The 1153433-nt window shown below is 42.3% G+C and overlaps 8 protein-coding genes, 1 long non-coding RNA gene, 1 other non-coding gene and 1 pseudogene across 31 annotated transcripts; 7 read left to right on the top strand and 4 right to left on the bottom strand.

The window, feature by feature from the left end:
• Positions 1 to 21510: 21510 nt before the first annotated feature.
• Positions 21511 to 135546, bottom strand: EFL1 (elongation factor like GTPase 1). Of its 3 annotated transcripts, none has more exons than XM_027520651.1 (20): positions 135486 to 135546; positions 134552 to 134661; positions 132694 to 132761; positions 131028 to 131112; positions 122693 to 122826; positions 120709 to 120846; positions 118908 to 119122; positions 113064 to 113187; positions 110503 to 110579; positions 109651 to 109787; positions 108332 to 108454; positions 104713 to 104812; positions 98922 to 99073; positions 98505 to 98671; positions 95202 to 95340; positions 49343 to 49474; positions 47103 to 47250; positions 40962 to 41947; positions 28315 to 28499; positions 21511 to 21835 (listed from the first exon to the last, which is right to left on the bottom strand). In XM_027520651.1, the coding sequence occupies exons 2-20, from the start codon at positions 134640 to 134642 to the stop codon at positions 21647 to 21649; spliced, it is 3390 nt and encodes a 1129-aa protein (XP_027376452.1). In that variant the 5' UTR covers positions 134643 to 134661; positions 135486 to 135546; the 3' UTR covers positions 21511 to 21646. The 3 variants fall into 3 exon arrangements, with proteins under 3 accessions (XP_027376452.1, XP_027376450.1, XP_027376451.1); XM_027520649.1 differs by having other exon boundaries at positions 135429 to 135528; XM_027520650.1 differs by lacking the exon at positions 135486 to 135546 and adding an exon at positions 134790 to 135366.
• A 16-nt stretch (positions 135547 to 135562) lies between these two features.
• SAXO2 (stabilizer of axonemal microtubules 2) lies at positions 135563 to 154422 on the top strand. Of its 3 annotated transcripts, XM_027520654.1 has the most exons (5): positions 135563 to 135732; positions 136431 to 136497; positions 138197 to 138376; positions 144556 to 144758; positions 151794 to 154422. In XM_027520654.1, the coding sequence occupies exons 2-5, from the start codon at positions 136469 to 136471 to the stop codon at positions 152735 to 152737; spliced, it is 1356 nt and encodes a 451-aa protein (XP_027376455.1). In that variant the 5' UTR covers positions 135563 to 135732; positions 136431 to 136468; the 3' UTR covers positions 152738 to 154422. The 3 variants fall into 3 exon arrangements, with proteins under 3 accessions (XP_027376455.1, XP_027376454.1, XP_027376453.1); XM_027520653.1 differs by lacking the exon at positions 136431 to 136497 and having other exon boundaries at positions 135567 to 135732; XM_027520652.1 differs by lacking the exons at positions 135563 to 135732; positions 136431 to 136497 and adding an exon at positions 136505 to 137200.
• A 37490-nt stretch (positions 154423 to 191912) lies between these two features.
• On the bottom strand, positions 191913 to 573690 carry ADAMTSL3 (ADAMTS like 3). Of its 6 annotated transcripts, none has more exons than XM_027520878.1 (29): positions 573495 to 573684; positions 571946 to 572049; positions 508879 to 508998; positions 447080 to 447207; positions 419704 to 419749; positions 409896 to 410132; positions 403326 to 403452; positions 379762 to 379836; positions 370059 to 370216; positions 358413 to 358524; positions 354275 to 354413; positions 352671 to 352721; positions 351407 to 351611; positions 347564 to 347711; positions 345075 to 345159; positions 318499 to 318788; positions 303837 to 303966; positions 294746 to 294938; positions 294473 to 294652; positions 281781 to 281934; positions 267263 to 268334; positions 260229 to 260356; positions 257513 to 257641; positions 239463 to 239645; positions 228036 to 228219; positions 225381 to 225585; positions 216692 to 216792; positions 194892 to 195106; positions 191913 to 193931 (listed from the first exon to the last, which is right to left on the bottom strand). In XM_027520878.1, the coding sequence occupies exons 2-29, from the start codon at positions 572012 to 572014 to the stop codon at positions 193825 to 193827; spliced, it is 4971 nt and encodes a 1656-aa protein (XP_027376679.1). In that variant the 5' UTR covers positions 572015 to 572049; positions 573495 to 573684; the 3' UTR covers positions 191913 to 193824. The 6 variants fall into 6 exon arrangements, 5 of the variants coding, with proteins under 5 accessions (XP_027376679.1, XP_027376681.1, XP_027376684.1 ...); XM_027520880.1 differs by lacking the exon at positions 573495 to 573684 and adding an exon at positions 572936 to 573001; XM_027520881.1 differs by having other exon boundaries at positions 193762 to 193931; positions 194875 to 195106.
• LOC113880060 lies at positions 536542 to 571246 on the top strand (annotated as a pseudogene).
• Positions 573691 to 577858: 4168 nt separating the features above from the next.
• Positions 577859 to 695188, bottom strand: SH3GL3 (SH3 domain containing GRB2 like 3, endophilin A3). 8 transcript variants are annotated; one of them, XM_027520760.1, is made up of 10 exons: positions 694743 to 695188; positions 641738 to 641806; positions 636626 to 636698; positions 634222 to 634365; positions 630057 to 630190; positions 626044 to 626202; positions 619178 to 619281; positions 615873 to 615982; positions 598361 to 598432; positions 588865 to 589535 (listed from the first exon to the last, which is right to left on the bottom strand). In XM_027520760.1, exons 1-10 carry the CDS (start codon positions 694785 to 694787, stop codon positions 589330 to 589332), a joined length of 1116 nt encoding a protein of 371 aa, XP_027376561.1. In that variant the 5' UTR covers positions 694788 to 695188; the 3' UTR covers positions 588865 to 589329. The 8 variants fall into 8 exon arrangements, with proteins under 8 accessions (XP_027376568.1, XP_027376561.1, XP_027376562.1 ...); XM_027520761.1 differs by lacking the exon at positions 598361 to 598432 and adding an exon at positions 601308 to 601358; XM_027520769.1 differs by lacking the exon at positions 694743 to 695188 and adding an exon at positions 644604 to 644625.
• Positions 695189 to 806562: 111374 nt separating this feature from the next.
• Positions 806563 to 806634, top strand: TRNAW-CCA. Its single transcript has one exon. It is a non-coding gene; the product is annotated as a tRNA-Trp (tRNA).
• Positions 806635 to 836714: 30080 nt separating this feature from the next.
• BNC1 (basonuclin 1) lies at positions 836715 to 865206 on the top strand. The gene is made up of 5 exons (XM_027521721.1): positions 836715 to 836795; positions 853013 to 853112; positions 854162 to 854397; positions 856779 to 858643; positions 863108 to 865206. The coding sequence occupies exons 1-5, from the start codon at positions 836787 to 836789 to the stop codon at positions 863787 to 863789; spliced, it is 2892 nt and encodes a 963-aa protein (XP_027377522.1). The 5' UTR covers positions 836715 to 836786; the 3' UTR covers positions 863790 to 865206.
• Positions 865207 to 925406: 60200 nt separating this feature from the next.
• On the top strand, positions 925407 to 1005271 carry HDGFL3 (HDGF like 3). Its single transcript, XM_027522000.1, has 6 exons — positions 925407 to 925910; positions 976045 to 976121; positions 980992 to 981130; positions 983843 to 984001; positions 988069 to 988215; positions 1000478 to 1005271. The coding sequence occupies exons 1-6, from the start codon at positions 925827 to 925829 to the stop codon at positions 1000481 to 1000483; spliced, it is 612 nt and encodes a 203-aa protein (XP_027377801.1). The 5' UTR covers positions 925407 to 925826; the 3' UTR covers positions 1000484 to 1005271.
• TM6SF1 (transmembrane 6 superfamily member 1) lies at positions 976592 to 1032340 on the bottom strand. Of its 3 annotated transcripts, XM_027521996.1 has the most exons (11): positions 1031992 to 1032266; positions 1026236 to 1026339; positions 1023487 to 1023584; positions 1018990 to 1019093; positions 1016568 to 1016650; positions 1015825 to 1015946; positions 1013756 to 1013860; positions 1011925 to 1012017; positions 1011617 to 1011736; positions 1001848 to 1003304; positions 1000865 to 1001510 (listed from the first exon to the last, which is right to left on the bottom strand). In XM_027521996.1, the coding sequence occupies exons 1-10, from the start codon at positions 1032081 to 1032083 to the stop codon at positions 1003113 to 1003115; spliced, it is 1113 nt and encodes a 370-aa protein (XP_027377797.1). In that variant the 5' UTR covers positions 1032084 to 1032266; the 3' UTR covers positions 1000865 to 1001510; positions 1001848 to 1003112. The 3 variants fall into 3 exon arrangements, with proteins under 3 accessions (XP_027377798.1, XP_027377797.1, XP_027377799.1); XM_027521997.1 differs by lacking the exons at positions 1000865 to 1001510; positions 1001848 to 1003304 and adding an exon at positions 976592 to 976912 and having other exon boundaries at positions 1031992 to 1032340; XM_027521998.1 differs by lacking the exons at positions 1000865 to 1001510; positions 1013756 to 1013860; positions 1015825 to 1015946; positions 1016568 to 1016650; positions 1018990 to 1019093 and having other exon boundaries at positions 1002448 to 1003304; positions 1031992 to 1032174.
• LOC113880023 lies at positions 1032340 to 1047344 on the top strand. Of its 2 annotated transcripts, none has more exons than XR_003507567.1 (3): positions 1032340 to 1033123; positions 1037500 to 1037588; positions 1046436 to 1047344. It is a non-coding gene; the product is annotated as an uncharacterized LOC113880023 (long non-coding RNA). The 2 variants fall into 2 exon arrangements; XR_003507566.1 differs by lacking the exon at positions 1046436 to 1047344 and adding an exon at positions 1042804 to 1043015.
• A 28229-nt stretch (positions 1047345 to 1075573) lies between these two features.
• On the top strand, positions 1075574 to 1127536 carry BTBD1 (BTB domain containing 1). 3 transcript variants are annotated; one of them, XM_027521995.1, is made up of 9 exons: positions 1075574 to 1076206; positions 1090860 to 1091016; positions 1092421 to 1092465; positions 1095671 to 1095776; positions 1103131 to 1103328; positions 1113603 to 1113795; positions 1120929 to 1121016; positions 1125001 to 1125175; positions 1125669 to 1127536. In XM_027521995.1, the coding sequence occupies exons 1-9, from the start codon at positions 1075806 to 1075808 to the stop codon at positions 1125731 to 1125733; spliced, it is 1428 nt and encodes a 475-aa protein (XP_027377796.1). In that variant the 5' UTR covers positions 1075574 to 1075805; the 3' UTR covers positions 1125734 to 1127536. The 3 variants fall into 3 exon arrangements, with proteins under 3 accessions (XP_027377796.1, XP_027377794.1, XP_027377795.1); XM_027521993.1 differs by having other exon boundaries at positions 1075620 to 1076206; positions 1125001 to 1125147; XM_027521994.1 differs by lacking the exon at positions 1092421 to 1092465 and having other exon boundaries at positions 1075620 to 1076206; positions 1125001 to 1125147.
• Positions 1127537 to 1153433: the final 25897 nt, after the last annotated feature.

Here is a 1153433-nt window from a genome sequence, read left to right on the forward strand (position 1 = left end):
TCTTAACTTCATGAGTCTAAGCCAGGAGGTTCTCAGGGAGCGGGGATGGCCCCTGGGGGACATATTAGAAACACAGATCCCCTGGCCCCTGACCCACTAACTCAGCAACTCTGACTGTGGGTCCCAGAACTCTGTGTTTAGCAAGTCCTACAGGAGATTGTGAGGCTTCCTAGGTGACGCTAGTGGTAAACGCAGGAGACATAAGAGATGTGGGTTGGATCCCTGGGTTGAGAAGATTTCCCGGGGGAGGAAATGGCAACCCACTCCAGTATTCTTGACTGGAGAATCCCATGGATAGAGGAGCCTGGTGGGCTACAGTTCATGGGCTTGCACAACTGAAGTGACTTAGCATGCAAGCACAGGTGATGTTGAGTCAGGGTCAAGTTTAAGAATTTGTACAGGGAGGGAGGTGGGAGGGGGGTTCAGGATGGGGAACACATGTACACCTGTGGCAGATTCATGTTGATGTATGGCAAAACCAATACAATATTGTAAAGTAATTAACCTCTAATTAAAATAAATAAATTTATATTTTTTCAAAAAAGAATTTGTATCCCTCAAGATGTGGATTTTTCTGGAACACTGGACTCCTCAAAAGCAATAGTATATGACTTTTCCCTCTTCTTCCCATCTAGCATGGGACCTGGCGGTCAGGCAAGTCTCAGCAACAGGCTGTGGTCCTGCGGCCCCCACAGCCTCCAAAGGAGGTGATGTTGATGGAGGGGAGAAGCAGGGGGCTCATTTTCCAAAAGGGGCATCTGTTTAGTGATTGCTATTTAAGATAAAATGGAGATTGTTAGGACTACACTGAAAAGATATTAGGGGAAGTGGTTGAAACCAGATGGTGAGAAAGGCGGAGAGAGCAGGCAGAAGGTGGGGCCTGTTTTAAGTGATCACTTCCCACCGAAGCAGCCTGCCCTTGTCCAGTTCACTCACTGACTTGCTTTTTGTTTGTTTCTTAAATATTTACTTATATGGCTGTTCAGGGTCTTTGTTGTGGCAGGCAGGATCTTTCAGCTGTGGCATGTGGGATCTAATTCCCTGATCAGGAATCAAATCCGTGCGGCCTGCATTGGCAGCGTGGAGTCTTAGCCACTGGACCACCAGGAAGTCCTCACTCACTGTTTTTAGAGCTCCCCCAAGAGCCTGTATTTAGGAACAGTGTTACCTGAACAAACTGCTGGGGAAAATTCCTGAAAGCAGTTTGCCCAAACAGATCAATATTTAATTTCTAATGAGCAGCTTTCAATTAGATTCTCAGTTTGACCGCTGTCGCCACGGCAGGCTTTGTGCTCCAGCCAGCGGCCAGGTGTGGCTGACTTTACAGGGTGTTACCCCACTGCTGTTCCCTACAGCGTGTTCCGTCCTACTGTTACACCTAGGCCAGGGCTTCCTAACTGGGGCAGCTTCACCATCCAGGAGACGTTTGATGATATCTGGGACATTTCTGGTCGGCACAACTGAATGATCTAACGGCCTCTAGTGGAGATAGAAACGTGGATGGTGCTAGACATCCTTCAATGCACAGGACAGACACCCCACAACCAAGTGACCTGGCCCCAAATGCCCATCATACTGAGGTAGAAAAGCCCTGTTTGAGGCTTCCTCTCCCTGGTGATCAGTCACCTTCTTAACGGCCTCTCTACCTCCAATCTCATTCTTTTTTGTTTTTCAATATTTATTTATTTTAAATTATTTGGCTGCCTGAGGTCTTAGTTCTGGCACACGGGATCTTTGTCGCAGCGATTCCGCTTCTCTGTAGTTGTGGCATGAGGGTTTAATTGCCCGGAGGTGTGGAGGATCTTAGTTCCCTGACCAGGGATGGAACTCCTGCCCCCTGCATTGGAAGGAGGATTCTTAACCACTGGACCACCAGGGAAGTCCATCCACTCATTCTTAGAAGCTTATTTTATTTTATTTTCTAAGAAGGCTTAATTCAAACATTTATTGCACACACAAAAATTCAGACATGTAATACAGAACTCAATCACTCCTTAGAAGCAGCTTTGTTCATGCCACAAGTGCACACACGCACACACGCACACACACACTGTTCACAGCACTCATCACCCACAGTCCAAACGCTGACAACTGTTTAAGCCCTGCACACTTAGGGCTCACTTACTTATCTTTCCAGACTTTCTAGGTGGTGCTAGTTGTAAAGAACCCGATTGCCAGTGCACAAGATCTAAGAGATGCACGTTTGATCCCTGAGTCGGAAGGATCCCCTGGAGGAGGACTTGGCAACCCACTCCAGTATTCTTGCCTGGAGAATCCCATGGACAGAGGAGCCTGGCAGCTACAGTCTCATGGGGTCGCAGAGAGTAAGACACGACTGAAGTGATTTAGTACACACTCGTCTTTTCATTTTTGTGTCCTCATCTCTCTCCAGTCTCTGGACTAAAGTCCTTACCCTGGTGATTCTGCACCAGAATCTCCTGGAGGACTTGTTAAAACTGTGGTTACTGGGGTTAGAGGTTTTGATTCAGTCGGTCTGGATAGTGGGCTGCAGGGTTTGCATCTATTCTAGATGAGACTGCTGCTGCAGCTGGGCTGGGCCCACACTCAGAGAACCTCCACCCTCCACCAACTCCTCTTTGCCTCTTGTCCTGGCCCCCAGCCTCTGCTTCTGTCCAGAATGCTGATGCTTTCTTGGATGGGTCCCTTGACCCACCCAAGTTCTGTCCTCACAGTCCAGCTCAAATGCCACCAGGGATCGAACTTGCAGTGGAAGGCGAAGTCTTAACCACTGGGCCACCAGGAAGTCCCCTGGAGAGAGTTTATTTAGTCAAAGGGACTATTTAGATAGACACTGTCAGGTTTAAGGGAAACTAACAAGTATGCTGAGGCACCCTAAGGCTGGCCATTGCTGGAAGCCATGACCACTGTGAAGGACAAGGTGGGGGGATGGTTCCTGGAGTCGGGGGAGGGTCACCTGAGAGGAGCCCTGGGCTTGGGAAGAGGAGCACAGACATGGCTAGAGAGCAGCCTGGCAGGCAGGGCATCTGGGGAATAAATGCCCCACCTTTCTCTCCAGCGCCCTCTGCTGTCCCACTAGTGCCACCCACTGGCTGAAAGTTCGCTCAGCTGAGTCTGACTTTTCGATCCTATGGACCGTAGCCCACCAGGTTCCTCTGTCCATGGGATTTCCCAGGCAAGAATACTGGAGTGGGTTGCCATTCCTTTATCCAGGGGATCTTCTTGACCAGGGATTGAACCCTGTCTCCCACATTGCAGGCAGATTCTTTACTGTCTGAGCCACCAGGGAATCCCACTGGCTGAACCCAATAAGAAAACAGAGACAAGGCAAAGTGTTGATCCAGCCCATAGAGGTCAGCCTCCAGGGGGCCCAGAGCAGGTGGAGAAGGTTAGAGAGTGGGCCGGGGGTGGGGTGGCAAAGAGAGAATCTCCAGCACATGGCTTCTTTCCCTTCTGTGAAATCCTAGAGTATAGCATCCATATCAGAATTGCCCCCCAGGACCCATGACAAGCCTGGGACTTTGCATAATGGAGTGGGTTATTAATAAATATTTGGTGAGTGAATCTTTCATCATTAGCTGGTCAGTATGTCCAGTGATTAATTTTCAGACATCTCATGGAATTTGGTCACTCGAAGTTTCTCAGAATATTCTAAGAATGTTCATAACTCCAGAGAGAAACCTGCCAGCTGAGGCCCCCATGACGTGGCTGGGAAAACCAGCTAATCGTATTTCCCAGCCCTGTCCACCAATTTCTTGCTTATATCACTTTATCTTTCAAAGCAAAGAATATAAAATAGCGATGTATCAGGCTTGTGGAGGAATGTTTTCTCAGATTTCAAGTCATCAAAGAAAACAGAAAAGAATGGAATCGACAACAGAGAAACTAGTCTATTAAAAGTGAAATATAACCAAACTAAAATTAAAGGGAGAAAATTATCTGCAAAGTATATTTGCATTAGAAATGATCATGAGTTCAAACGTATTATTGTTGTTGTTCAGTCACTAAGCCATGTCTGACTGTTTGTGACTCCACGGACTGCAGAACACCAGGTTTGCCTGTCCTTCACTATCTCCTGGAGTTTCCTCAAACTCATGTCCATTGACAGTGATTCCATCCAACCATCTCATCTTCTATTGTCCCTTCTCCTCCTGCCCCCAATCTTTCCCAGCATCAGGATCTTTTCCAATCAGTCAGTTCTTCATATCAGGTGGCTTCAGCTTCAGTATCAGTCCTTCCAATGAATTTTCAGGACTGATCTCCTTTAGGATGGACTGGTTGGATCTCCTTGCAGTCCAAGGGACTCTCAAGAGTCTCCTCCAATACCACAGTTCAAAAGCCTCAGTTCTTCAGTGCTCAGCCTTCTTTATGGTCCAACTCTCACACCCATACATGACTACTGGAAAAAACATAACTTTGACTATAGGGACCTTTGTCAGTTAAGTGATGTCTCTGCTTTTTAATATGCTATTTAAGCTTGCCATCGCTTTTCTTTCAAGGAGCAAGTGTCTTTTAATTTCGTGGCTGCTGTCACTGTCCGCAGTGATTTTGGAGCCCAAGAAAATAAAATCAAATGGATTAATTTCTTGTAAATACATTAAAAAAACAACTTGAGCTTAAGAAAGAAGTGGTCTTATATTCTAGCACAACTGGTGAGCATTTATTGAGCACTTAATATGTGCTGGGAACTATACAAAGTGTTTTATGTATTTTATCTCATTGAATCCTCACAACTGGCATTTGAGCTCTGAAACATTGTGATTTTCATTTTTCACAGATGTTGAAACTGAAGTACTGAGAGGATAAGTAAGTTATCCTGGTTCTCATAGCTGGTAAAAAGGCACAGTTGGAATTTAAATCCAGATTTGCCTAATTAAATCCAATTCTCACTAGAAAATAGACAGCTAAACGCCAAGACTGTAATCACTGTACAAATTCAATTCAGTGACTGTCTGAGTGCCATTTACACCTACTAAATTAGTTAACACTTTTAAAAAACTATTATTCTGTTCCACTGCAGATCAGGCACTAGTAAAAGGTGTACCCACAGAGCTGGTGACACCATGGATGGATATACACTTTGGGGAAGCAACACAGCAGAACCCATCAGAAATTAAAACCACATTCACAGCGTTTCTTCCGTGATCAGAAGGCTGGTTCACTGTGCTGTTGGAACAGCATTCTGTATGAGGGGCAAGGATGTGCTGTCTGGGTCTCGGCTTTGCACTCTTTGGGCAGGAGAAAGACAAGCGTCTTCAGATATGCGAGCCACTGTGCTCTTATCTATATGACCCAGCCCCACCTAGGAGCAGCTTCCCCCAAAGGATTGGGGAGGGGTGGAGTGTGGCATTGGTCAGCTGACTGGGCTGGACGAGGGACAGGATATGGTCCTCCTAAAGCCCTAGGTGGGGTAACCCAGGCACTAGGACCCAGACAGATGGGCACAGCTATGTTCCGAGTTGTATCCTTTCCCAGAAGACTGTTTGCTCCCAAGCCAGATGCTCACTCACCTGGCTATAGCTGCTCTTAGGGGTGCCCCATGTTGATGTCCAGATATTGAGCAGGTGGAGCCAGGAGGTTCCTAGCTAGAACATACCATCCTTTTCTGAACTGGAGGACAGCTGTCTCCCTGTGCCCCTGCTGTGAACTCTGGGAACTGCAAGGGGCTTTCTGACATCCCCATCCTGATTTCTTCTGGAAATGAAGCAGGAATTTTCTATTTCCTTCAGTCATCTCTTTACCTGATCTATATTTCGGGTTTTTCTAGTGGCTTGGTGGTAAAAAAATCCACCTGCCAGTGCAAGAGACACGGGTTTGATCCCTGGCTCGGCAAGATCCCCTGGAGAAGGGAATGGCTACCCACTCCAGTATTCTATCCTGGAGAATTCTAGGACTAGAAGGGCCCGGTGGGCTTCAGTCCATGGGGTTGCAAAGAGTCAGACACTACTTAGCCACATAAACAACAACAAACCCCCCCCCCCTATATTTTAGTAGCAGCAGCAGACTGAGCATCCCAGCACTGCTGCTCACGCACTTAAAGTCTCGTTCCCCTGCTCCATCTGCGCTATTACCTGCCTCACAAGTCTGTCCTGAAACAAAATACACTGTTTTGTAAGGGCTTGGCATGCAACAGGCAATGAATAAATATTCACTTTCCCTTTTTCTTTATTTTCACCCCTTCAACAGATGACAGATGAAAACACCTCGGAGTGTCTTCATTTTATATGATAAGGCCCAGCTCGTGTGCGGCTTTCCCCTCCCTCTCATTTTTTCTTACAGGGTCAAAGGGTTGGACCGCGAATCCCGCCTGGTAAATCAACCAGGGGCAGGCAGGGCAGTACAACAGGGCTCCACCAGGGGGCAACCGAGAGCCGGGCTCCACCAGGCAGGGTCTGCACAGGTGACCTCAGGAGCAGGGCGACACACGAGGCTGCAGAAGCGCTGGAGACCCTCCCAGGCTCTGTCACTAGGGACTGAAGATTTAGGGAGAATGAGCTGTGTCACCAAACTGAAAACTCTAGAGGCGCAGACCTAGGTGAGGTGAGCCCAGCATGACTCTTAGGTTAAAGAGGAAGTAGTTCTATAAACTTCTATTATATTTATAAAATATAAGCATATTAATATATTTATAAATATGAATATACAAACTATATTATGTATACTATAAATATGTGCCTATAAAGCCATGTGCTTTATATTTTAAAATATATTTATAATATATGTATTATATATTATTATATTTATATTATAAAAATATATAGAAGTTTAAGATCCCCCCAATAATATCCCTACTATATCAGCACATTTGATTAATAGCATCTCTTATTACTATTACTCCCCTATCTGAGAGGGTTTCTTCTGGACTATATTTAGGCTGCAGCATGTGGGTCTTAGTTCCCCTCACCAGGGATCAAACCGGTGCCCCCTGCATTGGGAGCACAGAATCTTAACCACTGGACCGCCAGGGAAGTCCAACCAATATTTATTTTATCTGTGGTCATGTCTAATGTCAAACCCAGTATACTCAGGTCATAGAGATTCTTCTGGAGCATAGAGAAGACAGCCCAGCAGTCACAGGCTTCAGGACCTGGGGACAGAGGAGGTATTGTGTAAGAGGAAGACTTGGAAATCCTGATCTCTCCTCTCCATTGCACCACAGAAGGAAGACAGAGGAGGAGACACAGTGGAGCAGACACGTGCGTCATGGGCTCCCTGCTGCAGCCCAGTTCACAAGATGTGGTGGGGCTGGATGTTAAGCTGAGGGAAAAGCCAAAAATGGAGGGAGGGACCCACCATAAAGGTTACAGAATCCACAATTTAGCAGGGGTCAGGTGGAGGGTGTGTCAGAAGGCTCTGCAGTACTGAGAACAGTTGGCCAGGGAGAAAAACCAGAGTTCAACTGCAATAAGAACACAGGCTTCGAGTTAATGTCCATACCCAGGGAGAAGTAGCCCACGGGGAGGGTGGGCACCCCTGCCTCTGTGTCTGCCTTCACAGCAGCCACACCAGTGTTCTCAGGGTTCAGGGCTGGCAGGCTGTCACCAGCCTCAGGACCTTTGCACATCCCCACTGTCCTCCCTCCAAACTCAGCCTCCTGGCTCGGTCATCTTCTTCTCCATGCTTTCCTTTATGACAACACTTGTCATTTTATTGATTTGTAATTTTGGCTCTATCTTTTTTTTAAAATTTATTTTTAATTGGAGCATAGCTGCTTTACAATGTTGTATTCATTTCTGCTGTACAACAAAGTGAATCAGCTATGAGTACACGTTTGTCCCCTCCTTCTTGGACCTCCCCCCGCCCAACCCCCATCCCACCTCCCTAGGTCTTCACAGAGCACCAGGCTGAGCTCCCTGTGCTATACAGCAGCTTCCCACTCTATTTTATATATGCTAATGTATATGTCTCAATGCTACTCTCTCAATTTGTCCCGCCCTCTCCTTCCCCTGTCTCTGTGTCCACAAGTCTGTTTTCTACATCTTTCTATTCCTGCCCTGCAAATAGGTTTATTGGTACCGTTTTTCTAGATTGCATATATATGCAGTAATATACAATACTGCTTTTTCTCATTCTGACTTACTTCACTCTGTACAGCAGTCTCTAGGTTCATCCACCCCAGTTCTGCCTCTGTCTTGGATTAACACCTGCCTCCCCAACAAGACGGTTAAGTTCCCTGTGGGCGGGGACCATGTTTATTTTCTCCCATCACTGTGTGCCAGCACCCAACACAGACACTGGCAAATGACACACCCTCCGTCAACCTTTGCTGGATGACTAGACACACAGCTGAACGAGTGAACATGTGGCAACAACTCCATTTCCACTTTTGGAGGAAGGGACAGAGGTCATCAGGAGCTATGTCCGCACAGAAGGTGGGGGAGACGGGTCAGAAGCGGGGCAGATCCTGCCCTCCTGGGAGAAGCAGGCCTGTTCCCACATCACGCCAGCTTTTCCTTCACCCCCAGTCAGAAGTAAATTTGCAGGGTCTTTTGGAGAAAGGAATGGCTACCCACTCCAGTATTCTTGCCTGGAGGACCCCCTGGACAGAGGAGCCTGGCGGGCTACAGTCCATGGAGTTACAAAGAGTCAGACACGACTGAGAGACCTTTCACTTCGGTTTTGCATTTACTTCTCCTTATGAAATTTTCAGCAGATGAGAAAAGTGAGAAGGACAGTATAATATCCATTGGAGAAGAAATATTTTCAAGTAAATTACGGGCACTTCCGTGGCGGTCCAGTGTTTAAGACTCCGCTCTTCCGCTGCAGGGGGCATGGGTTCGAAACTTGGTCGAGAAACTAAGATCCCACATGCTGTGAGGTGCAGCTCCCTAGACAAGTTTATGACAGGACAACAGGAACAAAATGATATTTAGAAAAATAAAGCAAATTACAGCTATCATGACAATTTTCTGTCAAGACTTCAATTTTCGTCTTTGCTTTACTTATGTATTTTTGTGTCTGTTGTTAGGGGTCTAGTGGTTTATGACGTCTATCTTCTTTGTGAATTGTAACTTTCGTCTTTAAAAATATTCACCTTTGTTTCATTTAAAAATAAGTAAATGAATTTTAAAAGAGAAGGACACTTCCCTGCATAACCCAAATATGGATTGGGTTGATCCATAATAGGATGATCAGCAGTTTCTTACTATCATCTCACACTCGGGCCTTGTTCAGATTTCCCCCACTGGGCTCCAAAATATCTTCTACACTTGGTTTTCCTAGAGCCAAATGAAGTTCTTGCCCAGAGCAGCATGTTTTGAAAACCATCTCAGTTGTCTTAATTCAGACCATATGCTGACCAGCGTGGAACCAGATGTCATCCATTTACACACCGGCATCCTCGGTCCTTCTTCCTTCTCATCCATTCCTGGGCAGCCTTGCAAGTCCAGGGAGGAATCGCCACAGAGCCCAGATCCCTGGGGGGAGAGACCCACAGTGCTCCCCCCAACCCCAGGAGAAGCATCATGCAAGTCAGAGGAGCAGAGAGATGAGCCAGATGGAAAGTATTTTCTTTTTCCAAGCTTGCCAAACCCTCCCGGGAAATCTTGCCACCCTCTTCTGAGGGAAGGTGCTGCCCCCAGGCAAATTCTAGGTGGGGCGGTGGTGAGGTCCACCTTTGCAAAGTCACCCACTTAAGAGACAAGGCACTTTCTCTGGCTCCTGGCCCCAGCAAAGTCGGACTGAGGTCGGCCAGAGGGGCTGCAGACAGGCGTGTCACCAGAATGCCTGGGAGTTGAGCTGGGGGGTGGACACACGACTTGGCTGTGCCAGTGAGATTTTTTTTTTTCCATGTTGATGGGAATTTTGTGGTTTTCACATTGCCTTGGGATAAGGCATCTGAAGTGTCCTGCAGATGACTCTCTTAGGTCTCCAGCTTACACTTTGTTCCTTTGGGGGTTTTGGGGGTACAGCTTGCCCTGCCCCCTACACTTGGATTCCTTGCCTCTACATGAGGGGATATGTGTGTGTGCTCAGTCACTCAGTCGTGTCCGACTCTTTGCGGCCCCATGGACTATAGCCCACCAGGCTCCTCTGTTCATGGGATTCTCCAGGCAAGAATACTGGAATGGGTTGTCATGCTCTCCTCCAGGGGATCTTCCCTACCCTGGGATCGAACCTGAGTCTCTCAGGTCTCCTGCATTGGCAGGAAAGTTCTTTACCACTAGCACAACCTGGGAAACGAAAAGTGTCTACACTCCAATAAAATTTAAAAAACAAACAAAAAAGGATGGAAGAGACTCCTGGCTCACTGTCCCCTCCTGCCCCATCGGTGCAGATGCTTCTCTGAGGCAAGGGCTGTGCTGGGAGATGGAGGGTGTTCAGCAGAGGCCCGGCCTCTACCCATGAGAGGCCAGGAGCACTTCCAGACATTGCCCAATGTCTTCTGGGGGCCTAAACCATCCTCGGTGGAAAATCCCTGGTTTAGGTCCTAAACAGAGACTTGTTTAAAAAGCCAGGAAGTTTCCAGAACTGTGCACACCAGGTCAACACGGGAACTCCGGTGATGGGGGAAACTCCTGAGCATGGTGCCTGGCAAACCTGGGAGCTCTAATGTGTCCAGAAGGAAGCTTGTCTCCCTCCCGCTTCCCTCTTCATCTGGCCTGGGCTGGTGAGAAGCGGGTAGATGGAGGGTCTGGATGCAGCCGAGGTCTGACAGCCAACTCAGGAGAAGAAGGGCGGGAGTAAAAGGATGAGGGGTCTGAGGGGGCCAGGGAAAAGACACAGGAGGTCAGGGGGACGTGGATCCTCTGGCAGCCCCTGCTGGGTGACCTTGAGAGAGGAGGGCGGAGGACCATGTGAGCGCCTGGCGGAGGACGAGCCCCTGGGATGGGGCCAAGGGGCCATGTGCAGCCCCAGCGCCCCCCGTGGACTCTGATGTAAAGGCTGGACTGTACGACTCCGCTGGCCATTTTATCCCGTCTCCCATCCTCTGCAGGGGCTTGACGGTCTTGACCTGTCGGCACGTCAACCACATTCCGCTCGTCCTTCCACTGTGGTGCTAGGCTCACCCGTGAGTGTGTGGTTGTTTACTGTTACTTCCGCTGAGGATCCTCCAGAGGTCAGCATCCTCAGGATCCAGGCGACCCTTCGCGCTGGTCCTCCTGCCTGGCCCGGTCCCTTCTGCCACCAAACCCACCTCCCCACCTCACTGAGGGGTCTGGGCCTCTGGGTCTCCGTCTCTCAGAGGCCCCTTCGGGCTTCAGTCCTTTCTCTGACCATCTCCAAGGAGCCCAAACTCACCTGTCCTTGTGGCGCCTCATCTGAGTCCTCGAGCCTGCCCCACTCAGCTCAGCCATGTCCTCTGCCTGCCTCATCCGCCTGGCAATTTGCCGATTGACGCTGCTCTAAAGGTCACCGAGCCCTTCCAGTCACCAAGCTCTCTGAGCAGCTGCCAGTCTGCCACCAGCTCCTCTTCCGTCTTCCATGACCCCATCCTCACTGGTGCTCTCAGGACACCAGAATCATCTCCAGACGCACTTTTCAGGAGGATCTTCCTTCCTCTTTCACTAAAGAGCAAAACCAGATGAAGCAAAGGCCATCAGGGGACTTGCTCTGTTTCAGATATGACCTGCTCTCCATAGTCACAGTTGCCACCCAGGTTAGACCACTGTCAACTTCTGCCCGAGGCACCACAGTCCTTCCCATCTGACTTCCACAGAGCTGCCAGAGTGACCACTTGTGAAACCAAATGTGAGTCAGCTCATGTCACCCCGTCTAGAATCCTCCGAGATTTTGATTGCCCCTAGGGAAAAGATGAAATTCGTCACATGGACTTTTGGGTCTGGCATCACTTCCCTCCAAGCTCTCTCTGCTCTGACCATGCTGCTTCGTCTAAAGTCTTCAGACCTACAAATATTCCCCCTGCCACAGGGCCTTTGAACACTGTTGGATCTGGAACATGATTTCCTCACCCATCCTGGCCTTGTTGCTGTCCTTCAGTTGCTCAGTCCGGTCTGACTCTTTGTGACCCCATGGCCTGCAGCACGCCAGCTTGCTCTATCCTTCACCATCTCCTGGAGTTTGCTCAAACTCATGTCCACTGAATCAGTGATGCCATCCAACCATCTCATCCTCTGTTGCCCATATCTCCTCCTGCCCTCAATCTTTCCCACCATCAGGGGCTGTTGCAATGAGTTGCCTCGTCACATCAGGTGGCCAAAGGACTGGAGCTTCAGCATCAGTCCTTCCAAGGAATATTCAGGGTTTATTTCCTTTAGGATGGACTAGTTTGATCTTGCTGTCCAAGGGACTCTCAAGAGTCTTCTCCAACACCACAATTCGAAAGCATCAATTCTTTGGTAGTCAGCCTTCTTTATGGTCCAACTCTCACATCCATACATAACTACTGGAAAAATCATAGTTTTGACTACATGGGCCTTTGTCAGCAAAGTGACATCTCTGTTTTTAATAACTTTCCTTCCAAGGAGCAAGAGTCTTAATTTCATGGCCAAGATGTGTTCCAAGGTCACTTTCTCAATAGAAGCTTTTTTCTGGTCCCCCAGGAGGTCAGCTTGCTTTGGCTTACATCCCTTCCTTCCAAGACACCTACCCTAGAGAACTGGAATGTCACCCCCCCTGCCCCCCAACTAGGACCACCAATGCGTCCAGAGTGCCTGGCTCAGCCTTTGGCACGTGTTTGGGACTCAGTAAATGTTGCTTTTTGGACGAATCTCACCTCCAGTCTTTCATTCTCAGCGGACCGTGTCCTGATCTCTCTCTTTCCTCCCTCTCTACCCACACCTCACATCAAAGGGTCTCCTAGAGGTGAACTCTTTTAACCGCCATTCCCTTCACCCCATGCCCAGCCAAGCTCGCACGTCAGAAGTGGGCATTTGTGCCTCCACAGCCGCTCTGAGCCGACCACGAGAACACAGGGTGTGGATTCCACGGCTGTTATTGAAAGCCTTTCAGAACGGCTTGAGTCTTTCCACTCAACAGTAGACTGGGTGAATTTCTTGGAAACAATGTGCTTCTTACGAAAGAGATGAAGTTGAATGTTTCTCAGCAGCTTCTTCCTGGTCTGCCAGACTGCGCCTTGCTAGCTGTGCACTTTCTGGCATTTTCTGGCTTTCATTTCCATCAGGGGAACTGTGTGCCAACACCCCGGGGGGCCATGTTGAGAGCCAAGGCCCAGGAACTGGAAGGGCTGAGTCTGAGGCGCTGTTGCAACCACTTATTAGCTGTGTGACCTTTGGGGATTTATCCAAGTTCAAGGCACTTTAGATCAACATCTGTCAATGGAGAAATAACTAACATGTACCTGAGTCAGTTGGGAGGCAGGGTTTGCGAATATGAGGTCTACATTCTTTTTTAAACTTTTATGTATTTTTTCATTGGCTGCACCAGGTGTTGGTTCAGCACACAGGATCTTTAATAGCACTATCTGGGATCTGTTGTAGTTGGGGCAGTGGAACATAGCTCCCCGACCAAGGATCGAACCCTGGGCCCCTTGCACTGGGAGCTTGGAGTCTCAGCCACTGGACCACCAGGGAAGTCCCGAGGGCATCTGCTTTCTAAGACCTTAATTTTTGTATGTAAATAATGCTAAGACCCAGAGGGAGGGTGATGAAAGTTCACTCCATTTAATAAAAGAATGAGTGATCACTGTGTGCGTGAGTTTTCCCAGAGCCCATAAGATTTGGAAAATATACCATTAACAGCAAAGCGGAGCTTCTTCGGACCACCATCACAGGAAAACAGATGCAATCCCACCCCTCTGGCTCTCACCCACCTGCCATTATATGACCTGTAGCTCTTACAAAGGAGGCCCCTAGTTTTTTCTTGAAGTTCCCTGAGAGTATCTCTGAGGTGGGCCCTTGAGCTGTGAACAAAGAGCTGTGCTCCCACGAGCCCTCTGGGTGTTGAGACTAAGCTGTGTCACGGGCGTTAGTGGGAGAGGTGTCTTTGCTCTCTCCTCAGCTGCCTTTTGGGCCAGGAGGAAGGAAATTGTGCAGTCTTATCTCTCTGGGGGCTCAGAGATTTAGCAAAGCAGCTTTTCCAGTGTTCACTTAAAGGCTGCAGTGGGTTCAGGGGGACAAATCTGAAATGCAGATCCTCGGTGAATTCAGAGTTGCTCCTGTCTTCTTTCCTTGTGCTAAGTTGCTTCAGTTGTGTCTGACTCTTTGAGATCCTATGGACTGTAGCCCACCAGGCTCCTCTGTCCATGGAATTCTCCAGTCAAGAATACTGGAGTGGGATGCCATTGCCTTCTCCAGGGGATCTTCCCGACGCAGGGATAGAACCTGGCTCTCCCACATTGGCAGGTGGATTCTTTACTGTCTGAGCCACCAAGAAAGCCCTGAGGAGAGCTAGTGACAGCCATCTAAGTGCATCCCAAGCTACAGCTTGGGAGCACCTGTCTGGTCCTCTGGAGAACAAGGTGCCAAGGATCCCATTCACTCAAAACTCCATAAACCCCAGGACACCAGCTGCTGCTTCTGCTAAGTTGCTTCAGTCGTGTCCGACTTTGTGTGACCCCATAGACGGCAGCCCACCAGGCTCCCCCGTCCCTGGGATTCTCCAGGCAATAACTGGAGTGGGTTGCCATTTGCTTCAATGCATGAAAGTGAAAAGTGAAAGGGAAGTCGCTCAGTCGTGTCCGACTCTTCACGACCCCATCGACTGCAGCCCACCAGGCTCCTCCATCCATGGGATTTTCCAGGCAAGAGTACTGGAGTGGGGTGCCACTGTCTTCTCCCCAGGACACCAGGGCCCACCTCTTTGAGGCCTTTCAGATACACCACCACCAAAAGGAAGAGGGCACTCAGCACAGTAATCGGTCCTGCCTGGATGAAGGCAGCACATCACTTAAGAAATATTAACCTTTCCTAAATCATAATTGAAAAAGACGACATGCACCGCAATGTTCATCATAGCACTATTTACAATAGCCAGGTCATGGAAGATGAATGGATAAGGAAGTTGTGGTACATATACACCATGGAATATTGGTGCTGGTTGGTGGTTTAGCCGCTAAGTCGTGTCTGACTCTGGCAACCCTATGGACTGTTACTCAGCCATAAAAAGGAACGCATTTGACTCAGTTCTAATAAGGTGGATGAACCTAGAGCCTGTTATGCAAAGTGAAGTGAGTCAGAAAGAGAAAAACAAATGTCATATATTAACGCATGTACGGGCCACAGTTCATGGGGTTGCAAAGAGTCGGACATGACTGAGTGACTAAGCACAGCACAGCACCGCATACATATGGAATCTAGAAAGATGGTACTACTGAGCCTCCTTGCTGGGCAGCAATGGAGAGGCAGACATAGAGGGGAGAAGAGGGTGGGCGAATGGAGAGAGCAGCACTGAAACATACATACGTATGTAAAATAGACAGCCAGTGGGAATTTGCTGTGTGACGCAGGGAGTTCAGAGCCGGTGCTCCGTGACAATCTAGAAGGGTGGGATGGGGGTGGCGGTGGGAGGGAGGTTCACGTGGGAGGGGACACACGTATACCTATGGCTGATTCATGTTGCTGCATGGCAGAAACCGACACAATATTGTAAAGCAGATATCCTCCAGTTAGAAACAATTTTTTAAAAAATATTAACCTTTCCAGGGAAGGGAGTTATCACTGCAAGAGAGAAGCCCGGGCAAAATCTCAGATTTGAGGGTATTTTTGCCTTCTTTGGAGAAATATTTGACCAGGAAGCACCGCTTTTTCTATATCAAATTCCATCTCAAAGGCTAAATTCTATTTATTCTGTAGGGTTGAAGGTGTGGTGGTGGTGGCAATTTTAAAATGTTTCAAAGCCTCTGACAACAGCCAAATGAATTCACCTCTCATTGACATTCTCAAAAGTGCAGTTGTTTTAATAAAGGAAAATATATTTGGAAAGGATAGGCTGTAAAATTAAAAGTGTGCATTTTCAATGATCTCATGTGCTTTGCTGGACAGAAAAATTCCCCTAGCTCTGATTTTTCTAGCCGCTCTTAAAAAGAAAGATAAAAGAAGGGGAGTAAACATTCATAACTAGACATCTCATAAGGTCACTTTTTTTTTCTGTTTTGAATTAGGGCACATAAAAAAAGAAACATCTGAATCTGATGTTCAAACAACCTTTCAGTTTGATCCGTTTTTCTCGCCTTAAGAGTACATTTTGTAAGTGCCCCAAATCTTTGAGCCTGTTCCTCCCTTTCTTTGCTCCTACCAGGTTTGAAAGGCAAATAACTTCTTCCTCCATCAATGTTCTGTCCAGAATGAACACCATATGGATGCTCTTTTTCAAACTGAATTATTTTTGGTTAGTTCTCTCCTTTGACCTTTAGCCTCCCAATCCTAAAATAACAGTGTACACATTTGAAAAGACTTAAGAGTTTCCATATCTACCATGGGGTGGAAGAAAGTTAATTACCCAAATGAAGCCTTGCAAATGTTACTTAAAATTAGACCTAAGAGGTACAGCGTGCATTTTTGCTTGCAAATCACGAAGCAGTTAAGAAAATTTTCACAAAGTGCAAAGTATAGCTTTATTTTCTTTATTATTACTTTTTAATTTATTTATCTGTGCTGGGTTTTCGATGCAGCGCAGGGGATTTTTAGTTGAGGCACGTGGGATCTACTTCCCTGACCAGGGATCAAACTGGGGCACCCTGCATTGAGAGTGCAGAACAACTGGACCACTAGGGAAGTCTTCAAAGTATAATTTTAAATAACTGGTAATTAAAATCTCTATGGCAGTTGCCTTCAAACTTAAGTATGCATCTGAATCACTTGGAGGCCTTGTTAAAACAGCATACTGAGTTCACCTCAGTTTGACACAGAAAGTCTTAGATGGGGGCCGAGACTTTGCATGTCCCACAAGCTATGACAAACCTAGACAGCATATTAAAAAGCAGAGACATCACTTTGCTGACAAAGGTCCATCTACTCAAAGCTGTGATTTTTCCACTAGTCATGTATGGATATGAGAGTTGGATCATAAAGAAGGCTGAGCGCCGAAGAATTGATGCTTTCAACTTGTGGTGTTGGAGAAGACTCTTGAGAGTCCCTCGGACTGTAAGGAGATCAAACCAATCAATACTAAAGGCAATCAACCCTGAATATTCATGGGGAGGACTGATGCTGAAGCTCTAATCCTTTGGCCACATGATGCAAAAAGCGGACTCACTGGAAAAGACCCTGATGCTGGGAAAGATTGAGGGCAGGAGGGGAAGTGAGCAATAGAGAATGAGATGGTTGGATGGGATAACCAATTAGTAAACTCCAGGAGATGGTGAAGGACAGGGACTGTCTTCAGTCATCCTCATGACTCAAGGTCAAGTCTCTGGCTCTCCAGCCCTGGGCCAGGATTGGCCAGGTTGGGAGGGTCTTGGTCCCTTCACTTCTGCCCTTGCAGGGAGCCCTTCTGTATGTCCTGCCCCCTTCCTTTCTTGGAGTCCATGGCATGTGACTCTCTCGTGAACTGCAGGGCAGACAGGCCTCCCCACGGCTCATTCCTCAGTTGACAGAAGATGCTGTCTGTGCCACAGGCTCTGTCTGTGGAAGAGGATCAAAGGAAAGTCTCAACTTCCATGGTCCAGTTTGCGTGTTTAGGTTGACATTCATAATCCTCTGTTTTTAGAATCTGATCTAAATGCTTGGCTTTTATTATTTTTATTTTTTTTCCCCCTAGTTTCAGAAGTCTCAAGTGCTTTTTGCCTTAAAAAGGATTACTTGGATTGCTTCATGAGGACACACCTTCTTATTCTTGGATTTGTCTGTTCAGCTGGAGAGCTCTGGGCCTTAATTGTTGTAAGACAGGTTCAGTTGCTCAGTCGTGTCTGACTCTTTGTGACCACATGGACTGCCGCACGCCAGGCTTCCTTGTCCTTTATCATCTCCTGGAGTTTGCTCAAACTCATGTCCATTGAGTCAGTGATGTCATCCAACCATCTCGAGGGAAGGAATATTTCTTATCCAGTTTTAAGGGCATGGGTTAACCTAAGATCTGAAATAAATTATTTCTCTAAACTCAATGGCAATAAATCTGAGCAATATAGGTAATGATTTTTGAACGTTGGACACTGGTAGGTTTACCTAAGTTTGAGGCACAGGATAAAAATATCGTAAATATGAAGACCTTCCTCTTGCCCTCTGTTACAGTGAAGATGAGGCTTCTGTGGATGAGTTCTCTGACCCTGACACTAATCAGACCACAGTCCCTGGAATTCTTTTGTGATGTACTCAGAGCAGGAGGTGCAGCTGCATGAGAAATGGGACCTGGGCCATGCGACGTCTTCCAGGTCCTCTTATCATACAGCACATGTGAGGATCCAATGGGGATCTCTCTCCCTCTGTCCCCTCGCACCCCAACACACACCCCCATACACCTGGGGTCATAACAGATAGATATTTCTCCTCAAGCCAAGTTGTGCTGGGTGGTAAAGAATCCGCCTGCCAACCCAGGAGATGTGGGCTTGATGCCTGGGTCAGGAAGATCCCCTGGAGAAGGAAATGGCAACCCACTCCAGTGTTCCTACCTGGAAAATCCCATGGACAGAGGAGCCTGCAGGCTTTAGCCCATGGGGTTGCAAAAAGTCAGACAGACACAATGGAGCACACTGAAAAGTCTCACCCACCCAGACTCGCCGCCCTTGCCCACCTGTGCCCTGGGGCTGTCTTAGAAAAGCCAAGAGATTGATGGTGCCTACGTCTGTCCTCTGAGATCTCAGCACCTCAATGCCAAGGACCCTCCAGGAGTGAGGGTCTTGGTTTTGTGGCACCCTCATTGCCCCCCTGTCTATAAATGACTGCCAGAGACTAAGCCCAATGTAAGATAGCAACACCTCCATCCCACTTTGGGACAGGTTAAATACTTGGTTCAGGCTTCTCAGGCAGCCCAGTGGTAAAGAGTTCACCAGCAAATGCAGGAGACACAGGTTCGATCCCTGGGTGGGGAGATCCCCTGGTGGAGGAAATGGCCACCCACTCCAGTATTCTTGCCTGGGAAATGCCATGGACAGAGGAGCCTGGCGGGCTACAGTCCACGGGGTATCACCAGAGTTGTGCATGACTGAGCATCACAGCTTCTAGGTTCACTTTCACTGCATTTCATACGTGCAGGTGAGGGTCTAAGCGTGGCCCAGGGACACGAAGCAGACACACATCTCACTGAGCTGTCCTACATGATGGGCACCCCCGGCTGGAGCCCCTTCGTGTTACACAGTACGGCAGATGACGCACGTGACGGACTGGCTGCAGCCTGTGGCCCGCGGTCACCTCCCTGCTCGTTGCTGCCTCCCCAAGCAGGGAGGAGGCGGAGCGGCCATCTATCAAGCTGACGGCCTCCCCCCACACCAGCCCATCTGGCAGGGCCGCAGAGCGCAGTGAGCGCTCCAGCTCTCTTGGGGCTGCGCCTCTTTTCTATTAAATGCAGCATTTGCTGATAAAGTGGAGAGTCTAAGAATACTTTATATGGTACATCTGGCAGTTTGAATGATGTTATTCACAAATGCTATAAATCGATGTGTTAGCTCTTCCTGTGTTATCCAAGTTTTTAGATAAACCAGTATGTGGTGGAATTCTCAATTAATTCAGATTATCAGTATCTGTTCAGCTTGGACAGACAGTGAAATATCTAGCTACACTCTCCCCAAAGGCAGGGTCAATCAGACTTGACCAGATTTGCCAGGGCTCTAGTGTTAAGAGTGACCTAGTGTATTAAAACAAAACAAAACAAAAAACCCTAAACAAACAAAAAAACCATTAAAAGCATTTCGAGTCTGGTCTTATAATTTTATGCATTTTGAAAAAGAATCCTTCTTTTAAGTGGCTATAAAAGGTATTAGGGAAACATCAAAAATTATAAAATCTATTTTTGACTGGATTCATTTGTCCCTTATATGGGGATTTCCCTGAATGAGGCAACTGAGGAGATTTAGGGAAGACATTTATATAAAGGCAATAATCTCATCATAAAAGATAATACCCTTCAGTAAGGCTGAGGAAACAGCCAAGAGAATTACAGAAATTTACTTTTTTTTTTTTTTAAGAAAAAGTTCAGTTCAGTTCAGTCACTCAGTCATGTCTGACTCTTTGCAACCCCATGGACTACAGCACGCCAGGACTCCCTGTCCATCACCAAATCCCGGAGTTTACTCAAACTCATGTCCATCGAGTCAGTAATAACATCCAATCATCTCATCCTCTGTTGTCCCCTCTCCTGCCTTCAATCCTTCCCAGCATCAGGGTCTTTTCCAATGAGTCAGTTCTTTCCATCAGGTGGCCAAAGGATTGGAGTTTCAGCTTCAGCATCAGCCTTTCCAATGAATATTCAGGACTGATTTCCTTTAGGATGGACTGGTTGGATCTCCTTGCAATCCAAGGGACTCTCAAGAGTCTTCTCCAACACCACAGTTCAAAAGCATCAGTTCTCTGGTGCTCAGCTTTCTTGATAGTCCAACTCTCACATCCATACGTGACTACTGGAAAAACCATAGCTTTGACTAGATGGACCTTTGTTGGCAAAGTAATGTCTCTGGTTTTAATATGCCGTCTAGGTTGGTCACAACTTTTCTTCCAAGGAACAAGTGTCTTTTAATTTTATGGCTGCAGTCATCATCTGTAGTGATTTTGGAGCCCCCCAAAAAGTTTGTCAGTTTCCATTGCTTCCCCATCTATTTGTCATGAAGTGATGGGACCAGATGCCATGATCTTAGTTCTCTGAATGTTGAGTTTTAAGCCAACTTTTTCACTCTCCTCTTTCACTTCCATCAAGAGGCTCTTTAGTTCTTCACTTTCTGCCATAAGGGTGGTGTCATCTGCATATCTGAGGTGATTGATATTTCTCCTGGCAATCTTGATTCCAGCTTATGCTTCATCCAGCCCAGCATTTCTCATGATGTACTCTGCATATAAGTTAAATAAGCAGGGTGACAATATATAGCCTTGTCGTACTCCTTTCCTGATTTGGAACCAGTCTGTTAATTTAATTAACATTTATTTAAATATGAGTGATGCAATACATGAAGGAATGTGAAAACAGAAGGTTTAAAGGCCAATAATTGAACATTACATCAAAACATTGTTTGGATGGACAAATAAACCTTAAGATGAATCAGCTGTAAAAGTGACTTGGTTTAACTAATCTAAAGGTAGCTCGCCTTGCAAGTTTGTGGTCTCTTCAAAGGATGTTAAATGCTGTTAACCAAAGATTACATATAAAAATGTTTAAGTGGAGGATGTAGTTGGAAGTGTGACGCTGACAACAGGCAGAGGTGGGCTGCTCAGTGTTGAGGATGCAGCCCCCACAGCAGGGTCTGCACACCCTGCCCTCAGCACTCAGCAGACTGCCCTCATCATAGCCTGAGTCTTACTGCTGGGGGCAGTTACACACAGGGTAGGGAGAAGGAGGGCAACCCACTCTAGGAGTCTTGCCTGGAGAATACCACGCACAGAGGAGCCTGGTAAGCTACGGTCCATAGGGTCGCAAAGAGTCGGACACGACTGAAGCACACACAAAGGGAGAAGGGGCCACTGCAATGCTTATAACAACATCTTGCTTTGTAGCAGAATCAATTACAAAAAAATTCTGGAATGCTCTATGTAAAATATTATACGGATCAACTTTATTGAAAGTGAATGCACAGCGATGACGCAGCATAAAGAAAATTTCCCAGTATCAAAGCCTGGGTGACCTTTCCTCATTTATTACAAAGGGAAGGATCAGCCAGCAGGGGTGGTTACTTATTCTTGCTGAGGGTTCTCTGCTTTTCTGCGTGCTCCACAATCTTCTCTTCCACATAGAGACCCTTCCGCTTCCGCACTGCGTTCATGTACTTCCGGGCCTGGTTCTCGGAATCAGCCTTTTCCCCAAAGTGCAGGTACTCCTCCTCGGTGGTTGGTACCCAGAAGGGGTCGCTGGGGATTATCTTGTAAAGGAAGGTGACAAAATGTGCTAGATTAGACAACTATACTTTTATTTCCAATGCTAATTCATACAGTCTTAGCTTAAGAAATGAACGCTAAGCAATGAAGAGGTAAGCTTGCTAGAAATGGTAATAAACAACCATGAACAAATGGAGGCAGATTCAATGAAACCTGTAATATACACATTAGTCTTTACTCTTAGAGCCTTTTTATAGAACACTAAGGAAGTAAGAAAACTATTACTTTTGAACAATATAATAGGAAAGACTCTCCCCTACAGTACGATACCCCTGGGCAGAGGTGTTATTTCATTAATTTCGCCTTTGTCCTCAGCACAGATCAACACATGGGTCTGTTCTTGACTATTCTGAGTTTTTGCTCCAAAATTCAGTGCAGTATGAGGAGGTCAGTATTGCCAACATGCTGACCACATTCTACAAAATCGGCTTTACAAGTAAGGACAGTGAGATTCTGACTTTCATATGTCTTGTTCTTTTTTTCTTATTTTCCAACTGGGCAGAAAGAGGTAGTATGTCTCAAGTGGTCTCAAATCCCAATACTCTTCGGTTTAAGACACAGAAATGAAAGAAGAATTTATTTTATAATAATCACTCTTCAATACAACAGTAGGAAATTTCTATGGACTAGGAAGGGAGAGAAGAGAGCCCACAGTGATAAACGGAGGTACAAGCCCTATCCACTTCCCATAGGGAGCCAAGACAGGAAGGGTCATGAGGGCCAGACTCTTACTGCCCACTGAGGATAGACGGGCCCTAAGCCACATACCCCAGGCATGTGGGGACAGAACCCCTCCCCCCCCCCCCCCCCCCCCCGTCTTCTTGAGAGGTGGAGTAACTGTCTGCCTGGGGCTGTGGCTAGAAGTGACTAGTAGGTCACGAGAGAAAAGCCATCACCTTCTGAAGATGAGGCTCGGCCCGTGCAGAGTCTGTGGTCCTGCATGTCTACACTGGGGAAGGCACTGACCTGAGCTGCGGCCCTCAGGAGGGCAGAGGAGGAGAGAAGCCCCACTGCAAGTGACCCTGCCAGTGTGACTCTCTGAGGACAAGAGGAAATCCAGCACCACGAAAGACAGGTGCCAGACTCAACAAAAGGAGAACAAACAGTGAGAGAGAGAGAGAACAGCTAATCTGAAGACAAAGTTCTAGAGAGTTCTTATAAAAATCCCCCAAGAAATAAAGGAGATGGGGGTGGGGAACAGCAGTTATAAAACAGTAGGCAGTTGTGAAAAAGAACTAGACCACACATCACAGTCTCGTAAGTGTGTAAAAGCACAGAACAGTGCCCTTAGGCTGAAGTACTAGACATGAGGACTAAGGTGTCCTCAAGGTATATGTCCACAGAGCATCAGCAACATCTCCAAGGGTGCCATTAGCAAAGGACTGGCAGGCGGCTGTTATTGTTCAGTCACTAAGTCGTGTCCAACTCTCTGTGACCCCATGGACTGCAGCACGCCAGGCTCCTCTGTCCTCCACTATCTCCCAGAGTTTGCTCAAATTTATGTCCATTTAGTTGATGATGCCATCCAGCCATCTCATCCTCCACTGCCCCCTTCTCCTCCTGCCTTCAATCTTTCTCCACATCAGGGTCTTTTCCAATGAGTGGCCTCTTCACATCAGGTGGCCAGAGTGCTGGAGCTTCAGCATTAGCATCAGTCCTTCCAATGAATACTCAAGGTTGACTTTCTTTTAGGACCGGCAAGTTGCTGGGGTCCTGCCCACTCCAGGTCTCATCTGACAAGGCAGCAGAGCAGTGCGAGGGGTGATGCTGCTGATCTGGAAGTCCCCCACATGTGAGAGGGCGTGGAGTGGCCAAGAGGCTGGTAGCAGCCTGGGCGCAGGACAAAGGCAGCTGCAGGTGTGGACTTCCAGAGATCAGTGGCTGTTGGAAAGATTCCTGAGACTGTTTGGTGCCACCATACTGGCTCTAGCAGCTAGATGGGACCAGACCAGGCAAGCCACTTGCTGGACAAGGCCACTGAGGCTCTACAGGGCACCGTGCTGGAGCTGAGGTCCCCACCTTCTCCCCACAGAAGGCCCTCTCTTTCTCAGAGAGCGGAAGGGGAAGAAGGTCAGGAAATGGACCATGTACCTGGGTGGTCATCCACAAACACTGTACTTGTAGGAGACTAGTTCTAAGCCAGTCATTAGTGTCTCCCTCTAACTAGTTGGATGATAAATGCATCGTGGAATATAAAGAAGCCACATGTTCTTAGCAGGTCTCAGTGGTAGCAGTGAATACATTTTTGTTGTTCAGTTGCTAAGTCGTGTCCAATTCTTTTCGACCCCATGTACTGTGGCACACCAGGCTCCCCTGTCCTTCACTATCTCCTGGAGTTTGCTCAAATTCATGTCCATTGAGTCGGTGATGCCATCCATCTCATCCTCTGCCACTCCCTTCTCTTCCTGCCCTCAATCTTTTCTAGCAGTAAGTGAGGGGCTGGTTGGGAGACAGCAGACTCAGACTGGCCAGTTTAAGACCAGAGAGTCCTTTTTTCAAGAATGTAGGACCCAGGAGCTTCAGAAGGGTCCGTTTTCCGTCGGCACATATTTCTGAAGTTTGCTCAGTTTGTTCCCGAGACTCTGGGGCCGCTGTCTGTGTTCATCTCCTGCTGCCCAGGGACTCACCTGACACAGGCCCAGTTGCCTGCACTTCCTCTGTCCTGCACGGGCAGCTGCTGTCTTCACCTGCACCCCTCCTGTATCTAGGTTCTTGCCTTGACATGTCGAACAAACTGTCAGCAGAGGGGAGATGGAGTACTCTTTGTCAGGAAGAGGCTAGCCTGGTTCAGCCCCATCTGACTGCATTAGGGTCATGATGAATTTTCTTTGTGGGCGATGACAAGGTGACCCCAAAGACAGTACAGGTGATGCTCACAGAAAAGCATCCCCGAGGCAGGAGAGCAGAGCTTGCTATCAGTTTTGAAGAAAAGGTGCTTTCTTCTAACAGGATCACCCAGAATTCATGTGCCTGCGGGGAGGATATTTTTTGCACCTTCAGAATCTAAAGAGCACTTCATCTTCTAACTCACAGGAAGGAAGGCACCCAAGTGCTAGTTGCTGCCCTGAGCATTAAAAAACAACAACAACAAAACTAGAAAATAAAAAAGCTTTGGGAGCTCTATTTCAATACTTTGCCCAATTCTCCCTAAGATTACAGCTGGCAGGTGGGAAATACCATGTCCAAATTACATGTCTTCGGTGCTACTGCAATCACTTCTTCCTTACCCTGCACGGCCTTTAGCGCACCCCCGGGGGAATCTCAGTATTAAACAGTGAGACTCGAGGTTATGCTGACATACACGTAGAACAGCACTGACTGGTAATATTTCTTTCTGTGTCCCTTATTAGCTCCTTTTCTTCCTTTTTTTGCAGAAGGGTAAAACATAGAAAGAGAAATTATGAGACTGCTGACTTCAAAGGTTTCCTCGTGGAAAATGCCTGTAATTTTATTTTCTCTATTTTTCTGAAGCACTTTCTCTCAAAAGCTCTTGATTGTAAATTATATGGTGTGGTAGAATACAAATGAAAAACAGTGCCTTGGAGTGAGAAGCCAGATCTTGACAACTGTGTTATTTCTGAACCTAACTATGGCGGGGGGTGGGGGTGGGGGGGACTGAGACAGCCAGAAAATATCAGATCAGTGACATTTAAGTGTAATGGATTTTCAAGACTTTCAAAGATTTGAAGCTTTGGGGAATGGGACCATGGCAGGTGGCAAGGGGATGACAGAGGGATGGTACAAAACTGCAGCTAACTTTTCTTGACTACACTTCCCCTACAGTTGTTTATTGAAGGATCGATTTGTAATAACAAGCTATAACTAAGCCCCAAACTAGTATTTTTTAAAAATTACTATTAAGTATATAAGATTAACTTTCAACCCCCCACCTCTTTTTTCACATTTTGAGAGAGAAAGAAGACTGAAGAAACCATCATGATTTTCGTACCAACAAAAACTGCGTATTTGGTCAAAATTTGCTGTTTTATATTAACTGTTCCTAAATACCTATTCTCCTCTTTTTCTTTGGTAATAGGTATTTTGGGTGGGCATACAGACGACCGAGGTTCTGGGAAGAGCGGTAGATAGTCATACCTTTTCTATAAAGCCCAAGACAGTAGGTAAAATAGACTGTGGGCCTCATGGTCTCAAGAGTCCTCTTGAAAGCAGCCATGTAAGATATGCAAATTAAGGGGTGTGGTTATACTTTATTTACCAAAACAAGTAATGGGTCAGTGCTGACTCCTGGTGCTAGTGGCAAAGAAACCACCTGCCAAGGCAGGAGACGCAAAAGATGTGGGTTCGATCCCTGTGTGGGGAAGATCCCCTGGAGGAGGAAATGGCAACCCACTCCAGTATTCTTGCCTGGAGAATCTCATGGACAGAGGAGCTTGGCAGGCAACAGTCCATGGTGTTGCGTACAGTCAGACTCAGTATGACCCAGGTAAGACCACACTGCCAGCCTCCTTGTCAGGTGGAGCCTTGCTTGACATGCTGGATGAGTTCTGGGCAGTGGGATGAAGGGGAGTGACTTGGGCAGCATCCTCTTAAAGGGCTGGAGTGCGCCCTCTGCCTGTTCCTGGATCTTACTGGCAGGAATGCAGGGGTGATGGGAGGAGGTGGAACGTCCCCTCCAGACCACCAGTGGACGCACAGTGCTGAGAGAGGCAGCCCTGGACTCAAGAGAGAACCTTCTGCTTTATCTGAGCCACTCTGCTTTGGGATTCTTTCCACAGAGCAGACTTATCAGTTTCATACACAATGTATTTGCCAGTTGGGAAAGGATGAGAAGTTTTATAGATTTTTTTTTAAAAAAATGTGCATTATAGAATCATGTTCAAGGATAAGAATGACTATAAGGTGATGAAGTATTTTAAACAAACAATAGAATAAGCGAATTCCAATACAGAATTCGTTCAATGATGATGTCATTTCAAGAGCTCTGAATATGTCTTCCATCTGCATCTACAGAGAATCCCACTGATCACTCAACCTACACTCTGTTCTGACCAAACATCCTGTCACCCAGTTTTTTGCACCAGGGTTGATCTAGGTCTTCTTAATGAGATGTACTCGTCATCTCTTAAGACATTCAGAAGCATGAGCTCTAAGTTCTGAAGGCTGTTTTCAGCAGTGGTAGCACAAGTGAAGAAAGTGTTGCATTTCTCAAGGTCATTACTTTGAAGTGGAGTAACTCTTCTGTTCTAAGTATCACTTTGCTGCACTGTCCTATAATCACACATCTGGTTGCTAGAACGTGTGTGAGACAATGCTGTTTCTCATTAGGAATGTCAGTAGTACATTTATCCTGCTCCAGTATGCTTGCCTGGAGAATCCCATGGACAGGAACCTCGTGGACTTCAGTCCATGGGGTTGCAAAGAGTCAGACTCGACTGACTAACACTTACACTTCTTCATAGACATAGTTCTTCAGAAGCTGCCTTTATGAATCCATCCCTTCTATTTTTCACTGGTTTGTGCTCTTATGTAAAAGTTGAGTGCCAAAAACCAAAACCAAAAAGCTAGAAGTCCAGATAAGTGGGAAATTATTACCCATAAGCATGGGGATTAACAAATAACTTACATATTTTGTGCTACTGTTTTCTACATAATGAAGTCCAGCAATGGTATCTACTCAGACATAAGCCAATAGAGCCATAGAAACATCATTTAGTTTCGAGACAAAAATGCAAAAAAAATTTCATAGGAAATCACTGTTAAAATGTAGCTTGTACCAACAACCAAAAAAGGTAACCTAAATTGGAACAATATTAACTTTAGTTCTATCAAGCACAAAAAATGTAACTTTCTTTTTTTAAGGAGAAGCAGACACAACTGAGTGTTTTGGACTAGCAACAGATTTAGATGAAATACAGTAGGTCCTTGTTGGCTATCCATTTGAAATACAGCAGGGCATACATGTCCATCTCAAACTCCCTGACTACCCCTTCCCCTCCGGTAACCATAAGTCTGTTCTGCAAATGTATGTGTTTTGATGAGTCATTTTGTGCCACAACACCTGAAGCCCACAGGAGCCCTGAGTCTCCATAATGGGGACTGAGGAACGTGAAACACGGAATCATTCAAAGTTCTCTCTTGTAAGAAGCATAACTGTTTGCCTTTAAATGTTAGAAGTGCTTTTTCCCCAGAAGAAACATTAAAGTTCCATTTTCAAAATACCTGTGGTTTTCTTACCTACAATATATCTCTGGAAGGGGAAAAAAGGATTAAATGTTCTTAAATTTTACATCAAATGAAAAAAAAAAATGAGTACGTGTGTGTGTGTATTACAAAGCACATATAATCTCAGGTCTTCCAGTCTGGATGAAAAAATGCCATCAGCTTTGACCACGCAGGACCAGGTAAGACCAACCTGCCTGGGAAGTGGTTGGCTCCTGGGGGCGCCCCCTGTGGGGAAGCACAGCCTGAGATGACAAGGAAGAACTCGGATTTGGCTTCTTACCTCCCAGTGGCTGAATACCAGCTGTGGGCTAGCCAGGCCACTGGTCCTCTTCCGGATCTCATCGGCAAAGCCGAAGCTCTCAGCCACGGGCAGCACGGCCTTGATGATGAACATGTCTGTCCCCTCTTTCATCTCCTCCTGCAGTACTCGTCCTTCTCTCTTTGACAGGACCGCGTAGACCCGACCTGCAAAGCCGCACATCTTTTAAATTCACTGACCGGTTACCTGTCTTGAGCTGCACCGAGATGCGACTGTTCCTACACCCTCTTAACACTCTACTAATGATTAACTTTGATCCCAGTAATTCTGGATTACAAAGGCATGGGAAATATCCAAGCATTTATTTAAAAGGATAAGCGTGACAATCACAGAAAAATTAGAAACAAGTAACAAAAGGTGAAATCACCCCAAAGTGCATTACCCAAGACAATCCCCTCCACACAGCATGGAAAGAGGGAGACCTTTAAAAGGACCGTGGGTACACTGTCACTAGTGGTTGTCTTTGAGTATGAATTCCAATGAGTTAGTGTGACTGGGCTTTATAAATGTTCAAAGTATTTTCACAGTTACAAGACATTATTAATGTGATGATGATAATTATAATGATGACAAGCTATTTGGGTCTAGTAAGCAAGCAACTGGCACAATGACATTTTTATACTAAAAATTAAAGCCATATATAAATGCTCGCTCATATTTAAGCTGATATTTCAGTGTTACAAGAATATGGGTTTTATTTCCCGAGAACTGTGTGTTTGGAATCTTTAACATCTGGTAAGAATTTTTGGCTTCTGGGCTTTGCAATGGCTCAGTGGTGAAGAACCCCCCTGCTATGGCAGGAGACCTGTGTTCAATCCCTGGGTCAGGAAGCTCCCCTGGAGGAGGAAATGGCAACCTACTCCAGTATTCTTGCCTCAAGAATCCCATGGACAGAGAAGCCTGGCGGGCTACAGTCCATGGGGTCACAGAGTCAGACATGACTGAGTACTACAGTCCATGTGGCGAGGAACTTGCTGGAGTGCAGGGATACCTTCAGCTGCCACTCAGACAAAATGCTTCTAAGGCCACAGTAGTCTACAAACGCGTTATCCTGGAGAATTGACACTGCAGTGAAGCAGAGTACCAGTCTCCTGGGACTACCACATGGAGTCCTGGACTCTGTCCTCCTCAACAACTGGGCAGGGAGCTGGTGTGGAGGTCGCCCACCCTGACTTACCATTTACTTTTTAGACTAGAAACTGAGTGTAGAGAGCAAAACTGTCTGAACTGGCAAACTTTTCTCTCTGACTCAGATTTCCCCCTGGTGGTGGTGATGAGGAAGGAGAAAGGAAAACCAATAGCAGGAAACCCATTGTGTCACAGGCTTAAAAAGACAAACAAAAGCTTAAAAACTCTGATGGGCCTTCCCATCTCCAGGCTTAGCAGAAAAACAAATTAAAAACGCCCACAGTGATGACAGGGACACCTGTCCTCTTTTCTAACCTGTGGAACGCCGTCCCCCAGCCCCGGCACCGCCCTCCCCATGTGCCCAAAGGAGCTGACACTGGCTTCTTCACTATGTGCTCTGCCTTCAGCACCCGGACTCAACCAGCTGCCCTGAGCTCTATTAAAACTGCTTCTTTTCAAATTTCAGCCATTTTCATATTGCCCCAGGTGGCACAGTGGTAAAGAACCCCCTGCCATCACAGGAAGACATGTGTTTGACCCCTGGGTTGGGAAGATCCCCTGGAGAAGGAAATGGCAACCCACTCCAGTATTCTTTCCTGGGAAATCCACTGGAGAGAGGAGCCTGGCAGGCTGTAGTCCGTGAGGTTGCAGAGAGTTGGACATGACTGAGCAACTAACACATACACCTCTTCATCAACCTAAGTGTCTTTTCCTCAATCCTCACTCTGTGACTTCTCTGCAGTTTCTGCAACTACTGATCAACACTCTGACACATCTCAACAATCTTAGGGCTACTTTCTTCTGACCCCTGGCCCTCTGACCATTGTTCTACTAATTCTTAAGGGTATGATTTCTTCCTAAGAGTATTCTTTGAGGCTCCAAGCTCTTCTCCAAACCAACTTTCCCTTCAGAGAGCCCCTTCATTTCTCATTGGTGTGGTTTAAATGATTAACTTTATGTCTGGGATGCCTGGGACTATTTCTTAGCCAGGCCTCTCACTTGACCTCTGATTCCACATTTACTGAGACACTGGCCCTCAGGGCATCTCCATGGTGGAGGGTGTGCTAAGTCACTCCGGTCCTGTCCCACAACCCCATGGGCCTTTAAGCCGCTTGAAGACAGCATCAGCCTTCTCTCCTCCAGGCTTTCTCTGACATGACCTTCCTCTCGCATCCTGACCACTCTCCTGTTTGAACTACTATTAATACAACTTATTTACATAGCTTTTAGAACACAGCATCTAGAAATGAAAGCAATATTTTAGATACAGTGTGAAAAGCTCTTGAAAAAAGCAGAACAATTAGTGTCTTTTTTTTTTTTTCAATTAGTGTCTTTATTAGAGATTCCCCTCTGGGCTGTGCAAGATCTGCCTGAAATTCGTATGAGGGAAAAAAATTCATTGGAATTAGCCAGCGGGTGAACTAATCATCTTTATTTACTCTGCCACCTCATTCTAAGGGGAGTTTTAAGGTGGTTTATGGAAGTATAGCCCAAACAAGGGGGTAGGGCGGGAGAAAGAATGAGTGAACTGGGGCAAACGCACCATGAAGAGGTGGGCCAGTGGGGATGAGCCGCCTGACTCCATCCCACTGCAGGTTAGAAGCCCCTCCCCTTCCTTCATGGGATCAATAATTGTAACTGAAACTGAATGTAATTGATCATGTAAATTTGGCCCATTCCATCTTAATTCTGCTAAAACTAAAAAAACTGGGACACAGTGATAGATCACTGAACAAAGGGAAACAGCCACACAAAAAAAGAAAAAAACCTTCCAGATACACTAGGTGCTCATGACTGGTGTGTCTAATGCTTGAGAGCACTCAGGGACCCCCTCTACAGCCGCTGCTCGGCTGGGACACAAAAGCAGCCGCATCAATGAAGATTCGTGAGCCTGTGGCCCCTGACTGGGCATATTCTGATGCCTTCTTGACTGGGCATCTGCTCCATCACCCCGAGTCGTTGGTTCACTCACTCCAAGGAAACTCACTGTGCACCCAACTGTATGCAAGGCAGCAGGGGAGAGGCATCCTCCAGGATGGACAACAGCAACAGAAAGGTTAATGGCCTGGACTGGTTGTGATCAGGGCTCTGGTTTTAATGACTACACTATAAATGTCTCAGCCTGTACTCCAGGCCCTTTATGACCTGGCAGGAACCCAACACCCCAGCTCTTGAAACGGCCAGACCCTAGTGCACAGACCCTACGCTCTTAGCCAAGATAAACCGTGCACAGCCCACAGGACACGTTTGAGGTTTTTCCACTCTGAGCTCAGTTTCTCCAACTCAGAGCACACTCAGCCCAACTTTACAGTCAAATCCTTTCCATTGTTTAAAGCCCATTCAAAAACAACTTGCTCCATGAAGCAGTCTGTGAGATCCTAAGATCAAAATAATCTCTTCACCATTTGGGCCTCACCTGTTCTTTTGTGGCATTATAGATTCTTATGTATCAATACATATTTTCTTCTTCCAGGCTAGGCAGTAAGATTGGTCTGCAGATTCTACAATCTTTAGAGCTAAAGTTTGGCAATTAAAGTTGACTTTTTTTTTCTTTTCTTCTGAATTAGCAAAGGAGGCAGTGGTTCATAGCAATGTTTTCTCTAATAGGAAACTAATAGGAAACAAATAGGAAACAATGTGAATTTCCAATGTGGGGATGATGAGAAGTAAACTACAGCATATCAGATTGACAGGATATTATGCAGAGGTTAAAATGCAAATTATGACTACTAAGTAGCCAAATGGAAGTGTGTTTATAAAGTAAATAACAAACGTAAAAAGCAAAACACCTATCAGCCTCTAGCATAATATAAAAACAGCTATGCAAAATGTACTACTGTGGACAAAGATTGTACAAGAAAATGAAAAATGATGGGTTGATTTCCAAGAAGGAAGATTTTTCTTTCATCTTATGGTTTCTGTTACTCTTGTTGACACTTGTGGTTTAACTTCAACTAAACACACACACACACAGAAATCGGTGGGCACTTCTTATTCCTACTACACTAACTTCTCTTCCTTTTGTCACAGAACATCTAGACTGCTAAATCAAGCCAGTGCGGTTGACAGGATGCAGATGGTCTTCAACCAAACATGAGATAAAGTGTGCTGTGGACACAATGGGGAGTGTGGGCTGGTGGCTATAAGATAGATGGATTCAGCCACAAGTCTACAGGAAATGGATGTTAACCCTCACTCCCACCCAGGATGGATGTCCTGAGTTTAGAAGGATCAGTGCTCTGTTCACAGCTCTGTCCTTACTATGATAATCAGCTACTTAAAAACCCAGAAGGCATGGGATCAAATCCCAAGTTGACATGAAGTTGGCAAAGGTAAAACATATTTCGACAGGATTAGGATCACTATCTAAGAACCCAAATTAACAAGACACAATGTGGGTAAACGCAAGGTTTTACTGTTGGGTTCAGTCAACCAGTGGCCAGGATTAGAAATATAGGGCTGCACTTGCTACTGTTGGTGGTTAGTCCGTTCAGCTGTGTCCAGCTCTTTATGACCCCACGGACTGAAGCCCACCAAGCTCCTCTGTCCATGGGATTCTCCAGGGAAGAATACTGGAGTGAGTTGCCATTTCCGTTTCTAGGGTGTCTTTCCAGACCAGGGACAGAACCTGCATCTCCTGCAGTGACAGGCAAATTCTTTACCACCCAGGAAGCCCATTAATGCTGCAGAGCAGTTCCTAGAAAACCAACTAGAAAGGCATTTAAGTTCAATAGAAGTTTCTGGTGCTGCAGACAATTTAACATCTAGTTGATAAACACAAAATTACTCCATCCGTCAAAGCTTATTTCAAAGTTCAGTCACTTTCAAAAGACTTACTTGGTTTTGAATTTTGCTATCCAAATGTCTCATAAAATTTCGCCAAAAATTTGTACTTATTCACTAAATTCAATTGTATTTTACTAATTTATACTAATTGTATTTTACTAATTTTTTTTTTGTTTTACAAAATCAAGCTCTTGTCACCTTAACTCATCTCTCAAAGCAGGAACCATGCTTAACACAGCATTGGCATATACAGCTCAATGAATTTTTGTTGCACTGAATTATGAGATGCTGGTGTAATATAAAAAGAATTACAACTATGAAATAAAAATAGGTTATAAAAGTAAACAGTAGTACTAAGTAGGCTTCTGATACATTAAAATACATATATTTATAACAGTATAAGCATTTGTCCCTAAAATAAGACAGAACTACAATAACTGTAGATGTGATTAAAACTAATAGTATCTAACAGAAAAGTCATCTTTTATATGTGAAGTTCTCACCCAAAGATAGAAAACAATGAAAGCATGAATGACAGATGTAAACAGCTGGAAGAAGAAATATGAAGAGAGACAATTTACTAGTTACATGATGATCAATTAAAAACACAAACCAATTCTGATGTCTATTCAAGCCCATTAAAAAAATTTTCACCGGTTAAAAAAATCCTAATAAAACTATACTGCTAGGAAAGTAGATTTTGCAAGCAAAGAAAGTCATTTTCTTGGTATTATTTCCCCAGACAAAACAATTTTAAGATGATTATTTTTTCTGTAATATTTCCCATTTTGACCATAAGCAATTCTACACATTTATAAAAGGATTTCTAATTTCAGCAATCTGTGTAGAAAAAAGTTTTAAGAAACTAACTCATCTTACTAAATAAAAAGGCCCGAACTCGTCCTTTCGTCAATTTTTTCCAATTCTTGGAGAGTTAAAGCAACTGGCAGGCTTCCCTGGTGGCTCAGGGGTAAAGAATCTGCCTGCAATGCGGGAGATGAGGATTCAGTCTCCAGGCCGAAGTCTTCCTGGAAGACCGCTGACCATCCAGGTAGGAAGCAAAAAGTCTCAGGAATATAGAGATCTCCTCATTTCTTTCTCCAGTTATAGGTGGTGATTTAGAAAGAAAAAGTAAAACGTAAGAGAACACAAGAGCTGACTACCCTGACATACCTCTGACACTAAAAACCGGTTATCACAACCAAAGTATTCCCCCAAACAAGAGAAAACAGGTTTAGGAGGTAATTCTCTAGTTTAAGAAGGCTTCAAACCAATTAAAAAAAAAAAAGCAAATTCCAGATCAAATCTAAACACAGCTTTTTTTAAGGCAGTGTGTAGGACAGTCGGTCGGTCTCTGAGAAATGTGTTATGAAGGCCAACCAGGGACAGTGGTACAAATGGTGTACAGTGGACCCTTGAACAACATAGGTCTGAACTGTGTGGGTCCACTTATACATCCACTTATCCATGGGTTTTTCTAAGTACATACTACGCTGTTGCTGTTTAGTCGCTCAGTTCTGTCCGACTCTTTATGACCCCATGGGCTGTAGCCTGCCAGGCTCCTCTGTCCATGGGATTCTCCAGGCAAGAACACTGGAGTGGGTGCCATTTCCTTCTCCAGGATCTTCCCAATCCAGGGATCGAACCCGTGTCTCTTACGTCTCCTGCTTTGGCAGGCAGATTCTTTACCACTGAGCCACCTGGGAAGCCCAAGCACATCCTACAGTACTACACAACCCGCGTCTGAATCCACACATAGGGAAGGCCAACTCTAAAGTAACATACAGATGTTCCGCTGCATGGTCAGTCAGTGCCCATAACCCCCGTGCTGTTCAAGGGTCAACTGTACTAACCCTTCTCCATGTTCACAGTTGAGATTTTTACCTGGATAAGGCAAGGCAAAGACATGTTCTGCTTTTAAGGGAGAAGATGGCAAAAAACCCTGAGGGCTAAGATAAGCATCTCTTCCTAGAAAATGTCAGAACTGACTCTGCTGGCCAAGTGGAAAGTGCCAGGTGAAGATCAAAGAGCAGGATGACAAGAGATGCTCCAAGGACTGTGGGGCACGTGCAAGGGCCTGGTGGTGATCTCCTAACACAAACGAACACATGGGCACAGAGCACCAACTCCACAAAGGGACTCAACAGTCTGCCGGGGACTTCTGGTAAATGCCAACAGCTGAGCCTGGCTTCATTTGCTGTGCTGAAAAAGCTGTCTTCTCAGAAAGGTCAAATGCTGCTCCGAATGGATAATGCAAGGAGAGATGGCAATCTGGGGAAGAGACATGTTTTCCCGTTACCCTGGAAGTGCAGTGGAGAGACAGGCAGGCACAGACCTACGTGGACCCTGGACTTCAGGAAAGATCATTTCAAACACACAAAGGAAAAGAAAAAAAACGACAACAGTTTTCAGGATAACAAACCCTAAGATGAAACTCCTTTTTGGGAGGAATGGGAGTCTGAAAATATCAATTATGAATGATCCCAATGAGAAAAAAAGGAGGAAAAATCCTCCCCATCCAAAATAAAGCTGTCGGGTCACAGGAGGTACCTGCTGTGCCTCTGACTCCTGTTTTAAGAGGACACACACAGGAGATGGGAGAAGAAGAGGAAGACAGCAACTAAGACTTGGGGAGAGGGACACAGTATGTCCCAGATGGTGAAAACTAGAATAAGGCGAGCTGACCAAAATTACAGTTATAAGCAACAAAAGGGTCTTTTCCATGACTTTCAAAACAAGGCCGAGACACACTGACAACATGGAGAGGCTAGTGTAATGTTAACAGAGGACAGTGGGGTAGCAGAGGCTGGTTCTCCGTACCTACGTTAACTCCATTTTCCCCAACAAGGAGACTGGAGAAGAAACCAGAACAAGTAGAACAAACCTCATAGAGGAAATGCTGAAGTTCAAGACAGCTGAGAAGTTGACAAGCAACTTCTTAAACCTTCTTGAACCTTCTCAAACAAGTTCAAGTCTCCAAGACCAGAAATGTATCCTGTGGTCTTCAAGAAATCTGTCCTTTTCAGAACTTATGCATAGCAGGGTAGCTGCCAAACTACACACTAAGTAACAAGTTTTTAAGGATAAAGGCACTGGATTCCATCAACTACAGACTAGAAAATCATATGCTAATTTCTTACAAAATTTTAAGAGAACATTATAAAGATTTGTATATATTTATACAACCATGAGTTAAATGAAGACATGGACTTTCTAACACAAAGTTGTTATCAATCTAAGCTTATTTCTTCTTCTAACATGGCTAGTAAGTCGGTAATGAGGGGAATACTATATACAGAAAGGACCTCACTTCATCAAAACATCTGATTGACCACTTCTCTTGTTTTGCATCATGGGGCATGCAGGATCTTAGATGCCTGACCAGGGATTGAACCTGCGCCCCCCTGCAGTGCAAGCGTGGAGTCCTAATCCCTGGAGTGCCAGGGAAGTCCCTGATTCAATGCCTAGTGACCGTCCTTTCTCACCAGGACGCTTAAAAAAAAAAAAATTGAAAAACGAATCAATGTGTTAAGATTATGGTTAAGAAATTGAGAATTTTCTTGGCCTTAAAAACTGCCAAGCTTCCTTCATTATTGTTGTAATGTTTGTTACTATTTTACACACACACACACAAAATCTAAGAAAAAAACATTACATAGACCCAGTTTCAGATCAGATCAGATCAGTTGTTCAGTCGTGTCCAACTCTTTGCGACCCCATGAATTGCAGCACGCACGCCAGGCCTCCCTGTCCATCACCAACTCCCGGAGTTCACTCAGACTCACGTCCATGAGTCAGTGATGCCATCCAGCCATCTCATCCTCTGTCATCCCCTTCTCCTCCTGCCCCCAATCCCTCCCAGCATCAGAGTCTTTTCCAATGAGTCAACTCTTCACATGAGGTGGCCAAAATACTGGAGTTGCAGCTTTAGCATCATTCCTTCCAAGAAATCCCAGGGCTGATCTCCTTCAGAATGGACTGGTTGGATCTCCTTGCAGTCCAAGGGACTCTCAAGAGTCTTCTCCAACACCACAGTTCAAAAGCATCAATTCTTCGGCGCTCAGCCTTCTTCACAGTTTACTCATATGTAAATACAAGGGTTCTAGTGGGACTACCGAAAAGAGCAATGGCACCCCACTCCAGTACTATTGCCTGGAAAATCCCATGGGCGGCGGAGCCTGGTAGGCTGTAGTCCATGGGGTCACTAAGAGTCGGACACGACTGAGCAACTTCCCTTTCACTTTTCACTTTCATGCATTGGAGAAGGAAATGGAAACCCACTCCAGCGTTCTTGCCTGGAGAATCCCAGGGACGGGGGAGCCTGGTTTGCGTCCATCTATGGGATTGCACAGAGTTGGACACGACTGAAGCAACTTTGCAGCAGCAGCAGCAGCAGCAGCAGCAGAAGCAGCAGGACTACATCACTTCAGTTACTGAAATTTAAATGAAGTTTTTTGGGAAACAAAATAGGAAGAACAACAACAACAAAAAATTAAAAAAAGAAATGAAGTTGATCCTAACTCCTCACAAGTTAATGACAAGATGCAACTGCTGAGACTGCATTAAAAGAACGCTGTGCCACCTGTGGGAGGTAACAGCATGTCTGTGTTTGGTCCTGGTCAGATAGTATCTTAGGTTGCTTAATTTAAGAGGGAGGCTGACCAAATAAAGTATGTCTAAAGGACAGCAACTGGATTGATGAAAGGATTAAAAAAAAAAAAAATCATATCCTGAAAACCAGCTGAAGGATAGGGAGAGTTTTCCCCTGGATGTAAAACTAGAAAATAAATGCTCCCCTCAAACATATGAAGTGCTATGCATGTGAGAGGGACCAATGGTGGGATTAAAGGCGAGACGCTGGCAGGAAACAAGACTTTTTGCTCAAAATGAGAAAGAAACTGTTTAATCTCAAAACTGGCTGTGAGCTACTCATCCACAGAAGTATTCAGAGTACCTGTCAGGGTAGGAGAGAGAGGAGGAGGCCTCTGAAGTCTTCTTCAAGGATCTGAAGGAATCAAGACCATCTGGTTCTAATTCTACCTTTACCTTTTAAATTAAGACGATTAAGCTGGCTTAAAACTCAACATTAAAAAAAAAAACAAAATAAGATCATGGCATCTGGCCCCATCATTTCATGGCAAATAGAAGGAGAGAAAGTGGAAATAGTGACAGATTTTCTTTTCTTGGGTTCCAAAACCACTGCAGACAAGGACTGCAGCCATGAAATTAAAAGACACTTGCTCCTTGGAAGAAAAGCAATGACAAACCTAGAAAGCATATTAAAAAGCAGAGATATCACTTTGCCAATCAAAGTCCATATAGTCAAAGCTATGGTTTTTCCAGCAGTCATGTATGGATGCGAGAGTTGGATCTGAAAGAAGGCTGAGTGCGAAAGAATTGATGCTTCTGAACTGTGGTGCTGGAGAAGACTCTTGAGAGTCCCTTGGACAGAAAGGAGATCAAACCAGTCAATCCCAAAGGAAATTAACCCTGAACATTCACTGGAAGGACAGATGTTGAAGCTCCAAAACTGCGGCCACCTGATGTCAAGAGTCAGCTCCTTGCAAAAGATCCTGATGCTGGTAAAGACTGAAGGCGAAAGAAGAGGGCAGCAGAAGATGAGATGGTTAAACAGCATCACCGACTCAATGGACATGCTGCTTCTGCTGCTGCTAAGTCGCTTCAGTTGTGGCTGACTCTGTTCCCCACAGACGGCAGCCCACCAGGCTCCCTGTCCCTGGGATTCTCAGGAGTTTAAGCAAACTCCAGGAGACAGCGAAGGACAGAGGAGCCTGGTGTGCTGCAGTCCATGGGGACGCAAAGAGCTGGACATGACTTATCGACTGAACAACAATAACAACAATGGAAATGTGAAGAAAATCTGGGAATGGTCTAGACCAGTGTTCGCTGAACTCAACGATGGGTACCGTGAGATATTAACAGGATGCCATACTCAAGGTAGGCTGAGAAACACTGCATGTTCCAGGCCATATTGAGATCTGACACCTGGCACGTACCGACTTTAAGCCATCCAAGGGTAACCAAATCTCTGTGCCTTTGTTTAGCTCAACCGTTTTTGAAATGCTGCTATGGGTGCTCAATTCCTTTCACAGGAACTTTACTGTGATCCAAGTCTAAATTTCTTTTGGGGGAGGAGAAAAACCGCAACAACTTAGATTTATGCTTTTAGCAATTAATTAGCAAAAGAATCAAACTAAAAGGAATGCAGAGTAGGCACATACTGACTCAAAGGACCTCAAAGCTAGAGAAAATCCAGCAGTTTGGTCCACTCGCTCAACCAGTGCAGGATCCTCCGTCTGCCCTCCTCACTGCAAAGCAGCTCCATGATCTCAGGGGGTAAGAGAATTACTGGGTGCCAGGCCTGGTTCTGGGGCCCGTATCTGTGTTCTCATGTTACTCTCCACAACTTCCAATGAGTTATATTACCTTCCTTTTTCAGAGGTGAAAAAAATATGTCTCAGTGAAGTCAAATCTTTCAAAAGTCAAAATAGATACTGAGTCCTAGGCTCAACATCTCCTGAAGAGATCTTAAACATTCTTCTCCCAAAGAGAAAAATCAGGAGCAGCATTTGGTATAATGTTAGTAGTGGATAAAGTCCTCAAGTCTCCTCAGGAGAGACCCAGAATTCACAGAGGCCCTTTGTGTTAGGGGCACAAGAGTGTTGTCTGACTCTTTGATAGCTGTCACAACTTCGCTTACCCAGACTGATATGGCGATTCCCTTGTGCAAAACTACTGCACAGGTTTGAATGGTAATGGTATATGAGCAGTTTAAACCTCATTTACCAGATCTTTCATTACAGAAATGAGTCTTTCTACTTTTGCAGAATAAAATATCCTTAGTTGTTCAACTTCCACTTCCTTGCCCCCAAGATTTTTATTTTACATTTAAGGCCTCTGGCTTTCCAAGATCTTGCTGTTGTCTAGTCGCTTGGGCATGTCTGTATCTTTGTGAATCCATGGACTGTAGCCTGCTAGGCTCCTTTGTCCCTGGGATTCTCCAGGTTAAGAATACTGGAGTAGGATGCTGTTTCCTTCTCTAGAGCATCTTCCCAAGCCAGGGATCAAACCTGCATCTCCTGCATTGACAAGAGGATTCTTTATCACTGAGCCACCTGGGAAATCCTATTCTAAGATCTTGTGCCATGTGCTCAGTCACTCAGTTATGTCTGACTTTTTGTGACCCCAGGGACTATAGCCCACCAGGCTCCTCTGTACATAGAATTTTCCAGGCAAGAATGCTGGAGTGGGTTGCCATTTCCTAGTCCAATTGGCTTTCCTGTTGGTAAAAGATGCAGGAATCCTACGTGGCTGGAGCCCCACACCTTGATAAAACTGAGAACGCAGTAGCTGTGACAAGGATGGTATTGGCTCCTCTTGGGCCCCTCAATTGCGAGCTACCCTTTCCTTTGGCTCGCAGAGTCTCCAATATTCTCTCCAGGGTCCTTCTTGCCTCACCCCATCGTGGCCTACCTCGAGGGACTAAGAGCCTGAGTTTGGGGCTGTGTGCTAATGCATGCAGGATGGCCCACAGGAGGTGGCTAAGATCTTAGTTCCTTGATAAATCAGATAACAATGTAGCTTCTGTGAAAACATATTAAATGCGTTTGGTTTTCTAATCTACAAGAGGTCACTACTACTCAGGGCATCTGTCTTTCCCTCTCCCGCCTTACCGAGAACATCGCTGGTGGCCATGATATCGCATGTGTACATCGCTGCCATCAGTCGCTGTGGCTTCACTTGCAGTGCGTAGCGACAGGCTTCCTTCATGGTGGCTATGAGCTGTCCTGAAAAGGGCCCGTAGCAGTCAGTGAGTGGAGACTCTCCTCTCTGGGAAGCCCTCTTCTCAAAGGGCTCAGAGCCATAGTCTTGCAGCTCCTGCTGTTCATCTCCACCTGAGCGGGTGTCACCTTCCCCCTGTCTCTCCTTCACCAGATCACCCGGTTCTTGATTCTGTTTATTACTTGCTGTCTGTTCTTCAAACTTGCTCAGGTCCCATTTTTCCAGGACAAAACACACACCCATGAGTGGCTCCTCGCACATGGGGCCGGAGAGGGTGGCTAGCTGGAAGCCGCTCACAATGCTGTTGCCCAGGTCTCGGTACCGACTGGCTTCTTTTGAAGCTTTGCCATCGAGGCCTGTCCACACTGAATTATGAAAATCCTCACTTTTATTTACTAGTATGTTGGGCCCACATTTTCTTGGGCCAAATGACCAGATTTGGTCCACCGTGTTCCTCCACTTCCTCCCGGTGAGGTGGTGCTCGAGCTTTCCTTTGAATTCCCAGATTTTCTCTTGGGTCTTCTGATGGATCATCTGAGGATTATTTTTGCCCTCGTTTAGAGAGGACGTTAACTGCTCCATAGAACGAATCAGGTCACTGCTTTCTTCTAGAATCTGAGTCACCTCCTCTGGGAGCGGCAGGGCTCGGACGCTGAGTGTGGCAAGTTTGTTGGGAGTCGTCATGGTGATGAGCCCATTGGAGTCAACCTGGATTCCTTCAGGGATTTTGCTCTGATCCTCCTTTGTTTGGTGGATGACCGCAACTTTCTGTTGTTTGCCGATTTCTTCATTGACCATGTCAACTTTTGGGGGTTTTGTGATTGTTTCTCTGAATGGAATGATGGGTTCAGATACACTGATTTCAATCTTTGCAAACCTACAAAGTTGAGAGGAATAACACAAGGTTATCATCAAAATGGCATCAGAACTCCCATGGAGCAACATTACATAATGAATATTCTGCAAAAATGCAGATATATAAAAATTATTTCACTAGGAAATATTGGTGATTTACAATCTATCAGAATTCAAAAACTGCTTTCATTTCAGATTGAAAAGACTACCTGTAGTGGGAAGAAATCTTCAGGGAGTTCCTTGCATATACCAGAATCTCACTGCTTTGTTCACTCATTCTCAAAACAAATAAATCATGTATTTAGATAAAACTGTTTTGAGTGGAGAATAAATGTTTTAATAAGATTGACATATTAATTCTTTAAAATAATATTTGCCAGTTGAAGAATCTGGATAAGGAAAGCTCAATGATGAAAACTTAATAATAGAGAGGAAAAAAACAATTCACAGAACATCAGGATATCCTCTCCAATCCTGACAGTGTACTTGGCTTTGATGAGGCTCATGGTGAGGCCAAAAAGGTCAAGGAGCTTGTTTAGAGCGGCTCTCTCCTAAAGAGCTTCTGCAATGATGCGAATGTTCCATACCTGTACTGTGATTACCGAGCCCTTGAAATGCAGCTAGTACAACTAGGGAAATCAAGTTTTATTTTTATTTCATTTTAATTACATTTAAATAGCCACACGTGGCTGCTGAACATCTGAAATGTGGCTAGTGTGACGGAGGGACTGAATTTTCAATCTTATCCAACTTTAATATCTGGCCACTGTATTGGACCACAGAAGTCTTGACCCTCAGTGTGGCATCAGGTTCGGAAAGCCGCTTTTCTCACATGCCATCAAGTTTAGTTTCACACTGCACTTTCTTTCAGATGAGCTGTAAGTTCACCAAGGGCAGATTCTGGAAACTGGCATGGTTTGAGTCTGATGACGATAAAACCAGGCAATCTTTCTTTTTCTCTTATTTTCTGTCTACTTCATTCCCAGGTAATACTAAGGCTTTGGTCTGGTCTACCATTGGCAATGTGGATGGATATATGTATAAATGTACATATATATGTACATGCATAAGCGCATATGTATGTACACATATATACTATAAGATACCTCTGGATTCTGGAATAACGCTTTTTCCCTGGGAACTGTGATTCAATAAGGAAATTAAACACTGAAAGTAAAACGTTTTAAAATGCTTACTTTTGCTTCTAGGTTTGTTTTTGCTTTCTACATTTTGTGGGTATAGGACAGGTATTTGGTTTATCTGATTTTATACTTTTTGATAAATTTGAAAATTCAATAAATGGTTTTCTAAAAATCATGTTACCACAAGTGGTTTTAGAATACAGAACCCAAAGAGATCATAAAATGTGGAAGAAAATTAAAATGTTCTGAAAAAATATTCCCTTCAAGGAAGATTTTGTTGCCAGTGAGTATGTTTACTTTCAAGGATTAGTTTATTCCAATGCTATATATATTGTTGCAGAATATACAACAAGATGGGTATCTACCTGACACTTTATTACTACTCTGACACTGGATGAAGGTGGCAGACACAATCTTACCTAAGAACCGGCACTTGTTTTGAAACATTCACAAGCTCTGCGCTGCCAGGGTTTAAAGAACCTGTAGCCTGAGATGTAAAATTTAAGATAAAATAACAATGAAAAAAGATGTGTATATATATGTGTGTGTGTGTGTGTGTTCTTCCCACTAATCACTTATTATGTACGAGGCGCTATGGTACATGGTTTACATGTGTTACTTAGTAGGTGTATTACTATACTCATTTTGTAGAGGAGAAAACCAAGTAAGAAAGATCAAATAATTTCTCCAAAGTTACAGAACAAGTAAGCTGGGTTTCAAGTCTAGTTCTGACCTCAGAATCAATGTGTTTAGCCATTATGCTACCCCGAAAAATCCAATTAAACAGCATACTAAAGGAGTAATTCACTACAATACTAAGTAGTTTTTATTATAGGTTATACAAATTGATTTGTATTAGGACATCTGCAAAAATATCACATTAAAAGGATCTAATAATCTATTCAACCATCTTTACAAATGCTAAATGGCATTCAGTAAAATTTAATACCCATTCCTTGTTTTTCAAAAAGAAAAGCACTCAGAAATTTTAGAAATAGGAAAATGTTTTTAAAATTATCATTATTTAGAGAAAATAAGTTCATATACTGAGAACACTCAAGAAAACAGACTGCACAGCTACTGAAACTGTGAGTGAGTCCATCTATGACACTCCCATTTCCCTTGTATTATAAGGTCCAAAGGGCTGAAAGTCTCATTAGTCCTTCTAATTTCTAAGGTTTCCAAGAATTCTCCCACAGTCATCACTTGCTCCACATCATGGAAAGGTTGGTGTGTGTATGGTTGTCATACCTACAAAGTGTCTCAGAGCTAAAGGTTCTTTAAACCCTGGCAGTGCAGAGCATGTGAATGTTTCAAAACAAGTGCCAGAGGCTGAGACTACATTAGTAATCTTCCATGGCTTCCTGCCATATCTGAGCATTACTGCCTTGAGAGGTGGATGGCGAGAACTCTGACAGTTTTGCTGGCCAAAAGACCACAGGTAGCCCCCTTGTCTCCCACACCTGTACTAATGCATTCCTGAACATGTGTGTCAAAGTCAAAAGGACTTATATATTAGAAGGCAGGTTCTGTCTTAAAAAAAACAACCTTTAGAATTTTCTATACGTTCTTATTCTAAGTATAACTGCAAACTTTAACAGTCATATTGAATAGTACACAGAGCAAAACTAACTCCACTGATCTATGACTTGTCACAATGTGAACACTCATGTAAACCACTACTCAAGTTAGAAACATTACTAACCCTCAGAAGGCCCCCTCATGTGTTCTCCCAACCCCACAAATGTGACCACTATCTTGATTTTCACTGTAATCCATTTAAATTATTTTTTATCACCTAAACATGTAACCCCTATACTACATACGTTCCGTTTGGCCTGCTTCTTGGACTTCATGTAAATAGAATCAAACTTATTTTTTTCAATTGTCTTCTGCTCAACATTATGCTATGAGATTCATCCATGTCTGCATAGTTAGCTTGAGATTTTTATATAAAATTCCATAATTTTTTTTCCAAAAAAACTCCATTTCAAGTTTTTTTCAGCTTTTGCCTATTAAAATTTTTATTGCTATGAATATTCTTTCAAAAATTTATTTATTTTTTAATTGAAGGATAATTGCTTTACAATATTGGTTTCATTTCTGCCATACATCAAGCTATGAATATTCTTGATACATCTGTCCACTGTGTGTTACATATAGATAGAATAGAAATGAGAGTGGATCTGCCAAGCTATGGGAAATAACTATCTTCTACCTCAGGAGATAACACCAAGTAATTGCTGACTTGAAGTAGAATTCTAATTACCAAAAAGTGTTATTTTTAAAGGCAAGTTAATGACCTGAGAAATGTAAGGTTACTTAACACTGGGTTTTAATTTGGTAGCGAAAAGAAAGAAAATAGTTCAAAAACTCCAAAAAATAACATTTTAATATTATTTAAAAAATAGAATAAAATAAACCCTCTGCAGGACTTTCCTGGTGGTTCAGTGGTTAAGAATCTACCTGCTAATGCAGGGGACACTGGTTTGATCCCTGGTTGGGGAACTAAACCCCTGCGGCAACTAAGCCTGTCCGCCACAACTACTGAGCCCAGGCAACCTACAGCCTGTGCTCTGCAACAAGAGAAGCTACGGCAATGAGAAACCCGAGCGCCGTAACTAGAGAGGAGCCCCTGATGCCACAACTAGAGAAAGCCCGAGCACAGCAAAGAAGACCCAGCACAGCCAAAACTAAGTATATAAATAAAATCACACACACACACATATAGAGAGAGAGAGAGAGAGAAAGAGAGAGAGATACAGAATATAAACCCCAAGTAGGTGGTGCTGCAGAAGCAGCTCTTCTTATTCTGCTGTATTATTAGTAGTAGTAAAGCAGAACTACAATAGTACCTCCTACTACTACTACTACTACTACTAGTACCACCACCACCAATTTTACTAGGTTGCTTTAAGAATTAAATGAGACATGCAGACTTTAACAGTGACTGGTATGTAATATTTAGTAGGTAATTATGTTGATTACTTACAATTATTATTTAACTATAATGATTATGGTTATTAAAGTCCCAGAAAATTGAAAAACAAAAGCAAAGAAGGCCACTATAGGGCCATTCATCAAAGAAAAACAAATGATCAATAAATACATTAAAAAATGTTTCAGTATCATAACTAAGCACAGAAAGTGTATATTAACAATGAACAAACATTTGTCTTCCAGACTGATGAAAATATAAAAAATTATGATATACAGGGCTGCCAAAAGTTTGGGAAAAGGAACACTTCCAAGTACATTTTGCTAGTTACAGTGTAAATTGGTACAGACTTTAAGGATAATATGGATTATAAGCCTAAAAAATATGCCAGCAATATAATATGCTACCTTCTGAGTTAGCAGTTGTTAGCAGTTAGCAGTTGTTAGCAGTTAGCAGTTTATCTGAACCAAATAATCAGAGCTGTATATATAGATATCTGTAGATATTTGAGTATGCATAGAACAGACTAGGGATTTATCAACCCAAATGTAATGGTCATAATTATCTCTGCATGGTAACTGAATGATTCTTTTTATTCTTCTGTATTTTCCTAATTGCTGTAATAAACATATATTACCTTTGGAATAAACAGGAAAAACACAACTCACAAAAAGTTATTTGGGAATAGTTATGCCTATTTTATGACACTTACATATCACTATGATAGAAAAATATGCAGATTTACTGAAGGTCTCTACTGCAGAGATGACATCAATAAGGAAGTCTATCCTAACTACAGTCTAAGTTCACAAAATATGATTTTGTTTTGTTGCCCCGACATGCTGTGTGTGTATATGCTTAAATACGTATTTATGAAAATATTTTATGACTTACACTAAAAATGCAAAATCATGCAAGCAGAGCAGTGAATACTATTAGTAAAAGTAAATCTATGGTCCAATAACACAATAACAATTCATGTTTAAGTTGAGGGCACTCAATTTTTCTCCAACAGCAAACAACAGTATACGTTCAAGGGGCTTAGCAAACACTAAGACACCCCACCGATTGGGGCTCCATCTCGGTCGCCACCTAACCTTTCTTTCAAGTCATCCAGGCAGCGCTGAAGGTGGACTTCCCCTGCTGTGACTAAAACGTGCTCTCCTGTTTCCTGAATGAAAACCTGGACACAAGGATCAGCTTGGTTTAACAGCTTCATTCCTTTGACGAGTTGAGGCATTTCACCTAGATTAACAAAATGAAATACTGATTAAATACAAGGTAAGGACTGACATAACCTAAAGACAGCATCCATGGGAAAACTCATGACAAATTCTGAAGGGAAAAGCATAATGTGATGAACTTTTACAACAATGGTTTACTCTATTTTTCCAAATAATACAGCAATGTGAAGAAAACTATCTTCTAATAATTTATTTGTACAGACAGCTAACATGAGACACATGTCACAAACTTATCATCAAGGCTCCCAAAGCTGATCCATACCACTTCTTCAAACTCTCAGCAGATATAAATTACCATTATTACTTGTAAATCACCAAAATATATTACAAATGTATATATACGTAGAAGTGTAACAGAACTCTTTCCATATAGTACCTATAAAACTATAAAATCAGTATTCTAATTAGTATGAGAAAAACTGAGGTCAGAAAAAAAAATCACCATCTTCATTTCATCAAAATCTGTGTAACTGGTAAGTGGCCCTGTAAAAACTGATATCATGACTTAGTAAAGCCAATAACGCATGTCTTCCATTGGACTGTGTGTAACTTTGTGAGGTGCATTTTTCAGTAATAAGTCACTAATATTAAGGGCTACAATAAATGGAGCCTAGAAACAGATCTGTGCAGCTATCTTACAAAGTGTTATGGTAAGGTTTTAAAAAATAATGAAGCCTCATTGTGGAAGGCAGACTCTAAGATGGCCCCAAGTCACCCTCGTCTTCTGCTAGTCACACCCAGCGCAGTCCTCTCCCACAGGGAACCGGGCTGGCCCGTCGGATCAACACAACACTGCAGACTGGAATGTGACTCCTAAGGCAGATCACAGAAGGCTTCTGCTTTAGTGTCCTGGACTCCTGGTGAAAGCCAGTCACCACACTGCACTCCAGGATCACCAAGCAGCTGTGAGGAGAGGTCCCTGTGGAGGAACCCAGGTCCCCAGTGAGCACCGACTTGTGAGACCCTGTGAGTGAACCACCTTGCAAGTCCAGGTACACCTTCAGATGGCTGCGGCCTGTGGTTACACACAACTACAACTGCATAAGGCCCCCTAACTGAACCCTTCCAGAACTCTTGACCAGAAGAATCGCCAAGAATAATAGGAGTAGTTACTGTTCTCTCAAGTCACCAAATTTTGGAGTAACATGTTAGGCAGTCCTAGGTAACCAACAGAATTATAAACCACAATCACAAGTGATTGGGCTGGCCAAAAAGTTCATTTGGGTTTCCCTGTACCATCATACTTATCTGTTAAGGGTCTCTGGGATCCTCAGTAGCTAGGATATGTCTCAGAACCTGGGGCAGAGACAAGCTTTCTGAGGGCCCAGCTCTGAGGAGAGAGGGGATATACAGATACAGGGGCAGTGAGCTACTACACACGTCAACAGAAATCTGTGTTTGTGAGCAAATCACACGTTTGCTCTCTGGTTCCCCTAGAGCAGTCTGGAAGACACTTCACTGGCTACCCCTGAATGCTGGCAGCAGAGTCACGGGGAACAGGGGGTGAGTGACAGTCACAGGAAGTAAAGTACAAGAGTCAGTGAGGATTGGTCAGGCACATGGTAGGAACCGAAGACTAAGTATTAGTTATTAATCCTATAGGGCCTGGTGTGTGTGGCTATCACACAGCCAGACAGAAAGGGGCAGGGAGTGCTTTCCAAACACAAAGGGAATGCCAGATGATCTAGCACACCCACGGGGGAGCAGATGTGAATTCTCAATCAAGCAGTCTTGCATAAGATTCTAAAGAACCAGTCACATAAAACATGAGCTCTGCTGAGACATGACCCTGTGCCAGGGTTCTGGGGGATGCAGAGATGACGCCGTTTCTGCCATAAAAAAGAAGATAAAGTCTCCCTGGATAGCAAAGGTGCCTAAAGATGCCAGATTCCTAAGAGAGAGGTTAGATTCCCCTGGAAAATGGTGGTGGTCTATATGGTCTTATGGCTCTGTGAGTTATATACCCCTGTTATGTACCTCCAGGAAAACTGACAGTCTACTACTGAAAAAAACCAGGAGAAACCAAGCATTAAATGCATGTATTTAAAAAACGTAATGAACATCACATGCTTTTAAAAACGAGGCCATCTTACTTGGGTGTTTCGGTTCAATAGCAACCCTCACAATAGGGGTGGCTTCGAAGTTGAGAGGTATGAATGGCGGGCAGGATGGTGAGGTACACAGTGTGGCCGACTTCAGCACAAAGTCCTGAAGGCCTCCAATTCCTGCGGGGAGGAAAAGACCCATGGAGTCAACAAAAGAAGACAAACTCTGAATTTATGTTAGAAAAATAACGTCAACCCAGTATATATGTCACAGATAAAAAACACTTAAGAAATCAGGCTAAAACGTGACCACGGCAGTGATCCTGTCCAGATACATATGTCTGAAGACATCAATTACTTTTTAAATTGGAACTCTAAAATTTTTAAATACATTAATTTGATGAAGATGAGTCTCTACTGAAATAATCTCTTTTGCCAAATTGACTTGCATGCGGGTAAACAGAATTTTAGAGACTTTCAGACCAGAGTATCAGCTACCCCACACCTCATCCCTCTCCTGCTCTGATCCACTTCAGGCTCCCAGCTGGGAGTTGCATAAGCTTCTAGAGAAGGGGTTTCCATGCTCTGGGCTGCATACTGGGATCTCCTATCAGATCGGCTGGTGGCAGCAGACTAGAAATAAAGTGCACAATAAATATAATGTACTTGAATCATCCTGAAATCATCCCCACACCCCAGTCTGTGAAAAAACTGTTTTCCATGACACTGGTCCCTGGTGCCAAAAAGGTTGGGGACCCCTGCTCTAAAGGATACATATTTGTCTTTGAACAGACAGGAACAGAGAGAATGCCTCCAAAAGTGAGATGAAGGGGTCATACTGAACCTCACATCCAGAGTAAGAGCAGACAACACTTTAGAACAAATTAAGAAACACATGGGCTGCCCTGATAGCTCAGCTGGTAGAGAATCCACCTGCAACGCGGAAGATCTGCTGGAGAAGGGATAGGCTACCCACTCCAGTATTCTTGGGCTTCCTTTGTTGGCTCAGCTGGTAAAGAATCCACCTGCAATGTGGGAGACCTGGGTTCGATCCCTGGGTTGGGACGATCCCCTGGAGAAAGGAAAGGCTACCCACTCCAGCATTCTTGCCTGTAGAATTCCACGGACTGTATAACCCATAGGGTAGCAAAGAGTCAGACATGACTGAACAAATTTCACTTTCACTTTAAGAAACACATAGAAGGGCCACTTTTATGCTTTTGGTTTCAGTTCAGTTCAGTTCAGTCGCTCAGTCGTGTCCGACTCTTTGTGACCCCATGAATCGCAGCACGCCAGGCCTCCCTGTCCATAAGGTAAACGTTAAAGAGGGCATGGAAGGAGAGGCCACCTGTTTTAGGAGAAAGTGACAGGTGAAAGGGGCAGGGATATTCAAGCAGCATCCTGCTTCTCCATCTCCAGCTTAGAGACAAGTATGGAAAGGAAACAACTCTGCTGCTGTCGGCTCACAAATGGATGTAAAGGTACAGGGTGCTGTGGTGCCGCACCATGGACCACCCATCCTGGAGGAGGGAACTGAAGCAGAGCTTTCTGACACACAAGCCCAGAAGGTGGCAGAGGTCTCTCTGAGTCTGATCACACCGGGTGAAAAGCCCCCTCCAGCTGCCCCTTCTGGAAGTCTCCAGGCATCACTCTCCCCACTACACTACAGGGTCACTCCAGCTATAGGAACACCTTCTTCACACTGGGCTGGAGCATGTCTCCCCCATCTCTACACACTGTTCTGAGTTCCATTCCTCAAAGGTCCACAGAAAACATGCTTCTTCCACTTTTACCAACTACCCTTTGGGTTTCAGAGGCATCTATCTGTCAGGCCCTTTTAATCCCTTTCTGTCTCACACTAAACCTCATTAGGTCCTCTGACTTTAACTCATGACATGACTGCTAGAACTTTCCTGTGCAGGGGACCCTCTTCAGACTTATGTCTCCAAGGTGCCGCCGGTTCATTTCCTTGGTCAAGGTCTACACTTCTTACTGCTGTGCGTCCTGGCCCAGCACACAGAGACATCTATGCCTGGCCATGGCTTACTGTTAATGTCTCTTACGTACCACAGCAGACCTGGGCCTGCCCAAGTTTCCATCAAGTCTACTAGAAATAACAACATCTGCCATGAATACAGGGGGTGAGGACAACCTTATAGTAAATACTCCCCCTCAAACCTCATCCATCCTGCTCTGACCTCTGGCGAGCAGGCACTTCCTTCCTGCTCAGATAGCACATGGTTTCAAGGAAAAAATAAATGCTGGTCTCTCCTCTGTGTCACCAGGGAAGCAGGCTGCAGATGGTCACTATATTCTGAACACTGTCTCTTTAAAACCTTCTGGTTTACATTTTTGCTATTCTTGTTACTTAGATATGCCCAGATTTGTGAACATGATTGCAACTCCCCTAGAAACAGAAAAACAAAAAGTCAATATTCCTAGTCAAGATTAAGATTTTAAGGAAAAGATTATGCTCCAATGACAGTCATTGGAGTTATTTGGGTGAATCACAATAAAATGATTTAAAAATCACTTTGAGAATTTCTTGTTGCACTGTCAGATAATTATTAAGTATAGAACTTTATATTTATACAAAACACATTTTAAAACAAGCTTTCTGTTTTAAAAATGATGTCAGATCAGATCAGATCAGATCAGTCGCTCAGTCGTGTCCGACTCTTTGCGACCCCATGAATCGCAGCACGCCAGGCCTCCCTGTCCATCACCAACTCCCGGAGTTCACTCAGACTCACATCCATCGAGTCAGCGATGCCATCCAGCCATCTCATCCTCTGTTGTCCCCTTCTCCTCCTGCCCCCAATCCCTCCCAGCATCAGAGTCTTTTCCAATGAGTCAACTCTTCGCATGAGGTGGCCAAGGTACTGGAGTTTCAGCTTTAGCATCATTCCTTCCAAAGAAATCCCAGGGCTGATCTCCTTCAGAAAGGACTGGTTGGACCTCCTTGCAGTCCAAGGGACTCTCAAGAGTCTTCTCCAACACCACAGTTCAAAAGCATCAATTCTTCGGTGCTCAGCCTTCTTCACAGTCCAACTCTCACATCCATACATGAGCACAGGAAAAACCATAGCCTTGACTAGACGAACCTTTGTTGGCAAAGTAATGTCTCTGCTTCTGAATATGCTATCTAGGTTGGTCATAACTTTCCTTCCAAGGAGTAAGCGTCTTTTAATTTCATGGCTGCAGTCACCATCTGCAGTGATTTTGGAGCCCCCCAAAATAAAGTCTGACACTGTTTCCACTGTTTCCCCATCTATTTCCCATGAAGTGGTGGAACTGGATGCCATGATCTTCGTTTTCTGAATGTTGAGCTTTAAGCCAACTTTTTCACTCTCCACTTTCACTTTTATCAAGAGGCTTTTTAGTTCCTCTTCACTTTCTGCCATAAGGGTGGTGTCATCTGCGTATCTGAGGTTATTGATATTTCTCCCGGCAATCTTGATTCCAGCTTGTGTTTCTTCCAGTCCAGCGTTTCTCATGATGTACTCTGCATATAAGTTAAATAAACAGGGTGACAATATACAGCCTTGACGAACTCCTTTTCCTATTTGGAACCAGTCTGTTGTTCCATGTCCAGTTCTAACTGTTGCTTCTTGACCTGCATACAAATTCAGATACAAAACAAAACAAAAAAAACACCGGAACTTCCCTGGTGGTCCAGTGCCTAATACTCTTTGCTCTCATTGCAGGGAGTCGGGGTTCGATCCCTGGTCAGGGAACTAGATCCCACAAGCTGCAACTAAGAATTTGCATGACAAAACTAAAGATCGCACATGCCACAACTAAGACCCAGTGCAGCCAAATAAATAAATAAACAAAAATTGAAAAAAATAAAACAAACCACCATATCCCCATGTAATACCTTTCTAATATTGTCACTATATTCATTTGATATATTTCCTTTTTAGTCCTTCCTCTATTGGCACACATAATTTACACTGTTATAATCTCCATATAGCATCACTGACTCAATGGACATGAATTTGAGCGAACTCTGGGATGCCTGACATGCTGTAGTTCATGGGGTCACAAAGAGTTGGACATGACTTAGTGACTGAACAACAACAACATTTCCATATAATTCTCTGCCTTTTTTTTTTCCCTATTTAAATCATGGAATTTTCACTTCACTTGTTTAAATCACAACTGAATCAGTTAAGGAGGAATGATCCCTTCACATACAGTACACCTGCTCAAGCATTTTTCAACTGAGATCAGGGCTGAAGGACATGTTCCCTTCAGGGAATTATTTTAGAATTTTTGAAACAGGAGAAGTGATAGGCCAGAAAAAAAATATGTAAAATTAGCACTGCATGAATTTGTTTCAAGGATTAAAGAGGATGCAAAGTTTTTTCCATGCATATTTCTAAAAAAGCGTATGATTTAAAGAAAAGAAAAAAAAAAAAAAAACAGGCTGAGGAATACGGAGCAAACAGAATTTACTGAACAGCAAGAATTCTAGCTTGTTTTCATACAAACGCCAGTAACTTTTGTCTGACTGTAGATGAAGGATCCGAGTCCTTGCTGGTCCTAATTCTTCTCTAGATAACAAGGAATATTAGCTATTTTGGGAGAGTGAACTCTAGCTTGGGCCTTCCAGGTAGCTCAGTGGTAAACAATCTGCTTGCCAATGCAGGAGATGCAAGAGACACCAGTTCAATCCCTGGGTTGGGAAGATCCCCTGGATGAGGAAGTGGTAACCCAATCCAGTACTCTTGTCTGGGAAAGCCTATGGACAGAGGAGCCAATCGGGTTACAGTCCATGGGATCGTAAAGAATCAGACACGACTGAGCATGCACTCATAAACTCTAGCTCACAGACTGGGGTGACACCCGAGTCAACACTGAGTTCTCCCACTGGGCACACTGGCCCTTACAAGAGTGCATACCATACCCTTCAAATGCTTCTTAATAAAAAATCAGCATTTTTGCAAACACCGTCAGACCAAAATTTTTTTCCAGACTGTCTCTGTTTCCTGTTACAAATGATTCCATTTTTAGTTTTTGAGAAACTCCTACACTGCTGTCCAGTGGCTGTACCAATTCCCGTTCACACCAACAGTGTAGAAGGGTTCCCTTTTCTCCACATCCTCACCAACATTTGTTATCTGTGTTGTTTTTGATGATGGCCATTCTGACAGGTGTGAGCTGGTGTCTCATCATGCTTCTGATTTGCGCTTCTTTGATAATTAGCGATGCTGAGCATCTTTTCAAGGGTCTGTTGGCCATCTGTTTCCCCTTTGGAAAAATATCTATTTAATTCTCTGGCCCATGTTTTTAGTCACATTGATTTTTATGTTGAGTTATACTAGCTGTTTATATATGTTCGATATTAACCCCTTATTGGTCATATCATTCGCATATGATGATACGCAAAAAGATATTTCAAATAAAAAGTAAATATGTTATTTACAGTGGCCAAGATTTGGAAGCATATCTTGGCTATGAATGGATAAAGACTGTATGTATATAATGGAATACTACTAAGCCATAAAAAGAATGAAAATATTGCCATTTGCAGCAACAAGGAAGCACTCGGAGGGCATTATGCTAACTGAAATAAGTCAGAGAAAGACAAATACTGTATGATATCACTTATTCTTGGAATCTAAAAAGGACAACAAAGAAGCAGACTCCCAGATATGGAGAACAAACTAGTGGCTCCCAGTGGGGAGGGACGAGGGCAATGCAGAGGAAGGGGAGGACAGGCACAAAAGTACTGCGTGTACAATAGGCATAGGATGTATTATACCATACGGGGAGTAGCGTCAATACGTTGTAACAACTGTAAATGGAAAGTAACCTTTAATATCTGTATACAAATTGTTTAAAAAGTATTCCATAAACAAGCAACATAAAGGGGCACAGCTTTTATGATGTGAGACTGAAAATACTGTGTGGGGCTGGAGAGACCGGTGGGCCTTTTGTCGACAACTGTTTTCCTTTAACGACCCCCTGCTGCACAGGTTGAATCAGTCGAAAATGAGGTCACACTGGCAGCAGGAACATGGTGAAGTCACTACTGAGTTCTAACGCCGCTTCGTGGGGACGAGACTGTGAGCTGTCTGGACAGAGGACGGCATTACTATCTTTAGCAAAGTTTAGATGTGTAAAGTGCTCTTTCATTGCCGGTATAAAAATATTATTGGAATCGAAAAAAAAAAAAAAAACTTTGTGGTAAAACATGTTAGGGCTCTGGACAGAATATGGTCACCTAATCTCCAAAGTTTTATTTCAGGCCAACTTTAACATCACTTCACCCAGAACCACCAGCCTGTTTCTCTTAAATTGTTTAATAAGCCCAAGTTAATGGATTCCTTTAAATCTTCACAGTAAATCCAAGGTATGTACCGTGGACATCTATAGAGCCTCAGGCCTGTGACAGGAATAAACACTGCTTTAGAAGACACACGAGGGTTAGACAACTATCACACATAAAAAATGTCTTTTCTAAAGTACAGGTTCGCCGAGCAGTTGTTGAGAACCCAGAAAACCTTTGTTCTGGTCCTTCTGTCTTTGAACACCAAGGAAGCCCACATCCTCTGCCTCTCATTCGTGTCTTTATTCTGCACCTTTCCCATCAAACTCGGATTCTACTCTCTGAGAGTCAAAGGCTATCAGGCGGTCCATGCGCTTTATAACCCTTGTCATGGAGGCAGCAGGCAGGCAGCTATGATAGAATAAATAAGAAATGGGCCTTTTCCAAGCCTGCTTGCCTAGCATCTCCAGCACAGACCAGTATTGCTAACGTTTTCAGAGGATTATCAAGTCTGTCCATTATGCTAAACACGTTTCTTAAATCAACTGCCCTTTAGCTTCTTGGTGTTATAGGAGGCCCAAGGGAAAACTCTCGCAAAATGACATCACTGTGTCAGGATTTTTTTTTCTTCTCCTAGGGACAGATGGAGCTCATAACCAGCTAATAACAGTTTTTAAGAAAGTTTCATCAGAATCTGGGGCCTTTTTCTCAACATAGAGACTACAATAAATGGAAAATGTAACACCTTAAGAACCAAAACCTTTTTTTTGTTTTTATTTAAAGCACTGTGTAGGCTTGCTGTCTTTGTCTATACTTGAGAACAGGTGGAAACTTGGCGTCAGGGTCCTGAACCAGGTTAAGGGAGCTATAATTAGGGTTCACTGTGGAGCTTCAATTTGTGCATCAGGACCACTTTCATTTATGCCCCCAACTACCATTCCTGTGAAACAGTATCACTTGGTAGAGCTGGCCGTCACCAAGGGAATTAACATGGTTGGAAGGGTCTAGGATTCAACAGGGGAAGAAATTTCATCTTGGACCTGGAGGCAACACAGAGTACCTGAATGGTGCCGAATGGTCTATCTCAGGGTGAATGAAAGGGCAGCCAGTATAAAACAGTCTTCTGGTTGTCTCTTGGCATGTGATGTCATGATAAAGAATCTACTGATGCTAACCCGGGAGAAAGGATGATGCACATAATTAAAATATTTGAAAATGACATTTTCCATTAGAACGGAAATATACGTAAAGGACTATGGGGAAGGAACCCAGCATATATTAATACAAAAGTGCTGGGATGCGATGGGAACCCAAAGTAGTTTCAGAATACCTGGTGCACAGAACACAGTTGGGGGGCTAGTGAAACAGGAGGCTGAACAAAAGCAGAGACAGATTGTCAAGAGATGTGCATATCAACCTGAGTTTAGACTTTACTCTGAAGGGTGTGGATGTGGAAGACCATAGATGAACTAGAGAAGCGAGGGTAAGCTGTCACGTCTTGGTGGTTACTTAGGAATTGGAAAGAAGGGACAAGGAGAAACGAGGATGCAATCCAGATTTCTAACTTGGAAAACTAAGCAGATGATTATTTAGTCAAAGCATTTCTCAACTCTTGAGGTTCATAATTTTTTCCTACCATTTTTACTAGTTCTTTATGTAATAAACACTTTAACCCACCACATTTTTTCCTTCAGGCTACAATTTCCCCGTTTATTTTGCTTCTATTTTTTCTTTTTAGTATCTTTTTGAGCTTTTTCTATTTGGCGTCTAAACTCCAGAGCTTATAAAGTTGTGCTTTCAAAGAACTGAAATTGATTCAATATTCAGTTACTTTTCTAATAACTTAGTTTTAAGGGCAGGGGCACAACTGGGCACTTCATAAAGTTTCTTCAATGAACAGGTAAACCTGGGGGACTTCCCAGGTGGTCCAGTGGTTAAGACTCTGAGCTTCCACTGCAGGGGGCATGATCCCTGGTCAGGGAACTAAGATCCCCATGCCATGTGCGGTCAAAAAATAGGGGGGAAAAATCTGAAGGGGGACAAAGGCAGATGAACAAGCAATTACAATGTAATGTAGTAAGTGTCACAACAGGAACAATACAAGGTGTGTTTATGTGGGGAGAGAAATTGAGAAGTTACAGACTTCCCAGGGAAGCTGACACTCAGGAGTATCTGAGATAACTCTGAGTGCTGAGTGGGGGAAAAGGCAACAGTGGAGGCCCAGGTGAGAATCCAAAGTCATTACCCACAGCTGCAGTGAGGATCAGAAAGCAGGAATGAAGACATCGGCACCCCGTTCGTGCCCATTTCTCCGAGATCGTGCAACTGTCATCAGTTTTTTTCCTTAGGCAACACGCATTCTTGTTATGTTCGATTTGGAATCAGAGGGATCTGAATTTAATTAAAGCTCTAACCTTATGCCAGTGACCTGATCCCTCTCTAGTTTTAGTTTCCATATATACTTATGGCACATGATACTTTCGTAGGGTTACCATGAGCCTCAAGTAAGTTAAAAGAATAAGAGAGTCCCTGGCACAGAGTCAGCACTCATAAATGGAGGTAGTGGCTATAATGGTCATGGTAGTATCAGCAGCTGTCTTAGTAACAGTTTTGTTAATTAGGGTTTTCTGGTGTATGTATGAAGAGCATATTTAATTTTTTATATATACCATTAGTTAGTTAACTGTAATGAAGGTTGTAACAACTTCTTGAAAGGCACAAGCTTATAATCATATCCATTTATAAGCTTTGAATCCCATCCCACTGACCTAAATTTATATTTTGTATAGTAACACATGGTTTTAAGTGATGCTCCCTCAAAGATGTGATTCCAATTCAAAGATTTCAATAAAATGGAGGAAATGTAGGATGTTTAGAATGTAAGGAAAATAAAACGCCTAGTACAATTTTAAACAATAACAGAAATTTGTTTCAAGATTTTAAAAAAAGAGAGAGATGACTTTGTACAACTGGGAAACTGTAACTGGATTTCTTCTAGCTTTAAACTAAAAATATTTCCAATTAAAAACAGGAGACAGAGACACTTCTGGATGAAATGGCAACTTCATCACAAGTATACAAAAGATTCTAACTGAAATGACCTAAGGAAGAAAACAAAAGAAGAACTGAATGACCACTGAAACTGTAGAGGCCACTTCAAACTGTGAGCCATTTCTGTTAACTGTAGAGCAAATTAAAGAAAAATAGCAAGTGTCAGTTCATAACTCTGTTCTTGAGAAATCAACACAACTTAAAAAAAAAGATTGTATACACAATGTACCAGTGGTGGTCTATTTGATAACAGATCAACAGAAATGAATGAAGAGCCCAGAAACACGTATGTGTGAAAGTGAAAAAGTTAATGAAATGGAAAAAATAATACAGCTGTATCTATACCATATGCCATCTAGAACAATAAATTTCATGTGGACTTGAAAGCACAAGTCAGGATGACATCATGAGACTGTAAAGTCTTACTATATTATAAAATCTATAAAACAAAAATACCATAAACAAAGTAAAAAGTTATAAAACAGATGATTTCAATGTCAAAACAAGACAAAGGATCAGCAGGCACAACATATAAAGAACTAGTACAAATCCATGAAAAGGAAGGCAACCAACAGGAATGTAGGCAAAGAATATAAACAGCTTTAAGAAAAGAGACCAGAAGAAAAGGAAGCTCAAAACACTCAAAAAACATAACAAAAAAATTAATCTCATTAATAGTAAGTTAATGTAAATGAAAACCATGAGATACTATTTGACACCGGTACAACTGGTATAAACCTGAAGAATCCACATGCTGGCAAGTATGTGCAGAAATCATAGGTCTTATGAACTGGAAATGGGAACAAAAATTGCTACAATCATATGAATCAAGTGAGAGAACACGTTTGTGATATTCCGCCAAATACGGTAGATGTGCTACTCACTGGTTTGATTTCTGCTTTATTTCCCAAATCAGTGTGAGCAGAAGGCTCACTAGTGTACCAGGAACACACCACAAACAATGGTACAACCCTGGGTGATTTGGTAAGTGGCGGGGGCATTTCTGGCTGGGGCCGACTGCCGGCACTCGTGGGCAGGGCCAAAGATGAGGGCCTTGGAGCATGTGCAAACATCCCGCACAAAGAATTTTCCTAAGCTGCGTGGCTTCTGAGTATTCTAGATAAGCCTGTTTATAATGATCTGAGTTTAAATTTAACTCCATTTAAAAAACAAGGTACTTCTGGCACAAATGAACACGTGCTGCATTTTCAGGAGTTCTATTCTATTCACCATGAAGATGAGCCAGTCACTGTTTTAGCAGCAGCCACTTCTGGCGCCGAGGCATCAGCACGGTACGTGAGCACGACGCTGCGGCCACGGCCACCACACGCACGGTGACTACAAGCATGTATCTAACTCGGTCTGTCGTCTAGTGTAGTCAGACTGGAACGTTTACCACTGCAGGGTCAAAGTGAAAGTTGCTCAGTCAAGTCTGACACTTTGCGACCCCACGGACTATACAGTCCATGGAATTCTCCAGGCCAGAATACTGGAGTGGGCAGCTTTTCCCATCTCCAGGGGATCTTCCCAACCCAGGGATCAAACCCAGGTCTCCTGCAATGCAGGTGGATTCTTTACCAGCTGAGCAGGTTACTTTATCGTAAAACAACAAAAAAATTTTCTTAAACAGTAAGAAAACAACCTTTCTGAGGCTTCAGCACCTTGAATACTTGCACTGTTTGAATTATCACACAGCCATAAACCCTGGGATTATGTCGTAAACACATTACATTTGCATTAGCCAATTTAGGCCCTAGAAATCGAAACGGCTCTCACCTCTAGACTGCCAGCCATGGACTTCCCTGGAGGCTGGTGTGCGCGGAGGGAGTCTTGGATTCCTACCCGATAGGGAGCTGGAATGTTTCTTGAGGTTAATCAAGGTCCTGAGAGCGGGGCATACGGCAGCCTCAGACTCAAGGCCCTGCTCACCCTCCGTTCCACGGGAAGCCCCTAATCTCCAGGTCCACCCACAGGCTGCCTTGGCATGAGAAGTGAGCCTGTGTCACCTAATGCCACCTCTGTGCCCTTTATCATCTATAATGATCACTTTTTCAGTGGTGAACATTTTCCTCAAAGTCAATTCAGGAATTACGGAATTTAGTGGGGCCTACTGAACCCTACACTGTTGTTGTTAGTTGCTCAGTCGTGTCTGACTCTTTTGCGACCCCTTAGGCTGCAGCACGCCAGGCTCCTCCGTCCCTGGGATTCTCCAGGCAAGAATACTGGAGTGGGTTGCCATTTCCTTCTCCAGAGGATCTTTCCAACCCAGGGATTGAACCCACGTCCCCTGCATTGGCAGGAGGGTTCTTTACTGCTGAGCCACCAGAGAAGCCCTGATGTCATTATTAATCTGAGAGTAGGGCTCAAAAGAGTTAGCAAAGGAATATGTCACAGAATTCCTGAGCTTGTTAAGATTTATGTCAACAAATTTCTACATTTATAGGTCTGTGCTGAGCACCACGGAGGCGGCAGAGATGAAGCCAACCAAGATCCCATAGATTTCCCTCATTTAATATTATAAGCACTCCTAAAACATTTTTAAAACTCAGTCACATTATTGCTGATAATTTATTCCAATCCCTGAACCTTGGAGCTGGAGAATTTTGTGACCACTGCTACCGTGTCTAAGTCTTGACACAGCACAGTTACTGTGGCATGGCAAACGTACAACTTACTTGATATCAGAACTCACTGAAGAAATTAATTCCTAAGGTGAAAAGATAACAATGCTAGAATGCTAATAAAATTTTAAGCAAATACAGGTTATTTTAATCCAAGCCAATACTTTTGCCAGTGAATCCATTACTTCTCTGTAAGCAGCAGCTTTCAACGGGTTCTGTTATTGTGGCCTGATCACGTCAAAAATCAGTGAAGTAAGAATTTTTGATTGAATTTTTTTAAATGTTAATAGTACAACAAAGCTACAGTAATCAAAACAGTATGGTACTGACAAATACAACATTGTAATACAACTACAGTCCAATAAAAACATAATAAAAATAATAATGAAAAGAAACAGGATGGTACTGGCACAAAACCATAACATAGCTCAATGGAACAAGACAGAAAGCCCAGAGATAAACCACGTACCTATGGTCCTTAACCTATGACAAAGGAGGTAAGACTACACAATGGAGAAACAACAGTCTCTTCTATAAGTAGTGGTAGGAAAACGAGACAACTACACGTAAAAGAACAAAGTTAGAATATTCCCTAACACCATGTGTTAAGTCACTTTAGTTGTGTCTGACTCTTTGCGACCCTACGGACTGTAGCCTGCCAGGCTCCTCTGTCCATGGGATTCTCCAGGCAAGGATATGGGAGTGGGTTGCCATTTCCTTCTCCAACACCATACACAAAAACTCGAAATTGAATTAAAGACCTAAAGGTAAGGCCGGGCACTAAAAAACTCTTAGAGGAAAACATAGGCAGAACACTCTTTGACATAAATTGCAGCAAGATCTTTTTTGATCCACCTCCTAGAGTAGTGAAAATAAAAACAAAAATAAATAAAAGGGAGCTAATTAAACTTGAAAGCTTTTGCACAGCAAAGGAAACCATAAACATAATAAAAAGACAACCTTCAGAATGGGAGAAAAGACGTGCAATGAAGCAACTGATGAGGGATTAATCTCCAACACATACAAACAGCTCATGCAGCTCAATATCAGAAAACCCAAATAATCCCATGAAAAAATGTCCAGGAGATCTAAACATTTCTTCAAAGAAGACATACAGATGGCCAAAAAGCACATGAAAAGATCCTCAACATCACTAATTATTAGAGAATGCAAATCAAAACTACAATGAGGTATTACTTAACACCAATCAGAATGGCTATCATCAAAAAGTCTACAAACAATAAATGCTAGCGAGGTGTGGGGAAAAGGGAACCCTCCCTACACTGCTGGTGAGTATGTAAACTGGTAAAGTATGGAGATTCCCTAAAAAACTAAAATAGAACTACCATATGACCCAGCAATCCTAGTCCTGGGCATATACCCAGAGAAAATCTTAATTTGAAGAATACACATGCACTCCAACGTTCACTGCAGCACTATTTACAATAGCCAAGACACAGAAGCAACCTAGATGTCCACCGACAGAGGACTGAATAGAGAAGATGTGGTACATATACACAATGGAATATTACTCAGCCAAAATAATCCCATCAGCAACACGGATGAACCTACTGGTATTGTAAAGAAATCAAAATGCTCTATAAAGAACAAAGGAATCTAGTAAGAGCTGGATTAGTGTAGACTCAGTTAGAAAAACAAGTGAAAATAATTAAAGCAGGATTTTACTCAGAAGATATAAAGAATGCCTACAAATCACTAGAAAAAGGCAGACAATCTTAAAAAAAAAATGTAGATAAAGACTTAATGACAATTCACAAATGAGCAAGAATCAATAGTTAATAAATAAAAACGAGTTTAACATCCCTGGTTATCAGGGAAACCAACTACTACTCCAGAGACATCAAAGTGGCTCAAACAAGAACAAACACAAGTGTTGGCAGAGAGATGGAGCAACTGAAACTTGCAGGCGCTCCTGGTGGAGCATAAATTTGTACACTCACCAGGCCTCAGCGTAAACCTGCCCTATCACAGCAACTTATCTTCCAACAGACGTGTACAAATGTTCAGCAAAAAACATGCACATGAATATTCAAAGCAACAATAGTCCTAACAGACCAATACCGGAAATAAACTACAATGTCCGCCAACACAAGAGCAGAAAAATGGGGGCAGTCACACAATACAGCTACTAGAATGAACAGATTACAACCGCGTGCAATGACACAGATGAATCTCACATTCGGAGTGAATGAATACAAAAAGCCCAACCCAAATGCATTCTCTATAACTCAGCTTGTACAAAGCTTAAAAACATGTAAAATTAACTTACGTTGAAGCCAGGACACTTGCTGCTCTTTGGGGCGGAGGGTGCAGGTAACAGTGACTGGAAATGCATGTGGCTTCTGCACTCGGGCAGTGTTCTATTTCTGGGGTTGGATGCTACCAACGCTGGCCTATGTTCAGTTTATGAAAACCCATCAACCTGTGCTTTAAGATTTGCATTCTTTTCTATATGGCTATTATGCATTAATAAAGTTACTTAAGGGTGTAATTTGGCACAAATTACATGGGTATTTAAGGTGCTTCTGAGTCTTTCAGAGATGCCATTAGCTGCAGCTAATAAAACCTTTTTTAGAGCGTTTCAAAAAGAATTGGCAGGAAGAGAGAGTGGATGGTTTGTCATGTTTACTGTGTCCTTTCTCTGCACATCATCCGAGGACTAATGAAAGGTACCATTCACTTCAATGTCCTTACATAGATTCTTCTGAACATGTCTGCCCTTGAGCAAACCACTTCTTTATTCAAGCAAGTGCATCCAGGAGGAGACTGGCTACCCTCTGTCGTTCACACTCTGATTCTTCACTCAGAGGTTGGTCCTTTTAAAACATCCACTGGAAGATAACATAAATGGTTTAGAAAACTATTCTTTGGGTTTTGGTCTGTTTCATTTGTTCTTGTTCAGACTCTTAAGTTGTGTCCAACTCTTTGCTACCTCATGGACTGCAGCACACCAGGCTTCCCTGTACTCCACTCTCTCTCAGAGTTTGCTCAAATTCACGTCTGTTGAGTTGATGATGCCATCCAACCATCTCATCCTCTGTCGCCCCCTTCACCTCCTGTCCTCAATCTTTCCCAGCGTCAGGGTCTTTCCCAAATGACTCGGCTCTTTGCATCAGGTAGCCAGAGTACTGGAGCTTCAGCGTCACCATCAGTCCTACCAGTGAACATTCAGGGTTGATTTCCTTTAGGATTGACTGGTTTGATCTCCTTAATGTCCAAGGGAATTTTAAGAGCCTTCTCCAGCACCACACTTTGAAAGCATCAGTTCTTCAGAGCCCAGTCTTCTTTATGGTTCAGCTCTCACATCTGTACAAGTTTCACTGGGGGCAAGGGGCGGCGGCGGGGGGCGGTTATCAATCTCCAGCAAACACCACATAATTCTCTAAGACTGCATTTATATATAAAAAACATTCAACACAATACCCAAGAATTTCCAAGTGTCTCATTCCATTTTTACCAGCTACCACTGCTGAAAACTAAGGACCATTAGAGTAAAATAATCTCAGGTCCCATCATCAGAAATGTTCCTTGGACTCTAAGAAAAACAGAGTAAGTGCTATGAAAAGTAGGTCAGCAAAGTAATGTGCAAGTTGTTTCCAGTTGACTATTTCCATAATATGATCCATGGCGGCCTTGTGTATATTGGTCTCTTCAGCAAATATCCCAGCAACACTGTGACGTAAGATGATCATTTCTAACTAACCCCAAATAGGAGTCCCACAATAAGGGTACACCAGGCGGCCCTCCTTGACTCTACCAAGGCACTTGGCTCTGTTTTCTCAAACAGCCACAGGTGTCCTTCTGATTTATGAATGAGCTCTGTCTCCAGTGAAACCTGTGGCAAACGAAAGAATTCTGCCATGACAAAAAAGGCAGAAATGCCAACTCAGCATCTATAAAGCAGCTTTCACAATAGAGACTAATGGGAACCACTGACTCAAGACTTCCCAGGCTGTGCCGACCAGGTGGAACTGGATGACCAATAACCAAATCCCACTGGTGCCCTGGTCCCCACCAGTTCACACAGGATCTTCACCTTCCTGACCATCACCGTCTCTGGGAATTCCAGGGGCTGGTCCTCATGGGCTCGTGAGCCCACACCTGCCACAGATACTCCGGCGCTGTGTTCTCCCGGTACAGAAACTCTGAGGAGTCTCTGATGTAGGGGCAATGTTTCCTTTGAATGCCATACGCCTTTAGAGGGCAGACAATGCTAGTGACCCAATGTCTTAGAGTCAACTCTTCCGGGCTTTACTCCTACCTTCGAAGGTCTCCGTCATGGGCGCCACAAGGCAAATCCGGTGATAGGTGTCACGCCTCAGCTACTGGACTATCCTGTCACGTCTGGTTTCTCGTTCCTTAGGAGCAGTTTCCTTCCAGGAGGTCTCAGTCATTTTCAAGGGCCCTTTCCACTAATACCTTCATGTGCCCCTCATCTGAATCCTGGAAGGCGAAGCAGCCCATGCTGAAGCTGATCCTTGGTACTTCAGCTATTTGAGTTACTATTCTACAGGAAGAAAATGACTTGTGGTATTTGGCTTGGGAGCAGAAGAGAAGTGAGCAGTGACAGTACGGTCACTGAACACCCCAGGCTGTGGGGAAAGCCCTCAGGGAGATGGGAAAACAGCCAGCTTCCCAGATTGAGTACCATGTATCAAGTAGGTCACTGCTTCATGGAGGGGAAAATCTACTCTAGAAGAATCTAACGTTTGCACACAACTTTTACAGCTTGCTTGTAAAACATCACTGTCCCTAAATTAAAGACAGAAACATCCGATTTCTACTTCAGCAAGTTTTTGGGCTTCCCAGGTGGCACAGTGGTAAAGAACCTGCCTGCCAATGCAGGAGATGCAGGTTCAATTCCTGGGTCAGAAAGATCCCCTGGAGAAGGGAATGAGAACCCAGTCCAGTATTTTTGCTGGGAGAATCCCATGGACAGAGGACCAGGCAGACTACAGTTCACGGGGTTGCAAACAGTCACACACGACTGAGTGTCTGAGCACGCACACCTGAGCACTCCCTAGAGCTCCTTCCTTTCAGAGGTGGGGAATCTGAAGGGTACAGAGGGGAGAGACTGATCTCACATCAGTTTCCGGCAGTTCCAAAGAGTCCAGTTTTCCTGACTCCCAGGACAGGACTTTTCCTCTATGCCACGCTTCATCAGTGGATTGCACAGAAGATGAATTGAATTTTTCCAGCACCAATGAACAGCCATGATATTTCTGATCCTTTCCAAAATCCCTGAAATCTCATTCAGATTGCCTATACTTCAGTGAAGGAGAAGTAAAAATGATGAATCTGGTAAAGAAGAAGAGAGGAGGAGGAAGAACCAGTGGGGACAAAGAGGCGACGGATCACTCTGTCCCGTAGAGCTGGTTGCAGCAGGGGGTAGGAGTACCGTGCAGCAGGGTGGAGTGGACGAGGTGCAATTCCTGAGGACTCCGGTACCTGAGCCCCTGCACTCGCACTGCTGGGGGCACAGGCTCCATCCTTGGTCGGGGAACTAAGATCCCAGGATGCTGAGTGACACAGCCAAAAGATCTAAAAATAAATAATTTTTTAAAATTGTATTCCTTGTTATTAATACAACATCATTGCCTCCAGTTGTGCTCTTTGGAATAAAACAAGCCTTTAAATACTTTTGAAAACTAGCTATCACATCTCCCGCAACACTTCTGTTTCCAGAAAGCTTCTTAAATTTTTTTTTAAATTTATTTTTGGCAGCACTTGGATCTTGGTTGCTGTGCACAGGCTTTCTCTAGTTTCAGCAAGTGTGTGTCTACTCTCCAGTTGTGGTTCACAGGCTTCTCACTGTTGTGGCTTCTCTTGTTGCCGAGCATAGGCTCTAGGCACCTAGTCTTCGGCAGTTTCGGCCCACAGGCTCTAGGCACGCGGGCTCCGTAGTGGTGGTGCATGGGCTTGGATGCTCCGTGGCATGTGGGATCTTCCTGGACCAAGGATCAAACACGTGTCCCCTGTGCTGGCAGGCAGATTCTTATCCACTGTGCCACCAGGAAGTCCCCTCTAAAAACTTCTATTCCCTCTGTGCTCCATATATAAATTTAACAAAGTACTACATTTAGGTCAAAAAATAAGCTGCCCACACTGGTGCAATTTCAGGCAGTCATTTGTGTGAAAAAGGTCTACGGTGTGTGGTTGACAACAGGTTTCCTACAAGCTAACAGTCTGAGGTAGCTGCGAGTTCAGCCTTAGGTTTCCTTCATGAAGCCTGGGAACCAGTTCATAAAGTAAAAGGTGCCAGCGACAGTCACCTGTATGTGAAGGACAAACCGGAGTCCAGCCAGAAATGGCAAGAGAGGATGTCCGTGAACCACGTTCTACAGTCATGAAGCATGAGGAGCCAGAATACGGTCTGAAGTCTGGCTTAGTCACCAGAGCAGTCGGCCTGTGGAGGCAGCAGCAGACCAGCAAGTGGGGGGAAAACCTGGGCACCCCCCTTCCATCGGGGCCAGAGCCTCTCTGGCATGGGGCCATCTGTCAAGGGCATGGGATGGGGAGACAGCGAGGAGGCTGCAGGTAAAAGGGTCAGCCGGCAGGAAAGGGGAAACGGTGTTGACAGTCGCTGGGACGCAGGTTTGTAGGGGAGATGGCAAAGCCAAGTGAGGGCTTGTCCAGGGAATTGTACTACAGACGCCCTTTGGCTGTATGTTAAGTATTCAAATGATCGATTTCTTCAAAGCGGGAGAAAGAAAAGTGGATAATCATATAATAATTTTGCCCTGAAGAGCTAAACTTTGTTTTCTTTAGTAACTCTTATACTGCTTTACATATGCCAGGGTATATCTGCCTAATTCTTCAAGCACATGGCATAAAAATAAATATGGCAGTGAAGTCTTTTTTTTTTTTTTAAGCAGGCAGCTCTCTCACTTGCTGCTTTGGTTAAGTTCATCTCTTTATTTTGCAGCGGGTAGGGGTGAGGGGAGTGAAAGTGAAAAGTGTTAGTCGCTCAGCTGTGTCCGACTCTTTGTGACCCAATGGACTGTAGCCCGCCAAGCTCCTCTGTCAATGGGATTCTCCAGGCAAGAATACTGGAGTGGGTTGCCATGCCCTTCTCCAGGGGAATCTTCCCAACCCAGGGACTGAACCTGGGTCTCCTGCATTGCAGGCAGATTCTTTCCCTGCTGAGCCACCAGGGAAGCCCATTTTGGCAGGGGAGGCGGGGAATACCTGACTGCTCCGGATGTGGTGTCACAGCAGCACTCAGGGCACCTTCCACTATTCCTTACCCCGGTCCTGGCCCTCCTGTGCCTGCCCGCCTGGGTGTGTGACTCCACTGCTCCACTGATCACAGCAGAAGCCAGCCGGGGAGAACAGGATTGGCAACAAATTGCACCCACCCGGCCCAAACCTAATGGAAGGAGCTGAAAGAAATGGAATGACAAAGGTTCAAAGGATGGGCCAGCAAAATGCATTCTGCGGCTCTGAAGCACTGAATTTTTAGCCATTCTGAATATTACTGCTGGGTTTACAACAGGCCCTTGTGTTCTCTGTTTGTGAGCCGGGTCAGCTGGTAGCTGGCTGGCTGCATTTCTCTGGGCGCTTCTGAAGGCGACAGCAACAGAATTCCCTAAAAAGTGCAGAGCAGTGGGAAGTCGCCCAGAACACTGTCAGCTTATCTTAGGAGTCTAAGACCGAACAGTACTTATTATTACTGAAGGGCTCACCTTTCTGGGAGGGTGGGGGTGGGGGCACTCCAGGACCTCAGAGGTGAAGAGAGATGTGAGGCAGCTAGAACAGGTGCTCAGCAAAGCGATACACTCTTTTAACAGCTATCATTATAATCGGTGCTCGTCATTACTTTTAATCGAAATGTTTCGTCTTTGACACTGTTAGGGAAGTCATCATCATAGACATCTCAGAAAGCACTGACTGCTACACTACTATGCCAAGACCCGCAGCTGAGACATCCAGGATTCTCAACGGTAAATACTCCTGGTACCCACAGGAACGGGTTTCCCAGGTGGCTCAGTGAGTGGTAACGAATCTATCTGGCTGCCAAGCAGAAGACATGGAGAAGACATGGAGTTCTCAGTAATGGGGTGTGAGTGTGTGTGTGATGGGGTGTGTGTGTGTGTGTGTGTGTGTGTGTGTACACACCCTTTCCACCACTCTGAATTAGAACATTAGGTCACCTATTTTCAATGATAAAAATTAAAATTACACCTCTACTCCACAGGTAAGCCAACATAACAACCCAGATGGGTTTAATATATGCATGCATTTTTTTGCTTGCATATGCAATACATACTATACAAAAATGGGGTGTTTTATCAGGAGAAAGGGCAAGACTATCAACTTTTCTCTGTGTGGCACTGCTTTGCTTAATTCACTATATTGCTTAGCCCCCTAAATAAAAAGAGAAGAAATGAACTAAAAATATATAATTTAATTTTTAATGATGCTTGGATATAACAATCAGTTAGCAAAACTCCTGCAAATTTAACAACTAGCTCTTGTAAGCTGTTTGCCTTTTCTGTGTCCTACAGGGCTTACCCTAGATTTTCTAAACCTGAACTTTCTAGAAATGACTTTTCGGAGCTTCCAGTTTGCATGAGTTCCTGTAGAAACCATCTGTAACCCTCAGGGTCCTTGAATCTTTGATGACTAAGGCTCACTCTGCTCTTACTTGCAAGTCTCCCCTGAACCGACTGCTAAGGATGACGCGCACCAATGCCAGTAACGCAGGCGCTTGCTTAGGTAATCTTTCCAGCACCACCCCCGCGGCCTCACTGAAACCATAGCCTCGAGTGACTTTAGTTAATGTCTAGAGCTACACTGATTGTCATTTCCCTGAACTTGAAACAGAGATCACCATACCACTTTGGATGTTCTATTTCACCTTCTTACATAAGCTATTTTTGACCTATTTTTAAGAGTGACATCATACATGTTCGCTATTATACGTCACCTTTCAAAGAAAGTTAGCAGGGGGATGATAAGGACCGGAGCTACTGTAGTGCTCTTCTACAGAGGCGGCATGTGCAGGTAAGCAAAGGAACAAATGCTGTGACATGTATTTGGAGTTCAAGTTTAGTTTTTTTAATAGTGAGAAAAAATATTGTGAAATGGGTATCACTTCCACTAAGGCTATTTGGATAAGACAAAATGCAAATGTTTTAAATCAAGGGATTACCTATATCCTATAGTTGCAAATTTAATTTCTACTTTGTTCCAAAAGTGACTTAAATTGTATGTTATTTATGTATTTATTTTGTGAATTTATTATTAAAAAATTTTTTTTTTTTTTTTACTTTACAGTATTGTATTGGTTTTGCCATACATCAACATGCATCCACCATGGGTGTACACGTGTGTTCCCCATCCTGAAGCCCCCTCTCACCTCCCTCCCCATACTATCCCTCTGGGTCATCCCAGTGCACCAGCCTCAAGTTTCCTGTTGGTGAGAACTTTTTGAGTAACTTTTTACTACTAATTTCAAGTTTTAGTTTATTTTACAGCAGCTTGTGCAGTTTCTATTAGGAGGGCTTCACTAAAATTTTGGGCTTCCCAGGTGGCACTAGTGGTAAAGAACCTTCCTGCCAAAGCAGGAGACTTAAGAGACAAGGGTTTGATTTCTGGTTTGGGAAGATCCCCTGGAGAAGGGAATGGCAACCCACTCACTCCAGTATTCTTGCCTGGAGAATCCCCATGGACAGAGGAGGTTACAGTCCACGGGGTCTCAAAGAGTCTGACATGACTGAAGCGACTTAACATACACAGCATTAAGATTTACTTGTGACCTAGAATCTAATTTTAAAATTTGATTTCTACACAGAACACAATGTTTCATGTATACCTAGTCAATCCACTTTACATTCTAATGGGGGAAACAGATGAGCCCAGAAGGTTCCAGAAGTCATGAATCACATTTTCCTCCCTCTCAGAGTTCTGGAAACAGAAAGAGAAGCTTGATGCTAATTTCATTTTCTTCTCTTTATTTTTTAAGTGGGTGTTCTGCTTTAAGCTACCTGGATTTTCTGTAATATTTTCTTTATTCTTGAAATTCAGATTTTTGTCTGACATAGTTCTAGGAGTCTTCTTTTTCCCACAACCATGCCTATTACTAAGGGTGTCTTTTCACTACAAGGACTCAAGTCCACAGAAAACTTTGTATTATTTCTTTCGAGCACAGACACACATACACATTAGTATACACTATTTATACTGAATTGTGTTTATTTTCCACGTTTTCAATCTTTTCATTGAGGATTTCAACCTTTTTACTTTTTGGTTCTACTAGAATTTTTTTAGCTTTCTTCTCATTCACTGATTCAGGTTTCTTTAGTATTGAATCTGCTCCTCATTGCTTTGTTTTAAAATTCTACGGCCATGTTTTTAATTTCCAGTAATTTTTTCCTTGTCTCAGATCCTTTATTTTTGGTGACTGCTGGCTCTAGTTTTATCAATGTAGTAGTTTGCTAATCTTACTTGGATAGTTCATTTTTCTAAGTGTTTTCTTGGTCAAACAGTCCTATCCACTCCTGACGGTCAAACTGGTCTTTTTCTTTTGAATTGTCTTCTATTTCTCTATATCCATTGGCATCTTCTACATTCACTCCAAGAGAGGAAGTGACCATGTTAGTTTTCTGAGTGATGGACTGTAATAGATAGCACACATTTTCTTCTAATCTACAGTCTTCACAAAATGAGGAGGGAAGAGTTTAGAGTTATTGGAAATTTCTTTGCCATCTTGGTGACGAGATCATCTCTATGGTGTAACAAAGGGCCAGCAAGCAGAATCAGGGAAGAGGGTTTACTTCTGTCTCAAATAGTGTCATTCTCATGCCTCGAGTAAAATAAGCAATAATACTGATTTAACAGGGGTATACAGGATATATGTGTGTGTGCGAGCATGCACAAATTACCTTTAATGTCTGTGGAACATTTTAAAAACAGACTCTATGTCAAAACTGAAACCTCACTGAAGTCCTCACAATATATTCTGTACAGCTATTATTTTAGGCTCTGATCTTTCATGACTTTTTCCATCCTAGTTTACATGCTCATGTGATTAAAAAAAAAAAGAAGGATTATATACCATGAAAATTATTAAAACTGTATTCCCTTCACCTTAAGTACTTAAGGAAAAGTGACAGTTTTCTTTGCCCCTCTTTTCTCCTTGGCTGCATCCACAGCTTTCCCTAAGCATATGACTTATTATCTACATCTCAGTAAATTATATATATTTGTTATAAAAAAGAAGAATAACAACAGAAGAACTGAGCTGCTAATTTCTAAGATTACTCCAAGCAATAACGTTTTCTTTTACAGAAAAGAAAGTTTAAAGTTTCATTGTTCAAATGTAGCCTATCTGGAACACCTGGAAATAATTTCAAAGTTTTCAAAGTCACTATTCTAATAGATACTACTTCCAACCTTACCATTACTGGCCTTTGAAATATAGAAGCTGAAAGCTGACTGGACAGATCAAATACTGTAGATAAAAGCATTGTGAAATGCATACAGTGCTATAAAAACGTAAGGTGGTGGTATTAAAAATGGATTTGAACATGAAACCCCAAACTCATTCATTTCAGTGATTGCCTTAAATCTTGGAACAAAGGCAGAAAATCGTGAGACTAATCCAGACCCAGTTCTGCATCTCCCTGGGATCATTTCAGGCCGGTCAACTCTAATCAAATTACACTCTACCCGCCAGGATTAGAAACAAACTGAGAGGTTTTGGTCCAGTGCCATGGTTTTTCACTCAAAGCCATCATGCTCACTTTATTGGGGGACGTCTGGAAATTTTGCGATCAAATCTGAAAGTAACTTTTCAAGAACTGTGTGTGGTTGTTCTGACAAAGAAGAGCTTTATACTCGTGGTCAAATTAACATCTCTGGCTGTAACTAAGTAGCTGGTGAGAAAATAATCATGATGACAGTGGACAGGAGATACAAAACCTAAAAAACCTCAGACTTTTAACACACGCATGCTAACTGAATAAAATTTACGGTGCCACTCTCATCCAACCAGAAATATATGGCCAAGATACAGTCAAGAACATGGAAGAAAAGGACTGCTCAAGATTCAACTAATGGGATTTTTTTTTTAACAACATCTGAAAAGGCAAAGAAAGTTAGGCACACTGCATCTTAAAGTAACAAATACGGTAAGAAAGATCAGGTGCAGGAATGTACAGGACCTAGTGAAATAATTCAAATATAAACAGATGTACCATTTGGTCCTTCTAGAATTATTCATAAATAATTATTAGCAACCATGGTGCTGACTAAACAAAGTGCTTCATGTTTAACCAAGTGCTTTAATAAACATTACCTTATTAGGGTTTCCCAACAGCATAGTGAGGAAGCCCCCACGTGAACTGTCAGGGGGTTAACAATGGTAATGAACTTGAAATGTGTCAAAGCAGACTATGCACTCATAGTGCAGTGCCTCTTAGCACTGTGAGCGAGTGCCCAATGCACAAGTGCTGAACTGCACTAAACTAATAAAATGTTCACTAACAATTTTATAAGACAGATGAAAGATGCAAAATCACATGCGTGCCTGTGCACTGTGTAAAGAAAACCTTCGGAAGGACACATGCTGGTTTGTTTTCAACAATTATATCAGAGAAGAGGCTGCAGAGAGGAAACTACTAATTTTTGACATTTCTATTCTGCCTGGATTTTTTATAGACATGTATTACTTTTGAAACCCAAATGAATGAAATCAAAATAAAACGTACCAGCTAAATTTGCCAACAAAGAAAGGGTGTAATTCTGAAGACAGAAAACAAATCGTGTGTCTGTGTGTGTGTGTATATATTTTTAAATAAACATACCCTAGGATTATGCTATGGTTTGTGAAATTATTGGAACTTAAGAACTGAATAGTGAACTTCATGATCAAATACACTTGCTAGAGGGAAAACACACAGATTCACCCGTATTTATTGTGCATTAACCGTCATATGGTAAGCAGCTACCTACCAACTTAGGACTCAGAGATTTCTATTTGCACTCAATTTACCCAGAGCCTTCCTTATTTATACCCAGTTAGATCACTTCCAGCTTTGCAGATGAGCAACCCTCACACCCTGAATATAAATTCAAAGACTGCTATACTTTCTAAATATCAAGCTTTTAGTCACGAACTCTACAGCATTATTACATGTAAGCTCAGTTAAGCTGTCTACATTCTTCCTAAATTTGGAGGCAGGCACTTAGCTAGAGTAAAATTTGGCAAAGCCTTTAAAAAGGCTAATTTTTTCCTAGTGTTGTAAACTGCCTATTATGATAAAGTACAAGGCATATTTTGCAACTCAAATTCTAAAAAAGGGCATTCTTCCCTCTTCTGGCTCATATGTGATTAACTGTTACTAAACACACCTAGCTTTCAAATCAAGAAGCCAAACTTATTCCTTAGAAATACATGTGGTTTGACCAATGGGATATGCTCACAAAAATCTCTTTTGTGAACCTGCACGGCTCCCCAACTCCCATCCCACTTGGTCTCTCCCATCTAACCTGGTTCCCGCATCCCCACCCCGACCCTGTCACCTCCTAACCCTACACATAGTGCTGTCGCCGACACTGCTGGGGCCACAGTGGCTGAACCAAGCCGCTCTCTGTCTTGACCCTGAAAAACTCCTCTGCCTTTGCAGTTAGCAGGAGTGTAACCTTCTAGGAAGAAAGTGAAAGTATTAGTTGCTCAGTGGTGTCCGACTCTTTTCGACCCTACGGACTGCAGCCCGCAAGGCTGGGATTTCCCAGGCAAGAATACTGGAGTGGGTTGCCATTTCCTTCTCCAGGGGATTTTCCTGATCCAGGGATGGAACCTGGGTTTCCTGCATTACAGGTGGATTCTTTATCATCTGAGCCATGAGGGAAGCCCTGTAATCTTCCAGAAAGGACTTTAAAAAGTTTACTGAAAACTTCCTTGAGAGTCTCCAGGAAATAGAACAAGACAAATGGGATCTCTTCGACAACTAAGTGTGGGCAGTGGTACTGTGGGACTGACTGGATCCTCAGCCCCAGCCCTTACCTGAAGGACGCTATTCCCAGACAAGACTAAAACTCATCCTTCCTCTGTCAGGCCAAAGGGTCTCCTAAGACTCATTCCACAAGTATTTCTTGAGCACTTACTCAGTTCAAAGCATACTCCTGGGTACTGTCAGAGACTCAAGGACCAGGGGCCATCCTGAAAGAGTTTACAGTCTAAGTCTAAGTCTTACTTATGTGGTGGGACACATAATGTTTCAGTGTTGACTCTTAAATTCAAAGAGTGCTTTGACAAACATAGAGGCCAGCCATTAACAGAATTAAAAATATAATAGGAAATGCCTTCTAAAACATTAGAGGATCTAAAAACAGGAAACTGTAATAAAATACACACTACAGAATCATTAAAATCAAGCATAAAACAAAACAATTAAGGACAAAGCATATCAGTCATAACTAGAGTGACAACAGAATTCGTTACCCAAGCTAGCATTTTCAAAAGTGAAAGGGGGTGCTATTAGTAACATCTCCAAGACAACAGGCATAAGCCAGGATGTCTGTCTGAGCAAGCCAGGCAGTGAGGTTTCGCTACTTACAAAAAAAGCTGCCTTACTAGAAAGGAAAATGGAGTTAATTGGTTCAAATGATCATCTTCCTTTCAGAATGTGAAAACCAATGAGGCATACTGAAAAAAATGGAAAACAAAATCAGATCCACAAAAAATATTCTTTCTATAATTTTTGCAAAGAACAAACCTCCAGACTTGTTACATTTTAAAATAAATTTAAATTTGGTCATAATACTGTGAGTTTGGGAAATATTTTTATATTATTTAAAGTCAGTATATCCAAATCATCTATATCAGCAAGCTAACACCCTCTGCTTGTTCAGGCTTTTTATTTTTTAAAGACAACTCCGTATTTTAACATAGGTTTAACATACTGGGTTCAGTTATAAACTTGTCTAACCTCATAAAGGGAAATCCTTCCAAATTTATTATGAAAAAGATCTTTGAATATATTAGATTTATGTAGAAAATTAAGACTTTTATGGGCCAAACAAATCCAGGAAACACTCAAAGGTACTCAAAATATGAAGATCTTTTGAAAGTCCTGAGAAGACTGATGTTACATTACTCACAATGAGATCCTATAGCCATGAGATCTCAGGCGTGAACAGCCCTAAGGTATCTCGCATCTGGCAGATTAATATACCTGCACACGTAAGACAGACGGCCACACTTATGTCACGACACCCAGCCTAGATGTCTGCTCCAAGATCTACACCTGTAAATTAATGCAGGTCCTTGGGAGAAAGTAATTCCTGGTGAGCACACTGACCATCAGGAACAACAAAGCAGCAGCCCAGGAGCCCATGATGTGGCCATGGGCTAGAAGTTCAAGTTCTCAGTACTCTGGTCTTCCATTCCCCATTCCTGATCTGTAGTCCCACAATTTCCCATATGTAATCTAAAAGCCAAAATGCCAACATCCTGGTGAATAACTGTAATAATATCTCCTAGAACTTCCACAGACTTTCTTTTCCTCCTGCTCAAAATTCTATTTCATCTCTGTGCTCAGAAGGTCCAACTGGGAGGGGAGCACACAGCCACCTGTCTATTCACTTTCACTTACAAGTGTCCCAGTGAAGAGCACTCAGTGTGCAACAGGACTGGGCTCAACACCACAGACGCCCAAAGAAGGGTGATCCTTGGCCCAGAAGCTCAGAAACACCATCTGAAAACACAAATGGTGGAATGGAAGAAATGCTTTAACGTTTAACATATTAAAAGAGGTGTAAGGAACTGGAAGCGAGGAGCCAGATGTCTCTGCCTGGAGCAGCTGGGGAGGCTTCAGGGAAGGTGCCAGTGAGCCGGGTCTAGATTCCAAGTTGATCAGGTAATAAAGGGAAAAGGAACATGTGAGGAGAAGAAACAGCAGGTGCTGAAACACAGGGTGATAAAAATCCTGATCTATTCACTGTTGGTGGGAATGTAACTGGTGTAGCCACTATGAAAAACAGTATGGATGCTCCTCAAAAAGTTAAAAATAGCATGTATATATGTATGATCCAGCAATTCCCACTTCTGGGTATACATCCAAAAGAAATGAAAACAGGCTATTGAAGAGAAGCCTGCACTCCCATGTTTATGGCAGCATTATTCACAGCAGCCAAGATATGGAAACAATCTAAGTGTCTGTCAACAGATGAATGGATAGAGAAGTTGCCGCGCGTGCACACACACACACACACACACACACATTATTCAGCCATGAGTAGGAGGAAATCTTGCCTTTTGCAGTAATATGAATGAACCTTAGAATGAACCTTAAAGAGTATTACAGTTAGATAAATCAGAGGAAGACAAACACGGTATGATATCACAAATACATGGAATAGAAAAAGCCAAACTCAGAGAAACAGAGAACAGAATGGTAAGCAGGGGAAACTGCGAAGGTGGTGTTTAAAGGTACAAACTTGCAAGCGGCAGGTAGTCAGTCCTGGGATCTAAACCACAGCATGGTGATTACAGACAGCAGGACGGCACAATACACTTCAAAGTTACCAAGTGACTAGATCTTAATTGTTCCCACCACAAAAAAGATACACAGAAAAGAACCCCCATGTGAACGCAGGAGACAAAAGATGCGGGTTCTATCCCTGGGTCGGGAAGACCCCCTGGAGAAGGGCATGGCAACCCACTCCCATATTCTTGCCTGGAGAATCCCATGGACAGAGGAACCTGGCGGGGTACAGTCCATAGGGTCACAAAGAGTCGGACATGACTGAAGCAACTTAACACAACGACAACAACAAAAAAGACAGTAATCGTGTGACATGATGGGGGGTGAGCTAACACTACTGTGGCAATCATACTGCAGTACACAAATGTATCAAATCCATGTGCTTTGTACACCTGCAATACAAACACTGTTCAATGTCAACTGCATCTGAAAAGAAAAATTTTTAAAGTTCTGATGGACTCAGGAGTGGTGAGAACTAAAGCCCAGGGTTGAGGTGGGGGAAGCAGACAGGGAAGGGTCCATGAGGCATGGACACAGAGCAAGGCTAGGCTCCCAGGCGTGTGACAGCAGCAGTGAGGAGGAACAAGAGGAAACGATTCTCCTTGAGGAGGGGAAGGGGGATCTCACCACTTCACCTGTGTGGTCTCTCTTTTCCAAACTGGGCGCAACTGCCAGTCTCACTGTTCAGCTTCTCTCTCCCCGCTTCTGAGAGGAGCCGAGCTATTTCTCCTCCTCTCCTTCCCAACAGTTTTCTTCCTCCTTATAAAAGGAGAGACCTGAATTCTAGTTTTAACTCTCCCTTCACAAGCTTACTGAAGACCCAATCTTGCCCTGAATCTCGAGCTCCCTGTTTCCCTTTTTACAGGAAGAAGGGACCGGACTACACGAACCATGAAATTCAAGGACACCGTGAGCCGAATGCCCAAAATCATTATAGCATGTTTTCGTTTTAACACTCACAGGAAGTGAGGAGACCCTGTAACAGAAGTATTCTGAACAATCTCAGCTACCCTGCCTGTGTCTAGGACACAGCATCCGCCTCCTATAAAGGACGGCTGAGATGGTGTAAAAAAGCCACCGCACTCTCGGTCTTCTCATGTGCAAACTGAAGATAATACATTTACCACTCGAACTTGCTGTGAGACTTAAGCGAGAAACTTATATGAAACTGAGTCACTGGACACCTGGCATGCAATAGGTGCGAAGTCAATGTTGGTGAAATTTAGTTTGATATATTACCTTTCAAGTACATTTCTGTAAGTGACATCTCTATGAGTAGCAGTTAACAAAAGATACGCAAACATAATGACAATGATTAAGTAGACTATTTAGAAAACAAAATGTCACAATTCTCATTTTAGAAAAATTGAAGGCTTGTGGTACTGAAGAAAAACAACCATTATACAAGAAATCTCACTGCCACTTCTGTAAAGAACTAAAAGAAAAGGTCCCACTCATTACCCTACTCCCACCCCCGGGGGACAGGGGCTTTGCCTTTGATTTTCAAAGCATATCTGATTTCTTCCAGCCATCACAGAGTCAAATAAGATGGATTTAGATACAGCAGTGAAGGAATAATAACTCTTACTTCAATTTTGCACTTGAACCAATAGACCCAAACCCTTTGAAATATGATCATCAATGCAATTACATGCTGAACTGCTGTAAATTAACAAACAGTCATCTGGGAAACATAAAGCAAAACTGGTGACAATGTGCTTCTAATTGCACAGTAGAAGAAGGGAGATCAGGATATTAGTGCTATTTTATATGCTGCTTCACTGTCCACTGACCGGCATAGATTTTCATAATAATGTTTTTTTCAACTAGAAACAACCCAAGGAGTCATAACTCAGTTTCCAAGGTGAAGAGGAGACCGAAGGGGAAAAAAAAAACATGCAACCGAAACAATCCCTTTAGTATTTGGAAGAGAGTGGGGAGTGGCAGGAGAAAGAAAGAAAGGGCCAAAATAAATTTAAATGACTGCTTGGAAATCAATCTTTGGGTTTACACAAGGAGCTAAACTGAGTTCAATTTCCTTATCTTAATGATTCAGACATCTCAACCTCTGATAATAAAAAAAAAAAATGCCTGCCTTCATGTCTATAAGACTCTGACCTGGGCAAGAGAGGGCAGTTCACAGCGCCTGCATAGAATCCTATTTGTATTGACAAACTCAGTCTAGCAAAGCACAGAACCTACTCAGCACTCAGATGCCCTTCACCTGACTGCTTCACACTCTTTATACAGACATAGAGGCTACAGATTTTACATGGGGGGTCTGGTGTGGTGCACAGGCTCACTCACACGTTCAACACACAGAAACCTCAGTCTTTGTTCCTCTGTTCGCTGATGTGGTGAAAATCCGTGGGAAAGGCTGCCCCCTGGTGGTCACCTAGGTGAAGCGCCACCCTTCAGGAGGAGGAATAACTGGATAGCTGATCACATGGCCCTCCACCATCCTAGGATGGCTTCAGAGAGCAGACTTAGTCCACTTCGCCCCTGCCCAGAAATCTAGGCTGGTATAAAGGATGATCTTCCCCTGCGCTTTCAGTGAAACTGGCAACGCTGCTGAGTTGGTTCAAGTCCAAGAAAACCATTCTGCACCTCGATTAAGGCACATGCACCTTATATATACAATCCTTGTATATACAATCAGGATGAGAACCGCTTTTTGAAAGCTCCTGGTAGTTAGAGAAGATGTTTAGAGGGAGGGAGTTCCTATCTGTCAAGTGGCCTCTGGAACTCTGGTTTTCTGAATGTCATCCAGAGAAATCCACAGATGGGTGGGAGTCAGGGCAGAGAGGGTACTGAGAACAGCAAAGCAACTAAAAGAGGTAGGAAAGCCCAATTTAGGGGCAATTCAGAAGTTCCTGGAAAACCAGTAAGAGAGAAGGAAAGGCTTATCGTAAGAGATCATCTGACCCAAGGTTATTTTCTATGGATGTGCCTTCAGGTCTGGAAGTTCCCACAAAAGTGGTCAACCTGCCAGAGGTCTCAGCTGGCATTACTGAGTGCCTTTTCTCATGTAAGAGGCTACCTTATTGGCTAGTTTGGGATCAAAGCTGTGAAGGGCTTAGAAATAATTTGGAAGATTAAATGTAAGCACTCAGCATGAGAAATCTAACCTACTGGATAATATGTTAATAGAACCAAAATATAGTGTGTATGAAATCCACGTATGTGAGAGAATGACAAGCCTATAAAATTAAGAAAATAAAGATTTGTCTCTTCAGAGCAAATGACAGTTCACTACATGTTTTAAAAAAAAAACAAAAAAACCAAACTCCATCTTATTTTTTTTTCTTTTAAGAGACTTGGGTTCCTAAGAAAGAAGGCTTATCAGAGATACTAATAGCCCATCCTCTCTTCCCTGAATCCCTAAACCTCCAAATCTCAAGTGAAATGTCGAAAGGCAAAAATTAGGGAAAGGCTATGTCAACTCAGGAAAAGGTTTCATCCAAATGCCAGAAAAGTGTGAAAAATGGAGCTAAATTAAAGGTCACCCAGGCATCCTAGAATTAATATATGCCACTCAGGGAGGAACTGGTCTCTCCACAGTTGAAAATAAGAGATTCTGGGCCTCATAAACACCTACAGTAATAAAGCCCTGGGCAGGCGTCTTCATTCCAGGCAAGACCCTGGCTGGGGCACAATCAGCCATTCTGGATGCCGGCCAGTGGACTTCGTTTGAGACAGCCAGACCCGGGGCCCACAGCAGAGGCACTTATTTGAAAATAGGAAGAACTTCTCCCCCAACAGACTGGTACTGGTACAATTTAACGGTTTAAAATGACTTGGTCATAATTAAGTTAGGAGGCCGGAACAACACAGAGCTGGGTTTAAGTCACAGCCCGTTCCTAAACTCCCCATCACTAGAAATGGCTTAACATGTTAAGGATGTCATCTCTTCCCAAATATATCAATTCACACATATAAAATTATTTCTTACTATAAGACATATGTATGTAGGAAAAAAACTTATGCATGGACAGAAGTTTGGAAAAATACACATTATATTGTATATTCTAAACACCTACAGTAATTACCCCTAGGACAGTAATTCACCTAGTTTTTTCAATATTTACTGAGCTTTACAGTAAAAGCAGGTGATCACAATTTACTTCCGTAAATAAATCAAATGTCTCAATATAGATATTTAATTTGCTGGGATGAAATAAAATGATTTCAAGTTCATATGGAAAAATAAATGTTCAAGAAGAGCCAGGGAAAAAAAGTATTAAAACAAAAATTGATAAAACCAGATTAAGAAAGAATTGACTAAAACCATCAAAACCAAACAATACAGACTGAGGATAGAAAACAAGAGCCTGGAATCAGACAAGTACAGCATTTGTAGAAATTTAACAGTGACAGAAGTGGTAGTGAAACTCGGGTTTGGGGGTAAGGTTTATTTGAGAAACTGAGGGCAGAACAGCTGTGCTGCTGGGGGGGGAAAAAAAAAAAAAAGCTGGAGTATTTGGCCAGTGGGTAATCTGGTCCATGCCAGAGCTTAGGTGGGCACACAGGGGCTATGTGACATGAAACAGTCCAAGAACAATATAAGAAAGAGTATAAATGCCAAAAGTATGTGAACAGGAGAAGAGAATTAAACAAAAAGAAAAGAGGAAAGTACCATGTGTGGTCCCTGAACACCACACATCTGGGAAGGCGATGCAGCACGTGGGGACAAACCAGTTCCCAGCTGCGGGGCCTGGGTTCTGCCTCATCACGGGAGCCCTCTTAGGGCGCTGGAGAGGGGCCTCGAAGGCTCCTGGCCTGGGTTCTGCCTCATCACGGGAGCCCTCTTAGGGCACTGGAAAGGGGCCTCGAAGGCTCCTAGGGGGGCAATTTTGGCCTTTACAAAGGCCAGGACAATGTTCTTCTCTTGCCTGGACCAAGGCACACAGAAAACCAAGAAAGACTCAGCTATCTCTGCTTCTCCAACACCAAAAAGCCTCTTGTAGCCCAGAATTTACCCTGTGAATCTCCCAGAACACCTGGGATACACGGAATGGAGGAAGAAGCAATTCATTTCAGTGTCTACATGAGCCAAAGGAAGAATCTCCAGTGATAACAACACCCGGCACTGGGGCCCCGGACCGCCTTATCACGTTAAAACATCACTCTCCTGATACACTTTTAAATGAGAAACGGCCAAACCAAGCAAGGAGTCTGCTCTCATCTATGAAATCACAGAGTATTTATGATGAAAAGCAAATGTGTTCACTTCTAAAGGAAAGTTTTCCACACTCTTGATTTTGTACTTGAGAACGTTTTAAACTCTGGAGAAATAAGTGATCAACACTAAGTAGCTCTGGCTGCTCATGTGTTCTTGCAGCTAAGCTCAGTGATCTTCCTATCTGATCAACTGAGTCATCCAACCAATATTCACTGAATGCAGTGCAGAGACTTATGAGGCCCAGTCGGTAAGGTATCTGCAGTCAGTGCCTTATGCCCAAATTAGAGCTTGTGTGAGGTATTAGGATAGTATAAGCTAAGTGTCCACCAATGACGGAGAAAAGGGCTTACTTCCCTAGGAAAAGGTGAACTGACCTTCCTTCCCATGCTAGAGAACTGGAAAAAGGACAAGTACTTTTGAAAAGATCACAATATATTTTATTCAAGGGCAGAACATAGCTGCTTTCAGCCCCTACTGCTCTTAATACTATTCTAGAGATCCAGCTAAGGATGTACCTTACAAATGACAGTTTAAGAAAATTAATATATTTCCTTTTAAGAAAACAAACTATTCTGCCTTTTTTGTGAAGTGCTTTATATTTAGTAATCACTATTATTTTCAAAATAACACTTCAGAAGAATATATACCCAATTTATAGTTAATACCTTCTTGAAAAGGGCTCCCCAAGTGGCTCAGAGGTAAAGAATCCACCTGCCAATGCAGGAGATGTGGGTTCAATCACTGGGTCGGGAAGATACCCTGGAGAAGTGAATGGCAATTTGGTTCAGCATTCTTGCTAGGAAATCTCATGGACAGAGGAGCCTGGCGGGTTATAGTCCATGGGCCTATAAAAGAGTTGGACATGACTGAGTGTGTACACACACACACAAAGACCTTCCTTCTTGTGGGGGAAAGAAAAAATTGAATGTGAACTCTGAATCTACCCCAAACAGCTCATGGCTTTGTTGAGACACATGACGTGGCCTTTCAGGGAAGAATATGGGATGATACCACTTCACTCTGTGTTCAAGCTGGCACACGTGTTTCTCAGGAGAACTTCTCTACCTACCCCAACTTGCAAGCCAGCGCCTCTGCCTCAGCCACTCCTCCTCCTCTAAAACACTTCTGGAGTCAGGCTCTTACCCAAATGCAATGGCGTTCTTGACATCAATGGTGGTAATTCTGAAGTTTCAAGGATTTACCCTTTCTGCCTTGCTTCTCCGGGAAACTAATTCCCTCTGCCATCTCTACTTCAAGCTCTCTCTTGAGGAAGTTACTGAAAGTTCTGATTCTCTGTTAACTCTGAATAATGAAGGATGAGAGGGAGAGTCAGAGAAATAGTTTTCAGTAGGAACCAAAGCTTCCCTGGTGGCTCAGTCAGTAAAGAATCTGCCTGCAATGCAGGAGGCCGGGGATCGATCCCTAGGTTGGGAAGATCCCCTAGAGAAGGAAATGGCAACCGACTCTAGTATTCTTCCCTGGAAAATCCCATGAACACAGGAGCCTGGCAGGCTACAGTTTATGGGGCTGCAGAGTCAGACAGGACTGAGCGACCTAAACCACCACAGAAGCCAAAGCATCTGATTTCTTTTCTACACACATTTTTTTGGAGGATTTTTTCAAACAGCCTTCACAAGAACAACAGAATGTTTATGGTGGCAAGACTGAATTTTTTCAATTAGATCAAAAGAGCTGCATTTATTAATAAATAAGCGACATGCTAAATTAGAAAAGTGTTCTTTAATCTTCATAATTATATGCTTCACTTATGATTTATTTTCTTAATATGTGTGACTATTGGCAGTCAATTAGCTAATGATAATGTTTCCCATGGAAATCAATGGTAAATAACCATGTTACTTAATTAACATTTTGCCTTTTGATATTTTTTTGTAACAAAATAAAGGGCATCCTCCTGCTGCTTTCCATTATCTTCATCTGCAAGATGAAATGAAGGATCAGAGGGGTTAAGGACCCTGCCCAAGGCTACAAAGCTGAAAAGTGGCTCAGCTGGAGTTTTAACCCAGAGGATCCTATTTCTATACTTCATATTTCTCCACTCAATAGCATAAATTCTATAAAATTACACCAATGGTGTCAAAGAAAGACATTAACACTGTCGTCTCTTCTGATCTTTAAAAAAAAATCAAATTAGATGATGTTTTAGGTATAAAAAAGGTAAAAAGAAAAATAAAACAGGTGTCTTGCTGTCACCTGTTCTTCAAAGTGGTTGTACCAATGTACAAATTACATTAAAAGGTTATAAAAGTTTCTAAGCCTCATCCCTACAACATAGGACATTGCCAGATTTTAAGAATTTCACCATGCGAACAGCTATCATGATTGAAAAATACATGCATTTCCTTGACTACATTCACATCTAATGAGTCTGCCACAGTTTAGTCATACCAGAAACATATTTCTCCCTCAAACATCACACCTTCCTCTCAACCACATAGTTTGTCTTTTCTGAAAAAATCAAGAGATGTTGAGCCTTTATAATTACTGCCACCACTCAAAATCCACAGTGACTGTTATCACCCAAAATCACTTCAAACTATTTCAAGAGTCTTTACAAATACTTCCTTTTTGGAAAAATTTTTAAAAATTCTATTGAACCATTTACCCTCTCTCCCAAGACTATAATAAATATCTTCATAGCCAAATCTTTGTGCACAATATTAATACTTTCCCTCTGAATCAATTCATAAAGGTAGCACTTTTGGGTCAAAGGATATGATGATTTTCCAAGGTGTAATTATCTTTAAAACTCTTGATACATATGCCAAGTGGTCCTCCAATGGAGGGTATCAATTCAGGGGTATATGAGTATATCTGACAGTCAGCTGTCAGCTGGACAAAACTGAATTTGGCCTTGTCAGCCAGACTACTGTGGGACTCATCACAGATATCTTCCTAAACTGCATGAGCCATTTACAGAAGTCAAATTATGTCCCCATCTGGCAGGCGTTAAAACACTAAGAGGCCCAGTGCCTCACCGCCAGCTGTTTGAACGTGACCTTTGCTTCAACCATTGCCACCTACTCTTTCCTACTTCCTGGATCTGACATTTGATTTTTTAGTATCTTAGGGGCTTAGCTAACTTCCAGGCTCTGACTTCCCTGGCCTCCCCAGGGTTGGCATGAAGATTATGCAGATTCAGCTCACAAGTATGTTTCCAATATCATCTGAAGTGGACTATGACCTGCAGTACATTGACTATTATGTGTAAGTTCTAAATACAACTGTTCACTTTTTCAATTACTGTATCTGAAACAGGCTTGGCAGGTAGGGCCAAAATCAAATAGAAATGAGGAAACTGCAACAAGCTGATGAGCTGAGTCTGTCGAGGTGGCTCAGTGATAGGTGAGCTCGCCCCGTCCCTGCCAACTAGGTCTCAGTGGTACTTCCTCCAGGTTTACACCTGGGACAGCTCCAAAATGTCTAAGAATAGCCTACAGTCCCTCCCTGACAGGTACTAGACTCAGGGCAAACTTTTATTGCCACGTCTGAGCAATCCTCACTCAACATCCCATCTCCACTTCTGCCCAAACCACCTAGCAGTCCCATCTAGTCAAGGTATAATCCTATGTTGTGGTTGCTCAGTCACTCACTCAGTCGTGTCTGACTCTTTGAGACCCCATGGACTGTAGCCTGCCAGACTCCTCTGTCCATGGGATTCTCCAGGCAAGAAGACTGGAGAGGGTACAATCCTATGATCTAACAGCTAGCAAAAGTTCACTGTGGTTTCTCCATAAGTTACCACATGCTTTGAAATTTTCCAAGTCTTCCTTCCTCTTACAGTCAACCAGGTCTTTCACACTGTTGAGTTGGAGAGGTTATACTCTACATACCACTCACCACTGGAGCATGTCACTGCATCCTTCAGCTTTCCCCTTTCAGGGCCTCTTTTTCACTCTGAAAAACAACTATCATTGAACTGTATCTCTCTCTCTCACTCACACACACATACACTCTCTCTCTCTTTCTCCCCCTCTGCTTTCACCCAACCACCCCTTCAGACTACTAACCCACAGCTTGCCTTTCTTTACTGAAAAACTTCAGCAAAAATCATCTCAATTATCTGTTCCTTTATTTCCTCTGACAAGCTAGTCTCTATAACTGCCATGTAAAAGGGAAACATAGTATTTGGAGACGGATACCCTTCACATACCCATTTGTTCTCATATAATGTCTAGAGTGGCAGCAGGCTAATTAACAATTTTTAGGTTATGAAGTTGTATTCATCAACCTATTCAAAAGATGTTATGCAGTTTTAGCCAGTTGCTCCAGTGAGTAAAAACGTGGATTCGACAGACACATCTGAAAATGAGCATTTTACTAAACCATATGGTAACAATTCTATCCGAGGTAACAGACAAGAGGGCTCCAGCCATCCCATAACCTGCTCAGCTGCCTCGAGGCTAAAAGGAGCAACAGCCTGTCACATTTGTTAAGTGCAACTGCAGTACACGGGTTGAAAAGTACTGAATTAGAAGACATGTAAAAATGTAATAATAAAAAAATGCTGCATATAAAACTAAAGAAATCCAGCCAAAGTTATCAGTAAGATTCAGGCTATGAATACTTTCACTTGGGGAAAAAAAAGAAAAAAAGATGAACCAACTCTTCTAAATAAAAAAGAAAGAGACAGTAACAATTGATAACATTATCGAATCACAACCTGACAACCAACCAGGTATAAATTTCTTTTAAATGTAAACTGGTAATTTTTTTTTTTTTTTGCTGTGCTGCACAGAACGCAGGATCTTAGTTTCCTGGTGAGGAACTGAATCTGTGCCGAAGCAGGTATAAGCTGCTTTCAGGAGGTTTAATCAAATTTAAGAGCCAAAAAATTCTTGTGTTGATAAAACTGTTCTGCAAAACAAGAAACAATGAAAATATCCCCTAATTTGTTATTCCTGCATATAGCTTAGTATAAAGCTGATATTTAAACTACACAAATATAAAATATTCAAAAAACTATAGATTGGGCAAACTTACAAATACTATAAACATTTTATAGAAAAAACTACCAAAAAATTGAATTCACTGTTCTATTAACATATTGAAATACACTCATCAAATAGTTTATCCCAGGAATATAAAGCTGGTTTGATATTAGAAAACATGTTAAAGTAATTCACAATGTAAGTGGATCAAGAGAGAGAAATATCACCTGAATGATGTGGAAAACACCGCTTGATAAATCTCAACATCAACCCACATTTAAAAAATTAATCTAGTAAGCAGAAACAAGAGGATACTTTATTTTCATAATATAGACTAACCAAATCCAATCTCATGGAAACACTAAAATGTTTACAGGAATTCCTCTACCTTAAAAGAAATAAGACATTACTCTTACACTACTCTTCAACACTGTTCTAAGAGTTACAGATAATGCACTGAAACGAAAGGGAAAAAGCTGTAAATGTTCTGAGAAGAGATTATCTCAAAGAGAAAAATAAACAGGCTATAAAACTGTACAGAAAGTATGATTTTTTTGTATTAAAAATATACTACAGGGATTTCCCTTGTGGTCCAGTGGTTAAGAATGTGCATTTCCACAGCTGGGGGGCACAGATTCGATCCCTCACCAGGAAACTAAGATCCTTCACTCTGTGCAGCACAACAACAACAACAACAAATTACCAATTTACATTTAAAAATCATCAAGAAGGTGAATTTTGTGTAACTGCATTTTCATCACAATTTAAAACCTAAGTATACACATGTAGAGATTTTTAAAAAGACTGGTGGCTATCCCTATGTAAGAGAGAATTCTTACTTGGCTTCTCTGCACTTCTCAAATAGATCTCTACTGTGACCCACATTATGCTGAAAACTTTTAAAAATGATTATCACATTCTATAGAAATTTCTCCAGAATGACACTGTCCAAAATGGTAGCCATTAGTAACATGTGGTTACTGAGTTCTTGAAATGTGACTGGTGCATCTGATGAAGTAAGTTTTTTTAATGTTATCTGATTCTAATCTTTAATGGCATATGGCAAACGGCTAACAACTGAACAGTATAGTTCTAGAAGGTAGAAAAGATGGAACTTTCCCATTTTGGATCACCATGACACAAAGAAAATAATGGCAATTTTATTAATCATACAAGAAAAGTCTGGATGAAATACTGCAAAATTGAATATAACAGTGTATGAAGAAAATATGCAATGCTCAAGTATTATTTTCTTCCAGAAACACAAGGACATCTTAATAATCAGGAAATAACTAAATATAATTCATGACATCAATTATAGCAAGGAGAAAAGCTCTATAACCCTGTCTTCAGATGCTGAGAATGCATCAGTAAGATTTAAGTATTTATTCCTGATTTTCAAAAATCTCAGAACTTTCCTAGCATGATTAAAAAATACAAATCTTCGGGCATCAGCAAACCTGTAACTAACATACTAGGAATATTTCCATTAAAGTCAAGAGGAACAAGACAGATGAGCAGCTATAACTATTATTATTTATCATACCTTTACAGGCAATATAAAAATAAAAAGAAAATAAGACAACTATTACAAAATTGGAGAATAAATTATCATCTATAAAACGAAAGTTATTAAAAATCAGCTGAAACTATTAATACTAAGAAATGAATAGTAAGGCTCCTGGTTATTCTTTCCAAGTGGAAATGCTAATAATAAGTATATTTGAAAGAAATCCACTAGTAAGTGAATTTAAAGTATTACAAAAGTACTACAAAGGCTTAAGAGTCACAAAATGTTGAGCTTTCCCTTGAAACAATCAAATCAAATCTGCTAGTAAAACTCTTCAAAGCTTTCTGACTCTTCAGTCACCCCACGAGTAAGGATACACACAAATACTCTCTCCCCATTCAGTGCACACTGACTTCCTACCAACCCAGCAAACAACCATGGCAAAACTAAAACTATTTCAGAAAAAGGCTAATTGATATTTTCTTTATGTTGAAAAAAGAGAACTATCGTGTTTCTTCTTGGAATATGCCCCTGAATTGTTAAAGAGTTAACCATATGGAAGAGATCTAAAAGTGTATGAGAGAAAGCTAAAGATTTGGAATCCTAATTCAATTTCCCCTCACATTTAAATAGGAGCCTGGAGCAAACATTTATTTTTAGAGATACTCTCAGCAGAGAACTGAACAAAAGACTATTGTGTGTTCAACCTGGTAAGGTCTCTGCGGTCCCATCTCTACCAACTTTTCAAACATCAGGTTGGAGTTAAATGATTTTCAGCTTTCAATTGACTATTTCCAGACCATAAAATCTAACCACACTTATCAGACGGTGTAAGTATTCCAAGTGAGTTATAGCTGAGAATAAATGTGAAATCTGCATTTTTCAAGTGCTAGTAAAAGAACTTTACTTTAGACTTTGACTCTATACACTGACTTGCTCAAGAATGCCATATAATGTTTTCATTTCCTTACCAACAAAAATTTTCATCTGCAGCTGATAAATCTGACTCGGTATCACTTTGGATGAAAAGCATATGGGTATCAGTCATACCACTCTACGATTTTCTTATTAAAATAAGAACTGCATCTTTTTCTCTAAGTTAACAAGAATAAAAAAGATGAAGTTAACAGGCATGCCTGATCACTATACACATTGCTGTCTCAATTTGTAGTATGTGTCCAGCCACAGGCCCGCTACAATATAAAAAGAAAGAAGAAATCATCTTTGATCCATGGTGTGGTCATCTTAAAACATGTCCTCGAATTCTCTGACGTATCTCCCATTGAAGGTGGAGCTAGTTCCCTCCCTGTGAGTCTGGGCCAGGCTTAGTGACTCTTGACCTCTTAATGAAGAAAAGGTGGCAAAAATGAGGCTGAAGGAGTTACGGGCTAGGCCTCAGAGGCTGATGCAGTTTCCTCCTGGGATGCTCAGCTGCAGGACCCTATCAGTGTGCTGCAAGGAAGCCAAGTAACCACGTGCAAAGGTCACACGTTCCAGCCCTAGTGCCACATCCACACACGGTCCCAGCCAACAGATAGCATCAGTCAGCAGACATGGGAGTGAAAAGCACCTTCACAGGATTCCAGCGCCCAGGCTCTGAGCACTTCAACCGACACTGTGTGGCATGGAAACAAGCTGTCCCACCAAACCTGCCTGAATCGCAGATTCATGAAAAATTTAAGACTGCCTTTGTTTTAAGGCACTAGGGCTTTGGGTGGTTTGTTTTGCAGTAACAGATAACTAGAACACGTAGACTAATTCAACCACGTTCGGCCATTCAGTTTATTCTTTCCATCCACACCCCACCCCATCCCACTCTCCCCCTCCCCTCCCTGCTCATCCCTATGACAGGAAAACTCTTTAGTAAACAACAACGATGCTGGCACGCCTGGTCTCAGTCAGCTCACTCTAGAAACCACAGCTAAACCCCAGCATTTATCACCCTTGCTGGCAATCAGCTTTCTCTTGTGCTGATTTCTCTCTCACCTCTCAACACACCCCTGTCCTGCCTTATTACTCCTCACTCCGAAAGGTTGTATTAAACACCTGGCTTATGAAACTGCTGCTACTGCTACATATGCTCCAGTTTTTAAATCAACGAACAAGTGAAATTTGCCTTACAAACTGGTAACTAGTTCAAGATGTTCTGATGGAGCCACTGAAATGGATTCTCAACCCAACCTAGTAACCATATCAAAAATTTACTGTTCCTCTAACGAATACTAGGAAGAGAAATGTCCTAATAACTGACATAAGGTTTTTCTTTAAAAAACACAAGCCTGAAAAGTTAAAGCTAGGAGCGACCTTGGAGATGATCTAGCCTAGGACTTTTTTTCAATCAGTGGCATACTGACATAATCCAGGGACAATTTTTATGACAAAAGTACTAAGCATTTTTAGTTTGTATGTATCTTACAAATATGATGTACATAAAATTTTGTTTATATTTTATAGCTACCGTAATAAAAATGCATCCATACAATGCTGTTTAATGTTCTGTCCTTAAAACTTAGGATATATGATAAACATAATAGAAGAAGCTCTGAAAGTCCGTAACAGTCTTAGAAAAACAATCTAAGTAGCTGTTCTATTTTTACAATAAGATTGTTAGTAAAAATTACTCTAGTCCAAATTATTTTGGAAAGCTGGGGACCAGAAAGGTTATGCAACTGGCCTGAGGCCATATGCTAGTTAGTGGCAGACCTAGGAGCAGAATTTTGGAATACTCATGCTTTACAGTCAAGCACAGGGCTCAAACAGATCTAGGTTAATAGAGAGAAAATAATTCCGGTATGCTTCAATTTAGAAGGTAAGCTGAAGTGGCTGGCTGGGTTCCAATCCCTTCAATGTTACATTTATAATCACTCTGGCAGACTATCTTCCTCCCTAATGTAAAGAAACAGAACCATAATGAAGGGGCTTCAGGCAACACCAGGCAAATGTGGAGGAAATATGGTTGAGAGTGTGGACAGGCTCTTCAAAAACCATTCACCATCCCATATCCCCTGCCTTACTTGTAGAGACTGTAAGAGACTCAATCTTTGGCTTTCACTGCAGCTAGAGGTGACCACATAACAAAAATCACAAAGAGGCGAGGATATATAATACACTGGTCACTAACAGGGCATTTCTTCCCAAATAAAAACACCAGTGCTTGCTCAACAGGGACCCCAGGTGTGCCAGACTTAACCCTTTAGCCCTGGATTATGGGGAAGTCCAGGGGGAGAAAAGGTGCCAGGCAGTGGGGGTCGGGGAGCAGCGCCTGCTTATTCCAACCTCAGATTGTGGTGTTTCCACACGTTAAGACTGGCACGAGTGTGTGCTGGCTGAATACCAGCTCCGCTTCACACCTGCCCACAATTCCCACATCCAAACCACTGAACTTCCTCATCACTCCACAGAGCAAACCAGACCTTTTCATCCCAAACATATCTTAGTTTCTAATCCCCTACTGAGAGAGGTGAAAGCTGGCATAATGGAATAATCAGAACACACATGACAAACTGATATTTAGAAGAGACGTATAAAGCCTCTGTTTATGAGCACTTCTTAGTAAGAGATATTTTAGATATCTAATAGACCATATATGGGGCGGTCACTGCCAAAGGTTTTAAAATAACATCAACCAAATCATCCAAAATAAATAAACTAATGACCACAAAAATAAATGAAACATCAGTGCTGTGAGAAGGCCTTTGGCCCGTGTGCCCTCTTCCAGCCAGGAATGTCAGTGCAGATGCCATCTTGGTCCCATGGGGACAAAGCCCCATGCTAAGGACTGTGAACAGGCAAAGAGAGGGAACCTGCTCCCTGATGACATAAGACAGCCACGGCACCAGTCCTCAGCTGTCTATCCTCTACCCTAATCTTCCCACTGAGGGAAACTGAAGACTGTGCAGTTGGTTTTTTGATCACTGGCAGTTAAACACAATCCTAATGCTTCTACAAAATATATCTCACTTTTCTGTTTAATTCATTTTGTCCCAAAGTTGTGTGTCCATCTTATTTTTTAACAACTTAATTTGGTAAACAAATGTTTAACCAACAGGCACCTTAACCAACACCCTAACTCCTACCACTGCTCCCAAGTAACTTCAAAAGATCAGTAAAAGAGAATGAGGTATTTCTCTCTTCCCCAAGACAAAGAATGCTTTAATCTGTGGCCGGTCTCCTGCAGATAGCAGGGTTATGGCTGCCTTAGGAGGCAGATGAGAGAGAGATGGTCTCCCTGCTCATAACACAGCTGGCCTCAGGGCTGAGCAACACACGGCAATCTAGAAATAGACAGAAGGCAACCAGAACGACTGCACGTCATGTTCCTGACCTCTGCTGGGGAGAGAGCACAAACAACGACCCTTAACTGGAGGGGATACGACAGAAACCATGCTCTGAAGCCTTCTTCAGTACTTCTCTTTTCACTTGAACGTTGTGTTAGAGATCTTCCACCTCACCTTCCATTTAAGAAACAAAATTAATTGAGTGTGAGGAATACAGGAATCACAAGGAAGGTTTATAAACAAAAACAGAATGCTTTCTATTCATCTTCCCATGTCCTTCCTGATAAAAAATGTTTTGCTGGTTATGGAAGCTCATAAGTCATGCAAATTGTTAGGGTTCAACAGCATTTTCCAAAGAGGATGAAAAGAATGGGTAACACTGAGGAGAGGCTAGAAATTCATGCCCCAAAAAAAGTAATGAAAAAAAAATGTTTAATTACGTATTTCTGCAAGGGAGTATCAAAACGCAAATTTCTTGGACTAAAGTGGACAAAATCCAGCAGCTCCAGACCAGCAGTCTAGACCATTTCTCTAAAACATAAAAAGAAGCTGGAGCCCAAGGAGTCCCCCCATAAATAGCTCTACACCTGACAAGGACTCCAAGGGTTCAGAACGGGACCCGGCATTCCATTTCACACTCAGAGTGCCTATGATGATCCAAGGAAAATTCCTTCAGCTGAGTCTTCAAGGCTGCACTGAGGACCTTTAAAAGTGAACTCCACAAAGAAGTAATGAGCATTATGGAGATGAGGAACAGTATTTATGAATTTATAATATAAAACATTCAATGGATTAAAAGAGCCTGGAAGCAGACAGACCCTTAAATCAGAACAGTTTCTGATACTTTAGAACCAGAAGTGTCTTATTCATCTGAACTGACTTTACTGTCAGCAGAAATTCTTTCTCATCCCCAAATGAATGGAACCTCAGCTTATTCACAGATTTCTTAAGCAGTTACTTTTTATTTCCTACCATAATTTACAGCAAGTTACTGCTGTACATGGGCTTCCCTGGTAGCTCAGCTGGTAAAAAAATCTGCCTGCAATGCAGGAGACCCCAGTTCAATTCCTGAGTTGGGAAGATGCCCTGGAGAAGGGACAGGCTGCATAGTCCAGTATTCTTGGGCTTCCCTGCTGGCTTAGACAGTAAAGAATCCTCCTGCAATGCGGGAGACCTGGGTTCGATCCCTGGGTTAGGAAGAACCCCTGGAGGAGGGTATGGCAACCCACTCCAGTACTCTTGCCTAGAGAATCCCCATGGATAGTGGAGCATGGTGGGCTCCAGTCCAAGGGGTCACAAAGAGTCGGACATGACTGAGCGACTAAGCACAGCACAGCACTACTGTACATGCTAATTACTGAAATGCACTAAGTTAAAACCAAAGGACACGACCCAAAATAAATAAATAAAAAAAAAAAGAATGAGATCCAAGTCATTTCCCTCAGAGATCTCACGTGGTTCGGGTGACATGTCAGGCCACGTCTCGCAACGGAGCACAGATGTGACACACAGCACCACCCTACCTAGCACATTTCCTGGAGGCACCTCCTCGAGGTCTTCCAGTTCCCTTCCCATCAGAAGGTACAGGTTTTCCAACGTACAGCACGCCATGTGGGGGACTGGGGGAAGGTCCTCTAATGGAGCTGAGAAGCCTAATGGCACCTGGGCAGAAAAGAAAAACAACAGAAGCTAAGTTAGGAGACGTCAGAGGAAAACAGGTTTGGGTTAATACCTACAAAGTTACTTTGATTCATAAGTAAGATATAGTGCAGTCACAGTGTTTCATGTAAACCCGAAACATTCAGATCTGAAATGGTGTGATATAAAAAGTCTCAGTTTATGAGTAAATTCTGAACTAGAGAGACTTCTCATATACATAAAGCCTGTCAAGAATTACACATAATCATAAACTTTATGGCTAATATAAATTCTGCTGTGACCTGGTAAAAGTGAAAGTGAAGTTGCTCAGGCATGTCCGACTCTTTGCGACCCCAAGGACTGTAGCCTACCAGGCTCCTCAGTCCATGGAATTTTCCAGGCAAGAGTACTGGAGTGGGTTGCCATTTCCTTCTCCAGGGGTCTTCCCAACCCAGGGATCGAACCTGGGTCTCCCGCACCGCAGGCAGACGCTTTACCGTCTCAGCCACCAGGGATGCCCTGGTAGCACGATATTAACACACAAAAATCCTCATACCCTTCGCCAGTATTTATATGAACTGTGTCAGACACCATTGGACACCAGAACCACTGTGCTATTATTTCAATACTCATTGTTACTATTATCACTTAAAATAGCTTTAACATTATTATATTGTCATGTCAATTACAATCTTATAATGTCCTTTAAGCATCTGACAAGGGCTAGTGCTACTGGTGAGTAACACAGGAAAATAAATAACTTTGAGAAGTAGTTAGATGTCATAAAAATGCCATGTAAGGGCCAAACAGCCACTATTTTAGGCTGGGCTGTTAACGTGGGAGAGAGCGTGCTGTGACACATCGGAGACTCTGACGAGAAGACACACGACACTCTCACAGCAAAGATGCTCTACATCTAACTCTTTCTACATCACATGTACTCTCATGGAGATTCTGTCTCAAATTATTCAAGATATTGTCTTGAATTATTCAACGATTTTCATATACATGCAAGTGCCCCAAAGGCATGCCAACGAAGGAACCGACTTATCTTTGGTACCCAAGGCATTGTGCTCGTGCTGTGAAGAGGAAAAAAATGTCCAAGACATCACATACAAAAAGATAATTATTGCTGGAAACATAGAGTGAGTGGCAAAAAAGGAAGCACAGGTAAGTAAATGCATAAAATCTCAAGAGGAGAGAGAAGCTACTGTGTTAGGGCAGACTTGGAAACTTCATGAAAATGATGGCCTCTGAGGCACAGGCTACATGTACATGCGTGTGTTCTGACTCACTGACAACTCTATAGGGGAGCTCAAGACATAGGCTGGAAGAAATTTAAAATATAAGGATCAAATTGGAAGAAACAGAATTATCCACAGACAGTAGGACCATTCATTTAAAACAAACTACAGAAAAATTACTCCTTGGAAGAAAAGTTATGACCAACCTAGATAGCATATTGAAAAGCAGAGACATTACTTTGCCAACAAAGGTTCGTCTAGTCAAGGCTAAGGTTTTTCCTGTGGTCATGTATGGATGTGAGTTGGACTGTGAAGAAAGCTGAGCACTAAGGAATTGATGCTTTTGAACTGTGGTGTTGGAGAAGACTCTTGAGAGTCCCTTGGACTGTAAGGAGATCCAACCAGTCCATTCTGAAGGAGATCAGCCCTGGGATTTCTTTGGAAGGAATGATGCTAAAACTGAAACTCCAGTACTTTGGCCACCTCATGAGAAGAGCTGACTCACTGGAAAAGACTCTGATGCTGGGAGGGATTGGGGGCAGGAGGAGAAGGGGATGACAGAGGATGAGATGGCTGGATGGCATCACTGACTCGATTGACGTTGAGTCTGAGTGAACTCTGGGAGTTGGTGATGGACAGGGAGGCCTGGCGTGCTGCGATTCATGGGGTCGCAAAGAGTTGGAAATGACTGAGACTGAACTGACAGAAAAATTATAATTAGTAAGACAATTTAGCAAGAAAGTCATACACAGACCAACATACAAAAGTTAACTAACTGTATGTCTATAGATTAGCAGTAGAAAAAAAAGTACATACATATATATTTAAAACAGTAACTTTCAGAATACTAACAAAATATAAGAGAGTTAGGAATAAATAACAAAAGTGATTAAAGATTTTTATGGAGAAAATGGTAACACTTTAAATGACCTAAATAAATGGAGAACTATACCTAATTTATGGATAGATGGTAACCAAGATGGTAAGAAGATCACAAGTAGATTTTTATATCCCTTATTACAACATTTTTACCCTCCCCTCAAAAGTAACTCCAAACACACCAACTGCTATACTCCTCCCTGCGAATCTGAACATGTCACAGACTAGCACAAACTGCTCAGTCACCACTCAGCATGGCAACAAGTCCAAGGACCTGTCCAAGGATTCACCTGCTGCTCACACTGATGGACTAAGCATTCAAGGCAGGAGAAGTTGATGGCACAGACTTTCTTCTGCCACCTCCTCCACCTCTCATCACAGCCAAGCACAGCAGCGCCCCTGGCTTACCTGCGCCCAGAGGAGCACGATCACCTTGGAAGGCCCCACTCACAGCTTCTCGCTGACGCTGCCTGGCTCCGTGGACCTCTGGCATTCATCCTCTGACCTTTATCATTTGATTACCACATATGCACCTTCTGTATGTCCAAAAATGTTCTGAGACAGCTCTAGCTTGTGCTTTATTTCCCCTTTGGTCCAGACATACTTAGATGCTGGCTGTTCACCAACTGTCAGACCCTCCTGATCGATGTCTGGGATCTGCCTGCCAAGAAACCGCTGCCTATCACCTGCTCACCACCCATGCCTTTGGCTCATGCCACCTGGGTTTTGGATCTTTATGTCTTGAACACCTGGCATCGTCCTGGCTCCACCATGACATCTGTTCTTCTCAGTTCTTTCCTCTAGCCTTGAATTTCTACAAAAGCCTTATAAATTAACTAAATAAGGTTTGAAAACTTGATTCTTGTACTAGCCTAATTTCCTAAATGCTATTACTTGAGACAGGTTTATCAAATGGTACCAAAGTGACACAAGAGGAAGTATACAGATTCACCCAAATGCACCTCCCTAGAGAGATCAAACGCATCTACCAATAAGGTAATCACTAATCTAACAAGAAAGCAGAACCATGAAACAATATACGAATGTTTTACTTCCTGTTCTTACCTGCTGCAAAAACTCAAGAGGACTGTATTTGGGTCCAAGGACAAAAATTCTCTTTCCTTTTCGCGCCACTCCACTGAATACTCGAGCGAAGGCGATAAAAGACTCCTGCTCGCTTCCTTCCGGGGGCACGGGTTTGGGGGTCTCACTTTCCACCCCCTGCTCATCACCTGCCAGAAACAGAAGGACCATGAGTGCCCAGATGCTCTCTGCATCCAGGAGCTGCTGAGAAACAGAGAGGGGACAAGGAAGACACTGTTGTTAGCTGAGACTGAGCAAAGAAACACCAAGGATAGAAGTATATTGATGAAAGCTACCTTCAAAGCTAAAAGCCCAAGACCAGAAGGATGAGTGTTCCAAATTTGGCAAAAACCCCATCCGTATCACTGAGGATGGGGAAACTACTGAGAAAAGCTGTACCTTTTGGCTCTTCTCCCTGTGGACTCATTTCAAGGGCGCCTGCATCTTGGGTGGGCTCCACGGGTGCCTGGCCCTGTGCCGCTGCCAACTTCTCCGCATGCCTTCGTCTTGCACGCTCTCGCCTCTCAGCAATCTCCTCCTGAGTGAGAGGTCTACAGAACACCACAGACATGTTAACACCTGGCCACAGCAAAGATCTCAGTCTGTTCCAGCCAAGAAACAGCTAGTGTTAACATGGACAGCAAGGAGATCAAACCAGTCAATCTTAAAGGAAACAACCCTGAATATTCACTGGAAGGACTGATGCTGAAGCTCCAGTATTCTGGCCACCTGATGCAAACAGCCAACTTGGAAAAGACCCTGATGCTGAGAAAGATAGAGGGCCGGAAGAGAAGGGGACGACAGGATAAGACGGTTGGGTGGCATCACTGAGTCAAAGGACATGAGTTTGAGCAAACTCTGGGAGACAGTGAAGGACAGAGAAGCCTGGCGTGCTGCAGTCCACAGGGTTGCCAAGAGTTGGACTCGACTTAGTGACTGAACAACAACGTGGCTGGAGAAGACGGTGGTTGGTCCCCAGTCCCTTCCTGGTGGAAAGTTTCTCTGAGTTCTCTCATTCACTGCAGCAAGAGAAGAGAAGGCCTATCACGCTTTCTCTGGGAACACCGCTGCTGCTGCTTAGTCACTCAGTCGGTTGGATTCTTTATGACCCCATGGACTGAAGCCTGCCAGACTCCTCTATCCAAGGATTTCCTGGCCAAGAATACTGGAGTGGGTTGTCATTTCCTCCTGCGCTGGGAACGCTGGGTCCCCGGCTACTGTGAGCTTATGAAATGACATGCAAGAGCCCGTGTCCCCACAGTCACACACAACAGCACGGAACCTTTCTCAGGCACCCATGCTCCTCCTCTGTAGGGCAAACAGCTGGAAAAGAAAGGGAATCAGTAAGATACCACAGCTCAGAATACTCTAACAGAGAGAGAAGCAGATGACCTCAGTAAGAAACCGAGCTTTTCTCCATGAAAGTAGGAAAATACACCTCCATGGGGAACTAGGGTCCAAGAGGAAGGGCCAGGCCGAATGCTGGCAATTCAGGCCGGACAGGAGGTCCAACGGTGATTATCAGTCACGGTGTCAGACCCGAGTTCCACCAGAGGAAGGGTGTGAGTGCACACGTGTGTGTTTGCTGGGGGCTCGCCTAGGGGGTGGGCCACCTTGCTTGATCCTGTCACGTTGTGCCCGCCTCCTCTACCGCCCCCCAACTTTGGTACTATGACTCCTGCTTCACGCCTCCGTCTCTGGCTGACGACCTCGTCTCCCATCCCGCCATTCCCCTTCCCCTTCTCTCTCCTGGAAGCCACTCAGATGGCCGTACCGAGAGTGCACTAGTCCCATGCGTGCTACATGCCACGTGCTCCTAGAGGTCCTAACGTCAGGTGCCCCAATCCCCTTCCTACATTACATGGGCTGCCCCACACCTGAGTCACCAGCTGTCCACTGCTGTCCTCTTCAGACACCCACCTGCTCGACAAGACCTCCCTCCAGGACTGGACATCACTTCTATTCCCTTAGCACCTGCCCCCTGAAATGGATGAATTTGGTTCTAGGAGTCGGCCCCTTCTAGTCAGACCCACCCCAATGTAGGAGGCAGGGCTGTGCCATCAGATACAAAAATGAAAAGGGAGCGACCTTTGATGATGGCTTGCTCAGGGCTGTCGGGAAGTCACATCTGCTGGCATAAGCTCCTCTCCACTGTAAGCTCTCAGTATTAAAGGTCTTTCACACACAGGATGAAATTTCTAGGCTCTTGTTCTGTCTTCTGGAGCAACACCCAACAAACATACTCCCCTCTCCTCACCTTTCAATCATCTGTCCTCACACCCTTCCCCTTGCCCTTCTCTTCTTCAGGCTACACACTCTAGCTGCCCTGTCAATCAATCCTTACATAACTTCTCTTGCTTCTAGACTTTTATAAGAGTATCTGAAAAGTATGAATTAACCTATGGCTGATTCTTGTTGATACATGACAGAAAACCACAAAATTCTGTAAAGCAATTATCCTTCAACTACAAATTTAAAAAAATATATAAACATGGAATACCTTATTATCACTATAAACAGGGAGGTTAAAAAAAAAAAAAAAACAAAAAAACCTGATGCACTGGTTAGCGCAGAGAGAAATGGTCTCTTCCAATGGGCTTATCAGCTCAGCTGAGTTCAGTCAGTGAGTCCTGTCTGACTCTTTTCGACCCCAAGGACTGCAGCACACCAGGCTTCCCTGTCCATCACCAACTCCTAGAGCTTGCTCAAACTTATGTCCATTGAGTCAGTGATGCCATTCAACTATCTCATCCACTGTCGTCCCCTTCTCCTCCTGCCTTCAATCTTTCTCAGCATCAGGGTCTTTTCCAATGAGCTAGCCCTTTGCATCAGGTGGCCAAAGGATTGGAGCTTCAGCTTCAACACCAGTCCTTCCAATAAATATTCAGGACTGATTTCCTTTAGGATGGACTGGTTTGATCTCCTTGCAGTCCAAGGGACTCTCAAGAATCTTCTCCAACACCACAGTTCAAAAGCATTAATTCTTCGGCGCTCAGATTTCTTTATGGTCCAACTCTCATATCCATACGTGACTACTGGAAAAACCGTAGCTTTAACTAGACAGGCTTTTGTTGGCAAAGTAGTATCTCTACTTTTAATATGCTGTCTAGGTTGGTCATAGCTTTTCTTCCAATGAGCGTCTTAATTTCATGGCCACAGTTACCATCTGCAATGATTCTGGAGCCCCAGAAAATAAACTACTTTCACAACTACGGCACAGACATTGTGTTAACCACTCTGCACATATTATCGAAATATACTTATCCAAACAATTATATGACACAGGTATTCTTACTCCTGTTTTACAAATAAGAACTGGAGCCTTAGGAGAACTACACAACTCGACCCAGAGTCACATGGACAATAAACAGAGGAGCCGTAATTCAGAGCCAGATCTGACTCCAAATTCCATGCTCATCATCTGTGGCTATACCCCCCCAATTCAGAAGGAATTAGAAATGATAAAATCATCACATTAAGTAAATGTGGTTTTATTGTAGCTCTGGTTAAGAAAGAAGCATATCTGTTCAAGTATATTAAATCCTCATTTTGTCAGAGCTCGTAACAACATTTACATTCATGAAGTTAACATCAAATGTAGAGTCTTGCTGTCCATCAACGTATCTATCCATCCACCCAGTTGACACTTGCTCTTGGGTCAGGCACTGCTGTGAGCGCTGGGAGTGGTGACACAGGTAAACAGAGCAGACAGAAGAGAAGGCAGCAAGGTTTTATTTGAAGAACCCATTGTGTCAACTAGTATTTACTGAGAATAAACAGGAATTCACTTGCAAGAGAACCGAGCTCTACTAGTCAAGGAACGTCTGTGGGTGCTGACTTATTGAGGCTGAAGTGGAGCTAACTGTGGATGACAGTGCTGAGGGGACAGCAGTGACCAACAGTAGAGGTGAAGGTGACCAGAGGTGAGAATGCAGACTGGGGAGGTGAGGCTGGAGAAGAAAGGAAAGAGGCGACAACACTACACCACCCACCCTCAGGATTCCAAGCTGAATATCCACGCCCTGGCCTCTGTGGAGCTGGCTGCAGGGGTGGGCTGGGGGAGGGACAGAGAGAGGGCTGAGGAGCAGGCTGCAGCCGGTGCTACCAGTAACCACAGCGCCAGGGAGTGGAGATGACGGGAACTAAGGGAGCAAGGAGTGCAGTTTCTGTCTGAACATCACATCCTGTTACTACAAGAAACTGGTTCTTAAGAAGGAACCCAAAGCAGCAGACTTAGGGATTTGGGGGGAGAGGAACTGCCTGAAAACCTCCTAGCAGGATCTTACTTAACAGGCATTTAAGCATTCAGTAAGAATTTCTGATAGAGTACTGGAGAAGATGGTGGTTGAGAATGGTCAGAGCAAAGGCCCAGAATCTAAAAAGGGCAGGCAGGCTGGAAGGCTGTTGTCGAGATCTAGCGGTGGAGATTAACAAGCTGCACAGATGATGGAGGCCAGATCCCACTGGTGAAGTGGACACCCATAGGCTGTCCAGCTGGACAGATGTGGATTCACATACTCTTCTGGCCTTCTTCTAGCTATGTGACCTTGAGCACACTCAGTTCAGTTCAGCCACCCCATCGTGTCTGTCTCTTTGTGACCCCATGGACTGCAGCACCCCAGGCCTCCCTGTCCATCACCAACTCCCAGAGTGTACCCAAACCCATGCCCATTAAGTTGGTGATGCCATCCAACCATCTCATCCTTTGTCATCCCCTTCTCCTCCTGCCTTCAATCTTCAATCAGCATCAGGGTCTTTTCAAATGAGTCAGCTTTTTGCATCAGGTGGCCAAAATATTGGAGTTTCAGCTTCAGCATCAGTCCTTCTAATGAATATTCAGGACTGATTTCCTTTAGGATGGACTGGCTGGATCTCCTGGCAGTCCAAGGGACTCTCAAGAGTTTTTTCCAACACCACAGTTCAAAAGCATCAATTCTTTGGCGCTCAGCTTTCTTTATAGTTCAACTCTCACACCCATACATGACTACTGGAAAATCCATTACTACTTCATCTTTTTAAGGCCTCTTAACTTCCCCAGGTTAGACTGAAACAGTAAATACTCGCACTGCAGAACTACTGTTAGATTTAGACGGCATAATCAACAGTGAGGCAGTTGATTTTTTTTATAAATCAACATTATAAGCTTGATAAACTGCAGCCAATTATTAGTGCTGTTACCATTGTTATTTAGAACCTAAAAGAGCAAGACTTGAGATGCTGCCTGAGGCACCAGGCCCTTAAGAAGTACTATTGATTTATATTCTTTTTCTCAGGTTATTTGAAAGATTCCCACACAGAAAGGTCCCAGAATAGATGTGGATAGTAAAGAAGAAGAGCCTTCCAACTCCTGGGTAGAGTGAATCTTTTCACTCCAGACACCAAAGATCCTGAAGGGAGAATGGCAAGTGGACCGGCCAAGTTAGACACTGGGACAGCGGAGCCAGCTAGGAGGCTAATGCCATGATCCCCACAAGGAACGACCGGGATCTAATCACTTATACTAGTGGGGGAGGAGGACCCATATCAGTTCATACGATGTAGAAGAGATTCTCCAAGACTTCAGAAACTTGAGAAAGGATCTGTCTCCCACGGTTGAACTCCACCCCTCTCTCTCTCCACACACACACACAATACGCATAAAGATCGGCGAGGTACTCACACATTCAAAAATCTCCAGTGAAGCAGACAGACAGGCTGAGATGAGAACTTGTCTGACGTTCAACAATTGTTAACCGTGGCTACCACTACTCTAACTACTCTTATTCAACTTTATGAGAATTCAGGGACTTCTCTGTTGGTGCAGAGGTTCAGAGTTCACCTTCCAGTGCAGGGGATATGGGTTCGACCCCTGGTTGGGAACTAAGATCCCACAGGCCATGGCACATCTAAGCCTGTCTGCTGCAACCAGAGAAGCCCGCATGCTGCAAAAAAGACCTGATGCAGCCAAAAAAAAAAAAAAAAACAACTTTTTTTTTTTTAAACATGAATTTGAATTAACAGTCCCAGAGCTGATTTCAACAACTGTTTCCTCCAGAGGGATCACAAAAAGATCAAGTACTCAGTGAAATTTACGTTCCCACAGGGGCTGCTCCACATGAGTTCCGGGCTGAGGACAGAACTGCACCTTCCCCACTGCACACCCTCCCTGAACCCTACCTCTGGCCCCACCTGGCTTCCCTATGATCCTCACCTTGGCTTATTCTGAGGCAAAGCCTTAGCATCAACTGCAAACATTTTGGAAACAAAGATAATAACTGGAGCGGTATCTTCACTTCCGCATTTCATAAAAGCTAAACAGACAGGAAAGAAAAATGTTACTTTAATAATCCAGGCTTTTCTGAAAACAAGAAGTTTAGAACATGGCATCATCTAAATACATAAGCAACCTATAATCTTTCACAACTATAAGAAAAATTCCATTTAGAAAAAAATAAGATTGCTAGAAAAATAGTAGAGTGAGAGCGAGAGAACCAGAAAGGGGAAAAGAAAAGCAAAACTGATACGGTGAAGAAGAGCAGGAGGAAGTCCAGGTAGGAGATGGGCTTTACTACCCTCCAGAAGCCCTCATAACCGTTTCCAGTGGAGAGGGATAGAACTGAGGAATTTTACCAAAGGGCAATAGTCAACAGGTAGCTTATTAATAAAATACATAATAGTAGTTTTTCCAACCCCTAAGAGAAGTTAGAAAATAAAGACAAAAATATCATGATAACAAAAAAAAACTTAGAAATGAAGATTAAGATGTAATACTATAAAGGTATTGATTTTCCCTAAATCTATAAATTTTAACATAATTTCCTAATCAGCATATGGACATTTTTCTTAACTTACATTAAAAAAAATATTGGTTAAGGAAAAAAAAAAAAACCACCACTGGTGAGTAATTTTTTAAAATCACCCTACATCAAAATAATTTGCACATAAAGAATTCAAGAGTAAAATTCAAATAAGAAAAGAAGGAAGTAAGAATTAAGTATCTATCAGAAGTCTTGCCAGGGAAAACTTGGAAAGGCTTTGAGGAACAAAGCCACACACCTTGACTCCGATTTTAACAGGCTCACCCTGGCTGCAGGCAATCAAGAACAGACTCAGGGATACCAGCTGGAAGGCTACTATAATACCCAGGTGACAGATCACGCACGGTTGCTTGCCCCAGGAAGACAGAAACAGAAATGTTGAAAAGTAGTTAATTCTGGATACATTTCAAAGGAAGAGTAAACAGGATTTAAAGATGGACTGGAAATAGGGGCATGAAACCAATGCGAAAATTAAGAGCACGCCATTGTCATGGGAAGCCTAGAGATTGGACAAGATGAGCAGGAGAGTGACTGCAGGTAGAAAACAGATGAGATCCAAATACCAAGCCTTGCCTGGGGCATCCCACAGTTAAAAAGTCAAGGGGATGGAGAAGAATCGGGAAAAAGATCAAGACTAAACAGCCAGCTCCGACGGCAAAGATGTGGCTTGGTTTCTTAGCCTCAAGAGGCTATTAGAAGTTCAATCTGGAGATTCCTTATGTAGAGTTCCAGCAAAAGAGATTTAAAGGAGCCTACATGGTGAACTGCTATTCATGCTGAACCTATAAAAACAATCAGGCCAAGTTTAATGAAACTAAACTTATTCTACAAACAAATGAGTCTTAATTTGGCTATACTGGGTAGAAATGAGTGACTTTAGAGAGAAAAAAATTATGTTTCAACAGAAACTATAACACACACTTGGGAATATTAGATTCTAGTTCTGTTACCATCTTTGAGGTTGTGATTTACTATCTGTAAATCCAGATCTGGGCTGGATCCTGAATTCTCCAGGTTTCCTCAAATATTAGGCTATAACCTTCCAAACTAACATTGCCACTTTTTCCTCCCACTTTTGATGTGGAAACACCGAGAACCAAAGGTGCTCCTTTCCTGAAGTCCTGAAACTTGAGATAAATTTAAGAGAGACCACCACACAATAGCCCATTTGGGGGCAATATTCTGGCCCACCGTAAGCCACTCAGGAAGTTTACCTGAACATTGGAGGACATCATCAAAGACATTTAAAGACATTTCAAATTGCAAATGATACTTGACTCTAACATCTAGAAATCTGGACTGGTTGTTCCCTAGGTTCAGAAGCTGGTTTATGATTTGCTCTAACCGTGAGCCTTTTTGTCTTCACAGAAATGCCTCTTAGAAATACTGGAATGCTTGCACCTTAGAAGCCTAACTTTGAGAGCCCACCTGCATTACCACTTGCAGAAACGGATTTAAAGATGTCTAGTTAAACCTACCGGAGAAGGCAATGGCACCCCACTCCAGTACTCTTGCCTAGAAAATTCCATGGATGGAGAAGCCTGGTAGGCTGCAGTCCATGGGGTCGTGAAGAGTCGGACACGACTGAGCGACTTCACTTTCACTTTTCACTTTCATACACTGGAGAAGGAAATGGCAACCCACTCCAGTGTTCTTGCCTGGAGAATCCCAGGGACGGGGGAGCCTGGTTGTCTGCCATCTATGGGTCGCACAGAGTCGGACACGACTGAAGCAACTTAGCAGCAGCAGCAGTTAAACCTACTGTCAGGACTAAGAGACTGGCTTAATGAGACACAATCTACCAACTTGGCTTCTGGACTGTGAAACTCCATGAAGAAGGTTTAAGGGCAGAACTGCAGAAGAGCAAACTTCACCACTCCACAAGGTGTTTCTTAAGGAGGGTTAATTTAGGCTGATTGTTTTTAAGGAGCAGAGAACTTTGGAAGTTGTTCTTTTTCTGTCCCCTTAGTTGTCTAACGAATTGAGATAAAGGGCCTGTTCCCGGAATACAACTATCACCAGAAATATCTGCAAAGAGAAGGGGCTGGTGTGGTGGGGAAATCGGCAGGGCCCAGCGATCAGAGCCCCCTCTGTGGTCCAGCAAACACTCTTTGTAACCAGACTTTTACTTTTTCATTTTCCATGGCAAATGCCTTTCTCCCCTTTGAAGTTCTAAACCACTGACAGTATTTAAGGTGAGGGTTTCAGATATTTTAGCAAGTTATTCTGTTTTCCCAGGTCTCTCCCTTGTACACGTTATTAACTTCTGTTTGATTTTTCTCCTGTTTTAATAAAAAAAACCAGGGTGGGGGGTGGGGGGATAAAAAGCCCGGGAGACAGGGAGACAAGGAGAAACAGGTGGAAGCCCAGAAGTCAAAGAAAAAGGGGTCTCAAGGAGGAAGGAGGGATTGACTGTGTCAAATGGTAGTGACAGATCTAGTCAGGAGGACTGGGAACTGGCCGAGAGATTTAACAAAAGAGAGTCAACCATGGGTCTGAGAACAGCAGTGATCTGAGGGCAGAGCCTGCAAATCCAACAGAATGGGAGAAAAAGAGCAGGACAGAGTGGTGCGCACAGATGAATTTCATGGAGCCATATAAGGCTGGGAGCAAATGAGGCTCCCTCTCATGGAGCGAACATGTGTGGGGCTTCTAAAGGGAATACAGACCCTGGGGTCACTGTTCCACAGGCCCTGGAAACACAGTCACCTCAGGAATGCATTCCTGGCTACCTGAGAGGATGGAATAGAGCATGATGATAAGATTATGAACTGTGATCTGGCAAAAGGGAGAGGTCTCTAGTCTCCTCACTCCACTGGCAGAGCAAAATGGCTCTGGCGAAACTGAAATGTTAGAAAACAAAAAGCATTGGAGAAATGTTTGTGAAACTGTTTACCGGGGAAGTTGGCCATTTGGCCATTTAGCAAGCTAGCATTCAGAAAATTGGTCTAGAGTAGTCTTGACTTTGGATGACCAAAAATACATTGACTGGTGTGTTCGTCTTTACCTCACCTGCTTTCAGAGCCTGGGTTTCTGGTGGGAGAGAATCAAAAGTCTGTGATCCTGCACACATCAGTTTCTCCACTCTCTCAGCTGTAATGTCGAGGGGACTAGGAAGCTTCTGACACACCATAGCTGAAGTCTGCTGTTAAGGACTCAAAAGCCTGAGCAAGTGCTCTTCACCCTGGCAGAGACTCAGACTGTGCACGAAATACTGAAGTAACAACGTATGTGTACACGATGCCTGGGCTGTAAGGCAATACTCCGTAAGTCACATCTCAAAACGTGGATACAATCTCAGGGAGTTTGTGGATGCTCTAGAGCCCAGAAAGGGTGCTCATGGCAGATACTCTAACACTGACATCCTGTGGAACAAATGAGGAAGGACCACAGAGCTTAGGAGTTTGGCTGCCTGTGACCCAGTCCTCAAAATCTTTCATACAGTTTCAGTCTCTCTCAACTGGCATAAAACCACCATCAGCCGCTAGCTGCGATACAAGCAGGTCCTCCAACAGAGCGAGGTCACCGTAGGGGTCTGTGTTTATTGCAGCCCTGTGGTCCACTGTTGGCCCACTCCCCAGACACTGCACCCTCAGCCCACCCCAGGGGTACCGCTAAGGACACACAGATCAATGACAAGAAGGTATTAATAGTCTAAATTCCTCTATAAAATTACTTTGGTTGAGACTTCCCTGAAGGTCCAATGGTTATACCTTCCAATACAGGGGGTGTGGGTTCGATCCCTGGTTGGGGAGCTAAGATCCCACATGCCTCTCGGCCAAAGAACCAAAACATAAAACAGAACAAAAGCAACGCTGTAAAAAATTCAATAAAGACACTAAAATTGGTCCATATAACAAAAGTCTTTTTAAAAAAAAGAAGATAGTCTAAATTCACCTACAAAATGACTTTAGTTAAGGTAAGCCGCTTAAAATCAAGTCCTTTTGGAATCACAAATTTGAGAGGAAGTATCAACAAGGTAAAGAAAATATGGGTTAAAATGAACCAGTGATCCTAACACAAACATCTAAAGTATCTACTTCTATGCAAATCTTAGTCTAAGAGTTTTGATTTTATGGATTAAGAAACAAAAATTTTAAATGTTTTTTAAGAACATTCAGATTCGTATTAATCTTAATTAATATTAATATATTCATTTCTGAAGTATTTAATACAGTTTCATGGTAAAATATTAAATAACCCCAGAAAAAAACTTACTCTGAATTGGCATGCGTTATTTTCAGAGGACCTCCTGATGGCCAATAACACACTCTTTTTTCTTGTTCTGTCAAAACTATGATTTCATTAACAACCATTAATATAAAGGATACCAAGAACAGCTTGAGATATGGGTAGCCACTGACTGCAGATAGCATTGATCTGAACTTTAGGATCTGAATGCCGTGCCTCTCGGGCTCCAATTTTTAATCCTAAAGAAGTCACGATTTTATCAGTTTTTTCTTTGTCCCTATAGTAAACAAGAGATGGGTGGATGGGAGGTGAGGAGAAAGATTACGTAAGATACAAAGGGGAGTGAGGAAGAGAAACAACATCACAGGACACATTTATTCCTGAGGCACTGCTTGACTATAAAAAAACAAAAATGCTGGAGGGGGGCTCCTGCCATAGGAGTAAACTGCTCAACCTCTACTTTCCACTTCCAAATGAACTTCTCTTGAAAATGTCCCATGAAGTACCATTCCACAATCATCTTAAACACGCTATGTCAACTGGTAAAACGATTTTATAAATAAATACTAAAAGCAAAAATCATTATTCCACCACTGGAACAACTTGGAAATTTACTAAAGCAAACTTTCTTTTCCACTTGTATCGGGCAAGGTTTTTTCCCTAAGTGACTCCATGAGTGATGCTCAATATCAAGCAGCGTTTCTACTACATTTACTATTTTACTTTAAACTGAGTTTGTAAAAATGAAAGTCTGATGGTTCTTCCCATCCTTTTATCTCTTTGCCTCAGCACTCTATAAAATATTTCTGTTCTGTCCCTCCCGTCATCCTGTAATTGGGTTATACATACTCCTTTAAATGGTTTCCAAGCTTGGTAATCAAAGCCTCTGTAAAGGCTTTCTTCACTTTCCCAGTCTACCTAGTTTTCGGAAGGGTAACTCGTCAAACTGCAAATTATACTGCCTAGAGATAAACAATTTATAACAGTCTTACTTTTTCAAGACAGCATCATACAAACTCCATATATTTTCCAGGATCAACTGTACAAATAAAGGTTTCTTTCCTTTTGCCTGGAAAAAAAAAAAAAAAAAGGATGCATGGGTTTAAAATTTCTGAATATTTCATCAATATCTAACGTATTCATTCTTGATGTGCTTTACTATCGATGCTTCATTTCTACTAGAAAATACTTATTCAACAACAAAGCGGAGGAAAGTAGCCATATGAATGCTTTAAACAGCCAATAATCCACAGTTACAACTCACTCTTCTCTTTCCGAACTGTGGACACCACACACGAAACCACTTGGGGTGCGGGGTGGGGGGGGGGGGTGGATACATCACTGCAGCTGCCCTCCCACTGCCATCAAAAGAACACACGGTACCCAAGCTGAGAGCTAAAGCTCCACTCTAAAACGTCCATGGACTTCGTTCTAAAGGAGGTTCTTAAAATATGAACGCTATTCAACTTCAAGGAAGAAGATATTAAAAAAAACAAAACCCCTATTTCTCTTATCAAACTATACAAAAATTACAGCATGAGCACTTTGAGATGGATACTCTCATAGGTACAAGAGATGGAATATAAACTGAAACCCTCTTTCTCAAGAGCTACTGGCAAGGTACTGGGAAATTAAGTCATTACCTTTGAAGGACTGGTTAAAAAAAAATCGTAAAGGCCTAAAAATGTATGCATCAAGATGCCTATCACAGCTTTACTTAAAATATCAAAATATTTGAGAAACAGAAATAAAAACTATGTTCAATCTTAGGAGAATGATTACATGAGTGATAATGATGTAAGAGGGTGTTTATTACATGACAGGAATTGCTCTTAAGACTTTTCTTGGATATTTCATATAATCACTCCATGAGATAAATATTACTATCTTCAATTTGCAGAGGAAAGAAACAGACAAGTGTCACAGAACTAGAAAGTGGTAGAGCTGAGAGGCAAAGAGAATCTCAAACTATGCTCTTTGCTACTTCACTCCACTGGTTCCTCTTATTATTATGATTATTTTTTTAATTTTTACAATGTTGTGTCAATGCTACTTTCTCCATTCGTCCCCTCTCCGCGTCCCTGTGTCCAAAAGTCCATTCTCTACATCTGTGTCTCCATTCCTTCCCTACAAATAGGTTCATCAATACTATTTTTCTAGATTCCATACATATGCATTAATATACTGTAATTTTTCTCTTTCTTACTTCACTCTGTATTAATAGGCTCTAGGTTCATAAACCTCACTAGGACTCAAATTTGTTCTTTTTTCTGACAAATATGCCATTGTATAAATGTGCCACATCTTTATCCATCCCTCTGTTAACGGACTTCTAGGCTGCTTCCACGCCAGGGCTATTGTAAATAGTGCTGCTGTCAACACTGGGGTGTCTGTGTCTTTTTCATTTATGGTTTTCTCAGGGTATATGCCCAGGAGTGGGGTTGCCGGGTCATATGGTAGATCTGTTCCTAGTTTTTAAGCAATCTACACACTGTACTGTTTATAAAGAACTTTCAGTGACAAGGAAAGATGGTCACAATAGAATGTCAAGAGGAAAAGCGGCTACATTGTATAAACAGCATTATCTCAATCGAGGAATATATGTTATCTAAACAGAAAGAATGAAAGAAATGAAAACCATACCATTAGCAGTGTTGGCCTCTGGTATTTTTTTCTTTCCTGTAGCTTTATACTAAGGAATACCTTCTAAAAGGAACATACATGCTCTTCAATGAGAATACATTTATAAAATCCTTCATTTTATATTAAAAAAAAAGTCTTCAAGAAAGCATCCTTCCTTTGAGGCTAGGTGACTCAGCAGCCCTACAAGACCTCCACCGACAGAATGCTCCAAGGAGCACCTGCCTCACCCATCAGCAATGCATGGTGACTGGTGTTCAATAAGGAGGCCTCGGCTGAGGCTAGGAATACAGGCCACACAGTGACGTCTACAAGAGACGTCTCTTTAGGAAGGGGACACACAAATGCATGATGCAAATATGTGTCTTCAAGTTCACTGGCCCAGGATCTGGGATTTCCGCTCCTCTTAAATAGGAAAAACAACAGCAACAACACGCAGTCCTCTGATCCTGATAAGGAACTCCATTTAAGCAATACTTGGACATAAGACACATGCTGCTGCTGCTAAGTCGCTTCAGTCATGTCCGACTCTATGTATCCCCATCGACGGCAGCCCACCAGGCTCCTCCGTCCCTGGGATTCTCCAGGCAAGAATACTGGAGTGGGTTGCCATTTCCTTCTCCAATGCATGAAAGTGAAAGTGAAGTCGCTCAGTCGTGTCCAACTCCTAGGGACCCCATGGACTGCAGCCCACCAGGCTCCTCCATCCATGGGATTTTCCAGGCAAGAGTACTGGAGTGGGTTGCCATTGCCTTCTCCATAAGACACATGATCTTTAGCCAAATATATACAGTAGAAAACCTCCCCTAAACTGACTCACATAAACTGAGGCAGATTACAAGTGTGTTACAGTGCAGGCTTTCACAGGGCAAGAATGTGACCACCGATCAACAGGCACAAGAGACCACGTTACCTGATCCACCTTCATAATCTTCTTAGCCTTCGTATTCATATAATAATCTCCCCATAATGTTTTCAAAAGAACTTCCTTTCTGATGCCAGTTTTTTGACTGTAGATTTTGGCAAAGTGCTCAATTCTGAAAGAAAAGCAAGTGTTCACGTTATTAATAACAGAAATAAGTATGAGTCTAGCTAGCATTTGGGTGTTTCTGTGCCAGGTACTGTTCAATGTGCTCTGAATTCATTTCAACTCTCTTACAAGGCAGGTACTAATTATCTCCCCCCTTTCACGGAAAAGCATAATGAAGCACGAGATATCACACAGGTAACAAGTAAAGCTGGGATTCAAAGCCAAGCAGTCTCGCCGGTGTTCCTGTCCAACTTTCCCTACATTCATATGAATGAGAACTCATGCTATCAATCCCTTTCTTAATTCTGCAAGCGTAAAACAAGAGGAACACTGGCCAAGGAAACAGGCTCCAGCTGTCCACTGCAACTGTGCCAACAATAAACTCTGCTTCAGCCCTTCACTATAAGTTCCTATTGCTCATGAAGTAAATAAACCCTACAGCCGGAACCGGCCAAAAAAGGCTCTGTAGCATCTGAGATTAAACAGGAAATACATATACACTTACTTAGCTCTCTCTAGCCCTTAGAGAAACCAGTTAGCAGCAGGTCTGCTCTACTGCAAACCCCAGCCAAATGGGAGCAGTCACCGGACAAATAAGGATGCTGTATATTACACCATCTGCAGTGTCTGGATAAAGGACCCCCCAAAAAAAAACTTTTTGCAGGGAATAGTATGTTCCTACACAATCTAAGCTTTGAGTCCAACTCTCAAAGTACCAGCAACTTACAAGACACATGCTGTATTTTCCAAAACATCCAGGGGTTAACTACAACCAAGTCCAATTGGCCGACATTCTCTTATGGTAACGAAAGCCTGGTGGGAGCAGTAAGAAGCTGGAGGAGTGGAAGCTGATAATTATGGTTGGAACCAGAAATATGAAGAGCATCAGGCAGCAACTTAGAAGCAAAAAGAGACACTACAGAAACTACTGAAGATAAAAACCCAGTGCGCCCTCTCACTGAGTCACGGGAGAGAAAAATACCCAGTCAGGAAGCAGAATTCATGTCACATGGATATAAGCCCATCAACGTTCTCAAAGAGCTGGCCTCAAGGGTCCTTCCCATGCAAAGTAATTCCCTGTTTAAAGCTTTATTTCCCATTTGATCCAAAAGATATTAACTTAGTAGAGGTCTTAAAAATTTTTTCTAAAAGTTTAGTTTCTATTACATTATTTATAACTTTTATATACTTTATATTTATTTGTTTATAGTGATATTAAAATATAAACTATATTATTATGCTATATGTAAATAAGTTTATACATTTACATGTTATACTGTTTCATACAAAACTTTTTATATAAGTATACACAACATGTATATAACGGGGCTTCCCTGGTGGCTAAGATGGTAAAGAATCCGCCTGCAATGCAGGAGACACAGATTCGATCCTTAGGTTGGAAAGATCCTCTGGAGAAGGGAATGGCAACCCACTCCACTATTCTTGCCTGGAGAATCTCTTGGACAGAGGAGCGTGGCGGGCTACAGTCCATGGGGTAGCAAAGAGTCAGATACGAGGGCACAACTCATGTATATAACAATACGTAATTTATATATAATTTATGTATGTTGTTGCTTGCTCACTCATGAATTTTTTTTTTTTTTCTAATGAAATTTCCTTCTTTTTAAAAAACAGTATCTCCTCAACAAGGGGTACAAATACTTACTGTCACTTACTGTTCTGATCAGGCACATTCTATTCATGCTTCTAGGATTTTCTTTTTAATGTTGATTTGTGTGCTTCCCAGACTTATATTTTCTGTTATCCTTTACAACATGTCAGATATGTCCTATTTTTAACTCACAAAGTGGTAAACACTTTCGCAAAAACTAATACTGCTATAGAATCATAAATTAAAGTAAGACACTTGCCCATCTGCTTATAGGTCACTGTCTTCCACCCTTTTCTACTCTGTCATTTCTATACACATACCTACACATACAGACACTTATAAATCTTTGAAAATCTTGTTCTTCATCCTTTACCTTCTTTTTCATCCCCTGGTTACCACAAAAGTTGCTTATCAACATCAAACCTTTCTCCACTATTGCTTGGTGCTTTTATTCCTTTATCTGTCATTAGTTACAATGACAGCTTCTAGCAGGACTTCTCCATTCTTGAGTTCTATTTTAATTCACTTCCTCTACTGAGCAACTTCAAACAGGATTCTCAGAAAAGATCTGCAGAACATGTTTTCCAGGAGTTTACTGACTCATCAATCTTTGGCCAATCCTCCTGAATGAGGGTGTGGCCACATGAAATTACTGGGCCACATATGCTTATGAGTTCAAGGTACCCAATGGGCTAATATTAATTGCAGGATTCTAAGATGCTGTGGCATGAAGAACTACTAGGAAGGGCTTTTCACCGTCTTCTCTTTCCTGTCCCTGTTGAATAGGGTTGGGCCTCAGCTCTGTTTACCTTAACCAGAAACTATTAACAGATCGTTGTTGCCACCTACCCAAGCCACTGTGTTGCTGCTTTTTCAGAGCAGATTCTCCTGGAGTAACAACTATTAACAGGACAAATTCAGGCCATACAGCCACTAGTCATACTTCTTAATCCTGTCCCACTACGTGAGAGTTCATAGAAACATTTTCTAAATTCTGACATGTGCTCATTTCTCACGTTTTGTGACACGTGGAGTTCCCTAGTCACTGACATTTTAGAGGAAAATTGGAAGGAAAGGGTCTCCAGTGCTTTCATTTCCAACACCGTTTTCCCATAAGTTAACATGTCAACTGGCTGAGAACAGGCACTAGCAGATCTCCAAAGATGACATTGTCTAATACAGGGGAATTGATCTATTGACTGAAAGTAAGTTAAAAACATCCAAAGTTATGAGGGATACTCAAGTTCCCCTGATTTCATTCATTCAAATCTCTCCCCATTCCTTCTTCCATGATCAACTCCCCCTAGTTCATGAGATTTAGACTAAAATTCACATAAAACATTCAATTATTATTATGAAAATAAGTACTAGAAAAGGACAAGCCCCCCACCTTGTGGCTCACTAACAAAATGCTTACCAATTAAGAAATCAATAGGTCTGACTCTCTTCTATGACTGAATGAATCACTGAACTTTTTAGCTCAAAGAAACTCTTAGACATTATCTTAGACCTACATTATTATTTTTCAAATGAAGAAACTGAGGACCAGAAAGTTGATAAAGGTAAGTCATCAACTACATGTGAAAACTACAAATGTTCAGGTTTGTTAACTTCCATTTTCACTATAATCCATTATCTGAATGTATTTAAGTCTGATATGATCTTTATAGTAAACCAAGGAATCTATAATTTATTACAAACTAACACAAAAAAATTACAGTATTATAATTTATTATGCTGCCCCAGGCAATGTGTTCAGTCAAAATGACGTTGAAGAGCAAGTTCCTGTAAAAAGGGAGATGAGAAATAACCAAGGTTGGTTTCACCTGGTCCCTTATTCCTGGTTCTATTATCCCCACAAACTGTATGAAAGGTTAAGCCCGCAACTAAAGTAAATTTCATTATATCCCACAACTGTTTATCCAAGTTGAAGACATTTTTTCTCAAGGTAAAAAATCCTCTGAATTTTCTGATCCCATGAGTAAGCAATGGTTGTGGTTAGAACTGTAATCAATTACCTAGCACATTCAAAACTGCTATCACTACTACTTGGCCTGAGCATGTACATATCCAGAAGGGCAATGAGAGGAAACAAGGGTCCCAATACTCCACAGTGAAGATCCCACAGAAGTACCATGGTAAGAAAGCATGAATTTCACTGCCAGGCAGTCTTTAAACTTAACAACAGCTCTGCCACTCAGTGGCTGGGTGATGTTTAAGAAATCATCACATCATCTTCACTGTAGCATTATTGACAATAGCCAAGGTATGGAAACCACGTTGAGTGTCCATTCACAGATGAAAGGATAATGTGGTGTGCACGTGCACACACACACGCACACACACGAATAGTATTCAGCCATAAAAAAGAATGCAAACTTGTCATGGATAGACCTTGAGAGCATTAGGAGATATGTCAGATGGAGAAAGACAAGAACAAATACTGCATGATGTCACTTACACATGTAGAAGCTTTAAAAAACAAAACCAAAAAATCAAGCATCTTACAGATACAGAGAACAGATTGGTGGTTGCTAGAGGCAAGGAGTAGAGGGTTGGCAAAATGGCTGAAGGGGCAAAAGGTACAAACTTCCAGTTATAAAATAAGTCATAGGATGCAATGTATATAGCATGGTAAGTAAAGTTAGTAACATTGCATTGTGTAACAGAGAGTTAAGAGTCAAAGCTAAAAATCCTCATCACACACACACATAAATTTTCTAACTATGTAGTGTGACGAAAATTAGACTTACTGTAGTGATCATCTATATACAAATATATCATCTATATACAAATATAAACAAATATTTACACAATATGTACTCAGATAGATTATACTGTATACTTGAAATCAATATAACGGTATATGTCAATTATACCTGAACAAAAACACAAAGTGGGCAAAGAACATGAAAAGACATTTCACCCAAGAGGATATATAGATGACAGATCAGCTCATGAAAAGGTTCAACCTCAGAAGCTGTTGCTGCCGCTGCTGCTAGGTCACTTCAGTCGTGTCCGACTCTGTGCGACCCCAGAGACGGCAGCCCAGCAGACTCCTCTGTCCCTGGAATTCTCCAGGCAAGAACACTGGAGTGGGTTGCCATTTCCTTCTCCAATGCATGAAAGTGAAAAGGGAAAGTGAAGTTGCTCAGTCGTGTCTGACTCTTAGCGACCCCATGGACTGCAGCCTACCAGGCTCCGCCACCCGTGGGATTTTCCAGGCAAGAGCACTGGAGTGGGGTGCCACTGCCTTCTCCAGAAGCTGTTAGGAAAATGCAAATTAAAACCGTAACAGCACATCAGTATATATCTAGCAGAATGGCTAAAAAAAGAAAAGACAGAAACAGTGATGATACCAAATGAGGGTTAAGATGTGGAGAAATGGATCACCACACATTGCTGGCAGGAATATGGTATACCTACTCTGGAACAATTTGATAGTTTCTTTAAAAATCAAACATATAACCACCCCAGGACTCAGCAAACGCACTTCCAGGCATTCATCCCAGAGAAATGAAAACTTCTGTTCACATAAACACCTACACATGAATGCTTATAGCAGCTTGACTCACAGTAGCCCCAAACCAGAAAAAATCCAGACGTCCTTCAATGGGTAAATATTTAAACAAACTGTGGTACAACCAATACCATGGAATAGGACGAGACAATGAAAAGGAACCACCAGTGATGCACGCAACAATTTAGAGAAGTCTCCAGAAAACGATGCTGAAAAAAATCCAATCTAGAAAACATTCTATGTGGTTCAAGTGCATTTCTATAACATTCTTGAAGTGACAAGTTATAGAAATGCAGGACAGCTAGTCGTTAAGGAGCAGCTGGGAGTGGGATGGAAGTAGGTGTTGCTACGTTAGTGCAACGCAAAGGTGCTCTGTGGCGATGGATTATATCCATGTTAATAGCCCAGCTGCGATGTTACATCACAGTTCTGCATGATAGTACCTCTGGAGGGACACTGGGGAAAGAACAGAATGCTCCTGTATTCTTTCTTACGACTGTACATGAATCTATGATACCTCAAGATAAAAAGTTTAATTAAAGCACCAGTTGTATACAGAATCCACAGAGAGATTTCATTAGAGTCAAAAACTTACCCAAAGCCCCACCCATCTATTGCACTTGTAAACACCACATTCCCCTGGTCAGGTGAGAAGTACAGGTGCGAGTCATCCGTGTCCTCCAAGCCGGTGCTCCAGTCATACACCTGCTCTCCTTGTTCAGAATTCGGGTTCACCTGGGATTCAGCCTCTCTCTCCGCTCTTTCTTCTAGCACTTTAGAAGTAAAAAGAGTTCCTGTGAGTGCATTAATCTAGGAGAGATGGCAAAATGGCAGAAGGTCATTCGGATGCATGGCACGCCCATGACAGGAGACACACTGTCTAACCCTCCTCAAGTCTAGACTCCTAGGTCACAGTCTGAACTCCTATGAAGCCCATGAGGATGGAACTGATGTTTACAGCAATCATTAACTTACATGTTATCAGCCACTTATTTCAATACCCAGTAAGACTAAATCGTCAGGCTTTTGGAAGGTCATTTCTTTAGTGCAAACACTGATCTATCGTATCTTCAATTTATTTTTCAGTATGAGGGCCAGGTGTCACTAGAACTCCTGGTTTCCAAGCCCCACAGTCTGAGTTTATGACTTTTGTCAACTCCCTGTTTCTCATGTCAGATGTTTGAACTGTTCACCCCTCTCTTCAGGTCCTCTTCCTGACCTCTAAGCTCCAAAGATTCTCACTCCTAGGTGACCAATCTTATTTCCTACCTCAGAGAGAAAACAAAGTCTACTGTTCAAGGATCCTGCAGGCTCCCCATCATCCAACTTGTAAGTCCATCTCTACAAACACTGCTGGTTCTCCTCCTTCCACGGCAGGGCAGGAGCATTCCACCTGTTCTGTGCCTGACTGTCTCTTCAGGGAACTGGATCCACTGACCCAGACTTTCTCACTGCTCTGCCTTTATCATTTCCTTCCTGTAGCAAACAAACATTTTCAACGTGGCCTCATCAATGGTGCCCCACTGTCTTGAAAAAGACACTTCAAACCTCCACACATGGCATACAGGGTTCACCAGAATCAAAGCTGTATTCCTTTCTACTCCCATCTCTTATCACGACTGTACTTGATCTAGTTCTTCAATTGTAACCAATAATTTACATTCTTTGAATGAAACTTGCACCATGTTTTTTCTTTTCTTTATATGACTCTGTATATCTTATTTCTTCTTTCTTGAAGGCCTCTGCTATAATTCTCCCCTGGCACACATTACCTTTCTTCCATCTCAAGACTCCTATTATAAGACTCTCCCTACTCTCCCCTTGCTATTGACCCATTCTGGGTGAGGCAGGCCTCATTTATGTTCTCAAATCATATTTAGGGTTTGTCTCATTGTTCTCCAAACATCTTTTACGTGTTTTTCTCCCCTAACCCACTGTGAGATCTTTGAAGATAGGGACTCTGACCTGTCTGTCTTTATATTCACAATCCTTAGCATGAAGTAAACCTTCAAGAACTCATTTATTCAACATACAGTTATGGTAATGTCTGCTGAATAAATCAATGAATGAAAGCTTTGGTAAAATTTCACCCAAATACAGGTAATAAAAAAAGCCAAAGAGTTTCCTAATACTGGCTTCACTTAAAAACCCAACCACAAGACTTTAAACAAGAGAACATTAAGACCTACTGTCCAAGTTTTCTATTCCAGGATGCTCCCAGGAGATGGAGGCGACTCCTGAGATGATGCTAGCTCTACTGCCTCTTCTGCGGTATGATGACTCCAACACATCGAAGTGGATTTTCTGCAGCAAAGCCTCATACCCAACCTAGCAACTTCCTTACAACTCTCCTTTGAGCCACAGTTTTTAAAGTACTGAAATAAAGGATAAAATACCTGTTCTAATATATTCTTGAGGTGAGAGTAGGCCTCCTGTGGGGTGAATTTCAGTTCCACTATCAAGCGATCTATCTTATTGATCACTAAAACTGGACGGATGTTTTCGAGCCAGGCTTGCCGCAGAACTGCCTGTGTCTGATTAAAACAGAAAAGAAAATGTAAAGCTCATGATTTAAATTAAAGCACATTAGAAAATCCTGATTAATAAGTAGCTTATTTTCGTGCTCCTCTATCACATACAACTCAGACCATGCCAGTCAGACACAGTCAAAAATATATAACACAGAAGCAAAGAACTGCAGGCAGGAAATTGTTCTTGCCTTTATGGAACTGACAATTTATTTAAGAAGGATAAATAAAAATTGTGTACAAGATAGTAAGAGTTTTGTGAAATTACACACATACGAGAATACACACAGTAAAAAAAACACTCATGCTATAACACACAGGTGGAAAAACAGAGTATGTTCCCAGACGCTCCCTGTGTACACTTTCCTGATCAGAAACCACTTCTTAGCATTAACCACTATTCAGCTGCTTTGAAGTCACGTCTGTTAATTTAACTTAACTTGTCAGGACACCCAGCACACCACACAGACCAAGGTTTTGCTTCTCTAGATGCAAGGCCTGTGCACTTACAGGAAATCAGAGAAGTTACAGAACACGTACATCTTCCTGGAATGATCAGATTTTCTCCATTTCTACAAGAAAACCTCATTTCATTGTGCTCTGCTTTACTATGCATCACAGATGTTGCTTTTTTTCTTTTAACAAACTGAAGATTTGTGCAACTCTGCATCAAGCAAGTCTACCGGCGTTCCAATAACATTTGTTCACTTCCTGTTGTTCTGTGATTTCCATAATTCCCATCGTACTTTACATTTTTCATAATTAATATAGTTGTTGTGATCTGCCATCAGTGATCTTTGATGTTACTATTACAACTCAATGAAGGGTCAGAAATGGTTAAGTATTTTTTAGCAATAAAGTATTGTTTTAATCAAGATATGTACCTTTTTTTAGACATGATGCTATTGCATACTTAAGAGACTTCAGTATAGTATAGACATAACCTGAATATACACTGGGGAACCAAAAAAAGTCACGTGACCTGCTTTACTGCAATATTCACTTTACTGCAGTGGCTCAGCACCAAACCTGAAATATCTCCGAGGTATGCCTGTAACGTAAGCTTTTTACTCTTCTTTTTAAAAATCATTAAAACAAACGATGGTACAAGAAGTAGGACACAAAGGTGACAACATTTTTAAAGAAAAAACATAAGGTTTCACAGAAAAATTATTTTAAAAACTGAGATTAGAAAGCCACTCTGAGTTTCATGCTGACCAGAGCTGTATGTTCACTCTGGCCTTAGGGAGAACTATTTGAACTTTGGTGAAAAGGTAAGAAAGTGCAGATTAAGAATCTGGAAGAGGAAGAGAGAGGAGGAAGGGAGGGGGAGAGGGAGGGAGGGAGGGGGAGGGAGGGGGAGGGAGGGGGAGAGGGGGAGAGAGAGAGAGAGAGAGAGAGAGAGAGAGAGAGAGAGAGTGTGTGTGTGTGTGCATGTGCGTGTGCGTGCATGTGTGCGTGTGCCTGTAGAGTGAGAAACCAACAGAAGAGACTTGCCCATGTAGGGGAGAAGCAGCTCAGAATTTCACTGTCAACAACTCCTCACTGCTGAGAGACTCTTTCACTGGAGGAAAGCCCCCAGAGCCCCCTACATGCGTCTCTCATGTCCACTGAGTCCCTCTCCCAGAGAATACCACAGGCATGTCAAAGGACCTTAAAGTCATTCTCTCTAATATCCCTTCAGAACCTGGGTGACTTAACTCCACCACAGGCTGGAACACTATGGAATGTGAAATGGAAACTAGCTTTCTGGTGTCACAGAGAGTCTAAAGTGCCACATCGTCATTGATGGCCAGGGCCTCCTCTCCCCCTGCCTTGTCTAGTTAAACATTTCCAGGCGACCATCCACTACCTGCGGGCAGACCCCTTCCACAGCGTCCACCACGATGATGCACCCGTCACAGATGCGAACAGCCGTGGACACTTCTGAGGAGAAGTCCACGTGGCCTGGAGAGTCTATTAGGTTAATCAGGTACTCCTTGTCGCCTGAAATGAGATTTGAAAACACATATTGAGCAGTGCAGGTATGCAACCCTCCTCCTCAGGCAATTGAGAGCAGGAGAGCTTCTAAGAAATGACTGAAGAAAAGCCCTGTCACATAAAACAAAAGCTGTGAGGGTCTCTAAACCATTCATCATTTTCATAGCCCAACCCTTCATTTCTTTTTTTTTTTTTTTAATTTTATTTTATTTTTAAACTTTACATAATTGTATTAGTTTTGCCAAATATCAAAATGAATCCATCACAGGTATACATGTGTTCCCTATCCTGAACCCTCCTCCCTCCTCCCTCCCCATACCATCCCTCTGGGTCATCCCTGTGCACTAGCCCCAAGCATCCAGTATCGTGCATCGAACCTGGACTGGCAACTCGTTTCTTACATGATATTTTACATGTTTCAATGTCATTCTCCCAAATCTTCCCACCCTCTCCCTCTCCCACAGAGTCCATAAGACTGTTCTATACATCAGTGTCTCTTTTGCTGTCTCATACACCGGGTTATTGTTACCATCTTTCTAAATTCCATATATATGCATTAGTATACTGTATTGATGTTTTTCCTTCTGGCTTACTTCACTCTGTATAATAGGCTCCAGTTTCATCCACCTCATTAGAACTGATTCAAATGTATTCTTTTTAATGGCTGACTAATACTCCATTGTGTATATGTACCACAGCTTTCTTATCCATTCATCTGCTGATGGGCATCTAGGTTGCTTCCATGTCCTGGCTATTATAAACAGTGCAGCGATGAACATTGGGGTACACGTGTCTCTTTCCCTTCTGGTTTCCTCAGTGTGTATGCCCAGCAGTGGGATTGCTGGATCATAAGGCAGTTCTATTTCCAGTTTTTTAAGGAATCTCCACACTGTTCTCCATAGTGGCTGTACTAGTTTGCATTCCCACCAACAGTGTAAGAGGGTTCCCTTTTCTCCACACCCTCTCCAGCATTTATTATTTGTAGACTTTTGGATGGCAGCCATTCTGACTGGTGTGAAATGGTACCTCATAGTGGTCTTGATTTGCATTTCTCTGATAATGAGTGATGTTGAGCATCTTTTCATGTGTTTGTTAGCCATCTGTATGTCTTCTTTGGAGAAATGTCTATTTAGTTCTTTGGCCCATTTTTTGATTGGGTCATTTATTTTTCTGGAGTTGAGCTGTAGGAGTTGCTTGTATATTTTTGAGATTAGTTGTTTGTCAGTTGCTTCATTTGCTATTATTTTCTCCCATTCTGAAGGCTGTCTTTTCACCTTGCTAATAGTTTCCTTTGATGTGCAGAAGCTTTTAAGGTTAATTAGGTCCCATTTGTTTATTTTTGCTTTTATTTCCGATATTCTGGGAGGTGGGTCATAGAGGATCCTGCTGTGATGTATGTCAGAGAGTGTTTTGCCTATGTTCTCCTCTAGGAGTTTTATAGTTTCTGGTCTTATGTTTAGATCTTTAATCCATTTTGAGTTTATTTTTGTGTATGGTGTTAGAAAGTGGTCTAGTTTCATTCTTTTACAAGTGGTTGACCAGATTTCCCAGAACCACTTGTTAAAGAGATTGTCTTTAATCCATTGTATATTCTTGCCTCCTTTGTCAAAGAAAAGGTGTCCATATGTGCGTGGATTTATCTCTGGGCTTTCTATTTTGTTCCATTGATCTATATTTCTGTCTTTGTGCCAGTACCATACTGTCTTGATAACTGTGGCTTTGTAGTAGAGCCTGAAGTCAGGTAGGTTGATTCCTCCAGTTCCATTCTTCTTTCTCAAGATCGCTTTGGCTATTCGAGGTTTTTTGTATTTCCATACAAATTGTGAAATTATTTGTTCTAGCTCTGTGAAGAATACTGTTGGTAGCTTGATAAGGATTGCATTGAATCTATAAATTGCTTTGGGTAGTATACTCATTTTCACTATATTGATTCTTCCAATCCATGAACATGGTATATTTCTCCATCTATTAGTGTCCTCTTTGATTTCTTTCACCAGTGTTTTATAGTTTTCTATATATAGGTCTTTAGTTTCTTTAGGTAGATATATTCCTAAGTATTTTATTCTTTCCGTTGCAATGGTGAATGGAATTGTTTCCTTAATTTCTCTTTCTGTTTTCTCATTATTAGTGTATAGGAATGCAAGGGATTTCTGTGTGTTGATTTTATATCCTGCAACTTTGAAAAAAGTCAAATAAATAACCTAACTCTACACCTAAAGCAACTAGAAAAGGAAGAAATGAAGAACCCCAGGGTTAGTAGAAGGAAAGAAATATTAAAAATTAGAGCAGAAATAAATGCAAAAGAAACAAAAGAGACCATAGCAAAAATCAACAAAACCAAAAGCTGGTTCTTTGAAAGGATAAATAAAATTGACAAACCATTAGCCAGACTCATCAAGAAACAAAGGGAGAAAAATCAAATCAATAAAATTAGAAACGAAAATGGAGAGATCACAACAGACAACACAGAAATACAAAGGATCATAAGAGACTACTATCAACAATTATATGCCAATAAAATGGACAACGTGGAAGAAATGGACAAATTCTTAGAAAAGTACAACTTTCCAAAACTCGACCAGGAAGAAATAGAAAATCTTAACAGACCCATCACAAGCACGGAAATTGAAACTGTAATAAAAAATCTTCCAGCAAACAAAAGCCCAGGTCCAGACGGCTTCACAGCTGAATTCTACCAAAAATTTAGAGAAGAGCTAACACCTATCCTGCTCAAACTCTTCCAAAAAATTGCAGAGGAAGGTAAACTTCCAAACTCATTCTATGAGGCCACCATCACCCTAATACCAAAACCTGACAAAGATCCCACAAAAAAAGAAAACTACAGGCCAATATCACTGATGAACATAGATGCAAAAATCCTTAACAAAATTCTAGCCATCAAAATCTAACAACACATTAAAAAGATCATACACCATGACCAAGTGGGCTTTATCCCACGGATGCAAGGATTCTTCAATATCCGCAAATCAATCAGTGTAATACACCACATTAACAAATTGAAAAATAAAAACCATATGATTATCTCAATAGATGCAGAGAAAGCCTTTGACAAAATTCAACATCCATTTATGATAAAAACTCTCCAGAAAGCAGGAATAGAAGGAACATACCTCAACATAATAAAAGCTATATATGACAAACCCACAGCAAACATTATCCTCAATGGTGAAAAATTGAAAGCATTTCCTCTAAAGTCAGGAACAAGACAAGGGTGCCCACTTTCACCATTACTATTCAACATAGTTTTGGAAGTTTTGGCCACAGCAATCAGAGCAGAAAAAGAAATAAAAGGAATCCAAATTGGAAAAGAAGAAGTAAAACTCTCATTATTTGCAGATGACATGATCCTCTACATACAAAACCCTAAAGACTCCACCAGAAAATTACTAGAAATAACCAACCCTTCATTTCATTTTAGCTTTCAAGCTAAAGCTCCCAAAAGGGAAGAGATTTACCCAAGGTCACAAAAGCAGTCACAAGTCAGAAACATACCCAGGCCTATCTATCAGCTTAGTCACTTCCTGTAAAGGTCACAGGTGCCCCTAGGCTTTGCAACTGGGGAAAGAACACTTGTCTGTTCATCTGGCTCAGAATCAGAATAAGAAACCCTGGAGTGAGAGAAGACTGATGTTCACTGCCTGGCACCCATGTAAATGTCCTAAGCCTCTGCAATCTACTTGGAAATTCTCTATGTTCATATGACCCTAGACAGAAAGTCAGAGATCAAGGACCAACTATGTTTCACCCAATTTCACACTGCTAACATGTGCCATTATCGTAAAGCACAGGGCCTGCTGTCAGAGCCACTGAAAGAGTAAGAGCGGTACACTTTTGTCTAAGTCTTACACACAAACACACACAATTTAAGATGAGAGGCTTGAACATGCTGAAAAGTTGACAGCACCAGGACACAGGAGGTAAGTCCAGAGCACAAGCCTTTCACAGTGACAGCAGGCAAGCAAAGATACTAGCTGTATTACACTTTGAGGGGTAGTGGCAAATAGCTGAGAATTTTCCTTTTCTCTGTAAAATAGAATGGACAAATGTCTGCTGAGACTGTGGGAGAGGGACTGAGAGGTGGACTCGAAGAGACAAGAGGGTTTAAGAGAGCTCCAGTGGTAGAGAATGCCCAAGGTCTGACAGAGGACACATGGAAGTCTGCCAGTGGCCCAACGACCAGCCGAGAGCCCAGCCCAAGGGTAGGAGGAAAATGTGTAGAGTCAGCTCTACCAAGGGTTAGAGTTTCACTGGGAGGACAGGAGGCCAAGACAGCAGATACACTGAGGGCCTCAGCGAGACTGTCAGAAAAAGACAAGTCTGGACAGGAGGACGCAGAGATGAAATGAAGGATGCCGATGGGGCGCAGGAAACTGAAGGGCTTCCTGAAGTCAAGCGGGTCCCTTGCTACACAGGTGAGAGAGCTGGAAAAGTAAAGACTGTGCAGAAGGGAGTATTTAAATGGGAAATATCAGAGGACCAGTAAGGAGTGATATTAAAATGCAGAAAGCAGCCATACTAGGGGTGGGTGAAGCAGAGGCGTACACATCACTGCTGTTGAGAAGCCAAGCTCAAGCTGTTGAAAGAGGTCATTTTTCAGACACAGGAAAAGCTACCTTGGTGGATTTGGGTTAAAAGGAAAATGATGAACCAGGTGCCAAAGTCACTAATGAATGGCGACCAGGGACTGTAACCAGAAGCTGAGGTGGTGAGAAGGGGTGGAGAATAACTGGATAGATGGTACGAGTCTCGAAGGAGACGGAGTTTTAAATCAATGGTGGAAGAACTGAACTCTGAACCAGAACCAGGGAACAAGGAGTAGGGTGATCCCATGTTCTTACCCAGGACAGACAGAGTATGACAGAATAAACAGCACTCACTCAAAAGAAGGACAAGAGAGCAGGGACTAGAAAACAGCCAGGCAGGGGGAGGAGGGAAAACTGACAAAAGACACTGAGGATGGAGGGACACAGGTTTACCTTGGAAAAGTTTTCAGAGAAAAGTGTGGGCGGGAAGGGAATAGTGAGGGGTTGAGGGCAGGTGTGAGAAACATGGGGACAAGACGACTTAGAGGCCAGACCACGTGACCTCCATTTGGGGCAGTGACCAAAGACAACAGAGATGGGGGTGATGCCACAAAAGATGCCCTTAAGGAGCCAGAGCAACCTCTTGTGGACAGCAGAGAATTTCACTGAAGGGGGAATCAGTGGTGGCCTGGACTGAATGACTTTTGAGAGACTCCTGGTCCAAATAAACAGGCTGGAAATATATTAATGATTCCTTGGTTCCCAGGACCCCTGAAGTAGGAAATGGCTACCCACTCCATTATTCTTTCCTGGAAAATCCCATGGACAGAGGAGCCTGGAGTGTTACAGTCCATGGGGTCACAGAGAGTCACACATTCATTATGCAGGACTACTGCCACATGCTAACTACTCTGTCTCTGGGAAGGTCTCTTAATCTCTCTGAACTCTGTTTTGCACACATGTAAAATGAGGAGAATCTCCATTTCCCAGGATCGCCATAAGGGTTAAACAAAATCACGCAGATGAGACATGCAGCTCAGAATCAAACCATGGTGCACCCATCTTCTTAGATCTTACATCATCTGAATGCTTCACAAGGTAAAGTGTTCATTATCTTTAGAGGAAAAAAACCTGACCTTTAGTCAAACTAGGCACAGTGGAACCCCATCCTCCAAGCCTGGTCCCAAAGGAAAAGGACAGTGATCAGAAACACAAGTGAATGTTGACGTGTCTGGAAATGACAGTAGCTACTGATACTTGCTGGCCTCGTGTGCATCTGGATGGCACAAGTCAGTGTCCCCAGGGCCCAGTCTTAGAGATTAAGACCAGAGGGTCACAGAGCTGAAACCCTCTACTAGCCCATAAGCACAGACCCCTACGGAGGTGTTCGCCTGGTGGCTCAGATGGTAAAGAATCTGCCTACAGTGTGGGAGACCCAGGTTTGATCCCCAGGTCGGGAAGATCCCCTAGAGGAAGAAATGGCAACCCACTCCAGTATTCTTGCCTGCAGAATTCCCATGAACAGAGGGGGCTGGCAAGCTACAGTCCATGGGGTCACAAGGAGTCAGACATGACAGTGACGAACACTTTCACTTTCTGGATGTGCTTACAGAGGGGCGAACTTACAAGTGGATCTGTCTGCAGACGCCTCCACATCCTTGGTCTCCACATTTGGAGCACATCTAAGCTACAGTATGGCTGCCTCTTGGGTAAATACTGAGTGTCCCCCTGAACCAGGCTGTCAGCTAGCACATATGCCTGAAGTACAGACTGAAAGCCTATTAGTGAAAGCCCACTACAATTTGCTCTATACTGCACTTTATCATTTTTTAATAATTGCCAGTGTTTTTTTTTAAAACTGGATGAGTTTACCAAAAATCTTGATGCCTTTTCTTGAAAAAACAAACAAACAAAACAAAACAGAAAAACACTGGGCATCTGTCAGTTGGAGGTAAAAAGCACCAGTCCCCACCCAGGTGGAGGGGGTGTTTCATGGGTGGACCGAGTCTGTTCTCTGGCTCACAGCAGTCCCACCTGACTGCCTCATTCATGTAGAGGTGCTGACACCAGCACCACACCAAGGACTAATGACACAGTACTTAATAATCAAATGAGACTGGTGTTGCAATAAGTAGTTAACTCTTTGCGGGTGTGGGGGGAGGGATTTAAGTTGGATACCTACCTCACAGCTTGCAAGCACATACATACACATGCACACTTATGACAGGATTAAATGCAAGAACATAAAACAACTGGGGGTAAAACTAGGGCAATTATTACTTCAATCTTATGTTTTACTGTAAATTTTCTACAACACATAAAACTTGCAAATTTTTAAAAAATTTTTAAAAAGATGAATCAGAATGAAAACTTCATTTTAGAAGTTCTGTGACAGCAATTATTTGTTCACAGGTATAAAGAATGGCTACAGAGTAGAAATGACAATAGGCCTTTTGAGACTATTTAAAGAACAGTCCATGAACCTTTAAACTCTTCAAGTTCATAAAAATAAGGAGAGATAGGAAAAAAACTGACCACTGAACCATTTGCTGTATCACAGAATTAGGACATACTCTTTAAAATGTGAGAAGTAGTTTTTTAAAAATTAAGGCATTACTTTAAATACATTGGGAATTCATGTACCTAAGAGCTTCAAAACTGGTTTAGTTCAAAACCGTTTTTGAAGACTGACCTCAAAGAGAAGAGTCACACCCCACACAGCACAACCCTTGGTGTTAGTGTCAGGGACATGACACTGTGTCCATTAGGGAAATGAAATACATCTTTACTACTGTCTTCTACTGATCAAAACTCACATGTTGTGTAAAATTTCCGAACAGTACAAAATAAATATCTTGAAAACTGAGTTTTCACATAATCCAGTCCCTGATAATTATGGTTAAGGTTTTGGTATACAGCCTTCCAGGCATCTTCATATACATACTTAATATATTCTTATCATCAAAACACATTCGTGTCTTGTAAGTATTTACCCTGCAACTTGCTTTTTGTCTCCGACTTTATCTTTTCTATATAATCACACAATTGTTGGAACAGCTGCAGAGCACTTCACAGCATGGATGTATCATTCTACTTAACTATTTTCCAAAGACAGATACTAAGGCATTCTTTTCATTGATACAGACATTAGGGTGAATATCAATGAACATACATCTCGCATGCTCGTATGACTATGTCTGTCGGACAAATCCCTAAAAGTATTACTGTCAGAGTGGCATTCTGATCAGTGGATAAAAGCTACAGTGACCATGGCAACACAGAGCCAAGTAAATAAGACTCTAGATCTAACAGGCAGGCCAGAGGACAGAACGAGGACCCAGTGAGGAAACGGGATGATAAGACTGAACCAGCAAGGTCCTATGACTCCAGACCTTCCCAGAGAAGATATCTCCACAAGCACCTGGGTAGACAGGGGCAGGTGTGAACTGCCAGTGCTTCTGCCCTCAAGCCAGTCAGAGGTCCCCATCTGTACCCAAGTCTGGACAGCCTGACTCTGATCTGAAAATTGATCATCTGGAAAGGCCAGAATGAAGTTTGTGGAAGGTAAAGCAAAAATACCTGAGGGGTGAAACTGATTTGGAAAGAGAAAGGAAGACACAAAAGATACGAAACCACTGTTCTGTAAAATGCAGACCGACTTACCTTCCGCATAATGCAGTGAGATGGCACTGGATTTCATAGTGATCCCTCGGACCTGTTCATCTTCTCTGCTGTCCATGTACCTCAACTGTAAAAATGCAACCTTAACGTTAAAACGGACTGATGTGGACTTTTGTTTTAAATATTTAAATTTTTAGGCTTATTATTGCTGTGAAGTTGTTCACTAGGTCCCACTATTATTACCTTTTAAATCTCTGCAGCATTTTTCTTGCCTGCTGCTGCTAAGTCGCTTCAGTCACGTCCGACTCTGTGCGACCTCATAGACGGCAGCCCAGCAGGCTCCCCCGTCCCTGGGATTCTCCAGGCAAGAGCACTGGAGTGAGGTGCCATTGCCTTCTTTTCTTGCCTAGTATCATGTATTTCTTTCTCCTTTCCTTTTTCCTTGATCAGTTTTTAGATATTTATCAGTTGTAATGCAAGATAATCACACAATGTCTACATTGCTAGTAGTTCTTTTTAAATTAACAGGCTTTCTTTTTAGAGCAATTTTAAGTTTCTAGAATAACTGGAAAGTAAAGAGGTTCCTAAGTACTTCTACACACAGTTCCCTCCCTGTTATTTACATCTTACATTGTGTGCAGTGTGATACATGTTACCATCAATGAACCAATATCAATACGTTACTATCAATTAAGGTCTATGGTTTACATTAGGATTCACTCTTTAAATGTATAATGACATGTCCATCATTACTGTATCATATGTTAGTTGTATGAATCTTTTGAAGAACAAATTTGGCTTTGATCTTTTCTACTTCATTAATTTATGCTTTATTATTTCATCTACTTACAGTAGAGTTATTGTACTTGTTCTAACTTCTCAAATAGGAAAAATAAAAGCACTTTATTACTTTATTCCACCCAGTTTTTTAAGCCTCCTCTAGACAGTATCTTGGGCCAATTTCCTGGGGACTCGACCTGCCTCGAAGGCCCCATTCTTCCTTTAGTATCTCAGGTCTACTTTTCAAATTCAATTTTGCTTCTCCATCTCCTCTTCTCTGTATTACCAATCACTGGATAAATCCTGCTGACTATATCTTAAATTCACTGAAGGAAGGGATATCTTTACTTTTCTACTACAAATAAATCATTCCAAGTCCTTTCAATTCACAGCTAGAAACAAAGATCTCTTTCATTTCCTAAAACAGGATTTTCCTCACGACCCTCATACTTCAGAAGCCTTCTTTTGGTACTTAGGTTAGAACTAGTACTCAGTTACTTCAAGATCATCATAATCTGATACATTTTTTTGTACTAGCACATTTTCCTTTCTCAGTAATTGCTAGGCAAATGTTCCACTTAAAACCTACAAATTAGCCTTTATCCATTTTATCCACATTATTTCCTGCTGTGAAGCATGTATTCCACCTGTGAAATCTTCCACAATCGTGCCAGGTTATCATCTGACTTACTGCAAAAACTCATTCTTGCACTTATAAAATATTAATATAAACTAAAATAAAAGCAATACAGAAATAATTTTTTCTCAACAATCTATTTTATCTTGCTAAATGGACTGCCAGTCTCTTAGATGCATGAACTATGCTCTATACTTTTGAGGTCTTTATGAACACAACAAATGCTTTATCGCATTGTAGATTTGCTAATATTTACTGAAATGCATGTATATATCAAATATAATAACATACCTTGCCTGCCAGGCGGCTGGAGATGATTCCATTGCTAGATATAAGACAGTCAGCCAGAGTAGTTTTTCCTGTTAAAGTAACAATATTAATTTAAATAGACTTTTCTTAAAGGGCAGGGTAGATAGAGTGCATCTACATATTTAACGTTTAACCATAAGAACTGCTTTACCAAGTATTTCCTATTTACCTACAGTAAGTGAAAGAAGACACAATGAGCATTTTAACTAGACTTTTGAACAGTGCACTGTCTGGAAGGGCAAAGATTCTAGCACTCCACAGTGCTATAATCTGTATCTCCAACTTTAAAAGCTGTCCAATAACTTTTTTTTATTGAGGCATACTTTACACAGGGGCTTCCCTGGTGGTTCAGTGGTAAAGACGCTACCTGCCAATGCAAGATGTGAGTTCAATCCCTGGGGGGTGGGGAAGATCCTCTGGAGAAGGAAATGGCAATCCACTTCAGTATTACTGCCTGGAGAATCCCAAGAACAGAGGAGCCTGGTGGGCTATAGTCCAGGGGTTGCAACGTCAGATACGACTGAGCAACTAAACAACAACCCTTATCCTAGTGCCTCGCTGGCAGGAAGGGGTCTTCAAGATACAGCATAGCCTATCTCTTCGCTTTTATCTCCTCCTCCCTCACTTTCAGGATGGTATATAGGTTCGTCTAGTCAAGGCTATGGTTTTTTCTGTGGTCATGTATGGATGTGAGAGTTGGACTGTGAAGAAGGCTGAGTGCCAAAGAATTGATGCTTTTGAACTGTGGTGTTGGAGAAGACTCTTGAGAGTCCCTTGGACTGCAAGGAGATCCAACCAGTCCATTCTAAAGGAGATCAGCCCTGGGATTTCTTTGGAAGGAATGATGCTAAAGCTGAAACTCCAGTACTTTGGCCACCTCATGTGAAGAGTTGACTCATTGGAAAAGACTCTGATGCTGGGAGGGATTGGGGGCAAGAGGAGAAGGGGACGACAGAGGATGAGATGGCTGGCTGGCATCACTGACTCGATGGACGTGAGTCTGAGTGAACTCTGGGAGTTGGTGATGGACAGGGAGGTCTGGCGTGCTGCAATTCATGGGGTCGAAAACAGTTGGACACGATTGAGCGACTGATCTGATCTGATATAGGTTTTATTTCACACTCCCACCTCTTATCACCTTGCTGTGACTGGGTGAACAAAAAGCAGTTTGAAACCAAGAGCAGGCTTAGCAGGAGGCGATGCTGTGGCGTGAAAGCAATGTTTGTCGGGAGCTAAGCACCATGGATCAGCCCACCTTGCCCTCTTGTGTCCCAGCCTCTGGTCACATACATTTCTTTCTCCCCTTCTGACACTATTCCCATTTGAAATGAGTGTCCCCATCTGCCATCTTGAATCACCCTTCAGGGTTCATCTCTAATACTAATTATGCTATAAAGCCTTTTCTTAATGCATTCCTAGCTTCCTGACTCTCCAGCTCTCTCTATCCTTATTATCTACTTTTTGCATGTCTCACTTTGTGTTGCCTCAACCCCCAAATCACCTCTACAGCTGAGAGGGTGCCCTGTTCATAAATTTCTACCATTTGACATAGAGGGCAAAGTACCTTGAACTTAGAACACAGGTTCTGAGAATATTATGTTAAGACTACAGACTTGTTATATTAGAAAGCCATTTCAAAAATACTTGATAGTTTAACAAAAACTCAACTTCTCATTTAAAAACCAACTATCTAGAAAAACACCAATCCCTAGTTGGCTGTGTTCTACCACATCAAACTTTTAAAAGAAATAAGACTTTCAACTTAGCATCACTCCAGTGACACGTGTGGAGACACACCCCCTTAATTACTGAAAACAAGCTATTTAGAAAGGGCTCTTACCATGGTCTACGTGAGCCAAAACGCAGATATTCCGAATGTTAGCAGTGTTCTTCTGGAGTTGAATCATCTTATCCAAACTATTGAGCACCATGGTCACTTACTTCCTGTGACTAAAAATTAAAGACGTATTACAAATGACTAAAGATCGGGACAATAAATAAGGGCTTTTAATACTGGGAACTGACAAGATTTCTCAAGTTCCTTCAAGTAAAAACTGTTATTAAAGGCAGATACACACCCAGACCTAAGTCCAATTTGAGCACTTCAGCAACTACTGTACTACGACTGTGGATTTTACTCATCGTTCCGGATCTGCGATGAATCAGAGCTCCTTAGGGCTGGGCGCCCAGTGACACCAGGAACTCTGCCCTGTACTCTGTACGGGGGTGAATTTCTCCAGGTCAGTGATGACGTATCGCAAGGGTCGTAGGCAGGAGAGAAGATGCTGATATCTCTCCTTCCGCTCCTCGATCTTTTTCCAAGTCCCTCCTCCTATAACTCCGCTTGCTTTCACTGGAGGGGAAACATTCAGCTTGATGACTGCTATGGAGCCCGAATAAAGTTTTGGGTCACGTGCTTATTTGCTGAGCAGGTGCAATGAATGTCTTTCATTCCTTCCCACATTGGGGAAAAGAAAAAATAAACCCTCATCTCCACCTTCCCTTCTTCATCACTCCCTTCTTCTTTGAGGACTCCGGGTCCACACTGAAAAGCAGTCGGGCGCGAGCGGACACTTAAGCTCGAACGGCAGCCGCTCCCAGACCGGGTTCGCCCCCGGCCTCGCTCCGCCGCCGCGGCGCCCCGGGTCCCCCCACCACCTGGAGCTGCCAGAGGAGGCCAGAGGAGGAAGCCCAGCGCCCTGCGGGCCCGCACTCACCGGCTCCCGCCGCCCAACCAGTCCCGCTCGGACCCCGACGCAGACTACACCACGCACCTCGCAGGCACCCACAACTAGCTATCTCCCGAAGGCCCGCGCGCCGAGGGCGGGGCTATCGACGCACGACCTTTGACCCGCGCGCGTCCCTGTCGCCGCCGGAAGCCGGCGCCGCGTCGGTCTCCAGGGCTCCTGCGGTTGCCTTGACTACGGAGGGCGCGGTGGAACGGCGGAAGCTGAGAGTTTGGAGGAGCTGAGGAACCGGGAGCATGAAGACCTGGTGTCTGTGTCAGATTTGTACTTGCGGGTAAGGAACGGCCGGCGTGGCGGCGGCCGGGCTCGGAAGTGAGCTAGGGCCGCTGCGGGGACGAAGCCCTCAGAGTGGCCGCCCCGCGGGGGTGCGGGTACCCGGGCGCAGCGACGTCCTCACTTATTGCCGGGTCCCCGAATGCTGGCCGCAAACCCCGCCAGCTATCTCGGGTTAAGCAGTTCTGCTTTGTGGGCTCCTGGCACTTGATAAAGAACCCGCCTGCCAACGCAGGAGACCCAGGAGACAAGGTTCCATCCCTAGTTTATGAACATCTCCTGGAGGAGGGCACAGCAACCTACTCCAGTATTCTTGCCTGGAGAATCCCACGGACAGAGGAGCCTGGCGGGCTACAGTCCACAGGGTCGCAAACACGATTGAAACGACTTTGCACGCACGCACACATTTGTGGGCTCCTATGCTGCTGCTAAGTAGCTTCAGTCGTGTCCGACTCTGTGCGACCCCATAGACGGCAGCATACTAGGCTCCTCTGTCCCTGGGATTCTCCAGGCAAGAATACTGGAGTGGGTTACCATTTCCTTCTCCAATGCGTGAAAGTGAAAGTGAAGTCGCTCAGTCGTGCCCGACTCTTAGCGACCCCATGGACTGGAGCCTACCAGGCTCCTCCGTCCATGGGATTTTCCAGGCAAGAGTACCAGAGTAAGGTGCCATTGCCTTCTCCATGGGCTCCTATCCAGGGGCGCAAACTCCAGTGCCATCCAGCGTGGGGATTTATATGCCTGTGCAGCAGCGGAGGTCAAGCTGGTAAGTAGGGGAGATCTGATTCGACTGGGAGAGTGTATGCCCCACACTATTTTAAAAATTAATGAAAGGAAACAGAAGAATAGAACGGAGTGCAAGTCGATGAGTTTTCGACCCATGTTACGCTATCTTTTATCCCTTGCTTTTTTTCCCTACCCCTGCCTGACCGGTATTTTCTTTCCCAAGCCCATCCAGCCTGCGCTCCTTTGGAATCTGATTTTCTGAAACCTAGAATTGGTCAGTGAGTCCTGCCTGACAACCTCCCATCACCTAAGAAATAGTCTTCTCCTCCTCAACTTCCCTGTTGACCCAGGGATTAGATCACTGTTTGCTCAATGAATATTATGAATATGTCAGCCCTGTGGTATTGTAATCTCCTCCAAAGGAAAGACACTTGGACTGTTGATGAAAGCAGTTTTCCCCTTAGTTTCATGGTAAATGTTTATAATTAATAATCCAATGTGGATTAAAAGATAAATCAACATTTGAGGATTTGATTCATATTTGAAAACGCTGAAGTGCACGAAAATTAATTATTATTTCTAATCTTTCATTTCTATCCAACCCAAGTTCCTTTCCCATCCAGCTGTCAGGAATTTTCAGTCTTCATGATGTTGGAGGCTCCCTTTTCTTCAGGCAGTTAAATGATCCAGAGAACTGAGGCATTGCCAAAGCAAGAGGAATCTTCTCTGAGCTTTAAACATTGGTAATGCTTCCCACTGACATGTCTCTTGCTGAAGTTCTAAGAATCCCCTCAGCAGTGGTGCCACTCCTACTTTCAGTTGTATGTTTGAGGTATAAGAATCTTGGCAAAGCTGGGAGCCACTATTGAAAGGTTCACTTAACCAATTCTTGAGATCTGACCACCACCTGCAACTGTGATCAGATCAGATCAGATCAGATCAGTTGCTCAGTCGTGTCCAACTCTTTGCAACCCCATGAATTGCAGCACGCCAGACCTCCCTGTCCATCACCAACTCATGCAGTTCACTCAGACTCACGTCCATCGAGTCAGTGATGCCAGCCAGCCATCTCATCCTCTGTCGTCCGCTTCTCCTCCCACCCTCAATCCCTCCCAGCATCAGAGTCTTTTCCAATGAGTCAACTCTTCGCATGAGGTGGCCAAAGTACTGGAGTTTCAGTTTTAGCATCATTCCTTCCAAAGAAATCCCAGGGCTGATCTCCTTCACAATGGACTGGTTGGATCTCCTTGCAGTCCAAGGGACTCTCAAGAGTCTTCTCCAACACCACAGTTCAAAAGCATCAATTCTTTGGCGCTCAGCCTTCTTCACAGTCCAACTCTCACATCCATACATGACCACAGGAAAAACCATAGCCTTGACTAGACGGACCTTTGTTGGCAAAGTAATGTCTCTGCGTTTGAATATGCTACTGTGATAGAGTGGGGCAAAGATCCCTGCTCTTCTAAGAGAACAAACTCATTGATGTTTTAATACATTGTCTCTGTCTATCAGGATCAAGATTGTTGGGCCCCTTTGGGAAGTTTTGACCTGTGTCTGTTACTTTTTCATCTTGCTATTTTAATCTTTTTTTTTTTCGTACTATGTAACTAAAAATTTCCAAATGTCTATTTCTTTCACTTTATCAGTCAAAACTGCCATCTATCATATTTACCTCTGCAGTGTGCACATACAATTGCTCATGTGAGTTAAACTGTGATGAGTTTTTTATGTTTGCATAGGCGACATCATTGCCCACATGGAACCACAAGGATTTATGAAAATTCTGGCGAGTCTTGTGCCACAACTGAATATTTGGAAAAATATCCTTCATACGGCAGTGTTCTTCCACCTCAGAGTCTGAAGCCCAAGGAAGAATTTCGAGCATATCGTGGCAAGATGGAAGGAATAACAACATTTAAGTAAATATCAAGAAACAATTTGCTTTACTTATTTTTTCACCACTCTCCTGGTTTTAATAAAGTTTTCTTTAAACTATTTAGTTGAACTCTTTAAACTATTTAGTTGATTTAAGTTGAGTCAATCTAAAAAGCAAGAAACTGGTTGAGTCACAACTTGAGAAAAACAGAAAGATGACAACTAAGCTAGAATGACAAAAATGAGAATGTAGAAGGGAAACATAAAAAGTTCTGTTGATTTCTTTTTTTTTTTCAATTTTAATTTAAAAAAAATTATACATGTGTTCCCCATCCTGAACCCTCCTCCTAAAATCTCTGTGTTTGTCTGCTTTCCAATGTGACCAGAATGCAATAACTTCTTAAGGGTTATGTTTGTTTCTACTCCAGCTTTTGCATCTCTGATCTGTTTTCTAACTTTAGGTGACCAAGATGACCTCTTTCTTTTTTTAATTTTATTTTTCACTGAAGTATAGTTGATTACAATGTTGTCCCAATCTCTGCTGTACAGCAAAGTGACTTGGTTATACACTTACAGACATTGCTTTTTTAACATTCTTTTCCGTCACAGGATATTGAATATACTCCCTGTGCTATACAGTAGGACCTTGTTGTTTATCCATCCAATAGATTAATGTAATAGGTTACAACCTGCTAATCCGAAACTCCCAGTTTCCCCTCCCCCACGCCCTTGGCAACCACCAGTCTGTACTCTGTCTGTGAGTCTGTTTTTTTATAGATAGGTTCATTTTTGCCACATTTTAGGTTCCACATACAAGTTATATGGTACTAGTCTTTTTCTTTCTGACTTACTTCACTTACGTATGATAATCTTTAGTTGCACTCATGTTGCTGCAAATGACATTATTTCATTCCTTTTGATGGCTGAGTAGCATTCCATTGTATACATGTACCACATCACCTTTATCTGTTCATCTGTCACTGGACATGTTTCCATGTCTTGGCTGTTGTGAATAGTGCTTCTGTGAACATAGGGATGGTGCATGTATCTTTTTGAATTAAAGTTTTGTTGGATATATGCCTGGGAGAGGGACTGCTGAATAATATGGTAGTTCTATTTTTAGTTTTTTGAGAAACCTCCATACTATTTTCCATAGTGGCTGTACCAACTTACATCCCTACTAACAGTAGAGGAGAGTTCCCTTTTCTCCACATCCTCTCCAGCATTTGTTATTTACAGACTTTTAAATGATGACCATTCTGACTAATGTGAAGTGGTACCTCATTGTAGTTTTGATTTGAGTTTCTCCAATAATTAGTGATGTTGAGCAAGATGACCTTTTTAAAATGCAGATCCAATCCTATCACCTCCCTGCTAAAACTGCTCTTGTATTTTCCCATTATATTTAATATACGATCAAATCCCTTCATTGCTTAGTCCCCACTTTCTTCTCTGATTTATTTTCAATGTAATGCCCTTTGCACTCTTCTGGTTATATCCCATAGGACATTTTTCATTTCTTGAATATAGTAAATTTCCCTTGTCACATAGCCTTCCAAGATACTATTTTACCTGCCTGAAATTCTTCCTGCATCTTATCCTAGTTTATGTTGGTTCAACCTATGGATCTCAACTCAATCATTACTCTGAAAAGCCTTCTCTGACACCCAGTTTTTGGTGAGGTAAAAGTCCCCTATATAAGTTCTGAAAGTATCTGCCTGTTATTTATCATTAGATTAGTCTCAGTGAAAGCAGGAACTGTGTGTCTTCTTCTCTCAGCATTCTATTTCCAGAAACCTATTACATGCCTACTAGCTCATAGTAGGTGCTCAATATTTATTCAGTGTGTGAAAGACAGAAAAGTTCTTTTAAGCCTCAACTTTTCACTTGGCTCTGCACTTTTGAGCTCTTTGTATCTCTGTCAATTCAGTTCTTTTCTTTATCCTGTTGATGTGCACACTATATTCAAGGCACAATCTAAGGCGTCAAAAAATATCAATAAACATAGGTTCTTGCTTTCAAAGAACTCGTACATCAGATTTCTATAATTTAGGATTTTTAAAATGCTCTCGAACAATGTTAACTTTTAGTATTATCCATTTTCATTTCAAAGAAAGATCATTTTACTTACATGGCAAAGGTGGAGACCTTCAAACTTTTAGTCCAATACTTATACCTTTTAACATTTCAGGCAACTCTTGTGGTTTCCTCTGTAGGTGTGTGGCTCTTCCAGAAATGTGAAGACCTTCCATAGTCCTCAGACTTTTGTGTGATTTGGAATCATCAAGAAAGATTATAGTTATAGGTTCCAGACCACCACCTAAAACAGTCAGTAGCTAATGGAGTGGATTCCAGGAATATGCATTTTTAACCAGCATCACTGGTGATTCTGTTGCTACAGACTCAATGCAGTGGGCAGGTCCTGGACTGTCCACTGGGTCTGATGTGGAATGGAAAGAAGGGCTTCCCCACCACTGTTTATAGTCTTGTGACTATAAACGGCCCCCAAACAAAAATCAGACAAACAAGACGATCCCAGATCATAGTCAGTGAGATGAGGAACTAAGCAGCTGGCTGAGATAGAGCCAAGGGGAAAAGCTACTCCTTTTTTCTCCACCTCTACTCCTTTCTTCCTTGATGCCTTAGTGATTCATAATGGAGATTTGAAATAAAGTTCACAATATTCATATTTGTTGAATAAAGATTTTGCATGTAACCAACTCTAAAAAATGAAGAAAGTTTAACCTGCCACATGTTTCTTTTAAAAAGTCAATTGCTTTTCAATTCTGGGTTTTCTCCATTGCCTTGTTCAAGTAGCCTTAATAGTAAAAATAAAATAAAACTAAATACAGATTCAAATATACCAACAAAACGAAACCTTCCATTTCTTAAATCCTCTTTCCACTTAGTAAAACACTAGATCTTTTCTTTGTATTTTGACTAGGGAATTAGCAGTATTGTGGCTCAGATGGTAAAGAATCTGCCTGCAGGAGACTCGGGTTCCATCCCTGGGTTGGGAACATCCCCTGGAGAAGGAAATGGCAACCCAATCCAGTATTCTTGCCTGGGAAATCCCATGGACAGAGGAGCCTGACAGGCCGCAGTCCATGGGTCGCATAAAAGTTGGGCACAACTTAGCAACTAAGAACAGAAGTATTTCCAAGGACCTCATTCAAGGGATTTGGAACTCTTGCTTGACTCCCTCATGATGACGATGTTGACTAGGCAGCAGATAGCAGCTGATTCATCTGCACAATTAAAAACTAATGTGTCATTCTGTTCTATACTTTTCTGTACTGTAGGAAGAGACTGTAAAGAGCAGATGTCTGGACTTGTTCAGGACTTTTGGTCCTTTATAGGATTACAGTTGTAGCACAATCAATGACTGCCAGAGTTGACAGGAAAGCTGCCCTGAAAGTCTGAGTCCAGACATGTCCAGTGTTTTAGGATATATCAGATGAGTAAGAGTGCATTTACCCTTCACTATGTCTCCATAGAAAGTTGCTTTGGGTTTGGAGGTACACTTTCTAACATATAACTAATTTAACAAGAGAAATTAAGACTTCTAAGCTTCCTCTGTCCTCTCCCTGATTCTTCCACTTCCTGATTGCATTTTAGCCTGTTCCTCTCTAGCTGGTATTTGGGAAGGGCAAAGAACAACTCAGATATCTTGAGAAGGAGAGGTATGTGATGTCTACTGTTGTTCATTTTCTAAATAGTATTTCTCAAGCCTTTGTTAAGTGTCAGGCGCTATGCTTGGTGCCTGGAATACATGATGAGCGGAAACAGTCCTGATCTCTGTGCTTACAGACGCTGCAGTCTAGTGGAGGTGGCAGTCACAAACATCATTCAGAATGAGTATAAAATTGCAACAGTGATCAAATCTAGGAAGGGTAGGCACCAGGTAACTTGAGAGCCAGAATAAGAGGCTTGACTTTATCAGGGAAATAAGAAGAATGATCTAAAATCTGAAGGCTGTGAAGCACTTAACTGGATTAAGAATGTAAGAAAGTGCTTTCCAGGCAGAGAGCAGCATGAAGCAGGAAGGAGAAGGCCAGCAGGGGCAGAGGAAGCACGAGGTGAGTTGGAGCTACTGGAAGGGACCATGCTGTTTCTCCTATAGCCTTAGAGCAGTAAGAAGCCACTGAGGGTTTCTTTTTGGGGTGTGTGTGTGTGTGTGTGTGTGTGTGTTGCAGGGGGTATGAAAAGAAACTAGTTCTCTCTCTAGTGAGTGAGTTTAGGAAGCTACTGAACTGATGTGGATGAGCTATTACAAAAGCTTAGAATATCAGGGTGGTGGGTGAGACAGAGAAAATCAGATTTAAGAGAGATTTAGGAGAAAAAGCTGATAGGAGGTGGTGATAAACTAAGAGGAAGGTGAGGCATGAAGGGGCTTCCCAGGTGGCACCAGTGATAAAGGAACCTGCCTGCCATTGCAGGAGACATACAAGATGACGGATTCAGTCCTGTGAGGCATGAAGGGTCAGTCTAGGTTCCTGACTGTGCAGCTGAAGAAGTGGTGCCATTCACTAAGATAAGGAACAAGCAAATGCGGCCAGATTTGTTGGGGAGAAATATTTTGATTAGGGGTATAGTACATTTTGAGATGCCGTTGACTATCTGAGAGGCCTTGTGAAAACTGGTCTGGATCTAAGAGAAGTGGTCTAAGCAGAGATGTAAGTTTGAGAGGCATTTCCATCTAGTTAGTGATGACAGCTGTGGGGGTGGAGGAGCTGTGCTCAGGAGGGAACATGCGATGAGCAGAGGAGAGTGTGCAGACCCAAGTGCTGAGGAACTCTAGCACTTCATGACTGAGTCTAGGAGGGTGAAGCGACATAGGAGACTGGGAAGAAATAGTGAGGAAGACAGGGAGAAAGAGATTTCCAGAAATAGAAAGAATGGTCAGTAATGAAAGTTACTACTGGAGAGCTCTGGTAAGATGAGGACTAAGACTGTCTGATGCATTTCACTATATGGAAGTCACTGTGGACCTTGAAACTGTACTAGAGAGGGCTGTGCTGAAAAACCAGGTTGAAGTGGGTCAAGGTGGGTTGAAGTGGATTGACAGGGGTGAGTTGACAAGTCTAAGAAGTTACATTGTGAACAGAGAAGGGATTCAGTGAGTTTTGTTTTTGGGAGGTTATGACTGCATACAGAAAATACTGATTAGTAAAAAAATGGTTTGAATAAATCATAAAATAAGTGACCACAGCCAATAGAAAAGAAATGCCAATAGACACGTCAATAGGAAGTCAATGCCAAAGAAAAGAAAGCAATTTGGAAGACTTTTAGTAATAGTAGTAGTAATCAAAATAATCATTCTTTATGTGTACAAAACAGTCATGTGTATGCTGTACATGCATATATGTGTCAGTCCTTAAAAGAACCCTGTATGAGGTAGATGACATTATGGTTCTGTTTTATATATAAGGAAACTGGAACAGACAGGTGAAGTTATCCAATATAATACATGTAGCGAATGACAGAGCCAGGATTTGGGCCCAGCTGGTCTTAACATTCCAAGTCTGTGGTCTTGGAATGGTCCAATTCAACAGACAGCCTCAGTGTCTGCAATAACATAATGTTTATCAAATGCCCAGGGTGGCCAGTGTACCCTATGACCCCCATCCCTGGCAAGAGCTCCTGGGGGATCAGAAGTTAAGTAAGACTTACATCCATGCTATGAATATGACTGATGTCTAAAGGCCAGAGTCAGATGTACTTGACTCCTTTAACTGATTATTTAATGATGAGTGGGAAGACAGCATGACTCAACAAAAAGACAGCACACCCAAACAGTTCATTAGAGTCTTTAATAGGATGAATAAGTGTTTTGACAAAGTGGACCCAGGGGATATAGTTAAATTTTCTTCAGATTCATTTAAACCTTTAACCTGTGATTTCCTTCCAGATTAGACCAAAAATTCAATTCTTGGAAGATTTTATTTTATTTCTGTAAGATCCAGTTAACCAATGATCCATTGTAAAGATGTTTGGAAAACTGGGAATTCTTTTTTTTTTAGTATTTATTTTTCTTAAGGTATTTAGTCACTGGGTAGGACATAAAGGAATTCAATAATCTCTTTCAAGGAGTTTACCAACCATCACCATTTTAATATCTTCTAGACTTTTCTAGTGAAAGTATTGAAAACTTTACTACTAAATTGAAAGAGTTAAAAACAAAAGAACCTGTGAGGCTATGTTTCAAACTTATATATTTCAGGTCAGATTATCGTCCTTATGAAATAGACAAACAGCCTCGCCATGCACCAGAAGGATATAAACCAAAACAGGGGGTGATTGATCTTGGCACCACCTACAAACGGGATTTTAATTCTTACAAAGTGCAGCCTGTGGTGATAATTCGGCCTCTGGAGAGACAACAAGTTAAAAAAGGAAAGCTGGACACTGTCCCAACCTATAAAGGTAACTTGCCATTTCCAAAATTAAAACGCCAAAAAACAAAAACTTAACCTTCAGCTTTGACATCCAACATCAAATCGCAATTCTGGCAGATTGCCAAACTTAAATCCCTAAGGCTTAGGAGAAAACTTCTTTCTCTTTTGTCCAAATAATATTGTATAGTGAGGAAAAAACACCATTTGCTTGGCTGAGAGTTAAGAGACCTGGGTTCCTGTCTAAATTCAGCCATTTAGTTTTCTTTATCTCAAACCACGAAAACAAAGGATACTACTGAACAAGCACTATGTCCTATTTGTCACATTATGCCATTTTGAGTTGGTACTTCTCCTTTCCTCCCAGTATGGAACTACGGAGCGTACTGCAGCCTTTGAGAAAGTCAGATAAATAGCAACCCTCTTCACCATTCAAGTTCTGAACCAACCAAAAGAGTTAGCAGGGAGAGAACCAAAATATTGCCTTTTATACTGATAAAGGCTGGGATAGAGGATGACACTTACCTCTATTAGCAGATGGTCCCTGATACTGAACTTCAGAATAAAACAGGCGTGTTCACCCAGTGAGACAATGTTGGCTCCCCACAGGCCACCTGATCCTCTAGGTCTTCCAGCATGGAATATCTTCTGCCTGCTGGCAACCAACTGCAGGGAGAAAGGGGCTGGAAGATGTATGATCAGTTTCTTTCCAAAAATCAGTCTGGTCTTACAACACTGTTGCTTTGAGCAGTTCTTTATTTTCCAAAAATAGGCTATCTGGTTAGTTCATACTATTTCTATATTTTTTGTTAATAACGTAATTGCATATTTAGGCTTACAGTCTTTTCACTCGTATGTGATATAACTGAATGGCTATGTCCTAATATGAAACCTTTTTATAAAAGTGATGCCATCCACAATAACAGTAATGATTTATATTTTAAATAGATAATAACTGAATACACACTTATTCTTTAAACACCACTCTTAGCAGTTTAATGGGTATGTAAAGTGTATGTTCCCTGGAAAAGGAAATGGCAACCCACTCCAGTATTCTTGCCTGGGAAATCCCATGGACAGAGGAGCTTGGTGGGCTACAGTCCATGGGTCACAAAAGAGTCACTCTTTTTGACTGAATGACCAAACAACATTCCAAAGTATATAGAATTAGTATATTATGATCTATGTCAGCTCAGTAGGGACATCATAAACAATGTTCTTTGTTTTGTTGGTTTTTTTTTAAGCTGTGAGCATATAAGGCACCATACAAAGAACAAATTTTTAAGACAACACATACAGTGAACATATCAGGGCTTCCCTGATAGCTCAGTTGGTAAAGAATCCACCTGCAATGCAGGAGACCCCAGTTTGATTCCTGGGTCAGGAAGATCTGCTGGAGAAGGGATAGGCTACCCACTCTGGTATTCTTGGGTTTCCCTTGTCCTTCAGCTGGTAAAGAATCCACCTGCAATGTGGGAGACCTGTTTTGGAAAGATCCCCTGGAAAAGAGAAAGGCTACTCACTCCAGTATTCTGGCCTAGAGAATTCCATGGACTATAGGGTCGCAAAGAGTCGGACACGACTGAGCAACTTTCACAAAGATTTTCACATACAGTGAACAAATATATTTTTATAATCTAATACAGCATATAGTAATTGCTAAGATATATATTAATTGGTATGCATAGGAGATAATGTATTATGTAATAATTTGACATAAAACTGGTGAAATGTTTGTACTGGGTCTTTTAAACAACCATAGTAAGATTTTCTTCTTTTTTTCTCCATAAAGTTCACTTAAAATACAATAATATTGATAATCCTTGATGCCTTGACTATTCACATGTAACATATGCACACGCACACACACTCAAACATCCAATACTAGTTCTGGCGTCTCATTACCTGGGCTTCCTATAGATTCATGTACTTCTATTCCCATAATCCAATGTTGAGGATTCCTGGGTTCCTTCTGGCCTCCTCTCTCCTGGTCTTTCCTAGTGAGGAAAAGTTATCCTTGTATTTCCAGGTTGAGAGCATGAGACAAGAAAACCTATGGGCCAAGGGGACATGTTACCATCCTGTGTGATGACCACACTACAGGCTCTGTAGATCCCTCCATAAGGACAGATCTGTAGCTGAAGAGGAATCACAATGGGAAGAGCCTCTCACTATAACCTAACAGTTAGAGAACAGAGGGCAGATGGAAATGGGATATGATTAAAAACAAAAACTACAAGATGGTGAGAAGGGTGTCATCTAGATTCTGGAGATGTGGCTCTATGGAACTGGTGACTCTTAGACAGAAATCTATCTACCCCCAGCAGCCTTGGTTTAGAAACTTATTCAGACTAAAGTGCACATAAAGAAAATAGGTCAGTATTTGATTTGATAAATACTGTTTAGGGATTACTCCTCTGTGTGCCAGGCACTACAAGGAATAGAGATCTGAATGAAGCAGGGTTGTTGACATTTAGAAACTTTACAGTTGAGGAAAAAAAGAGCAATATAGCATGAAAAATTAAATAGTCATACAAGAAGTAAATGAAATATCACAAGGAGGGGGGAATGATTCACTAGAAAATTTATGAAAAAATTAGTGCTTCAAAAATGTAGACTGAAAAAGATATCACTGCAGGCTAGTCTGAGAATGCATCAGAGACTAGTAAGTATTGATGTATGGAAAGAGGAGGGACATCCTAAAAACTAGGGTGAGATGAGCAAAAAAGTCATAAAGCCAGAAAAATAAAAGGGTATTCAGTGAACATGGTGTGGACCAGAGAATTTCAGGATCTGAGTGATTGGTGTCTAATTCCAAAAACATAGGTTATGATTGTGACGTTTTGGTTGTCAGACTGAGGAGCTTAACATTTTTCTAGTAGCCACTAAAATTTTTTGAGTTCTGCTACCAGATAGGATATGGTAGATGGCAGAAAGCCATAACCTCCACTGAAACAGCTAAAAACATACATAAATCTTTAAAAATCTTTTTTTAAATAGAAGCAAAGAATTAAATTTACAGAGATGGAGTAGTCCTTCCTAGATGAGCTGAGGTGGCCAACTGTTCACTCCTCTGGAAGCATCTGTCAAGTCTAGGCGAGGCTGAAGATTGGGGTGGCATAAGCAGGGGACTCTTCTAGGGGAAAGGGAAATCAGTGGAGAACCTCACACATAGGCAGGTATGACAGATTAGAATCTATAAGTACCCCAGATGTGGGGCTGGTTTTCCTTGTGGGGTGTTTGCTAAGTGTTGAGGGGGCATGGTGGGCTAGAAGACTGGGCTGGAAAGAGCTCACAGAAATGTCCCACAGTCTCTCTTGGGAACAGGTGCTTGGAAGACAAAGCCCCACTAGAATGAAGGCAAAGCTACAAACACATCACAGGTCTTGTCCGAAGAAATTCGTAATTAGAGGAAGACTTTGTCTAATTAAAGATGTCACTGAACACCAGTCTCGCTCAGTTCCTGATTGGATCAAGGTGGTCTGCCCCACATCCTATCTGCTCAACAGAGGGAAGAGCAAGCTTTCTTCTGTTGAAAGTAACACTGATTTTAGTTTCTATGATTTTCTTATGCATAACTTGCAGCAAATAATAAAAACTTATAAGACCTATGAAGAATCAGAAAGTGAAGAGATAATGGTCAAAGAATTTCCAAAATTGGTGAAGGAATTCAGGTCACAGATTCAAGCAGCTTATCAAACCGCAAAATAAACACAAAGCCATGTCTGGCAACTGTCATCAAACTTCTGAAAACCAAGTAAAGATAACTTCTTAGACGTAGTAAGAGCAAAACTACACATTATCTACAAAAGAAAAGTTAGAAATGTACTTAACGTCACCAGAAACTATAGAAGCCTGAAGACAATGAATGACATCTTTAATGTTAAAAGGAAAAAGAAATTGAGAATTTCAAACCCAGTGAACCCTAGAACTTTATATGTAGTGAAAATATCCTTCAAAATAATGTAAAATAAAGAGGTTTTTAGGGAAGGAAAAAAAAAGGAGAACATCTGTTAGTAGCAGATACATACTACAAAAGTAATTAAGGGAAGTTCTTCAGGTTGAAGGAAAATGATTCCAGAGAGAAGCATGAAGAGCAGCAATCAATGAGTCTGTAAAGAGAAAAACAGTAGAGAAAATTGATGAAATGCTGATTCTGTTAAAAGATAACAAAGTTGAATAACCCTAACCACAATGACCAAGGAGAAAAATAAGAAGACACTAACTACAAATATCAAGAATGAAATAAGGATCTTGCTGTAAACCCTATAGAACCTTATTTTACAATATTTTTTCTTCTATTTCCTTATTCTTATTTTTGATGATTTCATCAGGTTGCTACTCATTGCATGATTGCCTCAGATGGAAAAACTTATAATTTAGATAGTAAAATAAACAGGATTTGAAAATGACTTGAAACAGAGAGAAGGGACTGAGGGAGAGAAAATTAACTGGGTGAAATCTTTACATGAGATGCCAAATTCAAAATAGTGTTTTATTGTCGTGTTATTTAGGGAAAATGAGTCTGAGCAAGATGGTGAACTCAATTGGGGGAAACTAAGTTTCAATTTACCTCTTGGACATTTGAATAGAGATTGTCTAGGAGGAAGATAGGTATGTTGCTTTGGATTTCAAGGGAAGTCTGGAGTAGAGATTCAAGTTTGGGAGTCATCAACTTACAGGTAGGATTAAAACTGTGAGACAAGTTTGATGATGTGTGGATTGAGAAAGAAAGGATGGAGCCCCCTGACTTTATGAAAACTGGTCCCACATTCTTGGTGCCATAAGACAACACAGAGAACAGAGCCCCAACTACCAAGAGAAAGAAACTGCATGTGCCACTGAGGACTTCTGTCCTCAAAGAGGAACCCAGAACAGCTCACTGTGTAAGGATGGAGTTGGAGCTCTGCATCTGGATGTTCATGATGAGCAAACACATGCAAGCACCTCATGGGCTTAAAGCTGTTTAGAAGAAAGCGAGCTCCACACTAAACTGAATGGCCCTTATCTAACAAGTGCAGTACTGGAGTTGCCAAATGACCAGATGCATTGTTAGATGTAGGCAGCATTATGTTTGATTTTTTTCCATAAGTGTCATAAGATACTAAGAACCAATGACATTAATAAAGACCATGATGTTTTAAAGATATTGCTAGAATGTTATTAATAAATATTATAGGAAAATAATAAATTTCCAGGTATATGAACATAGGGATATTTAAAAGAGGCAAACCAATTTTATGCAGATCTCTGGAATTAATACATTGCTATCAAACCTCGTCTCTCTGAATTTTTGCTTCCTTTTTGAAAACCAAACTTTTTTGGTAAGGGAGAATATTCTCTTCTGTTTAGTTTCTCTCATGAAATTAACATCTTTTTTGTAGACATTTTGGCAACAAAGGGTCTCCCTGTATGTTTATATTGAACCATAGACCTTCCATTAACATCCTCTGGTTTCCTTTTAGTTACTGAAAAATAGTGCTATAATTTTATACTTGTAGCAAACAACAGAGATTCCTTCATGGTGACTCAAGAAAAAGAGAGTTTGTGGTAAAGCTTCATGTGACGTGGAATTGGAAAACTATCGCTTGCAGAGGAAGCTTGAAGGAGAACTACCCCTTGCTCAGCCCACCACCGCCATGAGCTAGCTGGCTTTTCTCACAGCATCCTCACTCCCCTGGACACATCTTCTCTGATCGCCCTCAAGGTCTCGCCTTCTCTGCCTATGTATCATGTCACTGTTTCCTTATCAGTCTGTTGCAAAGTCTTCAGCCCACCATAGCTCTCCAATTCTGCTCCATGGCACCTTTCACATTCTTCTCCCACATGTATCTGAATTTGTTTTCAAATGTAAGTTCACAAGACCAAGAATGTGCATGACCCAGATCATCTTTTCTTACCAGGTCTCTACTATCCAAAAGGTTGCCTGCTCTTAGGTTATTCATTCTCATTCAAACAATAATAGCTTGAAGGTGGTGGGAGTAATCATTATTTGGTCAAAAACGTGGCTATTTTGGCAGAAATGCCCGTGACTGAGAAGTTTTTCTCTTCAAAAGAAGTATCCACAGAAGAAGCATTTGAACTTTTGCCTTTCGAATAAACACTGCGTGGCCTTTAGCCTAGACTCTAATTCTTTATCATGTATATCTTCTGTCTCTTAGAAATTGATTTTTGGTATTTAGAGATACGTATTTTGGGGTGAAGTCAATTCCATAGTATTTCTCAGCTTTCTCCCTTTCTCATCTAGAAACAGAAAGCCTAAATAAACCTCAGTTGAAATATAAGCACTTCAGTTTTCCATCCATGGTCTAGGTGAGCTGCAAGAAGAAGAATTTAGGTATTTAACACGAAATCCCAGGTTCAGCCCTGATGTTCATTTCTAAATTCCATACTTAGTCTCTCACACTTTAGAGAGCATTCAGTCTGGTCCCCTCACCTCCAGATGAAGCCCATTTCCCAAGGAGGAAAATTGAAGCCAGTGCTCCTCCCGGGATAGTACAAGTTACCCTGGACCCTGAATATTTGCTCAGGGAGTCCTGTAGGCTTCCAGGGGTACAGTGGAGCTGAAGTTTTCTCTACTTTGAGGAGTCCCCCCAAAGTAAGGAGTAATAGCCACATCATTCTTGTGCACACAGCAGGGCCCTTGGTTTTATGTTAATCCCTAGCTTTTATGCTTCACTTCAGCATGTTATAACAAAAATCCCAACCAGTTCCTGGGAACACAACCCTAATCTCCTAAATTCTGTCTTCACCCAAAACACAACCTTATCGGTTTTCAAAAACAATTAACAGTCAGGCTCAGATGTTCCATTCCCATGTTATATCAGAAGAATCTGAAAGTGGAAAGTTGTGTGTATTAAAGTGGGGAGATAGGAAGAGCAAAGTAGAAGTGAAGGAAAAAAGGAATAAATCTGAGGGGAAATCAGTGGAACTGCCTACTTAATTGGTGTTGAGATACCTAAAGGAAATGCAAGGACGGCAATGAGAGAAATCAGTCATGATTTTTAGAAGGTGGTGGTGGTCTTCAGTATTTAAAAATGCTTTCTCTCTCTTTTAAATTTTTAAGATGATTATAGAGCTTGGGACATTCAGAAAAGTGAACTCTACAAGCCACAACAAACTTACTATCCCCCTACTGTGAGATTTGGAAATTCAACAACGTTTCAGGATGACTATGTCCCTCGGGAGATAAAGCCTAGACAAAGCTGTAAACCCAGTCCAGCGGTCGAACGCTCTACCATCCCCTTTAGCTGTAACACAAGTCATCGCCTTGATTATGTGCCTCATCGACCAGAATTCAATTTGGCAAGGCCAAAAGACAGCTACAAGCCACCCGACCAACCCTTGGAGGACCTCACAACTCACCGATGCGACTTTCAGGGTCTCGTCGGTGAAACGGCAAAGATCTGCAGACCTGCACATACCAGAGTGGCCCAGGACGCTCCATTTGAAGGAAGCACCGAGTTCCGGGACAGCTTTCAAGCGTGGGCACTCCCAGCACCGCAAGTACAGAAAGCGCTGGAGTATGTCCCTCCCGCAGGTACCATGCAGCTGCAGAGCACCAGCCACCTCGACTATGTCCCGCATCAGGCCACGCGTGTGCTTCCCATCAGGCCTGCTTCTCGTAGGAGAAATCATAACTTTCCTTTCCAAGGAAAGAGCACCACGAAGCAAGATTTCCCAGCATGGGAAAGCTGCCGTCAGGGACTCATTAAGCAGGGGCCGCAGATCCCCAGCCCATCCGGAAAATTCGATGGCCTGAGCACTTTTAGGTCTCATTACGTGCCCCATGAACTAATTGCCACCGAGAGCTGCAAACCTGCGGACGCTCCCTTGAAGAGGCCGCTTCCGTTTGATGACATCACCACGTACTCTCTCGAGTATATGCCCAAGAAACTGGAGACCTGCCCGGCTAGCTACCCTTCCCCTCCTGGCTACCTGTTTGAAACTACAAATTCCCAAGGTCATAAATTCTTCCGCAAGATCGCTCCCGCGGTGAAGGCCTTCTAATTCTCAAATCATGTTTAAAAGGAAGCGAACTCACATCATGTTGGGTTCTCAAGGACAAAATCAATTTTCTATAGTAGGAAAAAAAATTTTTTTTTAGTGAAAACTAACCATTTTTAAAATTTTTAAACAAGAAATTTAGAAAATCTGTCAGAGGAAATCAGGATTTTTAAATCCATTTCGAATTAATATTTTAACCAAGATTGTTCTTTAGTATGCTTTTCTGAGACTTAAATTATGTACATTCCCATCAGAACTATTTTTAATCCCAACATACTGTTTGGTAACTTGTTTCAATCTATTATAATTTATACTTGTGTTTATACTTACGTCAAGTATATGGTTATTCACATAGGTGTTATCATTCATCAAGTGCCTTAGGACTTTTCTAGAGCATCACGGAAAATGACACACGGATTCTTCTTTCAAGACAACAGTATTTTTCTCTTTAGACTTCAAGCATCTGTGAGGTATTCCCTGAGTCAGGTTTTCATTGGTGGCTGTTAAGATGCTGCACTGCTCCTCACAGGGTTCAAGTTAGTAAGAGGCACCCTAAGGTGGAAATCTAAGGCTGCGTGGGTTGGAAATGGAAGCACCTGAGTTCACAGTTCCAATGATGTTAATTTCTATTTGTGTTACCCTAGGCAAGTGACTCTTGTCTTCGAGTCTCAGTGTCTTCATTTGTAAAAGAATGTCTGCTCTGCCTATCTCACAGAAACTGTGCTCTGAGCATCAGGTCCTGTGATGCCTTGAAATCCACAAAGTAAGAGTGCAAACCAAGAATCAGGGGTTGTTCACAAGTCACCTAATCTCTTTTTGTACCTGTTCCTCCATTTTCATATTAGGAGAATTCCCTACTCAGTACTCCCTTTCTGGCCTGTAGCAAGGATTGTAGAATAACCTAGCCTGTTTCTAGCTGATGAGGAGTATGATTTCTGAGAGGAGCACCTCTAAAGCTTCACAAGCACCCTAGAAGTTGTTACAGAGAATGGAGAGTGTGGGTAGGGGAATAATGTGGTTTGAATACACTATTTCCAAAAAGGAAAAAGCATTTGCAGAAGTTTAGAGAATGACCAGCAGCTCTGAAGAAAATGTTTAGGGTAACCACAGGCAATTATGCACCTAATTGCCATTCCCAGAATCACAGTACAGAAGAAGAACCAGGCTCAGGATGAGCACAGTTAGGTCCTCCTCCTCCTCCAGTGTGAAGAGCAATTCCAAGAAGGGAGGGAGGGCAGGAATGGTGGCACCGAGTGAAGTAGACAGAACAGACTGTGTATATAAATGCTGAACATTCCCTAATGAATGCAACTCTCTCCCCCAACCCCAGCCACGCCATGCCGCACGTGGGATCTTAGTTCCCAGACCAGGGATCGAACCCGTGCCTCCTGCATCAGAAGCGTGGTGTTCCAACCACTGGATTGGCAGGGGAGTCCCATGAATAAATTCTTATTGGGTGTTTTTGGGGGTAATATGATTTATTTTATCTTAAAAGTTTAGTCTTGTAGTTTTAGAATTGTTTCAAAATATATATCCATAACTGAGAATAAGTCTGTCAACATTTGGTTAAAGTATTTTTCATTATGTGGCAGTAATTTGTTTTTATTTACTTTTGTATTTATTAGGGGAAATTATGTTGAATTATATGTATCTAGTAATAAAGTATCACTAAATTAATTTTCATGAAATCATTTCTGCAACCAATTTTCTCTGGGAGACCTTGTTTAGAAAGTATTTTCTAGGTTAAGTTATACATAATTCACACACACACAGTCACACATATTAAAAGCACTGGAAACTAGTCATATTATTTAACCATCTGCCAGATTTAGAATGAGTTTCCACTAAGCCAAACTTGGATGAATCTGATGAAGAATGGGGAACATTGGGAGACAAAAAGCAGTAGGAAATTTCACCCCCACCCCATCCCGTCTCTACCCTGTCTCCCTGCATATCCTTGTTGTGGAAAATAAGACCACAGAATTAGAAAGAAAGGCTCTGTCATTCATAAGACATGGAGGGACAACAAGGCCAAGAGTGAACCCTAACGTGCACCATGGACTTTGGGTGATTATGCTGTGTCAAGTTCAAGCCTCCCATTCTGACACCCACACCCTCGGCACAGGCTACTCAAGGTCAGGAGGCTGTGCAAGTGTGGGGGCAGGAGGCACAGGGTAACTCTCTGTTCTTTCCACTCAATTTTGTTGTGAACCTAAAACTGTTCTAAAACAATAAAATGATTAAAGAAAAAAAACAAAAACTAGGCGGCAGGAAGAATGGAGAGCGGTGTTCAGCAGTCAGAGGCTGGGGATCCCCATTCCCCAGCCCCGTAAAACATCTGATTTATATAGACTTTTGTACAAAACTACCCAAGGCCCTCTCTGGGGCTTCCCTGGTGGTTCAGCTGGTAAAGAATCCTCCTGCCAATGCAGGAGACACAAGAGATGCAGGTTCCATCCCTGTGTCGGGAAGATCCCCTGGAGGAGGAAACAGCAATGCTCTCCAGTATCCTTGCCTGGGAAATCCCATGGACAGAGCCAGGTGGGCTACAGTCCATGGGGTTGTAGAGTCAGACACGACTGAGCGACTGACACAAACAAGGCCCTCCCTGAGAGTCTCTGTGTGAGCGTAGCCTGGTAATGTGAGGGGAAGAGGAGACCTCTGAACATTCATCAAAGAGAGGGAAGATGAACCTGGTAATCCTAAATTAGCAAACTTCAAAAAAAGCTGTTTAAAAAGAGTGCTGATAATATACTTTTCGAAGGTCACAGTATCCAATACAACAACAAGAAACTTTCACCTAGTCTTCTCTCTGCACTCAGTGCTGTTTTACACGGCCATGCAGATTTTCATCTTGTGTCACAGACTTAGGATTTTCACCAATGTCACCATCCCCATCCCCTTCAACAGCGCACACAGGTTGCCAGCTGCTCTCTAGGGTAAACAGGTCTGTGTCTCCATCACCTCCAGTATCCCCAACAAGACTTCTTTACTTGAATCCATTAGGGAGTTACAGTGGTTAGCAAGGAAGCATGGCCAGGAAATGCTGACAGTCAGCAAGCCTTGGAAGATGGGAGCCAGAAGAGAGGTGAAGACGCCAGTTTCTTCCACAGACAGACTAACGCATGTGACCTGGTATACAGTGCCTTCCTTGTCTGAACCCTGTTTCTTCATCTCCAACACAGACTTCAACAGCTGTGTATCCAGAATATTTGATGTAGGGCAAAACCAATACAATATTGTAAAGTAATTAACCTCCAATTAAAATAAATTAAATTTTTAAAAAAGACTTTTTAAAACTCTAAGAGGGAAAATGGATAAAAGATCTAAACAGCTACTTCACTAAAGATTATACACAGATGGTGTATTAGTTGCTAAAGTTGCTGTAACAAAGATTCACAAAGCAGGTGGCATAACCATTTTACTTTCTCACTGTTCTGGAGGCTACAAGTCCAAGGGCAAGATGTTGGTAGAGCGGGTTCCTCCTGAGGGCTGCAAGGGAGAATCTGTTCTGTTCTTCCCCTTGCTTCTGGAGCTTTGCTCGCAACCTTCAGTGTTTCTTGGCTTAGCAATCTCTGCCTTCATCTTCTCCCTATGTGTAGGCACCAGGGTCCAAATTCCCCATTTTTATAAGACTATCAGTCATGGGACTTCCCAGGTGGTCCAGTGGTTAAGATTTTGTCTTCCAGTGCAGGGGTGTAGGTTCCATGCCTGGTCAGGGAACTAAGATCTCACATGGCTCATGGCCGAAAAACCAGAACATAAAATGAGCAATATTGTTACAGATTCAATAAAGATTTTAAATAATGGTCCACATCCCCCACCAAAAAAAATACCAGTCATATTGATGTTCCCAGACTCAGGTCTTTTACCCACCTTAATGTTACACACCCTAATGGTCTCATTGCTCCCTGATCATTTGCAAAGACCCTAATTCCAAATAAGGTCACATTCTAGGAGTTAGACATTTTTGGGGGGGTGGGGAGGAGGAATGGACAAAGTTCAATCCATAAAAGATGACAGAGAAGTATATGAAAACATACTCAACATCATTAGCCAACAGGGAAATGCAAATTAAAACTACAATGACATACCACTATATTCCTATTAGAATAGCTACAATACACACAGACACACAAACCTGACAAATGGACATCACTAGTCAATAGGGAGATCCAGAGGAAAACGATGAGACACCTATTACCCAGGTGTCCCACACTGCAGGTGGACTCTTTACCATCTGAGCCACCAGGGAAGCCCAATCAGACACCACTATGCATCTATTAGAATGGCTACAAAATACACATACACACGTGCATGGATGCTCAGTCGCTCAGTCATGTCTGACTCTTTGCCACCCATGGACTGTGGCCTGCCAGGCTCCTCTGCCCATGGGATTCTCCAGGCAAGAATACTGGAGTGGGTTATCATGCCCTCCTCTGGGAATTTTCCTGACCCAGGGAATGAACCTGCATCTCCTATGTCTTCTACTTTGGCAGGCAGGTTCCTTACCACTGGCACCATCTGGGAAAGCCCACACATATACACGTACAGACACAAACATAACAATCTTCAGTACCGACGAGGATTTGAGCAGCTGACATCTGTATGTCGTTAGTGGGAACATAAATTTTGGAAAACAGTTTGACAGTTTCTTCTAAACATGCACCTATCATATGAGCCAGAAATCCACTTCTAGGTATTTATCAAAGAAGAATGAAAACCTAAGTTTTACACAAAAGTCTGTACATGAATGTTTATACAATTTGACACATCCTCATTCCACAGGCCCTGACAGAGGGGCCTGAAGGCTACTCTGCATGGAGTCTGCGAAGAGTCAGACACAACAGAGTGCACATGCACACACACACACACACACACACACACGAGAACTGTAAACCACGGAGTCAACTTGACTGCATATCAAATGATAAAAACCATCACCCAGGAGGTGGGGAGAACCCAAGAAGGCACGTAGACTGTGACAAAGGAGAATAACTGCACCAGATGAACGCTATAACCACACGGAAGGGGGCGGGAAAAAAGGGGGTGACCTGAGTTACACTGGAAGAGGGTTCTGCTTGGGAGCTCTAAGGCAACAGACAGAAAGAATGATGTAACCACTCTACATTCTCATTGGTCATATTTTTTCTTTTCACAGGGAGTATGCATCATCAATTCTGAGACTACTTGATGTGTATATGAAAGTCAAACCAGAAAAATACATTGCTGATAATGCACCCCAGGCTTGTCCCTCTGAGAGAAAGAAGTTGCCAAAAAAAGAAAAGGGTATAATCATATTATACTTTTACTATAATCATGACCTTTATGGTGCTGGATTGGCATCCAGGATTTCAGTGTAAATTCATACATATGGAAGAAAAGTAGTTGTGTGTGCATGTGTGCACTTGTGTGTATGTGTGTGCACATGCATGCATGTGCATGTCTGTGTGTGCATGCCTTCATGCACTAGTTTATATGCAGTCAGTCTTTTAACTCTCCCAATGGCCAAAGATAAAATGATTTGAGCAACAAAATAATGACAGTGTTGGATTTCAGCCCATTTATACATATATGTATGGAAGGAAGGAAAGAAGGAAGGAGGAAGGAATGGAGGGAGGAGGGGAAAGAGGAAGGTCGAGTGGGTTGGCAGTAAAGAAGGAAAGATGGGTTAGAGAAAAAACACAAAGAGCCAAAAGACATACCAAACAGAAAAGTACAAATTACATTAAGATATAAATTTTCATCCATCAGATTGGCAAAATTTTTAAAACACTGAAAACCTATATAAAGTTGGTAAAAAGGGGAACTCTCATATACTGTTGGTAGAGACATTTTGATGGTAATTTAGCAGTATCCAGATAGGCATGTCTGTAAATTTGCTGCTGCTGCTGCTAAGTCACTTCAGTCGTGGCCGACTCTGTGCAGCCCCACAGACGGCAGCCTACCAGGCTCCCCCGTCCCTGGGATTCTCCAGGCAAGAACACTGGAGTGGGTTGCCATTTCCTTCTCCAATGCATGAAAGTGAAAAGGGAAAGTGAAGTCGCTCAGTCGTGTTCGACTCTTAGTGACCCCATGGACTGCAGCCTACCAGGCTCCATCCATGGGATTCTCCAGGCAAGAGTACTGGAGTGGGGTACCATTGCCTTCTCCGTCTGTCAATTTAAGTCCATCCAAAATCTATCCTATAAGAGTATTACCCTTTAGGCATAAAGATATATGTTCCAGGATGTTTACTGCAGCATTTGTTTGTGATAGCAAAAAACAGAAACAATTAAATGTCCATCAGCAATGGACAAGAATGAGGTAATAGTAAATACAATTCAAAAGAATGAAGTGACCATTATGTACTCAGATGGGGGAAAAGTCAATAACATATTGATCAGTAGGAAAAAAAAAACAAGTTTCATACAAAATATGTCTTGTTTATTATAAAGAAAGCACAAACCTTGTGTGTTTGTAATATAAATATATCTTTGAGCGTGCATAGTAAAACATCTGGGATGATACATATCAATCAGTGTGTGGGCTCTATCTTCTGAACAAAATTGGAAACTAGGTTTTCTGTTGAGAATCAGGGTGGCTGTTCTGAACATTTTCCATTCGAGGAGAATGGTTCTGGCTGGAATTGTGTTGGGAATAGGAAATGCAGCTGACACTACATTGACAAAACTTAGTGAAGGCTCAAAATGGAAACTGAGCCAATGGTCAGGGTCATCTCATTTTCCCCAGCAAGTCACGATGTGGAGGAGGAAGGAAGAGCCACAGAGTGAGCATCTGCTATGACTCAGGCTGCTAAGTGCTTCACACTAAACCAGTTAATCAAAACCTCCCAGACACAAGACAATCTACAGAATGGGAGAAAATATTTGCAAATGATGCAACCAATAAGGGCTTAATTTCCAAGATAGACAAAGAACGCATACAACTCAACAACAACATAAAAAAACCTATTCAAAAATAGGCAGAAGACCTAAATACACATTTCTCCAAAAAAAGAAATACAGATGGCCAATAAACACAGGAAAAGGTACTCAACATCCCTAATTACTAGAGAAATGCAAATCAAAATTACAGTGAGGAACTACCTCACACCAGTCAGAATGATCATCATTAAAGAGTCTTCAAATAAATGCTAGAGAGGGTGTGGGGAAAAGGGAACCCCCTGCCCTGCTAGTGGGAATGTACGTTGGTGCAGCCACTGTGGAAAACAGTATGGAGGTTCCTCAGAAAACTGACAAGAGTTACCATATGATCCAGCAATCCCACTCCGGGGTATATACTGGACAAACTAAAAATAAAAAGGATACAAGCACCCCGATGTTCATAGCATCACTATTCACACAGCCAGACATGGAATCGATCTAAGTGTCCATTGACAGAGGAATGGATGAAGATGTAGTACATATATACAATGGAATACTACTCAGACACAAAAAAGGATGGAATAATGCCATCTGCAGCAATGTGGATGCAGCTAGATGTTATCATACTAAGTGAAATGTCAGAAGAAGAAAGACAAATACCATGTGATGTCATTTATGAGTGGAATCTAAGCAATGACACAAATGAACCTACCTATGAAACAGACCGGAGAAGGCGATGGCACCCACTCCAGTACTCTGGCCTGGAAAATCCCATGGACGGAGGAGCTTGGTGGGCTGCAGTCCATGGGGTCGCTAAGAGTCGGACACGACTGAGCGACTTCACTTTCACTTTTCACTTTCATGCATTGGAGAAGGAAATGGCAACCCACTCCAGTGTTCTTGCCTGGAGAATCCCAGGGATGGGGGAGCCTGGTGGGCTGCCGTCTATGGGGTCGCACAGAGTTGGACACGACTGAAGTGACTTAGCAGCAGCAGCAGCATGAAACAGAAACAGAATCACTGACAGAACAGACTGGTGGTTGCCAAGGGAGGGGGGTTGGGGGAGGGACTGAGTGGGAGGCTGGTGTTAGCAGATGTAAGCTTTTATATATAGGATGGATAAACAAGTTCCTAATATGTAGCACAGAGAACTATATTCAGTATCCTATGATAAACTATAATGGAGAAGAATATTAAAAAAGAAGATGTAAATATGTATAACTAAATCACTTGGCTGTAGAGCAGAAATTAACACACTTGTGTCAATCAACTACACTTCAATTAAAAAACAACTCCCCAACCATAATTTGACATGAACAGTAAGACCCCAATCTGAAGATCAGGAGCTCAGAAAGTTCAAAGTTACACCAAGAAGAGGGTGGCAGAACTCCAGATTCCATTGGTGGCCCTCTCAGCTCTCTCCTCACTGTCTCTGGCTGAAGCACGTTCCTCTAGGGTGGTGGAGCCGCCAGATGGAAGGCATCTATGTCTCGGAGTGATCTCAGGGAGCAGAGCTCTTCTACCCTCTAAGCCATCTACCAGTTCAGACTTTTACATCAGACAGAGGCATTCTTCTTGTGTAAGCCCCTCAACAAGATACAAGTTTACTTTATTCTCTGCCAACCCACTGTCCCAATGTCCTAATCAAACAGTTTCTAAAGAGAGGAATAAATTTAGAATAATTGAAAACACTAGGATCCAAATTTAATCTGTAAATTAAAGATAACTGATGAATTTGGAAAACTCAGCAGTGGCCACGGGACTGGAAAAGGTCAGTTTTCATTCCAATCCCAAAGAAAGGCAATGCCAAAGAATGTTTAAACTATTGTACAATTGTGTTCATTTCACATGCTAGGAAGGTTATGCTCAAAATCCTTCAAGCTAGTCTTTAGAAGTCTGTGAATTGAGAACTTCCAGATGTACAGGCTGGGTTTCGAAGAGGCAGAGGAACCAGAGATTGAAATGCCAACATTCACTGGATCATAGAGAAGCCAAGGGAATTCCAGAAAACCTTCTACTTTTGCTTCCCTGGTAGCTCAGATGGTAAAGAATCTGCCTGCAATGCAAGAGACCCAGCTTCTATCCCTTGGTCAGGAAGATCCTCTCAAGAAGGGAATAGCAACCCACTCCAGTATTCTTGTTTGGAAAACCCCACAGGTAGAGGAGCCTGGCAAGCTACAGGCCATGGGGTCGCAAAGAGTTGCACATGACTGAGTGACTAACACTTCTACTTCTTTGCTTCATTGACTATGCTAAAGCCTTTGATTGTGTGGATCACAACAACCTGTGGGAAATTCCAAAAAGAAGGGAATACCAGACCACCTTACCTGTCTCCTGAGAAGCCTGTATGCGAGTCAAGAAGTAACAGAACAGGACATGGAACAATGGACTGGTTCCAAATTGGGAAAGGAGGATGTCAAGGATGTATATGTCACCCTGCTTCTTTAACTTTTACATGGAGTCCATCATCCAAAATGCCGGGCTGGATGAAGTATAAGCGGGAATCAACATTGCTGGGAGACATATCAACAACCTCAGATATGCAGATGATACCACTCCACTCTAATGGCAGAAAGTGAAGAGAGACTGAAGAGCCTCCTGATAAGGATGAGAGAGCAGAGTGAAAAAGCTGGCTTGAAACTCAACATTCAAAAGCCTAATAAGATCATGGCGTCCAGTCTCTTCATGCCAAAAGAAGGGGAAAAAGGGGAAGCAGTGACAGATTTTCTTTTCTCAGGCTTCCAAACCACTGTGGATGATGACTGCAGCCATGAAATTAAAAGATGCTTTCTCCTTTGAAGGAAAGCTATGACAAACCTAGACAGCATATTAAGAAGTGGAAACATCATCTTGCCAACAAATGTCGGTACAGTCAAAGCTATGTTTTTTCCAGTAGTCATGTACCGATGTGAGAACTGGACCATAAAGCAGGCTGAGCACCGAAGAACTGATGCTTTCAAATTGTGATACTTTCAAGAGAAGACTCTTTTGAGTCCCTTGGATAGCAAGGAGATCAAACCAATCAATCCTAAAGGAAATCAAGGTGCTAAGATGGTTAGAAAGAATCACCGACTCAATGGACATGAATTTGAGCAAACCCTGGGAGATGCTGAAGGGACAGGGTTTCCCTACAGACTGCATGCTGCAGTCCATGGGGTTGCAAAGAGTCAGACACGCCTCAGTGATGGAACAGCAACAGCATAACATACACCACTGAGGATGGTGCCATAAAAAATCATAATTGAGTATGAACTGTGCATTATGAGAGGTGGTGTAAGGGAGGGATGATGCCATTTCCGGACATCATAGTGCTTATCTGAGGTGGGAAGAGGTTGTGTGCTACCCTAGGGTGGGGCCAGTACCTCTTTTTGTCATCACAGCCGGACTCAGAACTGTTGGGGTGCTGACAAATTATGTGATGCTGCTGCATCCTCACAATGCAACCCAGGCAATGTCCAGGACACTGAAACAAAAGCACAGTGCAGTATAAACAACCTTGTGTAAACTTCCCTGTCGGTCTACTGGTTAAGACTCTGTGCTCCCAATGCAGGGAGCTCGGGTTCAATCCCTGGGTGGGGAACTAAGATCCCACATGTGGTGAAGCATGGCGAAAATAAATAAAGACTGATCTTAAAAAATTAAAAGAAAACAACCTTGTGAGCACATGCGTGCTGGGGGTACCAATACCACGTGCTGTGGCAGCATTGCCAGAGACCAGCTACAGGGGTGAGCTGGCTGAAGGAGAGTTGCTGTTCAGTTGCTCAGTTGTTTCCAATTCTTTGTGACCCCATGAACTGCAGTAGGCCAGACTTCCCTGTACTTCACCATGTCCCACAGTTTGCTCAAACTCTTGTCCATTGAGTTGGTGATGCCATCCAATCATCTCATCCTCTGTTGCCCCCTTCTCCTCCTGCTCTCAGTGTTTTCCAGTATCAGTGTCTTTTCCAATGAATTGGCTCTTTCCATTAGTGGCCAATGTATTGGAGCTTCAGCTTCAGCATCAGTCCTTCCAGCGAATATTCAGAGAAGGTAGGGAGGAGAGAAGCCCAGCTGTAAGGATCAGATTGCCCTCCTTCAGAGCCAGACAGCTTCCTAAGTTTCCTTTCATCCTCTTTTCCTCCTCAGAAACTGAGACCACCCCTGGGGAGAAGGAGTGAAAAGCACAGGGCCAACCCCTAATTGAGCAGGTTAAGGTTCAGAAATCACTGTGCGTAAAAGCATAAGCTACAGCCAAGTTTGGGTTTTCCTGCTTAGAGCAAAAATGGAGGCTTGTGTGTAGGGGTGAGCTGAATTACAGGAAAAAAATTAACATTCAGCTCTTAATTTTTTCTGTACTAGTAACCTGTATCAATTTTTTCTTGTCATTTGTTTTATGCTTGAAAAGGTCTTTCCCATCCTGGTAGTTCTATTCCAGTTTAATGACTACACTGAGGCACTTTAATCCAGGCAGAATTTATTCTGTTGTATGCGGTGGGTTTGGGCTCTCATTTTATTTATTCCTCTTTAATTAGTTGACCACTTTCTGTCTTATACAATTGTTTTTTATAATTTTCCAACATTATTGAGATACAATTCACGTAGCCTAAAAGTCACTGTTCAGTGTATACAGTTTGCAGTAAGTCCCCTACATATGAACCTTCAAGTTGAGAACTTTCAAAGATGCAAGTGTGCCCCTGTATGTCAGCTATTGTAACTGTACTACTGTAGTTTTTCAAGGTCCTGTAATGTAAGATGAAGAATGTTTTATTCTGTGTTTGCTTTTTATGCATTATTTGTGTGGAAAGTATCATAAACCTATTACAATGCAGAACTCTATAGCCAATTGTGTTTGTTGGGTACCTAGGCTAACTTTGTTGGACTTACAAACAGGCCTAGAAACAATTTCCCTTTCATGTATATGATTTTTAAATATTTTCTCCCATTCTGTGGGCTGTTCACTTTCTTGGTCACATCACTTGTAGCAACAAAGCTTTAAATTTTCATGTAGTCCCATTTATCTATTTTTGTTCTTGTTGTAGCTTGCTTTTCATGTCATATCTAAGAAACCATCTCCTAATCCAAAGCATGAAGATGTGTGGCTACAGAGTTCCTTCCAAGGGCTTTATTGCTCTAGCTCTTAAATTTAGGTCTCTGATAAATTTTGAGTTAATGCTCTGTATATCATATATGCTAGAAGTCCAAGTTCATTCTTTTGCATTTGCATATTCAGTTGTTCTTCACCAATGAGGAAGAAATTGTTCTTCCCTCATTGAATTGGTATTGTCACTCTTGTAGAAAATCACCTGACATAGATACATGGATTTGCCTCTAGACTTTCAATTCAATTTCATCAATCTATGTGTCTATGCTAGGTTAGCACCATGTTGCTGTTCCGTCAGTAAGTCACATCCGACTCTTTGCAATCCCATGGACAGTGTGGACTGCAGCCTGCCAGACTCCTCTGTCCGTGAGATTTCCCAGGCAAGAATACTGGAGTGAGTAGATCCAGGGATCAAACCTGCGTCTCCTGCATTAGCAGGTGGGTTCTTTACTGCTGAGCCACCAAGGAAGCCCAGTTTAGTACTGCACTGTCTTGACTGTCTTGTATTAAGTTTTGATTGACATGTCTGAGCCCTCTAACTTTGTTCTTTCTCTAGATTGCTTTGGCTAACCTGGGTCCTTTATGTTTCCATATGAATTTTAGGATCCGCTTGCCAATTTCTGCAAAGAAGCTGGGGTTTTGATGGGGACTGTGTTGAATGTGTAGATCAATTTACTGTCACTTGAATAATATTAAGTTTTATGACCCATAAATATACAATGCCTTTTCCATAAATAAATGCCTTTATTTAGATCTTCTTTAACAGTCCTTGGGCTTCCCTGGTGATTCAGATGGTAAGAATCTACCTGCAATGCAGAAGACCTGGGTTCAATGCTCAGGTCGGGAAGATTCCCTGGAGAAGAGAATGGCTACCCACTCTAGTATTCATGCCTGGAGGTTGCCATGGGTACAGAAGCCTAGTGGGCTACAGTCTATGAGGTCACAAAGTGTCAGACACAACGAAGAAATGAACACATTCTTTAATGTCCTTAAAAAAAGTTACTGTAGTTTTATAGTGTTCATTTTTTAAAAACTCTTCTTCCCTCTATGACTAACTGTTTTGGGTTTAAACTCATTTTGAATGGGTGTGTTTCTGCACGTTTCTTACACTGCACAACTTCAGTGTGTTCTGCACTGATGCTGCACTGTTTTACTTACAGCAGTTTTGTGGGACACTCCGACATCAGGTTAGGAAAGTCTTCCTATCCTCCTATCGATTTGTTTGTCTAAAAATCTCTTGTCCTCACTCACTCTTCCATATGAATGTCAAAATCGTATCAGGTTCCGAGAAAAGAATTCTACGGCAATTTGAATTGGAAGTACGTGTTCTGATTCATTTAAGGGAATGCGCTCCTTTATAGCACTCAGAGTACCTTTACTTATCCAAATTTTCTGTTATGTGTTTCAACAATACGTTGTATTTTTCTTTATGCGTTTGATGACACATTTTATGTGTCACTTGTCTGTACCTGATGAAGTGACATTTTAATGAGGTTTGGACTTGGAATTGATGTTTGAATGGTTTAAGAATTCTAAGGATGTTGATGTAAAAGAACCAAATTAGAACATTTCCTAACACCATATACAAAGATAAACTCAAAATGGATTCAAGACCTAAATGTAAAGTCAGAGACTATAAAATTTTTAGAGGAAAGCATAGGCAGAACACTCGATGACATAAATCAAAGCAACAACCTCTATGACCCACCTCCTAGAGTAATGGAAATAAAAAAAAAATAAACAAGTGGGATCTGATTAAACTTAAAAGGTTTTGCACAGCAAAGGAAACTATAAGCAAGGTGAAAAGACAACCCTCAGAATGGGAGAAAATAATAGCAGATAAAACAACTGAAAAATGGTTAATTTCCGAAATATACAAGCAGCTCATACAACTCACTACCAGAAAAACAAACAACCAAATCAAAAAGTGGGGCAAAAGACCTACACAAGACATTTCTCTAAAGAAGACATACAGATGGCTAACAAACACACCAAAAGATGCTCAATATTGATTATTATTAGAGAAATGCAAATCAAAACTACAATGAGACTATCACCTCACACCAGTCAGAATGGCCATTATCAAAAAGTATGCAAACAACAAATGCTGAAGAGGGTGTGGAGAAAAGGGAATCCTCTTGCACTGTTGGTGGGAATGTAAACTGATACAGCCACTATGGAAGATGGTATGGAAGTTCCTTAAAAAACTAGGAATAAAACCACCATATGGACATGGAACAACAGACTGGTTCCAAATAGGAAAAGGAGTACGTCAAGGCTGTATATTGTCACCCTGCTTATTTAATTTCTGTGCAGAGTACATCATGAGAAACTCTGGGCTGGATGAAGCACAAGCTGGAATCAATATTGCTGGGAGAAACATCAATAACCTCAGATATGGACATGACACCACTCTCTTGGCAGAAAGTGAAGAGGAACTAAAAAGCCTCTTGATGAAAGTGAAAGTGGAGAGTGAAAAAGTTGGCTTAAAGCTCAACATTCAGAAAACGAAGATCATGGCATCCGGTCCCACCACTTCATGGGAAATAGATGGGGAAACAGTGGAAACAGTGTCAGACTTTATTTTGGGGGGCTCCAAAATCACTGCAGATGGTGACTGCAGCCATGAAATTAAAAGACACTTACTCCTTGGAAGGAAAGTTATGACCAACCTAGATAGCATATTGAAAAGCAGAGACATTACCTTGCCAACAAAAGTCCGTCTAGTCAAGGCTATGGTTTTTCCAGTGCTCATGTATGGATGTGAGACTTGGACTGTGAAGAAAGCTGAGTGCCGAAGAATTGATGCTTTTGAACTGTGGTGTTGGAGAAGACTCTTGAGAGTCCCCTGGACTGCAAGGAGATCCAACCAGTCCATTCTGAAGGAGATCAGCCCTGGTATTTCTTTGGAAGGAATGATGCTAAAGCTGAAACTCCAGTACTTTGTCCACTTCGTGTGAAGAGTTGACTCATTGGAAAAGACTCTGATGCTGGGAGGGATTGGGGGCAGGAGGAGAAGGGGATGACAGAGGATGAGATGGCTGGCTGGCATCACGGACTCGATGGACGTGAGTCTGAGTGAACTGCATGAGTTGGTGATGGACAGGGAGGCCTGGGGTGCTGCAATTCACGGGGTCGCAAAGAGTCAGACACGACTGAGCGACTGAACTGAACTGAACTTGTTAAAAGATATAACTAATGAAAACCTGCTGTATCACACAGGGATCTCTACTTATCGTTCTGTGTGACCTAAATGGGAAGGAAATCCAAAAAAGAGGGGATGTATGTATACATGTGACTGATTAACTTTGCTGTACAATAGAAACACATCGTAAAGCAACAATCCTCCAATAAAAAATAAGTAAAAGATGTTTCTGCTTATAGAAAGGACAAGGCACTCTAGAGAGGAGACAAAACTCAGGAGGCTCCTGATGTGGCCCTTGTGAGGAATGACAAAGACATTGGGAATAGTGGGAAACTGACAGGAACGGATGGAAGTGAGAGGAAACGGGTGGGTAGCTTTGGATGTAGTCATTGTGATCTGGAACACGAACTAGGGGCAGATCAGATTTGGTGGAGATTATGAGTTTGATTTTGGATACTTTTAAAACTATTGACTTGTGTCATCTATGATATTGAAAGGTTATTAATGGCTTTACCCCTGGGGATGCAGATGATACCACTCTAATGGCAGAAAGTGAAGAGGAACTAAAGAGCCTCTTGATGAGGGTGAAGGAGCAGAGTGAAAGAACCAGCTTAAGACTACATAGCAAAAAAATCTAAGATCATGGCATCCGGCTGCATTACTGCATAGCAAATAGAAGGGGAAAAGGTGGAAGTAGAGACAGATTTCCTCTTCTTGGGCTTCAAAATCACTGTGGATGGTGACTGTAGCCATGAAATCAGAAGACGATTGCTTCTTGCCAGGAAAGCGATGAGAAACCTAGACAGTATGTTGCAAAGCAGAGACATTATTACTCTGCCAACAAAGGTCCGTATAGTCAAGACTGTGGTCTTCCCAGTGGGCATGTACAGCTGTGAGAGCTGGACCACAAAGAAGGCAGAACACCAAAGAAGTGATGATGCCTTTGAACTGTGGTGCTGGAGAAGACTCCTGAAAGTCCTTTGGACAGTGAGGATATCAAACCAGTCAATCTTAAGGGAGATCAACCTGACTATTCACTGGAGGGACTAATGCTGAAGCTGAAGCTCCAGCATTTTGGTCACTTGAAGAGAACAGATGACTCATTGGGAAAGTCCCTGATGCTGGGAAAGATGTAGGGCAGAAGGAGAAGAGGGCATTAGAGGATGAGATGGCTAGACATCATCACCAATGCAATGAATATGAACTTGGGCAAACTCCGAGAGATGGTGAGGGGCAGGGAGGCCTGGTGTGCTGCAGTCTGTGGGGTTACAAAGAGTCAGACATGACAGGCAACTGAATAACAACATCACCCGTGGGGGTAGAGTCCAAGGAATGGTGCTTTTCATGAGTGCCTCTTGTGATGCTGGCCTACTGCCATATCTCTGAGGTGAACCTATGAAGTCAACTTCCCTGTGCTCCTAAGGTATACTGTGACTGCAGGGAGCAGGTGAGAGTGGCAGTTAACACCAGAAGCTCTGAAGACGAACCCGATTTGAATTTGGCCCTCATAACTGTGTGGCCTAGGGGAGTTTTTCCAACTGTATAATAGAGTATGAACAACACTGGAGACATCACTGGAGGTCCAGCGATTAAGACTCTGAGCTTCTGGTGCAGGGGACTTTGTTCAATCCCTGGTTGGTTATGTGGTGTAGCATAACAAAAAAATAAAATAAATTTTTAAAAAAAGAAAATGAATGATATTGACTTGATAGGTGACTGTGAAGTGATCCACATAAACTACTTAGCTGAGCACCTAGTATAGTCCACATAAAACAAATCTTAGTGGTTGAGTTATTCATTCCACATTACTATGCATTTTCAAACAAGTCAAACACTGGTAGCAAGGAGAGAAGAGTGACTGCACACACCTTGGGGGGCAGTCCTGAATGTTACAGGGCTGGAACGCAGCCTGTGGCTTGCGGAGCTGGTCACAGAAGGCCTCGCTCACTTCCTGCCCGTTGGCCATCAGGCACTGGGGTCTCTGAACTTGGGCTCCCAAGTGGCCGCATGTGGCAGAACAATGAGTCCAGTTGCCAAGCTCCCAGAAAGTCTCTGCAGAAAGAAAAGGAATGTCACAGATGGCCACTGGAGAAGGGATGATGGGCTGGAGACCACCCGGCCAAAGACAACTATGAGCTGCTTTCTGGTTAGCTGCCCGTCGGGCTCTCTGAGCAGCACACAGAGAATCTGCCATCAGGTGGAGTAAAGGGGTCCTTTAAATCTCATTTTCCCTTGCCTAGCTCGTTGTCATAACTGCGGGGGGTTATTCAATCCAGGATGGAGCCCTTGGTCCTGCAGCTGTACTGGAACCCAGTGCGTCTGATGCCAGATCTAACTCTTTTAAACTCTACCTCACATTTCACAAAGGCCCCTTGACAGTTCAAGGCAAGACATACAGCCTGGGAAAGGGGTTGTCTCAGGCCAGCTAGATCTTCCAGAAAAGTCCCAGAGAAGGAGGAGAAACTGTGCAGTGGGCTGGCTTCTCAAGACTCTCCAAGCAGAGCCAAGAGGACAAGAGAGGAGGGTCTCTCCGGGGGATGCCCTAATGGATTCTCTTTCTCAAAAGTGGATCAGACTGAGAGAGATGAAAGATGATTTAGCGGGGAGCTGGGAGAAGGCAATGGCACCCCACTCCAGTACTCTTGCCTGGAAAATCCCATGAACGGAGGAGCCTAGTAGGCTGCAGTCCATGGGGTCGCTAAGAGTCGGACACGACTGAGTGACTTCACTTTCACTTTTCACTTTCACGCATTGGAGGAGGAAATGGCAACCCACTCCAGTGTTCTTGCCTGGAGAATCCCAGGGACCACGGGGCCTGGTGGGCTGCCATCTATGGGGTCGCACATAGTCGGACTCGACTGAAGAGACTTAGCAGCAGCAGCAGCAGGGATTAAGCAGACAGATTCAAGATACATTTCAATTCCATTCTTACTTCTCTACTAATTCTTAATCTAAACTTCAGATGAGTCCTGAAGCTGAATAAGTAATTTGCCATAGAGCCCTCTGGAAAGGTGAAAATGGGAGTTTCCTTTAAAAAAGCTGAAGCTGACCACTTCCAATAATCATGGTTTTTTTCCTTTTAGTCCTCGTTCCAAGTAGCCTTTCCTTTCCCTTTTAACACGGGATAAAAAGATGAAGTAGGACATTATGACGACAGATTTGTGTATGATCACAGAAAGTACCAGATTTTCTTGTAATAATCACAAGAAATAGCTACCAGCTGTGTCCACAGACTGCTCCACTGAGAACACCTATGCCTTTAGCTTAACTGTTTTCTGGTGCTTCCTTTTGATGTTGAAATTTTGTCCTAAGTTGCATATCATTTCCAAAGCAGAACAATACACATTTTTAGCTGTCCTACAGTTCAGTTCAGTTCAGACGCTCAGTTGTGTCCAAATCTCTGTGACCCCATGAATTGCAGCACGCCAGGCCTCCCTGTCCATCACCAACTCCTGGAGTTCACTCAAACTCACATCCTTCGAGTCAGTGATGACATCCAGCCATCTCATCCTCTGTTGTCCCCTTCTTCTCCTGCCCTCAATCCTTCCCAGCATCAGAGTCTTTTCCAATGAGTCAACTCTTCACATGAGGTGGCCAAAGTATTGGGGTTTCAGCTTTATTATCAGTCCTTCCAAAGAACATCCAGGACTGATCTTTAGAATGGACTGGTTGGATCTCCTTGCAGACCAAGGGACTCTCAGGAGTCTTCTCCAACACCACAGTTCAAAAGTATCAATTCTTCAGCACTCAGCTTTCTTTGTAGTCCAACTCTCACATCTATATGTGACTACTGGAAAAACCATAGCTTTGACTAGATGGACCTTTGTTGGCAAACTAATGTCTCTGCTTTTCAATATGCTATCTAGGTTGGTCATAACTTTCCTTCCAAGGAGTAAGGGTCTTTTAATTTCATGGCTGCAATCACCATCTGCAGTGATTTTGGAGCCCCCCAAAATAAAGTCTGACAGTGTTCCTACTGTTTCCCCATCTATTTGCCATGAAGTGATGGGACCAGATGCCATGATCGTAGTTTTCTGAATGTTGAACTTTAAGCCAACTTTTTCACTCTCCTTTTTCACTTTCATCAAGAAGCTTTTTAGTTCCTCTTCACTTTCTGCCATAAGGGTGGTGTCATCTGCATATCTAAGGTTATTGACGTTTCTCCCGGCAATTTTGATTCCAGCTTGTGCTTCATCCAGCCCAGCATTTCTCATGATGTACTCTGCATAGAAGTTAAATAATCAGGGTGACAGTGTACAACCTTGACGTACTCCTTTTCCTATTTGGAACCAGTCTGTTGTTCCATGTCCAGTTCTAACTGCTGCTTCCTGACCTGCATATAGGTTTCTCAAGAGGCAGGTCAGGTGGTCTGGTATTCTCATCTCTTTCAGAATTTTCCACAGTTTATTGTGATCCACACAGTCAAAGGCTTTGGTATAGTCAATAAAACAGAAATAGATGTTTTTCTGGAACTCTCTTGCTTTATCCATGATCCAGCGGATGTTGGCAATTTGATCTCTGGTTCCTCTGCCTTTTCTAAAACCAGCTTGAACATCTGGAAGTTCACGGTTCACATATTGCTGAAGCCTGGCTTGGAGAATTTTGAGCATTACTTTACTAGCATGTGAGATGAGTACAATTGTGTGGTAGTTTGAGCGTTCTTTGCCTTTCTTTGGGATTGGAATGAAAACTGACCTTTTCCAGTCCTGTGGCCACTGCTGAGTTTTCCAAATTTGCTGGCATATTGAGTGCAGCACTTTCACAGCATCATCTTCCAGGATTTGAAATAGCTCAACTGGAATTCCATCACCTCCACTAGCTTTGTTTGTAGTGATGCTTTCTAAGGCCCACTTGACTTCACATTCCAGGATGTCTGGCTCTAGGTGAAAGATCATAGCATCGTGATTATCTTGGTGGTGGAGATCTTTTTTGCACAGTTCTTCTGTGTATTCTTGCCCCCTCTTCTTAATATCTTCTACTTCTCTTAGGTCCATACCATTTCTGTCCTTTATTGTGCCCATCTTTGCATGAAATGTTCCCTTGGTATCTCTAATTTTCTTGAAGAGATCTCTAGTCTTTCCCATTCTGTTGTTTTCCTCTATTTCTTTGCATTGATCACTGAGGAAGGCTTTCTTACTTCTCCTTGCTGTTCTTGGGAACTCTGCATTCAGATGCCTATATCTTTCCTTTTCTCCTTTGCTTTTCACTTCTCTTCTTTTCACAGCTATTTGTAAGGCCTCCCCAGACAGCCATTTTGCTTTTTTGCATTTCTTTTCCATGGGGATGGTCTTGATCCCTGTCTCCTGTACAATGTCATGAACCTCATTCCATAGTTCATCAGGCACTGTGTCTATCAGATCTAGTCCCTTAAATCTATTTCTCACTTCCACTGTATAATCATAAGGAATTTGATTTAGATCATACCTGAATGGTCTAGTGGTTTTCCTTACTTTCTTCAATTTCAGCCTGAATTTGGCAATAAGCAGTTCATGATCTGAGCCACAGTCAGCTCCCAGGCTTGTTTTTTCTGACTGTATAGAGCTTCTCCATCTTTGCCTGCAAAGAATATAATCAATCTGATTTCGGTGTTGACCATCTGGTGATGCCCATGTGTAGAGTCTTCTCTTGTGTTGTTGGAAGAGGATGTTTGCTATGACCAGTGCATTCTCTTGGCAAAACTCTATTAGCCTTTGCCCTGCTTCATACCATATTCCAAGTCCAAATTTGCCTGTTACCCCAGGTGTTTCTTGATTTCCTACTTTTGCATTCCAGTCCCCTATAATGACAAGGACATCTTTTTTGGGTGTCAGTTCTAAAAGGTCTTGTAGGTCTTCATGTAACTGTTCAACTTCAGCTTCTTCAGCGTTACTGGTTGGGACATAGGCTTGGAATACCATGATATTGAATGGTTTGCCTTGGAAACAAACAGAGATCATTCTGTCATTTTTGAGATTGCATCCAAGTACTGCATTTTGGACTCTTTTGTTGACCATGATGGCCACTCCATTTCTTCTAAGGATTCCTGCCCACAGTTTATTTAAAACATTTTTTAGAAATAGCTAAGTTTATTAAGAATTTTGCAGGTGATAGGTACTGAGTTAAACACTTTAACATCAATTTTCCATTTAATTCTCATAGCCATCTTGTGATTTAGATTATTTTTGCTTGCAGAGGTAGAAATGGAAAGAAGCTATGTGACTTCTCCAAGGTCCTGCAGCTGGACTGGAATCCAGTGTGTCTGACGCCATAGCTAACTCTATGTCAGATTTCATAAACACAAGACAGTTTAAGGCAAGACATACATGCATTTCTTTAAAAAAATACACTTGTTTTTACTGAGGTATAATTCATATAAGAAAAAAATGCTGATAGGTCAAACAAGCAGTTCTATGAGTTTTCACAATTGTATATACTTAGGTAACCATGATCCAGAGCAAGGTATATACATTTAATCACTCACAAAGCTTCCTCTCATCTATGAAAGCAGGTTAAAGGATAACAGAGTTTTGCCAAGAGAACACACTGGTCATAGCAAGCACCCTCTTCCAACAACACAAGAGAAGACTCTACACATGGACATCACCAGATGATCAATACCAAAATCAGAGTAATTACCTTCTTTGCAGCCAAAGTTGGAGAAGCCTCATACAGTCAGCAAAAACAAGAATGGGAGCTGACTGTGGCTCAGATCATGAACTCCTTATGGCCAAATCAAGACTTAAATTGAAGAAAGCAGGGAAAACCAATCCCTTCTGAATGGCAGACCATATCTGAATGGAAGACCATTCAGGTATGACCTATATCAAGTCCCTTACGATTATACAGTGGAGTGACAAATAGATTCAAGGGATTAGATCTTATAGAGTGCTGGAAGAACTATGGAGGCAGTGAGCAAGACCATCCCCAAGAAAAAGAAATGCAAAAACACAAAATGGTTGTCTGAGGAGGCCTTATAAATAGCTGAGAAAAGAAGAGAAGCTAAAGGCAAAGGAGAAAAGGAAAGATATACCCATCTGAGTGCAGAGTTCCAAAGGATAGTAAGGAGAGAGAAGAAAGCCTTCCTCAGTGACCAATGCAAAGAAATAGAGGAAAATAGAGTGTGAAAGACTAGAGATCTCTTCAAGAAAATTGGAGATACCAAGGGAATATTTCATGCAAAGATGGGCACAATAAGGGACAGAAATGGTATGGAACCAACAGAAGCAGAAGATATTAAGAAGAGGTGGCAAGAATACACAGAAGAACTGTACAAAAAAGATCATCATGACCCAGATTACCACAATGATGTGACACACCTAGAGCCAGACATCCTGGAATGTGAAGTCAAGTGGGTCTTAGGAAGCATCACTATGAACAAAGCTGGTGGAGGTGATGGAATTCCAGTTGAGTTATTTCAAATCCTAAAAGATGATGCTGTGAAAGCGCTGCACTCAATAAGCCAGCACAGTTGGAAAACTCAGCAGTGGCCACAGGATTGGAAAAAGTAATTTTCATTCCAATCTCAAAGGAAGGCAATGCCAAAGATTGTTCTGACTACTGCACAATTGTACTCATCTCACTCGCTAGCAAAGTAGTGCTCAAAATTCTCCAAACCATGCTTCAACAGTATGTGAACTGTGAACTTCCAGATGTTCAAGCTGGATTTAGAAAAGGCAGAGGAAGCAGAGATCAAATTGCCAATATCCATTGGATCATCAAAAAAGCAAGAGAGTTCCAAAGAACCATCTACTTCTGCCTATTGACTACACCAAAGCCTTTGGCTGTGTGGATCACAACAAATTCTGGAAAATTCTTCAAGAGAGGGGAATACCAGACCACTTGACCTGCCTCATGAGAAATCTGTATGAAGGTCAAGAAGCAACAGTTAGAACCATACGTGGAACAACAGACCGGCTCCAAATAGGAAAAGGAGTACATCAAGGCTGTATATTGTCACCCTGCTTATTTAACTTATATGCAGAGCACATCATGTGAAATGCTGGGCTGGATGAAGCACAGGCTGTAATCAAGATTGTTGGGAGAAATATCAATAACCTCAGATATGCAAATGACACCACCCTTATGGCAGAAAATGAAGAACAACTAAAGAGCCTCTTGATGAAAGTTAAAGAGGAGAGTGAAAAAGTTGGCTTAAAACTCAACATTCAGAAAACTAAGATCATGGCATCCAGTTCCATCCCTTCATGGCAAATAGATGGTGAAACAATAGAAACAGTGAGAGACTTTATTTTTGGGGGCTTAAAAATCACTGCAGATGGTGACTGTAGCCATGAAATTAAAAGATGCTTTCTCCTTGGAAGAAAAGCTATGAGCAACCTAGACAGCATATTCAAAAGCAGAGACATTACTTTGCCAACAAAGGTCCGTCTAAGTCAAGGCTATGGTTTTTCCAGTAGTCATGTACAGATGTGAGAGTTGGACCATAAAGAAAGCCGAATACCAAAGAACTGATGCTTTTGAACTGTGGTGTTGGAGAAGACTCTTGAGAGTTAGACTGCAAGGAGATCCAACCAGTCAATCCTAAAGGAAATCAGTCCTGAATATTCATTGGAAGGACTGATGCTGAAGCTGAAACTCCAATACTTTGGCCACCTGATGCGAAGAACTGACTCATTGGAAAAGACCCTGATGCTGGGAAAGATTGAAGGTGGGAGAAGAAGGGGACGACAGAGGAGGAGATGGTTGGATGGCATCACTGACTCGATGGACATGAGTTTGAGTAAACTCTGGAAGTTAGTGATGGACAGGGAAGCCTGGCATGCTGTGGTCCATGGGGGCACAAAGATTTGGACACAACTGAGCAACTGAACTGAACTGCACTGCCCTTCATCCCAGGCAACTACTTTATTTCTGTCAACATATATCAGTCGTATCTGTTCTTAGACTTCATACAATATATACTCTTTTCTGTCTGCCTTCTTTTGCTTAATATAATGTTTGTTTTTTTTTTCTGATCTAGGTTTTAAAATTATTTTTTTATTATGAATTTATTTATTTTAATTGGAGGCTAATTACTTTACAATATTATAGTGGTTTTCCCATTCATTGACATGAATCTGCCATGGGTGTACATGTGTTCCCCATCCTGAACCCCCCTCCTAACTCCCTCCCCATCCCATCCCTCTGGGTCATCCCAGTGCACCAGCCCTGAGCACCCTGTCTCGTGCATCGAACCTGGACTGATGATTCATTTCACATATGATAATATACATGTTTCAATGCCATTCTCCCAAATCATCCCACCCTCGCCCTCTCCCACAGAGTCCAAAAGACTGTTCTATACATCTGTGTCTCTTTTGCTGTCTGACATATAGGGTTATTGTTATTGTCTTTCTAAATTCCATATATACACGTTAGTATACTGTATTGGTGTTTTTCTTTCTGGCTTACTTCACTCTGTATAATAGGCTCCAATTTCATCCACCTCATTAGAAGTGATTCAAATGTATTCTTTTTAATGGCTGAGTAATATTCCATTGTGTATATGTACCAGTGCTTTCTTATCCATTCATCTGCTGATGGACATCTAGGTTGCTTCCATGTCCTGGCTATTATAAACAGTGCTGCAATGAACATTGGGGTACACATGTCTCTTTCAATTCTGGTTTCCTCGGTGTGTATGCCCAGTAGTGGGATTGCTGGGTCATATGGCAGTTCTATTTGCAGTTTTTTTTAAGGAATCTCCACACTGTTCTCCATAGTGGCTGTACTAGTCTGCATTCCCACCAACGGTGTAAGAGGGTTCCCTTTTCTCCACACCCTCTCCAGAATTTATTGCTTGTAGACTTTTGGATAGCAGCCATTCTGACTGACATGAAATGATACCTCATTGTGGTTTTGATTTGCATTTCTCTGATAATGAGTGATGTTGAGCATCTTTTCGTGTGTTTGTTAACCATCTGTATGTCTTCTTTGGAGAAATGTCTGGTTAGTTTTTTGGGCTCATTTTTTTATTCTGTCGTTTGTTTTTCTGGAATTGAGCTGCAGGAGTTGCTTATATATTTTTGAGATTGTCAGTTGCTTCATTTGCTATTATTTTCTCCCATTCTGAAGGCTGTCTTAAACCTTGCTTATAGTTTCCTTTGTTGTGTAAAAGCTTTTAAGTTTAATTAGGTCCCATTTGTTTATTTTTGCTTTTATATCCAATATTCTGGGAGGTGGGTCATAGAAGATCCTGCTGTGATTTATGTCAGAGAGTGTTTTGCCTATGTTCTCCTCTAGGAGTTTTATAGTTTCTGGTCTTATGTTTAGATCTTTAATCCATTTTGGGTTTATTTTTGTGTATGGTGTTAGAAAGTGTTCTAGTTTCATTCTTTTACAAGTGGTTGACCAGTTTTCCCAGCACCACTTGTTAAAGAGATTGTCTTTCCTCTATTGTATATTCTTGCCTCCTTTGTCAAAGATAAGGAGTCCATAGGTGTGTGGATTTATCTCTGGGCTTTCTATTTTGATTCCATGATCTATATTTCTGTCTTTGTGCCAGTACTGTCTTGATGACTGTGGCTTTGTAGTAGAGCCTGAAGTCAGGCAGGTTGATTCCTCCAGTTCCATTCTGCTTTATCAAGATTGCTTTGGCTATATGAGGCTTTTTGTATTTCCATACTAATTGTGAGATTATTTGTTCTAGTTCTGTGAAAAATACCATTGGTAGCTTGATAGGGATTGCATTGAATCTATAAATTGCTTTGGGTAGTATACTCATTTTCACTATATTGATTCTTCCAATCCATGAACATGGTATATTTCTCCATCTATTTGTGTCCTCTTTGATTTCTTTCACCAGTGTTTTATAGTTTTCTATATATAGGTCTTTTGTTTCTTTAGGTAGACATATTCCTAAGTATTTTGTTATTTTCGTTGCAATGGTGAATGGAATTGTTTCCTTAATTTCTCTGTTTTCTCATTGTTAGTGCAGAGTCAGACACGACTGAGCAACTGAACTGAACTGAACTGAGTGTATAGGAATGCAAGGGATTTCTGTGTGTTGATATTATATCCTGCAACTTTACTATATTCATTGATTAGCTTTAGTAATTTTCTGGTGGAGTCTTTAGGGTTTTCTGTGTAGAGGATCATGTCATCTGCAAACAGTGAGAGTTTTACTTCTTCTTTTCCAATCTGGATTCCTTTTATTTCTTTTTCTTCTCTGATTGCTGTGGCCAAAACTTCCAAAACTATGTTGAATAGTAGTGGTAAGAGTGGGCACCCTTGTCTTGTTCCTGACTTTAGGGGAAATGCTTTCAATTTTTCACCATTGAGGCTAATGTTTGCTGTGGGTTTGTCGTATATAGCTTTTATTATGTTGAGGTATGTTCCTTCTATTCCTGCTTTCTGGAGGGTTTTTATCATAAATGGATGTTGAATTTTGTCAAAGGCTTTCTCTGCATTTATTGAGATAATCATATGGCTTTTATCTTTCAATTTGTTAATGTGGTGTATTATATTGATTGATTTGCAGATATTGAAGAATCCTTGCATCCCTGGGATAAAGCCCACTTGGTCATGATGTATGATATTTTTAGTATGTTATTAGATTCTGTTTGCTAGAATTTTGTTAAGGATTTTTGCATCTATGCTCATCAGTGATATTGGCCTGTAGTTTTCTTTTTTTGTGGCATCTTTGTCTGGTTTTGGTATTAGGGTGATGGTGGCCTCATAGAATGAGTTTGGAAGTTTACTTTCCTCTGCGATTTTCTGAAAGAGTTTGAGTAGGATAGGTGTTAGCTCTTCTCTAAATTTTTGGTAGAATTCAGCTGTGAAGACATCTGGACCTGGGCTTTTGTTTGCTGGAAGATTTCTGAATTTCCGTGTTTGTGATGGGTCTGTTAAGATTTTCTATTTCTTCCTGGTTCAGTTTTGGAAAGTTGTACTTTTCTATGAATTTGTCCATTTCTTCCAAGTTGTCCATTTTATTGGCATATAGTTGCTGATAGTAGTCTCTTATGATCCTTTGTATTTCTGTTTTGTCTGTTGTGATCTCTCCATTTTCATTTCCAAGTTTGTTGATTTGACCCTTCTCCCTTTGTTTCTTGATGAGTCTGGCTAATGGTTTGTCAATTTTATTTATCTTCTCAAAGAACCAGCTTTTGGCTTTGTTGATTTTTGCTATGGTCTCTTTTGTTTCTTTTGCATTTATTTCTGCCCTAATTTTTAAGAGTTCTTTCCTTCTACTAACCCTGGGGTTCTTCATTTCTTCCTTTTCTAGTTGATTTAGGTGTAGAGTTAGGTTCTTTATTTGACTTTTTTCTTGTTTCTTGAGGTAAGCCTGTATTGCTATGAATCTTCCCCTTAGTACTGCTTTTACAGTGTCCCATAGGTTTTGGGTTGTTGTGTTTTCATTTTCATTCATTTCTATTTATATTTTGATTTCTTTTTTGATTTCTTCTGTGATTTGTTGGTTATTCAGCAGCATGTTGTTCAGCCTCCATATGTTGGAATTTTTAATAGTTTTGCTCCTGTAATTGAGATCTAATCTTACTGCATTGTGGTCAGAAAAGATGCTTGGAATTACTTCAATTTTTTTGAATTTATTAAGGTTAGATTTATGGCCCAGGATGTGATCTATCCTTGAGAAGGTTCCATGTGCACTTGAGAAAAAGGTCAAATTAATTGTTTTAGGGTGAAATGTCCTATAGATATCAATTAGGTCTAACTGGTCTATTGTATCATTTAAAATTTGTGTTTCCCTGTTAATTTTCTGTTTAGTTGATCTATCCATAGGTGTGAGTTGGGTATTAAATTCTCCCACTATTATTGTGTTATTGTTAATTTCCCCTTTCATACTTGTTAGCATTTGTCTTACATAGTGCGGTGCTCCTATGTTGGGTGCATATATATTTATAATTGTTGTATCTTCTTCTTGGATTGATCCTTTGATCATTATGTAATGTCCTTCTTTGTCTCTTTTCACAGCCTTTATTTTAAAATCTATTTTATCTGATATGAGTATTGCTACTCCTGCTTTCTTTTGGTCTCTATTTGCATGGAAAATCTTTTTCCAGCCCTTCACTTTCAGTCTGTATGTGTCCCTTGTTTCGAGGTTGGTCTCTTGTAGACAACATACATAGGGATCTTGTTTTTTTATCCATTCAGGCAGTCTTTGTCTTTTGGTTGGGGTATTCAACCCATTTACATTTAAGGTAATTATTGATAAGTATGATCCTGTTGCCATTTATTTTGTTGTTTTGGATTTGAGTTTATACACCCTTTCTGTGTTTCCTGTCTAGACAAGATCCTTTAGCATTTGATGGAGAGCTGGTTTGGTGGTGCTGAATTCTCTCAGCTTTTGCTTGTCTGTAAAGCTTCTGATTTCTCCTTCATATTTGAATGAGATCCTTGCTGGGTACAGTAATCTGGGCTGTAAGTTTTTCTGTTTCATCATTTTAAGTATGTCCTGCCGTTCCCTTCTGGCCTGAAGGGTTTCTATTGAAAGATCAGCTGTTATACTTACGGGAATCCCCTTGTGTGTCATTTGTTGTTTTTCCCTTGCTGCTTTCAATATTTGTTGTTTGTGTTTGACGTTTGTTAATTTGATTAATATGTTTCTTGGGGTGTTTCACCTTGGGTTTATCCTGTTTGGGACTCTCTGGGTTTCTTGGACTTGGGTGACTATTTCCTTCCCCATTTTAGGGAAGTTTTCAACTATTATCTCAAGTATTTTCTCATGGTCTTTCTTTTTGTCTTCTTCTGGGATTCCTGTTATCCAAATGTTGGGGCATTTAACATTGTCCCAGAGGTCTCTGAGGTTGTCCTCATTTCTTTTAATTCTTTTTTTTTCCCTCTCTGCTTCATTTATTTCTACCATTCTATCTTATACCTCACTTATCCTATCTTCTGCCTCTGTTATTCTACTGTTGGTTCCCTCCAGAGTGTTTTTTATCTCATTTATTGCATTATTCATTATATATTGACTCTTTTTTATTTCTTCTAGGTCCTTGTTAAACATTTTTTGCATCCTCTCAATCCTTGTCTCCAGGCTATTTATCTGTAACTCCATTTTGTTTTCAAGATTTTGGATCATTTTCACTATCATTATTCAGAATTCTTTATCAGGTAGATTCCCTATCTCTTCCTCTTTTGTTTGGTTTGGTGGGCATTTATCCTGTTCCTTTACCTGCTGAGTATTTCTCTGCCTTTTCATATTGTTTATATTGCTGTGTTTGGGGTGGCCTTTCCGTATTCTGGCAGTTTGTGGTTCCTCTTTATTGTGGAGGTTCCTTGCTGTGGGTGGGGTTAGACGGGTGGCTTGTCAAGGTTTCCTGGTAGGGAAGCTTGTGTCGGTGTTCTGGTGGGTGGAGCTGGATTTCTTCTTTCTGGAGTGCCATGAAGTGTCCAGTAGTGAGTTTTGAGATGTCAGTGGGTTTGTTGTGACTTTGGGCGGCCTTTATGTTGAAGCTCAGGGCTATGTTCCTGTGTTGCTGGATAATTTGTGTGGTATGTCTTGCTCTGTAACTTGTTGGCCCTTGGGTGGTGCTTGGTTTCAGTGTAGGTATGGAGGCTTTTGATGAGCTCCTATCAATTAATGTTCCCTGGAGTCAGGAGTTCTCAGGATTTGGACTTAACCCTCCTGCCTCTGGTTTTCAGTCTTATTCTTACAGTAGCTTCAAGACTTCTTCATCTATACAGCACTGATGATAAAACATCTAGGTTAATGATTAAAAGTTTCTCCACAGTGAGGGACACCCAGAGAGGTTCACAGAGTTACATGGAGAAGAGAAGAGGGAGGAGGGAGATAGAGGTGGCCAGGAGAAGAGGGGGAATCAAAAGGGGAGAGAGCAAACTAGCCAGTAATGACTTCCCTATGTGCTCTCCACAATCTGGATCCCTCAGAGATGTTCAAAGAGTCACACAGAGAAGAGAAGAGGGAGGAAGGAGACAGAGGTGGCCAGGAGGATAAAAGAGGGAATCAAAAGGAGAGAGACAGATCCAGCCAGTAATCAGTTCCCTAGTGTTCTCCACAGCCTGGAACACACAAAGAGATTCACAGAGTTGGGTAGAGAAGAGAAGGGGGAGGGAAGAGATAGAGGAGGCCTGGTGGAGAAAAAGGAGAGTCAAAAGAGGGAGAGAGCAATCAAGCCAGTAATCTCAGTCCCAAGTAAAAATGGGTACTGAAGTTTGAGTTCTTAATGGTACAAAATTGATAACAAATACCAAAAAGCAAAGATTAAAAATCTAGAGTAGAGGTTAGATTCTCAAAAATACAATATTAAAAAAACAAAGTCACAAAAATTATAAAATATATATATATATGAAGTTTGCTTTAAAAATAGGGTCTTTTTTTGCAAGGTAATAGTAGGTTATAAAAATGAAAATTAAAGGAGTAATATAGGACTCAAAATTAAAAAAATTTTTTTTAATTTAAAAAATGATAATAGTAAAAATATATATATAGGACTTTCTCTGGAGCCGTTGCAGACAGTGTGGGGTCAGTTCATTTTCAGATATTTCCTTGATCCAGCTTATACTTCTCAAGATCTACAGGCCTCTTCCTGTGTAGTCGGTGCTAACTACAGGGTTTTAATCTATTGCACCTGTCACTTCCAAAGCGGTTCCCTCTGTTTATTTTAGCTTCTTGTTTGCTGGTCCCTTCAGTATCCAATTTCTGCCCTACCACAAGGGGGCAGTGGTGGTCACTTTTTAGGCTCACTTGTTCAGTCATGCTGTGGGGAGGGACGAACACTGCAAACAAATATCACTGGCGTGTGTGGGGAGTGCTCGTAGTAACTCGGCCACACTAGGTTTGCCCCCGTTCACGGCGTGTGTGCTTTCCCTGTCTACACCGCTCAGGCTCTAGGTTGCTCTGCCGGGAACTATCTGAGGCGGGCCCTGGGTTGCATGCACTTCCCAGGTCTAAGCCGCTCAGGTTCAGTTCTCGGGTACTCCACAGAGGCACAGACTTGGTTGGGCCTGCGTTTTGTGCCCTTCCCAGGTCCGAGTAGCTCAGGTGACCAGGTGCTTGGCGAGCGCTGTCGCCCCCAGGTAGTGGCTGTGACTTATCGCCTCCCCCGTACCTGCCACTTGGTTTTCTGGGTGTACAACAGGCATACCTTCTCAGGTGTGCTGTGTCTCTCTTCTGGGGAGCTGATCTCTGGCTGTGACCCTCCCGGTGGACGTCGACCATCCAGAATCCCTAGAAGTCTTGGTTAGCAACAAAGCCTGCTTGCAGTTTGGTAGAGGATGCCTCTCTGGGGCTGCGATTGCCCCCTTCCGGCTCTGGCTGCCCTCGCCTGCCTGTCTCCGGCAGGGGATGGGCCGATCTGCAGCCAGCTAGGTCTGCTCAGTCCTTTGTTCTGTGAGCGGGCCTGGCAGCATCTTAGGTTAGGGCTTTTCGCAGGATAGCTATCCTACAGTGTGGATTGCTATCTCAAGTTAGTTCCCTCAGATTGCCCTCAGAGCATTCAGGCCCAGTCCTTACCCTAAGCAATGCAGCATGCGCCTCCCTGTCCAGCCCTGCTAGTGGCAGATGCAAGCATTTGGGCTGCTGGGAGTTGCCGTTAAGCATGTAATCTGTGGGGTTTAATTAATTATTTATTTATTTTTCCTCCCGGTTATGTTGCCCTCTGAGATTCCAAGGCTTGCCACAGACGCGCCACTGAGAGTGTTTCCTGGTCTTTGGAAACTTCTTTTTAAAGACTCCCTTTCTGGGGGGATCTTCATCCCTACTTCTTTTGTCTCTCTTTTTATCTTTTATATTTTGTCCTACCTCCTTTGGAAGAAAATGGGCTGCCTTTCTGGGTGCCTGATGTCCTCTGCCAGCATTCAGAAGTTGTTTTGTGGAATTTACTCAGCGTTCAAATGTTCTTACCATGAATTTGTCGGGGAGAAAGTGGTCTCCGCGTCGTATTCCTCTGCCATCTTAGGACTGCCCCCCTGATCTCTAACATAATGTTTTTGAGATTCACCCATATTGTTATGTATATCAGTAATTCATTCTTTTTTATTGCTGAATACTACTCTGTTGTATGAATATACCATGGTTTGTTTATCCATTCTCCTATTGATGGTCATTATGGAGTAAAGACTGCAAAGAACATGCTTGTATTTGTGTGTGTGTGTATGTGTGTGTGAACATGTTTTCATTTTTCTCGGGTAAATACCTGTGAATGGAATTGTTGGGTCAAGGGTAGGTATGTGCTTAAGTTTATTAGAAGCTGCCACATAGTTTTCCAATGTGGTTGTCCCATTTTATCCATCTATCTGCAGTGCATTGGGAATTTCTTTTGATGCCAAAAAGTTTACGTTATCAGTTGGTTTTTACTCTTCTGGTAGGTGTGATACTGCATCTCATCGTGCTTTCAATTTTCATTTTCCTGATTCCATCTGTCAGTCTTTTTTTGTGTGAACTTCAGGTCTTTTGCCATTGTTTTTCTCAGGAAGGGGAGAGTTCATTGTTAAACTGTAATAGTTCCTCATATATTCTGGACATAAGTTCTTTATCAGACACAGGACTGCCAATCTTTCTCCCAGTCTAAGGCTTATGTGTTCATATTCTTAATAGTGCCTTTGATTAGCACATTTTTGATGAGGTCCAATTTGATTTTTTTTCATTTTATGATGAATGATTTTTGACACAAATGAATTGAAAAAGTAGATCATTATTTCCTCCCATACAGAACTCCTCAATGGCTTCTCATATTTTGGGAATAAAACTCCAGTCTTTACCTTGACCTTCAAGGCTTGAATGATTTGGTCCTCAGAAGCTCTCCAGCTTCATCTCACACACCTCTCCTTCTACCCCACTGAACCCTCACCACACGAATCTTCTTTCTGTTCCTTGACCACGCAAAGCCTGTGCTCACTTTAGAGTCCTCACACTTACTGTTCCCGCTGCCAGAAATGCTCTTTCCTTACCTCTTGGGATGGATGGCTCCACCACATCCTTTAGGTCTGGACTCACGTATCACCTCCTCAGAAGGCTAAAGTAGTGATGCGCAATCACCACTGGGCTCACCATCCTACTTCCTTTTCTTCATAGCACTTTCCACAGAGAAATATCCTGTACACTTATTTGTTTATTGGTTTATTATCCATCTCTCTGACTGGAATGCCAAATCCTTGAGACTAGACACATTATATACTTAGGTGCTCAGCCAGTATTTGTTAAGGTGACAAATGAATTTCTTTGAAATGCTAGCCACTGAAGGCTTGGCATATTTCACAATGTACACGTGTGTGTGTGTGGTGCGTGTGTGTGTGTCTGTGGTGCGTGTGTGCGTGTGTGTGGTGCATGTGTGTGTGTGCAGGAGGTGGTAGAACAATGTAGGCAGTTTCAATAAATCAAAGTTTTAAATATTCCAAAGATGTCACCTTTACCAGCAATTTCAGCCTCATGAGTATCCAATCTTTTAATTAACTGATTTGAAGGCATTCATTTGATTTCCATGTTCCATCCCACATGGAACTTCTCTCTGCCTTTGCACATCCTGATTTCTCTGCCTGGAACATTCTTCTTCCTCCTCCCAGAGCAACATCCTGACTTATGTGAAAACCTGGTTGGCTTCTCCAGAGAGCATTAGGGACCCCTCCTCAGAGCTACTGTGTCCTTTGGAGCTGACTCACTGAAAAAGAGCCTGATGCTGGGAAAGATTGAAGGCAAAAGGCAAAGGAGGTGGCAGAGGATGAGGGATGAGATGGTTAGATAGCATCACCGACTCAATGGACATGAATTTGAGCAAACTCCAGGAGATAGTGAAGGACAGGGAAGTGTGGCATGCTGCAGTCCACAGGGTCGCAAAGTGTCAGACATGACTTAGCGGCTGAACAACAAACAACCGTTACAGCGCTTGTCACTCTGCTTCAAATATCTGTTCACATGAGCATCTCCTTCTCTAGACTATGGGCTTCTCAAGGGCTAGGTCATCTACGTATTCCCAGCTCTGGCAAAAGCAAGCATGCACTGGGCAAATATTTGTTGAACATGGCTATGTTTGTGTCTGAATGTTTGTGTCTCTCTAAAATTTATGTGTCACATCCTAACATGCAGGAGGTGGGGGCATTGGGAAGTAATTAGGTCACATAGGCGGAGCCCTCATGAATGAGATTAGTGCCCTAATGAAAGAAGCCCCAGGGAGCCCCTTTATCCCTTTGGCCATAAGAGGACACAGCAAAAAGATGACTGTCTGTGAACCAGGAAGCTGGCCCTCCTCAGACATCAGATCTGGCCCTACCTTGATCTTGGATGTCCCTGCCTCCAGAACTGCAAGAAATAAATGCCTGTTGTTTATAAGCCACCCCCTCCATGCTGGTCTGTGCTACGTTGTTATGGTAGTGCAAACAGACTAAGATGAATGTTGAATGAATGGACGAAGGTGCTTGTAAGGATGGTAGCATTGTGTCGAAAAGAAGAGAAAACGGTATCACTTAAATACCCCTAGGTAATTATCTCATAAATAACATGAGCTGGCTTGTTGAATGGTGACTCAACATGATTTTCTCCTTCTATGCTCTCCCTGCATCCACATCTCTAGAATCTCTATTTGCAGAGTTACATTCTACATGACATAACCTGAAAATCAAAGACACTAGCTAAAGATTTAAAAGACTGAAATGATGTAGCCTTTACTGTTCCTATGCTGCTGCTGCTGCTGCTGCTGCTAAGTCACTTTAGTTGTGTCTGACTCTGTGTGACCCCATAGACGGCAGCCCACCAGGCTCCCCTGTCCCTGGGATTCTCCAGGCAATAACACTGGAGTGGGTTGCCATTTAGAGTAGATATAATAAAACATGAGGTCAGTCAGCAACTTCTGTGTGTCCTTCTGCAATTCATTCATTTTAAGCTACAAGGAGCAGATATCAGCAGTACTAGTTCCCTGTGATTCATGCACTTCTGATTTTCCTTTTTATCCTAAGTACCAAGGATCTTTATTCTCAAGTCTGATATTGAATCTGTAGCTGTAGATAGATGTGTGGAGCCTTGATGTCATCCTGTATGTCATGGTGACCAGGTCCCATCTGTTCCAAGGACAAAATTTCCGGAAGCTGAGGCAGAGTGTGCTCACAGGGCATTATCATGTGCCCGACTACCTATCATATGAAATAAGAACATTAATAGCAAGCATGCTGACCCTCAATCCGACAAACAGAGCTAGTTGACCTCATCTTTGGCAGCATCCATGGGTCAAGATAGGCCAGGAGGAGCCACTCCAGCTACTCTGTGAAGAGGACTTGTTGGTGTCGGTGTGGATGTCTCTGGGCTCAAGGTGGGCCAAGAGCCAGAGCTCAGAAAGCCTAAGCTTGAATAGACGCAGGGTGGGGTCCTGTACCATCCTTGTGAACCCCTACCTTGCTATGAAGAACTCCAGCACCCAAAACTCCAGCCTCCAAGCCCTGAGGTGTCCACCTTCATACCAGCCTGGCTATTTCCAGAGGAGACCATTGGGATGCTGGATACAACCGACAATTCAAAAGACAAGATCACCAATCCTACCACTCCCCTACCCATCCCATCTTCCTCGTGTGACTCTGGGGCCTCACTCTCCAACAGAGGCATCTATGGCATCCGAGGCACCAGCGACAGTCATGGCACCCCGACACCCACCGCACCCAAGGCACCCATGGGCATCGTGGCACCTGCAGCACCCCCAACACCAGTGACACCCATGATACCAGCAACACCTGTGACACCAGCAGCAAAGCCCCAGAGGGAACCCACTACCCCCTGAGTGTGGCCAACACTGCTGGACGCTCCTACCAAGCTGGGCAGTCCCACTCCCCAGCCACTCCCTCTGGCCTCAGCAAGAAAAAGAGGGGCGTGGCTGGGAGAATATGGAGGTTTATAAGAACGTTGTTGTGGGCTGCCCAGCAAAACCCGCACAAGTAAAGTAGGCCCAGAAACAACCCATGATGACTGACCAAGACAAAAAGAGCCCTGCCAAGCCCCCTGGGACCCAGTCAAGTGGACTATGGGATTCAAGTCCAGCACCTCCACGGCCTTCAGGAGCCCTGGCCAGCTGAGAGGATGGTCTGGAGCGGCCTGGGGACCAGAAGAGATGCCACCATGACTCAGCTGCCCCTCCTCTGCCACTGGGTGAAACTTCACAGACTGGACTGTCCCCCGGGGCATGTCCCCCTCCCCCCACACTCTCCCCTTCCATGTTAGTGGTGGAGGGGATAGTTTTTGCCAACTCTGGTTCTTCATAGTTTTCATTAACTTTATTTCTCCAGAAAGATGTATCGCCCTCTGTTTTGCATCCTCTCCAGTTAGAGAAGTGTGTACCATGTAGCAGTTGGAGTTAATGACTGAAGAATTAGCACGATCATTCTGAAGAGCAAGAATTGCTGCACTGCAGGGCAGAAGTGCAAAAAGAGGGTATTATCCTCTTGCACTGACGATACTGCACATTTACAGAAGGGCCAAGAAGAACTTTTGGTCCCTGTAATCATGACCTGGAAGCTTAGGATAGAATAGTAAGTGCCCTGAACTAGCCAGTGTTCAGTGTGGTCAGGTCCCTGTGCAGATAAGTTTCCTGAATGTCCTGCAGGAGTTGGGCTCTCTCCTGTCTCCTGTGGGGAGGGACCTGATGGATGGGGTTTGATTTGTTACAATATTTGTTTTATGTTTTGGTGTTTTGGCCTCATGGCATGTGGGATCTTAGTTCTCTGACCAGGGATCAAACTCGTACCGCAAAGTTGTAACCATTGGACTGCATGCATTCTTAGTCACTCAGTCATGTCCAAGTCTTTGTGACCCCATGGACTATGGCCTGCCAGGCTCCTCTGCCCATGGGGTTTTCCAGGCAAGAATACTGGAGTGGGTTGCCATACCCTCCTCCAGGGGATCTTCCCAACCCAGGCAATGAACCTGCATCTCTTATGTCTCCTACATTGGCAGGCAGCTTCTTTACCACTGGTGCCATCTGGGGAAGCCAACGCATATACAATACAGACACATGACAGTTTCCAGTACTGATGAGGATGTGAGCAGCTGGAACATCTGTATGTCACTGGTGGAAAACAGTTTGACAGTTTCTTCTAAACATGCACGTATCATATAGCCAGCAAATCCACTCCCAGGTGTTTATCAAAGAAGAATGAAAACTTGTTTTACACAAAAGTTTACACATTTATAAACTTTACTCATATAATCGTATAACATTTGTACAATTGAGTCTCAAGCTGCGTCTGCTTGAGCATACAAGAGATGTGTGTCATACTAGAGATGTGTGTCATTTTTCCCATCTATCATATGGAAAAATGACACACATCTCTAGTATACTCAGATGGACTCAATTCAAGGAACAAATTGTTGATTTGCCCAATATTATGCATGAATCTTAAAGGTGTTTTGGTCAGTGAAAGAAGCTGGGCCTCAAAGGCCACATAATGTATGATCACACTTGCATGAAGTTCTGGAAAAGGTAAAATTGTAGGGACAGAAAATATATCAGTAATTGCCAGGGGGCTGGTTGGGATGGAGAAATTACTGATTACCAAAAAGGAAGATAAAGGAATCTGGGGGGTAATGGAGCTGTTAGGTGAGAAAACGTGGTGGTGGCTGAAAACCACTGTATTTGTTAAAACTATAAGAACTATAGGGGCTTCCCAGGTGGTGCCAGTGCTCAAGAATCCACCTGCCAAGGCAGGAGATTTATGAGATGAAGTTTCAATCCCTGGGCTGGGAAGATCCTGGAGAAGGAAATGGCTACCCACTCCAGTATTCTTGCCTGGAGAATTCCATGGACAGAGGAGCTTGGTGGGTTACTATCCATTGGGTCTGTAAAGAGTCAGACACTAAAGAGTGCACATGCACGCACACACACACGCACACACACACACCTGAGAAGTGTAAACCACAGAGCCAACTTGACTGCATGTCAAATGATAACCATCACCCAGGAGGTGGGGAGAACCCAAGAAGGCACGTAAGCTGTGACAAGAGTATAACTGTACAGCAGATGAATGCCATAACCGCACTGAAGGGGCCAAGAAGAAAGAGGGTGACCTGAGTCACCCTGGAAGAGGGTTCTGACTGAAGGCTCTAAGGAAACAGACAGAAAGAACGCTGTACCCACACTGGGCATATTTTTTCCTTTTGCAGGGTGTATGCATCATCAGTTCTGGGACTACTTGATGTGTATACTAGAGTCACCAAGAAAATCCACTGCTGATAATCAGAGCCAGGCTCCCTCCCTGTCAGAGAAAGAAATTGGCAAAAAAAAAAAAAAAAAAAAGAGAGAGAGAGAGAAAAAGGTATAATCATACTATACCTTTACTATAATCATGACCCTTATGGTGCTGGACTGGTATCCAAGACTTAATTCAGTGTGAATTCATAGATACAGGAGATATGTGTGCACAATACCTATATCTATATGTATATATATGGAAGGATGGAAAGTAGGAGGAAGAAGGGATGGAAGGAGGGAAAGAATGAAGGAAAAAAAAAAGAAAAGGAAGTATCAGTACACTGTTGAAACACCTGCCATGCTCCATTGCTTATCTCATGTGACCTTGGAAACTCCAGGGGGAATTTCAATTCCCACAACATGAATTTCCTGTAGAAAGACTCACTGCTAATCTTGAAGCGCTATACAGTTGAGCCTTAAACAATGGTTTGGGGTTGGGCGGTGGGGGGTTGAGGCACCAGCCTTCCCTGCCACGGAAAATCCATGTATAACCTGCAGTTGACCCTCTGGTACGCTCAGTTCCTCTGTGTTCACCGTTCCGCATCCATGAGTTTTTTTATCTGGCCCTGTATAGTGTAGTATTTACCAGTCATAGAAATCTGTGTGTAAGGGGACCCAAGCAGTTCAAACCCATCAACTGTATAAGAGCTGGATGGTATTGGGAGCGGTTACTCACCAAAACCAAATGGGTGTTAGTTCTGTGCTGCTGCTTTACCACCTACCACCCACCTCCATTCCTGCTCCAGGTCACACACTTGGAGCTTCTTTCCCCCCTTGACATTCTCTCAGCTGTGATTCACAGGAAGTAAGCGTCCAGGACAAGGGAGTGAGAGTGGATCTCTGTGTGTTCTTTTCTGAGTCCTGTAACCCACGCTCCCAAGTTCAGCCCAGAGCACTGAGCCCACCAGGGTCCAGCCCACCTGGACCCACAGAAATGCCGCCAAGGTGACATTACCCCAGGCCATGCCACTGAATAATCAAAGTACATTTATTTTTGAATTACTAGTCAGAATCATGACAGAACTCTTATGTGATAGAAACAGTAGTAAAATACAGTACACAGCAATGTCATTTGAATGATATCAAAGACAAATGGTACACCAGCACATGAAAAATAGTCACTTTAACTACAAAGATGAAGAAATTTAATAGGAAATTTTGTTGCTAAGAAAAATATATGTCCCATATCTTTATTACATACTGTACAAAATAAAATATTGCACCTATAAGTCATATAAAAATATATACAAAGAGTATTGTACAAATGCTCTCTCTTTTAACTCAAAACCTCCAGCAATCAAGTGTGATTGGTGATGAACAACTCAGGGGCTGGCGTGTCCTCGTCACCTCCCTGTACCCACTCCCACTGCCACACCCTCCAGTATAGTAGCTCTCATCCTGGTGTCAGTGAGGCTGCAGTGACGACAAGAGCTGCAGTGCTCAGGATACGGCAGGGACTCAGCACGCTTGTCTAGACACACCCAAAGCCAGAGCCCACTGTTCACTTACGTGTGACCAGGGACTAGGGCCAGCACACCTGCCTCAGCAGACTCTGCTGCCACAGGCTGCAGGCAGCTGTAACCCCAAAGAAAGATGTATGACCACTTATTTGGGGCTGGGTGCCAACTAATGCCGTAACTGGTAAGATGGAAGGAAAGAGCCCCAGCTTTAGAACATATAACATTCACTCCAAACTTCATCTTCACCCTGACACCATCACTGACCCCAAACCCAAACCCACACCAACTCTGACCTAACCCTAATCCATAAAGTCAACTCCAGCCTCAACCCCAACTTAACTTCCACTCTCAACTAACCCAACCCTGAAACTAAAACCAACCCTAAACTTACTCACCAAACCCCAACTCTAACCCCTCATCCTAACTGTACATTACAGCTCAACCCTAATTCACTTTGGATTCACCGAAAAATCAGTTCAAACTAAAACAGTTATTTACTATAAATGACTCTGGTCAGCTATCATGTTTCATAGTTACATTACTTTCTTACAGTTTTTCCAAAATAAAAATCCTTAGGAATATTACTTTCTGCATAAATTAGGTCTTATAAGACTTTGATTTTCTGTTTGTGTGCAAGAGAATAGTGCTTAGAAAAGTCTCATTCACAGCTCTTAAAAGGACGCTTTGAATATACTTCAAAATCAGTAGACAAGGTGGACTTCCCCTCTCCTTTGAATTCTAAGATCCCTCATTCGCTCACACATTTCCTTCCACAGTTGTGAAACGGCAGCCACGTTTACTCTGTGTTTCCTTCCACAGGTTCTCTTAAGAGCGAGGACAAGGTGCCATTCCCCCCAGGACCTCTGGGTCAGTCAGGGTTACAAGCCTGTCCAGAGTGACTCTCTCTCACAGATGACACGTTATAATCCATAGAAATGCCATCAGAGCCAACATCTTAACGACTAGTGGCCAGAGCTTCTAAAACGTAGATGCCTTATCAACCTGCTGCAACCCTAGAACTGAGAGAAGCCACCAGCTGCTGTGTTTGCCAAGTCTTCAGGATGTCCCACTCTGTGCTTGTCTACAAACAACAGGAAGAGGCAGCCAGTGACAGTGCACTGGTGACCTTGGGGGTCTCCCGAGGTCCCAAGTGCAAAGGCGTGCCTGCTACTTACGGGATTTTATGTTAGTCCTGGAATATATCACTTAAAAGAGTTGGAATTAAAAACCAGTCATGGGGACATGACAGCATCCAATGTTAACAGTGGTGAGTTTGCATCGACTTTGGTTTGATCGTAGAATCGAGAGACTTTTAGAGAAGTATTACACATGTTTTGGATCAAGCTACATGGGGGAAAAAAGAGTTTTTACATTTTTGTTTTACCTTCACAGCAGCATAATGACCCCCACAAAGTTTTATCCTTCTTGACACGACTGACAGCACCTTCGTTTGTAGCGGTCTAGCGAACACAAATGAAGATGCTTTACAAACGTACAGTAGTGAGTTGTGTCTGTGCAGTCTCCTGAAAAATATATATATATATATATCCATTTAACATGGAGCTCATTAGAGACCTAGAGTTTTATGAAAAGTAGAAACCGAGATCAGAGTGAAGCAAAGTAACTAGGCTTGGGTTAGGGTCATTGCTCTGCACTAGAGTCAGAAGTGCCCTGAGGGCTTCCCTGGTGGCTCAGTGGATGAGAATCTGCCTGACAATGCAGGAGATACAGGGTTCAATCCCTGGTCCGGGAAGATCCCACATGCCATGGGGTAACTAAGCCTGTGAACCACATGGGCCTATGCTCTAGTGACTGGGAGTGACAACCACTGAGCCCCCATACCCTAGAGCCCATGCTCCGAAACCAGAGAAGATATTTCAATGAGAAGTCTGTGCACTGCAACTGGAGAGTAGGTCCAACTCATCACAGCTACAGAGAAAAAGCCTGTGCAGCAACGAAGACCCAGTGCAGCCAAAAATAAGAGATAAATAACATTTTTTTAAAAAAGGGCCCTGGACCCACTTCTTAGCTGGGCCAGGTGGCTTCTCGCTGCCCTGTGGGGACTTCAGATTCCTCAGGCCACCTGCTCCTCTCACTAGCTTTGGGGGCATCATGGACCCTGGGAAAGCTATGGACCTGCTTTCTAGAAAAATACATACATGATTCTATTTCACATAGAACTTCAGGACACTGGCATGCCTGCCCAACCCCATCCAGGGAAGCCCTGGCAGAGGGGCTGAGTCTCCAGGCAGGAGGGATTCTGTGGAGAGGTGATCGGTGTGGCCACCCTACTCCCTCAACTGGTTTTTCTCTAAAGAACACACCGAGCCACACCCACATCAAAGCAGCTACTCCCCCAACATCCCAAGATCCCACACCCGTTCAGAATGGCCCTGTGGACGACACCCTGACAAGCCTGGCTCCCTGAGGTCAGGTTAGGACGAGGTTTGGGGGCAGCTGTGATACCTGTGAGGGGTACGTACTGTCACAGGAAGGCCCCAGGCAGTGCTGCCAGGAAGCGGGTTTCTTCCCGGGTGCACAGCGTGTCTTAGTCACCGGCTTGCAGCTCCCTGGGTGGACACAGTCAACTTTCCGAGACTGGAAGCCTCGGCCACAGGCTGTGGTGCAGGGCTTCCAAGGGCCTGCACGCCAACACGCATCACAAGCTCCCAGCAAGCAGTTCTTCTGAACGATGGGTCTGTGATGAAAACAAACAAACAAACAAAACAATGGAAAATGGGAGAAGCCTGGGATCAACTCTTTCACTGTACCATCTTTTCAGTGTATGAAAGGTCTGACAGTTAGGACCTTATTCACTGACTGGCACTGTTCCTGGCGGACTAAGCAAAGAGGTGGAGGAATCCGGACCTTAATGAAGGCAATCAAAGCACATGTTTCCGTGAGCCTCCAACACCCACTCAAGGCCTGCGCCCCAAAAGACCACTCTCCAGAGAGAACAAAATGGCAGAGGAATAGGTGGGCATGGAGTACATCTCCATGGATACATCAGGAATACACCTTCAGACACAAAAGTGCCTTCAGAACACCAGCTGAGAGTGGACAGGAGTACCTGACAAGAGGAAAAGAATATATCAGTTGAGTTCAGTTCAGTCGCTCAGGCATGTCCGACTCTTTGAGACCCCATGAATTGCAGCACGCCAGGCCTCCCTGTCCATCACCATCTCCCGGAGTTCACTCAGACTCACGTCCATCGAGTCAGTGATGCCATCCAGCCATCTCATCCTCTGTCATCCCCTTCTCCTCCTGCCCCCAATCCCTCCCAGCATCAGAGTCTTTTCCAATGAGTCAACTCTTCACATGAGGTGGCCAAAGTTCTGGAGTTTCAGCTTTAGCATCATTCCTTCCAAAGAAATCCCAGGGCTGATCTCCTGCAGAATGGACTGGTTGGATCTCCTTGCAGTCCAAGGGACTCTCAAGAGTCTTCTCCAACACCACAGTTCAAAAGCATCAATTCTTCGGTGCTCAGCCTTCTTCACAGTCCAACTCTCATATCAATACATGACCACTGGAAAAACCATAGCCTTGACTAGACGAACCTTTGTTAGCAAAGTAATGTCTCTGCTTTTCAATATGCTATCTAGGTTGTTCATAACTTTTCTTCTGAGGAGTAAGTGTCTTTTAATTTCATGGCTGCAGTCACCATTTGCAGTGATTTTGGAGCCCAAAAAAATAAAGTCTGACACTGTTTCCACTGTTTCCCCATCTATTTCCCATGAACTGATGGGACCAGATGCCATGATCTTTGTTTTCTGAATGTTGAGTTTTAAGCCAACTTTTTCACTCTCCTCTTTCACCTTCATCAAGAGGCTTTTTAGTTCCTCTTCACTTTCTGCCATAAGGGTGGTGTCATCTGCATATCTGAGGTTATTGATATTTCTCCCGGCAATCTTGATTCCAGCTTGTACTTCTTCCAGCCCAGCATTTCGCATGATAAGTTAAATTCTGCATATAAGTTAAATAAACAGGGTGACAATATACAGCCTTGATGTACTCCTTTTCCTATTTGGAACCAGTCTGTTGTTTCATGTCCAGTTTTAACTGTTGCTTCCTGGCCTGCATACAAATTTTAGAACCATGCAAAACTCAGTAAGATGAAGAAACTAGGGGGAAAAAACTGGAGTGTTAGTGAAGGAAAGTTGCATGGCTCAAGGTAGCCTGGAGTTAAAACTCCCCTCCAGGTCCTCCCCACCATTCTAGGCAAAACAAAGAACTCTCTTACCCAAATGAAAAATAGACATTAGGTTGATTACACCCAGCTCCAAGCTGGCCCAGCCTCTGGCCGATCTCCAGAACTCCTTGCCCCAGCTGTTTAAGAGATAACTACTCCCAGCAACCTTGGAGAAGAACAGGCCCCCTTAAGACAGTAGCTTTCTACATACATGCCTATATATACTTACTCTTTTCTTAGATAAGTGCATTCATGCATGCTAAGTCGCTTCAGTCGTGTCTGACTCTGTGCGACCCCACAGACGGCAGCCCACCAGGCTCCTCTGTCGCTGGGATTCTCTAGGCAAGAATACTGGAGTGGGTTGCCATCTCCTTCTCCACAAGTTCTATGCTGCTGCTGCTAAGTCGCTTCAGTCGTGTCCAACTCTGTGCGACCCCACAGACGGCCTCCTACCAGGCTCCTCTGTCCCTGGGATTCTCCAGGCAAGAACACTGGAGTGGGTTGCCATTTCCTTCTCCAAGGCATGAAAGTGAAAAGTGAAAGTGAAGTCGCTCAGTCATGTCCAACTCTTAGCGACCCCATGGACTGCAGCCTACCAGGCTCCTCCATCCATGGGATTTTCCAGGCAAGAGTACTGGAGTGGCAGCAGCTCGCTAATCTGACTGCTGCCCCTTCTGGCCTCATTAAAGGTGATCTGTTCCCTTAGAGTGCCAGTCTCGTTCTTTTTCTGAACCTCGCCTACTCTAACTCCGGACCTTACAGTTAGTAAGACTGGACCTGCCCTTACCTGCCCTTAGCAGGTGGGGGAAATGAAGCAGGGGGCAGGGGTCCCAGCCCCACATCGGGGCAACTGTTTGAGTCAGAGGAGAAACGTTTAAGGTTGTGAGTGAAACAGCTGATCTGTGGCAGCCTAAATGGAATGAGAATCAGACAGTCCTTGCCACAGCCATACATACCCCAGACAGGGATGCAGGTCCCCTAGAAGATGCAGAGGCTGGAAGCTGGAGTTTAGGGATTGTGGAGCAATCCCAGGGCGAGGGCTGCTGTTGATTGTGGAGACATGGAGTGAGGGGAGGTGAGGGAGGAGATTGTGGTGGGAAATGGCTGTGGAGGAAAGCCAGGCAGCCATGGAAGCAAGGCGATACTGCTGAGTCATGCGCAGAGGATGGAACCATCACCATAGCCTCTCTCTCCCCACACACCAGCATCAGCAGCTGAATAATAGAGAGACTGGCCTGTCAAATGCCTGACACGCTGAACTACAGTGTAGGACCCCAGCCAGGGTGCCCCTTTAAGTGTCTGGTGTGCCAATCTACACAGTAGGACCCCAGCTAGGGGGGTTCCTCTATGTGCCTGACCTGTTGAACAACAGAGAAGCACCCCAGGCAAGGGAGCCATCTAAGTGCCTGAACAAGCAGAGCACAGAGAAAGACTGGCCAAAGAGCCCTTCTGATTGCCAGCTACAAGAGGCTTGAAAAAAGATTCTGATAGGGCCATATCTCCTGTGGCAGAGGCAGTCCGTGTCCCTGCACACCTGGCACCACCAGGGTCCCCACAAGCCAAGTTGCTGCACCACCTTCACGCTCAACTCTCACTGGGACAGAGCTGCCACAGGCAGAAAAACTCTTGTGTCTATGCACACAGGATCGCTTCGGTCGTGTCCAACTCTTTGCGACCCTGTGAACTGTGGCCTGCCAGGCTACTCTGTCAGGGAGGCGGGGTTCTCCAGGCAAGAATCTAGAGCGTACTGGCCAATACTGGTTGCAATACCCTTCTAGAGCACTATATTTCCTGCTGCCCTAGCTGCCAACTCCCTTGAGTACCTGGTGCTGTCAGAACCCCTGCAACCCAAGCAGCTGCACCACCTCCACACCTCTGGCCCTCACTGGGGCAGACCCAAGTCCTCCACAGCAGCCTCAGGAGCAAACCCCAGTGGACGACCCACATGCAGAGGTGGCAATAAAACTACCATTGAAACCCAGGGGCAGTGTGGCTAAGGAAGAAGACTCAAAGCCTTCCCACCAGCTGTACAAGTTGCAGATTAAATCCACACAATCAACTAGGCAGATTCTGTGTCTATGGAATATATAAAAGATCACTGAGAGCTCCTACAAAAGAAAACGCACTAGTTTTGACAGCTGTGGACACTGGAGGCAAGAACACATAGGAGAAGGACCAGATTAGAATCTGAGCTGCCCTCACAGCAGGTCCAGAGATTGGCACAATGTTGGAAGGCATCCTAGGGAGGTGAGGCGGACTGTGACTCCCAGTGCGGGAAAGGACTCTGACAGCAGGGACTCAAGAAAAACTCATGTTTTGACTTGTTCTGTCAATTCTTTTGGATTTTTTCTCTTTTCATTTCCCCCCCCCTCTGTTGTAGTTGTCGATTTTATTGGCACTATGAAATCTAATTAAGCTTTCGAGGGTTTTTTTTTTTTCCTCAGTCACATATTTTATAGCTGTTATAAACCTCTGCCTCTATGTTGGGCTTTTGCAGTTCTGTGGAGCTTTCCTTTTTTTTTTTTTTTCTTTTGCATCTTTTCTCTTTTTTTAATTTTAATTTTTTAAACCTATTATTATTTTTCTACATTTATTCATTTGCTTTTCCTACTGTTCTTTGCCCCTTGCAGTTAATCTTTAATGTATATAAATCTTCTACATCTACCTCTATTTAACTTTGCAAATCTATTCTTTCTTTCTTTTCTTTCTTTCCTTTCCTCTCAACATTTTGTTAGCTTTATTTTCATTGCTTTATTCTCCAATTGGCACCTTGCTTTAGTTTAGTTGTCCAGTTTGTGCTTTAGTTAGTTTTGTTCTTAACTTGTAGATATAAATTTTGGTTTCCTTTGTTTGCCAGATCAATCTATTGTACTTTATTTTTGTTGGACGGTTTTGATTTTGGTCATGGGTGTATATGTATATGTGTATATTCCATTATTTTAATTATTATTTGCCTGATTTTGTAACTGCAGTTTGTCTGGGATACATCTTTGGTTTCTAATTTTTGGATATTTGTTTTAATTTCACTTAATGCCATAACAAACCACTTGTGGAATCTTCATTCCTGACCAGAGATCAAGCCCTGAGCCTTTGGAGTGGGAGCACTAACTCCAAGACTCTAGACTACCAGAGAACTAAACCTAGGGGGTATCAAACGGTGAGAACTCACACAAAGGAAACCATTTGAATACAAGACCTGGGAGCGCGGGCGGGCCGTCGTGGGCGCCGCTCCCGGCAGCTGTGGGTGCGTGTGGGACACCCCGCCTCCCAGGACCGTGGCAGTGCGGGTGCTCCGGGGGCCGAGGGCCGCCCGTGAAGTTCGGCGTGAGGAGTGTGAGGAGCGGCGCCGAGAAATTTTTTTATTTTTTAATTAAAAAAAAAAAAAAAATGAATACAAGACCTGGCATCACCCAACCACCAGATGAGGTTGTTCACCTCATCTAAACAACAAACAAAACAAAAATACAAATCCAGTCATCAGCAGACAGGATTACCACCTCACTTGCTTGCCTTGCCCATCAGAGGAAAAACAAACAAATAACTCAGCACAAATCTCACCCTATAGGAAGCTTACACAAACCACTGGACCCACCTTAGGAGGGCAGACACAAAAAGGAAGAAACAAGTCAACTTTGAAGCGTGGGAAAAGGAGGCCTCAAACATAATAAGTTAAAAAAATAATGAAAAGGCAGAGAAATACTACATAAATGAAGGAACAAACTAGAAACACAGAAGTCCAAATAAATGAAGATGAAATAGGTAAACTACCTGAAAAATCATTTAAAAATAATGATAGTAAAGATGATCAAAAACCTTGAAAGTAGAATGGAGAAAATGCAAGAATCAATTAACAAAGATCTAGAAGAATTAAAGAATAAACATACAGAGACAAATAACACAATTACTGAAATTAAAAATACTCTAGACAGAATCAATAGATTTCTGAAGCAGAACGAATCAGTGAGCTAGAAGATAAAATGGTGGAAATAACTTCTGAAGAGCAGAATAAAGTAAAAATGAAAAGAACTGAGGATAGTTTCAGAGACCTCTGGGACAATATCAAACACACCATTAGAATTATAGGGGTCCCAGAAGAAGAAGAGAAAAAGAAAGGGTATAAGAAGATTTTTGAAGAGATTATAGTTGAAAACTTCCCGAAAATGGAAAAGGAAATAGTCAATCAAGTCCAAGAGGCACAAAGAGTCCCATACAGGATAAACCCAAGGAGAAACACGCCTAGACACATACTAATCAAACTAACAAAGACTAAACACAAAGAAAGAATATTAAAAGCAGCAAGGGAGAAGCAACAAGTAACATACAAGGGAAACGCCATACACTTAACAGCTGATCTTTCAGCAGAAACTCTGCAGGCCAGAAGGGAATGGCAGGATATATTTAAAGTACTGAACGGAAAAAATCTACAGCCAAGATTACTGTACCTGACAAGGATCTCATTCAAAATTAATGGAGAAATAAAATGCTTTTCAGACAAGCAAAAGTTAAGAGAATTCAGTACCACCAAACCATCTTTACAACAAACGTTAAAGGGGCTTATATAGTCAAGAAATACAAGAGAAGAAAAAAGATCTACAAAATCAACCCCAAACAATTAAGAAAATGGCAATGGGAACATATATATCAATAATTACTTTAAATGTAAACAGATTAAATGCTCCAACCAAAAGACACAGACCGGCTGAATGGATACAAAAACAAGACCCATATATATGCTGTCTACAAGAAACTTCAGACCTAAAGACACATATAGACTGAAAGTGAGAGGATGGAAAAATATATTCCATGCAAATGGCAAGCACAAGAAAGCTGGAGTAGCAATCTTCATATTGGACAAAATAGACCTTAAAATAAAGAAGATTACAAGAGATAAGGAAGGACACTACATAATGATCAAGGGATCAATCCAAGAGGAAGATGTAACAATTGTAAATATCTATGCACCCAACATAGGAGCACCTCAGTACATAAGACAAACACTAACGGACACAAAAGAAGAAATTGACAGTAACATAATAATAGTAGGAAACTTTAACACCCCATTCACACCAAAGGATAGATCATCAAAACAGAAAATTAATAAGGAAACACAAGTCTTAAATGATACATTAGATGAGATGGATCTCATTGATATCTTCAGACATTCCATCCAAATGCAGAAGGATACACCTTCCTCTCAAGTGCACATGGAATATTCTCCAGGATAGACACATTTTGGGTCACAAATCAAACCTCAGTAAATTTAAGAAAACTGAAATTGTATCAAGCATCTTCTCCAACCACAATGCTATGAGACTAGGTATCAATTACAAGAAAACATTTTGTAAGAAACACAAACACATGGAGATTAAACAACACGTTTCTAAAAACCCAACAGGTTACTGACGAAATCAAAAGGGAAATCAAAAAATTTCTAGAAACAAATAACAATGAAAACATGACAACTCAAAACCTATGGGATACAGCAAAAGTAGTTCTAAGAGGGAAGTTTATATCAATAAAATCCTACCTCAAGAAACAAGAGAAACATCGAATAGACAACCTAAACTTACACCTAAAACAACTGGAAAAAGAAGAACAAAAAAACCCCAAAATTAGTAGAAGGAAAGAAATCATAAAGATCTGAGCAGAAATAAATGAAAAAGAAATAAAAGAAACAATAGTAAAGATTAATAAAACTAAAAGATGGTTCTTTGAGAAGATAAAATTGACAAGCCTTTACCCAGATTCATCAAGAAAAAAGAGAGGAGAATCAAATCAACAAAACTAGAAATGAAAAAGGAGAGGTTACAACAGACAATGCAAAAATACAAAGGATTGTAAGAGACTATTATAAACAACTATATGGCAATAAAATAGATAACCTGGAAGAAATGGACAGATTCTTAGAAAAGTTCAATCTTCTAAGACTGAACCAGGAAGAAACAAAAATTATGAACAACCCAATTACAAGCACTGAAATTGAAGATATGATCAAAAACCTCCCAAAAAACAAAAGCCCAGGACCAGATAGATTCACAGGAGAATTCTATAAAACATTTATTATTTTTTTTCCCCTTGGAGTTCTTTTATTTTTTGTTTTTTTTAAATATAAATTTATTTTAATTGGAGGTTAATTACTTTACAATATTGTATTGGTTTTGCTGTACATCAACATGAATTCGCCACAGGTATACACGCATTCCCCATCCCGAACCCCCCTCCCTCCTCCCTCCCCGTACCATCCCTCTGGGTCGTCCCTGTGCACCAGCCCCAAGCAGCCAGTATCATGCATCAAACTTGGGCTGGCGATTTGTTTTATATATGATCTTATACATGTTTCAATGCCATTCTCCCAAACCATCCCACCCCCTCCCTCTCCCACAGAGTCCAAAAGACTGTTCTATACATCTGTATCTCTTTTGCTGTCTCGTATACAGGGTTATCGTTACCATCTTTCTAAATTCCATATGTATGCATTACTATACTGTATTGGTGTTTTTCTTTCTGGCTTACTTCACTCTGTATGATAGGCTCCAGTTTCATCCACCTCATTAGAACTGATTCAAATGTATTCTTTTTAATGGCTGAGTAATGCTCCATTGTGTATATGTACCAGTGCTTTCTTATCCATTCATCTGCTGATGGACATCTAGGTTGCTTCCATGTCCTGGCTATTATAAACAGTGCTATAATGAACATTGGGGTACACATGTCTCTTTCAATTCTGGTTTCCTCGGTGTGTATGCCCAGCACTGGGATTGCTGGGTCATATGGCAGTTTTTTAAGGAATCTCCACACTGTTCCCCATAGTGGCTGTACTAGTTTGCATTCCCACCAACAGTGTAAGAGGGTTCCCTTTTCTCTACACCCTCTCCAGCATTTATTGCTTGTAGACTTTTGGATGGCAGCCATTCTGACTGGTGTGAAATGGTACCTCATTGTGGTTTTGATTTGCATTTCTCTGATAATGAGTGATGTTGAGCATCTTTTCATGTGTTTGTTAGCCATCTGTATGTCTTCATTGGAGAATTGTCTATTTAGTTCTTTGGCCCATTTTTTGATTGGGTCATTTATTTTTCTGGAATTGAGCTGCAGGAGTTGCTTGTATATTTTTGAGATTAGTTGTTTGTCAGTTGCTTCATTTGCTATTATTTTCTCCCATTCTGAAGGCTGTCTTTTCACCTTGCTTATAGTTTCCTTTGTTGTGCAGAAGCTTTTAAGTTTAATTAGGTCCTATTTATTTTTGCTTTTATTTCCAATATTCTGGGAGGTGGGTCATAGAGGATCCTGCTGTGATTTATGTCGGAGAGTGTTTTGCCTATGTTCTCCTCTAGGAGTTTTATAGTTTCTGGTCTTACGTTTAGATCTTTAATCCATTTTGAGTTTATTTTTGTGTATGGTGTTAGAAAGTGATCTAGTTTCATTCTTTTACAAGTGGTTGCCCAGTTTTCCCAGCACCACCTGTTAAAGAGATTGTCTTTTCTCCATTGTATATTCTTGCCTCCTTTGTCAAAGATAAGGTGTCCATAGGTGTGTGGATTTATCTCTGGGCTTTCTATTTTGTTCCATTGATCTATATTTCTGTCTTGTGCTAGTACCATACTGTCTTGATGACTGTGGCTTTGTAGTAGAGCCTGAAGTCAGGCAGGTTGATTCCTCCAGTTCCATTCTTCTTTCTCAAGATTGCTTGGGCTATTTGAGGTTTTTTGTATTTCCATACAAATTGTGAAATTATTTGTTCCAGCTCTGTGAAGAATACCATTGGTAGCTTGATAGGGATTGCATTGAATCTATAGATTGCTTTGGGTAGTATACTCATTTTCACTATATTTATTCTTCTGATTCATGAATATGGTACATTTCTCCATCTATTAGTGTCCTCTCTGATTTCTTTCACCAGAGTTTTATAGTCTTCTGTATATAGGTCTTTAGTTTCTTTAGGTAGATATATTCCTAAGTATTTTGTTATTTTTGTTGCAATGGTGAATGGAATTGTTTCCTTAATTTATCTTTCTATTTTCTCATTATTAGTGTATAGGAATGCAAGGGATTTCTGTGTGTCGATTTTATGTCCTGCAACTTTACTATATTCATTGATTAGCTCTAGTAATTTTCTGGTGGAGTCTTTAGGGTTTTCTACGTAGAGGATCATGTCATCTGCAAACAGTGAGAGTTTTACTTCTTCTTTTCCAATTTGAATTCCTTTTATTTCTCTTTCTGCTCTGATTGCTGTGGCCAAAACTTCCAAAACTATGTTGAATAGTAGTGGTGAAACCGGGCATCTTTGTCTTGTTCCTGACTTTAGGGGAAATGCTTTCAATTTTTCACCATTGAGGATAATGTTTGCTGTGGGTTTTCATATATAGCATTTATTATGTTGAGGTATGTTCCTTCTATTCCTGCTTTCTGGAGAGTTTTTATCATAAATGGATGTTGAATTTTGTCAAAGGCTTTCTCTACATCTATTGAGATAATCATATGGCTTTTATTTTTCAATTTGTTAATGTGGTGTATTACATTGATTGATTTGCAGATATTGAAGAATCCTTGCATCCCTGGGATAAAGCCCACTTGGTCACGGTGTATGATCTTTTTAATGTGTTGTTGGATTAGAGAAGAGATAATGCCTAACTGTCTAAAACTCTTTCAAAAAATTGCAGAGGAAGGAACACTTCCAAACTCTTTCTATGAGGCCACCATCACCCTGATACCAAACCCAGACAAAGACGACAGAAAAAAAGAAAACTACAGGCCAATATCACTGATGATCATAGATGCAAAAATCCTCAACAAAATTTTAGCAAACAGAATTCAGCAATACGTCAAAAAGCTCATGCACCATGATCAAGTTAGTTTTATTCCAGTAATGGAAGGATTCTTCAATATAAGCAGATCAATCAATGTGATACACCATATTACAAATTGAAAGATAAAAACCATATCATCTCAATAGATGCAGAAAAAAGCCTTTGACCAAATTCAGCACCAATTTATGACTAAAACTCTTCAAAAAATGGGCATAGAAGGAACTTACCTTAACATAGTAAAGGCCATATATGATAAGCCTACAGCAAACATTATTCTCAATGGTGAAAAACTGAAAGCATTTCCCCTAACATTAGGAGCAAGACAAGGATGTCCACTTTTACTACTATTATTCAACATAGTTCTGGAAGTCCTAGCTACAGAAATCAGAGAAGAAAAAGAAATAAAACGAATCTAGATTAGAAAAGAAGAAGTAAAGCTCTCAATGTTTGCAGGTGACATGACACTGTACATAGAAAACCCTAAAGATAGTATCAGAAAATTATTAGAGCTAATTAGTGAATTTAGCAAAGTTGCAGGATACAAAATCAATACACAGAAATCACTTGCATTTCTATACACTAACAATGAAGAATCAGAAAGAGAAATTAAGGAATCAATCCCATTCACCATTGCAACAAAAACAATAAAATATCTAGGAATAAACTTACCTAAGGAGACAAAAGAACTGTACACAGAAAATTATAAGACACCAATGAAAGAAATAAAAGATGACATAAATAGATGGAGAGATATTCCATGTTCCTGGGTAGTAAGGATCAATATTGTGAAAATGACTATACTACCAAATACAATCTACAGATTCAATGTGATCCCCATCAAATTACCAATGGCAATTTTCACAGAACTAGAACAAAAAATTTCACAGTTCATATGGAAACACAAAGGACCCTAAATAGCCAAAGCAGTCTTGAGAAAGAAGAATTGAGCTGGAGGAATCAACCTTTTTGACTTCAGATTATACTACAAAGCTACAGTCATCAAGACAGTATGGTACTGGCACAAAAACAGAATTATAGACCAATGGAACAAGATAGAAAGCGCAGAAATAAACCCATGCACCTATGGGTACCTTATTTTTGACAAAGGAGGCAAGAATATACAATGGGGCAAAGACAGCCTCTTCAATAAATGGTGCTGGGAAAACTGGACAGCTACATGTAAAATAATGAAATTAGAACAATTCTTAACACCATACACAAGATAAACTCAAAATGGATTAAAGACCTAAATATAAGGCCAGAAACTATAAAACGCTTAGAGGGAAACATAGGCAGAACACTCAATGACATAAATCAAAGCAACATCCTCTATGACCCACCTCTTAGAGTAACAAAAATAAAAACAAAAGTAAACAAGTGGAACCTGATTAGACTTAAAAGCTTTTGCATAGCAAAGGAAACTATAAGCAAGGTGAAAAGACATCCCTCAGAATGGGAGAAAATAATAGCAAATGAAACAACTGACAAAGGATTAATTCCCAAAATATACAAGCAGCTCATACACTCAATGCCAGAAAAACAAACAATCCAATCAAAAAGTGGGAAAAAGACCTAAACAAGACATTTCTCCAAAGAAGACATACATATGGCTAACAAACACATGAAAAGATGCTCAACATCGCTCATTATTAGAGAAATGCAAAGCAAAGCTACAATGAGACATCACTTCTCATCAGTCAGAATGGCCACTATCAAAAAGTCTGCAAACAATAAATGCTGAAGAGGGTGTGGAGAAAAGGGAACCTTCTTGCACTGTTGGTGGGAATGTAAATTGATACAGCCACTATGGAAGACAGTATGGAGATTCCTTAAAAAACTAGGAATAAAACTACCATATGACCCAGCAATCCCACTTCTTGGCATATACCCTGAGGAAACCAAAATTGAAAAAGACACATGTATCCCATTGTTCATTGCAGCACTATTTACAATAGCTAGAACACGGAAGCAACCTAGATGTCAATCAACAGAAGAATGGAGAAAGAAGTTCTGGTGCATATACACAATCGAATATTACTCAGCCATAAAAAGAATGCATTTGAGTCAGTTCTGATGAGGTGGATGAATCTAGAACCTATAATACAGAGTGAAGTAAGTCAGAAAGAGAAAGGTAAATATCATATTCTAATGCATATATACGGAATCTAGAAAAATGGTACTGAAGAACTTATTTACAGGGCAGCAATGCAGAAACAGACAGAGAACAGACTTATGGACATGGGGAAAGGGAAGGAGAGGGTGAGACGTATGGAGAGAGTAACATGGAAACTTACATTACCATATGTAAAATAGATAGCCAAGAGGAATTTGCCTTATGGCTCAGGAAACTCAAACAGGGGCTCTGTATCAACCTAGAGGGATGAGATAAGGCAGGAGATGGGAGGGAGGTTCAAAAGGGAGGGGATATATGTATACTTATGGCTGATTCATGTTGACGTTTGACAGAAAATAACAAAATTCTGTAAAGCAATTATCCTTCAATAAAAATATAAATAAAAAAAATGACTTTGGGAGGGAAAAAACCCCACTCTCTGGAGGAGTTGGAGCAGTCGGTTCAGGTGAGGAAGAGGACAGTGATACATTTGTTAACAAACTAAGTTCTGTCTGTATAAGCACTTGAAATATATTCTGGTATGAGTATGAACCTGTAGGTGAGCCCTCGTGCCCATTATGGGAAGTGCCTGTGCTTCCACTGAGGACACACCATCACTCGGACGCTGGACCAGCTCACTTCTTAGCTAGGCCGGTGGCTTCTTGCTGCCCTCGGGGAACGTCACAGTCTGGGAGGCCACCTGCTCCTCTTGTGCTCACAGCAGCGCTCGCTCTGTGGGCACCATGGACCCCAGGGAACACTTACCAAAGCTATGGGTCTGCTCTCGAGAAGAAGACATATATGATTCCACTTTGGTAGTGAGACCTTTTGGGAAGAAGGATCTGCCTTTAGTTGCTTTGCCCTTTAAAGCAGATCAGAAAGTTAATGGACCTCTGCCTTTGTTGTTGTCAGAAAGGGTCCACTGTGTGTGTATATTTATGTGTATAACCATGTGCCAGAGAACTTTCCAAATACTTTCCCACAGACTGACCCATTTATTCTTCACAACTACCCTACATAGTAGGTACTTAATTTTTTTAAATGAAGTATCAGTGATTTGCAATATTATGTCAGTTTCAAATGTACAACAAGGGCTTCCCTGGTGATTCACATAGTAAAGAATCTGCCTGCAAAGCAGGAGACCTGGGTTTGAGCCCTGGGTTGGGAAGATCCCCTGGAGAAGGGAATTGCAACTCACTTCAGTATTCTTGCCTGGAGAATCCCATGGACAGAGGAGTCTGGTGGGCTACAGTCCATAGGGTTGCAGAGTTGGACACAACTGAGTGACTAAGCACAGCACAGCACAGCATATACCCTGTGCTGTATATCACACTCTCATATCTTGTTTATTTTATACCTAGCAGCTGACACCTCTTAAACCTCCTACTCCTATCTTGCCCTTCCTTCACCTCTTTCCCTGTTTGGTAACCACTAGCTTGTTTCTGTGTCTATGAGACTGTTTCTGTTTTAGACATTCATGTGTTTCATTTCTTAGATTCCACATATAAGTGATATCATATGGTATCTCTCTTTCTCTGTCTGACTTGCTTTACTAAGCATACGTACACTCCAGGTCTATCCAAGATGTTGCAAATGGCAAAATTTCTTTTTTTATGGTAGAATACCATTTCATTGTATACCATTCATATACACACACAAACACACACCACAACTTCTCTTTATTCATTCATTTGTTGATAGCTACTTAGGTTGTTTCCACATCCTGGCTATTACAAATAATGCTGCTATGAAAATTGGGGTGCATATATTTTTTCTTTAAATTTTGAATTTTTTATTGGAGTATAGTCAATTAACAATGTTGTGATGGTTTCAGGTGAACAGTAAAGGGACTCAGCCATACATACACGTATATCCATTCACCCCAAACTCCTCTCCAATCTAGGCTGCCACATAACACTGAGCAGAGTTCCCTGTGTGATACAGTAGCACATCATCTTTTTGAATTAGTGTTTTCATTTTCTTCAGGTTTATACTCAGCACTGGAATTTCTGGATCATCTGGCAGTTGTTTTTAAGGAATCTCCATATTGTTTTCCATAGTGGCTGTGCTAATTTACAACCCCACTAATAGTGTACAAGGGGTCCTTTTTTTCTCATCCTCACCAACATTTATTATTTGGTGTCTTTTTGACAATAGACCTTCTGACAGGTGTGAGGTGATGTCTCATAGTGGGTTTGACATACATTTCTCTGAGGATTAGTGATGTTCAGCATCTTTTCATGTGCCTACTGAATGCCCTCTGATTACTGAAAAGATATTTACCCTAGAGAGTGAGCCACCTCAGAGGACCCATTTTGGGATATCTGTTGTTCTCTAGGGCAGAGCTCCTGGAACTAATGTATTTGTATCACATGAGACTATCTCCCCATCCCCAAAGATGACTGGAAGAGGGCCCTAACCTGAGCTAGTTGTCACTGTCTTTCTCCCAGGAATTTGGAAGTTGCTGGAGCAAGACATATAAACATGAAGGCTGGAGTAGCAGTGGCCGTACTCTGCCATAAGGGCCAGGGAAATAGAAAAAATAACATTCTGCAGAGATGAGAAGAGAAACAACCCTAATGACTATTCATTTCGTAGTAATAGTCCCTCCTGAGGTTTCACAGAATCATCCCTTTGGATTGGAATGTTTTTGTGTTCCTATAAAAGCCTGCTTATCCAAGCACATAATCTATAAGGAGTGAGAAACACCACTGGAAATACGATAAGATGGAGAAAATTCTGATAACCTGAACTTCTCAAACAGAGTGTGTGTGCCTGCTAAATTGCAAGAGTATTACACATAGTTGGAAGCAATACTTTGATTAGCAGGTAGGGGGAAGACTCCATCAAAGGGTTTCCTTAAGCAATATTGTCACATCAAACTGATTATAAGATTTATAAGAGGAAGAGGGATAAGGGTTTCCTGTTAACTGGAGGGTTTTTATTTTCCCCAGCGGGGATGAAACTTATGGGGCCAAAAGTTGGGTTCCTTTAGACAACAGGACAGAGATAGACCAAAGTTTCTACTAAAAAGAGTTGAACCAACATTCCAAGAATATTCAGAGAATACATTTTAAAAGATACCAAATTGTTGTATCTAAGAATGGCTGTCCTATCTTAAGAACTCTCCCACTATCTTTGTATAAACCATTCCAAGTTGACTTTTGTTGTTTCCAGCCCACAGGACCTTAATACAGCTACTTTTTCTGCTTCAATAGAAGATAGGGTCAGTGGGAAGTCAGAAGAAACTATTCAGCTTCCTAAATATACAAGATGATACAGGAACATGGAGCTGGACACCAGTGAAGATGCTGAAACCCAAAAGCCTGGTCACTTGAGAACTCAGTAAAAGAATGCAAGATTGCTCCAACAGAGAGCATCACTTCCTCATGGCCAGGGATGGGACTGCAGATGGTGATGCCCGAGCTGGGGGCTCATAGTCTGTATACCAACAATGAGCACACAAGTGGAGCTCATATGTTTTTCTATGTAAAACATGAAAGTAGAAATGGCAGCAGAAATCACAAAGTAACCCTGTTTCTAGTCTTTCTCAATTTCTCATTCCTCTTCAGTCCAGCTCTGCTCCTGCCTCAAATAACCCCTTTCATCATCAGCCAGATGGAACTTACTGATTCTATAGGGCAACAGATTTCAAATCTGCCTTATTATCAGAAGTATGTGGGCAGCTTAAAAAAGATGTAGATTCAGAAAGAATTAAAAAAAAAAAAAAAGACAAAAGAGATGTAGATTGCCAGCTTCCATTCCCTTCCAAAGATTCTAATTCATTAAGTCCCAATGAGAGCCCAAGAATCTTTATTTTAAAGAAACTTCCCAGGGAATTCTGACTTGTGGCTGAGGTTAGGAATTACTGCTCTGGGGAACAAACTCTCTCAGTCCTCAAGCATTTCCTCAGATCCCCGTGTTGTCTTCCTATATGTGAGCTAGTTCTACCCTGATAATTCTCACTCCCTTTAAAACGTTTTCCACAATGGAAGCCACACCTCCCAAACTCTTCCCAGAGTCAATAAAAGAGGCTAGTAGACACCCCACTCACCACTGATTCTCTACCCATGGCCACAAATAACGTTATTCCCTATTGCTGCTGCTGCTAAGTCACTTCAGTCGTGTCCGACTCTGTGCGACCCCATAGATGGTAGCCCACCAGGCTCCCCCGTCCCTGGGATTTTCCAGGCAAGAACACTGGAGTGGGTTGCCATTTCCCTCTCCAATACATGAAAGTGAAAAGTGAAAGTGAAGTCACTCAGTCATGTCTGACTCTTAGGGACCCCATGGACTGCAGTCTACCAGATTAAACACCCTCTAATATCTACTGAGGCCCTACTATGGCAAGTGGGTGTCTCCCGCCTACCCACTGCATTGTAAAGTGAGATTTAATGCCTCACCTACCTTCAGCGAGCCCACCCACTCAGCAGAAGAGGTCTGTGGGGGACAGTGAGGCCAGTAAACTTCAAAAGAAACCCACCCACAGAAGCTCTCTAAACTAACCTAGTCTTGCTTCCATAAACCACCAGATATTTGGGGAAAAGTAACAGCATGAAAGAAAAGCACTAGGATTAAAGCTGAATGGCCAACCTTGGATGAAGCAGAAACAATAGAGAAAATAAAAGGCAATTTGACTCTTTTTTTTCCCTCCTTGGGTCAAGGAATTTTTCTTCTATTATTTCTTTTAAAAATGTCTCCCTTTTAAGTTCTTTTGCATATCTCTTTCTCCAAAACCCTACTTAATCGGATACCCTCTTGGTAGATCTTTCCATGCCTTGTTGTCCTCTCTATTATCATGAATATTTGTTTGCTTCCTGTTTTGGCTGCCAAAAAGTAGTTGGAAAGTGAATGGCATACTCAAGGAACTGAAAGGACAGTGTGACTGGAACACAAAGAGTGAGACAGAGTGAGGTCCCGGATGAGGCTGTGTAGGGAGGTGGGACTTGACTGTGCAATATTTTATAGGCCACATAGTCAATTTTGGTCAACCTTTGTCCTAAGAGCAAGTGAAGCCTCTAAAGTGTTGTTAATCTAGCAGGGAGATGGGTGTGGTGATGGTAGGATCAGATTTGCATTTTGGAATCGATTACTGTGGCTGCAGTATGGAGCCTGGGTTAGAAGGATCATGGGTGGATGGAGGGAGATTAGTAGGATGGCTTGGCCAAACAGATTGGTGGTAAAGAAGGAAAGAAGTGGATCCGTTAGAGAAAAAACACAAAGAGCCAAAAGTCATACAAAACAGAAAAGTACAAATTACATTAAGATATAAATTTTCATCCATCAGATTGGCAAAATTTTTAAAACGTTGGAAATCTATATAAAGTTGGTAAAAAGGGGGACTCTCATATATTGTTGGTAGAGACAGTTTGATGGTAATTTAGCAGTATCCAGATGAGCATGTCTGTCGATTTAAGTCCATATCTAAAATCTATCCTGTAAGAGTATTACCCTTTATGCATAAAGATATATATTCCAGGATGTTTACTGTAGCATGTTTGCAATAGCCAAAAATGGAAACAATTAAATGTCCATCAGCAATGGACAAGAATGAGGTAATAGTAAATACAACAATTCAAAAGAATGAAGTGACCCTTATGTACTCAGATGGGGGAAAAGTCAATAACATATTGATAAGTAGGAAAAAAAAACAAGTTTCATACAAAATATGTCTTGTTTATTATAAAGAAAGCACAAACCTCGTGTGTTTGTAAAATAAATATATCTTTGAGCATGCATAGTGAAACATCTGGGATGATACATATCAATCAGTGTGTGGGCTCTATCTTCTGAACAAAATTGGAAACTAGGTTTTCTGTTGAGAATCAGGGTGGCTGTTCTGAACATTTTCCATTCGAGGAGAATGGTTCTGGCTGGAATTGTGTTGGGAATAGGAAATGCAGCTGACACTACATTGACAAAACTTAGTGAAGGCTCAAAATGGAAACTGAGCCAATGGTCAGGGTCATCTCATTTTCCCCAGTAACTCACGATGTAGAGGAGGAAGGAAGAGCCACAGAGTGGGCATTTGCTATGACTCAGGCTGCTAAGTGCTTCACACTAAACCAGTTAATCAAAACCTCCCAGACACAAGACAATCTACAGAATGGGAGAAAATATTTGCAAACAATGCAACCAGTAAGGGCTTAACTTCCAAGATGTACAAAGAACTCATACAACTCAACAACAACATAAAAAAACCTATCCAAAAATAGGTAGAAGACCTAAATAGACATTTCTCCAAAAAAGAAATACAGATGGCCAATAAACACAGGAAAAAGTACTCAACATCCCTAATTACTAGAGAAATGCAAATCAAAATTACAGTGAGGAACTACCTCACACCAGTCAGAATGAACATCATTAAAGAGTCTTAAAACAAATGCTAGAGAGGGTGTGGGGAAAAGGGAACCCCCTGCCCTGCTAGTGGGAATGTACGTTGGTGCGGCCACTGTGGAAAACAGTATGGAGGTTCCTCAGAAAACTGACAAGAGTTACCATATGATCCAGCAATCCCACTCCGGGGTATATACTGGACAAACTAAAAATAAAAAGGACATAAGCACCCCGATGTTCATAGCATCACTATTCACACAGCCAGACATGGAAACAACCCGTGTCCATCAGCAGAGGAATGGATGAATGCAGTAGACATACATTTGGAATACTACTCGGCCACAAAAAGGATGGAATACATGGATGCAACTGGACATTATCATACTCAGTGAAATCAGAAAAGAAAGACAAATACCATGTGGTATCACTTATGAGTGGGATCTAAGCAATGACACAAATGAACCTACCTATGAAGCAGAAACAGAATCACTGACAGAACAGACTGGTGGTTGCCAAGGGAGGGGGGTTAGGGGGGGACTGAGTAGGAGGCTGATATTAGCAGACGTAAGCTTCTATATATAGGATGGATAAACAAATTCCTAATGTGTAGCACAGAACTACATTCAATATCCTACGATAAACTATAATGGAGAAGAATATTAAAAAAGAAGATGTAAATATGTATAACTAAATCACTTGGCTGTAGAGCAGAAATTAACACACACTTGTGTCAATCAACTACACTTCAATTAAAAAACAACTTCCCAACCATAATTTGACACAGACAGTAATACCCCAATCTGAAGATCAGGAGCTCAGAAAGTTCAAAGTTACCCCAAGAGGAGGGTGGCAGAACTCCAGATTCCACTGGTGGCCCTCTCGGCTCTCTCCTCACTTCCTCTGGCTGCAGCACGTTCCTCTAGGGTGGTGGAGCCGCCAGAAGGAAGGCATCTATGTCTCGGAGTGATCTCAGGGAGCAGAGCTCTTCTACCCTCTAAACCATCTACCAGTTCAGACTTTTATACAAGACAGAAGCATTCTTCTTGTGTAAGCCCCTCAACAAGATACAAGTTTACTTTATTCTCTGCCAACCCACTGTCCCAACGTCCTAATCAAACAGTTTCTAAACAGAGGAATAAATTTAGAATAATTGAAAACACTAGGATCCAGATTTAATCTGTAAATTAAAGGGAACTGATGAATTTTGAAAACTCAGTGTGGCCATGGGACTGGAAAAGGTCAGTTTTCAACCCAATCCCAAAGAAGGGCAATGCCAAAGAATGTTTAAACTATTGTACAATTGTGTTCATTTCACATGCTAGGAAGGTTATGCTCAAAATCCTTCAAGCTAGTCTTTAGCAGTCTGTGAACTGAGAACTTCCAGATGTACAGGCTGGGTTTCAAAAAGGCAGAGGACCAGAGATCAAATTGCCAACATTTGCTGGAACATACAGAAACCAAGGGAATTCCAGAAAAACTTCTACTTTTGCTTCCCTGATAGCTCAGACAGTAAAGAATCTTCCTGCAATGCAAGAGACATGAGTTCGATCCCTGGGTCAGGAAGATCCTGGAGAAGGGAATGGCAACCCATTCCAGTATTCTTGCCTGGAAAACCCCGCAGGCAGAGAAGCCTGGCAAGCTACAGGCCATGGGGATTGCAAAGAGTTGCACATGACCGAGTGACTAACACTTCTACTTCTTCTTTGCTTTATCAACTATGCTAAAGCCTTTGATTGTGTGGATCACGTGGATCACAAAAACTTGTGGGAAATTCCAAGAAGAGAAGGGAATACCATACCACCTTACCTGTCTCCTGAGAAGCCTGTATGCGAGTCAAGAAGTAACAGAACAGGACATGGAACAACGGACTGGTTCCAAATTGGGAAAGGAGGATGTCAAGGATGTATATGTCACCCTGCTTCTTTAACTTTTACATAGAGTCCATCATCCAAAATGCCGGGCTGGATGAAGTACAAGCGGGAATCAACATTGCTGGGAGACACATCAACAACCTCAGATATGCAGATGATACCACTCCACTCTAATGGCAGAAAGTGAAGAGAGACTGAAAAGCCTCCTGATAAGGATGAGAGAGCAGAGTGAAAAAGCTGGCTTGAAACTCAACATTCAAAAGCCTAATAAGATCATGGCGTCCAGTCTCTTCATGCCAAAAGAAGGGGGAAAAGGGGAAGCAGTGACAGATTTTCTTTTCTCAGGCTTCCAAACCACTGTGGATGATGACTGCAGCCATGAAATTAAAAGATGCTTTCTCCTTTGAAGGAAAGCTATGACAAACCTAGACAGCATATTAAGAAGTGGAAACATCATCTTGCCAACAAAAGTCTATACAGTCAAAGCTATGTTTTTTCCAGTAGTCATGTACCGATGTGAGAACTGGACCATAAAGCAGGCTGAGCACCGAAGAACTGATGCTTTCTAATTTCGATATATTCAAGAGAAGACTCTTTTGAGTCCCTTGGATAGCAAGGAGATCAAACCAATCAATCCTAAAGGAAATCAAGGTGATGAGATGGTTAGAAAGAATCACCGACTCAATGGACATAAATTTGAGCAAACTTTGGGAGATGCTGAAGGACAGGGTTTCCCTACAGACTGCATGCTGCAGTCCATGGGGTTGCAAAGAGTCAGACACGCCTCAGTGATGGAACAGCAACAGCATAACATACACTACTGAGAATGGCACTGTAAGAAGTTATAATTGAGTATGAACTGTGCATTATGAGAGGTGGTGTATGGGAGGGATGAGCCATTCCCAGACATCATAGTGCTTATCTGAGGTGGGAGAGGTTGTGTGCTGCCCTAGGGTGGGGCCAGTACCTCTTTGTGTCATCACAGCCGGACTCAGAACTGTTGGGGTGCTGACAAATTATGTGATGCTGCTGCATCCTCACAATGCGACCCAGGCAACGTCCAGGACACTGAAACGAAAGCACAGTGCAGTATAAACAACCTTGTGTAAACTTCCCTGTCGGTCTACTGGTTAAGACTCTGTGCTCCCAATGCAGGGGGCACAGGTTCGATCCCTGGGTAGGGAACTAAGATCCCACATGCGGTGAAGCATGGCAAAAATAAATAAAGACTGATATTAAAAAATTAAAACAACCTTGTGAGCTCATGCGTGCTATGGCGGCATTGCCAGAGACCAGCTACAGGGGTGAGCTGGCCAAAGGAAAGTTGCTGTTCAGTTGCTCAATTGTTTCCGATTCTTTGTGACCCCATGAACTGCAGCAGGCCAGACTTCCCTGTACTTCACCATGTCCCAGAGTTTGCTCCAACTCTTGTCCATTGAGTTGGTGATACCATCCAATTATCTCATCCTCTGTTCCACCGTTCTTCTCCTCCTGCCCTCAGTGTTTTCCAGTATCAGTGTCTTTTCCAATGAATCAGCTCTCTCCATTAGTGGCCAATGTATTGGAGCTTCAGCCTCAGCATCAGTCCTTCCAGCGAATATTCAGAGAAGGTAGGGAGGAGGGAAGCCCAGCTGTAAGGATCAGATTGCCCTCCTTCAGAGCCAGACAGCTTCCTAAGTTTCCTTTCATCCTCTTTTCCTCCTCAGAAACTGAGACCACCCCTGGGGAGGAGTGAAAAGCACAGGGCCAATCCCTAATTGAGCAGGTTAAGGTTCAGAAATCACTGTGCATAAAAGCATAAGCTACAGCCAAGTTTGGGTTTTCCTGCTTAGAGCAAAAATGGAGGCTTGTGTGTAGGGGTGAGCTGAATTACAGGAAAAAAATTAACATTCGGCTCTTAAACTTTTCTGTACTAATAACACATATCAATTTTTTCTTGTCATTTGTTTTATGCTTGAAAAGGTCTTTCCCATCCTGGTAGTTCTATTCCAGTTTAATGACTACACTGAAGCACTTTAATCCAGGCAGAGTTTATTCTGTTGTATGCGGTGGGTTTGGGCTCTCATTTTATTTATTCCTCTTTAATTAGTTGACCACTTTCTGTCTTATACAATTGTTTTTTATAATTTTCCAACAACATTATTGAGATACAATTCACGCAGCCTAAAAGTCACTGTTCAGTGTATACAGTTTGCAGTAAGTCCCTTACATATGAACCTTCAAGTTGAGAACTTTCAAAGATGCGAGTGTGCCCCTGTATGTCAGCTATTGTAACTGTACTACTGCAGTTTTTCAAGGTCCTGTAATGTAAGATGAAGGATGTTTTATTCTGTGTTTGCTTTTTATGCATTATTTGTGTGGAAAGTATCATAAACCTATTACAGTGCAGAACTCTATAGCCAATTGTGTTTGTTGGGTAACTAGGCTAACTTTGTTGGACTTACAAACAGGCCTAGAAACAAGTTCCTTTTCATGTATATGCTTTTAAAATATTTTTTCCCATTCTGTGGGCTGTCCACTTTCTTGGTCACATCCCTTGTAGCAAAAAAACTTTAAGTTTTCATGTAGTCCCATTCATCTATTTTTGTTGTTTTTCATGTCATATCTAAGAAACCATCTCCTAATCCAAAGCATGAAGATGTATGGCTACAGAGTTCCTTTCAAAGGCTTTATTGCTCTAGCTCTTAAATTTAGGTCTCTGATAAATTTTGAGTTAATGCTTTGTAATACCACTTCATGGGAAATAGATGGGGAAACAGTGGAAACACTGTCAGACTTTATTTTTCTGGGCTCCAAAATCACTACAGATGGTGACTGCAGCCATGAAAATAAAAGACGCTTACTCCTTGGAAGGAAAGTTATGACCAATCTAGATAGCATATTCAAAAGCAGATATATTACTTTGCCAACAAAGGTTCGTCTAGTCAAGGCTATGGTTTTTCCTGTGCTCATGTATGGATGTGAGAGTTGGACTGTGAAGAAGGCTGAGTGCCGAAGAATTGATGCTTTTGAACTGTGGTGTTGGAGAAGACTCTTGAGAGTCCCTTGGACTGCAAGAAGATCCAACCAGTCCATTGTGAAGGAGATCAGCCCTGGGATTTCTTTGGAAGGAATGATGCTAAAGCTGAAACTCCAGTACTTTGGCCACCTCATGCGAAGAGTTGACTCATTGGAAAAGACTCTGATACTGGGAGGGATTGGGGGCAGGAGGAGAAGGGGACAACAGAGGATGAGATGGCCGGATGGCATCACTGACTCGATGGACGTGAGTCTCAGTGAACTCCGGGAGTTGGTGATGGACAGGGAGTCCTGGCATGCTGCAATTCATGGGATCGCAAAGAGTCAGACACGACTGAGCGACTGACCTGATCTGATCTGATCTGAATACCTTATATGCTAGGAGTCTAAGTTCATTCTTTTGCATTTGCATATTCAGTTGTTCTTCGCCAATGAGGAAGCAATTGTTCTTCTCTCATTGAATTGGTATTGTCACTCTTGTAGAAAATCACCTGACATAGATACATGGATTTGTCTCTAGACTTCAAATTCAATTTCATCAATCTATGTGTCTATGCTAGGTTAGCACCATGTTGCTGTTCCGTCAGTAAGTCACATCCGACTCTTTGCAATCCCATGGACAGTGTGGACTGCAGCCTGCCAGATACCTCTGTCTGTGAGATTTCCCAGGCAAGAATACTGGAGTGACTATTTGATGCAGGGATCAAACCTGCGTCTCCTGCATTAGCAGGTGGGTCCTTTAGTGCTGAGCCACCAAGGAAGCCCATGTTAGTACTGCACTGTCTTATTATTGAAGTAAGTTTTGAAATTGACATGTCTGAGCCCTCTAACTTTGTTCTTTCTCTAGATTGCTTTGGCTATCTTGGGTCGTTTATATTTCCATATAAATTTTAGGATCAGCTTGCCAATTTCTGCAAAGAAGCTGGGGTTTTGATGGGGATTATGTTGAATCTGTAGATCAATTTACTGTCATGTGTATAATATTATGTTTTTTGATCCATAAATATACAATGCCTTTTCATTTATTTAGGTCTTCTTTAACAGTCCTTAGGCTTCCCTGGTGGCTCAGACGGTAAAGAATCTACCTACAATGCAGAAGACCTGGGTTCGATGCTCAGGTCAGGAAGATTCCCTGGAGAAGAGAATGGCTACCCACTCCAGTATTCATGCCTGAAGGATGCCATGGGTACAGGAGCCTAGAGGGCTACAGTCTATGGGGTCACAAAGTGTTGGACACAATGAAGAAATGAACACATTCTTTAATGTCGTTAAAAAAAGTTACTGTAGTTTTATAGTGTTCATTTTTTAAAAACTCTTCTTCCCTCTATGACTAACTGCTTTTGGGTTTAAACTCATTTTGAATGGGTGTGTTTCTGCACTTTTCTTACACTGCACGACTTCAGTGTGTTCTGCACTGATGCTGCACTGTTTTACTTACAGCAGTTTTGCAGGACACTCTGACATCAGGTTAGGAAACTCTTTCTATCCTCCTATCGATTTGTTTTTCTAAAAATCTCTTGTCCTCACTCACTCTCACATATGAATGTCAAAATCATATGAGGTCTGAGAAAAGAATTCTACAGTAATTTGAATTGGAAGTACGTGTTGTGATTCATTTAAGGGAATGGGCTCCTTTATAGCACTCAGAGTACCTTTACTTATCCAAATTTTCTGTTATGTGTTTCAACAATATGTTGTATTTTTCTTTATGGGTCAGGCAAGGATTAATTTTATGTGTCACTTCTCATCCATACCTGACGAAGTGATAGTTTAATGAGGTTTTGAACTTGGAACTGTTGTTTGAATGGTTTAAGAATTCTGAGGATGTTGATGTAAAAGAACCAAATTAGAACATTTCCTAACACTATATACAAAGATAAACTCAAAATGGATTCAAGACCTAAATGTAAGGTCAGAAACTATAAAACTCTTAGAGGAAAGCATAGGCAGAACACTCAATGACATAAATCAAAGCAACAACCTCTATGACCCACCTCCTAGAGTAATGGAGATTTAAAAAAAAAATAAACAAGTGGGATCTGATTAAACTTAAAAGGTTTTGCACAGCAAAGGAAACTATAAGCAAGGTGAAAAGACCAACCCTCAGAATGGGAGAAAATAATAGCAGATGAAACAGCTGACAGACGATTAATTTCCAAAATATACAAGCAGCTCATACAACTCACTACCAGAAAAACAAACAACCAAATCAAAAAGTGGGGCAAAAGACCTACACAAGACATTTCTCTAAAGAAGACATGCAGATGGCTAACAAACATGTGAAAAGAGGCTCGATATTGATTATTATTAGAGAAATGCAAATCAAAACTGGTGAGACTATCACCTCACACCGGTCAGAATGACCATTATCAAAAAGTATGCAAACAACAAATGCTGAAGAGGGTGTGGAGAAAAGGGAATCCTCTTGCACTGTTGGTGGGAATGTAAATTGATACAGCCACTATGGAAGATGGTATGGAAGTTCCTTACAAACTAGGAATAAAACCACCATATGACCCAGCAATCCCACTTCTAGGCATATACCCTGAGGAAACCAAAACTGAAAAAGACACATGTTCCCCAGTGTTCACTGCAGCGCTATTTACAATAGCTAGAACACTGAGGCAACCTAGATGTCCATCAACAGTAGAATGGCTAAAGAAGTTGTGGTACATATACACAATGGAATATTCAGTTCAGTTTAGTTCAGTCGCTCAGTCATGTCCGACTCTTTGGGACCCCATGAATTGCAGCACGCCAGGCCTCCCTGTCCATCACCAACTCTCAGAGTTCACTCAAACTCATGTCCATTGAGTCAGTGATGCCATCCAGCCATCTCATCCTCTGTTGTCCCCTTCCCCTCCTTCCCCCAATCCTTCCCAGCATCAGAGTCTTTTCCAATGAGTCAATTCTCTGCATGAGGTGGCCAAAGTACTGGAGTTTCAGCTTTAGCATCATTCCTTCCAAAGAACACCCAGGACTGGTCTCCTTTAGGATGAACTGGTTGGATCTCCTTGCAGTCCAAGGGACTCTCAAGAGTCTTCTCCAACACCACAGTTCAAAAGCATCAATTCGTCAGCACTCAGCCTTCTTCACAGTCCAACTCTCACATCCATACATGACTATTGGAAAAACAGCTACTCAGCCCTAAAAGGAACACATTTGCATCTGCCCTAATGAGGTGGATAAACCTAGAGCCTATTATACAGAATGAAGTAAGTCAGAAAGAGAAAGATAAATATCATATTCTTAATCATATATACGGAATCTAGGAAAATGGTACTGAAGAATTTATTTGCAGCACAGCAATGGAGAAAAAAACATAGAGAACAGACTTATGGACATGGGGAAAGGGGAGGAGAGGCTGAGATGCATGGAGAGAGTAACATGGAAACTTACATTACCATATGTAAAATAGATGGCCAATGGGAATTTAGTGTATGTCTCTGGGAACGCAAACAGGGGCTCTGTATCAACCTAGAGGGGTGGGATGGAGAGGGAGATGGGACAGAGATTTAAGATGGAGGGGACATATGTATACCTATGGCTGATTCATGTTGAGGTTTGACAGAAAATAACAAAATTCTGAAAGCAATTATCCTTCAATTAAAAAATAAATTAATTTTTTAAAAAGAATTCTGGGGATGTTGAGATGGGGTGAGTGTATTGTGCACATGAGAAGGACCTAAATTTGGGGGAAAATGCAGAATGTTATGGACCAAACTGTATCCCTCAAAATTTATACAGTGAGGTCCTAACCACCAATGTGACCGTATTTAGAGATAGGGTCCTAAGGAGGTTAGAGGTTAAATGAGGCCAAAGGGTGGAGCCTTAGTCTGATAGGAAGTGGCCTTGTAAGAAGTAGAAGAGACACTCAGAACTCTCTTTTCCGTGTGTGCTGAGAGAAGAGGTTATGTGAGGATAGAGACAGAGGAGCCTGCCAGGCTACAGTCCTGTCCATGGGGTTGCAAAAGAGTCGGACATGACTTAGCGACACAAGAATAATAGTGTCAGAAGGTGGTTGTCTACAAGCCAGTAACTAAAACCAACCCTAAGAACACCTTGATTTTGAACTTCTAGCCTCCTGCTGCTGCTGCTGCTAAGTCGCTTCAGTGAAGTCCAACTGTGCGACCCCATAGATGGCAACCCACCAGGCTCCTCCATCCCTGGGATTCTCCAGGCAAGAACACTGGAGTAGGTTGCCATTTCCTTCTCCAATGCATGAAAGTGAAGTCGCTCAGTCGTGTCTGACTGTTCGTGACCCCATGGACTGCAGCCTACCAGGCTCCTCTGTCCATGAGATTTTCCAGGCAAGAGTACTGGAGTAGGTTGCCATTGCCTTCGCCGATAAAATAAGAACATTAATAGCAAGCATGCTGACCCTCGACCCGACAACCAGAGCTACTTTACCCGTCTTTGGCATCATCCATGGGTCAAGTGGATAAGGAGCCACTCCAGCCACTCTGTGAAGAGGACTCGGAGGTGACAGTGCAGAAGCTTCTGGGCTCCTTAGAAAGCCAGAACTCAGAAAGCCTGAGCTTGAATACACCCAGTGGGGCCCCAGTCCATCCTTGTGAAGTCCTCCCTTGCCATGAAGGACTTCACCATCCAAAAACCTCAGCCTCAAAGCCCTCAGATTTCTACCATCATACCAGCCTGGCTATTCGTGAGGGAGACCATTCGGATACCAGAGACAACCCACGATTCAGATGAGATCACTGACCCTACCACTCCCCCACCTACCCCATCTTCCTGGTGTGACCATGGGGCCACTCCCTTCATCCACGGCACCCCCGACACCCGCCACACCCGCCGCATGCCTGACACCCGGAGCACCAGCGATATCTGCGGCACAGGTGGCACCCAACACACCAGCGGTATTCGAGACATCAGCAGAATCCGAGACACCAGTGATACCCATGACAAGAGCGACACCTGTGACACCAGTGGCAGCCATGACACCCGAGACACCAGCAGCACCCGTGACACCCACGCAAGAGCAGCACCCACGGCAAGAGCAGCACCCAAGACATCAGTGGCACCCGAGACACAGCAGCATCCCAGATACCAGTGATACCCGAAACAAGAGCACCACCTGTGACACCAGCAGTACCCGTGACACCTGAGCCACCAGCGGCACCCGAGACACCAGCAGCACTCATGACACCCACGGCAAGAGCAGCACCCACCACAAGAGCGGCACCCGAGACACCAGTGGCACCCATGACATCAGTGGCACCTGTGACACCCGAGACACCAGCGGCACCCAGGACAAGAGCAGCACCCAGACAAGAGCGGCACCCGAGACACCAGTGGCACCTGCGACAGCAGCGGCACCTGAGATACCAGTGGCACCCATGACACGAGTGGCACCAGGACAAGAGCAGCACCCGAGACACCAACAGCACCCAGGACAAGAGTGGCACCTGAGACACTAGCAGCACCCGGGACAAGAGTGGCACCCAGACACCAGCGGCACCCGAGATACCAGTGGCACCCAAGACACCCATGGTACCTGTGACATTAGCAGCAAAGCCCCAGAGGGAACCCACTACCCCCTGAGTGTGGCTAACACCACCGGACGCTCCTACCAAGCTGGGCAGTCCCACTCCCCAGCCACTCCTTCTGGCCTCAGCAAGAAAAAGAGGGGCGTGGCTGGGAGAATATGGAGGTTTATAATATAACATTGCTGTTGTGGACTGCCCAGCAATACCCGCACAAGTAAAGTAGGCCCAGAACAACCCATGGATGACTGACCAAGACAAAAGCAGCCCTGCCGGGCTCCCTGAGACCCAGTCAAATGGACTTTGGGATTCAAATCCAGCACCTCCACAGCCATCAGGAGCCCTGGCCAGCTTAGAGAATGGCCTGGAGCGGCCTGGGGGACCAGAAGAGGCGCCACCCTGACCCAGCTGCCCCTCCTCCGCCACTGCGTGAAACTTCACAGACTGGACTGTCCCCCGGGGCATGCCCCCCTCCCCCACACTCCCCCCTTCCATGTTAGTGGTGGAGGGGATAGTTTTTGCCAACTCCTTGGTTCTTCATGGTTTTAATTAACTTTATTTCTCCAGAAAGATGTATCTCCCTCTGTTTTGCATCCTCTCCAGTTAGAGAAGTGTGTAGTCATGTAGGACTTGGAGTTAATGACCTAAGAATTAGCACAATGATTCTCAAGAGCAACAACTGCTGCACTGCAGGGCAGAAATGCAGAAAGAGTGTATTATTCTCCCACACTGACAATACTGAACATTTTCTGAAGGGCTGAGGGGAACTTTTGATCTCTGCAGCCTGTGTTAATATTGACCGGGAGGTCTAGGATAGAATAGAACCAGCTGGTGTGTGGTGTGGTCAGCTCCCTGTGCAGATGAGTTTCCTGAATGTCCTGCAGGAGTCTGCGCTCTCCTCTCCCCTGTGGGGAAGGGCCCTGATGGGTGGGGTTTTGTTACAGTATTGCTTGTTTTATGTTTTGGCCTCATGGCATATGGGATCTTAGTTCCCCGACCAGGGATGGAACCCACATCCCTTGCATTGGAAGGCAAAGTCCTAACACTGGACTGCCAGGGGAAGTCCCTTTTTGGATATGTGGGTTTGACCACAGGGACTGGATGATTTTTAAACACTAGATTTGTCAGCATTACCTGGTTCCCTTGTTCAAAGAGCCCTTGAACACAGGGGTGACTGGAACAGGGTCTTCTCCCCAGAGGCCTGTCTCTGAGGATGCACACTCTTGGTGGCAACGCCTGCACCGTTCCGTTGGCTCTTGTGCGCTTACATGTCACTTGCCGACTGCGGAATCCTTCACCACAAGACACAGAGCACTCTGACCACGCGCCTGTGAGCCACCTAAGAACAAAAACTACAGGAGCTTAGTAGGTCAGACCCTATGGGGACTGTCTTCCAAAGAGAAAGCCCATCCTAGCAGTATGACTGTTTCAAGGCTGACACATATCTCTGGGAGTGGGCAGCAGCACAATAACTCCCAGCTGTACTCTCAGATATCCTTTCACTAAGAAGCAACAGAATCACCATGTAGAGACGATAGCATCGGGGTGGGATAAAATAGTCCTCAGAGATGTAAGAGCCATCAGCTGTGTGGCCTCAGAGAGCAGAGCTAGGGCAAAATTAGTTGGAAATTTTGGAAACGTGATTTTCAACTCATGGAAACCAAAGGGAAGAAAAAAGGAGGTAGCACCTGTTTGGTCACTCAGACTTGTCTGATTCTTGCGACCCCATGGGCTGTAGCACCAGGCTCCTCTGACCATGGGATTTTCCAAGCAAGAATACTGGAGAGGTTGCTATCTCCTCCCCCAGAGGATCTTCCCAACTCAGGGATCGAACCTGTCTCCTGCAGCTCCTGCACTGGCAGGCAGATTCTTTACCACTAGTGCCATCTGGGAAGATGAACTGGGAGACTGGGGTTGACATATATACACTACTCTGTATAATACAGATAACTAATGAAAACCTACTGTATCACACAGGGAACTCTACTTATCGTTCTGTGTGACCTAAATGGGAAGGAAATCCAAAAAAGAGGGGATGTATGTATACATGTGACTGATTAACTTTGCTGTATGGTAGAAACACATCGTAAAGCAACTATCCTCCAATAAAAAATAAATAAAAGATGTTTCTGCTTATAGAGTGGACAAGGCACTCTAGAGAGGAGACAAAACTCAGGAGGCTCCTGACATGGCCCTTGTGAGGAATGACAAAGACATTGGGAACAGTAGGAAACTGACAGGAACGGATGGAAGTGAGAGGAAAGGGGGCTGGGTAGCTTTGAATGTGGTCATTGTGATCTGGAACACGAACTAGGGGCAGATCAGATTTGGTGGAGATTATGAGTTTGATTTTGGATATTTTTAAAACTATTGATTTGTGTCATCTACGATATTGAAAGGTTATTAATGGCTTTACCCCTGGGGATGCAGATGATACCACTCTAATGGCAGAAAGTGAAGAGGAACTAAAGAGCCTCTTGATGAGGGTGAAGGAGCAGAGTGAAAGAGCCAGCTTAAGACTACATAGCAAAAAAAAAAAAAAAAAAAAACTAAGATCATGGCATCCGGCTGCATTACTGCATGGCAAATAGAAGGGGAAACGGTGGAAGTAGAGACAGATTTCCTCTTCTTGGGCTCCAAAATCACTGTGGATGGTGACTGTAGCCATGAAATCAGAAGACGATTGCTTCTTGCCAGGAAAGCGATGAGAAACCTAGACAGTGTGTTGCAAAGCAGAGACATTATTACTCTGCCAACAAAGGTCCGTATAGTCAAGACTGTGGTCTTCCCAGTGGGCATGTACAGCTGTGAGAGCTGGACCACAAAGAAGGCAGAACACCAAAGAAGTGATGATGCCTTTGAACTGTGGTGCTGGAGAAGACTCCTGAAAGTCCTTTGGACAGCGAGGATATCAAACCAGTCAATCTTAAGGGAGATCAACCTGAATATTCACTGGAAGGACTAATGCTGAAGCTGAAGCTCCAACATTTTGGTCACCTGAAGAGAACAGATGACTCATTGGAAAAGTCCCTGATGCTGGGAAAGATGTAGGGCAGAAGGAGAAGAGGGCATTAGAGGATGAGATGGCTAGACGGCATCACCAATGCAATGATCATGAACTTGGGAAACCTCTGAGAGATGGTGAGGGGCAGGGAGGCCTGCGTGCTGTAGTCTATGGGGTCACAAAGAGTCAGACATGACAGGCAACTGAATAACAACACCACCCGTGGGGGTAGAATCTAAGGAATGGTGCTTTTCACAAGTCTCTCTTGTGATGCTGGTCTACTGACATATCTCTGAGGTGAACCCATGAAGTCAGCTTCCCCGTGCTCATAAGGTACATTGTGAGTGCAGGGAGCAGGTGAGAGTGGCAATTAACTCCAGAAGGTCCGAAATCAGACTAACCCGGTTTGAATTCTGGCTCTCATAACTGTGTGGGCCTAGGGGAGTTTTTCCAACTATATAATAGAGGATGAACAACACTGGAGACATCCCTGGAGGTCCAGCGGCTAAGACTCCGAGCTTCTGGTGCAGGGGACTCAGGTTCAATCCCTGGTTGGTTATGTGGTGTAGCATAACAAAAAAATAAAATAAATTTTTAAAAAAAGAAAATGAACGATATTGACTTGATAGGTGACTGTGAAGTGATCCACATAAACTACTTAGCTGAGCACCTAGTATAGTCCACATAAAACAAATCTTAGTGGTTGAGTTATTCATTCCACATTACTATGCATTTTCAAACAAGTCAAACACTGGTAGCAAGGAGAGAAGAGTGACTGCACACACCTTGGGGGGCAGTCCTGAATGTTACAGGGCTGGAACGCAGCCTGTGGCTTGCGGAGCTGGTCACAGAAGGCCTCGCTCACTTCCTGCCCGTTGGCCATCAGGCACTGGGGTCTCTGAACTTGGGCTCCCAAGTGGCCGCATGTGGCAGAACAATGAGTCCAGTTGCCAAGCTCCCAGAAAGTCTCTGCAGAAAGAAAAGGAATGTCACAGATGGCCACTGGAGGAGAAGGGATGATGGGCTGGAGACGACCCGGCCAAAGACAACTATGAGCTGCTTTCTGGTTAGCTGCCCGTTGGGCTCTCTGAGCAGCACACAGAGAATCTGCCATCAGGTGGAGTAAAGGGGTCCTTTAAATCTCATTTTCCCTTGCCTAGCTCGTTGTCATAACTGCGGAGGGTTATTCCAGCCAGGATGGAGCCCTTGGTCCTGCAGCTGTACTGGAACCCAGTGCGTCTGATGCCAACTCTAACTCTTTCAAAATACTACCTCACATTTCACAAAGGCCCCTTGACAGTTCAAGCAAGACATACAGCCTGGGAAAGGGGTTGTCTCAGGCCAGCTAGATCTGCCAGAAAAATCCCAGAGAAGGAGGAGAAACTCTGTGCAGTGGGCCGGCTTCTCAAGACTCTCCAAGCAGAGCCAAGAGAGGAGGGTCTCTCCGGGGGATGCCCTAATGGATTCTCTTTCTCAAAAGTGGATCAGACTGAGAGAGATGAAAGATGATTTAGCGGGGAGCAGGGATTAAGCAGACAGGTTCAAGATACATTTCAAATCCGTTCTTACTTCTCTACTAATTCTTAATCTAAACTTCAGATGAGACCTGAAGCTGAATAAATAATTTGCCATAGAGCCTTCTGGAAAGATGAAAATGGGAGTTTCCTTTAAAAAAGCTGAAGCTGACCACTTCGAATAATCATGGTTTGTTTTCCTTTTAGTCCTCGTTCCAAGTAGCCTTTCCTTTCCCTTTTAACACTGGATAAAAAGATGAAGTAGGACATGACGATGACAGATTTGTGTATGATCACAGAAAGTACCAGATTTTCTTGAAATAATCACAAGTAAGTAATAGCTACCAGCTGTGTCCACAGGGTGCTCCACTGAGTACACCTATGCCTTTAGCTTAACTGTTTTCCAGTGCTTCCTTCTGATTTTGGAATTTTGTCCTAACTTGCATATCATTTGCAAAGCAGAACAGTACACATTTTTAGGTGCCCTACAGCTTATTTAAAACATTTTTAGAAATAGCTTAGTTTATTGAGAAGTTTCCAGGTAATAGGTACTGAGTTAAACACTTTAACATCAATTTTCCATTGAATTCTCATGGCCATCTTTTGATTTAGATTATTTTTACTTGCAGAGATAGAAATGGAAAGAAGCTATGTGACTTTTCCAAGGTCCTGCAGCTGGACTGGAACCCAGTGTGTCTGATGCCATACCTAACTCTATGTCATATTTCATAAAGGCAAGACAGTTCAAGGCAAGACATACATGCATTTCTTTAAAAAAATACACCTCTTTTTACTGAGGTATAATTCATATAAGAAAAAATGCTTATATGTCAAACATGCAGTTCTATGAGTTTTCACAATTGTATGTACTTAGGTAACCATGATCCAGAGCAAGGTATATACATTCCATCACTCATAAAGCATCCTCTCATCTATGAAGCAGGTTAAAGGCTAACAGAGTTCTGCCAAGAGAACACATTGGTCATAGCAAACACCATCTTCCAACAACACAACCAGATGGTCAATACCGAAATCAGAATGATTACATTCTTTGCAGCCAAAGATGGAGAAGCTCTATACAGTCAGCAAAAACAAGACTGGGAGCTGACTGTGGCTCAGATCTTGAACTCATTATTGACAAATTCAGACTTAAATTGAAGAAGGCAGGGAAAACCACTACTTTCTGAATGGAAGACCATACCTGAATGGAAGACCATTCAGGTACGACCTAAATCAAATCCCTTATGATTATACAGTGGAAATGACAAATAGATTCAAGGGATTAGATTTGATAGACAGAGTGCCTGAAGAACTATGGACTGAGGTCTGTGACATTGTACAAGAGACAGTGAGCAAGACCATCCCCAAGAAAAAGAAATGCAAAAATGCAAAATGGTTGTCTGAGGAGGCCTTACAAATAGCTGAGAAAAGAAGAGAAGCTAAAGACAAAGGAGAAAAGGAAAGATATACCCATCTGAGTGCAGAGTTCCAAAGAATAGCAAGGAGAGAGAAGAAAGCCTTCTTCAGTGACCAATGCAAAGAAATAGAGGAAAATAATAGGGTAGAAAAGACTAGAGATCTCTTCAAGGAAATTTAGAGATACCAAGGGAACATTTCATGCAAAGATGGGCACAATAAAAGACCAAAATGGTATGGACCTAACAGAGGCAGAAGATGTCAAGAAGAGGTGGCAAGCATACACAGAAGAACTATACAAAAAAGATGATCATGACCCAGACTACCATAATGATGTGATCACTCACCTAGAGCCAGACATCCTGGAATGTGAAGTCAAGTGGGCCTTAGGAAGCATCACTATGAACAAAGCTAGTGGAGGTGATGGAATTCCAGTTGAGTTATTTCAAATCCTAAAAGATAATGCTGTGAAAGTGCTGCACTCAATATACAAGGAAATTCGGAAAACTCAGCAGTGGCCACAGGACTGGAAAAGGTCAGTTTTCATTCCAATCCCAAAGAAAGGCAATCCCAAAGATTGTTCCAACTACTGCACAATTGTACTCATCTCACTCTCTAGCAAAGTAAGGCTCAAAATTCTCCAAGCCATGCTTCAACAGTGCATGAACCGTGAACTTCCAGATGTTCAAGCTGGATTTAGAAAAGGCAGAGGAAGCAGAGATCAAATTGCCAACATCCATTGGATCATCAAAAAAGCTACAGTGTTCCAGAAAACCACCTACTTCTGCTTATTGACTACACCAAAGCCTTTGGCTGTGTGGATCACAATAAACTGTGGAAAATTCTTCAAGACATGGGGGTATACCAGACAACCTTACCTGCCTCCTGAGAAATCCGTATGCAGGTCAAGAAGCAACAATTAGAACTGGACATGGAACAACAGACTGGTTCCAAATCAGGAAAAGAGTACATCAAGGCTGTATAATGTCACCCTGCTTATTTAACTTATATGCAGAGCACATCATGCCAAACGCTGGGCTGGATGAAGCACAAGCTGGAATCAAGATTGTTGGGAGAAATATAAATAACCTCAGATATGCAGATGACACCACCCTTATGGCAGTAAACGAAGAACAACTAAAGAGCCTCTTGATGAAAGTGAAAGAGGAGAGTGAAAAAAGGTGGCTTAAAACTCAACATTTAGAAAACTAAGATCATAGCATCCGGTCCCATCACTTCATGGCAAATAGATGGTGAAACAATGGAAACAGTGAGAGACTTTATTTTGGGGGGCTTCAAAATCACTGCAGATGGTGACTATAGCCATGAAATTAAAAGATGCTTGCTCCTTGGAAGAAAAGCTATAACCAACCTAGACAGCATATTAAAAAGGAGAGACATTACTTTGCCAACAAAGGTCCATCTAAGTCAACACTATGGTTTTTCCAGTAGTCATGTATGGATGTGAGAGTTGGACCATAAAGAAAGCTGAGCACCAAAGAATTGATGCTTTTGAACTGTGATGTTGGAGAAGACTCTTGAGAGTCCCTTGGACTTCAAGGAGATCCAACCAGTCCATCCTAAAGGAGATCAGTCCTGGGTGTTCATTGGAAGGACTAGGAGATCAGTCCTGGGTGTTCATTGGAAGGACTGATGTTGAAGCTGAAACTCTAATACTTTGGCCTCCTGATGCGAAGAACTGATTCATTGGAAAAGACCCTGATGCTGTGAATGACTGATGGCAGAAAGAGAAGAGGACAACAGAGGATGAGATGGTTTGATGGCATCACCGACTTGATGGACATGAGTTTGAGTAAACTCTGGGAGTTGGTGATGGACGTTGAAGCCTGGTGTGGTGCGGTCCATGGGGTCACAAAGAGTTGGACGCAACTGAACAACTGAACTGAACTGCACTGCCCCTCCTCCAAGGCAACTACTTCTTTATTTCTGTCAACATACATCAGTAGTATCTGTTCTTGGACTTCATACAATATGTACTCTTTTCTGTCTGGCTTCTTTTGCTTAACATAATGTTTTTGAGATTCACCCATATAGTTGTGTATATCAGTAACTCATTCTTTTTTATTGCTGAATACTACTCCATTGTATGAATATACCATAGTTTATCTATTCTCCTATTAATGGTCATTATGAAGTAAAGACTGAAAAGAACATGCTTGTATTTTTTTGTGTGTGTGAACATGTTTTCATTTTTCTCGGGTAAATACCTGTGAATGGAATTGTTGGGTCAAGGGTAGGTATGTGCTTAAGTTTATTAGAAACTGCCACATAGTTTTCCAATGTGGTTGCCCCATTTTATCCATCTATCTGCAGTGCATTGGGAATTTCTTTTGATGCCAAAAAGTTTCCATCATCAGTTGGTTTTCACTCTTCTGGTAGGTGTGATACTGTATCTCATTGTGCTTTCAATTTTCATTTTCCTGATTCCATCTGTCAGTCTTTTTTGTGAACTTCAAGTCTCTTGCCATTGTCTTTCTCGGGGAGGGGAGAGTTCATTGTTAAACTGTAATAGTTCCTCACATATTCTGGACATAAGTTCTTAATCAGACATAGGACTGCCAATCTTTCTCCCAGTCTAAGGCTTGTGTGGTCATATTCTTAATAGTGTCTTTGATTAGCACATTCTTGATGAGGTCCAATTTGATTTTTTTTTGTTTTATGATGAATGATTTTTGACACAAATGAATTGAAAAAGTAGATCATTATTTCCTCCCACATAGAACTCCTCAGTGGCTTCTCATATTTTGGGAATAAAACTCCAGTCTTTACCTTGACCTTCAGAGGCTTGAACGATTTGGTCCTCAGAAACTTCTCCAGCTTCATCTCACACACCTCTCCTTCTACCCCACTGAACCCTCACCAAACGAATCTTGACCACGCACAGCCTGTGCTCACTTTAGAGTCCTCGCACTTACTGCTCCCTCTGCCAGAAATGCTCTTTCCTCACCTCTTGGGATGGAAGTCTCCACCCTATCCTTTAGGTCTGGAGTCAAGTATCTCCTCCTCAGAGGGCTAAATGATGCACAATCACCATTGGGCTCACCATCCTACTTCCTTTTCTTCATAGCACTTTCCACAGAGAAATATCCTGTACACTTATTTGTTTACTGGTTTATTATCCATCTCTCTGACTGGAATGCCAAATCCTTGAGACTAGACACATTATATACTTAGGTGCTCAGCCAGTATTTGTTAAGGTGACCAATGAATTTCTTTGAAATGCTAGCCACTGAAGGCTTGGCACATTCCACAATGTACACATGTGTGTGTGTGTGGTGCGTATGTGTGTGTGTGCAGGAGGTGGTAGAACAATGTAGGTAGTTTCAATAAATCAAAGTTTTAAATATTCCAAAGATGTCACCTTTACCAGCAATTTCAGCCTCATGAGTATCCAATCTTTTAATTAACTGATTTGAAGGCATTCATTTGATTTCCATGTTCCATCCCACATGGAACTTCTCTCTGCCTTTGCACATCCTGATTTCTCTGCCTGGAACATTCTTCTTCCTCCTCCCAGAGCAACATCCTGACTTATGTGGAAACCTGGTTGGCTTCTCCAGAGAGCATTAGGGACCCCTCCTCAGAGCTACTGTGTCCTTTGGAGCTGACTCACTGAAAAAGAGCCTGATGCTGGGAAAGATTGAAGGCAAAAGGCAAAGGAGGTGGCAGAGGATGAGGGATGAGATGGTTAGATAGCATCACTGACTCAATGGACATGAATTTGAGCAAACTCCAGGAGATAGTGAAGGACAGGGAAGTGTGGCATGCTGCAGTCCACAGGGTCGCAAAGTGTCAGACATGACTTAGCGGCTGAACAACAAACAACCATTACAGCGTTTGTCACTCTGCTTCAAATATCTGTTCACATGAGCATCTCCTTCTCTAGACTATGGGCTTCTCAAGGGCTAGGTCATCTACATATTCCCAGCTCTGGCAAAAGCAAGCATGCACTGGGCAAATATTTGCTGAACATGGCTATGTTTGTGTCTGAATGTTTGTGTCTCTCTAAAATTTATGTGTCACATCCTAACATGCAGGAGGTGGGGGCATTGGGAAGTAATTAGGTCACAAAGGCGGAGCCCTCATGAGTGAGATTAGTGCCCTAATGAAAGAAGCCCCAGGGAGCCCCTTTATCCCTTTGGCCATAAGAGGACACAGCAAAAAGACGACTGTCTGTGAACCAGGAAGCTGGCCCTCCTCAGACATCGGATCTGGCCCTACCTTGATCTTGGATGTCCCTGCCTCCAGAACTGCAAGAAATAAATGTCTGTTGTTTATAAGCCACCCCCTCCATGCTGGTCTGTGCTACGTTGTTATGGTAGTGCAAACAGACTAAGATGAATGTTGAATGAATGGACGAAGGTGCTTGTAAGGATGGTAGCATTGTGTCAAAAAGAAGAGAAAATGGTATCACGTAAATACCCCTAGATAATGATCTCATAAATAACATGAGCTGGCTTGTTGAATGACAACTCAACATTATTTTCTCCTTCTATGCTCTCCCTGCATCCACATCTCTAGAATCTCTATTTGCAGAGTTACATTCTATATGACATAACCTGAAAATCAAAGACACTAGCTAAAGATTTAAAAGATTGAAATGATGTAGCCTTTACTGTTCCTATAGAGTAGACATAGTTAAACATGAGGTCAGACAGCAACTTCTGTGTATCCTTCTGCAATTCACTCATTTTCAGCTACAAGGAGCTGAGATCAGCAGTATGGGTTCCCTGTGATTCAGGAATTTCTGATTTTCTTTTTTATCCTAAGTACCAAGGATCTTTATTCTCAATAAAGAATATGTTCAGTTCCATTCAGTCACTCAGTCGTGTCCAACTCTTTGCGACCCCATGCATCGCAGCACGCCAGACCTCTCTGTCCATCACCAACTCCCAGAGTTCACTCAGACTCACGTCCATCGAGTCAGTGATGCCATCCAGTCATCTCATCCTCTGTCGTCCCCTTCTCCTCCTGCCCCCAATCCCTCCCAGCATCAGACTCTTTTCCAATGAGTCAACTCTTAGCATGAGGTGGCCAAAGTACTGGAGTTTCAGCTTTAGCATCATTCCTTCCAAAGAACACCCAGGACTGATCTCCTTTAGAATGAATCTGTAGCTGTAGATAATATGTCACTATTTTGAGAATAAAGTGTCCCATTATCTTCATGCTTTGCAAATCCTCAGGCACAGAGTTAAACCTCATTCTCATAAATATTTTGATTTTCTTAACTCTATCCCTATCTCTTGGCCTCTTAAAGAGTTTTGCAAGACATATGTCGATTAGGTTCTTGTGACTAAGCACTGATACATAACAAAGTTAATATGTGTGGGAAAACATACTTGTGAAAGAAGACCAATGAAAGAATTGATTCAACAATCCTTAGCAAATCTTTCCTCTATAAACATTTACCAAGTTAGTGATCATTTTGCAACTCGAAAACCAATACCTGTGTTACCACAAATAATGATGCACATTTGGGATATGAGCTCCCTGGGCTTCCTCAGGAGTGGATTTTTTTTTTTTAAGCTTGCATATGGAAGGACAAGTTTAACAGGTTCTTAGCCACACTAACATATAGCATCTCTACATGTATTCAGGGTTTACAGCCTAACTAACAAGGTAGGAAAAAATATATTCACTGAAATTCCAGAAGGGACTGGAGGAAGCAGCTGGGGCTGACAGGCTCCTCCCTTCCAGACAGCTCTGGGAACAGGGCAAGGGGTGATGCTTTATAGGGGACATCACATGGTGACAGGTGCACACTTTTAGGAAGGTTGTGCAGCATTAAGTGTAAGAGCAGACGATGGTGGGGAATGCTGTATACTGTGTGACGTCATTCTTGATTCCTCAGTCACGTGACTAGAGTCAAGAGCTGCCTGACTGCAGAGATGTGTGAAGAGAAGAGATGTGTGGTGCAGAACTGAGACACCATGCAGACCCCTGAGTGGAGGGGGGAACGAAGGGGTAAGGCCGGAACTGACTTCTCAGGGACCTGAGGGAAGGCACTAGCATTAGACAGGCTAAGCCTACCCTATCTGTTGAAAATCTTCCATATTAAGATCCTAGAGGACCACAGAGGTCTTTGGGCCTGGCATGCTGCAGTCCATGGGGTCACATGAGTCAGACATGACTTAGAGACTGAACAACAACAACAAGAGGCATACCAGGGTCTTTCTGGCCAGCACTAAGAGTCCAGGACGGTGATATGAGGAACACTGAAAGAGACAACTATATATTTGGGCTCTAGCACACACTTTTATGAGTCTCAGGTTTCCTCATTTATACAACTGGATAAAAGATTACTGCCCCCAACACTGTGCTATTGTAAACATCAAGAGAGGTAATGAACATGAAAGTGCTTCACACGTGACTATTCCAACTCCCCATCTATTTGTGTCTCTGTGCCTGCATGTGTGCTCAGCTGTGTCTGACTCTTTGCAACCTTATGGATGGTAGCCGGCCAGACTGCTCTGTCCACAGGATTCCCAGGCGACAACACTGGAGCAGGTTGCCATTTCCTCCTCCAGGGGATCTTTCTGATCCACGGATTGAAACTGGGTCTCCTGAATTGCAGGTGGATTTTTTACTGCTGAACCATCAGGGAAACCCATTTATGTCTCTGAGTTCCTCTAACTGCCAACAAGAAAAGCCATGGAGAAAGCTCCTTCCATCATCCCCTTAGTTCAGCAGTGCGTTCTATAATCTCATACCAGTTCTGCCATTGATCCAATATTATCCATTTATGAGACACATATTTAATACTTACACCTATCTGAGGTGCTGGAGATACAAAGGGGAAGTAATGAATGATATCTCATGTCGGTCTAGCTGACTTCTGTGATTAACTCTTAATCGCTTCCAAACTCTGGGGGGAAAGAGGAGCATTATTTATTGAGTCTTAAACCATCGCAACTTGAAGCTCATTCTGATGTCAAGAGTTTGCTGAGCTCCAGATATTATCCCTAAAGACAGCAGCAGAAGCATCCAAATGCCATCCTGTGCCAGGGGCTCACTGCAATGACCTTTCCCAAACTATAATACTGACTCCACCGATTAGTAATTATTGAGCACCTGCTGGGTGCCTCATACTATATTATATTCTTAGGGCACAAAAGAAACATTAGACATGGTCTCTAGCATGAAGGGACCCACAATTTAGTGGAGGAAACAACTGGAGACTAATGTGTGTCAGGATTCAGTCAGGGACTAAGCAGTGAGAAAGGAGAGGTCCAAAACAATCAGAGAAGGATTCACATAGGAGAGGAGAATTCAGGTGGCTTAAAGGACGGTGAAAGAGCTAATTCTTAGGTAGATCTATAAGAAGACCAGGACCCTCAAGGAGGAGAAGGGGACAAACTTTTTCTACATTCCTTGTCTTAGTCACTTAAGACATTTTTTCTTAAGCTCTGAGTTGCTACAACAATCTATTTCCCCTAAGACTAACTTTCTTTAAGCCCAGAGCTAACATTACTTTGCCAACAAAGGTCCGTCTAGTCAAGGCTATGGTTTTTCCATGTATGGATGTGAGAGTTGGACTATAAAGAAATCTGAGCACCAAAGAATTGATGCTTTTGAACTGTGGTGTTGGAGAAGACTCTTGAGAGTTCCTTGGACTGCAAGGAGATCCAACCAGTCCATCCTAAAGGAGATCAGTTCTGGATGTTCATTGGAAGGACTGATGTTGAAGCTGAAACTCTGGCCACCTGATGTGAAGAGCTGACTCATTGGAAAAGACCCTGATGCTGGGAATGATTGAAGGCAGGAGGAGAAGGAGACGACAGAGGATGAGATGGTTGGATGGCATCATCAACTCGATGGATATGGGTTTGGGTGGACTCCAGGAGTTGGTGATGGACAGGGAGGCCTGGCGTGCTACAGTTCATGGGGTGGCAAAGAGTCCGAGCGGTGAGTGACTGAACTGAACTAATGATTATATAACAACAATGTATCTTGCTTGAGGACATGTTTCTCCTTCTTAAGAAAAACCTTCTGACTATTCCTGTTATTTTAAGATGTATGTTGTGGGAGTGGGTCTAGAAAGACCTTTAAAACCTTGAGATATTCTTTTAATCTATTGCTAGTAATCAATTGAAAAAGTATATAAAGCTACACCTGAACTGGTGAGTGGGGGCACTCTCCGCCCCCTTCTGATGTCTATGTCAGAAGCTTTCTCTGTCCCTTTTTCACTGTAATAAAACTTTGGCCATATGAAGTTCTGAGTGACTGAAACTGTGTCTTTGGTCCCGAAGCAAAATTCTCTCCTTTGGAGATCATGAATCCGGCACTCTTCACCGTAAGCTAGGTCACTTCTTCCTGGGAGAGCAGTATGAATGGAAGCCAGATTTCCAGAGTAAGCTGCATGGTGTGTGTGTGGTGTTGGATCACAGTGCGGGAAAGTGCATTGCCTAGAACAGAGTTTAGTGCTAGCTTAGAACAGAGGCCAGGGTTATAAATTAAGGACATGTAGAGCCAGAATCAGAGAAGGCAATGGCACCCCACTCCAGTACTTTTGCCTAGAAAATCCCATGGACGGAGGAGCCTGGTAGGCTGCAGTCCATGAGGTTGCTATAGTCGGACACGACTGAGCGACTTCACTTTCACTTTTCACTTTCATGCCTTGGAGAAGGAAATGGCAACCCACTCCAGTGTTCTTGCCTGGAGAATCCCAGGGACAGGAAGCCTGGTGGGCTGCCATCTATGGAGTCGCACAGAGTCGAACACGACTAAAGCAACGCAGCAGAGCCAGAATGGGCTTCCCAGGTGGTGCTAGCGGTAAAGAACCTGCCGGCCAATGCAGGGGATGAACGAGATGTGGGTTTGATCCCTGGGTTGGGAAAATCCCCCTGGAGGAGGACATGACAACATACTTCAGTATGCTTGCCTGGAGAATCCTACAGTCAGAGGAGCCTGGTGGGCTACAGTCCATGGGGTCACAAAGAGTCAGACAGGACTGAAGCAACTTGGCACACAAGCACACACATAGAGGCAGCATATGAAGGATCTTGATTCTGGGCAGAAAGTTTATATCTCATGGTAGGTTCTTAGGCAGAGAAGCAGCAGCAAGGCAGTCACAGCCTTCTGAGAGAAGAACAGGTAAGATAGAGTATTAGATTTAGCGCCTGTTTGTAAGTAGACAGTGACAGCAATAGTTAAAACCATATAACGTCCACTTGTTTACTCCTTGACTTCAGAATCCACAAAACCAGGTCCTACTTCGAACATATTATAGGAAGCACTTGAAAACAAGGACTTGGTGCTTACCCAGCAAGTGGAGGACAGATGTTGCCATTGCCTTTCCAAGAGCATTGGTGGCTGTGCAGACATAGGTTCCTTCATTTTCAAGGGAAAGGTTCTGCAACAACAGGGATCCATTGAAAAGCAAGGAAATATTGTCACTCAGAGATCCTCCTTTCTTCAACCAAGTTACATTAGGCTGAGGGACACCTTTGGAATAAAAACAGATATGACAAAGGCAAATTCCTTTAGGAACAGAGACACAGAATCACATGACAAATACCATTTAGCATTCTGGCCACAAGCCAGCAAATGGGTTTCATCACACGTAATAGGAAACACGGCTCTTTCTATTCCTACCCCTCCTCTATGGCAGGCGAGGGATGCTGCTGAAGCAAAGGGCTTGGGTCAGCTGAAGATGGGGGTAGTTTACATCTAGGAGTCAAAGAGCAGGAGCCAAAGAGGGTGGGCTTGCTCTGCACTGGAAAGTGAGAGTAGGCTGAAGTTGAGTAAAGGTAATGCAAGACTGGTTGGAAAAGAGGAGCTGATGAAGCCAGATCAATGTGGAGGCAGAGAAACAGAAATTCCTAGCAGTGGGTTGTCGCAAAGAAGGTTTTCGGAAACAAAAATATCAAATATGGATCATTAAGTGGCCCACTATGCACATGCAATGTGACATTCCTCCTTCAGGAAGAATACAAAATCTTTAGGAAATAGATTTTGCTCATCCCCACTTTTGTGAAAGAGGATAATATCAGGGAACACAAAGAAGGGTTGCGTTTTACATTTGGGTCAGTGTGGGGTGAACAGACTGTACGTGACATCTCGGGACACAGGGAGGAACATGAGGGATTGAAAGAATTTCTTCCCTTACATCTTGAGAAGTCTCGAAGTCTCAGCAGTTTGCTGGGCTTTGGGGTGTGAAGCTCAGAGGAATCGCATTAGGTTCCTTTTTTAAAAAATAAGTCCATTTGCATTTTTCTAAATTGGTGTCTTTTTATTTATTTATTTATTTTTTGGTCGCACTGTGTGGCATGTGGGATCTTAGTTCTCTGACCAGGGATTGAGCCCCGGCCCCCTGCATTGGAAGCACAGAGTCCTAACCACTGAACCACCTTGGAAGTCCCTCATTTGATTCTTAAGAGCTGGGTGACCTTGGATGATGTCTGAGATCCAGCAAGGTTATTGGTTTTGAGGATGTCTCATCTTCCTGCAGTGCTCTGCCTAGAGAGACTGGCAGACACCGCAAGGCCTTCTGACAAAAAAGAGATGTCACTGCTCTAATTATGAAATCTGCTATGCATCTCACAAAAGGCAAAACACATGCTTCATGAACCCTTAGATTCTCACAGTCTTTTTCCAACTCTGGGGAAGCAGCCATTGTTAGCTTTGTCTTACAGCTAAGGAAGCTGGTCAAGGCAAAACCAGCCCAGAACCTAAATTTCCAGAGAAGTGCTAATCACAGGTGTACTTATCTTTTGTTGGTGTTTCTTTTCAAATATAAACACAAGGAGAGGTTAAAATTCCCTAAGGACACCAGCTAGCACACCTTGGATCTGAAATTCACACCCATGCACTTTCCTCCAGAACTTACTTCTTAACCAGAGTGTAGGTAGGTCCTGTGTATTTCTTGATAGATTATTAGGCATCTTATATTTTTTACTTCCATAGTAAGCAGGCTCTTTTAAAATATATTTTATAGTTGTTTATTGTTCACAATTAGGAAAGCAATAAACACTGGCATATTTATCTGGTATCTAATCATCTTACTACAGTGATTATTTTGAATAGTTTTCAAGTAATTTTCTTCATTTTTAATAGTAAACAATCATATCACCTCTATGTAATGACAATTTTATCATTTTTTCCTATATTTATATCTATGAAAGTGAAAGTGTTACTCACTCAGTCATGTCTGATTCTTTGCAACCTCATAGACTGTAGCCTGCCACGCTCCTCTGTCCACAGAATTCTCTAGGCAAGAATACTGGAGTGGGTAGCCATTCCCTTCTCCAGGGGATCTTCTAGACCCAGGGATCAAACCCATGTCTCCTGCGTTGCAGGCAGATTCTTTACCATCTAAGCCACCAGGGAAGCCCTATGTATTTTTCTATTAACTATTGCATTGTATTAACTAAAGTCTCTAGAACAATGCTGGATAATAAGTTAGAGCAGGCACATTTCTCTCGCTTCCAACTCTAAAGGGAACATTACTGTTTTATCCTTAAGCAGGTGGTTTGCTTTTGTTTTCTGATAGTTGTCAAATCAAAGAAATTTCCTTGTAACTCTAACTCACATGGAAATTTCTAAAACTTTGAGTTAGTATTTGTGAAACAGGGAAAGTGTTAGTCACTAAGTTGTGTCTGTCTGACTCTTTGCGACCCCATGATCTGTAGCCCGCCAGGCTCCTCTGTCTATGGAATTCTCCAGGCAAGAATACTAGAGTGGGTTGCCATTCCCTTCTCCAGGGGATCTTCCCAACCCAGGAATGGAACTCAGGTCTCCTGCATTGCAGGTGGATCCTTTACTGACTGAGGCATCAGAGAATTGGCTTTTAAAAAACTTAAAATATTTAAACCTATTTTCTTTTGAGTACAGCTTTGACTATATATCTTATACTTTGAAATGAAATAAATCATTACCATTATTTCATTCATTCAAAAATGTTTACAAAATCCTACTCTGTGTGAGACCCTGTGCTGGAACTAAGAATATGATGTGCACTAGGTTTCCTCATGAAACTCAATTTTAGAAGGGGGCTTTGCGGGGGAACAGGTGATTGCAATAACATGACATAAGGGTTCTGATAAACACTGATGTCACTGGCACATAAAAACTGTATTTAATGCAGACTGGAGAGAGGGCTAAGATTTTAACATGCAGGAATAGCTAAGCTAATACATGAGGACAAGGGGGTGGGAATTGGGGGAAAATTGTTTTACATAGAGGGAATGGTGTACAAAAAGGCATAGACATGAAGGAAAATATAATGCATTGGGAGAATCATAAATTGACTTTTTTTATGACTGAAGTTTAAAGTACATGGAGTGGGAGTAAGGAGAGATGACTAAATAGGTAAGCAGGTGCCCATAAAATGAAAATTTATTATTATCCATAGTAAGGAGTTTGGTGGAATTTATCCTGAAGGAAATAGAAAATGGCTTAATTATTTGAAGCAGTGGTAAAATATCAGATTGGTGCTTTAGAAACATTGCCCTGGATGTGATGCAAATGGGGAAGAGTCAGGCAAGGGTCAGCAGGACCAGTTAGGTGGTCACTGAACCAACTGAGGTGAGACACAAAAGGGTGGGAGTAGGGGGACTAGAGAGAATAGATCAACTTGGTAAATGCTCAAGAAGAAAAACCATAAAAAAAAAAAGAAGAAGAAGAAAAACCAATAGGACTTGGTGACTGATTTGATACAGGGGAGTGAAGGAGAAAAAGGATTTAAGGAGGACATGCAGATAGCGGGTGGTACCATTAACTGAAACAGGGAAAATAAGAGGAAGAGCAGACCTGCATAGAGAATTCGATAAACGTTTTCTTTTAAAATAACTGCATTTTATTATTATTTTTTAATTGGGGTACACTGCTTTACAATGTTGTGTTAGTTTCTGCTGTATAGCAAAGTGAATCAGCTTCATGTATACATACATCCCCTCCCTCCCAACCCGCGCCCCCATCCCACCCCTCATCCCATTCCTCTAGGTCATCATGGAGCACTGAGCTGAGCTCCCTGTGTTATATAGCAATTTCCCACTAGCTGTCTATTTTACGCATGGTAGTGTATGTATGTCAATCCTAATCTCCCAGTTTATCCCACTTTTCCATTCTCCCTACCCCATGTTTATATGTCAGTCATAAAAAGGAATGAAATTGGGTCATTTGTAGTGGATGAATCTAGAGTCTGTCATACAGAGTAAAGTAAGTCAGAAAAAGAAAAATAAATATCAAATATCATATATTAACATATATATGTGGAATCTAGGAAAATGGTACAGATGAATCTATTTTGAAGGCAGGAATAGATAATATGATAAGTTGCTGTAAACATTTTGAGGCCTGAGGGGCAGGCATCTAATTTAAGACACACTTGTAGGAGCCTGCTGGAACACTCCAGGGACAAGGCCCGGTGGGTGACACCATCATACTCTCCCTTTGCCGTGCTCCGGAGGTCCAGAATCTCCCAGGAGAAAGCTTATACTCAAGTTGGCCCTGACTTTGCGGGTGTCATCTAGAGGACACCTCTGGATCACCTGACTCTGGAGGACAGGGGAACCTGTAATAAATGGAGTCACCTGGAAGAGAGCTTATACTCGTATCTGGCACCCTGATTTCTGTGACTGTGGTCAGGAGACACCTCCACATCACGTGGCTCTGGTGGCTAATGGGGCTTATATTTGTGGGTCCCAGAGGATTCTGAAGAGTGGAGAAACAGTTCTTAAACTCCCCCAGGGCACAGCGAGAGGCCAGAGACCCAGGTGCTCCTTTTTCCTTGAAGGAAGCCTATTAGCTAAGCATCCTGACTATGTCTATGGAACAGGTTTCTGACAAAAAATCCCTTCCAAAGACTACTAAGGCTGGGAGCTGTCTTCAAGCTCACCCTCTGCCATGCTCCGTGGTGCCGGTGCTCCCTGGAAGCAAGCTTTACTGTGGGTGGAAGTGAAAGTGTTTGTTAGTCAGTCGTGTCCGACTCTTTGTGACCCCATGGACTGTAGCTCACCAGGCTCTCTGTCCACGGAATTCTCCAGGCAAGAATACTGGAGTGGGTTGCCATTTTCTTCTCCAGGGGATCTTCCTGACCCAGGGATTGAACCTGGGTCTCCCGTATTGCAGGCAGACTCTTTACCAACTGAGCCACCAGGGAAGACGTTACTGTTGGTACCCTGGTGTATATATATACATATATATATATATATATACACATATATATATATATATTATACTGGAGTACAGTTGATTAACAATGTTGTGTTAGTTTCAGGTGTACAGCAAAGTGATTCAGTTATACATGTACATGTATCTATTCTTTTTCAAATTCTTTTCCCATTTAGGTTGTTACAGAATACTGAGCAGAGTTCCCTGTGCTGTACAGGAGGTCCTTGTTGGTTATCTATCTTAAACATAGCACTGTATATATGTTGATCCCCAACTCCCAGTCTATCCCCCTCCACCATACCCTTTTGGTAACCAAATGTTCTCTTAGTCCATGAGTCTATTTTTGTCTTCATCTGTATCTTGTACCATGGTTTTTGTAGCTGCCACCCAGGGGATGCACCTTGATTTGGTGGCTCTGGTGGCCAGGGATGGGGGGGAGCAGGAACAGGGCTGGGATGAAGCAGTGGGAGGATAGGGAGGTGTAGGGGGTGGGGGGGGGTTTGCATTCCTAGGTCCCATGGGACTGTGCCAATCAGAGAGATGGTTCTTGGCAGGCTACCACCTCCTGAGCACTGCCCAGGCAGTGCACTGAAACACACCCCCAGCCTTTCTAAGGAGGAGGTCTCTTTGCTTGTCCTGGAGCTTTGGTCTGAGGGCTGGCTTCAGGCCTGGCTCACATTTAGTGGCCTGTGTAGCTGCTTTTAGGGAAGGTAGGCTGTCAGCTGTAGTGGCCTCTTGGCACTTGCCCTCTGACTCACTCCATCTCACCAGCATCACCCAGAAAAGCAGCTGACATGCTCATTTGGAGCCCTAATTTCTGCAACTGCCACTCAGGGGACACCTCCAAATTTTCTGACCCTGGTGGCCATCAGAGTCCACATTTCCAGTCCCACAGGACTGTGTATGTCTGGGTATGTAGCAAAAACCTGATCCTAAGGGTCTCGCTTCCAGCTTGCCTGAATCTAGATGATGAGAGTCTCCCTGTGGGACACAGACAGGTCTTGGCACGTCCTTAGTTATGAAAAGGTGTTAAAAATACAGCAGGCTGAGGAGGGGAGGGGAGTTTTGGGGAGAAAAGACACACGTATATGCATGGCTAAGTCCCTTCACTGTTAACCCCAAACTATCACAACATTGTTAATTGGCTATACTCCAATACAAAATTAAAAGTTTTTTTTTTTTTTTTAAATACTGTAGGCTGCTTTGACAAGCACAAATGTTAGAGAGACAATCGGGAGCTGAGCTGAATGACAAATTCATCTGCATGAGGCTGCTCCTTCAAAACTGGGACATGTGGTTGCTTCAGCTACTGTACAGAAGCCAACACAGAGACACAGAGCGGTTGAATGGATGAAAAATGAAGAGCCATCCACATGCTGTCTACAAGAGACTCCCTTTAGATGTAAGAAGGGCAGTCCAAGAGGGAGGGGATATATGTGCATATACGGCTGATTCATTTTGGTCTACAGCAGAAACTAACACAACATTGTAAAGCAACTACACTCTAAGAAAAAAAAAAAGAAATTGTTCTTCTCTGAGTATATAACTCTGGCTGTCTTCTAAAGAGGGTGATGCTTTTCCTTTAGAACACCTTGGAAGGTTTAGCTGCATGCGTGTGTAGGCAGGGGCTGTATAAGATGGAGAGAACTTCAAGTTCCCACGGCAATCCCAGGAGGTTAGGGGTGAGGGCAGGAAGGCTGTGGGTGAGCAAGAAAAGGGAGGAGTAGGGCTGAGAGAGGTAACATGCCTTTGTCATGACCCCTGAATCTTTGGCTTTTCTTGAAATATTTGCCAAATGCTTGGTATTCATGGATGTCTTACTATGAACAGGAACTTGTCAAGGAAGTGAGTTGTGCATTCTTGGCTGATGGAGGGCAAAAGAGAGACCACAACAGGTCTGTGTCAGAGTGAGTGAGAAGCAGAGGGTTCAGGGCAGTGCAAGCTCCCCAAGAATGATCGGAAGTCAGTTCCAGAGGGCTTTGGAATCTCCAAACCCTGCAAATTAGAGGAATCATAGATCATTCCACTTCATTTGTTGTTCACTGAAGGATAATTGCTTTACAACAGTGTCCTGGTTTCCGCCATACATCAACACGGATCAGCCACAGGTCTGTGTCTCCTCCCTCTTGAACCTGCATCCCGCCCCTCTAGGTTGTCACAGAGCCCTGGTTTGAGTTCCCTGAGTCACATGGCAAATTCCCACTGGCTATCTGTTTTACATATGGTACTGTATATGTTTCCATGCTACTCTCTCCATTAACTCTCTCCTTCCTCTCCCCCCGTGTCCACACGTAGAGATAATTCCACTTTAAACCTAAAACTCAGCATGGCAAGGGGTATATAGGACACTGAGTTTACACAGATTGTGATGTTCTACACAGATAAGGGATTTCAGAAAATAAAGCCAGAGTTGGCAAGTTTGTAGATGTCGAAGGGGAGACAAAGGTCTCTAGCACCGAGGGAAGGAGCATCTCAATACCTAGAGCATCACCACCACACATGGGGATGTTTTCCAGGAACTGCAGAGGCTGGGAGAAACTCGGGCAGAATTCTTTATGGCTTTTCAAACCTACAAATGTTTGCTCTGTTGAAAAAGCTATAAAATATCAGAAATAGTTTAAACGTATTTATCTAATCTCAAAGACAGGCTATTTCCCTCAAGACTTACAGCTCTGAAATATTCAATGTTCTCTTTCCACAATGCTGAAATCATTTTTGGAAGGCAAATGTTATGGGGGAAAAAAGTTCAGATCTGGAGGGGCTATGAAACACGTGTTGTAAAACGTCTGCACCTCTGGGGTGCCTTTAAAATAGTCACTGTTTAAAAACACATTTCCTTCATCCTTGAAAGGCCTTGAAATATTCTACACTATAAAATCCTTTGGCCTCTTCAGACTGCTCTAAAATGCTAGATTTTTCTGTCAATGGATCACATACATTATACTTGTATGTTTTGTTCATTGGTTTGTTTCCTCCAGCTACTCAACACTCAGAAAATATTCTGTATTTTTTTCCCACATATGCAAATTGAAAGTTTAGGCTACCATTACTCTCCTCCAGGGGATGTGAAGAAATGATGGTGCTGGTTTATAAGATTAGAGGTGAATCGAATACAGTGTAGGCAAGGCACAAGGGGAGTCATCACTAATAAAGAAGACAAATAAACAAGAGTCCACAGTTTCACTGTCAACAGAATATCTCAAAGCTACTAGCACAAAGGGTAGACACCCTTCTCCACTGTGGGGCCTCCACAGTGTAGGACATTCTGCAAAGCATTTTCTTCTTCGGAGTTAGTTGTAGACCCTTTTGTTCTTTTGGCAGTAAATACAGTAAAACTACGGGTGTTGGTTCTAAAGGACCATCCATCGATGACGCCATATCCAGAGTGTGTGTGTGCACTCAGTCGTGTCTGACTCTTTGTGACCCCATCGGCTGCAGCCCACCAGGCTCCTCTGTCCATGGGATTCTCCAGGCAGGAATACTGGAGTGGGTTGCCACACCCTCCTCCAGAGGATCTTTCTGACCCAGGGATCGAACTTGCATCTCCTGTGTCTCCTGCATTGGCAGGTGGATTCTTTACCACTGAGCCACCTGGGAAGCCATATCCAGAACTTCCTCCACATACAAGGCTATGGCTTTTACTATTCAAAGAATTCTTTCAAATAGAGGAAGTACTTCCTCTTTTCTAGTAAAATGATGTCAACAGACTGGTATAATCAGGTTCCCAAGTAATTTGATCTGAGGACCTTAGAGACAACCTGGGTCATCAGATCAACCCCCAGTTTCATCATCAAGAGTCCTTCCTCAAAGGTTTCTTTTTTAAATTGTGTTTATTTTTTCACCCCAGCTTGATGTTTTTTTTCTTTAAAAAAATTTTTTGGAAGATAATTGCTTTACAACATTGTGCTGCTTTCTGTCATATCCTCAAAGGTTTTGAAAAGGAGATTCTTGGGACTTCCCTGGGGGTCCAGCGGTCAAGAATCCACCTTGCAGTGCAAGGGACTTGGGTTTGGTCCGTGGGTGGAGAACTAAGATCCCACGAGCCTCGAGGCAACAAGTCTGAGCACCACAACTACTGAGCCCACTTGCTCTGAAGCCCGGGTGCCACAACCAGACAATCCAGGCGCCACAAGGAAAGATCCTGGGTGCTGCAACTGAAAGCCAATGCAGCCAAATAAGTAAGTACTACAAATGAGCTTTTTCTGCCACAGAGGAAGGGTGCCAGCAAGTCCTCTTCCTAGTGTGCTCATCCTTGACCTCTCAACAGCCCTGAACGCCCACTCTGCATGGGACCAAGCAGTTCTCTTTAGTTCCGACAGTCACATCTTGTGAGTACTACGTTGTATCTCATAGTTCATGACAGACATATCTCAGTTCACTGCTGGACAGTGTCTGCCAGGGTCCCATTTATAGTCTGGAAAGGGCCTGTGAGAGTCATACTATTATCTCAAAACCAAAACCCCTCCAGTGTTCCCTGAAGAATAAGAGTCAAAGTCAAAGCTGGTGCAAATCAAGCATAGTGATAACACACTGGAGTTAACCAGTGGTGAAAACCACTGACCCTGACACAGGGAATCCCTCAACAGCTCAAACGGGGACAATCTTGGGACACTGGAGGTCCTTCCTGGTATACTCCAATTCTTGTAATCCATCAGTATAACACTGGGATGTAAATGAACAAGTAGCTTTGATATGTCCCTTAAGAGGGACATAAACAAAAAGCTTTGATTATGTCCCTACATTAATTGTACGGCTTGTTTGGCAGTCATGTACCATGACCTACAAGTTGATCTTCCTCCTGCCCCCACCAAATCCCACAGAACCTCATGTGGGTGGTGTCAATGGAGCTCCCGGGGTGAAACCTCAAGGCTCGGTTGACTCCCCAAGGTTCCCTTTCCTCCTCCCTCAAGGCATTGACTCTTCTCTTGTGTCTCTGAGCTGCTCCACTTCCTCTGTGAAGTGGTTCTCTTCTCCTTAGGAATGATGGGGAGTAAGATTCAGTTTCCCCAGCTCCGTAGCTTTGACTCTTCTTGGAGGAGAAAAGACAAAAGCCCTTCAACGTGCAGGTACTGCTGCTCACAGCAACTCCTTCTCCAGCCCGGAGAACCTCACTGTTTTCATGTAACTGTGTGTAATGCTAAGATTTTCTGTGTGTCTTCCTCCCCTCTTATCACTTGGAAAATTTCTACTAATTCTTAAAGCTCTCTCTTAAGGCTGCTCTTCATGACCCTCTCTGGCCCTGAAGCTGAGTTCTCCTTTGCGGAACTGTGAACGTGTTGACATGCCTGATTCCACCTCCAGAACAAGCCCAGAGCATGGATCCCGCCCTGCCCTTTAACCCCAGCCTCCGGTTCACTCCTTGTTCCCCACTGTTCCCTGGGGGAGAGGCTCTCATTTTGAGAACATTTGAGGTAAGTTCCAGAAGACTTTTTGGCCCCATTTACTGGCTAAAGCACTGGTTCTTAACCTTGGCTGCATATCAGAATCATCTTGGGAGCCTTAAAAAACCCCATTCTCAGGCCATATGGCAGAGAAATTAAATCAAACTCTCTCAGGGCAGAGGGAGATGGGGTGGGAGGTGACGTCCAGGCCTGAACTGACACTGTATGTGTCAGTTACTCAGTCACATCTGACTTTTTTGTGACCCCATGGACTGTAGCCCATCAGGCTCCTCTGTCCATGGGATTCTCCAGGAAAGAATACTGGAGTGGGTAGCCATTGCCTCCTCCAGGGGATCGTTCCAGACCCAGGGATAAAACCCAGGTCCCCTGCATTGCACGAAGATTTTTTATTGTCTGAACCATCAGGGAAGCCTCAAACTGACATTATTCATGATAATAAAATGACTTTTGTATATTACTTGCCAGTCATGAAAATAAGCACATGGGTGTTGAATTATCAAATACAGAACTAGGGGAAATAAATGAATGAAAAATAAGAAAAATTAAAGGGGCTCCTAAATTGAGATCCAACCAGTCCATTCTGAAGGAGATCAGCCCTAGGATTTCTTTGGAAGGAATGATGCTAAAGCTGAAACTCCAGTACTTTGGCCACCTCATGCGAAGAGTTGACTCATTGGAAAAGACTCTGATGCTGGGAGGGATTGGGGGCAGGAGGAGAAGGGGACGACAGAGGATGAGATGGCTGGATGGCATCACTGACTCGATGGACGTGAGTCTTAGTGAACTCTGGGAGTTGGTGATGGACAGGGAGGCCTGGCATGCTGCGATTCATGGGGTCGCAAAGAGTCGGACACGACTGAGTGACTGAACTGAACTGAAGGAAGTCCAATTCACAAAACTGAAAAAATGTGGCAGTCTTTTAGTTAGACTGTTATGTTGGGGGAGAAAGTTGGTTTATCCACTGGTCTGCTGATGGTACATAGAAGAGAGGTAGGTAGTTATTTGCAGGGAAGAGAATAAACAGGTACAATGTGAACTGACAAGCTCAAAGGCCTGTGGGTCAGCTGTTTTCACCATGTAAAGGGCTAAAGGTTACCATGGGGCTGGATGTCTGAAGTTTTCAGGACAGACACATATTGGTGGGACCGAAGACAAGAGCAGGTGCAGATATCTGGGGATGAAAGCAGTGTTCCTGATGACAGGACTGGCCCACAAGAGCTGCAGTCTGAATGCTTTAAGAGACGGCTGCTGCTGCCGCTGCTAAGTCGCTTCAGTCGTGTCCGACTCTGTGCGACCCCATAGACGGCAGCCCACCAGGCTCCTCCGTCCCTGGGATTTTAAGAGATGGCAGGACTCTGCAGATACGGAAGCCCAAGCACACGGCTCTTTTGCAGTAAGAATGAAATTTGCCAGGTGCTTGAACAGCCCTTTCTGTTTTTCATTCTGCACATCTAGCTCTTAATACCGTATTCCAGCATTTCTTTTTTTAAATTTATTTGGCTGCACTGGGTCTCTGCTGCAGCACACCGGTCTTTAGTCACATGGGAACTCTTAGTTGTGGCCTGTGAGATCTGGTTCCCTGAACAGCGCTTGAACCTGGCCTCCCTGCATTGGGAGCACAGGGTCTTAGCCACTGGACCACCAAGCAGTCCTCCAGCATTTCTTTCTACTTCTTGATCGTATAGAGACTCCTGTTTCCTCCAAATGGGGAACTGAGATAGATCAAAGATGAGAAGAAAATCATGTTTCAAGGAGCATTCAGGATAGAGCTTTAGCAGATCCTCAAAGAATAGATAATTGGTTTAAAGTGAGCTTTTTCATCCAATAGACCAATAACCCAAGTGTATCAGCCTTAGGTGAGGCCGTGGAGAGTCATTACCAGACCGGCTTGCCATGTTCCTTTCCTCCTACTGCAGACAAGTGGGAACCTCCATCCTCCTGGGGATGGGGTGGGGCAGACCTGGTCAGACCTCTGGCCTGGTGCTGGCTGGCACCCTGCAGGCCAGCCTCTTGGTGGACTCTGCCTGGAACCTAGCCCTCCCACACCAGACGGTCCTCCAGTGAGGTTGGGCCCTGGTTTTGCCCATGCCTGAGGCCCTGACACCTTGTCCCCAAGCTGCGGCGCCTCCTCAGGCCTGCCTCAGACCTCAGCCTTGACACTCTCCTCTCTGGTTAGATCACCTGGATCTCCATTTTGCTGCCTCAAGTCCAGAGCCTCGTCCTCCCTCCAGTTCCTCAAGAGTCACACAGACTTGGGACTAAATCTCAGCTCACGCATTTGAGCATGTTTACTCATTAGCGATACAAAGATAGCCATGATATTCATCTCACAGCCTGTTCAAGCTGACACATGTTAGGGACTCAAGTTAGGGTTAGGTTAAGGGCTACGTATTCTGAAAGTTATATGCAAAATGTTGTGGGTAAGTGTATTTTTCTGGAAAGAGAGTCTTTTGTGTGTTTGTTGGGGGGTGGGGAGCAGGGGGGCAGCCAAAGGGATTTGTGACCTAAAGATGTTAAATCACCGCCATTGGGTTCCACACCATACAGTATAAACCAACACTTGATGGGGGAAAATAACTGTCAGAGAGATGAGGCTGTGCTCAGGAATTCAAGCATATCATCTTGCTGCACAGCAAAAACTGTTCTCAAAATCCTCCCCTGGCATTATTAAAGCCAGTAAAGAAAAGCTAATAATTCAGTTACACATCAACAAAACTCTAGGTATATTTCACAGCATTCTAACTCTAAAAAAACCCCCAATTAAGAGAGTACCTTTAAAACTATATTTCTTCTGAAACGGATTTCCATCTCTTATATATGAAAGGCTTTCCTTCTCTCTGCTCAACTCATGGAGTACCCCGCCCCGATGTTCCTGGTTAGAATGCTGCGTCTACCATCTGCTGTACACATGCTGTGTGCACTCAATTTTGTACCTTCTACCCACTTATCATTTGAAAAGATCCTGATGCTGGGAAAGGTTGAGGGAAGGAGGAGAAGGGGAAGACAGAGGATGAGATGGTTGGATGGCATCATCAACTCAATGGACATGGGTCTGGGTGGACTCCAGGAGTTGGTGATGGACAGGGAGGCCTGGCGGGCTGCGGTTCATGGGGTCACAAAGGGTTGGACACAACTGAGCGGCTGAACTGAACTGAACCCACTTATCTCCCACAACCCCTCCTATCAGTAGGGAGCTGAAAAACGACAGGGATGTAGGGCTTAAATCTATACCACGCTAAAGCTTATATTTTTTAGAAGGCAGTTTGCCATATTTTGTTAGTTTTTCTTTAAACAACAAAGCATTACAGCTAAAGTTCTGTTCCCAAACTTTTTTCCTTCTTTTCTCTTCTAGCAGTACCAACAATCCTGACATTGGTACATACATGTCCTTTCCATGAAAGTTTGTATATTTTTGCCATATTCTCATATGCTCACAAATATATGATTGTGCCATGGGTTTTAAAACTTAACATGCTATTATATTGTGAGTATTATGATTATGATTTTAATAATATATAATGGAAATACTATAAAATTCACCCTCTCAAAGTCTACAATTCAGTGTTTTCTTAGTATACTCATAAAGTTGTGAAACCACCAGTCCTACATCATTTCAGAACATTTTCACCACCCCCAAAGAGACACCCATGCCTATTAGTCATTACTCTCCACTCTCCTGCATTTTCCTCTCCTTTTGGCCACTGGCAGCCTCCAATCTGTCTCTATGGACTTGCCCACTCTAGACATTTCATGGAAATGTAATCATATAATACGTGATCTTTCATGTCTGGCTTCTTTCACTTAACCCTGATTTTTAAAGATTCATCCATGTCTTACCACATGTCAATATTTCATTCCTTTTTATGACCAAATAAAATCTCATTGTATGGATATACTACATTTTGTCTACCTATTCATTAGTTGATGGATACTTAAGTTTCTTTGACTATTTGACTATTAAAAAGAAAGTTGCTATGAGCATTTGGGTATGAGTTTTTGTGTGAACATGTGTTTTCATTTGTCTTGGGTAGATACTTAGGAGTGGAAGTGTTAGGTCATATGCTTAACTTTTCTGGAAACTGCAAAACTGTTTTCCAAAGCGTCTTCCTAGCTTAACCCCATTCCAAATCTGTGGACCAATAGAGTTTCTTAGAGACTGAAGAGGAGCCCAACACACAAGAATAGTTTAGAGCAGAGGCTCAGATCAGCCGCACTGCTAATGAGTTTAAGGGATAAGAATAACAAGCAACCCAACACAGACATCACAGAAAATTATAGGATAAATGATGTTCTTACTAAGCATTAACAGATGAAAAAATATGTAGCTATTGATATTTACTGGGCATTGTCCTCAGATGAGCTTCCCTTTCTTACCAGAAGGTGGCAGAGAGGGTGCAGTTTAAACTCCCACTTCCCTCATTTTTACAGGAAACTTTCTTTTTCTTTTTTAAAAGAGTAAAACAATCACAATCTCCCAATTCATTCCACCTCCCCTTCCCCACTTGGTGTCCATACATTTGTTCTCTATGTCTGTGCCTCTATTTCTGTTTTGCAAATAAGATATTCGATACCATTTTTCTAGATTCCACTTATATGCAATAATATATAACACTTGTTTTTCTCTTTCTGACTTATTTCACTCTATATGACATAGCTAACTAATGAAAACCTACTATAGCTCAGGGAACCCCATTCAGTGCTCTGTGGTGACCTAAATGGGAAGGAAATTCAAAAAAAGAGGGGAAAATATACATATGTATACTGATTCACTTTGCTGTCAGTAGAAACTAACATAACATTGTAAAGCAACTACCCCCAATAAAAAATCAATTTAAAAAATAAAAATAAGACAAATAACACTTGCAACTTACAGCTTTTAACCTTAGAAATACAGATTCTCAGGTCCTGTTATTTACTATCATTTATTAGAAAATCATGCAAGTGTGACTAGGGAGAATCACTATTGATATCTATACCACATGGGTTAAATAAAACATAAGCTATAAGAAAGAACCAATAAGTCTGTCTAAAAGTTATGAATAGATGCTGCTACTGCTAAGTCACTTCAGTCGTGTCCGACTCTGTGCGACCCCATAGACGGCAGCCCACCAGGCTGCCCTGTCCCTGGGATTCTCCAGGCAAGAACACTGGAGTGGGTTGCCATTTCCTTCTCCAATGCATGAAAGTGAAAAGTGAAAGTGAAGTCGCTCAGTCGTGTCTGACCCTCAGTGACCCCATGGACTTCAGCCTTCCAGGCTCCTCCACCCATGGGATTCTCCAGGCAAGAGTACTGGAGTGGGGTGCCATTGCCTTCTCCTTATGAATAGATAAACCCACTCTAATTAGTATAAGCATTTTAAGGGCAACTGAAAAATAAAAATGTATACGTACCACAAATTGACAGGAATAATTACAATTTGCAACATGAAAGAAAATGTAGTTTCAGAAAGCAGTATTCAAGTTTGTCAATGTTATGATGCCCTCATCTATCAAATCAGAGACTGAATTAGATAATAGCCAAGGTCCCTTCTTCCACCAATACAGTCTATTTCCCATTTTAGAGAGGCAAGTAGGACAGACACGTGACTCACCTGTCGTCATACACTAGGGTCACCATCTATATCTAAAAATATGAGTCTCCATGAACAGCTACGTTAGTTATGGCTTCTGTCCATAAGAAAACACAGTAAGTTCACTTCAGGCTTATTTAAAATGGCACACAACTCACAATGAGGTGTTTATTTTGAAAAGGAAAGGACTCCTGATGAGTTCCTGGGGTCTGGTCTGTAGGGGTGGCTGCCAGGTAAAGAGAGACCAAATGGGCCCATTCCTAGGAAGAGCTGAAAGTGGGGCAGGGGCGGGGGAGGTGGGAGGGAGGAGGCAGAAGAGGCCCGAGGGAGTGTGAACTGTACAGGGTCCAAGAGGCTGCAGGAGTCTGGAGTGGTCAGAGTCGGCCCACACACTGTTGGGGCCTGGCTGGAGAGTAAACCGCGACAAGTTTAATGGTGTTAGCTGCAGGCTTCCCTCCTGAAGAGTTTCCGCTGAATCCAGTCCCTGACCTATGACTGCAAATAACACATCCCACTCCTTCCAAAGGTTCATCCCCCACCAACCCCCGCCCCCTCCCCACCTCCAAGCCTAAATGTGAACTATTATGGGGAAATAAAAAGTTTAGAAATAATGTTAAAAGTTGAGGTTTCTCTTAATAGAAGTCAGATCTATTTTGCAGAATCCTCTGCAGGTGTAGGGCCATAGAAATTCTAGACATTTGTGGCTTGGCAAACTGCACAGTTCCATTCTGCTTTTCTCCTTCCTGCGGCCAGAGAATGCTGGCCCTTCTATAATGGTGGGTGTGTTTCGCCAGAAAACTCACATATTTGCGGGTGGAGTCAGTTTGGAGGCTGGAGGGATTTTTCAAAAGTCCGGGTAGGGACTTCAAACACTGCAGGGACTTACAAAGGGTGAAAAATAATACCTCGGGGGTGAGCAAATTTCCACTGTTGGTGAAGCCGGAGGTGCAGTTCCAGAAACATGACAGTTAAGTGACCATCACAGGGAGGCAGAGCCTCAGAGCTGCAAGGCTGTGCTCTAGAATCCTGCCATCACATGTACCTTTTCTGTGGTACCCGGACCAGCAGTAAGGGCTCCTCAGGTTACCCTGGGCTCTCTGGCCTTGGCGAGACTCATCTTAAGTGGCTGCAACTACAGGTATCCCAAAAGAATGTGGAAACCAGGCAAATACAGTTCTCTACAGAGAATTTCGGAGAAGGCGATGGCACCCCACTCCAGTACTCTTGCCTGGAAAATCCCATGGATGGAGGAGCCTGGTAGGCTGCAGTCCATGGGGTTGCTAGGAGTCGGACACGACTGAACGACTTCACTTTCACTTTTCACTTTCATGCATTGGAGAAGGAAATGGCAACCCACTCCAGGGTTCTTGCCTGGGGAATCCCAGGGACAGGGGAGCCTGGTGGGCTGCCGTCTATGGGGTCGCACAGAGTTGGACACGACTGAAGCAACTTAGCACAAAGAATTTAATCAATGCACAGTCGAAAATAGGCATATGCAAGGTCACCTTAAAACAGTAGATCTTCATTTTGAGGAGTTTATGATATTGATCTCAGTTTGGGGATGCACAGGCTCAGTTTAAGTCTTAAGAATCAGTGGTTTAAAGAGATAGAATGGCCCTAGATTAAGATGAGATCGGATGAAAATGTAGTTTCTCTTAAAGAAAAGATGAATCAGTTAGAACGAAGGTTTATCGGCTGTTGCAAACAGAGCAGAAAGAGCCACCGAGGAATAGAATGGTGACGCTCAGCCAAGGACAGTCCAGGACAGACAGACTAGGCCAGAGGACCCTGACAGTCCCCCTTTCTGACTTGGCCTTCTCCAGCACAGCCTTGGTCAAGCTGGAGGACACAGCTAATGATTTCCCACACAGCTCCTCGCTCTGACTCTGTACTCTCTAGGCAATTACCTGCTAGAAGTTGGCCTTTTGTGCAGACGTGCCACAGGGATGGAGAGCTGTGGTCTGGCCAGTATGAACATGCCGGCTACAGGGAAGTTGTGTTCACATCCTCCTAGCCCTCACTGAGAATGAGTAAACTGTACTCTATCTTACACACGAGCCTTATGACCTGGTGTATGCTCGCTCTTGTGAGACAGATCTTCTGTCAGGGTACTGAAAAATCAGATTTTTAAGCCCACAGGACTGTCTGAGCTACCAAAATGCTAGCTGGCGCCTCCTGGCCACCCTGGGCTGGCCTGTGCCCTTGCACTATAAATGGCCACACTCACCTTTTACAGGACACTGTATGGTCACATTTGCTTGCAGGGGTGCCTCCACAAAGCTGCCAATCACAATGGAGAGATGGCCACGCTCTGGTCTGGTGATGTTTCTTCCAACAGACAAGATGACAGGGGCCTCTTAATTCAAAGGGAGCAGGAAACTCTGTTAGGTTCAGGCTTTTGCTCTGAGTGACCGCACTGCATTTGGTAAGCTCTGCCAAGCTCCTGGAGAGCAGGTGCAGACTCCTGGCTCGGTCAGCATCCCCCGTGGTGCCCCACGGGGACTTGCACACTCACAGGCTGGAGGTGCTCAATGGACAGACGCACAGCTGAGATATCTACAAAGAGATATCTACAAAGAGATATCTACAAAGAGGCATTGCAACCACCATGTACAGACTGTGAGGATATTTTGGCTTTATAACCAAAACTGGGGATAAATTAAAGGATAAAATTAGGTGATAAATTAGAGGATTAAATCCTCTTTGATCATTTGAAAAAGAAGGAAGTCAGAAATTCATTTGGAGAAAGGCATGGCAGGGCAGGAGTGACATCTCTATGATGCATCCTTGGATGAGTAAAGGCAGGACCAAAACACACCAGGTCCTGGGACCATCTGACTCTCTTTCTGGAAGGAACCAAACTTGCATGGAAAAAAAATAATAAAAACAAGGTCATAAAGAATCAGGAACTCATTCACAGACTTTTACTTTCCTGGATTTTAAGAACCATGTACTTTTACCAGATTCATTTATGAAGTCATTCAGGAAATATACTCTGTGCCTGGGCTGGACAATGGAAATACCAAGTTGGAACACAAACATTCCTGTCCTCAATCAATTCAGAGACTGGTGGGAGACACCACTACCATTACAGGGTAATGGGTGATGAGGTAGAGAAAGGTGCTAGTTGCCCATGGGTCTCTCAGGAGTATGTAGGGGTCTACCAATTACAAGGTAATGGGTGATGAGGTACAGAAACGCGCTGGTTACCCAGGGGCCTCTCAGGAGCATGTGGGGGTCAGGGAAGGCCACAGTCCTCTACCATAGAGCTACTGCCATGGCTGGTTTCCCTCCTCCACCTTAGCATGTAAGTGCTTGGAGGGAGAGGCCATGTCATATGTCTTTTGGTTGAGGGGGCTGTGCTGGGTCTGCACTGCAGCACACAGGCTTCTCTGATTGTGGCACACAGGCTCAGTGGTTGCAGTGCGTGGGCTTAGTTTCCCAGAAGCATGTGAGATCTTGGTTCCCCAACCAGGGATTCAACCCACATCCCCTGCATTGGAAGGCAGATTCTTAACCGATGGGCCACCAGGGAAGTTCTCACATATTTCTTTACTTTTTTTTTTTTTATCATTAATGCATAGCAAGTGAAAGAGTAACAACATTTAGCTGTTTGGTAACCATGTCTTCTGCAGAAGAGAATTTGGGAATGATCATGTTCAGGTGACCAAATGTTCCATTTGTTCCTGGAGCGCCTGGGGCACTGAAACGGTATGCTCAGAGTTAAAAATACAGGGGCTCTTGGGCTGAGAAAGGACTGTCGTTGTCTTGTGTCCTCTGGCCCTTATGGCCTTGCACCAGCTCTCCCATGAATCTGGGCTATCCTGGGATGGACTTACGAGGAAACTTGCGAGCTGCAAGAGAGCCTTCTGTTCCTCCCAACAATCCAGAACCTCAAAACTGAGGTTTTCTGGAAAGGAGCAGATGCTCTCAGAGGAGAATCATCCAGGAGGATCAAGGCGCAGGAAATCCAGGTGTGAAGGCCCTACCATGGGAATGCAGCCAGGAGAGGGATGGGGCACCAAGCCATGCAGATTCAAGGAGCTTTGAAAATCAATTGGTCCCACCTCCTCAGATTATAGATGTGATGGACTGCCTACATCAATGCTTGGCTGTCTAAATGCTGGGTTCCAATCCCAGATAATTGTCTTTCTCCTCATCTTATCTTAATTATTTGAGCCATAGATACCAGAAACCACAGAGCAGAGAGTTGGAGGGTAACTTTCTTATTTGATTTTTGATCCCAGAACATGAGCCTGCCACGAGGAAGCATTGCTTACAACTTTGCCAGCTAAAAATGTTCCTTCATCAAAAAGCACACTTTAATATTAAAATGAGTTTGTCTACCTCCTGGGACAATTTACACTAATTTACAATGACAATTTCCTGAAAGTGTTTTTAAGGATTGAGCAGAGGAGTGCCATTGGGAGGTATACGTCAACCTTTAAAGGATAATTATCTCTTTTGTTGGATGGTGGCATTTTAAAAACAAAAAGTCAGCACTATTAACACCACCAATTAAACTCCATCTTGTTAATTTCCAATTCTTAGAAAGTGAACTCTAGAGCAGCTGTTTTCAAAGCGTGGTCCTTAGGCCAGCAGTGTTGGCATAACCTGGGAACATGTTAAAAAGGCACATTCTGGGACTTCCCTGGTGTTCCAGTGGTTAAGACGCCTCGCTTCCAGTGCAGGGGTCATGGGTTTGATCCTAGGCTGGGGAACTAAGATTCCACTTGCCTCAAGGCCAAAAAAAGTGCACATACTCAGACTCCACTCTAAGCCTGCTGTGTCAGAACCCCTGGGAATGGGGTCTGGAGATCTCTGTTTTAACATCCCCTTCCCTGGTGATTCTGCTGTGCGAAGCATGGAAACTGCTGCTCCAGAGTTTAATGTTAAAAAACCAAACCACACCCAGGCACTCCAGGCTGCATAACGGGCATTACCTGCATACAGCACAGAAGAACTTTCCACATCTGAACCGAGATGATTAGCTACAGCACATCCATATATTCCTTGGTCTTTCTTTGTAGGTTTCCGTATCTGCATTTTCCCCATTCCATCCAAAATGACTCTGTAGAACAGTTAGAAAGAGGATGTGTTCATGTGACACACTGAACTACTTGAGAATCACAGCGACCCACAGAGAATGAAGACATTGACTTTAGGCTGGCAAGGATCCAGAAGATAATCTTGTTGAGCTTCCTGCCTATAAGCAGACCACTATGTAGACTGGAGCTGGAGGAGGGAATGGCAACCCACTCCAGTATTCTTGCCTGGGAAACCCTATAGACAGAGGAATGTGGCAGGCTACAGTCTGTGGGGTTGCAAAGAGTCAGATACAACTTAGCAACTAAACAGCAACATATAGACTGGAGTGTGGAAAAGTCACTCTTCTTGGTTGAAACTCACTGAGATGGTAGAGCTGGACTATGCTCAGAGATCTAGACTTCTATCTCACTCTGCATGAGAACAGACTCTTCTGGATGGACTCAATGCTTAATTTACCACGTTTAAAAAAAGACAAACTAGTAAGTGTTAGTTTGCTGGAGGTTAAGCCCTCATTTTCTGCCCTGAGCCTTTCTAACAGACTACAGATGTGATTTTTTCAGTTCAGATTTTCACGCTGGAAGTGAGTGGACCTTTAGTTACTGCTCCCTGGCAATGGTTATTTTCTCATGGTAGGAAAAGTTCAGTGGAAGTAACAAAGCTACTGCTGTATTATATTGGGTTTTGAGCATGCTGTTAAGAATCAGGGCTATACTGTGTGAACCCTTTATGGTTTCCCAATTATTGATATTCACAAACACCTGCATGTAAATACCACCTAGAAAATCAGAGCTGGTCAAGAGTATCCTCACAGGTGAGATACTGATTGAGGGGATGGGAAAGAATACTTGTTTCCCTTTAATTTTAATTTTTTCTTATTGATTTGAAGTTGCTAATAGATTATCTGGATCAGCAGTCCATATACTATTTTTTTTACCTGCCTTCTTCCCACTTTACAGATCTTAGCACTATGGACTGTTCTGTTGTTGTTACTGTTCAGTGCCCAGTCGTGTCCAACTCTTTGTGACCCCACGGACTACAGCACGCCAGGCCTCCCTGTCCCTCACCATCTCCCAGAGATTGCCCAAGTTCATGTTCATTGCATTGGTGATCCCATCCAGCCATCTCATCCTCTAATGCCCTCTTCTCTTTCTGCCCTCCATCTTTTCCAGCATCAGTCTTTCCAGTGAATATTCAGGTTGTTATCCCTTAAGATTGACTGATTGATCTCTTTGCTATTCAAGGGACTTTCAGAAGTCTTCTCCAGCACCACAGTTCAAAGGCATCAATTCTTTGGTGTTCTGCCTTCTTTACAGTCCAGCTTTCACAACCGTATGTGACCACAGGGAAGACCAAAGCCTTGACTATACAGACCTTTGTCAGCAGAGTAATAATGCCTCTGCTTTTCAAAACACTGTCTAGTTTTGTCATCACTTTCCTGCCAAAAAGCAATCGTCTTCTGATTTCATGGCTGCAGTCACCGTCTGCAGTGATTTTGGAGCCCGAGAAGAGGAAATCTGTCACTACTTCCACCTTTTCCTTTCTATTTGCCATGCAGTAATGGGGCCAGAAGCCATGATCTTAGATTTTTTACTATCTAGTCTAAAGCCGGCTCTTTCATTCTGCTCCTTCACCCTCATCAAGAGGCTCTCTAGTTCCTCTTCACTTTCTGCCATTAGAGTGGTATCATCCTCATATCTGGGATTGTTGATGTTTCTCCCACCTTCCAGCTTGTAACTCATCCAGCCCAGCATTTCTCATGATGTGATCGGTGTATAGGTTAAACCAACAGGGTGACAGCAGACAGCACTTTCGTACTCCTTTCTTGATCTTGAACCAATCAGTTCCACACAGGGTTTTAACTGTTGCTTCTTGATCCTCATACAGGTTTCTCAGGAGACAGGGAAGATGGTCTGGTATTCTGTTTTCCACAGTTTGTCATGATCTATACAGTCAAAGGCTTTATCGTAGTCAATGATACAGAGATAGATGTTTTTCTGAAATTCCCTTGTTTTCTCTATAATCCAGCAAATCTTGGAAATTTTTATCTCTAGTTCCTCTTCCTTTTCTAAACCCAGCTTGGACATCTGGAAGTTCTTGGTTTGCCTAATGCTGAAGTCTAACATGCAAGATTTTAAGCATGACTGACTGTTTTGATCAACTGCTAAATACTCTATGTTTCTTCATGAACTGAACTGGGCCACTTCATTTCCTGTCACTTTACATTGCTTGCTTACCCTCTGCTGTAGCCATAAAGAACCTCTAACAGTTTCCAGAACATTCCATGGTCTTTCATCACCCTGAGCTTTTGCATATGTTGTTCACTCTATTTGGAATGCCCTTCCCCACTTCTGGCAACTCTGACTTACCCACTGAGTCCTGGAGCAAATGTAATTTCCCTTGTAAAGCTTTCCCCAATACTCCTAGAGTTATCTTCTTCTCCCTCTGGGCTCCTTCTGGTTTGGTTCATATATTTATTTGATGAAATATCTTTTTATTCTCATGAGATTGTGATCTTTTCAAAAGCAGGGACCAGATCTTATTCACAGCTGTGCATTTTCAATGCCTAGCACAGTACCTTTTATATAGCAAGTTTTCAAAAACATTTAATGACTCAGTGTATGAATGACTACAGTAGAACTGAATAATGGTAGAGAATGAATGTACTAGAGAATGCAAGTTCCCATGCAACCCACAAATGAAGTATACAAAGGTGGGAAGAAACCAAAACAGCTGAATTGCCCAGAACAAAAACAGGAATAAGGCAGAGGTAGCTATGACCAGGGCCAGGCTCTCACTGTCAAATCCCTGTTAAGGAACAGTTGATTAAGAAAAAAAGTAAAAAAGTAAAACTAACAACTCTACGTGACAAATGTTTATACATGAAAATCTTTTCTTAAATTATTTCATATGTATGTTTGTATGATTTAGCAATTCTCAAAGGATTCCTTTTAGGGCCTCAGTTTTACAGTACAGCAAAAAGTCACTGAGAAATAGCTGAGCACACATGAACCTTTCTGACAGGTGATGTCACCCAGGATCCAGGCTGGACCAGTCCCTGGGCTGGAGAACCAAAAGGTAGAGTTCTTTAAGGAATCTGATCTTGACCTCCACCACAAAATCTTATTCTTTACTTGAAGTGATAATGAAGTTGACCTCTTCACAGACGTCACCCCTAGGGAATCCACCCACAGCCTTTGCTTCCTAGCTGTGATCTCTTACTCAGCTGGTGTCTAAATGCACTCCACGCCTACACTGTTGCCTCCTATTGGAGAGGGGCGCTTGCAAACATCATTCCATTTCTGCATGACTTCAGTTGAAAAGATTTGTAAGAGTCAGAAAAATATATCTAAACCGGAGAACTTTTCTTGCATAAAGAAATTTAAACGTAAGTTGAAAAAATTAATTAGGTATATTAGAGAAAACATGGAAATAAAAATAAATCTTTTAAAAATTCCTTTAAAATATTAAAACCAAAAACTCTTACTAGACAAGTAGAACTGCTTCAGTGTCAAAGGGCTGGTTCTTAAAGTATGCAGAAACAGGTCTGATTTAGGATGGCAGAATCTTTATGGGATCTTCAGGAGCCTCAGCCACAGAAACTAATGCAAATTCCACTTGAGCAAGTCAGACGATCACAAACCAACTCAGTTCAACAAACACTGACTTGAACTAACCACGGTCTTCCACCACATCCCTCCAGTACTTTATGGCCACAAATCAGCTGATCAGCTTTCTCAGCCTCTGTTTCCTTATAGTTTCTTTCTTTTTTTTTTTTAATAAACTTTATTTTGGAATGATGTTGGCATTACAGAAAAGCAACCAGGACAGTACAGAGGGTTCTTATCTCCTTCTTTCTTGGTTTTCCCTGACGTGAACATCTTCAGCACGTGATACTTTCATCAAAACTAAAGCACCAGCATCGGTCCATCACTGTTGTTAACAAAACTTCAGTCTTTATGTAGATTTCATTAGTTTTCCCACTAACGTTGCTATCCTGTTGCACAATCTCCCATTCAGGACATCATATTGTATTTAGACATTGTGTCTCCTTAGTCTTTTCTGGTCTGTGACAATTTTTCTGCCTTTCCCCCACCCCCTCCATTTTTTTGATGACTTTGACAGTTTTGAGGACTACTGATAAAAAATAGAATGTTCCTCAATTTGGGTTTGGCTTATGTTCCTTATAATTTCTAAAGTGAAATTGTTGAGCAATCCTGAAAGGGTGGTCCTTGAATCCCAGGGATCCGTGAGGTCAAAACTATTTTCATAATAGTAAATATTGACACTATACCGTTATTTGCCTTTTTCACTGTGAGTGTTGATATTTGCACTGATAGTAAAAGCAGTTGTGGATAAAACTTGGCACCAGAATGGAATCAAAGCTGTGGCAGCAAAGTGTACCAGTAGCTACTGTATTCTGGCTACCACACACTTGCAGTAAAAACAAAATGCCAATTTCCCATAAGAATATCCTTAATGAAGCAGTAGAACTTATTATTTCACTAAATCTCTACCCCCGAGTGTAAGTTTTCTAACATTCTGTACAACAAAACAGGAAATACACACCATACCTCTGCTGTCTGCCAAAGTCTGTGGGTGTGACTGTTTGAATTGCTAGCTGAACTAGCTCCTTTTTCATGGCATACTACTTTACTTGAAATAATGACTGACAGATAAGCCAGGGTTATTTGGATTTAGGTATTTGGAAGATATATTTTTTTAATGAACAAAAATGAGCTGGCCAATGCAAGGAAAACAACTGACAGTAATTGTTGCCGATGATAAAATTCAAGCTTCCGAGTGAAAATTAGAATTTCAGAAAATCCGTCATGCTCACTGTGAGTCTGACTGCTTCCCAAAGCTCAAAGACTTTTCTGAAAAGTTGGGATAGTAATATTAAAGAATACGCGTATTTTTGGTATTGTATGATGGAACGTGTTAACATTTGGAAGATGTGTATAACTCAGTCAGCCAACACTTTCCAAATGACCAATGTATGATGTTATAAAATCTAGTCTAGTTAAAAGATCCATTCAAAGAACAAGATAAAGCAACAGATTTCATTGTAACAGACTACCAAAATCTCTTTAACATGGTTTTAGATTCCACATCCCACCTAACCTTTAAGAAACTACTGCTTGTCTATTTTTAGTGTAGCATTAAAGAAGAATAGCCATAATTACCTTAAAAGATTATGAATGTATTCCTTATCCTCCCAACTAACCTGTTTATATATGTATGAAGCACAATTTTCTCCATAAACTTCAATTAAAACAACATATGGCAACAGACTGAATGTAGAAGCATTGAGGAGAAAGCCCAGCTATGTTTCATTAAGCCAGACATTAAAGAGATTGGCAGAGATGTGAAACAATGTCATTATCATTAATCTTTAAAATACTGCTTTTCAAAAATTATGTTATTTACATAAACATGAATTGGGCTTACTTCTGTTACTTCTAAATGGATTAACAAACAGCTATTTAAAATGTTTCATGGTTTTAATTTCTAACAGCGTAAACATCATGAGATATGTTAACATATTAACATAAAGTTAATTCATATTAACAAAAGTTCTTTGGCTTCTCATCATTTTTTTAAGTTTGAAGGAGTCCTAAAACCAAAAGATTTGAGAACTGCTAAGTTAGTTGATCTGGAAGGTTTATTCCACTTCAAAAACTACATTATACTCTAATGTTCAGAGTTTTAGGCAAAAGAATTTAAAATTAGATTTGTTCTATCTTTCCATTCTAAGACAGTCCAGTGATATAAAAATTGAATTTTACCTAGATTTCTTTTAATGCTTCACACATTAGGTGATGCAGAAAAAAAAAGGATGATAAAAATAAAACTTGCATTTTTAAAGTACCTTATGGTTTGCAAAACAATTTAACATCTATGTCTCTGAAAAATCCCTGGAGGTGGATAAGGAGCTGTTGAATGCAAATTGAAAGAAAGCAAGATGTCTACAGCCCTGTGTGTGTTAACAGCAAGATTTGGAGACAGTAGAGAAGACAAAATGAGTGAATGTTTCTATTATTCCATTATTTTATGTAAAATGAATGAAATGCGACATTTTCTCACTGACATGGATAGTTATTACAATAAAATAAAGTGACTGAATACTGCTTCAAACATCTCAAAAAACTTTGATCCTTATCATTACTTTTCGGTTTTGTGACATAAATCATTGCCTGATATTAGAAAATGACTTCAGGTAATCTTTCTACCAAAGCTATTATTTGTGTGACCCTCTAACACCCCTGGCGGGGTCCAGATGACGTGGCCCCTGCTTCTGACTGGCCATGAATTAGTCATGAGATTCTGTTCCTCAATGATCTCATTGAGAAAGTATCAACTCCTGCCCTGCCAGACTCATAGGGCTGGTGTGAGTTCAAACGAGACACCACATCTCCCAGATATAGAAGATTCTTGCAGTTCCTGCATATTCTAAGAGAACTGCAAGTATGTTTTTTTAATGGCCTGATTGATTTCACTTTTTTGGAGGGACAATTTTTTAATTTTTTGGCTGCACCACGTAGCATGTGGGATTTTAGTTCCCCGACCAGGGATCAAATCTGTGCCCCCTGCATTGGAAGCACAGAGTCTGAACCACTGGACCACCAGGGAAGTCCCTGATCTTATTTTTAAGTATTAAGTGACCTGAAAAGCGAGAGTCTTACATTTAATCTTATGGTATCCAGTTTGGCACTACACCTTCATGGTAGTGACTGTGATGGTACAATTTCATTTTTAGAATTCCAATGAGTATGTGAATGCCATGCCCTAACATTTTGGAGTTTCTTTTCCAAAGGATCCTGTTGGAAGCACATTCTTAGGAGAAGGAATTTGACAATATTTTAAGGAAAGCTGGAAGATCCATTTAGAAGGCATCTCAGAGTAAACACTGTACTCTGATTGTACTTACTTTTCTGAGGGTTGTAACAGTGCTCCATCCTTGGTCCACGTATAGGTGGCCTCACTGGGGCTGACAAGCTCACACAGTATGTTGATGACCTCCGTCCTTCTTGTAATGTAGACTGTATTTCCAATCCTTGAATTTACTGTTTTATTAAAGGAAATCAAGGTGGGTTGGCTCTGCCTCAAGAGGACAGGTCCCTTCGGCTTGAATGTCAGCTTGCCTGAGTTTTTGGAGTTCGAGCTTTGGGGCACACTTCCAGTCTCCCCCCTTAGCTGAGCTGTGGGAGGTGCCTCTCCAGGGATGCCCCTCCAGTGCGCATGTGCAGGCTGCACCTTGGTTAACTCGGCCACCAGCTGATATATCACCTGGGATGCCAGGTCATCGCTGATCTCCCCCGTTTCCATGAGCTGGCTCATGTTCCTGATCAACTCATCAAACTGGGCGGTCTCCATGCTATAGGCTCCCTGTTTAACTGCTGCTTCAAACTGCTTGTTTTCAAACTCCCAGGAGTTGGCGTTTCCTGCAGAAGGGCTGCAGTGGCCCAACAGAGCTCTCAAGAGAGACTGATTGTTAATTTGGCCATTGTGCAGATAAAGCTCGTTTTTGTTGTTCCACATCAGCCTCATCTTATGCCACGTGGCTCCCAAATTATTGGCCTCGTTGTTGTCCATCCCAGGATATTCCCTGGTGTGCCCACCAAGGGCTGGGGGTGCAATGAGCCGGTTGTCGGTGCCAATGAGCTTAAGCACCACAGTCTCCTGTGCGGGGCCTGCGATGCACCGGTACTCACCAATGTCGAGGGCCGCAAGGCTGTGAATCTTCAGTGAACCTGACTTTGTGAAGCCAAGCCGCTTGGAGTTCTGCAGACAACGGCCGTCCTTCTCCCACTGTATCCGAGATTTCTGGAATCGTCGCACTGGGCACTTAATAATCACAGATGTGTTGGGCAGCAGGTAGGCTCTGCTCCCGACGGTCAGGTTAATGCGCTTCTCTTCCCTTGTCTGGATGTACACTCTCTGGACACCAAGGATCTGAGGACCCTGCTCCCTGACTCTGGCCTTCATCTCTGGTTTCATTTCTGTTGGAAAAATAAAGAAAGAAAAACACAAATATCTTTATAATGACATTTGTCCATACTCTTCCAAGGCTGACAGAAATCAGCAAATTCTTTTCTCTTCTAAAACATTTGAGAACTGAAAAAAAAAAATATATATATATATATCGTTATTTATGCTATATATGTATGTATATATATACATATCCATAGATTGGGACAAATTTCACAAATATCACTTTAGCAGCAAAGAATGCAAGATTGAATGAATTGCATGAAATCATGTCAATTATTTTATAAAGGAGCCTTTGGTTTGGGGAGGCATGAGGTTAAATGGTTAAATGTTTCCATCAATAAGGGGACGTCTGATGTGTGGGGCCTCCACCATTTGGGAGGCTCTTGAGGATCTTGTATGGCTCAGCCAAGGGTACCCAAAATCTGAAGGAGGCAGTGAGCATGGGGAGGTGAGTGAATGTATTTGAAGGATCTGAAAAGGAGGATGCAGCTGGGAACCACAGCAGATCACCCAAGCAGGTCAGTGAAACTAGCATGGGGGCCTGAATAAGCCAGTGATGGAAGAAGAAAAGCTCAAACTGGCACCTGAAAGCCAGCTGAACGGTGAAAGTGAATCTCAGCACTACCATCTGAATAAGTGATCTACTCTCTCTGAGCCTCAGTTTTCTCAGGTGATATTAACACCTTCACTGGAGGAATATGAGAAGTCAGAGCATTTTTATCAAGGGCACAGTAGTGGGATGTATGAGCTCTCAGACATTATTAGTCAGCTGACAAAGGCGGGTCCAGCCAGCATCAACAGGGCAAGCAGCGAGGCATCACAGGTGGGCTGACTCTTCCTTGTTCCTGGGCGGAGGCCAGAGAAGATGCTCCCCAGATCCCATCCCCCAAAAGAAGCAGCTCTTCTCCCTCCCCCACTTGCCCTCCGCCGCCCCACCCCCACCCCCCGCACCACCACTCACTTGCAGGAAGGAAGGTCTCAATGCATTCTGGGGTGATACTGAAGTGAGTAGGTAGGGGCATGTGATGTGGGTGGGAGTCTGATTCCTCTTTGAAGATGTATGTAGGTCCATGGGCTAGAGGGCAGGAAGCACCAGGGAGTGACAGAAGAGAGACTGGACTCACATCAATGATACTGTGGAATTAAGGTCATGAGACAGGGGCCTAAGAGCCTCAGAGGAACCAGTTATGGTTCTTGCATACGGCTGTAACACTGGTAGGGGTATGTTGGGAGAAGAACTAGATTGAAACTCCATTTCTGTTTTTGTCTTTGAAACTTTTTGGCCTTGCCACACAGCATGTGGGATCTTAGTTCCCTGACCAGGGATCAAACCTGCACCCCCTGCAATGGAAGTGTGGAGTCTTAATCGCTAGATCACCAGAGGGAAGTCCACTTAAGACAGACTTCTCAGGCCCTGGACACTACCCAGATTGTGCTTGTTGGAATAACTCTTGACTTCTCTTGGGTGGTTCATGATCCCGTTAGGGTCTGGTTGCTGCCTGCTTTGGTGTGGGGTGGCAGTAGGTTCAGAAAAACAGCAGGGGTAGATGCACAACTTCTGCAGTAGAGTGTGTTCTAAATGAGGGACAGGCGTAATAAGTCTGCACACAAATTCCACTGAGATGCCATTTCTAGGCCAGGCCCCTTGTCCAAGGTTCTGCCAGGGAACTCTCCCTCCCCTCGGATCAGCTTGAAGTGGAGCCAGATGGCCTGTCGCGTGTATGTGTTCACCTGTTGGGATAGAGATGCTTCACAGAGGACATCAGGATCTCCTCAGTCAGTTAAGACATAGAGATTTCTTTTTAGGTTGGCAACACAGAATTTTAAACTTATTGCTGTTCAATAGTGGTCAAAAGCAGGAGGAGGATTCCTGCTAAATTTGTGGTTTACCCATTATTATAGGCAGAGATGCCATCTTTTTTTTTTTTTTTTTTAGCAAGCCCCTTGGTCACAAAGAATTTGGACATGACTGAGGTACTAACACTTTGACTTGCAAACACTGGGCTTTGCCCATGGCTCTAGTGGTAAAGAATCTGAGTGCAATGCAGGAGACATGGGTTGATCCTTGCAGGAGATCCTTGGGTTGGAAAGATCCCCTGGAGAAGGACATGGCAACCCACTTCAGTATTCTTGCCTGGGAAATCCCACGAACAGAGGAGCCTGGTGGGCTACAATCCATTGGGTCGCAAAGAGTAGGACACGATTTGGCAACTAAACATTTATTTATTTGGCTGCACTGGGTCTTAGCTGACGCATGTGGGATCTTCAGTTGTGGCATGTGGGATCTAGTGCCATGACCAGGGATGGAACCCAGGCCCTCTGCATTGGGAGCATGGGGTCTTAGCCACTAGAACACCAGGGAAGTCCCAGAGATGCCACTCATAATAGCAGTCTGCACAACAAGGGCTCGATCCATTGCAACAAATGGCGGCTATAGCCCTGTACCAGGTCTTGTTGTAACACTGCTGCTCCGAGTGTCTCCTCTCCCGAAAGTGTACATTATGAGGAAGTTGGACCACTCCCAGCAGAAGAGTCCAAGCAGCTGGGAGACAGTCCTGGGGTTCAGGCCAAGGCTATTGACTAACCACCTGGAAGTATTTCTCTACTTTCCCAAATCATATAGACTCGCAAAGAGTCAGACAGGACTTAGCAACTGAACAACAATAACACATACTGGTGTGTAGAGTTTCAGTATCAACTCTGACTAGAGGCAGTGGTTCTCAAACTTTGCTGCCAATTAGGAGCACCTGTTGTTATTATTTTTTAATTTTACTACCCTGGGTCCCACTCTCCATGTTCTATGGGGAACAGAAGCCTGGGCATCAAAATTTGTAAAACCTCCCCAGGAGACTGAAATGTAGAGCAAAGATTGAGAACCACCACCCCAGAGAGTCTCACTGGGTTAACTCAAAGATAATTTGATGGGCTGCTACTGGTGAACAGGGAAGGGAAAATAAGAAACAGCCACTGTGTTTTCTGTGAGAACCCTGCCAAAATCTTTACAACATGCAGTGTCCTCTGTAGGAGGAAGCAGGAGGATGCTTTGTGGTCTTACCATCAGGAATCCTTGTATTTCCTCCGAGTAATTCATTCATTTCCTACCCAATGAACCCTGAACTGTGTCAAGGACCAGGTTGCCTTTTCCAAGACAGCACTTATGTTATCAAGTTTAGAGCTAAATTTGTGCCTGCATATGATGGAAATGTAAAATTCAAGACATAATTCTATATTAGTCTTGCTTATTTCCTTTTTTATTAGCATGGGCAATTCAGAGGGGAAAGAATCTGCCTGCAATGCAGAAAGCCTGGTTTTGATCCCTGGGTCAGGAGGATCCCCTGAAGAAGGGAATGGCAAACCGCTCCAGTATTCTTGCCTGAGAATCCCATGGACAGAAGAGCCTGGCGGGCTACAGTCCATGGGGTCACAAAGAGTCAGACACAACTGAGTGACTAACACTCATTAATTTTAATTAGCTGGTTGCTTTTTATGAATATTTAAAAGTGGCCTATTGTCACAATGCAGGGTGTGTAATGTATGTGTATACACATACCTAGCCATAATACCTACATACATGTGTTTATATATACTGATACCTATACAGGCATCTTTTTATTACTATTTAAAAGAATTCAGTTGAACACCCTGTCTGGTCATTGTTTCCCATAATCCCGATGAATTATGGGAAAGACAGATGGTGAACGTGGATGGCTTTGAAATTCACTGTTTAAATCAGAGTTTAAGCTGGGTCAATGTCAGAGTTTTGAACTTGTGCAACTGAGGGAGGGGTGGAGAGAGACTCTCTTAGGGCTGCTACAGATGAGACCATAGCTTGAATATTCCTGCTTTTACTGGGAAGGGGTCGAAACCCACACAGGGAAGGAAGCACATGCCTACCTCAGGGTTCAGGCTGGAGATGATCTGAGGCTGGTATGATCCCACACAGCATCCTGTGTGAAGATGGGTTCTAGTTACCATGGAGATGGGTTCTAAGTACCTTTAGAACTGATAGCCAGATGTCCCCAGCTAAGCTTGGGGCTTAAAGTCTTAACAGATGGGGCCATGATGCCTTCAAAAGCAGGCTGGGGAGTCTGCAGGTGACAGGTGGTGTTTAGCCTTGGGAAAGGACTGGCCCATGGCTGGGTGAGCCACACAAGTAGCCCAGCCGCTCCCTCTGGCTGCATGTCCATCTGCTGGAAGGCAGACCCATTCCCAACCAGGCCTGGTTAGCCACTTCTCACACCAGGTATAGAGCAGTTCAGTGACCAGGTGTGCCTGAGCAGTGCTCTGGGACCCAGGATCTGCTAGGACTTGGGCCAGTTTCTCTCTGTGACTCCTGTCAGTTCCTTCAGAGCAGTGCCTGGAGCCTGGCATCCTCTGACACAGCTCTTGGGTAGGAATCTGTCTGGTGTGGGGTGACTGCCTCCCTCTGCATTTGTATGTGCCCCAAACTGCCGAACCAGACAAGCCTGAGGAGACAGTGTGGACAGGAACCCATGGCATCCTACTGGGGGGCTGTAGGCAGTATGGGGACACCAAGCCATCCCTGCATCTCTCCCATGCACCGGACATGAGAAACACCACATCATTCAGCTTTTCTAGAAAATGAAAAGCTCTTCCTTCTGAAGGTACTCTTTCTGGCTTCTGTGCCAGCCTTCCCTGCCCAGTGCCCAAGGCTGTTTACATGCTCGTGTCCTGCCATGATTCCAGTTGTATCCCTGCCATGACTCTAAGCCTTGGCGCCACACCAGGTTTCTGCCCCGAGCCATCTGTGCTGGGTGTTTACACTTGTCTCACCAGCACTTGACTCCTGCTACTCCCAGATGGGTTTTGGCTGCAAAGCAGCCTCTAAGTTGTCTTATTCCCTGGAGTCCTGGCCCTCAGAGTCCAGCCTGCAATTCTTTAAGGCAGAAACTGGAGTCGCCTCGAATCCTCCCTGTCCATTGGTCTGCTGGCCCTTCCTTTCATTGACTCACAGGTCCATGGGATTGTTAGTGTCCATTCCCAACTCTGCAGGTAGTGACGTCACATTGGTAGCAGGAAGCCACATGATGGGAGAATCTATACCACAAAAATCAGCAAAGTTAACAAACAATAGCTCCCTCTCCCTCCTCACCACACCTGGTCCCAGAGTTGCTTGTTAAACACAAACATACCCTTCTCCTTTGAGCTCCCAGTTCTAGCCAGGCAACGGATACTTAGATGGGACACCTGAAATGTTAGAATTCATCCTCACCACTTCTGCCCTTATATTTTCTCACCTAAATATTGTCATATCCCTTTGACTAGACTCTACTTGCACATTCATATTTTCCAAATATATCTATGTGTACGCCACTATTCACAATAGCCAGGACATGGAAGCAATCTAAATGTCCAACAGAGGAATGAATAAAGAAGATGTGGTACATATATACAGTGGAATATTACTCTGCCATAAAAAGGAATGAAACTGTGCCATTTGCAGAGATGTAGATGGACCTAGAGACTCATACAGAGTGAAATAAACCAGAAAGAGAAAAACAAAAATCATATAAATCACTTATATGTGGAATCTAGAAAAATGACACAGATGAACTTATTTGTAAAGCAGGAATAGACACAAAGGTAGAGAACAAATGTACAGACACCAAGGGGGAAGGGGGTGGTTGGGACGAATTGGGAGATTGGAACTGACATGCACACACTACCATATATAAAATAGATAACTAATGAGAACCTAGTGTATATAGCACAAGGAACTCTAGTTAATACTCTGTGGTGACCTAAATGGGAAGGAAATTAAAAAAAGAGGGGTATATATGTATATGAATGGGTGATTCACTTTGCTGAAACTAACACAACATGGTAAAGCAACTATACTCCAATAAAAATTAATTGAAAAATATATCTATATAGCCATCCAAGTAAATAAAATAAAATCTGACTATGTCATTTCCTTCTTTAATAAAATCAAAACTCCTCAGCATGGGTTTCAAGATGCTCTCCAGCCCATTCTCAAGCACTCTGTTTCACCATTACCCATTTTCAGCCTCTGTTCTAATTCTACTGAATTTGTTTGTCAATAAAAACATTTGCTTCTCATTTTATACAGAACAACTTGGAGTCTGCATCATGACAGTTACACAGCGGTCTACATACAGTATTATCCATTTCATCTAGGGATCAGGGATTCACATAAAAACAAGCAGGAGTTATAAGGGAGGAAGCAGGGCACAGCAAGAGTGTATTTTTAATTCTTTCTTAAAAAGAAAAAGCAGTAGAACCTTCTGAGTCTTGAAATTTGTGCGTATGAGGCTTCTAAAACAAACAGGGTATTGGTAGCTCTTGGGGAAGGGGCAGGATAAGAACTCTGATAAATAAAGGGATATTTGCTTGTGGCAGGGGATGGGAAGGGAGGTTAACTATTTTTCATGCCCTAAGTCCCAGCACCTGATATTCAAAGGAGACCATATCCAATCTTAAATCATTTCCCTGTTCAGAAAGAGGCACTCCTGGGATGAGGCCATGAAGACATCATGCTGGTCATGCCCAAGTCTCTGTTCTACAGCCCACAGCATATTAAAAGGGAAAAAAAGGTCACAGGGTAGTGGTTTGTGTGCAGTTTCCAGAAATGTCCCACTCCATTTGACATCCCCCACCTTTGTCGACACTGCTGTCTTTTTTTTCAGACTGTCCTGTATCCCATGTGGGTCTAATGATGGGACACATCTTGCAGAATTCCACTCAAAGCATCCTCCTTTATGAAACTCTCCTTCACATCCCCTAGAGGGATCAAGCACTTCTACATCCCATGATGACATCACTGGCACTTTATTCTTCTTCTTTGTTTATGTATGTCTCTCTTCTACTGGATTATGAGTTCTTAGAGACCAGACAATGGATTATTTTCATTTTGTATCATAACATCTAAAACACAGTAGCATCTGAAGAATGATTATTGAAAGCACTGATAATGAAATATACCATCTGACACTGAAAACAATATATGCCCAGGCAGAGAGATCATCTCTGTCCTTAGGGCACTGCATAGTGCCTGGTACATAGTAAACTCTTACTGTTTATTGAATGAATAACAAATAAATGACAAGCAAAAGATAAAATAAATGTATGCTGTTGGATGCTGCAGGAGGTTAAAAACCAGCCCAAGAAAGGTGCTGGTGAGGCAGCCTAGGGGCTGGCTGGGTTTCCAAGGGCTGCAGCTCTGTCAGGCAGGCGGGGCTGGGTGTTTCTGGAAGCTGAGAAGGCTTAGAGGAAGAGCAGAAGAAGGGAAGATGAGAGTCTGAAAGCTGAAGAGGCTGGTACAAGGAGGACCACCAGGAGCTGGAGAGAAGTGAGAGGATTCAACTTAACCTGGGAAGGGGATAAGGCATATTTTTCTTGACATTTTGGGGCTTCCCTGATGGCTTAGAGGGTAAAGCATCTGCCTGCAATGCAGGAGACCCGGGTTCAATCCTGGGTCGGGAAGATCCCCTGGAGAAGGAAATGGCAACCCACTCCAGTACTCTTGCCTGGAAAAATATCATGGACAGAGGAGCCTGGTAGGCTACAGTCCATGGGGTCACAAAGAGTCGGACATGACTGAGTGGCAACACGTTTGTTTATTTATTTATTTGTTTGTTTGTTGTAGACATTTCAATCATACAGGACATGTCTGGGTGCCTCCCCACCCTCAACCATTTTGATGTCAATACTTGGATTAAAAATAAGAATTCTTTACCAAAATTCAGGAACCCTTAAACCAGGAGCCATCACTGAAAAAAAAAAATCTAAACTCAAATATTATTTTCTTCAGATGCCTGATTGAAAGCCAAGACAGATAGACATTTAATCAATGGCACCCCACTCCAGTACTCTTGCCTGGAGAATCCCATGGACGGAGGAGCTGGTAGGCTGCAGTCCATGGGGTCGCTAAGAGTCAGACACAACTGAGTGACTTGACTTTCACTTTTAGCTTTCATGCATTGGAGAAGGAAATGGCAACCCACTCCAGTGTTCTTGCCTGGAGAATCTCAGAGACAGGGGAGCCTGGTGGGCCCCCGTCTACGGGGTCGCACAGAGTCGGACACGACTGAATCGACTTAGTAGCAGCAGCAGCAGCAGCGATCTGAGACTTTTAATAACAATCTGAGGCTGATCTAAGCTTGACACATTTGAAAAACATGTCTTTGAGTACAACTCATTATACATGCTTCGGGGGCCTATATATGAAAAAAATGTCCAGAGCTATTGCCTAACTACCCCATATAAACTCATATCCTAATGATCCAGAAGACACAATATTAGTTACTGTTACATTTTACCCCATCTTAAAGCCATGACAGGAATTAAAGGAAGGTGTTAATGACATTAAAAATAACTAATATTTTTGAGCCTACAGTATGCTCCTGGCACTGCTTCTAAACACTTTCTAGGTATTAATTCTCAGAAAAATTCTATAGGGTAGGTATAATTACCATTCCCATTTATTGATGAAAAGGGCTCTGTGACGAGCCTCACAGAGATTGAGTCTGTGTTGATGTCACATGACGAGATACTGAAAGAAATGAGATTAGACTCTAGTTGGCTTAACCACAATGTCATAATACCTTTTGGAGGTTAAAGAAATTTAGAAATATTATAGAGGGAGGTAGGATTTGTTCTGGTCCTTCAAGAATAGGAAGAGTGACAGTTACTAGATATGGTGAAGGGAAGAATTTATGGGAGGAAAAGTTGGAGGTGGGAAAATGCAGGGAAGGTCTGGGGAGAAGCAGGAAGGGGCCTCTAACTGGAAGGACTGTATGGGACACCACTGGCCTCCAGGGAGTGCTCAAAACATCTTGCCCACCCTCACCCCTCAGTCTTCACACCACTGCACATCAAAGGGTCAAAATGAAGAGCAAGAAGACTCACTCTTCCAAAGAGGATAGTTTTCACTTTAACTCAAGGCACTGATTAGGACACATTTCTAAAAATGGAGCCTTGAAAGGGAATAAAGATCACAGCATAGTCAGGCTTGATGTTTCTTGTCTTCACACCCCTTCCATCACTGAGGGATCAGGCATAAAAAGAAGACCATAGATTTCCAGTATTGTGAGCAAAGCAGGTGGATGTGACGTGGAGAAGGGACAGTTAGAAGGTCATTATGCTATGCCATGCCACAAGCCTTGACATTTTTAGTGGAATAAAAATGAGTTCATCCATGGAGACATGAGAACTTGGGAGTCAGTACAGTGATTAGGAAATAACTGCTACGATGAATTTCTTGGGAATTCTTAGGAACAGGAAAAAAATCCACATATTATTTCCCAGGTAAATCAGATAGCATGAATATGAAGTATGTCTAACCAGGATGGTGACATTATTTTCTTTAGCAAATCCCAGTAGCTCAGGTCAGGGAACTAAAAAAACAAGCCAACAAAAACCACCTAAAAGTAGGTGATCACCCATCAGGGTTGAATGAGTAGGGTTGTTGAGGCAGTGGGTTAAGGAAGGGCATAGAGATCTGACTACAGCATTGGTTAAGTGCGTGATGACGACATGCCAGTCAAGAGGAGTGGTTTCTAGTGCAAGAGCAGGAAGTCTCGGGACAGCAGTGCAGGAAGGTCACAATGAAGCATTAAGTAAATAAGCAGACGGTGAGATGGGGGCAGGAGGAAGACCAGAAAGCTATTTGAGTACCAAGCAATGAGGAATGAGGATGGGGGGAGTTAGGGTGTTTGTGATGGACATGTACATTCTGCTGTATTTAAAGTGGATAACCAAAAAGAACCTACTTAGAGCAAAGGGAACTCTGCTCAATGTTATGCAGTGGCCTAGATGGGACGGGAGTTTGGGGGAGAATGGATACATGTATATGTATGACTGAGTCCCTATGCTGTCTACTTGAAACTATCACAACATTGTTAATAAGCCATACCCCAATACCATGGTGTCCCTATGCCAAGGTGTGATGGTGGTTAGGGAAATTGATCAGGTTGGGGATTAGGGACATTAGGGTATGAGAAAGTCATCAGTATGGGTGCAGTTTGTCCTGGATGTTGGCAAATGTCAGAAAGAAAGAATGGACCTGTAGTGGTCCTAGAGAAAGGTAGAAACGATCCTGCGGGTCAAAGCCTCTGAAGGTGAGGGCCATGTGCTTCGTATGAGATGACAGAGAGAATATGGTGCAGAGGCAGCAGGGGGAGGATGTGAGTGCCAAGCTCATCCCTGGCTCATTCCTGGTGGTGGGGAGAAGAGGATGCCATTGTTTTTGCAAGCCAGGGCCACTGATTCCTGGGGATGGCACGAGGCCAGCCTACAGCTGAAGTGGGGGCCCAGCTTGGGGTGACTTGGCTGTGCTGGGAACACAAATTCCTGTCTCCTGTCTGCTTCCATGACCTACATGTTGGCAAGCTAGACAACGGTATGGAGTCCTTTATTTTATATCCCTAAAACTTATACATTTGCTCTGCTTTCTACTGCATGTCAAAATAGTTTATAATTGCATCTCATACCACACCACATGCCCTAATAACCACGATGTGTTCCCACATGTTACTCTGCTATTATTTTAGAGAAAGCTGCCAGAATTTAATTTCACTCTCCTCTAAGGTAGTTTATGGTCCAGCCGCATTGCTATGCAACCATCCACAATTAATAAAAATCAGACAGATAAGCAGCCTATACCATGACACTGCACCATATACCACAGACATTCTTAAAATCCAGGACACTATAAAACTTGGGATCTCAAAGTTATGGAATCTCAAAATTTTGAAGATTTAGTCTTAAAGAATTCCCAGGGGAAGGAAAATGAATGTTGTCCAGGAATCACCACACAGAGGTGGCTTAAAGCATGGGCACAGGAATCAGATGGACTCATGATCAAGGAGACCAAGACGCCCAACTGACAGCCATAGGTACTTGGTCAAATCTTGGACCTTCTCTTCGTTTTGAGTTCCTCATCTCTCAACGGGGATGACACCTGTCTCACAGAATTGCTGGGAACTAAATATGATGACGCAATAATGCCTGCAGGGAGGTTCACAGAGTAGATCAGATCAGTCGCTCAGTCGTGTCCGACTCTTTGCGACCCCACGAATCGCAGCATGCCAGGCCTCCCTGTCTATCACCAACTCCCAGAGTTCACTCAGACTCACATCCATCGAATCAGTGAAGCCATCCAGCCATCTCATCCTCTGTCGTCCCCTTCTCCTCTTGCCTCCAATCCCTCCCAGCATCAGAGTCTTTTCCAATGAGTCAACACTTCGCATGAGGTGGCCGAAGTATTGGAGTTTCAGCATCAGCATCATTCCTTCCAAAGAAATCCCAGGGCTGATCTCCTTCAGAATGGACTGGTTGGATCTCCTTGCAGTCCAAGGGACTCTCAAGAGTCTTCTCCAACACCAGAGCTCAAAAGCATCAATTCTTCGGCTCTCAGCCTTCTTCATAGTCCAACTCTCTCATCCATACATGACCACAGGAAAAACCATAGCCTTGACTAGATGAACCTTTGTTGGCAAAGTAATGTCTCTGTTTTTGAATATGCTATCTAGGTTGGTCATAACTTTTCTTCTGAGGAGTAAGTGTCTTTTAATTTCATGGCTGCAGTCACCATCTGCAGTGATTTTGGAGCCCCCCAAAATAAAGTCTGACACTGTTTCCACTGTTTCCCCATCTATTTCCCATGAAGTGATGGGACCGGATGCCATGATCTTCGTTTTCTGAATGTTGAGCTTTAAGCCAACTTTTTCACGCTCTACTTTCACTTTCATCAAGAGGCTTTTTAGTTCCTCTTCACTTTCTGCCATAAGGGTGGTGTCATCTGTGTATCTGAGGTTATTGACATTTCTCCCGGCAATTTCTCAGTAAATGCTATAAGGCTATGACTTTAAAAAAAAAGTCACTATTGTTACTTTGTTTTGTAAGTTTCTTCAGGAACATTTCTGGTAAACTTAGTAGTGTGTGTGTGTGTGTGTGTGTGTATACATATATTTCTTTTCCTAAGAAACATTAAAAATAATACTACCTTCTGATTTCTTTTCTTACCATAAGTTCAGGAGGGTACCTGAGGCAGTTAGTGTTCCTTTTTATGTGAATACTTAAAGACAGTGAGAAACAATCAGGAAAGGGACTCTATCCCGGGGTCCCCAACACCCAGGACACAGAGCAGTACCAGTCGGTGGCCTGTTAGGAACTGGGTCACACAGGTGAGTGAGCAAAGCTCCATGTGTACTTCAGCTGCTTCCCATCACTCTCTCATCACCCCCAGATGGGATCATCTAGCTGCAAGAAAACAAGTTCTGGGCTCCCACTGAGTCTGCATTATGGTGAGCTGTATAATTATTTCATTACATATTACAAGGTAGTAATAATAGAAATAAAGTGCTCAACAAATGTAATGGGCTTAAATCATCCCCAACCATCATTCCTCATCAGCCACGGAAAAACTATCTTCCACGAAACTGGTCCTTGTTGCCAAAAAGGCTGAGGACTGCTGCCCTACCCCATTTCTCATGACCACACTGCTGCCCAATTTCAGCTACCATGGGGGCAGCCCTCCGCTCATTTTTTATCACCCTCCTACATGAAACATGCATATGCACATGTACCTATACTAATTCATGTACACTGAAGGTAGAGATGACTGCTACATGCATTTTAGCTTTTGGATATAATGAAACCATAATATTAACTCTTTATACTCAGCTTATTATTTATAATAAACTGAAGAAGTATCTAAACAGTCACCTTTAAAACCCAAAGCTATTTCACATTTTCATCCTTGCTGGTTTTAGATTATTAGAGTATCCAAAAGAGATACTTGAATATTTAAAAATACTTAGCTCATCTACTTTGAATAGGATGAATCCCCACATATCATTAGCAAAGTGAATCAGAAAGTACTTCACTTATGGTTGCCAGGGGGAAGGATGGAGTAGTTAGGGAGTTTGGGATAGACAGGAACACATTGCTATATTTAAAGTGGATAACCAACAAGGACCTACTGTATAGCACAGGGAACTCTGCTCAATGTTATGTGGCAGCCTGGATGGGAGGGGAGTTTGGGGGAGAATGGATACATGTATATGTATGTATGGCTGAGTCCCTTTGCTGTCCATCTGAAACTATCACAACATTGTTAATCAGCTATACACCAATACAAAATAGTATTTCAGCTTAACTTCTACTAGGAACACTCCTGAGTTGTAAGTGGGGGAAATCATGATGAAGCGGAGAACACAACGAAGTGTAAACCCAAGTGAGGAAGCCTGGGGGTGCATTTGTTAAGAGGGTGGACATTTCTTCAAGCTGACTTTTCTTAGAGTTGTACCTTGGTCATCAATATTATACTGTTTGCCACTGATAACAACGCTGAGTTCGCTTGATTTGCTGTACTTACAGATTAGAAATGAGTTGCTCTATGGAAAATGAAACCACTGGAGGAGGAAAATAGAATGAGCAGATTCCACGAAGTGTGGACTTTCCATACTTACTCCCGCACACAGGCATCTGGCAAGATCTCACCAGAGGGGGTCCAGAAAGATGCCGGCACAGAGTCTCACTGAGGGGGACCCGACGGCCTTTGGCTGTCAGCTTCTGGCACATCTGCTGTCTCCGCTGGGTTCCAACACCACAACTGACAGAACACTGTAATGAGAACAGTGGTGACAGAGTCAAGCGGAGCGAGAGCAGACACACGTCCCCAGCAATAGCCATGTCTCCCATAGTGAAACAGGATGTAGAGGTGTGCCAATAAGTAGGCAGTTCCCAGGCCTGAACATCTTTCAGAATACAGAGACTTTCTCTCTACCCACCATTCCCCTGCCCTCCCCTCCACCTTTTCTCTTTTCCCTCCTTCCCTTCCTTCCTTCTTTTTTAAAAAAAATCTATTTGTAAGGTGGTATCCCCTGATAGCTCAGTTGGTAAAGAATCCACCTGCAATGCAGGAGATGCCGGTTCAACTTCTGGGTCGGGAAGATCCACTGGAGAAGGTATAGGCTACCCACTCCAGTATTCTTGGGCTTGTGCCTCAGCTATTTTGTAAGGTATGAGGCCCTGTTTTTTTTTTTCTGAGATATCATCGATATATAATATTGTATTAGTTTAAGGTATACAACATAATGATTTATATACATATATATTGCAAAATGATTACTACAATAAGTTAACAGCCAGAATCTCACATAGTTACAAGGTTTTTAATCTTGTGACTGAATATTTTAAATGAATGTTTATAACTGACATAGTTTTGTTATAACATGAAGCAAAAAAATTTCAGAGACAGGATAACATGTATGTTTTAAATAAATACTAAAACCCCAGTGAGATACCATTTCCCATTTCAAACTCATTAAGATGGCTATTATTAAAAAAAATAGATGTGGATAAACTCGAATGTTGATGCACTGCTGATGCGAATATAAAATGGTACAGCCTCTATGGAAAAGTTTGTCAGGCCCTCAAAAAGTTACACAAAGAATTACCATATGATCCAATAATTCCACTTCTAGAAAAATATCCAAAAATAATCGAAAGCAGAAACTCAGATGTTTGTATACCAATGTTCACAGTAGCATCATTTACAACAGCCGAAAGGCAGAAACCACCATACACTACATGGCCTTTTATGTCTGGCTTCTATCACTTGGCATAATTCTTCGAGGCTCATCCATGTCATAGCAGGTATCAGAGTTTCATTCCTTTTTTATGGTGGAATGATATATGTATATACCACATTTTGTTTATCCATTCATCTGTTGATGGACATTTCGATTACTTCCTTTCTTCTTTCTGAGATAGTAACTAATTTTTAGTAGTTAATTGCCATACGATTCTGGGGACTTGTAGTTGATGTCTCATTTGTTTTTATATCTATTTATTAACATGACTTTGCTTTTTAAAAAATGACATAGTACAGATAACGTGGTATCAATTTTGTATGGGGACTAGACTTATTGTGGTGATCCTTTCGTAATGGATACAAACATTGAATTTCCATGTTGTACACCTGAAATGGAAATGCCAATTATAGTTCAATAAAAACTTTAATATTAAAAATGGCATATACCCATGACCAAGAATTGAAAAACTAGAAAAACATAAAAGGAAAGGTCTTTTTAAAAAACACCCAAGCTGCTATATATAAAATAACATTGATATGTGATAATCATTGTGTATAAAAATGATAGCTGATAATCATAATTACATGTGTACATGTAATTTTAATTTAACGTTTTACTACAATTTTATTAGGCATATTAGGAAAAAATGAAATAAGATGAAAAGAGTTCAAGTAACTAATTCCCCAAAGAACTCTCTACAGTTAAGGAAGATGAAAGAAACCAATAAGAGATTCCGGTGGTTATTGGATTGGCCCAAATGAACTTTATTATTATTATTTTTTTACAATGGAGAAAAGACAATCTCTTTTTTTTTTCTAGTTGATATTTCTCACTGTATGTTCTTTTTTATTTTAATTTATTTATTTTAATTAGAGACTAATTACAATATTGTATTGTTTTTGCCATACATCAACATGAATCCATCACGGGTGTACATGTGTTCCCAATCCTGAACCCCCCTCCCACCTCCCTCCCTATACCATCCCTCTATTACTCAGCCATTAAAAAGGATACATTTGAATCAGTTCTAATGAGGTGGATGAAACTGGAGCCAATCATACAGAGTGAAGTAAGCCAGAAAGAAAAACACCAATACAGTATACTAACGCATATATATGGAATTTAGAAAGATGGTAATGAAAACCCTGTATGCGAGACAGCAAAAGAGACACAGATGTATAGAACAGTCTTTTGGACTCTGTGGGAGAGGGAGGCGGGGGATGACTTGGGAGAATGGCATTGAAATATGTATAATATCATATAAGAAACGAATCGCCAGTCCAGGTTTGATGCAGGATACAGGATGCATGGGGCTGGTGTACTGGAATGACCCAAATGAACTTTCTGATCAGCCTGATATTGATACTGATATATTCTGACATCTGAGAATATTTATTGACTCGCTGCTAAGAAGAGGGACAGGCACATTCACATTTCCACATCTCTTCTCTCCAAACATTCCATTTGCTTTTGTTAAACTATTTAGCTAATGTCAAGATTTTCTGATATGTATATTCTGTTCTGAGATGCCAATGCTGGCTGATTAGCCTTAATTCTGCCCTTACATGAATTTATGATGCATCTTCTGTTTTTTTTTTTCACCAGGATCTGTGTCTTTCTGGATTTTTTACTGGGAGTTATCTTGGCATCTTGGTGTGTCTTCTTGACCCTGAAAGTCTTGATCCCATACCATAAGACAGACTATGCATGGATGATCTGACTGCCTCTCTGATGCCTTTCCACATGGAGAAAAAAACAAAATGAAAAGGAAAATACTTGGGTCATAGTTCCTTTCTTAAAAAATGTATTTATTTAATCTTTTGGCCACGCAGCATGCGGGGACCTTAGTTCCCTGACCAAGGATCAAATCAGTGTCCCCTGCATTGGAAGCACAGAGTCTTAACCATTGGATGGCCAGGGAAGTCCCTTTCCTTCCCTTTTGAACTGTGGCAAGTTTCACTGTCTGCTGGCATCTAAGGCTACCGAGAAGATGTGTGAGGCCAGGCAGGAGATTTTTGTTGTTTGTTTGACTTTTATGTTCAGAGGCCTTTTGCTCTTGTTTTTTTTTTTTTTTTAACCCACGAAGTTCAGCACCTTATTTGCTGGCTGTGTATTAGTGGGTCATATTTTCTTGGCACGTAGTATGCCATTTTGATTTGAAGGTTAAAGCTCTTATTAGAGGAAGTTAATTCTCCTTATTATCTCTGAATATTTTTTGTTCCACATGTTCTTCTCACAAATACCCATTACACTCATGTTTAATCCTTATTATCTTTGAATATTTTTTGTTCCACTTGTTTTGTTCTTCTCACAAATACCCATTATACTCATGTTTAATCTCCTCTGCCTTCCATACCCATCACTGCCTCTAAAAACCAATTTTACATCTTAACTCTTTTCCATATCAAAACGAGTCATTCCAGCTTATATACCATAGCTCTCTGTTTTCAGTTGTTTAATTTTTTGTTGCTTGTAAAATAACTTTTATGTCTGCTATATAAAATTTTTCTTTTCAGTTTTTTCCCCTGACTATTCCAAGTTGTCTTTTCATCTCCTTCTGTTGACTTATAACCTCTTTTTGAACTCAAATCTCATTTTAGAGCCACTCTTCCCTCCACTCCCTCCACCCCCCCTCCACCCCCTAACCCTGGACCAAGATATCATGACTATAATTTTCTTGGGAGTACACAGACTATTTTTTGACACTTTTCTCTGGCTAATACCATTGTGATGCTATTGTTCATGTGACTCTTGCTCCCTGTTCCTTTCCCCATGCCCTGACTTCTTCTGATCCTTCACTTCCCCCCTTTAAGTTTTGATGCTTAGTTTTTATGCTGGAGCTTTAAATGTAGCTGGCCATTCACCTATGTGAATAGCATGGGTCAGGGGATGAGCTTGGGCGTTTCCATCAGTTTCTTGTCTTCCACAGTCTGTCATCAAATTTTTATTTCCTCTGCCCACATCTCTCTTCAAACTTTGGCATTTGAAGGGCTAGGGTGACTCAGGGAACAGTCTCTTAAGTAACTGTAATCACCCAGCAAGCATCCTTCATGCCACTCCATCTCTGCAGCCTTCCTGGGCTACAGGGCCTCCACACATGGTCTCTCCTGCAGCTCCATCTGCCCCACAGCTCTGGAGGGACATTCATGGTATTTTCAGGGGCAGCACATGGTCCCCCATCTAGTGTCTATAATCAAGAACCGCTGAGCAGGCCTTTTAGGACTCTCACATTTACTCCTCGGGAAATCTACCTCCTGCTCGTGCCTGAAGAAATATTTGTCAGCCCTCAGCCTTCTCTCTTTCATTTTGGTTCAGATTTTATGGTCTTTGGCATGTGTGTTTCATAATTTATAGTTTGGGCTTGTGGCTGTTTCATTGTTCATTGAAGACAGAGTGTTCTCTCTCTTTATCTTTGTGGGGTTTTTTGTTGGGTTTCAAAGAAGGGGAATGGAATTTTTAAAATGCTTTTATTGTTCTCTTTAACAGAAAGCCCTAATTATTAATATTTTTTCAATGCCAAGGGAAGCTTTTTGTAAGCTTTTGAACAAGATAAAAATTACCATTTAGCAACTTATGATGTACATTAAATCCCTTACATAGGAAAGGGTTCGGTTCCAAGAGCATATTCACAAGTCCAATTTGTTCCTAAGTCCAACAAGGTTAACCTAGGTACCCAACTAACACAATTGGCTATATAGTACTGTCTGTAATAGCAACAGGTTTATAATACTTTTCACACAAATAATACATTAAAAAAATAAACATTTTTAATCTTTCAGTACAGTACCTTGAAAAAGCTCAGTAGTACCACCTACATCATTGCTGCTTTTTACGCTTGTTTCCAGACATCCTGGGCTTGAAATAAAGACACTGTACAACTGTATTCTACACAGGACCGTACAGGACTCTACACACAAGCACAACCAGTTGTAGAGGAGGCATGCATGCGACAATGTACCTCAGATCCATGAACTAACTTACATGATTGGACATGCAAATACACATTCTCATCCTTTAAAGTTTGCAACTTGAAGGTGTGTATGTAGGGGATTTACTGTATTTTTCAAAAACAAGTCAAACCATCATCTAGGAGTTTTCCATATAATATAAAAACAGTAGTCAAATAATTGCCAATCACCATTCACAAGCCATTTCTAATGATCAATATTTGACTTTTTATCCCCACTATGAATGGGAGGATCAGTTGCAAACCCCTTTTCTTGATAGAGATCTTACATGATCTTGTGTCTGCTAAGTTCAAGGTTAGCATGCCACTTGCACATGTCCACAGTGGAGAGAGTGGAGATGACAGAATCAGTGGCATTAATTATAAGTTACAAAATAGCAACTTTATGCCAAAGCTTTGTGATTAATCAAAAGCAATATGGTAGACTCCTCTGGAAGAGCACATGCAACTTTGTAACTATTTGTCTGTGAACTTCAAAATGGAAGGTCTGTTGGGCAGGATATAAAATCCTTGGCCTACATTTTCTTTTTTTAAATATATTGCTCCACTGTTTTCTACTGTGATGTGGCATTGTTGAGAAGTCTGATGCTAACCTGATTTTCTTTCCCTAATAAGTGACTTTGTCCTTTTGCTGAGATACACTTACACATTATTCTTTACCATTAAAGTCCAGTGGTTTTAGTAGAGTATGTCTCGATATGGACCATTCTGGGTTGATTTTTCCATGTATGTGGTATGCTCTTTCAATATAGTGATTTGAATTTTCTGTTTATAGTTTTGTTCTGTTGTTTTGGTTTTCCTTTCTCAGGACTCTAATAATAGATACATGATTTTCTTTCTCTGTTTTTCACAGCCATCATTTTTGCTTAAATTCTGTTTTTCTTCAGTTATTTTCAATTCTCTCCTTTCTTTTGTTTCTCCTATTACACATTCTGCATCTGGTCATTCTTGTGTTCCTTCTAGTTTAGTCTATGTTTCTGACTTTTCCCCCCTTAGTTTTCTAATTCTTTCCTGAACCCTGTCAGCTAATTTTTCACATCCCCCTGTTATTCACCTCATTTCAGAATTTTTCTATTTTTGATTTGTTTCTATAGATGTCTTAGCTTCTTTTAGCTGATTTTATAATAGTAAGTTATATTTTCATCTGCCTAAAAGTCAAATTTTCATTATGTTGCTATGTTATTGATACTTTTTTCTTGGGGTATCCTTCTATGGGGTTTGGTGTTGGTCTTGTTTAAACGAAACAGATTTTTCTCTGTACTTTTGAAATAGCTTAAAGGGGTGTTCAAGGGAGTTATTTCACTGTAAAGGACTCCCTCCTCTGGTGCTAAAATAAAGTATTCAAGGGTTTGGCCACAGTTTTGAAATGGACTTTTGGCAATGGCACCCCACTCCAGTACTGTTGCCCAGAAAATCCCATGGATGGAGGAGCCTGGTAGGCTGCAGTCCATGGGGTCACTAAGAGTCGGACATGACTGAGTGACTTCACTTTCACTTTCCACTTTCATGCATTGGAGAAGGAAATGGCAACCCACTCCAGTGTTCTTGCCTGGAGAATCCCATGGATGGTGAAGCCTGGTAGGCTGCAGTCCATGGGGTCGCACAGAGTCGGACACGACTGAAGCGACTTAGCAGCAGCAGCAGCAGCAGACTCTTCTACTCCCAAGAAGCTGAAGGAACTGAACATCTTTCCTTTACTCCTTTGTTCCTTTTCAGCTTGGCTTAACATTCTGGCAAGTTTTGTTGTGCATTTCTACAGTCTTAAGGATATGAATTCCACCAATGCTCTCCAATCTTCTTACGGCCCTGAATGAGTTTGCATGATTTTTCTTGCTCTAAACCACACATAGGAGCCTTGAGTCTTCACTCAGTTTCACTGATTATCTCAGACCAACATGCTAAAGGTTCTTCTATTCTGGAATTGGACTACTTTATTGTGGTGATATTTCTCTGTTCCATGGCTCTTATCCTTGTTTCTTCTCTATTTAAAAAAAAAAAAAAACTCTAATTTTGCTACACTTGCTATTACATATGGTTTGCCCCTCCACCCCTTATATCACTTCCATTAAAATTACTATCTGTTATCTTTTCCTTTCTTTTGGCAATTCTAATTGCCCTGTTTTCTGTTTTTTTTTTTTTTTTTAATGAGAGATTTTGGAATATTAAACAACTATGCTGCTATCATGATTTTGCTTCACTGGAAGCCTCCTAAGCATTTTTAAAGGAACTGCTATCAACAATATATTCTTTGATATCAAGGCATTCATTTTTCCATGTTCAATTACCACTTAAATGCTGCTGCTGCTGCTGCTAAGTTGCTTCAGTCGTGTCCGACTCTGTGCGACCCCGTAGATGGCAGCCCACCAGGCTCCTCCGTCCCTGGGATTCCTCCAGGCAAGAATACTGGAGTGGGTTGCCATTTCCTTCTCCAATGCATGAAAGTGAAGTCGCTCAGTCGTGTCCAACTCCTAGGGACCCCATGGACTGCAGCCTACCAGGATCCTCCGCCCATGGGATTTTCCAGGCAAGAGTACTGGCGTGGGTTGCCATTGCCTTCTCCACTTAAACGCTAATGATTCCCAAAACTATAACTTTACTGTAGATCTTGCATGAGCTACAATTCTTTATTGATACCTTTACAGATCCTCAAACTACACCCATTTAAAAAATCAACTCATTTTCTGTCCCTTTCAAGTCATCTTCCAAGCATGTATTTCCTTCTCTAATTGTTAATATCATCTTTGTCCATTAATTACCCAAGATAGAAATCTAGGACACTCCTCTTTTTTTTTTTTGCTCATTTTTATCAATTCAATTACCAAATTTGCCAGTTAGTTCTGCTAAATCTCACTCAAAACCACCCATGATTATTGATCCCAACTGCTCATTATCTCTCATTCTTTTTATTTCCATTTTCATCAGACAAGGTCCCTCAAACTCTAGGTTCCTTCTTCTTCTAACACATTGTTCAGAACTACTGTCTAAAAACTCTGCCTTTTTTTCCCTCCATTCAGACACCTCCTACAATGCCCTCAGTGACTGTTAGGGATAAATCCAAAGTCCTTCACAATCTGGCTGCCACCTCTCTTTCACCTCTCACCTTCCTCCATTTCTTTAACTCATTCTATCTTAAGCCACATAAGATTGATAAGCTCACAGCCTATACCTGTGTATATACTCTTGTCTCTGCCCAGCACATCCTGCTGTCTCATTTCCACACGTCTGGCACTCATTTAACACCCAACTCTTAATCTACATCTTCTACAACACTTTCCTGGGACTCAGGGAAACTTAGATTTTCACATAGTTCTGTAGATGGGATATCTTTATTCATCTTACATACCTTTTTCATCCATCTGCCTTTGAAGCCTATATTCTTGGTTGTCTCAGATTCCTGGTACCTGGGGCATTCAATCATGAAAGTGAAAGTTGCTCAGTTGAGTCCGACTCTTTGCGACCCCATGGGATTATATAGTCCATGGAATTCTCCAGGCCAGAATACTGGAGTGGGTAGCCATTCCCTTCTCCAGAGGATCTTCTCAACCCAGGGATCAAACCCAGGTCTCCCACATTGTAGGCAGATTCTTTACCAGCTGAGCCACAGGGAAGCCCAAGAATACTGGAGTGGGTAGCCTATCCCTTCTCCAGCGGATCTTTCTGACCAAGGAATCAAACCGGGGTCTCCTGCATTCCAGGTGGATTCTTTACCAACTGAGCTATCAGGGAAGCCCGTAATCAATCATAGCAGTGCTAAGTAAATGACTGTGAGGATGCAGGGCTGTGGCAACAGGCATATTCAAGTCAGAAGAAGCTTCTACAAGTCTCTCTATTTAAGTCCACAAATAAGGGCATTTCCATCCTATATACCTGCTTATCAGTAAGCTGAAACTGTCTTATCGATAAGATAGTATACGTGTATGTGTGTGTGTGTGTGTGTGTCTGGAAAACACTTTTATGCAATTGTGTGCTAGTACATATTTTACAACAGGGTTCATGGAGAAAAGGGCCCTGATTGTAACATTTGCCAATTTCTGTGGTGTAAATACTCCCATCATGGCTGATGTCAAGCCGTTATTGGAATATCACTGACTACACAGAAGGATGAGATCATAATTGGTTCTCAAAAGCCAGTACAAACTGGCTCTAACACGTGTTGGAGTACTCCCTTCATAAGTCATAAATAAAACATCTATTGAAAACTGGAAAGCCATGTTTGGAAATTCACGTATCCTGGGCATATCTTGAGCTGTACTTTGTAAAATGTCTCATGTACAGAGATCATTTCCTTTTTATTTAGCATACGGACAGATTTCAAGAATTGAAAGAGTTGGCAGGAATAGGTAGTTGAACACAGGAGGTGAACTCAGAGATGATCACAGGTGTTGGAAAGACAGTGCTACATGGACAGAGACAGGAAGTAGGTGGGGAAGCTGGATGGGATGAGGGTGTCCCTTTGCTTGAGGATCTATCCTACTTGAAGAGCTAAGGATAAGGTATCAAAGAGAAAATCAGAAACTGTGCCCAGAAACAGAAAATCACCTATAGAAGTCAGAGAAGAAGTCACATCACAGAATCATCTCTGGAGGGTAAATATAGTGATAAAAATCAAAGGGTCAAACACTGAGCTTTTTGAAGATTTGCAAGAAGACACACCAATACAAAACATGCAGTCATGTAAACAGGAAAAATAAAAAACACCAAGGAATATCCTGAAGGAGAATGATGAAAGTGGATGAAATGGCCAAATGCTCCTTCAAAGCACAGAGAACAAAGAATGAGGAAAGGCTACTGGATTTCAGGCAGCGGGAGGGACCACGAGACAACTTTTGGAATGACTGCCCCATAGAAGAGTCAACTCTCCTTTCTTGTAGCTACAAAAGCAGCATAAGAGTTGGGGCTCCTTTCCACATAAAACTTGGTTCAGATCTAAGCAAATCAGGGAAAAGGAATGATACAATGAATGAACAAAGCCCAAACATGCCATGAACAGAGTGAGTGAATTACAGCTGCAGCCTGAGAGGCTTGGCATGGTGAAAAATGGAAATTCTGGCGTGGCTTTTTGGTCTTTCTGGGACCAGGGGTAGTGGCCGGTTCCAACGGGGAAGGGACACATCCAGAACCATGAAATGGATGAGTGCCCTGGAATGAGCCATCCCATGGCAGAGGGACAAGTCTGGCAGAAAGCTTTAGGGAGGGTGGCAATTTGGCATCAGGATCTCTGCCAAAACAAGGTAACTCAGAAATGAGAGAAAATATTAAATATCAACAGAAAAGCTGAACCATACAGGAAAATACAAACTGCAGGGCAACACATGTGCCTGACTGGACCCAAGTCTGAACACCAGCTCTGCCCAGCTGTGACATGGGCACACCTGCTCCTCCTCCAGATGCAGGTTTCCTGGATATGTGGCCTTGACTGGGTGCAGGCAGATGTCTTGACTGGGCTTAAGCTTACCTCTTGGAGTGTGCACAAGCTTGTTCTTGCCTCCACAATGGCCACCTAGGAAACTGATCTGCCTCTGGTCCAACCCAGCTCAGATGGATAACCTCCTTTGTCTCCTTTTCTTCCTCCCAACAAAATCCCTCCCAGTGAATGATTTTTCCTGTCCTTTTAGCTAGCCTGAGTTTTTCTACAGATCATGACTCCAACACACTTTAACATGTCTCCTGTCTTTGCAAAGACACTTGAGGAAGAATGTTTACCTGCTCAGAGGTCTGCAGGGCCCAAGGACCTGTCAGCGATCTCATGGCCACTGACTGCAAGGACACTATCAGCCAGATGAGAACACCATATGGGTGCTCAGGAAGTAGCTTCCCATTAAAATGCAATAAAAAAAAGTTGGGTCATTATGAGTTAGAGCTGAGAAATGGTGTATGATTTTAGAGACTAGAAGACGTCAGAGAGGAGGGAAGCTCAGAGCTGGGTCTGGGGGTTTGAGGGTATCAACAAGAGCAAAGACACAAGGCAAGCCTGAGTTGACGGAGTGATGGATGTTCATTTAGTGAAAGATAACCAGCGACTGCAAACTCCATCATTCACAGAGAGAAGGAACAGTAGAGGAAAGTGAAGGTGTCACCCCCTGTCTCTCCTTTCTAAAAGGCCAGTGGGAAGAGTTTGTTCCAGTAAATGAGATGGAACTGTGAAGGCCTCTGCTTTCTCGGAGAAAAGAAGAGATGAGGAGGGCACATCTAGATACAGGGGCCTGCTTTCCATGCCACCACTGCTCATACCTCATCTTTCCTTTTTCCTGCCTCTTCCTCTTGAGTTAGGGCAGCATGTGCCCAAAGACATTACTGCCCAGAACAATCCCTACTGTGGACACACTGAAGGGTTCAAGAACTCTCCCAAGGAGAAGGGGCAGGTGAGGAAATGCTTCCCAAAGGGTACTGTGCCTGACAGCACCTGGGGAGTCTCATTCAAACGCAGATTCTGATTTCTTAGGTCTGTGTGGGACTTGAGATCATCATCTCTTACAAGATTCCAGCTTCCAAAGAGATCCCTGTGAGGGGGTTGGCATATACACACTATTATGTATGAAACAGACAACTAATGAGAACTTACTGCATAGCATAGGGAACTCTACTCAGTGCTCTGTGGTGACCTACATGGGAAGGAAAACCAAAACAACAGAGGGGATATGTGTACACGTATGGCTGATTCACATTGTGGTATAGCAGAAACCAACACAACATTGTAAAGCAACTATACTCCAATAAAAATTTTAAAAAGAATAAGCAAGACTGGAAAAGCTGGAATAAGAAGAAAGGGGGCTGGGATGTGAGTCCCATCCGTTCAAGGAAAGCCCCACAAGGAACTGAAAGTTGATTTTTCAGGCAACAAGACCTTTAGGAGTTGACTTGATAGATGGAGTGGTGGGAGTACTATGAGGTGTTAAGATAGTTTGGAGAGGGGGAAGATGGTACAGAGACAGGGAATCAGGTGGGCAGTGTAATACATAAAAGAGGACCCTTGCAATAAGGCCAAAAGGCAAGGATTCTATTCCTACTTCACAGCCTATTTTAGCTATTTGTGTTTGATTTCTCCCTCTTGAAAAATGGGTATTGCTACTAGACTATATTAAGTCCTAAATATGCACTAAAATGTTAGTTTGGAATTCTGCTTACTGCAATTAATGTGAGCTTGAGATGATAAAGAGTAAATTCAGCAGTGGTATCAATGGAATACAGAGGAAGTAAAGGTATGAAACATTTTCAGAAAGTTGAAATGACAGGGTTTAATAAAATTCTATATAAGGAGACATAAGGCAGAGAAGAACAAAACTGATTTTGAGTTAATCCTGGGATACAATGACTTTGGTTTTCTCAAAAGACAGAAGTCATGGGACTTGGTGTAGGAGAAATATGATGAGTACAGATTAAGTAATATTGAGTAAACACAGAAAATGAATCATTATGGGTGGGTCTGGAGCAGGGCACTCACACAACCCGGAGAGTAAATGTGTCCTGAAATTCTGTGTCCTGGACATTCCACTCACATCAAAGGAGCCCCAGCTCTCATCTGAGGGAGGACATACTGAAAGGCTGAAAGGGAGGAGGAGCAGAAAAGAAGGGGCTGTAAATTTGGGACGGCCCTTACCTTGGACCAGTCTCCCACAGTCCAGTGTGGAGGACAGTCTGTCCTGGCACAGGACTTACGGGATGAGGCCTTGGGTCCTTGGCACAGTTCCTCAGAGAGATTCAAGAAGCTGCCATCCGTTAAGAGCTGCCGACAGGTGACCCTGCGATTCTGCGTTCCCCCTCCACAGGTCCTGGAACACTGGGAGGACACAAGGAAGTGAGTCCACGGGCTCAGCCCTCTTTGGTTTAGTGAAACATAGGGCTCTTACGATCATAAGCCTGGCAGCCATACCTGCTGCCACTCTTCAATATGCCAGCTAGGAGGGCAGTCAAACTGGTTGCATGCTTGTAAGGCATGGGGTTTCTCATCTCTGCATTCCTCAGGTGGGGAGGGGGACTCCCCAGGGTGCAGGCAGTACACTTCTCGAGTCTGGATGCCAACACCACAGGTAGCTGAGCAGGGTCCCCAAGAGCCCATGTGCCACCTGTACCAAAACAACAAGTGGGCAAAATTCACTGTCCAGTGGACTCAGTGGGACACCCAGAGCACGGACAACTGCACGCTGCTCTCTGGACTTCCAGCCTCCACCCTCCATATCCATAGCATCAATAAACGCAATTAGAGTGCAGAAATACAATGTTTAAAGGCAAGACATGTCAGAAAAATGCTTAAAGATTTCACCTGTCTAGGAAAATCTGGAGTGAAAGAGAAGCAGATTTCTCTCCATCCTAGCCTACCACCATATATCATTAATAAAATCTTGGTTTTGTTTTGAATAGAGCCCCAAAGCAAGGATGATTTATATAAGGTGTCAAAAGAAATTTTAAATGCTTAAAAGCACACTTCAGAAAATTTTTAGGGCACCTGGATTCATTATTTGGAATATCCCTAAGAAAATTCTTTTATGTTAGGATTGGATTTACAGCACATATATATACATAATGTGATTCCTTTCCAATAAGATCTCGGAAAAATCAGGTTTTCTCATGAAACATCTGCAAAAATGAAAAACCAGGGCAGTTTCTTTGGGTACATATTTCCAAGTTGCCTTCAAAAATGATTCTCTCAATTCACGCTTTCACCAGAAGTAGAGAGAGCCTGGCTTCTACAGCCATACGACCACTGGACCGTATCATTTGAAAAAGGCTCTGCCCATCTGATGGGTGAAAAATTGTATACAATGATTATTTTAAAACGTGTAGATATTTAATTATTAGTAACCATGAATCTTACCCCAGCTGTAAAATATTTTTCTAAGCTCCTGGCTTATCAAAAAGACAAACTTTAACAAGAATATAGAGAATTTAATAATATATTTGAAAATTTGATGAAATAGATAAGCTATTAGGCAACTACAAAAAGTTCTTTTGAAGAAAAGGACTAGATTGTGCTAATTTTGTGATTAAGTTCCTACAAGTTTCTAAGAAACAAATGAATTCTTATGTTACTTAAAATGTTCCAAGGTAAAAAAGAGGATTAGAACGTAAAGAAAACTTTTGATTATAATCTATGATTATATATTTTTAATTTTAAAAAGAGAGAAATAGAAATTCTAAGTAACAAGCATATTAATCAAAGGATTAAAATAATACACAGTATGAACATTCATTTGGAAGGACTGATGTCGAAGCTGAGGCTCCAATACTTTGATCACTTGATGTGAAGAGTCTACTTATTGGAAAAGACCCTGATGCTGGGAAAGATTGAAGGCAAAGAAGAGGGTGACAGAGGATGAAATTATTAGATAGTATCACCAACTCAATGGACATGAATTTGAGCAATCTCCGGGAGATAGTGAAGGACAAGGGAGCCTGGGGTGCTGCAGTCTATGGGATCGCAAAGAGTCAGACACGACTTAGTGACTGAACAACAAGAGCAACACCACTGTGAACTGAACATTTGTATCCTTCTCCAAACTCCAAAGATTCCAAGAATACTTGTATTATTTTCCAAATTGTTCTTATATTTTAACGTCTTCTGTAATAAATTCATCTTTCGTTTGGCGAATCTGTGAACTATCTTCATTAGCATTAGATTTTTTTCATATGCTTTGGAATGTCATTTTGCAGGCTCAACTGGAAGGGGTTTTCTCTCCCTCCACCTCCTTTAATCCTTTTCTCTGTCTCTTAACGCTTTCTGTCTACAGTTTGGTTTGCCTCCACCGAGCCCTCGGGGGTATCCAGGCTAGAACCAGGTCCACGTGGATAATGTGGCATAGAAGCACTATGAAGAACTGACGACCCAACCACTGAGCCAACAGGTAAGCCAGGGCTGGATCTGCTCCCAGGGCTCTATTGTGTCTGTCCTTCATCTTCACAGGTGAGCAGCTTCAGGTTGTGGTCAGCAGCAGCTTTTCTTCACAAAAAAGTAAGGAATATGGGTCCTTTTCCATGAATTAAAAGAAAGATGTCCAGTCTCTGTTACCCAGAGGATCTGAACTCTCAGTGACCCCAAATGCTGTGGGGCTAAAGCCCAGAAGAACCATAGGTCCAGTTCCACTGACCACTTCCCTCTTCTGTTCCTTTCCCAGCCTATGTAGTTATTTTCACCGTTTCCTGGGTGTGATGTTTCCCTTTTTTATACTGTAGCTATCACTGATCTGTATTTGGAGCAGAATGTGAAATTAAAACATGATCTGAATTGGAAGTATATTCGTTAACCTATTAATTAGACTGCTAGTATATAAAGTTCCAGTAGCTTTAGGGGTGAGGAAAATCACCAAGAATAGATACTCTGACGACAATCAGACCACACAGCTAAAAATTAGAAGGTTTTGTTGCACTATTGAAACAACTCAGCTTAACTATGTAAGTTATTAGGAGCAACTTTGGGATGGTCAGTCTTTCAAGAAAGTATATAACCACTAGAATTGATCGGTGACATAAGGGACTGGAAGGGGAACCATTCTTATTCAAGAAACAGGCAACAATTTCTTATTAAGAGACAATGAATACAGCATTTTTTGTTTTAATTCAAGACCTGGGTAACAAGTTGGTACAGAAACATTTTACTCTTGGCTTTTGTCTCCCAACCTCCCTGTCTAGCCATGTTGAGTCCTGTCACAGAATAAGAAGGCTCTTCTTGGACTAGTGGAACCATTATGTAACCCTGCCCATTTCTCTCTCCTGGAAAAAGCAAACTCCATAAATAGCAGACACTCAGCAGTTAAAGGACAGACCAAAGGGAGTAACCCTAGAAGAGCAAATAAACATACAACGCCCCACCTTGGAGAGTTCAGGCTAATACATCAAACACATTTGCCTCTGGGTAAATAAAGATCTACTGACTGTCCAACCCAATCTCACTGGTAAGTTTCACCCTGGGGTGATATTTTACTGCTATTGCCCTTGGAGTCAGTAAATATTTGTATGGAAAGTATTGTGCAACACCCTGTTCCTGTTATTCCTACACCACTGGTTTCTAGAACCTAAAACATTTTTGTAAACTTACCTTTATTTTGGCATCAACCCTTTGTCTCTGCTGGTTTTTTTCCAAAATAACTCTCAACCTTCAAAAACTTTATTAAACTTGCAACTTTGAAATGAGGAATAGTATTTCTCTTCACATAAAAACAGACCCTTAATTTTGCAAAGTGGCCAAGATATATTGTGTGCTGTATTAGTCCCAGCTTGAAAGCTCTGTGGGCAAGACTGCCGAGGCAGATTATGTGCAAGACCCCTGGCTGAGGCTGAGAGATGAGGAACCTGCTTGTGGGCTAGTGCATGAATAAACCCGCATGCTCCCTTCAGTAGCATAAAGGGACAGTTTCTAGATCTGTAGTCAGATGTTGCTCCAATTTGGTGAGCAAAGGAAGGATGGCACTGCAAACCAAGCTCAGCCCTGCCTTGGCCTCCTAGGCAGGTCAAGCAGAGGCTGGTAGTCTTATAACTAAAACAAACCCTAAGCATTTCAAAGGACTCAGGAGTAGACGTGAGGATAATTGCAAAAATACTAGGTAGAGTCCTGCAGATGTGAGTGAAAAATGCAACCTGAAGCATGACTCAACAATGAAAGACTAGAGCTGAAAAGGACCTTGGTGATGATAAAGTCTAACACCTTTCATCAACATTCAGATGAAGAAACTGGGCCCTAAGAGCCAAGGGACATGTCTGAAGTGTCCTGATCGAGGCAGAACTGGCCTCTACTCCATGTTCCAGATCCATTCCCACTTCTCTCTGCACTGTTAAGACACATCCCTATCATGTGTCCAAGGTTAGGATCCCATTTCACTGTTGACTTCATATACCAAGGAGCAGAGAGCCGCTGATCACTTTTATGGGAGAGTATTAGCTTATTTCATGGATAAGGGCTCCAGGCAGAGGGCCAAGACCCAGAAGGCATGAATGAGCAGGAGCATGGGTCAAAGTGAATAATTCAGTGTGGCTGCTGGGCAAGTTCAAGTTCCTCTGGGTGTGTGTGAATGAGCATGTGTGTGTGTGTGCGCACGCGTACACGCGCTGTGGTAAGATGAGAGAAGTCATGACAGGAAATGTGGTTCAAGAACCTAAAACCAGGGTCACCAAGGACTTTATCTGCTCTCATGGGTTGAACTGCTTTCTTCAAAATGAAGCTGAAGTCCTAACCACGAGAACTCATAAATGTGAACTTATTTGGAAATAGCATCTTTGCAGATGATAGAGTTAGGCTGAGGTCATCAGATGTTGGGCTCTAATTCAATAGGAGCAGTGACCTTATAAAAGGGGAAATTTCAATGCAGAGACCTACAGAAGGAAGATGCTATGAAAACCCCCGGGGGATTTCCCTGGTGGTCCAGGAGTGTGGCTAAGGCTCCACACTCCCAGTGCAGAGGGCCCGGGTTGCATACCTCGTCAAGGAACTAGATCCCACATGCCACAACTAAGACCTGGTACAGCCAAATAAATACCTAAATATTATAAAAAGAAAACACACAGGGAATGCCATCCGCAAGCTGCTGCTGCTGCTGCTAAGTCACGTCAGTCGTGTCCGACTCTGTGTGACCCCATAGACGGCAGCCCACCAGGCTCCTCTGTCCCTGGGATTCTCCAGGAAAGAACACTGGAGTGGGTTGCCATTTCCTTCTCCAGTGCATGAAAGTGAAAATGAGAGTGAAGTTGCTCAGTCACATCCAACTCTTTGTGACCCCAGGGACTGTAGCCTACCAGGCTCCTCCATCCATGTCCATGGGATTTTCCAGGCAAGAGTACTGGAGTGGGTTGCCATTGCCTTCTCCCATCCACAAGCTAAGGACGATCAAGCTACCAGAAGTTAGGAGAGGCGCATAGAACAGGTTTTCCCTCAGAGCTGTCAGAAGGAACCAACCTTGACTAGGGGTTTCTAGACTCCCCATATGTGAGACAGTGAACTTTGTTTAAGCCACTCAGCTTATGGAACTTTGTTATGGAAGCCCAAGGGAACTCATACATACGGCGAAGTACAGACTGTGGCTTTTCCACAGGGAAAGGAAGTCACTGGAGGGTTTTTTGTGGGAGTTTACACGGCCATTCTCCAATTTAGAAGACAGTTTCACAGTCATACGTGTACATATGGATCAGAGTAGGAAACACTAGAGGCAGGACTCAAATTTTATGATAAATGGTCAGGGACATATCTAATTTGGACTCAATCCAAGGACGCTTTCAGATTCACATGCAGGCAGGCTTTAAATGGGTGACACTCAGATGAATTATGGCAGGCTAGCTATTTTGGTTAAGGTAATTAATTAAAAATTTATAATTGATTTCAATATCTCTACCTTTGTTCTCCCCATCCCAGGGTTTGAACAGTCTCTTTTAAGTGTACATTTTTTTCCTTTTTTTTTTTTGGCCATGCAGTGCAGCATGTTGGGAATCTTGGTTCCCCAACCAGGGATCAAACACACATCCCCTGCATTGGCAGCTCAGAGTCCTAATCACTGCACCACCAGGGAAGTCCCTAAATGTAAATTTGATTTATCAAATGCTCCAATGGCTTCCCAGCAACTCTCAGGATCAAGTCCAAATGCCTGGCATGGTCCTACCATGTCTGGTCTCGTCTCTGGTCATCTCCTGACTTCCTTTCTGTCCAGTTTCTTGAACACACCAATTTCTTCCTTTCCTTGGGACCTTTGTCTATACTGTTCCTTCTGCCTAGAACACTCCTTCCTCTATGCTTCCCCTGGCCAACTTTCACTCCTCTTTTACATATCAGCTTACATAGAACCCTCAGGGAGGCCTCCTCTGAATGCCTGCACCCAATCCTCAGTCCAAACCAATCTACATTAGGTCCTTATGCAACTCTTGTTCTTGAGACTTTTTCTGTTTCTTTATAGCATGTATTATAATTTAAGTAATATACTTACTTATGTTTAACTCTTCCTCTTACCCCATCCCAAGACTCAAGTTGAAGGAACCAAAGTAAAAACCTTGTAGAGCACGATTCCAATTTCTTGGGACAACAGGTTGAGATATTAAACTATGCTTCTCACCTCCTGCATTTCCCCTTGTCCTTCACCCTGGTCAGACGGGTAGTTTCCATCTCACAGAGCCTCACTGGAGGGATGTGGTGGGGGTGGGGGGAGGAGAACAGAAACTAGCTTCTCTAAAAATATCTAAATTATTGCTTCTGATATTAGATTAAGAAAAAACTGAGAAACATAAGATGAGTAATTTGGATTCCTAAGGTTTTCAATACTTAACATGAGTGCTATTTCCCCTGAGATAAAGGGGATGTTCCAAATGGACAGAATCTCAGCATCACCTCCCATATACTTGATGTTCTTGGAGCTCTCTGGATAGACTTGCTGATACAGTGGGCATCCTGACTCCCAGTTAGATGAAACCTTCTAACACTCCTACTGTGTTGTGTCTTCTGCCATTTCCTACTAGTATTCTGGTGTGGATGACTCTGGAATTCAGTAAACCTGGGGGCAGAAGTAGGAGGTCTAGGGAAGAAGATTTCCTTATGCTGTTTCTGGGCCTTGCTCACCAAAGTAACTGTGTAGGTCTTTACTGCCTCGTCTCAGTTGAGTACAGCACAATGGCTCTAACGTAAGTCAAGAAGTTCCCTGGGGACTTCCCTAGTGGTCCAGTGGTTAAGCCACTATGGAGAACAGTGTGGAGATTCCTTAAAAAACTGGAAATAGAACTGCCTTATGATCCAGCAACCCCACTGCTGGGCATACACACTGAGGAAACCAGAAGGGAAAGAGACACGTGTACCCCAATGTTCATCGCAGCACTGTTTATAATAGCCAAGACATGGAAGCAACCTAGATGTCCATCAGCAGATGAATGGATAAGAAAGCTGTGGTACATATACACAATGGAGTATTACTCAGCCATTAAAAAGAATACATTTGAATCAGTTCTAATTAGGTGGATGAAACTGGAGCCTATTATACAGAGTGAAGTAAGCCAGAAGGAAAAACATAAATACAGTATACTAACGCATATATATGGAATTTAGAAAGATGGTAACAATAACCCGGTGTACGAGACAGCAAAAGAGACACTGATGTATAGAACAGTCTTATGGACTCTGTGGGAGAGGGAGAGGGTCGGAAGATTTGGGAGAATGGCAATGAAACATGTAAAATATCATGTAGGAAACGAGTTGCCAGTCCAGGTTCGATGCATGATGCTGGATGCTTGGGGCTGGTGCACTGGGACGGCCCAGAGGGATGGTATGGGGAGGGAGGAGGGAGGAGGGTTCGGGATGGGGAGCACATGTATACCTGTGGCGGATTCATTTTGATATTTGGCAAAACTAATACAATTATGTAAAGTTTAAAAATAAAATAAAATTAGAGAAAAAAATAAAAAAAAAAAAAAAAATAAAAATTCTTAACTACAAAAAAAAAAAAAAAACACTAAAAAAAAAAAAAAAAAAGAATCCTCCTTGCAATGCAGGGGATGCAGGTTTGATCCCTGGTCAGAGAACTAAGGTTTCACATGCCTCAAGCAACTAAGCCCACACAGCAACCACTGGGCCCTTGCACCGCAACTAAAGAGTCCATGTGCCACAGTGAAAGATCCCATGTGCTGCAACTAAGACTCTACACAACCAAATAAAGATATATATATATATATATATATATATATATATTTTTTTTTTTTTTTTAAAAAGGAGTTTCCCATATTTCCTTAGCTGACAATCTAAGTCAGAAATATAGTAATGGATATAAAATGCTATGCCTGGTTCCCTGTAGATGTGGTCTCCCCAAGGATGAAGCTGGCCTCCTCCAAGACTGAGCAGGTTAGAGACCAAGACCCACAAAGAAAGGACCCATGTGCAGGACAGAGAAGTATGGATCTCCAGGATGCCCTCACTCACTGGATCCTCACCACCAGCACCCTGAGACCACCAAGATAGGACTTTCTTCCTCACAGCCAAAACATCTCATGGAATCAAAATCAGAAAGATCAAGAGACTTCCAGAAGCACAAATTATTTCCTGAATAACCATAAAAATCTATCTTTACCCCTGGATGTAACAGACATAATAAATGTCCTCAGTTGCTTAGAATCCCAGACATAATTAAACTTACCTTTAGTGAATGCAGGTACCTAATTAAATGGGTGATATAATTACTAAGAGGCAGAAAGAGAATCTGGCAATGAGGAAGAGAGGAGGTGACTGGGAATGAGCTTTCAACTTTTGGCTTTAAATATATCACAGAAGAGGGGTCAAGATTATACAGGTAAAGGATAGAAAAGGGAAAAAACTGGGGGCTGGATTTTGGAATGTCTTGTGAGAAACTAGTGATGCTGAGTTATAATCTTCTGGAGCTAACAATAGCCACGGACAGAAAAATATGAGGAAAATCTACACTTCCTTCTGATAAAAATCCTCAGCATCTTATAAGGACTTAAGAGAGGAAGCAGATTAATTTTTAAGGTCAACCTTTCAGGCCAAGGAGACCAAAAATAAGCCAACATTTCCCACTCTTTGGGGACTCTTAACAGTACACCCCATAATCTGAGATCTCTGGCAGGCCAGTGGGAAGGGTGAGAACACACTGGTGTGATTTCTAGATAACAAGTAGGAGATCACTCAGTTAGTCCACAAATATGGACAGAGCACCTTCTGTGAACCTGTGCTAACTTGACCTCAGAGCCTGTGTTCCCTGATGTGGCTTCAGGCAAAGAAGTACCCCTGAAGGGACAGACATGAGACAACAAAACTGCTGAGCTCATGGTGTTGCCAGCAGCAGCCAGTTCACATTCACTCATGTATGATGCAAACAAAAGGCCGGGTAAAGGGGATTCCCACTTAACCTGGCAGTATTCGTGTATCTTAGTGAGAATCTGGCTGGCACAGAGCTTGAACAGAGAAGGGAGAACTCTGTTCTCCTTGGGTGACTCCCCCCTCAGCCTCAATACACATGCATGATTCTCTGCAGAGAGCAGAAGACCGCACGTACCTGGGTGGGCAGGGCTCTGTGTTACAAGCCTGGCTCATCGCCGGAGGGCGGTGGACCATATCACACAAGGTGTCATTGACTGTCTGCTGGGTCTGCAGGTGTAAGCACACTGCAATGGCTTCTTGATGGCCTGGAGGTTGGAAAGAGAAAAGAAAATACGCAAATGACTTAGAATGACTCATTGTGGGGAAAAAAGAAAACAGGGTCTTTGAACCCCTCATTCTTAAGCCACTGCCCTTTTGACTGTATTGCTTGCCTGCAGGATGCATTGCGGGGTCCACGTGGAGCAAATGACTGTGCCTTTCCCAAAGTCTCCCAGGCTCTATTATTTCCTCAGTCACTTTGTAAACTCCCAAATGGTCACTTTGAGACGTCAAGGACCACCCCTGAAACCCCATCCACTGTCACACTGATCTGCCTTTCAAACACACTCAAGGCCAGGAGTTCCTGCAAATGAATCATCCACATGCTCCTTCCAAACATATACAATAATTTCCCTAAGAGGAATTTTCATATCAGGTCCTAAAGAATAACACTTTCTCACATGAATGGAATCAAACAGTATTTGTCTGCACCTAATATATATTGGACTGCAAGGATATCAAACCAGTCAGTCCTAGAGGAAATCAACCTTTATATCCTTTACCTGTATATATGACCCCTCTTCTGTGATACATTTAAAGTCAAAAGTTGAAGGACTGATGTTGAACATTCATTGGAAGGACTGATGTTGAAGCTGAAGCTCCAATGCTTTGGCCACCTGATATGAAGAGCCAACTCGTTAGAAAAGACCCTGATGCTGGGAAAGATTGAAGGCAGGAGAAGGAGACGACAGAGGACAAGATGGTTGGATGGCATCACTGACTCAATGGACATGAGTTTGAGCAAGCTCCAGGAGATGGTGAAGGACAGGGAAGCCTGGTGTGCTGCAGTCCATGGTGTTGCAGAGAGTCAGACATAACAGAGAGACTGAACAACAAATGTATATTGGGATGCATTTTTAAGGTTAACTTATAGCATGGTAAAATTCATAGGGTCAGAGAGTACTTTGGTAGATGTCAGGGACAAGATGGGGGTGAGTAAGTGTTAAATGGGGACAGAATTTCAGTTTGTGCTCAGTCGTGTCTGACTCTGTGATCCCATGGACTGTAACCTGCCAGGCTCCTCTGTCCACGGCATTTCCCAGGCAAGAATACTGAAGTGGGTTGCCATTTCCTCCTCCAAGGGATCTTACTGACCCAGGGATTGAACCCTTATCTCCTACATTTCCTGCATTAGCAGGCAGATTCTTTACCACTAATGCCACCTGGGAAGCCCCTTTTGTACTCAAAGGGTTCCAAAATGCAATACAGCCAACCAGCTTCCCTGTTAAAATACAAACTTTCACAGGCACATTTTTCCTTTGAGGCTAGACAGGTCTGTCTGACTCCAAGGCCCAGTCTCAATCATTATTTTGTTTGTTGAGACAAATTAAAAAAAAAAAAAAAAAGATTATTGGGAAATCAGAACTGAGCAAAATATAAATCAAATTTTGATGGAAAAAATCAAATAAAAATTGTAATAGCAACCAACTATGCTATTTGAAATATGCAAATGTATTCAGTTTCATGCAAGAATGTGTGTTCCACATTGTGGTTCTTTTTCCAAATGCCATGTTTCAATTCAACCATTTTACAATATTTCGCAGAATACAGTATGGACCAAAAGTATATATAAAATATATATTTGAGATGTTGAGTTCTTTTCCCTAAATTTTCTTTGCTTTCTTCAGTTGTAAGCTTATGCTCCTGGGCATAGTAGGATGCAGTCTTAAATCTCCATGCATCTTCCAATGAATTTTTTTTTAATAAACACTAACCTGAAACATGAACAGACACTGCTACAACTATAACACTGTTACAATTATAACTCAGGTTCCTCCCTACAAATGTTGAACTCAGTGATTTTACAGGGACACAGATGTTCATTTTCTAGCAAGTTTCATTTCTTTTTAATCTGAGAAAAATGCAGTTATCTTTCACATATATTCTAATTTATAACCAGAATTATTTACAAAATACACTTGGAGACTATTTTGGAACATGAGTGGGTGGATCTGAAAGCACCAAAGTTACCTCATTTTAACCATTTTTATGGAATTTCACAATAGTTGTGACAAATTAAAGCAAGTTTACTCAAAAGAATATAAAAGTTTAATGAGAGATTAAGGATACTTATTGAGGTGGAATGTATTTTCCAAAGATGGCCATGAGACTATCTCCCGTCTCTCACACTGAACCTATGACATGACTTCACCACTTTCCACTTCAAGAGGTTTGAGCAAACCTTTATCCTCAAAAGAAAAAAGTTATAAAGATAAGTTTACTTCATCTCATTTTTAACAAAATTTGGACAGTAATCACAAATATGCATTTAGAAGATATAAGATAAATCAAGTGTTGAAATTTCAATTCAATTTCTCTAATAAATCCTTTGGTAGCATGAGGCAACATTCTTCACTTCACAGTTGACTTCTGCAATGTCATAATACGAGGGTTATTTTATTTTTTGGCAAAAAATATCTAAAGCCTACATCAAGAAATGAATTAATAATTAAAGGGTAAAAACACAGACGCTAAGAGGGGAAGCAGAGCCAATAAATGAGCTAATACATTCTCTTTTGTTGGTTTAAGGTTAGTTCAAGTTGGGTTTCTTGCAAATAAATCTTGACTAATTCAACATGCCAAGTAACATATCACACACAAACACACACACACACACACACACACATTAACACACACAGAGTAAGAAATGCTCAGAGCAACAACAACAAAAAAATCTACAGTCAGAACCTTTAAGGTGTTGCTGCTGCTGCTGCTAAGTCGCTTCAGTCGTGTCCGACTCTGTGCGACCCCATAGACAGCAGCCCACCAGGCTCCCCCGTCCCTGGGATTCTTACCAATATTTAATATAATAAATTACTTTTTAAAAGTTGGAAAATGATTTGAATAAGAAAATTATGTTTATATAATAACCAAATGGCCTTGGCCCTCAGAAATAGATGCAATATGCTTTTCTAAGCAGAGGAACATTAACAAAAATTGATCTTACATTAGTCTATAAAGAAAACTGTATTAAATTCCATAACCTAGAAATTATGTAGGCAATATTTCTTGACCATAATAGAATCCAACTATAAATGAAAAATAAACAATTAAAACCCCCAATCCGAACATCAGAATTTAAAAATAATCATTTCCGATAAGTGGCACTAGTGGTAAAGAATCCACCTGCCAATGCAGGAGATGCAAGAGAGGTGGGTTCACCTCTGGGTGGGAAAGAGCACCTGGAGAAGGAAAGGGCAACCTGCTCCAGTATTCTTGCCTGGAGAACCCCATGGACAGAGAAGACTGGTGGGCTGCAGTCCATGGGGCCACAAAGAATCAGACATGACTGAGTGACTGAGCACATACACACAAAACTCTTAGCTTAAAAACAGTAATTAAGTTACACATTATTTGACAATAAAAAGGAGCAGAGGAGGGCTTAAAGCAACTGGATATTAGATGAACAACGCTTGATGCTATTAATATCATCATGAAATGGATGACTTTTTCCCAAGAAAATCTAAATTATGAAACTCACTTTAAAATTCAGTTCAGTCACTCAGTCATGTCCAACTCTGCGCAACCCCATGGACCACAGCATTCCAGGCCTCCCTGTCTATCACCAACTCCCAGAGTCTACTCAAATTCATCTTCATTGAGTCGGTGATGCCATCCAACCATCTCATCCTCTGTCGTCCCCTTCTCCTTCTGCCTTCAACCTTTCCCAGAATCAGGGTCTTTTCAAATGAGTCAGATCTTCACATCAGGTGGCCAAAGTACTGGAGTTTCAGCTTTAACATCAGTCCGTCCAGTGAATATTCAGGACTGATCTCCTTTAGGATGGACTGGATGGATCTCCTTGCGGTCCAAGGGACTCTCAAGAGCCTTCTCCAACACCACATTTCAAAAGCATTAATTCTTCGGCACTCGGCTTTCTTTATAGTCCAACCCTCATATCCATACATGACTACTGGAAAAACCATAGCCTTGACGAGACAAAACTTTGTTGGCAAAGAAATGTCTCTGCTTTCTAATATGCTGTCTAGGTTGGTCATAACTTTCCTTCCAAGGAGTAAGCGTCTTTTAATTTCATGGCTGCAATCACCATCTGCAGTGATTTTTGGAGCCCCCCAAAATAAAGTCTGACACTGTTTCCACTGTTTCTCCATCTATTTCCCATGAAGTGATGGGACCAGATGACATGATCTTAGTTTCCTGAACGTTGAGGTTTAAACCAACTTTTTCACTCTCCTCTTTCACCTTCATCAAGAGGATCTTTAGGTCTTCTTCACTTTCTGCCATAAAGGTGGGGTCATCTGCATAGCTGAGGTTATTGATATTTCTCCTGGTTGGCAATATTGATTCCAGCTTGTGCTTCATCCAGCCCAGCATTTCTCATGATGTACTCTGCATATAAGTTAAATAAGCAGGGTGACAATATACAGCCTTGACATACTCCTGTTCCTATTTGGAACCAGTCTATTGTTCCATGTCCAGTTCTAACTGTTGCTTCCTGACCTGCATACAGGTTTCTCAAGTGGCAGATAAGGTAGTCTGGTATTTCCATCTCTTTCAGAATTCGCCACAGTTTATTGTGATCCACACAGTCAAAGGATTTGGCACAGTCAATAAAACAGCAATAGATGTTTATCTGGAACTCTCTTGCTTTTTTGATGATCCAGCGGATGTTGGCAATTTGATCTCTGGTTCCTTTTCTAAAACCAGCTTGAACATGTGGAGGTTCACATTTCATGTATTGCTGAAGCCTGGCTTGGAGAATTTTCAGCATTACTTTACTAGCATGTGAGACGAGTGCAATTGTGCAGTAGGTTGAGCATTCTTTGGCATTGCCTTTCTTTGGGATTGGAATGAAAACTGACCTTTTCCAGTCCCGTGGCCACTGCTGAGTTTTCCAAATTTGCTGACATATTGAGTGTAGCACTTTCACAGCATCATCTTTTAGGATTTGAAATAGCTCAACTGGAATTCCATCACCTCTACTAGTTTTATTTGTAGTGATGCTTCCTAAGGCCCACTTGATTTCACATTCCAGGATGTCTGGTTCTAGGTGAGTGATCACACCACTGTGATTATCTGGATCATGAAGATCTTTTTTGTACAGTTCTTCTATGTATTCTTGCCACCTCTTCTTAATACCTTCTGCTTCTGTTAGGTCCATACCATTTCTGTCCCTTATTGAGCCCATCTTTGCATGAAATGTTCCCTTGGTATCTCTAATTTTCTTAAAGAGATCTCGTCTTTACCATTCTATTGTTTTCCTCTCTTTCTTTGCACTGATCACTGAGGAAGGCTTTTTTATCTCTCATTGCCATTCTTTGGAATTCTGCATTCAAATGGGTATCTCTTGCTTTTTCTCCTTTGCTTTTCATTTCTCTTCTTTTCACAACTATTCATAAGGCCTCCTCAGACAGCCATTTTGCTGTTTTGCATTTCTTTTTCTTGGGGATGGTCTAGATCCCTGTCTCCTGTAGAATGTCATGAACCTCTGCCCATAGTTCATCAGGCACTCTATCAGATCTAGTCCCTTAAATCTATTTCTTACTTCCACTGTATGTGGCTGCGCGGCACTGGAGAGGCAAGCGGCTGAGAGGAGATACTCTACATCCAAGGTCAGTAGCGGTGGCCCTGAGGAGATACCCCACGTGCAAGGTAAGGAGCAGTGGCTATACTTTGCTGGAGCTGCTGTGAAGAGATACCCCACATCCAAGGTAAGAGAAACCCCAGTAAGATGGTAGGTGCTGAGAGAGGGAATCAGAGGGCAGACAGACTGAAACCACAATCAGAGAAAACTAACCAATCTAATCACATGGAACATAATCTTGTCTAACTCAATGAAACTAAGCCATGCCATGTAGGACCACCCAAGACGGACAGGTCTTGGTGGAGAGTTCTGACAAAATGTGGTCCATTGGAGAAGGGAATGGCAAATTACTTCAGTATATTTACCTTGAGAACCCCATGAACAGTATGAAAAGGCAAAAAGATAGGACACTGGAAGATGAACTCCCCAGGCCAGTAGGTGCCCAATACGCTACTAGAGATCAGTGGAGAAATAACTCCAGAAAGAATGAAGAGACGGAGTCAAAGCAAAAACAACACCCAGTTGTCGGTGTGACTGGTGATGGAAGAAAGGTCTGATGCTATAAAGAGCAATATTGCATAGGAACCTGGAATGCTAGATCCATGAATCAAGGCAAACAGGAGATGGCAAGAGTGTACATCGACATTTTAGGAATCAGCGAACTAAAATGGACTGGAATGTGTGAATTTAACTCAGATGACCATTATATTTACTACTGTGGACCAAGAATCCCTTAGAAGGAATGGAGTAGCCATCATAGTCAACAAAAGAGTCCAAAATGCAGTACTTGGATGCAATCTCAAAAATGACAGAATGATCTCTGTTCGTTTCCAAGGCAAACCATTCAATATCATGGTAATCCAAGTCTATGCCCCAACCAGTAATGCTGAAGAAGCCTAAGTTGATCGATTCTATGAAGACCTACAAGACCTTTAAGAACTAACTCCCAAAAAAGATGTCCTTTTCATTATAGGGGCCTGGAATGCAAAAGTAGGAAGTCAAGAAACACCTGGAGTAACAGGCAAATTTGGCCTTGGAGTACAGAATGAAGCAGGGCAAAGGCTAATAGAGTTTTGCAAAGTGAACACACTGGTCATAGCAAACATTGCCTTCCAACAACAAAAGAGAAGTCTCTACACATAGACACGACCAGATGGCCAACACCCAAATCAGACTGATTATATTCTTTGCAGCCAAAGATGGAGAAGCTCTATACGGTCAGCAAAAACAAGATGGGGAGCTGACTGTGGCTCAGATCATGAACTCCTTATTGCCAAATTCAGATTTAAATTGAAGAAAGTAGGGAAAACCACTAGACCATTCAGGTATGACCTAAATCACTTTAAGAGTCTGTATATGACAGTAAGTGGGGAGGGGACTTGAAAATGATCTTACAGATCCAGCAACAATTCCCCTCCCAATCCTGCCCCTAAAGGGAAAAATAAGAACTGAATTTATATAGTTGTAGAAACAAATTCTTTCAGACTTTTAAAGAAATGTCATCTATGATAGGAACTATTTAAGATTATTGAAATGTATGGAATACTTTAATTCATTAAAAAAAAAAAACTAGTATAAACCTGATGACAAAAATCTATAAAAGAGAAAAGAACAGATCTACTTAATATACTGTTGCCTTACACAATTTTACATGACAGATGAAAGCCTAGGGCCATATTGAAAAGGATAGTTATGTTTTCCTCTCTGCTGATTAACCAGTATGATAGAATAAATACTACTATAAACTCCCAGGTAATGAAAAAAAGGAGAAGCATAATATCGTATGGACCCAGAGGAATGCCATTTTGGTGTTAAAATGCAAGTTTTACAGTACTCCAAATAGGTGAGTTCTTTTTAGGGGCCAGTTGAGGAGACAGCTGGTAAAAATTAAGGATTGTTAAAAGCCATTTGGCCTCATGAAGGGCATCATAAACATCAGTGGAGCCTGAGAGGAAGTGATCAATTATATCAAGAGTAGCTGAAAGAAACTCCAGCTCAAGGCCTGTTAAAATTTGAAGGGATTTGAAGAGAACAAAATGGTGACTGCTAATGTACCATGCCGGAAACACATCTCCATGGGGAGTATGCCCAAATGAGCCCATGGTGGGCCAATTCAGCTTTCAGATCCCTTTCCCATTTGCAGGAAGGTATTCTTGTACTCCACCATGCTCAGTGGAGGCTACCAACTTGCATCAGTATCATTCATATCTAAATGCAAAATCCTAAATTAAATATGGGGTTAGCAAAAAAGTTCATTTGAGTTTTTTCCATAACATCTTACAGAAAAATCTGAATGAACCTTTTGGCCAACCCAATAGTAGCACACTATAGTCAAGTCAAGAGTATAATCAAAAAATACTACGTTGTGACTTCAAACCCTGGGCATTCACCAATCAAATCATTCACACACAAATATTCACACATGCTCAACCAGAAACAAACAGATAGGAACTTCCTATGATCCAGCAGATAAACCCACCGGCCCAGCCAGCAGATAAATCCATCCACCCAGGCCCTTCCCTTGCCAGTTTCCATTAGGAGATGCACCTCTAACTAGTTAAGATTGAACTCCACAAGTAGGCTTTAGATTTCACTCCCTTCCATCATAAGAAGTTTGTTGACACTTTGCCTTTCCCTTTCATTCTGGAACTTTCTCATTGCCTTTTTTTTTTTTTTTTTTTTTAAGAAAATTATTGATTTGGCTGTGCTGGGTCTTTGCAAGATCTTTAGTTGCAGCATGCAGGAACTAGCTCCCTGACCAGGGCTCCCTACACTGAAGTGTGGAGTCAGCCACTGGACCTCCAGGGAAGTCCCCTCTCACTGCCTTTTAAACGCACCTGGACTCTGTCATGAACTGACAGCACACACACAGCCCTCCCCTAACAAACCATGCCTTCTAGCCATCTTCCTCTCTGTGGGCCCCCTGACATCTCTTGTTATCCTTTTTAATCCTTTTTTTTACAATACAACTGGACTAACCTTTTTGAAATAAACATTTGATCATTAATTTCCATTTTAATGACTTGGATGGCTTCTCATTGTTCTTAGGATAAAGACCCAAATGAACATGGCCCGTAAGACCTTCACTGTCCGGCCCCTGCTTTCCTTTACAGCATCATCTCACATTAAACCCCATCTTTCTCAGTACACTAGCTGTGCCCAACTTCAGCTCCTAGAATTTCCCATGTGCCCTCTTGCCACCTAGCGCCCTTCCACATGATCCTTTTCCTGCTGGAAATTCTCTTTGTACCACTGTCTCAAACTTTTGCTTAATTAATTTCTCATCTTTCAGACTTAAAGTTCAAATGTAATTGTTCTTAGGGAATCTTTCCCTGACCTCCCAAATTAGGTCAAATTCCTCCTATTATGTGCTTTCATGGCATCAGATGCTTCTTTTTAAAATTTGTTTCTAGTTATTTTTTGGTCACACCACACAGCATGTGGGATCCTAGTTCCTCGACCAGTGATTGAACCTCTGCCCCCTGTGATGGAAGTGCAGATTCATAACCACTGGACCGCCAGGCAAGTCCCAACCATATACTTTTTTGTAGCTGCAATAACCAGCTGTAAGTTTAAACATATGTGTGTGTGATTATGCGATGAACACATTTCCCCCTCTAGATCTGAGTTGCAGAGGTGGAAACTATTTGTCTCTATTACCTAGGTCAGCACCTTGCACAAAAAAACACAATAAATATTTGTAGGATGTTATTTTCAAATGAAACAATAAGAGAGATTCCTGCTACTGTCAAGACCAAGGCAAAGTTGGCATCATCTACCTTATTTACTATTGTTCTTGCAATTCTGGACAATGCAATAAGAGAGAAAACATAAACAGGATAAACAACTATTGGAAAGAGAAAATCATCATTAATTGCAGATGATGATTTACTTGAGGAATTCAAAGAATGCACTTGGTTGGCAAAGTTAGATGCATTAAGGGGTTCAGCAATTTAGTCTGTTTTCTTTTAAAAGGAAAAAACAATATTCTAAGATGAATAACTTCTTATATATTAAACTATATTATAAACTCTTATATTATCCCACCAACATTTATAACACACATGTGTCACGTACAGTGATTAAACGCTTCTCCAACATAACCTTGCTTAAGAATCACATTTAATCCTTTCATTAATCCTAATAATGTAGGTGTGGCTCTTCTCATTTTATAAAAATAAATCTCTGCAAATTTAAACAACTAGCCCAAAGGAAGGGGCAGAACTATGGTCCAAAATGAGGCCAAAGTTCACGCCTACGCTACTAGCCAGTGGTTTTAGAAAACACAAAGGGAGAAATGAAAGGTCGTAAGTGCAACAAATAATATAAGACACAAGAGAAAATGTTAGTGAGGAATGTTTATCGTGTGCATGTGTGTGTGTTCAGTCATTAAGTCGTATTCAACTCTTTGCGACCCCATGGACTGTAGCCTTCCAGGCTCCTCTGTCCACAGGACTCTCCAGGCAAGCTTACTAGAGTGGGTTGCCATTTCCTCCTCCAGGGGATCTTCCCCACCAAGGGATCGAACCTGCATCTCTCATGTCTCCTGCATTGCAGGTGGATTCTTTACCACTAGTGTCACCTGAGAAGCCCATGTTGATAGTGTAGTAAATTATAAAACTTTATCCGTGGGTATTTAAAAGGTAAGCATAACTTTCAGGATGTACATACACATATAACATAATGCTGTACACCATATACTTACATACACTCTGGAGACTGGAAATTGAGTATGTCTGCATTTTTTATACTTTTAGGAATTGAGAAAGAATTGTTGCCACTCCAGTATGAAAGCAGACTTGTAAAAGATTCTTAAACATCAATGATTACAACAAATTGATTTACTTTTATTTCCTGTATGATGTGAAGGCAAGTTAAGACTATACAAATATATAATATCGGGATGGGAATCAGAGGTTTATCTTTTTGAAAATATATCACTTGCCTATCTTATTTTTCTATCAGAAACAGGAATGCTGAAGAAATAACTGCATGCCTGTGGAAATTTTATTTTCCTGTGGTTTCCAGTCATTGCAGACTCACCCTCCCTGTTATTCAGGATGAGGGTTAAAATCCACATTCAAAACCACACATAAGTGGGCTCGCAGAGGCTGAGCCTCTAAAACCACATTAAAATGGATTACAGAGAGGCAAGTGTCACTGCCTCTAAGTAATGCAGTAGGGACAGTAAAGCCAACATCACCGAGAGCTGTGCTCCCTCAGGACAAGGACCGTGCCTTCATTCTGTATCGTGGTACTGAGCCTGGAACCGAGTGGAGAGCATAGAGTCTAGCACAGAGCAGGTGTTCAGTTTCCTGCATTTAGAGGATTTTATAACCCTCCAAGCATTCCAAGTATTCAACAGAATTGAGTTACACATTTAAAATGAAATTTTAAGCTTGAACTCAAGAAATTAAAAACATTAAGAACATTTAAGCCTGAACCCAAGAAATTAAACCATTGCTTTTTGCAAAGTGAAAAATCTTACTATAAGCACTTACAGATCAACCCCTCAATAAAGAAGTTGTCCACTCTCTATTTTGGATTGTGTCATACACTCTCTCAGCTTCCCTAGTCATACCATTTGGGTTCATGGGCATGCAAGGTTCATCTAATGATGTTATCCTGAATTACACAACACAGGATAGCCTCACAAGGCTAAGTTCTGTTTAACTGAGAGTTGAAAGATTAGCAAGCTGAGCCCTGTTAAAATTTGCAAAATGTGTTCCAGTTACATAAGAGGATGTCAGAAACAATTGGACACCATCCCATCCACCACGTGAGTGCTGAAATGCACTTCTAACATGTGCAAGGCCTTTCTCTCCTCACAGCTGGCCAAAGGCCCACAGTGCCAATAAGGATAAACTGAACTGGACAAGTCTCACAAAACTTGTATGCCTTAAACAGATGCAGAGATCATTTTACTACTCCTAACTATATACCCAAGAGAAATGAAGATGTACATCCACACAATAATGTGTACGTGAATGTTCAGAGCAGTTTTAGGCATAGTATCCAAGGCATGCAAATAAACCAAAATCTAATTGATGAATGGATAAATATGGGCATATCAATACAATGAATAGTATTCAAACCTAAAAAGAGATGAAGTGCTGACTTATGTTACAACATGGATGAAACTTGAGAGCACACTAAATGAAAGAAGGTGGTCACAAAGATTGCTCATTGTGTGATTCCACTTATATGAAACGTCCAGAAGAAATAAAAAGTAGATTAGTAGTTGTGAGAGGCTGCTGGTAGCAGGAAAATGGGGGTTTGAGAGGAAATGGGGTGGTGATTTCTTAAGGCTACAGGGTTCTTTTGGGGTCAAAGTGTTCTAAAATTGTTTTTATGGGGTCTTCCCTGGTGGTTCAGTGGTTAAGAATCCATCTTGCATTGCAAGGGACACGAGTTCGACCCCCAATTGGGCAACTAAGCCTGTGTGCTGCAATTAGAAGAGTCTGTGTGCTGCATGAAAGATCACACATGGCACAACTAAGACCCAATGCAGCCAAATATATCAGTGTTAAAAGAAGATTGTGACGATGGGTACACAACTTTGTGAATATACCAAAAAACACCACGCTGTATACTTCAGATATATAAATTGTATGGTATGTGAATTATATCTTAATTAAGTTGTTACCAAAAAAACAGAAAATCATGCCAGGGGGTCCAGGCCTCCTGGCCGTCTTGGTGGGCACTGGGAACGTAGCAGATCTGAACATTTTGGCATCAGGTTCCAAAAATGAGGTCAAATAGACTCTCTCAACTGAATCAGAATTCAGCTGGTCAATTTTCCTTGGGCAACTCTATGTGGTCTGTTAAGTTCCAAGGACCCAACATGCCATGCTTTCTCATCTGGATGGCCTTCTCGGTCAGGAAAAAACTGAAGTCAAGGATGACAGAGTACTAGATGTAAGACTAATTCTATCAATGGCAGTATTCAAAAGTCTGAGATTAATACAATAGATTTGGAGGTATGCAAGCAATAGCCGGGGGCTTCCAGGTGGTGCTAGTGGTAAAGAAAGTGTAGTCACTCAATCGTGTCTGACTCTTTGAGATCCCATTAACAGCACCCCACCTGGCTCCTCTGTCCATGGAATTCTTTAGGCAAAAATACTGAAGTGGACTGCCATTTCCCTGCCTGCCAATGCAGGAGACATAAGAGACTCAGGTTCGATCCCTTGGTCTGAAAGATCCCCTGGAGAAGGGCATGGCAACCCACTCCAGTATTCTTATCTGGGGAATCCCATAGACAGAGGAACCTGGCAGGCTACAGTTCATGTGGTCACAGAGTCAGACACAATTGACTGAGCAGGCATGCAAGCATGCATGACTATCTCTGGAGGGCTTCCCCCGACTCATCAGGAAAGTACCAGTTCCCAGATTATGAAGGGCATATCAGTCTTAAGGCTTCCAAGATATAACAGAAGACATGTCCAGGACCCTGAACCCAGAGGTTTGGGCCAAAGCAGACATGAAAGTGAGGAGGAAAGTGAGACTTCAATTCCTGGGAGGGAAGAGACACAGTAGACATTTAGTGTTGGGTGAAGCAGGCTAAACTCCTGGCTAGCTGAGGTGGGCTTCTAGGAAGCAGAGAGAAGCAAGCAAGAGAGAGAGAGAATCTGGAGGCAGAGGAGAGTTCTTTTCCTAATTGCACAGGGGTACCACCATATGAAAGACAGTAGCTTAACTGAGGCCTAGGGGTAAAGCACATGCCAGTTCACCTGGGCTTACTGATGGGCTGGTGTTCAGGATAGGTGGATTTACAGGTTGAACTACACAGGAAAGAGAAAGACAAATACCTCAAGTCACAGCGACTGGATGGTAAGAACAGAGAATGCACTCCACCTGCCCAGGGACGAGGCCAGGGCACAATGACTGGCACACGAGCTCTTAAGACCTGATGGGGAATGCCTAGTAAAGGGTGCAGGGCTGCCAGGAGGAGTGGAGCAGGCTGTTAAGCCAACTTCCCCCTAAGGCAGCAGCTTCCTTAGCTTTTGCACCACTGGCTGGCACTGAAGTCAGAGCATTTCTTTCTTTTTTTTTTTTCCCTTTTTTTCTTTGACCATGCCACACGGCATGTAGGATCATAGTTCCCTGACCTGGGATCAAACCCATGCCCCTTGCAGTGGAAGTGCATGGTCTTAACAACTGGACCACCAGGGAAGTCTGGTTAGAGCATTTCTAGCCCCCAGCTTCAGCCACGACAGCTGGCTGGAAGGCACAGTCAGGAGTGAGTGAGAGGATGTCAGGGCCTGAATTCCTGAGACAGGAGTCCCCTTCATGTCGCTAGAGGATCATGGTTTCCCACTGATTATTTCTGTCCTTTTACTTCCAGCAGAGAAAGAATGACTATCTGGACTTCTCTGGGCTCATTCACTCCCTTTTGGATCCTGGAATGCTTGAAGCACCTTGGGGCTAATTTCCACCCCAAGGGGGCCACCTGGCAATATGATCACTTCCTAGTCCTATCAGGGTCCCTGGCTATGTGTACACACATGTACACACACATAAATCATGGTGATCAGTTTGCTCCATACTGGTTTCTGGTTCAATGTGCAGGTATGAACCTAAATTATTTTCTGAGAATAACTTCTGACCAAGAGAGCATCAGATAAGCCAGTCCCAGGCTGCTTCATTCTGTAATTCTGACTTATGCACAACACTACCTCAACTAATAATTTCTTGCATTTTCCTATTTATTCTCTATCAATCGGTGACCTCTGTAACCATCTCAGTTAGGCAAATGCTTAGGAACACAGGATCTAGTCCCACTGTCCCTTATCTTTCTAAAATAATGATGATGAAAACTGAAATAAAAAAAGGCACAGTTTTCAATTATTCAAATGACTTCTCCTCCTTTGGACTTCTGCTAGTTTTTAGATGAGGCTTTACCGATTTAGTATTACTATTTCTCAAACCATAGCAATGCCAGACACAGCTGTCCCTTAAGTAAAAGATCAAATACCTCCCAAACAGGTGGCGGTGCAGGGGGTGAAGCCAGCGTATTCCCAGTCGTAGGTCGTCTCACTGTCCTGCTCCTGCAGGGAGGCGGCCAGCTCTCGGACGGCGGGGCTCTCATCACAGGGCTGCAGGAGGCAGGGCCGCTCTGTGGGCAGCCGGGGGCCCTCACACTCTTCCTCTGGCAGCTCGGTCTCAGTCTGCGTGAAGGTCAGGAGCACGCGGCACTTTACCTCTCGCACCTGAACACCTGGCCCACATGTGGCACTGCAGGCGGACCACGGCTCCGGAACGAACCTGCAGGCAACCGGGGAGCCCCAGGGGTCGGAGCAGGGGAGGACACGGGCCGTCAGTCCAAAGAGACCACAAAGGGGGAGTGACACATGAAGGAAAAATGTAACTTCATTCAGAGGGGATTCAATGTTTCGGAGGCTGTCCTTTTGTTGGTGCCTGAAAATGTGTCATGGACAAACATTCCAACCTCATCAGCAACAGAAAGAAGCTTTTACCAGAAATCCACTAAACTTTTGCACCTATTTTATTTAATTCAAATTCTGTGCTCTGACCTTTGCATATCATCGTTAAAAGGTTTTCTGTAGGATTTGGTCATAATAAATCATGTAGAGATAATTTCTACTCTGAGTTCTTTTATAACATGGAGATGTTCACCAGTATTTATTCAAGAAATCATTTTGGTGCTTACCCTGTCTTAACAGGCAGAGTTTTATTAAAATATCTTGATATTAGGAGCAAAACTGTAGGACAGCATGCTTTCTGCAGAGCGGTGGTGGTGGTTTAGTCACTAAGTTGTGTCCAACTCTTGCAACCCTATGGACTGTAGACCACCAGGCTCCTCTGTCCATGGGGTTCTCCAGGCAACAATTCTGGAGTGAGTTGCCATTTCCTTCTCCTTCTGCAGAGTAGATGAAGCTTTAATATTCTTTTTTATTTAATATATGGGCTTCCCTGGTGGCTCAGTGGTAAAGAATCTGCCTGCCATTGAGGGAGACACAGGTTTGATTCCTGGTCCAGGAAGAGCCCCTGGAGAAGGAAATGGCAACCCACTCCAGTATTCTTGCTTAGAGAATTCCATGAACAGATGAGCATGGAGGGCTACAGTTTATGGGGTCCCAAAGAGTTGGACACGACTGAGCAACTAAACAACATCAACATTTTAATATATAACAACACACAAAACTTCTGAATTTTCTTGAAACTATCACAGCTGTTGCCCAATCTGACTGAATAAAGCATGTATTTCTTATCCTGAATCTTTATCCACTAAATCACAGGGTGTCCTCCTTTGGCCTACAGGTCAAATCCCGTCCACCTATTTCTGCACAGCCTACCTGCTAAGAATGATTCTCATAGTTTTAAATAGATGGGGAGAAAAAGAAGGATAATATTTTGTGTCATGTAAAAATGACATACAATTCAATGTGTGTCCATAACTAAAGACTTACTGGAATACAGTCATGGTCACTTGTTCAGCCTTGTTTATGGCTGCTTTTGTGTTACGTGCCAGGGCTGAGGATTTGTAATATAGACTGTTTGGCTGGCAAAACCTAAGATATTTATTATTTGGCTCTTTATAGAAAATGTTTACTGATTCCTGCACTGAATTTAAGACATAGACTCCATCGGGACACATATTTTTAAGACAATCTGAAGCAACACTTGCATCATGAGATATTAATAAGTGATAGGCTGGAAAGAGAGCAGTGATTGAGTAAGTCTGGAAAACACTGTTTTCAATAATGTTCAATAGTTTTATTTACTGAAAAATTTCTCCCCAGACTATGATATATGAACACATACCATACATACTCAAGGGGGGTGGATATGACGTGCATGATTTCCTAAATTTAAGTGAATATAGACCTCTATTCATGGGAAAATGTTGTACTAAATAACTTCAGAAAAAATGCTGCTGAGCTGTTTGCTTCAAATACAGTTCCAAGGCTTAATGTTTAAAATCTCAGAATAAGCTGGTTATAAAGATCTCTCAGAATCACCTAAGCATCTCTCTCTACATGAAGCTTCACCACAGTTGTACACAAGAGCACAGCAGAATCGAAACATTATTGCTCTCCATGAGCAATAAAGAAATATCAATAACACCTTCCTTTTTTCATTTTGTTTTGTTGGAAATTGTTACTGGGAAACTATTTTCTAATCCTTATTTTCCATGACTCAGCTCCTTAGGATGGAGTAGTACTGGAGCAATATTTGCATCTTTACTCTTTTCTGTGCTTGCTGCTTTCCCATGGGTAAACTGGAAAGGAGACTGATTAAATTTAAGAAGACACATCCATACAATGTATTCAATAATAGGATGAGGTCACTGAAAAGAAGGTGAATCTATGTGAATTGATAAGGAATATTCTCCTTTTGGAGGCTGTTAAATGAAATAAGTATGTGGTCTTATGAAATAAGGATCACATGCTATGATCTTTTGTCTAACTATACAAAAGGACACAGACATGCCTATATAGTGTACATATTACATATTGTTGTTGTTTAGTCGCTAAGTCATGTCCCACTCTTTGCAACCCTGTGAACTCCAGTATGCCAGGCTTCCCTGTCCTTCACTAACTCCCTGACTTCGCTCAAACTCATTTCCATGGAGTCAGTGATGTCATCCAATCATCTTATCCTCTGTCACCCCCTTCTCCTTTTTCCCTCAATCTTTCCCAGCATCAGGATCTTTTCCAATGAGTTGGCTCTTCGCATCAGGTAACCAAAGTATTGGAGCTTCAGCATCAGTTCTTCCAATGAATATTCAAGGTTGATTTCCTTTAGGATTAACCGGTTTGATCTCCTTGCAGTCCAAGGGACTTTCAAGACTCCTCTCCAGCACCACAGTTCAGAAGCATGAATTCTTCAATGCTCAGCCTTCTTTATGGTCCAACTCTCACATCCGTACATGACTACTTGAAAAACCATAGTTTTGACTATACAGACCTTTGTTGGCAAAGTGATCTCTGCTTTTTAACACAATGTCTGTCATAGTTTTTCTTTCAAGGAGCAAGTGTCTTTTAATTTCATGGCTGTAGTTACCGTCCACAGTGATTTTGGAGCTCAAGAAAATAAAATCTATCAGTTTTTCCACTTTTTCCCCATCTATTTGCCATGAAGTAATGGGATTGGATGCCATGATCTTAGTTTTTTGAATGTTGAATTTTAAGCCAGCTTCTTTACTCTCCTCTTTCATCAAGAGGCTCTATAATTCCTCTTTGCTTTCTGTTATTAGAGTAGTATCATCTGCATATCTGAGGTTGTTAATATTTCTCCCTGCACTCTTGATTCCAGCTCATGATTCATCCAGCCCTGCATTTCTCATGATGTACTCTGCATATAAGTTAAATAAGCAGGGTGACAATATACAGCCTTGACGTACTCCTTTCCCAATTTTGAACCACTTTGTTGTTTCACATCTGGTTCTAATGGTATATATTTATAGCCTCTATGTTATCTATGCTGATTTATATATAATGTCTCTTTTCAGGAAGTAATTGCAAGAGCCAGGAACTGGAGTTTATAGAAGGAGGCTTTTACTATATTTTGTTGCTGTTTTTTTAAATTAATTTTTAGTGGAGGATAGTTGCTTTACAATTTTGTCTTAGTTTCTACTGTACAGCACAGTGAACCAGCTATACGTATACATGTATCCCCTCATTTTTTTTTTTATTTCCTTCCCAGATAGGTCACCACAGAGCACTGAGTAGAGTTCCCTGTGCTATACAGTAGGCTCTCATGAATTTTCTATTTTATATATAGTATCAATAGTGTATATACATCAATCCCAATCTCCCAATTCATCCCACCCCGTTCTTTCTGCTTTGGTGTCCGTACGGTTGTTCTCTACGTCTGTGTCTCTATTTCTCTTTTGCAAATAGGATCATCTATACCATTTTATAGACTCCATATGTATGTGTTAATGTCTGATATTTGTCTTTGTTCATTTTCATTTTGCACCTTTTAAAGGCTTGAACTTTCTAACCATATACATACTATACCTCTATGGTCATTAATTTTTTCTCTTTTCTCCTTCACAATAAAAACTAAAACTGGGGATTATGTTTTAATGGGAGGTAGATTTTTTTTCATTCAGATTGGACTCTTACATCTCATAGATTCAGAATCCTGAGAGAAGGTGGAGTAAGTGAGAAGGCACATCTTAATTCCCAACAGGGCAAATGATGGTTACACTTGATGTTTTTCAGGTCTCCTGGATGTTTCAAGTTCGTTATCATTTTTTTTCTTAGTTTGTGGGATCTTAGTTCCCCAACCAGGGATTGAACAGTGGAAGTCTGGAGTTCTACCCACTGGACCACCAGGGAATTCTATCAAGTTGGTTTTCAAAGATCCTTGTAAGTGTCCTCTTAAAAAACAAATATCAGTTCAGTTCAGTCGCTCAGTTGTGTCCAACTCTTTGTGACCCCATGAATCGCAGCACGCCAGGCCTCCCTGTCCATCACCAACTCCCAGAGTTCACTCAGACTCACGTCCATCGAGTCAGTGATGCCATCAAGCCATCTCATCCTTTGTTGTCCCCTTCTCCTCCTGCCCCAATCCCTCTCAGCATCAGAGTCTTTTCCAATGAGTCAACTCTTCACATGAGGTGGCCAAAGTATTGGAGTTTCAGCTTTAGCATCATTCTTTCCAAAGAAATCCCAGGGCTGATCTCCTTCAGAATGGACTGGTTGGACTTCCTTGCAGTCCAAGGGACTCTCAAGAGTCTTCTCCAACACCACAGTTCAAAAGCATCAATTCTTTGGCGCTCAGCCTTCTTCACAGTCCAACTCTCACATCCATACATGACCACTGGAAAAACCATAGCCTTGACTAGATGGACCTTTGTTGGCAAAGTAATGTCTCTGCTTTTGAATATGCTATCTAGGTTGGTCATAACTTTCCTTCCATGGAGTAACAAATATCAGAGCTGTCCAAATTATCCATGAGTGATTTGGGGGAGGCGAGATGGGGAATCATGGTAACTCAAAAATGTATGCATGATCCCACATGATTTTTTTTCTACGCATTATTTTTTATTTAAACAAAGGACATTATTATGTTCATGCAGTTCTGAATCTTGCTTTGTCTTTGCTCCCCCCTACATACACACACACACACACACACACACACAGTAATTTTTTCTTTAAAGAAAAGAAAGTCCCACAGCTGCACACAAGCATTTGAAGAGTGATGTCTGGGCAAAACAACCAGAGAAACAGAGCATGTTCCCTGTGTCTTTGCACAGTGCATGCATGTGTGCTCAGTTGTGTCCAACTCCACAACAGAAAAGATTTTTTTTAAAAAGAGCAATTCAAGGGACTTCTCTGATGGTCCAGGGATTAAAAGACTTAGTCTTCCAATGAAAGGGAGCAGAGATCAATCCCTGGTCAGGGAATGCCACGTGCCTTGAGGCCAAAAACCCAAAACATAAAAAAAAGAACAATTCACTTATAAGAGAGCCTAGGCAGGAGATGATAAAACCACAGAATAAAATGGAAAACTACAGAGCTGAAGAAACAAAACTGTGAAACATAACATCATTAGAAACTAACAATTCAGAACCAAGAGAAAAAAATAGAAGAAACATGGCTGAAGGTCAAATTAAAAACATAGAAGCAAGACTTGGAAGTGAATGCAGTGTTTAGAGAGAGAAAGAAAAGTTTTAAAGCAAAAAGAGGGGTGAATGGAGGGCTGGGGTGCAAAGGAAGCTTCTGGGTGATGGAGATGTCCTGTATCAAGAATGGGGCTGGGGTTCTGTGTTTTGTGTCCACCTGTTAAAACTCATCACTCATTACATACAGATTTTGTATGTAAATTATATCTCTCTAAAATTGATTTTTAATGCAGTTTTTAGAGATAAAATGAGAGAGAATCCAATATTGAAGATAGTTGGATTCTTTAAGTAGAGGTTTCAACACATGAAACAGAAAAAAAAAAGTTCATAAATAAAATATGTGAAAAATGTGCCTAAAATACAGCCTGGAAAGGTTACAGTGTCTTCCAGGAAAAAGTGATACAAAATGATTAACGTAAAAACCTAGAGCTTTCAGCAGAATGCCCTCCCTAAAGATACCCACACCCTAATCCTTAGAATATATGAATATGCTGTTACATGGCAAAAGCGATTCTGCAGATGTGATTAAGGTTATGGACCTCAAGATAGGGCGATTATCCCAGTGGGCCTAATCACACAAGTCCCTAAAAACAGAAAGAATTCTCTGGCTGGAGTTAGATGCAGCAGAACAAGAGGCAAGAGTGAGAGCATGAGAGGTACTCAACCCGCTGTGGCTGGCTCCAGGATGGAAGAGGCCAGGAGCCAAGGAATGCAGGAGGCCTCCAGAAGTGGGAACAGCTCCCGGCCAAGAGCCAGCAAGGAAATGGAGATTTCAGCTCTGCAACTGCATGGATCTGCACTCTGCCAACTGCCTGAATGAATCTGGAAGTGGATTCCACCCTGGGCCTCCAGAGAAGAGATCAAGCTGACAGACGTCATGATTTTAGCCTAATGGGATCTATAGAAATCAGCTAAATCTATTTGGTTTCTGACCCACCGAACTGTGAGATAATACATTTGTGCTATCTTAAAGCACTGCTGCTGCTGCTGCTAAGTCACGTCAGTCGTGTCCAATTCTGTGCGACCCCATAGACAGCAGCCCACCAGGCTCCCATCCCTGGGATTCTCCAGGCAAGAATACTGCAGTGGGTTGCCGTTTCCTTCTCCAGTGCATGAAAGTGAAAAGTGAAAGTGATGTCTCTCAGTCATGTCCGACTCTGTGACCCCATGGACTGCAGCCTACCAGGTTCCTCTGTCCATGGGATTTCCCAGGCAAGAGTACTAGAGTGGGTTGCCATTGCCTTCTCCAGTCTTAAAGCACTAAGTTTATGTAAACGAATATACTTAAAAAATAAGACTTTGAGGATGAAAAATAGAATTCCATAAGCATCTAGGTACAAAAATCAAGTCCCTTATAAGAATAAAAAAGTCAGGTGGATTTCAGACTCAGCAACATTCAAAACCAGAAAAAGATGAACAAGAGATTTGAGAGAGAGAGTTGAGGTCCCAAGAATATTATGTCCAGTCAAACTGTTATTCAAATACAAAGGCAATAATTTCTTGTCATATAGCAACAGTAACAGTACCAACCTAATGGGGTTAGGTTGGGATTAAATGAGATGTCAGAGTGAAAAGTTCAATAATTACAACAAAAATGACAACAACTAACATTCATTACATTGTTATTTGTGTGAGACACTGTTCCATGTACTTCACATATGTTTTATCATTTACTCATAGCAACAACCCCATCAGGAGGTATTATTATTATTCCCATTGTACAGATGAGGAAACTGAAGATAATTTATCAAAGATAACATAGTAGCTACTGGCATTATTTTACCCTGCCTCAGCAGGATCACAGGTGAGAGATGCAATTTAAGATTATCCAAGAAGACAATGAAAGGAGCCCAGGAAAATCTGACAATACTATTTTGGGGCATTTATTTTTCTATTTCAAAAATGAATAAACAAACACCAATATCCACTTGTTATAATAATTTTTTTGCTGTTAAAGAAGAAGAATGTAACATATATCTGTGAAAGGAAAGCATATTTTGGGAAAAAATATTATCAGAAACAGAAGGAAATGCTACAGCATCTCCTTAAAAGTTAATGACAATAAAATTCAAGGAAATGTTCTATAAAACAAAAGATAAATGAAGAGATTAAGAAAGTCAAAACATGAACTTCCCTGGCGGTCCAGTGGTTAAGAATCCATGTGCCAGCTGCAGGGGATCCCGGCCCAGGAGCAGCGCAGCCCCCTCCTCCAAGCCCGGGGGCCGGACGGGGGCGGGTCCAGGCGCCCGGGAGCTGCGCCCCGCGGGCGGTAGAGGTCGCTGCGCGGCGGCGCGCGCTCCCAATTAAAAAAAAAAAAAAAAAAAAGAATCCATGTGCCAATGTAGGGGACTAGGGTTCGATTTCTGGTTTGGGAAGAAACCACATGCTATAGAGCAACTAAGCCCGCGTGCCACAACCACTGAAGCCTGCACCCTAGAGCCCAAGCCCTGCAACTAGAGAAGCCACCACAAGGAGAAGCCTGCGCACTGCAACTAGAAAAACAGAGCACGCAGCAACAAGGACCAAGGCAGGAAAAAAGTAAGCAGAACACTCAGAACATGGCTGGAAAAAATCTCTGGCTTGGTTGAGAAAAGACTGAAAAAATACAAAAATAATGCAAAGTTTGCTCTATGACAGAAGAAAAATGAATAGTAGGAAATACATTCATGGTAAGGACAGCAAATGGTTGTTTGAAGGGCATATGTGCATCCAAAACATAGAGGAGAAACACAAAAAGTGCAGGAGGTATCACATGTTAAAAACAGAGAAGAGATTCAATACACAGAGGTGATGAACCTTTAGAATAAATAAGAAAAACAATAGAAAAGAGGCACAAATACAACAGAAGAAAACGTTCATGCACCCAAGAAAGATTTCAATCCATGTCCCCAAACTTCTGTTTACCAAAATTTGAAAAGAAAGTAATACCTGGACTGATTCTTTAAAAATCCTCTCATTTTAAGTATATGGAGAAAAATCTTACGTTTTAAAAAAAAAAAAAGGTTCACAACACAAGTATAAAGGACAGCTTAGGCATAAAGAAGATAGTTATTAAACAAGAGTTCATACATTTGCTCATTTGAGGGTATAAGAAAGGGACTCTTAAATGCAGAGGGTCTGAAAGATTTATGCCATCTATATAATCTCCCAGAAAAAAAAATGCACAAAGATACACTCCCATTTAATGAGAATTTAATTTTTAAAATTACCATGGGAGAAAAACAGAAATAAGATTCAGCACTGCCTGAACACTGCAGTATCTTTTGTTTAAATTTTAAAGAGGAAATTTGATGGTAGGAATTAAATGCCTTCAATGTGTCCATCTTCTGGCCTCCTAATTCCACCCCAGCAAATGTGTCCTAAGGAGACAATTAGAGATGTAGAGAGGGGCAATTTGAGATTTGCTACAGTTTTATTTATTATAGTGAATAATTAGATACAAATTTCAGAAGGCCAGAAAGATCTTTCTAAAAATGTAATCGTTGTGATTACATCACTTGTTAAAAATCCCTAAATGACTCTCACTGCCTCCAGATGAAGTCCAAATCCTTTATGAGCCATGAAAGGCCTCCAAGACTTGCCCACTTTCCAGGCTGTCATTACCACCTCCTTAGCCTCCAGCCCCCTCTCCTCACTCAGTACCTCAGTGCCCAGGTGTGGTGGCCCCCATGGATCAGTTGGCCTACATACAACCTCAATGCCTGACATGCTGTTCTAACACCCATGTACATCTTAAGACATCACTTCGTGTACCAGCTCTCCCAGGAAGCCATCCCTCAGCTTTAAGCCTCACAACGCAGCAATCTAATCGCTAACTTCTCTGTCTGCCCTATGAGACCAACCCAAGGATGGGAGAGCCTTGAATTCAGTTCTCCTAACACAAAATTGGAGCCCTTCCTCAAATCACAGGCCAGAGCATCACCATCCACCACTTAGTAGACCTGAAATGTTGGAGACAATTCCTTAATCTAAATGTTTGTTTCTTCATCCCTAAAATGAAGCTAATAATAATGCCTCCTCATGGGATCATTGTGAGAATTGGATCAGAATTAATCCATACAACACTGAGGACACAGTCTGGCACAAAGTCCTCAATATTAGTTGTTACTACTGTTGTGAGAAAAACACAATGTCTAAAATATAACCTGATTGAATTTGAGCAAACACAAATGGAGAGGCTAAAATGGCAGTGGAAAATACACAAAGTGTTCTGAATCTGTCTCATTTCCTTGGTTCTCATACATGCTAAACGAGAGGGAGGGCAGCATGACTAAGGAAGCTCTGTGAATCCCATAGAAACTAGGAAGGCTCCGGGGAAGAACTTTTAAAGCAATGATGAACCATATCAACTGTCAACACATTCCACAGCTGAAAGCTAACACGGTTAAAACTGCAGTTCCCCTGGCTTTGCTTTATAAGCTGTAATTTTTATTTTCCTAATTAAAAATAAAAGCCTTTTGAACATCCGTTCTCTATGTAAAGTCAGAGCTTGAGCCACGGTAAACCACAGAGACAGAAATATTTATCTTCTCCAGGCGGCTTTGGCAGGCATTCTTCAGGGATCCAAAATACAGCTATGTTCATCTTCTCGTTCACTGTCAACAGGCAAGTATCCCCAAGCCACAAAAACGGGGGGAATAAAAGGATGAACTGGAAGCTGAGATATGTTGTGGTTTTGTTTGGAAATCAAGGGAATGACTAGAGTCAGAGTGGTGGGAGGAAACCATAAACTTCACACTAGACAGCGGGAACAGGGCAGAAACTGCCAGGCAGCGTGAATTATAAAGGAAAATTGCAGAGAGACCACAGAGAGAGGGAGAGGGATGGTGCGGGGAGGCAGCCATTCAGGCCCAGGAACAGGTGCTGGGGAGGAAGAAGCAGTCCCACAGAAGGAGAGGGCGGATCAGCTTTGCTCAGTGAATGTGAACAGGAAGAGTCACCACCAAAGTCAGGTGCAGCTGACAGCACATGCAGGCTTGAGGATGAACATGGGGCCAGACCCTGCTGCAGCGAACACGATACGGCCCTTTTCCAGTTAGGTAAAACTTAAGAAAGATCCTGGTTTCCCTGGTGGCTCAGTCGGTAAAGAACCTGCAATGCAGGAGACATGAGTTCAATCCCTGGGTCGGGAAGATCCCCTGGAGAAGGGAATGGCTACCCACTCAGTATTCTTGCCTGGGAAATCCCATTGACAGAGGAGCCTGGCAGGCAATGGTCCATAGGACCACAAATAGTCGGATATGACTGAGCAACTAAAACCACCACCACCAAGAGGCACCCTAGAGATTATCTGATCCGATAGTTTCCAAATTTGGAGGCACCGCCCCCCTTGCCAGTCACCCAGGGTGTTTGCTAAAACATGCTGCTGACAAATCCATAGAGCTGGAAGTAGAACAGAGATGACCACAGGCTGCAAGGAAAGGGACAGGGGATGGGGAGTCAGTGATTCCTGGATACAGAATTTGTGGTGGGGATGATGAAAACTCCTGGAGATGGATGGTGGTGAGAGTTACACAATGGTGTCAATGTACTTAATACCAGTGAACTGAACACTTAAAAAGGGTTAAGATGCTCCATTTTAGGTTATGTCCATTTTACCACAATTTTAAAAAGAACTGATGCTGCTGCTACTGCTAAGTCGCTTCAGTTGTGTCCGACTCTGTGCAACCCCAGAGACGGCAGCCCACCAGGCTCCCCCATCCCTGGGATTCTCCAGGCAAGAACGCTGGAGTGGGTTGCCATTTCCTTCTCCAATGCATGAAAGTGAAAAAGTGAAAGTGAAGTCGCTCAGTCGTGTCTGACTCTTAGCGACCCCATGGACTGCAGCCTACCAGGCTCGTCCACCCATGGGATTTTCCAGGCAAGAGTACTGGAGTGGGTTGCCATTGCCTTCTCCTTAAAAAGAACTAGCAGAGCCAAAAGAAAAAAAAATATGCTCCCAGAATGCCTGACTTGGTGAGGTCCAGAAATCTGCATTTTAAATAGCATCACATGTGCTTCTAAAAGAAGCAATCTGAGGACCACACTTTAAAAAGTGGTATTGTGGGAAGTTCTTTGGTGGTCCAGTGGTTAAGACTCCGAGCTTCCAATACAGAGGGCACAGGTTCCATCCCTGGTCAGAGAACTAAGATCCCACATGCCATGTGGCATGGCCAAAAAATTTTTTTTACAGTGCTATTCTGATGATCAAAAACAGATCTTTCTCTTTTAAAGATACACACTTAAGTATTTATGAATGAAACGACATGCTGTCTGGGTGTGCTTCAAAAATGCCCCACTGTGGGTGGAGGCAGTGGTGTGGATGAAACAAGAGTGGCCCTGAGTTGATAACTGTTGCAGTTGAGAGACAGACTCATGGGTGGGGTTGTCATACTGTTCTCTCGTCTTCCATACAGGCTTGATATTTTCTATAACAACCAAAAAAAAAAGCTTTTTCAAAATCCAGGTGGGTGCCATTCCCAACAGAACAGAGAACATAGTTAAAGTGAAGGAGGCAGCTTGTTACAGGCAAGGAACAGCCAACAGCAGCGAATGTTGGAGCACCCCATTCCAGTCTAAGCTGGGGGTGGGGGGTTTGTGGTCAGAGATGAAGCTGGTAGTCAGGAAGGGTGATACCTACCCCACTATGACTTGTTGGCTGGTGAACAAGCATAAGTCTTCGGGAAATGGGGAAACACTGGGATATGATGAACATTGTAAGAAAAGATTAGACTTCTGCCTTAGCCAGACTGGGTGGATCCGAGGAGATCAAAAGTGAAAGTCAAAGTCACTCAGTGATGTCTGACTCCTGGCGACCCCATGGACTGTACAGGCAAGGAATTCTCCAGGCAAGAATACTGGAGTGGGTAGCTGTTCCCTTCTCCAGGGGATTTTCCCAACCCAGGGATCGAACCCAGGTCTCCCACTTGCAGGCATTGGGAGTCTGAATCCCATTGCAGGCAGATTCTTTACCACCTGAGATCATCAAGTTGTGGGCAAATCAGAAGGCTGTTGTAGGTGTCCTAGTAAGTGACTTTGAGACCTGAACAAAGGTGGTAGTAGGGATGCAGAGAAGGAGAGCTGCAATGGAGATTTTAGTAGATATGACTTCACAACCCTAGTTAATTATAGACTGGGGAAACATGAGCAAGAGGCAAGAATGACTGCAAGCTTCCAGTCTAGGGAACTGACAGCAAAGCCTTTAACCAAGAGAGGACATGCAGAAGGATTAGCAATGGTGATCTAATTGTGTTTATTTTAAATTAATTTTTATTGGAGTATGGTTGCTTTACAATGTTGTGTTAGTGTCTACTGTATAGCAAAGTGAATGAGCCACACATGGAATATTACTGTGCTGTGTTTAGTTGCTCATCCATGTCCGACTCTTGGTGAACCCATAGACTGTAGCCCAGTAGGCTCCTCTGTCCAGTATTCCAGGCAAGAATACTGGAGTGGACTGCCACTGCTTTTTCCAGGGGATCTTCCCAACCCAGGGATTGAACCCAGATCTCCTGCTTTGTAGGTGGATTCTTTACCATCTGAGCCACCAGGGAAGCCCCATGGAATATTACTCAGCCATAAAAAGGAACAATATTGGATCATCTGTAGAGGCATGGGGAATATGGACCTAGAGAATGTCATAAAGAGTGAAGTCAGAAAGAGAAAAATAAATATCATCTATTAACACATACATGTGGAAGCTAGGAAATGGTATAGGTGATCTTATTTAGAAATAGAGACACAGATGTAGAGAACAAATACTAGATAACATCTAACTGTGTTCTGAGAAGAGACCCTGGCAAGATGTATCATTCAAGACTAAGAACTCCCTGACCATCCTTGTGTGACAGCTACAGACTCCCTTGCAGGTGTCCAAGTTCCTTTTCTTCTCTAGATTCCATCCCTTACAGAACCATAGGAGATCAGAGCTGGGAGAAGCTTCCAGTAGCATTTAGCCTAACACCCTCCTTGTACAACTGAGAAGTCTAGAGATGGTAACTGTCTAAAATCCTTATGACTTTTTTTAATATGTTTAAGGTTGCCCTAACTTCAAATGAAAAGCAACAACAAAAATCAAATACATATGTATAGCCCTTCCTTTTCATCAACTTGACTACCAGGCTTTCTTCTTGAGTAGTCAAATACCTATTGTCCCATTTCGTTGTAATTCAGAATTCATTCCTTAAAGATCTGCAGCGTTTTACTTCTCTACACTTTGAAAGCTACTGCCCTAAAATTAACTGAGTTTGCTCTGCCAGGAACTGTCTGATGCGGGTCCTGGTTATAAGCAAGGTGAAAAGACAGCCTTCAGAATGGGAGAAAATAATAGCAAACGAAGCAATGGACAAAGAATTAATCTCAAAAATATATAAGCAACTCCTGCAGCTCAATTCCAGAAAAATAAATGACCCAATCAAAAAGTGGGCCAAAGAACTAAACAGACATTTCTCCAAAGAAGACATACAGATGGTTAACAAACACATGAAAAGATGCTCAAAATCACTCATTATCGGAGAAATGCAAATCAAAACCACAATGAGGTACCATTTAACGCCAGTCAGAATGGCTGTGATCCAAAAGTCTACAAGCAATAAATGCTGGAGAGGGTGTGGAGAAAAGGGAACCCTCTTACACTGTTGGTGGGAATGCAGACTAGTACAGCCACTATGGAGAACAGTGTGGAGATTTCTTTAAAAACTGGAAATAGAACTGCCATTATGACCCAACAATCCCACTGCTGGGCATACACACTGAGGAAACCAGAATTTAAAGAGATACATGTACCCCAATGTTCATTGCAGCACTGTTTATAATAGCCAGGACATGGAAGCAACCTAGATGTCCATCAGCAGATGAATGGATAAGAAAGCTGTGGTACATACACACAATGGAGTATTACTCAGCCATTAAAAAGAATACATTTGAATCAGTTCTAATGAGGTGGATGAAACTGGAGCCTATTATACAGTAATCCAGAAAGAAAAACACCAATACAGCATACTAATACATATATTTGGAATTTAGAAAGATGGTAACAATAACCCTGTATGTGAGACAGCAAAAGAGACACAGACAAAAGATGGTGGAGGAATAGGATGGGGAGACCACTTTCTCCCCCACAAATTCATCAAAAGAACATTTAAAAGCCAAGTAAATTCCACAAAACAACTTTTGAATGCTGGCAGAGGACATCAGGCACCCAGAAAAGCAACCCAGTGTCTTCGAAAGGAGGTAGGAAAAAATATAAAAGACAAAAAAAGAGACAAAAGAGGGAGGGATGGAGCTCCATGCCAGGAAGGGAGTCTTAAAAAGAGAGAAGTTTCCAAACACCAGGAAACACTCTCACTGCCGAGTCTGTGTGGAGCCTTGGAAGCACAGAGGGCAACATAACAGGGAGGAAAAATAAACAATTAAAACCCACAGATTACGAGCCCAACAGTAACTCCCCCAGCGGAGAAGCAGCGAAGACACCTGCACCCGCCACTAGCAAGTGGGGGCTGGGCAGGGAGGCACAGACTACGTCGCTTAGAGTAAGGATCTGGCCTAAATGCCCCGAGCGCTATCTGAGCGAACTAATTTGGGCTACCAAACCAGACTGTGGGATAACTACCACGCCAAAAGCCAGCTTTAACCTAAGACACCGCCAGGCCTGCTCACGGAACAAAGGACTGAACAGAGATAGCCGGCTGCAGAACATCCCCCTCCGGTGACAGGCAGCCAGAGCCGGAAGTGGGCAATCGCAGCCCCAGAGAGACATTATCTACAAAACTGTAAGCAGGCTTCTTTGCTACCTAAGACTTCTTGGGGTTCTGGACAGTCAACATCTGCCAGAAAAGGTGCGCCGGTTGTACACCCAGAAAACCGAGCTGCAGGGAAGCGATAAGTCGCAGCAACCGCGCTCACCAAACACCTCATCAACTGAGTTGCTTGGACCTGGGAAGGGCACAAAACACAGGCCCAACCGAGTCTGCACCTCTGAGGACTACCCAAGTGCCTGAGCCTGAGCGGCTTAGACCTGGGAGGTGCAAGCAGCCCAGGGCCGGCCTCGGATGGTTCCCGGCGGAGCAACCTAGAGCCTGAGCAGTGTGGGCAGGGAGGCTACACGCCGTGAGCAGAGGCAGGCCCAGTGTGGCTGAGGCACTGCGAGCACACGCCAGTGTTATTTGTTTGCAGCGTCCCTCCCTCCCCACAGCGCAACTGAACAAGTGAGCCTAAAAAAAAAAAAAAAAAAAGTGTCCACCACTGCCCCCTTTGTATCAGGGTGGAAATCAGACACTGAAGAGACCAGCAAACAGAAGACGCTATAACAGAGGGAACCGCCTTGGAAGCGACAGGCAATAGATTAAAACCCTGTCTTTAGTACCGACTACATAGGAAGGGGCCTGTAGATCTTGAGAAATATAAGTCGGACCAAGGAACTAGCCGAAAATGAACTTACCCCACAATACCCACAACACCAGATAAAGTCCTAGATATATTTTTACTATTTTTAACGATCATTCTTTCTTTTTTTTTTAATTAAAAAAATTTTTAAGTCCTCTATTACTCCTTTAATTTTCACTTTCATAACCTACTATTACTTTGCAAAAAAAAAAAAAAGACCCTATTTTTTTAAAGCAAACTTCATATATACTTTATAATTTTTGTAATCTTGTTTTTTTTCTTTTTCTTTTTTTTTTCTTCTTTTCTTTAACATTGTATTTTTGAAATTCCAAACTCTACTCTAGATTTTTAATTTTAGCTTTTTGGTATTTGTTATCAATTTTGTACCTATATTTTTTTTATATAATTTTTGTGACTTTTTTTTTCTCTCTTTCTTTCTCTTCTTCTTTTCTTTAACATTGTATTTCTGAAATTCCAAACTCTACTCTAGATTTTTAATGTATGCTTTTTGGTATTTGTTATCAATTTTGTACCTATATTTTCTTTATAATTTTTGTGACTTTGTTTTTGATTTTTTGTTTTTTCTCTTTCTTTTTCTCATTCTTTTCTTTAACATTGTATTTTGAAATTCCAAACTCTACTCTAGATTTTTAACTTTTGCTTTTTGGTATTTGTTATCAATTTTGTACCTATATTTTCTTTATAATTTTTGTGACTTTGTTTTTCTTTTTCTCTCTTTCTTTTCCTTCTTCCTTTCTTTAACATTGTATTTTTGAAATTCCAAACTCTACTCCAGATTTTTAATTTTTGCTTTTAGGTATTTGTTACCAATTTTGTACCTTTAAGAACCCAATGTTCAGTACCCATTTTTTACTTGGGAGCGAGATTACTGGCTTGACTGCTCTCTCTCCCTTTGGACTCTCCTTTTTCTCCACCAGGTCGCCTGTGTCTCCTCCCTAACCCCTCTCTACTCTACCCAATTCTGTGAATTTCTGTGTGTTTCAGATGGTGGAGAACACTTAGGGAACTGATTACTGGCTGTATCTGTCTCTCTCCTTTTCATTCCCCCCTTTTATTCTCCTGGCCACCTCTGTCTCCTTCCTTCCTCTTCTCTTCTCTGTATAACTCCGTGAACATCTCTGAGCAGTCCAGCTGTGGAGTGCACATAAGGAAGTAATTACTGGCTAGCTCACTTTCTCCTCTACTGATTCCACCTCATCTCATTCAGGTCACCTCTAACTCCCTCCTTCCTCTTCTCTATGTAACGCTGTGAACCTCTCTGGGTGACCCTCACGGTGGAGAAACTTTTCATCTTTAACCTAGATGTTTTATCGATGCTTCTGTTTTGAGACTACTGTAAAAATAAGACCTATAATTGGAAGCAGGAGGCTTAAGTCAAAACCCTTACTCCAGGGAACTCCTGACTCCAGGGAACATTAATTGACAGGAGCTCATCAAACGCCTCCATACCTACACTGAAACCAAGCACCACACAAGGGCCAACAAGTTCCAGGGCAAGACATACCAAGCAAAGTCTCCAGTAACACAGGAACACAGCCCTTAGCTCCAATATACAGGCTTCCCAAAGTTACTACAAAACCATAAACATCTCATAACTCATTACTGGACATTTCATTGCACTCCAGAGAGAAGAAATCCAGCTCCTCCCACCAGAACACCGACACAAGCTTCCCTAACCAAGAAACCTTGACAAGCCACCTGTACAAACCCACACACAGTGAGGAAACTCGACAATTGAGAGAACTCCACAAATTGCCAGAATACAGAATGGACACCCCAAACTCAGCAATATAAACAAGATGAAGAGACAGAGGAATACCCAGCAGGTAAAGGAACAGGATAAATGCCCACCAAACCAAACAAAAGAGGAAGAGATAGGGACTCTACCTGATAAAGAATTCCGAATAATGATAGTGAAGTTGATCCAAAATCTTGAAATCAAAATGGAATCACAGATAAATAGCCTGGAGACAAGGATTGAGAAGACGCAAGAAAGGTTTAACAAGGACCTAGAAGAAATAAAAAAGAGTCAATATATAATGAATAATGCAATAAATGAGATCAAAAACACTCTGGAGGCAACAAATAGTAGAATAACAGAAGATAGGATTAGTAAATTAAAAGACAGAATGGTAGAAATAAATGAATCAGAGAGGAAAAAAGAAAAACGAATTAAAAGAAATGAGGACAATCTCAGAGACCTCCAGGACAATATCAAACGCTACAACATTCGAATCATAGGAGTCCCGGAAGAAGACAAAAAGAAAGACCATGAGAAAATACTTGAGGAGATAATAGTTGAAAACGTCCCTAAAATGGGGAAGGAAATAATCACTAAAGTCCAAGAAACCCAGAGAGTCCCAAACAGGATAAACCCAAGGCGAAACACCCCAAGACACATATTAATCAAATCAACAAAGATCAAACACAAAGAACAAATATTAAAAGCAGCAAGAGAAAAACAACAAATAACACACAAGGGAATTCCCATAAGGATAACAGCTGATCTTTCAGTAGAAACTCTTCAAGCAAGGAGGGAATGGCAAGACATACTTAAAGTCACGAAAGAAAATAACCTACAGCCCAGATTACTGTACCCAGCAAGGATCTCATTCAAATACGAAGGAGAAATCAAAAGCTTTACAGACAAGCAAAAGCTGAGAGAATTCAGCACCACCAAACCAGCTCTCCAACAAATACTAAAGGATATTCTCTAGACAGGAAACACAAAAAGGGTGTATAAATTCGAACCCAAAACAATAGAGTAAATGGCAACAGGATCATACTTATCAATAATTACCTTAAATGTAAATGGGTTGAATGCCCCAACCAAAAGACAAAGACTGGCTGAATGGATACAAAAACAAGACCCCTACATATGTTGTCTACAAGAGACCCACCTCAAAACAGAGGACACATACAGACTGAAAGTGAAGGGCTGGAAAAAGATTTCCCATGCAAATAGAGACCAAAAGAAAGCAGGAGTAGCAATACTCATATCAGATAAAATAGACTTTAAAAGAAAGGCTGTGAAAAGAGACAAAGAAGGTCACTACATAATGATCAAAGGATCAATCCAAGAAGATATAACAATTATAAATATATATGCACCCAACATAGGAGCACCGCAATATGTAAGACAAATGCTAACAAGTATGAAAGGAGAAATTAACAATAACACAATAATAGTGGGAGACTTTAATACCCCACTCACACCTATGGATAGATCAACTAAACAGAAAATTAACAAGGAAACACAAACTTTAAATGATACAATAGACCAGTTAGACCTAATTGATATCTATAGGACATTTCATCCCAAAACAATGACTTTCACCTTTTTCTCAAGCGCACACGGAACCTTCTCCAGGATAGATCACATCCTGGGCCATAAATCTAGCCTTGGTAAATTCAAAAAAATTGAAATCATTCCAAACATCTTTTATGACCACAATGCAGTAAGATTAGATCTCAATTACAGGAGAAATACTATTAAAAATTCCAACATATGGAGGCTGAACAACACGCTGCTGAATAACCAACAAATCACAGAAGAAATCAAAAAAGAAATCAAAATTTGCATAGAAACGAATGAAAATGAAAACACAACAACCCAAAACCTGTGGGACACTGTAAAAGCAGCAGTGGCCACAACACTGGAAAAGGTCAGTTTTCATTCCAATCCCAAAGAAAGGCAATGCCAAAGAATGCTCAAACTACCACACAATTGCACTAATCTCACATGCTAGTAAAGTAATGCTCAAAATTCTCCAAGCCAGGCTTCAGCAATATGTGAACCGCGAACTTCCTGATGTTCAAGCTGGTTTTAGAAAAGGCAGAGGAACCAGAGACCAAATTGCCAACATCTGCTGGATCATGGAAAAAGCAAGAGAGTTCCAGAAAAACATCTATTTCTGCTTTATTGACTATGCCAAAGCCTTTGACTGTGTGGATCACAATAATCTGTGGAAAATTCTGAAAGAGATGGGAATACCAGACCACCTAATCTGCCTCTTGAGAAATTTGTATGCAGGGCAGGAAGCAACAGTTAGAACTGGACATGGAACAACAGAGTGGTTCCAAATAGGAAAAGGAGTTTGTCAAGGCTGTATATTGTCACCCTGTTTATTTAACTTCTATGCAGAGTACATCAGGAGAAACGCTGGACTGGAAGAAACACAAGCTGGAATCAAGATTGCCGGGAGAAATATCAATAACCTCAGATACGCAGTTGACACCACCCTTATGGCAGAAAGTGAAGAGGAACTAAAAAGCCTCTTGATGAAAGTGAAAGCGTAGAGTGAAAAGTTGGCTTAAAGCTCAACATTCAGAAAACTAAGATCATGGCATCCGATCCCATCACTTCATGGGAAATAGATGGGGAAACAGTGGAAACAGTGTCAGACTTTATTTTTCTGGGCTCCAAAATCACTGCAGATGGTGACTGCAGCCATGAAATTAAAAGACGCTTACTCCTTGGAAGGAAAGTTATGACCAACGTAGATAGCATATTCAAAAGCAGAGACATTACTTTGCCAACAAAGGTTCGTCTAGTCAAGGCTATGGTTTTTCCAGTGGTCATGTATGGATGTGAGAGTTGGACTGTGAAGAAGGCTGAGCACCGAAGAATTGATGCTTTTTAAATGTGGTGTTGGAGAAGACTCTTGAGAGTCCCTTGGACTGCAAGGAGATCCAACCAGTCCATTCTGCAGGAGATCAGCCCTGGGATTGCTTTGGAAGGAATGATGCTAAAGCTAAAACTCCAGTACTTTGGCCAACTCATGCGAAGAGTTGACTCATTGGAAAAGACTCTGATGCTGGGAGGGATTGGGTGCAGGAGGAGAAGGGGATGACAGAGGACGAGATAGCTGGATGACATCACTGACTCGATGGACGTTGAGTCTGAGTGAACTCTGGGAGTTGGTGATGGACAGGGAGGCCTGGCGTGCTGCGATTCATGGGGTCGCAAAGAGTCAGACACGATTGAGCGACTGATCTGATCTGATCTGAAGGGGAAAGTTCATAGCAATACAGGCATACCTCAAGAAACAAGAAAAAGTCAAATAAATAACCTAACTCTACACCTAAAGCAACTAGAAAAGGAAGAAATGAAGAACCCCAGGGTTAGTAGAAGGAAAGAAATCTTAAAAATTAGGGCAGAAATAAATGCAAAAGAAACAAAATAGACCATAGCAAAAATCAACAAAGCCAAAAGCTGGTTCTTTGAAAGGATAAATATAATTGACAAACCATTGGCCAGACTCATCAAGAAACAAAGGGAGAAAAATCAAATCAATAAAATTAGAAACGAAAATGGAAAGATCACAACAGACAACACACAAATACAAAGGATCATAATAGACTACTATCAGCAATTATATGCCAATAAAATGGACAACGTGGAAGAAATGAACAAATTCTTAGCAAAGTACAACTTTCCAAAACTGGACCAGGAAGAAATAGAAAATCTTAACAGACCCATCACAAGCACAGAAATTGAAACTGTAATCAGAAATCTTCCAGCAAACAAAAGCTCAGGTCCAGATGGCTTCACAGCTGAATTCTACCAAAAATTTAGAGAAGAGCTAACACCTATCCTACTCAAACTCTTCCAGAAAATCGCAGAGGAAGGTAAACTTCCAAACTCATTCTATAAGGCCACCATCACCCTAATACCAAAACCTGACAAAGATGCCACAAAAAAAGAAAACTACAGGCCAATATCACTGATGAGCATAGATGCAAAAATTCTTAACAAAATTCTAGCAATCAGAATCCAACAACACATTAAAAAGATCATACACCATGACCAAGTGGGCTTTATCCCACGGATGCAAGGATTCTTCAATATCTGCAAATCAATCAATGTAATACACCACATTAACAAATTGAAAAATAAAAACCATATGATTATCTCAATAGATACAGAGAAAGCCTTTGACAAAATTCAACATCCATTTATGATAACTCTCCAGAAATCAGGAATAGAAGGAACATACCTCAACATAATAAAAGCTATATATGACAAAACCACAGCAAACATTATCCTCAATGGTGAAAAATTGAAAGCATTTCCTCTAAAGTCAGGAACAAGACAAGGGTGCCCACTCTCACCACTACTATTCAACATAGTTTTGGAAGTTTTGGCCACAGCAATCAGAGAAGAAAAAGAAATAAAAGGAATCCAGATTGGAAAAGAAGAAGTAAAACTCTCACTGTTTGCAGATGACATGGGCCTCTACATAGAAAACCCTAAAGACTCCACCAGAAAATTACTAGAACTAATCAATGAATATAGTAAAGTTGCAGGATATAAAATCAACACACAGAAATCCCCTGCATTCCTATACACTAATAATGAGAAAATAGAGAAATTAAGGAAACAATTCCATTCACCATTGCAACGAAAAGAATAAAATACTTAAGAATATATCTACCTAAAGACTAAAGACCTATATATAGAAAACTATAAAACACTGGTGAAAGAAATCAAAGAGGACACTTAATAGATGGAGAAATATACCATGTTCATGGATTGGAAGAATCAATATAGTGAAAATGAGTATACTACCCAAAGCAATTTATAGATTCAATGCAATCCCTATCAAGCTACCATGGTATTCTTCACAGAGCTAGAACAAATAATTTCACAATTTGTATGGAAATACAAAAAACCTCGAATAGCCAAAGCTATCTTGAGAAAGAAAAATGGAACTGGAGGAATCAACCTGCCTGACTTCAGGCTCTACTACAAAGCCACAGTTATCAAGACAGTATGGTACTGGCACAAAGACAGAAATATAGATCAATGGAACAAAATAGAAAGCCCAGAGATAAATCCACGCACATATGGACACCTTATCTTTGACAAAGGAGGCAAGAATATACAATGGATTAAAGACAATCTCTTTAACAAGTGGTGCTGGGAAAACTGGTCAACCACTTGTAAAAGAATGAAACTAGAACACTTTCTAACACCATACACAAAAATAAACTCAAAATGTATTAAAGATCTAAACGTAAGACCAGAAACTATAAAACTCCTAGAGGAGAACATAGGCAAAACACTCTCCAACATACATCACAGCAGGATCCTCTATGACCCACCTCCCAGAATATTGGAAATAAAAGCAAAAATAAACAAACGGGACCTAATTAAACTTAAAAGCTTCTGCACAACAAAAGAAACTATAAGCAAGGTGAAAAGACAGCCTTCAGAATGGGAGAAAACAATAGCAAATGAAGCAACTGACAAACAACTAATCTCAAAAATATACAAGCAACTCCTACAGCTCAATTACAGAAAAATAAATGACCCAATCAAAAAATGGGCCAAAGAACTAAATAGATAATTCTCCAAAGAAGACATACAGATGGCTAACAAACACATGAAAAGATGCTCAAAATCACTGATTATCAGAGAAATGCAAATCAAAACCACAATGAGGTACCATTTCACGCCAGTCAGAATGGCTGTGATCCAAAAGTCTACAAGCAATAAATGCTGGAGAGGGTGTGGAGAAAAGGGAACCCTCTTACACTGTTGGTGGGGATGCAGACTAGTACAGCCACTATGGAGAACAGTGTGGAGATTCCTTAAAAAACTGGAAATAGAACTGCCTTATGATCCAGCAATCCCACTGCTGGGCATACACACTGAGGAAACCAGAAGGGAAAGAGACACGTGTACCCCAATGTTCATTGCCGCACTGTTTATAATAGCCAGGACATGGAAGCAACCTAGATATCCATCAGCAGATGAATAAGAAAGCTGTGGTACATACACACAATGGAGTATTAGTCAGCCATTAAAAAGAATACATTTGAATCAGTTCTAATGAGGTGGATGAAACTGGAGCCTATCATACAGAGTAAAGTAAGCCAGAAAGAAAAACACCAATACAGTATACTAACACATATATATGGAATTTAGAAATATGGTAACAATAACCCTGTATACGAGATAGCAAAAGAGACACTGATGTATAGAACAGCTTTTGGACTCTGGGAGAGGTAGAGGGTGTGATGATTTGGGAGAATGGCATTGAAACATCTATAATATCATGTATGAAACGAGTCGCCAGTCCAAGTTCCATGCATGATACTGGATGCTTGGGGCTGGTGCACTGGGACGACCCAGAGGGATGGTATTGGGAGGGAGGAGGGAGGAAGGTTCAGGATGGCGAACACATGTATACCTGTGGTGGATTCATTTTGATACATGTCAAAATCAATACAATATTGTAAAGTTAAAAAAAAAAAAAAAGAGACACAGACATATAGAACAGTCTTTTGGATTCTACGGGAGAGGGCGAGGGCAGGATGATATGGGAGAATGGCATTGAAACATGTAAATTGTCATATGTGAAATGAATCGCCAGTCCAGGTTCAACACATGATACAGGGTGCTCGGGTGCTCGGGGCTGGTGCACTGGGATAACCCAGAGGGATGGGATGGGGAGGGAGGTGGGAGAGGAGTTCAGGATGGGGAACATATGTACACCCATGGCAGATTCAAGTCAATGTATGGAAAAACCAATACAATATTGTAAAGTAAAATAAATAATTTAATTAATTTAAAAAAGAAAATTAAATTAACTGAGGAAGACTTTGTCAAACAAAACAGCTTTTCCTCAGTCCCTGAAGCTGTTCCTTGGTTTCCTGTGAAGTCTGAATACTACCTGCTGCACCTCTTCTTTATGGCTTTGCTTCCTTGCTCTTTCTAACAGTGAGCCTTCCTTGGATTTATTCCTTCCTCTGTTGACGACTCCTACTCTTTCATGGTCCACTTTTTTTTTTGAACACATGATCCACTTTAAAAAAAAATGTTTATTGATTTGGCTGCACTGGCTCTTTATTGCAGCATGGGGGATCTTCAATCTTCATCTTCAATCTTACTTGTGACATGTAGGATCTTTTTAGTGTCAGCATGCAAACTCTCAGTTGTGGTATGTGGGATCTAGTTCCCCGTCCAGGAATCAAACCTGGGCCTCCTGCATTGGGAGCTTGGAGTCTTAGTCACTGGACCACTAGGGCAGTTCCCAAGATTGACTTTTGACTCCACTTTTTCCTCTAAACCTCCACATCCATCATGAGCCAAACACTTCTCTCTTCAGTCAGTTACTCTGGGGTCATTCACCTCATGGTGTTCACAATGTCTTCTGGGTTCACATCCAGATGTTCTGCACATGTCATAAGTGTGATGTGGCAGTTCTCTTGGCCCCCTTGGTCACTGGAAGCAAGGTGCCTTCTCAAAGAAAAGGAATCCATGTGCCCAAGGGGCTCACTGCTGGGATGCACCACAGTGAAAAGGGACATTGACGGATGAGAGCCTGTTCTGAGAGGAGCAACAGGGTTGGTAAGGGACTTAAAAACAATACACAAAAACTGCTGAAAAGGCTAAGAATGATGAACCTGGGAAAGATAGTACTCTAGGGATTCAGTTTTCTGCAAATTTGTGAAAACTTGTCACGTGGGATGAGGCATAGATGTGTGTGTGTGTGTGTGTGTGTGTTTTCAGAAAGCAGAAATTGGAAGGAGGTTATATTTTGGCTCAAAAGGAAAAAAATACTGCAAATAACTCAGGTTGTTCAATCCAAAAAGAGCTCTCAATGCAGTGAACTGTGCCCTTGCCGAAGGTGTTGAAGAGAGAGACTGGCCACCCAGCCTCTGAGATCCGCTTTCCTCTGACCCTCTGTGAATTGTTCTCCCTGTGACAGCCTGTCAGCACGGCAGGCCTCACATATCTGATGTGGAATCAGCTGTCCTGTCCAATTCCTCAAGTCTATCACTGATGCTGTTTTGCTTCTAGATTCCTGGGTAAGAGTCAACGTCTTTGATTCCTTGCTCTCTTTAGGTCCCCATACCTTCACGTCCAGAATGTTTCTTGACATGCTCTTGATACTGTATCTCCATGGATACCATGACAGCCCAAACTTGCCAAATCCCATGTGGACAGAAGTCAATGGATTTTTTATCTCTCTGGAGATTAAGCCTGGCCTTCTCATTTTATAAGTAAGGAAAATAAGACACAGGAAAAATGAAAGACTTATTTACGGTCACATGGTTACAAGTGGTGGTTCTAGGCTCCAAGACTCCTGGCGCCATGTTCTTCCACGCCCCATACCACAGCAGCTCTGGGAGTTCTCCTGATAATCACTCGGGCCATCATGTTACATTTCAGCTTAACTAGTTTGATAAACAGTGGCCATGTCTTATCCATGGAATGATCACTTTATTTGGTTAACACTGTGATGGTCTTTGGTCAAATCATACGCATTAATCTAGATCTAGATATTACCCCCAATCTGGTAACTATAACAGAATACTGAGTCTGCTTTGAGTTAAAAGGCACTGTTCTTTTCTGTGCTTCTCGTAGATGTTGCCAAAGTAAGACTGCTGAATTGTGCAATAGAAGAGAATTCTAGCCAGTTCAGGCTCTCTAGAGTCTGCAAATCCAGGTCATTTGGATTTGAAACATATCATTGTACTCCAATGAGTACAAAAATGACATATATCATGTTAACTGGCTAGGCCCTGAATACTCCCATAAAAGGTCCTGGACTCACGTTGGTTCTTCTGTTGCTATTCTGGTCTCTTCTAGTTCTTGAGCTTGTTTCAGCCAAGGTAATTTAGCTTCCACTGGGCTTTTTTCTAAGGAAAAAGGAACATAAACAACAAGCTTAATTACTCTTAATCATTCAAGAGTTGGACATGTGATTGTTATTTATTGGAGATTTCATCAATTTTTTTTTTCAAATGAACAGTGCATGAAGTGGCTTCTGGACAGAAGCAAAAATTTCTGTCATGTATTTTTTAAATTAACACATTATCAGAATGCAACCAAACAATCTCATGACACAGTTGAATACATTCTCCAAGTTAGCATAAAAACACCTTGTATCAGTACCAGTCTCTGTTGTTTGCATACTAAAGCTCTGATTTCAACCAGATCAGTTTGCTTTCTTTTGCCACACAGTTTTTGCCACTGAGTGAAGAAATTAATAGAGACAAGCAAATAACATAGAAGGCTTAGAAAATTGTGAGGAGGAAAGTCTGTACTATGGTTTACTCAAACTTTAAAATGTTGTAGTTGTTAAGAGAGATGATTACCAATTACAATTGGCCTGCAGGAGCAAGCTGGTGCCCTTCTCTGTCCTTTGAAGCTTCCTAAGATGTGAAGAAAGCATCTAATTATGAAGTGAGAATGGAAATAATTTTGGACTGCTTTGGAGAAATCACAGACGCTAAGAAAGTGGCTATAAAAGTACCACTGACTGCAGAAAAGGAGAAAAGACTTCCCTGAAGAAGTTATATAATCAGTATTTGTACCTTGCATGGAAACCAGTGATTTTTCCAGAAGACAGACATCATGAAAGAAATGAAGAATTAGTTGCTTATGAGGCTATTTGTATGAAGAATGCACCCAGAAATCATGAAGAAGAATCTTACCATCCTCTCTAATGGGCTAATAAGGACGGTTCCTTGGCACTGACACTTGGAAGTAATTCTTTTTCCATTTCCAAAAGGAAATACTTGTCACAAGGATTGGTAATACCTTACTAAAGTGCGTGTATGGAAATAATCCTGTCAAGAGGGGAACACATACATACCCAAGAGGTGGTGCCAAGGTTTGTTCACCCATGGATGCTACCCATGTCTGCTAATTCATGTGGAACAAATGGAACCACACAAAAATTTCTGAGTGCATCTATACATCTAGACTGGAGATTTAGTCTGTAAATCTAGACTTTCAGTCTAGAAAGTCTTCTTTGTTCATGGTAGACGATAGGACGTATGATGAAGAGGACACTGTTCCTTCCACTCTGGTGGAAAGCACGTAGGAATCTTCCTATTCCTCTCTCTCTTCATCTTCCTCCTCCTTTTTCTTCAAAGCAGGCACTGCATCACGTGATTTTATATCCACTTCTTTCTGGAGGTATTTCTTATCTGATCTCCAGTAGCATATTGGGCACCTACTGACCTGGGGAGTTCATCTTTCAGTGTCCTATCTTTTTGCCTTTTCATACTGTTCATGGGGTTCTCAAGACAAGAATACTGAAGTGGTTTGCCATTCCCTTCTCCAGTGGACCACGCTTTGTCAGAACTCTCCACCATTGTGGTTCATAGTTTCATTGAGTTAGACAAGGCTGTGGTCCATGTGTTATGTCCACTAAGAAAGGTTAATATAAGCCTACACAGACAGGAGCCACTGTACCTATACAGTAAGTCTCCTACATACGACCCTTCAAGATGTGAACTTCCAAAGATGTGAATGTGCAGCTGGTTTAGCATGGAACCAGAACTTGTGCCATAAACATCAGGCATGAGTGACACTGCAGCCTGTCTTCCGCATCCTATTGCCAACAATCCTTCAGCTCGACCATCTCCCACCCCCCTCCCTCCTCCAGTCAGTAACTCTTCTTGCCTGTTCAATTGATGCCAGCCCATGTTCTATACTACTGTACTTCTTAAGGTACTTACTGTAAGATTAAGAGTGTTTCCTTTGTGCCAGTACCATACTATCTTGATGACTGGATGGGATGGGGAGAGACGTAGGAGGGGGGTTCAGGATGGGGAACACACGTACACCCGTGCAGATTCATGTCAATGTATGGCAAAACCAATACAATATTCTAAAGTAATTAGCCTCCAATTAAAAAAAAAGTGTTTCCTTTATTTATTTTTTAAAAATGTATTGTTTGTGTGAAAAGCATGATAAACCTATTACAGTACACTACTATATAACTAATTGTGTTAGTTGGGTACCTAGGCTAACTTTGTTGGACTTACAAACAAATTGGATTTATGAACCAGCTCTCAGAATGGAACTCGTTCGTATGTAGGGGACTTACTGCACTGAATCAACAAGATCTAAGTTTCTCTTCAAGATCAATTAATGACATAGGTTTAACTTCTTTATCTAGGTGGACATGTCAATCTGTCAGTGAACAGTTTTTGCAAGAAAGTTAGTATGTTTAAATGCAAATGCTGCAGTATTAGTAAGAGACCTGGAAAGCACCACCTGATTTCACTTTAAAATGCACCACAAATTTACCTTTTGGTTTATAACAGGGGATGGGAATGATACATTCTTCTTTGATGTGTAACTTCAGTTGTGGGTTACAGCCGCCAACATGCTGCCCACGGTGGTTGATACACAGCACAACTCGATAACGTAACCCTCGGCCACAAGTCACTGTGCACTTCAGAGACAAAAAGAGAAGCCAATGAAATTCTACACGAATATTAAACACAAAAGGTCATCAGATAAACATTACATAAGGAACGGGGTGGAGGCTAATTTCCCATGATTCTTTATGCTTCAGGGCCCCTCCCTTGCAAGATTACTTCCAATTCTCACTTTGAAAAGTATTTCAGGTGATGTCACAGCACAAGAACTATTGAAATGCCCTAAAATCTTTCTATACAAATATGAAAGAAACTTAATATAGGTTTTTCTCAAACTTGATTAAAAATTTACACATCATCCAAAACAATCTGTAAAGACAAAAGAAACCTTTTGAAATAGTTAATTAAAAAGATATCAAATTTTGCTCAACCATGCTACAGGATTACCTTTCTATTCTGTGTATAGAAACTTATCTTGCAAAAATATCATATGAAAAGGCTCTCTAAGAGTATTCAGCCAAAAATGTAGGAAAAAATACTACAGGTGTAATAAGGCAGTTAAAATGAATGAAAACATTATGTTATTTTCTCTAAATTTTGTGAATTTTGTGTTGCCAGCATTTCTTTTCTTGAATAATTTGTTTATGATTTAGAAGGTACTTTTTTTTGCCTATGAACGGAATTTTCTCAAGTCATGAATATCCAGGATATCTTTGCAGTATATGTACATTATGTTGGTAAGTATATATGTATGTATGCGTGTTTGTCTTTTTTAATCAAGACTAGTTTTTAGGACTCCTTAAGGTTTACAGAAAAATTGAGCAGCGATTATAGTGCAATAAAATAAGATAATTAAAAAAGAGAAAAACTGACCAGTTAGTATAAGAGTTCCCATATGCCCCCTCTCCCTTACACACAGTGAAAGTGAAAGTGAAGTCGCTCAGTCGTGTCCGACTCTTAGCAACCCCATGGACTGTAGTCTACCAGGCTCCTCCCTCCATGGGATTCTCCAGGCAAGAGTACTGGAGTGGGTTGCCATCCCCCAATATTAATATCTTGCATTATTGTGGTACCTTTGTTACAACTGATAAACCAATACTGATACATTATTCTTAACTCAAGTCCAGAGTCACATTAGGGTCGTCAGCTTTAAAACACGTAATTTCTTACAATTTCATTATTCTAAATAAACATTTATTTAGATACTCAATATTTGTGTTTTGTATTCTTTTTTCTTAAAAAGTCACCTCCTTGGTAGGGGAGGGATGGACTGTAAGCCTGAGATTAGCAGATGTAAACTGTTGCATATAGGATGGATCAACAAGGTCCTGCTGTATAGCACAGGAAACTATATTCAACATCCTGTGATAAAGCATCCTGGAAAAGAATATGAAAAAGAATGTATATAAATGTATAACTTGATCACTTTGTTGTGCAGCAGAAATTAACACAACATTGTAAGTCAACTACACTTGAACAAAATAAAATTTTTAAAAAGTCACCTCCATATTGTTTAAACTTCAGGCCCCACCAATCCTGGATCCACCCCTGGGAGAAGTCAAGAGGCCTTGGGCACGTGCCACAGAACAGACAGTGCTCTGCAGACGTGATCTCACCAAGGGTTCTGATACATTGGCAGGTCAACAGCTTCATTCCTATTTAACAGATGAGCCAATCAACAACCCGCCAACTAAGGACCTTCCTCAAAGTCAAGTAGTTCCTAAGAGGCCAAGTGGAATTCCATCCCAGAGCCTCCTGCTGTCAAAATAATGACTTCACCACTGCTTCATAAAGCTTGAAGATTCTTTCCTAAGTCCATAGATGTTTCTTAAAATGTCAGAGAAGAGTTTCAGAAGATATGGAGGCCTTTTGCAGCATAGACCCATCTTCAAGAAATTCTTAAAGAGATGGGAATACCAGACCACCTTAACTGCCTCCTAAGAAACCTGTATGTAGGTCAAAAAGCAACAGTTAGAACTAGACATGGAACAATGGACTGGTTCAAAATTGGGAAAGGAGTACATCAAGGTTGTATATTGTCACCCTGCTTCCTTAACTTCTATGCAGAGTATATCATTTCAAATGCAGGGGCTGTATGAATCACAAGCTGGAATCAAGATTGCCAGAAGAAATATCAACAACCTCAGACACACAGATGATACCACCCTAATGACATAAAGTGAGGAGGAACTAAAAAGCCTCTTGACAAGGATGAAAAAGGAGAGTTAAGAAGTTGGCTTGGAACTCAACATTCAAAAAACTAAGATCATGGCATCCAGTCCCATCACTTCATGGCAAATAGAAGGGGGAAAAGTGGGAGTAGTGAGAAATTTTATATTCTTGGGCTTCAAAATCACCACGGATGATGACAGCAGCCATGAAATTAAAAGATGCTTGCTCCTTGGAAGGAAAGCTTTAACAAACCTAGACATTGTATTAGAAAGCAGAAACATTACTTTGCTGACAAAGGTCCATCTAGTCAAAGCTATGGTTTTTCTAGTAGTCATGTATGGATGTGAGAGTTAGGCTGGGCACCAAGGAACTGATGCTTTCGAACAGTGGTGCTAGAGAAGACTCTTGAGAGTCCCCTGGACAGCAAGGATATCAAGCCAAGTCAATCCTAAAGGAAATCAACCCTGAATATTCATTTGAAGGACTTATGTTGAAGCTGAAGCTCTTGGCCACCCGAGTAAAAGAACTGATTCATTGGAAAAGACGCTGATGCTGGGAAAGACTGAAGGCAAGAAGAGAAGGGGACGACAGGGGATGAAATGGTTAGACAGCATCACCAACTCAATGGACTTGAGTCTGAGTAAACACCAGGAGATAGTGAAGGACAGGGGAGCCTGGGATGCTGCAGTGCACAGGGCGCCAAAGAGTCAGACACAACTTAGTGACTGAACAACGGTATCTCAGTGGTTTCCAAATAGGCTGCCTGCCTCTGGGCTTTCCCAGCATCAGTCTATCTTACCTCATTTACTTAAAATATAAAACGTTTACTCTCTTCAACAAAAACAGTGAAGCTTCATAGTAACCACCGGATCAAGAATACACTTCTAGGGACTCCCTTGGTGGTCCAGCGGCTAGAACTCAGCCCTCCCAATGCAGGAGGCCTAGTTTCAATCCCTGGTCAGGGAACAAGATCCCATATGCCACAACTAAAGATTCCTCATGACACAACTAAAAAGAGCCTGCATGCCACAGGAAAGATGGAAGATCCCACATGCCTCAAGTAAGATCTGGTGTAGCCAAATAAAATAAACAAATATTTTTAAAAAGAACACACTTCTAGTGTCAGTTTTAGCATCTCTGTCTTAATCTTCCAATTCTTAATAACATGAGTTCTGTCTTAACCCAGATGAATTAGGGCCTTTTCAACCTCCAGTCATTCTGTGTCAGATTTCTGCTTTACTCCACCATCCTGGCTTAGCCATACCACACATTGATGCCTTCTCTAGGCTCCTGCATGGTTAAAGTCTGCGGATCTGAAATATGGGTTAAGCACCACAAGGGCAACAAAGACTTTCCAAATAACTGTTTCAATCCCTGTTCCTTTCAGATTGGTTCTCAATAATTCTTACCTGCTCTGATGCCTCCAACATTCTCCCTCACAGCATCCTTCAACTGTCTTCTCAGCTCTTCAGGAGTAGGAACCATGTTCACATACAACTTCTGCATCCGCCATGTTGCCCAGTACAGTACTGGCCACAGAGCAAATAATCATTAAAGTCTGAGACTGAATTAAAGGTGGCATGTTCTCAAATCTTACCTGAGACCACTCCATGGCAATCCACTTGGGACAGTCGAACAGATTGCAGGTTTGCATCACCTTGGGTTTGGGTGCATACATGCACTTCCATTCTTCCACTTGAAGTATCTCTCCATGCATGGACTCCTCCACACACACAAAGGTCCGTCTCTGAATCCCGCCTCCACAGGACACTGAACATGCAGTCCAAGGGTTATGTTCCCAGCTCAAAAGCAAAGAAGTGAAAACACATTATTCATTTGTTGCTTGCTTCAAGTTTGCAAAGTTGATTGCAACAAGTACAGCCATAGACTTTAATCTTAACTACTACACACACTGTATTGTCTTAACTCCTTGGTCCTAAAGGTTATTGTCAAATGGGAGTAACACACCTGCCCCAGTGTATTATAACAACAGGGCCGTTGTGTGAAAGCATCTTCAATCTGACTCTAAAGTATAAAGCACCAATGGAGAGTATTACCAGGGAATCATACATACTCCAAGTCAGAAAGAATCATCCTAACATGTCTAGGTATAAAAGGGAATGCAAATATCTAATCAACTGGAATGTGTTAGCTTACTCTGCAATGTGCTGTGCTTAGTCACTCAGTCATGTGTGACTCTTTGCAACACCATGGACTGTAGCCTGCCAGGCTCCTCTGTCCATGGGGAGTCTCCAGGCAAGAATACTGGAGTGGGTTGCCATGCCCTCCTCCAGGGGATCTTCCCAACCCAGGGATCAAACCCAGGTCTTCCACATTGCAGGCAGATTCTTTACTCACTGAGCCACCAGGGAAGTTCCCCTCTACAATACCTAGATATAAATTCATGCTTGACATCTCCAGCGACATCTCCAGTGACATTTCAAATATTACCTTTGAGGCAGCCTATTCCATCTAATTCTTAGAAAAATATTATTATGTAATTAAAGTCTTTGTTCCCTTAGCTCTCTGTAAAGGGTCTAGTCTCATACATTTAAGACTACTGCCACAGATACTATGGGCTTCACCGGTGGCTCAGACAGTAAAGAGTCTACTTGCAGTGTGGGAGACGCAGGTTCCATCCCTGGGTTGGGAAGATCCCCTGGAGAAGGAAATAACAACGCACTCCAGTATTCTTGCCTGGAAAATCCCATGGACTGAGGAGCCTGGTAGGCTACAGCCCATGGTGTTGCAAAGAGTTGGACACGACTGAGCGACTTCACTTTCACCTTTCACAGATACTAAAGCTCCTTGAAAACTGATTAGAGCATATTACAGAAAGGAAAAGGAAATATGTAACTCACCGAGGGAGAGGCTGGAAGTGGTCATAGGGCATGATCTCTTTAAATCCATCGCTAGAAATGAAATCGTGAGAATATAATTACTACTCAATACATTTACTCATTTGACTAGTATAGATGTCATATGACAAAATACAGAGCTCTTTCAAATTATATTGACACTTAATATGCCAACTTTTCTGAACCATTTCCCCCCAAATTCCCTTTCCACTTGCACACTTCTGCTACCGTCTCCTTAATTTTTAGGAACATCTCTGATATACAACTTACCCAATTCTATATGAAAGTGAAGCTAGCAGTATATACTCATTAAAGTAGTATATGTTCATCATCTCTTAATTTAGATAAATCTATTTATTCCCTTTTATCCTCTTAAATTATTGTGATAAAATATATTCATGATATTAACACAGTCTAATTAGCAGGATCTTTAGAAAATCACTTTGTTTAACAGATTCTATCTTTTGAAAAGGCCTCTATTTGTGATTGTGTACACGTGGGATTACAGGAAATGCACAGCTTCGTGATGGGAAATGAAATCCACTGAGAACACTTCCCTTTCCACTTGCACACTGCCTCAGCCAGCTGGCAGAGAGCTGGGGGATTCTGGGACTTGATAGTGTGCTGTTATTTTAGGATCCTGTAGCAAAGCCAAGAAACTTACCCAATCCAACTTCCCCAATCCAGAAGCTGGATTGCCAACTTCTGGCAATCCAAGTCACCAGGTACTAAATTATGCAGCAGGATGGTTTATGCATAGCTTTTCTACTCTGGCAGTCAAACTCTGCATTTCCTGCACTATGTATTATTTATACTGAGTTTAAGGTGAACACTTCAAAAGTCTAAATGTGGTCATCGGTAACTCAGTTTAAAAAGCTAAAATGGTGAATTATCTATATTCACAGCTGGTAGGTGGATTAGATGTACTTAAATGAAGAGACTTTTCATGTTGTATACACAAGACGTGCTCAGAGAGATTCATGACAAAAAGTGAAAGGTCACAGGTCATGGACACAGAGCCCACAAGCACGAACCAGATGAATGAGCAGATGAGCCTAATGCCTCCTGACCACGGTTATAAATGGGTTCGCAGGTACCTGCCACCAGGGTACGTTCAAGATCATGCAATGCAACTGTGTTGCTTGATAAGGATGGATCAGTCCCAGCTGCTGTTGATTTCTTTTTTTTAATTTTTAATTGGAGAATAATTGCTTTACAAAATTGTGATGGTTTCTGCCATCCATCAACATGAATCAGCCTGTGTCATACAGCAAATTCCCACCAGCTGTCTGTTTTACATATGGTAATGTATGTTTTCATGTCACTCTCTCAACTCATCCCACCCTCTCCTTTCCTCATTGCGTCTACAAGTCTGTTCTCTATGTCTGTGTCTCCATTGTTGCCCCGCAAATAGGTTCATCAGTACCGTCTTTCTAGATTTCATATATATGTGTTAATATATGATATCTGTCTTTCTTCCGACTTACTTCAGTCTGTATAACAGGCTCCAGGTTCATACACCTCATTGGAACAGACTCAACTGCATTACTTTTACTAGCAGAGTAATATTCCATTGTATACATGTACCAAAGGGCAGTGATACAAACCTTGATGGGCAAGGATCCATGCTGCATTCCTTCAGTTTGGGTTTTGGTTTCACATTTTCAGGATAGTAATGGCAATAATGGTCAGGAACCACCCTCTTCAAGCGGATATCCACACATTCAGCAGAATTGAGCTGATACCCTAAAGCAGCAGAACAGGAATGTCTGAGTATTGCATTCATTTGGGATTTCCTTGGCAATGTGATTGCTTGCCACACATTTTTTTCTTTCTTCTTTAGGAAACTCAACTCAGTGGTTCTCAACCCTGGTTGTATAACAAACAGAACCATGTGGGAGCCTTTAACACATACCAGCACCCAGGTCCCCTCCTGGTCCAATGAAATCAGAAGCATTACAGTCAAGAAATCAGCATTCCCACAGGTCAAAGTGGGAGGAGTGGGTCCTATCTGTTCCCATGGTCACATTGTAACTGAAGAAATACGGCTGTTCCTTTATTCCCAGGCTACCTAGAAGGTAGAAGCAGCAGATGCCCACTGCTTAATTGGAAGAGGGTGTAAGGTGCTTTAGGAAAAGCACTTATGGAGAGCTAGCAATTGGACTGAACGCTGATTGCAGTTTCCCAAGCTCCTTTAGGTTTACAGTTACTGTGGGGAGCGAATAAGAGCAAGAGTGTCAAAGCTTTGTTAAAAATGTAAATCTTTAAACAATGGCTGGGGGATATGGTACAGCAGCAGCAGAAAAGTTATGACCAACCTAGGCAGCATATTAAAAAGCAAAGACATTACTTTGCCAACAAAGGTCTGTCTAGTCAAAGCTATCGTTTTTCCAGTAGTCATGTATGGATGTGAGAGTTGGACTACAGAGCAAGCTGAGCACCAAAGAATTGATACTTTTGAACTGTGGTGCTGGAGAAGACCCTTGAGAGTCAGAAAGGAGACAGAAAGGATATCCAACCAGTCAATCCGAAAGGAAATAAGTCCTGAATACTCATTGGAAGGACCGATGCTGAAGCTGAAAACTCAATGTTTTGGCCACCTAATGCAAAGAACTGACTCATTTGAAAAGACCCTGATGCTGGGAAAGATTGAAGGCAGGAGGAGAAGGGGACGACAGAGGATGAGATGCTTGGATGGCATCATTGACTCAATGGACTTGAGTCTGAGTAAACTCTGGGAGTTGGTGATGGACAGGGAGGCCTGGTGTGCTGCAGTCCATGGAGTTGCAAACAAAAGAGTCAGACATGACTGAGCGATTGAACTGAACTGAACTGAACTGAGCAGCAACAACAACAACAAAAAAAAGACTTTTTAAAAAAGACTCTCGGGTTCTTCTAAGATGACTGAAATGTTTGACCAAGATTGAGAATGACTACTTGCATTATAACTCGCATTATAACTGATTTGTGTTATACTTGGCACTTACTTTTTAAGATTTTTGTTTTGATATGGACCATTTTATTTTTAAAGTCTTAATTGAATTTGCTATAGTAGTGTTTCTGTTTTATGTTTTTGTTTTCTTTTTCGCCACAAGGCATGTGGGATCTTAGTTCCTCAACCAGGGATCAAACCTGCAACTCCTGAATTGGAAGGCAAAGACCACTGGACCACCAGGGAAGTCCCTGTTTTTAGCACTTATGATTAGAAAGTTATAATAGACTCCTTTGAAAATTTTTGGAGCTCATGTACAGAAGGTTAGTTATTCAGTGTCATATCTCTTTACTGTTGTCATGGCATTGTGCAAGGCTCTTGTTTCCTTATATTTCCCCTCCTTCCATTACAATCCCCCAGAGACATCTATTTATTGTTAATGTGTTAAATATACATCTGTCTTTTGTAATGTTGTTTCATGTGTATCTGCTTTGACTAAATGATACTGAGTCTTAAATCATCTTCTCTTTTCTACTTTTCCCACTCAACGTTACATTTCTGAGAAGTACCCTTGTACTGAGCTTTGTTTCGTTCTTCTGTATAATATTCCATTGCTAGTACACTTGCCTGGAAAATCCCATGGACGGAGGAGCCTGGTAGGCTGCAGACCATGGGGTCGAGAAGAGTCGGACACGACTGAGCGACTTCACTTTCACTTTTCCCTTTCATCCACTGGAGAAGGAAATGACAACCCACTCCAGTGTTCTTGCCTGGAGAATCCCAGGGACGGGGGAGCCTGGTAGGAGGCCGTCTATGGGGTCGCACAGAGTCGGACATGACTGAAGCGACTTAGCAGCAGTAGCAGCAGCAGCAGCAGTACACTTTACTCATTTCCTGCCCTGGGGTTACCTAGGTTACCTCTGACAACAACGAACTTTCTAACTGGGGAAATAGCATTTTCTATACAGGGGAACAAAACCCTCCCATCTGCATCTCCCCCTGCCTCATAAGCCTTCAAAGAAGAAGGAATGAAGATTTATTCCTGATTCTATTCAGTTTGTACAGTCTCTGAGGAAAGTGAACATTCCATATCTATGAGAGCTGTAAATTCAAAAAACAACTCACAAAATGATGTTTCTATTTCCTGAAAGATCTGATTCCAAGGTTTCTGTCACTATGTAAGTGTCATGTTAAGTTTTTTAAAAAGGTAATTTTTCAAAACCAGAATGAGCTCTTCAGAAGAAAAAAAAAAGTCCAAAAGTAAGTTCTCAGCCTTAGTCAACTGGTATAAAGTTCCAAAAATACATTTAAAGGCCCAATGGCTGAGAGCAATCTGATTTTATAAAACACTAGACAGCTTCCTACAAGTTGTGGCTTAAATGTAAGCTGAGTGTAAAAGGACAGACTGGTATGCATTATAAAAAGCAAGGTCAAAAACCACAGGAACGAAAATCCAAATGGCGTCAATAAAAAATGACTTGGGCACCAATATCTGCCAGAAAGTCTGCAACATCAGATGGCAATGCCAGTCCGGGTACTTTCCCTGAACTAACCTCACGTGTCCCACACAGATGACTGCAGGCAAGACCAGGGAAGTCCACCCAAGTACTTGGAGACCAGCATACTAGTCTTCCTCATTATCCCAAACTCTGAAATGCCATTTACATAAATCATGTAGATTCAATTACTAATATAATTAGATTTTGGTAATGCTTTCCTTGTGGGTTTTATGTATGTGTATTTTCCCCAAAATAATAACAGAATGAAATTATAGCTCTTCGAGTCAAAGAAAAATTTCTTTGTTCTAAATGGAAACATATTTCTAGAAGGAGACAAAGAGCATACAGGTGTTTATAATTTGGGGGGAGAGACAATTAATTTTCCTCCTTAATTTTGTCACAGTACACAGATAACTAAAAGAGAAAGAAATAAGACAGACTGCTTTGGGGGGGTTCAGGATTGGGAACACGAGTACACCCATGGCGGATTCATGTTGATGTATGGCAAAACCAATACAATATTGTAAAGTAATTAGCCTCTAATTAAAATAAATAAATTTAAATTAAAAAAAAAATTAAGAACAAATGTACTAAAATTCTGCCCGTATACAGAAAATGGCAGGATGTTGGGGGAAACTCCAAAAGGAGCCTAACATGTTCCTTCTGTCCTCACAGACAACGCCATCTTTGGTGATGGACTCACAGCCAGGCGATTCCCATGAAAGTTGGAATCCTGACCAGCAGGGCTGATTGTGGCTTTCCTTGGGCATCCAGATACGAGAAAACCTATTCTACTCCCAAGAACTGAGCCAACTGAACTAAGCTGAGTCCCACTGTACATGTCCCTCCCAGAATGGAAAGCATCTCTTTTAACTTTGGTGTCCAAATGAAAACACATATTTAACTGTGTGTGAAAGCTAGAAAATAAATTAAAACTAAAGAGATATTTGTTGTTTTTCTCATGGATAATTAGAATCAAAAAGAATTCTTTAGGATTAGAATTTTAAAAGACATAGAATTTGAAAGCCTCCCTATCTCTTTGCTCTTATTTTGGGGTCCATGAGAGACATGCAAACATGTTTCCAGTTCTTTGATCAAAGGAAAGGGTGTTCTCTAAATCCAGTTTTCACCTGTTTTCAAGAATAAGGCAGATGCATGTTCATTAACCCCACTGGGTCCCAGGCTGTGGAGTAAGATGCTGCATGATTACACGTCTCTAATTAGCACACTAACTTTAAAGTCAGCTTCAAAAACACAAACATGTCATTTTTAACTCTGAGCTCTAAATATTTAGGAACAAAGCCTGTGCCTCACCTCCTCCACATGTCACAGTGCAGGGAAAGAAGTCAGTTTGTCTCCACTGATGGCTGATCGGCTGGTAGAAGAAGAACTGGACCACACTGTCCTTAGCCACAGTGTACCTGGTCTGGACAGAGAGAACTGTGATAACATATCTGCATGCAACGAAACAGCTCCTTCCACATCTTTCAACATGAGGTGAATACAATTCACCTAGGTAGATAAATGTGTCTATCACAACACACTCTCGTACACGAAGATTCCCAGAATGTTAAGATGTGATAGCATGTCAATTAAATTTGTCATAAACGGAATTTCAGAAGATCTTCAACCATTCCTCCTGGAGTCATTTTCCCAGGTAATTCCATGCTTGTGAATGAGTTCACAAAAATGTAGGCAGACTTAAAATTTATTGGCATATAGTTGCTTTATAATGCCATTAGTTTCTACTGTACAGCAAAGTGAATCAGCCATTTGTATACTTACACCCCCTGTTTTGGATTTCTTTCCCATTTAGGTCATCACAGAGCATTTTCCCTGTGCTATATATAGTAAGTTCCTATTTGTTATCTATTTTATACATAGTAGTGTATATATGTTGGAGAAGGAAATGGCAACCCACTCCAGGAGCCTCGTGGGCTGCCGTCTATGGGGTCACACAGAGTTGGACACGACTGAAGTGACTTAGCAGTGTATATATGTCAATCCCAGTCTTCCAATTCATCCCACCTCCTCTTCCCTGCTTGGTATCTGTAAGTTTGCTCTCTACGTTCATGTATTCCTTCTTTGCAAATAAGTTCATCTGTACCAATTTTTTTTCAGAGTTTTTAGTTTAACATTTTTTCTTCCTGATACATATGATTTTAATTTCTATGAGAACAGGAACTGAGATGTAATCTGGGTTTGCTTACAACATGGAACATTTTAGGAATCTTACATTTTTAATAACAACATCCCTAAGCATCTTTTAGCAGAGCCTTCTGAAAGCACAATTACAGAAACTCAAAACGTACACAAATCCACAGTGTTTGCATATGAGCCTTGCTGCGTCTAGTTAACAGAGAGAAGGTGCATCGCTGAGCATAAGAAGGCAGTTACAGACAAAGATAAGTTTACTCTCAGATTATTTTATTTCAGCAAGTCCTCTCCCTTCTTCTTTCTTTTCTTCTCTACTGATTGAACAAATGAGTGAATTGATGAAAAGTCCTGGAATGCAACACAAAAAGAAAAATAGAGGGAAAACAAAGATTAAGCTTATGGGGAACAGAACCAGAAATGCCAGTATTACATGGAGTTAAAGAGAAAGAACAGAGGGACTTCCCTGGTAGTCTAGTGGTTAAGACTCTGTGCTTCCACTGTGAGGGGTGCAGGTTTGATCCCAGGTCCGGGAACTAAGAGCCCATGAGCTGTGCAATGTGGGAAAGACAGAAGTACTCAGTCTAAAATATTCATAAAGTTCTGAGCAGACATCATAAAAAAATGCAACAACAAAGACAAAGAGAAATTCTAAAAGTCATCAGAAAAAAGACGATTCCCTACAAAGGAGTGAGAATCAGAATAGCATCAGATTTCTCATAGGCAATAATGGATACAAGAAAACGAACACCTTTAAGACGATGAGGGACAATAGTTTTTAATCTAGAATTCTACAACCAAATTATTCACTACCAATCAATGATCAGTTGTCAACTTATGAACAATCTAAGATCAAATTAACAATCAGTAATCAGTGAACTAAAGTTTTCCTCAGAGACAAAATGACAGAAACTTGACCACTCAAAGACTAGAAAAAGAAACTACTTAAGGGTATACTGAAAAAGAACTAATATAAATGCATAAGAAAGTAATGAGATGCAGGAAGCAGTAATGATGAAATGATCAGTAAAGCTTATTAGTAAATATAAATAAGAACGGACTGAAAAAGAAAAGTTTGATGTACTTACTTATAAAACAGTAAAAAAGTTGTAAAATTATCAAATGAAAAATTCCGGACAGGAGATGTGTGTGGAAGAAGGGAGAGTTACAGGGATGGGATGAGGTTACAGAGTCAGAAAAGACTTCTAAGGAGTCTAAGAAGTTAAGAGTTTTTTAGATTCACGAAGCACCATGAAGCTCAAGCAGAAGAAAGTTACTAATTACATCATAGTCAAATTGATGAAAAACCAAGAGAAAATGGTTGAAAACAGACAAATAAGATACATTACCTTCTAAGGGACAAAAATAAGTCTGACAGCTGATGTCTCAACAGAATAAATGGAAGCCAGAAGACAGTGGAGAGGTATCTTCAAGAAAGAGTTTCACAATGACAAAGAGGTCAAGTCACTACAAGAGCTAATGATTCTAAAAGTTAGCGTACCTAACCACCAAGCTTCAAAATATGTAATTCACAAGTTGACAAGAATAGAAACAATACAGACACCTCCACAGTCACAGTGGTAGTTTTATCAGGTCTCTTGTGGCAACAGAATACGGAGATAAAATTCAGTAAGGCTATACTTTTGAATAAAACCATTAATAAACATGACCTAATTGATATATGTAGAACACTGTGCCCAACAACAGAAGACTACATAGCATACTCTTCCAAAATTTGCCACAAATTGTTTTCACAAATTTTGAAACATTGAAATGATATAATGTTCTCTGACTACAGTAGAATTAAGGTATAAAATGATGTGATTTCTTGAAAATTCTGACATATTTGGACACTACACTTGTAAATATACTATAAGTCAAATAATATATCACTATGAAAATTATAATACAATTTAACTGAATGATGAAGGGAAAGATTTCATATTAAGCTTTGTGGAATGAACTTTAAGGCATGCTTTGAGGGAAATTTATAGAGTTAAAATTGTATGTTATGGAAAAATTGGATGAAAAATCACTGATCTAACCATCCATTTAAAAAATTAGAAAAAGAAAAGCATATTGGATCCAGAGAAAGTACAGAGATGGTAATAATAAAGACAAAAGCAGACATTAATGATATGAGGATTAAATTGCATATTAGTGGCTTATAAACCCGAACAGTGTTTCTCTGAAAAGTTTAATAAAATTGAAAGCCCTCCAACATGAATGATTAAAAAAAAGAGTAGGGACAAATAATCAATGTTAGGAATGAGACTCACCACAGATTCTCTACATAATGGAAGAAATAAGACAATACTATAAAAAAAAAAACTATGTCAATAACTTTCAAAAAGCTAGTTGAAATAGACAGGTTCCTTGAAACAAAACTGACACATAAGGAAATCAAACATCTGACTAATTAGATAACAGCAAACTTGCACAAACTGTTACAGAATAGAGGAAGTATTTCTCAATGTATTTTATAGTTTATTACAGGACGGTAAGATCAGTTTAACATCCCCAAATCAATGTAGTTCACTATATTAAAAGGAAAGAAAGAAAAAAACATAATCACTACTTCTATTGCACATTGTACAAATGTCCTAAGTAATGCAAGAAAGCTCCAATACTTGCCACCTGATGCAAAGAGCCAAATCTTTGGAAAAGAACCTGATGCTGGGAAAAACTGAGGGCAAGAGGAAAAGAGGTTGGCAGAGGATAAGATGGTTAGATAGCATCACTGACTCAGTGAACATGAATCTCAGCAAACTCCAGGAAATAGGGAAGGACAGGGAAGCCTGGCATGCTGCATGCAGTCATGGGGTCTCAAAGACTAGGACATGACTTAGTGAGTGAACAATAACAACAATCCAAGAAAATTTCTTTAAAGTATACAACAATTGGAAAAGAAGAAACCAAACTCATTATTTGTGGGTGTCATAATTGTGTATGTACATAATCCAAAAGAATTCACAAACTATTAGTATTAACATGTGAATGCAGTGAGAATATAATGTCAGCATATAAAAACCAGTTAGATTTTCATTCTCCAGCAGAAAACAAATAGAAAAAAATTTAAAACATTTACAATAGCATCAAAATAATAATCAAATATTTGGAAATTAATAAAAGATATGCAAAACACACACACTGAAAATTATAACCATTATTGAGAAGAATTTCAAAAGAACTAAATAAACGGATGAATATACCATATTTATGGACTGGAAGACAATATTGGAAGGTGAATTTTCTCCAAATTGACCTACAGATTTCAAAGCAATTCAAATCAAAATCAGCAGAATAAAAGTTTAGAAGCATATTTCAAAGTTGACATGGAAAGGGAAGAAGGCAAGAATATCAAAGATAGTCTTCAAGAACAAAGCTGAAGAAATTACACTGCCAGATATTGACTTGTTCTAATGTTACAGTAATTAAATCACAATGGTATTGCTGCATATAGATGAATAGTTCAGAAGAGAGTGTAAAAATAGGGCCACACATATATAGTTTGGAATTTAAGATAGATGGGGAAAGGATTGTCTTTTCCACCTAATGGTTTTGGCTCAACTGGATAGTCATGGGGAAAAAGATACTGATTCTACTTCATATACAAGTATCAATTCTAGTATATAGCTCTCAGTGTGAAAGGTAAAATAGTAATGTTTCTAGACAAAAATATACAATAATATTTTTATGATCCAGAATAAAGCAAAGATTTTCTAGCCAGGATACAAATAGCTTACACATAAAGTTTAAAATTAACAACCTATAGCACAACAAAATTAAGAACTTCTGTATGGGGACTGGTAGCCATAAATACATTTAATGGAGAACACAAGTTGAAAATGAATTAAGAATTTAACTCTAGAAATTAAAAATATAATACCAAGATAAAACCCATGTAAAGAGAAAAGAAACAAAAACTAAAATTTACATGAATAGAATTTTTTATAAACTCTGAGAGTTAATAAGACTAAAATCTAGTTCTTAGATACCTCAGAGACAAGCCTTTGAATGGTTTGAACAAACAAAAATTAGACAAGGAACCAGAGAACATGTTTAGGAATGAAAAAGACATAGGTACAGGTGAGTTTGTTTTTGTTGCTGTTTTGTTTAGTAATAAAGGAAGGCTATGATTACATTTCAAAAGTTAAATTAGAAAAATTAGATGAACTGGACACTTTTCAAGAAAATAATAAATTGCAAACGTTTCTACATCTGTGATTCACGGCACACACTTAAAATGAGATGGAATTCTGACCAAGAGGAGTGATGAGATAGGTAACTTTTATTTTCTGTTAGACACTGAACTGTATCCCCCACAAAAAGTTACGTTGAAGTTCAAACTCACAGAACCTCAGAAATGATCTTATTTGGAAATAGGGTTTTTGCAGGTCTAGTAAAGCCAAGATGAGGTCATTAGGATGGGCCCAACCCAGTGTGACTGGTGTCCTTATGTTACCGACCAGGGTTCTTGGCCTCCTTGATCAATAGAAATTGATCAGAGGCAATATAAAAAATTTAGGCAAGTCTTTATTGCAGCTCCTTCTGCAGCAGTGGGAGAGAGAACAAACAACAGATTCCCCAGCTCCCCGAGGGGGCAAGACGCAATCCTTTAAATGGGGTGAGGGTAGGGGTGTGTCCAGGGGGTCAGACTGGAGGGGTGACTTAGGTGGTTTGCCCACCCCTTAGGTAGTGATGTGTGCAGGGGGCATGCTCAGTACTCTGCCTTTGTTCCTGACACCCAGTTTTGCTCCTGACACCCATTTTTGCTCCAGGCTCTTCAAAAGCGGCAGTTGGGCTTTTCGGTCTCTTCGGATCTTTTGTCCAGAATCTGCCCCAACTGTGCATGCACAGTTATTTTTAGCCCCATATAATTTATTTGTATTTTGTCACATGAGAGGCGTGCAATCATTGCACTGAAAGGTTCCAGGTCCCAGCCTGTCTCACATTATATAAAGTGAGACATTTGGGCACAGATGTGGACATGCACAGAAGCAAAGTGATGTAAAGAAAAGGTAGAAAAGCTGAGGATTCAAGAAGTGAGGAGAGAGGCATAAACATATTCTCTTTCATATCCCTTTCAAGGAACCAGTCCTGCCCACATCTTGATTTTGGACTTCTAGCCTCCAAAACTGTGAGATCAATAAACAGCTATTGTTTAAGCCACCCAGTTTACTGTGCTTTGTTACTTTAGGTTCAGGAAGTGAATGCATGCACTGACTCTGAAAACTGTTCTGCTGTGTTTTGAAATACATGTGGACATGGGGATTTAGCCACCATCTGCACCACACTGCAAGGCTAAAATCTTCTCTTTGAGAGAGAGGAAAACATCAAACCCTCTCATCCTTGGGTAAGTTAGATGAGCTGCCATAGCTCCCCAGAAAGAAAAGACAGACCTTGTAAGTAGAAAACGTACACAGTATCCAGAGCTGTGGTTGGAGGAAACCAGAGCCAAAGGCTTGCCCAGCTGAAAACCAACACGAATGTACTTAGTGCCACTGAGCTGTACAGTGAAATATGGTGAAATAAAAACATTTTTCATTTTACCACAATAAAAAACATTTAAAAAAAAGAAATGAGAAAATATTTTTCTACAGAAATACAAAATATCCAAATAGAAAAAAAAAGATAGACAACTAACATAAAAAGGAAGATTTCAGACTATGAGGAAAACTTTTTTTTTCCTTGAAGAGGCACATACTTTTTAAAGAGGGGAAAAGCCACCAGCAATCTTTATTAAAATAGTTAACCATGGAAACTAGATTATTCTCATACACATATACTGAAAGCAGGTATTCACAAACATCTCCTTACAGATACTCAGTAAATTCTTACTGAAAGGATAGCGCCTCAGGGTCCAACCAATAAAGCACACAGCATCAACTACAGGCTTGAGACTCTCTACTGCTACATGGTGGCCACATACACATATTGCAGAAGCAAAATAAGAATATCTCAGGGGCTCACATGCAAAATACTGTGACTCAGTAACAGAGTGACAAGAGTCATCCACTAGAGATAGATCATTCAGGAAAATAAGGATGCTTAGTGAGAAATCCACTGGGAAGAAGAAAAAGTGCACTTTTTCAAGAAAGGTCCAATCAAGAAAATATAGCTTCTGAAAAAGTAGTAAAAAAGAAATTCCATCTAATTGGTGCAGTGAGTTGCCAGATTTCAGAATCGGCACAATAGCCACAAAAGAATCCAGCAGGCCATGGATGCCTTCATATTTTACTCATCACATCAGAATATAGTTGTTTTCAACCTTCCATTTATTAAAAGTCCATGTTGTTGCTGCTGTTGTTCAGTTGCTAAAGTGAGTCCGACACTTTGCGACCCCATGGAAGCAGTGCAACAGGCTTCCCTGTCCTTCACTATCTCCTGGAGATAGCGGAGACGTCCATGAAATGAGGCCTAATCTAGGAACTGTATGCAAAGTGTGCCTTTGTATTTCAGTGCACCCAGGACTGAGCAAAATTATTAACAGCACTCTGTGGGGTAGAGGTGATGGAGGTGATGGAATTCTAGCTAAGCTCTTTCAAATCCAAAAAGATGATGCAGTGAAAGTGCTACACTCAATATGCCAGCAAATTTGGAAAACTCAGCAGTGGCCACAGGACTGGAAAAGGTCAGTTTTCATTCTAATCCCAAAGAAAGGCAATGCCAAAGAATGTTCAAACTACCACACAATTGCACTCATTTCACATGCTAGCAAAGTAATGCTCAAAATTCTCCAAGCCAGGCTTGGAGAACCAGTATGTGGACCAAGAACTTCCAGATGTTCAAGCTGGATTAGAAAAGGCAGAAGAATCAGAGATCAAATTGCCAACATCCGTTGGATCATAGGAAAAAAGCAACAGAGTTCCAGAAAACATCTGCTTTATTGACTACACCAAAGTCTTTGACTGTGTGGATCACAACAAACTGTGGAAAATTCTTAAAGAGATGGGACTACCAGACCACCTTACCTGCCTCCTGAGAAATCTGCATGCAGGTCAAGAAGCAACAGTTAGAACCAGACATGGAACAACAGACTGGTTCCCAATTGGGAAAGGGGTACATCAAGGCTGTATATTGTCACCCTGTTTATTCAACTTACATGCAAAGTACATCATGCGAAACGCTGGGCTGGATGAAGCACAAGCTGGAATCAAGATTGCCAGGAGAAATATCAATAACCTCAGATATGAAGATGACATCACCCTTATGGCAGAAAGTGAAGAGGAACTGAAGAGTTTCTTGATGAAAGTGAAAGAGGAGAGTGAAAAAGTTGGCTTAAAACTCAACATTCAAAAAACTAAGATCATGGCATCTAGTCCCTTCACTTCATGGCAAATAGATGGAGAAACAGTGGAAACAGTGACAAACTTTTCCTTCAGCTCTAAAATCACTGCAGATGGTAACTGCAGCCATGAAATTAAAAGATGCTTGCTCCTTGGAAGAAAAGCTATGACCAACCTAGACAGCATATAAAAAGCAGAGACATTACTTTGCCAAGAAAGGTCCATGCATCCATGATTTATCCATTATGCATGTATGGATGTGAGAGCTGGACCATGAAGAAAGCTGAGTGCTGAAGAATTGATGCTTTTGAACTGTGGTGTTGGAGAAGACTCTTGAGAGCCCCTTGGACTGCAAGATCAAACCAGTCAATCCTAAAGGAAATCAGTCCTGAATATTCACTGGAAGGACTTGATGCTGAAGCTGAAACTCCAATACATTGGCCACTGATGCAAAGAACAGACTCATTGGAAAAGATCCTGATGCTGGGAAAGACTGAAGGCAGGAGGAGAACGGGATGACAGAAGCTGAGGTGGTTGGATAGCATCATCGACTCGATGGACATGAGTTTGAGCAGACTCTGGGGAGTTGGTGACGGACAGGGAAGCCTGGTGTGCGGCAGTCCATGTGGTCGCAAAGATTCAGACGTGACTGAGCAACTGATCTGAACTGAACTGAACTGTGGGGTAGGCTGGTTTTCACATTCTCTCAGTTGAAGCCAGTTCTTCCTATTTTTTTTAAAGATCAGCTGTTGTTCTTAGTTGATTGGAATGGAAAGAGACACAATGAAATACAAGGTTGATCATCATCAGGGACCTCACACACATTCTTAACCTCCAACTCAAAGGAGAGCCATTACTTGATTGCCTCATAGGCCAAGGAGAGATGAATGGAAACAGAGTTTCCAATCTTAGTAACAACACAGGCTGGGTAGTACTACAGTGCTCTGACCAAAAAAAAAAAAAAGTAACCCATGGAAAAGGATATTTCCTAGAAACCCACAGAATTCGGACAACCTTGTAAGTCAGGGAAAACCATCAGAATTATTCTTGCTTCATCACAGCATCTCTGATTTGCCAAATTCTGTCCCACTAAGTATACCACATTCATGAAAGAAAATGGTTTTGGCATGGAAGTGAGGCTTTATTTATGCATGAGTCAGACAGTTGTGTGTAACACCCTCTTTGATGAATAATATATATTTTTTAAAAAACCTCTGTAGTCAAGAGAGATCAAAAGCTTTCCAGAAATTGAAGTTAAAACCCAGAATTGTTTATTAAATCTGAGAAAACTAGAACTCAAGAGACAGGAAAATAGAAGACTGAGTACAAGTTCAAACAGTGGCAACATGCTGCTAAAATGCATTCTATTAAGAGGTGAATACATAATTTGGACATAAAGGTGTAAAGTAATTTTTGAGTGTTGTTTTTCCATTGCTAAGTTGTGTCTGACATTTTTGTGATCCCATGCTCTCCAGGCCCCTCTGTCCATGGGATTTCCCAGGCAAGAATACTGGAAAGGGTTGCCATTTCCTTCTCCAGGAGATCTTCCCAACCCAGGGATCGAACCCATGTTTCCTGCATTGGCAGGTGGATTTTTTTTTTTAAAACACTTAGGCGACCAGGGGAAGCCCAATTTTAACTACACATATAACATATGACTGTATTTCTAAGAATTAAATTTTAGAATATTATAAGTAAAACTAAAATCACTCCCCCAAAACACTGATACCCTCTAAAATAGCCACTATTTCCTCAGTGTTTTCAGTTTGGAATATATCCTCTCAAATCTTAAAAAAATGTATATACACACAGACATACATATTTTCATATATGTACATGTGTGTGTATACAGACACACTCAAAGTAAATAGTTTAGATGTGTATGTGTGTTTATGCATGAGGTCAATAAACAACACATTTTCCATGTTAATACCTTCACCAAACAGCACCGTAAAATTTTAACCTTTGTGGCTATTTTTCTCATCCCATCACTGTACTAATGTTTCCTACTCGGTCAGAGGTCTCTAAATTGACTTTAGAGGAATATAGGTCTTCTGAGTAGGAATGAAAAGAGAATTTTTTAAGAGGGTATGTTTGTGTTTGTGTGTGTGGGTTTTACTACTTTAGCATCTAATGGGAAAACTTTAAGAGAAGCAACCCAAGTCCAGAATTTATGAACAACAATGGGTGAGAGAGAATAGAAGGAAAGAGAGATGACAGTTAGGGCTTCCCCAGAAGACTTTCCCAACGCTGCTGTCAAGGAACGATGTTGGGTTGACGCTTCAAGGGTCTGACACAAAAGTCACTTCAATGTCTAGAAATGGCAAGTGATGTCCCGGAGTGGCAACTTAAACGTCTATTATATGTCTATACCTTCAACGTCAGGATCACACAAGGGCCCAGTGTGGACCATGGCAAGTGAGGACGTGTGCCCTGAGGAGAAGGCAGCTGTTACCCAGCTGCAGCCAATTATCACCACGGTGGAACGCAAGCTGGTGGTCAGACCTTCCCATTTTTAAAGTGAAGCAGGGAAAAAAAGAACACTGGTATTATAATGTTAAAATCTCTTGATTTTTTTTAAAGGTTGACAATTTAAAACCCAAAGTTTCAAAACAACAAATCCACCCAGACTGACACTTGGCTGGTCACACTGGAGGCTGACTTTGCAAACAGGACAGCAGTTTGCAACTCTCCTCCAACTCCAAACATTTTTCTCTGCTGGTACAACCAATGCTTTGATGAAACTTTGACAATTTAACATAGAACAGTTCTTTAGAAGGCACTGGGTCTTCTCACAGATAAATATATTCCTGGCAATTGGAGCTCTTGTCTTTCTTCCCTTTCCATTTTGAATGAGTTTCCCAAAAGGGATAGATAGGACAAAACCATCCACTGAAACACCCCTTTCTGCATGTCTTAGGTATTTTTGGTTGTATCAGAAGAATTTCAGATTGTGTCACCTTGGAAATACATTGGCCACTGCATTTCACGTCCTCTGAGTGAAAGAAGATGCCCCCGATTTACCCGAGAGAGGGGACACAGAGCCCTGGTCACAGGAAAGAAGAGTTCTTGTGAGGGGACCTCGTGACAGGGGTCCAGACAAGTGCTCATGATGAGACATTACTGAGGAAACAGGAAAGGAAGGTAAGGGAGGGGCCTCTGTCTTCTCTGCTCTGCTTTGCAAGGAGAGCAACAGAAGAGTCATGGTTTAAGACATGGAGCATTTAACCACGGACCATTCTCACTGAACTCCATCCAGAGGTTTTAAACTGAACACAGCAACCAGAGACTACAAATTCAGAACAATCATTCCCTATAAAAATGAAGTTTGTTTCTTAACTATTAGGGTTGAGGAACAGAACCTTGAGAGAGTTGAATGATTTTTAAGAACTGACTGTCAAGGTGAAAATATTAATGACACATGCCCTCGCTGCCAACCAAACAAACTTGTTCTTTTTCAAATTCAAGATATGCTGGGCCCCTGATGCATGACATTTTATGAAGAGACTCGTCCTACCTTGAAGATGAAATCAGCCATCAGAGGTCCTGGAATCTTAAAGGTTTGCCTCTCTGAGCCCTTCTGAAATTCCACTGTTGTGTTTTCTACAACAAAAACTCCAGGGCTGTTAAAGCTGTGCTCTCCTTTGCTTCCTTGAAGTGTTTTTGATTCAATAACTAAAATTTAAAAATAAAGTTTTAATGAAAGTATCTTAAAAGCATTTCATTTCAAAAGATATTTTAATTTTAGTACATGTAATTGCATCTGATATCAACACAACATCAGTATATCCACTTGGTTTACAAACACTGATTCAAATTGGTGAAATAAATATAGAAGCTTTTTGTGTGTGCATGCTAAGTTGCTTTAGTAGTGTCTGACTCTGTGCAGCTCTATGGACTGTAGTCCACCAGGCTCCTCTGTCCATGGGATTCTCCAGGCAAGAATACTGAAGTTGGTTGCCATGCCCTCCTCCAGGGGATCTTTTTAGCTGTCTATAAAAAGGAGCAAACAAGATTGCTAGCTCCAGTAAGGTCTACTCAACTCTTTGAAGTCATAAAGGCAAGAAGAAAACTTCTCTCTATATTTACTTCGCTCTATATTTTTTCATGATGTAGTTATTACTTAAAGGTATGTTACTAATTTTCTCACCCCTTCAGATCATACGCCTAGACTTTACTAAACTACAATAAAATTTGAATTTGCTTTGAGATTTTTTTATTTTGAAATAATTATAGATTCACAGGAAGTTGCAAAAGTAGTGAAGAGGTCCTGTATACCTTTCAGTTTTACCCAATGGAATGGTTATATCTTATCCAATGATAATACAATATAAAAACTAGGAAACAGACACCAGTACAATGTATGCGTATAGTCCTGTGCGATTTTGTCACACATCACTACAACCAAAACACAGAACTATGATATCAGCACAAAGATCTCTCTCATGTGTCACCTCTTTAGTCACAGTGGCTTTTTTTTCAAAATTTATTTATTTTTTCCCCGTCACAAGGCATGCAGTATCTTAGTTCCACGACCAGGGACGGAACCCATGCTCCCTGCAGTGGAAACACAGAATCTCAACCACTGGATCATCAAGGACGTCCCTCCCATTGGCTTTTAAATGAATACTAGTTCTTTCGGATCTCTAAAAAAACACTGCTGATGGTTTAACCAAAATAACACTACTTTATTTAAATGATTTCTTTCTTTCCCTTTCCTTTTTTTTTTTTTTTCATTTTATAAATGTTCCCATACTTAGTGGAGCTGATTCACCTGCACTTCTGGCTCCAGCTCTACTCCTAACTCACTGCCTTGGCTTTTTATGGCCTATTTCTAAAATGAGGAGTCAGAGCAGACAATCTCCCAGATCCTCTTCTCTGAAATCTATACTTGACTCACTGGTATCCTGTGGTTCTTTAACCATCTCGAACAAAGGACACAACAGAACTACAACTCCATTCAATCTAATAAAAAGCAACAAAATGATCTGGTTTTAAGAGGCTGCAACCCACATGCTGCTGTGCTTTGGCAGTTTTTTTTTTTTTGCTGATTTCTCTCTGCCACTGGAATAGCTGCAGGAATTCAAGTGCCCTGGACAGACTGTGTAACAGGCATTAGGAGACATCCCTGATTATCCCTGACAGGCAGGCTGGGAACTTTTCTGGGAAAATTCAAAGACTGGACACAGGCTCCTTGATCTGCAGGAGTCATTAGCGGTCAAAGAATAATTCTGGCTACTCTCAGGCACACAAAACCCCAACCACTTTGGCCCTGATCTCCGTGACTGCAATAGATTTTTGGAAAGTGTGAGATTAAATTCATTTCCTAGTTCCAATGAAGATATAAAACTGAATGCTATAAAGCGAGTTGTCAGTAAAAATGAGATGGGGAAACTAGAGATGGTAAGAGGGCCCTACACTGGATGAATTAGACCTTGAAATTAAAGGAGGAAAAAATCATGAGCATTCAGGTAATATCAAAACATGATATAAAGTTGGGCAAAATCCATCACTACAAAGAAGAAGGCATACAAAACACCAAGTTTCTAGATGGAAATTGAGCCTGAAGGGACTTGATTAAATTCAAGTAGTGTCCGATGGATTCGGCGGCTGTGTTGGGGCAGTGATTGTTTTACCACTGAGCTGACCTTCTGCATCACAGCTTGCCAAGCTCCATCTGGTTGCAGAGTTATGGCTGCGGCGGTGGCGGGGAGGGGGGTGGGGGTCAGAATCTGGAAAGGCGATCTAGGGGGAAGGGAAGACCAACATGACATCTATCTTTTGAACCATTTCTTCATTTGGTTTTCATTGTTTTTAATGTTTATTTAATTATCTACTTGGGCTTCCCATGTGGTGCTAGTGGTAAAGAACCCGCTTGCCAATGCAGGAGATAAAAGAGACTTGTGTTCGATCTGATCCTTGGGTTGGGAAGATCCCCTAGAGGAGAGCATGGCAACCCACTCCAGTATTCTTGTCTGGAGAATCTGATGGACAGATGAGCATAGGGTCACAGAGTTGGACACAACTGAAGTGACTTAGCACACACACATGCAAGTATCTACTGCATTTTCTGCCTCCTTTAATTTTTTTTTCATGACATTTTGTTGTTCTTTTGTTTTCATTTATTTTTAGGCCATGCCATACAGCATATGGGACCTTAGTTCCCCAACCAGGGACTGAATCCATGGTCCCTGCATTGGTAATGCTGAGTCTTAACCACCAGACCACCAGAGAAGTCCTTGAGGTTTTGGTTTTTGATTCTGAGTCCATTCTATTAACTTCAATGGTGTCCAAGATCTTTAGTGATGAAGATGTGAGAATACAAGGTGCAAAACCAGTTTTCAAGTGCATGTGAATTACCCAAACTACTCCTCTCCTCCACTTCTCATAAAATATCTTTATTCCAATTATTTCAAAAGGTTTCCCACTCTCTGGGTCACAAACCCTGGCTGCATACACAGGAGGTCAAAAGCAGGTGCCCTGACATCAACTGCATGACTTGATTCAGAAATGGGTGGTCAATAAAGCTAAGGGAAGCACTCTGATGAAGCCACCTTTTGACGGTTTGTGGATCCCAACACTGCTGACACTTCGGATTAACAAGGCCACTGTGATGAATTCACAGTGAAGCAGAGGCCAGTGTTGTTCTTCAGAAGTCATCATTTTTATGGGGGATAAACTTGCTTCTCCTTAGTGCCTATGCCTCTTAAAAGTAATTGGCAGAAAGGGGTTTTTGAAAATCAACAATTCAGACAATGTGTTGATTTATGGATATGTTTTTTAAGTTGTTTTTTTTAATTAATTATTTATTTATTTAAATTGGAGGATAATTACAATCTTGTGATGGTTTTTGCCATATATCAACATGAATCAGCCGTAAGTAAATATGTGCCCCCCATCCTGAATCACCGCCCCCCACCTCCTCCCCACCCTATCCCTCCAGGCTGTCCCAGAGTGCCCTGGGTGCTTCACGTATCAAACCCACATTTGTCATCCATTCTACATGTGGCACTGTACAGGTTTCAGTGCTATTTTTTCAAATTAAGGTCCAACACCTGGTGAATGTGCTGCAGGCTTACACTGTGATGTGCAATCCACAGCTCATGAGAACTGCACTCACAGCCCTTCAATCCTCAGAGCTCTCAAGGACCCTCTGCATTCCTATAGTAGGACAGCTAGTGCTGGGTAAAGACCCCAGGAGATGTATAAATGCTCCCACACTGAGAAAGGCAGAGGATAACAGCCTCTTTTCCTGCTGCCACTGCTGCCTTCTTTCTCCTCTTCAGGCTTAAATGACTGGGGTTGCAGACAAGAGTCAAGGAAGAGATGCTATGCATAGTCAAATAGATGAAAGAGAAATATCCTATGATATCGCTTACATGAAATCTTAAAGAAAGATACAAACAAGCTTTGGCATTTGTTAGCTGGCTTAACAAAGACATATATTGGAAATCCCCTTATCCTCTGCTGCTTAATCTGAAGAACGAAGTTGTGTTGTCGTAAGAATAAATAAAATTACATACCAGGAAGAAAAAAAAGAGGATCAGAAACCAAGATGCTCTTTTATCCCCAAATCTTCACAACTCAAGTCTATAATAGTACCTTTACATATTTTGATCCATATTAGTTATTTTTAAAAGAAATGACTAGAAAGATGATGAATGCTCCTAACTGCTTTAGCTGAAAGGCCTGCCCTGAGAAGTATCAGTCCAGGCTTCTTTTGAAAGAGACAGGGTCATGCTAATTATCCCAAGAGGTCTCAAATTCTAAGAAGACCACAAAGTATTGTTAGGTAAACATGTAATGAGCATTTAGCATGGCTGCCTTGGTTATAAATACATCAAACTTATGCTTCGAGTTGTATTTTATAGTGTATGCACACTTTACTCAGCATCCATTTCCTTTGATGAGTCATTATGCTCAAGCTTATATTTATACGTCTCTATACAGTGAGTCCCCTAAATATAAACCTTCAAGTTGCAAACTTTCAGAGATCAGAATGTGTGTTCACATGTCCAATCAATAAGTTAGTTCACATGTCTGGCATACATCGTCAAATGTGTGCATCCTCTACAAGTGATCATGCTGTGTGCAAGTAGAGCAGTACAGCATCTTTATTTCAAGCCCAGGATGTCCAGAAGCAAGCATAAAATAGCAGTGATGTAGCTGGTACAGTGTAGTCAATTGTGTTAGTTGCGTACCTAGGGTAACTTTGTTGGACTTACAAAACACTCTTAGGATGGACCTTGTTTGTATGAAAGGAACTTACTGTATATGGTCATCAGACAGCATTTAGAGGACCAAAAAAAAAAAAAAAACAATTTTTATAATCAATAATGGAGGTTTTCAGTTTATGGCATCTTGCCTTCTCCAGTTTATTGCCAGTCAACATATTTCATGTTGAGGTTTTGATTCAATAAAATCCCTTTTGCAATAACCCTCTTATTATTTCCATTTTTGAAATTTTAGGGAAATCTGGAGCTGTGTGCTTGATATAATACTGAGGCCAAGCTTGCAAAAGGACTGGAAATTCAGGCTCTAATCACCTTGAGGCAATATGTAAGATGGATATTCTGTAATTAAGTTCCACAGCAAAGAGATTAACATGTTACTGAGTGTCCTCAGTTTTTAATGATGTAGCCTTTTGGAGGGTGGCACTTAATACAGATCTTAAAAAGAATGATTTATTACTGCAAAGTCAGCTTGATTTCAGGACTATATCTTTGGAATAAAATTAAGAAAACACTTGTACAAATCAAGAAAATAAAGCCACATCTACATTAAGATGTTAAGAAATGCTAACTAATTCCTTTGTAGATGAAGCCAGTTCAGTCTCTTCACTGGCAGAGAAAGGCAACTTTCAGAAACACTTCTGAGCCAGTTTTGAGAATATTCAGACGGAGAAATACTCCAAGCAAGAGATCTTACCACCTTTGGAGAAATGGGAATATTTTTGAGCTCTGTTCTTGGGACAGTGCCAGTCTTGAGTATTAAAGTTATATTTAATATGCCAGAACAGGTATGTATATAAATGAGTATTTTACCTCAAAGTATTTATCTTTACTAAACCTGTTTACTGCCTACTTATTCTGTTTTTTGAGCTTATTAAGCTCTCTTTAGAGATGAATTTTAAAGAACTGTCTTTAGTATCATGAGAAAATCAGGCCCAGGCTTTGCATATTTTTATTTTCTAAAATATCTTATTGATATGCTGTAAAATTCACATGCCATAAAATTCACTCATTTAAAATATAGTTTTGTGGTTTCAGCATATTCACAGAATTGTGAAACCATCACCACAATCTAAGTTTAGAACATTTTTGACACCAGTTCTCCAAAGAAACCCCATATCCATTAACAGTCCCCAGACCTGCCACCAACCCAACTCACCCTCGCCCTACGCAAGTGCCAACCAACTTTCTGTCTCCTTAGATTTGCTTACACTGGACACTTTATATAAAGACAATCATATAGTAATAATACGTGGCCTTTTTGTGACTGACTTCTTTCACTTAGCACAATGTTTTCAAATATCGTATCTATTGTAGCAGGCTTCCCGTGGCGTTAGTCATAAAGAACTTGCCTGCCAATGCAGGAGATATAAGAGACTTGGGTTCCATTTTTAAGTAGGGAAGTTCCTCTGGAGTAGGAAATGGTAGCCCACTCCAGTATTCTTGCCTGGAGAATCCCATGCACAGAGGAGCCTGGTAGGCTACAGTCCACAGGGTCACAAAGACTAGAACATGACTGAGCACAGAAACATCTATTGTAGCACATGTCAGGGACTTCATTCTTTGTTATAGTCAAATAATATTCTACATACGCCACATTTTATTTACCCATTCATCTGTTAATGGATATCTGGGCTGTTTTCACATCTTGGCTATTATGAATTATACTGCTATGAATATCCAAGCTAGGCTTCAGCAATACGTGAACAGTGAACTTCCAGATGTTCAAGCTGGTTTTAGAAAAGGCAGAGGAAGCAGAGATCAAATTGCCAACATCCGCTGGATCATCAAAAAAGCAAGAGAGTTCCAGAAAAACATCTATTTCTGCCTTATTGACTATGCCAAAGCCTTTGACTGTATGGATCACAATAAACTGTGGAAAATTCTGAAAGAGATGGGAATACCAGACCATCTGACCTGCCTCTTGAGAAACCTATATACAGGTCAGGAAGCAACAGTTAGAACTGGACATGGAACAACAGACTAGTTCCAAATAGGAAAAGGAGTATGTCAAGGCTGTATATTGTCACCCTGCTTATTTAACTTCTATGCAGAGTACATCATGAGAAATGCTGGTCTGGAAGAAGCACAAGCTGGAATCAAGATTTCCAGTAGAAATATCAATAACCTCAGATATGCAGATGACACCACCCTTATGGCAGAAAGTGAAGAGGAACTAAAAAACCTCTTGATAAAAGTGCAAGAGGAGAGTGAAAAAGTTGGCTTAAAGCTCAACATTCAGAAAACTAAGATCATGGCATCCGGTCCCACCACTTCATGGGAAATAGATGGGGAAACAGTGGAAACAGTGTCAGACTTTATTTTTTCTGGGCTCCAAAATCACTGCAGATGGTGACTGCAGCCATGAAATTAAAAGACGCTTACTCCTTGGAAGGAAAGTTATGACAAATCTAGATAGCATATTCAAAAGCAGAGACATTACTTTGCCAACAAAGGTCCATCTAGTCAAGGCTCTGGTTTTTCCTGTGGTCATGTATGGATGTGAGAGTTGGACTGTGAAGAAGGCTGAGCACTGAAGAATTGATGCTTTGAACTGTGGTGTTGGAGAAGACTCTTGAGAGTCCCTTGGACTGAAAGGAGATCCAACCAGTCCATTCTGAAGGAGATCAGCCCTGGGATTTCTTTGGAAGGACTGATGCTAAAGCTGAAACTCCAGTACTTTGGCCACCTCATGCGAAGAGTTGACTCATTGGAAAAGACTCTGATGCTGGGAGGGATTGGGGGCAGGAGGAGAAGGGGACGACAGAGGATGAGATGGCTGGATGGCATCACTGACTCGATGGACATGAATTTGGGTAAACTCTGGGAGTTGGTGATGGACAGGGAGGCCCGGCGTGCTGCAATTCATGGGGTCGCAAAGAGTCGGACACGACTGAGCGACTGAATTGAACTGAATATTTAGTACTTAATAGTTTTGAACCAAAATGTTATTTTACAACGTGATCATTCAAATCACTCACAGAATTTGGATCTAAATGATTTTCCCCTGTTTTCAAACATCAAGTTGGCGTTTACAAGGATGAAGATTTATTCTCATTGAGTTGTGGGCTGGGACTCCCCTGGTGGCCCAGTGGCTAAGACTCTGTGCTCCCAATGCAGGGGCTCGGGTTCCATCCCTGGTCAGGGAACTAGATCCCACATGCCACAATTGAAGATCCTACGTGCCACAACTAAGACCTAGCACAGCCAAATAAACTTTAAAAAAGAAAGAGCTCTGGTGGGCTTTAAGCCATTTTCAGAAGAAGTCTTAAAAGATGTTTTGATGCATCATTCTAGAGAAAGCCTTGAGTGAACTGATCATTATATGGTTTTAAACATTTTAATATTTTAAATAGATCAGTCACACTTTTTTAGTCATAATTCATACAATAAAGTAGGGTTAAAAAAAGACTTTCCAATAATGGCTCACTCTCACTGTCCTAAACATATTCTCTTCCTTCCCTATTTAGGCCATAATGTACTATGGAATTTCTTTTTTTTTTTTTAATTTTTAATCTATATCCTTGGTGACGAACACATTTTGATATAAACATTCCTCAAAGGACATTGCTGGTTAGAACATCAGTATTGAATCTAAAGTATACAAACATATACACACACATGCACATACACACTTGAAAGCTACAGAAAATGTACAATGCTGTGGCCCTGAGACATTCTTACAACTTGAAAATCTAAGATGGTGGCTCAGGAGAAACAAAAGGGCAAACTATGCAGCATTTTAATCCCGTGGACCTTGATTTGTGTGGTTTTAAAATAGCTATATTTATAACTACTTAGTGTTTTGTACTTTTTACAGAAAGATAGAGCTGAACACAGTGAGCTTCTTCAAGGCCAGGGACCCAGTCTTGGCAGAGACTCAACTTCCCCAGAAAAAGACTAAGAAAGTCCTTCGCATGGCCACAGGAAACCCTGGGAGGGAACTATACAAACTTCGGTATTCCCAGTTTCTTTGGGTCCTAAGAGACCAGAAAGGGCTCCCCTTGTAGCTCAATTGGTAAATCATCTGCCTGCAATGCAGGAGACACAGGTTTGATTCCTGGGTTGGGAAGATCCCCTGGAGAAGGAAATGGCAACCCACTCCAGTATTCCTGCCTGGAGAATCCCATGGACAGAGGAGCCTGGTGGGCTACAGTCCATGGGGTTGCAAGAGTTGGACACAACTTATCAACTAAACCACCACCGAGAGACCAGAAAAGCTAAGACAGAGGAGATGCCGTGTGACTTTGACCAAAGAAACATAAATCCCAACCCTTTATTGTTTCAAACTCTTAGGATTCTGGGAAACCAGTGTTTACTTTCAGTGCCCCCTAGATCTAGGCTGTAATGTGTTGTCCACAGAGCTTGTACTTGTCAGCTGTATTCACTGATGCAGCTCTGCGTTTTAAATTTTGTTTTGCTATTTTTTAATTCCAAACTGTTGAGATCTCCAGAAGACTCTTGAATCTAAGTTCACCCTCCACATAAAAAATAGTTCATTTCACATATAACTTGATTTCCTCTCCTGTGAGGGGATTAATCCCAAACTGGTATACTTCCCAGTAGGACATGAGAACCAAAAACTCAGGGTCATAGATCATTCCCTAGAGATATAGACTATTTCAGTGGGCGTGCTCAGTTGTGTCTGACTCTTTTGCGACCCCATGGACTGTAGCCCACCAGGCTCCTCTGTCCATGGGATTTCTCTGGCAAGAATACTAGAGTGGATTGCCATTCCCTTCTCCAGAGGATATTCCTGACCCAAGGATCAAACCCACATCTCCTGAGGCTCCTGCATTGGCAGGCGGATTCTTTACCACTGATCCACCTGGGAAGACCTAGACTATTCAAGGTGATAAGCAAAACCATTAAGATGTTGACCTCTTCATTAATACAAAGAAGTGTGTATATATATATACATACATACATTTTCTTTACTAAATAAGCTTTCAGAAAAGAAGAAAAGTGTTAAGATTAAATCTTGCTTACAGAGATGTGCAGGTCCTTTCACTGTAATTCTCACACTTCGACTTCCCAGAGGAACAGCAATTACATTTTCTTCCCCTAGGAAAGAACACAAGACAAATGTAATAAAACTTCTGCACTAAAGGCCCATTGAAATAAGCAACTCAATCAAAACTAAGGGCATGTATAAAGTGTTCTTAATTGTATTTCATTTCCATCTTCAGTCAGGAAATCTTCAGAAAACAGCTATTGTGTCTAAGGCATATTAATATATGCACATAATTTCATTTAAATATTGGGTTGGCCAAAACATTCATTTTTTTCTGTAAGATGGCTCTAGTAGTGCTTAGTTGTCTTTAACTTCATTAGAAACAATTTCTTTAGACTGTATTAAGACAGCTGTCATTTAAAAAAATAACTTACAAAACTGGTGAATTTTTGTGTAGCCATGTTAATAATAAAGATGGAAGAAAAAAAGCAACATTTTCAGCATATCATGCTTTATATATTTTATTATTTCAAGAAAGATAAAAACACAACTGAGAAGCAAATAAAGATTTGTGCAGCGTATGGAGAAGGTGCTGTGATTAATTGAATGTGTCAAAAGTGGTTTGTGAAGTTTCATGCTCAAATTTCTAGCTGGACAATGTTCCATGATCCAGTAGATCAGTTAAAGTTGATAGCAATCAAATAGAGTTATTGAGAACAATCTACATTATACCACGAAGAGATAACCAACATACCCAAATATCCAAATCAAGTGCTGAAAATCATTTGCACCAGCTTATTTATGTTAATCATTTTGATGTTTGGGTTCCACATAAGTTAAGCAGAAATAATCTTCTTGACTCTGCATGTGATTCTCTTCTTAAATGTAACAAAAAGTCCCATTTTTAAAAACAAATTGTGACAGGCAATAAATAGGGGATGCTGTACAATAACGTGGAACAGAAGAGATCATGGGGCAAGGGAAAAGAACCCATCAACAACACCAAAGGTCGATCTTCATCCAAACAAGGTGATACTGGGTGATATGGTGGAATGGGAAGGGAGTCCTCTATAATGAGCTTCTTTCAAAAAACCAAATGATTAATTTCAACAAGTAATGCTCCCATTAGACCAATTGAAGACAACACTCGATGAAAAGTGTACTGAATTAGTCAACAGAAAACCCATAATCTTCCATCAGGATAATGTAAGAGTGCATGTTTCTTTGATGACTAAGGCAAAAACTGTTACATCTTGGCTGGGAAGTTCTGACTCATCTGCCATATTCACCAGACACTGCTGCTTCGGATGTCCCTTCAATTTGGTCTTTACGATATTAGCTTCAAGGAAAAATTTTCAGTTCCCTGGAAGACTATAAAAAGCACCTAGAACAGTTCTCTGCCCAAAAAGATTAAAAGTTTCGAGAATATGGTATTATGAAGTTGCCTGAAAAATGGAAGAAAGTAGTGGAACAAAATGGTGAATACATTATTCAATAAACTTCCTGGTGAAAATGAGAAATGTTTCTTTTACTTTAAAAAAACTGACGGAATTCTTTGACCAATCTATTTTTTTAAAATATTAAAGAAAAATTTAAATAAATGTACTGATCAACTTGAGCGAGGCCACAAACTAGGGCCCTAAGGTCATACTCATTCATTTGAGGTTGCTTGTGCCCTACAATGGAGAAGGCAATGGCACCCCACTCCAGTACTCTTGCCTGGAAAATCCCATGGATGGAGGAGCCTAGTGGGCTGCAGTCCATGGGGTCGCTAAGAGTCAGACACAACTGAGCGACTTCACTTTCACTTTTCACTTTCATGCATTGGAGAAGGAAAGGGCAACCCACTCCAATGTGCTTGCCTGGAGAATCCCAGGGTTGGGGGAGCCTGGTGGGCTGCCGTCTATGGGATCGCACAGAGTCGGACACGACTGAAGCGACTTAGCAGTAGCAGCAGCAGTGCCCTACACAGGCAGAGGTGAGTAACTGTAACGAAGACAATACGGCTCACAAAGAGTAATATACTTACTACATGGTTCTCTACCAAAAACTTTTGACAGTACCTGGCCAAGATAATTATTTAATGGAAATCAGGGGCCCCTGGCCCCTGAAAAAAAAAAACAGATTTTTTTTTCATGCTGTTACACATTCTGAAATTAATTTTCATGACCACATAATAATCCAGGGGTATATGAACTTCTATCCCCCAGTCTCCTATTTGATCATCAAATCTATAATTAATGATATCAGTACATCATCAACAATATGAATTACTTCAAGCAGATGTTGTGTTTTGTTTGTTTAACTTACAGAGAAGAGTTTTTGATAGCCTCTGGGTGAAGTTGTTGAATCAAAGGATGTCACTATGTTTATTGACTTGTTTATAAGTTTTATCAAATAAAAATACTTATTTACTATTAAAATTAGAAAATTCAAAAAGCATTCCAGACAAAATAAAGCTATTTCCAATCCAACTGCCCAGAGATCACTTCTAGCACTGTGATAAATATCCTTTCCTGATTTTATATTTGTTTGTTTTTGACACACATACATGTAAAAAAATGAACACTATTTAAATGCTCACTATTTGGGGAGGAGTTAGATAAACAGTGACACGTCCAGGCTAAGGATCTTTCCAACCCAGGGATTGAGCCTGTGTCTTTTGCATCTCCTGCATTGACAGGTGCATTCTTTACCATTAGCATCACCTAGGAAGCCCTGAAGGAATACTCTACAACTGATAAAAGTAACACTAGGAGGCCACATTACTTGATGTGGAAAGACTGCTAACATATATACTGATTGATGAAAAAAGCAAGTTAATATATGTTTTTACCCAGTGTTAGATAAGTACAATCCTTTGTTTTCCTGGTAGTTGGATCACTTGTGAATGTATCCTCAAGCAGCAAATTGCTTAATTTTGCTTGTTTGGGACCTTGGTTAAAATAGAAAGAAACTACATACGTATGTGTATATTCTTATGTAATTTGCTTTTCTTTGAACAATGCTGTTTATTTGAAATCAAGTCATGTTGGTGAGCCTAACTGTCCTTCATTCACTTTCACAACTATACACAACATAATAGTTAAATTAAACATCTTTGAATCTCCTTTTCCAGGAAAAAAAAAAGAAAAGAAAAAAGCAAGTTAAAAAACAACTACATGGCCAACTATTTCTTGATTATGATGTCAAAACCATAGGTAACAGATGAAAAACATAAACTGGACTCCATCAAAATTAAACTTTTCCACGTCAAAGGGTACTATCAATAGAGTGAAAAGGCAAGGCATGCAGTGGGAGAAAATATCTGTAAACCATGTACCAAATAAGGGGTTAATATTCAGAACAGATACAGAGTTTCTACAACCCAACAACAATGACAACAAAAATCACCCCAATTCAAAAAGTGGGCAAAGGACTTGAATAGACATTTTTCCAAAAAGGATATGCAAATGTCAATAAGCACAAAGAAACAGGCTCAATGTCACTAATCATTAGGGAAATGCAAATCAAACCCACAAAGAGATATCACTTCACACTCACTGCTGCTGCTAAGTCGCTTCAGTTGTGTCCGACTCTGTGCGACCCCGTAGACGGCAGCCCACCAGGATCCCCTGTCCCTGGGATACTCCAGGTGAGAACACTGGAGTGGGTTGCCATTTCCTTCTCCAATACATGAAAGTGAAGTCGCTCAGTCTTGTTTGACTCTTCGCGACCCCATGGACTGCAGCCTACCAGGCTCCTCCGTCCATGGGATTTTCCAGGCAAGAGTACTGAAGTGGGGTACCATTGCCTTCTCTGTCACACTCACTAGGATGGCCATTATTAAAACAAAAAACACAATGACAAGTGTTGGTCAGGATGTGAAGATATTAGAACCCTTGTGAACAGCTGATGGAAATTTAAAATAATTTTTCAATCACTATGGAAAACAGTTACTCAAAACATTAAATATAGAGTTACAACATGATTCAGCAATTTCCACTTCTGGGTACACCCCAAAGAACTGAAATCAGGGACTCATACAGATATTTACACATGCCATTCACAGCAGCATTATTTCAGCCAAAGATGAAATCAATCTAAGTGTCCATTCACTGATGAGTGGAAAGCTATCATGTGGTAAATATATACAATGGGATATTTTTCAGCCTTAAAAAGTAAGGCAATTCTAGGACTTCTCTGGTGGTCCAGTGGTTAAGAATCTGCCTTACAATGCAGGGGACACAGATTCAGTCCCTGGTGGGGGAACTAAGATCCCACATGCCTCAAGTCAACTAAGTCAGCACACTGCAACTACCAAGTCCATGTACTCTAGGGTTGGTGAGCTACAAGAGAAACCCACATACCACATACTGCAACTAAAGAAAGCCCGCATGCTGCAACAAAGGTCTGGGGTGGCCAAAATGAAAAAAAAAAATTTTAAGTATTTTTTTAAAAAGTAAGACAATTCTGACACATGCTATGACACACAGATAAACCACAAAGATGCTATGCTAAGTGAAATATGCCAGTCACAAAAGGATATGTATGATTCCATTTATATGAGGTATGTTAAGTTCATAGAGACAGAAAGTAGGATGGCTTTTGGCAGGGGATGGGGTAAGACATATTATAACAATCTATCTCTAGAACTTTTCTCATTTTGCAAAACTGAAAGTCTGAGCCCACTAAATAATAACTCTCCATTCTCTCTCATCAAACCATTGACAGTGGTTTCCTCCCAGGAAAGAAAAGAATTCTGGGAGTGCCTGAATGGAAACGTAGTTCTATATTTTTTGTTTTCTGTAATAAAAATGCACCAATGAGTTACTTTTAAAATAAATTTTTTTAAAAAGCTAAAAATATTATTTACAGAGGAAAAAAAGAAAATAAAGGACCAGGGCCAAAATATTTTGCTGGATAAGTTTTGCAAAACCTTAAGCAAACAAGCAGGTTGCAGATAATAGGAAACTGAAAGCTTCCCAGTTGGTGAATACCAGCTAAAATAACTGATACCCAAACCAAACACAGGGATCACATAAATAAATATGTAAACTAAAACTTAATTATCACTATGGATGTAATAATAAGAAATACAACAAGGCAAATTTCAGAACTCTATCCTAAGGATCACACATTATGACTAAATACAGTATATTATAAAAATGAATGATTGATTCAACATCAGAAAAAGTACTAATATAATTGGTTATATTAACAAATCAAGTGAGTTAAATATTATGAACATTTTAATGAATATAAAAAGGTATCTGATGAAATTCAGCATGCATTACAATAAGATTCCTTTTAAAACCAAGGACAGAAAGAAACACCCTCAGTTTAATAAAGAATCAGAAGCCATGAGCAGATTTAATGGTGAAATATTAGAATTATTTCCACCATGGTTAGGAACACAACAAAAATTATCATCATTTTCCCCCTACACTCTTATCTTTGTCAGTGTAAGTAGAAAATAAATTAGAGGAATATATATTGGAAATAAAAAAATTTAAAACCTTGGTTGTAGATAATATAACTACTTAAAATTCAAGAAGAAAAAAATTACTAGAGACCAACATTCCTAATGAATATAGATGCAACAAGTCTCAATAAAATACTGGCAAACCAACTTCAGCAGCACTTTAAAATGATCATACACCATGATCAAGTGGGCTTTACTCCTGGGATGTAAGGAGATGGGACAGTTCATCAAATATGAATCAATCAATATAATACATCACATTAATAGAATAAAAGAAAAATCCTATTATCATCTCAATACAGAAAAACCATTTGACAAAATTCAATAATGATAAGAATAAGAACTCAACAAATTAGGCATAGAAAGAACATATCTCAAAATAACAAAGTGTGTATATTACATACCCACAGCCAACATCATACATAATGTGCTTTTTATGCTTTGTTCTGTATTTTCCAATTTTATATAATAAAAATGTATTTTTTCTTACAATGTTATTTTTTTTTAATTATTTAGGAAATTTTCCAGTGCCTTCAGATTTTATGACGGCATCTCCAGTAATAGAGAGTGACAAGGATCTCCAAATGGAGTCAGAAGAATAACAATTCTTAATAAGCTGAGGCTGGTTTCATATATGATATTATACATGTTTCAATGCCATTCTCCCAAATTATCCCAGCCTCTCCCTCTCCCACATAGTCCAAAAGACTGTTCTATACCTCTGTGTCTCTTTTGCTGATGGTATGGAGAGGGAGGGGGGGTGGTTCAAGATGGGGAACATGTGTATACCTGTGGTGGATTCATGATGATGTATGGCAAAACCAAAACAATGTTGTAAAGTAACTAACCTCCAATTAAAATAAATAAATTTATATTAAAAAAAAAATAAGCTGAGGCTGGCCAAAATCCAAAGGACAATAACCAAAAACCTGTATACTTCATTGTGTCATTATTTAAGGTAAAAGAGTCAATAATATTTTGTTGATGAATACACAGTACAGACAATTTAATTTTTTATTTGCTGACTTCCGTGAGAAATATCTCTATTTTAAAATGATAAAAATAAGGAAATCATAAAATAAGCTTTAAATAGGTCCACAGATACATGGTCTTCATTTTTCTTTCTTCTATACTTTCAAAGTTCTTTGCAATGAAAAGGGCTTGGAAGCAAAGATTCCCCAGTGACAGTAAGTATTGCCTATGTCTTGGGCTCTAAATACCATTCCCCAATAAAAAGAATCAAGACTTCATGGAAAAAAAAAAAAAAAAACAGGCAATTCTAGGTCTGGAAAAGGAAAAAGAATTCAAAGTGAGCCTAGAACACCTTGTTGTTATTTCAGAACGCAAAGCAGTGTTTAAAGTCCAAAGGAATTATGTCAAAAGGGTTCAGCTTGAACTGCTCCCACTGGCCACATTTTGGACAATATGCAGCCCAGATGAATAGTGTCTATAATATGACAAAACATTTAAAAACAAAAAAATCTCTGAATTCAGAGTGAGAAAGGAAAAACAAAAAAGACTGGGGAGCTTCTTTACAGAAGAATATCAGAAAGTAAATACAGAGGTAAGGAAAGAATTAGAAAATTGCCATGTGCAACCAAACCCCAGAATAAGCACTATTTCAAGCAAGGGTCAACAATAGATGCTAAACCCCATGTGAGAAACTGTTGCAAAACAGAATATTTAACACCTTGAGATAACATTCTGTAGGTTTCTTACAAGGAAACATGGATCTGCATAAGATAGTGATCTGTTTCCCCACCTTAGACTACTGATCAAACTCAACACTGCTATGTCACAGACTTCCTGATGTGATGCAACATAAAGCACTTTGTACCATCGTTGATGTGCTCCTACCTGAACAGATGTTCAGTCCAGTTCCAATCAAGCCTTGGACCTCACTGCTCTGTTTATAGGAAATATTGAGAGAGATCCACAAATAAAGTGGCAATCAGATAAACCCAGAAGATGGAAAATTCTATAAGACAAACGGGATGAACACTTTACAAAGTCAATATTATGAAAAAATAAATGGTCTAAATAAGAGACACATCTGTTGAGAAGGAATGTTATGGAGGTTTTTTAACAGAATAGCTACACTGGCCAGGGTTCCTTGGTGGCTCAGCAGTAAAGAATCCACCTGCCAATGCAGAAGGCCCGGGTTTGATCTCTGGGTCAGGAAGAACCCCTGGAGAAGGAAATGTCAACCCACTCCAGTACTCTTCTTTGAAAAAATCCCATAGCCAGAAGAGCCTGGCGGGCTATAGTCCATGGGGTTGTAAAGAGTCAAACATGACTGAGTGACTAAACAATAACAACATCAAGAGAGACATCTATGTAACGAAAATTGTTTTGAAAATAATAAATAAGAAATCTTTGCTAAGAAATCCTCTTCGGGGAGATCAACTGGGCTAAGTAACTCTCTTAGAAAATCTTTGTGAACTTAGACTGTGGTGTCTTTGAAGAGCATTTATCCTGTGTATGTATGTGTGTGTGTGTGTGTACACATTCCAACTGCCATTCATTGACCATTAAACACTCAAGTGAAACCTCTCAGACTAGAAACCCTGGCACTTTATTTCAGTCAGATGGTTCACACTTGGGGGAAATACATGGCTGTGTAGAGGGAAGTGAACCCCCAGTTGCTTACAATACTGCCTTGTCGGGAAACGCACATTGCAGGGCAGCTGGGCAAGGCTGGGAAGGCAGCAATCTGTAAGAGTCCTCACCTAAGGATTTAACATCCTTAGATTACAGAAAACTGTACAGTTTTAAATGCCATCTCTCCTAAACTGCAATTCCCATCTGTTTCTGTAACTTTCCATAGTATATTAATATTTGATACATCTCATGTCCTTGTGGTACTTTTACAGAGCAGCACCTCCCAGAATTACCTTGAGAACTTATTAAAACACAGATTCCTGTTCCTCCCACAGAAATCCTGTCCCACCAGCTTACGGTGGAGCCCAAAAATGTGTCCATCCAGCAGCCTCTGTGTGATGCTGCTATGGAGCATCTGTGAGCTGTGTTTCCAACAGCAGTGAACCAGGGTAGAGTGAGGGAAAACTCCAGGGCTTTAGGACAGGAAGCAGGGTGGTTCTACAGTCACAACTTTTCAGGATTTCTCCACCATTCTGCAGAAAAGCACAATTCTAGCTCTGACCAGAAATAGAGAGAGAACCCTGATGAGGAAGAGAATTTTAAAGAGGGAGGGGCCAGCAGCACTAAATGCTCTTCCACTGGGGGCTTCAAGTGCCTTTTGGATGAAGCAGTAAAAACCTTGCTAATGGGATTCATAAAGACAGTATCAACTGGGCAGTAAGCACAGGAGGCTGCCATCTGAGGAATAAATTGACAAAAAAGGAGACACAGGAAATGTAAACAGTTTTTCCAAAAGTTGTCAATAAAGCTAAGTGAAAGATTAGGGTGGCAGCTGGAGATGTGGAGAGTTTAAAAGATCTATATACACATACACATATATTACATATATAATTATGTAAAATACATATGTTGTTGAGTTGCTAAGTCATGTCCAACTCTTTTACCACCCCATGGGCTGTAGCCTGTCAGGCTCCTCTGTCCATGGGATTTCCCAGGCAAGAATACTGGAGTGGGTTGCCATTTCCTTTCCCAGGGGATTTTCCCAACCTAGGAGTTGTACCTGCATCTCCTGCATTGGCAGATGGATTCTTTACTGTTGAGCCACCAGGGAAGATATATATATATCTTATCCATACACACATATATATACACACACATATACACACAAACATATAATTTGCAAATTATATTTCCATTTAAGATGGAAGAGATCTGGTCACATTTAACCCTGATGGGAAAAGGAGACAGAGAAAGAGGATAAAGGAGAGAGACAATAGGTGGGGTGAAATCTCTGAGGAAGCAGAGGGGGCTGGGATCCAGGATGCAGATGGAGGGGTTAATTAGCCTTGGAAAGGAAGCCGGACACTTGTTCCTCTGTAATGGGAGGGACCAAAGAATGGACGGGCGCAGCTGCAGGGTGAGGTCTCTACTAACGGTTTCTGTTTTACCGAGTTTGGGGTTTTTTTACAATCTTATTTGGAGTCTAGCACAGAATCAGTTTTTGTAAATGGTCCATAAATGTTTGAAAAGACAGTATGTTCCCTCAAAATGCAATGCTCAATAATACCTGTTAATGTAACATGACTTAGTTCCTATTAAGAGTGTTCAAGTCTTCATAACAGTTTTATTTGCTTCAATTTCTTCTTACAGACCTATAGGGCTATTGTTTTCTTTGTACATTTTTTAATATTCATTTTTGGGGCTTTCCAGGTGGTGCTGGTGGTAAAGAAAATATCTGCCAAGCAGGAGACATGGGTTCCATCCGTGGGTTGGGAAGATACCCTAGAGAAGGAAACACCTACCCACTCCAGTATTCTTGCCTGGCAAATCCCATGGACAGAGAAGCCTGGTGAGCTACAGTCCATGGGGTCACAAAAGAGTCAGATCTTAGTGACTGAGCATGCATGCATGCATGCAAGATTCTACTAGCTTTGATATTAACACTGCTAACATGCTTTCTCGTCTCCCTTGTTACACTGGGATACTTAAACCCCAGACAAATGGCCTCCAGGTAAATCCCCCTCAGGTTGGAGCTAACAGGAGTAAGCTGTATCTTGTGTTTCAGGACAGGTGAAGTAGACACCACTTAAAACCTCCTCTCACAAGTTTGCTTATGAGGCCACCAATCAGGTCTTATTTTGGGGCCTCTTTAAAATATTATACTCTCTAATGGTATAGAATCCAATGGTTGAGAACATGGCAGACGGCAGAAGGTTTCTTCTCTACCCCATATAAACAATGTTCATAACAGCAGGTCCACGACTGGGAAATCTAGATTTGGTGGTGGTGTTGGGAACTGGTTCCTGTTGAACACCTTCATTGTTTGGAACTACTTCAAAACATTTCCATTGAAATTTGCGGTAAGAGATCCTTGATACTGCTACTCACTATGTCATCTTCCAGGGCTTCTTCTCAACACACTCTGCATTTTTTTTTTTTTTTTATTCTACAAACTACTGGGAGAGAAAATATGGAATCACGGCTAAGATCACAGACCACAGAGTCAGGCAACCTGGGCTGGAATGCCAGCTTCACCTCTTACAACCACTGTGTGACTTTGGGCAAGTTTCCTACCTTCTCTGTGCCTCAGTTACATGTGTAAAATGAGGATAATAATACTTGTTTCAAGGAGTTGTTGAGAGGATTTGATAACATAATACATCCAAAGGATGTAGAAGAAAACTTAACCAGCAGTCGGGCTGGGTAAGCGCAAGTTATTAAAACCAGGCTGAACACATACGATGCCCCCAGGCACGATCCTGAGTAACTTGACAAAACTGCCTCCTTTGTTCTAATAAAAAGCCATTCCTACAATTAAGAAAACTGAACTTTTGTAAGTTTAAGTGACTTGTCCAAGATCACAGACTTCCCAAGCAGCAGGGCTGGGGTCAGAACCAAATACTGCACTCTTAACCCTTCTACTGTTGAGACCCAGTTGTCACTGTAAACTCCCACTCTCCCATCACAAGTACATTCATTACACTTTGATTTTACGGGCTTCACTTCTTTGATTTTGCAATCACTGGGCTGACCCAAGGATCTATTAAGTTTGCTTCCACTGACTTCCCTCCTACACATAAACGCTCAAATCCAGCTGTTCCATCATATTTTTTCTATGTCTCATTTCCTGCCGCAGAGATCACCGCTTTGCTAAGTAGCAAAATGTATAGGAAATAAACTGTCCACACAATATTAACTAATCAATAAACATCAGTTTCAGCCCAGAAGGACTGCAATTTATACCAGATCATTTATTTGCACTATAAAGTCAAATTAGAACTGCACCCACCTAAATATATACATTCCAACATAACACAAGAAAAGAGATGAACTCTTCTATTACCCTCACTTTGACAATCTCATTTCCACTTTACCATTTCTGGTTTTTTATTTTTTTTTAAATTTGGTTGGGTATTTTGCTGAACAAAACTTTCGGTCATGTATATTTCATGTTATTTTTTGACCTTGCATTTTTAATTATTCTGCTCTTTCAGGCTCAAACACACACACACACACACACACACACACACACACACACACCACCCTCCATCTTCTCTCCATTCCCAAAGAATAGAGGAGCTTTTTTTTTAAAAGCTTTTAAAGAAGAAAAGTATCAAATAAATGTTAATGCTATTAATAATTCTATGAAAAAACTGAAAATAATACTTATCTTCCTTTAAAATGAGATAACGAGTGTGAAAGCATTTCGTAAATTGAGAAACAAACACAAAAATGGTATTTATTAATACTCTTACACACATATAACCACTTGGCATCATTTAACCTAAAACAACATTGTATAGAACAGGGGTTGACAGCTTTCCAAATTAGGGTAGTCAAGTTTTGTTCTGTCTCGTTTTTACTTCTTGGTCTTGCACCATGGTATGTGGGATCTTCGTCTCCTGACCAGGGATAGAACCTGCACTTCCTGCATCAGAAGCACAGAGTCCTAACCACTGGACCACCAGGGAAGTCCGTGGATAGTCAAGTTTGATTTAATTTGTCTGTGCCTTTGTTGGTGTGCTGGAGGACTGGGAGACTAGGACTCTTTCGAAGAGAAAGCCAGCGTGTGGCTACATGGATTCTGAAAATGCAAGGCTGATCGTACACTTCCTTTTGACACAGAGGTGGGACAAATGACATGTGCCAAGGAACAAAGTTGGGCAAAATAAAAATCAGAAATTAACAACCATCCTTTAAAAGCAGACAGGGGACTCGGCAGGGATTGGATTCGGTGAGAGAAACTGCTGCAAGCTGAAACCCAATTTCTACACCTCTGCTGTAATTACACCCCTGCCCTGAGCTGCTCATGTGCTACATCATTTATGGTGTTTATTGCTGCATCTGCAAATGAGTGTCCTTAGCTATCAGCCTTGGTATCTATGTAGAAACATCTGCTCCCAATCTGGAGGTATAGATCTTTAATGGCTTAAAATGCCTTTACCCCAGAAGAATATGTAACAGGCAGAGTGTTTAACAGTACATGTTACTGTGCTGGTTTCCAGGACTAGTTTTGAATAGCAAGTGGCAGAGGGAGCTGTGGCCTTCCCTGGTGGCTCAGCAGTAAAGAACCTGCCTGCCAATGCAGGAGACACGGGTTTGATCCCTGGGTTGGGAAGATCCTCTGGAGGAGGAAATGGCAACCCACTCCAGTATCGTTGCCTGGAAAATCCCATGGACAGAGGAGCCTGGTGGGCTACAGTCCATGGGGTCTCAAAAGAGTCGAACACAACTTAGCTACTAAACAAGAGAGGGTTCTATTTTACATACAGCACCTGACAACATTGTTCTGTCCGATGTTTCCCAGAATCAGAGTATAACCCTTCTTCTCTGCCCTTTACTCTGCAGCTAAGAAATCCAGAGCCTGGTAAGGACTAAATGGCAACTTGCCTCTGACTCTGTAATGGGATACCCCCAAATATGCCATTTTGGTATACCAGTTATTGGCATACAGCTGGCGGCGGCTGTGCTTCGCTGGACCAGCCTTGAGGAGAAACCCCAGTAAGATGGTAGGCGCTGGAGCAACTGTGAGGAGATACCCCACATCTAAGGACAAAGGAGAAGCCCCAGCAAGATGGTAGGAGAGGCAAATTCATGTTTAGAATCAAATCCCATTCCCGCCAGAGATGCTAAGAGGGCTCAAACAAACCTTGTGCGCACCAGGACCCGGGGACTCCACAGAGACTGAGATAGAACTGTGTCTGAGCATCTTCCATGGAGGTACAGGTCAGCAGTGGACTGCCACAGGGACAGGGGCTCTAGGTGCAGCAGACTTGGGTATGGCATAAACCCTGTTGGAGGAGGTCGCCTTTAACCCCACCACAGAGCTGCGAGGACTTACACAGGAATTAAAAAAGACTCTTGGAGGGCTCAAACAGTACCTTGTGCACCCAGACCCAGGAGAAGGGAGCAGTGACCCCACGAGAGACTGACCCAGACTTGCCTGTGAGTGCACAAGAAGTCTCCATCGGAGGCGTGAGTTGGTGGTAGCCTGCTGCAGGGTTGGGGGCACTGAGTGTAGCAGTACATGCATGGGACCTTCTGAAGGAGGTCACCATTATCTTCATTACCTCCACCATAGTTTGGCCCAGGTAAACAGCAGGGAGGGAACACAGCTCCACCCATCAAGAAAAATTGGATTACAGATTTACTGAGCATGGCCCCGCCCATCAGAACAAAACCGTTTCCCTCTCAGTCAGTCTGTCCCATCAGGAAGCTTCCATAAGCCTCTTATTCTTCTCCATCAGAGGGCAGACAGGCTGAAAACCACAATCACAGAAAACTAACCAATCTAATCACATGGACCACAGTCTTGTCTAGCTCAATGAAACTATGAGCCATGCCATGTAGGGCCACCCAAGACAGGCGGGTCATGGTGGAGAGTTCTGACAAAACATGGTCCACTGGAGAAGGGAATGGCAAACCACTTCAGTATTCTTGCCTTGAGAACCCCATGAACAGTATGAAAAGGCAAAAAGATAGGACACTTAAAGATGAACTCCCCAGGTAGGTAGATGTCCAATATGCTACTGGAGACCAGTGGAGAAAAAACTCCAGAAAGAATGAAGAGACAGAGCCAAAGCAAAAACAACACCCAGTTGTGGATGGGACTGGTGATGGAAGCAAGGTCCGATGGTGTAAAGAGCAATATTGCATAGAAACCTGGATTATTAGGTCCATGAATCAAGGCAAGTTGGAAGTGGGCAAACAGGAGATGGCAAGAGTGAATGTTGACATTCTAGGAATCAGCGAACTAAAACGGACCGGAATGGGTGAATTTAACTCAGATGACCATTATATTTACTACAGTGGACAAGAATCCCTTAGAAGGAATGGAGTAGCCATCATAGTCAACAGAAGAGTCCAAAATTCAGTACCTTGATGCAAACTCAAAAACGACAGAATGATCTCTGTTTGTTTCCAAGGCAAACCATTCAAAATCACAGGAATCCAAGTCCTGTGATTGCCCTGACTAGTAATGCTGAAGAAGCTGTAATGCCCTGACCAGGCTGCTGAAGAATGCTGAAGAAACTGAAGTTGAATGGTTCTATGAAGACCTACAAGACCTTTTAGAACAAACTCCCAAAAAAGATGTCCTTTTCATCATAGGGGCCTGGAATGCAAAAGTAGGAAGTCAAGAAACACCCAGAATAACAGTTAAATTTGGCCCTGGAGTACAGACTGAAGCAAGGCAAAGGCTAATAGAGTTTTGCCAAGAGAAAGCACTGGTCATAGCAAACACCATCTTCCAACAACACAAGAGAAGACTCTACACATGGCCATCACCAGATGGCCAACACTGAAATCAGATTGATTATATTCTTTGCAGCCAAAGATGGAGAAGCTCTATACAGTCAGCAAAAACAAGATGGGGAGCTGACTGTGGCTCAGATCATGAACTCCTTATTGCCAAATTCAGACTTAATGAAAGTAGGGAAAACCACTAGACAATTCAGGTATGACCTAAATCAAATCCCTTATGATTATACAGTGGAAGTGAGAAATAGATTTAAGGGACGAGATCTGATAGACAGAGTGCCTGATGAACTATGGACGGAGGTTCATGACATTGTACAGGAGACAAGGATCAAGACCATCCCCAAGAAAATGAAATGCAAAAAAGCAAAATGGCTATCTGAGGAGGCCTTACAAATAGCTGTGAAAAGAGAAGTGAAAAGCAAAGAAGAAAAGGAAAGATATTCCCCTTCGAACGCAGAGTTCCAAAGAATAGCAAGGAGAGATAAGAAAGCCTTCCTCAGCAATCAATGCAAAGAAACAGAGGAAAACAATAGAATGGGAAAGACTAGAGATCTCTTCAAGAAAATTAGAGATACCAAGGGAACATTTCATGCAAAGATGGGCTCAATAAAGGACAGAAATGGTATGAACCTAACAGAAGCAGAAGATATTAAGAGGTGGCAAGAATACACAGAGGAACTGTATAAAAGGGATCTTCATGATCCAGATAATCACGATGATATGATCACTCACTTAGAGCCAGACATCCTGGAATGTGAAGTCAAGTGGGCCTTAGGAAGCATCACTACAAACAAAGCTAGTGGAGGTGATGGAATTCCAGTTGAGCTATTTCAAATCCTAAAAGATGATGCTGTGAAAGTGCTACACTCAATATGTCAGCAAATTTGGAAAACTCAGCAGTGGTCACAGGACTGGAAAAGGTCAGTTTTCATTCAATCCCAAAGAAAGGCAAGGCCAAAGAATGCTCAAACTACCACACAATTGCACTCATTTCACACACTAGTAATGCTCAAAATTCTCCAAGCCAGGCTTTAGCAATACATGAACCATGAACTTCCAGATGTTCAAGTTGGTTTTAGAAAAGGCAGAGGAAGCAGAGATCAAATTGCCAACATCTGCTGGATCATCAAAAAAGCAAGAGAGTTCCAGAAAAACATCTATTTCTGCTTTATTGACTATGCCAAAGCCTTTGACTGTGTGGATCACAAAAAAACTGGAAAATTCTGAAAGAAATAGGAATACCAGACCACCTGACCTGCCTCCTGAGAAATCTGTATGCAGATCAGGAAGTAACAGCTAGAAATGGACATAGAACAACAGACTGGTTCCAGATAGGAAAAGGAGTATGTCATATTGTCACCCTGCTTATTTAACTTATATGCAGAGTACATCATGAGAAATGCTGGGCTGGATGAAGCACAAGCTGGAATCAAGATTGCCAACCAGGAGAAATATCAATAACCTCAGATATGCAGATGACACCACCCTTATGGCAGAAAGTGAAGAAGAACTAAAGAGCCTCTTGATGAAAGTAAAAAGGGAGAGTGAAAAAATTGGCTTAAAGCTCAACATTCAGAAAACTAAGATCGTGTCATCCAGTCCCATCACTTCATGGCAAATAGATGGAGAAACAGTGAAACAGTGGCAGACTTTATTATGGGGGGCTCCAAAATCACTGCAGATGGTGACTGAAGCCATGAAATTAAAAGATGCCTGCTCCCTGGAAGGAAAGTTATGACCAGCCTAGACAGCATATTAAAAAGCAGAGACATTACTTTGCCAACAAAGGTCTGTCTAGTTAAGGCTATGGTTTTTCCAGTAGTCACGTATGGATGTGAGAGTTGGACTATAAAGAAAGCTGAGCACTGAAGAATTGATGTTTTTGAACTGTGTTGTTGGAGAAGACTCTTGAGAGTCCCTTGGACTGCAAGGAGATCCAACCGGTCCATCCTAAAGGAGATCATTCCTGAGTGTTCATTGGAAGGACTGATGTCGAAGCTGAAACTCCAATACTTTGGCCACCTGATGTGAAGAACTGACTCGTTGGAAAAGACCCTGATGCTGAGAAAGATTGATGGAGGGAGAAGAAAGGGATGACAGAGGATGAGATGGTTGGATAGCATCACAGACTCAATGGAGATGAGTTGGTGATGGACAGGGAGGCCTGGCATGCTGCAGTCCATGGGGTCGCAGAGAGTCAGACACGACTGAGTAACTGAACTGAACTGAACTGATTATTTTGAATTAAAGGTACTAAGAAACATCCAGTGCAAGGACACTGTGTCCCTCCACTGGATGAAAGCAGGAGATAAAGCTTCCAGGGGAAGGTACCTCCCTGTACTGAGGGTAGAAGGCATCCTTATCACCAAAGACAGGGAATTTCGAGTTGAGAAGCCCATGTAAACCAATATAAACATGTAAAATTTCCTGAGCTCTTTAGGAAGACAAGCCATCTCTGTGGAAACTTTTCATTAGAGCTTTGGAAACTTCTTCCTATGAGATCCTAGGACTAACTTCTCTGACCTGCATTCCACCTCAAGGTCTGTGCTTTTTAAAATAAGGAATAAAGTACAAATATATTTAATAGATTTTCAGAACTAAAAGATGTCTTAGACATGATTTGTGCTAACACATTCAGGACACAGATGAAAAGGTCCAAGTTCCTGTGATCTTGCCTAAGATCACAGACAGTGGCCAAGAAGAGGTTATTACCCTAGTCCAAAAATTCTAGTCCCCAAATTCTGTTGCACTATATTTAGTCTCACCGAAAACATAACGGGAAGCAGAGCTATTTCCAGTGAAGAACCTGTATTCATTCGTGCAACATTTATTGAGCTCCTCTGATGTGCCCGGTACCCTACAAGCTCCAGGAATAAAATGATGAAAATGATAGATACAGAGTCCACTTTTGCAACATATGACCAGCAGGAGAGATGAATTAAGCAAACAAATACAGCTCTCTCTTGAACAACACAGGGGTAAAGGGCCCTGACCCTACATGCAGTTGAAAATCTGGGTATAATTTATAGTTATCTCTCTGTATCTGTATCTAAGTTTCCACATCCGGGGATTCACCCAGCTGAGGATCATGTCGGTACTGTAGTATGTACTATTGACAAAAATTTGCATATAAGTGAACCTGTGCAGTTCAAACCCATGTTACTTAAGAGTCAACTGTAAATCAAACAATTACCTCTTGCAATAAAGGCTAAGAAGGAAATAGAAAACAGAAGGGCTGACTTTAGGCAGATTGGTCAAGGAAAATATCTCTGAGGAGGTGATGCTTAAGCTCAAGGTTGAGAAAGAGACAGCCAAGTTAAGAGCTAGGAGAAGTGTGTTCTAGGCTCAGGGATTGGTCAGTACAAAAGCCATGGAGGAAAAGGTCCCTGGGAAGTCAAAAATCTTCCAGAAAATCGAGATTACTACAGACTAGTGAATGAAGGCAAGACAGCACACATGACATGACATAAAAGCCAAATACATAAGACTTTGAAAGTCATGAGAAGTGGTATGGATTTTAAAATAAGTGTAAATAAAAGGCAATTTACAAAGAGGTATTAAGCCAGGAATTCCTGGCCAGTGTGGCTACTCTGTGAAAAACAGACTCCATAACATTCCTTCTTAACAGAACCTACATGTCATTGTCCTCTTGTTTTTCTTTGCAGAGGACATAGAAGATGCACAAAAAAACATGTGGAAGAGCAAGGCGAGGGTGAAAGCAAGGGCCCTACATTTTCAATCTTGGGATCTCCTTCCATGCCATGCTCTCTCTTGTGAATTAAATATCCCATGAAAATGAATGGAGTCTGGGAATTCCCTGGTGGTCCAGTGATTAAGAATCTGCCTGCCAATGCAGGGGGCAAGGATTCTATTCCTGGTTGGGGAACTAAGATCCCCACAAGCTGTGCAGTGGGGCCAAGAATATTTTTTTAATGTAAAAAATTAAATGAACAGGGTGCTTGGTTTGAATATTCTTTTGCCAGACACAGTTCTGGCATACAGCACTATCAATCAGAATCTCACCCTACAAAGATGAAGACAGGGAGGCAGAAAGAGATGAGATAAAAAGGCAGGAGGAAGGGAGAGCAATCTGTTTACCACCTCAGCAAGCCTGTTATAGTCAATAACAGTCTTCTTTGTCGTGGAATAAGTTAAGTGTACAGATGGTTTTTGGAAATAACAGTCAAAACAGAAACAAAGAGCATATGAAGAGAAAAAAAAAAGTGTATGAAGAGAAAACATTATAAGAACTGCCCTGTGAGGCAGCCCCACAGTCCACCTAGCCCAGGATTCTGTATTTTCTAGGAGACCCGAGGATGGTTGGTAAGAAGGTGTGGGGTTCCAGGTCAGCCTCAGGTGTCACTGCATCAATAAGCTTAGCTGTCACCAAGGAAAAATGTACAGTTGACCCTTGGACAATGCAGGGGGTAGGGATGGCAGCAGTTAGGAGCAACAACGCCCTCCAGTCAACAATCCAAGCATAGCATAGAGACTTTTCAGAGTGGTTAAGACTGCACTCTCAACTCAGGGGGCTGGGTCAATCCCTGGTTGGGGAACTAAGATCCCAAATGCCAGGCATTGCAGCCAAAAAAACCCCACAAAATCTGAGTATAACTGATAGTCAGCTCTTTATATACACTTTCTCTGTTATCTGTGGTTCCACGTGGGTGGGTCCAACCAACTACAGGTCATTTATTCATGTAGTATTTACTGCTGAAGAAAATGGAAAACCATGCAGTTCAAACCTGTGTTGTTCAAGGGTCAACTCTACAAACAGATCAGACAAGGTGAGCTTATTTGTTTATTTGTCTCAGGGGTGCATGGTCCTTCTATGGACAAGTCAAAACAATGGCAAAATCTGGAAATACAAGTGAGTCCCCCAGTACCAAATCCAAATGCTCCAATCAGGGGTGTATGCTTTTTTGTTGCTGTTTTTAGACTCTTCTCTCCTTAAAAAGCTGAGTGGCCTCCAGCTCTCTGTTCCAACAGCCAAAGCTATGGATGCCAGTTGTGAGTTCAGCCTCTCTCCTCCCTCCGAACAGGAAATGTGCATGTTGTATGTGGATTAATTTCTGATATTTCTCACAGCGAAGGTTTTGGCTCCAGGCTCTTCCACCTTGAATCTGCCTCCCTGCAGGATGGAAACAGGGCCCAAGAGCAGCCTCATGCACTTTCTTGCTAGCAGGGCTGTGCCAACAGCATCTCCCTGCCCTGGCCTCCTTCAGCGTGAGACTTGGGGAAGATAGGAATGACGGCTTGGCAAGGTGAGGCCCAAGGAGCCTGGTGGACTCTGCAGGCCTGGAGATGCACACTCAGGGAAAGACGTGGCTTCATTTCCCACATTTTTTTTACACAAAGCATCATTATAGGGAAGTGCTTCCATATGGCCCACAGAAAATCTCAGCCAAAAACAGCTTCAGTTGGCCAGATTCAGAGCAGTAACAGACATGAAGGGGCCATAATGAAAAGCAAGGATGAGAAGCACCAGGTTTTCACACAGGCAGGCAGGCATCTTTGCTAACTTTAGCCTCAGCCCTAGAGCAGGCAGACAGAGCTTGGACTTGCCAGCAGCATGCCCCCAGCTCTACTAGCTCCCTTTAGAGATCTGTCTCTGAGATCCAGCTGCTCTTCCTTTGCAGAAATTATTCAAAAGTATTAAATGTTTTAAACCTTTTTCTCTAGTCACTAAGCACCCTTCTGCCACAATTATTCCTAAAGCTTGCACGGATATTTTGTTGTTCTGAAATTGTTTTTTCTACTGTTAATCCCTTTGCCAATGCTTTGCCCTAAAGAAGAAAGAAATGATGTAGAGATCATAGCTTCCAGTGAAGAAAAGGATGGCTGGAGAGTAGGGTCATCTCCCTTTATCCTTCAGCCAATGTTAACTACATGTCAGACACTTTTTCCTACATAGTTTAATTTGATCCTCACAATGACCCTAAGAGCTGACTGAGTATAATTATTATCCCCATGGGTGAATCTGTTTGAGAGTCTTCTCTCAAGCAGCTGATTCTACCTCCTAATGAACAGAGTGTAAAAAGAAGAAGAAAAAACTGTTCTGGAACACAGTTAATTTCTCACCATGTTCTCCAAGGGCACCTAGAGTCACTCAGTTCTTAACATGGTGTGATTGTGTACCCACTCCTTTAGTCCTGGGAAAATCCTTCCCTCCATTCATTCTCTCATGTTCTATTTACTTCTAAACCCACTGCAATCATGCTTTGGTTTTAGCCAGAAATCATTGAAACCACTCTTGCTAAGGTCACAGATTTGGCTTCAAATTGCCAATGAGAAAATTTTGGACTTTTATTCCAGTTGACCTCGAAACAGCATTTCACATGGTCGACTATTACCTCCTTTTTTGGAATTACTTATTCCTTCAGCTCCCATACTGCTTCTGCTGAGTTCTGAGTTTACCTACTCTTCTCATTATCTTTTCACTTGAATCCCCTCACACTTTTTCCCTCGCTAAATTCTCATGCCTTCCTAATATATTGTATTTATTCTCTTTGGATAAACTCAGTTAATTTATAACTAAAGGGAATTCCCTGGTGGTCCAGTGGCTAAGATTCCACCTTCCCAATGCAGGGGGCCCAGGTTTGATCCCTGGTCAGAGAACTAGATTCCACATGCTGCAACTAAGAGTTCGAATGCCGCAGCTAAAGATCCCATGTGTCACAATGAAGATGGAAGATCCCATGAGCTGCAACTAAGACCCGATGCAGCCATAAAAAGTTAATTACCTAAAAAATATATGTATTAAAAATGCATAACTAAAGACCATTAACAACAATGAACTGTCACATTTCAGATCAACTCTTTCACCCCAAACAAAATATAATTAACATCTGTTTGAAGGTATCAGAAAAGTAACAAAGCACTGAATACTTATGGGGCCACATTTCTGGAAAGAAGAAAACCCAAGGAGGTGAACCCTTATTTTTGGTATGCATTTCCTCTCCATACATTCCTTCCCCAGATGGACAGAAAAGAAATCCACCCAGCTGTTCAGGCTGGGAAATCTGCATCCTGAGAATAGCTTCCTCTTCTCTCTTACAGTTTTCACATTATGAATTAGCAAACTCTGCTGACTCTGTCTCCTAAATCTCTCTGCCCTCTCTGCTCCTTTACCTCTCCTACCTCGCTACAACCCCGACGAAGATAAATGTGGCATCCTAGTTGGACTCCTTGCTTCCAGGCTCACCTCCACAAGTTGCCAGAATCACTTCATTAAAATGCAAATCTAATCAAGTCCCTCCACTGCCTAAATTGCTGTAATGACTTCACTGAACCTGAAACGTGACTCACAACAATGAAGGCCTTTATGATTCCTTCTGAATGCCACTGTTTCTTTCCTCCCACCCTAACCAATGTGCAATCCTAGGTTACTCAAGAAAGTCCAGGCTTCACTCTAATGTCACGCAATGAGCTTTGTGCTTCCTCTGCCTGGAAAACCCTCTCCACCCTCCACTCCTCCTCTACGGTTCTCCCCATTTTGGGAGAATGAGTAAAATCCCGTTTCATAGATTTCCCTAGCAGTCCAATGGTTAGGACTCTGTGCTCCCAATGCAAGGGGCACAGGTTCAATCCCTGGTGGGAAACTATGATCCCACAAGCCAATCAGTGTGGCCAAAAAAATAAATAAACTTTTGGCTTCCCTGATAGCTCAGTTGGTAAAGAATCTCTCTGCAATGCAGGAGACCCTGGTTTGATTCCTGGGTCGGGAAGATCCCCTGGAGAAGGGAAGAGCTACCAACTCCAGTATTCTGGCCTGGAGAATCCCATGGACCAATCCATGAGGTTGCAAAGAGTCAGACAGGACTGAGCGACTTTTACTTTCGTTTCTGTTTCATAAGTTAAATCCAAATAAACTCAAAGGAATAAGATTTTAAAGTAGGAACACACATACAAAAAAGCACTGGCAGAAGGCATACATGTATAATTTTTTTCTCTTTAAGGCAGGGGGTAGGCAAACTATACCCTGAGGGTCAAATTTAGCCTGCAGGCTAGTTTTGTAAATAAAACTTTATTGGAACACAGCTCTTCCCATTGGTTCACTGGTTGCCTGTGGCTGCTTTTCACCTGCAGCAGCAGTGCTGAGTAGCTAAGACAGAAACTATATAGGCTAAAAAGCCCTTAAATATTTCCTCTCTACCCCTTTACAGAAAAAGTTGACTGACCCATAATTTAAAAAAAAGCAGATATTACCAGACTTAAAAGGTGGAGAATTCTGTGTATCTATAATTTAGAAACTACTGATTCTACAAACAATACTGAAAGTCAAATGACAAACTGAGAATAGTAAAAACAGTTACAACAAATAGTACATATTCATGATACAAGTGAGGAAAAGATCACCATCCAAATAGGGAAAAGAGTAAATGACTTCAGCAGTTGATTGAAAGATAAAAAAGCATAAGTGGACAATAAATGCAGGACAATATTTCAATAAATATAGGATGATATTTTCTACCTTGTTAGCAATCAAAAGGGGGCAAAGAAATAATGACTCCTAGTTTACCTTAAAAAATCAGCAAATAAAAAAAAACAGTTGTACTCTGTATTGGCAAAAGTTCAAAGAAATAGGTAATCTAAGAAGAGGTAATGGGAATTAAAATTTGATCTATTACACTTTTGGGGAGAAATGTATCTTATAGAACACCAGTCAAAAGTTCTTACTACCTAAAAACCTTAGCAATGGGAAAACGTTATCATACTATCAGAGGGTCTAAAGCACATGCTGTTGTATGGTAATGTATTGGGTTTAAAACCTACGTTTTTCAGGAGACACGTGTGACTTTGACTGTCCCCGCACCAGCCTGCAGGTGGCGCCGTCACCAGCACAGACACCACAGTTGTCCTCCTTGGCGTTGCTCCCCAGTTGCCGGTCGCAGCCCACTGCCTGCAGACAGAAGATGGCGGTCAGGAGTGGATAGAGATATGGGCATATCAAACCTTATATATTTCATAAATCATACTGATGGTGTTGTCCTTCTTAAATGTATGAGTTGGCTCTCTTTGATGAGAACATAGATTTTAAAATATATAATAATAAATAAAGGGACTTCCCTGAGGATCCTGGGGTTAGGACCTCTGGATTTACCTCCCAATGCCCAGGATGTGTGAGTTTGATTCCTGGTTAGGAGCTAAGTTCCCACATGGCTCATGGCCAAAAAAAAAAAAAAATCCCAAAACATAAAACAGAAGCAATATTGTAACAAATTCAATAAAGAATTTGAAAATGGTCAAATCAAAAAAAATCTTAAAAATAATAACATATACAGCTTTACAGGACCGTGTCATTTATATATAAGATTCTTATCCAAAGACCAAAGAATTAAAGATGAATGGAGGCTGCCCCTTGACACTCTCACCCTTAGCTTTTTTATTTATACTTCTAATTCAGCTATTTTATGTACATAAAATGAAAGGAACATTACAAATACTGCCTCTCTCCTCTTCCCCCAACCCCTTCCCTCTCTTTCTATCCTTACCCTAGTCCTGTTCTCTCATTTCTTCCCCCAGATGACCACTATTTTGAGGTTGATATATATCCTTCTGGTCCATAGTTTAATTTTTTTCTGTTTTAATCTCAATCTATACCTACATCCCTGGTCTTCAGATCATAAAGAATCTGCCTGCAATGCAGGAGACCTGGGTTCAATCCCTGGGTTGGAAAGATCCCCTGGAGAAAAGAATGGCAATCTACTCCAAGATTCTTGCCTGGAGAATCCCATGGACAGAGGAGCCTGGTGGGCTATAATCCATGGGGTCGCAAAGAGTCAGACACAACTAAGTGACTAACACACATACCTATATCTTATTCATAGTGATAAATCCATCTCTCTCAATATCTTGTATCTGGATCTTTATATCTCTTTCTGTATCATTATCTATATTTATACCTATATATCTTTACTTGTATATGTATATATATGTGTATATATTATTCTTATAAAAACTTTTATAAATAATTTTTAAAATATAAGGAGTTAACAAGAGATATATCTCAGAATACATTTATACTGACATCCTTCAGTCTCTTGTGAATTATTACTTTTTGTGAGTGAAGTGAAGTGAAGTGAAAGTCGCTCAGTCGTGTCCAACTCTTTGCGACCCCATGGGCTTATTATTATTAGTCCATGGAATTCTCCAGGCCAGAATACTGGAGTGGGTAGCCTATCCCTTCTCCAGCAGATCTCCCAACCCAGGAGTTGAACCAGGGTCTCCTGCATCGCAGGTGGATTCTTTACCCACTGAGCTATGAGGGAAGCTTTTGTGAGTACTGTGTGTGTATCTGCTGAACTGTGAGCTTCCTTATATGAGAAAAAGGGCTACGTCTTATATTTCTTTTTATTTTATTAATATGACTTTTACATGACATATGCCCAGTAATATTAACACTAACTAATGAGCTTGTTTATTTCTAACTCTCTGCACACATTCAGTGTTATTTGTATTTATATGCTTGGTGGTTAAGTACAGAGACCTTGGAGGCAAACAGCCCAATTACAACAACTACCCAGCCCTACCACCCTTCTCAAGATGCAGGATGTAAAACAATGCAAACTACTCCAGGAGACTCATTTTCCTCAAGAGTAAAATAGGGACACTTAGACATGCTTCACACAGGGTCTATACTAGGAACGAAATGAGAAAATACATGTAAAACTCCTCGTACAGTGATTAGAATACTCGAAGGGCTCAACAAAAGAGAGCCCCCTGAATCACCTCTCTCTGTTTTTCATTTTGCCTGGACTCCCGGGTTGAGCCCCTACACTTCGGCTTGGGGGAACTGCTGGATCAGAGTCTGTATCCAAGGTGTTGACGGGAATATAAAACTGGAGGAAGTCAAAACCACATCTATAGACTATTCTTTCCGAAGTGCTGCTGCTGAAGGGAAGGAACAAGATCAAATGAAAGTTTCCAGGGGAGGTGGGAAAAGTTCCAAGGAAGTTTGAGGAAAAGCCTATGATTACAGATATTTTCAAATTCACAGAGGGATGTCGTGAAGAAAGGCTTTACATTTGTTTTGTGTATTTTCAAATGGTGAAAGCTACGGGTTTAGGTGTAATTTAGTTCAATATGAGAACGTATTTAGAGTCAGAGTTATCCAACAATAAATATTCAATCACAGGCTAGGTAGGAGACTTTGGGACAGGAAAACTGGAGAGGGGATTAAATTATTTGATGAGCAGCTGAATCCTCTGAGACCCCTTTCATTCTGATTATATGAATTTTTATAAAGATTATAGTGAAATAGTAATAATAATAGTTGATTTTTATTGAATGCTGGTGCTATGCCAAGCATGTAATACACATTATTCCATTTAATTTTCATGGCCACCTTTTGATACCTTTTATCTCTATTTTACAAATCTGACTGTTTCTGAGGTTACATGACTTTCCAACATTACACAACTAGTATATTGTTTGAATATCCAGGTCCTCTAACACTAGAATCTTATCACTATGCTCTACTTTCCTCACCTTTAGTATCAGCAGATGGACAACAACAAACCCAGTTATACAGGCTATAATATTAATATTTACTAAGTACATGTGGAATAACTTAAGAGTGATTGATTTTGGAACCATACTTGCATTTTTAAGATTCAATCAATGAGTAACTTGTGTTCAAGCAACTTTCTCCAAGGGGAGTAATTCTACCATTAAATTATAGAAATACTGTTCCTGGGCCAAGCTCTGTCCTCACACATGTGAGTCCCTGAGCACTTCACATTTCATGAGAATGAGAATCGCTCTTTATCTGGTCATCCAGGAAGGGTGTGGGTTTAGGAGCTAGGATGGGCTTATTTTGAAGAGTGTTTAGAGCTTTGCAAGATCTTGGGCAATCAAATACCTCCCTGAGCACTGATATTTATTTCATAATTTTTAAAGCTATAGTTCATCCAAATCTTGCAGCCAAAAAAAGCATGTGAAAACATCACAGAAAAATAATATCTGAAAAGATCTGATTGCCTTGTGATTCATAAGAGATAAGCCAAAACTGCCCTTGAAATTGAGGGACTACTGAATATTGGCTCTCAGATCTCATCATAATCAACAATGAGCAACTTTTAAAGAATTTCCTGAAGCATTTTCAAGTTCAGTGACTTCTCCTGAAGTCAAGATCTCTAGCTGTAATGATTTAAAAATCACTAATTGATAAACATATCAATAAAATGTATTAATACCCACACAGCCAATTTGTATAGAGCCAGGCATTACAGAGTCTAAATTAATAAGATGTGATTCCTATTTTGCAGTACAGTTGATAAGACAAGTTACACAAGACAGGGGATAATATAAATAAAAATTTAAGATATATGAGCAGTGCTTTGGGGAATAAATACTCATATATAAATCGTCACTTCAGCAAAGGATTATTTCATAGTTCCAGCCTATGATTTCTTACACTGTTCATAGAAGTCAGTGTTTAAATAAGGGTCTTTACTCCAGATGGAGCAAAGTATGAATTTCCCAGATCAGTCAAATTTAATCCTTCAAGAAGCAAATAATTTTTTGAGTCAACTCCTGTTTGAGATCTCTGAAAATTGAATTCTACATTACAAAAATTCTAACATTTCTGCCTAAAAAATCAGAGTATATGGAGCTATGGCAGTCATTAAGTTCAGTTCAGTCGCTCAGTCGTGTCCGACTCTTTGCGACCCCATGAATCGCAGCACGCCAGGCCTCCCTGTCAATCACTAACACCCGGAGTTCACTCAGGCTCATGTCCATGGAGTCAGTGATGCCATCCAGCCATCTCATTCTCTGTCGTCCCCTTCTCCTCCTGCCCCCAATCCCTCCCAGCATCAGAGTCTTTTCCAGTGAGTCAACTCTTCACATGAGGTGGCCAAAGTATTGGAGTTTCGGCTTCAGCATCAGTCCCTCCAATGAACACCCAGGACTGATCTCCTTTAGGATGGACTGGTTGGATCTCCTCGCAGTCCAAGGGACTCTCAAGAGTCTTCTCCAACACCACAGTTCAAAAGCGTCAATTCTTTGATGCTCAGCCTTCTTCACAGTCCAACTCTCACGTCCATACATGACCACTGGAAAAACCATAGCCTTGACTGGACAGACCTTTGTTGGCAAAGTGATGTCTCTGCTTTTCGATATGCTATCTAGGTTGGTCATAACTTTCCTTTCAAGGAGTAAGCGTCTTTTAATTTCATGGCTGCAGTCACCATCTGCAGTGATTTTGGAGCCCAGAAAAATAAAGTCTGACACTCTTTCCACTGTTTCCCCATCTATTTCCCATGAAGTGATGGGACCAGATGCCATGATCTTTGTTTTCTGACTGTCTTCACTTTCATCAAGAGGCTTTTGAGTTCCTCTTAACTTTCTGCCATAAGGGTGGTGTCATCTGCGTATCTGAGGTTATTGATATTTCTCCCGGCAATCTTGATTCCAGCTTGTGCTTCTTCCAGCCCAGCGTTTCTCTTGATGTACTCTGCATATAAGTTAAATAAGCAGGGTGACAATATACAGCCTTGACGTACTCCTTTTCCTATTTGGAACCAGTCTGTTGTTCCATGTCCAGTTCTAACTGTTGCTTCCTGATCTGTATACAAATTTCGCAAGAGGCAGGTCACGTGGTCTGGTATTCCCAAATCTTTCAGAATTTTCCACAGTCATTAGGAATATTCATAAATAATTAGTTTCTCCCTTCAGCCCATGGAGGACTGCACTTCCCCACTCCCTTAGAAATAAGTGTGGTCACTGACTGTCTTTGGCCAATGAAATATGAGTCTAAGTGTCTGCATCACTTTGATTAGAAGCTTCAAGGGTCAGCACATGAGTCACATGTTCCTCTCCTCACTACTGTAGTTATTATGCAAAATGCGTGTGCAAATAAAGGCTCCTTCAGTCTGGGTCTCTGAGACATTCAAGGGCAGAGACCCCTACTGACAGCATATATAATAAAAGAATAAAGTCATAAACTCTGACCTTTGGGAAAATTAGTCAACAGTAAACATCAAATAAGATGGTTTATGAGTAGAAGAGAAAGGAAGAGAGATTGGTGAGGCCACCAAGGAAGACTGGCTAGTCCAGTTTTGAAGTAAAAAGGTGAAAGTAGAGAGGGAAAAAAAGTGAAACGTGAGAAATTTGATAGAAGCATCAGGATAGAGGAGACAAAAGCAAATACACTTGGTGACCACAGCGTGAATTCAGGAAGGTGACACTGAGAATTGTGGTGTCATAAACAGAAATGAATAGATAGCAGTTTGAATAACTAGTGGATCTGGGAAGAACAATACTAGTTCATTTGAGAAGGGGTGGGGACTGGAGGAATTCCCATGGTGTATTGGAGGAATTTGTGGAACCTAATGTCTAGAGAGCAACACAACACTGTAAACAACTGTACGCCAACAAAATTTTTTTAAGAAAAGGATGACTCCAAGGTGTTGTGGTGAGCAACTGGAGATTGTTTTCCAGATGGAGGGATGTAGGAAGGAGAAGCTCATCTCATAAGCAAGACCAAGGTTCCTCCAAGCATAAGAAGTCAGAGATACCTGGCAGGGCCTGACACTTAGTAGATGGTTAGGGACATTTGCTACTATTACTGCTGTATTTGTTATGAACATAATAGGGTAGATGGAATAGTAAGCATTCCGTATGTTTACAGTTTTTTCCAGTGATCAAAGGAATGGAGTAGAATTCTATCCCTTCCCAACAATCCCCACACTGTCTCAGCAACCTGTCATAGTCCTCTGAGTCCTCACCCCTATTACAAGCCATGGCAGATTATACTTCAGTCACATTCATCACAGCTTTGCAAAGATCACTCTAAAAAGTACACTCATGCTAACTACTTAGTAAATAAGTCACTGCTCCCACAGGCCTCAAACAATGAATTACTTTTAACAAGAAAATTCAGAGAACCTATCAATACCAATAAATCAGTAGTTCTCAAAGTGGGGTCTCTGGGCTAGCAGCATCAGCACCTCCTGGGAACTTGTTAGAAAGCAAATTTTGAAGCCTTACCCTAGATCTTTTGGGTCAAAAGGTCTGGAATGGGGTTCAGAATACTGTGTTTTAACAAGTCCCTCAGGTGATTCTGATGTACTTTCAAGTTGGAGAACCACTAATCTAGAAAAATCCACAAGTCATATATTATAGTCTTTTGACTCTATAAGGGCAAAATTTACACTATTTTGAATAAGTAAAATATAATCTACAGGTGAATAACACTCCTTAAAATACGTTTTACATTAAAATCCTTAAAGGCAATATTTTGTCTGCATGAACAGAAGTACAGAAGAGAAAGGTTATCTTTACTGACAGTGGTCATGGCACCGGCTGGAGACAGGGGCCCGGGAAGCAGGTGTGGCTTACCTGGCAGATGCCACTGATACACATGTCCAAGGAGTCAGCAGTGCACCGAGTCCCATCCAGGACTTTGGGTGCCAGCTCCACCACCAAGTTTTGTCCCCGGGCCTGACACCTGAGTGCGCAGGGGGCGGCAGGGTCGTTGTACTGTGGAAGCCATTCATAATAACGTCCCTGGTACTGAACATCATTGTAGGCTGAACACTGCTGGGCTCGGAAGTCCTCTGCGTCTGGAGGGCAGTCCTAAAGTAGAGAAAAAGGGCCACAGGCACATCACAAGGTGAGGTGGGCCAGCATAAGGCTGAGCAAGAGTCCCATGAGAGCACACCCCCACTTCCTTCTCTCCGGAAGTCACTTCATTCCTATGGGGAGAGTGGTGGGAGGGGGTTCAGGATTGGGAACACGTGCACACCCGTGGTGGATTCACGTTAATGTATGGCAAAACCAATACAATATTGTAAAGTAAAAAAAAATTTTTTTTAATGTTAAAAAAAAAAAAAAACAAACTTCAGAATCTTCAGTGTGGAGTTCTACTGTGGAATTTTCTGATCACGGAGGGAATCACCTAATTTATTCTGATTGTTTTTCCACTCAGGTAGTTTTTTTCAGATAATTAAAGCTTACCCTATGTAAATGCCAAATTCTGCTCTATTTTAAGCATACTGAATATAAATTTTCAAACATATTACATAACCTCTTTGTTTTTCAAACAAGGGAAATGGAATGTTTTTGGAGTTTTCCCAGTGACCTAAGGTCTTCCATAGGAAATATTAATCATCATCCATGCCTTCAGGAGCCATTTCAACGTAAATGATTATTAGCCATTATTTTAACTGGCCCCAAATTGCTGCACTAATGTGGGAATTTGCGTTTGTTTCACTATTTTTGTCATCTAGTTCATAGCCTTTCCTCTCTTTCTCTCAGGCCCCCAGCCATCACTTTACTGGTACCCAGTGCCTGCCTTTGAGTGGCTCTAGAATGGAAAGAGACAACATAGCTTTTTCAAGTCTTGTCTACAACAAAAAGCAAATAAGCAGCCCCAAGGAGCTCACATGTGAAAGTCGTGGCCTGTTTGCGACCCTAGTCCATGGAATTCTCTAGGCCAGAATGCTGGAGTGGGTAGCCTCTCCCTTCTCCAGGGGATCTTCCCAACCCAGGGATCAAACTCTGGTCTCCTGCATTGTAGCCAGATTCTTTACCAGCTGAGCCACAAGGGAAGCCCAAGAATACTGGAGTGGGGAGCCTATCCCTTCTCCAGCAGATCTTCCAGACCCAGGAATCGAACTAGGGTCTCCTGCATTGCAGGCAGATTCTTTACCAACTGAGCTATCAGGGAAGCCCCAAGGAGCTGTCATACTAAAGGTAAAAAGTGTCTGTACAAGTTTTGATGACTCAAGGATCTTATTAATTACTAACGGATCTCATCAGACATTTCCAAAGCAAGATGCTGAATGACAAAAACGCTACTTTACTCTTCAAAACTGAGAACAGACTTCCCAATTAATGGGAATGAATTTACTTTTTAATTAAATAAAATAGATTCAGAGAGGTGATTTTTTTTCATATTGCAAAAGAAATAAATGTTCATTGTAAAAACTCTGGGAATAGTTTCTATTCAAAAAAAGAATAACAAAGATTCTTATACATAAATCTTTGACCAAATTTTATTATTTCCCAAAGACAAACTTATGGAAATAAAATTTCTGAGAAACAGGGTATATTTCATGAGCATTTCAAAATATTGCCTCATTGCCCTCCAGAAAGGTCTTATTATCATCGGGATACATAAGTTCCCTTTTCTCAGTATCTCTTCTCAGTTTGGATATAATTTTCCAAAATTTTTTCTAATCATAAGTGTTAAATAGAATTTCAATATTTTTAAAATTTCAATGTTTTAATTTGCATTTCTTTTCATTATTTAGGTTTAGTATCTTTTCATGTGTATTTGCCTCTTACATTAATTCTTCTAAAATTTGGTTTTTGTCCTTCATTTATCTATGGAATGTTTGTGTTTTTATTATTTTAACAGATAAAGCTATTAAATTTCATAGTGAAGTTATCAACTCTTTGTTGTTTGCATTGAAAATATTTTTTCATTTAATTTTGTTTCTGGTGCTTTGTGAAGTCAAGAAGTTTTGAATTTTTATGTAGTCATATTCATATTTCCTTTCAAGGTTTCTTTCTTTACTAATGAGATATGCTTTTCCCACCCTGCCATGAAAAAAGATAAACACTTAAATGTATTTTTCTAGTTCTTTTATAGTTTAGCAACTATGCTTAACTCTTTATTGCATTTGGAATTTATTTTGATCTATGGGGTAAGGTAGAACTCTAACTTTATTTTTCTGCAAATAGTTATTAACAGATTATCAGCCAGAATTTTAAAATATAATTTCTTCTATTTATCCTCTTTTCACTACTTGATTTTTATATTTTACTGTGTTTATGCTTTAGACCTTTATAAAATGCCTCAAATCCTTTGAATATAGTACTGTCCATGGAATTCTCCAGGCCAGAATACTGGATTGGGTAGCTTTTTCCTCCTCCAGCGGATCTTCCCAACCCAGGGATCGAACCAGGGTCTCCTGCATTGTAGGCAGATTCTTTACCAACTGAGCTATCAGGGAAGCCTTTTTTGAATATAGGTAGGGAATACATAAAATATAATTAATAAACTTTCCCCTGGAATTACTTGTATTACTTTGTCGTGAATTAATCTAAAATCTTATATTGTGTCCACATTTTTCTTTGTTCTAGCAAGATTAACCCTTAACCAAGGTCACACATATGAAAAAATCAAGTTGAAGAAGATTAAGACCAGATGACATTTTTCTCTTGGAATAAAGGCTTTGTCTTCCATCTAGCCATAGAGAAGATCATCAGTAATAAAATTATCTCAACTCCTCTTTCCTCAACCATGGCCTATTTTCTCTATATCTGACTCTTTGAAATCCAAACCAGAGAATTTAAGAGAGCAAGGTAAAAATAACTTCCCCGGCATCATACCCACTTACCATTCTAAACGTGCTCCAGGAACTGCAAGTGCTAGCTGACTCTTGAATGTCTTAAACCCCCAGACCAATGAAGCTTTACAAAATCAACTAATTAACTGAAAACAGCTAGGAAGCTAGCCGAAGCTGAGCCCTTGCTGAAGGGGTGGCCAGGTTGGTCTGTGTGACCCAGTCTCCTTTGCCAAGGCTGACTGTCAGAGGCAAACAACTAGTTCATGCCGGGTCAACCTTTCCCAGGAATTTGGAATTGCAACAGAAAAGTTGAAGCTGAGAACTCACGTTAGTCTGGGCTAGGCTAGTCATTTTTTTATGTGATGCATGTTGAAGGAAAGTGAGCCACTTCCCACAGCAAGGAAGAAATAATTAGACATGAAAGAAGGTCAGATCACAAACCATGGGTTTCAATTGAAGGAGTAAGTAACCCGGGCTTCACTTTCTGATTCCTGGGTCCTCGAGATGTGCTTATGCCTAAATTCCACTAAACATCCACCCACCCATTCAGTGAATTCCATTTCTTTAAGCCAATCTTGCTGCTGGCTGCTGCTGCTAAGTCGCTTCAGTCGTGTCTGACTCTGTGCGACCCCAGAGATGGCAGCCCACCAGGCTCCCCCGTCCCTGGGATTCTCCAGGCGAGAACACTGGAGTGGGTTGCCATTTCCTTCTCCAGTGCATGAAAGTAAAAGTGAAAGTGAAGTCACTCAGTCGTATCCGACTCCTAGCGACCCCATGGACTGCAGCCTACCAGGCTCCTCCGTCCATGGGATTTTCCAGGCAAGAGTACTGGAGTGGGGTGCCATTGCCTTCTCCAGGCTAATCTTACTGGGCTTCTATTCCTTACAAATGATGACCCCTGATTAAGACAGCCATATATCTGGACAGTGTTTTCTTGTTTACCAGGAAATATCACTGACATTCTCTCGTCATAACCACACTTCACGTGGGGTAGGTCAGGATTATCATTAGCCTCGTTTTCATAAAGGGAGGAAACAGATCCAGAAGGTCTTCAGTTGCTAACCCAAAGACAGACAACTAGAATATGACAGAGCCAAGACTGAGGCCCAAAGTAATGAGCATTCCATTCCATGATACTGCTTTCTAGTCATTCTGGGGGACAGTGACTACTTATATTAATGCTTTCATTCACATGGTGCTCTTCCAGTGTCAACACTAAGCCTGTCTAGTCTGTTTCAGCTGGGTCCCATGCCATGGCTCGAGACAATCTAGGGATCCTTGTGTCTAAAGTTTAGTTGATGTTTAGGAAGCTTGGATGCCAAACATCCTTCTGCTTCCCTTTCCCTGAGAAGTGTTTTTTCACATCAGTTAAGTTCAAGACAACACTTATTTATTAAATATATTTATGGGTTTTGCCCAGGTGACATGCTGTGAGGAACACAAAAGAAAAATATCATCCATAAGCTACCTAGTTAGCTTGTTATCTTATTGATGATGTAGAATCTATGTACATGGAATTCATTGAAACAGTAGGTTATCTATTGCTGTTTGTAGACTTATAGCAGGATTTTGCAATGAAAGAAATAAAATTGTTATCCAAAAATTAAATTTAAAATTGAATAAACAGAGTTGATTAGGAAAGAATCAATCTGATAAGGAGAGAATAGATCCTAATCAGGAAGACTTGACTCAGTCAGGAAGGAGTAGCCAGCCTGGGAGGCACAGAAATGGAAAAGGAGAAGGAGGAGGAGAGAGATGAAGAGGAAGATAAGGAGGGGAAAAGATGGGGGGAAGGGAAGATGGAGAGGGAGGTGGAGAGGGAATGAGATACAGCAGAAAACAAACAGCACCCATTCAAGGACCATTCTAAAGACAGGGGTCTCCCTTTTTATGCGAGAGAGACCATTTCCTAAGAGATGATTTATATAATGAGATTGGACCAAACTTTAATTTGGATTAGATATATTCCCCTAGATAACCAATGAGTAGGGACTCAGGAGAAATACAATTTTTGTATAAGCAAATATGAACATTTTGTCTTATCTTCCTATCCATATTATAGTATGAGCTAAATTTCATGATCCTCTTACATAGCAAATGCCAAATTTCCCAGCATAAAAATAAATTACCATAGGTGACCATTATCAGCTAGAATAAGCAAATGATGCATCATGAAGAAGTAACAGTTCAGAAAGGACCTAAAGGGTGATATGATGTGTATAGGACAAGATACGAGAGACAACATAAGCAAAAGGCAAACAGTAGAAATAAGTTCAATATCCATGAGGCACAGCCTTGTCCAGCCAGGGTGAATAAGATATAAATCTCACCAACTGCTGGAGAGCCTGAAATGCAAGTGAGGGGAATTGAAAGCAATAAAGACCTACAGTGGGGAGTGACACAGAAAAGGGACACAATACATGGCATTTTAGGAGGGCCAGGATGATAGCAAGATGGGCTGGAGTTCTGGAGACAGATATGAGAGGAAGAGGTCCTTGCCTAAAGCAGGAACAATGGGGGGAAAAAAAAACAGCTCTAAGAAAAAACTGTCAGAAATTAGAAATTAGAAAAATTAGAAATCAGAAATTAGAAAAAATGAATATAGGATCCTGAGTATAAAGAATCTTTCAGGGGTACATCAAATGTTACCTCTTCTGGAAAATTGTCAGGGAGCCCAGGGAACCCACTGTGCAGAATTATGCACACCTCAGTCTGTGTTCGTATAAAAATGTGTTTAGGCTACAAAAACACTCTTTCCAAATGATGATAAACTCATTTTAAAAAATATGTTCCCTTTGCTCTCTTCTAGCTTTACCTTTAATCCCATAAAGCCTGGTATAAAAACATATGAGTGAGTGAATTCAGGTGTAAGGCCTCCTTGCTGACATGCACGACTGCTCTTGGAACTTCTCCACTTCTCCATATACCCCTGATAAGGATAATTCTTCCCTAAGGCCTCAGTGGCCCAGCCCTGGCTGCAAGAGTCCATGCTGAGTGCTGATCGGAGGATCATGTCTGAGGACAGCCATTACCTGAAGCCATAGGACTGCACACAGGTATGCCCTGTTCCCTTCACCTCACAGGCCTTCCAGCCCAAAGTCTCATCTCCCCTAATCACTTTCAACTGTGTAGGGAGTATGAGAATTAAATTTACATATTCATGAAAAGGCACTCAGAACAATGCCTAGGATTTTTAGTAGTACTTAATGAGTCTGAGCCATTGTTGTTGCTGTTATTATTGATTTTGGTTAGGAGTTAGAAAGCTGATACACAAGTGAAAAATTACATGGTCCTAAAGCTGAGAGCCTGAGCCTTCAAATAACCAGGAACAGAAAAGTATTAGCAACCTTGGGAACAGGACTGAATGTCAGGTCTCCAGGGCTCACCGGCAGTGGCTTCTGCTTCTCAATACAGCACACTCCCCTCCGTGGCCACTAAGCGACATCCCTTGGATGGAATGGGAGGTCTTGCAGTCCCATCACATAGGGCTCTCAGGTCCCCAGCACTGTAGGTGCAGGCATCTTTGGATCACGAAGCAAGTTTCCCTTATAAAAGAGTGCCTGACCTGGGAATCACTGAAGGCAGCTTCCTTCAGAGGAGTGGGCGACATGCCCCATCCCCATGGACAGGGGAGCCACTGACTATTGAACTAGTGTGGCCTATTTCAGTGAGGACATTGGAAGCACTGAGAAGCAACAGCAGGACTCATAACTCAGTTCTCCTTCCACTTGATGAGGGCTGCAGAACAGTCTCCACTCCTGCTCTCTGGACTCCTTGGAGATTTCAAAAAGGTTATTCTAAATTCCTAATTAATGAAACAGGAAGCATCTCAAGTAATTACATGTAAAAAAGAAACCAAGATGTGACCATATTCGTACCCTGAGTTCATTCTGGTTAAATCCACTTATGGGGCTTCCCAAGGTGGTTCTAGTGGTAAAGAACCCACCTGCCCAAGCAGGAGACATGAGAGACACAGGTTCGATCCCTGGGTCAGGAAGATCCCCTGGAGGAGGGCATGGTAACCCACTCCAGTATTCTTGCCTGGAGAATCCCATGGACAGAGGAGCCTGGCGGGCTACAGTCCAAGGGGTCAGAAAAGAGTTGGACATGACTGAATCGACTCAGCATGCATGTATGCACATAGACTTACGGCATTGGACACCCTTGCAAGGTTTCTATAATCACTTCTGAAAAGGAGCAGATCTTCTACAGATCATCAACCCTGCAGCTAGGGCTGCCTTTATCCATGTGGTCTGCAGCAGGGCTTGAGTATCATGGCTGCAGATTGGCACATGGAGAGGGAGGGGTACCCTGAATACTACTGATATGAGAGATCTGCCACAGGGTGCCCTTCTTCCCTATAAAGAATGTTGTTGGAAACTCTGCATTTGTAATGGCAAATGCAGAAATTACTGTCCTATTCTAATTAAATCTCTCTAACAACCCTCGTAGGACTCCAACTCTAAGAAACAGAAGAGGGTGACATTTACATGGCTGTCCTCTCCACTAGCTCCCACCTCCTAAGCATCTCCTTCTTAACCAGCCTAGAGGTGGTGAAGATTTCTGCAGATTCCTCTGAGGGGGGGCATCAGTTAGAGACCAAGGTACTCTCAAGACCCTCAGAGCCTCAAAGGCATCAGACCTTCACTCAAACCAAAGTTTGAGTTTGACCATTGCAACCAATATGCACCAATATTAGAGATTACGTTTTATCTCTATGTTGTATGGCCCAATAATCCTAGACCTTTATCACCTTTATCTCTTGTGTCTCTCACACACACACACCCTAGAATGAAATCTCAGAATGAAATATCTTGATCTGGGCATTTAAAATGAATCCCCCAGATAGCTTCAGAGAGTACTGCTTGACAGTACTGTTGTGAAATTTATTCTGAAATGACTGCAAGGAATTTGCCATACCACTTTGTCTGAGAAGACAAGCTGTTCCATGGTGTTCATCAGAATAATGCACCTTCCCCAAAGATGGTCAAAACATAATCCCTAGGACCTGTGATTAGGCTACCTTATATGGCAAAAGGGGCTTTGCCCAAAGCATCCTTTGACTACGGTTAAGGACCCTGAGGTGGGGAGATTATCCTAGATTATCTGGGTATGTGAAACTTGTTCAGTTGTCATCAAAGGCCAATGTGACTACATAAAAATGGACAGAGAGATGTAGTGTTGCTGGCTTTGAAGATGGAAAAGGGGTCCACAAGCCAAGGAATGAGGGCAGCCTCTAGAAGTTGGAAAAGACAAAGAAAATAGATCCTTCCCTGGAGACTCCAGAAGGAATGCAGACCTGCCAACACATATTAATTTTAGCCCAATAAGATAAATTTGTGTTGCTGTAAGCAAGTGTGTTGTAATGCATTACAGCAGCAATTAAAAAATATAATGTACCCAGGCAAAAGGCAGATCTAAAAGTCGTGTGTGTAAGTCCCCCAGGCTGCTCATGCATCCACATGCTAGACTCTGCTTATATGTAAATTCCAGCCTGTGTCTATGCTCAGGTCAACTTATCTCCCTCCTTCATCCCCTCCTGGATTCCAGCTCACTTAATTGTGTACCTAAGCACACGTGTGTTGCTCGATTCTCCAAGCTCAGTTTGTCTTAAGGACACACGAAACCTATTTGCTTTGTCTCCCAAAATCCCTTTTAGGACATAGTGGACACAAATATATCTACCTGAGGGCTGGGTGTCATTGTATTTTGAGTGCCCTAAAAATTTGTTGCTGTCATTCAGTTGCTAAGTCATGTCTCACTCTCTGCGACCCCATGGACTGTAGCACACCAGTCTCCTCTGTCCTTCAATATCTCCTGGAGTTTGCTTAAACTCATGTCCATTGAGTCAGCGATGCTGTCCAACCATCTCATCCTCTGCCCAATAAATAAGTATTTTTCCCACCCATGTTTGAGAGAGAAACATTTCTGCTTCGTCACTTATTAAAACAGACTGAAAACATGGCTTGCGTTCCACAGACAAAAGGTCTTGCTAACACTGTGTGTTTTCCACTCCCCAAGTCCAGAGCTGCCCATGGAAGAGAAGTTCTAGTCAGTAGAACAGAAATGCTTACTCAGGACTGCAGTCTCACACTGGCCCAGGACAGAGGATGAGGAGAGAGGACAGTTCCCCAGTAAGTGAAATATTTAGAATAAACGGATTTAGATCTCCAGGGTTTCAGAATTTCCTTTGAACTCCTGTCATTTCAATTTGGGTATAAAATAGGATTTGTGTTTTCTGACATTTATTTTGCATTGCACATTTGTGTTGGAATTTTATTTTTTGTTCATTTTGATCACTGTAGGATGAGAGTAAGGTTTATAAACCCTTCCCAGGTGTGATTTTCTTGAGTCATGACCTTCAGTACTCCTTATTACATTTTGCAGGGGGCAGGACAGGTGTTTTGGAGCATGAGAAACAGCACTAGAGAAGTTCAAGTCTGTACTCTTCCCACATGGTCTCTGGAAAACAATTTCACCTCCCTCAACCCTAGGCTCCTCATTTGAAAAAACTAACCACACCTCATATGCCAGCATCTCAGAGATGGTTGTGAGGGTTAGGTGAAATCCCACACATAGAGCACTTTGAACTTGGAAGGCATTTATAAGTATTATGTATTGTTTCTATGAAATCAGAAATTATTAAATGCTTACCAAATAAGACCATAAAGTGACCTAAAACAGGTAGTATAAATGGAAGGTATGAGATACACAAAACCTGTCATCAATTAAACAAATATTCAAATTTTCCACAAGGAGTACCAAGAGGCCATTAGCTTTACAATACATAATATTATTACTTAAGACATGAACATATTTTATGGGATTATATATTTTTATGACAAACTTACATGATTGCTGCATGTCTTGTATCGAATATTCTGCCCTTCGCAATTCCTGCAGGAGAAAAGAAAATATGGACTTCATGGAAGTTGCAAGCAGGGGGAAAAACAAAGGAAAACCAAGGCACTTGTAAAACTTTTATTCATGAACACTGACTCAAAGATTCAAAGTTTAAATTCTAAGAAATAACTTTTAGGAATCAGGAGGCCAAAAAGTCTCATAGAACTGTCACAATAGTGAATTCTTTAGCTGAATTCATGTAATAGTATTACTTACGCACAGTTTTAACCCTAGGGTTCGTATAACCACTGAAATTAATAGTATTATAGTATTGTGTATAGTGTGTGTGTATGTGTATAATGTGTGCATATATGTTTTTTTTCCCCTATGAAAAGGAAAGGAAAGGTACTGGCAGAAGCATTTTGTGTAGCACCCCTCTGTGGATGAATTTCTCTTCTGTACTTGCTGAGGTCGCCAAGTTAACTGGGCCCTCTATAACCTCCCTCTCTAATCAAAACAACCATCTCACATATATGTGAAATCTAAAATACGACACAAATGAACATATCTATGAAATAGAAACTGACTCACAGACAAGGAGAATGGACTTAATGTTTGCCAAGGTAGGGCAGTTGGGAAGAGTCGACTGGGAGCTTGGGATTAGCAGATGTGAACTAGTATATATAGGATGGATAAAGAACAAGGTCAGACTATACAGCACAGGGAATTATATTCAATATCTATGATAAACCATATGGAAAAGAATATAAAAAAGAATTAAATATGCATAACTGAGTCACCATGCTGAAGGGCAGAAGTTACATTGTAAATCAACTATACCTCAATAAAGTTTAAAAAGCAAAAAATTTTTAAAAGCATAATTCCTAAAAAACAAAAAATTTCCTAATGCATTGAACAGGTATATTTAATCATATTTTCATATGTTACTACATTCACATTAACTGTTAAAATAGTCTAAAGAAATACAACTGTCTGTGCCAGGAATTAGCTTGTGGCAATGCTTATATTTTACTTCAGCCACTGGTCTTACTAAACAAACACTACAAAATAGTATTGGGGCAACTTTTTAGACTACCGATACTGTAGGGTCTGAAGTCATATCCCCATATACATATAGGTTTGAGAATCCAGGATGACCATCACACCCACTCCCCCTCCCCCTTCCAGCCACTTGCTCTGGGACCCTGCACTCATCTTTCAGGCAGACTTTCCTTCTGGACGTCTGGAATTCCATCTGGCAGGTCCTCTCCTCAGTGTAGGGCTTGCTGCTCTATATTTTCTATATACATTAACTCCTTAAGATAGCTCACCTGTAAACTTTTCCAACTTTTCCATGGAATTATGTGTTTACCCTCTATGTTTCCTTGGTCCATTCAATGGCAAATATGGAGCCAGAAATGCTAAACACAGGCTTAACTCACAATCTTGAATTAAAAGTCAACTGTCACTATGTCATTTGTTTTAGAATAATCTGGGAAGAATAGAACTGCTACAAATTGAATCCAAAGAGATGGGTTTTTTTTTTCTTTGCTGATGTGATTTAAATATGAGCCTATATGAAATGGCCGAACCAGTCTATGTCAGCAATATATAACTCACTGCATACTCTTTCTGATGATTCTATTTTTATCAACTATAAAAAGAATAAGTGAAAACTAATAATGTGCCAAGAAGTATAAAGGAGGAAAATATATCATTAAAAAAATCCCATCATCAAGACCTTTACCCTTAATATTTTAGCATTTCATCTTCCAGTGTTTCTGCCATAATTTATTTACAGATTCATTTATAGCCAATTCAACTGTGTATTCAGTTTAATTTAATATTATAACCATATTCCTATTTTATTAATAATTCCCTGGAAAAATTGTTTAATGACTACATAGTAAACCATTATAAATACATTACTTGTCTTGTAGTTTTGCATTTGAATTTTTTAAAATTGTGGTAAAATATACATCACATTAAATTTACAATCCTAACCAATTTTAAATATACTATGCAAGACTGTAAGTATATTCACACTGTTGTACAGACACTGGGCTTCCCTGATGGCTCAGACAGTAAAGAAGCTGCCTGCAATGTAGGAGACCCGGGTTCCATCCCTGGGTGGGGAAGATCCCTTGGAGTAGGAAACGGCAACTCACGCAAGTATTCTTGTCCATGGAGAATCCCATGGACAGAGGACCCTGGCGGGCTACAGTACATGAGATCACAGAGAGTCAGGCATGACTGAGCAACTAACACACACACAACACACACACACATTAACTTTTGTAGGCACTTGCGCCGTCTCTTGTTTTTCCCAAAATAGCCAAGACATGGAAGCAACCTAAATGTTCATTGACAAATAAATGGATAAAGAAGAAAAAAATAAATAAATAAAATAAAATTTATGTATAGTAAAATTCACTTTTGGGGAGGGTTCACAATTCCATGAGATTTAACAGATCCATACAGTTGTGTAAGCACTGCCACAATCAACATGTGGAACAGATCCTTCATCCCATAAATGCCCTCAGGTTGCCCCCCTGTAGCCAACTTCTCTTCACCCTCAGCTCCTGGCAGCCACTGACTTGTTTTCTGCCCCCATTAACTTTACCTTATCCTGTTAATGGAAGCACACAGTATATAGTCTTTTGACTATATCCATCCATGTTGATGTGTGTACCCGTACTTCACTCCTTAACTGCTGAACAGTATTCCATTGTGTGTATCACACAATTTACCTATTCACCAGCTGGATATTTGAGTTGTTTCCAGCTTTTAGCAATTATAAACACAAATGCTGTAAACATTCACACACAAGTTTTGTGTGAACACAACTTCAGTTCTCTTGGGTAAATACTCATAAGCAAGATTGCTGAGTCTCCTTATTTTATATAATAATTTTCTGTTAAATATTTTTATGCTTCCATTTTTGTTCAAATTTAGGATACATATCTAGAAATGGGTAACAAATACCAGTTGTTTCATCTTATGACTCTTTCATGCATGTATTTTTAACTCTTGTTGGCTAAGTATTATTTGACTTGGTTGTTTCTTCAAGAAGGGTAAATGTCTCTCACATTACTGAACTTTGTATTTCACAAAGGAAAGGTAATGCTGCAAGATCTATTACTTTTTTCATGATCCTTTCCCCTTAAAACTGTAGACATGCTTTATTGACCTTTGACATTTAGACTTGCAGAAGACAAGTCTGAGTTTTATTCTATTGTACATGTATTTTATTTTTTTGTGGAAGCATATAGTGTTTTGTTTCATTAGCATTTTAAGCAAAAACTACATTCAGTTCAGTTCAGTTCAGTCGCTCAGTCATGTCCGACTCTTTGCGACCCCATGAATCGCAGCACGCCAGGCCTCCCTGTCCATCACCAACTCCCAGAGTTGACTCAGACTCACATCCATCGAGTCAGTGATGCCATCCAGCCATCTCATCCTCTGTCGTCCCCTTCTCCTCCTGCCCCCTATCCCTCCCAGCATCAGAGTCTTTTCCAATGAGTCAACTCTTCGCATGAGGTGGCCAAAGTACTGGAGTTTCAGCTTTAGCATCATTCCTTCCAAAGAACACCCAGGGCTGATCTCCTTTAGAATGGACTGGTTGGATCTCCTTGCAGTCCAAGGGACTCTCAAGAGTCTTCTCCAACACCACAGTTCAAAAGCATCAATTCTTCAGTGCTCAGCCTTCTTCACAGTCCAACTCTCACATCCATACATGACCACTGGAAAAACCACAGCCTTGACTAGATGGACCTACTATTAATAGTCATGTGTTTATTTTCATCTATTTTGACTAAAAATGTTTGGCCTTTTTGACTGGAATATTCAAGGTCTTTATTTTCAGTGTTGTATATTATTCTCAGAATATAATTTTGATTACTCTCTTGTTCCAAGAATATTTGTAATTCTTAAGTGCTGTGCAGCTTGTGGGATCTCAGTTCCCCGAGCAGGGATTGAACCTGGGCCACAGCAGTGAACATGAAAGACTGGAATCCTAACCACAAGGTCACCAGGGAACAACTCTGATACACTTTTTCTTTCTTTGCAATCCTTTATAAACTCACCCTTCTCCATCTACATCTCAAACCATCCTCACCTTACTTTCTGTTTCAACTGCAGCTTGTATCCTAGTCTCTTCGTATCTGTTTTCTGGAAGATGCAATCCCTAATGGGAGTTAGAAAACATACAGGAGAAAGACATTTTGGAGTGAAATGAAGAGCACTACAGCTGCCTCCAAAAGCATTACCTAAATGATAGTTACATTTCTGAACTGAAATACAGACCAGGTACCCAATTTTCATTTGGCTACCTCTATTTTTTTTTTGGTCTTAATTTATTATATTTAAAAATGTATACATGTGTACATTCCCTTACACATTTTGAAGACAAACGTTATAAAACTAAACCCATAGCATTAGAGTTACAGACCTCATACTGGTTGAGAATTACCAAGCTAAGGTCAAAAGAGCAGAATTCAATAATGATAAGATTCAGTTGTCCCAGAGGTGTATGCTGGTTTTAGAAAAGGCAGAGGAACCAGAGATCAAATTGCCAACATCTGCTGGATCATCAAAAAAGCAAGAGAGTTCCAGAAAAACATCTATTTCTGCTTTACTGACTATGCCAAAGCCTTTGACTGTGTGGATCACAAGAAACTGTGGAAAATTCTGAAAGAGATGGGAATACCAGACCACCTGACCTGCCTCTTGAGAAACCTGTATGCAGGTCAGGAAGCAACAGCTAGAACTGGACATGGAACAACAGACTGGGTTCAAATTGGGAAAGGAGTACATCAAGGCTGTTTATTGTCACCCTGCTTATTTAACTTATATGCAGAGTACATCATGAGAAATGCTGGGCTAGATGAAGCACAAGTTGGAATCAAGATTGCCAGAAGAAAGATCAATAACCTCAGATATGCAGATGACACCACCCTTATGGCAGAAAGTGAAGAAGAACTAAAGAGCCTCTTGATGAAAGTGAAAGAGGAGAGTAAAAAGTCTGCTTAAAGCTCAACATTCAGAAAACTAAGATCATGGCATCCAGTCCCATCACTTTATGGCAAATAGATGGGGAAACAGTGGAAACAGTGGCTGATTTTATTTTGGGGGCTCCAAAATCACTGCAGATGGTGATTGCAGCCATTAAATTAAAAGACACTTACTCCTTGAAAGAAAAGTTATGACCAACTTAGACAGCATATTAAAAAGCAGAGACATTACTTTATCAACAAAGATCTGTCTAGTCAAGGCTATGGTTTTTCCAGTAGTCACGTGTGAATGTGAGAGCTGGACTATAAAGAAAGCTGAGCGCTGAAGAATTGATGCTTTTGAACTGTGGTGTTGGAGAAGACTCTTGAGAGTCCCTTGGACTGCAAGGAGATCCAACCAGTCCATCCTTTAGGAGATCAGTCCTGGGTGGTCATTGGAAGGACTGATGTTGAAGCTGAAACTCCAGTATTTTGGCCACCTGATGTGAAGAGCTGACTCATTTGAAAAGAGCCTGATGTTGGGAAAGATTGATCGCAGGAGGAGAAGGGGACGGCAGAGGGTGAGATGGTTAGATGGCATCACTGACTCAACAGACATGAGTTTGGGTAGACTCTGGGAGTTGGTGATGGACAGGAAGGCCTGGTGTGCTGTGGTTCATGGGGTCACAAAGAGTCGGACACAACTGAGAGACTGAACTGAACTGAACTGAAGTATATGGAGGCAACAAATCAAACTAACTCAGCCTTTTGCTGAGTGGCACTCTTAAGAGTTATAATGTCTGTTCCAATTTTCAAACAATGAATTAGGTTATATTTTATCAGTTATACATTCATTCATTTATTTTTTATTTTTTTTTTTAAGACTTAAGTTCTTTTATTATCTACTTCTAATTGTCCCAGTCATTTTTATTTTTATTTTATTTTTTTCCCAAATCTTCCCACCCTCTCCCTCTCCCACAGAGTCCATAAGACTGCTCTATACATCAGTGTCTCTTTTGCTGTCTCGTATACAGGGTTATCGTTACCATCTTTCTAAATTCCATATATATGCGTTAGTATACTGTATTGGTGTTTTTCCTTCTGGCTTACTTCACTCTGTATAATAGGTTCCAGTTTCATCCACCTCATTAGAACTGATTCAAATGTATTCTTTTTAATGGCTGAGTAATACTCCATTGTGTATATGTACCACAGCTTTCTTATCCATTCATCTGCTGATGGACATCTAGGTTGCTTCCATGTCCTGGCTATTATAAACAGTGCTGCGATGAACATTGGGGTACACGTGTCTCTTTCCCTTCTGGTTTCCTCAGTGTGTATGCCCAGCAGTGGGATTGCTGGATCATAAGGCAGTTCTATTTCCAGTTTTTTAAGGAATCTCCACACTGTTCTCCATAGTGGCTGTACTAGTTTGCATTCCCACCAACAGTGTAAGAGGGTTCCCTTTTCTCCACACCCTCTCCAGCATTTATTATTTGTAGACTTTTGGATCGCAGCCATTCTGACTGGTGTGAAATGGTACCTCATAGTGGTTTTGATTTGCATTTCTCTGATAATGAGTGATGTTGAGCATCTTTTCATGTGTTTGTTAGCCATCTGTATGTCTTCTTTGGAGAAATGTCTATTTAGATCTTTGGCCCATTTTTTGATTGGGTCATTTATTTTTCTGGAGTTGAGCTGTAGGAGTTGCTTATATATCTTTGAGATTAGTTGTTTGTCGGTTGCTTCATTTGCTATTATTTTCTCCCATTCTGAAGGCTGTCTTTTCACCTTGCTAATAGTTTCCTTTGATGTGCAGAAGCTTTTAAGGTTAATTAGGTCCCATTTGTTTATTTTTATTTTTATTTCCAATATTCTGGGAGGTGAATTCATTCATTTAATCAAAACTATTTGAGTACAATATATGTATTAGGCATAGGGCTGAGTACTGGTGATACAGAAATGAATGCAAATTGTTATTGAGCTAAAAAGTAAAGATACAGCTCTAAATTGATGTGATGAGTTTAATAATAAGCTATACATGGGACCTATAAACAAGAATCCAGGTATATAGTTCTCTTGACTGTTCACTGAGAACGTCTTTCTATATTATCACAATAGGTTGATCCAGTCTTAGTATTTTCTAACACTGTATATTTCCATCTTTGTGACTCATCAAAGGTATAAATTAAAATTTATTAAACTCCCAACCAGGATACATTAAATTTTAAACATTCCAGAAGCACCAAAGTAGGGGTCTGGCAGGGAAAATTTATGAGGGTGGAGAACTCTCTTTCTTGGTCAAAAGGATACAGCTCCATTCTTCTGGGAAACAACAGACAGGCCAGTGGACAAGGTCATCTACTTACATGACTCATTTCATTGTGTTTATTATGTGTGGATAAAGGGAGAAACTAAATTATAGAAAAAAGTGAAAGGGTAATTTGAACTACTCGTTTTTTTGGAAAGGCCCCAACTGAGGAAAGAGCTAACAGATTAGGGAGTTCAGTTCAGTCACTCAGTTGTGCCTGACTCTTTACAACCCCATGAACTGCAGCACGCCAGGCCTCCCTGTCCATCACCAACTCCCAGAGTCTACCCAAACTCATGTCCATTGAGTCAGTGATGTCATCTAAATCTCATCCTCTGTCGTCCCCTTCTCCTCCTGCCTTCAATCTTTCCCAACATCAGGCTCTTTTCAAATGAGTCAGCTCTTCACATCAGGTGGCCAAAGTATTGGAGTTTCAGTTTCAACATCAGTCCTTCCAATGAACACCCAGGACTGATCTCCTAAAGGATGGACTGGTTGGATCTCCTTGCAGTCCAAGGGACTCTCAAGAGTCTTCTCCAACACCACAGCTCAAAAGCATTAATTCTTCAGCGCTCAGCTTTCTTTGTAGTCCAGCTCTCACATCCACATGTGACTACTGGAAAAACCATAGCCTTGACTAGATGGACTTTTGTTGACAAAGTATTATCTCTGCTTTTTAATATGCTGTCTAGGTTGGTCATAACTTTCCTTCTAAGGAGTAAGCGTCTTTTAATTTAATGGCTGCAATCACCATCTGCAGCGATTTTGGAGCCCCAAAAAATAAAGTCTGACACTGTTTCCACTGTTTCCCCATCTATTTGCCATGAAGTGATGGGACTGGATGCCATGATCTTAGTTTTCTGAACATTGAGCTTTAAGCCAACATTTCACTCTCCTCTTTCACTTTCATCAAGAGGCTCTTTAGTTCTTCTTCACTTTCTGCCATAAGGGTGGTGTCATCTGCATATCTGAGGTTATTGATATTTCTTCTGGCAATCTTGATTCCAGCTTGTGCTTCATCCAGCCCAGCATTTCTCACGATGTACTCTGCATATAAGTTAAATAAGCAGGATGACAATATACAGCTTTGACGTACTCCTTTTCCTATTTGAAACCAGTCTGTTGTTCCATGTCCAGTTCTAACTGTTGCTTCCTGACCTGCATACAGGTTTCTCAAGAGGCAGGTCAGGTGGTCTGGTATGCCCATCTCTTTCAGAATTTTCCATACACTCACAGTTTATTTAGATCAGTTTCTTGTGATCCACACAGTCAAAGGCTTTGGTATAGTCAATAAAGCAGAAAAAGATGTTCTTCTGGAACTCTCTTGCTTTTTCAATGATCCAGTAGATGTTAGCAATTTGATCTCTGGTTCCTCTGCCTTTTCTAAAACCAGCTTGAACATCTGGAAGTTCATGGTTCATGTATTCCTGAAGCCTGGCTTGGAGAATTTTGAGTATTACTTTACTAGCATGTGAGATGAGTGCAATTGTGCAGCAGTTTGAGCATTTTTTGGTATTGCCTTTCTTTGGGATTGGAATGAAAACTGACCTTTTCCAGTCCTGTGGCCACTGCTGAGTTTTCCAAATTTGCTGGCATATTGAGTGTAGCACTTTCACAGTATCATCTTTTAGGATTTGAAACAGCTCAACTAGAATTCCATCACCTCCACTAGCTTTTTTCGTAGTCATGCTTCCTAAGGCCCACTTGACTTTGCATTCAAGAATGTCTGGCTCTAGGTGAGTGATCACACCATCATGATTATCTGGGTCATGAAGATCTTTTTTGTGTAGTTCTTCTGTGTATTCTTGCCACCTCTTAATATCTTCTGCTTGTGTTAAGTCCATACCATTTCTGTCTTTTATTGTGCCCATCTTTGCATGAAATGTTCCCTTGGTATCTCTAATTTTCTTGAAGAGATCTAGATCTACTCTTTCCCATTCTGTTGTTTTCCTCTATTTCTTTGCATTGATGGCTGAGGAAGGCTTTCTTATCTCTCCTTGCTATTCTTTGGAATTCTGCATTCAAATGGGTATATCTTTCCTTTTCTCCTTTGCTTTTCGCTTCTCTTCTTTTCACAACTATTTGTAAAGTGATAACCAAAATCTTCTTGTATCATGCTGACTTATAACCCAAGAATGCTTTTAATTCTAATTTCAAAATTAGGGAGGGAAATTATAAACCATGGTTTAAGATTGTATTTGAAATGATTTTAATACGGGAACAGAAAAACTGTGGAAACTTACAAAGAGTGACATTTTTTTTTTAAGTGTATTAGAACTTCAGAAATAATTTTTCAGATGCATTTTTAGTAATTGTTTCATTTTAGTGATTTAAATGAAAAACAAAACTAAATTTGAAAAACTTAACACTGAAAGGAAAGCACTTATTTGCTGGTGGCAGCTATGGTTATATCTCATAACTACTGGTTATGACCATATGGTTCGGGTCTATACCCCAATGCCATCTGCTATATCCTAATTGTGAGGCACTAACTGGAATCTTGAATGTTGGGCCTGAAAATCTAAACCTAAAATGTAAGTGTATCTCTACTAAAAATCCCACTACAACTGCAGCAAAGTGATATGAAAAAAGAGCATTTTATTTCATGAATTCTCAAAATATAAAGTACCATTTTAGACACATTCCTTCTCCAGTGACTTTTTATGGTGAACCTATCATGTACTAGGATGTGGATATAAGGATACAGGAAGGTTATCTCTTGGTTCCCATAATAAGTCAGTAGTAAAGGTTTTTAAACTCAAGCATCTGGTGGACATTTTTCACATCCTACTTCACTTTGTCCAACTGAACACACAGTGAACCCACACTGACTGGCCTCTATCGATGTGGCATGCTTTGGTTACAATTTAGCGTGAAAATGAATGGCTACTTTATGAAGAGGAATAAAGTAAAATCCAAGTTATTTTAAAGCTAAGGACACTGAAGTTCTAATTCCCCAAGCAGGAACCTGCCAGCTTATTCTGGAAATAATTCTTTTGGCTCAAAGCAGCTGAGCTGCAGAAATATGACTTCCAAGTTTTTAATTTCATTCTAATTATTATTTGTAAGAGCTAATGGTTATCAGGAGTATATAAAAATTCAAGAACATCATTTCACAATTATGTATTTTCTATCCATTACAACATTCATAACACCCTGAAACTGAAGATTTTTGAAGCCATAAATTTTATGAATATATAAAAAACATATGTTGATTCCACATGAGGATACAGTAAAAACATTAATAAAATTTCCCTGGAGTTTATAGCACTATAATTTATTGCATTCATTTGCTGATATATTGACTCAAATACTAGTGTCTTAAAAACTAACAAGCATGTGTTTTGAAGAATAGAAATATATTAATTTTTTAAAACAGTAGTTAACTTAAACCTGTCTTTCCCATGGTTGGCACTTGACTAGAATATCAAATTGCAAATTTCTGCAAGCAAAAGAGACATTCTGGCTGGCATATGGTCCACAGTGCAAAAGAACTATGTGTATTTAAATGTAATCAAATTCTGAAATAACTTTATCCACAAAGAAATACATAAGCAAAATAGCCACGCTCATGTCCTTTCCTAAATCATGAATTTAAAGGACACTGACAAAAAGAGAAGGCACTGAAATGCTTTCTAAAACTTTGGGATAGCTTTCTGTTGGTTTTTATGTAACCACCTCTGCATACCTCTTCCAAGAAAAGTTGACCACAAAAGCTCAATATTTATGAAGATTTAATGAGTCTCTAAGGCTGTTCAAGGATAAGGAGACCTGATAAGCTTTCCAGGGGAAGTAGATTTCTTTCTTAATAATCTCAGCATACTTCCAAAATTACAGTGAAACATCTCAATATGGGAGTGGGTACATAAGGTTTGGGGCTGCCTAAAAGGTGCGGAGCAGGAATGACAGAATTATTCATGACCCTGCTGCCTTTCCTCTGAAATAATCTAATTTCATTTTTATGGAAAGAAATAATGTTACTGCCCCTTTTTTTTTTATCAGAGTCACGGAAAGAGTGAGTATATCACAGGCCTGGCCTTGTATCAGGAGCTAAGCTGAGAACATAGATCCCCTCATCACACACTTGTCTTCCTGTAAACATCCCAGAACACACTACACTCTCATTTAACTTTTTTTTTCTTATATTTGGTAAAGAATCTTCCCTACTTTCAAATATGTATTCAAATTGGATGAGCTTAGTTCAGTTCAGTTCAGTCGCTCAGTGTCCGACTCTTCAGGGAGCAAGAAAAAATTTGGAGAATCTCAGGACCAAATGTAAAATTTAAAATATAGGTTAAGATGTGTACATAAACAGACTAAAAAATACTGCATAAGTCCTAAAAAAAAAAAAAAAAAAAACTAATTCAAGAATGGTGACTTGAAATACAATAGCAATATTTAGGATAGAACTGTTTTGGGGTCTCTACAATTATTTGTGAAATATTTTAGGTCCAAAAAAATTTCAGAAGGATGCAAACTCATGTCTACAACAGTAAGCTTCATCATTTCTTAAAACTTTTCTTCAGATTTAAGAAACGTGTCATTACAAATTTGGTGGAAGCCCCCTGCCAAACCTCCTCAATCCAATTCCCCTGCCTCCCACCCCTTGGTGAGAAGTAACCAAGTAAATGGCATCATAGTTTACATAACCTTCCACAGCTTGATTTGTCTGAACACTATGTTTCTGAAAATATCCATGTTGATAGATGCAATTCTAACCCATCCATTTTTATGACTGTAATCTAATTTATAAATATAGCTCAAATTCATCAATCCTTTTTATTTATTGATTGATTTTCTTAAAAGTCTATAAAGGTTTATGTTGGTTCTGCAATGACCCCTCTTATACTGTCACCTAGGGTACTACATTTGCAGGCTTCCCTGGTGGCTCAGCAGTAAAGAATACACCTGCAATACAGGAGACATGGGTTCTATCCCTGGGTCAGGAAGATCCCCAAAGGAAATGGAAACCCAGTCCAGTACTCTTGCCTGGGAAATCCCACGGACAGAGGAGCCTGGCAGGCTACAGTCCAAAGAGTCACAACGAGTCGGATACAACTGAGTGACTGAGCAACAACAAAGTGTACATTTGCACTAGTTTCTTAGGATACATACTCTAGTGGGACTGTTCCATTGTGGGCATTTACAGCTTCACTAGTACCAGATAATGACACACTGTCCTTTAAAGTGGGAATACCAATTTTCATTCCCATTAGCAGTGCAGAAAATTCTTGTTTTTACATATCAAGGCCAATACTTGGCATTTTTAAACTGAAAAGTTTCCCAGTCTGAAGAATATGGAATATCTCACTTTGTAGTTTTTGCATTTTTGTTGTTAGTGAGGTTAATATTTTCATGTTTTAGACTATGCAAGTTCCCCTTCTGAGAATTTCCTGTTCATATCCTTTTCCCATTCTTCTAGGTGGCTTTTGTTTTATTGTATTTCAATATCTCATACACTAATTCCTTACTGGTTATATTCATTATCAAGATTTTCTTCCACTCTATGCTTTTCTTTCTTTTGTCTTTTTTTGGCCACAACACAGGGCATGCATGCAGGATCCTAGTTCCCTCACCAAGGATCAAACCCATCCCCCTGCAGCAGAAGTGCAGTGTCTTAACCACTGGACCACCAAAGTCCCTATAGTATATATTTTTATGATACAAAGGTGTTTTCTTAGTCTGCTTGAATTTATAAATATTTTCCTTTGTAACTTATGCCCTCTGTGTCTTAGTTAAGGACACAAAGCTCACCCAGAGATCATACAGATATTCTATATATTCTTCTTCTAAATGTTTTCAAGATTCGCTTTTCATAAGCAGATTTTAATCTACCTGGAATTTATTGTTTAATGGATTGAAATTTTCCAATATTTTCCCTTTGGATATTAATAATCATATTTGAACCCCACGTATGGAATATTCATCCTTTCTCCACCAATTTTTAAATTGCCGTATGGCTGATATTCAGAGAAGGCAATGGCACCCCACTCCAGTACTCTTGCCTGGAGAATCCCATGGACGGAGGAGCCTAGAAGGCTGGAGTCCATGGGATCGCTGAGGGTCGGACAACGACTGAGCGACTTCACTTTCACTTTTCACTTTCATGCATTGGAGAAGGAAAGGGCAACGCACTCCAGTGTTCTCGCCTGGAGAATCCCAGGGACGGGGGAGCCTGGTAGGCTGCCGTCTATGGGGTCGCACAGAGTCGGACACGACTGAAGTGACTTAGCAGCAGCATGGTTGACATTTATTCAGTCAACACAGAACACTTCTTGTATTGAGGGATCACAAGGATCCCTCAAATTGTCTTCTATATTCTGTACCTTCTTTCCACCCACCCCACCTCTTCTTTAATACCAGGCAATTACGGATGTGTTCTACATGTCTATAATCTTTGCATTTCAAGAATATTACATACAGTTCCGGCAGGGAGCACGGTGAGAAGCGGATGGCGGCCTTCAACCCTGCGCCCTCCAGGTCCTCTGGCCTCCGGTGGGCAGGTGAATTAGGGGCCCGCAGACCGGAACCTCCTGAGGGCGGGCGAACCGGGGGCCCCTGGGCCGCGAACCCCGGTGGGTAGGTGAACTGGGGGCGCACTCACTGGGACAGCTTGGGCTGTCTTGCGGGGCCCCAGAGCTCTCACCACCGCCACCCACTGGAAGCCACAGCAAACCTCACCCTCACCCTCACCTCACCCTCACCCTCATTGAACAGCGGCCGCTCAGGGCCCGGATCTCGCTGAGCAACCACTGGGTTTCTTGGCCCAAGGCTGCAGGGCTTAGGCCAAGCCGCTGCCAGGCACCCGCACGGATCGGGTACCTGAGGTGACCGCTCACCGCGTGGGGGCTGACAAAGGCTTTAGCGACCCTGAAGGTGGGCGGAGCCGCAGTGGGTGACGGGTAGAAATTAACGGTTCTGCAGTTGGTGATTCTACCAAGACCTTGACGTCGAAAGATACTAACAGAAATGATGGAATAACTTACCCCATGCAGCCAATAGTTACTGCCCATCGCCCTTTGGGAAGATTTACTGTCCATTTATAGAAAGTCTGTGTGTATAATATGAAAAAGCTGCTCTCAACTTCCCCCTCAACCTTTCAAAAGAAAACTGTATCTAGGCCTTCTAGATGTAAAGAGGTTGCTGAAGTATGATAAAGTCAAGTTAGAAAATCACCTATCTTGTAAATGCCCTTTAAAAAAAAAAAAACAAAACAAAACATAGAAAAGACATGTCTTCTGGAAATGACTTTTCTAAATGGAGTTGTTTGACCACCTCTAGAAGAGCAGCAGCAGCAGAAGCGACCTCAGGAGACCCAAAGGCCCACATTTGTTCAGTGGGTTAGAGGACATGGAATGGATGACATTGAGGAAGTAAAGCAGGTTCTAGGGCAGATTGGCCGTCCTTAGAAGACATTTCCATATTATAACCATTTTTTTTGTGTGTGCATTTTATTCCACTACTGTATAAATATGGTTGACAATAAGTACTTTTTGGCAATATCTAGTCTTTCTAAATGTTCTGAAGTCCTGATATATGTTAAAACCAGAAGTAGTAAAAGGACATTTTGTAAACATCTTTATGTTAAAATTCCTTTGAAATACTGTTGGTGGGGGGTCATTGTGGCCAAAGCAACTCTTTGAACATTGAATTGTATCTACGCACTAGTTGAAGGTTGCGGGTGGCAGGGGAAGAAGGAAATGCAAAGAGCTCTGTGCCTGAGTGGTGTTACTGGGGCAAGACTAAGCATTGTGTTTTTTATGTTTGTGCATTTGATTTCATTTTGCTGTGTATATAGTGTATATAAGGGACAAGTGAGTCCTAATTTACAACATTTAGTCTTTCTAGATGTTAAAGAGATTGCTAGTCTAGGACAGAAATAGAGGTAGTAAATTAATACATTTTGTACATTTTGTGTGAAAATTTCCAGGAAAGATTGTCTTCTGAAAAACTGAGCTTTATTGCCCTCTGGGTTGGTGGAGCAGGGAGAGATGGGAAGGGGGTTGGTCTTAGGCCAGAATGCCTGTATTTTGAAGATATTTTCAGATTATAACTGTTTCATGCGTGCAGTTTATTCAAGACTGCTCTGTATATAGTGGACAAATGAAGTTCTTATTTGAAACATCTAGTCCATCTAGATGTTTAGAAGTGCCTGACATAGGTTAAGTGTAGAAGTCATAAAATATCATTTTGTAAATATCTTTTTGCTCAAATTCATAGGAACTATTATTGTCTTTGGAAGTGTTGAAATGTTAAACCACCTCCATGAGCAAGTATACTGTTGTCTGTATTTGTTCTGTGGTTTGGAGGAAGTGGGAGAGAAAGAACTGCAAAAGGTAATATGCTAGTGTGTTCGTACCTGAACATACTCAGACCAAATCATTTTCTGTATGTTATATGCATTTTGTTTGGTGTGTATATAATGGACAAATGAGTCCTAATTTTGCAACATCTAGTTTCCAGATTGAAGGCAGGAGGAGAAGGGGATGACAGAGGATGAGATGGTTGGATGGCATCACCGACTGAATGGACATGAGTTTGAGCACACTCCAGGAGGTGGTGAAGGACAGGGAAGCCTGGCATGCTGCAGTCTATGGGGTCACAAAGAGTCGGACACTACTGGGCAACTAAACAATAACAAAGCCGCTTTTGAAAACATCTTTTTATTAACATTCCTGTGAAATACTGTTGTTTGAGGGGGTGGCCAGACCACCTCTTTGAACACTGCATTGTATTTGTGTACTGGCTGAAGGCTGGGGGTGAATGAGGTTGCCAGTGAATGCCAAATTAGTCAGGAAAAAAGTTAACACATTTTAAGTAAAATTAGCACATTCTGTACACATTGTGTGGAAATTCATAGGCCAGCTTGTCTTCTGTAAATGACTTTTGGATATGAATTTGTTCAGTCGCCTCTAAGCATTACACATGCCTGTACTTGGCCACTGGATTGGTGGTGGAGAGAGGAAGTGAGGGAGGGAATTGTTCAAGCCAAACTGGTCATATTTAGAAGATACCCTAGATGATAAGCACTGTTTCGTGTCTTCTCTTGTGCTTATGCTCAGTCGTGTCCAACTCTTTGTGACAACTTTGGACTATAGCCAGGCTCCTCTGTCCATGGCATTTTTCAGGCAAGAAAACTGGAGTGGGTTCCCTCCAGAGGATCTTCCTGACCCAGGGATCAAACCCACATCTCGTATGTCTCCTAGATTGCAGGTGGGTTCCTTACCTGATGAACTACTGGGGAAGCCCCCAAATAATTATTATTTCTTGTCTTGTTCAAGACTTAGATGGGTGAAAGCTTATTTAGCAGTGCTGTGTACACAGCGGACAAGTATCTAGTCTACTTTTACAAGTATCTAATAAAAGACAATATCTAGTCTTTTAGATATTTAGAAGTGTTTAATGTGTTTAAAAGTAGTAGTAGTAGAATAATGCTTCTTATAAATAGCTTTTAAAAACTGATGGGAAATACTGTCTTTGAAAATGGGATTGTTAAACCTCCTCTCTAAACAGTACACTCTGTGCTTGTCCATTGGGTTGAAGAAGGTAGGAGGGAAGATTGCAAAGATGTTTTGCCAGAGTGTACTAGAAACCTTTCAACTTATCCATTGGTCTATGTGTTACATGTATCTCATTTACCTTTACTTTATATATTATGTATGTACTGGACAGATGGGTCCCAATTTTAAAATAGCTAGTCTCAGATATTAAAGAGGTTGCCAATATATGATAAAGTGAAGTTTCTTAGTCATGTCCGACTCTTTGTGACCCCATGGACTATCCATGGAATTTTCCAGGCCAGAATACTGGAGTGGGTAGCATCTTCCTCCTCCAGGGGATCTTCCCAACCCAGGGATCAAACTCAGGTCTCCCACACTGCAGGAGGATTCTTTACCAGCTGAGCCACAAGGGAAGCCCAATGTATGATTAAAGTGGAGTTAATAAATTAATATGTTTTGTATACTTGGTGTTATAATTCACTGAAAGGCTGTCTTCTGAAAAGGAAATTGTAAATCACATCTAAGTGAAACACGTGAGTGTACTCCGCCCACTGTTGGATAGATGGCAAATAGGAGGAACTGGGAGAAATGAGGGTTCTAGGCTAGAATATTCCTTCATAGAAGACACTTTCGGATATAACCATTGTTACACGTGTGTAGTTTATTCAATACTACTGTGTAGACAGTGGACAAACAAATCCTTATTTGAAACATCTAGGTTTTCTAGATGTATAAAAGTATACAACCTATGTTGAAAGTAGAGTTAAAGTAAGACCTTTTAAGTATTTTTTCTGTTAATTCATAGGAATGGTTGTATTTGGGGAGTGGAATTGTTAAACTTGAGTAAACTCTCCAAGAAAAGTAAGTTCATTGGGTGGTGGGGAAGCAGGGGCAGGGAAGGAAGTACAGAGAGAAGGGTTCTGTATCCATCAGTCTTTAGACAAGTTCAGACTATATAACCATTATTCTCTTTATGCATTTTAGTTAATACTGCAGTGTTTTAATCATAATTTTGCCAATATCTTTATCTAGAGACCTGTTGCCATTTTTGTACTTTCTGAAATTTTTGTTGCTAAGAAAGTCAGGATTACATTTTTTACCTTCCAGATCGAGTTGGTATAGTATATTCTTAGTTATCAAAATACTCATAGCCTTGGGACTTTGAAATGGTAAATATTCATGATGTGTGAAAAACACAATACGTAACTGTATGGTCATCCAGGTCATTGCATCTATCAGTGGTTCAATTCTTTTTACTGCTGTGTAGTATTCCATGGTATTGATATACTATAGTTTGTTTACCTATTCACCCACTGAAGGGCATGTGGGTTGTTTCCATTTTTTTTTTTTTTTTGATATTATGAGTAAAAGTTGCTAAAAACATTCAGGTTTCCATGTGAAAACAAGTCTTCATTTCTCTGGGATAAATGCCTAGGTGTACAACTGCTGGGTTGTACAGTAGTTACATGTTTAATTTTTTTAAGAAACTGCCTGTGGCCATTCTGTTTTACATTCTCACTCCTAGTATAGGAGTGATCCAGTTTATCTGAATTCTTACCAGTATTTCATTTTGTCAAATTTTTTATTTTTTTAAAAAAGCTATTCTGATACATATGTAATAATGTCTGATTGTGACTTTAATTTGTGTTTCCCTAACAGCTAGAGATATTAAGGCCATTTTCATGTACCTATTTACCACGTGTGTATCCTCTTTCCTGTGGTCATGTATGGATGTGAGAGTTGGACTGTGAAGAAGGCTGAGCACTGAAGAACTGATGTTTTTGAACTGTGGTGTTGGAGAAGACTCTTGAGAGTCCCTTGGACTGAAAGGAGATCCAACCAGTCCATTCTGAAGGAGATCAGCCCTGGGTGTTCATTGGAAGGACTGATGCTAAAGCTGAAACTCCAGTACTTTGGCCACCTCATGCAAAGAGTTGACTCATTGGAAAAGACTCTGATGCTGGCGGGGATTGGGGGCAGGAGGAGAAGGGGACGACAGAGGATGAGATGGCTGGATGGCATCTCTGACTTGATGGACGTGAGTCTGAATGAACTCCGGGAGTTGGTGATGGACAGGGAGGCCTGGCGTGCTATACGATTCATGGGGTCGCAAAGAGTCGGACACGACTGAGCGACTGAACTGAACTGAACTGATCCTCTTTAGTGAAATATCTGTTCAGCTCTTTTGTTTTTTTTCTAATTGGATTCTTTTTTTTTTTTTAATTGTTGACTGTTTTGTTCTTAATATAAATCCTGGTCCTTTATCAGCTATATGGTTTGTAAATATTTTCTCCCATTGATCTAGGTACTAATACTACAGTTTTGGCTTTGTAAGTCTTATATCAGGTGGACTGATTCCTTTTACTCTATTTTTTTCAAAATTGTTTTAAGTATTCTGTGGCTTATACCTTTTGATATAAGTTTTAGAATAATCTTATTTAATTTACAAAAATAAAACTTTGTAAGAATTTTGAGTGAAATAAATCTATAAATCAGCTTTATGCCCTACTTGTCTCCTAGAATATTGAAATCAGAGGATCCTTGAGTGAGAAATCAGAGCAGCACAAATAAAAATACCTAAAAAACATCGTCAGGCAATGAGATAGACCAGCCATATCTCCTTAAAATTAAGCTCACACCTCTTTTCCTTAAATATGAACAAGAGCCAACAAGGATCACCAGAAATCTTAGAAAAGTCTTTATTATGAAATATCATGACATAAACAAGACAGAAAACAGTAATTCAAAAAGAATTGAGACAATGCAAGGGAAAGAAAACCACCCCCCCAAACTCTATTTATATGCTGAGAGATAAAAGAGAAGATGTTGCATCTGAAAACCAGGGACAGACTGCTTTAAAAAAAAATAAATTAAGGAACAAAAAATATCTCAGAAAAAAAAAAAAAGAGAAAGAGGAAAAATGAAACTACCTAGAGAATTGGAATGTAAGTTCAGGTAAATCTCCCAGAAAGTAGGGCAAATGGACAAAGAGAAAAACAGTTAGTCTAATATCTGAATAATACATATTCAACTTCTTAAAAATTATAAATAAAAACTAAAACTTAAAAATATCTTTTTGTTAAAATTGTATAATCTCTAACATAGTTTTCAATATTCTTCACAAAATTACCCATTCTTGCCTATCCCCTAGAGCCATACTATAGTCAAGAAGGCTTTTTAAAATCAGTCCAGGATTTATTAATTCATTCATCTATTCATTAATGGAATAAAATATACTAAATTTCCACTACATGCTAGTGGTAATGTGGGGCACAGTACAGAGAGGAAAAATATATCTACACCACCTAAAATTTTGTTTCAATTATTAAAAAAATTTTTTAAAACACAATAAAATAGACACTCTGATAAAACTATATTCACAAGATCCTATAGAAGCACAGAAGTACTGCATCTAACCTAGAAAATGGTAGAAACTGCCAACAAATGCTTTAAGGAAGAAATGGAGATTGAAAGGAGTTTCCAAGGTCAACTATGTGTTAACAACCAAAAGGAGAAAAAGGATGCTTCAGGCAGAAAGAAGAGCATTGACAAAAGAAGTGATAGGTGAGCACGCAACCACTGTTTACCCATTCAAGTAACAGTATTTGAGTCCTAATCACATGTTAGATGTTAGACCTTAGAGTGGTAAAGTCAATGTCCCTTCCCTAAAAGGAGTCTTACCTACCAATAATGAGAAACATAAGAGAGGAACATCAAAGTTAGACTCAGATGTCAAGATAGATTTCCTAAATGAAGATGACCATGAAGAATAAGTAAGAATTAGCCAGACATCACACTAAAAGAGACACAAAAGAATACATGACAAGATGTAGATGATTAAGACAATAAATACACAAAGAAGGACCAGGTTTAAAATGAAGGAAAGAATGTAAGGTAACAAATACACCATAGCAGTATTTTCAAACATCATTAGAAAATAAATTAGAAAAAAATTCAAGTAGCAAGGATCTTGAAAATCATTCTCAACCACACAGGAAAATAAATAGATGAAAGTGGCCGGAGTAAAAGTAGATGAACAGAAATAACTAGCATTCATGAAAAAGAGGACAGAACAAAAAGGCAAAAACCAACAGTAAATGATATAATAGAAGAAAATTTTTCCTATAATGAAAAAGGATCTAAATCTGTACAATAAAAATGCTTACCATGTGCCAAGAAAAAATAAGAGACGGATATATAGAAACAACATTGTAAAACTCTTGAGAGAAAAAATAAAGCCTTCCATAGGCAGCCAGGCAGAACAAACACGTTATCTACCAAAGAAGAGCCAAAAAAAAAAAAGAAGCCAGCCTGAGAGGTCTATGGGCAACACTGTATGCCAAACTTTGTGGATAAAAAACTTCTGAGGCTTCAGAGGGAAAATTCGTGTCTCAGGAATTTCATACCCAAATAAGCCATTCACTGTTTATGTGTGAAGTCAAGAGAGAAACATTTTCAGATACAGAAGGATTCATAAAGTATAAGACCCACAACTTTTTCCTGAAATTAAGAAAGCTATAAAGTCTTACTGCCTGAAGTGTGGTCCACAGACAAGCAGCACTGACATCACCTGGGAATTCATTAGAAATGAAAACTCCTGGGCCCCACTCCAGACCTACTGAATCAAAGTTTATATTTTAACAAGATCCCTAGGTGATTCATATGTGCATTAAAATTCCAGAAGCACAACTCAAAACATATCCTTGCCAACGAAGTGATGATTCAGAAAGAAGAACTGAAAGTACTGACAATGAACATTGAAATAATATATGTACACAAACTCAAGTTTCGATGATGGTTTGAAATATGATTATGAAAGAAAAGATAAAAAGGGGATAAATGCTGCCAATAAATTGAGTATAAGATCCCAAGTTATAATAACAAAATCCCACTGGGTGGAAATGAAGAAGAAAAGCAGAGAACATGCATTGACTTACAAATAAGAAGAGACTAGTATTTATTACTGGCATTGATAACTATAAAGCAATTATTAAAGTATGATTTTCAAACATCTTAAATTTAATCATCAGAAATATAAAAATAAAATGGCTCAGCAAGTAAAGAATCTGCCTGCAATGCAGGAGACACAAGAGACTTGGGTTCAATCTCTGGGTCAGGAAGATCCCCTGGAGAATGAAATGGCACCTCACTCAAGTATACTTGCTTGAAAAATCTTATGGACAGAGGAGCCTGGTGGGCTACAATCCAATGTGTCACAAAGAATCAGACACGACTGAGAAACTAAGCGTGTGTGTGTATGTGTGTATGTATATATATATATATATATATATATATATATATATATATATATATATAAAATTTTGAAATTACCAGAGGTAAAGTTCAGCAAAATGAAAGAATGAAAGATTTTAAATAGAGAAGGTCATCCAAGCACATATATTGAACTCTCTCCCTCTCATAAATACCTAGTGAAATAACCAACAAAGCATATTAATAGGTTAACATCTCTACATCACAGCTAAAAATTCATAGAGGCTATACACAAGCTAGAAATTTCAATATACGTATGAATAAGACTGAATTAAAGGATGGTACACGAATATACTATTCACTTACACAAAAGAGAAGCTTGCAGGAGATGCAGGTTGGATCCCAGGGTCAGAAGATCCCCTGGAGGAGGAAATGGCAACTCACTCCAGTATTCTTGCCTGGAAAATCCCATAGACAGAGAAGCCTACAGTCCAGAGTCATGGGGTCACAATGAGTCAGACAAGACTGAATGACTGAGCATGTGCACACAAGTGCGCGTGCACACGTGTACATACACACACACACACACACACACACACACATATCTCTTCAAACAGTGCTTACACCCTATTCTCTATCTCACTTTTCCTTTTAGGACTCCAATTATACATGGTTTAGACCTTTTCATCTTATATCCATACCTTTTCATCCTTATTCTATGTTCATTCACTTTCCCTGTGTAATTTAGCATGGATATTTCTACAAATCTATACTCTCTTCTGCTGTTTCTAATCTGCTATTATGGCCATCTATTTAGTTCATGATTTTAGTTATCATTTGCTTCTACTCTCAAATTCCCATATAATTCCATTTTATGGATTCCAGTTCTTTGGTGAAATCCTATATCCTGCCATATATTTTTGTAAATACTTATTACAGGGGTTTTGTTTTTTAATACACAGGTCCTAGGACCTATTTCTAACTCTAGTACCTATTTCTATCATCTGATTTTCCTCTTGTTCTTGTCTCATGGTAAGACTGGTAATGTTTTATTGAATTATTGGCATAATCTCTAAAAATTTGTATACTCTCTGGTTGGTGTCATCTTCCTCTAGGATGTATTTTTAAGCTTCTTGGAGGCAGTTGAAACAGCAAAAAATTTCATTATTCAAGTTAGGGTTGAATTAATTAAGACTGGGTTCAGTCTTTGTAATATCTAGTCTATTTAGGATTAGATTTCCCTTTCTCCTAGGGTATAGCCCTTCAAGGATACAAACTATCACCTGAGGTGTTTACCACAGCTTTGAACTCCAATTTTTATGTTCTAGGACTATGAAACTGCCAGTAAATCTGATCAGTTTCTCAGCTTCTTAGAAGCTGGTTTCTGCTTGACTTCTCTGCCTCTTACTGCTTAAAAACTGGTAAATGCCTGGATAAAAAATATGACTCAGATAAAGTCATTTTCTGCATATCACTGCCTTCAGGGATCTGGCAGTCTCAAGTTCTAAGTCCATGATTATTTTTTACTTCTCAGTTTCTGGTTCCCAGGCTCCCCTGGTGGCTCAGCTGGTTAAGAATCTACCTGCAATGCCAGAGACCTGGGTTTGATCCCTGGGTTGGAAAGATCCCCCAGAGAAGGGAAAGGCTACCCACTCCAGTATTCTTGCCTGGAGTATTTCATGAACTGTATAGTCCATAGAGTTGCAAAGAGCTGGACACGACTGAGCAACTTTCACTTCTGGTTCCCAATTACCCATCATTAGACTGCTAATATCTGTGATAGTTTATTACATCCAAAGCATGATCCAAAGCGAAGTGAGACAAATAAGGACAAAAAAGTAGATTTTTATAAACCTACATGAATTCAATTTAAAGGCAAGTCTTTTAATCTAAGATTATGTCTACTTTTTAATGCTTAAATGCAAAAATTCTGATTGTAATTCTTTCTTGAAAAGCCTGTGATGGTGGACCATAGTTGAATTTTTGGTTTGTTTTTATTTTTGCCTTTATTTGACCAAATAAAATATTGACAACCTGTTTCAGTTCCAAATATGCTTTTTCTTTTTGGACAGCTTCCTAGTGTTTGAAACCCCAAAATCTGAGATTCTTTTCCACAGTCTACTAATCTACCTCCTTCTTCAACACTGGCCCTTTCTGCTTTCTCCCTTATCTACTGTTTTTCAGGAATAAAAGCCTCTTTTCATTTCCTGCTCCAGCAACTTTACATATGCTGGCTCCAGTATCTGGATTTTATGGCCCATTAGTTATGACCATGGAGAAGGAAATGGCAACCCACTCCACTGTTCTTGCCTGGAGAATCCCAGGGACGGGGGAGCCTGATGGGCTGCCATCTACGGGGTTGCACAGAGTTGGACACGACTGAAGCAACTTAGCAGCAGCAGCAGCAGCAGTTATGACCAACCTAAATAGGATATTCAAAAGCAGAGACATTACTTTGCCAACAAAGGTCCATCTAGTCAAGGCTATGGTTTTTCCTGTGGTCATGTATGGATGTGAGAGTTGGACTGTGAAGAAGGCTGAGCGCCGAAGAATTGATGCTTTTGAACTGTGGTGTTGGAGAAGACTCTTGAGAGTCCCTTGGACTGCAAGGAGATCCAACCAGTCCATTCTGAAGGAGATCAGCCCTGGGATTTCTTTGGAAGGAATGATGCTAAAGCTGAAACTCCAGTACTTTGGCCACCTCATGCGAAGTGTTGACTCATTGGAAAAGACTCTGATGCTGGGAGGGATTGGGGGCAGGAGAAGAAGGGGATGACAGAGGATGAGATGGCTGGATGGCATCACTGACTTGATGGACGTGAGTCTGAATGAACTCCGGGAGTTGGTGATGGACAGGGAGGTCTGGCGTGCAGCGATTCATGGGGTTGCAAAGAGTTGGACACGACTGAGCGACTGAACTGAACTGAACCCTCCACCCTCATATAATTCACTTCCTCTAAGCAGTCGGGTCTCAAAAAGAGACTCTCAGTACAGAGGACTTCCCTGTGTTGGCATTACCTACCCCCTTGACAAAATGTTAATTTCACATAATTTGATTACATACTTGTCTATTGTTTGTCTCTCTAGATTATAAGAACCATGAGGGCAAGTTCTGTGCTAGTTTATTTTTTTAACTTATTCATTTAGCTGTGTTGGGTCTTAGTTGTGGCCTACAGGATCTTCATTGCGCCATGCGGGATCTTTTGTTGCAATGCACAGACTCTCTAGTTGTGGAACTGGCTTTCCGGAGAGAGACCCAGTAGTTGTGGCATGCAGACTTAGTTGCTCCATGGCATGTGGGATCTTAGTTCCCCGACCAGGGATTGAACCCACATCCCCCACACTGCAAGGTGGACTCAACCACTAGACCACCAGGGAAGTCCCTCTGTGTTAGTTAATTCACAATTGTTAAACTGCTTGCCCACACCAAGGTATAAAAAACATTTTGGAGCTGGAGACTTGGGTAGTATAAGGATTTCTGAAGATTTCTTTGAGAAATCTATGCTGGGAGCCTAATCCTCAGTCTGCTGTAACAGAAAGAGAAGAAACAAGGGCTTCGATCTGCTAACCCCCAGTCAAGAGGAAGAAATTTTGGGAATGCCAGCTGAAGAGTTCAATAGGTGTCCCTTGCAGTTGGTTGGTATCTAATCCACACTTGAGATACATAAGGGCTGAGAGCTCAGCTGCAGTGGACTGTGTAAGCAGAGAAAGTGTTGCTGTATTGGCTCCTAGAACTGGGAAGTGTCTTTAGCAAAGTTGACAGGAGGGTTTCCAATGAACCAGATGTGGGCTGCATGCAAGACAGTCAGTGTGAGTTGTCTTAGGAACAAACATACCAAGACAGCTGCTGAGGGGTGAGTATATATAAATAGGGAGAGGCTGGGACATGTCTAGGTGTCCTAGAATAGGAAAGAGCAGCATTACCAAGTTAGAGGATTGCGAATACCACATCTCAAGTGAACTGCACGCAAAGAATCCCAAGGGACTGGGTGGGGGTGGGGAGGAGGAGGAGATAACGTCTCAGAGAAATCCATCAAAGTGTTCACAATAGATGAAAAGTAGCTTTAAATACCTCCTAACCAGATAGCATCAATGCCTGCTCCCTAAATTAATGGCAGGAGCTTCCCAGGTGACTCGGTGGTAAAGAATCTTTCTGCCAGTGCAGGAGATGAGGGTTAATAATTGGGCTGGGAAGATGCCCTGAAGGGAATGGCAACCCACTCCAGTATTCTTGCCTGGGAAATCCCAGGACAGAGGAGCCTGGCGGGCTACAGTCCATGGGGTCGCAGAGTCAGACACAACCAAGCAACTGAGCGCACACACACACAAAGTCATGGCAACACTCCACTCCTCCTCCTTCTCCTCTACTCTTGCCAAAATCTCTTTTTCTGAGTATGTACAGAGAAGGCAGAAAAAGCTGAAGAGTTGCCCTTCCTAACTTGAAGCCCTTCCAGTAGCAGCCAACTACAGTTAGGAGAGAGAAGACACAAATTCACACTGAGATAGACCACTTGGAAAAAATCATATTCTAGGCAAAATCAAAGCACTTTTTAAATACAGTAATAAGCATGGAAGCATTTTGGTTGTATGACAACAAGATGAAAATGCCCATTCATGGTCCTTAATATATTCCTCTAATTCTTTTGAACAAATACAAGTACATACTATTTTTATTTTCTAATTTTGCCTTTATCTCTTTTGCCAGTGGATAAGTGGAATTTATGGTGTTTAACTGATCCTTGATTTGAATAAGGACCATTTATACCAGTGATTCAAATGGAACCTTGATCAAAATTTTGAGGTTAAGTAGTCTCATCCCCTTTATTCTTCCTAATTATTGCCTTGGCATTTATCACAGGATATATTTTTTATGAGGGCAGGGCATGAGGGATGATGCCAAGGAAATATAAAATGCTCTAATATATGGGGTTTGGCTTTTATATTCAGTTTTTGGTGATTGGGGAGGTACACACCACTTTTAAAAAGTAAAAGACAAACACAAATAAACCCCACTCTTTTCCTATCTGAAAGTGAAAGTGTCAGTCACTTCCAATTCTTTGGGACCCCACAGACAGTAGCCTGCCAGGCTCCTCTGTCCATGGAATTCTTCAGGCAGGAATACTGGAGCGGGTTGCCATTTCCTATTCCGGGGCATCTTCCTGACCCAGGGATCGAACCCAGGTCTCCTGCATTGCAGGCAGATTCTTTACCGTCTGAGCCACCAGGGAAGCCACTAAATATTTAGACATTGCAGATGTTATACCACCAGCACAGTACTTTCTAAAGCCATGAAGCCAAGTTGTCTTCCCAACACCACCCATCCAAAGGGGCTGACGTCCCACAGAGAAGAGCAGATGAAGCTGCCACTTACCTGCCAGTCAAACATCTCCGCAGAGAATATGAGGCTCCTCCCCCGCAAGTCCTCGAGCAGTCACTCCAGTCTCCCCAGGCGTCCCAGTTGCTATCTTTCTCTTCATCTGAACGAGTGTTTCTTGAGGTCTGGGAAATGGAAAGCACAATAAATTATAGACAAAATGCTAGAGATACCCAAAGGCTTTCCTAGTTTTTGCAGACTCTTAGTCTAAGCTGTTCACAAGCACTAAAGTTGCCTGAAAGTGTTTGCTTCAGAATGGTTACATCAAACACACACAATAGTTAGGGTTTTAAAAAAATATTTATTTATTTACTTGGCTGCACTGGGTCTTAACTGCTGGTACACGGCATCTTCGATCTTCACTGGGGCATGTGGACTCTTAATTGTGGCATGCAGGACCTAGTTCCCTGACTGGGGATTGAACTGGGGTTCACTGCATTGGGAGCACAGAGTCTTAGCCACTGGGCCACCAGGGGAGTCCCACACATAAGATAGTTTTATATGGAAACTAGAGGCACATGAATACCTTTCCACTTATGAGGGTTTTATCCAGATGGCTTCCTAGCTCAGTTTTAAATGTGATATTTTATCATTTCAACATTTAAATACATTGGCTAAATATGAAAAATAAAATTTATTATTATTAATTTGTTTTATAACTTACATAGCAGGGTCCTACCTTGTACCTAAGGCATTCTCACCTCTGTCTGTCATATAGACTGGTGCAAACTTCAAGGAAACCTTTGTGCATGGGGATTTGTGGAACCTCCTGAGAGAGGCTCCACCCCAAGAAGACAAAATAGATAAAGCTTCAGGGTCCAAGAAAATAGAGAAAGTTAAATTATGAATACAGTTGGTTTAATTTGTTTTCTGGATTTGCCACCATTGATTTATATCAATATAGTGTGTGTGTGTGTGTGTGTGTGTGTGTGTGTGTGTGTGTGTGTGTGTTAGTTGCTTGTCATGTCCAACTCTATACAACCCCATGGACTGTAGCCCTCCAGGCTCCTTTGTCCATGGGATTCTCCAGGCAAGAATACTGGAATGAGTTGCCATTTCCTCCTCTAGGGGATCTCTCTGACCCAGGGATCGAACCTAGGTCTTCTGCATTCAGGCAGATTCTTTACTATCTGAGCCACCAGGGAAGCCCTTATATCAAGATACGTTAGAGAAAAGAGAACTGGGAGAGTTTAAAAAATTTTAAATATATAGATGGATATAGGCTCAATGGTAAGCAATCCATCTGCCAATGCAAAAGATGTAAGAGACATGGGTTCAATCCCTTGGTCAGGAAGATACCCTGGAGAAGGAAACGGCAACCCACTCCAGTATTCTTGCCTGGGAAATCCCATGGACACGGGCACCAGGTGGGCTACAGCCCACGGGGTTGCAAAGAGTCAGATACAACTGAGTGACTGAGCATACATACACACAGAAATGAAAAGAAATGATGTGTATTACTTAAATAAAATTACGAAACTTTACAAAGAGGACTAACGCAGACTCAAAGAAATGGAGAAACATACCATAGTCCTAAATAGCTGGACTCAATACTGCAAAATGTCAATTCTCTCCAAATTCATCTATAAATTTATAACAACTCCAATCAAAATCTCAAAAGGGGGTTTTCTGGACCTTAACAAATGATTCTAAAGTTCAACCAGTGGAGTAAATGTCTACAAGAGCCAAGAAAAAACTGTAAAAGATGGGAAATTAGAAGGATATTGCCTCAATTAAAAGAGTATAGAACTGGCATAGCAATAAGCATTCATATCTATTAAGTTTTCTTAAAAAGCCCAGAAACAGACCCAAGTATAAGAACATAGTATAGAACCACAAGTCAGTGTGATGAATGGTTTAAAAGAAAACCATAGATAACTTCTTCACAAGATACACCAAAATTAATTCAGATATATTCCAGGAATCAATATTTTAAATGTGGAAACCATAAAATAGTAAAAAAGTTATAGACTAAAATCACACAGACTTGATGTAACAAAGATTGTCCTAGATACATCAACCAAGGTAGAAATCCTAAAGGAAAAGACTAACAGATTTAATTATGTTAAAATGGAAACACACATAGCATTTTCTATCCCACCTATAGATAAAGGGATAAGTATGTGAATATCCAGGTTTTCTAGGTGGCTCAGTGGTGAAGAATTCGCCTTCGAATCCAGGAGACATAAGAGACGCAGGTTCAATCCCTGGCTTAGAAATATCCCCTGGAGTAGGAAATGGCAACTCACTCCAACAGTCTTGCCTAGCAAATCCCACAGACAGAGCCTGGCAGGCTACAGTCCATGCAGTTGCAAAGAGTCAGACATGACTTAGTGACTAAACACCAACAAATGTGAATATCCACACAAAAATGCAGCAATAAAAACACAAGCATATGGGCTGGAAGAAAACCACCAAGATGCCTTTAAGGAGGGAGAGAACAAGACGAGGAGTGAAGGCTGTTGGGGAAACACACAAAAGGAATACCAACGGAACGTTTTATTCTCCTCCCTCTCCCCATAAAAGATCTGACACAAACATGACCAAACATTCAGTTTGATGAAGCCAGGTGGTACTAGAATGGATGTTAGTTTTCTCTGAACTTCTGTGGATTTGACATTTCTTTTTAAAAATTGGGGGTTAAAAGGCAATCATATTGAACATCCATAGAAGTTTGGAGAAAACAAACACCCATTCTAGTACCACCTGGCTTCATCAAATTGAATGTTTGGTCATGGTTGTGTCAGATCTTTTCTGGGAGGGGTGCCCAGAGAAAAGAGTCAGAGATTAATTAAAATGTTAGCAGCCGCTACCTCTAGGTGGAAGGATGCTGAGCAATTTTACTTCTTTTTTATTTGTGTCTCTGCATTTTGTAAAGTTCTTTTGTAAAGCCAACACTTTAATATTTTAATTGAAAACAAGCAAGCAAACAAACAAAACCACATCCTGTTGACATACAGAAAAGCTGAAGTCAGCCAGGACTTCATAGGTGAGTCCTATGTTAGAGGCCAGGAGAGTTTATGCAGGAAACCCTGACATCTAATAAACTGTAGCAAGAGACTCCACTAGATATTACACAGATTTCCTTAAGCCTTTAGGCCAAGTTACCTCATCCAACCAAAAATAAATAAAAAATTAAGAGCGGGATCTGCAGAAAGGACCTTCAAATGTGAAATGAAGAAATAATGACTCCTAGCAAGGAGGAGGTTTTCCAATAATTTTTACCCACATCTCACTGGTCAGTCGGTTTCCTGGCTTCTTACCAAGTCACCTATTTATAGCACAGTAAGCAGCCCTACTAGAGGCAATATTTCAGCAAAAGTCAAGTGAAAGGAAAGAATAAATATCTGGCAACTGATCAAGTCTGTCATCGGGGATAAGGGCTAATTAAACCCATATTATTTACTGCTCTAATTAGACCACTGTTCAGTTCAATTTTGTACACCAAATGTCACCACACAGAACTGTGTCCTGTCTATAATGTAATATAAAATAAAGTTTTAATTCATAAAAAATACAATAAGCAGTTTAATACATTCATCTGGGCTTTTAGGTTGGTGAGTTCAAATCATTTTAGGTAAACATTTAAAATATACACAGCTGAAATTGATTTTTCATTTTGTCACTTGATATACTGATAGGTTGAATGTGAAAAGTTGAAAAACATCATCATATATATTTTAAAGTGAAAGTTGAGAGTTCATTGCAATATTGTTTTAATTTGTTTTTATTCCCACTGTCCCATCTGTTCAGTTTAGAGTTTCTTTCCATAACTTCTCCACCTATACTTACCAAAAAAAAAAAGTATCTTGATTCTAAAATAACTAAAGTAGGCAAGTTATAAAGGCAGGTCTTTCGTTTCTCTGATTGAATCAATAAGACTTTTTTTTTTCTCCTAAGAAAACAGAAAATGACATCTCAAAGGGGTCCTCGAGTTTTTCTCCTCTCTCTGGCCATGAAGACAGTTAGATTTTGCTTTGAAATGCCACTGCTATTTCCTACCAGCCAATCTTCCTGCCCATCTCATCTATCTTCTTTTCCCAAGAGTAGCAATGACATCCCCATTTTATACCTACTTTTCATCTCTTCCATTTGGTGCCAACAGCATGATGATAATGATGATAACACAAACATTTAGAAAAACAAAACCTTTTAGGGGCTGAACAAAGTGCCACAGGGTTATTTCTGAACATTTACATTTGTGTGTATTCTTTCTTATAGTGAAAGAGAACTTGCTTCCCTGGAACTTTTAGCCTTCTAGAGCAGTGGATGGTGAGTCTCCATCCTCTGCTACAGAAGAACTCTTCTTGAGATTTCTCAAACCAGCTGGTATCCTCAATTGTCCCAGCTGTCTCGGGAATGTTTCCTCTCTGTGCACTCTGCTGTCTCCACATTTTTTATTTTAAAATGTAGCATCCAGAATATAACATTGCTATCTGAGAACAATACAGACCACACAGTGTCCCTATTCTCCAGGTTTCTTTTGATGAAATCTAAGTTTCCATCTCCCTTTATTCCCTCCCTTTCCCTTCCTCCCTTCCTTCCTCCTTCCCTCCCTTCCTTTCTTTCCCCTTTCTTCCTACCTTTTCCAGTCACATCATTTATTGGATCTCATTATGGAGGCAGTATTGCATAATGGTTAAAAGTTGTATGACTCTGGTTAAGAGTCATAGCCTTCTTAGCCTTTCTAAAACTCATTGAAAAATAGAGATAACTTTACTCCAACAGTATTTAAATAAATATCATCTATATAGACTGTATCACACAGCATCTCAGTAAAGGTAATAAGTGACTGTCTCAATATCTCTCTCACTCAATGTCACTCAGTTGTGTCCTATTCTTTGTGACCCCAAGGACTGTAGTCCACCAGGCTCCTCTGTCCATGGGATTCTCCAGGCAATAATGGAGTGGGTAGCCATTCCCTTTTCCAGGGGATCTTCCGGACCCAGGGATCAAACTTGGGTCTCCCACATTGCAGACAGATTCTTTACTGTCTGAACCACCAGGGAAGCCAGAATGTCTCAATAAGTATAAGCTAGCTATTGTTCTTCAAAATAATGTCTTTTTTCCTCCAAACAATGACAGGAGAGCCAGCTCTCTCCCATCTTAACTTAGGCAAGACTTAACTTTAATCGCTACTGAATTTCCTCTTGTTGGTTTTGGCCCAGAATACCAGCCTGCTGAGATCTGTTTGAACCCTGATCCTGTCACCCCATCGACAAGTCACTTTGCTCAGCTTTGCAGTTTCCATGCTCCACCCAAGTCTCTGATAAACATGCTAGACACAGCTCCCCCATCTTACAGAATTCCACATGCACATTTCTGCTTTTTTACAATAGTAAGCAGACCCTAATGCCAAGTAAGCAGCCAACTAATCAGACTTGGAATCTGTGAACACAGTTTAACATTACAATAAAAATATGAAACAAAAACCAATCACCATCATCAAGCATTAGGAGGCAGAAAGATTGGTGGGGAGGGAAAAAGCCAGCCGTCAAAAGGAATTGAATCAGAGATGCTGGGGTGGGGTCTGTATTCTTGGGCTGCATGTTGGTGGTGAGTCTCCTGAGAGAAGAGATATTTAGCAGCCGCACTTTGGTCAGCTCCAGCTCTGAAATCTAGTGACAATAAAGTAGGTTTGACTGATATTAGTTCCATATTTGACCTGAGAGTCACCCTGAAGAGGCAACTTCTGATTGTAAGTTGGGTACCACTATTCCCCATTCCTTCTTCTCAGACATCCCCATGAGCTGTCTGAAAAGTGATTAATTAAATTCCTTGTTATTAACATTTTATAAGGTAAGTTGTTATCTGAATCCTTTGTTGTTGTTGTTCAGTCACTAAGTTGTGTCTGACTCTTTGAGATCCCATGGAATGCAGTATGCCAGGCTTCCCTGTCTTTCACTGTCTCCCAGAGCTTGCTCAAGTTCATGTCCATTGAGCCAATGATGCCATATGCTAACCATCTCATCCTCTGCCACCCTTTTCTCCTCTTGCCTACAATCTTTCCCAGCATCAGGGTCTTTTCAAATGAGTCAGCTCTTTGCATCAGGTGGCCAAAGTATTGGAGTTTCAGTTTCAGCATCAGTCCTTCCAATGAATATTCAGGGTTGATTTTCTTTAGGATTGATTGGTTTGATCTCTTCGCTGTCCAAGGGTCTCTCAAGAGTCTTCTTCTCCAGCAACAGAATCTGAAATATCAATTCTTTGGCACTCAGCCTCTTTATGGACCAACTCTCATATCCACACATGAACCCTATCCATAGACTTTACCCCTAAGTCTGAGTCAACCAACATCATGTCACTCAGCGACCCTGTTCTGGGCCAGACTCTGAAATGTGCACCAAGAAAAAGCTGAAGAATCTGGTCCTGCACAAAGCAGCTACCATGTTTGTACAGAGTGAGCATCCTTGTCATAGTTGGTGTTGCCATTTTAATTACTAAGTTGTGTCTACCTCTTTGCAACCCCATGGACTGTAGCATGCCAGGCTCCTCTGTCCATGGGATTCTCCAGGCAAGAATAGTAGGGTGGGTTGCCATTTTCTTTTCCAGGGGATCTTCCCAGGTCAGGAACTGAACCCATGTCTCCCACATTCGCAGGTGGATTCTTTACCACCGAGTCACCAGGGAGGTCCATCCTTGCCAATACTTTTCCTATATTGCTTCTAACAGTCTCAACAAACCCTTGAGGTGGATATTACCAATCCTCATTTTATAGATGTACAACTGCAGCTTCCAGAACCATATGCTCAAAATGTGGGGGAGCCCATGCAGAACTCCTTCCTGCCTGACCCAGATGAAGCCTGCTTCTGTTCCCAGATGCTCCTTGCCTGCCCTTCTGGACCAGGAATCCAATCAAAAGCAGCAGCAACTTATCACCACTCCCAGTCAGCATTTCACATCTTGGATCAAACAGATCTGCTGCTGCAATTCACTTGACCACAACATTCCTTCCATATCTCAATGAAGTCTTTTTGCTTTCCTCCCCCTCTCTATGTTGTAAGCCTATTAAAAAAACAGAGACATCACTTTGCAGACAAAGGTCCATATAGTCAAAGCTATGGTTTTTCTAGTAGTCCTGTACGGATGTGAGAGTTGGACCATAAAAAAGGCTGAGTGTCAAAGAATTGATGCTTTCAAATTGTGGTGCTGGAGAAGACTCTTGAGAGTCCCTTGGACTGCAAGAAGATCAGACCAGCCAACCTAAAGGAAATCAACCCTGAATATTCATTGGAAGGACTGATGCTGAAGCTGAAGCTCCAATACTTCGGCCACCTGATGCGAAGAACTGACTCACTGGAAAAGGTCCTGATGCTGGGAAAAATTGAAAACAAAAGAAGAGGGTGACAGAGGATGAGATGGTTAGATGGCATCACTGACTTGATGGACATGAATCTGAGCAAACTGCAGGAGATAGTGAAGGACAGGGAATCCTGGTGTGCTGCAGTCCACGGGGTCACAAGGAGTCAGACACAACTTAGCGACTGAACAACAACAACATGTTGCAAGCAGAGCCCCACTTACGTTTTTCCAAAATATTTGATTTTATCGAAATTATTCCATGAGGAAGGCCTGCCTTCTTTAACTTTTTATATAGCTGAGTATAGCTGATTAACAATGTTGTGATAGTTTAAGGTGGACAGCGAAGGGACTCAGCTATACATATACATGTATCCATTCTCCCCTGAACTCCCCTCCCATCCAGGCTGCCCCATAACACTGAGCAGAGTTCCCTGTGCTATAGAGTAGGTCCTTGCTGGTTATCCATTTTAAATACAGCAGTGTGTACATGTCCATCCCAAACGCCCTAACGATCTTTTCCCCCCGTTCCTCCCCCCGGCAACCATAAGTTTGTTCTCTGTGAGTCTCTTTCTGTTTTAAAGTTCATTTGTAGCATTTCTTAGGAATATTCTTGACCAATGTTCACGGCCAAGATGCATTGGTTAACTCTCGCATACGAACATATACAAAGGGCTTGCAATGTTCAAGGTTCAGTGAGGATGAGAATCAGGTCCTCAAGACAGTGAGTAGCAGGTGAGAGAACCTAAAGGATCAGAATCAGCCCTCAGTCACTGAGAGCCATAGACACAAGGGACCAGAGCAAGTAGATGCTGAAACAGAAACAGTTTCCACCTCGGTTACTTTCCAGTTTGTTGTTCAGTCACTCAGTTGTGTCTGAGTCTTTGCAGCCCCATGGAATGTATCCTGCCAAGCTCCTCTGTCCATGGAATTTCCCAGGCAAGAATACTGCAGTGGGTTGCCATTTCCTTCTCCAGGGAATACACTAGTTCTGCTGGGAGCACTGGGCTAACCCTCGAATGTCCACATCAACTTCTCCCATGTAGTGGGATTGCAAGTGTGTTCTTATTTTTGACTCAAATCTGTTTTCTAATTGTAACGGAATTACAACACTCTATTTTCTTCCTTTTGCTCATTTATATCTCCCAGTTTAATACAATGAACATGTATACTTTATGCAATAAAACACCCAATAAAAGTTATTTTTCTTAAGGGGGAATAAAAACACTAAAGGGCAACCTGTGAAAACATATCCAGAGATGCAACATGTTGTGCTGTTTGGTTAAAACTATCAAGCTTCAAGATCTTTTAGGAAATCCTATTTTCCTAAGTAAAGTTTTACCTAGGGAATATTCTGGAAGAAAAATTTTTTTAAATATATTGTTTACTCATTATATAATAGGACCAGTTAAAGCCAAGAATATTGTAGGAATAAGTGTGCTTACAATCTCATAAAGGCTTGAGGACTTCTTGCCTTCCTTGCATCCCCATGCATAAATCAAATCATAAAATATTTCCCTGACAAGTTCTTAAATCTGTGACTTATAATGAATAGTACAGTTCAACTAGTCTTACAAAAACGTTCGTAATTAAACACAGATTTCACGTATAAGGTCACTTATTGCAAATGCTACATTAACAACTCCATATTAAAAACAACTCAAAATAGGTTCCACTGGGATACAACTGCCCAGGCATCAAGTAAATGTTCATTCCAGTGTTACCACAAAGGTTATTTTAGGAGATGGCAAACGGCTCAGATTTTTGTTAACAGTAAATACAGTCTTCAAGGTCAATACTACCTTAAGATCTTTAACAACAATTTCTTAATATGAATTGGGTAAATGACATATAATGTCACTCAAGCTATCACAGTGATCCAATAATTCAGTTCAGCTAGAATACCTAAAATACCAACATATGGAAAGCTGTGTGCTAGGCATATGCCTCTGTTTTCTTGGTTCATTCTGCACTCCACTGGGAGGTACGTATATCCACAGGTCATTACCATGATGGTCACTGACCACTAGGATTTGGTCCCCCCTTTCCTAACCAATGTGTTACCTATTATTTTGTTGTTGTTCTTTGGTTGCCAAGTTGTGTCCGACTCTTTGCTACCCCATAGACTAGCTCTCTAGGCTCCTCTGTCCATGGAATTTCCCAGGCAAGAATACTGGAATGGGTTGCCATCTCCTTCTCCAGGGGATCTTCCCAATTCATGGATCAAACTCATGTCTCCTGCGTTGGTAGGTGGATTCTTTACCACTGCGCCACCAGGGAAGCCCACCTACCTTATGAAAACTGAAAACCCTTCACTGATTCCCTGGAACACTTGTTCTGTACCTCCAGACTGTCTATGACCTGCTCTTTCTCATCCTTCAGCTCTAGTTCCTGCAGATCAGACTCATACCACATCCCATATTCCAAGCACACCGTATTTCCCATGATTGCCCAAACACATTCGACAAGTCCTGCTCACTTTTGCAAACCCCCCAAAAAATACCAAGACGCTCCTCTTGGAGCAGCTCTATTTGCAGGTGACCACTGAGTGAAGATCTAGGACCCACCAGCCCTCTTTCCCTAAAGCTGAGATGAGTATAGTTTGGGAGAGCTTCTGAGCAAGCCTCTTGCGTCTGGATTTTTCCTGCCATCCCATCACTACCTAGGAGGCTGGCCCCAGCTCTGGGATTCCTCACCTCACTGAGTCTCCTTCCCTAGTTAGCCAGGCATAGCCCGACCTGGTTATGTACTCCAGTCACCGTCACTCTCAACTTCCTGGTATAGAGGTTGATGCAGCCTACTGCACCAGTCAATCCTAAAGGAAATCAACCCTGAATATTCATTGGAAGGAACTATGCTGAAGCTGAAGCTCCAACACTTTGGCCACCTGATGCAAAGAGCTGACTCACTGGAAAAGACCCTGATGCTGGGAGAGATGGAGGGCAAGAGAAGTGGGTGACAGAGGATGAGAAGGTTGGATGGCATCATTGACTCAATGGACATGAGTTTGAGCAAACTCTTGAGACAGTTAAGGACAGGGAAGCCTGGCATGTTGTAGTCCATGGGGTCGCAAAGAGTAGGACATGACGGAAATAATGAACAACAACAATTATTCTAGTAAAAGAAAAAAACCTCCAACAAATGCCATGAAGAGGTCCCAAATCATTGCAACCATAGCTTCTCTCTGTCAGGATAAAGGAAAACCAACTAAACACTTCCAGACTTCTGAGAGTGAGGCAGGCCTTTCATATACAGCAACTTAGTCCAGCATGTTAGGTGGGAGAACTAGGTCCCAGCGGGAAAAAGGGCCGATTCAGATGGGGATAATCTGAGGAGTGATTTATTTTTTATACATACTTTATTTTTTAAACCGATTTATTTGGTTGCCTGGTCTTAGTTGCAGCATGTGGGATCTAGTTCCCTGATGTTTTGTTGTTCAGTTGCTAAGCTGTGTCCAACTCTTTGTGACCCCATAGACTGTAGCCTGCCAGGATCCTCTGTCCATGGGATTTCCCAGGCAAGAATACTAGAGCAGGTTGCCATTCCCTTCTCCAGGGGATCTTCCCGACCCAAGGATCGAACCCGTGTCTCCTGCATGACCGGGAATTAAACCTGGGTCCCCTGCATCGGCAACATGGAGTTTTAGCCAGTGGACCTCCAGGGAAGTCCCTTGAGGAGCATTTTAAAAACACACTTTGCATACAGCATAAATTAACACAACATTATATATCAGCTGTACTCCAATCAATAAAAGAAAAGCTTACACACACTCTACTCAGATGAGACAAGATACAGGGAAACCTCAGGGCTGGTACAGCGCCCGACAGTCCACATTATCTGCCTGGGCCATGCTTGCAAGATGCGGTAAAGGCAGGCAAGGGCTACGTGTAAAGGGCTGGTGGATAGAAACTAAGGCCTTTGCTCAAGAATTACAGAGGACTTCCCTGGCAGTCCAGTGGTTGAGACTTCACCTTCCCATGCAGGGGGGATGCAGGTTCAATTCCCGGTGAGGGAACTAAGATCCTACATGCCTCACGGCCCAAAAGCCAAAACATAAAACAGAAGCAATACTGTAACAAATTCAATAAAGGCTTTAAAAATGGTCCTCATCATAAAAAAAAAAAAAATCTTGAAACAAAAAAAGAATTATAGCCCACAGCAACCTCATAAAGTGAGAGCTGGGCAAACAAATACACTTCTCTCCTCCCTCGAGCCACTCCTCTGCAGTGCTCGCTACTGGCCAAACCCACCCAGGAGCCAGAGGGCCTGGGGAGACCACTGACGCGGTCCGCACAGGTCAGCCTCCCAGGGTGGGCGGGGTATGCAGCACAGGGTGGGGAGCAGTGAAGAGTGGATCTGGAGGACAAAGGGAAGCTTTCCAGCCCAGTAATTTATTGACTCACTGGAATATTTTTAAGCAGAGGAATGACTTCGGTAAATTGTATTTTGGAAAAATTACTCTGGCAGGAGTGTGGGGAAGGACTGAAGGAGGAGAGCCTCACTTAAGTGCAGAGCTGGAAGGGCCACTGCATAGAGCAGACAGGAAACAAGAGCCCAGGCTGGACACCGCCAGTGTCTGAAAGAGGAGGGCATAGATGTGAGGGGCTTTGTTGCTGTTTGTTCCGTTTTTTTCATTGAGACAGAATTAAGTGTTAACATTACATGAGTTTCAGGTGTACAACACTGTTGTCATTGTTCAGTTGCTCAGTTGTGTCTGACTCTGTGATCCCATGGACTGCAGCATGCCAGGCTTCCCTGTCCTCCACTTGCTTGCTGCAGCTTGCTTGAGTTCACGTTCACTGAGTCAGTGATGCCATCTAACCATCTCACACTCTGCCGCCCCGTCTCCTTTTGCCTTCAGTCTTTCCAATGAGTTGGCTTTTTGTATTAGGCAGACAAAGTATTGGAGCTTCAAATTTAGCATAGTACAACATCAGTTCAGTTCGTTCAGTCACTCAGTCATGTCCAACTCTTTGTGACCCCATGAACCGCAGCACGCCAGGCCTCCTTGTCCATCACCAGCTCCCGGGGTTTACCCAAACTCATGTCCATCAAGTCCGTGATGCCATTTAACCATCTCATCCTCTGTAGTCCTCTTCTCCTCCTACCTCCAATCTTTCCAATGATTCATTATTTGCACTCATTGAGAAATGATCACCATAATAAGTCTAGTTAACATCCATAACCATACATAGTTATAATTTTTTTTCTTGTGAGAAAAACTTTTTTCTTAATTTAATTGGTTTAGTTATTTTGGGCTCCACTGGGTCTTCACTGCTGCATGTGGGCTTTCTCTAGTTGCAGAGAGAAGGCATTGCTCTTCATTTCGGTGTACAGGCTTCTCTCTTGTAGAGCACAGGCTCCAGGGAACATGAGCTCCAGTACTTGTGGCACATGGGTTTAGCTGCGCCACTGCACCTGAAATCTTCCTAGACCAGGAATCGAACCCATGTCCCCTGCATTGGCAGGTGGATTCTTAACCACTGGACCAGAGAAGTCCAGGAATACTTTTAAGATCTATTCTTTCAGACATGAAGTTTTAGGGAGCTAGAACGGTAAAGGGGATCAAACCTGTGTCTCCTGCATTGGCAGGCAGATTCTTAACCACTGGACCATCAGGGAAGTCCAGGAAAACTTTTAAGATCTGTTCTTATAGACATGAAGTTTCTTACAGATATAAAGAACTAGAACCAACAGGACCTGGTAGTTGACCAGACGCAGGGAGAAAGGGGACCCTAAGATGACTCTTGGGCTTCCAGATGAAATGACTTGTGGGAGATACTCATCTCATTCAGCTTCAAAAGCATCGTCAATGCCATCCCTGAGGTGAGATGCTCAGTGGCCTTGGGTACTGAATTCGAGCAGTGCCTAGATTACAGCTAAGATAAAGGGAACAAATTGGGGTCCCAGGAGGAATCTGGCCTGTGGGTCTGATTCATCTAACTGTAATTATGTAGCTTACCACCAAAAAAGGAATTATTTATAATGTTTAAAAATATGGAGATTTCACATAAAAATCTAGATTTCTGACTTCTCAGGAAAAGAAAAGAGAAAATCAGTACAGGACTCACATCCCAACATGGTAATAATTCAAACAAAGCATGGCCACAGAGTTTGGAAGGGGCATGTGCCCTCTAATTTGTCCCCATTCAGCCACTATGAGGGTTCACGCTATGTGCCTTGTCCCCAGGGTTGCAACTGGGAGTTTGCCAGTAATGAATGACTGTCAGTGTGAAGGTAATCAGTTGACATGTGTGTAACTGATGTCAGATTCTTCAGTCTTGCTACAGAACATGTTTTAGTGAGTAAAAAATATACACACAAATAGCTTAAAAATGGGCTTCCCAGGTGGCGCTAGTGGTAAAGAATCCACCTGCCAATGCAGAAGACACAGGAGACACAGGTTCAATCCCCTGTCAGGAATGTCCCCTTGGAGATGGAAATGGCAACCCACTCCAGTATTCTTGCCTGGAAAATCCCATCGATAGAGGAGTCTGGTGGGCCACAGTCATGGGACCTCAAAGAGTCGGACATGATTGAGCACAACTTAAAACAAAAGAATGCTTTGTTGTCTTCACTGGAGACTGAGTCCAGCAATGTGCTCACAGAAGTAGAGTTTAAGAAGTTATTACATGGTGCTTAATGTCTAAACTCTACTCTCCTTAAATCCCTAGGCTTTGTCTCTGGGGTATTTCACTAATGTAATGTATTAGTGTATTTAAGAAGCTCAAATAAAAATTCCCAAAGGTTTTTCCAGTAGTCATGTATGGATGTGAGAGTTGGACTGTAAAGAAAGCTGAGTGCCAAAGAATTGATGCTTTTGAGCTGTGGTTGTGGAGAAAACTCTTGAGAGTCCCTTGGACTGCAAGGAGATCCAACCAGTCCATTCTGAGAGATCAGTCCTGGGATTTCTTTGGAAGGAATGATGCTAAAGCTGAAACTCCAGTACTTTGGCCACCTCATGTGAAGAGTTGACTCACTGGAAAAGACTCTGATGCTGGGAGGGATTAGGGGCAGGAGGAGAAGGGGACGACAGAAGATGAGATGGCTGGATGGCATCACCAACTCGATGGACGTGAGTTCTAGTGAACTCCGGGAGTTGGTGATGGACAGGGAGGCCTGGTGTGCTGCAATTCATGGGGTCACAAAAGTCAGACACAACTGAGCGACTGAACTGAACTGAACTGAACACACAAATCACAATCTGGAATTCACCTGTGTTATCACTAACACAGGACATCATGGTCCCCAGAGAGTCCATACAAGGAATTACACAGACCACCTCTCCACAACACCCCTACACAATCCCATATTAAGGATGAGAACATCTAGGCTATTTTTTCCATGAGTGCAATGTTCCTGGCTACTACACAAGTTAGAAAACAATCATAACCTCCAACTGTAGCAAGAGACATAAATATAAGTGACCCCATAAATAGGGTTTGGTTTAGCTTTGACTGTATTTTTGGTTAAAAAGAAATTCCTAAATACAAAGCTACTTTATATGAAGAAATATTTGATATATATTATTGATAATACTTTGGTAAGCTGGGGGAGAGTGGATACATGTCTATGTATGGCTGAGTCCCTTTGCTGTTCACCTGAAACTGTCACAATATTGTTAATTGGCTATACCCTAATACAAAATGTTTCTGGTGTTAAAAACAAATAAATAGAAATAAAATTTTAAAAAAAGATTCTGGAAGGGGAAGAAATAGATAGTATTTTGGTTAATCAACCTGAAGCACATACAGCACAACAGGTAAGACTGAACAGAGAGGAAAACCAAACGTTGCCAAATATAAAAGTCTGATGGAGAGTAATGGTGCGCTAGGTGACCAACTATCCCACTGAGAACAACTAGAAAAGCAAAAATATCCTCCATAAATGAAATCAAGACATTTTCAGACAAACAAAAACAGAGAGAATTCACCACTGGCAGACCAGTCCTGAAGGAAATATGAAAAGGTGTTTTTAGAGGACTTCCCTGGCAGTTAAGATTCCGCCTTTCAAGCCGGGGATGCAGGATTGATCCCTGGTAGAGGAACTAAGATCCCACATGCTGAGGGGCCACTAAGCCCTTGCACTGCAACTGCTGAGCCTACCAGCCACAACTACAGAGAAGCCCACAACGAAGATCCCACACACCGCAACCAAGATCCGATGCAGACATCAATAAATACATTTTAAAGGTGTTTTTAGGATTAAAGGAAACTTGCAGATATGGAAAGAAATGTATAGCAAAAATTAAAATGGTAAAGAAGAATGTGGGTCATTCTAAATAAAGAGCAACTATATAAAACAGCAATTATTGTGGTTTATGGCATTTAAAATATCTCTATGGCATTAACATATCTGTTAACAATGTCATATAAATCAGAAGCATGATAAACGACATTAAAGTATCCTAAGACCCTTGTATTACCTAGGAAGTGGATAAAGGGGCTAATTAATACTTGACTTTGATGAATCAAGAATACATGCTTTCCCAAATGTAGAATTACCATTTGATCCAGCAATCCTACTCCCAGGCATATACTCGCACAAAACTATAATTTAAAAAGATACATGCCCCCATATGTTCATAGCAGCACTCTTCACAACAGCCAAAACATAGAAACAATCTAGATGTCCGTTGACAGATGAAAGGATAAAAAAGATGTGGTACATATATACAATGGAATATTACTTGGCCACAAAAAAGAATGAAATAATGCCATCTGCAGCAACACAGACGCAACTAGAGATTAACATACTAAGTGAAGTCAGAAGAAGACAAATAACGTATGGTATCAGTTACATATGGAATCCAAACTATGGCACAAATGAACCCACCTATGTACAGAAACAGACTCACAGACATAGCGAACAGACTCATGGTTGCCATGGGGGGAGATGTGGGGGAGGGAAGGACTGGAAGTTTGGGATTAGCAGATGCACACTTATATATATACAGAAGTTAGGAGTGTTGTTGTTGTTCAGTCGCCCAGTTATGTCCGATTCTTTGTGACCCCATGAACTACAGCAACCAGGCTTCTCTGTCCCTCACTATCTCCCTGAGTTTGCTCAAACTCAAGTCCATTGAGTCAGTGATGCCATCCAAACATCTCATCCTCTGTTATCCCCTTCTCCTCTTGTCCTCAATCTTTCCCAGCATCAGGGTCTTTTCCAGTGAGTCAGCTCTTAGCATCAGGTGGCCAAAGTATTGGAGCTTCAGCTTCAGCATCAATCTTTCCAATGAACATTCAGGGTTGATTCCCTTTAGGATTGACTGGTATAAATTAGTATATATACAATAAAGATTGGAAAGCGAGTGGAGGAGACTTGCAAGGAAGTCAAATAATATTGACTAAAAATTAAACATGAAATTTTAAAACATAGTAACTCCACCCTCCCAATGTTTTTCATAATCTTTTGTCATATTCTAAGAGATATCTTTGAGGAAATAACTTATTATTATTCTGTGAAGGAACTTTCATCCCAAGTCTGGCAAATCCTTCAATTTCACATTTCCTTGGGGAGGCTTTATAAATAGCTGTGAAAAGAAGAGAAGCGAAAAGCAAAGGAGCAAAGGAAAGATATAAACATCTGAATGCAGAGTTCCAAAGAATAGCAAGAAGAGATAAGAAAGCCTTCTTCAGCGATCAATGCAAAGAAATAGAGGAAAACAACAGAATGGGAAAGACTAGGGATCTCTTCAAGAAAATCAGAGATACCAAAGGAATATTTCATGCAAAGATGAGCTCGATAAAGGACAGAAATGGTATGGACCTAACAGAAGCAGAAGATATTAAGAAGAGATGGCAAGAATACACAGAAGAAGTGTACAAAAAAGATCTTCACGACCCAGATAATCACGATGGTGTGATCACTGACCTAGAGCCAGACATCCTGGAATGTGAAGTCAAGTGGGCCTTAGAAAGCATCACTACAAACAAAGCTAGTGGAGGTGATGGAATTCCAGTTGAGCTATTTCAAATCCTGAAAGATTATGCTCTGAAAGTGCTGCACTCAATATGCCAGCACATTTGGAAAACTCAGCAGTGGCCACAGGACTGGAAAAGGTCAGTTTTCATTCCAATCCCAAAGAAAGGCAATGCCAAAGAATGCTCAAACTACCGCACAATTGCACTCATCTCACACACTAGTAAAGTAATGCTCAAAATTCTCCAAGCCAGACTTCAGCAATATGTGAACCGTGAACTTCCTGATGTTCAGGCTGGATTTAGAAAAGGCAGAGGAACCAGAGATCAAATTGCCAACATCCTCTGGATCATGGAAAAAGCAAAAGAGTTCCAGAAAAACATCTATTTCTGCTTTATTGACTATGCCAAAGTCTTTGACTGTGTGGATCACAATAAACTGTGGAAAATTCTTCAAGAGATGGGAATACCAGACCATCTGATCTGCCTCTTGAGAAATTTGTATGCAGGTCAGGAAGCAACAGTTAGAACTGGACGTGGAACAACAGACTGGTTCCAAATAGGAAAAGGAGTTCATCAAGGCTGTATATTGTCACCCTGCTTATTTAACTTCTATGCAGAGTACATCATGAGAAACACTGGACTGGAAGAAACACAAGCTGGAATCAAGATTGCTGGGAGAAATATCAATAACCTCAGATATGCAGATGACACCACCCTTATGGCAGAAAGTGAAGAGGAACTCAAAAGCCTCTTGATGAAAGTGAAAGTGGAGAGTGAAAAAGTTGGCTTAAAGCTCAACATTCAGAAAACAAAGATGATGGCATCCGGTCCCACCACTTCATGGGAAATAGATGGGGAAACAGTGGAAAGAGTGTCAGACTTTATTTTTCTGGGCTCCAAAATCACTACAGATGGTGACTGCAGTCATGAAATTAAAAGACGCTTACTCCTTGGAAGGAAAGTTATGACCAACGTAGATAGCATATTCAAAAGCAGACATTACTTTGCCAACAAAGGTTCGTCTAGTCAAGGCTATGGTTTTTCCTGTGGTCATGTATGGATGTGAGAGTTGGACTGTGAAGAAGGCTGAGCACCGAAGAATTGATGCTTTTGAACTGTGGTGTTGGAGAAGACTCTTGAGAGTCCCTTGGACTGCAAGGAGATCCAACCAGTCCATCCTGAAGGAGATCAGCTCTGGGATTTCTTTGGAAGGAATGATGCTAAAGCTGAAACTCCAGTACTCTGGCCACCTCATGCGAAGAGTTGACTCATTGGAAAAGACTCTGATGCTGGGAGGGACTGGGGGCAGGAGGAGAACGACAGAGGATGAGATGGCTGGATGGCATCACTGACTCAATGGACGTGAGTCTGAGTGAACTTCGGGAGTTGATGATGGACAGGGAGGCCTGGAATGCTGTGATTCATGGGGTCGTAAAGAGTCAGACATGACTGAGCGACTGATCTGATCTGATCTGATCTATCATCTATTAAATTCACAAAATTAAATAATTTTAATATAAAATGACATGCATCATGTGATGGCACTGTTATAGAATCATGTAGATTTATTTATCCTATTCAAACTCCTATTTATACATGTGTTTGAAAATGTCTAGAAATATTATTTACAAAGTATGAGCACTAGTTATTTCTAGAAAGTGGAATATAGGGTGATTTGTAGTTTTCTGTACTGCCAGAGTTTAAAATAACAAAATATAATTTTAGTGTTAATTATTCTGATAAACAAATCCAACCTGCATTCAAAGAAGTCATTCCACTGTGGCTTCAAAACCCAAGGCAATTCAGGATCTCCCTAGGGAATGCTTGCCAAGAAGCCTTCATTGGAGGCTGGCATTCCTGTGAGCAATATTTATGGAAACTGCCTTAGGGCATCTAGAGGCTGCATGAACAAGGCACACAGTCCAAGGCTTCCAGCCTCAAACATCTCAACATATATTCTAGAAATGAGACAGGCTGGGACCTGTGACCCTTTTGCGGCAGTGCTGCAGTGCTTGTACCTGAGCGAATGTCTCTTCAAGTAACAAAATGCAAAGAAACTATAATAGACTAAAAATAACTGGGTGTATGCACAGCTGTGGCAAATTAAGGACCACAAGATGCAAAAATGACCAAAAAACCCCTGCTGCCATTTCTGAAGAGCCTGGAGCAAAAGCTGGGTACTGCGCATGCCCCCTGCACACAGCATCACCTAAGGGGTGGGCAGATCTCCTAAGCCACCCCTCCAGCCCAACCGTGGACATACCCCTACCCTCACTGCATAAAAGGAACCAGCTTTTGGGGAAGGGAGCAAAATTGTTAATTGTTTTTGCTATTTCCTACAGCTACAGGAGCCCCAACAAAGTCTTGCTTGAATTTCTTTTCTGGTTTCTAGTCAATTTCTATTGATTGGAGAAGGCCAAGAACCCTGGTCAATATCGGTTGGTATCAGAAGGATACTTCTCAATTGGGTAGTTTTGTCCCCTGGGGCATTTGGCAATGGAGACATTTTTGGTTGTTGCAACTAGAACAAGAAGGTTTCGACTAGCATCTAATGGACAAAGGCCAGGGATGCTGCTAAACACCCTCCACTGTACAGGACAGCGCCATCTCCCCTGCTCCCAGCAAAGAGTTATCTGACCCAAAATGTCAACAGTGGCAAGAATGAGAAACCCATTCAAGAAGGATGCATGTCCATATGACCCAGATGCTTTACTCTGATAATGACTTACGTTGGTTAAAGTGAAAAAAAATTATTTTCTAAACAAACTTAACAAGCAAGCATCATTAATACCCTCAACCTTCAGCTAAGTCTTAACAATGCAAAATGCTTACTTTCACTCCCCACACTGGAACAAAATAATACCCTGCATATGTAAAACACTTCTCACTATTTTAAAGCAGGTTCATGAAGATTATATACTCTCTTGCCCTACATTAAGAACCTCAGAATCATCGTAAGAATTTCTTAATTTCAACATACCTCAAACCATATTCAAAGCCTTCAAATTTGACAATCCACAGTAGACTTTTCTTTCCAAGGAAAAAAATAAGCATAGACTTTCATGTTTAATGATATCGAGTTTTTAAAAAATTCCTTTTTGACTTCTCTCAGTGATTTACTTCCATCCATGGTTAGCCATTGCACATAGAAAAACACAGGTTTTGTGCCAACAACTCATCAAGAATATTACCCAGACCACATTGGAGGGGCACAGGCTTGAAATAAACTCCCACAAGAAATATTATTTGAGAGCCATGAAAGTAAGTAATGAAAGAAACCAGCATATTGTTTTTATCTCATGCCTCTCCTTCTGGCATCAGCTGAATATCTGCATGCTCTGGGCCACCACGGTTACCCCAGGTAAAGAAAGAAAACTGAGACATTGTGCATATCTGAGACTGGTGACTCTGAGACTGGAAGAGATAACAGCAAAATCCCAATTCCTTCACTAGAACTTGTGGTCTCTGGTGGTCCAATGGTAAAAAATCCATAGGCTCAATACCTGGGCCAGGAAGATCCCACATGTCGTGGACCAATGAAGCCCATGCTCCACAACAAGAGAAAGTACCACAAAGATAAGACTGTGCACTGCAAATAGAGAGCAGCCCCTGCTCGCCACAACTAGAGAAAACTCCTAGCGGCAACAAAGATCCAGCACAGTCAAAAGTAAATAAACAAATAAATAAAAATTGTAAAAGGAAGGATTGGGAACTTCCCTGGTGGTCTAGTGGTTAAGCCCCCATGACCCCAATGCCAGGGGCCGGGTTCAATCCCTGGTCAGGGAACTAGATCCCACACGTCGCAACCAAGAGATGGCACTGTTAAGTAAATTGATTAAAAAAAAAAAAAAAAGAACAAGGAGGGATAACTACTCCTCAGCCTGGGAGGCCAGGAGTGTTTGCTGGGGAGGTATCACTTGACCTGAATCTTTATGGTGTGCAGGAATTTAGGAAGCCTAAAGAGTGAACTGCTATTGCTGCTGTGCTGTGCTGTCATGTCCAACTCTTTGCGATCCCACGAACTGTAGCCCACCAGGATCTTCTGTCCACAGAATTCTCCAGGCAAGAATACTGGAGTCTGTTGCCATTTCTTACGCCAGGGGACCTTCTCAACCCAGGGATCAAACTTGTGGAGAAAGGAGGAAATATTTGCATAAATTCTAGATGGTTGTATGCAGAGTTATCAAAGGAATATGGTAACATCTAGATGACTTTATTTTGGGGGGATCCAAAATCACTGCAGATGGTGATTGCAGCCATGAAATTAAAAGACACTTACTCCTTGGAAGGAAAGTTATGACCAACCTAGACAGCATAGTAAAAAGCAGAGACATTACTTTGTCAACAAAGGTCCATCTAGTCAGTTCAGTTCAGTTCAGTCGCTCAGTCCTGTCTGACTCTTTGCAACCCCATGAATCACAGCATTCCAGGCTTCCCTGTCCGTCACAAACTCCCGGATTTCACCCAGACTCACGTCCATCGAGTCAGTGATGCCATCCAGCCATCTCATCCTCTGTCATCCCCTTCTCCTCCTGCCCCCAATCCCTCCCAGCATCAGAGTCTTTTCCAAAGAGTCAACACTTCGTATGAGGTGGCCAAAGTACTGGAGTTTCAGCTTTAGCATCATTCCTTCCAAAGAAATCCCAGGGCTGATCTCCTTCAGAATGGACTGGTTGCATCTCCTTGCAGTCCAAGGGACTCTCAAGAGTCTTCTCCAACACCACAGTTCAAAAGCATCAATTCTTCGGCACTCAGCCTTCTTCACAGTCCAACTCTCACATCCATACATGACCACAGGAAAAACCATAGCCTTGACTAGACGAACCTTTGTTGGCAAAGTAATGTCTCTGCTTTTGAATATGCTATCTAGGTTGGTCATAACTTTCCTTCCAAGGAGTAAGTGTCTTTTAATTTCATGGCTGCAGTCACCATCTGCAGTGATTTTGGAGCCCAGAAAAATAAAGTCTGATGCTCTTTCCACTGTTTCCCCATCTATTTCCCATGAAGTGGTGGGACCGGATGCCATCATCTTTGTTTTCTGAATGTTGAGCTTTAAGCCAACTTTTTCACTCTCCACTTTCACTTTCATCAAGAGGCTTTTGAGTTCCTCTTCACTTTCTGCCATAAGGGTGGTGTCATCTGCATATCTGAGGTTATTGATATTTCTCCTGGCAACCTTGATTCTAGCTTATGTTTCTTCCAGTCCAGCATTTCTCATGATGTACTCTGCATAGAAGTTAAATAAGCAGGGTGACAATATACAGCCTTGATGAACTCCTTTTCCTATTTGGAACCAGTCTGTTGTTCCACGTCCAGTTCTAACTGTTGCTTCCTGACCTGCATACAAATTTCTCAAGAGGCAGATCAGATGGTCTGGTATTCCCATCTCTTGAAGAATTTTCCACAGTTTATTGTGATCCACACAGTCAAAGACTTTGGCATAGTCAATAAAGCAGAAATAGATGTTTTTCTGGAACTCTTTTGCTTTTTCCATGATCCAGCGGATGTTGGCAATTTGATCTCTGGTTCCTCTGCCTTTTCTAAAACCAGCTTGAACATCAGGAAGTTCACGGTTCACATATTGCTGAAGCCTGGCTTGGAGAATTTTGAGCATTACTTTACTAGCATGTGAGATGAGTGTAATTGTACGGTAGTCTGAGCATTCTTTGGCATTGCCTTTCTTTGGGATTGGAATGAAAACTGACCTTTTCCAGTCCTGTGGCCACTGCTGAGTTTTCCAAATGTGCTGGCATATTGAGTGCAGCACTTTCACAGCATCATCTTTCAGGATTTGAAATAGCTCAACTGGCAATTCCATCACCTCCACTAGCTTCGTTCATAGTGATGCTTCCTAAGGCCCACTTGACTTCACATTCCAGGATGTCTGGCTCTAGGTCAGTGATCACACCATCGTGATTATCTGGGCCGTGAAGATCTTTTTTGTACAGTTCTTCAGTGTATTCCTGCCATGTCTTCTTAATATCTTCTGCTTCTGTTAAGTCCATACCATTTCTGTCCTTTATTGTGCCCATCTTTGCATGAAATGTTCCCTTGGTATCTCTGATTTTCTTGAAGAGATCCCTAGTCTTTCCCATTCTGTTGTTTTCCTGTATTTCTTTGCATTGATTACTGAAGAAGCCTTTCTTATCTCTTCTTGCTATTCTTTGGAACTCTGCATTCAGATGTTTATATCTTTCCTTTTCTCCTTTGCTTTTCACTTCTCTTCTTTTCACAGCTATTTGTAAGGCCTCCCCAGACAGCCATTTTGCTTTTTTGCATTTCTTTTCCATGGGGATGGTCTTGATCCCTGTCTCCTGTACAATGTCACAAACCTCATTCCATAGCTCATCAGGCACTCTATCTATCAGATCTAGGCCCTTAAATGTATTTCTCACTTCCACTGTATAATCATAAGGGATTTGATTTAGGTCATACCTGTATGGTCTAGTGGTTTTCCCTACTTTCTTCAATTTAAGTCTGAATTTGGCAATAAGGAGCTCATGATCTGAGCCACAGTCAGCTCCTGGTCTTGTTTTTGCTGGCTGTATAGAGCTTCTCCATCTTTGGCTGCAAAGAATATAATCAATCTGATTTCGGTGTTGACCATCTGGTGATGTCCATGTGTAGAGTCCTCTCTTGTGTTGTTGGAAGAGTGTGTTTGTTATGATCAGTGCATCTTCTTGGCAAAACTCTATTAGTCTTTGCCCTGCTTCATTCCATATTCCAAGGCCAAATTTGCCTGTTACTCCAGGTGTTTCTTGACTTCCTACTTTTGCATTCCAGTCCCCTATAATGAAAAGGACATCTTTTATGGGTGTTTGTTCTATAAAGTCTTGTAGGTCTTCATATAACCGTTCAACTTCAGCTTCTTCAGCGTTACTGGTTGGGGCATAGACTTGGATTACTGTGATATTCAATGGTTTGCCTTGGAAATGAACAGAGATCATTCTGTCGTTTTTGAGATTGCATCCAAGTACCGCATTTTGGACTCTTTTGTTGACCATGATGGCTACTCCATTTCTTCTAAGGGATTCCTCCCCGCAGTAGTAGATATAATGGTCATCTGAGTTAAATTCACCCATTCCAGTCCATTTTAGTTTGCTGATTCCTAGAATGTCGACATTCACTCTTGCCATCTCTTGTTTGACTACTTCCAATTTGCCTTGATTCATAGACCTGACATTCCAGGTTCCTATGCAATATTGCTCTTTACAGCATCGGACCTTGCTTCTATCACCAGTCACATCCACAGCTGGCTCCAACCCTTCATTCTTTCTGGAGTTATTTCTCCACTGATCTCCAGTAGCATATTGGGCACCTACTGACCTGGGGAATTCCTCTTTCAGTATCCTATCATTTAACCCCACGTCCAAGGAGCCCTGGCTGCACAGGCACAGGAGGGCCTAGAGGAGCTACCCCACGTTGAAGGTCAGGAAGGGTGGTGGTGAGGAGATACCCCTTGTCCAAGGTAAGGAGCAGCGGCTGCGCTTTGCTGGGGTGGCCATGAGGAGATACCCCACGCCCAAGGTAAGAGAAACCCAAGTAAGACAGTAGGTGTTGCAAGAGGGCATCAGAGGGCAGACACACTGAAACCATAATCACAGAAAAGTAGTCAATCTAATCACACTAGGACCACAGCCTTGTCTAACTCAATGAAACTAAGCCATGCCCATGGGGCAACCCAAGATGGGCGGGTCATGGTGGAGAGATCTGACAGAATGTGGTCCACTGGAGAAGGGAATGGCAAACCACTTCAGTATTCTTTCCTTGATAACCCCATGAACAGTATGAAAAGGCAAAATGATAGGATACTGAAAGAGGAATTCCCCAGGTCAGTAGGTGCCCATCTAGTCAAGGCTATGGTTTTTCCAGTAGTCGTGTATGGATGTGAGAGTTGGACTATAAAGAAAGCTGAATGCTGAAGAATTGATGCTTTTGAACTGTGGTGTTGGAGAAGACTCTTGAGAGTCCCTTGGACTGCAAGGAGATCCAAACAGTCCATCCAAAAGGAGATCAGTCCTGAGTGTTCATTGGTAGGACTGATGTTGAAGCTGAGACTCCAATACTTTGGCCACTTGATGTGAGGAACTGACTCATTTGAAAAGACCCTGATGCTGGGGAAGATTGAGGGCAGGAGGAGAAGGGGATGACACAGGATGAGATGGTTGGATGGCATCACCGACTCATGGACATGAGTTTGGGTGAACTCCGGGAGTTGGTGATGGACAGGGAGGCCTGGGGTGCTGTGGTTCATGGGGCCGCAAAGAGTCGGACACAACTGAGTGATTGAACTGAACTGAGAGATCTGTTATCATCTCAGTTGATTTTTATCTACTTCTTTAATATGACCTTATGTTTACACTAGCCTCATTTCAAGTGCTTGCTATATACACATGTGGCTACTGGCCATCACATTAGACAATGCATATATAGAAAATTTGTCATTACAAGAAGTTCTATTAGATATCAGTGGTATAAATAATTGTTGAAAATATGGTCACAGAATTGAAAGCAAAACCAAAAACTTTTTTGGAAAAGAAAGTTTCATGTGTGTGTATGTATACACACACATATGGATTTAAAATACAATCTTATGTTAAATAAATCTTATAAATATTATGCTAAATATTTTATTTGATCATGAGTTTAATTAACTTTAAAAATATCCAGTGGAAATTTTTAATAATAGAACTTCAACTTTCAAAGTCATCAAAGATGATGAACTCAAGTAAAATATGATCTGTAAAGCAAAGTACCAAGAATAAAGAAAAAAATCCCAAATTTTAGCTGTCCCAAAAAATATGAACATGATAAAAAAGTAAACCAAAAGTAACAGAAATGAGAGTAAGTATTAATAAAATTGGGCACTTGGTTTTCAGCATTTTAATTTCTTTATATTCTATATAATTGGTTTCGTTTTCCACAGTCAGTTTTGCTCTTCGTTGCTTCTCATGCTACCTAAATCCTGTTATTGCATCATCTGTTTATATTCTTTCCTTAACTCTGAAGCTCCCTTTTCATCTCATTTTGTGTTTCCATACACTCAAGTGTTTTCTTCAATTTTATCAACAGCTTAAGCAAATGTTATTTAAACTGTATTTGTTTCCTGCAATAAATTACCTTCTAAATATTCCTGCTTTGGAATATAATTTTGTGTTCTGAGGCAGAGTTTTTTTATATTTCTTATGTTATTATTGTTGACTTTTACTCATTGTACAGGGAGAAATCTCTCATAGGCTGGTGATTGTCCCACAAAGTTATGGGGTAGATTCTTGCTGAGTGGACAGATTCTCATTTCTTACCTGGACACTACAGGCAAATTTCTTACATCTAGGCTTAGGTGATGAATGAGGAATAGGTAGTGAATCAAGATTAAAAGTGGAAGGGAGGGGGTTGGAGGGAGACTCAAGATAGAGGGGATATATGTATACTTAAGTTGATTCACTTTGTTGTAGAACAGACACTAACACAACCTTGTAAAGCAATTATACTCCAATAATAAAATAATACATAAAATAATAAAAAAATGTTTAAAACTAAAAGTAATCCCAAAGAGAGAATGTCAGCTCCGTAGTGTCTCCTCTACATTCACTAGAGACACTGCATCAAAGAATGATGTTTCCAGATGTTGATTCCTGTCCATACCAGTCTCCACACCACATCAAGTGAACTTCCCAGCACAGTTGCTCATCTTCTTAGAAAGGACCCAAACATGCTGGGGAAAACCCACTTCAGAAAAAGGCACAAATACCCACAGGTTTTTGTTTCATCTGGTTCCTTTTGAGCTTGATATTCCTGGACCAGGAGCTTCCAAGTATTAACTCACGACAGCCAGCAAGGTTCCAGGAGCAATCTCGTCCATCTCCCTGTCATCTATCTGAGACATAATTTCAAGGCCACTTTAAATTTGACTCTGCTTCTAACCTACTGGATGACCCCCAGCATTTAGTTAAGTCAGTATATGTCTTTCCTTTTTCCCCATAATAATATAAAATGCCAAAATCCTCAAAGATCTTGAAATTACATTCATCAGTAATTCAAAGCTACAGTCCAAGTTAACTTGCATGAGTGCCAAGTCACTTCAGTCATGTCTGACTCTTTGAGACCCTGTGAATGGTAGACTGCCAGGCTCCTCTGTCCATGGGATTCTCCAGGCAAGAATACTGGGGTGGATTGCCATCTCCTTCAGAGGATTGTCCAACCCAGGGATTGAACCTGCATCTCTTGGGTCTCCTGGACTGGTAGGTAGATTCTTTTACCACTAGCACCACCTGGGAAGTCCTCTAATTAACTGAGCCCTTCAGTTTGCAGCTCAATTGTCACTTTCTCAGAGGAACATTACCTGACTTCAGTCTATAATTATAGAGCAAATCATGTGATTCGCTGATTAATGTCTGTCTCATCAACTAGACTGTAAGCTCCATAAAATTTGGCTTTGATCTAGTTTCATCTGCCAGTGCATCTCCAGCACTTAGCACAGTACCTGACATACAAGAGGAACTTAATGAAAGTGTTTACTAAATGAATGCATGAATCAATAATTTATTTAATAAATGCATAGAGATGATACTTTCAATCTAATGTATTTGGGGGGAAAGTCATGTTTTAAGATAATAAATCAAGGAATTAAAATTTCTCTAGTACAGAAAAATTTCTCTAGGAACAATTTTGAAAGAGAAGTGGGCCACAGCCCTGAGCAGTGAATTTATCTCTTTTGTTTATTGACTGAAATTTGTTCTTCCCTAAAGTAGCCAAAGAATTGAAGCTTTTGAATTGTGGAGCAGAGAAGACTCTTAAGAGTCTCTTAGACTGCAAGGAGATCAAACTAGTCAATCCTAAAGAAAATCAACACTGAATATTCATTGGAAGGACTAATACTGAAGCTACAATACTTTGGCCACCTGATGTGAAGAGCCAGCTCATCGGAAAAGACCCTGATGCTGGAAAAGATTGAGGGCAGGACGAGAGGCAGGTGACAGAGGATGAGATGGTTGGATGGCACCCCTAACTCAATGGACATGAGTTTGAGCAAACTCCAGGAGACTGAATAACTGAGAGCACATGTGCATGCATGCACGTGCACAAACACACACACACACACACACACACACACTGGGAGATAGTGGCAGACAGAGGAGATGGCACACCACAGTCCATGGAGTTGCAAAGAGTCAGACACAACTTAGCAACTGAACAACAATAAAATAGCTGTTGATTCTGGTCATGACACCAAGCTATTCCACAGAACGCACAAGAGAAAAAAAAAAAAAAAAAAAACCATATACTACCCAAGTTCTTAGCAAGTGTGGGCCCAAACTGGCTCATTTTTGCCACTGTTAATCCTCTTTTCATTACTATTTAAGCAGAAGCTTGCTGCTGCTGCTAAGTCGCTTCAGTCGTGTCCGACTCTGTGTGACCCCATAGACGGCAGCCCACCAGGCTCCCCCGTCCCTGGGATTCTCTAGGCAAGAACACTGGAGTGGGTTGCCATTTCCTTCTCCAAAGCAGAAGCTTAAGGAAAACTAATTCTGTCTTCTGTGGAGCTGGGTTGAGTTAGTGACTATGTTGTAATTGATAAAGAACCAAAACCCTCAGGCTTGTAATAGCTGATACCTGATGCTGGTTCAGCTTGAATCCATAATCCACTGGCTTCAAAAATTGTGTGAAAATATGGGGATTTGGAAGGTCATGAAAGTGGAAGACCCAATTAATATCTGAACATCCAAACTGAAGCCTCCAGAAGTCTGGTTTTACATTAAACAAGCCTTCCACATCTTTCCCAAGGACACAATGAAGGAACATGAATAGGGATAACTTTAATGTGGAATCACAAACTGTTAGGGCTGGAAAGGGCCCCTCAGGCTTATCATGTTTACAGATGGTAAAACAAAGGACCAAGAGGAAAAACTACACAGTCAATCTAGTGACAGAGGTCTTGGGTGAGAATCTCTGCTTGCAACTCAGGACTCTTCCTCACTAAGCACAAAGCCCACTTTCATGAATGGTTAGTCAACTGCCATCTTCCCATCTTTTCCCTTCTCCACTATTCATTCTAAACAGCTAAGCCAGATATGTCCCTTTAAAACATCATTTCACTTTCTGACTTATTTTCTGACTTACTTCACTCTATGTGGCAGACTCTAGGTCCAACCACGTTTCAAGAAATATCCAATTTCATTTCTTTTTATGGCTGAGCAATATTCCATTGTATATGTCTTCTTTACCCATTCTTTATCCATTTCTCTGTCAGTGGACATTTAGGTTGTTTCCATGTCCTGGCTATTGTAAATGGTGCTGCAATGAACACTGGGGAACAACAGAATGGTACAAAACTGGGAAAGGAGTGCATAGAGGTTGTATACTGTTACCCTACTTATTTAACTTATATGCAGAGTACATGATGCAAAATTCTGGGCTGGATGAAGTACAAGCTGGATTGCAAGGAGAAATATCAATAACCTCAGATATGCAGATGACACCACCCTTATGGTAGAAAACGAAGAGGAACTGAAGAGCCTCTTGATGAAAGAGGAGAGTGAAAAAGCTGGCTTAAAACTCCACATTCAAAAAACGAAGATCATGGCATCCTGTCCCATTACTTCATGGCAAATAGATGGGGAAACAATGGAAACAGTGACACTTTATTTTCTTGGGCTGCAAAATCATTGCAGATGGTAACTGCAGCCATGAAATTAACAGATGCTTGCTCCCTGGAATAAAAGCTATGACAAACCTAGACAGCATTTTAAAAAGTAGAGACATTACTTTGCCAACCAAGATCCATCTAATCAAAGCTATGGTTTTCCCAGTAGTCATGTATGGATATGAGAGTTGGACCATAAAGCTGAGCACCGAACAATTGATGCTTTTGAACTATGGTGTTGGAGAAGACTCTTGAGAGTCCCTTGGACTGCAAGGAGATCAAACGAGCCCATCCTAAAGGAAATCAGTCCTGAATATTCACTGGAAGGACTGATGTTGAAGCTTCAATACTTTGGCCACCTGATGTGAAGAACTGATTCATTGATTGAAGGCAGGAGAAGGGGATGACAGAGGATGAGGTGGTTGGATGGCATCACCAACTCAATGCACATGCGTTTGAGCAACTCTAGGAGTTGGTGATCCCCAGGGAAGCCTGGTGTGCTGCAGTCCATGGGCTCACAAAGAGTGGGATGCGACTGAGCGTCTGAACTGAACTGAACATTTGGGTGCATGTGTATTTTTGAATTATGGTTCTCTCAGGGTATGGTGCAGTGGTAAAGGATCTGCCTGCTAATGTAGGATATACAAGAGATGCATGTTTGATCCCTAGATTGGGAAGATCCCCTGGAGTAGGAAATGGTAGCCAACTCCAGTATTCTTGCCTGGGAAATTCCATGGACAGAAGAGCCTAGTGGGCTACAGTCCCTGAGGTCACAAAGAGTCAGACACGACTGAGTGACTGAACACACACACACACACACACACACACACTCTCTCTCTCTCTCTCTCTCACACACACACACACACACATCCCACAGGGTATATACCAGTAGTGGGATTGCTGGGTCATATGGTAGTTGTATTACACATTAGTGAATATATGTGGAATCAAGAAAAATGGTACTGATGAACCTATTTGCAGGGCAGGAATAGGGATCAGATAAAGAGAATGGACTTGTGGACACAATAGGGGAGAGGAAGGGGGATGAGTTGGGAGAGCAGGATTAACACATACACACCACCATGTGTAAAACAGAGAGCTAGTGGGAAGCTTCTCTATAGCATAGGGAACTCAGCTCGGTGTTCTGTGATGACTTGAGGCGTAGGGAGAGGTCTAAGAGGGAGGGGATGTATGTATACATATAGGTGATTCACTTCACCGTACAGCAGAAATTAACACATCATAAAGCCATTATACACCAATAAAAAAAGAATTAAAAATATCATTTCACATCTGTCACACCCACTTACTGCTCAACTATTTAGTATACTCCTACTAGCCACAAGACAAAATCCAAAGTCTTCAGCTTGTCCATCAAGACCCTCCACCTTCTACCCTCCTACCAGCATTCCCGCATCACCTTTCTCTATATGTACCAGCCACCACAGGCCAATTTTTATGGTTATCACTCATCATCGCACCGGCTATGCACACATTTGCTTATGCCATTCCCCTTATGGTGACACACCGATGCATGCTTGCTAAGTTGCTTCAGTCATGTCCTACTCTTTATGACCCCATGGACTGTAGCCCGCCAGTCATGGGATCCTCTGAAGACTCCTCTCTGTCCATAAGATTCTCCAGGAAAGAATACTGGAGTGGGTTGCCATGCCCTCCTCCAAGGGATCTTCCCCACCCAGAGATCGAACCAGTCTGGTGCCAGGGAGTCTGCGTCCACCAGATCTGATGACCACCCCACCGCAAGCTGCCCTTATCCATCTAGGGTGACCCAGAGTCTGAAACAGGAGCCACTTCTCCATCCTTGAAACAGCCAAGCAAAACTATCCCTTTTGTTTCCTTCTCAGCGAGAACAATGGATGTTTGGGAGCCATGGGTTTGCCTTAAAACAAAACAGGATCATAATAATCCTTAGGAAGTAGACAAAAAATAAACAAAAGCCCATTTTGAGCAGTTGGAGCCAAGGCTTGAATTTTGTGATATATGAGCATGTTCTGAAAAGGAAGGAGGAATCTTCTTATTCACCAGGAGAAATCTTAAAAGCTAACACTGGAGAAAGTCCTCCTGCCAAGGTCACTGCCACTACTGCTCTGGGAAGGGAAAAGCCTTATTTCACAGCATCCAGCCTTCCCTTCCACGTGAGGACAGATCTGGCTGGGTACCTGACAGGAAATATAACGCGTGGGAAATGGAAAAAGTTACTGAGACCATTTCTCCTGCCAGGGCAGAAAGAGTCCAACGTGGGGACACTACTACTGGTTTGAAGTGCCAAAGAATGAAATGTTGTTTCAACACTCTTTCCAAACGAGGGAAGAGGAAGCGGAAGATGAACAGCAGAGGAAAGCAAAACAGGAAAAGGATGCAAGGGGAGAATCAGGGAAACAGAATGACCAGAAGCAGCTCTTAGCAGACAAGAGTTTCAGATGTTTGCAGCAAGAGGGCAGCCCAATACTTCCTTAAAGAACTTCACTTCCAAATGACACCAGGACCATATTATCTGGGCAGCATCCTTTGAAACCCAATCTAGACTGTCACTTCTGCAAGCTTTGGACATTTTCTTGGTGTCCAAACACAGACAAAGTATGAGAAAATTCCAGCCCTTTAATTATCACTCAGAAAATTCCATAACAGAGCTCTGTTTGACATTATTGAAAATTATTTATTCTGTTGGATGTTAAGTAAAGAAAATTCCTATTTTACTTCACTTATTAGAAAAATGATAAACTACTTTAAATCTGAAGTGTACTAGCTTCATGTAAACACCCTTGTAAATATCATTCACATTACACAATGCCCTTCATAAAATGACCCTGGTTACTAGATAATAGTCAGAAGCAAGGGCTTAAAAGTCAAATAGACTTTAGTTGATGTACTGTCACCCAAGAGCCTTTGGCTTTGGTCTAATTACTTATCCAATCTCAATCTAAACTTTCCCATGAGTATAAATAATACAGGACTTGTGTCAAGACACTAAGACTCACCCCCAATATCCATCTCTTCCTCCTTTTTGAGAAAAGATTATTTGGTGTGGACCATTTTTAAAGTCTTTATTGAATTTGTTACCATATTTTTTCTCTTAAAAAAATTTTTTTTGGCCCCAAGGTATATGGGATCTTAGCTCCCCAGCCAGAGATTGAACCCATGTCCCCTGCATTGGAAGGTAGATTCTTAACCACTGGACCATCAGGGAAGCCCCAGATCTATTATTATTATATACATTAATTATTACACGACTGAAATACAGCACTTTTAATAACCTTCTAATAATCTCCTCACACAATGATTATAAAATTGTGTGTTATGTTTTTAGACTAGTGTTAATTAGACTCTCGGAGAAGGCAATGGCACCCCACTCCAGTACTCTTGCCTGGGAAAATCCCATGGATGGAGGAGCCTGGTAGGCTGCAGTCCATGGAGTCGCTAAGAGTCGGACATGACTGAACAACTTCACTTTCACTTTTCACTTTCATGCATTGGAGAGGGACATGGCAACCCACTCCAGTGTTCTTGCCTGGAGAATCCCAGGGACAGGGGAGCCTGGTGGGCTGCTGTCTATGGGGTCGCACAGAGTCGGACACGACTGAAGTGACTTAGCAGCAGCAATTAGACTCTAGTAACTCATATCTATGTTTTAATTAGTTTCCCCTGCCCCAACCATAATAGGCAGAGAAATTAGATAGTTGTAAACATCAAACTCATTACAAATGTATATGCTTTTCTTTAGGGAAACAAATGAATATATCATTCAAAAGGCAAAGGAAAGCATACTTTTTTTAAAAGGTACTAAAATCAAAAGAGGATGATGTTAGATTCCTGATTTCACTCATTTAAATTGAAGGCAAATGGACACAAGCATAGAAGAGATAAAAATGGAATGATGAGGGAACCAACTCTTACCCAAAGGGAGATGATATAGGTAGTTAGAATGTGAGGACAGTTACAATACCACAGGAGAGTTTAAAACTAAGTACAAACAGCAACAAACAGAACAGAAAATATATAAATAAAAATCCCATAATCAGCAGGAAAATATTAAGGCATCTCCCAGAATGCTGATGAAAAGGATAAGGAAATTCAAACAAGAAGAGAGTAAATAATACATGTGGAGATCAAAGACTAATGTTCTAATACATGGCTTGTGTTTTTAACTGTATAGAAGGAAACTTTTCTGAGATGAAGACAGATTGCCACACAAAGATTGCAGGGGTTCATTTCAGGCAAAATCATGGAAAAGAACCACACACATAAACACATCCAGACCAATTATCTGAAGTACAAAGATTTAGAACTAATCCTACAAGCCTCTAGACAGGAGAAACATACACGATTACAAACTAAGGAAAATCCTTCTAGCCAAGAATGACTTTATTATTTTTATGCTATCCATTTTGTTTTTCTTAATTTTGTGTTATTTCTCCTTTGTTTATTTTTTTCTTTTGCTAAGACTTATCAGAGTTTTATTCATGTTATTGCTGCTTTTTTCCAAATAACTATGCTTAAATTTAGCCTTTCAAGTGCTTTTAACTATTCAATGAACAAAATTCTGCTTTCACTTAGATTAACTTTTTTTTCTAAATTCCTTAGGTATATTTTGCTTTCCTATTGTCAGGAGTTGAATGTTTGTCCAGTTCCTTTCTACTCGTGCTTCCTTATGAAATTTCCTTTAATTATAGCTTAGGCTGTATATTTTAACATAAGGCATTCTTTTTATTTTTCATTTTTATTATTTAACATATAACCCACAATCATGGATTTTATTTCACCTTAGATCCGATAATTATTGGCTTAGCAAAGAGGGCTCTTTCATTTTGCTTATGACTGGAATTATTTCATTTCTACTTTTTTTACATATTCCATTTTATTGCATTGTGATAAAAATGTAGTATGCATTCTAATATGGGTGATTTACTGACTTTTCTTTGTGAGCTAGTATATGGAAATATTTTTGACTTATGCCTGGGTTTCTTCTTTTTAAGATATGCTTTCTGTTTGGAAAGCGTATGGTTGAATATACATCTATTAGGGTAACTATATTCAATATATCTCAATTTATATAACTTACTGATTTCATCTTTTGCCAGGGACCAGCCCTGGCTGATCCAGGGAGTTCGAAGGGGAGACGGCATTGGCGAATACACTGGCTTTAATTAGATGCTAATTAGAGATATAAAGAGTAATAGAATGAGGATAGCTCAGCAGGAAAATTCAGTGGAGAAAAGAGGCTGAGTAGCTTGGTTTATGCAGGAAACCAATAAAACTTCAAGACAAGAAGTTTGCACCACTTACGTAGGCTGCAGGCGTCCTTCCATTCTCCCGAAGGAGAGGAGACACTGAGGCCTCCCTGGTTGGATCTTAGAAGCCCAGGCATAATTAGTAAGCTTGGTGGGTTCCGCACTCCAGATGGAGACTCAGCCAGAGTTTGAGAGAGAGAGCGACATGGGGAGACCAGTATTTCGAGAAACTGATCCCAATTCTTTATTTTCCATGGTCTACTTTTATACACTGAGATTTTATGCAAAAGTCACACGGGGTCAGCAGTCCTGATTTTTATCAAAGTCAGGTGCTTCATACAAATGTATACAGAGGTCTTAGGGGTGTTACATCATCTTCTAGCCAGGGGGCCTGCTGACAATTTATGACCTTCTCCTTGTGACAGCGGTCAGTCAACCAGGACACTTATTTATCCAGGGGTGATTATTCTTAAAAAAGACTCCACCTTCCGAAGGTACCAGATAAAGGTACATTCCTATAGGGTAAGGGTGTAGTGGGTTTTAATTAAGGAAAGAATTTACTTAGCCTAAGGTCTAACGTGATTAATATCAAAGGTTAATACTTATTTCTTCTATATATTCATTAATGTGTGTAAGGGCAGGGGATGTGGAGACTTAGCAACAAACATTGGCTCAACAAATGAAAAACCCTTCACTAATACAATTTCTAATCAGCCCACTGTACTTACACTAATGGTTTTCTAACTTTTCTAAGGAACCTGTTTTTAGAAGGTTTAAAGCATCTCGTGCCTCTCACGGTTGGGAGGCTGTGAGCAATCACATGTGGCCGGACAAGCCTGTCAGGCAGGCTAGAGAACCTTCAGAGGAGTTTGTAGGTTAAAACACTCTTGTCACGCCCAGGAGTTTTTATTAACTGGAGCTCTAAGTTAACTCCTTCTCTGAAAGAGGCGGTGGGGGACAGCCCCCCGTAAAGTCAGAGGTGTAGGTGAGAGCACAAAGTAGTAAAGTAGGCAGGCTCTGGTTATGGGGGTATATGCTCGAGGATTTCCAGGGGGACTCCTAAGGCTCGATCCCACCTTTGCGTATGTTGAGCCTCCTTCCTCATGACCTTTGCCATGGGCGGAGTGCTTCACGTTGGCCCCCAACAATCTTTCACTTTCAATAGTTCTTGAGTTGATTTTCTTAAATGTTTAGACTATAATTTCTTCAAATAATTACAGTTTTGTCTCATCCTTTACAGTCTTTCAAACACTTTTCTTATGGCATTAGCTATGTATTCTCATTTAATACATAGAATTTTTATATGGTTCTATTATTCCTCCATTATTTCAGTAAGATGTTTTAACACTAATAGGATACTAACTAACAATATTCACAAAGAAATTTTCCTTATGGTATTGCTGAACTGAAAAAAATTGACTGGTATTCTGGCACTGGAGTGGCTGTGAGGAGATACCCCACGTCCAAGGGCAAAGGAGAAGACCCAGCAAGACGCCTTGTCTAACTCAATGAAACTATAAGCCATGCCATGTAGGGCTCCCAAGATGGATGGGTCATGGTGGAGAGTTCTGACAAAACGTGGTCCACTAGAGAAGGGAATGGCAAACCACTTCAATATTCTTGCCTTGAGAAACCCATGAACAGTATGAAAAGGCAAAAAGATAGGACACTGAAAGATGAACTCCCCAGGTAGGTAGATGCCCAATATGTTACTGGAGATCAGTGGAGAAATAACTCCAGAAAGAATGAAGAGACAGACCCAAAGCAAAAACAACACAAAGTTGTGGATGTGACTGGTGATAGAAGAAAAGTCCGATGCTGTAAGCTGTAAAGAGCAATACTGCATAGGAACCTGGAATGTTAGGTCCATGAATCAAGGCAAATTGGAAGTGGGCAAACAGGAGATGGCAACAGTGAACATCAACATTTTAGGAATCAGCGAACTAAAATGGACTGGAATGGGTGAATTTAACTCAGATGACCATTATATCTACTACTGTGGGCAGGAATCCCTTAGAAGAAATGGAGTAGCCATCATAGTCAACGAAAGAGTCTGAAATGCAGTACTTGGATGCAATCTCAAAAAGGACAGAATGACCTCTGTTCATTTCCAAGGGAAACCATTCATATCACAGGAATTCAAGTCTATGCCCCGACCAGTAATGCTGAACAAGCTGAAGCTGAACAGTTCTATGAAGACCTACAATATTTCTAGAACTAACAACTAAAATAGATGTCCTTTTCATTATAGGGGGCTGTAATGCAAAAGTAGAAAGTCAAGAAACACCCAGAGTAACAGGCAAATTTGGTCTTGGAGTACAGAATTAAGCAAGGCAAAGGCTAATAGAGTTTTGTCAAGAAACGCACTGGTCATAGCAAATACCCTCTTCCAACAACACAAGAGAAGACTCTACACATGGACATCACCAGATGGTCAACACCAAAATAAGATTGATTATATTCTTTGCAGCCAAAGATGGAGAAGCTCTATACAGTCAGCAAAAACAAGACCAGGAGCTGACTGTGGCTCAGATCATGAACTCCTTATTGCCAAATTCAGACTGAAATTGAAGAAAGTACAGAAAACCACTAGACAACTCAGGTATGACCAAAATCAAATCCCTTATGATTATACAGTGAAAGTGAGAAATAGATTTAAGCAACTAGATCTGATAGAGTGTCTGAAGAACTATGGACGGAGGTTCGTGACATGATACAAGAGGAGGTGATCAAAACCATTCCCAAGAAAAAGAAATGTGAAAACGCAAAATGGTTGTCTGAGGAGGCCTTACAAATAGCTGTGAAAAGAAAAGGAGCAAAAGGCAAAGGAAGAAAGGAAAGATATACCCATTTGCATGCAGAGTTCCAAAAAATATCAAGGAGAAATAAGAAAGCCTTCATCAGTGATCAATGCAAAGAAATAGACGAAAACAACAGAATGGGAAAGACTAGAGATCTCTTCAAGAAAATTAGAGATACCAAGGGAACATTTCATGCAAAGATGGGCTCAATAGAGGACAGAAATGGTAGGGACCTAACAGAAGCAGAAGATATTAGGAAGAGGTGGCAAGAATACACAGAAGAACTGTACAAAAAAAGATCTTCACAACCCAGATAATCACGATGGTGTGATCACTCACCTAGAGCCAGACATCCTGGAATGTGAAGTCAAGTAGGCCTTAGGAAGCATCACTATGAACAAAGCTAGTGGAGGTGATGGAATTCCAGTTGAGCTATTTCAAATCCTAAAAGATGATGCTCTGAAAGTGCTGCAGTCAACATACCAGCAAATTTGGAAAATTCAGCAGTGGTCACAGGACTGGAAAAGGTCAGTTTTCATTCCAATCCCAAAGAAAGGCAATGCCAAACTACCACACAATTGCACTCATCTCACACGCTAGTAAAGTAATGCTCAAAACTCTCCAAGCCAGGCTTCAACCGTACACAAACTGTGAATTTACAGATGTTCAAGCTGGTGTTAGAAAAGGCAGAGGAACCAGAGACCAAATTGCCAACATCTGATGGATCACTGAAAAAGCAAGAGAGTTCCAGAAAAACATCTATCTCTGCTTTGTTGACTATGCCAAAGCCTTTGACAGTCTGGATCACAACAAACTGTGGAAAATTCTTAGAGATGGGAATACCAGGCCACCTACCTGACTCTTTAGAAATCTTTACGCAGGTCAGGAGGCAACACTTAGAACTGGACATGGAACAACAGACTGGTTCCAAACAGGGAAAGGAGTACATCAAGGCTGTATACTGTCACCCTGATTATTTAACTTATATGCAGAGTATGTCACGAAAAATGCTGGACTGGATGAAGCACAGCTCGAATCAAGATTGCCAGGAGAAATATCAATAACCTCAGATATGCAGATGACACCACCCTTATCACAGAAATCAAAGAACAACTAAAGTATCTCTTGATGAAAGTGAAAGAGGAGAGTGAAAAAGTTGGCTTAAAACTCAACATTCAGAAAACTAAGATCATGGTATCTGGTCCCATCACTTCACGGCAAATATACGGGGAAAGAGTGAAAGACTTCATTTTGGGGGGCTCCAAAACCAGTGCAGATGGTGACTGAAGCCATGAAATTAAAAGACGCTAGCTCTTTGGAAGAAAAGCTATGACCAACCTAGACAGCATATTAAAAAGCAGAGACATTACTTTGTCAACAAAGGTCCATCTAGTTAAAGCTATGGTTTTTCCAGTCATCATGTATAGATGAGAGTCGGACTATAAAGAAAGCTGAGCATGGAAGAATTGATGCTTTTGAACTGTGGTGTTGGAGAAGACTCTTGAGAGTCCCTGGGACCACAAGGAGATCCAACCAGTCCATCCTAAAGTAAATCAGTCCTGAATATTCATTGGAAGGACTGATGTTGAAGCTGAAACTCCAATACTTTGGCCACCTGTTGCAAAGAACTGACTCACTGGAAAAGACCCTGATGCTGACAAAGATTGAAGGCAGGAGGAGAAGGGGATAACAGAGGATGAGATGGTTGGATGGCATCACCGATTCAATGGACATGAGTTTGAGTAAACTCTGGGAGTTGGTGATGGACAGGGAGGCCTGGCATGTGGCAGTCCATGGGGCTGCAAAGAGTTGGACATGACTGAGCGACTGAACTGAACTGACTGATTCCATGTTAAATAGAGCTTCCCTGGTGGTTCAGAGGGTAAAGATTCTACCTGCAATGCAGGAGTCCCAGGTTTGATCCCTGGGTCAGGAAGATCCCCTGGAGAAAAGAATGGTAACCCACTCCAGTATTCTTGCCTGGGAAATCCCATGAACAGAGGAGCCTGGCAGGTTACCGTCCATGGGGTTGTGGAGAGTTGGACTGATAGAATAAACACACAAGTTAAATATACCACATGCCTTCATGACAACTTTTGAGACAATTCTAAAGTTTTTTTTAATGACTAAATTTTTCATCTAATAATGACAAGTATAAACTATTTTTTCATCCCTAGGAAAACCACATTTGGTCATGATGTATTAACCTTTAAAAAAAACTTCCTGGATTTCATTGAATAATATTTAGGATTTTAGACTTTGGTTCATGAAATTGAAGTATAATTTCATTCTCTGTGCTTTCTTTGATATGTCAATATTATACTAGTCTTTTAGAAAGCTTTCCATCTCTTTCTACACTATACAATAGTTTGTATTACATAGGAAATACATGTTCCCTTAAATGATTCTTAGAATTCATATAGAATAATACATTGATGGCTTTCTAATTAACAGAAACTGGCTGTTTTTTCAACTTTTCCAATGGTTACTGCTCTATTTATGCTTTCTTTTTTATTTTAGGAGTTTAAGTTTTATTTTACAACTATCCACTGTATTCAATTTTTCCATTTTGTTATAAAATTACACATTGTAACTGCTCATAATTCATAATCCTTTCTATAGCTGTCACTCTGTTTCTGATTATTTATGGCTTATTTATTCCTTAATCAGTACAGTTCAGTCGCTCAGTCACGTCCGACTCTTTGCAACCCCATGAACCACAGCACGCCAGGCCTCCCTGTCCATCACCAACTCCCGGAGTCCACCCAAACCCATGTCCGTTGAGTCGATGATGCCATCCAACCATCTCATCCTCTGTTATCCCCTTCTCCTCCTGCCTTCAATCTTTGCCAGCATCAGGGTCTTTTCCAATGAGTCAGCTCTTCACATCAGGTGGCCAAAGTATTGGAGTTTCAGTTTCAACATCAGTCCTTCCAATTAACACCCCAGGACTGATCTCCTAAAGGATGGACTGGTTGGATCTCCTTGTAGTCCAAGGGACTCTCAAGAGTCTTCTCCAACACCACAGTTCAAAAGCGTCAGTTCTTCGGAGCTCAGATTTCTTTATAGTCCAACTCTCACATCCATACATGACCACTGGAAAAACCATAGCCTTAACTAGATGGACCTTTGTTGACAAAGTAATGTCTCTGCTTTTTAATATGCTGTCTAGGTTGGTCACAACTTTCCTTCCAAGGAGTAAGTGTTTTTTAATTTCATGGCTGCAATCACCATCTGCAGTGATTTTGGAGCCCAGAAAAATAAAGTCAGCCACTGTTTCCACTGCTTCCCCACCTATCTGCCATGAAGTGATGGGACTGGATGCCATGATCTTAGTTTTCTGAATGTTGAGCTTTAAGCCAACTTTTCCACTCTCCTCTTTCACTTTCATCAAGAGATACTTTAGTTCTTCTTCACTTTCTGCCATAAGGGTGGTATCATCTGCATATCTGAGGTTATTGATCTTTCTTCTGGCAATCTTGATTCCAACTTGTGCTTCATCTAGCCCAGCGTTTCTCATGATGTACTCTGCATAGAAGTTAAATAAGCAGGGTGACAAATACAGCCTTGATGTACTCGTTTCCTGATTTGGAACCAATCTGTTGTTCCACGTCCAGTTCTAACTGTTGCTTCCTGACCTGCATACAGGTTTCTCAAGACAGGTCAGGTGGTCTGGTATTCCCATCTCTTTCAGAATTTTCCACAGTTTATTGTGATCCACACAGTCAAAGGCTTTGGCACAGTCAATAAAGCAGAAATAGATGCTTTTCTGGAACTCTCTTGCTTTTTCCATGATCCAGCAGATGTTGGCAATTTGATCTCTGGTTCCTCTGCCTTTTCTAAATCCAGCTTGGACATCTGGAATTTCATGATTCAGGTTCCGTTGAAGCTGGGCTTGGAGGATTTTGAGCATTACTTAACTAGTGTGTGAGATGAGAGCAACTGTGCGGTAGTTTGAGCAGTCTTTGGCATTGCCTTTCTTTGGGATTGGAATGAAAACTGAGCTTTTCCAGTCCTATGGCCACTGCTGAGTTTTCCATATTTGCTGTCATATTGACTGTAGCACTTTCACAGCATCATCTTTCAGGATTTGAAATCACTCAACTGGAATCCATCACCTCCACTAGCTTCGTTCATAGTGATGCTTCCTAAGGCCCACTTGACTTCACATTCCAGGATGTCTGGCTCTAGGTCAGTGATCACACCATCGTGATTATCTGGGTCATGAAGATCTTTTTTGTACAGTTCTTCTGTGTATTCTTGCCACCTCTTCCTAATATCTTCTGCTTCTGTTAGGTCCCTACCATTTCTGTCCTTTATTGAGCCCATCTTTGCATGAAATGTTCCCTTGGTATCTCTAATTTTCTTGAAGAGATCTCTAGTCTTTCCCATTCTGTTGTTTTCCTCTATTTCTTTGCATTGATCGCTGAGGAAGGCTTTCTTATCTCTCCTTCCTCTTCTTTGGAACTCTGCATTCAAATGGGTATATCTTTCCTTTTCTCCTTTGCTTTTTGCTTCCCGTCTTTTCACAGCTATTTGTAAGGCCTCCTCAGATAGCCATTTTGCTTTTTTGCATTTCTTTTTCTTGGGGATGGTCTTGATTCCTGTCTCCTTTACAATGTCACGAACCTTCATCCATAGTTCATCAGGCACTCTTGTCTATCAGATCTAGGCCCTTAAATCTATTTCTCACTTCCACTGTATAGTCATAAGGGATTTGATTTAAGTCATACCTGAATGGTCTAGTGGTTTTCTCCACTTTCTTCAATTTCAGTCTGAATTTGGCAATAAGGAGTTCATGATCTGAGCCACAGTCAGCTCCTGGTCTTGTTTTTGCTGACTGTATAGAGCTTCTCCATCTTTGGCTGCAAAGAATATAATCAATCTTATTTTGGTGTTGACCATCTGGTGATGTCCATGTGTAGAGTCTTCTCTTGTGTTGTTGGAAGAGGGTGTTTGCTTAATCAGACTTCTCAAAAGTCAGTGTATTCAACCGGTTTTCTTAAAGGAAGCGTTTTTAGCTATATTGATGAAGTATATTGTTTTTTGGATGTTACTCTTCTATTTTATCATTTTTTTGTTCTTATCTTTACTTCCTTTGTGTTACCTTGACATCACCTTTTACACTTTTGGAGTTGAGCATGTGTTATTTTTATTTTAAATCTTCCCTGCTTTTGAGACCAAAACCTTTCTTTCAGTACTGCTTTTATATGGGGTCTAATTTTTAAAATATAACTGTCTATCTGATCATTAGCTATTCTACATCTTTCATGGTACAGCTAATCACTGGGAGGACCTCAATGCCAGGACTAATCCAATATAATCCCAGCAGGATTGCTAAAGAATGGAAGGACTGCTTTCCCCTATTGTGGACTCTAGATTATTACACAAGATGATATGTCAGATAAACCTGAGGGAAATTTTTGAGAATACTGCTCATTTGTGTCTTAGCAGTATAAAAGGTAGTCAATTTTTTTCTTCCTGTCCTTATGATGCCTATTGTAGATCAAGTCAAAAGGGAATATTTCTCCCTTGTTCACACAATATGCATAGCTTCCCCATATCCCTTCTGCCAAGTAATTAGATCAAAGTAAAAGAGACTGAGGGCTTTCCAGATGGCACAGTGATAAAGAATCCACCTGCCAAGCAGGAGACAAGGGTTTGACCCCTGGGTCGGGAAGATCCCCTGGAGAAGGAAATGCCAACCCACTCCAGTACTCTTCTCTGGATAATCCCATGGACAGAAGAATCTGGTGGGCTACAGTCCATGGGGTTGCAAAAAGTCAGACATGACTTAGTGACTGAGCATGCCCCAAAGAAACTGAGGCACTTGCAAACCTTATTGGTAAACCTCTGTCTAGGCAAAGACTCCTTCAAATTCTACTGTATGTCTTAAAGGTGAGGATTCCTTCTTGTTGCCAGCAGATTGTGAATATCTCAAACTCAGTTAATTTACTGAGAGTTCTTTGGTAGCTGGTTTGACAAATGCTGGACTTCCTGGTTGCTCAGACTGTAAAGAATCTGCCTGTGATGCAGAAGATCCAGGTTCGATCCCTAGGTTGGGAAGATCCCCTGGAGAAGGAAATGGCAACCCACTCTAGTACTTTTGCCTAGGAAATCACATGGACAGAGGAGCCTTATGGGCTACAGTCTATAAGGTCTCAAAGAGTCAGACATGACTGAGGGACTCACACTTTTCACTTTGACAGACATTGCTCAATAGCAAAATACAAACAAACAAGCATTTAGGCTACTGAGATGCAAAAATCATACATATGTTTTAGTTTATGAAAAATTTTTCATTTACCCCAGAAGTGTCTTTATAAATTTTATAAAAAGATTTTTAATGGGAGAAGCTTCTGGAACATGATCATTCATATGAATCTGGTAAGCAGGTTAAAGAATCCCAACATTGGAATGTTTCATTTTCAAAATCAAACATCTCCATCTTTGTGGACTAAAGCCTGCTTTTTAAAATAAAATCAGTAGATTTTTCCATCTTAAAGTAAGGAATATATTTTTGCTTCTGAGAAACACTTAGGATATTATCTTATGGTCCCCATAAATTAGGTAATTGATTGGGTTTAATCCTTCTAAGTTGGCTGGGTTTATGCCTCCAAATTGGTTTCTAGAAAGCTGGGATTTAAATATATACCCCCTCCTATCCTGTAGTATGCATGTAGACCTCTCTAGTGTGCATTTCTATTTTAGTCTTATTCCTGGCTACAACATATTTTATTTTAGCCTTTTTTTGGCTATAACGTATGCCCCTATTCTTGTCTTTTCTTTGTCACCTACTGCTGGGTTATTTCATATTAGATTTTGTATCTCTTTATAGGCTGCCTTGTTTAAAACTACATATAATTTTTAAAAAAATAAAAACTCTTATTCTGCAATATTTGCATAGTGAGGCTGCCTGATACAGTTTTACTCTCCACTGCTGCTGCTGCTGCTAAGTCGCACCAGTCGTGTGGGACTCTGTGCAACCCCATAGACAGCAGCCCACCAGGCTCCCCCATCCCTGGGATTCTCCAGGCAAGAACAGTGGAGTGCCATTTCCTTCTCCAATGCATAAAAGTGAAAAGTGAAAGTGAAGTCACTCAGTTGTGTCCGACTCTTAGCGACCCCATGGACTGCAGCCCACCAGGCTCCTCCGTTCACGGGATTGCCATTGCCTTCTCCTTTACCCTCCACTGCTACTGCTAAGTCACGCCAGTTGTGTCCGACTCTGTGCGACCCCATAGACAGCAGCCCACCAGGCTCCCCCATCCCTGGGATTCTCCAGGCAAGAACACTGGAGTGGGTTGCCATTTCTTTCTCCAATGCATGAAAGTGAAAAGTGAAAGTGAAGTCGCTCAGTCGTGTCCGACTCTTAGCAACACCATGGACTGTAGCCTACCAGGCTCCTCCGTCCTTGGGATTGCCATTGCCTTCTCCATTACTCTCCACTAGATATACAGAATTATGGGTGAAGCTCAGAAAATACACATCAGAAAACTAGTGCAGGGAGTAAAGGTTCCCCACTTTCTGGAGACATTCAAAGAAAAGCTGGAGGACTTCATATCAGAGTTGCATTATCAAACGTGGCATCTCTTCCCTCCCTACCAGCAGAGGAGAAGTTGGAGAAAAGATACTTCTACCACGTGCAGCCATCATTCACTAGGTGAGATAAGAATTATCCAGGCTGCCCATGATGCTTTCTGGGATCTGAAAAGGAGAATCTTTTCTCCTTAGCTCCAACAATGATTTGTGCTTACACAGTTTGGAAGAGAAATGTTCTAACTCCTTTGTACCTTGGTGTGTTCATATCTATAAATCATGAATCTATTTACTGAGCATCTCTTCCTCCCAGAAATGGCTACACCTATCCCTGAGCTGGCACATATAAGTGAGCAGAGGCAACTTGCCACAAAACAGGTACACAGGTGTTGTGACACTGAAGAGTTGTAGCAATTTGATCAAGGAGCTACTATATGAGCATCTGCAAGCCCAGGGAACCTGGACTCCCATCCCCAGCTTTCCTAGCTCTGATCTTGTTTTGCCCACACCAACTTAGAGACAGCTTGAGGATGAAAAATAATTTAATTAACAGAATGCTGTTTTTTAGGTTATGATTCTTGCCAATGTCATTAATTACAGAATAATGTCTACAAATCCAAATTAGCATAATAGGTGACTCAATAATTCCTTGTGTGCTCCTGTTCAGTCGCTAAGTCACGTCCAACTCTTTGGAACCCTGTGAACGGCAGCCCATCAGGCTCCTCTGTCCATGAAATTTCCCAGGCAAGAATATTGGAGTGGGTTACCAATCATTTTCTCCTCCAGGAGATCTTCCCGACCCAGGGATCGAACCTGCGTCTCCTACATTGGTGTTCTTTATCACTGAGCCACCTGGGAAGCTCCAGTAAATCCTTACAATTGCTATAAACAATCAGATCACAAAAACTCAAAAGAGAATTCTTTTTTTTTTCCTGAAAACTGTAAAATATGTGTTGAAGACTTTTTCCGCTTGAAAGAACCCACACAGATGCATCATAAATTGCTGCCATTAAAAATTACTATTTGGACTTAATATTGTTTTGAGTTCATAGTCTATATTTTATAGTTACACTCTTTTAAGCTGTAAAGCATTATTATAAAACAAAAAATATTAACAATGTTTGTCTTAGAGACTCACTATTCCCTTTATGCTAGGAGGCTCACCACACTTTCCTCCGGTCTGAACACCAACCTTTAATTAAATGTATGTCTGCAATGTCTATTCCTCATATACCATTCCAGATGTCTATCCAGTGAGAAGGGGTCCCTGGGCCGTCTTGTGGTTGATGTCCGAGTCACTTTCCTGCTTTTACTGGGCAGTAAGCCAAATAAATGATCTAAAGCGTTCAAAGTAGACATCAAAATTAATAAATTTTATTCATATGAAATTCAGGATCATGCACCCTGTTTTATGAAGCATGAGTGCTGTCAACAAACTAGAGGAGATTTTTTTTAAATAAAGTCATCCCCCTGTAAATTTACTCAACACCATTGTCTCCAGACAGGGAGACAGCTTCCTTCAGACAAAGCAGAGTGAGTATGGCATAATCATTTGAAAGATTTGAGCTAAAATGTAGCTTATTGCAGAGCAAGTTATTTTCCAAACCCCTAGACCCACAAACTTTCTCTGTGAGTTAAAATGACATTAAATTCCATGCATATGTGTGCAGCCCACAAAAACACCAAAGGACAATGAACTTAGCACCAGCTCAGAATTCCAATCACGCTGAGAAGCTGTGACTCACAGTTTCTCCCCATCAAGGTCAGTACCTAATGTGTAGACACCCAAGTTCCTCACCCCCAGGAAGAAAACGTTCCTCTCTAATTCTCTGCTTTCCATCAACACCTTCAGCCTAGCATCACATTAGGATCAGTTTTGACCATTCGTCTGTCCTGCTGGGCTGCAAGCTAGTTGAAAACAGAAACTGTCTTGTTACTAGCTTTATCACCAAGAGCTGCTGTATCATAGGTGATCAATTTGTTGGATTGAATAAAAGATCTAGTTCATTTTTGTTTAGGAGGGTTTAAGGAGACATTTCACATTACCTTTCCCATTACATTCTTGTGATTACACCCAGACGGTCAAATTTAATGAAATGCTGAAAATGGAAATACTGTGGCAGGTCATAATAAATGCCAGTTCAGGAATGCCTTAAAAGTGTGTTTCTCTAATACAATGCAGTATTGTGCTCTTTCCAAGGGCCATAACTTACCCAACTCATTTTGACAGACTCTAATGAACCAAATATCATGTATGACAATATCCATTACCTGTGCTCACTGCAGTTTGACAGCAACTGCATCCAGAGAAATGCTGTATCCTAAGCTGGCTGTTTCTAAAGAAACATACCCCTTTCACACAAAGAAAGATAAACAGGAATGCATGATGATCTGATGAAAATCCAATCTGATTTAAGAAGTAGAAAGATAACATAGCACAAATGAGGAAAATTCAATAAATTCCATGAAATGCCAATGGAAAAAAAATAACAGCTTTATGGAATATGATCAGCTGGTTAAAACAGAGCTGAACATTGTTTACATAGCTTCTAATATAGTTCTACAGCATTTCCTGTAATTTATACTTACTATTAAGGATAAAAGCTACAACCTTGATATATATGATTGCCCATTATTCAAACGGAATAGAGTTTTCTTAGAAAATCCATTTTTAAGGAAGAACATGGATCCCAACACATCCCTTTAATTTCCACTTTTATACATATGTTCTGATCTGATAAAGGAAGCATCTGTTAGATGGATGAAATATACAGAGATGACTCATTATCTGACACCGTTAGGGAAATGAGTAATTTTCCAGATAAAGAAGGATGCCCTCCAGAGTAGCATTTTTAGCTTAACTCTTTTAAAATGGAAAGCATACATTGAAGTCTTTAAATTAGGGACCTAGAAAATAAACTTGACAACTTCTTGATGCTCAGCATCATTTCAGAGAACATGACATAGATACACTACCATGTGTAAAATAAATAGCTATGGGAACCTGCTGCATAACACAGGGAGCTCAGCTCCATGTTTTGTGATAACCTAGAAGGGTGGGATGGGAGGTGGGAGGCAGGCTCAATAGAGAGGGAATATATGTATAAACATCGCTGATTTCACTTTGTTGTACAGCAAAAACTAACACAACATTGTAAAACATTTATACTCCAATAATAAAATTTTTTAAATAAATAAATAAAAAGTTAACTGCTCCCAAGCACTAAGCTTTTGAGTCCTCAAGGATGGTTTTGGCTTTGTTGTGAAACTGAGCTATGGTCTCTCAAACCCCAATCTCCACCCTACATGCTGCCCCAATTCTTGCCCCTTTGCCACACAGAGTGACCCAGCACCACTCCAAGGAGGATTCTCTAGCCTCAGTCCTCTGTTCAACACTCCAGGCTATGGATGGCATTTCAGATTCAGCTCTGCAGGCTTTATTCCTGGAGTTCCCACCTGGACAATTCATCAGTTTGGAACCTCCTTCCCAGGTGACTCAGTCGTAAAGAATCTACCTGCCAACGCAGGAGATGCAAGAGATGCAGGTTCTATTTCTGGGTTGGGAAGATCCTCTGGAGAAGGAAATGCCAACCCACTCCAGTATTCTTGCCTGGAGAATCCCAGGACAGAGGAGCCTGGCGGGCTATAGTCCATAGGGTTGCAAAGAGTCAGACACAACTGAGCGACTGAACACAGCACATTTAAGACAAGAGAGGTGACCAGTACTCCTGGTCTTATCACTAGTGCCTTCTCTGGGTAATTAGTACCCATAAGTGACCTAGCACCTTCTAAAATGTTCCATATCATTTTTAAACATCAGATTTTTAATGTCAGTTTTATTGGGTTGGCCAAAGAGTTCATTCAGGTTTTTCCACAAAATGTTACAGAAAAATCCGAACAAACTTTTTGGCCAATTGAATATCCATGGTGTTATCCATCTTGTAAAGAAAAAAGTTAGGACCTACAGGTCAGCTAACACATCTCTAGATTACCTTCTCTTTGACAATTCTGTCCCTCTGAAATTAATGCAAAAAGCCTAGTCCTGGGTGGTCTTTTTCAATTTGAGATCCAGAGAAGTACACTATTTTTGAATTTTTTATGCTGAGTTTCCATTGCTGACATAATCTGAAAAATTAATCTCAGCATGTTATGGCTCAGCTGAGGGATGGCAGGGGCGGGGGGGGGGCGGGCATCTGACAGCCAAATGGTGCCCCTGTTCCCTTTTATATTTATGTTGCTGATTGTTTTCAAGTTGATGGATCACCCAAAGTGATGGGTTTTACTTTCAAGGAAATCTTTCCCAAACCAGACTGCAAGTTCTCAGGTTTTGAGCATTACTGCAAGGGAACATTTCCAGAAGGTCCTCTTCCCAAGGTCAAACATGTCCAGCATCAATTTTTAATAAGCTTTTCATCACAAAATTATCCTACTAAATGATTTAACATGAACAACTTTAATGAGTATTGCAAATTACTGCTTCAAACTAACACTTTATTGATTAGCATTTGTATCAATAGATAGATATTCATGTTCACATTACAGTATGAATTTCACCCAAATGTAGGGTGAAAGGAATCAATGCGTGTGGGTTTATGTAAGGGAAATTGAACACGTGCACATAAACATCTCCCAAGGCTGAATCCTGCAGACATCTGTGCTCTGTAAAGTGGAAAAAAGGAAAAGGTTTCCATAGGAAAATAAAGTTTCTCCATAAAAGACAAAAGTAAAGGTGAGGTCTTCTGCCTTATTAGTGAAGTTCTTTAAAGAAAGACAAGAAAAGAAATGACCCACAAGGCATAGAACTTGGTGGTCGCTTATTCAGTGTGAGTCTTGAATATATTCATTCTCTAATCTTTTCCATTTATTAAAACTGCCCCCACCCTTCAAAGTATTCCAGTATTGCTAGCCACTCCCCCTGAGTGACCCTTCCTCACTATTTAGAAAGAATATTTATCATGTTTTAATGATCAAAGTATTGTACAGTCATCTGTAGAAAGCCTAGAGAATATACTTAAAAGAAAATTTTAAACATCCATAATTCTGCAGTCCAAAGATAACCACTGTTAACAGCTTGGGGTATTTCTTGGTGTTTTTCTTTCTGTCCACATATGAAAAAAACTGGAGACTTCTATGATTTTGTGACCCAATCTTACAATCTATGGATATGATGTTAATGTTTCCCATGCTATTTTGAAAGTGCACATATAATAAAAATTTTGTAATGGTCCATGTTAGAAATCCCATAATTTATTCAACCATTTCCTTATGGTTTAATATTTAAATTGTTCCTGGTTGTCACATATTATGAATAATGATGAGATCAATGTATTTTGCATAAAACTTTAAAAAAAACTTAAAATATTCCCTTGACTAATTCCCAGAAAAGACATAAGTTGGCTAAAAGTAAACATATTTTTAAGGCTCCGAATAAAGATTACAAAACTGCTTATCAAAAAGCATTGCACGTGTTATTATTCAATAGCATCACAGCCTAACCTTTTGTGTCACAGTTGCCAGCACAAGGTTTTCATAGTTTTCCTTTTTTAAAGTAAAGTTGAGGGGGATGTTATTTGGTCATTGCTTGGATTTACATTTTATTGATTACAAGTAAAATGGGGTTTTTCCACATGAGTTAACAGGTTTTTTGCTTTCCTTTTAGAAGAATAAATTATTTTCCTTTACTATTTTCTTTACTTTTTCTTACAAAGTATTTTACACAGCATTTTAACATAATTTGTATATTTTATTTTCCTTTAACTTTTCATTTGAATGATTTTCAGTAAATATACATTTTTAAGCCTTCCTAATAGTCAAACCTACCAATACACTCTATTTTCCATTCATTCTAAGTTTCTCCATTAGAAATTTGAGAAACATTTACTTTTACAGTCTTATTATGTTTTTATGGTTTAATTTTTATTTAACTCTTCAATCCATATGGAATTTATTTTGGCATATGGAAAAGACTTTAAATTAACTTTCTCTAAATAGTTAACCGACTGTTCTATACCACATGTTGAATACAGTAAATGTGTACATTTACTGAAAGTATTTGAGACTATAAGTTTACCTCTCAGTATAGATTGTAGTTAATTATGATTTTTTGATACAGTATTCTCTTTTTGGTTATTTCCTACAAAGTGTGTAATTATATTTCTCATGTCCTCTTTGGCCAATAATTGCTTTAGGAGAATATTTTTAAATGTCCAAGAGTTTATACTTTTTGTCTTAAAAACATCTTGTCCTAATGTTTATTTGGATTATTTAGATTCCGAGAACTTGGGCTACATTCATCTCCATATGCTACTTTTTCTACATTTGCATTTCCTAAATTCTAAGATGCTGCTTCTCACTTTTTTAAAAGATCAGAATGCAATATAATTAACACATATATTAGCGATATTTGTGGATTTTCTTCACAAAATCTTTTAGTAAATCAAAAGTGACTTATAGCATTTATTTAATTTCTTCTTCTCTTCCACTCAATCTCTTCTGTCATTTGTGAGTACATATTAATAAGTTAGCTCTCTGAGATCTGTATAACATAGCTACCATCTTCTTCTCATCAATTTTATTACCCTGTCCTTTTCCTCTGTTACTAAGTTTCTGAAATTTATTTTCATAATTTGATTTTCTGTGAAACCAGAATGCTTAATACTGACTACATCTTGATTTCTTTGAAACTGTGTGTGTGTGTTTGCTCACCACTCTTTGCAGCCCCATGGACTGTAGCCTGCCACGCTCCTCTGTCCATGGGATTCTCCAGGCAAGAATACTGGAATGGGGGCCATTTCCTACTCAAGGAGATCTTCCCAACCCAGAGATCAAATTGGCATCGATGAACAAGGATTTGGGGAGAGGGGAGGAAGCAGAGGAGGATGTTCTAAGCAACTGGGACAATTTGTGTAAAGACACAGATGGAGAAGAGCCACATGAATGGACACACAAAAGCTTCATTTAACCAGACTTAGACTTCCCTGGTGGTCCAGGGGTTAAGAATCCACCTGCCAATGCAGAGGACGGTCGATCCCTAGTCAAGGAGCTAAGATCCCACCTGCCACAGGGCAACCAAGCCCATGCGCAGCAACTACTGAGCCTGAGAGATACAACTAAGACTTGACACAGCCAAACAAATAAATAATTTTTTTTTAAGTTTTGGCTTTTTTTCCCAAACTTATTTATTTTTAATCAAAGGAAAATTGCTTCACTGGCCTCTGCCATATATCAACATGAGTCAGCCATAGGTATACATGTGTCCCTTCCACCTTTAACTTCCCTCCCACTTCCCACCCCTTCCCACCCGTATAGGTGGTTATAGAACCCTGGTTTGAGTTCCCTGAGTCATACAGTGAATTCCCAATGGTTATCTATTTTACACATGGTATATGCTTCCATGTTACTCTCTCGAAAAACCCAGGCCTGGAAATTTATTGCAAGACAATGCCAAGAGAATGTCCAGATGGGACACCCTAAGAGCTACACTCTTGTTCCCCACTGGCTCTTAGAATGACCCACCAAGCACAGTAGCCAGCAGCACCTCAAGCTCAGGTCCACTGATCTCAACTCCAGCCCAACAGTGCACAGAAATGTCTGGGTTGGAAAGCTGAGTGACCACCTATCCCAGTTTGCCTGGATGATTTCAGTCCCAAGAAAACTGGGACAGTTGGTCACCCTACAAAAGTGGGCGTGAGACTTATATTAAAAGTATCATAAAAGGTTAGATAGAAAATAACACTAGAGACAATTTTAAAGATATTTATGATTTCTTTATTTGGCTGTGCTGGGTCTTAGTTGTGGCATGTGGGATCTTAGTTCCCTAACCAGCGATTGACAACATGGAGTCTTAGCCACTGGACCACCAGGGAAGTCTCTGTGGACACTTTCAAGGTACTTTTCCAACTGGTCTCGGGCATCCACGTGCCAGAACCACCCGCCTACCACCTGAACAGCCCTCAAGAGACCTCTGCTGCCCAAAGTGCACATCCAAGAAATACTGTCCAGAGTGACACAGCCTCAAGCACGAGCAGACAAAAGCATCCATGGAATGACCCAAACCTCCCAGAGCCTTAGCCCCTCAAGAACCTCTTTGCAAGCCATGCCTGTACTTTTGTGCTGTAGGCCAGGACTTGCCCAACCAAAAACAACATTTCCAAACTCCAAATCAGCCAATCAAAACATAATGCTTAAAATCCCTCATGATAGGGTATAAATTCCACTATTGCCTGGACATCTAGCCCTTTCAACTTCAGCTTGCAGAGTCAGCAAAGTCTTTTCTGGCCTGACATGGCTCTCTCACCCAGCCAGCGAATCCACTCACCTTTGTCTTATAGCTCTCTCCATCTCTGTTCTTCCTCCCTGACAAGAGAAAGAAATAATATGCTTCCATCCAGTCTTCTACCTGCCACTTAGTCCCCATCCTCATAGCAAGCCCGAAAGGCTAGCTTCCTGGCCCTAGCCCTGCCTTGGTCCAAGACAGCAGACACCACTAAAATCCACTCACATTGCTTTGCCTGAGGTGGAAGAGACCACAGTAGATTGTGAACCCTGACATTCATTTAAAAGAAACTTGTATTTTGTAGCAGAGAAGAGGAGCCCAATGGCTTTCGTGTGTGTGTGTGTGTGTGTGTGTGTGTGTGTGTCCCAATAAAGTTTTATTTACAAAAACTTAAGGCTCAGATGGTAAAGCGTCTGTCTGCAACGCAGGAGACCCGGGTTCGATCCCTGGGTTGGGAAGATCCCCTGGAGAAGGAAATGGCAGCCCACTCCAGTATTCTTGCCTGGAAAATCCCATGGATCGCGGAGCCTGGTAGGCTACCGTCCATGGGGTCGCTAAGAGTCGGACATGACTAAGTGACTTCCCTTTCAAGAGTGGGGCAGGTTTTGACCTGTAGGCAGTACTTTGTAGGCTACTGATTTAAGTGACTTATTCAAGGTCATAGGTCTGATGAATATCAGAATTTGGATAGAATTCAGATCTCCTGACTTCCAATGTGTTTTTCCATTCTGCTATGTTGTTGCCTTTATAATTTCTTTTGCATTCATCACACACTACCTTGTTTTATTATTAATCTTATAAGGCTACTTATGATCTTTTGGTAGTCCAAGAGGCAGTGGACATCCAAGGATTGAGGGTGACACAGTAGAGCGATTAGAATAACCTAGTCTCAAAGTGCTTGAAGACCTAGTACCTCCTGGGCAGGAACAGCTCAGACCTCAGAGAGAGGAGAAATCTGGGCACAAGCAGCAAGGGCTGCACTGGGAACTGTTTGGAACTTCAACAGCTTGTATCTACCATTTAACTCACCTGATGAACATAATTTGAAAAATTACCCAGTACCCAAAAAATGAGTCAAAGAAGACAGCATTAGAAGAGGAAAATGTCTGCATGGTTCAAAAGCTCAACTGACTCTCCATTAACCAATCTTTTTCTTTAATGCTTGAGAATGAGCTGATGTGCAAAAAAACTCCATGATAACGAAATTCAGAGTGCACGTATACCAAAGTGAATCAGAGCAGCACATACGACTACGTGTGCAGTATTCATGTACCTGCAATGTGCCTGAATTAGGAATCAAGTACAAGTCATTCCAATTAATGTGTTCCTGTCTTCTAGCATCAATCTAAAGAGAAAGCAAGCTCGTGGTCTAACTCTTTGGAATACTGAAGGAGCCTAACTACATTTGACCAAGATTACTCACTAACAAAGGAATGAACTATTCAAACTCAAATGGCTCGCTGCTTAAAAACATTATACACACAGGCCAGAAACAACAAAGAAAACTCTCCTATGCAGAGAACATGTGAGCTGCCCATTTAGATCCCCAGAGACACTGGCAATGTCCTATAGGTTCAAGGGTCGTGTCCATCTCCCTTCATGAGAAACTTCAGAAGCTGGTATATACTTCCCAAGTTAAAAACTATTATATGAATAACTTGGGAACATCAAGTGATATTTCTGAGGCCTGCCAACAGTTTAACCACAGTGAAGTTCCCGGCCAAGATATTCATGGAAAGTTCAGAAGAAGTTACTTTGAGAAAGATGGACTCGCAGCAAACAGATTTCTTGTCCTTAGGAAGAATACATAAATCAATACTCAAACAAGCAAAATGAAAATTCAGTTTGTTCATAATCATTGAAGAAAAAAGACATTTAGAAGTTTAGAAAGAAGACTCCACAAAGAGTTCATTATTAACATGTTATTGTTACGATGCATATTAAAAATTCATTCAAACATTGCTCTCATACTTTTCCTTCCCACAGATTAGATGTAAAAAATGTCTTAACTGAGCTGCAGGGCAAAAAACAGACACTTGGCTTTGCTACTTCTTGGCTGTGTGATCTTGGGTAAGACACTGTTCCTCTCTGGAGCTCCACTTCCTCACCTGAAAAAACAGAATCCCTAAACTTCCTTCCAACTCTGTCATTCTATAATCCCAGGGCCACACATCCTCTCTGCTGATGGAAATAGTAAAGAAAATACAAACTGAAGTAGCATTTTGCAACAAGAAATCATACAAGTAGGCAAAGAGTTAACTTAATGATGACGTTATTCTGATTTTTGACAAACAGAGAATTTTACAATCCTAGAGTTTTACAGATGTAGAATGATCAAACTCTGAATTTGACTTCAGGAAAGGAAAAGAAATTCTTGAAAATAATGCTGTCTAAGGTGAGAGGGGGTATGGAGGAAGGAGATGCTAGAAGTCAGACTTTAAGAGCTAAAAGGAGGAGGAAAAAGCAGCAGGAGAAAAGCAGAATTTGGAAATCAAGTAGTCACTGAAAGCAATGGTAGATGAGAGCATAGGTGACAGTGATTTTAACTTGAAAAAAAAAATCTTGAATCCACTTAAAGGTGGGCAGAAAGAGACAAAATAAATACCAGATCGGTCAGTGACAGATGGTGACAGGAAAGAAGAGACGTTGGGTATAAAAAGCATAAAAGGATCTCTGCACGGGACTTCTCTGGCTGCCCAGTGGTTAGGACTCCATGCTTCCAATGCAGGGGGTTCAGGTTCTATCCCTGGTGGGGAAGCTAAGATCCCACATGCCTTGAAGCCACAAAACCAACAAAATATAAAGGGCCTCTGCAACACAAAATCCAGGTGGTTCTCTCCCAAATGTCCATAAGCTCACATTAAAACTTACTCTAGGTTAATTAAGCTCCAATACTTTGGCCACCTGATGCCAAGAGCATCAGGTGGAAAAGACCCTGGTTCTGGGGAAAATTGAGGGCAGGAGGAGAAGGGGACAAGAGAGGATGAGATGGTGAGGTGGCATCACCGACTTGATGGACATCAGTCTGAGCAAACTCCAGGAGACAGTGAAGGACAGGGAAGCCTGACGTGCTGCAGTCCATGAGGTTACAAAGAGTCAGACACGACTCAGCAACTGAACAACAAACAGTTAATTCCAAATTCTCAAGGAGTTAAGAATGAGCTCATGAAGCAGCTCATGAATTTGAAATTATTCCCTTGGATCTGCTAAGGTCTCCAAAGCCCTATTCACTGTAATAGTGGTGGTGATTTAGCTGCTAAGTGGTGTCCAACTCTTACAACTCCATGGACTGTAGACCACCAGGCTCCTCTGTCCATGGGATTTCCCAGGCAAGAATACTGCAGTAGGTTGTCATTTTCTTCTCCAGGGGATCTTCCCAACCCAGGGATCAAACTCAGGTCTTCTGCATTGCAGGTGAATTCTTTACTGATTGAGCCACCAGGGAAGCCCACTATAACAGTCAAATTGGGATTTTTAGGAAAAGAGATAATTTTTGACATGATTCTTCCAAGAGAAGCAGCTGGGTGTATCTCAGAGTGGGACAGCCTAAAGTTTAGAATGTAAGTTTCAGTTTTTTCACATAACCATCTGGGTGTCCTTGAGTAAGTCATTTGCATGTTCAGAGTGTCTGTTTCCTTGACTCTTGAAATGCGGCATTTGAGAAAAGGCTCCACCAGCTATAAAATCCTATGATTCTCTAAGTAATAGTTTACTGCATCGCTGGCATGACTGCCTTGATCATCAGCATGATCCAATTAACACTCTGCAACGTAGAATATTTCTGTAGTTTTGAAAAGTAGACTATTTAGGACAGGAAGGAGTTTGGAACATGAAATACAGTCACTTTGTTTTTCAAAACAAATGAGGGGGCTTCCCTGGTGGCTCAATAGTAAAGAATCCGCCTGCCAATGCAGGAGACATGGGTTCCATCCCTGGTTCAGGAAGATCCCACATGCCACGGGGCAACTAAGCCCATGCACCACAACTGCTGAGCCAGAGCCCTAGAGCCCAGTGCTCTGCAACAAGAAGCCACCGCAATGAGAAGGCTGGGTACCGCACCTAGAGAGCAGCCCCTACTCATGGCAACTAAAGAAAAGCCCGCACACCAACAAATACCCAGCACAGCCAAAAATATTCCTTTTTAAAAAAAATGAGGACTCTGAGGTCCAAAGATGCTGAATGACTTTGTTAAATTAGAAGCCAATCAGTGGCAGAAGCAAGACAAAGGCTGCCTGACTAGTCCTGCCTGCACCAAAATGCATGGCTACCAGTTGGCTTTAGGATGGCATACTTCACTAGAAGCTGCCCCAGGCCCCTTATAACCCATAGTGCGCTTTTTATGTGACTCATTAAACACACCCTACATCACAGCTGGGCTTTACTGGCCTCGGGGCTCTTAGTTTTCCAGACATCTAATCCAGGGAACATTGGAAGAGTGACCTGAAGGTCGTCATGAAAATACACCAGAATCAAGTACTTTAAAAAGTCCTACAGGGTCATCGAAGACAGCAAGTATCTGCACACTGTCTGCCCACTTCCCATTTGATCAAATGAGTATTCGACAGGCGGAAGCTCCTGGTGAACCCAGTCCTGACCCGCAACTTCAGGAAGCAAACAGCAGCCTCCACAGCATAAGCACTTTGTCACTCTGGCTTCAGGCTGCTGGGACAGTGGGATGGCTGCCCTGAAAACCTCTGAGAGACGACCTGGGGATTTCTGTGTAGGAGCGATGATGCCTGCCACGCAATATGCTGCCACCTGCTCCGAGATGAGACAGTTGGTTGCAGATAGCACAAGGTAAGACATTAAAACCTGAACTACATCGGATCCAGCAACCTGGTTGTATCTCTCAGATATCATAATGTGGGAAAGAAGTTGAACACAGATGAGTGCGTGCTGTATGATCCCATCAAAGCTGGGTCATTTGTAGAGACATGGATGGACCTAGAGTCTATCATACAGAGTCAAGTTATAAGTCAGAAAGAGAAAGACAAATATTGTATATTAACATATACATCTAGAAAAATGGGATGGATAAACCTCTTTGCAGGGCACAAATAGAGACAGAGACATGGAAAACAAACAAATGGACATCAAGTGGGAAAAGAGGAGTGTGAAATAAATTGGTAGATTGGGATTGACATACATATACTGTTGATACTACATATTAAATAGATAACTAATGAGAACCTACTGTTTAGCACAGGGAACTGTACTCAGTGCTCTGTAGTGACCTAAATGGGAAGGAAATCCAAAAAAGAGGGAGTATACGTATATGTAGAGCTTCCCTGGTGGCTCAGCGGCCAAGAATCCACCTGCAATGCCGGAGACACAGGAGACTCAGGTTCAATCCCTGGGTCAGGAAGCTCCCCTGGAGGAGGGCATGGCAACCCACTCCGGTATTCTTGCCTGGAGAATGCCATGGACAGAGGAGTCTGGTGGGCTACTGTCCATGGGGTTGCAAAGAGTCGGACATGACTGACGCAACTGAGCATGCACGCACGTGTGTACATATGACTGATTCACTTTTCTGTACAGTGTAAACTAACACAACATTGTAAGGCAATTACATCCCAATTCAAAAAAAAAACAGAAAAAATAAAATAAAAACCAAAATGAATCTATTACAGTGATAGAAGTCAGACTAGTGATTACTTCCTGGGTGACAGATATTGACCAGAAGGGGTCCATGGAGCTTCCTAGGGTGGGGGAATGTTTAATTGCTGGATCTGGGTGATAGTTACACAGGCATAAAGATATTTAAAAACTGGTCAACTTCTACACTTCAGATATGGGTGTCATTTACTATATGTATGTTATACTTTTAATAAACAGTGAATTTAACATATTGTGTGCAGACCCTTGATATGAATGGAGAGTATGCTTCTTCCTTTTCTTTTCCATAAGAGTATCTGACATTCTCCGAATTGAATCTTCATAAATAATATTACTAGCAATAACAATAGCTACATGAAGTACTTTTATGCATCAGAACCTGTGCAGACAGACATAGGAATTACCTGAATTATCTCCTTTAATTCTTAAAACATTTCCGTGAGGTTGACCAATACCATCATATATCTCACAGATGACAAAACTAAGGCACAGAGAAGTGAAGTAACTTGTCCAAAGTCACACAGCAAGTAAAATATCAGAACTGAAATTCAAACCCAGAGCAGTCTGACTCCTGAGTCTATGTTCTTAACTTTTTGTCACATTTGATGGTATGTTGCAGGAAGGGGGAAGTTTTCAAACTGAGGAATATTTTATCTAACTTTTCTCTGATATTACAGTGCAGTTTGCACACTCAGTATGAAGAGGAAAGAGGATCCAGGCTTGGGCTGATAGGTTAACAATTCTCTAGTTGATTACATTCTTGAGATTCATTCAACAGATACACCTCGTTTAGTACAAATGCCTCTTTTTTTTTTTTTTTTTTGCCTTTAATAGCAGAGGGTAGGTGCTATTATTGGCTTGTTATAGTTTGACTTTGTTCCTTCAGTGAAAAGAAACACAGTGGCAGCAACACAGAATGTTTTCACAGGCTATCCACTGGGCCCTCCAGAACACTGTGTCCTAGGACAGAATTTCCACCGCGTGCCACATGCTTTTAAGGTCTGCCTTAGGCTTTTTGGAAAGACTGAAGGGGCTTACTTTCCTCTTCAGATAGCTTTTATATTGTTATGATATTAAATATAATTTATCTGTAGGAGCTGGAGAAGGCATTAACCACTCTTTAATTAAAAAACACAAAGCTCGTGATTTTCCAGACATCCTCTTCTAGCCTTTACTGGCTCCTCAATTAGTTTCTCTGAAGCTTTCCTATGAAAACCTATTAAATAATTAATTCCTCGATTAAAAGGAGACATAAATCATAGCTGAAGCTCCAACACTTTGGCTATCCGACATGAAGAGCTGACTCACTGGGAAAGACCCTGATGCTGGGAAAGACTGAGGACAGGAGAAGAAGGGGCGACAGAGGATGAGATGGTTGGATGGCATCACTGACTCAGTGGACATAAGTTTCAGCAAACTCCAGGAGACAATGAAAGACAGGGAAGCCTGGTGTGCTGCAGTCCATGGGGTTGCAAAGAGTAAGTCACGATTTAGTGACTGAACAACAACAAATCATAGAGTCTCTAAAAATCCATCCAGGAGAAAGGGCAGAAAGCAACTTGATGGTTTAGCCCCTCTTAGCAACCAGGCCCAAAGCGTTAACTGAGGTGTATATTATGAAAATGACTTCCCAGGTGGATCAGTGGTAAATAATCCACCTGCCAATGCGGGAGACGCGGGTTCAATCCCTGGGTCAGAAAGATGCCCTGGAGAAGGAAATGGCAACCCACTCCAGCGTTCTTGCCTAGGAAATCCCCATGGACAGAGGAGCCTGAGGGGCTACAGTCTGAATGGCCACAAAAGAGTTGGACATGACTTAGCAACTAAATAACAACAACAAGACATCAGTGTAAATGAAGAATGAGAAGGCATAGTACCAAGGGCGCAGTTTTGCTCTCTGCATTCCAGCCAAGCTCAAGTCTTGTTCTCCAGTGGGATTTTGTGCAGTGATTTAAACACACACCCATGTGCACACAAGCACACTCACACAGAGACAGGCATCTGTTTTACTTTCTGGAAAATGGGCTTGAAAAAGGTAAGTTTTGGTACTGGTCAAAAAAATTAAATAAGAGCTCAGAGGGCAATGAAAGCAAAGCTTAATCAGAAAACAGAACTTTTAGATAATTTCAGAATTACATGATGAATTTGGCAATAGCTAAAATGAACAAATTTAAATATTTATTTTCATATTTAAATATTTCCAATGAAAATCAGAGACCGTGTCTCTCAAGCCAATGCCACAACCAGAACAGGAGCCATACGCTGTGCAGGAAGCTGCATGCAAGCGTGGGCAGCCCGGGGTTTCAGGGTCCTTCCTGATGTCACCGGTCTATTGTACTAGTTGTGCCGAGGAGGAAATAGAAAGATTTTGAAGCTATTTTTGAGAAACTGTTTCCTGCAACTGGCAAATGGCAGAGCCAAAAATAGGCTCTCCAGTGAGGTTCTTACCTGGTCGTCATAGCGATAAGTGAGGAACTGCTCCCCGGTCGTGTCCTCCAGAAAACTCCCCTGAGGGGAAAGTGCAAACTCAGGAAGGAAGTAGGCCCCAGGAGACTTCTCTGCTGTGGTCTGAAAGACAAGATTGCTTGGTTAAAAATAAGGCCTCAGTAAGGACTTTTGGGCTCCAAAATCACTGCAGATGGTGACTGCAGCCATGAAATGAAAAGACACTTACTCCTTGGAAGGAAAGTTATGACCAACCTAGACAGCATATTCAAAAGCAGAGACATTACTTTGCCAACAAAGGTCCATCTAGTCAAGGCTATGGTTTTTCCTGTGGTCATGTATGGATGTGAGAGTTGGACTGTGAAGAAGGCTGAGCGCGAAGAATTAATGCTTTTGAACTGTGGTGTTGGAGAAGACTCTTGAGAGTCCCTTGGACTGCAAGGAGATCCAATCAGTCCATTCTGAAGGAGATCAGCCCTGGGATTTCTTTGGAAGGAATGATGCTAAAGCTGAAACTCCAGTACTTTGGCCACCTCATGGGAAGAGCTGACTCATTGGAAAAGACCCTGATGCTGGGAGGGATTGGGGGCAGGAGGAGAAGGGGACAACAGAGGATTAGATGGCTGGATGGCATCACCGACTCGATAGACATGAGTCTGAGTGAACTCTGGGAGTTGGTGATGGAGAGGGAGGCCTGGCGTGCTGCAGTTCATGGGGTCGCAAAGAGTCGGACAGGACTGAGCGACTGAACTGAACTGAACTGAAGGACCCCCAGTGGGCTTCCCTGGTGACTCAGGTAAAGAATCTGCCTGCCAATGCAGGAGATGCGGGTTAGATCCCTGGCTCAGGAAAATTCCTTGGAGAAGGAAATGGCAACCAACTCCATTATTCCTGCCTGGAAAATCCCATAGACAGAGGAGCCTGGCAGTCTATAGTCTATGGGGTTGCAAAAGGGTCAGAGACAACTTAGCAATTACACAACAACAACAAAGGACCCCCAGTAGGGAGTCTCCGAAAAGGGTGAGTCCAAAAGAATCCAACCACAAAAGGCTTCACCAAGAACAGGGAAGTGCCTATTTACAATAGCCAAGACATGGAAACAACCTACTTTCTGTTGTGATTGTTTGGTGAAGGAGTAAGAAACACACTTATTTTTTCCATCCTGTAACAGAAGTGCATATATCCTCTCTTTTTTGGAGTTCCTCCTTATTTAGATCACCACAGAGCACTGAGCAGAATTCCCTGAGCTATACAGCAGCTTCTCATTAGTTACCTGTTTAGGGCACAGAATATGTCTGCTGGACATTGTTCCTAAAGTGACCCTGGGAGGAAGTGAAAGGAATGCTAAAGCCACAGCCCCTACAAAGAAAAGAAGACCCCAACACGTGTTAGCAGTGTTCCATGGAGCTCTATGTGAAATATCAGAAAAAGTAAAAAATCTTCCTGGTATTAAAGCTTGTCATCCCTCAGTATTCATTAGTGTGGGAAAAAAATAGAAGACACTTATGGCTAAACTATAGCTGATTACCTTCTGCTTTGCGAGCCACTGTTCTGACTTTAAATTGTATTTATTAGACTTCTACAAATAAAAGCTGGAGAGGGTATGGAGAAAAGGGAACCTTCTTGCACTGTTGGTGGGAATGTAAACTGACACGTCCATTATGGAGATTCCTTAAAACCTAGGGATAAATCTTCCACATAACCCAGCAACCCCACTCCTTGGCATATACTCAGAGAAAACCATAATGCAAAAAGATACATGCTCCCCAATGTTCATGGCAGCACTATTTACAATAGCCAGGACAAGGAAGCAACCTAGATGTCCATTGACAGAGGAATGGATAAAGAAGATGTGGTACATATACACAATGGAGTATTACTCAGCCATAAAAAGGAACAAAATTGTGCCATCCAGAGACGTGGATGGACCTAGAGACAGTCCTACAGAGTGAACTCAGAAAGAGAAAAACAAATACAGTACATTAATGCATATTTATGGAATCTAGAAAAATGGTATAGATGACCTTATTTGTAAAACAGAAATAGAGACACAGACACAGAGAACAAACTTTTGGACACCAAGCAGGGAAAGGAGGGTGGGATGAATTGGAGATTGGGGTTGACATATACACATTATTGATACCATGCATAAAATAGATAATTAATGAAAACCTACTGCATAGCACAGGGAATTCTACTCAATGCTCTTTGGTAACCTAAATGGGAAGGAAATGCAAAAAGGAGAGGAGATATATATATATATATATATATGTATGTATGTATGTATGTATAGCTGATTTGAGCTTCCCTAGTGGCTCAAATGGTAATGAGCCACTCAAATGAGTCTTCCTGAAATGCAGGAGACCCAGGTTCAATCCCTGGGTCAGAAAGATCCCTTGGAGAGAGAATGGCAACCCACTCCAGTATTCTTGCCTGGAGAAGTCCATGGACAGAGGTGCCTGGAGGGCTATAGTCCATGGGGTCGCAGCGAGTCAGACACAACTGAGCCACTAACACAAACATAGCTGATTCACTGTACTGTATAGTATAAGCACTATATTGTAAAACAACTAACCCCCAATTAAAATTAAATCTTTAAAAAATCACTTTGAGGACTAGATGAATTACTAGGAGTAAATTTCTCATCTAGCTTATGTTCCTTATAGTGTATACACTCAAAGAAATATATTTTCCTCCTTTTGTTCCCCTCCAATCTCCAACAACCTGTGTAGTAATTTCCAAATACTGACATTCATCTGGTTAAGAATTCACTGAAGAAATAAGCATATAGATTTCTGGATAATATCTGGAAAAAATAATAAAAAATAAAAAATAAAAACTGAGATGGGAATAAAATCTTGCACATGAAAATCAAAGGTGAATTTGACGGTAAAATTTATTTCTGTATTTCCTAGGAAGCTTGAGTACATATAAAAGTATTGTTTTTCTCACCAAAATAAAAACACATCTAGGTAAACCTCAGAGCCAAAGTTTATATAACTACTAGAAAATAATGGATTCTATCTTAAGATAATTCACGGAAGCTGATAACCAAAATGCTCAGCAAAAAACAATAAATGTTACCTGCCTCTATTGGCTTCAGAGATCATAGAATCATAGTTGTAAATGCCTGAAGAGGCCTTAAGAAGTCATCTAGGTCGAACTCCTAAATTTAGAAATGAGTGAACTAAGGCTCTGAGAGTTAAGATGCTTGCCAAACAGCACAGAGCAGGAGCCAGTGGTGAAACCTGTTAGCAATCATGTGCAAAGGCAGTTAGGTCATTTCACCAAAGGCTGGGGCCTGGAGCAGCCAGGATCACCACCCAAAACTAGCTCCCTCAATACACAAAGCCTCCCTGTGTAACAGGCTTCTCAGATGCCTCAGCAGTACAGAATCCCCCTGAAGTGCAGAAGACGAAGGAAATGCAGGTTGGATCCCTGGGTTGAGGATATCTCCTGGAGAAGGAAATGGCAACCCCCTCCAGTATTCTTGCCTGGGACAAGAGGAGGGCAATCCTAAGGACAGAGGAGCCTGGCGGGCAACGGTCCATGGGGTCGCAAAAGAGTTGGACATAATTTAGCAACTAAAAAGCTACAATCCTGTATGATGCTTATCTTTAGTTGTCCATACATCCAACACATATTTATTGAGCACCTACTATATGCCTGAAACTGTTCTGAGTGCTTTGGATACAATGTCATACAAGAAAGATAAGGTATCTCTTTCCATGGAGGTTATACTCTACTGGAAGAGATAGATTTTTTAAAAAGCAAACAAATTTCTAAATATGAAAATTAAACCTCTAAGTGCTATAAAGTAAATAAACAGAGGGATATGTGAATAAAGTTGGGAGAGGGTTGTTTAAGTTTATATAAGAAGTGGGGTGTTAGAGAAGGCTTTTGAGAGTCTCTTGGCTGGCAAGGAGATCAAACCAGTCGATCCTAAAGGAAATCATTCATTATTCATGAATAATGAATATTCATTAGAAGGACTGATGCTGAAGCTGAAGCTCCAACTTTGGCCACCTGATGCAAAGACCCGACTCACTGCAAAAAGACCCTGGTGCTGGGAAAGACTGAAGGCCAAAGAAGAAAGGAGGAGACAGAGGATGAGATGGTTGGATGGCATCACCAACTCATTGGACGTAAGTTTGAATAAACTCCAGGAGATAGTGAAGGACAGGGAAGCCTGGTGTACTACAGTCCATGGGGTCGTAAAGAGTTGGACACTACAAAAGTGACTTAACACACACGTACATACTAGGTCCCAGGGATGCCTGGTTCCAAGATCATCATCCGTTTATCCCCATCATCTTCTCAGACCGTCCCCACCCCAGTTCCCTTCAGCTGTCTCAGCTCCAAGCTGACTCTCCTTCCCGGGCTCCTCTGAAGCTGTCCCACCACTGAAAAAAACATGCTGCCACATTTACTCCCAAGTAGCTGCTTTTTGCAGCAAGGAGGACTGTCCTAAGCCTCTGTGATCAGAGTATTTGTCTGCTGTGCTTCTTCTATGCTATTAACAACAACTACAAACATTTCTAAAGCCCCAATGAGCCTTTTTTTTCTTTTTTTTTTTTTTTTTTGGCTGCTGACATTCGATTCGGTAAAATGACGTTTTTGCCTTACATTTTGTTCACTGTATTCCTATTCCAGGCTTCTGCCTCTCCCCAAAGGCATCTCAGTGCAACATTGTGGAGGCAGTTCCAGAAGGCTGAGGGCTGTGTCTCCATCATGTCTGCGTTCCCCATGGAGATGTCTGGTGTGATTCAGTGAGAGTCTAAGACTGATGGCTACACTACCTGAGCCATGCAGTAGGGGGAGAAATTTCCCGCCAAACCCATTCTATGGGAATTAAAGGCTACCAGGTCCTGGACTAGGGCTTCCCTGACGGCTCAGACAGTAAAGAATCTGCTTGCAGTGACGGAGACCTGTGTTTGATCTCCGGGTCGAGAAGATCTCTTGAAGAAGGGAATGGCTACCCACTCCAGTATTCTTGCCTGGAGAATCCCATGGACAGAGGAGCCTGGCAGGCTACAGTCCATGAGGTCTTAAAGAGTCAGACATGACTGAGTAACTAACACTTTCACTTTTTCTTTTCAGTCCCTGAGCTAGACCAGATTCTCTCTAGGCTCACATCACACCCCGTGTCACTGATAAACTGATTTTACATTCACCTCTCTTGATCAAAATCCTTCCTCCCGCATCAGTTTTCAATACTGTGGGAGTTGATGCTGCAGCCTGGTGCAGTCCAAGTCCTCTCCATCTGTGGTGGTCAGCGTGGGCCACCATGCTTGTGTGAAGTCTGAAGTGCTGACCTGTAGCATCCCAGGATAATGAAAGCTCAGTGCTGGAAGGGACCTTCTCAGTCATCCAGTCCAGCCTGTCCCCCTCAGCAATCCTGCCCAATGGCCTGCAGCCTCTAAGTGAATACCTTTATGACAAGGAGCTCACTCCCTCTGAAGGCAACAGGGGTATGTCAGAATCTAGCAAACTAGGGTTGGGAGAAACTGTGAGACTGGGATTGATACAGCTTCCCTGGTGGCTCAGCAGTAAAGAATCTGCCTATGATGCAGAAGATGCAGGTTTGACCCCTGGGTCGGGAAGATCCCCTGGAGAAGGAAATGGCAACCCACTAGTCCAGTATTCTTGCCTGCAGAATGCCATTGGCAGAGGAGCCTGGTCGGCTACAGTCCATGGGGTCACACAGAGTCAGACACAACTGAAGCAACTGAGCATGCAAAATGCACATATACTAGGTAACTAATGAGAACCTACAGTACAGCTCAGGAAACTCCACTCAGTGCTCTGCGGTGAGCACTGAATGGGAAGGACATCCATAGAAGAGGAGGTATACGTTAAAACAAAAAATAAAAGAAATCTCGCAAACTATTCTGAAGTGGCCCATTGCTCCCCAAGGGTGGGATGAGGTACCTTTCCACTTTCTGTCATCCTCCCCTACAGCCTTCCCGTCTTCCCTTCCCCTCTAGCAAATGCACATATACTAAGTTGAATTCCAAAGTATAAACACAGCAGAATCGAGGCAGGGACTAACATTTGAGTCACAGATCTATATGATTGGAAGAAACTTTTGCTGTTGTTGTTGTGCAGCCACTAAGCTGCTGTGCAGCCACTAAGTTATGTCCAACTCTTTGCAACCCCATGGACTGTAGCCCAGCTTCCAAGCAAAAGTTCACCCCCATCCCATCCCCCCAGCTCCCTCCATGGGGACATTCTTAGGAAAACCAGACTTTTCCTTAAGGAGAAATGGCTAAGTTCTCTTATGACTTCAGAAAGCAAGCAGCCTGGGCAGCAACGAACACACACTGACATTCTCACCGGATAGGGACCCAACTTCCTACATGTTGGGGAGACTTGGTGGCAGGTGATGCCTCACAGGACAGGGTGAATGAGGAGGTCAGGCCCCTTAGGCAGCAACAATTGAAGGGAGGACGGGGAGGTGGGGTGGGGGAAGGGAGGCTGGACCAGGATATGTGCAAGCTTCCCATGACACAGATCCAGAACCAAGGAGAGAAGCTGCCAAAATGCATCATCCCACCAGCCACTGTCCACAGCTGCTGAGTCACCAGACTGGGGGTCAGGAGGAATCCAGACAGCCCCTTCAGGGACCCAAGAATGCAGCTTACTCACCTCCCCCTCCAGCCGAAGGCTTTGACTTTGGCAGGAGAGAGTAAGTATGGGATGGCGATTCAAGGACAAAATTTGCGTGTCCTAGACTCCATCCATATAATCATATCTATGGTTTTTCCAGTAGTCATGTATGGTTGTGAGAGTTGGACCATAAAGAAAGCTGAGATCCTTCTGAGATCCTTATTGGATCCTGAGTGTTGGATAAGACCCTTGAGAGTCCCTTGAACAGCAAGGAGATCAAACCAGTCAATCCTAAAGGAAATCAATCCTGAATATTCCTTGGAAGGACTGACGCTGAAGCTGAAGCTCCAATAACTTTGGCCACCTGATGCGAAGAGCCAGCTCATTGTAAACAATCCCGATGTTGGGAAAGATTGAGGGCAGGAGGAGAAGGGGGTGACAGAGGATAAGATGGCTAGATGGCATCATCGACTCAATGGACATCAGTTTGAGCAAACTCTGGGAGATGGCCAAGGAGCAGGAAGCCTGGTGTGCTGCAGTCCATGCAGTCGCAAAGAGTTGGACATAATTGAGCTACTGAACAACAACAACAAGCCTCTATCAACACCCTGGATAGGATAGAGAATGTCTCTCAAGACTTGGCAAAATGTTTGACTGATGTGATGGAAGGAAAGACAAGTGGAGGAGAAGTGGGTGTTTCTACACAAAAGAATGGGAACCCAATATGCCTCAAAAGTCAAGTGGTCACCATTGACATTATACAGTGGGATTTCTGCTGAATTTCAACAAGTCAGTTTAAACCCTTCTCCCAAGCTTGGTCTGAGCACTACAGGTGGATGTCCACCTCTCTTCAGAGCATGAACACAGCCAAGCACCACACCACTGACCTCTACAGAACTGTGGTCAATAAAGGTCAGTAAGGTTCTTTCCTGGGCTTCCCTGGTGGCTCAGACAGTAAAGAATCTGCCTGCAACGCAGGAGACCCAGGTTTGACTCTTGGGTTGTGAAGATCCCCTGGAGAAGGGAATGGATACCCACTCCAATATTCTTCCCTGGAGAATCCCATGGACAAAGAAGTCTGGCAGGCTACAGTCCATGGGGCTGCAAAGAGTCGGACATGACTGATGACTAACACTGACTTTTCACTTTCACCTTTCAAGGCTTTTTCCTACCTGTCACTGTGAAGTCATGTCTGTACTGGAGAGCTGGACTGTACTATCCCTGATCATCCAGGCTCTCTTTGGATCTGACCCATCACCCCAGCCTGCCAAGGCTCTTTTTGGATCCTGACTCCATTTATCAAGGTTTGCATCGCTCTCTCCCCACTTCATGTCAGCCCGAATCTGAGCATGCCCTCTGCCTCCTTGTTTCAGCCACAAACACTTTGCCAGGACAAGACTGAGAATGAGGCTCTTCTCCAGGCCGACAGGGACTTCACCAGCTTTGAGTCTCCTCATTTCAGAATCCCCACTTTGGTCACTAGAGAGTCAACAAACAGACTGTCAGATTCTGTAGCGACACAGACAACTCATGGAAGTAAGACACTAGTTCCAAGAACTGAGACTCCAGCTGGGCTTTATAGGTCAGGACAAAAGCCAAAGGATATGAAGGCATAACCCTGAGTCACTATTTTTTAGATTTTTTTTTATGTTAACCATTTTTAAAGTCTTTGTTGAATTTGTTACATTATTGTTTCTGTTTTATTGGGGTTTTTTGTTTTTGGTTTTTGTCATGAGGCATGCGGGAGCTTAGCTCCCCATTGAACCCATACCCCCTCTGCATTAAAAGATGAAGACTTAATCACTGGACCGCCAGGGAAGTCCCCTAAGCTACTACAGCACTACAATTCCCTGTGAAACCAGGGTTTAATAGAGGCCAATTAAAGTCACCATCAGGAATTTGAATGCATAAGAAGTCAGTCTCAATTAACAGCAGCTAAGGTCTACAGGGGAGAGTTCAGCTCCAGGATGGAAGGTGCAGACCACTCCTACAGGTGAAAGGTCCCTTTATATTTTTTTCCTTTTTTTGGCTGCGCTGTGTGGCATGTTGAATCTTAGTTCCCTGACCAGGGATTGAACTTCTACCCCCTGAATCCAGAGCACAGAGTCTTAACCACTGGACAGCCAGGGAAGGGAGTTCAGCTCAGTTCAGCTCAGTCATGTCCCATTCTTTGCAACTCCATGGACTGCAGCACGCCAGGCTTCCCTGTCCATCACCAACTTCTGGAGCTTGCTCAAACTCATGTCCATCGAGTAAGTGATGCCATCCAACCATCTCATCCTCTGCCGTCCCCTTCTCCTCCTGCCTTCAATCCTTCCCAGCATCAGGGTCTTTTCCAATGAGTCCTCTTAAATGATAATATTTGTTGAGTCTTAAAGTGTATGTTTTAGACAGAATCCCCAGAGTCTGGGTCAGCCTGCAAGGAATACATTCCCTGGAGGGTCTCTGGATGTTATTCCTCGAATCCTGGATTACACACAGGATTTTACGGTTTCTACCTTCCAAGGTTCATGAGGGAATAATCAAGTTAACCAACATTATTTAAATTCAGAATACCAAGTGCATTTTTTGTTCCAAGATGCATGATGTGCATTTTGTTACCTGAACCTGAAATGAAGGATCCAGAAACTTTCTGGATCATTTTAGTTTTTCAAGTAGGATGTCATCATCCCAAGATGTTTTACTTTATAAGTAAATATGAAATATATTTACTTTGCCAAGGTTGACAGGATCAGCTGAAAGAAAATGAGTTTTCACAATTATTTGAGTCTTTAAAAAAATGATACTAGAAATTTAAGGTTTCTCTTCTCTATTTACCATCAACAGATGAATACATTGGGCTTCCCTGATGACTCAGTGGGTGAAGAAGCCACCTGCAATGCAGAAGGCACAGCAGATGCACATTCAATCCCTCGTTCAGGAAGATCCCTTGGAGGAGGAAAATGGCAATCCACTCCAGTACTCTTGACTGGGAAATTCCATGGACAGAGGAGCCTGGCAGCCTACAGTCCACAGGGTCATAAAAAGTCAGATATGACTGAGCAAATACATTCTCTCTATCTTACTGGTTTGAAAGGTCTATCACTTGAATAAATGCCTGAGTATGAGTACATTTCAGCTAAAATATTGGGTTGGTCAAAAAGTTTATTCGAGGCTTTCCATACCATGTTACAGAAACACCAACACCAAGTCGTTGCAAACTTCACCTTCACTCTGAGTCACATTTTCCAAAGAAACATGAGTGGCGACCCTTCTGGGTCCCTCCTAGTGCTGAAAGGAGGGTGATGCCTCGTCGGTGTGCATAATCGGAATGAACTGTTCCGTGGAGAAGGTCTTTCCTTGAGTTTAAATTTATGCTATTAAGACTCTCTTTCGCAAACTGGAATGCGGATCTTATCAATGTCACTCACAGCACCACTCTTCCACCTGCCCCTTAAACACATGATGTAGTGGTGTTTAGTTGCTGAGTTGTGTCCCACTCTTTTGCGACCCCATGGACTGCAGCTCACCAGGCTCCTCTGTCCATGGGATTTTCCAGGCAAGGATACTGGAGTGGGTTGCCATCCCCTTCTCCAGGGGATCTTTTGGATTCCTGCATTGGCAGGCAGATTCTTTACCACTGAGCCACCAAGGAAGCCCCACTAAACACATAGTCTCTCTCAAATTTCTCTCTCTTTCTCTCTCCTTCCATCTCCTTCCCCTACACACACACACACACACACACACACACACACACACACACACACCCCTTTAATCAGCCCTGGCAAGCAGGGCCAAAAGTAATCTGTGAAAAGATCTTGCTGGAACAGACTTCACCTTGTATTAATAGTTCCTTGAAAGGAGAAAACCTGAACATGCAATCACAATACTTCTTTATATATGTGAACCCTCTTCAGTCCTCGGCAATAGGCTTGGTGCATACGAGAAAGTCAATAATTAATTGTCTTTCCTAGAAAAACCAACATAGATTGCCCTTCCACCCCCACGGAGAGCCCGGCATGACTGATGTTTGAATATTCTTTCTTCCACAGAAAGACTAGAATGCTCTGGCTGAAGACCACGCTGGCACTTCACAAGGGGTTATTTAAAAACTAGACTATTACTCTAAATGGGCAGAGGAAAGAAAGCCTGCCTGTGCCAATATACACAATATAGATCCTCTTACCCTGGAGCCCACCCCTCCCACAAAACTGTACTTAAGAGCCCGTTTTTCAAGGACTTGAAGTAAGCTCACCCATTGGAAAGAGCCTCAATCACCAAAATGTCATGTGGAAATAATTCTAAAACACCTCAGGGGAAAGAAGTGGAAAATTGTATTCCTTGAACAGCACTCCACAGGTAAAGAAAAAAGCTAGATGGATGATCATCACAAATCTTCATCAGTTGTAAACTTCCTACCCAACTCTTTGCTTCTCCCATTCCCTCCCCTCTTCCTGGTCCAGTCATACTGGTGATCATCAGCATAGAGAAGGAAGCGATCATTTATTTGGGGAAAGTGAGCAAAACTGTGGTTGCTGAGAAGTGCTACATGTGAGAATGATCCAGAAGGGAAAAGTGCCATGGAGAAGGAAGGTGTTTCCTGGGAGAATCTCTGTAGCTCCCTCCCCAGCATCATCATGTCCACCCTATCAGGGGTGCAAGGCTAAGGGAGGACCAGTCTCGGGGGGATCCAGTCTGGGAAGTGGAATCTACCTTTTGATCTCAAAATGAAATATGTATTTTTCCCACAGCCCCTTCCCCATTGACACTCATGATTACCTCCCTGGCAGAGAAAAGGCATCTTTACTTTTTAAACAGAGTACAAATCACTATTTTACTTTACCCCAAATGGCAGGAGGAGGGGACTCCCCAAAAGATTGCTGTCCAGATACTTCTTGATGGTATGTCCAGGGTCAACATACTGTTTGTTGAGCACCTACTAGGCACTGAGGCTGCTTTAGACACAGAGAATTCATCAGTCAACAAAACAGACAGAAATCACTTTTCTCAAGAAGTTCATATTCTAACTAGGGGAAACAGAAAATGAACATAATATATAAGTTGTATAATGTCACATGGCTTCCCAGGTGGCATAGTGGTAAGGAATCCACCTGCCAATGCAGAAGATACAAGAGATGTGGGTTTGATCCTTCAGTCGGGAAGAGCCCCTGGAGAAGAAAAGGGCAAGCTACTCCAGTATTCTTGCCTGGGAAATCCCATGGACAGAAAAACCTGGTGGGCTACAGTCCATGGGGTCACCAAGAGTTGGACGTGACTGACCACACACGCATGGCATGGCATGGCATGGCATAATATCATATAAGAAAAAGAAGTTGGAAGTGCTGGGGGGGTATAAATTGCAATGGCTTTTTGTTTTATTTAAGGTTTTTTTTCCATGTGGATCATTTTAAAGTTTTTATTGGATTGATTTGTTATTAATACAGTATTGCTTCTGTTTTTTATGTTTGGGCTCTATGGTGGCAGGGCACATGGGATCTTAGCCCCCCAGTTAGGGATCGAACCCGCCCTCCTCTGCATTTAAAGGTGAAGTCTCAACCACTGGGCCCACTGGACCACCAGGGAAGTCCCTGCAGTTTTAAATAGAGTGGTCAGGATAAGGGGGGGCAAGATAGGGGAGGGTTTCTTAGGGAAAAACTTCTTATTTTCCACTTTTCCAAACACAAGAGTTGGAGCCTGCCCTTTTCCTTGCAGGCATCACAGCGTTGACTCTCTCTAGGAACCTGGCTGGGATCTGCCAGGCTCTGGAGTCATTTGCTTCTACCTACAGCAGCGCTGTGACGCTTTGCTCCTTGGCCCCAAGTGCCTGTCTGCCTCCACAGCTCTCCGACTCCAGCCAGGCCAGGCCCCAGCCCCCCTCTCTGGCTGTTCCAATGTCTCCTGCTCCCAGTGAGCCACAGCCCACCCCACCCAGGCCCCAAGAGCACAAGTGCAAGCCTAAATAGGCAGAAAACACCGTTACTGGACAACAGATTGATTACATGGGCACAGTGTCTTTGTTGCCAATGTCAGAGTCCAACACTAAGCATAATGCAAATCAGTGTATATCCCAATACATGAACTTGTATAAGCCTATCAGTGAGAGAGGAAAAGGAAGGTGGGGAGGGAGAGAGGGGGGAGAGAGAGGGAGAGAAAGGAAAGAACAGAAGGAGGAAGGAAAAGAGAGAGGGAGTGGAAAAGAGAGAGCAAGAGACAGGGAAGGAGGGAGAGAGGAAGGGAGGGAGAAAGAGAAAAATGGAAGGAAGGACGGAGGAAGGGAGAGAGAAGGAGAAAGACAAGGAGGGAGGGAGGGAGGGAAGAAAGAGAGAGAGGAGGAAGGAAGAGAGGGATGAAGAGAGAAAGAAAGAAGGAAGAAAAGGAAAAAAGGAGGAAAGAGAAAGAAAAGGAGGAAAGGGAAAAATGTTACCAGCACTTCCCCATTTGGCAACGAGACATCACCCAACCTGACAGAGTCCAGAAACACATCGGGGACACAGGCATGTTTATTCAAGGTCTTTCTCACCCTCACGGCTTTCTTTCTTTCAGGAAACAGCTCGTCTATGCGGCTGAAATCCTACAGGCTTTCAAAATGCAGGCTTCCAAGAGAAGAAAAAGACAGAAATGTGCTGTTTGCATATACTCCCAAAAACATTTATATTCATCCTAAGCCAGTTTGTTTTTCTAAGCTCAGCAGGGCAGGAAGTCTTCAGTGCTAACACGTCAGCAGAGCTGCCAGATTTGCCTTTTGGATGCTCCTGCCCTTCAGAATTCTTAAACAAGCAAGGCGATAGGAAGATGGTGATTTATAGTCAGGATGTCTCTGCTCCCTGCATAGAAAATGGCATCACTCGAATTCCCATAAACTATCCAAAAATACTAGGGGTTTAGCATCAAATGGTAAAGACTTCTTGAAAACCCAAAGTGATGCTTTTATAGAATTAAGATGCTAACATTAATCCCAACAATTCAATGGTTAACAAAGCTATACTGGAGGCATAAATCAGAAGAAATTGTAACAAACAGATTATCTTCTGTTCTTTTTTAAAAGGAGAAAGGCAAACTACAGTGTTTGTTCCAAGCAGGACATCGAGTGAGACAAAGGTTTGGGGATTTAAGTTGGTATATTTTTAAGGTATAGTTTTAATTTTTTAATGATGTATGGAATGATAGTAATTTTCTTTTGCAGGCTTAAAAACACAACCCCATCGTTCCACATTTGTTTGACATGAAAATGTCACTGAGGTTTAAATCCTGAATAAACATAGGATTAGTTTTATGAACAGTACCAGACACATGGAAAATCACACTCCTAAGCCAAACTTGGAGATGCTGGACACCTGTTAAAAGTGGTGATGGATATTCACATCTAGAAAGGGGTCCAGATTTGTGGTGGGGAATCCAGGGGTCCAGCCTACCTCCCCATAAACTCCATGGGCCCTGCCATGTTCTTTCACATCTCTAGTTCTTACTGTTTTGTTCTTGTTGTTTGTTGTTTAGTCACTAAGTCAAGTCCAACTCTTTTCGACCCCATGGACTGTAGTTCACCAGGCTCCTCTGTCCATGGGATTTCCCAGGCAAGAATACTGGAGTGGGTTGCCATTTCCTTCTCCAGGGGGTCTTCCCAACCCAGGGATCAAACCCACATCTCCTGCATTGCAGGTGAATTCTTTACTGCTGAGCCACCAGGGAAGACTGGTAATGTAATTGCAATTACTCAATTAATCACTTAATTTGTAAGAAGCTGTACCAATGAATGCCATGATGACTCATGTCATTACAAAGTTCCCAAAACAGTGGATATGTGTATATGTATGGCTGATTCACTTTGCCATACAGCAGAAATTAATGCAACATTGTAAATAAACTATACTCCAATTTAAAAATTAATTTAAAAAAAGAAGTATAAAATCCATTGATGACTATCGAAATTTCTCAGTGTAACTTTCCATTTTAATTTAACTTGCACAATATCTGTTACAATCCCTCTATATTTCAAATGATTTCTTAAACTTCTTCTGACAAACATGAATTTTCTTTGACAAAAAAAAAAAAGTTCCCCAAACAAGTTTTTGATGTCAGCAGTAATATAAGAATGTATTGAGTATCACCTCAATGGGAGTGTTGAGCTAGTCATCAGAGACCGAACAGGAGACAGTCCATGTTCTCAGGGAGCTCACTGTCTAGGGCTGGGAGTGAACTGAGATGAGATCAGCAAGTAGATCATTCAAAGTCAGGTGAGAGGGTCATCCAGGAGAGCAAGGGACAGGATGCTGCAGGGGCACATGAGAGGGACATGGCCGAGGCAGCAGAGGTAATGGGCATAATGAACAACAGAGCAAGCTGGATGAGCAGTGTGTGCACGTGGAGTGAGAGTGGAGAGGAGAGAGGTAGAGGGGCAGACTCAGGCTGGATCTCGACGTGAGTCTGGTGAGGCAGGTCGAAAAGTCAGTGTCTATTCCTAGGAAGCATCCAAGGGATATTATGTAGAAAAGTGAAACTATTCTAATGGAGAATGAATTGGAGGGGAGTGAGACAGAAGGTAAGCTCCTGTAATACTCCAGGAGGAAGAAGACAAGAACGATAGGATACAGAGAAGAATATGAGCCATAACAAATTAATGTATCTCAGAACTTAGGGGGACACGTGCACCTGTGGCTGATTCATGTCAATGTATGGCAAAAACCTGAAAGTGAAAGTGAAGTCGCTCAGTCGTATCCGACCCTTTGCGACCCCATAGACTGTAGCCTACCAGGCTCCTCCGTCCATGGGATTTTCCAGGCAAGAGTACTGGAGTGGGTTGCCGCTTCCTTCTCCAGATGATCTTCTCGACCCAGGGATCAAACCTGGGTCTCCTGCATTGTAGGCAGACGCTTTACCGTCTGAGCCACCAGGGAAGCCTATGAGAACCTACTATGGCAAAAATCACCACAGTATTGTAAAGTAATTATCCTCCAATTAAAATAAATGAATTTAAAAAAAGAAAACAATTATGCCAGTATATTTGAAATACTGGTATATTCAAAATTTTAAAGCTTTAGAAAAAAATTCTAAATAAGCAAAACTGACTAAAATAAAACCAAACAGAAAGGGACTCCCCTGGTTGTCCAGTGGTTAAGACTCTGCACTTCCACCACAGGGGATGCGGGTTCAATCCCTGTTTAGGGAACTATGATCACATATGCAGTGCAGCTAAAAATAAAGAAAACAGAAAAATAAAATAAATAAATAAAATAAAATAATTAAATAAAATAATAAATAAATAAAAATAAATAAAACAGAAAAACCTCAATGGTCCTTTAACTATTACAGAAACAGAATCAGTATTTAATATTCTTCCCATGAATAAAACAAAAGATCCAAATGGTTTTAAGGTGAGCTCTACAAAACATTCAAAGTGTAAAGAATTCCAATTAAAAAAAAATCTCTTTCAAAGAACAGAAAACAAGGAACATCCAATAATTCATTTTTATGAGATTATACACTTGATAACAAAAACCAAACAAGAAAAAAATTACATATCAATCTCACTCATGAAATGAATATAAAACTCCTCAAGTAGATATAAGCAAAATAAATCTACCGTCCTATAAAAAGAGACCATCAACAGCAGAATACATCAATAAATTTTGGTCTGTTTATACCCTGGGACACAATGGAGCAATGAAAATGAATGATCTCAGCTCCATATATCGAGAGAGATGACATTTTAAACCATAACACTGAGCAGAATAGACAACAGTATGATTTCATTCATACAAAACTCAGAAAAGGCTAACCTCCCTTAGTGCATTATTTGGGGATAGGCACTCAAGTGGCTAAAATAAAATTCACCTTGTTGTAGTGATGTCTGAGCAGAGAGGAGGATGCAGAAGGGAAGGAACACACAAGAGGCTGCAGGGGGATTGATAGCACCCATTTCATAAGCGCCACGGTGGGTACGCAGGTGTTCATTACACTATCACGGCTGCCACCTCATGTATAGCTGTGCAAGCTGGGTATTACACTCAGTACGTGGCCATCTCCCCTTAAGCACCGTGTTACATAAGGAACATTATCTGTGTATGCAAAATAATCATCAAAATAAATGTTATAAAAATTAAAATATATATGCAAAATAATCAAATGATTTATAATAAATTAATAGTAATATATTAAGAAGATAAGCTTTAAGTCAAACCTGTAAGTATATGAATGTTTATACTTAACATGAAATGAACATAGCCTTTATTTATTTTTTAAACATACCCTTTTATATCAATGGGAAAGTGGTAGATTAGTCAATAAGTTCTTTGAGACAATAGGTAAATTAGGAGGAAAATGGGCAAACTCAGATCCCTTCTTCAATCAATGCATCAAAATCAATTTCATATGGATAAAAATGTAAATGGTAATATATGTGTTTGTGTGTGCCTGAATGTGTGTGCATATACACACTCAATATATTCCAGAAAGTGGTGGAATTTTGCAAGATCAAGAACTGTGAAAAAAAAAAGTCTGATATCTGTCTGATTGTTTACCCATTGTAAGTTACTTTATCTTTCATCTGAAAGTTTTGAACATATTTATAATATAATTACAATATAATTATAAATGTTATAATTACAATATTTCTAATTTAAAGTATTTGTAGTGACAGACAACAACTAGACTTAATCATGGTGATCACCTTGAAATGTTTAGAAATATTTAAATATTATGTTGTACACTAGGAACTAATATGGTACCATAGGTCAATTATACTTGGAAAACTAAGAAACAAACAAACTCAGAGAAAAAGAGGTCAGAGATGTGGGAGCATTGGATGAGACAGTTAAAATTTTCAGCTATAACATAAATTACTAGGGATGTAATATACAAGATGTTAAATACAATTAACACTGCTGTACATTACATATGAAAGTTAAGAGAGTAAATCCTAGAAGTTCTCATCACAAGGGAAAAAAATTTTTCTATTTCTTTAATGTTGTATCTATAGGAGATGACTGATATTCACTAAACCTATTGTGATAATCATTTTATGATATATTGGGTTGACCAAAAAGTTCATTTGGGGTTTTCCATTACATCTTATGGAAAACCCCGAATAAGCTTTTTGGCCAACCTAACACGTAAGTCAAATCTTTATGCCATACACCTTAAATGTATATAGCATTGTATGTTAATTATGGGACTTTCCATGTGACTCAAGTGGTAAAGAATCCACCTGCAATGCAGGAGATGCTGGAGATGAGGGTTGGATCCCTGGGTTGGAAAGATCCCCTGGAGAAGGAAATGGCAACCTACCCCAGTATTCTTGCCCGGGAAATCCCATGCAGAGGAGCCTGGTGGGCTATGGTCCATAGGGTCACAAGGAGTTGGACATGACTGAGCTATTGAGCACATACACACACACACATACACGTTAATTATATATTAATAAATGGGAAGCAAACATAAAATTTAACCATCCAAAAAGAAAAAAAAATAGTTTAAGAATTCTAGGGAATTCCCTGGTGGCATATTGGTTAGGACTCTGCACTTTCATGGCTGAGGACCCAGGTTCAGTCCTTGGCAGGGGAACTAAGATCCCACAAGCCATGAAACATGGTCAAAAAAAAGAAAAAGAAAAAAGTTTAACAACTGGCTTCCTAAAACATTTCTACTAACTGTGTTCTTTCCCTGTGTGTGAGCCATGCTTTCCTGTTTCTTTGTGTGTCAAATTTTTATTGAAAACTGGACATTTTAAATAATATAAGGTGGCAACTTTTAACCATCACCCTTTGAAGTCATAAATTTTACCAGAATATGTGCATATTTTTCTTTGCGTCTTTTTATATCAGTCCTGACAGTCCAGCGAGTCCTTTCAGACTCAAGTCTTTTCTTCTTTCCCTTCTCTTCATTCAAGGAAACATTCTGCCAATAGTAGTTTCACTGTAGTCTGTCTTCCATCCATGGCTTTTCCTCCTTCTGCTGCTTCCATGGTTTGAATATCAGGTCTCCAAAATCTGTTCTCCAAGTCCCTCAGCTTTTCCCTCATGATTTACACTCTGTGGTTTTCCACTGTTGTAGATGGTATTTCCTTCACTTGGACGTCCTTCAACTCATCCTCTGGATTTTTTACTTTGAAAATTTCATTTGTTTTTTGTTGGGGAAAACCATTTGGGGCTGTAGTGGAATCTCCTTACATACTCTTAGTTTGTGGTTTTCCAGTTTCTTTCTGTTTCCTCCAGGGCAGTTCTATTTCTATACAAAAGAAAAACTCCATATAAGAGCTCTGTAATAGAGATGCCTGTTCTGAGTGGGCTGTTGGTATTCCTTTTTCTGGGTGCTGAATCCCCTTCAATGCTGCAGCTTTTAAACTCTTTTGTGTATAAATATTGGTGCTCGGCTATAGTAGAACAATGTGGCTACCCTCCCACCATGCCAGGGAGGAGGCACAGTCAATGTCCCTGAGGGACCTCAGAGAACCAGCTGGCCAGGTAGCAGTCTCCTATCAAGACACCAACAGAAAAACTCTCTGGGGACTTCCCCGGCGGTCCAGTGGTTAAGACCTCACCCTCCAGTGCAGGAGGTGCGGGTTCAATCCCTGGTCTGGGAGCGAAGTGCCATATGCCTTACAGTCAAAACACCAAAACATAAAAGAAGCATTATGGTAGCAAATTCAATAAAGACTTTTTAAATGATCCACATAAAAAAAAAAAAATTTTCAAAAGAAAAAAAAAGAGAGAGAGAAAACGTCTCTGCCCCCAAGCCCTATTCTCTTCCCAGAGGGAGAAAAGCTCAGAGCCACCATTTAGCCTGCATTAGGACCAGCCTGCCTGATAGCCCCAGAACCTACCCATGGCCAGAGGGGCAGCTGGCATCAGATGACTACAAGATTACATGATCCTGAATTACTCTGATAAAGCAACTACAGAATGAAATATATTTATATGCATATCAGATCTTGATGTAGGGAAAATCTTTAGAAGTGCAACACCAAAGGCAGAAACCATACAAATATTTATACAGCTAATATTAAATTTGAAAAGTGAAAAATCAAACATGAAAATACTTGAAACACACATAAAAAAGATTGTTAATGCCAACATATAAAAACATCCCTTAAAAACAAATAAGAAGATGAGGAACAGATTAATTTTAAAAATGGGCAAACGACATGAATAGGAAACTCACAAAAGAAGAAAGGCCAACAACCAAGAAAGGTATGATATCAGTAGCAATAAGAAAAAAAGTTAAAGCATTTACCAGACTGGCAAAGATTTTAAAGAATATACTACTCACGGCCAGCAAGGATCAGGTTTGAAACACATATCAGCAAGTTGGACTGTCAAATGTTTAAATGCAAATGAAGAACAAACCGCAATCTTAACTTTCTAAATGTACACAAAAATTGCTACACTCCAAATAAAATCTCAGAACAAATTTGTGTTTAAAAGCTTAGACAGCTAAAATCATAATATGGTTATGAAGCACTCCTGGTCTTAGCACATTCATTCACTCATTCATTCTGTATTTTTGAGCACCTGCTCCATGCCAGGTCACAGTACTAAGGATGACAGTGGTAACGGAGACAGATGTAGTTCTACCCTCAAGGAGTTTAAATTCTAAAGAAACTATTATGAGAACATTTCAGGCAAATTTTGCTAATTTTAAAATATGCTAATTATATGATTGCTTAACCTCCCAATCTAAAAACTAATATTGAGGGACATGTTGAAACATTACTCAAAACACATTTAAATCATAAGTAGCTTATCAGTACAGTAAAGGGAAGAAAGACAGAGCTTCACTTACTCCAGCCTTTGTAAAGATTCAACTCCAGGGACTTCCCTGGTGGTCCAGTAGCTAAGACTCTGTGCTCCCAATGCAGGGGGCCTGGTTCAATCCCTGGTCAGGGAACCAGAGCCCACATGCCGCAATTAATGATCCCGAGTGCCACAACTAAGACCTGGCACTGCCAAGTAAATAAACAAAAATAAACATTCCAAAAATAATAGAACTTCCCTGGTGCATGCTAAATCACTTCAGTCATGTCTGACTCTTTGCTATGGATTATATCCCACCAGCCTCCTCTATCCATGGCGTTCTCCAGGCAAGAATACTGGAGTGGGTCACCATGCCGTCCTCCAGGGGATCTGCCTGACCCAAGGCTCAAGCTCGTGTCTCCTGCAGTGCCAGGAGATTTCTTTACCACTAGCGCCACCTGGGAAGCCCTCTCTGGTGTTCCAGTGGTAAAGAATCTACCTGCCAATAGAGGGGACACAGGTTCGATTCCTGGTTCAGGAAGATTCCACAAGCCACTGGGCGGCTGAATGGAGCTCTAGAGCCCATGAGCTGCCAAGCAGAGAAGCCACCACAATCAGACGCCCACTCACCACAGCAAAGAGCAGCCCCAGCTCACCACAACTACAGCAGCCTGTGTGCAGCAACAAAGACTAGTGCAGCCAAAGATAATAAATAAATGAATAAATAATTTTTTAAAAATAAATTTAAAAAATGATAATAATTCAGTGTGACTACATCTAATACTTATATTTAGTTGATGGCTGACCATTACTACAAATCTGTTGGTCCCCCCTCCACAGCAAGTCAATGCCAACAGTAAAGAACGGACTGATGTCGTTGGCTGTATTTAGGAATAACTGAAATGCAAATGGATCACAAACCTTCCTTGTGAGGAAGGCAGCCTATATCCTTGTTTGAAAAGCAGTTCTGTTCTGATGAAAAGTGTCTTTAAGCGTTCAGAAGAAAAAATGGCGTAGCGGCTCAAAGGCTTGCCTGCATCTACTCAGGGATTTGTGACAGGCTATAAAAGAAAGGCGTTTGCTACTTGGCGTAGTGCAGAAACCCAGGCTGTGGAGATGAGGCCAGACCAGGAGGAAGGCAGAGGGAGGATGAGCTAGCTGCCAGAAAGAAGCTGGAAAGGGCCCATCATGGGTTTCTCCTTGTCCACGGGGAAGTTGCTCGCATGGGGAGGCGGTTTCATATTCCTAGAACTTTGCCACCCTCAGTTAGGAGACAAGAGAAGGAAGAAACAGCCACAGTATTGAATGGCTTATTATGTGCCAGGCATGTATTACATGCTTGACAGTTTATCTAAATTAATCTCACATCAACCCTGCAAGGCAGTTCATATCACCACCACTTCTTTAAATAAGGGGATATATTGAAATTCCTTTGCCTTTTTTTTTTTTTTTTTGGCTGCACTGGGTCTTAGTTTTAGCATGCAGGATCTAGTTCCCTGACCAAGGATTAAACCCGAGCCCGTAGAGTCTTAACCACTGGACCACGAGCAAAGTCTCAAAATTGAGGTTCTTGAGATAGAGAGAGCTGTTGAGTATCATAGTTAGTGAATGGTAAAGCCTGTTGGAAACTCATTTATTTCTTCTTCACAGAGCCATACAGGATATAAAATAACTTCCTGGGGCAAAAAATATATATGAGGTTAAACATTTAGAAGAAAATATAAGAAGATATCTGTGTGGTGTCAAGGTAAGAAGGGATTTCTTTAAAAAGACATACAAGGCCAACTATAAATGATAAGATGAAAAAACAGCTATCCATTCATTCAATAAATACTCTTGAACATCTACCAGAGACTGCTTGAGGAACTTGGGATCCATCATTGAAAAAAAAAGACCAAAATCTCTACCAACAGGGGATTAGTATCCAGCATATATAAACGATGTCTATAAGTGAGAAGACAAAAAAGAAACTCATGGGCAAAAGATATGACAAGCAGTTTACAGAAGTAAAAACCCACAGGCCAGTAAACATAAAAAAATGGGTATTTAACTAGCCATCAGGAAAATACAAATTATAAACATCAAAGAGATACATGTAACATATACAAAACTGGCAAAAATGAAAAAGCTGGAAAATACTGAGTATCATTGGAGATGATATGGTACAAGAAGGATTCCTAGATTTTTGATTACACTATAAATTGGTTTCCATGACCTCAGATAATAATTTGTGCAATAATAGCTAGTAGAGTTGAAGAGGGTGTATTATTTCTCTCAGCAATTTCTTCCCTAGGCACAGACCCTAAAGAAATTAACATATAAAAGAACATGTAATAAAATTGTCCATAAAAACAAAATTGGAAACACTGTAATGAGATGTGCAACAGGAGGGTAAAAAAATATGTGTTCTGATGTCTTCATACAATGGACCATTACTCAGCAGCAAAAATAAATGAGTGAAAGCTACACTTAACAACATGGATGAATCTCACTAACATAATGTTGAGCAAAAACAATATGAAGTTTCAGACTGTTCACAGTATAATTTCATTTACATAAAGTTTTAAAAGTAGAAAACCACAGTACAGGAACTTCCCTGGGGGTCCAGTGGCTAAAATCCTGCACTCTCAGTGCAGAGGGCCTAAGTTTGATCCCTGGTCAGGGAACTAGGTCCTACATGCCGCAACTAAGAGTTCTCACGTCACAACTAAGGATCTCACACGCTGCAACTGAAAGACTCAACATGCCACGATGAAGATGGAAGATTGTGCCTCAGCTAAGGCCCTGCACAGCCAAATAAATAAAATAAATATTTAAAAAATAAAAGTAAATAAAACAACACTACATATTTTGTTTAGGAATATGCAGTGAAAGTATAAAGAAAAGTAAGGGAATTTTAAACTCTAAATTCAGAGTGGTTATTACATCTGGAAAAGAGGAAGATGTACCTACTTGTTTGTACTGATAGTGTTTCATTGCTTAAGCTGGGAGGATGTCCATGAAAGGTACTGTATTACTATTTGTGTGTGTGTGCTCAGTAATGTCTGACTCTTTGTGACCCATGGACTGTAACCCACCAGGCCCCTCTGTCCATGGAATTCTCCAAGCAAGAATACTGGAGTAGGGTGTCATTTCCTACTCCAGATCTTCCCAACCCAGGGATCGAACCCAGGTCTCTCACGTCTCCTGCATTGGCAGGTGGATTCTTTACTATTAGCACCACCTGGGAAGCCCTATATTACTATTAAATCTGATCTAACTCTTAATGATTACATAACAATAAATTTAGCAAACTAAGTATAAATCTATAAAAATAGACCTTGCTTATGAGAAATAAGCAAGGACTCCTCAAATATAAATTAATGCTGTTCTCTGTAAGTTGTAAACAGCTAATCTTTGCTTTGGGTTTCGAATCTACCAGGAAACCCTAACTTAGAGAATCAGCACAAAATGCACAGCCAGGGACATAAAGTACTGAAAACAGCGAAGGAGACGTTTTAACAGCTTTTCCTAAAAGCACAATGAGAAAACAAAGACAAAAAGTCAGATTAATGGTGTCAGGTTGTCAAAGGCTACCTTGGAGATATCTCAGGGCAAAGGCTGTAAAGTACAAGAGGCCCAGGTTTTTAAATCATGGGCAAGTGTGGGAAAGACCCAGAATGGTCTGGGGAATGGGGCACTCCTGAAATTTGAGACTGAGGGTATGGGAAGAACAGAGGGCTCATTACTAGAAGGATTCGGGGCATGTCTGGATCAGAGACCCAGCAAAGCTACAACAGGAACCATTCTGTGTTTCTCATGCTGTTTACTGGGTTGGCCAAAAAGTTCATTCAGGTTTGTCCATCACGTCCTACGGAAAAAGCCAAATGACCATTTGGTCAACCCAATACTGGCCTCCCCAACTCAGTATGAACTTCTTCCAAGGCAGAGAGGAGGTGGTCAAATGAGTTCTCACATGTCCAGGCATCTGTGCTACACTGGGAGGGGCCCAAAGGTAAAGCAGACAAAGACCTCAAGGAGTGAGACAGCAGGGTCAAAGGTGAAGTCCAACGGAGGAGAAAGACATGTAGAGAATGAACTCAAAGTCAAACACGATGAGAGGGGAGATGAATGGTGGGGAGAGGACTGGGAAAGACTTTGCCAACATCTTGAATCTTGACAGAGATAGGACTAGGAACAGAGGGGCAAGTGGAGAAAGGCTCGAGAGGAGGGGAGAATAAGCAGAGGAAAGCAAGAGGCAACAACAGTTCTTTATGACTACAGCATGGAGACACAACCAAACACACCACCATTTGAAGGAAACAGTAACCACATCCAAGAGCAGAGTAAGAACTCAGTGATGCCTGTCTCAGTCACCAAGAAATTCTGACCAAGTGAAGTTTGCCCTCTGCATCCACAGATTCCACATCTGTGGACAGAAAATATTCAGGACGGGATTTCCCTGGTGGTTCAGTGGTTAACACTCTGCCTTCCAATGCAAGGGGTGTGGGTTCAATTCCAAGTCAGAGAACTAGTATCCTGCATACTGCAGGTCGCAGCCGAAAATTTCAAAAAGCAAATAAGCAAACACAACATTATAAATCAACTATACTTCAAATTTAAAATGTTTTTTAAAAAGAAAAGAAAATATTTAGGACAATTTTTCCCAGAGGTTCCAAAACAAAACTTGAATTTGTCACGCACCATCGACTACTTCCACAGCATTTACATTGTATTGATAGCTATTTCCAGAGCATTTACATTGTATTAAGTAGTATAAGTTAGAGAAGGCAAAGGCACCCCACTCCAGTACTCTTGCCTAGAAAATCTCATGGATGGAGGAGCCTGGTAGGCTGCAGTCCATGGGGTCGCTAAGAGTCGGACATGACTGAGGGACTTCACTTTCACTTTTCACTTTTCATGCATTGGAGAAGGAAATGGCAACCCACTCCAGTGTTCTTGCCTGGAGAATCCCAGGGATGGCAGAGCCTGGTGGGCTGCCTTCTATGGGGTCGCACAGAGTTGGACACGACTGAAGCGACTTAGCAGCAGCAGCAGCAAGTAGTATAAGTAATCTAGAGATGATTTAAAGTCTACAGAGGATGTGCTTAAATTACATGAACATACTTGAGCATCCTTGGATTTTTGGTATCTGCAGAAAGTTCTGGAACCAATTTCCCTACAGACAACAAGTGATGATGCACCTACTTCCTTTCATTCTCCCCACTAATGCTAGTTACATCTTGACTCAAAGGAATGACCTGTTTTATTGAGCCAATACCTTAACCTGAATTTGTGGCCAAAATTCAAATATTTCGAAGTGAATTCTCATAAACTTCTATACCTCTGATAAAGACTGTGCAAGCTTAGGAAGCCTGCCTGGGATGTCTTCCTCAACCAGTATTATAATAAAGGCAGTTTGTTCCAGCTGACATTGGGCTGGGTAATGAAATGTGCTTGGGAAGCAAATCAGAATAGATTCACATTTCTTTACAAGTTATAAACAACACATTTTTGTAACCAGAGAAATAAACAGAGCTCACCTCTAAGCAAGCAAACACTTGTAGGAAAGTCACTAGATGACATCTGCTCTCTGATGGAAAATTTACAGAAAACAGCATGATCCAGGCCAAGCCAAGGGAAAGACCAATTAGTATTATTTAGACTACATCACTATTACACTTCCTTGTACAATAAACAATCACCTACCCTTTCACCTACGAATCTCTCTACCCTTTAACACCAACGTTCTCCAACTAGACACTAAATGCTTCCTTCTTCCAATAGTGAGTAATCCATTCAGCACTCAGTGCCAACAGCAAGGATGAACATTACTGGTAGGCTCCTTTGGCTGACCTAACATATATTAGGAAAGAAGGGTGAAAAGGGATGGAAGGGAAGAAAGAGTGAGAAAAGAAGTAAAATTAGTAAAGGAAGAAGTGCCTAAGACTGTGACAGGTAGAGTCCCTCAACTCAGTCACTAGCCACTTGCATTGATGCTATACATTGAGAAAGACATTGAGTGAATTAGAGAAGTGAGTTTATCTTAGCTCTGACTCTCACTGGTTCTGAACCTTGGTTAAGTCTGTTTGGCGATCCATGATCTCTGAGGTACTTTTCATCCTGTCCTTGAGTTTTCAGATACAACTGGTCTACCACATACCATGCCACAGAGGATAGGGAGAAGCCTGCTACAAGGAGTCCACCTACAAAGTGCCACAGTCAAGATGTCAGCATTCATGTAACTATGGTAACCAAGTCCCCCTACCCAGAAACTGTCCCAGATGACCATAGGAAAACAGAACACAGGAATATCAATAGTTTTGAATAACTATTTTGAAATAATGTCAACCATATGATAAAAATTTTAAGGATTTTTAAAATACAGTATTTCTTTATTTATTTGGCTGCATCAGGTCTTAGTGGCGGCATGTGAGAGCTTGGTTGCATCATGTGGATCTTTGGTTGTGGCACACAGACTCTGTAGTTGTGGGGTGTTGGCTCAGTAGTTGTGGCATGCAATCTTAGTTGCTCTATGGCATGTGAGATCTTAGTTCCCATACCAGGGACCAAACCCACATCCCCTGCATTGCAAGGTGGATCTTTAGCCCCTGGACCACCAAGGAAGTCCCTTAAGGATTTTTTTTTTTTTTTTTGGTGTTAGGTCAAGTATAGGCAGGATCCAATAAAGAACAAGTCAACAAGGGCAGATTTTTAAATATTCATTCTTAAGAAACTGGTACAGCTGGAGACCATGACAAAGCACAGAAAGAGCTTCACTTGAAGCCACTCTCTTACCAGGGACCAAGAGCAGTCAAAGGCGGTTGGGAGAGGAGCCACATTAAAATAAGTAGGCAGACAGAGCTATGACCCCAGCTCCCACAATTAGTCTTTTAGGATGCTAGATGAATCAAGTTGCAATAAAAAAAAACTATATGATCAAAAATGATATTTTTTAAGATTCTTTTGATGTTGACCATTTTTAAAGTCTTTATTGAATTTGTTACAATATTGTTTCTGTTTTGTTTTGCTGCTGCAAGGCATGTGGGATCTTAGCTCCTCAACCAACACCCCCTGCATTGGAAGGTGAAGTCTTCTCCATTGAAACCACTGGACCACCAGGCAAGTCCCAAGAATTATATCTGAAGTATTTAATGATTGTTAAAGCACAGGCACCAACCAACCAGATGGTAACCATAATTACTGATTTGGCCAGGTAGGTAGGTATGGCTGGTAGGTACTTGCTTAACTAATCCCAGATCCATTCCTGATCATCTTAAAGACAGATTTCTAGGGTATACAAACTAACCATCAAGGAGCCTGTGGTAGCCATTACTGCTGTTCACTACATGTTTCCAGTTCTCCTCTTGGGCCCATGGTACGAGTGCATGACCCCAAGCCTTTGAAGTCAGGCATGGCCATGTCACTTGCTTTGGCTAACAAAGCAACAAACACGGAACAAAACGTGAGTGGTATGTGTCACTTCTATGCAGAAAATTTAGAGAACCAGCGCTAAACTTGTCACATTTCCAATTCTCCACAGAAATGGCAATCAGCAATGTTTTAGATGGCAACAGCACTGAGAAGAAATGTGATCGATGTACAAATGAGTGAGAAAAAGCCCTCTGTGTATTATGCTGCTGAGATTTTTTTGAAGGTTACTGCAGAAGATCTAGCCTATCCTGACTGATGCCAGGAAAAATCTGCCCACTAGTTTTGGGAATAATCAAAAGGTGATGGGGCCATTGCAAACACCCATTCAAGGACATGTGAACAGATTAAAACCAACTTGGAAACTACAAGCATCTGCAGCATTAAACAACAGTAACAGAACATGCAAGAGGTAATATTTTGGAAACAAAGTTTTACTCTAGGAATCTAAACTTTAGGTAGCATTTGCTATGAAATATAAAACAAAAGTGATCTTGGACTTTTAGAAACAAGATATAAAAGATGAGTTGATAAGACAATCAGATCAGATCAGATCAGATCAGTCGCTCAGTCGTGTCCAATTCTTTGCGACCCCATGAACCGCAGCACGCCAGGCCTTCCTGTCCATCACCAACTCCCAGAGTTCACTCAGACTCATGTCCATCGAGTCAGTGATGACATCCAGCCATCTCATCCTCTGTCGTCCCCTTCTCCTCTTGCCCCCAATCCCTCCCAGCATCAGAGTCTTTTCCAATGAGTCAACTCTTCACATGAGGTGGCCAAAGAACTGGAGTTTCAGCTTTAGCATCATTCCTTCCAAAGAAATTCCAGGGCTGATCTCCTTCAGAATGGACTGGTTGGATCTCCTTGCAGTCCAAGGGACTCTCAAGAGTCTTCTCCAACACCACAGTTCAAAAGCATCAATTCTTCGGTGCTCAGCCTTCTTCACAGTCCAACTCTCACATCCATACATGACCACAGGAAAAACCATAGCCTTGACTAGACGAACCTTTGTTGGCAAAGTAATGTCTCTGCTTTTGAATATGCTATCTAGGTTGGTCATAACTATCCTTCCAGTAGTTTTAAATGAAAGGGAAGCTGGCATTAATAAAAAAACAAGGAAACAATCTTAATGCATTAAAAGGAGTAAAGAACAGAAATTACAGAAAATAAACTGGATGTAGTTTTTTAGAATACTAAGGTGAGAGATCAGTAAAAATGAAAAAGAGCAAGAGAAACTATTTAATCTAAACAACAGAGAGAAAATATTTTGAAGATAAAATTAACAGAGCATCAAGGACCTATCGTATAATAACAAAAGATATAAAATTTATGTTATCAGAGTATAAAAAGGAAAAAAGAAATAGCATAGGGTTAAAAAATATATTTGAAGAAATAGTGGCTGAAATTCTCCCAATTCAGGGAAAACCATAAAACCAAAGATTCAGGAGGCTGAATCCTTAAAAAGAATAACATCAAAGAAACACGCACACACAAAATACCATAATCAAACATCTGAAATCACAGACAAATAAACACTGCCTATAGGGGAACAGCAATTAAAACGGATAGTGGATTTCTCATCTTAAACCAAAGAAGCCAGAAAGAAGTAGCAGATGTTTCAAGTGCTGAAATTAGAAAAATAATAATAACATTTGGACCAGAACTCTATGCCCAGCAAAAATACCCTTCAGGAATAAAGGGGAAATCCAGACATTCTCAGAGGAAAGAAGACTAAGAATTGTCACCAGAAGACCTACCTTTAAAGAAATGATAAAAGAAGTACTCTAAAAAAAGGCAAGACTTCTTTGGTGGTACAGTGGATAAGAATCCACCTGCCAATGCAGGGAACACAGGTTCGATCCCTGGTCCAGGAACATCCCATATGCCATGCAGCATCTAAGCCCGTGCATCACAACTACTGAGCCTGCACTCTAGAACCCATATGCCATGCATCACAACTACTGAGCCCATGTGCTGCAACCACTGAAGCACCCTAGAGCCTGTGCTCTGCAACAAGAGAAGCTACCGCAATGAGAAGTCCACGTGCCATAACAAAGAGTGGCCCTGTTCGTCACAATTAGAGAAAGTCCATGATCAACAATGAAGACCCAGTGCAGCCAAAATTATTTTTATTATATTCCCTTTTAAATTATTCTTTTAAATTTAAATTAAATTAATTTTAAATTAATTAAATTATTTTTTAAAAGATATTTGAAAGAAGGTAAGTTATAACAGAAGATCTGAAACTCCAAGAAGAAAGAAAGAACAATGTAATGGGTAAAAAAGGGTAAATATTGTAGAATGCCTTTGTCTTCATGAACTTATAAAAAAATTTTTCTATTTATTATTTTTGGCTGCACTGGGTCTTCACTGCTGTGCACAAGCTTTCTCTACTTGCAGACAGCAGAGACTACTCTTCGTTGCAGTGAGCAGGCTTCTCATTGTGGAGCACAGGCTCTAGAGCGCAGGCTCAGTAACTATGGCACAGGGGCCTAGTTGCCCTGGGGCTTGTGGGATCTTCCCACACCAGAGATCAAACCCATGACCCCTGCACTGGCAGGCAAACTCGTAACCACTGAACCACCACGAAAGTCCTTCATCAGCTTTATTAAAAACTACGTTTGATAGTTGAAACAAAAAATTATATCATCTGATGTGGTGCTCAATGTATGAAAAGAACACAATTAAGATAATTACCATATTAAAAGCAGGAAGAGGTAAAACCTAAATTAAGGTAAACTTTCGACACCTCACACAATGTCTGTGATAAGACAGCACCACCATAAAAGGGTTAGGGGAAAGAGAAAGATTCAAAACCTTTACAGCTAAATCAACATGTAATTCTAAAAAAATTCTCAAGAAGACCACAGGAAGGCAATAAAAGGGAACCACAGGAATAAGAGACAGAGAAACAAAACATAAAATGGCAAGCTAAAACGCTAAAATAGGGACTTCCCTGGTGGTCCAGTAGCTAAGACTTGGCACTCCCAATGTAGGGGCCTGGGTTTGATCCCTGGTCAGGAAACTATATCCCACAGGTCACAACTAAGAGTCCACATGCCACAACTAAAGATCCTGCATGCCACACACACACACACACACACACACACACACACACACACAAAAAGATCCCACATGCTGCAACTAATACCTGGTTCAATAAAATAAATAAATAAACATTTTTAAATAAAAAATAAATAAACCCTACAAATATAACAAACAGTTATAACAGCAATAATATATATTTATATAACCTATAGTTAAAACATATCAATAGTTATTTTAAATGGTTGAAATACACTGCATACTAGATAGAGACTGGCTGAGTGGATTAAAAAAAGTACACACTACTCAATTATATGCTTGCTATAAGAAATCACTGCAGATATAATCATATAGACAGGTTGAACACAAAAAAATATTAAAGTAAAAGAAAAATATATTATGCTAATAGCATATTTAATAGTTATTTCTTTAAAGGAGTGGCTACATTAAAAGAGATAAACTTCAGAGCAAAGAAAATTTCCACAGAGGAACATTCCAGCAAGGAAATATAGGCACACTAAATGTGTATGCACCAAACAATAGAGCTCTAAAATACTTAAAGCAAACACTGATAAAATTGAAAGGAAAAATATGCAAATCTACAATTAGAGTTGGAACACCCCATGTCAGCAATTGATTGATAACGAGATAGAAAGGCAACAATGCTACCAAAGAACTAGACACACTGTCAATCAGCAAAATTTAATTGACCTTTAAAGAACACTTTACCCAACAATAGCAGAATATACATTCTTTTCAAGTGCCCATGGAACATTCACTAAAATAGACCATATTTTTGGACATGAAACAAACCTCAACAAATTTAAAATAATTGGAATCATACAGTGTGTTCTCTGGCCATAATGGAATTGAGCTAGAAATCAGTAACAAAAAGGTAACAGGAAATTCTCCAAATAGAAACTAAATAACATATTTCTAAATAATTCATGGGTCAGAGAGAACTGCTCAAAGGAAACAGAAAAATTCAAAAAATGAATTAAATTAAAACATATCAAATTTTGTGGAACATGGCAAAACAAGTTACAGAAAGAAAAATTTATAGCACTAAATGCTTACTTAAAAAAAAAGAAAAGATCTCAAATTAATGATCTAATTCCACTCCAAGAAAATAAAAAACAAAGAGGAAAAAATCCAAGGCAACCAGAAGAAAGAAAATAATAAAGAGCACAAACCACGGAAACAGAAAACAGAAAAGCAGCAGAAGAAATCAGTGAAAGAAAAACCTGACAATTTGAAAAGGTCAACAGTATGCATCAACAAAACAATAAATAGACAAAGAAAATAATCAAGACCGATTAAGAATAAAGAGATGATACAAACAACCAATGGGCTTCCCTTGTGGCTCAGCTGGTAAAGCATCTGCCTTGCAATGCAGGAGACCTGGGTTCAATCCCTGGTTCAGGAAGATCTCCTAGAGAAGGGGATCTTCCTGATCCTTCTAGTCACCTTTTAGTGCCTTTGACTGTGTGGATCACAATAAACAGTGGAAAATTCTGAAAGAGATGGGAATACCAGGCCACCTGACCTGCCTCTTGAGAAACCTATATGCAGGTCAGGAAGCAACAGTTAGAACTGGACATGGAACAACAGATTGGTTCCAAATAGGAAAAGGAGTATGTCAAGGCTGTATATTGTCACCCTGCTTATTTAACTTCTATGCAGAGTACATCATGAGAAACGCTGGGCTGGAGGAAGCACAAGCTGGAATCAAGATTGCCAGGAGAAATATCAATAACCTCAGATATGCAGATGACATCACCCTTATGGCAGAAATCAAAGAGGAACTAAAAAGCCTCTTGATGAAAGTGAAAGAGGAGAATGAAAAACTTGGCTTAAAGCTCAACATTCAGAAAATGAAGATCATGGATGGCATCTGGTCCCACTTCATGGCAAATAGATGGGGAAACAGTGGAAACAATGTCAGACTTTATTTTGGGGCTCCAAAATCACTGCAGATGGTGACTGCAGCCATGAAATGAAAAGATGCTTACTCCTTGGAAGGAAAGTTATGACCAACCTAGATAGCATATTCAAAAGCAGAGACATTACTTTGCCAACAAAGGTCCATCTAGTAAGGCTATGGTTTTTCCTGTGGTCATGTATGGATGTGAGAGTTGGACTGTGAAGAAGGCTGAGCATTGAAGAATTGATGCTTTTGAACTGTGGTGTTGGAGAAGACTCTTGAGAGTCCCTTGGACTGCAAGGAGATCCAACCAGTCCATTCTAAAGGAGATCAGCCCTGGGATTTCTTTGGAAGGAATGATGCTAAAGCTGAAACTCCAGTACTTTGGCCACCTCATGGGAAGAGTTGACTCATTGGAAAAGACTCTGATGCTGGGAGGGATTGGGGGCAGAAGGAAAAAGGGATGACAGAGGATGAGATGGCTGGATAGCATCACCGACTTGATGGATGTTGAGTTTGAATGAACTCTGGGAGTTGGTGATGGACAGGGAGGCCTGGCGTGCTACGATCCATGGGTCGCAAAGAGTTGGACACGACTGAGTGACTGAACTGAACTGAACTGAACAAACTACCAATATCAGGAATGAAACAGGGTATCACTACAGATACCACAGTTATTAGAAGGATAATTAGGGAAAACAACAAACAACTCCACATGCATAAATTCAACAATTTTGATGAAATAGGCCAATTTCTTGAGAAACAGAAACAACCAAAATTCACCCAACATAAAAAAGATAATCTAAAGAGTGCTATAACTACTAAGGAAATTGAATTCATAGTTTAAACCTTGTCCAATACAAAAGCTCCAGGATCACATGGTTTCGTTCACTGGAGAATTGTACCACACATTTAAAGAATTAACACCAATCCTACACAATCTGTTCCAGAAAAGAGAAGAGGAAGAAACACTCCACAACTCATTTTATGAAGACAGCATTACCTTGATATCAAAATCAGATAAAAACGGTACAAAAAAAAGAAAGTACAGGTGACTAACTCTCATGAAGTTAGATGCAAAAATCCTCAAACAAAATATGAACAAATAAAATTCAGCAGTATACAACAAATGATACACCATGACCAACTGTGGTTTATTCTAAGAATGCAATGCTGTTTTTATTTGAAAATCAAACAGTATAATGTATCAAATCAAGAGGGTAAAAAAGATGAGTCACAAGATCTTATTAACTGATAAAGAAAAAGGCATTTGACAAAATTAAGCACTTATTCATGATAAAAATTCTTAGTAAACCAGAAATAGAGAACTTCCTCAGCTTAATAAAGAGCAATAATCTACAGGCAATGTCATACTTACTGATGAAAGACTAAATGTTTTCTCCCTGATATCAGGAATAAGGTAGAATGTCCACACTCAGCACTCTTATTCATAGAACTGGAAATGATAGCCAGTGTAATAAGGCAAGAAAAGAAAACAAAGGCATACAGATTGAAATGGAAGAAATAAAACCTTACTTATAGATGATGTGATTGTCTGTTTCGGAGAAGGCAATGGCACCCCACTCCAGTACTCTTGCCTAGAAAATCCCGTGGACGGAGGAGGCTGGTAGGCTGCTATCTATGGGGTCGCTGAGAGTTGGACACGACTCAGTGACTTCACTTTCACTTTTCACTTTCATGCATTGGAGAAGGAAATGGCAACCCACTCCAGTGTTCTTGCCTGGAGAATCCCAGGGACAGCAGAGCCTGGTGGGCTGCCGTCTATGGGGTTGCACAGAGTCAGACATGACTGAAGCAACTTGGCAGCAGCAGCAGCAGCAGCAGTCACCTTATTCATGACGAAGGGATTCCCACCTTATTGTTAAAGGAATGGCCAAATACATGACACATGACATTAGACAGATGAGACAGACAACAGTTTATTAATCACATATACTCAAAGTCCAAGGGAAGAGCAGATACAACATCCCATGCCTGCATGCTTGCATGCTAAGTCACTTCAGTTGTGTCTGACTCTTTGCTACACTATGGACTATAACCCACCAGGCTCCTCTGTCCATGGACTTCTCCAAGCAAGAAATATTGCAGTGGGTTGCCATGCCCTCCTCCAGGTGATCTTCCCTACTCAGGGATCTAACCCCTGTCTCTTACAGCTCCTGCTCTGGCAGGCAGGTTCTTTATCACTAGTACCACCTGGGAAGATCACCACATGCCATACAGGACCCCATCGTGGTCTCACTCAGGACAAAGTAAACAAGCAGGGACAAGGGACAGGCTTTGTAGTATCCAGAGTATGAGGTGGCCTCTGGCTCTCTCAGGAGGATATGACTGGCTTGTTTGAGTAATTCTGCAGGCTGCAGGGAACAGAAACCCACTACTCCATTATAAGCAGGAACTTTGCCTTGAGACTTAGATAAGGAAGGTTGTATGCCTAGGAGACCATATCCATGGGAACAGAGTGAGTAGGGGAACCGTCAGAGTGTGTACTCAAGGCCCTCATGGGTTCACCAGATATCAAGGCAGCACATAATACTGGGCCTTAATTTTAGGCCACTTTGTCTACATTGAAAATCCCAAGGAACCTACCAAAAAACTCCTAAAACTAATATTGTGGCTCAGCTGGTAAATAATCCGTCTGCAATGTGGGAGACCTGGGTTTGATCTCCGGGTTGGGAAGATCCCCTGGAGAAGGGAACGGCTACCCATGCCAGTATTCTGGCCTGGAGAATTCCATGGACTGTATAGTCCATAGGGTCACAAAGTCGGACATGACTGAGAGACTTCCACTTTCACTTTAGAATGGCTGCAGGTTACAAAGTAAAAGAAACTGAAAGTTGCTCAGTTGTGTCTGACTCTTTGCAACCTGGTGGACTATACAGTCCACGGAATTCCTAGGCCAGAATGCTGGAGGGGGTAGCCTTTCCCTTCTCCAGGGGCTCTTCCCAACCCAGGAATGGAACCCAGGTCCCCTGCACTGCAGCCAGATTCTTTACCAGCTGAACCACAAGGGAAGCCCAAGAATACTGGAGTGGGTAGCCTATCCCTTCTCCAGCTGATCTTCCTGAACCAGGAATCAAACCGGGGTCTCCTGCATTGCAGGCATTATTCTTTACCAAACTGAACTATCAGGGAAGCCCAAAGCAACACCCAGAGTTCTACTGTATTTCTGTATTTTAGCAAATAACATGTGGATAATAAAATGAAAAGCCCAACACCATTTACAATCACTCCAAAAAATGAAATATTCAGGTACACATACAAAATACATTGTTCAGAATTTTACAAAACGCTTATGAAAGAAGCCAATAGATCTAAATACTAAAGAAACAGACTGTGTTCATGTTCATTGGAAGACTCAGCTTAGTAAAGATGTTAATCCTCCCCAAACCAACCAATAGGTGTAACACAATTCCTATCAAGATTCCAGCAAGATTTTCTGTATAATATAGTCAAGCTTATTCAATAGTTTATATGAAAATGCAAAAAAATAGCAAAAATAATTTTGATAAAGAAGAGTAAGTGAGAGGAATGATTATATACAATTTTAATACTTACCATATAGATAAAATAATAAAGATGGCATGGTACTGGAGGAGCAATAAACACATAAATCAATAGAACAAAATAAAGAGTCTCGTAACTTCCCTGATGGCCCAATGGTCAAAGGCTGCCTGCCAATGCACGGGAATTAGAGCTACCAAGGGAACATTTCATGCAAAGATGGGCTCAGTAAAGGACAGAAATGGTATGCACCTAACATAAACAGAAGATATTAAGAAGAGGTGGCAAGAATACACAGAAGAACTGTACAAAAAAGATCTTCATGACCCAAATAACCATGATGGTGTGATCACCCACCTAGAACCAGACATCCTGGAGTGTGAAGTCAAGAGGGCCTTAGGAACCATCACTATGAACAAAGCTAGTGGAGGTGATGGAATTCCAGTTGAGCTATTTCAAATTCTAAAAGATGATGCTGTGAAAGTGCTGTACTCAACATGCCAGCAAATTTGGAAAATTCAGCAGTGGCCACAGGACTGGAAAAGGTCAGTTTTCATTCCAATCCCAAAGAAAGGCAATGCCAAAGAATGCTCAAACTACCGCACAGTTGCTCTCATCTCACACGCTAGTAAAGTAGTGCTCAAAATCCTCCAAGCCCAGCTTCAACGGGACCTGAATCATGAAATTCCAGATGTCCAAGCTGGATTTAGAAAAGGCAGAGGAACCAGAGATCAAATTGCCAACATCCATTGGATCATCGAAAAAGCAAGAGAATTCCAGAAAAAACATCTATTTCTGCTTTATTGACTGTGCCAAAGCCTTTGACTGTGTGGATCACAACAAACTGAGGAAAATTCTGAAAGAGATGGGATTACCAGACCACCTGACCTGCCTCCTGAGAAATGTGTATGCAGATCAAGAAGTAACAGTTGGAACTGGGCATGGAACAACAGACTGGTTCCAAACAGAGAAAGGAGTACGTCAAGGCTGTATACTGTCACCCTGCTTATTTAACTTATATGCAGAGTACATCATATGAAATGCCAGGCAGATTGAAGCACAAGCTGGAACCATGATTGCCTGGAAAAATATCAATAACCTCAGATACACAGATGACACCACCCTTATGGCAGAAAGTGAAGAAGAACTAAAGAGTCTCTTGATGAAAGTGAAAGAGGAAAATGAAAAAGTTGGCTTAAAACTCAACATTCTGAAAACTAGGATCATGGCATCTAGTCCCATCACTTCATGGCAAATAGATGGGGAAACAATGGAAACAGTGACAGACTTTATTTTCTTGGGCTCCAAAGTCATTGCAGATGATGACTTCAGCCATGAAATTAAAAGACACTTGCTCCTTGGAAGGAAAGCTATGACCGACCTAGACAGCATATTAAAAAGCAAAGACATTACTTTGCCAACAAAGGTCCATCTAGTAAAAACTATGGTTTTCCCAGTAGTCATGTATGAATATGAGTGTTGGACTATAAAGAAAGCTGAGTGTTGAAGAATTGATGCTTTTGAACTGTGGTGTTGGAGAAGACTCTTGAGAGCCCCTTGGACTGCAAGGAGATCAAACCAGTCAATCCTAAAGGAAGTCAGTCCTGAATATTCACTGGAAGGACTGAAGCTGACACTGAAACTCCAGTACTTTGGCCACCTGATCTGAAGAACTGACTCATTGGAAAATACCCTGATGCTAGGAAAGATTGAGGGCAGGAGGAGAAGGGGATGAAGAGAAGGACAGAGGATGAAATGGTTGGATAGCATCACCGACTGGATGGACATGAGTTTGAGCAAGCTCCAGGAGTTGGTGATGGACAGGGAAACCTGGCATGGTGCAGTCCATGGTGTCGCAAGGAGTTGGACACAACTGAGTGACTGAACTGAATGCAGGGGATATAGGTTCAATACTTGGTCCAGGAACTAAGATCCTAGACTAACATGCCAAGGGGCAACTAAACCCATATAAGACAACTCTGAGCCCTTGCGCTAAAGCACGTGAGTCACAACTACTGAACCGATCCACCTAGAGCCCACGCTCCACAACAAGAGAAGCCAGCACTATGAGAAGCCCACACACGGCAACTAGAGAGTAGCCCCTGCTTGCCGCAACTAGAGAAAACCTGTGGGCCACAGTGAAGATCCGGGGCAGCAAAATAAATACGATATCTTACATTTTGTCCTTAAATAATAGATTCTAGAAATAGACCCACAGAAATACTCCCGGTGAATTTTTGACAAAGGAACAAAAGTAATTCAGTGGAAGAAGGACAGTCTCACACTAATCCTGAAACAACTGGACATCCACAGGCAAAAGTGAGCCTTGACCTTAACCTTTCACCTTATACAAAAAAACAATTCAAAATGGATCAAAAACTTAACTGTAAAACTATAAAACTTTCAGAAGAAAATATAGGAGGAAATTTTCAGGACCTAGCATCGAGTTCTTAGCCATGACACCCAACACCAACATCCACAGATGAAAAAAATGATAAGTTGGGCTTTATCAAAATTTAAAACTTCCGTTCTGCAAAAGACTATAAGAAGGGGTTAAAAAACCTAGGGACTACCCTGGTGGTCCAGTGGTTACAAATCCTCCTTGTAATGTAAGGGATGTGGGTTTGATCCCTGGTGAGGGAACTAAGATCCCATATGTCATGGGAATACCAAGCCTGCAAGCAGCAACTACTGAGCCATTGGGCTCCGGAGCCCTCAGACCACAACCAGGGAACACCATGAACTGCAACAAAGACCCAGTACAGCCAAAAAAAAAAAAAAATCAAGCTATAGACCAGAAGAAAAGCATTGGTGAAACACATAGCCCATAAAAGTAATTCTAACATACCAAAATTGAAGAAAGCAGGGAAAACCACTAGACCATTCAGGTTCGACCTAAATCAAATCCCTTATGATTATACAGTGGAAGTGAGAAATAGATTTGAGGGACTAGATCTGATAGATAGAGTGCCTGATGAACTATGGACAGAGGTTCATGACATTGTACAGGAGACAGGGATTAAGACCATCCCCATGGAAAAGAAATGCAAAAAAAACAAAATGGCTGTCTGAGGAGGCCTTACAAATAGCTGTGAAAAGAAGAGAAGCAAAAAGCAAAGGAGAAAAGGAAAGATATTCCCATCTGAATGCAGAGTTCCAAAGAATAGCAAAGAGAGATAAGAAAGCCTTCCTCATCGATCAATACAAAGAAACAGAGGAAAACAACAGAATGGGAAAGGCTAGAGATCTCTTCAAGAAAATTAGAGATACCAAGGGAACATTTCATGCAAAGATGGACTCAATAAAGGACAGAAACGGTATGGACCTAACAGAAGCAGAAGATATTAAGAAGAGATGGCAAGAATACACAGAAGACCTGTACAAAAAAGATCTTCACGACGCAGATAATCACAATGGTGTGATCACTCATGTAGAGCCAGACATCCTGGAATGTGAAGTCAAGTGGGCCTTAGAAAGCATCACTACGAACAAAGCTAGTGGAGGTGATGGAATTCCAGTTGAGCTACTTCAAATCCTGAAAGATGATACTCTGAAAGTGCTACATTCAATATGACAGCAAATTTGGAAAACTCAGCAGTGGCCACAGGACTGGAAAGGGTCAGTTTTCATTCCAATCCCAAAGAAAGGCAATGCCAAAGAATGCTCGAACTACTGCACAATTGCACTCATCTCACACGCTAGTAAAGTAATGCTCAATATTCTCCAAGCCAGGCTTCAGCAATACCTGTACGCAGGTCAGGAAGCAACAGTTAGAATTGGACATGGAACAACAGACTGGTTCCAAATAGGAAAAGGAGTACATCAAGGCTGTATATTGTCACCCTGCTTATTTAACTTATGTGCAGAGTACATCATGAGAAACACTGGGCTGGAAGAAGCACAAGCTGGAATCAAGATTGCTGGGAGAAATATCAATAACCTCAGATATGCAGATGACACCACCCTTATGGCAGAAATCAAAGAGGAACTAAAAAGCCTCTTGATGAAAGTGAAAGAGGAGAATGAAAAACTTGGCTTAAAGCTCAACATTCAGAAAACGAAGATCATGGCATCTGGTCCCATCACTTCATGGTAAAAAGATGGAGAAACAGTGGAAACAGTGTCAGACTTTATTTTTCTGGGCTTCAAAATCATTGCAGATAGTGATTGCAGCCATGAAATTAAAAGACACTTACTCCTTGGAAGGAAAGCTATGACCAACCTAGATAGCATATTCAAAAGCAGAGACATTACTTTGCCAACAAAGGTCTGTCTAGTCGAGGCTATGGTTTTTCCAGGGGTCATGTATGGATGTGAGAATTGGACTGTGAAGAAAGCTGAGCACCGAAGAATTGATGCTTTTGAACTGTGGTGTTGGAGAAGACTCTTGAGAGTCCCTTGGACTGCAAGGAGATCCAACCAGTCCATTCTGACGGAGATCAGCCCTGGGATTTCTTTGGAAGGAATGATGCTAAAGCTGAAACTCCAGTACTTTGGCCACCTCATGCGAAGAGTTGACTCATTGGAAAAGACCCTAATTCTGGGAGGGATTGGGTGCAGGAGGAGAAGGGGACGACAGAGGATGAGATGGCTAGATGGCATCACCAACTCGACGGACACGAGTTTGGGTAGACTCTGGGAGTTGGTGATGGACAGGGAGGCCTGGCGTGCTGTCATTCATGGGGTCGGAAAGAGTCGGACACAACAGAGCGACTGAACTGAACTGAAATGAAGTAAAACTCCTTTACATAAATTCACCCTGCGTGTGTGTGTATGCTAAGTCACTTCAGTAGTGTCCTGCTGTTTGTGACCCTATGGATCATAGCTCACCAGGCTCCTCTGTCCTTGGGATTCTCCAGGCAAGAATACTGGAGTGGGTTGCTGTGCCCTCCTCCAGGGGATATTCCCAACCCAGGGATTGAACCCATGTCTCTTTTGTCTCTTGCATCAGCAGGTGTGTTCTTTACCACTAGCGCCACCTGGGAAGCAAAATTCACCTTAATATCAACGAATAAAGAAGAAAGAATCTATGAATTATAAATATTGAACACATATGAGGGCTCCATTTGCACTTTCACTGTCAACTCTAGTCCTATACTGATGCTGCTGCTAAGACACTTCAGTCGTGTCTGACTCTGTGCGACCCCATAGATGGCAGCCCACCAGGATCCCCCGTCCCTGGGATCCTCCAGGCAAGAACACTGGAGTGGGTTGCCATTTCCTTCTCCAATGCATGAAAGTGAAAAGCGAAAGTGAAGTCACTCAGTCGTGTCTGACTCCTATCGACCCCATGGACTGCAGCCCACCAGGCTCCTCTGTCCATGGGATTTGCCAGGCAAGAGTACTGGAGTGGGGTGCCATTGCCTTCTCTGAGTCTTATACTAGTTTTTCATTAAGATGACTTTCTCTCTTGACCTCAGGGATTGTCAGTCAATGGATTCATTCATTGAATCTCAGAATTATGTGCTAATCTCACAATCTAAAATTACAAACAAAGCTCTGAGCTCAGTAAGTATTTCTACATAACAATTTAAAAAGCTTCCCAGGTGGCACTAGTGGTAGAGAACCTACCTGCCAATGCAGGAGACGTGGGTTGGACCCCTGGGTCGGAGAGATCCCCTGGAGGAGGGCACAGCAATGCACTCCAGTATTCTTGCCTAGAAAATTTCATGGACAGAGGAACCTAGCGGGCTGTGGACTATGGGGTTACAAATAGTTGTACACGATTGAATCAACTTAGCATGGGCACATGTCCTGTGTACCATGGGTCTGTTTTTTAACATTTATTTATTTATGTGGCTGTGCTGGGTCTTAGTTGCAGCTTGCAGGATCTAGTTCCATGACCAGGGATCAAATCCAGGCCCCCTGCAGTGGGTTAGGGTTAGCCGTTTTAGGGTCCAGTTTTAGCCACTGGACCACCAGGGAGGTTCCTCCATGTGTCTTTTGAAAGACAAGCTTCCTTTGCTAACTGCCAGACATCCTGGAATGTGAATTCAAGTGGGCCTTAGAAAGCATCACTATGAACAAAGCTAGTGGAGGTGATGGAATTCCAGTTGAGCTATTCCAAATCCTGAAAGATGATGCTGTGAAAGTGCTGCACTCAATAGGACAGCAAATTTGGAAAACTCAGCAGTGGCCACAGGACTGGAAAGGGTCTGTTTTCATTCCAATCCCAAAGAAAGGCAATGCCAAAGAATGCTCAAACTACCGCACAATTGCACTCATCTCACATGCTAGTAAAGTAATGCTCAAAATTCTCCAAGCCAGGCTTCAGCAATATGTGAACCGTGAACTTCCTGATGTTCAAGCTGGTTTTAGAAATGACAGAGGAACCAAAGATCAAATTGCCAACATCTGCTGGATCATGGAAAAAGCAAAAGAGTTCCAGAAAAACATCTATTTCTGCTTTATTGACTATGCCAAAGCCTTTGACTGTGTGGATCACAAGAAACTGGAAAATTCTGAAAGAGATGGGTATACCAGACCACCTGATCTGCCTCTTGAGAAATCTGTATGCAGGACAGGAAGCAACAGTTAGAACTGGACATGGAACAACAGACTGGTTCCAAATAGGAAAAGGAGTTCGTCAAGGCTGTATATTGTCACCCTGCTTATTTAACTTATATGTAGAGTACATCAAGAGAAATGCTGGACTGGAAGAAACACAAGCTGGAATCAAGATTGCCGGGAGAAATATCAATAACCTCAGCTATGCAGATGACACCACCCTTAAGGCAGAAATCAAAGAGAAACTAAAAAGCCTCTTGATGAAAGTGAAAGAGGAGAATGAAAAAGTTGGCTTAAAGCTCAACATTCAGAAAACGAAGATCATGGCATCCGGTCCCATCACTTCATGGGAAATAGATGGGGAAACAGTGGAAACAGTGTCAGACTTTATTTTGGGGGGCTCCAAAATCACTACAGATGGTGACTGCAGCCATGAAATTAAAAGACGCTTGCTCCTTGGAAGGAAAGTTATGACCAACCTAGATAGCATATTCAAAAGCAGAGACATTACTTTGCCAACAAAGGTCCGTCTAGTCAAGGCTATGGTTTTTCCTGTGGTCATGTATGGATGTGAGAGTTGGACTGTGAAGAAGGTTGAGTGCCGAAGAATTGATGCTTTTGAACTGTGGTGTTGGAGAAGACTCTTGAGAGTCCCTTGGACTGCAAGGAGATCCAACCAGTCCATTCTGACGGAGATCAGCCTTGGGATTTCTTTGGAAGGAATGATGCTAAAGCTGAAACTCCAGTACTTTGGCCACCTCATGGGAAGAGTTGACTCATTGGAAAAGACTCTGATGCTGGGAGGGATTGGGGGCAGGAGGAGAAGGGGACGACAGAGGATGAGATGGCTGGATGGCATCACTGACTCAATGGACGTGAGTCTGAGTGAACTCCGGGAGTTGGTGATGGACAGGGAGGCCTGGCGTGCTGTGATCCATGGGGTCTCAAAGAGTCAGACACGACTAAGGGACTGATCTGAAGTGGAAAAAAACTCAACATCTGTCTGTGCTGGCAAGGAAGAACCTTGGGAGCCAAAGCTCCCTTGATACACCTTGTGTCCTGGGGTGGGCATCAAAGAAGATCAACTGACAATACAGGAACAAATCAGCAGTGAGGCCAGAAAAGACAGAGACATGTGGCCTGTCACACTTGAGGAATTCACCGAAGTCCCACTGTAGAAAGATGAAGGGTTATATCAGCATATAATATATTGTTCTGTCTGTGTACATATATGTGTATGTGCCTACCTATTAGACATTTTAATCAATTAACTACAAAATAAAGTGAGGCTAGTTCACTCCCTAGCATGAATTGGGCTGTTTCCCAACCCTCGTCCCCAATCTTTCAGTTGTCTTTCAGAGTGTCTGGTTGCTCCTAAATGTCCATCAACAAAGGAATGGGTAAAGAAGATGTGGTACCTATATGCAATGGAATATTATTCAGCCATAAAAAGGAACGACATAGTGCCATTTGCAGGGATGTGGATGGACCTAGAGCCTGTCATACAGAGTGAAGTAAGTCAGAAAGAGAAAAACAAATATTGTATATTAATGCATATATGTGGAATCTAGAAAAACGGTACAAATGACCTTATTTGCAAAGCAGAAATAGAGTCACAAATATAGAGAACAAACTTATGGATATCAAGGGGGATGAACTGGGAGATTGGGATTGACATATATATACACTACTATGTATAAAATAGATAATTAATGAGAACCTGCAGTACAGCACAGGGACCTCTACTCAACACTCTGTGGTGACCTAAGTGTAAAGGAAATCTAAAAAAAAAAAACCAAAGTGGATATAGGTAAACGTATCATGATTCATTTTGCTGTACAGCAGACACTAACACAACATTGCAAAGAAACTATATTCCAATAAAAATTTTCATAAATAAAAACAAACTAGAAAACCAGCAGCAAAAAATAAAAAAGTGTCTGGGGAAATTCCCTGGAGGTCAAGTGGTTAAGACTTGGAGCTTCCACTGTAGGGGAGTTCGATCCCTGGTTGGGGAAATAAGAGCCCAAATGCCAAAAAGTGCAGCCCCCAAAAATAAAAATAAAAAAATTTTTAAAGTGTCTGGTTGCTAAGAACCTCCTAAGGATCCACAAGGAATCAGCCAGATGCAGAGTGGGCATCACCCAGACAAATGGCCTCCCTGCATCAGGGGCTGCACAGAGCCTGTCAGAGCACAGCCCCCGGCCACTCCATGCGTTCCTTCCCTGCTCCATGCACCAAATGCTTTCCTGGCTCTGATGAGGGGAGCTGCTAACACATCCCAGAAAGTGTTTACAGAGTGAGCAGCCCGATGCCCCTCCTCCCAGAGCTGTGACCGCAGATGCCTGCCACATGCTGGACCTCCCCGGGACCGGGTGGAGGGCCTGCAGGTCAGTCCAGAGCCCCTAGGCTCCCTCCAAGATGTCAGGCCACCAAGCCTGTCCTGAGGAGGGAGGCAAAGGACTGGCTGGGGTCCTGGGAGGGCCTGCCGCCCTCAGAGAGCCACAGAGGTAGGAAGTAAGCATATTCCATATGTACGCTGGTGTCCTACCAACCACCACTGCATGGAAAGAAAGCTCTGCGTTCTCAGTATGAAGTGTTTGCACTGAAAGGAATTTCACTTTAACAGCTTCAGGGCATTGGACCCGCTTCCCTCTGCCCATTCCAGCAATTCCTGTTTCTCTTCCGTTTCAGCATCAGTGAAGGGTGACTACAATAATCGCCAGCAAATGAACAACCCTTTTTCCAGAAGGGTGGTCATGCCCGCATGCATCCAGTCTGGCTCCTCCCCACCGCTGGCTTCCACCTTCCATCCCAGCAAGGGGACAGTCATCCCCTAGGCATCCCCAGAGAACCAAACCAAGCAGGAAGAGGGTTTTCACAGTCCCTGCCTGTATCCCAGGACTTTCTCCTTTCCAAACTGTCCTAGAGTCTTGCCCCCTAGATTTCACTGAGCACCAAGTCTTGCTTATAGTTTTATCTTCCTCCCTGACTGGCACCTTATTTGGGGGACTGTAATATGTATGGGTCTCTCTTTTCATAATTTATAGTTGTTGTTCAGTCCTTAAGTCGTGTTCGACTCTTTGTGACCCCATGGACTGCAGCACACCAGGCTCCTCTGTCCTGCACTATCTCCTGGAGTTTGCTCAAATTCATGTCCATTGAGTCGATGATGCTATCTAACCATCTCATCCTCTGCCACCCTCTTCTCCTCCTGCCCTCAATCTTTCCCAGCATCAGGGTCTTTTCTAACGAGTCAGCTCTTCGAAACAGGTGGCCAAAGTATTGGAGCTTCACCTTCAGCAATAGTTCTTCCAATGACTACTCAGGGTTGATTTCCTTTAGGACTGACTGGTTTGACCTCCTTATAGACTAATTTCTTATTCACTTTATAACATAGCTAACACGCACCTTTAAATGAGCACACCACCACTCAGAATTCCCTGCTCTCATAACCAAGGTGGCCATTTCCATCTAGATTTAAGGGTGACAGTTCTTTATTTTATTGGAGCATAATTGCTTTACGATGTTGAGTTAGTTTCTGCTGTACAATGAAGTGAATCAGCTATAGGTACACACACATCACCTCTGTCTTGGACCTCCTTCCCACCCCACCCCCCACCCCACCCCTCTAGGTTATTAACATAGAGCATCCAGCTGAGTTCCCTGTGCTATCCAGCAGCTTCCCACTAGCTATCTATTTTACACATGGTAGTTTCACTTTTATGCACTGGAGAAGGAAATGGCAACCCATTCCAGTGTTCTTGCCTGGAGAATCCCAGCGACAGAGGAGCCTGGTGGGCTGCAGTCTATGGGGTCACACAGAGTCGGACACAACTGATGCGACTTAGCAGCAGCAGAGTATATATGTTAATGGTGACAGAGTTTAAAATGTCTGGACTGCTACTAAACTGACAACATTTTTTAGGAATATCAAATGCTGGTGGCTATACAGTGAGAGGGGCTTCTTTGGTAGCTCAGGTATTAAAGATTATACACCTGCAATGCAGGAGACTTGGGTTCGATCCCTGGATAGGGAAGATCCCCTGAAGAAGGGAATGGCAATCCATTCCATTAGTCTTGCCTGGGAAATCCCATGGACAGAGGAGCCTGATGGGCTACAGCCCACGGAGTTGCAAAGAGTCAGACGAACACACACACACACACAGTGAGAAGGGCACTCTCCTAAGTCACAAGTGGGAGTGTGAACAGGCACAACTTGGTAATTAAGAAAAATATTTGTGAATAAACATGTTGAAGATTTTATTATTTACCCTAAAAAACTAAAAAGCAACCAAGAGGCAAGATCACAAAATAGGGAAGCAGGGTTCAATCTTAGCTGACACCTGGACCCATTATTCCTCTTCAGGAAAGAATGAGCTCTGTGAACAAAAACAGCTAGACAAGGAGTTGGTGAGTTCCTGAAGACAAAGATCAGTAAAAGCAAAGGGGGGAAATAAAGACACAGACCATTCTCCTCTAGAACTAAACAGGAATTAGTGTGGGGAGTGAGGAGACAGAAAGAATCGATGAAGAAAGAAAAGGGATACAGGAGAACAACACTACTTAATGCAGAGAATAAAATTCACTGTCCAGTATTCACAGAAGTTTAGAAAAAATGAATTGTTAAATATGCTTGCCACATTCATAAAATGGACCACTTCGAAACTGAGCATTTAAAAACTTAAAACTTTACAGGCTGCATACTCTGGGGGGAAAAAAGATCAGAAATTAAAGCAAAATAATTTACAAATTTGTTTGAAAAATGACAAAATACTTCCTTTTCCTCTGTCCTATAAAATTTCTAACTTAAAAAAATATATATATGTGTATTTATTTATTTATTTGGCTGTGCTAGGTCTTAGCTTGCAGCATGTAGGATTTTTAGTTGCAGCATGCCAAATTTTAGCTATGGCATAAAGGACCTAGTTCCGTAGTTCCATGCCAAATTTTAGCTATGGCATAAAGGACCAGGGATTGAACCCAAGCCCCTTTCATTGAAAGCACAAAGTCTTAGCCCCTGGACCATCAGGGAAGTCCAAAAAAATTTTGACTTTTGTTTATATGGAAGGCTTCCAGGAAAAAGTAAATTACCAAAACTGATTAAAGAAGCAGGAGAAAACCTGAATAATCCAATAATCACAGAAAAATGTTTAAAAAGTTGTCAAAGAACTACTTCCACCAAAAGGTCTTGGGTCGCATTTACTATCAAGGTAAAACTACCATTTATTTTGCTTTCAAACCTTCCAAGAATAGGTTATTCCTGTGCTATATAAACTGATCCAGAAAAGGAAAAAATGATGGAAAATGTTCCAATCCACTTTACAAAGTTAACAAAAATTTTGATATTAAAAACCTGGGAAATATAGCACCAACCAACATTACTTATGAACACAGATGTAGTACTTTTCAACAAAATATTTGCAAACCAAATCCAGCTGAATATTAAAAAGGCAGTATGTCATGGCCAAGTACAGTTAATGCCGGGAACACAAGGAGGATTCAGTATTAGAAAACCTATTAATATGATTCATCATGGTAGAAGGTCAGAGGAGGAGAAGAATATGATCATCTAGATAGCTCTGAAGAACCTTAATAACCAATTGTGTTGGAAATTGTAGCTTTAAATGAAAACCACTGGCAATAGTTGGTTCAGTGAGGGGACATAGCACCCCAGGAAAGCAGGCTACACTAGGTGACGGCCAACCAGAATTTAAAAGCTGTGCTAGGAGCCTCATTTTTCAACTCCCTCCTTCCAGCCAAATATCAGAGGAGGAGACCAACATGCACAAAAGTAACCCTCGAATGGGGACTCTGAACTAAGGCACTGTTTGTTTCTTTCAAACTGTAAACACAGTGCATTAATCGGCGGTGAAATTCACTGGGTCTTAGCCAGCCATTTTTTCATAGAATCACTTGGAATGGAATGGATATAAAAGATAAATACCATAGTGAACCACTCATGGAAAGAATTAGCATGGTTTTCTGAAACTTTTGTTCCAGAAATATGAATGCATAGATATATACATCAATTGAGTCATGATGTTAAATGCACTTTGACAGACATAGAGAACAAATGTATGGACACCAAGGAGGAAGAGGAGGCGGGCTGGAGTGGGAGACTGGGACTGACATACACTACTATATATAAAATAAATAACTAATGAGAACTACTGTACAGAAAAGGGAACTCTACTCAGTGCTCTGTGGTGACCTAAATGGGAAGGAAATCCAAAAAAAGAGGAGATATATGTATACATATGGCTGATTCACTTTGCTGTACAGTAGAAACCAATACAACACTGTAAAGCAACTATATTCCAATTAAAAAAAAACTTTCAAAAATAAAAAGTTTTTTTTAAATAAAATGCACTTCCTCCTGTGGGCTACAATTAAAAAGCTGAAGTAACACTGAACTAGGGGATTAAGAGGAATCAATTTTTAAATTTCTACTTGCTACAGACTAAAGTTTAGGGCTAGAGTTAAAATTATGAGTGAGACAGAGAAGGCTGAGCACTGAAGAATTGATGCTTTTGAAATGTGGTGCTGGAGAAGACTCTTGAGAGTCCCTTGGACTGCAAGGAGATCAAACTAGTCAACCCTAAAGGAAATCAGTCCTGAATATTCATTGGAAGGACTGATGCTGAAGCTCCAATACTCTGGCCACCTGATGCGAAGAGCTGACTCACTGGAAAAGACCCTGATGCTGGGAAACACTGAAGTCAGGAGGAGAAGGGGACGACAGAGCATGAAATGATTAGACAGCATCACCGACTCAACAGACATGAATCTGAGCAAACTCCAGCACGCCAGAGGAGCCTGGCGTGCTGTGGTCCACAGGGGCTCAAAAAGTCAGACACGACTTAGCAACTAAACAACAATGACAAGACAGGGGGGAAGGTGTCATAACCTCCCACTCTAATAGGCACACCTACCTCATGACGTAAAGCCACTAGCTTCACGTCATGAGGTGAGACCTGGCTACAGTTCCTCATTACTGAGACTCTTCCCAATTCAGGAATATTAGTTTGTGATGGTGGTGTCAGTGTAGCTACTGAAGCTTACTCTCTGGCACTATCTTATCTCAAGGCAAAACCTGGCTTTACCAGATTAGGATAGACTACTCAAAAATATTCACTCCCACCCTTACCCCACACATACAGACAATCTCTAAGGGAGGAGCATACTTTCCCACTCTAATAATTTTCTTGGGATTTTTTGGGGGGAAGGCTTATAATTTAGGCAGCTTTATCTTTCTAAATTAATTTTTATTGGCGTATAGTTGTTTTACAAAGTTGTTCCTGATGCACAGCAAAGTGAATCAGCTATACATATACATATATCCCCTCTTTTTTGGATTTCTTTTCCATTTAGGTCACCACAGAGCATTAAGTAGAGTTTCCAGTGGTATACAGTAGGTTCTCACTAGTTATCTACTTTATACATAGTAGTGTATATATGTCAATCCCAACCTCCCCATTCATCCCACCCCCAGCTCCCCTTCTGGTGTCCATACATTCTCTATGCTGTCTATTCTGTGTGTTCTCTATGTCTGTGTCTCTATTTATGCTTTGCAAATAAGTTCATCTGTACCATTTTTCTAGATTTCACGTATAAGCAGTATTATACAATATTTGTTTTTCTCTTTCTGACCTACTTCACTCTGTATGAAACTCTCTAGGTCCACCCACATTTCTCAAAATGGCACTACGTCATCCTTCTTGTGGCTGAGTAATATTCCATTGTATTCCATTGTATATATATACATATACCAATCTTCTTTATCTAGCCCACTCCAATAATTTTGGGCTTGGCCATATAACCTGCTCTGTCCTTCACTCTGACAGTCTTCTACATGAGTTGCTTTGGCCAGTGGGATTTTACAGAAATGACGTAAGTAGAATGCATAAGGAAAACCCTTGTACTCTTGGACTTGGTTTCATGTGTCTCTTTCATCACCAGGAAAAGAACATGCTCTTCTTAGCCTGCTAGTCTGATGAGAAAGATGGCAGACATGTGGGGCAGAGCCTCATTAAAAGAGAATCCCTGTTGGAACAGAACCCTCACAAGACTGAGGCATACAAAGTTTTAAAAATAGAAACAAATATAAGAAAAATGCAATCAACGAACATGTATCACTAGATAAATTACTCCAAAGAAATTATAAAGAATCTGATCTTGCTTTTAAAAAGTTCAAGAAGTAATACAAGAGTTAAAAAAAATTTTTTTTTCTATTGCAACATTGTAAAGCAATTATATTCTGATTTTAAAAAATAAATACAAGTAAACATTTTAAGATGAAAGAAGAAGTGAGTTTAGCAAAAAAATGGCAAAAATAAAAACATCACAGATTTGAAGAGCACACTAAAATAAAAAAACCTTTCTGGAAACACATGTACATGCTTATGAAGGTTAAAAATTATCTATATCATGTCCAGATGAAAATATGGACCTCAGGATAAGGACGAAATCATGTACATATCATGGCAGAAAAGTGAGACACAAACAAAGGTTAAAAATCAGATTGGCCCCAAGTTCTCTTCAGTAAAACTCTAATCAGTGCCCAAAAGTGCAGCAGCAAGATTTACAAAGACCTGAAGAAAAAGTGAGAAAAGTTTTATTTGATTATGTTGTTGAATTTTTTCTGTTCTTATTGAGAAATATTAACTATACGTTTGTTAGATGTCCTTTGTTACCATTTATTTTTAATTGTGTGTGTTTTCTAGTTCATCTCCGAGAGTACTCATTCTGTACCCAAAGCATGTCCCCAGTTGCTTATTGCACTGCATTCACTTATTTCTGTCCTAGGATCGACTGTTTGCTGAAGAACAGCAGAAGGACATGAGGTGTGAGACAGGGAATGAACCAGACTAGTCAACAGCTTCCATACCGCATTGTTGCCCGACTCTGTCTCTTATTAAAGATGCTCTTTCCTTTTCTCTAGAGTCACATCTTCCTTTTATTTTCAACATTCAACAGTTGTGAGATTCTCAAGAAACCCCCTGGGACTTCCTTGGTGGTCCAGTGGTTAAGAATTGGCCTTGCCATGAAGGGGACCCAGGTTTGATCCTTGGTCGGGGAACTAAGACCCCACATGACTTGAGACAATGAGCAGCAAGGAAGAACCTGTGTGCCACAGCTGTCTCAATGCAGCCAAATAAATAAATAAATATTTTAAAAACAGAAAGAGACTTCTAGAGTAGGTAACTTGAAAATTTTAAATGTCAGTTCATAAAAAAAAACATAAATAAAATGAAAATATTAATGATACAACAGAGAAATCATTTGTAATATATTAGGGACAAAAGACTAATATTCTTTATCTATAAAAGGCACACACGGGTTAATGAGAAATTCTTAGTTGAAAAATGGGCAAAAATATGAAAATAAAATCTTTTATTCTATTTCTAATGCCTCAGAGACCCTACACAAAAGCAGTAATACAAATGGCCCTAAAATATTTTTAAGAATCTCTCACTACTAAGATTTCCTTGAATCACTGCAAAGATGACATTTTTATAGATGCTTTCTAAAAGGCAATTTAAAAAAATTATTTATTCATTTGGCTGTGCTGAGTCTTGGTTGTGACACAAGCTGTCTGCAGTCTTCATTGTGACATGCGGTATATTTAGTTGTGGCATTTGGGATCTATGTCCCCGACCAGGGATCAAACATGGACCCCTGCACTGGGAGCTTACAGTCTTAGCCACTGAACCACCAGGGAAGTCCCATGAAAAGCAATTTGATAGCATAAATCAAACTGCACCTGGTTTTTGACCCCAAGATTTTGCTTCAACAAACACATTTTCCTAGAAATGTATTCAAAGAAAATAATCACAAATATGAGCAAAGAGGATCTGCAAACATATTTTCATAGCAGCATTATTTGCAACTTCAAAAAAACTAATGAAGTTAAATGTTCAGCAGTAAAGAATTCATTAATAAAATATAGCACACCAAATGATGCAACATTATGAAGACATTAAATATTATTATAATGTGATAATAAATATAAAAATATCGAATACATAGAAATATGTCTTATATTGTTAAATCTTTACAAAGTTATCCAAATACAGTGTAATCACTTTTTAAAAGATACATATATATGCTACTACTAAGAATATTGGAAATATATACAACAAAATCCTAACAGCTATCAGAATGAAAGGTGATTTTATTCATCTTTGTCCTTTCCTGTATTTTCCACATTTTTTTTATGAGTATGTTTCGTGCTTTTAAATCAGGAGAAAAAAATGGAAATTTCAAAAGAGAGAGTGAAGGGAATTCAGAGTCCTTTAATACTAATGAGTTTTTATTAATAAAATACTTATTCTTCCTTTTTAAAATAGTTTTTTTCAACATAACATGCTATTATATTTATAAATGAAGGCTTAGGGAACAAATGCATTTCTGAGTATTTGACCACAATAATTTATAGCATACATTGGCTGGAGCTGTTCAGTGCTGACAAATTCCAGAAAGTAATTGCATAAAATATTTGGAGAGGAAATTGCTTTATGCTTCCATGCTATTTATGGAAATTAGCATCTTTGTAAAAATAAACTGAGAGCAATCACAATCATAGACCTTGAAATGTGGTTTCCATAAGATGTTAGCTTTGCTGCTTTAAGACCCATTAGCAATGTGGAAGGGAAACACTGCCTGCTTTTTTTTTTTTTTTCCTGTTATGAAACTGTTGCATATAATTGGTTTTTTCCTCTTGGATCCTTAATCCCTCCCTTTCTCCTGACTGCTTCCCTTTGGAATGCATATGGACTGAAGTATTCATTTTGCTCCTTAAAACCTTTCTAATGATCCTGTTCCTTTCTCAAAGAGTATTACCTATTTTCTTTATTCAGTGCCTCACCTTTTGCAATTTACAGCTTGCCCCAAAACGACTCCTTCAAACATAACTGACAATTTCCGAAGATTGGGGTGAATTTTCACCCCGCTGTGTTCCTAAAGCAAGCTCCAAACCTAAAGGAATCTTCCATACTTCCTTTGTTCTCTCTCAATCCCACATAATCACTAGCCAAATTCTATCCCTTCAGGCTCTAAAATGGTGCCCAGAATCACACCCTCTGGTCAACGACTAACTCCCCCACCCCTCTCCCCACTTAAGTCCCATCTCCCACCCCATGTACTCTTGTGAACAGTTAAAGTTCTCATCATTACCAACCTGCACTGGTACCAGCAACATCCCAAGTATCTCTGACTTGAATGCGCTCCTAGTGGTCCAATGGAGTCATTCTAACATTTTTAAAATATTTATTTATTTAGTTCTTTGGCTGTGCCAGGTCTTAGTTGCAGCACATGGGATCTGGGATATTTAGTTGCAGCATGCAAACTCTTCGTCGTGGTATGCGAGGTCCAGTTCCCCAACCACGGATTGAATCCGGACCCCCTGCATTGGGAGTGTGGAGTCTTAGCCACTGAACCAGCAGGGAAGTCCCTCCAACAGAGTCTTAATAGCGTCTTTCCCATCACCTCCTGATCAACACCCAAGGCTTCAGTACTGCCCATTGAGCCAAGCCCTCTTTATCATTTATTTATTTAGCATGCTCGGCAAGGTCCTCTCCAGTTAACCACAGATTAACATCCTACTTCATACTCCATGCTGTCAAATATCTTACTCTTCAAATTTAGTGTCAGTGGAAACCAAGAGGACAAAACCGAATGAAGAACCATTTCTGAGATGGAAAAAGGGAAATTGAGGGGTATGGGTCAGGGGCAACAGAGAAGAAGGTCTCCAGAGAGATCCCGGGAGTCTGGGTCAAATGAGCAGAACACGGAGAATCTGGGCACTGAGACAGAGCTGGGTGGGTGGGGAAGACTTCTGTTTAGGAAGTATTTTCACCTAGTCAAGGCTATGGTTTTTCCTGTGGTCATGTATGGATGTGAGAGTTGGACTGTGAAGAAGACTGAGCACCAAAGAATTGATGCTTTTGAACTGTGGTGTTGGAGGAGACTCTTGAGAGTCCCTTGGACTGCAAGGAGATCCAACCAGTCCATTCTGAAGGAGATCAGCCCTGGGATTTCTTTGGAAGGAATGATGCTAAAGCTTAAACTCCAGTACTTTGGCCACCTCATGGGAAGAGTTGACTCATTGGAAAAGACTCTGATGCTGGGAGGGATTGGGGGCAAGAGGAGAAGGGGACGACAGAGGATGAGATAGCTGGATGGCATCACTGACTCGATGGACGGGAGTCTCAGTGAACTCTGGGAGTTGGTGATGGACAGGGAGGCCTGGAATGCTGTGATTCATGGGGTCGCAAAGAGTCAGACACAACTGAGTGACTGATTTGATCTTATCTGAGGCCTCCAAGGGATATCCTGGTGGAAGCATGCATCAGTTCATGGATATATTAATCTGCAGCTCATGGAAGAGGCAGGCGGAAACCTCTCAGAGATACTGGGCCTCTTCCATTTTAGTGAGGTCACCAAGAAGAAAGGAAGAAAGAAAGAGAGAGAAGAACAGAGGGAGGGAGGAAGAAAGAAAGGGAGAGAGAGAAAAAAAAATGAGGGAGGGATGGAGGAAAGGAGGAAGGAAGGAAGAGAGAGAGAACAAGAGAGAGAGGAAGAAAGAGAAAGGAAGAAGGAAGGAAGGGAGAAAGAGAAAAGGAGGGAGGGAGGAGAGGGGAAAGGAAGTCATCAAAATTGTGTTTTATTTCCAATGTTTACATTTAACAGTTGATGTAAAAATACACACTTTTTTATCTTTTTGATGTATATATAATCCTATTTGAAGAGAATATTAAAAGCCTATCTTTGAAAGCCTGAATCACTATGAGACCTGGCTCCTCAGATGATAATCCCAGGCAGGAGCCTCTGGAGAGAAAAACCAGCAGTGATTGAGGCTGCCCAGGGAGAGCATGTGGACAGAGAACAGGGCAAACAGCAGAACTCTGGAACTAAGTAGCTTTTAGAAAGAGTCAGAAACAAAACGATGACTCAGATGGTAAAGAATCCGCCTGCCAGTGCAGGATACGCTGGTTCAGTCCTCGAGTCAGGAATATCGCCTGGAGGAGGGAATAGCAACCCACTCCAGTATTCTTGCCTGGGAAATCCCACGGACAGAGGAGCCTGGTGGGCTATAGTCCATATGGTTGCAAAGAATCAGAAATCCATGCATTCAAATAAGTGATCAAAAATGTTCACTTGCTGTTGCTATTGTTTAGTTGCCAAGTCGTGTCTGACTCTTTGTGACCCCGTGGGCTGTAGCTTGCAAGGCTCCTCTGTCCACGGAATTCTCCAGGCAAGAATACTGGAGTGGGTTGCCATGCTCTCCTCCAGGGTATCTTCCCGACGACCCAGGGATCGAACCTGTGTCTCTTGCATTGGCAGGCAGATTCTTTACCACTGCAGCACCTGGGAAGCCCCAGCCCTAGGACTTGAACCAATTAAAATCGGTTCTATCAATTAAAATTGGTATCTATCAAAATAGTCACAGGGACCTTTCTCAATGCCGAAACACTGGAACTTAGGAGGCAGAGCAGATGACAAAGAGGATCTAAGTATCCACATTCTACAGGGAACTACCAGGCTTTCCCTGGGGGTCCAGTGGTTAAGATTTGCCTTCCACTGCAGGGGGCGCAGGGTCAATCCCTCATCAGGAAGCTAAGGGCCCACATGCCTTGTGGCCAAAAAACCAAAACATAAAACAGAAGCAATATTATAACAAATTCAATAAAGACTTTTTAAAAAATGGCCCACATCAAAAAAAAAATCTTTTAAAAAAAGTATAAGAAAAAATAAAGAGAACTACCAACATAAGGTGGATCTCACCCTTAGAGTTCCTTAAGAAGGATACCAGCCACCACCCTACTCCTTCCCCTCTAAGACGGAGAACTGAGATGCACTGAAGAAAAAAAAAGAATCACTCCTAGAGATCGGGGATCCCTGCAAGGAGGGACTGTCAATCCACTCCCCAGGTGGGCATCAGCTTAGACTGGATCCACTGATCTGTCCTGGCAGAGACAGACTGGAGAACTGAAGGGAGCTGGCCAGACAGGGAGGAGGCAGCGCTGGAGCAGCCCCTACCCCCAGCATCTGCACAGAACGGATGCGAACACTGTAGCCCCCCAGGCATATCTGTCATGGAATTCTCCAGGCAAGAATACTGGAATGGGTTCCCATTTCATTCTTCAGAGGATCTTCCCAACCCAGGGATCAAACCTGAGTCTCCTGTGTCTCCTGCATTGGCAGGCAGATACTTTACCACTGAACCACCAGGGAAGCCCATGGATCAAGTGGTCAACACCAAAGGATCTGGATTCAAACCATTCTGCCAGCATCCACTCAACTGGGCTGCCTGGAAGAGGATCCCAGCAGTATGAGACAAGCCAGAGCTGGGCCTCCTGCTTCAGAAAAGGCAGGCGCTGCAGAACCCTCTGAAGAACTCACATGTGCCACCCAGAAGGGGCAGAGAGTCAATGAGAGCCGGACAGATGATGACAAGGACCACACAGTGGCATCAAGTTGAGTTAAGAGCTGTTTGCCCTTCTCCCCATCCCCTCACCTTGCTTCCAACTTCAGGAAAGCTGGACCCAGAATAACTAAAAGGAAGAAAGATCTCCAAACCAGTCCTCACCACTGGTTGAGGTGAGAGGAGAATGGATCCCAGTACAACCCCACTTCAGTTACCTAGAGCCCTGTGTTAAGGCTAGACTAGACAGAAGGGAGATGAGATTTAAATAAAGTGGGGAATTGAAATTTTAAATTGGACTGGACTTTTAATAAATGCAGGGTTTCTCTGGTGATCCAGTGGTTGAGAATCCCCCTGCCAATGCAGGGGACACAAGTTCAATCCCCAGTCCAGGAAGATCCCACATGCTGTAGAGCAACTAAATCCGTGTGCCACAACTACTGAGTCTATTCTCTAGAGCCTGGGAGCAGCAACAACTGAAGCCCATGGACCCTAAAGCCTGTGCTCCACAAGAGAAGCCACTGCAATGAGAAGCCCGCATACCACAACTAGAGAATAGCCTGTGTACAGCAACAGAGACCCAGCACAGCCAAAAAACTAAAAATTAAATAAATAAAAATTAAAAAAAAAATAAATGCAAGTGAATTTACCCAAGAGTGCACAGAGGCATGGAAACAGATTGGATTTGGCCAAGCATAGCTGAAGCCCATGACTGGCTTTGTGTTTATAACTGCCTGAGCTGAGACTTCTCAATGAAGAAGGCTGAAAGCGGGTTGGAACAGCAGCAGCTGTCTTCTCAGGGAAGATCTGGGTCCCTGAGGAGAAGGCTCAGAGCAACAGGAAGCATCCAGGGCCAGGGCATGACAGGAAGAGGGGAGGCCTCTCCAGCTGCCTGACTGAAGGGAACAGCGAGCTCCTCCAGAAATGGTCAAGAGCGAGTTAGGAAAACACAAGGCTGCGGACCTCATGGCTTGCTCTGCAATCTATCACGATTATTGTGGTCAGTGATTATAAAGGCTTCAGTTTTAGCTGATTCAATAAAGATAATCTAGTTTTTATTAAGTGAATTGGCACATCCCTTCCTCCTTGCATCTCAGCCTCACAGGGCTGTTAACTCTCCATCAGCCAACTGCAGCAAAGCCCACGTGCAGCAAAGAAGACCCAATGCAGCCAAAAAAAAAAAAACAAACCCAGAATGATTCATTCAGTTCAGTTCAGTCGCTCAGTCGTGTCTGACTCTTTGCTACCCCATAAGCTGCAGCAGGCCAGGCTTCCCTGTCCTTCACTATCTCCTGGAATTTGCTCAGATTCATGTCTATTGAGTCTGTGATGCCATCCAACCATCTCATCCTCTGTTCTACCCTTCTCCTCCCACCCTCAGTCTTTCCCAGCATCGGGGTGTCTTCCAGTGAGTCAGCTGTTCATATCAAGTGGCCAAAGTACTGGAGCTTCAGTTTCAGCATGGTGGTGGCAGCACTTATAAGGAAGAGTGAAAGTGAAGTCGCTCAGTCGTGTCTGCTGACTCTTTGCAACCCCATGGACTGTAGCCTACCAGGCTCCTCCCTCCATGAGATTGTCCATGCAAGAGTACTGGAGTGGGTTGCCATTTCCTCCTCCAGGGGATCTTCCCAACCCAGGGATCAAACCCAGGTCTCCCGCATTGTAGGCAGACGCTTTTACTGTCTGAGAGAGACTAAAGACGGCCCCAAGGGGACTTTCCTGGCTGTCCAGTGATTAATTAAGACTCTGTGCTTCCAATGCAGGCAGCATGGGTCCAATCCCTGGTCAAGGAACTAAGATCTTACATACCATGTGGTGTGGCCCCCCAAAAAAATTTTTTTTATTTTTAAAAGAAGACTCCAAGGGTCCCCCAAACAACCAAATCCTCAGAGGAGAGGCAGCTTTGAAACAAATCCAGGCTGATACTACAGAGATAACCAAGTATCCAACCCTCCCACAGGAGCAGAAACTGATCTAGCCTTCACTGTAACATTCACCCAGGCCCTGTGATGGGACCACCCACAGCTGCAGGAACCTTCCCTGAGAAGGTCAAGTCCCACCTCCATGCCTCTGCAGCATTCTCCCTTCTCAGCTGATGCCTCTTGGGTGCCCCCTACAGTTCCCCAACAGAAATTACAGGCACTTCGCTTGTTTGAAGGACATCAAATCAGTCGATCCTAAAGGAAATCAACCCTGAATATCCACTGGAAGGACTAATGCTGAAGCTGAAGCTCCAATACTTTGGTCACTTGAGGCGAAGAGCCAACTCATTGGAAAAGACCCTGATGCTGGGAAAGATTGAGGGCAGGAGGAGAAGGGGACGACAGAGGATGAGATGGTTGGATGGCATCACCAACTCAATGGACACAAGTTTGAGCAAACTCTGGGAGACAGTGAAGGACAGGGAAGCCTAGCATGCTGCACTCCATGGGGTCACAGAGTCAGACATGACTCAGCGACTGAACGACAACAACATTTGTTTTAAAAGGTTAATATATCAAGGGTATTTACTACATGTTGTTGTTTAGTCAGTCAGTCAGTCATGTCTGACTCTTTGTGACCCCATGGACTGTAGTCCGCCAGGCTTCTCTGTCCATGGGATTCTCCAGGCAAGAATACTGGAGTGGGTTGCCATCTCCTCCAGGGGATCTTCCTGACCCAGGGATCAGACCCACATCTCCTATATTGGCAGGCGGATTCTTTACCTTTGAGCCACCTGGGAAGTCATGCCAGACAAATTTTTTTTCCGTTCACAATGGATTAACTCCTCTAGAAAATTCTGTGAGGTAGGCACCCCCTCTCTACAAATGTGGACACTGAGATGCAGAGATGTTTGTATAACAGGCCTTGAAGTGGTGCAGCTGGGATTCCAACAGCCGATGCTGCAAATGATAAAGACAACTAGCCTGAAATCTCCATTTACACTCCTGTGCACACACTGCCCCATACATGGAATCAACACTGCCAAGCCACACAGATATGGAAAAATCCAAAAGAGTTCAGTGAGTGATTCAAGCTGGGAAGACACTGCCTTTGGCCAAAGGTCAACAGACTGCCTCAAAGCTCATTTTAATTTTATAGGGTGGAAGAAAACAAAACGAAACCCTGTGCCATGAAGCCTCAGCCCCATTTGACCAGGAACAAATCTCTGTTTCAGATCTGATGAGATGGAAAAGAAAGTCTCCACCCACCATGCCCCAACCCTACACCTCGCTGACCACAGAAATCCTAAGATTACCCTGATAAGATTTACATCTGTTCTAATAAAAGCAATCTATTAAAATGTGGATGGGGTAGCATCAATAAAGTGAATAATGGGGGAGAAGCTGTACCTCACTAACCAGTTCTGTATGAGTCACAGAAATCATGGGACACTGGAGCTGAAAGGGGCCTTAGAAACACTAAATCCAAGAGTAAAATGCGAAGCAGAGAGGTCTGATTAATCTCTCTCAGGGTGTATCTCTTTATTTACGTGCACAAGTACATCTAAGAGATATTAGAGCCTTATTAAGCATCAGGTCCTTTGCCAGACCCTGCGAGTACAGAGGCCACTAAGCCATGTGATGACAAGTTACATGATCAGGGAGGGGCTGCCTTGTTCTAATTCACACTAGATACTGAATGGACCGGCATGTTCTAATTCACACAGGATGCAGTATGGGTTTGCAGCAGCTCTCAGGACAAAATACTTAGATGTGCTCTGCACTTCATTACTTTTTAAAGGTTTTATTGACGTGGACCATTTTTAAAGTCATCATTGAATTTGTTACAAAACTGCTTCTGTTTTATGTTTCGGTCTTTCAGTCACAGGGCATGTGGGATCCTAGCTCCCCTACCAGAGATCAGACCCACACCCCCTGCATTGGAAGGCGAAGTCCCAACCACTGGACAGCCAGGAAATCTTGCTCTGCATCTTCCCTGGTGGCTCAATCAGTAAAGAATCCACATACAATCCACATGCAATGCAGCAGACTGCCTGCAATGCAGGAGACTCGGGTTCGATGCCTGGGCTGGGACGATCCCCTGGAGAAGGGAATGACAACCCACTCCAGTATTCTTGCCTGAGAAATCCCATGAACAAAGGAGCCTGACGGGCTACAGTCCATGGAGTCGCAAAGAGTCGGACACGAGTTAGCGCCTAAATCATCAACAAACTGCTTGGCTGAATCCAGTCTACAAATATACTTGTCTGGCTTTCAACCCTTTAAAAACTGGGAGATCGCATAGGAGGTCTGGATAACCAGCTATCTTGAGCAACAATGTGATCCAGCAATCCTGAGTTTGCACTCTCATTTGGCAATGAAGGCTGGAGTTGAGTAGAGGCTGCCCTTAAGAGATGGAGAAGGTACCATCAACTTTGCCACAGTCTTAGCTATTCCCAATTGCCTCTCAGGCAAGGCAAGCTTCCTTCCTTTGTTGGCGTCTGCCCAGAAAGTATATGATGATACAGTGCTACAGCTATCCCCCGCAGACTGGTGGGAAAGACAAGAGACTAAAGAAAGGCTGCATAAGGCAGGCCTCCACTCCATCTTCCGGAGCCCGCAGGAGCTGGGCCGGGCCGGTTGCTGGCACAACCAGTGGTACAGTGGGCAGCTTTGCACTTGGCCTGTTGCTGGCATCCTCATCTGGATGTGGGGGCTGTGAGCCATGGGCCACTGCTGCCCTGCCCACCAGGTGCACCAGCCTCCTCACTGGACACTGGGCTTCTCCAACGAGCACCTCGTGCCCTTCCCCTCCAGCAATCCGAAAACCCAGATGGCCTCTACAGGACCCACCTGCTCGCCATGCTGCCCAGCCCCACCAGCCAAGTAGTCACCACTGACCCCAAGCTGCCTGTGGAGGCGGCGGCTGAGAACTGCGCCAAGAAGCTGAGACTGGCCTTCCTAAGGGATTCCATTCCAGTTTTCAATCTGTTGATTCTGGGTGTAGATCCCAATGGCAGCCCTCTGCTCACCCTTCCCAGACCCCAGTCTCTTGCATGATCAGGAATCATCCCCCAGCCACCTCAGCAGCACGGGACACTCACACTTCCCTGCTGAACACAGCTAGAACTGTCATCTTCGTGGCCAGTGGAGCAGGCAAGACAGCCATTCTAAAGCACATTTGGGAGGATGAGGAGGAAAACCAGTCTCCACCACCCTGGTCCAGCTTTGCACGGGAGAGGAAGAGGCAGCATCCCAACTCCTGACCTTGCCTCTCAAGAAGTATTCCACTTTGTAACCAGCACCAAGAGATGCTACAGCTGAGACTATGCACAGCCCGAGTAGGCAGAGGCCTTCGGGGGCTGGGACCCGCTGCCAGCTCACTACAGACTTTATTTTAGAAAAGCAGTGTTGTGCCAGTGGAAGCTGAAAGGGTGAGGCCACCAGTGCTGCCGGGGGCTCAGGCTATGTGCCGTGACTCTGGGTGACTCAGTTATTAGAAAGAGTATTTGTGTGTATAAAGAAAGAAAGAGGGAGGGAAAGGGGAAAAAAGGAAGACAGGGAGAAAGAAAGAGCAAAAAGAACTACAAAACAGTATGTGGTGATGGACGTACACACAGAATACTTATTTAGTGGCTGAACCAAGGCCAGAACCTGGGCTCTGCCCATTCATCATGCCCTGGCCTCCAGCAGCCGTGTGCCTCTCCAGGGCACATGCAGACAGCCATTCCAGACTGAAACAGAAAGGATCCATCGCAGCCCCAAGTCACCCCTTGTATATAGTATCCACTGTGGTATTAGGACTCAGAGAGGACGCAAGGGATTGAATTATTCTTACAGCTAAGGCAATGAGAAATATCATTTGCTGGAGGTAAGAAACAAAATTAGATTCTCTTTGGTATGCGATTAACATCAGTCAGACTACAACTTAGGTAATTTAGAATAATACTCCTAAGTAAACTGAGTAGCCCACCATTCCTCTTCCCCATCTTATTACCTGCAGGAGGGCAGAGTGCATGAAGACCAGCCACATTAGCAGCCACCAGGGGCTCTTCCGGGAAGCCATGGAGTCTGGTCTCCTGGGGGTGTCTCACTTGTAGCCTAAAGAGGAGAAAAGATTTGGTTTCCATTCAGCTCCAGACCCAGCAGTGGCAACATTCATGACTTACCAGATCAACAGAGGGAGTAACCCTGAGCCCCACATACTGTCTTGGAAAGCTTTGTGTTGGCCCTGGATGGAGGTACCTACAGTAGAGTACAGGCTGTCTGGGGCTCTCTTTAGGAGGAGTCCATATCAAAGTCAGGAGGGCAGCTAGACCCGCCTGCACGGTGCAGCCCATACCTCCAGCCCTCCAAAAGCCAAGCCATCTCTGCACCAACCACTTCCCAGCCCATTTGTCAGCAGCAGGGTGTGGCTGTTGGCATCCGACTCAGGGAAGCCAGCGTGGAGCCAAGGGTTAGGGCACCTGCCAGCTTCTGCTACTTCAGGCACAAATAAGTCTAAGCCCTACTAAGCCAACCCAGAGAGGGGAAGGAACCTGCCTAAGATCACACCGCAAGACAGTGACCATTCTAGGACTGGTATGCAGGTCTTCTGCTAGTTCGAGGCTTTCCCCACCAGAAGACACCTTTCATCGTCCTCGGAGCCCCCGCCCTGCAGCCAAAGAGCTGAGTGAGGAGGGGTTCAGAGGGTACAGCCTTGGAGAAGCCAAAGAGCACAATCTCCTAAAGGTAGGTGAGAGCAAACCAGCGGGAGGCTGGAGGGCAGCGGAGGCTTTCCTCAGAGTCCTCCTGACGGTTTGCAGGGAAATCAGGATGGGTCGAGCCTGGAAAAGCCGAAAAGCCGAGGTCACCCTCGCCTCTCGCTTCGCCTCGCGGGCGCCTTGGCGAGCTGGTGTCCGGGGGCGGGTCGGTGGCTTCTCTCCATCTGGAGAAAGCATTAAGGGCCTGGCCTAATGCGATCCGCAAATGTGCTGCTGTTTCCGACCTGAGGCGGCGACTCTGGGCCGAAGGGAGGCGGCCAGTGCGGGGTCCTGGGACTGCGCGCCCGCCTCGCTCGTTCGCACCAGCCGTCCCCAGCGCGCACTCCTCCTCCGAGTATCCGCCGCCTGGCGGTCCCCGCACCCCCGCTGCGTCCCCGTCCCGCACGCCCACTGGCCGCGGCGGGCGCGTCGCGCAGCCCTTGGCGCTCTAGACGCTCGCAACCCGCTTGCCAAGCGGCCGGACCTTCCGACGCCCGAGCCCACTAGCTGCTGTCAGCCCGTTTTCTACCTAGAAAGCCCCCAATCCGAAGATTCCCCAAGTCGGTGGAGTTCCCTCACGCTCAAGCGTCCCCGAATGTCTCTCCCCTAAACCACTGGACCCCACGGAGCCTGCCTGGCCAGAGGTCTCCGAGCCTCGCCGAGCGCCCGGGTCCTGAAGTTCCCGGGAACCGAGTCGTGCCCTGCCGCTCGGAGCCCCTCAACCCCACTGCGCCGTCTTGCTCCCCAACACACCCGCGGTGGAAGAGCCTTCCCGCCCCCGGGCGACAAGCTCAGAGCACCCACCTGGCGCCACAGAAGCGTCCGGGACGTGCAGCCGGGCGGTGCGGGCTCGGCGCGCGCTGTGGAGAGGCGGACGGGAGCAGCCCGGTCCACACCTCGTGCGGGATCCGGGACCCGTACCTTCCCCGACGCCGGCCTCCAGCCCGCGGCGCCGCAGTCGCCGCCGCCGCCGCCGCCGAGAAGTTAAATGGGGCTGGGACGGGGGCCGCCCCGCCTCTACCGCCCCCTCCGGGCGTGCGGAGCGCGGCGCTGGCCCCGGCCCAGAAGCGGAGGGCGCGCGCCGCCACCTGCACCGCCCGGCAAGTGCACGGCGCGCCCGGGCGCCCGCCCGCCCTCGTGTCGACCCCGCGCCCTCCGCCCGTGCCGGGGACGCCGCGGGCTCCAAGGGAGCGTGTGAGAGGCGGGAGCCGGGCGGCTCGGAGCGCGCGGGGCTGCGGTGACGGCGAGACTCCGCTGGAACGCTCCTCCGCCCGCTTCCTGGAAGCCACTCCTCGCCCTGGGCCGGCCGCCAGGCGTGGTGCCAAGAGCCGGGACTGCCGACGCCGCCACCGCCGCCGCCGGCAGGCGCGCAGGGAAAGGCGGCCGCTGAGCTGCGAGCCAGCCGGGACGCCCCGCCTCAGCCGGAGCCGGGAGCGGGGATGCCATCGCCACCCCCCACCCCCAACCTCCCCGAGCCTCCGCCCGCCCCGCCCGGGCCCGGGCGCCGACTCTGCTAAGTCAGGCCCAGCGGCCACACGGAGGTTTGCCCGGAACCGCTGGCTCGTGCCTGCGAGCCTCCGGCGCTCCCGGCCAGGCATGACCAAAGTCAGAGACCAGTGGCCCCTCCCGGCCTGCCCGCCTTCACCTCCAGCGGCGCCCAGAGCGCACTCTGGGCCTGGGCCAGTGGACTCCGGTGAGCTTGCTCCTCACTCGGACCCTTGGCTACCAGGGACCACCAGCGACCTGGTGCCTCTTGCTATGAGCCGAGCTTGGGTAACAGAGCTGCGTAGCTGCCCAAACCCTGGGGTACCCAGGTCTGAGATTTGGGGTGGCGGTGTCAGGGACCTGGAGTGGGGTGAATTTCCTCTTGGAGGTGGTGAGAAGTAGGTGGACTGCTTGTCCCTAGCCTTGACCTAATCTCAGAGGTATGAATCCAAGGGCCTCGGGATGGCTTGAAAAGTCTCATTATGCCTGGGGCTAAGTCTTCACAGTCCCCATTTCCTTGGGTGCCTAGTGTGTGCCAGCCACATGCCAAGCTCTTCATGTGCAGCTCGTCTTCACAAGGGCCCCGTGGTGTTAGTAGCATTCTTCCCATTTCATGGGTGGGGAAGCTGAGACCCAAGGGACACATAACTTGTAGGCAGTGAGTTGCAAAGTCAGGGCTGGAGCCCGCATCTCCTTTCTCTAAAGGCTCCACTGTTCAGCCCTGAAGGTTGTCTCCTGCCTGTTCTGTGGTTGGTACCTTACAGGTGGTGGCAGAGCTTTACCCAGAGGAGCTGGTGCTGCCTGTCTACCTCCCTCATCTTCCCTTCCTTACTGTGGGAATTCCTCTGGCCCAGAGGAGGACCTCTGTCCCTCCACTCCAGGTAAAATGACTGGAATCTTTCAGGAAGTGAGCAGCGGACGTTCAGTGTGAAGGGGGCAGAGAGATGGTCACTAAGTGCAGGGGAGGCTGGGCTAAACCAGAAAGAATGCAGCCATGTACAATTGATTCTCCTTATTTGCCATGTCAGTTTTGTTGTCATAAAGTCAAAGGAACTTTAAAATGAATTTGGGAATACCAAACCATTGCTCCTGGGGAAAGCACAGGATTCAACTCCTGCCAGCCTCTGAGCTAAAAAGCTACCTGGTGGTTTAGACGGTAACGCGTCCACTTGCAATGCAGGAGACCTGGGTTCGATCCCTGGGGCAGGAAGAGCCCCTGGAGAAGGAAATGGCAACCCACTCCAGTATTCTTGCCTGGGAAATTCCATGGATGGAGGAGCCTGGTGGGCTACAGTCCATGGGGCCACCAAGAGTCAGACACGACTGAGCCTCTGAGCTACGTTCTTGTCAACTAATCAATACATAACATTAATTTATGTGTGTTTCCCCTTAAAAACATATTTGTTGTTATTCTTGTTGTTTAATCCCTAAGTCATGTCCGACTCTTCTGTGTCCCCATGGACTGTAGCCCACCAGGCTCCTCTGTCCATGGGATTCTCCAGGCAAGAATACTGGAGTGGGTAGCCATTCCCTTCTCCAGGGGATCTTCCTCACCCAGGGATGAAACCCACATCTCCTGCACCGCAGGAGGATTCTTTACCACTGGAGCCACCAGGGAAGCTCTAAAGACTTCTTAACATATATTATTCATTCATTAACCCTGAACCCACAACTTGTGCCCAAATAAGTTTATCTCACAGGTATCTCTAACACAAGGGTTTTCTCCACAGGGCACATCACAGGGTTCCTCTGCTTAGGAGCATGAGACAGCAAATCAGCACTGCTCTTGAGAGCCATTTTAAACAACAGAATCACCAAGGGGGAAAAAAAAAAGAGTAAAAGTGGCATTGAATAGGCCATCAGAGAATGCTTGTTTACAGTATGAGAGCTGAAACAAGGTGGAACATGGGGCCTGGATGAACTTGAGCTAGGAACATGTGTATCGGGCAACTCAAAATTTCACCCCTCATCAGAGAACCATGCTGCTGCTAAGTCGCTTCAGTTGTGTCTGACTCTTTGCAACCCCATAGACGGCAGCCCACCAGGCTCCTCTGTCCCTGGGATTCTCCAGGCAAGAATACTGGAGTGGGTTGCCATTTCCTCCTCTAATGCATGAAAGTGAAAAGTGAAAGTGAAGTCGCTCAGTCGTGTCCGACTCTTAGTGACCCCATGGACTGAAGCCTATCAGGCTCCTCCACCCATGGGATTTTCCAGGCAAGATTACTGGAGTGGGTTGCCATTGCCTTCTCCGAAAGAACCATGAATGTGCTGCAAATCTTGATTTGAGGGACTGCAAATACATTTTAGCAAGTAGGCAAGTTCGCAGATATGGAATCTGCAAATAATGAGGATTGACTGTGTGTGCTTCTCCTGTCAAGGTGTAAACTCAAAGCCTGAGCTGAGCATAACATGCCTGCATGATCAATTGCTCAGTCAGGTCCGACTCTTTGCGACCCCATGGACTGTAGCCTGCCAGGCTCCTCTGTCCATGGGGATTCTCCAGGCAAGAATACTGGAGTGGGTTGCCATTTTCTTCTCCAAGGAATCTTCCATAACCTAGGATCAAACCCGTGTCTCCTGCATGGTAGGCGGATTCTTTACCACTGAGCCACCTGGGATGCCCGTCAAGGTATGGTTGAGGAATAATGATTCCAAACACAATATATCAGACTCTGTTCCAGGTACTTCACTGGTATTAATTCTGTCCTTACACCAGCCCCTGGTAGCTCAACTGGTAAAAATCCACCTGCAATGCAGAAGCTCCGGGTTCAATTCCTGGGTCAGGAAGATCTGCTGGAGAAGGGATAGGGTACCCACCCCAGTATTCTTGGACTTCCCTGGTAGTTCAGCTGGTAAAGAATCCGCCTGCAATGTGGGAGACCTGGGTTTAATCCCTGGGTTGGGAAGATCCCCTGGAGAAGGGAATGGCTACCCACTCCAGTATTCTGGCCTAGAGAATTCCATGGACTATATAGTCCATGGGGTCACAAAGACTGAGTAAAAGACTGAGTGACTTTCACTTTCACACCAGCCTATGGGGTAAGTATCATGTTTATTCCACTTCACAAACTAGGAGACTGATGTAGAGAAAGGTTTAGACACCACATGTTCTTAGCAACTAGACAATACCGCATCTCACGTCATTCACACTCCAAAATAAAGCAAAAATCATATGAATATTCCAAATGAAATGGAGAATTCAAAGAGAGATTATGCTTGTGCAGTGGCAGCCGGTCACTCGCTCTGACTCTGGAAGGCACCAAGAAGGCTCCTGCAGTGGAGGCGGGTGGGGTTGTTGGAAGCATTTGAACTGCTGGGCTCTCAGGTATTAATGGCTCAGCGGGGACTTCCTGTCTCATGTCTCTTGTCACACTCTTGACTCTGGAGTCAGCCTCCAGGGACTGCTCACACCAAGGAGGAGGCCCGGGATGAGCCTTTCTCTCCCACAAGTGCCAGGGAACATCAGATGAGCCCCCTCAAGGAACAGTTGGGAGAACATCAGGGAACTGGTGAAAAGCAGAAGACAAAGCATCACCAGTTCCCTGATGGAAGTTCCCCTTCCTGCTCACCCTGGTGGGTTGAGTCGTCAGACCTGTGAGTGCCGTTAAGGCACTGTCAGTTAGTGTTACCCATCCAAGCTCTGTCTGCTCGCCGCACAGCAGGCCAATGATCAGGAGACCAGGTGTTGAGGCAAGGAATAGTGACTTTATTCAGAAAGCCAGGCATCCGAGAAGATGGAGGACTAAAGTTCTAGAGTACCATCTTATGGGGTCTGGACGCCAGTCTCTTTTATAGAACAGAGAGAGGGAAGAGGTGAGGAAGTAAAGTAAAAAGGCCATGGGCCTTGCAGAATATCTCCTGGCTTGGCCAGCGCTGGGGAGCTAGGAGAAGATGTATTAATTTCTTCAGGGGTCAGGGTATCTCCCTGGGAGCTAAACAAAGGTACTTTAGTTTAACATCAGGCAGAGGGGCAGGGTTCCCTGAGGCAGGCCATTATGTGTGCTTACAGCCACAGACAGCATCCTTTTAGTGATGAGAGTACCAAAAGCAACAGGAAGCAAAGCTTAAAAGAAATAGATCCAACATGGAGTCAGGCATGCTCTTTCCTGTTACATTAGGATAGCAAACTGCCCAAGTCTGGGAGGGTGGGCTGAACCTCACAGGTCCTGTCCCCAGATTCACCATCTAATCACCCCCAGAGAGCTCTCCTCCATCACTCTGCTGCTGCTGCTGCTGCTAAGTCACTTCAGTCGTGTCTGACTCTGTGTGACCCCGTAGATGGCAGCCCACCAGGCTCCACCATCCCTGGGATTCTCCAGGCAAGAACACTGGAGTGGGTTGCCATTGCCTTCTCCCTTCCATCACTCTACCCAAGTATAAATACAGAGCCATCCTTCAGTCTCTGTACCTACTCCCCCTGCCACCCACTCCCCTCTCCCCTGAAACCTGCCACAGTGTTTAAACAAGACATTGCCAAAGACATGGAGGTGGGGAAGATTGGGGAATGGTAAGAACAGAAGGGAATGAACCCCCTAAAAGCTATATCTGTCTGATCAGGCTACAGGGTGGGACTGCAGAACCAATCTCTCTCTGGTGGGTGGGGGAGGGGAGGTGGGGTGGGTGGGATTCAGACCCTCACTGCCTAGCTCCTGGACTCTCCCCTCATGAGAACCCCCACCACCTGGGGACAAAGGCAATGCCTTTCAATTTAGAGAAGTCTAAGAAACCAAATTCTGTTTCCTCCCTAAAATCCATTCTCTTGCATTCCCAGTCTCCCTTATCCGTCTAGTTTCCTAACCATGCTCCCAGCATCGCCTACTGACCACAACCAGACAAACACAACAATGCAACATTTGTATCAGAGATATATAGAGAGGTAGAGAAAGAAATGGAAACCCATTCCTGTCTGGGAAATCCCATGGACAGAGGAGCCTGGTGGGCTACAGTCCATGGGGTCACAAAGAGTCAGTCACGACTCAGTGGCTAAACAACAACAACATACAGAGAGGACCAGGAAGTTCCTACCAGTGATGCTGCTCTTGGGGTATGTGTGGATTTCACCCTGAGAAGTGACATCACGTCAGGGATTTGGCCTGAATTTATTCCTGATAACAGAATTACTGTTTCTGGTTGCGGGTCTTGTAGATGGGCTTGGGAAGCATGCTCAAGACTGTGTTGGAGGCTTGGTGAACAGGAGCCCTTGGAGATAAATCCTAGAGAAGTTATAGTTGACTGCAGAAGGCACGGAGGATCCAATGGGGAAACATTAGGTGAGCATGGTGTCTTCCAGGTGCGAGATTGCCCGGGGAGTGCTTTCACAGGAAAGACCTGGAAGGGAGCAAGGGACACAAATAGGGGTGGGTGGTGAGCAGAGACAGCCTGTGCACAAGGGTACGTGTGGATAGACACACAGACAGGCTCATAGACTGAGAGTCATGCCCTCGTGGTAGTTTGAGTCACTTATGGGGCAGTTCTTCTGGGTTTCCTTTGGCCAGTCGTCTTGCTTTGCCTGGTTCTAAGTCTGTATATAGTACATCTCAGGACCCTCCCAGGTTGACCCACTCTCTTAACCAAGATGGATTCTAGTGAAGAGGCCTATGGGTGGGTTGACATCAGCTACTATGGGGTGGTGGCCCTTCCCTTTTTCACCTTTGAGCAGCCTTTCTGCACATGTGTAGTTGGGAAGATTTCCTAGACCTTGAGAATGAGGAATATGTGGTCTTTTATCTCTTATCTGGGCAGAACTCAAGCTCCTCTCTCCCTCCTGCTATTCTGGGGCATCTGTCCACCAGGGAGGAACTCCAGCAGCTCAGCCTAGGGCCCATCTCTCTCCTGCCTCACTCTCATAAGCTAAAGAGGATGCTTCAGAGAAGGTCCTGGCTTTAAGCCCCTGACTGCCACACTCACATAAATGGGAGATGGGTGTATGTTCCCATGACGAGGGTTTGGACAGAGCATCTGCCCCAACAGCATCTAGCACACCTGGCTTCTCAGGTGTTCCCCACCCCACATGGAAAACAAGCTCAGCTAGAGGTGGTAGTTTCCTGTATGTCCAGAGCCCATCTTTGGAACACACATTTGCTTCATAAAAAGTGTTCAAGTCTCCCGCCTCATAAGCAGGAAAAAAAAAAAAGCCCTTGGGAAGAGGTGTGACAAGAGTGAAGGTTCTCCTTGGCGAGGGGCTCTGTGCGCACTGGCACAGCCTCGTTCTTGGTTTCTGCTCTTGTCCTGCACCTAGAGATCCATGATTTCAGGACTTCTTAGAGGTACTAGATCCATCGTGTCAAGGCAGGAGGCTTGGGCTTTCATACTGCTATAGCACTGGAGGTCTGAGCCAGTCAGAATCTCTGTCAGGAGAGTGAGGTGGTGTTGGACAGACTTTCTAGAAAGCTCCAAACCTTTGGGGTTGGGCAGGGGAGAGCTTTAGTCCCCCAAAGTGTTGCAAAGGAATGGAGTTGGATTTTGGTGACCCGTCTCAGGGCCAGCAAACTCTCCAGGCCCCAGACCCAAAGCTAACTTCATGTGGCCTCTAGGCTAGGAAGGGGTTGACCTGACTGTTTTACCTGCATCTCATACTCTGATTGTGTGTAAGTGTGTGTTTGATGCTCAGTCATGTCCAAGTCTTCACGACCCCGTGAACTATAGCCCACCAGGCTCCTCTGTCCATGGGGTTTCCCAGGCAGGAATACTGGAGTAGGTTGCCATTTCCTTCTCCAGGGGATCTTCCTGACCCAGGGATCAAACCCTCCTCTCCTGAATTGCAGGTGGATTCTTTACCACTGAGCCAGGGGAAAGCCCATAAGCTTATTGAAAGTGAAAGTGAAGTCGTGCCCGACTCTTTGAGACCCCATGGATAGTAGCCTGCACCAAGCTCCTCCGTCCATGGGATTTTCAAGGCAAGAGTACTGGAGTGGGTTGCCATTTCCTTCTCCAGGGAATCTTCCCAATCCAGGGATTGAACCCAGGTCTCTCACATTGTAGACAGACGCTTTACCATCTGAGCCACCCTTATTGCATACAAGCAAATACTTAGGCCTCATTCAAGACTATGGCTTCTTTCTTTGCACATAATTCTAACAGGTTTGTTCATCTAGTTTTCAAGACTAAATTAGAGGCTCTGAGTTAGAAAGGGACAGAATCCCTACTCAGAAAAGGGATACTGGCAGCCTAAAGGTGCTACAGAAAAACTGTAAAAGGCAAAAGAAGTAAAAGACACCATAAGTCTGGTACAGTTTTGTTCACACTGGTAGGGCCTGAGAGGATCACAGGGTCACTGCAAGGGCTTTGTTCATGCTCGTGAACCCAGGTTATCTACAAATGCACTTGTTCATCACATTAAGTTTATGATGTATGGAAGTACAGGCTACATTTCAGAAAAATAGTCACTCATCAAAGGGCTAAACTGTAAGAAAAAGAAAACAAAGGCAGGCACCAACTATTCCTTTAACAAGTCACCTTTAACTTCCTGAAAAGTTCACACCTGTTGTGAACAGTCCTGTAGTGAACATTGGGGTACATGTGTCTTTTTCGATTATGGTTCTCTCAGAGTATATGTCCAGTAGTGGGACTGTAACAAAGGTCCATCTAGTCAAGGCTATGGTTTTTCCAGTGGTCATGTATGCATGTGAGAGTTGGGCTGTAAAGAAAGCTGAGCGCCGAAGAATTGATGCTTTTGAACTGTGGTGTTGGAGAAGACTCTTGAGAGTCCCTGGGACTGCAAGGAGATCAAACCAGTCCATCCTAAAGGAAATCAGTCCTGAATATTCATTGGAAGGACTGATGTTGAAGCTGAAACTCCAATACTTTAGCCACCTGATGCAAAGAGCTGACTCATTTGAAAAGACCCTGATGCTGGGAAAGATTGAGGGCAGGAGTAGAAGGGGACGACAGAGGATGAGATGGTTGGATGGCATCACCAACTCGATGCACATGGGTTTGGATGGACTCCTGGAGTTGGTGATGGACAGGGAGGCCTGGCGTACTGTGGTTCATGGGGTCACAAAGAGTTGGACATGACTGAGCAACTGAACTGAACTGAACTGATGGTACTTTTATTCCTAGTTTGTTAAGGAATCTTCGAACTGTTCTACATAGTGGCTGTAGCGATTTACATAACATGTGTAAAATAGATAACTAGTGGGTGGGGCAGCAGGAAGCTGCTATATAGCACAGGGAGCCCAGCCGGGCACTCTGTAACGCTTCACCTTAGAGGGTGGGAGGCTCAAGAGGGAGGGCAACCTGCTCCAGTACTCTTGCCTGGAAAATCCCATGGACGGAGGGGCCTGGTAGGCTGCAGTCCATGGGGTCGCTAAGAGTCGGACACGACTGAGCGACTTCACTTTCACTTTTCACTTTCATGCATTGGAGAAGGAAATGGCAACCCACTCCAGTGTTCTTGCCTGGAGAATCCCAGGGACGGAGAGCCTGGTGGGCTGCCGTCTACCGGGTGGCACAGAGTCTGATACGACTGAAGCGACTTAGCAGCAGCATATATATATATATATATATATATCATCACCCCCAGGTGGCGCTAGTGGTAAAAACAACAACAATAACAACAAAAACCCGCCTGCCTATGCAGGACACACAGGAGACATGGGTTCTACCCCTAGGTCGGGAAGATTCCCTGGAGGCAGGAGCATGGCAACCCACTCCAGTATTCTTGCCTAGAGAATTCCATGGACAGAGGAGCCTGGCAGGCAACAGTCCACAGGGTCACAAAGAGTCGGACACGACTCAGCGACTAACACTTTCTTACTTACATATATATACATATATAAATATGTGTGTGTATATATATATGCATGCTAAGTTGCTTCAGTCGTGTCTGACTCTTTGCAACCCCATGGACTGCAGCCCACCACGCTCCTCTGTCCATGAAATTTTCCAGGCTAAGTGTGTATATATATATCTATATATAACTGATTCACATTGATGTATGGCAGAGACCATGACAACACTGTAAAGCAATTATCCTTCAATAAAAAAAGTTCACACCTAGCACATCATCTCTGACAATTCCAGGAGACCAGGCTTTTTTTCCAGAATTGATTCATTTGAGCAAAAAGAACAGAGTACAAAGTACTCTGTACACTTAACTGTTTAAAAATGTGATACCAGTTTTCTTACAAGTTGTCAAGAAGAGTTGTGCCCCAAAGCATTTTCTCCCATGCTGCACTGCACATTACTCACCCCGCACTGCAGAATGAGACCCGCCTGTTTAGTCTGCTTCCTTACATGTTCCTTACTCTGTCCGCTTGGCAATATTTGGGTTGGAAACACCACAAAGAAATACTTGAAAAGTCTTTTTTCAAATATAAGTTCAATAAAAACATTTCTATGTATTACATTTTGCAAAACACACTTAACTTCAGGAGAGTTTAGATAGCCAATTAAGCATTTTTATCCCTTCTTTACCACGGCTTGGGCAAAAATCTTCTATGGATGAGTATGAAGAACTAAATTCCTTCAGATGCAACCATTCACATCTGGTCAGTTTTAGGCTTAAAGAACAATTCAGTTCAATGTAGCAAAATGCAATATTTATATTTTTTGCAATATATATTAAATTTTTGCCAGGTATGTCTAGGTCCTGGGAATACAATGGCATGGTAATATACAGCCCTGCCTGGAGGAGTAAATGAGATACAGTGTGACAAATGATTTCAGAGATATAAGCACAAGGAGCTAGAAAAGTTTTGCATAGGATGGCAACTAATTCAATCATGGGGCTTTTAAAGATGTCTTAGGAGAAGTGATATTTCAGCTATGAACTAAACTTGCTTTTTTTTTTTTTTTAAGAATCTCCATACTGTTTTCTATAGTGGTTGCACCAGCTTACATTCCCACCAACAATATAGGAGGGTTTCTTTTTTTTCCCCACACCCTGTCCAGCATTTGTTATTTGTAGAGGTGGCTCAGATGGAAAAGAATCTGCCTACAATGCAGAACAGGGTTTGATCCCGGGATCAGGAAAATCCCCTAAAGAAGGAAATGGCTATCCACCCCAGTATTCCTGCCTGGGATATCCCATGGACTGAGGAATCTGGTGGGCTATAGTCCATGGGATCTCAGAGTCGGACACGATTAAGCGATTAACGCTTTCAAACTTTCATTCTGCCTGGTGTGAGGTGGTACCTCATTGTAGTTTCGGTTTGCATTTCTCTGATAATTAGCAATGTTGAGCATCTTTTCATGTGCCTGTTGGCCATCTGTGTGTCTTCTGTAAAGAAATGTCTATTTAGATCTTCTGCCCATTTTTCCATAGGATTGTTTGGTTTTTTGTTGTTGATTTGTGTGAGCTGTTTGTTTATTTTGGAAATTAAGTCCTTGTCGGTCCCATCACTTGTAAATGTTTTCTCCTAGTCTGTAGGTTGTCTTTTCTCTTTGTTTATGGTTTTCTTTGCTGTGCAAAAGCTTGTAAGTTTGATTAGGTCCCATTTGTTTACTTTTGTTTTTATTTCTGTTGCCTTGGGAGACTGATATTGGTATGATTTATGTCAAAGAATGTTTTGTCTGGCTGTATTTTTAATAATTCAAGCAAGAGCTCATGATGGCCTAAGCTGGTACAAGTGGTAGTGAAAACAGAAGAAAATAGAAAGATTTGAAACAGTTGTTAAAGAATTTTTAAGACTTGGTGAATTACTTAAAAGAGTAGAGAGAGACAGTCAAGGTTGATACCCTGATTCCTGCATGGGCCATGGGTGATGGCAGTGTCATTTGTGGAGTTGGAAGTGTAAGAGGAAGAGGAGTGTATTGGGTGGAAAGAGAGAGAGTGAGAGATGATGACTTAACTTGGAACATTCTGAGCTGGAAATCCCTCTGGGTCTAGAATCAGGATGACAACCTGAGCTGGAGATTTAGCTTCATGACTCATCAGCATGTGGTTGATACTTGAAGCCATGGAAGTAGACAGTGTGGATGAAAACAGCCAGCTCATCCACCATCTATCCATACATCCATTCATCAGAAAAGGAATTTCTGTGTATTCTCCAGTGTGCATGCAGTATACGTGTGAAAGTTTGAAAGTTTAGTCTCTCAGTTGTGTCCGACTCTTTGCGACCCCATGGACTGCAGCCCACCAGGCTCCTCTGTCCATGGGATTTTCCAGGCAAGAGTACTGGAGTGGGTTGCCATTTCCTTCTCCAGAGGATCTTCTGACCCAGGAATCAAACCCAGGTCTCCCACATTATAGGCAGACACTTTACTGTCTGAGCCACCAGGGAAGTCCCTATATGTATAATTTCTCCTAAACAGTGAAAATATCACACGTTTCTTTTTCTCAAAAAAAAAAAAAAAAACCACCACTGAGGAGCCATCATCGTGAGGCACTTTTGATTTCTGTCTTCACCACTTGCTCATAGGGTTGAGTGGCTCTGGCCAAAAGGATGTTTCCTCAGCTCTGTTCTTTTGCTCTTTTATTGTGAACTTCAATCTGAAAGACACACCCACCCCTGAATCCTCCACGGCGAAGTCTGACATTCAATCCTAGCCTGGGGCTCTGGTTTACCATCAAAGCGTGAGTGGGTCTTATTCAGCCTTTCCCAAGAAATTGCTAAATGCTGTTTCATTAAATGTGTGCCAGAGAAGTATATTTTTCTTATTGTTTTTTAAAAACCAAGAAAGAACCAAAAAAAACTGTGAAACAAGTATCCCCAAATTCATGTATGGTGTCAGGAAGATTGAGAACAAAATGACTAGTGTTCTACAAGCATAAACAAGAAAAATGGAAAAGAATTTTTTCTTTAAAAAAGGAAGTCCCTAGGTATACCTACGGCTAATTCATGTTGATGTACAGCAGAAAACAAAGCAATATTATAACGCAATTATCCTTCAATTAAAAATAAATAATTTTTTTAAAAACCCTGATATTGCTATGAACTGTCAGATCAGGTAGAGACTTCAGATCAAAGATGATTTGAACTCAAATGTTGTATTCAAACTACCCATTCCCCACTGGATACTATATCAAATTCTCTATGAGTGCTGGAAGCTGAGGAAGGGAATTGCCCCCATAACTGCGACTCACAGGGTTGATGCGATACACCAGTAGCCATTGCTCTGATGACAGTGGCCCTTGTGACAGAGGAAGAGAGCTGTGCGCTGTGAATGTCATCTTATGACATTGCCAGGAAGCTAAGGCAACTATGGTTATCCTGTGGGAGAGTCAACATCACCTGTTCTTTTCTAATTTATTTTTATTTATTTATTTTTGACTGTGCCGCACAGCATGCAGGATCTTAGTTCCCTGACCAGGGATCACACCCACGCCCCTACAATGGAAGCATGGATTCCCAACCACAGGACCGCCAGGGTTAGTCCCAACATCACCTGATTCTGGCCTGTGAGCTCACAGGGATGGTCCCTCGGAGGGGCATCTCCCTGTGTGGTATGCCCCTGGGCTGCCTCCTGGAGTGTATGCAAACCACAGACCGTGGTTTTCACAATGATCAGTTTAAGGTGACCAAAGTGTGTCACCCTTCTGGTGAAGGTTCTGAGGAGCAGCAGCCCTTCCATCCTTGAAATCTCAAGAGTTACAGGAGCCTTTGAAGAGCAATCATCTTCTGAGTTGCATCTAGATGCACTGGGAGAGTCAAGAGACAGAGGTGGTGACAGCTGAGAGCAACACAGCCTCGTGTCCTCCCGTTATGGGTGCTCAGTTATTACCATGCCTGTGGCATCACATGGACAGTTATTAATATGTACATAAGGATTGAATAGGCTTCCCAGGTGGCACTAGCAGTAAAGAACCCACCTGCCAATGCAGGACAGCATCACAACCCACTCCAGTTTTCTTGCCTGGAGAATCCCATGAACAGAGGAGCCTGGCACGCTATAGTCCATGGGGTCACAAAGAGCTGGACACGACTGAGTGACTGACACAATGCTGCATCAGTTTCCTAGGGCTGTCCTAACAAATGACTGTGGCTAGGTGACTCAAAACAACAGAAACTAATTAGCCCACTCTTCTGGAGGCCAGATGTCCAAAGTCAATGTGTCAGCAAGTCCGTGCAGCACCTGAAGGTTCTGAGGAGAATCCTTTCTCACCTCTTCCTTGGCTTCTGGGAGCACCACTCCAATCTTTGTCTTCACATGCTCCGCCTGTGGCCTGCTCCCCTATGTCTGGTTCTGTGACAAATCCCCCTCTCCTTTCTCTTTGGATACCAGTCACTGGGTTCAGCGCATGTGTTTGGTCACTCAGTCATGTCTGACTCTTGCGACCCCAAGGACTGCAGCCCACCAGGCTCCTCTGTCCATGGGATTTTCCAGGCAAGAATACTAGAATGGGTTGCCATTTCCTCTTCCAGGAGATCTTTCCGACCCAGGGATTGAGCCCGTATCTCCTGTGTCTCCTGCATTGCAGGTGGCTTCCTTACTCGTTGAGCCATTGGAGAAGCCCCATTGGATTCAGGGCCCACCCTAAATCCAGGATGATCTCACCTTAAGACCTTTAACTTGACTCCATCTGCAAAGACCTTATTTCTGAACTCACATTTTCAGGTACTGGAGATGATGACTCAGACATTTCTTTTTGGAGGCCGTTAATCAACCCACTCCAGCCACCAATACTAAAGATTACCCTACATTCTGTGTCCCACTCGAAAGGATGCCCAAGAAGTTGTCCAACATAGCTTATCAGAGGTTCTAAGACTGAGACCAAACGACATTAAGGCACTCTAATAATAACATACTAATATAAATGTAGACACAGACAGAACGTAGAAAGAATTCTCACAGGTCAATAATAAACAATTGAAAATGGTCAAAAGATTTGAAGAGGCACTCACGAAAGCTACACATATGCCCAATGAGCATATGAAAAGATGCTCCACATCATCACTCATCATCCGAGATTGGTCCATGGGAGGCACAAAGGGGCTCAGAATTACAGGACTGTAAATTAAATAAGAGGCTTTCTACACCAAGTCCCCTACATACAAATGAGATCCATTCCAAGACTGCGTCCATAAGTCCAGTTTGCTCATCAATCCAACAAAGTTAGCCTGGGTACCCAACTAACACAATAGGCTATATAGTACTGCAGTGTCATAGGTTTATAATACTTTTCACACAAATATTACATTAAAAAAAAAACAACAAAAAATAAACATTTTTATTCTTACAGTACAGTACCTTGAAAAGTACAGTAGTGCCAGCTACATCACCGCAGCTTTTACACGGTATAGGGGAGTGCAGGTTCAATTCCAGGTCAGGAAGCTAAGAACCCACATGCCTTGCAGCCAAAGAATCAAAACAAAATGGAAGCAATAGTAACAAATTCAATACGGGCTTTAAAAATGGTCCAGATTTTTAAAAAATTAAGAAAGCAAACAACAACAACAAAAGAATATCTAGTAGCTATTTATATTTAGAGTTGTGGTGGGTTAGTGTCTGCTTCCTTACCTTCGTGCACAGGTCTGGAGGTTGGCTAGAGTCACTCAGTTCTGGCCCATGCATCTCCCTGCAGTCAGCTAGCTTGGGCATGTTCTCGTGATGGAGATGCACAGGTGCAGAGTACAGGTGGAAAGACTTGAGTATTTTTCAAGTCCCCATTGGTATCCAGCCTGCTACCATCCCACAGGCCAAACAAGTCACCAGCCTGCACCCCAGGTCAGGGTGGTCACAGGAGGAATTCACAGCTGTACGACTGCATTTCGGAATCGATTCAACATTAAGAATGACCAAGGCCTTTTGCCAACACAATGCGTCATGTTTATTGGGTGATTCACAGGTCAGGAAAACACACGAAGGGGAAAGACCGGAGGCCATCAGTCATGTCAGGAAACAAACTATTTAGCAATTCTTAGCTTCAAGTGTTGTCTTCCATCACAGCTTAAGGAAGATGGGCCAGTCCCTGACAGAGCAGTAGCGGGTGCTGTTTATTTTTAGCAACAAGAAGCACATACATTTATTTAACCAGTGACTTTTAGGACAATCAGCAAAAGAAGAAAACTGTATTTCCATGGAGCCAAGACAAGAAAATCATTTATACAAATTAAACTGATACAAAATACATTATAAAGAGAACCACACATACAAAACTCATTAACTTGGTCAAAGAGCAAGAATGCCACAGAACAACCACGCTGAGAATACTGGTGTGAATTCATTTCGGTTATGAAACTTATGTCCGAGAGAGTGTGAGTTATCACATTTACTGAGGTAAAGGCACAATCACTTCCACATAGTTAATGGGGAAGAAGCCAGATTCCCCATGCAGAATTCCTTCATACCAGTTTTCATCTATTTGATTGGTTAATGTAATGATGTCCCCTTCTTTAAATCCTAGTTCTCCTTGGTTTTCAGGCTCAAAGTCATAGAGACCACGACAGCAGGGCTGGTCCATGGGAACGTTAGAACCTGTCCGCATCGTGTGGAGACAAAAAGCAAATGGTTAACGTGACGGAGCATCCGTGGGGTGCTGCAGAGACCAGGAACAGCAGGCCCCTGCCTGCCTTTCCAGGACAAGGCTGGCTCAGCACCCACTGTGGGCCCTGCACTTGTGGCCTCTGCCCTCCTCAGCTCTCCCTCCTCCCCTAGCTGACCTCCTGAGCGCATGGCTTTTCTCATCAGTTCTCCTAGCCAGAAAAATTCAGGCCCAGCCCCTGTTCTTTAAGCAGCTGTTCAGCTCTGCCTGAAGCCCAAGGGAGGTGCAGAATTTTACAAGGCCTAACCCCTGCCCTCAGGGAGCTCATAGTTCCTTTCTGGAGAGTGGACAACACATGAGAAACATCTGAAGAACAAAGATGAGGGACTTCCCTGGTGGTCCAGCGGTTCAGACTCCATGCTTCCAACGCAGGGGACGCGGGTTCAATCCCGGATCAGGGAACTAAGATCCCCGTGTGCCACACAGTGTGGCCAAAAAATAAAACAAATTGATAAGAAACCAAGGCTAAAACAACAACAACAACAAAACAACAAAGACGAGGTAGTGTATCACCTATAACTCAGAGAAGAAGGAAGCAGAAAAGGCCTGGATGGTCAGGGCCGTATTCCTAGAGCTGGTAACCAGGGGGTGGGACATGGCAGGGTGTGAGACTAGACAGACAAGAGCAGAATCTCTACAGACCAGCCTGCAGCCTTGGGATTGTTGTACCAAGCCGGTAGTTCTCAGGACAACATTTTTAACGTAATTATTTTTTCATTTCAAAACCAAAACTAAACACGGTAAAAAGAGAAAGACAAAAAGAGAGTAAATACATGCAAAATTGAGAGAATAAATACATGCTAATGAAGAGGTGCATGTGTGTGTGCTAAGTCATTTCAGTCCTGTCTGACTCTGTGTGACCCCATGGACTGTAGCCCTCCAGGTTCCTCTGACCACGGGATTCTCCAGGCAAGAATACTGCAGTGGGTTGCCATGCCCACCTCCAGGGGATCTTCTGGACCCAGGGATCAAACCCACATCTCTTACAACTCCTGCATTGACAGGCAGGTTCTTTACCACTAGTGCCACCTGGGAAGCCCCAGTGAAGAGGTCACCAGTGTTAAATTAACGTGATGGCATAGAAGTTTCCAGATAACTTTATGAATATATTTGTGTATGTATTTAACATATAATTATTTTCATAAAAGAATATTCCTATTATATTACGATGAACATTTTCCAGGTTACTTTTAATTACTGAACAGCTGTCAACTATATCAGGATAACATAATTTATTGTTGTTTTGGTCGCGTGGTGTGGCACATGGGATATTAATTCCCTGACCAAGGATCAAACCCCTGTTCCCTGAATTGGGAGCTCAGAGTCTTAACCACTGGACCACAGGGAAGTCCCTAACATAATTTCTTTAACTGATACCCTCTTGTAGGATATTTAAAGGTCTTCCTTTCCTTCCTTCCTCTTTCTCTCTCTCTTCCCTTCTATATTCCTTCCTTTTCATTTTCCCATTTGTTTCCTCTTGGCATTCATTGGTAACTCTTTGAAAAATATCGTAATATATGTGTATTTATAAATATGTACATTTAATTCCTGAGGGTAAACTTCTAGAAGGAAATTAGCTCTTCATAGACATAACTTTTTCTAAGACTTTTAAAATTTACTACAGTATATTTTTCTATTTTCTTTGTCTTAAAAGTATTAGGTGCCCCTAATATTTATGGACTTTCATACTATAAATATTAACCTCGTATCTGTCATGTTTGATATATACACTATTTCCAGCTTATTATCTGTATTTTTTTCCCTTTCATTTTGTTTTTGGAGTGTGTACTGGGGGTGGGGCAGGGATGGGGGTTTCTGTTTTATTTTGCCATCCATGCAGAAATTTTAAACCACATAAAGCAAAGTGATGAAACTTTTCATTCATGGTTTCCCTTCCACAGTTATATATAAATATTCAACTAAGTTTATCCCAGTAATTTTTTAAAATTAATTTTTAATGTGAAGATGCTCTCCTTAAATCCATTTAGATTTTTGCAAATAAAGATATTATATATTTTTAATAATGTTTAAGCAGCTATCTGAATGCAATTTATTAAATAGTAATAATCCATTATTCTCAACTGATTTCAATCCTACTTTTGTCTTATGTGCACTTGGATCTATTTTAGCATTTTCTACTTTCCCCACTGATGTATTTCAGTAACTGTACCACACCATTTTAAATAGTCTAGCTTTAAAGCAAATGTCCCTTAGACTGCAAGGAGAGCAAACCAGTCAATCCTAAAGGAAATCAACCCTGAATATTCATGGGAAGGACTGATGCTAAAGCTGAATCTCCAACACTTTGGCCACCTGATACGAAGATCCAACTCATTGGAAAAGACCCTGATGCTGGGAAAGATTGAAGGCAAAAGAATGGGCAGCAGATGAGATGGTTAGATAGCATCACTGACTCACTGGACATAAATTTGAGCAAACTCTGGGAGATAGTGGAGGACAGGGGAGCCTGGCATGCTACAGACCATGGGATTACAAAGAGTCTGATACGACTTAGCAACAACAACAAAAAGTAAAAGTAATTAGTAAAGCAAGTTCCTCTCTATTACTCTTCTACAGGCATCCCTTAGAGATATTGCAGATTTGGTTCCAGACCATTGCAATAAAGCAAACATCTCAATAAAGCAAGTCACACACATTTTTTTTGTTTCCCAATACATATAAAAGCTGTTTACACCATCCTGTAAATAGCATTGTATCTAAAAAAACAATGTATACACCTTAATCTTAAAATACTTTATTGCTGAAAAATGCTAACCATAATTTGAGCCTTCAACAAGTCAATCATTTCTGGGGGTGGAGAGTCTTGCCTTGGTGTTGATGGCTGCTGACTTATGAGGGTGGTGGTTGCCGAAGGTTGGGTGGCTGTGGCAACTTCTTAAAATAAGACAAGAGTGAAGTCTGCCTCATGGATTGACTCATCCTTTCACAAACAATTTCTCTGTAGCAGGCAATGCTGTTAGATAGCATTTTACCCACAGTAGAACTTCTTTCAAAATTAGAGTCAGTCCTCTCGAACCCTGCTGTTGCTTTATCAACTAGGTTCATGTAATACTGTAAATCCTTTGTTGTCATTTCAACAGTCTTCACAGCATCATCAGTAGATTCCATCTCAAGAAACCTCTTTCTTTGCTCATTTATCAGAAGCAGCTCCTCATCTGTTCAAGTTTTGTCATGAGGTTGCAGCAGTTCAGTCACATCTTCAGGCTCCACTTTGAATTCTATTCATTCTCTTGCTCTTTCCACTACATCTGCAGTTATTTCTTCCACTGGAGTCTTGAACCCCGCAAAGTCATGCGTGGGGAATGAAAGCCACTTCTGATAATGTTGATATTTTGACCTCTCCCCATGAATCACAAACATTCTTAATGGCAAGCAGAATCCCTTCCAGAAGGTTTTCCATTTACTTTGCCCAGATTCATTAGATGGATCACTATATGTGGCAGCTATGTTGTTGTTCAGTCGCTCAGTCATGTCTGACTCTGCAACTCCATGGACTGCAGCCCGTCAGGCTCCTCTGTTCATGGAATTCTCCAGGCTAAGAATACTTAAGTGGGTCCCCATTTCCTTCTCCAGGGGATCTTCCCGACCCAGGGATCAAACCCGTGTCTCCTGCATTGGCAGGCAGATTCTTTACCACTGAGGCACCAGGGAAGCCCCACATAGGCAGAGTAGATTTAGCATAATTCTTAAATGCCTTAAGATCTTCAGAATGGTAAATAAGCATTGGCTTCTACTTAAAGTCGCCTGCTGCAATAGCCCCTAATAAGAGAGATACTCTGACCTTTCAAACTTTGAAGCCAGGCACTGACTTTTCTTCTCTAGCTATCAAAGTCCTAGATGGCACCTACTGCCAATAGAAAGCTGTTTCATTTACACTGAAGATCTCTTCTTTAGCGTAGCCACCTTCATGAATTATCTTAGCTAGATCTTCCTGATAACTGGCTGCAGCTTCTACATCACTTGCTACAGCTTCTACCTCAGCACGTGCTACTTGACCTTGCAGTGGTTAAAAATCCACCTGCCAATGCAGGGAACATGGGTTGAATCCCTGGTCCCAGAAGATCCCACACATAGCAGAGCAACTAGGCCTGTGTACCACAACCAGCGAGCCTGTGCTCTACAGTCTGTGCTCTGAAACAAGAGTTCCTCTGCCATCCTGCGTTTTCCATTTCAATTTCCTCTTTCTATTATTATGAAACGTTCTTATTCCTCTACCTATCCAGACTTTAAGTACGAGTTGAAACAAGTTCTGCTAGAGACTGTGTTCTTTCCTCAACAAGTCTTTCCCAGCCAAGTAAAGAAGAAGATAAATTTGGGGCTGGTCAAATGAGAAGCTGCTTTGTCCAGGGGAGGGGCCAGGAAGCAGCAGAAAATTCAGCCAGCAGCACCTATTCTCTGGGGGCGGGCCTCCCTCAGTGCCACCCTCAGTACCACCCCCACTGCTAACCTTCCACCCCACGTGAGAGTGAGAGCCAGGCCCCACCCCGGCACCTCGCTTAGGGAGCATCTGTCAGTGAAGTTCCCCAGTTGGACTGAGATGGTCCCCTCTTGCCTTCCTGCTGCAGTGGTTCTCAATCTGGAGGCAGGATAAACACCCTCTGCCTGGGCTGACCCCAGACCAATTAAATCAGAAGCTCTGGCAATGGGACCCAGACACTGGAGTTTACAAAATTTCTCAGGTGTTTCCAATTTCCAAGAGAAGTTGTGAACCACCAGCCCCATGGCCCTCTTTTGCTCCAAGTCCTTTGGCAAGAGGCTGGGAGCCTCTGGAAGCTAGTGGGGGAAGGGGGGTGGGGAGTCATGGCTGGGGAGGGGAGGCTGTTCTTCCTCTTCAGGTGGGAAGCTCCTTCCCAGGTGTGACTTCCAGGTAGGTCAGCATTTTAAAATCTGGGCCCCCTGCCTCATTATTTCTAGAATCTTCCTGATGCTTCCAGCATGTAGACGGCTCCTTCCAACGACAGAACCCTATCACACCCCAAGTTTGTATATTCCTTTTGTCGTAATGACAGGAATTGGGGATTGTTTAGTCGCTCAGTAATGTCCAACTCTTGGCCACCCCATGAACTGTAGCCCACCAGTTTCCTGTCTATAGGATTTCCCAGGCAAGAATACTGAAGCAAGTTGCCATTTCCTTCTCTAAGGGATCTCCCTGGACCAGAGATCAATCCTGTCCCTCTTGCATTGGCAAGTGAATTCTTTACCACTGAGCCACCAGGAAGCAGGAGGATTTAAATAGGGGGCCTGGTTCATGATCTTGAATGTTAACAGAATAACCTTCACTGATTTCAAAGCATTAGGGAATTGTGTGTTTCCAGGCCAGACTTTCCATTTTCCTTTAGAAATACAGCTCAGATCTAGGTGGGCTGGGGGGCTATGGGAGCTGGTCACTGAAATCCTGTAGCAAGTCAACCTGCTGAGTCCAAGTCAATTCTACTAGTGAATAACTGTTCCAGAGTGGTCTATTAAAATGATCAGTATTCTTCTGTCATTTCTTCCACTACCAGTTTTTGACACAGAGGGAGTCAACTGCCAAGCCCCATGATGGTTTTGGGAGGCATTTTCTGGAACACAAAACGCCCGTGCTAAAAGGGTCTTTCGTGGTCTTCCACAAGCTTTCTTTTTGAAGAAGAGGCAGTACGTGCCCCTCAGAGGTCACAACAGCCTGGCCCCAGAGCTAATGGCAAAGCCAGAAAGATACCAGGGCTCCGCCTGTGACCGCCTCTCCTGATGTCACCTCCTACATGCTCTATGCCGCTAAGTCTTGCCAAGAAACTTCATAGGCTATCACACTGACTACAGGGCTGTGTGTGTGTGTGTGTGTGTGTGTGTGTGTGTGTATACATATGTTAGGTTGGCCAAAAAATTAGTTTTGGTTTTTCCATAACATCACATGGGAAGACCCGAATGAACTTTTTGGCCACTCTATTTTTCCTTCCATTCACTTTGTAAGCTACCTGTGATGACTGAAATAAATACTAAATGGCAGACATGCACTTATCCCAGCCCCCGCCTATGCATGCAGACGTGTGCCCTCGCTGCACACACGCTCTGAACCAGTGGAGGGAGAGACACATCCCTCCCGTCTCGCTTCATTTACTCCAGGTGAGGGACCGCTGCCACACTTCCCACTTCTGTCTCCTAAGAGCTGGACCTCGACCAGCACTCACATCACACTCCATCAGCAAAGCAACCCCAAACGTGGCGTCTGTCCCAAGACCCAGGAGTGGAGAGCCCCTGGGCAAGAGTTCCCCAACTCCAGTGAGGTGTGAGTGCTGGGTTCTTCCCAGCCTCTCCACTGTCCCCCCACCCCCAACATCCACCCACTGAACACAGTTCTTAACAGCAGTGCAGGCACCAGGTAGGTCCACCCCCAGCAGAGCTCGACCCACTGTTCTGAACTGTACATGCAGCAAGATGATATTGGGAAGTATCTTCTGATGCCTTCGTCATGCTGGGTCGTCTTGGCCGTCTGGGGCCCCCAACCCAGAAAGCCATGGCCGTCTGTACTTTAGGGAGAGAGTGGAACCCACACATGAGGGAGCGATGTTTAACTGGTAAGTTCCAAAATAATGCCGTTTCAGTTGTGAGATGGTGTGGACGCTGAGGCTTTCGGGCTTTCATGCCTGAGCCTTTTATGAGAATTGAAGCTGGGGTGGGGAGAGACTTCTGGGTTCCAAGGAACCAGAGGTTGAAGAACTCGGAGCACAGAGATTTGTCTTACAAGCGTGGGGAGGGAGGGACTGTTTCTTGCCACCAGAAAAGAGACAAGAGCACCTCCTGGAATCAGGGAAGAGATGGAAGAAGACAGCAGTTTGAAAAGGCTGAGATGCTTCCTGATCCCACCCTGGGGTGGGGGTCTTGGCCCCACTTCCCACTGGAACTGTAGGAGAAGGTAGGCTTCAAAGAGCTCTAGACTTGGGGGTGCTGAGCACAGTGGAAATGGTGGGTTGTGTAATTAAACAGGCGCTTCCCCTGTGACTCAGTGGTAAAGAATCTGCCTGCAATGCAGGAGACGCAGGTTCGATCCCTGAGTCCCGAAGATCCCTTAGAGGAGGGCATGGCAACCCACTCCAGTATTCTTGCCTGGAGAATCCCCATGGACAGAGAAGCCTGGAAGGATACAATAGAGGAGGGCATGGCAACCCACTCCAGTATTCTTGCCTGGAGAATCCCCATGGACAGAGGAGCCTGGAAGGATACAGTCAACAGGGTCGCAAAGAGTCGGACACAAGTGAAGCCACTGAGCACCCTCACACGTAATTAAATAGAGAGGGTGCCTGAGGGGGTCACCTGGGCCCCATGCACTGTGAACACATCTTCTCAAGACCAGGCAGGAAGTGAGGAAGTGCTGAGGGGGCATCTGGACCAGAGATGGCCTGGGCGTGGGTGCACAGGCTCCCAGTGCAGAGGTCCAGTAACCCAAGGGCAAAGCCTTGGGCCCCTGACCCGGGCCCAGACCTGGTGTGATAAGTCTCCTCTGTGGAAGCAGTTAAAACCCTGACAAGCTTCCCCACCCATCACCATGATGTTCCCTAAACACCCCCTGTACCCAGGCAACATCTTGAGGGTACAGAAGGAGGTAGGAGAGAGCCTTGGAGGAAAAACCAATAGCCCTGGCAGGAAATTTTAGCTGAACTGACCAGGTTTAAATCCTGAATCAAGCAAGCAATAAATGGACAGTCTGCACTTTCTATTGGAAGAGACTGAGTTACCTTGAAATGGCCAGATTACGTTTTTTTCCACCATTAGAAGAAATGGAAAAAAGATTAATTTTTTTTTCTTTTGGCCAACAGTAGAAATGGAAAAAAGATTAAGTTGTTTCCGCCATCGGTCTGAAGGGAGGCTCACGAGCAAGTTTGGTTAAAGAGGAATCGAGTTTGTGCTCGCTCCGTGACAGTGTGTGAACTTTCCCTCTGCACAAAAGACAGGGCAGTGTCACCACAGATGGGACGCTGGAAGTGAAGGCAGAAGAGGTGACATGTTCTCAGTGGGATCTTTTCAAACTGGCCGTGCTTGGCGCAGACCTGTGCAAGGAGCCTGAGCGCCCGGTGCCCGAGGATAAGCTGCACCTCTACCCAGATCTTCCCCGAAGAAAGGAGGGGTCCCACCCAGCACCGCATCTTTGCTGAACACCCACTCCCCTTTCCCCTGGGACCTTCCACCACCACCTCCATGTACAAGCTTTCTTGTGCACGGTACTTGGCACCTGAACCCGCTGAGAATCTGTGCACGTGAGCTCCTGGCAGCCGAAGCCCCAGCCCCGGGCCATCCAGTGAGGAGGCTGCCTCCTCCTGCCCTGGCCGGGGAGCCTGTGTTTATTTTCTCTCACTCCTGAGGCCTGGCTTCACGTAATGTGAGAGCAGAGGTGGGGAAAACACAGTCTCTTCCTTGTTAAGGCACTGAAACAAAGATTATTTTAACAGAGAGAAGGGAGTGTCCCTATTGAATATTTATTATTCAAGCTCTGTTCCACACCATTAGGGAGTAAAAAAAGAGACCCAACCACAAGAATTTTAAGGAAGGTGGTCGGTCAGTCAGTACTGCATCGGCAACATGCAACAGGTCGGGAAATCGTGTTCTCTCTAAAAGAAATTTCACTCCCTTCTGGGCAATAATGTGGACCGGCTTCTGACAATATTTGGTCCCCTCTTGTTTTAACAGAAGGAAGATTCTCTGGAGACTCTTCTCTGACTCCAGCTTTTATCTCTTCAAGTCCCTGCTGCAAAGGGCTACTCACGTGAACAGAACTGCCAGGCACATTTTATTCTGGTGGCCACAGTCCCACAATGAATACCACAATCCTGGTCAGCTGGAGAGATAGAAGACTAACCCTCAGTTTTCAGTATTTACCATGTGCCAGGAAAACATTCTAAGTGCCTATAAGCAAACTTAATTCTCAGAGGAACCCTTTGATGAGGTACCATTTGTCATTATTGTTGTTCGGTAACTCAGTCGTGTCTGACTCTTTGTGACCCTATGGACTGTAGCCCACCAGGTTCCTCTATGGATTTCCCAGGCAAGAATACTGGAGTGGGTTGCCATTTCCTCCTCCAGGGGATCTTCCCAACCCAGGGGTCGAACCTGCATCTCCCACAATGGCAGGCGGATTCTTTACTGCTGAATCACCTGGGAAGCCTGAGGTACTATTATTTCCCCCAATGTGATGTAGAGAGAAATTGGGGTTCCAAGCACTTAAGCATCAGAGCTGAGATCTGACCTCCATCTAGGTCCAGAGTCTGAGCTCTTGATCACCGTGGCATGCACCCACTCTGAACATCGTTGGATGCTGAGTTTATGCCCACTAGGTTTCTGAGCCAACTGCAGTCAACGGGGTGGTCCATCAGCTGGGTTGGAAAGAGCCATGGGTCCTCAGCAGGGCAGGCTCCTGGAGCTCCCAGGCCTGGGATGCTCTTCGAGTGCTCTCCACCTTAATCCTTCTCTGATCCTAGAAGGTCTGCCCACATCCCACCCACCCTGCCAGTCACTGGAGGGATGCCCTTCTGGGCCTTACTCGCTGTGCAGCTTCAAAGTGAGCAGCTCAGGCTTCAAAAATACCATTAAGTCCCTATACATACGAATGAGTTCCATTCCGAGAGTGCATTTGTAAGTCCAGTCTGTTCGTAAGTCCAACAAAGTTAGCCTAGCTAACCAACTAACTAATCAGCTATATACTGCTGCTTTTACACTTGCTTCTGGACATTCGGGCTTGAAATAAAGACACTGCACTACTGTCCTCTACACAGGACTGTACGGTAAAGTGCACACAAGCACAGCTCCTTGTGGAGGATGCATGCACGCGACAGTGTATGCCAGACATGAGAAGTAACTTGTGATAGCTCTGATTGGAAATGCGAACATTCACATCTTGGAAAGTTCCCAACTTGAAGGTTCATATATATCAGACTTAGTGTAACAAGCAAAAAAAAAATGGACATCTATTCTGGGTGGTGGGTTAGACCCCAGCGTAGAGCTGGTGTGCTGGTGTCTCTGCAGCCTGGCCACCTCATGTGCTCCCTCCCTCTCTCTCTGCCACCAGCCAGGACCTGGGAGCCTGTTGTCGAAAATATATTTCTCGCCCTGACTTTGAAGAAGATCAAGGAGGGAGCAGAAGTGGTAAGAGGGGCAGGGAAATCCTTCTCTCCGTGACACTAAAAGTCACAGCTCTTTTGATGTCCTTGAACTTGCCGTATTTTCAGATCACCCAAGGAACCCACTGCACTCTTGTCTCCTCTGGTGGCCCTGACTTCAGGGATTTCATTACCTGGAAGCATCTGGTCAGAGCATCACAATCGAAAGGCAAGCGACAACCCCCACTCCTACTTTGTGGTGAGCGGGGAAGCGGATGGAGAGAGAAGTAAAATTCATACACCTGCCGTCAACATGCGTGCCTATCAACGTACAAGGTACAGAGTCTACAGAAGCTACTGACCTGAGGAGGGTTCTTTGTCTTTTAGTAAATGCCCCAAACTGCTGTGCCTTTTAGAGATTTTGTTCCTGCTCTTTATAGTGTTTCTCTTGCCTCCCTTGTCATCAGGCTGCGACCTGTCACTTTTTCCTGCCGACAGTGGGCCTTCCTGGAGCAGTCCCCCATGCCTTTCTAATCTGCTCCTTCCAGTCTGCTGTAGGCTGGGAAATCAGATAACCAGTTATGAAACGTTAACAACTGCTGTGTCCTGGGCGCTTACACTATGTAGCAAGTACCGTGTGTGCCAAGTACCTCTTATTTACAGGATCTGATATAATCCTCAGAATAACCCTCTGCAGGTAAGGTGAGAATTCCTATTCTTTTGATGACAGAATTCTGACTGAGAGGGATGGAGCGAAAGCCAGGACTTGGGCCTTCCTCTGAAAGGCAGGTGACACCTGTCCTGGCTGGGTAAGCCTGTTTTCTGCTCACTTCCTGGTCTCAAGTCAGGAATGCAGAGGTGTCTGCATATGACTTCTGCTACCCATGGGGAGAAAGGAAGGTACCTGACAGCAGGTGGAATGGGCAGCCAGTTAGGAGGAGTATGGTCAGCCACCCAGAGACTCACTACACCCACACCATCTAACTAGAGAGTTCATCTCTTAACGGGTTGGGCCCAAAAGGGACTTGGAACTTTCAAGTCTATTTCTGCTTCAGACTCAAACACTGAGTGTGTACCCTGGGCCAGGCACCATCTCTCTTGAATTAGAACCAGCGTATCTGGTTCAAGCTCCCTTCAAAAGTTGTCATTTTTTTATTGATCAAAAATCTCAAGCTCTGGCAGCAAACATTTTTTTGAAGCTAACACTTTTGCTTGAGCTGACCCAGATACAGCATTGGTGTATAACTCTGATGAATACTACAGAACCCATTTTTGTTCAACATCTGTAAAGGACTATTTTCGTTCATTTGGTAAGACCATATGAGACAGACAGTTTGGATCCCTGGGTTCTAGCTCTGGGTGAGGTCACCTCTGGACCCTGGTTTCCTTACCTGCGAATTTTACGTATAGATCTATGGCTAATGCCATGGACAGAATGTCTGTGTGCCCCCAACATTCAGATGTTGAAGTCCTAATCCCCAAAGTGGTGGTATTAGCAGGTGGGGATGTTGGGGGATGACAAGGTCATGAGGGTAGAGCCCTCGAAAATGGCATTAGTGCCACCAGGGACAGACGACGAGAAGACAGCCATCTGCAAACCAGGAAGGGGTCCCTCACCCGACAACGAGTCTGCTGGCACCTTGATCTTGAACTTCCCAGACTCTGAAACTGTGAGAAATAAATGTTGGTTGTTTTAAGCCACTTGATCTAGTATTTGTTATAGCAGCTTGAGCTAAGACAGTTAAGTCATAAACTAGTGAGTATGGTCTAGTAAAGGTTTATGAATAATCTAGAAATAAGAACTCTGTATTTATCCATAGGAGATGTGATTTGTTAAAATAACTTGTCAGTGGAACTCAAGCTTAATTATTATAATCTATAAAAATAAGCACCTGTAATTTGTTTTTACCTTAATACCAATCCTCTACCACTCACAGATTACAGGAGATGGATTTAATTAGTGATGTTTGTGCCCTCCTCCATTCACTAACAAAGCTTTCCCTTGTGTACCAAGATGACTTGCACAGACTTCTCGGAAGCTGTGGCCCATTATTTAGCAAAGTTTCCTGGGAGGTGAGCCCTCTGCTACAACCGGGTCCAGGGCGTGTGGGTTGCCTTTGCCACTCTGAGTTAAGGGAAAGGAGAAGACGAACAGCGGCCTTAATCAGAGGTGGCTTCCTGGCCACTGGCAGGAGGATCAGTTTGCAGACGGTGTTTTGCTTGGCCGGCTCCTTGCTTTGTACAGTGTGGATTAGTTGCCAGTATTTAAAAATCAGGAGATTGCACATAAATATGTGATTGCTGGCTTCTCTTGGAAAAATCCTAAGGGCTGGCTATCCTTGGTCCACATTCTCGGGCAACAAGCGGCTGCAGTTTGGACAGGGTGAGCATTTACTCTATCCGCTGCAGACTCCTCTGCCTGCGGTGCTCCTGACTTGGAGGTCTGCAGTCAGACATCACTGGCCTCGCTGTTTTCTCGCTGTTGTTGTTGTTTAGTTGCTTAGTGGCATCTGACTCTTTGTGGCCCCATGGACTGTAGCCCACCAGGCTCCTCTTTTTCCCAGGCAAGAATACTGGAGTGGGTTGCCATTCCCTTCTCCAGAGGATCTTCCTGACCCAGGGATCGAACCCATGTCTCCTGTTGTTGGCAGGCAAATCCTTTACCACTGAGCCACCTGGGAAGACTTTCCCACAATCTGGCATCAGGATTTGCACCTGAGGGTGCAACTCCAGAGGGGGTGTCACCCACGTGGATTCCAACACAAGGTCCACTGGAACTGTGCTCCATGGCCGCTCTGTTTGTAATCCTTGGAGACTGACTTCACTTGACTATTTTTTTTAAAACATAAGTACATAAATGAATATTTAGATAACATTATTTTAAGTTTTAGCTTAAAGACCAAGCATATCATTGTAGAATATATGCTAAGATTTTAAAATATGCATCTGAGATAATAGAACCATTTCAGCCAAGGAGTATTAAAATTTTGACAACTAAATTGGAAATTATGTCCAATAGCCTTTTCAAAAACTCTTTTTACAGACTATTTAGCAGAGTTACAGGAAACCATCCCCTGCAGCAAGAAAACTTTTCCCTCTGAAGCTTTCTTGAGATAAAGAACAAAAAAAGGACCCTTCCCCCTTTCTCACATCAATGCCTATTGATCAAGAATAATAATCAGAGCTCACACTTTAATTTTTAATAGTATTTTTTAAAATACAGAAAATATAAAAATGTTCAGTCTGTGCACTTTGCAAATTTGTAAGAATGCTGAGTACTCATAAAAGATAAATTTTGAAGCCACAGAATTTAGAGCTGGAAAATAAACCTGGAATGTATTGAGTCCAATCACTTCATTTAGGAACAAGTATAAATCAGTCCAGAGATGTTAAGAAACTCTCCCAAAGTCACACAGCAAATAAGTGCCAGAATTCTGAATTCCAACAAGAGACTCCCATTTTTTGCTTATATCTCTGTCTATAACTCTGACTCTGAACTATTACTGATAATATACAGACATGGAGACTGCAGACAGGCTGATGGCAAGGGAAAAAAAGACCAAGGAAAGAGTGGGAAGGACAAGAGAGAAAGAGTAAAAAAGAACCTGCTGACCAAGCAATCACCGTTGTCACTGCTGTGTGAAATTTTAATTTCCTCTTTGGAAATTCGGGTTAAAAATACATCCATTTCTATTTGCAGAGTGCTCGTCTTCTTTAAGTTTCACACTTCACACTTTACTTCTGAATAAATGTTTATTTTCTAATGTAATCCTAGAGATTTCACTCCAATGAGGGGAAGGACTTAAGCCCTAGACATTACATCCGAGCCCCCTAAGAAGTGTCAAGGAATTTATAAAAAGTCTCTTTATACCCAAAGGGAGTTAGAATGTCTTAATATACATCATTTGAGAGATTTATTTCACCTCGCTCTGAAATGCCTGGAGCACATGTTTGAAACCCACACTTGTTCACTCATCTTTGCCTTCCACATTAACGTCAGTCTCAGTTTGGTCCATATTAACCCTCAGTTGTGATTAGACAAAGTGGCGCCCTCTTTAAGAACCGCAGTGCAAAAGAAAACCTCCGTAGGGACTTCCCTGGTGGCACAGTGGATAAGAACCCACCTGCCAGTGCAGGGGACACAGGTTCAATCCCTGATCCAGGAAGATCCCACATGCCCGCCGGGCAACTAAGCCCATGCACCACGACTACTGAGCCTGTGCTCTAGAACCCAGGAGCCGCAACTACTGAAGCCCTCACACCTAGCGCCCATGCTCCGCAACACAAGAAGCCATCGCAATGAAAAGTCCACGTGCCGCAACTAAAGAAAGCCCGCTTGCAGCAATGAAGATCCAGCACAGCCAAAAATAAAAACATAAATAAAATTAGAAAAGAGAAGGCCTTCATAAATAAGTGAGTTGATTAAAAAACGTACAATGGCCTCTGTTCTCTAGTCTTTACATTTAGAATTCAGCAAGTGACGACTTACCCAAGGTAGGGAAGATGCCTAAGCATAGGTCGCAAGTTCCTTTACTATTTTCCTGAAAACCAAGGGTTTTCTGGGAACGACCCAGGCACACATTTTAGCGCGAAGACTTTTCTTGGCCTCCCTTTCTCTTTGGGGACAAAGAGGCAGCATACTCCGATGAAGCCTCATGACCCCACACTCAGGGGCTTGGACAGGCAGCGGTTTCTCCTCGCCAGAGCCTAAACTTGGATTTTGTCTGCAATCCATCATTTCAAGATGTGATTTCCACCACCACCCCCCTCTCCCTTTTTTGGCTCACTTTATTCATTCTCTTAAGTACCTAGAAACCATATTATCAAAGATTCCATCTTAGTCCCACCATGGATTCAGCCTAATTGATCTACGTCCTTTCATCTTCCCCCACCTCTGTTTTTTTTTTTTTTTCTTTAGAAAGAAGAAATGATGAAGAAAATGTTCTTGGAATTCATTTCTGGCAGAGTCCTAGGAGCTTTGCTTTAAATTGTTAGTGAAATGCTTGACATTTTTCCTTTACTTTATAAACATTATGTGCAAATCATTCAGAATCCTAATGGAAAGTAATTTCCCATTAATGCCGGCTATAAAATGCCATTTTCTTTTGAAACTGTGCCTTAGAAACAAACAGTACGGGACGCCTTCACACTCACAAATTCTACCCACGAATCAACGAGGAAGCCCAGGGCTGGGGATGGGGACTAAAGTAGAGGCAGATGTTACACGGTGGCATGGCATGCAGTGTGCTATAATGGAGAATCCAGTTGTGGATACTGAGCCTTCCTGAAAGCCATCTTCTACACATCTGTGATCTCTGGCTGACCATCACCCAGCTAACAACTTAATCTGCCTGGGGACTGAGCTACTGGCCAAGAAGGAGGGGACAGAGTACTACACACACAGTCTGGATGAGGAGGCCAAGGAACGGACTGTCCTATCACCGCTTTCTTCTTCCAAGTCAGATGCGTACAACAGACTCCCTTTGCAACCACTTGCTGGCCCGATTCCCTCCGATCAAGAATCTTGGAAAGAAATCTTTCCTGATGCTCTTGAACGTTTGCTGACATTCCCCAGTATTATTTCTTAACAAGATAAAATGAAAAATCTGTAAGATATAAAACTACCATATGACTCAGCAACCACACTCATGGGCATATACCCAGAAAGAACCATAATCCCAAAAGACACATGCACCCCAGTGTTCACTGAAGCACTATTTACAATAGCCAGGACATGGAAGCAACCTGGATGTCCATGAACAGATGAATAGATAAAGAAGTTGGAGTATGTATAGACAATGGAATATCACTTGGCCATAAAAAGGAACGAAACTGTGCCATTTGCAGAGACACGGATGGACCCAGAGAATGTCATACAGAGTGAAGTAAGTCAGAAAAAGAGAAGAACAGATATTGTATATTAATGCATATATGTGGAATTTAGAAAAATGTTAGAGATGAACCTATTTGCAAAGCAGAAATAGAGACACATAGAGAACAATGTACAGACACCAAGGGAGGAAGGCAGGAGTGGGATGAATTGGGTATACACACTACTATGCAATGGCACCCCACTCAGTACTCTTGCCTGGAAAATCCCATGGACGGAGGAGCCTGGTGGGCTGCAGTCCATGGGGTCGCTAAGAGTTGGACACGGCTGAGCAACTTCACTTTCACTTTTCACTTTCATGCACTGGAGAAGGAAATGGCAACCCACTCCAGTGTTCTTGCCTGGAGAATCCCAGGGGGACGGGGAGCCTGGTGGGCTGCCATCTATGGGGTCGCACAGAGTCGGACACGACTGATGGGACTTAGCAGCTTAGCAGCATGTATAAAATAGATAATTAATGAGAACATACTGTATGGCACTGGGAACTCTACTTAATATTCTGTGGTGACCTAAATGGGAAGGAAATCTAAAAAAAGGTGGAGGGGGGACATTTGTAAACGTGTGGTTGATCCACTTTGCTGTACAACAGAAACTAACACAACATTGTAAAAACAACTCTACTCAGTTGTGTCCAACTCTTTGTGACCCCATAGACTGTAGCCTCTGTCCATGGGATTTCCCAGGCAAGAATACTGGAGTGGGTTGCAATTCCCTTCTCCAGGGGATCTTCCTGACCCAGGGATCGAACCTGCATCTCCAGTGTCTCCTGCATTGATAGATGAATTCTTTACCACTGAGCCATCTGGGAAGCCCTTCTGGGGTCCTAGGGTCTGCTGATTCCAATTCATTCAGATATAATACAGGGAGGAAGGCAGGCTGGGGTTGGACTTGCTTTCAACGTATTTAGTTATATTTATAACCAGCTTCTTTCTAACAGAAATTTTGAAATGGCTCACAATAACATATGTATTCAGAAGAGAGGTTTCACAGACCAGAAAGAGAAAAGTAAAGCCATAAAAAGTAAGGAAACAATGTATTTTCATACAAACAATAGAACTTGTGAGTAAAGGAGGGAGCGGACTACTAAAAATGGTATCAGAGGGACTTCCCTGTTGGTCCAGTGGTTAAGAATCCACCCGCCAGTGCAGGGGACACAGGTTCCATCCCTGGTCCTGAAGATCTCACACGCTGCTAGGTAACTAAGCCTGCACAGCACAACTGCCAAAGTCCATGTGCCTAGAGTCTGTGCTCTGCAATAAGAGACGCCGCTGCAATGAGGAGCCTGCACACCACAACTAGAGAGTAGCCCCCGACTGCAACTAGAGAAAGCCTGCGCATAGCAACAAAGACCCAGCGAAGCCAAAACTAAATAAAGACATTTTTTCAAAAATTATACTGGAGCAACAGACATACGCTGGGACTGTCCCAAGCAAACTAGGATGCATGGTCACCCTCATCAAAGGGGAGGATGTGCACATGGACCAGCTCTGGCCATTTTATAATGATTGCTGTGCTTGAACTTTGCATCTGGCACTAAGCTTCCTGGGGGTGGGGAGAACAGGGAATACAGTGGGTACACAGTTTTCTTTAAAGAAGGAAGTATACCTATTCTTCAAAAGTCACGACTTTTCCATTATTAAATACATGCTTGTTTATTCAAATACACTTATCGAAATACAATTTAAAGAATATCTTTTTAAAAAGGAAAATATTGCCCAGAATCCTACCATTTAGCCTGGCCTACATGCACAAATTGATTTACAAGGTTGTAATCACGGAACACTGATAACTCTGTGTCTTTCTTTTCAACTTCATATCAAACCATAAACATTCGAATGTTTCGACATAATTTCCATGTCAGTGAGTTTGAAAAGCTGCACAATATCCCATTTGATATACCATCATCTACTTAACCATTATCCTAATGTTGACAAATATATATAAATAAATATTGGTCATTAGACTGTTCCCATTTATAACTTGTTCTTCCTCTGTATAGTGCTGTAATAGGTACAGGAATATGCTTTTGCTTAAATTATTTCTTTAGGATACATTTCCAGGAATGAAGCCACCGAGAGTATGCAAACATTTTTATTAATTTTGATGGTTATTGTTGAGTTGATTTCCCAATGAGTCACCCCAGGGTTGGCAAACTCTGGCCTGTGGGCCAAGTAACATCTGAATGGAATACAGCCATGCTCATCCATTTCCATACTGTCTGTGGCTGCCTTCACATCAGAACAGAGTTGAGAGGTTGCAACCAAGACCAAATAACTGACAAAGTATAAACTTTTTATGACCTGTCCCTCTACAAAAAGAGCCTGCCGACTCCTAGGTTATCCTTAATGTACGTTCCCATACCATCCTGCGTGAGGTACCACGTTCTAATGGAAATGAATTGTGTGGGGCCTGATGTGTTCTTCCACAACATATGTGTAGGAGATAGATGTGTGTGGTAGAAACTGCAAGCTGGCCACCAACACTCTCTCGCTCCTCTTCAGGGTGGTATAGTGGTGGGATGTGGCTCTCCAGCTAAACCCACTCCCCCAGCCTCTGCAGCTCGTTGTGGCCCTGTGACTAGGTCCATCCCAGGGGGGTGGGAGTGGAAGTAACATCAACCACCTTTGGTTTACTTCCCTAAAAGGCAACCTCCAGACCTGGACTTCCAGTCTTAATTTCTATCTCATTTGAACCATTGCTTTCTTGAGTCTTTGCACAACAGTAACTATTCTTACCCTAACTCATGCAAAAACTGGTACCAGAAGTGGGATGTTGTCATGATAAGAGCTAAACTTAGTGGCCAAGCCGTGATGAAGAAGAAACAGATATAACTGGCATGAAAGTCGGCGATCCTAGTTAGGGTGTGGAAAAACACTTGGTAAAACTTTTGCCTGTGGTAACTTTCAAAGCATCCCGCATATCAGGAGCCTAAAGGAAGAAATTGGGGAAAACAGAATGTGACTGGATGGTAACTGCTCCTTGGTACATCTAGCTACTTATTGTAAGAAAGGGAAGAATTGCCCGGTTTGCAAGCAAAAAGGGAAGAGACGAGAATCAGAGATTGGGTCCCAGAGCATTAGATAAGCTTCTGTACCACCAAAGAACGGACGATGGGCAGGCTGTGCTCCAAGTCATTCTCAGAGACTTCTGTAAACTGAATGAATGGACCTCATTCCACAGCAAAGATTTATCTAAAGGTATTGCCTTCCCACTTATCTGCTATTCCAGATGGCCTCAAGGTAGCCTCCATAAGTTAAGAAAGGTTAGCTGGGACTTCCCTGGTGGTCCAACGGTTAAGAATCTGCCTTGCAACACAGAGGACACAGGTTCGCTCCCTGGTCAGGGAACTAAGATCCCACGTGCTGCAGGACAACTAAGCCCACACGCCTCAACTAGAGAGTCTATGGGCCACAATGAAGAGCCTGCATGATGCAAAGAAGATTCTACATGCCACAGCTAAGACCCAAGACAGCCAAATATAGAAATATTTAGAAAAGGAAAGGAAAGGTTAGGCAAGAAAGGAAAGAAGTAAGGCGGTCTCTTAAGAGCTATATCTAAGAAAGAAACTTGGATGTGATTACTGGCACATGGGAGTGCTTGGGAGACACAGATCAGAAGCTATTACATTTTTGGAGGCCTTGAATTGGGAAAAGGAAGTGCTGGTCTAACCTGAAAACATCTGCATCTATTGAACCTTGAAGAACCCTCAAGACACCTAAGCAGCAGTAAGCACAACCGTCAGAGGAAGCGGCTTTCCAAAGGCCACTTCAGATATGAAGATGTGGAAGCTATGAAAGACATCTGAGAAGATAAATCTAGGGACCTGCAGGATAAAGGACAAGAGCTAGGCTTCTCACCTTCCAGGGAGTAGAACCAGGGTCTAATCTTCTCTCATTGACTCAATAGCGGGTCCTGCAGAATCCATCATTTCTTTGGACAAGTGTGTGCATGCTCAGTCACTAAGTCATGTCCGACTCTTTGTGACCCCATGGACTGTAGCCCTCCAGGCTCTTCAGTCCATGGGGATTCTCCAGGCAAGAATACTGGAGTGGGTTGTCATTTCCTTCTCCAGGGGATCTTCCAAACCCAGGGATCAAACCCACGTCTCCTGCATTAGCAGGTGGTTCTTTACCACTGAGCCACCAGGGAATCCCAGCCAATCACTAAAGATTATAAAATAGGTATGTCTTCCAAGGGGGAAGAAGCAGGATGGGAAGAATTAGGAGATAGGGATTGATACATATACACTATTGATACTATGTATAAAATAGATAACTAATAAGAACATACCGTATAGCAAAGAGAACTCTAATTCACTGTGGTGACCTGAATGGGAAGAAAGTTCAAAAGGGAGGGGATGTATGTATATGTATGGCTGATTCACTTTGCTGTACAGTAGAAACTAATACAACATTGTAAAGCAACTATACTTCAGTAAAATCAATTTTAAAAATTAGAAAATAAAATAGGTGTGTCTTTAATTCCAAATAATGTTGGAAAACAAGAAGGACCATAAATTATGAAAACTATAAGGAATATCTGAAAGATGGAAATCAAGCAGCTGGAGAAAATGAAGCTCAAAATGGTCCCCAAAGAGAGATGCAACAAAAGTGGGTTTGGAGGGTGCCCCAAACTCAGAGTAAATAGTTCTGGAAGCTGGAAGACTAGTTGGCATTCTGGGCAAAGAGCGGCCTGATGACTCCTCCCACCCTGGCCTTGTACCAAGTACCCAGGAGACCAGGCGTCTGCCTCCAGGAGGAGTACTGAGCGCAGGGACCTGAAATGGTGCCGTGAGGGAGGCAGCCAGCCAGAAAACTAGAAACCACTGCACCTCACTCAGCAAAGCATCCGTAATCCCTCAGAACCACGGGAAGTGGGCAGCAGTAACAGACACAGCACCACAGGCAAATTGACATGGAATCTCAAATGAGAAGTTGCACACAGAGCAAAGAATTGTTTTTTATCCATTAGTACTTGGCAAAAATTGAAGTCTAATGACACAGGCAAGGGGAAGCAGGTATTGCTATATTAATAGTAGTGTACCTGTTTTAACAGGTAATTTGGCAGTATCAATGGTCTCTTAAATGCATTCACTCTAACTCAGCAATTTCATTTCCAAGAAGGACTTGCCCATCAGCATGTAGAGGCAGATAAAGGACATTCCTTTTAGAAAATAACTGGAAGCAACTTTAATGTCTATTAATAGGGGAAATGGTATATATAATGGAAAACTATGAATCCATTAAAAAATAATAGGATAACACATATAAAATGGAATATTACTCAGCCATAAAACTTAGTACAGCCACTATGGAGAACAGTGTGGAGATTCCTTAAAAAACTGGAAATAGAACTGCCTTATGATCCAGCAATCCCACTGCTGGGCATACACACTGAGGAAACCAGAAGGGAAAAAGACACGTGTACCCCAATGTTCATCGCAGCACTGTTTATAATAGCCAGGACATGGAAGCAACCTAGATGTCCATCAGCAGATGAATGGATAAGAAAGCTATGGCACATATACACAATGGAGTATTACTCAGCCATTTAAAAGAATACATTTGAATCAGTTCTAATGAGGTGGATGAAACTGGAGCCTGTTATACAGAGTGAAGTAAGCCAGAAGGAAAAACACCAATACAGTACACTAACACATATATATGGAATTTAGAAAGATGGTAAAAATAACCCTGTGTACGAGACAGCAAAAGAGACACTGATGTATAGAACAGTCTTATGGACTCTGTGGGAGAGGGAGAGGGTGGGAAGATTTGGGAGAATGGCATTGAAACATGTAAAATATCATGTAAGAAACGAGTTGCCAGTCCAGGTTCGATGCACGATACTGGATGCTTGGGGCTAGTGCACTGGGACGACCCAGAGGGATGGTATGGGGAGGGAGGAGGGTTCAGGATGGGGAACACATGTATACCTGTGGCAGATTCATTTTGATATTTGGCAAAACTAATACAATTATGTAAAGTTTAAAAATAAAATAAAATTAAAAAAAATAAAATGGAATATTACTCAGCCATAAAAAGAACAAAATAATGGCATTTGCAGCAACATGGATGGACCTAGATTGTCATACTCAGTGAAGTAAGTCAGACAGAGAAAGACAAAGTCAGACATATATATATGTGTGTGTGATATAAGTAATATCACTTACATGTGGATTCTAGAAATATGGTAGAAATGAACTTATTTACAAAATAGAAGTAGAATCACAGACATAGAAAACAAACTTGTGGTTACCAGGGAAGAAGGGGAAGGAGGGCTTAACTGGGAGATTGGCATTGACATATACACACTACTATGTGGCTCACAACAAACTGTGGAAAATGCTGAAAGACATGGGAATCCCAGACCACCTGACCTGCCTCTTGAGAAATCTGTATGCAGGTCAGGAAGCAACAGTTAGAACTGGACATGGAACAACAGACTGGTTCCAGATAGGAAAAGGAGTACATCAAGGCTGTATATTGTCACCCTGCTTATTTAACTTATACACAGAGTACATCATGAGAAACGCTGGACTGGAAGAAACACAAGCTGGAATCAAGATTGCCGGGAGAAATATCAATAACCTCATATGCAGATGACACCACCCTTATGGCAAAAAGTGAAGAAGAACAAAAAACCCTCTTGATGAAAGTGAAAGTGGAGAGTGAAAAAGTTGGCTTAAAGCTCAACATTCAGAAAACGAAGATCATGGCATCCGGTCCCATCACTTCATGGGAAATAGATGGGGAAACAGTGGAAACAGTGTTAAGACTTTATTTTGGGGGGCTCCAAAATCACTGCAGATGGTGACTGCAGCCATGAAATTAAAAGATGCTTACTCCTTGGAAGAAAAGTTATGTCCAACCTAGATAGCACATTCAAAAGCACAGACATTACTTTGTCAACAAAGGTCCATCTAGTCAAGGCTATGGTTTTTCCTGTGGTCATGTATGGATGTGAGAGTTGGACTGTGAAGAAAGCTGAGCGCCGAAGAATTGATGCTTTTGAACTGTGGTGTTGGAGAAGATTCTTGAGAGTCCCTTGGACTGCAAGGAGATCCATCCAGTCCATTCTGAAGGAGATCAGCCCTGGGATTTCTTTGGAAGGAATGATGCTAAAGCTGAAACTCCAGTACTTTGGCCACCTCATGCGAAGTGTTGACTCATTGGAAAAGACTCTGATGCTGGGAGGGATTGGGGGCAGGAGGAGAAGGGGACGACAGAGGATGAGATGGCTGGATGGCATCACCGACTTGATGGACGTGAGTCTGAGTGAACTCTGGGAGTTGGTGATGGACAGGGAGGCCTGGCGTGCTGCGATTCATGGGGTCGCAAAGAGTCGGACACGACTGAGCGACTGAACTGAACTGAACTGAACTGATATATAAAATAGATAACTAATAAGGACCTATTGTATAGCACAGGGATCTCTACTCAACAATCTGTAATGACCCATATGGGAAAAGAATCTAAAAAAAGAGTGAATGCATGCATATGTATAACTGATTCACTTTGCTGTACACCTAAAACTAACACATTTTAAATCAACTATACTGCAATAAAATTAAAAAAAAAAATAGTGGGATAGATCCATATGCATGATGTGGGAATAACGCCAAGAAACAATGGTACATTTACAAAACCTAAGCGTAGCACAATACCGCTAGTACAAGATCTTGTATTTGAAAACTAGTGAAGGGTTTAAAGCAGTAAGTATACAGTATATCTATGCACATAAATAGATATGACAGTGTTCATACCAAATTTTTAACACTGGCAACATCTAGGAAGGGGCCTGGGGTAGAGTGGGTGATCACAACAAACTAAAGTATGACTTACACCACTTGAATGTTATTTTTCTCAGTTCAACCATTTTCTTTAGACATATATTTGTGCCATTTGTCTAATTAAAAAATAATGGTGCAGCACTTATGATGGTGCCTACCACATAGCAGATGCTCAGCCAATGCTGATTCAAAATTTTTTTTTAATTAGGAAAATATTTTACAAAAGTTAAAAATTTAAATGTAGAGGATAATGCAGCATGATGTTTCTATGGCCAAGGTTTGACACACGAGAAGGCCGTAGGTATAGATCTGATAGACAGTGCCTGATGAACTATGGATAGAGGTTCATGACATTGTACAGAAGACAGAGATCAAGACCATCCCCAAGAAAAAGAAATGCAAAAAACCAAAATGGCTGTCTGAGAAGCCCTTACAAATAGCTGTGAACAGAGGAGAAGTGAAAAGCAAAGGAGAAAAGGAAAGATACACCCATTTGAATGCAGAGTTCTAAAGAATAGCAAGGAGAGAAAAGAAAGCCTTCCTTAGCGATCAATGCAAAGAAATAGAGGAAAACAATAGAATGGGAAAGGCTAGAGATCTCTTCAAGAAAATTAGAGATACCAAGGGAACATTTCATGCAAAAATGGACTTAATAAAGGACAGAAATGGTATGGACCTAACAGAAGCAGAAGATATTAAGAAGAGGTGACAAGAATACACACAAGAACTATACAAAACAGATCTTCACGACCCAGATAATCATGATTGTGTGATCACTCACCTTGGGCCAGACATCCTGGAATGTGAAGTCAAGTGGGCCTTAGGAAGCAACACTACGAACAAAGCTAGGGGAGGTGATGGAATTCCAGTTGAGCTATTTCAAATCCTGAAAGATGATGCTGTGAAAGTGCTGCACTCAATATGCCAGCAAATTTGGAAAACAGCAGTGGCCACAGGACTGGAAAAGGTTAGTTTTCATTCCAATCCCAAAGAAAGGCAACGCCAAAGAATGCTCAAACGACCGCACAATTGCAGTCATTTCACACGCTAGTAAAGTAATGCTCAAAATTCTCCAAGCCAGGCTTCAGCAATACATGAACCGTGAACTTCCTGATGTTCAAGCTGGTTTTAGAAAAGGCAGAGGAACCAGAGATCAAATTGCCAACATCTGCTGATCATTGAAAAAGCAAGAGAGTTCCAGAAAAACATCTATTTCTGCTTTACTGAGTATGCCAAAGCCTTTGACTGTGTGGATCACAATAAACTGTGGAAAATTCTTCAAGAGATGGGAATACCAGACTACCTGATCTGCCTCTTGAGAAACCTGTATGCAGGTCAGGAAGCAATAGTTAGAACTGGACATGGAACAACAGATTGGTTCCAAATAGGAAAAGGAGTATGTCAAGGCTGTATATTGTCACCCTGCTTATTTAACTTATATGCAGAGTACATCATGAGAAATGCTGGGCTGGAAGAAGCACAAACTGGAATCAAGATTGCTGGGAGAAATATCAATAACCTCAGATATGCAGATGACACCACCCTTATGGCAGAAAGTGAAGAAGAACTAAAGAGCCTCTTGATGAAAGTGAAAGAGGAGAGTAAAAAAGTTGGCTTAAAGCTCAACATTCAGAAAACTAAGATCATGGCATCTAGTCCCATCACTTCATGGCAAATAGATGGGGAAACAGTGGAAACAGTGGCAGACTTTATTTTGGGGGGCTCCAAAATCACTGCAGATGGTGATTGCAGCCATGAAATTAAAAAACGCTTACTCCTTGTAAGGAAAGTTATGACCAACTTAGACAGCATTTTAAAAAGCAGAGACATTACTTTGTCAACAAAGGTCCGTCTCATCAAGGCTATGGTTTTTCCAGTGGTCATGTATGGATGTGAGAGTTGGACTATAAAGAAAGCTGAGCACCAAAGAATTGATGCTTTTGAACTGTGGTGTTGGAGAAGACTCTTGAGAGTCCCTTGGACTGCAAGGAGATCCAACCAGTTCATCCTAAAGGAGATGAGTCCTGAGTGTTCATTGGAAGGACTGATGTTGAAGCTGAAACTCCAATACTTTGGCCACCTGATGCGAAGAGCTGAGTCATTTGAAAAGACCGGGAAAGATTGAGGGCAGGAGGAGAGGGGGTCAACAGAGGATGAGATGGTTGGATGGCATCACCGACTCAATGGACATGGGTTTGGGTGGACTCTGGGAGATGGTGAGGGACAGGGAGGCCTGGCGTGCTGCGGTTCATGGAGTCGGACATGACTGAGCAACTGAACTGAACTGAACGGTGTGGAATTCATCCTTGATGTAAGTACTCAATACAAGGAAGCAGGAAAGGGTGCATTACTAAGGGGGAAAGGGAATTTACCAAATAACCTAAGAGAGAAATTCAGGATCTCAGTGTAGCCACACAGAATACAGCAATGAGCAGTGAGCAAGCACTTACAGGAGAGCCTTGCAGAAGGGCATGCGGTACCCACAGAACGGTCAGCTCACCTGTTGTCTTTGCTGAGGAGGCGGTGGACACCCCATTGAGCTCGCTGGGGCTCCTTTTTATGGGTCGTGGCTTGTATTCTCTCTTGGGGACGTTGGATGCAGCTGATATCCTGTGATACACATTTTAAGATCAGTCAGACATTTGATGAAAAATTCAAAGCCTCCAAACCTACATTTGTTCTGCCTTGTGGACCTACACATTTAGGTCCTAAGGTGATGGTCATGAAGGGGGTGATTTTTACACATTGACCCTTGAGTAGCCCAAAGTGATGGCTTTGATATGCCAAATGTAGTTTTTTGGCTCTATGCAGACATACCTCATTTTATTGCACTTTGCAGATATCTGCTTTAAAAAAAAAAAAAAAAGAAACAACTGAAGGTTTGTGGCAACTCTTTGTACAGCAAGTCTCTGGGTGCCATTTTTCCAAGAGCATTTTCTCACTTTGCATCTCTGTATCCCATTTGATAATTCCCCAAATATTTCAAACTTTTTTCTTAGTTATTCTATCTGTTGTGGTGATCTGTGATTAGAGATCTTTGATGTTTACTGTTGTAATTAATATGGGCCCCAGAAACAGTGGCATGTGAGCTGGCAAGCTTAATTGATAAATGTGTGTTCTGACTATTCTACCTACCACCTCCAGCTGTTCCCCCATCTCTCTCCTTCTCCTCGGGCCTCCCTATTCCCTGAGACACAACAATATTGAAATTAGGCCAACTGATAATCCTATAATGGCCTCTAAGTCTTCAAGTGAAAGTCTCATATCACTCACTTTAAATCAAAAGCTAGAAATTATTAAGCTTAGTAAGGAAGGCACATTAAAAGCCAGGAGAAGTCAAAACCTAAGCTTCTTGTACCACACAGCCAAGTTGTGGATGCAAAGGAAAAATTCTTGAAGGAAATGAAAAATGCTTCTCCAGTGAACACACAAATGATAAGAAAGCCAAACAGCTTTATTGCTGCTATGGGGAGAGTTGTAGGGGTCTGGATGTAGCTAATGGATGACTTTGGGGGGTTCAAGACTTCAGTGAAGGAGGTCACTGCAGATGTGGTAGAAAGAGTGAGAGAACTAGAAGTGGAGCCTGAAGATGTGACTGAATTGCTGCAATCCTCTGATAAAACTTGAATGAATGAGGAGATGCTTCCTATAGATGAGGAAAGAAAGTGGCTTCTTGAGATGGCATCTATTCCTGGTGAAGATGCTGTGAAGACTGTTGGAATGGCAACAGAGATCCAGAATATGACATGACTTAGTTGATAAAGCAGCAGCTGAGTTTGAGAAGGTTGACTTCAATTATGAAAGAGGTTCTACTGTGGGTAAAATGCTATCCAACAGCACTACCTGCTACAGAGAACTCGTCTGTAAAAGGCAGAGTCAACTGATGCTGCAAACTTCATTGTCTTACTTTATGAAATTGTCACAGCTGCCCCAACCTTCAGCAACAACCACCCTGATTATTGAACAGACATAAACATTAAGGCAAGATGCTTCACCAGCAAAAAAGATTAGGACTTGCTGAAGACTCAGGTGATGGTTAGCATTTTTAACGATAAATATTTTTAAATTAGAGCATATATTGGGCTAACCAAAACATTCATTTGGGTTTTTTCCATAAAGTGTTACAGAAAAACCCCAAAACAAATGTTTGGGCCAACCCAACATTTGGGTTGGTGTTTTTTTTTTTTTTCTTAGACATAATGCTATTTCACACTTAAAAGACTACAGTTTAGCATAAACATAACTTTTATATGCACTGGAAAGCCCAAATATTCATGTGACTCACTTTACTGCAATATTCAATTTATTGTGGTAGTCTGGAACCAAATTCTCAGTATCTCCAAGGTATGTCTGTATTTATAAAGTATTTTCTCTCATAAAGTCTCTGAGGCATCTAGCAAGTACCAGGGATGAACTGGGCACTCAACAATGATCACTTCCTTCTCTTTTTCCTCTTATAAAGGTAGAATTATGAAAAGACACACATGTGAGGAGGAGATGAACTACCTGCCTTAGAAAGTGGATGATTCAGAGACTGGACACATCTTGTGTCTTCCTTTTATAATTATTGCATTGATTTAAGCCAAAATCCCTCCAAATTTACTCATTATGATAATCCCATGTAAAACAATTATCTGTTCTCACATTTGGTCAAAAGATAGAGTAGTATTTCAACCCAGTGTTTCAATTAACAGGGTTGCAATGCATGATACCTATATCACTGATTTTCAGAAAAGTCAACAGTACGCTCATCAGTAAAGTCACGAGGAACACAGCAATCTTTCTTTGACCACTCAGGGGCATTTTTGGCTCTTTCAGTATCAGAGTCAATATTATAAACATGCCCTGATATTTGTCCTGGGAAAGTAAAAATACATCTTGTTCGAGATAATTACATACTATGTGGTGGGCTTCCCCAGTGGCTCAGTGGTAAAGAATCCGCCTGCCAATGCAGGAGATGCAGTTTGACCCCTAGGTCAGGAAGATCCCTTGGAGTAGGAAATGGCAACCAACTCCAGTATTCTTGCCTGGAGAATCCCACGGACAGAGGAGCCTGGCAGGCTACACTCCATGGGGTCACAAAGAATCAGATATGACTGAGTGACTGAGCACACACACACAAGAACCTACTGTATAGCACAGGGAACTCTACTCAATACTCTGTCATGGCCTATACAAGAAAATAATCTTAAAAACGAGTGAAAAGTACCCAGCTCTTTGCAACCCCACGGACTGTGGCCCACCAGGCTCCTCTGTCCGTGGGATTCTCCAGGCAAGAATACTGGAGTGGGTAGCCATTCCCTTCTCCAGGGGATCTTCCCAACCAAGGGATGTATGTATAACTGATTCACTTTGCTATACACCTGAAACTATTAATACACACTGTCTGAAGACCATCTCACTCCTCCCCACATCCCTAGATGTTGGGGAGTGGCCCTATGCCATCCCACCTTCAGCTAAACTCTCATCGTGTCAGCAAGGAAGACAGGACCTCTCTGAAAGGGCTGAACTCCAAGGCAAGTGTGCAACCTGGGTTGCCCTAAACACAGGTCATAGAATAAGGGACTTGAGCAAAATGAGAAAGGAGAAAAGCTGCCAGACCTCCTTTCCAGCTTCTGTCCTATTGGACAAAGTCATACGGTTATTATCTCAGCACAATCTGCACCCAACCATGAAAGCCAGTGGAAGAAAATTCAACACAGAAAGAGGCAGTGGGAAGGGGGAACTGAAGAGAGAGACAGAGATGGATTTCTACTGACTTCAACTCTGCAGCCCTTGTCTGGTAGTCAATGGGGAGGCACTTACCTCATCTGTAGCTTGCTCTGCAGCTCCTGCAGAATCTCTGTGGACTGTCTGTGATAATCTAAAGCGGCCTCGACAAACACGGCCAGCTGGCTGACTTGTTCTACCTGCGGCACAAGTGGAAAATGACTCCATGGAGGCCAGCGCCTGGGTCATGTTCAGATAGAGGAGAGACTGGCGACCCAGACCCAGCTTTTCAGGGCAGACCCCCACCCCACCACCAACAACAACCCTGTCTGCCTGGGCTCTGGTCGATTTCATTTCATTTCATCACAAAGTAATAATCACACAGGTCATAGTAGAGAGCTAGACATGCTGGAGAAACATGTTCAAATCTAGTTTTGATTATGAAGCTGCTTTAGCTCAATAAAAAAAGTCTGTTTTTCCAATTAGATGATATTCTTGGGAGATGTGTATGCTATAAAGCTCATGAATCTGAAAAAAGAGAGATAAAACTTTTCCAATGACAACTCAAGCCAATATTTAGTAAATGAATTTGCTTTCTTAGTGAAGTGTCTCTACGGGCAATTTTGAGCTAAGTCACATCAAGAAAGTAAGTAAATTAAGCTGTTTTCAGGCTTCCCAGGTGGCACAGTGGTAAAGAATCCGCCTGTCAATGCAGAAGACACAGGAGATGCAGGTTCAATCCCTGGGTTAGGAAGATCCTCTGGAGGAGGAAATGGCAACCCACTCCAGTATTCTTGCCTGGAGAATCCCCATGGACAGAGGAGTCTGGTGGGCTATAGTCCATGGGGTCGCAAAGAATCAGACACGACAAGCAACTGAGCAGCACACAAGCTGTTTTCAGATAAGAAAAGAAGCCAGGGAGCAGATCGTGCCCCAGGGCAAAGATATGCCAGCCCCCTGTATATATTTATTGCCATCAGCACAAAATAATTTCCCTGAAATAACCAACCCAAAGGAATGAACCAGGAAGACTCTGGCATGTCTCTTTCCCATGAACCAAGACATTCATGAAATTTGAGACCAAATTACAGTGGATGAAAGAAAATAAAATCAAAAAGTTATGTTATATAGAGAGCCCCGAAGACCTGGGGATGCAAAATTTGAAGAAGAGACATCTCCTGTGGGGTATCAGAGCTCTGCCCCCAGCTTTCTATATGTCTGGGAGGCTGCAACAGAAAGGAGGGATGAATGGAGCTGATTTCCACAAGCCTCAGAGGAGGGACCACTGGGTGGAGGTGATGGGGAGGCAAGGGGTTCCAAGAGTGAATGCCATGAACTCCAGAACCAGACAAAGCACAAACCGAAATCAATCCCCCTCTTTCCTAAACTTCCCCAAAGTGTATACCTCATCTCCCTACTTCATTTCTAAGTAACTTAGGGGAAAGTCTGCCTTCTTAGTCCCTCCTACACATTCACCCTGCAAAACCAATCATGGGCTCCTTTGCCTTCAAAGACCTAAGCTATTTTCATTTTCTATTATTGACTGTGCTTTATCTGTCTACACTTTAATTCTCCTTGCCCACGCACGCCATTTTAAACACAGGCTCCCTGTTCACGTAAGATCTACATGGACTTCCGCTTGGGTCATTTTGTGATCCGCGTCTGCACAATGAAATCCCATCATATCACATTTACATAACCACATTCTGTGGCTGGAAAAGCAACAAGCCTAAGCCTGAAATTTCCAAAAACTCAATAAACAAAACAAAGACAGCCTGGCCCCTGCAAAATTCTAAGGATTTAAGTTTCACCTCTTTGGCTTTTACACACACTTTTAAACAAGTCCAGAACCATGGTCTAACAGGATCACAGCAGAATCTGCTTCAGATTCCTTACAGTGCAAGAGCTGTGGCTGGTTAACAACTGCACCACACTCCTCTGTCTTTAGTAAGGTTAATTTATATATATACATACATATTTTAAAAATAATTTTATTTATTTACTTTTGGCGGTGGTGGGTCTTCATTGCTGCACAGGCTCTTCTCTAGCTGTGGCAAGTAAGGGCTACTCTCTAGTTGGGGTACACAGCCTTCTCATTGTGGTGGTTTCTCTGGTTGTGGAGCATGGGCTCAGTTGCTCCACAACATGTGAGATCTTCACGGATCAGGGGTTGAACCCTGCATTGACAGGTGGATTCTTTACCACTGAGCCACCAGAGAAGCCCAACTTTTTTTTAAGAGAGTGTATTTTTTTTAATGTGAACCATGTTTAAAATTTTTATTGAATTTGTTAAAATATTGCTTCTGTTTTATGGTGGTTTTTTTTTGTTTTTGTTTTTTGTTTTTGTAGCCACAAGGCATGTAGGATCCTAGTTCCCTGACCAGGGATTGAACCCACACCATCTGCATTGGAAGGTAAAGTCTTAACCATTGGACCACCAGGGAAGTCCCAAAAGTCACTTTCTAGAGGCATGTGACTAAGCAGAAGCAAAACCAAAACCATAGAACAGGTCGTTCACTCTTTGTTGGATGTGCTTTCTTTCTACTAGTGCAATACTTCCTAGATGTCTTCTTCCATATATCACAGGTCCCTTGACATGTCAATAAAATAACAGTTATAAATTCCCTAATGGCTTAGCAGGTAAAGAAACTGCCTGCCATACAGGAGACACAGGAGACTCAAGGGACTCAGGTTCGATTCCTGGGTCAGGAAGATCCCCTGGAGGAGGAAATGGCAACCCACTTCAGTATTCTTGCCTGGAAAATCCCATGGATAGAGGAGCCTGGCAGGCTACAGTCCAAAGGGTTGCAAAAAGTCAGACACGACTGAGCACACACTCATTCATTCAATAGTAATGACAGTGGTGTGGAAGAGTTCTATGATCAAATAACTGAGAAACTGCCTTGTGTATTCTCTCTTAGAACTCTCTTAGAGATTAATTTTTCATATATTTATATAATCCGAAAAGCCTTGTGATAAAGAAAACCTGTCTAGTTTTGGTTAACCCAGGGTTTCCCAAACTTATTTGACCGTGGAGACATTATTGACAAAACACAAACTACATCCTGTGGAATAAATTTTGGGAAACTCCACTCTAGACCAATGAAAAGCACCCAGGAATCTGGAATCTAGTCAGTCCACTTGTCATAGGAGCCCATGGACAGAGGGAAGGTTCCCAGGCTGGGCGTTTGTATCAAGAGAGCATAGAGAATACTGCAGATGCCTGCCTTCATGGAGCTGGGGAAATGGCATCTTCTGTGTGGTATTTCTGGCTCTTGCCAAAGTCAAAGACCTACATTCCATTATGTCAAGTCATGAGGAATAAACCTCTCTGCAAAGACAGAAGAGGAGCATGTTAACAGGTCTTGCGGTGATTCAGCATTCCCAAGAAAATGGCAGTGGGGGGACTTCCCTGGTGGTCCAGTGGCTAAGACTCCCCACTCCCAATGCAGGGGGTCCTGGGTTCAATCCCTGGTCAGGGAACTAGATCCCAAGTGCCACAACTAAGAGTTCACATGCCTCCACTAAACATTCTGAGCACCATAACTAAGACCCGGCACAGCCAAATATGTAAAAATAATTGAAAAAAAGTGGCAGTGGAGATTGGGAACCAAATTCTGAATACCCTGTACCCCCAACCTCAAAGCTCACTTCCAGGGGCACAAGGGCCCCTCTCCTAGGGGGCATTGCTCTGGGTGCCTCTGAGGGCACTGGCAGTCCCAGCCTGACCCAGCAAAGGAACCATCCTAAACCTGCCCCTCTGGGCTCCTGGGAAAGCTCGGGGCCCCAAACGCCTCCTGCTTGCACCTGCGTGTAGAATAAGGAAGCTGCTCAGCCCCCAGCCAGAGGTAAAGTAACACTCGAGGCCTCCAGCCCCACTCTTACTGACAAGTCCCCCAGGGACAACAGTGGGGGGCCAAAGGGGACTCTTCTCTGATTCTCGCATTCCCAATTCTGCCCCCAATAGGCAGGAAAACAGATGCCACTTTCCCTTAGGAGTGTTAGTGTGAACCACTCAGGTCCTTCTCACCACCCCTTCCTTCCTTCCACACCAGAGGAGGAGGAGGAGGAGGAGGTCTGTTTGATTGATGAGATAAGGGCGAATGGACCCTGCACTGGAAAGATAAGAGGGTCTTGGCCCGGGAGGTCTGTTTTCTTGAAGAGAGTGGGTTTGTGAAGCGACTTTTCTGCTTGGCCCACCCACTCCCCGAGGGTGGCTCTACAGGCTAGACCAGGCCTGGGGGAGGCAGCTGGAGCCCCACGTGGGCACAGGCCCAAGCTGCCCACATGATTTTCCAGACGGTCCTGTCCTCCAGGCAGGGGGCTGGTTTGTCGTCCTTGTATGCCTGCCCCCCTGCCTCTCAGTGGGGAGAATGTAGATGGAGAAGACAGATAAGCAACCTCACCTGGAAACCCCTACAAATGGCCCGTTGGCCAGAGAATCAAGGGGAACTGGAGAACATTTTCCAGACCTTTCCTCCTCAACAAGACTGCCAGACCACCTGGAGGTAGCCAGACACTGTCGTGGAAAAAGACAAGGCTGTCCTTTTCTGGGTCTAACTGCGGTTGCCACAAGAAGAGGATGAAGGCAGTCTTCCGGAGCTTCCACAATAACTTGTGAGTCTTCTCGACTCTAAACCTGGGAGAGGCAAAGTTAAGAGCAGCCTCCCTCTCATGAGTCACTTCGTAAATGGCAGCTCTCGTCACTGTCATCTTCACCACCACCATCAGGTCCTTAGCACTGTCATTATCTCGAGAATCAGCAACCGCAGCACAGATGGGTAAGGACCACTGTGGCTAAAAACAGCACAAGGAAAGGTGGGAAGAGAAAGAGAAGGAATCTAGTACCAAGGAAGCCTGCAAAGGCCTTCACCCTTTCCTTATTTTGATCTCTTCCCATCTCAATGGTCGATTTCCATGGAGATGTAGACCCAGGTCCTGAAACGAGGGAGCAGACCATGCTCCTCAGAGCTGAAAGAAACCACCCCACCTTTACCTGCTGAAGGAAACTTTAGGGGGAACCCTGAAATTCATGCCTCTGTGAGGCCTGAGTTACAAACTAGCCTTCTCCCAGGGGAGCATGGAAATGGGTTAACTCATTTGAGACAAGCAGAATAGTGTCCCTGTCAACAAATGGACAAATGACTGAGCTTTTATAAGGAAGGGATTATTTCTGATTTTGATTGATACTAGAAGGAAAACAGGTCTCTTGGGTCAACCACCAAGGGCAGAGAAACTGATTCAGGCCTCCCTAATGGCGTACTTTGCAATAGCTTATCAAAGATCGTGAATGAAGATCATGACAAAGCACGTGGGTTAGACAGCATGTTTGCCTCAGAGTTTAAATCCATCTCTAAAGGGCACAGGGCTGGAGGGGCAATCTTTACTGCAGCCCAATAAGGAATACATGCATCTGATGCCTCTCAAAACACTCTCTAAATACTTCATTTTTGAATCAATATGGCAACCCAAGACAAAACTAAATCAAATGGCCTATGGTTCAAGGATAATTTCAAGGAAATTTGTATTTTTAAGGGAAAGCAAACAACAAGGGAAAACTGTTATACCACTTCTCATTTTTCATAAAGTGTAAAAAGAAAACAAATCTGATAAAATATTTAAAAGGAGAAACATAATAGAATGTGCTTCTCGGCACTGGGGTCTAATGGACATGGGAATTTCAAATTGTTTCCTCCAGGATTAATGTCTTGTCAACACTGAACATAATCTTCCCTTGACATCACCATGGCACATAAAAGGTGCTCAGGACACCTGGCTTGACTTGACTCAAAAGATGCAAGACTTCAATGTACCTTTTAATAAATTATTGTAAGTAGAACATAGTTTTGCAGATATATAAATCCTCTGACTTGTTCCAACGGGTTGGAGTGTTCAACAAACAGGTCCAAAGCAATGCTGGGCTGAGGTGGCTCATGGCCTCGCCAAGGCCAGGCTTAGGGCAGGAACTCCAGAGGGAGGCAGGTGGCCAAGTGTTCTTGAAAAATGCCAAATGACCTCTCATTGCCAAGGCAAAGAAGAGTGGCTTTCAACCTTCATGGTGTCCACTTGGGGGTTACCATCTGTTTAGTTTCATTTCCACCTGGGCTTCCCAGGTGGAAAAGTATGTGCCTGCAATGCAGGAGACACAGGAGACGCGGGTTCGATCTCGGAGTCAGGAAGATCCCTTGGAGAAGGGAATGGCCACCCACTCCAGTATCCTTGCCCGGGAAATCCCGTGGATGGAGAGCCTGGTGGGCTACGGTCCATGGGCAGCAAAGAGCTGCAAACGACTGAGCGACTGAGCATGCACACAAAATCTAACTTTACTTGTACAAATAAAATAAGAGCCGGTGGCAAGAATCATGGTACAAGAGAATGTTAGCATTTCTGAGGGATCTGTGTCAAGACCTTCACAATCCCCAAGTTCACAGGTACTACAAGGGCACAGCTGGAAAACTCAGGCCATGCTTTTATATCCTGAAGCTTCACTGTGACAAGCAAAGGCTCGGAGAGCTGGATGATGAGTGAGGCTTCCCATGAGCCAAGGAAGCTGCTCCTCCTCAAACATCTGCCTCACAGAGCACATTTCAGTTTTAGCAAGACTTCAAATTACCATATTCTTGGGCTTTCCATTCACCTGCAAAACCACCAATAGCATAGCCTCAAATATCACAACGGCAGGTCTACCTCGCACTTCACCCAAGACAATCCCACCTCCCCAGGGCTGACCTGAGCACATCTCTGAGGTAATCCCAGGATAAACAGGACCCTCTCCAGATCTGAGATTTGAGTCAGGACTTGCTAGATGTCTGAAGCTATTTCTGAGGCAGGAGATAATGGTTATGGAAAATTCCAGAAATATGTAACAACTAAGGCTCCCAAGTTCCTCAGCATGCTGACCCTTGTCATACAGTCAACATTTTCATTCACATTAAAGTCTCCTGTTTGGTGTAAATACTTACATCATTTTCTAAAAAATTAAACATGCTTCTTTCAGCCAACTCCTTTGACTCTTCAAATTTTTCTACTGCTTGTCTGACTTCTTCATCTGGTATCTTACCTACTCGCTTCTTTTTATAATCGTAATCCAGGCGGCGGCCTTCCAGCTTTTTCAGGTGGTGCTAAGAGACAAAGGAGTCCTTCAAAGAACTGTTACACTCAAACACAACACAAACAGACTGTTGGCATTTCTATGAAAATAGTCACTGCTTTTTCTCAGCATAAATTCTAGGGGGCAGGACCCCACCTTACACTTCTTCTGCATGCACTCGGCATCTATTAGCAGCGACTTTCACTGCTGGTCAACCAGGAATATTTGTGGAATGACTGAATGGGTAGATGGATGGATGGATGGAAGATAAACTGAATGAGTGTCTATATGAAACATAAAGATGCAGTATCAGTTTTTAGATTAATTTTCCAAGGTTCTCTATAGAACCCTTCAGTTAAGTTCCATTAATTTCCAAGTAATTTCCAACCAAATTAACTATACTCCCAAAAATGTATGTTTATTTTGGCAACTCCTCACTAAGAAGTAGATTATAAAGCACAAATTTCTAGTATCCTCTTGAATACTTAGGGATCTTCCATAAATTTCCCACATAATTACAAAATAAGTTGAATAAACACTATTGATGAATGTAATACACACAGAGGACTGAAAGTATGATCTCTTTAACAAAGTAAAACAATTACTAATATTAGAGGTGTCCATTTGTGGAACACAGTGCCTTCTGTGGTAGTAAGTTCCCCATTACAGTCTGTGTTTAAGCTGAGGGCTCTCATGTCAGAAATACTATAGAAGGGATCACTATACAGGTCAAGGGAGTTTATGATTATAACCCCTGGGAAACAGATATTTGATATTGAAAGTGGAAGTCAAAACAGACTCTCCCACTGAAGCATGTGGGTAGCTTGACTATTCTTTTTAGTGGGAAGCACTGGTTCTAACGTCCACAATGGGTGGGTGAAAAAAATACGAGACAAAAAGTCAGAACCACCTCTCTTACATGTTCCGTGACTCTGGGCAAGTCTCTAAACCCCTCCAGACCTCCACAACTATGGTGTAAATGGGGACAGGTGGGCTTAACCTGGCTACTTATGGGTGATGAAATGTCTGTAAAAGCTCTTTGAATCCAACAAGACCTTTTATAGATATGTCAGGCATATGTTAAATGAATGGGCTTTCCACTCAGGAGGTCCAAGCATAGTTGAGACTATGAAAAGCCTACTGAATATTGGACACAAGTCTTGATCGTCTATAGTATTAGGTTTGAATGTATACAGTTTCTCCATCAAACCAGAGCTGAGTAACAAGAGGTACCACTTAAAAATTATCTTTTGCATAGGGAAAACATTTAAGGCTATGTGTATTTTGAACATTTACCCCACTTTCTATTAAGGATCCACATTCATATCCAGCCACCCTACTGAACCAGGTCAAGTGGAAGAGTAATGTCATCTGGTGAAGTTCCTATCTTTCTTCAAGGACAACAGCATAAGAAGAAATGGTATATTATGTCTTTCCACAAAGGAGGTGTTTGGTTTAAAGGTTCTGCATTTGGGAAAGATACCTTGGTGTCCCCACAGCTCATCATACCTCTTCTCTAGGATCATCTGTTCAATAATAATCTGTGAGCACAAAGGCTGTGCTAGTCATTGTGACTACAAAAGTGAACAAAACCTGACTCCTTACTCCAAAGCACTTTCTCCCAAACAACAGAAACAGAGAAGCCGTGACACCACAGCACAAGGAGCACCTGATTAAGTCCAGCAGAGAACAAGAGCTTCCCCAAGGACAGAACATCTGAGCTGAGACCTGTGAGGTGAGATGGCTTAGCCAGGAGAAGGGAGAAAAGGAGAACGACAAAGAATAGAGAGAGAGCCCAGTGCCACGGGGACTGTACATAATTCAATGAGGCTGGGTGAAGAGTTCAAGTGGGAAGGGGCGAGCTATCAATCCCAATCAGTCAATCAACAGAGAGAAGGAGGGACTGGGAATTAGGGACTAAGGTGCTGGATCTTTACTCCCAGTGGGCAGCTCCTGGGGGGCTTGTCCCTTAGGAAGACCGCTCTGGTTGCAATGTGGAGAGTGGACTGCAGGGGCCGAGCTGTGAGGCTGGGAGTCAAGGGCTGCCGTGCTGATGTGTTTAAACATTAACCAGAAGTCAATAGAGAGAAAGGGGAAGAAGGGAGGTTCTGGAGAGAGGATGAAGGATGTGGCAAAGGCCCTGAGGAGGTGAGGATGAAGGACTCTGGGGCCCAGTGGAGGACTGGGCTGAGGGAGCAGAACAGACACCAATTGCCCTGATGTGGAAGAGAAAAAGGAGGACAGTGGGAGTAAGCTGCTGAGCGAGGTGCTGGGCATGGGGTAGCAGAAAGTTCTGGGAGTTCCTGAATGGATGCTTTCATTTTTCGTTCAACCTCCCTGAGTTCAACCTCCTCTCCTCCATAGCCCTTGGTTTCAGTGTGAATTCTAAACGTCTACATGGGCACCCAGGACTCTCCCCTGGGAAGCTCTGGGATACAGCCCAGGAATCTGCATTTCTAACATGAGATGATGATGCTATTGCTCGTCCTGGGACCACACCAGGAGAATCACTGGGCCTGAAAAAGAAAAAGGGGGATCTCCCCAAAGTTCAGATGACTTCCAAGCTGGTCCCCAGCTGCACTCAGATCACTCCTCAAGGCCCCAGGAGTTAGGTCTTCTGGGCAGCTTCTCAAGAGGGTGCCCAAAGAAGGTCTCAGTGCAGGCTGTCCCTCCAGAATATAAGTCCCTGGTGGGGTGGAAGTCTCAAGGCTGCTTTTGCGCATCTGCCAAAACACCACGAAACAAGTGGTGTGTGATTATTTACGGGTCCCTGAAAGCTCCTAGATATGCTCTGGAGGGCCATTTTTAACATATTCCAAACACAAAATTGGGCTTCCCTGGTGGCTCAGACGGTAAAGAATCTGCCTGCAGTGTAGAAGACTTGGGTTCAGTCCCTGGGTCGGGAACATCCTCTGGAGAAGGGAATGGGAACCCACCCCAGTATTCTTGCCTGGAGAAGCCCATGGACAGAGGAGCCTGGAGGGTTACAGTCCTTGGGGTCGCAAAGAGTCAGATACGACTAAGAGACTCACACCAACACTAAACACAAAATGCTGATTCCTAGATACTGATTTCCATGAGAAGTAATGGAAAATAATGATCACTAGTGCAATGAATGGAAAGACGCAGCCTGGATGGGAGGGGAGTTTGGGCGAGAACGGATACATGCATACGTACGGCAGAGTCCCTTTGCTGTCTACTTGAAACTACCACAACATTGGCTATACTTCTATATAAAATAAAACATGTTTTAAAGCTAAAATAAAAAAGATTTGCGAGAGTAACACTGAAACACATACATTACCATATGTAAAACAGATAACCAGTGGGAATTTGCTGTATGACATAGGGAACCCAAAGCCAGCCAGTGCTTTGTGATAACCTAGAGGGGTAGATGGGGAGGGAGGTGGGATGGAGGTTCAAGAGGGAGGGGACATGTGTATACCTGTGGCCGGTTCATGCTGATGGACAGAAGAAACCATCACAATATTGCAATTATCCTCTAATATAACATAAAAGTTAAAACAATAAATAAGTAATAGATGGTGGCATTAAAAAAAAGAAAGATGCAACGAGTATTGCATGATTTTGATGATCAAAAAACCAGTACAAAGTTCTGGAATCATTTTGTTATGTGAAAAACGACTGTAGAAATAGGTATCTTGAGCTTGGCTTCTAGCTGGCTTCAATAAGACAAAGAATAAAGGTCTAACTGTCCTAGGACTCTTTCCTGGTAAGCCAGGTTACCATAACTGAGTTATTATTTTACCACCCACAGTAAGATGATGCTTTCACTGAGTCGCTATGGAAATGTTCTAATGATTTTAAACAGTGTAAACATCATATTAAGTAGCAACAGGCAGATTTATAGCCTAGAAAACTTACCCCAATCTCTTTTAAATCTTTGTCTTGTAGTAACTGAAGTGGATCAATAAAAGTTTGCTTTACATTAATATCAAGAGAGTCTTTCACCTCAGCCATTAGCTTCATGGATTCACCAACTTCTATCAATGCACTGCCTTCAACAGAGAATACAAACAAAAAAGGTTCTTTAGCAGACTTCAAATCTAAGTTAACAGTAATATTTATTTAACTCCTTCCCCAAAGTTTGTGATGATCAATGATGTGAAACAAGGTCCTCAGTCTGGGACCTCTGAATCTTGACCCTGAGAAAAGAAAATGTTAAAACTAAAAAGTCTCCATTTTACACATTTTCCTCACTGCTTCTGCACTTTCCACTGCCGAGAATTAAAACCAATTTGGCAAAACTAATACAATTATGTACAGTTTAAAAAAACAAAACAAAAAAACCAAAGCTCCGACAGACTGAGGCACTTGCCGTATCCGCCACTAGAGGGGGTTAAAGCTCCTTGATTTTAAACTGGTGGTTTTGTGAACTGGCACCAAAGGTTCCTTAGAAACTAGAACAAAATCCCTCTTTGTAAACAATGAAAAGGATTCATTCATGGAGGCTAAGTATTAACCAATAAAGATGACAATAGAAATAAGGGAACAAATCCTCATGTCAGCTTCTGGCTTCTAGGTCTTCTTGAGGCCTTGTATTGAATACTCCTTGTATTCTTGAGACGGTTCTAAGGCTCCCGGCCCTTTCTGATGAAAGAAAGCCTGGCAGTGTCACACACACAGGGTGGGCAGGATCTGCTCCTGCAGTGAGGTGCAGGCCAGTCCCACCGGGCTTGAGCAGCCACAGGCAGCTTTAGCTGGATGGAACCCTGATATTTGGCACCAGCTAACCTACAATAGACGCAAGTAGGCACTCGGGGCGGGGGTGGGGAGGCGGTGATTCTAGGTGGCTCATGGTAAAGAATCTTTTGGCAATGAAGGAGATGCAGGAGACTTGGGTTTGATCCCTGGGTGGGGAAGATCCCCTGGAGGAGGAAATGGCAACCCACTCCAGTATTCTTGTCTGGGAAATCCCATGGATAGAGGAGCCTGGCGGGCTGCAGTCTATAGGGTCACACAGAGTCAGACAAGACTGAAGCGATTGAGCATGCACGCACACATTCTGGAAACTGAGCACAAGGAGGGTTGTAGTGACCAAGCTGACCAAACTATCTTTGCATCGAAGCCCCTGCCCTGTCACCTGACCGGATGCACTGCAGGACTGTCCATGGATGTCAGGGCCTGCCCGGCAGCCTCTCCTATTCCCTTCACTGGTCAGCCTTCAGAACAAGGGATAGGCCATCTTGGTCCCAATCACCCAGGAAATAAAATAAAATTCACATTATATTGCTCCAAAGGACACTGATACCCTCTGAGACTAATTAACATTTGAGGGTGGTTTTTTTAATAAGTTTTCAAAAGACTTTCCCCCCAGTTTCCTAAATGAATTACTATGGCCTAATATCTGAATTCTCAGTTGCCATCTCTTGCCTTGTTACCACTACAAGAGGAGCAAACATGCCAAATTCTCCGGGAAGACTTAACAATTCAATTCACCCACAATTTATCAATTTAAAGTAATCTCAATCAAATTTAATACGCTTTTTTGTGGAATTCCCTAGCGGTCCAGCAGTTAGGACTTGGTGCCTTCATGACCATGGGCCTCAGGTTCAATCCCTGGTTGGGGATCCTGCAAGCTACACAACGTGGCAAAAAATAAAATTAAATTAATATTTTTTTGTTTTTGGTAGAGGGAACTTAAAAGGACGCTAAATTTCATCTGGAAAAATAAAATAGGCGAGTATGTCTGTGAAATTTTTATAATATCTAGGGGAAATTTTAGTTAAATATATTTTTAAATGATGATATTTAAAACAACATGGTACTTGATCAAAGCAGAGTACAGATCCAGAAAACAGAAGAGAAAGATCAGAAACAAATTTAAAATATTATATATAAATTTTTATAACAGAAAAGCTATAGCTGAGAAAGGTTGAACTTTTCAATCAAGTATTAGGGCAACTAGCTATGTATTTGTGAGAACAGAAAATTAAAACCCTATTATACAGTATTTGTCCATTGAACTCAAGAGCTTGGAAATTTAAAGGTAAGGAAAGAAAACATATGTATGAAAATGAAGTATAAATAAACATTTGCACAGTTTCCTAGTGGAGGGGGAGAGGTGGAAATGTTTTTCTAAACATGATACCAAAGCCATAAACCACAAAGGAAGATCAATGAGCCCCACTAAACAAAAGCAAAAATCTTTTTCCATTAAAATGATCTCTATCTACAACAGCAGAAGGTACATGCATACCTGGGGCAAAACTTCATCCAACATATTGGACAGACAAAGAGTAAATATTCTGACCACTGAACAAGGCTCATAGGGATTTCCCTGGTGGTGTACTGGCTAAGACTCTGTGCTCCCAGTGCAGGGGGCCCGGGTTCGGTCCCTGGTCAGGGAACTAGATCCCACAAGCCACAACTAAGGGTTCCACATGCCACAACAAAGACGGAAGATCCTACATGCTGAAACCAAGAGCCGGTGCAGCCAGATAAATATTTACAGAGAAGAAAAAGTTCATGGAACAGTAAGAAAAAAAATGAACACCTCAATATAAAAATAAGCAAAAGACACAAATATAAAACTCACAAAGATGATGACAAACATGACTAAAAAACCTGCCTCACACACAATCCAAAAAACAAAGTTACAACAGTGCCCAGATACCAGTTCTATTTGCTAGAAATCACATGACCAGTTATTTAAAAGGAAACTAACAGGATAACTCTCAGAGTTAGTGTAACTGTGCTGGGAAACATTCTCATACCCTCCTGGCAGGAGTGTCAATATGGTATAACCCTTCTGGAGGGTCATTTGAAATTATGCTTCAAAAACCTGAAAACTAAGCATCCTCTTGACTCAGCAACTTAATTACTAGGAATTTCATCTAAGAACATAGTCTTGGATATTTCCAAAGCTTTATCTAGGAAAGTGGCTATCATAAATGCTGTGTAAATTTTTTTCACATTAAAAAATCTAAATATCCAGTAAATGGGATCCATTGAACAAACTATGGATATATGGAATATTATGCAGTCTTTAAAAAGGCCTGTGTGCAATATTACTCAGCCATGAAAAGGAATGAAACTGAGTCATTTTTAGTGATGTGGATGGGCTAAGAGTCTGTCATACAGAGTAAAGTAAATCAGAAAGAGAAAAACAAATATCATATATATTCCACATATGTGGAATCTAGAAAAATGGTCCAGATGACCCATTCCTGCAGGGCAGGAGTAGAGATGCAGACGTAGAGAATGGACATGTGGGCACGTGTGGTGAGGAGGGGAGAGTGGGGTGAATCGGGAGAGCAGCACTGACACGGACACGCGAGCCCACGTAAAACTGACAGCTGGTGGGAAGCTGCCGCACAGCACAGGGAGCTCGGCCTGGTGCTCTGTGACGCCCTAGAGGGGTGGGGTGGGGGGAGGGGGAGGGCGGGGAGGGGATACGTGTATACACATGGCTGCGACACGCTGTTGTACGACAGAAACTAACGTAACATTGTAAAGCAACTATCCTCCCCAAAAAAACAGTGGAAAGTACTGTGGAAGATTGTTTAACAACATGCACCGTGTTATAGTCAGTGGGAATAAGCAGATTACAAAAGGGAATTAGGGTATATATACTATAACCCCACTTTAATATTTTTAAAACTGTATATGAATAAATACAAGAATAAACCAAAGGTATTAATATAAAGAACAACAAACAACAAAGAGCGTGACCGGGCCCGTCACTGGGGGGGTAACTATGGGTAATGCTGCACCTTCTTTTATTTCACTTGCCTATGTTTTCTAAATGTCCTACGATGGACATGTATTATTTTTTAAATTTTAATTAATTTAATTTTTGACCATGCCACGTGGCATACAGGATCTTAGTTCCCTGACCAGGGATAGAACCTCGCCCCTGCATTGGAAGTGCGGAGTCTTAACCACTAGACTGCCAGGGAAGCCCTGAACATGCATTTCTTGATAATAGGAAAAATTAATAAGGGTTGTTAAAATGAAGGTTTTGTGCATTACCAAAACTCGACGAAGGCTGCATGCTCAGCTCTCCCAGTGGCATGGTGATACTCACCAAAAGTGGAGCCTTCCCCGAGCTCCTTGCCGTATTTCAGCATGCAGTCGCCCAGCAGGCCCTCTGTCTGCGGGTACCCCGTAGTTTTCACCTGGCCTCGGATCTTCGACATAGTGTTCAGCATTCCTAGCTTAGCTCTGTATGCTTAAAAACATTATCATTTGTAATTCCTTAAAGTGGCACGGCAGAGTGACAGGTACATAGCATTTAACAAATGCGGCTGCGAAATCAAGGTCGCCCTGGACTCAATGTCAGAGACCTAGACAGGAAGGGCCCTGGGCGACCCAGTTTCTCACATGGCTTCCTAGATTATTAACTAGGATAGGTGCTAAGGGCCATGATGAGAAAAAGAAATTATGTTGACTCCCAAATAATACTATAGTAACCAGGCTATCATTACCCTACCCATGGCTAACTCACTGAGTCAAGACGCTGACACTGGGGAAGACATATTTTCCCAGGGATCGACTGCAAACTAAGAATAGAATGGCTGAGGTGGGTGTTTCAAACCAATTGGTGGTTAACACCCCGCCCCCCAAGAGTGTATCCAGACTGATGATCTTCAATTTCATGGTACCAGGGCACTGCGCAGCACACTCCTATTTTAGGAAGCAGAACCAGTAGGAGATAAACACTCCCATGGGGAACAGGAGTCTGTGTTGATGGTCCCTTGGGTGCAGCTCCACTTCTGGGCCCAAGGAAAATGGTGGGTGGCCACTAGATCCTTTCTCTGACCTAGGCCATGAGGGTTGACTAATCCCAGCTCTGTGCGACACACCATGCTAACTACTAGGACCTTAGAGAGACCTAAGACAGAGACGCCCTGGTGAACCAGTGGTTAAGACTCTGAGCTTCCACTGCAGGAGGCATGGGTTCAATCCCTGATCAGGGAACTAAGATCCCCCATGCCATTCAAGGTGGTCAAATAATAATTTTAAAAAAGAGACACTTAAGACATGCTCTGCCCTCAGGGAGTTCATACATAGTTCTTGGAAGGCAAAAACTCCAAGATGTCATTATACAAATAAAGTCTTATGTGGTATACAGAAAAGAAAATATAACAATATGCCGAATAAAGACGGAAAGATGCCCCCATCTCAAAAGTTCAGAAATAGTGTAAGATGGAATGCTTATGGTTTATAACCAACAGATAAAGGGTAGGCTGCTTTGACTGAAGAAGAAATTAATATAGAACAAATCAGGAAATACTTAGGGGAAAATGGTACTATGAACTGAACTCCAAGCTAAGGATCTGGGATTTTATTCTGCAGGCTAGGTGATCTTTGAGATAATTTTAAGCACTAATGGGATAGATTTTTATTTTCTCTGATTTTAATAATTACATATTTATTTTCATGTATTCTAGGCGAGTGCTTCCCAAACTAATGTGCCTACAAAACACCCAAGGATCCTGTTAAAATGTAGAATATTTTATCCAATGTATGTTTTTAGATTTATTTCCTAGATTTTCAGATGTTTGGATGTGTGCTGATTCCTACAGCCGAGGGAATCATAGTAATTATATACAAATAATAAATTCATACAAAGTAAAAGCAGATTTGGAAATCCACAGAATTCGAAGCTTGGACGCCCTCTGTTGGTCTCTATAATTTAGAACTTGGGAAAACTTCATCAAGGGAATCCTGCTTCAGTGCCTAGGAAAGACCTCCTGTCAAGAAGCTGCAGTAACAGTGGATCTTCTCGTGTTTCTCAGGTTTATCCGATTCACTTCATCAGCATTTGAGCCACGAAGTGAAAGCAGTTTCAAAGTCATTGACCCCGTTAGAACAGGATGGCAGAATTAAAAAAAAAAAACAAAAACAGAAGAAACAACTGAATAACAAAGTATTGACAAAATATTCAGTGGGTTTCCAAAGCATCTCTTTGCTTAGAAAAGTGTCTTAGAGCTTCCAAGGTGGCACTAGTGGTAAAGAATCCATCTGCCAATTCAGGAGATGCATGTTCAATCCTTGGGTGGGGAAGATCCCCTGGAGAAGGAAATGGCAACCCACTCCAGTATTCTTGCCTGGGAAATCCCATGCACAGAGGAGCCTGGTGGGTCACAGTTCATGGGATTGCAAAGGATTGGACATGACAGAGCATACACGCATGCATGCAGAAGTCTCTTGCTCTGAGATCAAGACTCCATCCAAATAATGTCTCTATAGTTCACAGAAGTCTCTGCCCTGCTTGTCATCAGCTAAGAAACACTGCAACTACCTTTAGTCACTCAACTTTAAACTACTTAATTTCATTATTTGGACATAGAGGACATTGTTTCTAGATCATGTCAACCATACGCTCAGTAAATATTGGTTGTTAGAATCTGTGATGCTCAGTAAAACTCGGTTATTAGAATCTGTGAATGAACAACTGAATATTTCAAGACATTTTCTAACTTTACCTGGATTTGGCTGAAGATATTCTGTGGCTTTTGAAAGAATTTCTGCAACAGCTTTATTGGTAATGTCTATTTTCTTTAAAAAAAAGAAAGAAACATAAAAATATTAATAAATGACAAACAAATTCAACAGAAAAACAAACAGAAGAATAAATTTCATTAAGTTAGTATTTATAACAACACTGTTATAATGATTTTAAATTCAACATTTTGGGTAGAGGGGATATTTTCTTAACTTTTAGATTCTGGGACATCCTTTCAATAATTGCTCCTCCCAATGACAGTGGAGAACACTAACTTCTTTTTCAGCATTAAAATGAATATTAATGTAATATTTAGGAAACTTGGAAAAGTTATTATGCTCCACTAGATTATTGGATATACTTGAAGGTCTCTCAAAACCAAGCCAACCAATTCTGGACACTCTGGCTGTTGGTTAACCAGAAGATAAATGTGAGCACATAGAGTAAAGTTAATTATGCACATTTCAATAGCTTTATTTGATACCATCAATGGTCAAAAAGAGAATGTTTTAAAGTAAAAGGATATTCCACTCATGAGAACAATTTAAAAATCATCAAAATAATGAAAATAAATATTTGTTTTAGGTTTGATGTTAAGTTTGAGGGAATCCTACGCCATTTGGGAATTTGCCTAATAAGTTTGAGGGAATCCTAAGCAATGCATTTGTATTGTAGTTTGAAAACTCTAAGGGAATTTGCCTAATTATATAATGAGTTGGTGATAAATGTGTAAGCATTTCATCTGTTAAGTGTATGACTTAATGGAACCTAAAGTGAAGTTCACTAAAAATGATTGCCATTTTTCTATACTGAAGTTGTTCTTGTTTAGTCACTAAGTCATGTCCAACTCTCTGTAATCCCATGGACTGTAGCCTGCCAGGCTCCTCTGTCCATGGGATTTCCCAGGCAAGAATACTGGAGTGGGTTGCCATTTCTTCCTCCAGGGGATCTTCCCGACCCAGGAATCAAACCCATGTCTCCTACATTGGCTGACAGATTCTTTACCACTGAGCAACAAGGAAAACCCAATACTGAAATTAATAAATATATGAATAAGATCCATATGTTTAGTTTAAGGCTTAAGACCTGGGTTTGAGATTTATAACTTTGTATAAATTCAATATTAATTAAAGCACAACTTGGAATGGTCATTCCATGTACACAATTCTCTTGGGACATGAAAAGTCACCAGGTATCTAAGAATCACCTCTGAAGGGTGAGGGTGAAAGGAGGTAGAGGCGAGAATTTTTTTTACTTAGACTCTTCTATTTCTTTGGGGGAAAAACGCCAAGAAACAAATGGCCCAAAACTCTGCACATACTGGCAGTGCTTCCAAGACAGCCCAGGAATCAATACAGGGAACGAATCCTTTACAAATGAGAGAGGATGCCACTAACCATGTTGGCAAATGTGGTCAATCAAGATAAACACTGAAAAAATAACTCATTGCATAAAAACAAAAAAAAATTAAAAACAAAACCTTGCTTCTAGAATAAGTGGAAATACTGGGGGTAGGGTGGGTATTGGAGAAGGCAATGGCACCCCACTCCAGTACTCTTGCCTGGAAAATCCCATGGATGGAGGAGCCTGGTAGGCTGCAGTCCATGGGGTCGCTAGGAGTCGGATACGACTGAATGACTTCACTTTCACTTTTCACTTTCATGCATTGGAGAAGGAAATGGCAACCCACTCCAATGTTCTTGCCTGGAGAATCCCAGGGACGGGGGAGCCTGGTGGGCTGCCATCTATGGGGTCGCACAGAGTCGGACATGACTGAAGCGACTTAGCAGCAGCAGTAGGGTGGGTATATGTGTTCAGATTAAGGAAATGCAATGAAGTGGTTTCCCTGATGGTCCAGTAGTTAAGACTTCACCCTCCAATGTAAGGGGTATGGGTTCAAACCCTGGTCAGGGAGCTAAAATTCCACATGCCTCGAAGCCAAAAAATCCAAAGCATAAAACAGAAGCAATACTGTAACAAATTTGATAAAGACTTTTAAATGGTCTACATCAAAAAAAAGAAAAATCTTTTTAAAAAAAAGGAAGAAAATGTAATGTACATATCTCAGCAAACCACCAGGACATATGGGAGAAAGCAAAGGTGACAATTATTTTTGTAATGCCTCCCTGGGCATCTTTGGTGGCTAATTAACCCTAGAATTTCCATGTGTGTTGGTACCTACCTCTGAGGTGCCCCAAAGTCTAGGTTCTTGACACTCCCAGACCTCAGTCCTTACAGAGCTGCTGGCAGTCCTGGTTTACATACAATATTCTTTTTTTTTTAAATTATTTAAAGAATCCACATCTGTCTTTGTATCTTTCTTATTCCCTATGTAGTTTATCTGTGTTTTCCCTTCTCCCTCTCTTGCTCACGCTTACTAGAAGTGGTCTTTCAAAAAAAGATAATTCTTGGTTTTATTGATTGATTCTACCTTTTTGCTGTTATTATTGTGTATTTGATTAATCTCTCATTTATCTGTATTGATTTCTTCCTTTCACCTAGAGTGATTTGTTTTGCTGTTATTTTCCTACTTTTTGGTTTGAATGATTTATTCATTCTCTTCCAACATTTATTTTCTATTAAATGCATTTAAGACAGCTATATATCACAGGTTTTGACACAGAGTTCTCATGACTAAGTGATCTTTAATTTTACTTTCCATTTCCTCTTGCACGTTCTTCCATTTCCAAACATCCAGAATTTGGAAACTATACCCTCCTTGTAATTCTTGTGTTCTACGATTTTACTTAGGAAATTTGTTTTTTTTTCTACAGTCCAGTAAATAATTGATTACTGAAACGGTTTTGAAGGAATTTGAAGTGAATATAAATTCTCAATTTGAGAAATGAAGACTATATTTACTTACAATCAAATTTATTAGTCATATTTTATGCAAATCCCCTATGGTCCTATTTATTATTGTCAATTTAATCTGTTATTTTATGGGAAAGCTATGCATTTTGTCAGTTCTCTATATTTTTCTGATTGCTTTTGCCCTCTATATTTAGATGCCATGTTATATGATGCATAACGTTATATGATGTCATAGTATTCTGATAGACCGCATGATACATCTTCCTATGTTTTAAAATCTTCTTTTTCCAGTTAGTATTCTTTTAGCCTCAGATTTTACTTTGACATCACTTTTATTCCTCTGTTGCATATGGTTAGCACTTGTCATGGAATATCTTCATTTGTTGTTGTTGTTCCATCGCTAAGTCGTATCCGACTCTTCGTAACCCCATGGACTACACCAGGCCAGGCTCCTCTGTCCACGGGATTCTCTAGGCAAGAATACTGGAGTGGGTTGCCATGCCCTCCTCCAGGGAATTTTTCTAACCCAGGGATCGAACCCACATTTCTCACGTCTCCTGCATTGGCAGGCGGGTTCTTTACCACTGAACCAACATTAACTTTGTCATGTCTACGTTATGTTTCAGGTGAGTCTAATATCATCTAATTCACCTGTTGTAGAAAGTCCTTAAAGCTTCTTGTCACCTATTAGATATTTCCACGCTTTTTGATGCTGTAATAAAACAGATAATAATTTTATTTTTATATTTGTTCTGTCACTCACTTGGGTTCTGCGAGGAAACAGAAGTAATCAAGAGAGGTTTCAGTCCATCAACTGAAACTAAAATTCCTGAAATGTGCTTTTAAATTTAACCTTTCAACTGAATCGCTTTGTTAGTAATAAAGTTGCATAAAATATCTTTATTTATCAAGAAATTTTAAAGTAATTTTAGGTATGCCAGTGATGTTTAAATGTTCTGTATTTCTCATTCTTCCAAAACTGTTTCCAAAACCAAAACAAAATAAGCTTTCTGTCAAGGCATTAACATTTCTAGAAAATTAACTGTGCTCACCCAGAAACAAGAAACTCCCCGGAAGACAGTGAGGCCAGGTCCAGGGCATCCTGTAGAGGATAACCCCACACACACACCCCATGGCACAGTTCTGGGGCTGGACTCCCTTCCCCAGCATCTGCTGAAAGCCCTGCTACCTGCTACAGCCTGTATCCTCCATGTTACACCCAAGGAAGCCTTTCCTTGGAAAGCAGAGAAAGCTCTGATTTCTCTCAGCCCTCTCTCATTGGGGGAGTCTGGTTATTAACACAGGGTTATGTTTAAAGGTCCCAAAACAAAAGGGAAGGGAACTGAGGAGATTGATAAGTAGTGATGGTCCCACTTCTGCCTCCACCTAAACTATTCATGGGCTTCCCTTGTAACTTAGTGATAAAGAACATGCCTGCCAATGCAGGAGACACAGGTTCCATTCCTGGGTCAGGAAGGTCCCCTGGAGAAGGAAATGGCACCGCTCCGTTACTCTTGCCTGGGAAATCCCATGGACAGAGGGGCCTGGCAGGATATAGCCCATGGGGTCGCAAAAGAGTTAGAAATGACTTTGACTAAACAACAACAGAGAAGGACTTCACACAGGTGACCTGGAAGCTTGTTCAGAGACACGGAGGCCATAGTCTTCCTTTGGAATGTGATAACAATCATTTCTATAGTACACTCACGGGATTTTTTAAATGCTTTCACACATATAATTTTTTTTTGCATAGTTCTTAAAACATCCATGTGAGGCAAGCAGAGCACACATTATCATCCTTGTTTCACAGGTCACGAAAGTTTGAAACAGTTTATCCAAGTAGAGGCAGCTGGTTCCAGTGGCAGAACCAAGATAAAAATTGTTATGCAGCTGCTGTAACACATGGAAACAGAGTCCTCCACACATTAGATCAATGTTTACAGTATTTGAAGAGTCTTCTCCCACTAATACATTTTGACTCTCCAAGATACTTAATCACAATTACTTCGGCTGAAACTGTTCACCAAGATGGGCCATCTTTTGAGCATTCTGACTTTGTCCAGTAGAGGGCACCAGTTAGCCATAGCCCATCTCTCAAGGGCCAGCATCTTTATTTGAACTTGGAAGTAATCAAAGAACTGCCTTTTGGATTCCATAATCTACACTTTAATTCATACCTCCTAGACCCCCACTCTAACATCCTTTACGATACCAGTATATCTCATATCACAGTAAAAGTCAAATTTACGAGATAATTCACATTAAAATGTTCTCTTACCCTTTCCATATCCAGAAATTCGTCATCTAGTTTTGTTCCTTCAACACCACTTATTTTTTCACTAAACAGCTGTAGAAATAAACACAAGTAATTGTTTGTACAATCATTCGTTATCACAGTATTTGACTCAAATTATTACCAAAAAAAATGTTCAATTCCAAATTGTTGGATTTTTTGGACGAAGTCCTTTAAGAAAATCATTGGAGGGGATAACCATAGTTAAGAATATGGGAAAATACACATTCCTCACTCTTTCAACAGACACCTATTATGCACCTACTATATGTAAAACACCAGAGAAGGCAATGGCAACCCACTCCAGTACTCTTGCCTGGAAAATCCCATGGATGGAAGAGCCTGGTGGGCTGCAGTCCATGGGGTCGCAAAGAGTCGGACACGACTAAAGCGACTTAGCAGCAGCAGCATATGTAAACACAAGGCAGTTTCTCTAGTAGAAACATAAATAAGATCTTTTATCTTTGTTGCGGCAAGTGGGATCTTTACTTGTGGCATGTGAGATCTAGTTCCCTGACCAGGGATCGACCCAGGACCCCTGCATTGGGAGTGTGGAGTCTTAACCACTGGACCACGTTATTTTGAACACACTAAGGTTCATTTGTGTTAAGGAGGAGATGGAGAATGAATGGCGTAACTGATTTAATAAGGTATGAGAAGTATCTGCTTTATGTAATTAATGGTAACTATTAAAAGCACAAAACAACTAATATACATATAGTACTATGAGTTATAACATAATATCCATACCAGCACATCAGTGGAAAGTCAATGTTTTCCTATCCAAAAGAAAACAAAGATAAAGGATATTCAGGAGAACATAAAAGGTGATAAGTGGAAACTACAAAATTAAGATAGTAATCACAAGTCCAAGAAGGTCAGTAATCATTATCCATGCAAATAAGTTCAACACATGAAAGGATAATTAATGGAGTCGATTTTTAAAATCCAGCTATATAGAGCTTTTAAGAGACATACCTAGAATGCAACACACAGGAGAGTGAAAATATTAATAGACAAATTATCTTGTTGTTTAGTTGCCAGGTCATGTCTGACTCTTTGTAGCCCGACAGGCTTCTCTGTCCATGGGATTTTCCAGGCAAGGATACTAGAGTGGGTTGCATTTCCTTCTCCAGGGGATCTTCCCAACCCAGGGACTGAACCCAGATCTCCTGTATTGCAGGCAGATTCTTTAGCATCTGCAGCCATGAAATTAAAAGACACTTGCTCCTTGGAAGAAAAGCGATGACAAACCTAGAGAGCGTATTAAAAAACAAAGACATCCCTTTGCCGACAAAGGTCCATATAGTCTAAGCTGTGGTTTTTCCAGTAGTCATGTATGGATGTGAGAGTTGGACCATAAAGAAGGCTGAGCGCTAAAGAATTGATGCTTTCAAATTGTGGTGCTAGAGAAAACTTGAGAGTCCCTTGGACTGCAAGGAGATCAAACTAGTCAATCCTAAAGGAAATCAATCCTGAATATTCACGGGAAGGACTGATGCTGAAGCTGAAGCTCCAATGCTTTGGCCACCTGATGTGAAGAGCCAACTCATTGGAAAAGACCCTGATGCTAGGAAAGATTGAGGGCAGGAGGAAAAGGGGAAACAGAGGATGATATGGTTAAATAGCATCATCAACTCAATGGACATAAATCTGAGCAAACTCCCGGAGATAGGGAAGGACAGGGGGGCCTGGCCTGCTATAGTCCATGGGGTCTCAGAGAGTCAGACACAACTTAGCAACTGAAGAATGACAACAAAATTAATAAGGAGAGACCTGATCTAATAATAAATGGAGCAATTCACCAAAATTCTGGTATAATATAATCTACCTAACAGCATAACTTAGAAAAAAAATAAAGCAAAAACTGAGAGAAATAATTGAAATAACAAATCCACAATCATTAAGGAGATTTTTAGCACAACTCTCTCAGAAAACTGGCAGATCAAACATGATTAAAAGAAAATAACTTGGAAGAGATACATATAGTTTTAATGATCAAATTAATATCCTTGATAAAATATGAACAAATATATATATCCCTCCAACTAATAAACAGATAATATATAGTCTTTGCAAGTACAGATAGAACATTAGAAACAGTGATCATTTACTAGGTCACAAATCAGTCAATACCATACAGAACACATTTTAAACCACAATTCAATTAAATTAGAAATCAATCCAATATAAATAAATACGCAGGTATAAAGTTTTAGAATTCAGTACTAAATAACAACGAGTTTAAAAGGAAGTCCCAAGAGGAGTTATCAAAAAAAAATTAATAATGAAGATATATCAAAACCTGTGAGATGCAGCAAAATCAGTGTTTTGAAATCAATGTGTTACTTTAAATTCATTAAAAAAAAAAAAACATCTCCATGTTTCAAACGGATACATGTCATTCAATCTAATTAAACAAACATCTGAAAGTCTACCAACTAGGTCAATATGCTAAACGTACAAAGATCAATCAATCTAAATACATTTCAGGGCTTCCCTAGCAGCAGCAGCTGGTGGCTCAGTGGTAAAGAATCTGCCTGCCAATGCAGGGGACATGGGTTCAATCCCTGGTCCAGGAAGATCCCATATACCGAAGAGCAACTAATCTCATGCACCACAACTACTGAGCCTGTGCTCCAGAGCCTGGGAACCATAACTGCTGAGCCCACATGCTGAACTACTGAAGCCTGTGCTCCGTAACAAGAGAAGCCACCACAGTGAGAAGCCTGAGCGCTGCAACTAGAGGGTAGCCCCTGCTCACCACAATTAGAGAAAAGCCCGTGCAGCAACGAAGACCCAGTATAGCCAAAAATAAATAAACTTCCTTAAATACATTGCAACCACTTACACTGAGAAGCAGAAGTAAATGGCCGTAACACAATGAGATGCAGAATAGAGAGAAGCACAATTTGTTCTTCAAACCCAGACGGAGGAAAGCAAATTAAATGGATGAGAAGGTGCCAAGAAATTCCCAGAACTGACCAGAAGGGGGACAAGGAGATTCATTAGGAGATAAGGGACACACACACAGTGAAGAGGCAGACAGTGGAAAAGTGTCCAAATTTTAGTCTAAAACTCTATCTACCCTCTTCAGCCTTAACCACTAGTAAGCCCTCACCGATCCAGCTTCTCCATCACAAACACTGCATCTGACCTGGGCTTGCAAGATGGAAGTAAAGAATCTAAGATACACATAGCTAGGGAAATGTGTCTCCTGTTATCTTCCCCTTGTAAGAAAAAGGATCATGTTGCCAATTAAACCTGTCCCAGGATGGCACCCCACTCCAGTACTCTTGCCTGGAAAATCCCATGGACAGAGGAGCCTGGTGGGCTGCGGTCCATGGGGTCGCTAGGAGTCGGACATGACTGAGCGACTTCACTTTCACTTTTCACTTTCATGCATTGGAGAAGGAAATGGCAACCCACTCCAGTGTTCTTGCCTGGAGAATCCCAGAGACGGGGGAGCCTGGTGGGCTGTCGTCTATGGGGTTGCACAGAATCAGACACAACTGAAGTGACTTAGCAGCAGGATGGCCTGTTGCTATAATCAGAGATGACAATCTTCATTCACCATCTACTTCTTGGTGGGCTCCAATTTAATCAATAATGGGAAAATAAAAACCGTTTTCAAAGACTACAACAGAGCAGTGATGCAAAAGACATTTATTTGGGAGACATGAAGTTTTTGCTTTTCATCTAGATGTGTTGGGGTTTTAGTGGTAAATGTTAACACAGCCTTGGACTTCTGCTTGTGCAAAAAAAGAAAAAATATCTGTTTTCAAAGAACTCTTGGCTTCTCCAACTTTTTCCCTTTTATGAAGCAAGAAATTAGACAGCAAGAAAGCCAGAACCTAGGAGAAAACGTAAAGAAGCAGATTTTATACCGCAGGATGCCAGAACGTGCTTTGGAACCATATTTGCCAACACATGTGCCACAAAACACCTGCTGCACGGGATACGAGGAAGAGTCGTACAAAGGAACAGCTCCTTCATCATGTCCTTGGAGACGTGGCGATAAACAAAATTAAGCAGACCTACTCAAAGAGACTTTTCAGAGACTTTAAAGTGGAAATGAGCACTGTTGATTTCCAAGGGGGTGCATGTAAGATAGAGCATTTCCCACCCATCTCTGGTCATGGGAGAGGTCTCAGCCGAATAGTATGTGCTTTGAGAAGCCCTGAACCAAAAATCTCACCTTCTCTACTGGCTCCTCTTTTTTTTTTTTTTTCTCATTCAACAAGTCAGTAGTCATGTCCTGCTGTTATCAGCTTGGAAAACAAGACAATACTCAAGTATAAATCTAAATCATGAAGGTTATTTGTAAGTTGTTAACATTAGGAGATGAGCACAGGGCACTTGTGAGTTCTCTGTGCTAGTTTTGCAACTTTTCTGTAAGTCTAAAAATATTTCAAAATACAAGATGATTTTTAAAAATCTCTGAAGGCAGCAGAGAGCAACCAAGGCAATCAGGATCTCAGAGGCCCAAAATCATGAAGAAGGGAAACGCACTGAGAAGAGCAATACATTCACAGCTGCCTTTTCCCTTGGGGGAAATTCCTGCAACACGTGATATAAAAGCTAAACAGAAAGCCTCAGCCTAGAACCTGCCGCATCCTTGCTGGGCTGGGAAGAGGGAAACTGAAGTGCACTGTAACCTAGGAAATCAGGCTAGAAGAGGCCAAAATTCCAGGGAAAGAAAAAAGGACATAAAAGAAGTAAACCCAATAGGCTGTGTGCAATTTTCTCTAAAGGCTTTTGACAATTCTTAAGCTGCATATGCACAAGGCAAGATGCTTGGCTACCAGCAAAAAGTGGCTGCTAGAAGGCTAAAGATCTAAGTGGAGATTTCTGCATTATCACAGTGATCAAGAGACAAAATTATAGAGTTCAAGATGCCCAAAAACAAGGAACCTCAGTAAACACCCTGGGTTTTTGGTTCAAATCCTGAAGGCCTAAAGGCCTAAGACTAACTGCAAGGTCGAAAGAGATGGGCCCTCACAAAGCCTGATATGCAAACTTGACTTTGTTCAGTCCCTGTTTGCATCAAGGTTATTGACCTTTACCCTCATTATGTGGCAGAATCAAACTTTCTCTCTGGAGGAAATCTTCATATACAGCATCTACCATTAAAATAAAAAAAATCATTTATCATGCCAAGAGACTGAACCAAACAAGTGAAAATTAAGGGAAAAACAATAATCCAATAGGCAATCCCAATACTGACATCAAAAATTATCTTTAAGATAATTATGACTGGCAAACCCACAGCTAATATCATACTCCGTTGTGGAAAAAATAAAGCTATCCTTCTAAAATTAGAAACGAGACAAGGATGTTCACTCTCACTACTCTTATTCAACATGGTATTGGAAGGCCTCTAGTTAGGCAAAGAGAAGAAATAAAAGGCATCCATATTGGAAAGTAAGAAGTAAAACTGTCACAATTTTCAGATGATGTGATTTTGTATATTGAAAACCCTGAAGATTTCACTTAAAAACTATAGAGACAATAAATACAGTAAAGCTGCAGGGTATAATATCAATATAAAAAGTCTGTTGCAGACGTAGAGAATGAACTGACCATTGTTGGCAGGAAGGACGGGGGAAAGGGATAGTTTTATTCAATTCACATAAAATTTAAAAACAGAAAAAACTAACCCATGATGATAGAAATAAATGTAATGGTTATCTTTAATTCAGGGTTACCAGGGAGCATTTCAAGGAGCTGGTCACGTTCTACATTGTGAATTGGTTTTGTGGACGTGTTCACGTTGTTCAAATACATCAAGCTACATATGTGTGAGCTGTCACTTCCCAGTATGTATATTTTATTTCAATTAAAAAAAATGCTTAACTCACTCTCCCATGAGCCCTGCATTCAATGCTTTCAATATTTGCAATTATCATATTTTCATGATTTATTTATCCACAAGGAAGCTTAATAAACAATACTGGTCCAATTCTTCCTCCCTTGTCTCAATAATAGAAATAAAGTTCATTGTCTGACTATTTACATCTGGAAGGGTCTGCTTCTTAGAACTGTGACTAAACCATACAGAATCGAATCACCTAGATTCAAAAGAACAAAAAGCCTGTAGGCTATTACATGGTATTGCATCCACTGTGCCCTAAATGCTGCTTTCAGTTTAATTGGTACAGCAGCAGGATAAAGAAATTAACAAATGTCAACAAGAGAAAGGAGATAGATAAAATACCTACAGCAAATGTTGCAGACATTGAATCAAGATGGTGGCTTGAACACACACATCTTCCTCTTCACTGTACCAAATACCTTTAAATAAACTTTATATACATATAAAAAGAGAGGCATATGACACATACATAACAGTACTGAAAAACAAAAAGTGTGCTAGCAGCAGATCAGAAATGGTGAGAAATTCCTAGAAGACAGAAAGCAGATGGGATCAGCAAGCTGAGGAAACAGACCAATATAGACATGGCAGAAAACCACTCCCAAGATAAAAATTAATACAGAGAAATTCCAAGTCTGAATAAAATGAGCACAGATAGAACACAGTGGGCTCCCAAGAACTCATCCAGAGACTTGATAAAAGAACCATATAGAAAGCTACAAGGATCAACGAAAACTGTCTAGCCTGTCCCCATTCCCACATCTGTACCCGAGGGCAGGGTCTGCAGTTACTCCATTTTTGGTTCAAACCCCTGACATACTGCTGATTAGAGAATAACTGGGCAAATTATGGAAGTTCTCTGTGCCTCCAATTCCTTATCTGCAAAATGTAGAGACATAAGCGTTATTACATATATATAGTCAACATTATATATGTGAATATATATAATATATATATTATATAATCGATATACATGGGTGCGTGTGTGCTAAGTCATTTCAGTTGTGTCTGACTCTGCAACCCTACAGACTGTACCCTCCCAGGCTCCTCTGTCCATGGGATTTTCCAGGCAAGAATACCGGAGTGGGTTGCCATGCCCTCCTCCAGGGGATCTGCCCAACCCAGGAATCAAACCCACGTCTTCTGCATCTCCTGCACTGGCAGGCAGACTCTTTACCACTGTGCCATCCGGGAAGCCACAGCTATAATAACTTGCAGCCAAACTCATTCCTACTTGATAGACCTTAGTATTGATACACCTTGAATGGTTCTATTCAACCTGCTCTCACCAATGACCTTTTAGTTTCTAAACTCCCAAAATAAATTTTCACTCTTCACTAACATGGGCTCTCTGGGTATTCTGACTCTATTGACCAACCTCTTCCTCAGAGTTCCTCTTTTCTTGGCCTGTGGAACCTAAGTCTCTTCTCTTTCATCCCTGGATACTCCTTTATTACCACTGAAGTTATTTTTTTTTCTCATCCTACACACACTCCTCCCCTTCCTACCCGCAATTCATCAGCCACTAAGTCCTATCCCACATCCCAAACATCTCTTGATTCCATTGCCTTCTCTCTGCTTCCACAAACACATCCTCTGTTCAGGCCACTACTCTGAGAACCTCCCAGCTTGGCTCTTTCAGCCCCTCCTCCACACTGCTGCCAGTCAGCTCTCCGAAATGGCAACTGAATAATGTCATTCCCCACACCGATTCAGTGGCTTCCTCATGCCTTTAAAATAAAACCCACCTCAGCTTCCCTCGTGGCTCAGCGGTAAAAAATCTGCCTCCCAATGCAGGAGACACAGGTTCGATCCCTGACACAGGAAGATCCCACATGACACGGAGCAACCGAGCCCATGCGTCACAACTACTGAGCCTGAGCTCTAGAGCCTCAGGAGCTGCAGTTACTGAGCCAGTGTGCCAAAGCCTGAGCCCTTGAACCTGAGCTACACAAGAGAAGCCACCACAATGAGAAGCCCGCACACCGCAATAGAGAGCAGACCCTGTTGGCGGCAATTAAAGAAAAAGAAAAAAGCCCATGCAACAAAGACCCAGCACAGTCAAAAATAAATAAATAAAATTATTTTTTAAAAGAATAAAAAAAAATAAAGCTCTTAACAAAATTTTTTTTTAAAAAAACCCATCTCCTTAACATAGTGGACCACACCCTTCATGATCTGACTGCTCCAGTCACTTTCCCACCACTCTTGATCAACACTGCACACAACTTCCTTTCTAATCCTGAGTCCCTTGGAGTATCCTGCCCTTTCCAGCCTTTGCACATGCTATTCCCAATGCCTCGGAAGGCTTTTCCCATCTAGCTAACCCCTAACGAGGCTTTAAGGCTCAGTAAGTGTCACAAGGATGACCTAGCTGGGTGCCTCTCCTGTGGCCCCTTCACACAGTAAGTGTTAACACAGCACTTATCCCACTGCACTGTCAGCCAGCCACATGCAGTGCCTGTCAGCCAGTCGCATGCAGTGGCCTGTGAGATCCCTGAGAGCAGGATCCGTAACACTAGAAGAGTACATGTCACACAGTAGGCCTCCTGGCCAATAACTGCTCCCCCTCCCACTCCCCGTCAATGCACCGAAGGGCACTGAGGCAATCCATGGAAATGTTAAGAATAGTGTTCGAAATTCTATTAGTGACTCTCTGCTCTGCTCAGTTGCTCAGCTGTGTTTGACTCTTTGCGACCCCATAGACTGTAGCCTGCCAGGCTCCTCTGTCCATGGGATTTCCCAGGCAAGAATAATGGAGTGGGTTGCCATTTCCTCCTCCAGAGGATCTTCCCAACCCAGGGATTGAACTCTCGTGTCTCTTACATCTCCTGCATTGGCAGGTGGGTTCTTTACCACTAGTACCACATGGGAAGCCCTTCCTATTAATGACACTTTTCTCCAGTAAAAGTCCAGGAAAATTTGACCCTGAATGATAGCAAGGAAATAACTATACTATGTCTAACCATGTGGTCACCAATGAAGATAAGAAGATTCCAGTCAGTGAAATTTAGAAGGTTAAAAATAATTCTCATCATACAGTTGCTACATGACAATAACAGAAAAGCAAAGCATGATGATTAATTGAAGGAAAGCAAACCTGTTGCTTTAGTAACTTCAAGATAAGAAAAAAATGTAACTTCTGATTTTGTCTGGGTCACTTTACAAGAGCTATGTGGAATGTAATCTCAGAAACTTAGAAAAAAAATTCCTCCCACAGAGTTACAAGTGAAAGGCATGAACCTATATGACTTCTCTTTGGAAACTGGAAGACACATTGTTCATGAGAAAACAACAAAGAATATAGTATCTAGATTCTTTTTAAGCCAATAGAGCAGCAACTTGTAAGTATTGAAGCTTTCAGAAGAAAATGCTGTTTCACCAACACCGTCTTGCAGAAAAAAAAGAACTCTCCAGGACCACAAAGGCTTAGGCTCAGATCTCCCTAACTGTGCACACACTCCACTGCCACTTCCTCTCATGCTGACCTCACCCACTCCCCAGTACTCCAAGAGGAGCCAGACTAGAGAATTCCCTGGTAGTCCAATGGTTAGGACTCAGTGATTTCACTGTCAAGGGCCCGGGGTTCAATCCCTGGTCAAGGAACTAAGAACCCACAGTCTTGCAGTTCAGAAGGAAAAAAAAACAAAAGCCAGACTTATTTGAAAATTCAAAACAGGGGGAGAAGAAATCACCTTACATAGTTTAATCCCTTTCTACGGCCTCTGTCATATCCTCTGGCCCTAGCTGTTGGGTTAAATTTAACATCCTGTACACCAAATATGACCTTCTCCATTCACTAGAAGGTTTTGGTGACCACTGGGATAGTTGATGTTTTTGCCAACACATGGGCCTCAGGGAGGAGAATCCTCACTAATTTTACATTCAGTTGGTATCAGAAATGTGATACCACCGAGAGATACGAAAGATAACAGCAAAATCAAAACTAAACAAAATAACCCCACAAGTACTTGAGGCCACACCAGACGCTTAAGTTAAACTTGGGTCTGTATCTGGAGCTGAGGGCCAGATGTCATAAAAGCTCCCCAAGCTTGGCCCCAGGGAGCAAAGAAACTACTAACATGAACTACTGCAAATCCTGCATGTGCGCTAAGTCGTGTCTGACTCTTTGAGACTCATGGACTGCAGCCCACAAGGCTCCTCTGTCCATGGGATTCTCCAGGAAAGAATACTGGAGTGGGTTGCCATTTCCTCCTCCAGGGGATATTCCAGACTCAGGGATTGAACCCACGTCTCCATGTCTCCTGCATTGCAGAGAGATTCTTTACCACTGGGCCACCTGAGAAGCCCACAAGATGACCTCAAACACAATTGAAAACTTGTAAGAAAGCCTCAGTGCTGCTTGGAATGGCTTGGGTGCACCACCCATGTCCCCTTCAACATGGCAGCCTCATGTAAGAAAAGCCAGTCTCGGCAGGTTCCTGGGAGATGCAATTCTGGACCTCCTCTGTCTCTTCTCCGAAGAGCCTCCATTCTCCTCCAGGGCACCCACCCCGTGCTTCCTCCATAAACCCTCCCACACAGCCCTGCCCTTCCAAGCTCTTCTGAGGACATTTTTAAAGTACTTGCTTGTTTCCACAGGGTCATTTGAGCTCAAGGCTAAAGGACTCAAACCAAGTGAGACGTCACTGATATTGCAGCCATGAAACTGTAACAGTACAATGTACAGTTGGTCTATTTTGAGATGCTGATAAGGGGGAAAGAAGAGGTAAAAAGGAATGTTACATTCTTTTCCTTCCCATGAAAGCTTTCATGACCTTGCTCTACACTTTACAACAATACTTCCTTTCTGGCGTGTGTCCCTGAAAAAATGTGTAAATCTGTTTTTTCGTAATTCAAAATGTGCTTTTAACTCACTTTAGCAGCTTGTTTACTTAAAGGCATCATCAAAGAATCCTTTAGTAAAATAAAACGATGCTAATGATGTAAAGATCACCCTTATATCTATTGGTCATACAAATTCAGATTTGGGTACATCTTCTATTCTCAAAATGTGGACCATCTCTATTTGTGGAGGGGGGGAAGATAATTATTTGAGCTTTAAAAAATTTTTTTTTCTTTCTTGTTCTTTTGTTTATTTTTTAAATTGAGATATAGTTGATTTAAATTCTGGGTGGCTCAGCAAGTAAAGAATCTGCCTGCAATGCAGGAGACACAGGAGAAACGAGTTTGACCCCTGGGGTGGGAAGATTTCCCCTAGAGGAGGTCATGGCAACCCACTCTAGTATTCTTGCCTGGAGAATTCCATGGACAGAGGAGCCTGGGGGGCTACAGTCCAGAGATTCGCAAAGAGTCGGACATGACTGAGAGATTCACACAGCCTTGATTTAACAACAACTAGTACAAATCTTTGTGCATGACACAGTAATTCAAAATTTTTATAAGATTTATACTCCATTTAATGTTATTGTAAAATAAGTGGCTATATTCCCTGTACTGTACAATATACCTTTGAAGCTTATTTATTTTATCCAGAGTAGGAATATTGTTTTCAGTTATACTTGCTCTTACCCATATAGGCTTTTTCCTACAGTTTCACACAGGAGGTTTCACTGGACACTTTAATCAGGAAAAGACCTTTCTGTGATCTCAATGCAGATTTCAGAGCCTGCATGCATTTTGCCTCTTCTTTGCCAAACTGAAACTATTGACTCAGAAAATTTAGTAATTTTTCTTTTTAAAAAGCAGCTATAATGACAAAGCAGAAAAAAAAGTCAATGGATCAAACTCAATTCCAGAGCCAATTTTAAGGCAGCAACATTGGTGTAACCACAAAGCTTATGCAATTCCCAAGGCAGGTACCAGAAACTTGCAGAAATGTGGACAGAAAAGGCTAGTCTGGCAGCAAAGGGACAGGAGTGTGGACTGTCTGCCCACATCATGTTTGTAGAAGACGTCATTAGAGGAGACTATCTCCAAAAATCAACACTTTGGGATCAGAGCTTCCAACCGACATCACGGTTGTTAAACGTATCATCTCAGTTCAGTTCAATTCAGTTCAGTCGCTTAGTCGTGTCTGACTCTTTGTGACCCCATGAATTGCAGCTCGCCAGGCCTCCCTGTCCATCACCAACTCCCGGAGTTCACTCAAACTCACGTCCATCAAGTCAGTGATGCCATCCAACCACCTCATCCTCTGTGGTCCCTTTCTCCTCCTGCCCCAAATCCCTCCCAGCATCAGAGTCTTTTCCAATGAGTCAACTCTTCGCATGAGGTGGCCAAAGTACTGGAGTTTCAGCTTTAGCATCATTCCTTCCAAAGAACACCCAGGACTGATCTCCTTTAGGATGGATTGGTTGGATCTCCTTGCAGTCCAAGGGACTCTCAAAAGTCTTCTCCAACACCACAGTTCAAAAGCATCAATTCATCGGTGCTCAGCTTTCTTCACAATCCAACTCTTACATCCACACTACTGGAAAAACCATAGCCTTGACTAGACGGACCTTTGTTCTATTACAGAGCAAATAAGTAACACCCAGGATGAAAGGTGCAAGCAAATAATCAGGTCAAAAGAAGGGCTTTCTGAGACTTCCCTGGCAGTCTAGTGGTTAAGACTCCACCTTCCGATGCAGGCAATGGGGGTTCCATCCGTGGTCGGGGAGCTAAGAGCCTACACACATTGCAGCCCCAAAACCAAAACAGAAGCAATATTGTTCTTAAAACAGAAGCAATATTGTAACAAATTCAATAAAGACTTAAAAATTGGTCCACATCAAAAAAAAAAAAAGAAGAAGAAGAGTTTTCTATCAAGATGGTCTCTCGTCTCCACAGACTCCTCTCACTTTGAAAATGCTGACAGTCCTACAAGGTCGGGTTTCAACTCTCCCCTCAACTCATGCATTCTCTGCTGGGAAATTACGTACACTCTCAAAATCTTCACTTACCATCAAGCACCCAGATTATTATCTTTAGCCCCAAATCACTCCCCTGAGATCCAGATTCACATATCCAGCCGCCTCCTTAACGTCTCCATTCAAATCCTGCCCCACAATGAGCTCATCCTTTCCCTCCTCCCTTGCCTACTTGCCCAGACAGCACCAACTTCCCAGGTGATAAGAGAGGAGACCACGTCAAAATCTCCGATGTTGCGACTTTCGGCTTTGACCTCGGAAGTGCATATACATCCCAAACTAATCCAACTTGACTTAGGAAAATAATCAGATGCATAACAAAGAGCAAACACAGCCCCAGAGCCTCCTTCCATAGTCAGCAACACTGGCCTCCACTAGCCTCAGCTTGGACACAGCCCCTGATGAGGGGCCGGGACATCAGAGAGAAAGACCAGAGAGCTGACCACCACTCCACATTGACCCAGGACTGGCAATAAAATGAGCACTATAGTTCTTGAACTGTTGGAGAAATCTGAACAGTTTGCTGCTGGGAGTCTGCGCTGGTTTTTTGCCTACTGACCCTCAGCCCCAGCCCCACCCTCCTGCATCTACTAGGTGATGCCAAGGCTGGGAGTCTGCAATCTACATTTGTCAGGCTTGCATGCCGCTGGCTTCTATGAGGTTCTGATGGTGGAACGAGGGAGGAAGGGGGAAAAGGCTCTGTTTCTGCTTTCAGCCTCCGTTAGCATCCACCGAGCAGCCGCACCAGCTCCATTTCCTAGTCTTGGCTCTTGAGTACCAGCTCTGGGGTGTCCCCCAGGGGATTCAAGTCCCAGCTCTCATCACTCCCTCAGGGCAGAGCCCAGCCATGGCAGCCCTCCTCTGACCCCCTAGGTTTTGAGATCACAGCTCTTCCTTTTGTCCCCGCATCTAGATGTAGCAGCCGCTTCCACTTCCTGAAGTTACTCATGTCTGGATGACTTCAGAATCCACTTGTGTTCTTTCAATCTTCCAAACCTGGTACAGTCAGAAATCCCTCTTTTTTGTTGTTAATAGTTACTTATTTTAATTGAAGGATAATTGCTTTACAATATTGTGTTGGTTCTGCCATATACGAACATGAATCCGCCACAGGTACATATATATGTCCCCTCCCTCTTGAGCCTCCTCCCACCTCCTACCCCATTCCACCTCTCTAGGTTATCACAGAGCATCGGATTTGAGCTCCCTGCGTCATACAGGAAATCCCCCCGGCTATCTAATTTTACATGTGGTAGTGTATATGCTTCCCTGCTATTCTCTCAATTCTTCCCGCCCGCTCCTTCCCCTCTGTGTTCACACGCTGTTGTCCATGTCTGCATCTCCACTGCTGCCCTGCAAAGAGGTTCATCAGGTCCATCTTTCTAGATTCCATATATACCTTGAGGAAACCATAATTGAAAAAGACATGTACCCCAGTGTTCACTGCCACACTATTTACAATAGCTGGGACGTGGCAGAAATCCCCCTTAATTGAAATACTTCGTGTGGTTTCTGTAACCTAAATGGACCCTGAGTTATGATACAAAATTTCTTTTGCTCTGTGGTTTGTTTTCTCTTGTTATAGATTTTACATTCTCTGCTCACAAAATATCACTTCCCATGGCTGAAGTCTCTACCTTTGGTTACCATTTGTTCTGCCAAGGAGACTGCTCTCCAGCGTGGAAATGGAAGAGTACACATCAGTCAGAGGAAACTGAAACCTCATGAAGGAGGCTGGCTGGACCTGCAGATATATTCTGAGCCCGCGATCCACATAACTCAACTCGCAGATTCTAAATTCAATTTTGTACTGAATAGTTGATAGGTTAAGAGAAGTGTAGGCCTACTTTAAATGTTTGGGTTTTTCTCTCTGTGGACACAAATACATCCTAAGATCTGATGAAAAAGAATCTTTTTCTGATCCCTCTCCCTCTTGTGGCCCCTCTCCCAACAAGCCACCATCCTATGTAGTTCTGTCCATTCAGGCTCAAGCTGCAGGAACCCCCGTCTAACTCACCAGGACCTGACCCTGGACAGTCTTGCATTTGTCCAGGACATGATGCATGGAATTAATCGTTAGCATGGAATATGACAAAGCTGACCTCCCTTCACAGACAAATTAATACCAGGTAGGTTACACCGGCGTGAGATAATTCTCGCCAGATCTCTCATGTCTCTGCATGTCTTGCAAGCAGAGGCTTTGCTCCCTTTGTCCCAGGCTATCTTTTCAAGGATGCCCACACAGCGACCAGTCTTAGAAGATATGATGTTTCTCTCCAGGGAAAAGGACAGATGTTTTGTGTGCGCACATGAAGCAACTTGGCACATAGGCACGCAAATAAACCCATCTTTTTTCCTGGAAAGAAACACTAAAATCATATCTTCCAAGACTGGTTGCTGTGCAAACATCCTTAAAAAGACAGTCTGGGAAAAGGGAGCAAAGCCTCTGCCTGTAAGACAGAAATAAAAGAGGGTGTCTCCCTTTGGAGCAAAGGTAAGGCAGGCTAACTGCCCACAACAAAAGGTTCAGGTTCCCTAGAGTCAGGATTCCTCTCCCACAACACAATCTACTTTGTGTACAGGAGTTACGTGACCCCTCTTCACATCTGTCTTATGGGAATTTGGTCTCGGAAACTAGCACTAGAAAATTCTGCTACTCTGGCTACTACTATTTTTGTGAGTAATAAACTCATTTGTCAGGGCTTCCCAGAGGGCACTAGTCATTAAAGGACCTGACCTGCCTGCCAACGCAGGAGACTGAGAAACTTGAGTCAATCCCTGGGTCAGGAAGATCCCCTGGAAAAGGCATGGCAACCCACTCTAGTATTCACGCCCAGGGAATCCCATGGAGAATCCCTGGCGGGCTACAGTCCATAGGTCACAAAAAGTCATACACGACTTAGTGACTTAGCACACATACATGCAAAGTCATTTGTCTCTGACCCAGAATCCTTGTATCTTTTGCAGCATTCATGAAACGGAACAAGCTAGCTTATTAGCTTGCAAGGAGAGGAAAGCTTCAGACCCTCCACAGTTTTTAGCACACGTCAGCTAATGTGAAAACAAAAACTATCACGCTTTGGAGGATGAAGTAAAGAACTGCTTCATAATTTGGAAACTGGGGAAAATGTCTTAAACAAAATACATAAAAGGAATATCAAAGAGGGAAAAAAATAGATAAATTTGACTTCACTAAAATTAAGAAATTCCATTCACCAATGGACACTACTAGGGCAGTGGAGAAGATGTTCACAATAATAAAAAAAATATATTGATGTACAACTGACAAAGGTAAATGTAGAACGAACATATATCCTGTAAATCAGTAATAAAAATACAATATCCTGTAAATCAGTAAGAAAAATACAGAAAATCTGATAGAAAAATTGGCAAAATAGTTGAGAACAACCTTCACAAAAAAGGAAATCCAAGGGCCAGTAAACAGAAAAAGGTGCATAGCCTCATTCAAAATCAACGAAATAAAAATTAAAGCACCATGGAAAATCATTTGGGAAAACAGTTTGCCATTATCTAATGATGGGCACCATAGGACCCAGCCATTCCTAGCAGCATTATCAGTACTAGCCCCAAACTGAAAATAACTCAGAAGCCCATCAACAGGAAAATGGATAAATAAATCAGGTATTTTATACCCCCAATAAAAATGAATGAACTACAGCTACATAAAATAACATGGATGGCTCTTACAAAATAAATGTTGAGTTGAAAAGAAGTCAAACACAGAAGGGAATATATATCACACCTTGTATTTATAAGTTAAAAAAAACAGGCAAAAATAACCCATTGTACTTAGGGATGTTTAGGTTGTACAATTATAAATAAAAGCAATGTGTAATGGGCTAAAAAAGGCAGGATAGTAATTGCTTTTAGGGAGAGAGAGGGGTATATAACTCTGAGAAGCTACATGGGGACAGGTGGTGTCTGGGATGTACTGTCTTGTCCTTGATGGGATTACACCAGTATTCAGTCTACAAATAAACCAACAATCTGTATACTTATGTTTTATACCCTTCAGTTCAGTTCAGTCGCTCAGTCATGTCCGACTCTTTGTAACCCCACGAATCGCACCATGCCAGGCCTCCCTGTCCATCATCATCTCCCGGAGTTCACTCAAACTCACGTCCATAGAGTCGGTGATGCCATCCAGCCATCTCATCCTCTGTCGTCCCCTTCTCCTCCTGCCCCCAATCCCTCCCAGCATCAGAGTCTTTTCCAATGAGTCAACTCTTCGCATGAGGTGGCCAAAGTACTGGAGTTTCAGCTTTAGCATCATTCCTTCCAAACAATACCCAGGCTGATCTCCTTTAGAATGGACTGGTTGGATCTCCTTGCAGTCCAAGGGACTCTCAAGAGTCTTCTCCAACACCACAGTTCAAAAGCATCAATTCATCGGTGCTCAGCTTTCTGCACAGTCCAACTCTTAAAAATTAGTAAATATATACCAAAAAGACTGAGGAAACGATATCCAGGTCATGAAATTGAACTCAGCCCGTAAACCAGAAGCTCACACATAGCCCTTTCCAACTCAACCCTCTCCCCTGCCTCATAGGTTATCACTATCTGACCTTTGGGCTTCCCTGGTGGCTCAGACACTAAAGAATCTGGCTGCATTGCGGCAGACCTATGTTTGATCCCTGGGTCGGGAAGATGCCCTGGAGAAGGAAATGGCAATCCACTCCAGGATTCTTGCTTGGAGAATTCCATGGATGGAGAAGCCTGGAGGGCTACAGTCCATGGGGTTGCAAAGAGTCGGACATGACTGAGTGACCAACTCTTTCACTCTCACTTTTGACTTTTACCCTCAAGCATACATTATCAAATACTATGGTTTACCTCGGTCTGCTTTTGATTTTTCCCTAAACAAAATTAATAAAATATTTGCATTTGAGTCTGAAAAGTATCCTTGATAAATCAACTCACTCCTGTGATGCAAATGCTTCTTTTTTTTTTTTTTAAACTTTTGAAGCTGCTCAGTCGTGTCCGACTCTTTGCGATCGCATGGACTGTAGCCCACCAGGCTTCTCTGTCCATGGGATTTTCCAGGCAAGAGTACTGGAGTGGGTTACCACTTCCTTCTCCAGGGGATCTTCCCAACCCAGGGATCGAACCCAGGTCTCCTGCATTGCAGGCAGACGCTTTACCCTTGCAAATGCTTCTTTGAACATAATATTTTTGTAATGAATTAAACAGTTCAGTTGAAACGGAACTTTACAAGTGTGTGTGGATTCATGAGAACAGAAACCGAAATTAAGCAAGAGAACCTTATCCACGGGATTCCCTGATAGCTTAGTTGGTAAAGAATCCACCTGCAATACAGGAGACCCTGGTTCAATTCTTGGGTCGGGAAGATACCCTGCAGAAGGGATAAGCTACCACTCCAGTATCCATGGGCTTCTCTTGTGGCTCAGCTGGTAAAGAATCCATCTGCAATGCAGGAGGCCAGGGTTTGATCCCTGGGTTGGGAAGATGCCCTGGAGAAGGGAAAGGCTATGTGTGGATTCATGAGAACACCAACTGAAATTAAGCAAAAGAACTTTATCTATGACATGAACTCAGTGGTATCCATTTGAATTTTACCGGATTAGTAGTTTTATTTGCATTTAAGTTGAAATAAGTTTGGAGTTCATGCTTAAAGCTATAAGCATAAGTTAACAGTTTCAAGTTCATCCATATTTAAGTAACAATATAATAAACTAAATTTAACTCGACACATGGAGTCCCTTATAAAAAGGGGTCCGGTGTTCACACAGATTTGAGAAACTCTGCCTAGGAATTGCCCCCGCCCCTCCACGCACAATTCTTCCATCTCACTCTCCTGCCTACACCCTACTCCACCTTTACCCCAAGACAAAACCACAACTTGCTTTTTACAGCCGGGAACATTTAAGCAAAATGCTTTCCAAACCACCCATGTCATCTCCGTGAAGTATGTCAGGCATTCTGCATGTCAGCTTTGGAATTCATTCCAATTCCATTTGTCATATAGGTGATCAAAGCTGGGGACCAAAATCAGGCACAAGTAACTAAGGGAAGTGTGAAAACAGTTTATTTGGGCCGGGTGACAAATCTTTGAAATGCTAATGACAATTACCCATAGCTCAAACTTTGGCATTGCAGCTGCTTCCTTATGAACTCAAGAGTAGAAAGCCTCACCCAGTGCTTTTCTTGCCTACTGCTGCTGTAAAAAATTACCAACCTTAGGGGTTTAAAACAACACAGATTGAGACTTTCCTGGTGGTCCAGTGCTTAAAACTTTGTGTTCCAAGGCAGGGAGTGAGAGTTCGATCTCTGATCAGAGATCTAAGATCCCACAAGTCTCTTGGCCAAAAAAACGTAAAACAGAAGCAATATTGCAACAAATTCAATAAAGACTTTAAAAATGGCCCACATCGGGGGAAAAAAAATATATTGAAAAAATAAAACACAGAAGTCTACAATTGGTGTTTCCAGGCTAATATCAAATTGCCAGCATGACTGGTTTCTTTCAGAGGCTTGGGGGAGAGACCACTTCTTTGCCTCTTTGGGCTTTTAGAGGTCATATTCACCTGCATCCTTCGCCCCTGACCCCTTCCTCGCAACCCTCCAATCTCTTACTTCCACCTTCACTTTGCCTTCTCCTCTGTCCTGCCTCTGTCTTATTAAGGACTCTGTGATTACATCAGACCCAACCAGGAAATTCAAGGTATTGCCCCCATCTCAAGATCCTTAACTTAATTGATACCAAGCAGGGCCTGTGGGACTCCTGGGCAAAAGCCTTTCCGTGTCCCCCATTTCTTTGATTACAGGAAACAACCTTCATTCAGCCTCCGTGAGCTTCCATGAGTTTCAATGGGCAGATTCGAGTATTTGTTCACAAGAGAAGGAAGGGGATGCGAGACCAGGGAGAAACAAGCAGCCGTGGGGCAAGGTCCTGGTTCCCCATCAAGGGATACACACAGCAGTACCTTTGAGGTGTTCTGCAGATACTGAAACCCCCTGCAGATGGGAGAAGTTAATGATTAATGATGGGATACTGCCCTACAAGCAGGTAGACCCCAGACCAGCTGGACCTGAAGATTGAGGATGATCCACCCATCAGAAGAATGTCCACAAGCTGACGACATCCTCTTTGAAAAATTACTAAAAAACTTCTCACTATCCTCTCCAAGTGGACACGTAGTTTTTCAAGGCAGGATCCTGCTGTGTCCCCGTTTGCCTGGCAAAGCAATAAAGCTATCCTTCTCCTGTGTGTGCTAAGTCACTTCAGTCGCGTCCGACTCTTTGTGACCCTGTGGACCGTAGCCCGCCAGGCTCCTCTCTCCATGGGATTCTCCAGGCAAGAACACTTGAGTGAGTTGCCATTTCCTACTCTAGGGGATCTTCCCCACCAGGGATTGAATTCGCATCTCTTGCATATATCTTGCATTGGCGGGCAGATTCTCTACCACTGGCACCACCTTTTAATATGTGAGAAGCAGGAAAAATGTTGCTGGTTGCTCCTTTGTCGAGTTAATGAGGATTCTCTGAGGGTTCTCTTCAGAGTAACACCTTATCTGGAGGGAGCTGATGAGGGGAGAGAAGGAGTGAGGTGATAGCCAGGCCAAGGAGGGGAACAAAGTGCTGGTCACATTGTGTGTGTGAGAGAGAGAGAGAGAAAGACGGGGGATGGACTGATGGAAGGAGAGAGGGGAGGAAGGGGAGGAAGAAAGACAGGAACACGGGTGAGGGCCAGGAGATGATGCTGGTGTCTGACTACACTGGTTGCCACCTTTGGTTTCGCAGAAAGACAGGAGAGCTTTCTAAGACTGAGCTGGAGGAAAAGTCTTAGGTGAGCATTTTCCATAGAAGCAGGACCAGCTCCTCAAATGCTGGTATAGGCAGAGCTCATTCCTCCACACTGTGGCTGCTGCTCAAAAGCAAATTCTTCGGAACATAAGTACCTCTACACACTTCTGACTCTAGCAGCAGTCTTTTTAAATTTTTAATTGGAGTATAATTGCTTTACAATGTTAAGTTTCCGTTGTACAATGAAGTGAACCAGCCATAGGGATATATAGATCCCCTCTTTCCTGAGTCTCCCTCCCACGCCACCCCATCCCACCCCTCTAGATAATCACAGAGCACCGAGCTAAGCTTCCTGTGCTACACAGGGCTTCCCACTAGCTCTCCATTTTATTCCTGAAGTGTGTATATGTCAGTGCTACTCTCTCAATTTGAAATGAAACTATTAGGACCTCAGAGAAGCCAAGGATTAGATTAATACTAAATAAAGGTAGAGTTTAAGAAGATGAAGATTATTAAACATATTTTACTGGAGGTGTATTTTTAATCAACTGAACTATGTATCTCTGCCTCTTATGTTACGTAGCTAGTGTGAATGTATCTGGGGTACAGAGAGGTTACCTCACCCACAGTCCCACCAAGATGCTGGCAATAAGAGCTCCTGAAGAGGTTTTCTCTGATCCTCATTAATGGAGAGAAGCAAGGATGGGCCAAGTGCCCTGAAGAGACCAGTGATGTTTATCCCCCTTGAGAGGACCCGTCAGAGCCATCCCACACCTCTCCGTGGAACCCAGGTCTTAGGCCCCTGTACCACGTGCTTCCCCATGGGGAACCTCACCACAGCGAGTCTGTCTTACCGACACTGTGGTAAGTCCCTCATGCTGAGGGACTAGGCATCCAAGGGCCTGGCTCCCTTAGGTCCAGCATTTTCCCCAACTCCCCTCTGAGTCTAGACCCCTGTGAGCTCGCAGCTGTCCACCACTGGGGCACCAAGATAGCCTACCACCCTGTGGGGTGGGGGTGCTAGAAGGAGACCCCAGAAAGGATGGGGACGGTCGGACGTGGCTTCTCAGAAGCCAAGGTGAGTTGGGCAGGGGAAGGGCACACTCTCAGAACACTGAGGGAGCAAACTGGCATGTTTCACTGGGACCCTGGAGAGTAAGCAGCTAGTGGGGATGCTCACAGGCCAAGAGAAGAGGAGTCTCTGGACTTTGGGATTTTACAGCAGTAAATACCAATAATGGCAGTAGTAGTAATAATAATAAAAATGTAAAACATAATTTTTATCATTAATTGGAAATGGCTACCCACTCCAGTTTTCTTGCCAAGAAAATCCTGTGGGATGGAGGAGCCTGGCTCCTCCAGTCCTTAGGGTCACAAAGAGTCAGACACAACTGAGCACACACACACTTTTCATTATCCAACCATATTATAAAATACTTTATATTAAACCAAAACAATAGATACGTAATAATAATCCTAGTATCATTAAATGCAATAAATTAGTGTTTGTTATATTAAATATAATAGTGATATTATTAATTTATTATTGTTACCATATAACAAAATGTTTTTAAGTTTTCATTTTATTAGGAAAGTACACTTCTTTTTTATTGCCGTTTCATTTGAATAAGGTCCTTTCAATACTAAAATTATATATTTGCATGTCTAAACATTTTTTTAAATTGGGGTAGAGTTGCTTTATAATGTTGCATTAGTTTCTGCTGTACAACAAAGTGAATCAGCTACATCTATATATATGTCCCCCGCTTCTTGAACCTCCCTCCCCTCACCCCCATCCCACCCCTCTAGGTCATCACAGAGCACTGAGCTGAGCTCCCTAGGAAGAATATAATCTTTGAAATCAGGTAAATTCAGATTTGCTAGAAATTCGCTTCGTTCCCTTATTTGTCCTTATATTTTTCTCACTTTGCTAAGGACCAGTGACCACTTCAAAGGAGGCCAGAAGTTCACATGTGGAGCTGGAGAGTCAGAGGGACTGGACACCAGACACTTCTGCCAGACCTGCTTCTGCTTGTCCCGCAGGTGGCTCTGCAGAGCACATGCTTTCCATAAAGAGCAAGGCCTAAGGCTCAGACACTGGGATGCCAGGGCCCACAGCATCCCCTCATTCAATCTGCTCTTCTGATTGGCCAATTTTCTTTTGAAAGAAAGTGAAAGTGGCTCAGTCGTGTCTGACTCTTTGTGACCCCATGGACTGTAGCCCACCAGGCTCCTCAATCCATGGAATTCACCAGCAAAAATACTGGAGTCAGTAGCCACTCCCATCTCCAAGGGATCTTCCCAACCCAGGAATCAAACCTGGGTCTCCCGCACTGTGGGCAGATTCTGTACCATCTGAGTCACCAGGAAAGCATCAGGGAGACAGAGGGCAAGCCTCACTCCCATACTCCTGCTTTCTGGTGAACATGCTCTAAGTGACCCTTCCCAGAGCCCCAGAGAAAGCATTAACTGGCTGCTCCCCTCTTTTCACTTTGGCTGCCAGGAAGCTCAACAACAAATGTGAGGACCAATAATAGCAACTCCATGGACCTTCTCACATGTGTATTTACATGAACATATATTCCCATGGGGGCTTCCCAGCTGACGGTAAGAACCTACCTGCCAGTGCAGGAGACATAAAAGACTTGGGTTTGATCCCTGGGTTAGGAAGATCCCCTGGAGGAGGACATAGCAACCCACCCACTCCAGTATTCTTGCCTGAAGAACCCCCATGGACAGAGGAGCCTGGAGCACTATAGTTCATAGAGTCACAAAGAGTTGGACACGACTGAAGCAACTTAGCATACATGCATATTCCCACAGACCTTCACAAGCTTTGACTTTACAACAATGTATTTATATTTTCCCTGGTCACAATTATTCTTTTTCACATTTTACTTCTAAAATTTCTTGTAAACTGTTTCAAACCCTATGTGGTACAAGAGAATATAAATACTATATGCCAAGAAAAAAAATGTTTAGGTTAAAATTATAAAAATTTGTGAAAGCAATTCACAGACGACTGAGGCAGACATGATGTCTTTTACATAATAACCAAACTGCAAAAAATCACTTAGGCCACCAGATAAGGCAGATAAGGCATCAGGGCCCAGATTTGTCTAAAGCAAAGCGATGTTTTTTCCCTGAAAGATATAATATAGTGCGTTATCAGCTTAATTTAAAATGCACACAGCTTCTAAACAATAAGAGGCACTTTTCTTTTCCGTGAACAAAGACGTTTTATTCATATGTGAATAAAGCAAAGATTCTTTCTGTTCTATCTACATGAAGCAACTTTGCATTTCTATACAAAATGAGGTATTTTGCACCAGGCAGAGCCATATTACAGAACCACTGTGCATTCTGGATGAGGTTGTCTGATTGCACATGCATTAATAACAAAAAGCACTTTGTATTACCAAATAAGAAAAAAAATACTTAAGCCCTCCACGACACTCTCTTCTATTTCTCCTGCAACACAAGCGTTGATGAGCAAACCATACATTAATGCGTTCACTGCTAACCTAGCACTGGACGTGCTCCACAAGGGTGGCGAAGGTGTGTGGGCCCAGAGTGAAAGGACCAAATAAAAGAAACATGAACCTCCACACCAACTATTTTTGAACAGCTGTTGGTTAAATTTTTTCCAAGGGTATAATTTTAAATAGGTTTTGCGAGGCTGGGGGTTGGAGGTGGGGCCCAGGGAAGAATCTCCCAGCAAATGATTGCAAACTCACTGAGACAGCAAAGGATTGTTGCTGTTCAGTCACAAAGTCATATCCGACTCTTTGCAACCCCATGGACTATAGCACATTAGGCTTTCCTGTTCTTCACTCTCTGTCAGAGTTTGTTCAAACTCAGGTCTATTGAGTCAGTGATGCCATCCAACCATCTCATCCTGTCACCCTCTTCTCCTCCTGCACTCAATCTTTCCCAGCATCAGGGGCTTTTCCAGTGACTTGTCTCTTCACATCAGGTGGCCAAAGTATTGGAGTTTCAGCTTCAGCAACAGTCCTTCCAATGAATATTCAGGGTTGATTTCCTTTAGGATTGACTGGTTTGATCTCCTTGCAGTCCAAGGGACTCTCAAGAGTCTTCTCCAGTGCCACAGTTTGAAAGCATCAATTCTCAAAGATAGTTTCTACTTATTCTAGGGTTAAATCCCTGAATTCTTCATACTTCAGGATAATTACAGAAGCATTATAAAAATAGCATATTCTTTAACGAACTTTGATCTTTAGTCTCCAAAAGTTTAAACTGTCTCCTTAAGACTGTAAATAGAGGGACTTCCCTGGCAGTCCAGTGATTAAGATTCCACCTTCCAATGCAGGGGTTGGGGTTTCAATCCCTAGTCAGGGAGCTAAGATTCTACATGCCTTGCAGCCAAAAGCCAAAACATAAAACAGAAGCAATACTATAACAAATTCAATAAAGACTTTAAAAATGGTCCACATCAAGAAATCCTTTTTTTTAAAAAGAGTATAAGTATAGTTCTTAAGTTAAAGAAGATCCAACCCTGACCAACCTATTAACAGGAACTGACACTTATCACAGCAATAAAACTGGATTTGAAACATGAAGTCTTAAAAGCAAAATTCATTTCTCCCACATTTGAGCAACAAATTACCGAGAAGTCCTGATCTCCTGGGTGAATAGCTAGGAAGAAATGAGACAGCAGAAAATATAAACTAATTTAAAACTAGAATCCAGACTTCCCTGGTGGTACAATAGGTAATAATCCGCCTGCCAGTGCAGGAGACACGGGTTGGATACCTGGCCCAGGAAGATCCCATATGCCATGGAACAACTAAGCCCATGCACCAAAACTACCACGCCCATGCTCTAGAGCCCACGTTCCACAACAAGAGAAGCCCTGGCTCGCAGTAACTAGAGAAAGCCCTCTGGTAGCAATGAAGATGCAGTGCGGCCAAAAATAAATAAATATTAAAAAAAAAATAAAACTAGAATCCACAATGATCATTTGGAAGCAAAACATGAATATCATCATGATAGTCCTTGCTGTCCCCCAGCCTTCGGCAGTGTGCATGGGAGGGACTTTATTCCAACAACAATATCCTTGGGTTCTGATCTTAGTAGATGCAGGGCGTGCCACCCCAATCTTCAACTCCAAAGCAGGCCAACCTATGTTATCCTGTATTCTTCACCTAAGACAAGGCTTGAGCAAAATGGCCTGCTCCATAGACAGCTCCACTGCCTCACCTTTAAGTCTCATCCTTTTCCAATAAAAATTTCTTAAATGTGTGGTTCTTTTAAAAATCATACTCTCTTGCCCTGGTACTCAGACAGGCTCCTACCCCTGGGCCTTTGCACAGGCTGTTCCCTCTGCCGAGCACATGTTCCCAGCAGATATCCGCACAGCCACCTTCCTCACCTCCAAGTATTTGCTTAAATGTCACCTTCACAATGAGATGTACACTGACCATCCTATTTAAAACTGCAATGTAAAACTACTCAATGTATATTTTAAAATATTAATTCCATAAAGGCTCATGTGTGCATTCTAAGTTGTGTGTGACTCTGCAATCCCAAGGACTGTAGCATGATACGCTTCCTTATGGAATTGTCCAGGCAAGAACACTGGAGTGGGTTGCCATTTCCTGCTCCAGGGGACCTCCCTGACCCAGGGATTGAACCCACGGCTCCTTCTTGGCAGGCGGATTCTCTACCATCTGAGCCACCTAGGACACACCCATAAATCCTCACCAAGTGTTTAATTCCCAGTAAGATCCTAGGGGAGGCGACTTTGTGACAGCCTGTCTCCTGTTCCCACCTCTGCCCCTCTTAGGTCTTATTCTCAAAGGAACAACCAGAATGATCTTGTTAAAATTTAAGTCCACCTCAGCCCCTCAATATTCCAGAACCCTGCAATGGCTTCTCTTTCCACTCAACATAAATGCCAAAGTCTTTGCAGCAAGGCCTCACAGGAACAGTCTCTCATCCTCCCTGACCATCCCTCTCTCCGTTGCTCATTCTGCTCCAACCAGTCTCCTGCCCTGGTACTCAGACAGGTTCCTGCCCCTGGGCCTTTGCACAGGCTGTCCCCTCTGCCGAGCACACGTTTCTAGCAGATATCTGCACAGCCACCTTCTTTACCTCCAATATTTGCTTAAATGTCACCTTCTCAATGAGATATACATAGACCATCCTATTTAAAACTGCAACTGCCCCCATGCCTACCTATATTGCCCCAACCCATCCTCCCTTCTTTAAAAAGTTATTTATTTATTTAGCCACATTGGGTCTTAGTTTTGATGGCAGGATCTTCACTGGGTCATGCAGGATCTTTGGTTTAGATGCACAGACTCTCCAGTTGGGGCACTTGAGCTCAGTAGGTACTCCCCAGTATATGGGATCTTAGTTCTCTGACTAGGGATCAAACCCAGGTCCTCTGCATTGCAAGGCAGATTCTTAACCACTGGACCATCAGGGAAGTCCCAATCCATCTTCCCTTTGTTCTACATTTTCTTTTTCTCCCAAGGCCTTATGACTTTTGAACCTACCACGTAATATACTTGTTGGTTTTTTATACAAACACATCCCAAGCACCTAGAAAAGTGTCTGGTACATAGTATGTACTCGATAAATATGTTTCAAATGAACAAATGATTTCTTGGAAAGATCCAAGATGAATCACTGCAAATAAATTAAAACCAACGAAAGATATCAGTAAAGGTCATTAGCTAAAAATAAGTACACACAAAAATGAATTTTCAAATCTTGATAATAACCAGCTAGGAAAATTACATATTTTTAAGCAGAAGAATGGTTTATATAAATAGAACCTATGACAGTAAACAAGGAAGACAGAGCTATGATGCCCCCCAGCTTCTCAGCCACTCCTAGAAGCCTTTGATCTCTGAAGGAGAAGGGGTTTGAAAAGTCACACACTAAAAAACACACAGAAGAAAAGAGCCAATTCATGCCAGCAACAAAAAACATTAAGTACTTCGAGTACTTAAGAAGAATTTGTTAGACCTATATTGAAATAAAGCCTACAAAATTGTTACTGAGGGACATAAAAGAATTCAAAAGTAAAATGGCAAGACATGGTAAATTTTTAAGTGGGAGGATTCAAAAATCCCAAACAAGCTGTTTTTCCACAGGTAATTATATAACACACTCCCAACAATTCTTAACGGCAATATTTTGATAAAACTGATAAATAGATCCTAAAACTCGTCTTGAAAATAAAAATGCAAAAAGAAAAAAACAGAAAGTGCCCAAATCCATAGAAAGAGCAACCATCAGAATAAAAGGTTTAGAAATAGAGCCAAATATGTAGGATCTGATTTGTACAGATGGCAGGTGGCATTTAAGATCAATAGGAAGAGGCCAAATTATTTAGTAAACTCACTAACCACATTATGGATGAGGAAATGGCAACCCACTCCAGTATTCTTGCCTGGGAAATCCCATGGACAGAGGAGTCTGGCAGGCTACAGTCCATAGGGTCACAAAGAGTTGAGCACGACTGAGCAACTAAACAGCAACAGTTAACCATATTAATGACATTGAGGGGGAAAAAGCATTGCTATAACTATGTGCTGTGTCATGCTTAATTGCTCAGTTGTGTCCGACTCTTTGAGATCCCATGCAATGTAGCCTGCCAGGCTCCTCTGTCCGTGAGGATTCTCCAGGCAAGAATACTGGAGCACATTGCCAATACTGGAGGGATCGAACCCACGTCTCTCACATTGCAGGCAAATTCTTTATAGCTTCAAAAAAATTTTTCTGGTGAATTCACAGTTCAAGTATTTTAAAAATGGGGGCCTTTCTTCATGGTCCAGTGGCTAAGACTCCCTGTTGCCAGTGCAGGGGGCCTATGTTTGATCCCTGGTCAGGGAACTAGATCCTACATGCCACAATCAAGACCTGGCACGGCCAAATAAATAGATAAATATTTTAAAAATGAAACCATATAAATAAAGCCACCATAGGTAGGTGAACATTGGTGTAATCTCAGTTGGAAGCCTTTCTAAGTATGATTTCAAATCAGAAGCTATGATAAGAAGGACTAATAAAAACTCACTATCGTAAGTAAATAAGTAAATTTTATTACATTAAAGCAAACAATTTCGTTTTGTCCAAAGATACCATTCAGTCATCAGAGAGTGAAAAGACAAGCCAGAGAGTAGGAGAATACACGTGCACAATGTGTAACAGCAAAGGCCAGTACTCAGAATGTATTTTAAAACTGCCAGAAATAAGAAAAAGAAAACTACTTTATTTATTTATTTTTTTTAAACAACAGAAATTTATTTTCTCACAGTTCTGGAGTCTAGAAGTCCAAGATTTAGGGGTTACCAAGTCTGATTCCTTGAAGTCCCACTCCTGGGCTCAAAGAAGATACACAGTTGGCTTTCTCTTTTCTCTTCCTCCCTCTTTCTTGAGGTCCTCCCTTCTATCCTTCCACAAATATGTATTGAGCATCACAGCTGAGTGTGGCCTTGTTGAATGTGGGACTATAACAGTGAACAAGAGGTAGTGTTCCAGAAGCTCACAGTTGGGTGTAGAGAGATGCCTTCTCACTGCCTCCTTTTAAATGGACAAAGTACCTGAACAGGCACATTACTAAAAGGGAAATTCAAATGGCCAATGAATAAATAAAAATGTTCAGCCTCTTGGTCTCCAAGAAAACATAAAGTAAAACACCAATGTGTTATCCCTACATACATACCAAAGTATTGGCAATACCAAGTGTTGGTGAGGATGTAAACTGTATGAAGAGGTTCTTAGAAATCAGTAAAACACAAACACCACGTAAGATGCGAAGCCCTATTCCTGAATAGTAATGGGAGACAGGTGTGCTGAGAACTGGGCGCAATACGAAACTGAATCTGGAAGTAGCCGCAGTTAAGTGCAGCAGCCGTGAAACGTGACAATTGCTACAGATATCACTTACACTGTGTACCAGAACTGCTGGAGCTCTGAGGCAGCCCAAGAAAGGTGCAAAAAGCTTCTATTGTGATTACCAAGCCCTGTGAATGATTCACACCTTTGATCTCTTTATCTACCACACCTGTGAAGAAAATGCATCCTCCCGGGGAGAAGGTAATTCCTGAACACTAACTAGACCCTTCAGAGAAGGCAATGGCACCCCACTCCAGTATTCTTGCCTAGAAAATCCCATGGATGGAGGAGCCTGATAGGCTGCAGTCCATGTGGTCGCTAATAGTTGGACACAACTGGGCGACTTCACTTTGACTTTTCACTTTCATGCATTGGAGAAGGCAATGGCAACCCACTCCAGTGTTCTTGCCTGGAGGATCCCAGGGATGGGGGAGCCTGGTGGGCTGCCGTCTATGGGGTCGCACAGAGTCAGACACGACTGAAGCGACTTAGCAGCAGCAGCAGCAACTAGACCCTTGGGGCTTCCCTGGTGGCTCAGCAATAAAGAATCTGTCTGCCAAGCAGGAGACTAGGGTTCAATTCCTGGGTCAGGAAGATCCCCTATAGGAGGAAATGGCAACCCACCCAGTATTCTTGTCTGGAAATCCCATGGACAGAGAAGCCTGGTGGGCTACAGTCCATGGGATCACAAAAGTGTCAGACACAACTGAGCAGCTAAACAACAACAACAAAACTAGACCCTCAGAGAGAAGGCTGTAATTTAGACATGCAGTTATCACAGTCTAAAACCAAAGCCACATCTTCAGATGCCTATAAGTCATTCTTCAGATCAGAAGTTTGTATTATTCCTGGAGATTAATCTGATCTCTATATAACTTGTCTGAAAATGAAACTACTGCAGTTAACATGATTTATAAAGTACCTATTTTTCTAATGAATCATCAAATTTCTTTCCTTTCCTACAAACTGTCTGAAAGGAGGCTAATAAGTCTTAAATGCAAGATAGGTTCTCATACTTAACTAAGATCTTACATCCTAACAAGAAAATAATAAATCAACCTTTAAATGTCTGTTCTCCTTGTGATATCAATAACCCCAGTCTGAATTCTACCTTTTCCTTCCCATTAAACAGGACCATGATAAGCAAAGTGAATTTTTTTAAAAAAATGTGTAAGTCAACAGGAGACAAAAATATTGGAGCAAAAAGTACTTTTATGATGTTCTTTACAAATCTAAAACTGAAAGATTTTTCCTTATGTTTAGACTGTACTGTAGTCTTCTAAGTATGCAATAATGTTATGTCTAAAAAACAGTTACATAACAATTTTTAAAAAGCTTCTTAATAAAAAATGCTCTACATCCAAGCCTTCAGCAAGTCATTATCTTTTTGCTGGTGGACAGACTCAAACGGAAGAAGCAGGGAGAGAATCTCATGAGATGCTCCATGTTTGGGTTCAGTATAGAACCTTTCAAGAATTAAAGCTCTGTGCAATTGCTTTAAGGTACTCCGTGATCACAATCAGCAATGTCTGCCCCATTCATTCATTCATACATATGTAATGAGTGACTACCAGGATCCTGTTCCCCCTCTGTGCTAAGTCCCAGCAAAACAGTAAGACAATTCCAGTCCTCACAGAGATCCAAATCTACTCAAGGAAACATGCGTCACTCACTAAACAAACATTTACTGAGTGCCTAGCTGGAGTGCTGGACTCTCGTCTGGCCTGGAGACTCCATGATTAATAGTCAATAAAATGACCACAGAATGGTAAACAGTGAGAACTGTACTGATTATAACCCCAAGTAAATGACTGCACGCAAGTTCAGTCATGTCTGACTCTTTGTAACCCCATGGACTGACCCCCAGCCTCCTCTGTTCATGGGATTCTCCAGGCAAGAATACTAGAGTGGGTTGCCATTTCCTTCTCCAGGAGATCTTCCCAACCCAGGAATTGAACCCCGTGTCTCCTGCATTGGCTGGTGAGTTCTTTACCAATGAGCCACCAGGGAAGCTTGAGTAAATGATTACTAGTGTTTTAACTAGTTGTACTGGGACCTGAGTCAGGTATATGAAATCCCATCACTATATAGGGTTTTAAGAAGCAAACAAATAAAAAACCATTATGAAGCTCCAATACTTTGGCCACCTGATGCGAAAAACCAACCCACTGGAAAAGACCCTGATGCTGGGAAAGAATGAAAGCAGGAGGACAAGGGGACAACAGAGGATGAGATGGTTGGATGGCATCATCGACTCAATGGACACGAGTTTGAGCAAACCTGGGAGATGATGAAGGCAGGGAAGCCTGGCATGCTGCAGTCCATGGGGTCGCAAAGAGTCGGACATGACTGAGGGACTGAGAAAGAACAAATACAAAACAACAGGGCCTGGGGACCAAATGAGGAGATCTGGATAAAGTCCTGGAAAATGGAAACAGAATCCAGGAGCCTAGCAAGTCCTTGATATTCTGCAGGATGTGTTCTTTCAGGAAAAGGTGCCAGTCTGCTGAAAAACTGACCTATAAATTGGACAGGATCCCACTGAAAGGAATAAGTAGGGAAGTCCTGTTGACCACTTTATACCAGCGAGGGGGCCTCGGAACAGATGCAAGCTCACATTGCATGATTCTGGAGGAAGGACCCACATTCTGAGTCCAGGTCCCAAACTCTAACCAGTTCCATGGAGCTTGACTACATTTTGGTTATCAATGTTTTGCAGGGGACTACAGGTGGCCACAGTCCCTTATTTGGGGTATGGGATAAAGAAATAAGCCCCTGTATTGAATATAATTATTGTAATAAGGTATAATGACAGTAATAACTTTACAGGCATTTCTATATGCATATACTTCATCTACTTTTTAAGCCTTATGAGAATCATATATATTGAACCTGTAACTGTGAAGTATTTAAGAGAAATTAACAGAATGTATAAATGGTATTGTTTGTGAGATTTCATTGGTTAAATTTATAAAACTATTCAAAGAGCAAGTGAAATGAGTGCTTTTCATTTTTAACACCAATATTACTAGATTTACAAATGAATCTACAAGATTTCGTCTGTAGGTGATGCCATGCATGTGCACTCAGTCATGCGTGCTAAATCTTGTCCGACTCTTTGCGAACCAAGGGGCTGTAACCTGCCAGGCTCCTCTGTCCATGGGATTTCCCAGGCAAGAATACTGGAGTAAGTTGCCATTGCCTCCTCCAAGGGATCTTCCCAACCCAGGGATCAAGCCAGTGTCAATGCATTGGCAGGCAGATTTTTACCACTGAGCCACTTGGGAAGCCCTATGGGTGATGCCATGACCTTCCAATGCATCACATCAGGAAGTAAGGCCTCTAATAATGGAAGATTTGTCTAGCTTTAAGCCAGCTTTTCTCCTCTTTCATTGGTTGGCTAATATTCCTTAATTCAACATATTCCCAAGCAGGCTAACTTCTTCCAAACATTATGGAAGCTCAGCAAATATGAAGTAGACAAGCCAAGCTCTGTGTCATCCAAAGGTCTTGCTCGAAATTTTCAAGCAGGGTTTGCTTGTGACTCAGAGTATACACCCTAAAATGTCATTTATTCTCCCACTCTTCAGAGCACATTTCAAATACCAACCTCCTTTTGAAACCAACTTCCATACCACAACAGTGCATGCACCACATGTATCTCTCTGGCTCTGAATTCGCTTACACTTTAAGCTTCAACACATTCCAAAGCGAAGAGATGTTCAGATCCTGTAAATCTTACCCACACCACTTCACAAAAGTCTGCCCTATTGCAAGAATGCATGCTCAAGAAACAGGTTAAGACTCTTGAAGAAATGCTAAAATTAAATCCAGAGAAGGTTCTAGCCCAAAGAAATGCTTCACACAGTACTGACAAGTTGAAAATCTTCAGCCATTGATGTTTGGTAAAGAAGCTCATTGCCGTTCAATTATCCAAGGTCACTTCCACTTGCCTCCATCAAACTTTCTCCAGATCAGAGTCCCTGTCGTCAATTCACTCAATAAAAAAAAACATATGACCTGACCCTGTGAGCTCAGGAAGGGCACCAAGCTTCCTGGGAAGGAGTTCTCTTTCTCTCCCCTGTGATGCCAATTCTTTCAACGTCAACCCAGATTCACAATGTTCCAGGCTGTGTATCTTCTTACACAAGTATCAGAGACAAGGATCCATTTATACTCAAAACACCCTGACATCAGATGTATGGGTTTTTCTTTCCACCCAACAACCAATTCCCTAATTCTCCAATACCAACTGAGTGTCTTACAATTCAGTTCTGACACTGATTACCCAAAGCTGGCATCAGACTCCACAGGTTTCAAGACTCCATCCCACAAGACTGCCCAGACTTCAGATACCAGGCACAAGTATGGAGTCTCCAGGTTACCCACACTTCTGTCTGACTTGGCTACTGTGGACTTAAAAAATATTCACAACCTAAAAGTGAAGAGTTATGTTTCATTCAGTGGGAATTTTTAGGACTTAAGCCTGAGAGGCAGCATCTCAAATAAGCCTAAGAGAACTGCTCAAAGGAGGCGAGGGGAGGAGCCAGATTAAATAAAAGTTTGGCAACAAAGAGCAGGTAGTCAGAACATCAAAAGATTGTGCTTAACTGAGTCCAGTTCTTTGTGATACCATGGACTGTAGCCTGCCAGGCTCCTCTGTCCATGGGATTTCCCAGACAAGAATACTGGAATGGGTTGTCATTTCCTTCTCCAGGAGATCTTTCAGACCCAGGGATCAAACTCAACGTCTCCTGTGTCGGCAGGGAAATTCTTTACCACTGTGCCATCTGGGAAGCCCCTATGACAACAGGTACAAACTGCTCAATAGGCTTAATTCCCCTTCTTGATTTAACCTGGAAAGGACGCATTGGTTCAGCCTCTTCATTTTCCATCAAAGTGGAGGCCCAGATGGGTTCAGTGGTTCTCCCAAGATCACAAAGCAGAGGCAGATTGAAGTCTAAAACTGCTGTACCCCAGGGTTATTGGACCATTCAGTATGAAAGGACGCTTGTGTTTCTAGTTAAATAGGAAGAAAGATACTGTTTGCAAACACATCAAGTTGTACCTAGGCTGTCAGCTACTACTGGGGACTAGGGAGAAGTTCACCCCCAACACAAGAAGCAGGAAATACCCTGGAAACGCAAACCAGATGAAAGTGGAGAAAGGGATGGAGACATGGAGGTAACAGTAGTTAACCCCACGTGCATGCACGCTCAGACATGTCTGACTGTTTGTGACCCCATGGACTCTAGCCTGCTAGGCTCTTTCATCCATGGAATTCTCCAGGCAAGAATATTGGAGTGGATAGCCATTCCCTTCTCCGGGGGATCTTTCTGACCCAGGGATCAAACCTGTGTCTCCTACACTGCAGGCAGATTCTTTACCTTCTGAGCCACCAAGCGTGCCTTCACCCAAGGCTCTACCCCTTCCTTAACCTACAAATTGTCCTGGGTCTTGCCTTCTCAGAGAGACATGACCCCATCCCAATAGCTTCCGGTTAAATGGCTTGGCCCTCCTTCTCTGTTCCTCCTACGGACCCATGCATTCCCCCTGCCTCACACCCACCTTTTCTCACTGCCCCAAATACCCTCAAGAGACCTCAGTGAGCAAATCAATAGCCTTATCAAAAAAAGAACATGTCATGCTGTCCATAGTGCTTTTTGTCCTTGGAGAAGTAAATTAAATAAATCCAATAATATTCATTCTTTAACAATCTATGCCAGTCTTCTGAAATTACAGTCCTTATTTTGATGACAAGCTTCCAAGAATTTTTCAATTATGGCGATTTCAGCTGATTTCCATTCCCAAAGAACCTCCACCTAAACGTACCAAGGAGAATAGATACACCATATTTCTTTAAAATATGCGTGTCTGGCAACTCAAAAGGGTACCATCTGGTTCGCATAATTTCTGCATGAAATTATGCAGTTTCTGAAAAGCCTATACAACTTATATGAGCCACTCCTGCTGCAGTAGAAGCCAAAACATTCCATGGCTATTGTACAAATCGACTCAGGTTAACTGAGGCTGAAACTGGCCATGGTCCTTACAATGATCAACACCCTGAGAAGGCGGCTCACCAATTAAAATATACTTATTTAATCAATGTCATGCTAGAGAGGAAAGATAAACATGGACATGACATCATCCTCAAGGATCATTTTTGAGCCCTGGGAAAAGTAAGTAGAGAACTGGCAAGAAAAGCAGTTGGGACTCTTTCAAAATGAAGCAAAGAAGAAGGCAAAATGAAGTTGGAATAATTAAAACAAGAAGGGAGCAATCATGGAGAGGAGGGAACCCAGTGAGGGGAATCAGTACTGTTCCCCTGGTGAGGAATCACAGTGAGATGCATGGCAAAACACCTAACAACCTGTACCCCATCCTAGTAAAAACATCTAGGTCATTCCTTGTCAGCAGTGTAAACTCTGGATAGAGGAGTCCATAGGTGTGTGACAGCCGGTGACCTTGGGGTACTTGATCTCCTGAATTACAAAGTAAGAATGTATTCCAGCCCAGGACTCTACCCAGGTCACCAGAATGAATCAGACTTGTTAAGTGACTGGAAAGCCTCCAAAAACACACAAGCCAATTGCAGATGCAGACAAAACGTTTTCAGCATTCTGTCCAGGGCTTCAGGAATGCTCACACCAGCATATGTAAATTCCCTAGACGTACAGCTCAGAATAGAGGTTGGCAAACATTTTCTGTGAAGGACCAGAGAGTAATATTTCAGGCTTTGCGCTCTGTGTTGTCCCTGTCACTACTATTTGATTCTGCTTCGTGCCATAGACGTATGAGCATGGAAATGAGCTGGGGTGTGTATGTCAATAAAACTTTATTTACAGACACTGAAATTTTAATCATATGTCATTATCACGTGTCATTAAAAATGTGCAAATCATTCTTAGCTCACAGGTTATACAAAAAAATAGACGATGGGCTGTCTTTGACTCATGGGCCAATTTACCAACTTCTGACTGAGAATTTCTATTCAATAGAGGCTAAACAAGTGACACATGGTTCAAATGAACGATAAAGACACCCTGAATTTATGCAAAGATTGAAAATCCTGAGGAAGAGAGTGGAGGGCAGGAACAGGTTTATCTCATGCAATGGTGGCAAATACTAGACTGCATTTGTCTTGGAATCACAGAGGCCTGTCCTTGAGTCCTTACAAGACCACTTGCCAGCTGTGTGACCTTGAGCAAGTTTCACTTAACCTTGCCAAGCCTAATTCCCTCCCTTGTAAAAGGAGGAATATGATGAGTACTTTCTTTTTTTCAATAATCATTTTTTAATTGAAATATAGTTCATTTACCATGTGTTAGCTTCAGGTGTACAGCAAAGGTATTCAGATATATGTGTATGAGTGTGTGTGTGTATATATATATATATATATATATATATACATTCTTTTTTAGATTCTTTTCCATTATAGGCTAGTACCTTCTTGATAGAGGTTATCAAGGAGATGAAATGAGATGCTGCCTCTAAAAATACTTTGCACAGTACTCAGCACCTCTACTAAAAAAAAAAGCTAATTAGCATTATTATTATACTCATGCAATGATGAGTTGATTGACTGCAAAACATTCTTCCTGGATATGAAGACAACATTTCCTGGATGAGAAGAAGTTCAGACTCCTAATTTATGGAAGTCAAAGCTCAAAATAAGGTAGATCAGAGACGAACATAAAATACAAAAACAGAATATTTTAATTTGGTGCAACATCCCAGTTATTCACCTACTGGGAGCCTGTGGTTCAGTCCCTGGGATTCTCCAGGCAAGAACACTAGAGTGGGTTGCCATTTCCTTCTCCAGTGCATGAAAGTGAAAAGTCAAAGTGAAGTTGTTCAGTCGTGTTTGACTCTTTGTGACCCCATGGACTGTAGCCCGCCAGGCTCCTCTGTCCATGGGATTTCTCAGGCAAGAATACTGGAGTGGGTTGCTATTTCCTCCTCCGAGGATCTTGCAGACTCAGGGGTCTAACTTGCATCTCCTGCATTGGCAGGTGGATCCTTTACCACTGTACCACTTGGGAGTCTCCATTTTCTACAAAAGTTGTGAGCCTGAATTCATGAGAAAAGAATGCAAGCATCAACAGTCATTCAGTCTCAATAGGCATTTCTAAAGACTTCCATGAGAGCCTGCCTGCCTGGTTGTATAAGAGGTAGCCACTGACCAAGCCTGCCTCCACTTCTGCTTCCTGTCTCTAACCCTTACTCCATGACAAAGATAGTGGCCAGCTGTGGATGGTCAGATAGCTTCTATCTTCCCCTGCCCAGCCCTAGCCCCGACCAGCACCAAACAGACAGTGGCAGTGGCAGCAGCAGGTGACAAGGAAGATTGTGGACAAGGCATTGCTATTAAGAAGTCAGCAAAAATGGATGAGCAAGCTCAAAGGCGGCAGATGAAATGTTTGTGGCCCAGACTTCTTTGTTGCTGATGAAGCAACAGGAAAACCTTCATATGTAAAAAAAAAAAAAAAAAGGTGGCCAATCAGGACTTCCCTGGTGGTACGGTAGCTAAGACTCTGTGCTCCCAACACAGGGGGCCCAAGTTCGATCCCTGGTCAGGGAACTAGACCCCACATGCTGCAACTAAAAAAAATCCCACAGGCCACAACTAAAGATCTCAAGTGCTGCAACTAAGACCTGGTATGGCCAAGTAAACAAATACGTAAAAATAAATATTTAAAAAATGGCCAATCTGCCACGGCATAGTTAAAGACTGGTACTTGATGGAAAGCTTTATGGATCAAATGATCTTTAAGAGCAGAACCTGAAGACCATTTTTTTTGGATTGAATCTCCACTGAATACTCCAGACAACAGGGAATACACTGCTGAAATAATGTTCTAGGCTTGTACATTTCTGGGCAGGCCATTCTCGCCTAATCTGCATACTAGACCTCAAGACAAGCAGGAGAACGGTCTGTCTATTGGTACAATACCAGACAGTGGAATCAGTATCACTCAGGTCATCCCTGTGATTGAAGGGCATGTGATTGTCAGCTATATTAAGCACACATTCCAAACACAAGATGAAATAGAACATATGTTATTCAGCAATTGCTGGGAGATGGAGACAGAGGAATCCCTCAGAGCAATCCTGGGAAACTTCAAAGAACACTATAGGTACGCCTGCCCAGATTTAGTAAAAGAACTTAATAAGTATGAACAGATGGATCAAAGTGAATTAAACAGTATACTAGAATCAATGCTATCTCAAAGAAGGAATTTTCCATTGGTGTTGCTTTTGTTTTGTTTAACCTTTTGGATATCTCATTACACAGCAATTTTTTAATTTGTATTTTATTTATTTATTGGCTACACTGGGTCTTCATTGCTGAACAGGTTCTTTTCTCTAGTTGCAGAGAGCAGGGGCTACACTCTAGTTGTGGTGTGCAGGCTTCTCATTATGGTGGCTTCCCTTGTTGCGGAGCATGGGCTCCAGGCGAATGGGCTTCAGTAATTGTGGCACTCAGGCTTAGCTGCCTCACAGCTTATGGAATCTTCCCGGACCAGGGATCAAACCCATGTCCCCTGCATTGGTAGGCAGATTCTTAACCACTTGACCACTAGAGAAGTCCAGGTGTTGGTTACTGAGGGAGTCTTAGGGCCTAAATTTTCTTTTCATCTAGAGTGTGCTAATTCAGGCTTTACTCAACTTATCTCAGAAGTTGTAGATGAAGGCATTGACAATTGTCCTACTGATGTCAGACGTCTTCTCTACAAGAAGACTGTCCTCTCTGGAGGTTCAACCGTATTCAAGGACTTTGCACATCACTTGCAAATAGATTTGAAAAGAACCATAGATGCCAGGCTGAAATTAAGGGAGGAACTGAGAGTGACAGACTGAAGCCAAAATTTATCGATACACAAATCATTATACCCAAAACGCAGTGACAGGCAGTTCGGTTTGGAGGATCCATGCTGGCTTCCACATCAGAATTTTGCCACATATGTGCATCCTGTGTGTGTATGCTCACTCATGTCTGCCTCTTTGCGAACCCCTGGATTGCAGTCCACCAGGCTCCTCTGTCCATGGAATTTTTCAGGCAAGAATACTGAAAATAAATTAATTACTTAAAAAAAAAAGTGGAGGCTATATGTATACCTATGGCTGATTCATGTTGATGTATGGTAGAAACCAATGCAATAGTGTAAAGCAATTATCCTTCCATTAGAAATAAATAAATAAAAATAAAGACACTCATCAACTGCTACTGCTGCTAAGTCGCTTCAGTCGTGTCCAACTATTCGTGACCCCATGGACTGCAGCCTACCAGGCTCCTCCGTCCATGGGATTTTCCAGGCAAGAGTACAGGAGTGGGTTGCCACTGCCTTCTCAGGACACTTTTCAAATATATATATATATATATACATATATAAAAAAAGAATACTGGAGTGGATTGCTATATCCTCCTCCGGGAGATCTTCCCCACCCAGGGATCGAACCTGCGTCTCCTGTGCCTCCTGCAACTCCTGCACTGCAGGCAGATTGTTTACCATCTGTGCCACCAGGGAAGCACCATACCCACTGCTACTCCTTCAAAATAAATCTGAGCCTCCATCCACTGTTTCCCAGGAAAGAAATCCACTGCTGAAAATCAAAAGAAATAAAAGTGAATTGCTGGCCTTGAGCTTTCAAGTGTCTAAGTCTTCACTGCTGTTGCTGCTCAGTCTCTTTAGTCGGGTTTGCCTCTGTGTGACCCCATGGACTATAGCCCACCAGGCTCCTCTGTCCATGGGATTCTCTAGGCAAGGATACTGGAGTGGGTTGTCATTTCCTTTTCCATGGGATCTTCCCAACCCAGGGATCGAACCCGGGTCTTCTGCATTGCAAGCAGATTCTTTACTGCTGAGCCACCAGGGAAGCCCCAAGTCTTTGCTATTTATGGCCAAATTAGGGCACTGTATAAGTTGTTTCACTCTGAAGTTTCTACATTACATGCTAACTGCCAACATTGCACCTAGTCCTGAATATCATTCAATCATACTGAGAACTCAGCCCTAGATATGACCACAAGGTTTAGACAAAAACTCTTGTCTTTTCTTGGAAAAAGTGCTTGATCTAAGATGTCAATTTGAATAGCAGGGATCCAAGATAAATAAAATTCAAGGATATTGGTTAATTTTGTTAAACAAATTTAACAAGTTATTAGGTTGGCCAAAAACTTTGTTCAGGGACATCATACAGAAAAACTCAAATGAATTTTTTGGCTAACCCAATACATAAAATTAATCAAAATCTTAAGATACATAACTTTGACTTATGAGATGCCAAGTTTCAATGAGAACATCAGGGAAGGGGTCCTATCTGCCTTAGAGTATTCTAGAAACCATCTATTCTTACATCCTCTTCACAGATTAGTCCCAGGTAGGTCACTAAAAGCAAAGCGCTTGCTCCCCCTTGTTTCTTGCCAGAGTTCTCACAGTCATATGAGGCTGCCCACTCACTTCATAGCCTGCCTTCTGCTGCTCTGTCTGCTCAGCACTGACGAATTCGTATCAGGACTCGACAGCTCTCTGCCCTCACGCCTGATCATTCCACAGTTCCCACATCAAGCCAGCCAAGTTCCATCAAAGAGTCTAACACAATAGCACATGGGCAAACAGTCAGCTTGGTTCCATCCAATCTGCCTTCCAACAAGGTTTCCAGGAAACGTCCAGGACAAAAAGCCAAGAGCTGTCTCTACAGAGACCATATTCATCTCCTAAGCAAGTTCCTGGCCACACCACAAGTGACCGGGAATTATCCTTCTACTATTCAAGCTTGAGGAGAAGTTAACCTGCAGATAAACCATGTGTGCCAGTTGACTGTTTGGTGGTGCACCACGTTAATTCATCACACACGCTTCTTCTGGCCCCGCACAGCTCTTTTAAAATTTAAATGAATTGCCAATATTTCAAAAGTAGGAAATTTCCTTTTTTAAAAATCTGGATTTTGAACATTTCTCCCCCTCCCCCCAAGATCAAGAGCATCGAGGCCAACAATAAGTTGGAGTTCAACAGAAGCAGGTTATCCAGGTTCCAATCCTCAAAACCTGCTGAATGTTCATCCAATATTAGCGGATGGTTCCAGTAGTGTTCAAAAGACAGGATTCCACAAGGGACAAACTGGGCAAGAAACGACAGACGGTCAGACCCTCTAAGGGATTTGATTTGGGTAACTCAAAGGACTTCTGCTTCAGGGAAGATGGAATAGATACACTTCCTCTATTCCTCTCACAAATTACAACCAAAATGCTTGGCATTATATATAACACAAACCCAGGAAGGCCCAAGCAGGTGGAGAAAAGGAGATACACTGAGTAGGCACCCCAGGGCCCAAGAGATGACACAGTAGTGAGCTTCCGTTTTCTTTTTCCTTCATAATCCAAGACTTGGAGCTGAAGAAGCGGCAGTCTAGAAATACAGACAGACACAGGAAAACAGACAAATAAACTCAATAAAGGCCTCCTGTCTCTAGTCAAGGGACCAGGCAAGGGGCAGTCTAGCAACACAGAAATTATTAAACAATATCTAAACTATTAGAAATTACTAGATAATACCCACATCCCCGGTGGCTCAGCAGTTAGAGAATCCTCCTGCAATCTCTCCTGCAGGAGACACGGATTTGATCCCTGGGTTGGGAAGATGCTCTGCAGAAAGAAATAAAAACCCACTCCAGTATTCTTGCCTGGGAAATCCCATGGACAGAGGAGCCTGGAAGGCTACAGTCCAAAGGGGCACAAAGAGTTGGACATGACTGAGCAACTGAGCATGCACACACTCCACTCCAGCTTAACTCCAAACACCATAGAAAGAACTGTGACCCCATCCCCACTGGCACTGTAAAGCATGAGTGGAATGCAGGAACTTGCATCTTTGCCACATTATTACAAGATGACCCAGCACCCCCCAGTTCTCTCTTTCCCTGGGTGGTGCCAGAGAAAGCCAAGTAGGGAGTCCCTGCCAGGCGATAACAAGTTCCACCCGGCTCCTCCCACCCCTTCAGTGTCAGTTGAGACCATGTCGGGGAGCCTGGACCTCCACTTCCACAGCAGTACTAAGGAGCCCACTCACCCTTCTTCTGGGTGAGGAGGCCAGAGAAGGCCTTGTAGGAAGTCAGGACTTCTACTACCACCCAGCAGTAATGAGGCCACCCCTCCCATGGGTGTGACTTCAGGCCACGTGGGAAACAGCAACAAGGCTATTTCCATCTCAGCCAGAGGGGTATCAGCAGAAGCTTAGTGAGGTACCAGAAAGGCCACTCCCACACAGCAGTAAGGAGGCACGAACCCCAAATGCCAATAGTCTAAGTGAGAAGCCTGGACACTAACCCTCACTTGGAAGTAAAAAAGCAATGCCACCACCTTCCCCTGCCAGAGCAGCAGAAAAGAAAGCAAATAAAAACAGACAATTTAAATAAGATCTAGAGTCTCATAAAATAATACTGAAAGGCCTGAGGTTCTATTTAAAAAATTCTGCCATCATGAAGGTATGGCCAAGATGGTGGAGTAGGATGACCCTGAGCCCACCTACCGTGGGTACACCAAAATTATAACTATTTACAGAGAAACCGTGGATAAGAATGACCCAAAGACTAGCAAAAAGTTTTCCACAAGAAAAGATGTAAAGAAGGAACCACGGTGGGAGAAGTAGAAGGGGCAGAGACATGGTGTAGTCAAGATCATATCCCCAGCTAGACATCCACAAATGGGAGGATAATTACAATTGCAGAGATTCTACCCTAGGAGTAATGGAAACAGTGACAGACTTTGTTTTCTTAGGCCCCAAAATCACTACAAATGGTGACTTCTGCCATGAAATTAAAAGATACTTGCTCCTTGGAAGAAAAGCTATGATGAACCTCAGTTCAGTTCAGTTCAGTCGTTCAGTCATGTCCGACTCTTTGCAACCCCATGAATCGCAGCACGACAGGCCTCCCTGTCCATCACCAACTCCCGGAGTTCACTCAGACTCACGTCCATCGAGTCAGTGATGCCATCCAGCCATCTCATCCTCTGTCATCCCCTTCTCCTCCTGCCCCCAATCCCTCCCAGTATCAGAGTCTTTTCCAATGAGTCAACTCTTCGCATGAGGTGGCCAAAGTACTGGAGTTTCAGCTTTAGCACCATTCCTTCCAAAGAACACCCAGGATCTCCTTGCAGTCCAGGGGACTCTCAGGAGTCTTCTCCAAAACCACAGTTCAAAAGCATCAATTCTTTGGCGCTCAGATTTCTTCATTGTCCAACTCTCACATCCATACATGACCACTGGAAAAACCATAGCCTTGACTAGATGGACCTTTGTTGGCAAAGTAATGTCTCTGCTTTTGAATATGCTATCTAGGTTGGTCATAACTTTTCTTCCAAGGAGTAAGCATCTTTTAATTTCATGGCTGCAGTCACCATTTGCAGTGATTCTGGAGCCCCAAAAAATAAAGTCTGACACTGTTTCCACTGTTTCCCCATCTATTTCCCATGAAGTGATGGGACTGGATGCCATGATCTTAGTTTTCTGAATGTTGAGTTTTAAGCCAACTTTTTCACTCTCCTCTTTCACCTTCATCAAGAGGCTTTTTAATTCCTCTTCACTTTCTGCCATAAGGGTGGTGTCATCTGCATATCTGAGGTTATTGATATTTCTCCCGGCAATCTTGATTCCAACTTGTGCTTCTTCCAGCCCAGCGTTTCTCATGATGTACTCTGCATATTAGAAAGCAAAGATTTCATATTGCCAACTAAGGTCCATATAGTAAAAGCTATGATTTTTCTAGTAGTCATGTACATATGTGAGAGTTGGACCATAAAGAAGGCTGAGCACTGAAGAATTGATGCTTTTGAACTGTGGTGCTGGAGAAGACTCTTGAGAGAGTCCTTTGGACTGCAAGGAGATCAAACCAGTCCATCCTAAAGGAAATCAACCCTGAATATTCATTGGAAGGACTGATGCTGAAGCTGAAGCTCCAATACTTTGGCCACCTGATGCAAAGAGCCAACTCAATGGACATGAGTTTGAGCAAACTCCAGGAGATAGTGAAGGACAGGGGAACCTGGTGTGCTGTAGTCCGTGGGGTTGCAGAGAGTTGGACATGACTGAACAACTGAACAATGACAAAATACCCACAAAAAGTAGGTAAATGTTAAAAAGATATAAATACAAGTCAAAATTATTAAATGCGAAGTGAGGGGGAGTAGAAATGCAAGATTGTTAAAATGCATGCAAGCTTAAGAGGTTATCAACTTAATCATCTATATATATGCTGTTATATATAAATTTCAGCTGGTAAAGAATCCGCCTGCAATGTGGGAGACCTGGGTTCGATCCTGGGTTGGGAAGATCCCCTGGAGAAGGGAACGGCTACCCACTCCAGTATTCTTGCCTGGAGAATTCCATGGACTACATTCCATGGACTGTATAATCCATGGAGTTGCAAAGAGTCAGACACAACTGAGTGATTTTCACATCACATATATAAACCTCAGGATAACAAAATCTATAATGAACACAAACACACAAAAAAGAAAAGGGACTTCAAAATAGATTTAAAGCAGAGACTGTAAAAGGAGATAAGTAAGGGCATAACAGAATGATAAAAGCTTCAATCCAACAAGAAGATGCAACACACACACATATACATATATATATGTTCATACATCAAATGAATAAAATACATCAAAAAGAGTGAAATGCAACTAAACCAGTGCTGAGAGGAAAATACATAGCACTCACTGCATACGTTAGAAAAAAGGTCTCCAATCAATAATCTGCTTCCCTTAAGAATCTATAAAAAGAACAAAATAAATCCAAGCAAGTAAAAGGAAGGAAATAATAAAACAAGAGCAGAAATCAATGAAATTGAAAAAGCGAAACAACGGAAAAAATGAAATAACAACCTGGTTCTCTGAAAAGATCAATATAACTGACAAACCTCTAGTAAGACTGATAGAGAAAAAGGCTGAAGGTATGGAATTACCAGTAGCAAAAATCAACTCTATACACATAGAATAAGGGAACTGATAATGATTAAGAGAAGAATACTACGTATAATTCTCCACACATAAATCTGATAACCCTAAATGAAATGGATTGATTCCTTAAAAAATCACAAACTAATGAAGTTCTCAAATGAGAAATCTCCAAGCCCAGATGGTTTTACTGGAAAATTCTACTAAATGTCTAAAAAAGAATTAACATAAGTTTTATGTAATTTCTTCCAGAAAACAGAAGAATGAGCACTTCCTAATTCATTTTACTAAAGCAGTATTACCTGATACTGAAATTAGACACAGTGCAAAAAATAAAGGCCAATATTTCATATAGAAACAAAAAATCCATGACAAACCATTAGCTGATTCACATCATACAGAAACCAACGTAACATTGTAAAGCAATTATCCCCCAAGTTTAAATATATTTTTAAAATAAGAATACATGGGATTAGAAAGGAAAGCATCTGTACTGAATATAGTCATCAAAATATCAAAATATTTATGATACAGTTTTAAGTTAAGCAACGTGGGCTTCCCCGGTGGCTCAGTGGTAAAGAATCCGCCTACCAACGCAGGAGACACGGATTCTATCCCTAATCTAGGAGGATCCCACATGCCTCCGAGCAACTGAGCCCCTGTGCCACAACTATTGAGTCAGTGCTCCAGAGCCTGGGAGCTGCGACTACTGAAGTCTGAGCACCCTAGAGCCCGTGGTCCACAAGAGAAGCCACTTCAGTGCGAAGCTCATACATCGCAGCTAGAGAGTAGCCCCGGCTCGCCTCAACTAGAGAAAAGCCCGTGCACAGCAACAAAGACCCAGCACAGCCAAAAATAAATAAATAAATCATTTTAAAAATATTTTTTAAAAGTTACGCAGCGTGATAGAGAGGGCATGTGCTATTTGAATTGCATGGTCAGGAAGACGTTTCTGACAAAGTGGCCTTTAATCTATGCTATGATCTAAACAACAATAAGGAAACACTTTGCAAAGATCTATCGGAAAGGCATGCTAGGCTGAGGGAACAGCTCTGGCAAAGGCCCAAAGGAAAGAAGACCTTAGCACATTAAAGGAGCAAAGAGGCCAGTGTGGCTCAATGGCAGCAGGAGAAGGAAGGGAGAGGCCAGGTTATGTGAGGCTTCACAGGCCAGAGGAGGAAGCTTGGGGTTTATACTAAACACAGCTGGATGTCACTGAAGCACTGAAGACTTGTAAGCAGTCTCCATTACATTCACAGAATGACACGGTCTGAGCTACATTTTCAGAAGAGCATTCAGGTCACTGTGGGTCAATGGACTGTACCTGGTAGGAAGCTGCTAGGTTCCAAAGTTCTAGAAATCGGTGAGGAGGCTCCAGCAACCATGTGGGCAAGAGGTGACAGTCAGAGAAGGATAGTAGAAGCAGAGCCAGAAAGAGATAAATGGAAGAAGGATGTATTTTGAAAATAAAACCAAGAGTTATTACCACTTTCTGATGAATTAGGGATGAGAGGAAGAAAGCAATCAAAGATGAATCTTGGTTTTGTCTTATTTTGCTTGAGCAGCTGAACACATGTTGGTACAACTGACTTAAATAGGAACCACCAACAGAAAAACAGGTTGGGGTAGAGAAAATTAAGAGTTCAGGTTTGAACATCTTAAGTCTGACAGCCTTTTAAACATCCAACAAGTGAGATGCTGTAGGCAGTTAGACTTAGAAGTCTGTTATTGGTCTGTGATCAGGAGGAGTATCTAGGCCAGAAACATAATTTAGAGAGTAATCAATGTTTAGATCGTTTATAAATCCGTGAGGCTGGATAAAACACCTTGGCAGAGTTCAAAGTTGAGAAAAAGAGGAGCTATTCCAAGCCAGAGCCCTGGGGCACTCCAGGATTTAGGGCTCAAGGGGGATGAGAAGGAGCCATTAAAGGAGATTTGAAGCAACAGCCATTGAAGCCAGAGGAAAACCACAGAAGCGTAGAAGGGCTTGTAAGCAGAGCACAGTACGCTGGGTCAAAAGCTGCGAAGCGTCAGCTGGGGAAGTGACCCTCAGACTCAGCAACTTGGAGGTCACAACACCCAGACAAGGCAGTCTCTGCCCAAGAGCAAGGAGGAACACAGATTGAGATGAGGACGTACGACTCAGATATCAGGTGCATCAGTAGGGAGTACCCACGCTCTCCGGCCTGAAACAGCAGCAGCTTCTACCACTGATGGATGATTTGATCTGGCAAAGCACCTGGTGATGTCAGTACTTGAGAAAGACTTAGCCAAATGCCGGGCAGAAAGACACTACCACCCGATGAGTGACAAAGTCAGAAGGGAGGACACTGGGCTCAGGAAGGTCACTGCGGCTGGTGCTGTGGTGATAACAAGTGGGGATGAGCCTGGGAATTGCAAGGGAAGAGCTCATAATAAAGGCATCTCACAGAGGAACTCAAACAGAATTGCAGCAATGTCTTCCCAATACCAACTGGATTCCTCCAGATTCTTTTCCCCAATTTAACACTTTCCCAGGTTTCTAGCGAAAAGTAAGGGCTTCCCTTATAGCTCAGTTGGTAAAGAATCTGCCTGCAACACAGGAGACCAAAATCTAGGTATTCTCACTTGGCTGATGTAGAATCTCCAGAATACATTCACCTATTATTTAGTTAAATAAAGTCGTGTATTGGTTCTGTTTATTGGCAGTTTCATTTTCTGGGTAAAGTATGACAACAATAGCAACCTCCAAATACATAACATACACACACACACACCCCCCACTTAATTTGGGGAAATATAATTTATAGTCATTTTTTTAATAAAGTTGAAAAATTAATCTGAAACAAATAGTATATCCATACACACACAAAAAAAATTTCTGCTTTTAAATGCATTTTTAATGAAATTCTAAGAGATAGCCTAAATTACATTTACTTTAGAGAAAAGGCATCAGTGGTAAGAAATGCTTGAATTATACTGCGTTCTTCAGAGATTAAAAAATTAAAACCAATTTAGTTTCAGCATCTACTCTAGCATCCCAAGTTAAAAATATATGGTTAACACATAGATCCAAGGATTAATTTATCAAGCAGTCTATGTGGAAAGGAGTAAGCAAGTTTCAGCTTAACACATTTTCTGATGCACCTACATAAAACACAAAGCATCATTATGGACTTTGCAAAGTGCATTTTTATCTTTCTCTCTAATGAGAAAATGAAACAAGAGACATTCACCGCCTCCCTAGAGATTCTCATAATTTACAAAGAATATCCTTCTCTATATTTACCCATAAATGGCCAGCCTGTGCACTTAGTCATTACAGAGAGAATGTCTTGGCCCCTTAGGACCACTCATCATTTTTCTGATTCAGGCATCAAAAGGGAAAGAGGGGGAAATTACCAAAAAAAAGCTTTTGTTAGGAGCTCCCCACACCCTATTGTGTTTCTGGGTCACGTGATAGAACACTGCTACGTAAGGGTAAAAACAAGGAAATTTAACATGAAGGGTCATCACCCCTCTTGTGTCCTCACTAGTTGGTTAGTTTGGGGCAAGAAGAACAAGAGGAAAGAATAAAATCAGGCTTTCATGGGATGGGGAACCAGGCTCCTAGAAGTGCAGAAAGGGAACAAATACAGCTATTAGAACAGTGTCCATGTCACAGTAAGCAAAGATGTGGCCTAAGCATCCTGCAACCAAAATAAAATGCTGTCAAGAAAATTACTATGAAGTGAACATAATTAATACAAATCAATGAGTGGCGACATATAATTATTATGAGTTACATTTTTATTGGTCAGGCACACCACTTAACAAGAAACCACATGACCTTTCTAAGCTATTTGTGTATGTGTGTTAGTCACTCAGTCCGACTCTTTGCAACCGCATGGACTGTAGCCCACAAGGCTCCTCTGTCCATGTAATTCTCCAGGCAAGAATACTAGAGTGGGTTGCCATTCCCTTCTCAGGGAATCTTCCCCACCCAGGAATCAAACCCAGGTCTCCTGCATTGCAGGCAGATTTTTTACCATCTGAGCCACCAGGGAAGCCCAAGCTATTTTTATTTATCTCTAATAACTCAAACTGCATCCCTACCAGTAGAAGAGTAAACCTCTCTACTAAAAAAACCTTTTCAAGAGAAAGAAGTATTTAATTATGATCTTGGGACACTTGGGTTATAATCCCAAATGTTGAAGGAAAGGATTAATTAAATTTTGTTATTAGCTCAACTTGCACTCTTCTCATTTTAGTTGATTTCTTCCTCTTTCCTTTTAGTCTCCATGTGCTGCCAAAATGATACATAATCCCTGGGATTTAGAGTTCTTCATTCTCTGTAAAGTAAGGGGACTTTTTTTTTCCTGCAGAGATAGGTAAGGTATCAAGAAAGCCAGAGCGCTTAACCAGGAAGTTATAAGTTATTTCACCTTTTCTATCATTAAGAAAAATCATCTCAATTTGTCAAGGTCTTGGTTCCCTAATTTATAAAAGGCACACTTTATAATCTTTCTCTGAAATACTTTAAGCGAATTACTTAACAATTTCAGAACTGAGATATATTAGATATAAAGATAGAGATATAGTTAGTTATATACTTTCTTGAGATATAATTTATATACTATACAATTCACAACTTAAAGTCTATAATTCAATGGTTTTTCTTAGCATATTTACAGAGTTGCGTGATCATCCCAAGAAATTTTAGAATAGGAACATAGCTTCTAAGGGTTTCCCCGGTGGCTCAGCGGTAAAAAATCAGCCTGCCAAGGCAGGAGACCTGGGTTCCAACCCAGGGTCAGGAAGATCCCCTGGAGAAGGAAATGGCAACCCACTCCAGTATTCTTGCCTGGGAAATCCCATGGACAGAGGAGCCTGAGGCGCTACAGTCCAAGGGGTTGCAGAAAGTCAGACATGACTGAGCATGCACGCATACAGCTTCTAAATCGTCTAATTCACTATACAGATGGGTTAAATCATGTTTCCCAGGTCACAGATCTGGTCAGTGGCACAGCCAGGCCTGGATCCCTAGGAATTATTAAACCATTGACATCATCCCAGCCTCCCTTTCCCCAGCCCTGGGAAAGTTCTATGTGAATTAAAACCTGCTGTTAAAATGTTGCCCGGGAAGAACATCTGGCACTTTTTATGATCATGCTCCCTCTTATTATATTAAGCCTGGTCTAATTTCTCCACCAAATCTGTCCCACTGCAAGATTTCTTAGAAAGACTTTCAGAACAGATAAAAACATATCCATATCTATTAAGCACTTTGACAAAATGTGATTTGCAAAGCCCAGAGAGAATTCGTGATGTCTTTCTTTTCAGATAAAGTCACAAAAAGATTTCGGTTCATGCAAAAAGACTAAATTAGACCCTTTGCTCATTTCCTTTTTTAATGGACTGATGAGTAGTTTAACTAAACGACCTTATCTTTAGCATATTATTTACCAATGTCAGTAACTTCCTGGGATTTCAACCATTCACTCTGGTTAGTGGTCAGAAACCAATTTCAATCCTCTTAGGGCTGTGTCCTGTTCATCTCTAAGGTTTGCTCCTGTGAAGTCTATTCTCAATAAAAGAATATCTTTCAAAAGATGTTAGTACCCTGCAGAGGATGAGATGGTTGGATGGCATCACCAACTCAATGGATGTGAATTTGAGCAAACTCTGGGAGGTGGTGAAGGACAGGGAAGCCTAGCAAGCTGCACTCCATGGGGTCGCAAAGAGGCAGACACGACTGAGCAACTGAGCTAAGAAAGCTCCTGTAGCAAGCCTAGCTAGCTAGTGATTAAGCTGACACTGCCCTGAACACAGAGGCAGTAGCCTCCAGGCTGCCCACTCTTCAGTACTGAGCTCAAGGCAGATTCACTAACTGCTCCCACCTTTTATTTTATTTTTACTTTCTGGCTGCATCGCATGTGGGATCTTCGTTCCCCTACCAGGAATCAAACCCACACCCCCTACTCTGGAAGTGCAGAGTCATAAACCTTATACCACCAGGGAAGTCCCTGCTCCCACCTTTAAATGCACCCACTTCTTAGGTTTCCATGATACTCCTCTCTCCTCCATTCTACTAGTTCTTCCCTTCTTGTGCTTCTCCACTCCCACACTTTCACTTATCCAATAAATATTTATTGAGTGGTCACTGCTTATCAAGTCCCGGCCTAAACACTGTCCCTAAATGTGGTTGCTCCCTACAGTCTATGAGTATAACTCACTGTGCATTTTTTGACTTCCATTTGCACTTATATTTTTAAATCTGCACTGAGGCTGGAAATCCCCCCAAGTCCATAGCTCCAATCTGGATCTCACCCACTAGCCCCCAGGCCAGAGTCATCTGAGTATCTCATGGATTTTTCGAAGTACCCAAAGCCCACCTGCAGTGACCCCACCATCTCCCTGGTCACCTAATTGGCCCCTCATCCAGGATTCCTCATTACCCCAACAGTACCACCAACCTCCCAGCATCCCCAGCTGGAAACTGCATACCACCCAGTTTCTTCATGGAAGGGATGTGAGTGAGAGAACAGGCAGCACTTTTCAACATGAGACAGACAGAAAAGAATCCTCTAATTCCAACTGCTTTTCAGGGACCCCTGTGTGAAAGAGGCAAGATAAGACCTCACCAGAAATGTGAATTCTGAATGAAATTTGTCCAACAGACCCAGCAGTTCCGGTGTAGGGTTGATTTTACAATGTGAGTTCTGCCATGGCTGGGAGACTGAAATTTAGAATATAAATTTGCTTGTCAACAGACATCCAGACACACATACACACACCAATCACATGCCAGCTTGCCTGTCTTCCTGTTTCCTCTGTTCAGAACTCCTATCCTTTCCACCCACACCCTCCACCACAATTCCTTCTCATATTTAATTTTCAAATGACGCGGCTCTTCCTCCGGGAAGTTCTCCCTGATGCCCCATCTTATTATCTGCCATCCACTGTGCGTGGAGGTGTGTCCAACACTATATGTTTACGTGTCTGTCTCAGCGTCTTCCCACAAAACAGACAGCTCTTAGAGAACAGGAGCCTGGTGCCCAGGCCCGGGCCGACACCGGGAAGACTATGAGGGAGGAAGGACGGCTGTAGACAGCCCAGCCCGGAGCTGCGGGCAGTCAGGCAGGCGGGGTCCATCTCCAGGCCGGGAGAGCCAAGTACACAGCATCCCTGGATCCACCGACGCCCGCGCCTGCCCCGGGGTGGCAGGACGTGCCCCGGGGTGGGGGGTCTCCCAACCAAAAGGTGGGGGACTCGAGGGAGGCCCTGCAGGCCCTGCACTCTCTGTGGTCCTCCTCCCGGCGCGGGTCCGGGAATAGAGGCACGCAGCAGAGCCTCCAGGCCTCGGGACGCCCAGTCTCTGCTCGCCCGAGCCCCTGCGACCCGCCACCTCTGGTCTCCCCTCCCGAGAACCTCTCGGAATTTCAGTGGCTGGGGATGGAGCAGGGGGGCCGGGGGCTGGCAAGAAGGAGGCGCCAAGAAGCGGAGGAGAGCCGGCGGCCCCTCTCTCCACCCCCGAGCCCGCTTAGGCGGGAAGAAATCGAGCCCTAAAAGAGGCCCCTAAGGGCGCCGGAGCCTCAGAAGCCCCGGAGCCTCGAGGGGACTGCTGCTCCCCTAGCCCTCCTCCCTCCCTCCTCCGTGCGTCCCTACCTGGCTGGCTTTGTGGAACTGCTTTTTCAGCCCCGCCACCGACATCGCGACGGCGCAGCGGCCGAGGCTGCTGGTCCCTGGACTCGGCCGGGCCACGCGGCCGCGATCCGCTGGAGGAGCGGGCGCCGGGGCCGGTCCCCGCGCGGCTGGGCTCCGCCGGGCCGGCTTCCCACGGCCACGGCCACGGCCACAGCCGCTGTCACACGCGCACACACGCGCGCACGCCGATGGCAACACTGCGTTCCAAAGCCCCTACGCAGCCCATTGGCCAAGCCGCGGAGATATGCAAATAAGGCCGCTGGGGCCGCCCACGCTTCATTGTTGCGTGGAGACCCGGGAGTACTGGAGCTGCGGAGAAAATGGGCCTGCGAAGCTGGGCTGCGTGGGGATGTCCCCGGGTCCGGAGAGCAGAGCCATACAGGACTGTCTGCAGGGCGTGGGACCGGATGCATCTGCCATAGGACTGCCCTGGATGGGACAGAGGAATCACCTCTCTATGCTTCTGGACAATGTCGCCGCCCTCAGGGGCATTTTTGGTAGGTTTCTGTTTTTAAAAACGGACGCCTTCATAATACAGGCTTCCCTGGTGGCTCAGATGGTAAAGAATCTGTCTGCAACGCCGGAGCCCCGTAATACGCCTTGTTGTTCAGTCGCTCAGTTGTGTCCGGCTGAAGCACATCAGGCTTCCCTGTCCTTCGCCATCTCCCGGAGCCTGCTCAAGCTCATGTCTGTTAAATCGGTGATGTCATCCAACCAACTCGTCCTCTGTCGTCCCCTTCTCCTCCTGCCTTCAATCTTTCCCAGTATCAGGGTCTTTGCTAATGTGCTCTTCCTATCAGGCGGCCAAAGTATCCGTCCTTCCAATGAATATTCAGGATTGATTTCCTTTAGGATTGACTGGTTTGATCTCCTTGCCGTCCAAGTGGTCCACTGGAGAAGGGAATGGCAAACCACTGCAGCATTCTTCCCTTAAAACCCCAGGAACAGTAAAAAACTTAAGGGGAGAGAAAGGTAACAGAACACAGAATCTGTAATAGGAGGAATTGGTCTGTGGGCGGCACATCTTGTTTCTTCTCAACCCCACCGGATGCTCTTTCTGGGTGCAATCCGGCACTCTAGGAGCCCAAGGGTTACTGGGTAATTTATTAAATAAGATGCTGCCTCCATACAGCACTTACCCACTGTCAACTATATTAAGAGCAACTGTCTCCAAGGAGCCTTAAAGAAAGCTCTCTGTATCCAGGGGAACTCACCCCAGGAGGAGACCAGCTCCCTCGGTAAGTCTTGCCATGTCAGCTACAGGGCACCCTTTTGCATGGAGGTCATAGCACCCATGTGCATGGAGGCCTAGCCAGGGATCTGAAGCATCCCATTGACCTTCAAATCAGAGCTGCACCCAACAGGCCAGCATCTGAGCTGGAAGCTGGCCTCCAAAGGTCCCTGAATTAGTTACTCAGTCATGTCTGACTCTTTGTGACCCCATGGACTGTAGCCCTCCAGGCTCCACCATCCATGGGAATTCTCCAGGCAAAAATACTGGAATGGGTTGTCATGCCCTCCTCCAGGGGATCTTCCCAATCCAGGGATAGAACCCAGGTATCCCACATTGCAGGCAGATTCTTTACCATCTGAGCCCCCAGGGAAACCCCCAAAGGTCGCTAGGGCCCCCAAGACCTAGAAACCACTTTTAGCAAAACCTAACACTGAAAGAAACAAGCATATTCCTCCTCCAGTCTCCACCTAAAAGAAAGAAGCTCCTCCTCCTGCACCTTCAACAGATCCCATCTGCAATGACAAGTTCAGTTCAGTTCAGTTCAGTTGCTCAGTTGTGTCCGACTCTTTGCGACCGCAGCACACCAGGCTTCCCTGTCCTTCACCAACTCCTGGAACTTGCTAAAACTCATGTCCATGAAGTCGGTGATGTCATCCAACCACCTCATCCTCTGTCATCCCCTTCTCCTCCTGCCTTCAATCTTTCCCAGCATCAGGGTCTTTTCCAAGGAGTCAGTTCTTCGCATCAGGTGGCCAGTGGTATTGGAGTTTCAGCTTCAGCATCAGTCCTTCCAATGAACGTTCAGGACTGATTTCCTTTAGGATGGACTGGTTGGATCTCCTTGCAGTCCAAGGGACTCTCAGAGCCCCGGTTTACACCTGTTCCCTGGCATCCACTCCTGATATCTGCATTTCTCCAGGATAAAAGTCACACAGCCTCTCCTTTGACATTAGCTCCCAACTCCCTTTTTCCTGAGGTCATCCTAGTGAGGATCGGCTAGTATCTACGTCTCCCTGTGCCTAAGTTCCCTCACTTTCCCTTTGGAGGGTGGGAATAGGAGCATTCTTCCTCGGATAGGGGAGGTAATGAAGGAACCTAGTGAAGGAGATAAAGGCAGCCATCCAGAGGGTTAATTAGCATGACTTGCGCAAGTGCTCGAATGACCTACATACAGCTGACACCAGCCACAGATAGGTAACTGACAGGTGTGAGGACTGTAACAGCTAGGTCCCAAGAGTATAGCAAGATGACCTGTTCATACGACTGGCTGACCGCCACTCAACAGCAGGCTCTGCTCCAGGGGAACTGCTACTAATAATGCAAGGGCAACTAGGGGCCAGGGCCACCTGGAAGAGGCTCATCCGCCTTCTTGCGCTGTGTCCAGGAGTCATTTAAATAAAACAGGTTTGAAGTAATTTCTCCTTAAGTCACTCTCCTTACTTTCTCCTTAAGTCTCCTTAAGTCTTCCGCCCTCGGGAAGGGGGGGGGGGGGGTTTGAATATTTTATTAATAAAACTTTTTAACCTTTTTCCCTTGGTTAACAGCACATTCCAGTTCAGTTAATTTCAGTAATTGATCTCTTAATTTTATCAAGTGTAGAACTGTCATCATAGTCTCATCATTTCTTAACTTCAGAATCATTCATATACATTTTTCCTTCGTATAAGCATTTGCAACTTTTCTTAATTTTTTCTGTGATAATTCTCAGAAACTTGCCAGTTTTATTGGTTGTTTAAAACAACCAATATAAACTTGAGTTTATTCATCATTGCTATGGCTTTTTTTCTCTCGTTAATTTATGTCTTTATTAAACATTCCTTCCTTCTGTTTTGTTCAGGGGATTGAAGTTATTCACAGTAGAAACTGACCCTAGACAGGAAGAAGAATGTACTGGAGAAGGATATCACGTAGCCCAGCTGTTCAGAGGTTGTAGGGAACCAGGTGGGGGGATGAGCAGAAACTAGGAATCTGAGTGGTCAGATGCCCAGCTTGTTGTGATGTGCTGGTTGTACCACACGTTCAGGCTTCGGCTACCAGAATGACCACTAAGCTGCTTATTTCTTTTAGGCACTCATTCCAGGTTCAAAGTTCTAGTTCCAAGGAGCAGCATCTGATCAACTAAGTCTAGATGTTCTGCCCCAGCTCTCCAGGTCGAAGACCAACATCATGGTGGATTGCCCTGATAGGAGAAGAAGCTTCAGAAGCTAGGCAGCCAAAAACAGTTGCCTACAAACAAAACACAAATGCCCACTAATGTTTATCTAGGGATCCCTTCATTCCTTCAGTTGAATGTGTTTTATTTATTCGTTATACTTTCTGGTTTTATAGTCGGCATATGTAAAGCTATGAATTTTCCCCCTCCATATGGCTTTGGTTTCACAGTTTTCATTATATAATATAGCTCTTCTGCTTGTGTTCTAAATAAATTTGTAATTGCAGTTACAAAGAGGAAATTACCATTTGATCCAAATTTTTAAAAACCTTTTCTAGGTGGTTTGATTTTTCTTATTCATGGTGTATGAAATTTGAGACTTGTGGTACTATTGTCAAACATGTCTTTAAAGTTCTTTTCTTTCAACATAGTCTATTATGTTACCTTTTATAAATGTACCACAGAGGTTAGAAATAATGTGTATTCTCGGTTTCTAGGGTATAGTTTTTAAGTTCATGGGTAGAGGAAGCATGTGTTCTACTGAAGTTCCTAGTTTAGAGGGAGATGTCAAAGTCCCACGAACTGGAGTCATGTTGGCCAATTCACGGTTTGCCTTTTACATCACCATCAACCCTCCAGGGCCCAAAGGCCCATAGCTCCTCAACCTGCTTAGAGGAAGAGAATACAGATGTCTGGGGCTATTTGACAGGGTTGTCTGCATGGAATGAAACCAATGGGAGAGTCTTGAGGCACAAACAAGCATCACCCTAATTTGGGCTCTTGATGATCTTCAAGGTCCATGACAAAGAGGCATGCTGTCATAGCACTCTGGACAGATGGCCCATGTTTTGCCAGAGGTTTGGGTGTTCTCCTGTGTTCCTTTCCTTATAGTACTTGGCTCCCTCTTCCCCTTTCCCTTCCCTGGTCCACAGAGAACAATGCTGGTGTGCATTCACATCTCTCTTGTCTTGTGGTCAGGCCAGCTTGTCAATTAGGCAGTCCTCATGCCTGGCCGGGTCATGAATGACACATCTGTCTGTGTGGGCAGGAGCAGAAGAGCCTTGGGCAGGGGATTGACAGGAAAGGAAGCTTACAGATTAGCGTCTCCAAATATTATTCCATCGTGCATGTTATCTGTCCCTGCCTCCCTTCAAATAGCTCCCTTGGGACTTCTCTAGTGGCCCAGTGGCTAGGACTCTGCACTCCCAATGCAGAGAGCCCAGGTTCAATCTCTGGTCAGAGAACTAGATCCCACATGCCACAACTAAAGACCTGGCACAGCCAAATAAATAACTTAAAAAAAAATAGCTCCTTTTATCACTAGTATCTATTTGTTTCAAAGATTTTCTCTGCTTTTTCTTCTTTATTTTTGGAAGCTATATACTCAATTTTTACCCACTAGTGGTTACCATTGTTCTATAAAATATTTGACCTTATATTCTCTATCAGCATCAATAATTAAACATTTAGGGAAGCCATAGCATGACTAGAATGAGCAGTGGCCAGGGCACCTGGACTAGGGTCATCTCGTCACCTCCGTCAACTTAAACCAGCTCACACTCTAGCCCCAGCCAGCTGAGAAGCTTCCACCAGAGACCAGACTGAGTCCACTTTCCTTTGTCTGAAGTAGAAAATGAACCAGTTTGAGACTAGGATGCAGGGTGTTGAGTTTTAAGTAAGGGAGGAAAGATGGAGAGAAGAAGACAACTTAAACAGAAATTCTAAGATAAAAGAATAATGAAATTATTTTAAATTCAAAACAAAAGTTTTCACAAGTATAGATTTTCTGTGACACAGTAACACCTACAATTTGAAGCTATCAAAAAGTAAAAAGGCAGGGAACTTCCCTTGTAGTCCAGTGGTTAAGATTTCGCCTCCCAGTGCAGGGGGTGTGGGTTTGATCCCTAGTTGGGGAGTTGAGATCCTACATGCCTTGTGGCCAAAAGACCAAAACATAAAACAGAAACAATATTATAACTAATTCAGTAAAGACTTTAATATTGGTTCACATAAAAAATATCTTTAAAAAAAGAAGGAAATTTTACCTTGGGAATCACCACTGAAGCAACTGCTCTTAATATTTTGGCATGTTTTTCTTTCACAGCCTTTTTCTATGCAAAATTTAAACAGCAGGATCGTGACTATGCATACTACTTTATTTTCTTCTTTATTCTCTTAATTATGTGAGCATTTCTACACTGTCTAGTCTTCACACACATTATTCTCATGACAACTTAATAACCAATTATGTAGACATGTCAAATTATATTTGATCGTTTTCCATTACTACTCATTTAAAGGCTTTTCCCCCAAATTTTTCATCACTTAAATAATGCTACATGAAACGTCTTTTTCCATATTAGAACTTCTTTCTGTATTTAGGAATAGTTCCTTAGAACGGATCCCCAGATGTGAAGTTAGTGCATCAAAGACTTAAACAGTTCTAAATGCAAATTGCCATTTCTGGAGCATAGTTATAATTGCTCCCACTGCCCATGGTCATTAGAGAACAGTATTATAAAAAGTCAGGGAGTGTCAAAGAGACATAGATCTATGTCTACCATTTTTCTTGAATTCCATGACGTGAATCCTGTGGCATGATATAAGCTTCAGACTGCAGTTCTTGGCTGTCTTTGGAGAGCTGAGTTCAAACACATCAGTCTTGAATAATCCTAAAGTGTTACTTTAACCATGGCCTCTCAATTTCCAACTTTACTCTCTTTTTTCTTCCCTGAAAAAAAAAAAAGCTTTCACCCAGACTCTGTTCTGGGGAGGCACTGTGGGTTACTCGTGCATAAAAGGGTGGAGCTCTGGCCCATGAAATGCATTGGTACAATATGCCAAGTATTTAGCTAAACTTGACCCAGAGGCATTCCTTCTCCCAGTTTAATATCTCCACATACCTGCTTGCAGCAGAAAGTTGAGAGCATGGCTATGATTTTGCTTTCCTTGTAACTCTGTAGGCCTTCACTCTGCACATGTGGGAAAGACATGTGCCCATCAATGAGGTAACAGAGCAGATATGATGAATCCCAGATGTTCACCACGGCAATTTGCTTGTGCAAGACCACAACTGGGAACAAATGTATAGATTTTCTTCACTTATTGTTTTACATGAAGCTGATGGAAAATCAATTGATCAGTTCAAGAAAAAACCAGAGAAATCTTTCCATTTTAAAATGGAGAGGAAAAGCACTGAAGCATTCTTGTGTGTTTCAAAATGAGGACTGGGTGAAGGGCTACGATCAACAAAGTGACAGTAAATATAATTAACTGGTGAATTAATCCATTTCATGGTTATACACAATACATGACTCCATTATTCTATACTCTAAAAACATTCAGTTAAGCATTCTAGGTCATCAGATCAGATCAGTCACTCAGTCGTGTCCGACTCTTTGCGACCCCATGAATCGAAGCACGCTAGGCCTCCCTGTCCATCACCAACTCCCGGAGTTCACTCAGACTCACGTCCATCGAGTCAGTGATGCCATCCAGCCATCTCATCCTCTGTCGTCCCCTTCTCCTCCTGCCCCCAATCCCTCCCAGCATTAGAGTCTTTTCCAATGAGTCAACTCTTCACATGAGGTGGCCAAAGTACTGGAGTTTCAGCTTCAGCATCATTCCTTCCAAAGAAATCCCAGGGCTGATCTCCTTCAGAATGGACTGGTTGGATCTCCTTGCAGTCCAAGGGACTCTCTAGAGTCTTCTCCAACACCACAGTTCAAAAGCATCAATTCATCGGTGCTCAGCCTTCTTCACAGTCCAACTCTCACATCCATACATGACCACAGGAAAAACCTTAGCCTTGACTAGACGAACCTTTGTTGGCAAAGTAATGTCTCTGCTTTTGAATATGCTATCTAGGTTGGTCATAACTTTCCTTCCAAGGAGTAAGCGTCTTTTAATTTCATGGCTGCAGTCACCATCTGCAGTGATTTTGGAGCCCCAAAAAATAAAGTCTGACACTGTTTCCACTGTTTCCCTATCTATTTCCCATGAAGTGGTGGGACTGGATGCCATGATCTTCGTTTTCTGAATGTTGAGCTTTAAGCCAACTTTTTCACTCTCTTTCACCTTCATCAAGAGGCTTTTTAATTCCTCTTTACTTTCTGCCATAAGGGTGGTGTCATCTGCATATCTGAGGTTATTGATATTTCTCCCAGCAATCTTGATTCCAGCTTGTGTTTCTTCCAGTCCAGCGTTTCTCCTGATGTACTCTGCATAGAAGTTAAATAAACAGGGTGACAATATACAGCCTTGACGAACTCCTTTTCCTTTTTGGAACCAGTCTGTTGTTCCATGGCCAGTTCTAACTGTTGGTTCCTGACCTGCATACAGATTTCTCAAGAGGCAGATCAGGTGGTCTGGTATTCCTATCTCTTTCAGAATTGTCCACAGTTTATTGTGATCCACACAGTCAAAGGCTTTGGCATAGTCAATAAAGCAGAAATAGCTGTTTTTCTGGAACTCTCTTGCTTTTTCCATGATCCAGCGGATGTTGGCAATTTAATCTCTGGTTCCTCTGCCTTTTCTAAAACCAGCTTGAACATCAGGAAGTTCGCGGTTCGCATATTGCTGAAGCCTGGCTTGGAGAATTTTGAGCATTACTTTACTAGCACGTGCTGCTGCTGCTGCTGCTGCTAAGTCGCTTCAGTCGTGTCCGACTCTGTGCGACCCCATAGACGGCAGCCCACCAGGCTCCGCCGTCCCTGGGATTCTCCAAGGCAAGAACACTAGCATGTGAGATGAGTGCAATTGTGTGGTAGTTTGAGCATTCTTTGGCATTGCCTTTCTTTGGGATTGGAATGAAAACTGACCTTTTCCAGTCCTGTGGCCACTGCTGAGTTTTCCAAATTTGCTGGCATATTGAGTGCAGCACTTTCACAGCATCATCTTTCAGGATTTGGAATAGCTCCACTGGAATTCTATCACCTCCACTAGCTTCGTTCTAGGTCATGGTGAAATTCTAATTAGTCTTTGTTAATTGCATAGTGCAGTTTTCATTTTCACATTTTACCCCACAAGATTTATTTTGAAATAAATGCCAGAGATGAGCAATTAGTGAGCGTGCCCTGATGGCTTTTGTAAACTACTGCTGCCACCTTGTGGTACTTCTGAAAAGTGGGAGAGATGAACATTGAGGAACTGTAAGTTTATCTAATGGTGGTTAGTTGTAGGTCATTTACTTATATTTCAGTTTTTTAAGAGCACACTAACACCTCTAGTCTTGTCACAGCAGCTCATCTGAATGGTGCTGAGTGAAAAAAATCTTGCTGGAGTTTGGAAACCTTGAGATTCTGGGTCACTTCTGGGACTTTGGCTAATCAAGGGTTGCTTCACAGTTCTTATTGTGTAAGAAGCTCAAGAAGGGCTGCTCTGTCGCTAAGACATTATCCAGAGAGGAAGCAGAATAATAAATAGAGGATGGTGGTCATGGTATCAAAGGAGGAATTTCAAGAAAGGAAGTAGTCAGCAGAACCGGTGGTTACTAAGCAGCCTGCAGCATCCCAATTCCATCACTCTCTATCCCCCTTTCCTCCCTTTATTTTTTCATCCACAGTTCTTTATTCTAGATGCCTGATACTTGAATAATATCTAATCTTTAATTTTGTATTATCCAACTCCACCACCAGAATGAATAAAAGTTCTACAGCAGGGACTTCCCTTGTGGTCCAGTGATTAAGAATCTGCCCTTGCACTGCAGGTGACACGGGTTCGAACCCTCGGGAACTAAGATCCCACATGCCTCAGAACAACTAATAAGCCCATGCGCCACAACTAGAGAGTCCATGCGCCACGACAAAAGATCCCATGAGCCAAATAAATCTTGATTTTACAAAGAGTTATTTAAATTAAAAAAAATTTTTAAAGTTCTGTGGCAGTAGGACAGAACAGAAGTTCTAATAGAACTTTCCATGATGATGGAAATGTTCTCTACCTGTGCTGTCCAAATCCGAGAACCACCAGCCAACTGTGGCTATGAGTCACTTAAGTGGCCACAGTGGCTCTCCATTTCTACTTTGGCTTTAATGAATTAAGACTTAAATAGCAACCTGTGACTAGTGGCTATTGTGTTACATGGAGCAGCCCCAGAAGGGTAACAGTATTCTACTCCATTTCCTGCCATGCTCCCAACACCAAAAGACAATATGGAGACCTAGAGCCCCTCCATAAACATATTCATTTAGTGAATACGTGACTATAAAGAGTCAAAGCAATTTTAGTAAGTTGTGGTTGAGGCTTCCCTGGTGGCTCAGACAGGAAAGAATTTCCCTGCAATGCAGGAGACTTGGGTTTGAGCCCTGGGTCAGGAAGATCCCCTGGAGAAGGGGATGGCAACCCACTGCAGTATTCTTGCCTGGAGAATCCAATGGACAAAGGAGGCTGGCGGGCTTCAGTCCATAGGGTTGCAAAGAGTCAGACAGGACTGAGCGTCTACCACTTTCACTTGTGTGTTGAGGTGAAGCGATCAGGGAGGAGCTGCGTCCAGGCAGATGCAGTTAGAAAGCCAAGGAGATGTGAGGGGTCATGTTCGTGCTGCATGTCCAAGGTGATGTGAACAAGGGTCCTGCCAGCACTGACTCCCACGGTCTTGTGGGCATCAGTTCTGTGGTCAGAGACTGAACTAAGAGCCAGGAATCCTGCCAGGAGGGTCAGCGGAGGGAGGGAGCATAGGAAACTGCCTTCTCCCATGGGCCCACCTGGGCAGGCCCACAGCAGTGCTGCCATGGGGGACAGAGAACTCCTATCTGTCTGTGGCCCTGTCCTTAAACCTGCAAGTTCCCCAGGTCCTTCCGTGGACCATGAGGTTGACAACAGTAACCTCACAGGTGTGACAGGACTCGGGGAAGAGCTTTGTTAAGTGCACAAGACAGCCTCATTAGTATCATTGCTACACATGGTTTCTTCCTCTTCTGGTCGCTGCTCATGGAGTTGCAGAGAAGTCTGTGACCCTCCCTGGCCAGAGAGTCTGACCCTGGACCCCAGCAATCAAGCTTGCACGTCTCCTCTGCCCGTCTGCTCCAGGCACTTACTGGGACTAATGCTCTAAGTGTGTCCCCATTCCCCCAGGGGGAATGTCAGATTCCTTTTATGATATCTGCTAAATGAAGCACTGAAGGACATGAAGACACTGATTCTCAGGACTTAGAGGTAATAATTATGGAATTATAGATCACAGGATCATTCTAAAAAGATCCCCAAAGACACAGACGTTCGATTTTAAGAAAAGAATGCTTGTCGGGCTGCTAAAAAGTGTGTTTTCCTCCCATTTTCCTACGTGTGTGTGTGTTAGTCGCTCAGTCATGTCTGACTCTTTGCAACTCTGTGGGCTGTAGCCCACCAGTCTCCTCTGCCCAAGGAATTCTCTAGATAAGCATACTGCAGTGGGTTGCCATTCCCTTCTCCAGGGGATCTTCCAGACCCAGGGAAAGAACCCTGGTTTCCTGCATTGCAGGCAGATTCTTTAACATCGGAGTCACCTGGAAAGCCCCCATTTTCCTATAAGCCCCCTTATTTCAGAGGAGAAATCAATCCCCAGATTGACTTCATATTCTCTTTCCACTGCCTTTGTGAGAAAAAATTGTGGTTTCCTTTAAGTGTAGTATTTGGTGCATTTACAAATGTTGCAGAAAGGTGCTTAGCATTTGGTATTTCAAGAATCTCCCATTAGTTCTTTTTTTTTAATTTATTTATTTTAATTGGAGGATAATTACTTTACAATATTGTGGTGGTTTTTGCCATACATCGACATGAATCAGCCACGGGTGCACATGTGTCCCCCCGTCCTGAACTCCCCTCCCACCTCCCTCTTTACCCCATCCCTCTGGGTTGTCCCAGAGCACCAGGTATGAGTGCCCTGCTTCGTGCATCGAACTTGCACTGGTCAGCTATTTCACATATGGTAATATACATGTTTCAATGCTATTCTCTCAAATCATCCCACCTTTGCCTTCTCCCGAATACTTTGGCCACCTGATGCGAAGAACTGACTCCTTGGAAGAGACCCTGATGCTGTGAAAACTTGAGGGCAGGAGGAGAAGGGGATGATAGAGAATGAGATGGTTAGATGGCATCACTGACTCAATGGACATGAGTTTGAGCAAGCTCCGAGAGTTGGTAATGGACAGGGAAGCCTGGCATGCTGCAGTCCATGGGGTCACAAAGAGTAGGACATGACTGAACGACTGAACTGAGAACTGAATATTCCATAGTGTATATGTACCGCAACTTCCTTATCCATTCATCCGCCAATGGATATCTAGGTTTCTTCCATGTCCTAGCTATTGTAAACAGTGCTGCAATGAACACTGGGGTACACGTGTCTCTTTCAATTCTGGTTTCCTCGGCGTGTATGCCCAGCAGTGGGATTGCTGGGTCATATGGCAGTTCCATTTCCAGTTTTTTAAGGAATCTTCACACTGTTTTCCATAGTAGCCATACCAGTTTGCATCCCCACCAACAGTGTAAGAGGATTCCCTTTTCTCCACACCCTATCCAGTATTTAGTGTTTGTAGACTTTTTGATAATGGCCATTCTGACTGGCATGAGATGATACTTCATTGTGGTTTTGATTTGCATTTCTCTAATAATGAGTGATGTTGAGCACCTTTTCATGTGTTTATTAGCCATCTGTATGTCTTCTTTGGAGAAATGTCTGCTTAGTTCTTTGGCCCACTTTTTGATTGGGTTGTTTTTCTGGTATTGAACTGCATGAGCTGCTGGTGTATTTTGGAGATTAATTCTTTGTCAGTTTTTTTGTTTGCTAGTATTTTCTCCCATTCTGAAGGCTGCCTTTTCACTTTGCTTATAGTTTCCTTCATTGTGCAAAAGCTTTTAAGTTTAATTCGATCTCATTTGTTTATTTTTGTTTTTATTTCCTTTACACTGGGAGGTGGGTCACAGAGGATCTTGCTGTGATTTATGTCAGAGTGTTCTGCCTATGTTTTCCTCTAAGAGTGAGTTTTATACTTTCTGGCCTTACATTTAGATCTTTGATCCATTTTGAGTTTATTTTTGTATGTAGTATTAGAAAGTATCCTAGTTTCATTCTTTTACATGTGATTGACCAGTTTTCCCAGCACTACTTGTTAAAGAGATTGTCTTTTCTCCATTGTATATTTTTGCCTCCTTTGTCAAAGAAAAGGTGTCCATAGGTGTGTGGATTTATCTCTGGGCTTTCTATTTCATTCCATTGATCTATATTTCTGTCTGTGTGCCAGTACCAAGAATCTCCCACTTGTTCTGAATGTGCCTTTTGTAATCCTACAAGTTTACAGTGTCTGTGCTGGTGTGTATTTAAAAGTTGGTTTGTTGCTGTTACGTTGACTGTCCATAGCGGGTAGCGAGGGACCTCAAAGCAAAACAGCAGAACTTAAAATATGGTCAAACGTGATTCTGTAGCACTGTAAAGCAGTGCTTCTCAATCTCTGGGTTTCCCTGGTGGCTCAGACAGTAAAGAATCTACCTATAATGCAGGAGATCTGGGTTTGATCCTTGGGTCAGGAAGATCCCCTGGAGAAGGGAATGGCTACCCACTCCAGTATTCTTGCCTGGAGAATTCCATGGACAGAGAGGAGCCTGGTGGGCTACGGTCCGTGGGGTCGCAGAGTTGGACACAATGAGTGACTCTCACTCACTCACTCAATCTTTAATGTGTACACAAATCCCCTGGGTATCTGGGTAGAATGCAGGCTCTGATTCGCTGGGTCTTCCCCAAGGGCTAAGATTCCGCATTTCTGACAAGCCCCCAGGTGATGCCAGTGTGCTGGGCCAGGGACCACTCTTTGAGTAGAAGGCTGTAAGTGACAAGTCCTCAACAGTCTTAGAGAAACCCCAGGATGTAGATTTTCTTATTTAACACATGCTCGTTCTGTGAGCAGTGGAAATGCACCATAAACAGGATTCTTTGTGTTTAAATGACCTGGACGGGCTGAGTTCCAGGTTTGTCTTTCCCTTGCCCATGGGAGCAACATTTTCTCTCCTGTGGCACAGCTACTCTTCTGGTAAACATCAGAAGCTGGTATTGTTTGTCATCACCTTCGCCCCAGTGGGTGTGGGATTCCGAACCTGATTTTGCCAGATCTGTCCAAACAGTAAAACGTGTCTTTGCCCCTGAAATATGCAACTGGCGGCTTGCAGCTACTTTCTGTGACCTGGATGATCAGAGGCCCCTGGACATGCAAAGGGAAAGAAGCCATGGTGTGTATGGGACATGCCACTGTGCACTCTGACAGCAAGCCTGGGAGATACGTACAGTTCCTGATTCAATGATAAGACCGCGCTCAGAGAGATGAAGCGGCCCCAGCAAGAGGTAACTGACCCACCTCCCAAACTCTGGCCTCAGAAGTCTACCCACTGGCTTGGAGAGAATCAGGACTTTGATGTGTATGAACAGTCCTTGCTCTAAAGTACACTAGGGAGCTTCCCTCGGGGTCCGTGGTTAAGAATCTACCTGCCAGTGCAGGGGACTCAGGTTCAAGAAGACCTAATCCGAGAAGATCCCTCATGTCATGGGATAACTAAGTCTGTGTGCCACAACTACTGAGCCTGTACTCTGGAGTCCATGCTCCACAACTAGAGAGTAGCCCCGCTTGCTGCATCTAGAGAAAGCCCACGCACAGCAAGCAAGACCCGCATGTGTGAGTGCTAAACCACTTCTGCTAAGTCGCTTCAGTCGTGTCCGACTCTGTGCGACCCCATAGACGGCAGCCCACCAGGCTTCCCCGTCCCTGGGATTCTCCAGGCAAGAACACTGGAGTGGGTTGCCATTTCCTCCTCCAATGCGTGAAAGTGAAAAGTGAAAGTGAAGTCGCTCAGTCGTGTCCAACTCTTAGCGACCCCATGGACTGCAGCCCACCAGGCTCCTCCGTCCATGGGATTTTCCAGGCAAGAGTCCTGGAGTGGGGTGCCATTGCCTTCTCCACTAAATCACTTCAGTCGTGTCTAACTCTTTGCGACCCCTATGGACAGTAGCCCGCCAGGCTCCTCTGTCATGGAAATCTTCAGGCAAGAATACTAGAGTGGGTTGCCATGCCCTCCTCCAGAAGATCTTCCTGAGCCAGGGATCAAACTCACATCTCCTGCATTGCAGGCAGATTCTTTACCACTGAGCTACCAGGGAAGCCCCAAGGAAGATCTAGCACTCCAAAAATAAAAGAAAGAAAAACACCTGTTTAAAAAAAAAAAACAAAAGAAACAAAAAGAAACCTAATGAACTTTATCACCCCACAAAATCTGAGAAGTAAATGAATGACTTAAGATCTCACCTGAGGGTCTGCAGGTCATAATTGGATGGACTTTTAAGTTCATTTAGTTTTAAGCAAACCTGACCTAAGCTGTTAGAAATCAGGAACCTACTGACCCGTGGGAGGGGCAGTCAGGACTGGAAGGGGTCCCAGTGAGGCTTCTGGGGGCTGCTAATGTTCCATTTCTCAGGCTGGGTGCAAGGTACAGGAGAGGGCTCCCCTGGCGAAAATACAGTAAGCTGTACCCGTAAAACATATGCACTCCTCTAGCTGCACCGAAAAATTACCTAAAGTTCATAACTTGGAAAGATTTTGACTACAAAGAGCAGCCATTTTAAAAACAGGAATTAAATCATAATGCTTATATCAATGACAATGAACAAATGCCCTGAATTCCCCCCTTTTGCAGATCCATCACTTTTGCTTAAAAACAAAACAAACCCCCAATCACCTAATCTCGGCCACCCCCATGCAGTGCATTGTAAGGCTAAAAACTTCAAAAACCGGCCCGTCTCCTCTGTTTTCCATTCTGCTTTTCCTCTCTCCCCACTGATGCGTGGGGGAACGACCTCACCTGATTTTTATGTAGAAAATTGAGTCCATCTGGCAATAGCTCCCTCCCGCCCCCTCCCCCCAACTTGAATGTGGTCCTGGGAGCCCATGTTTTCCCACCATGCTCCCCTCTGACAGTGAGGAGAAGGAGCCCCATCTCCTCTTGGCCTCTCTGCAGCTCACACCCCACCAGTCCAGTCCTGACACACACCCCCGGGGCGAGGGGGCGGGGGGTGCAGATCCCCTCCCCACAGACAGAAGGCCAGATGTTCCAGACCTGGTCCCAGCCCGTTTCCAAGGTCTTCAGTTTCAGGAAAACAACCTGAGCTGCTGCCCCACTCCCTGAGGATGCTGGTAGAATCCTCCCTTGAGATCTGAGTTCACCTTTTACACAGTCTTGACCCCTTGACTTTTGTCTTATTTCCTGACTTCCAGGCATACATAGGGCCTAATTTTAAATGGCTTTGGAAGTTTAGACATTCAGGCTTTTGCAAATGATTTAATTGAATGGCTGGAAATGCTCAAGTTTCTCAGAATACCTAGAACCTTTTAAACTCTTTAAACTGGGTGCTTCAGCTGTGCTGTCAGAGAGCTGGAGGCCCAGGCCTGGTCTTCTGTCTACAAGACACAGATAAAGTGTCTAGCAAGGAATTTACCAGGTGTCACACAACCTGGGTCCCAACCTGCTGGAGGGCCCTGGAGAAGCCTGATTTTCCTAAAAGCTGAAACATCCATGCCCATAATGATGTGCTATGTTGTGTGCTATGCTAAGTCACTTCAGTCACATCTGACACTTTATGAACCTTTGTTCACTTTGTGAAAGTGAGGCTCATCTGTCCATCAAATTGTCCAGTCAAGAATACTGGAGTGGGCTGCCATTTTCTCCTCCAGGGGATCTTCCTGTCCCAGGGATTGAACTCCCTTCTCTTTTGTCTCCTGCACGGGCAGGCAGGTTCTTTACCACTAGCGCCACCTGGGAAGCCCCTTAATGATACATTTCCCCAAAGTTCATAGTTGTGTGATCCATTTAGTTCACATATGATAAAGTAGTCTCTGCTCCCATAAACCCTACAGCGTTCATGCATTCCCAGGGGCACCTGACTTGGGCAGTGGAATGCAGGTGTACTTCCTCAGCTGAACATCTTGTTCCGGACACAAGCTGCACAACTGTTCATGGCACCTCTGTCCATTATTTTGGAGAAATTTTAGGTAACTTTTGATATCTTTCTGCTTCCTCTACTTTTAATCATATCAATAATTATTTTCAACCACTCCAAGGATACTTTATTTTCATGCTTATGGTACATATTTAACAAATCCCCAGAATCTTTACCCATGGTATCAGGTTTATCTCTTTAAAGTGTCTTAGTTCCACTTTACTGCTTAAAAATGGATTTTTACAGAACTTGGTACACCATAGGGAATTATTTAATCAAATTACATAGCATATAGAGGGTTTATGCCAAATTAGTGAGGCCTGACCAGACAGAATGAAAAGAGTCAAGAGCTGTAACACAAGTGTATTCAGCTCCATTGCACTTTGTTTTCAAAGCTAATATATTGCAATTTGTTTTAAAACCTAATATAAATAAATAAAAGGATTGGGAAATTGCAAATACTAATTAATACAGCCAACATATTTAAAATACATTTGTGGGTTTTCTCTCCTCCATTCTTTTCCTAGAGCCCATGGCTTGCAAGGCTAAGATAATTCAAAAGGATGCTCCTAACATAACCCAAGTCTGGGGAGAAGGCAGATACTCTTCAGAATGATAAAATACAGGAGATATGCCAACAGCATGGATAGCTGATGTATTTTAGATCATCCACCTGGAGACCAGATGACCATAATGGTCTTTTTCCATCCAACCAGCAGGATGTGGGACTCCCTCCACCCTCTCTCCAACAATGAACAAAAGAGAGAAATTCACTGCTAAGGATTGATCCATAGATTGGCAATGCACACCCAAGGCCATGACCAAAAGCAACAATTTTAGGGAGAATATGAGGAATAAAAAAAACTGGGAGTGCGGAGTAGGAGATGGCAAGGAAGCATTCCAATTTTTGCTCATGCACTGAGTAGTTATTACAGACTGGGGTCAAGTATGGGAGATATACTGAGAAGACAAACATGATTGTCCATAAAGGCCCCTTAAAACTCTACAGCCTACTAAGACTGGGACTGACATATATGCAGTACTGTGTATAAAATAGATAACTAATGAGAACCTATTGTATGGCACGGAGAACACTCAGTGCTCTGTGGTGACCTAAATGGGAAGGAAATTCAAAAACATATCTGTATATGTATGGCTGATTCACTTTGATGTACAGCAGAAATGTACAACATTGTAAAGCAACTATACCCCAATAAAAATTAAAAAAAAAAAAAACCTCTATGGCTGACTACTCCTAAATGGTACAGGGCATGAACCTGGGTAGACTCACCCCTCCCACACCTTTTGACTGCAAACAGATTGATTCTATCACTAGAACAGAAGTTAAGAATTGATTGAAGGAGGTTTTTCAGCTAAACAAAGCAGACATAACACATGTTTATCTCCACCTCTTCCCCGATTCCCACAGAAGGACACTAAGAGAATTAGAAAGAGAGTCAGAGAAGAGATGACAGACTAGAGATGTCAACCAAATTTGGGAAAATTGAAAACAGTTGAATAAATGGTGCTGCCTTCACTGAGCTCTGAGAGCAAAAATCCGACTGCCTGCAGAGGAAATGAAACTGGTTTAAAAAAAGAAAAAAATGATTCCCAGTAAAGAAGCCTGGAAAGTTTCAGAAATCAAGGCACAGACACCTTCAAAGAGAAAGAATAGGGTGGGTTTGGCAGTGCAGGGCAGAAAGGAGAGCTGGTTTAAAGCTCTAATAAGGAAGAGTTGGGCCCCCAGATTCTAAGTGCAGGCTGCAAAGCCATGGGAATGACCCTGCCTCTCTTTGTAGAAGACAGGAGGCTTATTCTCCAGAAGGGCTGGACCAGAGAAACGCTGGGTGAGAGTGGAGAAGTGAACTCAGTAAGGCCCTCCTTCCCCCTCCCCACCCCCACTCAGTTCTGACATGTGGGCTTCAGGAGGGCTGCCTATAAGGGGAAAGCATGGAACTGATAGATGAGTTGGTGTGTTTGACCCCTGTAAGAGGATTATTTTGGCTTCTTAGATGGCACTAGTGGTAAAGAACCTGCATGCCAATGCAGAAGATGAAAGAGAAGCAACAAGTTCAATCCCTGGGTTGGGAAGATCCCCTGGAGAAGGACATGCCAACCCACTCCAGTATTCTTGCCTGGAGAATCCCATGGACAGAGGAGCCTGGCGGGCTACAGTCCATAGGGTCGCAAAGAGTCAGATATGCCTGAAGTGACTTAACACACATGCACAAGAGGATTGTTCAGGTTCTTTTAGAATGTTTGGGGCTGAATCAATAAGTAACTGCTATGAAACTAAGTAAATAAAAAGTAAAGCAACTTTTAAATTATATAATAAGGGAAATAAAATCATAATACACGGTATAGCTGTGAACAATATTTGCATAATCAAAATAATGACAATACAAAATATCAATTTGACCAAAACACTATATAAATTAGGAAGATGGGGAAGGGGTATATGGTGGTTTAGGGGGAAAACAGAGGTGCAATGTTTGTGGGACATATAGTAAATTAACCTTTAAAAGTGCAACCCAGGGATTTCCCTAGTGGTCCAATGGTTAAGAATCTGTCTTGCAATGCAGGGGACACTGGTTCAATCCCTGGTTAGGGAACTAAGATCCTACATGCCATGGAACAACTAAGTCCATGCACCTCACGAAAGATCCTTGTGCTGCAACCAAGACTCAACCCACCCAAATAAATATTAAATATATATACAATGCATTTCAATACACAATAGGTGCAGACAAATACTATTTGATTCTATTTATATGAGGTACTGAGAATAGTCAAATTCATAGAGTGACAAAGTATTGGGTTGGCCGGAAAATTCATTCCAATGAAAAACCCAAACAAACTTTTCAACCTAATACATGGGTATCAATAGATGCCAGGGGCCAGGGGATTGGAGTCATAACAGTATTTCAGTAGTAGGAAGTCAATAAATGACTTCTAAAATTAAAAAAATTATAGCTAGTAATATATACACATTATGTAGAAATAGCAATGTTGAGAAAGAGAGGGAAGGCTAAATGGTTTAAAAGCATGCATTCTGAGTGGTGGAGATGGGGGGGCAAAAAGTAGGGTGCCTGCAGGCTGGAGAGAAGGAGCGCTTCCTTTCCTGTAAGTTGTGGGGTATTATTTGACTTCTAAAATTGTGTGCACATATCACTTCAGTAAGAATCAAGCTACATTTTTAAAAGGAATTCTTTGGACATTCTTTAGAATTAGGTGTGCGTGTGCTCTGGATGGAGAGGGGATTAGACCACCTCTTTGCTCCCCTAATCACCAGCAGATGTGTGGATTTCTTCAGAGTCTGACAGAGGGGTTTAAGAGACCACAACACAAAGACGGCCTCTGACAGCTGACCAGTCAGACTGACTTGCTTTATTGGTGGCTCCGTCCTTCCTTCCCGCTGAAAGGCCATAGATGTCAGGGATGATGGAAGTGTGGTGCAGTGCCTGCTGTGCCCATTTGAATTTCATAAAACTTAGCCAAGAGGTTCCTGCCTTGCCAGCTGAACAGTGGTTTTCAGGGGTAAAATATCCCCAGAATGAATGGTAATGCTGCTTGGACGGGGAAAGCGTCTATGTAGAAGCAACAATGATATCTGAATTAGAGCTACTGGAAGGACACCCAGTGTGGCAATGGATGTGCTAGCTGAGGACTGGGATTATACCTTATTTTGCAACATAGAAGTCACTTCCCCACTCAGGCCTCCCAGAGGAGATGCTAGGGGAGATGGTGTAAAAACAAGTGTACAGCTTCATTGTGTGGTACAGTTAGAGGAATGGCAAATTTATGGACAAAACGGAGCTGGTCTTGCACATGTGCTAGTACAGAAACCAGGCAGGCTTTGGGGGTGCTGAATGAATGTGTGCATGATAAGTTTTCATCCTTTAGGTTTCACCCATGTATATCTTTATTTTAAAACAGATTTCCTGTAGATAGCATATAGTTTTTTTAAAATTCAATGTGATAATCTGACTTTTAATTGGAGTGTTTAAACCATTACATTTAATTAATCATCAATATGGTTGCATTTATAGCTGCCATCTTGATACCTGTTTTCTATTTCTCCATCTGTCCTCTGTTTCCCCTATTCCATCATAAGATATTTTAAGATATTTAACGTGTACTATGTGATGATTTGATATATATATATATATATATATATATATATATATATATTATGAAAGGATCCCTCCCCTGAGTTAATTAACACATCTATCCTTCACCTCACATATTTACCCTTTTAATGAGAACACTTAGGTTCTATTTTCTTAGCAAATTTCATTTATACAATACAGCATTATCACCTATAGTGATTGGGACATATATACATTAAATCTTCAAACCTTATTCATCTTATAAATGAAAGTTTATACCCTTTTACAAACCTCTCCCTATTCCTCCCAATCCTCTGCAACCACATTTCTGCTCTATTTCCATGAGTTAAACTTTTTTTCCAGAGTCCACATACAAGTAATGCCATGAAGTATTTGTCTTTCTGTCTAATTTCACTCAGCAAAATGCCCTCTAAGTTCATCCATGTTGTCACAAATGACAGAATTTTCTTTTTAAAATAAATAATAGTTTTATGTGTGTAGACACACACACACACACACTATGAATTCTTCCAATCCAAGAGCACAGAGTATCTTCCCAATTATTTGTCTTTCAAATTCTTTCAACAGTATCTTATAATTCTCAGTGTAGATAATTAATATTGTTTAAATGTCCATACAACCCAAAATGCCCAAAATGTTCTATAGACTTGACTCAGTGCAATCACTATCCCAATGGCATTTTTCACAGAAACAGAAAAAACAATCTGAAATGTGTATGAACCCACAAAAGACCACAAATAGCCAATGTAATCTTTAGAAAGAAAAACAAATCAGGAGGCATCACACCTCTTGGTTTTAAACTATATTACAAAGCTATAATAATCAAAACCACATGGTATCGGGGGATAAAAACAGACACACAGATCAATGAAACAGAATAGAGAGCCAGAAATAAACCCACACCTCTGTGATCAATTAATCTATGAAACAAGAGTGAAGAATATAGAATGGAGAAAGGGCAATCTCTTCAATAAATTGTTCTGGGAAAACTGGATATCCACATGCAAAAGAATGAAATTGGACCTCTCTCTATCTTACACTATACACAAAAATCAGCTCAAATGGATTTAAGATTTGAACGTAAGATCAAAAACAATAAAACTAGAAGAAAACAAGGGTAAGATCCTTGATATCAATCTTGGCAATGATTTTTTTTTTTGGGGGGGGGGACTTAATACCAAAAACAAAGACAAAATATTTGGAAGAGTTCCCCACTGTCCCACCCCCACCAGGGCTGAGATTCAGACCTTGATGGAGAGGGTGTATGGGTGTGGCCCATTGGATGGTGGAGCAGTTCACTGAGGTGTCTCAGGCCAGGTCTGACAAGCAATAAACCATGTGCCAGGGTGTGGACTATACTTCCTGAGGAGCTACCCTCTGGGATGTGAGTGGAACTTGTGAAAAGCTTCTGCAGGGAAATGCACTGGAAAGTTGCCCATCAGGCACCAGCGAGGCTTGTTGGCACTCCTCCTGCTGGGTGCCTGGGAGACTTGCCAGAAGCTGGCTGCAGTGCTAGCAGAAATCACTGGAACCACCCGCTGGGGTGGCCCTGAAACCTGCATGAGGATAAGCCCCATGGGGTTTGGCCAAAAGCCCCAGAAGCAAGAAGACAGGCAGGAAAATCCAGAAGAAGGAAATGAGAAGCATCTTTGTCACCCAGCTTTGTTTACATGGCCCACCCTTGTATGACAAAGCAGAGCAAAGGACGGTGGGTAGGAACTGAGAGGCAATAAAGTGATAACTGGCACAATTCAGGAAAATTACTTAAATCACCATCATTCATTAATTGCTTAACACAACCCTATGATACATTTTTCCTACCCTTTCTGGGCTTCATACACTTTGAGTGCTTGTTCATATGACACTGATTTTGTGACATTGTTCTCTATCAACAGACTAGAAAAGTAATTCAGTATTTCTTCTAGAATGCTTGATGGAAATCTGTATTTTTAGTGTTAATAATTCAGAGTAGCTGCCTTCAACTTCAAAGCCTTTTGTAAATGCCCCTGAATTTGCCTGCCAATATGAGAAATGTGGGTTTGATCCCTGGGTCTAGAAGATCCCCTGGAGGAGGGCGTGGCAACCCACTCCAGTATTCTTGCTGGGAAATCCCATGGACAGAGAAACCTGGCATGCTAGAGTCCATAGGGTCACAGAAGAGTCAGACACTAGTGACTAAACAATAACAACCAGTTGCACTCCTGGCCTCTTCAATAGCTTGCAGTGAGGACCTGGGGTGTTACTGGTGTTGAGTGGGGCACACGGGGAGTGGCTTCCTAGCACAGAAGGAAGGAGGGACAGGACACACGTAGAGGATGGACATGCAGCTCAAGTATCACGGCCTAGCAGAGGTAGGCTGGGGTGGCTGCTTTCTCCACTTAGTCCTGGAGGGGAACCTGCTGACCCTAAGAAGGGACCCCAACAAGCTAGAGACTCTGAGACTCAAGCTTCATTAGCTTGAGCATCAGTCAACTTCTGTCACTACAGACTCACAAAACTGACTTCCTACCTGTCTTCAAAGGCTTTGGGGTGGTTTCTGAAATTCTGCTTTAGCCTCAAAGGGTGTGGACTTTATTCAAAGGACAGTGCACTTAAGAAGAGTTTTAGAAACAAGGCAGCCTCTTGGGATAAATGCCCAGAGCCCTCCCATAAGGGGTCATTTTAGAAGCAGCAAAAGTCACAGAAATTCCAGCTAGTTATTTTTTTTAAAGACAGAATATGATGATTACTAAATCATATCAAGTAGAGATATTTTTATCTTCTTTTATCAACTTGAGACAGGGATAGCTGTGGTCAGAATCAATATTCCCCCCAAGATGAGCCTCCTTCAGAGAATAATGCATCTCCTCCAGTTGTGCACAGATCTAACAGTCCCAAGTAGGGAGCAGGAGGGCGACTACTGATTTTCCAGTTTTGTCCCCTCCACTCCCCACCAAAATCAGACCATCTGTATTCTGGGCCATACTTTCTTGGATAGAAAACTAGAAAAATTTGACATGCCAGTTCAGTTCAGTTCAGTTGCTCAGTTGTGTCTGACTCTTTGCGACCCTATGAACCGCAGCATGAACCGCAGCACACCACGCCTCCCTGTCCATCACCAACTCCCAGAGTCCACCCAAACTCATGTCCATCAAGTCGGTGATGCCATCCAACCATCTCATCCTCTGTCACCCCCTTCTCCTCCTGCCTTCAATCTTTCCCAGCATCAGGGTCTTTTCCAATGAGTCAACTCTTCACATCAGGTGGCCAAAGTATTGGAGTTTCAGCTTCAGCATCAGTCCTTCCAATGAACACCCAGGACTAATCTCCTTTAGGATGGACTGGTTGGATCTCCTTGCAGTCCAAGGGACTCTCAAGAGTCTTCTCCAACACCACAGTTCAAAAGCATCAATTCTTCAGTGCTCAGCTTTCTTTACAGTCCAACTCTCACATCCATACATGACCACTGGAAAAGCCATAGTTAAATATATTCTTGCTCATGGTTTTTACCCCAGATTTCCTATACTATGCTCCTGAGTAGAGAAAAATAAAGGCACTGGAAAGTTTAAGGCTATTTTTTCTAAAGGTTATTATTAGCATGGGCCAGAGGACAGGAAGGTGGGTGAAGGGGAAGCATTTATCCCATAACAGGGCAGGGGTGGGGGAAATTGAGGCCCCAGAGAGGCGGTATCTGCTGCAGCCATGTCTGCCCTCTATCTGGTATTTTCAGATGCCAGCTATGCCAATCTCCTTAACATTCTCTGCCATTTTATTTATATTCATCTCTATCACAAGAGAAAGCTCCAACTATCACTCAATATCCAAAAGCAATTATTTTTTAATTATGTGGTTTTTTTAAATGATCAAAACAAAAAGACAAATAGGAAATATTTGCAACATATCACCAACAATGAACTTCAATACCTGATCCTAGACCCTAAAAATTCTACATACCAACATCATCCAAGTAGGAATAGACTAATATAAAAAGATACCATTTGTAGAAGCCACTGAACTTTCTGGGTGCCAGAGAAAGGCTGGGGTGTGGGAACAGGTGGTAAAAATCTGTCCCCTAAATTCATATGTTGAAGTCCTAATCCCGAGTACATCAGAATGTGACTGTAGGGACTTCCCTCACGGAACAGTGGATAAAACTCAATGCAGGGGGCCTGGGTTCAGTCCCTAATCAGGGAACTAGATCCCACATGCCACAACTAAGACCCAAAACAGCCAAATAAATGTTGTTGTTGTTGTTGTTTTTTAAAGAAATGTGACTGTATTTAGAGATAGGGTCTTTAAAGAAGTAATTAAGTTATAATGAAGTCATTAGTGGGCCTTAGTCCATTATGATGATTTGAATACAGTCCTAGACACTGTGGAAAGCTCTGAGAAGGAAGTGAGGAGAAAGAAACAAGTTTCACAAATTTAAAATATTTGCTGGATCAGCCCCTACCTTTGAGTTCTGAGAACTCTTCATGAGAGATATAGAGTCAACATACATGTGTGGACTTCTCATTAGATGATACCTAATCTCATGGCTGGATGGCATCACTGACTCGATGGACATGAGTCTGAGTGAACTCTGGTAGTTGGTGATGGACAGGGAGGCCTGGCGTGCTGCGATTCATGGAGTCGCAAAGAGTCGGACATGACTGAGCGACTGAACTGAACTGAATCTCTAGGACCCCCAGGGTCCTAGATTATTAAATAAAATCTACAAGTTCTTTGAAAGTATTTATCTCTCAAGGTACCACAATTTCACTGTCCACTCCAAAAGAGAAAGTCAAAGAAACATCAAAAAATTCCAGCTTCTATGTTCCACCATCAATTAACTTTTTTTTTCTATTTTTTGGCTATACACAGCATGCAAGATATTAGTTCCCTAACCAGGGATCAGACTTGTGCCTCCTGCAGTGGAAGTGTGGTATTCAAACCACTGGATGACCTTAAAATTAGGTACAAAAGCCCTGTCTTCCCTGGGTCACTGGCTTTTAGAAGTTTCTCAATGTCAAAGTCTTACTTGTAACAAGCAGCAGTCCAACCTCATGTTGTGTAGTCATTCACTGGGATGGAGTGGTGGGAATGGACCCAGACAGCAGGTGGTTAAGTTCCAGGAGAGCAAATAGGACATGTGATGGTGAAGCAAGGGGTGGGGTTGGGGGGTAGGGAGGGAGTTGGACCAAAAGAACCAGGGCTAAGAATTTGAGGAACCATGAGCAGAATCTCAGAGCACAAAATCTGGATCCTAAGACTGGGCCAATGTCTAGGCAAGGGACTTGGGTGACAGGCTAGAGTGAGTCTGTTTGAGGATCCTACACAGAAGCTGATGTGCTGGAGACTTCCTTCCTTCTGCATATGGCCCTGAACAGGGTTGAGTGCCAATGGATTTCCTCGTGTTTGTAAAACTGTCTCCACCATCCCCTGTAAGTGTTAGTCGCTCAGTCAGGTCTGACTCTTTGTGACCCCCATGGACTGTAGCCCACCAGGCTTCTCCGTCCATGGGATTCTCCAGGCAAGAATACTGGAGTTGCCATTCCCTTCACCAGGGGATCTTCCTGACCCAGGGATCGAACCTAGGTCTTCTGCATTGCAGATGGATTCGTTACTGTCAGAGCCACCAGCCTCAATCCTCTATTTGCCTCTGAATCTCCTAGTTGACTTATTCAAAATATAGATTACAGATACTCCTCATTCAGAGCTGCCTCCTCCTACCAGGCCAACCAAAGGGCCCGTACTGAAGAAAGAGCCTTTGCAGAACTCCCAACAATTATTTTTATATTTTTACATTTTTACAACTTCAGTGCAGTAGAGATTCCTGCCTTCAGAGAGTGGTAAAGAGATACAACTAGCTGGAAAGGTAGTTTGGATTCTAAGACAGCAGTCAGAAAAACCATTTTTCCAACTTTGTAGACCTAGGAAGTTTTACCCATGAGCCCTGGTCTCATCCCCTGACCTTGGCCCTTCCAAGCTCCTCATTCCTACTGTCCCTACTGAAAAGCTTGATCTGACTCCTGTATCTCAGAATGACAGACTTAGGTAGGAAGTTGTCAGGGTCCCTTCCCAAATGGGTGTTGTTGTTCAGTCGTTCAGTTGTGTCTGACTCTTTTGTGACCCCATGGACTGTAGCCCACCAGGTTCCTCTTGTCCATATGTTTTCCCAGGCAAGAATACTGGAGTGGGTTGCCATTTCCTTCTCCAGGAGACCTTCTTGACTCAGCAATCAAACCCGAATCTCCTGTGTCTCCTGCAATGGCAGTGAGATCCTTAACCACTGTGCCACCTGCAAAGCCTCCAGTGGATAGGGACTTAACATAAGGTCACTGCTCCTGGCAGACTGGCTCAGCACAAGGAATTCCCACCAGCTTTGGCTCCACCTCCAATATGAGGTCCAGTTCACTGAGGGGGCTGCTTGGACTCCCATCTTTAGTGTGTCTCTCCTAGCACTTTGGGGGACTGATGTCCGGCCCCAACTGCTAGCTGTTGGGGTTCTTTTGGCCTGAACCATTTCTGGAGACTCTGCTTTGTGCCTGGTTGTATATCCCCTTCATACTCCATCCTAAGTGTCTGTCTAATTCCAAACCTAGCACGTAGTAGATGTTATGAGAGGTAGCAAACATCTAAGGGTTTCCCCAGTGGCTTGGTGGTAAAGAATCTGCCTGCAATGCAGGAGATGCAGGAGACTTGGGTTTGATCCCTGGGTCAGGAAGATCCCCTGGAAAAGGAAATGGTGACCCAGTCCAATATTCTTGCCTGAGAAATCCCATGGACAGAGGAGCCTGGCGGGTTACAGTCCATGGGGTCACAAAAGAGTTGGACACAACTTAGTGACTAACAACAAAAATAACAAACAGGACCCATATGCTGTAATGACAGAATCATCCCCTCTCTGCTTCACTTTGACCCCCCAAACATAGCCTCACTCGGAGGCTCATTAAACTATCATATTGAAACTTGAGATTCAGCCACATGAAAAAAACAATCACTCCAGTTACAAACATGAAGCATTTGAGGGAGACTGAATACATACTTACTCGATACAGCCAGGTCTCAGCTTCCCCATCTGTAAAACAAGGCTCAGTCCCCAGATCCCTCAGGATGGACCACCGGCTCCCGATGCCAGGAAAGTGCTTCAGCAACATCAGGTGAGCTGTACAAATGAGAGGTAATTTGACAAGTCAGCCAGCATGGAGCAGCCCGTCGAGTCAATGCAGAGTGCTCTAATGCACTTAAAAGCCCAGAAGCCAGCCTGGGCTGAGTGATAATGGCCTCAACACCACCGGGGATTTCCCAAGACTAATTTTCAGGCCTGATGGCCATAGTGTTCCATCTCCGTTGGACTAATGAAGGCACAGCGGAGACAGAATCTGACAGACAAGCTCACCCTGGCCTTTGTCTAGATTTATGGAGAAGAGAAGTTGCCAAGCAGGTAGATTAGACGTCAGCAGGGCTTCCCTCAGTGTGATGAGGTCTCAGGGGCATTACGGCTGTGAGATTTAACGTGAGTGTAGATCAGTGCTATGTGCAGAGACCGGGAGGTGTGGGAGTTACTGAAAGGTCTCTTCTACTTTTACCTACATGGCCGCAGTGCACTTCACTATTCAAATCCTTAACTTCTTCATCTGTCAGCTACAACTAACTGTTATCTATCCCCAGAGGTTGCTGAGAAAATGAAACCTATAGAAAATGGCAGTATTGGGCCTAGCACAGAACGGGTGCCCAATAAATAGTAGCTTTTTATTTTTTTTTATTTGGCTGCTCTGGCCTTAGCTGTAGCACATGGCATCTTTGATCTTTGTTGAGGCATCCAGGTGGCTCAGCGGGTAAACAATCCACCTGCCAGTGCAAAGGATGCAGTTCCATCTGCAAGTCAGGAAGATCCCCTGGAAGAGGAAATGACAACCCATTCCAGTGTTCTTGCCTGGGGAATCCCACGGACAGAGGAGCCTGGTGGGCTACAGTCCATGGGGGTTGCAAAGAGTCGGACACAACAGCGACTGAGCACGCCAGGCATGCAAGATCTTTATTTGCAGCATGTGAACTCTTAGTTGCAACATATAGGATCTAGTTCCCTGAACAGGGATAGAAATTGAACTGCCCCTCCCCCCACATTGGGAGCATGGAGTCTTAGTCACTGGACCACCAGGAAACTCCCATATAGCCATTTTTATATTATGTTATAGTTGTCATATTTTCTGCTACAGTGATATTCACCCCAGTGACCAGACCTGAGAAGTGAAAGTCTATTTATCTTTCAGACCCAAAGACTCAGCTGAGCCCTGAATGGGACGTATGTTCTCTTGGGGAAGATATATTTACGTGGGATGTATCTGCCTAAGATGGCTACTTTTCCTCTCAGCTTCTTCAGATACCAGTTATTAGCCAAATGCATACAATTGATCTCTCCCTTAGAATTCCCTAATCTTAGCTCTAGATGCTCCCCTTCCCATTTCTAACCACCCCTTTCCCACACTGGACCTTCATACAGGAAAGCCATAGCCTGTGCTCCCTACAAGTACAGAGAGAAGAGTCCATGCCTCTCTCTCCTATTCCCGTTTTTGGCCACACCACAGTATATGAGATATTAATTCCCTGACCAGGAATCGAACCCATGCTCCCTGCATTAGGAGCATGAGTCTTAACAACTGGGCCACCAGGGATGTCCCTCCTATTCATTCTTACCACTAACTCTTCCCAAAATCAACTTATCTTTAATACATAATCTCCCTGCTTCTGAGCCAGGAAGGTAAGTGTTCGCAGTTAAAGTTTTCAGCTCAGTGGAAGAAGAGTAAAGAAATTTCTATTGAGTAGAGTTGACCAACATATATACATATACATATATATACATACACGCACACAGACTTTGTGAGAAAGAAATTCAAAGGGTCAAAGTCCAAACCAAAGTTCATACATTAAAGGACACATTGTCATTAAGAGTTTATTTCTCCCCAAAATTAATCTGTAGATTAATTCCAATTGAATTTCCAAAGGACATTTTTTGTTGAAATAGATGAGTTAATTATAAGTGGCAGTGCAAAGGACCTAGAGTAGTCAAAGGAATCTTAAAGAAATAACAAAGCTTAAGGACACACATAACTTGATTTCAAAATGTACTATAGGACTTCCCTGGTGGTCCAGTGGTTAAGAATCCGCCTGCCAATGCAGGGGACACAGGTTTGATCCCTGGTTGGGGAAGATCCCACCTGCTGCAGGGTTACTGAAGACTGTGCCCTAGAAGCCCATGCTCCACAACAAGAGAAGCTACCACAGTGAGAAGTCCACACACCACAACTAGAAAAAGCCCGTGCACAGCAATGAAGAGCCAATGAACCCAACAATAAATACATTTATTCTTAAAAATGCACTGTAAAGCCACAGTAATCAGGAGAATGTGGTATTAATGTAGGAACAGATAAATAGGTTACTGGCAGAGAATAGAGTCCAGAAATAGGCCCACACATATAAAGACAACTGATTTTCAACCAAGGCACCAAGGCAATTCAATGGAGGAAAAGAAATTTTTTTCAGTAAGTAGGAACTGAAACAGTCAGATGAACATGTGGAACAAAACAAATCTTGACTTCAATCACACACCACACAAAAAATTAATATGAGATGGATCATTGATTTAAACATGGAAGTTAAGACTACAAATTTTCTAGGATAAAAAACCAGGAGAATAGGCAAATATTTTTTGTAAAAGACACACAACACAAAGAAATTTTTGACAAACTGGATGATATCAAAATAAAAATATTCTGCTTATCAAAAGACACAACTGAGGGACTTCCCTGGTGGTCCAGTGGCTAGGACTCCGTGTTCCCAATGCAGGGGGCCTGAGTTCGATCTCTGGTCAGAGGCCAGAGAACCAGATCCCACGTGCCGCAACTAAGACCCAGTATGGCTTAATAAATAAATACAAATTTAAAAAGACATCATCAAGTAAATGAAATGGAGAACCACCTGGTGGGAGAAAAATAATCACAATACATCCATCTGAAGAAAGACCTGGCAACAGGAAGACTAGAATAAACCCTGTAGTGTTGGACTGAATAAAAAGATTGGTATGAATGCCTTATAAAGTTTTTGATTTAGAGATTGATATTTTTCCCAGCCCTGAGAGCTGGAGGTCCTAGAAGCAATGATTCCAGTAGCAATGAACACTCCCAGGACCCACATGTGATTTCTAAATATTATTCTTCTATAATAGGATAATGGCTCCTTGGAGAAAGAGCTGATTACAGGAATGGAGCAAGGTATGATACAATATACCATATATGGTACAACATACCATGAGATGAAACATCTCATCCCACCAGAAAACATGGATATGTCTTTTTTAATGGTGGGAACATATCTAAAGGACACAGGAGCCTACCTTTATCCCCACTGGCTAAACCTCAAATAACTTGGGAATCAAATTAAATAATCATGAGAAAACAATTTGAGCATCAAATTGGATGAATTCTAACCCACAGAATAAAATAAAGAATCCACATGTCCACTCTGATATAAATAAATATGTGCTGACAGCTCTTCCTTATGCATAGAAGAAATAACAATTGGAAGAATAATTGTTTTAAAATTATCAGTGAATTCTAGAACTAGTGGGTGAAACTTTGATACATAAAGGGGTATTTACATAATCTCAAAATATCTCCCATAATTACAAAGGGTAAAATAGAACTTTACAGAGAAGAAATTTGGTGGACACCATCTTAACCAAGTGATCAAAGTTAACATCACCAATATTATGACAAACTCACATTATGTTCCTCCTAAGGCGATACACAGACAGTAACACAACATCACACCTGGGGCATGTCTGCCAAACATTAAAAATTTAATCAGTGGAAACACCAAATTGACCCAAATCGAGGGACATCCTATTAAATACCCAAACTGTAGTCACTGGATGAGAGCCAAGGATGGAGAGGGAACCCAACAGAAGTTACAGAAGCAGGGAGAGCTAATACAACAAGACTTCAAGAGCGATCCAATTCAAATCAGGTGTGAGAATAGACTTGGAAAGATGCAAAGACACTTCTTCAGAACTTAGCAGGAAAGTGAAGATAAATCTCCTTTTAAATAGTAAGCAGGAGAACAGTATGGAGGTTCCATAAAAAACTAAAAATATGACCCAACAATCCCACCCCTGGATGTACACCCAGAGAAAACCGTAATTCCAAAAGATACACGCATCCCAGTGTTCACTGGAGCAGTATTTACAATGGCCAGGACATGGACACAACCTAAATGTCCATAAAAAGAGGAATGAATGAAGAAGATGTGGCACATACATATATACAATGGAAGGTTACTCAGTCATAAAAAGGAATGAATTGGGTCATTTGTAGAGATGTGGATGGACCTAGAGACTGTCACACAGAGTGAAGTAAGTCAGAAAGAGAAAACAAATACTGCATATTAACACATATATGTGGAATCTGAAAAAATTGGTATAGATAATATTATTTACAAAGCAGAAATAAAGACAAAAACAGAAAGAATAAATGTGTGAATGCCAAGGGGGGAAATGGGGTGGGATGAATTTGGACATTGGGATTGACATATATACACTGTTAACACCCAAAAGGGATGGGTCATGGTGGAGAGTTCTGACAAAATGTGGTCCACTGGAGAAGGGAATGGCAAACCACTTCAATATTCTTGCCTTGAGAAACCCATGAACAGTATGAAAAAGCAAAAAGATAGGACACTGAATGATGAACTCCCCAGGTCGGTAGGTGCCAATATGCTATTGGAGATCAGTGGAGAAAGAATGACAAGACGGAGCCAAAGCAAAAACAACACCCAGTTGTGGATGGCACTGGTGATAGAAGCAAAGTCTGATGCTGTAAAGAGCAATACTGCATAGGAACCTGGAATGTTAGGTCCATGAATCAAGGCAAATTGGAGGTGGTCAAACAGGAGATGGCAAGAGTGAATGTCGACATTTTAGGAATCAGTGAACTAAAATGGACTGGAAGGGGTGAATTTAACTCAGATGACCATTATATCTACTACTGTGGGCAAGAATCCCTTAGAAGAAATGGAGTAGCCATCATAGTCAACAGAAGAGTCTGAAATGCAGTACTTGGATGCAATCTCAAAAATGACAGAATGATCTCTGTTCATTTCCAAGGCAAAGCATTCAATATCATGGTAACTCAAGTCTATGCCCCAAACAGTAAGCTGAAGAAGCTAAAGCTGAACGGTTCTATGAAGACCTACAAGACCTTCTAGAATTAACACCCCAAAAAAGATGTCCTTTTCATTATAGGGGACTGGAATGCAAAAGTAGGAAGTCAAGAAACACCTGGAGTGACAGGCAAATTTGGCCATAGAGTACAGAATGAAGCAGGGCAAAGGCTAATAGAGTTTTACCAAGAGAATGCACTGGTCATAGCAAACACCCTCTTCCAACAACACAAGAGAAGACTACAGGACATCACCAGATGGTCAATACCAAAATCAGACTGATTATATTCATTGCAGCCAAAAATGGAGAAGCTCTGTACATTCAGCAAAAACAAGACCAGGAGCTGACTGTGGCTCAAATCATGAACTCTTTATTGCCAAATTCAGACTTAAATTGAAGAAAGTACGGAAAACTACTAGACCACTCAGGTATGACCAAAATCAAATCCCTTACGATTATACAGTGAAAATGACAAATAGATTCAAGGGATTAGATCTGATAGACAGAGTGCCGGAAGAACTATGGACGGAGGTTTGTGACATTGTACAGGAGGCAGTGATCAAGCCCGTCCCCAAGAAAAAGAAATGCAAAAAGGGAAAATGTCTGTCTGAGAAGGCCTTACAAATAGCTGTGAAAAGAAGAGAAATGAAGGGCAAAGGAGGAAAGGAAAGATATACCCATTTGAATGCAGAGTTCTAAAGAATAGCAAGGAGAGATAGGAAAGCCTTCCTCAGCGATCAATGCAAAGAAATAGAGGAAAACAATAGTATGGGAAAGAGTAGAGATCTCTTCAAGAAAATTAGAGATACCCAGGGAACATTTCATGCAAAGATGGGCACAATAAAGGACAGAAATGATGTGGACCTAACAGAAACAGAAGATATTAAGAAGAGGTGGCAAGAATACACAAAAGAACTGTACAAAAAAGATCTTCACAACCCAGATAATCACGATGGTGTGATCACTCACCTAGAGCCAGACATCTTGGAATTCGAAGTCAAGCGGGCCTTAGGAAGCATCACTACAAACAAAGCTAGTGGAGGTGATGGAATTCCAGTTGAGCTATTTCAAATCCTGAAAGATGATGCTGTGAAAGTGCTACACTCAATGTGCCAGCACATTTGGAAAACTCAGCAGTGGCCACAGGACTGGAAAAGGTCAGTTTTCATTCCAATCCCAAAGAAAGGCAATGCCAAAGAATGCTCAAACTACTGCATAATTGCACTCATCTCACACGCTAGCAAAGTAATGCTCAAAATTCTCCAAGCCAAGCTTCAACAGTACATGAACAATGAACTTCCAAATGTTCAAGCTGGATTTAGAAAAGTCAGAGGAACCAGAGATTAAATTGCCAACATCCATTGGCTCATTGAGAAAGCAAGAGAGTTCCAGAAAAACATCTACTTCTGCTTTATTGACTATGCCAAAGCCTTTGACCATGTGGATCACAACAAACTGAGGAAAATTCTGAAAGAGATGGGAATACCAGACCACCTGACCTGCCTCCTAAGAAATCTGTATGCAGATCAAGAAGCAACAGTTAGAACTGGACATGGAACAACTGACTGGTTCCAAATCAGGAAAGGAGTACGTCAAGGCTGTATATTGTCACCCTGCTTATTTAACTTATATGTGGAATACATCATGCAAAATGGCAAGCTGGATGAAGCACAAGCTGGAATCAAAATTGCTGGGAGAAATATCAATAACTTCATATATGCAGATGACACCACCCTTATGGCAGAAAGCAAAGAAGAACTAAAGATCCTCTTGATGAAAGTGAAAGAGGAGAGTGAAAAAGTTGGCTTAAAATTCAACATTCAGAACACTAAGATCATGGCATCTGGTCCTATCATTTCATGGCAAATAGATGGAGAAACAATGGAAACAGACAGATTTTATTTGAAGGGGCTCCAAAATCACTGCAGATGGTAACTGCAGCCATCAAATAAAAAGACAATTACTCCTTGAAAGAAAAGTTGACCAACCTAGACAGCATATTAAAAAGCAGAGACATTATTTTGCTGACAAAGGTCTGTCTAGTCAAAGCTATGGCTTTTCCAGTAGTCATGTATGGATGTGAGAGTTGGACTATAAAGAAAGCTGAGCACCGAAGAACTGATGCTTTTGAACGGTGGTGTTGGAAAAGAGTCTTGAAAGTCCCTTGGACTGCAAAGAGATCCAACCAGTCCATCCTAAAGGAAATCAGTCCTGAATATTCTTTGGAAGGACTGATGCTGAATCTGAAACTCCAATACTTTGGCCACCTGATGTGACTGAACTGACTCCTTGGAAAAGACCCTGATGCTGAGAAAGATTGAAGGTGGGAGAAGAAGAGGATGACAGAGGATGAGATGGTTGGATGGCATCACTGATTCAATGGACATGAGTTTGAGCAAGCTCTGGGAGTTGGTGATGGACAGGGAAGCCTCGTGTGCTATAGTCCATGGAGTTGCAAAGAGTCAGAAGACTGAGTGACTGAACTGAACTGAACACTGTGTATGAAATAGATTACTAAAGAAAATCAACTGTATAAGACAGGGAACTTTACTCAATGCTCTGTGGTGACCTAAATGGGAAGGAAATCCAAAAATGAGGCCAGAGGCAGAGGGGCAGGGGGTGGCTTCCCGGTTGGCTCAGGGGTAAAGAATCCTCCTTCAGTGCAGCAGACGCAGGAGATGCGGGTTCAATCCCTGGGTCAGGAAGATCCCTTGGAGGAGGGCATGGCACTCCCCTCCAGTATCTTTGCCTGGAGAATCCCAGGGACACAGGATCCTGACAGGCACACAGTCCATGGAGTCTCAAAGAGTCAGACATGACTGAAGTGACTTAGCACACATGTATAGCCGATTCACTTTGCTATACAGCAGAAACTAACATAACATTGTAGAGCAACTATACTCCAATAAAAATTCATAAAAATTAAAAATTTTTTTAAATGGTAAGCAGGTAAATCAGTTTATTCATGGACATCTAAAAACCTAAGATATGTTTGAAATGAGACAAAATTCTGCCCTGTTCCCAATCCTAGTTTATTTTATGACTCATGAACATAGACGAGTTTCTGTCATGTGCTGCAGAAGGCATGGTAAAAAAAAAAAGCTAGAAGTGATACTGGGCAGACACCCTGGCATTTGTTGGTGGAAATACGGGCTTGTCACAAGTCCAAGCTGGGCTCCTGATCCAAACACCAAAGAAAATGAGGCTTTCCAACATCGTGATGCTATGCAACTTGTATTGGAATCTGGATAGTGCAGTAGCCCAGCTCTTACAGTATTCCCATCTGTCTTTGAACCTGGATCCAAGAGATTTGTAGCAGCCCAAATGGGCTGATGACAACATTCTTTATGTCTCATTAATAACTTTTTTCTCAATTACTGTGTATGCAAGATTCTCAAAAGTGATTGATTTTATGAGAGCCAGCTAGCAACAAAAAGCACGACCAAGATAAACTGTGTAACTGATTATAGGGAGTGCTTGCCTTCTCGTGTCTTTTCTTTCTGCTTTGTCTTGAAGCCTAGTTTTACAAGAAGAATACAGCTTCTCTCCGTCTTCCTGAGGATGTATGCTATAGAGGACACATCCTATTTACTCCTCAGGAAGGTCCAACTTCACACTCTAGGATACACAACCTATTTCAAGGAGTTGTGGATTATTGCCCCTTCTAAAAATCTTTCATGCTGTTTGTCTCTTATGCCAGGGTTTCTCAACCTTAACACCACTGACATGTTAGACTGGATAATTCTTTGTTGTGATGGAGAGTGGAAGAGATTCTCTTCTTTACGGGAAGTTTAGCAGCATCCTTGGCTTTGACCAGAGCTTCTCCCACCAATGGCGACAAAATCTCTCTAGATAGTACCAGATATCCTTCCAGGGGCAAAATTGCCTCTGGTTAAGAACCACTGCCTTAGTGAGAAAGAGAAAAACAAATACCATATGTTAACACATATATGTGGAATCTAGAAAATGGTATAGATGATCCTATTTGCAAAGCAGAAATAGAGACACAGATGTAGAGAACAAATATGGAAACCAAAGGGGAAAAGGGAGGGTGATAAATTGGGAAATTGGAATTGACATATGTACACTGCTGATACTATGTATAAAATAGATAACGAATGAGAATCTACTATATAGCACAAGTAACTCTACTCAGTGCTCTGTGAAGACCTAAATGGGAAGAATATCCAGAAAAGAGGGGATATATGTAAACATACAGCTTATTCACTTTGCTGTGCAGCAGAAACTGACAGAACATTGTAAAGCAACTACAGTCCAACAAAATTAATTAAAAAAAAGAACTACTACCTTAAACTGAAATCTTACAAAAGATTGAAACATTTTACAGCTGTTAAACTTTATAGCCAGTCTGTTTACTCCCAATTCCAGGCTTTCATAAAAACCTGGGTGCTATGTAATCCCAACATCCGACTGTCTCCCCAGGCATCTGTCCATCTCTCTTTGATTGCAAATTGCAGTACCTCATTGATCCTTCTTTTCATAGAGTCCATTATCCATTCATATGTTGACTCTAAGAGATGTTTGTTCAAATCATGTCTGCTGTGCATAATAGTCTCAGCAATTTAAAAGCTTCCTGCCAGCAGGCATTTCCCACTATTGACCATGGTCTTCTGGAAAACGTACGGTGCCTTTGCATGAGTATGGTTGGGTCTCCCACTCTATTCCATGGCTTCGAGTGTCATCTTGTCTACAAACAAATAATTGAGCATTAAGAGTTTGTGTTTATTTGCTGGTGATTTTGGTTCCGTGGAAATGCTGACTGGATAAAATCTCATGATGCTGGTACAGGACAGAAGCAGCAGCAGGCTGGGTTCACCTTTGGGGAAGAGAATGCTTCTGGACATCCGGGGCTTGACATAAAGATACTGCACTACTGTCCTCCATATAGTCCTGTGCAGTAGCGCACACACAAGCACAACCACGTGTAGAGGATGCACACACATGAACTAACTTACACACAAGCGCACATTCACATCTTTGAAAGTTCACAACTTGGAGGGTCATATGCAGGGGACTTACTGTATTCTCCAAGAGTGTAACAGTCTTCCTTCTGGCCCCTACCCTAGGGGGTTTGATCCTTCTGCTCTTCAGGGAAGGCCCCAAAGTTCTCTGAGATACGCATTTTACGTTAGCTTTATTCCCAACAGGGTCTGGGTTCACCTTTTGGGCAGAGGATATCTATCCTCTCCTCTGCCTTTGAGTACTAGGACTTGCTGAGTTTTGATTGAACACTCCCCTAACTATAGTCAGCATTTCCCTGCTTTGTAGCTAAGCACAGACTGGTGTCTAAAGTCAGCCGATAGTAGTGGCAGAGCTAGGATTCAAATCTACATAAACAAAGAATATCTTTCTATTTCTCCCTTGTTTCCCCAAAGTGAAAATGATGAAAACAAGGAGCTCATTTGTGGGTAAAGGAGAAAATTCTTGGAGAGCAGTTTGATCGCTCTCTCCCTTATTGGAAGTGATTGTCTTTTATTGTTGTTTTTCAGTCATTCGGTCGTGTCCGATTCTTTGTGAAGTGATACGGATGGCCAAAAGGGAAGGGCTGAGAGGGGCAGGTGTCATCTGCCAGGGAAGAGGAGCTGGGAGAAGAGGCGGTGCAGGGCAGGAGAGGAGTCTGCTATGCACAGGTTCAGCAGGCAGTGCTGGGTATCGTGAGCAGGCCGGTTACGGGGTGGGTGGGGTGAGGTGGGAGGGAACCAGACCCAAACAGCCACATCCAGTGTGGCCCTTCTTTGACCACACGCAGCAGCCTCGAGCTGCAGTGAAGGAAACGGGTGGCTATCTCAGACACAGAACCTCAGACATCACAGGTTTATAAGGGAGCCTGCCGCATGTGGACACGGTGGGGAAGGGGAAGGTGAGACGAATTGGGAGGGTAGCACTGACACACAGAGTACCATGTGTGAAAAAGATAGCTAGTGGGAGGCTGTTGTATAACACAGGGAGCTCAGCTTGCTGCTCTGTGATCTGTGATGATGTAGAGGGGTTAGGGTGGGGCAGTGGGAGGGGGTGGTGGGAGGGAGGCTTTAGAGGGAGTGGATAAGTGTGTACATATAGCTGATTCACTTTGCTGTGCAGCAGAAACTATCACAATATTGTAAAGCAATTACACTTCAAAATAAAACAACCCAAAAAAAAGGCCCTTGCCAGATAATTAGTCCAACCTCTGGCTCACTATCTGCATCTCATCCTAGCACTTCTTGAGCACGACCATCAGAACAGACCCTTTGCTGAGTACCTGTTCCTTTTTTGAAAGAAAAAAAAAAAATGCTACAGAATTGTTAGAAAAAAACAATACTTCTTTTCATTCCACTTTGGGCATACATCTGGCAGTATGATTTTTAAAAATTAATGTGTAGGACTTCCCTGGTGGTTCAGTTGTTAAGAATCAGTCTGCCAATGCAGGGGACTCGGGTTTGATCCCTGGGGCAGGAAGATCCCACATGCCTCGGAGCAACTAAGCCCATGCACCATAACTACTGAGGCTGAGCACCCTGGAGCCCGTGCTCCAGAGCAAGAGAAGCCACTGCAGTGAGAAGCCCGTGCACCACAATGAGAGAGTAGCCCCTGCTTGCTGCAACTAGAGAAAGCCCACATGCAGCAGTGAAGACCAAAAATAAATAAATAATAAATATACATTATTTTAAAAATTAATACGTATGGTCAGTAATGTATTTGTCTTTATTTGCAAGGCTGATTTAAATTTCACAGATACAGACACTTCCTGGATGGTCCAGTGGTTAAGACTCCACTCTTCCAATGTAGAAATGCAGGGCACATGGGTTCAATCCCTGGCAGCAGAACTAAGATCCCACATGCCTTGTGGTGTGGCCAAAAAAAAAATTTTTTAATTAATTTTTAAATAAAAAAATAAAATTAACAGATACATATCCTCTTTGGTGTTTGAACATGAGCATGTTTTTTCTTTAGATATTTTAAAAGGTGAGATTCTGTGGCCCAAGAATTTTCATATGTGATGCTGTCCTCCTAAAGGGATTTATGAAGTTATCTCAGGACTTCTGCTTTCCTGCTGCTGTTAAAAGCTGCTGGCTACAATGTCTGTGCCTTGTGCAAAAAAAAAAAAAAAAAGTGGAGCTTTATTTTAAAATTAGATCCTAGGGTTAATTTAAAGATTATGCCAAGTGTATGTTGCAAATCCACTCATTCCATCTGACCTGCAGGAACACATCTGCTCTGTGTTCGCCCCACCCAACTTCTGACGGTGGCATATGTCTGATGCCTTTGATTAAAGAGAAGGGTTTGTTGGGATGTCATGTACAGTATATCAAAGGAGATCAGGCACCCGTCTGCAAGTCAGATGACAAGAGGGGTGATCAGGATGGTAACAGGCTGAGCACACATTGTGAAGAGTCAGCTCAGTGGAATGAGTCATAATTTGGAAGTGTTCATTACCAGTGGTTTTAGCCATAATCATGCACAAGTCCCAGGGCCTGCAGTGTCAAGTGAAGCTAAGTAATCGCCTCAGCATCCATTTGTCCGAAGCATAGAATTCCAACCAAACTGTAGAACCAGCCTGGTAAGGGAGAGTCCGCGACATTTGGCAATGATTTTCCAAACTGGGATCTGACCAGCTGTTTAGTCCACGGGTCCAGATTAAGGAAGCGCCTTACCTTTAATCAAAGCGTGGTGAAAAGCTTTTGTTCCTTCATAGCAAGCCTGGCCCAAGAACATCATTTCCTTTTTATTTGAATGGAAATATACATTGTTTTCTGGTATCTTCTCTAACTTCTAGTGTAACTGGTCTCTACACTGGACCATCACTTGCATTTTCTGTGTCTCATGAGAAGTGAGCTGTCCATCATGATGCCAAGAGATGGCAACAGAGTTAATGCTTCCTGCGTGGAGCTACTTCCCAGACATGTTAAGTTCTTTTTTTTTTAATTAATTAATTTGGTTGCATGGGGTCTTAGTTGCAGCACAAGGGCTCTTCACTGTGGCACACGGGCTCAGTAGCCCTATGGCATCTTAATGCCCTGACCAGGGATTGAACCTTCATTCCCTGCATTGGAAGATCCAGATTGTTAACCACTGGACCACTGGGGAAGTCCTTGTTAGGTCCTTACTGCTGTGATGTACCCCAGCAGCACTGGCTTGCTGTGGACCTTTATTAGAAATGCAGACTCCCAGACCCCACCCCAGACCTAGTGAATCAGAACATCATGTTTCAGGTGAGTTGGACACTGCATTCTTTTCTTTTCATGGCCTGATCAGTCTTAAAAGACAAAAGGATGTTATTTATTAAAAATACAGAGCAGGGTCTTTGTAAACTGCTTTTGTGTTACTCTCAGTCTTCAAAATGTATTTATGAAGTGATGAGTTACGTGTCAAACCCAGTTCCACGAGCTAAGATAAAAGGTTGAACGGAGAGACTTCCCTGATCATCCAGGGGTTATGAATCTGCCTGGCAATGCAGGGAACCTGTGTTCATTCCCTGGTCCGGGAAGATCCCACATGCCTCAGAGCAACGATGCCGGGGTGCCATAGCTACACAGCCAGAGCACCGCAACTACTCAAGTCCACGCACTCTAGAGCCTGTGCTCCGAAACAAGAGAAGCTGCCACAGTGAGAAGCCCGCGCACCACAAAGAAGACCCAGGGCACGCAAAAATAATTAATTAAGACAGAGTGAATGGAAAAGGGCCTGTCTTTTCCTCAGACTTCACTGTCACATGTGTCTTTTAATGCTAGAGGGTTTTTTGCTTTTTGTTTTTGTTTTTTTTACACAAAGCTCTGTTTTCCGGTGTTCCGCCCTTTAACAAACAGTGTCTCCAGGTGCACAGTGGCCAGTGTGCCTGGGAGGCGCCATCTCCCTTTCACACCTGGGGCTGAGGGCAGGTTTCCTGACCTTTGTTCTGCACTGAATCGGAATAGGGGTGGGGAGGTGATCTCCATCCCAGTTCTCCAGGCAATTCAAAGAGCCCACACCCAGCACGCCCGGAAGAAGCTCCCCCTTGTGACTCTGGCTGTTGGTTCAGAGGATACGGAGAGGGAAGCAGAACACGATTCTGGATTTTAAGTCCTGCCTGTGCATGAGGCCGGGAGGTAGCCTGACGGAGAGGTTTTAGAGGTCTCCTTTTTCTCAGCCCTGGCATCCTCTGCTGATGACAAAGTCTTCCCTGCCCGCCTCCCCAGTCTCTGGTGGGCGTAGTCATTTATGTGCCAGAGGGCAAAACGCCTCTAGACAGGCCAAGGTGAGTCCTGCTGGCAAAGCAATGAGTTAGGGGCTGTTGGTGTGGAGAGCAGCCAAGGCTGGGGCTCACTTGGCATTGTTTTACAGTGAAAGGCATGGAGGAATTAGCTGTTAATCCAGCCCCACAGAGCTGTATGTAGTATCTACTCCTCCTAGATTCTGACACATGTTTAATTTTAGCCAACGTTCCTGAAGCTGAGGGAGATTTGTTTTTCTATTTGCCTATCATCATGGATATTTGATGATAGATGGGAAAGGAAGACCATGTGCTTTTATTTTACTCTGTCAATTTCTACAGAAGTCAAGGAACTACATTTCAAGGAAAAAATTAAATAAATATTGATGAAAAGCACTTCTTAACACTTTAAAGAGGTGGCTACCCTGAAACAAAAGCCAAAACTGTATCAGATGCCTAAAAGCTAGTAGTCCCTCTAAGCAAAGGAACAGAGATTACCTAGTTCCTTCTTTATTTCTTTTCTGTCCCCTTTATTTTATTTTTTATTTATTTTAAATTGGAGGACACTTGCTTTACAATGTTGCGTTGGTTTCTGCCATACAACAATGTGAATCAATGTGAATCAGCCATATTATGTATACCTATGTCCCCTCCCTTTGGAGCCCTCCTCTCACCCAACCACCCGCCATCCCATCCCTCTTCATCATCACAAGGCACTGAGCTGAGCTCCCTGTGCTGAATAACAACTTCCCACTAGCTATCGATTTTACACATGGAAGTATATATATATATATCAATGCTACTGTCTCAATTCATCCCACCTCTCCATCCTCCTCTATGTCCACAGTCTGTTCTCTATATCTGCATCTCCATTCTTCTTTTACTGTGGGTTTTTTCCAGTTTTATTGAAGTGCAATTGGCAAATAAATATTATATCTATTTACGTATACCACATTGTGCACCTTAAACTTACACAATGACGTGTCGATTATATCTCAATAAATCTGGGGGGAAATTGTGTCTACTTAGATTTCCTAACTATATTTCATTCTTTTCTTCCTCCCGCCAGTAATTACTGAGCATCTACTCAGTGGAAGTAAACGAAGCCCAAACAAGTGAAGAAAGCAAAGGCTACTTACTGAATCTGCTCAGCTAAGGGAATCAACTACTATCGCATGCATTTTGGCAGAGACTCAAAGGCAGGCAGAGAAGTGAGTAAGCTGTATGGTGGGAAAGAACAGGTTTCAGGTGTGCCCTGATTGGATGCTGTTGGCAAGGGGAAGCTGGAGGTGGACTAACTAGTTGTAGGGTATCCTTTATGATGGGGTTTCCCTGGTGGCTCATCTGGTAAAGAACCTGCCTGCCAATGCAGGAGACACAGGTTCGATCCCTGGGTCGGGAAGATCCTCTGGAGAAGGAAATGGCAACCCGTTCCAGTATTCTTACCTGGAAAATTCCATGGACAGAGGAGCCTGGTGGGCTACAGTGGTTGCAAAGAGTAGGACACGACTAAGCAACTAACACTTAACGCTTTCCAAGAGGACGAAGTCAGAGCACAGAGATGGCAAGAAACACCACCCTTAATTTCCTCACTAAGCTACTGGGTCAAGCCAGCCCTCCTGCTCTACAAGTTACAAAAACCAATAAATCCCTTTACTGTTTGAGTTATTTTGAGTTGGGCTTTCTCTTTCTTGACCTTTAACTTATACAGAGGGGATTCCTCTTCTGGAAGAGAGACAGGCCCAGCTGACTTCTGAGGCTGCTTCATACCTCCAAACACTTTCCAGACAAGATAAACATCTGTATCAAAGACTACTGCTGAGCAAACAAATTACATGTTTAACTCTAAATTCAAGCTGAAATGGAAACTTAGACTCTATGGGAATCAGGAATGCTTCTCTTGAAGTAAATACATATTGCATATGGACTGAATGGGATCTGGGGAACAGATAAAAGGAGGAAGAGGCTTGGCTATGGCCTGTGATATTCCGTACTTAACCGTACACTTAATGTGCCCAGTATTTGAAACTGTCATAGTAATGCCCCATTTGCCGATAAATTTGGTTTTGTTTGGCAGCAGCAGCCCTGCTGTTTCTGACACGTCAGCATCCCAGCCACTAATGATGATTAAGGTCTCAGAAGGCCTATGGTCTACCTTTTCCCTACATCCCTTCAGAGGACTTCCACTTCTCCAGCAACATCCCCGCCCTGTGTGTTTTATACAACAGGGTCCATGCCAGAGCCCTACAATGGATTAAAAAAAATGTAATCTCTGGGATCCAAGATAACTCTTTTTAAAATAAATAAAGACATGACTGTCACATGGATATTTCCCCTCTGTCTTGGCTCTTTTATCTTCTCTGGCTGAGAGGATGAGCTGAATCCTAAACCTGAATTTGAACCTAAGTGAGCTTGTTAGGGTTCCAGAAACACCAGGTCATGTTTCCTCCACAGCAAGGACAGAGAAGACACGGCTTGTTGTTTCTCTTACAAAAAGGAATTCATGGGACTTCCTTGGTGGTCCAGTGGTTGAGAATCTGCCTGCCAGTGCAGGGAACACAGGAGACATGGGTTCGATCCCAGGGCAGGAAGAGCCCCTGGAGAAGGAAATGGCAACCCACTCCAGGATTCTTGTCTGGGAAATGTCATGGACAGAGGAGCCTGGCAGGGGTCACAGGGGTCACAAAGAGTTGTGAGTGACTCAGCAGACACTGAACTAACTCCACTCCCAAGGAGAGAGCAAGGAGTGGGACGAGCGGTGAGTAGTGTCCCTCAGTGACACAAGTCCTTGCACCTGAAAACAAGGGGCGTCCACGTTCGCCTTGTAAACTGATAGCCCTCGTCCCATGGCAGGAATCCTCAACCTTCTTGGCACCTGGGACAGGTTTCGTGGAAGACAATTATTTCACGGACCAGGGGCAGGAGGATGGTTTCGGGATGATTCAAGCGCATTGCATTTCTTATGCACTTTATTCCTATTATTATTACTTCAGCTCCACCTCAGCTCATCCGGCATTTGAGCCTGGAGGCTGGGGACCCTGCCATAGAGAACCAGAATGGCTCTTTCAATAAGAGGTGTTAACACTGTGAAAAGGCAGGAGAGTCTGTGGACAAATGCTATTATTTGGCATCAGATCTGGGCACAAGTCACTGGCAGAAGAGCTGCAGTCACAACACAGCAACTAGACGGAGAGCTCACCTCCTTCCTTTCATACCTTCCAGGTCCAAGGTCATTACTCAGGGACATGGCCTGGGGCAGCCATGGGCTGAGCCTGGGTGGAGAGCCTAGCAAGGCCCTGTGTCTGTGAGTGTCTGCCTAGCAACCTCTCACAACATTTCACTAAACATGCAGAGAACCATTTGACATGTACCGCCCTCTGCCTGGATCCTGCCCATCCCTGCCCTTTGCATAATCTACTCCTCTTCATCTTTTGCTCTGAGCTTATTAGCTCACTGTTCACTTTTTCAGGAAGGCACTCTCCTAACACCCTCACCCCCTGCTCCTCAAGCCTTTCCTGTCCACTCTCAAAGAACTATGTTCCTTTCCTTTGAAACACCTATTTGGGATGTATTTGTGTGTTTAACTGTGGGTGTCATGCTTTGGTGAATTTCTTTTTGCACCAATAGACTGTCAGCCTCAAGAGAATGGCGACTGTGTCTGGTTTTACCTCCTGCTATATCCTCAGCAGAGTGGCTGGCACAGTGAAGGAGTTTGAGTATTTGTGGAAGAGTTGAATCAATGAAGAAACGAATGATTTTACTAACACACCAGAGAAGGAAGATTAAAAACCAAGGTAATCCACCCTCCCCATCCATTAACACATGTGAAGATGAAAAGAGATCACGGTCAAAAGCTTGAACAATCAAGGCACAGCTAGGATTTGAATCCTACTTGTCAGTCATTACTGTAGCATGACCTGAAACAAATTACATAACTTGGCATCTTTCTTTTCCTGTTATCTGAGGATAATAAGAAGACCCACCTCATACAGTTGTGAGGATGAACCACATGTAAAGTGGCTAAAAGAGTGCCCAGCACAGAATAAGCACTCAGTAAATACCAACAGTGATTGGTTCCTCAAGGAGGAAAAGTTAGTGGGTGAGTCGGAGTTGAGAAAGATCCAGTAGAACATGTGTTTTCATATAGAGGGCTTCCCTGGTGGCTCAGACAGTAGAGAATCTGCCTGCAATGCAGCGGACCCAGGTTCAATTCCTGGGTTGGGAAGATACCCTGGAGGAGTACCCACTCCACTGGCTACCCACTCCAATATTCTTGCTTGGAGAATTCCATGGACAGAGGAGCCTGGCAGGCTACAGTTCATGGGGTCACAAAGAGTAGGACACTACTGAGCCACTAATACACACTTTCAGATAGAAGCTGAGGTTATCTGCTGGTGATGGGGTAAAGGATAAAGCAGATGGAGCTTTGATAATGGCTATTTCAAGACTGGGCAAGGGAGTTGACGTGACTGTAAGGCAAAGTTGAGGGTCCAGCTAAGATGGAAAACTGTGGATTTAGAGCAATGGCAACCAGCAGAACTGAATAATTTCCCCAGCAGCTCTCTGCATCCAGAGAGGAGAAGCAGTAAGAGGGGAAGGCTAGAATGATGCAGGACAAGGGTTTTGTAGGATGGCAATCTCAGAATTAAAAGCAGGGCAGCGACAGGATGTTAGCAAGGAGTAAGACCTGGTGCCGGAGAAGGCAATGGCACCCCACTCCAGTATTTTTGACTAGAAAATCCCATGGACAGAGGAGCCTGGTAGACTGCAGTTCATGGGGTCGCTAGAGCGGACACGACTGAGCGACTTCACTTTCACTTTTCACTTTCATGCACTGGAGAAGGAAATGGCAACCCACTCCAGTGTTCTTGCCTGGAGAATCCCAGGGAGGGGAAGCCTGGTTGGCTGCCGTTCATGGGGTCGCACAGAGTCGGACACGACTGAAGCGACGCAGCAGCAGCAGCAGCAGCAAGACCTGGTGCATGCAAAAATTTATGATAAAAGCGACATTTCAAATAAGAGAGTAAAAGACTATTCAATAAACAAGAGTGGGACTGTTAGGTAACTCTTTTGAGAAAAGACAAAATTAGATTGTTGCCCAATATAACAGATTAAAATAAACTACAAATAAATTAGAGTGGATGGTGGAAGGAAGGAAGGAAAGAAGAAAGAAAGCTAAATAAACTCCAGGTGACAGTTTGTGCCATCTTGACAAGGGAAAGGCTTATCCAAACCCAAGAACCAAATCAGAAACCATAAATTAAAAGATTAATATGACTAGAGAAAATGTAAAGCCTCTATGCCAGAAAATTAACATTTGCAACACAGTAGCTAAAAGGAATTTGTGATTCGATATATAAAATATCCTTTTTAATCCATAAGATATGAAGGCAGTAATAGAAAAATAGACAAAGCACATGCACAGACCATTCACCAAAAGAGAAATGTAAATGGTTAATAAATATGGTTAATATGGAAAATTAAAAAAGGATTAATCAAAACAATCATGTGTTAAATCTTTGAGGAAAAGACAGACTGTACAATCAAAGATGTTGGGAAAATTGGCCAAACATTTGAAAAAAAAATAAGTTAGGTTTTTAACTATGTCAGACACCAGAATAAATACAAGAGGGATTAAAGAATTAAGATTGAAATGTAGTCAGAAAATAAAAAATGAATGAGAATAGACAATATATTTTTATATTGTTGATAAGGAGAAAATTTTTCCTGATATAACACCAAAGCTGACAATTTTGACTAACTAAATATTTAAAATTACTATAAGGGAAAAAAAGCTTAAAGCTATGCGAATGAAGTCTTCAAAGCATGAGCAAGGGGCTAATAATACTATTTCAAAAGCTCCTGAAAATTAACGAGAGACAGCTGAACACACCAAGTAGAAAACCCCAATATCTGATACATAATAAAAATTCAATAAAATAAACAGATGACACAAACAGGCTATTTACATAGGAAGTTAAAAAGTGAAAAGATATATTATTTATCCTTATTAAAAATCAAAGAAATGGTAATTTAAACAACTAAACATTATCTCTTTCTAATTTCAAGTTGACAAAGATTTTTAAAGATAATACCATATTTTGGTGAGATTGTGGGGAAATAGATATTCCAATACTTTGTAGGTAGGAGTGTAAATTGAAACCACCTTTCTGAAAGACAATTTAGCAATGTGCATTAAAGCCTTAAAAATGTGCCCATTATTTGACCAGTCATTATTTTCCTAGGAATTTATCCAAGAAACTCATATGTATATGTACAAAATTTGCTTATAGCGCTATTCATCACAGCTTTATTTTATGGCTAACAGTTGTAAGCCACCTTAATGTCCAACAGAAGAACTGGTTAAATAATTTTGAGCAGACCTACAGATATGAAGAGATTCATGATACAGTTTTAAGTTGATAAAGTAAGTTAAAAACAGTATGTATAATATAAAATTATAAACAGTAGTTACCTCTGGGGATGAGCTTATGAGTCATTTTTATCTTCCTTCTGTGGTTTCTCTATATTATTGTCCAGTTTTCTTTTGTTTAAAGTACTGACCATTTTATTTATTTATTTATTTTTCTGCTCATGTCTCACATAATGCAGGATCTTAGTTCCCCTACCAGGGATTGAAACCTTGCCCCTTGCATTGGAAGTGCAGAGTCTTCGCCACTGGATCACCAGGGAAATCCAAATATTGTCCAAATTTTCTTTGTAAACAAATACTGATTTGTAATCAGAAGAACAGATAGTAAATGTTATCTTGAAAGTGAAAGTCCCTCAGTCATATACAACTTTTTGCAACCCCATGGCTTCTCTGTCCATGGGATTCTCTAGGCAAGAATACTGGAGTGGGTTGCCATTCTCTTCTCCAGGGGATCTTCCTGACCCTGGAGTTGAACCCAGATCTCCTGCACAGATTCTTTACCTCTGAGGGGAGGACAAGCGAGAAATATGGGGAATAAAATATTATATTCTTAAACATTCCAGCTTTCTCAGATTTCTCAAGTCTGTAGATACAAATGGGGACACATTCTCAAAAAATCATCTGGTTTCAGTGTCTCTTGACCCATCTTGAGCCATCTTCCTGGCTCCCTCAAAGCCTCAGCACGTTATTTCTCAGAGGAGGAGGGTGGGTACCACAGTTCAGTACCATCTTGAACTCCCATCCCCTCCTTCAGGTGTGCTGCTCTGAAGCCACTTGGGGGCGCCTGTGACTGTGACACTGTGACCAAAGGAGCCAGCCCAGACAGGACACACACCCCAGGACGCTAGTGCCTGGAACTCTATATAGCAAGCCCCAGTGCAGCACAGGTGCCTGGTATCCCCACATATTGAGCCCCCGTCAGAGTGAGAAGTCCCCCTCTCCCATTCTGTTCACATTTTAAAAGTGAAAGTGAAGTCGCTCAGTCGTGTCCGACTCTTTGCGACCCCATGGACTGTAGCCTACCAGGCTCCTAAGTCCATGGGATTTTCCAGGCAAGAATACTGGAGTGGGTTGCCATTTCCTTCTCCAGGGGATCTTCCTGACCCAGGGATCGAACCCGGGTCTCCGGCACTGCAATCAGACACTTTACCACCTGAGCCACCAGGGAAGCGAACTTGGGCCCTAATTATCCCCCAGAATCCCTCTTCCTCCACCACCACCACCACCCCAACCTCTTGAAAACACTCCGTCTACTCCTGCCTTCAGCCCTCCCCTTAATGTACCCCTCAGAGTCCTGATCCAGTCCCATAAGAGCCTGCTGTTTCTTTTTTTTTTTGGAAAAAATAATTTTTAAATTTTAATTTATCAATCTTTCTGTATCAAAGATGTTGTAACCATTAGATATTCCCTACACTCTTTTTTAAAAAAAAATTTTAATGTCATATAGTTGCTTTACAATGTTGTGTTATTAATAGCTTCTACTGTACAGCAAAGGGAATCAATTATATATATACATATATATATATATATGTATATCCACTCTTCGTTAGATTCTTTTCCCATATAGGTCATCACAGAATATTAAGTAGAGTTTCCTGTGCCATAACAGTAAGTTCTCATTATTTACCTGTTTTATATACAGTATCAATACTGTATGGGCTTTCCAGGTGGTTCAGTGGGTAAAGAATCTGCCCACAATTCAGGGGATACAGGAGATGCAGGTTCAATACCTGGGTTGGGAAGATCCCCTGGAGGAGGGTACGGCTTCCTACTCCAGTATTCTTGATTGGAGAATCCCACGGACAGAGAAGCCTGGGAGGCTGCAGTCCATGGGGTCACAAAGAGACGGACAGAGCTGAGCACAGTATGGATTAATAGTGTATATATGTCAATCCCAGTCTCTCAATTCATCCCACCCCCCTCATTTTCCTACCCACCACCTCAAGTCCCCCTGCTTCCTCCCTTAGCCAGAACTGATAGAGCAAATAAGCCCTAGGAAAAACCATAGCTTTAACAGTGGACAGAGGTTTGCTGTGTTCCTACTCTGTGCACAGCGTGCTGGAAATCAGTGTGAGCACACACCCAGGTTCTCCCTTCCCCCCTAACCACATCCTAGCAGGGAGTGGTTTGTGCCACCACCATCTGACTAGGGAGAGACAGTGGTGAATCCCCACATTCTTAGCCTAAGATTCACCTGATAATTGCATCTTCTGACGCTGTCCAGTGTTTGCTACGTGCAGTCTCTTCACTTCAAGGAAGCTGTGTGCTTACTGTGGCCCCCAAGGCACCTTGTTGCCAACAGGTCTTAGTCTCCCCGGAGACCCCTGCCAAGCACCAAAGGGTAAACCCCAGATGGGACACAGAAGGGTCAATGCTCAGGAAAGCAGGCTTGTCCGGTGCAGAGAACACCCACCAATGAACACGCTCACCCACAGGGCTTCGTTTTCTCCATCGCGGTGAGACCTGTCCCCCATCTGCGGTGCGGATGAAGCCTGGAGGGCAGGGCTGGCGCTGCCTCGTAATGAATGCCCCCAAGGTGAGTTGGGAGCCCTGGGCTGGGCGGAGGGTGGTGACGGTCTCCAGGGAGTACTGAAGTGACAGGAAATCCCTAATGGGAGGATGACCTCATGCTGACGGTGCTGGGGAGTGCCTGCCCCAGGCTCAGTCTGGGAAAGGCAGTGTCCTGGCCCAGACACCCCGCCTGAGGGGTCCTCAGAAGAGGGCACTGGGAACACAGACTCCAGAGGCTGAAGTTGGCACAGTCAGGCCACTGCTAGACCAGCGCCTTGCTGCACCCCTTGGTACTAGATTTTTGGGGCCCTTCCACAGATGCCTAGGAGAACCTGGACACCACGTGCAAGGGGGAGAAGATTCCACCCAGAGGTGGCCCTTATTAGCCCAGAGGGCAGGGCAGGCGCCTGTCTGGTGACACCTGGAGGACTCTGGTCATGTGTCTGTGACCAGGACTCACTCCCAACCCTCACCCCGGATGGGTCATTCTCTGTAATTCTGGAATCAGCGATCGGGACACACCCAGCATAGAAACTTCCTTTTGGAGACAAGGATGGGCCAGAGGGAGAAGGAGAGGACTGCAGGACCAGGGCCGAGAGCTGGGTTGCACATTTCAGGCAAGTGGCTCTGCCTGGAACATGCCATCAGTAGCAGATCCAGGGTTCAGGGCTCTGAAATCGTCCTGCGGAGGCTGTGGGCTCCTGAGAAAGGTGGTAGCATCTCCTGCTCTCCCTACAGGCCCCAGGTGGCTCAGGTAGGGGTGATCAGCACCCAAGGGCAGAGGCCAGCGCTTGAGCCTCTCCCTTCCCCACCCCCAGCAGAGTGGAGGAGGCTCCTGGGCACCAGGCAGCATGGTGCACTGAGGCGTGTGGCAGAGCAAAGAGCCTTCCTTTCTCTCCTAGGGCTTAAGAGGGCATACACCCTGCGTAGGCTTCATGCCTTGTCTGTGATCTCTTCTGAAGTGGGCGTGCGAGAACCCCTAGTCAGACTGGGGACCGATGGATGGCTTGATGGAATCACTGTAGCAGCTGCCTCTAGACCAGATCCGGAATCAGTTTCCCACCTCATTCAGTCCTGGAAGGGCCCAGAGGTCAAGAGCAATTTCCCATCCCTGGCTTGGAGTGAGGAGGGGATGGGTGAGCTCCAGCACCCAAGGTGCTCTCCACCCAGAAGAGGGGAGCGAAGGCCCCGTGACACAATAGGACATGATTCCAAAAGCACTGCTGGGACTTCCCTGGAGGTCCAGTGGCTAAGACTTCGTGCTCCCAGTCCAGGGGGCCGGGGTTCAATCTCTGGTCAGGGAACTAGACCTTGCATGCTGCAACTAAGACCCCGCACAGCCAAACAAATAAAATTTTTTTTAAAGTGCTCTTTCTCGCCCTCCCAAGGAACTCAGCTCACAATTTAATAGTCACAGAAAAATGGGAAATAGATCATGTCGTATCCAGACTACAAAAGAACCCTGTGGAGGACGATACCTGTAGAGGTTTTGCAGGGAGGGGACATCTGAGCCTATACACTGTCTGTTCAGTACTTGCTCTTATCTGTGGTTCTTCAGCTGTTTGGGCTTCCGCGGTGGCTCAGTGGTAAAGAATCTGCCTGCCAATGCAGGAGGCACAGGAAATAAGGGTTCAATCCTTGGGTCAAGAAGATCCTCTGGAGAAGGGAATAGCAACCCACTCCAGTATTCTTGCCTGGGAAATCCCATGGACAGAGGAGCCTGGTGGGCTACAGTCCATGGGGTCACGAAGAGTTGGACAAGACTGAGCGACTGAGCACACACAGCTGTTTAGCCTGAGCAATAAGTACAGGAGATGTAACTCTTAGAAGACCTGAGAACGTTTGACAAGGAATCACCTAATAAGCACCCCAACCTTGAGGAAAAAGAGGGAAAGAACTGGGGACTGAAAATGTGGGCAAAGTGCCTGGCGAACTCATTTGCCTGCACTGCTAGAATATCAGCTTCCTGAGGGTGGGGATTTTTTTGTCTGCTTGGCTCACCCACTGTGTTTCCAGCAACTAAAATAGTGCCTAACACACAGAAGACACACAATAAACATTTGTTGAATAAATGGTAAATAATGCAGGGAGGTAAATCCCATACCGGGCTTCCCTGTTGGCTCAGATGGTAAAGAATCTGCCTGCAATGCGGGAAACCTGGGTTTGATCTCTGGGTTGGGAAGATTCCCTGGAGGAGGGCATGACAACCCACTCCACTCATGGGGCCGCAAAGATCTGGAAATGATGGAACGACTAAGCACAGCACAGCACAGCAAACCCCATACCTGCCACTGCTCACCTCATAGCAGACTAACCACTCTGCTGGAGACCAGTCTCTGGTACAGCCCTGCTTTCTGCTGCGTCAGACCTCATCCCCTCGGTCAGTAAAACTCCACTGGTGGCCTCCATGCAACAGGAATGGCAGATGTTGGGGAGGATATTATGAATCAGATAGAGTCTCTCTCCCCTGGGTGCTCCAAGTTAGGTGGGGAAAACAGGAGACAGACAGCATTAGCAGGTGTGGGGAGAGGATGTGTGTGCACAGGGTGGATACAAATGACAGGGCTGGGGGAGCCCCAGGAGACTGCATCCCCTGCTTCGAAGCAGGACTCTGAGTTCCAGGCAGATCCAGGCTTGAAACCCATCTCCACCCTCGTCTAATGCTGGGTAAATTACTTAACCTGGGCTTCCCAGGTGGCTCGGTAGTAAAGAATCCACCTGCCAATGCAGGAGACACAGGTTCAATTCCTGGGTTGGGAAGATTCCCTGGAGTAGGAAATGGCAACCCACTCTAGTATCCTTGCTGGGAAAATTCCGGGGACAGAATTTGGGCCAGTGGGCTACAGTCCATGGTGTTGCAAAGAGTTGGACAAGACTGAGCGTGAACACAAAGCAAGGCAAGTTACTGAACCTAATTTTTCATTTCTTGTCTACCAAATGGACATGATGCCCTCCTCATAGTTTTCTGTGAGGATGAAATTGAGATAAATCCTGTTCAATGCTCAGCCCAGGACCAGATTTTTCATACCTGTTAGTGATGGTATTATGATTATTCTTATGGTATTAAACAGGAAGTGACATTTGAGCTGGGGCTTAAACAAGGGCAGAAAAAATAAATGAGTAGCTCTAGATGAGAATGAGTGAAGTTATGGTAACTGAGTACGTCTGCAGAGGAAAGGAAAGCCAAAAGAATAGCATTCGTGGCCTCTGTTTGCCCTAGGAAGGCGATAGAGAATATCTGATAAGAAAGTAGGATGGGGTTTGAATAGGAATTGGGAGACATTTGGAATAGCTGCCTTTGGGATGGGAGAGAAACCTACTAGGGAAAGTATAAGACTTAATGGGATCTGTCAAAAATTCAGTTACTAGGCTGAAAATCTTTTTTTTTTTTTTTTTTCACTTTTTCTGTTTGTAATTTTATTTGGCTACGCAGGGTCTTAGTTTTCGCCTGTAAGATCTTCAGTCTTCACTGTGGCATGCAGGATCTTTAGTTGTGGGATCTAGTTCCCTGACCAGGGACTGGCCAATGACTCCAGGTTCTGGCACAGAGTCTACCATGTAGAAGTCATCCCATGAATATTCACTGAATTCATGAAGGAAGGAAGATGTGAAATGTCCTAGTTTAGCGAAGAAAGCAATTGAAGACAGACAGGGACACTGGTCATTGCCTGCCGCTGCTGCTACGTCGCTTTAGTCGTGTCCGACTCTGTGCGACCCCATAGACGGCAGCCCACCAGGTTTCCCGTCCCTGGGATTCTCCAGGCAAGAACACTGGAGTGGGTTCATTGCCTGCTAAACCTATTTAACTACTGATAAAAGAACGCTGGAGAATCCCAAGGACAGAGGAGCCTGGCGTACTGCAGACTACAGGGTCACAAAGAGTCGGACAGGACGGAGTGACTGAACAACTGAATCTCAAGGTGACAGTTGAGTTAATATGGCCTAAAAGTGTAGAAAACTGTAACTCCATCCAAGTTATGCACTTCCGTAAGAGAATTAGGTATGAACAAATAGTAACTGAACTGCTCACAATTAGAGATAACTCTATTGTACATAAGGAGTGTTTTATATTAACATTTGTATTTCATACTTTTATAGATATGAGAGTATTTAAATTTTCTGTCGCATTCCTTTATGGCCTTAAATCAGCAAAGCCCAGGCTTCTGCCATGACAGGAACCAAATGTTATTTTCTAAAGAAAAGAGCTGCGAGATCAGGGAAGTGTCAGGCAATTCATCAGGGATAAGGAGGATGGGATGCCGAGACAAGCCCTTGATGCTTTAGGGCATATTAGATACTTAACCCTTTCCGTAAAATAGAAAGGCTTTTTTTTTTTTTTTAATGGAGAAAACATCACTGAAGTCAGGCTTTCCCTTAAGTTTAAAGAGCATTTGGAGTCCTAACTTACAATTTAACAACTAGAGCTAGAACAGGTCTTTAGAGCTAATAATCTGACACTGCATCTTCCTTTGCAGATGAGCATGAGTGACAGGTAGCCCTATGTGTGAGCGCTGTGCTTATGAGTGCTGTGCTTAGTCATTCAGTCACGTCCGACTCTTTGTGACCCTATGGACTGGGGCCCGCCTGGCTCCTCTGTGCATGGAATTCTCCGCAAGAATACTGGAGTGGGTTGCCATTTCCTCCTCCAGGGTAATCTTCCCGAACCAGGGATAGAACCCGTGTCTCCTGCTTGACAGGTGGGTTCTTTACCACTGAGCCACTTGGGAAGCCCAGGGGGCCCTGAAACCTGGTTAGTGGCAGAGCCAGGACACTTGCCAGGCTCCCAGGTCCCTCCTCCCCCTGTGGAGCCACCACCTGGAGCCTTCCACATTTGTGCATACTTCGAAACTAAACAAAGTAGTGCCTCTAATTCACAAGGTTTCTACTAGAGACCATCATAATTAACTTTACCGTGGGCCCCAATCCTGAAATAAAATATAGATGGGACATGTTATTATGCTTGATCTAAAATTAATGCTCTTGAATCTAGAAAAAATGGTACAGATGAACCTATTTCCAAGGCAAGAATAGAGAAGCAGGTAAATTGGGCATGTGGACACGGGGCAGGGGTGAGGAGAAGGGGAGAGTGGGAAGGCCTGGGAGACTGGGATAGACCAATATGCACTACCATGTGTAAAATAGCTAGCTAGTGAGAAGCTGCTATAAAGCACAAGAAGCTCAGCTCAGTGGTATGTGATGACCTAGAGGGGTGGGATAGAGGGTAGAATGAGAGAGAGGTCCAAGAGGGAGGGGATATATGTACACAATGGTTGATTTCCTTCATTACATAGCAGAAACTAACACAGCATTATAAAACAATTATCACTGTTGCTTAGTCACTAAGTCGTGTCTGATTCTTTATGACCCCATGGACTGCAGCATCCCCGGCTTCCCTGTCCCTCACCAACTCCCGGAGCTTACTCAAACTCATGTCCATTGAGTCGGTGATGCCATCCAACCATCTCATCTTCTGTTATCCCCTTCTCCTCCTGCCCTCAATCTTTCCCAGCATCAGGGTCTTTTCCAAGGAGTCAGCTCTTTATATCAGGTGGCCGACATACTGGAGCTTCAGCTTCAGTATCAGTCCTTCCCATGATCTCCTTGCTGTCCAAGGGATTCTCAAGAGTCTTCTCCAGCACCTCAGTTTGAAACCATTAACTCTTTGGCACTCACCCTTCTTTATGGTCCAACTCTCACATCTGTACATGACTACTGGTAAAACCATAGCTTTGAGTATACAGGCCTTTGTAAAGCATATTAAAACAATTTGTTGCTGGGTTCTGCCCCCAGAATTTCTGACTTAATGAATCTAAGGTAAGGCCCAAGGATTTGCATTTCCAGCCAGTTCTCAGGTAATGCTAACGCTGCTAGTCCAGAACAGAGATAGATGATGGAACATTCCGTGCATGCAAAAAAATCTTGGATTTTTCTCTAGCTCTTCACCTGACAGTGTGTGGCTGAGGAGCAGCAGCATCAGTATTATCTGTGAGCTTGTTCTAAAGGTCTCAGGCCACCATTTCAGATCCGTTGAATCAGAGTCTTCAGTATAACAAGATCATATGTAATTTATAAGCATATAAATTTGATAGGCACTGCTCTGTGTAGCCCACTGATTCTCTAGCCTGGCCCTAAACTGAACCACCTGGGGAAGCTTTTCAAAAATACTTATGCCCAGGCCCTACCTCCAGAGACGTTGATGTAATTGATTTAGGATCCAACCTGGGCATGGGTAGAGTTTAAAAGCTCCCCAGAGGAACTTTCCTGTTGGTCCAGTGGTAAAGATCTTCCAACAAATGTCAGGGACACGGGTTGGATCTGTGATCCAGGAAGATCCCACATGCAGAGCAACTAAGCCCATGTACCGCAACTACTGAAGCCTTCGTGCCCTAGAGCCCATGCTCCACAACAAGAGAAGTCGCCCCAATGAAAAGCCCACACACAGCAACAAGAGAGCAGCCCCAGCGCTCTGCTACTAGAGAAAGACACAGAGCAGCCAAATAAACAAACGAAAAATTTTTTAAAAGCTCCAAAGGGTCTTCTGATGTGCAGCCATGGCTGTGAATCAACACACTGGCCATAACCCTCAGGTGGGAAAAGGGTTCCTTGTCAGGGCAGCTGTTGCAAATATTCAATGATGAAAATTTTAAAGAGCAGTCAAAAAGCTGCAAAGTCATCACTAACTGTCGAGAATATAACTGGGTCAGGTAGAGACAGGTTACCGCCTTTCATGGCCCCACAAATAGCCTCAATCTCTTTTTCACTCCTCTCTTCATTTTGCTTGGCTTCAACCTCCTCTTCTGTGTTACTTCCTCTTTCTTACTCCTTGAATGATATATATTAGTTAGCATAAAAAATACTTTCCCTGCGAGTATATCATTTCAGTATGCAAAGTGCCTTAACATATATAATCTTATTCAGTTCAATTCAGTCACTTAGTCATGTCCGGCTCTTTGTGATCCCATGGACTGCGGCATGCCAGACTTCCATGTCCATCACCAATTCCTGGAGCTTACTCAGACACATGTCCATTGAGTCAGTGAAGCCATCCAACCATCTCATCCTCTGTCATCCCCTTCTCTTCCCACCTTCAATCTTTCCCAGTATCAGGGTCTCTTCCAATGAGTCTGTTCTTCGCATCAGGTGGCCAAAGTATTGGAGTTTCAGCTTCAGCATTCCAATGAATATTCAGGACTGATTTCCTTTAGAATTGACGGGTTTGATCTCCTTGTAGTCCAAGGGACTCTCAAGAGTCTTCTCCAACACCAGAGTTCAAAAGCATCAATTCTTCGGCACTCACCTTCCTTTATAAACTCTCACATCCATACATGACTACTAGAAAAACCATAGCTTTGACTAGACAGACCTTTGTCAGCAAAGTCATGTCCTGCTTTTTAATATGCTGTCTAAGTTGGTCATAGCTTTTCTTCCAAGGAGCAAGCGTCTTTTAATTTCATGGTTGCAGTCGCCATCTGCAGTGATTTTGGAGCCCAGAAAAATAAAGTCTGTCACTGTTTCCCCATCTATTTGCCATGAAGTGATGGGACCAGATGCCATGATCTTAGTTTTCTGAATGTTGAGCTTTAAGCCAACTTTTTCACTCTCTTTCACTTTCATCAGGGGGCTCTTTAGCTATTCTTCACTTTCTGCCATAAGAATGGTGTCATATGCGTATCTGAGGTTATTGATATTTCTCCCAGCAATCTTGATTCCAGCTTGTGCTTCATCCAGGCTGGCATTTCGCATGATGTACTCTGCATATAAGTTAAATAATCAGGGTGACAATATACAGCCTTGACGTACTCCTTTCCTGATTTGGAACCAGTCTGTTGTTCCATGTCCAGCTCTAACTGTTGCTTCTTGACCTGCATCCAGATTTCTCAGGAGGCAGGTAAGGTGGTCTGGTATTCCCATCTCTTTAAGAATTTTCCAGAGTTTATTGTGATCCACACAGTCAAAGGCTTTGACATAGTCAATAAAGCAGAAGTAGATGCTTTTCTGGAACTCTCTTGCTTTTTTGATGATCCAGCGGATATTGGCAGTTTGATCTCTGGTTTCTCTGACTTTTCTAAATCCAACTTGAACATCTGGAAGTTCATGGTTTATGTACTGTTGAAGCCCGGGTTGGAGGATTTTGAACATTACTTTGCTAGCATGTGAGATGAGTGCAATTGTGCAGTAGTTTGAACATTTGGCATTGCCTTTCTTTGGGACCAGAATGAAAATTGACCTTTTCCAGTCCTGTGGCCACTGCTGAGTTTTCCAAATTTGCTGGCATAGAGTGCAACATTTTAACATCAGGATTTGAAATAGCTCGACTGGAATTCCATCAACTCCACTAGCTTTGTTCATAGTGATGCTTCCTAAGACCCACTTGACTTGGCATTCCAGGATGTCTGGCTCTAGGTGAGTGATCACACCATCGTGGTTATCTGGGTCATGAATATCTTTTTTGTATAGTTCTTCTGTGTATTCTTGCCACCTCTTCTTAATCTTATTAGATGATATGAAAAGGGGAGAGTTTTAAAGCTCTAGTTCTTAATAAAGTTATCTGGCCTTGATCTGTTATTTAAATAACTGGTGAATTGAATGGTTTGGATTTTACTCTCTCTAAAACAAAACCAATACCAACTACTAATTGAAATGCTCTGTGTTTGCACGTGGCTCATGACTGACAGCACCACCCCCCGCCCCCCACCCACCACCATACCTTAGAACTTGACACTAAACAGAGGAGTGAATCTCTCACCTTATTTCATGGGACACGTCTACACAGCATGTACTCTGAGGGCACACTTAGCGTGTGCATATTAGATTCTAGTACCTGGGACAGTTTGACCATTCCAAACGGCTTTGCCAACTTATAAAAGCCATTAGCTCTGAACTTCAAAAGCATTAGGCGAAGTGAAAGAAGCCAGACATAAAAGACCACCTATTGTATAATTCCACATGCACGAAATGCCTAGGAAAGGCAATCTATAGAGACAGAAGGTAAATTAGCAGTTACCTGGGTCTGGCAGGGGTGGGTACAGAAGTTACTGCAAATGGGCTTTTTTTGGTGGGGGGGATGAAATAGAAATGTTCTAAAATTAGATTACAGGTACAGTTGCACAATTCTATAAATATATCCCAAAGCACTGCATGTTGTTTAGTCGCCAGGCTCCTCTGTCCATGGGATTCTCCAGGCAAGAATACTGGAGTGGGTTGCCATTGCCTTCTCCAAGGGATCTTCCCGACCCAGGGATCAAATCCATGGCTTCTGCCACTCTCCCGCACTGCAGGCGGGTTTTTTACCCCTGAGCCACGGGGGAAACCCAACCACTGCATGGTCCTGGCAAAATGGATGAATTCCATGGTATGTAAATGATGCTTCAATAAAGCTACTTTTAAAAGATAACAGCAACAAAACATTAGCATTAAGTATTTCTTCACTTAAAAAAAAGTCTTTCCACCCTCATTCTCCTCTAATACTAATCATTGAAGAGGCCAGAGCAAAATGGTTTTAATACAGACTGATTTAAGAAAAAATAAACATTTACATCAGCCATGGTTCGATAGCATTTTTATTTGCCTCTATTGGGTTTGGCAAGGCAAGAAAAGGAGGGAAAAGACAAAAAGGAGGAACGTTTAAAAAGAGGAGAAATAAAAGCCGTGTTACGTTGTTAAATACAGCTGCCTGAGGAAGTTTCTGGTTGGCCAGGCGGAGCTGAGCTGTGGGAAAGGGTTAACCCCGCGGGGCTCCGACATCTGGCCGGAGTGAGGGCGTTGGCAGAGCCGGGTCCGCCCGTACCAGTCTGTACAGGGGAGCTGTCCCGCCCGCTGATTTATCATTCCCTAATGTCACGGGGATGGGATGTTGAAATTGCGGCTAGAATGTGAAATACGAAAAACACGAAGGTTATGATTTAGCGTCTGGGGAAGATCAGCGTTAGCCTTTGGAGAACAGCTTGTAAAGGGAGACGTCGTTGGCAATCGCCTGTGGTTTTCAAGACTCCCGATACTCAAGGAAAGCAAGCTCGGGATTTGGGCGGCCAGAAGTGTTCTGTCAGAGCAGACAGAGGCAGAGATGGAATTTCGAGCAAAACCACCTCTGTGCCTCGCACGGAGATGGCACAAACTCGGCAGGAGGACCAAAGAGAATTTTTAATTAAACAGAGCCCTGATGTTGAAGGATAAATAAAATGATGTGGGATGTAAACAGCTTAAATCTGTGATTCAAATGACACCTGCGAGAGTCTAGACCTGAGGTGCATCCTGATTTAATTTGTAGTCTCAGAGAAGATGAAGATGAGTAGGAGGAGGGGATTCCCAAATTTTGCTCATTAAAAGAAATAATAGCTTTTATTTTTAGGAGGTGCTAAATAAGAGAACTGAGTGGGAAAATGTTTTTAACAGCTATCCAGGGAGGAAAAGGTAAGTTTGCAAAAAAAAAAATACAGAACTGTGTATGTACTTAGTCGCTCAGTTATGTCTGACTCTTTGGGACCCCATGGACCTAGCCTACCAAACTCCTTTTTCCAGGGAATCTTCCCCACCCAGGGATCAAACCCCAGTCTCCTGCATTGGCAGGCAGATTCTTTACCATCTGAGCCACAGGGAAGCCCAAATACAAAACTACATGTGTGTAAATCTTGAATCAAAAATACAGAGTCACTACTTTCTGTGATTTCTTTCTTCCCAACTTGGTTTTACATATTGTGTTGAAGGTGAGTTGTTTTTTTTTTTTTTCCACATGTCAGCACATCCTGGTTTACAGGGAAAAATGCAGTTTCCACATTGTTTGTTGGTTATAGAAATGCACGTTGACAAGCATTCCCTCAATGCTTATGGTGTGTTTTAATTATTTCCTGTCATACCAAATGCATCTACAATATGGATTTTAAGAATTGGCCTCAAGACATGGGTGTGCTACATCGAAAGTTAAATAGGACAGCTTGACTACTGAATCTCAAATATTCATTCATTTGTTCATTCATTTGTTCAATCATCCAGAAAAAGCACAGCTGCAGGCACTGTACAAAAACGGGCAAGTTGGACCCTGCCCTCATAAAGTACCCAGTCTGCCAGTGGAATCCCTTGGAAATCTCAGTGTGTTGCGGGGGTGGGGGCGGGCGTACTGAATTCATTTAGCAACAATAGAGAGAAAAGAGTAAGTAACTATTTAAGGAGTTCTTTATCTGTCTGGCAATACTGGGACATAGCCTAGAAATCAGTATTTCAGATAACTGAGGATAATCACTCTTCAGAACCAATTAAAAATTATAAAAAGAATTTTTGTAGGAAGCACCCTGAAATATAAGGCTCACTCCCCTCACTCCCCTGCCTGCCTTGATCTCATTTGGTCAAGCTGACCCTAAATTACAGCTACCTTTGCTCGGGGAGCCAGGAGGCTAGGAGCATCCTCTTTGTTAATTTTATATCACAGAGTTACTTTCATTGCGGTGTGACTTGGGGCAGACTTGTTAACCTCTCTGATTGTGCTTCTCTCTCTGTAAAAGGAGGGGTGGATGTCCCTAGATGCTCTTCAAAGGCTGTTTCTAGTTCTGGTGTCTTGTCCTTTATTTTGTGCTATTACAGCCAAGTCCTGGGTGACTTTGCAGTGGCAAGCAGTGTGCCCCTGTGGAAAACACCCCTAGGACATGATGATCTGAGATTCTTGACAGGCCCAGACTGTGCTCATTAGAAATGTATCCAAAGTCCCCAAAAACAGACCCCGAGGGAGGCTCTGCCATGTTCTTTGGGGTTTCCAGGGCATGAATTGGACAGCCTGGCCCTTGTGAACTTGCTAGGGTGTATAAATGAGCACGCTCTTTATCATTTTCCTTTTTCTTTTTTGGCTTGTTTTTTAATTAGTCATTGCCTAGAAGATTGAGGTTGCTTTTTTTCTCTTTTGGCTGCACTGCACAGTATGTGGGATCTCAGTTTCCCTACCAGAGATCGAACCTTTGTCTCCTGTATTGAAAGCACAAAGTCTTAACCACTAAATCAGGCTGCCAGTGAAGTCCTGAGGTTGCTTCAAATCTTACCTCTAGATTAGAGTATAACTTTACATTCACACACCTACCAATTGTGCTACTGTTTCTAAGGCTGAGGGAAACTTTCCCTGGCATGCCTACCCAAATGTCTAGAACACAGGCACAAAACACATCATACTTTGCATCAATCAAAGTTCATTTTATCCCTAAAACTGGTATCAAGGCATTCAGCAAGGCTTTGCTAAGACTAATGCCTGTTCTGTTGCTGGAAACAGAGTCAAAAAAGCCTGTCCCAGGCAGGGTGAGGTGGCCAGGATAGGAAGCTTGGCTGGGAGAATGTTAGACGTGAGCCCTGCACAGACTGCTGGCCACAGGACACTCCTCCTGGATTTGTATGCTTTTCCTTAGATAAAGACCTAAAAATGTAGATGAAGTTCCACCGTTCTCCTATGAAAACAAAAAAGAAAACAGTGTTGGTATTGCTGCAGTTCATGCCTTCTTGAGATATTTTACAGTTAAAGGTCTGCTATTGGGACTTCCCTGGTGGTCCAGTGGTTGAGACTCAATGCTCCCAGTGCAGGGGTCCCAGGTTAGATCCTTGGTTGGGGAACTAGATCCCACATGCCACGCAACAACAACAACAAAAAAGGCTGCTATTGTTTTCCTATCGTAAATGTAACCCATGCCTATTATGTGTGTGGGTGCGTGCGCTAAGTAGCTTCAGTCGTGTCCGACTCTTTGCAACTTTATGGACTGTAGCCCACCGGGCTCCTCTGTCCATGGGATTCTCCAGGCAAGAATACTGGAGTGGGTTGCCATGCCCTCCTCTAGGGGATTTTCCCAACCCAGGGATCCAACCCTTGTTTCTTGCGTCTCCTGCATTGGCAGGTGGGGTTCTTTACTAGCGCCATCTGGGAAGCCCCACGCTTATTATAGAAAACTAAAAAAAAAAAAACACAAACAAAACAAAAAAGTAGAAAGAAAGAAAACAAATCAGCATGAGTTGCCTTACTTTAGAGACAACCACTGGCAACATTTTGGCCTACTTCCTTAAAGTTTATAGTCAACAAATAGTTATTGAGACCCTGTGCCTGGCACTGTGCTGAGTGCTAAGCATGGGACAAGAATGGCCCATTCATCCTCACAGAACTCACAGCCTACGGAGAGAGACCCTGTGAGTATGATGACCCAGAAGTATACACTGGAGGGGCTTGACCTCGGCACTCTTCCTCAGTCAGACTCTGGGTTTAGGAAAGGATTTCTAGAGGAAGAGACATTTGAGACCTGGAGAGTCAAAGGGAGGTGTCCAGGCAAGGGGAGGGATGGTGATGGGAGGAAGGCATGAGTGAAATGTGGGTTCAGGATAGCTGGAGGGCAGAGGGCAGGGGCCTCGGGGAGGAGGGGTGATAAGAGATGCTGCTGGGGAGGCAAGCCAGGCCCTGCCAGGCTGGGTGTATTTATCAGCCCAGTCGTTATTATCCTGTAGCTACAACACTGAGTCCTGCTTCTTTTTCTTTTTTCTTATTTTTGTTTTTAGACCTCATGCTATAGCATTATCATGTTTCACATAAACTATTTTAATGGATACATAATACTCCCCCACTGGATGAGGCATCATTCGCATTTTTTTTGTTTGTTTGTTTTTAAAGAAAGCTGGTGTTTGTTTGCTTCACATTCCACTCCCTTTGTAGCTCTCCAAGGTCTCCAGATAATGACAAACTGGGAAGTTCTGAGCAGGATAGATGCATTAATGTTCTTTTACTCTAAATCAGAATTTGAACCACCCATCACCTGTGTTGACTCCTGGTACCAGCTGTTTAGATCGCTTCCAGAAGTGGAATCAACATAGCTTTTATTCCCTCCTCTAAACAGCCCACTCCTACATCCAGAGAAAGATCAACCCACAGAACCAGTTTCTAGGCAGCACCAAGTCCCACCTTCCTCCGTCCCTTGGGTTCTGAGCATCCTCACCTCCTCTCCCTTCCTCTGATGAAATCAAAGCTCTAAATCGGTTGACAAAATATCAACCTTATATTAAAGAAAAAGCCTTAGAGAAAGAAAAAAGTGTCAATCAAAAATAATGTATGAAAAAACTCACTCCTTCATCTCTTTTAACCTCAAAAATACAACAAGCAGTCATTCATACATTTAGTCATTCACTTTTTCAAAAAGTATTGCTTTCTTGTTTGGCTGCCCTGTGTATAGAGGCTAAAACCTATGCAGCCACTGCCATGCAGACCTTACATTGAGAAAGAATCTGACATTCAATGAATATCAAGAAGCATTTTATGACCAACAGCAGTAGGTGCTATGCAGGAAAACATATGTGAAGGAAAAAGCAGGAAAAATCATAGCAAATTTAAGAGAATGGAAGGAGGCAATATGTCCAGAACATGGGAACAGAGTCAGGGGAGGGTGTTAGATAGACAAAAGAGATTGTCTTCTTTTTACCTCTTTCTCTCTAACACAAGCATAGACTGTCTAATGGGAGATGGAGCATTTCTACCGATTTGGAAAACAACAGACTTGTCTTCAAACTGCGTAGACTTGGCATCAGAGAAACAAGTCATGTCACCTTCAATTTGTTCCATTTCTTATTTCGTTTGGTTTTTGAGACCCTGAGGGTCAAAGGTTATGAAGGTAGCCCTCAGGGCACTTAAAATGCTAAAACCACACGTGAATGAAGTCGTGTTTATGTATATGCCCTTTATGGATAGCTCATTGATTTTCCTTCTGTTGAATGTTCTTGAAAAGTATCTTAAGATAGAATGTTTTCATGAGCCAGATGTTAATATTAATGCTACATCCAGCAGCCACAGTTTCTCAGAGAAGTAAGCTTGCCTTTAGACTCTATTATTGATTTATTCTGCCCAGTCGAATCAGTTGGAAATCTTTTGGTTACAAGTGATAGAAAGCCCCGCTCAAGTTGGCTTAAACAAAAAGGGAATTTATTGGCTGATGTTACTGGATAGTCCTGGCGTAGTGCTAAGTGTCAGGCACAACTTAATGTAGGGGCCAACCGATATTATTAGTACTCCACACAGCTCTGTTCTTCCAGAGTGTTGATTTTGTTCTCACACAGTATCTCCCCTTGGGCTCAGAAGGCAGCCGCTAAAGCTCAGCTTGAAATCCCACTGTGAAAAGGGAGCAGAAGGCCACCAGTGCCATCCCCAAGAGCTGGAAGCGAGGAAGGAGACCCACCTAAAGTTCAGAGGCTCAGAGTCGGGGAGGTGTGAGCCCCACAGAAGAAACTGGAATTTTTTTAATAGGAGAAAGGTAAATAGATCTAAGAGCTTCACCACCCCCACCCCAAGTCACTATCAAAAAACCTAACTTTTGATAGGACCCATTTATGCTTGTCGATAGAAGAAAAACTCACAGAATGGAAGAGCTGGAAAGCAAACAAAGAAGTCATCTGGTTTGATCCTCTTTCCTTGGGTGGGATCAAATCCAGATCTTTCCAGATGGATGAAAATGCGTCAATGTTTCCAATGAAAGAACCGAGTCCTGGGCCTGGACATCTCATGATTCTCAACCTAAACACCGTTCCCTGTCACCCCTCCTCCACTCCATGCCCTCAACAGATGAAGAAACGGATTCCACGTTCATTTTCTCCAGTATAAATTCTGCTCTTTATGGCTTCTAAGGCTTCGAATTCCACCATAACATGTCAGATTCACATCATTTTATCATTATGTCATCCGGCTTCCTTCCTATTTTTTTCTTTCATCTTAATTCAGGTTTTGTGTCTTGAAAGCATTCCTGAATTTTATAGAGAGCATAAAGTGGATACTGCATAAAATGTATTTTTTGCAGTAAATATTTCTCAGAAGTGTGATCTTGCTCTCATACCTTGTGTAAGTTCCTGAACCTTTCAGAGCCTCCGTTTCCATGTTTATTAAAATGGGGGGTAGTGATAATAATAATATATATATTATTATGTGTATATATATATATATAATAATAAGCCTGATTTTTTGGTAAGGATTAAAGCATTTAGAAGTTTGAATCTGGCATTTAGTGACTGTTCAATAAATGTTAGCTGCTGCTACTATTATTATATCATTATCCTTATTTTATGGCATCTCCTCCTCTTTGTGTATTTCATCCTTGTACAACCAGACTTTTCTTCAGATCTATTTCCTCATCACCCACAAGACAAAAATCAAAACCGGACGTTCAAAGTTTCTCGATCCTCCTCCTGCCTGGCTTGGTTTTAATGCTGCTATTTGATTTGGTTTTCTCTTTGATCTTGTAACTGGGAACCATTCAGTGGCCCAGGGACTTAAGTAAATGGAGAGATCCTGGCATCTGGATTCTCCATGCAGGGCCCTGGATTGGTGCATAAACAGCTTTCCTCTCCTGCCAACCCTCTCCTTGGACCACAACCCTGGGCCCCGCTCCCAGAAGACCTCTGGGCCGCCAGGGGCCGGGGCTGAATGACGCAGCCTTTGCACCGGACCTTCCAGCACAGCAGCCTTCACATTTGCCTGATGTGCCTCCAGGGGCTGCTGGCTGGACATCTGCTCTTTCAAACGTACCCTCCCCCCACCTCCTCCCACTCTTCCAAGCCTCTGGCCTGGTGCAGCTTCTAAACTTCAAGCCCCAGCCCTGGTCTCCTCTCCTTCCCTCCAACTTTTACCCTTTCCAATTAGAAGACGTTCATGGTGTCCAGGATCTTTTCTACTCCTCCCACAAGGTTTTGCTACTTTCTCGGGCATCTGAGTGATAGCTTTCTTTCATCTTGTACCATTTATTCTCAGTCAGATAGAAATTTCTTAAAGTTTGCTGGCATTTGCTTGGCACCCTGGCACAGCTTCTAGCATGAATGCAGACTTCATCCATTTTTACGAGTTGTAAAGAAGGGCCTTGTTACCCTAAAAGCTAAGTGTCCCATTTTTTTGCTTGTTCAACCTTTTTCTAAAAATTAATTTATTTGTTTTTCACTGTGCTGGGTCTGTTTCGGCACACAGGCTTTCTCTAGCTGTGGCAATGTCAGGGGAGGGTGCTACTCTCTAATTGCGGTGCACAGGTTTCTCATCGCAGAGACTTCTCTTGTGAAGCAAAGGCTCTAGAGCGTGTGGGCTTCAGTAGTTGTGGCACACAGGCTTAGTCATGCCTCGGCATGTGGGATCTTCCTGGACCAGGGATCAAACCCATGGCCCCTGCATTGGCAGGTGGATTCCCAACCACTGCGCCACTGGGGAAACCCTATTCAACCTTCCTTAAGTGAAGAATTTCAGCTTCGAAACACAACCTCTGTTCCTGTTTGTAGTGGTGAGAGGGCAATAGCGAACTTTTTTTTGCAAAATGTTCCCGTCCTGGAGCCTCAGTAAAGTCCTGCTTCTAAGCACACCCAGGGGGAATGGGGAAGTAGTGATGCACAGAACTGTCCCAGGGAAAAGAGCCCCAGGGATGACATGGGAGTGCTTTCTCCCAAGGACACACAGTCCCAGCAAGTCAGGCCTTCTGAAGAGGGTGGCTTTAAGTGCTCTGACTTGCCTGCCCTGTGGGCCCATGCCTGATTAGCCACAAGTGTACTATGAGAGACTGAAAGGGAAATTCACGGACAGAGAGGATGTCATGTGTATGTTGTTGTTTTTGTTCAGGCTCTAAGTAGCGTCCGACTCTTTTGCAACCCTATGGACTATAGCCCACCAGGCTCCTCTGTCCATGAGATTTCCTAGGCAAGAATATTAGAGTGGGTTACCATTTCTTTCTCCAGGGGATCTTCTGGGACAGGGGATCGAACCCATGTCTCCTGCATTGGCAGGTGGATTCTTTACCGCTGAGCCACCTGAGAAGCCCCATCATGTATATGACCACTGCTAAAAATGAGCGCCAGAATCTCCTAGTCAGGATTCTCCTCAGCCATCCCTTGTCACAACGGTGGAGCCTGGCCGGGTGAACTGACTTGACCATCTTCCTGTGTGCACGCCCGTGGCTGGCTTGTGGGAGTATGTCCTTGCAGGGCTTCTTATGATTCCTCCTCGGCCTGAATGAGGATGCCCACTGTCACCTAACCAGGATTGCAGGCAAAGTTCCTGTCCCGTGCAGACAACTTGCAGCTTCCTTGGGAGGGTTGAGGGTGTTGGAAGTGGCCCTCCCCAAACATTTTCATCTTTTATTTTTTCCCATGATGCCCATCTGGCCAATCGGCATTCCATACACTCTGAGGTCCAGAGGCTTGCAGGATAAGGTTCTAGGGAGCCCCATGGCAAGGATGGAGCCACACAGCATCACTTTGAGCTCATCACTTTGGCTTAGACTCAAAGCTGGCTGGGACCACTGAGCACACCTCACCTGCTGTCAGGCAGGCACTGAGGGTGAGGAATGCTGGCTTTTGACATGCAGGAACTTCCAGAGGACAAGGGTGAAGCCTTGGCCCCTTTGCCAAGTAACTGGGTGGCCCTGCGTGGTTTTATTTCACTCTCCCAGTCACAGTCTCCTCAAGAGTAAAGTGGGGACTGGACAAAACAATTTCTACAGTTCTTGATGGCTCTAACATTCTGAGATAGTACGATGAAAATAAACTCAAGCGATTACCTAAAAGTTTCCCAGTTCTAAGAGGAAATGGGGACAGTTGGAACCACTGGAAGGCCTCTGTCTCCTGCTAGGGCCATAGCACAATGCCTGGAGGTGATATCAAACAAACCCTTCTCTCACCTCTGGGGGCGCCGAAAGAGTGAGCAGCTTGCTTATGGCACTGGGCAAGGCCACAGGGCTTGACGTCAGCATGGAGTCCTAGGTGCCGCTACCTATACTGACAGGAAAGGCGAGGCTTACTTAAATTCAGGGACTACTCCTCACCTGCCACTGTGTGTGAGGTACCCTACGGAGGACACTGAGAGGTAGAAAATACAGTGTCCACCCTGAAGGAGATTTCGAGCTCATCTGACTTTCTTTAGTTACTCAACACACCTCCTCTTCCTTGTTTACTTCCAGGTCTTTGCATATGTTGCACTGTCGACCCCAAACACTCTCTTTATCCCTCTGTTGCTAGGACTGCCGTCTGTAGCAATGCAGACTGCATACTGCATAATTCTAGATCTGAGTACACAGATCTGAACTGTGCCCAGAAATGTGCAGTGCACAGCCTGTACAACTGTACAGCGTGGCTTTGACTGCCATCTCACCCATTTCTCCTACTGTGAGTAACTCATAGTCATCTCAGTTTTCAGCTTAGATCATTACCTTTCCTTCTTTCTGTCCCTCTTCCTTTCCTCTCACCTTCCCTTCCTTTCTTCCCGTCTCTCACAATTGTTAAGCAGCTACTATGTGTCAGGACCTGTGCTAGAATTTGGGTATAAAGCTGAGTATATCTGGGAACAAAGCAGACAGGGTCCCTGTCCTTGTGGAACTTAGATTCTTGTGAAGTATTTTGGGCTTCCCTTGTGTGGATCAGCTGGTAAAGAATCTGTCTGCAATGCGGGAGACCTGGGTTCTATCCCTGGGTTGGGAAGATACCCTGGAGAAGGAAAAGGCTACCCACTCCAGTATTCTGGCCTAGAGAATTCTGTGGACTGTATAGTCCATGGGGTCGCCAAGAGTCAGACACGACTTAGCGACTTTCACTTTCTTTCTTTCCTCCAGGAAGCCTTTCCCAACTGCACCCATAATTGCCTCCGGTGCCTGCTGATTGATGAAGGGCTCTAACTTGGGGACCTTTGGCTCTAGAACACAGTGCTTCTGGTCTGGAGAGAATCTGAGAAGGACAAGTGGAGTTAAAGAGACTAACCTGAAGCCCTGAACCCGCCTGAGCTGGAGCTCCTTCCCTTCCAGCTTCCGGTCCCTGGGAACACCCTAGGGCATCTGTGAAGCTCATTAGTGAAGCAGCGATTAATATGAAGCCCAGAGCATGGCTTTTCCCTGCCAGGGAGGCCACAAAGTTCCAGAACATCCCAGGGAGGAATGGAGCACCACCCAGGCCTGCCTCCCAGGGCTGCAAAACAATCCCTAATGAGTCCTCTCCGGGGGAGGGTGAAGTCACCTGCCAGAAGGCAGCTAAGCCTCAGGTGTTCTCCAGGAGGCTTAAAATAGCCGGGTTCCCTCCACAAACACCTTCCAACACTGTTTGGGATGGTGGATGCCAGGAAGCTAATGAATCTGAGCTTAGTGAATTAATTGTTGATGAAATAATGTGAATAGTGTGCTTCCTGTTCATCAGTCTCTACAGAAATTAATTAGCCCCGCTTGGCAGCAAGCAGGATCAAATTTTCAACTTAATTTATGAATTTGGCCAAACCGTCTATGGGAAGCCTTGCCTGGAGGACCTTCTGTGGCAGCTTCGTGTCCAGACAGGCCTTGCCTTTCATAGAAGACGTGACTGCTTTAAGAGAGTCCCAACAAGAGGAGAGGGCAGTGGGGGAGGGAAGAGGTTTGATTGGGAAACTCCAAGCTGACCCCCACTTCTCCAGTCCTGTCTTCCTGCCTCAGCCCTCCCCGTGGACCCTGCATCTGAGGAAGGTCTGTTAGCTGAATTGAGGGGGTGATGACTCAGAGCAACGGGGCTAACTTTTCAGGCACGGTCTGACTTCACATTTAATTATTCCGTGCTGTGTGTGCTAGCTCAAATTGCAGAATGACGTGAAAGAAAAATAAATCTAATGAGAAGTGTATTTGGGGGACTATTTTTAAACAGGGAGCAGAGAAATTCTTGGGCCTGGCAAGATCAGTTTGAGCAATTGGCTGGCATGAAGCATGAATTAGAGCCTGTGTGCCCAGGAGTTGGGCACAGAACTGCTGGCTATTGGGTTTTCGGTCAGCTTTTGTCACTGTGGGAGTCAGGCACTCTCACTGCAGCCAGTGTGAACAGGAATCCCCACCAGGTTTTCCCCGCTGAGCACTAGAATCTGATGTAAACCTATGAACAGAGTGACTTGAGTGTTGCCAGTCTCTGCAACATTTCTGAGAGTGAGTGAATAAGTGAGGATCTGTGTGTGTACATGCTTTTTTATGTTGCTAAAACTCCAGTTTTCTCATGGAAAAGCCCACGAACCACTGAGTTAAAACAGGAGCAGAGATGATAATGGGATGCGTTGCAATCTATTTTAACTGAACACTTCTGGCCAGCCTCAGGAGTCAGGAAGGGAAAAGAGGCCATGTGGTCATTTCTACTACCCAGACTTATTCAGTAATTCAAGCAGTAACTAAGCAGAACTGTTGTAGGCATTGGAGAGTCAGCAGGGAACCAGATAGACACCACCATGCTTCCAGGAAGCTTATTTTCTATTAGGAGAATAGACACAAGTTCTTGGCATCTGGTTTCTGATTCTGTTCAAATGTAGACTTGTTAACTTTTTATCACAGACCACTTTACTGAACTCTGAGTTCTATATTAGTTTCTGTTTTAAAAACAAAATACAGGACTCCCCTCGTGGCTCAGTGGTAAAGAATCTGCCTGCCAGTGCGGGAGACACAGGTTTGATCCCTGGGCCAGAAAGATTCCACATGCTGTGCAATAACCAAGACCATGCACCACAACTATTGAGCCTGTGCTTTAGAGCCTGGGAGTCAAAACTACTGAGCCCACGCGCTGCAACTACTGAAGCCTGTGCCCTAGAGCCTGTGCTCTGCAGCGAGAGAAGCCACTGCAATGAGAAGACCTCACACTTCAGTGAAGAGGAGCCCCCACTCAACACAGCTAGGGAAAAGCCTGTCCAGCAACAAAGACCCAGCACAGCCAAAAATAAATAAATAATTTGTTTTTAAAAAGCTCACTGCCTAGCAGATACATACATAGTCACCTCCTGCGCGTGCATGGTTCTTTAAATTCATATCTGTAATAGTGCTCTCAAATTGAGTCCAGAAATGTTTCAGTCTTCTAAAGAGAGCCAGAATCAGCAACGGTTTTAGGACCTAGTAACCCTGAGTAGGAAGTGTGTTTGTCCATGGCATTGGCTGTTTTGAGGTGATCTTGGGTCCCTGGGAGGCAGCCCCTTGTAGGTTTGGGTTGACTGAGAATTAAATCAGATTAGGTTGTGTGGAAGGACTCACTAGTGCACTGAATCTGCTGCTATCATCAGGAAAAGCATGTTAAAGGGAGAATGTTGGAACCCAAGCAAGTGCCTACCTCCTCCCTGCAGGTGTTTGCAGCTGCAACCAGACTACCCTTCCCTTTAGAAATCTGTGATGTTATTACCAGCTCACTCCGTGACCTCAGGCTGTGTCTGCCCTTTGTTTACCTTTGTTCTCAAACTGCCAGGTATATAATTCCCTCTGGTAGCTTCCTGGGAGAAGGTAGATTGCATAAACAAAGGGGTGTGTAGGGACAGCTCTAGCCCGAAAGCTAGGCACAGCAGTCAGATGTGCTGGAGAACCCAAGCATGGTCTTCCTTCAGTCCAGCTCCACTGACAGTCATGGTTCCATAACAAATGTCCTTTGCTTTCTTCTCCTCAAGTCACCTGAACCACTATTCCCCCACCTTTTCAGACTGAATGATTCTCAGGCCCCACTCACACGCTAGTCCACCCTTCGAGGGCTGCCCCAATGGTGTTCTTTGGAGGGAATTTCTTCCTCTTTTCTAGTCTCTCACTGTTCTTAAAAGGCAGCTGTTTGTTTATGATCTTGCCTACAAATTTCAAAGTCCTCCAAGGAAAGCCTGTGCATTCTTAACAGGAATTGTTCATTGTAAACTGTCCCCGAGAGTCTTAACATCGAAGAGGGACTCAGTATGTGTCTGTTCTGTGTCTATTCCACCCTGGGAACGTTTGAGGACAAATTACTGTTTATAGGAAATGGTGCAATTTAATGAAAGAGGTCTTAATGTTAAGTCCAGTTGTGCTGAACATTCAAAATTTTTTCTTTACTGAGAGCAAATAAACAGAGTGATCCTCCTTGGCGTCCCACCACCCAGAAATGTGATTTAGTGAGATCTCCACCTACCCCCTCCTCCCTCATTCTTCCTGTGGTTTTTATGTTGCTCTGCCAGAGATAACAGAGACCAGGAGGTTGGCACCGAGAGCCAGAAGACCAGGGTTCAAATCCAGGCTGTGCCTCTTACTAGCTGAGGGATGCTGCAAGAGCTATTTAATTTGCCTCAGCTTCAATTTGCTCAGCTGTGAACTGGAAATAAAAATACCTGTCTTGGGACTTCCCTGGTGGTCCAGTGGTTAAAAATCTGCCTTCCAATGCAGGGGACACAAGTTGGATCCCTGGTCTGGGAACTAAGATCCCACATGCCTTGGAGCAACTAAGCCCCCGGAACACAACTAGAGAAACCCAAGGGCTGCAACGCAAGATCCCACACGCCACAACTAAGACCTCAACGCAGCCAAATCCATAAAATATTTTTTTTAAATGCTCACCCTGTAGAGTTCACATAAATAAATAAAATCTGTCTTGCCTACCTCCAGGGTGGCTGTGAACGTTAAATGAGATGGTATAAGGTACCAGTGCTTTAAAATGGTTTAACCCAGTGTGTTCACTGTGTGCAAGTCACCAAGCCACACAGATATAACTGTGTGTGTCCATCATACTCCAGTAAAAGTACTTTATAAGGTAATACTTCATACAGACATTTCCAACTGCTATTAAACTATGTGCTGGTGAAAAAGATGAAAGAATGATTTAAGGTTGGTTGCAAGTCACTAACAGTCTTGAATAGATGTTGAGTTTATAAAGAAACTAGTCACTTCGGTTCACTGAGACAACTTCATATTTTGTTAATCAATACTTCATAATTCTCAATGTTTTCATTTTACCACAGTCAAATACAACAGAACCACCTTTTGGTAATCTGGAGACTTACATTTGAAGAAAAATTTAGGAGCTATCTATGAAAAAAAAAATATGATAGAAGGATGAGTTCTCTCACTCATGTACATTTTATCTGTAAAATAATAACTGGGATATGTGTGTATTAAGTCACTTCAGTCATGTCTCTTTGTGACCCCATGGACTGTAGCCCTCCAGGCCCCTCCAGGCTCCTCTGTCCATGGGATTCTCCAGGCAAGAATACTGGAGTGGCTTGTCATGCTCTCCTCCAGGGAATCTTCCTGACTCAGGGATCAAACCCAAGTCGCTTATGTCCCCTGCATTGGCAGGCAGGTTCTTTACCACTAGTAGCGCCGCCTGGGAAGCCCAATAACTGGGATATGCTATGAGCTATTATAATTGTTTGCTTCCCACTCAATACTCAGTGCATTGTGGAGTGCCTGACCAACTGTCCCCATTTACTTAAGGACTAGGGGGTTTGTGGGACACAGGGCTTCTAGTGCTAAAACCAAGAATGTCCAGGAAAACCTGAGATGGTTGGTCACCCTCCCAGCACATGGAAGACGCTCTGATATTGGTGGAAGGAAGACAGGCAAGCAATCCAGGAGCAATGCAGCATTGGTGGTACAGGGTGAGTGTAGCTGCCTTCAATTCAGGAATAAATTGTGGTACTACAAAGCTCTCCTTTCCTTTCAGCTTTCTAAAAATGTACCTTATGCGTGCATGCTGTAAATGTTTTAAGATTCATATTTAAAAGCCACTACTCTGCACTTTAAACATCATTACAGGATTAAATAGGATCAGCAGTAAAGAATCTGCCAGCAATGCAGGAGACAAAGGAGATGCAGGTTCAATCCCTGGGTCAGGAAGATCCCTGGAGGAGGAAATGGCAACCCACTCCAGTATTCTTGCCATAAAAATCACATGGACAGAGGAGCCTGGTGGGCTACAATTCATAGGGTCGCAAAAAGTCAGACATGACTGAAGCAGCAAAGCGCACACACACATACAGTGGTTAATGTTTGGCATTACATTGCTCGGACCTCAGGCAAATGTAAAGATGTGGCAGCTACACCATCAGACACAATGGTCCTAATTCTTTCCTCCTGACTGCAGGATTTCATTCTAAAAAAGAACCATGGAAATTTTACTGTTGCCTTTATCATCGGACAGTTAAATTCCAAATACAGGATTAAGGGTGGGTGTTGTTCTCCTGGCCAAAGACTTGTAGGGCTGGAAGAGACCTCAGCTATACCTCCAACCCCTTCTATGGGAAAGTCAGACCAGAAAAAAGTTGGCAGCAGAGCAAGTCTAGGACTGTCTTCCTGATTTTCTGTGCACCTCACTTCCCACATTGACTTTTGCTTTTTTTTAATCAGCGTATAGTTGGTTTGGAGCTTCCCTGGTGGCTCAGATGATAAAGAATCCACTTGCAATGCAGGAGACCACAGCTTGATCCCTGGGTCGGGAAGATCCCCTGGAGAAGGGAATGGCTATCCACTCCAGTATTCTTGCCTGGAGAATCTCATGGACAGAGGAGCCTGGTGGGCTACAGCCCATGGGGGTCTCAAAGAGTCAGACACGATTGAGCAACTAAGCATGCACACACGCATAGCTGCTTTACAGTGTTGTTGGTTTCTGCCATACAACAACAGGAATCAGCTATATGTATACATATATCCCCTCTCTCTTGAACCTCCCTCCCTCCCCCGTCCCCCATCCCACCCCTTCCTTTTACTTTCCCGCTCTTGGCCTCCTTGCCTTCATCCTATGGCATTTTTAAGCAAATTACAAAATCAGATTAGAGAGTTTCCTGTGCTTCCAGGGCATGTGCACCTACCTCCAGCCCAAACCTGACTGCTCATCTGACTCTGCCCCCCAAAAATGTATATTTAATTTTCTTAATAAGAAGGAGAAGAGATACCAAAGCTCATGTTCTTGCTGCCACGTGAAGGCTCCACACGAAAGTGACTGTCTGCAAGCCAGAAAAAGAGCCCTCACCAGAAGCCAAATCCTGCCAGATCTTCAGCCTCCAGAAGTCCAAATCTCAGGCTTCAGAATTGTGAGAAAATTAATTTCTGTTCTTTAAGCCACCCAGTCTATGGTATTTTGTTATGACAGTCCAAGCAGACTACAGAAGCTACACTCACAAGATGTAGTCTCCTAATAGCCTGACCTCTTGGCTCCTTAATTGCTTATTCCTAAAACCTTGACCTCCATCCTACCTAAACCACATACTCCCTGGACCAGAGACTCTCAACCTTGACTGCACATCAGACTCACTTGGGAAGCCTGGACTTCACCACAGCCCATTAGAATCAGAATAGTCTGTGATGGCCTAGAGAGGTAGGATTGGGGATGGGGGTGGGAGGGAGGCTCAATAGGGAGGGGATATATTTATACATATAACTGGTTCACTTTGTTGTACAGCAGAAGCTAACACAACATTGTAAAGCAGTTATACTCCAATATAAAAAAATAAAAATATAAGAGAATATTTCTCAAGTTGAGATCTATTATTTACACATTCCCTGGGTGATTCAATGTGCAGTCACAATCAAAATCCAACTGAAATAAATACATTCAAACACACTCAAATCAATAAAAAGAAAACCTTGGAAAACTGGGCAAAGCATAAAAACAAGCAAGTTACAGAAGAAATACAAATAGCTGATAAATATGTGAGGAAATGGTTAATCTTCTAATGACCAGAGAAATGTAAACATTTTTTTAAAAGATTACTCTTTTGGCAAAAATCAGAAAGATTGATAATATTCAATGTTAGTAAAGGTGAGGGGCGTATTCTCAGAGAATCTTCTAACACATCCTTCAATCCAGAAATTTCATTACTGGTTATCTCTCCTATAAAAATAACCATGTATGTACACAAGTATTTACATACAATTCATAAAGCCAATCTTTACAGCACTATTTGTAATAGAGTAGAAATCCAATAATTAGAGAATAGTTTGATAAGTGATAATAGTTAGCTTCCCTGGTGCCTCAGACGGTCAAGTGTCTGCCTGCAATGCAGGAGACCCAGGTTCAATCCCTGAGTCGGGAAGATCCCCTGGAGAAGGAAATGGCAACCCACTCCAGTACTCTGGCCTGGAAAGATCCATGGACTGAGAAGCCTGGTAGGCTACAGTCCAGTCCATGGGGTCACAAAGAGTCAGACACTACTGAGCGACTTCACTTCCACTTTTGATAACCAGAGTATATCCATACATGAAAAATTATTCAGCTATGTAAAAAATGGAGTAGAGTTGTAAAGTATTGACCTGGAAGGATATGAATCTATACACACATACATGTATCAATCATATGGAAGAAATAAAGCAAATTTCAGAATAATATGTCTGGTATAATGTCATGCTTGTTAAAAAGAAAATTCTCACTACACATAGAGGGAGACAGTTATGCATTTATATATACATAGAAGACTGTCTTAAAAGACCTTTCAAAGTAATTACCTTTAGGCAATTGGAAAGGAGTAAGGGGACTTTTGTGTTTTACTTTATATTTTGGGGCTGTTTTTACAATAAACAAGTATGAACTACTTTTGTAACGTAAATAGTCTGATATGAGTTCAAACGGAAACTTTATAATGAAAAGTCTTCTGTACCAGATGTTAGGGCCATTTTGGGGCCATGTCTTGATCATCATTTATATCTCAAAATCTTTCAGGGAATTCCGCAGAATATTTGGGGTAATGGGCTGGGTTTTCGAGTTCTCTTCTAGAATTATTCTCCTCAGTTTTGGGAAAGACTGCTGTGCAACTCATTGCTGGTATAGAAATACCCAACATGGCTATTTTGCCATTGATGTTTCAGTTAGGTGGATGTTAGGAGAGTCTTCCGTTGTTAAATGGTGAGAATGGACATGAGCCTGTAAATGTGGTCAACAAGTGGGGGAAGAAAACAAACATATAAACATCACAAAACTGGAGATCTGTGGTCAAGGCATAAGATTTCCAACGTCAGAAAAGAGGAAGAATGTAATACAGAGATGATGCTGGGTGCTATATAGGTTTCATCTCACAAACAAATATAATCCATTGATTATGATGTCTGTGAGTCAGGTTGTGAAGCCCCTGAGGCCATATTGTGGCTCAACTGGAAAGTGCTCATGATCAACTAGTGATGTCTGCCATGGACACAGGAAGGGAGGTTTACATAGCACAGTACCAATACAAAAGAAGCAAGCAAATTATTTTTATTCCAACAAACCCATTCATTGGAAGGACTGATGCTGAAAGTGAAGTTCCAATACTTTGGCCACCTGCTGCAAAGAGCCAATATATACATGTACCTGTGGCTGATTCATGTTGATGTATGGCAGAAACAAACACAATATTGTAATTATCCTCCAATTAAGAATACATAAAATTTTAGAAAAAGATCCTGCATGCTGCAACTAAGACCCCAGCACAGTCAAGTAAATAAATATTTTTTAAAATGTTAATGTTATTTTTTAAAACATTAATGTTAACATTAATGTTAATTTGCATTCAGCAAATGCAAGGGCCTTTCTCTGTAATCAAAGAGATTATATGGGAAATATGTGATACATTTGACTGTGAAAAAAAAATAACAAAAGCTTAGAAAATAAAATATCATGGATTTAGAAAGAAAGCCATTTCAAAGTACTTATGGTACCCTTAATTTTAAAAATAAAGACCTCTGCCAAATAAGTGGATACACAGGCAATTTGCATAGGAAATAAAAGTTTTAAAACAAGTAGGTTGAAGCAAGGCAATTCAGAGTAAGCACATAAAATTAGAACTGTACAGACTGACATAATATCTTTTTGAAGTAATGTTGAATGAAAAAAATATATATACATATATGTTATGACACCATAGGTAGAATTTATTCACAAAGGACACATCATGAGGGTACATCCCCCAAAATAGGATTTTTTTAAAGCAGTGTGACAGAAGAATGAGATTGTGGATAATGAACTGCTTTTCTTTATTACTTTTGGTGTATAATTAATAAAATTGGGGAGGAAGGACACAAAGTGAACCATCTCACCAAACACATTATCCTAAAGAAAGTATTTCTTTTTACCTGGGGTCAGTTTCCTCTTAATTCTTTTTTTTTTTTTTTTGAATTTTATACTCATGTATGTTTTTTAAGAGCTAAAAATTCTCTGAAAAAGGATTTCTACTTCCAACAATGGCAGCCTAGCTTGTTGCCAACTGAACTTCCTGTCAAAAAGCAACTAGAGAAACTGGATAAATACTAAGGAAAATAAAACGTATTTGAAGTCATCCAAGAGCTATGCAGGCAGCCGACCTGAGGGGCCAAGATCCTAGAGAGGAGGGACGCACAGAGAGGTGAGCAGCAGGAGGCACCACTTTCCCCTGGAGGCATTTGTCAATTATAAGGCAGCCCTGGAGAGACTATGATCCCAGTGGAAAGCTGCCAAGGGGCAGTTGAGAAGTTGAACAGAGCTTTCAAAGGTCTCAAAGAGCCGGGGTGAAAAGAACTTTTGAGGACCATGAAAGAGGAGGTAAACACACCAGACTTTCCTCTGGATGCCCTGAAGGACTGTGGCTCTAGGAATTAAAGGAGAACCGGAGAGAGAGAGGTGCTCAAGAAGACTAAAGCTCGGCTTTACCTCATGGTAAGGGAATTAACATGGGGTCGCAAAGAGTCGGACATGACTGAGCTACTGAACTGAACTGAACTGAAGGGAATTAACAGGTTTCTCTGGTGGCTCAGACGGTAAAGAACCTGCCTGCAATGCAGGAGACGCAGGAGATGCAGTTTTGATCCCTGGGTCGAAAAGATCCCCTGGAGAAGGAAATGGCAACCCACTCTAGAGAATTCCATGGACAGAGGAGCCTGGTGGGCTGCAGTCCATGGGGTCACAAAGAGTCCGACACACACACACACACACACACACACACAAAAGGAATATTAACATGCTTCTCTCAGTAGTAACTGATAGAATAGTGAACAGAAGATAAGCAATGACATGGAAAGATTGGAATAAAGTTGATATAATTACACACACACATACACTTTACCTAATAAACACACTATTCTTTTTAAGTGTACATGTGATCATTTACCAAAATTGACCATATGATGCAGGGTCAAAAATTATGTCTTAAAAATTCCAAAGTTTTGAAAGTATACGGCATATGTTCCAAGATTGCAGTACAATTACCTATACATCAATAACAAAAATAACTTTTAATAAATATAATGAATATATGATATGACAATGTGTGGAATACAGCTAATGCTAGGCTTAGAAGGAAATTTATGTCTTTAAATGTATATGTTAGAAAAACAAGATCAATTATCTAAGTGTTTATCTTGGGAAACTGAGAAAATCCAAATAAGGGAGAATAAGGGACATAATAAAGGTAAGAGCAAAAACCAATGAAATAAAGAGTGAAAGGACAATTGAGAGGCTCTACAGAACAAAAGTTGAGTCTGTATAGACTGATAGAAGGGGCTTCCCTGGTAGCTCAGACAGTGAAGGATCTGCCTGGAATGCAGGAGACCCAGGCTCAATACCGGGTCAGGAGGATCCCCAGGAGAAGGGAATGGCTACCCACTCCAGTAGTCAAACCCTTGGCAATGTTAATTAAGAAGAAAAAAGGCATAAATAATCAATAACAGGAATAAAAATGATACATCACTACAGTTCTCACTGGCATAAAACTTCTCAAGAAGAGAATCTCTCAATCTAAAGCTATAAAATAATAATGTCAAATTTCAAAACATTTTATAATAGCAACTTTAAAATTGCAGATTCCACCAGCTTTCTTTCCTATTTTTAAGATGGGATTCCATACAAATAAATTTTCATTATTTCATTAATCCTGGCTTGATAAAATAATATAAACTCTCTCAATCAAAGAATATCTGGTAAACCTGGAATTTCCACAGTTAAATGTTAGGGAAGATAGAAAATCTCCACAATTATACAACTTAGAAGCCTGAGATGCTCAAGAGACTCTCTTACTCAGACCTCACCTTTAAGGTGAAATATATAAAAATATTTGAGAGGAGAAGGTAGAACCCTGAACTCCCTCAACCATCAGTTAAACTGTCAGTATAGCCTTTTAATTTTTCATATGTATTTCTGGTGACCCTAAATGGCATTAAATCTTCATGGTGCTATATGACTAATTTTGAACACCTCTGCAATTAGAACACAAGGAAGGAAACACAATGTTTAGATTTATAACCATTTTAAGAGCACTCATCATGGATTATGTTCCCAAGTTTTTATTAACCACCGTGTGACATTATGAATTACAACCTATTACTATGCTGTTAGTCTAAATGTTTACCTTGCTGGGACAGCAAAGCCCTTTAGATCAGTCACCATCCCCAGAATGTTTTAAAAACTTGCCTTTTGAGTGCAAACGGCTGGACTAGCTCCCTTCTCAGTTTTGCGTTTTCCAGAGGAGGGGCCTTGTTCCCAGGAAAGCGATCAACAGATGAAATAGGTGAGCAGTGTTGGGAGAAACATCAACCCCAGATATGCAGATGATACTCCTCTAATGGCAGAAAGCAAAGAACTAAAGAGCCTCTTGAGGAGGGTGAAAGAGGAGAGTGAAAAAACTGGCTTAAAACCCAACATTCAAAAAACTAAGATCATGCCATCACTTTGCCAACAAAGGTCCATTTAGTCAAAACTATGCTTTTTCCCCATAGTCATGTCTGGATGTGAAAGTTGTATCATAAAGAAGGCTGAGCGCCAAAGAACTGATGCTTTCGAATTGTGGTGCTGAAGAAGACTGTTGAGAGCCCCTTGGACTGCAAAATCAAACCAGTCAATCCTAAAGGAAAGCAGTCCTGAATATTCATTGTAAGGACAGATGCTGAAGCTAAAACTAATACTTTGGCCACCTGATGTGAAGAGCTGACTCAGAAAAGACCCTGATTCTGGGGAAAATTGAGGGCAGGGGGAGAAGGGGGCAACAGAGGATGACATGGTTGGATGGCATCACTATCTCAATGGATATGAGTTTGAGCAAGCTCCAAGAGATAGCGAAAGACAGGGAAGCCTGGCATGCTGCAGTCCATGGGGTCCCTAAGATTTGGACAGGACTTAGCGATTGAACAACAACAACATGGTAAGTTCAGCTTCCCAGATGGCTTAGGGGTAAAGAATCTGCCTGCCAATGCAAGAGATGCAAGAGACTCAGGTTTGATCCCAGGGTTGGGAAGATTCCCTGGACGAGGAAATGGCAACCCACTCCAGTGTTCTTGTCTAGAGAATCCCAATGGACAGAGGAGCCTGGTGGGCTACAGTCCATAGAGCTGCAAAGAGTCGCACACAACTGAAGCAACTTAGCACACACGCCCGTACAGTGTGACTTTGAGCCCCTCTTTCCTCTACCCACTAAGAAAGTCAAATGTGTACCTCCGTCTCATTGGTCTTCCCACCTTTCTCCCTCATAACCCAGTCTACACCATGTTTTGTCCATATAACTAGACCAGAAGCCTAGTAAAAATCCATATTAGCTTCATGTTGAATGTCAGCTTCATGTGGCCAGCTCCACAGAACCAAAGGCATTCCAAGCCAGTGAAATGAAAGTGAAAGTGAAGTCGCTCAGTTGTGTCCGACTCTATGCGACCCCATGGAGTGTAGGCTACCACGCTCCTCTGTCCACAGGATTTTCCAGGCAACAGTACTGGAGTTGGTTGCCATTTCCTTCTCCAAAAGCCAGTAAGAACTACTTTCAAAGACCCTCCTTGTCGCTGGGTAACCTTGGGCACTTCATTTAAGGCCTCTGAACCTCTGGTTTCCTTATCTGTGTAAGTAGAATGATAATAGCGACTGCCTCACAGACTTTCTCGGGAAGGAGCTGAGAAGTCTTTGGGAAAGCACTTTATCAAGGAGTCTCAATCCATTGGGCAGATTAATAAGATTGTTTTATTTATTGAAAGTGTGTTAGTCATGCTCTGTCAGACCCTCTTTTCCTATTGGATAGTAGCACCCTTGATGACATTTCATTCTGGTTTATAACTTCTTGGCCACATTTTGTTCATCCATTTATTTGTTATTGTTTCTTTGAAAATAGTCTTATTTCGATTCTTAAGATTTAGTTTTGTGGACTTCCCTAATGGTCCGGTGGTTAAGACTTCACTTTCCAATGCAGGGGTGTGGGTTCTATCCCTGGTCAGGGAGCTAAGATATCACATGCCTTAGGGCCAAAAAACCAAAACATAAGACAGAAGCAATACTGTAACAAATTTAATAAAGACTTTTAAAACGATGAATGTGAACCATCCCAACAAACACACTTAAAAATATATTTTGTTGGGTTCCATGAAAGACTATAGATTCTGGATCCAGCTGTGTATAGAATCCCAACTCTACACTCACTAACTGAGAACTTTGGCAAGTTACTACACTTCTCTGTGCCCCCATTTTCCTCATCTGTAAAATGGGAATAATGATTGTACCTACCTCATAGGATTGTTGCCAGGGTTAGATGAAATGAAAGCACTAGAGGAGTGCCAGGCACACAAAATAAACACTATGTAAGTTCTGCTATTATTATACCCCACTCAGAGATGTCTTCATTTTCTCCAGGTAAGGCTAGATCTGGGGCTTTGTCTGCTGAGTTCTGTGGTCTGTCTCATCAGCCTTTCCCCTCCCTCCATCTTTCCAAAATGGGACCAGTGTTGGGGCCTGGAGGAATAAGTGAAGGATAACTACTATCCCACATGCCCTAGATGGGGCAACATTCTTTCTCACACAGCAGTAATACACTACACATGGGCTTAACGACAGCGCGTGGTGCCTTCATTAGGGCACCAAAGAAGGGCTCCCTCCTGGGCACCTCCCAGATCTACTAATGACCCCCTTAGACTCTTGGATTGTGTCTTCCTGCCCCAGCTCACAGCATCCTGCTGCCTACTTCTGATGCCCCATTCAGTAGTGGTCACAGGCTCCCAAACTTACCAACCCTCAAGCTTTCACTATTAAACCCATGGGCCAGGACTTCCCTGACGGTCCAGTGGTTAAGAATCCACCTTCCAATGCAGGGGACACAGGTTCAATCCCAGGTCGGGGAATTAAGATTCCACATGCTGAAGGGCAACTAAGCCCTTGAGCCACAGCTAGAAAGAAGGCCCCACACCACAATGAAGAGCTCACCTGCTGCAGCCAAGTCTAGGCACAGCCAAAGAAATATTTGAAAAATAAGTAAATAAATAAACCCATGGACCTGTGCAGAATAGATTGTATGTTCCGGCTGGGACTGAAACTCCAAGGCCAGAGGCCAAGGAATGGGAAGGTAGCTCCTTTCCCCTCTCTCCCACGGCCCCCACCCTGCAGCTCACCCCAAGGCCCTCTCCCACACCTAGGTACTGCTGTATCAGGCTACATCAAGGGCTCACTGTCCCTGGTGAGCCAGGACACATCAAACTCACATCCTATCAATCTGACAAGGGATCTCTCTGAGGCATCCATGCCTTGGCTTCAAGAGAGAAACAGCCCTTTCCTCTCCCCGACAGGCTAAGTCTGTCCTCCTCCAGGTCTCCTCCTCCAGCCAGTGTCGAGAGGCTGGGGCTGCCAGGGCGATGCCCACACTTTTTGCAGAGGTGCTTTCCCCAGCATCCCTCGGCCACAGTTCCCCAACCCCAGAATGCAGGCTCCTTGTTTCTCAGCTGGAGAATTTGGTTACCAATTCAGGCACATGATACCCACACCATCCTGTGACATCTAATTAAGAAAAAAAAGAATTTGCACATTTCCCTCAAAATATATCTAAAAGAGTAAATGAAAAATAGACATATTACAAACCAGTATTATAAATATAATAATCAAGTTATAAACTAAGTGACAATAACTAGAGCAATAACAATAGAAACATGAAATACTATAAATGTTATTTTATAAATATTTATATTAAAACTCTTTTATATCTAAATCAGAATGAGTCATATGAAATTGTTGCTTTTCGTAGGTCAAAAGCAGTCACTTATTGGTAATTTCACAAAGATCAATCTAATGCTTAACTCTTCCTGTGGGCCAGGTATTATTCAAAAGCTTTACAAATAACCAGTTAATTCTAATGATGATCTTACAAAAAAAGAATTATTATCAAGGCCGTGTTGCAGCTGAAGAAACTGAGGCACAATTTCTTACCCAAGAAACTAGCCAAGGGGGACATCCCTGGTGGTCTGATGACTAAGGCTCTACGCTCCCAATGTAGGGGACCAGGTTTGATCCCTAATCAGGGAATTAGATCCTACACGGGTCAGCTAAGACCTGGCACAGGCAAATAAATATTAAAAAAAAAAAAAAGAAACAGAAATTTGTCAAGGTCACACAGCTGGTAAATGCCATAGCCTGAGTTTAAACCTGAGAAGGCTGATTCCAGAAAGCATGTCCTTCCTCGGAAATGGAGAGGCAGACATACAGAACAGACTTGTGGACACAGTGGAGGAAGGAGAGGGTGGGATGAATTGACAAGAGCAGCACGGAAACATATACTTTACCACATATAAAGTAGATAGCCACTGGGAATTTGCTGCATGATGCAGGGAGCTCAAAATCAGTGCTCTGTGACAACTTAGAGGGGTGGGATGCGAAGGGAGGTGGGAACGAGGTTCAAGAGGGAGCGAACATACGTATATCTATGGCTGATTCATGTTGATGTGTGGCAGAAACCAGCACAACATTGTAATTATCCTTCAATTAAAAATAAATTTTAAAAAACTTTAAAAAGCATGCCCTTTTGTCCAACGTAGTATATTTTGCCATTTTTATTCTAAAATCGGGGATGGATTATGGACCTAAACCCTGCAGGGCAGAGCCTATGAGCTCAGCAGGAAACAAACTCCCTCAGGCAAAAGCAAAATTGTTCTGCCTGGGCAAACACAGCTAAGCAGACAAGGCATCATGTCTTTCTCCCAGCACATTTTTTCTACCCATCTCCTCCTCGTCAGTCTTCCCATCAGGAAAATGGGCACGCATGACGTGCACTGATGGCAATAGATGCAAGAACTAATTAGCGCCTGAAACGTGTGTCAGGCTCCCCCACTGTAATAAGGGCAAAAAGTACCCTCACATAAATTCCAGCGTTGCCTCCTGTGGCCCATCGTCTCTGGGCAGGAGGTGGTGTCTCATCTTGTCGAGATCTGATTTCTAAATGCAACCATGTGTTTTCTTTCATCCAAATGACTGTGCTCATCTCAGGAGCAGCCTTTAATTTTCTTCTTGGATCCAAGGACCATCCTTACTTATAGCAACAAAAGGTCCCTAGGACGGTGAGGTAAGATTTGAATTAAGATACCTTGGCATATTCTACTTCTCAGCAATTAACGGGCAACCAGTTTTTAGCAGCACCCACTCTCTGAAGAGCAGTTACTCTTTGTCTCGAGAATCCCTGCGTATCATATTATCATGTTGTCCTGATCAAGCAGCCCCCAGAGGCTGGCTCTCTGCAAAGTGATAAAACGAGTGGATGTCACGGTTGGGGCCTCTGTCGGCTGAGGGGCCAGCCTGATGGAGAAGCCATGAGGTTATGAGGCATCCAACTGCATCACAGACACCAAACATGGCCCAGGCTGCGAGAGTCGGAAGGGGCTGGCTATCCACTTGGCCCATGACCCAGCATCTTCCTTACTCTCGCCCGCCTTTTTGGCCACTGCTGTTCATTAGCATCTCTCCCAAGAGAAGAGAGACAAGGGGAAAAGAGCCAACTTTTTGCTTGTCCGTTTGGCTCCTTGTCAACAGCTCTAGTAAGTGTGTAATCTGATGGAACCATGGTCCAAGATGAGAATTTGGACTCTTTCCCTCTCTCTGCCCCTTGCCAGGCATGTGAACTCCTGTTACGGCTTCAAGTCCCAGCCTTTTTCCCTAAGGCCCCAGGGGCAAAGTCAGAAGTTAGTCATTCCCTCCCTGGCTCATGGAGCCCCTCTCCAGGACCAGAGAACACTCCTCACATTGTGCAGTGATAATCAGAGCCCAGGTCTGTCTGACACCAGCCGGGGAGCTACTCTGAGGGTGGGGTGTGCTCTTTCATCGGCTTAAGTCCCACGGGTTCCGGACCAGGACTTGGCACAGGACTGGGGTGTAAGAAATGTATACTGAATGAACAAATACACCCAGGCGGACCTTCCTTACCTTTTCCTGTCAAAATCAAGAGTTAATGAGGGGTTTTGTTTGTTTGGGGGTTTTTCCCCCTAGGTTTTGATTTGGGGAGAGGGTGCTTGTTTGTTTGTTGTTTTTAAGAAAGCAACATCCCAGGTACTTCCCTGGTGGTCCACTGGTTAAGAATCTGCCTTTCAGTGCAAGGGATGCAGGTTAAATTCCTGATCAGGGAACTAAGATCCCACACGCTGCAGGGCAACTAAGCCCGCACGCCACAAAGATGAGTCCATAATGAAAGATCCCACATGCCACAGCTAAGACCCAGCACAGCTGAGAAAGAAGTAAATATTGAAGAAAGAAAGAAAGAAAGGAAAAATGACAGCCCAGAATTTCTAGAGATGGTAAGGCCTTTTAAACAGACTATTTCACCTCACTCATTCAGCAAATATTTGTTGAGCATCCCTGTTGACCAAGTGCTGTTCTGTACTTCAAGTGCTGGAGAAGCAGAACATACAAAGGGCCTTGGCCTTGGGACGCTTACATTCTAAGGATGGCATTCTTCGTGGAGTACTGACTCTCCGCTATAATTTCCGACCTTGTATTCACCTCTCTAGTCTTTTTCCCTGAAGATAAGGAACCATCTGGACAGTTTTCACCACATAAGCAAAAATACGCAAGGTACAATTACAAAATAAACACTTGTGTAAAACAGCAGGCACCCCATTTTTGCCCTCTCAGTGGCCCCTCAAATCCATGCTGTTAAGGAAGAAGCTTTTTAGGAGACTGGGTGTCATAGGGAGGTGGCAGCTTTGCTGAACAGAGGCAGGTGGGAGGACAGTGGGGTCTTCCCCAAGGCCAGCCACTTCCTTTGACACCATGACCTCCAAAGACTCTTGCCCACCCGCCCCTGCCCGCCCCCCCACCAGGAAAGACCAAGGGCTTCCTGATGCTTTTTCTGAGCAGGGAGGGAAAAGAGTAGAGGAGACTAACCCACCTCCGGTTCTGCCTGAGTCAGGTCTTTAAGGGGAAGAACATTTAGTTTATCTAAAGTGCTGTGAATTCCCACAGCCTTAGGCAGACCCATGTTCCAACGTAAGCACAAAAACAAATACTAAAGCCAAGTAAATGACTGGTGATGAGCCCCAGGTGTGTATTATCATGACCACTGCTTTTTCCTGAGGATTCTCTCTGCCAGGGGAGGGATCCATCCCACAAATGTGAGGTTCAGCCCATTTTTGAGCAACTCCTTTTAGTGCCTGGTACAGAAAGGGTGACTGGCAGATGGACCTATGTGCACAATCTCCCAAGCCTGTACTGCCAACACCCAAAGGGACAGGAACACACCGTGGATGAGGAAGTTCCTCTGGTCTTGCCATTCTGACCACTGACCACTGGCTTTTAAATAACCGGAGCCGTGATTACAAGGTTCCCTGGTGGTCCAGTGGTTAAGACTCTGCACTTCTGCTGCAGGGGACGTGGGTTCCATCCCTGGTCGGGGAACTAAGATCCTCTCATGCTGTGGTGTAGCCAAAAATATAAATAAAACTTTTTAAAAAGTTAGATCCTTGTGTGGACAAAAAGGCATTCATTGTGTGTGTGTGTGTGTGTGTGTGTGTGTGTGTGTGTGTTGATGAGTTGAAGTGATGACTAAAGTTGTTTTGGCTCTCCTGGTGTCTGGGTGGAAAGAGAACAGGTGTGTGCCTCTGCCAAAAATGACAGCCTACGGGCTCTATCAACGCCCGGGGAACAGAGTCCTCATGCGCCATCAGTGAATGCCACAGAGGCTGGGAGGTCTGCAGATAAAAGCACGAGGGGCACAGCTCACCAAGGCCTGTCTCTGCGCTGTAAGTGGGAATGACTGTTGAGAAATATTTCTACTTCCGCCCAGGTATATTCGCCCACGAGAACCACATGCCATGACTTCTGTCTCAGAGCAGTATTAGCTGCTGTTGGCCAACCAAGGGACTGCGTGCACTCGGGGCTTCCTGGCTTCGTCTGGGGTTTCTCTATCCTTATCTCGTGTCTGTCTCTCCCTGAAGGACACTGTACGTATGTGCCTACTTCCTCTCACACCCGTAGAAGTGTGTGCTGGTGCCTATCAGCGAGCGTGCAGGCACATTTGTTGTTGTTCCATCACTCAGTTGTGTCCAACTCTTTTGTGACCCCATGGACTGTAGTCCGCCAGGCTCCTCTGTCCATGGGATTTTCCAGGCAAGAACACTGGGTTGCCATTTTCCTTTTCGAGGGGGTCTTCCCAACCCAGGAATCCAACCCCTGTCTCCTGCATTGGCAGGTGGATTCTTTACCACTGAGTCACCAGGGGAATCACATTTACCCCCTCTTTAATCAGACCAGGCAGGCCTCCTGCAAAGTCTGTCTCAGAGTTTAGAACAGGGGGGCAAATCCCACACTCAGGCCATCCCACACTCCTATTAACAGGAGGGGCAGGGAGCAGGCTAGAGGCTTGCTGGGGGAAGGGAGGGGTTCTCCTGTAGGCACCCCAGGCCCCTGGAAAGCCAGATCCTGAGAGAGAACCCGGTGACTAGACAGTGTTTCCCAAACAGCCTGCCATGTGGTTGCAGTTCAAGATGATTCACAGTGACACAGAGCTCAAACTCTGCACTTGGGCACCAGCAGACTGCTGGTCTGCTGGGCAAGGTCGCTGACACACTGCTGGGTGCTGGCAAGGGTGTGGCTGCCACTCCATGTGGTTCCAGTACAGATGTTCCAGGCAGGCGGTCTCGGGATCAAGCTGACATGCATCCTATAGCCTGACAGCCGCGGCGCGAGGTTCTCAGGAAGGGCTGAGTGTGTGTATTAGGTCACTGGGCTCTGTTACCGTTTAACCAGCCCCGGCCTGTGTGGTGGTGACACACATCTGCTGACTGGACGGATCAGTGCATTGCGCTGTAGGCTGACGGGTGGGCCATGCTTGAAAGACTCCTGGCATGTGCCCCTGCCTGCATTTTTCACTCTTGACTGAGAGCATATGCTCTGCACAATCGGGACAGTGTTAGCACACGGGGCCAGCGCGGCTTCCTACACATCTGGCTGAGGCCGACTGAATCACTTCCCCCGGGAGGGTGGCTTCCAGCTCTGTGACATCTGGAGATGGGCAGGAAGTGTCTGGATTCATCCCAGAATGATTTTTATCTCTGAATGCTTTTCCAATTTCATCAGGACCTCCGTACCACGTTCTGAATGACATGTCCAAATTTGCTGTGGATGAGAATGACAGATGGAGAAAATCGTCTTTGACCCTTAAAAATCAGTCATGTTTTATGAGGCAAGAGCTTGGGCACTGAGAGGTATTGTAGTGAGAGCCCAGAGATGGCTTGAAATATGGAAGTCACTTACGTTGGCGCTTTGGAAATGAAAACGTCCTGCCCAAACTATGAGTTTATCAAAGCAATGAAAACAGCATTTAAATTTTTCTCTTTTTTTTTGTTTAAATTGAGGCATAACTTAAGAGTAAAATTGCACAAATCTTACACATCTTATGTGTACACCTTGATGACTTTAAAATTTTTACATGCACACATACTCACACAGCCACCACCCAGAGCAAGGTTTAGAATCTTTCCAGCTCCCCGGAAAGCTCCCTCGTACCACCTCCCTGTCAACGGCCCACCCACAAAGGTCCCCACTGTTCTGGCCTTTATCACCACACAGTAGTGAAAAGGATATTTTTATTTTGGAGGTCCTGCTGGTTAATAGACATCTCACACTATACACAAACAACAGCAATTTTCTAAATTGGCACAAACTTTCAGAGAGGACCCAAGGTCAAGTTTCCAAAAAAATGATTTTGAAACACACATATATTACAGCACACCAGGCCTCCCTGGAGTTTGCCCAAGTTCATGTCCCTTGAGTTGGTGATGTCATCCAACCATCACATCCTCTGTCACCCCTTTTCCTCCTGCCTTCAATCTTTCCCAGCATAAGGGTCTTTTCCAGTGAGTCATTTCTTCACATCAGGTGGCCAAAGTATTGGAGCTTCAGCTTCAGCATCAGTCCTTCCAATGAATATTCATGGAGGCCTGGCATGCTGTAGTCCATGGGGTTGCAAAGAGTCGGACACACGTGGCAAATGAACAACAGCAACATGTTACAGCATGTAGGGGTCCTCCTCTACCCGGTATTTCACAACTAGGAACAACGGATTCCCAGAGGAAAGCTCCTTGTCTTTATCTTTACTGGTGAGAATTCTGGGTTTGTTCTTGTTCCAGAAGCCTACCCATAGGTTGCAGTTGAGTTCAGCACATGTAAATGTACAGCCACATGCCTTTAGGTCTTCCCCTCTCTGAAGGGACAGCCAGGCCTCAGGCCACGAGCCCTGGCTCTCAGACCTCATTCTGCCTCTCCCCCGGGTCTTACACCCATCCAGGAATGTGGTCCTCGTTGTAGCTTGCTCCTCTCCAGAGAAAAATGCTTAGTCAGACCTAAAGCTAGTCGCTGCAGGCCCCACACTGTCCTCAGGAAATACCAAGGGCAAAGGCTGCCGGAGAGAGGATTAAACCCTCTGAGTATTCTGATATCCCCGTATGTAAGTTCTGAGGCAGCAGTCCTTAGACTGAGTGGCCATAGCTGTCCACTCCGCCGACAAGCTGCCCTGACTTAGAAATACCTGTTGCTGCAAGCACCTGACGTCAACAGGTAGAGTGGCCTCAGCAACATGGACGCCCCTTTCCTGGACACACCTTTTCTGGAGGCCTAGACTCTTTGCCTCTCTGCCTTTAGGTTTGAAAACAAGGACTTGGAAGGATTTTCATTTATGTTTAGGAGGGGAAGGGATGGCAGGTAGGGGTTCCTAACCCCAGGCAAGCAGCAGTGCCAATGGAAGAAGCCTGGAAAAGGGGTCTAGAACCAGGGCTTCTTCAGCCCAAGTACAGCAACACTGACCCTCAAAGTAGGACCCAGACAGGCCACAGCCTCTCTGCCCCCAGATCCTCATCTATATAATGCAGGCCACTGTACAGAGAGACTAATCGGAGCGGTCTTGCCTAGGGTGGGGGTGGGGGAGGCCTACTGGGAATGTGTCAGCTAACAGTGTTCGTTTTTGCTTTTTGGCTGCACTGGGTCTTTGTTGCTGCATTGGGCTTTCTCTACTTGCAGCAATTGAAGGCTACTCTCTAATTTCAGCTCTCATACTTCTCATTGCAATGGCTTCTCTTATGGCACAGCACGGGCTCTAGGCATGCAGGCTTAGTAAGCTCGGGCTTAGTTGGTCCGCATGCAGCATGTGGAATCTTCCCAGCCCAGGGATGGAACCCGTGTCCTCTGCATTGGCAGGTGGATTCTTAACCGCTGGACCCCCAGGGAAATCCACAGTGTGGGTTTCCAACTAAGTTTGAAGCTCTCCTTCAGCTTCTCTAACTGTAAAATAAGGGACTGAACTCCCTCATATTCCCCCAAGGGCCTTTGTGTTCAGCCACACTGATGACCAGCAGGTTTTCCAGCTGTCCTAGAGAAATCACTCCTTCCAGGTGAGCTCCAAGGAAATGGTATGTCTAATGGTAATCCCTCTTGCAGCTACAGGAAGACTGGAACAAGCGGGGAACTCTGAAGGTAACTTTGAAGACCCCCAGATAGGAGGGAGAGAATGTGCTTGTTTATGCATGAAAAGGGTGGGTTTTTCCTTCTTGGTGGCCAAGCTCACTGTCCACACAGGCCCACTGCCAGCAGAGTGACTCTGCACAGACTCATCATGTTTTGAGAGCAGGACTAGGACATATCCCTGGGAGAGAACATGCCTGGGTTTTCCTTGTTGCCCCATCACAGACTCTCACTATCAGACCAGAGAAGGCCATGTGGGCACTCCAATGAACACTGGATTCTGGTCTCTGGGTGGAGGCCACCTTGCCCAGAAATCTGCTGATAAGTTTCTTTTTTAGAACTTTAAAGGCAGGATGAAGAATTACTGCATTTGGTCTTGTGTTTTTTTTTATTTCCAGGTTGTATCCTCATGGATAATTTTTATTTGGTTTTCTTTTTTCTTTTTGGTTGTCTATTTTATTTACACTTTAAAAAGTTTCTATAATGCTGTGTTGGTTTCTGCTATACAACAATGCAAACCAGCCATAATTATACATACATCCCCTCCCTCCTTAGCCTTCCTCCCCCCACCCCCATCTCATCCCTCCAGGTCATCACAGAGCATCCATGTAGCTCCCTGTGCTACACTGCAACTTCTCACCAGCCAGCCATCTTACACTCGATAGTGCAATCCTTATCAAACCAGTGATATTTTTTCACAGAACTAGAATAAAAAATTTCATAATTTGCATGGTCTTTTATTGGAGGGGGCGGAGGGGCTTCCCTGATAGCTCAGCTGGTAAAGAATCCACCTGCAATGCAGGAGACCCCAGTTCGATTCCTGGGGTGGGAAGATCCCCTGGAGAAGGGAAAGGCTATCCACTCCAGTATTCTGGCCTGGAGAATTCAGGCCATATGGACTATACAATCCATGGGGTAGCAAAGAGTAGGACACAACTGAGCAACTTTCACTTTCACTTCATGGTCTTTTTAAAAAATATTTATTTATTTGTCTATGCCAGGTCTTCATTGAGGCATACAGGATCTTCAGTTGCAGCATGTGGGATCTAGTTCCCTGACTAGGGATGGAACCCAGGCCCCGTGCACCAGGAGTACTGAGTCTTAGCCACTGGACCACCAGGGAAGTCCCTGTATTTGGTCTTTTTTATCTATTGGGCTGGTCTTCTCCAGGTAACTCATATTACTAAGAATAGAATTCATCATATATTATGTGCCAGATTCCGCTTCCAGAATAATTTGAATGATACATGTGTGTATGTGTTGCTATGATGCAAACACTCTACAACATGGGGGGTTCTGTTGACCACAGCCACTTCTCCACCACTGAGACCCTCAGCCCTTTGTGAGAGAGAGAAGTGTCCTACAAGCCACTGGAATCTTCTTCTTCTGTCATTGTCTTGGAGGTACCTCACCTCCATGTCCTTTTCTGGGGCCTTTGCAATGTCATAGTCAACATGGATTGCATGGTTTCTTCCCTTGTTCATTGTTTTTATATCAGTAGTGATCACCTGCCTCTCTCTTACCCACCGTTGCTCAGAGTTTGCTCTGTAAGCATGTCTTCATCAACAGTTCATTCAGCTCTAAGTAGACCTGTTCCTACTGGCTACTACACAGACCTGTGCCCATGCTATGAGTTCTGGTGCATAGAATACAAAATGCCCTCTGCATGGCTCTAGCAGTACTCCATCTTCAGACCATGCTCCACTTGCCCAAAACTCTTTCTCCAGCCAGTAGTCTGCATCTCTGATCATCAACTGTAGCCATGAAGGAATTTTTACAACATTTTTATTCGTTTTTTTTTTGGTGAAGGGAACTATTTCCAGGCTGAGAACAACTTAAAAATGTCTCCCCCACCATGCAGATACCATCAACTTTACCAAACTTCCTGTGGCAAGCTTTCCCAGGAATTCGCTCTTTAACAATTTCATAACCACTCTATGTGAGCTGCAGTAAGTTCCCTAGGAACTGGTTTGTCTCGAGCCATCCATCATTCACAGGAATACTCAGTGGTTTCAGGACGTTGACTTACATGTATTAATACAATAGGTTTAATGGATGGATAAACAAGCTTGGCATCTTTTAACTTAAGCCAGGTCTCCATTGCAGACACTGTTGTTACTGTTCAGTCACGAAGTCATATCCAACTCTTTGAGACCCCATGGACTTCAGCATAGCAGGCTTCTCTGTACTCCATTATCTCCCAGAGTTCGCTCAGACTCATGTCCATTGAGTCCGTGATGCTATCTAACTATTTCATCCTCTGACACCCCCTTTTCCTTTTGCTTTCAATCTTTCCCAGTGTTCTAATTGCAGACATATTAATCTTTAATAAAATAAAGTTTGATTCAAAAAAAGCTGTATCTTTTTTTTTTTTTGACTACACTGAGTCTTTGTTGCAGCATGAGGGCTTTCTCCAGTTGTGACTCGTGGGCTTCTCGTTGCAGAGCATGAGATCCAGAGTGTGGGCTTCTCTAGGTTCAGTGCGTGGACTTAGTTGCCCCGTGGCATGAGGGATCTTAGTTCCCCAACCAGGGATCAAACCCTCACCCCTTGCATTGGAAGGCGGATTCTTAACCACTGGGCCACAAGAGAAATCCCAGAAAGCTGTATCTGAAGTGAAGGTCTTTTCTGGGTTTGTGGGTATGTGTGTGTGTTTACTGTAGAAAACAGTTGCCATCCTCTTTAACAATGGGGATGTCAGTAGGAGAAGCACTGGAATGAAGGTATGTTCTTCCCACTTGTGAGATCCTTCAAATAATTTTTAATTAGTTGAGTTACTTATGAAAAGTGAAAGTGAAAGTCACTCACTCATGTCTGACTCTTTGTGACCCCATGGATTATATAATCTATGGAAATCTCCAGGCCAGAATACTGGAGTGGGTAGCCTTTCCTTTCTCTAGGGGATCTTCCCAACCCAGAGATCAAACTCAGGTCTCCCACATTGCAGGCGAATTCTTTACCAGCTAAGCCACCAGGGAAGTCCAAGAATACTGGAGTGGGTAGCCTATCCCTTCTCTCCAGCAGATCTTCTGGACCCAGGTATTGAACCAGGATCTCCTTACATTGCAGGCAGATTCTTTACCAATTGAGTTACCAGGGAAGCCCTATAAATAATGCCAATTTGTGTTACTTTTCTCCTTTAATTTCCTCCTCCTGAAACATCCTTTATTTTTTCACCCCATCGCCAACCGACTCTGAGTGTCCAAGATCCCCTCCTCCTTGATTTCTCCACACTAACTTCATTAAGGCATATCTCTGGCTCTGATTCCAGACATGTGGGTCTTTGCCCAATTCCCTTACTCCATGCCATGTAGAAAACTACTGGAAAAAAGGACTTCACTCTCCCTCAACAGCAGTCAACAAATATGAAGGAATGAATGGTTCCAATGGGAGTCGCTCTGTGCTGTTTGTTCAGTCACAGAAGTGATTCAGATTAGCTCTGGGGAACACTGACTTCAGCTGTTACAGTCTTCTGCTTCCTCTTTTCCATGTTTGAAAGTCAAGCCATGGAAAGTAACTTGCATACTCATTAATCTTTAGATATACATATCATAAAATTTATGTCTTACATGTTCATGGTTGGATTTTGTAAAATAATTTTTATTTTATTTATTTATTTTTGGCTGTGCTGGGTCTTCATTGCTGCACACAGGCTTTTCTCTGGTTGCAGCAACCGAGGGCTAAGTTTAGTTGTGGTGCCCAGGCTTCTCATTGTGGTCAGTTCAGTTCAGTTCAGTCGCTCAGTCGTGTCCGATCTTTGCGACCCCATGAATCACAGCACACCAGGCCTCCCTGTCCATCACCAACTCCCAGAGTTCACTCAGACTCACGTCCATAGAGTCAGTGATGTCATCCAGCCATCTCATCCTCTGTAGTCCCCTTCTCCTCCTGCCCCCAATCCCTCCCAGCATCAGAGTCTTTTCCAATGAGTCAACTCTTCACATGAGGTGGCCAAAGTACTGGAGTTTCAGCTTTAGCATCATTCCTTCCAAAGAAATCCCAGGGTTGATCTCCTTCAGAATGGACTGGTTGGATCTCCTTGCAGTCCAAGGGACTCTCAAGAGTCTTCTCCAACACCACAGTTCAAAAGCATCAATTCTTCAGCGCTCAGCTTTCTTCACAGTCCAACTCTCACATCCATACATGGTCACTGGAAAAACCATAGCCTTGACTAGACGGACCTTTGTTGGCAAAGTAATGTCTCTGCTTTTGAATACGCTATCTAGGTTGGTCATAACTTTCCTTCCAAGGAGTAAGCGTCTTTTAATTTCATGGCTGCAGTCACCATCTGCAGTGATTTTGGAGCTCAAAAAAATAAAGTCTGACACTGTTTCCACTGTTTCCCCATTTATTTCCCATGAAGTGATGGGACCGGATGCCATGATCTTCGTTTTCTGAATGTTGAGTTTTAAGCCAACTTTTTCACTCTCCTCTTTCACCTTCATCAAGAGGCTTTTGAGTTCCTCTTCACTTTCTGCCATAAGGGTGGTGTCATATGCATATCTGAGGTTATTGATATTTCTCCCGGCAATCTTGATTCCAGCTTGTGCTTCTTCCAGTCCAGCATTTCTCATGATGTACTCTGCATATAAGTTAAATAAGCAGGGTGACAATATACAGTCTTGACGTACTCCTTTTCCTGTTTGGAACCAGTCTGTTGTTCCATGTCCAGTTCTAACTGTTGCTTCCTGACCTGCATACAAATTTCTCAAGAGGCAGGTCAGGTGGTCTGGTATTCCCATCTCTTTCAGAATTTTCCACAGTTTCTTGTGATCCACACAGTCAAAGGCTTTGGCATAGTCAATAAGGCAGAAATAGATGTTCTTCTGGAACTCTCTTGCTTTTTCCATGATCCAGTGGATGTTGGCAATTTGGTCTCTGGTTCCTCTGCCTTTTCTAAAACCGGCTTGAACATCTGGAAGTTCATGGTTCACATATTGCTGAAGCCTGGCTTGGAGAATTTTGAGCATTACTTTACTAGCGTGTGAGATGAGTGCAATTGTGCGGTAGTTTGAGCATTCTTTGGCATTGCCTTTCTTTGGGATTGGAATGAAACCTGACCTTTTCCAGTCCTGTGGCCACTGCTGAGTTTTCCAAATTTGCTGGCATATTGAGTGCAGCACTTTCACAGCATCATCTTCCAGGATTTGAAATAGCTCAACTGGAATTCCATCACCTCCACTAGCTTTGTTCGTAGTGATGCTTCCTCAGGCCCACTTGACTTCACATTCCAGGATGTCTGGCTCTAGGTCAGTGATCACACCATTGTGATTACCTGGGTCGTGAAGATCTGTTTTGTACAGTTCTTCTGTGTATTCTTACCACCTCTTCTTAATATCTTCTGCTTCTGTTAGGTCCATACCATTTCTGTCCTTTATCGAGCCCATCTTTGCATGAAATGGTCCCTTGGTATCTCTGATTTTCTTGAAGATATCTCTACTCTTTCCCATTCTGTTGTTTTCCTCTATTTCTTTGCATTGATCGCTGAGGAAGGCTTTCTTATCTCTTCTTGCTATTCTTTGGAACTCTGCATTCAGATGCTTATATCTTTCCTTTTCTCCTTTGCTTTTCACTTCTCTTCTTTTCACAGCTGTTTGTAAGGCCTGCCCAGACAGCCATTTTTCTTTTTTGCATTTCTTTTCCATGGGGATGGTCTTGATCCCTGTCTCCTGTACAATGTCACAAACCTCATTCCATAGTTCATCAGGCACTCTATCTATCAGATCTAGTCCCTTAAATCTATTTGTCACTTCCACTGTATAATCATAAGGGATTTGATTTAGGTCATACCTGAATGGTCTAGTGGTTTTCCCTATTTTCTTCAATTTCAGTCTGAATTTGGCAATAAGGAGTTCATGATCCAAGCCACAGTCAGCTCCTGGTCTTGTTTTTGTTGACTGTATAGAGCTTCTCCACCTTTGGCTGCAAAGAATATAATCAATCTGATTTCAGTGCTGACCATCTGGTGATGTCCATGTGTAGAGTCTTCTCTTGTGTTGTTGGAAGAGGGTGTTTGCTATGACCAGTGCATTTTCTTCACAAAACTCTATTAGCCTTTGCCCTGCTTCATTCTGTATTCCAAGGCCAAATTTGCCTGTTATTCCAGGTATTTCTTGACTTCCTACTTTTGCATTCCAGTCCCCTATAATGAAAAGGACATCTTTTTTGGGGTGTTAGTTCTAAAAGGTCTTGTAGGTCTTCATAGAACCGTTCAACTTCAGCTTCTTCAGTGTTACTGGTTGGGGCATAGACTTGGATTACTGTGATATTGAATGGTCTGCCTTGGAAACAAACAGAGATCATTCTGTCGTTTCTGAGATTGCATCCAAGTACTGCATTTCGGACTCTTTTGTTGACCATGATGGCTACTCCATTTCTTCTAAGGGATTCCTGCCCTAGCGGCCAAGAGCAGCTACCCCGCGTCCGAGGTCAGGGGTGGCTGCCGAGAGTGCCAGGCTGTGACAGCGCAGGAGCAGCCGAGAGGAGCTACCCCACGCCCGAGGCCAGGGGCGGCGGCCGGGAGGAGCAACCCCACGTCCAAGGAGCAGTGGCTGTGCAGGCGCAGGAGGGCCTAGAGGAGCTATTCCACGTTCAAGGTCAGGAGGGGCGGCGGTGAGGAGATACCCCTTGTCCAAGGTAAGGAGCAGCGGCTACACTTTGCTGGAGCAGCCGTGAAGAGATACCCTACGTCCAAGGTAAGAGAAACCCAAGTAAGACGGTAGGTGTTGCAAGAGGGCATCAGAAGGCAGACACACTGAAACCATACTCATGGAAAAGTAGTCAATCTAATCACACTAGGCCCACAGCCTTGTCTAACTCAATGAAACTAAGCCATGCCCGTGGGGCCACCCAAGATGGGCGGGTCATGGTGGAGAGGTCTGACATAATGTGGTCTACTGGAGAAGGGAATGGCAAACCACTTCAGTATTCTTGCCTTGAGAACCCCATGAACAGTATGAAAAGGCAAAATGATAGGATACTGAAAGAGGAATTCCCCAGGTCAGGAGGTGCCCAATATGCTACTGGAGATTAGTGGAGAAATAACTCCAGAAAGAATGAAGGGATGGAGGCAAAGCAAAAACAATACCCAGTTGAGGATGTGACCGGTGATAGAAGCAAGTTCCAATGCTGTAAAGGGCAATATTGCATAGGAACCTGAATGTCAGGTCCATGAATCAAGGCAAATTGGAAGTGGTCAAACAAGAGCTGGCAAGAGTGAACGTCGACATTCTAAGAATCAGCGAACTGAAATGGACTGGAATGGGTGAATTTAACTCATTGTGGTCAGGCTTCAGTGTAGACTAAAGCCTAAATCAGGCTTCTGTTGTTGTGGAGCACAGGATCTAGGGTGCATGGGCTGCAGTAGTTGTGGCTTCTGGGCTCTAGAGAACAAGCTCGATAGCTGTAGCACATGGACTCAGTTGCTCCTCAGCCTGTGGAATCTTCCCGACCATGGATCAAACCCCTGTCTCCTGTGTTGGGGTGAATTCCTTTACCATTGAGCTACCACGAAAGCCTGGACTTTTTGTTATAGTCAAAAAATGGAAACCATCCAAATGCCCATCACTAATAGAATGGATAATAAATTGTGAGATTTCACACACAGGACAATTACAATGAGCCATTTATGACTACATTCAACAATTTGAGTACATCCCATAATGTTGAGTGAAAAAGCCAGACACAAAAGAGTATAATTCCATTTATGTAAAGTACAACAGGAATTATGTTAATTATGAGCTAACAGGGCTTCCCTGGCAGCTCAATTGGTAAAGAAATCTGCCTGCTATGTAGGAGAGCCCAGTTCAATTCTTGGGTCAGGAAGATCCCCTGGAGAAGGGATAGGCTACCCACTCCAGTATTCTTGGGCTTCCTTTGTGGCTCAGCTGGTAAAGAATCTGCCTGCAATGCAGGAGACCTGGGTTCAATCTCTGGATGAGGGAGATCCCCTGGAGAAGGAAAAGGCTACCCACTCCAGTATTCTGGTCTGGAGAAGTCCATGAACTGTATAGTCCACGGGGTCACAAAGAGTTGGACATGACTGAGCGACTTCCACTTCACCTCACTTCAAAGTACAAGAACAGGCAAAACTAATCTTTGCTGTTCGAGATGGTAACTGCCCTTGTAGGGGTAATGACTGGAAGGGAACTCAAGGGAGGTTCTAGGGTGCTGAGAGTAAACTATTGATTTTGTTTGTTTAATAATTCATTTGGCTCTGCCGGGTCTTAGTTGTGACATATGGGGATCTGGTTTCCTGACCAGGGATTGAACTCGGGCCCCTTGTATTGGGATTGTGGAATCTTAGCCACCAGACCACCAGGGAAGTCTCAGTGAACTGTTTCTTGATTTGGATGTGATGGCACCTGTTTCCAGCTTGTAACAATCTACCATGATTACATCTATGATACAGGTATCTCTCTCTGAGCAGATCTCTGCCACATGCACTGTCTCTGGAGAGATTTTGACCTGGATCCCTCTTTCCAGATAGACGTCAAAAATCAAAAGGTATCAGGAATCAAGCTCTCCAAGAATAATAGTGCATTGGTGGAATAATTAACAACCGCTATATAATAAATTACCCCCCAAACATAGTGGTTTAAAAGAGCAAACATTATCTCAGAGCTTCTGTGGGTCAGGAACTCAGGAGCAGCTTAGCTGGGTAGGTCTGGCCTAGAACCTCACGGGAGGTTTCAATCAAGATGTTGGCAGGATCGTCAGTCCTCTGAAGGCTTAACCAGACCTATAGAATCCAATTCCAAGAGGACGCATTCACATGGTCACTGGAAGGAGGCCTCAGTTCCTTGCCACATGGATACCTCCATAGGGCTGCTTGCGTGTCCCTGCGACATGGCAGCTGGCTTCCGCCCAGTCAGTGAGAAGGAGTGCAAGGACAAGCCATTACGTCTTTTATCATTTATCCTCAGAAGTCACATAACAGCTTTCACACCATGTTGTGTTCATTAGAAAAAAGTCACCTAGTCCAGCCTACACACAATAGGGAGAGCATTAAGGTCCACCTCTTGCAGGGATAATATTTTTAAACTGTGGACATGTTTTTGAAACCACTGAAGTTCACCCTCTGACCAAAAATTATTGACATTCTTCCTACATGCAAAAGACACCCACCCTTCCAAGGCCACCAGAAGTCTTATCCCATGAGTACCAGCTCAGAACGCAGCAGCCCATCATTAAAATCAAGCTCGGGTGCAGATGAAACTCCTCAAGTGCAGCTCCTGATTGCTGTTCCTCTTGATCTGCACTAAAGATACAAGTTATCTGCACCACCCAGAGAAACACCCACTCAACGTAAGATGACGGAATAGGCATAAGATAACCACTATCAATGCTTCTGTTCAAAAAGGGGTAAAAAAGGAGTTTTCACCAACGTCACTAGTAAGTAGCAGATTTGAAACTCAGCTGGCCAAATGCTGGGAGATCCTTGATTAGGATTCAGTCCTGTTTCTGCTCAGGAATGATCTTCATGGCTGTTAGTTCTGTGTTTTCCTTCCTTTTCCTTGAAAAGTGACTGTTTGCTTCTCACTGACAGAATTCTGGGAATCCAAAGGCCTCTTTTCATTTTGTACTTTCTCTGTCCCTTTCTGTCCAATTGTGATTTTTTTTTTTTTAAACCAAAATGCCATGGAGGCAACACCCTGGCTCAAGTTCCTGAGATAAGAACCTCTCTCCTGAGACATGGGCTCTGACGTGAACGTGCCTCCATACTTCCCGGCAGTGTGTGGCCACCCTGCCCCAACAAACATCCTCTCAGCCTGTCACTAACATAACCATGAAAATCGGGTGGGGAGGGATTTTTTTTTTGAGTTCATGTTGCTTAAAACTGACACCTCCTCCCCCAACCAAAAAAAAAAGAATCTTAGGAGGAACTGATATTAAACATAAGGCAAACAAAGCAGACATTTTTTTAAACTTCCTTTAGTTTTCAGGTCATGGAATGATCTGGCTTCACATCTCAAAACAGAGGTCAACAGAAGACAAGGAAAGGAAGATATTTATACATCATCATCAGAAAACCAGGCAGCCCACCTCTTGGGCATTCCACTACAAGACCCCTTCTTCCTGCCCCACTGCCACACCACCCGGTATAACCACCTCTACAGACCCATACAGAGAAGGGCAGCCTTGGCAGAAAGAGGTCAGGCAAAGGGTGACACATACTGAGATACATCTCAAGATGTGGTCTCCATAAAGGAGGCAGTGGAGACAAAAGGACGCAGGGGCAAGTGCATACTGAGAATTGTAGTTTTTATGCTTTATAGTACTTCAGAGCCCAAGAAGAGGGAAATTATCATAAGCTCTAAAACCAGCTAAGGGATTTCCCTGGTGGTGGGGCTTCCCTTGTAGCTCAGTTGGTAAAGAGTCTGCCTGCAGTGCAAGAGACCCGGGGTTGATCCCTGGGTTGGGAAGATCCCCTGGAGAAGGGAATGGCAGCCCACTCCAGTATTCTTGCCTGGAAAATCCCATGGACAGAGGAGCCTAATGGGCTACAGTCCATGGGGTCACAAGAGTCGGACACAACTTAGTAACCAAACCCAGTGGTTAAGACTCCACCTTCTAATGCAGGATGTGTGGGTTCCATCTATGGTCAGGGAATTAAGATCCCACATGCTGCAGCGTGTGGGCAAAAAATTTTTTTAATTGTTTGCTAATTCTATCATCTGTGTCATTTCTGACTGAAAAATAATTGGTTTTTAAAAAATAAATGAAAAATAAACCCAGCTAAAACAGGGAAACTTCTAAATGAAGTAAAGTTAAATGCAAATGTGAACATTTTCTTCTTGAAGAGAATCTACATCTTGAAAAATAATAATAATCCAGATGGAGTTTATAAATGAAAGAAAAAAAGGAGAGGAAGTTTACTGTTTAGTTTTTTCCTTTTTCCTTTTGGCCACGCTGTGCCGCATATGGGATCTCAGTTTCCCAACCAGGAATCAAACCCACACTCCTGCATTGGACGCATGCAGTCTTAACCAGTGGACCACCAGGGAAGTCCAAAAGAAAGATTTAAACACCAGTTAACTACTGAGTCTCACAATGAAAGAATCATGAGTAAAACTTTAGGAAGACCTTAAGAATTCACAAAATTAGAAACCAAATACATGTTCCAAAACACTAGACTTCAGCCAGAGGAATTAATATACACAGAAAAAAACAAGAAAGTGTGAAAGAAGGGCAATAAGGTATAGCAGTGATTCTCAAACAAGCACTCATCAGCATCACCTGGAAAGCCTGTGAAGCCAGGGAGTGCTAAACCCCACCCCAGGGGCTCTAATTCGGTAGATCGGGTGAGACCCGAAAATTGGCATTCTGAACAAGTTCCCAGGTGATGCAGAAGGTTGACCGCACTTTAAGAATCACTGAAGTATACTATTCCCTGACAGAAAATGTATCATAAAATTACAATTGATGAATGGATAAACCAAATGTATATCCATACAATGGAAACTATAAAAAGGAACAAAATATTGATTTGTCCTACAACATTGATGAACCTTGAAAACATTATGCTAAGTGAAAGAAGCCAGACACAAAAGGCCATGGAGTGCATGATTTCATTTATATGAAATATCTAGAACATGCAAATCCATAGAGACAGAAAGCAGATTAGTGGTTTTCAAGGACTGAGAGAAGGGGGAAATGAGGAGTGATGCTAATGGGTATGGGATTTCTTTGGGGGGGTGATGAAATTGTTTAGGAATTAGATAGTGGTTGTAGTTGTACAACCTGGAGAATATACTGCAAACTACTGCATTTTACATTTTACAGTGATGAATTCTGGCCGTCTGCGATATGAATGCACCAAGAGGGTATTATGCTAAGTGAAATAAGTCAAACAAGATAAACACCATTGATTTCACTTATATGTAGCATCTAAAAAGCAAAGAAAAGAGCAAGCATACAAAACAGAAAGACTCATAGATACAGTTAACTAGTGGTTGCAAGAGGGGAAGGGGGTTAGGGGGATGGGCAAAACAGGTGAAGGGGATTCAAAGGTACAAACTTCCAGTTATAAAATAAAAAAGCTGGAAGGATGTAATGGACAGCACAGGGAGTGTAATCAATAATATAATAATATTGTAATAACTCTGTACAATGACAGATGGTAACTAAACTTCACAGTGGTGATTATTTTATTATAAAAATATAAAATCAGTATGTTGCACACCTAAAACTATATATATGTGTGTGTGAGTCTTAAACCAAGATGTATTTTACCTACTCAACTGGTGAAATAATAAAAAATAATTAAATTTAAAAATAAATAATTTTTCATAGGTTAAAGTACAGACTTCTGGGAGGGGGGTACGATCTGACAATGTACCTCTAAAACTTATCAAGTTTGAGACTCTGCAATATCATTTACATGAATTTATACTAAAGAAATAGCTAAGAATATGTCCAAACAGCTATCCTCAGGTGGTTGTCCAAGCAAACTTGTTTAAAATTTTGGAAACCAGAAAGGAGCTAAATGCTAAACAATGAAGATTATATTAAAAAACGGTCCCTCTAGCAAATGAAATACTTGTTGTTTAGTTGCTAAGTCCGTGTCTGACTCTTCGTGACTCGCCAAGCTCCTCTGTCATGGGGTTCTCCAGGCAAGAACACTGGAGAATCTCTCCAGCCTAGGGAATTGACCCTGAGTCTCCTGAAAGATGTTCATTACATATTGTCAAATGAAAAATACAAATTACAAAATAATATATACATTGTGAACCAATTTTTGTTTTAAAAGCTGTATGTGATATAAAAGATCCAGTTACAGAGGGTGTCTCTGGTGAGGAGAATAGCATGGATTTTTCTTCTTTTAAGCTATTTTTTTCCTGAAGGTACTATATAGTGCTTCTGTAATAAGGAAGCAATTACTTTTCACTTTTTAAAGGAATTGTAAAACTGAGAGGGGCACTCCCTTCTCTGAGATGATGCTCTCAGATGTATAGGAAATGGAAACCAGGAACAATGTGGAAACTCCAGAATAAAATAGGGATGGCCTTTGGAGGCTGAACTCTTTCAGCTGTATTCCTACTATAGAAATCTTTCTGCTGTATTTCTACAATATCCTTCGCCCTGCATTCCTGCAATAATATTCTGTATGCTGTTTTCCTACTGTGATAGCACCAAAGAGCTCCACTCCTGAAAACATTTGTTTAGCAATGATAGTGATACTGACAGTCGCTCAGTTGTGTCCAGCTCTTTGCAACCCCATGGACTGTAGCTTTCCAGGCTCCTCTGTCCATGGAATTCTCCAGGCAAGAATACTGGAGTGGGTAGCCATTCCCTTCTTGGGGTATCTTTGAGACCCAGGGATCGAACCCAGGTCTCCTGCATTGCAGGAAGGTTCTTTACCATTTAAGCCACTTGTTTAGCAAGCATGCAAGGAAAAGATGCTTCTTGAAGGGTACCATGCATTCTTAGAGAATTTTTTCCCCTAAATATCTTATCTCAGGTAGAATTCAGAAACCCCAAATCACTGAGCAAAGGAGATGGTAATGACATCAAATTAGAGCAGCTTAATGGGGCTTGTCTCCACTAACAAAAATAGGTAACACTCACTCAACACTTACTACTTTGACAGGCTCCATTCCAAGCACTTTCCATGTATTAACTCATTTTATTCCCACAACCCAATAGGTACTACTATTATATCCATCTTAGAATGGGAAACTGAGGCACAGAGAGGTTAAGTAACTTGCCTAAGCTCACAAGATTCTGGCTGTAGTCTGTTAGCTTTTTTAGAGTCTCTTTTAACAACAAATCAATATTTCTGGGTCCAAAAAACATCTTGCCATTATCATTTGGGAAAACTTTGTCACTTTGTCACTGGGCTATGATGACTATTTCTGAGAGAGTCAGAGTGGTCCTAGAGGCATGTCCTACAGCATCTTATATCCATTTGTTCCAAATCCTGGAGATGTGGGGTCCCTTGGATCGAAGGCCAGCACCTGTCCAAAATCCCAAGACATGGGCAAGAGTCTGAATTTTCAGTGTTTTGTTTTTTTTTCCTGAACTTTCAGGAAGTTATTATATTTGACAAATGGAACAGGGAGCATGGGAGGAGTCCTCCTGGGGTGCAGGGAATAAGGGGTGCCTTGTCTGTAGAGAATTTAAAAACAACAACAGAACTAAGTACAAGTCAATCTGCTCTTATCTCCATCGCCAACAATTCTCAACAACATCAGTGATAAAAATACCAACCTGGTGGACTGGACACTTACCACCAACCCCACCCATGAGGGTTGGTACACCACAGCTTTAATTCCTGGTTTCTCTTGCGTGTGTGTCTGATTCTTTGTGACCCCATGGACTATAGCCTGCCAGGCTCCTCCATCCATGGGTTCTCCAGGCAAGAATACTAGGGTGGGTTGCCATTCCCTTCTCCAGGGGATCTTCCCGACCCAGGGATCAAACCCAGGTTTCCTGCACTGCAGGCAGATTCTTTACTGTCTGAGCCACCAGGGAGGCCTTTACATTCTACCATTTTATTTGTGAGGCTGACTGTCCACCCCGGATACCCTCTCTCTTCACTGGGTACCCTGAATGATGGCTGAGCTGGATGAGAGGCTTTATTTGGGAGGGAGGGAGAGGGATGGCCTTAAAGTCTGTGTCTGCCTCTTCTCCCCATGAAGGTGTCTGGGAAAGAGAAGCTGGGAAGCCTGGCATGGGGTCCAACTCTGGTTTTTCCCTTGAAGGCAGATGTTGTCCCCAAACTTAGAGTCAGGCTCCTGCTGGGAAAGGGAGTGTCCTGGAGACCCAGCCCTGATATCCCAGCTTCTCTGACACGTTCTCTGTGCCCCAAGGCAGAGTTAGTCACTTCCTTCTCGTGCTCTCACAGCACCAAGTACACCCATTTTGTTGGAGTGCTGGGCACAGAGGAGCACTCTTAGATCACCCCACTCTCCAGGCAGCTTCCTGAGGGCAGCAACTTACTTGCTCATCTTTGTTCCCTTGTTCTGATGTAGCGACTGACACAGAGCAGATGCTTAAAATGTCTAGTGGGACCAAAAATGGAATCACAGCCTGTCCTCATCTTTCCCCATGAAACTTAGATGCTATGTGTCTGTGAGAAATATGGTCTAGGGTGAGGCATCATGTGTTCATTCATTTCACATATACTTGTGTATGCTTATGTCACCATCATTATGCTTAGGTATTGTTTTTCTTTATTGTCACTGATCTCAGTAATTTCATTTGTTAAAGATATTAATTTTTTCTATTATACTTAATAAACAAAAAAGAAAAATTAGTGTCTCATACATGTTTATGTATCTGTTTTTATGATAGATTTCAATTTACCCGAAGGTAATCATTAAGAATACATTAGATGGAAGTGGTTGTAAGAAATAGTTCCTGCTTAGTAAGCAAGTGTACATGGAAATTATTTGAAAGGCCAATGCATACATGGTACAGTTTTGGCTGACTAGAACCCATGTTACCTGGAAGAGACAAAGAAATTGTATTCATGAAAGGAAAACCTGATACTCTGAATATTATTTTTTTGATTGACTTCAGTCTCTTATCCACTGCAGAACTCACTAACTTAATACAAATTACATATCAAGAACAAGCTTCCAGACCTAGAGGGGTAGGATGGGGGAAGTGGAAAGGAAACACAGGGAGGATATATATATATATATATATATATATGTCATATATATATAGTTATGTATATATAATTTATTGGTTTATCTTGTTGTACAGCAGAAACCAACATAACATTGCAAAGGAATTCAGTTCAGTCGCTCAGTCGTGTCCTACTCTTTGTGAGTCCATGGACTGCAGCACGCTAGGCTTCCCTGTCCATCACCAACACCCAGAGCTTGCTCAAACTCATGTCCATTGAGTTGGTGATGCCATCCAATCATCTTGTCCTCTGTCATCCCCTGCTCCTCCTGCCCTCAATCTTTCCCAGCATCAGGGTCTTTTCTGAGTCAGCTCTACACATCAGGTGGCCAAAGTATTGTAGCTTCAGCATCAGTCTTTCCAATGAATATTCAGGATTGATTCCCTTTAGGATTGACTGATTTGATCTCCTTGCAGTCTAAGGGACTCTATCCTCCCATTAAAAAGAAATTTTAATTAAAAAAGAAAAGAACCAGCTTTCGAAATATTATTTAACAAAAGGTTCAGTTCAGTTCAGTTGCTTAGTCGTGTCCAACTCTTTGTGACCCCATGAATCGCAGCACGCCAGACCTCCCTGTCCATCACCAACTCCCGGAGTTCACTCAAACTCATGTCCATCGAGTCGGTGATGCCATCCAGCCATCTCATCCTCTGTTGTCCCCTTTTCCTCCTGCCCCCAATCCCTCCCAGCATCAGGGTCTTTTCCAATGAGTCAACTCTTCGCATGAGGTGGCCACAGTACTGGAGTTTCAGGTTCAGCATCAGTCCTTCCAATGAACACCTAGGACTGATCTCCTTTAGGATGGACTGGTTGGACCTAACAAAAGGTAGAAAGTAGCAATTCATAAATGATACTGACTGGAAAAGTAGATGTTTTATACAGAAAGAAGTTGTAGAAAATTTTTTTTAATAAATTGATAAATCTTTAAAAAAATTAATTTGCAATGCTGATAGAGAAACAGCAATTTAATACAAAATGGGGAAATTTCTGGAAGGAAATTGAGACATTTCAGGTGGGGAGCAGATGCTGTTCATTCACCCTCTGATGGTGACTCTGGGACCTGCAGTAGTGGAAGAGGAAGTGGCCTTAACCCTAACCCAAGTGGCTGTCCCACCCAAGACCTACCTGGGGATAAAGACTGTGAGACCTCAGCTCGGTAAAGGAATTACTTACTAATAACGGGTGGGGATGAGCTGGAAGCAAAATGTGACAGGACTCGTTCAGCCTTGTCCAGGCCACACCCAGTTTAGTCAATGATTTCTGAACCCGAAGAACGTTAAAGGGACACAGCAGAAGTCGTACCTGGGGCTTCAGATTTTTTAATGTCCACCTTGTTCAATCCTCTATGAGGAAAAAAAACACCCTCATGTTGCAAGGATGGTCTTGAGAGGTAGTCTGTCCTGAAGACCATCCAATCTTTTCTCTGAACAGACTAGTGGCTGACCCGACATCCCTCCTCCCCCTTAAGCAGAACCGAGTAGCTTGCTTCAACAAGAGCCATGTCAGCAGTAATCACTGTGAAAAAACCTCTCTGCCGAGATGAAATTCAACTTTTGTAGGCGCCTGTGCTGCGGCAGCTTTTTTAAGGATATATTTTCTAGGCACCTTAAATGTAAAAGCATGTAAAATAAATAAGAGCCAATTAACGGTAGCATCTGGGGAGATGCCACTTAGGAGAAAGGGACTGGAATGCAGGGGAAGTCCTTGGGAAGCACGCCACTGATGGCCGCAGGAGCTTCCTGAGGCCTGGCGCTGACCTACTCTGAGAATCTTCCTGGGCCTCCCAGGTGATAGGAGCGCAGGCAGGGCTTCCAAACCAAAGTCCCTGGGTGAAATCGGGCTCACAGCTGTGTTTCATTAGACCTGAACAGTGGATTCATCTTGTAAAAGCTGAGAACCTGTAAACAGGACGTGTGCTGTCCAGTTTACACTGTCCTCGCCACTCTGAACTGTCTGACTTTGACTTGTCCACAGCCCAGCCTCTGTGGGCACCTCGCTCTGGGACCCCCAGGCCCTAGACTCTGGTTCTCAAACTTGGCTGCCTGTTAGAACAATCAATCCAAGGGAGCCTTATGAAATACCCATGTCTGGGTCGTACCCACAAAGATTCTGATTTACTTCACCTGGGGCACAGCCTGGGTAATAGTTTTAAAAGCTCCCAAGGAGATTCTTTTTTTTTTCATTTATGACCAGGAAAAACTGAAAAATTTACCAAAAAAAATTTATTAAGGTAAAATTGGTATATTACACTGTGTAAGTTCCATATGTATAACATTTTAATTTGGTATCTATAAAATCTACAAAGTGGTCACCCCTAAAATTCTACTTAGCATTCATCAACATAACCCATTTGGCACACATCCCCAGTCCCCAGCTTTCTGATAATCTCCAGATGATTCTAATGTGCCAGGGACTTTGAGAACAAATTGAGCCCTTTAAGAAGGGCTTCCCAGGTGGCACAGTGGTAAATAATCTGCCTGCCAATGCAGGAAACTCAGGTTAGATCCCTGGGTTGGGAAGATCCCCTGGAGGAGGAAATGGCAACTGATTCCAGTATTCTTGCTTGGGAATCCCATGGACAGAGGAGCCTGACAGGATACGGTCTGTGGGGTCACAGAGTCAGACACGACAGAGCACTGGACACGCACACACACATACTTTGTCATACCACTCCTGTTGCTAAATGCTCAACAAAGGTAATTAAAATATGGCCCTGATGCTTAAAGACCTCAAGGAAGACATAGACACTCTGAAATACTTGCAATAGGATATACTGGACAATAGAAGAGGGTGTAAACTGAGTGTTGTAAGAGGCTCAGAAGGAAAAATGGGGACTTCCCTGGTAGTTCAGTGGTTGAGACTGCATGCTTCCACTGCAGGGGGTGGGAGTTCAATCCCTGGTCAGGGAACCAAGGTCCCACATGCTTTGGGGCATTGCCAAAAAAAAAAAAAGGAGGGATTGGAAATACCAACAAAGGCACCACAGAACTAAAGACATTTAGATCTGTGTCTTAAAGGATAGAGGGCTTCCCTGGTGGCTCAGAGGTTAAAGCGTCTGCCTCCAATGCAGGAGACCCAGGTTTGATCCCTGGGTTGGGAAGATCCCCTGGAGAAGGAAATGGCAACCCACTCCAGTATTCTTGCCTGGAGAATCCCGTGGACGGAGGAGCCTGGCGGGCTACAGTCCACGAGGTCGCAAAGAGTCAGACACGACTGAGTGACTTCACTCACTCACTCACTTAAAGGATAAGTATGAGTCTCCCAGACAGAGAGTGGGTTAGGGGTGGAGGTACTTGCAGAGCAAAGGCATGGAGGTGCCCCACTGCACAGCATGTTTGCAAAACTTGGCTTTGAGTCAGGAAGAGAATTTCAGATTGCCTTGAAAGTTAGTTTACCCTGCTTATCTATAAACCTAATGGTTCAGGATGGCCTTAATTATTTTTTCAGTATTTTGGCCCATCAAGGTGAATTGCAGATGACTTTTCCAGCTGCAAAGACAGAAATCACTGGTGTAATCACATTCTTCATCTGTTACCCAGCACCTTTCCCTTTTCAAATAACATTCCAGGAACTTGAACATGACCCTTATCTCTAGCACAGGGTAACCTCTTTTTCTCTCATACAGTCACGGGTACCCTGGCATTGCTAATTACCTTATGTTGGCTAATTCCAACAGAAGCGTTATTATAAAAATCACACAGAGAGAAATCGGGGAAAGGAGCACACAACATAGACACTAATACTTTGGAATATTTGCTTAAAATCACTTTGGGACAGTTAGAACCTAAGTCATTCCACTAATTAATTCAGACACACTAGTGTCTGTAATTCGTCTTAACCATGTCTTTTAAAATCCACACTTTGGGGACTTCCCTGTTGGTCCAGTGGTTAAGAATTCACCTTCCAGTGCAGGGGGTGTGGGTTTGATCCCTGATTGGGAAGCTAGATTCCCAAATGCCTCAAGGCCAAAACACCAAAATACAAAACAGAACCAATACTGTAACCAATTCATTTAAGATTTTTAAATGGTCCACATCAAAAAAGAAATGTTTAAAAAAATCCACACTTTGTCCTCTCCTCTGGACAACTTTCTTAATGCTCTTCAATTCAGAAATTATGGATTTTTAATATTCAGACTTAATGAGTTATCCAGAGGCTCATCTGATCTAATTATGGTTCCACCTTCCAAAGTGCACGCATTGTCAGAAGTAGAGCATTGTCCAAGATCAGCCAAAATGTCTGCGCATACGCTGGCATTCTCCTTTTCACGTGCGTGTATCTTAGCCCAGGGCAATGTACGCGACTTTGATATTCTTCAATATTTTCAAGCTGGAAGATCTGTGCAAGTTTAATTACAAACTTAGGGGCCTCTTGCAGCTCAGCCCTTCATTATCATTAATGAACACTTCGTCTGTACTAAAAAGAGAGCTCTAATTGGGTTTATTTCTTTCAGTAGAAATACAAATATCCCTCAGAAGTTTACTTTGCCAATCTAGTTTGTGAAGTGAACCTTCGAATCCATGCAAACCAGAGGACCCGCTGAGAATAAATAAATTTCACGATATTAGCTGGGCAGGGGAAGCCACAATGAAAATCCACTGCATCACAACATATACTTGGTTCATTAATCAGTAAGTAGAACCTGGCCTTAATTATTCATGATAATAGCCCTTAATATACTAGTTCACGGCAGTGTATTCTGTATCAGTAATGGAAGTCTCCAGTCTTCAAGAACTTATTACAACTCTCTGCTATTAAATCTTCACTGGAAGGTGGGGGTACGAGCCTGACCGGGGTTTTAATGGGAATGTCATGTTCGAAGCATAATAATCAGGCTTTACTGTTCAGGGGAGACTTTCATCCTAGGGATCTCAAAGCGCTTTATGAGCCTTCATTAGTGCCAGGAATGCCCTGAAGGCATCAGGGTTTTACTATCTTCCTTTTATAGGTAAAGAAACAAGACATGGGCTGGTGAAGTGACTTGCCCAAGGTCACAGAACAAATGGGACATCTTGGAGAACACAGGCAGGTTTAGGCAGTGACTGTTTCTCTTCAGCCTTGCAAGAAATCACTTGTGTGTCTTTTGAGCTGGAGGGTCATGGCCATGACTTTCAGTGTTGGGGTGGCCCCCATCCACTCCAGCACACGCAAGGCACATAAGAGGACTTCAGTGCCTGCTGAAGGGAGGAATAAACGGTAGTTGCACTGGTGCTTTCAATTCAAAAATTCCTCATTAGCTACTCCAACTCTTTAATTTACAATTTCTCTCCCACTTTGTATAGCATATGGAAGAGTCCTGTAAAGTATGCTAAATATGCTGCTATCGTTTTCCCAGTTGCACTAAGAAGAATTGTTTGCAGGTTTTTGTCCTTTAGGAAGAGAGAGATTTCCATCTTCCATATTAAAAGATTTTAATAAAAGGTCTTTTGCTCAAGTTAGCTTCTGCTGTTATATGGGAGAGTTCTAGATAATTAAGTGGTAAGTTCTTCTTATAAATCCAGCTATTTTTTTCCCCTAAACCCTCAAGCTTCGAAAACCAAGAGAGAGCTTTTAAAATATTATTTTTTATTGCGAATGACATCTATAATACAGGTCCCACTTTGAGGTTGGTGGGGGGATCTTTTTTGTTTGTTTTGCTTTAAATGTGTGTATTTGATCCCAGCCCGGATTTACATTTCAAGCATTTTAAAAGTGTGTGCACTCCCAGTCGTGTGGAATGCCAGGACACCGAGTTCATTCAGCAAGAAGTGAGCTTTCAGCTCTGTCCTTTGTGACGGATTGCAGAGCGTCTCTACCTTAAGGCAGGCGGGTCACCAGGCCGCTGCTGTGACCCCCCCTAACCTGTACCAGGCTGCCGGCAAGCACTCCCTGTCAGCTCTGTTTACTCTGGCAAGACTGATGGCGTCCAGGTGGACTTCTCAACCCCCGCGCCTCCCTGCTCTCCGCCCCCACTTCTTCACTCAGGCCCACGGAGATGGCTGCCTTTGCCAATGCGATCGCTAGGTAAGGAGCTGCTGTGCAAAACTGCAGCCCGTGAAAGTGTCTTTTCTCCTGAGTTAAACCAGGGCCTCCACCTGATTCCTCCACCCTCCCCACCACCAGAGTCCCAGCCCCGAACCACATGTCCTCTGGGTTTTAGGGAAATGTGCCTTGTGCTTGTTACAGCCTCTCCATCTCCCTGGATAAAGCCACTCGCCTGGGAGGGCTGGGCGGTGAGGCAGATAATCCTGTTAGGCATCTGGAGGGCCTGGCCAGGGGATGTTCAGCTCAAGAATGTCAGGATGAGATGGAATGGTGCTGGAGGTGGGCTCCCGGCCCGGGGCTGAGGGTAAACAGGCTTCTTCCCTGCTGGACGTCAGCCTCGGGCTGGCCAGCTCCCACTGGCCGCTGATAAGTTGCTGACCCTAAGGACTCATTGCCATGATGGCTGTTATGTACCGACAACTGTTGTTTTAGCCCCTTAGATGTGGCACTAAACACTAGGGACTCATGATGAGTAAGACTCCATCCCCAGGTAATGTGTGCAGAGGTGGGGGGAGGGAGGGGGGAGGTTAAAGGTCAAGAAAGCAAACATGTGACAGAATCCAGAAAGAGAATGATCCCCAAGGAGTGGAAGGAATTGAGAGGGTGCTTGCAGGAACAAAAAGCACCAGGACATAGAGGGGGAAAGGCAGGACGTCCTGATGGGAGAAATGACCTAAGACAAGGTGCTGAGGCAGGAACTAATAAGCCGCATTCGGGGAACAATAACCAAGGACTATGGGAATGCAAGAGTTCACCCAGGGGAGTGAGAGGAGAGGAGAGAGGATGGCTGGAGAGCCAGGGCTGGGCCAGGTGGAGAGGGCCAGGAGTGCCAGGTGGAGGGTTATTAAGGAGGCAGAAAGAAAAAAGTTCTGGAAGGATTACCCAGGAAGGTGGGAGGGTGACATGATCCAGGTGGTATCCTAGAAAAATTAATCTGGCACCAGCGTGTACATGGAAATAAACTGAAAGCAAGAAGCCGGTTGACTATAGTAAACACATGCACCATTCGATAAGGGCTGGGAGATGGCTACTTAATCTATTGTAGGAGTCTAGAGCCTTCTCCAGGCCCTACCCTCTACACCTTTCCATGGCTGACTTCATTCACCCCTTAGGTCTTGGCTTAAATACCACTTCCTCCAGGGAGACCTCCCTGACCAACTCCCTATTAGGCAGGGTCCCTCTGCCGTATGTTCCCACAGAAGCCCATTTGCTTTGTCATAATTACTTCACTGTGATGTGTGTGTGTATGTGTTAAAAATATACATGTAACATAAAATTTACCATCTTAACCATTTCTAAGTATACAGTACAGTTGTTGTTGCTCTTCAGTTTCCAAGTCGTGTCCAACTCTTTGCGACCCCATGGACTGTAGCCCGGCAGGCTCCTCTGTCCTTGGGATTTCCCAGGCAAGAATACTGGAGTGTGTTGCCATTTCCTTCTCCAGGGGATCTTCCCAACCCAGGGTTAAACCTGCATCTCCTGCACTGGCAGACAGATTCTTTACCACTGAGCCACCAGGGAAGTCCATACAGTACAGTAGTGTTACATATATTCACGTTTTTGTGCAACTGTCACCATGATCCATCACCAGAACTCTTCTATTTTGCAAAGCAGGAACTCTGCACCCATGAAACAGTATCCCATTTCCTTCTCCCCTGGCAACCAACATCCTGCTTTTTGTTTCTAGGGATCTGACCATTCTCAGGTACCTCATATAACAAGTGGAATTGTACAGTATTTGTCTTTTTGTAACTGGCTATTTTATTTAGCATAACATCCTCAAGGTTCATCCATCTGGTAGCCTGTAACAGGATTTCCATCATTTTTAAGGTGAAATATACTCCGTTGTATACATACCACAATTTGTTTATCTAGTCATCTACTGATTCACATTTGCAAACTTTTTTAAAAAAATACAATGAATCTGATAGAATAGACTGCTGCTTCTGCTGCTGTTGCTATGTTGCTTCAGTCATGTCCAACTCTGTGCAACCCCATAGATGGCAGCCCACCAGGCTCCGCCGTCCCTGGGATTCTCCAGGCAAGAACACTGGAGTGGGTTGCCATTTCCTTCTCCAATGCATGAAAATGAAAAGTGAAAGTGAAGTTGCTCAGTCGTGTCCGACTCTTAGTGATCCCATGGACTGAAGCCTACCAGGCTCCTCCATCCATGGGATTTTCCAGGCAAGAGTACTGGAGTGGGGTGCCATTGCTTTCTCCGGACAGAATAGACTAGAACAGAATAAAAGTAGCAGAGTGTACTCTTGTAACAGGGATAAGTATTGAGACAGAGAGTCCCTTATCAGAACTCCAATATAGGGTCTTCCCTGGTGGTACAGTGGCGAAGATTCCATGCTTACAATGCAGGGGGCCCAGGTTCAATCCCTAGTCAGGGAATTGGATTCCACATGCTGCAACTAAGACCGGGTGCAACCAAATAAATCGTTTTTAAAAAATAACTCCAGTATGAGATTAACAACATAGGAAATAAAATTTATATCATGTGGCCAGAAGTTAGTAACATGAAACAAATCCCTTCTCTATCTTGTACATAGTACGAAACCTGTATGCAGGTCAAGAAGCAACAGTTAGAATCAGACATGGAACCACGGACTGGTTCAAAATTGGGAAAGGAGTATGTCAAGGCTCTATATTGTCACCCCTGCTTATTTAACTTCTATGCAGAGTATATCATGTGAAATGCCAGGCTGCATGAAGCACAGGCTGGAATCACGATTGCAGGGAGAAATATCAATAACCTCAGATAGGCAGATGACACCACCCTTATGGCAGAAAGCAAAGAGGAATTAAAGAGCCTCTTGATGAAGGTGAAAGAGGAGAGTAAAAAAGCTGGCTTAAAACTCAACAATCAAAAAACGAAGATCATGGCATCTGGTCCCATCACTTCACAGCAAATAGAAGGGGAAACAATGGAAATGGTGAGACTATTTTGGGGGGCTCCAAAATCAGTGCAGATGGTGACTGCAGCCATGAAATTAAAAGATGTTTGCTCCTTGGAAGAAAAGCTATGACAAACCTAGATAGCATATTAAAAAGCAAAGGCATTACTTTGGCAACAGAGGTTCATACAGTCAAAGCTATGGTTATTCCAGTAGTCATGTATGGATGTGAGAACTGAACAGTAAAAATGGCTAAGCACTAAAGAACTGATGCCTTCAAACCATGGTGCTGGAGAAGACACTTGAGAGTCCCTTGGACTGCAAGGAGATTGAACCAGTCAATTCTAAAGGAAATCAACCCTGAATATACATTGGAACGACTGATGCTGAAGTTGAAGCTCCAATACTTTGGCCACATGATGCAAAGAGCTGACTTATTTGAAAAGACCCTGATGCTGGGAAAGATTGAAGGCGGAAGGAGAAGGGGACACAGAGGATGAGATGGTTGGATGGAATCACCAACTCAAAGGACATGAATTTGAGCAAACTCCAGGAAATACAGAAGGACAGGGAAGCCTAGTGTGCTGTAGTCTGTGGGGTCACAAAGAATCAGACACGACTGAGTGACTGAACAATAACATTGAGCGAGTGTTAAGGTGGGTGCTGCTTACTTTAGGTACTCACCCTTCTCACCTTAAACCACCAAAATGAGTTCATGATGGGTGATGAAGTACCAGTTCTCTTGGCCACATTTCCTCAGGCATTCTCTACTCTGTGGCATTACCCGTCCAGAACATGCACAGGCTGGGTGAATAGGACTGGTCCTTCCAGCTGCGTGATCCTAGAGGCTCCCACAACCGGAATGTTGTCACCTGCTTACTGGCCACAGAAGTATGGATTCAGTTCCTAATAGGAGTTCAAGAGCCCTTTCTCTCCCAACGCCCTTCAGTTCATTGCTCCCAGCAATTCATATTAAACCCTAGACAGCAGTCCTTCCTTTAGAGTAGGTCAATAGTGGTTTAAGACAGCTGTTTAAAAGTTTATATGATACCTTGAGATCTTAATTATGTTGAATTGGTTCCTGGTGCTTTTCAGGTCTGTCCTTCTACTTTTCTGTAAATTTATCCTGTTAATTTTTGAGAGTTTGATATTTAAACTCCAATCAAAAAAATCTTGATTTATCTACTGAAAAAATAATTGGAGTATATAATAGAACTGCATGTAACTTTGTTCTGTATTTTTCAAGCCTCCTGTAAAGTGTTATCTCTCTCTCTCTCTCTCTCTCTCTCTCTCTCTCTCGCTCTCACTCTCGCTCTCTCTCTCTCTCTCTCTCTCTCTCACACACACACACACACACACACACCCTGGGGCCAAGGAAGCAAAGAAGAGAGGTAGAGAGGTTGCAAGTATTCTTTGGTGACATGAGATAGAAGGAAGAGGATGTGAGTAACTTAACACCTCAAATCCTTTCCCTAGCCATTGGGACATCACCCTCCCATCCTTCAAGTTGCCACTTTGTTCTGGCCATTACACAAATGTTTGGTGGACACAGTTAGCATGACATAAGCGTGCACTGAGGTCTAGAGCCTCGTGGGTGCAGGAGTGGCCTCTGCTGACCTGTGTTGAGTGTGCTTGATTGCCCCCAGGCTCGGGGACTGCACTGGGCCAGGAGCAAAGTCATCAATAAACATCTCTGCCTGAGAGAACCAACCAAATGCATATAAACAAGAACTGTGAGCTGGAAATAACTTACAATGGTAGTTGAATAGAATGATCACATCCCTTGACATATACCCACAGTTCAAAGATTCATAAGGCATTTCAGTTTAGGTAGAAGCTGTGGTTGGGAGAATAATGTATAATCAGCTTATGCAACCTTTCAATACAGATAAAAGAAATTCAAAATTAAAGAATCACATCTAACACTTCCTTTTCGTAACTGAACTTTAAAATTGTCCTTGGAAATCAGAACACCTATTGAAATGTAGAGACACTGAAGATATGAAATTGATATTGAACTTCTAATATACATTATACATTTGGAATCAGGGCTTAGTCAAAATTAAGTTCACACTTTAAGCCTCTCTCTAACCAAAAGACAGTGAAAGATAAAATGTAAAAAACAGAACACTAAAAATGTATAATGATGCTCAAATAGAAAATAAGTATTTCCATGGGCTACATATTTATCAGAAATACAAGCTTGCAAGCAGTGGTACTTTTGATGAGTTTGAAAGTACCCCATGATGGGGCTTTCCTGGTGGCTCAGTGGTAAAGAATCCACCTGCCAATGCAAAAGACATGGGTTTGATCCCTGGTCCAAGAAGATCCCTCATGCCGTGAAACAACTAAGTCCATGCACCACAACTATTGAGCCTGTGCTCTGGGGCCCAGAAGTCGCAACGATTGAAGCCCAAGTGCCGTAGAGCTTATGCTCTGCAACGAGAGAAGCCACAGCAATGAGAAGCCAGTGTACCAAGACTAGAGAGCAGCCCCTGTTAACTGCAACTAGAGAAAGCCTGCACAGCAACGAGGACCCAGCACAACCAAATATAAAATTATTTTTAAAAATAATAAAAAAGTACCCCATGGGAAATGGGGAACCAAAGCCAGGATCACTGCAGAACCACACAGATCCAAACACTGAGTATTGACATGGCTTTTCTCAGGTCCTGGATGCTACGTAGAGTTTCTCTCATCTCCTTAAGAATGTGGCTACTTTAAGAACCACAGGTCCAGGTGATAGCCTTAGTCTGTTTTTTACAGGCTTCTTTAATGAGTGAGGGAGTCCCACCTTAATCTCAATTTTACACCAAGATACTATATCTGGTCCCCACTCTTAAATCAACAATGAGAGGTCGCTTTAGTTGTGTCCAACTCTTTGTGACTCCATGGACTGTAGCCCACCAGGCTCCTCTCTCCATGGGATTCTCCAGACAAGAATACTGGAGTGGGTTGCCATGCCCTTCTCCAGGGGATCTTTCAGACCCAGGGATCAAACCTGCATTTCTTATGTCTCCTGCATTAACAGATGCGTTCTTTACCACTAGAACCACTTGGGAAGCCCAAATAAACAAGGAGTAGATGAATTCAATCCAGATCAAATGACAATTAAAAAGCTACCTGAAAATGATTTTAAGATGACTGTTTCAGGATCTTCAAAGAGGTAAATGAATGAGTAACATGCATAAAAGAATAAAAAAATAAAGAATAAAAAATTATGAAACAAAATAAGTAGAAATGAAACAAGAACAGGGGAATATGAAAAACAACTTATAATAAATCTTAAAATTGAAAAATGTATTTATTAATATAAAATATATTCTTCTATATTGAACATAAAAAGAAAAGTATAATATTGAGAGATAATACAGGAAATTTACTCAAAGCAAGCATATAAAGATAAACAACAAAGATAGGTGGCTTCCCAGTGGTCCAGTGGCTAAGACCCCGCATTCCTAATGCCAGGGACCTGGGTTTGATCCCTGGTCAGGGAACCAGATCCCACATGCCACAACTAAAGATCCTGCATGCCACAATGAAGATCAAAGATCCTGTGTGCTGCAGCTATGACCTGGCATAGCCAAATCAATGAATAAATAATAGATGAACTATGGATGGAGGTTCGTTACATCGTACAGGAGACAGGATCAAGACCACCCCCAAGAAAAAGAAATGCAAAAAAGCAAAATGGCTGTCTGAGGAGGCATTACAAATAGCTGTGAAAAGAAGAGAAGCGAAAAGCAAAGGAGAAAAGGAAAGATACACCCATTTGAATGCAGAGTTCCAAAGAATAGCAAGGAGAGATAAGAAAGCCTTCTTCAATGATCAATGCAAAGAAACAGAGGAAAACAATAGAATGGGAAAGACTAGAGATCTCTTCAAGAAAATTAGAGACACCAAGGGAACATTTCATGCAAAGATGGGCACAATAAAGGACATAAATGATGTGGACCTAACAGAAGCAGAAGATATTAAGAAGAGGTGGCAAGAATACACAGAAGAACTGTACAAGAAAAGATCTTCACGACCCAGATAATCACAATGATGTGATCACTGATCTAGAGCCAGACATCCTAGAATGTGAAGTCAAGTGGGCCTTAGGAAGCATCACTACAAACAAAGCTAGTGGAGGTGATGGAATTCAAGTTGAGCTATTTCAAATCCTGAAAGATGCTGCTGTGAAAGTGCTGCACTCAATATGCCAGCAAATTTGGAAAACTCAGCAGTGGCCACAGGACTGGAAAAGGTCAGGTTTCATTCCAATCCCAAAGAAAGGCAATGCTAAAGAATGTTCAAACTACCGCACAATTGCACTCATCTCACATGCCAGTAAAGTAATGCTCAAAATTCTCCAAGCTAGGCTTCAGCAATACGTGAACCATGAACTTCTAGATGTTCAAGCTGGATTTAGAAAAGGCAGAGGAACCAGAGATCAAACTGCCAACATCTGCTGGATCATCGAAAAAGCAAGAGAGTTCCAGAAAAACATCTATTTCTGCCTTATTGACTATGCCAAAGCCTTTGACTGTGTGAATCACAATAAACTGTGGAAAATTCTGAAAGAGACGGGAATACCAGACCACCTGACCTGCCTCTTGAGAAACCTGTATGCAGATCAGAAAGCAACAGTTAGAATTGGACATGGAACAACAGACTGGTTCCAAATAGGAAAAGGAGTACGTCAAGGCTGTATATTGTCACCCTGCTTATTTAACTTATATGCAGAGTACATCATGAGAAACGTTGGACTGGAAGAAACACAAGCTGGAATCAAGATTGCTGGGAGAAATATCAGTAACCTCAGATATGCAGATGATACCACCCTTATGGCAGAAAGTGAAGAGGAACTAAAAAGCCTCTTGAGGAAAGTGAAAGTGGAGAGTGAAAAAGTTGGCTTAAAGTTCAACATTCAGAAAACAAAGATCATGGCATCCGGTCACATCACTTCATGGGAAATAGATAGGGAAACAGTGGAAACAGTGTCAGACTTTATTTTTCTGGGCTCCAAAATCACTGCAGATGGTGACTGCAGCCATGAAATTAAAAGACGCTTACTCCTTGGAAGGAAAGTTATGACCAACCTAGATAGCATATTCAAAAGCAGAGACATTACTTTGCCAACAAAGGTCATCTAGTCAAGGCTATGGTTTTTCCTGTGGTCATGTACGGATGTGAGTTGGACTGTGAAGAAGGCTGAGTGCCAAAGAATTGATGCTTTTGAACTGTGGTGTTGGAGAAGACTCTTGAGAGTCCCTTGGACTGCAAGATCGAACCAGTCCATTCTGAAGGAGATCAGCCCTGGGATTTCTTTGGAAGGAATGATGCTAAAGCTGAAACTCCAGTTCTTTGGCCACCTCATGTGAAGAGTTGACTCATTGGAAAAGACTCTGATGCTGGGAGGGATTGGGGGCAGGAGGAGAAGGGGACGACAGAGGATGAGATGGCTGGATGACATCACTGACTCTATGGACGTGAGTCTGGGTGAACTCCGGGAGTTAGTGATGGACAGGGAGGCCTGGCGTGCTGCGATTCATGGGGTCGCAAAGAGTCGGACACGACTGAGCAACTGAACTGAACTGAACTGAACATATATTTAATAGGATTCTGGATTAAGAGAACAAAGAAAATGAAGACAGCAATAGTTGAAGATATACTAACTGAGAATTTTTCCTCTTATAGAAATACACATCAAATATTGAGCAGGATAACTCAAATCATGCCTTGGCAAATCTTCATGAAACTGAAAAAAATCAAGGATAGGAAGAAAAAAATTAAACCTATGTAAGCGGCAAGATAGATTTCCTGCTACAGAATGATGTTAGATCAACAGTGAGCCACACATCAACAATATCAGAAGCCAGAAGACTTCTGATGGAATTAAAAAAAAAAAAAGAATCAGTTCAGAATTCTTCACACAGCTAAATGACCATTTATGAGTCAGAGCAAAATAAAGTCTTTCAGATTTACAGTCTAAGAGCATGTGCCATTCACAATGCTCACTGAAAAGACTACCAAAGGGCTTACTTCAGTAAGAAGAAAAGTGAACCCAAAGGTATGGACGGTGGTATGAACAAAATCAACCAAAACAGAGGAAAAAATGAATTGGCAGATCAACTGCTGGCTGTAACTTTGGGCCAGAAGTTACCTGAGATGTATAAGATAAAGAGGAAATGTTGAAACATGAGCCAAAATAAAGAAATAATTCACCACCATTCATAAGAAAGAACTTGGTCTGCTCTAGATTCTCTTTGTTCAGCCATTCAGCAAAGGAGGAACGAGTGACCTGTATTTAATGATTGATTTACACACAAGTCTTATTCCAAGAAAGATTTAGGTTAGCTAACCTACAGCTATTCCTGGTCTATCCTTCATTTTCAGATCCAGGAACTTCCTAAGGGAGTCATTGGCAGCCTTTTGATTGAACCTTTGGCACTAGTCCCAGGGAGGGCTCTCCATGTTAAAATGAATCACGGGATGCGGTATTTTTTAAGCAATCCAGTTCCTCAAGTCTTTTAGACAAGCACAGCAAAGACTTTTTAGAAAAACTCAAAGGAAAATGGAACATGGGACTTGTAAAAAAATTCTACAGCACTAAAGAATATGTAAGACCCCAAGGGAAAATCTTCCTCAAGTAGGTAAACTTGAAGATAAAGCTGCTTAATATTTCCAATAACATAAAAGAATTTATTACGTCCATCAATGAACAATGTCAGAATAAAAAGAATGCAACAGAAGTATACTCATAACAGCAGAAATTGGGTCTTCATTTAAAGTAATAAAAGCAGAATGAAAAATACAGAGAATCTACTCATTCATCAAGAATGATACACCAAACACAGAATAAATCAATACAAAATATTTTATACGAAACAAAAGAAGACAACAGATATTAAAAACAGGACACAGACCTGACAGCCAAATTGTGAATAAAACATTCCTGACAAAGAAGGAACAGCTGGTAAAGAATTAATTATCAAAGCTCTCAGAATTTGGAGGGAAAAAAACTTGACACTGGAAATCAAGAGGACACACCAGAGGTGGGTCCAGTGGCCCAGTGGCTAAGACTCCACTCTCCCAATGCAGGGGGCCCAAGTTCAATCCCTGGTCAGGGAACTAGATCTCATGTGCCACAACCAAGAATTTGCATGCTGCAACTATTAATAAAAATCCCACTTGCCACAACTAAAGGATCCAATGTGCCAGAACTAAGACCTGGTGCAGCGAAATAAATAAATATAAAAAAGAGCGAAAGGAGAAACATTATACAGTCCACTATTATGTAGATGTGACACCCAAGGATTTCATTCCTAGCCACAAGTTTTCATAAAAAAGAAAAGAAAAAACATTCTGAGATTTGCAGAGACTCAAAAACATTAGTAAGCTCAGTGCTGTTTAAGCAGAGATTCTTCAAGAGTATTCAAATCACTGTGGTCCAAATTAGTAAATGCAACTATTAATTGTAAGTGACGACGTCAGAGACTCAAAAACATTAGTAAGCTCAGTGCTGTTTAAGCAGAGATTCTTCAAGAGTATTAAAATCACTGTGGTCCAAATTAGTAAAAGAACTATTAATCGTAAGTGAACTCGTTCAGTCGTGTCCGACTCTTTGCAACCCCATGGACTGTAGCCTACCAGGCTCCTCTGTCCATGGGATTTTCCAGGCAATAGTACTGGAGTGAATTGCCATTTCCTTCTCCAGGGGATCTTCCTGACCCAGAGATCATTAATCGTAAAGCTATAATTTAAAAATAAACAGGGGTCATTATTAAAATTGGAGATAAGTATTAAAATCTGCATCAGGTTTTTACAAGTTATAGGAAAAGAATATTACTGATGTCTATATAACTGATACAGGGACACCCCTGGTGGCCCAGTAGTTAAGAATCTGCCTTGCAACACAGGGGACACGAGTTCGATACTTGGTCAGGGAACTAAGATCCCACATGCCTCAGAGCAACTAAGCCTGAGCGCTGTATCTAGTGAGCCCAAGGGCCACAACAAGAGAATCCTCATGCTGAAATGAAAGTTCCCGCAAGACACAACCAAGATCCCACGTGCCACAACTAAGACCTGACAAAGCCAACTTAAAAATAATAATATGTCAATGTATGGCAAAACCCACCACAATATTGTAAAGTAATTAGCCTCCAATTAAAACAAAATAATAATAATAACTGATAGAGATATTGGAACAAAAGAAAGAAAAACACTTTGAAAGATTAAAAAGAGAAAGTTTTATATTGTGGGAGACAGTTTCTAAGGGGTTTCCCACAGAGCCCTTCCTCCCAGTATTCAGGTCCTGGTGAAATTTCCTACCCAGTGTGAACTGGACCTAGAGACACTCCTCTGGCAAAGGGCAGCAGAAGGAATGGGATATCACTTCCGAGATGAGGTTACAGAACAACTCTGGCTTCCACCTAGTTCCCCATTTCTTGTTCTAGCCTGCTTTCTCTGAAGGAAGTACTGCCATGTTGTTGTAAGCTGCTCTATAGATATGACGAGAAACTGATAACTCTGGCAAACAACCAGCCAGGCCTGGCGCCTGCCAAGAGTCACATGAGTGAGCTTGGAACTAGATCTTTTGAGGGTGCCAACAGCCCCATGGGTGAGTGAGAGATAAATGCTGCTCCAGATAAACCTTGGGATGACTGCAACCCCAGCCAACACCTTGACTCAATCTTACTATAGACCCTGGGCCATAGGTCTTAGCTAAGCCACATTCTACAAGATAATAAATGTCTGTTCTTTTAAGTCACTACATTTTGGGACAATTTGTTACACAGCAATATATAAGTATCATACCTATTGTCTGATTATATTTTAGAAGAATGGGAAGAGGAAGAGAAAGAAGAGGAAAGCGCAGAAGAGCATATTTCTTCTTACCAAAGGGAGTCAAGAAATACCAGCTTTGATTCAGTACAGAACAAAAAAAATGTATAAAATGTTTAAAGAAAATTATTACTAGGTTTAACAATATGGTTGTTGGCTTCCAAATAGTCAAAGTTAAAAGAACATACTTTGTGTGTTGAAATAGCATGAAAAATAGCAAAGAAATACTGAGTGAGAAAGTATGTAATGAAATCCCTTAAGTCAGAGCAAGTATAGCAATTAGACCAGGAACCATTTTAGAAAACAAGGAATCTCACGTTGGGTTAAAAAAGAAAACTCAAAAATATTTATTTACTTAGTAAAGAAATATATTTATTGAGCCCCAACCGGGATACCTGATGAATAAGCCTGACTCAGTCTGACATTAAATACAAACAAGCAATTATGACACAGGATAGTAAGTGCAATGGTGAAGGAAAATAGCACATAAGAAAAGTTGGTTGATGTAACTTTTTCTCCCTTAGTATTTTTAACCCCTTTTATTTTAGGCTATCCACAAATCAGCACCACTTTCCAAACAGCCTTCCAAGATTCCCAAGACATAGCCCTAAGATATACACAAACAAACACAAATTATATTTGCTATAGTCTCTGATCAAAGTGTAGTAAAGTAATAAAGCATACAGTTTAAGAACAAAACAGAAGGCATTAATGAACTGGAAAGCTTTAAATAACACCTGGCTCAATGAAAAATACTGATAATATAGTAAGAGATGATCCAGAAAAATAACTGGATATATTACATAAGAAAATATAGCAAATGTGGCTAATGATACATTCAGAGTTGAAATCATAGCACAAAAATTTTTTGAAAAGAATTTAGCATTCAACTTAAAGTTCTAGATATAGAGCACTAAAGAAATCCTAAGAAAAATTAGATTAGGAAAATAATGAAGATAAAAGAAACTGATGAAGGAACAAATTAAAAATAGACAATACAGTGAAAAATCTGATTAAGAGGAAAAAAAGAAAGAATTAGAATTGAGAAAATTCACATAATAATAACTATAATATTTTTATTATATAATGCATACAATTATGTGTTACTTAATTTTAAAACAGCATTAGATTTAATTTAAAATAGCACTAGATGGACATTTCTGCCTAAAAATAAATAAAATAAGGTATAAGAAACAGAAAACTTGAAGAGTAATAAAGGAAAATGAATAGAAAAAAACTATTTTAAAAAACCCTCTAGCCCAACCAGCAGGTTTCAGTTCAGTTCAGTTCACTTGCTCAGTCATGTCTGACTCTTTGCGACCCCATGAATTGCAGCACGCCAGGCCTCCCTATCACCAACTCCCGGAGTCTATCCAAACCCATGTCCATCGAGTCAGTGATGCCATCCAGCCATCTCATCCTCTGTCGTCCCCTTCTCCTCCTGCCTTCAATCTTTCCCAGCATCAGGGTCTTTTCCAATGAGCCTGCTCTTCACATCAGGTGGACAAAGTATTGGAGTTTCAGCTTCAACATCAGTCCTTCCAATGAACACCCAGGACTGATCTCCTTTAGGATGGACTGGTTGGATCTCCTTGCAGTCCAAGGGACTCTCAAGAATCTTCTCCAACACCACATTTCAAAAGCATCCATTCTTCGGCCCTCAGCTCTCTTTATAGTCCAATTCTCACATCCATACATGACCACTGGAAAAACCATAGCCTTGACTAGATGGACCTTTGTTGACAAAGTAATGTCTCTGCTTTTTAATATGCAGTCTAGGTTGGTCATAATTTCCTTGAAGGAGTAAGCATATTTTAATTTCAGGGCTGCAATCACCATCTGCAGTGATTTTGGAGCCCAAAAAAATAAAGTCAGCCACTGTTTCCACTGTTTCCCCATCTATTTGCCATGAAGTTTCCCCATCTATTTGCCCATCTGTTTGCCAATCTATTTGCCAGCTATTTGACCAGCAGGTTTGAATGCTGTCAAATCTTAGAGAAACATAATTTCTATGTTAAAAAAAATAATAACTTTTCCATAGCATTGGGGAGGAGAAGGCGATGGCACCCCCACTCCAGTACTCTTGCCTGGAAAATCCCATGGACAGAGGAGCCTGGTTGGCTGCAGTCCATGGGGTCGCAAAGAGTCTGAGCAACTTCACTTTCACTTTTCACTTTCATGCATTGGAGAAGGAAATGGCAATCTACTCCAGTGTTCTTGCCTGGAGAATCCCAGGGACAGGGGAGCCTGGTGGGCTGCTGTCTATGGGGTTGCACAGAGTCGGACATGACTGAAGTGACTTAGCAGCAGCAGCAGCAGCATTGGGGAAAATAGGAAGCTACCAATTGATGTTATAAAACAAATATGTCCATGGACTCCAAATTTCTTTGACTTACATACACACAATTACAGGCCAATTTCCCTTATAGAGATATGAAAACCTAAAATGGAACAGAATTCCAAAGGATATTGATGCTACAATTCAATCTCTCAACAATCATTCATTGAACACCTATTACTGGGCAAAGATGATACACCAAGCATTTTATGCTAAACCCTGGGAGATACTAAATTAGTAAGATATGGCCTTTGTCATCAAGGAGCAGAGTCTAATAGATGGGGAGGGCATGTAAGAGAACAATTTAAATGTGTTACACGCAAAGGAAACCTATTCTCAGAGTATAGCAAGGAATAGGGACATCTAGCCCAGCCTGGAAAAGGAAAACAGAGAACTTTCAGCAAAGACTTCTTGGAGGACCATGAATGAGTTTAAACTAAGCGTAAAGGAAGAGCAGGAATTAGCCAATAGGGAGGTGGGGGAGCAATGTTCCACCTCAGCTGGTGAAGTTATTCCAGGCAAAAGAGAGAGGAGTGGAAGGAATTCCCTGGTGGTTCAGTGGTTAAGAATCCACCTTCCCATTCAGGGACATGGGTTCAATCCCGGGGAACTAACATCCCATATGCTGCCAGGCAACCAAGCCTGCATGACACAACTAGAGAGCCTGCGTGCTGCAACCAAGCCCAACACAGACAGATAAAGAAGTATCTTTTTAAAAAGAGAGAGATAGGAGCAGAGACATGGAGGTAAGCTTGCTTAGAAAAAAACTTCTATGCATAATAGTGGCCTACAGGCTTAGGATGGTGTATACTGTTTATACTCTAAGTGCAGGGTCTAAACCAAAGGAGGCAGAGTGTGAAGTACAAACAACAGATGATTGAGGACAGACCCTGAGGAACATCCAAAGTGCAGGTGGAGAAAGAGGAACCCACGAAGCTCATGGAAAATGTCTGGTGAGAGAGGAACGAGGAGAACCAGGAGCACAAGATGCTGTGGAACTCAGGGAAGTTGTGGTCCACGGAGACTAATACAGCAGAGGACAGTGTGAACAGGGGAAGAATGCCTGTTGGACGGGAACAAGGAAGTGAGCAACAAGTGTAGCCTACCTGAAAAGCTAGGACAAGAAGAAGAGGAAAGAGTGGAGAAGGTGTGAGATCCAAAGGAATGTTCTGGGTTTTTTGTTGTACAGGGTTGTTTCAGATATAATTCTAAAAGTTATGACTTAAAAATATATCATTTCTCAGGATCCTATCAATTGCTCTAGCAGCTCTCCTGCTGGTCAGCTCTCCTGTGGTCAGTCTTGGGCTATACTCAACTGGTGGGTCATGTGCTTGGGCTAGTTGGGACACCAGGCTTCTCTGTCCATGTGATCACAGATCCTCTCTCCCAAACTGGTCAGTCATGCTACAGGGCCTCTTCCACATGGCCACTGTCTCTAGCAGAACAGTCTGGGCTTCCTTATAACATGGTGGCTGGGCTCCAAAAGGGAATGCAGTTAAGTCTCCTACATACAAACTTTCAGCTTGTGAACTTTCAAAGATGAGAACCTGCCCTATCACGTACATTAGTTCACATGTCTGGCGTACGTCGTCACGTGCACGCATCCTCTACAAGTGGCTGTGCTTGTGTGCACTTTACTGTACAGCAGCACAGTATCTTTATTTCAAGCCCAGGATTTCCAGAAGCAAGTAGAAAAGCAACAGTGATGCAGCGGGTACTGCTAAAAAGTGCCAGCTGTTGTTCTGTACTACTGCACTTTTCAAGGTGCTGTGCTGTAAGATTAAAAATGTTCTTTATTTTTAGTTACATATTTTCTGTGTGAAAAGCATTATAAACCTATTATAATACAGTACTATATAGTAGATTGTGTTAGTTGGGTACTTAGGCTAACTTCATTGGACTTAATGAACAAATTGGACTTATGAACATACTCTTAGAACGGAGCTTGTTGGTATGTAGGGGACTTACCGTAAACTAAGAGAGAGAAGCTCAGTGTTGCCAAGCCTCTACTTGCATCACATCTGCCAATGACACTTTACCCAAAGCAAATTACATGGTCAAACCTAGAGTCCACATGGGAGGGGACTATGGAACGTGTGAACACTGGGAGACTTAGAAGGAGGAGTCCATTGATACAACAGTTCATTCTAACACTTAACTGTTTTCTTCCCCTAAAATGGGAGAGTTTAAAATATTTATAGGCTGAGACCGAAAGAACTAATTGAAAGGGCGTATCTTTCAATTAGTATTCAGTGTCTGAAGATACAACAAAGAGAAAGTATTACTAATAGGTCTCAGTAGGGAAGGGAAGAGGAACACCATCCCCTGAGACTGGAGAAGATATTTAACACAGGTGTTTAGGACTTCCCTGGCAGCTCAGTGGTTAGGACTTCACAATTCCACTTCAGGGGACATGGGTTCGATCCCTGGTCAGGGAACTAATATCCTGCATACTCCGTGGTATGGCCTGATAAAAAGAGGGAGAGAAGAAATAATTAAAAAATAAAAAAGTAAAACAGGTGTTTAAATGTATTTTGGCTAAATCACTGAGGGGAATAAAAAGGGGAGTTTTCCATGAAAATGTGGCACTGGGATAGAGACACCAACCCCCGCCATCATTCTGCTTCTCCATCAACAGTCAGTCTGTATGCTGAAGCTGAGGAGGCTGATTAAGGTATTGATCCAGGTTTAGAATTTGGTTGTTGGATGCTGCAGAAGGATAGTGGTGCCAGGGAATTATGGGTTATGGGAGATAATAATCTGAGTAATAGAAATGGGGTTCTTACTCCATAGGTAAGAGACAGAGGCAAGGAAGAGACTAATAGGGAAAACAGAGGAGTCAGATGGCAAAATACACAGATGGCAGAAAGGGAAGAAATGTTGAAGCCCGGGAGGTCCAAGAATCGTAGGGCCAGATTACTGGATAGGCAGACCACGTGAACACTGAAATCCAGGAATTAATGAAGGTCCAGGTGGGGTGGAAAATTCTAGCCAATACCCAGGGTCATCAGTGAATGACAGGTCATGACCAGGAAGTGACAGTTCTATGGAGGGGCTGCTCATGAGGACAGAGACTTGGTCTCTTACAGCCTCAGGTACTGGCAATGTCTAACACACACAAGGCACTCAGTATCAAAAATTATTTGTGAGAAGGAGAAATAGCACATGACATCACTTATATGAGGAATCTAAAAAGAAATACTACAAATGAACTTACAAAACAGATACAGACTCACAGACTTAGAGAAGGAACTTGTGCTTGCCAGGCGGAAGGACTAGGGGAAGGGATAGTTAAGGAGCTTGGGATGGACATGTCCACACTGCTATATTTTAAATGGATAACCTACAAGGACCTACTGTATAACACAAGGAACTCTGCTCAATGTTATGTGGCAGCCTGAATGGGCAGGAATTTGGGAGAGAATAGATACATGTATCGGAGAAGGCAATGGCACCCCACTCTAGTACTCTTGCCTGGAAAATCCCATGGATGGAGGAGCCTGGTGGGCTGCAGTCCATGGGGTCGCTGGGAATCAGACATGACTCAGCGACTTCGCTTTCACTTTTCACTTTCATGCATTGGAGAAGGAAATGGCAACCCACTCCAGTGTTCTTGCCTGGAGAATCCCAGGGACGGGGGAGCCTGGTGGGCTGCTGTCTCTGGGGTCACACAGAGTCGGACACAACTGAAGCAACTTAGCAGCAGCAGCAGCAGCAGCAGATACATGTATATGTATGGATGAGTCCTTTCACTGTTCACCTGAAACTATCACAACATTGTTAATCAGCTATACTCCAATATAAAATAAAATATTTTTAAAAAATAATTATTTGTGCAACAAACAAATGACTTTACTCCACCTCCATCACTTAACACATGTAGAAAACCCAGCCTCCGAAAGCTAGTGTTCAGCTAACCAGTGCTTACCACTTGCTTGCAAAACCACACTAAATATGGATTTCCTTCTCAACCTCCCAGAGGCAGTTCATGATTTTATTATTTTATTCTCTCAGAACTATTTAAGTGGCATTTGTCATTCCCTGGGTGCTGGGATGGAATATCCTGAAGCTGAATGAATAAAGGGAGTGGTTGAAAATCTTCCTTGAGGCCTAGAGGGACTTACTCACTTATTGGAAATAATACATCACATGCATTTTCAAGGCACATTTGGTCCTGTAACCATATCCTCACCAGTCTGCCAACATTTTATTGTCCTCTCTTCTTCAGGTGCTGTGGTCCTACCTTCTTCATTAAGACTCAGAAAATCAGGAAATCACATACACACACTATGGCTGTCCATCCACAGTCATCATAGATTTTTTTTTCCATAGATTCTATAGGCTTTAAGAAATGAATTGGTCTCCAGTTGAGTAGGTCTGGGCTGTGAAAGTCTTCCTGACTCTTATATTTAAATATTAATAGAAATGAAAACATCCCCCCACAGGCTATTGACCACTGTGGAATCCAGCTGAAGAAAGAGGGTGGTGACACACTCCTCCTTCCCACTGGACCAAGATTTCAAAGCTTCAAATGTGTGGTAAATCTAACCAAAGATAAAGATTTGCAGGTGTGTTTTGCATAAAAGCAAGAAGGGCAGATGTATCCGAAACGTGCTTCTAACCAAATGGGACATCTGCAATCCATTAGGGGTGTCCTGAAGAGAGAAAGTGAGAGAAGAGGTCTGGGCAGAAAGCCTGCTCAGCAGAAACACGAGCATGAGGACATGTGGACCCTTCTGCCAGGATCTGAGGACGGCGAGGTTCTAAGACAGGTCACCTTTTCAGGGGTAAACTTACATCTCTGCCCAATAACCTGGTTTCTCTTTTTTTTTTTTTTTTTTTTTGGTTCCCTTCTATCGTGTTATCTTTGAAATGTCAGTGCCTTCTCTTTACTCAAGTACACCTACATGTTTTAGTATTTAAGACTTGGCAGCCACCTCAGATAAAGACAGCATTCCCCTCTGTGAGTCTGCAGACCTTCCTTTCTCAGCACTCGCAGAGAGTGATGGGTGTCCTGACTGGGCTTCTTACACTCCCACAGAACAAAGCAGAATTGTCACCACGGCATTACTGGCAGGTTACTCACTGGCTGTTATGTGCTCTGTTTCAGACTCCCAAGAAAACCACTAGCTTTGATTAGAAGCTGTGTAACAAAGGCTGTTGCGAAATACCCACGGCTGTGAAAATGATTCGGAGGTGTGTGACTCCTGGAACGGACGTTACGAAGGTCACTCAATTTTAATATACAGGCTCTATGCCCACGGCTTGCTTCTGGTCTCCCTTTGAAGTCTCAGACTGAGCTTCAGTGACTGGGTCCAAGTTGAGCATAACATGTACCTGGGGTGCTCCTTCTGTAAGTTCCTTCATGAGCCAACAGGTCTGTTTCCTGTATAATGTCTCTTACTGACTTGCCTTTGGATAAACCATTAGTGCTGGGGCATTTTGTTAATTACTAAACTTCTGGTGACAGACAAAACTGGCCTGTTAAAACTTGTGTGGTAATTTGAGGATTTCAAGCCACACCTCTGAGAAATGTCGGTATCAAAACTGATTTGGTGTCGAGACAAGGTGTTAGAAGCCACAGTTTGACAAAGTGGATCCCCAAGTGCAGTTGGCAATTACATTTTTAGAAGTCTTCAATTATGCCATTTTATAAGAAGGTACTTTTAAGAAGCTACAAGTCAAGAATGTGTTTTTAAATCCCTTCATATACACATTTATAGGTTAGCCCCTATTTAAGAAGCACCAGAAGAGCCCTGTTCTAGATACAGTAAGAATCAGCAGTCCCTAACTTCTGAATCTCAAAAGCCAAGAAGAAAAATCTCTTCAAAAATTAAAGTATGTGGTCAGTGCATTTCTGGAAAATATTTTACTTAGGATCAAGGAGGTAAGCATGACCAGAAAAATCGATGTGCTTTAATTAGAAGGATCTCCTCACCTGCCCTGGATTTGTGGATTTAAGGTCTGTGTTTGGAGATTCTCCTAATCTTTTATCATCTGAGAGTGAAAGATTGAACAAAGACTGTTATAACAGAGGGCACTTGGTATTTCATTTATCCTTTATCCCAGAATAATCTTCCAGTAAAACTGAATATAAGTTCTACATCAGCAGAGAAGCTTTCTATTTCTATTTCTGTAAGGAGGAAAAACTCAAATTGGCTTACATGATAAAACTGGTTTAACTGTTCACAAATCTAAAAGGCTTAAGGCTTCGTGCATGGTTTGATCAAAGCTTCAGCTACAGGTAACATCAGAGATTATATGACTCCTTCATGACAATGGGGAAAGAAGAATTTGGCTTTCCATAACCATCAAGCAAAAATCCTGAGCTTTGAGCTGATTGGCCTATGATAGAACCAATCCCTCTGACCAGGAAAATACCTTGGTGTTGATTGGGGCTTCCCTGGTGGCTCATATGGTAAAGAATCTGCCTGCAATGCAGGAGACCTTGGTTTGATCTCGGTGTCAGAAGATCCCCTGGAGAAGGGAATGGCAACCCACTCCAGTATTCTTTGGGAGGATTCCATGGAGAGTGGAGCCCTCCATGGAATCACAAAGTCGAACACAACTCTGCAACTAACACTTTTACTGTCTTTCACCTGAACCAATCACCTGTGGGGTTCAGGTTGGGTCCCTACCTAGGATAAACAGCTGCTACATGCTTTAGAAGGAATGAAATGGAGATTGAGGAGGCAATCACATCATAGCATCTGTTGCAATCCTTTTTCATGCATAAACTCTGGATGATAATTTTTTTTTGGCTGTGCTAGTTGCAGCACGTGGGATCTTCATTGGGGCATGCAGGGTCTAGTTCCCCAATCAGGGATCGAACCTGGGCCCCCTGAATTGGGAGCTCGGAGTCTTAAACACTGGACCACCAGGGAAGTCCCCTAGTTAATCTTTATTCCGTATCAGAGATGAGGGCTATAAAAAGCAATCTATTTCCTCTAAATTTGATATGAAAAATTTTAAGATGGTTCTTACTGCTTCAAAAACTTAAAATGCATAACTCTAAGTTTGTTTTTCCAACAGCTCTCTTTTCCCTTAAGAATACTCCCAAAGAAATATTTTTAGTTTGTTATCAGTGGGTAATTGAGAATGATTTAAAATCCATCCTATGGTCCATCTTCCCTAACCCTTTCTTTCCCAATTTCCAAAAGTAATATGACCTAATCTTGAATTCTCAGTTATAGGAACCCAAATATTTTCTCCTTTGACTTGAATAATAGGTCATTAAATTTGCAGAAGATGCCATATTCCAGAGTATAATGAACCTTACAAGTTTTCTTTTGACACATGTTCACTTGTTTCCCTTCCTGATAAAACCCACTCCAAATCCATCAACTTGATATGCAAAGGGCCAATCTAAGGGATTTCCAACAACTAAGTATTTTTTCTAAACTTTACTTAGAAACAGAGCTCCTTGAGTTCAGAGTTGAAATTGTAATACTACATAAAAATGTACAGGGAGGGGTCCACTTGTAATATTTTCTTTCCACTGCCTTGGTGAAGAGAGAATGAGCTGTTCAGAAGGCAGGCCTTCTTATGACTGTCGCCAGTTGTTTAAAGGCCGTGGAGGACAGATTAAATGAGAAGCTAACTTCACATATCCCAAACATATCAAAACAGTAGTAGCCAAACTCACAAAATTTTCTCCAAGCCTTACACTTGCAAGACCATCATAAGCATTCGACCTGTCTGTGTCAGAAATGAGTATTCTTTCCCAATTGTTGAGAGTGCCAGTGATGCTCACACACCGCAGTACTGGCAGACACGATCAGGGAAGCAGCTGAGAATCGGGCCTGGGTTTGTTTGCAGCTGGGAATTTACGACAGAATTTATCACTCTTTTTCTGACATCCCCTCCTTGAGATTTAGCAGTCTTGGCTACCAAACCCACAACACAAGACCCAGCGCATTCCCCTCTGTGGAGCAGGCCCTTCAGGGTATTGTGGTTCCCTAGTCCCTGACCTTGTGTGAGAAGTGGAGAAACCCGAACAGGTCTCTGCCACCAAAACCCTGTGCCACCTCTGGGACAGCCTCATCTCCTTCCTCTCCATAGGGAGCAGCCCAGGGGCTGGAGGGAAGGAGTTGCAACACTTGGGCCAGGCCTGCAGCAGGCCGGCCTGCCCCTCAGCAGGCAGCTGGGGGCGGTGGGGTGGGGGGTGCAGTTTGGCCTGAACGCTGCTTAGTCAGGATCCACTGCTGAGCTGAGCTCCAGATATGCCCAGACCTGCCGCCACCAGGTGTCTGTGTCTGGGCTGGGAGGTGACCGAGCCAATATGACTCTTGCCTCCTAGTGTTTCCCGACACCGTCCTCTGAGGAACGTGGAGGACTCAGGTGAGGCCACCTCAGAAGATTTCTGACAGAGCCATGGCTCTCTGCCCACCCCGCATGTCAGAAGCCTTTCCCTGTCCAGCTCCTCTGGCCTCACATTCCTCCTGCCAACCGCCCAAGGGCAGTTCCTCCTCCAGCCACAGGTAAGATCAGAAGAGAGGGGGGCAGCCACCCACACACCATCCTGAAATATGCTGTTCCCATCAGTGGTGCCCAAAACTCCACAGAGCTAAAGCTGGAGATTTTTTCCTTTTTATAATGAGGACCCCATGGTTTAAAATACCCTTTTTTAATTTAAAAAAAAAAAATTTTTTTTCAAGTTCATTTGTTCCCACTGGAGAAAAACTTCTTGTGAGAATTAGTTTTTCAGTGAGCGGCAATTCTATATTTCATAGAACTATTATCAACTAGAGGCAGTCTCATCAGTGTATAAACACTATAAAAGTTTACCAGCCCAGAGACTTCCAGTGGTTTGGAATTTGCCTTCCAATGAGGGAGTGTGCAGGTTCGATCCTTGGCTGAGGAGCTGGGATCTCATATGCCTCATGGCCAAAAAGCCGAAACACAGAGCAAGGGCAGTGCTGTAACAAATTCAATAAAGACTTTGGGAATAGGCCACATCAAAAAAAATCTTAAAAAAAAATAAAAGTTTATCAGCCCATTAGTGAGCTCTGAATCCAGAACAAAAAGGTTGCTACTAATCTCCAGGTGGCTTTTGAGAATTCCATTTAAAGCTAAAGTAGGCATTGAGCCATTTTGCATCAGGAGTGATACTCATCCTACAAATGTTTACTGCACATCTACTATATAGTACAAACCCAGGACCCAAAGAAGACATCACTATATATAGCAGAGCATGCACATGAACAGCACATAGGCCAGATTCAGCCCGAAAACATACTTTGTTTGACTCAAACAGTATTTATCAAAAATTTTAATGAGTTGCCAACTTTTAGATATCAGGATATTTCCAGCTTCTCTTGAAAACTCAGGAAATCTGGCATAAGTAAGCCCACATTCCCAGCTGATGACAAGCAGAATAAAAACTGATCACCTCACACAGGCACTGGCTCTCAGTTCACACAACCCCCACCTGTCTTGCCTACCCCAGCTCAAAGTTGCCCCGCCTCTCAGGATACACCAACAGTTCTCAGGGTGGGCCATCATAGCATACCCTCCCAGGATAGGCCTCATTCAAGGACAGGGCAACCCAGCCAAGCCTCTCACTTAAGAAGAGCAGCTTTGGGCTTCCCTGGTGGCTCAACAGTAAACAATCTGCTTGCCAATGCAGAAGACACAGGGTTCGATCCCTGATCCAGGAAGATCTCACATGCCATGGAGCAGCTGAGCCCATGTGCCACAATAAGAGAAACCACCACCATAAGCAGCAAGGGCAAGGGCACAGCAACTAGAGAGTAGCCCCCACTCGCCACAAGCCCATGCAGCAACAATGACCCAGCACAGTCATAAATAAATAAAAATATTTTTAAAAGGAATTACTTAAAAAAAAACAACGAAACAGAGCAGCTTTATGCCTCCTTAAGAACAGGTCACAGGGCTTTTCTTAATTTACGCCTTCTCAACTTTTACTCTTTTTAATAAAGCTTTTTTTTAATCCCTGGTATCAGTGAAGATACTGTTTTTTTATGCTCACGACAACAACAAACTGGACACAAACAAGAAATGGCCAGGCTGAAGCAAAGAAGCACACAGAGGCAAAAAGGGAGAACTGTGAGAACGGGGTAGGCCCTCGGGGTACACCATTCACCAGCTGAAGAAGCTGAGGCCTGGAGACAGGAAACTCATGCCCATTACTGACCAGAAGAAGAGAAGCATGGTCTGGATGGTCCTTACCCAGCTAGTGCCACATCCTTTTCTTCATTCAGGGGTGGTTTCTCTGGCCCAGTTTCTGCTTACATGTTTCCAAGGAGAGGCAGAGAAGTCCATCAAATCTGGGAATAAATAGGAAGGCTGACGTCAGAAGTCACACTTATCAGGTAGGTATATGGTTTTCAATGAACCTGTAGAAAATAAATCAGCAATTTTCATCTAGTCCTAACTGATTCCCTATATGGGTCCAAATTGTCACATTTGGAGAAATGTATACGTGCATCCTCAGGTGTCCAGGTGGCACAGTGCTAAAGCATTCGCCTGCCAATGCAGGAGATGCAGGTTCGATCCCTGGGTCAGGAAGATACCCTGGAAGAGGGCATGGCAACCCAGTCCAATATTCTTGTTTGGGAAATCCCATGGACAGAGAAGCCTGCCGGGCTACAGTTCATAGGGTCACAAGGAGTAAGGACATCCTTGAGCATGCATGCATGCATATGTGTATCCCAACGGTGCATGTTGGAACAGACAGGCTTTTTTCACATTTTCAAATTGTGTATTGCCAAAAATCCTCCTTGTCTGTAACTAGAGTTAAACAGGTTGATCCTGATTTTTGCTTCTAGTGAAAGGTTTTACTAAAATATAATTAAGTTGTAAATTAATTTTACAACACAAAGATACTGACTAAAATTGTCAATAAGACAGCTGGGCCACTGTCTGGGTCTTTGACATTTCAGTGTATTTATAAGCCTATACGGCTATTCAAGAATGCTGAAACCAAGAACTTCTCTGGAAATGAATTTAAATTAATTACAAGATCAGTTTTACAAGCAGCAGAAAGGGAGTAGAATAGCGTTCACAGAACAGAAACTATCTTATTTAACTCTACCTATCTAACTAGGACAGGACTTCATACCTACTTTTAAAGATGAGAACAGTGAGACTAAGAAAGCTGTCCTCCTCAACCGGTTTCCAATTGTGGGAACCAGCTACACCCAAACCATTCTAACTCCAAAACCTGGGCTTTGTCTGCTGCAGCAACTCGTAACACAGAAGTCACTAAGATGAGTAATGACCAAAGAAGTCAAGACAAGGACACATCACGACCAGGCTAGAGAAAGTAATAAGCACAATAAGAGACTCAGCTGCAAGTGCCTGCGGGTCAGAAGAGGACAAAAGCAGGCGGAGTGGAGGGCTGGTGGATCAGGGAAGGCCTCTGAGAAGCGGTGACATTTGAGAAAGGTCCTGAAGGATGCATTGCATTACAACAGGCAGAGAGGAGGAGAAAGGTCAAAATGCTGGGAGTGGGAAGGAGGAGGATATGAACGGAAGGTAAGCTGTTTAGGTTTGCAATTCACAAAGCAAAGCTTCATAATAAAAACATTCATGTGAGAAAATGCATCTTGCCAACACCTTGCCAAGGCAGGGCAAAGAGAGACCATCACAGGAGGTCAGGCAACCTCATACCTGCACGGAAGGGCACCACGCTGCAGACCCAGGGCACAACCAGGATGCAAGATGTGTGTGTCCAGCCTGCCAGGCACAGGCAGCGGGAGCTCTCTGGACTACTCCATGAAGGCCATATTCTCCTACTTTCCTCCACAGACACCACAGCTGCTCCTTTCTCTCCTTTTCCACTCAGAGGTCTGTGAGGTTCAGAGCCAGGACCCTCTGTCTGAATGTCTGCAACTCCCTTCTTTTCCCTTCCATTTCATATCTTTTTTCACAATGTGCAAAGTTTTTGGTTTTTTTTTTTTTTCTTTTTCTCCTTCAAAGATCTTCACTAGCAGCAAAGTAGGTGGGATAAACTGGGGGAGATGAAGGCAGGATCCCCACTAAGTCCAGCCTTCAGAGAATTATTTTAGGGACCTGAAAGCCTTCAGAGAATTCTTTTAGGGACCTGAAAAGGGAGAGAAGGCAAGACTCTCCTGCAGGGTCTGCGTCTGCCCCAGCGCGGGGCAGAAGAAAAGCTGGGTCCTGTTTCAGCAGCCGTAGGCCATGTCTGTCTGCTCCTAGAGGTGAAGGACGCTGTGTCCCCAGGACAGAAGGCCAGGTTCCCCCCGCAGGCCGCCTCCCCTTCTCCTCATGGGGGCCTGAGTTCCTGCTAGGTTTCCCAGGACATTTCATTTTGTCCTTAACATCCCATAAGGTAGGTGAAAACTTAATCCCATTCTACAACGGAAGCAACTGAGGCTTAGAGAGCAGTCACTCGTCCTCGGGACTCGGTAAAGCGGGAACTGACTAACTCACACTACAGAAAGGAAGCGGGACTGCCCCGTTAGCGGTTGTAATAAACCTTCCTGGCGCCCTCCTTTCTCCACATCCTGGGATACGTCCCCCACCCCCACCACCACTTCCTCTGGTAATAAAGTTTTTGGTGATGAGGGTGGCACAGCCCTCTTCTTGGCCGTGGTGGGACCCCGAGTGCGCCCCGGGGTGGGCAGGGCTGCAGGATCATCGCCCGCGATGGGAGCCAGAGAGAGAACTTCAGAGCGTTTCGCCCTTCCCCGGGATAGGCAAACATCGACACGTCCGTGTCTTTCCCGACAAGTGCCTTCAAGCCCAGCGGGGGCAGACACCTCCGCGCCGGCCGCCGGCGAGGTCTCCGCTGTCTGCCGGGGCCACGGCCTCGCCTCAGCTGCATCGATTTAACGCGTTCGTGGGCCGCCCCGGCGGGAGGCGGCTTCCCGGCGGCACAGCAGCAGCGCCTCAGCCGCGGGCGACTCGGCGGCCCGGCGGGAGGGGGAGGGGAGAGGGGGAGGGGCGCCCCCCGGGGCGCAGGGGGCGGGCGTGCGGGCACACGCGGTGCGCGGCGGGCGGGGGCGGCCACCGCGCCGCGCGGCCGGGGCGCCCGGGGAGCCGCCCACTTCGCCGCGGCGGGCCCCGACGGCCGGAGCTTGGATGAGGCGGCGCCCGCCGAGCTGGGGCGGACGCGGGGCGACCCGGGACGGAGACACGCGCCGGTAGCCCCGGCACTGCAGTGGCCGCAGGATGGCCGAGGTAAGCACGGCGCCCTCCGCGGACGCGGGGCCCTCAGCGCGCGGGGTGGGGCGGCCGGGAACGCCACTCGGATCCGGGGCCCCTCGGTTCTCGGGGGCGCGCCCCGGGCCACCTCCCCGAAGGCCACCTGCGCGGTAGGGGCGGCGGCGGCGCGGCCCTTCTCCGGGGCCAGGCGTGAGGGAGCGTCTCCGCGGTGGGGAGGGCCCGTGGGGGCGCCCGGACCCGTCTCCGCCCGACGCCCCGGAGCTGCCCGACGCGCTCCGGGTGTGAGACCGGGGTCGGCGGGCGAGGGCGGGTCCCCGGCGTCCCCGGGGCCGCGTCGAAGCGTCGAAAGTGCGGGGTCGGGAAGGACCGGGCGGCCGCGTCCTCCCTTCGCGCGTTTTCCCGCCCCCTCAGCACCTCCACTGTTCGGTCCAGTACGTTGGGACTAACTGTTTCAACCGCTCTTAGCGCAGAATTAATTACACAGCTGCTATTTTAAAGTGACCGTTTTTCACCTGGATTTTGTTTCTGGAGAACTGAACGTGCCTTCGGGTCCCTCAGAGAATTGCGGAGCCGGGCGAGGGGCAGTGACGGGGGCTCCTGTCGGGATGGGGTGGTTGGATGGGGATGGGAGTCTTTTGTACAAAACTACAAATGGAGACGCGGTCGGGTCTGGGGGCTTCCTGGGACAGCAGAGAGTCGAGGGTTCAGGGTCAGTTTTTATAAACGTTCCAGCTGACCTGCTGGGTGCGCGGAACGGTTCAGCACGAGATGTTGCCGCAGCCCCGGGAATCGGGGTCGGGCTCAAGTGTTTCCACGTCCGAGCCTAACAGACGGGGCTCTGGCCCTTGGGGGGTACGGGGTTCCTGCGGGTGACCGGGCCGGACCGGGCTGCGGAGCCGGCGGCGGTGTCGAATCCCGGGCCGCCCTAGGTTTCCCGGCCTGGAGGTGCCGCGACCGCTCTCCTCCCGCGCTCCGAAGCAGCGTCCCGGCCCGCGGGGCGGTGGACCGGGGGCCCCCGGCGGGCGGAGAAGGGGGCGGCGGCCACTGCGTGGTCCCCGCTGCTCCTCGGGCCAGACCCCAAGCCCTAGCGGCCGCCCGGCTTTGCATAAGCTCCTAAGGATTTGTCAGCCAGATGTGACAAGATTGTCGAGAGCGGCGAGTGAAGGAGGAGATCTGATATTAATCAGCGCATAGCTCGGAGCCAAACTTTCTCAAATGCGGTGTAGAAACATGTTCTTCTCATTTAAGGCATCTCTTTGTGGCGGCGGGGCTGCCACCGGCCTGACTTTGACAGTTAAATGGAATGCCAACTAGCAGCCTTAATTGTATGAGTAAAGTTGTGTGTTGTTGGGGGGAGGATCAGACACGCTAAGGTTCAGTAATGTCCCCTCGTTTTATGGCTGTGCTCACCGCAGCCCTCTGAAGACAGGGCGTTTAAATGGGGCCAGACGCCTGGTCGCAGCCAGGCCTCTGCTGTTAACACTTAAGGGGCCTAAAAGAGGCCCCGCTGGTGTCCTGGGAATCCCTGTCGGGGTGTGTATTCGTGTGTGTGTGTGTGTGTGTGTGTGTGTGTGTGTGTAGGGGGAAATATGTATTCCTACAGCTTGGGATTCATAGAGCAGATTTAGCAACCATTTTTTAAAAAGCATATTCTTATCAAAGCAACAAAGATTTTGGCTTGACAGTAAGTGAATTGAAAAACAGCATTTAGCAGGTCATTTCTTTTTCTGGTGTCCTGTTCCTTATTATTTTAATTTGCTGTTGGATTTCATGGCATCTTTTCATAAGATTTCTTAGACTCTTGGTTGCGAGTATGTGCTTATATGTTAACAGTTTTGTTCAGTGATAAATATGGCTTTTCCTTTGTCCCCAAATCTCTTGATATATCAATATTTCATTTAAATTGAATATGTCAAAATAAAACTTTTGTGCATCACGTAAAAGAACATTACTTCAGATGTTATAGATTGTCCAAGATTTGATTTTTGCTTTATATAGGTGTGGAAAGATAGCCACCGCTTTTGCTAAAATAAATTTTGATAAATAGCTTTATCCTTTGTGGCATACCTAAAAGAATAAGATGTGTCATTATTTGATTTCTCACCTTATAAGTTTGCTGACTTTAATTTCACCAAGGAAGTTGGTTGAACATGATCTGTTGCAGCTAAATGCTGAGAAGTGGTGGAATCTTCACTTAGCAGAAGTACTACTCATGTTTTGGGAACTCATGTTCAGACATCTGCATAATTTAATTTGGAATATCATCTATGTCCATTGTTGTATTCCCTTCAGAATAGTAAGGATGCTTCTTTTTCAATCAGAGAGTGTAGTGAGTTTGAAGTAGTGATTTGGCTGTTGATATCTACAGGAATGTGGAATGATGATCTGTTTGTTTTGGTTATAATTCACACTAGACATATTAACCCAAATGGAGTTATTGCAGTAGAAGCATAAAGTTTGCACAGAGAGTTACCTTTATATTATTTTAATTTTTCACACCTCTCCCATGCAGCAGTTAGGCCTGCGTCCCGAGCCCATGCTGGCATTCTGTACCTCAGCTTGGGAAGAAGGATGAACCAACCTATTGGGTGAGAAGAGCCATATTGGTTTCCCTGTGGAACAAATCATAACTGTCGTTTAAGCATACACTTAGAATTTATGAACGCCTAGGGATAAATATAAATGGGAAGACATTTGAAAAGTTCAGTTTGCCAGTACAGTTAAACCACAGTGAACAGGGTGAGGGGTATAAGTGTCTTTTAGCTTTTGTGTATGGCTTTAGAAGTTATTTTGACAGTGGCCATTAAAGAGTTGCCCTGAAGGTTCCACGAGGTAAATTACTTGCAGGAGGAGCAAGTGCTTTACCCCAGGGTGAATTTTCACCTCTACAGATGTCATTTAGAATGAGTTACTTTTGTCAGAAACAGTCCTGTTTTAAAAGAAGGAGAAATATCACAGCTAAGGTGAAATCTCAGTGCTGAGCAGCACATCTTTTTGATAATCTGAGATCGAGATTTAGAGAGTCAATAGATTTTCGAAATTACTATTCTGAGCAGTCTATAGATTTTGAAATGTTATTTATTTAGATATTTTATTTTTGATGACTTTTCTGAGAGATGTTAAAGATAACTGGATCTGCACAGAAGAGGCATCTGGAAAGGGTTTGTTTTTTTTTGTTTTTTTTTTACATTGGTTTCCACCTAAAAAACCTTATTTGCTCTTGTCATTCTTTGAAGCCCTTTTTCCTAATTCTGGAAATTCCAAGATTACGGTGCAGCCCCATTTCTCTACTCAGACACATGCCTATTTTATCCAGAAAGGGTGGGTCTAAACAGAGCAGACCTGGTTCGCCAGGGTCCAACTTGGGGTCTCCTCAAACTTTGCATGAATAAGCAAACCAGCTGTCGCTATTCCAGTCCACACATGGACTCATGATTATAAACCAGCCTAACGTACCACAGGAGGATTCTGCCTAGCCGGTGGGGGCTGATAATTTCAGTTAGCTAATGTGAGAGAATAGAGAGACAGACAAATAAAATGTTGTGAAGGCCAGGTCCAAACAGCCTACGTGGAAGGAAATGGTTGTCTCAAGTAAACTTAATCCAGGCTGCTAACTTTCTTCACAGAGTTATATTACTTTGTCTACTCTTACAGATTCTTTGTGTGATCCTTCAGTAGGTGCTAGCGAACATCAAAGTTGTTTTCAATTCTGCATCAGCTTCCAGAAGCATTGTTCTCCTTCTGTAGCCCTCTGATTATTTCTTTCATTATTCCTTATGAGGATAAAATTTTTATACAGACAACTCTGTTTCACAATAACACCATGCTGAATGTTAAGACTGTGATCAGGATGGCATACGTAAATCTGATCTTTTCTTTTTAAAAACTTCGTTTGGGAAATCTCAGGATTTTTTTTAGTATATTTAGTCTTTAAAATCTAGTTCTCACTAAGTCCCTGAAAGGTTTGCAGAATTTTACTTAGCAATGTTCATAATTTCATCACTATTTTGCAACAGCAGAAAGGGTGAACTAGCATTGTTTGTGTGGTTAGAATTATCCTGAAGTGTAAATGTGTTGGGGGTTTTTTTGTTTTGGTTTTTATTTCTTTTTCCCTAGGTTGACAGTTGTGTCCAGAAGTTCCCTACATGAATAACGTTTTTCCATTTTTTTGTTATCAAAGGTTTCTGAAAATCACAACTAAGGTCTCTCACACATAAAGGAGAAAAAAAATGTATCTGTATCATTTATATAACTATAGATTTTTGTTGCTGTTGTTGTAGCTTTTTAAAGAAGAAATATTTGGTTTGGCTTCTATGGTCTTATTTGCATATTTTTCTGCTTTTTATATTTTCTGTTTTTAGAACTAATAATTTTAAGAAAAAAAGGCACAGCTGTTAAATTAGTTTGGCACAGAGTTTATACTTTGATTTATAGAGATCAAAAGAACAAGTATTTTCCCCATCTCCCTCTTTGAACTGAGCAGCAAGAGAACACTCCACGTGTGTCACGCATGCTTTCTACTCACAGGTAGACCTGGCCCAACATCTGTTCCCTGAGTTCTACCTCCCACCTGCCCTTTTCTCTGCCAGACCCCTCTCCACCCTCTCAGTCTTCTTTGACCAGCCTCTCTTTTCATCCCCATCCTTGCAGTGAGAAACCAGATTCTGTCAGTTTTCCTTCAGTGTCATTTTTATATTGCAGATGCCACCTTCCCGGTTTCTGAGGCTTCTCACATCCCTCTTTCAACCAGGCTCACAGTAAACGCTTGTCTTCCCATTGTTAAGAACCTAATGATTCCATGAACCTAAGAGAGAGACTCGTGGCTGCCCATCTGGACAGCCCACCCCCACCCCAACCCTGTTTTGCCTTTCTGAGTCAGCTCTCATTGCCCATGACAGAAATCAGCCTCCTGGGCCTGACACACAGACTGTGGTGTTTCTTGTGTGCACTGTTGAGAGCATGAAGACTCCTCTGGCCTCTACGTAACATTGCTCTCTCCCTCTACACCGTCTTACTCAAAACTAAAATTGGGGGGAGAGGTGGAGTCTTGATTTATCTTTTTTTTTCACTTTTTGTTGTTCAAAATTTTAAGCAAAATTAGATTAGTTTAAGAATGCTTGGTGATACGTGCTTGGGGATTCCACAGTGATCAACTTTGAGCCAATCCCATTTCGTCTGTTTCTTCTACCCATTTCCCTCACCATCATCAACACTGAATTCCTTTGAAGCAAATCCTGAACATTCAAACTTTCATTCATAAGTATTTTAATATGTAGCTCTAAAATAAAAAGCTCTTTTTAAAGAAATGCAGTATTCTGACCATTTAGCACCTAAAAATTAACAATAACTTTGGAATGTCGTTAAATTTCTAAGTGTTCAGATTCCTTCAGTTGTCTCTTGAAGTTTATATTATCATTGATTTGTTCAAATCAGGATTCAAATAAGGTCCATAAATTGTGTCTGTTAATCTACAAATTTATGTTTTACTTTTTTCCTTGCAATTTACCTATTGAAAAAACTGGGTCATTTGTCTTATGGAGTACTCCCCGGCCTGATTTGGGGTTTTGTTTTCTTGTGATGTCACACAAGGATGTCATACAATCCTTGTGATATCTTTGTGAGGAAAGTTTAAGCATTCCTCCATCCCCTATACCAAAAGGCTTGATCTAATTCAGATTCGAACTTCTGGGGCGAGAACACCCATATGTAGTAGTATGTATCCTCCAATGCTGAGGCAAGCGACCTGGTTGTTGTCTTTTCGTTAAGAGTTGCAGAATGCTAGTATTCTAATTCTTCATTTATTTATTCACTGGAATACTCTAAAGAGAGTCCTTGCCTCATCAGCCATTTGCTTGCCTTGCAGTACATTTTGTATAAAAAAGGATGCGTGCTTGATTCTTTATTTTTTTTTAACCATTTTTTTGGTTCCATAGCATCCTCGAAAGGTGGCCAGTGAGTTTTACATTTGTTTTTACTATCTTTTGAATTTACTAGGTTCTAGTAATACTGAATGGCTCGCACTAATTTTTAGCAAATCATATTCTCTGTTCAGCAATTCTTGGTCAACCAGGATGCATGGTTTTCCTTTCCCAGTGAAGCCATGTGCTTGCTCCCCTAGAGCAGACACCAGGAGTTCCTCCTCCTGTCTCCCCGAGGCTCCCCACTGTTAATTATTACCTGTACATGGTAGATGTGTTAAAAACAAATGATGACACCCCCCCCCAACAACAACAAAAAAACAATTCGTTAAGATTTTGGTTTCATTTTGTCAAACTACTGTGGAAGACGATGGCACGATACACTTCTGGTCCATGTAGAGTTCTCCAGGTGGACCTCAGTATGGTGCTGCCAGCAGCGGATAAACTGCCTCACACAAAAGGACCACATGGATTTTCTTCTCCCTTCATGGAGTTGTCCTGGGACACCTGGCAAACAATGATACTACTTTTAGAATCCTAGTTGTAACTCTGTGGGTTTGCATATGTTAGAAAAACTTAATGGAAAGTGGAAGAAGTTAGAGAAAAATGGCAGGAGGGAAAGTAGGGAACAACAGCAACAACAACAAAGCCAATTCTAGTAAGAGAAGTTAGAAGTACAAAATGTGTGTAAGAGGCAAAGAGCAATGGGGTAGAGATCTCCCACCCTTGAATCAAGCATTTTTCCAAACGAGGAAGGCTAGATCTGCAGCCAGGAGAGAATGGAAATACATTGTCACTATAAATGAAAAGAAAGAAGTCCTCTCCCCAAAAGTAAGGGTGGTCCAACCACTTTAGAAGATGTTTTGTATTATAGATTGGCAGTTTTTGATATGCAGTGTAGATTTCCAGGACTCAAACATATGAAAAGCAATTGTCTATATTCAACATTTAAAAATACAGTTTGGAACAACCTGAATCACTTTTCCTCCAAAGCTTGGTGACTTTTAAAAAGTGATTTGTGATTTAGCAGACCAGATCCTTTGATTTCAAGTTGGGAAATTATGATTCTTAGAACTGAGAATCTGGCCCAACCTTAGAATCTCACACTCAAAGAGAGGACCATAAACTCTAAACTTGGCTTCGGTGATCTCTACTATTAATAGTAGTTTTTTTGCATAATTTTTATGCTGCCTTCTCCGCAGTCAATAGGAAGTTGTTGTTCAGTCACCAAGTCGTGTCCAATTCTTTGTGACCCCATGGACTGCAGCATGCCAGGCCTCCATGTCCCTCACCATCTCCAGGAGTTCGACCAAGTTCATGTGAATTGGTGATGCCATCCAACCATCTCAGTGTTTCCCATCAGAGTCTTTTCTAGTGAGTCAGCTCTTCGCATCAAATGGCCAAAGTATTGGATCTGCAGCTTCAGCATCAGTCCTTCCAGGGACTTTAGGATTGACTAGTTTGATCTCCTTGCTGTCCAAGGGACTCTTAACAGTCAATAGGAAGATCAGTGTGTAAATTAGGAATGGCACTTGGCTGCTGCTTAGTGAAAAAGCTCCTAAATAATAGTTGCCATCCTTTCTGCTCAGCTATCCTTAGGGCCTGATTTCAAGGTTGGGCTCATGTGCACCTATGAGGTCCAGGCATCATGCTCTTGTTCCAAGAGGGAAGAAGGAAGAATGGCAAAAAAAAAGTCCTCCAGCTGAGTCAGCTCCCATTTGTAAAGAGCTTTTTGTAAACCTCTACGCAACAACTTATACTTACACACATCAGTCCTTAGTGATCTGGCCACCAAAATTATTAGTCGCTCGTTCATGAGCAACTAACTGGACTTTGCAACCCCATGGACTGTAGCCTGCCGGGTCCTCTGTCCAGGCAAGAATACTGGAGTGGGTTGCCATTACCTTCTCCAGGGGTCTTCCCCATCCAGGGATCAAACCTGGGTCTCATGCATTACAGGCAGATTCTTTACCAAGGCAGATCAGGCAAAGGATATTGGATGTGTGTCTGTAATTAATAAGCATGGTGCGGCTCTCTCATTGGTTCATTCCTTATTCTCTTAATACCAGTTGGAAAGCTTACAGAATAGCAGATCCAATGCTAGCCACGAGGTTTGGAGTTTCACTTGTCTTGTTGCCCCTTGCAGGGACGATTCATTATGGAACAACGTTTGGGGAGGTTTTTATCATAGGTATTTTTTGTAGCTCTGTCTGTGCAGAGTCAGATCACCAGAGCCCAGAGGACCTAAGATCTGTCATAGGCCTGGTAGCAACAGCAGTTTTGCTGTTCTCTTTGGTCTTTTCCACTCTCTATCTGTATATCCTCATTAATGTGCCTCATTAATTGCAGTGTCTCTCAGAGAAAGATGCTCAGTATGATGAGAAGGAGTTTAGGAAGGAGTTCAGTTTCCCCAGCTATGCATCCAGAGGTGTTACTTTAGCAGGCAAATCATATTATTAATAGTTTCATACTTTTTTCAATGACTCACTGTTAGACTCAGGACAAAATCCATACTCCTTGGCCTTCCCCATGAGATCCTGTGCAGAGTGGTTCTGTCACCTTTCTGACCGTCATTTTCTACCATGGAACTTATAACTGCACTCCAGCTGCCCTTGCCCCTTTTTGTTCCCTGAACACCTCCAGCCTCTTTTCATGCCCCAGAGCCTTTGCACTTGCTCTGCCCTCTGCCTTCGGTCTCCAGTTCTTCACTGGCCCCTTGCCATCCCTTGGAACTCAGTTCAGGTGTCTTCTCTTCAAAAGCCTTTAATGATGACCCTGTTTGAAAGGCACTACCCCACCTCCCCATGCCACCCAGGAAAATTGCTAGCAAAGTTTTCTGCATGTTTCTTTAATAGCACCTGCCTTATTCTGAAAAGGTATTGTCTGTTTACTTGTTTATTCTGTCTCCCTCCTCCTCAAGGGCAAGGACTGACCATTCTCATTCAACACTTTAGCCTCCAGAGTTTAGAAAGCCTGGCTCATAAACAATAAATATTTATTCAATGAATGGGGTTTCTTTACCATGTGAAACTTTAATGTTCTTATAGTTGCCATTGAGATTAAATGAAACCATAAATACAAATGCAGTTAGTACCAAATATTGGTATTCCAAGATATAACCTGCCCTCAATATCCAAATTTGAGACCACTTTCAAGTAGCCCATAAGTTCTTCAGTTTCCTCATCTATAAAATGGGATGGTAGTAAGAAATGAAATAGCTCATTGGTACTGCTTACTGCAGTCCCTCACACATGATAAATAATCACCATCACAAACTATGTGACCTTGTGAAAATTACAGATCTTCTGTAAATTTAAGTTTCCTGAGAATAATTCCTGCCCCACAGTGAGGCAGTGTGGACTGAATGAGATCACCTATTCCATACGAATGCCGCCGTGTGGACAGACAGATGCTGGAAGAGTAGCTCTTCTAACCATTGGACTCAGAACTGTCCAGTAGGATTTTGTGTGATGATGGAAATGTTCTTGCTTCTGCTGTCCTGTGTAGTAGCCACTGGCCACCTGTGGCTCCTGAACACTTGAAATGTGACTACAGTGACTAAAAAACTGAATTTTTATTTTAATTAATTTTAAATAGCCACATGTGGCTAGTGGCTACTATTAAGGCAGATTAACTTGATGCTACAAAGCTGTCTGGCTGGTATGCAATTCAGTTCTGTTCCTGAGCCAGATTACGAATGACTCTCCTCAGATGGTCAGTATCATGAGTCTGGAAACCCCAAAAGTCCTGTGATTTTTCCCCTGCCGCATTCCATCTGGTCCCCCAAGAGTATCCCCCTGAATTTATCTTCAGTGATATGAAAATGTTTGCATGTACTAGAGATGAAAATAGCTTTGAAGTGGGTAGTTTCTATTCTCAAGCTCAATAATTCAAATCCCATCAAAGGCCCACACTGTCCAGCAGTGGATGTCTGTGCATGCTCCCCACCATGTGCCCATTCCGGCTGCTGCTAGGAACTGCAGTCAGCCTTTCTGACAGGAGGCCCATGGCAGCATCTAGCCATGCTCAAGGTAGATGACAGGTATCCAGGAGAGGAAGTAGGGCCCTCAAATCTACCTAATATCTAGGTCATAACTTTCCAGACTTTGTAGCCCAAGACTGCAAATAACTAAAGCATCCATCCCTTGCTAGGTGTGTCAGTAATTTCTGGGTGGATGAATGAGCAAATGACAGTGACAAAAAAGCAAGCCAGAATTCTGAATGTTGATTTGTAGAGCATCAAAGTGACTAATAACAATTCAGAAATAGTCTGATTAAAATGAGTGCGTAAAAAGCATAATCATGCCTTGATGAATTCAGAATGTGGTAAACATCTGCTTTATGTTTCTGAAGAATGGAACGAGTATCAGAATTCTAAAAGAAAGGATGTAAGTTTTAAAGAGTTTTCCATTTTGATTTACATGAGTACTTTTCGTCCTGTAATTAGAATTTTTGGTTTGATTTCACTCTAGGAGTTTTAATTTGTCTTTAGATAATGGTGCTATAATTTTACTACATCGTGGAATTCTGAGATGGGTGGAAAAACCCAAGGACTTTAATATTGGAAGTTTTCTTAGACTCTGTAATCAGCTTTTTTTAGTTCATAAATAATTCCTCTGAGATGTATTTCCATAGATGTTTAATGAGCTGTATTAAGCCTTATTCAAATAAGTTCATATAGAACTACATGATTTTTTTTTTATAAAGCAGCATTCATACACTGGAATTATAGATAAAGCTGCTTAAAATTCAGGCCCCAAACTAGAAGCTTCTGTATCTGAATAGTCAGGTTAGATCACGGAGTCTCAGCTGGGGGCATTTGGCAATGTCTGGAGACTTCTTGGTTTTCACAACTGGGGAAGAGGGGAGGTGTTACTGTGGATAGACACCATGGGTGCTTCTCTGTATCCTACAATGCACAGGACAGCCCCCATCACAGAGAATTACCCAGCTCAGAATGTCTGTGATGCTGGCGAAATCAGCATCACAGAGTTAGGTGTCAGGAGATGCAGAAAAAATTACTTTCAACCTTAGGCTATGAAATGGGTTTGGAATTGTTCCTTCTATAGTTTTGCTGTCCTGGGTCCGAAGTAGTGAGCCTTTCAAGCACTTTTTAGTGAGTAGAGGAGGTGTGTGCTCAAGGACATCTTTCTCTGATTCAGATAGGTCCTGTTTTTTGAAATGTGAATTCACTTTGTATAGTTCAAATACCTTGTTTTTAAAAAGTGAATGCATCTTGAGGGACATTATCCAAAATAAGAATTTTTCTTCTTTTAAAAATTTCCTTGAAGACAGTCATATTTGTAGAATGTAGGTGGTGAAATATTTCAGAAGTGTAGTGCTTAGTGTGCTGGTAGCTATTGAGATCTGTGAAAAAAAAGAATATAGATGATTGGTTCACCTGTGAGCTGATGTTCAGAGAGTTGCAGAAGTTTAGAAGCTGGACGACATAGGAATGCCGCAAACTAACCTAATGATGCTCTTCTAAATTTTGACAGTGTGTAATAGAAATTAAACCATCACTCATCTTTATCCTTTAACTTCCAGCCAAGATAACTATATAATTATGTGTATATGAGTCTAGATGTGTGTGTTTATGTATGTAATACATTTGTCTATGTATATATACAAGTGAAGTGAAGTGAAGTGAAGTCACTCAGTCGTGTCCGACTCTTTTGCGACCCCATGGACGGTAGCCTACTAGGCTTCTCAGTCTATGGGATTTTCCAGGCAAGAGTACTGGAGTGGGGTGCCATTTCCTTCTCCAATATATATATACAAGTAGAAACTCTATAATGAAAAAGTAATATAATGTCTTTCATTAGAGCAATATTTCTCAATCTTTTTCATTATTCATCCTCACACACGTCTAAGGAGACTTTGGAAATGTTTTTCCTAACTGTGCCTCACCAACAAAATTTTAGTGTCGCACCATCTACTGTATATCTGTTTATGTATGTGTATGTGTGCTTTATACATAAAAAGAATAGACCAGTTCTCACCTTTTGGGGATGGTGTACTCCAGATGAGAATGTATGCATGATTAGAGTGAGAGGCTGTTCTGATCATCTGGAGTTCTTTGTGTTACAGTCTATGACTTAGTACAGAGCGAAGCCCTTTTCCCCTAGATTTCCTGTTTTTTCATAGCCTCTTGAAGGGACTAGGTAACACTGTTGCTACCTGCTGCACACCTCAGTTATCAACAGCCTTATTCCTTCACCTGAAAATCTCTGTCTAGTTCTTCTGTTCAGGCCCATTGTAATCCAAAAGAAACTGTAGATAACAGTCAAATCATGCCAATTTTAACCTGTATTTAAGTAAGGTCACTGATTTTTTTTAAAAAGACTATTTTTTTTTTAGTACACTTTTAGATTCACAGAAGATTTGAAAGGAGAGTGTTGCACTGTCCAAAAACTTTGTGTTTTTTGGTAACTTCTTACCGAAAAATGGAAACAAATTTTTTGGCCAATGCAATACAGAGATTTCCCATATAACCCCTACATCCACATAAACATAGCCTGCCCTATTTTCAACATCCCTCATTGGTTGATAACAATTGATGAACCAGCATTGACACATCATAATCACCCAAAATCCATGGTTTAACCTCAGAGTTCTCGCTTGTTGTTGTACATCCTGCGGGTTTGAAAAACACGTACAACATTGTATATCTATCGTTACATCATTGTACAAAGCATTTTCAATGCCCTTTTGTGTTTTCCTATTCATTCCCCAACCCCTGTCAAGCCCCTGGCAACCACTGGTCTTTTTTCTGTCTCCATCAGTTCAGTTCAGTCGCTGAGTCGTGTCCAACTCTTTGTGACCCCATGGACCGCAGCACACCTGGCCTCCCTGTCCATCACCAACTCCTGGAGTTTACCCAAACTCATGTCCATTGAGTCAGTGATGCCATCCAACTATCTCCTCCTCTGTCGTCCCCTTCTCCTCCTGCCCTCAATCTTTCCCAGCATCAGGGTCTTTTCCAATGAGTCAGCTCTTCGCATCAGGTGGCCAAAGTATTGGAGTCTCAGCTTTAACATCAGTCCTTCCAATGAACACCCAGGACTGAACTCCTTTAGGATGGACTGGTTGGATCTCCTTGCAGTCCAAGGGACTCTCAAGAGTCTTCTCCAATACCACAGTTCAAAAGCATCAATTCTTTGGTGCTCAGCTTTCTTTATAGTCCAACTCTCACATCCATACATGACCACTGGAAAAACCATAGCCTTGACTAGACAGACCTTTGTTGGCAAAGTAATATCTCTGCTTTTTAATATGCTAAGTGGGTCATAGCTTTCCTTCCAAGGAGTAAGCGTCTTTTAATTTCATGGCTATAGTCACCATCTGCAGTGGTTTTGAAGCCCCAAAAAAATAAAGTCTGACACTGTTTCCCCATCTATTTCCCATAAGTGATGGGACCGAATGCGTGATCTTAGTTTTCTGAATGCTGAGCTTTAATCCAACTTTTTCTGTCTCCATAGTTCTGCCTTTTCCAGAATGTTATATAGTTGGAATCGTGCAGCATGGAGTCTTTTCAGATTGTCTTCTTTCAATTAGTAATGTACATTTACTTTTCATCCATGTCTTTTCATGGCTTAATAGTGCATGTCTTTTAATGCTGAATAATATTCTGTTGTTTGGGCATACCAAAGTTTATTTACCTATTTGCCTGCTAAAGGACATCTTGGTTGCTTCTAAGTCTTAGAAATTATGAATAAAGCAGCTGTAAACATCCATGTGCAGTTTTTGTGTGATAAGTTTTCAACTCCTTTTAAATACCAAAGAATACAGTTTACTGAATTGTGTGGTAAGAGTGTGTTTAGTTTTGTAAGAAACCACCAAACTGAGTTTCAAAGTTGCTTTATGTTTTGCATTGTTGTCAAAATGAATGAGATTTCTGTTGTTCCACATCCTCACAATCACTTGATACTGTCAATGTTCTGGATTTCAACCATTCTAATAGTGTAGTGGGCTGATTTTTAAAAATTATATTTTTATCAAAATATAATTCACATACCATAAAATTCAACTGAGTGGTTTCACTGTATTCATTGAGTTGTGCAACATCACTGCTGTCTAAGAACTTTAGAACATTCCATTACCTCAAAAAGAAACTGGTCAAAATTGAAAACATCTGTGTTTCAAAGGCTATCATGCAGAAAGTGAAAGGATAATCCAAGGATTGGAGAAAGTATTTGCCACTCATATATCTGGTGAGGGACTTGTACCTAGCATATATAAAAAACTCTTATGACTCAATACTAAAAATACAACCCAATTTAAAAATGGGCAAAAGATCTGAATAGACACACAGATGGCCACTGAGCACTTGAAAAGATGCTGAACACCATTAGCCATCAGAGAAATGTAGATCAAAACACAATGAGATACCACCTCATTCCCAGTAGGATAACTACAATAGAAACACAAACCATAACTAGTGTTGGCGAGGATGTGGAGAAATCAGAACCCTCATACCTTGGTGGGAAAATAAACCTTTAAAAACAGTTTGGGGGTTTCTCAGAAAGTTAAACATAGAGTTACTATATGATCCCTCAGTTCCACTCCTAAGAATATATCCCAAAGACATGAAAGCATATGTCTGTCATAAACTTGTTCACAGGGTTTCTTTTGGGGATGATGGAAATGTTCTAAAATTGTATTGTGATGATGGTTGTTCAACTCTGAATATTCTAAAAATCATTTGTGTACTTTAAATGGGTGTTGTATGATATGTGAACTATTAATATAGTCTCAACTTAAAGCTGTCTTTAAAAACAATGAAAACAAAACAAAAAAACACCCCCCTTTCCCATTAGCAGTCTCTCCTCATCCTACCTGCTCCCCACAACCCCAGTAACCACTAGTCTGCTTCGGGTCTCTATGGATTAGCCTGTTCTTGACGTTTCACATAAGTGGAATCATTCAGCCTGTGACCTTTTGTACTTGGTTTCTTTCATTATCATAAATGTTTCAGAGTTCACACATGTTCTAGCAGGTATCAGTACTTCATTCTTCCTATTGCCTAGTGATATCCATTGTATGGACATACCACATTTTGTATATCTGTTCATCAATCAATATATACGGGGGTTGTTTCCACTTTGAGGCTAGTAAATAATGCTGATTTTAAAGTTCAGGTACAAGTTTTGTGTGGACATAGGTTTTCAGTTCTCTTCAGCTTCAACCTAGGAGTGGAATCAGTTGGTGGTAAGGTAACTGTTTGTGAGAATCGGTCAGACTATTTTGCAAAGTGGCTGCACCATTTTACACTCCTACCAACAACTGATTTTTAAGTGAAGACTAGTTAATATGCTCCTTAATGTGTCCTCAGCCAGATTCTCTCCTTCCCTGTCCACACACAAGGCCACACAGTCCCTTAATTGTCACATGGAGGTTAAACCCCAATCGTAGGGCTTTCTCATGCCTGCAAACCCCAGGACACTCCCCAGCTGTCCAAGCTCTCTTGAATCATAACGATTTCGCCCAGCGCCTCCTCCCAGAAATCTCATTGACAGAGCTCCAGTGAGAGCTTTTTCTCTTTAATAATAGATTACATTCCTCAGGCCTCTTATCCCCTTTTGAAAAATCCATCTTAAAAATATATGTGAACCTCTGTCCTTAATCCTAGAACTTTGTTGACACATACATCTGTATCTTCTATTTCAGTCGTATGTTTGCACACTCCACACCCCCAAGCCACACCCACCACCTTAACCTGCACCTGGGCATTGATGCAGGGCTTGTCCAGCCTGCGTCTGGCTGTCAGTCACACAGTCCAGTCAGGGAATGATCCTTGGTGTGGTCAGCCATTGCATGTCCCCAGGTCTGTCTTGATATTCAGCATCTACCCTGGTTGGGGGAGGGAGTAACGAAGTACACATGTGCATTACTCTCAGTTTGGATCATTCTCCTATTTACTTGTTTCAAGGCAGCCCCAGTATCCCCTTTCTGGGTGGCTGTTCTGGTCAACTTACAGATTTAGTGAAAATGTGACTCTTCTTCACCCTCTCCATGCCCTTTCCATAATAAGCAGGATATCTCCTTCCTGCCTATAATCCTTTCTTATAAAGAGCTCTAGGGTTGTAACCCAGCCTTGCATATGGAGTATCTGTGTAGTGTGTTGCTGTCTCCAGGGCCAGGGTGAGCTGCTCCTCTTTCCAGGGGACAGTATGCATGTCTGGGCCTGGCATGCAGTGGGCACAGGTCATTTAGCCAACGCTGCTCAGTGGAGGAACGCGTTCTGTTCTGTAGATGCTGTGTGTGTTCCACACATCGCTAACATGCCAGGTGTCGCCGTGTTCTCTCCTGTAGGCTATCGGCTGTACTCTGAACTGCAGCTGCCAAAGCTTCAAACCAGGGAAGATCAACCACCGTCAGTGTGAGCAGTGCAGACATGGATGGGTGGCTCACGGTAACCATTTCCCCCCTTGGCCTGTAGTGTTTCCCCTAACGCAGTTACTCAGGAACAGGTTTAATATCCACGAATGACAGCTAACATCTGAAGTTACTGCTGTGTGCCAGGAAACAGGCTAAGAGCTGTATGTGTTATCTCTTTGGATATTAACTCTGAAAAGTGTTTATCCACTGCCTTCTGAAGATGTAGAAAGTGGTGCTTCAGGGCTGTTCTGGAATGAAAGAAATATTCTGTGCATATACAGTAAGTAGCCTCTAGCCCAGGGTTGCTAGATGAAAAATCAGAATGCTCGGTTGAATTTGAATTTCAGTTAAACTATAATTTTTTTAGCCTAAGTATATCCCAATTAATATTTTTGGTTTAAGATTCTATCCCAGTTATTTGTTGTTTATCTGAAATCTATATTCAAGTTTAACAGGAACTTCCTGTGTTTTTATTTGCTAAACCTGACAACCCAGCACTACACCAGCCACATGTGGCTACGAGCCCTTGAAATGTGACTAGCACAGCGGGCGAGCTGAATTTTTAGTTTTATTTAATGTTAATTAATGTAAATCTAAATTTGAACACCTGTGTTTGACTGGTGACTGTTGCATTGGACAGCATGGGCTCAATTGCCAAGCCTGACAGCTAAGAGGGTGGCAGACTGGGGCTCCACCCCAGTCTGAGGTGTTGGGGGAGAACCCAAGTCTAGGTTCTCCCCCAGGCCCTGTGCTTCCTGGTTTTCCATCCTCTTGATTACACACTTGCCGCCTTCATTTTTACCAGTTTCCCAGGTGTGGTCCTTACCTGTGGCTGTTGTACTTCTTAGGCATGCCACAGGAAAAGGGGAAAAGAGGCCTCTCAGGGCGTTCCATTTTATCTTAGAGGTTCCTGTGAATAACGTGGAGCCAAATAGCCATTAAGATTATTAATTGTTTGCATATTTGTGGCTTTTCCATTGGCACAAATAACTGAGAGTTAGCCCTTAGCCCACTTCCCAAGCGGTGTTTTTCTCTTAAAGGTAGAATCTTGAAAAACAACATTTTTTCAATTTCCTTTTTCAGCTCTGAGTAAGCTGAGGATCCCCGCCATGTACCCCACAAGCCAGGTGGAAATCGTCCAGTCCAACGTGGTGTTCGACATCAGCAGCCTTATGCTCTATGGGACCCAGGCCATCCCTGTCCGCCTGAAGATCCTTCTGGACCGGCTCTTCAGTGTGCTGAAGCAAGACGAAGTCCTCCAGATCCTGCACGCTTTGGACTGGACCCTCCAGGATTACATCCGAGGATATGTGCTACAGGTACAGGGATGTGGGTGCCACTCCCCGAGAGCAGGACAGGTGTAACGCAGTGCCATCAGTGCTCCAGCCTCCAGTAGTCATCCCTCCCTTTCATCGTCATTCATCTTGGCCTCAGCCCTATCTCACATTCTGGGAGAAATCCATTGCTTTCCTTGTGGCACAGTGGTAAAGAACCTGCTTGCCAGTGCAGGAGATGTGAGTTCGATCCCTGGGTTGGGAAGATCTCCTGGAGGAGGGCATGGCAAGCCACTCCAGTATTCTCTGGGAAATCTCATGGACAGAGCAGCCTGGCGGGCTATAGTCCGTTGCGTTGCAAAGAGTCAGACATGACTGAGCACACAGGCACTGGTATCTGTTAGACTTCAGGGAGTTGGACCATTACATGTTCTCTGATTTGGGTTTCACTCATCAGCTTGCACAGCCAACATTGCATACTCACTCGCACAGTCAGCTGTTGGCCCCATCCTTGGCACTGCCTCCATTTCTTTTATCATCCTCAGAGCATTTACTGACACACAACATCATTGGTTTCCAGTTTTACTGAGGGTGTGGGGTTGAGGAATTTAACGTTGCAGAAAGGCATAGCAGACAGTTTCAATTTCATCCCATGCCTTCCTGTCCTTTAAAGCCCTCTGCCATCCACGCAGTTGCTGATCTTCCTTCCCAGTCCCCGATGACTTGTGATCGTTCTGTGGGCGTGCTGTCACTCCTTGTCTCTCCTACCAGTTCTCTTCCAGCCTTCTTGCCTCTCCTCTGCATCACTCCATCATCCTATGCCTTTCATCCCTTCTCTCATCTCTCTGCTTTGCAGAGTGGTTTCACCTCTCTTTGTGTTCCAGGGGTCGACCTTATGCTTCCTATCCAGAGAGGCTGTCGAGGTGTTTTCACAGGCAAAGAACATGTTTCCTGGATTTCTCTGACATAGGAAACAGCTACAGCATTTTCTTCCCTGTCACTATGCTAGAAAATATCAGCTGACTTTGGTAAAAATTTCAATGAGATGGGCAGATGAATGTATTTCCAAGACTCACATACATTCAGTCTAACTCAGCTAGGCCATAAACTTGAAACAAGCACAAAAAACAACCATTTACTGACTTAGTCCCTCTTCCAGTCATCTCACAAGGTAGGTCGATTATCCGCATTTTCCAGGTGGGAAAAGAGAGGCTGAATTCTTCTGGATCTTGCTGAAGTCCCTCAGTTTGCATGCAGCAGACTGGAAATGTGAACCCACTTCTCTCTGACTCTGACAACACCTGCAGGCTTCCTCTGGAACCCTGTTGGCTCACCTCGAGTGCGGGACCCCTAGCAGGCCAGAAACCACCTTTTATGTAAAGCAGCATTATGCTCTTACATTATGACATAGATCAATATTTAATGATCCTAATAATCTTGCTTTCTAGTGTTAGGATTAAAAATATGGAATCAATTACCTTGAACCTCCAGCGCATGAAAAATTTATGATGTTACATTCCTCATCATCTTCAAAACTCTTACATGCACTGTGAAAAATCTCAGTAGGCCATCAAATACATGTTCTGTGATAAAATATTTATTGTAGTTTTGGGAAAAGTTAGGTCTTTCTAGAGTTTGAAAAATCTCCAACACTCCAGTGTAATTACCACTCTGCTTTGTGAACACAGGCAATAGATCAATACAGGTTCATTTGTATTTTGATGTTAGTTGTTTGGGAAAGATCATTCAACCTGCAGCAAATAAATACTTGAGCTATATCTAGGCCTGATTTCCCATCTATACTCTTTAGATAAAGAAGTTACTGTTGTTCAAATGATACATATTTTAATTTTAGTGGGAGAAAATTATTATGCCTAATGCATGACTACCAACTGGTTTGAAATAGGCTGGAAAATAATCACCAAACTTCCCTTAGGCTTGGGAGATATAATTTTATTTCTGTTTTCTGGACCACCACTCACATTTGTGCAGTTTATTTTTCCACAGAGAGTTTCTTTCCTAGGAGAGTGGGGTGAGTGAGGACTGAACTCATCAAGCCCAGCACTCCCAGGGGTGTCTTTTTCTAATATATACAAAAGTATTCCATGATGCTAGTGGAGGCCCTAACCACATGGCATGACTCCTTTCTTAGAGAAAAAGATTGTGGTGGTTCCTGTTTAGTCGCTCAGTCATATCTGAATGTTTTGCAACCCCATGGCCTGTAGCCCACCTGGCTCCTCTGTCCATGGGATTTTCCAGGCAAGAATACTGGAGTAGATTGCCATTTGCTATGCCAGGGGATCTTCCTGACCCAGGAATCAAACCCACGTCTCCTGCAATGCAGGCAGATTCTTTACTACTGAGCCACCTGGGAAGGGTAAGGAACAGTAAATTAACTGTCCTTTTAAATTCTGGTTTGGGTTTAGGATGCATCGGGAAAAGTGCTGGATCACTGGAGCATCATGACCAGTGAGGAGGAGGTGGCCACCTTACAGCAGTTCCTTCGTTTTGGAGAGACCAAGTCCATAGTTGAGCTCATGGCAATTCAGGAGAAAGAAGAGCAGTCTGTTGTCATCCCACCTTCCACGGCCAACGTTGACATCAGGGCTTTCATCGAGAGCTGCAGCCATCGGAGTGCCAGCCTCCCCACTCCCGTGGACAAAGGAAACCCCAGCAGCGTGCACCCCTTCGAGAACCTCATAAACAACATGACCTTCATGCTGCCTTTCCAGTTCTTCAACCCCTTGCCCCCAGCACTGATAGGGTCACTGCCCGACCCCTATGTGCTGGAGCAGAGTCAAGACCAAAGCCAGGACCCCAAACAGGAAGTCCATGGAGCCTTCCCTGACAGCAGCTTCCTCACTTCCAGTTCTACCCCATTTCAGGTTGAAAAAGATCCGTGTCTCAACTGTCCCAATGCTGTCACCAAAAAGGAAGACAGCACCCACTTCAGCGACTCCAGCTCATACAGCATCGTCACGAAGCTCGAAAGGACACAGCTGTCCCCAGAGGCCAAAGTGAAGCCCGAGAGGAACAGCCTGGGTGCAAAGAAGGGCCGGGTGTTCTGTACAGCATGTGAGAAGACCTTCTACGACAAGGGCACGCTGAAGATCCACTACAACGCCGTCCATCTGAAGATCAAGCACAAGTGCACCATCGAAGGCTGCAACATGGTGTTCAGCTCCCTGAGGAGCCGCAACCGCCACAGCGCCAACCCCAACCCCCGGCTGCACATGCCCATGAACAGAAACAACAGGGACAAAGACCTGAGGAGCGGCCTGACACTGGCTGCCTCGGAGAGCGCCAAGCGCCCAGGCCTCGGGGTGACTCCTCCAGACTGCCGGCCTCTCCCTGGCTACGCTGGGGCAGTGGAAGACTCCCGGAGCCAGCCAACCTTCCCGAGCCTCAGCCACAACGGGGTGCTCTTCCCCAACCTGAAGACTGTCCAGCCAGTCCTGCCTTTCTACCGCAGCCCAGCCACTCCTGCCGAGCTGGCCAACACCCCTGGGATGCTGCCCTCCCTCCCTCTGCTGTCCTCATCCATCCCGGAACAGCTGGCTTCGAACGAAATGCCGTTTGACACCCTGCCCAAGAAGAAATCCCGCAAGTCCAGTATGCCCATCAAAATAGAGAAGGAGACCATGGAGACAGCAGATGAGAAGAGGCAGCCTCTGAGCTCTGACGAAGACATGCCCCTGCAGGTGGTCAGCGAAGACGATCTGGAGACCTGCAGCCCCAGGTCAGACGGAGCCCCAGAGGAGCTACACACGCCAGCAGGAAGCTCCGAGAGGCCTCGCCTTGAGGAAGAGAGTCCCTGCTATCTCGGGCCAGGAGTTGAGTCCAGTGGAGCCATCCGCCAGACTCCTGAGCAGGCCATGCACAACTCAGAGAGGGAGACTGGGCAGAAGTCAGTGTTGAACACCGTGCCACGGGACGCAGAGGAGGATGGCCGTGAACCTCACCTCACAACCAGGGTGGAGCCCTGCGTGCCTTTTCCCGACTATATCAAACTGCAGCAGCACCTGCTGGCCGGGGGGCTCTTTGGTGCCTTGTCCACCCAAGGAATGGCTTTTCCTTGTTTTGAAGATTCCAAAGAGCCGGAGCACTTGGGTCAGCCGGCATCAGTGAGGTCAAAGGAGGAGAATCGCTTCCAATGTGACATCTGCAAGAAGACCTTTAAAAACGCTTGCGGCGTGAAGATGCATCAGAAGAACATGCACTCCCGGGAGATGCACACGTGCACAGTGGAGGGCTGCAAGGCCAGCTTCCTGTCCCGCAGGAGCAGAGACAGGTAAGACGCCTGCTGGCGATCTTTGCTACCAGGGCAGTGGGTCTTAACCTTTAATGTGCACTTGAGTCACTGGGAGGGTCATTAAAGCAGACTTCAGAGCCCCACCCCTACTCTTTCCGTCACTGCAGGTCTGGGACCAGATGTGAGGGTTTACATTGCTAAGTTCCCAGGGGACACTGAGCTATTCCAGGGGCCACGGTCTGAGGAAGAGTGTCCTATAGATCCAGGTCCCTGTGTTTTCAGCTTCAGTGTTTAAACTCATTTAGTCACAAGACCTGACGTGAAATTACATGAGGCCATCTGATCTTTTAGAGTCTCCCTTTGTGTGGGGTTTTGTATATATTCAGTACAGAAATGTTAATGGATTTCTTATGGGGACATTACCGTGATATCACAGTGTATGCATCACTCTGCCTTTCTAAAGCCTGAGGAATTCTGGATTCAGAAACACATCTGGTCCCAGTGATTTGGGATATCAGGAACTATGAACTAGGTCACGCATTAGAGGAGCAAGGGAAGCAGGGAGCTTTTCACGTTAGGATCGTAGCTTCCCAAAACTTGTCTTACTTTCATTTCAAACTGAAGTCCACAGAATGAAGCATTTTCTCTGATTTCTACTTAATTGCTCTATTTGAAAAGAATAATAACTGCCTGATTGAAGATGTCTGAAATACTGAGTTATCAAAGAGTAAAGGCAATTAACAGGTTATTTCCATGTCTGTGACATGTAGTTGAAAGATGAGAGGTCTGTCGGTGCTGGGTTTTCATTCAGACTGCTTGCCAACTGCCAGGGGTTAGAGTACCCCTCATCACTATGGTCACACAGCACTGGCGTTCCTGTCTTGTTTTTCTTGATGAACTTGGGTCACAGAAACATGCTTCAGGTCACCTACCTCCCCAGCCTGTAAAGGGAAGAAGATGCTTACCGAAAGATGATACCAGGAGGTTTTAGGGAGAGAACCAGCCCTCTGATGAAACCAGCCCTCAGCTGCAGCATTAGAGATGCTAAATGGTTCACAGAACATTAAAGTGTTACATTTGTCCAAACAAGCTTTATTTCAAGCAGCTCAACACCCCCATTGCCTTAGTCCAAATTGTAGCCCCTAATTTATTAACAGGGCGAAAAGGTATAGACTCCCACACACATTCCTGGACAGGGCTCCTAAGAACACACTCATTGTCTCGAGCAGAGAGGATAGGGCAGGAGTGATATTCGTTCAAATTCCTGTTTCCGTTGCTGGGTGTTGCACCCAACCTCCAGGACACCTAATGAGTGAGCTGGTCCTCCTCCTCCAGCCTCCGAGAGAAGAATTTGTTCACAAATAAGCTGTTGTTATAAAGAAGGGATAGTCCTGTCAGTCAGATTATCCTTGTTATTTATGATACTGTTCTGACCCACATCATCTGCTAAGTTAGAAGGCATATTGAATTTAAGATACTATTCATATTTATTTTTCACATATTTAATATTTTCCTGTTTTTGGATCTATCTGAGATGCGAGCCTCCTCCCCACACCACAGGAAAGCATCTCGCATGCTAAATATAAACCACTAATTCTAGTAATCTAGAACTGGCACTGCGTTTTCCCTGGGATCTGTGATTAAAACGATACCATCTTGAACAGGACTTGGCTAGCAGTCCCAGGTCCACCACCATTTTTCTGAGTCAGAGATGAGAATTGCGTTGCTGTGAGGGAAGCTGCCTTCCTGTCTTCAAGCCACGGTTACTGCCCACAGCACTTCCTAGGACCCATCAAGGGGACTGCCACAGCACTGTGGGTACTTAGCCTGCAAGTGTTTAATCACCTTCTGTGTTAGGTGCTCTGGACACAGTCCCTGCCCACAAAGGCCAGTGGGGAGGTAGTAGTACACGGGCGATTACAATTGACTGTGGTGGCTGCTTTAACTGGGGGGATACAGACTGTAATGGGCACTTGGAAGGGCATCTCACCAGATTCTTAGAGAAGTTAGGGATGGTTTCCTAGAAACCATCTTTATGTGGCATTACATCTAAACCAACCACTTGGAAAAGTTTTCATGTCACAACCCCTTTATGAATTCTTAAAACCTCAAGAACTTATGTCTGTTTGGGTGTATATCTATCAATATTTACTGTGTTAGAAATTAAAACTGAAAAAAATTAATATGTACATCACATCACTTAATAAATTAGTTTATTACAATTTTATGAAAAATTACATTTTCCGGATCAAGAACTTTAGTGAGAAGTGGCTTTGTTTTACACTTTGCTAGTATCTTTAGTAGAAGACGACTGGATTCTCATGTCAGCTTCTGCATTCAGTCTGTTGAAATATCACATGTCATGTGGCCTCTGGAATAGCACTCCAGGCGGCGCTAGTGGTAAAGAACCCGCCTGCCGGTGCAGGAGACTTAAGAGTCATGGGGTTTGATCCCTGGGTGGGAAAGATCCCTGGAGTAGCAGCACAGCAGCCCACTCCAGTATTCTTGCCTGGAGAATCATATGGACAGAGGAGCCTGGTGGACTACAGTCCATGGGGTTGCAAAGAGTCAGACCTGACTAAAGTGACTTAGCACACACACGTGCACGCCAGTGAGAGAATGAGGCTGAAAGGGAAAATCATGTCTTAGTATTGTTATGAGACGAGTCTGACTTGAGGGACATCCTGAAAAGATCTCAGGGACCACTCAGGGTACCCAGATCACACTTTGAAACCCACTGGTATCAGCTAATCTACATAGTCAGGAGCAGGGGAGGGGAGAGTTGGAGTGTGAGGTTGAGGTTGAAGTGAAGAAATGCAGACCTGGGCAGGAGGCACAGTGTTAGCAAAGTCCTGGAAGCAGAAAGCCCAGCACATGGTCCCAGGGTTTTGCAGATGTGGTTGTCACTGGCCTTAGGGGACATGGCACCTTGGAAAGTATGTCTAACCCTCAGGATGGTTAAGAAGGAGAGAGTGCTGCCCACATGTTAGCTTTTGGTGTTCATAGAATCCTCAGGAGTTGAGCACAGGACCCAGAGGTTCCCTCTGTTACATCACATCCCTCTGTTACATCCCATCCCTCTGTTACATCTATACAGGGTTCCAGTAAATGTGTTTGTCTGACCTTTTTTTGACCACTTGTATATCCTGGAATCTATATGTCAATCCAGTGTCTGGTTTTTTGCCGAGACATACCTGCCCCTTCAACCCAGGACGCTGACATAATCACAGGGCAGAGTTGCAGTGGAGAAGAGCTGCTTGCAAAGTGGGTGATCTGGGAGTATAATTCTGATTATGTCCCCAAAAAAGAAAGTGTACAAGGATTAAAAAGAAGTTGAGTAACAAATTTCATGCACTTTGAGTAACATCCCCCCACCCCACCCCCCACTGAAGACATCTTTGGAGATTTAGAAGAGAAAATCTGATTTCTTGTTATTTTGGTGAGGATATTTTCCCCAGTTTGACCCTGGCACGCATCCTGATCTGTACTGGGGGAGGTATGTTCCCTGCTCAGAATAATTCTCCAGTCACCTTTGAGACTATGCCCTATAGTAAGGGGTATTTTTGCTCGTCAGAAGTTAGGGGATCTCTGAGCAAGGCCAGCATTGATTGACAAGTTACATCCAAATGATATATTATGAGTAAAAGGCATGTGTCATAATGGATACTCATTATCTGCCCTTCAGGACTAACCATTGGGTGGGTGATTGGCAGTGTGCTCACAGTGCTGCACTTGCAAAAATCCTGTCTGGTATATAGTGAAATGTTGCAAATATGAACTAAATTTCACACACACGCACACTCACACACATATATACCACTTCTAGCCTCTCACCTGTAGAACGTCCGTGTGGTGATGTTTCGTTCAGATGCTCTAGTCCACAATGCGGGCCACATAGGAAATCTTATATTTTATGATAGCCACATTAAAAAAGTGAAAAGAAACAAGTAAATTTAGTAATGTATTTCCTATCATTCAGTCTATTCAAAATATTATCGTTTCAATATATGACATTAGCCACCTTTCAGGTGCTCAGTAGCTGCTTCTGAGTAGCCGTTATTTGGGACAGTACAGCTCTAGAAGAGCGTGTCTCCTGGTTTCATTGAAATAAAGTCCTCTGCTTAGTTCTTTACTGTTTGTAACCAGTTTTCTTCTGGGATCTCCTGGTTCCAGTGTACCAGTTGAATGGGCCTAACTGAAGCAGTCGAGCCATTCTCTAAAGATGAGGTACAGGAACTTACATGTCAGTCAAACTGTGCAAGCTGAAGAGAACTACCCATTCTGTCAACTCCCCTTGTCAGATGCTGACTTGGGACAAGCGATGGACGGCAGCGGGCAGTGTCTACCACACAGGCCCTGCATCCTGAGCCCCTTAGCATCACTTCCCTCACGCCACAAGTTTTCCCGGTGTCTGCCTAGTGTCTCTACTCAGAACGAAGACTGTCTTTAAAACAACAAAGATGACAGCCCTACCCATTGCTAACCACCTTTTCACTCTTGTAGACACAGTTCAAACCTAAACCTCCACCAGAAAGTATTGCCCCAAGAAGCGCTGGAGAGCGGTGAAGACCCCTTCCGGGCAGCTTACCTCCTGAAAGATACAGCCCAGGAGGCGTACCAGGAGGCAGCCTTCACACCGCAAGCCTCCCAGACGTCTGTCATCTTCAAGGGGATGAGCCGGATGGGCAGTCTGGTGTACCCACTAGCCCAGGTCCGCAGTGCCGGCCTACAGAGCTATGCCTCTGGTCTGCCTAGCGAGGGCACTGTCTTGGATCTGAGCACTACCTCGAGCGTGAAGTCGGAGAGCAGCAGCCACTCCTCCTGGGACTCAGACGGGGCCAGCGAGGAGGGCGCTGTGCTCACGGAGGACTGCGACGGGACCTGTGATGGGCCAGGCCTGGTGCCTGGGGAGGACTACCCACTCTGTGTCCTGATGGGGAAGGCTGACCAGAGCCTCGCCAGCTTGCCTTCCGGGCTGCCCCTGACGTGTCACCTCTGTCAGAAGACATACAGCAATAAGGGGACCTTCCGGGCCCACTACAAGACCGTGCACCTCCGCCAGCTGCACAAATGCAAGGTCCCCGGCTGCAACACCATGTTCTCATCTGTCCGCAGTAGGAACAGACACAGCCAGAACCCCAACCTGCACAGAAGCCTCACCTCCTCTCCTAGTCACCTGCGGTAACAAGACGGCAGACCACTTGGCTTGAATAAGCACTGGTCGGAATTCAGGAATAAGGTAGTCCAAAGGAAAGTTTCTCACTCTGTTTAATACCATTTGGGGCAAGCAAGGCAAAGAGTGTGTGGGTTGACTTCATAGTCTTCAAGAGCAGGATGAGCAGAAGAGAGGCCTTGTGAGAAGCTGTCATAGGGGCAGTGTTTCCTGTTATCTTTCTCAGCCCAAGAAGTTTTTCGCTGACAGCAAACACTTGCAGAAATGCGGTTTTCCCAGATTTGTTTACACACTACCTGGGAGAGTGCCAGGTCTGTGTCTTGACCACAGGGGCCCAGGACCCGGAGGGGAGCTGGAAGGGAGGTTGTAGTATTAAGGGTCAATGAAGTGTCCTGAGGACACAGACTGTCACCACAGGTGACACCAGGAGCCAGTCCCAAAGATCACATTTTTTGAGTTCCTGCCTTAATGAGTCTGAAATCCAAACTGGAGTTTGGGAAAATGACTGAGACTCCCTCCATTTAGATTGGAGAATTACTTTCTTCCCCCTATAGGTCTCACGTGTTACTCCAGGGAGTTCTCAGAGAAAGAGGGTTGGCCTCTTAACATGTAGGAACATGGATGTTTCCTGGGATATTAGTTCTTGCTCCATAACACACGTTCAGGAAGCTAGCGGGGAGTACTTCATGCACTTAAAAATAGTGGTCTTCAATTTAATTTAAAATAAGTTTGATAGTATTTAATTTGTGTTTATGTTATATGAGTATTTGGGATGAGTGCAGACATGTCACAGTGTGACCTTTGAGTCTCTGCTCCGAAGCAGAGAGAGTGACAGCCTAAAATTCAAATCACTGCCTGTTTTTGCTTGGTGAACTCCGGAATCTTCATTTAGAGCCCCCATGGAACGAATGCAGGCATGATGCTGGCAGGACCATTTGTATATAATCAGCCAAAGCATTTAGAGAATGTGGTTCTGACAGTTGTTGTGTATTTTCAGTATCACTGGATCCCTCAGTCTTCACCCTTTTACAGATGTGGAAGATTAGGATGAACTTTCAAATTTACGTGGTAGAAAGAAAAGTAGGACATTATTGCCATACTGTATGTCTTAATATTTAACTTATTCTGAAATATATTCTGTACCATTATACATGTTTGCTGTTGTAGAAAAGAAGCTTAACAGGTCCTGTGAAAGGAGACCATCTCCTGAAATTCGGCATTTGCCCTAAAAGCCCATGGTTGCAAAAAAGAAATTGATTTTGTATTAAACTTTCAAGTTAATCACTTTTTAAACTCATGGTTGGTTTGAGTAATGAGAATTGGGGAGTCAAGAGATACTATTCCTCTGGCCCAAAGGTGAAAAAAAGCCAATAATGTGTTAATGATTATTTCAACATTTAAAAAAAATAAATAAATGTGACAACTTAAACTTTGTCTCTGCTTAAAGTGAGATGTATCTTTGAAATGTTTTGTTACACAGGTGTTTCATATTCCAATGTCCCCAGAATGGAAAAATTTGTATACAAATGAGTTTTCTATGATTTAATAAAAATATATGGCACACTTTTTGTTTAAAAAGGCAAACATTTGTCAGAGCAGTTTTGTCACACATCCTGCCTATCATATGAGTGCATGTGGTCATCATACACACACACTGTGCATCTGACAGATCCCACCACTCAGGGGAGGTCTAGTGGACAGGAATCAGTAATTGCTGTGACTGAAGTGACTAAGCATGCACACGCACACCACATCCACACAGGAACTGCAGCGGTTCATGAGTTCCAAAGAAATTAAGTGGTTACTTCCCTGGGAGGAGGGGCTTGGTTATCAAATACCAAGGAAAATACTGGGATTTTAAAAAATACTGTGCTGTCAAAGATAAGCCTTATGGCCAATGCTTAAAATGAAATGCAATTAGAGCTAAGCCGCCTCTTTCTTAAATATTCAGTTTTTTGAAGTTTTTATTATCTTTCAACTTCTTCACGTCTTTTTTCTACCTTTCCATTATATGTTGGTGGTGATTTAGTCACTAAGTCATGTCTGACTGTTTGCAACTCCATGGACTGTAGCCCGCTAGGCTCCTCTGTTCATGGGATTTCCCAGGCAAGAATACTGGAGTGGGTTGCCATTCCCTTCTCCAGGGGATCTTCCTGACCCAGGGATCGAACCCAGGTCTTCTGCATTGCAGGTGGATTCTTCACCGGCTGAGCCACCCAGGGAAGCCCCTCATCAGAGGGAATTCTTTTTGTAATATTATTTATTTATTTATTTATTTATTTATTTGACTGTGCTGGGTTTTAGTTGCAGGACTTGGGATCTTCTATCTTCATTGCAGCATGTAAGCTTTTTTTTAAGTTTTTTTTTTTTTTGATGTGGACCATTTTCAAAGCCTTTATTGAATTCATTACAATATTGCTTCTCTTTCATGTTTTGGTGGGTTTTTGTTTGTTTGCTCTTGGCCCCAAGTCATGTTGAATCTCAGCTCCCTGACTAGGGATCGAATCCTGACCCCCTGCACTGGAAGGCGGAGTCCTAATCACTGGACTGCCAGGGAAGTCCCTACATGCAAACTCTTTGAGTTGGAACACACAAATGCTTAGCTGCGGGCTGCAGGATCTAGTTTCCCAACCAGGGATCAAACCGGGGCCCCTGCTTTGGGAGCACGCAGTCTTCACCAATGGACCACCAGGAAAGTCCTTCAGCCTTCCTGATTTTACCCCTGTGTGCCTGTGGGTGGCTGTGTTAGTCTGGGTCCTCCAAGCAGCAGATGCCAGTAGATCTAAATGTACACAGTAGATATACACAGATTATATTAAGAGACACTTGAGAGAAAAATAGGAAGGGAGCTGGAAAAAGCTGGAGGAGCTGGCAAACAATGCAGGTCTGACCCCAAGTGAAGGAGGGAAGGTTGGGTGAAAATATGTGAGCCTGCCTTGTACCTGAGGAAGATTCGGCCAGGCCTTTGGCAAGTCCTTGAGCCCAGATGAACCATCTGAACAGTCTCCTACCTCCCAAGGTGGGTTCCCTGAAAATCGGGTCCCTGTCGTGCTTCATCATTGGCTGCAAGCAGCCCATGGGAAGCGCAGCAATGGACATAGATCCCGGTGGCTGGAGCCCTTGGCCAGCCCTTTCTGGGCTCCCAGGGCCTGTTCAAGATAGAGTCAAACCTGTATTTTTCTCTGAATTCAAGTGTTCATTTTCTTTTTGAAGACGGATGCTCCCACCTCATCCCTCCAGCTGCCTCAAGGATGTCACTCTGTCACTCCTCTCTCCCATCGATTATCAGATTCATCTTTCTAAGGGTTCTGTCTCTCTAGCCTGCAACATTTGCAAATCTCTCTCATCATAATGATTAAAAGAAAGAAAAAATTACTCTCTGTCCCCACTTCCCCAATCCCTTCTGGTGACTCTTCTTTCTTCCTCCTTGTGCAGCCAAGAACTTTAGTAGATTTTTTAAAATATTTATTTATTTTGGCTGTGCTGGATCTTAGCTGTGGCATATGGGGTCATCAATCTTTGTTGTGTCCTGTGGTCTCTTTAAGGCATGCAAAGAATGCAAACTTTGTGGCTTGCAAACTCTTAGTTGCAGCATAAGGGATCTAGTTCCCTGACCAGGGATTGAACCCAGGCCCTCTGCTTGGGAACACGGAATCTTAGCCACTAGACTGCCAGGAAAGTCCCATAATAGTGGATTTTGCTGCTCTCCTGTCACTGCACACTTGTTGCTGCCAGTGACTCCCAGATGGTCATGTTTATAGGATACATCTGGTTCCTTGCTGTACCCTGATCTGTTCCTCACTCTCCTGCTTAGTTGGCTCCTTTATCTCCATGACTCAGACTACTTGCTCTCTGCAGGCTGATGCCTCTTTAATCAGCACCCCCAGCAGGATCCCTCTAGAGCTACCCTCTTGACTATTGGTTACCCCAGAATAATCCACAGCATCTCCAGCTCAACTTGTCCTCCACTCAGTTGTTTCCCCACCAACCATTTTCTTTCAATTTCCTCAAATTGAGGGAGTGGTGCCTGACCAAACCAAACTAAAATGCTGGGGACTGTCATGAGTGTGGTTACAAGCATAGCTCTTTAGTTCTGACTGACCTTGGCCAGGTAACAGCTTCCCTGGGTCTCGGTTTCCTCATCTGTATAATGGGTACAAAAATAATCCCTGCTTCAGTGGCTCGTGATGAGACTCAAATGACATGGTCACACAAAGCACTTAGCACAGTGCCTGGCACGTACACACTCATCTAACGTTAGCCGTAAGCATTGTCTTCATCAATAACATCATTCCTGTTTTAGACTTTTCTTTACATCTCGCTCTCAACAGCAGCACTCAGTCACCAAATCTCAACACATATACCTAAAAAAACACTTACACTAAATGGGGAGGAAATCCAGAAAAGAGGGGAAGTATGTAACATATAGCTGATCCCCTTTGCTGTACAGCAGAAACTAACGCAACATGGTAACACAACAATATTCCAATATGGATGTTCCCTGGTGGTCCAGTGGTTAAGAATCTGCCTTCCGGCAACCTAAATGTCCATCAACAGATGAATGGATGAAGAAGCTGTGGTACACATATACACAGTGGAATACTACTCAGCCATATAAGGAACACATTTAAGTCAGTTCTAATGAGGTGGATGAACCTAGAGCCTATTACACAGAGTGAAGTAAGAAAGAGAAAAACAATAATTATTAATGCATATATATGGAATCTAGACAGATAGTACTAATGAACGTATTTTCAGGGCAGCAGTGGAGACACAGACAGACAGAACAGACTTGTGGACGTGGTGGGGGAAGGAGAGGATGAGAGGAACGGAGAAAGTAGCATGAAGACCTAGACGTGACCACATGTTAAATAGGAAAGCAGTGGGCATTTGCTGGGAGCAAATGCAGGGAGCTCAAACCCGGTGCTCTGTGACAACCTTAAGGAGTGGGATGGCGTGGGAGGTGGGAGGGAGGTTTAAGAGGGAGGGGACATATACCTATGACTGATTCATATCAATGGATATTGTAAAGCAATTATCCTCCAATTAAAAATAAATAAACTTTAAAAAATAAAGAATCCACCTTCCAAAGCAGGGGACACAGTTTCAGTCCCTGGTGCGGGAACTAAGGTCTCATGTGCCTCAGGGAAACTAAACCTGCACACCTCAACTACTGAGCCTTTGCACCACCATGGAGACCTGGCACGGCCAAAAGTTTTTCTAAAAAACGCTCTCACATCCTCCCTGTTTTTCCTGTTCACCATCAATGTCAGTTCATCAAAGAGATCCTCCACTCCCTTCTCTGAGAGTCTTTCAGCAGCCTCCTCCTTTTATTTCTCTCTCAAGACCATCCTCCAGACAGCAGTCCAAGGTCTGATGGTGTGACCCCTCCAGGTGCTTCCCCTGGAGCCTGTCTTCAACCAGGCAGACACCCATGCAGTTGCTTCACCATCCCCGGGCTGGTCAGGTCCTGAACGCCCTGCAACTGCTGCTTTCTTTGCAGAAACTGCCTTTCCAGTCTCTGACCCACTAACCCTTGGTCCTCCTTGGAGACTGAGCTCAGGTGTCATCACTTTCAGAAGCCCCTGGCAACCTCCCTCTGCCTCCCTCTTGGTGTTGAGTGAAGAGAGCCAGTTCTAGGCACCCATGGGTAGTAGGTTTACTCACTGGCTTGCCTTCCCCTGCCCCCAGACCCTCACTGGGCAGTTCTGCTGTCAACATTCACTCCTCACCAAGGGCTTTATTTGTGGCCTCTGGCTCTCAATCAGCAGAGAACTCCAAATGCAATAGACATAGTCCCTGCTTTTGTGGAATTTAAAGCCCAGCAAGGAAGACAGACTGTGGAAAATTCTTAAAGAGATGGGAATACCAGACCACCTTACCTGTCTCCTGAGAAACCTGTATGCAGGTCAAGAAGCTACAGTTAGAACTATACATGGAAAAACAGACTGGTTCAAAATTGGGAAAGAATATATCAAGGCTGGAATATTCTCACCCTGCTTATTTAACATACATGCAGAGTATATCATGCGAAATACTGGGCTGTGAATTCCAAGCTGGAATCAAGATTACTGGGAGAAATATCAGTACCCTCAGGTATGCAGATGATACCACCCTAATGGGCTTCCGTGGTGGCTCAGATGGTAAAGCATCTGCCTGCAGTGTGGGAGACCCAGGTTCGATCCCTGGGTCGGGAAGATCCCCTGGAGAAGGAAATGGCAACCCACTCCAGTATTCTTGCCTGAAAAATTCCATGGATGGAGGAGCCTGGTGGGCTACATAGTTCATGGGGTCGCAAAGAGTCCGACACAACTGAGCAATTTCACTTTCACTTTCCACCCTTATGACAGAAAGCAAAGAGGAATTAAAGAGCATCTTGATGAAGGTGAAAGAGGAGAGTGAAAAAACTGGCTTAAAATTCAACATTCAAAAAACTAGGATCATGGCATCCGGTCCCATCACTTCATGGCAAGTAGATGCGGAAACAATGGAAACAGTGACAGACTTTTTTTTCTTGGGCTCCAAAATCACTGTGGATGGTGACTGGAGCCATGAAATTAAAAGATGCTTGCTCCTTGGAAGAAAAGCTATGACAAACCAAGATAGCGTATTAAAAAACAGAGCCATCACTGAGCTGACAAAGGTCACGATGGTTTTTCCAGTAGTCATGTGTGGATGTGAGAGTTGGACCATAAAGAAGGCTGAGCGCTGAAGAATTGATGCTTTTAAACTAGAAGACTCTTGAGAGTCCCTTGGACTGCATGGAGATCAAACCAGTCAATCCTAAAGGAAATCAACCCTGAATGTTCATTGGAAGGACTGATGTTGAAGCTGAAACTCCAATATTTTGGCCACATGATGCAAAGAGCTGACTCATTAGAAAAGACTCTAATGCTGGGAAAGATTGAAGGCAGGAGGAGAAGGGGACGACAGAGGAGGAGATGGTTGGATATCATCACCAATTCAGTGGACACGAGTTTGCGCAAACTCCAGGAGTTGGTGAAGGACAAGGAAGCTTGGAATGCTGCAGTCCTTGGGGTTGCAAAGAGTCAGACACGACTTAGCTGAACAACAACAAGGAAGACAGACAATAAACCAAAAAAAAAAAAAAAAAATTATACAAGCGGAATTTCCAGAAGAGAGGTCTCTGTACAACTTCTCTCCCTAGCAGCCCTCCCTGCTGGGTCCATCTGACTGAAGGCATGGGGTCATGACCTCCCCGTGACCTCCCCTTCTGGAAGTTGGGTGCTCTGTCTCCCCTCCCAGACATGTGGCTACATCAGTGTACAAACTGTCAATTTGCTGCACATCCCTAAACCTGCAGCTGTGTGGATCACCCTTCTGTTCATATTCACATTTAAGAAGTCCCACACTTAAAGAGAACTCATCTCTCAGCAGTCACTTTCTGCATCAGCCTTTGAATGTAAAAACAGCATGCTGCTGCTGCTGCATCACTTCAGTCGTGTCCGACTCTGTGCGACCCCATAGACGGCAGCCCACCAGGCTCCTCCGTCCCTGGGATTCTCCAGGCAAGGACACTGGAGTGGGTTGCCATTTCCTTCTCCAATGCATGAAAGTGAAAACAGCATGAGCTTCCCACGTTCTGCGAGCAAACTCAAATCAATACAACTTCAACTGACAGATGAAAACTAGCTTCTTTGCCCTTGGTCATAGGGATCTGATCATATCTACTCCTGCAATCAAGCTTCCAAAAACCATTCACTCTCTCCTCTAGCAGAGGGTCAAAGACCACTGGGAGTCATAGAGAATGGACTTGTGGACACAGTAGGGGAAGAAAAGGGTGGGATGAATTGAGAGAGTAGCTTTTGACATATGTACACTACCATGTATAAAATAGATAGCTAGTGGGAAGTTGCTGTATAACACACGGAGCTCATCTCGGTGCTCTGTGATGGTTTAGATGGGTGGGATAGTGGGAAAGGGGGAGGGGATAAATGTATACTTACAGAGAAGGCAACGGCACCCCACTCCAGCACTCTTGCCTGGAAAATCCCGTGGATGGAGGAGCCTAGTGGGCCGCAGTCCATGGGGTCGCTAAGAGTCAGACACGACTGAGTGACTTCACTTTCACTTTTCACTTTCATGCATTGGAGAAGGAAATGGCAACCCACTCCAGTGTTCTTGCCTGGAGAATCCCAGGGACGGGGCAGCCTCATGGACTGCCGTCTATGGGGTCGCACAGAGTCGAACACGACTGAAGCGACTTAGTAGTAGTAGTAGTAGTAGTAGTACAGCTGATTCACATTGTTGTGCAGCAGAAACCAACACAACATTGTAAAGCAATTGTCCTGCATTTAAAAAAGAACCCCCCCCAAAAAAATTAGACCATGGCGAGGGTAAATATGACCCATCTTAGAGCTTATTCTGAATGAACGAATTCCCCTCACATCCAGATTTTCCGGACTTCTTCGACTCTATCAGGAAATTGTGTAGGTCACTGATTTTTTTTTTCTTTAACTGAGATAAAATTCACATAACATAAAATTTACCATTTTAGCTATTTTAAAGTGAACAATTCAGTGGCATTTAGTATATTTACAATATTTGCAACTGCAATCTCTATCTAGTTCCAAAACACTTTCATCACCCCCAAACACAACACTGTACCCATTAACAATCAGTCTGCATCACCCCTCACACGAGCCCCTGGAAACCATTAATCTGCTTTCTACCTCTATGAATTTGCTCATTCTGGATGTGTCATATAAAGGGAATCATACAATATCGTCATAAAATATAGTCTTTTGCATCTGGCTGTTTTCACTGACTAATGTTTTCAAAGTTCATACATGTTGTAACATGTCCTTCCTTCTAACGGCTAGGTAATATTCCATTATATGGATATGCCATAACTATTTTAATTTGTTTTTCCACTCGTCAGTTGGTGCACAGATGGACTGTTTCCACTTTGGGGCTACTCTGAACAATGCTGCTATGAATATCCATATACAACTTTTTGTGTAAACTTTCATTTTCAGTTCACTTGGGTAGTACCTAGGAGTAGAATTGTTGGGTCATATCAAAACTATGTGTTTAACTTTTTGAGGTATTATGGGGACTATTTTCTAATATCATTGGTTCTTTTTTTAATTTCTACTCTTTGTTTACTGAATTAGGATCTAAGCAGAGGCTGTGCACTGTGATTGTGTAACGTGTTTCTTTTTTTTTAGTGTTTCAGACTTTAAAATTTTTATTTATAAATGTAGTTTATTATATATACATATCATTTCACATATATGTTTTTATGGATTTCTTTGATAATTTTAAAATTCTATGGGAATTCTTAATAGGTTAAGTTTATTTTTATCTAAATATCTCATCATATTTCAGTTAATACCACATTTTTAATACAAAATATTTTCCTTGGAGGGGCTTCCCAGGTGGCTCAGCAGTAAAGAATCCACCTGCCAATGCAGATGTGGGTTCAATCCCTGGGTGAGTAAGATCTCTTGGAGGAAATGACAGTCCACTCCAGTATTTTTGCCTGGAAAATGCCATGGACAGGGGAGCCTGGCAGGCTACAGTCCAAGGGGTTGCAAAGAGTGAGACTCGTGACCGACTCAGCATGCACGCATATTGCTTGGATTGTGTAGATTTTTTTTTTTTATGGGAGTAGGGTTGATCTACAATGTTGTGTTAGTTTCAGCAGCATGTTTCTTAAGTGTCATAGATTCATTCTCCATTTCTTTTTTTTAACATTATAATTGCTATAGATAAGGCCATGTGTGTGTGCTCCACCATGTCTGACTCTTTTTTCAACCCCACGAACTGTAGCCTGCCGGGTTCCTCTGTCCTTGAGATTTTTCCCCACAAGAATACTGGAGTGAGTTGCCATTTCCTCCTCCAGGGAATCTTCCAGACCCAGAAATCGAAGCTGTGTCTCCTATGTCTCCTGCATTGGCAGTCAGATTCATTACTACTGTGTCACCTGGGATTCCCATAGATAAAGCAGTGATTTTTTTTTTTTTTTTTTAGCAGTGATTCTTAAATGTAGTTGCATGTTGAAATCATCTGGGCATCTTTTAACAGTACCACTTCCTAGATCAGAAAGGGAAAATGTTAGTCACTCCATCATGTCTGACTCTTTGCGACTCCATGGACTGTAGCCCAGCAGTTCCTCTGTCCATGGGATTTCCCAGGCAAGAATACTGGAGTGGGTAACCATTCTCTTCTTCAGGGGATCTTCCCAACCCAGGGATCGAACCCGGGTCTCCTGCATTACAGACAGATTCTTTACTGTCTGAGCCAACCAGGGAAGCCCATAAGAAAAATAAAATCATATATTAATGCACATTTATGGAATCTAGAAAAATGGTACAGATGAACCTATTTGCAGGGCAGGACTAGAGACACAGAACAGACTTGTAGACACCGTGGGGGAAGGAGAGGCTGGGGCAAATGGAGAGAGTTGCGTGGAAACATATACACTACCATATGTAAAACAGATAGCCAGTGGGCATTAGGTGTGTGGACTCGGGGAACTCAAACCAGGGCTCTGTGACAACCTAGAGGGGTGGGATGGAGGTTCAAGAGGGAGGGGACATACGTGTACTTATGGCTGATTCACATTTTCGTATGGCAGAAACCAACACAGCATTGAAAAGCAATTATCCTGCAATTAAAAATAATTATTTTTTAACATCAATACAGTATACTAATGCATATATATGGAATTTAGAAAGATGGTAACGATGACCCTATATGCAAGACAGCAAAAGAGACACGATGTAAAGAACAGTCTTTTGGACTCTGTGGGAGAAGGTGAGGGTGGGATGATTTGAGAGGATAGCATTGAAACATATATATTATCATATGTGAAGCAGATTCCTGGTCCAGGTTCGATGCATGAGACAGGGTGCTCAGGGCTGGTGCACTGGGATGACCCTGGGGGATGGGATGGGGAGGGAGGTGGGAGGGGGGTTCTGGATTGGGAACACATGTGTACCCGTGGCTGATTCATGTCAATGTATGGCAAAAACCACTACAATATTGTAAAGTAATTAGCCTCCAATTAAAATAAATTAATTAATTTTAAAAAATAATTGTTTTTTTTTTTAAGTACCACTTCCTAGGTCCCATCCTCCGAGGTTCTGATGTAATCAGTCTGCTTTTTGGCCTTTGCTAGGAGGATTCTGAGGCTCCCCAGATGATTCTCCTCAGCCCTGGTTGAGAACTTCCAGTATAAACAAAGAGGACTCAGAGATGACATCGTTAACTGATAACTCCTGAACCTGCTGTCAGAAGTCAGTGCTTTCAGACCTGCTTGATCATGAGAAGTTTCTGAGACACTTTAAAAAATACTGATTCCCAGGCCCATTCTCTGGAGATGGCTTGGTTAGTGGGCCTGAGGGGGAGCCTGAGAATCTGAAGTTTCGACACACACACTTCAGGTCTCCCTCATGACCTGGCAGGTTTTGGAAGCCGTATCCTTGCTTCCAAAGTGTGGGGCTCGACCAGCCACATCAGCATCAGGTGGAGCTTGTAAGAAATGCAAATTCCCAGACTGCTAAACCAGAATGTGCACTTCAACAATTTCACAGGGATTGTAAGCACAGACATATCTTAGAAGCACACTTAGACTTCTAAATCTCAAGCAGGATCACCCCTGGACAAGTGTTTCTCAAACGAGACATGAATTGTTGTTTAGTTGCTCAGTCGTGTCTGACTCTGCAACCTCATGAACTATAGCCCGCCAGCCTCCTCTATCCAAGAGATTTCTCAGGCAAGAATACTAGAGTGGGTAACCATTCCCTTCTCCAGAAGATCTTCCTGACCCAGGCATCAAACCCGTGTCTCCTGCACTGCAGGCAGATTCTCTACCACTGAGCCACCAGGGAAACCCCTGACATGCATTATATCATTTCAAGGGCTCACTGAATGAAGCATGAGTGGTTCTCTGAGCTCCTGATCTCACAGGTCTGAGACACAGCCAGAGAATCTACAGTTAAGTAGGAGATGCTGACGTACTTGGACTGGGGACCACGCTTTGAGAATCCTTTGTCTCCAGACTAGGGTTTCTCAGTCTGGGCACTCTTGACATTTGGGGCCAGAGAATTCTTCATTATCTGTAGGGGGCTGCCCTGTGCCCTGCAGGATGTTCACCTGCTTCTCTGGTGTCTACCCATGAGGTGCCAGTGACACCCCCAAAATTTTGATGACTGAAGATTTCTCCAGGTATTGCCAAATGACCCCTGGTGGGAGTAGGTGACAAAATAGTCCCCAGGTGAGAGCCACTGATCTAGACCATTCCTAAAAGGGACAGTCCTGTGAGTCGTCCCATTCTTGGGGAGAATAGACTTGACCTCTGGCTCAGGCAGCCTCTCTCAGCCTCCCCTCCCACACACTCAGATCCTGGGAGGGGCATCTACAAAGGAGCCTGAGATGCCCTGGGGCAACATCTTTGAACCCTGATTTACTAATGAGGAAATGGCTTTGCCAGGGTGCAAGAGAAATGTCTGGGCACTTCCCTGCTGGTCCAGTGGTTGAGAGTCAGCCTTGCAACAGGGGACACGGGTTCAATCCCTGGACAGGGAGCTAGGATCCTCCATGCCCCAGAGCGACTAGCAGCTAAGCCCAAGTGCCTCAACCAGAGAGCCTGTGCACTGCAGCAAAGGATCTCACATGACACAGGAGGAGCCTGCGAGCCACAACTAAGACCCAACACAGCCAAATAAATTAATTTAAAAAGGAAAAAAAAAAAGAAGTCTCTGAATCTCTGCCTGACAAGCTGTCCAGCCCCTGTCACCCTCCCTCCTCACCCACAACTCCTTTGCAAGGTCTACTCTTGGCTATTCATTAAAACTATTTTTCAAGAAACTTTTAAAGTGGCTTCACATGTACACCTGTGGCTGATTCATGTCAGTGTATGGCAAAAACCACAATATTGTAAAGTAATTAGCTTCCCATTAAAATAAATTAATAAAAAATAAAAACTAGTAGGCTTGCAAAAAAAAAAAAAAAAAGTAGCTTCAGAAAAAGTGTATAAAGTACTGAATGCCTATTGGTCACCTGAGGCTTTTAAAGCTACAGCCTAGAAACCTGTGATTGATTCTTAATTGGTCTGTATTGCAGAGGTCTGGGAATACTAAGAAAAAAACAAACTTTTTTTTTTTAAGAGCTGTTTGGGTTGCCAATCTTTGATGCGCAGCCACCTTACAGATTGTTGGTGAATAGTGCCCTCTTCTGGACTTTCTTGGTTTTGCACTTGGCATTGTGCGCTACTGGAGTCCTGTCTGATCTGGGAAATGTGTTTGGAAATTCCCCTCTTGTCCTCCAACGCCAGTTCAGTTCAGTTCAGTTGCTCAGTCATGTCCGACTCTTTGCGACCCCATGGACTGCAGCATGCCAGGCTTCCCTGTCCATCACCAACTCCTGGAGTTTATTCAAACTCACATCCATTGAGTTGGTGATGCCATCCAACCATCTCATCCTTTGTCCTCCTCATTCCCTTCTCCTCCTGCCTTCAATCTTTCCCAGCATCAGGGTCTTTTCCAACGAGTCAGTTCTTCACATCAGATCGCCAGAGTATTGGAGTTTCAGCTTCAACATCAATCCTTCCAGTGAATATTCAAGACTGATTTCCTTTAGGTTGGACAGGTTGGATCTCCTTGCAGTCCAAGGGACTCTCAAGAGTCTTCTCTAACACCACAGTTCAAAAGCATCAATTTTTCGGCGCTCAGCTTTCTTTATGGTCCAATTCTCACACCCATACATGACGACTGGAAAAACCCCTTAGCTTCGACTAGATGGACCTCTGTTGGCAAAGTAATACCTCTGCTTTTTAATATGCTGTCTAGGTTGGTCATAACGTTTCTTCCAGGGAGCAAGCATCTTTTAATTTCATGGCTTCAGTCACCATCTGCAGTGATTTTGGAGCCTAAAAAAATTAAATCTGCCACTGTTTCCACTGTTTCCCCATCTATTTACCATGAAGTAATAAGACCAGATGCTATAATCTTAGTTTTCTTAATATTGAGTTTTAAGTCAACTTTTTCACTCTCCTCTTTCACTTTCAACAAGAGCCTCTTTAGTTCTTCTTCGCTTTCTGCCATAAGGGTGGTGTCATCTACATATCTAAGGTTATTGATATTTCTCCCAGCAATCTTGACTCCAGCTTGTGCTTCATCCAGCCCAGCATTTCTCATGATGTACTCCGCATAGAAGTTAAACAATCAGGGTGACAATATACAGCCTTGACGTACTTCTTTCCCCATTTGGAACCTATCTGTTGTTCCATGTCCAATTCTAACTGTTGCTTCCTGATCTGCATACCTCCAATGCCAAGGCCAGCTGAAAAGAAGACATGCTTCCTGAATGTTCTTAAACCCGCTTCCTAGAGTTGAGTGCCTCCACCTAGGGCACTGGTTTCAGGGTAAAGTTCACACAGGCTTCCTTCTGTCACTCCCCAGTTTGGCACATGCCTTCCTTAGAACCTAAAGTAAAACCAAATGACTGAGACTCTGAGCTCTCAATCCAGGGGGCCCAGGTTTGATCCCTGGTCAGGGAACTAGATCCCACATGTTGCAACTAAGACCCAAATAAATAAATGATTTAAAATAAAAAAATTTTTTTAAAAGGAAGGTGAAACCAGAGGCCCACCTGCTCTCCAGTCAGCCTACATGTGGAGGAATGATGTGGTGGAAATGACGTTTGGGGCCTGCAGGCTCCTGGCTTCAACTTCTACCTCTGCCCCTCCCTAACTGTGGGGGCTTAAACATCTCTCACGCCTGGGGGCCTCATTTCTCCGTCTATCACATGGCAGTTTCATATTGTATTTCAGAGTGCTCGAGGATCTTCAAGGGGCCCCCACAAGCCAAAGGGGGTATGAGGAGTAACCAGGTGGGCAACAACCACAGCGTTCACTCCCCTTCTCTCTGTTCTCATATACTAGATTTTAATGTTTTGTGTTCTGCTAAAAAAAAAAAAAAGCATATATATGGGTGTGTGTATGAGAGTATGTGCTGTGTACTCAATTGCTAAGTCATGTCTGACTCTTTGCAACCCCATGGTAAAGAATCTTCCTGCCAATGCAGGAGACACAGGTTTAATCCCTGGGTCAGAAAGATCCCCTAGAGAAGGAAATGGCAACCCACCCCAGTGTTCTTGCCTGGGAAATCCCATAGACCGAGAAACCTGGCAGCTACAGTCTATGGGGTCACAAAAGAGTCAGACAGGCAGAAGAGTTGGGCTAAACAACAACATACACACACACACACACACACACACACACACACACACACACACACACACACACCCACACACACACCCACACCTTCTTTGGGGCTTCCCAGGTTGCACTAGTGGTAGAGAACCTGCCTGCCAATGCAGGAGACATAAGAGATGTGAGTTCCATCCCTGGGCCAGGAAGATCCCCTGGAGGAGGGAACGGCAGCCCACTCTGCTATTCTTGCCTAGAGAATTCCATGGGCAGAGGAGCCTGGCGGGCTACAGAGTCAAACACAACTGAAGGGACTTAGCAGACACGCATGCATCTTGTTAATCCACTTAGGTTGTTTCTATGTCGTGGCTACTGTGAAGAATGCTACAACACACATAGGAATGCAGATATTGCCTCAAGATAGTGATTTTATTTCTTTTGGACATACACCCAGAGCAGGGATTGCTAGATCATATGGTAGTTCTATTTTTAATATCAATTCCAAAGAATCATTGCCAAGACTAGCATCAGGGAGCTTCTCCCTTGTTTTCTTCTAGGAGTTTAACAATTTCAGGTGTTACTTTTAAGAATATAATCCATTCTGAGTCTTTTTTTTTTATAGTACGAGTCTAGTTTTATTCGTTTGCATGTAGTTGTCCAGTTTTCCCACACCATTTATTGAAGAGACTGTTCTTTCCCCCACTGTATATTATTGGTGTTTGTCAAATACTAGTTGACTGTATATGCATGGGTCTATTTCTGGGCTTTCTGTTACACTGGTCTATGTGTCTATTTTTATGCCAGGACCATATGGTTTTGGTGATTATAGCTTTGTAACACAGTTTGAAGTGAGGAAATATGATGCCTCTAGTTTTCTTCTTGCTCAAGATTACTTTAGCTATTCTGGGTCTTTTATAGTTCCATATGAATTTTAGGATTGTTTTCCTATTTCTATGAAAAAATGTCATTGGAATTTTTATAGGAATGGTGTTAACTCTGTTGCCCACAGTTCAGACCCCACTTGGATCTCCCAGAGCTTCTCAGGTGAGGGCTGTGCTGGCTGCTGACAAGGATGGCTTGAGGTCAGGATCCAAGGTGGGACGTGCCCACACACCTTCCTGAAGGACAGAAGAGGAAAGCTGTTGCACAATCCTTGGGTAAAAAAATAAACATAATCAGGACAGCATGCCTTTCTGTAAAGAAAGGGGTCTCTCAGACCTAAAATCCAAGCCACCAGAGTACAGACATGAGAATATAATAAAGTAGTTGTTGTGGTTGTTGTTGTTTAGTTGCTAAGTTGTGTCCAATTCTTTGAAACGCCATGGACTGTAGCTCGCCAGGCTCCTCTGTCCATGGGATTTCCAAGGCAAGAATATTAGAATGGGTTGCCATTTCCTTCTCCAGGGGATCTTCCTGACCCAAGGATCGAACCCACATTTCCTGCACTGCAGGTGGTTTCTTTACCACTCTACCACCTGGGAAGCCCATAATAAAGTGGTAGTGTTTCTTAAATATTGGGGGTTTTTCTGAATGCAAAATAATGAAACTCATCAGGTGCAGGATGCTGAAGGTAGATGAAAACACAGAAAAAGATACAAGTTAAAAAATCCCACCCTGCCAACATTCTTCCATCTTTTTCCTTTCTTTTGTTAAAAGAAAAATAATATCTGTTTAATCATTTACTTTTCATTTTTATCTAAGTAACATTTATTCTGGCTATTATGTTTATATTCTCATAGATATTTATATTTATTTATTTCTAAGAGCTCCTTGTTCCAAAGGAGTAATTTTTCTTGGGATGCGTGGTTTTCAACTGCCTATGTTCCTTTCCCACTTTGCTTTTGCTATTGCTATGCACTGTTCTTTCTGATGACTTTTCACCTTTGAATGGGGCTGGTTACTTGCTAAAGAATAGAGTGAGGATGAGTGGCTAAGAGGAGGGAGGAAATGGAGAGACATGCTCTATGTGCGTGCATGAAATGTTCTATACTGTTAATCTATAACAAGGTGTCTTTGTAGCACTTAGGAATGCTTTGAACCATACATGAGAAAATTCAAAAAAATCAGTGTCAAACAGACAATTTATTTCAAATATCAAGAAATTCAAGCTTAAGTAACTTCCGGGGGTTTTCTAGTGGCCTAGCCTGGTCAGAGCCAGCAGCAATGCAATTCTCTTGACCTTTCCTCCATTGTTCCTTCAGAGGGACAAAGAGGCTGCTCTGGCTCCAGCCGCCACACCTGAACTGAAGGTAGGAGGAAGGGGTACAGGAGTGACACAAAGTATGTTTTTCTGTATCATCAAGAAAAACAAAAGTTTCCCCAGAAGGCCCTGGTAGATGTCTGCTTATGGATCATTAACCAGAACCATGTCATATAGCCATACTTAGCAGCAAGGGAAGCAGGGAAAGCAAATATTTAGTTCTCCTTTCTTCTATAGCCAGGCTTCCCTGGTGGCTCATAAAGAATCTGCCTGCAATGCTGGAGACCCAGGTTCAATCCCTGGGTCTTGAAGATCCCCTGGAGAAGGGAGTGGCAACCCACTCCAGTATCCTTGCCTGGAGAATTCCACGGACAGAGGAGCCTGGTGGGTAACAGTCCATAGGGTTACAAAGAGTCAGACGGAACTGATCGACCTAACACTTCCACTTCCTCTATAGTCAGTAGTAAAGAATTCACCTGCCAATGTAGGAGATGTGGGTTTGATCCCTGGATAGGGAATATCCCCTGGAGAAGGAAATGACAACCCACTCCAGTATTCTTGCCTGGGAAATTCTATGAACAGAGGAGACTGGCAGGCTACAGTCCATGGGGTTGCAAATAGTCTCAGACACAACTTAGCAACTAAACAACAACAATATAGGGGAAGTGGCAACAAAGAAGGAGTTTGAAACTTCCTATGGAGTTAGTCAAGTAGCAGTAGTTTCAAGAACAGACTCACAGATAGAAAACAAGCTTATGGAAAGGGGGTAGGAGGAATAAATTAAGAAACTGGAATTAACAGATACACACCACTGTATATAAAAGAGATAAACAAGGACATTGTATAGCACAGGGAACTACATTGAGTACTTTATAATAACCTATAATGGAAAAGAATATGAGAAAAGATGGCAAAATACAAAAATGGCCAACATAACACCCCTTTTACTATTAGAAATTAACTTTTCATCAGCCATATTCCAGAGTAAAAACGACAACCTAATCAGATATACTGAAAAAGAAAAAGCCGAATTTTATTTTTAAAAAAAGTATCTGATGCATGGATTCTTATATGAGTCAATACGTACTGTTAATAAATAAAATTAAAATGATCTGTCTTTAAATATTATTTAGTCCAATTAAATCTCATCAATTTAAATTTTCTCCTTTAATCTGTTTTATCATTCATGACCATACCAATATTTGTATATAAATCACAGGTAATAAATATGTGTTGGGTTTGCAGTGTATCTATTTTATTCTGGTAGTGGTTTCGCCATCACAAATGTTTGGAGAAGGACTTCCCTGGTGGCCCAGTGGATAAGAATCCATTGCCAATGCAAGGGACACCAGTTCAATCCCTGATCAGGGAGGATTCCCCATGCCATGGAGCAACTAAGCCCATGCCACAACTACTGAAGCTCGTGCACCTAGAGCCTGTGCTCCGCAACAAGAGAAGCCACTGCAATGGGAAGCCAGTGCGCCAGAATGAAGAGTAGACCCTTCTTGCTGCAACTAGAGAAAGCCAGCTCCCCAAAACGAAGACCCAGCGTAGCCAAAAGAAAAAAAAATGGAGAAGACTGCCCCTTGCAATGAACTTTGAGGTCTCTGATCCTTCTCAGATCAGGAGGGTTCTTGGTCATTAACTACATAACTCACTCAAGCTATTGTACCTGGAAAAGGAATTTATCAGAAGATGTTAAGTGGCTCACAAAACCTTTAGGGGAACCAGACAGCAAGTCAGGTTTGGAGGCTCTGCAGCCAGGAGCAATGCTTGCCTATCTACACGGGTGACTCACCCAGCAGAGACCTCTCTTCTACCACTGCAGACCACATACCAGCTGGGACCTCAGTCACTGGTTCTGGATGCCCTGAAATTCTGCCACACTGCACCCAAGGCCAGGAATCCACAAAGTGCCTGCTTCCTCCCAGGCTCTCTTTCGCACGCTCTCTTTTTTTTTTAATAAGTGGATTTTCTCTTTTTTTCTGAATATTTATTTCTTTTTGACTTTGCTGGGTCTTTGCTGCTGCTCAGGCTTTTTTCTAGTTTCAGAGCGCAGGGGCTCCCTGCTGGTTGTGGTGCTCAGGCTTCTCACTGCAGTGGTTTCTCCTGTGCAGAGCACGTGCTCTAGGCACTTGAGCTTCAGTGGTTGTGGCACACGGGCTTAGCTGTCCTGTAGCACATGGGATCTTCCCGGACTAGGGATCGAAGCCATGTTCCCGAGTTGGCAGGCGAATTCTTAACCACTAGACCACCAGGGAAGTCCTGGGCTCTCTTTTGAAACATAGAAAGTGTTATGGCCATTGCAGAATGTAGAATGCATTCTCTTTGATGGTTGCTTTTGATGAGCTTTGAGGTGGGGAATAGGGGAAGAAAAAGAAATGCCTTTACTTTGCCAATTTTAATAGTAGTTTTCCAATTTGGGTAATTTAAACATGTATTTTCTTTCTCCTTTCTAAATCAATCCAGTCATAAATCTGTGTTATTCTTTTTCCTTCAATTTGTTTATCAATAACACTAGTTCACTTTTCTACTTGTGAATATACTACTTTTATCCTTATTAATTCCTTACTCCTGGTTTTCTTCCATTTATTTTCTGTTTTCATAAGTTGAATACTCAATCATTTATTCTTACTCTAGTATAAGAATTTGCTGCTAAGAATTTAATTCTTATTATGGAGGTTTTAAAATATAATATTATTATTACTTTCTATATAGTGTAATTTTAACTTTTATATCTTCTTTGATCCAAGATATAATAAATTCATATTTTTATTTCCAAGTACTACAAGACTCTTTCTTTCTTTGTTTAACCTTGGGTTATTACTTTATGGTTTTGTTGCATCACAATAAGATGTGGTGTGACCTATTCATTTTCAGCTTTGAGGAATTAATTGAGGTTTTCTGTGTAGCCCAATACACAATTTTTGTAGATGTTCCATAAACATTGGAAAAATCAGACCTAATAGAAGAGTTTTAAATTTCTAGGTGGACCATTAACAATACTTTGTAATTTCTAGTTTTATTCTAAGTTATCAGAAAGTATTACTGTAATATTTTCTACTTTATGAATTTAATATTTCCTTTATGACTTTATACATGATCAGTTTTTCCTAATGATTTTATGTGTGCTCAAGAAGGTGTACTTCCTGCAGTCAGGGTGTAAAAGTTTTACACATGCATAAAATCTGCCCTATTGGTTATGTTGTTTGTCTTCATTATGCCTGCTGACTGTGACCATTTGATCTGTCTTGTACTCCTGCTGCTACTGCTGCTGCTAAGTCACTTCAGTTGTGTCCGACTCTCTGCAACCCCATAGATGTTAGCCCACCAGGCTGTCCCGCCCCTGGGATTCTCCAGGCAAGAACACTGGAGTGGGTTACCATTTCCTTCTCCAAGGCATGAAAGTGAAAAGTGAAAGTGAAGTCGCTCAGTCATGTCTAACTCTTAGTGACCTCATGGACTGCAGCCTACCAGGCTCCTCCATCCATGGGATTTTCCGGGCAAGAGTACTGGAGTGGGGTGCCATTGCTTGTACTCCTAGTGGTATTTCTTTCTCTATTGGATGTATTCCCTTTGTTCTAATTTTTAAATTATCTTTTGGTATTTAGAGAAGTTTGCCAAGTCACAGAATATTTGTTTAGCTGTTATCCTTATTTTTAGACCTTTTATAATAACTTTATTTTTAATATTTTATTTATATATACATTTAACAATAAATATTTATTTTTATACATTGGGTTTGTTAATTATGAAAAGTATCCAGTGACTGCCACCTGTTGCCTAAACAACAATCCATGAACTTAATTCTGTCATCCCCAAAACATATTATTCTTCCACCCTTGACCCTCTTTTGCTTTAGAGCTAAAGTTACATATACAAATGAATTTGAATTTGGTAGTGTTCTCTGTCTTCTAATACTTTTTTTCCACACCAGACAGCATTCAGGATCTTACTTCCCCCAACCAGGCATTGAACCTGTGTGCCCTGCATGGAGGGTGCAGTGTCTTAACCACTGGACCACCAGGGAAGTTCCTTCTAGGTACAGGTTAGTGGTGGTTTCCCTTGTTTTTCCTGTCAGTCTGTATCATCTTTGGAGAAAGTGTGGAAAGTCACAAATTTAGGTGACCACCATCATCAGAGCTACCTGGAAGTTCTCCTGAATTTTGAGAACCCAAAACAAAATGCCTCCTCTGAATGCATATTCTTCTGACTCATGAGAACTTGACAAGCCACCTTTCAAGTCACCAAATAGAGCTTCTTTGTGTACGCATGCGTTTATTCGGATTTGGATGCTCAGAGTTCCATCCATGCCTTGCGTTTGCCCCCAACATTCTTCTTAGATCACCTCATGCATGACTCAGGTGCTGATGGCATTCTTGCAGCATATCCTATGGTAAAGAACTTGTTACAGTTCAGTGATCAAGCCTCTCAAAGAGAAGAGGGAGGAAGCTAGGGCTGGGGCCCAAGGTCTGTACATAGTTTCTTCTCTATGTCTGATAGAGATTCTGTGCCAGAACCAGGCCCTCACATGTCACTGATAGACCAAAAGATACTAGCTGAGTGCCACTCTCAGAGTTCCCTCCCATCTTAAAAAAAAAAAACAAAAACTAGGAATTCTTAGACTTAAGAATCCACCAGTTCAACTGCCTTCTTGGCAGTAGAATTGAAAATTAATACTTGGTATTCTTGAGGGTTTCCCAGGTGGCTCAGCAGTAAAGAACCAGCCTGCCAAAGCAGGAAACTTAAGAGACTCAGGTAGGATCCCTAGGTGGGAAGATCCCCTGGAGGAGGAAATGGCAACCCACTCCAGTATTCTTGCCTGGAGAATCCCATGGACAGAGGAGCCTGCTGGGCTACAGTCTATGGGGTTGACAAAGAGTTAGACACAACTGAGCAACTAAACAACAACCACAAAACTCTCCTTGATCATGTTTGTGACTTCCAGAAATTAATTTTCTATCATGCGATGGTCCTCCTCTGTAGAAAAGAGCTAGGACATTTTCTAGTTTTTTTTTTTTTTTTTTTTTGCTTGTTCATTTCCATTGGGATCGAGATAAAAGGAGTAGGTTGCTTTACTCAACTCACCATTTAACCCTGAAATCTTATATAAAGATATCACACTTTTACAGTACAGTACCATGTAAATTCCAATGTTAAGAAAGAGTACATAGTGTCATTCCTTTTTTAATATTTATTTATTTATATATTTGGCTTCTTCAGATCTTAGCTGCAGCATGTGGGATCTAGTTGCCTGACCAAGGATGGAACCTGCGACCCCTGCATTGGGATCTGAGGGTCTTAGCCCCTGGAACACCAGGGAAGTCCACATAGTGTCATTTTTAGTAGATGTCATCAGCTCATTAACTGCCCACCCTGTGTGCTAGACTCCAGAGAAGACACAGTTCCTTGAGAAACTTGCAGTCTTGTGCATCAGAAGGATGGATATGTAAGATAAATGATCAATAAATGCCTAGTACAGATACCAAAGGCATTAGCCTTTGACAGAAGTCTAAATCATAGAGGGGAGTTTTGGTGCAGGAGATGAACAGAATTGGGCCCCAAAGGGTGGGAGCACTTAACCAAACAGAAGTTGGGAAAAGGGGAAGATGAGCATAGGTAGTACCTGGGGCATATGTTGTGGTCTGTATGAGGGACCGTGATGCTTTCATCACTAGCTTATGCAAATTACCTTCTTTCTTTGATAACCTGGAAGACATTTTGGTCTTCCCAAAGCTGTGGTTATGCTTATTGATTCATCACCTCTAATTTTCTTTGCCTTCTCCTTGAATGAGTAAAATGCTACATAGTGGGTTAGCCTTTAAAAAAAAATTATTATTTATTTGGCTGCACCAGCTCTTAGTTCTGGCATGCAGGATCTTTAGTTGAGGCAGATGACCTCTTAGTTGTGGCTTGTAGAATCTATTCCCCTGACCAGGGATGGAATCCAGGCTCCCTGCACTGGGAGCACAGAGTCCTAGCCACTGGACCACCAGGGAAGTCCCTACCCTTTATTAAGGAGGATAGCTATTTAGCACAGAAACTTTGGGCTTCTCTAATGTTTGGCTGGCTGATGAAATCTATTCTACATGTCTGAAGATAATTTGTCCTTTTCTGTTTACCCAGCTGCTTTCTTGATCTGTTCAGTTCAGTCACTCAGTCATGTCCACCTCTTTGGAACCCCATAGACTGCAGCATGCCAGGCTTCCCTGTCCATCACCAACTCCCAGAGCTTGCTCAAACTCATGTGCATTGAGTTGGTGATGCCATCCTATCATCTCGTCCTCTGTCGATCCCTTCTCCTCCTGCCTTCAGTCCTTTCCAGCATCAGGGTCTTTTCCAATGAGTCAGTTCTTCACATCAGATTGCCAAAGTATTGGAGTTTCAGATTCAGCATCAGTCCTTCCAATCAATATTCAGGACCGATTTCCTTTAGGATGGACTGGTTGGATCTCCTTGCAGTCCAAAGGACTCTCAAGAGTCTTCTCCAACACCACAGTTCAAAAGCATCAATACTTCAGCGCTCAGCTTTCTTTATAGTCCAACTTTCACATCCATACATGACTACTGGAAAAACCTTAGCTTTGACTAGACAGACCTTTGTTGGCGAAGTAATGTCTCTGCTTTTTATTATGCTGTCTAGGTTGGCCATAACTTTTCTTCCAAGGAGCAAGCATCTTTTAATTTCATGGCTGAAATCACCATCTGCAGTGATTTTGGAGACCAAGAAAATAAAAGTCTGTCACTGTTTCCATTGTTTCACCACCTATTTGCCATGAAGTAAAGGGACCAGATACCATGATCTTAGTTTTCTGAATGTTGAGTTCTAAGCCAACTTTTTCACTCTTCTCTTTCACTTTCATCAAGAGGCTTTTTAGTTCCTCTTCACTTTCTGCCATAAAGGTGGTATCATCTGCATATATGAGGTTATTGATATTTCTCCCAGCAATCCTGATTCCAGCTTGTGCTTCATCCAGCCTGGCATTTCACATGATGTACTCTGCATATCAGTTAAATAAGCAGGGTGACAATATACAGCCTTGATGTACTCCTTTCCCAGTTTGTAACCAGTCTGTTTTTCCCTATCTAGTTCTAACTGTTGCTTCCTGACCTGCATATAGGTTTCTCAAGAGGCAGGTCAGGTGGTCTGGTATGCCCATCTCTTGAAGAATTTTCCACAGTTTATTGTGATCCACACAGCCAAAGGCTTTGGCATAGTCAATAAAGCAGAAATAGATGTTTTTCTGGAATTCTCTTGCTTTTTCCATGATCCAGTGGATGTTGGCAATTTGATCTCTGGTTCCTCTGCCTTTTCTAAAACCAGCTTGACCATCTGGAAGTTCACAGTTCATGTACTGCTGAAGCCTGGCTTGGAGAATTTTGAGCATTACTTTGCTAGCATGTGAGATGAGTGCAGTTGTACAGTAGTTTGAACATTCTTCGTCTTTGCTTTTCTTTGGGACTGGAATGAAAACTGACCTTTTCCAATCCTGTGGCCACTGCTGAGTTTTCCAAATTTGCTGGCATATTGAGTGCAGCACTTTCACAGCATCGTCTTTCAGAATTTGAAATAGCTCAACTGGAATTCCATCACCTCTGCTAGCTTTGTGCATAGTGATGCTTCCTAAGGCCCCTTGACTTCACATTCCAGTATGTCTGGCTCTAGGTGAATGATCACACCATCATGATTATCTTGGTCGTGAAGATCTTTTTTGTACAGTTCTTCTGTGTATTCTTGCCACCTCTTCTTAATATCTTCTGCTTCTGTTAGTTCCATACCATTTCTGTCCTTTATTGAGCCCATCTTTGCATGAAATGGTCCCTTGGTATCTCTAATTTTCTTGAAGAGATCTCTAGTCTTTCCCATTCTATTGTTTTCCTCTATTTCTTTGCATTGATTGCTGAGGAAGACTTTCTTACTTTTCTGTCTTTGCTATTCTTTGTAACTCTGCATTCAAATGGGTATATCTTTCCTTTTCACCTTTGCATTTAGCTTTTCTTTTTCCTCAGCTATTTGTAAGGCCTCCTCAGACAACCATTTTGCCTTTTTGCATTTCTTTTTCTTGGGGATGGGCTTGATCACTGCCTCCTGTACTATGTCATGAACCTCCATCCATAGTTCTTCAGGCACTCTGTCTATCAGAGCTAATCCCTTAAATCTATTTGTCACTTCCACTGTATAATCATAAGGGATTTGATTTAGGTCATACCTGAATAGTTTAGTGGTTTTCCCTACTTTCTTCAATTTAAGTCTGAATTTGGCAATAAGGAGTTCATGATCTGAGCCACAGTCAGCTCCCAGTCTTGTTTTTGTTGACTGTATAGACTTTCTCCATCTTCAGCTTCAAAGAATATAATCAATCTGATTTCGGTATTGGCCATCTGGTGATTTCCATGTGTAGAGTCTTCTCTTGTGTTGTTGGAAGAGGGTGTTTGCTATGACCAGGGCGTTCTCTTGGCAAGACTCTGTTAGCCTTTGCCCTGCTTCATTTTGTACTCCAAAGCCAAATTTGCCTGTTACTCCAAGTATCTCTTGACTTCCTACTTTTGCATTCCAGTCCCCTATAATGAAAAGGACATCTTTTTTGGGTGTTAGTTCTAGAAGGTCTTGTAGGTCTTCATAGAACCCTTCAACTTCAGCTTCTTCAGCATTGAAAGTTGAAAGTTAAGTCGCTCAGTCGTGTCCGACTCTTTGCGACCCCGTGGACTGTAGCCCACCAGGCTCCTCCATCCATGGGATTCCCCAGGCAAGAATACTGGAGTAGGTTGCCATTTCCTTCTCCAGGGGATCTTCCCGACCCAGGGATTGAACTCAGGTCTCCCACGTTGCAGGCAGATGGTTTAACCTCGGAGCCACCTTAAGGTCATTATCTTCATTACCTCAACCATAGTTTGGTCTCAGGTCAAACAATAGGGAGGGAACACAGCCCCGCCCACCAACAGAAAATTGGATTAAAGATTTACTGAGCGTGGCCCTGCCCATCAGAACAAGACCCAGTTTCCCCCACTATCAGTCTCTCCCATCAGGAAGCTTCCATAATCCTCTCAGAGGGCAGACAGAATGAAAACCACAATCACAGAAAACTAATCAAACTGATCACACAGACCTTGTCTGATCACAGCCTTGTCTAACTCCATGAAATTATGATCCATGCCATGTAGGGCCACCCAAGATGGTCATGGTGGAGAATTCTGACAAAATGTGGTCCACTGGAGAAAGGAATGGCAAACCACTTCAGTATTCTTGCTTTCTTGCTATCACCATTCAAAAAATACTAGTCCTGTGATGCTGAATTTTCTGTCAACTTGGCTAGGCCACGGTGTCCAATTATTTAGTCAAACATTATTCTGGATATTTCCACGAAGGTGTATTTTGGATAATATTAACATTTAAACTGGTGGACTCTGAGTCAAGCAGATAACCTCTCATAATGAAGTAAAAGTGTTAGTCGCTCAGTCGTGTCCAGTTCTTTGTGATCCCATGGAGTATAGCCTACCAGGCTCCTCTGTCCAGGGGATTCTCCAGGCAAGAATACTGGAGTGGATAGCCATTCCCTTCTCAAGGGGATCTTCCTGACCCTGGGATTGAACCAGGTCTCCTATATTGAAGGCAGATTCTTTACTGTCTGAGCCATGAGGGAAGCCCTATAACGTGGGCGGGCCTTATTCAATCAGTTGAAAGATTTATAGAACAAAGACTGGCCTCCCCTGAAAGAGAAAATTCTGCCAGCCAACTGCCTTTGGACTCAAATTATAACTCTTCCCTAAGTCTCCAGCCTGCCAGTCTACCCCATCAGATACACCCACACACACACACACACACACACACACACACACACACACACGCACACACACACCCTATTGATTCTGTTTGTTTGGAGAACCCTAACTAAATACAAGTACCTAGGTAACTTCTTCATGAGAATGAATTTAAGGACTAGTACTCCTTGGAAGAAAAGTTATGACCAACCTAGACAGCATATTAAAAAGCAGAGACATTACTTTGCCCAAAAAGGTCAATCTAGTCAAGGCTATGGTTTTTCTAGTAGTCAAGTATGGATGTGAGAGTTGGACTATAAAGAAAGCAGAGCACCAAAGAATTGATGCTTTTGAACTGTGGTGTTGGAGAAGACTCTTGAGAGTCCCTTGGACTGCAAGGAGATCCAACCAGTCCAACCTAAAGGAAATCAATCAAACCTAAAGGAAATGAATGTTCATTGGAAGGACTGATGTTGAAGCTGAAACTCCAATACTTTAGCCACCTGATGTGAAGAGCTGACTCATTTGAAAAGACCCTAATACTGGGAAAGATTGAAGGCAGGAGGATAAGGGGATGACAGAGGATGAGATGGCTGGATGGCATCACCGACTCAATGGACATGAGTTTGAGTAAACTCCGGGAGTTGGTGATGGACAGGGAGGCCTGGCATGCTGCAGTCCATGGGGTCACAAAGAGTCAGACATAACTGAGCAACTGAACTGAACTGATAATCATATCTGGGCTTCCCTGGTGGCTCAGACAGTAAAGAATCCACCTGCAGTGCAGGAGACCTGGGTTTGATCCCTGGATCAGTAAGATCCCTGGAGAAGGGAATGGCAACCCATTCCAGTATTCTTGCCTGGAGAATCCCATGGATACAGGAGCCTGGCGGTTTACAGTCCATGGGGGGGGAAGAGTCAGACACAACTGAGCAACTAAGCACAGCACAGCATTATCACATCTAGGACCTTTAGAAAAGCATTCTCAGAGAACAGACTGCAATACTCTGTACTGAAGCTATATGGGAATAGAATCTAAAAATGTGGATATATGTATAACCGACTCACCTTGCTGTACCGCAGAAACTAACACAACATTGTAAATCAACTATACTCTAATAAAAAAGTTAATTTAAAAAAGAAATTAATTGAAATAGATAACCAACAAGGACCTACTGTATAACTTAGGGAACTCTGCTCATTGCAGTAAGTCTCCTACCTGTGGACAACTTCTGCTCAAAGAGCACATTGCTGCTAAGTTGCTCCAGTCGTGTCTGACTCTGTGTGACCCCACAGATGGCAGCCCACCAGGCTCTGCTGTCCCTGGGGTTCTCCAGGCAAAAACACTGGAGTGGGTTGCCATTTTCTTCTCTGATGCATGAAAGTGAAAAGTCAAAGTGAAGTCACTCAGTCATGTCTGACTCTTTGCGACTCCATGGACTGCAGCCTACCAGGCTCCTCTGTCCATGGGATTTTAGTAAGTCCAATTTGTTTGTAAGTGCAACAAATTTAGCCTGGGTATCCAGCTAACACAATTGGCTATATAGTACTGGACTGGACTGTAATAGGTTTCCACAACCAGAATACTCAGATTTAGGGATCAAGGGGTGGAAGTTGGAGTGTTTCTATTAACCCACTCACAAAGCATGTGCTTCCAAATGTGACAGGTTTCTTCTAGTTTAGAGGTCTCAGTTTCTAAGGGAAGAATGTTTCCACTAGGGATCTTAATTGATTAACATCCTTGAATTATAAGTTGAGACTACCATTGGCCAATTTGGACTTTAATGTGCCACTCAATTAACAGGCAAAGAAGGGGGTCAGCTGCTACATCAGCCCTGATGATGAGGAGGTCTACGTGTGGGGCCCATTGCTGCCATCATGGCCACTTTGAATACAGAGCATTCAGTAAGCACTAAGGTGGATGGGAAAAGAGACTTATTGACCTCCTCAGATCGTGTCTTCTTATCTGCTTTATTATTTGATGGCAGGTGCCCTTTGGTGAGCACCCACATAAATGTCCCTATACTCTGTGCCCTTTCAAGGAGGTCCATCTTCATACCTGTTCCCTAGATCTCCTTGCTGGGTGTGTACTAAGTCATTTCAGTCGTGTGTGACTCTTTGCAACCCTGAGGGCTGTACCCTGCCAGGCTCCTCTGTCCATGGGATTTTCCAGGCAAGAATACTGAAGTGGGTTGCTGTGCCCTCCTCCAGGGAATCTTCCTGACCCAGGGATTGAATTCAAGTTGTCTTATTTTTCCTGCATTGGAGATCTATGGGAAGCCCATAGATCTCCTTATCACTACAATATTGTTCCTTCCAAGTCCCTGACCAACTGGCCAACTTATAAACCTCTACCAAGGGACTTCCCTGGTGGTCCTATGACTAAGGCTCCAAGCTCCCAATGCAGGGGCCCTGGGTTTGACCCCTGGTCTGGGAGCTAGATCCCACATGTTGCTCTATAGCCAAGAGTTCACATGCCACAGTTAAAGATCCCTCATGCCGCAACTAAAACCTGATGCAGCCAAATAAAGAAATATCTTAAAAATAAATGAATTAATAAACCTCTTCCAAGAGATAAACATAGATTCTCATCTCTAGGTATTACATGTTGAATGAATTGTCAGTGAAATGGACCACTTGAAGTTGTGCTAGGAGAGGGAATTTTTCTCCAATAATGTCTTTCATGAATGCTTCTAATTAAGGTTGTAATACTACCCACAGTAGGTCACTTCCTGAGGGTGTCAGGGTCTTGTGAAGTATCATTAGGCCTGAGCTTTTTCTTCCTTAGCTGATTGGTAGTAAGGAATTCACCAATAAAGTGCAAGTATAGAAGGGAGAGAAGACGAAATTAAGCAGGAGTAGTAGGCATCATATGAGTCTGAGACAACTGCTCATGTAATTAATTTATGCCTTCAGAATTTGCTTAATTTTGAACTCTATTAAACAATGTCTATTTAATCATGAATTGCGGCTATGCATGCTCAGCTTTATGGCTTAACGAGCCAGATAACTCCTAGTTTATGATGAGAAACTCAAATTACATAGCCATTTGATATCCCGTGGTTAAACATTCTAGCTCTTCCAGAAACAAGTAGGAGCCAGTTTTCAGCTGGAGAATGGGTCATGACTTTGCTCCTCAAGTGAGACCTTACTTGTTATTCTCCTATAGGGCTTTCCAGGGGCCCATTCACTTTGTCCTATAGTCTTTTCAAGTACATCTGGGTCATAGGAACCAAGCAGCAAAGCAGAGACCTGCTTCAGAGCCTTTTCTCATTGGAGCCCCTCTCAAAGCTGACATGGTGCCCTATAAATGAGCTGGAACACAATCAAATATAGCCTATACTTCTTCCAAGAGGAAAATCAAGCACTTCGCCTCTTTAATGGTTGGCAATGCAAGATAGTGTGTGAATTCCTTTAGAAGGGATATCCCAGCATGCTTTAGACCCATGGACTTCTAAAAACCTTTTTGAGATAAACCCCTGAAACTCTCTGACTATTATCTCCCACCTTCTGGCACACATGTATCTTAATAAGACATCTAAGATACCTTCTACCTCTTGCTCAGGGCTTCCCAGATGGCATGAGTGGTAAAGAATGCGCCTGCCAATGCAGGAGATGCAAGAGACACGGGTTCAATCCCTGGGTTTGGAAGATTCCCTGGAGAAGGTAATGGCAGCCCACTCCATTATTTTTGCATGGGAAATCCCATGGACGGAGGAGTCTGGTGGGCAGTAGTCCATGGGGTCACAGAGAGTCAGACACAACTGAGCATGCACACACGCACTTCCTGCTCATCAGAACCAAGCATCGTTATATCATGAATGTAGTGAGCTATTTTCATTTTCTATCTCAAGACAACCAATGTTTCAGCCAATAGATGTTGGTAGAGAACAGGAGAGTTGACATGGCCCTAAGACAAGTGAAAGTGTATTATTATCGCTGCTAGGTGGAAGCAAACTGCTTCAGGAAACCCTGAAAACTGACATAGGAAAAAAAATATCATTTGTTGCATCTATAGCTGTGTACTAAGATTTGCTCCAGAAAAGATGTTACATCTTCAAAAGCCATTGCAATTGGCATCGTCACCTGATTAAGGATAATGAGCTGTCGGGACTTCCCTGGTGGCCCAGTGGCTAAGACTCTGAGCTCCCAATGCAGGGGGCCCAGGTTCAATCCCTGGTCAGGGAACTAGATCCCACATGTCACAATTAACATCCCACATGCTGCAGTGAAGACCCAGCATGGCCAAAAAAAAAAAAGATAATCAAATGTCATTCTTAAAGTTCCAGCCACCTTCTGTGCAGCCCAAACAGAAGATAAATTGACACACAGTAGAATCAACGTCCTTGTATCTTTTAAATCTGTGACAGTAACAGTGACCTCTGAAAACCCTCCAGATACACTTCTGATTTATATCCTGGCAGGGGAGAAACATCTCAAAGTCTTCTATTTTACTCTTCCTATTGCAATAGTCCTCATTCAATAGATCAAGAAATCAGTGTAGGAATTCTTAAAGTTGCTGAATAGGTCTATTTCAGTTAAACATTCAAGAACTGTGGAAATAACCCAGTTTATTCTGCTAACCTCAGAATGTACCAATGAACAAAACCCAACTCATGAATCTAAAATAAAATGATTCTGAAAGACTTAAAATCAAAGTATGGGCATAGACACAGACCATATGAAAACATAAAGAATGTAGTCCTTAACATCTAGGTTATGATCTAGAAATACCTTTACTCACTAAAAAGAAGCAGGGCTTCTGGGAGAAAGTACTGATTCCATATTTGGGGCAAGAAAATTAAAAAATGAAATTATGAAACCATTGATTTCAAATTTGAATGCAGACTATAATATTGGATGATATTAGGGAATTACTGTCAATTTTAGGAGTCCTTAACTTTTAGAGACACACATTGAAATGTTTATAGATGAAATTATGTAATATCAGATATTTGTCTCAAAATAATCCAGGTTTGAGATAGTGTTCAGAGTATAAGCAAGATTGGCCATCAGTTGATAATTGTTGAACTGGACAATAGATACAATGTAGGTTCATTATACTGAGTTTTTTTTCATACTTTAGCACATGTTTGAAAATTTCCATAACAAAAGCTTTAAAGATTCAGCAAAAAGAATTATACAAGCTAATAATTTAAAATTGAGCAAGGTTAAATTAAATGGAAAAGTGGTTTACAGAACAAAGAGAGACTTTATAATGTTAAAGGGAACACTCCACAATGAAGTTATAGCAGTCGTGAATCTTTTCGCAATAAATAAAATTCATAAGACAAAAACTTCAGAAAATAAGAAATTAGCAAAAACATAATAGCATTAGAAGACTGTAATTCATTTCTATGAGTACATGACAGTTACAATAGATAAAAAATAAGTAGGCCTATAAAAGCTCTGAATTGTATAATCAATAAGATTGGATTCTATACCCAAGCATGGTGAATACATTCTCCTCAAGTACCAATACAACCTTTATAAAAATCAATCTTTTGTAAGGCCAAAAAGAAAACCCCATAAATTCCAAAAAGTAGGATAAAATCAGACTCCATTGTGTTCTAATAATGCATTAAACCTAGAAATTTTTTTGATGTGGACCATTTTGAAAGTCTTCATTGAATTGGCTACAATATTGCTTCTATATTATGTTTTAGTTTTTTGGCCACGAGGCATGTGAGATCTTACCTCCCATCCAGGGATCAAACCAATATACCCCTTGCATTGGAAAGCAAGTCCTAAACATTGGACCATCAGGGAAGTCCCCAAACCAGAAATTAATAACACAAATAGGATCTAAAACACTCTCATGCATCACTCATGGGACTGTCAAATGGTACAGCCCCGTTACAGTATAGTTTAGCAGTTTCTTAATATGTCAAAGGTCCATCTAGTCAAGGCTATGGTTTTTCCAGTGGTCATGTATGGATGTGAGAGTTGGACTGTGAAGAAAGCTGAGCACAGAAGAATTGATGCTTTTGAACTGTGGTGTTGGAGAAGACTCTTGAGAGTCCCTTGGACTGCAAGGAGATCCAACCAGTCCATCCTAAAGGAGATCAGTCCTGGGTGTTCACTGGAAGGACTGATGCTTAAGATGAAACTCCAATACTTTGGCCACCTCATGTGAAGAGTTGGCCCATTGGAAAAGACCCTGAGGCTGGGAGGGATTGGGGGCAGGAAGAGAAGGGGACGACAGAGGATGAGATGGCTGGACAGCATCACTGACTCGATGGACATGAATTTGAGTAAATTCCAGGAGTTGGTGATGGACAGGGAGGCCTGGCGTGCTGGGATTCATGGGGTCGCAAAGAGTTGGACACGAGTGACTGAACTGAACTGAATGTGTCAAACTTACACCTATCATGTGACCCAAACTTCTCATTCCTAGGTACTTACCAAAGGGAAAAAAAAAAAAAGAACACACATGTCTACATAAAAACTTGCACATAAATATTCATAGCAGCTTTATTTGTAATAGCCAAATTCTGGAAACACCCACTATTCCTCCACAGCTGGATGGATAAACAACTTATATTCATACAATGGAATGGCACTCAGAAATGAAAAAAACTGAACCATGGATACAGGGAACAACACGGATGCATCTCAAAATAATTATGCTGAATCAAAGAAAAGTGAGCATCCCTGAGTTGGACCATAAAGAAAGCGGAGCACGGAAGAATTGATGCTTTCAAACTGTATTGCTGGAGAAGACTCTTGAGAGTCCCTTGGACAACAAGGTGATCAAACCAATCAATCCTAAAGGAAATCGACCATGAATATTCATTGGAAGGCCTGATGCTGAAGCTGAAGCTCCAATACTTCGGCCACCTGATGCAAAGAGCTGAGTCATTGGATGAGATGGTAGGATGGCATTATTGACTCAATGGACATGAATTTGAGGAAACTCAGGGAGATAGTGAAGGACAGGGAAGCCTGGCATGCTGCAGTCCCTGGGGTTGCAAAGAGTCAGACACAACTTAGTGACTAAACAACCACAACAAAAAGAAGAGTACAGTGAAAGCTGTGAAAAAAAAGAGCACAGATTGCATGATTGCATTTACATGAAATTCTAGAAAAAGCAAACTCATCTATAGTGACAGAAAGCAGATCAGTGGTAGCTTGAAGAAATGATGATCACAAAGGGTCACCAGGAAACTTCTGGGGATATGATCATTGTCTTGACTGAATTGATGCTTTCCTGATTATATACTTTTGTCAACACTTACCCAGTTGTACACCTTAAATATGTGCAGTTTACTGCATACCAGTTATAACCTCAATTTATTTAAAGTCCCAGGAATAAACTTCATAAGAAACACATAGGACCTAACTGAAGAAAATCTTAAAAGTCTACCAAAAAGAAAACAGAAAATAGATGTGAACCTATGGAAAGACAAACTTTACTCTTCCATGGAAATGCTCAATTTCATAAATCTGGTGCAATAAAAATACCAAGGGATATTGATTCAGATAATTATTTGAGGTTGAAAATGATTCCCAATTATTATAGATAAAAGAAAATATCCAAGATATACAGAAATAGAAGAGTAACATTGGCACAGGAGCATACAAATCAACAGAAGAGAATCAAGAGTACAGAAGTACAACCCCAAAATAAGCAGGCATCTGGGATCTGATGAAGATGGTATTTCAGATCAGTGAAGAGGATGAATTAACACCTGAAATTGTATAATGACCTCTCTATTGTGGAGTTATAATTCTCTCTCACTTTCTCTCTGTTATCACCACCCCCAAAAAAAAATTCTGCAACAATAAAAAATTTCAATGTTAATGAGAGCTTCCCAAATGGCACAGCGGTAAAGAATCTGCCTGCCAATGCAGGAGATGGAAGAGACACAGGTTCGATCCCTGGGTCAGGAAGATCCCCTGGAGGAGGGCATGGCAACCCACTCCAGTATTCTTGCCTGGAGAATCCCATGGACAGAAGAGCCTGGGGGGCTACAGTCCATGAGGTCCCAAAGAGTTGGACACTACCGAGCATGTACAATCATACAATGTAAATGAAACCATTAAGAACTGAAACCAACATTGATAAATGCTTTTATAACTGTGGAATGAGAAAACCACTAGTAAGTTTGAAGCAAAATCTAAAAGGCACAATGGGAAAGATTGGTCAGTTAAACCACAATAGAAATTTAAAACTTCTGTAATGAAAAAATATTCCAAAAACAAACTATGAGCAATGAAAAACACATGCCATACATATGACCAATAAAGCGCTGATTTTCTGGGTTAGCCCTCTATATATCAGTAAGATCAAGATAAATAACCCAATAAAAATAAACAAGAGAGCAATTCAAAGAAAAGAGAAAATAAGCCATTATGCAGACAAAAAGATGCCATATGTTGTTAAAATTAAAGACAATGTGAGTTAAAGCATCAATTTAGTTATCTATTGCTGTGGGACAAATCCCTCCCCCAAAAAAAGATAAGTGACTCAAAACAGCAATAAATGGATTTCCCTGGTGGTCCAGTGGCTAAGAGTCCAGGCTCCCAATGCAGGGGGCCTGGGATTGATCCCTGGTCAGGGAACTAGATCCCACATCCACAACTAAGAGCTGGAGCAAACAAATAAATAAAAATTTAAAAACAATAAATATCAATTATCTCTAATAGTTATTGCATGTGGGAATTCAGAAGGGACCTAACTGGGAAATTCTAGCTTGAGTTCTTTCATGAGGTTACAGTCAAGATGCTCACTGGGGCTGTAGTCATCTTAGGGTGTGAATGGAACCAGAGGATCCATGTCCAAGGTGGTTTATTCACATGGCTGGCAAACTTGCCAACTTGTGTTGTCTCTTGACAAAACCTTCAGATCCTCCCCAAGCAGGTATTTCCACACCGCTGTCTGAGTGCTATTTGAGACACTTCCACAGGGCAAGTGATCCAAGATAGCAAAGCAGGAGCTACAGTGACTTGTGACCTAGCCTTGGCAGTCATGCATGTCACTTCCACCACACTCCATTGGTCACACAGGGACAGCCTTGTGGGCATGTCATCTGGGCAGTCACACAGCACCCTACATTCGGAAGAGCCCTGCTCTTGGTTTAAAGTCCTGGTGTTGCCATGTTGATTTTCTTGATCATTTAATCTTTGGACTTTCATAAGTGACGTGAACAGGAACCAGGGAGTACACCGGTGAGCAGAGAAGATGGTTGCCACATGTGTGTTCACTGCTATTCCTCACCACCCCTATACCTGTAGAATTAGCACCACACAGAATTCTGGTGAGAAGTCAATGAGACCCAAAGCAAGGAAAACATCAGCATGTATTGAAAGCCTCCAGTTTTCGGAGTATTGGGAGAATGGGCACGTATCTTTCTTTTAATGTTTATTTATGTGGTTGTGCTGGATCTTAGTTGCAGCACTTGGGATCTTGAATCATCACTGTGACATGTGAACTGTTAGTTGTAGTATGTGGGATCCAGTTTCCTGACTAGGGATGGAACGCAGGCCCCCTGCATGGGGAGCTTGGTGTCTTAGCCACCGGACCACTAGCGAAATCCCAAAATAAATAAATGAAATAAAGAGTTAATTTTGTGGTCACTTTCACTGTTCTGGTTAGAAAAAAAACTATGTATTAGCTGTGAAATTTGAATTGTGTGATTTTGGCCATTTCTGCCTATGAGTTAAGTGCTCTTATATTTATTGTGCAAACTGGCATTGCACATATAAAGATGAACAGTAAAGTTTGTACTGATATTTCAATTTTTCTTTAGTTAACATATTGAAAAGCAAATAAAAAGCATCACGATGAGTTGGTAGACTGCCAAAGAAAAGGAAAAGCTTTGTGTATAGTACCTTTATTGGCACTTTTTCCTGCTTTTTTTTAACAAGAGGTCTCAAATTTTCATTTTTCAGTGAGCCTTGAAAATTATGTAGCTGTTCACAGTCACACAGACCAGCTCTGACTCAGTGTGAGACGAAACTCAGAGGTGGACATAACAGGGAGCTGTGATCATTGGTGGCCATCTCAAGGTGTGGCTACCACAAGCAATAGGCTTGTTATTTTTCTGGGCTCCAAAATCACTGCAGATGGTGACTGCAGCCATGAAATTAAAAGACGCTTACTCCTTGGAAGGAAAGTTATGACCAACCTAGATAGCATATTCAAAAGCAGAGACATTACTTTGCCAATAAAGGTCCGTCTAGTCAAGGCTATTGTTTTTCCAGTGGTCATGTATGGATGTGAGAGTTGGACTTCGAAGAAAGCTGAGCGCCGAAGAATTGATGCTTTTGAACTGTGGTGTTGGAGAAGACTCTTGAGAGTCCCTTGGACTGCAAGGAGATCCAACCAGTCCATCCTAAAGGAGATCAGTCCTGGGTGTTCATTGGAAGGACTGATGTTGAAGCTGAAACTCCAATACTTTGGCCACCTGATATGAAGAGCTGACTCATTTGAAAAGACCCTTGATACTGGGAAAGATTGAAGGCAGGAGGAGAAGGGGATGACAGAGGATGAGATGGTTGGATGGCATCACCGGCTCAATGGACATGGGTTTGGGTGGACTCCGGGAGTTGGTAATGGACAGGGAGGCCTGGCGTGCTGTGGTTCATGGGGTCGCAAAGAGTCAGACAGAACTGAGCGACTGAACTGAACTGAACTACCTTAAAATCTGGAAAAGACTTAAAGAGGATAATTGATAAGCATGTTGAAAAATATATGTGTGTAGTTGTAAATGTGCACTAGTAAATTTTTGGAGGCAACATTGATGAATGCACATACCTGCAACCCAGAGAATTCGTTTTTAGAAATTTTGTTCGAAAGCTCTCACCTTCAACCATTATGGAAAAGTATACATGCAAGGATATTCACTGCAGCCTTGCAAATAGTAGAGAGAAATTGGAAACAACCCAAAGATATCTTTATCTCCTGATGTGGAAAGATACCTGCCGTTGATTGCTAAATAAAACAAGCAAGTTATAGATCAGTATGTTTAGGAGAATACTATTCAGGATTTTTGTAAGTAGTAGATGATAATAGTGGCTGTCACTAGAGAGTGAAATTGGGTGAAGACTAGTAGAATGGGGTCGGGGGGGGGATCTTTACTTATTTCTCTCTGTGTTATTAGTAACAAACAGATATTACTTTATATTTTTAACTAAATTTTAAAATCTCTTTTTAATTTTGTTCCAATGTGTTAATGATGCCTTCAATTACATAATCTAATAAAGGTCATCAGATCATCCATTCACATGTCTAAATCATGTTTAATTGCTGAGCAGAACAAAGCCAAATAAGTATCATGTATCTGTCACCAGTATTCTTGCTTGGGAAATCCCATGGACAAAGGAGCCTGGCAGGCTACAGTTTATGGGGTCACAAAGAGTCCAACATGACTTAGCAACAAAAAAAAACATATTAAAGTCTCTAAGAATCCCCATAGTAAAGATGGCTTAATTGTGCTTTAACTTAGCATTTGCCTAACTAATGGGACTACATAATTCTTTCTGCCCTACACTTATTACTATACCAGACACAGATCCAGGCAAGAGGAATTCTTGTCCTGGGCCCTGCATATTACAAACACTGTTCAGGACCCACAGAAAAGCTTCTCTGCATTACTGTCCCTTCCTTCTCAAAACCAAAGGTGACTGGGTCAAAACACAGCGAAGACTTGTGGGTGGCTCTGCTGCCAGCATGAATGATCAACACCAGATGGGACTCTGGAGAAGTTCTGAGGGGGAGAAGCTCTTGGGTGAGAGCAAAGAAAAATTAATGTGTCAAATCCTTCTCTGACAGCATGAATGTAATACATTTTTCCATAACAAAACATCTTCTCCAGGTAGGACTGTTTCCTTCTTTTCCTTTCTTTGTATTTCAATTTACTATTTTGGTTTCAACCGACAACTGCACAGGGAAGAGAATATGTTGCAATACTAAACAATTAGAACTAATTTTAAATGTGTATACATATATATACACACTCGGGCTACTCAGATGGTGCTAGTGATAAAGAACCCGCCTGCAAATTCAAGATATGTGAGAAACACAGGTTCTATCCCTGGGTTGAGAAAATCCCCTGAAGAAGGAAATGGCAACCCATTCCAGTAATCTTGCCTGGAGAATCCCATGGACAGAGAAGCCTGGAAGGCTACAGTCCATAGGATCACAAAGAGTTGGATATGAGTGAAGTGACTTGGCACGCACACACACACATATATATATGAAAGTGAAAGTGAAAGTTGCTCAGTCGTGTCCAACTCTTTGCAACCCCATGGACTATACAGTCTGTGGAATTCGCTAGGCCAGAATACTGAAGTGGGTAGCCTTTCCCTTCTCCATGGGATCTTCCCAACCCAGGGATCAAACTCATGTCTCCCGCATTGCAGATGGATTCTTTACCAGCTGAGCCACAAGGGAAGCCCATATATATATATAAATATTTTATATTTTATATAGATAAATATATAGATAGATGTATCATATATTGTACAATACTGATTCTTTACCTTGGCATAAAATATCCATTTTATGCTCAAATGGCAAATGCTTTTTTTTTATTTTCATGAAAATATTTTGTAAAGTTTAAAGTTAAAATTAAAACATTTTGGTTTTATATAAATTATGTAAGTAGTGTCAAAAATTGTTGAGGGCTATTTTTCCAAAGAAGATATACAGAGATGGCCAACAGGTATATGAAAAATATTCCATATCACTAGTCATCAAGGAAATGCAAATTAAAACCACAGTGAGATATCACCTCATACCTGTGAGAATGGCTATTATCAAAAAGACAAGAGATAAGAAGTGTTGGCAAGGATGTGGGGAAAAGGAAACCTTATGCACTGTTGGTAGGAATGTAAATTTGTGCCGCCACTATGAAAAACAGCATGAAGTTCCCTCCAAGAATTCCAACTAGAACTGCCATATGAACAGTAATCCCATTTCTGGGTATTATATCTAAAGGAAATAAAGTGACTCTCATAGATGAACTCATGTATTCATTGCAGCATTATTCACAGCGGCCAAGCCCATCTATCAGTGGATGGATGGATAAAGAAAATGTGGGGGGGTGTGGTGTGTAGTTGACCAAAAGAAAAATGCACAATGCAAGAGCTGTGAGTTAAGCTTGCTGAGGACGGTAGCCTGGGAGACCTGAAAAGGATTCTGAGGAACTGTTCTGAAGAGGTGGGAGAAGGCTAGTTTATATATGACTTTATATATATATATATATATATATATATATATATATATATATGACTTTTTTTTTTGCTGGAGAATATACTCAGTCAAGTATGCATCTTTGTAGAAAATTGCCACTAGCCCCAAAGAACAAATATCACAAGTTAATGATTTTAATGCTTCTCTAGGTATGGGAAGATGAAAGAAACTGGGTTCATTAAAATTCTTCCTGACATACATCTAACTATCTAAGGGGCCTGTTGTCCACAACACAAAGCAGAGAGCATCCTCTTATCACCTTTAATTTCCTCTGTCTGAACCACAGGGTGCTTCATCCTGTTATCACCTTAATTTCTCCGTCTGAAGCACAGAGGGCACTGCCAGTCAGCAACTACAGTGGGTTAATCTTTGTAAATTGGATGGTGGGCAAAACATTCTGCTCTTCTTCCTTTTTTTTTTTTTTGGCCATACTGTGAGGCTTGCAGGATCGAATTGATGCCCCCTGCAATGGAAGTGCAGAATCTTAACCACTGGACTGCCAAGGAATTCTCTGCTCTTCTTTTGTATACATATATATATATGTATACATATATATATGTATATATATGTATACATATATATGTATATATATATGTGTGTGTATATATATATATATATATATCCCATATATATATACATGGGATTCCCAGGTGGCACTAGTGGTAAAGAACCTCCCTTCCAATGCAAGAGACTTAAGAGATGTGGGTTCGATCTCTGGGTCAGGAAGATCCCCTGGAGAAGGAAATGGCAACCCACTCCAGCATTCTTACCTGGAGAATCCCATGGACACAGGAGCCTGGCAGGCTACATACATATATGTATGGAATATAATTCAGCCATAAAAAAGAAAGAAGTTCTGCATTTGCAGTAACATGGATGAAACATGAAGGTTTTATGCTAAGTGAAAACATGACCTTGAACAGCATGGGTCCATTTATACTCAGACTTTTTCCAATAGTAAATACTGTGGTACTCCACAGTCTGAGTTTGGTTGAATCTGCAGATTCATAACTGTAGATATGGAAGAATTGCATATGCAAAGGGCCAGCTATAAGTTATATGCAGGGGAAGGTCAGCATTTCTAACTCCTGCATTGTTCTAGGGTCCATTGTGCTGTCTGATCTCATACATGGAAACTAGAAAAGCGGAACTTATAAAATCAGAAAGTAGATTGGTGGTCACCAGAGCATGGGAAATGGATGATGGTGATCAACGGATACAAATTTCCAGTTATAAGATGGGTAAATTCTAGGGAACCTGATGCATAGTGTGATGACTAAAATTAACAATACTGAATCATCTACTAGCAAATTGCTGAGACTAAATATTTTGTAACTTCTTGTATTTATTTGTTTTTTGGCTGAACCAAGCAACATACAGGATCTTAGTTCCTTGAACAGGAATTGAACCTGTGGCTCCCTGCACTGGGAGCCTGGTGTCTTAACCACTGGATCGCCAGGAAAATCCAGAGAGTAAATCTTAAAAATTCTTACCACACAGAAAAATAGTAATCCATGAGTGATGGGTGTGTTAACCAACCTTATCATGGTAATCATTTCACTGTGTGTGTGTGTGCGCTCAGTCACTCAGTCGTCTCCAACTGTTTGCTATCCCATGGACTATAGTCCCCCAGGATCCTCTGTCCTTGGAATTCATACTGAAGTGGGTTGCCATTTCTTTCTCCAGGGGATCTTCCAGACCCAGGAACCAAACCCAGATCTTTTGCATTGGCAGATGGATTCTTTACCATTGAGCTACCAGGGAAACACCATTTCACTATATACATGTATACTAAATCATCACATTATGAACCTAAATATACACAATGTTATATCTCAATAAAGTTGGGAAAAAAAATCTGTCAAGGGTACTAACAGTTAATAAAGAGAAAGGTGTATAAGCCAGAATCTTGGCCCAGAAGTAGAAGTATTCTTTGTGCCAACTATAGCAGATTGTTTGAATTTAGTATTAAAAGATATGGCCTTATCTGTTCTGATAAGAGAAATAGTTCAGAGGTTATATATGATATTGTAGGAGATCAGAAGATGAGAATATGCCACCTGAAAGTATGCCTCTTTGGCATAAGGATTATTTTGAGCTGAAGGCAATTAAGCTGCCAATGAAAAAAAAAAAAAGCTCTTTCCACAAAAGCAGGTCATAAGTTTTCCTTAGTGAAAGTGTTCCCCCTCCCTCTCCTATACCAGGACGAAAACAATTCTTAATACTGGAGACAGAAAGTCAGCACCAAGATGGATTTGCACAAACAAATCTTACTAAAATAACCATTACCTTCCATTAGTTTCTTCCCTTCCCACAATTTACCACCCCTAGAATCCAAAAATCACTGCAGAGGGTGACTAAGGCCATGACATTAAAAAACGCTTGCCCTTTGGAAGGAAAGTTACCACAAACCTAGGTAACGTATTAAAAAGCAGAGACATCACTTTGCCGACATATATCTGTACAGTCAAAGCTATGATTTTTCCAGTAGTCATATACAGATGTGAAAGCTGTACTGTAAAGGAGGCTGAGGGCCAAAGAATTTATGCTTTCAAATTGTGGTGCTGGAGAAAACTCTAGAGAGTCCCTTGGACAGCAGGATCAAACCAGTCAATCCTAAAGGAAATCAACCCCGAATATTCATGGGAAGAAGGACTGATGCTGAAACTGAAGATCGAATACTTTGGCTACCTGATGCGAAGAACTGACGCATTAGAAAACACCCTGATGCTAGGAAAGATTGCAGGCAGGAGGAGCAGGAGACGACAGAGGATAAGACGGTTTAGATAGCATCACCAACTCAGTGGACATGAATTTGAGCAAACTCTGGGAGACAGTAAAGGACAGGGAAGCCTGGCATGCTACAGTCCATGGGGTGGCAAAGAGTCAGATATGACTTAACAACTGAACAACAACAAAACAACAGAAGCCCAAACCCCTTTTCCTTTTTGTCTTGTCATTTTTCCATATTGATCGTCCTTTGTTAAAATGTATACAAGCTCCCAGGTCTAACTGTTTGTTTGGGGTCCTAATTGCTTTTCTATAAAGGCCTCCATGCATGTAAAATTTAAATTTGTATTAACATTACATAAAATTTGTGTGCCTTTCCTCTTGTTAATCTCTTTGTCAGTTTAATTCTCAGGCCCCAGTCATAGAATTTTAAAAGATAAAGAAAGTTTTTTCCTCCCCTACAATTTTTGTAGTTCTGCCCTAAGATAGAACAATATTGATGAAAATATATATAAAAAACAACCATTCTAAGACACTTATTATAGTCCACCTGAATGTTGTTGAGGCTATTTGATTTATTTTAGACAGATGTGAAATGCCGAGAAAGAGTTCACTGAAACTACAGAAAATCCTCAAATGAAAAATGAATCATGGTATTTGCTGGAAAATTAAAATACTCTTGAATTTTCATTATTTGCAATTATTTGATATAAACTGTTGCTTGCTACTAAGAATATTAGCAGAATTTTATTTTTTTTAATTCTTTCGAAATTTCAAAAAATCCTTCTTTCAAAACGATTCATTTTTTTAATTTTAGAGAACATGTTTTTCTAAATCTAAAGAAGCTACAAATGAAATATGCAACAAAGGTGATAGTCCAATAAAATATTAGGATACCAGAACATGGAAACAGAATAATTTGTTTGATTCTGAAGGAGAAGACTTATTTACTAATGATCCTAAAACTAATTCTATGAAGACTCTTTTCTGGTCAAATTAAATCAAGAGGTTGTTGTTTAGTCACTAAGTCATGTCTGATTCTTTGTGACCCCATGGACTGTAGTCCGCCAGTCTCCTCTGTCCATGGGATTTCCCAGGCAAGAATACTGGAGTGAGTTACCATTTCCTTCTCCAGGGGATCTGCCTGATCTAAGGATCGAACTTGCATTTCCCGCATTGCAGCTGAGTTCTTTACCACTGAGTCACCAGGGAAGCCCAAATCAAGAGGTAGTCTTGTTTAAAGAGAAATTTGCATCAATCAAGCAAGATACTGCTATTTTGGTTTTCTACAGAATATTTCAACACTGAAATAATTTGAAAATAGCTGAATAAATACTGTATGTATACAGATATTCCTTTATAAGATGATAAAAATCATGATAAATATTAACATTAAATGATGAAATTAAAATATTTTGTAATATAATATTTTATAATAATGTGATTTCATCAGTTCAGTTCAGTCGCTCAGTCGTGTCCAACTCTTTGCGACCCCGTGAATCGCAGCACGCCAGGACTCCCTGTCCATCACCAACTCCCGGAGTTCACTCAGACTCACGTCCATCGAGTCAGTGATGCCATCCAGCCATCTCATCCTCTGGCGTCCCCTTCTCCTCCTGCCCCCAATCCCTCCCAGCGTCAGAGACTTTTCCAATGAGTCAACTCTTCGCATGAGGTGGCCAAAGTACTGGAGTTTCAGCTTCAGCATCATTCCCTCCAAAGAAATCCCAGGGCTGATCTCCTTCAGAATGGACTGGTTGGATCTCCTTGCAGTCCAAGGGACTCTCTAGAGTCTTCTCCAACACCACAGTTCAAAAGCATCAATTCTTCGGCACTCAGCTTTCTTCACAGTCCAACTCTCACATCCATACGTGACCACAGGAAAAACCATAGCCTTGACTAGACAGACCTTTGTTGGCAAAGTAATGTCTCTGCTTTTGAATATGCTATCTAGGTTGGTCATAACTTTCCTTCCAAGGAGTAAGCGTCTTTTAATTTCATGGCTGCAGTCACCATCTGCAGTGATTTTGGAGCCCAAAAAAATAAAGTCTGACACTGTTTCCACTGTTTCCCCATCTATTTCCCATGAAGTAATGGGACCGGATGCCATGATCTTAGTTTTATGAATGTTGAGCTTTAAGCCAACTTTTTCACTCTCCTCTTTCACCTTCATCAAGAGGCTTTTTAGTTCCTCTTCACTTTCTGCCATAAGGGTGGTGTCATCTGCATATCTGAGGTTATTGATATTTCTCCCGGCAATCTTGATTCCAGCTTGTGTTTCTTCCAGTCCAGCGTTTCTCATGATGTACTCTGCATATAAGTTAAATAAGCAGGGGTGACAATATACAGCCTTGATGTACTCCTTTTCCTATTTGGAACCAGTCTGTTGTTCCATGTCCAGTTCTAACTGTTGCTTCCTAACCTGCATACAGATTTATGATGAAATTTTAAAATTTGTATAATTCTGTATTAATAATCATTTTATATATTCAACCCCATTGTTGCATATCATGATATCCATGATAAATAAAATAAGTAAAATTCTTGGTTTCTTTCTGAATGTAGGTATTACTTTGAGAATATTAGCAATTACAGTTGTTACTGCTCTATGAGAGCAACATTTTTCCAAATTGTAATAATTAAAAATTTTTTTTAAATCATCCAAGAACTACAGTGGTATATTACAGACAATATTAATGTCTAATTGACATCATTATCAATAAAATGCATGTTATAGAAATATTGATTTTGCTGAAATGAGGGCAGGAAAATGAATGTTATGTGATGCACATAAAAACAATTGATTAACCATGTGTACCTTTAATTTATTACTCACCCAAATATCACTGGACCATCATCACAACAAGGCAGACATGCACGATAATAATCACATAAAGATTCTAGCTGCTTACACGTTTTTCAGTTTTATCATTTTGAAAGAACACTTGCCAAAGTAAGTGAGCAGAACATATTTTGTCTAACAGTATGTTAGCCTTATTTATAACTTTTAAGTACTTTTGTATGATGTTGTTGTAGTTTAGTCACTAAGTCGTATCCAACTCTTTGCAACCCTGTGAACTAAAGCCTGCCAGGCTCCAATGTACATGAAATTTTCCAGGAAAGAATACTGGAGGGGTTGCCATTTTCTTCTCCTGGGGATCTTCCTCACCCAGGGATCAAACCTGCATCTCCTGCATTGGCTGGCAGATTCTTTACCACTGAGCCATCAGGGAAGCCCATTCTTGTATGATACATGGTTTCAATATATACCATTGACCTGGGTCTCACAAGTATTAGGAAATCTGCTTATGAATATCCTAAAAAGCAGTATTTGTTTGGGAAAAGTTGATGTATAGACATCAGAGGTCATAATGTTACCAAAAAAGTGTGGAGTCTGGCCGCTCGCGGTTCAAAAAACCAATAAACAGTCCAGGTTGGAGGAAAGGAAAGTTTGCTTTATTTTAGATTCTGGCAGCTGGTGAGGGGGGCGGTGGAAGTCTGTCCAAAGGCCAACTCCTGCCACCCGACAACCAGTGGGGCAAGAACTTTTTTATAGACAGACGTTGGGGGTTGTGGGAGCTACACGCAGAAACAGCACAGTTATCCCTGACAGTCATCTTCAAATCCATCATTGGTGATCTGACCAGCATCATCTTGATTGTTTCAGGTACAGTTAATCTTCAGTTCCAGGGTCCATTTGTTTCCATTTCTTTGAGGCCAATTCTTAGAATTGTAGCAGTTTATGTAATGAGTATAGTCTGGTCATCGTGTAGTTAACTTCTTCTGCCTGGCGTAGTATCTGTAAGGCAGTTCACAGGAGATGGCTCAGAATATTATCTATAGCCCTTGAGAAGAAAGGTCCTTGACTATGCTTAATGACTACGTTATTATTATTTGGTCTCATTTGACTGTTTTCCTTTGTTTCTGCATGTCTCATTTCTCTGATTAAACTTATTCTTTGACCAAAGTTTTCCACAGACAGAAGGCAGGCAGAGGACATGGGGTGGTGGGGGGGTTGGGGGGAAGGCGCATAGGGTCCTGCTCTGTTTCAGTAAGTACTATTTCTGATTCCCCTTCCATTCCCTTTGACTTACCGCTATCATCCTTTACTATTATTTTTCTTTCCATCAAAACTTCCTTCACAGTAATTAGTTCGACATTTGAATCATTGACTTTTCTGGGCAAACAATGCTCTTAATTCAGTGCTCTGCATCACCAGCCAAGATCTCATGGTTGTGGCATCCTTAAGCCCCAAAGGACAGGTTACGTGTTGTATGTGCCATCATTTTGTTTTGTTTCATTTCTAGTTCTTGGCCACCCTATGCAACATGCAGGATCTTAGTTCCCTGACCAAGGGTTGAACCCCGTGCCCCCTGCAGTGGAAGTTTGATGTCTTAACCACTGGCCCACCAGGGAAATCCCTGTGCTACTCTTTTGTATTTAGTATGCATAGTAGACATTGCAAATTGAACACAGAATCTTTCCCACTGGTTCTGGATGCAGGTTCAAAATGCATTTTCCTATATGGCGTTCCAGGTAAAGCCATTATTGATAATTTGGAGTTGGCACAGTTAGTGAAATCTATTTGCCATCCCTGGCCTAGAGGTAGGTCAGATCTTGGAATAGGTGATGGGCATACAGATGTAGATGAAATAATCCCTCCCCCTTGAAAAGTTCAAATTTTCTTGGTAAGAGGTCTTTAACTATCTAGAAAGGATTCTGTGTACTTTCTAAGAATTATCTCCCATTCCTGAAGTCACTTGGAAAGTAAGAAATCCCTTTCATCCTTTAGGGATTTGTCAAGAAAACCAAACATTTAGACACAAAAGCACATAAATGGAGTTGATTTCAGAATTTTTAAACCATGGTACACCAACATTTATTTTTATTTTGAAATAAACTTTATTCAAGTATAACAATTATAAAGATGTGGGAAAAAAAGCACATGTACAACATGATTATCATAAAGTGAACACATCTGTGTAAACATCCCCCAGGCACCCAAAAGTCCCCTGTGCTCATTCACAATTATTATCTCCATCTTACTTCCTAACGATAGTCACTCTCCTGACTGCTGGAGAAGGAAAAGGCAACCCACTCCAGTATTCTTGCCTGGGAAATCCCATGGACAGAGGAGCCTGGCAAGCTACAGTCCATGGGATCACAAAGAGTCAGCCATGACTGAGCACCAGCACCTATCGAGGACTTCTCATACTATATAGATAACTTCTGAACTTTTTGTGATGGAATCTCATAGTATTTATTCTTTCATGTGCCTGGCTACTTTTGCTCAACATTTTTAGATGAATCTGTATTTATTACATGTTTAGTGATAAATTATTTTCCAAATTGGTATACCAACTTACACTTCTTCCAGCCGTCTTTGAGAGTTTCAGTTACTCCACATTTCTTGCCAACACATGGGATTGTTAGTACTTTTAGTTTTAGCCATTCTCTTAGGAAGGTAGTAGTATTTCATTATTAGTCTAATTTGCGTTTCTCTGATAGCTAATGATTTGAGAAGCTTTTCATTCATTTTTTTTCACATGCCTAACATCTTTTGTGAAGTTCTTGTTCAAGTTTCTAACCATCTTGCTTTTGGATTGTTGCTTTTACTTATTGATTTATAGGAGGTTTTTTCTTTTGGTATTAATATATTCTGAATACAAGCCCCTTGTTGATTACCTGTCTTGCAAATATTTTCTTACAGTCTATGGTTTGTCTTTTTATCCATTTTTGTACCCTATTTTCCCCCTTTTTCTTTTTTTGGCCTTGCCACACACATACAGGATCTTAGTTCCCCAACCAGGGATTGAACCCAAGCCCCCCTGAAGTGGAAGCACAGAGTCTTAACCACTGGACCTCCAGGGGAGTCCTTCACTTCTTTAGTGCTGTCTTGGCTATTGCCTCCTTGCATTTTATACAAATTTTAAAATCAGCCTGTCAATTTCCACATCCTGCCCCCCAAAAAATTGTTGGGATTTTAATTTGATTTAATTTGTTTCTAGACATCAGTTTGGGAAGGAATAACACATTTATTATATTGAGTCTTTCAATCCGTAAAAATGGTCTATCTCTTCATTTATTTAATTCTTCTATAAATTCTCTAAATAGTATTTTATAGTTCCTGTGCAAAGTTCTAATGATTCTTTAATTAAATTTATTCCTAAGTAGTTGATTTTTTTGATGCTATTACAAATGATAGCATTTCTAAAATTTCATTTTCTAATTCTTTATTGCTGGTGTATGGAAATGCAACTGTTTTTCTATATTGACCTTTTGTTTGGTGATATTGTTTGAACTGTGGTATTGGAGAAGACTCTTGAGAGTCCCTTGGACTGCAAGGAGATCCAACCAGTCCATTCTGAAGGAGATCAGCCCTGGGATTTCTTTGGAAGGAATGATGCCAAAGCTGAAACTCCATTACTTTGGCCACCTCATGCGAAGAGTTGACTCACTGGAAAAGACTCTGATGCTGGGAGGGATTGGGGGCAGGAGGAGAAAGGGACTACAGAGGATGAGATGGCTGGATGGCATCACTGACTCGATGGACATGAGTCTGAGTGAACTCTGGGAGTTTGTGATGGACAGGGAGGCCTGGCGTGCTGCGATTCATGGGGTCGCAAAGAGTCGGACACGACTGAGTGACTGAACTGAACTGAACTGATTGTTGAATTCACTTATTAATTCTAATAGATTATTTTTGGACTTAGTACACACATAATTATGTCATCTGCAAGTAACAGTACATTTATTCTTTTCCAGTCCTCATACTTTTTTTTTCTTTACCTGAATTCATAAGCTAAAAATCTAGTATAATCTTGAATATAAATGGTTATAGCAGAAATCTTTACCTTGTTCACAATCACAGGGAAATTTTTCAGTATTTCACTATTATATATGATATCTGTTATAGATTTTTGTATATACCCTTCATTATGTTAAGAAAGTACCTATCCCTAGTTTGCTATTGCTTAAAAAAATAGTCTTTGGAAGGAAAATTATGACCAACCTAGATAGCATAATCAAAAGCAGAGACATTACTTTGCCAACAAAGGTCCGTCTAGTCAAGGCTATGGTTTTTCCAGTGGTCATGTGCGGATGTGAGAGTTGGACTGCGAAGAAAGCTGAGGGCTGAAGAATTGATGCTTTTGAACTGTGGTGTTGGAGAAGACTCTTGAGAGTCCCTTGGACTGCAAGGAGATCCAACCAGTCCATTCTAAAGGAGATCAGTCCTGGGTGTTCATTGGAAGGACGGATGCTAAAGCTGAAACTCCAATACTTTGGCCACCTCATGCGAAGAGTTGACTCATTGGAAAAGACCCTGATGCTGGGAAGGATTGGGGGCAGGAGAAGAAGGGGACAACAGAGGATGAAGATGGCTGGATGGCATCACCAACTCGATGGACATGAGTTTGAGTAAACTCCGGGAGCTGGTGATGGACAGGGAGGCCTGGCATGCTGCGGTTCATGGGGTCGTAAAGAGTTGGACACGACTGAGCGACTGCACTGAAAAAAATACATGTGCTGAAATAACTTTTCCTGAGTTTCTTAAAATGATCATGTGATTTTTCTCCTTTAATATATTAACATTGTGAGTGATATTAATTTTTAGTGTTAAGCAACCTGTAGTCTGGATTAGATTCAAATTTATCCTGTTATATTATTCTTTCTATGTATACCAGGATTTGGTTTGTTGATATTTTGGTTCAGTTTTTTTTTTTAAGTTTTATTATGAAAGCCGTTGGTATATAGTTTTGCTTTTCTGTGTTATACTTGTCAAGTTTTGATATTAAGATTGTGCTGGCCTTATAAAACAACTTCCCAGTCTTCTTTCTTTTTGTATTCTCTGAAAGAGTTTGTGTGAGTTGGCACTATTTCTTCCTAAAATATTTGCTGTGATATACCAGTGAACCCATCTGGGCCTGGAATTTTCTTTGGGGGCAGATTTCCCTTTACTGGGGCTTCCTGGTGGCTCTGGAGAAGGCAATGGCACCCCACTCCACTGTTCTTGCCTGGAAAATCCCAGGGATGGGGAAGCCTGGTGGGCTGCCATCTATGGGGTCGCACAGAGTTGGACATGACTGAAGCGACTTAGCAGCAGCAGCAGCCTGGTGGCTCAGACAGTAAAGAATCCTCCCGAAATGCAGGAGACCTGGGTTTGATCCCTGGGTGGGGAAGAGCCCCTGGAGAAGGGAATGGCTACCCACTCCAGTATGCTTGCCTGGAGAATGCCATGGACAGAGAAACCTGGGGGACGACTGTCCATGGGGTCGCAAAGAACTCAGAACTGAGTGACTAACATTTTTTCATTTTTTCACATACAGATGGAATTTCTTTCTATAGTAGATTTAGGACTATTCACATCTGTGTTTCTCCTTGTGTAAATTTTGGTAAGATATGTTTTCCTAGAATGTTGTCAGTTTCATCTAAATTTCTAAATATAACAGCATAAAGTTGTTCACAATGCCTTTTTATTATTTTAAATGTCTATAGAATTTGAAATGATGTCCCCCCTTTTCATTTCTCATATATTATTTGTTGTTTCTCTATTTCTTTTGATTAAGAGAAAGCCTTGACAATTTTATTAGTCCTTTAGAAAACCAGCTTTGTTTATCCTATTTTTTATGGTTTTATTTATTTCTGCTTTTTGTTATTTCCTTTCTTCTCCTTTTTTGGGTGTAAATTTATGTTCTTTTCCTAAGTTCTTTGAAAATATTTTTATTTATTTTATCTATTTCATTTTGGCTATGCTGCGTCCTTGCTGCTGTTCGGGCCACTCTCTAGCTGCAGTGCGCAGGTTTCTCGTTGCAGTGGCTTCTTATGTAGTGGAGCATGGGCTCTAGGGTGCGTGGGCTTCAGGAGCAGTGGCACATGGGCACAGTAGTTGTGGCTTCCAGATTCTAGAGCCAGGCTCAACAGTTGTGGCTCGTGGGCTTAGCTGCTCTGAGGCATGTGAGATCTTCCCAGATCAGGAATTGAATCCACGTCTCCTGCATTGGCAGGTGATTCTTTACCACTGAACAACAGGGAAGCCCCTTTTCCTAAGTTCTTGATATAAATCTTGAGATCACTACTTTTCATCCTTTTATTCCTAATATATGCATTTAAGACTCTCTACACAGTTTTAACTTCTTCTTACAAGTTTAAATACATGATGTTTCCAATATTATTCACTTCTAAGTGTATTTTGAGTTCCATTGTAATTTCTTGACACATGGATATTAAAAATTAGACAATAAAAGTATTATTTAATCTCCAAATATTTGGGAATTTCCTAGTTTCTTTTTCGTCAGTGACTTCAGAACTTAACTCCACTATGGTCAGAGAATCAGTTCAGTTCAGTCACTCAGTCGTGTCCGACTCTTTGTGACCCCATAAACTGCAGCACTCCAGGCCTCCCAGAGTCTACCCAAACCCATGTCCATCAAGTCGGTGATGCCACCCAACCGTCTCATCCTCTGTCGTCCCCTTCTCCTCCTGCCCTCAATCTTTCCCAGCATCACAGTCTTTTCAAATGAGTCAGCTCTTTGCATCAGGTGGCCCAAATATTGGAGTTTCAGCTTAAGCATCAGTCCTTCCAATGAACACCCAGGACTGATCTCCTTTAGGATGGACTGGTTGGATCTCCTTGCAGTCCAAGTGACTCTCAAGAGTCTTCTCCAACACCACAGATACACCATGCCTAATTTTATCCTTTGGAAGCTGTTGAGATTAACTCTGAAAATCAGCATATGGTCAATTTTGGTAAATGTTCCATATATTTGAAAATAATGTGTATTCTATTGATATTTGGTACTGTGTTCTAAACCTACCAATAAGATTGTGTTTATTAATTGTTGTTGTTCAGTAGCTCAGTCGTGTCCGACTCTTTGTGACCCCATGGACTGAAGAATGCCAGACTTTCCTGTCCTTCACTATTTCCTGGCGTTTGTTCAAATTCATGTCCATTGAATTGGTGATGCCATCCAACCATCTCATCCTCTTCTTTTCCTGCCTTCAATCTTTCCCAGAATCAAGGTCTTTTCCAGTGAGTCAGCTCTTCACATCAGGTGGCCAAAGTATTGAAGCTTCAGCTTTAGCATCAGTCCTTCCCATGAATACACAAGTTTGATTTCCTTTAGGATTGACTGCTTTGGTCTCCTTGTAGTCCAAGTGACTCTCATGAGTCTTCTCCAACACCACAGTTCGAAGGCATCAATTCTTTGGCATTCAATTTTTTTATTGTCTAGCTCTCACATCTGTACATGACTACTGGAAAAAACCATAGCTTTGACTATACAGACCTTTGTTGGCTTATTACTTACATTACTTAAATCACATACTTTTTTTGTTCATTTCTTCTATCAGGAACTGATAGATCATGACATGAATCTTTAACTTATTAAAATGTAATATGTTAGTGCTTTAGCTACTTTCTATACTATCTTAGGATCTGGGGCCTTTTCATTCCATTTACCTCATCTCACTTTTTGTGAATTTTATTTTTATTTCTCCATACATATAACCCAAGTAATTCAAAGTATGTTTTAATCCACAGCTTGATAGCTTTAATCAGCTTTAGAAAATTCTTGGCCAGCATGGCTTCAAATACTGCTTCTATCCCATTTTCTCTCTTTCCTTAACACTGAGACTTCATATTAGGTTTTCTCACCTTATCTCACAGATAGAAAATACCTTAGAAATACTAACCAATAGAAAGCTTGTGTAGCTAGACTACATTCTTTTCTGTTTTTTCCTTCCATTCATATCTCTGGGCCTAAGTCTGAATATTTTTCCTTTTGACCTATCGTCCAGATCACAAGCTCTCTTTAGCTGTATCTAATCTGCTATGAAATCATGATTCAGATATCTGTTGCTGCATAACAACCCATCCCAAACTGGGTGGTTTTAAACAATTGCCACCATTTACTTGTCCATGATTCTGCAACTTGAGCCAGGCTCATTACACACAGCCTGTCTCCGTGTCTGGCGAGGGTAGCTTCCTGGGGTTGGAGGACCCAAGACGGCTTTGTTCACATGTGTGGCACCTCAACTAGAAGGGTCAGAGGAGTTGGGGGCTGGCTGGGTTTCTCTCTCTGTGTGTGGTCTTTCATTCTCCAGGGCCTGTCGGCCTCCATTTTCCCCTCCCCTTTCATACCAGCAGGATATTTATAATTACTGACCCAGGGGTCAGGCCTCCAGGAGGGTGAAAATGGAAGCTGCCACTCCTCTCAATGGCTAGGTAGGCCTAGAGCTAGCAAAGCATCACTTCTCCCACATCCTTCACTCCACAGAGCAGCCCTTCAGATGGACTCTCAGAACTCCTGCAACACTACTCCATCCAACATGTTTCTGATTCCCTCACCATCCTCCTTGTTCTCCATGAGTCCTAGACCTAGAACAATGACTGACACGAAGCAGTACACAATAGATAGTTGTCCAATAAATCAATGAAGAAATGGATGCTGTTGATCCAAGGCTCTCTTTAGCATCACATATGCAAATAGAGGAACAATAGCAGCCAAAGTGGTAGCTAAATTTGCAAATCCTTTGTTTTTAATACTTTCTACATACTGAATCACCTCCTCTCCCAAATAGCTGGTAACTCACTGAAATTCTCCAGTTTGTTTCTCAGCCTGAGACAGGACAGTGAAGGAAGGAGAATTTATTCATTTTTACCATACCTTGAAACATGTGGGATCTCAGTTCCATGACCAGGGATCAAACCCACTTCCTGCATTGGAAGCTCAGTCTTAACCACTAGACTGCCAGGAAGTCTCCAGAACAGTCTTAATAGAAATAGTCTTTGAATTCTGATTATTAGAGAGAAAAATTCCCAGGACCTAAACACTATCCCTTTCCTTCCCCAACTAAGATCCCAGGTAACTCAAGTGTGTCTACACAGACCATTAACCTGTATCTTCGGTCATTATTGGGGAGCTCTGTGTTTCTGTACTTGTGACCTGAGTGCAGTTGCTGCTGCTACCCACCCTCACTCCAGCAATACTGACCCCAACCTTTGACCCCTACCCTCTCCCATCCTGGCTCATGCTGATTATGGTGCCTTCTGCTGACTTAGAACTCCCTGGTGCTCACCACAAATAGCATATTCAGTTAAGTTGAGCGGTCGTGTCCGACTCTTTGCGACCCCAGGAATCGCAGCACGCCAGCCCTCCCTGTCCATCACCAACTCCCGGAGTTCACTCAGACTCACATCCATCGAGTCAGTGATGCCATCCAGCCATCTCATCCTCTGGCATCCCCTTCTCCTCCTGCCCCCAATCCCTCCCAGCATCAGAGTCTTTTCCAGTGAGTCAACTCTTCGCATGAGGTGGCCAAAGTACTGGAGTTTCAGCTTTAGCATCATTCCTTCCAAAGAAATCCCAGGGCTGATCTCCTTCAGAATGGACTGGTTGGATCTCCTTGCAGTCCAAGGGACTCTCAAGAGTCTTCTCCAACACCACAGTTCAAAAGCATCAATTCTTCGGCGCTCAGCCTTCTTCACAGTCCAACTCTCACATCCATACATGACCACAGGAAAAACCATAGCCTTGACTAGACGGACCTTTGTTGGCAAAGTAATGTCTCTGCTTTTGAATATGCTATCTAGGTTGGTCATAACTTTCCTTCCAAGGAGTAAGCATCTTTTAATTTCATGGCTGCAGTCACCATCTGCAGTGATTTTGGAGCCCAGAAAATTAAAGTCTGACACTGTTTCCACTGTTTCCCCATCGATTTCCCATGAAGTGATGGGACCGGATGCCATGATCTTAGTTTTCTGAATGTTGAGCTTTTAGCCAACTTTTTCACTCTCCTCTTTCACCTTCATCAAGAGGCTTTTTAGTTCCTCTTCACTTTCTGCCATAAGGGTGGTGTCATCTGCATATCTGAGGTTATTGATATTTCTCCCGGCAGTCTTGATTCCAGCTTGTGTTTCTTTCAGTCCAGCGTTTCTCATGATGTACTCTGCATATAAGTTAAATAAGCAGGGTGACAATATACAGCCTTGACGTACTCCTTTTCCTGTTTGGAACCAGTCTGTTGTTCCATGTCCAGTTCTAACTGTTGCTTCCTGACCTGCATACAGATTTCTCAAGAGGCAGGTCAGGTGGTCTGGTATTCCCATCTCTTGAAGAATTTTCCACAGTTTCTTGTGATCCACACAGTCAAAGGCTTTGGCATAGTCAATAAAGCAGAAATAGATGTTTTTCTGGAACTCTCTTGCTTTTTCCATGATCGACTGTCACCTTATGACCCTTTTTCTTTCTTTTTTCTTTTAAATATTTAATTAATTAATTTGTCTGTGTGGGTGCATCTTAGTTGGGGCACACAGGATCTTTAGTTGTGGCACGCAGAATCTAGGTCCCCAATCAGGGGTGGATCCCAGGCCCCCTGCATTGGGAGCGTGGAGTCTAAGCCACTGGCCCACCAGGGAGATCCCGACCCTTTCTCTTTCAAAGAATGTGAGAGTAGTTCTTCTGGGATTGGGTCAGAGGACATCGGAGAGATACCTCTAGTGGCAAAAGTAGTAGAAACGAACTCTGATGAAAAGTCCAGGGAGCTCAGTTCTGACATACTGAGTGTGTGTGTAACACAAAAATTTCCCAACTTGGTTTCCACAGTTATTTTCACCACACCATGTCAACAATAACAACAAAGACAACAATAGAAACTAAAATTTAATGAGTACTCACTATGTGCCAGGCACTGTTTCAACTGCTTTAGATATATCATTTCATATAAAACTTTAGGTGGAGGAGTAGATTATAGGTAATTGAAGCAACATGGAATGGATGGATTGGTGGATAGGATTTGAAGGAACTGTTAAAAGAATTTTATCAGGAAGATGAGCCAAGATATGAAAGAAGGTAAAAACAGGACGGAGTTGACAAAAATGTGTGGAGGTGTGCGTGAAGATATGCTCAGATAATACCCTCAGATGCTCAGTAGTGTCCAACTCTTTGCAACCCCATGGACTGTAGCCTGCCAGGCTCCTCTGTCCATGGGATTTTCCAGGCAAGAATACTGGAAAGAGTTGCCATTTCCTTCTCCAGAGGATCTTCCTGATCTAGGGATAAAACCTGCTTCTCTGGCAGGTAGATTTTGTACCACTGAGCCACCTGGGAAGCCAGGTGAGTGAAAAGAGGAGTGGCAAAAGACAGATCAGGTAGCTAAGCACAGGGAGATGCAGGAGCCCATTGGGATTTGAGGATGCTGAAATCAAGAGATCACAGAAAGCTGTGAATAGAGATCTTTCCAAGTTTCAAGTAAAATTAATATGTTCTATTTTGACACGGCAAATAGACCAGCTCTTGAGGCCACACTGAGTAAAATAAAATATATCAGACTCTTTTAATGGTTTTAGTGGTATCTCTAAAGGGTTACTTATTATCTGTTAAATATTTGAATAGAGCATTGTTCTGGAATAGCCACAGGAACAATCCTTTGCAGAAAAGCGGAGGAACCAGTCTGAAAGCTCTGTCTGCAGTGAAAACCATACAGCAATGCTTCATTCCTGGCAAAACTGTGTTGACAAGGTGGTCTGCTTCAAACCTGGGTGCAAAACACCCGGGCTCCCAGCCAAGCACATGAGGAGATTCCCAATGACCAGTCAGAGGGAGCCTATAGGGGATCCCATGTGCGTACGTCATTAATCTGACTTCACAGGGCACAAGAGGCAGGCAAAAGTGTGTGCTGAGCAGCCAGGCCAAGGCTCAATTAAATAAAAATAAATAAATAAATAAATTGGTAGGAACCCCCCGCCAAAAGAAAACCCACCAATGTACCTATTATCAGCCAGCTTAAAACACATTAGAGCCTCATGTGCCCCTCCCTCTTCATACCCCTCCCCCCACTTTCAAAGGTAACCACTCTTCTGAGTTTTGGGTTAAACACTCACTTGTATATGTGTCTGCCGGTGTGTGTGCTTTAATAGTCTTACCCTACGTGTATGTATCCGTTTAAATAAATTGTTTGCCTTTTTTGAACTTAAAAAATATATATATATATGTTATCCTTTGTGATTTAACATTTAAGACATTCTATAAGAAAACGCACTGTTCTATCAATTGAGGTAAACGCAGTAATAATTCTACCTTGGATTCAGTGGCCATTTTGATTGTTGTCTCAAAAAAAGACAGCAATAAGTATATGCCTATATGTCAATCTTCAAAATCAATTAAAAAGTATTTGTTTAATGTTAAAAAAATAAAACAAAAAATACCTAAAACCAAAGCCTAGACTGGGAGAAGTCTCCACGTTATTGATTTAACCAACTCCCTCCATTAAGTTTCCTTTTCTTGGATTCTGTCTTAACCACTCTACTGGCTTCTTCTAATAACAAACTCAAATTTCTCCAATCTTTAAAACCAGCCAAACAATCGCACAGAATAACTCTTCTCCATACTTTCAGCTACTCCTTCTCCACTGCTGGGAATGAGCTGTCTACACTTCTTGCCTTCACATTTTCACCTTTCACTCATATCTCAAGCAACTGCTCTCAGGTTTCTTCTTATCACCATTTCAGTGAGACAGTTCCCAACAAGGACACCAAGTACTTAATCATCAGATTAAACGGCACCATCTCCCGCCTTATCTTGACCTCCCTGTGGCATATATTTGGACATCTCCTTCCTTCTGAAAATTCTTTAATTCTTTGGTTCCTAAGGATATGGCAACCCACTCCAGTATTCTTCTCTGGAAAATGCCATAGACAGAGGAGCCTGGCAGGCTACAGTCCATGGGGTCGCACGACTCAGCAACTAAACTACCATCTCCACCACAGGACCACACAGGATCTCCTCTTTTTCTGCCTGAGCCTTAGATGTTGGTGTTACCAGGCTCCATCCTTGCCACTGCTTTTCTCATTCTGCATGGTCTTCTAGAACCCCTCTCATGGTTTCAGCCACAACCTACCTATTGAAATGACTCCCATCTCTGTGTTCTACCTTGACTACTTCCCCTGAGCTATATATTCATCTCTCCACTAAAACATCTCTCTCTGGATGCCCTGTGAAATCTCAACACACAAAACCACTCATGATCTCATCCCCCAAACTGCCCATTCTTCATGGATTTCCTCATCTCAGTGAATGTCAAAATTAATCATCCCATTGCTAAAGCCAGAAACCAGAAAATAGTTTTTGACTCCTACTTCTTCCTAGCTACTGGCCGCCCAGTGAGTCAGCAAGCCCTGTTTCAGCCCTTGTCTTCTCTGTCTTGGAGAGAGGTCCCCTCAACTGAGCTCCTGCCTCCAGGCTCTCACCCTCAAATCTACCTCCACACAGGCCAGCAGAGAAATCTGTCTAAACCCAAACTATGATCGTGTCCCTCTCCTATTTAAAGTCCTCCCATGGCTTCCAACTGACAACCTTTCCCCCTCTCATTTCTCTGCCTTAGTTCCAGTCTGTGCCCACAAGGAGGGAGGACCATTTGGGGATAGCAGCCAACAGTCAGGGCTTTGGCAGCTGGTCAGAGGGATTTGAGTTTGGCATAAGACGATATAGGAACCATTCACAGGTTCAAAGGCAGGGCATGATGACATAATGACACGATGACAGTTACACATGACAGTCCTACAAGTGGGATACACATGAGCAGGCTGCTGTAGACTTAATGTATCCTCCCAAAATTCATGTTAAAACCTAATGCCCAATGTATTTGGAAGTGGGACCTTTGGGAGGTGATTAGGTCATGAGGATGGTTGTGTGTGTGTGTGTGTGTGTGTGTGTGCGTGCGCGCGCTCAGTCGTGGCTGAGTCTTTTGTGGCTTCATGAACTGTAGCCCGCCAGGTTCCTCTGCCCACCAGGCTCCTGTGCCCGTTGAATTTTCCAGGCAAGAATACTGGAGTGGGATCCATTTCCTACTCCAGGGGATCTTCCCGATCCAGGGATCAAACCTGCATCTCTTGTATCACCTGCATTGGCAGGCAGATTCTTTACCACTACCGCCAAGTGGGAATCCCCATGAAGACGGAGGCCTCATCAATGAGATTAAGAGATCCCAGAGAGTTTCACCCTTCTCCCCTTTACCCCTCAACCCATGTAGTAACACGGAGAAAAGACTTTTTTGTGAAACAGGAAGCAGGCCCTCGGGAGACAACTGAATTGCTATGCCTTGATCTTGGACCTCCCAGCCTCTAGGACTGTGAGAAATAAATTTCTGAGGTTTGTTTGAAAGTCACCCAGCCTATAGTAATTATGATACTTTGTTATAGCAGCTCTAAGGGACTGACACAGGCAACAGAGGCAAAAGGACTTAGTCTACAGCTAGAAAAGAGGAAAATATAGGACTATTGAGGAAGGGTAAATATTTCAAAAGGAAAAATCACCAGATACAAGGAGTAAGGGAATGCCGTTAGCAGATAAAGTCAAGCACTACTAAACAATCCACAGGAAGTCTAGAGAATTTAACCCCCCATTATCCGGAGCCCTGGATAAAAGAACAGGGGTTAAAGGGGTTAAAACACACACACACACACACACACACACACACACACACACACACACACACACACACACACACACACACACACACACACACACACACACACACACACACACACACACACGGTTCTACAAGGCGAGTGAGGAAAGCCGATGCTGGGAGAAACTGTAGGAAAGCCTGGGAGAGGGACAGACACAAGCAAGGCAAGAAGCTGAGGACCAAAGTCCATTACACTCAGGAGCCGCGGCAGCCGACTTCTTAAAGGTGAGCTTCAGGATGATGAAAGAAGCAGCATTCGTTCATTCGTTCTTTGGGCAGATTAAAAAACAAAAACTCTGTCCAAAATGTTGCCAGGATTGGAAACGAGTGACCTGCCAAAAGTCCCTTTCACAAAACTCCAGGCCTGGACGGCGGACGCACTGAAAGGCATAACCGCTGACGGACTCTGAAGTTACGGAGATCCGAGTTCGAATCCCGACTGTCCGGCTCGGCGAATTAGAAAACCTTCGGTGACTTCAGTTAAATGGCTTGCCCTGGGTGGGTCACACCGCATTGTGAAGAGCAGACCTAGGGTGAGACCCCCCTCCACAAGGTCGCTGACCCCAGACCGGTGCTTCTTCCATCAGCCTGATGCTCTGGGCGGCGGGTCCCCTCGCGCGGCCGGCCCCCGGCCTGGGGCGCCTTTGTGCCCCCCTCACCCGAGCGCACTCGTAGAAGCGGCCCCGCGCGGGGGGGCGGGGGAGCTGGGCGGGAGATCTGTCAGCGGGAGGTGGGCGTGGGACTGGGGGGCTGGTGGGAGCGCCCCCGAGGTGGCGCGGACCTGTGGGGAGGGGGGCGGCCAGGTGGTGATTGGCTGGGCTGCGGCTGGCAGTTCCCGGCCAAGAACAAAAGAGAGCGGGCGGCGGGCGGCCTCCGGAGTAGGCGCTGCTGCCCGCCCGGCGCGGGCTTCGGTGCTGGGGGAGGACGTACCTACCACCCGCCCGCCCGCCCGCCGAGCAGCCGGGCTGGCGCGCTCGGTTTCTGCGCGAAAGCCGGCCGTGTACCTAGGAATTAACCGGCCGGCGCTAGAGGGGAGGGGTGGGGAGCGGGAAGTGGGGTGTGGGGGGGGGGGGTGCTGAGCGCGCGCGAGAACAATAATAAGATCGTGTTTGCGGTCGCTGCCCGAGGAGGAATTCAGAGGAGGCGCGAGGCCCGGTGCTCGCGCCGCGCCCGGGAGCCCGGGAAGGAGGCCGGCGGCGGCGGCATGAGGCAGGCGACGCGGCGCCTGTGAGCAGCGCGCGGCGGCGGCGGGGACCTCGGCGCGGGCAAGAGCCGAGCGGCCGGGGGCTCCCCTCCCCCGCTGCCGGGCGGTGATTTGCCGGGCCTGCTGAGCCCCCCGCCCACTCCCTCGCCTCAGCCGCCGCCTCGACGCTTCTCCTCGTCGGAGCGGCCGCTAGTCCGCCCGCCCGCCCGGCTCGAGGCCCGCGGGGAGCGCGGCGCAGTCCGTCGGCCCGCGGGGGGGCGGCCTCCCGGCATCTTCGCGGCGCCCAAGGACAACCAGGAAGGGGAGCGGCAGGGATGGCGCGTCCGCGGCCCCGCGAGTACAAGGCGGGCGACCTGGTCTTCGCCAAGATGAAGGGCTACCCGCACTGGCCCGCCCGGGTGAGTACGGCGGCGGCGCGCGGGCCCGCCCGCCCACCATTTTCCCCTTCATGATGGCGCGTCCGCCCCCTTTCCCCATCGCCTCAGCGCGGAGCGCGGAGCCCGCCGCGAGCGGCCGACTGCGGCCGGGGCTGAGGGCTCGGGCGGCGCTGCGCAGAGAGAACTCGGCCGCGCCGGAGGCGAGGGTTCCCGCGGGCCGCGCCCGCACCCCGCGAGGGCGGCCATCCTTCCGCCCACTTTCGAAGGCGGCTCCGGCCCCTGCAGGCCAGCTGCTGCCTTCCTCCCGGAAAGCCGGCAGTGACTGGGAGCCCTTCGCCGGGAAGCGGGCCTGGAGCAGAGGCATCGCCCGGGGCACGGTGGTTGGCGGACTCGGCGGTCTCGGGGCGAACGTCGGGGCACGTAGGGGAGCATAGTGCAAATGGCTGTCCGCGAGCCGGCGGGCGCCCGCGGCGTCGATCCTGGAAAGAGGCAGTGGTCATTCCGAGCCAGCGGCAGCCTCTTGGCAGTCGTTCATCCATCTCTCAGGGCATCCTTCGCCATCCAGACTTGTTGAGTTTTCCCTGAGCGCGATTCTGGGTGCCCCGCCTGCTCTATCATTGTCCTGGGGTACGAGCATCCCTGGTACCTCTGCTTCTTTTAAACCGACACCGAATAGTTGGGAGCTGGCAGCTTGGCACTGGTTAGTGGGTCCCGGAAGCTCCTCATGCCTTTTCACCTCCATATTTGTTTTAGGTCGGATTCCAGACCTCATCCTTGGCCCCCCACCTCAGTCCACAATAGCTCTCTATTCTCATAAGCAGGGTTGTCGCTGTGCTCTTTCTCTAGAAAGCATCTACATGTAATACATAACATTAAATTTTTTTACCAGGCCCTTTACTAGCATGTGTGCTTTGTGTTCTAAAATCAATCCCTTTTACTTTTATAATAGTTGGTAGTTAATTTCTTGACATAAGAAATGTAGTGGAAAGGAGGGTCAAGGCATGTTCAAGTCTGAATTGGTATCCTTGAGGAATAGAAGTAGACATGGAAAATAGTGGTAGCATAAATATGAATGAAAACTCTAAAAATTTGCATTATATGCAAGTGAAGATACCCAAGACTCCTCCCCCCACCCCCAAATACACCCATTCACAAAAAGAAGTGATATCATGGGTGGCCAGACTGAAATTTAGTGAAGTTGAAGTAATGGACGGACATAATCCTTTTTTTTTTTTTTTTTTAAGTTTCTCATGATTGTAAAATAGGAAGAACACTGGGTCAGGAATTGGGGGACCCTGGCATCTGGTCTGGGCTCTGTTATGGGCTGATCATCTTAACTGTCTGAATATCCATTTCTGCAACTATAAAATGATCATCTCTAGGATTTCTTCCAACACTAACAACCTCGGATTTCAAGGGGAAAAAAACAGTCTCATTCAGATTCTATGAGGCTGTGCAAGTAACTTTTATCCATATCTGAACTGTAGGTTGTCCTTAAATAAGGCAAAGTTCATGGTAGAATAATAGGTTATTTTTCATATATATATATATGTATATATATATAGGGCAAGATTTGTTACTTTAGGAGTTCTTTGGAGAATCCCTTGAATATACTCTTTTAAGTAAGAAATAAACAGTTAAGGGCACATATGTTTGGGCATAGTCAAAGTAAATTAAAAGTTATCATCACCAGTGGGTCATTTTCTTGTAACACAATGGCTTTCTTTAATCTTACCTTTGAAAAAGATTTCCTGAGAGTCAGAAAGAAAATAGACTTAAAATTTTATTAACATGTTGCTTGCATAGGTTGGCCACCTGTAGTGATTTTGAAACAAGTGCTGCAGAAGTGGTCCTAGTTGTATATTTAATTGTACATAAAATTCCTAGGAGTTTTAACTCCATACCAAGGGAAAATGGAAAGTAAAATGAGGGAGTAAAGTCAATTACATTGTTAGATAAGATGCAGTAAATACAGGGGGAAAACCTGTGTCTGTTCACATTTAACAATGAGTTCCTCAAGGAAAGGACCTAAGTCTCCCTAATTTTCTAAAATATTTTATAGTGAGTGGCATGCTGTAATTTCCAAATAAAGGTAAAGGTTAGAAATAGAAGAAGGAGCTATTTGAGTGTCTGCTCTTCTTTAGTTACAGTTGAATGTGTCAGTGTTCTCATTTTATTTTCTTCCCAATTCTAGGAGATAGTATCCCCACTTTACATCTAGCTATAGCTTTGTAGATGATGTTATTATAAAATACTTACAGGGAAAAAATCCTAATTATTCAGATTTCAATACTATTGCTTGATATGAAGGCCAGCCCTGCTGGAATTCTGTATGGCCACAAGGAATCAAACACAGGAAGAACATGGGGGAAACAGTTTTTTTCAGGCTATGGGGAGGAGCTTTCTAATGGAGCTGATCCATGTGGAATGGAGAAGTGACTCCTCTGCTGTAGAGAAGACATTTGTTTTAGTTCTAGGAATCCCCTTATGAGGAATGTGAGCCAAGAGAATTCAGACCTCTGGTAAATTTGATCGGGTTGGTTTCAGCTTTTGGCTGGGCTTCACACTGTGTCCTGGGGCGTGTTTTGTAGTCTTTCCAAGTTTCTGTTTACTAGTCTGTAAAATAGGTATAATTCTCACCTCAAAGGTATAGTGTATGTAAAAACACTAAGCAGTGGTATTGAATGTTCCTTCCTTTTTTCCTTTTTGAATTTCTAACTTTTCCCCTATATCACTGCTGCTGCTGCTAAGTCGCTTCAGTTGTGTTTGACTTTGTGCGACCCCATAGACGGCAGCCCATCAGGCTCCCTGTCCCTGGGATTCTCCAGGTAAATTTGTTTCTTGTCCAACATTTTATCATGAAAATTTTCAAATCTATGGAAAAGTTTAAAAAAATCGTACAGTGAACAGCCATATATCTTACCACCTAGATTTCCACACTTAACATTTTCCTATACTTGCTCTATTTGTTTATATATCCATCCCTCTAGGTGTATAGCAGTCCATCTTATTTTAATGCACCTCACAGTAAGTTGCAGCCATCATTAGAATTTACTCCTACACAGTTGAGCATGTGTATCGTTAACTCAGTACAGTCAGTTCAGCCGCTCAGTCATGTCCAACTCTTTGCGACCCCATGGACTGCGGCATGCCAGGCTTCCCTGTCCATCACCAACTTCAGAAGCTTGCTCAAAGTCATGTCCATCAAGTCTTTAACTAGAGGTCAATATTTTTAATAGATCCCCTTTTTCCTTTTGAGGTAAAATTTATGTAGACTGAAACACACTTACTGTAAATGTACCATTCAGGGAGTTTGACAAATGGGTACACTGGTGGAAGGCAAGCCGCTACTGGCACAGAACAGTACCACTACCCAGGAAAGTTCCCTCGTGCCTTTCCCCAGGCAGTTCTTGTCCTCCTGCCTTTTCAGATGTATTGTTTTAACATTAAATAGCAGCTGGCTGTTTCTGATGGGAATACTTGTGAAAGTGAAGTGAACATGTTAGTCGCTCAGTCATGTCCGACTCTGCAACCCTGTGGACTATAGCCCACCAGGCTCCTCTGTCCATGGAATTCTCCAGGCAAGAATATTGGAGTGGATTGCCATTTCCTTCTTCAGGGTATCTTCCCGACCCAGGGATCAAATCTGGGTCTCCCGCATTGGGGGCAGATTCTTTACTGTCTGAGCCACCGTATATAACTTTAAAAATTAGAAGTTCATTTATGCTTGAAGATAAACTAAATTAATACTAAAAAACAGTTGTGCTAAAATGAGTTTCTGAATCTTTTTGATTATGTACATTATTGGTTAAAAAAAAATTGAGCACGGTCACCTCTAATATGTGTACATTTATTTTAAAATTATATATACATATTCTTTGCACTATTATCTACATTGTAAAATAAATGCAAAAAGAAACTAATAGGGATGACATGATTTAGAGGATATTTTGTGTTTTAAAATTCTTATTGGCAAAATGTCATTAATAGTACTAAATTAAGTTTATATTTTTAAAAGTTGTAATTTTTGCAATTTTTTTCCCTACTTCTTATGAAATCTGATTAGAATGTCAGAGTTTTTAATCTTCTAAAGAAATAAAGAATTGTCAGGTTGGCCATTTCCTTGCTTGCTTGTGCTTATATTATTCATGTCATCTTTGTAGGACCAGTGTAGGGGTTTCCCTTGTGGCTCAGATGGCAAAGAATCGGCCTACAATGCAAGAGACGCAGGTTCGATTCCTGAGTTGGGATGATCCCCTGGAGAAGGGAATGGCAACACCGTACAGTATTCTTGCCTGGAGAATCCCATGGACAGAGGAACATGGTGGGCTGCAGTCCATGGTGTCGCAGAGTCAGATATCACTGAGTGACTGAGAGCTTTTGCAGGACTCTTTTAGCTAGCCTGTTCATTTAGGGAGAATTCTGTTAGTAGTAGATGTCCCATAATTGTGCTCAGCCAGGCACACACAAATGACGATAAGTAAACATAACCATCTAAATAAACACACTAATGTTAATTTATAAATTAAATATTAGTAAAGTTTACTTTTGGGGCAAAAGAATAAGAAACTAGAATAGGAATTGTACTATTTTCTTCTCATACCTATTAAAATCATCTTGTGTGTTTCCTGAGGTGTGAGAAATCTGCTTATGTTGCTCCCCTAAAAGAAGCAATACCAAAAAATGTCTTAAAGCTCTTGTGTTTCAACTAAAGAGCTTTTTAAAATTAAACTTTATGTGAAAATTCTCAAACATTGTTAATAGAGTAAACTGATACAATCACTTTAGAAAACTGCCCTGATCTATGGCAACCTTGTGACATATGCCAACCTTGTGACCTAACAGTCTGTTGTAGGAATATATCCAAGAGAAATGAGTGTTTATGTCCACCAAAAGACTTCTACAGCAATACTCATAATAGCAGCTTTATCCATAAAAGCAGAAGGTTGAAAACAACCCAGATGCCCATCAACACAAGAACAGTTAAGCAAATTTGTAGTATATTTGTACAGTGAAGTACTACTCAGCCATAAAGAGGAACAAACTAGTAACGCCCACAAGAATATGGATGAATCTCAAAAATACAAGATTGAGTGAAAACAGCCAGATAGATACAAGAGAGTACATTCTGAATGATCCCATGATATTCAAAAACAGGCAAAACTGATCAGTGGTCATCAGTCTGTGGTAGGTGGAGGTGATGGTAGGTTACTGACTGGTTGTTGTTGTTCAGTTGCTAAGTTGTGTCCAACTCTGTGACCCCATGGATTGCAGCACACCATTTCCTGTCCTTCACTATCTCCTGGGGTCTCAAACTCTTAAATGTCCATTAAGTCAGTAATGCCATCCACCCATCTCATCCTCTGTCACTGTTGACTGGGAGAAGGCACTGGAAATGATCCATACCTTGATCTGGGTTTGTACATATGTAAAAATTTATCAAACTTGCACATTTGGGGTTTTTGCACTACTGCATATATAATGGGGCTTCTCTGGTAGCTCAGCTGGTAAAGAATCTGCCTGCAATGCAGGAGACCTGGGTTCGATCCCTGGGTTGGGAAGATCCCTTGGAGAAGGGAATGGCTACCCACTCCAGTATTCTGGCCTGGAGAATCCCATGGACTCTATGGTCCATGAGGTCGCGAAGAATTGGACACGACTCAGCAACTTTCACGTATATAATGCCTCAATTAAAAAAGAGAAAACATGCACTTTGTATGAGGTGAGGAAAAGAAAAATGTAATACTCCAAGCTTTTTCATGGATTAAATTTCGCCCTTCTTAGCTTTCAATAAGAAATGTTTTCCTTTAAGGCTTCAGTCCTACAATATTACATCTTCCTATTCCCTTTTGACTATTTGAGAAACTTCATTTATTACTTCATAACTTTCTCTTGAGGCTTCTTTTTAGTCCTGTATTCTTCGTCTGTCTTTTGTTTAACTGCACTAGAGTCTTTCTGTTCCTTTCATAGTTAATTCCTCTTCATATTTTTGATCTAGTGATCAACCTCTCGCTTGTTAAAACTCAAGAATACAAGAATAAAGCATTTGACTTACCATCTACAACAGTTCAAAGAGCTGTACTTTTTTTGAGCACCTACTCTATGTAAGGTGCTGTACTAGGTATATTTTTTCATTTTTATACCAACAGGTTAAACTTGCAGCAATTTAAAAATACTATAATTGAATGATTAAAGTGATATACCATGCATGCCAAGTTGATTCCATCAGATGTCCAACTCTTTGTGACCTTATGGACTGTAGCCTACCAGGCTCCTCTGTCCATGGGATTCTCCAAGCAAGAAGACTGGAGTGGGTTGCCGTATCCTACTCCAGGGGATCTTGCCTACCCAGGGATCGAACCCAGGTCTCTTAGGTCTCCTTTGCTGGCAGATGGGTTCTTTACCACTAGTGCCACCTGGGAAGTGGTACCATAACTTCTATTAATGTGCATACTGGTTGGGAATTTTCAGTTTCTAACTCAGCACTTTGCTGGTTTCTTTGTTTTTCCTTCGACAATAGACTGCTAGGTTATGAACCTAGCAGGTTTATTTCTAGAGACCAGACTACATGTTTTCAGAGAATCAGTTGAGCCTTAAATTATTCTTAATCTCAACATAAAGTAAGGTGTTTATAATCTTTATTACTTTTGTCCTGAGTTCATGGAGGTCCATCATTGGTTCATTCCTCATGTAGAGTGGCCACAGGCTCATGCAGCCTTTCCCTGAGAGACTGTATTCGCATCGCCAAGGAATTGGCACACTGTTTCATTTTCTTCTGTTCAACCCTGGGAGCAGATCAATAACTTAAATTCTCACTACCAACGTTTTCCATTGTTTCCTTTTCAACCAGGTGAATCTGTTTCTGTCATATCGCCTTTGGAATGCCCTAATGACTACAGGGAGGCCTGCTGCTGCTGTTGCTGCTAAGTCGCTTCAGTTGTGTCCAACTCAATGTGACCCCATAGACTGGACTGTGCAGCCCACCAGGCTCCCCCGTCCCTGGGATTCTCGTGGGTTGCCGTTTCCTTCTCCAGTACGTGAAAGTGAAAAGTGAAAGTGAAGTCGTTCAGTCGTGTCCAACTCTTAGCGACCCCATGGACTGCAGTGTACCAGGCTCCTCCGTCCATGAGATTTTCCAGACAAGAGTACTGGCGTGCTGCAATTCATGGGGTCACAAAGTGTTGGACATGACTGAGTGACTGAACTGACTGACTGAATTGAATGACTACTTGTTGCCCCATGATTAGAAAAATATTAATTCTCTTAGCTTCATTATATGAGATCGTGTTTGATTCTTTTGGAAAATGATGGTTTAAAATGATATATGACTTTTTTGAAAATGTCTTTTAGCCTTAGAAAAACATTATAGTTTTATATTATATTATATTATATATATTTTATAATAATATACTTATTATATATTAATAAGTATAGTAGGCATAACAAAGGAAGAGCCCAAATCTTCCTATTTGTTGGAGAAAGATTTTCTATTGCAGAAGAGTCTCCAGATGTTTGATCAAAATATAGCCCACTCAATACAGTTATTAGTCCACTGCGAATAGGCTTCTTAATCATTTCAAGCAGTACTACTGAAAGCATGGTCTGTGGATTGCTACCTATCAGTGACAAGATAGGTACAGAAATTGAGAGCAAGAGTTTAGAATCTTTTTTAGCTATTTGATAAAGTAACCTTTTGTTTGTGAATCTGATTTTAAAATGAGGTTTGTATTTGTATGTCTTTTATTTTATTTTTCTAATAATTCATCTTTAATGTATTTTACTAAAATGTCTGTAACTAATTAGAATTTTTTTTTAAAAATTGCTCCTTCACCACAGAGTAGAAGTCCTGACTGTAGATTACCATTAAAAGTCAACAGTGTTCCTTGCACCGAAAACACTTTGCTCATACTGTAAACTGCTTAAACTATCTTTATTTAAAAAGAGAATGGACTGACCTTCATGTTATATATTAATTCCACCTGTGTAACAAAATTTTATTACACTAGAATGTTCATCCTAGAAAGATTAATTTCCCTAGACATACATGTAAGCATCATGAATATGTACCTATAACTGTAGGTACATAATTTTTGTAATATATACAGTTTTGCATCTTTTCCCCCACTAAACACTATATCTTTAGAAGACTTTCAGTGGCAGTGAATATGTTTCTGTAACATTATTTGTAACAGCCATCTGATAATTTATGGCATGGACTATTTTTATAAATTTTAACTACCTATTATAGGACTTTTAGTTTATTACTAGTTTTATACTATAAAAGAATACTGTGAGAAACATTCTTTTGGCTAAATCATTAGTTATTTCCTTAGGACAAGTCTCTGGAAATTATCTCTCTGAGTCTAGGGGCATATGCATATTTTAAAGCTTTGTATTATAAACTTTCACTGTCTTAACCACAACCAGAATAAGAGAACACTTGTCTTCTCACATATTCATTAAAAGTTAGATGATTCAAACTTTTGATAGCCTTTGTTAATTTAATAAGCACAATTATTTTTATTGCAATATAATGGCTTTACCATGTTGCATTAGTTTTTGCCATACAATGAAGTGAATCAGCTATGTGTTTAAATATATCCTTTTGCTCTTGAACCTCCCTCCCACCCCCATCCCACCCCTCTAGGTCATCACAGAGCACTGAGCTGAGCTCCCTGTGCTATACAGCAGGTTCCCACTAGCTAGCTCTCAGTTCCCCAGTCTCCCAATTTAACGAATATTTGATTGAATTAATTTTGGTTATTAGGCAAAATATATGTATTTATATCAATAATGTATATCATTGGATGGACTGATGCTGAAGCTGAAACTCCAATACTTTGGCCACCTCATGCGAGGAGTTTACTCATTGGACAAGACCCTGATGCTGGGAGGGATTGGGGGCAGGAGGAGAAGGGGACAACAGAGGATGAGATGGCTGGATGGCATCACTGACTCGATGGACATGAGTTTGGGTGGACTTCGGGAGTTGGTGATGGACAGGGAGTCCTGGCATGCTGCGATTCATGGGGTCGAAAAGAGTCGGACACGACTCAACGACTGAACTGAACTCATCTTGTTATCAAGTTAGAATGAGAATATATAACACTACTATGAGATCGATATCCCCATTAGAGAACAAGGACTTTCACCTAAAGACACTTAAGTCTTAATTCTAGACTATTAAGAATGCCACAGAACATAAGAAAAATGATACCAAATTGGGTTAAGGACTGAAGAAGCATTTTGCATTATGTTGGGGGTTTCCCTAGTGGCTCAGTGGTAAAGCATCTGCCTGCCAATGCAGGAGATGCGAGTTTGATCCCTGGGTTGGAAAGATCCCCTTGAGAAGGAAATGGCAACCTCTTCTAGTATTCTTGCCTGGGAAACTCCATGGATAGAGGAGCCTGGTGGGCTACAGTCCATAAAATGGCAAAAGAGTCAGACACGACTTGGCAGCTAAACAACATGGCCATACATACTGATACATGTGTGTTTGTAGGCTCATGAGTTGCTGTGAAGCTAGAACTCTTCAGAGATTTACTATTATAACATTTATTATACTATCTTTAGTCCATATCTCTTTGAAAGCCCTTTGACACAAGGCAGTATAAAAATAAGTATTAGTTGTACATTTAAAGAAAGCCGAGACTCATTAAAATCAATTCTGAATGAATAGCATGGTGTTGACTTGGTGTAGTTTCCAAAACCTTTATGTGTGAGAGAACCTATCTGCTTTGACCATCAAGTAGGGTAGTCATGAAAGTTACTGTTGCTGCTGCTGCTGCTAAGTCACTTCAGTCGTGTCGGACTCTGTGCGACCCCATAGACAGCAGGGATTCTCCAGGTAAGAAGTCTGGAGTGGGTTGCCATCTCCTCCAATGCATGAAAGTGAAAAGTGAAAGTGAAGTCACTCAGTCGTGTCCGACCCTCAGCGACCCCATGGACTGCAGCCTACCAGGTTCCTCCATCCATGGGAGTTTCCAGGCAAGAGTACTGGAGTGGCGCGCCATCACCTTCTCCGGAAAGTTACTGTTAAGTAGAGCCTAAAAACTACATCATAAGAACTACTACTAGCTTGTGCAGCTTCTTGCCAGTTTACTGCATTCCTAGACCGTATACCAGCGTTTTCCTATGCGCATTTCCTGCCATTTGTATACATAATCTCCTTTCAGCTGATTAAAATAGAGGTAGGAATTGAGTTTTTCTTTTATCTTTCTTGATCAAAATTTGCTGTTGTCAGGTAAGTAATATCCGTTTGGTTACAGAGAGCCACATAGAGGTAAAAAGAGTGAAATAATCTAAAGATGGGTGAGCTCAAACCTTTAGAATGACATCCTCCAGATTTCTGATTAAGACTTCCTGCCATGTATGGAAAGACAACTAGACCAGGAATTCAAAGATAAGCACTTCATTCTACCACTGTCTTGGTTTGTTAGGTTTTTCATTATAACCTCTTTATAAAACAGAGTGCTAATTCTTACTCTCATCCTTTTCCCTAGTAATCAAATGTGAAACTATACTTGAAGGAACTGTTTGCTAATTAAGTACCTAATAATTACCTCCTAGAAACACCAGAATAGGAGCCTAGTAAAGTCTCAGTAAGTACTTTTGTGGTTTGGCAAGTGTTTCAGCCATTTCCTTGTAACTTTATCGTGGTGGGTTGGCTCTAGGCTCTGGGAGTTGTGAGGACTTCCCATTATTACCCCTCCTTCAGATTTCTGAGTGTGATGAGCCATCTCTATAGATTCCGCATAGCTTTAGGTTGCTGCTGCTAAGTCGCTTCAGTTGTGTCCGACTCTGTGCAGCCCCAGAGACAGCAGCCCACCAGGTTTACATTGGGGACAAACTAACCTGGACTGTACTGGCAAATAAAAAGGGTCTATGAATCAGCCACTCTTCCCAGTTGATCACTGGGACTCAAGATCTGACTGGATTCTCTAAGCTTGGTTATAGTCTCTAAGTCTTCCCCAAAGTGGAGGTACCATTTCAAAACGGACTAGGTAATTCTTACTAACACAGTAGTAACTTCCTGGTTTCTATCTAGTAATGTCTAGTAACTTCTATGTTTATTAACATGAGAATTGTTGTAAGTGATAGGTTCAGTTAGGTTCAGTAGTCGTTAGCAAATATATAAATGAGTTTCACAGAAGATCAAAAAACTTTTATGTAGGGAAAACCGTCAAAAAATAAACTCATAGCTTTATCTCTTTTTTCCTTTTTGTTAACTGAAGTAGAACTTTTGTTCTAATGACATCTTTAATTTTGGAGGAAATGCATATTTAGAGGGAGCAGTATTATACAATCTCAGTTCAGTTTTTTCAAAGTTAGCATATGTTAAATGGATTGAAAATTAATTCCCTTTAGACTTCTGTTTGACTTTCAAAATGAGACCAGTTATTTTCAAACAGGCATAACTGTTCTTATCTCCTTCGCTGGGCTGCTTCATGAGGATTGAGTCAATAATTTTGAAAAAGTATTTAGACTTTGGAAATGAGTCATTGTTGCTGATTGATTCTGTAGCAGTCTAGTGGCTTTCAAACTTTTTGGTTATAACTGACAGTAAATATTAATTTATAATAAATATTAATAATTATTAATTTCATACACACACACTAGAAAAAGTTTTTCACAAATCATACTAAATGGATGCATCCTGATATTTTTATATTTCATCTTGTTTAAAATCAGGTTGTAACCCACAAAATCAGTTTCACTACCTACAGCTTAAAAAGCACTGGTCTGGTCTCTTAGGCCAAAGGGAAATTAATCTATGTGGGTGGTATATTTATATAGAACAGTAGTAGTTGAATAGCTTACAAATGGCTGTGAAAAGAAGAAAAGCAAAAAGCAAAGGAAAAAAGGAAAGATATACCTATTTGAATGCAGAGTTCTAAAGAATAGCAAGGAGAGATAAGAAAGCCTTCCTCAGTGATCAGTGCAAAGAAATAGAGGAAAACAGTAGAATGGGAAAGACTAGAGATCTCTTCAAAAAAATTAGAGATACCAAGGGAACATTTCATGCAAAGATGGGCACAATAAAAGACAGAAATGGTATGGAACTAACAGAAGCAGAAGATATTAAGAAGAGGTGGCAAGAACACACGGAAGAACTGTACAAACAAGATCTTTACAACCCAGATAATCACGAAGGTGTGATCACTCACCTTGGGCCAGACATCCTGGAATGTGAAGTCAAGTGGGCCTTTGGAAGCATCACGAACAAAGCTAGTGGAGGTGATGGAATTCCAGTTGAGCTTTTTGAAATCCTGAAAAATGATGCTGTGAAAGTGCTGCAGTCAATATGCCAAATTTGGAAAACTCAGCAGTGGCCACAGGACTGGAAAAGGCAGTTTTCATTCCAATCCCAAAGAAAGGCAGTGCCAAAGAATGCTCAAACTACCACACAGACAATTGCACTCATCTCACACGCTAGTAAAGTAATGCTCAAAATTCTACAAGCCAGCCTTCAACAGTACATGAGCTGTGAACTTCCAGATGTTCAAGGTGGATTTAGAAAAGGCAGAGGAACCAGAGATCAAATTGCCGACATCTACTGGATCATGGAAAAAGCAAGAGAGTTCCAGAAAAACATCTGTTTCTGCTTTATTGACTATGCCAAAGCCTTTGACCATGTGGATCACAAGAAACTGGAAAATTCTTCAAGAGATGGGAATACCAGACCACCTGACCTGCCTCTTGAGAAACCTATATGCAGGTCAGGAAGCAACAGTTGGAACTGGACATGGAACAACAGACTGGTTCCAAATAGGAAAAGGAATACGTCAAGGCTGTATATTGTCACCCTGCTTATTTAACGTATATGCAGAGTACCTCATGAGAAATGCTGGGGTGGAAGAAGCACAAGCTGGAGTCAAGATTGGGAGAAATATCAATAACCTCAGATATGCAGATGACACCACCCTTATGGCAGAAAGTGAAGAGGAACTAAAGAGGCTCTTGATGAAAATGAAAGAGGAGAGTGAAAAAGTTGGCTTAAAGCTCAACATTGATAAAACTAAGATCATGGCATCCGGTCCCATCACTTCTTGGCAAATAGATGGGAAAACAGTGGAAACAGTGTCAGACTTTAATTTTCTGGGCTCCAAAATCACTGCAGATGGTGACTGCAGCCATAAAATTAAAAGATGCTTACTCCTTGGAAGAAAAGTTATGACCAACCTAGACAGCGTATTAAAAGCAGAGACATTACTTTGCCAACAAAGGTCCGTCTAGTCAAGGCTATGGTTTTTCCATTGGTCATGTATGGATGTGAGAGTTGGACTACAAAGAAAGCTGAGTGCCAAAGAATTGATATTTTTGAACTGTGATGTTGGAGAAGACTCTTGAGAGTCCCTTGGACTGCAAGGAGATCAAACCAGTCCATCCTAAAGGAAATCAGTTCTGAATATTCATTGGAAGGACTGATGTTGAAGCTTAAACTCTAGTACTTTGGCCACCTGATGCGAAGAGCTGACTCATTTGAAAAGACCCTGATGTTGGGAAAGATTGAAGGCAGGAGGAGAAGAACGACAGAGGATGAGATGGTTGGATGGCATCACCAACTCACTGGACATGAGTTTGGGTGAAATCCAGGAGTTGGTGATGGACAAGGAGGCCTGGCGTGCTGCAGTCCATGGGGTTGCAAGAGTTGGACATAACTGAGCAACTGAACTGAACTGAACTGAGTAGTTGAATTTTTGAGATGAGTTAGTAGTCTTGAGTTTTCTGTTGTGCTGTAGCCATAGTCTGACATGAAGGTCACATGAACATAAGAAATGAAAGTTACTTTATGTTAGGTCATTTAACCATCCTGGCCAGTGTTTTCCTTGATCTCCAAAAGTATACAGGTCAAATATTTCTAGTTTCATTTTCCTTCTAATCTTTGAACTGTAAATATACCTATAACTGAGTTGAAGCTAATTGTAGTTTCATACATGTGACTTCTTGAGGGTAATAAGCTTCATACATTTGCTAACTAGTCAATTATAAACATTGTTTGACACCTAGTGTTCCCTGGCTGATAATATTGAGGATCTGGGGTTTTCTTGGGTTTGTGAGACTAGACTGTTGGAGGTATCAAGCTATCTGTGACTGGGGTTGGTGGGCTTTTCTTAACTCCAGAAGATTTATAGGTGGGGTAGGTTTATGGTACCCTCTGAGGTATATGTAAAGTCGTGGGTCTAACACATTTCTAATGATTCTGTATTTTCTTTACATCATTTTTGTCCAATCAAAAAGAGATTTGCTACTATTACATACAGCAATCTCAGAAGAGAAATCTCATGCTGATGATAGTAAGACACTCTTCAATTTCCAAAAATTATAATTTCCAAAAAGTTATGGGAAGCAGTTTTATATCTCACATCTGGCTGATGACTCAGAAAATAAGTACTTTTCTATTGGAAAATAGCCCAGCTATACTAAGTGGAAATATCTGGAAACAAAAGGGATAACATTGCGTTAATCTTTGTGTTAAGCCAGGTATCTGAGAACTCTGGTGGCTCTCCGCTTAGCCTTTTGTCACTGCTGTTGTTTACTGGCCCTGCCTTGTGCCATGTGGGGTCACAGGGGCAGGACAAAGCATTTGATGGAGTTATGAAATTTGACGATCTCCACTGTTCATTTTTACTAAGCTCCTTGTCTGGGGCAAAGATTTATTTAACTACAAGGGATCAGATAACCCAGAACAAATGTGTCCCTTGTTTTTTAGTTGTAAAAGCAAATTACAGCAGTAGGGTAGCTCAGCAACAGTGGACAGTTAGAGAAGTTTGTTGATGAAGGGGAGATGATGGTGACTGAAGCCTCCACGCCGCTAGAATTGCTGCTCATTCAGTATTATTGTAAACTCTGAAAACTCAGCCCTTGTCCTCTCCATTTCCTTGTGGTATCACAACTACCTCCTGGCTTCACCCCTTTCTTAGCAAAATTGTTCCTACGTGATTATTTCTCACCCTGTGCACATTTTCATGCACTCAACCTCCAAACTCCTACTAAGACCAGCTAGACATAATCACAAAGACATGCAGATGGTACTGCTCCAGGGTTAATTTCAGTTAGGACCTCAACTCTGCTCATCATTCCTTGTACTTGACCTGGTCAGCTCCGTGTCCATCCTCCTCAGGTGGTAGTAGATACTTCTGCTGCCCTTTTCCAGCTCAACTTCTTTCCCCCTTCTTTTCAGCAAATTATTTTATTTTCATATTTTATATGTTCATTTTCAAGGTGCCATGGAAGAGTAGGAGCTTCTCGCACAGGTGAAGCCATGTCTGCTTCCTGTCTCTGTCCATCAACAGATGAATGACCTTGGGTACCTAATCTCTTAGCTTCTATGGACTGTAAAATGGAGACAGTAATGCCTACTTTTGAGGGTTATTTCAGGAATTTTGAACATAAGGAGTCTGAAGTTTAACAAATGATCGAAAAATATTTCTCTCTCTCGCCATCACCTCTTCCCCATCCTGTTTACTATGACCCTCCCCTTTTGCTTGACCCCACTCGTTTCCTTTCTTCATTCAACATTCAGCAAATAGTTTTGAATGCCTGCTATGTCCCAGGTGCCCTAAAGATACTAGGGATTAGAGAAGTGACCTAAACAAAGTTTTGCTCTCATAGACTTGAAGTCATTAGTCTCTTCCCCTCCACTAACTCTCTCTTTTCAGACTAGAAACAATAATCTCTTCTGTCTTTCTCTTTCTGCCTTCGTTGGTGGTCCAGGCTTCTTTAAATAACTGTCCTTTCTGTCTCTTTCTCACCCCTCAACCAGAAGTCACCATCTCCTGCCAAATAACAGAACTCCTTTAATCCTGATGGTTGCCTCTGTGGAAATTAACACTGCCTTTAAAAGACTGTCTTCCCTTGGCTTACCTTATGTGTTTTTCTTCATGAAAGATTCTTCTGCTTCTCTAACCATACCTTTATAGATCTGTCTTTGGCTTCAAGCCAGCATTCTTGAGACTACTATCTTCTAAACCTTGATTTCAGGCCCATATTCACTATTGTGAGCGTCAAATCCAGACATCCATTTACTGACGAGACAGCTCCATCTAGCTGTCCCTCAGGTACCACATGGAAGAGGAGATGGCAACCCACTCCAAGAGGAGATGGCAACCCACTCCAGTATTCTTGCCTGGAAAATCCCATGGGCGGAGAAGCCTAGCAGGCTACAGTCCATGGGGTCACAAAGAGTCGGACAGAGCTGAGCGACTAACACACACACACACACACACACACACCACAAGTTCATCATCAAAACTAATCTAGCCACCCCTCCCAACCCAAGTATTCCTGTTTTAGTTAGAGATTACTATCTAGTGAGTCATCCTAAAAAATAAAGACCTCAAATTATGCTCTTTTTGTTTGCCTCCATCTTATTGATCACCTAATGATATCAAGATGGGCTATACAAATGGAGGTCTGGTGGTAGTTCTAATAGAGAAAAACCGTGTGAAATTTGATTCATTATACAGCCCAGGGCAATGTAAGAGTGTTAAACACAAAAGAACCCGAGGCATATTCATGTTGTAGACAGGATGTAATTTCAGAAAAACAGTATGACATTAAATTATTAATTGGGTTTTTTGGTGTCATTTTATTTCTAGTTACTACATAAATGTATTTTGGTTTTATAGTGTATCGTTATAATAGTACTGCTATTATATTTGTACACATTTCAGAACATTATGATGAAATTTGATAACAGTTTAGGATCCACATCATGTTGGCATACTGTTTTTTAATTTATTGAAGTATAATTGATTTACAATGTTGTGTTATACAGCAGTGATTCATTTATACATGTATATATACACATGCTTTTCCATTATGGTTTATCACAGGATATTGGATATAGTTCCCAGTTATTAATCCATTCTATGTATGATAGTTTGCATCTACTAACCCCAAACTCCCAGTCCATCCCTCCCCATTGCCTATCCCCTTGGCAACCACAAGTCTGTTTTCTAGGACTCTGAGTCTGTTTCTGTTTCATAGATAAGTTAATATGTGTTATATTTTAGATTACACATATAAGTGATACCATATGGTATTTGTCTTTCTCTTTCTGACTTAGTATGATAATCTGTAGGTCCATCCGTGTTGCTGTGTTCATGCATGCTAAGTTACTTCAGTTGAGTCCGATTCTTTGCGATCCTGTGGACTATAGCCCACCAGGCTCTTCTGTCCATGGGATTCTCCAGGCAAGAATACTGGAGTGGGTTGCCATGCCCTCCTCCAGGGGATCTTTCAGACCCAGGAATCAAACCCATGTTTCTTATATCTCCAGCATTGGCAGGCAGGTTCTTTACCATTAATGCTATCTGGGAGCATGTTGTTGCAAATGGCATTATTTCATTCTTTTTTATGAGTGTGTAGTATTTCATTCTATATGTACCACATCTTTATCAGTTCATCTTTTGATGAGCATTTAGGTTGACTAGAGATCTCTTCAAGAAAATTAGAGACACCAAGGGAACATTTCATGCAAAGATGGGCTCGATAAAGGACAGAAAAGGTAGGGACCTAACAGAAGCAGAAGATATTAAGAAGAGGTGGCAAGAATACACAGAAGAACTGTACAAAAAAGATCTTCACAACCCAGATAATCACGATGGTGTGATCACTCACATAGAGCCAGACATCCTGGAATGTGAAGTCAAGTGGGCCTTAGAAAGCATCACTATGAACAAAGCTAGTGGAGGTGATGAAATTCCAGTTGAGTGATTTCAAATCCTGGAAGATGATGCTGTGAAAGTGCTGCACTCAATATGCCAGAAAATTTGGAAAACTCAGCAGTGGCCACAGGACTGGAAAAGGTCAGTTTTCATTCCAATCCCAAAGAAAGGCAATGCCAAAAAATGCTCAAACTACCACACAATTGCACTCATCTCACACACTGGTAAAGTGATGCTCAAAACTGTCCAAGCCAGGCTTCAGCAATATGTGAACCGTGAACTTCCAGATGTTCAAGCTGGTTTTAGAAAAGGCAGAGGAACCAGAGATCAAATTGCCAACATCCGCTGGATCATGGAAAAGCAAAAGAAAAACATCTATTTCTGCTTTATTGACTATGCCAAAGCCTTTGACTGTGTGGATCACAAGAAACTGTTGAAAATTCTTCAAGAGATGGGAATACCAGACCACCTGACCTGCCTCTTGAGAAACCTATACGCAGGTCAGGAAGCAACAGTTAGAACTGGACATGGAACAACAGACTGGTTCCAAACAGGAAAAGGAGTACATCAAGGCTGTATATTGTCACCCTGCTTATTTAACTTTTATGCAGAGTACATCATGAGAAACGCTGGACTGGAAGAAACACAAGCTGGAATCAAGATTGCCGGGAGAAATATCAATAACCTCAGATATGCAGATGACACCACCCTTATGGCAGAAAGTGAAGAGGAACTAAACAGCCTCTTGGTTAAAGTGAAACAGGAGAGTGAAAAAGTTGGCTTAAAGCTCAACATTCAGAAAACTTAGGATCATGGCATCTGGTCCCATCACTTCATCGGAAATAGATGGGGAAACAGTGGAAACAGTGTCAGACTTTATTTTTTTGGGCTCCAAAATCACTGCAGATGGTGATTGCAGCCATGAAATTAAAAGACGCTTACTCCTTGGAAGGAAAGTTATGACCAACCTAGACAGCATATTCAAAAGCAGAGACATTACTTTGCCAACAAAGGTCCATCTAGTTAAGGCTATGGTCTTTCCAGTGGTCATGTATGGATGTGAGAGTTGGACTGTGAAGAAGGCTGAGCGCCGAAGAATTGATGCTTTTGAGCTGTGGTGTTGGAAAAGACTCTTGAGAGTCCCTTGGACTGCAAGGAGATCCAACCAGTCCATTCTGAAGGAGATCAGCCCTGGGATTTCTTTGGAAGGACTGATGGTGAAGCTGAAACTCCAATACTTTGGCCACCTCATGCGAAGAGTTGACTCATTGGAAGACTCTGATGCTGGGAGGGATTGGGGGCAGGAGGAGAAGGGGACACCAGAGGATGAGATGGCTGGATGGCATCACCGACTTGATGGACATGAGTTTGGGTGAACTCTGGGAGTTGGTGATGGACAGGGAGGCCTGAAGTGCTGCGATTCCTGGGGTCGCAAAGAGTCGGACACGACTGAGCGACTGAACTGAACTGAGCTAGGTTGTTTCCATGTCGAGGCTGCCATAAATAGTGCTGCAATGAACATCAGTGTGCACCTGTCTTTTTAAATTAAAGTGTTCTCCAGATATGTGCCCAGGAGTGGGATTGCAGGGTCATATGCCAACTCTTTGTTTAGTTTTTTGAGGAACTAAATTCTGTACTATTTTCCATTGATCAATTCTTTTAATTCTTGTTTTTCTAAGAATTTTTATTGGGAAGAGAAGTTAAATTTTGTCAGATTATAATCTTGTAAGTTTTCTCATTTGGTCTTTTTGTTATATACTTTAACTATTCAGTGTACTTGTATACCTGAAAAACTCCTTACCTTTTCTCAGTACTGTAGTCTCCCCTTATCCACAGGGAATACATTACAGTACCCCCAGTGAATGTCTGAAATTGCAAATATTACTGAGCCCTATATATACCATGTTTTTTCCTATACCTGCATACCTATGATAGAGTTTCATTTACAAATTAGGCACAGTAAAATATTAACAACGGCTAATAATAAAATAAAAGTTTGTCTCAATACACTGTAATAAATTTAAATGCCTTTGTATAAATTTAATGCCCTTTCGTCTTAACAGAGCACTTATCATGCACTGTGGCCATAACTTTTGCAGTTTGGAGTGCAATAGCAAAGTAGCATGCATTTCTTTTTCCTTCACAATTTCATGGATAGACAATTCGTTCATACAGCAAATCTCAGCAAATGATGTTTTTTCTTTCCTTATTAAATTGAAAACTTTCACCTTTTCACTTAGTTAATGGAAACATCACTGCTTTCCTTTATCACATGCAAATTGCCAGCATCAATACCCTTATGTTTTGGGGCCATTATTAGGTAAAATATAGACTACTTGAAAGAAACACTGCAGTACTGCAACAATTGATCTGATAACTGAGACAGCTACTAAATTGTTAACAGATAGGGTATGCTGGACAAAAGGATGATTTATGTCCTATTCGAGGACAGCTTGAGATTTCATCATGCTACTCAAAATGGCATGCAGTTTAAAACTTATGAATTGTTTACTTCTGAAATTTTCCATTAAATATTTTTAGATCATGGTTGACCACAGGGTAACCAAAACCACAGAAAATGAAACTGCAGATAATGAGGAACTACTGTACATACATCTTTTTTTGTTGAGAAATAATTTAGGTAACATAAAATTCACCCATTTAAATTATACAATTCAGTGTTTATTATATTCACAGTGTTATGCAACCATTACTAATTCTAGAACATTTTTATCACCCTCAGAGAAAACACATATCCACTAAGCAGTCAGTCCTTATTCATGCTTAACCCAATCCATGTCAATCAATAATTTATTCTGTCTCTAGGAGTTTACCTATTCTGGATATTTCATTAGAAAATATCATAGAATATATGACCAATTATATCTGACTTCTTTAATTTAACATAATGTTTTCAAAGTTCATCCATGTTATAGCATTTACCAGTACTTTTGTTCCTTTCAATGGCTGAGTAACATTCCTTGGGTATCCCACATTTTGTTTATTTCTTCATCAATTAATGGTTATTTGGGTCACTTCCACTTTGGGCTGTTATAAATAAATAATGCTGCAATGAACATATGTGTACAGCTTTTTAATGTGGATTTAATGTTTTCAGTCTCTTGAGTATATACTTTAGGAATGGAATTGATAAGTCATATGATAACTCTTACATCATGAGAAAGGCTGGACTGGAAGAAACACAAGCTGGAATCAAGATTGCCAGGAGAAATATCAATAACCTCAGATATGCAGATGACACCACCCTTATAGCAGAAAGTGAAGAGGAACTCAAAAGCCTCTTGATGAAAGTGAAAGAGGAGAGTGAAAAAGATGGCTTAAAGCTCAACATTCAGAAAACGAAGATCATGGCATCTGGTCCCATCACTTCATCGGAAATAGATGGGGAAACAGTGGAAACAGTGTCAGACTTTATTTTTGGGGGCTCCAAAATCACTGCAGATGGTGACTGCAGCCATGAAATTAAAAGACGCTTACTCCTTGGAAGGAAAGTTATGACCAACCTAGATAGCTATTAAAAAGCAGAGACATTACTTTGCCAACAAAGGTCCGTCTAGTCAAGGCTATGGTTTTTCCTTTGGTCATGTATGGATGTGAGAGTTGGACTGTGAAGAAGGCTGAGCGCCGAAGAATTGATGCTTTTGAGCTGTGGTGTTGGAAAAGACTCTTGAGAGTCCCTTGGACTGCAAGGAGATCCAACCACTCCATTCTGAAGGAGATCAGCCCTGGGATTTCTTTGGAGGGAATGATGCTGAAGCTGAAACTCCAATACTTTGGCCACCTCATGTGAAGAGCTGACTCATTGGAAAAGACTCTGATGCTGGGAGGGATTGGGGGCAGGAGGAGAAGGGGACGCCAGAGGATGAGATGGCTGGATGGCATCACTGACTCGATGGACGTGAGTCTGAGTGAACTCCGGGAGTTGGTGATGGACAGGGAGGCCTGAAGTGCTGCGATTCCTGGGGTCGCAAAGAGTCGGACACGACTGAGCGACTGAACTGAACTGAACTGAATGGTAACTCTTCGTTTAACCCTTTGTGAAATTTCTAGAGTTTTCACAGCCATTGTGCCATTTTACATTCCATACAGCCTAATGCTGATGGAAGTAGTCAACATGGGCATCCATTATCTTGTTCCTGATGTCACACAGGCAACTTTCAGTTTCTTACCATTAAGTATGATGTTAGCTGTGAGTTTTTCATAGAGCCCTTTATCAGGTTCAGGGTATTTCCTTCTACTCCTAGTTTGTTGAATGTTTTTATCATGGAAGGATGTTGGATTTTGACAAATGCTTTCCCCACATCTATTGATATAATCATGTGTTTTATCTTTTGTTTTATTGATATAGTGTATTATATTGATTGATTTCTCTATGTTAAACTTCACGTTCTTGGGATAAAATTTCTTGGTCATGGTGCATAACTCTTTTATATGTTGCTGGATCCTGTTTGCTAACACAAAACAGTAGCCCTGACACACAGTGATTGAACTTACAATTTTTGACTTCATGACAGTACAAAAGTGATACATATTCAGTAGAAATGACACTTGATTTGAATTTTGATCTTTTCTAAGGCTAGCGGTAGGCAGTAAGATACTTCTCGTGATGCTGGGCAGTGGCAGTGAGCTGTAGCTCCCAGGCAGCCACACTGTCATGAAGGTAACCAACCAGTATACTTAGAAACGTTCTGTACCCATACAACCATGTTGTATTTCACTTTCAGAATGGTATTCCATAAATTACATGATACTCAGCATTTTATTATAAAGTAGGCTTTTTGCCCAACGATAGGCTAATGTTAGTGTTCTGAGCACATTTAAAGAGGATAGGCTAAGCTATGATATTTGAAATGTTCGTTAGGTGTATTAAATGCAGTTCTGTCTTAATGCTAATTTCAGTTTATGATGGGTTTATTGGGATGTAACCCCATCATAAGTTGAGAAAGGTCTATTTTTGTTGTAGAAGTTTGCATCTATAGTCATACATGCTGTTGGACTATATTTCTATTTTCTTGTAATGTTTATTTCTGGGATCTTGATATCACGATTAACAGTCCTTAAAAAATGAACTGGGGAGTGTTCCCTCCTCTTCTTCTTTGAAAGAGTTTGAGAAGGATTAGTATTCTTTCAGTGTTGGTAGGTTTTTAACCAGTGAAGTTTTCTGGACTTGAATTTTCCTTTGTGGGTAGTGTTTTTTTGAAAACAGCTTTATTAAGGTGTTACTGACATAAAACTGTGTAAATTTAAGGCATACAGTATTGAGTTGATTCACTTACATATTATTAAGTGATTGCCCCAATAGTGTTGATTAGCCCTTCTGTCACCTACATAATTACCATTTCTTTTTGTAGTGAGAATATTTAAGATTTCCTCTCAGCTACTTTCAAGTCTGTACAGTATTGTTAACTATAGTCACCATGCTGTACGTTAGATCCCCAGAACTCGCTTATCTTACAGCTGGAAGTTTGTGTCCTTTGACCAACATCTACCAATTTCTCCCCCTCCAGTCCCTGGCAGCCATCATTCTACTCTTGTGTCTGTGAGTTGGGTTTTTTTAGATTCTTTGTGGTAGTTTTCTTTTTTATTATTACTTCTGGTAATGTTTTTATTACTAATTCAATCTCTTATTTAGTTCTACTCAAATTTCCTATTTCTTCTTCAGTGAGTTTCAGTAGTTTGTGCCTTTCTAGGATTTGTTCATTTTATGTAGGTTATCTGATTTGTTGGTATACAGTTATCCATACTATTCCCTAATAGTCTTTTTTATTTCTCTAACTGAAAACTGAAACTGAAGTTGCTCAGTCGTGTCCAACTCTTTGCAACCCTATGGACTGCAGCCCATCAGGCTCCTCTGTCCATGGGATTTTCCAGGCAAAATTACTGGAGTGGGGTGCCATTTCCTTCTCCAGGTCTGAGCCACAAGGGAAGCCTTATTTCTTTAAGGTCAGTAGTAATGTTCTTTTTTTGTTCCTGATTTTAGTAATTTGAATCTTTTTTTTTTTAGTCAATCTTGCATAAGGTTTATCAGTTTTATTGATCTTTTCAAAGAATAAACTTTTGGTTTTATTGATTTCCTGTATTTTTCTGTTGTCTATTTTGCTTATTTTCACTCTGGTCTTTTATTTACTTTGAGTTAGTATGCTATTCTTTTTCCAGTTTCTTAAGGTAGAAGATTAGGCTGTTGATTTGTATCTAGATCAGCCCTGGGATTTCTTTGGCAGGAATGATGCTAAAGCTGAAACTCCAGTACTTTGGCCACCTCATGCGAAGAGTTGACTCATTGGAAAAGACTCTGATGCTGGGAGGGATTGGGGGCAGGAGGAGAAGGGGACGCCAGAGGATGAGATGGCTGGAAGGCATCACCGACTCGATGGACATGAGTCTGAGTGAACTCCGGGAGTTGGTGATGGACAGGGAGGCCTGGTGTGCTGCGATTCATGGGGTCACAAAGAGTCGGACACGACTGAGCGACTGAACTGAACTGAACTGAACACGGTTACTAATTTCTCTCTAAGCATTGCTTTCAGTGCGTCCCATAAGTTTTTGTATATTTTGCTTGTGTTTTCATTTATCTACAAGTATTTTTAATTTTACTTGTGATTTGATTTTACTTTACTCTCCTTTGCCAATTGGTTATCTAGGAGCATGTTGTCTAATTTCTACATATTTGTGAATTTTCCAAATTTCATTCAAATAGTGATGTTCAATTTCATTACACTATGACTTAAGTGCTCTTAAGTTCTTTGAAGCATGTTTTATGACCTAATGTGTGTTCTATTCTGTAGAATATTCATGTACACTTGAGAAGAATGTGTATTCTGTTGCTATTGAGTGGAGTGTTCTGTAGATGTCTGTTAGGTCTAGTTGGTTTATACTGTCTTCTGTTTCCTTTTTAATCTTCTGTCGAGTTCAATTGTTCTATCCATTATTTAAAGCAAAGTTTTAAAGTCTCCATCTATTATTGTTGAATTGTCTATTCTCCTTTCCGTTCTGTTATAATAAGTCTTTTGTCTGATTTCTTTTGTAGCTTTGCTGATTTGGTAAAATGTGTGGTAAGCTCTTCAATTTTTAGATGCTCTAAAATAATTTCTATTTAGCAAGCAGTTATCAATGATTTAAAAAATCTTAAAACTACTTCAGGGCTGGAGACTTTTTGAGGATTTTTTTTGGGCATCTTTTAAATAAGTTCATGGTTGTTGCTTTAGTCACATGTTCCATTCTTCTTGAGTAAATTCTAGCCATTTTTATTTCCCTAGAATAGTGTCTATTTTCATACTATATACACACACATACTCACATACACCATCCTGTTATAATTTTTAAAGTCAGTCACTAGTTACATCTCATTACTAATTTTATATTTTTAAAAGTTTGTATTTAATTAGATTTGTCAAAGATGTGTCAGCCTTATTGTCATTTTTTTAACCAGAACTTGAACTCGTGGTGTTTATCCCCTCTTTATTTGGGTTAATCAGTTTTCCTATTTTTTTCCCTATATCATGAAAAATTTCATGATGGAATTTCTGATTCCATCTTCACCACCTTTCCCAAGTATATTTTCCTTTCAAATTTAATGAAATAAATTCTTATATTTTTTTTTGAAATTTTTTTTGAAAATGAAAATTTTAAAGCTAGGAGTTTTTCTAAGGTCAGTTTTGGCTTCAACATTTAGATTTGGATAATTGGTATTTTATAATCATTTTCAGAGTAGATTTTAATTATGACTTTCTTTTTTGACCTAAGAGATGTTTTAGGAGATAATTTTAGAAATTATCATTGGTTACAAGTTTTTGTACAATGTTTAAAATTGTTTAATATACTTACCCTGTTATCAGAGTATGTAGTCTTTTAAACTATTTTTTGATTTGAGTTTTCTTTTAATTTATGATCAACTTTTCAAAAATGTTCTTCATATTCCTACAAAGAGGAGTTCTGTAGGAGCCAATATTTAGAGATGCAGAGGTATAGCTACCATATCTACTATATTTCTACATATCTCTCACAGCATTTTTGACTATTTAATAAATTTCAGAGCCTCACTTGGCACAAAAATGTTTATGACTTATAACTCCAGGGTAGTGTACCTTCCTCAAAACATAAAGATCCACTCTCTACTATTTCATACTTTTTTTTTTTTAACCTCATAAGTTATAGTACCTGTAACCTGCTTTATTTTTGGTATGTATTTGGCTGTTGTATCTTTTTATTTTGGGAGGTCGTGCGCTTCACAGATCTTAGTTCCCCAACCAAAGATACAACCCATGCACCCTGCAGTGGGCAGTGGAAATGCAGTCTTAACAACTGGACTACTAGGGAAGTTCCTGGCTGTTGTGGCTTCATCCAACTCATAACTTTTCTTTCCTGCTTTAAGATGTAAATTGTATAAACAGTATATATGTATCTTACTGTTTTTTGACCACCCCTGGGGAATTTCCCCTTATTCCTCCTCTTTGTTGGCAGTCTTCCTCAAGATTTTATCTGGGTGTTAACTCTGGGTTAGTCTCCCTGACACACTTGATGACTTAGCTTTATGAAAAGGAGTCAGATGTAACCTTACCTTTAAAGGGCTTGAGATGGGTTAAGGAAGAGAACCATAGATTTATAAAGGAAAAGAATGAGATGTGTGTAGAGAGGGATGAGAAGATTTTCCTGTCAACAAGGCAGCTAGACTAAATGAACAAGTAATAAAACTGACCAACCCAGAAGGAACATGAAAAAGGGAATGGATGGAGACACTTTTGTTGACATTTCCTGGGTTGCAGCCCCCTTTTTCTGTCACAGGACATTGAAATGTTGTTTTTAGAATTATTTATTCTAAATAGTTTTTATTTATTCTAAATATTTATTGTCCTATTATTTGCAATAGAACTTAGAACAGTCTTAGAATAGAACAGTCTAACTCTTATAGAGCGAGAAAACACTGCATCTTGAATGGATCTTCCTTATCTAAAATAGATCTCTACTTTATTTACTTCTCTCCAATATATCTTGCCTCACCCCCAATCCTAGGCCAAGTTGGATGGACCTTCCTTTACATTTGGTGTTACTGTTTCCTGCCTCTCTGCAGTCAGTTTTTAAATCTTTAATGAAAAGTGATAGTACCTTCTGAGATGTGCAATTTAAGATGACTTCCAATGTTGTTATTTTGAGGGATTGGATGAGAAAATTAAAATGCCTTCAAGTTTGGACCAAGTGACTTGCTCAGAGTTACAGAGCAGGTTAATAGAAAGAACTGCAGTACAGTTCATTGCCCTCTTTACTCACCCAAATAGGATGTGAGAGAGAAGTGAAAGAAAATACAGAATTCACTCTAAGCATTTTGAGAGTTATTCAGAAACCCTTATGTGATTTAGAAAATTTAAGACACCAGTAAGAAAAGGGTTTAAACCAGTCTTGGGATGAGCTGAAAGTGAAAGTGAAGTCTCTCAGTTGTGTCCAACTCTTTGTGACCCTGTGGACTGTAAACTACCAGGCTCCTCCATCCATGGGATTCTCCAGGCAAGAATACTGGAGTGGGTTGCCATTTATGTGCTAATTGTAGTTTCTTCTTTTTTAATTGTGTTAAAATACACATAACAAAATTTACTGATTTTAAGTGTACAATTCAGTGGTATTAAGTACATTCACACTGTTGTGTAACCATCACCATCATCCATCTTCAGAACTTTTAAATATTGGAAAACTGAAACTGTACCCATTAAACAGTAACTCCCCATTCTCTTCTACACCCAAACCTCTTATCAGCCACCATTTTACTTTCTGTCTTTGAATTTGACTTCTGTGTACCTCGTATAAGTGGAATCCTATAATATATGTCTTTTTTGTGACTGGATTATTTCTCTTAGCATAATGTCCTTAGAGTTCATCCACGTTGTAGCATGTGTTAGAGTTACTTCCTTTTTGAGGCTAAATAATGTTTTATTGTATGTATATTTTGTTTCTTCATTCATTCATTAATGAAAACCTAGAAAGCTTTCACCTTTTAGCTATCGTGAATGATGCTGCTATAAACATGTGGGTACATGTATCTTTTGGAGACCCTGCTTTTAATTCTTTTGGGTATATACTCAAAAGTAGAATTGTTGGATCATATGATAATCCTTTTTAAAAATTTTTTTAGGAAACACCATATTGTTTTCCATAGGGAATGCACCATTTTACATTTCCACCAACAGTGCACAGGGGTTCCAGTTTCTCTGTATCTTTGCCAACACTTTATTTTCTAGGTTTGGGGGGTTTTTTGTTTTTGTTTTTTGAAAGTAGGCATCCTAATGGATATGAAGTGACATCTCATTGTGGTTTCAATTTGTATTTCTTTAAATGATTAGTCAGATTGAGAATATTTTCTTGTGCTTTATTGGCAATTTGTGTATCTTTGGAGAAATATTTCTCACAGTCATTTGCCCATTTTTAAATTGGGTTATTTGTGGGTTTTTTGTTATCAAGTTGTAAGAGTTCTTTATATATTCTAAATATTATTAACTCCTTATCAGATACATGATTTGCAAATATTTTTTCCCATGATGTGGACTCTCTTTTCACTCTGTTGATCATTGCACTTGGTGTAATTTATTTAAAATAAAGCAAAGAAAAGGACTCTGAACAGATCGTCCTGGGACAGTGAATGTTTATAGACATCCGTATGCAGCATATTGGGGAGGACAGGAGCAGTGAAATACGAGGTCCTGGGGTCCCTGAGATCATATCAGAAAGATGGCAAGGTGAGAATGAAGGCAGAGCACGAGTTTGCCCAGGCCAAGCCTTACATGAGGAGCTGGGTGTAACTGAAAACAAGGAAGTGAAATGTCGTATTGGGAAGATGCCTGTGACTGATTATTTAAATGTTTAAATATTTTGCATAGATGAGACAGTCAGGGTGGTTTGGCTAAGCTCCCACCTTTATTTGTCAAAAACAGGCAGCGTTTAAGACTATTATGTGATTTAATTTTGTTTGATGTATAGAACTACTCGAATTTTCAAGTGATGAATTTCATCCCTGAGACATAAACTAAAGGAAGGAATCTCTGAGAAAATTATCCTGTGGAATTTTTGGTGTTTTCTTCCTAGTGTCTACTTTATATTATTAAATATTTGTTTAGCAACCCTGTCAGGAACATACTCATTACAAGTTTTTAGTTTTTCTTTTTGGTAGATTGATGCTTCTGGCAGAAAGAACTAATTTCATATCTTTATCCTTAAAAAGAGATGAATTATAATTGGATGCATTTAGCAGATGGTTCTAAATCCTTAGAATATTATTAATACTGCTTATAGGTTAAATTTCTGGGGCACTTCATGGATTATCATACTTGTATTTTGCTTCTGTGATGTTCACCTTTTGTCTGATATCAGCAGTCTGGGGCATAGGTCCTTGTCTTCAGAGCCATTTGGGATAATTACTGCTATCCTAAATTTGAAAGTATGCAAAGAGTATTTCCTTTTTCCAGCCTTTATGCTGTTTCTTCCCTTTCTCCCTGGCTTTTTAAAAGTCCTTTTATGCTATGCTTTATGATTATCCAAAGATTTTCTTTATGGCGCTAAAACACCTCTGTGTTCTTTAAACTTTTTTTTTTCAGTAAAGAACATCCTGACAAGACAAGGATGTAAACATTGACTGTGTTAAATAAGAATGACCACAGTAGAGAATAAACATCTCAGATAACAAGTAGCATCCATTAATTAGTCAAATAGAAGAGAGTCTTTGAAGAGCACATCTAGAATGCAAAATAAGTGTTTAGAGACAAATGGAAGGGAAGGTATCATGATAAGCACAAGTATGTTTCAGAGAGCATCAGCTTGCCAACAACATGAACCCTAGAAGACAGGACAGGTAGTTCAAAATTAATTATCCAAAGTATAATAAAGGAAAATTTCTAGATTTTAATTAAGAAAGACCTAACACTGAAAATAGATAAGGCTGATTGCATTTTAGATTATACTACATATTTTGGGTAAAAGTTTTATAACTTCTATTAAATTTATAATTCTGTATGCTTCCTATCAAGGAGTGAGGGGCAAAAAGTATATTAGCTTGTCATGATACACAATAAACTATGATGGGATCTTTATTGAATTTGAATTGTATTTATGGTCTAATATGGGAAAAATCTGCATCTTATAATATTAAGGTTTCTAATACATAAATGTATTGGAGAAGGAAATGGCAGCCCACTCCAGTGTTCTTGCCTGGAGAATCCCAGGGATGGCAGAGCCTGGTGGGCTGCCGTCTCTGGGGTCGCACAGAGTCGGCCACGACTGAAGCGACTTAGCAGCAGCAGCAGCAGCAGCAGCAGCAATACATAAATGTGGTCTATTTCTTCATTTATTTGGGCTTTCTTAAGTGTTTTAAAATTATTTTATAATTCGCTGAGGTAACTTACACTTTTTGTTGCTATTGTAAATGAGTGTTTGTTTTTAAATTATGTTTTCATTTTTTTGTTGTCCTTTAAAATGTATGAGGAAGGGCAGATATTTCTGACAAGACAGACATTTCTGAACAGTAAAAATAAGATGGTGGAACTTGTCCTATCAAATATCAAACTGTAGATTTGCTCAAATAGTAATTAATACTAAGTTAAGACAGTGTTTTTGCCTCAGTGAGAGCAGTATTGACTAGTAGAACAGAATGGTTACCCAGAAACTGGTCCAGATATATGGAATCATGCTGTGACAAGGGTGGCATTGCAGATGCGGAAGGGGGAACATGGAGAGTATTTTTAAACAATGCTAACATTAGTTATCCACATGAGTTAATTATACAGGATCCATGTGAAGTTGGGTCCCTATTTCACACTGTGTACAAAAATCATTTCCACATAGATAGAAGTGTGAAAATGCTTTTAGAGTATATGAGAGGAATATACAGTTTTTATATCCCTGGGATAGGGAAGAATTTTCTGTGACAACATAGAAAAAACTAGCCTTGGAAGGAAAAATTGATAAATTTTAGTACATTAAAATCAACTGCTTCTGTTCAATTCAAAAATCCTTTAATGAACTTGAAGCCGCAACCTGGAGGAAGTTGCTTGCTACACAGAGAACCAAAAAAGCTTTAGTGTACAGAATGAATCAATAAGAAAAAGACAAATAGCTGGATAGAAAAATAGGCAAAAAGACATGAATAGCCATTTCATAAAAGAAATACATATATAAGGCCTTGTAAATATCATAAAAGATGCTCAACCTTTTTACTAATTAGGCAAGATAATAATGTATGCCAAAAATTAAAGAGATTTTCCAACATCATATATTGGAGAGAGTGTGGATCAACAGGAATTCTTTTTTTTTTTTTTGGTCGTTATCTGTGTTTTATTAGACTCCATGACTTTTTTTTTTAATATATTTTTTGAAGTATGGTTGGTTTACAAAGTTGTGCCAATCTCTGCTGTGCAGCAAAGTGACTCTGTTATACACATATACATGTTCTTTTTAAAAATTCTTTTCCATATGGTTTATTCCCAGAAGATTGGATGTAGTTCCCTGTGCTATGCAGTAAGACCTTGTTGATCCCAATAGGAATTCTGATACACCACTAGAGTATAAATTCATCAATCACTTTGGAAAACAAATTAGCTTAATGTTGTGAAGTTGAATCTTGCAACTTTCTGACTCAGTTATCTGTAACCCTACAGAAATTCACATATGTATACTAGAAGATGTGTAAAAGAATATTCACACCAGCCTGATTCATAATAGCAAAAAAACTTGGAAGTAACCCTGATGTCCTTGATAGAGAATGGAAAATTAAATTGTGGTATATTGATGTAAAAATATTAAGCATTAAAAATAAATGAACTATAGCTATATATTGGTTCCTTTCAATGTAATTAGGCTAGCTTTGTAATTATCAGTGTCAAAAATAATAAAGCAATTTTGTTTTTGGGGTAAGCAACATTTACCCATTTGTGGAAAAAATTTTTTACTGAATTCCTGCTGTGTGCCAGGCAATGTTTTGGGAGCCAGGGATTTAGTAGTGAACGAGGATGGATGCGTTTTCTGTCCTCATAAAACTTACGTTTTAGTTTAGAGCTGAACAGACAACGAACAAGCAAGCAAGCACAGCAGTCTGTAGTTTAATGTAACTGTAAGAGATACGGAAAAAGATGAAGCAAGGAAAGAGGAGCGCATATGATGTGCTGCCGTGTGGGTGTGTGTTTCTGCACAATCAAGGAAGGGTTTTCTGAAAATGTGACATTTGAGCAGAGTCAGAATTTCTAGAGGAGGAAGTCGTACAGCTCTCTGGGGGTAGAAGTTGGAATACACTTGGCATGTTCAGGGAAGAGCCAGAAGACAAATGCGGCTAATAAGGAATGAGCTAGGACCAGGGGCAAAAACGCAGGAGATGAGTTCAAGAAGGTTGACAAAATTCATACCAGGGTTCTTAGAGCTTTAGCAATGAGTTTAGAATTTTTACAAATAGTGAAAGTCATTGGAGTGTTTTGAGCAGAATAACATGATCTGACTTACATTCAGGATCCACTGTTGGGAGCAGAGGTGGGGGGTAGGAGGTGGATGCAAAGGGCCCAGTTAGGAGCCTTGTGTAGAAGTGTAGGCATTAGATGATAGTAGAGTAGACCAGAGGGGACAGAAGTGAATACAGGAAGAAATGGTAAGTTTGGTGATATATTTGAGGGGGTATAATGGAAAGGAATTAGTGTTCAATGAGATATATCTGAATGGGAGAGAAGTAAATCAATAATGACTTGCAGTTTCCTAATAGGAGCAGCTGGTTGAACAGAGATGTCATTTACTTGCATTGAGCATACTGAAAGATAAATGGGTTGGGCCATAAGATTAAAAGTTTGTTTTTAGACCTATTAAATTTGAAATGCCTGTGAGACACTGGAGTATGTGAGTCTGACACTCAAAAGGGAGGTCTGGAGTTTGGGGTTAGAAATATGAGACTCATCAGTGTATCAATGGCATTCATGGAATTGGATGAAATCACCAAGGGAGTAAGTGTAGGTAGAGAAGAGGAGCTGTGAAAAGAAGTGGATGGTGAGAGAGGAAAAAAATACCAGGAGAGTGTAGTGTCCTGAGAAGAGAAGAAAACATTTCAATAAATGTGTTCTATAATGGAGAAATATATTTGCAGTAGAAATTATAGATATCAGGTTAATATATTACAGATGAATAGTAAAAAGACAGAACCCTATAGAGAAATGCAAAAATGATATGAAGAGGCAGATCACTGAAGGGCAAATCCTAATAGCCGGTAAACCTATGAAAAGATGCTTAACCTTACCATTAATCAGGGAAATGCAAATTTAAAAGAGCAATAGTACCTAATGCTGTCAAAGATTGGAAGGGAGGTCGTTTTTATATGTTGGTGGAAATGTAAATTATTATAGCCCTCTTTGAAAACAGTCTGGCAATATCTATTAAAATGAAAAATACCTCTACTATATGATCCAGCAGTCTCTTTTCTGGAAATCTGTCTCATGGAAATAGAAGCACCAGTGCATAAAAATCTTAAGTATGTTTACTCTAGCTTTTTTTAAGGGTAGAAACGCTAAAAATAAGGTAAATACCCATTCCTCAGGGAAAAGTTGGATAAATTATAGGTTATCCAATCACTGGATTACTATGCAGTCATTAAAAATAAATGAGTCAAATCAATGCCAGTTGACTTCAAGGACTTTTAATAATGCAGAGAATTTGATAAAATATTCATTTGGTGTGCATGTGTATGTGAAACATAGCAGGCCCCCCCCCAAAAAAAACTTCTCTCTGTGTATAAAATATTTGTATATGAACATGGAGAAAGGCATACTTTGCTATGAGTAACCATGCCTCAAGACTCTCAGGGGGATTGGTTCCAGTATACCCAAAGATACCAAAATCTGTGGACACCCAAGTCCTTTATATAAAACCCACACACACCCTCCCATACATTTTAAATCATCTCTAGCTTACTAGCAATACCTGATACAATGTAAATGTTGTATAATTACCAGCACTTTGCAAATTCAGGTTTTACTTTTTGGAATTTTCTGGATTTTTTTTTTCTCAAATAATTTTCATTCCTTGGTTGACTGAATCAGCAGATGAGGAACCGTGGACATGGAGGTTCCAACTGTAATTATGACCTGGGGATAAATAGATCTGAGGTAGTTGTAGAGGTAAACTTCTTCTTACCTACCACTCAATAAACTAACACACACATACACATCTCTATTTAAAAGAAAAAAAGGATCTCCATGATAAAACGGCTTTTGTGACATATCCCATTTATGTAAAATATATGTGAAAAGTGAAAGTGTTAGTCACTCAGTCATGTCCAACTATTTGCGAACACATGGACGGTAGCCCGCCAGGCTCCTCCTGGGATTTTCCAGGCAAGAATACTGGAATGGGTAGCCATTCCCTTCTCCAGGGGATCTTCCCGACCGAAGGATCAACCCTGGGTCTGCCCTGCATTGCAGGCAGATTCTTTACCATCTGAGCCACCAGGGGAGCCCAAAATATATGTGTATGAATATAAAAGACATGAAAAGATAGTCACCAAAATGATCATCTAAAATGTAATTATTTTTAAAAAATAAAATGCTGAACTAGAATGTACTTGCCATCATTTTTTTTCCCTCTTCGATGCTGGTTCAGATGGAGAACCTTGATATTGATCAGATAAATTCAGTTTTCAGATAGAATAAAGATAATTTTGAAATAAACATAAGATTATTATCACTTTGTGCTGTTCACTAAATTCTGCTTCAACATCCATATTTCTTTTGCTGTCTTAACCAACCATTTTTGGGGAATAAACTAAATAATATGATACTCAAAATTTGAACAGGTCAGTGATCAAATCCAGAAGCAGCTAGCTGTGTTCAGTTGAGGGGTAAACCTAACTGAATGTTTGAATCATGAACACTCTTGTCTACTTTTGCTACACATACTCGCTCAGTAGATATGGAGGGACTCTTATACTGTTCAGTTGTAGACAGAAAGTATTTAAATTATTATATCTGTTGATTTTTAAAATTGAAGCAGATATCATGACTCTCATTAGTAATGCAAACTTCTCAGAGCACTGTGGAGACCTGTGGGTTTGGAAACTGTCATTTACAAAATGTTGGATTCTGGCCTGGCTGGTTTTCTTTTGTCTCGTCTTCATGCATTACTTAGTTCTCATCTTTTTTTCCTCTTTTTAAAATGTATTGTTTTATTTTTATTGGAGTATAATTGCTTGACACTGCTGTGTCAGTTTCTGCTGTACAGCAAAATGAATCAGCTATATATGTACATATATCTCTGCTTTTTTTAATTTCCTTCCCGTTTAGGTCACCTCAGAGCACTAGTAGAGTTCCCTGTGCTATACAGGAGGTTCTCAGTAGTTATCTGTTATATACATAATAGTGTGTATATGTCAATCCCACTCTCCCGATTCATCTCACTTCCCCCCTTTCCTGCTTGGTCCATGTTTGTTCTCTATGTCTGTGTCTCTTTTTGCTATGCAGATAAGATCATCTATACCATTTTTCTAGATTTATTACTCATCTTGACCTGCCCCCACTTTTGTTGTTTCTCCCTATGATTAAGCTACTCTTCTTTTGGTCCTCATTTCACTTTTTTGAAACTGTTTTGCCTCTACTCTGTCCATACCCATTCTGTTATACTCACATCGCTCCTGTCCCTTTAGATGACACTCTCTGCTAATGAGAAGTCCTCAAAGCAGTCCTAGTACAGAAGCAGACTAAATACAAGAATTAATGTGGTCAATTCTGTATAATTATTTGAAACTTCAAACGTTATTTAAAGCCAAATTTGGCAAAACCAATACAATATTATAAAGTTTAAAAATAAAATAAAATTAAAAAAAAAATTAACAGGGCTTTTAAAGATAAAAAAAAAAAAGCCAAATTTTCTTCCTTCCAAAGAAGCTTGTGCCTCCTAAAGGTTGGTGTACTCTAGTAAGAGGAGGGGTCAACTAATTTTGTTGACCTTACCTAGTATATTGACTGCTTATCCAACATTCTTCAGCCCTCTAGGATTGAAATGGGATAGAAGGTGATAGGACAGTTCTTATTATTATGAGCTGGTGTTGGTGCTTTCTGGCCTGGATAACATTTTAGAGCTGATTCTTTTTGTTCATGAATTCTTTTGTGCTTTCTTCAGAGCTATTCTGTTTTACCTTTGGCTACATAACAAATTACTCAAAAACTTACTGGTTTAAAACAGTGAACATTAAAGTTTCTGTGGATCAGGAATCTAGGTGTGACTTACCTGGACCCTCTGCCTCTGTATCTATCACAGTCATTAGGCTTGTCTAGGGAGTGGATGTGCTTCCAAGCTCATTCCAGTAGTTGTTGGCAGGCTTCAGTTCCTTGTGAGTTATTGGCCTTATTTCTTCATGAGCTGTTGGCCAGAGCCATCCCTAGATTCCTTGCCACATGGGCTTCTCCAGAGAGCAACTCAAGATACAGCAGCCAGCTTCCTCAGAGCAAGAAACCAAGAGGGCAAGAGTCAGCAAGCTGGAAGTGATTGACTTTTGTAACATGGTCTTGGAAATGACGTCCCATCTCTTGTGCCATGTTCCATTCATTGGAACTAAGTAACTAGATCTAGCCCATAATCAAAAAGGGGATTATACAGGGCTATGAATACCAGGAAATGGGGATTACTAGGAACTGATTAAGAAGCAGCCTACCACCAGTAATCCTGGGATTATCTCTTCACGTCTCTTGATACAGGCAAATGTATTAATACCTCCTGTGAACAGTCACTTAGTCCAGTCCCTCCGCCCTGGGTTTGTCACAGTACATTTCCACCTTCTTCCTGCTGTGGTCCCCTCACCTCCAGATGGCCCTCTTGGATAGGATTTAAGACATCTCTCATACTGTCTCTACCTAATGGTCCATGGAAGACCTGCATTCTTACCACAAGGAACTCTTGGAGTGCACACCAGTCTCAGTGCAGTCATCAACCATTTCATTCTGCCATCAGAGGGGCTCGCCAAGAAGTTCTATAGTCTTCCTCAGGCTTTCTCAAACTTGAGTCAAACACCAGTCTCCTGTGACACCCAAGCTCTAGAAGATTTATCTTAAGATCTCCAAGGGTCTTGTTGAAACTTCTTTCCCTAGGTCAAGGCACTTGGGGTAAAAAAGCTTTTTCCAAAAATCCTCTCCTAATTTCTACCTCTTCTCTTGACTTCTCCAGCCTTTCTTTGTTTTGTTTTGTTTTCTTACTGTGCTGAAGCTAAAGTTTACAAGGTTCTTTGCCCACTTTCTTTGTGAGTCTGGCATGGTGATTACTCACCTCATTTTGAATGTATTATCTATGTCTTGCATCTTCAACTGAAACTGACACTCGGGTAGTGTATATCCTGTTTGATATGTGATTTGCCTTCTTCCTGCTTCTTCATTGAAGGTGTCTGCCTTGGACAGTTACAGTCATTATAACAAGAAAAGTGATTAGCAGCTAATTTAGTAGACCAGACAGTAAAACATAATACAGAAAAGACGGAGGAAAGATTAATAAAGATTGGGAAAGGGAAGAAGAGACAAGAGAACACTAAATACCTTTTTTTCTTTCAAATTAAAATAGATAAATATCATCTTAATATTATTGGTTAAATATTATTTTAATAGTGTTCTTGAAATATCAGAAGTACTTTTTAAATTAAAAATTAGGTATTTGAGTTATAATTCATGTAATAAAAGTAAACTTGAAGAGAGAAAACAGAAGCATAAAAAGCCAGACATTATATTACAAACATAAATGGTCTCCATTTGTATCAATAAAGTAATGCAATGTTTATAAGAGACCAATCTAACACAAAATAGTAGAAGACAGTAATTAGCCCCAGATTGAGAAGATATCATGTTTGAATAAAGCAAGAAGTGGCAGTGATTTGTATCATATAAAATAGAATTTAAGGGAGAAAAGCAGATATTATATATCATTTTGTTGACAACATAAACCTTAGTGAATTGACACAAAAAATAAAAGATGTGCCCAAATTGGTGCAGATACTGTGAATTGGATTCATAGGTATCTGTATTTAGTTTAAAATGATTTTCTTTTATTTTTTTTGATGGAGAAGACAGGGTTTGGAGGATATGAGTAAAACAGGGAATTCTCTCCCCATTAAAATGTTCTGTAGGAAATTTTGCTTATAATTAAGGGAACTTAGCTAGAGGAAGACCAGCTAAGACTCTGTTCTAGGGGAATGGGAAAGGAAAGGCTGAAATTCTACAGTTATAGTATCCTTTGAAATTCAGACCAGGTTCAAAACTGGAGACTCACTCCAGACCCCCCTTGCAGTGGGAAAGGGTGCCTCTGTATCTAATGAGAGAAAGTTCTCATTGGGGCTTCCTAGGCAGTGCTAGTGGTAAAGAACCCACCTGCCAATGCAGGAGACAAAAGAGACCCGGGTTTAATCCCTGGGTCAGGAAGATCCCTTGGAGAAGGAAATGGCAACCCACCCCAGTATTCTTGCCTGGGAAATCCTATGGACAGAGAAACCTGGTGGGCTACAGTTCATGGGGTCACAAACAGTCTGACACGACTGAACACACACACAAGATTATCATTGGTCCAGAGAGGCTGACTGTTTAAAGAAAAAGTCGTCCTCAGCAGAGTCTGGAAGTTTAATTGTCCATTTGCTCTTTACCTAATAGAAATTCCATTCTGCAATTATTTTTTTTAAATCAGACTTGATCATGCATGCTCTGAGCATCAATATTTTTATTGAATTACTCTTAAAAAATATTTTTGTTTATTTCTAATTACAGAAGAAATATAGTTTTATAGCACTACCATGCCTATTCCATTGAGGTAACTAGTACTGATAGTTTGGTATGCACCCTTCCTCATGTTTTACTCCACTTGTATACACATTCACATGCATGCATGATTTATGTAGTTACCATTTTTATTCTGCATCATGCTCCTTGCTCTTGTCCTTGATATACTGCTAGCTTTCCATGTCAACACATATGATCTTGGCTATGGATGTGCCAGAGCCTGACTGCACCGTAACTGACTTAACCATTCCTATACTGATTGATCAGAGAAGGCAATGGCACCCCACTCCAGTACTCTTGCCTGGAAAATCCCATGGACAGAGGAGCCTGGTAGGCTGCAGTCCATGGGGTTGTTAGGAGTCGGACACGACTGAGCGACTTCACTTTCACTTTTCACTTTCATGCATTGGAGAAGGAAATGGCAACCCACTCCAGTGTTCTTGCCAGGAGAATCCCAGGGACGGGGAAGCCTGGTGGGCTGCCGTCTATGGGGTCGCACAGAGTTGGACATGACTGAAGCGACTTAGCAGCAGCAGCAGCAGCATACTGATTGATGGCCTGCTAATTATTTCTTCTTTGGCAGGAGAACCTCAGTGAACATGTTGGTTTGTTTAACTTTGTATATTCACTCGTGTTCTTATTTCTGTAGGATAGATTGGTTCCTAAAAGTGAAATTGTTAGGCCATGTGGTATGTATGTTTTCATTTTATAACATATGCAATCATATCAGCTTCTTAAATGTTTGTAGCAGTTTATAGTCCTAGTACTTGTTTATGTGGGGTGGGTGTTCACTTCCCTACACTCATTGTTAGGCACATTTCTGCTTACAAAAAAAAATCATGGAACCCTTTTGTAATGGGTGAAGTCACAAAAGAAATATGGGAGAATTTTGGGGTAATCTTGGAATAGCAAAGACCTTTTAAGCATAATACAAACCCATAAGTCACAAAGGAAATGATTAATAGTTTTTACTATATAAAAATTAAGAATTTCTGCTAGCAAAAAAATGTTGCGGATGAAATCAAGACATATGATAAATGGGTAGAATACATGTAACAAATGGTAGGAAAAGGACTACCAGATAGATAGACAAAATGAGCTTTTAATGATCAATAACAAAAGTAGACAACAACCCAGTAGAAAAATGGGTATGAATAAGGAGTTTATAGAAATATAATACAGATAACTTTTAGCATATGAAAGGATACTGAGCATCATCTGTAATTAAGAAAGTACAAATTAAAACCCCATTTTTCACATGGAAGATTAGATAAGATAAATAGATCTTCTCCATTATTAGTAAAGATGCAGGGATTTAGAGACATATTATTGGTGGAAGTGCAATCTCTAATTGACAATTTGGTGGTTTTTAAAACTTTTAAAAAATATTTTAATTGGAATATAGTTGATTATAGTTGATATTGTGTTAATTTCAGGTATACAGCAAAATGATTCGGATATATATACTTTCCCAAATTCTTTTCCATTATAGGTGGTTACAGGATACTATCATTCCCTGTGCTATACCAGAGATCCTTATTATTTATCCATTTTCTATATAGTAGTGCGTATCTGTTAATCGCTAATTCTAATTTATCTCTCCCCTACCTTTCTCCCTTTGGTAACCATAAATTTGTTTTCAATGTCTGTAGTCTTTTTCTGTTTTGTAAATTTTTTTTAAAAACTCAAATTATCTTTGTTTTATAGATTCCACGTATAAGAGATACCATGTGATATCTTTCTCTGCCTGACTTATTTCACTTAGTATGATAATCTCTAGGTCCATCCATGTAGCTGCAAATGGCATTATTTGATTAAAACTTCTTCTTTAAATTCAGTTGTTTTTAGCTAAAGTGCGTACACAGTTTTAAAACCCTTGGCATATAAGAAAGTACAGCAGTTTCCTGTCTCATATTGATTTATTGTCCAAACAATATTAGTTGATCATATTTTAAAAACAAGGTTTTAACCAACTTGTTATACCTTCATTATCCTCTCTCCTCTCTCCGCCTCTTTTTACCAAAATATTATTACAAAATTTTTGAAATATAAAGAAAGTTGATATAAAAGTGGGCATCATACCCCCACCACCTGGAATCTACATTTAACATTTTATTTTATAACATTTTATTTTATTCTAAAACATTTCTATCCATCTATCACCCATTTATCTTATTTTTATATATTTTAAATTAATTTGTGTACATTATGATGTTTTATTCCTAAATACTTCAGCATGCATGTAATTAAGTAGGATTTAATGTTTATTTACATTTTTGAGGTAAAAAGTCACTTACAGTGAAATGCATAAATCTTAAGTGTTCCATTTGATGCATTACGACAAATTTATACACCTGTAAAACCCAAGCCCCTATCAAGATATGAAATACACCATCCCCCCAGAAAATTCTCTTATGCCTGTTTCCATCAGTCACACCACTCCCACCTTCCCCCAGAGGTAATCACTGTTCAGGGTTTTGTTTTGTTTTTTTTTTTATCATAAACTAGCTTTTTCTTTTCTGAAAATTCATGTAAATGGAATCATGTAATATTCTATTTATGCTGTATTCCAGTATTATTCTCTTATGTACATTTCTGTCATTTACCATAATGTTTTTGAGTTTCATCCATGTTACTGTGTGATTAGTACTTTTTATTATAGAATAATATTCGCTTGTAAGAATATTACTACAGTTTGTTAAACCATTCTCATGTTGATGGATATCTGCGCTATTCCAGATTTTCACTATTCTGAGTAAAGCTGCCATATAGATCCTTATACAAATCTTTGTGTGAACTTGCATTGCTCTTTCTCTTTCATTTCACTTTCATTTCTCTTGGGTAAATGTGTAAAGCACTGTGACCATTTGATGTGTTAAAAGATAAATACCACTTCATATCTATCAGAATGCCTAAAATTAAAAAGACTGGCCACACTAAATGTGAGTTAGGGTGCAGAGCAGCTGGAACTCACGTATTGTTCAAGGGGTTATAAAATAGTATAACCACTTTGGGAAACAGTGTGGAAGTTTCTTAGGTTGTTAAACATACACCTGTACTATTGCCCAATAATCCTTCTCCTAGGATCCAGAAAAATGAAAAGCATATATTACCCTCAAAAAGTCACAAGAATAATTATAGCAGTTTCATTCACAGTAGTCAGAACTGGAAACAGTACAAATGTCCATCATTACATTGGAGAACAGATGCTGTAGAATACTACTTGGGAATATAAAAGAATGATGTAGGAATGATATTACTAATATAATATGAATTCATCTCAAAAAGACATTGAGAAAAGAAGCCAATGACCAAAGACTTCTTGCTATTGTTTTTTTAAAACTTACAAGTTCAGAAACAGGCGAAATTGGTCTATGATGACAGAAATCAGGAAAATAGTTGTCTTGGTAGACAGAAAGTAACTGGTAGAGAAGCTGAGAAAACGTTCTGAGACAACTTAAATGTTCCATACTTGATTAGAGGCTGCTTATATGGGCATACGCATGTATCAGAATCTCATTAGATTTACATTTAGGATCAGTATATTTCACTATATATTAATTTTATTCCAATAAAAGTGAAAGTAAACCCTAAAAGAGTATTTTATACCTCTTCAAAATTGAACCTATGTGGACAGTTGCTTAAAAAACTGAGGGTAAGTTGGGGGAAATGGGCCAGACATTTCATTTAAAATATGATTGCTATAATTTTTCTTAAAAAGGATCTGGCACTACAGATAAAGATCTTATATGAAGACCATAAGCCACATCCCTCGCTCTTTATTGTTCAGCCTGAGTTCTTCCAGTTGTCCAGCTGGCTCTCTGCAGGTGCACTGTGAAATATATTAATGCCCCATGTATGCTCCTTCAGAATCCGCAATGTCACATACCAACATGGCACCTCAATAAGTCATCTGGCCTGCCCCCTACATAAAGCCTACAGTAAAAGCACTGCATTCTAAGTATACTGTGACCTCTCAGAATTACTTGAAATTTTTAAAAGATGAAAATGGCAAGGTTTTTCAAAGTTTTATGGAGTGAAAAGCAAATTGTCTTTTAGTGTGAGATCACTCTGTCAACTAACAAGTAATGGTTTTATATTCTTGAAGATAATTAGGGACTGGTTTTCAACAGATTTTTTGAACTGTTATATTGCAAGTTATTTCCTTATCATGCTTGGGGTCCTTCTAAGAAAGTATTATTTTCAGATATTAAGATGATCAATTACCTGTTTGTTAATTCAAATATACTCAAATTTTTAAAATTCTCTTCCTGTCCTCTTGTACACATTTCCTTTTTCCATACTGTGCTTTCTTCCCCTACAGTGAATTTGTTGACTTGTTTGTAGACTTCTCTTTACCTGAAACCATTTTATAATAAGATCACAAGCTTTTTTTCCCCTCTGTAATTTAAACTCACTTCATAAACTTTGATAGGTAAAATGGGCTTTTTATTTCTCCACATTCTTAGTCAGCTGGCCCCCACAGTTCTTCTTACTGACATATTCAAAGAGACAAGATGTTTGTACTCATTTTCTTTTCTTAAGCATAGAGATTCCTTAGTTATACTGTAACCTTAAAATAGTTTTTCTTAGTAATGTTATTGAAAGTGTTCTGTGATGTACAGTTCTCTTCTCCTTCACAGCCAGGGTTACTGATTCTCTCTATGTGCAAGTGTAGGTAGGGCTTCCTCAGATCCTGAGTGAGTAAGGAAACCTTGGTCCTCGAGGAATATTTATTATGCTCCCACCCAGCATCAGGTGCTGCTTTAGGCAGTAGAGCTATTGTGGTGAACAAAACCAAGTTTCCCTCTCACAGAGATTATATTCTAATGTGAAGATACAACATATACTCAATGTCAGGGGAATTCTTATAATAAAAATAAAGCAGAATAAAAGAATAGAGAATGACAGGGTAAGAGGTACTATTTTAAGTTGGGTTGTAAGGGGAAAATCTTCTGATGCAGTGCTACATGAGTAGACATTTGAACAAAGTAAGTTTATGAATGGATCATGAGCTTTTCTGAGAGAAGAGACACTGCCAAGGGAGGGACCTTGGTATCTTTGCCTAGCCCTCTGGACCTCAAGACTTCTCATCTTCCATTCAACCCCACCCCCAGCTACCATCTGGACTGCTATAGTACCTGAAACCTCTAAGGTACCACTGTGTGGAACCTCTTACTCCAGCATTCTGATGAGATTCCCCTGATGTTGGTGCCTATTTGTATTTGGATCACTTCCTATTCAATCTATTGATGACAGACAGTTCCCCACATATGTTTTTGGTAATGGCTCACACAAAACACTAGACAGGTAAGATAGCCAACTATTTATTAATTCCGTAAATTCACTCCCAGAGGAGGAAGACACTGCATGCCATGCAAGGTGTCCTAGGGGTTCCCTCAGAAGCAGCTGGGGCAATGGGAGGCAGGTTTTGTAGTATCAAGAGAGTGGGGTTCCCACAGGAGGGTGTGATTGTCTTGTTTGAAAAATTCGGAGGCTAGAAGGGAACCAAAACCTGCTAATTAGGGATAGAAAGAAACTGTGCTTGGTCCCTCTGATGAGGAGGATTTTTTGACCAAGGGACCTTGTCCACAGAGCAGAATGAGGAAGAGAAGTTGTGGGTAGGCCATTCAGAACCATCCCAGTGTTACAGAATGTTGAGGCAGCACATAGTATTGAATTTGCAGTCTTATACCACAGTCTGAACCAAATTATTTGTTTCCCAGTGAGTGCTATGAACTCAGTAGCATCACAGAATTATCAAACTTCATAGCTTGATTAAGACTGGAGCTTAGATATCTGAGGGTAATGAATAATGACTTAGTCATAGTAACAACATAATGTTTTAAATAAATTAGCATTGAAGATTATGACCCTCCTTTTTTTTTTTTTTTAAAGAACTTTAACTCTTTAGCAAGGAACTTCTATTGTTTTGTTTTGTTTTTTTTAAGCAAAATTTAAGGGTAGGAAAGAGCACAAAGTCCAGGAAGTTACTCTAGTGAGATATGACTGTCTATGCAGAGTATTCAGGTTTTGCCATATTTTGTTACAAACAGATAGAGTATTCCAAGACCAATTTGTTATTTTAACAGAGAAAACCAAGTTCTGGTTTTATATTAATAAGTACTTGACATTAATGGATTTATAAGCTTTCACTTTTTAATATTACAAGTAAATCCATCAAAACTGAGCCAGCTTTGGCAAAATTTTAACATTTCATTGCATATTTTTAGACTAGTATTCGCAGTTATTGTTGTCCAGGGCAAGTAAATTTCCCTTTTTACAAATCTACAGCTTTCAGTATCCAGATTTGTCCTCTTTCACACTATGGTACAACCTAGATACTTAACTTCAAGTACAGGACTAACTTTTCCCATTAATAAACAAGAGCTTATGCCATTCATTACCTTTGCATACATGGTTCTACTTCTTGTCACTGTTGCTCTTAGTATAGTCTCAATCTCCATATTATAATTTAACCACAGTAACTCCTATTTCACAGAGAAGCTGAGAAATTTGTCACATACAAGTGTTTTAACAAACCAGAAAAGCTCATGGATACACATAGTACATATATCCTTTCCAGTACATTTAAAAGTTAAAAGTCATATATTTGTTAAAACCACTTGCTGAAGGTTTCCCATGTGGCACTAGAACCTGCCTGCCAATTCAGGAGACATAAGAGGTATGGGTTCGATCCCTGGGTTGGGCAGATCCCCTGAAGGAGGGCATGGCAACCCACTTCAGTATTCTTGATTGGAGAACCCCATGTACAGAGAAGCCTGGTATGCCACAGCCCATGGGGTCACAAAGTCAGACGTGGCTGAGCAACTGAGCATGCAGTTGCTGGTCATACTTGCTGACCAGTCGTTTCAGCATTCTATCTTAGGAATTATTCAAAGATGCAGAGATTATCCTTTAATTAATTTAGTTATTAGTCCGAGGTCTTAAAGTTTACCATTGGAAACTGTGTTTGATCTTAACATCCAACAGAATATAATTACTGTTGATACAGGAACGTTTGTCAGAATTGTAATTTAAGTTTACATTTTCCTTACTCCTAAACATTATATGGAAGTAATACTAGCTTATCAGTAGACTCTTTTAAGTTCAGATGTAAATTAGTATCTTCATGAGAAGCCCCAATTTTATTATTTTTTTATTTACTTATGTTACACTCTGCAATGATTAAATCCAGATAAAGACAAATAGTTGTTTTTAAACCAGAATTGTAAACCAGTCTGATTTGTTCAAAGATTCACTTTGATTACTTAAATTTGGATTCATGTATAAAAATATTCTTGTGAGAAGGGTGTTTTCCCTTAAGAGGCCACCACATTTAATATAGTGGAGAAGGAAATGGCAACCCACTCCAGTGTTCTTGCCTGGAGAATCCCAGGGACGGGGGAGCCTGGTGGGGTGTCGTCTCTGGGGTTGCACAGAGTCGGACACGACTGAAGTGACTTAGCAGCAGCAGCAGCAGCAGCACTCCTTTAAAAGATTGAGAATTTTATGTACATTTTATACTTTTTTTAAAGTATTAGGCAAATAAATGTGCACTGATGCAATTTTGCAGTCTCAGTGCAAAACTGCTGCAGATTTAAGCAAACTTAGTTAATCATAGGAAACAAAGGTGGCTCATCTTGAGGACTCCCAGCAGGAGGGTGGAATGTCTTATCATTAACATCTGAAACAGCTAGGGAGCCCCTCTACATTTTTGGTGGGAATATGATTTGGTGCAGCCCCTCTGGAGAACAGTATGAAGGCTCCTTAAAGGTCTAAACATAGAGCTGCCATGTGACCCTAGTCCCACTCTTGGGCATATATTCCAGAGAAAAATGTAGTCTGAAAGAACGCATGCACCCAAGTGTGCGTAGCTGGAGGTTCTTAAAACACTGATTCTTGGGCCTAACCCGCAAGATATCTGAGTCAGTTGGCCTGGGTTGTGGACTGAGAAGTCGCATTTCTCCTGAGTCCTCAGGTGGTATTGATGGCGAGGGCCCAGAGATGAGACTCGGAGAACAAGTTTCCTAGGAAACATGAGGCCCCTCCCTCCAGGCCCCACCTCCTCGGGCCCAATGGACAGTCTCAGTTTCTGCCTGACCTCCCCGAAGTGTCTCTGCAGCGAGCAGAGCAGACAAACAAAGAACAATAACAAGAAGTACTCTGCGTTCACTTTTTTAATTTCTTGAGGATTGTTATGTTCCTTTATATTAGATTTTTGTAATCTTATTAGTATCTATAACTCAATAAAAACAAAACTCTTTCGTTTTAAGAAATTTATATCTAATTTGTTAATACCCTTCCTAGAAAAAGGAAAATCTTTCAAACTCATGCAAGGAAGGGTAAAGACTCTTTCGAGTATAGACACACACACAGGCCTCAGCTTCAGGTCTACAGCTTCAGCTGCAGGTTAAAGGACGCACTAAATTCATACACTTAACTGATCTGGATCTCAAAGGGCTTTTCTTCTTTCCAGTAAAAGCAGGACTTATTCTTCTACAACCAGAAGACTGTTGTACCAGATTATTTGCCCTGTCATACCCAAAAGAAACTAGATCCCCAGCCTCCTATTATGGGGGAATAACACTGGCTATGTGCAAACCAGAATCAGAACTGAACATAGCCAAGAACCAGAAATAAAAGTGAAAATAAAATTCAGGAAAGCAGAAACAGTAGAAAAACAGAAGCTCCGGTACTTTGGCCACCTAATGTGAAGAGCCAACTCATTGAGAAAAACCCTGATGCTGGGTAAGACTGAGGGCAGGAGGAGAAGGGGGCGACAGAGGACGAGACAGGTGGATGGCATCACTGACTCAATGGACATGAGTTTGAGTAAACTCCAGGAGATGGTGAAGGACAAGGAAGCCTGGCGTGCTATGTCCGTGGGGTTGCAAAGAGTCAGACACAACTTAGTGACTGAACAACAACAACTGAAGTAAGTATTCACTCTAGAAGCCAAAACAAACACAAAAACCAGTGCCTCAGAGGTGCACTCTTTAATTAGATCAAGAAGGTATATCCACTTGAACAGCTCGGTATAATTCCAAAACTGTCAATGCGTAATTTTCAGAACAGAGACTCTCAATAAAATACAGTGAGTGCATGTCAACTTTTAACACCTTTTTGAGGGAACCAGAGTGATGATAAAGCCGCTGTCTTGACACTGTTTATCACAGGAGGCATGAACTCAGATATTCAGAGGCCAAGCAAGTCATATAAATAAGGGAAGCAGGCACCTAAAGGATCACCTGGAGAAAGGTAGACAGGTTACACCTGAGAGAGCAGACCTTGTCTGCAGGCAGCTGGATCATCTTCAGCTGATTGTTGCCTTGTGGGAATCAGGCTTAGTGTTGCTCAGCCCTGTCTTCAGTATTTTTTCCACAGAAGCTATTACTCTGGATTTTAATAATGAATCTTCCAGTATTAAACTGTTGACAACTAATTCAGTATTTTTAAAACACTGTATGAGCCAAACAAAGCATTTCTTCAGGCTGGACATGGGCCTAAGAGCTATCAGTTTGTAGCTTCTACAGTAGATGTTAGTTACATAACATTACAGCAGAGGAAGAGTTCAATCACAAGTTATGTCTTATGTGAAAGAAAAGTTTTAAAAGATTTTTTAAAAAGATTCACTTTCAGTTTTCTCACAGGAGTGGAAAAAAAACCTGATGTGATACTGTTTTGTCAGCTAGCAATTCAGTGCCCCCACATACATAAACATATGCATTTCCATATTTCTGTTTTTTGTTCTTTAAAATATGTTCACTTTCTGGAGATCTGTATCATAGCAGTGTGAATAGTCTTAATGTTACTGAACTATACGTTTAAAAATGGGTAATATGGAAAATTTTATGTTAGGTCTTTTTTACCACAATAATATATGTGTGTGTATATATATAAAACTGAAAATATATTGAGTTTTATTCAGAATGAAATTATTCATTTTAAATTGTCCTTACAGGGTAGTGTATTGAAATGTAACATATACAAGGTTTACACAGAAGTTGTATAGTAAGTGGGCTTCCTTCCTTAGTGGCTCAGATGGTAAAGAATCTGCCAGTGATGCAGGAGACCCAGATTCAACCCCTAGGTCAGGCAGATCCCCTGGAGAAGGGAATGGCAACCTACTCCAGTATTCTTCCCTGGAGAACTCTATAGACAGAGGAGCCTGGCGGGCTACAGTCCATAGGGTCACAAAGAGTCGGACACAGTTTAGTGACCAACACTGTATAGTAGGTAACGGGCAAGCCTAAGAGACAAGGAGATAATTTGAAAGGCTGCTATGGACTTGTCAAAAGATCATGAGAACTTTTTTAGGGAACTAAATTTAGTGATGGGAATGGTATTCAATTTGGAGACATTTCAGGAGCCAAATTGGAGAAGTTGATGAAAAACTGAACATAGTGCTTGAGGAAATAATAAAAAGATAAAGGTTTCTTTCTTGGTAACTGAGTGTGCCAATCCATGAGACAGGAAACAAAACAAATTCAGAGAAAATTAGTTCAGTTCTAGACAAGGCATGGGATCTCAGGACTTGAAGGAAACCTAGAGGTTACCTAGTACAACCATCTCATTTTGCAGATGTGAAAGTCTAATATTAAGTGATGTTTTCTATATCAGTTTAAGTCAGAAGCCAGACTTAATTACACATTTCTAGACTCAAAGTCCATCTTCTCTCAGTATGCCAGAACATCTGTTCTGTGACACATGGTTCATTCAGTTCAGAGATGAAGTTGTGATATTTAGTAATCATCAGGCTGTTGCCATATGTTAGTTAAGAAGGCCTTAGATTTCTTCAAGACACTGGATACCAGACACTTCCTTGCTCTATAAACTACAAGTATGTCTCTTCTCCTATTCATAGCCTTGTCTTAATTTTAAGCTGCTTGCAGGACCTATAAATGAAAATGGTTTGAAGGTGTTTATAAATTCAAGCCTGGAGTTCAAAAGAAAGGCGGGGGTTGCAGATGGAGATTTAGAAGTCAAGGACCACTTCTTGAAACATTCTAGGAAATAATGGGTCTATATGTAGCATTCTAAAGAGTTTGGAAGTTCTCAAACTCAGCTGTTATGTAAGAACTGATGGATCTGGGGAAGACTGATGATGTTTACCTTTAAAAAGTCTCAGAGGTTTCAGGTGCACAGCTTTGAGAAGCTGTTAAAGGATTTGACGCAATTGAATATGCTTTTAAAAACATGGTTCCAGCTTCACCTTGTGGGGAGAGTCTTGTAGTAGACTACAAGACTACTACTACTTGTAGTAGTCCAGGCAAGAGATACCTTTTAGCCACTATATAATATTTTGTTAATTTTCCATAATTATCATATTTTGTAATGCTTATGTTTCTAGGGAGTGTGTGTGTATGTGTAAAAATTTGCTGCTATCCCCCCAAAGTGCATCTTTTTTGTTTCTTTGTTATTCTCTTGTATTACTTCACCAGGACAGATTCCCAAGTGTAATTCTATTGAGCTGAAGGAAGTGAGTAGTTTTGGCTCCTGATTATGTGTTGCCATAATGGTTACCATCAGTTCACAGAGTTACTCTCCATATGATGTGTCAATATGACCTCTAGAATCATTTTAATAAGGTTCAGGGAAAAGAAAAATGACTGGGATTTTTATTAGAGTAATTTTATTTTGAAAATAGCAATAAATTATCATGACAGTGTTTGTTCGTGTTTATGCTATTTAACCTGATTTTATTTTTAACAGATCGATGAACTCCCAGAGGGAGCTGTGAAGCCTCCAGCCAATAAATACCCTATCTTCTTTTTTGGCACCCACGAAACGTAAGTCAACAAAACAACATAAATTTTCAACAGTTCTGATTTGATTCTGCTAGATGACATATGTTGTTAACAATCACTTTATATTATTTTATATGCTTTTAAAATCATTATAACCACTTATATAAAATTACAAAGGTAATCTGTCTTTTCTTAATCTCAAGATTTTTCATTTATTTTGCTTTTTAATGTCATTTGTTTCACTTAAATGTTGGGCATGACCCAGAAGTTTCTTTTAGGATACTTCTCAGTCCTAGGGTGGCTTCCTTAGCATTTCCAGTCATTTCTCTTGTAGCTCGTGTATGTTTCCCTGCTAGAAACATATGTCTTCCATTCATATTTCACAGTCTCTCGGGCCTCTTCACAGTTTGTCAGTCTCTGAAGGAAACATACCACCTTTGTAAGTTTTCATAATTCTGTTGGTCACTTAGTACAGGTTAAACTGTTGAATAAAGGAAACTGAAAATACAGTGTCTCAAATAATATAGGAGTTTACTATTTTTTTTTTTTTTGAAACAACCAGAGAGAGGCAGATACATCAAGGTGGGTAGTCAGCTCTGTTCCAGGGACCCAGGTTTCTTCTATTGTGTTGTTCTGCCATTCCATGGGGGTATTGGTCTTGTCTGCTTATTTTGAAAAATGAACAAAAAAGCAAAAACTGGCTCAGCAGCCCCCATGCATCTTGCAGATATGTCACTTATACTTTTGTTTATTCCAGTGACAAGAACTTGGTCAGTCATCAGGCCATATCAAGCTGTAAGGAAGCTGGAAACATGGTCTCTAGCCAGGCAGCCCTGTTGGGAAACAAATTGGGAGGAGTAATCCATTAAAAGGAAGAAGATGGTCATGGGTACTAGGGAACAGTAGGCAACCTTGACACACTGAGAACACATATGGTTGTTTACAACAAGGACACAAATGGAATAGGAGTTGCAAATGGGAGCAAAAGCTAAAAACTATGATGAAATCTTGGAAGTCTTCAAAGTCAGGGCCGTCCCTATGTTTATGTGAATGCTAGCAGAGCCAGGCGTGAACTTCTCCTTACTTTGCTGTTTCTCGCACCCTTACATCTTCCTTATTCTCCTACGAAAGAGAGTTAGCCAGGAGAGGGCCCTTTAAGTCCTGGTTCTTGCTTGTCTTCATCTGAGAAACATTTATGTTTTCTTTCAAGAGGTTAGTTTTCTTTTCTTTTTTTTGTTTTGTTTTTATCTAATAGACACTTGTGGACAATGCAACTTAACACGTTTTTCTCCTTGAAGAGGTTGCTAGAGGCTTAGAAATAAATGTTTTACCAAAGTAATAAGTGCTCAGGGCTTTGTGATACCTATTTTTGTATTTCCCTCATTCCTAACTCGGTTTTGTGTCCATACATTATTTTGCTTTTCCTTTAGGACTTAATTCTAAGTGATCTGATTGTATATCTAGAACAAGACAATTTAATAAGCAAGATTGTTACATTCCCACTATATATACCAAAGTCACCCATTTACTCATATTATGTGATGACTTTCATTCACTTAGTAAATATTTTCTGGGTATTCTTTGAGGCACTTGAAATAAAAATTGCCCTTTAAGAGCTTGCCACCTGGTATATTGCTAATAAATGTAACAGAATCATTCCAGGGAACAGTATGAAGGATTATATGGAGCTCTTTCTTGTAGCATCCTTAATATAAGTCAGTGGCATAATTCCAAGTCTCAATTCAGTAAAAGAATTTCTACCAAGGAGCAGTGTGTTACGGTCCATTTGTGAATTTTCTGCTGGTTTGATCATCCAGGAGTAGATTTTAAAACATCTAGAGGACAGTGAACTTCAGAAAAATTGTTACAAGATTGTTTCAGCTGATCATTTACTAGGTATTGGGTGTCCTTGAACCTGAGATTATATGCCCTGGCAAGTGCCTAATACTCAATCTCTCTATGAAGGCAGAGATTATGTGAATGTTGCTAAGCCCTGTATACACAGTGCTGTGCACAGTGCCTGGCTTATGGCAGGTGTTTTCAAAAATAGCCATTGAATGAATTGAAATTGATTCAGTGAAATAAATGCAGTGGGGGGAAAGTATGTGAAAAGCGAGGAATTTAACAAGAAAACTATCAGCAGGAGCACCCCCCAGGCAGAGCCAGAATTCTTGGAACATGGCTGTGAATCTGTTGCTCAGACAGACAGGAGATTGGAGCCCAAATTTCTTCTGCCACATATAACTCTACCCCTGTAGTTTTAGTCTGGATAATTCTTAAGGCAGCCTTTGCCAGGAAAAAAAAATAACATTCTTAGAGCATATTACTTTGAACAATTTTATTTTCTGGTCTACCCTTTAAAATTTATAAAACATACAGCAGAGTTAACCAATTGAAAGGAGATTTGATTTGTGGAATTATCTGTAAACCAGAAAAACCCGAGATCATCTATCAAAAATAAGAATTTGTTTTAGAATAGCTCATTCAATCAATGTCCCTCTTTCTGGCAATAGCTCACATGGCCAGTTGAATCATTAACCCTGGCTCCTGTGGCATAAAGTACAGACAGGCTCTGGTTAGCATCAATAGCTGACATGAACCTCAGGCAGCTTAGCCCACAGTTAATTCCTATACCTAGAGTCAAGGACGACTGGAGAAAGGTCAAAAGCTGTAGTCTAATAATTCATGTCAAATTGCTCTGCAAGTGAAATCACCAGACCCAAAGTCACATGTCCTTCTCATGCTCAGTTTGATTAAAATGTCCAGTAACCTAATAAACTATCTCTGGATGCAGTGAAATGCAATCATGCTGAACAGTTAAAGTTGAACAACCAAAGAAGATGCGGTGATTGGGGTCAGAAAGCATGCTTGGGTGATTTTATCAACTTGAATTCTTGATCAGCTGGGCAATGTAAGGAAGGGACCAGTACTAAGATCCAGTCAGAAAATGGAATTTATAAAATCAACAGTTAACTGTTAACCCATTGTCTCAAAGCTTTCAATATCACTTCTGCTGATAAATTCTAAATACACACCTCTAGCACAGACGTTTTCCCTAAATTCCAGATCACCTGCCCAGTTGCCTACTTGACATCTTCACTGGGATATCTAACTAGGTTTTCAGATTTAACATCCAGAACTGAACGTGTCACCTTCAAATCTTGTTCTCTCAAAAATCTTGCGTTTCAGTATATTAAGTCCATTCTTCTAATTTCTCAGTCTGTATCCTTGGCAGGTGTGTGTGCGTGCTCAGTCATGTCCGACTCTTTGAGCCCATGGACTGTAGCACACCATGTTTCTCTGTCCCTGAGATTTCCCAGGCAAGAATACTGGACTGGGTTGCCATTTCCTTCGCCAGGAGATCTTCCCGACCCAGAGATCGACCCTGCATCTCCTGCATTGGCAGGTGGATTCTTACCACTGAGCCACCTGGGAAGCCCATATCATTGGAGATAGCCTCAGTTCCACCCTCTCACATGCCATATGCGACTCATCAGCAAATCACCTTGGCTCTTTCTGGAGAGTGAATTCAGAATCCAGCCACCTCTCACCAACACCCTGGTCCTAGTCACCATTGTTACTTCAGTAGCCTCTAATTAGTCTCTCCACTTCTGCCCTAGTACCCAGACCTTCAGTGTGTTTTCAGCACAGCCAGAGTGACCCTTTTAAAACACAAATTGTCACACTCAGAACCGTTAATGGCTTCCCATCTGACTCAAAGCCTTTATAGTGTCCTCAAAGCCCCAACACGATCGTGCGCCCATACTGGTACCTTTCTGACCTCGTCTCACAACTCTCTCTTCACTCATTTCACTCCAGATACACTAGGCATTCTTCCACCTCAGGGCCTTTTATACTTGCTCTTCCTTCAACTTGCTCTCCTCTTCCCCAAATAACCACATGGGTCCCTTCTTCACCCTCTTCAGTTCTTGGATGTTCCCTTTTCAGTGAGGCCTTCCCTCTTGATCTGTATTTCTAAAACTGTTAAAATCCACCCCAGTCCTTACTTATCCCCTTTTTCTGCGTCATCAATAGATTTATTTATTTTTAGCACATGGTACTATATTTTATTTATCTTTTCTATTGTCTAGATTCCTACCCTTGCTACTAGAATGTATGCTCTATGAGGGCAGAGATGTTCATCTTTTTGTTCCCTGAAGAACGCCGAGCGCCTCTAGAACAGCTGACACTTTAGAGATGTTCAGTAAAATGTGAATAAATGAGTCTCAGTTTGAAATGCATCTCAGCCAGGCTGTGGGCCCCACTGTGTCATCTGCCAGATTAATGTCATAGACAGTAATGCTGAAGACTTTAGTTTAAATGCTTGGATCTCTAGGCCAGCCTCAGGATTTATTCTCATTTTCTTTTCATAATTATGACTAATTTAAGATTAGGTTTAAATTGGATGATTCTATCTAGTTTGCCACTTCTAATTTTTTTCTTGTCTAATGCCTCATTAAACACTAATGATTTTTTAATTTATAGAAATAATAAATATACTAATGTGGCATATAGAGTTAGAATCATTTTTTACTCCAGTGTTTATGTTTTTACACCCCTTACCTATGAAAGATTAGCATATATAAGTCTTAGTGTAAGATGATTTAAGTGGTCAAAGTAGACATCTTTAAAACTACTTGTTTAACTAAAAATCAATTTCAAAACAAAAAAGAAATTAGTAATTTAAAATCAAAGCAACACAGTCAGTGTTGCTGGCCTGTATACCTAGCTGTCCATTTTTTTCTACCTTGAATTATGTGTGCAAAACATCTTGTGATATGTGCCTAACTCAGAGAGTTTATACATACTTACAATTTATATACTAAGATATGCTCTGACACCTGAGTTGATATTAAAAATACCTTACATTTGAAGGTCAGATGTCAAATCTCTTTCTGATGTGTCTCTGCAGTGCTTTTCTAGGTCCCAAAGACCTCTTCCCTTACAAGGAATACAAAGACAAGTTTGGAAAATCAAACAAACGGAAAGGATTTAATGAAGGATTGTGGGAAATAGAAAATAACCCAGGAGTAAAGTTTACTGGATACCAGGTGACAGTTTACTTCATTATCACTTGCTGTATCTCATTTTTTAATTTTAACTCTTTTTTCAATCTTTCTTGTGTGTCCTTTGTATTAACAATTACCCACCACCGATCTGAAGTCAGAATTCTGTCTTGCTCCAGTCGCACTTTGGATTAAATGTTCAGGCATACGTTGCTATGTTGCACTTCACAGATAGTGCATTTTTTACAAATCGAAGGTTTGTGGCAACCCTGCTTTGAGCAAGTCTGTTGACCTTGTTTTTCCACCAGCCCTTGCTCACCTTGTGTCTTGGCTTCTTATTTTGGTAATTCTCTCAGTATTTCAAACTTTTTCATTATTCTTCTATTTGTTAATAGTATCCAATGATCTTTGATATTACCATTATAACTGTTTTGGGATGTCACAAACCCCACCCATATAAGACGATGAACTTAACTGATGTGTATGTGTTCATGTTGTGTGTGTTCTGAGTGCTCCACTGATGGGCCGTTCCCCTGTCTCCCTCCCTCTCCTTCAGCCACCCTGTGAGACACAATATTGAAGTTAGGCCAGTTAATGACCCTGCAGTGGCATCTAAGTATTCAGGTGAAAGGAAGAGTCAAGTCTCTCACTTTTAATCAAAAGCTAGAAATGATTCACCTTAGAAACTAAGGAAGTCATGTGGGAAACTGGCATGGGCCTAAAGCTAGGCCTCTTGGAGCCAAACAGTTAGCCAAGTTGTGAATGCAAAGAAAATGTTCTTGAAAGAAATTAAGAGTACCACTCTGGTGAATGCATGAATAATAAGAAAGTGAAACAGCCTTATTGCTGCTATGGAGAAGGTTTGAGTGGTCTGGATTGAAGATGAAACCAGTCACAAGATTCCCTTCAGCCAGAGCCTAATCCAGAGCAAGGCCTAACTCTCTTCAATTCTGTGAAGGCTGAGAGGGGTGAGGAGGCTGTAGATGAAAAGTGTGAAGCTAGTAGAGGTTGGTGCCAGAGGCTTAAGGAAAAAGCTGTTTCTATAACATAAAAGTGCAAAGTGAAGCAGCAAGAGCTGATACAGAAGCTGCAGCAGGTGATCCAGAAGCTCTGGCTAAGGTGCGTCATGAAGGTGGCTACACTAAACAACAGATTTTTTGGTGTAAATGACACAGCCTTCTATTGGAAGGTGCCCCCTAGGACTTCCATAGCTAGAGAAGAGACTTCTTCTGCTGACTTAACTTCAAAAGATAGCCTGACTCTTGTTAGAGGCTAATTCAACTGGTGGCTTTAAGTTGAAGCCAGTGCTCGTTGACCATTCTGGAAATCCTAGAGTCTTTAAAGATCGTGCTGAATCTACTCTGCCTGTGTTTTATAAATGGAACACCGAAACCTAGATGACAGCACCATGTACTGACCACATGCTTTACTGAATATTTTTAAGGCCACTCTTGAGAACTACTGCTCAGAAAAAAAGATTCCTTTGAAAATATTCCTGCTTATTGACAGTGCATCAGGCCACCCACAAGCTCTGATAGAGATGTACCATGAGATTAGTGTTGTTTTCCTGCCTGCTAACACCATATCCATCTGCAGTCCATGGATCAAGGAGGAATTTAGACTTTAAAGTCTTATTATCTAAGAAATACATCTTATAAAGCTATAGTGGCCATAGTTGGTGACTCCTCTTACAGATATGGGGAAAAGTTGATTGAAAACCTTCTAGAAAGGATTCACCATTCTAAATGCCATTAACAACATTTATGATTCAAAGGAAGAGGTCAGAATATCAACATTAAGAGGAATCTGAAAGAAGTGGATTCCAACCCTCATGGATGACTTAGAGGGCTTCAAGACTTCACTGGAGGAAGTAACTGCAGATGTGGTGGAAATGGCAAGAGAATTAGAGTTAGAAGCAGAGCCTGGAGATACAATTTCACTCTTGCAGTCTGCTGTTAATACTTGAATGGATAAGGAATTGCTTGTTACAGATGAACAGAGTGTCGTTTCTTGAGATGAAAGCTATTCCTGGTAAAGATGTTGTGAAGGCTGTTGATGTGACAACAAAGGATTCAGAATATTACATAAACTTAGTTGATAGAGCAGTGACAAGGTTTGAGAGGATTGACTCCAGTTTTGAAAAAAATTCTGTGGTGGCTAAAATGCTGTCAAACAGCGTTGCCTGCTACAGAGAACTCATTCGTAAGAGGCAGAGTCACCTGATACTGCCATGTCGTTGTCTTTAAGTTGCCAGAGCCACTCCAACCTTCAACCACCACACTGATCAGTCAGTAGCCATCTACGTGACTGACCCTCCATCAGCGAAAAGGTTAGGACCCACTGAAGGCTCAGATGATGATTAGCATTTTTTAGCAGTAAAATATCTTTAAGGTATATACATAGTTTTTTTAGACATAATGCTACTATAAATTTAATAGACTACAGTATGATATAAGCATAATTTTTATATGCATTGAGGAACCAAAAAATTCATGTGACTTGCCTTTTTGTGATATTTGCTTTATTGTGGAGGTCTGGAACTGAACCTAAAATATCTCCCAGGTATGCCTATAATTCTGTTACTCTAAGAGGGTTCATGTCAAGTGGTCACTGGAAAATTGAAGTTGACAGCCCTTTATTTTGAAAATCTAGAGTAAGCTGAACTTTTTCTAATTAAAATAGAATGATTGTTTTTGCAGTCTACGATCTTTGCTATTTTTCAAAATGTAATTAGCTAATATTTTATTTTTTTCTTAGGCAATTCAGCAGCAGAGCTCTTCAGAAACCGAGGGAGAAGGCGGGAATACCGCTGATGCAAGCAGTGAGGAAGAAGGCGACAGAGTAGAGGAAGATGGAAAAGGCAAAAGAAAGAGTGAAAAAGCAGGCTCAAAGAGGAAAAAGTCATACACTTCAAAGGTTACTAAGAAACCTTTCCCCTTGTTAATACATATAGAAATATATCAACTCTTGAGCCTCTTCCTTTAGAGACAGTAATACATCTGAAGGGAATAGGCAGGTAATCTTAGACGTGAGGGTAGCTGCTATGGACTCACGTAAGGGCTATTTGACCCTGAAATACCGCCTTCTCAGTTGGAGGAGGAGTGTTCTTCAATCAAGGGTGTAAGAGTAGGTATCCCTCTGATAACTGTCCCCAGATGAGCTCTGAAGAATTTAAGAATGTAGGAGACTTCAGTACGATTTAGGACTATGTCTGTTACTGTTTATGGAAGCATAGAGATAGACTCAGACTCTTGTCTTTTTTCTTTAAAGACTGTATTTTGTCGCTTTATTTGTTCAGTCCTATTTCCTGATCACCTGTTCTATGTCAGACACTGTACTAGGTAGATACTAGTGAGCAAATCCAACTCCAGTCCTACCCTCCTATAACTTATCATCCAGTGGGTTGGGGGTGGAAACACAGAGTAAAAACCAATAATGAATATAAATTCTGGAAGGGCTATGAAGGAAATGAATGGGAGCAGGGAATGACAGAGTACATCCATTGAGATAGAGTGGCCAGGCCTTCCTGAAAAGACTAAGTTTATGCTGAGACCTGAAAGAATCTGGAAGGAAGAGCTGTGTGTGGCAGACTCTGAAGGTGGGGAGGGTTTGACATGTTCCTGAATTGCAACAAGACAGGCATCAGGATCAGGAAGGAGAGACCAACAAAGGCTAAACAATGGAGACTGGTATGCCATGCTGACAGCTTACTGACCAGAGATGTATTAAATATGTCTTTGATTATCTGAACGGTATTGACCAGAGACGTTTCAGTATTCACGTACATAACAAACCACTGGCCACAGTTATAGTTTCTGCCTGTGGTCAATAATGTGTTAAGGAGTTTGAATTTTATTCCAAATGTAACAATGATTTATTGGAGACATGACATGATCCTTGATTTATAAATCAAAAGTTTAGGTTTTTCATACAGTAATTCAGAAATGCAGTTGAAAAAACTGATATTGTGGAAGTTTGTTCACTTTATAGAAACTTTAAGCAGGATAAATGGATCTTTGAAGATAAAAATTGGTACAAGTTTTGCTGTAATTGGTCTGTCACAAAGGTGAATGAATCCTTAGAGAAATTACTTCTGTTTAGACTGTGGTATTTAGTGACTGGATATACTTAGGAAACTCCTTAAAAACAAGTATCACGGGTTTATTAGACTGTCAGCATTTTATTTTACAGTCTGTAAAACCCACCCAACTGCCATACAGATACAATTATATGAATACATACTACTTCCTGTACACCTCATGAAGAACATGGTATCTGCCTTAAATGAGGATAAAGTTTGCAAATGACAGCAAAATAGTTAGAAAAATAACCCCTGTGGAAGACTGGATCTCCCACAGGGATTTTTTTTTTTTTTTTTTTTTTTTAGGGATTATTTTTTAAGCTGAATTTCTTTTAGCATTTTGGACTTCACTTACACACCCAACTGAATTTATTTTATTTAATTCATGATTGTCTGCTGAGCTTCTATGAAATGTGTTGTGCTACCCTAAATTACCTAAGCTTTCTAAGGTAGCCGAGATATTTAATAGTGTGTATATGTGACTTTTAAACATTCTTATTTCATTTCTCTTGTGAAAACCAGAAGTAATGGAACTCTGCCTGGGGTAGACTTACAGTGTAAAGCAATGAAGAGGGAAAGGCATACTATACTTACTAAGGCTTATCTATTTTTAAATTAAAGAATCATTCCCTTTGCTTCCTTCAAGAACACAACTTTTGTGATCATTTGAGAACCATGATTTATTTTCAGCGTCAGCTGTATAAGCTAGCACAATGGTTCTCAAACTTTCACATGCACCAGAATCACCTGGAAACGGGGTTGTTAAAATATATTGCCCAGCGCCACCCCACCCCAAAATTTCTATTTTAGTTGGTCTAGGGTGGGACCTTAAATATCCGTGAGCTGAGGTTGCCAGTCTGGGAACCACATACCTGGGGTAACCTCAGTGCTCTCTTTGGCTTTCCAAATATTTCCTTTTGGTTGTGTGTGGTGATTTTTTTTCCCCCTACATCTGTTTATTAAAGTTGAATGATCTTCCTTTGTCACTGAAAACAAGTGGCTCACAAACTTTTCTGACTGCATCCAAGTTAGGTTGAGGGAAGAGTCCCACATCCCCTCTACCTCACCCAATTCTGTTTTTCTGTGGGGAAAAAAAGTTCAGTAATCATAACGAAAAGCCATAGTAGAAGCACACTTGAGGGAGGATATATATATATATATAATCACTTGAGCAGTAAGTATATATATGATTCATATTGGAGCCATAACAGATACTGGAAAATCGTTAGCAAAACATACTTTGCATAGACGTTATTTACTGTAAAAAGGAGGGCTAATCAAGAGAACCTCACAACAGACTGAACTGATGCTGATAGTAAACCATTAGCAATCCTAGTTAAAAACCAAAGACAGCAACGGGTGGATACACAACCAGTTTAAGGCCACGTTGATTAAACTGGTGAAGGGTGGGTCCTTCCCCAAAATTCCAGGGATTGTGAGGATCTGCATACACCCAGTGAGAGCTTCCTAAGGTTATAACATATAGCGTGGCAGCCAGATTTCTCAGTTGAACACTGAATATGACTCATTAGCAAAACTGTAGTAACACCCTATTTCTAGTCTTAAAAAATTATAAAAACTTGAAGAACTATAAAACTTAAAAAATCACTTACAGGGTTACTTGTCTGTATCCTTTGTAGGCACTATAAATTTTAGGGAGCTGTGCCTTATTTTCCATAAGAATTCCAAGTCAGGAACTGTTATTTGAGGATTACTATGTAAAGCAGTTACTCCATTTTTATTATTATACTGTATTTACTAGGAGAACAAAAGTATTTCACCTTTTATATCATCACACTTGATTTAAACTTAAACTCTAGGCACTCCACATTCAGATTATTAAATCTGCTTTCCTTCTATGAAGGAAAATGAAGTCATTTTAAAGGGACATTTGAGGCTTGGTTGGTCGTTTCAGTTAAATAAAATAGAAGCAATGTAATTATAGATTCTGTCACATAGCTAAAAGGTATTTTCTCTTTAAAAGTTGCATTTTAAAATACGGATTGTCTGAGGAAGCTCAAATTTTCTAACTTCATTTTTGTTAAGACCAAAAGTGACTTGGCTTAATGAGTTTTCTTAGCTGTTATTTGCCATGTGCTTAAAGATTCATAAAATTTTTCAGAAAGGAAGTGTAAGTAAAATGCTACATTTTATTTTCTTAAAAGTGCACAGTGGAGCCAGCTTTTGATCATTTTAATGCTGTTCTGCAAAGCAGCTCTGGCTGTGAACTTTAATTGTATTTTCATCCTCACTGCAGAGTTCATCTTGGTTTCAGAAGCAAGATGATAAAAAAGGAGCTAGTTCACCAGTATGGCCTTCAGTTCTTAAATAATTCTCCATAATTTAAAAAATTAAAGTTAATTCAGATCACATGGTGATGTACAAGTTTTGCCAAGATCATGCTGTATATGCCATTGACCTGACAGCATCCATACGTGCTCTGACGTGGGTGTCCATGTATGATCCTCGAGTGTTGATCTTGCTTCTCTGGACCTTACGCTCTGCTGTGAAATGATGGGGAAGGACAGGCGACCTTTAGGGTGCCTCATAGCTCTGTAGCCTTCCTAGAGTGGTCTCCATCAACTGTATTTATTCGTTGATAGTGTTCCAGGTGTGTGACTCTTCATTGTCTGCCCTTCATATCACACTGCCGGAAGAACTAAAAGGTTATCTAGTCCACCTCTACTTCCTTTCCAGCTGGTTAAACTGAGGCCCAGGGAGGTGAGATGACTTGTCCAGGGTTATCTAGCTCAGTCTTAGTACCTGCATGTTGTATCATGCTGTATCCTGTATCAGGCCACACAAACTGGATATAAGCCAGCTGTTCCTACATTTCTCACTTAAATTTGTGCAATCAGGGCTCTACTTTTGACTATAATTTTTAACTTGTCTAAACCTTTAGAAATCCTCTAAACAGTCCCGGAAATCTCCAGGAGACGAAGATGACAAAGACTGCAAAGAAGAAGAAAATAAAAGCAGCTCTGAGGGTGGAGATGCCGGCAATGACACAAGAAACACAACTTCAGACTTGCAAAAAACCAGTGAAGGGGTAAGAATATGCCTGTAACGTCTCCTGCCTTCCTGTTCACCTGGAAGGCACTCTGCCTCAGAACAGGGTTCATATCTCAGTGTTAGTAAATGTGGCCTTGGTGATGGAGAACGTGCTCAGCTGGACTTATACATTCATTCTCTGCTCCTGAATTAGTGATGAGCTGCTCACAGTCTGAGAACAAAAGACAGCCAGGTGGGAATTATACCTGCCCATCAGTTTGGAACTCAAACAGGTTCATTCTCTTTTAAACTAACTTCAGCAGCTTGCGAGTTTTTGAAAAGTTAGGCATGAAGTATGAAATGATGAAATGCCACCTCAGAATTTGACAGTTGTATTCTTTTATTATAAAATGAATGGCATGTTCAAAATAGGGTATTTTATACTGCTCCTTCTTTCCTAGAAGCAGTATGTAATTTAATTTACCTAGGGGACTTTAAATATTTAAATATTCAAACTATATGTGAATGTAAATGTTTAAAGTAACCAAGGGGGAAAGTTGTCCACTTTGAATCTTGTTCACTAGTGTTAACCTCTGTCAATAACTTCAAGGTCACAGGCAAGTCAACATCTGTAAAAGTTTTAGTGAAGGCACATTTGCCCGTGGTCATTTTCCATGGATCTTTATGAAGACTAACTGGACAGCAGCAAATCATTTTAAAACAGTATCCATAAAACAAGTTATTACTCTTTAGTTCTGATTTCATTTCTGGTCTGCTTTTGTCAGTGCTGTTTACCTCTCCACTGTCTCCTGCTTCCAGTAACCCATGTTTATTCCCAAGTTATGACAATTCTAACTACTACATTGTTCCTCTTACACAGCGCAGCTTCACTCTGTCCTCTGCCTGCCTGCCTTCTCTCAACCTCTCCAGTAAATAGACCCCTCTCATTACCTACACACATAGCCCTCCCAGGGACACTGAGCTGCTAACAGTCACCAAAGGCTTGAGTACCTGACTTAGATTTGGTTTTCTTTTTGTCTCACCTGCTACCTTCACCCTAGGTATCTTTAATATGCATATAGCAAAAACTCCCACCACATGTCTCCCCTTTACCACCAACTTCATGTCTGGCTGCACTTCCTGTGACAGAGAAGGCGGCAGTCTACACCCTTACTACTCCATGTGCAGCCTGCAGACCAGTAACATCAACATCATCTGGAGGCTTGTTAGAAATGCAGAATCCAGGCTCAAATCTAGACCTACCAAACCAGAATCTGCATGTTAACTAAACTCCCAAGTTATTCATCCACACATGACAGTTTGAGAAGCACTAAGCTCTACCTTTCTATCGTCAGAGTCCAGAATATCATGTCCTCCTACCTTCTCCAAGGTTACCGCCTCACCCCCATCGCTTGTCCCCCCTTCTCCTGTGCCTTTCCTTTCTTTCCCACTGCTCCTTACTCTCTGCCTCTAAATGGTATTAGGTCTCCCTTACCCTTATAGGAGCTTCCCTTGTGGGTCACGGAGAAGGCAATGGCGCCCCACTCCAGTACTCTTGCCTGCAAAATCCCATGGACGGAGGAGCCTGGTAGGCTGCAGTCCATGGGGTCGCACAGAGTCGGACACGACTGAGCAACTTCACTTTCACTTTTCACTTTCATGCATTGGAGAAGGAAATGGCAACCCACTCCAGTGTTCTTGCCTGGAGAATCCCAGGGACGGGGGAGCCTGGTGGGCTGCTGTCTATGGGGTCTCACAGATTCGGACACAACTGAAGCGACTTAGCAGCTTGTGGGTCAGCTGGTAAAGAATCCACCTGCAATGCAGGAGACATGGGTTCAATCACTGGGTTGGGAAGATCCCCTGGAAAAGGGAAAGGCTACCCACTCCAATATTCTGGCCTAGAGAATTCTAGATCGCAAAGGGTCAAATAGGACTGAGCGACTTTCACTTTCACTTTACCATTATAGATACTTCCCTTCTACTATATGTCCTACTCTTTCCACCTTTCTCTTCATCTCTAATTTCTTAAGTTGTTTTTTCCTCCCAGTGTCCATTGTCTCACCCACTCATGACTTAACCCCCAACACTCTTGTTTTTCCTTTGCTATTTCATTGAAACTGCTCTTGTAAAGGTCCCTAGTGATCCTCCCATTGCCAAACCCATTGTCTGCTTTAGTCTCAGTCTGCAGCATTTAGTACCATTGACCACTTTCTCCTTCTGACTGTGCCTCCAGTTCACTAGTCTCTTCTGCTTCTCCCAGTTTCTTCTCAGTCTCTTTCTAGAGCACTTTCCTCCAGGCTGTCTTGGCACCCTTCTAGTCTGAGTTTCTCCTCTGTCCATCTTAGGCACTCTCATGGCTTCAACTGTCATATATGACTGATGGCTTCCCATTCTATATCTCTTGCATTGTAGATTCATTTTTCTGTTAATGAAACCATCTCTACTTTAATATCTTGAAAGCCACTCAGAAGATAGTTGCCACCAGAAGTAGCAAGAGCAGCAGAGGTAGCGGCTGACACTGTGTACCTGTACTGTGCTCAGTGCTGTCCCTGCACTTAGTCCTCACGCAGATCCCAGGAGGCAGGTGCCAGGTGCTCTGCACTTTGTAGCTGAGTAAGCTGAAGCTGAAAGGATGGGCAGGGTCACACGGCTCATCAGGGCCTGTAGAAGCAAGGGCCTAAGATCTTTTTATTTCTACCCTGTGTCTAATAATATAATTTTATATACAAAAGGATATACATAATATCAAGTAGTAAGCAATACCAGAGACCCTACCACTCAACCCCAAAAGTAGAATATAACAATAACTTGTATCCATTTACAATGTTCTTTCCCAACCCATCTTCTTCCTACCCAGAGATAACCACTAGTGTTGTATTTACCATTTCCTTCCATTTTTAAAACTTAGCCCATATGTAACATACAGGTATATACTTAAACAATCATTAAATTTTGCTCCTTTTTGAGCTTTTTTAAAAATGATATACTCACTACTGTGCTTCCAAGATTCCTTCATGGGATTATGTGTAGTTTACTCATTTCTCATTACTTTATAATACTCAATTCTATGAGTACATCACAACTTCTTTATCCAGCCTTCTGTTGACAGGCATTTTGGTAATTTCCAGCTTTTTGCAGTTAGGAACTGTGTTGCTGTGAATATTTCCATATTGTCTCCTAGTGTACGCATGCAAGGGTTTCTTTAAGGGTATGTAAACTCAGACTGGACAGGCTGAGTCACAACTATTTTTATGGTGTTTATAAGATACTGCCAAATTACGTCCCTATAAGTTGTTGGACCAGCTTATATCCCACCATCCATGTATGAGTTCCCTGTGACTCACTTGTCATTGTCAGACTTTAAAATTCTTCCCAATATAGTGGGTGAAAATTCTAGTCTTAATTTGCGATTCTTTGGTCAGTAATAAAGTTGAGCCTCTTTTTACCTGTTTGACCACCTGTGCTTCCTCTTTTGTGCAGTGCTTGATTTGCGAATTTTGCCCATTTTCTTATTGAATTTATTTTCCTACTGATATGTAAAGGACTCCTTTACATATTCTGGATTCTAACAAACATGGGTGGTCATGTGCATTACAGACATCTTCTCCAAGTTTGTGGCTTTTCTGTTCAATTTCTTAATGATACCTGTTAGTGAATAAACATTCTTCATTTTATTGTAGTCAGATGCATCAAAATTTTCTTGTTATGGTTATCATTTTTCTGTATTGTTTGAGAAATCCATTCCTATCCCAAAGTCAGAAAGATATTCTCCTGTATTTCATTTTAAAATTGTAAACTTTAGTTTTTAACATTTTAGTGTTTAATCCATCTAGAATTGATCTTTGTGTAGGGTACGAGATAGGATCCCACTGCATTTTCCCCACAGCATAACCATTTAACCAGCACCATGTATTAAACAGTCTCTCTATTCGTCTCTGAAATGCAGTGTCATCTGTTATGTAGCCATGGGTCTCTCTGGGTTCTCTATTCTGTTCCTTTGGTCAGTACTACAGTTTCTTAATTACAGTAGCTTTATAATGTGTCCTGATATCTTATAGGGCAAGTAGCCTAATTTGGGGGGTTTTCTAGGTGGTACAGTAGTAAAGAATCTGCCTGTCAATGCAGAAGACACAAGAGACAGGTTCAATTCCTGGGTCGAAAGATCCCCTGGAGAAGGAAATGGCTACCCACTCCAGTATTCTTGCCTGGGAAATCCCATGGACAGAGGAGCCTGGTGGGCTACACTCCATGTTGCAAAAAGTTGGACATGACTGAGCATACACACAGGCAGCCTAATTTTTTTTCCTCAGATATTTTTTAGACACAGTCTAGGATAGAAGGTCAAGAGGGGCTTTTTTTCTTGATGGGAGAATGTGCAGCACATAGGCTGATAAGACGGAGAAGGCAATGGCACCCCACTCCAGTACTCTTGCCTGGAAAATCCCATGGACGGAGGAGCCTGGTAGGCTGCAGCCCGTGGGGTCGAGAAGAGTCGGACATGACTGAGCGACTTCATTTTCACTTGCATGCATTGGAAAAGGAAATGGCAACCCACTCCAGTGTTCTTGCCTGGAGGATCCCAGGGACGGGGGAGCCTGGTGGGCTGCCATCTATGGGGTCGCACAGACTGAAGCAACTTAGCAGCAGCAGCAGCAGCAGCAGACTGATAAGAATGATTCAAATGTGCAGTGATCACAAAATAATAATGTAGGAAAGAATTGCCAAAGTAGGGCTCTTCAGAAGGCAAACAGGCATAAAATCCACTGCACATCTGGAGGGGTGCCTTAGTTCATGCACTGAAACACGAGGAACTTACCTGCCTCTGCGCTCAACACTCTGTTTTCCTCCTGTTGGGTGCGGGGGCAGGTAAGTGGGTACCTGCAGTGAGAGCTTATAAAAGTTCTCATCTGATTGCTTCTGTCTCCTTAGGAAGGAAGGTCAACAATTGAGAGTAAGAGCAGGAAGAAGTGTTGAAATTTCGAGAGGAGGAAAAGGGATAAAATAGTTAGAATACAAAAGTGACTGGACTTTGGAACAGCAGGAAGGGCCCACTCGAGGTTAGTGGTCATTAATTTAAGAACATTCAGATGGCTGTGTGTTTTTCTCCAGGCGTATTCAATTGTGCGATCACAGAAAAGTAGAGAACCGAGCTTATCCAGAATTGGAGTTTGCCCAGAGAGCAAAGTAAAGGAAGTTTGAGGCAAGGGAGTTGAGGGCGTATGTGAGGAAGAGATTAATTATAATGATGGACACATGGAATCCAAAACATGTTCAGAGGGAAACACGGATGTGAGGAAGGGACAGGATCAACAGATTTTGAGTATCAAAGAGTTCTTGGAGTTGGAGTACTAGGTAAAGGGAAGGGACTAGAAAGACAAGTAGAAATGAAATAGTCAGATGTCTAGATGGAATTATGGAAGCAGGCAACAGGGCAGGTGCTCTTGGTGTCTTCAATAAGACAGGTTTTCATTGTGTGAGCTCTGTTCACATCGCAGAACATCGCAGTACCCTTGGCCCCTGCTCATTAAATGCCATTGAAAACTCCAACCTACAATGTTCCCATGAAAGTGAAAAGTGAAAGTGAAGTCACTCAGTCGTGTCCAACTCTTTGCAACCCTGTGGACTGTAGCCTGCCAGGCTCCTCTGTCCATGGAATTCTCCAGGCAAGAATACTGGAGTGGGTTTAAAAAAAAATACTGGAGTGGGTTGCCATTTCCTTCTCCAGGGGATCTTCCCAACCCAGGGATCGAACCCGGGTCTCCTGCATTGCAGGCAGATACTTTATCCTCTGAGCCATCAGAGAAGCATAATTTCCCCCAAAAAAACAGTGACCTAGTATTTGCAAATGCTCTCAGTGGTTGAAAATTGCTTGTTTAAGAAATAACCATGGAAATGAGCAGCTAAGGTAAGGTAGCAGACAATATTTTTAGGGAAGAGGAAGCCCAGGAACTAAGAGGTTAGAGTGTTGCAAAGACAATCTCTGTGCATGTTGACATCCAGCAGTTAGGATGCTGAATGACAGTGAGCCACAGCTGACATCTTCAAGGAGTCAGGGATAGTGATGGGGAGTCTTGGAGAAGACTGCAGTAGGGAAGGGCTGGCATCTTACAGCATTGAGACTAAAGTCCAGAAGGATTTTTTTCCTGGGGGGAAGCACAGAGGAAGAATAGCTAGAAATAATAGTAAGGTCAAGGTCACCTTCCCCACTTCCAGGGCCTGTAGTATGAGAGCTGTGGCAGAGGAGGTTACCACCTGGGGGTTGCAGAGAAAGCAGCAGCAGGATCTCCAGGGTGAAGCTAGATAGCAGTTAGAACAAATTGATGAATAAAGTATCTTGGGAATGAAGAAGGTTTGCTGATGGCTGACTAATTTCCAAGGGAAGCTAAAGGCAAAGGAGAAAAGGAAGGATATACCCATCTGAATGCAGAGTTCCAAAGAATAGCAAGGAGAGAAAAGAAATCCTTCCTCAGTAATCAATGCAAAGAAATAGAGGAAAACAATAGAATGGAAAAGACTAGAGATCTCTTCAAGAAAATTAGAGATACCGAGGGAACATTTCATGCAAAGATGGACTCAATAGAGGACAGAAATGGTATGGAACTAACAGAAGCAGAACATATTAAGAAGAGATGGCAAGAATACACAAAAGAACTATACAAAAAAGATCTTCATGACCCAGATAACCACAACAGTATGTTCACTCACCTAGAGCCAGACATCCTGGAATTCGAAGTCAAGTGGGCCTTAGGAAGCATAATTACAAACAAAGCTAGTGGAGGTGATGGAATTCCAGTTGAGCTATTTCAAATCCAAAAAGATGATGCTGTGAAAGTGCTGCACTCAATATGTCAGCAAATCTGGAAAACTCAGCAGTGGCCACAGAACTGGAAACAGTCAATTTTCATTCCAATCCCAAAAGAAGGCAATGCCAAAGAATGTTCAAACTACTGCACAATTGCACTCATCTCACACACTAGCAAAGTATTCAAAATTCTCCAAGCCAGGCTTCAACAGTACATAAACCGTGAGATTCCAGATGTTCAAGCTGGTTTTAGAAGAGGCAGAGGAACCAGAGATCAAATTGCCAACATTCGTTGGATCATCAAAAAAGCAAGAGAGTTCCAGAAAAGCATCTACTTCTGGTTTATTGACTGTGCCGAAGGCTTTGACTGTGTGGATCACAACAAAGTGTGGAAAATTCTTCAAGAGATGAGAATACTAGACGACCTTACTTGCCTCCTGAGAAATTATGCAGGTCCAGAAGCAACGGTTGGAACTGGAAATGGAAGAACAGACTGGTTCCAAATAGGGAAAGGAGTACGTAAAGGCTATATATTGTCACCCTGCTTATTTAATTTATATGCAGAGTACATCATGAAAAATGCTGGGCTGGATGAAGCACAAGCTGGAATCAAGATTGCTGGGAGAAATATCAATAACCTCAGATATGCAGATGACAGCACCCTTATGGCAGAAAGCGAAGAAGTAGTAAAGAGCCTCTTGATGAAAGTGAAAGAGGAGAGTGAAAAAGCTGGTTTAAAACTCAACATTCAGAAAACTAAGATCATGGCATCTGGTCCCATCACTTCATGGCAAATAGATGGGGAAACAGTGAGAGACTTTTATTTTTCTGGGCTCCAAAATCACTGCAGATGGTGACTGCAGCCATGAAATAAAAGACATTCCTTGGAAGAAAAGCTATGGCAAATCTAGACAGCATATTAAAAAGCAGAGACATTACTTTGCCAAAAATGATCCATCTCGTCAAAGCTAAGGTTTTTCTGGTAGTCATGTATGGATGTGTGAGTTGGGACTATAAAGAAAGCTGAGCGCTGAAGAATTGATGCTTTTGAACTGTGGTGTTGGAGAAGACTCTTGAGAGTTGCTTGGACTGCAAGGAGAGCAAACCAGTCAATCCTAAAGGAAATCAGTCCTGAATATTAACTAGAAGCACTGATGCTGAAGCTGAAACTCCAGTACTTTGGCCACCTGATGCAAAGAACTGAGTGGAAAGACCCTGATTCTGGGAAAGATTAAAGGCAGGAGAAGAAGGAGATGACAGAGGATAAGATGGTTGGATGGCATCACCAACTCAAAGGACATGAGTTTGAGCAAGCTCTGGGAGAGGGTGATGACAGGGAAGCCTGGCATGCTGCAGTCCATCAGCATAAAGAATCAGACACAACTGAGCAACTGAACTGAACTGACTGTAATATCCAAGGGACCCAGTGGAAGAGACTAAGGAATTGGGGAGCGGGGGGGAGGCTGGCATTTAAGAGATGAGGTTGTAAATGAACACAACAAAGTGTCAGGGATGAGAGTCCAGGATGTGATAGATGCTCTGGAGCCCATCTTGTGTCAGGAAGAAGGATTGATCGCTCGGGGCAGAGGGTGGTATTGGAGTGGGAGCCATTTCCTTCTCCGGGGGATCTTCCTGACCCAGGGATTGAACCTGAGTCTCCTTGAACCTGAGTCTCCTGCATTGCAAGCAGATTCTTTACTGTCTGAGCCAGAGGAGCCCCCAAAAGGATTATTGTCTCAGGGCATAGGGTGGGATGGAAGTTACATATATTGGTGAAGGAAGAAGAGGTTCTTACAAGGAGCCCATAGAATTCCAAGACTCCCTTTATGTCTGGGTGCTCTGCCTTCATCCTCACTCCTCTAGCAGAAGCACGAGCAGAAAGGGGCAGGCTGCAGAGCACGTAGAGCTCCCTTCTTAAGTCACCGAAGTGGAGGTGACTTTGTGGCCAGGACACCATGCGGATAATACACCTGCTGTGTTAATACCTCTTGTCGTGAACAAATAACTCTTAAGACTCAGTGGCTTAAAATAGCATTTTCTATGGGTCAGGAACCAAAATAGATGTAACTTGTTGATACCTCTATCTCCACATCTTTCCAAAGCTGCAATTAATGTATTAGCAGGAGCTCAAATCATTTTTGAGTTGAGGCTTGGCTTGGGGCTTGGTCCTTTTGGAAGGACCTTCCTTTCAGGAAGTTGTTGGCAGGATTTGGTCACTCATAGTTATTAGATCAAGGGCTTCAGTGCTTCACTGACTGTTGGCCAAAGGCCTCCCTTGGTTTCCTGCCACATGAGTCCATAAGGTGGCTTCAGCATGGCAGCTGGCTTCATTAGCAAGAGAGAGGGTGGAAGCAACATGGAAGTCAACCTTTTGTTCTCTGATCTCAGACACAATATCCCATCACTTTTGCCTCATTCAGTTCATTAGACAAATGTCACAAGATCTAGCCTACTCTAAAAGGTAGGGTGTTACACAAGGGTATGAATTTAAGGAGGCAGGTATCACTGAGATCCATGTCAGAAAGCTGCCCTACCCTGAACCAAACACTGACAACAAGGAGATAACTGGCTTAGACCAGTCAGGTTCTGCCCATCCCTGACACTGGAGTCAAGTCCCCAAATCACAAGGATGTCACATAGTTGTGGGGAGGAGCAAAGGACAGAATAAATGTGGGGCGGACAGCCGGAGGGTTCACTGTCGCCACTAACCAGTATTCATACATTTATTCTGGCTCGGGACCTGTTGTTCTTCCTACAATCTGGTGCTGCTGGTGCCCTCCACATCAGGCCCATCTCCTGATTTCTGCATAAAATGGCCTTATCACTCTCACCTTAGTTTATCTTTTTAGCCTCACTTTAGCCTCACTTTTCACCATTCACTCTCATTTATGCCAAGCCAGTGGTTTATCAAGGTTTTTGGTCTCAGGACCCCTTTACTACTCTTAGACAAAGAGTTTTAGTTATAGCTATTGATATTTACTTAATTAGAATTAAAAATAAAATTTTAAGGATATTTATTTACTTTAATAGTAAACCCATTACTTAACAAAATAACACATTTTTGTGAAAAATAAATATCTTCCCAAAAAAAAAAGTTCTTGAGAAAAATTATACACTTTTTTACATTAAAAAAAATGCATATCTTTAATGTCTGCTTTAATAGAAACTCTCAGGCCATATTGTCAAATCTGCTTCTGTATTCAGACTGTTGTGATATGTTATTTTGGTTGAAATATAAGAAGAAAATGTAGTCTTCCATAGACATGTAGTTGAAGATGGAGATAGGAATATTTTAATAGTCTATTCAGGTCATTGTGTGTATTCTTTGATATTACACCAATTCTGTAAGTGGTCATTTCTTGGAGGTTAGTTGCAGTGTCGAATCTGAACCTCTTATATTCTGTATGGTTAAAATCCATTGGACCATCTGGCACTATGAATCTCTTTTCACATTTGGAAAATATTTGTTCCCTGAGTTACTTAAGTTTTCCAAATATTTCACTATGAAATCTTTTTAATCACATTTTAAATATCACTATCTTGTCCCCTAAAAAAAAAAAAAAACTTTACATTTTGGGAAGCTTTTTTAGAGAGGATTTAAGTTTTCTAGAATCCTAATCTTCACTCAAAAGCCCAAATTTTATCATTGGCAATGAATACTATCAGTCATTTTCCATGAAGTAATAGGCTCGTTTCATTTATTTTTGACAAAATGCCAAATACCCAAGTCTGAGTAACCATAGTTTATCTGCCATACTTCCAAGAAAAATTGGTGCTCCATAAAAAGACCCTATGACTTCTCCAGCCTGTAACTTCTGCTTACTGTGTTCGGGTATCCTTCAGCCTGTTAGTGTACCTCACATTGAAATGCCTCAAGAGAGAATCCAGTGGATTAGCCAGCCATTGTGCAGTATGAAACTGGTGTGGCGCTGAGCATGGCAGCCAGTGCATAAAGGCACAAGTTCTAGCTGTTTATGTGGAGTAGATCTGCAGAACACTGTTCAGAATATCCACCAGTGTGAATGAGCAGGGTATTTTTTTCATATGCAGATAGAGTGATTATGGTATGAGAAGTTAAAAATTAATTTGTAATTTGACTCTATTAATATAAGCACCCATTTAATAGTACTTCCACCCAAAAAGCATGTCCTTAAAGTTATAGTCACATTCTGCTACCACTCTCACTTTGCTGGGGGCACTAATACTACTCTGAGACTACCATCAGACCATGTGTTTTAAAAATATTCTTCAACATGGACTGAGTAGTTGTTACTATGAGTTTTCTACTGATGTAAACATAGAATGTATTGCCTTTCACATTAATATTAATAAAAAGACATTGTTAAAGAAGTTTCTTTGGTTGATTAACAATTTCTCGTTGTTTTAATGGGTGTTTTCCTCCTTCACAAGGGAGGAAAATCCTCTAAAGCCTGTGAGTATGATCTTATTTCTAGCGCTTTTCTTTGTTAATAAATAACGAGGAGTCACCAGGCACTGTATCTTGCAAGTTCATAGATTTTAAATGTAATGTGTTTTTTTTTTTTTAAGATTGGCTTTCTCATTTTGGTAAGAACAAAGAAGACTAAGAAATGTATTTCTGCTATCTTGAGGGGATAGTAGGTTTAGAAACTTTCCTCTTTGAAGGTTCTGGAATTAGCTGTATATTATATATGGTGCAGGGTAGAGTTCAGCTACATAAGTGAAAACCATACCCATGAATGATGACATGCATCCTACAAACAAGTTCATTCACTTAGTGAAGTGTAGAGCTGAAGGAGGCTGTTTTCAGAAAAAGTATTGGGGGCCTGAATTCCCTCTTTAATTTATACCACAAGAGCAGTACTAAGGGGGTTAATGTATTTGGGTTAATGATGAAGAAAACAAAAATAGCATCCCGGTGGGGAAATGTAACCTGACACAATTAAAAGTGGGACCCAAACTAAAACGCAATCCTTTTAGGAAATGGAAGTATTTTATCTTTGTCAAATGGAAGCAATCTAAACTTTACAAAAATCTAGGCTTCCTTTCTCTTTGTATATCTTGACTTAATATTATTAACTCTTGTATTTCATTGAGCCATACTGTCACAAGTAATTAAATTATAAATATTATACAGAATAATTTGCAATTCTGCAAATACTTTTAAAATTTTAAGAAATTTACCTTTCTTTGTGATACCAGAATCCTCACAAAGATGGATTATCTCCGTTTTCCCCTTAACTTTATGTATCCCAGCAATGCATTATCCTAGAGTTTTACAGAGTGCACGCTTCTTCACTGTGTCCTGCCAGACAATAGACAAAGTTTACACTAAAATGCCCTAGTTTTTCCTTTAGGTTTTTGCACTGATAGTATAAAGCAAACCCTCAGAGACTATTCTTGATAAGTATTGTTAATGCTGCAGTGCAGATTGGAATCTCAAAAAATCCAGGTATATAGTATAAAGATGTGGGTAGCTTATATTGTTAATATCCAAAATCATCTAAAGGCTTGTTTTCTTTGTGTTTTTTTCCAGACCTAACTACCATAATGAATGCTGCATACTAAGAAAACCACAAGAAGGTTATACGTTTGGTTGTCCAATATTCTTGGATTTGATATGAACCAACACATAGTCCTTGTTGTCATTGACAGAATCCCAGTTTGTATGTACATTATTCACATTCCTCTCTGATGTGTTTGGGGGAAAAAAAGACATTTTAGCCTTTTTTAAGGTTATTGACTTAATTTCATGTTATTTGGTTGCATGAAGTTGCCCTTAACCACTAAGGATTATCAAGATTTTTGCACAAGCTCATACAAGTCTAGGATCCTTTATCAAGGCAGTTATGTTCATCACTCTTCTGCCTTTTACTCCACCATCACCAAACACTCAGTTAAATATAAATTAGCATTTTTTTTAAAAGGACCACTCAACATAATGCTTAAGGGATTTCTTCTCTGTGACAGAACCCAGGAACCAATTCCTAGATACATAATGTTGGCATATTGAAGGTGAACTTAAAATTGTCCTTCAGTTTTGAGGCCATGTGTAAAGTTGAATCATATTGTAATATACCTTTTCCGTATTAGAAATAGCTAGTTGACAACTTATACTTCTCAAAACTCATGTTGTTACGTACACAAACTCAGTTTCTATATGTGAAGTTAAGTGAGTCTTTTGTGTTACTCCAAGATAAAGGCAATGATTTATTTTCTCCCAATGCCAATACAATTTGAGCTAATCACTCAAGCTGGATACTTTACATTTTAAAGCTGGACTCAGCAGTAGCCCTATGGGAAGTAAGACAAAGCATTGACTTTTAAATATAGACTTTTAAACGATCTGTTGTTTTCTTTTGGAACTAGAATTAGAATAGTTAATACTCATCCACAAACCATTATTATGTGTACATTATTGTTGCAATTGTGATAATAGAAAATTTTATTTATTTTTATGCCAACTTATATTGTGAGAACACATTTAGTCAGTTTGGGTTTTATCAATCCTGTTATGCTTGTCCTTGGAACATCTTTCGCGTATTCGAGGTTTGTAGTTGAAAAGTTTACTGTAAAAAAAAAATCAAAAACAAAAAAATGTATTGTTTTTACAGAATAAATTTATTGGAATGTGTACTGGGAGTAAGAGTTGAGGTTGTAAACAACTAAGTTAGTGTAATTTGGCTTCATATATGTAATGTGAGGTATTAATGTAATTCATATATTAAAGCAAAAATTGTTAACAGCAAGCTGATAAGAGAATCAAGTGCAGGTGAGGCTTTTTCTTTTCTTTTTTTAAACACTCTGGGTTTTAGGACTTGTGTTTTGTTTTGTTTTTTTTTTTAAACACTGGGGGGTAGGGAGAGGAACTGGCTATATGACTGCTTGCATATCTGTGTTACTTACCAGTTCAGTGGACCCCTAAATTCACACTGGACATTATCCATGCACTGATCTGGACACCATTTTCTTTTAGGTTTTCTTATTTTGGTGACGAGCTAGTAAATAGCATGAAGGAAAAAATGTGAGTAGCTCTGAAAGCGTAGGGCCATTAGTGATGATGCTGGTGATGATGGGAGTGGTGATGATGGCACCTGAGGGCATAAGAGTACAGATCCACTTACCACTCCTGGGCACTGAGGAGGCGGCTATGTTTTGGGTTTGTTTCTCTAATTTAGCAAATACTGATTTTCCTCTATTATACTCGACTCACGCTTCCACATGATGAACAGTTCATTTAAAAGACAGTAGGAATGCCAATCCAGTTCTTTGTCCTTACAAGGTACTTTTTAATTTTGAATATTTTAATTTAAAATCAAGGAAATTTAATTAATTCATCAAAAGTCCTCTTCATCGCTCACACTAAAACATAAGGAGAATGTAGATGACATTTCAAATTGGAACGTATAACTGACAGATTTTTAAAACAAAAAAGCTAAAGACCACAGAACTTTTTTGAAAAAGAAAATACACAAAATGTTTCAAATTTAATAAGATTTGTCTTCATAAAAGGCCAAAAATAATTTATTAAAAATATACACAGAAACACAATAGAAATATTTCCAGTCACCAGTAAAATAAAGGTAATAATAAAGTTATAGATCCCTTCTTAACTGTTTAGACGCAATAAAAAATTTCAGTGAAAGCAGTTTTTGAAACCCCAGTGAATAGTTCACTTTCCTTGGGAAAACACTTTTCAAACAACATTTTTAAATGTTCTGATAATTTGTCCTTTATATTGAGGTTGATCATAAAGCATATACATCTTATATGCAAAAATATTCCTCCAATCTGTATTTGCTAGTTTGAAATTTTTAATATGCATAGGCCATTTTCACTTTCGAATAGTTTCCTTTTCATGTTCATTATTATAGAAGCTAAATTGTAATTTTTCACACTTATACTTAATATATACAAACAGAATATTGAGATAGGTGGTTGTTTATTCACAAATACCCTGAAATGTATTTCTTTAAACAGACTTTCTGAATAACTTCAACTTTCCTTCAAAAAAAGATTTACCCACATAATTCCTACGATACAGAGTATAGAGCAAGAACTGATGTATTCGCAAATGTTCCTGTGCAAGAAGAGAGTGGAATGGGGCCAGATATGGGTACCAAGATAGCAAAAGTCAGTCATCTGGAGAGAAAGAACATAAAACAATGTTTTCATTCAACTTTTTCATCTGCCTTTGTTTTTATGAAGAATTCGGGTCTGTAGATACAGCGATAGGCCAGGAGCTGGGGAAGAACTCCATATGCTATGTTTAAGGCTAAAAAAATGATTTTCGCTTCTTCAGGGACTCTGTAGACATAAGCAGTTCTAGCATGAAGAGAAGCACCGATGTGAGAAAACTGAGCCTGTCATGTTAAAAAAAAAGGGGGGGGGGGGTGGTGAGGTAAGCATAAATTCTGTGTTCAAATGCATTCCTAATGGTCCATTCAGACCACGCTCCTGTGCCCTCAAAACCAGATTTTCAAACAATCCAGAATCCTCAATATCTCATTGAACTTGGGGTCAGTCTTGATATAACCATTCAAATAAAGTAAGCCTTCTTTAGCATGTCTTTATCAGGCTAACTGATTTTTAACTCATCTAGTAGTGCCCACCCGGCCCAACCCCATACCCAACAGTAGTGGCTCAATTTACAAAAGAAAAATCTGAATAAAATCTGCCTTGTTCTGATTTGCATTCTGGAGATATCCTATATAGGAACTCAGCTGCGGCTCACACAATGTGTTCTAGTAAAAATGAAGCAAGTACAGAGATTAGACAGCTGAAATATTTTTAGCATAGCTATTTAAAGAGAAGCTCTGAAAACCTCAGCTTCATTTATATCAATTCTTTCACCTACTCCTTGGAGCAAGAGCTCAAAGCCCTTCATTATGCATTTTGCTTGTTTTTTTACTTGTATATTTGTTTTTCATGCAACTTAAAAAATACTAAGGGTTGTTTTGTAAGATAAAGTGGGGGTATGGATTTGTTCGCTGTTTTATAAAATGGCAAATGTACACACAGGCAACTTTTTCACATCAAATTATTGAGACGTCCAGCTTGTCGGCATAAGCTGAATTTACAAAACAGAAAGGCAAGCACTTCCCACTTGTATTTAGATACCTGCTCAGAACATACATTCCAGAACGTGCCAGTTGGCCTTTTTTAATACTTTTCATAAGCACAGGTGAAAATTGTATTAGAAAAAGGCTTCTGTGAAAGTATTTCCTCAGGATCCTTGTATCATTACAAAATGCAGCCCTGGAGTCTATTTCATATCATAACTGAAACTCAAGATATACATGAATAAAGGATTGGGAATTTGAATGTAGTGAGTGGTGACTTATTAGTTTATCAGGATCAGAGCAAAGAGACAAAAGATGACAGAAATCATGAGGATGAAAATGAAATAACTTGCTTTAAACACGTATAAGTTATCTTACATTTCCTCCATATAAAATCAGTTTATCCTGCCAAGTGGTTAACAGAACAAAAATGTTACTTCGCACTTGACTTTATGACAAGAAAAGGACAAGTTTTTATAAAGCAGTATGTATACGGATGGTATCAGCAACGGGCATTTTAACAGGTTACATTTTTACAAAATTCCTGATACATCCTGGGGGTGTCTGGTAGTCTTGTTCTTCTCTGGAGATAGGCATTAAATTAGCGTGAGTGGTGTGTTGCCAAGGACAAAGGGCAGTGCCAAGGCAGGAATCATCTGCCCGGTGATCTGGGAGCCACTGAGAGGGCTTTATCCTCAAACACACCACCCCCAGGGCCAATGCCCAAACACAACCCACCGAATGCTTACGAAAGAGTTAAGGGCCTTTGAGAGGCTGCCCTGAGGACCTGCTCTTGTGGACATTCTAAGAACCCCCAACAGGATCTTGGCCCCCCCGTCACTATTTTTTTTCCCCAGGGCCAATTTTGAATAAAAATATTTTTCTGAATATATAACCAGACTTTTCTTCTGGACTAGGTTCCAGATTTGACCCCTGATTTTCAGAAATGTGCATTTGGTATCTATCTTTTCAGACTTACATATGTCTCAGAAATAAAATTTGGGGAAATGCAAACCACAGTTTAAGAGAATAATATGAATAGTCATGCCTACTTGAATAGGGAACCTGCTTAAAAAGTCTAATATCATAGGCTCTTTTCCTGCACTGACCAGTGCAGTTAATACCTCATTTTCACAAACAGCAAACTCATGGGAACATTAAAAAATGATCATGTCCTTTAGACTGTAAGCCCATCGGGCAGGTACTGTGTCTGAATTTTTGTGTGGCACCTCTCACATTGTTAGAGCTCAATAAATGTTGAATAGTAATGGTCTTGTGACTGTCAAAATACAAAAAGCTTCTATAAGGCATTACTCTATTTTTATACATATTTTAGTAAGCCTTTTGCTTCAGAATCATTGAATAAGGGGCAGAGGTGATGGAACCCAGGTCTCCTGTAGGCAGATCCTTTACCATCTAAGCCACCAGGAAAGCCCAAGATGATTGCATTTCTAGTTAAAAGAGGTATGTAATTGAGAGAGAAGGCCTGAGGCCGGTCTTCTGCAGTTTCTGGTACTGCTCATAGTTCTGACGGGGTATTTAGAGTGGCCTCACCTATACCTGAGTGAGCAACCCAACCACAGCTTCCTCCCAAAGTATATGGTGTCTGGTTTCCGGGATGCTGAAGTTTCAAAAGACCCTCAGTCTCACTTGAGAAGGGTTCCCTTCTAAGTACACAGCTGAGAAGGGGCTGCACTGAGCTTCCTGGTGATGTTCCCACCAGCACACAAGACCTCCTTAGAACAGGGCCTGGAGAGCTCAACCGAGCATCCTGCTAGCATCTGGTGACCCCAGTGACCTTATTGCTACTGAACTGACTCATGGCCAGGATCACAGGTACAAGTTACGGGTCCCAGAAATTCCTCCAGAATTCAGTGATGTGAGTTTGAGCACCTCATCATTTTCCCTAAACTTCATTCTAATCATTTTTTACCTTAAGAGATTATGATTTTTAAAGAATGAATGGTTGGGATGGAAAATGAGGCAATAAAGGCAAAAAAAAGGGGGGGGTGCTTAATTTTAATAGCTCTTGTTTTCTTACAGAGACAGCCTGGAAAGAATTTGAATAAAAATCCCAATCTTAGTTCCAGAAAAGAGAACTGAGTTTTGTGTGTCTGTGTAAATGTAGGCAAAAACCAATGTGAACGTGGGGACAACAGCCAGGCTATTTGGCTGATACGGTAGCTAATCGAGAACCATGTTACTGTTTCTTAGGGTTTTCTGAACACCATAGTCTTGGGGTCTTGGGTTAAGAACACTGAATCTGGAAACAGACTGAAAGCTTCAAATCCCAATTCCACCCAAAACCAACAGTGTGACCTTGTGTTAGGTATGTAACTACTTCTGGCTCCTTGCCTGAAAAGCAAGGTAATAATGGAGCCCGCCTCATAGGATTGTTATACAGGTTCAATGGCTTGATCTCTTGTCAGGTGCTTAGGACAGTGCCAAGCACATGGAGTTCTTCCACAGACAGACACAAAACCCAGCTGAAACGCTTGTTCATGAGCTGGCACCCTACTTGGTTGAAAACCCAGGCGCATTGTTTTTAGATTCCCTTGCTGGTCTTTTGACAATGCCAAGACTGTGTGTCTCCACCAAAGGATGAGAAGCTTATAAAGACAATAAACCCAAACTCTAGTTTTAAAACTAAATGAAGATGTTTAGAGGTGAATTAACATCAGAAGCTAATGATTAAAATGAGATTTGTAATTAGTATGCCAATTACTCATATTCTTTCTAAACCTTTAGTCTCAGATGTTTCTTAAAGGTTTCCATAAAGAAAAAAAACTTCACGAATTTGCCTCCCAGTCTAGTCGACTCTGGACAACCAAGTTACCCACAGATAAGCCTCCAGACCCTTTTGTGAGACAGTACGTGGCACCTGAATAGATGGGGGGCGAGGGAGTCTGAACCCAGTGGGAAGGGTCATGCATTGCCTCTATGGCTGCGGCCTGCTTGCTGAATGGCACGGCAGGCTCCCAGCCACACCCACTGTGAATATGTCCCACAGCTGCTTCCAGTTTCTCTGATGTTTATGTAACTATACACAACATACAGAGCTACAGATCACATATCTTCTGAGAAACACAAGGCACTTCTCGAAACTTTCACTGGGGATCTTCTAACAACAGCATTAATGAATGCAACAGAGAGGCCCACAGCTTTTGATGTGCTAGGCACTGCTCTACACCCTCTGCAGAGATTACTTCATGTAAGTAATCCTTGCAGCAACTCCATGAGGAAGGTACTATTACTTAACAGAAGAGGAAACAAAGAGGTTAAGTAACCAAGGTCACTGAACTAATCTGACAGACCGAGAGCTGAACCAGTCTGCTTCCAGAGCTCACGTTCTTAACCATATTAACTACATCTTTTCAGTGATATTTTAGAAGAAAAAAATTCTTCCACTGATAGAGATTGCTAATGAGTAGATCTAAGCAGCCTGTAATAAAGTTCATTGGGTTTCCAAAATATCTTAAAGGAAAACCCAAGCGAACTTTTTGGCCAACTCAATACTTTTCATATTAGACTTGAAACTTTAATTTTACATGGAAAGAGACTTGGGTTATGAATAAGTCCCCAGTGGGATTCTTTGGTGCCAAATGTGTCCTGGTTTTACTGTATTTTACTTCAGCTCTTGATTTATCTGATTTCTGAAGGCAGCAGGCTTGGCAGATTCCTAAATGGTCTGAAACGAGGGCCTTCATAACTACTAGCCATGTCTTCTGTTGACTTGTACTGACCTAGAAGCTTTTCAAAGATTTTTTTCTTAAGTCACAGGTTCTTGGGAGTTCACTAGATCTTCCAGTAAAAGCAGATTTTTATAAACGCAGTGGGATCATGAATCCATAAAGCTTCTAAATCAGGAGTGGTAGTTTTTGCAAGCTAGGGATGCCAGTCAAGCCTATGGAGAGTGCTTCTATGAAGAGTGCCAAATGCCCTCTCACAATGAGAATTCATTTCATAAACAAGTATTTGCCAAGCAGAAAACAAATCACACAATGGTAATTCAGCATTCTCGTTGTCTGCACTGTCTTGTTGCAGTGTGATTTCTAGGTCTTTCTTCCTGAGGCCAAATGCTCTGAATAGGTAGATGTTACAGCCCAGCTAGGAGCTACGGGTATGTCAGACACATGATTCTCAGGCTATCCCTGTTCTGCTGGTTGGGAGAAACATCCTTCTGACACCTACAGGATCCAGTCCACAGCCTCAGGCTACCTTTACAAATCCGTTGGTGAGGGATGAGCCCAAAGATTTCTGCAAGGCCTGGTGTATGGCTGAAACCACCACTGCCGCTGCCATTTGCTCTGTGCTCCACACTGCCTTTCCCAGGACTTCTGCTAGAGTTGGGCTTCCCTGGTGGCTCAGTCGGTAAAGAATATGCCTGCAGTGCAGGAGACCTGGGTTTGATCCCTGGGTCAGAAAGATCCCCTGGAGAAGAGAATGGCAACCCACTCCAGTATTCTTGCCTGGGAAATCCATGGACAGAGGAACCTGGTGGGCTATAGTCCATGGGCTCACAATGACTCGGACATGACTTAGTGACTAAACCACCACCACCACGTGCTAGGGTCCCAGGTGCATGTCTGCCAGTTCAGCCTAGCTAGCAGGTACAGTGTGGGGCTGGTCTTAACTGTTACAGATTGAAGCACCTGTTCACCCCAAGTTCTGTCCATCCTAAGCCTCCTGACTGCTGACCCCATGCATGACTAGGCCTTGGCCGAGGCTTCCTGCCTAGTTCTCTGGTAGTCTCCTGAGACCTCACCAGGTCCAGGACTTGGCCTCACTCCTACCAGCCTCCTGGCTGGTGACACTCAGTGTTCCTGCATCAGGGCCTGGTGTGGGGCAGACCAGGGGACACAGCATGCAGAGGAAGCCAGCCTGGGCAGGCAAAGCACACAGGCAGTGAGTAGATGCTACACCCTGAACAATCTAATCAAGGGACCAGTAAGAGCTGGGGGAGGCCCTCTGTGCCCTCTAACTGCTGCACGCTCCAGCATTTAAAGGCTTCGTCAGTCTTTTCAAATCTATTCAGCCCACAAAGCCCAGGGCTTAGGTGTCACTGCCTTCTACTCCCAGCAGGTCCTCTGCCTCGTCCATGCCATGTACAAAGCTCTACTCTATGCTGTAGGACACTGGAGCTTAATTCACTGTTTGCAAGAGGAGAGGGACAGCACAGTGGGGAAGAATATGGGCTCTGGGGCCACATGGGATTCTGAATTCCTCCTCTGCCACTTAGTAATGTTGTGACCTTAGGCAAGTAAACAACTAGCCTGAGTTCCACTTGCTTATCTTTAAGTGAGGCTTTAAAAAAAAAAAAAAAAAACTTGCCGAGACAATGCTTTGTGTTCAGCACACAGTTTCTTCCTCTGAAGCACATAGGGAGACCACATTTATCAGCTTCTTTTGCAGCTGGGTCCATGCCAGGCCTGACTTTTGAAAACATCGCACCTGATCTTTGCACAAGCATAAATAAAACTTGAGTAGTTGCTCCTCCAGCAGAGCACACAACCTGCCTTTGCACAAGTAGGTGAGTAGACCACTTAGTGTGGCTTGCCTTAAATGAAGCAAGGTAATGAGAGCCCAGACTACAAGGGAGCTGTTTAAAAAAAAAAAAAAAGGCAGATTTGTAGACTTCCCTAGAAGTCAAAGTCTATGGTTAAGACTCTGTGCTTCCAATGCAGGGAGCACAGGTTTGATCCCTGATCGGGGAACTAAGACCCCACATGCTGCATGGCCAAAAGGAAAAAACGTGGGTTTGAGAATTACTCTGGAGTGGGAACTAACTGCTGCTGGTGCTGCTAAGTCACTTCAGTCGTGTCCGACTCTGTGCGACCCCATAGACGGCAGCCCACCAGGCTCCCCCGTCCCTGGGATTCTCCAGGCAAGAACGCTGGAGTAGGTTGCCATTTCCTTCTCCAATGCATGAAAGTGAGAAGTGAAAGTGAAGTCGCTCAGTCATGTCCAACTCTTAGCGACCCCATGGACTGCAGCCCAGCAGGCTCCTCCGTCCATGGGATTTTCCAGGCAAGAGTACTGGAATGGGGTGCCATTGCCTTCTCCGAGGAACTAACTAGACCTAGTAATGGGCTACAGATAGAGGATGAAGGAGTGGGAAGTGTGAAGAATTACTTCAAGTGTTTAACCTGAGCTGCTAGATGCCACAAAAGACTATTTACAGAGATGGGGGAAGTGGAAGAAAAGTGGTGGGCAGGATCAGGAGTCCTATCTTAGACATAAATCTGAGATGTCAGAGACTCAAGAATTAAATACAGGAATCAAAACAGTCTGAGCTAAAGATAGAAATGTGAAAGCCATCACCTTATAGTGCGTATTAAAAGATATGGAAATAAAGACCCAAAAACCAAGGCCTGAGAAATAGAGTAATTCAGAGGTCTGCAAGGAGGGCAAATACTAGTTCTCTTTCCTTGTGTCCTCCAAGGAAAAGACAGGAACCATGACTGGATACTGCATCAACCTATTTAAGCTGTAATTCTGTAATTAAGGAGCTCATCAGATTGGAAAGATTGAGCCCAATGTATTAACCTATAAATGCCATTACCATTTTTAAACTCTGTAAATTCCAGTGTGTCTTTTTGCCAGCAGAATTATTATACCATGGATATCATTAACCGTATATGCTGAGAGCTTCCAGATAAACCTCATTATTAGGCCTGCTTGACAAGAGCAAGACAAAGATAATGAATCTAAAAGATGAGTTCATCTGGGGTTTTTTTATTTATGCATTCATGCCAAGTTCCTTCAGTAATGTCCAACTCTGCAACCCAATGGACTGTAGCCCTCCAGGCTCCTCTGTCCATGGGATTCTCCAGGCAAAGAATACTGGAGTGGTTTGCCATGCCCTCCTCCAGGGGATATTCCCAATCCAGAGATCAAACCAGCATCTCCTATACCTCCTGCACTGGCAAGCAGGTTCCTTACCACTAGCGCCACCTGGGAAGCCTGGTTTTTTTATTTATAGTAGGAAAAAAAGTAATTTTCTTCCTTGTTTCTAACATCAGTTGGTTTAATAGGTTATCTTATAAAACTATGCTTTGTATGATGCTTCCGTCAATAATTTCACTTCCAGTTCCATGAAGTGAGTGTTCACTGAACACCTACTGTAGGCCAGAGGCCTGGCTGAGTAGCAGAAGGGAGGAGTGGAATGACAGGCCCTGTTTTCCAGGAGCTGAACTTTGTTAAAAACCAGTTTCCTGGTCCTGTGTAGGATAAAATAGTGGACTTCCGAAACCTTAAATTCAGACAGACATCTTAAAGATAACAGCTCTCAGTTCTTTTAGTAACTGTGGTGCTCAGAGACTGTGAAACAGCAGTAGAAAATGGCAGTGCCACTTGCTGGGTACGTGCGACCTTGGACAAATCATTTAATCCTGCTTGTTCAGTTTCCTCATCTGTATGACTGGATGGCGCACCTACCAGATAGTTAATTTTGAGATTTAAATTATGCAGAAACATCTTCTAAAGAACTGTCAAGCAAAGAGGTCGACATATCTAATAACTATTTCCTTCTCTAACACACAGGGCAGAGGTATTTTTTTTTAGATGCCCAACAATGACAGCCAACTCTCCAGTAAACAGCAAATTCTCAGTACCTGAGCTAGACCTCCAGCATGTATCAGGGTTATATCGGGCATCCAGAAGCATCCAGGAACCACCAAGCCATAAAGTGCAATCACAAAGTAAGGGACGGAATAGAACAGATACGCCAGCATCTGCACAGAACAGAGAAATAATGCCATCAGTAAATGGCAGTTAGCCTAATGAAAAGCACACACACACACACACAATTAACACTTTCAGCTGAGAAAATGTTAACTCCTCTTTCCTACATGGTATCACATTTTCCTATTCTTAAAGAAAATTAGTTTTAGAAAAACCTTAGGCTTCACAACCACCTGACCTGGATTTTAGGATAAGCAGCAGGATCCTTTAGGTACGGCTCCTGAAATTGCGTATATAATCGGCAGAGCTCAGCTGGGCAATCCAAGGCAATCTAAGAACAAAAATGAGTTCATTATAAGAGACGGTCACATCTGGTCCTTAGGTTTGCTGATAAGGCTAAATGTGCCAAGTTTAGTCACAAGCTGCTTTCTACGTAACAAAAGCTACTTCAGAAGCTCATCAGTAAAAGGGAGAGAAAATAAATATAGATCAAAGAGATCAAGTAGCGGATAACAGTGGAGAAGGAAATGGAAACTCATTCTCTGTACCTGGGGATCTTTCTCGTGTTCAGTTTAAACATCTAGGTTTGGCTAACCAAAGCACAACTTGCTTTAAATCATCAGCTTCCCTTTTCCCGGGAATAACTAGCCAAGTAGTCCCTGCAGGAAGAATAGTACATTTCTATACCAGATTCATCTTAACTATGCTGAGTCCTCTCTAACTTACCTCCCTGAGGCACCACTCCTGGTGTCCTTAGCCATAAATGTTGTCCCACCTAAGTAACACATGTGAACACGTCAGTGGCGGAGTTGATTAAAATGGATCCCAACCTTAAAGCCCCATCTTCCAAGGGTACACACTTTACCCATGTTTTTCTCGTGTGCACAGGGGCATGGAGAGTTGCAGCTCATTTTTATTGTTGCTGTTTTTTCTTCTTTTGACTTGAGGAATTAGAGCAACCAACCAGATATGGTATCAGTGCTCTGGTCTGAGCAAAGCCTCTGCCCTGCTTTCTCCTTTACATCCTTTCCCCAGGCCACTCCTACCAGCTGACTCTGTTCCAGGAAGTTTTTGACGATCCACAGAGGGAGACAGCGCTGAGGACTACTCACCCTGACCTACCAGTCATACAGGCCCCTTACAGCCCAAGGACCCCAAACAATGAATCAGCTGCATCAGCTTACATTTACCATTCTGCCCCCCAACTGCTGTTCAATGCCATCAGGCTTAAACAGTAATTGTCATTGCAGCTGAGTATAATTCACCATATAATTCTGGCTGCTCAAATTTATTGCTACTGAGGATAAACCATGAAACGGATACTCTGAAGGACCCTTGATTAATAAAATTAGAGCAGTCACTTACTGAGTACTTTTTAGGTATAAGGTCCTCTGCAAGTGTCTGATGTGTCTTATCATTTAATCTTCAAACAATACTCTAAGGTAGGTTCTCTTATTTTATAGAGGAAGAAACTGAGGATCAGAGAGGTTAAGTGATGTTTCCGAGACCACACAGCTAGGAAACAGCCAGGAGTCTGACAGTTCACTCTGATACCCTGTCCTCAATCCCATCTCCCTGCTCCTGAGAACACATGGATGCTCTGTGCCAGCTTGATTAGAGTCTTAAGTCACCACCCTTAACAGATTTCAATCAGAAACATCAAACAAATGAAAAGAATGAGAGGAATGGCTAATTTTTCAGGAGTCTTAAAGATTAATTGGTGGAGAGCTTGATCTGAGGACCTCAAGAAGATGGCATGAAACAGCCCAGAAGGGACCACCCTTTGGGAGGAGAGGTTTGGAGTGAGGGTAGGAGGGTAGCAGGAAGCAGGTCCAGGCCTCTAGGCTCTAATTTGTTGTTTAGTTGCTCAGTCGTGTCTGACAGTTTTGCAACCCCATGGACTGTAGCCCTCCAGGCTCCTCTGTCCATGGGATTTCCCAGGCAAGAATACTGGACTAGGTTGTCATTTTCTTCTCCACTAGGCTCTAATAGGAAGTATGTTTTGTTAGTGCTGTGGAAAATCTGATTAAAAAGTTTTTTTTTTTGTTATTGTGGTCCCTTATGCTTACCAAGCCTCTAAACACGCAAAATCCAGTCGCCAGAAGGAGACATAAAACCAACATTAAATCAAAAGGTCTTCTCAGCAGGTCTTTTGCTTGGACCTCTTGAATGACCTAAAATAGAGTTGGTAACTGATGAGGTGCCAAAGAATAATCTGAGATCTACTGAAACAAAGATACCGTGATAAGAGAATTTCCAAGACTCAAAACCACTAAAAAGGTAATTTAGGAAAATTCCTCTCCCCAAGTCTCAGTTCCTCATCAGTGAAATGAGGAGATTGGGGCCTAGTGATCTTGAAGGGCCCTTCTGGCTCTATGAGGCCATATTTTTTTAAATAGCATTTTTATGATCATAAGTGTAAAATATACTCATCTTTAAACCAGTAACCCGACATACTATTATTAACACTTCCAGTCACAAATACATAGTTTTATGTGTGTGTGCATATATATATATATATATATATATATATATATATATATAATACATGTGTAAGTATAATACATAATCTACATTTATTTTTTCACAAAGTTAGGACTTAATGTATAAACAGCTTTGCATTTGTTTTTTGCCTCTCACTACCTATAAGTGCTTAACCACATTGTTAAAAGTTTTTCTAAAATTTACTAACATATGGTAGTGCCATTGTTGGATGTTTAAGCATTTTCACTGTTTATACTTAATGCAATGATGAGCAACTTTGTACATAAATCTTTGACAGAATCTCTGATGATTTTCTTAGGATACATCCCTCAAAGCCTCAAAGTAAAATTACTAAGGTTAAAAAGTTAAATTTCCTAATGTTGATAACATTGCCAAGTGGCTTTGCAGAGTGACTCTGAATTTGTATTCGTATCAGCACTGTATGACTGCCTATTTCTCCCTGGCCATCACTGTGTTTTAACATTTTTTAAAAAAAATTAATTGTGTGTCTTACAACATGAACAGTACAGATACACTAGCCTGGAGCCATCAGAGTCAGTGAAGCAAGGAGGAAGGCTATGGTTTGTTGTTGTTTAGTCACTAAGTCGTGTCTGACTCTTTGTGACCCCATGGACTGTAGCCCACTAGGCTCCTCTGTCCACGGGATTCTCCAGGCAAGAAGTACTGGAGTGGGTTGCCATTTCCTCCTCCAAGGAATTTTCCCGGCCCAAGAATCAAACCTACATCTCCTGCATTGTAGGCAGAGTCTTTGCCACTGAGCCACTGGGGAAGCCCTTAAGGATATGGTTACTGTCTGCTTGTTTTTTAACAACCACCTCATTCCTCAAAAGGGTATAAGGGGCACCAGTTATCAAGGTGCCAAGCTGAGTTTACATAGCATGTGTCCAAACATTCACAAATGAAGTGTTTGTAAATTAAAATGTATTTTAATGAATTCTATTGTTAAGTCTTTTTATAAAATGAAGAATCATGTTCTGATTATCTCTAGTAACTCATATTTTCATGTATCAATTTTTGCTTAAGGATCTAATACCTATGAAAGGAAGAGGAACTTAGAAAGATGTCACTAGCTTAGAACTGAAGACCTTAACAGAGTACCTGCTGGGCCAGTATTGTTTCACCTTGACCACCATGGCTGTGACTGGAAGGGAGGTATCTCAGAAGATGTCCTGCAGCCAGTCTCCATGTGCCTGGATCTCCTGGTAATCAGACTCTCTGACTGTGTGCTACCTGGAACAGCAGTGTCTCTCCAGCCTCCCTCTGGGGCAGTAGTGCATAGATTGCTCTGAAAGAGGTGCCCAGGTGCTCAAACTCTGGGCCATTAGCACCCCCCAGATAAACCTCACACGCTGGGCAATAATGCGAAATCTAATGGGAAGAGCCAGTGTAACCTGTGGCACCCAAAGTTCCAAAAAGCATGGCCCAGCCAATCAAAGCAGATCTAATCACACAGAAGCAGACCATTCTGGCTGCCATAATAAGGTGTGAACCACTGCTGCAGAATCAACACAGTCACGCTGACCGACTGCACCAAAGGCTACAGTCCCTGGAGGCCTGGTCCAGTCCAATAGCTGGTGGATACAAGTGACCTCTGAGTTTGAGAACAGGTTTACATTTAAATTAATAAAATCACCTTTGAGGGGTAATTATAATTTTCTGATGGCTGATTATAGATTCTGAAACCAGCCCAGACAGGAAGACAAGTATATGGTATGCTTAAGAAAAAAGCAGGGCAAATACGTGTTCCATACTTCCCTATTTAAAAGAAAGAAAAAGAAAAAGTCAAAAGTATATCCACATACAAGTAACATGTAGGATCCCTCCCCATCTCAAGTCATCAAAAATCCTGATATGGACCAGACAGTATTTTAAATGAGACCAGAAGCATAGGTTAATTTAAAACTATTAGGTATTTATTAATAGGTATGCCTTATTTATAGTACTTTAAAAGTAGACTTAATATAATATCCTGATTTCTGGCACACATAAATAACTTTTATATATCAGCTTTCAAGAATCTTAATTTTCAAGTATATTTATCATGTGTCCACTGTGTGTTGAGTTATATATAATACAAAGAGATGTAAGAAATATTTTCATACTGAATGTAGTGACAAACCCAATATTTACCCTACTAGATCTTTCTAGAAGTCATGAATCACTGATATTAGTCTAGTTGTTCAGTGTACACTTTTGAAAATTGCTCAACAGCATTTCTTAAAAGGACAGTTGGAAGGGAAAAGAAGTAACTGCAAAACAGCTCTCTGGTAAACTTGGAATTTCTTGGTTCTATCACAACCAAAATAGCTTCCCTATTTAAAAATTATTCCCATTGTTTCAGAAAAGGAAAGTGAATTTTAAGATAAAGTTTCTTACCTACAATGTTGCCTGGCACAAAAACAACAATGCTCATAATAATAGATCCGACCCAATATAGGCCAATGGTTCTATAACTTTCCCTGTAATGAAAAAAAGCCTGACTTAGCACAGTTGTTTTAGAATACTATTAGTATAAGATGCTCCACAATTGATCTCTGTTGTAACCAGTAAAGTATGTGAATCAAAAATATACTGAATCAAGAGTAATAAATCCAGTACAAGGAACCGTGGTGATTGATCAAATTGCATTTCCCTATGTGATGAGCTATAGAATCCTCTTTATGTCCTTTTGCATAGGAAATTATGATTGCTACACCAATCTCCTGTTCAACCACACTATGGTCATCACTTTTGAAGGAGGCCTGCATTTCACTATTATTTATGAAACTCACAGCATGACAGGGAAAAGAAGGTTCAAAGAAGAAAACTGGATCCATTTTTAAAATCATTTTAAGTATGAGTAGCAGGATGCTATTAAATGGACTTTCCCAGGTATCACAGAATTTCAGTCAAAGTCCCAAAGATAAATACAATAAGTGACACATAACCCATGTTCGGAAGGAGCTGCTAGACACATACCTCTAATCTTAGCAGGTGATGCTGGCAAAAACTTTCTGCAATCGATAACTGACAACCCAAGATGGTTAGATCGCATCACGGACTCAATAGATATGAGTTTGAGCAAACTCCGGGAGATGGTGAAGGCCAAGGAAGCCTGGAGTGCTGCAGTCTGTGGCGTCACAGAGTCGGACACGACTTAGCGACCGAATAACAAGTGACAGCCCACCTCCATAAGGGACTCAGAGAAATTAAAAAAGGGATTCTCTATTGGGAAAGAGAAGTGAAGAATACTGTGTGCTTTCTGCCCTGCCCTACCCCCCAAGCCCAATGTATCAGATCCTAGGAGGCCCATTCACAGTGACTGGGACTGTCAACAGGGGGCAAATCAGAATCTTCTTCCCCAACAGGACCACAGAAATGCTGGCCCTCTCCTGGCAGGAGGCAGAGCCTGAGCATTCTCAGAAACACCTGCTGTGTTCCGTGGAGCTTGGGAACATTCATGAAGAGATGGGTGAGAGCCTAGAAAAGTCCAAAAATTAGCTGGGACTGTCTTGGAGTGGACAACTGGGGGCTAGGGAGGGGCACAGGACAGTTGGTCAAGCTGAATTTCAACCTTGTGAGGAGCAAGGATGTGAGACTTTAACCTGGAGCCAAAGGGAGGCCTGGGAAGGTAGGTGGACTTGAGACATCTTTAAAGGACTCCACCCCAAGGGTATACCTTCTGGGTTATAGGGGTTCCAGCAGAAAGAAGCTGTGGGTGTACCCCATGGGCAGAAGAGTCGCACAATTTCAGTCCACAAGAGCATTGCTCATGTCAGGGATCAGGGTAGTGCAGAGGCACCTATGGTGCGTGTGTGTGTGTTAAGTCACTTCAGTCGTGTCCAACTCTTTGCAACCCTATGGACTGCACCCCGCCAGGCTCCTCTGTCCATGAGATTTCCCAGGCAAGAATACTGGAGTGGGTTGCCATGCCCTCCTCTAGGGGATCTTCCCAACCCAGGGATCGAACCCATGTCTCTTATGTCTCCTGCATTGGCAGGTGGGTTCTTTACCACTAGTGCCACCTGGGAAGCCCGGTTCCTATGGCAGGGGTCTCCAAAGACCCCACACATGCACCACACAAGGCAGAGCCAGCATACCACCTGGTTCCCAATACCCAGAAAATAGCACCGGTCATGTAAGACTGTGCTCCTCTTCCTTAATTCCACATACAGACACATGCTCCCAGAGGAGTGAGCTGAGAAGTAATAAAAGGACTGATCATGTACCCCAGCCTCAGTGCAGACCGCTCAGTCTCAGGGTTAAACCTGAGCTGGAGGGAGAGAGATCTGAACGGAAAGCAGTCTGAAGTTTTGAATTACAATGGGCTTTTATTCCTGGAAACGAAAACATTAAGGGGTCTGCGGAGCTGTCCACCGTGGCAAAAAAAAGTGTGTTAGTTACTCAGTCATATCCGACTCCTTGCAACCCCACAGATTGTAGCCTACCAGGCTCCTCTGTCCATGGAATGTCCCAGGCAAGAATACTGGAGTGGGAAGCTATTCCCTCCTCCAGGGGATCTTCCTGACCCAGGGATCGAACATGGGTCTCCTGCATTGCAGGTAAATCCTTTACCATTTGAGCGACCAGGGAAGCCAGAGGGGCAGTCCAAAGGCGTATGTTCAAAAGGGAGTAAGTGATACAAAGAAAAACAGCCATGTCTCACTTGGGTCCACAGAGCCTGTACTCATGTCTGTGTGCCCCCCTCTATGTATCTGCCTGTCTCTATGTATCTGCCTCTGTACATCCCTGTTCCTTACACACTCGCCTATCAGTTGCTAAGGTGACCCAGGCACACCCACCAGGTTAGCTGACTTACTCCCAGGCTATGGCTGCCACCATCACCAGATACATCAGATAATGAGCAGAGCCATCCCAGTAGCAGATCATATGTCCATAGGCCGTGTTCAGATACGGTTCACCCTGAGGAAAGCATAAGAAGTCCACTGTAAATAAAACTCAAACATTTCAAAGCAAAATACCAGACCAGTATTGCATGTAAACTAAAACAGCAGAACTCACGTGTTCGTCCGCTGAAGTGAAACTATTCGGAATCCAAGACAATTACAAAACTGGTAGGAACATGAAAATATACATGTTTTATATACATATATATGTATACAAATATACAGGACAGGGAAGCCTGGCGGGCTATAGTCCACTGGGTCACAAAGAGTCGGACATGACTTAGTGACTGAACAACAACCATGAAAATATACAAGTACCCTGGAGCCGCCGAAACTAGGGTCTGCCACAGCAGGTGGAATGAGTCTGTGCCTGTCTACATAGGTGTATTGTTGTTCAGTCACTAAGTCATGTCTGACTCTTTGTGACCCCATGGACTGTAGCCTACCAGGCTCCTCCGTCCATGGGGTTCTCCAGGCAAGAATACTGGAGTGAGTAGCTATCCCCCTCTCTAGGAGATGTTCCTGACCCAGCGACCGAACCCACATCTCCTGCACTGACAGGTGGATTCTCTACTGCCATCTGGGAAGCCCACACAGGTGTGTACAGTGATGCAAAACAAATGGTATCACAAGCAGTCCTGCCCTTGTGGTGAACTCACTGAGGCCAAGTCCAGTCTGTGACTAAAGGTGTTTATCTCTGGCCAGGCAGGGTGGCCAGGGGAGACCCTGCTGACCAGAGTCACTTGGCTGACCTTCAAAATTCATGCTGACCCAGAGGCGTGCTGGGCTGTGTGTAAGGAAGGCAGGCCTTTCCCCCGCCACTATCCCCTATGCAGGCATGGATGGGCTTCACACCCTGCCCCTCATTCAACCTTCCGAGCAGCACCACGGGATAGATACAAGTGACCCCATTTTTAGATGAGCAAACAGAGGTTCCAAGAGGTTACCTGACCTGCCTAAGGTCACATGGCTAATTCCTAGAAAAAACCGTACTACCAAAAAGAGCTGTGGGCTTCCCAGGTGCCTCATGGGTAAAGAATCCACCTGCCAATGCAGGAGATACAGGTTAGATCCCTGGGTCAGGAAGATTCCCTGAGAAGGGAATGGAAATCCACTTTAGTAGTCTTGCCTAGAGAATTTCATGGACAGAGGAACCTGGTGGGCTACAGTCCATGGGAGTCACAAAAGAGTTGGATATGACTGGGCAACTAAACAACAGAAAGAAGAAGAAATATACTTCCAAGAAATTTTTTGTTTTATAAACACAGGTTATACGATGAGCCATTAATACATTTCCTTGTCCCAGGTCCTTTACGTTTGCAGGCCACTACTAGAAAGTCACTGTCGAACCTGCCTGGGTGTTTCGTGTCATTCTGGCTCCTCCCACTCTCCTGTCTTCCCTTCTCCCACATCTGTGCTCTCCTGCCTTGTTTCAGATGTCTTCCTAAGATGCCTTAAGACCTTTCCACAACAAGGAAGAGTGCAGATCAACCAGCCCGTCAATCAGCCAACCAAGCAGGGGGTTTTCTGTGCTTCCCTGGGGCAAGGACTGCCTGTCATCTTGCCTCACGCAAATCATGTGATCATCACAGGGCAGGGGGTGGGGTGGGGGGAGGGAGGAAACAACATACAAGTCAGACTTTAATACTCACACCCAGCCCACATCTTTTCTCTCTGACGTGCTTTGATTGAATAATACCATCCAAGGTCATGTTGTTTTGGCGGGGGGGTGGGGGGGTGGGTTTTGGCCACCCCACGTGGCAAGTGGGATCTTAGTTCCCCTACCAGGGATGGAACCTGGGCCCCTGGCAGTGAAAGCATGGAGTCTTAGCCACAGGACCGCCAGGGAAGTCCATCCAAGTTCATGGTTTTCATCATGCATGCCTACACATCTGGTTCTCTCAGCCATGCTGGCCTCACCTGTTGGCTTGCTGAGCATCTTCCACTGGATGGGTCCAGGGACCCTTCAAGCCCACCTCACCTCCTTTAACTCATCACCTTCTCCCCTCAACCAAGTCCCACTTGGCTTATGTTCATGCAGACGCCACTCAGCTTGCCCAGGTCAGAACCACAGGGTCATTGTTCACTCCTCCTTCTCTTACGCAGTCTGCTGGCAGGTCCCATTGATCTGTCTCTATGATGTCAACCCCAGGCAGTACTCCTTCTCATCACAGCTTCATTCGAGCCCTCGGCAGCCCTCACTGGACCTTTCCTACGTGGTCGTCCCACCTTTCTCCTCTCCTGCCGATTCCCCACACCCCTTCTCTTTGTGGTGGCTTCTCTTGCTGTGGAGCACAGGTTCTAGGGCGTGCAGGCTCAGTAGCTCGAGCACAAGGAGTCAGTAGTTATACCCCGCAGGTTCTAGAGCACGGGCTCAGTAGTGGCGCACGGGCTTTGTTGCCCCACGGCATGTGGAATCTTTCCAGACCAGGGATCAAACCTGCATCCCCTGCATTGGTAGTCAGATTCTTGACCACTGGACTACCTGGGAAGCCCTCCTGTGTTTGTGCCTGCCCCCTCCCACGCCACTTCAGAGGCTCCTGATCTTCTGGCCAGGGTCTCCAAAGTTCCACCCTCGGCCCTCCTCTCTACCTTCTCCTCTCTTCTCAGACCTTCAGGTGCCAACTGTCCTGAGATGGTCCCTGTATCTCTTCCCCGAGCTCAACACCTACAAAGCCTTGCCTGCTGGGCCACCTGCCAGGATGTCCTTTACCCACCTGAAACTCCTCACATCCCCAAATGAACTCAGCATCATCCCTGCCTGGCAGTGGGGAGCCCCGTGCTGTTTCTCATCTCAAAGCCTCTGCCCACACTGTTCTCCTTGGAGTCCCTCCACCCCCAAGTCTATCTGGAAAACGTGTGTCATCCACTGCCATTGCCATTTTTTAAAAAGACTAGGGCAGGGCTTCCCTCATGGCTCAGTAGTAAAAAAAAAAAAAAAAAAGCCACCTGCCAATGCAGGAGACACGGTTCCATCCCTGGTCCAGGAAGATCCCACATGCCAAGGGACAGCTAAGCCTGTGCGCCACAACTACTGAGCCTGTGCTCTGGAGCCCGGGAGCTGCAACAACTGAAGCCCTAGAGGCCATGCTCCACAACAAGAGAAGACCCCGTAATGAGACGCCCAGGTGCTGCCACAACTAGAGAGCAGCCCCAGCTCTCTGCAACTAGAGAAAAGCCTGTGCAGCAAAGAAGACCCAGCACAACCAAAATTAAATTAAAAAAAATTTTTTTAAGCTAGGGAAGCATCACAGAGGGCCCCCTTAAGTGCTCCCAGAGTCAGGATAGCATCTTAGCCCTTATTTTCCCCATTGCCCCCAGCTCATCCCTGAGACCTACTCATTCCAGCCGCTCAAATTCTCTGAAGTTCATCCCTCCTCTCTACGGTAGTTCATGCTTGGCCTCCATCTGGGTCACCTTCATGCCCTCACTGGCCCTGCAGGACACCTCCTGGCTGGTGTCCTAGCTCACAGCATTGACCCTTCCGTTCAAGCCCATCCTTCTCTGAGCTGATTGCATTGTCCCCTTACTTAACATCTTCCCTCACACAAGGGACAAAACCCAAACTCCCTTGGCTTGCATTCAAAGCTCCCCATTACCTGACACATGAATGATGACTACACTGCTCCTTATTTCCTATGTGACCTGGAGTATGTTACTTAACCTCTCTGGGGCTAGATTTATGACACCATCAAATAAGGAAAGAGGACCAGCTCTGCCAAGTGCCAGGTAGATTGATAATGCTGTGATGAGGGGCAGAGCGTGTATTCATCATCACAATCAAATGGCTTTATTAACTGACTCCCTGCTTGGCAGTTTACACATTTAAGACTGACTGACTTGGGCTTTCTTAAGGAGTAATGCATTGATAACAACAGATACGCAGATACTGAATTCATTTAAAGACCTCTGCTGCTGCTGGTACTAAGTCACTTCAGTCGTGTCCGACTCTTTGCAACCTCATGGACTGTAGGCTCCTCTGTCCATGGGATTCTCCAGGTAAGAATACTGGAGTGGGTTGCCATTTACTCTGCCAGGGGATCTTCCCCACTCAGGCATTGAACCCTCGTCTTTTACATCTTCTACGTTGGCAGCTGGATTTTTTACCACTAGCGCCACCTGAGAAGCCTCAAAGTACCCCACTTATTTTAAACACAAGTAGAGGAGGAAGGTGCTGAGTCCGGTGTGAAGATAGAGTTGTAAGACCCAACACTGAGGACAGCTGCCTCCCACAATCTAGTCCTAACTTTCCGCTTCACTTTCCACATAACTGAGTGTCCTGCGTCCACGGCAGTCAATGAAATACCACGTGTCGTGCCTTCTTACATGACACGAAAGGATTTCCAGCTAGAGCAATACTGTTGAGTCGCCGACCCTTCTGTGCGCGTGATGGCTAAGCGCCCCCGTACCTCTCTCAGGTAGTGCGTCATGAACCCGTCGATGATCCCATCTTGTTCCAGTCCTATGATGAGGTTTACGACGCTGGTAAATCCGAACACAGCGTACACTAGAGCAGAGAAAGCAACAGTTCAGAAAGCCGCAGCTCATGGGGCAAAGCCTAAGAGCTTGGCGTCCACCAGTAATGATTTCTTTTTTACTTTTAATTTTATTTATCGGCTGTGCTAGGTCTTAGCTGAGGCATGTGAGATTCTAGTTCCCCAGCCAGGGATTGAACCCCGGGACCCCTGAAGTGGGAACTCAGAGTGTTAGCCACTGGACCACTGGGGAAGTCCCCAGTAATGATTTCTTGTCATGTTTTCCAGAAGACTCTATAGATGCTGTCAACACGGACTCACAGAACGTACCTCCCGTGCACACAGCTGGAGCCACCCGCCAGTGTCATGAACCTGCAACAGGACACCCACTGGGAGGAGCACATAACAAGGTCCCAGGGGATTCTACTAGGCTGCCTGACTCCCCTCCTCCACTTCCTACATGTGGCTGCCAAGGCCACATCTGCATTCCAGCTGGGCAGCAGGAACGAAACCATTCCCCTGTGGCCCAGGAAGCACAGAGGTGACCATTGACTCAAAAGAGATCATTCACATCAATGGTTACCAGGTGGCCCGACTCATAGTGTATCCAACGTGCTTGCCTTACCCCACACTGGAGATCCTACAGACAAACAGTGACTGATGTGAAAGTAACGGTTGTTTTAGGAAGGAAGGCTAGTGATTTTTAGAAAACTGGATGTGAGGTGGAACCATTGAATATTAAAGAGGGAAAGTCACAGCATCTTAGAGAATCGCACTAAGGCTGTGAGAAGCTCCTCAGTGGGCTGAAAACTACCAGCAACAACTACCAGCTGAAAACTACCAGCTAAGGAATAATACTTTTTAAACAGTGAGCGATCAAATTTACCATGTGGTGGTTTGTCAATAAAGCTCTCTGTTCAAATCATAACAAGTTAGCATCAAACTGTGAGATGGGCAAGGATGGTAAAAAAATCTGCTGGTGGGACTGCCCTGGTGGTCCAGTGGTTAAGACTCTGTGCTCCCAATGCAGGAGCCATGGGTTCCATCTCTGGTCGAGGAACTAAGATCCCGCATGCTGCATGGCACACCCCAAAAGAAAGAAATTTTTTTAAAAAACTTTAATGGTGAACATAAAAACAGGTGTGAAACAAGAAAATGCCCAGGAAGGTGGGCAAGGTTAACTCACAGAGCAGGGAAGTCGGCCTTGCCCCAAGTCGGCAACCAGGAGTGCAGTGTCTACACTTTCCCCGGAAGAGCAGGAGGCCCACACGTGCCCTGCCTCCCCATGCCTCTGTGTAGGCCTTTGGTCCAGATCTCGCTGACAGTGATGAGCCATTAGGTGATCAGCCGTTGCGTGTCTCCCGGAAGAGGAAGCCTTCAGCAACTGATCATTCGGCTGTTCTACCGACAATCGCTGATGCCAACAGCAGGGTCAGGCTCTGGGTCACTGATGACAAGGATAGTCCCTGCCCTCCAGTCGGGGCTGCACTGACTGACATGAGGACAGAGGGCTGAGGGAGAGGAGGGTACTCAGCCCTGAGGAGCCTGGAGAAGCACGAGTGCAGCTGAGCGAGGGCTCCACGGAGCACGGAGGAAGGGGAAGGAAGCCGGCAGCAGGAGGCCAGTCTGCAAACGTGGGCAGAGGCCAGACCAGCGGCAGGGGGACTGGAGGCAGAAAGAGGACGTGGATTCAGACATGCCCAGCTCATCGGCTGACTGGCTGTCAGGGCTTAGGTAAGTTTCATTTCTCTAAGCTTCAGAATTTTTTATATGCAAACTGGGAGAAATCTGGGTCATCAATGCTGTCTCATTGGCTGTAACCTTGACCCCATTTCTAAGCACCTCTGAGCCAGATTCTTCATGTGTGCAGGGAGGATGTTGTTGTGAAAGAAAGAAAGTGAAAGTGTCAGTCGCTCAGTGTCTGACTGTTTGTGATCTCATGGACTGTATCTGCCAGGCTCCTCTGTCCATGGAATTCTCCAGGCCAGCATACTGGAGTAGATAGCCATTCCTTTCTCCAGAGGATCTTCCCGATCCAGGGATCAAACCCAGGTCTCCTGCATTGCAGGCAGATTCTTTACCATACGAGCCACTAGGAAAGCCCTGTTTGTTGTGAGGATTAACGAAAATGATACTGCTAATGTGCTCAGAGTCATACTAGGCACACCACAGGTGCTCAATCAGTGGTGTTTTCATTGAAGGTACATGTGTATTTGCCAGCCAGTGGTTCAAGTACTTTACAAACGGTATCTTATGTAATGTTTGTACCAACCCTCCACAGCAAGTACTATTATTTTCCTCATTGTACAAATGTGCATACTGAGGCACCGGACAGCTAAGCTCAAAGCCAAATGGAAGGGGCTGCAAATAGCTGGCTGAAGGCTGAAAGCCACGAAGGAGCTGGTACAAGAGCCGGGGTCAGAGGTCAGAGCATGGCTCCAGGCAGAGGCGAGGAACAGAGGGGTGTCCTGCCTGGGTCCCAGCTGGGACAGGGTGGGGTCCACTGCTAGTCAGAGTCCTTCACTTAGAGGGAGGCAGGGCTGTGTCTTATGGAAATACTCTTGCACTTCGAATCACCTTACCAGTTGGCTCAGAGTATTCACAGCCACAATGGAAAACAGACAGAGGCTCACATGTTGTGCTCTGAGGTGGACACAAAGGGCCCCCTCCCACAGAGACATACCATAGAACAGTGGGTCCCGAGGGGGTTTTCTTTTGACCAGGACACGAGCCAGCAGGGCCACCAGGAGCAGGACAACAGCAGCAGCCCCTACAATCGTCCAGGAACTGCAATGACCAGAACAGGGAGGTGGTCACTTATCAATATAAACACACGGGTGCATGGAATTTCCTGGCTATTGAATGCATTCTCTCCCAGTGCAGCTTCTGCCTACAGCCCAGGCACTGTGGTGTTCATGAAGTCTGTCCACGGAGCTTGGGCCCCTCTGGGCCACCTGTGACTTTCAGGGACCAGGACCAGAGCTACCAGGCCCTCACTCTCTGGTCATCCCACCCACCTGGGTGAATGACGTGTCTGAGTGCCCTCTACCACTGTCCGTCTGCCATGGTCCACCTGCTTCTCCAAGCCCCGTGCCTGATGTCCGACAGCCCTAACCACTGAATCTGCCTCCTTCCACAGGGCTGGCTGGAAACCTTCACACTGAGCTCCAGGGAGCATGCAGGAGTCACAACAATTACATCACCTTCTAAGGAAGAAGGGCCCCAGGCTGTGTGTATAATCAAAGGGACCAGAGGACCAGGCCAACCCAAGGGGAGAAGAGCTGGGGCTGGGCCCAAGGCCTGAATGAAGCCAGCACCCCCACACCCAGGAAGCCAAGGTGAGCTAGGCTGGGCATAGCCCTGGACTTCCTCCTGGGAAAAGGCATGGCCCAGGGGGACAGGGAACGAACAAAGCTGCTCCTCGACAGGACAGAACAAGGGCACAAGGCTTGCTTCAGTGAGCAGTCGAGGGACCCGGAAGCTGGTACCTACTCTGCCCCTGCCTGTGGGCCTTAGGAAAGTCATGTCATTGCATCATCTGTTTTTTAGTTAATTAAGACACATTGAGGGACTTCCCTGGTGGTTCAGTGGTTGGGACTTCGCTTTCCAATGCAAGGGGTGTTGGTTCAATCTCTGATTGGGGAGCTAAGATTCCCACATGCCTAGAGGCCAAACAATCAAAACATAAAACAGAAGCAATATTGTAACAAATTCAATAAAGTCTTTTAAAATGGTCCACATCAAAAAATCTTTAAAAGAAAACATATTAAGGAAAAATGCATTGCATATCCCTATAAGCCAGTCACTGTGGATGAAATAGAGAGACCCTTGTCTACACAGGAGGACCTATCTCAGTGGGCTAAGCTCTCTAACCCAGAGGTCACCTCCAGTCCTAAGAGGTATTTTGTCTCTCATACCTCCACACCAACAGGGCATCCAGTTCTAGACGAAGCACTGCCCAGCCCATTCCCAGGGCCTGCTTACACTAGGGCCTCCTCCGTAATCCTCAAGAACTGCTCTAGAACCACCCCTTAGCCAAGACCCTTCCACACCATCACAGAGGATGTCTGGATAACCTTTGCTGTATGTCCCCGGGACTTCTGGAATGTACCCTTCACAGCCCAACAACACCTACTAATAGCTGAAGGAAAAACTCATGCTGAAGTTCACTCCACACTCTACAGTTGGAATGGGTGCAGGCAGCAGTCAGAAATCTGCTCCTAATGTCAGAGAGGCAGTGACCCATCTGTGTGCAGGTAGATGAACCCCAAGGAGAGTGGCCCAGGCTGTATCCTGTGCACCTGGCCCCAGGCCCCACTTAAGAGTCAAGGAGTGGTTTCTGGGAATCAGCAGCACCCAGACTTTCAAATGCCACCTCAGACCTACAGATTCAGAATACTTCAGGTGTGGGGTATGGGAATAGGTTAATTTTTTCAAGATGCCTGGGTGAGTATGCACAGAAAGTCTGCCTGGGGACCTCTTTTAAGATTTTCAGGAACTGATGGATAAGTGAGGGAGGGAAGGAAAGGGAGAGAAAGAAAGGAAGGAGAAATGCATGGATGATGGATGAATGGATGTTTGGATGGATAGATGGATGGATGACATGATGGATAGTGGATGAATGGACAGATGAATGGATAGATGATGAATGATGGATGGATAGATGGATGGATGACAGATGATTGATGGTGGATGAATGGATGGATGACAGATGGATGGTTAGGTAATGGATAGTGGAAGATGAATGAATGGATTATGGATGGATGGATGGTGAATGATGGATGGATGGGTGGAGGGATGAATGGATGTTTGGATGGATAGATGCATGCATGACAGATGATTGGTGGTGGATGGTGAATTAATGGATGGATGAAGAATGATAGATGAATGGATGACAGATGGATGGTTAGATAATGGATAGTGGATAGTGAATACATGGATTGTGGGTAGATGAATAGAAGGATGCATGGTGAATGGAGGTCATAGTTCTATGATAAAAATGAAGACGACCATGTCGGTGTCCTCCTATTTCAGAGACTGAAATAGGAGGTTTCTAGTGCCACACATCAATGGATGCTCCAGGCTCCTCCTGTAGGATAAGCCAAAGGAGGAGACGATGAAAGAGGCAACTAATATGAGTCAGGAACACACTGCTGGGCAGAAGCATCCTGTGAACAGAGAAGAGGTTAAGGTGCTGTGTAGGCTGAAGGGTCAGGAAGATCCCCTGGAAAAGGGAATGGCTACCCATTGCAGTATTCTTGCCTGAGAATTCCTTGGACAGAGGCCCTGACCGGCTACAATCCATGGGGTCACAAAGAGTCGAACACTACTGAAGCAACTCAGCACACACGCACACACGCACGTGTAGGCTAACAGAAGTTTTCATCACAGCCTGACTGTGGCAGGGGCCAGGAGACAACTCCCATCCCTGTTCCCATCAAGGACCCGGCTCACAGCCAGCACCATCACACAGCTGGTGCTCTTCTGGACTAGAGAACAGTATAAACTGCTTCATGGTGTCTGCTCCCACTCTCCACCTCTAGGGGAGGAGCAAAGGATGAAGAGTAACTGGGGCAACAGAGCATCTGCATCTCCCAGTGACAGCCAAGTGCAGGACCTGCTCAGAACAGGGAGAAATGGGTCCAGCAGGGACCTGGAGGTGGGGGGAGGGGTAAGGGCTGCCACTAATATGAGGGGGGAAAAGCTGTTAGTATTGTAATGTGTGTGTTTGGGGATGAGGCTAGGGAGCAAGGGGAGAGTTTCTGATGCCCTTACATGAATAGATGGCTACTGAAAGGGATCATGTGTGGGTGAGTATGAGTTGTGTATGTATGTGTGTCTATGAGATAGAGAGAGAGAACTCAAGTCTTTTCCTGATGCCTCGACTTAAGTGGCTTTTTCTATTCTTCAGGCTTTTGTAAAAAGTCTGGTGGGAAAGAAGCTTCAGCTAATTCAACTAATGCAAACTGAATGGGATGCCTGCTAGGCACAAGCCCCCCACCCCCACCCCTCTCCGCCCTGCACTGGGCAGGACAATGCTAAGGGGAGCCATGGCCTGAGAAGGTAAATTCTGACCACAGGGAAGTAACTCTTGTGGAAAAAGCACAACCAACCCAACAGGGGTTCAGAGGAGGGAGAGACGGAACAGAGACTCCCTTGCTTGGGGGGGAGTCTGGAAGAGGTGGAGGTGGCATTTTACTCCAGGTTATAAAGTCCCGGTGTGGCTTCAACCATCAGCAACAGGAAGGAAGGTGTCCCAGTCCCAGTGAACAGTGTGAGCAGCAGCAAGGAGGTGGGGGATTAAGGAGTATCCGGGGCTCAGAACCAGGTGGCGCTAGTGGTAAAGAACCCACCTGCCAATGCAATGAGACTCGGTTTGATCTCTGGGTCAGGAAGATCACCTGGAGGAGGGCACAGCAACCCACTGCAGTATTCTTGCCTGGAATATCCCATGGACAGAGGACCCTGGCTGGCTACAGTCCATGGGGTCTCAAAGAGTCAGACACAACTGAAGGGACTTAGCGCAGGGGCACAGAACAGTCCAGTGCGGCTGAAGCACCAGCACGGCTGACTGGGCTGGGCTGGAGGACTGAGGCAGACATGCACAGGGCAGTGGAGAAGGCAACTCCCTGGGAGGCTTTACGAGAGAGGGCCAGTACCGCTGGTGGGGTGGGGGGAACAGGAAAGAGGAAACAGATGGTAGCCCAGCCTCAGGACTGATGGGGAAGGACAGTGGGAGGGTGGGACGGAAGGAGTGGAGGAAGAAGAGGGAGGAGTCAAAGGCTACTGGGATTTTAATCTGCAGGACAGGAAGAATGGCTGGAACCAGTTTATCAGAACCCCCACAGGGCTCAGCAATGTGCTCAGCAACACACAGCAGCACACAGTTCAGGATGTGCCCAGTAAAGCAACCACCCCCTTCCCAGGAGCTGAGATCAAAATCTCAGAGTCACCCTCAGATCCTCTCCATGCCACATGATCCTTCCATAAGCTGCGTGACCCTCCCTCCCAAAGATCCCCTCCCCAAGCCGCGTCCCTCTCCCTACACTGCTCCCTGATCCCCTACCTGGAAGGCTCTGTCCCTAGATCTTCCTGGAGCCATCTCCTGCAGCTCATGTCACCTCCTCCAAGAAGGCTTCCCTGATCCCCAGTCCCCCAGTCACTCTCTCAAATCGCCCCATTTTATGTGTTGATTTCTGTCTCAACAACAACCTCCCAGATCTCTTGTGGTTTCTTGATAGCTAGTTCCCCAGCACCTGGGACTGTGCCAAGCATACAGTGTGTCCTCAATAAATTTTTGTTGAGCTGCCCATAATGCCATTTCAGGAGGGCAGAGTCCCCCATGCACTGTATTGACAGATCTGACATCCCCTGCCCAGAGATGCTTTTTCCAGGAGTCGTGCCCCAAGACTGGGTCAGACCAAAGGCAGTCACTCCCCATGCCCAGAGAGCACCCCCGTAGATGGGTGCAGTCTGGATAAGGCCCTCAGCCCCCCGGAACGAGTGAGGAGGAAGTCACCGCCCCGTGGGCAGACACTTCTCCGCAGCTTGAAGGTCTGGAGAGGGGGTGCAGCACACACACTGATGCAATTTCCTTAGCACCAGCTGCTGTGGGAAACAGCGCAGGTTACTTCCTCCTCTCGGCTGACAGCAGGAACATCGGCAGGCTCAGAGGCCTGGCGCCTTTCCCGCCGCTGGAGCAGGCCGGCGGCTGCCGGCTACTTGGCCAGAGAGCCCTCACAGGAGAGACAGGGCTTTGAACCAAGTCCATCTGCGGCCTCCTTCAGCCCCACCCATTTCTCTAGCACGGAACTGCCCTGCTGCTCGCCCGGCTCCCCATCCTATACTCCACAGGCGCCCTTATGGCATCCTGACAATAGGATGCAAATACAGGCCATTTGACAGACCGGAAAACTGAGGCCAGGCCTAGTGCCAAAGCCAGGCCTAGAACCCAGGCCTTTGCCTGTTCATTCCGCGCTATTTCTGCTAGTCATTCACAACAGTTTCTAAAATTAATATGAAATGAAAAGTATGTGTGTGTCCATACATGGAAACGTTCCTGTGAAATGCGAAAGGAACGAGGCGCGGCCGGGCTCCTAGCTGTTGGTGTGTGAACAGCCCCACCCCCGTCCCTGGGCTCTTCAAGGGCAGGGGCATTGCCTTAATGACCCCTGTAACCCTGGACACCTGGCTGGGATACCAGCAGCGCGATACCTGGAATGACAGCACTCGACCCCAGAACTGCGCCCGAGTGTCAAAGATGCCAACCCGAGCGAAGACCCCAGCCCGCGGGACTCCGGGAGCCTCCCCTCCTCCGGCCGGCCGCGGGGAGCCCTGGCGGCCGGCGAGCCTCTGCCCTGCCCGGCGGTTCAGCCCCCTCCGAAAAGTTGCTAGGGCGCCCGCCGCGCCGACCCCCGCCGCTTGCGCGCGCCCACTCACTCGTGTTGGGCAGCCAGGTGGTTGAAGACGTAGGTGACTGGGATGGCCGAGAGGGACAGCACGAAGACCCCCGTGGCCGCCGAGGCACTCATCGCCGCTGCCGCGCCGCTCGCCCTTCACCGCATCCCGCGCGGGCGCCCCGCCCCAGCTTCCGGCTGCGCCCGCGCCCCTCGCGGGTGCCCTTCCAGGCGCCCCGCGCCGCGCCGCGCCCGCCCCGCCCGCGCGCCCCCCGTGCCGCGCCCTCAGCAGCGCCCACTCTGCGCGCCCGCCCGCAGTCGCCCGGTGCGCAGGGCCGCGGCGCAATCCAGGGAGGCGCCCTGCCGTCCTCCCGCCCAGCGGCGCTGGGGCTCCACCGCGAGCGCGGGGCGGCGCCGAGCAGTGGCCAAAGCCCCCTGCCCGGGGACAGGTGTCCCCCGAGGCGCGCGCTCCGCGGGAAGGTGGCGGCCCGAGAGGCGGGCTCGGGGCGCCGCCGGGAGCTTGTCATCGACGACCCGGAGCGGTTCTGGGCCGAGCTGTGGGCCAGCGTAGGGTGGAGCCACACCCGGGGGTGTCGGAGCGGGAAGAGCCCGCGAGATCGTCCACGTGGGGAACCCTCGGGCCGGGATAGGAAGGGATAAATGATCCCGAAACCTTGGAACCTCTCCACCGGCACCAGGCAGCGAGTCCCATTTGAACCCCGAGTCTGAATCCAGGTTTAAACCCCGGCTACGCACTCGCTGGCTGTTGACCTTGATCAAGCAACTTAACCTCTGTCTTTCCCCTTCTCTTCCAAACGGAGGTCACCCGCGTCAATGTGATTGTGGGATTCACGGAGTTAATGGACACAAAGTGCTTGCCCAGTACTTCTCAGTCCCCTGCTATCACCTGCAATGCCCATTTTAAAATTGGAACTGTGACTCGGAAGAATACGATGATTGAAGAGACTAGAAGGCCTATTTATTTTTATTCCAGGTCGCGTTCCTGGAAGCCGGCTTACCACCAGCCAGCGTGCACAACTGGCTTCCCCACAGACGCCCACTATAGAGAATACCTTGTGCCTAGTCTGCCCTGGCTGCTTGACTGTGTTAGGGAACGGCCTCAGAAAGCACCCCCTGGGACGGAGCCTGGATTCCTCTGCTACGGGAAATGGAAGGTAAGTGTGCTTCAGAGAACAGCTCAGGCAGCCAAGGGAGGCACCTGTACTTAGTGACCTTATAACAACCGCAGTGTGTGGAAGAGGCTCACTTTAAAGAGGAGAGAAGAGAGTGGCAAAGAGGCTCAGAGCCAGGGCCACTCAACTTTCCAAAAGCCAGCTCTCCCTATCCCCTCGTCCACTGCTTCTTGGAGGCCTTCTCAAACTCTGAGGTCATCGTGATAAAGCCTTGGCCCAAACTGTAACATATCCAGAGCTTCCCCAAGCGATGTCCTTACCTGTGACCTGGACATCACCATCTTCCACAACAACTCCTTTACCAGCTGTTTAGCCTCCTTCCTCCTCCCCAACACCAAATATCTCCTCCGAGACCCCTTCTTTCCTCCAGCCAGTCTCCCAGGCCAGCCCAGCCCCTCCATCACTACCCAAACTCGCCGAATCAGTCTTGCCTTCTCTCTTGTACCGTGAACCCCTCTAGCTACCCTGGGTCCTCCCCCTGCATTCATGTATGAGTCAGTTTAGAAAGTGGTCCCTCGGTGACAGGCTACGACCTGGGACCCTCTGCTACTACAGTGCTTGCACCTGGACACACCTCTCTTCCAGCAACAAAATATAGGGAAACCGTATAGGACTAAAAATAACTGTGACCATGAGCAGTTGGAGCAAATTCTGGACCCAAAAGATACAAAGTCTGAAAAGCCCATCTGCCACTTTTGAAGAGCCTGGAACAAAAACAGGGTGTCAGGAGCAAAATAGGATACTATGCATGCCCGTTTCACATACACCACCTAAGGGGTGGGCAAAACACCCAAGCTGCAGCTCTGGCCCAAGCCATGGACATACTGCTACCCTTACCCATAGAAGAAACAAGCTCAGTCCCCACCTCAGGGATCAAGAAGGGGAACCCGTGTTTGTTTCCACTCCTCCTAGCTGCAGAGAGATCCCAGTGAATGTTTGGCCTCTTGTTGGTGTGTTGTTAGTCGCTCAGTCGTGTCTGACTCTTTGCAACACTGTGGACTATAGCATGTCAGGCTCCTCTGTCCAAGGAATTCTCCAGGCAAGAATACTGGAGTGTCTGGCCTCTAGTCAATTTCTATTGAATAGGCAAGGCGAAGAACCCTGGTCGGTAAAACCTGGACCTGTGTGTCGTCTTCATTCGCCATCTTCTCTCTTTCCTTTCCCATCCGTGCTGGGTTTTAACGACTGTGTGGTAGTAGATCCCAAATGATCATTCCTAGCACTGACGTCTCCCCTCAGCACTGCCCTCTGGCCTTCCACAGGCACCTCATGCTCAACATGGCCAAACTGGAATTCCCCATCTGCCTCAAGTCCACTCCAGCCTTATCTCATCCAGTGGTGCCACCATTCACCTGGTCATCCAGAATCCTGGGAATCCACATCTGCTCTGCTGCTGCTGCTGCTGCTAAGTTGCTTCAGTCCTCCCTGACTCTGTGCGACCCCATGGACAGCAGCCCACCAGGCTCCACCATCCCTGGGATTCTCCAGGCAAGAACACTGGAGTGAGTTGCCATTTCCTTCTCCAATGCATGAAAGTGAAAAGTGAAAGTGAAAGTGAAGTCGTGTCCGACTCTTCGAGACCCCGTGGATTGCAGCCCACCAGGCTCCTCCGTCCATGGGAGTTTCCAGGCAAGAGTACCAATCCCAAATATCCATGCTTACCACAGTCCTCCTAATGTTACTTTCCAAATATCTCTCAAGTCTGTTTGCACCTCCCTACTCTCCAGTGTTCTTGCCTGGAGAATCCCAGGGACGGGGGAGCCTGGTGGGCTGCCGTCTATGGGGTTGCACAGAGTCGGACACGACTGAAGTGATTTAGCATACATGCCATTGCTGTCGCATTGCAGGTCTCTACCATCATCCAGGTTCCAGCCTCCTGCCTCATCTCCCTCCTCTGTCCTCACCTGCTCTGAAAGACCGCCCTCCCACCCTCTTTGCTTTCTTCATAGTGCTTTATTTATGCCATCCAAAACCATCTTGTTTACACATCTGCCTCCTGTTCTGTGTCCCTCTCTCCATGATGATGTAAGCGCCCTGTGGTCAGGAACGTTATCTACTTTCTTTACTATTCTGTTCCCATCACTTGGACTAACAGCTGTCTGGAGCTGGTGCTCAAGAGATATTTGTTCACAGAATGAACATTCTGGAACATCATTTTCTGACAGAACTATAACACAAGCCACAAATGTAAACTTTACGTGTAGTTTTAAATTTTCTCATAGCCACATTAGAAAAGTAAAAGACAGAGGTGAAATTAGTTCTAATAACATATTTTATCTAACATGATACATCCAAAAAATTATTGTTTAAATGGTCATCAATGTAAAAACTATCAATGGGAAATTTTACATTTCTTTTTTTTAACAAGAACTTAAAAATTATGTATTTATTTATTTTTGGCTGCGTTGGATCTTTGTTTGGCTGCCTGTGGGCTTTCTCTAGTTACAGTACACGGGCTTCTCATTGCAATGGCTTCTCTTGTTGCAGAGCACAGGCTCTAGAGCTTGGGATCTGTAGTTGTGGTGCATAGGTTTAGTCGCCCTGCCACATGTGGGATCTTCTCAGACCAGAGACTGAACCAAACTTGCGCCCCCTGCATTGGCAGGGGGATTCTTAGCCAATGGGGCACCACTACATTCTTTTTTTAATACTAAGTCTTTGAAATTGTGTATGTATTTTGTACTTAGAATATATCTCATTTCAGGCTAGTCACATTTCAGGTGTTCAATAGTCACATGTGGCCAGTGTTTCTGTATTGAACTTCATAGCTCTAGACTTGTTCCTCCTATCAGATCAAGCTGACTTCAATTATGCTCTCTGTTTCTTTAAGAATAGATATGAAAAGGAGGTGGGAGGAGGGGTTCAGGATGGGGAACACGTAGATACCCATGGCGGATTCATGTTGATGTATGGCAAAACCAATACAATATTGTAAAGTAATTAGCCTCCAATTAAAATAAATAAATTTATATTAAAAAAAGAATAGATATTAAAATTAAATCCCTAATAAACTTATTCAAGCATCTTCAGAGAGTCTACCATGTTTCCAGCATTATTGTAAGAAATGGTCACACAAAGATGAATTATAAATACATCTTGCCCAAGAAGACCATAGTCTAGTGTGAGAAAAGCACATGTAAACAAGTAGCACACAAAAGATTCATGTACAAATTGCTGTAGGCATCACCAGTCTCTCTAGAGGGGTTAAGAAGAGCTCCTAAAGCCTCTAAAGCTCTAAAGCCTCACCTCCTTTAGACCAGCCTTGCTAAACAAGTAGAAGCTGGCCAATCTGACGAGGAATAATGGGGTTTTCCAGGAAAGGGAAATAACAGACGTTAAAGGCAGAAATGTATGAGAGACCATGTCACTCGATGAGCTTCAAGCTGTTTGCTCTGGTGGGAGGTACTCGTGCATGAGATGGGGCTGGTAGGAAGTGAAGATGGAGAGCTGATCAGAGGTTCAGTCTTAGAAAACCTTAAGGGCAGGGAGCATATAAGATTTATGACTGGGTCCTGAATGCTGCAATAAACATCCCAAAAATGTGCAGCTCGGACCCAGCACAGAGATATGGCAGAAACCAATGCAATATTGTAAAGCAATTATCCTCCAATTAAAAATAAAGTAAAAAAAAAAAAAATTTAAAGACCCAACACCGCCAGATAAATAAATATTAAAAAAAAAAAAAAAAAGATTTGAGTAGGAGGAGAGGCTGACTTCATCAGAATAACTTTTACTTTTTTTTCCACCTGGGGCCAAGACAGTGAAAGTACAGAGTCCTAACCACTGGACGTCCTGGAAATCTCCCAGAGTAACATCTTTAAAGCTCTGCCTGGCAGCTGATGTGGAACAGGGTTTAGAAAGAGGAGACGTAGGAGGCAGGAAGTCCACTTCAGAGGCTTATTCTAGCAAGAGATGCTGAAGATCTGAACCAAAGTGTTGGCAACGAGAAGGAAGAACGAAGAGTAGCACCTGCTCGCTGTAGCTAGAGAAAGCCAGAGAGCAGCAACAAAGACCCAGTGCAGGCAAAAGTAAATAAATAAAATTTTAAAGATAAAGCAAATATTTAAAAATTAAGCAAATATCATACAAATAAATACAATATTGTTTTCATGCAGATGTCTTTTTTAACAACTTATTTCTTCATTTTTAAATTGTTGGCTGCACCCTGTGGCATGTGGGATCTTGGTTTCCAAACCAAGTATGAGGCCCACACTCTCTGCTTAGGAAGGTGGAATCTTAACCACTGGACCACCACGAAGTAGCCCTTCTCTTGAAAAATGATTGGATATGACTTAAAAGACATTCAAACAGTAAAGTTGTTTAGTTTTTGATATTCAGTTTGTTTGTTTTTTTTTTAGGACCATCCATCTTGCAAGCCATGAAGGCTGATATTGTAGCCGTGAAATTGGACTCCAAGCTTTCTGCAAGCAAAAATAGACACACTAAGGTCTGTCCTCTGCCCATTCCCTGATGAGAAAGACAGTTTTGTGTGTGTTGATTCAAAATAATTGACTAATCAGGAATGACACTGAAGAGCCCCTGACCATGCTTGCTTCTGCCATGGAGGAAAGTGAGAGCAGCACATTAGAGGACTTGGTCACGTAAGGAGAAACGAGGGAGAAAGCTGCTGGCCAGGGACCGAGGGAGCAAAGAGTCAGCCCTGTGTCCATGCTTTAGCTCCCAGTCCCAGCGCCTCTTCCCCTTGTTCAGTTTTCCACTTTTTTCTTCCTTTCTTCCTTTTCTTTTTTTTTCTTATTGATGTATATTTGATTTAAATACAACATCGTGTTACTTTCAGGTGTACAGCATAGGGATTCAATACTTTCTGCAGATTATATGCTGTTATAGGTTATTACAAGGTGCTGGGTATAATTCCCTGTGCTATACAGTGTACCCTTGTTGCTTATCTATTTTATATGGTAGTTTTATCTATTAATGCCATACCTCTAATTTGTCCCTCCCATTCTTCCTATTCCCTTTTCTTCCATTTTTTATCCTTCTTTTTTTCATTTTTATCCTTCTGATGAAAGTTATGACTGTGATCTTTGGAAAGCCTGAACACTCTAGATGAATGTGCAAGGGGCAATCAAACAGATTGCTCTGTGGGTTATATAGAGACAGAATAAAATGACCTGAGAGTCCACTCAAACAAACATTAAAATGATCCTCAACACTGAGTTGGGATGGGCTTCCCAGGTTGTTCACTGGTAAAGAATCCACCTGCCAATGCAGGAGACATGGGTTCAATCCCTGGATCAGGAAGATCCCCTGGAAGAGGAAATGGCAACCCACTCCAGTATTCTTGCCTCAGAGATTCCATGAACATCCATGGGGTCGCAAAGAGTTGGACATGGCTTAGTGACTAAACAACAACAGCAACAACAAGCCCTGAAGTCACCTTAAACCTTGTGTTTGTCTTCAGCCTTAAGTGCTCTCATGATTTCTTTAATATGCTACAGTGATTAACATTGATATATTTTTAAAATTTTTTATTTATTATTTATTTGACTCCATGGGTCTTAGCGCAGCATGGAAACTCTTAGTTGCATGTGGGATCTAGTTCCCCGACCAGGGGTTAAACCTCCTGACCTCTGCATGGGGAGTGCAGAGTCTAAGCTACTGTACCACCAGAGAAGTCCCTACGTGGATATTTTGGGGCCCTAACAGGCGTAAAGCAGGTGCTGAATAAATACTAACTGAAGGGAGAGGTAAAGTTAGTATGTACAATGTTTGTCCAAAAGTCTCCTGCTAGATGAGATCTGCACCATTGCCCTGAGTTTCCTAGCAACCAAAGCAAAGAAGGAAACCTTATAACATTCACAGTGTCCATAAGGTAAAAACAGATCACTTGTTCCAAAGAACTCTCGCATGGCTCCTCTTAAAGGAAACAGCGTGTTAAATAGTATGCCCTCAGCAGCATTCCTACAATAAATATAGAATCTAATTCCACGCAGTTGTCTCTCAGTACATCTTCAGTGCAGGTGGCTGGCATACTGCCAAGAGCCACTCACTGCGAAGGAGCCAAAAATCATTCCTTGCAGATAAGCAACTCTCAGAAGGCTTGGCTTGGTTCAGTGATACATTTTACAGTATGTGGGAGCAGGAGTGGAAATACCTTCCTGGCAAGCACACTGTCCCTTCCAGTTTAAGCCCCGAGCAGGTATCACCAGTGATCACTGAAACTCTCTCCTGTGGAGACTGGACATCACCAATAGGCTTCTTCTCTCCTGCCAGCTGAAATCAATCTGCCAGCTCTGATCAAATGGTATTCATGATTATCCTTCAGGCAATGTTCTGTGAGTATTAATTCCATGTAACAACATTTTCATACAAATGAGTTAATGGAGAGTTTGAAATTATAGTGACTGGCGAGAGAGGAAGCATTCTAAGTGGATTAGTAAGGACAGAGCATTATGGTTTGACAGGCAAACACATGGAGGGTAGTTTGACATTTTTCATGAGAAGGATGAGCATGGGACAGTCAAACCCAAGATTGCTGCCTTGTTCAGACTGCCTCCCAGGTATAACAGAAGACCTCACATGTCAGGGTGTAGGTCAGAAAGAGCTAATTGGAAAGAAGATTGAGGGACTTCCTTGACATTTACTTTTCCTCTCAAGATACCTTGCCATCCTCTGACTAAAGAATTAACATAAAAATAGTTAACATAGGGACTTTTCTGGTGGTTCAGTGACTACAACTCTGTTCTTCCATTGCAGAAGGCATGGGTTCAGTCCCTGGTCAGGGACCTAAGTTACCTCATGCCAAATTGCACGGTGAAAAAAAAACCTTTTTTTTTCTATTTTCAAGACAACTGTAGGCAAAATGTGGAAAACAGAGTTACAAAACAAAATGTAAATATTATAAACACATACCCTGTAAGGATCATAACTGCAAAAATTAAGGGGTATTGACAGAGAAGAAAGTGTTTCAAATTCTTTTTTTCAAAGAAAATTGAAATCGAAATCCCCTCCTCAGTCCCATTCCTCTCCCTTTGTCTCTAGAAGCAATCACTACCTTGAAACTGGGGGCATACCCGGTCCATATTTATATACATTTATATACATATAAACAAAATATGGGACTTCCCTAGTCACTCAGCAGTAAAGAATTTGCCTGCCAATGCAGGAGACAAGCCCCTGGTCTGGGAATGGCAACCACTCTAATATTCTTGCCTGGAAATCCCCATGGATGGAGGAGCCTGGAAGACTATAGTCCACAGGGTTGCAAAAAGATTTGGACACGACTTAGCAACTGGACAACAACAACAAGAAACAATATGTAGTTATTTTGTAAAATTTACATAAATTATAATATCCTCATATATTTTTTTACTTAACATGGACTTTTTGAAATCCACTGATTTCTATACACTTATTCATTCATTTTCACTGCTAGAGCATTCTACCATATGACCATACTACGATTTATTTTTCATTCCTCTACTAATAGATCTCAGAGTTGGTTAACTTTTTACTTCTATAAATAGCATTGTAGTGAACATCCTATAATTCTCTCCTGTGCACACGACAAGAGTTCTCCAGGTGACAGTGTCTAAACACAGAATAGCAGGCAAGTTGTGCACGTGGTTTGGTGCTTTACATTTGTTTAGTCCAGGCCAGCTTCCTGCAAGTTTCTTCACTCACCTGATGAGCTTTAAAAGCAAAGAGTCCTTCCCAAGAGTCAGTTAGCTTGGCTTAATCAAGAAGTTCTCAAAGGTGTCTCCAGTCTACCCTCTGAGAACCACGGTCCTAATCCATGGCTGGAGACAGATATAATCTTCAAGCCTATATCACACATCAGGAAAAGATGCAGTTGATCCTATGAAGAATCAGATGGGGAAGGTTACGCTGGTAGCAGAAATTCACATTTCAGACAATGATTTCAAGCTACAGTTTTCAGATTCAGATTCAGCCTGATTCAGATTTCAGGCTACAGTTTTACAAGGGAGAGTTCCTCCCCTACTCTGAGCTCAGAACATGACATATGATCTTTGTTTTTAGCTCCTTGTGCAGTGGGAAATTTTTTTTTTTTTGCTAGTTTGCCCTTTCATCACTGGTGTGTGTCTCCTTGCAAGGCCCCAACCGTCTGCAGAATGTCAGTTTCAATGTTCTGCATCCAGCGAACTCAAAGCCAGGTCTCCTAGCCTAATGTAGACATAAAAACCAAGTTTCCAACTTACTGAAACAACAGCCTCCCTGGAGCTGTGGGCACTGCATTGCTCACAAACTCCAGGCACCAGTCTTTAGTTTTAGCCTCTGGGAATTTCACTTAACTTTATTGCAGTCTAAGCTATGTATTTAAATGATCCTGTTATCTTGTACTCAGCATTTAGTTGTTTGAAGCGGTAGAGTTTTCAGATTATCTAGTCCAGGTTTTCAGGACTTTAACGTGAAAAAATGAAGCTCTACGTGAGAGGTGAAAATAAAAGGGCATTTTCAGAAATGCACGGTCTCAAAAAATCTACCTCCCTTGAGCCTTTTCTCAGGAAACTACTGGAGGACATGCTCCACCAAAACAAGGCAGTATACAATGTCGAAGGTGATGTGGGATTTGGGAAACAGGACCTCCAGTCTGTGAACACGACTGAGAGGTCCCCCAGGAGAATAAGGGGACAGCTTTTCAGGAGCCAGTCTGGAGAACAAGAAATCCAGCTTAGGGCAAGAGAGAGGCAACCCCAGGAGAACTGTCTCTAGAAAAAGATGTAATTGCTAGGTTACCTAGTATGTTTGAAGGTATCAAGATATGAAAAATTCCAGAGACCCTGAGGCTAAATAGTGAGAGGAAATAGAAAACTAAGCAAATGGCCTCATCTTCTATAGTAGAAAGTTAATAGATAACATCCTGAAAAAAATCAAGAAATCCAATATAAACATGTTATTTAGAAATACGGCACCAAAGCAGGCATTAGGAGACACTTCTTTGCGGGGCAGAATTCAGGGATGGGGAAAAGTAGAACAAAGGATTCTAGTTTTTATTTCAGCCACAGAAATCTACTTTTATTAAATAGATGTATGCTGCTGCTGCTAAGTCACTTCAGTCATGTCCGACTCTGTGCGACCCCATAGACGGCAGCCCACCAGGCTTCCCCATCCCTGGGATTCTCCAGGCAAGAACACTGGAGTGGGTTGTCATTTCCTTCTCCAATGCATGAAATTGAAAAGTGAAAGTGAAGTTGCTAAGTCGTGTCTGACTCTTCGCAACCCCACGGACTGTAGCCTACCAGGCTCCTCCGTCCATGGGATTTACCAAGCAAGAGTACTGGAGTGGGGTGCCATTGCCTTCTCCAATAGATGTATAACTTGAACAAAAATAAATAAGTTAATAAAATAAGGATGATGGCATAATACACAACATTCGTATCATTTTTGAGTTTTGCAGCAAGATCCAAGACAGGTGTCTTTGCATTTAAGCAATTAGTCAGTTTTTCAAAGGCAGTTCTTAATCCTTTGATGTACAAACCACTGTCTTTGAAGCACTTATCACATTATAATCCCTATTGCTTATCTTCTTCATTTGTGAACTGGTTTCATAATCAAATTTTCATTTCTGAATAAGCCATTCTCCAACATCAGGTTAACTAACCTCAAGTTGAAATTCTGCAATTGCACAATCCTGAAGAGACCGACTGACTAATCCAAAAATGTCATTTGCTCAATTGCAGAGGTGAACTGTGGCTGATCCAGTGGGGACGGATTTCGTAACTGACTGGTTTGTTACTGAACATGTTGGAGGGTTGTTGACTTCTGCTACTTTACATAAACTCCAATTATGGGATTTTTTTTTGAACTTTTTTTCATTTTTTTTCTTTTTTAAATATGAAAGTATGATAACATTAATAGGAAACTTGGATAATACAGAACAAAGATACATATAGGTCTGCCGTGCTAAGTTGCTTCAGTTGTGTCTGACTCTTTGCGACCCCATGGACTATAGCCTGCCAGGCTCCTTTGTCCATGGGATTCTCCAGACAAGAATACTGGAGTGGGTTGACATGCCCTCCTCCAGGGGATCTTCCTGACCCAGAGAGAGAGCCTGCTTCTCTTAACATCTGCTGCATTGGCAGGTGGGTTCTTTACCACAAGCGACACCTGGGAAGCTCACACTTAGTTCTACTATATGTTACAATTTTTTTAAGTAGAAAAATTAAGGTTTTTAGCTGGAGTTTCAATATCAAACTCTCCAAAATTAATAGAATGAATAGAAAGATAGAAGGATATATAGTAGACCTGAAAAGCCTGGTGAACCAATAAAACAAGGTGCAAAAATTTCATTGTCTAAAGATATTGAAATCATGCATAGTCTGTTCTCTTATCATGGTGGAATGGTGTTAGAAATCAATATCACAAGATATTTGAAAATAACCCATGTATTTTGACGTGCAGTGTGACATTTACCAAGAGAGACCTTTTGGCCCTGTCGTGAGGCATGCAGGATCTTAGTTCCGCAACCAAACTGGCGTGGTGGCAGCATGGAATCTTAACCCCTGGACCACCAGAGAAGTCCCAAACTGTGGGGTCTTGACTAATAAATATTCAGACAGTAAGAATTTTGTTTATGGTAAAACTAACTGTCTGTCCCAACTGCTACATTCACTCCTCACTCAGTGGTTCCGCACCTGCTAGATGTCTGGTGCAGAAGGGAAATGGCATAAAGGCAGGAAGCAGAAAGGAGAAGTGGGAAGGAGATGCAGAATGAGGACTCAGTACACAATATACTTTATAACCAGCCTCTGGGTGCTGGAGCGCTCACTGAATCACTGTCTAAACAATCACGTTTAAAACATTCATTCACTACACGTTTATTTATTGAGTGTGCCACAATATGCCACATGCTCAACTAGGCACTGTGGTTATAAAAAAGGAAAGTGTGAAAAAGTGACTGACCCCTTCACAATCTGCAGCGGACTCAGATCTGTAAAAACAAAGATGACAGGTGTACTTGAGAAGGACAATAATCATACAGATTAAAGGTACATGGGGAGGGAATGGTTTTTTAAAATATTTATTTATTTGGCTGCACTGAGTCTTAGCTGAAGTATGCAGGATCTTTAGTTGTGGCTTTTGAATTCTTAGTTGCAGCATGTGGGAGCTAGTTCCCCGACCAGAGATAGAACCTGTGCCCCCTTACATTCAAAGAGTGAAATCTTAGCCACTGCACCATCAGGGAGGTCCCAGGGGAGAGAATGATTAATTCAGCCAGCTCTTCTCAGAGGAAGTAACCCCTGAAGGACTAACCCAGAGAGGGCATTTCAGAAAGAAGTTATCTACAACGTATGGAATGAAGTGTTAGTTGCTCAGTCGTGTCCAACTCTGTGACCCCATGGACTGTACCCTGCCAGGCTCCTCTGTTCATAGGATTTTCTAGGCAAGAATACTGGAGTGAGTAACCATTCCTTTCTCCAGGGGATCTTCCCAACCCAGGGATCAAATCCGGGTCTCCTGGATTGCAGGCAGATTCTTTAACCATCTGAGCCACCAGAATGAAATGGAAGCAGAAATACCATAGCACAGTCTGGGAACTGCCAGCCAACACTGGGGTAGAGGAACTAGTGAAATTTTTAAAATGGAGAGGGGCACTTTTAGGTTGACCATTATAGATTATTCTAATAGGTGGGCTGACTTTGAGGTGAAAGGGAATGAGACAGGAGGCAAAAGGTTGAGAGGAGCAGTAATCCAAGCAAGAAGAATGAAGGCATCTTACACCAGGGCAGCTTCAGTGAGGGTAGAAAGGAGACGCTACTTAGGAATAGAATATACAGATCTTGGTGATTAATTGGATGTGAGAGGCATGAAGAACTTAGTAGTGGCAGCTTTCTGGGGAGAAGGAAAGGGAACCAAGGGGACAAAGATACACTGAAATTTATGGAAACCTATTGTGATCTTTCATTTTAATATTTCTTTATTTGGCTGCACCAGGTCTTCACTGCAACATGTGAACTTTTAGTTGGGATCTAGTTCTCTGACCAAGAAACAAACCCTGGTCCCCTGCATTGGAAGCTCGGAGTCTTAGCCTCTGAACCACCAGGGAAGTCCCCAAACTGTGGTTTTTCTCAGAACTCTGGAGACAGAGCTTCCTTCCTTGTGCTTGTGGCTGCCCAAATAAAATCAACTTTTATAAACTAGTGAAGACTGAACATGATTGTTGCATACTCTTTGTGATCTGTTGAAACCAGAGGCTGAAATCAGAGAGCAAGACATTCTTTCCATCTGAGTGCCAGGATCTCAGCTAGGTTTTTTTAAGGTAGCAGCAATTTACCTCATAAGGAGCTGAAGGAGCTTCCAGGAAAGATGTCAACTCAGCTTGATGTGTTTGTGGAGCTCCGGAAAATTGCTTGTAGGTGTTTGGATATCTGTTAATAAAGCAAGTATCATGGGACTTCCCTGGTGGTCCAGTGGTTAAGAATCTGCCTTCCAACACTGGGGACACAAGTTCAATCCCTGGCTGGGGAATTAAGATCCTACATATTTCAGGTCAACTAAGCCCACATGCCACAACTAAGGAGCCCATGCACCAAGGAAAACCCAGAGCAGCCAAAATAAAATAAATACATAAATAAAAATAAAAAAGTAAAAACAAGTATTATGCTCATAAGAATGATCAGAGATGAAGATACAGATTTGGGAATCACCAGCTTTAGCTGAAATCATGGGAATAGAAGAGATCACACAGAAAAACGTGATAGAAGGGGAAGAAAACAAGGGCACCAAGGATGGAATCCTGAGTAAACCAACGGGTAAGGCTGGGAACAGACGAGGAGCTTGTCGTGTAGGAAACGGAAAACAAAAAGTAAGAGACGTGGGGCTTCCCAGGTGGTCCAGTGGTTAAGGCTCTGTGCTGTCCAGTGCAGGGGCTTGTGCTCAATCGCTGATTGAGGAACCAAGATTCCACATGCCACTTGGCCAAAAAAAAAAAAAAGTTAAAGCCTTGAAAAATTATAAAAACTTATCATAAACCCAGGCAAGGAGAGTAAATGTAATCATAGAGTCAAAGAGTAAGTAGTCAACCATCACACCCAATGAAAATGAAACAACAGCTTTGCTGGTTAGGAGACCCCCAGCAGCCTTCGAGGTGCTCATCGAGCCAGAGGCATCCTGTCATTGCTTGAGGACTGGCAGGAGATGAGGATGCAGAGTGAATACTGTGATAGGAAGGAAGATGAAAAAGGGGACACTTAGAGGCTAACACAAGGTTGAGGAACGTTTTCCTCTTAGGGGAAATAGTTACATATTGGGTTGGTCAAAAAGTTTGTTCAGGTTTTTCCATAACATCTTCTTGAATATTTGTGAATACCAGGAAAAGATGCCAGTGGAAAAAAGGAGAGTTTGAAGTCACCAGGAAGAAAAGCAAGAGACAGAGCAGCAAGATGGTAAGGAAATGAAATGAAGATAGAAGGTGGAAAACTTAGTCTTGGAAAGAAAGGAAATAAGTATCTGAGGCAGATGGGAAGACGTACTTATCACCAGGTTGATCCAGTTGCTGTTGAAATGAAGTGGGAAATCAATAGAGACAGGCAAAGTTAAATGCAATGTGTTCACATAATCAGCCTGGTCTATATTTACTTTGCTGTAACCAGAGGGGCAACATGTCCTAATGATGTGGACTCTGAAACCCAGCCTGCGGCTTTGAATTTCACTGCTGGCCATGACACGCCTTTTCGTGGAAGGTCATATTTATATCACTGCGGCAGAATCACAGCAGCTCTGCTTGGTCTCTGTGGCTCATTTCAAAGATTCAAAATATGTGGGACAGATAATTCCAGCTCTTCAATGCCCTTGGAGCCCTAATATTATTTTTATGAGCATGACAACAGCCTTGATAATGTGGTGTAAACTAGACTAATTTTAGTTATTTATTTTATACATGATTGCATCAGTACAATGAGATTTAAAATAGATTGAAAAAGGGAAAAGTCACAGCTGTGACAAAAATGTGAAAACTATTCAGCTTCCACAGTAGTTACTGAAATGTAAATTTGAAAAATGAGGCACCAGGTATTCATGATCAAAAGCAAAGTCAAATTATTAAATCTATGTGGGGTAGACTTTAGAAAAATAGAGACTGCCAGTGAGCACTGAAATTGGTTCAGTCCTTTGAATAGCTGCCAACATTTATTGATCATGTACTCCACATCAGACACTGTTTTAATGTTACCTTTTTTTAATATTTTAATTAAAAAACTAAAGATATTTAATTAAAAAATAATACAATATTTTACTAAAAATTTGTTCATATTTTTAATTTTAAAACATTTTCATATTTTTAGCTTAAAAACATTTTCAAGTTTTAATTTAAATATCGCTAATATTTTGATTTAAAATATTTAATATTTTACAAATACATTAACATTTTAACCTTTATTTTCTAATAATTTCAAAAATATTTATCTATTTATTTGGCTGCACCCGGTCTTAGTTGGATGCACAGGTTCTTAGCTGCAATATGTAGGATCTAGTTCCCTGACCAGGGTTTGAACCAGGGCACCCTACATAGGAAGCACAGAGTCTTAGGCACTGGACCACTGGGGAAGTCCCTAAATATTTAATTTTATGTCATATGAATTTTACCTCAACTTTTAAAATTTATTCATAAAATAAAGCACTGAGGACCCCAAGAACTTTTGTTTATGTGGGTTTATTTATCAACATTTCTTGTGTTAAAAATTTATCTTTATTCACCTAAAAATAACCATGAAAAAATAGAGAGAGATAAATATTAAAAATTTAAAATGATGACAAAAAAACATATTTTTATTTAAAAATAACCGTATTTTCCACAACAGAAAATAGAAGAATAGTATTGTTTTATATTTTTTTAAAATCTTTTTAATATCTGGCTTATTAGAAGACAGCTGAATTTCCTGCTTCTGAATTAAACCTGTTACAATATCACACTGTCGGGTAACCTTGGGAAAAACATCACTGTACACGCCTAGGAGAATGAAAGAGGCAAATACTGTCTTCATTGTTATTATGAAAATAGTTTTGACCTCACAGACCCCCTGAAAGGGTCTCTAAGAACCCCAGAGGCCCCAGGCACATTTATAAAACTGTGGCTGAAAACAGAGAGGGGCAGCTTTGTGGACACAGGACCATGTAGGCACACAGAGCCCTGTGCTCTGACAAGCCTCACGTTTGCGGTTTAATGCTCTGTAGTCCCCATCTTAAAATTCTTAAGAATCTAATATTTGAACGATTGTTTTGTAAGGTGGCTTAGACAGTAAAGAATCTGCCTGTGATGCAGGAGACGAGGGTTCAATCCCTGGGTTGGGAAGATTCCCCTGGAGAAAGGAAAGGCAACCCAGTCCAGTATTCTTGCCTAGAGAATCCCATGGACAGAGGAGCCTGGCAGTCCATAGGGTTGCAAAGAGTCAGACATTACTGAGGGACTAACACTTTCACACTTTCACTTTGTCAGTGAAGTCCAGTGGGACAATGGAGCAGGCACCCAGGGCCTGGAGCCTTGGCTCATGCACTGGCCCTCACTTCTGCTGCTTCCCTGCCTCCCAGGGACCAGCTTAAGCCACCCACCCCACCCAGGGTAGCCTGAGCCTCCACCTGGCCTGCCTTCCTGCCCAGCACACACAGGCACCCTCATTCCTGGTGGGCGCCTTGGCTGGGGCAGGGAAGGATCAGAGTTGAGCACCATTCGTTTGGTGGTGACTCAGGCAGCTGATTTCACTCCAGAGTAGAAATACCCTGACCTCAGGGCACACCTCTCACCTGTCCCCAAATCTAGATACTTACCACGTCCTGGCACAAAGGTTGTGATACCTTTGAGGTTTACCCATTCCCGTGAGTCGGAGCAACTGGCCTATGGGAGGAGGACAGCTCTGGTCTGGCCAGAGAAGGGAACCCAGCAGCTATTGAGCCCAGTGCTTGCCTGACACCAGGGGACTGACCCCTAGGGGCCTGTGAGTCTGCACTCAGCCTGCCAGCATCTCTGTACCCAGGGGAATTTGACATTGCTATTTAATAATAGCAAATAAGAAACACCAGGACAGGTGGAGGGGGAGGAGTAGAGAGGGAGAGAAAGTGAAAAAAGAAAAAAGTTTTTTATTTTAGTATCTTAGTGGAATTTGTATACTGCTGTTTGAACCAGAGCCCCCATGTTCATTTTAAGTAGCTGGTCAGGAAATAATTAAGACTGTATACAGACTTAGGGAATAATCAAGACATTTGAGTGAGATTTCCCTCGTGATCCATTGGTTAAGAAATCTGCCTTGCAACTCAGGGAACATCCGTTTGATCCCTGGTCCAGGAAGATCCCACTTACCGTGGAGCAACTAAGCCCACCCACCGCAAATAGTGAAGCCCACTCACTCTAGAGTCCGTGCTCTGCAACAACAGAAGCCACCACAATGAGAAGCCTGAGCACAGCTAGAGAGTAGCACTCACTCACTGCATGGCAACCAAGACCCAGTGCAGCCAAAGTTAAAATTTTGTATCTATATATATTCTAAAAAAAAAAAGATGCTTGAGTGTTCCTGCCCTTGTCCTAATGTAATAAACCAACAAGGGTAATTTATCCTAAATGAACGGATTCAAAAAGGGGGGGAAATCCTAAAAGCGGGGGGAAAAAAACTAAAAATAAAAGTACTTGGATTTATGTATTTACAGTCAAAATTAATCTATAACTCATAATAGAAAAATGAGAAACATGTCTTCCTTCATCCTCTAAAATCTATTCATCCCCTAATATCCTTTCTCTCATCTCTGTCCATTGAAAAGAACTAGAAATCATGACCAAGCCAGAAGAAATGAGCTTCGTTAGAGGCCACATTTTGGTTTCTAAATGTATTTCCTATTAAAGAGAATTGAGGCTCCTTAGAGAAATGGCTAATTCCAGGTCTAGGACAGCAGACATGCAGCTTGACATACTACAAAGCAGGGAACTCTTAAGGATTATTGCCATCAGGTCGTAAGGCTCAGAAACCCAGTACTCTTAGCAAAACTTGGCAATTAATATGCCTAGACGCGAAAAGTGAAAGCAAGCCTCTGTGGATGTTTGGAAAGGTGAAGCTAGAACAGTGTTGGTTATCTGTTCACCGTCTGTATTCAAAACTTTTCATTTACTTAGTTTTCTTGACCATGCCCCACGGCATGTGGGATCCTTTATCCCAACCAGGGATTGAACTCTCCCCCCTCTGCATTGGAAGCACAGAGTCTTAACTGCTGGACTTCCAGGGAAGTCTCAGTGTCAAGGACTGTCATCAAACCTTCTAGCTCAATTCCTGGTACATGACTCCAAAGAGATGGTTACTGTTTGGGTGGGTATATAGATGGTTGGATGATGAACAGAATGGAAAAGTTAGAGAAACTATAAAACTATAAAATTGTTTTACTCATAAAGGGATGATTGTGGACAGTAGCGATGCCAGGAGCTTTCTATTCAGAAAAATTCCTAAAATGAACAGTTTTCAGCAACAAAAGTTTACAAGTTGGTAAAATCAAGGAAAAATAAACCAAAGAAAGATAGCTTCGAAGTTAGTTACACCATACCCCTGATAGTTCAGTTGGTAAAGAATCCCCCTGCCAGTGCAGGAGATGTGGGTTCGATCCCTGAGTCGGGAAGATCCCTGGAGAAGGAAATGCTAACCCACTCCAGTATTCTTGCCTGGAAAATCCCATGGACGGAGGAGCCTGGTGGGCTACACCACAATCTGACCTTACTGGGCCCCACTGATTAAGTGACATGGAAATGTATTTTAATCCGTTTGATTACAGTTAATCCAAGTAAGGAATGAGACCAGTCCCTTTTAGTAAGATTGCTGCAGGGGCAAAACGACTCAGTCTGTCCGATTCTACTTTCTTCCTCCAGCTTATCTACAAGGTAAGCATTTGGGTACAGGAAAGGGACCCTGGTGACCTCAAGATACCCTGGTCTCATGCTGGTCCTCTGCTCTGTGGGAGCTGGTGACCACTGAGACTCAGCTTGTCTTGGCCTGGCTTCTAGTGTCCACAGCTGACCCTGCAGCTGCTCTAACCTGCAACCCAGTTTTGTCTTGGTCAGAGCTTGAGGACTGTGCTCCAGCTGGCATGTCCTCACTGTAGCTTGCAGTGATCCTTGGGCTCCACTGAATCGCTACCACATTGTCAATCTGCCCCTGAACAGGAGGTCCAGGCAGTGGGTTTGCCTCACTCCCCCCCAGCAGATCATGATTCTCAATTCTACTCTCCTAGGGGCTAAAGGGGGCTTCTCTGGTGGCTCAGACAGTAAAGAACCTGCCTACAGTGCAGGAAACCTGGGTTTGATCCATAGGTTGGGGAGATTGCCTGGAGAAGGGAACCGCTACCCACTCCAGTGTTCTTGCCTGGAGAATTCTATGGATAGGGGAGCCTGGCGGGCTACAGTCCATGGAGTCGAAAAAGAGTCGAACACAACTGAGCAATTAACTGTGTGTGAGGGCTGGGGAGGCAAAAAAAGGCTCAGGAATGAACACTGCGTCTTTTCCCTGGCCACCCTAATTTTAGTCCGATCCCCTTAAGAAGGAGGCCAAAAATTCACTCTTTCCTCTTCTGGGAAGATAAGCCTCCTGTCTTAGGGAAGGCTGCACAGGAACAGTTCTTAAGAAGGAAATAAAATACATCTGTTTATTGTGTGCAAAAATATTGTTACCAATACTTAAAGCAAGCAAAAAGTAATCTAAGGATGATGATGTAAAAACGCAGTAATAGCTTAAGGAAAACTTCTCTACTAAATCATCCAGAAGAAATGTAAGAATTTGGAGAAAAAATCTTCAACATTTTTCTGGCAATTCTTTTTTTTTTTTTTGGCAATTCTAATATAAGTCTAACACACACCCCAAAAGGTGCACAAATCCTAAGAGTATTCAGTTCAGTTCAGTCGCTCAGTCGTGTCCGACTCTTTGCAACCCCATAAACCGCAGCACGCCAGGCCTCCCTGTCCATCACCAACTCCCAGAGTCCACCCAAACCCATGTCCATTTAGTCAGTGATGCCATCCAACCATTTCATTCTCTGTTGTCCCCTTCTCCTCCTGCCCCCAATCCCTCCCAGCATCAGGATCTTTTCCAATGAGTCAGTTCTTCGCATCAGATGGCCAAAGTATTGGACTTTCAGCTTCAACATCAGTCCTTCCAATGAACACCCAGGACTGATCTCCTTTAGGATGGACTGGCTGGATCTCCTTGCAGTTCAAGGGACTCTCAAGAGTCTTCTCCAGCACCACAGTTCAAAAGCATCAACTCTTCGGCGCTCAGCCTTCTTTATAGTCCAACTCTCACATCCATACATGACCACTGGAAAAACCATAGCCTTGACTAGACGAACCTTTGTTGGCAAAGTAATGTCTCTACTTTTTAATATGCTATCTAGGTTGGTCATAACTTTCCTTCCAAGGAGGAAGCGTTCTTTAATTTCATGGCTGCAGTCACCATCTGCAGTGATTTTGGAGCCCAGAAAAATAGTCAGCCACTGTTTCCACTGTTTCCCCATCTATTTACCATGAAGTGATAGGACCGGATGTCATGATCTAAGTTTTCTGAATGTTGAGCTTTAGGCCAATTTTTTCACTCTCCTCTTTCACCTTCATCAAGAGGCTCTTTAGTTCTTCTTCACTTTCTGCCATGAGGGTAGTGTCATCTGCATATCTGAAGTTATTGATATTTCTCCCGGCAATCTTGGTTCCAGCTTGTGCTTCCTCCAGCCCAGCGTTTCTCATGATGTATTCTGCATATAAGTTAAATAAGCAGGGTGAAAATATACAGCCTTGACGTACTCCTTTTCCTATTTGGAACCAGTCTGTTCTTCCATGTCCAGTTCTAACTGTTGCTTCCTGACCTATATACAGGTTTCTCAAGAGGCAGGTCAGGTGGTCTGGTATGCCCATCTCTTTCAGAATTTTTCACAGTTTCTTGTGATCCACACAGTGAAAGGCTTTGGCATAGTCAATAAAGCAGAAATAGATGTTTTTCTGGAACTCTCTTGCTTTTTCGATGATCCAGTGGATGTTGGCAATTTGATCTCTGGTTCCTCTGCCTTTTCTAAAACCAGCTTGAACATCTGCAAGTTCAAGGTTCACGTATTACTGAAGCCTGGCTTGGAGAATTTTGAGCATTACTTTACTAGCATGTGAGACGAGTGCATTTGTGCGGTAGTTTGAGCCTTCTTTGGCATTGCCTTTCTTTGGGACTGGAATGAAAACTGACCTCTTCCAGTCCTGTGGCCACTGCTGAGTTTTCCAAATGTGCTGGCATATCGAGTGCAGCACTTTCACAGCACCATCTTTCAGGATTTGAAATAGCCCAACTGGAATTCCATCACCTCCACTAGCTTTGTTCATAGTGATGCTTCCTAAGGCCCACTTGACTTCACATTCCAGGATGTCTGGCTCTAGGTCAGTGATCACACCATCGTGATTATCTGGGTCGTGAAGATCTTTTTTGTACAGTTCTTCTGTGTATTCTTGCCACCTCTTCTTAATATCTTCTGCTTCTGTTAGGTCCATACCATTTCTGTCCTTTATTGAGCCCATCTTTGCATGAAATGTTCCCTTGGTATCTCTAATTTTCTTAAAGAGATCTCTAGTCTTTCGCATTCTGTTGTTTTCCTCTATTTCTTTGCATTGATTGCTGAGGAAGGCTTTCTTATCTCTTCAGTGAATTTTCAGAAGTCAGTCTACACTTCTACAGCACCCAGCTCTAGAAACAGAACATTAACGGCACCCAGAAGCATGCCTCCTGTCATTTCCACGTCTTGACATGGCACCACAGATCGGTTTCTTGTTTTTGAACTTTACATAAGCAGAAGCACATACTCTTGGGTCAGACTCCTTTTATTCAATATTAGGTTGGAGAATGTTTCATCTATGCTATTATATCAGTTCATTTTGTGTAGATTTCCACTGTGATAATATGAGACAATTTACATCTCTATCTGGTAAAGATCAACACTTGGGTACTTTCTGTTGTTGTTGTTATTGTTCAGTCGCTAAGTCGCACCCAACTCTTTGTGACCCCATAGACTGCAGCATAACAGGCTTCCCTGTCTTTCACCATCTCCTGGAGTTTGCTCAAACTCATGTCCATTGAGTCAATGATGCCATCCAACCATCTCATCCTCTACCTCCCTCTTCTCCTCCTGCCCTCAATTGTTCCAAGCATCAAGGTCTTTTCCAGTGAGTTGGCTCTTCACATCAGGTGGCCAAATCATTGGAGCTTCAGCATCAGCCCTTCTAATGAATATTCAGGGTTGATTTCTGGTAGGATTGACTGGTTTGGTCTCCGTGCAGTCCAAGGGGCTCTCAAGAATACTCTCCAACACCACAGTTCAAAAGCATCAGTTCTTTGGCACTCAGCCTTCTTTATGGTCCAACTCTCGCATCCATGCATGACTGCTGGAAAAAATATAGCTTTGACTATACAGACCTTCATCAGCAAAGTGGTATCTCTGCTTTTAAAAATCTTAGTAATCAAATGCTTATAGTGCCTAATTTGCTCAAAGACATATATTTATTTTAAAACACTTAAATATAGCTCTTACCACATGTCAGGCAATATTCTATCATGTCAGGCTTTATTACATTATCTTCATGGCAACGCTGTAGGTGTCATGATCCCCAGTTTATAGATAAGGAGACTGAGGTATATAGACAGTAAGCAACTTACCACAGGTTGAACAATCAGTGAGGGGCAGAACCAGAGCTCAAACCCAGACAGTGTGGCTCTAGACTGTGTGCTCTGCACTTTGAGCTAGTGTAGTGTCAGTCACTCAGTTGTGTCTGACTCTTTGTGACCCCATGGACTGTAGCCCCCCAGGCTCCTTCATCCATGGGGTTCTCCAGGCAAGAATATTGGAGTGGGTTGCCATTCCCTTCTCCAGGGGATCTTCCTGACCCAGGGATCAAACCTGGGTCTCACACACTGCAGGCAGATTCTTTACCATATGACACTTTGTGCTGCTGCTGCTGCTAAGTCGCTTCAGTCATGTTCAATTCTGTGTGACCCCATAGACAGCAGCCCACGAGGCTCCCCTGTCCCTGGGATTCTCCAGGCAAGAACACTGGAGTGGGTTGCCATTTCCTTCTCCAATGCATGAAAGTGAAAAATGAAAGTGAAGACGCTCAGTCGTGTCCCACTCTTAGTGATCCCATGGACTGCAGCCTACCAGGATCCTCCATCCATGGGATTTTCCAGGCAAGAGTACTGGAGTGGGGTGCCATTTCCTTCTCCAATGCATGAAAGTGAAAAATGAAAGTGAAGACGCTCAGTCGTGTCCCACTCTTAGCGACCCCATGGACTGCAGCCTACCAGGCTCCTCCGTCCATGGGATTTTCCAGGCAAGAGTACTGGAGTGGGGTGCCATTGCCTTCTCTGATACTTTGTGCTATTCAACTTCAAATTATTGGGTGCAACCAGGGTGAATTAGAAATGGAATTTTTGAACAAGAAAATTGTTAAAAATAAGTGATGAGATGGTGTTGTGTACTGACCAGGATTCTTGGCTTTCCCCAATCAACAGAAGTTGATCAGAGGCCAGACATGAGATTCGGGCAAGGCTTTATTGGGGTCCCTGCTGCAGTATCAGGGAGCAAGAACAAGCAACAGGTTCCCTTACTTGCTCCCCAGGGAAGGGGGGCAAGCTTGCTCCTTATTTGGGGTGGGTTTACGGGTGTGCAGAGACATTACTTTGCCAACAAAGTTATCTCTAGTCAAAGCTATGGTTTTTCCAGGAGTCATGTATGGATGTGAGCGTTGGACTATAAAGAAAGCTGAGTGCCGAAGAATTGATGCTTTTCAACTGTGGTGTTGGAGAAGACTCTTGGGAGTCCCTTGGATTGCAAGGAGATCCAACCAGTCCATCCTAAAGGAAATCAGTCCTGAATATTCATTGAAAGGACTGATGCTGAAACTGAAACTCCAATACTTTGGCCACCTGATGTAAAGAACTGACTCACTGAAAAAGACCCTGATGCTGGGAAAGATTGAAGGCGGGAGGAGAAGGGACTGACAGAGAATGAGATGGTTGAATGGCATCACCGACTCAATGGACATGAGTTTCAGTAAGCTCTGGGAGTTGGTGATGGACAGGGAAGCCTGGCGTGCTGCAGTCCATGGGGTCACAAAGAGTCAGACAAGACTGAGCAGCCGAACTGAACTGAACGGATGTGTCCAGGGGTCAGGCTGGAGGGACGGCTTAGGTGGTTTGCCCACCCCTAGGTGGTGCTGTGTGCAGGGGACATGGACAATTGTCTCTCAAACCCCTGTTTTTGCTCCAAGCTCTTCAGAAGTGGCAGTTGGATTTTGGAGTCTCTTTTTATCTTTTGGGTCCAGAATTTGCCCCAACTACTGCATGTATGCACTTATTTTTAGTCCCATACGGTTTCTTCATATTTTGTTGCTCATGGAGAGGTGTGTCCAGGTGCAAACATTGCAGCAGAAGATCCCATGTCGCAGACCTATATCTCAGTGTCAGAAGAAGGAGAGGGAGGGAAGAAGGAGAAAAGTGATTACCAAAAACAATAACATGCTTATTGGTATCGTTGTGGCATCTGAGTAAACTATCCTCAGAGTGCCCTGACTTCTACTTGCTTGACAAGTCTAGTTTCTCTACACACTCCTCTTTAGGTAAATTTAATTAACTAAAAACCCATGTGTCAGTTGTCCTGGCCCATGATAATATGTGCTCTTATGGGATCAGAAAAAGGAGATGTATTTTAAAAATTATTTATTTTGCTGAGCTAGGTCTTAGTTGCAGCATGTGGGATCTAGTTCGCGGACCAGGAATAGAACCTGGGTTCCCTGTACTGAGAATGTGGGGTCTTAGCCACTGGACCAACAGGGAAACCCCAGGAGGTGAAATTTTGACAGAAGATGACAGATTCTGGGACTCCGTGAGAATTTTATGGTATCTGGTATTTGGAAGAAAAATAGTGAGAAGGCAATAAACCACACATAGGGCCCCAGGGCCTGCCAGTGGACAAGTGTTTGGGTTAAGAAACCAGGGCTATTTGAAATTACAAACCTCGACTTTCCCTTATTCATCTCCCAGAAAGCTAGATCAGGAGGAATGTTATTGCCTGAGGGAACTTAAGAAATAGAGCTCTAAAGATAAAGGACAGAGACAATAAATACCTCCTCTTCCCACGCACAAGTCCCAGCACCTCAGAAAAAAGATGCCACGAATCTCTTTGGGATGGGTAGACATGTCCCCTCATCCCTCAGGTGGGTCACAGACTAAAATTGTGTTTCAGCCATTACATTCTCATTAAAGTCAGTAAGAGTGGCTCCTGGGTGAAACCAGAAGAGAGATATTCCTCATGGAGATGAGGCATGTCCATCTCTCTCAGAGCTGGGGACTTAGAGAGCTTGAGCTGACTTGGTAAAATAAAAAGCCATCCTCTCCCTTGTTTTTTTTTAACTTTTTATTTTTTATTGGGGTATAGCCAATTAACAATGTTGTGGTAGTTTCAGGTGGACAGCAGAGCACCCAGCCATACATAAACATGTATCCATTCTCCCCCAAACTCCCTTCCCATCCAGCCTGCCACATAATACTGAGCAGAGTTACCTGTGCTAGACAGTAAGTCCTTGTTGGTTATCCATTTTAAATATAGAAGTGTGTACCTGTCCATCCCAAACTCCCTAACTCTCCCATTCCACCATCCTTCCCCCTGGCAACCATAAGTTCCTTCTCTAAGTCTGTGAGTCTGTATCTGTTTTATAAATAAGCTTATTTATATCATTTCTTTTTAGATTCTGCATATTAAGGATGTCATAGGATGTTTCTCTTTCTCTGTCTGACTTACTTCACTCAGTAAGACATGGCCCAAAAGGATACACGTACCCCAGTGTTTATTGCAGCAGTACTGACAATAGCCAGGACATGGAAGCAAGCTAAATGTCCACTGACAGAGGAATGGATAAAAAAGATGTGGTACATACATACAGTGGAATATTTCTCAGCCATTAAAAAGAATGAAGTAATGGTATTTGCAGCATAATGGATGAAACTAGATTGTCTCCCTGCTCTTGAAGAGCCTCAAGGGATGGGAGTCAAGTGAAGAGAAGAGACCTCTCAGAGAAGGACCAAGAAGAGGCAGCTGATTCACTGAGCATCCAGGTAATCCACCACCACTCAGCAGAGACCCTGGCAACGATTCACAGTGGAGCACAGTAGTAGGGCCCTTGATGAACGAGTCCAGCTTGGGCAGCTGGGACAAGAGCCCAAGAAAAGGGAGGGGACAGTCAAGGCAGGAGGAGGTGGGGAAATGTTCAGGGAAACATGCCCTACAAGAGCCTGAGCAGTCATGGAAGCTGACAGAACACTAGAGAAGGATGGAAGCTGAGCTGTTCTGTCTGGAGCAGGAAAGCAGTCACCTGCTTGCTTTTAAATTCCTGGGGCCATGCCTCTAGGAAAGCCTTCTCAGAAACTCTTGACCTTAAAGAGGAAGGAGATGATGGTTTTTAGGGCTAACGTCTGCTGCATATTTCCAAAAAGTGTTTATGCTCACTTGTAAACAGGTGAAGTGTGGAGAGAAAATTACTCTATAGGCTCAGAGGTCTTAGGAATAAGCCTCTGCTGTGTATTAATATTATCGTAGTGAAGTCCGGTGAAGACTTGGAGTGGTTTAAAAGATTTATAAGGGCAATCTTGGGCCATTCTGACTTTCACCCCTCACCTCTTCCCTGGAGCTCAAACTCAGGTCACAGGCATAATTGCAGCCTTATGAGTCAAGGATATTATTTCACATGCTTATCAGTTTCTGCTGGACACGTGAGTCTTTTTCTGCCTTTAGCTTCTTGACCTTAGTTTCTATTTATACCCACAATACTCATCCTTTCAAATAGAGGGTAATCCAATAGCAGCTACTTTATCACACGCTCCTGAAACATAAAAATCCTAAAGACAGAAGCAGTCAGCTCTTCACTGCAGCAGTATTGTAATCACCAAAGCTGGAAGCAGTGGAAATTTCCAGCAACAAAGAAATACATTAAGGTTTTGTACACTTGATGCAGTGTGAGAATGCAATCATGAGAATGACAATTACAAAACTGTGTAGTGACCTTGGAAAAATTTTAGTATATAATGTTAAATGTTAAAAGCAGGATACAAAAATTGCATATAGATTACAAAATATAAATACAACCTTGTTAAAATACACAGGAAAACATCATAATGGAAAGCATAAAAGTTATTAACGTGGTGAAATTATGGATAAATTCACGATGCTATTGCCCCAACTTAACTGTATTGTTATACTATCTTTCTGTAAAAGTTTAATTTTGCTGCAAATGAATTATAGGTTTATTGTTTTTTTAAAAAACCTAAGTACAAACTTGCATTAAGTTAAAAAAAAAAAAGAGATAAATCATAAGGACATAGTAAGTGCATTTTATATTTTTCAAATGTCTTTTCTTTCTTTAGCATTAATTTCCAAAATAGATGTTTTCCTCATTCTCCCGACTGCCTTTTCTAGAGTTTTACTAGATGTTTTTTCTGCCAATAGGTCTTTTTCTTATAAATCCTCACATTTGTTCTAATTATAAACTAGCACACATGGTGACATATATTACTTTCCTAGGCTGAATTCCAGAAAGCGATGACAAGCAGAGAAAGAAGAGCTCCATAAGTAAGCTGAATTTAGAGGATGGCAAATTGCCTTTGCTGCTGGGTTTTTTTTTTTTTTAATCCAAAAAGAAATTTTATTTCTAGCTGAAGCAGGTCCCAGCGGGTTTCCCCCCCTACTAAATTATTAGGTTCTTTGAGGAAAGTAGTATCGGAGAAGGCAATGGCACCCCACTCCAGTACTCTTGCCTGGAAAATCCCATGGACGGAGGAGCCTGTTAGGCTGCAGTCCATGGGATCGCTAAGAGTCGGACACGACTGAGCGACTTCACTTTCACGCATTGGAGAAGGAAATGGCAACCCACTCCAGTGTTCTTGCCTGGAGAATCCCAGGGACAGGGGAGCCTCGTGGGCTGCTGTCTTTGGGGTCGCACAGAGTCGGACGCAACTGAGGCGGCTTAGCAGCAGCAGCAGCAGCAGTAGCAGTATGTTCTAGTCATCTTTGTAATGTCATCTCCAGTGCCTTGCACTAGGAGTAGGAAATGAGTGTTGAATGGAATTAAATTGTATTTTGTGAAATGAGAGGTGATAGCTCACAGCATTTCAGGGGAAGACAAAGAAATAAACCACATCCTGTGACAGACATGCAGGTGTCCTTGCTTACTTACCAGTTAGCCAATTCAATTATTGTATTGTAGTCAGTTGTAGTCAAATCTCACAATACTTTTACCTTTTTATTTTTTAATATAATTTTTTAAAAGGTTGTTTTGATGTGGACCATTTTTAAAGTCTTTATTGAATTTGTTACAATATTTCTTCATCTTCTTTTTTTTTTACATTTTGGTATTATGGCTGTGATGCATGTGGGATCTTAGCTGCCCAACCAGGGATCTAACCTGCACTCCCTGCATTGGAAGGTAAGTCTTAACCATTGGACCACCAGGGACGTCCCCTACCTCTTAACCTCAAATGACAAGAGTACTATAAAGTGACTGCAATCACTCACAATCCCATCATCCTGCAATATAGCAAATTAACAACAGTGGTTATAAACTTCATCTTTTTTATACATATACTATAGACATTTAAAACAAAATGGTGTCCTCTTGAGTCCGTAGGAAAGAATGGTATGCTCTATATTTTGTTCTGTAGCCTCCTCTTTCACTCAGCTTTATGAGTTGAGAACACATTCTTATACCAATAAACATTCCTCAGTAGGTATTTATTGTTCTGGCATATGATTGGTTGTACCATAATTTACTTAACCAATCATCTGTCTAGGCTGTTTCCATTTTTTAAACTTATTATCATGCTTTGATATCTGTGGTGGTGGTGGTTTTATTCTATGCATGTTAAATCGCTTCAGTCATGTCCAACTCTTTGCAACCCTATGGCCTTAGCCAGCAGGCTCCTCTGTCCATGGGATTTTCCAAGCAAGAATACTAGAGTGGATTTCCTTCTCCGATTTTATTCTATACTTTGATCTTTTTTTCTCAGGATAAATTACCATAGGTTGAATTGCTGGGAGAAAAGATACATACATTTTTAACTGTGGGACACACATTTCTGAGTCACTCATCAGAAAGGTTATACTTCTATGCATTCCCTGTTCATGTCCTGTGTCCATGTAAAAAGGGTGTAAGTGGGTATTTATCTTACTGATTTACAAGGGCTCTTTACATATTAAGGATGTTGTTCTTTTGTCATAAAAGATACACAAAGATTTTTTCTAGTTTGTCTCTTTACTTTTTAAAACATATTTATTTTTATTTACTTATTCATTTGCCTGCACCAGGTCTTAGTTGCAACACATGGGACCTGCAGTCTTCATTGTGGCATGTGGGATCTTTAGTTGCAGCACGCAGGATCTAGTTCCCTGACCAGGAATCAAGCCCAGGCTCCCGGAAATGGGAGCACAGAGTTTTAGCCCCTGGACAACCAGAGAAGTCCCTGTCTCTTAACTTTTAATATTAATATACTTTATTTGTAGATGGACAGAAGTTAACATTTTTTGTAGTCAAATCTGCTAGTATTTTTATTTTATGGATTTAATCTTTGTGTTATGTTTAGAAAGAAATTCCCCACCTCAAAACCAGATCATTTCACTTGCACTTTATTTTGGTTATTTGTCTTCTTATTGTTCTTCTTTTCTCCTTTGTTATCATTGTCTTCTTTACTACATAGATTTATTGTTGCAGGTATATATTTTGGAGAGTGCAATATAATCTACCTCCAATAAATAAATGTGTATATGTAATTGAGTCACTTTCTAGATTGGCTAGTCTGCTGTATTTATCTATTTCCATATCAGTAATGTATAATAAATATATTTATTGAGCACTTAATGGGGCTATTCTAAATGCTTCCATATATTAATTTAGTTAAGCCTTACAGCAACTCTATGCAGCAGCAAAATTATCATGAAACTAATGAAGTTTAAGCTTAAGGGTCCCTCACTTGCACAGACTTCATCCAAGAGTCTGGGAGGGGCCCTAGTTATTCACATTATGTTATGTTTTTGTAAAATTTGCAAAACAAAGTATTTTAATTATGGTTGGTTAAGACTAGAGGTTCTGATGAATCTTCCATCACAATTTCCTATGTCACTGGGAGGCACTGGAATGGCCTCTGGCCTTAAGGAGAAGCTGAGTCAGGGACACATTTGGTTAGGTTTAGTAGGATAGCCTTATGTGCTCATCAGTCACTTTTGCTGGATGCCCCCTGTAGGAACAGCTTCCAGGAATACTTCTACTGCCTTTGTGGCAACTTACCTGGCATCATGACACAAAGGTACAAGCCAGCACTCTTATTACCACATAAATGGATCCTCTGGGACCCAGCCCCAGCGGGATGTGGGCAGTGGAAAAAAACAAGGTTAAAAATAAATAACAACAGATTTCTATGGGAAATTGTTCCATCTATCAAAATGTAAAATTGTAAATGGAGGAAGGTTTGCTTTTTATCAACATCCGGTCAAAAAAGAAGTCCTCTCTTTGGTAGGGGGAATATTCTTGATAATTCATTGGTTACAATGATAGTTAATCATAGCCTTTTATGACAGGAATTACACAAAATATAGTTTATCAGAATTCCCGTTTGTTGGGCACAGACCTCACCAACTCCAGTGTTCTTGCCTGGAGAATCTCAGGGACAGGGGAGCCTGGTGGGCTGCCGTCTATGGGATCGCACAGAGTCAGAAACCACTGAAGCGACTTAGCAGCAGCAGCAGCAACAGGGCACAGACCTCTAGCAGTATTGTAAATGTCTATTACACTTCAGACTGAAGGGAAACATTAGAGATAGGTTCCAAGGTTTCACAATAATGCTTAAAATAGGCATGTTATTAGCAACAAGTTCTGAAAATGCAAAATCTTGTCTAAACAGGTCTCTTGAGAAACCTGTATGCAGGTCAGAAAGCAACAGTTAGAACTGGACATGAAACAACAGACTGGTTCCAAATAGGAAAAGGAGTACGTCAAGGCTGTATATTGTCACCCTGTTTATTTAACTTATATGCAGAGCACATCAAGAGAAACGCTGGGCTGGCAGAAGCGCAAGCTAGAATCAAGATTGCCGGGAGAAATATCAGTAACCTCAGATATGCAGATGACACTACCCTTATGGCAGAAAGTGAAGAGGAACTAAAAAGTCTCTTGATGAAAGTGAAAGAGGAGAGTGAAAAAGTTGGCTTAAAGCTCAACATTCAGAAAACGAAGATCATGGCATCTGGTCCCATCACTTCATGGCAAATAGATGGGGAAACAGTGGAAACAGTGACTGACTTTATTTTTTGGGGCTCCAAAATCACTGCAGATGGTGACTGCAGTCATGAAATTAAAAGACGCTTACTCCTTGGAAGGAAAGTTACGATCAACCTAGATAGCATATTGAAAAGCAGAGACATTACTTTGCCAACAAAGCTCCATCTAGTCAAGGCTATGGTTTTTCCAGTGGTCAAGTATGGATGTGAGAGTTGGACTGTGAAGAAAGCTGAGCGCCAAAGAATTGATGCTTTTGAACTGTGATGATGAAGACTCTTGAGAGTCCCTTGGACTGCAAGGAGATCCAACCAGTCTATTTTAAAGGAGATCAGTCCTGGGTGTTCATTGGAAGGACTAATGTTGAAGCTGAAACTCCAGTATTTTGGCCACCTGATGCGAAGAGCTGACTCATTTGAAAAGACCCTGATGCTGGGAAAGATTAAGGGCAGGAGGAGAAGGGGACGACAGAGGATGAGATGGTTGTATGGAATCACCAACTCGATGGACATGGGTTTGGGTGAACTCCTGGAGTTGGTGATGGACAGGGGGGCCTGGCTACTGGAGATCAGTGGAGAAATAACTCCAGAAAGAATGAAAGGATGGAGCCAAAGCAAAAACAATACCCAGTTGTGGATGTGACTGGTGATAGAAGCAAAGTCCGATGCTGTAAAGAGCAATATTGCATAGGAACCTGGAATGTTAGGTCCATGAATCAAGGCAAATTAGAAGTGGTCAAACAGGAGATGGCAAGGGTGAACATTGACATTCTAGGAATCAGCAAACTAAAATGGACTGGAATGGGTGAATTTAACTCAGATGACCATTATATCTACTACTGTGGGTAGGAATCCCTCAGAAGAAATGGAGTAGCCATCATGGTCAACAAAAGAGTCCATAATGCAGTACTTGGATGCAATCTCAAAAATGACATAATGATCTCTGTTCATTTACAAGGCAAACCATTCAATATCACGGTATTCCAAGCCTATGCCCCAACCAGTAATGCTGAAAAAACTGAAGTTGAATGGTTCTATGACGACCTACAAGACCTTTTAGAACTAACACCCAAAAAAGATGAATGTTCTTTTCATTATAGGGGACTGGAATGCAAAAGTAGGAAGTCAAGAAATACCTGGAGTAACAGGCAAATTTGACTTGGAGTACAGAATGAAGCAGGGCAAAGGCTAATAGAGTTTTGCCAAGAGAACACACTGGTCATAGCAAACACCCTCTTCCAACAACACATGTGTAGAGAAGACTCTACACATGGACATCAGCAGATGGTTAACACCAAAATCAGATTGATTATATTCTTTGCAGCCAAAGATGGAGAAGCTCTATACAGTCAGCAAAAACAAGACTGGGAGCTGACTGTGGCTCAGATCATGAACTCCTTATTGCCAAATTTAGACTTAAATTGAAGAAAGTGGGGAAAACCACTAGACCATTCAGGTATGACCTAAATCAAATCCCTTATGATTATACAGTGGAAGTGGGAAATAGATTTAAGGGACTAGATCTGATAGAGTGCCTGATGAACTATGGACGGAGGTTCGTGACATCGTACAGGAGACAGGGATCAAGACCATCCGCAAGAAAAAGAAATGCAAAAAAGCAAAATGGCTGTCTGAGGAGGCCTTACAAATAGCTGTGAAAAGAAGAGAAGCGAAAAGCAAAGGAGAAAAAGAAAGATATAAGCATCTGAATGAAGAGTTCCAAAGAATAGCAAGGAGAGAGAAGAAAGCCTTCCTCGGTGATCAATGCAAAGAAATAGAGGAAAACAACAGAATGCGAAAGACTAGAGATCTCTTCAAGAAAATTAGAGATACCAAGGGAACATTTCATGCAAAGATGGGCTCAATAAAGGACAGAAATGGTATGGACCTAACAGAAGCAGAAGATATTAAGAAGAGGTGGCAAGAATACACAGAACTGTACAAAAAAGATCTTCACGACCAAGATAATCACAATGGTATGATCACTGACCTAGAGCCAGACATCCAGGAATGTGAAGTCAAGTGGGCCTTAGGAAGCATCACCATGAACAAAGCTAGTGGAGGTGATGGCATTCCAGTTGAGCTATTTCAAATCCTGAAAGATGATGCTGTGAAAGTGCTGCACTCGATATGCCAGCACATTTGGAAAACTCAGCAGTGGCCACAGGACTGGAAGAGGTCAGTTTTCATTCCAGTCCCAAAGAAAGGCAATGCCAAAGAAGGCTCAAACTACCGCACAAATGCACTCGTCTCACATGCTAGTAAAGTAATGCTCAAAATTCTCCAAGCCAGACTTCAGCAATACGTGAACCTTGAACTTCCAGATGTTCAAGCTGGTTTTAGAAAAGGCAGAGGAACCAGAGATCAAATTGCCAACATCTGCTGGATCATGGAAAAAGCAAGAGAGTTCCAGAAAAACATCTATTTCTGCTTTATTGACTATGCCAAAGCCTTTCACTGTGTGGATCACAAAAAACTGTGAAAAATTCTGAAAGAGATGGGAGTACCAGACCACCTGACCTGCCTCTTGAGAAACCTGTATGCAGATCAGGAAGCAACAGTTAGAACTGGACATGAAACAACAGACTGGTTCCAAATAGGAAAAGGAGTACGTCAAGGCTGTGTATTTTCACCCTGCTTATTTAACTTAAATGCACAGTACATCATGAGAAATGCTGGGCTGGAGGAAACCACAAGCTGGAATCAAGATTGCCGGGAGAAATATCAATAACCTCAGATATGCAGATGACACTACCCTTATGGCAGAAAGTGAAGAGGAACTAAAAAGTCTCTTGATGAAAGTGAAAGAGGAGAGTGAAAAAGTTGGCTTAAAGCTCAACATTCAGAAAATGAAGATCATGGTATCTGGTCCCATCACTTCATGGTAAATAGATGGGGAAACAGTGGAAACAGTGTCAGACTTTATTTTTTTGGGCTCCAAAATCACTGCAGATGGTGACTGCAGTCATGAAATTAAAAGACGCTTACTCCTTGGAAGGAAAGTTATCACCAACCTAGATAGCAAATTAAAAGCAGAAACATTACTTTGCCAACAAAGGTCCATCTAGTCAAGGCTATGGTTTTCCAGTGGTCATGTATGGATGTGAGAGTTGGACTGTGAAGAAAGCTGAGCGTGGAAGAATTGATGCTTTTGAACTGTGGTGTTGGAGAAGACTCTTGAGAGTCCTTGGACTGCAAGGAGATCCAACCAGTCCATTCTAAAGGAGATCAGTCCTGGGTGTTCTTTGGAAGAACTGATGCTAAAGCTGAAACTCCAATACTTTGGCCACTTCATGCAAGGAGTGACTCATTGGAAAAGTCCCTGATGCTGGGAGTGATTGGGAGCAGAAGGAGAAGGGATGACAGAGGATGAGATGGCTGGATGGCATCACCGACTCAATGGACATGAGTTTGAGTAAACGCCAGGAGTTGGTGATGGACAGGGAAGCCTGGGGTGCTGTGATTCATGGGGTTGCAAAGAGTCAGACACGACTGAGCAACTGAACTAAACTGAACTGAACTGAAAGGAGAGTAAAGTAGAGAGAGGTCAAGGCCAACAGTTGGACAATACACTGTCACATTGTCTTATTGCTATATAGTATAGTGCCTACTAGATTTTGTATTATTTCATCTTCATAACTCATTTTTTTAAAAATGTTATTTGTTTTTAAATTTTGGAGGCTGTGCTGGCTCTTCATTGCCACGTGGGCTTTTCTCTGGTTGAGGTACACAGGCTTCTCATTGCGGTGGCTCCTCTTGTTGAAGAGCATGGGCTTTAGGGCACACAGGCTTCAGTAGTTGCAGCATATGGGCTCAGTCGTTGTGGCTTCCAGGCTCTAGAGCAGAGGCTCCACAGTTGTGATACATGGGCTTAGTTGCTCCATGGCATATGGGATCTTCCCAGACAAGGGATCAAACCCTTGTCTCCTGCATTGGCAGGTAGACTTTTTACCACTGAGTCACCAGGGAAGACCCCAATAATTGTTGTTTTAAGCCACTAGGTTTTGGACAGGTTTGTTACACAGCAATAAAGAGCCAGAACAACACCCATGTAACTACCACTATATACATAACATTTCTGTTACCCTAGAAGGCTCCCTCATGCACCCTTCCATTCAACAACCCTCCAAAAGCTAAGTGCTATTCTGACTGGTAGCACCAAGTTAGTTTTGCTATGATGAAGTTTGATATAAATTGAGTCATGATATATTCTTTGTGTCTGGCTTCCTCTGTTCAGCATGAAATTAATTCATATTATTTCAGTATTTGGGTTTGTTCTTTTTCATCCATTGTAGAAATATACCACCATTTATCCATTCTAGTAGTGGTCATCATTTGTTCATTTATTTATTTTTTAAATTTTATTTTATTTAACTTTACACTATTGTATTGATTTTGCCATATATCAAAATGAATCTGCATGTATACATGTGTTCCCCATCCTGAACCCTCCTCCCTCCTCCCTCCCCGTACCATCCCTCTGGGTCGTCCCAGTGCACCAGCCCCAAGCATCCAGTATCTGCATCGAACCTGGACTGGCGACTCGTTTCATATATGATATTATACATGTTTCAATGCCATTCTCCCAAATCATCCCACCCTCTCCCTCTCCCACAGAGTCCAAAAGACTGTTCTATACATCAGTGTCTCTTTTGCTGTCTATGCACATCCATGTACTTCTTTTGGTAGGCATAAGTACTAGTTTCTGTTGGATATACACCTAGGAGTGGAATGGCTAAGTCACAGGATATAGGTATGTTTAGTTTTAATAGGGTGGTGGTTTTATTTTTTTTTAATTGAAGTGTAATTGCTTTACAACGTGGTGATAGTTTCTGCTGTACAGCAGTGTGAATCAGCTGTAAGTATACATATAGCCCCTCCCTCTTGAGTCCCTTCCCCCGTCCCCCCATCCCACCCCTCTAGGTCATCACAGAGCACCAAGCTGAGCTCTGTGTGCTATGCAGCAGCTTCTCAGTGTGCTCAGTCATGTCCGACTCTTTGCAGCTCCAGGGACTGTACCCCGGCAGGCTCCTCTGTGGAATTTTCCAGGCAAGAATAGTGGACTGGGGTGCTGCTTCCTGCTCCAGGGGATCAGACTCGCATCTCTTGCGTCTCCTGGGTTGGCAGACAGATTGTTAGCCATTGAGCCACCCAGGAAGCCCCAGTACACATAGTTGTGGGTATATGTCAATGCTAGTCTCTCAGTTTGTCCCACCCTGTCCTTCCCCTGCTGTGTCCACATGTCCATTCCCTACGTTTGCATCATTATTCCTGCCCTACAAATAGGTGCATTAGTAGGGTGGTGGTTTTAAAATATGCCCATGAATTCTTTGATACTACTCCATAAAGGACTGGTCTTAGTGACTCATTTGTAATCAGCTGAATATAATGGAGATGGCCCTGCATTTGCATGACTTTTGAGGCTAGGTCTAAAAAAATTATGCATCTCCACCTGGTTTTCTTGGGACAGTACCTCTGGAAAATTTCCAGCCAGAATTTCTCTAAATACTGTTCTGCCTCATTCTCATTCTCCTTGTAATAGTCCATTTTTTCATTCTGTCTCAGATGATTAATAGATACATACTCTTTTCTGTATTTTCTGTCCTTTTTTCTCTCTGTTTCAATTTGTACATCTTCTACTGACTTGCCTTCTAGTTATACTAGTCATCTGTTTTGCTGTGTCTAATTTGCTGTTAAACACAATTTGTTATAGTGCTTTTCCAGTCAAGAATCTCTGACTCTTTTCTCATGGATTCTAACTTTCTGGTGAAATTCTTCTCCATCTTCTGTTTTCCTCATCATATTAATCATAGCTATTTCACAGTCCTTGTCTGATAAATCCAATAGAACTGATTGGATTTATCCATAGAACTGATTCTGTTGTCCATAGAACTTAATCATCCATAAAACTGATTTCTATTGTCTCTTCTTTCTCCTTCTCTCTCTTTTTTAACATGCCTCATAATTTTCTTTTTTTTTTTTCTGACAACACTGTAGAGAAAAAAAATGTTGAGTCTCTGGATAGTATATCTTTCTTCAAATAGGATTGAATTTCCTTGTAGCAGCTCCTACATATCACCTTGACCCTGTCAAAAGACTGGTTTTACACTAGCTAATTTTTTCATTTTACTAGCATGTAACCCTTTCTTCTAGGGCATGTCCTTATGAGATCTCAATCTCATTACTAAGACTCTTTTATACTGTAGCACATGTGAAGTCTCTACTTATCTCTACTCTCAGCTGCTATTGTTTCTCTTTGTACATGCACAACTTAGAAATTATCCAATAGCATGAAATTAATTTATATGACGATTTTGGGGTTTCCTTTTAGGAAGGGAAAATCTTCATAGTTCCCTCTTTTTGAGGACTCTGCTCCAACCTTGGCAGTTTCATAGTCTGTCTTGAATTCTTTCTGCTTAAGAAAGTGAAAGTGTTAGTCGCTCAGTGTGTCTAACTCTTTGCAACGCCATGGACTATAGCCCTCCAAGCTCCTCTGTCCATGGAATTCTCCAGGCAAGAATACTGGAGTGGGTTGCCATTTCCTTCTCCAGGAGATCTTTTGGATCCAGGGATTGAACCTGGGTCTCCAACATTGCAGGCAGATTCTTTACCGTCTGAGTCACTGGGAAAGATGTTTCTGCTTAAGAAACAAGCAATAAATTAGAAAATACCCTCAGGGAAAAAGCAGGAGTAAATCTCATGTGCTTCCCTTCTCTTTAGGACCCTAGTCCCTCAAGTCTTATCTGCAATATTTATTATTTACTCTTGACAAAGTCTCCTTGACCAAACTCAGTCAGGCTCCTCTGAGCCTTCTTCTCAACTGTGCCTCAGCTGTGGTCCCAGGCCTGTCTTTCACATGCCAAACTCAGCCTTAGCAAGAATTCTCTAAATTATAAACAACTTAATAAGAATGTCTGGGACTTCCCTGGTGGTCCAGTGGCAAAGACTCTGAACTCCCAATGCAAGGGGCCTGGGTTTGATTCCTGGTCAGGGAACTAGATCCCGAATGCTGCAACTAAGACCCTGTGCAGCCAAGTAAATTTAAAAAATAAAAATAAATATTTTAAAAGTATGTTGCTTATTGCTCTTGGAAGCTTATTATGCTGGCCTGCACCAGACGATGTCTGCATTACTCATTGCTAAAAATGTTGTGTAGAACAAAACTGCACTAGGATTAATTTATTTACAAGAAGAAATTAAAACTCTACGTTTGGTTTTCACATACAGCAGCTCTTTGGAGTAACATGCATCTGAATTTTAAGTTGCAAAGGTATCTGAATAGTTAATTTTTCATGTGCATATTTTGTTGAATGTTTTGGTTCAAGAAAGAATGTTTAAAGCTTTTTTAAAGACTTCAGTTCTTAATGTAACTGTACCCTTCTGCATGGAAAATCATAACCAACACGGCTGCAGTAGACTTCTTAGTGGTATCCAGCACCACTTGCAGAGGGCTGCTTTATATTAATTGTACTTGGGTGTAGGACTCTAGTGTTCTTGGGTGTATTGCATGGGCTGCATTATCTACAGCATTGTACAATAACAACTAGAAGAGGCAGTATACTTCACTGATGCTTGTCTGGTAATATCACTTCTGTGTTATAATGGAAGGTTTTTTGTGATGTATGAAACTTGTGTTTTTTATATATAAATGAGTATAGTTAGATTAGTGTTGTGGTAATGCCTGTTTTCATCTGTAAATAGTTTTAAGTATGTACACGAGGCACTACTTCTGATTTATTGCAGTGTTCAGTCTTAGTTTTTACTTTTATTCTTAAAGCATTCAGTTTTGCTTTCAATTTTATGTACCTTAGTTCTAAAGTTAGATCTGCAGATGTGTACAGATAGTACATATTTATGTATTGCACATAATCATGCTATTCAGCATTGATGCTATATTGTATTATGTAAATAATAAAAGCTATGTACAGAGGGAAAAAAAATAAAATAAAAGTATGTTGCTTAATTTCCACAATTTTATGAGTTTCCCAGTTTTCCCTTTGTTTTTAACTTCTAACTGCATCTGTCTGTGGTCAGAGAAGACAGTCCACGAGCACCTGGGAAGATTGTGCGTGCTGCTGTTGTTGAATGAAGTGTTTTGTATATGTCTGTCAGCTCTAGTTGCTTTATTATGTAAGTCCTCTATTTCCTTACTTATCTTCTGTCTGGTTGCTCTGTCCATTACTGTGAGTGGGATATTGATGGCTCCAACTATTACTGTAAAGCCATCTATTTCTCCCTTCAATTCTGTCAGGTTTTGCTTCATAAATTTTCAGCCATTATTTCTTCAAGTGTTCTCTCTGCCCCTTTTGCTCTCTTGTCTCCCTTTAGGATTCCTACAACACTGTCTGTTTAACGAGGGGCCATGAAAGTGAAAGTGAAGTCGCTCAGTCGTGTCTGACTCTTTTTGTGATCCCATGGACTGTAGCCTACCAGGCTCCTCAGTCCATGGAATTTTCCAGGCAAGAGTACTGGAGTCAGTTGCCATTTCCTTTTCCAGGGGATCTTCCCAACCCAGGGATTGAACCCGGGTCTCCCACACTGTAGCAGACGCTTTACCGACTGAGCCACCAGGGAAGTCGATGAGGGGCCATAATTCTCTTAAAGTGAAAGTGTTAGTCGCTCAGTGGTGTCTGACTTTTTGCGACCCCATGGACTGTAGCCCTCCAGGCTCCTCTGTCCATGGGTCTCTCCAGGCAAGGATACTGGAGTGGGTTGCCATTTCCTTCTCCAGGGGATCTTCCCAACCCAGGGATCAAACCAAGGTGTCCTGCATTGCAGGCAGATTTCTTTACCATCTGAACTACCAGGCAAGTCCCTAGTTCCCTTAGGCTGTTTACTTTTCTTTTCTCTGCTTTTCTTCAAGCTTTTTGCTTCCTGTTCTCTACTTGATAATTTCTGTTGTCTTATCTTGAAGTTTGCTGAGTTTTTTTTTCTGCTTGGTCAAATGTACCTTTAAATTCTTTTAGTGAATTTTTCATTTGAGTTGTTTTACTTTTCTGCTCTGGAATTTCTTTTTGGTTTCTTTTAAGGTTTCATATCTCTTTATTGATACTTCCATTTTGTTCACACATCATTTTCTTGATTTTATCCATATTTTCTTAAGTTCTTTGACCATATTTAAAATAGTTGTTTTAAAGTCTGTCTAGTATATTTGCCTGGAGAAGGCAATGGCACCCCACTCCAGTACTCTTGCCTGGAAAATCCCATGGACGGAAGGGCCTAGTGGGCTGCAGTCCATGGGGTCGCTAAGAGTCGGATACGACTGAGCAACTTCACTTTCACTTTTCACTTTCATGCATTGGAGAAGGAAATGGCAACCCACTCCAGTGTTCTTGCCTTGAGAATCCCAGGGATGGGGGAGCCTATTGGGCTGCCGTCTATGGGGTCATACAGAGTCGGACACGACTGAAGTGACTTACAGTTACAGTTACAATTACAGTATATTTGCCGTTAGGTCTTTTGTAGAAGTGGTTTCTTTCTACTAATTTATTTTTTTGTTTGTTTGCATGGGTCAAACAAACATTTATTTCTTTGTATGACTTGTGATTTTGTTGTTGTTGAACATTGGATATTTGAGTCTAGTAATGTGGTAACTTTGGAAATCAGATTCTCCTTTTCCCCAGGGTTTTCTATTTTTTAAAGTAATTTTTTATTAATTTGATTGATTGATTTTATTTTTGCCTGCACTGGGTCTTTTCTTTGTTGCTGCAAGCAGTCTTTCTCTAGCTGAGACAAGTGGGGGCTACTCTCTAGTTGCGGTGCACAAGCTTGCTTCTCATTGCCATGGTTTCTATTGTTGTGGAGCCTGGGCTCTAGATACTTGGGCTTCAGCAGTTGTCACACCTGGGCCTAACTTCCCTGTGGCATGTGGAATCTTTTCAGAGCAGGGATCAAACCTGTGTCTCTTGCATTGATTGTTTTAAAATCTATCTCTTTGCCAAGGACCTGCCTGAAGTGTAAACTTAAGGTCTTCTCAGGCATTTTCTCTGCTGTTCCCTGGGCATGAATGGTCACTCTAATTTTTCCCATGTGTACAGTTGCTTTTTAATACACTAGTCTTTAATACCTGGTTCCACAAAAGGGAAAAAGTGAAAATGAAGGAGGGGTAGGGAAGGGTGCTGGTCCTTTAAAACCCCTGGAAGTCACTTCAGCTAAAGCATACTGCAGCAGTAGAGAGAGGTACCCCAACAACAATAGCTCCCCCTCTTTGTCTGTGCCTTTGTGTTGAGAAGCAGAAATCCTCTTGAGTACAGATCCCCAATATTTGGAGGATAGGTACCTTTTTGCCCTCCCTGGCTCCTACAAGCTGTCAACTGAAAAAAAAAAAAAAAATCCACAGTGTGAGAGTTGTGAGTTGTTTTATTTGGGGCAAAATGAGGGCTACAGCCCGGGAGACAGCATTTCAGAGAGCTTTGAGAAACTGCTCCAAAGAGGCATGGTGGGGAGTGGGGGGGCGGTGGAGGGACTGTCAATATAGATGTGATTTTGGTGAAGGGAGGAATACACGCAATCAAGGACATATATTTTGCAGAAGGTTACTGTTAGTCACGAAGAGCAGACGTCACCATGAAGGATTTTAGTGGTTTTCTAGATACAAGGAAAGGCAAGGATTGGTCTCATAAAATCATCTCCTGAAAATATCTATCTGAAGACCTGTTCGGCCAGTTTCTCCCAGAGCACAGAGGACCTCTTTCCTGATCTCCACCCCGAACTCCTTTCAGGGGTGTTGAACATCAGCAGCTGCAGTGGCTCATAATTTGATCCTTGCAGAGGTAGATGGCAAGTGCCATTTGTAGGCGACAGAGCTGTGTACTACCATGTGGCTGGTGGTGGAGGACGTGTAGCTGCTACTGTGCAAAGAGCTGAAGTTGATCAAAATCAACAGCAATTTGCTGTCCAAGTCTTCCCCTAGAATTTACCAGCCTTCAACAGAGTCCATAGTTCTAAAATAAGTACAGCAAACAGATTCTGCTAGTGAAATTGTTTACGTGGGAAGACAGACTCCTGGTGATCCAAACTCTGCTATCTTCCCAGAATCCTTGAATTCACTTATTTTTATTTTCAGTTTGGCCAAGAAGTGCTTTTTTTTTTGGCTATTCTTTGCACTCAATTTTTACCACATTCCACAGGCTTTGATAATTCAGTGTCTTCATTTTTTCTATTATGATTTTATTGTCCCTTACCAGATACAAGTGTTAGTTGCTCAGTCCTGACTCTTTGAGACCCTGTGGACTGTAGCCCTGCCAGACTCCTCTGTCCATGGCATTTCCCAGGCAAGAATACTTGCATTCCCTTCTTCAAGGGATCTTCCCGACCCAGGGATGGAACCTGGGTCTTCTGGATTGCAGATTCTTTACCATGAGCCACCAGTTCAGTTCAGTTCAGTCGCTCAGTCCTGTCCGACTCTTTGTGACCCCATGAATCACAGCACGCCAGGCCTCCCTGTCCATCACCAACTCCCGGAGTTCACCCAGACTCACGTCCATCGAGTCAGTGATGCCATCCAGCCATCTCATCCTCTGTCGTCCCCTTCTCCTCCTGCCCCCAATCCCTCCCAGCATCAGTCTTTTCCAATGAGTCAACTCTTCGCATGAGGTGGCCAAAGTACTGGAGTTTCAGCTTTAGCATCGTTCCTTCCAAAGAAATCCCAGGGCTGCCCTAATTTACTTTGGTACCTTTGAGGGGTTTTGTTTGTTTTTTGAGATTTAGAATACGGTCAATTTTTGGTAATTCAAACACATTTTAAAAAGAAGAAGAAAAAGAAAGAAAAAAGAATCCCTGATCTATATAGATACCAAAAATAGAGGCAGAAGAGGGAGGAGGAAAGGGAGAGGCTGTTACATGTAGAAGGGCTCCACGCTTGCTCCCAGTATTACCACAGGAACAGTGCCCCTCTGGAGAGGTGACTTCGAGGATTCCTAGAGCAGGGGGCCACGTGAAATCACCTTCTCCCCTCTCACGACCTTTCTTGGTCATGCCCTCCGCCCCCTCCTCTTCCAGACGTGAAACTCGCAGAAGGAGAGCCTAGGAACTCGTCCTGGATACAAGTGGGAGGCGCTGCAGTTGGTGAGGAGGGGCCTAAGGGAAGGAAGGGGCCAGCCTTTTAGCCCCGGTAGAACTCCCATCTCCGGGAGCGCTGGGCACCTCGCAAAGGGTACCGCCCCCGCCAGGCCTAGCTGGGGCGGCCCCGCGGCGGGGACGCGCCTCCGCCTCCCAGCCCTGCGGCGGGGACGCGCGCCGGACAGCTCGGGGAGGGGCCGGCGGAGGCGCGCGGCCTCCGGAAGCGCCTTTCCCGGAAGGTAGGGAGGCGGCGCCGGCCTCGGCGATGGCGGTTGGGCGGCCGCACCGCTCTCTCTAGCCTGCGGAGCCGCGCCGCTGGAGGATGGCCTCGCTCGGACCAGCAGTTACGGGCGAGCAGGTCCCGGGGGCTGAAGCGGAGCCGGGCGCCGCGGGGCCGCCGCCGCCGTCGACTTCCTCTCTGGGGCCCCTGCTCCCCCTGAAGCGGGAGCCGCTGTACAACTGGCAGGCGACCAAGGCGTCGCTGAAGGAGCGTTTCGCCTTCCTCTTCAACTCGGAGCTCCTGAGCGATGTGCGCTTCGTGCTGGGCAAGGGCCGCGGCGGCGGCGGCGCTGCCGGGGGCCCGCAGCGCATCCCGGCCCACCGCTTCGTGCTGGCGGCCGGCAGCGCCGTCTTCGACGCCATGTTCAACGGCGGTATGGCCACGACGTCGGCCGAGATCGAGCTGCCCGACGTGGAGCCCGCCGCCTTTCTGGCGCTGCTGAGGTGAGGACGGCCGCCGAGCCGTGACTTTGGGCGAGGCTCTGCTTACCCCCCGGCCTCAGTTTCCTCCCGCGTCGGTGATGCTCGGGGAGGTCGAAACACATTCGTTAGCCGGGACGGCTGCCCGCCTTGTCGTTAGGGTAAATACTAGTGTCTGGGGCCCAGGAGCGTGCGTTTTCCCGTTTCCAGTAGCGGGGTTTTTAGGGAATTAGAGACGTGATGAGAACAGAGTTTGGGTCAAGTCGCCCTGATGGCCTATTTGCGATGTTTTAGGTTTTGGGGGGAGACGGGTAGTTGCGGAGTCTTGGAAGACCGATGACGTTTTAATTTTATTTTTTTGTAATTCTTACTCCTTTTTCATTAATATTAGTTGTCATGATCCAGGAAAGTGAACACCTAAACAAGTAAGTTTGGTTCTAGCTAGCTTGCATTCCTGCAGACAAGATTATGTTTGCTAAAAAAACACAATCTTCCTATCAGTGTTAGAATTGGCTTTTTGATTATGTGAGGATAGAAGATTGACTTCTGATTAATATTATTTAATGGAGGGAGCTAATAGTCTGGCATTATTAGCTGTTATTCACAAAAGTCCATTTAGGAAGGTGTAAGTATTGTAAAGAAAGCTGAGCGCCGAAGAATTGATGCTTTTGAACTGTGGTGTTGGAGGAGACTCTTGAGAGTCCCTTGAACTGCAAGGAGATCCAACCAGTCCATTCTAAAGATCAGTCCTGGGTGTTCCTTGGAAGGAATGATGCTAAAGCTGAAACTCCAATACTTTGGCCACCTTATGCGAAGAGTTGACTCATTGGAAAAGACCCTAATGCTGGGAGGGATTGGGGGCAGGAAGAAAAGGGGACGACAGAGGATGAGATGGCTGGATGGCATCACCGACTCGATGGACGTGAGTTTGGGTGAACTCCGGGAGTTGGTGATGGACAGGGAGGCCTGGCGTGCTGTGATTCATGGGGTCGCAAAAAGCGACTGAACTGAACGACTGAGCGACTGAACTGAACTGAACTGAAGTATTGTTTTATACAGTTTTATTAATGAGACTGAGCCCCAAAGAAGTCAAGTAACTTGACGGAGGTAACAGAGCCAGCCCATACCAGAGACCATTGGGTTTCATTATGAGATGGTTTTAGCTGCCTGAATAGAATGTATTGTTAAAACAACAGGCTTGGACGGTACTGAGGCATAACAGGTAGGTCAGGGAACAGATAAGTTCTCCACAAAGGCTCACAGCTCACTGAGGAAGATAGTAGGAAATGGAATACAAAGTTAACACAGGTAGAAAGTAATACCAAAATCCCATTAAAAAATGAATAAAGGACAGGATAGATCATTTAGGGAAAAAAATATAATTAGCAGCCAGTGTTTAACCTCATTAACAATTAAAGAAGTGCAAATTAAAAGTACAGTACTTTTCCTCTTCTTACAAACCCTCCAGTTTTTTTGTGTTATTTTGTGTGTGTGTGTGTGTGAAGATAACATCTGGCAAGACCTTTCCGACAAAGGTGGTAGGAAAACAGTTTGGCATTGTAGATTATTTTCCCCACAGGTAGGAAGTAGTCAAGTACTGAAAATGTTCCACACAAAAATATTTAAGCAGGACTATTTATAGTAGTGAGGAAGTAGTGTAGCAGAGGGAATGGTTTTAACAGTGGTAGGTCCATCTGATGGCATGTGGTGCAGCTGCTAAGCAGAGCACCGAAACCCACACCAGTATTCTTGCCTGGAGAATCCCATGGACAGAGGAGTTTGGCGGGCTGTGGTCCATAGGGTTGCAGAGAGTTGACTGAAGTGACTTAGAAGGAATGCATCTACCAAGTAGGATAGTCATGAAGACTAGATAATAAGAAGACTAGATTATTGTAGGGACAAAAATGTGTATAATTAGCATTTGAAACAGTGCTCACAGTAATTAAAAACTGAGAAAAGAAACAGCAAAGATATACTTAGAGAAAGGGAGAGAGGAACTATACTGAAATGCTAACCAAAGTTGTGTTGGAGTGGCAAGATGGTGTTGACTTGTTTTTCATTTGTTTCTCATATGTTTTGTAATTTAGTTCAGTTACATTTATAAAAGGAAAAACAACAACAGCTCAAAAGCTAATATCTAGATCATTTTGGGATTTGGTTTGAAGTTGACTGGGAGCATTGGTTCTGCTTCTTTAGATTTTCTAAATTGGAAGTACTTTTTAATGAATTGTTGGTTCACCTTCATTGTAATCACCTGTTAAATTCTTAATTCGCTTCCTCCCTCCTTACAATATTGTAATGTTTGCCAGTGGGACCTTGAGAGCATATTTAATACTCTCCCTGAATCTGATATTGGCTGTGTTTGAGAGCCACTGATCTAAATATCGTTGGGTAGGTTTTTCTTTTAAAAAATACAGAGATTGCTACTATAAGAATGTAGAGAGAAAATACTGGTTTCGTATTTTCACTGAAACTGTTAATCAGTCCGTTGTTTCCCACGAATAGAAAATAAGTGAATTCATCTGAGTCCTTGAAATTTTTCTAGTTTCAGTGTGGTCATGGGTGCTTATACTTCTTCAGGCTCTAGTCATTGTTTTATTCTGAAAGTGATCTCTGGACTGATTTTTAAACTTAGGTTATTGGCTGGTTGTGAAGCAGAGATGCTGTACTTAACGTATTATTGTGTGACAAAAAAATGTCTCATGGTACTTACTGAGGTTGAAAAGCAGGTTAGCTTGGGCATACTTTTATGTTTACAACTTGAATTAAACATTACTTAAAGGCTTTTGAACTTGAGTGTGAAGCACTTTAAGTAACTGCTCATTTTGATCTGCCAGACCTTTAAGTGATGTTCTTAGTTGCTCATTTGAAAAACACTGCCTTCCTTGTACTATTTTAGATATTGGATACAGCAGTGAACAATAGGAAGTCCCTGCCCTCTCAGAGTTAATCATCTAGTAGGGAGAAACAAAGACAAAATGTCAAGTACAAAAAAGTGTTTTAAGGAAAGATGATCAACCTGTGGGAGAAGGACCATTCATCGCAAGGAAAAACATGTTTAAGCCCCAAAATTTCTCCTGTTAGACAAACTGCAAGAGTAAACCAGTGTGATCTGAACAGATAGAATAAGGGGGAAAGTGGTAGAAGATGAGGTCAACAAGATAGGCTGGCCAGGATTGTGCACAGCTGTAGAGCCCATGGAAGGACTTGGATTCCCCGTCTATGGTGGGAATCCTTTGAAAGGTTTTGAGCAGGGAGTTGATAGGAAACGTGAAAGTGTTAGTCACCCAGTAGTGTCCCATTCTTTGTGGCCCCACCAGGACTGCATAGCCCGCCAGGCTTGTCTGTCCATGGAGTCAGGGGTTGCTATGATCTGGTTTAAAAACTCCTAGCAGTTGTTTGGAGATTAGACTGTGGAAGGAGTAAAAGGAGCAGGTGACAGCTGTTCCACAGGTTCTGTCTTTAGCTGTTGTCTTCCTTTCTCCCATTAACCTATGGCGCTACATACTACCCCAGCGGTACTGTGAAACGTCTACTCAACCCAAACCGAGTTTCCAACTGGACAGTCACAAATGAGTGTCTATTTAGTACACATGCAGATGGACTGTCAACAATAAACATATCTTAACACTTAATGAGTGCTTGCCATGTTCTGCTTACTGTTGTTCCTGAGCACCTTGTGTGAACCCAAATTTCAGAACAGTCTTTGAGGCAGGCATACTTCATATGTCCTGTCTCAGGCAGCTTTTGTCATAATAATGCTATAAAGCACCCCAGAAATTGAGGGCTTAGAAAAACAATCGTGTATTCTTCCTCTGAATATTCTTGTTATGTGGGTCAGTTGGGGATGTCTCAGGTGGGCTTGGCTCCAGGTTGTAGTTTGGTTCCATTATGTTCCATTTGTTTCTCATCCTGTTTGGACCAGTCTTGAAGGTTCTACTCAATTCTCTTGATTTTTTTTTTGGCATTGCTTCAAACAGATCACGGAGAAGGCAGTGGCACCCTGCTCCAGTACTTTTACCTGGAAAAATCCCATGGATGGAGGAGCCTGGTAGGCTGCAGTCCATGGGGTCGCACAGAGTCGGACACGACTGAGCAACTTCACTTTCACTTTTCACTTTCATGCATTGGAGAAGGAAATGGCAACCCACTCCAGTGTTCTTGCCTGGAGAATCCCAGGGACAGGGGAGCCTGGTAGGCTGCCGTCTGTGGAGTCACACAGAGTCGGACACGACTGAAGTGACTTAGCATAGTATAGCATAGCATGCAAACAGATCACACTGCCTTTAGACTCAGCTCACTTCATTCTTCACGCTGTTAACAAAGTTATCTCTCTGATATCTAGACATTATCACAGTACTCCCCTGAATCTCTTAATGACTTCTATTTGCGTATGGGATGCATTTAAACATTTTAGCCGATATGCAAGACCTTTATGATTTGATATCTCTTCCTCTCCGTCTACTGAGTACCCCAGTCCTACTGATGGTCTTTTTCTTATTTTAATACTTGCCTTCTAATGCCTCCTTGCCTTTGTACTTCTTTGTCTGCCTAGAAGGTTTACACACTTAATTATTACCCTTCAGATATACTTGAGGCTTTATCTCTTTATGAAACGTCGCTGCTGGCAGATTTGCGCTCTGCCTCATGTAATGTCTTGTATTGAGTTTTTTATCTGTTGCTGTAGAACAAGCCACTCCAACACTTAGTGGCTTAAACATAGTCTTATTATCTTTCACAGCTGTGTGAGAGGTTCTTCTAGCATATTCTTCAGGTCTCCCATGCAGTCAGAGTCTGATAGCTGTTGAGGCAAGGGTCATCTGGAGGTTTGATTCACATTATGGTTTGGCTGAGCCTTGCTCTCTCTCCATGGCTCCTGCAGCTGATCTTTGCAAGGTTAGCCTGACTTCCTGGCGAGCAGCAGGCCATGGCTCCTGAAAGCACAAAAGTAGGAGCTTCTGCATCCTCAGAGTTTAGGCCCCAGGCTGGCAGAGTGTTACTTGTGCCACGTTCTGTTGATTAAAGGGAATCAATCAGGACGAGCCCAGAATCATTATGGGACAGCTCTGTGTAAAGGTCTGGATCATAGAAAGCATGATTAATTGGGGCCATCTTTAGAGATTATTTATCAAATCATGCCTAATGTATAATGCTGTTATAATTATGACATTACTTTTTAATCGTTTTATTACCAAACCATGAGCTTTTTGTGCACAGTGTTGTCTGTGTTTGTATTTCTGGGACCTGTCTATTATTATATAGTCCTCAGTAAATGCTTTTGAGGAAAATGAATGAATCAGTAGTGACACAGTTTCTTGTACATAATCTTACGATTTTTCTATTTTACAATGAAGTTTGTACCTTAGTCGTTTAATTTTTAAATTGGATTAAATGTAACCTAAGTTTTAAATTTTGGAAAGGCATTCATCTTCAGGAAAAAACCAGAAATAGTTTGATGACCTGTAATTATTTCTCTGTGCTCTTGTTCTTAGAGGTAGTGTATTAGGAATGTTAATTTTAAAATGCAATGTACTGTGGTAATATTATGTTTAATTTTAAGTTATAATTTGTAAATATTGGCTTACAGAGTTTTTTTTAATTGCAGCACTGTTAGTAATTAAATAAGATGTGAGAAAAACATGTATGTAAAGTATGAATTGGGGTGATTCTTGGATTTTTAAGTAGCCTTTTTTCTTACTAGAAATGAAAATGATTTCCCTATCAATAGCTAGAAACTTGTACTGAGCTGTGTAGTTGACTAACGTGTATTTATTAAATCTTTGCGAGGTGCCAAAACTGAGCCTGGTGCTGTAGGAAAGATATGGGAAAAAATATAGAAACACAGAGTTCCCTTTCTTACAGTTTATAGTCTTGTATTTATTTATAACTTGCATTGCTCCAAAAACAATTTAAAATGTCTACCAAGAAACACAGAGGTAAGAAATAAATTGTCAAGATGCTGCTAATATAAAAATACATGCTATACACACTCTACAGACTTAATTTTGATCATTTTAGCAACTATTACAAAAAGGGAAAGCTGGCCAGTCAGTTACAGTTCACAGTGTTTGTCAGATTAAAAACAGGCCAACTGCTTAAGGGATGCACAACTTTTATCTGATAATAGATCAGATCAGATCAGATCAGTCACTCAGTCATGTCCGACTCTTTGCGTCCCCATGAATCGAAGCACGCCAGGCCTCCCTGTCCATCACCAACTCCGGAGTTCACTCAGACTCAAGTCCATCGAGTCAGTGATGCCATCCAGCCATCTCATCCTCTGTCGTCCCCTCTCCTGCCCCCAGTCCCTCCCAGCATCAGAGTCTTTTCCAATGAGTCAACTCTTTGCATGAGATGGCCAAAGTACTGGAGTTTCAGCTTTAGCATCATTCCTTCCAAAGAAATCCCAGGGCTGATCTCCTTCAGAATGGACTGGTTGGATCTCCTTGCAGTCCAAGGGACTCTCAAGAGTCTCCTCCAACACCACAGTTCAAAAGCATCAATTCTTCAGCGCTCAGCCTTCTTCACAGTCCAACTCTCACATCCATACATGACCACTGGAAAAACCATAGCCTTGACTAGACGAACCTTTGTTGGCAAAGTAATGTCTCTGCTTTTGAATGTGCTATCTAGGTTGGTCATAACTTTCCTTCCAAGGAGTAAGCGTCTTTTAATTTCATGGCTGCAGTCACCATCTGCAGTGATTTTGAAGCCCAGAAAAATAAAGTCTACACTGTTTCCACTGTTTCCCCATCTATTTCCCATGAAGTGGTGGGACCGGATGCCATGATCTTCATTTTCTGAATGTTGAGCTTTAAGCCAACTTTTTCACTCTCCACTTTCACTTTCATCAAGAGGCTTTTGAGTTCCTCTTCACTTTCTGCCATAAGGGTAGTGTCATCTGCATATCTGAGGTTATTGATATTTCTCCCGGCAATCTTGATTCCAGCTTGTGTTTCTTCCAGTCCAGCGTTTCTCATGATGTACTCTGCATATAAGTTAAATAAACAGGGTGACAATATACAGCCTTGACGTACTCCTTTTCCTATTTGGAACCAGTCTGTTCTTCCATGTCCAGTTCTAACTGTTGCTTCCTGACCTATATACAGGTTTCTCAAGAGGCAGGTCAGGTGGTCTGGTATGCCCATCTCTTTCAGAATTTTTCACAGTTTCTTGTGATCCACACAGTGAAAGGCTTTGGCATAGTCAATAAAGCAGAAATAGATGTTTTTCTGGAACTCTCTTGCTTTTTCGATGATCCAGTGGATGTTGGCAATTTGATCTCTGGTTCCTCTGCCTTTTCTAAAACCAGCTTGAACATCAGGAAGTTCACGGTTCACGTGTTGCTGAAGCCTGACTTAGAGAACTTTGAGCATTACTTTACTAGCATGTGAGATGAGTGCATTTGTGTGGTAGTTTGAGCCTTCTTTGGCATTGCCTTTCTTTGGAATTGGAATGAAAACTGACCTTTTTCAGTCCTGTGGCCACTGCTGAGTTTTCCAAATTTGCTGGCATATTGAGTGCAGCACTTTCACAGCATCATCTTTCAGGATTTGAAATAGCCCAACTGGAGTTCCATCACCTCCACTAGCTTTGTTCGTAGTGATGCTTTCTAAGGCCCACTTGACTTCACATTCCAGGATGTCTGGCTCTAGGTCAGTGATCACACCATCGTGATTATCTGGGTCGTGAAGACCTTTTTTGTACAGTTCTTCTGTGTATTCTTGCCATCTCTTCTTAATATCTTCTGCTTCTGTTAGGTCCATACCATTTCTGTCCTTTTTCGAGCCCATCTTTGCATGATATGTTTCTTTGGTATCTCTGATTTTCTTGAAGAGATCTCTAGTCTTTCCCATTCTGTTGTTTTCCTCTTTTTCTTTGCATTGATCACTGAAGAAGGCTTTCATATCTCTTCTTGCCATTCTTTGGAACTCTGCATTCAGATGTTTATATCTTTCCTTTTCTCCTTTGCTTTTTGCTTCTCTTCTTTTCACAGCTATTTGTAAGGCCTCCCCAGACAGCCATTTTGCTTTTTTGCATTTCTTTTCCATGGGGATGGTCTTGATCCCTGTCTCCTGTACAGTGTCACAAACCTCATTCCATAGCTCATCAGGCACTCTATCTATCAGATCTAGGCCCTTAAATCTATTTCTCACTTCCACTGTATAATCATAAGGGATTTGATTTAGGTCATACCTGAATGGTCTAGTGGTTTTCCCTACTTTGTTCAATTTAAGTCTGAATTTGGCAATAAGGAGTTCATGATCTGAGCCACAGTCAGCTCCCAGTCTTGTTTTTGCTGACTGTATAGAGCTTCTCCATCTTTGGCTGCAAAGAATATAATCAATCTGATTTTGGTGTTGACCATCTGGTGATGTCCATATGTAGAGTCTTTTCTTGTGTTGTTGGAAGAGGGTGTTTGTTATGACCAGTGCATTTTCTTGGCAAAACTCTATTAGTCTTTGCCCTGCTTCATTCCGTATTCCGAGGCCAAATTTGCCTGTTACTTCAGGTGTTTCTTGACTTCCTACTTTTGCATTCCAGTCCCCTATAATGAAAAGAACATTCATCTTTTTTGGGTGTTAGTTCTAAAAGGTCTTGGAGGTCTTCATAGAACCGTTCAACTTCAGGTTCTTCAGCGTTACTGGTTGGGGCATAAACTTGGATTACTGTGATATTGAATGGTTTGCCTTGGAAACGAACAGAGATCATTCTGTCGTTTTTGAGATTGCATCCAAGTACTGCATTTCGGAATCTTTTGCTGACCATGATGGCTACTCCTTTTCTTCTGAGGGATTCCTGCCTGCAGTAGTAGATATAATGGTCATCTGAGTTAAATTCATCCATTCCAGTCCATTTCAGTTTGCTGATTCCTAGAATGTCGACATTCACTCTTGCCATCTCTTGTTTGACCACTTCCAATTTGCCTTGATTCATGGACCTGACATTCCAGGTTCCTATGCAGTATTGCTCTTTACAGCATTGGACCTTGCTTCTATCACCAGTCACATCCACAGCTGGGTATTGTTTTTGCTTTGGCTCCATCCCTTCATTCTTTTTGGAGTTATTTCTCCACTGATCTCCCGTAGCATATCGGGCACCTACTGACCTGGGGAGTTTCTCTTTCAGTATCCTATCATTTTGCCTTTTCATACTGTTCATGGGGTTCTCAAGGCAAGAATACTGAAGTGGTTTGCCATTCCCTTCTCCAGTGGACCACATTCTGTCAGACCTCTCCACCATGACCCGCCCATCTTGGGTTGCCCCACGGGCATGGCTTAGTTTCATTGAGTTAGACAAGGCTGTGGTCCTAGTGTGATTAGATTGACTAGTTTTCTGTGAGTATGGTTTCAGTGTGTCTGCCCTCTGATGCCCTCTGCAACACCTTCCGTCTTACTTGGGTTTCTCTTACCTCAGGCGTGGGGTATCTCTTCACGGCTGCTCCAGCAAAGCGCAGCCAATGCTCCCTACCTTGGACAAGGGGTATCTCCTCACCACCACCCTTCCTGACCTTCAACGTGGGATAGCTCCTCTAGGCCCTCCTGTGCCCTTGCAGCCACAGCGTGGGGTTGGTCTTCCCGGCCACCGCAATTCCTGATGCTGTCCCATCATAAAGAAGGCATTACTGAGATGAATAGTGTCCTTAACCTACATCTTTAGATATAAATATAGATGTTTCTTAAATATATTCAAGCCAAAGATATATTACCAAGGTATAGTTTCAGTTCAATTCAGTCACTCAGTCACGTCTGACTCTTTGCGACCCCATGGACTGAAGCACACGAGGCTTCCCTGTCCATCACCAACTCCCGGAGTTTACCCAAATTCATGTCCATTGAGTCGGTGATGCCATCCAACCATCTCATCCTCTGTTGTCCCCTTCTCCTCTTGCCCTCAATCTTTCCCAGCATCAAGGTCTTTTCCAGTGAGTCAGTTCTTTGCATCAGGTGGCCAAAGTATTGGAGCTTCAGCTTCAGCATCAGTCCTTCCAATGAATATTCAGGACTGATTTCCTTTAGGATGGACTGGTTGGATCTCCTTGCAGTTCAAGGGACTCTCAAGAGTCTTCTCCGACACCCCAGTTCAAAAGCATCAATTCTTTGGCGCTCAGCTTTCTTTATAGTCCAACTCTCACATCCATACATGATTACTAGAAAAACCATGGCTTTGACTATACGGACCTTTGTTAGCAAAGTAATGTCTCTGCTTTTTAATATTCTCTCTAGGTTGGTCATAGCTTTTCTTCCAAGGAGCAAACATCTTTTAATTTCATGCCTGCAGTCACCATCTGCAGTGATTTTGAAGCCCCCCAAAATAAAAGTCTCTCACTATTTCCCTATTTCCCATGAAGTGATGGGACCAGATGCCATGATTTTAGTTTTCTGAATGTTGAATTTTAAGCCAACTTTTCCACTCTGCTCTTTCACTTTCATCAAGCTCTTTAGTTTTTTGCTTTCTTCCGTAAGGGTGGTGTCATCTGCTTATCTGAGGTTATTGATATTTCTCCCTGCAATCTTGATTCCAGCTTGTGCTTCATCCATCCTGGCATTTTGCATGATGTATTCTGCATGTAAGTGAAATAAACAGGGTGACAGTATACAGCCTTGACATACTCCTTTCCCGATTTGGAACCAGTCTGTTGTTCCATGTCCAGTTCTAACCGTTGCTTCTTGACCTACATAAAGATTTCTCAGGAGGCAAGTAAGGTGGTCTGGTATTCCCATCTCTTGAAGAATTTTCCACACTTCCTTGTGATCCACATAGTCAGAGGCTTTGGCAGAGTCAATAAAGCAAAAGTAGATGCTTTTCTGGAACTCTCTTGCTTTTTCGATATCCAGTGGATGTTGGCAATTTGATCTCTGGTTCCTCTGCCTTTTCTAAATCCAGCTTGAACATCTGGAAGTTCAATTCATGGTTCACGTACTGCTGAAGCCTGGCTTGGAGAATATTGAGCATTACTTTGCTAGCGTATGAGATGAGTGCAATTGTGCAGTATTGTGAGCATTCTTTGGCATTGCCTTTCTTTGGAATTGGAATGAAAACAGACCTTTTCTAGTCCTGTGGCCAGTGCTGAGTTTTCCAAATTTGGCATATTGAGTGCAGCACTTTCACAGCATCATCTTTTAGGATTTGAGGTAGCTCAACTGGAATTCCATCACCTTCTCTAGCTTTGTTCATAGTGATGGTTCCAAAGGCCCACTTGACTTTGCATTCCAGGATGTCTGCCTTTAGATGAGTGATCATACCATTGTGGTTATCTGGGTCATGAAAGGCAACTTGAATGGAGTTGTGGGCCATATGTTAGTGACTCAGTCGTGTCCGACTCTGTGCGACCCTGTGGACTGCAGCCCACCAGGCTCTTCTGTCTATTGGGTTTTCCAGGCAAGAATACTGAAGTGCCTTGCCATTCCCTTCTCCAGGAAATCTTCCCGACCTCCGGATCAAGCCCACATCTCCTGCATTGCAGGCAGGTTCTTTACCACTGAGCCACCAGGGAAGCCCTGTGGGCCATATAGTATAGTCTGAAAACACAATTCTTTGGTTCCTGGAATGTTCTTCCTACCCTCTTTTCATGTTTTGGATCTTAAGTAGAAGTTCTTGTGGGAACCTTTTCCAGCTCTTTTTGTCAGGGACCCCAATTATAGATTGTTACAGAACCATGTACTTCAATTTTGTGGAACTGGTTTCCTTAAGCTTGAATCTATTCAAACAATGGTAATAAAGGCCCTGCATCTCAGCTCTATAGTTTATAACTCTAGTAATTTTTGCCTGAAAACAAACTAAGACAAATATGAAGACTTCTTCCTATCTGTCCCTTAAAAACTTAATCGGTTTCTCGTTTAAGAAGGGAATTGAGCATGTTGTTAGCCTTCTGTCTGTTCCAGTTAAAATGACTATATAGAGAAATACAAAAGAAATAAACCCATTACAGTGAAGACAAAAAGGGAGAGAGGTTGGAAGGCAGTGTAGAAAAGGGACAAGGCAGTTGGAAGTGTGTTGATAATGAAGTGGAGTGGCTGGAGCCCAGAATCCAGAGAAGGAAGAGCTGTGGTGGAGGTGGGGGCTGTCTTTCCTGGCTGAGCCCCAGCATGGCTCTAGGTTGAGAGCTGGTGGTGAGCAAGGTGAAATGAGAAGGTCATCCCCTCAACCAGCTCTTGTATGCTAACCATTGCACGCCACCCCCACCCCTGCCCCTGCCCCCGCCCCCCTCCGCAATAGCTGACAGTCTCCTCTTGACAGAAACTAGACAAACCACCTGGGGAGAACGAGGATGCTGGCTTATCTTAGGGAATTCAGGGTGATGGCATTGAAAGGGGGTGGAGGAGGTGTGGTATCTGACCTAAAGGCTGCTTTCCCACTCTCAGGTAAGGTGTCAGACGAGCCTCCCACATACACAGCTCCCCACCCACCTCTCCATCTTGGAGAAGGTTTTAGCTGGAAAGCAGTCCTGCTTACACAACAGCAAAGAAAACACACCAGCTACTGGAATGGTCACTGGAGATAATCATTAAACTTTGACGTATAAGGACAATCAGAATATGAATGAATGATAAAGACCAAGAACAGCTGGTCCTCAAGGAAATAGGTAATTCAGGGAACAGAAAGGAACTTTTAAAACTTGGAGACTGAGAACATTTTTCACATCCATAAAAATGAGACATGGTACTGTGGAGTTAAAAAAAAGTACTCAAGAGGCAAGAATGCTTAGAAATTTAACTGTATGATTGCTAGGGGAAAAATAGAAGGGCTGGAACACTTGAAATCTTGTGAAATATAGAGGAAAATAGAGATAAAAAATGAAGCAGTATAAAAAATAAATAGCTAATGTTTACTAAGTATTTGTGTGTATTTTAACTGATACTAATCCTCACCAGAGCATTATGAAGAAGATACTGTTGTACAAATCTCTTTAACAGAGAGGAGCACAGTGATAACTTATTTAAAGTCATGTAGCTAGGAAGTGATAGATTCAAACTCAAGCAATCTCTTCTTGAGTCCAGGCAAATTAAGAGGGCTCCCACCTGACTGGCCTGAGAGTCTAACACTGAAAGCAGTCAGAGCCCAGAGATGGTGTGTTATGGTAGACAGCTCTTGTGTTTCCTCAGCCTGTTAACCCATCTTTAAAATGCAGGTAGCAGCACCTCCCTTCTTTGTGAGAGGATTAAATGAATTGGCATCTGTCACATGATAGAGACTCAACAAATGCTAATTTTCCCTCCTCTTTTTATTCATCCCCCTACCCCTAACTATAAGAGACTTAAGGTTTTTTTTAATTCTGTGCACTCATCACTAAATGACATGTGTCATTAAGTGAGTATTATGAGGGTGGTACAGATGGATGGCTTGAAGGGTTTTGGAAAAATGTTTGAAAACAATGTAATCTTGAAAAACAGCAACCTTTACTTTTGCACCTGAGTTGTAAGGGAGTCACTCAATTGTGTCCGACTCTTTGTGAACCAGGCTCCTCTGTTCATGGGATTCTCCAGGCAAGAATACTGGAGTGGGTAGCCATACCCTTCTCCAGGGGATCTTCCCTACCCAGGGATCAAACCCCGGGTCTCCTGCATTGCAGGGAGATTCTTTACCATCTGAACCACCAGGGAAGGATGGGAGTGAACAGCTTCCACTGGAAGTAGTTGTAAGGATAATGATCTTATTGGAGGGATGCCAGCATTTGGTTAAAGTGGGAAGTTGGGGGATGTAACCAGCTAGAATTTGATCTTGGGCAGTGATTCTGGCCACCAGAATAGAGAAATTGAAAAGCAAAGAAAAGGGACATGAACTAGAACCTCCTTTCCTCACTCACTCTACTGTATAGTGTTCTGAAAGATATTCATGGTTCTAAGTCTTAATACGTATTGCTAAAATAAAATACTTGTTCTCAGTGCCTTATTTCTCCAGCACCCTCAGCTGCTCTGAGTGTAACTGAGAATTGGGCAGTAAGCTCAAGGGTCTCTGAGGAACGGCAGAAGAACTAAAATGAATATGCAGTAGCTTCAGTATAATTCAGCAGGAACTGCCCAGGTCTTCTCTGAGATTCTTATCCTCTGTGTGTACTTCTAGGAATCTGATTTATCTAGTAACAGGTAGAATCAGCTCCTGAGGCGGTGGGTAAGGTGGTATTGGTTTGGTAGTATTTCAAGAGAAAATTGGACTTATATACCCAAAAGCACATAGCAGTATGGGGTTATTTAAGATATCATTAAACTGTTTTATTCTTCTGAACCCCTGTACTCTAGTCTTTGGTCATAATACTAATTCTGGGATAATAAGGAAAGGTTAAAAGATGCCCAGAATAAGAAGATACCATCATCAGGAAATAAATGGATGTTTTGACATTTAGAGATGTGAACTTAAGCTGTCTGTAAGTTTGTTTAAGTGAACATTTTTTGATGAAGAAGAGAGAAAGCTGCTCTGGAGTGCTAAAAGGCCTTTAAAAATTTGGCTTGAAGACTTAACTTTAGTCTCTATAAATGGAGACTGCCTACCTCTCAGGATTGAGTCAGAGTAAAATGAGGTGATGTATGTGCAAATAACCTGGGAAGTCTGATGTGCTTTTCAAGTTATTTTTCACTTTGCTCATTATCTTTTCAAATATTCCTCAGAGACTTAACTCCAATGGATTGCTTGTCTAAAACCCTCCTGACTGTCTCTGCAATTTCCACTTGCTTCCCAGATTTCTGTATTCAGATGAAGTTCAAATTGGCCCAGAAACAGTTATGACGACTCTTTATACGGCTAAGAAGTATGCAGTCCCAGCCTTGGAAGCTCATTGTGTGGAATTTCTCACCAAACATCTCAGGGCAGATAATGCCTTCATGTTACTTACGCAGGTAAGTTGATGTAGCTAAGGTATGTATCTTTTAACTTTAAAAATTGTGTTTAATTGTATATGAATGTTTAATATTTCCTGGAGAATTAGTCTGAGATCATCCTTTTTAAAGCATATGAAGTCTTCTGATTTCATTGAGGGAAATATATCAGGTTCATGTGATTTTAGAATAGAAAAACAAAGTAGAGTTAATATATCATATAGGTGAAGAAACTGAAGAAAGTGTTAGTCACTCAGTTGTGTCCAACTCTTTGAGACCCCACAGACTGTAGCCCATCAGGCTCATCTGTCCGTGGAATTCTCCAGGCAAGGATACTGGAGTGGGTTGCCATTCCCTTCTGCAAGGGATCTTCCTGACCCAAGGATCAAACCCAGGTTTCCTGCATTGCAGGCATCGCAAGCAGGTTCTTTACCGTCTGAGCCAAGCCTTAATGTAAATAGGGTGTTTCATCTCTGTAAAGTTACATAGCTGTTTAGGGTTGGAGTTGAGAGTAGTGTCCAGCGTTGTTTCTGCTGTGATTGAGAGTAGGAGAGTATGAAGCTTTCTGGACCTTAGTGCTCTATTTTTGTTGGGTCTGAAATTAACATTGAGTATTTCAAGTCCAGAGCACTTGTAAGATTTACTGTATTCTGTCAGCTTGGTGACCCACTTCTGGAGGGTTTAGAATTTATTTTTATTTTTGAACACCAAAAACATTTTGTATTGGGGTATAGCCAATTAACAATGTTGGGATACTTTCAGTTGAACAGCGAAGGGCTCAGCCGTAGATATACATGTATCCATCCTCCCTCAGACTCCCCTCCCATCCACACTGGGACAAAACATTGAGCAGAGTTCCATGTGCTATATAATAGGTTTTTGTTGGTTATCCATTTTTAATATAGCAATGTGTACATGACTTTTCCAGAGTCCTCAACTGTACCTTCCCCCTGGCAACCATGAGTTCATTTTCTAAATCTTTCTGTGAGTCTCTTTGTGTTTTGAAAGTAAGTTCATTTGTATCATTTCTTTTTTCATTCTACATGTAAGGGATGTCATATGATATTTTGGAGAAGTTAAAATTTAAGAATATTCTTTCTTTGACACTTATGAAAATTTTCAACGAGTATACTTTAAATACAGAAAAGTGCACACATCATGATACGTGTATAGTCTGAATATTTACATACTGAACACATTTATGGAACCATTAACCAATTCTCAACATACACTATCTAGCACTTGTTAAATGCCTATAATCTGAGCTTCATACTTGAGATATAAGTAAATCGATTTTTTTTTTCTTAGATAAGGTAATGATACCCTTTTACGAATTGTTTACAAAAATCCTAAGCTAGTCTGTAACTCAGTGCCAGGTGGTGAATTGTGTCCTCAGAATTCACATGTTGAAATTTTAATCCCCAGGACCCTCAGAATGTGACCTTACTTGGAGATAGGGTCTTTACAGAGGTGAGAGAGTTAAAATGAGGGGGGTGGGGGGGGTGTCTAAGTTGATAATATGTAATCCTGCTGAATATTAGTAGTGGAAATAATCACAGATATTCCTTAACTTAACCCTCTCATTTTCCACATGAAAAAACTAAAACCTGACTAGTTAACTACCTGCCCAGAGTCTCACAACAGGCTGGGTGGAGTCAGACTTGTTTCCCATTGTGCATGCATTCTGTCACATCACAAATGATGATACTTCTTTTTGTAAATCTTTGGTCATTGAGTATTTATAGTTACAGAAGAAAGAACATGCTGATGTCACCTCTTCTTGGACATAATCACAGAACTCCATGTCTGTGTGTATTGTACACCAGACACAGGTTATTCCATTTGTATATATTATCACATTTACTCCTTCTTTAAGCTGTGATGATATTTATTATTATTATTATCCCCCTTTCAAAGATGAAATAGAAGCTTAAAGAGGTAAATGTCTAACGTAAGGTAAGATAGCAAGTGGTAAAAGGTCTCAACCTTAAACCAGTAGAGTATGGTGATATTGATAATAACTGCAAGATGTATTGAGTGACTTAGTGTGTGCCAGGTCCCATTCTAAATACTTGGTATGCATTAATTCATTTAATCTTTACAATAACTTTAGGAGTTGTAGCTATCCTCGGTGAAGATTTTCTTATCATCCCCTTTTTATATAGAAGCACAGAGAGGTGAAATAACTCAATAAAGATTATATAACTAACAAGTGATATCTGTTGTTCAGTTGCTAAGTCTCATCCGACTCTTTTGCGACCGACCCCATGGAATGAAGCCCGCCAGGCTCCTCTGTCCGTGGGATTTCCCAGGCAAAAATACTGGAGTGGGTTGCCATTTCCTTCTCCAGGGCATCTTCCTGACCGGGGAATCACTTGCATCTCCTGCATTGGCAGGTGGATTCTTTACCACTTGCATTTTTTTTTTCCTTTTCTGAACTTGTGATGAAAATCTAATGAAGAAGTTGATCATCATGATTCTTTGTTGTCTGAAGAATTTTATTGTGTGTGAAGAGGGTCACTTAACTACTTTCATTTTTTTTAATTCAGTCATAAAATTTAGAAACCAGTAGGACTTTCCTAGCTGTCCAGTGGTTAAGGCTCCGAGCTTCTACTGCAGAGGGCTTGGGTCAGATGGATCCCTGGCTGGGAAACTAGGATCCCATGTGCTACACGATGTGACCATAAAAAGAAAAATTAGAAGCCAATAAATTAAACTTTGACAATGAAAATCCACTTTCTAGTTCAGTAAGCCAAAGTCAGCTGTATACTTTTGCTCAACATGTATCTTACTTTCTTTTGCTTACCATTAAGTTTCTGGGATTCATTCCTGTTGTTATAGATCTACACACAGCAATATGGGCCTGAAAGTCTGCATTTCTAACAGACTTTCAGATGATGCCGGTGCTTCTGAACCTCATTTTGAGTAGCAAGGCTTAACATATGTCACTGAGGAAGAAAGGAACTTTTCAGTGCTTTGTTGGTCTTAGAACTCAACATTACTCCAGATTTTTCTTTGGTGGGGTCATGTGAATTAGCCCATGAATTGTCATGTGAATGTCTTGTTCCTGCCAAGTGAATCATTTGAACTGAGCATGTTCATTTACTTGAGAGGACCTATGCCAGCATCCCTCTAAAACAAAGAACCAGTGTGCTGTCCCAGCGTGGATTACATAGGGAATACACTCTGGGGCAATATAGTCATTAAAAATAGTGCCACACTCAAATTTAGAGAAAACTAGTTTTACTCCAAAGTAGCAGCAGTAGATTCCCAGGCAAATATGACATCGTATTGAAAGACTGAAAATATTGCTACTCTGAATAAAATAACTTTTACCAAAAATTATTTTTCCTAAAAGTAAAATAATCCATTTTTCTGCATAAATACTAACTCAACTATAAACACTGAGTTGGCCAGCTAGAATATCTGCCAACATTAGAATTTTACTTACTTTTAAACTTGTTTTTTTGAATTATAATGTACATCCAGGTAAAGCACATATTATAAGTTTGACTTCTGACTTCTTAAAGCTCAGCTTTGCAGAAATCATATAGCAGTTGACTCTTGACCAACATGGCCTTGAACTTAGTGGTAAAAAATTACACATGTAAATTTTACCACTAAGTGGTAAAAACTAGTAAATAGTGCATGATTTGTGGTTGATTGAATTCACGGATATGGAAGAACCTCAGATGCAAAGGTCCAACTGTAAGTTCTGTGTGGATTTTCAACTACACAGAGATCAGTGCCCCCAACCTGCAAGTTGTTCAAGGGTCAGCTGTATACTCTTTTGCTCAACATATACATTACTTCGTTATGCTTACCATTAAGTTTGTGGGATTCATTCCTATTGCTGTGTGTAGTTGTAGATCGTTCATTCTCATTGTATAATATCCTATCATGTGAATTTACTTATTTGCTTTGCTGTTTGTTAGGCCTCGTTTTTGCTTAGGTTCCCAGAACCTTAATGCTCTAAAATTTTTGTACTTTATTCTCTTCCCCCCAATCAAACAGGAAATGGTGGAAAAAATCTGTTTGTACTGGTATGCTTGACAATTGATGTTATCATTTAGTGAAAAGATCCTAAGACTGGGCTTTAAGGGCTGGCTTCTCCTGTGGCTCAGCTGGTTAAGAATCCGCCTGCAATCCAGGCGACCTGGATTCAATCCCTAGGTTGGGAAGATACCCTGGAGAAGGGAAAGGCTACCCACTCCAGTATTCTGGCCTGGAGAATTCCCTGGACTGTATAGTCTATGGGTCGTAAAGAGTCAGGCACAACTGAGCGATTTTCACTTTCACTTTGCAACATAGCTGGCTAGAGTCAGTGCACCTCTCTGAGCCTCTCTTTTCTCATGTGTATAATGGGAAGATGTCTGCCTTATCTACCCTAGAGTGTTTCACTAAGGATCAAAATATGTAATATATAAGTGCATATATATACATATAAAAATAAAAATAACAGTTGTTAATGGTAATTGAATTGTTATCTTTTGGACATTTGTGCTTTTCGCTTTTATTTCGATTTTGAAATGAAAGTTTTAAGCATATTATAATTGTATTTTAAGTATGAGTTTTTATATAATTGGCAGTTATAACTGTTTACAGTATTACCGTTGAATATGGACAGTCTGAAGTTAGAATAACTGTGAAAATAACTATCTTTTTATATGTTTAGGCTCGTTTATTTGATGAACCTCAGCTTGCTAGTCTTTGTCTAGACACAATAGACAAAAACACAATGGATGCAATAAGTGCAGAAGGGTTTACTGATATTGACATAGGTAAGTTCACTGTGAATTAAAATGTTAACCTTTTAAGTACAGTAATGTGTTACTAGTGAGCCTTGTTGGCAGAGGAGCTGTTTTTAAATCAGTGGTTTTTCCAAGTGATTTTTAAGTTAGTCTCTTTAAGAGATTTGCTTTATTTTGCTGAAATAGTCCTAAAAGTCTTAACTACCTCATTGCCTTTTAAAAGATATCAGATCAAACAAATTTTCATGCTCACCATATGCATAGCATTGTATCAGGGCCCTATAAGAAATACAAAGATGGGTAAGATTTTTATTTTTTTTTCTTTAGGAAACTCATCTATTTGGAGAATCAGGGAAGAAATATGTGAAAATTAAGATTAAGACATTACATAGAAAAGATGACATATGGCAAAATGTCTTTTTTCCTTTTCGGAACTAGATACATAGAAAATAATTACTATGCAAATCCAAAATGTGAATAGAGCTCCTCATAATGGGATGTTAGGAGAATCTTGGCACAGGAAGTTCTGACATGGGCCTTAGGGAATGGATAGTATTTGGGTAATGAAGAGGGGAGGGCATTAGAGGCAGGTAGAACCACATGAAGAAAGCGTGTGTAGAAGATGGGCAGTGCAGGGCAAGTGAAATCCAGGGTGTGGGGGCCATGTAGTCACAGACCCAGGAGTTTGAATTTTGTCATGTAGGGTAGCAGAAAGAGCGGATCCAGCCTGTAACTCTAAATATCATCATCATCTAATGAGCTCAAAATATCTTTTATCTTATACTGGGCTCCAAATTTGTGTAGCCAACTATTTACTTTACATCTTCATTTGGAGCTTTTATAGGCATTTCCAATAGCACAGCTAAAAGAAAGCCATTGATTGTCCCATACTCCCTGTTGTCTTTTCTGTTCCTTTCCAGTGTTGTTGTTGTTGTTGTTGTTGTTGTTGTTGTTGTTGTTTTAACTCTTCCTTAATGGCACCACCATGCATAACTAAAAACCTAGAAGTTATTTTTAACTACTCTCTTTCATACCCCACATGCAGTTTATCAGCACATGTTCTCTGCTCTCCAGTCAAAATGTATGCTGAGGAAATTCCTGGTGATCCAGTGGCTAGGAGTTGGTGCTTTCATTGCTGGGCCCAGGTTCAGTCCCTGGTCGGAGAACTAAAATATGACAAGCTGTATGGTGCAGCCCACATCCCACCCCGCTAAAAAATAGTATCCTGAGTTCTGACTATGTCTTACTTTGTCTGTTGCTCCCACCTGGTCTAAGTCACTGTTCTCATTCACCTGGATAAGCTCTGTGCTCTCCTGTTGTCTCCATGCTGCCACTCACTCTTTTTTTTACTTTATTTTTATTTTTTATTGGAGTATAATTGCTTTACAATGCTGTATTGGTTTCTACCATATGACATTGTGAATTAGCTATCAGTGTGTGTGTGTACCCTCCCTCTTGTGCCTCCCTCCCACCCCTTTAGGTCATCACAGAGCACCTAGCTGTGCTCCCTGTGCGATACAGCATCTTCCCACTGGCTATCTGTTTGCATACGATGAGGTGTATGTTTCAGTGCTACTCTTTCAACCCGTCCCACCCTCTCCTTCCCCTATTGTGTCCACAATTCCCACAGACACATCTGTGTCTATTCCCGCCCTGCAGATAGGTTCATCAATACCATTTTTCTAGAGTCCATATATATGCATTAATGTATGAATATTTATTTTTCTCTTTCTTGCATTTCACTCTGTATAACAGTCTCTAGGTTCATCCACCTCAGATCAACTGACTCAAGTTTCTTCCTTTTTATGGCTGAGCAATATTCCATTGTATATGTGTACTGCAACTTCTTTATCCATTCATCTGTTGGTGGACATCTATGTTGCATCCGTGTCCTGGCTGTTATAAATAGTGCTGCAGTGAACATTGAGGTACAGGAGTATTTCTGAATTACGGTTTTCTTATGGTATATGCCCAGTAGTGGGATTGCTGGGTCAAGTTGTTTCGTCGCTCAGTTGTGTCCAACTGTGACCCCATGAACTGCAGCACACTAGGCTTCCTGTCCTTCTTTGTCTCTTGGAGTTTGCTCAGACTCATGTCCATTGAGTCAGTGATGCCATCCAACCATCTCGTCCTCTGTCACCCCCTTTTCCTCCTGCCCTCAGTCTCTCCCAGCATCAGGGTCTTTTCCAGTGAGTTGGCTCTTCACATCAAGTGGCCAAAGTATTGGAGCTTCAGCATCAGTTCTTCCAGGGTTGAATATGCAGGGTTGATTTTCTTTAGGATTGACTGGTTTGATCTCCTTGCTATTCAAGGGACTACAGAGTCTTCTCCAGCTGGGTCATATGGTAGTTTTATTCCTAGTTTTTAAAGGAATCTCCATACTGTTCTCCATAGTGGCTGTATCAATTTACATTCCCACCAACAATGCAAGAGTGTTCCCTTTTCTCCACACCCTCTCCAGCATTTATTGTTTGTAGATTTTTTGATGATGGTCATTCTGACTGGTATGAGATGATACCTTTTTGTGGTTTTGATTTGCATTTGTCTAATGGCAAGCAATGTTGAGCATCTTTTTGTGTGTGTGTTGGCCATCTGTATGTCTTCTTTGGAGAAATGTCTGTTGAGGTCTTCTGCCCATTTTTTGATTGGGTTGTTTGTGTTTCTGATATTGAGCTGCAAGAGCTGCTTAAATTTTGGGGACTAATCCTCTGTCTGTTGCTTCATTTGCAGTTATTTTCTCCCAACCTGAGGGTTGTCTTCTCATCTTGTCCACTCACTCCTGCTTTCATCCTGTCCATTCTCTACACAGCAGCAAATTATATCACCTCGGCTTCCAGTGTCTTCCCACTGCAATTAGAGTAAGATTCAAATCGCTTACAAAACTTAGAAGATCCTGCATGATTAGGCCTTTTATTAGGGTAGGCCACGCTTGGGCATGGTGTTCATAACAGATATACCGCAAAATGCAAGCTCAACACATTTGCACAGATAAACCCCCCAAATGCGTACTGTTTCCAACACAAAGAAATTTATTTCACACTCACACAGCAGTCCGAGGCAGTATCCCTGGCCGGTGATTAGCTTTCTGCTACTTCCTGTGGCTGAGTTATTATCTGTACCTTGCTGACAGATGGGAAAACACCCACGTTTTATGAGCTTTGGCCTTGAAATGGCACCCTCGTTTTGGCTCTTACTTCACTGGACAGAATTCAGTCACCAGACCTCTCCTCACTTCAGGGGAGGTGAGGAGATGCACATGATTCACATCCCAGGAAGAAGAGAAAACAGAAGTTTTGTAAAGAGCTGGCAGTCATTACTTACCCTCTCTCTCTCTCACCTGTCCCCTGCCATTCTTTTCCTCATTCGCTGTGTTCCATATACACTGGCCACAGTTATTTTGATTTTTTGAGCCTTTGTATTTGCTGTTCCTTTTGATTGGAATCCTTTTCCCCACTCTAAATCTTTGTATTATTGTTGTTCAGTCACTCAGTCGTGTCTTACTCTGCAACCCCATGGACTGCAGCATGCTGGGCCTCCCTGTCCTTCACTATTTCCCAAAGTTTGCTCAGACTCATGTCCACTGAGTAAGTGATGCCATCCAACCATCTCATCCTCTGTTGCCCCCTTCTCCTCATGCCCACAATTTTTCCCAGCTTTAGGGTCTTTTCCAATGAGTTGGCTCTTTGTATCAGATGACCAAAGTATTGGAGCTTCTTTGTATGGCTACCTCTTTCTGATCATTCAGATCTTAGGTTAAAGGAGACCTGAGATGCGCCATCTCACACCTACTTAAAGTAGATACCACATTCCCCTAAACAATCCCTGTTCCATTATTCAGATTTATTTTTCTCTTAATATGTATCACTCTCTGAATATCTTGTCTGGGTCTTTGTTTATGTATATGTTGATTGTCGACCTTCCCCTTCTAGATTGTAAACTTCTTAAACTCTAAACTCCTTTGTCTTGTTTACCACTATACCTTCAACACTGAAAGCAGTAGAACACAATACGTGTTCAGTTAATATTTGTTAGACTGATTGGCTGTGTCTAGAATGTTGCCTTTCCTTCCCATCTTGGCTGGTTCTTACTCAGTCTTCATGTCTTGGCTCAGATTATAACTCTGCAGAGACTCCTTTCTTAAAAGCTGCAACCCTCCCCCTTCCATGAAATTTAATATATTCCTGTTTACAGTAACATCTCTGTCTTGGTTTGCCTGTCTATTGCGTATTATCGTGGGAAGGATTTATACTCTTCCTGCATTATCCTGAAGGGCAGGCACTACATTAGGTTCCTCCCCAGCACCTGCACATTGTGTGCTCTTGAGTTTTTGTTGAGTTACTGGATGTTTGAGAGCCCTGAACACTCCACCTGTTGGCAAGGAAGCATGACTCAGTCCCTGTTTCTTTCCTTTGAAGGGGCATCAGGTGCTCCACGTCAGTCCACTCACGTGAAATAATGCTGCTGGCATCAGGGTGACTCACTCCCAGAAGCTGTTTTGTAAATAGCTTCTACATTAGTCATGCCATTGGGTCCTGGAAGTCTTGAAGTAGCTCCTTGCACAGGATGAAAACCCCATAAATATTTGTTGATTGAATTTGACTCGGCAGTGGTTTATATTAAACCCAGTATTGTATTATGTATATAAATATAATCTTATGTGCTTTCATGATCTTTATTAGGCTCTCAGCTGTCATTTCTTATTATAACACATCCATCAATAGAAGACCTGTGTGTTCTCACCTCATAGTCTAGTTTGTCTGAAGTGTACTTGTTAAGACTTGGGAATGAAAGAGCAGTCTAGGAGCTGAGAGGAAGCAAGCCCTGGCTTCAGGAGCTTTTTTTCAATAGCTGTTTTACATTCTGGGGGTGCTTTTTCTCCTCTGGCGTTTGAATATGTGCTCTAGAGGGATATGCTTACCTTTTTACAAGTAGTGAGATACTGTTTCTCTTGCAGCATTCTGTCAAAGGAAAAAGATAATATATCCTTTGATAGAACAGAATCAATTTACATTATGCCAGGGGCAGTATAATGTGCCTTTTTTTTTTTTAAGTCTTTAAGTTTCTGTGTTTATCTTTTCTGCAGTTACTAGCATACAAGGTAGCATACAATGTAAGTTGGAAGTTGTCTATTTTTCTATTGAATGATTAAATACTATGGTAATGATGTTTTCCTAATTCTACAACTATTGAGGTATACTGATTTACATTCATTTTCTGGGTTTTCCTGGGGCCTTAGTTTATACACATCTACTCAGCTGTTAGAGAAGAAAAAAGCTTGAGTTTATGAAAATCAAAGGGTTATGTTTAACCTTTTCATTTTTAACATACTCTTGAGCCCCTTCTGTGTTCTAGGGACTGTGACGTCTTTGCTGGAATGATACCTGTGTTTGTTATTAAATCTATATTTGGTTCTGGTATGAATGTGTAGGCCACTGCAGAATAAAATTTTGTTTTTAACAAATTTTTCTGAGGTGTGTGTTTCTGGGCAATTTAACTGTATTTTAATGTTTTCATTGATTTCTACAATATAGCATCCTCATTTTTATTTAAACTTAAAATACAATTGTTAGATATTTTGTAATAGTGCCTACTGTATTGAGGGTCTTTAGAAAATCTTGAACAATCTCTTTTTTTTTTTTTTTAAAGAAACAAAGCTTTCATTTTGGCCATTTGAGAAAGATACCTAAAAAATGTTTTACTTTGCTTGTCCTTATTAAACAATACATATTGACTATAATTTAAGATTCTTCTGGTTATTAGTAGTCATTATTATCAATATCAGTTATTGTAAACTGAAGCCGTCAGGTCTCTGAAGTTCTTTTAACATCTCTCTCTCTTTGTGTAGAAGACTCCACACCGTCCTTTTCAAGTACTTCTGTCTACTTTTCAGAGTTTTCCTCTCTTCTTGTCCCTGTTAGATTGCAGCATGTCATCTCGTGTTAATGAGTTAGCCTCTAAAGCCCTTTTCTCTGAACTTACTGCTTCTGGTCTACTGTAGCTTAAAAATAACTCAGCCTATTTTAATTTTGCCCATGATAAGAGGAAAGGATTCTGAGTGAGGGCCTGAGTTACGGTCATGACATTTATACTCAGATGTCAAATAGGACTTCAGACTTAGTACGTCCAAAATTAAACTTCAGCCTCTCCCCACTTCCTCTCCCCACCCTACTTCTGCATAGTTGCTCTCATCTCAGTTGGTGCCACTGTCAGCCCGCCATTGCTTACCATCAACCTGAAAGTTACCCTGGACTTAGGCTTCCTGTCACCCCTTTATCCAATCTGTTAGGAAGTCTCCTGTCTCCTTTCAGAATATACCGTGAATCCTATCATTTTTCACCACTTCTGTCTGGTCCAAGCCACCATTACCTCTCACCTGGAACCCCACAAGAAGCTCCCTACTGATAGTGTTTCCACTTTTGCCTCTGTTACCATCTCTTCTCATCACAGCTTCCAGAGTGGTCCTTGTAGAGCATAAAATGTCACAGCCCAATACCCTCCAGAGAGGTTCCCTTTTTCACTCAAAAGCCAAATGATCTGCAGGATGCCTTATGAATGCATCCTGCTTCCCCCGTGTTCTAGCTTCCTCACCTCCTACTTTCCCCTCTTGCTCACTCACTTCCCACCACACTGGCCTCCTGGTTCTTCCTCCGACACGCCAGGCACGCCCTCATAAGAGACCCTTCACACTGGCTGGTCCTGGAGTGCTGCTTCTCTCGAGATGTCTATCTGGCCTACCAACCCTGACCCAAAGCCTCCTTCAGATCTTAGCTCACATGAGGCCAATCCAAACCATCCTGTTTTAAGCTCCATTTCTGATTATTCCACTTACCCTGCTATTTTTTCCTACATTTCTTATTTGACACATTATAACTTACTTATGTGTATTTAATGTTTCTCCCATTAGAATGTAAGCTCCATGAAGGAAAGAATTTTTAAACCTTTTTGTTTAATGATGTATCCTTGGTGTCTAAAATAGTACCTGACACGTTGTGAGTGGTTAATCAGAAATATTTGCTGAATGAATGAATTAACTGTAATCTGTAGACTCTATGAATTTGTTCATTACTGATTGGGAGCCTTTTACTCTGACTTATTATTCTTATCCTGGATATTTAAGTATGCTTGTAAATGGCATGAAATATATGAGGAGATACTGTATCTACATAATAGATATGATAACAAGTTCAATATTAGCTTTCTGGTAATTTTTTAAAGAATTCTTTGCAGTTCCTTTAATTCTTTAATATTTTTAAATGTAGAATCTATAGCTTTAAATAACCTATTTTTTATTGAGAGTTGAAATTTTAATATAAGCGTATTTGTCAGTATTTTGTTAAATAGCAAAATATTCCTAATTTGATTTATTTTTGTAAATTACTTGTAGACACACTCTGTGCGGTTCTAGAAAGAGACACTCTAAGTATTAGAGAATGTCGACTTTTTGGAGCTGTTGTACGATGGGCAGAAGCAGAATGTCAAAGACAACAATTGCCTATGACCTTTGGAAACAAGCAGAAAGTTCTGGGGAAAGCACTGGCCTTGATCCGCTTCCCATTGATGACCATTGAGGAGTTTGCGGCAGGTAAGGCTGTAACTTGTCCAAAATCTACTTGAAACTATTGCAATGGGCAGTCAGTCTCCCTCTGCGAGAGAGAAAAAGAAGCTATTCATGTATATACATTTGTGTGTGTAATGTCCTCCAGTTCTCCTGATAGCCCTTGAAGATATATTGTAGGTTATATATCTTTTAAAAATATTATGAATACATAGAAGTTATACGGTATCTTATAGGTTTAAGAATGGAACCTGGGAGGGGTTAAGCACCTTACCCAGAGTTACAGTGACAGATCTTTCTGACCCTTAAGGTTGATGCTTCTTAGTTCTATGACCAGTTCTTATTTCCCATATCAACACTGAGTATATTCTGCTTCTAAGTCATGGCCAGATTGATTTAAAAGAAAAAAATCTCATAATTGTTTACAGTTATACTTCTTTATGTTTATTGGCCATTTGCATTTTTTTCTTAACATTCATGACTTTTATTCTGTTGAGGTATTCAAATTTTTCTTATTATGTTCCAGTATTCTCCCAAGTTGTTGTTGCTGGTTGGAATCATTTTTTTCTTTCTGTAAATTGTTTATAACATCTACCTAGTAAAGTGGATAAATACTGTGAACACACCTATGTAACCACACATACCACTTTATAGTACATTATCATATCCCTCCAGTCTCCTTCATGCATGTCTCTCCTAGTCTTTCATCTCCCTCCCAAAGGTGACAACTTTCTGGCTTCTATAAATGAGTTTTGTCTGTTTTTAAACTTATTATAAAGGAAGCCATGCATTCAGCATGTATTCTTTTGTGTGTGGCTTCTTTCTCTTGACATTATGTCTGTTAGATTCATCTACGTGGCTGTGTGTGGCACAACCACACACTTTTTCATTGCTGCATAGTCTGTATGGATGAACCATGATTTATTTATCCACTTTACTGTTGGACGTTTGTGTTGTTTCTATATGGGACCATTGAGAACATTCTTATACCTGTGGCTTGGTGTGTATATGTGAACATTTCTATGAGTGGGAGCAGTATAATTGCAGAGTTGCAGAGTGTACATATGTTAGCATTGGTAGATCCTACCAAACAGTGGCCCAAAGTAGTTGTAACAGTTCACAGCCAAATACCAAACTTAGTCAAGTGTTCATTCCAGTTGCCTCATATCCTCTCCATTCAGTTCAGTCACTCAGTCGTGTCCAACTCTTTGCGACCCCATGAATCGCAGCACGCCAGGCCTCCCTGTCTACCACCAACTCCCAGAGTTCACCCAAACTCATGTGCATCGAGTCGGTGATGCCATCCAGCCATCTCATCCTCTGTTGTCCCCTTCTCATCCTGCCCCCAATCCCTCCCAGCATCAGGGTGTTTTCCAATGAGTCAACTCTTCCCATGAGGTGGCCAAAGTATTGGAGTTTCAGCCTCAGTATCAGTCCTTCCAATGAACACCAAGGACTGATCTTCTTTAGGATGGACTAGTTGGATCTCCTTGCAGTCCAAGGGACTCTCAAGAGTCTTCTCCAGCACCACAGTTGAAAAGCATCAATTCTTTGGCGCTCAGCTTTCTTCACAGTCCAATTCTCACATCCATACATGACCATTGGAAAGACCATAGCCTTGACTAGATGGACCTTTGTTGGCAAAGTAATATCTCTGCTTTTTAATATGCTATCTAGGTTGGTGATAACTTTCCTTTCAAGGAGTAAGCGTCTTTTAATTTCATGGCTGCAATCACCATCTGCAGTGATTTTGGAGCCCAGAAAATTAAAGTCTGACACTGTTTCCCCATCTATTTGCCATGAAGTGATGGGACCGGATACCATGATCTTAGTTTTCTGAATGTTGAGCTTTAAGCCAACTTTTTCACTCTCCTCTTTCACTTTCATCAAGAGGCTTTTGAGTTCCTCTTTACTTTCTGCCATAAGGGTGGTGTCATCTGCATATCTGAGGTTATTGATATTTCTCCCGGCAGTCTTGATTCCAGCTCGTGCTTCTTCCAACCCAGCGTTTCTCATGATGTACTCTGCATATAAGTTAAATAAGCAGGGTGACAATATACAGCCTTGACGTACTCCTTTTCCTATCTAGAACCAGTCTGTTGTTCCCTGTCCAGTTCTAACTGTTGCTTCCTGACCTGCATATAGGTTTCTCAAGAGGCAAGTCAGGTGGTCTGGTATGCCTGTCTCTTAAAGAATTTTCCACAGTTTCTTGTGATCCACACAGTCAAAGGCTTTGGCATAGTCAATAAAGCAGAAATAGATGTTCTTCTGGAACTCTCTTGCTTTTTCGATGATCCAGCGGATGTTGGCAATTTGATCTCTGGTTCCTCTGCCTTTTCTAAAACCAGCTTGAACATCTGGAAGTTCACGGTTCACGTATTGCTGAAGCCTGTCTTGGAAAATTTTGAGCATTACTTTACCAGCGTGTGAGATGAGTGCAATTGTGTGGTAGTTTGAGCATTCTTTGGCATTGCCTTTCTTTGGGATTAGAATGAAAACTGACCTTTTCCAGTCCTGTGGCCACTGCTCAGTTTTCCAAATTTGCTGGCATGTTGAGTGCAGCACTTTCACAGCATCATCTTTCAGGATTTGAAATAGCTCAACTGGAATTCCATTACCTCCACTGGCTTTGTTCAGTGTATATAATCTGACAGAAGACTTGTATCCAGAATATGTTAGACACATATATAATGTGTGTATATACAGTTAATATCCCCCAGTCTGTGAATTGTCTTTTCATTATCTTAATGCTGTCTTTTTATAAATAGAAGATCTTAATTTTAATGAATTAATTTATCAATCTTTTTGTTTAAGGTGAAGGCTTTTTTTGTCTTCCTTAAGAAATTTTACCTGCCTCAAGGTGATAAAAGATATTCTCTTAAGTTTTCGTCTAGGAAGTTTATTGTTTTTCATTTAACTTTTCAGTCTGTAATCCAATTGGGTTTTTGTTTTTTGTGGTTTTTTTCCCCCACACACGTGTGTGGTGTGAGGTTAGGGGTCAAGATTCATTTTTTCCCCATGCGACTATGTATTAAAAACTACCCTTGCCTCCATGCCCAGCAGTGCTAAAGTGACTCTTTGCAACCCCATGGACTTTAAGCCCTCCAGGTTCCTCTGTCCATGGAATTTTCCAGGCAAGAATACTGGAGTGGGTTGCCATTTCCTCCTCCAGGGGATCTTCCTGACCCAGGGATTGAACCTACGACTCCCACATTGCAGGCTGCTGCTTTGCTGTCTGAGCCAGCGACAATGATAGTGAGAGTGAAACTTGCTCAGTGTCGGACTCTTTGTGACCCCATGGACTAATTCTCCAGGCCAGAATACTGGACTGGGCAGCCTTTCCCTTCTTCAGGGGGTCTTCCCAAACCAGAGATCGAACCCAGGTCTCCTGCATTGCAGGTGGATTCTTTATCAGCTGAACCACAAGGGAAGCCCAAGAATACTGGAGTGGGTAGCCTATCCCTTCTCCAGCGGATATTCCCTACCCAGGAATCAATCCGGGGTCTCCTGCCTTGCAGGCGGATTCTTTAGCAACTGAGCTACAGCAGTGCTAACTTTTGTAAATCAACTCACTATATATGAATGAATCTATTTCTGTAATATTTATTTGACTCTGCTGTTGTATTATTTATACTTGAACCAATCTGTGGAGTTTTCATTTCTGTAGTTTTAAAGTGAATTTTGAAATCTGATAGTGAAAATCCTCTAGCTTTGTTCTTCTGTATTATCTTGGCTATTCTTGGTCTTAAGTATTTTCATATAAACAATTTAAGCAGCTTTTTAGTTTCTACCCCAAAAAAAAGTCATGGGTTTCTGATTGGAATTGCATAGAATCCATTGATTGGTGTGGGAATAATTGATATTTTTATGATACTCTGTTTTCTAATCCATAAACTTTGATTTAAGTCTTTAAACATTTCTCTTAGTAGTATTAATATTTGAGTTTTCTGGTAGCCGTCTTGCATATTTTTTGGTAGGTTTATTCTGTACATATTTGGCTTGCTAAATGTTATTACAGTGATTGTTTTTTTAATTTTCATGTCCTAATTGTTTGCCAGTGGAAGTGCAGTTGGTTTTCCTGTATTGACTTTGTATCTAGTGACCTTGCTAAAATCACAAATTCTAATAATTCATTTGTAGTTCATTGTGCATAGTCTACATGTACAGTTAGGTGATCTGCAAACAATGATAATTCTGTTCTTCCCTTCTAATCCTTAAGACATTTCTTTTTCTTGCCTTACTGTATGACTTAGAAGCTTGAGCATGCTAAGAGGTATGGATAAGTAGATATCTTGTATTATTTCATCTTAGGCAGAACGTTTTCAGTATTTCCCAACAGAGGAATTTATGCTTGCTGTAAATTTTTTGTAGATAGCCTTTATTGGATTAAGAAAGTTTCCTTCTATTACTACTCTGCTAAGAGTTTTATTGTGAATTTTATCAAATGTTTCTCCTCTGTTGAGATAGTGATGCAGTTTTCCCCTTTAATTTTCTTAATATGAATTGTTTGATTTTCCAAGTTAAACCTTTGGATTCCTTACATAAACCAGACTTGGTTGTCATGCATTATTCTTTTTATATATTACTAGATCCTCTTTACCAAATTTAAAAAATATTTTAAGGACTGCTTCATGAGTGAAATTAGTCTATAATTTTCCTTTCTTGTAATGAAATTATCAGATTTTTGATTATCAAGTTTATGCTGGACTCATACAAAACTAAGGAATATTTCTTTTTTCAGTATTCAAGAGTTTATATAAAACTGGTGCTATTTTTCCTTAAATGTTTAGGGCAACTCATCAGTGAAGCTATCTGGATCTAGTGTTTTCTTTGTGGAAGTATTTTAATTAGAGATACAATTTCTTGAGTAGAGTAAGACTTTTCAGGTTTCCTCTTTTTGTAACAGTTTCATCTAGACCTTTAATTTATTAATGTGAATTTCATAATATCCTTTTATTATCTCTGTGAAATCTAAATTATGTCCCCTATTTCATTTCTGATAGTGATTTATTGTGCCTTTAATCAGCCTTGCCTAGGAGTTTATCCATTTTGTTAGTTTTTTCCAAGAACTGACTTCTGGCTTTATTAATTTCTTTATATATGTTTTCCATTTCACTGATTTCTGCTTTTTTCTTTATTATTTCCTGTAATTTTAATTTGCTGGGGATTATTTACTTAGTCATTATGACTTTTTGAGATATACCCTAAACAGTGGCATTCAACTTTATTCTTTTCATGTCTAGTTTTCTGTCTAAACATCCATTTTTCCCCCAGAAATTTTGATATGTTGTATTTTCATTGCCATTCAATACAAATTATTTTCATGGTAATATTTTTTTGATCCAAGGGCTATAAATACATAGCTTAATTTTCAAATATTTGGGCATTTTTCTTCCCAACATTAAGACAGAAATTTCTCTTTAACTGTTTATCTCTTAGCAGCTCCTTTCTGCTTGGTTTCTTGGTGTCATGGTTTTCTCTTTCTTGTGCATAGCTTAGGAATTGACCAATACTTCAAGGAGAAGTCATGCACAAGATGTTGATCTTGTTTGTCTATTAAGTATTCTCTTCCAGATCATTGTCTGGCTGCCTTGGTGGCTTTTTGTCTCTTCAGTTGAGTGAGGACTACAGTTTCTAGATTGCCCGTTTCTGTGTGACATTAAAGCTCTGTGAAGCAGATCAGCAAGTATTCCAAGGGGAAAGTGATGACAAATATAGGGCTTAATCTCAGTACACTTTGCTTCTGAAACACTGTCTCAGTTGTTCACTGTTAATGTGAAATAACTGTTTTATGTACTGTTTCATCTATGGTTCTCCAGGCAAGAATACCAGAGTGGGTAGCCATTCCCTTCTCCAGGGGATCTTCCCGACCCAGGGATCGAACCTGGGTCTCCTGCATTGCAGTCGGATTCTTTACCATCTGAGCCACCAGGGAAGCCCATAGTTGTTCTCAAACGTAGGCTGTTCCATCCCACAGACTTCTTAATATTTTTATGTAGTCAAATAACATTTCTTCTTTTGCTGTAGTGCATGCTGTTTTCTGTTGTGCATATTATTCTGTATTATATTTTTCAAAAATGTTTTGGGGAGAATTCCCTTTATATTCTCTTTTTTGCTACTGTGTGTGTTTAACACTTTTTTTTCCTTCTAGAGATTAGGAAATAATAAATTTGCATTTAATTTTTTCCCTTTCAATTTTATTAATTCTCCATTTCATAATAAAACAGTATTTATTGGCCTTTCTATTTCAGATATAAATGTTAGTATGGTGTTTCATCCTTTCACCTTTTGACTACTTTAGGTAGATTGTACACCCACACAACATGCTGCAAAAATACAACTCTCTTAGACTTAACTATAGGTTGTATTGGTTTTAGTGCTCATCCCGAGTGTATTCCTGATTACTTTCTTTAGACAGGTATATGGTATGTATCTGAAAGTGTTTTTCATGATCTGAAGACTTCTTTTTTCAACTAAGGAAATTTTATTATACAGGCATTCCTTGGAGATAGTGTGGGTTAGATTCCAGACCACCGCAATAAATGGAATATCACAGTAGAGTGAGTCACACAAATTGTTTGGTTTCCCAGTGCATATAAAAGTTATATTTACACTATATTGTTGTCTATTAAGTGTGCAGTAGTATTATGTCTTAAAAAACAAAGTGCATAACTACATTTAAAAAGACTATTGCTAAAGAACACTAGAGCCTTTAGCAAGTCATAATTTTTTTGCTGGTGGAGGATCTTGCCTTGATGTTAGTGGATGCTTACTAATCAGGGTGGTGGTTGCTGAAGATCAAGGTGGCCTTGGCAATTTCTTGAAATAAGACAACAGTGAAATCTGCCACATTGATTCCTTTTACAGATTGTTTCCTTTCACAAGTGATTTCTCTGTGGTAGGCAATGCTGTTGAATAGCATTTTACCCACAGTAGAACTTCTTTCAAAATTGGAGACAACCCTCTCACACTCTGCTTTATCAACCACGTTTATGTAATACTGTAAATCCTTTGTTGTCATGACAACAGTCTTCACAGCATATTCACCAGGAGGACATTCCGTCTCAAGAAACCTCTTTTCTCATCTGTAGAAGCAGCTCCTTATGTGTTCAAGTTTTACCATGAAAGTGTAGCAGTTTAGTCACATTTTCAGGCTCCACTTCTAATTCTAGTTGTCTTCCTGTTTGTACCACATCTGCAGTTACTTTCTCCACTGAAGTCTTTGAACCTCTCAATGTTACGCATGAGGGGTGCAATTTACTTCCTCTAAACTTTGTTTGGCTTTGATATTTTGACTCTTCCCATAAATCATAAATGTTCTTAGTGGCATTTAAAATGGTGACTCCTTTCCAGATTTTCAGTTTACTTTGCCCAGATGCATCAGAGGAATCTGTAGCTTTACAAAATGTACTTCTTAAATAATAAGGCTTGAAACTCTACACTCTTTGATCCAGATTTAGCATAATTCTTAAGGACCCTAGGATTTTCAGATTGGTGAATGAGCCTTGAGTTCAGCTGAACGTCACCAGCTGTATTAATCCCTAGCAAGAGAGTCAACCTGTCCTTTGAAGGCAGGCATTGACTTCTCCTCTCTAGCTGTCAAAGTCCTAGATGACATCTTCTTCCGATGGAAGGCTGTTTGTCTTCATTGAAAATCTGTTGTTTTGTGTAGTCACCTTCATTAATTATCTTAATTAGATCTTCTAAATAAGTCATTTCATCTTCTATATCAGCTACTTCACCTTGCCCTTCTATGTCAGGGGGCAACTTCTTTCCTTACACCTCCTGAACTAACCTCTGCTGGCTTCAGATGTTTCTTCTGCAGCCTCCTCACTCTTCTCAGCCTTCACAGACTTGAGGAGAGTTAGGCCTTGCTCTGGATTAGACTCTGGCTTAAGGGACTGTTGTGCCTGGTTTGATCTGTCCAAACCACTCAAACTTCCTCCACATCAGCTTTAAGGCTATATCGCTTTCTTATTATTTATGTGTTCAGTGGAGAAGCACCTAATTTTCTACAGGAATTTTTCCTTTGCATCCATAGCCTGGCTAATGTTTGGTGCCAGAGATCTAGCTTTTGACGTGCCTTTCTCATTCAGCTTAATCATTTCTAGCTTTTGATTTAAAGGAGACATGTGTGACTGTTGCTTTTTTTTGAAACACAGGAGGACACTGTAGGGTTGTTAATTGGCCTTATTTCATTATTGTTGTATCTCAGAAGGAGATGGGAATGGCTGATCAATGGAGCAGTCAGAACACACACATTTATCCATCAAGTTCAGTCTTATGGGTGTGGTTCAAAACTATTACAGTAGTAACATCAAAGGTAACTGATCACAGATCATCATAACAAATACAATGGAAAAGTTTGAACTGTTGTAAGAATTACCAAAATGTGACACAGAGGCACAAAGTGAACAAACGCTGTTGGAAAAATGACGGCAATAGACTTGTTTGGTGCCACAAACCTTTAATTTGTGGGAAAAAATAAAAATATATCTGCGAAACATAATAAAGCGAGATGTACCAGTACCTTGAATTACTGCATCATCCTATTTTTGTTAGTTCTTAGGAATGCTAGTTACTATATGTTGAACTCTGCTTTTTATCATCCATTTTAATAACGTTTAACATTTTAATTCTTTTGTCTTACCTCTTGTTATTCTCAGAAAGTTACATGAGTTTTCACCTCCATCTCTCTTCTGATCTTATGCAGTTCCAGTTCTATTGTTTTTTTCCCCCTCTAAAATGCATGTTTTAAGTTTGTAATTGTATTTTTTCTTCTTAACAGTCTCTATTCAGACTATTCTCTATCCAGAGATTCCAAATGAACCATAGGGCACACACATATTTTGTGTGTGATATTTTAAAATATTTTATTAAAAATTAGGGTGTTTTCTGTTAAAATATGATTTATAGCTTCCTAAACCAAATTTCACTGCAGATGGTGATTGCAGCCATGAAATTAAAAGACGCTTACTCCTTGGAAGGAAAGTTATGACCAACCTAGATAGCATATTCAAAAGCAGAGACATTACTTTGCCAACAAAGGTCTGTCTGGTCAAAGCTATGGTCTTTCCAGCAGTCATGTATGGATGTGAGAGTTGGACTGTGAAGAAAGCTGAGTGCCAAAGAATTGATGCTTTTGAACTGTGGTGTTGGAGAAGACTCTTGAGCATCCCTTGGACTGCAAGGAGATCCAGCCAGTCCATTCTAAAGGAGATCAGTCCTGGGTGTTCATTGGAAGGACTGATGCTGAAGCTGAAACTCCAATACTTTGGCCATCTCATGTGAAGAGTTAACTCATTGGAAAAGACCCTGATGCTGGGAGGGATTGAGGGCAGGAGGAGAAGGGGACGACAGAAGATGAGACGGCTGGATCGCATCACCGACTCGATGCACATGAGATTGGGTAAACTCCGAGAATTGGTGATGGACAGGGAGGCCTGGCGTGCTGCGGTTCATGGGGTTGCAAAGAGTCGGATGCAACTGAACTGAACTGAACTGAAACCAAATTTCTAGTGTATTGCAATCTCTTATTTAAATTGTTTTTCCAGCCTTGGAAGAGATCTCCTGGCATCTTTTATGAGGAATAGCATTTATTCCTGGGTAAATTTAAGCAGTTTGGAGTTTTCTCAGAAGCAGTGAGTGAGAGAAGTATAGCATGTGAGATGCTGCTTTCACAACTCTTCAAGTCTTAACTCCTGCCCTCTGCTAATTTCAAAATCTCACAGTAAAAGAGCACTGTGCCATCTATTTCCACCTGTATATATTCCATTGTTCAGTTATAGCCTCAGACAGGTGAGGAATGGAAAGGTCAGAATAAGTCTTGTCTACCACTGTAAGCATTTCTTCACTTTTCCTTTCTGATAAACAGAATCCTCAGAGAGGGTGAATGGATAGCAAAGTCCAGAGATCTTTCTCTGAGCTCAAGGTTTCACCTAATCTTTGATTTATCAGTGATTTGCACACTTATATATTAGGTTAACCTCAGATGAATTTAGTAAAAGTTTTAAATATATGCTAAAATTACGTATTATAATATGTAATTACAAAATTACATATTGAGTAAGTTCCTGGAGTTGGTGATGGACAGGGAAGCTTGGCGTGCTGCAGTCCATGGGGTCTCAAAGAGTTGGGCACAACTGAGCAACAGAACTGAACTGAACATATGCTAAGATTTTTTTACCTCATTTTTGCTTTACATCTTTCCCATTTGAATTCACCTTATTATGTGGACTATTACACAGTTAGGAATTGTAGTGAAGTTAGTTTTACTGAGGTTTATGCTTTTATTTCTACAGGTCCTGCTCAGTCTGGAATTCTGTCAGATCGGGAGGTGGTCAATCTCTTTCTTCATTTCACTGTCAATCCTAAACCCCGTGTTGAATACATTGATCGACCGAGATGCTGCCTCAGAGGAAAGGAGTGCTGCATCAATAGGTTCCAGCAAGTAGAGAGCCGGTGGGGCTACAGTGGCACGAGTGACCGGATCAGGTATCTGCCGCATCGGAGTCTCAGGAGTGGGCAGGACAGGGGTTAGCCCTTGACTCTCTGTTCATATCCTGGGAGATGATTTACTACATTTTATTTTATACTTTGTTTAATACATGTCTAACTTGATACAGCAACAAGGGAGGCTTACGGGTCTCCTTACTGAATTATGAGCGAGGGAACCTTTCAGGAAAGAGGTAAAGTAAGGAAGGATTGAATGGGGCTATGAGTTTTGTAAGGATTGTCACTGGTGGGGAGCTGAAGTCTAGACCTTAATTGACCAAACACTGTTTTAACAGTCTTAGGGCTACAGTTTAATACATTGAACATTAACTCAGTTTAATGTAAGTTTTTTCTTTGCATAGGTGTTACATGGAAAATACCTCAGTATACATTTATAACAATTTTGAATGGGAAAAAATTTTTTAATCTTAAAAGATGTATGCATATAATCCTTTTGGAATTTATATTTGCCCTACCGTGTTTCTTAGGCTAAATGTGAAAATAGGATATGTATCTGTTTTCATAAAACCTACCTTTTGGATTTTTCACTTATTGAATGTTAATAGCACTTTGGTGTAAAACCAGAAACTAACAGCAAGTTTGTTTAAAACTAGAACTCCCAAGGGGGAGAGGACTCCTATAATTATTGGGTTAAAATAGAAATAAAAATGCATTTGTGGCCTATTTAGTAGTAATTCACACAGTGAGAATACTATATATGAAAACTTAGGGGATGAGGCCAAAGCATCACAGAGAGAATTAGCAATAATTAACTACTTTTACTAAATAGAGTAGAAATAAATGATTTAACCATTTCACCCATGAAGCTAGAAAATGAACAGCAAAAAAACCATATGAAAAAAGAAAAGAAATAGATAAAAATAGAAATTAATGAATTAAAAATAGTAGAATTGCTAAATCCATAAGCTGGTTCCTGAAAAAGACCAATAAAGTAAATCTCTAGCAAAGGTAATAAACTACATCTACAAATAATGGAATATAATCATATACTGAAGACGTTTTTATTTTAATTCTGGGTTTACTCTGTGCTAATAAATTGAACATCTTCATGGAATGGATCATTTTATAGGCAAATATAAATAATCAAAATTGACTGAAGAAGAAAGCCTGACTAGACCAGTTACCATGGAAGAAATTAAAAGTTATCAAAGAACTGTCCCTTCACAAGGTGGTTTTGACAGGTGAGTTTGATCAGACCTTCAGGGAACAAATTGTTTCCTTGAACATTCAAAGAAGAAAATACTTCTTGGTTAATTATTGAAGGAAGCCTAACCCTTATACAGGAATCTAACAAGCTCACTGATATAGAAAAGACATCCTACCAAAAATAGCTTATTGAGTCTGGCAGTACCTCACAAGGATAATACTATAAAAGCAAGTAGGTGTAAATCAGAAATAGGTGTACATCAACTATACTCCAATTTAAAAAAAGATAAATCAGAGTTGGAAAAATACATCCAGTGGAGATAAATATGCAAGATCCAAGTTCTGACATCTTAAGTTTGGTTCTGAAGCTGTAAAGTTACAGAAATTGAAGTGTTTATAACATGAAAGGCACACATATTGCTCAGGAGAAGTGTGGCCATTTCAGATACAGAGACTTAAGTTCCTCCTGTGGTTTCTTAAAAAGAGGACACTGAGTGATGCATTGAACATCTTTTAAAGCAGCATCCATCCAACAGTGAGTTTTGTAGGACTATTCCTAATAAAGTCCATCAATGGAAAAGGAGTGCAAAGAAACGATAAAAGGGAAAGTTTGTTTGAAGTTTGAAAGAATGGCTCAATACTAGTGTTACTTTAACTCACCATGGTAGCAGATCAAAGAAAAATAAACAGTGTATTTGGAGAGATGTCAAAAACTTTTGATAAAATTTCACCCTCAATCCAGGTATAACTATTAATAGGCTAGGTCTAGAGGAATACTTATTTTAATACAATAGACTATTGAACCCTCAAGATAGGGGTGCCTGGTAACCTTGCTGATTTCAGCAGTATTCTTTTAACACTGATTGATGTAGGCATAAAGGATAAAGAAACATAGTAATTAGCACAGCGCTGTAAATCAAGTATACTTCAATATAAATAAATATTGGAAAGGAAGAGTCTTTTTCATTTTTTGCAGATAACATCTATGTTAGTAGTTCTGCAGTCCATCAGATCTAGGTCTCCCTCTTTTATAATAAATATTTTGTATTCCCCCCTTTAGTAACCTGAAATGAAATTTATAATGTGTTTCTTTTTCTCTTTTAAGAGTAACTTTTTCTTGTACAATTATTTAGTTTTAGCTTTTTCTCTAGTTGCATTGAGCAGGAGCTGTTCTCTAGTTGCAGTGCCTGGGCTTATTGCAGTGGCTTCTCTTGTTGCAGAGCACAGGCTTAGTAGTTGTGGTGCACGGCCTTAGTTGCTCTGCACATGTGAAGTCTTTCTGGATCAGGGATTGAACGTGTGTCACCTGCGGATTCTTTATCACTGAGCCACCAGGGAAGCCTGTGTTTCTTTCTTTTTAAGTGGTATAATGGCTTAGGTGTAATGTAAAGGAAAATAAATGTAACTGATAGTAAAATAAAATGCATACCTCAACATGTAGGCACTTGGGCAGCAACAAAAGACAAGAAGCAATCAGACATAGTTCCTGTGCACACCAGCACGCCGAGACAGCTGCAGGTGCAGAGAACAGGGTGTGGAGTGCTGCTGCCAATTTTGTCATTTTCTTTAAAGGTTTTCAAGCAAAGCACATTACAGTCCATCCTATTTTTCCATATTTGAGAACTCATCTACTCACTAGAATTTATTTGTGACCCCCAAATCAACACCAGTAGCGCGTTCTCAGTCATTCCCAGGAAACATCTGAATCATTCTTAGAATTTAAGATTATACTCCACCTAAGTCGGGTGTGTGTGTTGTTGTTTAGTCGCGAAGTCATGTCTGACTCTTTTGTGACCCCATAGACCATGGCCCTCCATGCTTCTTTGTCCATGGGATTTCCCAGACAAGAATACTGGAGTGGGTTGCCATTTCCTTCTCCAGAGGGTGTTCTCAACCAGGGATTGAACCCTCATTTCCTGCATTGGCAGGAGCCTCCAGGGAAGCCTCGGGTGTGCATACATATTCCCCCAAGAGCAGTGCAGTGGTTTAGTATTTGCTGATTCTGTGTTTGTGAAAACTATAAAATATAACTACCATAAACAATGAGAATTGACCAAAATTCTACTTCCTTGATTTGAATTGTAATCACCTCTTGTAAAAGTCAGTGAATATTAAAATTGCCGTAAAAATCTTTGCTCTATAAATAAGTTTTGATTAGGTTCAAGGCTCATAGTTAAAAACAGGTGTTTTATCTGCATGAATTCTGACCGGACACTTGAACTGATAGGGGTTCTTTGTTTTGGGAGCCTGTCCCAAGCACTGCAGCAAACCTGGTGCCCCTGGCTGCCTGCTAGTGGTGCTTCGTAGTCCTCATGGAAACAGCATACCTCGTAGGGGTAGGAAGCCTTTTGAGAACAAGTATTTAACCCAGACAGCTTCAGGATCAGTAAAAATCTGTTAGAACCAATAAAAAAGAATAGTGGTCAGTTACAAAATGTATTTACAAAAGCCAGTGATGTTCTCATGTCATTAAAATTCCATTACAGGGATGGATGGTGCTGGTGGTTAGCAGCAGTCTGAATGTGCTTAATACCACTGAACTAGAGACTTTAAAATACTTAAGATTGTACATTTTGTTATATATTTTGTCACAGTAAAAATTTTTAGGGAATTCCTGGCAGTCCAGTGGTTAGAACTTAGCACTTTCACTGCAGAGGCCCAAGTTCAATCCTCGGTCAGGGAAACTGAGATCCTGCCAGCCACACAGCACAGCCAAAAACAAAAAAATTTAATGTTTGAATTTTCATTTATAATAGTAAAAACAGACCCACCTGCAATAGTAACAAAGTAGCAGAATTAAATCCTATAGGAAATGTACAGTGTGGTATACCACCTAAAGAACTGGAGAACTTTGACTGAATTCAGACAGTATCTTTCCGAACTAACCTCTGTGTTATGCAGTTCCTTATAGAGGTCGCATGTTTTTGGTAGGGAGGGGTGGGTTGGCAAAACTATTCCAAAATTAATCTGCAAAAATAAATATTTCTTTTAAGAGAGTGGTATTAATATGAAAAATACTGTAAAGCTATAATAAGATAGTATATATAAAGAGTTCAGAAACCAATCTAATGTAAATGAACATTCAGAATGTGAGGCAAGAATTAACCACTGGGAAAATAAAGTTCAGTCTTTACTGATGCCATCTTCCAGCATTTGCATAAATTAAAATTTTAACATTAAAAAAATGAAACTGAGAAAGTGTTGGAACAGAATGTTTATTATAAGGATGAGATAGGCCTTTCTAAACTTGGCATAGATCATAACTGGACTACAAATAAGTCAAATATTTACATCCAAAACCACCATAAAATTGAAAGATAAATGACAAATGAAACTTTCTGAAATGGATATTACTGACAAAGCATGAGCTTTCAAATCCACATGAAAAAGACACTCAGCCGAGAAATAGGGGAAAGAACATGGGTGGGATTTTCATTAAAAGAGAAAATCCAGTAGACAGTATGCATATAAGCAAATGTGCTGACTCATTAATGGTGGTGGTGGTGGTTTAGTCACTAAGTCGTGTCCAACTGTTGGGACACCATGGACTGTGGCCTACCAGGTTCCTCTGTCCATGGGATTCTGTAGGCAAGAGTACTAGAGTGGTTAGCAATTTCCTTCTCTAGGGGATCTTCCTGATCCAGGAAGCAAACCCAAGGCTCCTGCATTGCAGACAGATTCTCTGCTGACTGAGCTAAGAGGGAAGCCCAAACTCATTAATAATCAAATATAAATAGAATTTGTCAGTCATCAGTTTCTCAACAGTAAAAAGATGATACTTGTAGTTGAGAGTGAGATAGCAGTGATTTTCATTCCTTCTTGGGTGTGAAGTTTTATAATCTGCCCAGAGAGCAGTTTGATAAAGTTCATCTAATACCTTAAGACTATACCTTTTTTTTCCCCCAGAAAATCTCCTTACAGGAATTTATTCTAGGAAATAGTCAAGGCACTGTGATATGATTTAGCTATAAGGTTGTTCATTGTGGCATTGTTATATAACAACAAATATTGCAAACAACCTAGATTATCTAACATATAGGAATTAAATATAATGGATCGGTAATAATCTTTCACCTTTTTATATGAAGTTATAAAAATATATACTGGCATGGTTTTTTAAATAGTACATGTATATTCACAGAAAAAAGTCTATTTTTCTGTTCCTTAAAAATAGAAGTAAAAGTCTGAAAGGGAAATGCACCAAATTAAAAATGAAGTTATCTCTAGATAGTATATTTAGAGATGCTTTAAATTTTTCCTCTTATTTGTTTAGCTACATTTTCTAACTTTTTAAAATAGTATATTGCTTTTCTATAATAAAAACTACATTATAAATTTTTTAAATTTTAAGGAGAGTCTCATACTGGGAGTTTTAGCATGATGTTTAAGAGCGTGACCTTTTGATTCATGCAGCTCTGGGGTTGTGTCCCAGCTCAGGTATGCAGTTTTAATCCAGGCAGATTGATTTCTCTAAACCTCAGTTTCTTCAACTATAAAAACTGAGGATGATAAAAATAATACTGTTACTTAGTATATAGAACTATTATGACTAAAGGAAATATTTCATATAAAGAACTGGGCTCAGTGCCTAACACAGGAAATGCTCATAAAGTGGTAATAGTGTGGTAGTAGTAATAGTAAAATTAAACTTGTGACTTCAATTCTTGAAACATGAAATGTTGAGGATAACTCCTTTATGTTATAGATTCTTTATTATTATACAGTCATTTGTGCCATTTGTGCTTGATGCTAGTTTTCATACGTTTATAAATGGAGTAAGGTGAGTCTGTTTCTTAACTATAGTAACCAGACTGGACCTGCTCGTTGTTCTAGTGTGGAATCCCATTCTGATCCACTGGTGTAACTCAGGTCCTATGCCCAAGTCCTCCACCACCTATTCTGTTACAGCAGCCTGCTTCCTTCACAGTTCTTAACACAGTTTATAATTAATGATTAACTCTTTGTTTACTTATCTATAATCAGTGTCCTCGACATAAGTGCAGTAGGGCCAGAGACTGTCTTGTTGACCATTATTTCCGCAGGGCCAGGCGCAGTGCCTCCATCTAATAGGCCCTCAGTAGACCAACCTAGGTAGCATATTCAAAAGCAGAGACGTTACTTTGCCAACAAAGGTCCGTCTAGTCAAGGCTATGGTTTTTCCAGTGGTCATGTATGGATGTGAGAGTTGGACTGTGAAGAAAGCTGAGCGCCAAAGAATTGATGCTTTTGAACTGTGGTGTTGGAGAAGACTCTTGAGAGTCCCTTGGACTGCAAGGAGATCCAACCAGTCCATTCTAAAGGAGATCAGTCCTGGGTGTTCATTGGAAGGACTGATGCTAAAGCTGAAACTCCAATACTTTGGCCACCTCATGTGAAGAGTTGACTCATTGGAAAAGACTCTGGTGCTGGGAGGGATTGGGGGCAGGAGGAGAAGGGGACGACAGAGGATGAGATGGCTGGATGGCATCACCAACTCGACGGACGTGAGTTTGAGTGAACTCCGGGAGTTGGTGATGGACAGGGAGGCCTGGCATGCTGCGATACATGGGGTCACAAAGAGTTGGACACGACTGAGCGACTGAATTGAACTGAACTGAAGTAGTCATCCAGCCGAGGAATTGTCAGTTTGGGATGCTGCTGGTTGACACATCTGTGTTCAGGAAGGAGATGTACAGGCAGATGTGGACTAAAATGATGACAAAAGAAGTGGGCATGTAGGCTGAAATGCTTGACTCAAAGGTGTACAGTACAGGCAACAGATTCTAGTTAAGTTCCTGTTAAGTTACTCTAGCTAGAGGTTTTGGGTAAACAGAAGACATTTCTCAGGATGTTTAATTTTTAATAGTTTTCTTTATTATGAGCAAAGTTAGATGTGCTGAGTAACACTTAAAAAATGTATAAGCCTTTAGAACATGAATGCTTATTGAATTTTGTATGTTATTTGATATTTGGCCTCATTCCCTTAGGTTCACAGTTAACAGAAGAATCTCTATAGTTGGATTTGGTTTATATGGCTCTATTCATGGTCCCACGGATTATCAAGTGAATATACAGGTACACTTTTTTCACCCACTCTATACCATCTGAAATATATAACAAGTGTAATTTTGCAGTAAGGTACTGTTTTGATGAAATCCAAGTTTCAGTATAATTATCAAAGGCATCAGAAAGCCTACTAGTAGCATTTTAAGCCTAGAGGGTTCCTTTTTACAATTGATCTAAAGTGTGTGGTTTCAGAAAATTGGGGTCCTGGGGCTCTTAACAGAAGCATTCACTATAAGGAGCTCTCCTTTGTCCGGGAAGCCCTTCTGTTAGCCCTTCCTATCTGCACTGGCTATCTGCAAACCCCCACCTGCTTTCTTCCTGATACTTGAATTCTAGAGCTTGAAACTGCCTAATTCCCTATAACTCCTGGTGACATCTCTGATCTCTGATGGTCTGTCTGTGTCCTGCCCCATTCTTAGGTCTGCTCCACCTCAGTTTTTTCCGATAAGGCATGATCATTTACCCTTGAAGAAAGTGAAGCTCTTCTCTCCTTCCCTCCCAGTCCACCAGTGTTCTCCACACTTTCCATTGCATGCCCTAGTTAGTAAAATTATTTTTGAAACACATCTACATTGTACTTTTATCTACTATACACATACACCTATGCAGTACTATACTAATTTTATACATAAATAAACACACAAAGGAAAAAAGGAAGTAAACAATATTTCAGACTTCCATAAACAGAAAATACTGCCCTCTAAAATGTTATTAATATTCTATTTTTAATAGTGAAAACATGAGTGAACTTTGTGATCAAAATGCATCATTAGTCTTTAGGACCACACGACAATTCAAAGACCTTGTCTGATGACACCCAGAAAAGATACTTCACTTCTTCACAAAGACTCACAAAGGAGCCCAGTCATGTCCAACTCTTTGTGAACCTATGAACTATACAGTCCATGAAATTCTCTAGGCCAGGATACTGGAATGGGTAGCCTTTCTGTTCTCCAGGGGATCTTCCCAACCCAGGGATCAAACCCAGGTCTCCCGCATTGCAGGCGGATTCTTTACCAGCTGGGCCACAGGGGAAGCCCAAGAATACTGGAGTGCGTAGCTTATCCCTTCTCCAGCGGATCTTCCCCGCCCAGGAATCAATCTGGGGTCTTCTGCATTGCAGGCGGATTCTTTACCAACTCAGCTATCAGGGAAGCCCCCTCACAAAGATACCTCATTCCAAATGGAAGAATTGCTTTATTGGCTGGGCTAATGAAATCATGCTCATTTTAAAATCCTGTCCACTAAAATCTAGTGAAATTCAGCTATAAATTTATATTGTTCATATTAATTCGTTGCTCTTATAAATCAGAAAGTTACAGTTTTAATATTTTTAACAAATAGGTTCAAAAGCCACTGAAATTTGTTTATCTGAGAGATTTTAAAGGTTAGAAAATAAAAAAATCACAGAAGACCTCTGAGGGGTATAAAGATTTTCATGATCACTCCTGGTTTTACTGTATATATTGTTGCTGCTAACTGCTAAGTCTCTTCAGTCGTGTCCGACTCTGCAACCCCATAGACAGCAGCCCACCAGGCTCCCCCATCCCTGGGAGTCTCCAGGCAAGAACAGTGGAGTGGGTTGCCATCTCCTTCTCCAATGCATGAAAGTGAAAAGTGAAAGTGAAATCCCTTGGTCGTGTCCGACTCTTAGCAACCCCATGGACTGCAGCCCACCAGGCTCCTCCATCCATGGGATTTTCCAGGCAAGAGTACTGGAGTGGGGTGCCATTGCCTTCTCCTATATATTGTTGAGATCCTATCTAATAGGATCCGTAAACCCACTTAGGCAGGCTGTGTAATCTGCAGGCCTGGAAGAGCGAGGGCCTGACGATCATTCTCTATGGCTGAAGAGCCCTCTCTTCCTTCAGTGCCCGTCACATGTTACATGAAACTCCAGAGCCCTTGACAAACTGAGGGAGGGCATCAGGGTTATAGGTGTACTTAGCTGATAAAATAGAAAATGAATAGAAATAGGACTTCTCTTTATGTTCTTCCACTGAGTGACTGGTCTTATGCACCCTCTAGATACATTACCAGATAGATCTCCCTGGGTTTGAATTTCAACTCTGCTATCTCCACCGTGTGACTGTGGGCAGATTGTGTGACCCCTGTAAGCCTCAGTTTCCTTGTTTACTTTGATAGGCATGCTATGCTATGCCAAGTCATTTCAGTCATGTCTGACTCTGTGCGACCCCATAGACGGCAGCCCACCAGGCTTCCCCGTCCCTGGGATTCTCCAGGCAAGAACACTGGAGTGGGTTGCCATTTCCTTCTCCAATGCATGAAAGTGAAAAGTGAAAGTGCAGTCGCTCAGTCGTGTCTGACCTTCAGCGACCCCATGGACTGCAGCCCTCCAGGCTCCTCCATCCATGGGATTTGGAATTCCAGGCAAGAGTACTGGAGTGGGGTGCCATTGATAGGCATAGTACCTCCATTATAATGTTCTGAGGACCAGTTGAGACGATGCCTGTAAAGTGTTTGAAACAGAGTCTGTTGCTGTCATTGTTGCTCTAGTTTTATAATTTGATTCTCACAATAGCCTTAGGAAGAAGGCAAACAAATTTTTTCCCAAATTAAAAGGTAAAACTGAGTGGCTTGCTGTAGGTTGCATTGCCACAGCCAAATTTTGTGTCTCAGCTACTTTATTCCCGGGTGCCAGCATGTCTTTTGTTTCTTTTAAATTTTTTACTGAGCTGTGATACAGTGTGGTCCCTCCGTATCCTTGAGCGGTTGGTTCCAGGACCCCACATGGTTACGAGAACCCACAGATACTAAAGCCCCTTATATAAAATGATGTCATACAGTAAGCCCTTCACGTCCACAGGGGCCAATTGTATATACAGAAAAGTACACATAGTTATAAGTGTGTGACTTCCTTTCCATTTACTGTGGACTTGCTTGTGTAACCAGTGGCCTGATGAAGGAACAGTGCAATACAGCACCCCAGACATCCTGCGTGATCTTTTCTGGTCTCTCCCCGCGAGGTAGCCACTGTCCCCATCTTCCACTGCATGTACTGGTTCAGCCTGTGTTGCTGTTACTCTCTTTATCTGAAATATGCAAAAAGATGGTTTTGTGAGCCTTGGCTTCCACACATACTGTCTTTGCATGAAGACTTTTCTCTTATAACCTGGACCTCTGGCTTGAGCTTTTAAAACTCTTCTGTGGAGCCTCACCACTTCCTGATAAAATCAGTGTTTCCTGTCCTCCTCCACTTCATCTCAAGCACAACTCTCCTACTGCAGGTGCTGTTCTGAATTGTCCCTGTTTACTTGTCTTCTCATGACTAGAAGCTCCTTGAGGGTGTCTCAGTGCCTGGCACAGGTTATGGGACAGACAGAATTATCATATTTTAAATATCCACATAGGATATTACAGGAATTTCCCATCAACAAGACAGAGGCTTCTGCTGCTGCTGCTGCTGCTAAGTTGCTTCAGTCGTGTCCAACTCTGTGTGACCCCATAGACAGCAGCCCACCAGGCTCCGCCGTCCCTGGGATTCTCTAGGCAAGAACACTGGATTGGGTTGCCATTTCCTTCTCCAATGCATGAAAGTGAAAAGTGAAAGTGAAGTCGCTCAGTCATGCCCAACTCTTAGCGACTCCATGGACTGCAGCCCACCAGGCTTCTCCATCCATGGGATTTTCCAGGCAAGAGTACTGGAGTAGGGTGCCATTGCCTTCTCCAAAGACAGAGGCTAGCAAGGAGTAAAGGCTCATTTCCCTCAGGTTTCTAAAATCCACACGTTCTTTAACACCAGTTCCCAAGCCATGTGTCCTTTTTAGAAGCTCCTCTTCTACAGCCAAGGCCGGTGAATGCGTTTTCTGACAGCGTGTTTCAAGCCATCTTTGGTGGTTAGAGATGGCAGAGAAAAATGACAACAGAAAGTAGAAGCCTGCTGTGCTGTTCCTAAGGGCTTCATATTCTTTTCTAGGAAACTTTATTTCAGTTGATGTAACTTAAATTTAACTTTTCTTTTAAAAATTACAGATCATAGAATATGAAAAAAAACAAACACTGGGACAAAATGATACTGGATTCAGTTGTGACGGAACTGCTAACACATTCAGGGTCATGTTCAAAGAACCCATAGAGATCCTGCCCAACTTGTGCTACATGGCATGCGCAACACTCAAAGTAAGAGTCTTCCCGAGTGTTCTACCTGGTGAGCTGCAGGGCCTGGGGTTTCCTCCTGCATGTTGCAGAGCACGTGTTTCAATAGCAGCTGAGAATCACTCACAATAAATCCTTGGCGGAAGCAGGGAAGGCAGGAAGCTGGGAGCTAAATTGTACCACGGCTTTGAGAAAAGCAGTGCCTCTCAGCACAGCTCTGCTCGGGAGAGCTGTTAGTTCTCCACAAGAATCTAGTAGCCCTTTGTTTGATCAGGAGATTGCAAGTTTAATAGAAGATAAAACAGTTTTTTTTGTTTTTTTTTTAAACCATTTCACTGTTCTCTAATACCCGAGCTCTACGTTCAGTATTTTTAGTCATTAATTAGCTTGTAGCAGAAACTACATTTTTCAGTAAATGACTTGGCATAAATTTTTATACAAGAGCTATAAAGAAATAAAGTAGATCGTTAATCTAATTGAAATGCCATGTCCAGTTGAGTGCTTATTAAATGAAAATGACTAATGAACCGTTTGCTCTCATTTAGGGTCCGGATTCCCACTATGGTACAAAAGGACTGAAGAAGGTGGTGCACGAAACACCTACTGCTAGCAAGACTGTCTTTTTCTTTTTTAGTTCTCCTGGCAATAATAATGGCACTTCAATAGAAGATGGGCAAATACCAGAAATAATATTTTATACATAATTCAGCTTTATAACATCCAGCTGAACAATACCTAATTCAGCATTATCATACACCCCGGCTAAGCAGTACCATGCAGTCTAGTCTCAACGGCATAAAGAACTGGTCACAAAAAAAGAGTTGGCGTGTTATGAATATTTATAACTGTAAGATAAGAGACATTTTGGTTTCTTAGGTAAATAAATGTTGACTTAAATCTCTGCATGATTTAATGGGTGATTTCCATTTTCTTGTAACCTTAAGGGAAAAAAGAATGGGTTTAATTGTTTTTAAAAAAACAGCTGTTTCAGCTTTATCTTGTATAATTTCTTAGATCAGCTGACTCATGATATTTCAGCAGTTTTATAATTGAAAGATTCTTGTTTTATGTAGCTTGTTTGTGTTTTTTGTTTGTTTCTGTTTGAACTATTTTGAAGGTTACATAAGATGAAGTAGGTCAGTATTTCCACAGAATTCCTACTAACTAAAGTTAATTTTCAGAAAATGAAGAAAGCTGACTTCATCCTTGGAGTTTTTAAATATCTGGTTGTTAGCATTTGGCATATTGCTAGAAATAGGCTTAACAAATGCCTCAGAAAATTTTGAGTGCATTTATAGGAAAAATATTTCATAATAATCTAGTAATATATTACATAGTACAATTTTAAACGATAAATTGAATTTGTACAAATTCACAGTAATCTGTTATGAACAGAGGATCTAAAGGTGTACTTTAAGACTGGATTCTTTATCACGTAATCTTTATCACTTAAAGTTTATAGTATATATAAACTATACCCATCTCTCTGAATGAGGCATGCTGTTGAGAATTCCCAAAATTGAAGTGATGATGGTGATGGTGGTGGTGCCTGGCTAAACAGACATCATCAATTCAACATTTGGTGATAATCTCATAAAGGAAGAAATGGAATGAAATACTAACATCTCTAACGACTGCTTTGATATCCAACAGAATCACACCTACTGGAAAATATACTTTCTGAACACCTACACAGTTCTATCCAAGAAATAAGATGTAATATTTACGACCTCACTGTCACAGGTGCAGCTGCCTTAGGAGGGAATGGAAAGTATATTGGCAGGATGATATTTATACACTTTTATAAAGCAAAATTTTTATATAAATAACTTTCTTTTTCTTTCCCTTGAAAATGATTATCTCATTTAAAATGTATGTATAATTAAGCTCTATCAAATAGTTGTGGAAGATGTGCAGAAATCACAATTCTCTTTAGTATCAACTTAAAAAGAATTTTTTCTAAATGGTAATTAGGATAAAAAAATTTCCATCTAAAGTAGTATTTCACTGGATATTTTCATGAAGATAGGGAGGTGTGTTGGTGGCAGAGGTCTCTTTAAATGGCTAGAGGAAAAGGGAAATTTTTCCCTCTCTGGTAATATGATCTTAAGACTGTAAACCTCAGTTAACTGGAATAACTCTGAAATGTGTGGTCTGGTAAACTGAAGATTAACCAGCAAACACTCTTTAGTTTTGCTGGAAAGTACGACTGCAGAAAATACTTCTGCCTTAAAAAATACAGTATGCCAGAGGTAAGTTAATGTTTTTTGACGCTTGAAGTATTTCAGTTGCTTCAGATGTGTTACACTGAACGATTGTAACTGAAAGTAGTCATAGAAGGGACAAGAAATGGAACAGTTTACTGATATGGGACATCCCCTGGAATTATAAATAAATAAATATTATCCTTTTATTTTTTGTTACTTGTCTTTTTTTTCTAAAAGTGTTTGCTGCTCAGTTGTGTCTGAGTCTTTGTGACCCCATGGACTGTGGCCCACCAGGCTCCTCTGTCCAAGAGATTCTCCAGGCAAGAATACTGGAATGGGTTGCCAAAGACACTGTTTTGAATAAAAGTTCTAGTTAATTGAGGTTTAACATTATTTTTGTTGATGTGTGTGTATGTGTGCTCAGTTGCTCAGTCAGTATCTGACTCCTTGCAGACCCATAGACTGTAGCCCACCAGGCTCCTGTGTCCACGGGATTCTCCAGGCAAGAATACTGCAGTGGCTTGTCCACTCATCCTCCCCGCCCCAGCCTGGTCAGCTCATTGCAGAACAGGCCAAATTTGAGAATTCCTTGGCCTTGATAATAGGTTGGAGTGAGGGGACAGAGCACAAAGGCTATGGACATTTAAATTTTTTTAAACGCTGGTGCCAAAGAATTTCTGCCCAAAGGGAAAAAAGAACAGGAGAGAGTCAACCAAGCTTTCAGAATAAACAAATTGGATTTAACAAGAGAAACTTTTTTTTTTCCCAGCATGTCTGTGGACTGCCATCTCTTATTTGATGGCCATTTGGAGATCATTTCAAGTCCATTCCATAATTGTTTTCTTGCTAAGCTTCCTTTATGCAGAAAAATGATAATACAGTTAGGATGCTTTCAGAAGTCCCCAGGGAAATTAATTTGTTTACAGGATTGTGTATCGTACAGTTAAACCAACAAGGAGGAACAGAGGCTTTCTCTATGCTGCACTAAAACCACTGCCCTGCGAGGTCACAGGCAGGCAATACACTCAGGGCCCCAGTGAGCTCAACAGGTGCTTTGTTTTTTGTTTTTATTTTTGTTTTCTTCACAGTTTTAAAAATTAATTTTTATTGGAGCACAGTTGCTTTACAGTGTTGGGCTAGTTTCTGTTGTGCAACAAAATGAATCACCTATACCTATACATACGTGAAAGTGTTAGTGGCTCATTCGTGTCTGACTCTGCGACCCCATGGACGTCAGGCTCCTTTGTTCATGTGATTCTCCAGGCAAGAATACTTGAGTGGGTTCCCATTTCCTTCTCCAGGGCATCTTCCCAATCCAAGAATCGAACCTCAGTCTCCTGAATTGCAGGCAGACTCTTTACTGTGTGAGCCACCAGGGAGGCCCATATATGTATATGTGTATGTATGTGTATATATATATATATGCCTTTTTGTGAATTTCCTTAACATTTAGTTCACTACAGAGCATTGAGTAGAGTTCCCTGAGCTGTACAGCAAGTTATCTCATTTGTTACCTATTTTATATGGTGTTCAGTCACTTTAGTTGTGTCCAATTCTTGCAACCCAATGCACTATAGCCCACCAGGCTCCTCTGTTCATGGGCATTCCCAGGCAAGGATGTGGAGTGGATTGCCATTTCCTTCTCCAGGGTATTTTCCTGACCCAGAGATGGAACCTGGGTGTCCTGCATTGCAGGCAGATTCTTTCCCAGCTGAGCCACCCTCTATTTTATACATAGTAGTGTGTATGTACTTAAACCCTGGCCATCCAGATGCACCCTAGAGCCATGCTTCTGAGAGTTGCTTCCACATCATCCCCACAGGGGGACTCTTCAGCTCAGCTCTCTGCTCTGGAATTTTGGTCATCTTCCCAAGACTGATGAGTGCAGCACAGACTGACACCCCTTCTGTAAGCCACCCCCGCTGCATCCTTGCTTGTGCGCTCATGAACCTCTCTCCATCTTAAAACCACGCAGATGCTTTGTGACACATGAGTATTATTCCTTCAGCCTGAGGTGAACCTTGATAACACTGAAGCAGATGGCACTAGGAGTCAAAAATAAGTGCACAGGGACTTCCCTGGTGGTCCAGTGGTTAAGACTTCAGCTTCCACTGCAGGAGGTTCAGGCTCGATCCCTGTTCAGGGAGCTAAGATCCCACATGTCTCGTGGCCAAAAAGTCAAAACACAAAGCAGAAGCAGTGTTGTAACAAATCTAATGAAGACTTCAAAAATGGTGGTTGTCCGTTTTAGTTGATAAGTTGTATCCTGACTCTTGCGACCCCTTGATCTGTAGCCCGCCAGACTCCTCTGTCCATGGAATTTCCCAGCCAAGAGTACTGGAGTAGGTTGCAGTTCTCTTCTCCAGGGGTTCTTCCCAACCCAGGGATTGAACCCAAGTCTCCTGCATTGGCAGATGGATTCTTTACCAATGAGCCATACCAAAAAAAGAAAATCTAAAAACTAAGTGCACAAAATTGAGAGATGATAAACTCACATAAGGGGCTTTCCTGGTAGCTTAGTGGTAAAGAATTCTTGCCTGGGAAATCCCGTGGGCAGAGGAGCCTGTCAGATTACAGTCCATGGGGTTGCAAAAGAGTCAGATACAATTTAGCAACTAAATAATAAACACACAAATGATTGGTCTGTATCATCCAACGGTGCACTGTTAATAGAGAATTTCCACTTGACGGCACTGAATCATATATCTTAATTGTCTTTCACATACACCAAGTCTGCATTATCACAGTTTCCGAATTTGCAGGGCAGAAATTTAATAAGAGTGATCATAATTAGCTCTAGTTTGTCTTGTTAAATCTCAAGAAAAATAGTGCTAACATTTAATCCTTCCTGTGATCAGGATGGGACCATGCATTCAATCACACAGTGCGTTCTCCCTCAGCAGTCAGCCTACTTGCCAGGGAGCTCCAATAAAAATGAAAACAAAAGAATTAGTGACAGTGTGTATGTTGAGTTTAACACAGTGCCTGGAGCATTGTGGAAACCTGAAAAGCAGCAACCTCACCATGGACGCATGGCTAGGAAGGTTGGAGTTTAGCAGTTATATATGAACTATTGTTATGACCATCATCACCATTACTAACATTATTTCAACTTCAGCCTAAAAGCTTGATTAGAATGGTTTTGAAATTATTTATTTTTCAAGACCTGACCTGGTTCATGTAGAGAATCTGTAAAGAAAGTATATTGCTTCCCTATGTTTCTGGACCTTGCAGGCTGCTTCCCTCATCCATGGCTGACTGCAATAAATGCAAACACCCACAGTTAAATTCTACACTGTTGATTGACTACTGTGACATGTTAATTAGATTCGTATGCTTTTTGGAAAGAGGAGGCATTTTCACAATTTTATTTGTAGCCAGATTAAAGAGCACACGCGTATCTGTTAGATAATTCTGTTACATAATTAGTAAGCAAATTTGCAATATACTTTCTTTACAAATAATTGCTAAACTCCTACCTTTCTAGCTGTGCTTCCATGGTGAGGTTTAAATAATATCATTAGAGACACAACAATAAAACAGTTGTCAGTTTTTAGGTTTCCACTATGCTCCAGGTGGGCTTCCTGGTGGCTCAGATGGTGAAAACTGCCTGCAATGAGGGAGGCTAGGGTTTTATCCCTGGATCAGGAAGACCCCCTGGAGAAGAAAATGGCAACACACTCCAGTATTCTTGCCTGGAGAATTCCATGGATAGAGGAGCCTGGCATGCTACAGTCCATAGGGTCACAAAGAGTCAGACAGGACTGAGTGACTAACATGCTCCAGGCTCTGTGCTAAACTCAACATACATGCTATTACTAAATCTTTTTTTTTTTTTTACTTTTTATTGAAGTATAGTTGCTTCTACAGAGTTGCATTAGTTTCTGCTGTACAGCAATGTAAATCAGTTACATGTATACATATATCCCCTCTTTTTTGGAATTCCTTCCCATTTAGGTCACCAAAGAGCCTTGAGTAGAGTTCCCTGTGCCATACAGTAGGTTCTCGTTAGTTGTCTATTGTATACATACTTACGTATACATGTCAATCTTAATATCCCAATCCATGCCACACCCCCTTTCACCTTGACAACTTTACAAGGTGATTTCCACTTTACAGGCAAGAAAAGAAAGGCTCAAGGATAATCAGTGACTGTTCAGAATTCTCTCATAAGCTTCTAACTTTTGAATAAAGATTTGAAGGAAGAAAGCAGGAATTCCATCCAGTAGAAGCAGATATGTTTCTTTTTTTATTTTTTAATTAGGGGAAATCTACAGGAGCACTAGGAACTGAGAAAGAGCCTTCCACACACTAAATGCTTCAAGAAGTTTCTAGAAGATAAGGTAAAATGGAAGAAGATTAAGGAATGCTCTGATGACCACTTTAAAACTTGTTCATAGAAAGTGGAAGTGCATTCAACAGAAGCTTGCTGGAAGTGGAAAAATTGTGTCCAACTCTTTGCAACCCCATGGATTGCAGCACACCAGGCTGCCCCGTCCTCTGCTATCTCCCAGAGTTTGCTCAGATTCATGTCTACTAAGTCAGTAATACTATCTAACCATCTCATCCTCCATTGCCCCTTTCTCCTTTTGCCTTCAGTATTTCCCTGAATCAGGGTCTTTTCTAGTGAGTCAGCTCTTCACATCATATGGCCAAAGTATTGGAGCTTCAGCTTCAGCATCATACACAAATTTATCAAATTTACTAGATTGATTCACGAATGTCCTTAGAGTTTATGTGTTCTAATCAAGACCCAAACAAGGTTCACTTATTACAAATGGTTGTTAATCTCTTTAGGTTCTTTTAAAAATATATATTATTAATATTAATGTTTTACTATTAATAGTATGGTACCTATATCACAGTAAATGAGCCAAATTGATACTCTATTATTAACTAAAACATACTTTATCAGGTTTTCTTAGTTTCTGCCCTGGATCCCATCCAGCTACTACATTAGGTTTAGTTACCTTGTCTCCTGAGGCTGTTCTCGACTGTGATGGTTTCTTGGCATTGCTTGTTTGGAATGGCCTTGATATGTTGGAGGATTCCTAGTCAGTTTTTTTGTAGAATGTCCCTCAGCTGAGATTTGTCTGCGATTTTTCTCATGATTATCCTAGGGTTATTGCTTTTTATATACAGTCCCTCCATTGCATCACATTTCCTCCTCCTCATGTTACTGTGAAGCCATTTCTAGACCTTATGTAATTTCATCTATAGTTGTATGTGTTTATTGCACTTTTTATATATTTATACAAAATCATAATGGCTCCTAAGACAATTAATGGTAATCCTCTAATATGAAATATCTAATAGATACCAAAATTTGTTCTATAGTTTTTATAGTGTCTTTGTTTGAATTAAAATCCCAATAATGGGCACATATTGCCATTGGTTGCTATGTCTCCTTTGGGTATTTTGTTGTCATTTAGTTATGTGTGTAGGGGGGGAGGGGTATAAGCAGGGGTCTTTTTTTCCATGATATTACTTATCTGGGAAACTCAAAATATCTCACCAATTATACTCATGGATTCCGTATGACCTCAAGAAAATTAATCACTCTGCATCAGACTCTACATCTTTAAAATGAGAATAATTAGACACGAATCCAATTAGTAATCATTTATTATATCCCCATAAGAACATTGACATTTTTAAATATTTTTAAAAATAAAGTTTTAAAGTCATTTTACTATTATACAGAGCATATGATTAAGCATATTGAAGATGGCCTTGAGATCAGGTACACATATGAACAACATGAAGTGATACACAAAGGTTTGGTTGGGCCAGTTCAACCTATCCAGTAGTCATGTATGGATGTGAGAGTTGGACCATGAAGAAGGCTGAGCGCCAAAGAACTGATGCTTTCGAATTGTACTGCAAGGAGATCAAATCAGTCCATCCTAAAGGACATCAATCCTGAATATTCATTGGAAGGACTGATGCTAAAGCTGCAGCTCCAGTACTTTGGCCACCTGTTGCAAAGAGCCAACTCATTGGCAAAGACCCTGATGCTGGGAAAGATTGAGGGCAGAAGGAGAAGGGGACGACAGAGGATGAGATGGTTGAATGGTGTCATCAATTCAATGGACATGAGTTTGAGCAAATTCCAGGAGATAATGAAGGACAGGGAAGCCTGGCATGCTGTAGTCTGTGGAGTCTCAAAGAGTCAGACACGACTGAGCAACAGAACGACAAGTTCACGCTATATTTTATCATCAGCAATTGGGAAAACATTTGCTTTATAGTTTTTTTCTTTTTTTTTTATTGGAATGTAATTGCTTTACAATGCTGTATTAATCTCTGCTTGCAACAATGCAAATCGGCTGTATGCATACATACATACATGAGCCTCTTGAGCCTCCCTCTCACCCTCCACATCCATCCCACCCCTCTAGATCATCACAGAATACCAAGCTGAGTTCCTTGTGTTATACAGCAGCTTCGCACTGGCTGTTTATTTTACACATGGTAGTGTATGGAGGGAGAAGGCAGTGGCACCCCACTCCAGTAGTCTTGCCTGGAAAATCCCAAGGATGGAGGAGCCTGGTAGGCTGCAGTCCATGGGGTCGCTAAGAGTCAGACACGACTGAGTGACTTCACTTTCACTTTTCACTTTCATGCATTGGAGAAGGAAATGGCAACCCACTCCACTGTTCTTGCCTGGAGACTCCCAGGGACGGGGGAGCCTGGTGGGCTGCCGTCTATAGGGTCGCACAGAGTCGGACACGACTGAAGTGACTTAGCAGCAGTAGCAGCAGCATAAGAGCATTCCACTTCCTTGAACCCCTGTTACACTGGTATGATATTTCAAAACTCAAAAACAGTTATATCTTGATATAATAATTTTTTTTTTTCATTTGGAACAGAGAAGCAAAAAAAACCAGGAGCCCTATTTGTTCAGTTTCTTCAAGGAGAAAAATGAAACTCTTAGAAAACAAAATACATGCACCTCATGGGCTCTTTGAGTCACTATTTGTTTGCAGGAAAATTTTTATTTTTTTTTCAAATATGACCTTTCATTTCATATAACAACAAAACACAGAATTAGAAGAAACTAATTTGAAATGATGGCTTATTTCTACCCAGAAAATCTGAATACAAAGGAACCAATGGGAAACACAATGATTAGAGTGCCAAGATTTTAAGAATATTTTAGGTTTGCAAATAATAACTAGAATGCTTGCAATTTCAACAACATATTTCTATTCTGATAAAGAATGTACTTTTCTAGAAGGCTTCCAGTGTGGCCGCCTCCTGCTGGAGGCCTGGGATGCTGGAATCAGGCCACTTCCGGTGTATCTTTATAGGAGACTGGGCTGCACTCTAAGAAATTCCTGGGTCTCCCCTTCATCCTGATGATCATGTGGCCAGAGAAATTGATAACAATGTTGTTTTGCCTGCTGAAATGTGTAATGATACAGATCCTTTCAGTTTCCTGATGTGGGTGAAGTGTGGAGCCCAGTGATGATTTCTTCTTCAAGAAATGTACATCCTAGTTCCCACATGAGGGTGAGCCCCTGTCCAACGATGAGAGACCTTACATGTGTGTGACCTGTGCCTGCTGGGAGACCAGCCCTAAACTAGTCTGAACTTGACCAAGTTCTGTCTACATGGTAGATTTAGACCTCTCTAAGTCCTGTCTACACTGATGATGTTGAGAGATGAGACCGTGTGCTTTCTGCAGTGAGGACATTTAGGCCTGACTGTTCTGTGTGCGCTGGGACGTGGGGACCCGGGTGCAGGCCTGGCCTGGCCTCTGTCTGGGAAACTCCGTGCCTGCGTCTGAACGTCAGTGCTCAGATGTCTGGGCTCTGGGGCTGGGCAGACTTCTCTGGGAACCGTGCTCTCCTCTGAGTGGGCTTCCCTGGCCCTCCCAGGGGTCAGTGCTGCGGTCAGGCTCCTAGTCTGTCCCCCGCCAGGTTCACCTCCCTGGGGCTCCTGGAGACCCCTCAGGTGGGCTACCTGGTAATCATTCCAATTTTCCAGCACATTCAGGTTGAGTAGGGAGGCAGGTACACCTGGTGAATTGATTCCAGGGCACAGGGATCAGACAAAAAGTCAATGGGCAGCAGGTGAGGTTGCTGCTGTGCTCTCCTTCCACTCGACTCTCTCCTCGGAAGGGAACAGAGCTGCCCCTCGTCTTTCAGCCCAGCTCTCCTGTTTTCTCCGGAGAAGGCAATGGCACCCCACTCCAGTACTCTTGCCTGGAAAATCCCATGGACAGAGGAGCCTGGTAGGCTGCAGTCCATGGGGTCGCTAGGAGTCAAGACACGACTGAGCGACTTCACTTTCACTTTTCACTTTCCTGCATTGGAGAAGGAAATGGCAACCCACTCCAGTGTTCTTGCCTTGAGAATCCCAGGGACAGGGGAGCCTGGTGGGCTGCCGTCTATGGGGTCGCACAGGGTCGGACACGACTGAAGCGACTTAGCAGCAGCAGCAGCTCCTGTTTTCTCAGCACCTCAGCGGGACAAGAAAGACAGAGCCTGCCAGAACCAAGGTAAAGTATTCATCTCTAGAATGAACTTTCAAAGCAACAAAAATCACACAGAACCATAGTGAAAACAGGAGGGGCCTGACTTCTCAGGGACAATTGTGGGGAGAGAAGACTGACCCTAGACTTCTTTCTAGGGTCCCTGGAAGTCCCAGGGACCTGGCTTGTTTACACGTTGGGAACCCGCCAACCACAGCCATGGTGTCCTTGTCCTGACAAGGGATTTGTGACCCCAGGTGGGGGGTCTGGGTACTGTGTGAGTCTCACACGATCTGCATGGGTCAGGATCATGTGTACAGAGAGACCACACACAGACAACTAAGAAAAAGGGAAAAATACACGTGTGCTTCACCTGTGTTTAGAAATTAATGCTTTACGGTGTTCACTTTATACAGGCCTGTGCCTGTCTGCCTGTTTACCCCCGAGAGGTTCACCCTCCCTGGGGCTCCTGGGGATTCCTCAGGTGTCTACCTGGTGATTATTCCAATTCACCAGCACAAGCATAGTGGGAAGGGAGGCAGGTTCACCTGGTGAGTTGATTGCAGGGCACATGGATCAGACAAAAGGCCAATGGGCAGCAGGTGAGGTCGCTGCTGTGGTCTCCTTCTGGTTGACCATCCCTCCTCAGGAGAGACTAGACCCGGCCCTCGTCTCCCAGCCCTGCGTCTGGTGTGTGTTTTCTCAACACCTCAGTGGACCAAGAAAGGACTGAGCCTGCCAGAACCAAGGTAGTGTGTTCAACATTATCATGACAGCTGTAGAAACAGTTAATATCACACAGAACCAAAGGGAAGAGAGGAGGACTTCTCTGGGACAGTGTGGGGAGAGGAGACCGACCTTACACTTCTTTCTACCATCCCAGGGGGTTATAGGAACACACTTGCTTCCACTTTAGGGGCCCAATTGGCAGAGACCTGGTGACCTAACCAAGGGCCATGGGACCCCAAGTCTGGGGATTCTGTGGGCTCACCCCCATGCGCATGGGTCAGGTTCCTGTACCCGGAGACCCTGTATCTGCTCTTTACCTGCAGTGTGTCCTGTCTCCTCAGAGATTCCCAATTTCTGAATTGAGGGTGTTGCCCTGATTAACCTGTGGTCCTTTTTCTTCTCTTCACCTTGTCACATTCACGTGAGGTCAGGCACCTTTGAGTGGGTTGCTGCTCTGTGTTCTGCTGAGTGAAAACCTTTGGAGGTGTCATATTAATATCATAGTATATCACATGTCTAATTTATAGGTCACCACTGTCTGGTTTCCCCTTCACCAAGCTCAGGTAATTTAATTTTTATTTTACAGTGGAGTAGAGTTGATTTCCACTGTCTTGTTGGTACAGGAACTTGATTTGATTCTACATAGAAGTATATCCTTTTTCCAGTTTTTTCCTTATATAGGTTATTACAGTTTTTTCGGTAGAGTCCCCTGTTCTATTCAGTAGGGCCTATTTGATTATCAATTTGATAAATATTAGTGTTTATAGCAAACACACACACACACACACATGGAGAAGGCAATGGCAACCCACTCCAGTACTCTTGCCTGGAAAATCCTATGGATGGAGGAGCCTGGTGGGCTGCAGTCCATGGGATCGCTAAGAGTCGGACACAACTGATCGACTTCACTTTCACTTTTCACTTTCATGCACTGGAGAAGGAAATGGCAACCCACTCCAGTATTCTTGCCTGGAGACTCCCAGGGACGGGGGAGCCTGGTGGGCTGCCACCTCTGGAGTTGCACAGAGTCGGACACGACTGAAGCGACTTAGCAGCAGCAGCAGCAGTGTTTATATATTAACCAAAACTCTTAATTTATCCCTCCCTTTTAACTATCTTTTGATAATCAGAATTTGGTTTCTCAGTCTGTGAGTCCATTTTTGTTTTGTACATTAGTTCATTGGGATGAATTTATAGATTCCACCTGTATGTGATATCTTAGGATATTCGTCTTTTTCTCTTTGGCTTGCTTCACTTGGGATGAAAACTTCTCAGTCCATCCATGCAGCTGCCAATGTCTTATTTTATTCTCTTTATTGGCTGAGTAGTATTCCAGTGTATAGATATACCACGTAGTCTTTATTTTTCTGTCAGTGGACACTTTGGTGGATTCTACATCTTTGGTATTGTAAATAGTGCTAGCCTGAAAACAGGGGTGCACGTGTCATTTCGCTGAATGAATTTCAATGATGAATTTCTCCAGATCTAAACCTAGGAGTGGGATTGTAGCATCATGTGATACCTGTATGTTTAGTGTTCAAGGAAACTGCATGCTGTTTGCAATAGTGGCTTCACCAGTTACATTCCCACAAAGATTGTGGGAAGATTCCCTTTTCTGTACATCCTCTGTGGTATTTACTCTTTGTAGAGCTTTTTTTTTTCATTTCATTTTTTTTTGGAAATTCTAAATATAAATTTATTTATTTTAATTGGAGGTTAATTACTTTACAATATAGTATTGGTTTTGCCATACATCAACATGAATCCACCACAGGTATACATGTGTTCCCAATCCTGAACCCCACTCCCACCTCCCTCCACGTACCACCATCCCTCTGGGTCGTCCCAGTGCACCAGCCCCAAGCATCCAGTATCATGCATTGAACCTGGACTGGTGATTCGTTTCATATATGATATTATACATGTTTCAATGCCATTCTCCCAAATCATCCCACCCTTTCCCTCTCCCACAGAGTCCAAAAGACTGTTCTATACATCTATGTCTCTTTTGCTGTCTCGCATACAGGGTTATCATTACCATCTTTCTAAATTCCATATATATACATTAGTATACTGTATTGGTGTTTTTTTTTCGGCTTCACTCTGTATAATCAGCTCCAGTTTCATCCACCTCATTAGAACTGATTCAAATGTATTCTATTTAATGGCCGAGTAATACTCCATTGTGTATATGTACCACAGCTTTCTTATCCCTTCGTCTGCTGATGGACATCTAGGTTTCTTCCATGTCCTGGCTATTCTAAACAGTGCTGCGATGAACATCAGGGTACATGTGTCTCTCTCAATTCTGGTTTCCTCGGTGTGTATGCCCAGCAGTGGGATTGCTGGGTCATAAGGCAGTTCTATTTCCAGTTTTTTAAGGAGTCTCCACATTGTTCTCCATAGTGGCTGTACTTTTGTAGAGCTTTTTAATGATGGCAACTGTGACCAGTGTGAGGTGATACTTCATTGTAGTTTTGATTGGCATTGATTTAATAATTGCTGATGTGGAGTATCTTTCCATGTGCTTTTGTTATTTTACACCTTGTATGTAAAGTTTACCTCTTAAGTCTGCTTTCCTGAAAGTTGGCCCTGTGTGGAATTCTTTTCCAGTGATTTATCCCAGGACATTTCTTGAGGGCGGATGTCATTTACAGCCCTGTCAGACTTGTGACTGTTAAGAACCCTTCAGCACCTTTTTTATGGTATATATATTAATCTTAACCAGCTAATGGCTCTCTGCCCCCTGAAACTTTCTTCTTTTGTAACCATAAGTTTCTTTTTTAAGTCTCTGAGGTTGATTCTTTTTTGTAAAAAGTTTATTTGTATCCATTTTCAGGTTCCACCTGAAATGATATCCTATGACACCTGTCTTTCCCTGTCTCAATTAGTATGATCATCTCTAGTTTCTTCCCTGTAACTGGAAATGGCATTATTTCATCCCTCTTTATTTCTAAGTAATATTGCATTATGTATATATACCACATCTTCTGTATCCATTCATCTGTCCTTGTACACTTAAGTTGCTTCCCTGTCTTTGCTATTGTACCCAGTACTGCCATGATCATTGGGGTGCAGGTGTCTTTTAAAGGTTTGGGTTTCACTGGATCTGTGCCTAGGTATAGAATTGCTGGGTCACTTGGTACCTCTGTGTTTAGTGTTTTAAAGAACCTCCATAATGTTCTCCCTAGTGGATGTATCTGTTTACATTCCTATCCACGGTGGGAGGGTTTTCTTCTCTCTCCATCTTCTGCAGAATTTATTGTTGTAGATTTTTGTGTGATAGTGATTCTGATTGATGTGAGGTAATACCTAATGGGACAACTGACTTGCCTTTCGGGTAAGTACCTAGTGATATAAGAATCTTTTCTTGTAATTTATGGCCATCTCCATGCCTTCTGTGGAGAAATGTACATTTAGATCTTTGGCCAATTTTTTATTGGATTGTTTGTTTTTGATACTGAGCTGTATGAATTGTTTGTACAGGTAAAGTCCCTGTGTCTATCTTCATTTACACGAATTGTGTCCATTCTTGGTTGTCTTTTTTTCTTTCACTGATGGTTTCCTTTGTTGTACAAATGTTTTTAACCTCTGTTAGGTCCCATTTGTTTATTTTTGTTTTATATGTCCTGATTCTTAGATGTGGATCAAAAAAGATCTTACTGCATTTTATGTCAGAGTGTGTTCTGCTTTTTTCCCTCAAGAGTTCCATAGAATCTGTCCATTTATTTAGACCTTTAATTTTTTTGCAGTTTGTTTTTGTGTATGGTGTTAGGTTGTAGTCTAATTTCATTCTCATTTTCATGCTAAGGACCTGCCTGGTGTCCTCCACCGTGGCTGCTCCCAATTTCCATTCCCAGCATCAGTGTGGGAGGGTTCCCTTTGCTCTATACCCTCTCCAGCATTTATTGTTTACAGAGTTTCTGCCTCTGGCCATTGTGACCTGTGTGAGGTGATAACCTCGTTGAAGTTTTGATTTGCAGTTCTCTCGGATTTAGTGATCTTGACATCTTTTCATGTGATTTTTTAAAACAGTGTGTTAAACTTTATTATTCAAATTGGCTTGTTGAATGACTTCCCTGTTTTGAATGTTTTTCTGATGACCTCCCCTAGGATATTTCTTGAGGGCAGGTGTTTTTTTAACCTAAGCCCCTCAAGCCTTATGCCTATGAGCATTGGTTTTACGGTTGTTGTTATGGGAAATGGCCACAAGGTGGCAGCATGTCTTTATGCCCAACTCTGGTTACTGGGGGAACCAGAGCCTTGGGGAAAGCACTGTTCCTGGATTGTTAGAGTGGAATGTGACAGAAGAAACACTCAAGGCTTGTGTCCCATTCCTTCTTCCTTCCCTATCCCTGTCTCCTGGACACATCCCAGTTCCTGCAACACCATTTTGTGGAGCATGCTTTCACCCATAGCTTGGGCAACCCTAAGGAAGGAGGTTGGAGGTAGAATTCCACCACCAGGAGACAGGAGCCCATGGGGCTTTTCAAAGCTCTTTCAGCCCAGAGGCTCCACATCCTTTGGGTGCAGTAGGCATAGTTTCACTGCAGGAGGACCCTCCTGGATCTGGAGGTTGTGGGCCCGTGCAGAGGGGAGCAGGCATGCCAGGTCCAAGGGGCAGAGCTCATTGGCTGGCACATCCTTCCCAGCTCTGTCAGCCCCATGACAGTCCATCCTAGGGAACCAAGCCTGCCCAGGCTTCAGGGATGTGACAGCAGCCCAAGTCACCAAAGCCTGAGGGGAATAGAGTTGACATTCACTCTTTGTAATTTGTATTTTGTATTGGTATGTAGGTGACTTACAATGTTGTAGGGTCTGTCTGTTTTTGTTTTAGGTGGACAGCAACATGATTCACTTATGCATAGATGTGTACATGTCCTTTTTTGGGTTCTCTTCCCATATAGTTTATTATGCAGTGTTGATCTTGGGTCCCCCTTGGTTTTTATAAAGAGTAATGTGTATACACTCATCAACACCTGCTCATTCTTACCACCCACCACCTTTCCCTTTTGGTAAACATAAGGTGCTTTGCTATGTTGCAAGGCCGTTTCTGTTTGGTAAAGTTCATTTGTATCCATTTTTAGAATTCAGCACTAAGTGATATCGTATGATACTTGTCTTTCTTTCTCTCATTTCACTTCCTATGATCCCCTTATTGCTGGACATGGCATGATGTCACGCTTTTATGGCTGAGTAATAACGCGCTGTGTGCGTGTACCCCATCTTTACCCATTCATCTGTCCTTATCCACTGAGGTTGCTTCCAGGTCTCAGCTACTGTACATGGTGCCGCCATGAACGTAGCATGCACTTTAAAATTATGATTTTCTCTGAATTTATGCCCAAGAATGGGATTGCCAGGTCCTATGGTGCTTCTCTGTTTAGTTTTTAATAAGCCTTTGTTTTGTTCTCCTTCATAGATTTACTGACTTTCATTCCCACCAACAGGGAGAAGGGTTCTTTTTCCTCCATACCCTCTCCAGCATTTATTTTTGTAGATTTTTTTATGCTGACCATTCTGACCCGTGTGAGGCGATAACACATTGTATTTCTGATCCACAGTTCTCTAATACTTACAGGTGCTGAGCATCTTTTCATGTGCTTCCTGGCCACCTCTGTGTCTTCTTTGGAGAAATGCCCATTTAAATCTTGTGCCCCTATTTGATTGGGTTGTTTCTTTGATATTGAGGTGCATAAGCTGTTTATACATTTGGAAGATAAATTCTTTGTGGGTGTCTTTGCAAATATTAGTTTAATTATGAGGATTGTCTTTTTGTTATGTTTCCATTTCCTTTGCTGTTACAACGCTTTTAAGGGTAGTTAGGTCCCATTAATTTATTTTTGTTTTATTCTTCATGATTCTAAGACGTGGGTCAGAAAAGGACTTGCTGCATTTTATGTCAAAGTATATTCTGCTCCTTTCCTCAAGAGTTTCATTATATCCATCCTTTTATTTAGGTCTTTAATCTATTTGGAGTTTATTTTTATGTATGCATCAAGGGGTATTCTAATTGCATTCTCGTTCTCATTTCTTTAAAAACCTGCACACCATTCTCCATAGTCTATTACTAATTTAATTACATTTTCACAAACAGTGGAGGAGGGTTTCCTTTTTTCCACACTTTTTCTAGCATTTATTGTTTGTCGACTTTTGGGCAATGGCAATTGTGAATCATATGAGGAAATACCTCATTAGAGTTTTGATTTGCATTTCTCTAATATTTAGCAATGGTGACATATTTTAATGTGATTTTTTTAAGGGTGTGAGTTAAACTTACCACCTTAAATTGGCCACTTGAACACCTGCTTTGTGTTGAATTCTTTTTGGATGTCCACTCCTAAGACCTCAAATGTATGTGTTTTTCCTTACAGAGCTTGAATCCTTGTGAATATTAAATGCCCAACAGCCTAACTTTTCATCATGTAATCACAGAAAATGGCCACAAGGTGGCAGCACTTCCTCATGCCACACTTTTTTTTTTTTTTTAACCTGTAATTTCGTTACTATTTTATATTGGAATAGAGTCGATTTCTGATGTGGTATTTGTTTCCGGTGTACAAGAATTCAATTTAGTAATATATGGATATTTATTCATTCTCTTTAAAGTTCCTTTTGCGTATAGGTGATTACAGTGTTCAATAAACTTCCCTCTGCTTTTCAGCAGTTAATTTTTGATCATCTTTTTGATTATGTATTAATATGTATATGTTAACTCCAAACTCCTCATTTCTCATGCCTGTATCTGGAGGCTCTGCAGAGGGCAAAAGCACTCCAGGTTCTTTGTGGAGGCACACTGCCTGCCACATGCTCGGAGCTCCCTCAGCCCCAGGACACTCCAGCCTTGGGACTCAAGCCAGTCAGGCTCCAGGGATGTGACCACAGCCTAGGTCACTATGGCGTGAGGGGAATAGAGTCAGCATCTCTTTTTATTTTTCTTTTTAATGTTGTTATCCTATAATTTGAACTGGAGTAAATAGATGAATTACAATCGTGTGGGTCGTTTTTTTTCTTTTTCTTTTTCCTTTTCAATCTAGGATAACTTGATTCACTTCTACATAGATGTATATGCATTATTTTTCAGTTTTTCTATGTGTAGGTAATCACATAGTGTTGCACACGTTTTCTTGTGTTACATAGTAGGTCCTGGTGACTTTATAAATAGTAGTGTGCATATATTAGTCTGAAGCAGCTCGTTTCTCCCTCACCCATAGCTTTCTATGTTGGAGAGCAGTTGTTTCTTTTCTAAGTCTGTGAGGCTGTCTCTATTTTAAAAAGAAGTTCATTTTCATCCATTTTTCTATTACACCTAGAAGTGATATCATATGCTTGCCTGTCCCTGTTTCCCTTACTTCACTTTGAATGATCATCTCTAATTTCTTTTCTGTGACTGGACTTGGCATTATCTCCTACCTCTTTATAGCTGAGAAATATTGCATTGTGTATATGTACCCTATCGTTTGTATCCATTCATCTGAAATTTCTACAATTACCTTGCTTCTCAGACTTGGCTGTTGCATTTTTGGCCATGATTGCAGGAGTGTCTTTTACATTTTTTTATTTTCTCTGGATTTATGCCCATGCATGGGATTTCTGGGTCCTAAAATACTTCTGTGTTATTTTTCAAATGAACCTCCATACTGTTCTCCCTACTGGATGGACCTATGTACATTGCGATCAACAGCTCAGGAGGGTTTCCTTGTCTCTACACCCTCTCCAGCATTTACTCATTTCTAAATAATTTTATTTAATCATTTGCCTTTGATTGCACTGGGCCTTGGTTGCAGAAATCCAGCTCTCTCTATCTGCAGTGAGCGGGGGCTACTCTCTAGTTTCACTGTCAGAATGAGGCTTCTCACTGTGGTGGCTTCTGGTTGCAGAACGCGGGCTCTAGAGCACCAGGCTCCAGAAGCTGCAGTGGGAGGCCTCAGAAGTTGTAGCTCAGGGGCTCTAGAGCGCAGGCTCAGCAGCTGTGGCACATGTGGGCTTAGTGGCCACACTGATGTGGAATCTTCTGAGACTATGGTTCCAAACTGTGTCTCCTGCATTGGCAGGCACATTCTTAACGCTGCACCACCAGGGAAGTCCTAGCATTTATTCTTTAAGATGTTTTAAGGTGACCATTCTGACTAATGTGAGTGCTTAGCTCCTTGGATTTTGATTTGTGTTTTCCTAATAATGAGTGATGCTGAGCACATTTTCATGTGCTGGGAGGGATTGGGGGCAGGAGGAGAAGGGGAAGACAGAGGATGAGATGGCAGAATGGCATCACTGACTCAATGGACGTGAGTCTCAGTGAACTCCGGGAGTTGGTGATGGACAGGGAGGCCTGGCGTGCTGTGATTCATGGGGTCGCAAAGAGTCAGACACGACTGAGCGACTGATCTGATCTGATCTGAAGTGCAATCTATAGACATTCCTGAGAGATTAACCATTTTAATCTTTGGCCCGTTTTGTTCTTGGTTATATGTATGTTGATATTAAGCTGTACAAGTTGTTTGTATGTTTTGGAGATGAATCCCCTGTGGATATCTCCTTTGCCAAATATTTTTTCCTATTCTGAGGATTGTCCTTGTCTTTCCTTGAGGGATTCCTTTAGGCATGCAAATGCTTTTAAGGTTAATTCAGTCCCACTCTCTGATTTGTGGTTTATTTTTCATTATTCTAAGAGGTGGACCCGTAAAGAATTTGCTGCATTTTATGTCAGATTGTGTCCTGTTTATATTTTTCTCAGTAATTTCATAGTATCCATCATTACATTTGGATATTTATGCTCTCTGGGGTTTGTGTTTGGTGTTAGGATGTTTTCTAACTTCATTCTCATTTTCATGGTTGAAGGAATCCTCACGGTGTCCTCCAGAGTGGCTGTTCCCCATTTACTTCCCAAGCATCAGTGGAGGAGGGTTACCTTATCTGCACATCTTCTCCAGCACTGACTGTTTGCAGAGTGTTTGACAATGGCCATTCCTCCTGGTGTGATGTGATACCTCATTGTAGTTTGGAATTGTATTTCTCTAATGTTAGTGATGTTGACATCTTTTCATGTGATTTTTTTAGAGTGTGACTTAAACTTACATCTTGAAATTGGCTTCTTTAACGCCTGCCTTGTTTCAGATTCTTTTTCGATGACAACCCCAAGGACAGTCCTGGAGTACGAGTGTTTTTTACTTACAGCCCCTGGATCCTTGTGAATATTAAATTCCTGGGGCACCGCTCTTAGTGGTGTTATTACATAGAATAGCCACAAGGCGGTAGCACTACCTCATGCCACATTTTTTTCTCCCCTGTAAATTCCTTGTTATTTTCTATGGGCTTAGAGTGGATTTCTGATGTTGTGTTTGTTTTAGGTGTGCAGGAACTCGATTCAGTTATACATAGATGTTTATCTATTCTCTTTAGGGTTCTTTTTCTCATATAGATGATTACAGTTTCAGTAAACTTTCCTAAGCTATTCAGTAGGTACTTTTTATCATCTATTTGATATATACTAATATGTATATGTTAATTCTAATCTCTTAATTTCTCCTGCCTGTCTCTGGAGGTTGAGGTCTCTCCAGAGGCAACAGGCACTCCAGGTCCATTTTGGAGACACACTGCCTGCTACATGCTCCCAGCTCCCTCAGCCCCAGGACACTCCAGCCTTGGGACACAAACCAGTCAGGCTCCGTGGATATGGCACCAGCCCAGCTCAGTATGTCCTAAGGAGAATAGAATCAGAATTTCTTTTTTGATTTTTCTGTTTTCATTCCATCATTTGAACTGGAGTATACAGTAAATTACAATCTTGTGGGTGTATTGTTTTTTCCTTTTCTTTCTACCCCAAATTGTTTCACTTTTACATAGATGTATATATGATTTGTTGGGGTTTTTCTTTACAGGTTAATACAGAGTGTGGTAAGTGTCCTTGTGTTACACGGTGGGTCCTGGTCACTTATTTTATCAATAGTAGTGTGCATATCTTAGTCTGAAGCAGCTCATTTCTCCATGCCCCACATCTTTATATCTTGGTGATCAGAAGTTTCTTTTCTAAGTTTGTAAGCCTGTGTCTCCAGGCAATAAGTTCATCTGTATCCACCTTTAGTTTTTAGCTAGAAGTGATATCATATACTTGTCTTTCCTTGTCTTCCTCACTTCACTTGGAATGATCATCTCCACTTTCATTCCTGAGGCTGGACTTGGCGTTATCTCCTACTTCTTTATGATTGAGAAATATTCTGTTGTGTACATGGACCCCATTGTCTGTATCCATTTGTCTGTGCTTCTATAATTAGATTGCTTTCCTGTCTTGGCTGTTGTAGCTAGTGGGGCCGAAATCACAGGTTAGGTGTCTATTAAAATTTTGGTTGTCTCAACCTGGCTGTCTTGACTCCAGCCCAGTCCAGACATGAGACTCAAGCCTGCTCAGGCTCCAGGAATGGGAGAGCAGCCCAACTCAGGGAGGTCGTGGGGAATAAACTAGGCACTGCTTTTCTATTCCTTTTCCTCAGTCTCATGCCTGTGCTGTCTTGGAGCATAGTCAACTTGCGGTTTTGGGCTTGTCTTCAGCTGATTCACTTATGACATATACATACAGCTTATCTGATCTTATTTGGATTCTGTTGCCATAGAGGTTATTGCAGAAGGTTGAGCAAAGTACCCTGTGCTGACCATGAGGTCCTTCCTGAGTATCTATTAGAGATACAGATTTCTGTGTATATTTGGCAAGAAGGAAGGAAGGAAAGAGATAATCCTTCTGGATTATATATTACAGATACAGATTACCGTGTATATGTTAGCCCTGACGTCCTGACATCACTTTTTCTTGGAAACTTCTGATTGTGTCAAATTTTGAGTCACTTTTTGTGTTGTAAATTTGTTCCTTTGTATCTCTTTTTGTATTTTGCCTACAAGGGACATCATATGCTATTGTCTTTCTCCATCTGACTAATTTTGCTTAGTCTGTGATCCTCCAAGGTCAATCCTTGTGACAATTAGTGGTATAATTTCAGTGGCCATTTTTCATGACTGAGTAACAGTCCATTGTACGTAGGTACACATCTTCTTTAACCTTTAATCCATCGGGTGACATCTGGCTGGTTCTGTGTCTTGGCTCTGGAAGCAGTGCTGTAGTGAATGATGGGGTGCCTGAGCCTTTTTCACTGACAGTTTTCTCAGGATACAGGCCCAGGTGTGGGTATGTCAGACCATGGGCTGAGCTCTTTTGAGATTTTAGCTTCTGGCCTGAGGAGACTGTCCTTTCTAGGGGCTGTTTCCAGTGTCCATTCACACTGACCATGTAGGGGGGTTTCCTCTCCGCCTGGCTCTCTTCCCTGCTTATTGTTTGTAGACTTGTGAGGATGACCATTCTGACAGGTGGGGATTGACTTCTTCTTGTCTTTTAGATTAGCATTCCTCCTGAAATAATTAGGAATGTTGAGCATCTTGTCCTGTGGCCGTTTGGGGATTTTTCTTTTCTGTAAAGGATGTGAGGAAAGTTTACCTGTTGTAATTGACTTCTTGAGAGTTGGTTGTGTTTGGAATTTATTTCTGCAATAACCATCCCGGCACCTTTCCTGAGGGCAGCTGTCATTAACAGCCCACAGATCTTGTGAACTGGAGGGCTAGTAAGCGCCAGTGTTTAAGTTGTAGTTACAGGAAATGTCCACAAGGAGGCAGCACTTTTTCATGTCCACTCTGGTTCCACCTGCAACCAGAGCCTTAGGGAAAGTTGGCTTCTTGGGCTGTGAATTAAAGTGGAATGTGCCTGAGCAAACGCCCAACAGCTCATATCTCACTATTTCTTTCCTCTGAAGCTTCACCCCTCCCTTCTAGCCTCATGCCAACCTGGGGCACTGCTCTCTGCTGAGGTGCCCAGGAGGCTGCTCTCTCAGGAAGGAGTCTTAAGCTGGGGACCCCAGCACCAGGAGACCTGGGGTCTGGGTGATTTTCCATGTTCCTCCAAGTCAGAGCATCGGTCCATTAGGATTCAGGTTCACTAGGGATTCTGGCCCCAGCCAGGGCAAACCAGACAGCAGAGGTTTAAGAAGGGTATCTAAAATGGGCACCCTGCTCAGTTGTCTCGACCCCACCCCAGTCCAGCCCTGGAACCCAAGCCTACTCAGGTGCCAGGATTCGGATAGCATCCTAAGTCAAGCGGGTCGCAGGGAATAAATTAGGCATTACTCTTCTCTCCTTTAATTTCATGCCGATGCTATGTTGAAATCTAGTTGGTTTGCACTTTTGTCCTTGTCTGCAGTCTACAATGGACTGATCCTGTATATATCCAGGACATATACATACAGGCTTTAGTATTTTTATTTATTCTTTTGCCATAGAGGTTATTGAATAAGGTTGAGTACACTTCTCTGTGCTGAACATCAAATCCCTGTGGGACATTTATTACAGTTTTTTGTTGTTTTTTTTTTTTTGTACACGTGCAAGGAACGAAGGAAAGAGATAGTTCTTGTGGATTATCTATTACAGCTATAGATATCTTTGTATATATTAAAGATAAATATTTCTCTGAATACATGCTTGGAAGGAAGAAATGAAGGAAGGACAGAAGGTGGAAGATAATCCTTGTGGATTAGCTAATACACATACATATTTCTGTGGTTATGTTAGAGATCCTGGAGAAGGAAATGGCAACCCACTCCAGTATACTTGCCTGGGAGATGCCATGGGCAGAGGAGCCTGGGGGGCTACAGTCCATGGGGTTTGCTAAGTGTCATACACAACCTAGTGAACACACAGCAACAATGTTAGACATACACATTTCAGTACATATGTGGAAGGGAGGAGATAATCCTTGTGGATTATCTATTACAGATATAGATTTCTATGTTTAGGGTAGTAGCAACCTCCTAATTCATTCCTAGCACTTTCCTTTTTTTTTTTTTGGTGGGGGGGATTCTTTGTGTTTGAATCTCAAAGTCTCTTTTTATGTTGTAAATTACTTCCTCTGTATCTCTCTTCAATTTCACTCTCAAGGGATACCATCTGCTATTTTCTTCCTCTGTTTTTGACTTCACTTAGTGTATTTTCCTCCAAGATCCGTCCTTTGGGGACTGTTGGCCTAATTTCATTTCAGTGGTGGTTTTTCATGTCTGAGTAAATTCCATTGTGTATATGTACCACATTTCTTTAAGATTTAATCTGTCGAGGGACATTTTCTTGGGTCTGTGTCTTGGCTATTGGAATTAGCACTGCAGTGAATGTTGGGTGCGTGTGTCATTTGAATGATGGGTTTTTGTAATATAGGCCCAGGTGTCGGTATTAAAATCCTAGGCTTAGCTCTCTTGAAATTCTTTTTGGCCTTTGGAGGCTGTCTTTTCTAGGGGCTGTTGCCAATGTCCATTCCTAGAGAATTTGTAGGGGGGTTCCGTCATCTCCCTGCTCTCTCCACCATTTACTGTTTGCAGACAGTCAGGATGACCATTCTGTCAGATGAGATTTGATTTCTTGTTTTCGTTTTGATTGACATTCTTCTTGTAATAATCAGGGATGTTGAGTATCTTGTCTTGTGGCCGTTTTTTGCTTTTTTTCCCTTGAAGGATATGAAGGAAAATTTGCCTGTTTCAATTGATTTCTTGTAAATCGGTGGTGTTTAGAATTTATTTCTGCAATATCTGTGGCAGGACCTTTCCTGAGGGCAGCTGCCATTAAGAACCCCACAGGCCTTGTGAATTGGAGGTGCCAGTAAGCACTGGTGGGCAATTTGTAGTTACAGGAAATTTCCACAAGGTGGCAGCACTTCTTCATGCCCAACTCTGGTTCCACCTGCAACCAAGCCTTAGGGAAAGTTGGCTTCCTGGGCTGTGAATTGGAGTGGAATGTGTCTGAGCAAACTCCCAAGGGCTTGTGTCTCACTACTTCTTTCCTCTGAAGCTTCACCCCTCCAGGCTAGGCTATTCAGTACCTGGGACATCACTCCCTAGTGAGGGCCTATGAGGCTGCACTCTCAGGAAGGAGTCTAGAGCTGGACCCCAGTACCAGGGGCCCTGGATACTTGGTGACTTCACCTCTTGTCCTCGAGGCCAGAGGGTTGGGCCACCATCATTTGGGTGCACTAGGAGTTCTGGTCCTAGTCAGGGCAAATCAGACAGTACAGGATTGAGACAGATCTCAATGAAGGGCACCCTGTCGTGCTGTGTTGACCCCACCCCAGTCCAGCCCTGGGACTCAAACCTAATCACGTTCCTAGGATCAAATAGCATCCTGAGTCCAGCAGGTGTGAGGGCATAAACTAGGCATTACTTTTCTTTCCTTTTCTTTAATCTCCTGCCAACGCTATGTTGAAGTCTAGTTGATCTACTGTTTTGTGCTTGTCTTCAGTGTGTTGCTGGCCAAAAGCTTGGCCTTTCTGTCCACCGAAGCTGAATGAAAAATATGGAGACAGAGTTTGGGGAAATAGAAAGGTGGCTTTAATTCTCAGCGGGCAGAGAGCGGAACACAGTAGTCTCATGCCTCAAGAACTGTGCCCCCGCTCCATGAGGGACAAAGGTATTAGGATCTTGATTTCTTCCTCGTGCATTTTTTCATCAACTAAAAAATATAGTCACAACCTGAAAATAGAGAGTTATTTTCTTCCCAACCCAGGGATTGAACCTGGGTCTCCCGCATTGCAGGCAGACGCTTTACCATCTGAGCCACCAGGGAAGACTTAGATATTTTTTATCAGGATATAATTTTTTATATCTCTGTGTAGATGTTAACATCTCTAGGTAGATAGATATTTATATCTCTCAGTAGGTATAAATAGATATTCCATAAAATTAAAACTTCCATAAAAATGTTTAGGACTTCAAACCCAGGAGACAGCATCTCAGTAGCTCTGAGAAAACTGCTCCAAGGAGGCAGAGGGTGAGTCAGGCTATATTCAGGTTTGCAACACAGGGAGCAGGCAGTCTGCACATCAAAGATCAGGTATCAGGTTAAGGAATTCAGCGTTGTGTGTGTGGGGAGGTGCAGCTTCGGGCTCACTGAGTTCACTCGTTTCCAGCGACCTCAGCCATCGGGGCCAGTCCTGTCTCCTTGCTCACCTTGCTTCCTGCACCTACAGCCCCTCAGCAGTCACCGGGGCGGGGGCAGCATCCCCTGGATCACAATTTGGGGAGCCTTCATTCACATTTGGAGAAGGCAATGGCACCCAACTCCAGTACTCCCGCCTGGAAAATCTCGTGGGTGGAGGAGCCTGGTAGGCTGTAGTCCATATGGTCGCTATCGGGCACGACTGAGCAACTTCACTTTCACTTTTCACTTTCACGCATTAGAGAAGGAAATGGCAACCCACTCCAGTGTTCTTGCCTGGAGAATCCCAGGGATGGCGGAGCCTGGTGGGCTGCCATCTATGGGGTTGCACAGAGTTGGACACGACTGAAGTGACTTAGCAGTAGCAGTAGCATTCACATTTGGGGGCCAGAAATCACTGATGGTGGTAACATTTCTTGTTCATTAATGAACATTTCTTGTTCATTAATATGGCAGAATGTTTTTGAACTGCGGTATTGGAGAAAACTCTTTCTCTAGGGAAGATCCCCTGGAGAAGGAAATGGCAACCCATTCCAATACTCTTGAGAGTCCCTTGGACTGCAAGGAATTCAATACTCTTGCCTGAAAAATGCCATGGATGGAAGAGCCTGGTAGTCTACTGTCCATGTGGTCCCAAAGAGTCAGCCATGACTGAGTGACTTCTCTTTCTTTCACTTCAAAAAATATCTGTGTACATATCTCTTTATATTCTTGGTGAGGTGTGTTTTTCAGTCTACTTAAGAGTGTGCCTGAAAAACTATGGACAGAGGTCTGTAATATTGTACAGAGGTGGCAAACCATCCCAAAGAAAAAGAAAAGCAAGAAGGCAAAGTGGTTATCTGAGGAGGCTTTACAAATAGCAGAAGAACAAAGAGAAGTGAAAAGCAAAGGAGAGAGGGAAAGGTACATCTAATTAAATGCAGAGTTCCAAAGAACAGCTAGGAGAGACAAGAAGGCCTTCTTCAATGAACAGTGCTGAATAGAAGGAAACAAACAAACAAACGGGAAAAGACTAGAGATCTCTTCAGGAAAATTGGAAACATCAAGGGAGTATTCCGCCCAAAGATGGGCACAAGAAAGGATAAAAAATGGTAGTAGTAGACCTAGTAGACACTAAAGAGATAAAGGAGAGATGGAAAGAATACACAGAAGAACTGTGTAAAAAAGATCTTGATGAACTGGATTACTACGATGGTGTAGTTAGTCACCCAGAGCCAGACATTCTGGAGTGTGAAGTCAAGTGTGAAGTAGGCCTTAAGAAGCACTGCTGTTGATGAAGCTAGTGGATGCAATGAAATTCCAGCAAAATGATTCAAATTCCTAAAGGATGACGCCATCAAAGTTTTGCATTCATTATGTCGGCAAGTCTGGAAGATCCAGCAGTGGCCACAGGACTGAAAAAGGTTAATCCTCATCCCATTTCTCAAGGGTAGTACCAAAGAATGTGCTAACCATCGGACAATTGCACTCATCTCCCATGCTAATAAGATCATGCTTAAAATCTTGCTTGCTCGGCTTCAGCATTGTTTGATCCAAGAACTTCGAGATGTACAAGTTGGGTTTAGAAATGAAGAGAAACTAAAGATCAAATTGCCAACATTTGCTGGATTGTAGAGAAAGCAAGGGATTTTCAGGGAAACATCTATCTCTGTTTCATTGACTACGTTAAAGCCTTTGTGTGGATCATGACAAACTGTGGAAAACTCTTAAAGAGATGGGAATACCAGAGCATCTTACCTGTCTCCTGAGAAACCTGTGTGCAGGTCAAGAAGCAACAATTAGAACCCCATATGGAACGACTGACTGGTTCAAGATCGAGAAAGGAGTACAACAACACTGTCTGCTGTCACCATGTTTGCTTAACCTATACTCTGAGCACATCATGG

This window comes from Bos indicus x Bos taurus, chromosome 21 (assembly GCF_003369695.1).
Source record: "Bos indicus x Bos taurus breed Angus x Brahman F1 hybrid chromosome 21, Bos_hybrid_MaternalHap_v2.0, whole genome shotgun sequence".
Taxonomy (NCBI): domain Eukaryota; kingdom Metazoa; phylum Chordata; class Mammalia; order Artiodactyla; family Bovidae; genus Bos; species Bos indicus x Bos taurus.

Bases quoted from the DNA above. Each gene is read 5' to 3' on its own strand.
- EFL1 (XM_027520651.1), bottom strand. From the start codon at position 134,642: ATGGTGCTCAATAGTTTGGATAAGATGATTCAACTCCAGAAGAACACT. The intron at 119,123-120,708 runs GTATTTTATCCT...CATCTCTCCTAG, and splicing joins TCAAGAATATATTAGAACAG to ATTAATGCACTCACAGGAAC. The intron at 98,672-98,921 runs GTACAGCTTTTC...TGTTTCTGGCAG, and splicing joins ACAGGGAGAAGAGCCAAAAG to GTGATGAGCAGGGGGTGGAA.
- SAXO2 (XM_027520652.1), top strand. From the start codon at position 137,139: ATGATCCAGAGAACTGAGGCATTGCCAAAGCAAGAGGAATCTTCTCTG. The intron at 137,201-138,196 runs GTAATGCTTCCC...ATGTTTGCATAG, and splicing joins TCTCTGAGCTTTAAACATTG to GCGACATCATTGCCCACATG. The intron at 138,377-144,555 runs GTAAATATCAAG...TATATATTTCAG, and splicing joins GAAGGAATAACAACATTTAA to GTCAGATTATCGTCCTTATG.
- ADAMTSL3 (XM_027520878.1), bottom strand. From the start codon at position 572,014: ATGGCTTCCCGGAAGAGCCCCTGGTGGCTGCTAATGTGGCTGGTCTTC. The intron at 354,414-358,412 runs GTGAGGCACAGG...CTGCTGCTTTAG, and splicing joins CACTGTGACATGTGGAGGAG to GGTATCAGCTCAATTCTGCT. The intron at 347,712-351,406 runs GTAAGATTTGAG...TTGTCTCTGAAG, and splicing joins TTGCCATGGAGTGGTCTCAG to TGCACAGTGACTTGTGGCCG.
- SH3GL3 (XM_027520760.1), bottom strand. From the start codon at position 694,787: ATGTCGGTGGCGGGGCTGAAAAAGCAGTTCCACAAAGCCAGCCAG. The intron at 641,807-694,742 runs GTAGGGACGCAC...TTATTTCTACAG, and splicing joins AGTTCCACAAAGCCAGCCAG to CTGTTTAGTGAAAAAATAAG. The intron at 630,191-634,221 runs GTGAGTATCACC...TCTCTGTTGAAG, and splicing joins CGGGGAAGGCTCCACTTTTG to GCAGTGCATTGATAGAAGTT.
- BNC1 (XM_027521721.1), top strand. The intron at 853,113-854,161 runs GTAACCATTTCC...TTCCTTTTTCAG, and splicing joins ACATGGATGGGTGGCTCACG to CTCTGAGTAAGCTGAGGATC. The intron at 854,398-856,778 runs GTACAGGGATGT...GTTTGGGTTTAG, and splicing joins TCCGAGGATATGTGCTACAG to GATGCATCGGGAAAAGTGCT.
- HDGFL3 (XM_027522000.1), top strand. From the start codon at position 925,827: ATGGCGCGTCCGCGGCCCCGCGAGTACAAGGCGGGCGACCTGGTCTTC. The intron at 925,911-976,044 runs GTGAGTACGGCG...TATTTTTAACAG, and splicing joins ACCCGCACTGGCCCGCCCGG to ATCGATGAACTCCCAGAGGG. The intron at 976,122-980,991 runs GTAAGTCAACAA...GTGTCTCTGCAG, and splicing joins TTTTTTGGCACCCACGAAAC to TGCTTTTCTAGGTCCCAAAG.
- TM6SF1 (XM_027521996.1), bottom strand. From the start codon at position 1,032,083: ATGAGTGCCTCGGCGGCCACGGGGGTCTTCGTGCTGTCCCTCTCGGCC. The intron at 1,016,651-1,018,989 runs GTAAGTCAGCTA...TTTTCATTACAG, and splicing joins GTGGCAGCCATAGCCTGGGA to GGAAAGTTATAGAACCATTG. The intron at 1,012,018-1,013,755 runs GTAAGCATAAGG...TTTTGTTCTTAG, and splicing joins TTTGCGTGTTTAGAGGCTTG to ATTGCCTTGGATTGCCCAGC.
- BTBD1 (XM_027521993.1), top strand. From the start codon at position 1,075,806: ATGGCCTCGCTCGGACCAGCAGTTACGGGCGAGCAGGTCCCGGGGGCT. The intron at 1,091,017-1,092,420 runs GTAAGTTGATGT...TTTAATCCCCAG, and splicing joins CCTTCATGTTACTTACGCAG to GACCCTCAGAATGTGACCTT. The intron at 1,103,329-1,113,602 runs GTAAGGCTGTAA...TTATTTCTACAG, and splicing joins CATTGAGGAGTTTGCGGCAG to GTCCTGCTCAGTCTGGAATT.